Below are 1,153,433 nucleotides of genomic sequence, written 5' to 3'. Positions count from 1 at the left end.
TGGGGAAAGGATAGTCTCTTCAATAATGGGTATTGAGAAAACTGAATATCCGCATGTAGAAAAATGAAGTTAGACTCTCTTATCACATCATATACAAAAATCCACTCAAATGGACTGTGTAAGACCTGAAATTGTAGAACTATTATAAAAAACTTAAGGGGAGAGCTCCATGGCATTGGTGTGAACAAAGATTTCCTTTGGCTAGGACTGCAAAAGCACAGGCAGCAAAGAATAAGTTTTTTTAAAAAAATTATTATTATACTTTAAGTTCTTGGATACATGTGCAGAACGTGCAGGTTTGTTACATAAGTATACACATGCCATGGTGGTTTGTTGCACCCATCAACTCGTCATCTACATTAGGTATTTCTCCCAATGCTATCCCTCCCCTTGCCCCCCACCCCCCAACAGGCCTCGGTGTGTGATGTTCCCCTCTCTGTGCCCATATGTTCTTATTGTTTAACTCCCACTTATGAGTGAGAACATGCAGTGTTTAGTTTTCTGTTCCTGTGTTAGTTTGCTGAGAACGATCATTTCCAGCTTCATCCATGTCCCTGCAAAGGACATGAACTCATTTTTTTATAGCTGCATAGTATTCCATGATATATATGTGCCATAATTTCTTTATCCAGTCTAACATTGATGGACATTTGGGTTGGTTCCATGTCTTTGCTATTGTCAGTAGTGCTGCAATAAACATACGTGTGCATGTGTCATTAGAGTAGAATGATTTATAATCCTTTGATGTGTGGGTATATAATCCCATATACCCAGTAATGGGATTGCTGTGTCAAATGGTATTTCTAGTTCTAGATCCTTGAGGAATCGCCACACTGTCTTCCACAATGGTTGAACTAATTTACACTCCCACCAACAGTGTAAAAGCATTCCTATTTCCCCACATCCTCTCCAGCATCTGTTGTTTCCTGACTTTGTAATGATCCCCATTCTAACTGGTGTGAGATGGTATCTCACTGTGGTTTTGATCTGCATTTCTCTAATGACCAGTGATGATGAGCTTTTTTTCATAAGTTTGTTGGCTGCATAAATGTCTTCTTTTGAAAAGTGTCTGTTCATATCCTTTGCCCACTTTTTGATAGGGTTGTTTGCTTTATTCTTGTAAATTTAAATTACTTGCAGATTCTGGATATTAGCCCTTTGTCAGATGGATAGATTACAAAAATTTTCTCCCATTCTGTAGGTTGCCTGTTCACTCTGATGATAGTTTCTTTTGCTGTGCAGAAGCTCTTTAGTTTAATTAGATCCCATTTGTCAATTTTGGCTTTTGTTGCCATTGCTTTTGGTGTTTTAGTCATGAAGTCTTTGCCCATGCCTATGTCCTGAGTGGTATTGCCTAGGTTTTCTTCTAGGGTTTTTATGGCTTTAGGTCTTACATTTAAATCTTTAATCCATCTTGAGTTAATTTTTGTATAAGGTGTAAGGAAGGGATCCAGTTTCAGCTTTCTGCATATAGTTAGCCAGTTTTCCTAACACATTTATTAAATAGGGAATCCTTTCCCCATTGCTTTTTTTTGGTCAGGTTTGTCAAAGATGTATGTTGTCATTTCAGAGGCCCATGTTTTGTTCCATTGGTCTATATATCTGTTTTGGTACAAGTGCCATGCTGTTTTGGTTACTGTAGCCTTGTATTGTATCATGTGTTATATCATGTATTCCTAGGTATTCTCTTTGTAGCAATTGTATTCTCTTTGTAGCAACTTGTTTGAAGTCAGGTAGCATGATGCCTACAGCTTTGTTCTTTTTGGTTAGTATTGTCTTGGCTATTTGGGCTCATTTTGCTTCCATATGAAATTTAAAGTAGTTTTTTCTAATTGTGTGAAAAAAGTCAATGGTAGCTTGATGGGGATAGCATTGAATCTATAAATTACTTTGGGCAGTATGGCCGTTTTCACAATATTAATTCTTCCTAGCCACGAGCATGGAAAAATTTTCCATTTGTTTGTGTCCTCTCTTATTTCCTTGAGCAGTGGTTTGTAGTTCTCTTTGAAGAGGTCCTTCACATCCCTTGTAAGTTGTATTACTAGGTATTTTATTCTCTTTGTAGCAATTGTGAATGGGAGTTTGCTCATGATTTGGCTCTCTGTTTGTCTATTATTGATGTATAGGAATGCTTGTGATTTTTGTACATTGATTTTGTATACAGAGACTTTGCTGAAGTTTCTTACAAGCTTAAGGAGTTTTTGGGCTGAGACGATGGGGTTTTCTAAATATACGGTCATGTCATCTGCAAACACAGATAATTTGACTTCCTTTCTTCCTATTTGAATATCCATTATTTCTTTCTCTTACCTGATTGCCCTGGCCAGAGCCTCCAATAAATACTATGTTGAATAGAAATGGTGAGAGAGGGCATCCTTGTCTTGTGCCGGTTTTCAAAGGGAATGCTTCCAGCTTTTGCCCATTCAGTATGATATTGGCTGTAGGTTTGTCATGAATAGCTCTTATTATTTTGAGATACGTTCTATCAATACCTAGTTTATTGAGAGTTTTTAGCATGAAGGGTCATTGAATTTTATTGAAGGCCTTTTCTGCATCTCTTGAGATAATCATGTAGTTGTCATTGGTTCTATTTATGTGATGGATTATGTTTATTGATTTGTGTATGTTGAACCAGCCTCGCATCCCAGAGATGAAGCCAACTTGATCGTGGTGGATAAGCTTTTTGATGTCCTGCTGGATTTGGTTTGCCAGTATTTTATCAAGGATTTTCGCATTGATGTTCATCAGGGATATTGGCCTGAAATTTTCCTTTTTGTTTTGTCTTTGCCAGGTTTTGGTACCAGGATGATGCTGGCCTCATAAAATGAGTTCAGGAGGAGTCCCTCTTTTTCTATTGATTGGAATAGTCTCAGAAAGAACATTACCAGCTCCTCTTTGTACCTCTGGTAGAATTTGGCTGTGAATCCTTTTGGTCCTTGGATTTTTTTTTTTTTTTTGGTTGGTAGGCTATTACTGCCTCAATTTCAGAACTTATTACTGGTCTATTAAGGGATTTGACTTCATCCTGGTTTGGTCTTGGGAGGGTGTATGTGTCCAGGAATTTATCCGTTTCTTCTAGATTTTCTAGTTTATTTGCACAGAGGTGTTTATAGTATTCTCTGATGGTAGTTTGCATTTCTGTGGAATCAGTGGTGATCTCCTCTCTATCATTTTTTATTGTGTCTACTTGAGTCTTCTCTCTTTTTTTCTTTATTAGTCTTGCTAGCGGTCTATCAATTTTGTTGATCTTTTCAAAAAACCAGCTCCTGGATTCATTGATTTTTTTGAAGGGATTTTTTGTGTCTCTGTCTCCTTCAATTCTACTCTGATCTTAGTTATTTCTTGTCTTCTGCTAGCTTTTGAATTTGTTTGTCCTTGCTTCTCAGGTTCTTTTAATTGTGATGTTTGGGTGTCAATTTTAGATCTTTCCTGCTTTCTCTTGTGGGCATTTAGTGCTATAAATTTCCCTCTTAACACTGCTTTAGCAGTGTCCCAGAGATTCTGGTTTCTCTGTCTTTGTTCCCATTAGTTTCAAAGAACTTACTTATTTCCGCCTTCATTTTGTTATGTACCCAGTAGACATTCAGGAGCAGATTGTTCAGTTTTCATGTAGTTGTGTGGTTTTGAGTGAGTTTTTTAATCCTGAGTTCTGATTTGATTGCATTGTGGTCTGAGACACTGTTTTTTATGATTTCTGTTCTTTTGCATTTGCTGAGTAGTGTTTTACTTGCAATCATGTGGGCGATTTTAGAATAAGTGTGATGTGGTGCTGAGAAGAATGTATATTCTGTTGATTTGGGGTGGAGAGTTCTGTAGATGTCTATTAGGTCCACTTGGTCCAGAGCTGAGTTCAAGTTGTGAATATCCTTGTTAATTTTCTGTCTTGTTGATCTGCCTAATATTGACAGTGGCATGTTAAAGTCTCCCATTACTATTGTGTGGGAGTCTACGTCTCTTTGTAGTTCTCTAAGAACTTGCTTTATGAATCTGGGTTCTCCTGTATTGGGTGCATATATATTTAGGATATTTAGCTCTTCTTGTTGCATTGATCCCTTTACCATTATGTAATGCCTTTCTTTGTCTTTTTTGATCTATCTTGGTTTAAAGTCTCTTTTATCAGAGATGAGGATTGCAACCCCTGCTTTTATTTTTTGCTCTCCGTTTGCTTGGCAAGTCTTCCTCCATCTTTTTATTTTGAGCCTATGTGTGTCTTTCCCCATGAGATGGGTCTCCTGAATACAGCACACTGATGAGTCTTGATTCTTTTTCCAATTTCCCAGTCTGTGCCTTTTAATTGGGACATTCAGCCCATTTACATTTAAGGTTAATATTGTTATGTGTGAATTTGATCCTGTCATTATGATGCTAGCTGGTTATTTTGCCCATTAGTTGATGCAGTTTCTTTATAGCGTTGATGGTCTTTACATTTTGGTTTGTTTTTGCAGTGACTGGTACTGGTTTTCCTTTCCGTATTTAGTGCTTCCTTCAGGAGCTCTTGTAAGGCAGGCCTGGTGGTGACCAAATCTGTCAGCCTTTGCTTTTCTGTAAAGGATTTTATTTCTCCTTTACTTATGAAGCTTAGTTTGGCTGGATATGAAATTCTGGGTTGAAAATTCTGTTCTTTAAGCATGCTGAATATTGGCCCCCACTCTCTTCTGGCTTGTAGGATATCTGCAGAGAGATCTGCTGTTAGTCTGATTGACTTCCCCTTGTGGGTAACTCAACCTTTCTCTGGCTGCCCTTAATATTTTTTCCTTCATTTCTACCTTGGTGAATCTGACGATTATGTGTCTTGGGGTTGCTCTTCTTGAGGAGTATCTTTGTGGTGTTCTCTGTATTTCCTGAATTTAAATGTTGGCCTGTCTTGCTATGTTGGGGAAGTTCTCCTGAATAATATCCTGAAGAGTGTTTTTCAACTTGTTTCCATTCTCCCTGTCACTTTCCAGTACACCAATCAAATTCAGGTTTGGTCTTTTCACATAGCCCCATATTTCTTGGAGGCTTTGTTCATTCCTTTTCATTTTTTTTTTCTAATCTTGTCTTCACACTTTATTTAAGTTGATCTTCAATCTCTCATATCCTTTATTCTGCTTGATTGTTTCGGCTATTGATACTTGTGTGTGCTTCACAAAGTTCTTGAGCTGTGTTTTTCAGCTCCATCAGGTCATTTATGTTTTTCTCTAAACTGGTTATTCTAGTTAGCAATTCCTCTCACCTTCTATCAAGGTTGTTAGCTTCCTTGCCTTGAGTTAGAACATGCTCCTTTATCTCAGAGGATTTTGTTACTACCCACCTTCTGAAGCCTATTTCTGTCAATTCATCAAACTCATTCTCCATCCAGTTTTGGCAAGGAGTTGTGATCCTTTGAAGGAGAAGAGGCATTCTGGTTTTTAGAATTTTCAGGCTTTTTGTGATTGATTTTCCTCATCTTTGTGGATTTATCTACCTTTGGTCTTTGTTGTTGGTGACCTTCAGGTGGAGTTATTGCATGGTGATCCTTTTTGTTTATGTTGATGCTATTGCTTTCTGTTTGTCAGTTTTCCTTCTAACAGTCAGGCCCCTCTTCTGCAGGTCTGCTGGAGTTTGCTGGGGGTCCACTCTAGACCCTGTCTGCCTGCCTGGGTATTACTAGCAGAAGCTGCAGAACAGCAAAGATTGCTGCCTGTTTCTTCTTCTGGAAGCTTCGTCCCAGAGGGACACCCACCAGATGCCAGCCAGGGCTCTCCTCTATGAGGTGTCTGTCCACCCCTACTGGGAGGTGTCTCCCCATCAGGAGGCACGGGGGTCAGGGACCAACTTGAGGAGGAAGTCTGTCCCTCAGCAGAGCTTGAGCACTGTGCCGGTAGATCTGCTGCTCTCTTCAGAGCTGGCAGTTAGGAATGTTTAAGTCTGCTTAATTTATGCCCACAGCCACCCCTTCCCCCAGGTGCTCTGTCCCAGAGAGATGGTAGTTTTATCTGTAAGCCTCTGACTGGGGCTGCTGCCTTATTTTCAGAGACGCCCTGCCCAGAGAGGAGGAAGCTAGAGAGGCAGTCTGGCTACAGTGGCTTTGTGGTGCTGTGGTGGGCTCTGCCCAGTCTGAACTTCCTGGTGGCTTTGTTTACACTATGAGGGAAAAAACATTTACTCAAGCCTCAGTAATGGCAGACGTCCCTCCACCTACCAACCTTGAGCATCTCAGGTCAACTTCAGACTGCTGTGCTGGTAGTGAGAATTTCAAGCCAGTGGATCTTAGCTTGCTGGGCTCTGTGGGGGTGGGACCCACTGAACAAGACCACTTGGCTCCCTCGCTTTAGCCCCTTTTCCAGGAGAGTGAATGGTTCTTTCTCGCTGGTGTTCCAGGTGCCACTGGGGTATGAAAAAAAAAAACTCCTGCAGCTAGCTTGGTGTCTGCCCAAACAGCCTCCCAGTTTTGTGCTTGAATCCCAGGGCCCTGGTGGTGTAGGCACATGAGGGAATCTCCTGGTCTGTGGGTTGTGAACACCATGAGAAAAGCATAGTATCTGGGCCGGATAGCACTGTCCGTCATGGCACGGTCCCTCACGGCTCCCCTTAGCTAGGGGAGGGAGTTCCTTGGCCCCTTGTGCTTCCTGGGTGAGACAATGCCCCACTCTGCTTCTGCTAGCCCTCCGTGGGCTGCACCCACTGTTTAACCAGTCCCGGTGAGATGAACCAGGTACCTCAGTTGGACCTGCCTTCTGAGTTGGTCTCACTGTGAGTTGCAGACCGGAGCTGTTCCTATTCATCCATCTTGCCTGAGAATGCTTTTTTCAAGATCTTAGAGGTCATTTCTAATGAAAAGTTATCTTTATATTCACCAAAATGCAAATGAGAGTATCAATAACTAGAGATGTTCTCACAACACTAGCCAAATCCTAAATTAATGAGCTGGATAATTCATTACATTTAGTAGACTTCCATACTGTCGTGATCTAAATTGATCACTTCTAGCTTTTGGCATTGACAAATCAGTTCCATTTATATTGTAATATCTGCAAGAGTTATTCTTAGACTCCCTTATAATTTGTTAAATGAAAAGAATAATGGTAGATTTTTTTTTCCTTTGGTTCACACCAAGTAACCTTAATATATCTCCATATATACCATAAATTGAAATAAACTTACAACTAGCTGTTTTTACAAAACTCATTCTATGGAATCCTTCTCCCAAGAGTCCAGCAAAATGACTTTTAAAGCTTAGGATTTTTTTAAACCTTATTTTTTCAAGTCATATAATTTACTATCACCTAGAGTTTGCCTAATCACAGTGTGAAGACCAAATCCAGCTCACCACATGATTTTGTAAATAAAGTCATAATGGACAGCTGTGCTCATTTGTCTACCTATTGTCAGTGGCTATTTCTGCACTACAGCAACAGAATTGAGTGGTTATGACAGAAACGACATGGCCTGGAAAGCTTAAATTATTTACTACCTAGCCCTTCAAGAAAAAGTACTCCAACACTGACAAATCACAAAAACAAGCAAGGAGAATTACTTATTTATTTATACAAATTTATAGGATACATATGAAATGTTGTTACATATATGAAATGCATAGTGATCAAGCCAAGGTATTAAGGATGTTTGTCACCTGAGTACAATGCATTTTTGTTAACTATAGTCACCCTACTCTGCTATCAGACATTAAATTTATTCCTTCTATCAAACTGTGTATTTGTACCTTTTAACACCTTTGCCTTCATCCTCCCTTCTCCCCCCTCACTCACCTTTCATAGTTTTTGTTATCTATCTTTCCTCTCTCTACCTTTGTGTGACCAAGTTTTTTAGCTCCCACATATAAGTGGGAACATGTGATATTTGTCTTTTTGGGCCTGACTTATTTCACTTAAGATAATAACCTCCAGTTCCACCCATGTTGCCACCAATTACATGACTCCATTCTTTTTTATGGCTGAATACTATTCCATTGCACGCATATATATATATATATATATCACATTTAAAAAATCTATTCTTCCATTGTTGAACACTTAGGTTGATTCCATGTTTTTGCTGTTGTGAATAGTGCTGCAATAAACATGCAAGTGCAGGATATCCCTTTGGTATATTAATTTCTTTTTTGGGAGGTAGATGTCCAGCAGTGAGATTGCTGGATTAAGTGGCAATTCTATTTTTAGATTTGTGAGGAACTTTCCCACTGTTTTCCCTAGTGGCTATACTAGTTAACATTCCCACCAACAGTGTATAAGAGACCCCTTTTCTCTGCATCCTTGCCAACATTCATTATTTTTTGTAATTTTTTATGTATTTGTATATTTTTGTATATTTTGTATATTTTTTGTATTTTTAAAAATAGCCATTCTGACTGGAATATGATTATCTCTCTTGTGGTTTTGATTTGCATTTTTGTGGTGATTAGTGACACTGAACATTTCTTCATATGCCTGTTGGCCATTTGTATGTCTTCTTTTGCAAAATGTCTACTCATATCTTTGTCTACTTTTAATGGGTTTATTTGCTATTTTTCCTGCAGAGTGGTTTGAGTTCCTTGTATATTCTGAATATTGGTCACCTGTCAGATGAATAGTTTGCAAATATTTTCTCCCTTTCAACAGGTTGCCTTTTCACTCTATCAATTATTTCTTTGGCTGTGCAGGAACTTTTTGGTTTAATTAAGTCCCATTTGTTTATTTTTTGTTGTTGTTGCCTGTGCTTCTGAGGTCCTAGTTATAAACTCTGCCTAGACCAATGTCCAGGAGAGTTTTCCCTAGGTTTTCTTCAAGAATTTTTATAGTTTGAGGTCTAACGTTTAAGTCTTTAATCTCTCTTGAGTTAACTTTTGTATATGGTGAGTCATAGTGGTCCAGTTTCATTCTTCTTCATGCAACTATCAAATTTTACCAGCACTGTTTATTAAAAAGGGTGTCCTTTCCCCAGTATAAGTTCCCATCAGTTTTGTTGAAGATGAATTGGTTGTAAATAAGTTGCTTTACTTCTCGGTTCTCTATTCTGTGCAATTGGTCTATGTGTCTATTTTTATACCAATACCATGCAATTTGGTTACTATAGCCTTGTACTGTATTTTGAAGTCAGGTAATGTGATGCCTACAGTTTGTTTCTTTTTGCTATTAAGGCTCTTTTTTGGTTCCATATGAATTTTAGAATTGTTTTTCTTACCTTGTAAAGAATGTCATTGGTATTTTGATAGGGATTGTATTGAATCTGTAGATTCCTTTGCGCAATATGAGCATTAATTATATTTAACAAAATTAATTCTTCTGATGAGCATGGCCTCTCTCACCTCCTTAGTTAGATTTATTTCTAGGACTTTAATTTTTTTAGATATTTCTTTCTTGGCTAGACCATTATTGCTGTATAGAATCACTACTGATTTTTGTACACTGATTTTATATCCTACAACTTTACTGAATTCATTTATCAAATCTAGGAGTTTTGGGTGGAGATGCTAGGTTTTTCTGATACAAAATCATATCATAAACAAAGAGGGACAGTTTGACTTCTTCTTTTCCGATTTGGATGCCTGTTATTTCTTTCTCTTATCTGATTCCTCTAGCCAGAACTTTCAGTACTATGTGGAATAGGGGTGGTGAAAGTGGGCATTCTTGTTTTGTTCTGGTTCTCAGAGAAAAAGGCTTCAACTGTTCCCCATTCAGTATGATGTTAGATATGGGTTTGTCATATAAGCCTATTTATTATTTTGAGGTATGATCCTTCTGTGCCTAGTTTGTTGAGAGTTTTGTCATGAAGGAATGTTGAGTTTTCTCAAACACTCCACATCTATTGAGGTGATCATATAGTTTCTGTTCTTCATTTGTTGATGTGGTGAATCACATTTATTGATTTGCATGTGTTGATCCATCCTTGCATCCCTGAGATGAAACTCACTTGATTGCAGTAAATTAACTTTTTGATGTGCGGCTGGATTCAGTTTGCTAGCATTTTGGTAAGGATTTTTATGTCCTTGTTCATCAGGGATGGCCTGTAGGGTGTATGTGTGAGTGTATAGGTGTCCTGGTCAGGCTTTGGTATCAGGTTGATGCTGGCCTTGTAGTATGAGTTAGGGGGAATTCTTTCCTCTTCAATTTTTTGGAATAGTTTCAGAATGACTGGTATTAGTTTTTCTTTGTACATTTGATAGAATTTGCTGTGAATTCATCTGGTCCTGGGTTTTTCTTTGTTGGGAGACTTTTACTACTGATTCAATCTTGTTGCTCATTATTGGTCTGTACAGGTTTTCTATTTCTTCCTGATTCAATGTTGGTAGGTTTTGTGTGTTCAGAAATTTATCAATTTCCTCTAGGTTTCCAGTTTGTCAGCAAATAGATGTTTGTGGCATATAGTTGTAATGTCTTCTTTTTTATTTTTGATTTTGTTTGAGTTTTCTTTCTTCTTAGACTAGCTAGTGTTTGATCAATCTTGTTTACTTTTCCAAAGAAAAAACTTCTCATCATTGATCCTTTGTATTTTTAAAGTCTCTATTTCATTTAATTCTGTTGTTATCTTTATTTTTTTTTTTATTCTGCTAATTTGGAGTTTGATTTGTTCTTGCTTTTCTAGTTCCATAAGGTGCATTATTAGATCATTAATTTGTAATCTTTCTATTTTTTGAGGTATACATTTACTGCTATAAACTTCCCTCTTAGCTTGTGCTGTATCCCACAGGTTTTGGTATGTTATGTTTCCATTTTCATTTGTTTTAAGAATTTTTGATTTCTATCTTAATTTCTTCATTGACTCAATGGTCATTCAGGAACATGTTGCTTAATTTCCATGTATAGTTCCAAAGTTTCTCTTGGTGTTAATTTTTAGTTTCATTTCACTCTGGTCTGAAAAAAATATTTAATATTATTCCAATTAAAAATTTTTTTTGAGAGTTGTTTTTTGACCTAACCTATGGTCTAATCTGGAGAATGTCCATGTGCTGATGAAAAGAATACATCTTCTGCAGTTGTTGGATAGAATGTTCTGTAAACGTCTGTTCAGTTCATTTGGTGTAAAGTCCAGTTTAAATCCACTTTTTCTTTGTTTTCTGTTTAGATAATGTCTGACTCGGAGAAAGGGATGGTGAAGTTCCTCACTATTATCATATTGCAATTTATCTCTCGTTACATCTAGTATCATTTATTTTATAAATCTGAGTACTCCTGTGTTGGGTGCATATATATTTGAAATTGTTATGCACTTCTGCTGGATTGATCCCTTTATCATTACTAGTGACCTTCTTTTTCTTTCTTTTTTTTTTTACTAGTTTTGATTTAAAGTCTATTTTATCTGACATAAGTGTAGCTACTCCTGCTTGTTTTTGGTTTCCATTTGCATAGAATATCTTGTTCTATCACTTTACTTTCAGTCTACATGTGTCTTTACTGGTAAGGTGAGTTTCTTATAAGGAGTATATACTTGGATAAGTTTTAGAATTCATTCATCTATTCTATCTTTTAAGTAGAAAATTTAATCCATTTATATTCAAGGTTATTGATATGTGAGACTCTGTTCCTGTCATATTGTCCATGTTTTCTGGTTATTTTGTGCATTCTTTGTTCCTTTTTTTCCCTTTTATTGCTTATTGTTGTGGTTTGGTGGACTTCTGTAGTAGAACCATTTGAGTACCTTTTTTCTCCTCTCTGTGATTGCTTTACCAGTGAGGTTCATACTTTCATGTGTTTTTGTGATGGTAAATGTCATCCTTTTACTTCCAGGTTTAGGATTCCTTGAGCATTTCTTGTTGGACCAGTATAGTGATAATCAATTCCCTCAGCATTTGCTTGTCTGGAAAAGAACGTTACTTTTTCTTCAGTTAGGAAGGATAATTTTGCTGGATATAGTATTCGTAACTATCAGTCTTTTTTTTTTTTTCTTTCAGCACTGAATATATCATCCCATTCACTTCTGGTCTATACAGTTTCTGCTGCAAAATCCACTGTTACCTGATGTAGTTTCCTTTATAAATGACTAGATGCTTTTTACTTGCTGTTTTTAGGATTCACTCTTTATCTTTTGACTTTAGAAAGTCTAATCATGATGTGGCACGGAGAAGTCCTTTTTGCATTTTACCTGCCTGGGGAATCTCTGAATTTCCTGTATCCAAATGTCTAAATGTCTTGTTTGACTTGGAAAGTTTTCATCTATGAATTTACTAAATAACTTTTATAATACTTTCATTTTCTCTGCTCTCATGGATACCAATAATTCAGATATTCTTTTGCTTATGTTATCCTAAATGTCATGAAGATTTTGCTCATTCTTTTGTCTTTTTTCTTTATTTTTTTCTAGATAGGTGATTTCCAAAAATCCTGTCTTCAAGTTCTGAGGTCCTTTCTTCTGCTTAATCTAGTCTATCATTGAAGTTTTCATGTGTTTTGTTTTTTAATGAATTCTTTAGTTCCAGAATTTCCATTTGATTCTTTTTAAAAAATATCTATGTCTTTGCTAAATTTCTCATTCATATTCTGAATTGTTTTCTTGATTTACCTGTATTTTTTCTGAATTACTTTGTATCTCACCGATCTTATTTTAAGTCAATGTTTTGAATTATTTATCTTGAAGATAAATAATAAATTCTTAACCAGAATTTCTTTCTGGTTGAGATCTATTGCTGGAGAATTATTGTGTTCCTTTGGAGGTGTCATATTTTCTTGCTTCTTTGTGTTTCCTGTGTCCTTACATTGATGTTTGTGCATCTGCTGTAACAGTCACTTTTTCCTATTTTTGAATTTATGTTCATAGGGGAAGTCCTTTTCCTGAAGATATGGATATGATATTGGTTGGCCAGGGCACTTTCACTTTGATTCTGGGTATGTGCAGTAGTATAGAGTATAATCTCTGTAGGATTTTACGGGGGGCATAAATAGCATCAGTGGTGTCTGTGATTTCCTTAGTGGGTTAGGGTGTGGTTACTAGCAGAGACTATGGTGAGGTTGTGCTGAGGACAGAAATGCCACGTGGGCCAGTCTTCAGTCCCCAGTGGTGGTAACAGTGGACTAAGCATGCCTGTCCTTGTGCCTCATGGGAGTTTCCACTGGTCACATTGTTAGTAGTTACCAGTGGGCAGATTCTTGGGTCTCCAGATGGCTTGCTCAGATGCCAATTATAGCGGCCATGGACCAGGTGGATGGGTGAGTTCCCTGGCCTTAGGAAGCCAGTGTGGTGTGGGCAATGACAGTAGCAGTGGCAGGATAAATCTCTGGGTCCCAAGTGATGTACAATGATGTTGGCAGTGACTGCAATTAGCTGGGTGGGCAAGTCTCCAGGCCCATGGGTGGTGCTTGCAGGTAGTTATCAGCTGAGACGGTAATAGCTGGGAGTTTAGGCCCAGCCTCAGGCCCCTGGGAAGAGTGCTCAAGTGCCCAACATGGTGGATTGAGTTGGGCAATCCCCAGGAGCCCAGGCTATGTGCTCTATCCAAGAGGAGAATAAAGCTGGGTTTTGCAGGTTTATGCTCAGAACCCCCCGTACCCCCAGTAGTGAGATTAGGTACCAGCCACGGTGGGCAGGGATAGGGTAATACCCAGATCACAAGCAGAGTGCTCAAGTGAGGGGCAATAGCAGCTGTGGTGAGGCCCTGCCATTGGGGAGAGTGGGGCTGGCCTCAGTGGCCATAGCCCAGGCTGGCAAGTGGGGAATGCATATCTCTCTCATGTTCTAGTGCCAGTGGGGCTTGCCCCCTAGCCCTGGTGGTGATAACCTGTTCATAGCTTGTGCCTCAGCCCCAGCTGCTAGAGCCCTTGCCTAGCTTACAACTAAATTCCAGTGGCAACTTGCACTGGCATCACAGTCTCAGTCCCAGTAATGCTTGCTTCCCATCACCAGCAGCTGTAGCCCACATCTCACTTGCTTCTCAGCCCCAGCTGCATGACTGCTCCAAGGTTATGCCCCAGTTTCAGCAGCAATAGCCCAAATTTCGATAATACCTCAATTCCCACACTGCTGTGCCCCAGTGCAGTCTGCCAAAGGCTAGGTTTGAAAATGGTGCCCTGCTGTGGCCACATTAGGTCTAAGAAAGGTCTTAGAAAGGGTGTGGGACTCAGCCTGAGCTCCCTCCCTGGAGCAGTTCTGTCCCATAGCCTCCTAGAAGCTCCCTGTGTTAGTTTCATGGGTTGGGAGGCTTGGGGGAGGGACTCTCCCGTGGCCAGGATTTCATGATTCTGTGGTGGGAATGTGGGCCCCTGGGATGTCTCTCACTTACCCTTTCCCCACTTTGTGAAGTCACTCCAGAGAATTGTTATTCCGTCAAAATGAGACAGCGAACTTCAAATTTGAGGTAATCTCCTTGTATTAAACTAGGTGGCAAAATCAAGGTGACCAAATTGAGAAGAAAATGTCCCTTCCATCAAACGCTGCTCATTTTTAAAAAGCCTTGTTTTTCAGATTTAAAAGCCACAAATATTGTGTCATAGATATGATCAGCAGGTAACAGAAAAAACACAGCAACAACGACCAAAGACATTTGAGTAGTCAAATGTTTGGAGCTTTGAAGATTTCCAAACCCCTAGCTTTGCAAGTTGTTTTCCTTGACTCTATATTACTTCAGTCCCCATGCACCTAACTGCAATCAGAGTCATACTGAATGAGGACGTAGAGATGCATAGTTACTGGGCATGCAAAAGGCTAGAATTGAGCAACTTTGAGTCAGATGGTAGCTGGAATTTGCAGCTCAAACAACTTGGCCTGAGGCTGTCAGGGCCAAACAGTACAGTTCTTAAAATGTAATTCCTGAAAGAACTTACTCTTTATCAAGAAGTCAAAGTAGAAATTAGGCTAACCACTCTTCTGTTCCATCTAGTGATTCTACCCAGTATCATTTCTTGCAAACCATGTGCCAGATTGTCTATCTGCCAAGGCACACTTGAACTCACGTTCTAACTGTCAAATGAGTTTGTGATTTCAGGATAAAATACAGGCTGGAATTCTTGGCATTGGCACTATCCACTTAGCTCCAAGTGACCATGGGCTATTACATAATTTTAATGTGTATTTGCACACTCTTCTAAGTGCATTCAAAACTCACTGGAACTAGCATTGTTATTAAAACAATGCACTGAAGAGACAGAGTTCTAACCAAATGTATTTTTTGTTTCATTTCAAATACACTAACCTTCCTTAGTAAAAAATGTTCAAATCACTGCTTAATCTTCTTGGTGGCTTCAGGGTCAGTTTAAAGTGTTTCTGTATAGCGTAGCATCTGCAAGGATGTGAAAGATTCAAACTTTGAAAATAAGGAACCAATTACATCCAAGAGGAGAAAATAGAGCCAAACCTTGGCGGTAGTTCAGTTTATCACTTCCCTAATAAGACTTTTAAAACTATTTCATGCTTTTTTTTTTTTTTTTTTAATGGAGATACTGACAGCTCGTGTACTTTTGTTTGGCACTTATAGTGGGAGCAAGGAGAATTTATTAAAGAATAAAGATGTTTTTCATTTACTTAAAAGGAGCAGGTGTTAACTTAGGCTTCCAAAATTCTTTGGAAAAGGGAAATATCCTATGGAAATTCACAGAGTCCTGAAAATCAAAATATAATCATTTTATATCTACTTGACACAATTTTTGAAAATTCTAATGCCTTGGAGGTGCACTGTAAATGCACTGGGCTAGGAACCAGGAAATTGTCAGTTTTGCTTCAGGTCCCACACTATCTGTCTTTATGACTTGAGACAAATAGCTTTGCCCCTTTGAATCTCAGATCTATCATTTGTTGATTGCAAAGTTCCCTTTCAATTGCAAAGTGTTACATCTGAATTTATATTTATGTGAAATAAGTGTGGGATTTGAAAAATACAAGTCTGGTGTCATCTCTGCACATCTTCCACAATGCAAAACAAGGCAGAGACAATAAATCTGTAATTATATTAATCTACTGGTTAATGACTAATCATATAAAATTATTGGGCAAATGAAAAAGATTAGTAAAGTCTCTAATCTGATATTAGAAACTTCTCCACAATTTAATTAATTAATTTTTAATTTTATGGGTACATAGTATATATAATTATGGGGTATATGTGATAGTTTAATACAAGCATGTGTAATAATCACTTCAGGGTGAATGAGTGATTCAGGAATGGAGTGTCCGTCACCTAAAGCATTTATCCTCTGTGTCACAAACAATTCGATAAAAATATAGAACAGTTCACAAATGTGCATGTCATCTTTTGCACAGGGACCATGCCAATCTTCTCTGTGTGTTTCAGTTTTAGTGTAAGTGCTGCTGAAGTGAAGACTCCACTTTTTAATTGTTCATTTCTATTGAAAATATTTTCAAGGCAACTGCATAGGCAGCAGTGTGGAGGAGATCAGGAATAGACATTATTATTAACCATTAGAATAGGCTGGCTAAGAACCTTGATTGATGAATCTTATTTCTATGTCTTAGCATAGCTAAATCTGCAGCTCATGCCAACGGCTTGATACCTGCTTCAAGGTAATTAAATGATTTCCAAATAATCTAATGATTGTTTCAACTGCCAACCATTTTTGAAAAGAAGAAATATGCTTCTGTGCAAACTAGCATTAAACTTATTTTGGTTTAAAGATATATTTTTCTCAAACTGAGCAAATTTTTAAAAATCAAGAATTGTCTTTTCTAGTTTATGAAACCACTTCTCCCAAGTGTAACATCGGCTGTGAATCTATCTAAAATAGTGAGCTGATAGTCTTAAATAAGTTTCTTGGGTCAATTTACCACTGCAAGCCACTATACTGTTACATTCAGGCAGAACAGGCTAACTACAGTTAAGTGTTTCCAATTATTCTTGTTCTTCCTGCCCATTTCATTTACCTTTTGATGCCTTTTATCTCCCAGCAACATGCAAACCTATAAGGCAGAGAATGTGGTAAATATTTCTTGAGTAGCTTGTCAGGTTCACTTTTGAAGAAGACCTTAAAAACAACTATGCCTTATTGGTATGCAACTATGTCAAACTGAGTGGTTTTAATTTTTTTCTTTTAGTACTGAATACCAACAAAAGTGTCTGGTGCTATTAGCAACAAATTATGCTGCCCATAACTTATAATTAGAAGAATATTAGCATTTTCACTCCTTGCTTCTAACCAAAATATTTGATTCCTAAGTTATTAGTATAATAATATTGAAAATTAGTATGGTATAATTGGAGTACAGTGACATGTTCACATTTTAAAAATCCTCATCCTTTATATATTCCCTAGATAAAATTTTCTGCAGAGTCTCCAGTAATTCATGCATATGACCCCACGTAAAATTTCCTTGGCAGGGAAATTCAGAGTTTAAAATGGCTTTTTTCCTATAGAAAGTTATAAATTTAAACCTTGTTGTCCTGTTGAAGTTGAATGATAATTAGAAATCTAATTAGTACAGTCTTTTCTTGGTATAATACACATGGCTATGACAAAATAGTGATGCAAACCACTGTTTTTAATATTACTTGTTGACTTTTATCTTGAAATAAAATGCATTTTTACTGATATTTATTTGTATGTGATTCTCAGCATAAGATCAGTTTTAAATACGACTGCAGTCATTTGAGATTTTTCCTACAGGGAGCTTAACAGCTTGAATTAACAAGCTTTAATGTAAGCACCACAATAATGAATAAAATATTGTCCCATCCGGACTCACAGAGCAAATATGTATATACATATATATAATTTATGAAATATATATATTTGTGAAATATATATATATTTGTGAAATATATATATATTTGTGAAATATATATATATTTGTGAAATATATATATATTTGTGAAATATATATATATTTGTGAAATATATATATATTTGTGAAATATATATATATTTGTGAAATATATATATATTTGTGAAATATATATATATTTGTGAAATATATATATTTGTGAAATATATATATATTTGTGAAATATATATATATTTGTGAAATATATATATTTGTGAAATATATATATATTTGTGAAATATATATATGTGAAAGGGATATCTGAGACAATTAGAACTATAATAATGATCCTTTTATTAGTTAATAATCAGTAGCTCACTTGAGTGCTAACTCTCTACAGTGAACTGGTTGCTCAGCAGATGGGTTTTGGATGACTTGGATTCATGAATCCTTGCCTGTCTCCCAGCTCCTTCCTGATCACGGGCCTTTTGAAGGAGTGGGTGGAAACAACCTTGAATAGCTTCTTACCTAGGGAGAAAAGACATAAAATCCACTTTGGGTATTTGTCCAACAATAACTAAGAGCAGAAGAATCAGTGGTATATATAGACTATACACAAAAGCCAACCCAAAATAACATTTTCCTCAATTTCCGGATGTCTTTTCAGTTTTTAACTTTAAGTGATGCCCTCCACAGTTCCAGCAGGTTTTCAGGAGGCTAAACAGGATTCATGTCCCCATTCAAACATCACTCTTAACAGTATTTCTCCAGGTCAGAAAATTCGAGTTTTCTTATCTCCTCCTTTCATCCTGTGTCTCCTCCACACTTTCACAAACAAAACATCCCTGAAGAGATTCTAAATAGAATTTCCTCGGGAGACGGCGGTGGTTTGGCCAAGCAGATTGGAAGCCTGTGCTCAGTCACCTGCTCACCAGGGTACTTGAAGAGAAAGCATCCTACTATGTGACAAAGAAAAAGACTTGGCGCTAAAGGGACTGTGAAGGCGGTCTTTAGAGTCAAACTGTATCAACTCATTTTAGCTAAAATTTCAGACACCAGAAAATAGAACTGCCTTTTTAAAACTAAGAATTGAACCACAGTATCTGTACAAAAATGTGATCATTTAAGCAATGGTACAAGGAGTCTGGTGATGTACTAAGTGTGAGTATTAAAAAAAAAAATTTCTGAAACTCTTTCTTGACTTAGTGCCCAGGCGCAATGTGGACAGAAGGGAGAGATCCCGTAGCCTCTTAGCCATGCCATATTGGCATGGGTTTTTGCTAGTTTGCCCAGTCTTCCTTCAGCTTCTCATGTTTTGTTCAGACCCAAAGGTTCTGCTGACTTCAAAGGGAGTTTCATATGAAGCAAGACGAAAACGGCAGGGGTGGGGGGTACTGTGAATTTCAAATTGAACTGTGGAGAATAAAATATTTTTAGCAAGACACAAGATAATGGATTTTTTTTCATTTGAGAAGAATGATATTTTTCTTCTTTGTTTATTCTTACCAACATAAAGCACAATCTCTGTTCCTACAGTGAAGAGTCTTGAATATGTCTTTTTTTCTAAATAAGCATAGTGAAAGGTTGTGGTTTCCCTAGCAACAGATGACTTCTTTCTATATTTTTCTCTTTGGGGAAAAAACATACTTTGGCTTTATAAAGAGCCTTTCATTCTGGGTATCAAAGCATTTTATGGCCAAATTGTCACCTTGCCCCAGCAAAGCAGATGAATAACAACCTCCCCACTTTATAGATGGAGGAGGAAAATGGCAGCTGGAAGTAACAGCTGCAGTGAGAATCATCTGCAGCTCTGTGAGATCTTTGCCAAGGGAGTATGGCAGAAACACCCTAAAGTGACTCAAAATAATTCATGCCCCTGAATGATTCCCTCCCCTTGAGTGTAGGTGGGACCTGTGACTTGCTTCTAACAAATAGAATATAGCAAAGGTGGTAAAATGTCATGCCTTTGCTTAGGTTACATTACATAAAACTCCATCATAGCACATTGGAGACGGGGGACTACTGCTGCCCTTCAAGAAGCCAATAGCCATGTTGTGAACACCTATGAAAAGGGCCATGCGAAGTCCTTTTGGCGATGACAGCAACTTTCAGCCAACAGCCAGTAAAAAGCTGGGACTCTCAGCCCTACAGGTGCAAGGAAATTAGTTTCTCCTACAGCTTGGGAGAGGACACCAAGCTCCAGAAAGGAACAAAGGCCAGCTGACACCCTGATTGCAGATTTTAAGACTCTGAGCAATGGTGCCAGATAAGCCATAGCAAGTCTCCTGACCAGTGGAAACTGTGAGATAATAAATGTTTTAAGCCACTAAGGTTGTTATGCTGCAATAGATAACTAGTAGAGGGGGCTATGCAAACGGATAGTTGTTAAGCTGATTAGCGAGAAGTTAGAAGACAATAAAAAGGAGGGTAATAGGATAAAGACTTGGAAGATAGATCCACATAGGATTATATTCAGATTTAGCACTTAATATCTTACCCTTTTTAAACCACAGTTCCTTCATTTGCAGAATGGATAATACCTACCTCTGCAAGCTATGATAAGGATGAAAAATTATGACTCCAAAAGTATCTGGCATTGTGCCTGTCACATAGTATGTGTGCAATAAATGATAGCTGGCAGTAGATATAGTTATAACATGAAAAGAATTTTGGCCCTGTTTCTAGAGCTCTAGTAATTGCTACATGAACAGAGGGTATTTTTAAAGCTAGTATTCCCCTAATAAGAAACATCATTTGATGGGATGGGGTCAATTGAGCAGTTCAAGGAAGCATCTCACCTTTTATCCCTTTGGGAGCTCACAGTACCTGGAGCAAAGGTGGCAGAATTGACAGGCTTAATCTATTTGGAATCTTGGCAGTAGAAAGCCTCCTGCTTGTATGGTGGCTTCTCTTGTGTTCTGTTTATTTTATTCTATTTTAAGGGATACATTGAGGACATTGCCTAGGATCACAATATTGTGAGGCATTTGGATGCTGAAGAATGAGCCATTGCTGGCCACTTATCCTTGGATATACCCAAATAGATTATCCATCCACAGAAGTTCCTGTGAGGAGACAGGGGAGAGGAATGAATGGAGGAGGAGCAGAGATGAGTGCAGAATCATAGAAGATGCAGAATGAGAACAAGGAAGATGTCATTTTTATGGCTAGAGTGTGCCTTGCATGGGCAAATAGCTGCCTAAAACATGAGATATGAGCATAGACAGGTATGACTCTGGGTTGTAAAAAACAAGAGATATGACTCAAGTAAGGGGGTTACCTAAATGTGAACAGTTCTGTGGTTAATCAGAAGCCTGCTGCCAAGGTTTTGGGTTTTCTCTGCCTCTAATATAGGTTTCAAGAAAGGATGCCCAGTAAGATAAGCTCACGGTTCTGACTGGATCCTGGAAGTAGCCTGACCTCCTTTAATATGTAGAAAATATGAGAGTCTCCCTCACCTCCCTCCCTGAACTAGAGTTTGCTCCTAGAGTGGCCAAGTGCAAGATGCCTTCAGTAGACAAAGAATTGTCACCTAGCAACAATTTATCACATCACTTCTTCAGGAAGATTCATTTGTAGTTATGAGATTTGCATAGTTAAATTTGTAAACTTTGTGATTTATATATGTTTTTTCATCCATGAATTCACAGAGGCATACATCTTTAAATAAATGGCAAACAAATTGGCGTATGCAATAAATACCCTTTTCTACTAACAGTGCTTAAGACATGTAATGTAACTAAGCACTCAAGAGATTAGGTGCCCTGCCCAAAGCCATTTAAAATATAAAAACAATGTGAACCTCTAAAAAAAAAAAAAGAAAAATTCTAATTTTTCTCCATGACCAGTGCTTAAATGCTATTTTTTCTTGATTTGCAATATCAAATTTTGCAAAAATTTCCCCCTCCTCTCCTTTAGGTCCCATGCTTTGCCAGTTCCCTAAGCTTAGCTCAGGATCTTACATGCCCTAGAAGCTGAGACTAAGAATGCACTCTGTGCAAGCGATTTCAAGACAGCTCTTCTAGGAGGAACCTGTAAGGAAGGGAAGGAAGCAGAGTAGGGGTCCGGGAAGAAGAGAGACAAAGAGAGACAAGGATGCAAGTTCAGCTGGACACTAGCTTCAGGCTGAGCCCGTGAGGAATTCTGGGGCCTGAATGGTAGCCCACAGACATTGCAGCTCTAGGTGAGGCAGCTGGAATTTCGTTCTGCATATCAGCCATTGGCTGCAGTTGTGGGCTGCTCCTGAGTCAGGAATAACCATCCAAGAATGTTTAAGCTAAGTAGTTCCCACTGGTGAATAAGAAATCTCCAGAGATGAGTACCGCTCACAGCCATAAGTCCTTACCAGTCAACACTGTAAGCAACTGGAGGACGGATATACCAGTCCAGGAAGGGCGAATTGGGGTAGGAAACCAGGAGCTCTCATTACATTCAGCATGCTTAGTGGGGATTCAGCACTATCTACTTCATAGTGAGACCTTCTTTAAAGACTCCCAGACAAATAGAGTACACAATTAATTTACATCATGTGGTTTGAAAGGCACACTATCCATCTCAGGAGGCTGGATATTCCACAACTTGTGTTTCTTTGGGTTAAATATTGCTCTCTTCAAATAACCCTCATACATAATGGAAATTAAGAGGTAACATGAGATCCTCCAGAACGAGAATTAGCTTCTCAGAGACAGAAGGGCCTTACAGCAGTGGAAGAGCATTGGCTGGGGGGATGAACAAGAGAGAAGCACAGCATCAAGATTGGGGGTATGGGCACCCAAGATACTCTCACTTCATTTTTCCAATTTGCTCAAGGCTGGTACTGACTACATCAGCTACTCCACCCTCAACGCCGGCAGACTCAGTGGGTAGCTTACACCACTACCTACCCAGGCTGACTACAGCTGCAATGTGAGCAGAGCCCTTCATAAAATTAATCACATCAGCAAGGCTGAGAAACAAAGAACATGGGACAAAAGAGAAGCAACAGAATACAGCTGTTTCATACCTTAAGATGCAAAACTGCCTGTACCTGGAACAAACTCCCAGAGGACTCACAGGGAAAGGAAACGATTCAAAGTCTTGGCTGGGGGAGCTGGGAAATGGGAGAAAGAGAGCCGAGGATATTGATAATGAAAGTAATTTCAGACTATTTCAAAATAAATGGGAAGTCAGCTTTGTTTTGGGGAAAGGATTTATTCAGGAATCACAGAGTTTCTTACAAATTATGATTTTAAAAAAACAAGCTTTGAGAAAATTCACAATTAATGAAGAAAGGGAGAACATTGCACTGTCAGAGTGGCAAACTACTGCTCTCTGAACTTTGAGCTTCAGCTGTTAGATCAGTTTGCAAGTAGCAAAAGCCAGCTGGTTAAGAATCCTACAGTGAAATAGGTGCAGAGAGGGAAAGCAAGGCTATAACCTTGCACATTCATGAATGATTTATTTGGTGGAAAGCCAAGTCCACTTGGGAACTGCATATATTTCATAACTTTGCTGGTTGTAATGAAGTTCTCCATTTAAACTAAGTGTGAATAATGCAACCATGCTGCTGCCTAAGGTTTTATGAGATAGGCCTTTATTTTATCCTGATTTCCCAGCAGTCACAAAAAAGAAAAGAGAGAAAGATAAAGAACAAACTTCTCTTTAACAGGAAGCAAGCCACTTTTCCTGATCAGATTTGAAGAACTGACCTTTTTCTAACTATTGAAAAGGAAAGAGTTGTATCTGTAGAAGTGCCAAGGAAAGCAATGTAAAAGAATTTTTTTTTCAGTGTACTTGCATTGGTATAGATACATAAATGTATTTCTCTACACAAAGTTTCAATTTGAATGAGAACATCTAATAATTTACTAAAAAGCTCTTTTCTACATCATGTTTGCTGTTTTTCATGATCACTCAAAATGTCTCCTATTATCTGAACAGTAGAAGTATTTCTAATACAAGCTACAAAACAGTAGTTATTTTCTTCAACACCACAGTAGTTGCTTGAATAACAAGAACAAGAGTTAACATTTGGTGAATATTATGTGCCAGAAAATGTCCTAAGTGGTTTGCACATATTAAATCATTTAATTCTCAGGACATTCTTTTGAGATGGTATTATGGTTAATTTTGTATGTCAACTTGGCCATAGTGTCCAGATATTTGGTCCAACATTATTCTGGATGTTTCTATAAGGGTGTTTTGGCTGAGATTAACATTTAAATTGTTCGACTTTGAGTAAAACAGATTACCCTCCATAATGTGGTGAACCTCATTCAATCGCTGTTGAAGGCCTTAGTAGAAACAGACTGACATTCCCCAGGCAAAAAGGAATTCTGCCAACAGACTGCCTTTGCATTCAAAGAGCAACTCTTCCCTTTTTCTCCAGCTTACCAGCCTACATCATTGGCTTGGGGGCTCATCAAACCTCCACAATCACAGAAGCGAATTCCTTAAAATAAATTTGTGCTCTCTCTTTTTCTCTCTCACACTCTCGCACTCTATGATTATATCACATACCCCTTCTTGGTTCTGGAAGACCCTGACTAATACAGATAGGTATTATTTATTTATTTATAGATGAGAAAACTGAGAATTTTAGTCAAATTTGTCTTGAATAACTTGGAATCTCTGACTCTTTTTTTTTTTTTTCAGTATTTCTTAAATTCCTTCTTTACTGTTCAAAGCAACTGAACTACAAGGTCCATAGAGAATCAGACACACCATATAGTTGAGGGCACCCATATAAACATGACTTTATTTATTCCACAGACAAGAAATTACTAAGAGTAATTGTAAACAAAAGCAGTCTGTTAGTGTTATTCTATATCATCATGAAAACCAAGATCTGCAATACTTTTTACCTCTTTCACCAAGGTTGTCTTTCCTAAAATTGTTCCCTCTCAAGTCTGCCAAGATCAAAACTTCTCATTATTTGAATTAAGCAACCCAAATTATATGATTTTGAAAAAAGTTGTGTTTTCGGTTTCCCCCCAGAATCAGATATTAGGTATATTAAACAGTAAATTAAATTTTATTTACATGAAAATTTTTAAAAATCCAAGTGCTAACCAAGACTTTGGTTTTACCAAAATTTATATTAATGTTTTTTCTACCTGTATGTTTACAGATTATTTCCCACTGCCATTCTGTAAGTAAAACAAAAAGAGTGAAAGAAAGAAAAAGAAAGAAAAAAACAATCCAGACCAGCCTGGTCAACATGAAAACTTGTCTCTACAAAAAAATACAAAAAGTTAGCCTGGCATGGTGGCACATACCTGTAGGCCCACCTACTAGGGACGCTGAGGCAGGAGGATCATCTGAGTCTAGGAGGTCGAGGCTACAGTGAGCTGGGATTGTACCACTGCACTCCGGCCTGGGCAACAGAGTGAGACCCTGTCTCTAAAAGAAGAAGAGAAGAGTAGAAAAGAGAAGGAAAAAAAAAAAGGGAGAAAGCTTAGACAGACGAAGTTCTCAGAATCAGCTAGCCCATCCAAATATAAAGGCAGGTTGTATTAATAGGTTTTGGAAAGTACATTTTCTTTTCTCCTCTTAGGGACTCAGGTTGGCTCAGATATTACTTGATCATTAGTAATAGCATTTCCAAAAAGAAGATAAAATATGCTCATATAGCAATTTTGTCAAAAGAGAAAATAATATTGCTAAAGTACAATGTCTGAATAAAGACTTCAGGAAAACAACCCAGGATGCTGGTGCACTGGTGCCTCTTTGAGACTGTGTTGTCTTTGAGCACACCTTCCAAGCTACTAAATGCCACTGGGTGACTAGGCAAGCGGTCCTCCTGCTCTAGGTGAATGTGGCCCCACCCAAGGGAATACAGCTGGAAGCCCATCTTGGCTTTGAAGTCAATAGGGACCAATGTGTGATCATGGGCTAATTACCTTTTTAGAGCTTCAATCTGTTTACCTACAGCACGAGTATATCAATACCTGCCTTGTTCTTTTTGTCATCCATTCTCCCTTGTCCGTTGCTCCTGCTTCAGAAACCCCCATTGTTTCCCTCAATATTCTCTTAACTTGCCTTCCCACTCTAGTTTTTACCCCTATAATTCTTCCTCCATTCTATTCCAGGGTGATTTTTTATTTAATTAAAAAAAAAAAGAAAACCTTAAGGGTGACCAGTCTGCCTCCATTGAACCCATTAATAGCTTTCCATTGGTTTTTATTGTTTGAGCTCCATATTGTGCACTGGCTGTGACTTGATACCCCATATGCTAACTCAGGTCTGCTCAGCTGTTCTGACCTCCCTCGAGCTCTTCTATTTTCTAAATTCCTCACCTCCTGACCCCTCCCACACACTCTCTATACCTTGAACCAGGACACCTAAACTGCCTGCCATTTCACAAACACACCAAGGGATTGTTTTTGTTTTTGTTTGAGACAGGGTGTCATTCTGTCACCCATGCTGGAGTGCAGTGGCAGGATCATGTCTCACTGCAGCCTCAACCTCCCAGGCCCAAGCAAACCTCCCCCCTCAGCCTCCCAAGTAGCTTGGGACCACAGCCATGTGCCACCACAATGTGGTCTTTTTGTTTGTTTGTTTTGTAGAGATAGATCTCTCCATGTTGCCCAGGCTGTTCTCAAACTTCTGGGCTCAAGTGATCCTCCAGCCTCAGCCTCTCAAAGAGCTGGGATTACAGGCATGAGCCACCACACCTGGCCTACACCATTTTTTTTTTTATTCCTTGCTACTTCTATATATGTATCTGTTTTTATTTGAGTTGATCTCTTTCATTCATTTCTATCAGATTTTTCTAACCTCCCCACATACACGCATGTGCAGACACACACACATGCACACACACACCATACTCTTTCTCATCAAAATCACTCAAATATCTTCCTTTTTGGAAATCAACCCTGGCTATGACTTCTCTGGTCCCTTTTAAAGTATCATCACCAAACCTTTTGCACACACTTCTATGAAGTACATATTTGCAGTCTTTTGCAGTTCTCTTCATATATATTTGTTTCTTTATTACATTGTTGCTTGGGGGCAACAGTTATGATCTATTTATCTTTAAATTCTCATTGCCTATCACAGAAAGTATGCAACACATGTTTGTTGTTTGGAAAAACTCACATAATCACTAAGTCACTATGTCACTAAGTCACATAATCACTACTAAATCACTAAGTCACTATGTCAATAAGCACTGGCTTCCCCTCCATCTTATGAAAAGAAAGTCAGTGTGAAATAGTAAAAACTTACCAGTAGGAGGGATTGGGAACACCTGAGTCTTAAATCTTGCTCTTATAGAAAAGCTGCTGGTTTGCCCTTGGGTTTCTCCCTTACAGAAGTAAGGAGAATGTGTCCATGTTTCTTTAACCATCATACAAAGAGAGTAAACCAGCTTTTTGAGGATTTTACTTAAATGCTTAACTATATTCATGCTTAGTTGGTTTATGGCTGTTTGGATGTTTCCACATGATGCCAAATAAATGAATGAAAAATAAAAACTCAATTGCCTAGAGCTCTAATACCTGATGCCAGAAAATTCCAATGGGGACATGATAATGTGTGAAATGTATATGTAAAATATCTTGTTTTGCATAGTTTATAAAATTAATAGTTTTAACACATTGTCAGATGCATTGTTTCATTTTAATTATCACAATATTCTTGAATTATTATTTTCTTCCTATAGATGAGGTATCTGAGTCTTAGAGATGTTAAGAAATTTGCTCAAGATTACAAAGGTAATGAAAAATAGCTAGAATGAAAGCAGAATCTTCTAAAAAGATTCTATTTTCAGAGGCATCAGTTATAATCAAGATATTCAATCAAGAGATTAATTTTTTTCCTTTTTAGGAGTAATATGGAATCAAAATAGTAAGAACTATAGTCTTCATCATAGTCAGCCTCATCAGGATATTACTTTTGAATGTTTAAAATGAAGAAGGAAAGGATAGGCAGAGAGAGAGAGGAAGAAACAGAATATTTTAAATTATTAGGTAAAACATAGTTGAGTACATATTAGAGTAAAACATTATTTTTTAGAAAATTAAAATGTTATTTTTTCTGAAATTCACATCTAGGCAGCTTGTTCAAAACTTAAATGTCAAAAATTTTATTTTTTATTCATACATAAATTGTGCATGCCAAAGTTCTCCTACATTATTTTCTAGTCCATTGGCAATTGCTCCTCTTCCAAGTGGTCAAGTTCATTTATTTTTGGTTATCACAATCTGTTCATATTTTTCTAATTCATCCTTTTATTAAATGAGAAAAGCTATCAAATAAATCTATTTAGAAAATGAGCAGCTAGTCCAAAAAAAAACCATCTGTAATGCTTCATAATACTCTTTAAAAGTGTTTTTATGGCCTGCTATTCATCAAAGTGCTGTTTCAGTTTACTAATTTGAACATAAGACAATACATCACTTTTATCAATTTTAAAACATGTATTTTCGGGAGGCTGAGGCAGGAGAATCGCTTGAACTCGGGAAGTGGAGGTTGCAGTGAGCCAAGATCACGCCGCTGAACTCCAGCCCAGGCGACAGAGTGAGACTCCGTCTCAAAAAAAAAAAAAAAAAAAAAAAAAAAAAAAAAAAAAAATACCCACCAAAAACCATGTATTTTCATAATGCAAATATCATTTTTCTGATTAGTTCTGGGAAAGAAAATATCACCTTTTGGGGAAAAAGAAGTGAAGAGAATCCAAAATGACTAATGAATCAATGTCTACAAACTTTTAAATGTCTTTCACTGCGGTTCCCTCTTGCCATTTAGCACTCATTTAATTTTCCTTTGTTTCCCTGGTTTCTGTTTATGAATTTATTTTTGCAATTGTTTTCTGTAGGTATTTTGGGGACCTAAATTATATGAATAGAACTTCTTTAAGTAAATATAATCTTTCCATACTTAAAATCTTAGGTAATACCACCATGGCACATGTATACCTATGTAACAAACCTGTACGTTTTCACTTGTATCCCAGAACTTAAAGAAAAATTAAAACTCGTAGATTATAAAATACAATTCCTTGAAGATATATGGTCCTTTACAGAAAAAAAATGGACATTACACAGGTTCTCTGTTTGATCTCACTTGGAAATTAGTATTTATTGCCCTTACTTTACAGATAAAAAGAATCTAAGAAGGTAAATGAGTCAAAGAGCTTGAGGATACAGTAAGAGAGAAAAAGTACCGGAGAGGTGCCTAAGGGCACAGCACCAAGTTCATAAGCGGAGGGAGGGATCTGCCATCCTCTGAGCCTAGAGGGAAAAGGAAAGGATAGGTGCAGATGCAGGTGAGTGAGGTAACTCCCATCTGGTGTCCTCCCATGGAAAGATCATCTGACAAGTATGAGAGAGAGTGGGCTTGACAGAGATCAGGGAGAAGGGTGGCGAAGGCACTGAATAGCTACTATTGGAAATCAGAGGAGAACTGCCAAGCAAACTGTCAGTAAAGCATTTATTCATTTCACTTATCCCTGTGCTATAACCAACCAATACATTGTTACTATTATTACTTTAAAGAAGTTATCTTTTACATCAATTAAAAATACAAAAAATAAAAATATTTATTTTACCTTAAAAAACAGTTAGATCGGCCCATTCACTTGCTGCAACAGGATTTGATCTGTATTTTAAAAATACAATGAGAGCTTCCACCACCCAGATTTTCTTCATTAGAGAGGCAAGCCTGAAACAGGTGCCCACTGAAAAAAAGTGAAGAAAGAAGCTTAAATAGCTTTTACAGTAATGTGTGATACATCAAATATTTTAACTCATCTCTCCAAGTTTCTTATTTTTAGGACTAATTCTTTTATTTCTACTTTGTATTATGAAATATTTCAATCATATAGAAAACTATAAAATAATAGATGCAAATTCAACAACAGCTTTGTCAACCTTCATATTTTACCATATTTGCCTCAGAGTCTTTTTAAGAAATTAGATGGGCCGGGTGCAGTGGCTCACACCTGTAATCCCAGCACTTTGGGAGGCTGAGGCAGGTGGATCACGAGGTCAGGAGATCGAGACCATGCTGGCTAACACGGTGAAACCCCGTCTCTACTAAAAATACAAAAAATTAGCCCGGCGTGGTGGCGAGCACCTGTAGTCCCAGCTACTTGGGAGGCTGAGGCAGGAGAATGGTGTGAACCCAGGAGGCGGAGCTTGCAGTGAGCCGAGGTCGTGCCACTGCACTCTGTCCTGGGTGACAGAGTGAGACTCCATCTCAAAAAAAAAAAAAAAAAAAAAAAAAGAGAAAAAAAGAAATTAGATGTATCAGATACAATTAAACCCCATGTATATCTGTATTCCATTCCCTTCTTTTCCTGCTCAGACAAAACTTCTATTCTGAATTTGGTATTTATCATTCATGCACATAATTTTACGGTTGTGTTACATATATGCATATCAATAAACTATTTTGTTTTGCTAGGCATGTCTTTCAATTCTATAATGGCATCAAACTGTACCTATTATTCTTCAACTTGCATTCTTCTCTATATTCTTTATGAGCATCATCCATATTGATGTATGTGATACTATCCATTCACTGTAACTGCTAAATAGAATTCTACGGTATGAAAATACTACAATTTATCTATTATTCAGTTGATGAAAAAGTTGTTTCCAGTCTTTCTCACTTAAAACCAGTGCTTCAGTGAAAATTATTGCCATGTATTTCCTTATGCATATGTACCTAGAAGTAAAATTTCTGGGTCAAAGTCTTGAGCATCTTGAAAATATGGTCAAGTTATTTTTCAAAATGATTGTACTAAGTTTCACTTCCACCTTCAATGTTATGTATGAGAGTTCCTATTCCACCACATCTTTAAAAGCAATTAGTATTTGCAGACTAAAAAAAAATCCAACCTGATGAGTGTGACATGATATTTGTGTTTTAATTTGTATTTTCCTAATAATGATATAATTTAGATTTTTATTGCCAATTTGAACTTACTCATCTATGAATTATAAGCGAATTTCACATATTTTATTTTTCTTAACATATAATTCTTTATACATTCTAGATACAAATCCTTTTATGGAAATATTTTTTCCCAAGCTATAACTCATTTTTGATTATAGTATCTTCTGAAATGCAGAAATTTATAATTTTAATGTAAACCTAATTATCAGTTCATTTAACCTTTGGTTTGTGATTTTTGCATCTTATTTAAGAGAGGGTACCTTATGTTGAAATCATAATGATTTTCTTCAATATTTTTGCTAAATAGTTTAAAGGGCTGCTTTTTCACATTTCGGTCTTTAATCTACCTGAAATGAATTTATGTGTACTATGAGATAGGGATTTAATTTTATTGTCCCAATTGTACCAGCACCATGTGTTTCATAGGCCATTTGTCCTCCATGGATTTGTAATAACACTTCTATAATTTGTGAAGCTTCTTCAAAAGATGGTGTCTCAGCCGGATGCGGTGGCTCATGCCTGTAATACCAGCACTGTGGGAAGCCAAGGCGGGCGGATCACCTGAGGTCAGGAGTTCAAGACAAGCCTGGCCAACATGGTGAAACCCCATCTCTACTAAAAATACAAAAATTAGTTGGGTGTGGTGGTGGTGCCTGTAATCCTGGCTACTCGGGAGGCTGAGGTAGGAGGATTGCTTGAACCCAGGAGATGGAGGTTGCAGTGAGCCAAGATCATGCCACTGCACTCCAGTCTGGGAGACAGAGCAAGATTCCATGTCAAAAAAAAAAAAAAAGAAAAAAAAAGAATGTGTCTCATTCTTAGCTATCAGTTGCATGCCTTTAGTTTGGTATTCACACTCTGTATCAATTTGTCCCTTTTTATATTTTTACAACTTTATCAGATGTCTTCATATCTGCTAAGGTGAATTTATGCCATTTGTAATCCTTAAATTTTTACGGTTATTCTTAATCCTTTAATGACACATGAGAATTTTTGAATCAGCTTTTCAATTTCAATTTGGTAATAAAATTACCAAACTCTATTGAGATTTTAAGTCAGATTGTATTAAAACTTAAGATTAATTAACAGCTAAGTTACATATTTGTTATTTTCAAGTTTCCAATTTAAAACTACATATTTCCCTTTTTATAATCTAAAACATCAGTTGTTGGATTTTAGCTTGGTGTCTACTTTTCTGTCTTTTAAATACTACGTTTAAAAACTATATTTTAAACTGTTGCCAATGTATAAAATTGCAATTAACATTTGTGTATTTACTGTGCTATTGTCTTAGGTAGTTTTAATACTTTGCCTGTACATTCTCTTGGATTTTCTACGTAGACCATCTTTTTATCTGTAAGTAGAGAGCTATATTTACTTTTTAAAAGAAAATTACACCTTTTATTTCTTGTTCCTAACTGACTGAGCTGGTTAAAACTTCCAGCACAATTTGATTAGAGGCACCCTTTTTTGATTCTTGACATGAATTGGAATATTCCTAATGATAAATATCAAGTTTAGTCTTGATATTTGGTAGAAATACAGGTTATTCCTATTTTTAGTTTGAGTTTTCTATGAGTTTACATTTTGAGTTGCAATAGAAAATTTAACAGATGCCTCTTCGGTCTTATATAGTTTTTTTTTCTTTGTATCTTTTGGTTAATTATATTAACAGATTTTCTAATGTTAAAAATATCTTATTTTCCTGGTATAAATCCAGTTTGCTAAAGATACTTACGGTCTTTAATACAAACACTGTAATATAAAATAAGTTGCTTGATTTTGTTTCCTAATATTTGTGAGAAAATAAAATGCATTTTCTCATAAATATTTTCTTGTATTCTTTCTGATTTTTTTGTATCAAAATTGAGAATAATTCTTTCATTTTTTAGTCTCAGGAAGAGTTTCCTAAAGATAATCTGCTCCTTCAATGTCATTTACTAAAACATCTAGATCTGACTTTTGCTTAAAGAAGATGGGTTGGAGATGCATATTTGCCTCTGTGCCTTCCCAAAATGACGGGATTTATAAAGCTGAAAAAGAGTTGGACAAGTGATAATTGTCAGACGGATTGAGTAACCTGAATCCTAAACAGGCTGCAAAAGAAGCCAAGAAGAAACCCAATTACCACCTCAGAAGGCAAAACTTTCAGAAAGGCGTGTAACAGGTATATCTAGAATCAGGAGTGAAGGTAGAACTGATAGGTGAAAACACAGAGCTAAAAATAGCTAGGAAATCTAAAAGTTGATTAAGAAAAACTAAACTGCGAAATGGTTTCCCATGCCAGCAGAAGACTGGAAATTTGTTATTTAAAGAGAATAAAACCAAAGGTGGGAAACTATGTAAAAAATGGAGGCATTTAACTGAAAAGTTATGTAAGAAATATGGTAGCCACAGTATTTTGCATGAATCACTCTATGAATTTTGGCACTAAGGATTCTACACTCCAGGAAGGGGATTGAATACAAGAGGCTTGTCTATAGCATTGCCAAATAAAATGAGAATTTCATATATAGAATAAATACTTTTTAGTATAAGTATGTCCCCATTTAATAATTGGATCACACTCATCCTAAAAAATTCTCTTTGTTTTTCTGAAAATATAGTTTAATTGGGCATCCTTATATTTTTATTTGCTACATCTGGCAACCCTACTTGTTTGGAGAATCTGACCAACCTATGAAAAAGTACTCAAAGATACTGACGTTAGGTGTCCCACAAACTGTCTATCTTTAAAATGCCCCATGTATGTGCAAAGAGCTTCCCATCAGCTTTTTAATGTCCCACTTTCTTTTTTATCAGCATTCAATAAATAAAAGTCTCTTTATTCACCAAAGAAACTATTAATACTTTGATTAATACAGCACAAGTTTCACTTGGTGGTTAGTGTACACCATATAGAGCCCATGTCTGTAAATATCAATGCCTTGAGCTCTTGTTTCTTCAACATGAAAATTTAGTATTTTCTTTTTTTATTCTCCAAGTTACACTTAAATTACCTACTTTACTTTTTATTTAGTTTTTCAACTTTTTAGAAAGTGTGCAGGTTTGTTACAAAGGAAGATTGTGTCATGTTGAGGTTTGGAATACAAATGAACTCATCACCCAGGTAGTGAGCTTAGTACGCAATAGGTGGTTTCTTTCAACCCTTGCCTGCTCCCCTTTTGTATTCCCCAGTGTCTACTGCTCCTATCTTTATGACTATGTGTACCCAATATTTAGCTCACACTTGTAAGTGAGAACATGTGGCATTTGGTTTTCTGTTTTGGTGTTAGTTTGCTTAGGATAATGGTGTCCAGTTACATCCATGTTACCATAAAAGACACGATTTCATTCTGTTTCATAGCTGTATAATATTCCATGGTGTATATGTACCACATTTTCTTTATCCAATCCTCTTTAGACAGGCACCTTGGTTGATTCCATGTCTCCACTATTGTGAAGAGTGCTGCGATGAACATACAAGTGCATGTGTCTTTTTGGTAGAACAATTTATTTTTCTTTGGGTATATACCCAGTAGTGGGATGACTGAATCAAGTGGTAGTCCAATTCTGTTTTTTTGGAAATCTCTAAACTGCTCTACACAGTGGCTGAACTAATTTACACCAATGGTATATAAGTGTTTCTTTTTCTCTGCAGCCTCCCCAACATCTGTTATATTTTGATTTTTTAACAAAACCTTCTCAGATTGGTGTGAGGTGATATATCATGGATTTGATTTGCATCTCTCTGATGATTAATGATGTTGAGTAGTCTTCCTTTTTTTTTTTTTTTTTTTTGAGAGGGAGTCTCACTCTGTCACCCAGGCTGGAGTGCAGTGGCATGATCTCAGCTCACTGCAAGCTCCGCCTCCTGGGTTCACGCCATTCTCCTGCCTCAGCCTCCCGAGTAGCTGGGACTACAGGCGCCCGCCACCACGCCTGGCTAATTTTTTGTATTTTTAGTAGAGATGGGGTTTCACGTGTTAGCCAGGATGGTCTCGATCTCCTGACCTCGTGGATCCGCCCTCCTTGGCCTGCCAAAGTGCTGGGATTACAGGCGTGAGCCACCATGCCCGGCTGTATGTCTTCTTTTGAGAAGTATCTGTTCATGTCCTTTGCCCATTTTTTAATAAGGTTATTTGCATTTTGCTTGTTGATTTAAGTTCGTTACAGATTGTGCATATTAGATCTTTATTGGATGCCTAGTTTGTGAATATTTCTCCCATTCTGTAGGCTGTCTGTTTACTCTGTTGATAGTTTCTGTTGCTGTGCAGAAGCTCTTTGGTTTAATTAGGTCCCCCTTGTCAATTTTTGGTTGCAATTGCTTTTGAGGACTTAGCCATAAATTTTTTGCCAAGGCCTATATCAAGAAGAGTATTTCTTAGATTTCCTTCTAGGATTTGTATGGTCTGAAGTCTTACATTTAAGTCTTTAATTCATCTTGAGTTAATTTTTTTAATATGGTGATAGATAGGAGTCCAGTTCAATTTTTCTGTATATGGCCAGCCAGTTATCCCAGCACCACTTATTGAACAGGAAGTCCTTTCCCCATTGCTTATTTTTGTAAAGTTTGTCAAAGATTTCAGCTGGTTATAGGCGGGTAGCTTTATTTCTGAATCTTCTATTCTGTTCCATTGGTCTATGAGTCTCTTTTGTACCAATACCATGCTGTTTTGGTTATGGTAGCTTTGTAGTATAGTTTGAAGTCTGAGAGTGTGAAGTCTCTGGCTTTGTTTTTTGTGTTTTTTTTTGTTTGTTTTTGTTTTTTATTTTTTGGCTTAGGATTGCTTTGGGTATTCAGGTTCTCTTTAGGTTCCACATGAATTTTAGAATGATTTTTTAATTCTGCGAAAAATGATGTTGGTAGTTTGATAGGAATGGTGTTGAATCTGTAAATTGCTTTGGGCAGTATGGCCATTTTAATGACGTTGATTATTCTCATCTATGAGCATGAGATGTTTTTTCATTTGTTTGTGTCACCTCTAATTTCTTTCAGCAGTTTTTTTTTTTTGGTAAATCTCCTTGTAGAGATCTTTCACCTCCTTCATTAACTGTGTTCTAGGTATTTTATTCTTTTTGTGGCTATTATAAATGGGACTGCATTCTTGGGAAGTCCACTATTTTCCACAATATATATATTTTAATCTAAAAAACAAGAACTGCTAGGGAGTAATGTCATGCTACTCTGATTTTATTATTATTTTGCTCTTTATGGGTTGCTGCCAATCCTGCTGCTAATCACCTCTTCTTTTCATTTTTTTTCAAGTAAAATTCACATAACATAACGGTAACCATTGTAAACAGCTCAATGTCATTTAATGCATTCACAATGTTGTGCAACCATTATCTCTATCTAATTCTAACTTTGAGTTATAATATAATCCAATGTCATCTTAATAATTAATTAGTTAATTAATTATGTTGCCCTAATTGTTCCAGCTTTGGCTGCTCGGAGCTCTTTTTTTGGCCTCTGGGCTCCATTGACATACCTCTATCAATGTGGCTTCTTTTCAGTTCTACTTCTGATTGACGTTGGTGTTGTTCTTCGTTATTATTATTATGAATAGTGCTGCTAGGAATATTTTTGTAGAACACAACAATGCAAAAACATGGCACTAGATAAACCATGTTAAAGACACTTGTTTGCAATATGGGAGCTCAACCCAGAAGGCAGAGCACTGCCTTGTTCAGCCTCATCTGGGAGCATGTGCACCAAGCAGTTCAACTTCTTGCCACCCTGCATTTGTCTGAAAATAACCTTCTTTGCAAGTGCAAAGAAGTGACTTTGTACATACAGAATCTGCAAATAGTGAGGATCTACTGTACTTGATCTTCGTCCATTAAACTATAAAATTAACAAAAATAATGAACTACTTCCTTTGTATCCTTACTATTTAGCACAGAGTATATAGTAGGTAGGCTTTCAATAAAAGTTTAACAAATGAATTAAATCTCAATAAAAATTTGTTAAGCAAATTGTACCTTAGTGCAATTCCTATGCAAGAAATTTAAATATCTAAAAAACAAATTCTAAGTGAGGCATCGAGTCATGTATTTATCTGTTTTTTAAAAAAAGCATATTTATTTTAATATTTAGTTTTATTTTAAAATTAGAGCTATTGGACAATTTTTTTGTTACTTAACACTTACTATAAGAGGTGAGACAAATATGAATTATGTATTAAATACTGACAGTGAGTAAAATTATTGTACCATGCATTTATAAAAGCCATGGGTTTTAAAATTATCTTTTTATTTGACATGTAATTATACATACTTATGGAATAAAATTTGTTTCCATACATATCTATGTCATATAATGATCATATCAGGGTAGTTAGCATATCCCTTGCCTCATGCATTTATCATTTTCTTGTGATAGGAATATTCCAAAGCCCTTCTTCTCACTATTTTGTAATATACAATATTTTACAGTTAACCATAGTCACACTACTGTGCAATAGAAATTTAGAATTTATTCCTCCTATCTAATCATCACTTTGTACCCATTAACTACCCTCTCCCTATCCTCCTCTTGCCTCTCTCCAGTCTCTGATAATCATTGTTTTACTCTCTGCTTCTATGATATCAATTTTTTGTTTAGATTCTATGAGTGATATCATGAGGTATTTGTCTTTGTATGTCTGGTTTACTTCACTTAACATGATATCCTCAAATATATTAAAAAGGAAAGAAAAAAATTTCCTTGAAACAAACAAGAATGAAACACATCATACCAAAACCTACAGGATACAGCAAAAGCATTTCCAAGAGAAAAGTTTATAGCAATAAATGCCTACATGAGAAAAGAAGAAAGATTTTTAAATAAATAACCTAACAATTCATCTTAATGAACTAGAAAAATGAGAACAAACTAAACCCAAAATTGGTAGAAAGAAACAAATATTAAAGCTCAGAGCAGAAATAAACAAAATAGAGACTAAAAAACAACACAAAACAAAACAACAATTCAAGACTGGCAAAAAGAGAAGTTAGTTTTTAAAAAAGATAACCAAATTAAAAAAAAAAAAAACTTTAGCAAAACTACAAAAAAAGAGAAAAGACTCAAAATCAGAGGTGTAGAAAGAGACATTAAAACTGATACCACAGATATACAAGGGATCACAAGAGACTACTATGAACAGCTATATAACAAAAAAATTGATAACATGAAAGAAATTGATAAGCTCCTGGACACATACAACCTACCAAGATTAAATTATGAAGAAATAGAAAATTTGAGCAGACCAATAAGTGAGGAAATTGAGTCAGTAATAAAAGTCTTCCATCAAAGAAAAACTCAGGAATGGCTTAACTGCTGAACTCTACCAAACATTTAAAAAGAAGAACTAATACCAAGTCTCCTCAAAGTACTCCATAAAAATAAAAGAAAACAGAATATTTCTAAACTATTTTTACTAAGCCAGCATAAAAGCTGTGTTTAATAGTAAAAAGTTCTAGTTATACAACTTAACTGAATAGTAAAACATTCCACTTATACTACTTACTTCTAGATAAAACACATTCTAATTTTGACATAATTTATCTTTCTCAGTCAATTACTACTATCCACAACACATTTTTTCTTTTTTTCAAATTGTAAGTCTTTATCACTTTGGAAGTATGACTTAACTGTACTCTTTAAGAGTTTCTTAAATGTAATTTAAATTTAAATTTTCACCTTGTTCAATTTTAAAATGTGATATAATTACCACATGAGTTAAAACAAATAATGGAATTTTTAAGTGGTAATAGAGATAAAGAGAAATTTTAATTATTTTATATTTCCACTAAGCATAAATAAGAATAAACTGGTTCTAAAATACTACAGTATTTGGCATCTTTACTGCCTTCTTTAATCCTAGTTTTACTCTTCTTAACAAGTCTAAGAGAATGGCAGTGTTCATAAGTACAGAAATGGCTATATGCAGTAGGTGGTATTCTACATAGTCAAAAGAACTCTTTATAATATTAGGTTAAAATGCAGAATGTTGGATAATTACTAGCATCTTAAAAGCTAAAATCAGAAAAGTGCAGAAAATAGAAGTGGTTAATATTATTTTGCTTTGAGAAAGCCAGAAATAATTCTGTTACAAGAAATAAACAATAACGGTAAAAGATGTGACTAATACACTGTACTTCTTTGAGCTAAAGGACAATTTTCACCTCAGAGAAGATAATTCTGACTTTTACATTCTTAAATTTCATTTGTCCAGAATAGGATCTTATTTTAAGCCATTATTTAAATAGAGTTAATAATCCAAAGTCATATTTCTCCACAGGAAGTTTTCATTTTAATGCATACACTGCAAAATGGCAAATGACTACTTCATTTATAAAAAACTGATAGCATAATAAATGCTAATTTAAAATAACTGTCAACAGACATCAATAAACTTTTCTACTGCAAAGACTGGAAGTTAATACAATACTGAGGTAAGAACTAGCATGATTCTTCATTACGGTTAGACTGCTTTTATTAAATAATACTGTCATAATATCCAAGGAAGAAGCTTTAGTGGGTCCTTCTAAAGCTACATAATTTTACACAGCCTGTTCATTCCTTTAATCCTTTTTTCAGTTGTTTCCCTTATGTAATATATATTTTCTCAACGTTTTTTCTTCTTTTGTTCCTTTCCTCTGGCCTCAATCATCCTGGCCAATTTCCAGAACAGTATGGACTTGTTTGAGCAGTAGTAGAACAAGGGCCAAAGAATTGCTATAAAGAAGCCACAGGGGTCCCTTGCAGTTCATTCCACAACATTCTCAACCCAAGCCTTTATATCAAACATCTTTGCAGCAGTCTTAGGAAAGCTTATGCTTGAGTAGTGATAACTTCGTCCTGGATTTATTAGTGAGCCATCACTATTTTACATGACCTTTGGTTGTCTTCTTTTTTAGTTCTACCGTACATTTTGTCTTTTTTTTTTCTGATTTTTTTATTGACAAAAATCATATATCACATATACTTATAGGATACAGTGTGATGTTTTGATATATGCGTATATTGTGGAATGGCTAAACCAAGCAGTTAACATATTCATTACCACACCTACTTACGTTTTGTGTTGAGAACATTTAAAATCTACTCTCAGCAATTTTCAAGTATACAAGGCATTGTTATTAGCTATGATCATCATTTTGTAAATAGATCTCATGAACTTATTCCTCCAATCTAGCTGAAACTTCCTGTCCTTTTGTTACCCGAATGCCAGGTGTTCCATCTAGGTTCAGTTGCTCATGGCACAGAAAGCCAGTCACTGAGAAGAGCATTGCCAAGAAAGAAGGCTTTTTTTTATTCAGGTGCTGTCAGCCAGGGATGTATCTATCTCTGCCAACTGACTCAAATTGGGGGTTTCTATAGCACGGGAGGAATGCACCTATGTGTGGGAAAACAGGAAGTAGGAAGGGGTAAGGAAGCAATCATAACACGAGAGGTCTGGAGTCTCACTGTCTGAATGTGGTTTTCTGGTGAGTTTCAGTGCCTTGCCAGAGGGTAGATTTCCTTAGGAAGGAATTCAGGTAAGACAAATGTTAAGCTTCAAGTTCTGAGTCCAGGGAGGGTTAATTTCTCTGTTTATTCAAAAAACCCCAAACGTCAGTTCTATGGGACAATTGGGCTGGTTTCACCCTTCCACTCTGCTTCTGTGAGTTCTGCTTTTTTAGATTTCACATATAAGTGAGATCCTGCGGTATTTTTCCTTCGGTACATGGCTTATTTCACTTGGCATAATCGCCTGAGACATTTCCTTCCCAACGGTCCCCCAGGCTTGATTCCCCAACCAGACCTGCCCAGCGCGGGAAGCTGCAGCTGATGGCCCCATCCGCATTTCCTTTTTTGTCTTTCCCTCCTTTCTTATGTGTTTCCCCCTTGCTCACTCTTCTTTCCTTACCCTAGAGTCCAGCCCATGGGAGCCACGTTAACTCCTGAACCTCAGCCTGGGCAAGCGCTGGTGTGTCCTGCCGCTGGGGCGCAGAGGGGAGGGTGCCTGGGAATCCTGGGTTGTTCCCACCACGCTTTGCACCGCCTCTATTGGGTCTGGTCAAACCACTGCCATGGCCACTACCAGCCTCCCCTACATCATGCCCTTAAGGAGGGCGCAGACCCCCACTCCCAACTCACAGAGACATTATTTCTTATTCCAGCTACTGTAATCCGGAGATATTTAATAATGAGAGACTAAAATTTCTTTTGTTGGCTTCTTTAAAATCCTAAAACAAACAGTTCCTTAAAGAATTTGTCCAGAAAAGACTGACCATGTCATTTTCAGGTAAGATTCTAGACCCCAGATTGGGCAGTCCCAGGACAAACTCATTATTATAATATGTTCCAATAGGATTACGTTCTCTTTGGGCCAACAAGTATTAAGCATTGAATTAGCCATGATTTCTATGATCCAGGTATTTACTAAGCTGTATTAGAAAGCAGAGACTGATACAATTTCCTTGTTGCAAGCATCAGGCAATTTAAATTCATTCCAGAAATCTTGAAGCTGTGTCAGATAGTTGGTGTTGAAAATATGTGTGTTGTCCATGACGGTGGTGATGTTTCTTACAGTGAAAAACATTTTTCAGATGTTAATCGCTGGCCCTACGTTGTCTTCAGTCTCTCTTAGCACCTCAGTTTACTCACAGCTACAAGTGCAGTTTCTCACTATCTGAGGAAAACAGCGGCACCAGGACCCAGAGTCCATATTAAATCACCTTTTCTTGTCCTTGGAGGCCAGTGGGATTTTCTCAGTACTGTTCTTCCAAAAACATTTTGATTGTACCATCAAGCATTTACTATAGAAAATGCTCTCTGCAAAAACCAAACCCCGAACCACAAGTCCTGCTTCTGTCTGCCTGTTCTACCCAGTTCTCCCTAAGTTTGGCATTCCTATGCCATCTTTTATGTGGTAATCCCCTAGTTTTAAATAAACAATAATCGAAGATGTTTTATTTCAGTGTGAGTGTATTGAGTGAAAGACAAAGCAGCAAGACAACATAGCTCTTACTGCATTTGGTATTTATCTGGGCACTTCGTTGTGAAGACTTTTAAATAATTACCAGGACATTGGTACAATGTGATTTTTACTCATCCCTCTTCTCTGCTCCGTAATTGGCAGTTGTTAACTTTTCTTCTTTCTACTGCAAAAATCTCTTCCCTGATCTGGACCCACTCTCCATTAATACTGCCAAGAACCTACTTCATACCTCAACCACTGGTCTCAACTCTTTTGAACATAAGGAACTTTTAAAATGTTAATAAAATTGTTTATTTCCTCCTACAAAAAGGGACTGATATTTTTAGTGTCTGATGTTTGAGAAATTCTATAATGACAAAACGTCATTGTATGAATGACAACCTATATTGACAAAATAAGTAGTAGTTATTGATTTTTAACACATTTTAATAAGCTCATACTTTATCAATCACAACAATATCTAAATTCGTTTCCCAATGTGCATGTGTGTGCGTGTATGTGCGCTAAGATTTTTGCCTGCTTTGTACCTCTCCTTTCTTTGGGACACAGGCTACCCTCTTCTGATTTAGTTGTGTTGCCTTTGCCACAATAATTGGTCTTGGGTTTTAGGGTAATCATGTCACACATTTGCTAATATCACTGCTTATGTCAGGGATTGGTCCAGAGCTTTGGCAAGTGACACAAACCACAATCATCAGAGTTCCTCTGTGACTTGGAAGAAGAGCCCTTTTTTTGCCTAGTGGGAAAGCCATTAAGATGTGAGCCTAAATGCTGCAACAGCTGACTCCTTCACAGCATTATAAAGGTTGGAATGAAGCCAAAACACAGAGAACTGCATAAATGAAAGATAAAAAAATGAGATAATATCTCCTGGTTTTTGTGTAAGCTGGTTCAGGTTGACTTTCTGTTGTTTTAAACCTCCCACGCTCGGGTGCAGTGTTGAGAAAGCAAGGCCTGAGAAAACAAGATGACCTTTCAAAAAATCAAGTTCATTTTTTAAATTATAAATGTAAACATCAACATCGGTAAAAAAAATCAAACATTACATAAGAATATATACTTAAAAGTGAAAATTTTCCCACCCAAATCTACAACCCAACTTTTCATTAGAGATTTCTAGATTTCCTCCTAGAAAAATGTTAGTATACACAAAGATAAATGTCATATAAAGGAGAGTCTTTTTAAACTTTGTTTAAACCATTAGTATCATATAATGCATGTTAATCTACCTTTGGCTTTCATACTGGAAATATAGATCTACTCCATTAGTTTTAATAAGCTACAGAGCATTCCATTGCAATGATATGCCATTATTTGTTTTACCAGTGCTTTATCAGTAATTAGGAAAATAAATAGAATGTTAAGACATTCGCTTCAATGAAGAAGCAAGCTCTTTTTTCACATTGTTTAGATGTTAAAAGATAAGAGTTTGTATTTATTTCACATATACTTACAATTACAATGGGAATGATAATTCCCATTTGAGTGATGGAGTTGACTATCTTAGATATGCAGCTTTAACTAAGATAATTCAAAAATAAATAGTTGAGAAGAATTGTCTTTAATTTTGTACCTTTAAAAAATATCTGCTGGCCGGGTGTGGTGGCTCATCCTGTAATCCTAGCACTTTGGGAGGCTGAGGTGGGCGGATTGCCTGAGCTCAGGAGTTTGAGACCAGCCTGGGCAACATGGTGAAACCCCATCTCTATTAAAATACAAATATATATATATATATATATTAGCCAGGCGTGGCAGCGTGCGCCTGTAGTCCCAGGTACTCAGGAGGCTGAGGCAGGAGAATTTCTTGAACCCAGGAGGCAGAGGTTGCAGTGAGCTGAGATTGTGCCACTGCACTCCAGCCTGGGTGACAGAGCAAGACTCCGTCTCTAAAAAAGAAAAAAAGAAAAAAAAATCTGCTAAGGGCTGGGCACAGTGGCTTATGCCTGTAATCCCAGCACTTTGGGAGGCCAAGGCAGGTGTATCACTTGAGGTCAGGAGTTCAAGACCAGCTGGGAAACATGGCAAAACCCCATCTCTAATAATAATAATAATAATAATAATAATAATAATAATAAAATCTGCTAAGTATTTGAGCAGAGTAAATCTTGGCAATTATGACTCAAAATTGGACCTATGTATTTAAAAAATTTCTTTCCTCATGATAGATGAATACACTATAATTTCTGAAGACAGGAAGTATCACACAAAGAAATTCAAAGTATTTTCTGAACCCTATGGCAGAACTATCTTTAATCAGCTTATAGTTTGGATACATTTAAGAAGTATGCCCATGTTTCCTTTTTTCTAGTTTTTTTTTTCTTATTTATTTGGGGTTTTACATTTAGTTCTTCAATTTCTTTCATATGCTCAAAATCAATGCTATTTTTTTCCATTAAGTATGATGCTATAATTCCTGGATTTTGTTTGATTTCCCCCACTGCGGTTAGCCCTATGTGCATTGTATCCTGTCCCTGCTGTGTACAATTGGATAAATATATATTCATAATACTTAGTCTGACTATAAAGCAACAACTTTGAAACACATATTTATGTACCTGAATTACCTTTTGCAGTCTGATCAAGTTGGCCTCAATAAGCTATATCTTATCTCCCTTATCTGAAATATATCATTTTACCAAGTAATATGAGAAAAAATATTTGATGATATGCATTACAAAAGCTGGGATCTATGACCTCTGAGAAAGTAGTCATTGAAGACAGTTTGTTAAATATACTTCTGTTAAACATCAAATCAACAATACTTCAGCAAGTTTAATTTTCTGTGATTGTTCCATAAGATACTCCTGTAGTGTGGCAGAAATAAAACTTAGATTTATAAAATATTTAGGACGCAGAGAGAGAGATATCTGCCATTGTGAAAGGTTAACATGAGTCTTGCAAAAAAAGTAATTATGTAAATTTAAGTGAAGACTACCAATCATTTGGAATTCTATGAAATAGCTAAATGTGAACTTCTTAATAGATAATAGTGGACATTCCCTGCAATAGAACCATGACAACCAAAGAAAAAGATTTAAATATTCCCATGATAATGACTATTTCACATTTACATTGTGTCTTCCCAGAAGAACTCTGAAGACTTTATGAACAATTATTTTTCTAAGTAGCTGGGTTTTAGTGCAGACTGAAGACAGCTTCTGAAAAAGAAGAGGGCCCTACCTAAAAACTTATTTCATATATGAGCCATATAAAATATAAGGGATGAGACAAAACTCTTCAAAATGATAAATATATTCCAAAAATGTAGGTTAATGGAAGTGGTCTAGGATTTAGTAAGTTTTCACTGGAAAACCAGTTCCAAAAAATTTTCTTTACGAGAAACCACTGTCCTCTATAGGACAGTGTCCTGTTAATTGCCAATGTCCTCTATAGCCCATTAGGTATACTTAAATAAATAATAAATATAACTCGTCTGGTTATTTTATTCCCCTCTATAGAAAAAAACAAAATAGTTCAAAAGTCAGGACAGCATGTATTTTCTTGGTTCAATTTAGATGCTTCATATCACTGCAGAATGTTCTGTTATTAGACAGTAGTGATAGTAGCACATTTAGGAACATTAACAAGTAATAGTTCTGGAGAAAAGCCAATTGGCAAAAGTTGCTACCATATCAAACAAAATTAGCAAGCTCTTATATTCCCTCCTGCAGTGGAAGTGGAAATATCTTTACAATCACAATTATATGACATTGCATATGATTACATTATTTTCAATGTTTATATGCACAAAGTGTGTGCATTTATAAAATACAATCGTTTTTAGTTAACGTTCAGAAAGTGCTTTGAGACACGAATGGCTTGATAATTGCTATGTACCATGTGGTTGTCCACATGTAGAATTAAAGAAGTTTTTCTGAAACATATGGTCTCGCCAAAAATGCAACGCAAACCAAGTTGTCCTCATACTGAGCAACTGGGGCTCCTTATAGTCTCATGAAAGAAGATCCTGCTCTCTGGAAAGCTAATACTTTTCTTAATCAATATTCTTGACATTTTTACATAAAAGTGCAGAGTTAAAAATTTCAAAGATGATCTTTCTTGTGATATCAATGGTTCTATTCATTTAAAAAAAAGAATAAATATTGGGTTGGCATATGGCTTATCAGATATTCACCTCTTTTTCCAACTTTCTTGTTCCTATATAAACCACCCTACCATACCATATAAATTTAGTTTCCTGAGATGTTCACCTGGGAAAGGTGTGTTATTTGGCATAAGTTTATAGTGATCAACTTAAACCAAACTTAATAATAATAAAATTATAAATACTATTCATATAATTTATTGAGTGTCTATAATATGGTAGGTACTGTACCAGGTACCTTACGAGGCTCTACATTGTAGGCATTCTCAGGGGGTAATATTCAAAATATTAACAACATCATAGCATATGCTGATTTATCAGTATAGACACAGGTCATAGCTCCAACATATCCTGGAGGCTACTTACCAGCTGAATATCAGCTGCTCATTGGTTTTATTAGTTTGCTAGGGCTGCTATAACAAAGTACTCAGACTGTGTGGCTTAAGCAGAAATTTACTTTCTCACAGTTCTGAGGGTTAGACATTCAAAATCAAGGTGTCGGCAGGGTTGGTTTCTTCTGAGGGCTGTGAAAGATGCATTTATTCCCGCATTCTCTCTTGGCTTGTAGATCACCACCTCCTTCTTGTGTCTTCACATGATCATCCCTCTGTCCATGTCTGTGTCCAAATTTCCTCTTTTTATAAAGACTGCAGTCATATTGGAGAAGGGTCTGTAACTAAGCAGTTTAGCTTCAAAATGCATTTTAAAACTTATTTTCCTTTTTCTCTTTTCTCCATAGTCTCAAATGTAACCTCGAAGCAAACTGCAGAAACCCTTTTTTCATCGTTAGTCTTGAAATACAGCCTTGAAATGTACAGCCTTGAAACTCTTTGTTTCCCTCCCTTTCCCACCAGAAACTCCCATGCATAGTGCTCGCTTATGTAATTATGAGCTTGCTTAGAAATTTCAGGAGCTAATCTTGAGAAAAATCAGGCATGGAGACCCAGCTGCAAAGTTCTAGAGATAACCTCAAGGCAGTTAGTCTACAACCTGACCATTGTTGAGATAACGTCAGCCCATCCATGCTCCAAGTGGACCATGACTCAAGATAGCCACTGGAACAAGATACACAGACCTTGTGCCCGGTACAACTCCTGCATGCCTCCCATTCCAAGTTCCCCTTTCTAACCTCCTCTCCCCAGCCTAAAGTTTGGAATAAAGTCACTTTCCTTTCACAGTATCTCATCTTTGTTCATTTGGGATGAGACAAACTGGGAGCAGCCTAGCTAGCATTTGGTTACAAGCCTGCCCTAATTACTACATTTTAACCTCATTACCTCTTTAAGGATCCTATCTCCAAATATAGTCATATCCTGAAATTAGGACTTAAAAATATAAATTTTGGGGAGAGGGTTATACACAATTCAACCCATAACACGTGATTATATTATCTCCATTTTAAGATAAGGAACTGAACCCTAGTTTAACTATCTTAAGGTCATATAAACAACAAACTAAAACTAGAATTCAAATTCAAGTATGTGAGAGTTCAGTGCAAATGTCACAATTATTAAAACCTTTAAAAAATTAATCTTTAATTACTTGATTCAATTTTCTTCCTTAAAACACTTTATAAAAATTTGCATTAAGCTAATAATAGACACGTTTTAGCTAAAAGCCAAGTTCATCAAGTTAGCATTATAAACTTCTAATTATATGGTATTTGATATAATATGTGGGTTTTATTTGTTAATTTTTTAATACCCATCTATCTTTCACAACAGATTTAAAGAAGTTTATGTAAAAAGACATGCCTAAAGCAAAAGCATAAAATAAAGAAAGCAAAATTAAGAGCCAACAAAGAACGATACTGGATTAAAGCAAAGAAACACAGATGAAAACACTAATAATAATATTTCTAAATGCAAACTATTTCTGAGCATCCTTACTTATATGTGTGGGGATCCGGGGAGAGAATCAAAGCCCTGTTATGGTATATCTGCATTTGGGAAAATGATCCACAACTTGGAAGTAAGGCAAGAATATTATAGCAAGCTCTTTCAAACTCATGCTAGCACATTGTATAACAAGCTCACCTGTGGGACAGCTGCCTCCCTAAGTGTTATTTGACTCTCTAGAAACTGGAACATTGAGAATTTACAAGTTGTTAGGACTCAGATTTTGAAAAATTAGATGTTGCTTGCAGAAAGTGGAGAAGCTGCAAACATTTTTGTTTAAAAAAGATGGAGCCCGGGTGTGGTGACTCATGCCTGTAATCCCAACATATTGGTAGGCCGAAACAGGATGATTGTTTGAACCCGGAAGTGCAAGACAAGCCTAGGCAACATTGTAAGAACCTACAAAAAAAATTAGCCCAGCATGGTGGTGCATGCCTGTAGTCCCAGCTACTTGGAAGGCAGAAGTGGGAGGATCTTGTGAGCCCAGGAGGTCAAGGGTGCAGTGAGCTGTGATTGCACCACTGTACTCCAGCCTGTCTTACTGAATAATTTTTTTAATTATTATTATACTTTAAGTTCTAGGGTAAATATGCACAACGTGCAGGTTTGTTACATATGTATACATGTGCCATGTTGGTGTGCTGCACGCATTAACTCGTCATTTACATAGGCATAGCTCCTAATGCTTTCCCTCCCCACTCCCCAACCCCACAACAGGCCCCGGTGTGTGATGTTCCCCTTCCTGTGTCCAAGTGTTCTCATTGTTCAATACCCACCTATGAGTGAGAACATGCGGTGTTTGGTTTTTTGTTCTTGTGATAGTTTGCTAAGAATGATGGTCTCCAGCTTCATCATTGTCCCTACGAAGGACATGAACTCATCCTTTTTTATGGCTGCATAGTATTCCATGGTGTATATGTGCCACATTTTCTTAATCCAGTCTATCATTGATGGACATTTGGGTTGGTTCCAAGTCTTTGCTATTGTGAATAGTGCCGCAATGAACATACGTGTGCATGTGTCTTTATAGCAGCATGACTTATAATCCTTTGGGTATATACCCAGTAATGGGATGGCTGGGTCAACTGGTATTTCTAGTTCTAGATCTTTGAGGAATCGCCACAATGTCTTCCACAATGGTTGAACTAGTTTACAGTCCCACCAACAGTGTAAAAGTGTTCCTGTTTCTCCACATCCTCTCCAGCACCTGTTGTTTCCTGACTTTTTAATGATCACCATTCTAGCTGGTGTGAGATGGTATCTCATTGTAGTTTTGATTTGCATTTCTCTGATGGCCAGTGATGATGAGCATTTTTTCATGTGTCTTTTGGCTGCATAAATGTCTTCTTTTGAGAAGTGTCTGTTCATATCCTTCGCCCACTTTTTGATGGGGTTGTTTGTTTCTTTCTTGTAAATTTGTTTGAGTTCATTGTAGATTCTGGATATTAGCCCTTTGTCACATGAGTAGATTGCAAAAATTTTCTCACATTCTGTAGTTTTCCTGCTCACTCTGATGGTAGTTTCTTTTGCTGTGCAGAAGCTCTTTTGTTTAATTAGATCCCATTTGTCAATTTTGGCTTCTGTTGCCATTGTTTTTGGTGTTTTAGACATGAAGTCCTTTCCCATGCCTATGTCCTGAATGGTATTGCCTAGGTTTTCTTCTAGGGTTTTTATGGTTTTAGGTCTAACATTTAAGTCTTTAATCCATCTTGAATTAATTTTTGTATAAGGTGTAAGGAAGGGATCCAGTTTCAGCTTCCTACATATGGCTAGCCAGTTTTCCCAGCACCATTTATTAAATAGGGAATCCTTTCCCCATTTCTTGTTTTTGTCAGGTTTCTCAAAGATCAGATAGTTGTGGATGTGTGGTATTATTTCTGAGGGCTCTGTCCTGTTCCATTGGTCTATATCTCTGTTTTGGTACCAGTGCCATGCTGTTTTGGTTACTGTAGACTTGTATTATAGTTTGAAGTCAGGTAGCATGATGCCTCCCGCTTTGTTCTTTCGGCTTAGGATTGACTTGGCAACCTAAGCATTTTATTCTCTTTATTATTAGGATTGTATTTCTCCTTCACTTATGAAGCTTAGTTTGGCTGGATATGAAATTCTGTGTTAAAAATTCTTTTCTTTAAGAATGTTGAATATTGGCCCCCACTCTCTTCTGGCTTGTAGAGTTTCTGCCGAGAGATGCGCTGTTAGTCTGATGGGCTTCCCTTTGTGGGTAATCCGACCTTTCTCTCTGGCTGCCGTTAACATTTTTTCCTTCATTTCAACTTTGGTGAATCTGACAATTATGTGTCTTGGAGTTGCTCTTCTTGAGGAATATCTTTGTGGTGTTCTCTGTATTTCCTGAATTTGAATGTTGGCCTGCCTTGCTAAGCTGGGGAAGTTCTCCTGGATAATATCCTGAAGAGTGTTTACCAACTTTGTTCCTTTCCCCCGTCACTTTCAGGTACTCCAATCAGATGTAGATTTGGTCTTTTCACATAGTCCCATATTTCACGGAGGCTTTGTTCATTTCTTTTTACTCTTTTTTCTCTAAACTTCTCTTCTCACTTCATTTCATTCATTTGATCTTTAATCACTGATACCCTTTCTTCCAGTTGATTGAATTGGCTACTGAAGCATGTGCATTTGTCACATAGTTCTCGTGCCATGGTTTTCAGCTCCATCAGATCATTTAAGGACTTCTCTACATGTTTATTCCAGTTAGCCATTTGTCTAATCTTTTTTCAAGGTTTTTAGCTTCTTTGCATTGGGTTCAAACTTCCTCCTTTAGCTTCGAGATATATGATCATCTGAAGCCTTCTACTCTCAACTCATCAGTCTTTCTCCATCTAGCTTTGTTCCATTGCTGGCGTGGAGCTGCGTTCCTTTGGAGGGGGAGAGGTGCTCTGATTTTTAGAATTTTCAGCTTTTCTGCCCTGTTTTTTCCCCATCTGTGTGGTTTTATCTACCTTTGGTCTTTGATAATGGTGATGTACAGATGGGGTTTTGGTGTGGATGTCCTTTCTGCTTGTTACTTTTCCTTCTAACAGTCAGGACCCTCAGCTACAGGTCTGTTGGAGTTTGCTGGAGGTCCACTGCAGACTCTGTTTGCCTGGTATCAGCAGTGGAGGTTGCATAACAGTGAATATTGCTGAACAGCAAATGTTGCTTCCTGATCATTCCTCTGGAAGCTTTATCTCAGAGGGGTACCCAGCCGTGTGCAGTGTCAGTCTGCCCCTACTAGGGAGTGCCTCCCAGTTAGGCTACTTGGGGGTCAGGGACCCACTTGAGGAGGAAATCTGTCCATTCTCAGATCTCAAACTCCATGTTGGGAGAACCACTGCTCTCTTCAAAGCTGTCAGACAGGGACATTTAAGTCTGCAGAGGTTTCTGCTGCCTTTTGTTCTGCTATGCTGTGTCCTGAGAGGTGGAGTCTACAGAGGCAGGCAGGCCTCCTTGTGCTGAGTAGGGCTCTACCCAGTTAGAGCTTCCAGGCCCCTTTGTTTACCTACTCAAGCCTCAGCAATGGTGGGTGCCCCTCCCCCAGCCTCACTTCTGCCTTGCAGTTCGATCTCAGACTGCTGTGCTAGCAATGAGTGAGGCTCCATGGGCGTGGGACCCTCTGAGCCATGTGTGGGATATAATCTCCTGGTGTGCCGTTTGCTAAGACCACTGAAAAAGTGCAATATTGGGTGGGAGTGACCCGATTTTCCAGGTGCCGTCTGTCACCCCTTTCCTTGGCTAGGAAAGGGAATTCCCCAACCCCTCGTGCTTCCAAGGTGATGTGATGCATTGCCCTGCTTCGGCTCACACTCGGTGGGCTGCATGCCCTTTCCTGCCCCCACTGTCCAATGAGCCCCAGTGAGATGAAGCTGGTACCTCAGTTGGAAATGCAGAAATTACCTGTCTTCTGTGTCACTCACACTGGGAGCTGTAGACTGGAGTTCCTATTTGGCCATCTTGGAACCTGATCCCTGACTAATTTCTATTAGAAAAGATAACTCAAGATTTATCACTGGGATCCGGATCATCATGGCGAATGGGAGGCAGGACTAGGTTGCAGCTCCAGACAGAGCAGCGTGTGGAGGCTCACATAGTGAATTTTAGGTCTAGATTGACTGCAACAACAAACCAGCAATCCAGAGAGGAACTTTGAAGGAAGTGGACTACTCCTGCAGGACCTGGGAGACACTCCAAATACTGCACTGGTATCCACAGCTGAGAGTCCCATAGATGGTTCACATCACAAGACTCTGCAGACAACCACTAGTACCAGCCTGGAGCCAGGTAGACTTACTGGATGGCTAGACCCAGAAGAGAGACAACAATCACTGCAGTTTGGCTTACATGAAGCCACATCCATAGGAAAGGGAGGGAGAGAACTACATCAAGGGAATACCCCCGGGACAAAATAATCTGAATAACAGCCTTCAGCCCTAGACCTTTCCTCTGACAGAGGCTACCCAAATGAGAAGGAACCAGAAAACCAACTCTGGTAATATGACAAAACAAGGCTATTTAACACACCCAATAAGTCATGCTAGTTCACCAGCAATGGCTCCAAACCAAAAAGAAATCCCTGATTTGCCTAAAAAGAAATCAGAAGGTTATTTATTAAGTTAATCAGGGAGGCACCAGAGAAAGGCAAAGACCAATGCAAAGAAATCCAAAAAATGATACAAGAAGCGAAGGGAGAAATATTCAAGGAAATAGGTATCTGAAAGGAAAAACAAAAAAATTCAGGAAACTTTGCACACACTTTTAGAAATGTGAAATGCTCTGGAAAGTCTCAGCAATAGACTTGAACAAGTAGAAAAAAGAAAATTCAGAGCTCAAAGACAAGGTCTTTGAATTAACCCAATCCAACAAAGACAAAGAAAAAAGAGTAAGTAAATATGAACAAAGCCTCCAAGAAGTCTGGGATTCTGTTAAATGACCAAACCTAAGAATAATTGACGTTCCTGAGGAAGAAGAGAATTCTAAAGGCTTGGAAAATGTATATGGGGGAATAATCAAGGACAACTTCCTTGGCCTTGGTAGCAACCTAGACATCCAAATACAAGAAGCCACAAAGAACATCTGAGAAATTCATCACAAAAAGATTATCACCTAGGCACATTGTCATAGGGTTATCAAAAATTAAGACAAAGGAAAGACTTACGAGCTACGAGACAGAAGCACCAGGTAAACTATAAAGGAAAACCTAACAGATTAACAGCAGATTTCTCAGCAGAAACCCTAAAACCAGATGGGATTGGGATCCTATCTTCAGCCTCCTCAAACAAAGCAATTATCTCAGCCAAGAATTTTGTATCCAGTGAAACTAAGCATCATATATGAAGGAAAGATACAGTTTTTTTCAGACAGACAAATGCTGTGAGAATTCACCATTACTAAGCCACTACTATAAGAACTGCTAAAAGGAGCTCTAAATCTTGAAACAAATCCTAGAAACTCATCGAAACAGAACCTCTTTAAAGCATAAATCACACAGGACCTATAAAACAAAAATACAAATTAAAAAGCAAAAGCAAAAAACAAAAAAAATCAAAGTATACAAGGCAACAAAGAGCATGATGAATGCAACAGTACCTCACACTTCAATACTAACATTGAATGTAAATGGCCTAAATGTTCAACTTAAAAGATACAAAACCACAGAATGGATAAGAACTCACCAATCAACTACCTGCTACCTTCAATAGACTTAACTAACACATAAGGACTCACACAAACTTAAAAGTAATGGGGTGGAAAAAGGCATTTCATGCAAATGGGCAACAAAACCCAGCAGGGTAGCTATTCTTATATCAGACAAAACAAACTTTAAAGCAATGACCGTTAAAAAAGAAAAGAGGGACATTATATAATGGTAAAGGCCTTGTCCAACAAGAAAATATCACAATCCTAAACATATATGCGCCTAACACTGGAGCTCCCAAATTTGTAAAACTAAATTACTAATTACTAAAATTACTAACAGACCTAAGAAATGAAATAGACAAAAACACAATAAAAGTAGGGGACTTCAATACTCCACTGACAGCACTAGACAGGTCATCAAGACAGAAAGTCAACAAAGAAACAATGGATTCAACCTATACCTTGGAAAAAATGCACTTAACAGATATATACAGAACATTTCATCCAACAACTGCAGAATACACATTCTATTCAACAGCACATGGAACTTTCTCCAAGAGAGACCATATGATAGGCCATGAAACTAGCCTCCATACATTTAAGAAAATAGAAATTATATCAAGCAGTTTCTCAGACCACAGAATAAAACTGGAAATCAACACCAAAAGGAACCTTCAAAACCATACAAATACATGGAAATGAAATAACCTGTTCCTGAATGAGCATTGAGTCAAAAATGAAATCAAGATGAAAATTTAGAATTTTTTTGAACCGAATGACAATAAAGACACAGCCTACCAAAATCTCTGGGATACAGCAAAGGCAGTGCTGAGAGGAAAGTTCATAGCCCTAAATGCCTACATCAAAAAGACGGAAAGAGCACAAACTTGACACTCGAAGGTCACACCTCAAGGAGCTGAAGAAACAAGAACAAACTAAACCTAAACCCAGAAGAAAGGAAATAACCAAGATCAGATGAGAACTAAATGAAATGGGAGCAAAAATATATACACAAAAGATAAATGAAACAAAAAGCCATTTTTTTGAAAAGATAAATAAACTTGATAGACCATTGGCAAGAATAACCAAGAAGAGAGGAAATCCATATATCCTCACTAAGAAATAAAACAGGTGATATTACAACTGACACCACTGAAATACAAAAGATCATTCAAGATACTATAAACATCTTTAGACACATAAACTAGAAAACCTAGAAGAGATGGATAAGTTCCTGGGAAAATACAACTCTCCTAGCTTAAATTATAAAGAATTAGATACCTGAACAGACCAATAACAAGCCACAAGATTGAAATGGTAATTTAAAAATTACTGATAAAAAAGTCCAGGACCAGATGGATTTACAGCAGAATTCTACCAGATATTAAAAGAATTGATATCAATTCTTTTGACACTATTCTGAAAGATAGAGAAAGAAGGAATCCTCCCTAATTTATTCTATGAAGCCAGCATCATCCTAATACCCAAACAGGAAAGGACATAACGAAAAAGAAAACCACAACCGATATTTTTGATGAACATAGATGCTAAAATCCTTAATGAAATACTAGTTAACTGAATCCAACAACGTATCAAAAAGATAATCCACCATGATCAAGTGGGTTACATCCTAGGGATGCAGGGATGGTTTAACATACACAAGTCAATAAATGTGACACACCATGTAAACAGACTTAAAAATCACATGATCATCTCAATAGATGCAAAAAAAGCATTTGACAAAGTCCAGCACGCCTTTATGATTAAAACTCTCAGCAAAATTGGCATACAAGGGACATTCCTTAATGTAATAAAAGCCATCTCTGACAAACCTGCAGCAAACGTAATACTGAATGGGGAAAAGTTGAAATCATTCCCTCTGAGAACTGGAACAAGACAAGGATGCCCACTGTCACCACTCCTCTTTGACATAGTACTGGAAGTTCTATCCAGAGCTATCAGACAGGACAAAGAAATAAAGGGCATCCAAATCGGTAAAGAGGAAGTCAAACTGTCACTCTTTGCTGACGATATGATTATTTATCTTGAAAACCCTAACAACTCCCCCAGAAGGCTCTTAGAACTGATAAAAGAGTTCGCAAAGTTTCCAGATACAAGATTAATGAACACAAATTAGTAACTCTTCTGTACACCAACAGCGACCAAGCAGAGAATCAAATCAAGAACTCAACCATTTTTACAATAGCTGAAAAAAAACAAAAACAAAAACAAACTTAGGAATATACCCAACCAAGGAGCTGAAAGACCTCTACAAGGAAAACTACAAAATACTGCTGAAAGAAATCATAGACACAAATGGAAACGCATCCCATGCTCATGGATGGGTAGAATCAATATTGTAAAAATGACCATACTGCCAAAAGTGATCTACAAATTCAGTGCAATCCCCATCAAAATACCACCATCATTCCTCATAGAATTAGAAAAAACAATTCTAAAATTCATATGGAACCAAAAAAGAGCCTGCATAGCCAAAGCAAGACTAAGCAAAAAGAACAAATCTTGAGGCACCACGCTACCTGATTTCAAACTATACTATAAGGCCATAGTCACCAAAACAGCATGGTACTGGTATAAAAATAGGCACATAGACCAATGGAACAGAATAGAGAACCCAGAAATAAACCCAAATACTTACAGCCAGCTGAACTTTGACAAAGCAAACAAAAACATAAAGTGGGGAAAGGACACCCTTTTCAACAAATGGTGCTGGGATAATTGGCTAGCCACATGTAGGAGAATGAAACTGGATCTTCATCTCTCACCTTATATAAAAATCAACTCAAGATGGATCAAGCACTTAAACCTAAGACCTTAAACTATAAAAATTCTAGAAGATAACATTGGAAAAACCCTTCTAGACATTGGCCTAGGCAAGGATTTCATGACCAAGAACCCAAAAGCAAATGAAATAAAAACAAAGATAAATAGCTGGGACCTAATTAAACTAAAGAGCTTTTGCACAGCAAAAGGGACAGTCAGCAGAGTAAACAGACAACCTACAGAGTGGGAGAAAATCTTCATAATCTATACATTTGACAAAGGACTAATATCTAGAATCTGCAACAAACTCAAATCAATAAGAAAAAAAAAACAATCCCATCTAAAAGTGGGCTAAGGATATGAATAGACAGCTCTCAAAAGAAGATATACAAAAGGCCAACGAACATATGAAAAAATGCTCAACATCACTAATGATCAGGGAAATGCAAATCAAAACTACAATGTGATACCACCTTACTCCTGCAAGAATGGCCATAATCAACAAATCAAAAAACAGTAGATGTTGGTGTGGCTTCGGTGATCAGGGAACACTTCTACACTGCTGGTAGGAATGTAAACTAGTACAGCCACTATGGAAAACAGTGTGGAGATTCCTTAAAGAACTAAAAGTAGGGCTACCATTTGATCCAGCAATCCCACTGAATATCTACCCAGAGGAAAAGAAGTCATTATATGAAAAAGATACTTGCACACACATGTTTATAGCAGCACAATTCACAATTACAAAATCGTGGAACCAACCCAAATGCCCATCAATGAACGAGTGGGTAAACTGTGGTATATATGTACAATGGAATACTACTCAGCCATAAAAGGGAATGAATTAACAGCATTTGCATTGACCTGGATGAGACTGGAGACTATTATTCTAAGAAAAGTAACTCAGGAATGAAAAACCAAACATCGTATGTTCTCACTGATATGTGGGAGTTAAGCTATGAGGACACAAGGAATTAAGAATGGACTTTGGGGACTTGGGGGGAAGAGTGAGAGGGAGGCGAGGGATAAAAGACTACAAATATGGTGCTGTGTATACCGCTTGGGTGATGGGTGCACCAAATTTCGCAAGTCACCACTAAAGAACTTACTTATGTAACCAAATACCACCTGTACCCCAATAACTTATGGAAAAGAAAAAAAGATTTATCATTGTACTTCACTGTATGATATTACCCAGTTTTGACTCTAAATTAACACCCTTATTCCAGCAATCATTTTCCACACACCTCTTTCTCTCTCCCTCTCTGTCTCTCTCCTCCCCTTATGTGTGTATATGTGTGTAATCTGCTTTGTCATTCCATATCATTTATAAGTTAAAAAGATCTCTCGATGTTAAACAGATTCTCACTAAGAGACTTACCTACTTTTTTGAAAATTATATCTTTGCATTTAACATATTGATGAGTCAGTGATCTTCCAGGCAACTGTTTAATTAATTAATTTATATGTGCAGGGCAAATATTAACTTTCATACTTTACGTTTATATGCCTGGGCCAAATCTGAAGAGGGACAAGAGAACAGAGACAATCTGTTTTTGCCCTGGGCCCCACTCCAAGGATTAGATGTAATCCACTATGACCAAGGTGTGCACACAGCAGACCTGTGTTGAGGAAGCTCACACTCAATCGGTGCTGCCTCTGAGCCCACCCCTGAGAGAAAGGTGCAACGCCACATACCCAAATGAGGGGCGGTAGGTAGCAGGGCCCTCGAGGCAGAGAGGACCTTTACCCTGCAGAGAGGGTCACCAGGGAAGCAGCCAGGTGCTGGCCATTAGCGTTTGGCAGCCAGATACCACTTTATAATGGCTTGCGAGCAAAGGAACTTAATCAGAAGTCCACAGTAGAAGGATATGTAGGGGCTTATTTCTCAGGTCATAGGAGATACCCATTAAAATTCACAAAAAATGACTGAAGGGGAAATGGTACTTTGCTTTCAAGGTAAAGAATATGGAATGAGAGTGAGGTCTTAGCAAAATTCAGATGTTCGTGTTGACGTTACTTTATTTAAATATAGACCAAAGAGAATTGGAGATATTTTATTCATTCATGACTTAATATTTCAACAGACCTTATTCTATTTAGGTAGCCAACCTTAAGGAGTCCAAGAGTCATCATTATATAATATTTTACAACACTAAAGAAACGTATTCTTAGTAGTAGGTGATACTATCCCATTCATTTTAGTATAAGAAAAAATAATTAGTTGTGATTGTCAAACTTTTGAGTTTTTTTTTCAGCCAGCATGCTGACAACATTAGATAAGTGATGCCAGACATGAGAATTGTTTTATCTTTGAAAAATTTTGTAAACAGAGAGCCCTTATTTCTATCAAAATATCATTTTTTAGAAACTAAATTAATAAGAGATTATTAGTAGAGGAACAAGTAGGAACAGTAGAGCATCAAGAAGGTAAAATAACTTACATTCAACCAGGATGCTTTTAAGAGTAAAAGGAGAAGCTATTAATAATTATGCTGGGAATACAAGTATAAACCAGGACTGTATTGAGCAAATTGGGATTTAAGGTCCCTCTAAGAAAGAGCAGGAGTAGCAGAATAAACTTTAAATCTTTTCTAGAAATTTTCAGAAAATAGAAATGTATTTGTTATAGGCACAGAGATGCACTTTGCAGATGAGATTCCCCTTAAGAAAGTTCCCTTGTACTTGGGAGTAGTGTCAATAGGCAGACTTTACTGCCAGGCCCTGCAGATACAGAGCACGCCCTGCCCAAGATCATGCCCTTCCAGGCAGCTCTGGCCCATTCAATCCAATACAGGACAACTCTCTCACACCATTTCACTCCAGAGCTCCCAATGGGTTGATTTCTGTCTTCCCAGTCCTGCTTCCATTCCCACAAGTGTTGATCTCAGGAGTATGTCCCAAGTGCCCTGGTACCTGGGAATGGTTACAATAGGCAGGCTTCGTTGTCGGGCCCTGCAGATAGAGTCCTGCCTTACATCTTACATACTGCACCCCATCTCAGAGTCTGCTTCCCACAATCCCAACCAGGGACAGTGCTTGACATTGGCATGGTAAATAGAACTGTAATAGGCCACATGCAAAGTGGATATAACCACAGACTCCAGAACACACACACAGACTGCTTGGTTAGAAGCTGGGCCCCACCACTTACTAGCTATATGGCTGTGGGCAAGTTACTTAATTTCTTTTTCTGTAAAATGTATATGAAGATAGAACCCACCTCAAAAGGTTGCTGTGAGATTTAAATGAACTGGTACCTACAAAACAGGTAGATCAGTGCTTAGAACATAGAAAATTCTCAATAAGTCTTTGCTGCTATGATTAGTATCAGTGACATTATTTTTAGTCTGTCAGCCAGAATTGGAAATAATTCAGCATCTTCAGGGCATAGAAAATCCATAACAACTTTGGATTGACTGAGTTCCCTAGGACGAGGCTCTTTCTCACATTTCAGTGCAGCGTGGGCTTCCTGACCAAGACACAGGTCCTCGGTAACTTCACTCTTTCATTACCCGGATTCCAGCACTGCCCTTTCAATGACGAAATTCCCTGCCTGCCATACAAATTTACACAAACTCTAGATTTCTGCTTGCTATATCCCAATATTCTTTCCCACAACCAGGTCCCTGATAGTTGCTCCTGGACCTCCTCAATATCCCGTTATCTGTTTACCTGAACCTCCAACCATTATCTGAGTGAGCAGGTCTCTGAGACTCCCCTCAGTTTGATCTTTTGCCAACAGCATGCTCATCCTGCCTTTCCTTTTTCTCTAGATCAATTTCCCAAGTTGAAACATAGCTTTAATTCCCACCCAAACAATCATGTCCCATGTTTTCTCCTAGGTTTACATACCCAACCCTTTCAAGCTGCAGAGACCTCAGGCCTCTTGTTCTATAATCTGGCCTCTGCTGATGCGACCAACATTTCGGTCCCAATCAGTGTGATAAAAAGGAAATCTCTCATGGCAACTAGCCACAAGTGGCACAGGGATGTTGTAAATATGGCTCCGTAATATTATACCAACCACAGTGAATGTCAAGAGACTGATGAGGGTTTAACGAATATCTCCCCAAGTGACCTACACTGGAGTTCTCGGCACATCAGTTGCTATTGAAGTGAAAATCTAGCTTGTAATAGCAGTAACTGCTTCTACAGTTAGAAAATGAATATTTCTTTGTGAGATATTATTCATTCATTCTGATAAAAGGAACTATTTGTGAGGGAAGAAAGAATATTTTGTATTGACTTTTGTCTTTAAATAAGGCAGGAAGAATGAAGCTAAATTGTCTGCAGAATCCCCTGCTCCAACATATTGACCAATTTATTTTTATTAATAAATTTACAACTAAAGTTGTAAATTTACTTACAACTAAAGTAATTTAAACTTTTAAACAAAATTTGATTTTATAAAATAAACATTTTTTATTGCTAAAGAAAAATATTTAGAAGAAAGCATTTTTAGTCATATGTTAGTTTTTGTGATAGGCTGTTTGCCCTGATGTTTTAAAATACATCATGAATAAAATAAATCTTAACAATTCAAATTGCCGTACTTCTAAATAATTTCACAAATCTCTCCTTCAATTATTTTGATAAATAAAACAACTAAACATTGTTTTCTGATGTTGATTTAAACTGTTTTGGGGGAAAAAGTATCAGAACAAATCCCTGCTTCAAACCAGACTGTGTGAACCTTCTACAGTGAAGCTTCTGGTCACTATAGAGTGTGGGGCCTGTAGTGAGGCCATTTCAATAAGCAAGGAGGCACTTCAGGTTAACATTTGAGTTGTGATTTCAAGGGGATGGCAGGAAATTGTTTGATTTAAATCATATATATCAAAAATAATATATATTCAAGGCTTAAATACTTTGAAGTCCCAATTACTCATGACACAGATTAAAATCATTTTACAACTTCGACTATTCCTTTGCTGGTAGAAATCTACCATGGAGGTGCTGAGTTGTTAGACAATGAAGCTATAGATTCATCTGTCTTTTAGTTTTCTACTCATGCTCCTGGTGTGCATTTTCAGGCTTTCCTAAAAACATCTCTGCCCTGTCTATCGGCTTTCCCTCAGGAGAGCAGTTAGCACTGCGGGAGACCAAGCACTCCTCACTGGTCCTAGAATACAGGCAACTACTGATGTTTAAAGATCCCGATGTTGACACATCCTATTATGATCCTGAATGTGATTTCTCATATGTCCATATTTCACCAGCATACTACATTTTCGCTGTAACTATTTTATCCCTAATCATAGACAGATAGGTCCCTAAAGAAAAAAAATTTTTTTAAAGACAGAGGATCCTATCTCACTGTACTCTACTGACATTTGAGGGAGATTCACACACTTCCACAAGAGTGTTTAACTCCCATGCACCAAATCCTGTTTTGACATGCATAGTTTATCAATTATACTGGTCTTCTTTCAGCCACTGGACAAATTATCTTTAAGAATTGATGCTAGAAAACATGTGTTCACAACCAAAATAAGAAGAAAAACCTGCACTGAAATTTGTACCAACCATTCTTCAAATTATTCCAAATTTCCAAATTATTATGAATTTTGCAGCTGGAGAAAAAATATTCATAGCATATTTTGGGTCAACTCATTTCAGGTAAAAGAATGCAGAGTAAAGTTAATTCCACTACCTTTAATTCACAAATACTCAATAGACATCCTTGCCTCTTATATCCTTGCATTTGACACCATCCCAGAGCTCTGAGGTAATATGAAAACAACATTGGATAAACATTTTTTTCTTTTTCAAATTTTATTTTAGATTCAGGGCATACATGTGCAAGCTTAATACCTGGGTATATTGCCTGATGCTGATGTTTGGGTTCCAGATGAGTCTATTACCCAGGTACTGAGCATAGTAACCAACAGTTAGTTTTTCAACCCTTGGCACCCTTCCACCCTCCCCTCTCTAGTAGTCCCCAGTGTCTATTGTTGCCATTGTAATGTCCATGACTACCCAGTGTTTAGCTTCCACTTATAAGTAAGAACATATGATATTTGGTTTTCTGTTCCTGCATTAATTTGCTTAGGAATGCAACCTCCAGCTCCATTCATGTTGCTGCAAAGGGCACAATTTTGTTATTTTTTATGGCTGCATTAGTATTCCACAGTGTATATGTACCACATTTTAAAAATTCAGTCCACCACTCATAGACATCTAGGTTGATTCTATGTCTTTGCTATTGTGAATAGTGCCATGAGGAACATGCAAATGCCCGTGTCTTTTTGGTAGAACAATTTGATTTCTTTTGGATATATATCAAGTAATGAGATTGCTGGGTTGAATGGTAGGCCTGCTTTTAAGTTCTTTGAGATATCTCCAAACTGCTTTCCACAGGGGCTGAACTAATTTACATTGCCACCAACAATGCATAATGTCTCCTTTTCTCCACAGCCTCACCAACATCTGTTGTTTTTTGACTTTTTAATAATAGCCATTCTGAGTGGTATGAGATGGTGTCTCATTGTGGTTTTGATTTGCATTTCTCTGATAATTAGTGATGAGGAACAGTTTTTCATATGTTTCTTGGCCACCTGTATGTCTTCTTTTGAGAAGTGTCTGTTTGTGTCCTTTACCCACTTTTTAGTGGTGTCTTTTTTCTTGTTGATTTATTTAGGTTCCTTATAGATTTCGGATATTAGTCTTTTGTCAGATGCATAGATTAAGAATATTTTCTCCCATTCTGTAGGTTTTCTTTTTACTTGATAGTTCATTTTGCTGTGCAGAAGCTCTTTAATTAAGTCTCAATTGTCAATTTTTGTTTTTGTTGCAATTACTTTTGAGGACTTAGTCATAAATTCTTTTCCAGGGCTCATATCCAGAATGGTGTTTATTTGGTTTATTCTTCTAGGATTCTTATAGTTTGAGGTCTTACATTTAAACTTTTAATCCATCTTGAGTTAATTTTTGTATATGGTGAAAGGTAAGGGTCCAGTTTTGTTCTTCTGCATATGGCTAGGCTAGCCAGGTATTCTATCACTATTTATTGAATAAAGAGTCCTTTCCCCATTGCTTATTTTTGTCAATTTTGTCAAAGATTAGATGGCTGTAAGTGTGTAACTTTATTTCTCAGTTCTCGCTTCTGTTCCATTTCCTCTGTTTCATTACTTAAGAGAATGGGGCTTCTGTCCCCTGACTACATTTGACATCCAAGAAAAAGACTCTAAGTGCCCTAGTTTGTGCCATGCTCTCACTCCTGTGACCAAGAGGATAGAATAAAATAATTATCTGAGGTGGCGGGAAATGCAGCTCCTCAAAAGAAAAGGGAAACTGTCCCCTGACAGAAGGAAAAAATGACAGCTGTCCATTTTGAAAAACACCAAGGTCTTCAGCTTTGACTTTCAGCAAGCTACTGCTTGTTTCAATGCCTAGAATACATTGCTTATAATTGCTATTTCAGGCATCATTGAAACTGAAACCTTTTATTCATGACCATGCTCTATTTAGATGTCCCAAGTCTTGAGCCCCAAAAGTCTGACATCCTTATCCACACCAACCCAGAACAGTGTCCCTTTGAACTAAAAGCAGACAATGACACTCTTGGCTCACTCTTTAACGGAGAGCTCAATTAAATAAGAGAGGTAGTTCCCTTATTGGGTTCACTTATCATTGATATTGAAATAATCTTGAGAAATACAATAGTTTTCCCTAAGAACTCCAGGATTTTCAATTATAAGACAAATATATGCCCAGTCCATAACTTTGACATGGTTGTTATGCTCTCCAGTGTGGTTCCAAGAATTGGGAATAGACTGCTAAGGGCAAGAGAAAGACCAAAAAAAAGACAAAATTTTCATTAAAATATACAATTACTGTAAATGTCAGATGACTTGCCTACAAGACAAAGAGAATGACACAAGGCTAAGAAAGATTTGAGTCCTTTCCATTTTAAAAGCAATGAGTCATTGGCTGTTATTCCACATGGTGGCTTAACAATACTGGAGAGATTTATAAGAAAAATTAAAAAGCAATCCAGGCTGTGCACCAGAGGCACCATTCATTGGGCATATCCTGCTAATTGTTCTTTCTATTAGCTTTCCAGATAAATACCATTCTGGCAACAGCAAAAAAAAAAAAAAAAAAAAAAAAAGATTCCTGAGATTATAGCCCATTTCATTTCTAAAATAGTCACATTCCTACTAAGATGATAAATCAGTGTTTCAAAAGAAATGTGACTCATTCACTGTCTGGCAGGTGAATCATTACTGGATTAAGAGTTCCTAACAATATTATAGATGTAATAATGTATTATAGCTCTTTTAAATAGTAGGTCAAGAATTATGAACCTTGCCTTTTAATCCATATTGCTTTAAAAAGCTATTATAACTAAGCACATAAAAATTAAATACACTTTTCCAGGAGATGATAAAGAGAATGTATTATTAAATTTGGTGCCAGAAATATGGCTATAATGGTAACTAAAAACAGAACAAAACAAACAAAACCTATCAGGATCAATAACCACTCAAAAGGAAAAAAAAGGAGTTTGAATTATAATACTCTCAAATCAAAGGCTCTCATTAATTTAAATTTTTTTCAATAATCCAGAAAATCAGTTATTGATACCTGACAAACAGGGAGTGGACTACATAAAGATCTCATTAAAATCCATACCATTTGCCTTTGATGCCATACACAAAATAGAGCAAAATAATATAGATCTATTTTACTTAATGCGATGAAGTGGATTCAACTTTTAAAGTGCAATGACTCTCTCAAACAATTGGGTTTTTTTTCTCAGTGATGAATTGGTGAATTTATTACTGGGTTGTTAGATTTGGTGGCGATAATCTGAGCCAACCTTGAAATGTTAGTCTGTCCAGGGTCTGCTCATCAGTGGCTGTCTCTATCATGGTTCATTATGTTTTTCATCAGCCAGTGATTTCACTTACCAAAATGAGGTCAATAGCTATGCCAGCTCACTCCACTTCCTTTTAAATAGCTCAGATGTTTTATAAACCAAGAAAATAGAAGCTGCTAGAGATTAAATCAAACCAAGGTTCAAGGCTCATGGTGAAGAGAAACAGATTTCAGTACATATTGGGAAGAACTGATAAAGGTGGTGAGTTTTGTTTCCATCTCGAGGACAGCTGAGAGATTGTTCTACTGCAGGTGATATGTCTGCATGTTACTTACTCATCACACCTGCCAACCTTGAGAGGGTCTCTTTGTCATTACTTATAACTGCCAATTTACAAGATGGCCCAGTAGGGAATGAAAGAACCAACTGGAACAAATAGAGGTTTTACCACAGCTGCTGTCTGCCTGCTCGAGTCAGCACAAGCAGTGAATCTTAAATAGGAAGGAGCAACCCAAATACTTTTCCTTTCGGGTCACCAGACACCACAGGCCTGCGTGATGGGTCCTGGCCTCAGCAGCTGACATTCTTGGAATGCTGTGGACCAGGTGTTAGGTTCATAGCTGAAAGGGCTTGATTTGACCACATAAAGACTTTCTTTCTGTATTAACTGGTTCAGGAGATAACTAGAATTTTTCCTAGTAACGTTACCTTGGGTTCAAATTCCAAGGAAGATGCAACCAATTAAGCAGAAGCATCAGTGAAAAGACTCAGTGCAGCAACAGGGGACCCACCCAAGGAAAACCATGACAGTTAGATGAAATGGAAATGAGATCTGCTGAAATTGAAAGAAATAAAAAAGACTTTGGACTGCCTACAACATTTTGGCTGTGCTGTTGATCGCCCTCTGGTCATGCTTGTGTGTTTAGGCATTTCAGGCTAGAGGATGTTCTGGGCACATTATAGGCTCCTCTGTTCACCCTGATCTTACTTTGATTTGACCTTTTAGTTAAATTGGCATTTTGAAGGTGTTTGGAAACATGCCTTAGGGAAGGAGTTTGCAGTGGTGAGCAGAGAGAGTACTGATGCAAATGAACACAATTTATAACCATTTTGGTAGCCTGTTGACAGTGGAAGGTCATGAGACAGTGTTTTGAATATATTTCTGGGGACTATGTCAACCCCCTAAGGTGGCTGCAGGTTAAAATTTCATTTGGATGTGGCTTTAAAGCATAATAGAATGGCCTAGGGAGCTTTTAAAGGTACCCATTCCTGGACCTCATCCCTGGGCATTCTGATTTAATTGGACTCGAATAGAGCCCAATCATCAGCGTTCTTTAAAAAGCTCCACTATATTTCTAACATGCAGCCATGGCATAGACGTCCTGCTTTATTTCAAGAAAAGCAGGAGAAAAGCCATATACAGAGACATGGTGAGCTCTGTTCTCTGAAGGCATGTCTGCTGCTTTCCTAATGGCACTGGCTCTGTCATTTGATGAGATGCCTCAGTCTCAGAGATGCTTGCTTCTATGTTTCTTCACCAACTATTTCATGTATCAGAAACATTTGCACAAAATTATGCAGGTTGGGATCTTGTTACCTCCCCTCCTCCTTCAATAGTCATGATATATATGTAGTGCTTGGCATGCATGTGGTATGTATACCAGTTAATGTCTTAAAATAATTGTGGTATCTGGCGAAACTTGATTTTAAGGAACTCCAGCTGAAAGAATGCCACAGTGATCATTACAATATTAATGGCCTTTCAAAAGTATAAATCTTCTCTCATTTGGCCTTAAATTTTCTTTTAAGTTGGCATTAAAGAGATCCTTCTGTATCTAAAATTTGATATTCAACCACAGTAAGGAAGGCTACAGTTTTTAAATTGACACAATTTCTTTGATAAAGTAAAGGCTGTCAAAATTATATGTAGAAGCCCTAAGGCAGGAGGAAAGATACTTTCCATCTTGGTGGTAAATAAAGTTCTTGACAGTCAGTGTCTGAGTGAAGGAGGAGAGTGGTCCAGCTGGCACTCTCCTGATAGTCATTCTTTGGTATGATGGAAGGAGGATTAAGGAAGGGGGACATAATTAGCTTTCATCAAAATATCATGACAGAATCCTCTGTGGGACTAGCCTTATGGAAAAGATTATTATACCCAATGTCATTCTATAAATCGGTTGCGCTATGCAGCCTATGATAAAAAATGTTTGACATTCCATGAAGCCTAAATGAAGAAAGCACAGCACATGAATTATGATTTAAGTGGGAAAGCAACCTCATGGGAAGAGAGCAGTTTAGTCTATGACAAGCAATTTGGGCTTTGCAATTCCTCTGTGTTCCAAGTTTCAATGGGCTGATAAATAAGAAGTGGTGAATGATTGACTTTGTTGCAGGGTATGCAATATTATGTGAAAATTAGAATGGATATTGCGTATCGGCTCATTAGTCCCAAAAATGTATTTGGCTTTTAATTTTGTAGAGCAAGCACAAGACTTGGCATTAGGAGCCTGGGTTCTGACCCCATATTTTCAAATAAGTAATGGTGAACAACTAAATATCTCTGGATCTTTTTTAAAAATCACCTGTAAACAATAGAATTCTATTCACTCATTTGTTAGTTTATTCCAGAAATATTCCTGGTTGCCTATTATGTGCTTAAGCACCTTGCCAGGCACTGAGGATACAGAGGTGAAAACATGGGCCTTGTCCACAGTTTATAGCCCAGACAACTAAGTAAATATTGATTGTGCAGTGCTGTCAATACAATAGTAGAAACATATAGAAAATAAACAAGAAAGTAACTAACTTGGTTGGGGAAGAGAGTTGGGAATCTCAGTGTAGACTTCAAAGAACAAGAAATTCTTGAGCAAGGTTATGAACATAGAAGTCCACATTAGTTTAATATTCTGTGATCTTAAAATTATAAATAAATAGTTTAATAATAAATGGATCTATATGGGCCAATTGCTGTCTCCTCTGTGTGTAAGTTGAAAGAGTTTGTCCATCAGTTCTGTAGACCTGTGAATCCTTTAGAGCACGGGCAGCATCATGGAATAATATCTATTAAGCATTTTATTTTATTTTTTTAATTTATTTTTTTATTATACTTTACGTTTTAGGGTACAGGTGCACAACGTGCAGGTTAGTTACACATGTATAAATGTGCCATGTTGGTGTGCTGCACCCATTAACTCGTCATTTAACATTAGGTATATCTCCTAATGCTATCCCTCGCCCCTCCCCCCACCCCACAACAGTCCCCGGTGTGTGATGTTCCCCTTCCTGTGTCCATGTGTTCTCATTGTTCAATTCCCACCTATGAGTGAGAACATGCGGTTTTGTTTTTTTGTCCTTGTGATGATAGTTTGCTGAGAATGATGGTTTCCAGCTTCATCCATGTCCCTACAAAGGACATTAACTCATCCTTTTTTATGGCTGCATAGTATTCCATGGTGTATATGTGCCACATTTTCTTAATCCAGTCTATCATTGTTGGACATTTGGGTTGGTTCCAAGTCTTTGCTATTGTGAATAGTGCCGCAATAAACATACGTGTGCATGTGTCTTTATAGCAGCATGTTTTATAATCCTTTGGGTATATACCTAGTAATGGGATGGCTGAGACAAATGGTATTTCTAGTTCCAGATCCCTGAGGAATTGCCACACTGACTTGCACAATGGTTGAACTAGTTTACAGTCCCACCAACAGTGTAAAAGTCTTCCTATTTCTCCACATCCTCTCCAGCACCTGTTGTTTCCTGACTTTTTAATGATCGCCACTCTAACTTGTGTGAGATGGTATCTCATTGTGGTTTTGATTTGCATTTCTCTGATGGCCAGTGATGATGAGCATTTTTTCATGTGTCTTTTGGCTGCATAAATGTCTTCTTTTGAGAAGTGTCTGTTCATATCCTTCACCCACTTTTTGATGGGTTTGTTTGTTTTTTTCTTGTAAATTTGTTTGAGTTCATTGTAGATTCTGGATATTAGCCCTTTGTCAGATGAGTAGATTCCAAAAATTTTCTCCCATTCTGTAGGTTGCCTGTTCACTCTGATGGTGGTTTCTTTTGCTGTGCAGAAGCTCTTTAGTTTAATTAGATCCCATTTGTCAATTTTGGCTTTTGTTGCCATTGTTTTTGGTGTTTTAAACATGAAGTCCTTGCCCATGCCTATGTCCTGAAAGGTATTGCCTAGGTTTTCTTCTTGGGTTTTTATAGTTTTAGGTCTAACATTTAAGTCTTTAATCCATCTTGAATTAATTTTTGTATAAGTTGTAAGGAAGGGATCCAGTTTCAGCTTTGTACATATGGCTAGCCAGTTTTCCCAGCACCATTGATTAAATAGGGAATCCTTTCCCCATTTCTTGTTTTTGTCAGGTTTGTCAAAGATCAGATGGTTGTAGATATGCGGCATTATTTCTGAGGGCTCTGCTCTGTTCCATTGGTCTATATCTCTGTTTGGTTACCAGTACCATGCTGTTTTGGTTACTCTAGCCTTGTAGTATAGTTTGAAGTCAGGTAGTGTGATGCCTCCAGCTTTATTCTTTTGGCTTAGGATTGACTTGGCAATGCAGGCTCTTTTTTGGTTCCATATGAATTTTAAAGTAGTTTTTTTCCAATTCTGTGAAGAAAGCCATTGGTAGCTTGATGGGGATGGCATTGAATCTATCAATTACCTTGGGCAGTATGGCCATTTTCACAATATTGATTCTTCCTACCCATGAGCATGGAATGTTCTTCTATTTGTTTGTATCCTCTTTTATTTCCTTGAGCAGTGGTTTGTAGTTCTCCTTGAAGAGGTCCTTCACATCCCTTGTAAGTTGGATACCTAGGTATTTTGTTCTCTTTGAAGCAATTGTGAATGGGAGTTCACTCTTTATTTGGCTCTCTATTTGTCTGTTATTGGTGTATAAGAATGCTTGTGATTTTTGCACATTGATTTTGTATCTTGAGACTTTGCTGAAGTTGCTTATCAGCTTAAGGAGATTTTGGGCTGAGATGATGCGATTTTCTAGATATACAATCATGTCATCTGCAAAGAGGGAAAATTTGACTTCCTCTTTTCCTAATTGAATACCCTTTATGTCCTTCTCCTGCCTGATTGTACTGGCCAGAACTTCCAACACTATGTTGAATAAGAGTGGTGAGAGAGGGCATCCCTGTCTTGTGCCAGTTTTCAAAGGGAATGCTTCCAGTTTTTGTCCATTCAGTATGATATTGGCTATGGGTTTGCCATTGATAGCTCTTATTATTTTGAGATTTGTCCCACCAATACCTAATTTATTGAGAGTTTTTAGCATGAAGCATTGTTGAATTTTGTCAGAGGCTTTTTCTGCATCTATTGAAATAATCATGTGGTTTTTGTCTTTGATTCTGTTTATGTGCTGGATTACATTTATTGATTTGCATATGTTGAACCAGCCTTGCATCCTAGGGATGAAGCCCACTTGATCATGGTGGATAAGCTTTTTGATGTGCTGCTGGATTCAGTTTGCCAGTATTTTATTGAGGATTTTTGCACTGATGTTCATCAGGGATATTGGTCTAAAATTCTCTTTTTTTGTTGTGTCTCTGCCAGGCTTTGGTATCAGGATGATGCTGGCCTCATAAAATGAGTTAGGGAGGATTCCCTCTTTTTCTATTGATTGGAATAGTTTCAGAAGGAATGGTACCAGTTCCTCCTTGTACCTCTGGTAGAATTTGGCTGTGAATCCATCTGGTCCTGGACTTTTTTTTGGTTGGTAAGCTATTAATTATTGCCTCAATTTCAGATCCTGTTATTGGTCTATTCAGAGATTCAACTTCTTCCTGGTTTAGTCTTGGGAGGGTGTATGTGTGGAGGAATTTATCCATTTCTTCTAGATTTTCTAGTTTATTTGTGTAGAGGTGTTTATTGTATTCTCTGATGTTAGTTTGTATTTCTGTGGGATCGGTGGTGATATCCCCTTTATCATTTTTTATTGTGTCTATTTGATTCTTCTCTCTTTTCTTCTTTATTAGTCTTGCTAGCAGTCTATCAATTTTGTTGATCTTTTCAAAAAACGAGCTCCTGGATTCATTGAGTTTTTGAAGGGTTTGTTATGTCTCTATTTCCTTCAGTTCTGCTCTGATCTTAGTTATTTCTGGTCTTCTGCTAGCTTTTGAATGTGCTTGCTCTTGCTTCTCTAGTTCTTTTAATTGTGATGTTAGGGTGTCAATTTTAGATCTTTCCTGCTTTCTCTTGTGGGCATTTAGTGCTATAAATTTCCCTCTACACACTGCTTTGAACGTGTCCCAGAGATTCTGGTATGTTGTGTCTTTTTTCTCATTGGTTTCAGAGAACATCTTTATTTCTGCCTTCATTTTGTTATGTACCCAGTAGTCATTCAGGAGCAGGTTGTTCAGTTTCCATGTAGTTGAGCGGTTTTGAGTGAGTTTCTTAATCCTGAGTTCTAGTTTGTTTGCACTGTGGTCTGAGAGACAGTTTGTTATAATTTCTGTTCTTTTACATTTACTAAGGTTTGCTTTACTTTCAACTATGTGGTCAATTTAGGAATAGGTGTGGTGTGGTGCTGAAAAGAATGTATATTCTGTTGATTTGGGGTGGAGAGTTCTGTAGATGTCTATTAGGTCTGCTTGGTGCAGAGTTGAGTTCAATTCCTGGATATCCTTGTTAACTTTCTGTCTCATTGATCTGTCTAATGTTGACAGTGGGGTGTTAAAGTCTCCATTATTATTGTGTGGGAGTCTAAGTCTCTTTTTAGGTCTCTAAGGATTGCTTTATGAATCTGGTTGCTCCTGTATTGGGTGCATATATATTTAGGATAGTTAGCTCTTCTTGTCGAATTGATCCCTTTACGATTATGTAATGGCCTTCTTTGTCTCTTTTGATCTTTGTTGGTTTAAAGTCTGTGTTGTCAGAGACTAGGATTGCAACCCCTGCCTTTTTTTGTTTTCCATTTGCTTGGTAGATCTTCCTCCATTCCTTTATTTTGAGCCTATGTGTGTCTCTGCCTGTGAGATGGGTTTCCTGAATACAGCACCCTGATGGGTCTTGACTCTTTATCCAATTTGCCAGTCTGTGACTTTTAATTGGAGAATTTAGCCCATTTACATTTAAGATTAATATTGTTATGTGTGAATTTGATCCTGTCATTGTGATGTTAGCTGGTTATTTTGCTCATTAGTTGATGCAATTTCTTCCTAGCCTCGATGGTCTTTACAATTTCACATGTTTTTGCAGCAGCTGGTAACGGTTGTTCCTTTCCATGTTTAGTGCTTCCTTCAGGTGCTCTTTTAGGGCAGGCCTGGTGGTGACAAAATCTCTCAGCATTTGCTTGTCTGTAAAGGATTTTATTTCTCCTTCACTTATGAAGCTTAGTTTGGCTGGATATGAAATTCTGGGTTGAAATTTCATTTCTTTAAGAATGTTGAATATTGGTCCCCACCCTCTTCTGGCTTGTAGAGTTTTTGCCGAGAGATCTGCTGTTAGTCTGATGGGCTTCCCTTTGTGGGTAACCTGAGCTTTCTCTCTGGCTGCCCTTAACATTTTTTCCTTCATTTCAACTTTGGTGAATGTGACAATTATGTGTCTTAGAGTTGCTCTTCTTGAGGAGGATCTTTGTGGCATTCTCTGTATTTCCTGAATTTGAATGTTGGCTTGCCTTGGTAGGTTGGGGAAGTTCTCCTGGATAATATCCTGCAGAGTGTTTTCCAACTTGGTTCTATTCTCCCCATCACTTTCAGGTACACCAAGCAGATGTAGATTTGGTCTTTTCACATAGTCCCTTATTTCTTGGAGGCTTTGTTTTTTTCTTTTTATTCTTTTTTCTCTAAACTTCTCTTCTTGCTTTATTTCATTCATTTCATCTTCCATCACTGATACCCTTTCTTCTAGTTGATCGAATCGGCTACTAAGGCTTGTGCATTCATCACATAGTTCTCATGCCATGGTTTTCAGCTTCATCAGGTCCTCTAAGGACTTCTCTGCATTGGTTATTCTGTTAGCCATTCGTCTAATCTTTTTTTCAAGGTTTTTAAGTTCTTTGTCATCGGTTTAAGCTTCTTCCTTTAGCTCGGAGTAGTTTGATTGTCTGAAGCCTTCTTCTCTCAACTTGTCAAAGTCATTCTCTGTCCAGCTTTGTTCCGTTGCTGGTGAGGAGCTGCGTTCCTTTGGAAGAGGAGAGCTGCTCTGATTTTTAGAGTTTCCAGTTTTTCTGCTCTGTTTTTTCTGCTGGTGAGGTACAAATGGGGTTTTGTTGTGGATGTCCTTTCTGTTTGTTAGTTTTCCTTCTAACAGTCAGGACACTCAGCTGCAGGTCTGTTGGAGTTTGCTGGAGGTCCACTCCAGACCGTGTTTGCCTGGGTATCAGCAGCAGAGGCTGCAGAACAGCGGATATTGGTGAACAGCAAATTTTGCTGCCTGATCATTCGTCTGGAAGTTTTGTCTCCGAGGAGTACCCCACCGTGTGAGGTGTCAGTCTGCCCCTACTGGTGGGTGCCTCCCAGTTAGTCTACTCGGGGGTCAGGGACCCACTTGAGGAGGCAGTCTGTCCATTCTCAGATCTCCAGCTGCATGCTGGGAGAACCACTACTCTCTTCAAAGCTGTCAGACAGGGACATTTAAGTCTGCAGAGGTTTCTGCTGCCTTTTGTTTGGCTATGCCCTTCCACCAGAGGTGGAGTCTACAGAGGCAGGCAGGCCTCCTTGAGCTGCGGTGGGCTCCACCCAATTCGAACTTCCTGGCCGCTTTATTTACCTACTCAGGCCTTGGCAATGGTGGGCGCCCCTCCCCCAGCCTCACTGCCATCTTGCAGTTTGATCTCAGACTACTGTGCTAGCAATGAGTGAGGCTCCATGGACTTAGGACCCTCGGAGCCATGCACGGGATATAATCTCCTGGTGTGCCGTTTGCTAAGACTATTGGAAAAGTGCAGTATTAGGGTGGGAGTGACCCAATTTTCCAGGTGCTGTCTGTCACCCCTTTCTTTGACTTGGAAAGGGAATTCCCTGACCCCTTGTGCTTCCCAGGTGAGACGATGCCTTGCCCTAGTTTGGCTCACCCTCGGTGCTCTGCACCCACTGTCCTGCACCCACTTTCCAACACTCACCAGTGAGATGAACCCAGTACCTCAGTTGGAAATGCAGAAATCACCTGTCTTCTGTGTCACTCATGCTGGCAGCTGTAGACTGGAGCTGTTCCTATTCGGCCATCTTGGCTCCACCGATCAAGCATTTTATCACTCTTTCATAGTGCTGTACCAGGCCCCATCCTGGAAAGCATCATGGTGCCACAGTCCCTCAATTCAGTTATTATGGGTGTCTACCATATGCGTGGCTTTGTACCACACACTGGGACGATGAGAAAGACCAAGATATGATTCTGCTTTTAATGAGTTTATAGGCAGCTAAAGAAAAAAGATTTACAAATGAATCAAAGTGTTATAGAGTAATGAACACTGTAATACTGATAGGTAAAAGAAGCTTTGGAAACACACAAAAAGAGGGTGCTTAGTTTTGACTGGGAATAGAGGTATTAGAATAATAATAACACCATTGTTCATGTATTGAGCTCTTATATCATGCTGCCATTTTCCATGATTGACTCATTTAATTATTATTATAATTCTGTAAGGTAAACATTATGACTCTTTCTAACAGATGAAAAGAAAAACTGAAGCCTAGAGAGGTTAGTAATCTAACCCCAAATCAGTTATTTTTTAATAAAGTGAGTTTCATATGCAACTCTGCCTGAGGCCAGAACCCTCATGTGTTAGCCATAATTTGACACTCCTTCCCAAAAGGGAAGTTTCCTAAGGAAGTGGTTATATTAATTTCCTAGGCTGCCATAATACATTACCACAAACTGAGTGGCTTAAAACAACAGAAATTTATTCTCTTACAGCTCTGGAAGCTGTAAGTCTAAAAACAAGTGTCAAATAAAGAGAATTAAAAACAAAAGCCATATGATCATCTCAATAAAACCCAATATTCCTTCACGATAAAAACCCTTAACACACTAGGCATCAAAGGAACGTACCTCAAAATAATAAGAGCCATCTATGACAAACTCACGGTCAACCTCATAGTGAATGAGCAAAAACTGGAATTATTTTCTTTGAGAACTGGAACAATCAAGGATGCCAACTCCTACCACTCCTATTCAATATATACTGGAAGTCCTAGTCAGAGTAATCAGATAAGAGAAAGAAGTAAAATGCATCCAAGTAGGAAGTCAAATTATCTCTCTTCACTGACAATATAATTTTATACCTATAAAACCCTAAAGAGTGCACCAAAAGACTCCTAGACCTGATGAATGATTCCAGCAATGTCTCAGGATACAAAATCAGCATACAAAAATCAGTAGCACTTCCATACACCAATAATATTCAAAATGGGAGCCAAACTAAGAACACAATCTCTTCTCAATAGCCACACACACAAAATATACCTAGAAATACATCTAACCAAGGAGGTGAAATTTCTACAAGGAGACCTACAAAACACTATTTAAAAAATCATAGATACCACAAACAAATGGAAAAGCATCCTATGCTCATATATCAAAAGGATCAATATCATTAAAATGGCCATATGGCCCAAAGCTATCTATAGATTCAATGATATTCCTATCAAATTATCAATGTCTTTTTTCACAGAATTAGAAAAAACTATTCTAAAATTCATATGGAATCCAGAAAGAGCCAAGACAATCTTAAGCAAAAAGAACAAAGCAGGAGGCATTGCATTACACAACTTAAAATTACACTACAAGGCTACAGTAATGCAAACAGTGTGGTACTGGTACAAAAATAGACACATAGACCAGTGGAACAGAATAGAGATCCCTGAAATAAAGCCACACACCTACAACCAACTGAGCTTTGACAAAGTCAACAAAAATAAACACTGAGGAAAGGATATTCTATTCAATAAATGCTGCTGGGAAAACTGACTATCTATATGTGGAGGAATGAAACTGGACCCCTAGCTCTCATTATGTACAAAAATTACTCAAGATGGATTGAAAACCTAAATGTAAGACCTCAAACTATAAAAATCCTAGAAAAAAAACTAGAAAATACCCTTTTCAACATTGACCTAGGCAAAGAACTTACGATTAAGTCCTCAAAAGGAAATGCAACAAAAATAAAAATTGACAGTTGGGACCTCATTAAACTAAAGAGCTCTGCACAGCAAAATAAACTATCAATAGAGTAAACAGAATACCTACAGAAAGGGAGAAAATATTCTCAAACTATGCATCCAACAAAGGATAATATTCAGAATCTATAAGGAACTTAAATAAATCAACACTAAAAAAACAAATAACCCCACTAAAAAGTGGGCCAAGGACATAAACAGACACTTCTCAATAGAAGACATACCCTGCACATGTATCCCAGAACTTAAATTAACAAAAAAAAGACAAGCATCCAACAAACATTAAAAAATGCTCATCATCAGAGAAATGCAAATCAAAACCACAATGAGATACCATCTCATACCAGTCAGAATGGTGATTATTAAAAAGTCAAAAAATAGCAGACATTGGCGAATCTGTGGAGAAAAGGGAACTCTTATACACTGTTGGTGGGAATGCAAATTTTAGTTCAGCCCCTGTGGAAAGCAGTTTGGAGATATCTCAAAGAACTAAAAGTAGAATTAGCATTCAATCCAGCAATCCCATTACTAGGCATATACTCACGCAAATAAATTGTTCTACCAAAAAGTCATCTGCACTCATATGTTTACAGCAGAACTATTCACAATAGCAAAGACATGGAATCAACCCAGGTGCCCATCAATGATGGATTGGATAAAGAATATGTGACACACACACACCATGAAATACTACGCAGCCATAAAAAATGAACAAACAAAATCATGCCTTTGCAGCCACATGGATGTAGCTGGAGACCATTATTCTAAGCAAATTAACACAGAAACAGAAAACTAAATACTGTGTTTTTTTTCCCGTATAAGTGGACACTAAACATTGGGTACAAATGGACATAAAGATGGGATCAATAAATACTGGAGATTCCAAAAGGGCGAGGAGGGAGAGGGACCAGAGTTGAAAATTACCTATTGGGTACTATGTTCACTACCTCGGTAATGAGATCATGAGAAGATCAAACCTCAGCATCATGCAATATAGCCATGTAACAAACCTACACATGTACCCCCTGAATCTAAAATGTAAAATAATAACAATAAAGTAAAGTCAAGGTGTTGGCAAATCCATGCTTTCTTTGAAAGCTCTAGGGGAGAATCCTTTTTTGCCTCTTCCAGCTTTTGGTCCCTGTAGGCATTTCCTGGCTTGTGGCAGCATAATGCCAATCTCTGCCTCCTTTTTCACATGGCCTTCTCCTCTGTGTCTCAGTCCCTTCTCCTTTCTGTCTCTTATAAGAACACTGGTAATTAGATGTAGGGCCCACCATAATACAGAATGATCTCATCTCAAGATCTTTACCTCACTGATATCGGCAAACACTTTTTTTTCCAAATAAGTTTCCATCCACAGGTACCAGAGGAGTTTTGTAGGACCACAAATTGACCCACTAGAATGGTACTTTAGTGGGGTTTTCAGGACAGGTTAAAGTTAGTTGGAATGGGAGACAGCAGAGGTAACAATTGGTTCAAAGACCAGACATTTAAGAATATGCCATATGAAACAAATCCTGCATGATCTCACTCATGTGGAATCTAAAAAAGTTGATTTTCTAGAAGGAGAGAGTAGAATAGTGGTGACAGAGGCTGGGAAGGGTAGCAGGAAGAGGGGGCCTGGGAGAGGTTGGTCAACAGACACAGTTATATAAGAAGAATAAATTCTGGTGTTCTATTACACTGTAGGATTGCTATAGCAAATAACAATGTAGTGTATATTTCAAGATAGCTAAAAGAAAATTTTGAATGTTGTCACCACAAATAAATTAGCTTAAAACAATGAATGTGATAATTACCCCAATTTGATCATTATAAAATGTATGCATGCATTAAAATATCACAATGTTCCCCATAAATATGTACAATTATCATGTGTCCACTATAAATAAAAAAGTTTTTAAAAAGAGACAATACCATCCTAGGAAACTACATGTACTTTGTTATACTGGGAATGCTAATAAAAAAATAAACAACAAACAATATGCTGAGAAATGAGGTTCAAAAACTAGAGAATAACAGGATAATAGAGAGTCTTGTCCACTAAGCTAAGTGGTTAGGCTATATTCAAACTTGAGAGTCATTCAAAAATCTTTATGTAAGGAAAATACAACTAATTATGCATATGATAAAAGTCACTCTAATGCTAGTGGAGGAAGCGGTATAGGATATGAGTGAGTGGGCAGGGAAATTCATTAGGAGGCATTTGATAAAGCCCAGATGAATGAGAATGGATCAAAGACCATTAAAAGGGAAAGGAATTATGAAATCAAGTGACTATAAGTGATAGATTTGATCAGACTTGATAATCATTTGGACACATAGAACTAAAGAAAAAAAAGCTGAAAATGAGTTGGAGGTTTTGGCATGGACCACTGGGTTAACAGTGCCATTAACCAAAAAAGAAAACCAAGAACAGGTGCAGTTTCATGAGGAAGGAGAACTAATTTTGCTGTAGACCTGTTGACCTTGAGGACCTCAAAGATATACAAATGGACTAGACAGTTGAACATAGAGAGCTACTGATTAGTTTTGTGTAATGCAATTCTGCTACTTCCTCTAGAACGTGACTCTTCACAGAACCCACGTTTTATTCATATTTACATTCCTAACAGCACACCTGGTGATAGTGACAGGAGGCAGAAAAATTCTAGGCAGATGGGGCAGATCCCTGTCAAAACCCCACCTTCAAGCTGAAAAGCCTGAAACCCGCAGCCCAAAGTGAGAACTTCCATCGCTATGTGCCCGCTCTCTCCCAATTGGTTCTTTCTAAATAATGTCTTTTTACCAATTGAATGTTGCCTTTTCCAAAACTACCTATGACCCACCCACCCCCATCCTGTGCCTATAAAGACCCCAGACTCAGCCAGCAGAGAGAAGTGCTTGGACATCAGGAAAAAGCGGTTGGATGCTGGAGAGAGGTGACTTTGAAACGGTGGCTGGATGAGGTAACTTGACTTCAGAAGAGAGAGGCAGAGAGGTGGCTTGACTTCAGAGGAGAGCAACCTGCCCTACCCATCCCCTTTCCAGCTCCCCTCTCCACTGAGAGCTGCTTTCATCACTCAACAAAATTCTCCACATTCACCCTTCAATTCATCCACATGACCTCATTCCACCTGGGCTCCAGACAAGAATTCAGGATGCACAAGGTGTGGGTACCGAAAAAGGTTGTCACACTGGCCCTTTTCCCTAGCTGGCAGAAGGTAGCCACCCCACAGGATGAGGCAAAGGGCACTGAACTGGTAACACACTGCTGTCTGCAGACAGCAGAGCTAAGAGAGCACTGTAACACGCCCTCTGGGGCCTTGGGGTCACAGGCACCCCACCTGGATGCTGCTGCAGGGCCTGCATGGAGTTTTCTCCTGCCAGCGCCAAAGCAGCCAGTTCCTGCACTCACTCATTCTGGTTCCTGCACTCACTAGCTTGCTTGTTCCCTCCTGTGAGGAGTGGAGTCCAGTGGACCTGAGTGAGTGGAGTTTGCTCCTGCTGGTGCTGAAGCAGCCAGTTCCTGCACTTGTTTGCCCCAGTTCCTGTGCTCATTCGCTTGCACACTCCCTCCTGTGAGGGGTTGAGCAGGGCAGGCTGAGTAAACGAGGCACTCCTGTTGCAAGTCCCGAGAAGGGGTCAAGAAAGTATTCTGTATCACTGGCTCTGAGTAGGAGTTATAATGTCTGCTGAATTAATTTCAAAGTCATTATTATTAACTTGATGTCAATGAAACTATAATTCATAAATCATCATGTATTGATTTTTTAGATATGTGTGATGTATTAAGCAGGTTTCTTCCCATATACATCTTTTATTAGAATGTCTCCATTCTGTGAGAAGGAGAAATAACTTTCTAACTGCTGAATTTAGACAAGGAGCTGGGCCTGCACAGCTTACTAACTCGCTCTTCCTGTGAATGCCTCCCCTGCTGAGGGCACACATCTGCTCTGTTTCTCCTCACCACATAGGGTCAGAGCCTGAGGCAGATGCCTGGTGCCACCTGAAACAGACAAGACTGTCCGAGGCTGAGGATCAGAACTCACTGCTTCTGCACCTAAGCCCTGGTCTGAAAGTCCCGTCAATAGTAATGCTGAGTTTGTTAGAGCCATCCTCCTGACTCTTGCATAAATTATTGATTCCTAAAATCCCAACAGACATCTTTGTGGGCCTAATTTCTCTCACTAAAGCAAAATTGACTTGTTCCTTATACAAATCTTTCAAGAGTTCCTCTTTAAATAGGAAAGATTTTAAATTAATTTTTATTTTATCCATCTGTGGGAGAAAAATTATCTCCATTTATTTTGTTTTATATATGTCTAAACAGGACAGTCTTTATTTTACCTAATTTAAAACATTATTTGAACTACTAAATTAATATATATTTATTATAAAAACATTGAAATTATGATCAAATGAAATTGTTTCTTTAAAAGAAATAATCTATAATTTACCAGAAGGAAAAAACATTACAATTTTTTGGTGACTATCCTTCTAATCATTTTGCTTTGCAGACATATATATTGTTTGTTTCTTTATGTACAAAAAATGTCATACCATCAGTCTATTTTATGAAAAGCTCTGATGAAATGCAATTCCATGTCACAAGATTCACTTTAATGTCATTTTATATGACTTAATGTTACTTCCTTGTATTGATAAACTAGAGTTTACTTAATCAATTTCTTGCTTTTAGGCATTTAGATTATTTTTATTTTGATAGTACTATAAACACTTTTGAAGAACATTCTTGCAGCTTAGTCTTCGTGAATATTTATGGCATTTTCTTATAATACATTCTTAAAATTGAGATTTTTAAGGTATTGAGACATTTTGCCAGAATTTTTACCAACTACATAAATGAACAAGTTCATTGTCATTATTTAAAACATTTGATGATATCGTAGGTGTACTGGTATTTCCAGTGGTCCTTGCAGATACACAACGCTACCTATTTCTACCCTGTTCTATGTTCCAGGAGGCTGACACCTAAAGATCATGTACTAATTTACTTGTCTTTGGATTCTGGTGAGGTTCAGCCCGGGGAAGGCAGCAGCAGGATGTTGGAATGCTGGTGGAAAGAGAATGTGTTTATTCTCATGGCCCTCTCTAGGCCAGTTTGATTAGCAGTAGCTACAATTATCTTCTGCTGGGTATCCCTTTTTATAAGCTGCAAACCAAAGAGTATCTGAGACAGGCATCAGTCAACTTAGAACTTTATTTTGCCAAGTTTAAGAACATGCCCAGAAGAAAAGAACATGGAATCGCACTAACAGCCCTTGGTTTGTGCTTTTCTCCAAAGGTGATTCTCAGGGCTTCAATATTTAAAGGGGAAAAGTGGGCTGGAGGGGAAAGAGGGAGGGTATGGTAATCGCATATTGTCAGAGAAGAGGAGCAGCTAGAGGAAAAGTCATTTATGTACTCACCTTGCACTCAGTATATCAGCACCGTACATAAGATAAGGTGAATATAGAGTAGCTACCTGTGGAGATATTTAAACTTTTATCTATAGCTATCTGCTTAGGAACAAAAGGAAAGGCAGTTTCTTCCATGACTCAGCTTTCAGCATAATTTTTTCCTTTTGGCATAGTGAATTGGGGTTTTTATTTTCTTTTCACAAAACAAAGCTCTCCCAGGATCCTAATAAATACTGCCTTCCCTTGCCCCATCGGGCCAATAATGGTGATGGTTTTCCATGATTACTATTAGCAGAGTGCCTCACCATTCCTTATTAAGGTATCTCCAATGTTAAAACAGACCCCTCTTTATTTTGTGTTATTTTTTAAAAATATTATTATTATACTTTAAGTTTTAGGGTACATGTGCACAACGGGCAGGTTTATTACATATGTATACATGTGACATGCTGGTGGGTTGCACCCATTAACTCATCATATAGCATTAGGTGTATCTCCTAATGCTATCCCTCCTCCCTCCTCCCACCCCACAACAGTCCCCGGTGTGTGATGTTCCCCTTCCTGTGTCCATGTGTTCTCATTGTTCAATTCCCACCTATGAGTGAGAACATGTGATGTTTGGTTTTTTGTCCTTGCAATAGTTTGCTCAGAATCATGGTTTCCAGCTTCCTCCATGTCCCTACAAAGGACATGAACTCATCATTTTTTATGACTGCATAGTATTCCATGGTGTATATGTGCCACATTTTCTTAATCCAGTCTATCATTGTTGGACATTTGGGTTGGTTCCAAGTCTTTGCTATTGTGAATAGTGCCACAATAAACATACACGTACATGTGTCTTTATAGCAGCATGATTTATAATCCTTTGGGTATATACCCAGTAATGGGATGGCTGGGTCAAATGGTATTTCTAGTTCTAGATCCCTGAAGAATCGCTACACTGACTTCCACAATGGTTGAACTAGTTTACAGTCCCACCAACAGTGCAAAAGTGTTCCTAATTATCCACAACCTCTCCAGCACCTGTTGTTTCCTGACTTTTTAATGATCACCATTCTAACTGGTGTGAGATGGTATCTCATTGTGGTTTTGATTTGCATTTCTCTGATGGCCAGTGATGGTGAGCATTTTTTCATGTGTTTTTTGGCTGCATAAATGTCTTCTTTTGAGAAGTGTCTGTTCATATCCTTCACCCACTTTTTGATGGGGTTGTTTGTTTTTTTCTTGTAAATTTGTTTGAGTTCATTGTAGATTCTGGATATTAGCCCTTTGTCACATGAGTAGGTTGCAAAAATTTTCTCCCATTCTGTAGGTTGCCTGTTCACTCTGATGGTAGTTTCTTTTGCTGTGCAGAAGCTCTTTAGTTTAATTAGATCCCATTTGTCAATTTTGTCTTTTGTTGCCATTGTTTTTGGTGTTTTAGACGTGAAGTCCTTGTCCATGCCTATGTCCTGAATGGTATTGCCTAGGTTTTCTTCTTGGGATTTTATGGTTTTAGGTCTAACATTTAAGTCTTTAATCCATCTTGAATTAATTTTTGTGTAAGGTGTAAGGAAGGGATCCAGTTTCAGCTTTGTACATATGGCTAGCCAGTTTTCCCAGCACCATTGATTAAATAGGGAATCCTTTCCCCATTTCTTGTTTTTGTCAGGTTTGTCAAAGATCAGATGGTTGTAGATATGTGGCATTATTTCTGAGGGCTCTGTTCTGTTCCAGTGGTCTATATCTCTGTTTTGGTATCAGTACCATGCTGTTTTGGTTACTGTAGCCTTGTAGTATAGTTTGAAATCAGGTAGTGTGATGCCTCCAGCTTTGTTCTTTTGGCTTAGGATTGACTTGGCAATGCTGGCTCTTTTTTGGTTCCATATGAACTTTAAAGTAGTTTTTTCCAATTCTGTGAAGAAAGTCATTGGTAGCTTGATGGGGATGGCATTGAATCTATCAATTACCTTGGGCAGTATGGCCATTTTCACAATATTGATTCTTCCTATCCATGAGCATGGAATGTTCTTCCATTTGTTCGTATCCTTTTTTATTCCCTTGAGCAGTGGTTTGTAGTTCTCCTTGAAGAGGTCCTTCACATTCCTTGTAAGTTGGATTCCTACGTATTTTATTGTCTTTGAAGTAATTGTGAATGGGAGTTCACTCATGATTTGGCTCTCTGTCTGTTATTAGTGTATAAGAATGCTTGTGATTTTTGCACATTGATTTTGTATCCTGAGACTTTGCTGAAGTTGCTCATCCGCTTAAGGAGATTTTGGGCTGAGACAATGGGGTTTTCTAGATATATAATCATGTCATCTGCAAAGAGGGACAGTTTGACTTCCTCTTTTCCTAATTGAATACGCTTTATTTCTTTCTCCTGCCTGATTGCCCTGGCCAGAACTTCCAACACTATGTTGAATAAGAGTGGTGAGAGAGGGCATCCCTGTCTTGTGCCAGTTTTCAAAGGGAATGCTTCCAGTTTTTGTCCATTCAGTATGATATTGGCTGTGGGTTTGTCATAGATAGCTCTTATTATTTTGAGATATGTCCCATCAATACCTAATTTATTGAGAGTTTTTAGCATGAAGCATCGTTGAATTTTGTCAGAGGCCTTTTCTGCATCTATTGAGATAATCATGTGGTTTTTGTCTTTGGTTCTGTTTATATGCTGGATTACGTTTATTGGTTTGCTTATGTTGAACCAGCCTTGCATCCCAGGGATGAAGCCCACTTGATCATGCTGGATAAGCTTTTTGATGTGCTGCTGGATTCGGTTTGCCAGTATTTTATTGAGGATTTTTGCATCAATGTTCATCAAGTATATTGGTTTAAAGTTCTCTTTTTTTGTTGTGTCTCTGCCAGGCTTTGGTATCAGGATGATGCTGGCCTCATAAAATGAGTTAGGGAGGATTCCCTCTTTTTCTATTGATTGGAATAGTTTCAGAAGGAATGGCACCAGCTCCTCCTTGTACCTCTGGTAGAATTTGGCTGTGAATTCATCTGGTCCTGGACTTTTTTTTGGTTGGTAAGCTATTAATTATTGCCTCAATTTCAGATCCTGTTATTGGTCTATTCAGAGATTCAACTTCTTCCTGGTTTAGTCTTGGGAGGGTGTATGTGTTGAGGAATTTATCCATTTCTTCTAGATTTTCTAGTTTATTTGTGTAGAGGTGTTTATAGTATTCTCTGATGATCATTTGTATTTTGGTGGGATCAATGGTGATATCCCCTTTGTCATTTTTTATTGCATCTATTTGATTCTTCTCTCTTTTCTTCTTTTTAGTCTTGCTAGCAGTCTATCAATTTTGGTGATCTTTTCAAAAAACGAGCTCCTGGATTCATTGATTTTTTGAAGGGTTTTTTGTGTCTCTATCTCCTTCAGTTCTGCTCTGATCTTAGTTATTTCTTGCCTTCTGCTAGCTTTTGAATGTGTTTCCTCTTGCTTCTCTAGTTCTTTTAATTGTGATGTTAGGGTGTCAATTTTAGATCTTTCCTGCTTTCTCTTGTGGGCATTTAGTGCTATAAATTTCCCTCTACACACTGCTTTAAATGTGCCCCAGAGATTCTGGTAAGTTGTATCTTTGTTCTTGTTGGTTTCAAAGAACATCTTTATTTCTGCCTTCATTTCGTTATGTACCCAGTAGTCATTCAGGAGCAGGTTGTCCAGTTACCATGTAGTTGAGCAGTTTTGAGTGAGTTTCTTAATCCTGAGTTCTAGTTTGTTTGCACTGTGGTCTGAGAGACAGTTTGTTATAATTTCTGTTCTTTTACATTTGCTGAGGAGTGCTTTACTTTCAACTATGTGGTCAATTTAGGAATAGGTGTGGTGTGGTGCTGAAAAGAATGTATATTCTGTTGATTTGGGGTGGAGAGTTCTGTAGATGTCTACTAGCTCTGCTTGGTGCAGAGCTGAGTTGAATTCCTGGATATCCTTGTTAACTTTCTGTCTCGTTGATCTGTCTAATGTTGACAGTGGGGTGTTAAAGTCTCCCATTATTATTGTGTGGGAGTCTAAGTCTCTTTGTAGGTTACTCAGGACTTGCTTTATGAATCTGGGTGCTCCTGTGTTGGGTGCATATAGTAGCTCTTGTTGAATTGATCCCTTTGCCATTACGTAATGGCCTTCTTTGTCTCTTTTGATCTTTGTTGGTTTAAAGTCCATTTTATCCGAGACTAGGATTGCAACCCCTGCCTTTTTTTGTTTTCCATTTGCTTGGTAGATCTTCCTCCTTCCCTTTATTTTGAGCCTATGTGTGTCTCTGCCTGTGAGATGGGTTTCCTGAATACAGCACACTGATGGGTCTTGACTCTTTATCCAATTTGCCAGTCTGTGACTTTTAATTGGAGAATTTAGCCCATTTACATTTAAGATTAATATTGTTATGTGTGAATTTGAACCTGTCATTATGATGTTAGCTGGTTATTTTTCTCATTAGTTGATGCAGTTTCTTCCTAGCCTTGATGGTGTTTACAATTTCTCATGTTTTTGCAGCAGCTGGTTAACGGTTGTTCCTTTCCATGTTTAGTGCTTCCTTCAGGAGCTCTTTTAGGGCAGGCCTGGTGGTGACAAAATCTCTCAGCATTTGCTTGTCTGTAAAAGATTTTATTTCTCCTTCACTTATGAAGCTTAGTTTGGCTGGATATGAAATTCTGGGTTGAAATTTCATTTCTTTAAGAATGTTGAATATTGGCCCCCACCCTCTTCTGGCTTGTAGAGTTTTTGCCGAGAGATCTGCTGTTAGTCTGATGAGCTTCCCTTTGTGGGTAACCTGAGCTTTCTCTCTGGCTGCCCTTAACATTTTTTCCTTCATTTCAACTTTGGTGAATGTGACAATTATGTGTCTTAGAGTTGCTCTTCTTGAGGAGTATCTTTGTGGCATTCTCTGTATTTTCTGAATTTGAATGTTGGCTTGCCTTGGTAGGTTGGGGAAGTTCTCCTGGATAATATCCTGCAGAGTGTTTTCCAACTTGGTTCTATTCTCCCCATCACTTTCAGGTACACCAAGCAGATGTAGATTTGGTCTTTTTACATAGTCCCCTATTTCTTGGAGGCTTTGTTTTTTTCTTTTTATTCTTTTTTCTCTAAACTTTTTTCTCTAGCACATTGCTTACAAAGTCTGCATATTGAGAGACGTTCCAGACTTTGCAGTCTCTTTAATTTCTGGCTCCATCTCATATTTTTCTGCTAAGATTTTGCTAAGATAAAGCACCTTGCTAATGTCAGTAATCTATTGCCTTTTTTAAACATAGTCTCCTCTGGTAATCTCTACTCACCAATTCTTCACCTAGGAGCCACTTTCTCATGTTAACAATCAAGAAACAATGTCACTGAGCATCATCCTGAACCTTCTGCACACTATAGCACCACATGGCTGTGAGTGAGTGATGCCAACTCTATGGTACCTGGCATGGTGCTGAGATGACTGTTACATTGTGCTGAGATGCTCAGCTTGGCTACTGGACAATATCCTTGCAGGAAGTCTTAAAAACATTTCTCAAGCAGCTCAAGACATATTATTCTAAATTTTTTTTCTCAATTTAGTATGTGTTTATTTTAAAAGTCACTAATTTTGCTACTATATTCCAAAAAAGAGTAAAGTCATAACAGAAATGGAGAGCGAGATGTATCATACTTACAAAAAGCCTGTTATGACAACACCTCAAAGCTGCAATGGGTTGGCAAATACACATGTTCTAATATCATCAGGAATAGATATAAACACCTTTTCCTCAGTGGTAACATACAGATATATAGATATAGATTAGATATAGATATATAGATTCAGATATAGATATAGATGGATAGATAAATATAGATATTTGCTATCAAGTTGCAGTTCAGAGAATTTCCCATCCTAAAAAATGTTATCTAGTATATGACTAAAAATAAAAAAGTTTTTGCCAGGCGCAGTGACTCACACCTGTAATCCCAGCACTTTGGGAGCCTGAAGCAGGTGGATCACCTGAGGTCAGGAGTTCAAGACCAGCCTGGCCAACATGCTGAAACCCTGTCCCTACCAAAAATACAAAAATTATCTGGGCATGGTTGCACGCACCTGTAATCCTAGCTACTGGGAAGACTGAGGCAGGAGAATGGCTTGAACCCAGGAAGCAGAAGTTGCAGTGAGCCGAGACTGCACCACTGCACTCCAGCCTGGGAGACAGAGTGAGACTCCATCTCAGAAAATAAAAATAAAAATAATATGAAAGATTTTTTCCCTATTTTCTCTTAAAATTACTTAATTGTTCTATATAGCCCTGAAAAACTTAACAAAAGTGGCAAAATAAGCCTGTAATCTCACGGCACTTTGGGAAGCCAAGGTGGGTGGATCACTTGAGGTCAGAAGTTTGAGACCAGCCTCACCAACATGGGGAAACCCTGTCTACTAAAAATACAAAAATTAGCTGGGTGTGGTGATGCAGGCCTGTAATCCCAGCTACATGGGAGTCTGAGGCAGGAGAATCGCTGGAACCTGGGAAGCAGAGGTTGCAGTGAGCTGAGATTGTGCCACTGCACTCCAGCCTGGGCAACAGAATAGACTCCATATAAAACCAAAAGTGGTGAAACAAGATATCATCTATGAGAAGTTGAGGAAGTTAATTACTTAGTATAATTATTAGTCTGTTGTTGTTGAGCCTTTACAGGTGTAAGACAGTAGACCATATTAGATATTTAAGAGTTCATATGTAAAGTTTAAATTGTGATTTTTAAACTGCCAAAATAATATTTTGAATAGTAATTTTGAACTTACAGTAATTCTCGTTTATGTTTCTGCTTGAAACTTCATTGTAGTTCCTGAATTTTTTTTAAATATGCCAGCCTGAGAGAACTAGACATAATTGAAGAGCCCATTGAACAGTTAGCAAATACTTGTCCTATGTATCCTTAATAAAGTATCATAGCCCCCTAGATTAATTTTTTGTTCAATTCAGTTTGAAATGCTACTATTCTTGAGTCAAGTTTCAGTGTAGCTATAAAGCATTGCAATTCATGGGTGTCAGTTTAGTCTCTGGAGTACTTGAAATGCCAGAAGAGAACACTGAGAATTAAAATAACAAACAATTAAATATAAAAAGGCTACTGGGTATAATCTCCTTTCTCTAGTTCTTCCCAGACCAAATGTATACAAAATTACATGAAAATGAGCTCTACTTATCATCTTCAGCAAAACAGTGTTTAACTAGTTTTGTACAATGCCAAGTAGTTTGGAGTGCTACACGTAATTAAATGCTGCAGAAGGCTAATTCCTTTGATGACAAAGAGAATTTAAAGTAGAGGGAATTTCAGGCAAAAATATTACCCTTCCCCATGAGCTTTAACCCACTTCCTTTTAACATTAGAAATGGATCGTATTCAATAGACATCAGTATTTCAAATTCTACTTGAAATTTGCAAGTGCTAGATCATCACCAATGACACCCTGTATTCCCTAGGTGAAAATAAAACAAGTGGAAATCTAGAAGAAATTAAAATGGCCTATGATATGTTTTGGTTCTGTGTCCCCACCCAAATCTTATTGCAAATTGTAATCCCCACATGTTGAGAGAGGGATTTGGTGGGTGGTGATTGGATCATGGAGGAGGGGAGGAGGTTTCTCCCATGCTATTCTCTTGATAGTGAGTGAGTTCTCATGAGACCTAGTGGTTTAAAAGTATGTGGCAGTTCCTCCCTCTCGCTCTCTCTTTCTGCCACCATGGTAAGAAGTGCTTGCTTCCTTTTTACCTTCTACTATGATTGTAAGTTTTCTGAGGCCTCCCAGTCATACTTCCTGTTAAGCCTGCAAAACTGGGAACCATTTCCCAGTCTCAGGTAGTTCTTTATATCAGTGTGAAAACTGACTAGTACAGAAAATTGGTACCAAGAGAGTGGGGCACTGCTATAAAAATACCTGAAAATGTGGAAGCGACTTTGGAACTGGGCAACAGGCAGAGGTTGGAACAGTTTAGAGGGCTCAGAAGAAGACAGGAAGATGTGGGAAAATTTATAACTTCCTAGGGACTTTTTGAATGGTTTTGACCAAAATGCTGATAGTGATGTGAAGTCCAGGCTGAGGTGGTCTCAGATGGAGATGAGGAAATTATTGGGAACTGGAGCAGAGATCACCCTTGCTATGCTGTTTGTTTGAGATGGAGTCTTGCTTTTTTGCCCAGGCTGGAGTGAAGTGGCGCGATCTTGGCTCACTGCAACCTCCGCCTTCTGGGTTCAAGAGATTTTCCTGCCTCAGCCACTCAATCAGCTGGGATTACAGGCATGCACCACCACAACCAGCTAATTTTTGTATTTTTAGTAGAGATAGGGTTTCATCATGTTGGCCAGGCTGGTCTCCAACTCCTGACCTCAGGTGATCCACCCGCCTCGACTTCCCAAAGTGCTGGGATTACAGGCCTGAGCCACCGTGCCTGGCTTTAGCAAAGAGACTGGTGTCATTTTATCCCTGCCCTAAAGCTCTGTGGAACTTTCAACTTGACAGAGATGATTTAGGGTATCTGGCAGAAGAAATTTCTAAGCAGCAAAGCATTCAAGAGGTGACCTGGCTGTTTCTCAAAGCATACAGTCATAGGCATTCCAAAGAGATGGCCTGAAATTGAAACTTATATTTAAAAGGAAAGTAGAGCATAAAAGTTTGGAAAATTTGGAGCCTGACCATATCGTAAAAAAGAAAACCCCATTTTCTGGGGAGAAAGTCAAGCCACCAGCTGCAGAAATTCACATAAGTTAAGAGAAGCCAAATAGCCAAGACAATGGGGAAAACGTCTCTAGGGCATTTCAGAGATGGTCACAGCATCCCCTCCCATCACAGGCCCAGAGGCCTAGGAGGGAAAAATGTTTTTTTGGGTGGTGCCTAGGGCCCTGCTACTCTGTGCAGCCTTGAGACATGTGCCCTGCATCTCAGCAACTCCAGCTCCAGCTGTGGCTAAAAGGCCCCAGTGTACAACTCAAGACATTGCTTCAGAGGGTGCAAGCCCCAAGCTGTGGTAGCTTCCATGTGGTGTTGGGCCTGCAGGTACATAGAAGGCAAGAGTTGAGCTTTGGGAGCCTCCACTTAGATTTCAGAGAATGTATGAAAATGCCTGGATGCTCAGGTAGAAGTCTACTGCAGGGGTGGAGCCTTCATGGAGAACATCTACTACGGCAATGCAGTGGGGAAATGTGGGAATGGAGACCCCACACAGGGTCCCCACTGGGGCACTGCTTAGTTGAGCTGTGAAAAGTGGGTCACTGTCCTTTACACCCTAGACTGGTAAATCCACTGACAGCTTACATCATGCTCCTGGAAAAGCCACAGGCACTCAATGTCAGCTCATGAAGGCATTCATGTGGGGGCTGTACCCTGCAGAGCCACAGGGGCAGAGCTGCCCAAGGCTGTGGGAGCCTACCCTTTGCATCAGCATACCCTGGATGTGAGACATAGAGGGAAACAAAATTATTTTGGAGCTTTAAGATTTAATGGCTGCCCTGTAGAGTTCTGGACTTACAGAAGGCCTGTAGACCCTTTGTTTTGGCCAGTTTCTCCCATTTGGAATGCAGCATTTACCCAAGGTCTATACCCCCATTATATCTAAAAAATATTCCTAGCTTTCTTTTTATTTTACAGGCTCATAGGCAGAATGGACTTGCCTTGTCTCAGATGAGACTTTGGACTTGGAATTTTGGGTTAATGCTGGAATGAGAAGACTTTGGGAGACTGTCGGAAAGGTATGGTTGTGTTTTTAAATGTGAGAAGGACATGGGATTTTGGAGGGGTCAGGGATGGTTGATATGGTTTGGCTCTGTGTCGCCACCTATCTCATCTCAAATTGTAATCCCCATGTGTCAAGGGAGGGACCTGGTGGAAGGTGATTAGTTCATGGAGGCAGTTTCCACCATGCTGTTGTCATGATAGTGAGTGAGTTCCCAAGAAATCTGATGGTTTAAAAGGATGTGACAGTTTCCCCCAACCCCCGCCTCTCTCTCTCCCTCTCCCGCTCCCATGGTAAGACCTACTTGCCTCCCTTTCGCCTTCTGCCATGATTGTAAGTTTTCTGAAGCCTCCCAGTAATGCCTTCTGTTAAGACTGAGGAATTGCGAGTCAATTAAACCTCTTTTCTTCATAAATTACCCAGTCTTAGGTAGTTCTTTATAGCAGTGTGAAAACCGATTAATGCAGCCAATTAGCAAGAGTCCAACTCAATTCAATAAATTTTAACTGAGATTCTACATGCAAGACAAAGATAAAATATAACCTTGACTTTATGTTACTTACAACATAATTAGAAGATAATATAAATTTATAAATAATAATAAAGTTAGAATAAATAAAGACAAAAAAGAAAAATAGAGATAATTACCATGAGACATGCAAAGGAAAGAAAATATCCCTCCTTAAGGAAATCAGAAAACTTCATGAAAAAAATCACTTTTGAGATGAAAGTTCACAATTACACATAGGGAAGATAGGAATTTCAGTAGACAGTAAAACCATGGACAAAAACAGAAAAAAATACATTGCACACAGAAAAAATGCTTGTTCCACTGCAGAATAGTTGAATATATCAGATCAATAATTAAAAGATTGTGTTGGGTTAAGACTTTCAGATTTCACTCTGTAGGCAATAAAGAGGCATAAAAAGTATATGTGCAGGGAAAATCTCATGGGTAAAGTTGTGATTTACATCTCAGCAATGAGTAGGAATAATTGGTGTGGGGAGTTATAAGAATTGAGAAGATCAGTTAATCAATCTCAATAGTTCAGGTGAGAGATAATAATTAAACTCAATACTTCAGCCAAGATTGTGGTAACAATTTTTGAAGAATTTTGCTGCTCTACCTGAAGTCACCAGATTTAATCCTGTGAAAACAAGTCTTTTGTTGCAGCACAGTAGTACGTAGTCAACGTGCTATAATACACTTAGAAACAGAATCGGGCAGTTATGTCATCATAGCTTACTATAATAATATTAAAATAGTAAGGTTCAATTATCTTCAGGAGGCTGACCTCAAGGAATCCAGCATCCCTATGCATAGGTGTTTTTGACATCTCTTTTTGTTTATATGTGTTCTGGATAGAAACATTAAACTGAGTGACTAGGACTTGGGCCAAAGCACTGGTGCTCTGTATTGGCAGCTGAAACCAAAAACACTGTCGTAACTCTTAACCCTATATTTATGCTTTCAGTGTTTTTTAAATTTGTTTGGTTTGGTTTTTGTTTACGCAAAAAAAGGATGCAGGGATAACTGATGTCATGTTGGTGGAATCTTCCTTATTTTCCGAAGTTGGCTCTTTCTGCTGACATGAATGCCTTTCTTCAGCAAATAGCCTGAATATAAATAAGATAAATAGGTGTCCTCTGGGGTTTACAGCAGAAAAGCCTCTGGGCATTACTGAATACACTCAATTAGGAAGTGTCATTCTCAGGTGGTGACAGTGACAAGAAACTAAATCCTAAGAAAGTGCAATCTGGGCACTTGAATTTCAGGTGACTAATTTGGTTGACTCCACGTGCAAGGTTTGACCTGCCACCACAGGTGAAAGGATTTGATTGAGCATAGATCAAAAATCTTCCAGGAGCTGAGTGACCTTGTTAAGCAACTTTGCTGCATCTTTTATGCAGTGAGTTACGCTCAGCAAAGCATGGATATTTTCCATTAACCTCTGAGACAACAACAAATTTAGCCATTTCCTTTCCCTGCTTACTCATCTCACTCAAATCCTTCATCAAAATGTCCTTTGTTTCCCCCATTTGCCACTTTGTCATGTGGGCCATGTGAACTGCGTCCCCAAGTAAGATCTGCTGTCCAGATCTATGGGGCTCTTAAGTTTTAAACTGAGTTCCTGAAATTCTGATTTCTGTAAAAGAATTCCAAATATAATTTTAAAGTGCCTGGAGAAACAGATGGAAACTTCTTGTCTTCCATAATCGTATAAACAGACTAATTGGATATCTTTGTTAAGCTTCATCAAATCAGTCCAAAGATATTTATTACAAGCTTAAAGTGTCCAGCCCTGTGTTAGGCATTTGGTATACAATGACAAGTCATGATTCCTGGGAAAATAGAGAATGCCGCTTATAGAACAGGTTTACATCCCGGTAGACCTGTGTTCACATCCCACCTCTAACTTTTTCTGTGGTTTTGATAAAATAGTCAATTTCTCTGAGCCTCAGTTTCTGCATCTGCAAAATGGGGGTAATAGTACTGTCTCATAGGATTTGTAAGCATTGGATGCTGTAGTTGTAAGCATTGTATACTATAGAAATGCTTAGTTGAGTTTGTGCAAATAGGGAGGATATCTAAATGTCAGCTGTTTGTTGTTTTTGTTGCAGGAGATTGTTTTGTTTTGATTTTTTAGAAGATTGTTGTCTAGAGGAAGGAATCAAATTAAACAAATAAGGTAACATCCAGATGATCACACCAATGGGCAGCTCTCCTTCATCTGCAGTAGATCTTTAATTATTTATGGGACTGCCATTTTTTCACAACCCTTCAAATTAAATGAAATGTAGAGGCCACATTTATCTCAATATCATAAGGTATATTTCATGTGTATGGACATAAATCATAATAAGAACCCTTAAACACACTTCTCATCTTAAGGCAGCAACAGAGGAATGCTTTAAAGCAGGGTGTAGTTGCCCTGCATGTTATTCACATTTTCCCCAGCATACTTGGGCAAGACCAGGCCTTAGTCACACTCTGGCTCAGCCTCTCCTGCTTTATAGGAAAGCAGTGTACATGCTGTTTTGCTGAACCTGCTGAGGAACAGTCATGCCTGGACTTGTTGCTATGCTACTGAAAGGACAGCAAGCTCATGATATTCCCACAGCAACTATGTAACATGCACAGAAATCTGTTGGGATTTCTAGCAGAACTCCGAACAGCCAAATGGCCACTTTAAAAATGTCTGATTCTTTTTATAACCTAGATCTTGAAACACACATGATCAACAAATGGCAAACATAATTAGAAATTGCAGGAAACATTTTTAAATGTTGAAGATCTTGTTGGATCTAATCCCTTTAGTTATTTTTATTCGCATTGGTCTTCCATGCCGTGTCACATCATCAAAGGCTCAAATCATGCAAAGTAAGAGTTGAATAATAAGGTGGACAGAGACCGTTAGAGACACAAAAGAAGACAGTGACCTAAAAAATTTACAACTGCTATAGACTTAAGATATCCTAAGTGCCCAGTTATTCTGCTGGCTTTCCTCACAAAAATACTCATACTTGTGTAGTAAATACCACATAGGGGATTCTGCTCCAAACCATCCTTCCATCCACAAACCCAGCACCCATGTCCACCTACAAAAGGCTTCCTAGGAGGCCTGCCCATGACATGCCACAGGATCACAAAAATCTAGTTTAACATAAATGAAAAAAGAAAAGGGATTTGACACTGTTGGATGTCTAGATTTTTAGGATATTCTGAATGCAAAATTGGAGTTAGCAATATTTATCATGAGGTATTTCTCTTTAACTTAGATTCAACTTTTAATTCTCTCTCCCTTAATCTGATAGATGGTCTGGAAGGCATTATGCCTCCTGGGTTTACCCCAGATGGGCTTCTAGATCTAGCTCGTGTGATTTCTGTTACTTGCTGCTTTTATTTTCTCTTACTGTGCATTTTCCACTGACTTTAATTAAGCTCCCTTTAGTGTTATGAGGTTCTCAGTATCTGATCTAAAGCCTTTCATACCTACAAAAATAAAAAAACCAAGTTAGAAAGAGAGCAGTGCAGCCATAGAAGAGTTGTGGAATCTGTTTAAGTTTCTGTATTATAAAGGGTCAGCCCTTTAAATGGTCAAGTCAAATAGGTTGAAATTTGGGCTGAAATGTCCCTCTGTGAGAGCCACGATCTCATCCGCAGGCATGCTACTGCCCGGGGAGGAGCTGCAAAGCTTCCTTTCTCTTTGTGGTGTAAGTTACATTTCAGTAGTTGAAGCCAGCTTTGGAAGTGAATGGTACTGAGGCTCTCATAGCCAACAGAAAGTCATATAGAACCCAAACAAAACCTCCTTTTAGAAATTAAAGAGCTGATAGTTTATAGTGATTGTTAGAATCAAGAACACAAGACTTTAGAAAGGCATTTAAATACTGATAACCTTGTTTCCTTATAGCAAATTTTGACTTTTTGGTTGCTGTTTTGTTTTTTAGCGTAACATGCCAGTTCAACAAGGTTAAGTAAGGTCTTCTAGGATAATGACACACTCAGAGGCACTCAAGAAATTTTATTGTACTGCTGTCTACAACATACAGTTTCTTTTCTTTCTTTCTTTTTTCTTTCCTTTTTTTTGTGGAGGGGGGGATGGAGTCTCCCTCTGTTGCCCAGGGTGGAGTACAGTGGCATGATCTCAGCTCACTGCAACCTCCACCTCCCAGGTTCAAGCGATTCTCCTGTCTCAGCCTCCCAAGTAACTGGGATTACAGGCACCTGCCACCATGCCCAGCTAATTTTTGTATTTTTAGTAGAGACGGGGTTTCACCATGTTGGTCATGTTGGTCTTGAACTCCTGACCTCGTGATCTACCCGTCTCGGCCTCCCAAAGTGCTGGAATTATAGGCATGAGCCATGGAGCCCAGCCCACATTTTCTTTCTGTAGCACTGTTGGCTAATGATGTCTCCCAGGACATGATAACAGAATCCTAACTTCACCAATTCCACCATGCTATCTTCCACGTGTTAGCCATGCTAGCAAATTCCTCAAGGGGCATGTACAGCAAAGATGATTTAAGGGCAAATGACTATTTTATTACTAACTAGAATCTGCTCCCTGAACCTCATAAAGGCCACAAGGACCCTATCTGCTTTTTTTCACTTCTACCTGATTATCAGGTAGAGGACTTGCCGTAGATGAAAAGCCCACCTAGACACTGCTTCCTGCCTTCATTCTCCTGAGCCCTGGTCTTATTTTAGTGTCTGCTTACAAGCTGGAGAACACCTGGTCCCGTTTTAATACGCCAATCCCATAGGGAAAGACTGTAAAAAAGAAAAGATCCACAAGAGAGAAATAACCTAAAGAAAGATCTTCTTACACAAAGATAAAAGTTTCTGTCTCTTTACAACACATATTAAAATCTATACTGTTTGGCTATCTGACCCATCAGGTAATTTCAGGACTTCCCTCATCTTTCTGTAAGGGTCCTATGAGGGAGGTTATAATGTGCTATTAGTTAGGATTCCTACACAGTGCTCTGTGGAAGAATCACCTGGGAAATAGGGTAAGACCCAGGAACACACACACACATGCACACAAATGCACATGAGGGAGGGAGAATACATATATTAAGTGTCTCTTTAATTTCTTTCTTTTCCATCTCACTGCTTCAATAGATACATAATTTCTGATATCATCTCTCAGGGATATCATATTTGGGAACCATTGCTTGCAACAAAACACAATGCCATCTCAATAACTGACTTAAAGAACAGGAAAGAGGTGTTTTTTTAACCACAGAAATAGAATAGTCAACAGAGCTAAACATCTAAATAGCAAAAATATTCACATTGGTTAGAAAGAGAAGGCTTAGTTTATTGAAAAGGAAAGAAGCTGGGTAATATTATGAGAAGTTTGATGGCAGATAACATAAAGAGGGGTTCAAGTGTCTGCATACATGATTGTCTCAAAGGACCACAGGAATTTCTAGTTTTCCCCCAAATATGATGAAAATCAAATATTTTTCCCACCCACAGCCTCTCCACTTCTACCTTGGCTGGAGACAGAGAAAGCTCTCATATTCATTGTTTTATAACACAAGTGTTTTCTAGAACACTTAAATTCTAGGAATCATTGAAATTGTCTTTCATTGCCCCATGTACCAGCTGCCTAACTGCAAATTTAACACAAAAACCTCACTGTAGTATGCGAATGAATGTGTTGCTTTAGCCCTTAGAAATTTCTCAAATTCTGAAAGGCAAAAAAATGTCTAAACCGACCACTAATAACATGAATTATTATTTGCCTGTTAAAAAGAAGAGCTGTAAACAAGCCAGGCCTTCCTAATCAGCATGTAAGAGTTTGAAACCAAAATATCCAAGTTATTTTTTAAAAGTAACTTAACACATAGCCAGCCTATACTCTAATGGTGAGAAATAACCCAAAAGGCATATATAGAAAGCACCATCCTCACCAAAAAACTAGTAATTAATTTTTAGTGAGACCTGTATAGTAAATAATTTATATAAAGAATCAAAAAATCACTGTAAATATTGCAAATATCCTTTAATATATCAAATACCTATCATTTTCAGCACAGCTTTGGGATAACTGTTTTGTTAGTATGAGTACTGCACATTACTTGATAAAAATTTGCCTTCCAGTTAGCTGGTTTACTAAGAAACAGCAATGCAGGTCTTACCCACTTAACAGACATGTTGCTAGGGAATTGTAACTGTAACTCAATTTTAGTAAATCAAATAGAAACTTGCAAATGCTTTTCAGTATACATTTTAAAGATGCAGTCAATTGATAGTTCACAATGTAAAACCTTCCTCTTCTCTATTTCCTTTATTCTGGTCCTTTAAACAGAGTAAATTAGAGGCATTATATGGGAGTAAATTCAAAGACATTCATTTAGCAGTGTCTAGGGTCTGAGAAAAATGAAGAGTCAGGAAAAAGAATGAATCAAAAAAATGAGCAATTGAAGGAGTAGTAGACCTCAGAATGCACAAATAAGCACATCTAGAAAATCTTACGTGTGTGTACTACAGAGGAGACACTAATAGAAGCTTTCTTAAGACTTTGATAGACCCACAAACCTGTGAGTGAGGGAGTAAAGATGTGGCCAGTGGTCATATTCAAAATCTCTATTACCTAATTTTCATACCATAATCAAATTAACTACTATCACTTCTGTTTCTTAATATGCTTGGAATCCAGTTCTCTCATACAATTTTTTTCCCCAGTTTAATGCTTTTTTATGATTTAAAGGTCATTGATTTGATATCAATCAGAAGTCATAGCAGTAAGTAAAATAGAGCATTAACTAACAAAGACACACAACTAGGTAGAAGGTGTGGCCTCAAATCCCCCTCCTGGTTAGCCCCTGAGCCAAGCAACTTTCCTTACCTACAAGCTAAAATAATGTATTTTTTATGAAAATTATTTTTTATAAGTAATAATAAGAGTCTGGTTGTAATTGTTTGCAATGATGGTCAGACAGTGAAAACAAAATAGGCAGGCATATTTTGACTGATGTTTTTGTAAGAGCCAAGTAAAATAGGAGGAGCATTGCAATGGTAGAAGTGGTGACTTGCCTTTTGTTTATTCACCATCATGGTAATACACCAAGATTCATTATAGTGCATGAACTATATTCTTGGCCTTAAGGTAAGCACCCACTAGCATAAGCTTTTTTCTCAATTTTTCACAGCAAATAAGTCATAATAAAAATGTCATTTGTATGTAAAATATGTGAAACCTAAGTCTATTTCTCCAGGAATAAAAAATGCGAGCACTTTTTCTCTGTGCTCTTTGATATCTTAGTTTCTTCGGGAAGTTTTCAAATTAGCTGAATTAATCATGAGACATCTACAAAGGCATCCTTACCTGAATCTTTCATGGACTAAAAAATTATGTTTATGTTTAAGAGCCCCTATGTTCCTGTAACTTAAAAAAAAATTCTCTGATTGTATTGAGGAATTAGGTAAACAGGTGAGTGCAAGATGTCACTGATAGAAAAGATACTATTAAAAACAGTAGACCAGTGAGGGAACCACAGCAGTAATTCAAGCTTCTTGGTCTAAGGTGATAGTGGTAATGATTGAGAGTATTAGACAGAAAAACAAAAATACTGTGATGGGTGTACTGGATATGGAGAATGAAGAAATGAGATGAATTAAGTATACATAAGTAATTTGAAAGATTGTAGTTCTGTATACTGGATGAGACCAGAGAAAGAACGGGAAGAAAAAATGGGAGTTTGAGATATTTATTAGACATCTAAATGACAACGTTAGGTAGGTGAATGGATTCTGGAGAAAAGTTGGGCTAGAGCTATTTGGGAGTTATTTCAGTATTGAGCGTATTCAAAGCCATGAAGTTGACTAACAGGTGTATAAATGGAAAAGCCCACAGGCAGCTCAACATCTAAAGATCAAATGAAGAAGGCAAAAGAGAAAGGGAATGAGTGACAATCAGGCTGGAAAAAAACAAGAAATGATGATGTCTTGGGAGCTAAGAGAAGAAAATTCTTCAAAAAGAAGTAGCCAAATGCCATTGACAAGTCAGTGTCTGCAGGGTAAACACACCTGATGGCAATAGCTTAAGCACACCCTTAGAATGACTCATATGGCAGATGCACCTTAATGTGTGTTCTGAGCTAGGGAATCCAGGCATGGCCAACCGGGAGATTCATTTCTTATCTGTGAGAAACATCTGAGCCTCCATCCCGTCCTGTGAAACATGGGGCATACAGGGGACTGAGGACCTCAGTTATGGGTTAAATGAAAGTGGCTGGATGGCGGTCATTAAAGGCAGGGTGTTAAGTGAAAATGCAGTTTGTGAGTGGTTGCAGTTTTCCTGCCTAGCTCACAGCCACTAGACTGTAGGAAGGCAGATATGTTGTGCAGCCTGCTGCCACTGGACCGTTTTGTATGTAAAGTGCTTCTCCTGTCTAGTCTGCCACCACTGCACTTTCTCCACTGTATGTAAGCCCCCAAAAAACCCCACATCTCATTTGCTGGCCTGTGGTCTCTTCTTTGGCCTCTTGAACCCAGTGCCTTCCATATTAAGGTTCATAGGGGCTCAGCACAACCGTGTCAGAGGGTGTGATGACTGGATTTGGGGAATGGACTTCATTGGTCATGCTGTCAAGTACGGTCTCGGTGAATTTGTGGGAACACAAGTCTGATGGGCGTGGGTTGAGAAGAAAATGGGTAGCGACAAAATAGAGTCTGTTGCTACAGAAAATTCAACAAGTTTTGCAGTGAAGAAGACAATTTGAAGGTCCATAGCTGAAGGTAAATGAGGACTACAGAGAGAGCTGTTTCTTTTAAGAGGGAAAGTGCAAGCCTGTCCATACACTAGTAAGAACAATTCAGTAAAAAGGAAGACACTTTCAGTAAAAAAGATTCAGTAAAAAGGAAGGTGATGCAGGAGAGAAAGGGGACAAAGAAAGGAGGAAAATCGTTGAAGGGTTCTTGAGATCCAGAAAACAAATGGAAGGGGTGTCCTTGATAAGGGCGAATCATTTTATCCTTGTGATTCAGGTGCAGGAAGGGAGATAGGGCTCACAATGGGAAGGTGAGAAAGTTGCAATGGTACGTATTTTCTGAAAGAAAATGAGGCTACATCATCAGCTGAGTCAGAGGATTTGATATGACAAGAAGGTGGACAAAAAGAGAAGAGAACAGAGTATAAATAAAATTGTCATTTTGGAGAGGGAAGCAAACTACAGAAATATGGTAGGTTGGCCAGAGTTGATTGCCATCTGGACGTTTGTGGCCATGGTTGCGTTATGGTTTGTTACGATTAGATGGGATTAACATAAGCCTAATCTTACAAGTGAAAACATATCAATAATACAATCAACAAATAAAATCAGGATATGATTTCAAACATAGCTTTAATAACTGTTTAAAACCTGTTCCCCAAATAGTTGGGTCCTTTACAGAGTGGTGGAGTAGTAGTTATTAAATACATAGAAGAGTATAGTGTTTACAAGCACGGATTTTGGAGTCACACGGCTTTGTCCCTAGGTAGCCATATGATCTCAGCCTCTATAAATCTCAGTTTTCGCATCTATAAAACAGGGATTATGTCTAACTCATAGCATCGCTGGGAAGATTGAATGTGTGCTAATGCAGGTTAAGTGCATAGTACAGAGATTAACACATTATATTTAACGAATAAACGGTAGCAATTTCTATTACTTGTGTTATCAGTGATAGAGGTTACAATAATGTTTAACTTGTGAATGTTGATTTAACTTACTTGTTTTTAATTTGTAAACTGGCCAGAAACAGAGAATTAAAGGAAACAAAGTGCATTTACCTGGATAATCAGCTAATACATCATTAAGGATTAACTATTCTTCTTTATTTATTTTCTCTCATTTGATTTACTTTCTTTAATCCTCATTCCTATGATTTTAACTTTCCAGCTCAAAAGATAACGGGGGCGGGTCATGGTAGCTTATGCCTGCAATCCCAGTGCTATGGGAGGCTGAGGCTGGAGGATCGCTTGAACCCAGGAATTTGAGCTGCAGTGAGCTATGATTGCGCCACTGCACTCCAGCCTGAGCAACAGAGAGAAACCCTGTCTCTTAAAGAGCAAACAACAACAACAACAAATCATAATGGAAATGTCTCATCCTTTTTTAGATCAAATTGTATCTCTGTTAAAACAATTTATTGTCACTAATCCTCTGAAGTCTTCTCTCTTCCCTTCTAAAAAAGCAAGGATCCACATTTGATTTAAGGCAACAAAGAAAAGATACGAAAATGAAAAAAGTTATTCAAATGCAATTAGCATTCAACTATGCTAATGAAGAAATAACCATATGAACTCTAGTATTTCCATAAGAAAATAAATGGATGGGGTCATGCAGGAAAGCCAGCTCCTAAGCATCAGAGCAATGGAGAAAGCACAAAGAGTACACAGTGCAGAAGAAAAAGAGGCAGCCAGAGAGCCCAAGGGCGTGTCTAAAAATCAAAGGGCAGGCAGTTCACATCTAAAAACTGGGAAAGGATTGTATTTCTAACTACTGAAATTAATATTTTTTTCTATATCTCACTGGGAAATGTAAAGAGACCTAAAAGTTAAGAAAAAAATTTCACATCAACTTAATCATTCCATCATTTTTTGGCAGTAATGTAGATGAGTATCTGCTGTATGCCAACATATACGACTAGGTCCTGAAGATACAGAGAACGTTGGGTTTCCTGCTCACAAATCCTTTCCTATTGAAACAATTAACCCATGTGGGATACAGGGGCAAGAGGAGCCTAGAAAAGAAAGCACCCATACACGCCTTTGAAGCAAGTAATTTTATTTATTTATTTATTTATTTATTTTGAGACAGAGTCTCACCTCTGTAGCCCAGGCTGGAGTGCAGTGGTGTAATCATAGCTCACTGCAGCCCATATTCCTGGGCTCAAGCGACCCTCCAGCCTCCGCCTCCCATAGCACTGGGATTGCAGGCATAAGCTACCATGACCCGCCCCCATTACCTTCTGCAGTGGTGCGATCTCGGATCACTGCAACCTCTGCCTACTGGGTTCAAGCAATTCTTCTGTCTCAGCTCCCCGAGTAGCCGGGGCTACAGGTGCGCGCCAACACGTCCAGCTAATTTTTTATATTTTTAGTAGAGACGGGGTTTCACTTGTTGGCCCAGCTGGTCTTGAACTGCTGACCTCAGGTGATCCACCCACTTGGGCCTCCCAAAGTGCTGGGATTACAGGTGTGAGCCACCACGCCCAGCTGAAGCAAGTAACTTTTGAATGTTCACAGAAAGCTGTAAATACATATTTTCCTATTTGCTTGATTTACTTGGAGCATGCTCTGTGAAGTGATCTTAGTGCCTGGCCCAAGCATTCCAATATGAACTGCCATTGTGACTGAACAGCTTTTGCAACATCATATATTTTTTATTCTTGGTAAAATTTTTTAAAAAGACAATAGACAACTTACCTCCATTATTTAGCCACATATATAGTCTTGTTTATTTTATTATAGTTTTTAAGAATTAAATGTATGGGCTGGGAGTGGTAGCTCACACCTGTAATCCCAACACTTTGGGAGGCCGAGGTGAGCAGATCACGTGAGGCCAGGTGTTCGAGACCAGCATGGCCAACATGGCAAAACTCTGTCTGTACTAAAAGTACAAAAACTAGCCATGCGTGCTGGTGCATGTCTGTAGTCCTAGCTACTCAGGAGGCTAAGGCAGGAGAACTGCTTGAACCTGCTAGGCAAAGGCTGCAGTGAGCTGAGGTCCGGCCACCACACTCCAGCCTGGGTGACAGAGTGAGACTCTGTCTGAAAAGAAAAAAGTAATAAATCTATCATTAAAATTATTTTCCACTAATTGTTAGCAAGAGCAAAGGTACCAAGATTGCGGTCTCTTATGGGACAATTTAGATCGGAAAATAAATGAGGAACACCTCTCACTCCACTGTAAATGAACTTCATTGTAATTTGTTTGTTACCAAGTACTCTGCTGTGACAAAAATATGCGCACCTGCAAAATTTTTATAGTAATGCATTTTAGAGAGTGAGGGATACCAAACCCACAAGACAATCTTTGAGAGAGAAAAAGTTCGTTTTATAGTTTATTATTTTTGAAGCTTTCAAAAATGTCATAAAATAAGTCAGAAGGAAAAAGAAATATCCCACACATTTCTGCTAAATCACCATAATCTCTGAATACAGTAGGTGTGCCTGGCTCTTCTTTGAAAGAAAGGTATTACAGCTTCCTTTAATAAATCTAAGTGCACTGCAACTAGATTAAACTAGATAGAGTTATTCTGTCAGACCTTAATAAATGGGATTATAACAGAAAATCTATGCATTTTCTAATTTATGACTTCATGCTTAGTATTTAAAAGAAAGGAAGAAAACTGGGTTGGACTATTTCAAAAGGCTAACCCTGTGCCTCAGTCACATTATAACTACAGAGAGATTCCCCTTGTTTAGAAGTTACTTAGCTCAAGACAAAGAAAATGAAAAGCAGCTATAAAAAGCTTAGCTTGGGTTTACAACAAATGGAGGTGTGTTTGCTACTTAATCTCTTTTTTATCCTTCCTGCTAGTGACTTTGTCAAAGGAGATGCATTAATTGTAAGCCATGAAAAGACTCTTTCTGAGGATTTGGGGAACCCTTTGTTACTCAGCAATTAATCATGATGGAAAACAGTTCAAGGTACGCTCTCACATGTTACTGTGAAGGAAAAAAACTGGTTCAAGACTTTAAAATTCATTGTATATATATTTCTGGGATATATACACACACACACACATATATATTTAGAACATATGCATGTGTACACACATGCATGCACACACATGCATATACGTATATAATAGTCAAGCTGCCTCTTTCTGTTCCTTCTCTCCGAGTCAGGTAGAAGATTTAAAAGCATACCACAGCTGCCTGTTTCAGAATACTAAATCACTTTAGAAGGAACAAATCAAGGTCTTTTGACTAAAGTCCATCTCGTCCATTTAAAAATGATCATCACACCTTATGTCAAAATAGAGCCAACTTCTTCCTCCAGAAATGTCAAAAATCAATAATGTGTAACTCAACTTGAAAGAATTTCTTTGATATGGTTACAAAAGATACTTTTTAAAATACCAAAATGGCAGTTTCAGCCTGGGCTAGAACAGTGAAATCATGCCAGAGAGGTATTGGTTTTCAGTGAAGGTAGGACCAGATTAGGATTATATAACTTTAGCCTTAATTTGTTTTTCCAAACATAAAGCTCTGAACTGCAGAGAAATGCATGAAAAATGCAAATACCTTACTAACACCAGTATCTGTGTGAGGAGTCATTCCTTGGCAATGAATTATGCCCAAGTGACGATGATACACTTTGTGAAAGAATTGGATTCTCCCTATAAAAAGAAAATTTAGATTCTTGTTGAAATCTCTTAAAGGGAGGTTAATAACTATTTTACCTTTCATACGTAATATCACTTTCCTGTAAAACCATTCACAATGATTTTTTCCTACTATAAAGTAATAATGTGCCATTGTTAAAAATGTGTACACTTCCAGCTTCAAATAAGCCTTGTTAAGGCCATAGTCCTCAAAGGGTATGTCTTGCAGCATGAAGGTCTATGCAAACCTATCCCTAAAGTCCGAGGAAGTTGAGAGGCCAAAGAAAGAGGCAGGCAAACTGAGTTTCTTAGAAAGAAACATTTAATAGGGACTGACAAAAAGAAGCCATGTCTGTGTCTTGAGTGGTGGCAAGACAAGATGGTGGATCCCTGTGCCATTACCCCTCAGACCCCTCAGACTGAGGGCTTGTGTACCATAGGGAAGGGGTGGTTCAGAAGGGAGGTGTGGGACAATTGAAGTATGATAACATCAAGGTTGTTTTACTTAGGGGCAGGATTTACAGTAAGTACCTGCTTTACACAAGGAACAGTAGACAAACTGGAAATCTTAGAGGCCTTCCCAGAACAGGGGTTAATCAGAAGCCAACGTGGTGGATTACCTTGCAAGATGGAGTTGCTTTGGCCTCCACATGGTATAACAGGTGGCCTGATCTGTTATCAGATAAGTCACTGCTATCCAGACAGAATAATCAGGTAAATCTGCTTCTACTATTTCTCAATGACATGGTCTTAGAGTAGTTTATCAATAAATACAGTAAAAGGATTAATAGAGAATGAATGGATAAATGATTTTATAAAATGGCAACCATATATAGTGTACAATACACTAAACTCAAGTGTACACATGCACAAAGGATATGAAGAATTCTAGTTCCTTAGACCGTAAGCTCTCTGAGGTCATAGACTGTATTTTAATTCATCTCTGGCTTTCCAGCATATAGAAGAAAGTCTAGTACCTAGGTGGAACATCTTGTCTAAATATCTGATCCCTGGCAACTGCTAAAAAAAACTTTAGTGAGGTATGGTCAAATAAATGATTTTTTTCTAGGCTAATCTAGAATTCTCCTCACTGATACTGATTATTTTATTGTGGAGGTCCTGTACTTTTCTTTTACAATGGCAATCTGCACTTTCCAGATTGTCTATAGTTGCCTAGTGTTAATAGTACAATGAAATCCTCACGAACTGATTTCTAAGAAATTCAGTTTTTATTCAGTCACATCTGTTGAACTGTCAGATTGACATAAACCCAGGAATGACTTCCCTGTTGAGTTCTGTGTTCCCATGATTTTCTCTCCTTTTGTTCTATTGGTGGTTTGTTCCCTTAATAGCAATGGGAAGAGGGTTTTGTTTTGCTTGTTTTGTTTCTGAAAATACTTCTAGGTTAGAGTTTAAGCTAAAAATCAATCCTAGCACTGGCTAGAAGGGGAGACATTACGAAACTTCTTAAATAATACTGTTAAATCTGTTCCCTGGATGGCATTATTAAAAATAAACAAGAAATATAAGGAAGCCTTCTTTTCTTGCTAATTGCCTGCTGCCTTAATTTAAATCACAACCAGACTTTTTCTTTCTAGTGGTTCAGCATTAGAACTATAACCACTTAATAAACTGAAAAATAATTACCTAGGATTCTCTAGGAAGGCACTCCCTCCTCTCAACTATTTTTTTTAAAGCTGTAAAAATTAAAACCTACTTCTGACCATTATCCAAATGACCACTTTTAAAATTTGAGAAGAAAAAGTATTAAATGTGCTTCATCCTTCTCTGCAATTATGTTGTATATCAACCAAAATGTGCTTTCTATCTTCACCAGGATCTAATGCCTGAAACAGTAATTTCTTCAAACACAAACACAAAACTGCACTGATTTGCTATAGGGACACTGAACATTTACAAATTTTACCTACCATTTCTTTTCTTCTCACTTCAGGTCTTCTTGTCATGCTCCTATGAGATTTAATCACACACAACAAAAACTTGATGTTCTTCTTCTACTTCCTTGGAGCTATAATTTTAGTTTCTTTGTTATCTGCAGAGTTTATCTTTTCTAGCCCATCAAATTCAGTCAAAATGATTTCTTTTTGCTCTTTAGGAAGTTATAGTCTCCTTTATAATCATGTCTTGGTGTAAAGCAATGGAAAGTTGGAATTACTCTGCCGTGTTTCTGAAACAAATTTTATTCCCTTTCCTCTCAGGCTGCTGATTTCTTGTGGGATCCTGTTTGTACTCCACATATAAGGTATCGGTGATGATTGGATTGGGTCAGAGGGCCTACTTACAAAATATTTTCTCAAATATTGGATCTTGGGGCTTCCCAGCAGTTTTCTGAGATGTAGCTGCAAAAATTAAGCACAATAATATCCTCTTTCATAGGGCTCAACATAATCATAGCTATAACTTATCAGGCACCCTATATGTGCCCTTTATACAAATTTTCTCTATTCATGACCATGACCCTACAGTAGTACTCTTATTTACATTTTACAGGAAGAAAGACAGATAATCAGGATATTTAAACGACTTGCCCTACGTATCAGCTAGTCAAATCCTGGATTGTTGCTATAAAGCCCACTTTACTGTCACACCACCCTGCCTATCTAATTAACCACAAATATCCCCTGGTCATTTTCCCCCTTCCTTCTCATAGCAGTCAGTCACATTTATCAACTTTGAAACCATAGTGAAATCTGTATTCTAGACTAATGGTTTCAAAGTTGAGTAGGTCAGAATTACCTGGGCTGCCGATTAAGAATGCAGATTCTTAAGCCCTCTCTCCCAGAATCTCTGACTTAGCATTTTAGCATTTCACAGTGGGCCTTATTCATCGGTAATTTAACAAGTGCATCATGTGATTATAGTAGAGGTGGTCTGCAGATCATACTTTGAGAAACGCTGGCCTGGTTTCCAATTATATCTCATGGGACCAGAGCTCCGTTTGCCTCACCTTAAAATACCTCCCATTTTTCATTAATTTAAGCTATAGATTTTGAATTTTCTTCTGTTTTGCTTGATGGAAGACATACATTATTTATTGGAACTTAAATGACATATCACAATATGCATCAAAATCAAGATATTTAGCCTAATGTGTTAGTCCATTCTTGCACTGCTGTGAAGAAATGCCTGAGATTGGGTAATTCATAATGAAAAGAAGCTTAATTGGCTCATGGCTCTGCAGGCTTTACAGGAAACATGGGGGCATCTGCTTCTGGGGAGTCCCCACTCAGGAAGCTTCCAATCATGGTGAAAGGTGAAGGGGAGCAGCATGTCACATAGTGGAAGCAAGAGCAAGAGAACAAGGAGGGAGGTGCTGCACACTTTTAAACAACCATATTTCACAAGAACTCACTATTGTGAGGACAGTACCAAGGGAGCTGGTGCTAAACCATTCATGAGAAATCCACCCCCATGATTCAATCACTCTCACCAGGCCCCATCTCCAACACTGGGGATTACACTTCAATATGAGATTGGGGCAGGGACACACATCCAAACTATGTCACCTAATAATTTATGTAATCTACTATATAGATTTAGAGTATCCAACATCCTTTTATTTCTACCAATTCCTGAATCCCACTTTTCCAACTCTCTTGTCAATGCCTTTGTTCCTTTTATATTGGTACTTACTCATTTTACCACATATATACATAGAAATTCTATCCAAAAAATTAGAGGTAGAGAAGGGAGTTTGCTTAGAGATGAGTCCACTTTCAAAAATAGTTAAAGCCTAGAGCCTGACAGAGCCAGGCATGGTGGTTCACTCCTGTAATCCCAGCACTTTGGGAGGCTGAGATGGACAGAGCGCTTGAGCCCAGGAATTTGAGACCAGCTTGGGCAACATGGCAAAACTCCATCTCTACAAAAAATACAAAAATTAACCAGGCATGGTGGCATGCACCTATAGTCCCAGCTACTCCAGAGACTGAGGTGGGAGGATCTCTTGAGCCCAGGAGATCGAGGCTGCAGTGAGCCATTATTGTACTACTGCACTCCAGTCTGGGTGACAGAGTAAGACCCTATATTAAGAAAAAGAAGAAGAAGAAAAAAAGCTTGACAGCAAGGAAGTCTGAAAACACAGCAAGCAAGCTCTGGCCATGAAGTGTCAAAAGGCCACACACCTCCTTGTGTTACACTATATTACCACTTCAGAGCCTAATATGGTTTTTTTTTTAATTGTTGTTTTGTTTGTTTTTAAGACAGGGTCTCGCTTTGTCACCCAGGTTGGAGTGTAATGGCACAAACAAGACTCACTGCAGCCCTAACCTCCTGGGCTCAAGACATCCTCCCACCTCAGCCTTCCAAGAAGCTAAGACCACAAGTGTGCCACCATGCCTAGCTAATTTTTATATTTTTTTGTAGAGACAGGTTGTCGCCATGTTGCCCAGGCTGGTCTCAAACTCCAGGGCTCAAGCAATCCTCCTCCCACCTCAGCCTCCGAAAGCACTGGGATTACAGGCAGGAGCCACTGTGCCCGGCCTTATCAATTAATCTTCATAATACTAATTCTGAATCCACAAAATGTTAAATTATATTTAGCATCTTCATTTTAAGAAAATAATTACATGTACAATATATGAGAAAAATAAAGCAGTTCTTATACTCACAAAAGTAAGCCCACAACTATTTGAGAAACTGCTACCTAAAATAGGAAATAGCTTCACCTTTAAGAATTTTGAAAAGTGATAGTAATATATATATAGAAGATAAGAAAATATAGTTTAAGAATGTCTCTGATGAATCAATAAATGCATATAAATACATAGAAAATGTATTGATGGAGGGGCCAAGATGGTTGAATAGAAACAGCTCCAGTCTGCAGCTCCCAATGAGACCAATACAGAAGGCAGGTGATTTCTGCATTTCCCACTAAGTTACCTAGTTCATCTCACTGGGACAAGCTAGGCAGTGGGTGTGACCAATGAGAAGAGCGATCAGAAGCCGGATGAGGCATCACTTCACCCGGGGAAGTGCACGGAGCAGGGGGACCTCCCTCCCCCAGCCAAGGGAAGTGGTGAGGGACTGTGCTAGGGGTACTATCCTTTTTCTATGGATTTTTGCAATCCATGGATCACGAGATTCCCTCATGAGCCTACACCACCAGGGCCCTGGATTTCAAGCACAAAACTGGGCAGCTGTTTGGGCAGACACTGAGTTGTGGAAGTTTTTACATACTCCAGCAGTACCTGGAACTCCAGTGAGACAGAAGAATTGTCCACTCTGCTGGAAAGGGGGCTGAAGCCAGGAGCCAAGCAGTTTGGCTCAGCAAGTCCCAATCCCATGGAGCCCAGCAAGCTAAGAACCACTGGCTTGAAATTCCCAATGCCAGCACAGCAGTCTGGAATCTGTCTGAGTCTGATGGGGTAGGGACAACTGCCACTACTATGGCTTTAGTAGGCGGTTTTCCCCTGACAGTGCTAAGGGGACTAGGAGGTTTGGAGGGGATGGGATTCACCACAGTGCAGCAAAGCAGCTGTGGCCAGACTGCTTCTCTAGATTCCTGAAAGGCAGGAGATCTCTGCAGGAAATCTACCAGCTCCACTCAGGAGCTTACAGACAAAACTCTCATCTCCCTGGGACAGAGCACCTGAGGGGAGGGTTGGCCAAGTCTCAGGTTCAGTGGACTTAATCCTTCCTGCCTGCCAGCTCTAGAATGGCTGATCATAATGAGGGGGATTCCCCAAGCACAGCTCACCAGCTATGCTAAGAGACAGACTGCCTCCTGAAGTGGGTCTCTGACCCCATGCCTCCTGACTGGGTGAGACCTCCCAACAGGGGTTGACAGACACCTCACACAAGAGAGTTCCGGCTGACATCAGGTAGGCGCCCCTCTGGGATGAAGCTTCCAGAGGAAGGAGCAGGCAGAAACCTTTGCTGTTTTGAAGCCTTCACTGGTGATACACAGGCGAATAGGGTCTGGAGTGGACCCCCCAGCAAACTGCAGCAGACCTGCAGAAGAAGGGCCTGACTGTTAGAAGGAAAACAAACAAACAGAAAGCAACAACAACAACATCAACAAAAAAGACCCCACAAAAACTCCATCCAAAAATCATCAGCCTCAAATATCAAAGGTAGATAAATCCACGAAGATGAGGAAAAACCTATGCAAAAATGTTAAAAATCCCAAAAGTCAGCATGCTTCTTTTCCTTCAAATAATCACAACACTTCTCCAGCAAGGGCACAGAACTGGGCTGAAGATGGGATAGATGAACTGACAGAAGTAGGCTTCAGAAAGTGGGTAATAATGAATTTTGCTGAGCTAAAGGATTATGGTCTAACCCAATGCAAAGAAGCTAAGAACCATGATAAAAGATTACATGAGCTGTTAACTAGAATAACCAGTTTCGAGAGGAATATAAATGACCTGATGGAGCTGAAAAACACAGCATGAGAACTTCATGACCCAAACACAAGTATTAATAGCCAAATCAACCAAATGGAAGAGAGAATATCAGAGCTTGAAGACTATCTCACTGAAATAAGGCAGGCAAACAAGATTAGAGAAAAAAGAATGAAAAGGAATGAACGAAACCTCCAAGAACTATGAGACTGTGTAAAAAGACCAAACCTACGACTGACTGGGGTACCTGAAAGAGATGGGAAGAATGGAACCAAGTTGGAAAACACACTGCAGGATATCATCCAGAAGAACTTCCCTAACCTAGCAAGACAGGCCAATATTCAAATTCAGGACATTCAGAGAACCCTAACAAGATACTCCATGAAAGCATCTAGCCCAAGACACATAATCATCAGATTCTTCAAGGTTGAAATGAAAGAAAAAATGTTAAAGGAAGCCAGAGAGAAAGGTCAGGTCACACACAAAGCGAAGCCCATCAGACTAACAGCAGACTTCTCAGCAGAAACCCTACAAGCCAGAAGAGATTGGGGGTCAATATTCAACATTCTTAAAGAAAAGAAATTCCAACCCAGAATTTCATATCTGGCCAAACTAAGCTTCACAAGTGAGGGAGAAATAAATTTTTTTTCAGACAAGCAAATACTGAGAGATTTTTGTCACCACCAGGCCTGCCTTGCAAGAGCTCCTGGAAGAAGCACTAAATGTGGACAGGAAAAACCATTACCAGTCACTACAAAAACACACTGAAGTACCCAGACCGATGACACTATGAAGCAACTACATCAACAAGTCTGCAAAATTAACCAGCCAGTGTCATGATGACAGGATCAAATTCACACATAACAATATTAACAATAAATGTAAATGGACTAAATGCCCCAATTAAAACACATGAAATGTCAAGCTGCATACAAACCCAAGACTCATTAGTGTTCTGTATTCAAGAGACACATCTCATATGCAAAGATGCACGTAAGCTCAAAATAAAGGGATGGAAGAAAATTTACCAAGCAAATGGAAAGCAGGAAACTGCAGGGGTTGCAATCCTAGTTTCTGACAAAATAGACTTTAAACCAACAAAGGTCAAAAAAGACAAACAAGGGCATTACTTAATGTTAAAGGGTTCAATTCAGTGAGAAGAGCTAACTATCCTAAATATATATGCACCCAATACAGGAGCACCCAGATTCATAAAACAAATTCTTAGAGACCTACAAAGAGAGTTAGACCCCCTACACAATAGTAGTGGGAGGCTTTAATACCCCACTGTCAGTATTAGACAGATCATTGAGACAGAAAATTAACAAAGATATTCAGGACTTGAACTCAGCTCTAGACCAAGTGGACCTGATAGATATCTACAGAGCTCTCCACCCAAAAACAACATAATTTTTTTTCAGTGCCACATGGGACTTAGTCTAAAATTGATCACATAATTGGAAGTGAAACACTCCTCAGCAAATGCAAAAAAAAAAAAAAAAACAAAAACAAAACTGAAATCATAACAGTCTCTCAGATAGTGCAACTAAATTAGAACTCAAGACTAAAAAGCCCACTCAAAACCACACAACTACATGAAGATTGAACAACCTGCTCCTGAATGACTCCTGGGTAAATAATGAAATTAAGGCAGAAATCAAGAAGTTCTTTGAAACCAATGAGAACAAAGAGAAAATGTACCAGAATCTCTGGGATACAGTTAAAGCAGTGTTAAGAGGGAATTTTATAGCACTAAATGCCCACATCAAAAAGCTAGAAAGATCTCAAATTGACACCCTAACATCACAGCTAAAAGAACTAGAGAACCAAGAGCAAACAAACCTCAGAGCTAGCAGAAGACAAGAAATAACCAAGCTCAGAGAGGAACTGAAGGAGATAGAGACATGAAAAATCCTTCAAAAAAAATCAATGAATCCAGGATCTGGTTTTGAGAAAAATCTATAAAATAGACCACTAATGAGACTAATAAAGAAGAAAGGAGAATATTCAAATAAACACAATCAGAAACAATAAAGGAGATACCACACTGACCCCACAGAGATGCAAATAACCATCAGAGAATACTATAAACACCTCTACACAAATAAACTGGAAAATATAGAAGAAATGGAAACTAAGAAATGGGAAAACTAAGTATTAAAGGAACATACCTCAAAATAATTAGAGCTATTTATGACAAATCCACAGCCAATATCATACTGAATGGGCAAAAGCTGGAAGCATTCCCCTTGAAAACTGGCACAAGACAAGGATGCCCTCTCTCACTACTCTTATTCAACATAGTGTTGGAAGTTCTGGCCAGGGCAATCAGGCAAGAGAAAATAATAAAGGTATTCAAATAGGAAGAAAGGAAGTCAAATTGTTTTTGTTTGCAGATGACATGATCCTATATCTAGAAATCCCTATCGTCTCATCCCAAAAGCTTTTTAAGCTGATAAGTAACTTTAGCAGTCTCAGGATACAAAATCAATGTTTAAAAATCACAAGCATTCCTATACACCAACAACAGACAAGCAGAAATCCAAATCAAAAATGAACTCCCATTCACAATTGCCACAAAGAGAATGAAATAGGAATACAGCTAACAAGAGAAGTGAAGGACCTTTTCAAGGAGAATTACAAACCACTGCTCAAGGAATCAAAGAGGACACAAGCAGATAGAAAAGCACTCCATGCTTATAGATAGGAAGAGTTAATATCATAAAAATGGCCATACTGCTCAAAGCAATTTAAAGATTCAATGCTATTCCCATTAAACTACCATTTACATTCTTCACAGAATAACAAAAAAATTTTTTTAAATTCATATGAAACCAAGAAAGAACTTGCATAGCCAAGACAATCCTAAGCAAAAAGAACAAGGCTGGAAGCATCACACTACCTGACTTCAAACTATACTACAAGGCCACAGTAATCAAAACAGCATGGTACTGATACAAAACCAGGCACATAGGCCAGTGGAACAGAATAGGGAACTCAGAAATAAGATCGCATGTCTACAACCATCTGATCTTTGACAAACCCAACAAAAACAAGCAATGGGGAAAGGATTTCCTATTTAATAAATGGTGCTATGAGAATTGGCTAGCCATTTCCAGAAAATTGAAACTGGATCCCTTCCTTACACCTTATACAAAAATTAACTCAAGATGGATTAAAGATTTAAATGTAAAACCCAACACTATAAAAACCCTAGAAGAAAATCTAGGCAATATCATCCAGGACATAGGCATGGGCAAAGACTTTATGATGAAATCACCAAAAGCAATTGCAACGAAAGCAAAAATTGACAAGTTAGATCTAATTAAACTAAAGAGCTTCTGCACAGCAAGTGAAACCATCATCAGAGCAACTAGACAACCAACAGAATAGGAGAAAATCTTTGCAATCTATCCATCTGACAAAGGTCTAATATCCAAAATCTGCAAGGAACTTAAGAAACTTACAAGAAAAAAACAACCCCCATAAAAACCGAGCAAAGGATATGAACAGACACTTCTCAAAAGAAAACATTTACGTGGTCAACCAACATATGAAAAATAGCTCAACATCACTGATCATTAGATAAATGCAAATCAAAACCACAATGAATACCATCTCACACCAGTCAGAATGGCGATTATTAAAAAGTCAAGAAACAACAGTTGCTGGCAAGGTTGCAGAGAAATAGGAACACTCTTTACTGTTGGTGGGAATGTAAGTTCAACCACTGTGGAAGACAGTGTGGCAATTCTTCAAAGATTTAGACCTAGAAATACCATTTGATCCAGCAATCCCATTACTGGGTATATACTCAGAGGAATCATTCTATTATAGAGATACATGCACCAGTATATTCATTGTAGCACTATTCACAGTAGCAAAGACATGGAATCAACTCAAATGCCTATCATTGATAGACTGGATAAAGAAAACGTGGAACATATACACCATGGAATACTATGCAGCCAAAAAAAGCATGAGATTTTGTCCTTTGCAGAGACATGGATGAATCTGGAAGCCATTCTCAGCAAACTAAGGCAGGAACAGAAAACTAAACACTGCATGTTCTCACTTATAAGTGAGAGCTAAACAATGAGAACACGTAGACACAGGGAGGGAAACAACACTTACTGGGGTCTGTTGGGGAACGGTGGGTGTGGGGAGAGCATTAGGAAAAGGAGCTAATGCATGGTGGGCTAAATACCTAGGGGATGGGTTGATAGATGCAACAAACCACCACCATGGTACACATTTACCTATGTAACAAACCTGCACATCCTGCACACGTACCCTGGAACTTAAACAAAAACAAGAACAAAAACAAAAACAAAAAATACAATAGCCGGGCTTGGTGGCTCCTGCCTGTAATCCCAGCACGCTGGGAGGCTGAGGCGGGCAGATCACGAGGTCAAGAGATAGAGACCATCCTGGCTAACATGGCGAAACCCCGTCTCTACTAAAAATACAAAAATTAGCTAGGCGTGGTGGTATGCACCTGTAATCCCAGGTACTAGGGAGGCTGAGGTAGGAGAATCACTTGAACCCGGGAGGCGGAGGTTGCAGTGAGCCAAGATCGCACCACTGCACTCCAGCCTGGCAACAGAGCAAGACTCCGTCTCAAAAACAAACAAACAAACAAAAAATAGTTTTTTAAAAAAGAAAATGCATTGATCCCTGTTGCTGTGCCCTTCTCATTACTATTATTTATTTTGTGAATGTAATTTTTGTCCTAATATAAAATTGTAACATATAAAAAATTTGGTTCATCTTATGAAATCATCTCTTTTCTCTATTTACTCCTTGTTTGCCAAGCCAATCTTTATTGGTTAAATTTTCAGATGGACCTAGGGAATGCTGATATAGGATGGCAGTTGTCAGACAAATTAGCAAACCCCTTATGTAAATACACATGTCTATTTTCTGACATTCTGACAAGCAGTGGCTGTGTCATCCACCTGTGGATTGGCACATGCTAGTAATAGAAGGGTTGGCTGGAGCAACTTATATGACAGGAACCTGACAAAGACTAAGACTAATCTGGGAAAGCTTCCAGTGAGGAAGTAGGTTAAAATGAATGAGAAAATAGAGCATTTTAGTCAACTGGGTATGGTGTGTGCAAAATGGAATGGAGATAAGAAAGAAAGAGTTTCTTGGTAACACAAGAGAGAGCACGTAAGACAAGAAGAGAAATATAAAGCAAATCTAGAGGACTGTAATCCAGAGTTTTAATTCAAATTACAATTTTCATCCATTATAAACAAAAGATAATTTAATGGAGTCTCATGTTATAAAAGGCTCTCAAGCACTTAAATGATGTGTGAGTCTCCTCTACAGAACTGTGATAGGTGGCTATTCAGAGTGGCTATTCAGATTATTCTTTAATGTGTCTCAGGGTAATACATTTCCTTCCTTACTTAAAAAAATTCCTATTTTAGAAAGGTCTTAATTATGAGAATACACCCTTTTGGTAATATCTACTCACCATTTATAGTTGTGACATGTGGCACCACACAGAAGAACAGCCTATATGCCACCTGTTTGACTTTAGAGTGAGAAGGGAAAAATAGAAAAAAGCCCCACAAGCTCTTACTCTAGGACTGTAAATACTCTCACCCTTTCATCCTCTTGGCTGTGCTGAAATCTGAAAATGTCTATGCTTTTTTTCTTCTTTTCCTCACTTTTCATTTATCCCTCAATATGATAAAATCTGATTACTGATCATTTTTTTCTTACCAAACTTTTAGCTACCTGCCTACCATTGGAATTGTACTAAAAAAAAAAAAAAGGACATTAAGACAGGCAAATTTTCCAAACAATGGACAAGACTAAATTCTTACATTATACATTTTTTACATTTATGACCCTTTGAATCTCCTTCAGTAGCTTCTCTCAGTTCTCCTCTGCCTCTCGAGGATGCTATGTTTCACTCTCTTCTTTTTTCACTCTTTATCTCTTCACAGGCAACTTCATTTGTTCTCATGGTTTTAATTACCCTTCTTAGACTAAGAAACTACAATTCATTATTACTCACACAGACAACTTTCCTTTTTTTATTATTATTATACTTTAAGTTTTAGGGTACATGTGCACAATGTGCAGGTTAGACAACTTTCCTAATCTCTGTAAATCTTATTGTGTATCTCCACCTAGATGTTCCAGAGGCTCTTCCAAACTGAAAAGTCTAAAGCTGAACTTGAACCCTCTCCAGGCCTGTGCCTTACTTAATACTCACAATGTCATTGGTGGTACCACCATCCAACCAGCCACACAGGCCGGAAGCCTGGGAGTCACCTTTCAGACTTTGTCCTCACTCTCCGCTACCTCTACCTTCCATCAGTCACAAGCCTCGTTGATTCCACCTGCTCTACATGCGTTGAATCAATCCTTTCCTCTGCATTCCCACCCCTTTGTGCTAGCTCAGTACTTCTTAGGTCTTGCTTAAACCCTTAACTGATCTCCCTCTTCTAAGACTCAGTCCTTCCAGGCAATGTTCCATATCACAACCAGAATAATTGTGCTAAAAGGCGAATTAGACCACGTCATTCCGACTGCTTAAAACTCTTCACCTGTTCTGTATCACCATGCAAGAAACTCAAATACCTCAGCGTGGATAAAAGGCCTTTTGCACTCAGGCTCTTGGCTGTGTTTTCCTTCTTTTCTCCTGTCACCCTTCCTCCTGCTCCCTGGGCCTCAGCAGTGTTCATAGTTCCATCTGCTTATAAAGTGCCGCTCCCACTCACCTGGCTGGCACCACTTTCTCATTCCCTGATAAACAATTCACCATTCAAAACTCATTTCAAAATTTACCCTCACCAGAAAGCACCCCCTGACTAATCCACACTTTTCTGTGTTAACTTCTGCATACTTACATTGTGGATCTATTGGATTCTGAGCTCCTAGGGGGAAAAAAAGATTGTTTCTTTTCAATATTCAACCTCTTTCTCCCTCCTTCTTGTGCATAGTAATTCACACAGGCACATAACATTTCAATATTTATTGAATAAACAAATGTAGTCATTAAACCACATAAATTAACATTAAAATTGTCAGTCTAATGAGAACATATTTAAAAACCATTAAAATATAACACATCTTTTTTTTGTTTGTTTGTTTGTTTGTTTTTTGAGACAGTGTCTCACTCTGTCACCCAGGCTGGAGTTCAGTGGCATGATCTCGGCTCACTGCAACCTCCACCTCCTGGGTTCAAGGGATTCTCCTGCCTCAGCCTCCCGAGTAGCTGGGACTACAGGTACATACCACCACACCTGGCTAACTTTTGTATTTTTTTTTTTTTTTTTAGTAGAGATGGGGTTTCACCATGTTGGCTAGGCTCGTCTTAAACTCCTGACCTCAGGTGATCCGCCAGCCTTGGCCTCCCAAAGTGCTGGGGTTACAGGCATGAGCCACTGAGCTGGCCAAAATATAACACATCTTTAGACATCTTATATCCCATGTCTATGTGGGTATTGCAGTAACACAGGCTGCACAGACTGCTTCTGCTCTGCCTAAATGTGGGCCCTAATGGATGTCATCTCTAGGCTTAACATGTTCATCGGTCCATGAACTGAAGCTATTAGAGTCTGAGAAAATACTGGTAACTCCTACTTCCCCATCTTGAGATACAAAGAGAAACAAAGAGAAAGTCGACAGAAACAGAAGTCTTATAGAAGGAGGAAAGAGGTGCAAGAGGAGGAAGGGAATTGTGGAAGTGGTTGAGAGCCTGGCACACATTGGCATTAACAAATATTTCTGCATAAATAAATGCGTAAATGAGTGATGATGGATAAGATAGAAATATAGAAGCAAAAGGGGAAGTCTAATAATACAAAAACGTTGTGATTTTAACTACTAACTTTCTCTTAGGTGTGATTAAGCTACCACTGAGTGGATCTTTCTTGATCTGGCTCAGTGATATACATTGGTTCACTCCCTGCTGCCTTAAAACTTTAAGTAAGGTTTGAACCACATGCTCAAGGGTATGGACTATGATGAGAGGGAAGTAACCTATTTTTAAGAAGTTTAGGAAGAACACCAGAGGAAGGGATGCTCTAGTATATGGAGCTCAATAAATATCTGATTGTTGATTGAGTCCACTATCAATTCATAATCAGTCTCAAATAAGCCCACAATCTTGACCATCAGTTTCTCTAAGATCCACTGACTAACTCATCCACCCATATCCACAATGATATTCTCAAGCCTTCACCTTCTTCAAATCCCTGGTATTCCTTCCTCAGAGTCTGACTTCACCTCTGCTTCTCAGAAAAAATAGAGGCTGATAGATGAGAATTCCCACACCTTCTTTACAAAATATATATACTCATCTCAGGCTGTATCCTTTTCATCATCTCTGTTGTTACTGCAGACGAATTGTCTCTTTTCTTCTCTAAGGTCTATTCTTCCATCTGAGTGCGGAGCCTATTTCGCTTGGCCCAGATCTATTTTGTGGGTTTGACCTTTCTCTCATAACTAAATCATTTGGATTTGGTTAAAATTCCTTAAATCTTGAGTTGCCTACATATTCGTTCCAGCTCTCAGGTTTCTTTTCTCCTTTCCTTCCCTGTCAAGCTTTTAAAAAAAATTGCTGCCATTTACATTTTCTAGCTCCATTTTCTCTTCTCCTGCTCCTCCATCCACTCTCATGTGGTCTGTACCCTCATCAGTCCACCAGAATATCACTTGCTAAGGTCGACAATGAACTCCATCCCCCCAAATTTAGAAGATACTTTTCATTCTCCACCTTACCGAACTTCACATCAGTGTTTGACACTGTTGACTATTCCCTCCTTTTTGAAACAATCTTTCTCCTTAGTTTCTATGACACACACACACACACAAATACACACACACACACACACACACACACACCCCGTGGTATTTCTCCTATAATTCTTCTTCTTCTTTGTAAACTCATTGAATGTGAGAAACTCTTAAAGCATGGCATGAAATTCTATTTTCTTCTCACACCACAATCTTTTCTAAAGTAATCATAACTGCAACTATAGAAATGAAAAAACAACTATATGGATAAACAAATGTGACCTACCCACACAGTGGAATATTATTCAGACATAAAAAAATGAAGTTATACATGTTCCAGTGTGGATGAACCTTGAAGATATTACTAAGTGATACACTTATTATTATACTCAGTGATACAAAAAGCCACATATTGTATGAGTGCATTCATAGGAAATGCTCAGAACAGATAAATCTGTAGGAAATAGGAAATAGTGCTTGCCTAGGACTTGGGGTAGAAGAAGGTCAGATCAGTGAGGGTGTGGGGGAGGTGATAGCTAAAGTGCATAGGGTTTCTTTAGGGAGTGATGAAAATGTTCTAAAAGTAACTGTGATAGTGGTTAATCTTACCTGTATATCTGTAATATACCAAAAACTAATGAGTTGTGTACTCTAAATGGGTGAATTGTATCCTTGGTAAACTGTATCTCAATAAAGCTATTTTTTAAAGATAGCAACAACAACAGCAGTAACAACAACAACAAAGCAACTTTATGGAAATGACCCCAAATTTTATCTCCAACTTACACCTCTTCTTTGACCTACAGACCTATGTAGCCAACCTCCACTTATATTTCTCAAATGCATCCCTAGATCAGCATATTAAACAACAACAACAATTTCTGGCCCACTCCACACAGCCTCTCTCTCCAGATCTGATCCACTTGTCTCGATCTCAGTGGACAATGCCACCTTCTTTCATCCTGTTATGCAATCTTCAGTTTATGAGTCACCTCTAAAACCTTCCTTCCTTTCAATATCAAACCCAAGTGAACTCTCACACCCTTCCATCTCCTTACCAACACCCTAATCCAAGCTCTAATTGTGTCTTAATTGGACTACTTCTGCATGTTTTCATCCACTTCAATCCATTCTCTAATTCTTTTCAGAGCTATTGCTTCAAAATACAAATGTGAGCACGTGACATTCCTCTTCTCCCTGCCTTGTCTCAACTTGAAGCCCTTCAAAGAACTTAAAGACCAAAATCTTTAATATGGTCTAAAAAGACCTGCTGGCACAGACCCCTTACCCTTCTTCCTGAGTAATCTCATCATTTACCCCAGCATTTGTCTAAATCTTGCTCCTCTCTCAAGCTCAGCTTCTCCGAGAATGCTGCTCTAAGCTCCCTATGTTTTTAAGGTACAATATTATTCTCTCCACCCTCATTCCTATCCCCATTAGAGTTATACACATAATTGTGTCTCCTCTTGATTAAGACCATCCTTCCCACTAGACAGCGATTTCTGTAAGGACACAGATCTTGCTATTATTTTTGTTGTATTTTTGTTTGTTGTTGTTTTGTCATCTTTGTATTATCTGAAGTGCCTCACAGAGATAATCTGGACTACAATAGTAGATTCTTTATTTTTAATTAAGCATTACTTAGAGGAGAAAAATCTGATTTTACTTAGGAAACTTTCAGGGCTCCCTTCTTAATCTCGTGAAGGTGGGATTTGCCAGGGTGAGAGAAGGGGTGGTTGAATTCCTAAGGCAGGCTTCTATAGTCAAAGAATTGCTTCCTGAAGACAAGGTTTGGCTAAATAGGGAATGCAGAAGGACTTGGTTGGACATAGAAGATTCGGAAGGTGTAGGTATGACTGAGAGTGCTAAGGAGTTGTAGGAGGAGAGACAGGAAAGAAGGGAAGCAGCTGAGAATGGACAGATAGCTGGGGCAGAGAACATCTAATGGAAATTTTTGCTAACGTGTAGCCCTATAGTGTCCCATGTAAATACTTTTCCCCATTAAATTTTAAGTAACACGTAATTAACTTGCTAGTGAGCAATGGCATATCTGGTTTGGTCAGGGGCAGCAGGAAAAGGATGAAGCAAGTTGCTGATTCTTGCTGCAATGTGGATGCAGGAAGAGAATAAAACACTTCACTGTCATTACAACACATCCAGAAACTCTAGTAAGAGTCTGAACAATTTCATTTCTCACTCAGTTATTTTGGAGATTTTAAAGATAGTCCTGTTTGGCTTTCCAGTTACTTCTTGTTATCATAAATTGGTACTCTGATAGACCATAAGTGAAGTATTTCAAATGTAGTGACTTGACCATGTAAATACAATTTTGTTTTTCTCCCTATAATAAGAGAGCATTTCCAAGAATGTTCTTTAAACACCACTCAGCTTGGAGTTTTGTTTTTATCTCTATAGCAGTGAGTAATTAGAACTATGGGTTTGTGAATTCTTTAGGTTTAGGAAAATGTTAAGCAGTACAATTTACAAATGTACAATGAAGATATGACTGATTACTATTGATTCTTAAGAATCTGAGTGAAATATTTCAGTATGAAAGAGCATTTTGATGAAATAAATGAGCAAGAAAATTATATCTGCTTACTTTGATCTAAAGCTACATTGCATGGTTTAGATTCATGAATACATTAATCCCAGAGGCTGTGCTTGGGAGGTAGAATTATAATACTGTTGTATAGCACTTATGATGCTTTTGAGATTTTTATAAACAGAAATTCTTTTTATTGGTTATATCTCACCATAGTCTTATGAGTCAATCTCCTTATCTTGACAGCATATTTGAGTCCACTGACAAACAAAGAGGTAAAATAAGCTGCTAGCATCACTAACAAGTGAGTGAGAGAACTGGAATAAGTGCTTTTGTGTCTGGGTTACCAGACAGCTTCAATTTTTTTTCCAATGCATCACGTGGGTTTCTTAGGTCACAAGAGCACTGACTCTCCATGTGAATGTCTTCAAATTTAAAGGCAATCTTGATTTATGCGTTGGGAAAGATCTGTACACTGCAGAACATCTTTCACTGATAATCTCATGTTTACATTCAAAATCTGCAAATTAAGGCATATATACCTTCCAGTTTCACCAATGATGGAAACGAGACCCAGAGAAGTGAAATGATGCTCAGGAACATGCAGCTGAAGGACCTAAGGCTAGAATTGTACTATCCAGGGTCACTGAATTATGGTTTTCATATATTTTTACACTAAAGATTATGTGTTTCTAAAGCCAACACAAGCTCCACAGCATGACTTTTAAAGACACAAAATTGCACACACTGAAAATAAATTAAATTGGGTTTCCTGGTCTTGGTAATAAAAACAGGGTTTTTTCTTCTACAGAAATAGTACCATTTTTATAACATATAACTATAGATTGGAAACAGAAGAAAAAAATGATTTACAGAGTGTTACCAATTTTTATAATACCCAATTGTATAATAGAAACAAGAGAAAACAGAAACTATTTATAAAGTTTTTAAATACAGTACACCCAAAAAAGAATTAAATAGATCACTTTTACATACCATTATCTGTAAATACATATTTAGTGAGCTACCTTAACATGCTTTGGATTTTTTAAGTGCAGTAAAAAAATATAAAAGACAAGGAGAAAGGAAATGAACCAATTCATAAAACTGTAAAAAAACATATGTTCTCAAACACAGAATCTATCAGCTCAATAAAAAACATTTACTTAAAAATAAAAAGAAAGAAACTTTTGGAAAGAATCACATAGCCTAAAGGAGAGGACATTTTTTTTTCAGGGAAGCAAAAATAAATGTTTCAACAAATATTTAGCAAAACAACAGCATACTTGTTTTAAATACTCCAAATGTTTGCCTTTTTAATTGTGGGGGAAAAACATATCCACTGGGAAATACGTCTAATCAGTTTCAAAACATTAAATTTTTCTTCTTTCACTCTCAATTAAAAATTGGTTGTGCATATGATAGTGTATTTACAGAGACAAAACTGCTGCCTCTTTCTTTCCCTGTATAACGTAACAGTGGTTTCAGAGCCAGTTGAAGATTTTCATCAGGACTGTTCTCAAAGCTTCCGACTCCATTAAAATGAAAAATGACATTAAAATGTATAGTTCCTGACACTGAAAATGTTTTACAGTTATCACCCATCCAAATAGATGCCAGGCAGAATTGTTTAAAGGAACCGTAGAGTTACTTTTTGGATAAAGTAGAGTGACAGGTGATATAAATAGCTCCGTTATTTACATACTTCTATACTGCTCTGGAAATGAACAAGTTAGAATTTCGTGTGGTTTTCTTTGTCCCCCCCCAAACCATTAGAGGCTTTTCACTAGCCTTCTTTAGGTCTTTCACCTAAGGAATGAATTCACATCCAAAATCAATGAGTAGGTAAATCTTCAGCAAGGTAATTGAAATTACATTCAAACTTTTGATTGAGAACAATGTCCCCAGGTCAATACAGTGTCATAGAATCCTGTGGCAATTCCTGAGACACAGAGCATTTTAAAGGAGAGAGGAAAACTGACTCTAAATAAATAAAAACTGTTCTTAGAGAAACAGGTTAGAAAAGAGGTAAGATTAGTTTGGTGCAAAATTTATTGTGGTTTTTGCCATGAAAAGTAACGTCAAAAACCACAACTACTTAATTTTTTTTATTATACTTTAAGTTCTGGGATACATGTGCAAAACATGCAGGTTTGTTACATAGGTATACGTGTGCCATGGTGAAAAACCAAGATTACTTTTGCACCAATCTAATAGAACAGGTAAGAACAGATAATGAAAAGTTTATTGGACTGAAAAGGAGAGAGAGATACAATGCTGTGGGGTAGGATTGTGAAGAGAGCAATATACTAAGTGGAAATAAGTAGAATATAGTATTGTTCTTCTCATTCTATAACAGTGCTACAAAGAATATATATTTTCTTTACTAGATTTGCTCCTATCAGCAATTTTATTGTATTGAATTGTGTACAATGGGATGCCTTACAAGATTAACACGCACAAAAGAACAAGTCTTATGCAGTGAGCATTCCATAAAGGAAGTTACTTACCTGTGACCTTATTCTGGATATAAGAAACTTGACTACCTTGGCCAAAAAATTCAACCTCTCTCCTTGAAAACATTGTATAGGAATTTTTAAATCAGGGCTTTCAAAAGGCCCCCAAAATGTGGGAAGGTACGTGGAGTTTAGTTGGGATGATATTGTCATATGACCTCAGAACTACACTCAGCTCCCTTAAGCATAGAGAATGATGCTCTGCCTGCATGTTTTTTTCTATTTGCTAAAACACCACGATGGCAAATGTTCAAAGTGTGGTTTATTTCCAATCATGGAGTCCTACCTGCCTATGCCTACTAGGAAATGCTTTCTTCTTATTCTTTTTTTTTCTCCTTTGCCTTTGAAAGAAATACTACAACTTGGGGTAACCTCACATCAGAAAGTCAACTACTGCTTTCAAATACCTTTTATTGGATATGTAATAGAAACTACAGAGGTATAAAAGATATGAGAAGAATTATAAATAATAATTCACCATTGCCCTCCCCTTTCAAATGTATGCAGTCATGTCCCAAATCAATGAGTGTTTCTGAGCAGTCTGAGTAGTCATTTAAGAGTATTTTACTTCACAAACATTAGGGAATTTGGTCCTCTGACACTTATTTGACAGTTTCTTCATATGAAAGTAACAAAAGAAGTACTGTTTCCAAACTGGAAAGCCCCTTACTCTGCTCAGGCTAGAGTTCCCCTAACTTAAGCAGAGAGAGAACCTATCTAGGCCCATCATTGCTCTGTTGACAGGGCTAACTCCTTCCCTTCCATACCACTTTACTTTCCTGCCAGTCGACATTGGAACAAATGCACAAAAAGAGAGAGCTCCATCCTTATTGGCAAAACTTAATTCCTTTAGGTCAACTCCTTAAACAAACCTGCTCATGGTCAAGACAACTTAAGACTCTACAGATTATCTGGAATCTGTCAGGCCCCGTCTGTTAACTTGATTGATTTAGATCTCTGGTTCACATATGGTTATTTCCTGTGTTCCATTATTTAAGGTAGTCTCTCACAGGCCAAAGGCCACGCCAACAGCTCTGGTTAAAAAATTCTAACGTATTCGGTAGATTTTTGTTTTGATATTTAATTCTCATTACATTTAAGCAATATATAAGCATAATTAGTGAATGAACATCAGGTAAATAAAAAACTTGAAGTATTTGTATCAGATCATAAATCCTTCTCATCTTTCAAGTTTCCATCTCCTTCATGAAGCATTCCATGATTTTTACATTAAGCTGTTTATTCTAATTTCTACAAATCAAAGAACCTATAAATCAACGAAACATGCCAGATGCTCCAATATCTCTACTTCTAAAGTGTGCTTCCAGAATATTTCTTATACTTTGAAATAGCACAATTTTCTATAATGTTCAACTTCGCTCATTATAAGAGAAATAAAAATTAAAACAAGATGTCCTCATTGGCCCATGAAAGTAGCCAAAAACTTGAAGTTAGTTAATTATAAATTAATAAGTTGTAATTTAGAATACCAAAACTAGTGAGTAAATGGTGAAATGTGTTCTCATTGGTCTCATTCGCCAATAAAATGGAATCTATTCAAAAAGGATGGGCCTCCTTTCTTTCAATGCCCACTTATCCTAATTAAAATTAATTCCTGTTAACTCGTTTGCTCCTGTCCTCTCAAATAGTATGGGTTGATTACCTTTAGTAGTTACCAAAAACAAAAGTCAAGTACTCAACTTTCTTGTTTTTTAAGAAAGCAGAAGTGTGTTAAATTTCCAATCAACAAAGAGGGGAAAAAAAGCCCATTAAATAGAACACCTTGTACTTGTTGATGACAAGCAACATGTAATTTCTAAGTTTCTAGTTGGCAGCATGGGCCTTTCTAAACTTTTTTTTTTTTTTAACTTTCATCAACGTAGAGTTGCCCATGATTACAAACATAGAGATCTTAGTATCCTAACTTAACGACACATGGAAGAGATGACACCTTGTTTTTCAAAGGTACTTCTGCCTCCAATTTATTGACCCTTCTGGGCAGGTGACATAATCCCTCTTTTAATCTGAGCGAGCAAAAAAAGTCAATCAAGTTCACTGCAGTAAGGAATACAGAAACCATGAAAATTGGACTATAGGACTGAAACTGCTAAAACATGACAGCAAAGGAATGAACAAATGAACAGAGCAGATATAAAAGTATCTGTAGTCTCTTACTGTCAAAACTTTATCATGCAGATTTGAAAACATTCAGCAAGAAGAGGAAGCATCTGGCAAAGAGATTATACATTAAATAAAAATGAGATTTCAAATAATGGATCTTTGCCTTTATCTTTGCACAGAAAAATCTCTCCCCTATCGCCAAAGTTGGCTTTCCTTGGCTATGAGAGAAAGGAAGGGGAAAATGGTTTTAGCAATTACTAAATGAGTGAAATACAAAAAAAAAATGGAATGAAGACAATTGATCTACATTATATTGAAGCTCCAGAAAAAGAGGAGAAAATAGAGCAGAGAAAATATTTGAAGGAATAATTGTTGAGAAGTATTCAGAACTAATTAAACACTCCAAGCCACAGATCCTAGAAACTGAATGAACACTTAGGAGAACATTAAAAAAAAATCACAGTATAAAGACACATAACAAAAAACAAAGAAGATCTTATGTAAGAGATTGCTTACATAGGAGAAAGAATTTGACTGGCATCTCACGTCTCCATAATAACAACACAATCTAGAAGACAGTCAAATTGTATTTTCAAAACGCTGATAGAAAATAACTCACTATCTAGAATTTTATGAACAGCAAAACTACTTTTCAAAAAGAATAAAATTATGCCTTTTCAGACAAAAATATGACACCTTACAAATATGACAGCCCCACCAAACTTTTAAATGATATGTTTCAGGATAAAAAACATGGTCACAGGAGAAATAAGTAAAATAATAAAAAAAAGAAAAGTAAACAATGTAAATGTAATAAAGAACATGGTCACAGGAGAAATAAATGAAATGTTAAAAAGAAAAAGTAAACTATGTGAACATAATAAAATCTAAATAAAAATTGCTGAAATAAAATATCAGTTGGACTTAGAGCATTTAGAAGGACTTTGTATTGTTTGAAAAGAAGATAAAGTTACTACTAACAAAATTTAAACTTTGTTGTGCTTAATATAAATGTTCAAATTTTTAGAGTACAGAGTTTATCATTTTCAAACCAATAGAGGAGAAAAATGGAACCAAAACAAAACCTAAAAGTAAAACTTAATCCAAGAAAAGGCAAAAGAGAAAGAAAATGTAGAATAAATAGGAAAAGATAGGTCTAAGCAAAATAAAAAAAAGTCTAAGCAAAAGAATAGTAATTGTATATACTTAAACTACTTAGTTAAAACACAAGACTGACTAAATTTTCAAAATCAACTGCACACTGTTTACAAAAGATGCATTAAGATAAAGAACAAAGAAAGTGAGAGAGGAAAAAGAATAATACATACCATTCAAGAGAAATCTGATGTGGCTATATCACTGTGGCAAAATTTACTTTAGGACAAACAAATTAACAGAGATACAGAAAATCACTTACTAATAAAAGATTCCATTTCCTAGGACATTATAACAATACTAAGCTTATATGCACCAAATAAGATTGCTTCAAATTATATTAAGCAAGTTTTTAAAAAATGATTGCACCTCAAGAAGAAACTGACGAATCTAGTAGACTAAGAGATTTTACTACAGCTTTTTCAGTAATTTATACTAATTTCTTTAAATAAATGCTTCATTTTTAAATTTTAAAATGTAAAACCCTTTTAATATAATTTATGGTTTCCTAGCTAAAAATTAGTTAGCTAAGTTTCACACTTAATCACTTTAAAAAGCAGAATTAAACCCAAATAAATTAAGAATAAAATAATAAAGTTAAAACTTAAATTAAACAGGAAATAATCAAATAAAGAATCAAAGCCAAAAGCTGGTTCTTAGAAAACATAAATATAGTTGACAATTATAATTGGCGAGACTAATAAAGAAAACAAAACACAAATACAAAGCATTGAGAATGAAAAAGAAACATAACTGCAGATGTAATAGATTTTTAAAATTAAGAGATGTTGAAAAACTTTGCCAATATATTTTAATATTTACACAAAATAGAAAAAAATCCTAGAATAACATAATTCACCAAAATTGACTAAAGAAGAAATAGATAATCTGATTTGTTATATATTCATTGAATAAATTAAATCTGTTTTTAAAAACCTTCCACCAAACTAAATGTCAGTTTAGATGATTTTATAGGCAAGTTCTGTGATACATTCAAGGAATAGATGAATTCAATCTTAACCAATTTCTTCTAGAGAATAGAAAAAAAATGAAGTACCCTCTGTATCAGTTAGGATAATTATTGTGTGTTTTATCAGAGAGTCAATACTAATTTTAGTATCCTAAAGAAGGCTGAGGTTTGTTTTTTCATTATACAACAATCCAAGGTTTCAGATCAGAGAGTGGTTACCATTCAGGACCTTAATCTTGTTTCTCTGCTGTCTCTCTCAGTTCTTGGTTTGGGGAAATTTGAGGGGGCTTTTTTGTTGTTTTTGCTTTTGTGTTTTTAATTTTGGTCTGCCTGATTGAAACTACAGTGCAGGCACATCCACATTCTGGTTCAGAGTAGGTAGACAGAGAGCATATGAAGGATGGATGCCCTAATATTTTAAGTCTCTGATTTGAAAATGGTGTGTATCACTTCGGATCACATTCCACTGGTATAAACTTAGCAAGCTGTAAATATCCCTTGGAAATTGGAAGTCTGGGAAAACTATCACTACTCTACACAAGTATGTTTGAACAAGCATCAACTCACTTCTGGCATCTCAAGTATGTAAGTAACAGATGAATAATCACCCTTTAGAGCTGCTGTAAAAATTCATGGAACAGAATAAAGGTTTCTCATGTTCCAATCTAAGAGTCTTTTATGCTCTAAGATTCTGTGAATCTATAACATAGACTTCTCAAAAAGCAAACAAATAAAGAAAACAGAACAAGAAAATGGGTGCAAAGTAAGAAGGCTGACGGTGCCAAAACAAGCAATTCACTTCAAAATTTGCCCAAAATTTGCTGAAAAATTATGTCATATTGGCTGTAAGATTGTAGTCCAAGGAATAGTGATTCAAATCCCTTTTGCCTGAAATCCATGCATTAGAATAAATTTCTCAATCAAGGGCCATTTATATATTTTATATATAATTACCATCATATGATCATTTAAATGGTCCATTAGTAAAGAAAGGGAACACAAATTTTATATAGAATCTATTATACTAGGTGTTCATGCATAACATTTATTTAATCTTTATTTTTACAGGTAAACAATTTAGAATTAAAGAGATTAAATCAGTAGCCTGAGGTCACATAGGTTTCCATACCCCTTTACTTGATTTATACATTGATTTCTTTTCATTCAGCACTAACAGCCCAGTTATTTGGAGGGTTTAGCATCATTATACCACACTGAAGAACAACAGTATTAATTCACTGTAAATATAGTTTCATTTTAAAAAAGGATAATTTTATATAGAAATTGATATATACAATTATATTTGGAAGAAATATATGGAAATTAATAATTGTAAAATAAGTTAGCTTATTGATGAATAGTGTCAGAAATGGCATGACAATTGCATAAATTATTAAAATTTGTACAACTCTTAAAAAGATATCAATCAGAACATCAAAACTTTTTACCTCTTCAAATTGGAAAGGCCATATTTCTAGTTTATTATTCCCCTAATAGAATACATTGAGTTAGTTCCCTCATTTTTAATTAAATTTTAGCTCACTGATAGGCCATTACTGACAAAATGGGTATAATTTATTGTTTTATAGGGAAGAATAAAATATTCAAGTTTGTCTTCAATGATAATATATTCTATTTAGTATTTGGGTATTATCTCATTTTTCAGTAATAATTTCTCATAGACGTTTAGAGCCTAGTTCACCAAGAAACTCAGCTGTGAGGGAAAATGTCATCTTCTCTTTTTCTAAAGCCTCCCTAACTTATGTGGTAAATATATTATCATTTTTTTAGCCATTTCATGATAATCCAGGAACATCTCAGCTTATTTCAAAAATAAAGAACATTTATTTAGGATCACCAAGACATTTTAAAAATGGCCTAGAAGTGGTAATGACTTGCTGTCTCCTGCGCATGTCTTTTCTTGATTCACACATTTCCCTGTGGCTTTAACTCCAGCTTTCTCTTGTCCATAAGTGGCTTACACTTTTTAAATTGAGTCCTTATGATAATAACAACAACAACAAAGAAACCCACATTTTTCTTGTAATTTTTATTTCTTTTTTTCTAAACTGACTTTGCTTATCTCTAGGGTGCTTCAAATTTAATTGTGTGGAAATGAGCTGGATGGCTGATTTAATGGTCACTTTTGACATTATCCAAAACCTCTTAATGAGAGTTGAAAAACATTCCAGTTTTATAAATACAATTTTTTGAAGTTACAGTGCTATGAACTAGAATCTAAAATACTAACCACCATTTCATAATTCTAGCAAACAGACAATGGTATGATGTGGCATGAGTGAGATATAAAAAATGAAAAGGGAAGGATAGACAGTTCCAGATTTCTGTATCACGAAAGAAGTGTAGTAACATTACTTTTGAAAGCAGCACAGATTATTTTACAGGCTTAAACTGAAGGCACTCTTAGAATGAAAAAAAAAAAAAACGCTTCAAGCACTGCATCTTTATTTTGTTGTTAAGTTCCGGGGTACACGTGCAGGATGTGCAGGTTTATTATATATATAAACAAAGCACTGCATCTTAAAAGGCATATCATCATGTATGGTACATCATACTACAGGATAATTGCTGAGTGTACTTGGCATTATAAATATGGAGACAAAGTTTTTGGTTTTGTACATTACCATTGTGCAAACAAGATGATAAAGCCATAGTTAGATCAACTGATGTTTTCCCTGCATAGCAGCAATGATCTTTTCAAACTGTTAGTTCTATGCTCAAACCCTTTGTGTGTTCCCATCTCGGTGGAATAATATCCAAAATCCTCACTAGGGCCTAGGATGATTGATCATTATCTGGCCCCTGAGAACATCTCTGACCTCATCCACTTCCACTACCACCAGCTTCTTCATCCTGCATCACATGAGTCTCCTTGCTGCTCCTCATGTGTGCTAGATAGTCTCTTACCCCAAGGTCATTATAAAACTTACCTCTGCCATGACCATTCAGGTGGAAATCAACTTGGCTCCTTTCATTTCAGGTCTTTGCTCAGATACCACCTCCCTTGTCCAATCACAACCCTGTCCCTACTTTTCTTTTCTCCATGATAGACATAAAAGATAGATAACTGATTTTTTTTTTTTGGCCTGCATTCCTCCACTGAAATGTAAACCATATAAGAATAGGGCTTTTGTTTTTTTCAAATATGTATTCCTGTTGCCTAGAATAGGATCTGGCAAAAGTTGGCCACTCAGTAAATATTACTTTTGAACAAAGAAATGAAAAAGTTAATGCAGTATAATAGTTGGCTCATGTTACTTTTTCAGACAATATTTTGACACCCAATTTAATGAGGCAAAGTTTGCTAATGTGATAACCCTAGAAATTAAATAGTTCCAAGCAGAAACTGAATGCTGTATCCCAGCCCCACACTGGTGTCCCCCGGTTATAACCTGTATACATCTACTCAGAAGGGTATTGGGACAATAAAGAGTAAAGAGATTAAACACAAAACATAACAGGAAAAATAGCTCACAGACTATGTATGATGCTTATGAATTGAATAGTAAAGCATCAGATCTGTGATACATGAAGCTCCCTATATTTTTAGAATTGCATGTGTTACTTCACCACCCCAAACTTATCCAGACCATAAAACTTATTCTGGGGTGCCGGGCAGGATGGCCAAATAGGAACAGCTCTGGTTTGCAGCTCCCAGCAAGACCAACAGAGAAGGTGGGTTATTTCTGCATTTCCAACTGAGGCACCCAGTTCATCTCACTGGGACTCATTAGGCAGTGGGTGCAGCCCACAGAGGGTGAGCAAAAGCAGGGTGGGGCATCACCTCACCTGGGAAGCACAAGGGGTGGGGAGCTACCTCCCCTAGCCAAGGGAAGCTGTGAGGGACTGTGCCATGAGGGACGGTGCTATCTGTCTCAGATACTATGATTTTCTCACAGTCTTTGCAACCCACAGACCAGGAGATTCCCTTGGGTGCCTATACCACAAGGGCCCTGGGTTTCAGGCACAAAACTGGGAGGTTGTTTGAGCAGACATGGAGCTAGCTGCAGGAGGTTTTTTTTTTTTTTTTTTTTCATATCTCAGTGGTGCCTGGAACACCAGTGAGTCAGAATTGTTCACTCCCCTGGAAAGGGGACTGAAGCCAGGGAGCCAAGTGGTCTAGCTCAGCAGATCCTACCCCCATGGAGCCCAGCAAGCTAACATCCACTGGCTTGAAATTCTCGTTGTCAGCACAAGAGTCTGAAGTCAACCTGGGATGCTTGAGCTTGGTCGGTGTAGGGGTGTCCACTATTACTGAGGCTTGAGTAGGCAGTTTTTCTCTCACAGTGTAAACAAAGCCACTAGGAAGTTCAAACTGGGTGGAGACCACCACAGTGCCTCAAAGCCACTGTAGCCAGACTGCCTCTCTAGATTCCTCCTCTCTGGGCAGGGCATATCTGATAGAAAGACAGCAGCCGCTGTCAGGGGCTTAAAGATAAAACTCCTATCTCCCTGGGACACAGCACCTGTGCAGGGAGGGGCGACTGTGGGCACAGCTTCACCAGACTTAAACGTTCCTGCCTGCCAGCTCTGAGGAGAGCAGTGGATCTCCCAGCACAGTGCTCGAACTCTGCTAAGGGACAGACTGCCTCCTCAAGTGGGTACCTGACCCCTGTGCCTCCTGACAGGGAGATACATCATACAGGAGATCTTTGACTGGCATCTGGCAGGTGCCTCTCTGCCAGAAGCTTCCAGAGGAAGGAGCAGGTAGCAATCATTGCTGTTCTGCAGCCGCCGCTAGTGATACCCAGGTAAACAGGGTCTGGAGGGGATCCCCAGCAAACTCCAGCAGACCTGCAGAAGAGGGGCCTGACTGTTAGAAGGAAAACTAACAAATAGAAAGGAATAGCATCAACGTCAACAAGAAGGATGATCACACAAAAACTCCATCCTAAGGTCATCAGCAGCAAAGACCAAAGATAGATAAATCCACAAAAATGAGAAAAAAAACAGTACAAAAAGGCTGAAAATTCCAAAAACCAGAATACCTCTTCTCCTCATAAGGATCACAACTCCTTGCCCACAAGGGAACATAACTGGACAGAGAAGGAATTTGATGAATTGACAGAAGTAAGCTTCAGAAGCCCATCGCTGTAGAGTCAGGCTGCAGGCCTGTCCGCATGGATCCAGTCAACAGGTCCACCTCAGTGGATGCCATCTCCAGGCTAGACCCCAGGGATGCAGGATCCAGGCTACCCCTGAGGACCCAAGCTCCAGACCTGCCCCTGAAGACACAGTGCCAGACCCACCCATATGGACAAAAGCTCCAGACCTTCTCCAGTGAACACAGACAAGAGGCTAGTCCCTGGGTACTCAGGTGCTACATGAAGACACAAGGGAAATGCATGCATACCCCCACAGTTGTCTCTGTAGCTTTCTCCTTTCCAGGTAGCTGCCTTAATAATTCCAGCTATCTTGGTCTTCCTGAACTGCCTCCTTGACTCAAGAAAACTACCAGTCTTTGTTTGGGTCTCTCTTTCCTGCATTGCAGGCCAAAAACCCTCTTAAGGCCATAAACTGGGGCATTCTTAGATCTCACCTTATTTCTTTCCTTTACCTTAACACTGCCTGTTGTGCTATGTCTGAAAACTGTTGTTTCATGTATTTTGTTCACTCTTATAGTTATTTCAGTGAGGGGGGATGCGTATCTAGTTCCTGTTACTGTTACTTCTTTTTTTTGGAGACGGAGTCTTGCTCTGTCGCCCAGGCTGGAGTGCAGTGGTGCGATCTCAGCTCACTGCAACCTCTGCCTCCCCGGTTCAAGTGATTCTCCTGCCTCAGCCTCCTGAGTAGCTGGGGCTACAGGTGCACACTGCCACTCCCGGCTAATTTTTTTTGGATTTTAGTAGAGATGGGGTTTCACCATGTTGCCCAGGCTGGTCTCGAACTCCTGAGCTCAGGCAATCTGCCCACCTTGGCCTCCCAAAGTGCTAGGATTACAGGTGTGAGCCACTGCACCCAGTCCCTGTTACTTCTTAATGGATACAAATGAAAGTTATGGGACAGAAGTTTTGATGGGATGTGGGAGGAGGCTTGTGATATTATGTTATTAATATATCTAGAACATGAGGTAAGCTTATACTGTAATATAATTTTCTTTAAAAGTAAAATCCATTTCAAATGTTTTTTCAAACATATTGATTCTTGACTTTTAAGTGAACTATAGGATGATTACAATTGATAACTATTTATATCATTAAATAACTTTTTATTTTAGCATTTTCATATAGTATTAATTAAAATAATATATTGGATATTTTTGTTTCATTTCTTTAGTCATGTATTTTAAGAACTCCACAAATTAAAAATGTTTGAAATACTTGTACTTTTTTCTATTAGAAACATTTCCTTTAGGTATAAATATATTCCATATATTTTAAACTACTAAAACTATTGAGGTATGATCTGACAATATATAGTTATATAATCTAAACAAGGTGCCTAGATCGATTGTGTATAACCATATATAAACCCAAAATTCTCCAGGAAATACTAGCTTTGAGGCACAAGTGAAATCACGTATTTTTATACCGCAATTCTGATTTTTCAACAACACCCTTCTTGTTTAAGCAATGCCTCAAGATATTTCTCGGCTATTTCTAGGAATCCGTAAAGATGTATCTCATGCATGACTGTAAACCAACCTTATTCCAGTAAATGATCTGCAGTCCCTCATATAGCATCTACCGTTTTTGACATCCATAGTGCATAAAGTCACTCTGCTGACATGGCTGATGACATCTATAGTGGAAATAACACAGTCCTTGCTAAGGGCATTGTCTTGTGATTCGTAGAGTGATAGCATGGTGCTGGTTTCTGTGCAGAGGCAGGGAGAATGTGCTTGGAGTTTTTCTCAAACTTTTTCTTAAAATACAGCACTTTCTGGCATTTATTCTCCTAGAATCTTGTCAAGTATTTATGAAAATAGTCCTATCAGCTTCTAGCCTTTACTTTGTAATTAATGTGGTTCAAACTGGTCCAAGGAAGCCTGATGGGTAATAGACGTAAGTTCTCTTAATGATCCTTTTTCTTTCTCCTCAGGGACCCTTGGCCTAACCAAAGTAATGCCACTTTCTGCAGTTATGAAATAACCTCCTCCGTGTGTATTTAAGTACCCAAATTATGTACTGAAAGAGGATGGTGCTATTCCTACCAAGAAGTGAAATTGCCAAGATACTTTTAGAAAATAGATACCAGAGAACGTTTGAATATTATAACATTTCTAGTCACTGATAAAACATAGATAATTGAACTCTGTCTTTGAAAAATAACATATATCAATGAATGGGTCATTTTCTACATCTAGATTGTGTAGTTTGCTAACTTTCCTGAATAAATAATGATCCATTGTCATAAACGCATTATAGGTATTAACCTACTTAATCCTCACAACAAGCTTATGCATTGTGCACATTATATTTCCGTCTCACAACTTGCCTAAGTTTCCGTAGCTAGGAAGTAGAAGAGCCAGATTGCAACCATGTTTTTCTTGCCATATTTTGCCACTTTAAGGTGGGAGTTAACGCTTGCAAGGTTTAAGTTGATTATAATTTTCACTCCACTTTGAACACTTACATTCAATGTATTTTATATTTTGTCCCATACATACAAAAATATACATACATATATATACATATATATAATGCTGGATATTTGAATATTAATCTATTACACTTGAAAATTATACAAGGATATATTAAAATATCATTGGCATATGTTGTGTGTGTGTGTATTTAGTTTACTGGTATCTGTTTTTCTCAAAGTGGCATAGACACACGTCTGCTTAAATTAAGTTCATTCCAATGTGCCTAATTCTAGACTAGAATAATGAGCCATGCAAATGTTTTCTCAAACACATTACTAATTTATATGAGTAGATCCTTTTTTTTTTTTTTTTTTTGACACGGAGTCTCGCACTGTCGCCCAGGCTGGAGTGCAGTGGTGCGATCTCGGCTCACTGCAAGCTCCGCCTCCCGGGTTCACGCCATTCTCCTGCCTCAGCCTCCGGAGTCGCTGGGACTACAGGTGCCTGCCACCACGCCTGGCTAATTTTTTTGTATTTTTAGTAGAGACGGGGTTTCACCGTGTTAACCAGGATGGTTTCGATCTCCTGACTTCATGATCCGCCCGCCTCGGCCTTCCAAAATGCTGGGATTACAGCGTGAGCCACCGCGCCCGGCCAAGCAGATCCTTTTGTTTAAACAATTGATCTACCTAATTGAGTCATTCTAATTCTAAATGTTAGAACTAAAAGGGTAGAACAGGAAGAGTTGTGTGGCATTTTGCACTTTATTGAGATATGAGTAGCATTGGTGCCCTGGTGTCAAAGCCAACTGTAAATAGATAATTTTTTGCACTATTCTATAAACTTACCTGAGAAGTGTACTCTTAGTGGGAGAATATTGCCTAAGACCATCCTATGATATCTTCAGTGTATGATATCCTTACCACTCTGTAATTATAATTGAAGAGGCTCTTTTAACCTGGATTCTTCCACCATTTAACAACTACTTGTTTCCTTGTGTTAATGCACTGGTGTTCAGTTAGTGTGCCAGGTTATGGAAAGATTTGTAAAGAGTTTTGCTAAGGGAAGGGTAAACTATTCATACTTGAGTAGGGTGTTGTAGTGTGTAACGTGAAGGCATTGAGTGTCCAGGGTGGTAGGTTGGTCAAAAGAAGGGATAAAGATGAGGAACAAAGAGGGAAGCATGGATGATACTTGTTTCAATATTTTATCATATTTGGATAAACTGTTCACAGCTGCATTCTGGAGTGTCTGTGTTTCATTTTTAACTCCCTTTACTTATTGTTACATATTTTAATCCCAAACAGTATTTCACTTGCCCCTAAATGTCCCTGATAGTCATTTACTTTTTTGCTACCCTCTTTAGTTCTTTGTTAATTTAGACTTAGATTTTAAATTTTTTCTCAGCTTCCCAGTAGGATGTTCAATGAGGATTCATTTTAAATATCATTGATATTAAAATTTCATTTCAAGTCAATTCATTAAGTAGCCACCAAGTATTAATAATTAAGTTATTTTATTCTTTTAAAATTTTGAATATTGTATAAACAGACTATACTGAAGCAGATGAGAAATGACTCCTATACAGTCCTTTGCAATAAACAATGACCAATCACAGAGTAATCTTTGTGTCAGAGGATGGTTTCAGGAAGTGACATAGTCTTGTCTTGTGTATGGAACAGAGCCATCTATACAGTGTGTGACCAGGCTAAATGCCACCACTGCAGTGGGACTTTCAGAAGGTTCAACTTTCCTGCCTGGTAAGGCTTTTAACTGTGTGATTCTCTAGATAGGCCTAATTCCAACTTGGTCTATAATTTATTCAGTATATTTAGACATACTTCTGAATACATACATTCTAGTCCCTTTTCTCTGTGATGTTTTTATTCCTAAGCAATTTGACATATTCAGGGTAAGGTACATGTTACTGTGGATTTATGATCATAAAAAATTGATTAAATGACTTCTTATGATGAACTGGATGAACATTTGTCTTTCTTCAACTTATGGTCACTTTTGCCCTTATACGAGGGGTCTTCAAAAAGTTCATGGAAAGTTCACATTATAAAACAACTATGTATGGAATTCACATTTTTTTTTATGCCAAAATAAACTCATACTGCCTGTTACAACATGTCTGAACAGGATCTAGTTTAAGGCACCAAGAAGGATACAACATCAGTTTGAGAAGAGCCCCTTTCAGGACAACATGAATTCTGCTCAAATTTAAGCAAGAACAAACATCAAATTTGTGTTGAAGCCTGGGTGGAAGAATGGTGAAATCATTAATACTTTATAAAAAATTTATAGGGACAATGTTCCAAAAAGGGTAGCAGTTTACAAATAAATAACTGATCTTAAGAAGGGGTGTGATGATGTTGGAGAAGAAGCCTGTAGCAGCAGACCATCCACATCAATTTGTCATGGAAAAATTAATCTTGTTCATTCCCTAATTGAAGAGGACTGATGATTTACAACAGAAAAGCCAACACTGTAGACATCTCAGTTGGTTCAGCTTACAAAATTCTCACTAAAAAGTTAAAGGTGAGCAAACTTTCCACTTTATGGGTGCTCCAACTATTGCACCCGGGTCAGCTGCAGACAAGAGCAGAAACTTTATTGGAATTTTGAACAAGTGGGATCAAGATCCTGGAGCATTTCTTTGAAGGATTATAACAGGAAATGAAACATTGCTTCTAAACTTCTAAGCTTTACCAGTAAGATCCTGAAGACAAAGCACAATCAAAGCAATGGCTACTAAGAGATGAAAATGGTCCAGTCAAAGCGAAGGTAAACCAGTTAGAGCAAAGGTCATGGCAGCAGTTTTTTGGGATGCTCAAGGCATTTTGTTGTTGACTTTCTGGAGGGCCAAAGAACAATACCATCTGCTTATTATGAGTGTTTTGAGAATAAGAGTCAAAGCTTTAGCAGAAAAATACCCAAGAAATCTTAATCATAAAGTCCTTCTCCACCATGACAATGCTCCTGCTCATTCCTCTCATCCACAAGGGTAATTTTGAGAGAGTTTCAATGAGAAATGATTAGGAATCTGTCTTACAGTCCTTATTTGGCTTCTCCTGACTTCTGTTTCTTAATTTTTAAAAATCTTTAAAGGACACCCATTTTTCTTCAGTTAACAGTGTAAGAAAGACTGCATTGACATGGTGAAATTACCAGGATGCTTGGTTCTTTAGGGATGAACTAAATGGCTGTTATCATCACTTACAAAAGTATCCTAAGCTTGATGGGGCTTATGTTGCAAAATAAAGTTTACGTTTTTAATCTTGTAATTCCATGTTTTCCACAAACCTTTTGAAGCCCCCTCATATATTACACAGAACAAATGTACAACCAAAATCAATATTACAGCCATATCCACAAGGTAACCAATAGGAATTTACCATGTGTGGAAGACACAGAGATGAGCCACACAGGTCCCCATTCAAGGAGGGTGGCCAGCTGACAGGTCTTAACCTCTTCAAGTCTGTCTCAGCTTTTGAGTTAAGGTCATTCTATTCTTGAAGTAAGCCCAGCCAATGATTGAGCAAGACTGTGGAACAAGGACCTAACCATTTCCACCTAAATGTGATTTCTTTAATGGATTGTGTTTGCTCCTGATGCCTCATGGCTACCCTTGCTTGATCCTGCTTCCTACCTTTTACCTTCACTACCAATAAATCTTTTATATGTCTAACTCAGTCTCAGCATCTGCTTCCTGAAGTCAGGACCCAATTGCCGTGATAAGATTATATAGTTCACCTTAAGCTTTGGTTTCTCATTGTTTTCCAATTTCCTGCTAGAAATGTAGGAATTGAAGGGAAAAAGTAGAATAATTCAATCTTCTTAGAGGACTGCTATTATGGTACCTCCTCCCTGGGACTCTGGTTGTATGAAGGGAGTGAAGCCGGTTTCCAGAAATACACCTATCCTTTCTTGGGCTAAACTTCAGTGCTACAAAATGAGGGTGGAAATTTGCTGGCCATTAAACTTAAATTTAAGCACCATCTTTTCCCTTTCATTAAAATAGAAAAACCAAGCCTGTGTTTCCAGCTTGATAAAATAGGCTGCTGCTAATTGGTCATTTTCATAAAAGACAGTGACTTGTAATCATATAAGCTTCAGCTGTTAAAAATGTTGCTTCACTAACCATTATACATTCCTGCTTTAATGAACTCTTCTACTTCTCGATGTGCTAGAAGATTCATTTGGGTCATTTAAAGTCAATTCTATGAACCTTTAAACATGCAAAATGATGTTAGTACCCTATCCTGTGGCTTCTAAACTTTAAACTAGGGCTGAAATGTTTTTTATTAGGTTAATTGGCTTAAATATGAAATTTCTAATTACCAAGTGCATGTAGTATAGAGGGAAAAGAAAAGATAAAATGCTGCTTTTGTGGAATAAGATAAAGCTATTTACAGTTTCAGCTGGCTAACTGTTGAGAAATTCAATAATATAACAGGAAGAGACTCAGGAGATGCTCTTCTCCCTGGAGCATTTTCCTTCTCTAGTTTTTTTTTTTTTTTTTGGAGACAGAGTTTTACTCTTGTTGCCCAGGCTGGAGTGCAGTGGTGCGATCTCAGCTCACTGCAACCTCCGCCTCCCAGGTTCAAGTGATTGTGCTGCCTCAGCCTCCCAGGTAGCTGGGATTACAGGCGCACACCACCACACCCAGCTAACTTTTTTGTATTTTTAGCAGAGACGGGGTTTCATCATGTTGGCCAGGCTGGTCTCAAACTCCAGACCTCAGGTGATCCATCTGCCTTGGCGTCCCAAAGTGCAGGGATTACAGGCGTGAGCCACCACACCTGGCCTCATTCTCTAGTTTTCTAAAACCATTATGGAATTTCCCCCATAACAGAATTTAAAAAGGCTAGATCTGAAGTCAACCTATCTAGATTCATGTCACAACCCTGCTCCCCATCTGTTATGCGAAGATGGACCCATTTAAATTTCTGGTCTATGATAAAGAGGTAATAGAGAACCTGATTTCTTCAGAAGGTGGCTGTGATCACCAAATGGAAAGATACGCATGAAAATACTTTTTAATCTCAACACATTTTACAGTGGTAGAAAAATGTTATTATTTTGTCTATATTATCAAATCGACAAAACAGAACTGACGTTATTTTGAGAAAACTTATTAGATATTCTGCAAGGAAAACAAGGCAAACATTTACTATCAAGACCTAATCATAATTGTAATCACAAACAAAAGGATAGCTTGGAAGGGTATAGAGTGACTGTGACTAAAATGTATCAATTTATGTACATTTGAGTTTTGTCTGTAGGACATGCAGACACTCGTTTTTGTGACATATTCATTTGATAAATGACTATGCATCTCTAAATTTTATACACATACATTTTTATGTATTTAAGAACTTTTTATTTTTTACATAATATACTCTTGCTCACATACTTACATACGATCATGCATCACTTAATGACAAGAACATGTTCTGAGACATGCATCACTGGGCTATTTTATTGTTGTGAAAACATCATAGAGTATACTTACACAAACCTAGATGATATAGCCTACTGCACACCTAGGCTGTATGGTATTGCCTATTGCTCCTAGGCTACAAACCAGTATAACATATTGCTGTACTGAATACTACAGGCAATTGCAACACAATGGTAAATGTTTACATATCTAAACATAGGAAAGGTACAGTAATAGTATGGTATTATAATCTTATGGGATCACCCTCCTGTATGCAGTTCATCGTTGACCAAAACATTGTTATGTGTGGCATGATTGTATATGCAAATTATATTTTTCCTTCTTATTTTCTTCTCCTCTACCCCTTCACTTTTCTCTTTGTTTTGCTTCTTATTTTTGGTTAAGAAATACTACTTGAGTCATGTGTGGCCACATTTGTCAAATTACACAGTGAGAAGGCCCTTTCATGCCCTAACTTGTGCCAGCTTCGTTTTCCTTCAGGGCTGTCTTTCCTGCTAACAACCCCTCTTCTGCCCCCTGGAACTCATTTTTCTTGCTGTGGTGTTCTGTTGCAAAGTAAGTCTGAAGTTATTAAGAAAGGCAATGACAAAATGCCAACAGGAACATCGTATGTTACATGCAGGGCCTACTATAAACAAATCACTGGAAATGCTGCACAGGTACAAGTCACTACATTAAAACAACATATTTTTGTTTGATCGAGAAATACTTTTTGAGCATCTATTTTGTGCCAGAACTATTAATATCCCATTGTAGCTACCCAACAAAGAGAAGCAAAAATAAGAGATAATCATTATCCCCTCACTAATTCTTTTGATTTTCTCTGTTTCAAGTAAAATGAATATACTCACTTCATTAAAATTTCAAACATTATACAAGATTGACATAAAATGAAATAAAAAGATCTTATCCTTCTTTCCAAAATTTTCATTAACATTCCTCAGAAGTAAAGAGTCTTAACAGTTTACTGTACATCCTTTCAGAATATTTATATATTTATCTACCATATAAATCTCCTTGGGATGCTATAAGAAAATGCCATAGACTTAAAAACAGATTATTTGTTTCTCACAGTTTTGAAGGCTGGGAAGTCTGTCTATCAAGTCCTATCCATCAAGGTCCTATCAAGGTCCTGGAAAATTTGATTTCTGGTAAGGGCCCGCTTTCTGGCCTGCAGATGGCTGCCTTCTTGCTTCTCATATGGTAGAGAGAAAGTAATTTCTTTTAAAAAATTTTATCATATTTTAAGTTTCAGGATCCATGTGAAGGATGTGCAGGTTTGTTTAATAGGTAAATGTGTGCCATGGTAGTTTGCTGCACCTATCAACCCATCACCTAGGTATTAAGCTCAGCATGCATTAGCTATTTATCCTGATGCTCTTCCTCTCTCTGCCCCCTGCAACAGGCCCCAGGCCCCAGTGTGTGCTGTTCCCTTCCCTATGTCCATCTGTTCTCATTGTTCAGCTCCCACTTATAAGTGAGAACATTTGGTGTTTGGTTTTCCGTTCCTGCATTAGTTTGTTGAGGATAATGGCTTCCAACTCCATCCATGTTCCTGCAAGGGGCATGATCTCATTCCTCTTTATGGCTGCATAGTATTCCATGGTGTATATGTACCACATTTTCTTTGTCTAGTCTATCATTGATGGGCATTTGGGTTGATTCCATGTCTTTACTATTGTGAATAGTTCTACAATGAACATATGCAAACATGTATCTTTGTAATAGAATGATTGCTATTCCTTTGGGTATATACCCAGTAATGGGATTGCTGGGTCAAATGGTATTTCTGGTTCTAGGTCTTTGAGGAATCACCATACTGTCTTCCACAGTGGTTGAACTAATTTACATTCCCACCAAGTGTAAAAGCATTCCTGTTTCTCTGTAGCTTTGCCAGCATCTGTTGTCTCCTGACTTTTTAGTAATTGCCATTCTGATTGTCATGAGATGGTATCTCATTGTGGTTTTGATTTGCATTTCTCTAATGATCAGTGATGTTGAACTTTTTTTTATATGTTTGTTGGCTGCATAAATGTCTTCTTTTGAAGAGTATCTGTTCATGTCCTTTGCCCACTTTTTAATGGCTTTTTTTCTTGTAAATTTGCTTAAGTTCCTTGTAGATTCTGGATATTAGATCTTTGTCAGATGGATAGATTGCAAAATTTTTCTCCCATTCTGTAGGCTGTCTGTTCAGAGAAAGTTACTTGTTTCTCTCTTTCTCTGCTCCCCTCACTTCTTATAAAGCCACTAGTCCCATCAAGAGGGTCCCATCCTCATGACCTCATCTAATCCTAATTACCTTCCAAAGTTCCCATCTTTAAATACCATCACAATAGGGAACAAAGCCATATATGAATTCGGTGGGGGACATAATTCAGTTGGGTGTGTATATATACATACATGTGTATGCAAATATGTGTGTATATATAATAATTTGAATCATATAAAATTGTTAACCAATGTGATTTTTTACTTTAGCAATTTTAACTTGAGTAATTTTCATTGCATAAACAATGCAATAACAACATTAAGGGAAATTTGAAAAAACTAAAATAACGTTACCCATATAGTTTTCTTTATTAATATTCTTTTCCATTTTTCCACATAAATGTCTCTTTTGCACAGTTATAATTGTAGTGAACAAATCCTTTTAAATTCCATGTTTAAAAATTGACATTGGTGTAAATATTTTTCCTGTGATTATTTGATGTTAATAATTGTCATAAATTGCAAGTATGTACAGTATTTTTTATTCACTCCTGTTGATAGTGGATTGTTTTTCTTACTTATGACTGGAAATTTGGTTATAAAATTCGTTACTTACTAGTTAAATTAGTATGAAAATATGCATATATCACAAGTATTCTGTTACTAGCTATATGACTTAGAATAAGTTTAGAACTGAACTATGCCTCATTTTTCTCATTTGTACAGTGAGTCCAAATAATACTTATCTCTTTCCCAAAGTTTAATGAGAGTTATACCTCATAATACATTTTAAGCGCTTAGACTATTCTTTAGCATACAGCATATGTTCAACAAGTGATTATTTATTAATTAAAAACATTAACAAATGTGCTTTTACAATGATTTAACATATTTAAAATGTTTGACATATGGTTAAATCAAAATCAGATGATTGGTGGCCCACAAACCTAATTATCAACCAAAATATAACTATAATACTTTCTGCAAAAAATCCAATTTATTAAAGTTGTTTCTCTTTTTGATAGCACTACAGTAAAAGATGAATAGGCTAGGCATGGCTCACTCAACTTTTCCCATTAATCAGAAACTTGCATTGACTCAGGTGATTGCTGACAGCTATTTTCTGAATATTTACAGAAGGCAGTGAATGGATGACCTACTGAAAATATCATTCGTGAGAAGACAACATTTAATGCACTGGACCATGAAGAGTTTGCTATACTTAGCAAAAAAAAAATAACACTCCCAGGGCTGTATCCTTACTGATGATGAAAAGGCAAGTCTGTATGCTGAAAATGCTGACATTCCAGACAGATGGATGTCTTATTTCAAAGTTCTCCTGAACAAGCCATGAAGAACAGCATTAGCTGACCGTCAGGGTATGATTGACTTTGCTACACAGAGCAGCAAGAGTGACCTCAATTCCATATCCATCAGTGAGATTTATGACTCAATTGTAAAAAGCAAAATATGCATTAAATGCTAATGGAATATACAATGAAAATCTTATAAGAAATATACACATGCATGATGCATGCACACATGTATGTACATGGATATATTCGATTGTAGCTTTGCCAGGAAGAAGAGCCACTGGTGTATGAATCTTCCTGATCCAGAAGTGTTTGAAAATTATGAGGAAAAGTGTATTTTAAAATCATGGCCTCATCTTCCTTTTGATGCTTGTAATGATCTTGAAAAATTCTCTTAATGTTTTTTGTTGAGGAGTAAGTCTGAGTAGGTTGGATTTATGCATAATCACTTTATGGTTGAGCAAAGTTTTATGTTCCTCTACAGCCATCCAAGAGAGACTGGGATTTCTTCCAGGGCTATCCCAGGCTTCATTAATTTTAAGGCCACCTTCAAATACGCAGATCATAGTTACTTAAGAAGAATTCTTATACCATAAGGACAAATAAATTTTCTATTGGATATTCATGCATTTGATTCTATTCCAAAAAATATTGGGTATATTTTCTGAAATTCTGGGGACTGATGCCAAATTGAACACATTCAAAGATGGGATAATCTAGCTTAGGAATAGTTTATGCAAAAAACATTTGAGTTTATTCTTCATCTTTTTTTCCTGCTGGAGTTAAAATAATAACATAAGACTTGAATAATGCCATTTGCAGCTTAAAGTCAGAAGTAGAAATTGGGGTTAGAATCAGATATCTAATAGTCTAAAACCTCTGGTCTTATATCCACAGAACTCGGAAAAAAAAGATAAAGAAAATTTATTTTTTCTTGACAAAGAATTTTGGTTTATAGAATGTTAGGCTTTCGTGGAGCCTGAAAATCACCAGCTCCCACCTCACCCCATCTCCCAAATCTCTCATGGTATTTTTGTCATATGATCATTCATCCAACCTCTGCCTTATATCCTAGGCAGTTCCACAGTTGGAAAGATCTAGTGGCTGAAATTGTTGATATGGAGACAAAACTTCCTCCCCTAAGTGCTTATTAATTGTTTCTGGATCTATCTCTGAATAGGAGAGAAGATTTGTTCCTCTTGTTGACTGACTGTTTTTATCCATTTTAGGAAAGCGATTGTGCTCTTCCCCGGTCTTGTTCAGGCTAAGCAGAGTTAAACCCACAAACTTTGGAGTCCAATAGAGATAAGATTCCTCCTTGCCCTTCCTATTTTTGTGATCTTATTGAACCATTCTTAGTTTCCCTTTCTGTAAAATAGCGATGAAGCAACTGACCTTCCGTAGCTCTGAGGATTAAATAACAATGCAGGCTCTTGACAGATGTTAGCTACTATTTTTATTTTTTTCAACTATTCTTATGTAACATAAATCCTTAAGAGCTAGAATAGATACAGATAAATTTGATTTGAATCCATTTTTTTTTTTAAAGCAAATACGTAATTCCTGGAAATTTCTGGAAGTGTGTGTGTGTCTGGGTCTGGGTCTGCATCTGTGTGGGGTGCAGTTGTGTTTCTCTGGCATCTCTGGCTCTGGCATTTTGTCTCCACTTAAGTTTTGCTTTTTGTTTTGTCTTTATTCCTAAATAGTCAATCTAAACATGAAGTTTAACCTCTTTGATCTGATGCACACCCACACGCAGGCACGTGCAGGCATGTGCACGCACACACACACACACACCCATGTCAAGTCTCTGAACATGCAACAACTTTGATAAAGGGTTGGGAGATTAAGAGAACTTTATTTTGCAGCACATGAAAACTGAAAATTCAATATCTGACATTTTCATTCTAAAACATTTTCTTGCATCAGCTACATGTCTTTTTGCCACCTCTCTTTTTTCCTCTTCTTGCTCTCCAGACCAAAACTACCAAAATTCCTCTGAGAATATCTTCCCTAATTAAAATAATCAAATTTGTAAGACTTAATTGGTTAAAATCTAAGAATAGTAGTGATCAGTTTGTCTCTAATTAATACATTCCTTTTGGGGTGGATCTTATTCCTTCATAAAGATTCCATAACAAAATAATGTTATTCTGTAGAGAGCTTTCTGCACTGCCAATTTGAGAAGGCAATGCAGCTATTCACAGAAGATCTTTAAACAAGAGCAGTTTTTATTACTTTGAAATCACTTGCAGATGTTATTCACTATCTTTGCAGTTGCCATAAGATCAAACTCAGATATGGCACTTGTTACAGCCATCTGTTTAATGCTTCATTGAGAAACTTCATCATTCCAGCTTTTTCAGGATTATTTTTGTGAGCCCAAATCTCTGCAAAGGTGAATGTTTAAAACCTAAGTACTTACTTTTGGAGTTTAAAGTCTGTCTTCACTGCTAGATGAGACAGTAAGCTATGTGAGGGCAGGCATCCTGGCTGTGTTGTTTCCTGCTGTTTGCTCATCACTTAGCACAATGTATGCCACATGATAGAGTTTCAATCAATGTTGGTTGAATGAATGAATGCATGAACACATTTTTAAGATATGGTACAGAATAAAAATGCAAAAAGGACCCTTAATTTATTTTTAGATAAGGAAGCCAGGGCCTTAATAACTGTTTAAAGTGCCCAGCTTTTAGAAATCAAGACCAAAATTTTAATGATTATAAGAAATTATTTTGGAAATGGTTGAGATCTTTCTACTACTCATGTCAGAATAATAACTCTTGGTGAACAATAGTACTGGAGTAACCTGTTATTATTTGAATAAATGTAGATAGAATTTTTACAAGACCTTTCTGTTAGATTTAAACACATAGCTGCCCCTCCCCACCCTCCCTCTGACTCCCTGTCAAAGGTCAAAGGCAGATTAGCATAGAGGTCTTGGGGGGAACTCTGAATTCAGGCTGTCTGAGCTCAAATCTTTACTCTGTACATCCCAAATCATATATTCCTGGCAATCTGAATAACTCTGCTTCAGTTCCTCACTTGGAAAATAGAGGTTGTAATGTACCCGCATCCTAGTGTTACTTTATATTTCTATTCAACAGTGCCCTTTCTTTCCCTGCCCGCTTTGCTTTGCTTGCCTGCCTGCCTGCCTGCCTGCCTGCCTGCCTTGCCTGCCTGCCTGCCTGCCTGCCTGCCTTGCCTTCCTTCCTTCCTTCCTTCCTTCCTTCTTCCTTCCTTCCTCTCTCTCTTTCTCTGTTTCGCTTTCTTGCTTGCCAAAGTGGCATCCCCTTAATTGCTTCCTTTTTTCTATAATAATATCCTAATCTACTTTATATGAAGTTGAAACAAAATTGATTCAACTTTTTCTTGGCCTTCAAATGGGTGTTTCTAGCCCCCTCAAAGAAAATGTAGTAAATTTAAATGAGCAGGGAAATATAATGTTTAAACTATGATTTGGATTATCCTTTGTTTTCTATATGGAGCCCTTTTTCCCCCAAGCTGAGCAGCACTATGGTAGCTATCACATTGTTATCGCTACTGCTTTGTTTTATTCATTTTAAGACACATATGTTTTTCACATTTCAACATCTCTGAAACTGGGATGCATTGTAAAATCTACAGAGCCGTGTAGCTACTGTCAGTCACGCATCAAAGAGACTTTGTCATTCTTTGTGTGTGCATGAATTAAGTCATGGCTGTACATATTGTCCTTTCACTGGACTTCTGTGCATTGCCAATACTACACATTGTTTAATCGTGATTTAAAATGTCTAAGCCTGGCACAATGGCTCACGCCTATAATAACAATGACATGAGAGGCTGAGAAAGGAGATTGTTTGAGGGTAGGACTTTGAGAGCAGCGTGAGCAACATAGCAAGACTCCATCTCTAAAAATATTTTTGAAACATTAGCTGGTGTGGTGGTGCATGCCTGTAGTCCTAGCTGCTCAAGAGGCTGAGGTGGGGGATCACTTGAGCCCAGAAGTTCAATGCTGCAGTGAGCCATGATGGTATCACTGCACTCCAGCCTGCATAGACAGAGTGAGACCCCAATATTTAAAACTTTAAAATATATTAATCTATGATTTGGCATTACAATTAAAAGTTATGTAGAAAAGCAAAGAAACTGCAGTAAGACTTTTTTTTTTTTTTGAGACGGAGTCTCACTCTGTCACCCAGGCTGGAGTGCAATGCCGTGATTTCAGCTCACTGCAACCTCCACCTCCCAGGTTCAAGCGATTCTCATGCCTCAGCCTCCTGAGTAGCTGGGATTGTAGGCACCTGCCACCATGCCTGACTAATTTTTGTATTTTTAGTAGAGACAGGATTTCACCATGTTGGTTAGGCTGGTCTTGAACTCCTGACCTCAGGTTATATATCCACCTCGGCCTCCCAAAGCGCTCAGATTACAGGAACGAGCCACTGCATCTGACCATAAGACTCTTAATGAAACAAATACTCATTATTGCATGAATAACCACAATTCCATTATTTTATTTGAAAACAAATTCAAGTGTTTTGTGGAAACTGATGGAGTTCAGAAAATATATGAAATAATGCTGTATCATATAACTGGTGTCATCTTATATTCATTGAAATAAAGTGAATTTTTAGAGGGCCCAAAATTGCAATACATTTTAAAGGTATATTACTTAAGTGCTTCCCATGTATAACACAACAAATACGCTGGATGTTGTATGAGTCTCCTAAGGCTACCACAAAATCACCACAAACTAGGTCACTTAAAATAACGGAAATTTATTGTCTTAACAGTTCTGGAGGCTAAATGATCAAAATCAATGTGTCAGCAGGGCCATGCTCCCTCTAAAACCTGTAGGGGAAAATCTTTCCTTGCTTGTTCCTAGATTCTCATAGTTACCATCAATTGTTGGCATTCTTCAGTTTACAACTGCATCACTCTAATCTCTGCTTCTGTTGTCTCATGGCATTCTGCCTGTGTGTCTGTATTTTGACGTCTTCTTTACCTCTTGTAAAGACCCCAGTTATATTGAATTTGGATCTAATCCAATGACTTCATCTTAATTTAATTACTTCTGTAAAACTAAACTTTACAAATAAGATCACATTCGCAAGTACCATAAGTTAGGAGTTCAACATGGTTTTTTTTTGACAGACACAATTCAACCCCTTAACGGATGCTATTTTGGAAGAGAAAAGATGACATAAATATATGTTCAGCCCACAAATTTATTTCATTCTGGTAGAAGAGAATACACACACACACACACACACACACACACACACACACCCACACACACACCCACGTGCATGCATACACAAACACACAACAGGACAAGCTGTAAAGAAATAGCTATCATAAGAAAACGTAGGCAAAAAGCCAGAAGAGTTAAAAGGAAGAAAATATTACTTTAATAGTACTTGTCTTCTAGTAACTTCCATTCCAAACAATGCATAGAACCATAAACATGTTGGGACTTTGTCTACTAGCACAGCAGTGTTCATTAAATAATTAACTAATTCCATTTCTTGATGTTTAATATGTGATAGTGCTATGTTCTCCTCTATAGATAACCTAAGAACTTATATCTAGATTTATTTACAACAACTTCCAATAATGATCACTGCTTCCCATTTAACCTGTGAGGTTAGTCATAAAAAGATTATTTTTAGTATTTAATATAGAAATGTTAAATATAAAGTACGTAAGAATAAAACAATTCTATTTTTTAATATTAACTTTACTGCAGGGACTTGAAATAAATAATATATTTTCCTTTTTTAAAGGAAATCAGTTACCTTTTTTAAAATCAAGAATTTACTTAGATGTATGTTGGAAGTACCTAATTCAACAATGAAAATAAAGTTGGCTTTTTCTAAAGTTCTGGGGTTTTTTTTGTTTTAATTGGATGCTGTGAGTCCAATTAAAACATCTCTATAATATGTGTTTTATGTTGATTTTCTTGGGAAGATCGAAGAATCACTCAGGCTCAGTTTAGCCCTACGTAAAATTTATGTGGTGGGCAGATTTAAGGTGGTCCTTAAATCTCATCCATGTCCTTGTATAAATAATCCCCTCTTTTGAGTGTGGGTGGAACGTATTACTTTCTTCTAGCCAGTAGAATATGGCAAAAGTGATCAGATGTCATTACTGTGATTATTACAATTTATACAAGATTTTGTCTTGAAAGTGGACATACTAGAGAGACCCTCCCCCAACCCTTTGTGAGTTTTGAAGAAGCAAGCTGTCCTGAATAACTTGCCGTATTGGAGTTCACATGGCAAAAAACTGTGGATGACCCTTAGGAACTAAGAGCTGTTTCCAGAAGTAAACTGAAGCCCTCAGTTCTGCAGCCACAAGGAAATCAATTCTGCCAAAACCCAAGGGAACTTGGAAGTGTATCCTTCTCCAGCCAAGCTTCTATGGAGACTACAGCCACAGACAGAACTTAAACTGCAGGCTAGTAAAACCCTAAAGAAGAGAACTAGCTAAGTTATGCCCAGATTTTCAACCCACAGAAATTATAAAATAATAAATACATGTTTTTTTAAGTGGCTAAACTTGTGACCACTTGTTACATGGCAATATAAAGCAAATACAAAGTAGAACATTATGAAATCCCAGGATGATTGGAAGCAGTAAATAAGGGAAGGGACAGAGCAAGTGGCTGAATAGATGGCTCCATCGATCATTCCCCCAACAAAGACACCATTTTAACAACTATCTACACAAAAAACATCTTCATAAGAAGCAAAAATAAGGTGAGGACCCACAGTACCTGGTTTTAAGCTCATACAGCTAAAAGAAGCACTGAAGAGGGCAGAAAAAGTATTGAATTGCCAATGACACCCCTGTCCTATCCCCCAGTAGAGGCTGCATGGTGCAGAGAGAGAATTTGTGTGCTTGGGAGAGGGAGAATGCAGCAATTGTGAGACATTGCATTACACTCAGTGCTGCCCTGCCAGAGTAGAAAGCAAAACCAGGCTGAACTCAGCTGACGCCCACCATGGAGGGAGTATTTAAACCAGCTCTAGCCAGAGGGGAATCACCCATCCCAGCAGTTCAAACTTGAGTTCTGGCAAGACTCCCCTCCATAGGCTAAAATGCTCTGGAGAACTAAATAAACTTGAAAGTCAGTCTAGGCCACAAGAAATGAAACTCTTAGACAAGTCCTAGTGCTCAACTCAGCTCAGAGCTAATGCACTTGGGGGCCATAAGACCTACAGAGACACCAGCAGGGTGGCTAATGGAGTGCTTGTACCACCCCTCCTTCAACCCCAAGATGCACAGCTCTCTGCTCCAAAATGAACTTCTTCCTTCCACTTGAGAGGAGGAGAAAAAAAAGTAAAGAGGACTTACTCTTGCATCTTGGATAGCAGCTCAGCCAAAGTAGTATAGGGCACCAGGAAGAGTCATGAGGCCCCTTTTCTCCCAGATGACATTTCTAGACACACCCTGGGAAAGAAAAGAACCTGCTGCCTTGAAGGGAAGGATCCAGTCCTGGCAGGACCAAATACCTGCTAACTAAAGAGCCCTGGGGCACTGAATAACCAGAAGCAATGCCCAGGTAGTATGCCGAGGGCTTTGGGTGAGACTCTGAGACTTGCTGGCTTCAGATAAGAGTCAGCAAATTCTCAACTGTGGTGGCTACAGGGAAAGAATCCCTCTGCTTGAGAAAAGCAGAGAGAAAAGTAAAGCAGACTTTGTCTTGCACCTTAGGTACCAGCCCAGCCACAGGGTGGGTAGAGCATCAAGTGGGCTGTTGGGGTCTCTGATTGTAGGCCATGGTTTTTACACGGCATTTCTGGACCTTCCCTGGGGAGAGGGAGCCCACTGCCATGAAGGGTGAGTCCCAGCCCAGGCAACATTCACCACAAGCTGACTGAAGAGCCCTTGGGCCTTAAGATAACATTGGCAGTAGCATAGCAGTACTCCCTGTGGGCCTGCTGTGGTGGTGGTCATGGGGTGAGGCTCCTCTATGGAAAAAGGAGGGTAGAGTGGGAAGACTACATCTCATGGTTTGAGTGCCAGCTCAGCCACAGTACAATAGAATAGTAGGTAGACTTCTAAGATTTTTGACTCTAGTCCCTGGCTCCTGGACAGTAGCTCTGAACCCATCTGGGAAGGACACAGACCTGGCTGGTTTTGCCATCTATTGATCATAGAGCCCTAGGGCCTTGAGCATATATAGGTGGTAGCCAGGTAGTGGTTACAGTGGACCTCAGGCAAAACCCAGTGCCACGCTGGCTTCAGGTCTGAGCCAGCACAGTCCCAGTGGTGGTGGCAACAGGGGTGCTTGTGTCACCTCCAGCTCCAGGAGGTTCACAACAGAGAGAGAGAGACTCTGTTTGGGAGGAAGTAAGGAAAAAGAATAAGAGTCTCTTCTCTGCCTAGTAATCCAGAGAATTCTTCTAGATCTTATCCAAGACCATCAAGGTGGTACCTCTATGAGTCTGCAAGAACCACAGCATTATTGGGTTTAGGGTGCCCCATAATGCAGATATGTCTTAGATTACAACACCCAAATTTTTTTGAATATCTGGAAAGCCTTCTCAAAAAGAATGGGTACAAACAATCCCAGACTGGAAATACTACCATATTACTCTTCAATGCCCAGATACTGACAAACATCCACAAACACCAAGACCATCCAGGAAAATATTACTTCACCAAATAAACTAAATAAGGCACCAGAGACCAATGCTGGAGAAACAGAGATATGTGACCTTTCAGACAGAGAATTCAAAATAGCTGTGTTGTGGAAACTCTAAGAAATTCTAGATAACACAGAGAAGCATTCTACCAGAAAAATTTAATAAAGAAATTAAAATAATTAGAGAAAAATCAAGCAGAAACTCTGGAGTTGAAAAATGCAATTGACATACTGAAGAGTGCACCAGAGTCTTTTAAAAGCATTAATCAAACAGAAGAAATAGTTAGTGAGCTTCAAGACAAGCTATTTGAAAATACACAGTCAGAGGAGACCAAAGAAAAACAAATAAAAAACAATGAAGCACATCTGCAGAATGCAGCAAATAGCCTCAACAGGGCAAATCTATGAGTTATTGGCCTTAAAGAGTAGGTAGAGAAAGAGATAGGGGTAGAAAGTTTATTTAGAAAGATAGCAAGAGAGAACATCTCAAACCTAGGGAAAGACATCAATATCCAAGTACAACAAGGTTATAGAAAACCAAGTAGATTTAATCCAAAGAAGACCACCTCAAGGCATTTAATAATCAAGCTCCCAAATATCAAGGATAAAGAAAGGATTCTAAAAGCAGCAAGAGAAAAGAAATAAGTAACATAAAATGGAGCTCCAATGCATCTGGCAGCAGACTTTTCAGTGCCAGAAGGGAGTGGTGTGACATATTTGAAGTGCTAAAGGAAAAAAACTTTTACCCTAGAATAGTATATCTGGCAAGAATATCCTGCAAACATGAAGGAAAATTAAAGACTTTCCCAGACAAACAAAAGCTGAGGGATTTCATCAACACCAGACCTGACCTACCAGAAATTGTAAAGGCAGTTCTTCAGTCAGAAAAGAAAAGGACATTAATAAGCAATGAGCAATCATCTGAAGGTACAAAACTCACTGTTAATAGTAAATACACAGAAAACACAGAATATTATAACATCATCACTGTGATGTGTAATCTATCTTAAATAGAAAGATTAAAAGATGAATCAATCAAAAATGGTAACTATAAAAACTTTCCAAGACATAGTACAATAAGATATAAATAGAAACAACAAAAAGTTAAAAAGCAGGTGTGTAATTTTTATTAGTTTTATTTTTTTCTTGTTTGTTTATGCAAACACTGTTAAGTTGCCATCAGCATAAAGTAATGGGTTATGAGATAATATTTGCAAGCCTCGTGGTAACCTCAAACCAAAAAGTCTACAACAGAGATATGAAAATTAAAAAGCAATAAATTAAATCATAATACCAGAGAAAATCACCTTCACTTAAAGGGAAATGGGAAAGAAGAAAAAGAAGACCACAAAACAACCAAAAAACAAATAATGAAAAGGCAGGAGTAAGTTCTAATTTATCATTAATTAAATGTAAATGGAATAAACTCTCCAAAAGACATAGAGTGGCTGAAGTGATTAAAAAAACAAGACCCAATGACCTGTTGCATGCAAGAAACACACTTCACCTACAAAGACACACATAGACTGAAAGTAAAGGGATGGAAAAAGATATTCAACACCAATAGAAACCAAAAAAAAGGAGCAAGAGTAGCTATACTTATATCAGACAAAATAGATTTTAAGAGAAAATTTAAAAGAGAGGACAAGGAAGGTCACTATATAATGATAAAGGGCCCAGTTCAGCAAGAGGATATAACAATTATAAATAGATATGCACCCAACACTAGAGCACCCAGATATATTAAGTAAATATTATTAGAGCTAAAGAGAGAGATAGACCCCAATACAATAATAGGTGGAGACTTCAACACCTCACTTTCAGCATTGGACAGTAAATCAACAAATAAATATTGCAGGTAATCTGTACCATACAGCAAATGGACCTACCAGATATTTACAGAGCATTTTATCCAATGTCTGCAGAATTTTCCTCAGCACATGAATTATACTCAAGGATAAACCACATGTTAGGTTACAAACAAGTCTTAAAACATTAAAAAAATTGAAATAATATCAAGCATCTTCACTGACCACAATGGAATAAAACTAGAAATCAATAACAAGAGGAATTTTGGAAACTATACATACACATGAAAATTACACAATATACTCCTGACTGACCAGTGGGTCAATAAAGAATTTAAGAAAGAAATTGAAAAATTTCTTGAAACAAATGATAATGGAAATACAACATACCAAAACCTATGGCATACAGCAAAAGCAGTACCATGAGGGAAATCTATAGCTCTACATGCCTACATAAAAAAATAAAGAACTTCAAATAAGCCACCTAATGATGCATCTTAAAGAATAAGAATAGCAAGGGCAAACCAAACCCAAAATTGGTACAACCAAAGAAATAATAAAGATCAGAGCATAAACAAGCTAAATGACGAGTTAATGGGTGCAGCACACCAGCATGGCACATGTATACATATGTAACTAACCTGCACATTGTGCACATGTACCCTAAAACTTAAAGTATAATAATAATAAAATTAAAAAAAAGAAAAAAAGATACAAAACATCAACAAAACAAAACATTGGTTTTTTTTTGAAAATATAAACAAAATTGACAAAACTTTAGCCAGACTAATAGAGAAAAAGAGAGAAGACCCGAATAAAATCAGAGATGAAACAGGAGACATTACAACTGGTACCACAGAAATTCAAAGCATCATTAGTGGCCTGTATGAGCAACCTTAGGCCAACAAATTGGAAAACCTAGAAGAAATGGATAATTTCTTAGACACGAACAACCTTCCAAGATTGAACCATGAAAAAATCTGAACAGATCAGTAACATGTAATGAGCTTGAAGCCAAAAAGTCTCCCAGCAAAGAAAAGCCTGGGACCTGATGAATTCACTGCTGAATTCTACCAAACATTTACAGAGAACTAATTGCAATCCTACTCAAGAAAAATAGAGGAGGAGGGAGTATTTACAAATTCATTCTACAAGGCCAGTATTACCCTAATACCAAAACCAGACAAAGGCATGCCAAAAAAAGAAAACCACAGGCCAGTATCTCTGATGAACATTGATGGAAAAATCTTCAACAAAATGCTAGCAAACTGAATTTAACAATACATTAAAAATCATTCATCATGACCAAGTGAAATTACAAGGAGAGTTCAACATACACAAATCAATCAATGTGATACATCATATCAATAAAATAAAGTAAAAAAATCCATAAGATCATTTAAATTCATACTGAAAAAGTATTTTATAAAATTAAACATCACTTCATAAAAATCCTCAAAAAACTTGATATAGAAGGAACATAGCTCAACATAATAAAAGCCTTATATAACAAACCTACAGCTAGTATCATACAGAATGGGGAAAAACTGAAAGCCTTTCCTCTAAAATCTAGAACATGACAAGGATGCCCACTGTCACCTCTGTTATTCAACATTGTGCTGGAGGTCCTAGCTAGAGCAATTAGACAGCAGAAAAAAAATAAAGAGCATCCAAACTGGAAAAGAAAAAGTCAAATCCTTCTTGTTTATAGATAACATAATCTTATATTTGGAAAAATCTAGACTCCATAAAAATATTAGAATTGATAAATTCAGTAAAGTCGCAAGATACAAAATCAACATACAAAAATCTCTGACCACAATGGAATAAAAGTAGAAAACTGAAAGACTTTCCTCTAAGAAAATCATTTCTATATGCCAACAGCTAACAATCTGAAATTAAGAAAGTGATTCTGTTTATAATCGCTACAAATAAAATTAAATACCTAAAAATTAGCTAAAGTGGTGAAAGTTTTCTGCAATAAAAAGTATAAAACATTGATGCAAGAAATTAAAGAGGACACCAAAAAATGGGAAGAGATTCCATGTTCATGGATTGGAAGGAACAATATTGTTAAAATGGCCATATTACTCAAAGCAATCCATAGATTTAATGTAAATCTCTATCAAAATACCAAAGATTTTTTTTTCACAGAAATAGAAAAACCCCTAAAATGTATATGGAACCACAAAAGGCCTAGAATAGCTAAAGCTATACTAGGCAAAAATAACTAAACTGGAAGAATCACATTATCTGACTTTATACTACAGTGTTATAATAACCAATATGGCATGGTACTGGCATAAAAACAGACACATAGATCAGTGGAACAGAATGGAGAACCCAGAGATAAATCTACACATATACAATAAGCTGCTTTTTGGCAAAGGTGCCAAGAACACACATTGGGAAAAGGACAGTCTCTTCAATAAATGATGGTGGAAAAACTGGGTATTCATATGCAAAAGAATGAAACTAGACTCCTATTTCTCGTCATATATAAAAATCAAATCAAAATTGATTAAGACTTAAATAGAAGACCTCAAACTATGAAACTACTAAAAGAAAACATTGGGGAAACTCTCCAGGGCATCAGGGCAGACAAAGATTTCTTGAATAATACTCCACAAGCACAAGCAACCAAAGCAAAAATGGGTGAATGGGATCATGTCAAGTTAAAAAACTTCTTCAAAACAAATGAAACAATCAGCAAAGTGAAGAGACAACCAACAGAATGGGAGAAAATATTTGCAGACTACCCATCTGAAAAGGGACTCATAACCAGAATATATAAGTAGCTCAAACAACTCTATAAAAAAATCCCCACAGCTCTATAGGATTAAAAAAGTGGGCAAAAGATCCTAATAGACATTTCTCAAAAGAAGATATCCAAATGGCACACAGGCGTGTAAAAAGGTGCTCAACGTCACTGATCCTCAGAGAAATGCAAATTAAAGCTAAAATAATTGAGGAAATAACAAATGCTGGTAAAATAGAGGAAAGGGAACCCTCATACACTGTAGGTGGGAATGTAAATTCGCACAATCACTAAAAGGAAGAGTTTGGAAGTTCCTCAAAAAACTAAAAATGGAGCTACCATATGATCCAGCAGTCTCACTCCTAGGTATTTGCCCCAAATTAAGGGAATCAGTATATCAAAGACATATCTGCACTCCCATGTTTATTGCAGCACTATTCACAATAGCCAAAATTTGGAAGCAATCTGAGTGTCCATCAACAGGTAAGTGGACAAAGAAAATATGGTACATATACACAATGGAGTACTATTCATAAAAAAAGAATGAGATCCTGTCATTTGCAACAACATGGATGGAACCGGAGATGGTAATGTTAAGTGAAATAAGTAAGGCACAGAAAGGCATTCTGCATGTTCTCATTTATTTGTGGGAACTAAAAATTAAAATAATTGAACTTACAGAGATAGCAGAAAGATGGTTACCAAAGGCTGGGAAGTAGTGAAACTGGGGATGGTTAATGAGTACAAAAAAAAATAGTTAGAAAAAAACAAATAAGACCTAGTATTTGCTAGCATATCAGGGTGACTGTAGTAAAAAATAACTTAATTGTACATTTTAAAATAACTAGGGGAGTATAATTGGATTTTTGTAGCACAAAGGATAAGTGCTTGAGATGATGGATATCCTATTTACCCCGATGTGATTATTACACATGGCATGGCTGTATCGAAATATCTCATGTAATCTATAAATATATATACTTACTATGTACCCACAAAAGTTTTTTTGCAAAAGAAGTAAATAAGTGATGCAAGTGAAAGACTCAGCAGAGATTCTGGCATATTCTATGTTCTAGTCACATTTTAGTTCCCATGAATTTTCTTTGCATTCAGAATATCTTATGAAGTTCTAGTTATTGCAACTTAAAACTAAGCAGAAACAGACAGTGCATCAACCTTTATAAATATTAATTAAGTGTATTAACACTTGGGTAGTTTTAGTAGCAGTAAAAAGACAACTGGACAAGCAATGAGGAGTTGATCAATATTTATTTATTGCCAGGAAAATTTTTCTGGTTTAAAGTTCCTATGCCAAAGACCTTCAAATTTGGTAAGCACCAAAGCAACATTGAACCACTTTCCCTCCTGGTGAACTTAACAGTTCCCAGTATGAAACATAGATGATGTTTGAAGCTTCACTGGAAATCTGTCTAAAACTGTTCTTTTGATTCTCTGCTTGTATGTGTCTGTCAAGATATAAATAATTAATGGGAAATAGTTCCCAGAAACGTTGTACCTTTTAATAGAACTTAAATTCTAATGCTGAGTTTGATTATCTTAACTTCAAAGTATATGTGTGATATAAGTTGGATTTATTGTGTGCCTTTTTTCATTTTACTTTTGATGATAATGAGATCTGAAGTGATTTCAACAACAAACTCAGACATTATGTCTTCACTTATTGGGGCTCTGTCTCCCTAAGTATTCAGCATTATTCAAAATCAGGCCTACAGTTGTTACTGAACAAATTCATAAAATGTTTTAAATATAATGCTACATAATAATTTTTCTCTTCTTTTTAATCTGTTCTTCTACAAATAGCAACTCTGTTATGCCACTGGATGTGTTGATTACATAACACAAAGCAACAGGCTTTTTACAAGATTTGAATGCAATAATTTGTACAATGGGCATTATGAAATCAATTTTGTCACAAATCTAAAACCATTAATGACATACAATCACTACTATTTCAGAAATCCTGTAACCTAGCCTTTCCTAAACTGCATTTCATAAAATTTCCCATCATAGAGCTCCATATACAAAATAAGTAAGGGAAATTTTGGGTGCAACATTGAGAATTTTGATATGTTAATGTACACTCCTAGGAAGGTAAATATTATGCAGATTTTCAAGAGTTTTGATAACAGATTTCCCTTTTCGAGGATCACCTATTAACATATGCTGGGACTAGAATTTATCAGAATCCATTTTCAAAAATTCTTTTTTGACTTTTGATGTTACAAAGTGTTGGACACCTGTTCAGGGAGAATAAAACTCTGTATTGTTGTTTCTATCGGAATGGAATCCAGTTGCACTCACTGCTGAGGATTGAACACTGTTCTTATATGTTTTGTGTTTTTCTAGTCTAAAAACATCACAATTCATTGATTCAGAGATAAGGAAAGAAATGGCAATACTTTGGCCATTATAGAGGAAATTATACAGAATTCCTAACCTAATGCAAGAGTTTACCCTCAAAATCTAAAAAATAATAATAGCAAAGTAAACATGCCCATGGCTAAAAATCAAATAAGGGAAGGGATAATAATGAACAGTCACATTGGCCTGTATCACCCCTCCAACCTCTCCAGTTTGCTTCTCTGAGTCAACCTCTGTTTTAGTTTTTTGTCATGGTTGCCACATGGCTCTAAATAATATGTGCTTATGTTTTATCAAATTTAGATACTATAGCTTGACTTTCTGTAATAAAAGGTGAGGCTTTGTTCATGTATACAACCCTTCATCTGCCTTACCTCTCCTCTGCCAATAGCTATATCACTGTCCTCAGGGACTTTGCCGGCCACCTTGCAAACTCAAACTGCCTAAATCTCTGCTCCTTGTTACATCAGTTCTAGAAAGCTCTTCTCTCCCCTTGAGGCTTCTCAACCTCTGTCAGATGCATCTTTACTTTTATACTGAGAACACAGATAATTATATTCCCTCCTGTATGAATAGTCTTCTGTGATTTGATTATAAAGGTAGAAATGAGTAAACATCATTTGCATATTCATTAGCTTTACAGCCAAGCCATGCACAAGCTTTCTGTTTCTTTTCCTTTGGGTCCAATGCCCTGTGCCTTTCCAAGAAGAATCCTTATAGTGTCTACTCTATTTCCAATATATTTTCCTTCCCGCACTTCATCAGTTACTTTTACAATGTGCTCAAGTTTTGGTAAGTTCTCAATTACAGTATCTATTTTTCCATCCTTCATCTCTTTTTTCAAATGTTTATTTTATTTATTTTTATTTATTTTTATATATTTGCTTTTAATTGAAAAATAAAAATTGTATCTATGGTGTACAACATGTTTCGATATATGTATACATTGTGGAGTGGCTAAATCAAGCTAATTAATATATCAATTACCTCACATCTCATTTTTTGTGATGAGAACACTTAAAATCTAACTCTTAGCTATTTTTAGGTATACAGTAGCTCTTGTTTATCTGCAGTTTTACTTTCTGCAGTTTCAGTTACCCATGGACAACGGCTGTCCAAAAATATTAAATGGGGAATTACAGAAATAATTCATAAGTTTTAAATTGCACCCTTTCTGAGTAGCATGATGAAATCTTGCTCCATTCTACTTCACCTGCCTGGATGTTGAATCATATCTTTGTCCAGCTTATCCACACTGTACACACAATACACTGGTTAGTCATCAATGTCATCTGCATCAGATGTCCAATCATGGACATCATCATGGTTCAATGATGCAGAATTACCTGGAGCAGGTGATTTTTCTTCTCCTTGGGTCACGGGGTCATATCCCTCATGAATGACTAGCTCCATCCCCTTGGTCATGAGTGAGTTCTTGCCTGAGTTCACATGAGATCTGATTGTTTAAAAGAGTATGGCACCTCCCCCACATCTCTCTTTCTCCCACTTTCCCCATGTGACACCACCAACTCTCCTTTCCTTTCCACCATGTCTGTAAGCTTCTGAGGCCCTCAGAATAAGCAGGTGCTGCTTCCATGCTTGTACAGCCTGCAGAACCATGAGCCAACTAAACCCCTTTTCTTTGTAAATTACCTAGCCTCAAGTATTCCTCTATAGCAACCTAAAATGGCCTAACACAATTGGCTCCATTTTCTTTTAACATTTATTGTTGACAAAAAGTCTTACGTTAGTCTAGTTCTTGTTCCTTTGTAAATAATCTTTTACTTCCTCTGTGGGAATGTTTCAAATCTTCTTTTCATTATTGCTGTTCTGAAATTTTACAATCATGTGTTTTCTACTTGGTTATTTGTTTGCATGTTTGTTTATCTTGTTGGCTTTTTGGTAGGCCTTTAAATAAGAAAGCCTGGGTCTTTAAATTCTAGGAAATACTCGTATTATTTCTTTTATAATTTTCTTATCCACATTTCTTTATTCTCTCTCTCTAGAATTTTTAGACTCAGAAGGCAGAGAACTTTATTTCTATGTGTATTTTATCTTACCTCGTATCATTTTTGAATTTTGGTAAATCAAGAAATATACAGGCATAATTATTGTGGCCACTTGCACACTGTATTTCTTCTTTATCCTGAATCTATTTATTTTTATTTCCAGAATAAGTATTTTAAGTTCACAATTATTTTCTTGTTCACTGAACAGCCATGCTATTCTTGTTCTATGTATGTACTTAAGTTGTTAAGTGACTCTGAGGTACTAATTTTTTAAAGGTCTCTTCTTTCTCCTGAATTATTCCTATTTGATTCTTTTTTAAGTTTGATTTTTTTCTTTGGTATTCAAGGCATTTCTTAAACATTTGATAATTTGCATTTGTCTAAGAAGGACTGAGACAAAACAAAAAGTTGATTTGGAGCTGATGTATTGGGCTGGTCTTTTGATAGCTAGGCATCACTTTGAGCTGTTTGGTTGGTAAGCTAATGTGATGAGAAACCTCCTTGTGACTGACAATGTCAGGGCCATGTTGCCCAGTTCAGGAGTCCAGAATCCAGAAAGCTTATTCGATTTTGTTTCATTTAGAGAAAAATCCTCAGGTTTTTGTGCTTTGGCTTCTTCATTTGGGACGGGGAGTTAAACACTTTGGGAGGCCATTGGAAAAGGAGTGTTTGTGTGTGTGAGTATGTGTGTTATAAATATACATACATTTGTATATACTTAAAATATTTGTACTGATGAGGATACAAAATCAAAAAAGATTTTTAGGTCATTTTTGAAAACAATATATCTAGTTCAGGAATGAAAATGATGAAATCATTCCGTTTATATAATATTAAATGGCCTTGTACATCACATTAAATGAACATTTAAATTAACTTTATTATCTATGTAATTTAGATGTGGACAAGTGAGACATTTGGATGAGAAAAAGTGAGATTAAATGAAAATTTATTTTCATACTAAAACAGATGACAGTGTGCTAGTGCATTAACATAAAATGATTATTGTTATATTAAATCACTCTAAACAGAGTGTTCTTATTTAATATATTTACATCTTAAGCTCCTTTCTTAGGAGAATAACTTAAACTTCCAAAGTACAGGAGAGTTAATACCAGAGTGCCCTATCCGAAATGCAAATCAGCAAAATTCTGTGGAAGTTCTAACCATGATAGAGCACCAAGACACAAATGAGTAATCTGGCTGCTTCCTCAGGGGATTGTAAGAAAGATCTTTTCTTACAGACATTATCTAGTTTCTGTCTTCTCGTTACTCAGCAAACATTTCATGCAGACACTCTACAAGGCAATCTGGGAATAATAACACAAATGACCAATCTTTATGTGTTATAAAAATTTAATAAAGTATCTGCTTTTCAGAAACTTTTGTAAATTCATTTTAATGAAGCCTAATTTACTGTGCAAAGGATTTTCCCAATTTATTCTGTTAGACAAAAAAACTAAAATATTCTGAAAAACCCACTGAACCTGTGCCATCTGCCTCACTCCCCAACTCCTTCTATTTATTTGCTCTTATCCCTAAGAGAATTGTCTGAAGTGAAGGAGAGCAAGGGCTTTGTAATCAGAAAGCCTTTCTTTTTAACATTTTCTAGTTGTGATCTTGAGCAAGTTAGTTGATTTCTCAGTCTTGTTTTGTCATCTGAGTAAGGATAGTAACAGTGAACTCACTGGGTTGTTGTTAAGTATTAAATAAAATGATATTTGTGCCAGCGCCCAGCATTTCGCTAGGTATACAGTATGGTCTTGAAAATGCAATTCCCTTTTCAGTCTAATATTTACTCACCCTGTCCAGGTTTCCTGTATTTCAGCTGACATTTAGTTAAGTCCCTCGCAATGTTTTTATTTCTAGCCTTCTATACAATTTCTTTCACACCTGAATCCTTATGTTATTTAGATACTTCAGAAAATCTAGCCCTCGAATGCTAAGATCTCATAAGCATGCTATACTCAGCCATTCTTCTATGGACAATTTTCATTTGTAAGAGAAGCCAAATCAAAGTTGCATGAACATGAGTTTTCTGTGGCAGGAAGTTTAAGGCATTTTTAATATTTTCCAATAAGTTTTTTTAAAAAGTACTTTTGGAGATAATTTTCATCATTTTAAGGCATCACTAACACACTCTTGATTTTTCTGGGAATGATTTTTTTAGTTTGTAGATTATCCTTGCCCTTTATTTCTCCTCCCTATTTTGTCTGCCTCTGGGCTATTTTTACAGCTCATTAGTGTTTCCATAAGAAGATGGGAAATGGAAATAAAAGAAGATGACGCTCAAATTCAGGCAGTACCTATGCAACATAAAATGGACCTTCAGGGATGAAAGAAAATCCATCTGGTTGGCTGTGGAGATGTTAATGACTGAATTATACTCACTGTTTGATTTCAGACTGTTATCCACACACAGTGCTTGTCAGCTACTTAAACTCAATTTTCTTCTTGAAATGGCTGATTGGTACTCATTACTATGGTGATATCCATCAGTCACCCAGACCATCATGCATGCTGAGTTATTATCTTGATCTTTGGCTGTTGGAAAAGATGTCTCCACATAGCTTTCAGCATTACCCTGTTCTGTTTGCTGATTCACTTACTTCTTCTCATTCTTCACCTGCCTATCAGGGCCTGGCATCTACCAGCAACTTCATATTTGGTGGAAAACTGTCAGTTACACTGATATCCTAGGAGCCAGTATAGCTAGTAACTTCAAGGACATTAGGAGCTCTGACTCCACTCAGTTTTTTGGCCAGAAAAAGGTAGAATCAATTTACATACTTGAATAATCTATTCTGTCTAAGGTTTGGCCATCAATAGTTTTCCATTTTGTTTTCTGGAAGTTTTTTTTTTTTTAAATAAAAATGCCATAGTCTTTGCAAAAACATATAACCTCAACAAAAAATAATTTGCTTTTTAAAACATCAAAATTCAGTTTATTATAACCAGTTATATTATCTATAGTTAGCTTAGTACCATATTTTGTTAACAGCTTTTATTCACAGATTTGGTTATGGAACTGTGGGTGGCCATGGAATTCAAGTAATTTTGCTATAAATTCCTAGTAACATGAGAATTAAGAGTGGAATATAGGCAGCTGAATGTGTGTACATAAGTTATTGTTTAAAAGCAGCACTAAACTCTTGGCCAGAGTGCTTTTCCAATATTTAACAATATATACTTTAATAAGACTTCTGAAACACCTATGTATTAAATGTTTCTTTTAATTTAGTGTCTTTGTGTGAGTCTCTTTTTCAATAGAAATAGACTAGAAAGAAGCCATGAGAAACTCTTAGTCAAAAACTCCTTGGATATTTCATTGCCTGTTGTTGGCTTAATATTGTTCATTTCAGTTTGCAGATGTTATGCAGGTTCCAAAAATACTGCACCTGAAAATTGCAATATTAAATATTGTAATATCTCCCTCCACTCTCAATTGGCTAAAATTGCCATAATTGCCATCTAAATTGTGGAATGACCCTAGCAAGGAAAAGTTAAGCTTGATGGAGCAACTGCGACGGAAGTCTTTTTTGGCCAGGCTCATTTTTGCAGTGGTTAGACTGAAAACACTTATGACAGGACATGCTGATGAGGCAAAGAAAAATGGGGCTACAAAGAAAAAGGAGGAACAGAAAATGAATGGGGAATTTATGTGAAAAGCAAGGAACAATAGAGCTGGAAGTTTCCTAAATTTAGAGCTGTATGAATATGCTCCCTATACTGAGGTATGAGAGAGAGATAAAGTAATGACTGAAAAGTCTGATGTTGGAATACCACTTTGTTATTATAATTATTTAAAAATTATTATTAGAATGAAAAGAAAATGTGTGAGGCAGGTTGGCATAGTATAAAATTTATTTCACACCCGTTGATGGATTTCAAGAAACTGGCTCAAAGATGTGAACGGGCAAGTCACTGTATGTTTGAGGAGTAATGTCCTGGTCTTCAGGACACTGTGATGGCAAACAAAAATCCCACTGTGAAAACTTACAACAGTAGTGGAAATTAATTAGCTCTCCTCCAACCATGTGGGGATATCATAAGTTAGAACTCAGGAGCACCCAGAAAGGGATTATGGACTTCAGAAGGGAACAAGAAAGGGAAAGTACTGCTATCACCAAATTGTCATGTTCACGTCACAAAGAAAATGGATGAAAACAACAAAAACTGGTACTTTTTCACATCTTGAGCATTTAATTGAGATCTCAGGTTGCTTTTAAAATTGAAATATGGGGTAATTAACTCTCTTATCAGACAACAGCCAGACTGCAATGATTATTTAGAAGAGTTAGGGAGTGTGCTCTCTAGTCAACATGACCTTTATCATTTATTAGGCTATTTATCTGGCTGCTTTAAAGGTTTTTTAAGAAACTTTCTTTTTAACTACATGGGTAAATATCTTTGTAATCTTTGTTAATTGACTGTTAAAATCACACTCAGAGTTCTATGCCTTGCATTTGCAAAGGTCAGAAATGTTTTGTGCATAAATGGCATGGGGGGATTCTATAAATAATATTTCTGATTTCAAAAGGTCACATGGAAAGGAAAAATTATCTTTGTACTGCATGTGTTTCATGGCACATTGTGTACTTTTGTAAATGAGTCTTTGCCAACATACCATATAATATGCTCTTCTTAACACTGACATTTCCCTCTCTTTAATCTGGATTTTACTGTAACTGGGTAAGAAGGAAAGCGTACACTTCATAGGCTCAGCAATCAATGCATATCTGATTAGAGGAATCATGAGAACCATGAGACTTTTAAAGTTGAGAGAAACGTTAAAGATTAGCTCAAAAGCCTTCTTTCACTAAAGAATACGTGAAGACCAGACATGTCACATGACTAGTTCCAGTAAGAGAACTAGTTATGTCAGAGTGGACCTAGGACCCAGGTACCTTTATTCCCAATTCTGTGCTCTTTGGTAATGTAATCTCAACGAACTACTGGACACACTTCTTTCAGGGAAAGGTCTTCACAAAGCTAATTCTCCAAAACAGAGTCCTAACTAGAATTGCTTATTTTTATTCACATTTTATTTAAAATAATAAAATAAAACCTTTAATAATAAAACCTAAATACATTTTATTCATTAAGATAAGTTTAACATGTATTTACTATAGAAATAAACCTTACTTCTTTTTCTGTAGTAAATAAATGTAGAAATAAATAATACACGTATAGCTTGTATATATGAATTATCACAAAGTAAGCATATTCATGCAACCAATACACAAATAAAGAAATAGAATATTCCCTGTAGCCCAGAAACCTCTCTCTGGGTCCTTTTCTAGTCACTACCCTTACCTTCTCCCCAAAGGCAACCATGATCTTGATTTCTGTCACCACATACTGGTTTTTGCCTGTTTTTGAATTTCATATATAAATATATTCTTTTGCATCTGACAAAATTTGTTAAATTTATTAATGTTGTTTCACATAACGTGTTTCCTTGAAATGATATGTGGTCTTCCTTTGTTTGAATATGCCACCATTTATTTATCTGCTCCAACATTAAAGAACTGTTGGGTTGCTTCTAATTTTGGACTACAGGTTGATTATTCTTTATACAAAATGCTTGGGAACAGAAGTGTTTTGGATTTTGAATTTTTCAGATTTTGGAATATTTGCATATATATAATGTGATATCTTGTGGATGGGACCCAGGTCTAAACATGAAATTCGTTTGTGTTTCATGTATATCTTATATGCATGGGCTGAAGGTAATTTTATACAATATTTTTAATTTTGTGCATGAAACAAAGTTTTGACTGTGACTCACCGCATACGGTCATATTTGGAATTTTCCACTTGTGGCTCAAAAAGTTTGGGATGTTGGAGCATTTTTAATTTTAAATTTTGAGATCAGGGATGCTCAATCTATATTACAATCAATACTTCCCTAAACATTATTGTTCATGTTTTTGGATGTATATATATATCATACCTCTTAGATGAGTCCTGGAAGTGGAATAAAATAATGAAATAATTAATAATAAAATATAGGTTTGATAGACACTATCAGCTTTCCAAAGTGGTTATGCCACTTTACACTCCCAACAGCAGTGTATACCTCACTCCACATTCAGACCAAAGCTTCTGTATTCATTTGTTTTCATGCTGCTAATAAAGACATACCCGAGACTGGGTGATTTATAAAGGAAAAGAGGTTTAATGGACTCACAGACTCACAGTTCCATGTGGCTGGGGAGGCCTCACAATCATAGCAGAAAGCAAGGAGGAGCAAGTCACATCTTACATGGTGGCAGGGAAGACAGCGTTTGTGCAGGGGAACTCCACTTTATAAAACTGTCATATCTCGTGAGACTTATTCACTATCATGAGAACAGCATGAGAAAGACCTGTCTTTATGATTCAGTTACTTCCCACTGGGTCCCTCTCATGGCACGTGGGAATTGCAGGAGCTACAATTCAAGATGAGATTTGGGTGGGGACAGAGCCAAACCATATCGTTCTGCCCCTGGCCCCTCCCAAATCTCATGTCCTCACATTTCAAACCAATCATACCTTCCTAACAGTCCCCCAAAGTCTTCACTCATTTCAGAATTAACTCAAAAGTCCACAGTCCAAAATTCCATCTGAGACATGGCAAATCCCTTCTGCCTATGAGCCTGTAAAATTGAAAGCAAGTTAGTTCCTAGATACCATCAGGGTACAAACACTGGGTAAATACAGCTATTCCAAATGAAAGAAATTGGCCAAAATGTAGGGACTACAGGCATCATGCAAGTCCAAAGTCCAGTGGGGCAGTCAAATCTTAAAGCTCTAAACTGATCTCCTTTGACTCCATATCTCACATCCAGGTTGCACTGATGCAAAAGGTAGGCTACCATGGCCTTGGCCAGCTCCACCCATGTAGATTTGAAGGGTATAGCCCTGCTCCTGGCTGCCTTTGCAGGCTGTCATTGAGTGTCTGTGGCTCTTCCAGGTGCATTTCCAGATTCTGAAATCTGAAAAAGTCCAAAATCCAAAACACTTCTCTTTCCAAGCATTTTGTATACAACCTATAGTCCAAAATTGGAAGCAGCCCAATAGTGCAAGCTGTTGGTAGATCTATCATTCTGTGGTCTAGAGGACGGTGGCTCTCTTATCACTGGTCTACTAGGCGTTGCCCCAGTAGGGACTCTGTGTAAGGGCTCTGATCCCACATTTCCCTTCTGCACTCTTCTAGAAGAGGTTCTCCATGAGGGTCCTGCCCCTGCAGCAAACTTCTGCCTGGGTATCCAGGCATTTCCATACATACTCTGAAATCTATGCAGAGATTCCCAAACCTCAATTCTTGACTTCTGTGCACTTGCAGGCCCAACACCATGTGGAAGCTGCCAAGGCTTGGGGCTTGCATCCTAAGAAGCCACCACCTGAATTGTTGCTTGGCCCATTTTAGCCATGGCTGGAGCAGCTGGCATACAGGGCACCAAGTTTCTAGGCTGCCAGAGCAGAGAAGTCCTGGGCCCAGCCCACAGAACCACTTTTTTCTCCTAGGCCTCTGGACCTGTGATGGGAGGGGCTGCTGCAAGGTCTCTGACATGTCCTGGAGACATTTTTCCCATTGTCTTGGTGATTAACATTTGGTTCCTTGTTACTTATGCAAATTTCTGTTCAGAAAATTAGTTTCTCCTCAGAAAATGAGTTTTTATCTTCTATTGCATTGTCAGGCTGCAAATTTTCTGAACTTTTATGCTGTTTCCCCTTTAAAACGGAATGCTTTTAACAGCATCCAAGTCATATCTTGAATGCTTTGCTGCTTAGAAATTTCTTCTGCAGATATCCTAAATTATCTTTCTCAAGTTCAAAGTTTCACAAGTCTCTAGGGCAGGGGCAAAATGCCACCAGTTTCTTTGCTAAAACATAGCAAGAGCCGCCTTTACTCCAGTTCCCAAGTTCCTTATCTCCATCTGAGACCACTTCAGCCTGGACTTCATTGTCCACATGATTAGCAGCATTTTGGTCAAAGCCATTCAACAAGTCATCCTGGACTTCACTGACCACATGATTATCAGCATTTTGGTCAAAGCCATTCAACAAGTCAGCCTGGACTTCATTGTCCACATGATTAGCAGCATTTTGGTCAAAGCCATTCAACAAGTCATCCTGGACTTCACTGACCACATGATTATCAGCATTTTGGTCAAAGCCATTCAACAAGTCTCTAGGAAGTTCCAGACATTCCCACATGAGCCCTCCAAACTGTTCCAACCTCTGCCTCTTACCCAGTTCCAAAGTTGCTTCCATATTTTCAGGTATTTTTACAGAAGTGCCCCACTCTACTGGTACCAATTTACTGTATTAGTCTATTTTCATGCTGCTAATAAATACACACCCAAGACTGGGTGATTTATAAAGAAAAAGAGATTTAATGGACTCACAGTTCCATGTGGCTGGGGAGGCCACACAATCATGGTGAAAGGCAAGGAGGAGCAACTCACATTTTACATGGTAGCAGGGAAGAGAGAGCTTGTGCAAGGAAACTCCTCTTTACAAAACCATGAGATCACACGAGACTTACTCACTCTCATGAGAACAGCATGGGAAAGACTTGTCCCCATGATTCAATTACCTCCTACTGGGTCCCTTCCATGACATCTGAGAATTGTGGGAGCTACAATACAAGATGAGATTTGGGTGGGGACACAGCCAAACCATATCAGCTTTACATTACCATACTTTTTAAACATTTTATTTTTAATTGACACATAATACTTATACATATTAGTGTGGTACAAAGTGTTATTTCAATAGATGCGTACAATCTGTAATGACTAAATCAGGGTAATTATCACATCCATCACCTCAAACATTGAGCATTTCTTCGTGTTGGGAACATTCAAAATCCTCTCTTCTAGCTATTTGAAAATATACAATAAATTATTGTTAACCATAACCACCCCACAGTGCTATAGAATGCCAGGACTTATTCCTCCCATCTAGCTATGATTTTGTATCTGTTAAGCAAGCCCTTTCTATCCCCCTTCCTGCCACTCTTCCCAGCCTCTAGTAACCACCATTCTATTATATTGTATGAGCTCAAATTTTATAGCGTCAACGTGTGAGATGTATACTTATCTTTCTGTGCCTGACTTATTCCACTCAACATAATATCCCATGTTGTTGTAAATGATAGGATTTCATTATTTTTGTGGTAGAATATTATTTCATTCTGTATATATACCACATTTTCTTTATTCATTCATTTGCGAATGGACACTTGGGTTAATTCCATATCTTGGCTATTGTGAATAGGGCTGCAGTAAACATAAGGGTACAGACACCTCTTTGATATACTGATTTCCTTTCCTTTGGATAAATATCCAGAAGTAGTATTGCTAGATTATATAATAGTTATAATTTTAGTTTTTTGAGAACTTTTCATAATGGCTATACTAATTTACATTACTGTCAACATTGTATAAGAGTGTCTTTTTCTCTGCATCATTACCAGAATTTGTTATTTTTATATTTTTGATAATAGCTATTCTGAAGTGAGATGCTATCTTATTGTGGTTTTGATTTGTATTTCTCTGATGATTAGTGATGTCAAGCATTTTTCCATATACGTGTTGGCCATTTGTATGTCTTCTTTTGAGAAATGTCTGTTCAGCTAATTTGTCAATTTTTAATCCAATTATTATTATTTTTACTGTTGCATTGTTCGAGATCCTTGTATATACTGGATATTAATCCCTTGTCAGATGAATAGTTTGCAGTTATTTCCTCCCCTTTTTTCAGTTATCTCTTCATTCACTTGATTGTCTATTTTGCTGTACAGAAGCTTTTTCACTTAATATAATCTCATTTGTCTATTTTGTTTCTGTTTCTTGTGTTTTTGGAGTCCTATCCATAAAACATTTGCCCAGATCAATATTTTGAAGCATTTTTCTTGTGTTTTCTTTTACTAGTTTTTTAAGACTTTCATTCATTTGGTATTGATTTTTGTATATGGTGAGAGATAAAGATCTAGTTTTAGTTTTTCTGCACATTGATATCAAGTTTTCCCAGCACCATCCTTTCTCCAGTGTATGTTCATGGTGTCTTTGTCAAGATTCAGTTGGTTGTAAATACGTGGACTTATTTCTGGGTTCTGCATTCTGTTTCATTGGTCTACATGTCTGTTTTTAATACCAGTAACATGCTGTTTTGGTTACTATAGCTTTGTAGTGTAATCTCAGGTAGTGTGATGCTCCCAGCTTTGTTCTTTTGTATCAGGATCGCTTTGGGTATTCAGGGTCTTTTTTGGTTCCATATGAAGGCAAGATTTTTTTTTTCTATTTCTGTGAAGAATGTCATTGATATTTTGATTGGAATTACATTGAATCTTCAGATGGCTTTGGGTAGTATCATCATTTTCACAATATTAATTTTTCTCATCTATGAATATGGGATGTCTTTTCATTTTTTTCTTTTCTCTTCAATTTCTTCATTAATGATTTATAGTTTTCCTTGTGAAGACCTTTGACCTTTTTGCTTAATTCCTGGATATTTTAATTTTTTATAACTATTGTAAATGAATCTGTTTCATAATTTCTTTTTCAGTTAGCTTGTTACTAGTGTCTAGAAATGCTACTCATTTTTGTATGTTTGTTTTGTATTCCATAACTTCATTGAATTCATTCATTAGCTCTGAAGTTTTTTTGGTAGAGTCTTTAGGTTTTTCTAAATGTAAGCTATGTCATTTGCAACAGAGATAATTTGACTTCTTTTCAAATTTTGAGGCCGTTTATTTCTATTGCTTAGTCTAATTGCTCTGGCTAGGATTCCAGTATTATGTTGAATAAAAGTGGCAAAAGTGGGTATCCTTGTCTTGTATGTGTATAATATGTGTATTCCACAGCTGTTGGATGAAATGTTCTGTAAAGTTCTTAAAGGAAAAGCTTTAAATTTTTCCCTGTTTGGTATGATGTTAGCTGTGGTTTTGTCATACATGACTTTTACTTTGTTGATATACATTCCTTTTATACCTATTTTTTGAGAGTTGTTAGCATAAGGAGATGTGAAATTTTATCAAATGCATTTTCTGCATCTATTGAGATGATCATGATTTTTGTCCTTCATTATATTGATGTGAGGTATCACATTTATTGATTTGCATTTGTTGAACTATCCTTGCATCCTTTTGATAAATACCACTTTGTCATGGTGTATAATCTTTTTGACATGCTGCTGGATTTATTTGCTAGTATTATTTTGAGTATTTTTGCATCTATATTCATCTGGGATCTTGGTCTGCAGTTTCCCTTTTATAATGTGTCCTTGTGCTATTTTTATATCAATGTAATGCTGGCCTTGTAGAATGAATTTGGAAGAATTTCCTGCCTTCAATTTTTTGGAATAGTTTGTGAAGAATTGGTATTTGTTTCTCTTTAAAACTTTTGTAGAATTCAGCAATTAATTTTTCCATTCCTGGGCTTTTCTTTGTTGTGAGACTTTTTATTACTGATTCAATCTCATTACTTGTTATTGGTTTGTTCAAGGCTTTTATTTCTTCATAGTTCCATCTTGGTAGATTGTATGTATTCAGAAATTTATCCATTTTCTCCAGATTTTCCAACTTCTTAGCACATGGTTGTTCATAATAGTGTTGAACTACTCTTGTATTTTTCTGGTATCAGTTGTAATGTCTCCTTTTTCATTTCTAATTTTAATTATTTGGATTATTTCTCTTTTTTCCAGTTAATTTAGCTAATGGTTTGCCAGTTTGGTTTATTGTCTTAAAAAACTTTTTCATTTCATTGATATTTTGAATTTTTTTGAGTCTCTATTTCATTCAGCTCTACTTTGATCTCTATTATTTATTTCCTTCAACTAATCTTGGATTTGGTTTTTCTTGGTTTTCTATTTTCTTGAAGTGCAACATTATATCATTTATTTAAAATATTTCTTCCTTTTTGTTGTAGGCATTTATTGCTATAAACTTTCCACTTATGATTGCTTTTGCTGTATCCCATAGGTTTTCTTATGTTGTGTTTCTATTTGCATTTGTTTTATAAATTTTTAAAAAGAATGCTTTTAAAAGGATCTTTATTGATTCATTGGTCATTCAGAGGCATGTTGTTTAATTTCCATGCATTTGTAAAATTTCCAAAGTTGTTCTTGTTATTGATTTTTAGTTTTATTCCATTCTGGTCTGAAAATATATTTGACATGGTTTTGAGTTTTAAAAATTTGTTGATACTTGTTTTGTAGCCCAACATATGGTCTATCCTGGAGAAAGTTCCACATGCTGATTAAAAGAAGGTGTATTCTACAGCTGTTGGATAAAATGTTCTGTAAATGTCATTTAGGCCCATTTGGTCTATAGTGCAGTTAAAATCTGATTCTTTGTTGATTTTCTTTGTCTATCTGTCCAATGCTGAGGGTTGGGTGGTAAGGTTCCCAATCTCTCCTATTAGCTTTAATAATATTTTCTTTATATATCTGGGTGCTCTGGAGTTGTGTACATATATATTTACTATTGTAAATTTCTTGTGAAATTGATCCCTTTCTAATTATATAACTACCTTTTTGTCTGTCTTTATAGTTTTTGACTTAAATTCTATTTTATCCTATGTAAGTAAAGCTACTCCTGCTCTAAACTTTTGTTTTCCATTTGTGTGGAATATCTTTCTTTTATCCTTTTGCTTTTAGTCTTTACAGGTGAAGTGAGATTTTTTTGGGTAGCATATAGTTAGGTCTTGATTGTTTATTTATTAAGCCAGTCTATATCTCTTAATTGGGGGATTTAAACTGTTTACATTAAAGGTTCTTAATGATAGGTACAGACTTAACTCCTGTCATTTTGTTAATTATTTCTGATTGTTTTGTGCATCATTTGTTTCTTTATTTCTCTCTTATTATTTATCTTTGTGGGTTCTTTGGTAGTAATATAATTTGATTTATTTCTTTCTCATTTGTATACCTGCTCTGTCAGTGAGTTTTATATTTTACTGTATTATCATAATAGTAGTTCTTGTACTTTCACTTGTGGATGTAGGACTCTCTTTAGGCATTTCTTGCAGAACCAACCTAGTGGTGATGATTTCCTTCAGTTTTTTCTCGTCTGGAAGAGACTTTATTTCTCTTTCATTTCTGAAGGATAGCTTTGCTGGGTATATTAGTCTTCACTGGCAGTTATTTTCTTTCAGCACTTTGAGTATATAATCTCATTATATCCTGGCCTGTAAGAGGGAAATCTGAGAAATCTGCTGTAAGCCTGATAGATATTTTGTTATTTTTGACTTAACACTTTTCACTTGCTGTTTCTAAAATTCTTTGTCTTTGCTTTTTGCCAGTTTCACTGTACTGTGTCTCAGAGAGAACATTTTTTAGGGTTGAATCAATCTGGGGATCTGGATGTCCACATCTCTTTATAGACTTATAACATTTTCAGCTATTATTTCATTAAATAGGTTTTCTATACTTTTTTCTATTCCTTCATCTGAAACTTCCAAATGCAAGAATGTGTTTTCTTAGTGGTGTTCCATAAGTCTTGCAGGCTTTCCTTATTCTTTTCTATTCTTCTGTCGTTTTTTTGTCTGACTGAGTTATTTCAAAAGACTTCTGTTTTCAAGTTCAGAAATTCTTTCTTTATCTTGATCTAGCTATTATTGAAGCTCTTGATTGTGTTTTTGTATTTTATTCATTAAATTCTTTAGTACCAATATTCTGTTTGGTTTTTTCATGATACCTATCTCTTTGTTGAATTTCTCATTTAGATCATGAATTGTTTTCCTGATTTATTTGTGTTGTCCATCTGTGTTCTCTTGTATTCCACTGAGAGTTTTCTATCATTATTTTGAAATCCTTCTCAGGTATCTAATAGATTTACTTTTTTGAGGACTCTGTTACTGGAGAATAATTGTGATCCCTTAGCAATGTCCTTTTTCTTTTTTTAATGTTTCTGTACAGTAATGTCTTCTAGTTTTTAGAAAGCCCTTCTGACTTTTGTATGGAAAGACTTTTTTTTCCTGTGGATTTTTCTCATAATGTCAGTTGGATAGGGTGCTTTGGCTTTGGTTTTTGTTGGGCACAATAGTGCAGTCTCCATATGACATCTCTGGCTGTAATCTACGTCAGCAGTGTTTGTGAGTGCATAAGTGGCGTAGATTGAGTGTGTTTATGGAGACCGTGTCATGGCTTTGCTGGCAGTGGCAGAGGGTGTCTACCAGGTGGGCCTAGTCTTAGGCCCTGGAAAGGTGCATGACAGCTCTTCTGGTCAAAAGTGCAGAGTTACCATTAGCAATGGTCCCAAGTGGGCCAGTCTTTGGGAATTACAAGAGTGGGCACAGGGCATGCCAATTTTGTCTTTGGAGGGGGCAAGATTGGCAGCAAAGGTGGACCCCAGGTGAGCAGGTTCTCAAGCCCTTGAGTAGGGTACATGGCAGTTCCATTGCTGGAGTGAGTAAGGTTGCCACTGCAGTGAGCCTTTGTGTGATTGGAGGGTGCACAGTTGCATGGCATCTGTATCACTGAAGTGGGAAGGGTCACTGGTGAGAGCAGGCCCTTGGTGGGAAATGCTTGGCCCCCTGGTGAGATTTGAAGGTGCTCAGCAGCTCTGCTACTGGAGTAGATGGAGTTGCTGATGGAAGCAGGCCCAAGCAGACCTAGGTGAGCCAGTCCTTGGGTTCTAGTGATGGCACCTCACTGTTCTACAGCTAGAGTAGTTGTGGTCACTTGTGGCAGCAGACCTCAGGTGGTTCAGCTCTCAGCATCCTTGAGAGGGTTCATAGGCAGATGATGATTCAGCTGTTAAAGTAGAAGGGGTCACAGGTGGTGGCAGGCTGGGTGGTCTGGGAAGGACACATGTGGCTCACTCTCTATTTTGGGTGACCTCCCTGCTGCACCATATCACCTGTTCCCGAGCATGTAGGGTGCTGCCTGGGTTCAGGTGCCTGGTTCACAGATGCACCATTGGATCTAGCTCAGGCCATGGCCCTGCAGCCTTCTGGTGTGGGTATGGTGGGATGAGTGAAGCACCCCAGAGATGTGGAGATGTAGGGGCAATTGGGTTTTTGTGGAGGATGCACTCTGGCAGTGGTTCTTACTTCAAAATAGTACCATGTTGCAGTAGCCTGGATCCTAGGGAGTGTGGGGGGAACACTGTGAGTCTTCCTCCCTGGAGTAATGCAGTCACAAGGACTCTAGACAGCTCCCTACACTGTGTTGAGACTGTGAGTACTGTGGGGCTCTCCTGTAACTAGGATTGCAGGAATTTGTGTTGGGAATGAGGACTCCTAGGGATCTCCACTTACCTGTTATCTGGGTTCCAAGCTGATCTTGGCTGGGTGCTTCACTTCCTTCTCTTTGTTTCCATCCTGAGTTATGCTTCTATCCTGAGTTTGTGTACTTCAGGGTGTCTTAGTTACTTTCTTGCTGTATTCCAGTATTTTTTCCTAGACACTATTTGACATGTGGTTTTCTAGTTGTTTTGATCCTTCTTTGTGGAGGAGGCAAGTACTGGGTATCTCTGCTCAACCATCTTGATGATATCTTCCTTACCAGAATCATTTTATTTTACTTATTTTTTATTTTATTTTATTTTTTGAGAAAGGTTCTCACTCTGTTGCCCTGGCTGGAGTGCAGTGGTGCAATCACCACTCACTGCAGCCTTGACCTCCTGGGCTCAAGTGATCCTCCAACCTCAGCCTCCCCTGAGTAGGTGGAACTATAGGTGTATGCCAACATGCCCAGCTAATTTTTTTTTTTTTTTTTTTTTTTTAGAGACAGGGTTTCACCATGTTGCCTCGGCTAATATTGAACTCCTGGGCTCAAGTGATCAACTCATCTAGGTCTTCCAAAGTGCTGGGATTACACTTGTCAGCCATTGCACCCAGCCCCAGAATTGTAAATGTTACCTAATCTAGTACATATGTAGTGGGGTCTCACTGTGGTTATGATTTGCATTTTCCTAGTGATTAATTAATTTGATGTCTGCCTTTTTCTTACTTATTGCTATCTTGGTCTGTTCTATCTGCTTTAACAAAATACCATAAACTGGGTAGGTTATAAGCCACAAAAATTTATTTCTTATTGTTCTGGAAGCTGGAAAGTCCTTGAACAACACACCAGCAATTTCATTGTCAGAAGAGGGCTTGCTTTCTGGCTCATGGATAGCACCTTCTCTCTGTTAGAAGGGGCGAAGATCTCCAGGGTCTCCTCTATAAGGACACTAATTATATTTATGAGGGCTTTACTCTCAGTATCTAATCACTTCCCAAAGGCCCTACTGTCTAAATCTTTACCTTTGGGATAAGGATTTCAGCATGAATTTTGGGAGTACACAGACATTCAGACCATAACAATTGGTAAGAGTTCTTTATGCGTTCTAAATGAATTATTTGCCAGCTAAATACATTATAAGTGTGTTCTAGACAATGGCTTGCTTTTGTATGATCTTAATAATGTGTTTCAATTAAAATAAGCTCTTAATTTTATTGTAGTTCAATTTATGAATGTTTTTCTTTATGGTTAGTGTGTTTTGCGCTCTCTATAAAAATATTTGCTAACTCTCAAAGTCTTGAAGATATTCTCCCATGTTGTCTTTTAGTTGATTTATTGTTATGCCTTTTATATTACATTTAATTCATTTTTGTCATAAATCATGTGTTCATATGTATATGTATTTCAGGACTTCCTATTCTGTTTCTTTGGCCTGTTTGTTTTTCTATGTGTTAACACCATATTGATTTAATTTCCTTTTGTTCTAATTCTTTGAAACTGCTGTTAGTTGTAGTTTGGGTCTTCTCATTTCATCCCCTCTCTCTCTATTTATCCAGGAGCATTCTGAGTTATTTTCTCAGATTTCTTTTTAGGTTATTAGTTTCCTCTATGACATATCTAATTTGCTGCTAAATCATTCACTGAATATTAAATTATTGTTTTGAATTTCTTTTGAAGTCTTATTCTGTTCCTAAGATTGTGTTTGCTTTCTTATGTCTTTAAAAATGTTTACATTTTTTCAGATCATGAAAAATGATGTTTATATTTATTCAGATCATGGTTCATAAAAAACCAATATTACAAGGTTTATTTTTATAACATTACTGTTTATTGCTTGATGACTCTCACTTATAATTTTGTTTTTAAGTGTTGATTATACATTCATCTTTAGTGAAGACTTTTTTTTCTGTGATAATTTCTCATGACAAGACAACATTCTTCCAGGGAGGTTTAGAGTTTGCATCTGCTGGATATTTTATGCATCTCATTGGTCTAGAGCCCATTTTATGTTAGATCTTCTCTGTTTTTTGGACCACGTATCAAAGCAAACCCCAAATCTGTGTGTTTCAGACCCAAAATTTCTCACTGGTTTTGGTTGTACCCAGAAACCTCACAGGCATAGATTTTGTCATTCCTTAAAGAGAGTAGAATGAAGGTAATGTGTATTTCTGGTGATAATATGTGTGAAATATTCCAAAAAGAAAAAATGCAGCACAAATGTAAAATGTTCTCATTATTTTTTATTTTAGGTAAAGCTTCTATTTGCATATGTTCAGTACAAAGAAACTTTACTTACTAGAATTTATTATTCTATTAAATAACAACAAATTGAAGATCTAATTTCAAAACTACAAGGGGAAATCTTTTTTTCCTTTCTATGGTGGTCTGCCTACATATTATTGGTACTGAAAAAAAACCCATATTTTGCTTTTACTTTTCTATTGTTTGCATGTCGCCTCTAAAACTCATGTTGAAACTGAGTCCCCAATGTAGCAGTATTGAGAGGTGTTGCCTTTAAGAGGTTATGGGATCATAAGGGCTCTGCCCTCATAAATGGATTAATGGGTTAATAAATAAATGAATTATCATGGGAGAGAAACCTGTGGCTCTGTAAGAAGAGGAGAGACCTGAGCTAGCACATCACCGCACTCAGTCCCCTCACCATGTAATGTCCTACATGTAATGCCTCAGGACTTTGTGCAGAGTTTCCACCAGCAAGAAGGCTCTCACTGAATGTGACACTTCAAGCTTGGACTTCTCAGCCTCTGTAAGTATTAGAAATAAATTCCTTTTCTTTAGAAATTACCCAGTTTCAGGTATTCTGTTATCAGCAACAGAAAAGAGACTAAAACAGAAAATTGGTACTAAGAATGTGGCGTTGCTGATAACAAATACCTGATAATGTGAAAGCAGCTTTGAAACTGGGTAGTGAGCAGAGGCTGGAAGAAATTGAAGGACTGGGTTAGAGAAAGCCTAGCTTCTGGTAAGGGCTTAGATGACAAGAAGAGTGGGGAAGGTTTCGAACTTCTTAAAGGTTGGTTAAGTTGGATGACCAGAATGTTAATGGAAATATAGACAGTAAAGGCCATTCTAATGAGGTTTCAGATGGAACTGAGGAATAAGGTATTGGAAACTAGAGGTAAGGTCATTCTTCTTATCAATTGGAAGAGAACTTGACTGAACTGTGCCCATTCCTGAGGCCTTGTAGAAGGCCAGACATGAGTGTCATAAACTGGGATGTCTGGAAGAAGACATTTCTAAGTAAAATACAGAAGGAGTTGCATGGTTATTTGTGGCCACTTACAGTGAGATGCAGAAGCAAAAGAATAATTTAAAGATAGAATTATAATTCAAAGGGAAAGAGTGGAAAGATTTGGAAAATTCTCAGTCTGGCCACTTAATATGTTGCAAAAGTGAATATGTTGCAAAAGTGAAGACGTATGTCCAGGAGAGAAAAACAAAGGTGTAGCTCAGTGACCATTTGCTAAAGAGATTAACACAGATAGAGGGAAGCCAGGTGCTGTTTTTCAAGACAGTGAAAGAAAGACCCTGAAGGCACTTCAGAGATCTTCAAGGATGCCCCTCCCATCACAGGCCCATAGACCTAGGAGGGCAGATTGATTTCAGGGGACAGGCCCAGGGTGCTCTCCATAGGCTCACTGCCCAGGATTTCCTTGGGACTCTATTCCCCATACCCCCAGTGCAGTGCCTCATGTATGTAAACCTTGGCAGTGTTCACATGCTACTAATTCTGCAGGCTTGCTGAAAGCAAGAACCTTCACCCAGATTTCAAAATACGTCACTGAAAACCTGAAGGCCCAGACAAAGACTTGTCACAGGGATGGAGCCACCACAGAAAGCCCCCATTAGAGCAATGCCTAGCAGAAATGTGGGGCTGGAGCTGTTGCAGAGTGGGCAACATCAGCTTGGGAGAGCTGGGTGGACTAAGCCCAGTCAAGCCAGAGTCCAGGGCTGCCCAAGGCCTTGGGGACTTAACTCCCACACCAGTATGCGGAAGAGGTCAGACATGGAGTCAGAGATTATTCTGGAGTTTTAGAACCCAATGTCTACTCTCTTGATTTTTGGAATTTCATAGGTCTTGTTACCATTTTTTGCCTATTTCTCTCTTTCGGAGCAGGAATCTGTATCCTATGCTTCTCTCACCCTTGTATCTTACAAGAAAATAACTTGTTTTGATTTCACAGGCTCACAGATGACACTTTGGGCTTTGAACTTTTGAGTTAATACTGAAACAAGTTAAGACTTTGGGCTATGGGGATGGAATGAATGTATTTGTATGTGAGAAAAACTCAAGTTTTCGGAGGCAAGGGTGAGAATGCTATGGAGTGAATGTCCCTTCCAAAACTCAAGTTGAAATTTAATCTCCAATGTGGCAGTATTGAGAGGTGTGACCTTTAAGAGGCTCTGCCCTCCCGAATAGATTAATCCATTTGTGAATTAATGGATTAATAGCTTAATGGATTAATGGGTTATCATGGGAGAGGAGCTGGTGGCTTCCTAAGATGAGGAAGAGAGCTAGCACATTAGCAAACTCAGCCCATTCAGCATGTGATATCCTGCACCACCTTGAGACTTTGAAGGGTCTCCACCAGCAAGAAGGCTGTGATGATATGGGGCTCTTTCACCGTGGACTTTTCAGCCTCTATAACTGTAAATATCTTTTCTTTATTAATTACCCAATTTCAGGTATTCTGTTATAAGTAACAGAAAACAGATGAGGATATACCCTATTTACATTTTACATTACACTTTTATCCCCTCCCTCTGATTCCTTCTTATTAACAGAATGGAGATTCCACCAGGCCTGACAGCCTGATGTACAAGAAAATGCACAAACTTAAGCCAGTGCTTCAGTGACTGTGTGTAGAGCAGACTAGATAAACCACAGAGGGTTTCATCCTGCTGCCCCACCACAAGCTGCTCCAGGATCTAAGTCTCATTATGTATACTTAAAGGCAAATGTACAGTACTTCATGACTCATAGACTGTCCTTCAGGTTAGTGGTCAGAAAGAGTCTAGGCTCAGCAAAGAAGCAGCTAATGAGAGAAAAAATCAAGGAGAACAGTGTTGGAGTTAATTCATCTTTGTTAAGACACTTCATTGCAGAAATATTGGCAGCACCAGTTGTGAGATTCTAGCTGAGGATGAAAGGAAGAAACTCCTATTTTCTTTCTCCTGGGGAAATAAGGGCTAAAAATGAATTGGACCCAAAAAAAAAAAAAAAAAAAAAAGCAGGCAGAACATTCTCATCTGACTGATCAGATTTCTTCATAAAGCTGCATATGTAAGATTTTCAACTTGCTCCTGAAAAGAATTGGAAACATGGAGCGATGTAAATTATAGGTGCAGGAAGAATAAAAATAAATCCAACAAAAAGCTCCTCTCCTCTTTCATGTTAGTAAAATATCTCTGCATTTCTTAGCTTTTAGATTAGTTTCTATATTTATTTTATTTCATGGACTTATTAGGTTGGACTGTAATGACCTCAACATTGACCCTTCATCCATGCTAATGTGTCAAATGGGAATCTTATTTTTTTGTATTATTTGGATTTAAATATTCCCTTAGTTGTAAGTTGTCTTAAAAATGGAATCAACCTTTTGAGAATTGAGAATACTTTTGCATTAAAATGCTAATTTTATTAAATTTATTAAAATCTGAGAATTTTAATAATAGATTAATGTTTAAAATGACAAAATAGAATTTGTACTAATTAGGTTTCTCCTAGCTCTAAGTGGGTTTTATGTGGAATTAGCTATGACTAATATTGGCTTATATATTATATAAGAAGGACATATAGAATTGACTTATTTATTATAGGTATTGGTATATGTGCTAGTGAAATGTCACAAGACAACTGTAAGAAGACTACATTCTAAACCATGTCCCCTTTTGTCTATTTCAAAACACTAGCTCCAGGTCAGCTGCAAAATGCTCTTTTTTTTTTTTTTTTTTGGCTCACTGCAAGGTCCGCCTCCTGGGTTCACGCCATTCTCCTGCCTCAGCTTCCCGAGTAGCTGGAACTACAGGCGCCCGCCACCATGCCTGGCTAATTTTTTGTATTTTAAGTAGAGATGGGGTTTCACCGTGTTAGCCAGGATGGTCTCGCTCTCCTGACCTCGTGATCCGCTTGCCTCGGCCTCCCAAAGGGCTGGGATTACAGGCGTGAGCCACCACGCCCGGCTGCAAAATGCTCTTGTCATTGTTTTCTTTTCCTTATCAATCCTTATCAATAGGAAAAAATTTAATCTTGCTGGAGATAGAGGTTATCTATTTAATGCATCAAAAAATTAGATCAGGATATATGGAAGTAACCCAGAACTCTCCAGACATTGCTAGTTGTTCTTAGTTTGACCAAATGTAAAGTTTGACCTACAAGTGTATAATCCTGCAGATGTAATAACAAATTCAAATATTTAAGATCAGATATACAGCTGTATGGGGACAAAAATATGTATATGTCTATGTATATCTATATGTATATCTGTATCTATATTTTTCTATATCTGCTTATCAACTCAGATTTATCAAGTAAAATTTGGTTGTTTGCCCAATAACAATAATACTAGAAGTATGACTAGAATTTGCCTACTTATGACTTAACTTTCTATTTTTCTTTAGCTCCAGCAAAAATAAATGTGTCCTTACCTTAATGCCATCTATGAATAACATCTAACAGCTAAGGATTTCTGAGCACCCACTTTATTTGGAGCTTTGCAAGCACTGTCTTTTTAAAATTCATGTAAATGTTTGAGGTCAGTTCTATTTTTATCATGTTTATTTCACATAAGAGGAAACTGAGGCTTCGTAGTAGTAGAGCTAAGGTTTGAAACTGGGCTTTTCAAAACCCAGAAGAAACCAATACAAGCAGATAGCCAGTAGATAATTAATATAGCTGTGAATATAATATATAGTGAATATTAATATAGCCATGTTGCCAACACAGTATATACATACGATTGGTTCTCAAAGAAATGTACAGAAATTATGAGTGTACTTGCTCATAATTTCTGCTGTAAGCAGATGTTCATATCCTACCTACAAATTTAGACACTGTGTTTTTTATTTTTTGTTTACAGCAAAGAAACATGGTTAACTTTGGTTAACTTTCTCAAATTTCTTTATGTGTTTTGTTAACATTAAATTACATAGTATCAGCTAGATACAAGAGTTGTCTTCCGAGAGAGAGAGAACACTTAAATTGGCTAAAGCAGAAAGAGCAGTACAAAAGTATTGGTTTATGTAACTAAAAAGTCCAGAGATAGACTGAGAGTTAGCTTGATTCTGACTCTAGTGATGTCATCAGGGCCTTATTTCTCTCTAAGCAGTGGTAACTGACTACCAGCAGTATCAGGTTTTCATACTCCAAGGACAAGTATAAACAAAGTAAAATAAAATAAAAGCCTTGGGGCAGATCCACCTGCATCCCAGAATTAATTCTATTGAATCTGATTTTATCACGTAGCTTAACCTAATCGTTGTGACTAGGGAAATGCAATACTTGTCCAAGTCTGGGTCATGTATCCTCTCCTGAATGAGGGTGAGGGGAAGGGAATTTCCATTCAGTTATGTGGACTAATGACGGGCATTAGCAGATCTTCAAATACGATTCAGCAAATTATCATAAGAGCTAGGAATGTATGCTCCATGGCAAAAATTATACAGTTACATGACAATTCTTCAAGTACTTCTAACACTTTACAAGGGATACTGAATCCCTTCATAGGGAGATAGAGGTTTTGGGGCAGAACCAATGGAAAAAAAATGCATGTCAGATACTGAGTTTTATAGTAAAGCATTTAAAAATGCTGACTTTTTACTAAACACTGGAATATAACTTTTGTGAGGTAGCTGTATAAACATGATGGTTGATAAAAATGCGATCATGAATAATTGTAATTGCGGACTACAAAAATAAATACTGGAACTTACAATATGGGAGGATAAGAAATTCTGCATTGAACTAAGGATCTGGTCTATGCTGTAGTCCAGAATTTTCCCTCTGTCAGTTAATGTGGAGGGTCTTATTTTTTAATTTTTATTTAAAACCCACAGCTAATACCATAAGAGTGTCTTTCCAAGTGTTTACAAATATTGCACCTGATTCTGTCCTTGTCAGGGATTAAGGTTTTGCTTTATGTTTTGTTTTGTTTTGTTTTGACATTTTATGGCTGTTAACAATGAAACAGATTTAAACTAAGGCCTGATCTGGCAAACTTTGAAAAGCAACTCATTCACTGTTGGGGAGAAAATGCTACCAGAGGTTAAGCAATGAATGGGACACTCAACTTGGAGTTCACTGTACCTGTGTGAGCATGGGCCTATCAGTACTGATGCTTTCTTTTGAGGCATAAGAGTGTAAGATTTTTCCTTACTTTTTTTAAAAAAAGAAATGGATTATGTTTGTATTTTCATTGGGTATACATTTTACCACCCAGTTGAAATGAATGAAAGACTTTTTCTCCATGACTGTAGGGCTTTAGTTTTCTGTCTTTTTTTTGGTTGATAATGGTTACATTCTTATGTACCAATAATAATATTAGACATAATAATATTATTAATATATGTAGCTGACACTTACTGAATGTTCATTATGTGCCAGGAATTCGGCTAAGCCCTTTTTAAGAATTTTCTTGCAGCCCAGACTCCCGAACGGAGACACAAACCTGGATATCAAACTGCCTACTGAACATCTCCTTTTGGGTGCTTTGAAAGCATCTTACTTATATCTTTAGTTTCAAACTTTCTATTCTTCTGTGCTTTCTAGGTTAATAAACACACCATCCACTCAGCTCCCCAGTGTTGGGTCTGGGCATCACATGTGACATGTTGTTCTTTTTCCCCATCCTGATTGATCAAACATCAAGCCCTAGTTTACAGAACTGACAACTCTAGCCTACAAATAGCTCGCACAGTGTTCCACCTTTCTTCATCTCTGTAGCTGTCACCTGATGCACACCTCACCTGTTTCACTGCAAGAAGCTCTTAATGGATCTTTAAAGATATGAATGATCTTATCATTTCCTTATGAAACACTTATCTATAGAATAAACATCTACCTTCCTGTTCTGCCTCATCTGCTGCTACCACTGTCCCCATACTTTAGCTTTTCTGAACATTCAGATCTTAGTTTAGAAGACACTAAGGAGAATTTCCTTGATTCCTTACACATGTTTTAATATCTCTACCACAGTCCACAGTTCGTTTTGCTTTTCTTTTCAAGATTATGTGCATTCTGTCTTCCTCACCAGACATAGACTACAGGAAGGCAGGAATACATGAGTCATGTTCACCATAATATTTACATTGTCTAGCATAATGCAGCTCCTGCATAAACATGATTTAAATGAGTGAATGAATGTGCAAAACCTACACAGGTCCTCCTTTCCAAACCCTGGTTCCTTAAACTATGTCATTCTGCTTTGAGACACATTTTGATTCCGTTTTCACTTCTTGAATGTTCAATCTTTGCCTCAGGGGCCCAGTGGGAATATCTAATATATTCAATATAGACATTTACATTTTGTTTTCTATTTGGGAAATATATCCGTTTTTCTTAGTAATAAAATTTTCATGCTCTTTTTGAAATACTTAGTAAAAAGATCAGAGAGGAAAAGACGTTTTGGAGTGAAAGTGATTAAAGTACATTTTAAACAGTGCTGGATTATCCAAAGGCAAATTTAAAATGCGCTTCAGGCAAAAGATTTTGAATATTGACATTTCCCAAAAAGAATCAAAGTAATACTGATGGAAAAAAGTCAGAAATTCTTTAAATGTCCTAAAACTCATCTTGATATTTATTATTGATTTTACTTTTAATTATACAAGAGGCACAATAATATTAGGATCACAAAAAGCCTCAATAGAACCTACCTTAGAATACTAGTGTTAGAGTTGTATAATTTTCTACATTTTCTAAACCAGTGCTCTTTCATTTTTTTAATAATAATAAGCATACATTATTATATATCAGATACTGTGGTAGGTATTTTACATTCATTCTCTTTAATTCATGTTACCTTGAAAGTTAGATGTTTCCCTCCCAGTTTTAGAGATGAGAAAAGTAAGAGTTAGAATGACCAGGTAAGTAGCAAGGTCTGCTTGGCTTTCCAGCCCATATTTTTTCTGGCAGGTCATACTAGCTTTCTCTGAGCAAATGGGGTCATAACTTCTTCCCCATTGTATTCATCCTGGTAAGACAATTCCAATGCTGACTATGCAGCGGGATTGCATATATTGCTCCAATCTGCTTAAATTGGCTACTGTGCAAAACTGAAGCAAAGGCCTAGCAGCTCAATAGAAAATCTATATGTTCCAGCAGGATGCCCACAGGGAAGCAGCAGATCTCTAATTTGGAAGAATTCAGCACAGCATGGAGTGTGGCAGGGCTGCTTTGTAGAAATATACAAGAGTTTCAGTCATTGTAGTTGACAGAAGAACTAAGATTTATTGTAGAAACTAAGCATTTTCTTTAGAATCAGTCATTGCATGGATCTGAAGTCAGCAGTTAAATTTCTTCTATTCAGGGCCTGGTTATGTGTCCCTAACTGGCTAAATGATGTTATTTAAATACAGATCAGTACTTAGTATGCATAAATGTATGGAGAAAATTTGAGTAAATAAAACAGTGTCCATGGGAAAACCGGTTTGATCCAATAAAACATTTAAAATAAATACAATTTTTCTAAAAAAGTTTGAAAGTAGCTACAAAGAACAGGGGAAATGCTACGGCTGTAATTTGTGGCAGCTACTTCTTGGAGAAGTAGTCCTCCTTAACTTTTTGGAATGTTTTTGCCTCTGTTTCCCAAGGTAGGCCCTTGAGATGCCATGAGTTTGTGCCAGCTGCTCTCCTTACAAGAAAGCTGGTGCTGAACTAGATCTGCTTCCAGTCTCCAGGAGAACCAAATGTGCATATGTTTGTAGAAATTTCTGAAGAAATGTTGTATAGGAAAAGTGGTAAGAAAAGTTAATAAATCAGATGTGATTTAGTCAATGTAAATTGAATACTTAACAACCAGTGAACCACATTTACCTCAAAGGTAGCACAGTAACATTTTCCTTAGTTTTAATCTACTAGCAAATATCTTCTCTTTATTTCTTTTTTTTTCAAGCCTCCTTTATACAGTGTGAATCTAAGGCAGCCCTCTTCTTTCTAAGCCTTGCCCCATCCCCCAGGCTGACTTTTTACCCCTACACTGCTTTCCTGACACATGATCTTCCCTTGAGATATTGCTTGCCTGACTAACTTTCCACACAGTATCTTTTTGCTTTTCATGTGAATTTCAATGAGTCACAGTGACTGTACCTGTTATAACAGTTCAACATGCAGCTGGTTCCATAGTGATAAAGGCACCAATTTTCCACATATCATGTAACGTAATGGTTAGAATGTGGTGTTAATAAGGCTGAGTGTGCTTATCTACTTATAGATCAATTAGCATTGCTTGGAGAGCTTATCCATATTAAGGGTACTGTTAGGGATTATATATCTGACCCCAGGGATCAAGCATGCCATTGCACATAAGGTGAGGCAAAGACTGTCACTTTTTCCTTAATATCTATTCTCTGTTTCCTCCACAGTTAGAGGCTATGGACTCTGTGAATAAACATTAAGGAAAAAGTGTAAGACAGTGTTTCCCAGCATCCCCTCCTGCAAAGTGCAGTTATGTAACCAAAGCTGTACTGTAGAGATGAGAGTGATGAGCTGGTAGAACCTTGGGATCCTAAAGCCTCCAAGCAGGAGAACTCATCCCTGCGCTGCCCCTCTCCAGACTTCTCTGTGAGAAAGATTTTAACTCTTGTCTTATTTAAACCACTGTTATTCTGGGCCTTGGTTACTCAGCAGTAAAGCAATCCTAACTGATGTATAAGGCAAAGAGTGTGGATGTCCCAATGAACATTTAGAACTTAGATCTTCAGAATACTAGTCAAAATGATAAAAAGAATTGAGCATAGTACTTAATAAGTGAATATTCAGGATTATTTTTTGCATTAACAAAATTTAACAAATAATTTTTCAGTGTTGTTCTATTATATTAATTAAATGAGAACACATATAGTTCACCTGATTAAGTACCATATGCATATCCAGTGCTCAATAATGATCATATTCTCCTTCTAAATAAAACACTATGTTTCCTTGATAAAGCACTTTCTATTTTTTTTTTTTTTGTAAATATCATTACGAAGTGTTAAAATAGAGGATTTCTGTGACCTGAAAAAAATCCTATAAAAGCATTCATAAACTTGTTACTCCTTTCAAATAATGTTGTCTTAACACATGAATTGTTTTGTTTCAAAGTAACGGTCTTTTCCCATTATGGAGCATGGTTACACTAGTGACCCTCAATGAACCATGCCTCCTAGTAGCAGTGGGTTTGGGTGGTGGTAGTCTCCTCCCACATTGACACTAGGCTTCTTCATGTGACCTGCTTTGATCAATAGGACCTCAGCAAACATGTGGCAAGTAGAAGCTTAATATGCGGTTATACATTGAAGCATGCCCTTTTGGAATGCTGCTGCCACCATTCGAGAAGGCTTGGACTAGCTGCCCTAAGGATGAAAGATCACACAGAGAGGAGAAACCAGCTGTCTCAGGTGTCTCAGCTAAACTCAGCTGCTAGTTAACTTTCCAGATGAAGATAGTCATAAAAGTGATCTCCAGGTGAGATCAGCAAAAAGCCACCCAGAGTCATGAGAAATAATAAATCGTTGTTTTACACCAGTAAGTTTTGGGGTGATTTGTTATTCAGCCATAGATAGCAGACATTCACACACACAAAGTACTTTTATGTATACAAAGTATATATACATTTTTCATAGTAAGGAATAGAATACAAAGATAGCTAAGCTTTGCTTTTCTCCTTATACTGTACATAACCATAGCAAAAATTTTACTTCATTTTTTATGTGTTTGACAGCTACAAATTAAACTATCACTTATTAAATTTGTGCATTGTGCAAGCTTTAACCAGAGACTGACACTTTGGTTAGCTACGAATAATAATATTTTTAAAATTATAGAAAAATATATGACAATCAATGGTAAGTATTTTTACTTATTTATTTATTTTAGTGGTTTTTTTTGTTTTAGAGACAGGGTTTTGACCTGTTGCCCAGGCTGGAGTGCAGTGTCGTGGTCATGACTCATTACAGCCTGAAATTCCTGGGCTCAAGTGATACTCCTCCCTCAGCCTCCCAAGCAGCTGAGACTACAGGCATATGCCACCATACCCAGCTAATTTTTAATACTTTTTATAGAGATGGGACCTCACTAGGTTGCCCAGGCTGTTCTTGAAATTCTGGGCTCAAGAGATCCTCCCAGCTTGGCCTTCCAAAGTGCTAGGATTACAGGCATGGGTCACTGTGCCCAGCCCAGTATTTTTATTTAAATTGTAGGACTTCAAAGGCAGATAAAACTCAAGATGGAAGACAAGAATAAAAGAGAGAGAGAGAGAGAATGAGATTGTTGCTCTGACTATATTTTTAAGAGATAAATAACTGAGGAACCAATCATACAACATACCAGGCTATTTACCTGTTTTCCAAGAGTTCTTTCTATGTGTTTATCCCATTAGTGAAAGACAGTGGTTGGAGGCAACTAGATGTTTCCAGCAGATGGAATCAATTTGCAAACCAGACAGAATCACGTTCCCCATTTGCTGTTTTTATTATGGTAATCTGCTTCCTACACCAGTGTTTTCTAAATGTTATGTCTTGAAATATCTTTTAGGGCATCTAAAACCAAAATATAAACATCAGATTTTTAGCGGTATTAGTTCCATAATTTCCAAATACCCATGCTAGCTATGAACTGTTATCACCTTCAGAACAAGATAAATCTCTCCTAATTAATGTATTTACTCTTGATTCAGGCTAATGACTGTAACATTTTTATATAGGGAAGTGTATTTTTATTACAATTTTGTTACTTGGTTAGTTTACTTTTCTCATGGGTATTCCAAGGATCTTTTTTACATACTGTGTTAGGTCTTTCTTGTGTTGCTCTAAAGGAATACATGAGGCTGGGTAATTTATAAAGAACCGAAATTTAATTGGTGCATGGTTTTGCAGGCTGTACAAATTGGCACCAACATCTGCTCAGCTTCTGGTAAGGGCCTCAGGAAGCTTACAATTATGGTGGAATGTGAAGTGGGAGCAGGAATTTCACATGGTGAGATTGGGAGCAAGTAGGGGGAAGGTGCCACACACTTTTAAACAACCATATCTCACATGAACTCACTCATCACCGAGGGGATAGCTCTAAGCCATTCAAGAGGGATATACCCCTGTGATCCCACCTTCCACCAGGAAATTGGTAATATAATATAATTCTCTACATTACATGTAATCAACTTATAATATAATTACATGTTGAAATGTAATCTCTGCCTCCAACACTGGGGGTTACATTTCAGCATGAGATTTGAAGGAGACAAGTATCTGAACCATATCATGTGCATAATATTATGGGTATATACTGAGCCCAAAAGCCAGAATACCTGAAGTCTAGACCCAGATGCAACATTACCTAGTCACATGACTTATAAGTAATTTAATTTCGCTTCATTTTCAAATTAAAACATAGGGTTAGTAGTATCTTCTCTGTTTTCCTCACAAGATTTCTGCAGAGGGAAGCAAAGTCATGTATGTGAACAAATTATTTGATATTAATAATATCTTACTATTTAAACAATAAGATATTTTGAATGGTAACTGAAAGGTTTATGCTTAAGATCTTCTCAATAATTCTTTAACATTTGTACATTATAAATTTTTGACACTGTACATTGAAGTTAGTCTTGTGGATATAAACTAAGGTATCATTTTGGTCTCTCAATGTATTTGGAAGAAAATTATTGAGGTGCAAACAAAAACCTTGAATTACTTCCGGAAAAGAGGCATGTTTCAATGACACATTATTATAAAAAATCATGTGCCCAGTTTGGGACTTTTCTATGGTCACAAAAGAATTATTTGGTTTTTCACAAATGTTGGTTAAAAATGATGTGAACCTTTTTAAGGTGACACATGACCTACTTTGCCACATTCCAATTATATGCAATTTTCTTGATAATATATCTTGACATTTGCTAGATAAACTGTTTATCATTTCCTCTGAGTACTTTGTTAGTAGCAAACACTTTGAAAAAAAATTGAAATATATAGAAAAATATGTTGCAGACAATATTATTTGCATACTATCAATCTTATGCTTGACTTCAAAAATATTATTTGAATCATTTGCATGAAAATGAGATCTTTGTCTTTTGAGAGTTTATATTCTCCTGTTGCTATATATGTTATACTGGATTATTACTTCAAGTGAGGAATAAACAGCAGGAACAGATGAACTTTTAAAAATAAAGATCTCCTTTTTATGCAAATACATCTAATAATTAACACAGAGAAATAGGAAAGTTATACACAATTTCTCTGACAGTATCCAATAGAGTTTTTCAAAAATAAAAAAAGGCTTTCATGTTCTGATTTAACATCTGAAGTCAGTGGAGTTTGCATATGTTACTTTGATCTTCAAAACCCTATGTGGTCTCGGTGCTAGTGACTTTCAGTGATGCCTCTTAGTTTCCTGGTGGTTCTTTTTCTCAAAAGGGCTAAGGAGAACATAAACGTAATTGTTTTCTCTCAAAGTGTAGTTTGCAAACATGTTTTGTGTTTGAAAATGATGCTGATAATAATTACAATATATGTATATAGCTGTACTTATATGCGTGTGTTTATGTGTACATATATATGTAGTGCTTTTAGTACTTTATAACGTACTTGATTAGCTATATAAATTAAAATGTATTTCTCTGACAAAAACGCAGTAGTTTTCAGCCTTTTCAAACATAGGAATAAATTCTCATTATTAAATAATTGTAAATCCCCTCTCTGCATAATAAATGTTACATTTTTATTTATTCCAACTTCAGACAGTGCTTATTGTACAATCTTTTCTAATAGCTGTACTTTCCCCTGCTCCTCTTTCTAAAATAGCCAACTCAACATATCTTTGACTTGGTTATTGAATATGCATCTCTGCTTGGGGCAGCTTGACTAGGACTGGTGGTAGCCATCTGCTACCATACCTTTTAATTTTTTATTTGTATATATTCATGGGGTACAACTGCAATTTTGCTACATTGACATATTGCACTGTGGTGAAGTGAGAGCCTTCAGTGCCTCCATCACTGGAGCAATGTGTATTGTAGCCACCAAGCAACCTCCCATCATTCACCCCTTCCCACCACCTCACCCCTCTGGGTCTCCATTGTGTATCATTCCACACTCTGCTTCCATGTGTATGCATTATTTAGCTCCTGCTTAAAAGTGAGAACATATGGTATTTGTCTTTCTGTGCCACACCCTTTTAAATAGCAGGAGGCCATACCTAAGGATACAAAAAATGAGCTCAAATTAAGACTACTGGATCTAGTATTCTAATGAATGGAATGTTGCTATTTTCTAGATAGGAGGACTTATGACTGACTTGTTAAGCAGTGATTTTGTGGCTTAAATATGCTATGGCTTGTGTGTATAGTGGTCACTATTTCAGAAGACAGCATCACTTGGATATATAAATGACATTTGAGATGAAGGTAAACATTTGTAAATAGCCCCTACTCCATTTCCAGGACTTGCTTGGAGCCTCCCACTTTAATACACAATATCTCTTTCTTCTGGTCATCCCAGACTTAATATAAAGTCTCCAAACTGGCCTCCTTCTCTTCTGCTTTAACCCAGAGTTTTTGATGTTTGAGATATGTTTGTGTGTGTGTGTGTCTGTGTGTATATATATACATTCAATGTGACTTAGGCTTATTCATGATTAGATGCAGGCGATCAAGGAGAAAAACTCAGTATTTATAAAAATGACAATTACACCCTGAACTTTAAGTTTAGTTTTTTATAAAGATTGTATCTTCCTCGGAAAAAGAAGCAACTAGCCATAACAATCCTGAAGATATTATGCTGCTCAATTATATAGGACTAAAAACAATTTTCTAAAAATGACCTGTTCATATTTAGCCAGTCAGTTTTAGTTCTTCCTGTCATGTTTGTTTTATGATAATGAAGTATGCAAAAGCAAGTTGATTTTTAATTGTCTCTTTGTCTCTAATTCTCACAGTCGAGCCATTCACTTTTTAATTTGTAAATTTTGACCTAAATACAGGAATATAGAAAAACACAACACACATATTTTTGTGATATTCTAGTGGGTCTGCATAATCATAGCACAATTGGATGTTATCCTAAGAATATGGGTGCAGCCTTCCATGACCAGTAAAAACTGTAAATGGTACAGACTGTGCTTTCAGACTGGCCCTGTCAGTCTGATCCAAGGAACATTTTATTTGATTTTTCTATTCTAGGGCATTACTTCAATGCATTATCAATTACTTTAGAGTAAGAAATGTATTGTTTTTAGATTGAACCAGTTTTTATTGTGAATTACTCAAAAAATATTAAGAAGAAAAGAATATATTAGTGAGGGGGTTAGATTTGCTAACTTTTTGGGAATGACCCTTCCTTCTAAGCTTGCTTCTTCCTAATAATGTCCTCCTTTGTTCTTTGTGGATGTACCAGTTCTCCTTCCCTCTCAGGTTCTACTCTTTTCATAGTTTGGGCAAACTATGTTTGCCTAAACTTTTTTACTACTGGCACAACTTTAGATAATCATCGTAACTTTACTAACCTAACACCTTCTGTGATCTGACTCCTAAAATGAAGGAATTTTAATTAGTGTGTCTTTTGGTGCTATAGAATTGGCTACAGCAAGTAGAAAAAGCATTTCTTTTTCTAAAAACCTTTATTAAATGAGCTACCTGACTGACCACTGGATGTTAAAAAAGTCCTGAAATGTGAGACACCCAATTTGAGAGTAGTAATCATGAAAAGGTGAAGAAAAAAAAGGCTGCCTGTGTCAAGTACAAAAATAAGATAAAAATATTTCTTCTAAGTTTTTATTATTTTATTAACACTATCTTTCCCTAATGGAAAATTTCTACTGGATTTGAAAGAATAGTGAAGACTGAAGGGAATGTGTGATTATAGAATTAATCTCAGTTGAAAATCTGCAAAAAGTTTCCAGAAGGAAGTACCTGTTCCCTCCTTACAAAACATTCTCATTATGTGCCAGGCCATAATCTGGTCACTTAACCCCGTCTATGCCATCATCCCCTAAAGGGCTAACCCATAGCTAAATAGGTTCAAAATATGCATAAAAGATACTTGCTTCTTTCCATCTTTCACTCCTAGATAACTTTCCCCTTCCAATATAGTAGCTCGGTCAGCAAAGTGTTCTACAGCGGTGTGATGGTTAATTTTATGTGTCAACTTGGCTGGGCCATGAGGCGCCCAGATATTTGGTCAAACATTATTCTGTGTGTTTCTATAAGGATGTTTTTGGATGAGGTTAACATATAAATTGGTGGACTTTTAGTAAAGCAGACTGTTCTCCATAATGTAGGTGGGCCTCATCCAATCCACTGGAGGCTGAATAAAACAAAAAACCCAGCCTCCCTCAAGCAAGAGTGGTTTCTCCAGCAGACTGTCTTGGAATTTTATCTGTGACATTGCCTTCAGATCTACAGATGGCCTTTGGACCAAGACTGGAACATTGGCTCTCCTGGGTCTCCAGCCTGCTAGCCCACCTTGCAGATTCTGGACTAGTCAACTTTCATAATCACATGAGCCAATTCCTGTAATAAATCTCTTTCTGTATATACACATCTTGTTGGTTCTGTTTCTCTGAACCACAGCTAATGCAAGAGGGTTTTATTGAAATCTCAACCATTAGATTGCTCTATTAGCAACTAGCAATCATTTATATTTTGTCTTAATACATTTAATTCCTGTTGAATATCTTTCTAAAGAGTAAAAATATTTTACTCTTTCTAAAAATATTGGTACATGGAGTAAAATATTTACATACTTCACTCAGATGTGCAGGTTTTTTTTAAATTATGAAGTTCCTCTTGTTAATGAGCCACCACTACACTAATGGAGTTGGGCTAGAGGTAGAAGAGCTAAAATTTGCCAGTTAAATTTACCTCAAACGCTTCAAGTTTAGACTAGCTTCTTTAAGGTCTTCTCCATTTGTTTTGGATAATAATAAAATTCAAGCTTTAACAACCAGTCCTTTTTCTCTCTAAATTTTTTACCTTTTCTCCTCCTCTTATGAGAGACAATATTTAGATGTAGGAGAAATCTTATGGTAATGGATTACAGGAAATTAGAAAAGCTAGTTTGTGTGCCAGTCTTTGTGCACTTTTCACGGGCTTCTGTGAAATGTCCTAGTCCATCCTGGTCACTAGGCATGCTGATGGAATTTGCCGTAGATGTATATCGCTAATAAAAATCATGACCTGTCCTTTCTGAATTGGCAAAAGTCTTGGGAAATTTGGTTCTGGCTGGCACTAAAGATCCATCTGGTCTGACTATAACCTTCATTGAGTCCTGAACTTGGAGGTTCACCCACTGGCTTTTGAGTCCTGGACTTGGAAGTTCACCCACTGGTTTTTGGTACAGGAGCATCTTACCTGATTACTGCTACTCTCACCCATTAACAAGCTTGCTTGCTAAATATCTCTGCTTTCTTCTAGAGTTCCATCGAGAGCACATGGAATTCCGGATACTTTTTGTGAACCTAGTAAGATTTGGAATGCTACCTTCAGCCCAGCCTGTGCCTAAATATGCCATACCATTCCTTTTACATTACTGCCTCTGTTGGTGTGGAGAACCATTTAAAGAGGTGGCTTTTATGAGATGGGAGCAGGGTATAGGAGCCCTCTGAATCAGACATTCACTGAAGTGTCTAACTTCTCAACATAAGCCAGGGGTGAGGGGATGCTAAAGATCTTCCTTTCAGTCTTACCTCCAAATACTTCTCTCTTTCAGATTTTCCACCTACTCTTGAGAACTTCTTCTCTAGGTTATTTTACTTTCTTCTTTACCTACACTACCTGCTGGGACCTATGTAAACTCCACTCATACTTTTTGTAGGTAATAACCTTCATGGTGTCAAAAAAGGTTATAGGGGAAAGAACTGGATTATAATAGAAGAAAATACATGGGTTTGATATTTTTAAAGCATGATTCCTGCTGGCCATTATGATTTTTTTGGTATATTTACATCTTGAGCATTTCTACTAAAAGGAACCAACTTTTTTCATCTGTGGGTTTTACTGAGAGTTGAAACTCAGTAAATAAGTAAAACAAGATTCTATAGATTCTACTATGTGAGATGTAAAGGTGTGGGGTGCTCTAAAAAGTGGTTGTAAATCTCTACAAAACACAGAACTGTATAAACCTTTTTTTTAGGAGTGTGGTTCCTTACTGCAATATTACCTTCAAAATAATTACACAATCCAAGTTATTTGGGGGCAGTGTCATGGTCAATTGCAATAATCAAATCATGCCAATGGCTCTTTGAGCTGAATATAGTACATTCTTTAATTTCTATCGCTATATTATTTGCTTGCACATAATGATGCATATTATTTTTAAAAATCTTAGAAAATGAAATAAATCCTGCCATGACAATCTTAGAATTTTTTACAACATGGACTAAATAGGGTTTATGATGAGAATGGGATTTTCCCTGAGGAATACTCAGACCTCAGCTGAAGGGACTGCTGGGGAGAATGAAGAGCCTTGATTTAATAGCTAGCATTACATGGATCAAAGGCTTCTTACTTGGTGCATTAGGTGCTGCATTAGTATAGAGTGGGCCACATCTGAGGTGAGGTGGGTGGCTGAATTAAGATTGGGGGAAATTAGAGAAAAGTAATCATAGAGTATTGGATTCTGTGTCTTAGGTAGAGGATTATTGACAGCTAGACATGATGTAAAGTCCTGATCAATTACATTGGGTCAGACAGGGCTATAATCCCAGTGGGTGACTAAGAAATTTACTGGTAGTTTTTACTACAGCTGAGATAATGTGCTAAGGGTTAAAGAAAAGCTGTGGCTTGAGGGAAGCCATTGGAAGGTTTTGAGCAGTAGTGAGACAGTCTGAATAATGTTACTAAAATGTCATCCTTTTAGGGGAAGAAGTTATTAAAACAGGGAAGATCGTTTGCCCCATTTCTCTACTGTAAAGTTACTATTTTCCTTCTTTCTATGCATAAGTCTTTGTAAGTGGGTCACACAGTCCAGCTCACATTCACGGGAAGGGAGAGCGTCTATCTATCTATCTATCTATCTATCTATCTATCTCATTTGGAATTATTTGGACACTGTTTAAAAAATTTTATTGTTAGTATATTTTAGAAACGAGATTTCACTATGTTGTTCAGGCTAGAGTACAGTGGCTGTTCCATAGGCACAATTGCATTACTTATGAGCACAGGAGTTTTGAGGGCACTGTTTTAAAATGCTTTATGCATGTTATATATTTAAAACTTATTACAACTCTATGGACTATGTGTGTTGCTATCCTTACCTTAAATTTACAGATTAGAAAAATTAAGGCATAGAAAGGTCATGTATCTTTCTTAAGGTTGCACAGCTAGATTTGATACAGAGCATCTGGCTACATAAGGTATTTTGTTAACCGCAACTACTGCTACTGTTCCCTGCAGAGCATGGTTAATGAAAACAACCTGGAAAACCAGTTGACAAGAAAAGAGTGTAGACTTATGGTTTCTGTCTTAGTCCATTCAGCCTGCTATAACAGAATTACATGAATTGGGTGGCATGTAAACAGGAGAAATCTAGTTCTTAGTTCTGGAGCCTGGAAAATTCAAGATCTACGCACCAGCAGATTCCATGAGAACCCAAGGAGAACCTAATTTCTGTCAGTGAGAACCCAAGTCCTCACTGTGTCTTCACACAGTGGGAAGGGAGAACTCTGGTCTCTTCAGTCCCTCATAAGGGCACTAATACCACCGGTGAGGCCTCATCTTCATGACCTAATAATCATCTCCCAAGGACCCTACCTCCCAATACCATTACATTGGTTATTAGGTTTCAACACATAAATTTTGGTGGGCCACAAATATTCGGTCCATAGCAGTTTTTCATCCAATACCGTTATGTCAATCAACAGATTAATGGATAAAAAACGATGTGGCATATATACTCAATGGACTACTAGTTAGCCACAAAAGAAGAAAACTTTGTTATCTGCAATAACATGGATAAACCTGGAGGACATTATGTTGAGTGACATAAACCTGACACAGAAAGACAAATATTCCATGATCTCATTCATATAGAATCTTAAAACGTTGATCTCACAGAAGTAGGGAGTAGAATGGTAGTTACCAGAGGCTGGAGTGGTTAAGGAGGAAGGGAGTTTGGAGAGATTGTGGTCAAAAGATAGATATTTACAGTTAGGAGGAATAGGTTCAAGAGAAGTATGTACAGTATGATGACTACAGTTAGTGACAATATATTGTATCTTTCAAAATGCCAAGAGAGTGCATGTTAAGTATTCTTACTATAAAAATGATAACTATATGAGGTAATGCATATGTTAATTGGCTGGATTTAGCTATTCTACAGGGTGTATGTACATCAAAACATAATGTACATAATAAATACGTAAACTTCATGTCATTTACAAAATAAATTTGAAAAAATAAGAAATAATCCTATTTCTTGATGTTTCTTGAAATTTTTGAATGTCTGAACACTATTTCTGCATGATAATCATATATTTACTGAAGTTTAAAAAAGGAAAATCCTTAATGTAAATTGGATCACTAACAACCTCAAAGAATTAGAAGAAAATAAAGAAGAGATATTGCAGTTTGTAGTTTCTTCTTAAAGTGATGAAAATATTCTAAAATTGAGGTGACAGTGGTTGTGCAACTCTGTAAATACCGTTGAATCATATCCTTTAAATGAGTGAATTATGTGGTATGTAAATTACACCTCAGTAAAGCTGTTAAAAATATTAATTCTGTCACAATAATGACCAGTGTGTAAACATTTTTGCCTTGGAGTCGCATACTCTAAAGAAGAATGTGTATACTTTCTAGATTGTACCTTCTTCTTTGCCCTTTGACATCAGTATGCAGTTTTGGCTGTGAGAACCTGAATGGTGGTAACGGCTACTAGATACAGGGCTCCAACATACCAGGCCCTGTGCTGACCATTTTGTAGACATTATTTTATTTAATTCACTAAGATATGTTGGCGTTAGTGTCTCCATTTTATGGAAGAGAAGACTGAAGCTGAGGATAGGTAATATTTTGGGCTGAATGTTTTTGCCCCTTCAAAATTCCTATGTTAAAGCCTGATCCCTAATGTGATAGTATTTGGAGATGGGGCCTTTGGGAGGCAATTACGGCATGAGGGTGGAGCTCTCATGAAAGCAATTAGTCCTCTTATAAAAGAGTCCCCAGTGAATGCTCTCACTCTCTTTTCACATACAGGAATACAAAGAGAAGTCAACCACTTACAAACCAGGAAGAGAGCCTCACCAGAAACTGACTTTGCTGGTACCCTGATCTTAGACTTCCCAGCCTCCAGAACTGTAAAAAATAAATTCCTTTGTTTAAGCTACTCAGTCTGTGGTATTCTGTTATAGCAGCCTGGACTAAGACAACTAAGTAATTTGACTTCATTCACACAGGTAGTTAAGTAGTAGAACCAGGAAGTGAACCAGATCTGCCTGATGTCAAATACTATAAATTCTTGTCTTCTAATGTGGTTCCCTCTTGCTGAGATATTCCCTTGCATTGAGATGGGAAACAGATTTAAATGATTGAAAAGTTTCCCTTGAAGGTGTTTTTCCTTGGGTAGTCTTTTCCTCCTCTTTCTCCTGCCCCTTGTACTATTCCTCTTCCTCTTTCCCCTCCTCCTCCTCAGCTCCCTCCTCCTTCTCCTTGTCTTCCTCATTCCCCTCCTTTTTTCTCTCCGTCCTCTTCATCCCCCTCCTGCTATTCCACTTCTTCCTCATTATTCACCTCCTCCTCCTCCTCTTTCTCCTTTCCCTCTTCCACTCTTACTCCTCACCCTTTCCTCCTTGTATTCCTTTTCCTCCTTCTTCTCTTCATCTTCCTTTATTTTTGCTAAAAACAAAAAGATAACAGAGAACGTTGGAAATAATAGAAACAGAATATATAATTCAGAAATAATGGCAGTTTAATTAAATTCTGGCTCCTTTCTGCAAGTTTTATAGAGGAAAAATATATGGTCTTGGACTTTATTGTGCTATAAAATCTTGATTTTAATTCCTAAGAATAGACTTCCTTTTTAAGGTTACCATCTGCCTGAAACTGGTTGAGAGTAGCCATAGATTATTGTACTTGTATATTCTGGAATGGGAACTGGAGCAGGGAAGTCATTGTTACCTTGTTCATGGGTGGGGCAGACTGTCTATTTTTTTCCCCTAGCAATATTGTTCTCCTTAGTATCTATAAAGGCACTGTGGCATTTCTTTGTCACATGAGACTTTCTGAATTAATAAAATAATACACCAAATATTCATTAAGTGCCTCCTATATACATAGCACTATTGCTCAGTATTGGGGCCAAGGGGTAATTGAGGATCTGTATCAACCCAAAGTTTTATCGCCTCTCCACTACCATAAATCCCCCAAAGAAACAAGTAAACTAAGTAAAAACTGTTGCTTTGAAAATGAAGTTTTAAGACAAATCCCCTAGACTACCCTTGCCTTCCCCTTCAACAACAGGTGCTGCTAATCCTATCTATTGGTAAATTTTGGAACTACTATTGCTGTGGTGGGTATTTTGGGAGAACCCAAGCTTTATAAAGTCCGGTCTTTTCCCTCAATGAGATTATAATCTAATTGGAGGGTAAATTTATAAACTCGTGAAAAAGTAAATAGCAATATTCACTGAGAAAAAAGCAGAAGAGGTGTCAGAAAGACAATATGAATTTTGGAAGCATTCACAAGAGGAGCAGAGGTCAAGAACCAGCCCCTGCTGTTCAAGGCCTAGATTTCAACCCTGGTTTCACCACTTGCTATATATGTGACCCCAGGCTTTAGCTTTCTCATTCTTCATAGGATATTGCGAGGAGTAAATACATTAATACACCTAAAATGTGTAGAACACTTCCTTGCAAATTAGAACAATGTGTTAACTGCCATTATTGTTTCCAGAAGGAAGGGCAACCTCATATTTGGGTGCTCAGGGGAGCTGCCTGCAAAAAGAAATCATTTGCACTGCATTTGCACAAAAGGTTAGAATTTTGATGAGAAGAACATCTTGAATCAAGAGATTCAAACACTGAGTATAGAAAAAGTACATGGTGTTTGTTATTGTAATGCCGCAATGAATTTTTTTCTGTTTTGTGTCTCTTTTTACCAGGGTTCCAGGTAAAAACTATTAACAACTACTATTAATTTATAATAATGGGAGAGAATCAGAGACTCATTGCAGCCAAGTGTTTTTTCATGGTGATTTTAAAATAATGATGAGATTAAATTTAACAGCAAACACAGAGCACTTACAATGGGCCAGACGCTGCTTTTTGGGCTTTATGTAAATGGATGATCTCACTTTATCTCAACAGTCTTAAAGGATGGTTTTATTTATTTTTTAATAGATAGTTAATTGAGCGGCACAAGGAGCTTAAGGAACTTATCTATGACTACTCAGCTATAAACTAGTGGACACTGGATTTGAAGACATGAAGTCAAGCTCTAGAGCCCTCATTGAATTTAACCTATTAATAGGGTGAGAAAATACACTTCAAATTATGTAGCATGAAAAAGATATTTTAACATACACAGTATTAGGCCGGGCACAGTGGCTCACACCTGTAATCCCAGCACTTTGGGAGGCTGAGGTGGGTGGATCACGAGGTCAGGAGATCGAGACCATCCTGGACAACATGGTGAAACCTCATGTCTACTAAAAAATACAAAAATTAGCTGGGCGTGGTGGTGCATGCCTGTAGTCCCAGCTACTCAGGAGGCTGAGGCAGGAGAATCGCTTGAATCCGGGAGATGGAGGTTGCAGTGAGCTGAGATTGTGCCACTGCACTCCAGCCTGGCAACAGAGTGAGACTCCGTCTCAAAAAAAAAAAAAAAAAAAAAGATACACAGAATTTAGTGCCTTTAAAATCATACTACTTAGGCTACATATTGCTGTGTTCCTGGGTAAGCAGAGCTCTGGCGTTGATAAGCTAGGAAACAGAATAGACTAACCAATCCGATGACTCCAAACCACTGAATGAAGTGTATATATTTACAAAATTAGTAATATCCAGGAGTAATTTCTCTATACTATGAAAAGGCTATTGAATAGGTTACCGTTGATTTAAAAACATGATATTTTTTATTGCATTTTACATGCCACATTCACACACACACACACACACACACACATACACACACTCATTTTTCCATATGTAGTCTCAAAAATTTTCTTTTTTAGCTGGATATAAGGTCTAGCCTGTATTCAGGACCATGAACTAGATACCTGAGGACCTTTCCAGAGCTCTGATTCTTTGGATATATAGCAACCTGAGATAAGGAGAAGTAACTCTTGAATCATTTTCTGTAAACTTACACTCCATTTGTCATTTTGTGTTCTTGACCCAGAAAGAGGAGAAGCTATTTAGAGGCAGTGGCTGAAGCGTTCACTAAGTAAACAAATAGAGTTAATGGAGCACAGTACGTGGCTCCACATGTGTATCTTTCCATTACAATGTCATATGTCATGAACGATACAGGGAGTTATAAGCAGGAGGTAGCAAATAGCAAAGCATTTTGTAATGCAAAAACGTAGCTTTTTCCAGCGAACGGCACTTTTGATTGGCTAGAAATGATGATCTTTAGGAATTTATAATGATAATGTTAGATTATAAAGACTATCTACTTGAATAATAAGTAAGATGCTGTCAATACTTGCCAAGAGTGACATTTATTTACTCTTTTCTACATAGGTATTAGCATACACTGTAAAAAAAAATCAGAACCTAGACATATGGCCAAAATAAAGAGACTTCAGACTGTAGAAGATGCAAATAAAAGTGTACCATTTCTCACAGTTTAGTCTTGCTATTTTAATTCTAAAGAAATTTATTGCCAGTTATTTTAAATATGCTTCTTCGCGTTTATTAAAAGGTCTAGGATAGTATTGCCCCTCGATGGCTAATCATCAGAATTATCTAAAAAGATTTTTGCATATAACTTTGGAACAATTTAATAGATTTGTGTTGTGGCCCAGAAATCTCAATCTAGATTATTTCATGATTATTAAACCAAGCATGATTTCTAGATTATTAGTTCTGTAAATGATCAAAAAAGATTTCCATAAACTATGACTTTTGTTTTATCTTCTCAAGTCACATTGGCACACTTACAGAGAAGGAAGCATATTATTTTAGCAAAGATGAACTATGTGCCAACCAATTTACTTATATTTTAAATAATTTAACTAGTGGTCAAAGAGAGTAAGTAAACAGCATATGTTCACACAGTTGGTAGATACTGGAGTTAGGATTCTGATCCTTTCTACTATGTCATGCTTCTTCTCTGAGGCAATTGTTTTGGATTTATAGAGAGATGATAACTGCAGGCATACCTTGGAGATACTGTGGATTTGGTTCCAGACCACCTTAATAATGCAAATTTCACAATAAAGTGAGTCACTACAAATTATTGGTTACCCAGTGCAAATAAAAGTTATATTTACACTATACTGTGTCTATTAAGTGTACAGTAGCATTATGTCTGAAAAAACAATGTGCATGCCTTATTTTAATAATACTTTATGACTGAAATATGCTGACAATCATCTGAGCCTTCAGTGAGTCATAACCTTGTTGCTGGTCGAGGGTCTTGCCTCATTGTCAATGGTTGCTAACTGATAAGGGTAGTGGTTGCATAAGGTAGGGTGGTTGTGGCAACTTCTTAAAACAGGACAACAATGGAATTTGCTACATCAATTGACTCTTCCTTTCATGAAGGAGTTACCCGTAGCATGCAATGCTGTTTGAGAGCATTTTACCCACAGCAAAATTTCTTTCAAAGTTAGAGTCAATTTTCTCAAACCTTGCTGCTGCTCTACCAACTAAGTTTATGTAATAGTCTAAATCCTTTGCTGTCATTTAAACAATATTCACAGCGTCTTCATCAGAAGGAGATTCCATCTGAAGAAACCACTGTCTTTGCTAATCCATAAGAAACAACTCCTCATTTGATAAGGTTTAATAATCAGATGGCAGCAATTCAGTTACATCTTTAGGTTGCACTTCTAATTCTAGTTCCCCTGCTATTTCCACCACCTACACAATTATTTCCACCACTGAAGACTTGAACCCCTCAAAGTCATCTATGTGGGTAGAAATCAACTCCTTCCAAAACTCCTGTTAATGTTGACATTTTGGCCTTCTCCCATGAATCACAAATGTTCTTAATGGCAACTTGAATGGCAATTTCTTTCCAGAAGGTTTTCATTTACATTGCCCAGATCCAGCATAGGAATCACTATCTATGGCTCCTGTAGTCTTTCGAAATGTATGTTTTTATGTTTTTGCTTTTATTTTATTTTTATTGCTATATCATTTTTGTGCTGCAAGAAACATGGGAGTTGTATATATCTTTTGAGCACATATGATATTTTGATTTATGTAATGATCAAATCAGGGAAATTGGGATATCCATCACTTTAAACATTTATCTTTGTTTTAGAGACATTATAATTCTTCTCTTCTAGCTAATTTGAAATATACAATAAGTTCTTATTAGCTATATTTTTCCTACTGTACTGTCAAATAGCAGAACCTATTTCTTTTATGTATCTTTGTGCCCATTAACGAACTTCTCTTTATTCCTCCTCTTCCCTTCCCAGCCACTGGTAACTACCATTCTACTCTCTCCATGATATCCATGTTTTTAGCTCCCACATATGACTGAGAACATGTAATAGTTGTTGTTCTGGGCCTGGCTTCTTCATTAACATAATGACTGCCAGCTCCATCCAGGTTGTTGCAAATGATATGATTTCTTTCTTTTTCATGGCTGAATAATATTCTAATGTGTATATGTATCACATTTAAAAAATCTGTTCATCTATTGATAGACACTTAGGTTGATAGCACATCTTGGATACTATAAATTGTGCTGCAATAAACACGAGAGTGCAGCTATTTCTTTGATATACTGATTGTTTTCTTCTTTTGGATGTATTCTAGCAATTGGAGATTGCTGAATCATATGGCAGTTGATCATATGATCCAGCAATCTTATTGCTGGGATATATCCTACTTTTAGTTTTGTGGCCCAACATATGGTCTATGGTCTATGCTGGGGAATGTTCTATTTGCTGATGAGAAGAATGTGTAATCTGTTGCAGCTGGATAAAATGTTCTGTAAATATGTGTTAGGTCCACTTGATCTAGAATATCATTTGCCTCCAATTATTTTGTTGATTTTTGCCTAGATGATCTATCCATTGTTGATTTTTGCCTAGATGATGTATCCATTGTCAAAAGTGGACTATTTAAGTCCCTTACTATTATTGTGTATTGTAGTCTATCTTTCCCTTTAGATCTATTAAACTTGCTTTATATATTTGGTGCATACATATTTACTATTGTTATATCATCTTGCTGAATTTACCCCTTTATAATTATATAAAGACCTTCTTTGTCTCTTTTTACAGTTTTTTACTTAAAGAATATTTTATCTGATATAAGTATAGCTACTTCTGCTTTTTTTTTTTGGTTTGCATTTGCAAAGGATATCTTTTTCCATTCCTTTACTTTCAGTTTATGTATGTCTTTGCAAGTAAAGTGAGTTTCTCGTAAGCAGCATATAGCTGGGTCCTTTTTAAAAATTTATTGAGCTGGTTTATATCTTTTAATTGGGGATTTGAGACTGTTTACCCTCCAGGTTTGTATTGATAGGTATGGACTCACTCCTGGCATTTTGTTGGTTGTTTTCTGATGCTTTGAACTCAGGCATTGACTTATCCTTTCTAGCCATAAAAGTTCTAGATGACATTTTCTTTCAATATAAAACTATTTTTCTATATTGAAAATATGTTATTTAGTGTAGCCACCTTCATCAATTATCTTAGATAGATCTTCTGGATAATTTGCTGCAGCTTCTATGTCAGCATTTATTGCCTCACCTTGTGCTTTTATGTTTTAGAGATAGCTTCTTTCCTTAAAATTCATGAATCAAACTCTGCTAGCTTCAAACTTTTCTTCTGCAACTTTATCACTTCCTTTAGCCTTTATGAGTTGAAGAGAGTTAGGGCCATGCTCTGGATTAAGTTTTGGCTTAAAGGAATATTGTGACTGGTTTGATCTTTTATTCAGACCAGTAAAGCATTTTCCATGTCAGAAATAAGCTCTTTAGCTTCTCATCTTTTGTATGTTCACTGGAGTAGCAATTTTCACTTTCTTCAAGAACACTTTCTTTGCATTCACAATTTGGTAAACTATCTGGCACAGGGGTCCTAGCTTTCAGCGTATTTCAGCTTTTAACATGCCTTTCTAACTAAGCTGGATCATTTGTAGCTTTTGTTTTTAAGTGAGACATGTCAATTCTTCCTCTTACTTGAATACTTGAAGGCCATTATAGAGTTATTAATTGGCCTAATAATAACACTGTTGTGTCTCTGAGAATAGCAGGGCCTGAGGAGAGGGAGAGAGATAAGGGAAACAGCCAGTGGAGCAGGCAGAACATACACAACATTTGTCAGTTAAATTAGCCATCTTACATGGGAGCAATTTGTGTTGCCCCAAAACAACTGCAATAGTAACATTGAAGATCTCTGATTATAGATAACCATAACAGGTACAGTAGTAATGAAAAAGTTTGAAATATTGGGAGGATATCCAAACTGTGACACAGAGACTTGAAGTGAGCACATGCTGTTGGAAAAATGCTGTCAGTAGACTTGCTTGACCAAGGGTTGCCAGAAATCTTTAATTTGTAAAATATGCAATACCTGTGAAACACAATAATGCACAAAGCAGTAAAATGAGGTGTGTCTGTAATTGAGTAAATGCTTTCTTTGTCAAGCATTAGTTTCCATGTTTATATAGTTAAAAAGTAAATACCTTTCTCCGTCATTGAAACTCTATGTTTAGATCGGATAAAACATTTGCAAGATTCTGACATAAGACATGAAAAATATTTTAATAATAATTATAGACAGATTTGATTAAGCAGTCTAAAATATTAATATTCTATTGTAGTAAAATAATTAAATAATTTTTCCTTCATTATATATATTTTTAACTTTTTTTTAGAATCGCGGGTACATGTATAGGTTTGTTACAAAAGTAGATTGTATGATGCTGAGGTTTGGGGTGTGACTGAACCTATCACCCTGGTAGTGAGCATAGCACCCAACAGGTAGCTTTTCAGCCCTTGTCTCCCTCTAGTAGTCCTCTCTCCTATCTAGTGGTCCTCAGTGTCTACTGTTCTCATCTTTATATCCATATGTACCCAATATTTAGTTCTCACTTATAAGTGAGAACATGCAGTATTTGGTTTTCAGTTCCTGCATTAGTTTGCCTAGGAGAATGGCCTCCAGTGACACCCATGTTGCTGCAGAAGACGTAAATTCATTTTATTTTATGGCTGTGTAGTATTCCATGGTGGATATATACCACACACATTTTCTTTCTCCAACCTGTCATTGATGGACACTTAGGTTTTTGTTTGTTTGTTTGTTTGTTTGTTTTGACAGTCTCGCTCTGTGGCCTAGGCTGGAGTGCAGTGGCATGCTTAGGGCTCCCTGCACCTTCCGCCTCATGGATTCAAGCGACTCTCCTGCCTTAGCCTCCCGAGTAGCTGGGACTGCAGGTGTGTGCCACCATGCCTGGCTAATTTTTGTACTTTTAGTAGAGACGGGGTTTCACTGTGTTGGCCAGGCTGGTCTCGAGCTCCTGATCTCAGGTGATCCACCCACCTCAGCCTCCCAAAGTTCTGGATTTACAGGCATGAGCCACTGCACCCAACCAACACTTACATTGATATCCAGTCTTTGCTATTGTGATTAGTGCTGTGATGAACATAGAAATGCAAGTCTCCTTTAGGTAGAATTTTCTTTTGGTATATACCCAGTAGTGGGACTTCTGGGTCAAATGGTAGTGAAGCTTTTAATTCTTTAAGAAATTGCCAAACTACTGTCCAAGGTATCTGAGCTAATTTACATTCCTACTGACAGTGTATATGTGTCCCCTTTTCTCTGCAGCCTCACCAAAATCTGTTATTTTTTGACTTTTTAATAATATCCACTCTGACTGGTGTGAGATGGTATCTCATTGTGGTTTTGATTCATATTTTTCTGATGATTTCAGTGATGGGGAGGATTTTTTCATGTTTGTTGGCTGTATGTAAGAAGTGTTTGTTCATGTGCTTTGCCTGCTTTTTAATGGGATTATTCATTTATTGCTTGTTGATTTGTTTTGTTTCTTATAAATTCTTGATATTAGATGCTAGTTAGATGCCAGTTTGTGAATATTTTCTCCAACTGTATAGGTTATGTGTTTACTTCATTGATAGTTTCTCTTACTGTGCAAAGCTCTTTCATTTAATTAGGGCCCCTTATCAATTTTGTTTTTGTTACAATTGCTTTTGGGAACTTAGCCATAAATTTTTTGCCAAGGCCTACATGGAAAATAATATTTCCTAGGTTTTCATCTAAGATTTTTATAGTTTGATGTCCCACATTTAAGTCTTTAATTCATCTTAAGTTAATTTTTGTATATGGTGATAGGTAGTGGTCCAGTTTCATTCTTCTGTAAATGGATAGCCAGTTATTCCAGCATCATCTATTGAATAGGGAATCTTTTCCCCATTGCATATTTTTGTCAAGTTTGTTGAAGATCAGATAATGCAGCTTTACTTCTGGGTTCTCTGTTCCATTCTATTGGTCTGTGTGTCAGTTTTTGTACCAGTACCATGCTGTTTTGGTTACTGTAGCCTTATAGTATAGTTTTAAGTCAGGTAATGTGATGCCTCTGGCTTTGCTCCTTTTGCTTAAGATGGATTTGGCTATTTGAGTCCTTTTGGGTTCCTTATGAATTTTAGAACAGTTTTGTCTAATTCTGTGAAAATTGATCTTGGTAGTTTGATATGAATAACAGTAAATCTATGAATTACTTTGGGAACTATGGCAATTTTAATGATACTGAGTTTTCCAATTCATGAGCATGGGATGTTTTTTCATTTATTTGTGTCATCTCTAATTTCTCTCAGCAGTGATTTTTTAGTTATCCTTGTAGAGATCTTTCACTTTCTTTAGATGTATACTAGGTATTTAATTTTGGGGTATGTGGCTATTATAAATGAGTTCATGTTCTTGATTTGGCTGTCAGACAGAATGTTATTGAAGTAAGAAATGCTATTAATTTTTGTATGTTGATTTTTGTATCCTGAAACTTTGCTGACATTGGTTATCAGTTCCAGGAGCCTTTTGGCAGAGTCTTTAGGATTTACTAGATATAGAATCATATTGTCAATTAAGAGAGATACTTTGACTTCTTCATTTCCTATTTGGATGTGTTTCATTTCTTTCTCTTGCCTTTTTGCTCTGGCTAGGACGTCCAGCAGTATGTTGAATACGAATGGTGAGAATGGGCATCTTTATCTTGTTGCAGTTCTCAAGAGGAATGGTTCCAACTTTTGCCTGTTCAGTATGATGTTGGCTGTGGGTTTGTCATAGGTGGTTCTTATTATTTTGAGATGTATTCCTTTGATGCTTTGTTCATTGAAGGTTTTTATCATGAAGGGATGTTAAATTTTATCAAAGCTTTTTCTGTGTCTATTGCAATGATTGCCTTGTTTTGTTTTTAATTCTGTTTATGTGATGAATCACATTTATTGATTTGCTTATGTTGAACTGAGCTTGCATCCTAAGAATAAAGCCTGCTTAATCATGGTGAATTAACTTTTTGATGTTCTTATTTTTTAGTTATTTTGAAACCTTTGCTAAAAGCTTTTAGACATTTTTGTTCTGCTATTTCCTGATATATAAAATAAGTGATAGTTTATTACACATGATTAAATTGAGCCACTTATCTAAATTTACAGTATCAATATACATTACTCAGACATATGCTAATGGAATTTGCAGTTTTTCCATATCTAAATTCACTGATTAATACCCCAACAATGCTATATACAGTTAAACCTGTGATTTTTTTGTCATTTGGATTTATTTTAATCTTAAGATATTTCTAGACAGTCTTAACAAAGCTTATTCTTTAAATTCAAAACATTATCAGCACTGGGAATGTTTCTTTTGTTAAGATAACATCATTTAGGAGGATATAAACTTTGCATTTGGAGGGGAATGGGTTTTGGACCTTTAAAAAATAGTCAGATGGGGCCTCGAGTTCCTTAGCAACACAAAGTCCCCGAGACTGCTCACATGAGCAGCATGTTTATAGTAGTAAATGCCAAACTTTAGCTTGTAGTTTGGGGATCCCTCTTTGACATGCAGCATCTTTCTTTTCTAAAATTGTAGATTTTCCTTTAATCCCCATGTCCTACTAAACTTTTATCATTCAGATTTAAACAGTTTTAAAATTTGCATTTATATATGTAATTACATGAGTAATAAGTATCAGAACAATTGAAATAAGATGAAAGCACATGGAAAAAGCACATGTCTTCTTTAATCACATTTCTTTCTTCTTACTCCATTCATAAATTTGGGGTGGAGGTTTAGTTTTCTTGTTTACATATGTGGGAACATTTTATTCATAGTCTAATATAGTTTGAATATATGTCCCCAACTAATCTCATATTGAATTGTAATCCCCAGTGTTGGAGGAGGGGCATTGTGGGAGGCATTTATGTCATGGGAGTGGAGCTCATGGCTTGGTGCTGTCCTCACAATAGCAAGTGAGTTCTCGAGAGACCTGGTCATTTAAAAGTATGTGGCACTTCCCTCCCAGTCTCTCTCTCTAGCTCCTGCTTTAGCCATGTGACATATCTGCTCTTGCTTTGCCTTCCACCATGAATAAAAGCTCCTTGAGGCCTCCCCAGAAGCCAACCACATGCTGGCTTCATACTCATATATCTTGCAGAACCGTGTTCCAATTAAATCTCTTTATAAATTACCCAGTTTCAGGTGTTTCTTTATAGCAATGCAAGAACAGCCTAATACATATTCTGTTGACTTGATTTTTTTTTGTACTTGTTTATTTTCTTCACGTATTTGGAAATTTTTACAAATCTCTATTATAAATAGAATTTCAATCTTTATTAAGATTGTTATGAACAATGATGCAATAGATGTCTCTATACATATATTTGTGTACATGGGTGATACTGTTTGTAAAATGTATTCCTAGAAGTAAAATTGCTGGGCCAAAAAGTATGTACATTCTAAGTATTAAAAGATGTTGCCAGATCACTTTCACATAATTCCATCGATACCTATTCTAAAACAAAATTTTATCAATTTTTTAAAAATTATGCAATCTAATACCCAAAAGCTTGATATCTTATATATATATATAGAATTTCTTCTTTTAAATTTTAAGTATATTTGTATATTTTAAGTATATTTGTCTATTTTTAAATTTATAGATTATTTGTATTTTTTTCTGATAAAACTTTGTTTGGAAATTTTCCCCATTTGTATTGGATTTATAAGAGCTCTTTACATATTATAGAAATATGTCATTTATTTGTTACAACAAGCCATATATATGTTAAAAAGAATTTTTCAAAATTTGTTGCTGATACTTTCCCATGCCATTCACTGGAAAGAAGTTTTAAATTTGTATATAATGAAATCAGCTACTTTTTTCTTATGACTGTTGAAAGTTATTGGAAGAGCTCTTCCAACACAGAATTATATTTTAAAATATTTTTCTTGTTCAACTCCCACTTATGAGTGAGAACATGCAGTGTTTTGTTTTCTGTTCCTGTGTTAGTTTGCTGAGAATGATGGCTTCCAGCTTCATCCATGTCACTGCAGATACATGAACTCATTCTTTTTTTATGGTTGCATAGTATTCCATGGTATATATGTGCCACATTTTCTTTATCCAGTCTATCTGGGCACAGGGAGGGGAACATCACACACCAAGGCCTGTCGGGGGTTGGGGGCAAGGGGAGGGAGAGGATTAGGACAAATACCTAATGCATGTGGAGCTTAAAACCTAGATGATGGGTTGATTGGTGGAGCAAACAACCATGGCACATGTATGCCTATGTAACAAATCTGCACATTCTGCACATGTATCCCAGAACTGAAAATTAAAAAATAAAATTAAAAAAATTTCCTGTATTGCTTCTAGTTACTTTTTTAGATTTGTTTTTGATATTTAGATATTTAATCTATTTGGAATTTGTTTTTGAAAATTATGTGAAGTAATATCTAACTTAGTTTTTTCCAAATATACAGCTGATTGCCTCAACATCTCTAATTTCTCCTGTTTTAAAAAATGCTAAGCATATAGTTATATTTACATATCTTTACATACATGTACTATATAGTTTTATATATGTATTAAACATATGTCAAATAAATATCCATGCTTACCTGTATATATAGCATATGTTTATATAACATACAGATGTGTATTTATATTTTGTTTCATTGATACTTTTTGTGCCACTAATACATTATTTTAATTATTATATTCTTGAGTATAGTTTAATATAATAAAAAAGTCTCTATTTATTATCCTTTTTTGATATTTTTATGCATTTAATTTTCCACATAATGCAGAATTGCAAGTTTTTAATGGATCACATTAAAAAATAGATCTTATTAAGATTCATTAAGAAATCTAATTGAGATTTTTGTTTGCATTGAATTTACAGGTCAGTTTTGGAAGAATTTATGTCTTTGTAATATTGAGTCTTCTCAACGAGAAAATCAAAAGGTAAAAAAACAACAGATGTTGGCAAGGCTGTGAAGAAAAGGGAATGCTTATACACTGTTGGTAGGCATGTAAATTAGTTCAGCCACTGTGGAAAGCAGTTTGGAGATTTCTCGAAGAACTTAAACAGAAGTACCATTTGGCCCAGAAATTACTGGGTATATGTCCAAAGGAAAATAAATCATTCTACTAAAAAGACACATGCACTCTATGCTCATTGCAGCACTATTCACAGTAGCAAAGACATGGTATCAACCTAAGTGCCCATCAGTGGTGGATTGGATAAGGAAAATGTGGTACATACACAGCATAGAACACTACACAGCCATAAAAATGAATGAAATCATGTCCTTTGCAGCAACATGGTTGCAGCTGGAGTCTATTATCCTAAGCCAACTAATGCAGGAACAGAAAACCAAATACTGCAAGCTCTCACTTATAAGTGGGAGCTAAATATTGGGTATTCATGGACATAAAAATGGAACAATAGACACAGGGGATACACTTTATTAGTAAAGGGGAAGGGAGTAGGACAAGGTTTGAAAAACTACCTGTTAGGTAATATGCTTACTATCTGGGTGGCGAGATCATTCACATCCCAAACCTCAGGATTAAGCAATATACCCATGTAACAAACCTGCACATGTAGTCTCTAAACCTAACATAAAAGTTGAAATTATTTTAAAAAATCAGCATGATTCTCTACTGACTCAAATATTCATGTATGTCCATCATTTCTTATTAATTTTATTCTTAGGTATATTGCCTAGAACTAGGTTGGCTGAAAGCAAAAGAAAATCAAAATGGCAGTCACTCAAACATGAAAGACATTTAGTTCTCTCTCACATGACAGTATCTCACAAACAGCTAGTATGATAGTTCTGTCACACAGTCTTCAGGGCCCCAGGTGCCTTCTGTATTTTCTTACCGCTTCTTAAGATGTCAATTCTGGTAATTAAGATTTGATATAACTGCAAGAGTGGCGGCTCTCATATCCCCATAAACAAGAAGGAGGCAAGGAGAACATCCAGGTGTCTTACAAGGAAAGTTTTTGGAATTGAATACAGAATTATTCCACTTGTGTCTTTCTTATATCCCTCTGGCCAGAATAAGGTGCCACATGGCCATACCTAGTAGCAAGAGAACCTGAGAAATATAACCTTTATTTTGGGAAGCTACGAGTCAGCAAAAAATGTCTAATATTCTATTAGTATGGGAGAAGACAAAAATGGACGTTAGGGCACAGCTAGCATCTTCACCACAGTAGACATTTTTTAGTTTTTGTTACTATTACTAACACATTATTTTTCACATATATTTTTCTCCCATACCTTCCCTTGTAATTATATAAATAAAGTACAACTCTTTTATAACTTGAGAAATAATGCCCTCCAAATTTCCAAAAAGTAGGATTGTGTCATTGTGAAAAATGACCAAGATGACCAAAGTGAGCCTGTATAGAAGCTAACTGAGCTTTGGAGTCAGACCATATGATTCAAATCCACCTTGGTGCTGTCTGGGAACAGTTCTGCCTTCTGTGCTTGGTTGGGTTTTCCAGAATGTCTGAAACATTTTCAGGAATATTCAGGTTAAATGGAAGCCCCCCCTTTTTTTTTTGGTCTGCTCAGGGACAATTAGGCTGCCCGAATCCTGAGAACAGAGGAACCCATCTTTACCCTCTCCTGCTCCAAAAGTTTGTTGCCTGAAGGAGCCTATTTAGCATCATTCTTTTTTCCTCTTAATTCTTGCCCACAGCTAGAACTTCAGCCTACCTCTCATTTAGAACTGGGGCTCTGAACATGAAGGGAATTATTTGTGTTAGGTAAATTCCCATCAATGGTAGGTATATTATAGTGGAGTTTTTGGTAACAAATACATATTGTAATAAAAGTATGTAAAAAGATAAATATAAAAAGTAAGCCTACATCACATATAACTCCCTATGTTGAAATAAGTATTATTTTTTTCTCCCCATATCCCTTTTTTTATTTCTTACGTTTTCTTTTTCTGTGAACTCACAAGATGACTGTGAGATGTGAGGTAGATTGATTTGCTCAGCTTTACTGTTAAATCACCCGTTCTCCTACCTGGAGTGTTCAAACCCTTCCCACATCATTAATCTCAACTGCTGAGCTGATGGGAATTGAGCTCTACAAACAGGTTGTTGGCCGAAGGAGATGTTCCCAGGCAAATATTTATGGATTTTTTACCTAGTAAACCATGTTTTCTTTTTTAAGAAAACCAAATCAAAATAAAAACAACAATCTGTTTTCCCCATAGATGGATAAAATGACTCAAAATATGTTGAAATTGAAATGGAAATGAATCACCTTTGGACACCTTCAGGACTTGCTACATCTAAACTAGTAACTAAGGAAAAATATATGAAGTAGTAGATAAAAGACTCAATTATACCTGTGGCATGTGAATATTTCTGCCTGGAGTTAGACAAAACAATTTGTGCCACAGTCCTCAGAATTGTCTTCAACTAAGGCAGTGTAACATAGTGGTCAAAATGATGGGCTCAGTGTCACACAGACTTGGTTTGTAGTCTCACCTTTGCCCATTACAATCGTGGCTGTGTTATTTCTTCCTGCTAAGGTTCAGCTTTCTTATCTTTTGACTGAAAACAACACTTTCCTGTGAGTCTTGTTGTAAGTATTAAGTGAAATAATTTAGGCAAAGATTTTAGACTATAGTGAAATAATAAATATTAGCTACAACTACTACTGGTACTAGTATTACTACTATATTTGTATTATTACTATTAATATTTGCACTCATACTATGTAAAGATGCTCATCTAAATGCTGTGGGCCCCAAGGTGTGGAGGGTAGGATGTTAACCCTTAATATGTTTACAGTCTACTTTGGAAGAATACACTTAAAAAGTCATAATTATGTTTTATGGATAAAAGTACGATAGTTCTTATTAAGACAGAAATCATTTTGTTTTTCTAATAATGACCTTCAATAAATTATACTGCCTTGATTCATTTGCAGTGTGATGCTGCCATTTATCCCATAATAAGTGATATCTATTCCCATAGTCCTTGAATCTGAGTGGCCTTGAGACTTGCTTTGGCAAAATGATGTTGTGTGACTTGCAAGTCTAGGCCTTAAGACTTTTTGTTGCTTCCACTTTCATTCTCTTGGAACATTGCTAAAATTACATGAAGAACCTTTTCTAGCTTCCTGGAGGATGAGAAACCATATGGAAGAGAACCAAAACATTCATTCAGGCAACGTGATCTTAGGAGAAATCAGCAGAGAAGCCACTCAGCAGAGCTGAAGTCCGATGCTCATGTAAATGGTTCTTGTTTTGGGATGGTTTGTTATGCAGCAATAGCTAACTGATCCAGTTTTATACATGATTTTCCTCTACAAATGTCTTTCACTTAAACAGCTTGAAGACCCAGAGTTGTGCACATTTCTTTAAAGCACATATGCTGGATCCAGGAACTAAACATTTCAGCTTATGCTTGCTAAGTTGACATTCAAATAGAGAGGTTTTTTTTAAAAAAATTTTTGAATAAAAAAGGGAAATGGTAGCATGCAGACAGTAAACAATATGATCTAAGAAAGAAAAAAGCAAAGTTATATTTTCTGTATGTTTCTTCTTGAAATCCAATGAGAAAAATACATTGATACGTAAAAGTAAAGTAGAAACTGTGGTAAAATTTTATTAATTAAAATTCTGAAAGGCATTTTCCCTCAGCATGGCACCTGAAACATTTGAGGTGTCAGGAGAAATTGTAATCTGAACAAAGAATGGCTTTACCATGATTGGTCTTGGGGAATGTCAACCACCTCTGCTCTGCAAATGACATGAAATCAAAAGCAAGCCCAAGGTAAATGCAGGAACTTAAGGAACAGCCCAGTGAAAATCCATGTTCTTGAAAACAAGAATGCAAGCAAACAAGAAAGATGAAAGTGTAGGAATTTTAAGAGGTCAAGAATTTTTAGAAAGAGTAAAAGTGGGTGTTTAAAATAATTGTGGTTTAGCTTGAAGCTGGAAGGGAGGAAGGAAGGAAGGAAGGAGGGACAGAAGGAAGGAGGGAGGGAGAGAAGGAAGCAAGGAAGGGAGGGAGGGAGGGAGGGAGGGAAGGAGGGATGGAGAAGGAAGAAAGGAACGAAAAAAAGAGAAAGTTCCTGGGGTCAAACTGGGACTGTTCCAAAAGTCTGAACCAGAACCTACAAAGGCCGTGTTAACTGAGTAATTAAACTTTCTTACAGTCCACGATAAGGAAAGTCCTTGAGAGAAAAACAGGAAGGGGTTTCTTCCAGATCCAAGAATCCTTGGATGTGGTCTCGCAGATGGTGTACTATGCCGTTTGTGCCATTGGACACTTGAATGAGCCATTCTAGAAGGTGAGGATTTCTCTTGTTAACCACATCTATGCTGGCTTTGTGATGGTATACTCCAAGAATTAATATTATGTTTAGTAGTTCTTAACATTTTATCCATTTTCTTTCAGTGATAAGATGATTTTGCTACTTCTCAGGTAATTAAATAGAATGTACTAACTGGGGTCATTTAAAATCTTTTTATAAATAATTCAAGATTGGAAGAACACTTATATACACTCATTTTATAAAAACATTTAAAAAGAATATTAGCATTGAAAGTGATTGAGAAATTAAATCAGTCTTGATACTTATGTTTGAGTTGCAATTATTTTCTTTCTTTTTATTTTTAATCTATCATTGATTTATCATGTAAGTTATACAAATTGAAAGGCATTAACTGGACTATAAATAACGAAATATGTGAAACAAGAGTAATTTGCTTACTAGTTTGGAATTAGCCTGATGTAACTGCTACATGAATATCGGAATTTTAAAACTACTCCAAGAAAAGTTTTATGCCAATAAATAACCATATAGATTTATTTATTATAACAGCTTATATGCTTTGAATATGAAACAGTTCTTTCTTTTTAAAATTATTTCTTTCCTATATTGTAGTAAAGAATTTGATGAATATATTAACCCTTCCAGAATTCTATAGTGTTATATTGTAGTGAAGTGACTGATATATGACCTGTGCTTAAATAGTTGTTGCCAGTTGTATGTCATTATTTGTACCCAACAAACATGGTATCAAATTTGTCAAGATTCATCTTACTAGTAGCTTTCTAGTTTTCAGACAATTTTTATGTGTATATTTTTTCTTTTTTAACAATGAAGTCATTGAGGATATAGCATTGAATAAGTCACTCACAATCACAGACACTATAAATGGTATTTGGACCCCACATATTTTTCTGTAACTCTCATCTCAAGAGCAAAAGGATATGAACATTTTGATATACTGTCCAAATTGTTTATGAGTTCAATCATAAAATGCAAGAATTTCCAACAAATAGTCTCCAAATAACATCAGTGGGGTGAGTATATTTGGAATGAGGTATTCAGCATCTGAGAATACTGTTAGTTATATGTTAACATATGTGAGAGGAACACCATTGTTCTCTCTGACAATTATCTCCCAGCTTCCCAGGTAACACTACTGTGAGTTTTACATACTGTACTTTAGAACATTTTCACCTAATGTCTTCTACAGAGAGTTTTGTGGTGATATTGAATATATTCTATGTCTGAAGGCATCTTGAAGGAAGTGACATTTGAATTGAGGTCTGAATAAAGTCAAGGAGAAGATACCTGAAGAGAGAACATTCCAGGAAGAGGAAACCTCCAGTGCAAAGGCTTTGAGATAAGGGCATGCTTGGTTGATGAGAGAAATAGCCAGAGGCCAAGGTAGCTGGAATTAGTGAATCAGAGTGAGGGCGATAAGTGATGTGGATGGAGAGTTAGTCTGGGCTAGCCCAAGTAATTGCAGAACTCTGTACATTTAGAAAAAAGACTTTGGATATTTTTCTAAGTGTTATAGGAAGATCCAGAAGGGTATTAAGCAAAGAATAATTATCTTTAATGTCTTAAAGGGATTGCTATGGTTGCTCCATGAAGAAATGACCAGAGTACAAGCAGGGAACTATTTAGGGTGCTATGACCACGTTCTGGGGAATGATGATGGTGTGGAATGGGGCAATAACAGAAGAGGAAACCAGAAGTGGTAGAATTTATGTGCTGCTTTAACAAAATTTATTTTTTCTTTTTAATTTTTGTGGGTTAATGGGTACAAAGAAATAAAAAGAATGAATAAGACCCACTATTTGATAAGAAACTTCTTGATAGACTTAACATGGGATGTGATATATAGCAAGACACTAAGAACAATGTGCACACACGCCAATGCTCTTTACTAAAATGGGTAAATGGGTAAGCCTAAGGGAGAAATGTTTGTAATGATTTTGTTTAAAGAAGCTTACTCAAGTGAAGACCTTTGCATATAGGTCTGAAGTTTATGGGAGAAGTTGAGTCTGAAGTAAAATTTTAGTCTTCAGCATAAAGATTGTATTTAAAGCCAATGAAACTGCATGGGGTCATCTAAGGAGTTAATAGAGATAAAGACAAGTTACTAGGAGTAAGGCCCAGGGCCCTTCCATATTTATACATTAGGGAAGCAATGGCATTCATCACAGGAGATAGAGAATGGTCGGGTATGAGAAAAACTAGGGAAGTGTGGTGCTCCAGAAGCCAAGTGACCAACTGAGGCAATACAAGAAAAAACAAGTGAATGTCTAAAATGTTCCCAGGAAGTCAAATAAGACGAAGACATGGAAAATGAAACATTAGAAGTAATGCGGAGGTCATTGATTAACTCGACAAGAGCTGTTTTAGTAAAGTGGCTGAGATGAAATCCTGGATAGAAGTGAGTTCCAGACTCACTATTTGGAGACAAATCACACAGTGAGTGTGAAAATAGAATCAGTGAGTGTGGGCAACTGAAGTTTTTCTTTAAAAGAGAGTAGAAAAATAAGGAAATGATCTCAAGAGAATATTTTTTTAAGATGGAAGAAGCAACAGCACATTTGTATGCTTACAACAAGATCCAGTAAAGAGAGAATACTTGAAGAGGGAATGCCCTTGGCAGACGAGAAGAAATGGGATCTAAGGTGTAAGTGGAGGTGATATCTTAGTAAAAATAGGTTTATTTTTTCTGTTGTATAGATGATATATTTTGTGAGTTTGAAGAAGCTATCTAATGAGAATGTCTTCATCTGCATGGGAAGGGGGAGAGGATATTGAGTGGTTCAGGAGAGAATAGAAGATGGGAAATAATTGTCCAAGGAAGTCAGAGAATGAATTGACTAAGGAAATGTACTAGGATTATAGGCAGTAATAAAAATTCCCTTGGATTGGAATGGCCTGCGAAAGAAATGACAAATAATACACTTGAGCCTAATTTGGGTAAACGTCAATAAATGAGGATATTCAGTATAGCAGGTGAGGAATCTGGCAGCTGTGGTGTCTTAGTGGCAATCATATTTAAGCTTGAGTAAATAGCTACATTAGTTTCCCCAATAATTTTCTGATTTGGAGGACACCAGTCATCACATCGGGATACAGACCTCAGAATCTTCCTTGTATGAACATAGATTATCTATTACACTTGTTATCAGAATTCTAACAAAGTCAGTTGTGTCTAGAGTAGGACTCCATCTTAAGAAAGGAACATGGTATGCTTATTTTGACACTTAGGCAAAAACACGGTTTTCCAGACTGGATTCACAATAAGAAAAAATGATGAAGAGGAGAAGCCTGCTGTAAGTGGGGATCCAGATATCCATGTTCTATCCCAGCTCACAGAATACTGCATCATCTTGTCTCAGACCAGGAATTCTCATTAGGTGAGGCTTCCCAATGTATTCATTCTCCTGGTCACTTTAGGCTCAATGTCTGTATGGAATTGGCCTCCAAATGAAAGGCAAAGAGAATGGCAGATAAACGGAGCAGAAGCAGCCAGAATTGAAAATAGAGTTTTAAGGAAGTTTACTGATTTAAAAAGAGTCCAAAACTGTCTATTGAAAGTACACATTTAGGAGAAAAAGTGAAATGTTTTCAGGACCCGAATTGAATTACAGTGTTTGGTGAGTAATTTGATGCTGTGTTTTCATTTGGCTAAGATTTAAAAAGAAAAAAAAGTAAAGAAACACAGCCTTCATCTCCTGACAACTGAAAGTATGCACATCTATCTACAAAGATGATTTTTTTGTTGTTAAACTAAACTAAAGCACAAATTGAACATGTGTGTCCTTGGATAGAGGACATTAAGCAACAGCAGGTACAGTACCTTTAAGCACAGTTTTACAATCAGTAAGGAAAGCCTGTACAATTCATTTTTGTAATTAATCCTCCATAAAAACAGAGAGTTTGACACTGAATTAAAACTAATCAAAGGTAGTTCTGTGAGAAGCGGAGATAAAGTTGTACAGAAACTTTTTTCCTGATGGTCAAGCTCAAAGCAATGTCAGAACATGGCACCTTTCTATTAAGTGAGTAATAAACACAATCATTATGAAACAGCTTTCAAATATCAAGTACCTTAAATGAGTTTTGTACAGATGTTGGAGCTCATTCAATTTCTATTCAAATCCTATGGGAGCTACTGAGTACAGATATTTTACGCTCTTGATTACATCAAAGCCTGATGTTTTAGATGACTAACAGGACAGAAGCCCAACATGATCCTGTCATCATATGATACCAGTCATGGCATGACACCCCCCAGCCATGCAAGTTATTGGGCATTGTCATAGCTTTATCATGTGCCTTTACTTAGTCTAAGAGTTTGAGGTCCCCTTGATGCTGCTCACACCAGTTCCTCAAAGGGAATAATAGAACTCATATGGTTTCCTATTTCTTTGTCAATAAATACAGTGCTGAATGCTGAGCTCCCTACATAGTAGAATTTGATGATAAATTTCAACTCAGTATTTTATGACCTCTTAGATCAACATCATAAAATTGATTCACATTTTGTGAATTTCTCCTAAGAGAGTTTTTCCTATTTATTCTATACCAAGGAATAAAAAGTGAAAACAAATTTCTTTTCCCCCTGAAGTGTATTATTCAGTCTTTATCCTGTGTAATTTACTACATAGAATGCCCAATTCCTATTTTAGTGCCGTTGAACTCAAATCTTATTAAGATTATAACTGCTTTTATTAAATCATCTACTATCCTTCTTTTTCCACCAACATGATTTTGTGGCAAATTAATGATGATTATCTAAAAGAAGAAAAAAATTACTCTATCGAAAGCATTGAACAGATATAGAGTCAGGTTAAGAAATGAGAATTTGGCCTTAGAAATCTAGTAGCTTAAAATATAGTCACATTTTAAATTGTAAAGTACCATGTTTAAAAGTTATTTTGATGAGTGTAGTATAGTTTTCATTTCACAGAAACCTTAGGTTGACTCAGATTTTTTTCTTTTTAAAATTATTATACTTTAAGTTCTGGAGTACATGTGCAGAATGTGCAGGTTTGTTACATAGGCGTACATGTGCCATGGTGGTTTGCTGCACCCATCAACCAGTCATTTACACCAGGTATTTCTCCTAATGCTCTCCCTCCCCTAGCCCTGCAACCCCACGACAGACCCCATCGTGTGATGCTCCCCTGCCTGTGTCCATGTGTTCTCATTGTTCAGCTCCCACTTATGAGTGAGAACATGCAGTGTTTGGTTTTCTGTGCTTGTGCTAGTTTGCTGAGAATGGTGGTTTCCAGCTTCATCCATGTCCCTGCAAAAGACATGAACTCATCCTTTTTTATGGCTGCATTGTATTTCAAAAGAAAAAAATATATAAATTTGGTGTATACCAAATTGTAAAGACTCAGATACTTTACAGAATACACAGACAGACACATAATTGATACTTTCTGGAGGTCTTGGAATCCGTTATTAGATAATTTTCATTAATTCTCTTTTAGAATTAGTATTTGAATTATAAGTAAATTCAAATATTTTAGGCACTGTTTAATCAATCCATTGCATATACTGCATACTTATTTTTAAAATTGGGGTTTTTTGTACATCGTGGAATTAATTCGTATTTAATGCTCAATGGTACACCATTTGACTAATTATAGGTATATTTGTTTTCATTTATTAGTTTTGAAGAAAAACTTCTTTTTATTCATTAATCACTACAGTATATATTCTCTCTAATATGTGAAATGAAGATGGTTTCTTTGTAAAGGTTTTAAAAATTCATTATTTGATAATATGACTGTAAGTTAAAGTTACAATCCTGCCAATAGTTAACTATAGAATCTTATAAGAGCAATATAAGTTTTCTTGGCCTTGGTTTCTTTAATCCAGACACGGTTGAAATGATTTCTAAGATCCTTTTGAGTTTAATATCCTAAAATTCTATAAAATTATCAAATCATGTCCAAAATTTTTTATAAAAATAGATAACAAGGTTATTACAGTTTTATACAGGTTGTGTTGTTAATAGCTGTAATAATAAAGTATAAACATTTATCAGCTGAGATTTGTTTAATAACTGATGTGTTGACCACTAAAAAGTTAGTATTATATATTCTCTTAAGATGATTTAGATGATTTAATTTTTAAAATAAACCCTCTCATCACTTTTAAATCTACAGGTGGGATACCTTGCTATAAAGGGAGATCTGCAATAAATGTGCTTCCAGGAGATATGTTTACCTTTAGAATTAAATACATAATCCAAATATCAGATGAAACATTCTTCCACTAGAAAATGACTTGTTTTGGAAAGAAAAGTGTATATAGAAACTATGACTACCTGATATAAATACTCAATATAAACAGATTATTAATGACAAAACTAGCTATTGACACTTTCAGAGGCTTTTCATATGCACTTACTCATTTGATCTTCGCAGTTTAAGAGTGAGGAAAATGGTGCAGATATTGCCATTCTATTTTACAGAGGAGAAAATGAGAGTGAGAGTTGAAGTGCATTTTTTTTAAGGCTCTACAAGTAATGCAGATGTATTAGTTCTCCCTCCCTTGCTCCAATCCTCTAGTGTGTACATGGGCTCTATGTGTGTGAGGGGGAATGTTAAAAGCAGGAGATTCAGTCTTAGCATCACTGAAGCTATGTCAGTCATGTGTAGGTCTACAGTAGTCTGCAGTTGCTGGTCAATGATGGTAGCTTCATTCACTATCCTCAAAGATGGAGTTGAAGGGCTTAGAGGTCTTTCAGTTTCATCTTGCTTAAAAACTTGCAAGAGGGGCCAGGTGTGGTGGCTCACACCTGTAATCCCAGCACTTTGGGAATCCAAGGCGGGTGGATCACCTGCGATCAGGAGTTTGAGACCAGCCTGGTCAACATGGTGAAACCCCATCTCTACTAAAAATACAAAAATTAGGCTTGGCATGGTGGCACGCTCCTGTAATCCCAGCTGCTCATGAGGCTGAGGCAGGAGAATCACTTGAACCCGGGAGGCAGAGGTTGCATTGAGCCAGGCCACAGGGTGAGACTTCGTGTAAAAAAAAAAAAAAAAAAAAAGAAAGAAAGAAAGAAAAAAAAGAGGATCAGTGATCAAATACTACCTTTTTTGAGGACAGCTTTCCTGAGAATAAAACAGACAGTTCTTTTCTTGAAGGACTTTATGTTATACATAACATAAAGGATTAATGTTATACAAAATCTTTATGTTATACAAAATCCTTGAAGGATTTATGTTATACAAAAACATAAACTAAGTATGTGGACTGTATTAATAATTTTCCCTGTTTTCTACAAGTGGAAAATTTCTTATAATTAAAAGGCAAACATCCCTCTTACCTCTCCATCTTTTCCCTGGAAGAAAGGTGCCCTTTTGAGTCTTGTTAACTCAAGCATTTCAGCCTCAATCTGGAGGCTGAGTGGAGCTTTTTTGATCACTTGTTCCTGGTACTTAGGAAAGCAGGGTGGATTCTTTTTTTAGAGCTGGTGGGCATTCTCATGCTAGCTCAGTATCCCGCACTCCCTCAGCAAGTGCTGCTGCTGCCCTCCTCACAAGTTTCCTAAAATCATGATGTCTTGCCAAGGTGATTATTAATTTTCTTTTAAAGTCTGCATAGGGTAGTATTGCATGGGGAAAACATTTATATATTAATGTTACTTGGACTGTTCTATCTTGGAATGAATCATCTTGACCTCTTTGTTCCAAGGAGCATTTGACAAATTACAGAGCCTGTTTATATTACAAGGACAAGTTGTATGTTTACATTACAAGGACCAACTATGAATGAGTCTGAACCACCTAGTAAGGGAGGAGCCACGCTAATACCAGTTCTTTTGATTCCAAACTTTCTGCTGATTAGGAATGTAGTTGTATTCAGTTCATCCTGATGATTTATGTACATATATATATGGGTACATTTATACACACACACATATAAATATAGGTTTCACTCTTCAATGTTAACTCTGAATTTGGTGAGGTTCTGCTGCTTTCATGTTAATAGCTACTGTGGAAGACTTTACTGGTGCTTTCCAAACTTCCAGTTTTCCTTTCTTTCTTGCTACATACCTCCTTGAAACTATGTGTGGCAAAGTGACTGGCTTTGGGCAATAAAATGTGAATGAAGCCCTTCTGGATGGAAACACATAAAAACTAGTGCAGTTTCCTCATTCACTTGTCTCTTGCCATGATAAACCATAAAACCTTGTACTGCAATGGTGGCATTATTATAATATAATATGCCCATTGCTGAACCTGTGTTGAACATAAAGAATACATGAGAAATGAGCCTTTGTAATTTTAAGGTTGAGATTTTGAGGGTTCTATAAAGACAGCATAACTTAGCCTATTCAGACCATTACAGCAAATAAATTTATCTCCAAATTTATTGAACTTTCTTGTCTGTATAACCCCAATCCCTTCAAATGCTAGTTCATTCAATTGAAAGAATTTTTATCTTTTACTAATATGGCTTACTGCAAGCCATATATATATATCCTGCCACATATGCTAACTTTTCTATTTTACTTTCCTCTGAATGTTTTAAATGTGTCATACATTTTGAATGTAGTGACTCAATTTTAATATTGCTACAAAGGTTTTGTTATAAATGATTTTAAAATATTTGAGTGTACAATAGAAGGGTAATATATAGGCAAAACTCATAAGATGTGTTAAATATATATACAGTAGAAACAAAAAGCTTGTAAGATATAGAGAGAATCCATAAGATGCTAAGTAAAGATACTGAGGTAGTCAGCAGAGTATAAGTTGAACATAGCTATAAAAAGATAGAGACATCAAGACACCTAATAGTCATGATACACTGAATATATATGAAACACATACTACTCATGAAGCACTAAGTATATATAAGCCATTAGGTGTTTCTAAAGCTTTCATGTAGTTACTCACTGGTAGCATTAATTCTGGCCCCATATGTCTCCTACTGAAGAAATACAAATAAAATTTATAGCTTCCCACAGGGCTAATTGGTGAGTACAGCAATTGATCTATTTGCCTTGCATCTCTCTGGTAAAGCAATCGTATGTGCTTGTCCCAGGTCTCTTGTACTGTTGGGGTTATTTACTGAAACATCAATTCTGGTGCTTGCAGCCATACCGTTAGTAAGATAGTATGGTTCAGAAGAGAAAGAGGGAGATCAAGGTGGAGATGGAGATGGAGAGAAAGATGGAGGGAGAGAGGAGAGATATGAACATGAGCATTGCACAGTCTGGAAGTTAGGTAGTATGGTTTTCCACTCCACTCGCACAATATCTCAAGTGTGCCAACTATGTCATCTTATCCCACTTGTAGCTCACTGTACATTTTAATTAATTATATACATCAATTAATTGAATATCTTAGTTTGCTCTGTGAGCCTTTTTGCTCTGTGGCCTTTGGCACTTTGCCTGCCAGTGTATTCGGAGGATATTATTGCATCAAAGTATTTACCTTATGACAGGTTTCTTAATAATGGGAAATGTTTTCAAGCAGGACTAATGGACGTAGCAAAACTAGTTGAGCTGTTATATTTGATGATTATTAATCCTGCTACCCAGACTGTGGAATGTACAAACAAGAAAATGCTGCTTTCTGCAAGTTTTAGAGATTTATCTCTATGATCAATACTTTTTTTTTGTGGTAAAACTGTACCTGAAACAGAAGTATCTACTTTTTTTGCATTTTTCCCTGGCATAGTTTGGTATAGCTCAAAAAATTATCATTCTTATCTCTTTAGTCTAATGAGAACAGTTTTACATCTCAGCATAGTCAAAAAAGTGGGTAAGTGTACACAGAAAAAGGTTAATGTAAAAAAGAGATCTGTTAGTCATAAAAAAATACTAATTAGAATCCATTGAGGAGTGCAGTTGTACCTGTTTTCTTGATAACTCTGAAAATCCAGTTAGTCTGAATAAAATCCTAGTGGAGGGAGCTCAGTGATACTGATTCTTTTTAAATTAGTCCCATAAGATCTCAGAAAACTGTCACCCTGTAGTGTTATGTTGATAGTGCACTTATGTGATAAATAAACTTAAGTGACTATTGCTGCCTTAACAGAGAATTCAACTACTGCTCTTTAATTCATCAGAGTGGGCAAACATCTACTAAAAGAACACATGCTAAAGATAGGCTTATGGACATCTGACTATGGTGAACAATGTGACTATTGTCCTTGAAGGTAAAATTCATATTTCTATATGCCAAATATTTCCACATATTTCATGGTATTTTTTTCCTAAGCTGCTAAAAGTCCTTCTGTTCTGCCTTTTGAGCTTTTTTGCAAATTATTTGTAAAATTCATCATTATTTTATTTTTCTTAAAACTTATCAAAAGAAGAATGTTCTGCATACCACAAAGCACCCTCCAGTCCATGCTCCTTTAAACAAGTTGATATCCAAAATATTTGAAAATTCTTTCATAAATTTTCTTTAAGGGTCTGTCATGTGTAACATGTTAAATGATGTTAAAATTACAAATGTGAAGAAGTTGTAATCTTCGTCTTCAAGTAGCTGATGTGTAATAGAGTAAGGAATGTTCATATGTGGTACAAAAAATGTAAAAGTTAAAAAAAGGCAGCAATACTGTGCTATAGGAATCTAGAGGAGGGATCAAAGAGAGGAAGAGATGGCAATTAGAAAAAAGGGAATTTTAACACCACATAGTCAAAGAAATTAGCAAAAAGAATAAAGTTAGAGCCATCACACTATCTTGTTTTAAGTGACACTACACAGCTATAGTAATTAAAACAGCATATGAATAGCATAAAAATAAACACATTGACCAATGAAACCAAACAGCCAAGCCCCAAATAACCCACATATTTATGGTCTATAGATTTTTTTTTATTATTATTATACTTTAAGTTTTAGGGTACATGTGCACATTGTGCAGGTTAGTTACATATGTATACATGTGCCATGCTGGTGCGCTGCACCCACTATCTCGTCATCTAGCATTAGGTATATCTCCCAATGCTATCCCTCTCCCCTCCCCCCACCCCACAACAGTCCCCAGAGTGTAATATTCCCCTTCCTGTGTCCATGTGATCTCATTGTTCAATTCCCACCTATGAGTGAGAATATGCAGTGTTTGGTTTTTTGTTCTTGCGATAGTTTACTGAGAATGATGATTTCCAGTTTCATCCATGTCCCTACAAAGGACATGAACTCATCATTTTTTATGGCTGCATAGTATTCCATGGTGTATATGTGCCACATTTTCTTAATCCAGTCTATCATTGTTGGACATTTGGGTTGGTTCCAAGTCTTTGCTATTGTGAATAATGCCGCAATAAACATACGTGTGCATGTGTCTTTATAGCAGCATGATTTATAGTCCTTTGGGTATATACCCAGTAATGGGATGGCTGGGTCAAATGGTATTTCCAGTTCTAGATCCCTGAGGAATCGCCACACTGACTTCCACAATGGTTGAACTAGTTTACAGTCCCACCAACAGTGTAAAAGTGTTCCTATTTCTCCACATCCTCTCCAACACCTGTTGTTTCCTGACTTTTTAATGATTGCCATTCTAAGTGGTGTGAGATGGTATCTCATTGTGGTTTTGATTTGCATTTCTCTGATGGCCAGTGATGATGAGCATTTTTTCATGTGTCTTTTGGCTGCATAAGTGTCTTCTTTTGAGAAGTGTCTGTTCATGTCCTTTGCCCACTTTTTGATGGGGTTGTTTGTTTTTTTCTTGTAAATTTGTTTGAGTTCATTGTAGATTCTGGATATTAGCCCTTTGTCAGATGAGTAGGTTGCAAAAATTTTCTCCCATTTTGTAGGTTGCCTGTTCACTCTGATGGTAGTTTCTTTTGCTGTGCAGAAGCTCTTTAGTTTAATTAGATCCCATTTGTCAATTTTGTCTTTTGTTGCCATTGCTTTTGGTGTTTTAGACATGAAGTCCTTGCCCATGCCTATGTCCTGAATGGTAATGCCTAGGTTTTCTTCTAGGGTTTTTATGGTTTCAGGTCTAACGTTTAAGTCTTTAATCAATCTTGAATTGATTTTTGTATAAGGTGTAAGGAAGGGATCCAGTTTTAGCTTTCTACATATGGCTAGGCAGTTTTCCCAGCACCATTTATTAAATAGGGAATCCTTTCCCCATTGCTTGTTTTTCTCAGGTTTGTCAAAGATCAGATAGCTGTAGATATGCAGCATTATTTCTGAGGGCTCTGTTCTGTTCCATTGATCTATATCTCTGTTTTGGTACCAGTACCATGCTGTTTTGGTTACTGTAGCCTTGTAGTATAGTTTGAAGTCAGGTAGTGTGATGCCTCCAGCTTTGTTCTTTTGGCTTAGGATGGACTTCAATCCTGGTCTATTGATTTTTGATAAAGGTGCTAAGAACACAAAATGGGAAAAAGAAGTTCTCTTTAATGAAAAGGGTTGGCAAAACTGGATATCCACATGCAGAAGAAGGAAACTGGTATGATGGCACGTGTCTGTAATTCCACCTACTCGGGAGGCTGAGGCAGGAGAATTGCTTGAACCCAGGAGGTGGAGGTTGCAGTGAGCCAAGATCGTGCCATTGCACTCCAGCCTGGGTGACAGGGCGACACTCCATCTCAAATAAATAAATAAATAAATAAATAAATAAAATAAATAAAATAAATGAATGAATGAATGAAACTGGGTCCTTAACTCACACTACATATAAGAGTCAACCCAAAATGGATTAAAGGCTTAAATGTAAAGATGTGAAACTGTAAAACCACTAGAGGAAAACAGGAGAAAAAACTTCATGACATTTGTCTTCGCAATGAGTTTTTGGATTTAACCTTTATAGCTCAGGCAACAAAAACGAAAATAGACAAATGGGATTATTTCAAACTAAAAACTTCTGCACAGAAAAGGAAACAATTAACAGAGTAATATGGACAACCTGTGGATTGGGAAAAAATATTTGCAAACCATACATCTGATGATAAGGGGTTTGTATCCAAAATATATAAGGAATTCAAACAACTCAATAATAAGAAAACAAATAACCAAATTAAAAAATAGCAAAGGACCCAAAAAGATATTTCTTAAAAGGAGACATACAAATGGCCAAGAGATACATGAAAAATGGTCAATGTCACTAATCATTAGAAGAGTGAAAATTAAAATCACAATGAGATATCACCTCACACCTGTCAGGATGGCTATCATAAAAAATGGAGGATAATGGTTGGTGATGATGTGGAGGAAAAGGAATCCTTGTGCACTGTTGGTAGGAATGTCAATTAATACAGCCATTATGGAAAACTTCATGGAGGTTTCTCAAAAACTAGAACTACCACATGATCGAGCAATTCTGCTTCAATATCTAAAGGATATAAAATTAGTATGTCAAGAAAATATTTGCACTAAATGCTTATTGCAGCATTATTCACAATAGCCAAGGTACGGAATCAACCTAAGTGTACATCAACAGATGAATGAATGAAGAAAATATGGTGTGTACACAAAGTAAAATACTATTCAGCCTTTAAGAAGAGGGCTAATCTGTCATTTGCAACGACATGGATGACCCTGGAGGATATTGTACCAAGTGAAATAAGCCAGGCACAGAAAGACAAATATCTCACGTTCTCACTTATAAGTAAACTCTAAAACATTCAGACTCACAGAAGCAGAGAATAGAATGATTGTTATCAGACGCTGGGAGACGGTGGTTAGAATGGAAATGTGTTGGTCATAGGGTACAATGTTTCCGTTATACAAAAGAAATAAAAGATAAATATTTGAAAAAAAATTACGTTTCTTCCAGGCAACAGTTTACCATAGAAAGAGAAACTAAAATTTAGGGCTTGGAATGGGTTGTGTGAACCTGATAGAGCCTGACTCTTCCTTGTTTCATCAAGCACAAGGCAATCAATGGTCCTTCAGAAGGTTTGAGTTACGTTAGTGGAAAGGATACATCTTTATACAATTCTAGGAGGGTCTACTTCCTCTTCTCTTTCCATGAGCCAACCACTTAACAATATTTTTATTTTCTTGGAATCTTTTTCTTGAAAATCTACATCTTTTTCTGTAAAATGCCTTCCTAAAAAATCTGAAAATACCTGTCCTAATCAAGTAACTTAAAAATAAACAGTATTTTTAAAGCTAAAACAATAAAATAAGTTTTTTCTTAATTTTTGGATTTTTAATTTTTATTTTGCTTTAAGTTCTGGGATACATGTGCTGAATGTGCAGGTTTGTTACATAGGTATACATGTGTCATGGTGGTTTGCTGCACCTATCGGCCTGTCATCTAGGTTTTAAGCCCCACATGCATTAGTTATTTGTCCTAATGCTCTCCCTCCCTTTCCGCCCTACCACCCGACAGGCCCTGGTGTGTGATGTTCCCCTCCCTGTGTCCATGTGTTCTCATTGTTCACCTCCCACTTATGAGTGAGAACATGTGTTGTTCAGTTTTCTGTTCATGTGTTAGTTTGCTGAGGATGATGGTTTCCAGCTTCATCCATGTCCCTGCAAAAGACATGAACTCATTCATTTTTATGGCTGCATAGTATTCTATGGTGAATAAGTTTTGTATGAGACAACTACTACCAAAAAAAAGGAAAAGAAAAAAGGAATTTTGAAGGGATTAATCAATTTAGAACTGGAAGACAAGTGTGAAGATAAAAATTTTGCCAAGGAAAGCCAACTGCCTGCTATGGAAACTTAGTGCCTTGAAGAGAAGTTACTAAGTATTAAGGTCAATTCAGAAGTTAATTTGCCTTATTTTTAACTGCAGGGAAACAGAATTAAACTTAATTCTGCCACTATAGTAGAAGCACACTGAGAATTTATAATTCTATGGTAAAATATTGAAAAACATAGTACTAATATGTTTTGAGAAGAAAGTATATATTGACACTGGAATGATCCTCCAGGGAGAAAAACCACTTACGTATTCTTAAAATATTTTATTTAAGTACCATTCCCTTGCAGCGCATAAATTGCTATTAAATAAAATAGGACTTATAAACATCATTGCCAACATTTACCAATCTTATAAATTCCAACATTTTAGGTCCAATAAGCTTCAATTTAATAAAAATAAATTAATTAATGATTTAGAAAAATTAGGAAAATAACAATATGCATTATTTTGCAGTAAGAAGGACAGAAACAATATAGCCTTGATGAAATTTTAACTATTCTTTTTCTCTACTTTGCTTGGCATATTTAGCTACCAGAATAATCTTGATTTTTCGCGAATAGAATAATTAAGTTCTTCTATGAATGTAAGATATAAATTGAGTTACATACACACATGTGTATATTTATTCCAATTTCTAAATAATGCCAGGTCCCAACATATCTGTTTACACAGCCTGCTCCTGCTGCTGCTATCTGATTATTGATGGGCAAAGTGCTGTCCAGTGTGCTGAACTCAAGCTTACTGACCCAAGTCCGCAGCATAACCATTAATCCAATAAAACACTCTTTCCTGCCGAGTACTTATGTGATCTCAAGAATCTCAACTGCTTACCCAAGCAACCACTATCAATTTCTTACAGATGGTTCTCAAATTAAAACCTATTAGTCAACGCAAGTCTAATGATGTGTCTCAACCTTACATGGGCTTCAGAACCTGTTAAAGGGAATTCCTATGAATAAAGGACACAATAGACTAATCTATATATTGGAATAATAGCTTATTCATTTCCACATAATGCTACCTAATGAATTATCACCAAACATTTACATAATCTACTTTTAGTAAGAAAATAGTAATAACTAGCAACTAAGTCTGTGCCAGGCACTGTTGAAAGTACCTCATATGTATTAAGTAATGCGATCATCACATCAACCCTATACAATCAATACTCTTATTGACCTAATTTTCTATGTGAGGAAATTGAAATAAACAACTAGAAAATGGTGGAACCAAAATTCGAACTCAGGCGAACTGGCTCTACTAAGTATGCTTTCAATTACTACAATATACTCCTGCTACATGGGAAATCAAATTATATGCAGAGGTTACCTTGTAAGGGTAAAGAAAAATTATTGATATGATTTTATGCTTAATGGCAATTAATTGTGACGGTTCATTGAGCTCATTTTTACTAGTCAGGGCAAGAAAATGGGCAAAGGGACTCCCAGGTTTCTAATGCAATTTTCTTGTATTCCATAATAATAATTCAATTAGCAATTGTTTAATAAAGGTAGTATTGCATAGTAATTAAGCAGTCTTAGAGGTAGGCTACCTGAGTTCTAAATACCACTTGGGACATCATTAGTTGCACAACCTTTGCAAGTTGCTTTTCTTTGTTTCACTTCAGTTTTTGTACCTATAAAATGAGGAAAATGACAATGTCTGTTGCACATAGTTGTGAGGATTAAATGAGTTAATGCATGTAAATCACTCAGACAATGCCTTGCATTTAACAAACCCCAATAAATATTAGTTATCATTATTGCATGTTTTCATGGAATTAATTGGATTGCAATTCGATTTCTCATAAACTTTATCTTTCACAAAATATTTTGTGGCTAAACAACAATGTTTAAATATTTATTTTTTCTTATGTATTGATTTTATGGTTGAAATATAAAGGTTTGACTGCTTTTCCATTTCCTATATGTATCTTCTAAATTTGGTCTATATAATTGAGTAAATTAGAAACAACAAACATTACAAATGAAGACATCAAGGTAAACAGTGTTTTTCCCTGTGCAGATAATTTACAATGTATAATATTGGCGACAAAAAAATAACTACTATCAGCACTCATATATGTAAGAAGTCAGTTAAAGTTAACAGAATAATTGGCGTTTCTTAACACATATGGTCAATTAATCATTATTGGGTAACTTAATAAAGAAACAAGAATAAAGTACACAGTTGTCACAATGAGATGGTCAGATGCCACACTATGTACACATCAATCTGGTATTGAATCAAGGATATAAACTAAATGGGCACTTTTGGAAATGTTGCAATGCAATAATTCCTAATAGACATTGCTTCATTTTAATATTAAAGTAGTATGATTCCTTTATAAAGCACTAATACTATTGATAAATTATTGTATATTTGATACTCATTTATGCTGTCAAGTTCTGGAAGCAAAGTAAAACAAAAGATGAACAAATAAAATGCAAGAAAAAGTTTTCATCTTTAAAGATCTCATAGCATAGTGGGAAAGATAAGCAAACACATCATGGCAGTATAGTATCAGAAAATATGTACAAAGTGGCATGGGAATTAAAATGAGAATGGCCATGTAAGAGAGTTTTTAGAGTATGTAATTTTTTTATCTTCTGGATTAGCATCTTATTGGAAAATACATTTTACATTTTAAGGTGTAGATATGAAATCGGGTCTGATTTCAAGTCTTAATTTTACACTTTATGATTTGTAAACCTGTACAAACCTCTTAAACTTCACCTCAGTAATTATAATGAGTATTAAATGAGACAATGCACATAAAATACTTAAATAAAAATTTAGTCTATTGACATTCAATATAATATTTCTATTAAAAATATGGGAAGAATTTGCCATGAAAGGGTTATTGAGTATGGAAGAGTACCTTTCAGAAATAGGAAAAAGATTACCTAAAGTGAAGATGCAGAGAGAATGTGGCACTTAAATAAAATGTAAGTGCATGTGGGTGAGTAATAGAAGAATAAACTGGAAAATTAGCATCTAGATTTTATATTTGAATGTAAAGATTATTTTGACGTATACAATGGAATATTTGATTATTTGCAGAAACATGTAATGATAAAGTCAGTATGAAGCATGTCATGTTTTAAACGAGCAGGCATTTAATTAATCACAGTAGCATAGTTCTTAAAAATAGTAGTATATGCATATACAAGACTTTGATTATTTCATGGAAAATGCTTGGGTGATAAGGATTTTTAGCAACAACTCTCTGGTTGGAAACTACTTCCAATGACAATGGGGAATACTGATGAGTGTGCTGAGGATAGAATGGCACTATCAGGTTTGCATCTGAGAAAGGATACTCTGTCAATGGCTGAAGGATGTTTTGCACAGAAAGTGTGGTGAGGGTAAGACTATAGGCATGAAATCAATAGAGGTCATTTCAGTGATAGGGAAAAGGAGTGTGTACCACTCTTGTGTCTTAACAGGAAAGAGATAGCACAATATACTGGGATTTCTTTTTTAAATTTATTTTTATTTTTTTCTTATACTTTAAGTTCTAGGGTACATGTGCACAACGTGCAGGTTTGTTACATATGTATACACTTGCCATGTTGGTGTGCTGCACCCATTAACTCGTCATTTATATTAGGTATATCTCCTATTTCTATTCCTCCCCCTTCCCCCCACGCCATGTCAGGCCCTGGTGTGTGATGTTTCCCATCCTGTGTCCAAGTGTTCTCATTGTTCAATTCCCACCTGTGAGTGAGAACATGCTGTGTTTGGTTTTCTGTCCTTGCGATAGTTTGCTCAGAATGATGGTTTCCAGCTTCATCCATGTCCCTACAAAGGACATGAACTCATCGTTTTTTATGGCTGCATAGTATTCTATGGTGTATATGTGCCAAATTTTCTTAATCCAGCCTATCATTGGTGGACATTTGGGTTGGTTCCAAGTCTTTGCTATTGTGAATAGTGCCGCAATAAACATACGTGTGCATGTGTCTTTATAGCAGCATGATTTATAATCCTTTGGGTATATACTCAGTAATGGGATGGCTGGGTCAAATGGTATTTCTAGTTCTAGATCCTTGAGGAATTGCCACACTGACTTCCACAATGGTTGAACTAGTTTACATTCCCGCCAACAGTGTAAAATTGTTCCTATTTCTCCACATCCTCTCCAACACCTGTTGTTTCCTGACTTTTTAATGATGTACATTTTAGTAAAGAAAATACTTCTATGTGAGTAGGGTTAAAAAAAAAACAGGTTAGAACTATCAAGACTGGGAAGCCATGGTTACCCTTAAGCCTTACTAACCTTAAGGTACCAAGAAAGCCTGGCTGATGGCTGGAAACATGGGAGAATCTATCATGATGAAGCAAAGTAGCATATTTTAGAACCACACTGAAGCATGGAGGAAATGGGGGAAATACAAACCCACCTCTCCTTCTTTCCACCCTCTAAATCCTTCTGGTGTCTCCAGACAGAACCCAACCAGAAGCCAAAGGGCAAGGAAAATGCCAAAGAGGATGGTTCTTTAGGGCATAGAGAAAGAGAAAGAAGGGTATAGGGTAAATTTAAGGTGGCTAAAGATAACAGGCCAGCACAAGGTGAAAGGGTCTAAATGAGTACAATTGCAAAGAATATGGAAAAGGGGAACAACTCAAGAGATTTTTATGCAAAGGTCTTGGTGACAATGTCACCACCAAAATGATGCCACTCTTTTTTTTTTAAAAAAAGTAATGTTTAATCAAAATAAAATAATTAGAAATAGTTGTATGTAGAATAGTAGTATATAGTAGTAGTATATAAAATATTGATTATTCCAATGGGGTGCAAGTGAGAGGAAATATCTTCCAGTAATATTTAGATTCCTTGTTTGGAAACCTGAATGGATGCTGGAACTATTTACCAAGAAAATTATTACAAAACAGAGAGCAGGGAGGAAGAAGAGCTGGAGCTGGAATTAAGAAAAAGAAGTCAATACATTGCATGAGGTTCACTTTTAATGGCTAAAATTGCTATTTTATTTGACTCTAGTTGGGTTAATCTGGTTCCCAGAGGCTTAAAAATTAATACTGCCCTAAAGTTATAGTATTAACAACTGATTCAGAGAAAGGGACAGCATACAGGTCCACAGTGGAGCATAACAATTTCACAAGTTGTCATCACTCACTGTGGAAAAAATATCTTTGCAGTGAAAATCACCCTCTTACCTGGATGAGGACAACTGTACAGAAACTCTCTTACCTATATATATGGCTTCAGAGTCTCAGGTTCCCTGGCGACAACTCTCTAGAGGACTTGTTAATGTGACATTGGGAAACTAAACTATGAATTTACAACATCACCTATTCTGTTAGGCTCAGCAGTGTGTTGAAAAGTGGTGTATTAGTCAGTTCAAACATTATTTCCCACTTCATTTATTTGAAGTTGTTTTATATACATCTGTCCTTGAAAGCACTGGTTTCCTTTTACAAATAATATTATGAATTACTCTCTACTGAAACATGTTTGTGGATAAACATATTTTCCCTGTATCTCTGGTTATTTCTCTATAGCAGAACCTAAAGAAATTTAATCACTACCTCAAAGGCTATAGGAAGTCTTAAAGCATTTGGCATTTGCTGCCAATGTTTTCTAGAAAGCTTGAACGAACATATGTTTATATCTACAATATATACAACTCTTCCTTTGCCCGAAGAAAGTATTACAAGTTATGAAAATCTTTACTTGATACTTGAAAAATTGTGTCTCAGATTTTTTAAACTTGAATTTTAAACTTCAATGTTAGTTCTTTTCTGCAAGTAGTTCTTTTTTGTGTGATTTCTTTATATCTTTTTAAGAAATCTACTGAGGTCTTAGTATTTTATTGATTTCTATATATATTGAATATACCAAATATATCTGTTGCAAAAATTTATTCTAGTTTATTAAACTTTAAATTTATATGTAGTATTTTTGGTGTTCTGAAATTTTATATAATATTTAATAAAATGTTACTATTTTATCTATAATTTATTTCATTGCTTGTAATTTAGAAATTGCTTTCTTTCTGTCATAAATGTCTATTTTTATGTTCTTCCTAATTATTTTTAGTTATTTTTAGTTTTATAATGTTTAACACAAATCTTTCTAGACTCATTTTGCTTTACTTTATAACCCAAATAAAGCAAGCGTTTAACCTTTCTGAGCATGTTTTCTCTCCTATAATATAAAATGGAAATAAGATTACCTACCTTAGAACATTGCATGAGGCTTAAATTAATACATGTAAAGTGCTTAGAACAGTGCCTGACATATAATAGATATTCAATAAATGTTAATTCTTATTCTAATGTCTAGAAATATCTAAAAAATAAAAAAATTTTCACAACTCATTTGGCAGAGAACTGACATGAAATGATATGAGGCTCATTTTATCACACTCAGCATGAATCTTTATATATTTCACTGCAGACATATCACTATGTTTGATTTTATGGCGCTGCCCAAAAAAACAGTGGGATACTACACAAAATGCAGTATATAACTTATATTCCCTTTTTTAAAAAAACAATGAGTAAACACCTTTGGAATGCAATTTGCCCCTGAATCCAGGATTTCAAGTTATATTAGTTATTGATCAGCTGCTAATTGATAGGTATTATCTTAGGTGTCTTAGTCTATTCAGGCTACTCTGACAAAATACTATAAAGTGAGTGGCTTATAAACAATGTTAACATATTTCTCACAGTTTTGAAGCTTGGGAAGTGTAAAATCAAGATGCTGGCAAATTTAGAGTCTGGTGAAGGCCTACTTCTTGATTCATAGATTGAAACTTCTTGCTGTGTTCTCGTGTGGTGGAAGAGGCAAGGAAGCTCTCTTAGGCTGCTTTTAAAAGGACACTAATCACATTCATGAAGGCTCTGCTCTCATGATTTAATCACTGTCAAAGGCCCTTAGATCCTAATACCATAAATTTTATGATTAGGTTTCAGCTTGCAAATTTTGCAGGGACATAAATATTTAGACCATAGCACTAGATGTTGTCTATATTCCATTATTTTACTGAATCATCACAATGATCCAATCATACGTTCATTTATTCAACCCATATTTTCCAGGAACCATTTAGAGTGTCTTGGTTATATTATTAACAAAACAGATTAATTTCTCCTTCCTTCTTTGAGATAGCATCTTATTTCCTTAAGTCTACATTACTACTCCTTGTTACAACTAATAAAATAACTTTTGCAGAGGTGAAAATTAGTACTACCTTAAAAGCACACTGTGGATGAACACATATCTTGATTTTCAAAAAATTAAAATAAACTGAGGAAAAATAACTTTAACTGTATTTTAGAGGAGCAAGTGAGGTTCAGAGACATTAAAATATATTAATTCAGTTATAGTAAATGGTAAGCTGGGGTTCAAAACTTTTCAAAGGCCACACTTCCACTGTTCCATATTTATGTCTAAAGGAATAAAAAATAAAAAAGACCCCCAACAGAATAGATCTTTTTTTTCCCACTCCTGTTCTTTCTCCTCCCTTCTTGTTATAGCCACCACTATCAGCTATACATAATTGAGTGTCCTGTACGACTGAACGGGATGTAGCTCAGGAGGCTCCCTTTAGATCTGTAGAACTATTACACTCCCTTTGTATCATACTTCCACTCTACTTTCTTTTCTCATAAAACTCTCTAAAGTGAGCGATATATAAGGCAGATGTTATTAATTTCCTTTTCCAAATGAAGAAGATAAGGTGGCTAGGTGAAATGAATTACATAAGTCATAAAAGACATCATTAAGAGAACTAGATTCAGAAGCAAGGTTATAGTACTCTGAGCTCTTCCATTCGACTCTCAGGGTACTTCAGAAATTAAAGTTGACTTGGAAAATCAGGAATGTCTATTAGAAGACTCTAATATTATATATATGTTTTTTCCTCAGAAAATATATTTGTCAGGGTTTTTCCCCATGATAGCTAAGAAGATATAGCTGTGGGAAAAACATCTGCTATAAAGATTAAGAACTATGACTAAAAGATCAGCAAATTATCTTTCTTTGGGAGTATTTGGATCTGTGTTATCTTTAATCCCATGCCTATAAATGGGATCAACCAAGGTAATTGAAGCAATTTGAGGAAATATATATGGCCACAGGATCAGGGTGGAAATAATGAAAGCAGATCACTAATACTACTGTTACAGCTGAATAATATGAGCATTTTCTCAAGAAAAATCTCAGTCTAAGAGGATAAATCAGCATCTTTACTTTTCAAATACCTTTATTTTAGGAGAAAATTGTATATATACATGTTCCTTCATAGCATTAGGCTGTGAAGGAATGTGTATATATACAATGAGATTCCTTTGCTTTCCACAAGCAGTATGTCCATTCTGCAATAAGATCTTCCTTCTAAAAAAAATTTCCTCATTCTTTCCTGTACCTTTAAACAAAAGCAATTAATATAAGACCTCTTCTATGTCATGTTAGTGCCAATGACCAGCATAAGTGACAAAGCAGCTGGAGAATTAACTAAAGCCATGGGATGGGTCCCCTGTCCTGTCAAATAAAGATATTTAATGATAGAAGAATGTACTGGAACCAAAGTCAAAATAACACTAATATTTAGATCCCAAGTATGCAATAAATAAATTTGTACCTGCTAACATATCTTATGAGTACCAAGATAGCCCTTGTTTGTTTAAATGGTTTATATCATAAATGAGCAATTAATTCAAAAAGCCAAGTTAGCAGCATACTTTGAAAAAATGATAATTTGTTATGTGTACCTTTTAACCATTTCACACGTTCTCTCAAATAACCCTTATTAACAGAGTTGCCAAACATCAGCAATTATGAAACAAGATAAAATAAAAAAAAGACTTTGAAAAAGTCTACACTAAACCTTTCTGTTTAAAGAAGCTTTGGTTATATATCTGTGCCCAGGGAATACTACTTTCTATGATAAAAAACATACTGGGTCTTTGAGGTCCAATATGTAAAGTGATCTATTTTCCTTGTTAATATTCACAGTAGGAAGAAAAGCCTTCATTTGGATGGGTGATGTAGTTTTCTCTCCCAGGGCTACTGATGGATTAACTGTACAGAGAAAATAGTTGCTGAGGTAGTCTTTATCTTTATTCAAATAAATGGTTTATGGCTCTTTTTCTTTTTTATTTCATTTTGCAATGATCTGTCTTCAAGTTCAAAAATCACTGTACCTTGCTTTATGTCTGAAACTGTTTAAGAATAGATCCAAAACCAAAATTCATTTGGTAGCCTGAGATTCTTTTTCTTCATAAATAACTTTGAAAGCATTTCATTTGCAGGGATAATGGAAATAAAATTAGTGATGAATTTGTTAACTGATGGAAAAGTTCACAAAATCGTATTATTTACTTCATCAAATAGAATATATATATGTGTATATATATGTATATATAATGTATGCATGTATATAACATTTTATTTTTTCATATTTCATTTTTTTCAGTGGAAAAAATACCTAAAAGTTACAAGTATGCTGTTATGAGGACAGACTTTATATGTTTAGGCTGATATACTCAAATTTTAATTTGATTTGTTACTAGTTTAGTTGCCTGGACGATTTTTGTAACCTCTGTATGTCTCTGTTTCCTCATCTTCAAGAGAGGTTAATACACTTGTATCATGGGGTGATTTGAAGAGCAGATGGAGTAACATATAATAACTTAGCACAGTATTTGGCACATGATAAGGACTTACTGATATTATTTCTGTGTATTATGTATCAACAATTAACAATTTTGTATGTAGGAAAACTTGTTTTTAAAAGTCAAGGTTGGGCGCAGTGGCTCAGGCCTGTAATCCCAGCACTCTGGGAGGCCAAGGTGGGCGGATCACCTGAGGTCAGGAGTTTGAAACCAGACTGGCCGACATGGTGAAACCCTGTCTCTACTAAAAATACCAAAAAAAAAAAAAAAAAAAAAAAAAAAAAAAAAAAAAATTAGCTGGGCGTGATGGTGCATGCCTGTGATCCCAGCTACTCGGGAGGCTGAGGCAGGAGAATCGCTTGAACCCAGGAGGCAGAGGTTGGGGTGAGCTGAGATCACACCACTGCACTCCATCCTGGGTGACAGAGCAAGACTCTGTCTCAATAAATAAATAAATAACAAATAAGAATAAAAATAAAAGTCAGTAGCTATAAATGAGTCTATCAATTTAAATGAAACCAGAGTATAAAAAGTTTATATTCTGTGGAATTCACAAATAAAAAATGTTAAAATATGTCTATTTTTCCCACCAAAGCACTTGCTGCTTTTGTGAAGAGACTCATGTATCAGTATGAAAATGGTACAGTAGAGCATCAATAATTGAGGCAGAAATAATATATCTACTCTAAATCTTCAATTCCAAGGTTTAATATATTCACCATTTAAATGTGATTCAAATGTAAGTTAGGTTTGCAAAATATGATTTCAGACTTTTTTTGGCTAAGACTTACGATACTTTTACATTTTCTCATGTAACAATTAGATGTTTTAGTTATTTATAGCATCCATTTGGATAAAAACATTTCAAAATATTTCAAAATATTCAAACACCACGTTTTAAGAATTACAAATAAAAAAGCATGCAGTAGTAGTGGAAAATGTCAGTGGCACAGGCAAATGTATTAGTAGGTTGGGACACATTAGGAAAGAAGTTATTGTAGAGATACAGTAAATTCACTTTGCTAAGTTCAGGGTCCTGAGTGATTGCCACAGCACAGTATTTTCAATTCCCAAAAAAGTCCCAAATCACATACTGAAGATATTTTCACAGAAATAAATACATTATCATGTAAGAATGCATTTTTTCTTTAAAGTAAGAGATTTAGGTTTTGCTTTAATTCCTTAGAGCAGTGATGAAAAAGAAAAAAAGCTGAAGGATGCATTTTCTGATCTTTATGGCTACTATTATAAATTTCCCAGATCTGCTAACTATGACCTTCTTCTTGTCTCCATTCTTATGAATTAGTCCAGAGAATGCTGAAGAACTGGAAGATAAACAGAGGCAAAGAAGATAGATGGGGCATTAAAGAACCAATCTCCGAGGGAAGGTTTACAACTTGACCTCCTGATGCACTTAGAACAGTGTCATTAGCAGTACTAATTACTTTTTTCAAGCCATTAGATTGTTTTCCTATTCTCAAAGACTGCCATTACTTACATTTCCAAATTTTTACCTTTTCTCCTGGTTTACTTCCCATTTGGCCCCGATTTAAAAAAATCTTTATTATTTTGGTATTTAAAAATATTTGTTTCTAACATTTGTTCAATCATTTGATATGTTATTTTTTACTTATTATATAATGATATAAATACTAGTGATACCTAAAATATTTTAATTTGAAAATAAATAAAAGTGAACACATAGATTTCACAAAGTACATGCATCACAATTTTTTTATACTCTCAGTTTTTAATTTTTATAGGTACATAGTGGGTATATATATTTATGGGATACATGAAATATTTTGATACAGGCATACCTTGTGTAATATTCACATCAGGGAAAATGGGGTATCATTGCCTCAAGAATTTATCATTTCTTTGTGTTATAAGCATTTCAATTATACTCTTTCAGTTATTTGAAAATATACAATAAATTGTTGTTGACTGTAGTCACTGTTGTGCTGTCAAATACTAGATCTTCTTCATTCTATCTATCTATATTTTTGTACAGCCTCTGGTAACCATCACTTGAATCGCTATCTCTGTGAGTTCAGGTGTTTTAATTTTTAGCTCCCACAAATGAGTGAGAACATGCAAAGTCGGTCTTTTTTGTGCTCAGCTTATTTCACTTAAGGTAATGACCTCCAGTTCCTTCATGTTGTTGCAAATGACAGGATCTTATTCTCTTTTATGGCTGAATATTACTCCATTGTGTATATGTGCTATATTTTCTTTATCCATTACACTGATAGTTTATTTTTTAAAATAATTTCTGATGCTGCTTTTTCATACTTATTACTTTTTCCTCAGAAAAGTCCCATTGGATTTCACAATTTCACAATGCAATAAGAAGCCTATCTGATAGTGAGTAGCCTTTAAATTGTTGTCGTTATTATTATATTGAGTCCTTCTCTTTGTATTTACAAAGATTAAGGAGTTTCTAACCGTATCAACACTTGTAATAAATGTTATTCTTAGTCTTCACACTTGTAAAGGATAATGGTGATGAATGCAGCGGCAGAGGCTGCACGTTCCCACCCAGCACTCTCACTGAAGACTGCCTAATCAGCACCGGCTGCTGGTACTTTTCTCTGCAAGCTTAGTCTCTTCCAGGAATGACAGGTGGTAGGTAATCCTGGGAACTCAAGAGCCTCCTTGAAGCTTGGACTGATTAGAGCACAAACCATGAGCTGTTGAAATCTGGTCCCTGAACAGGAGAGTTTTTGACATGAAGCTGCTCTAGATTGCTGTAGGGCTGGATCTCAGATCTGGTGTATCTGCCTGTTTCCATGAAAAGAGCGGAATCTTGAAAAATACTCAGGCTGTTTGTCTATTCCTCTAATAAAACTTCTATTGATGTTATATAGAATCTTGAGCAAAAGATTTGGCATCGCACCTTTTATGAGTTTCAATAAACCTTGTGATTTAAATAGTTTCATCATTGATGACAGTCTTTGGGTGAGGCCACAAGAGAGTCGCTTCTCGAGTGTCCATTAGTATATGGTGGGAGGACAGGAGGTCAATACTAAGGCTAGGAGTGAATTGCTACTGGTGCCTTCTTGCCTCAGACCAGCGGTCTTTTCGGTGTTCATGTCATAGATTGTTGAGGTCCCCTCGTTGTTTAATGTTTTGCCTCAGACTCCCGCCTGTAAACAGTACACATCTTTCTCCCTCACTTTAGCTGCTCATCATTTAAGCTGTCATTGGTCAGACATCCTAAACTTTCTCATTGTGACTAGGGCTCTGAGGGTTCCAGGGGTTCTAATTATTATCGTGGCTGCAGTGTAGGTGTCCATCACCGAGATGGGGCACCTGAGCTACCGAGCAGCCAGAAAAAAACTTTCTCCTTATCCTTGGCATCTGCCATCAGTTTAAGTACTGATTTAGGAATCTTTACCGCAAAGAAGAGGCTCTTCATCCCCGGCCCCATCCCCACCGCGCCCACCCGGCCCACATACACCCTCGGAGCCTGCTTTCCGCAGACTCCCCTATGTCCTGTCCTTGACTCCAGTTAACCTGGAGATGCTAGTTCTGGGAACTCCTAGAGGCTCTGTTGCCTCCTCCGCCTGCTCTGCGATCCCCGCGTGAGCGCTGGATTATTCCAGTCTTTGAGCATGGCAGATTTCCACTGGATGACATCATGGGAGCCCAGTGAATGCCGGCTCAGAGAGGGGGACGGAGAAGGGGAGGGGGAGCAGAGGAGGGGAGAGGACTGGGGAGCGGAGCCAGAGCCGGGCTGCCTGCCACCCGGCTGCTCGTCCGCTAGCTGGGGAGGAGCGCTCCACCCGCAACTGACAAAGGATGGGAGAATGCCCGCGCCCCGGGATGCCGGCCGCACGCAGCCTGGCGGCCGCCTGAGCTACTTCACCCTCCGCCGGTAAGTGACTGCAAACATCATTCATTCAATCAGCCTCACTGGGAGCCCCCTCTCTCCGGCTGGTAGTCCTGGGCGGCTTGTCCCTGATCCCGAGCGGGGCTTGGCACAGCGTCAGCCCTGGAGGGCAGGCAGCAGGTGCCTTTGCCTGGTGGGTCCACTGGGGAGCGTGGCTGGGGTTCGCGGCGGGTGCTGCCACCCAACCTGCGGGCGGCGGGCTCGCCCAGTAGGCGCCTCTCTGGTGAGAGGAGGCGGCTCCAGCCCGCAGCCTGGGGTAGTTGCTACTATTGGCCCCCAGCGCCCGCTCTGCGCGCGCGCCGTTTCTGGCGGATCCCCAGTGCGCTGCGCGCTGTTTACACCGGCGTGGTACTAGTCACCGAGCCGCACCCCTCGGAAAGCGCGGAGTCGATGACAGCCACTTCACAGGCTCACGCGCTCCTAGTGTGGGCTTGAAGGGGACGGGGACCGATTACCAAAGGAGAGCGCTGAGTACGGAAGACACAGGGCAGCCTTTGTCTTGGGTTTAGCGCTGATGCGCTCAACCCTGAATCGGGTTCACTGCAACTGTTGTGTCCGATTTCGGTTCCCTGCAACCGCCCTCCTGGGCGAGAGATGTCATTGTGTTCCTGCGGCCAGCGGGACTGAGAGCTGGGACTTAAGACGCCAGGAGGGTCCTGCGCTCACGGGTGAGTGTCGCAGTTATCCAGGTGCTGAGGGAGTTTCTGGAGCTCCAGGAAGTGGAGTGACCAGTCGAGGCAGAGAGACGCCCAAGTTTTATCCCCAAGTGGTGTGAGGGAAATGGCAAAGTTAAGGGAGACTCACTCTCGCTCTTTTCTCTGGTTTTTGAAGCTCTGATTTTGGAGATTTGTGACAGGTGGATGGAATCAGAGGCATGGCCAATATGTAGTTAGAGAGCCTCACGTTTTCCTGGCAATTCTTTTTGTTATTCAGTAGTTCCAGAAAAGATTTGCTTGCTAAACATTTTTGAGATCAAAATGTTTTCTATTATAGAGCTCTGTGGGTTTAACGAAAAAAGATTCTGAACCTGCTCAGGTACCTTAGTTTAGAGTTGTCTCGCCTATAAGTGCTATGTAGCCAACATGCCAACACCCAACCCCCTGGCTTTTTGCTTGGCGGACACAGGTTTTATTGATGAATTCCTTGTTTAGGGGGTTCAATTTTCAGATCACAAGGAAGCGGTGGTACCTATCAGAACATCTGTTTCTAATGTCAATGTGTTTACAAAAGGAATATCTCGTGAAAAAGATGGAAAGAAGTGAAAGTTTGCTACTTTGGGGGTTTAGTGACTTTTTCTGTTTCCATCCACTACAATCGAAAATATTTAAACTTTAAATAGTCATTTTGTATTTATGAATTTAATGTATATTAAATGTAAATAATCCTTGAAACATTAAGGAGATTCTTGGTATACCAGTTTGGTATTTCAGCATCTAACATAATGCTATGGTATAAGAAAGCAACAATCACAATTATAATTCAAAGGGTTATTTTATTTTTCTTGAAAGAGGCTAATTTTTCTTCAGATGATCTTTTTTTTTTCTTTAAAGATAGATGATTCTAATGAAGCTTTTCTGAAACAGGATTAAAATAATTTTTCTCAGTGATTGCTCTTTTGATAAAGTTTGAGTCTTTTCAGAACAGATTTGATAGAAAATTATTGGAATAATCAATGTGGTGGAAGTAAAAAAGAAACTGGGTGAGATAATACAGGGAGGCTTCACTAAATATGAATGGTGGGACTATCAGAAGGTGCTGTGTCAGTTTTGATTTTGGAAAAGCTCATTGTAGCTTTTACATGCGTATCTCTACTGGGAAGTGCATAATTATATGTCTGATTATGTCACGCTATGTTGAGAGACCAATGTTATGAGCAAAGAGCTTGTTTTAATCCAGGACTTATGGGGTTGTCAGCAACGTTTTCTTCTGTGATACAGATTTTTTTATTTCATTGTTTCTTGACTAATTGTCACAATAGGCGCCACCTGTTTTATCTGAAGTCGTCTTTCTAACTTTGTTGTACTATGTTTTTATGATAATGGGGTTTTACTTTAAGGTTCTTAGAGAACCTGTTGCTCATGTTGACTACTTTCCTCAAGTATTGTAATAGCAAAAACTCTTTTTGAAATAGACTTATGAATGTACGAGCTTCTGACGTGCTTACATGATGGGGTGTACACTATATAAAAATCTACATTTACATACAATATGTGTATAACTCTGATCAGATAATCAGCTAGCAATGATCAACAGGAGGTACTGTGGTGTTTGGCTCATGGTTTTTGGCATATGATATTACCTTTAGCGATAAGATGTTTTACCTCCTTAACATGGTAAATAAAAATGTATATTGAGAAGAACAGATTACATTTTATGTATGAAATCTTTAATTTTATTTCAAAAATATTTTATCCAAGAAGGTCAAAAGTACATAGATTCTTCACATTCCACTAGAATACTGAGAAAAGTTCTCAGAAAGTATAAGCATATTATAAATAGATATAATTTGACTTATTTGATAGCTAGTACAATATTATTTTTAAAACCACATGGAGTAAAATAGTGTTCTTGAACTAGAGAGTATTCTCATAATGTTCTTTAATGTATTTCACAAATACTTTGCCTATTTTGTTGCACAAGGGCTCTTAACTGGGCAAGGTGAGAAAGAGGAGGAAGTTGCATTATAGGGCAAAAATAAAGCCATAGCACAAAGCCCAGGGCAGGCAATAGTGATGTTCCAAGGTCACCGAAAAACATGATGTCAGGACACTGGGAAGTATCCATGGAAAGATCCTGTATGAAGAATAAGTTTATGCTGTTTGATGACCTCTTGCTTTCATTGTTCCAGTTGTGTGATTTAACAGATACTTTAGGACCTCTATGATAGAGCGAAACTTCCTTTACCCACCTTGAGGCAAAATTGTGTCTTAAACTCAATGACGAGGTTGTCTTCTGGGCTTTTTCATGGTGTAATTCAAATTCTATCTTAAGGATGTTTTATGGATCACAAAACATTGTAGCTTTCACTTTCCTGTAGGCCTTTGATAGGGAAATCGGTCAGTAAAACCTTGGCTGAAAGGTTTTTGCATCCTAACTTTTTCTGGAAATACAACAGTGAAAGTCAACGGTTATAGTGGTGCTGAAAATATTTAGGAGTGTGATGATCTAATATTTAGAGGGTTAAAATAATGCTGTTAATGTAGCTTTAAAAATAAAATAAAAAAAATTTGAGACAAATTCTCTGAAGCCACGATTATCCCTTTGCTATATATTGGGTTCATTTTGCAATTTATGACTCCCCTATGATACTATTAATTCATTTCTACCTCCTAGTGTTTCAGTGATGAACAGTGGTAGGAAATATGTGTTCTACTTTTGACTTTGTCATGTACTTGAGGACAAGGGTCGGAGTCTGTAAACATTAGTTTCATTTTACATAAAATAAAGATGATAATATCTGCCTTGCCTTTCTCATGGGGGACAGTGCATAGCAAATGAACTAGTGTACAAAAATGATTTGGAAAATTCAGGAGGAACTGTCTGACAAATATTATATATTAGTGAACTTAATCACTTTTAAATTTCTAATTAGTTTCAGTTAAAGAAGTAAATTGATAGAGGTGAACCTAATGTGTGAATTCTATTTTATTAGGTTGGTGCAAAAGTAATTGTGGTTTTAGAATATCTGGTATGTTAAATTTGTGGCATTCTTGTCAATGCACTTATTATAATTTATTCATAAAAATTATGAAGTAAGTGGTTATATATTTTTATTGCAAGTGTGCTGGCAACAAATTCACTCAGTTTTTGTATGTCTGAAAATATTTTTAAATAGATGTAATTTTTAAAGCTAAGTATAGCATTTTTGTTTGGCAGTGTTTTTTTTTTTTTTCAACATGTTGTTATTTTTATTTATTTATTTTTGAGACAGAGCCTCACTCTGTCACCCAGGCGGGAGTGCAGTGGCGCAATCACTGCTCACTGAAACCTCTGCCTCACAGGCTCAAGTGGTTCTCGTCCCTCAGCCTCCTGACTAGCACCATGCCTGGCTAATTTTTGTATTTTTAGCATAGATGGGGTTTCACCATCTATGCTAAAACTCCTGGACTCAAGCAATCTGCCTGCCTCAGCCTCCCAAAGTGCTGAGATTACAGGCATAAGCCACTGTGCCCGGCCAACATTTGTTATTCTTTCGACTTCTCACTTCCATCAAACCTGTCAGTCATATTGTTGCTATGAGGGTAAATGTGTCTTTGCCTCTCGGTGATTTTACGATTTTTCATTTGCCATTATTTTCTTTAGTTTTCTATATATTGCTAGGTATAAGTTTTTTGGATTTATCCTCCAAGTTTGCAGAGCTTCTTGAATTTGTGGATTGTTGTCTTTCATCAGGTGAAATTCATTGGTGAATTCTTGACTATTATCTTCTCATAGATAGCTCTGCTTCATTGTGTCTGTTTTCTTTTCCTGAGATCTGAGTTACATGTTTAATAGATGGTTTCACTGTACCCAACATGCTCCCTGTACTTGTTTTACTATTTTCTACTTTTTTTTCTCTCTGTGCTTGTTTTAGTATTCTTTTGACCTTCTCTTCAGTTTACTAAACTTCTTCTACACCACGCCTGTTATACTGCTCATCCACAGGTTATTACTGTAATTATTGTATTTTTTAAATTTCCAAGTGTACATTTGATTTTTTTCTATAGATTCCAATTTATCTGTTTTCTCCATCTTTTCTTCTATGACTTGGAGCATATTAATCAAACTTATTCTAAGGTTTGAGTCTGCTAATGTCGGCTGTATTGCCGTGAGCCTCTTTTCAGCATATCTTTACTCTTAATTTTAGTTACTGTATATAAAGATTATAAAGACTCAGCCAGGTGCAGTGGCTCATGCCTGTAATCCCAGCACTTTGGGAGGCCTAGGCAGGTGGATCACCTGAGGTCAGGAGTTCGAGACCAGCCTGGCCAACGTGGTGAAACCCCATCTCTACTAAAAATACAAAAAATTAGCCAGGCATGGTGGCAGGTGCCTGTAATCCCAGCTACTTGGGAGGCTGAGGCAGGAGAATCACTAGAACCTGGGAGGCAGAGGTTGCAGCAAGCCAAGATCGTGCCATTGCACTCCAGCCTGGGTGACAGAGTGAGACTGTCTCAAAAAACAAAAAACAAACTTATAAAGGCTCCAGATGATCTATACATCTCCAAAGAAGTGTCAAAATTTCCTCTGCTAGACAGATACGATGGGATGGTAGCCCATAGTTGTAATCCACTCAGTGGCTGAGCTGACTCACGAGTTTTTAGACTTCTGGGCTCCCAGATGCCAAGGTGTAGCCACCGCACCCAGCCCAGATGTCTTGAACTTCTACTGGTGCATTCACAGGCCCTCAACACAAGCCAGGACAAGACTCCTGAGAATCCGCTCTTCTTTCCAGAAGCTTCCTTCTCAGTGTCTTAGCCTCCACTCATATGTGTAACTTCAGGCTTTAGCAAATCTCATGTAGGTAAAATCAAGTATGTGTCAAGCTGAGTGCTACACCTTTTACTTCTCACTGAGCTCTTGGCCCCTCATACCTAATTTTGTCTCTCCAGCCCCTCAAGACCGCCAAAATCTCTGCTAGATTCTTTGTCTCACATCAGTGGTCCTCTGCTCAGGCAAAGCCCATATTCTTAGTCTCTCACTGTCTTTTCAGATTGGCAATTGCTCCCACTCTTCATCCCGGGGGAAAAACATATTCTGAAAAGTCACATTACCTCTTTGGTACTTCTTCCATCTGTAATCTTGAAGCTTCTAGTCTTGACCTCTTCTGAAACTCTCCACCGGGTTTTATCAGAATACTGTCCTTATATCTGGCTTTTCTAGTTATTGTTGACCAAAACCATCAGCTGAAATGTGTCATTATTTTTAACTGATAATAAACATAGATGTACAGTGATCAAAGGTCATTTCTTGGTGGTAAAACTGGAGTTAGTAGTCCCATCCCACAGCCTCCTACGCAATACAGCTAACTCCAAACATATTTTTAGAAGTGATATAAAACGAAGGCAGATTCTATTAAACAGCCATTAATATACTATGTGCCATTTTATATTGAGACAGTTGGTCTGTTTTTTAAATTTTGAGGTAAATCTTTGTGACAGTGAAGACCAGTAATTCAAATAGCCAATAGATTAAAGTTATTGGTAACTAAACATAATAAATTGGTAAAACTTTTGTTTCTTTTAGGACTAATACACACCCAAAAATACAGACACAGACACATGTGTGTATGTGTGTGTGTGTGTGTGTGTGTGTGTGTGTGTGTGCATAAAAAGTAAGGCTCCTTTCTGAACACAAGAACTCCATGGTTAACGAATCATTCTAACTTACAAATAAGCGCTACATTTATGGAGTGAAAAATGTGTGAAGTCTGGAGTCTCCCTCTTCTTAGAAACAACTGTCCTATTTTTCCAACTGTTGCTCTGAAAAGCAACTGATACAGACTGATTTCTTGTGATATACATACAATAGTGTTAACAAGCTAGTACTATGTTGATCTCTTTTCTTATTGGTATATGGATAAAACTCAGAACGTATTTCTAGACCAATTCATGGAAATATAGTTAATTCAGGTTATACCTGAAGTAGATTGTTAGAGATATATGATTTAAATTAACTGTGCTTTTATGGATTGACCTAGAATTTTTGTTAAGTCTGCCTAGTGACGGATGGATACTAATGTTGAACTATTACATGTAATGTTATTTTTGAGTGAATTGTATGTTCCAGGTAACATATTCCAGATAACATATTCCAGAAATCACTGACTATTTGGGACACAATGATTGGAAGTCGGAGAATGCCTGGAATAGATTCTTGCGCCTGCCTTCAATTCAGTGTCCTGAGGCATATCAGGAGATAAATGGAAGCTTGGTGAGAGTGATAAATTAGGTACTGACATTGAGGCTCATTGGGGCTGACTGTGGTGAGCAATGATCTGATTCTCATGAAGTACATCACATGCTTTTTGGACCCTGCCGGATGTCCTGTCAATCTCACATCTGTTTCTGGCTCTGGCTCGGGCAATCATTGTAGGCAGCCTTTGACTCAGTTGTGCTATTTCCCATCTCAAGCTTGCGCTGAGTATCTTTCACTTTCTTTTCTGTGACTTTACTAGCATGTCTTTTCTTTCCCCCTGCTTCTGACCGTGGTCCATGCAGCCTGGAAGTGAGGAGGAGCTAACACCACCATGGAGCCTCGCAGTCAGTGGGAATGGGTGGATAGTTCCGAGACGCACTCTGTAGCTCCTCATAAGGTCCAGGTGAGGAGGAGCCTCAACCGGCCATGGAAGTGACCCAACTGCATGCACCTGTATTAGCCTTTACTCTCTCCCTGGTTCACTTTACCCAGTGCCTCACTCCTACTCTCCGGGATCACCTTGTATTATTTGCAAATAATTTTTTAGTTCAGACTCTGCTTTTGAAGAGAGCCTGGCCTAAGATTTATGACTTTCCTTCTCTAGAGAAAAATGAATAAGAGAAAGAAAAGCAGGACTAAATCATAAGCTACATCCATTACAATGAGAGAAAAATAAGAAAGAAGATAAAACATGTATTTTCAGAGGTACTTTCTTTACAAATCTGTCATCTTTCAGATCACCAAGTGAGACCATTTAAATAATTTTTCTAGTAACTATGAGGTCATCTGTTGACGTAATGATTAATTTGCATCTCTTCCTTCTTTTTTACTATCCTTTAATATGTATTTATTGGCAGTCTACTCTATGCTCAACACTCAGCTAGGTCCTGGTAATGTAATGATGAGTGAAAGATGTGGCATGATTCCTGCCTCTTTGGAGCTTTTTATTTCTGTGAAATTAATTAAATAATCACACAAGCCAGTGCACATATGCAAAAGTGAGTATAATGAAGGCCAGATGCACAGTAATAGGGAAGCCTATTAGAGGGGAGTTTGACTCAGCCAGGGAGGTCTGGGGAAGCCTCCTTGAGGAGGTGACATTTTAGCTGACATCTGAAGGAAGGGTTAATGAGGTGGAGAAAAAAGATAAAAATTTTCTAACAGAGGGAGAAATGAAGTGTGCTCAAGGTCCTACTGTTGGGGGAAGCTTGAAAGACTCACAGTCAGAGGGAGTGTGATGTAGGCTGAAGAGAGGTACCAAACATAAGGGACTGTCACAAAATATTTGCCATAGTAAGGAATTAATTGTACGTGTGTGTGCATGTGTATGTGCATGTAGTAGGGGAGCAGTAAAAAGGTGCTAACAAATACAGACCATCTATTTGCAAAAAAGAAATGTATGAATCTGGGAAGAATGTTGTATCAAATATGCAGCCTAGCAAATATTAAGAGTTATGAACATTTGAATCAAAAGTTGTAGGAGTTATCATTTAAAGTTAGAGAATTTCTAAAGAAATAGAGTTGAAAGAAAGGTGAATGAACTATTTATTTATTTATTACTCAATGTACTTGTTCCAGCTCATGGTGATGATACCTTAAGGATTACCTACAAGGCTTGTAAGTTCCATATAACTAAGTAGTTTTTACATAGTTATAAAATTTATATATTTTTGCTAGTTATCTATTAATTTTTAGAGTGGTAGAATTATGGGTAGATATTTTCTTTTAAAAGTACAACATTTCAATTAAAATTTTACTTGATTTATTTTAATAGTGTAACACACAAAGGTCTATTAGATGTTACTGAAGCATAGCACATAGCCACATTTAATTATTCATTCTGGAATCAGCTTTTGTATTTAGGTTTTAATGAAGTTAAATTGCCTCTATACTCACATGAGTTTGGATTTTGGTTCTGCTAAATTCTCCCAAATTTGAAATTCGATCAATTAGAGACAAATTATTTTCCACTTAGAGCTATATTTCCTTTAATATTTCTTAGCAATTTTGTTTTCATGGAACCCAAAGTCAGGTCCCAGGCACCCTGTGAAATGATCCTTTAATATTTAGCATAATGTATACAATAAGTTCTTGCCAGCTACCTTTCCTTTTTAATAAGATAACTTGGTTTATTTATAGCTTATGTTTAAACTTAATCTTTTATGAAATCTTTTAACCTCATGAGTATGTCTTATTTTAGAAACCTTTACTAAATAAATGGATAAACAAGTATTTATTAAGTAACTACCACATGAAAGAAAGATTCTGTGCCATGAACAATAGCAGAGAATTAAAGAGATGGGGGAATCAATTTGACACATTATTAAGATATTAAGTGACAAGTATAATATAGAAGGAAAAGTCTGATACTTTTTGGTTTGTTCCTTATGACATTCATGGTAGAGAAGATGAGTCTTAAGAAGTGATAATAGATGCTATTTCTATAGCTTTTGTTAGGATAAACCATAGTTGTCAATTTTCAAAAATTGTTAAAAATGAGGCAGAAGGCTTTAATTTTTTGAAACATACATTACCCAGTAATGTCAAAAATAAAGGAAATGTTTATTTTACAAATAGAAAGTATTTTCAACTGTTAATAGTTGTCATAGGACTATCGTTAGCTTTTTGTCTCACTTTTTAAATTTCCCAAATACTTTTAATAATAATAAGACTAAATTATTATCATAATAACAATTTAAATTAATAATTATTGGATTAAAAGATGAAAAAGCAAAACTAAAAAAAAGTTGACTTCTGTTAAATCTAATTAGTTTTCTTGTGGATTTTAAAAATACTTTTCTGAGTGTATATTTGTAATAAATTATATGTAGAGGAAAAAATGATGTGAAAATAATCCTCTGTTTCATGCTAATTTCTATTCTGTGGCAACACACCTAATGTGAACATTTATTTGAAAAATTTCCCTCAAAACAGTGTAAGAGAGAACTTATGCTGATAAATTGTTTTAAAGAATTTGTTGGTTATCAACTATTAGAACTAAATTCTTTTTATAAACAATGAAGAGAACAGTTTCATGGTTCATATAGCCAAATTTTACTTCTGTGTGTTTTCATGGTGATAAGTGAATAATCTACATTTTTACCTCCCATTTTTTCATGGTGGGAACAGTTCAGTAGATTATGGACTGTGAACTGACAAGCCACTCATTCTCTCTTGGGCTCCTATTCACTTAGCAGTGAGTGGGGTGTAATCACCACATGGCTACTGGGAGATGTATGCCTTTAGAGGCAGAATATTTTTATAGTGGATCTTTCTGGATGCCAGAAAATTATCATAATTTCCTTAGGAAATTTTTTTGTTATATAAAGTGGTTTTTGGGCTGGGCACGGTGACTCACGCCTGTAATCTTAGCACTTTGGGAGGCCAAAGCAGGCAGGCCACTGGAGGTCAGAAGTTCAAGACCAGCCTGGCCAACATGGTGAAACCCCATCTCTACTAAAAATACAAAAATTAGCTGGGCATGGTGGCTCACACCTGTAATCCTAGCTACTGGGGAGGCTGAGGCAGGAGAATCACTTGAACCTGGGAGGTGGAGATTGCAGTGAGCCAAGATTGTGCCATTGTATTCTAGCCTGGGTGAGAGTGAGACTCATCTCAAAAAAAAAAAAAAAAAAAAAAAACCCAAAACAAATAAAGTAGCTTTTCACATTAATTTTTAATGGGAAGATTCAGTTTCTCTGCAGGAAGAATGAGAGATAAATGGTAGTTGGAGAAGCTCAAATTCCAGGCCATATTCAGCTGTGTTGAAATCTCCACTCACTAGTGAGATGACACTGGTCAAATTGCTTAACGTGTTAGAATGTTGGTTTCCTTATCTGCAAAATGCAGATGATAGTATTTTCTCAGTAGCAAGGTTGTTTTGAGGATTAAAGGTAGTAAGAAAATTCCCTAATAAATAGTAAGTATTTAGTAGGGGTTCATACCATCATTAAAGCAAATATACATATTCTTTAAATTCTCAGGCATGGTTTCATTTTTATAAGATATATGCTATACATTTTAAGATTTTAGTTATCTTGCTACTTTTTAGACATTAAGGAAATGCGAAGATTAATTTGCTTGAGAAACTAAAGAAAGGTGGCCACCACTACCACTACTACCAACTGAATAAATAAATAAATGAATTGATTAATGAATAAATAATATTTATGACTGATATCATTTTGTAGTGAGTGTTTTATTTTTCCTTTTTCTCTTCCTATATTTTTAAAATTTTCAGTACTGAGACCCCATCACTTTAATAATGGTAATATAAAGGAAACTTTATTTCAAAAATAAGTTGATTGTATAATTATTAGTTTATGAAACATGTACAACACAAACATTCAATCTCATATCTGAGGGTGTTTTTGCCATATTATAGTAGGATAATAAACACAACACAGGATAAAATATCAAATGTGGATTTTTTCAATGGTTTATAGCTGTAAAACTGAGGTAAAATATGTTTATTATAAAAAATTAAATATTATAGAAATATTAAGACTGAAAAGTGAATGCTCCCCTTCAATTCTCTCCCAGTTAAAAAATATTGACTTCTTTCCAGAAATGTATCCAAAATATATATTTATGCTAATATATATTAGACTATGACATTTCAATAAATATGTAATATGCTGTGTGTTAACTTGTTAGAGTCTCTGTTATCTTTTTCATGTCAATACAGTTCACTTACTGTGCAGTATTACATTTCTGGAGGTGATCAGCAATTCACTTCTAGAAAGAGTTTTTGTATGTAGACCCAAAGAGACATGTATTTATGGCAATGTCATTTGCATTGACTTAAAGATTCTAGGTAATCATTAATCATGATATTTTGATGCAATTGAATACTATACAGAAATTAAAATGAACTAAAATTCACATGTCAACATTGATCATCATTTGAGTGAAATATAATTTCATTTTTTAAATTTATTTTTCTTGAGAAAGGGCCTCCCTCTGTCACCCAGGCTGGAATGCCGTGGCGCCATCACTGGCAGCCTTGACCTCCTGGCTCAAGTGATCCTCCTGGCACAGCCTGCAGGAGGAGGCTTTAAAATATAATTTGAGTGAAAAAAGTTACAAAAGATAATTGTAATGTATAAATGATACGTTACTTTTATAAATATTATAAACAAAAAGTAATTCTCTAAATTAGTTATAGGTACTTAAATAAGAATAAAATTGTGAAAATGTTGTAGTGGGATTAAGAGAGCAGTTTCTATCTTCAACAAATCTTTACAGATCTATCTTTCCATATTGGTTTTAGCAACTTACATGTCCATCAGCAAGGTATAACGTATTATCAAACTTTTTGGTTTTGCATGCATATGTTTAAATGTCTTATTGATTGTTTTCCCTCATTGGTGCTATTGAGCATCTTTTCATGTATATAAGACTTCACTTAAGTCTTCTCTTTTGCAGATTGTCTTAAGTTTTGTTATTTTTTCCTTATTGGTTTGAATTTTTAAAATGAATTTTTAAGGATTTTTGTATACTCTAAGTACTAACTTTTTGTCATTTACATGCATTGAAATATTTGCTTGCATTCTGTCCCTTGTTTTTAAGTTGTGTTACTATGTCTTTTTGTATAGAGATTTTGAAATTTTATTATGCTCAGTTTTATCATTCTTTTCCTTTACAAATTTAGTATTTCTTGTTTAAGTAGTATTTTCTTACTTAGAGATTGTAAAAATATTCACTCAGTTTTCTACTAAAGCTTTAACATGTTTAGCATTATGGTCTTTGGCCCAGTTGGAATTAATTTTTGTAGTTGTTTTGGAAATAGGGATTAACCCATCCCCCCACCACAAAACGTACAGCCAATTGTTCCAGTTTAGTTTTTCCTACTGATTTGTGAGGCTAACTCTGGCATATCTAGGTGCCATATATTTATATCTGTTCTTGGTTCTCTATTATGTTCCATTGGTTTGTCTAATCCTTTGCCAATTTAATACTTGATTCTTTAATCCTTTTAACATTATACAGCAACTTTATTAAGATGAATTCTCCTCATTCTCATTCTTTAAAATTTTCTTGGCTGTTCTCACAAACTTTGCCATATTAGAGTCTGCTTTTTATATTTATATTTATATTATTTATTTATTTTTGAGATGGAGTCTCACACTGTTGCCCAGGCTAGAGGGTGGTGGAAAGATCTCGGCTCAATGCAACCTCCGCCTCCCGGGCTCAAGAGATTCTCCTGTCTCAGCCTCCCAAGTAGCTGGGACTACAGGGGCACGCTATCACGCCCAGCTAATTTTTGTATTTTAGTAGAGATCGAGTTTCGCCGTGTTGGTGAGGCTGGTCTCCAACTCCTGACCTCAGGTGATCTGCCCGCCTGGGCTTCCCAAAGTGCTGGGATTACAGGCATGAGCCACTGTGCCCAGCTAGAATTTGCTTTTTTAAATTCCATGAAATAGTCTATGTGGTAAATATTCCTTGGTTGCTTATTTAGAGCCTTTCTCCATGGAGCTGCAACTCCTGCACTTCTTTGGCTTCTAACTTCTAGTTAGGTGTGGCTAATGTGAGACACTACCAGGAGACTGGTGAGAGAGAATGGTAAGGGAATTAATTCCTCTGGTCCCTCTCTGCCTCTTAGCAGGTGTAGAAGTGAATGCATACAATGATGGCCACCGCTCCTCTATTTCAAGGTTCCAGTTCTATTTGGATTTCTATAATACTGTTTCTTTCCTTTCCCCCAGCAGGCCTGAGAGGTTGTGGTGGTTGTAGTAGGGGTGGTAGAGATAACTACTTTCTTCTTTTCACCCTCACCATATTTCTGTCTTAGTCCTTTTGGATGTGATATCTTTCTTCCAGGGCTTCTGACATACACTCTGTTGAGATTGGAAGGCATTAGGTTTATAATTCAATTTGAGACAGCTGTCATTTTTATGATAGAGCTTTCCTGTCCATATATTTGTTACATAACTCCATTTATCTAACTCTTCTTGAATGTGCTGCAATGATGGTATAATTAACGTCTTCTGTGAAGATCTTGCTTAGGTTTTTGCAATTTATTCCCAGGATTATTACGGTTTTTGTTGTAATAATGAATAAGATATTTAAAAAGATACATGTTCTAAATGTTTATTGGTGATGCATATTGATTTTTACATGTTGATTTTTCATCCAGCAACCTTACTAAACTATTTGATTTATTCTCATAGTTTGCTTTTGAGGTTCTATTGTGTAGGCTAGACAGATGTTCGTGTTGTGTGTGTATAATATTTAGAACTTACTTTTTGAAAGACATGCTTTAAATAGGGTAGTTTATTTAATCTTCAAATCAATCTTATGGTAGAGGTACTATTATAGTACATAAGTACATTATAGAACGTTAGTACGTTATAGGTACATTATAGTACGTAAGTACATATATAATTACATACATTAGTATATAAGTACATATGTACATATGTATATATGTACTTTTTTTTTGAAGAAGGGTTCCCAGAGGTTCAGTGATTATAACAACTTGATAAAGGCAATACAGCATGCAGTTGGCAGTTATTACTATTTCATATTCTATATAAGAAAATCTAACCACAGAAATATGAACCAATCTGACTAAAACCATAGAGCTAGTAAGTGGCAGGTGCAGGATTGGAACTCATGTGTTCACTTTGATGCTCTTGAAATCATGGTGTCCAATTTTCAAATTGTCTTATCGTCTTTTCAAATCTTTATGCCTATTTTTCAGTCCATAGCACAGTAGTGAGAACTCATATAAAAGTTGTAGTAAAGGGATTAATGTAGACACAGAGAAGAACCACCCAATCCCCCTTCAAGGATTGTTGCCCGGCTAAAGGGAATGCTTTCAGTGGGAAGCGTCTGGCCGTGAGCCTGTCTGGGTCTGTCTCAGCTGCCAAGAGCCACCTAGACCCGGGTTAAACCACCACCCTCATCCCCGGAGCAGCCCACTTACCTGAGAGAGAGGGAGCTGATATAAACGTTCAGTCATAGGACAACTCTGATGGACCCTTGCTCTGGATGGAAGGAGTGAGACTTTGCTGGCCTGCAGCACAGTTCAGCTTCTCCCTCTGTCCAATCAGAACTCCTGTTCTTTCTAAAGTTTCCGTGTCTAATAGACATTTTGTACCATGACTGTTCACAGCACTTGCTTGTAGAGACCCCAACCTGCAGTAAGGTTGAAAGCTGGTATCATAGCCTTTTCCTTGGTTTAAAGTAAACAACTTCTAATATTTCACAATTTAAATAGGTTTCTTTTTCTCCTTACTGTGGAAGTCATATTTATTTTCTTGTGAATGGATGTTCAAGTGTTACAAATATAATTTTTTGGCTTCTAATCTGTTCATATGGTGAATTTCTAATAATACACAGTCCCTGCGTATTTAGGATAAATCCTGGTTGGTCATTATGTGCACATATTGCTGAATTTGGTTTGAAATGTGTTTTTTAGGATTGTTGTAGCTATATCAAGAAATGAAATCTTATATTTTTCCTTTTTTGTGTTGTTGTCTAGCTTTGATAATAAGGTTATATTAGCCATAAAAGTGAATTTTTCTATGGAAAAGCTTATATGATTGGCGATACCTTTTTCTTGAATGTTCAGCAAAACTTGCCTATAAAACCTTCTAGTATTGGTGTATTTTAAGTTACTAATTCAAGATAATAATCATTATAAGTGTCTTGATGTTTTCTACTTATTTTTAAATTATATTTTTATTATGTTTTTCTAGAAAATTATTTTCTTTTTCATTTGTTCTTAAATTATTCAACATAATATATCTTTATGATTTTAAAAAAATCTCTACTTCATCTAGAATTATATGATATTATTTTTATTACCAAAGATTTTTTTTTCCACCTAGGATTTGGCTATTTTTTAAACATATATAAGAACAATCAGTTTTTTAAAGAAAACCATTTCTTTGTGGGTTTTTTTTTCTAGTTCATTCAGTGATAGTTTTCTATTTTCTGATTTCTTGGGTTTAATCTTTTATTGTCTTTTTTTTAAATCTTTTTTTTGTGTTGAATTCTTAGCTCATTAACATTTTTATCTTTTCTATGTGTACTTCAAGGGGTGTATTTTCACACTATATATGACTTTAGCAATATTGCCAAATTTTGATATGCATGTAGTGTTTGAATATTGGACTTAAGAGATGATGGAGATACAAAAGATACTAAAGAAAAGAAGCAAAATGACTCTAAGAAGGTTAATTTACACCTTCCTGCACTGGACTCATGCAATTTCACAGGTGAATTTATTTAAAACTTTAAAAAAAGATAATTAAATTTCAATTTAAATTGTTTTAGAATACTGAAAAATAAAAACAACCTAATTTTTAAGAAATATGCATAATGTAAACAAACGTTGTAGAAAATTGGAAAAAGAAAATAAAGGTAAAAAAGAAGGGGAAAAGGAAGAACTTTAAATCTAAGTCATTCCTACCAAGTGAATATTGGTGTCAAAATTCAGGAAAAAAAATCAAGAAAAGGAATACGGAGATATATTAAAACAATAAAGTATAAAAACGAAGTTATTTCTAGGAATAACTTTTTAACTTTAGAAGACCTATTAATATATTTCATCCAATTAACATTTTAAGGGTAAATATTACTAGATATTTTCAATAGATGTTCAAGTGATTTTTGATAATATACAAATACATTTCTGATTTAAACACATTAGTAAAGCAATAGAAGGAATTTTCCTTAGTATGGATAAATACATATTTAACCTGATGCTTAGAGTAACAATTTCAGTATGCTGTCTGTATAAAATTAGGAATAATAGAAGACTCTCCATGATCACCATTACCATTTAGTATTTTTTCTGGAAGTGCCAGTCACAAGCTAAGAAAATGTAATAAGGAGAAATTTGGACATGAGTAGGCAAGTCTGTCTATATTTGAAATATGACTATACTTGTATGGCAATGGTTTCTGTGAAAAAAATTCCCTCTCTCTGGTGCTTGGGTCCTCTGAACACATGTCACTTTTGTGACAAGATTTTCTCCGTTTGGTAACTAGACTGTACCTAAAAGAATGGAAGAAACTTAGGCCTTGTGTTAGGAACTAAATGACACAAATTTGCAATATTGCGGTGGTTTGAATTAAGGTAAAAATGCTGCGAGGTTGGTGCTTAGTAATGACATAAATAATGAGTAAATTATTTTGAATTAAACTGTTCTGAAACACTTAGAAATAAGAAAATTACCCTAATTTTTACTGTAAATGTAGGTGACAGGTACATATAAATAAACATGTATAAAACTTTTATAATATAAAAAGATACAATGGTATAAAATAAAAATTTAATATGCTGAAACATACTAAAATGCATATACAATAAATATATAGCTAACTGGAAAAAATGAGGCAAAAATGCAACAGTTTTGTCAAAATGATAAAATTATGCTGATATTTTTCCTTTATCAAAATATATTTAATATTTTTCAATCATATTTTCAATAAAATGCTTTAAAAATTATAGTATTTGTTGTATGTCTATGTAGAAGGGTCAGGTCCTTAACCTGTCAGTATAAGACAAACTGCTGCCTCCTAGGAACTTGAATGTATGCAACACAGAAAAAGAAAAAAATACAATATTAACTTATATTTATGTTATTCTTTAATTTTATAAAAGATTATATGCACATCCATTTTTCAGTTCAGTTATCACTACAGTCTTTTCTATGCTGGCCCTTCTCCTGGAGTGTAAACTTTATAAGAGCCAGGACTATGTTTGTATCTGCATAGCCTAGCCACAATTCATTACTATGTATATGTCTATTGGACTGTTTATTGGAATGGACAAGCCCTATGAAATATGCAGAAGTATTATTTATATGCCCTTGAATGAGAAACTTGTATTGGAAGGTTAATGATTTTGCCCCATTAAATATTGTCAGGATTTTAACACAACTTTTCTGATTTTATATTCTTAGTTCTATTTATGATATCATCCTTTTTTTCTGGTAATAATTAGCCAAATTATTATGACAATAGAAAATACACAGAGAATCTTGCAACTTCTTGTTCAAAACAAATGTATGCAATGTGTGTGTTTCAGAGGGGAGAGAGATGATCAAAACTTGAGGAGCCTGGGAAGGCATAATGATGAAGTGAAGGATAGGAGGAGGGGGAGATTAAGGTTAGATGCCTTATATTTTTCTTCTCAAGGGCTTTCATAATTTTCATACAAAATAATGTTAGCATATATACTTGTTTATATAGAAAGGTTTTCCCTAGTTAATGAGACCTGTCAAAATGTGATGATTTGATGCACCAACTGAAATCAACAAACAAGAGTTCAAATCTAGTTCAACTTTTCATTGGCCTCTGACATTGGGGACATAGCTTAATTCTTCTAATCCTCAAATTTCTCATTGGTAAAATATGAATGATAATATCTAAGTAAATGAGATGGCTATATTAAATAAAGCAGTGCTTACAAAGGCCTTATACATAAATATTTAGTCATTGTTAACTGCTCTTATTATAATTATCATTTATTTTCCTTTACATCTGTGCTAAATTTTGTTTTTCAGAGATGAAGTAGAAGCTTGGTTTTTCTTAACACAATCTACAGTTATGTTTATTTTCTGTTACCTTGCGATTTTTCTCTGTCTTATGAAACAAGAAAGATCTAGCCAACACATATCAATTTCTACTTAAGAAAGCAAAGTCTTGTTAATGCCAAATAAAATTTAAAACAGTCGAATGGAAGTAGAATGGAAATGATGCATTGTGAAAACCAACCTGAATCAACCTTTTTTCACTAAATATTTGCATTTTTCTCTAATTCACTTTTTATGTGAGTCCAGACAGATATTTCTCATATAAGTATTTCTAAGGCATTTCTTTTTTTAAAAGGTGCATTTATTTTATACATTTAGGAAGTGTCACTGATTGCATTCAGTCCAAGAATCTGTTACTCTGTTCGTGGCAGGGAGTGACCAAGACATAGTAATCAGCCTGGTTAACTGGATGTCAACTCCACTTCCTTTTAAATAATAATTCCATAATTATCAATTTTGAGGGATAAAAAATATTTCAAATGGCCTAAATTTTGTGGTATGAATCTTCAGTTTTATTGAGTTTCATTAACTGAATGATTTTATTGAACATTTTGTGTGTTACTCTACCCTGAGGAACAGCTGTGAAAAGATGAATAGATCAGAGAATCTACAGGTTATAGAATTACAAAAATAAGAAATGGCTAGAAAAGATAAAGGAAAAAATGGTGAGGGAAATATGTGAAAGAAAAACCTCAAATGGGTTAAACTACCTTCATCAAATGGTGAATAAAAGGATTAAGAGAAAAGAAGGAATTGTCTTTTTATTTTTAAAAAAAAAAAAGGAAAATTGTTCAAGAGAAGGTTACAGAGGCATTACAAAAAATTTGAGATTGAAAAATTTAACTCTAAGAATAAATGGGAAACCTCTCAAGGAAACATTAAAATGAAGAAAAATCAGAACAAGGGGTGGCAAATTGAATATGGAGAGTTGTAAAGTGTATGTTCAACGTTAAATATGAGCACAAAAATAAATGAGTAGATTTGTCATTAAAATGCAGAGTTAAACAATTTCCTTTGCGATAGATAGTGGTTTTTATTCATATTTTGGTTCAGATGCTTACCTTATTTACCATTACAACTCACAAAATGAATGTATTTTTAAGATTTGCTAAATTCAAAAGTGATCTCTAAATTTCAGAAAGAAATCAGATATTCAAGGGCTCTGGTAGGAGCCTTAGTCCTTTACTCACGTTTTTACTGACTATATGAACTTGCACATAATCTGTCTGTAATCCAAATGAAATGGTCTAATGCACGAACATATTGTTTTCAAGAAATACCAGGACTTTCCTCTGACTGACTAAAGGTTATTAAAAATGTTTGTTCTAAAATCATTTCTAATTTTTGATTTAAGATGTCTGGTCTCTCCCTTCCCTTCTTTGATAAATAAGGCTGCTACATTTCCTAATTTTTCTAGATGTTTATGCAATATAATAATGATAAAATCTAAATAATGGACCACGAAAAATTAATGTTACAAAAGGAAAATATTCATTCTTTTTGTATATTTTTATGATGATTAGGGTTTCTAATACAAAGGAAAGCATTCTTTTGTATTAGAAACCCCATCATTGTGCTTGCTGAATTGAACATTGCTGATAACACCAGAAGACCCCTACATTCTCTACTCAATAGGAGAGCTAATGAGGTGGCATGTGATGTAGATCCGTAGTATGTAAGAACACAGACACACACACACACACACACACACACACACACACACACACACGGCTTATTAATAATGTAATGTTAAATAATACAACGCAGGGCATTTACGTTGAATGACGGTTTTGTTTACGGCAGATTTGCTGGTTCAGAAGGGAACAGTTGATTCACTTAAACTATTTTACTTCTTGAGTAGCCCTATTTCTGTTTTGTCCTTTTTCCCCCAAAAAATTTATGGCCAGGAGCTATCTGGATGAACTTTGTTGGCTTTTCTACTCGTAGGGTCCTGTGGATGCCTTTTCGTCAATCGACACTATCCACATCTCTAGTGGCCTCTGTTCTATTTCTAGCTATTCAGAGAAAATCTGCCAGTTATAGTTTTGGTGCCCTGGAATTCTCTCACAAAGATAAGAAGTAGTTTATAGTTTGGTTTCAACTGTTTGTTAAATATTTAAATATTCACATTTTCTTCTTAGGAGAAAGAGTTATCTCAGAAAGATAAGAAGTAGTTTATAGTTTTGTTTAAACTGTTAAATATTGAAATATTCACATTTTCCTACTTCTTCAGAGAAAGAAAATTGGCCTTTCTTAGTCTACCCAGTTTCTGCTGTTATTTTTTTCCCCAGGTTCAGTGTGTAATTACACATTTTTATTTTATATCATCTGGATATATCTTTTCTTATACCATTTATTGATTCTATAAAAGTCTGCCGTGTTTAAGTTTGAAACAGAATAGAACATATGTATATTTTATGTATACTAAATTGTTTTCTTGTGGGTTTATTGTTAATAAGCCTTTTACCTTCTGGGTTGTTGGACTGTTGCGGACTATAGCAATTATGTATACAATAAGAGCTTATGTATTCTAATTACTATTCTTTTAGACATTGTGAGAAATGATCTTAACAATTATATATTGGAGAGAAACAGTTTTCCAGAAAAACAATTGAAAGACAAATAAGGCAGTTTAGGAGGATCATCATAAAATAAAATATCAAAATGAGAAATTGGAACAGAGGAACATCTATTTATAGATGATACTATTTGCAAATGAGTTTCTAGCCATGGCAAAAATTTATGTTTTTGTCTCTCACTAAATTATGTTTAAAATTGTTATGCAAATTCCCTGTGATTTTGTATCTGTTATTTTCTTTGCTTGTCTAAGTCATAGATCACTATTTAAATTTTAACTAGTAACAAAAGTGTGCACCATTTGAACCTCAGTTATTAGTTTGGTTTATGCGAGAAAATTTCTGACCACTTCTTGGTAGTAAAACGTGGCTGGTTTCTAGTCCAATTAGCCTGGGGTGTCTATGTGTCAATAAACGTGGGTACAAGACCCCTGGTGGAGGCAGAGCTTCCTCTAGCTCCCTGTATGGCCCTGATCTTCACCCACATAGTCATGTACCCCCTGGACTCATGTCTCCCAGACATTTTCACTAATAAAAATGATTGTTGGTCATCTAGATTTTTCTGGTTTGGGGTACATCACTATTTTCCTCTAACAGTACAAGTAATAGAAAGTTGGACATTTTAAAACAAAATAGAATTATTCACAAGTTTGAAAGATTAATTTTTTTTAAAGTATGTATCTCTGTCTTAGATATAATCACACACAAATGTCTGTAGGTTTTAGATATTAATCATTGTAGAAAAGGTTTTCTATACAAGCCAGTTTCTTTATTTGTTCACTTACTACATCTCTTACCTCCATATCCCAGTCATACTTAAATTAAACTACATTTTTTGTGATAAAACCATTTGGTGTTTACTGAGGGAAAAATATGAAGAGTCAACCTTGAAATCTACAAATGCATAATTTACCCATGAGCTTAAGTGTATCCCCAAATGCATAATTTACCCATGAGCTAAGTATTACTCTGAATTTGTAATACTTGGGCCAACTAGATAGAAATGCATGATTAAAATTGTTGGCATTCATTTCTGTAAATGAGATGTAAATTAAATCATGTGCTCTATGGCCATTATGGTACAGTGTTGTGAATGTAATTTCAAAATCCATTCCAGAAGTTTGTATACTTACACATTTATTAAGTCCTTCCTTAGTAAGTTATCATTTAAAATTGTACATGTTTAACATGAAAACCTCAGAAAAGCATGTAATATATTGATTATGCTACAATAAATTCTCATGGTGAAGGATTCTTTTGGCATACTTTATCACTCGTATCAAAAACAGCTTTCTACAGTGGTAGTAAGAGACAGGCGAAGCTCAGAGTTGCATGAATATATACAAAAATGAGAGAAAAATCACAGAGGCAGAGTCTAGATGAGAAGGTGGGGGCCAGGAAACTGTTCTGTTTCTAGATAAACAGCAGTTTCAGTAGATACTGCAGATCTTTGGTAAGGCCCATAATGGAATGACATCCAATTTCTTTATAGATTTATATTGTACTGATTCATATATTAGCAAATTAGGAAGTGTGACAACGGTTGCAGTTGCAGGAGGATGCTGGTTGCTGAAGGGTCTAATTTAATTTGAGCTTCGAATAACTGTGGGCAAAAAGAATAAGGATTCTTGTAATTAATATAAAAGTTTGATAAAAGGAAATGTCCATTTTTAAATGCAGGTGTGAAACTTAAAAGATAGCAGGGCAGAGGAGAGAATTAACTAATAAAGCATCAGAAGAGGAAAAGAGTACAGTCGGGATTAAAACTGATATGCTTTGGTCATGTTTAGCCAAGTGTTTCACCAGTCCTTTATGTGGATGAACTATCATCAAGACCAGTGTTATGATACACAGCACTGTACCATAATGACCCTAGACCATCAAGTGCTCTAGACCATCAAGTGCTCTAGGGTCATTATGGTACAGTGTTGTGTATGTAATTTTAAAATTCTGCATGCAGAACCCATGCATATCAGTAGGTTCATTTTATGTGCATTTGCCTAAGATAATTTAGAAATAGTATAGAAATAGTACCTATAGTTTACTACCAATTATGGGTTCAGGTATTCTCCACTAATTATTTCTTTTACTGTAAAATTCCAAGTTAGAGAATCTTTTAGCTATTATTATAAATTGATATATGAAAATGACAATTGCAATAAAAATTTTGGAGACCGTAGCAGAGAGAACAGTGCTGCAGGCCACTTACTGTAGTGTTTCTCCAAGCATATCCATGGATCACCTGAGTAAGAATCTTTTAGAAGGGCTATGAAAATGTGGAGCCCCATCTCAGAAGAACTCTTTGGGTGGGGCTGAAAAATCGACACTTAAACAACTCTTTAGGTGATGCCTATGTACACCGAACTACAACTTCATAGAACACTGTTGGAATAAAACCTATTCTTCAGATATGAACACATACCATCGCCATGCAGTAGGAATTGTTTTTTATTGTCTTAGTGTTCTTCCAACCGCTTCTCCCTCCAACTATTTTAAAGCGAAGAAAACAATAGAGACACAAGAATCTACAAATAGCAGGAATTCCTGTTATGGATTTTTTGGAGATCTAGAATTCCCCTTCTTCACTCAACAGGGAGTCAGATGCCTAAGAGACCACTGTACCTGGGAAACCTCGCAAGATAGCCACCTGCAGTATCAAATATTTTGCAAAATCTGGATTTTTTTTTCTTTTTTGCCAGTGGATACAGCTGGAAGCTTTTATCTTGCGGACAAACCTGGTAGGAGAAAAGCCCAGTGGCTCTGCTGGGTCACAAAATTATTGTGATGCTCTTGTTAATGATTACACAAGGACAATGAATGAGATAAGCTGGGGCAAGTGTTGCTATAATAGGTGTGCAATACCTGCCCGCATGCTGATTGCGCGGAGTGTTCTAGGGGGTGGTGTTCTCACGGCCTACTAGAATATGACACTCTCTGGAATAATGTCATTTTTTAATTTAAAAAGTCTCTATCTGTGGTTCTCAGATTTTTGTGTGAATCACAGTCCCCTTTAGAACTGCTAAAAACCAGATTTCTGGGCCCTACTCCCAGAGGTTCTGACAGTTTAAATGAGAACACAGCCTGTCATTTTCCTAGAGGCTTGTGTTTACTGGAGAGATGGACTTACAGGTGGTAGCTAAAATGTAAGCACATATGTTACCGCACTGTCAGTATTTATAAGGACATTAGAAAATACACATTGTTACAGCAGAGAACTTACTATAATAACAATAAATAGTTAAGCTCTGGAGGATGCCTCAGTTACTTTATTAAAGCTCGCACATTGAGATGGCAGCATAAAAACAATTTGAATATTCTGTTGTAGTTGATTAAAATGTATATTCACTTTCCTATATAGAGTATGGATGATGAAATTCCATAATGTACATACAGCATATCAGAAGTAAGGACTTCAGATGAGCTTGACTAAGCATCATACCATAGGAAATGTCTCTCTTCTCAATAGAGGAAGCAGCTCAGGGATTTATCTTGAAGTGTAGCAGAAATAGTAGCTTGATGGAAGGATCTCACTTCAGACAGATCTGCTGAAGTTTGTTCAGAACTTTTAAATGCATCAGACAACAATGCTGAAAACAGTGGCAAACGAGAGAAAGAACAAATTCTTCCCCAAACATTCTTTCGTGAATAGAGAACTATCTCTCAGAACTACCACACACATGCAATGACACACATCACTGGAGTTAATAGAGTGCTTAAAGCACGATGTGAATGGCCACATCTTCCGAATATTCTCTAACTGCTTGGTGCAAAGCAACAGAATTGCTTTCCTATTACATGTATCTATCGCACTAGAAATGTTTACTCTGAATCCCCAGAATAAAACAAAAATTTTTGTTTTTGTAATTTGTCAGTTTTTTCAGAGTAATAAGAGAAAGATCTTTCTTAAATGGATTGATACAATATATTATCATATTTTCCTCCATATATTTTAAAGAAAAACATCATTGCTATAAAAATACATGAAAAAATGACCTTTGGAGCTTCTTTTAACATTTTTATGTTTTCATTTTTTAAAAATCCAATTTCTCGATGTCCAATATTATCAGTAGTCAGAAAAAGCTGGTTCTTAAAGTAATAAATGTTACTCTATAACATTTCTATTCCATAAACTATTCTGAACTTGGTTTAATAGAAACCACATTTCATTTTCTTGGGATACTATTGATAATATTAATCCAATTACAACCTCATGATTTTATTCACTGACTTCCTTCTTTAAAGATAGCTACTTAAATGATAAACTACTGAAGTGAACCAGGTCTACCAACTACCATTTACCCAGTAATATCTCCTTTCACTTTCTCTTCATTCTGTGTATGTCACCAAAGCAAAATTCATGTTGAAAATGTCATTTATTTCTGTAAAACTAATTTCAGATATCCTGTTTAGTACGTTTCATTTTGAAATTCTTGCTATTCTGTTTCTTATCAGTTTTCTTCTCAAACTGAGCCATAGTTTCTTCTATCTTCTAATTCTTTCTCTGGTGCAAAGAAAACTTCCTTGGATAGCTCATATTCAAAGTAAGTCGACTAGTGACTTTCTTTATAGCATTTATGTCCCCCAGTGACATTGGCAAGTTCAAGGCTTCCCCTTTATGACCTCTATCTATTTCTAGGCATTCCAAGAGGATGCTGTGGCCTCCTGGTACACATCTAAATCTTCATTAACACGTGGGGTCAGTCTGAGAAGCAAACCTTACCTAGCAGAAGAGGCTTTACAAAGTCTCCTCTGACTCACCCTGGGCTCTAGTTGCATAATGTGGACTGATTAATGTAAGCTCTAAGTTTTTGTGGAGGGAATTTTCTCACCTTCCTCAAGAGTGATTCATCTTGTATTTATTAGGAAAAAATAGCCCCAGTGTGTAATTTCTACAGCCTTTACTTCTCTTATGTTTCTCACCTTGTCATCTGTCACGTGATCACCGAAAATCTACAGCTCTGTGGGAGAATCTGAAACTCTTTCTGATGATGTTTCTTTCTAGAAAATGATTGTTTTCCTTTTCTTCTGAGGTTTTAGGGAAAAATTATTTCTTAAAAATCTATTTTGTACAGACTGAATACCTAGCTAAAGGTTTTATGCTGTTGGTATTGGGGAGGACAGAAAGAAGCTGTTTTAGTTGTTATCAATTGACACTTCAGTACCCATTATAAAATAATATTCATTTTTACAATGCCTTCATCATTATAAGATTCTGATTTTCTTCTACCTTGAAAATTGGCTATACTCAGAATTATTCTCTTAAGTGTATTTAATTGCATTACAATTTTTCAAAATTAGCATCTCTTATTATCTTACATGGGTGTGGTAGACTGAATTACACCCTCCTAATTCAAAACCTTCATCTCATATGCGCTGAACCTGTGCATGTTACTTTATTTAACTAAAGTGACTTTGCAGATATGATTAAATTAAGGATCTTGAGATGGGGAGATGATTCTGGGTGTGGCAAACTGTAATCACAAAGATCTTTATAAGAGGGAATCCAGAGGAACCTGACTCAGAAAAAGAGATGTGATGGTAGAAAGACAATGAAGTGATGAGCTTTGGAGATGGAGGAAGGAGCCACAAGCCAAGAAATCTAAGTGGCCACTAGAAGCTGAAAAGACAAAGATACAGATTCTCCCCTCACAGTCGCGAAAAATGAATGAGCCCTGGTCATGTTTAACTTGCTGAAACTGATTTGGGACTTCTGAACCCCTAGAATTGTAAGATAATGCATTTGTGTTGTTTTAAACCACTAAATTTTTATTTATTTATTTTTTCTTAAAAAAAACTTAAGTTCAGGGGTGCATATGCAGATTTGTTATATAGGTAAACTTGTGGGGGTTTGTTGTACAGATTATCTTGTCACCCAGGTATTAAGCCTAGTACCCACTAGTTATCTTTCCTGATCCTCTCCTGCCTCCTACCCTCCACCCACTGGGGCCCAGACAAGTAGGCCCCAGTGTCTGTTGTTCTCCTCTATGTGTCCATGTGTTCTCAACATTTAGCTCCCACTTGTAAGTGAGAGCGTGATAAACCACTAATATTTTTCTGATTTGTGCAGTAATAGAGAACTAATACAATGGACAAAAGTGTTAACAATACTATTGAACTGGCTTCTCCTAAATAAGGAAAGGTAACATTGTACTATGCTTTGGTATATGAAGCTAGATTGGCACACATTGTTTTTTCTTTTTCTTTTAGTTGACAAGAAATAATTGTACATATTTATGGGACACAGAGTGATATTTTGATATATGTATATAGCGTGTAGAGATCAAATCAGTAATTAGCTTATCCATCACCTCAAACATTTATTATTTCTTTGGGTTGGGAAGATTCAAAATCCTCTCTTTTAGCTTTTTGGAAATATACAATAAATTATTAAATATATTCATCCTATGGTGTCATAGAACACTAGAACTTATTCCTCTTATCTAGCTGTGATTTTCTATCCATTAACAAACTTCTCCCTATCCTCCCTTCCCCCAAACCCTTCCCACTTTACTAACCTCAATTCTACTCTGAACTTGAATGAGCCCAGTTTTCTTTGGCTCTTACATATGAGTAAGAACGTGCAGTGTTTATTTTTCTGATGGCACACCTGATTTTAAACATAGACTTTTTGCACAGTGAGTCAGCATACACATACATATACATACACATCAGTATACAATACCATGACTATGAGAGTAAAGCATCTTTTTCTTTTCTTGGATTATTAAAATATGTATATATTTGTTTAAATAGATGTTCTTATTCACTTGAATATGTTTTACATGCATTATGAACATTGCAATTTAATCTCAGAACTATGCAAAATATGTTCTATGACCTCAATTTTGTAATGAAGAAACTGAGGCTTAGTTGACCAAAATCATACAATCATAAGTGATAGAGTTGAAATTCCAGCTTTCATGTTTCTGACTTCAAAAGGTAATTTTTTTAACCACTATGTTACATTGTCTTCTGTATGTTTGAAATCTCTTGACAACTTTTGAACAATTTGAGTGGATAAGTTTAAATACCATCATTACATGTGACTTTCCTGTTTTACCTCAAGTGCTGAAGAAATATTTTTCCATCTTCCTCCTTATTTCTTTATATTACATTCTTTTATAGGTAACTGCTATGTGCTGATAAATATCCTTGTAAGTATAGTGATTTTGATTATGATATTCAAGTCCTATAAATTATAGAGTACTTGAAGTCTTATGAAAACTTTTACTCTCTAAAATTGTATTAATTCCAGAAGCATTCCCATAAAAGGACATGAAAACTATAATATTGGACAAATACTAGAAAATAAGTACTGTACTTTGAAAAGGATATATATTAGAAAAAAGTACCACCAGCCTTTCTTATATAAAGATTGATAGTTCTGAATGGGATTGTTATCAAAAAAAGAATACTTCAAAATTGAGAGATGTTGAGTAGATGATGGTTTGATATTATTATGTTTTATTTTAACAATACTGTTGGAGATGACAGGAATAAAAATGCAGAGGTATTGTAACTTTTCTCAGATTTAACTTCTACCCAGGAGATGGAGCAGAAAACATTCTTGGAGTTCATAGCACTTTGAGAAGTAGAATTAACTTTCAATTCATTTGTGTCGTTTTAAGAGGATATACATTACATACCATGAAGCTAAACATGAACTTATGAGTCAGGGCAGATCTATTTTGGTAACTGAAAGGTTGATAGAATGGATTCCACAGATCTGGTAGGGAGAGGGACTAATTTTCCCTCCTCCACCGTTACCTGACCCTGTTCTGTGTGCATCAGTACCATCTCCATCTGATGGGAAAAGTAAAGCCTTCCCAGATAGAGGAGATTCTTTGGGTATAATAAAGCATTGCTTACCCTTAGATCTTCAAAGCAGGTTTTGTTGATTATGAATTAACTGTCTTCACTAGAGTATGAGACACTCTAAATCAGGGAGCTTATCTGGCTAATTCTTTGTGGTATCTTCTGTATCTGGAAGAGTGCAAGCAATATAGTAGTATTTCAATAAATAATCTCTGAGTGTGTATGGATGAACTGACCAAACATCCCCTGCCATGGTCACTTAATGACTGAAGACCAGGAGACCATGTTTCTAGGCGAGAATAGTGTCTCCTGTTTCCTTTGCTGTTTTTCCATAATGCTTACTTGTTATTATTAATTCATTCTCTGTCCATAGTTTTATTTCTATTTAGAAATGATATTGATATTAACTTCTCATGGACTTTGGAGCCCTGTGTTTCTCAAGATCTGTCTCTAAGCCTTCTTAGAAAGAATATCAGTATGTTCTCTGCCATTTGGATTCTTCATGTAGCACCAAGGAGAGCAACATCTACTTACAAATAAGCTACGTCATATCTATGTCTTTGGCACTTCCAGGTCAAGGGAACAAACCATGAGAGTCAAAAGAAGTTTGGATTAGATAAATTCCAACATTCATGTAGAGGTGAAAGAATTGTGTTCATAAAAATTAAATAAATATTGTATCTCTATTCCTCATTTCGTTTTGAAGCAAATCAGGATGAATCTTTCTTCTTCCTTTCTTCCTTCCTCCCAAAAGAAAGTTTATAAATCAATATTGGCTAAAATGCACTATGGGCTGCTGAATGAACTCCATGCTTTTAAGTAAGGCTGATCTTCTACAAAAAAAAAAGAAGCATACTCTTTTGATGCCAATTATTGAGAAACATGTCTGGATTTTATCTCTCTTTTTTTCATCTGCTTCTAGAAAATTGCAAAAATGTCAGATTGCCACCACCTCCCACAGGCAAGTGTTCAATTCTTTTTCATTTAATTTATGCTTATCATTTAATTCTGCCTGCCCTCCCTTCTCAACTAAATTTTTAAAGTCTGATAGGATTAGGAAAAGGTCAACTTCTTAAATGTTAAGTACCGATACACTTCTTAAATGCTATGTACTGACAAAATGAAAATATATAATAAATGGCATTAAACACCATGACCATAAACATTTTCTATTCATTTTAAATAGCTCTAAAATAGATATTTTTCATTTTGTTTCTTTGAGCATCTTGGTTTTTGTTTCCAGTTTACCCTACAATCCCTAAATTAATGTCCATGAAGTACAAAACCTTCTAGTAACTGCAGAACTCACAAATAACAATTTTTCCTCAGTACTGTTCTCCACTAAAGAGCTATTAAGAGTTGTAACTGATGTTTTATTTTGAGAACTAAGATTAGGAATGTTTTGATTATTCTAAAAAATGGCAGCACGGTGGATATCTTAGAACTAAATAATTAGCCCACTTTGGGAAACGGAACAAGTTGCCTTTTAGCAATATGATAAATTAAAAGAAAATAAAAATAGCTAAGAACAGTCAAAGGAAATAAACATTGAATTTGACATGATGCAGAGGGTATGTCAAGCCCCTTGGCTGAGTGGGATAATAGAGGAAAACACCTGGCCCCTTTACCTAAAAGAGATATTTGTTTCTGGCAAAGAAAAGAATTTACCTGATTCTTCAGCCATACAAGTCACCAGAGGCAGTCCTAGTTCAGCAGCATTTGGAAGGACACATAGAAATAAAATCTGGCACCTCTGACAATGAAAAATGATGGATTAAATAAAAATAAGGATATTCAAAAGAGGTTTTCTAGAATAGCACATCACTTCTTCATTCAGCTTAGTGCAAATTCAAGTTGTTCCTCACAATTTTTTTTTCACATGTTCTTTATTTATTTGGCAAATGTGGAGTATCAACTATGGCCGGATTCAGTTCAATGTGTTTGGGAAACATCAGTATATAAGCAAGGGTCCATTTCTTCCCAGCAAACACTCAGTTGGAGGGGAGTCCCAGTTGTGAATGCCAGGATAAAATGAATTTTAAAAATCTAGTCTGGAAATATGAGTCTTAAAAAACAGGGAGTTTTCTAAATTAAAGAATTAAAATATTTTGTATTCACATTTACATTTTTTCCTAAAGATGTTTAAAGAGGGATACTCCTGACTCATTTAGGTATGATGAAAATTGCTATAAAGTATATAGTTCTCTGCAAATCTGCATTCATTCATTCAAAAAATTATAACTGTACTACCTGATACTCATGCTAGGTGCTGCACAATAAAGCCATTGTTTAATTCCATAGCATCTCTGAAATGAAAAGAATAAGCATTTTTCATGCTTTAGTGCTTATAAAAGCATGTGGACATATATATATATACACATATATATACATATATACACATATATATACATATATACATATATATATATATATATATATATATATACACACACACATACATACATACAGGTTTGAGGACATCAGCATTTGTCAGGTCCATTCATTACTGGGTTTGGTACTACAGATACCAAGAGGCAAAAGATGAAGACCTGGCCTCCAGGGCCTTTCAGTCTAGCAATTGTGATGTATTCTTTAAAGACTAAATATATGCAATCAGTGCAACTCAGATTTATCTGCTCTTCAATAAACAGTGGATTGTAGAAAATTATAAAATCACAGTTTCTTAAAGCATACGAGTTTTTCTTTTTACCATGTCAGTGGTTCTACCTATTTAATAACATTTGACTTCTGCACATTTATAGAATGTAAAATTCTAGTTATGCCAGTATGTCCTTTGTCTCTTTATTACTTGAGCTGAACTCCTAAGAGACTCATTTTCTATATCCTGATATACCTAGGGCATTATCTGTTTAGTTCTGTTTAACTCATTTACTCAGAGCTAATGAGAACAAAGTCTCAGTTCTGATACCCAAAGAAATAATGTGGTCATAAGCTTCACATTTGCCATCTCAGCTCTTAACCAGAGTGGTGAATTTGTTTTAGTACCAATCAAACCATTGGCCTGAAAAACATTCATTTTATTGTTAAAAATGTACTTTATGTAAAAGCCTGATCTTGTTTATTTATTCAATTACTAATAAAGCCATCATGAATGATTTTATTGTGAGTCGTTAAAATGGGCTTTAGTATATCTCTTATTAAATTCTTCAGAAAGCTTCCAATATTTACAATGCATTATGAAGTTATGGAATTCAGGAGTGCCTAAGTGTTGGCAAAAATTAGAAAAAAATAAACAACTTTGAAAACAAAAAACCAGCAGCAGATGATAAAATACCACAACAATATCTAGTAGGGAAGCCAAGGTCCAACAACAATATTTAACATTGACAAGAGTTCACAGTAAGGTATTAAGCAAAGTCAAATTTGCGTGATGTGTTAGTTACAGAAAAACTTTAAAGTTTTAAATTTTGTGCTTTTAAATTGATGATGATGATGATGATGATGATGATGATGATGATGATTATGTTTGTGACAGATTCTTGCTCAGTTGCCCAGGCTGGAGTGCAGTGGCACCATCTTGGCTCACTGCAGCCTCCACCTCTGGGTTGAAGTGACTTTAATGTCTAGCCTCCCAAGTAGCTGGGATTACAAGCATGCGCCATTACACCCAGGTAATTTTTGCATTTTTAGTAGAGATAGGACAGGGATTCACCATGTTCCCCAGGCTGGTCTTGAACTGCTGGACTCAAGCGATCCTTTGGCCTTGATGTTCCACAGTACAAGGATTACAGGCCTGAACCACTGTGCCCAGCCATACATTTTATTTTTTTAATTGACAAACAATAGTTGTACATATTCATGGAGTACATCGTAATGTTTTAAGACACATAATGTATGGTGAACAGATCAGGGTATTAACACAGCCATCATATCAACATTTATTATTTGTGTTAGGAATTTTTAATATTCTCCTTCTAGCTATTTGAAAATATATGTTATTGATAACTACAGTTATCCTACAATGGTATAGAGCACTAGCACTTATTTTTCCTGTTTAGCTGTAACGTTTTGGCCTACTAATTATAGATTTAGTGACAAGCATAGTGGCTTAGCATGTGTGAAATGTATAATTACAATTTGCCAAAGAGAAAACTTCATTAATGAGCCTATGAATGAATTGATTTTGGTTATGAAGAACAAGACTTTTTAGATACAAAGAGCAAAGGACTTCTTTAGTCTAATCTTCAGTTTCTTTAATTTGTAATGCTGGGTAGGTTGGTTCAGGACAGGGGCGTTGCTTGCTATTTTTAGTTTTATTTCTTTGTATGTTGATGGATGGGCAGAGAGGTTAGGTTTTGCCAAAGTTAATAGTTAAGTAGCATAACAGGGCAAAAAGTAGTTCACAAACTCCAAATTAATTTCTGAATGCTAGTCCTTTAAGGATAGTTGCCTTTTTAGATCCTCAGTAAATTTAAATTTTTATCACTTGGTTTCACTTACCCAACTAACACAGCAGAGTGTTGACCCAGAAAATTAAATATACAAAAAAATCAAATTTTATCAGTGAAGATAAAGTCTTCACTTTAGTTTTCAAAACTGCTGACCAAAACACACACACACACACACACAAACACGTGCATGCGCACAAACACACATATTCTTATTTTCTGAAGGAAATACTGATCAATAAACAGACTTCTTTTTTAACTTTTATTTTAGGTTCAGGGGTACACATCGAGGTTTGTTACATAAGTAAACCTGTGTCAAAGGAGTTTAGTGTACAGATTATTTTTTCACTCCAGTAATAAACATAGTACCAGATACATTGTTTTCTGATCTTCTCCCTCCTCCTTCCCTCCACCCTCAAGTAGGTCCTGGTGTCTGCTGTTCCCTTCTTTGTGTGCATATGTACTTAGTGCTTAGCTCCCACTTATAAGTGAGAACATGTGGTATTTGGTTTTCTGTTCTTGTGTTTCTTTGCTTAGGATTATGGCCTCCAGCACCATCCATGCTGTGCAAAGGACATGCTCTTGTTCTTTCTTATGGCTGTATAGTAGTCCATGATATATACGTACTACATTTTCTTTATCTAGTCTACTGTTGATAGGCATTTAGGTTGATTCTATGACTTTGTGATTGTGAATAATGCTGTGATGAAGATATGTGTGTATGTGTCTTTATGGTAGAACTGTTTATATTCCTTTGAGTATGTACCCAATAATGAGACTGTTGGGTCAAACAGTAACTCTGTTTTGAGTTCTTTGAGAAATCACCACGCTGCTTTCCACAATCACTGAACTAATTTACATTTCCATCAGCAATGTATAAGTGTTTCCATTTCTCGGCAACCTCATCAGCATCTGTTATTTTTTGACTTTTTAATAATAACCATTCTGAATGGTGAGAGATGGTATCTCATTGTGGTTTTTATTTGCATTTCTCTAATGATTAGTGATATTGAGCAATTTTTCATATGGTTGTTAGCTGCTTGTATGTTTCCTTTTGAAAAGGAGACGTGAAAAGTCTATTCATGTCCTTTTCCCACTTTTTGATGGAGTTATTAATTTTTTGCTTGTTAATTTGTTTAAGTTCCTTACAGATTCTCAATACTAGACCTTTGTTGAATGCATAGTTTGCAAATATTTTCTCCTATTCTGTAGGTTGTCTGTTGATAGTTTACTCTGTTGACAGTTTCTTTTACCCTGCAGAAACTCTTTAATTAAGTCCCATTTGTCAATTTTTATTTTTGTTGCAATTGCTTTTGGTGAACAGACTATTTAAAAAAATTTCCTCAGCTTTGTGGAGGTACGATTGACAAGTAACAATTGTATATATTTAAGGTGTACAAAGTGATGTTTTGATATATGTATACATTGTGAAATGATTACCACAATTAAGCACAATTAACATTCATCACAGCACTTTTTTCAATGTGTGTACTGAGAATACATAAGAGCTACTCTCTTAGCAAATTGCAAGTAAAAAATACATTATTATTAACTATAAACATCAAGCTGTACATTAGATCTCCAGGAATTATTTATTTTATAACTGAAAATTTATATACTTTGATCAGCCTCTCCCTCTTTATCCCCGTCTCCAATCCTTGATAACCACCCTTCTCTATTTCTGTGAATTTGACTTTTTTAGATTCCACGTATAAGTAAGATCATGCGTCATTTGTCTTTCTGTTCCTGGCTTATTTCACTTAGCATAATTTCCTCCAGATTCATCCATGTTGTCACACATTGCAACATTTCCTTCTTTGTTAAGGCTAAATAACATTCCATTGTGTGTTTGTGTGTGTGTGTGTTTGCGTATATACACATACCGTATTTTCTTTATCCATTAATCAATAGACACTTTGTTTTTTTCCCATATCTTGGCAATTAGGAATAACGCTGCAATGAACATAGGAGTTCAGATATCTCTTCAAGATAGTGATCTTACTTCCTGTAGATACATACCCAGAAGTAGAAATGATGGATTATATTGTAGTTTTATTTATTTTATTTTATTTTTTAACCTATTAAATATTATTATTATTATTATTATTATACTTTAAGTTTTAGGGTACATGTGCATAACGTGCAGGTTTGTTACATATGTATACATGTGCCATGTTGGTAATGACGAGTTAATGGGTGTAGTTTTATTTTTAATTAGTTGAGGAACCTCCATAATGTTTTCCATGAGAGCTGTATGAACTTATACATTTCTACCAATAATGTGTAAGAGTTTCCTTTTCTCCAGACCCTAACCCATGCTTGTTATCTTTTGACTTTTTAATGAAAGCCGTCTTAACAGGTGTGAGGTGATACATATAATTGTTGTTCTGATTTACATTTCCTTGATGATTAGTGATGTTGAACATCTTTTAATTTACTTGTTGGCTATTCATATGTCTTCTTTGGGAAAATGTTTATTCTGGTCTTTTGTCCATTTTCTGATCTGGTTATATGTCTTTTTTTGCTTTGAATTTTGTGATTTTCTTATATATTGTAGATGTTAAAGTTTTAGTGGATATGGGGTTTGCAAACATTTTCAATATACAAATCTTTTACCTCCTTGGTTAAATTCTTGTTTTATTCTTTTTGATAGTAATGTAAATGTGACTATTTCGTTAATTTCTTTTTGGGACATTAGTGTATAGAATGCAACAAATTTTTTGAATGTTGATTTTGTAGACTTCAACTTTACTTAATTTGTTTCAGAGTTTACTTTATGTGAGATTATGTCATTTGCAAACAGGTGCTATAGTCTGAATGTTTATGTTCCCTCATAACTTATATATTGAAACCCTCACCTCAGCATGATGGTATGTATTAGGATGTGGGCCTTAAAGGGCTAATTAGGTCATGGGGACAGAGCCCTCATTAGTGGCATTAGTACCCTTATTAAAGAGGCCCTAAAGAGACCCTTCACCCCTTCCACCACATGATGACACAGTAACCTGATGCCATTTATGGGGAAGCTGACTCTCATGAGTGACAAAAATCTGCCTTGATCTTGGACTTTCCAGTTTCCATAACTATGTAAAATAAACTTCTACTGTTTTTAAGCTACCTAGTTTATAATATTTTGTTTTAACAACCCAAATGGACTAACACGCAGAGACAATTTTACTTATTTTTTTTATTTTGTTGGCTTTTGTTTATTTTTCTTGTCTAATTGCTCTGGCTAGGACTTCTAGTGCCATGTTGAAGAGAAGTGGTAGAGGGGACATTCTTGTCTCATTCCTGATCTTAGAAGAAAGGCTTCCAGCTTTTTACTCTTGAGTATGCTGGGTTTTTGTTTTTTTTTTTTTTTTTTTTTACTTTTGATGTAAGCTGGTGGTTTGTCATATATGGCATTTCTTGTGCTGAGGTATGTTACTTCTATTCCTAATTGGTTGTGTTTGTATTATGAAAAAATGTTGAATTTTGTCAAATACTTTCTCTGCATCTTTTGAGATGATCAAATGATTTTTATTATTCACTCTTTTAATGTGGTGTGTCACATTTAGAGATGTACAAATGTACCATCCTTGCATCCCAGGGATAAATTCTACTTGCTGAAGGTATATTATACTTACAATGTGCTGTTGCATTCAGTTTGCCAGTATTCTATTGAGGAGTTTTGCATCTAGATTCATCAGTGATATTGACCTGTAACTTTTTTTTTTTTTTTTTGTAGTGCCCTCAGCTGTCTTTGGTATCAAGGTAATGTTGGCCTTAGAAAAATGAATTTGGGCCCAGCACAGTGGCTCACACCTGTAATCGTAGTACTTTGGGAAGTCAAGGCAGGCAGATTGCTTGGGCCCAGGAGTTTGAGGCCACCCTGGGCAACATGGTGAAACCTGTCTCTATTAAAAATATGAAAAAATGGCCAGGCATGCTGGCTTATGCCTGTAATGCCAGCACTTTGAAAGGCCAAGGTGGGCAGATTGCCTGAGGTCAGGAGTTTGAGACCAGCCTGGCCAATGTGGTGAAACCCTGTCTCTACTAAAAATACAAAAATTAGGCAGGCATGGTGTGGGGCGGTCCCAGCTACTTGAGAGGCTGAGGCAGGAGAATCGCTTGAACTCAGGAGGTGGAGGTTGCAGTGAGCCAAGATTGCACCGCTGCACTCCATCCTGGGCAATAGAGAGAAACTCAGTCTCAAACAAACAAACTATATATATATATATCAAGGCCTGGTGGCATGTGCTGTAGTCTCAGCTACTCGGGTGGCTGAGTGAGGTGGGAGGATTGCTTCAGCCCAGGAGGCAGAGGTTGCAGCAAGCTGAGATCACGCCACTGCACTCCAGCCTGGGTGACAGAACGAGACCCTGTCTCAAAGAAAAAAAAAAAAAGAAAAATGAGTTTGGAAGTATTCCCTCCTCTTTGGTTGTTTAGAAGAGCTGGAGAATGATTGATGTTAATTCTTCTTTAAATATTTTGTAGACTTTACCAGTGAAGCTATCGGATCCTGGCTTTTTCTTTTTTGGGAGGTTTTTGATTACTGATTCAATCTCCTTACTCATTATTGGTTTGCTTATTCAGTCTCCTTACTCATTGGTTTGCTCAGTTTTCCTATTCATGATTTAGTCTTGGTAGATTGTGTATATCTAGGAAGTTATCCATTTCCTCTAGCTTATCCAATTTGTTGGCATGTTATTGTTAATAATATTCGGATTATTTGTATTTTTGTGGTACCAGTTGTAATGTTTCATCTTTGAGTTCTGATTTTATCCTTTATTTGAGTCTTATCTCCTATTTTCTTAGTCTGGCTAAATGTTTGTTGATTTTGTTTATTTTTTCAAAAAACCAACCTCAGTTTCATTGATCTTTTTTATTGTTCTCTAGTGTCTATTTATTTGTGTTCTGATCTGTGCTATTTCCTTCTTTATACAAACTCTATGCTTAGTTTATTTACTTTTTAAAAAATTCCTGAAGGTGTAAAGTTAGGTTGTTTATTTGAGATCTTTCTTTTTCATTCATGTAGGCATTTATCCCTGTAAACTTCCCTCTTATAACTGCTTTTGCTGTATCTCATAAGTTTTGATATGTTGTTTTAAATTTTTTTTTGCCTCAAGACATTTTAACATTTTTTAAAATTTAGTTTTGGATCATTGGTTGTTCATGGGTATGTTGATTAATTTCTACATATTTGTGAGTTTTCCAGTTTTCTTCTTGGTATTGATTTCTAGTTTCGTATTATTGTGGTTGGAAAAGATAATTATTATTCTAACCTTCTTAAATTTGTTAAGGCTTGTTTTGTGGCCCAACATATATTATCTGTCTTTGAGAATGTTTAGCATGTGCTTGAAAACAAGGTGTATTCTGCTGCTGTTGGATGGAATATTCTGCATGTGTCTGTGAGGTCCACTTGGTTTAAAGTGTAGTTCAAGTCTAATGTTTCCTTATTGATTTTTCTGTCTGGATGATCTATCCGTTGTTGAAAGTGAGGAATTAACGTTTCCTACTAATATTGTATTGCTGTTCATTTCTCCCTTCAGTTTTGTTAATATTTGATTTATATATTTAGGTGCTGTAATATTGGGTGCATATATATATATTTACAATGCTTTATCCTATTGATGAATTTACTTATTTTATTTTATTTTATTTTATTTTGAGATGGAGTTTTGCTCTTGTTGCTCAGGCTGGAGTGCAATGGTGCGATCTTGTCTCACTGCAAACTCTGCCTCCCAGGTTCAAGAAATTCTCCTGCCTCAGCCTCCCAAGTAGCTGGGATTACAGGCATGTACTACCAAGCCTGGCTAATTTTGTATTTTTATTAGAGATGGGGTTTCTCCATGGTGGTAAGGCTGGTCTCAAACTCCCAACCTCAGGTGATCCACCTACCTTGGCTTCCCAAAGTGCTGGGATTACAGGCATGAGCCACCGCACCCAGCCTGAATTTACTTCTTTATCCTTATATAATGACCTTCTTTATCACTTGTTACAGTTTCTGACTTAAAGTCTGTTTTGTCTTATATAATTACCCCTGCTCTTTTTTTGTTTCCATTTGTGTGAAATTTCATTGCTTCATTTTATGTTTTCTTAAAGCTGAAGTAGTATCTTGTAGGCAACATATAGTTGTTTCTTTTTTAAAAAATCCATTATGCCACCCTGTCTTTTGAGAATTTGATCCAATTACATTTGTGGTAATCATTGATGGGCAAGGACTTACTATAATCATTTTATTGATTATTTTTATGGTTGAGTTACATATTCTTTGTTTTCTTTTAAACCATTTTTGCTGCCTTCCTTTGTGATTTTATAATTTTCTGTAATGGTATGCTTTGATTCTTTCCTCTTTATCTTAGTGTATCTATGATAATTTTTTGCTTTGTAATTTCCATGAGGATTTTGTAAAATACTTTATCATTATAATAGTCTATAAGTTATAAGAGTCTTACAGTTTTAGGTGATAACAGAATTTTAATTGCATATGAAACTGCACTTTTAAGCTCCCTTCCTCAGTTTAGATTTTTTAATGTCAAAATTTATATCCCTTAATATCATGAAATTTTTAACAAATTATTATACCTACAGTTATTTTTAAATACTTTTGTTTTTATCCTTCATATTAGAGTTCTGTGAGAGCAACATATTAATTAGTCAGCCAGGATAGGGATTCTGAGGTACTTAGGCATTTTCTATGAAAGTGCCTACTCAACTCCTCTTGTGCCTTCTTTAGACAGGGGTAGAATTATTAAGATTCTGTGCCTTTTCTTGATCCAAGAAGGCCAAGCCAAGTGCTGATAGTCTTTCATTTTTTTTCCCCCAGGGTGATGCATTGACACGCTTGAGTTTGTATGCCTTCTCCTGATTCCACAGAGTTAAGCCAGCTGGCTGCATGTGGTCATAAACTGTCTGCAAAACTCATACTCACCACCTGGGTGTTGTGTGGAAAGCAGGCTATGAGTTAGGGGTGTAAGGTGTGTGGACCATTGAGGGTGTCTGTAGGCTAGTTAGGAGGTGTACACATGCCAGATATCCCAAGTGGTTTTTGGTGGTTGTCCACAGATTGGTTAGTAAGGAATATGACCTCTTTTCCCTGCTCCCAGACTCTCTTAGCCATTCACTCATCCATGCTGATCATCTTAGTATTTTGGGTGAGAAAGATAATGGATCTCTTGGGCAGTGTTCTGCATAGCTGAGGGAACCAGGTGCTCACTCGTCACACTGTCACTTCTCCCTGTGGGCAGAGCCCAGGGGAGGTTCTCTTGGCATTGAGCCATGCTGCCTTGGGGTAAGGTGCTGCAGGTGAAATGAATTATTTTTTAGCTTTTTTTAATGCATCTATTTTCAGATTTTTGTGATCCAACAGTCTGGTGGAACTTCTCTGGGGGACACCCAAATCCCACAGTTACTGACATCCACAGGTGGTAGTCAAAATTGATACTTTTGCAGGGTGATGATGGCAGAAAACTCCCATTTTACCATCTTGTTAATTCCACTCAATAGCTTACTACTAATATATTCAGTATCAAGTACTCCAAAACTTACACTTTCACAGGTTTACTTTTTTCCTTTCTTTCCTCCCTTTCCTTTCTCTCCTCCCTTTCCTTTCTCTCCTCACCCTCCTTTCCCCTCTCCCTCCCTCCCTCCTCTCTTCCTTCCTTTCTTTCTTTTCTTCTTTCCTTCCTTCTTTTAGATACAGCTAATTCCTGTTGGAAGTTAGAAGATTATTTTATCCTCACTAGGTTTTGAAAGATTGATGGATAAAATTTTCCAGAGCCATTAAAATGCCAGTGTATATAAATTTGTTGCTAACTTGTAGGAGAGAAAGGTTTTTGTACATGCCAGCCCTATTGGTGCTTCTTTCATGTGATGAGACAGATCTTTTTCAGTTAATACTAACAAGAACTAAAGAACAAGGATTTACAACCTGGTAGTAACCTTTGAATTGTTGCCTGCCACACCTACAAAATAGGGTGAGAATAAAAGCAGTGCTTATACAGATAATATTCGTGATTTTTATTCTTAAAGAAAATTTATCCTCAACGTAAGTATAAGCAACTCCTACTGTGAAAGAAGGTATTCTTTCAATATACTGGTTACTGATTCCAAGATGCATTATTTTAAAATATGAATATTTGCTTCAATAGAAAAAGCGTATAACTTTTGCAATGTATTATAAAATAAATGGAGCAAAGAAACTGATTTGCATAAAATGATGCTAGGGACCTCTGAGTTCTTTGAGGCTGGTAAATCCTTCTTCAATGGATATTACATATCCTGTACATAGTCCAAAAGGCAAAATTCTATCTGGTTAGTATTTCCTTTATTCCTTTTTTTGTCTTAACCAAATACCAATGTTACTTTACCACCATAACACCACTTCTTAGTGTTTACTAAGGATGTTTATCTGACATGGGCTGTCTTTCAGGAATATTGGCAGTGTTCAGAATAGCCAATTTGGTTGTTTCATCTATCATCTATCAAGAAGCAGCAATTTTTCCCCCTTGGTGGTCTGGTTAGAAAGGTTTCCTTTTCACAGCTCTGAACCTTCTGCTTCAGCATTTTATATTCATGGGTTTGATACTAATGTTGTCTCTTGGTACAGCAAATGCAAGTTCATTAACTCCTATCAAACAATTCTGTTCTTTCCACAGCTACTTATTTTTGGTGAAAAAAGAGAAATATTTCTGTTGAAAATACTAGATAGCATGCTAAGCTTGCCTGATTGATTACTGGAAGAATACATATATTCAGGTTTGTTCTGTAGCACTGTATTAAAGCAAATATCCCAATAAAGTGAGTCACACAAGTTTTTTGGCATCCCAGGGCCTACAAAAGTTATGTTTATACTATATTTATAGCATTATGTCCAAAAATGTACCTATTTTAATTTAAAACTACTTTACTGCTAAAAAATGCTCATGATCATCTGGGCCTCCAGCAAGTCATAATTCTCTTTGTGGCTGGAGGGTCCTGCTTCGATGTTGATGGCTGCTGACCGATCAGGGTGTTGGTTGCTGAAAGTTGGAGTGGTTGAAGCAAATTCTCTCTCTCTTTTTTTTTTTTTTTTTTTGAGATGGAGTCTCGCTTTGTTGCTCAGGCTGGAGTGCAGTGGCACAATCTCGGCTCACTGCAAGCTCCGCCTCCCGGGTTCACGCCATTCTCCTGCCTCAGCCTCCTGAGTAGCTGGGACTATAGGCGCAAGCCACCACGCCCAGTTAATTTTTCGTATTTTTGGTAGAGACAGGGTTTCACCATATTAGCCAGGATGGTCTTGATCTCTGGACCTCGTGATCCCCCCGCCTCAGCCTCCCAAAGTGCTGGGATTACAGGCGTGAGCCACCGGGCTGAGGCAAATTCTTAAATAAGACAATGAATTTTTTTCTCATAAATTGACTCTTTTGTGAAAGATTTCTCTGCAGCATGTGTTGCTTTTTGATAGCTTTTAACCAAATTAAAACTTTCAAAATTGAAGTCAACCCTCTCAAACCCTGCCACTGCCTTTTCATTTAAGTTTGTGTAATACTCTAAATCCTTTGCTGTCATTTCAACAATGTTCACAGCATCTTCACCAGGAATAGATTTTACTTCAAGAAACCACTTTCTTTGCTCATCAATGAGAAGCAAATTTTCATTTGTTTAAAGTTTTATCATCAGATTGCTGTAATTCAGTTGCGTCTTCAGACTCCACTTCTAGTTCTCTATTTCTACCACCTCTGCAGTTACTTGCTCCTCTGAGGTCTTGATCTCAGTAAAATAGTCCATGAAGGTTGGAATAAACTTCTCCCAAACTCCTGTTAATGTTGATATTTTGACCTCCTCCCATAAATCACAAATGTTCTTAATGGCATATAGAATGGCAAATCCTTTCCAGAAAGTTTTCAATTTACTTTGCCCAGATCCATCAAAGGAATCACCATTTATGGAAGCTATAGCCTTAAGAAATGTATTTTTTAAATAATAAGACTTGAAATCAAAATTATTCCTTGATCTATGGATTGTAGAATGGATATTGTCTTAGCAGATATGAAAACAACATAAATCTCCTTGTACATCTCCATCAGAGTTCTTGGTGATCAGGTGCATTGTCAATGAGCAGTAACTTTTGAAAGGATTTTTTTTTTTTTTCTGAGCAGTGGGTCTCAACAGTGGGTTTAAAATATTTAGTAAACCATTCTGTAAACAGATGTGCTGTCATTCTGGCTTTTTTGGTTCCATTTATAGAGCATAGGAAGATTAGATTTAGTATAATTCTTAAGGGCCCTTGATTTTTAGAATGGTAAATGAGTGTTCGCTTCCACATAATGTCAAAGCTACATTAGCCCGTAACAAAAGAGTCAGCCTGTCCTTTGAAGCTTTGAAGCCAGGCATTGACTTCTCTCTCTATCTATGAAACTCCTAATGGCGTTTCCTTCCAATACACGTCAGTTTCATCTGCATTGAGAATCTGTTGTTTAGTGCAGCTACCTTCATCAATTACCTTAGCTAGATATTCTGGATTATCTGCTGCAGCTTCCATATCAGTACTTGGTGCTTCACCTTGCACTTTTATGTCACGGAGATGGCTTCTTTCCTTAAACCTCATGAACCCACCTCTGCTAGCTTCCAACTTTTCTTCTGCAGCTTTCTCACGCTTCTCAACCTTCATGAATTGGAGAGAATCAGGGCCATTCTCTGGATTACGCTTTGGCTTAAAGGAATATTGTGGCTGGTTTGATCTTCTATTCAGACCACTCAAATAAGACTGTTTTGCCTTCTTATCATTCATGTGTTCACTGGAGTAGCACTTTTAATTTCCTTCAAGAACTTTTCCTTTGCATTCGCAACTTGTTTAGCTGTTTGGTACAATACACCTAGCGTTTGGCCTCTTGGCTTTCAACATGCCTTTCTCACTAAGTTTAATCATTTGTAGCTTTTGATTTCAAGTGAGAAACAGTGACCCTTTCTCTTAAACACTTAGAGGCCATTGCAGGCTTATTAATTGGACTAATTTCAGTATTGTTGTGTCTCGGGAAATAGGGAAGTCCGAGGAGAGGGACGGAGTTGGAGGAATGGTCAGAGTAATCAGAATAGACATGTCCTTCATTGATTAAGTTCACCATCTTATGTGGGCACAGTTCATGGTGCCCCCAAATGACTACAATTGTTACATCAAAAATTTCTAGTCACAGATCACCATAACAGATATAATAATAATGAAATCATTTAAAATATTGTGAGAATTAGCATAATGTGGTAAAGACATACAAAGTGAGTACATGCTTTTTGAAAAATGGCGCTGATAGACTTGCTCAACACAGGGCTGCCACAGACTTTTAATCTGTAAAAAACAGTTTCTGTAAAGTGCAGTAAAGTGAAGTATAATAAAATGAGTTACATCTGTGTACATAAGGAAAATATATGCATATTTATATACATATACACAATTTTGTAATCTATTATTTATATTACATCTTTATTATGTAAAGTCTGAAACACATGTGGAGAGGACAATGAAATGAATTCCCATGTTTCTGTCACTCAGCTTTGACAATGACCAACTCATGGCATTCTTATTTTTTTTTTTTTCACACTCCTCTCATTTTCTCTGATTATATTGAAGTAAATCCCAGACATTTCACATCATTCATAAATCTTTGAGTATATATTGTTAAATACAAGAACAATTGAACAATACTGTAATATCCCCTAAAATTTAGCAATAATGAAAGTATATTTAATATAGGCAGCTTATATAACATAAACATCTAATTATGTTAATGTGTTTTTTTCTAAGTCATCTTGCAGAACTTTTCACCCACAATTATAATCTTATATTGCTGATTTGGCATTCAGACTATATCACAGATGCCCAGTTAATCATGACGCAGTTAAGTTTTAACACCAGTTGCATTGAGTTCTAGGTGCTTAAATCAGGGCTCCCCTTTTCTCTGTTCAAGGCCAGCCCTAAAGTAAATTTTGAAATGTGGTAAAACTGATCTTTTCTGCACCCTGTTCTCAGGAACCCAGCTGTCTCACGAATGTTGCCCCTAGAACTCACAAGAGGGCATAGAACCCAGCATCTTCCCCTGCTCCACAGTACTGCCCGCTATCACACCATCTAGTTTTAATCCCCACTGCCATCAGCAATACAATATTCTATTCTCTCAGAGATCCATTTCCTGAGCTAAATTTAAGTAGAGCAACTCATACTAATTAATGTTTGTGAATATTATGTCTAATATCTGTGAATCTGAAATACTCATTTTTGTAAAAGCAACCATGGCATTATTATTTTTAATAACAGGCTCTGGCAGGTAAAACAGGAATGTCAGAGGAGAAGAAAGCTGGAACAACAGTCACTTGTGTGTCTAGTGACACATAAGTAAGATATGTAAGCTCTGGGTGTGCTGAAAGTGACGCACAAGTAGATATGTAAGCTCTGGGTGTGCTGAAAGTGACAAATAAAAAAGACCTGATGGAGGCAGGTTCTAGCCCATTATTCTGTCTTTTTCTCTTTCTGTTTGCATACTTATTATTATTTTCTGGTCTTAACTTTAATAGGAACAGACAGAATAAGAGAAAGGCTAAGTTGTAATGGAAGAATATAAGGTAGAAAGAAAGATAGAGGTCAGAGGGAAACCAGAAGGGAGATGAATGCTCTGTGGAGCATTGAACTATGTGGGATCCTGACGTATTTCTAATGAACAAAACCGTTGGGACTAGGACTATACATGTAGTTATTAAAATGATTTCTAAACGATAAGCACATGGAAGTTCTTTTATTTTCTTCTCTGTTATTGTATATATTTGAAATTTTATACAAAGACAAAGATAAGCTAGACTGTAAATTAAGAGATGAAAATGAGCTTCTTAAGACTGAGCAGTATTCAGAGATTTTCTTTTTATCAGCATACATAAAATTTGTCTTGAGAATTATTATAGATATGTAGATGTATTTATATACACACACACTCTACTATATATAAATGTGACCAAAAGGAAGGAAAATGGGATAAATTAAAGCATTCTTATAAATATTTTATAAAACAACGTGTTAAGACACACAATTTTAAAGAGAAAGAAGTGAACTCTGCTAGCATTTTAATAGCCTTATATTATTACCCAAAATGTACATGCATATATGCATACAAACATGAAAGGCTGAACAAGCAAAATTAAAGTGCCAACATTTAATTGTACAAATGAGGAGTCTAGAATCAAAGAAGTACACTTACATTCTCTCTTCAAAATATTCTGTCTTAACATCTTGCTTTTTAAAGCATTTGAAAGAATACTTTAACTCGCCACTATTTTTCTTTTCTTTCTTATACAGGACCTTAGTTATTCAGCACCATAATTAATTCTTGCATTTCATACTTTTTTAAATGTAACTTATTTTGAATGAGCCACTGTTTACTTTTCTATTTCCTCTGTCTCGGCCTTTAATAAAGCTCTAAGATTATAAAAGGTAATGCTATTCACTTAGGAGAGAAAGTCTCATTATTATTATTTTTAAATAAAAAGAGATAAGAGAAATATTGACTAATGATATAAAAAGGATTAATGAAATTACTTGAAAACTTTTCATCAGAATGGTGTTAATGGCTAAATATTTCAGGCTTTCAAGCAACTTAATTATTTACTGACACAAAAAAATGTAAAGCTTTAATTCAGGAATGGATGTGTTTTCTGTGTTTGTAGGTACCATTCAAAATCACTTTTACAGAACTGGAGCGTCATTATATCTAGGGCTACCACTGAAAAATCTGTGATTTATATTTTTCAATAAATTTAGGTGTAGCATGAATGGTTAACAGCTTCGTTTCAAAAAATGTGGTAAAATCCCCAGTGCTGTTCTATAATCTTTAATATAAGAAATTTGGTGCTGAGTATGATTTTGGTATTTTGCACAATATAATCCTATCCTGTATCAGTTAGCCTTGCATTTTCAAAGGCCCCCTACTGCCTTCATGCAGAGGACCAGCTATGTGCATGTTCCTCGGCATGTTCTTGCAGCAGCTTTAGTACATCATCATGTTTGGCTTTTTCTATTTATGTATTTTCAAGGGAAATTATAATAATCTGTTTTATTTTCTAAATGACACACTTAATAATCCCAAAGTTTGCAACTTGCACAGTTTGAAGCATATGGAGCTTTCATTTTGTGGCTAAGGGTGGGTTTTATGGACATATGTCTGTCTGTGTGCACCAGGCTCTTGGCAGCAGAGGCAGCTTCAAGAGATCAAGTGATGGAGGGGAAGACATGACAAACTTTGGAATTTCTTCCTAACTCCATCCTGTACATGAGGTTTGGTTGCCTATAGGAAGGGAGTAGTGAGACAGCAACCTAATAAACTGGTTTTCTGTAAAGAATGTGTAGGCTCTGAGCAGACACAACACTGCTGTGTTGTCTAGGTGACAAAATAAGGTTTGCAGGTGAAAAGGCCTTTTCTTTTTTTCTTTTTCTTTTTTTTTTAACCTTCCTTCACAGAAGCTGAATTTGGTCAGGTGGCTTTAGAAGCAGAAGGCGAGAATGCCCTTGGCATGGACTTGGCATTCTTACAAAGAATATTTTGCTGTGGTCACCCAAAGGGGCATACTGGAACAAAAGAGGAAAAGTGAACAGATGCTATCTGGTAACTTGTAGCTGGCAGATTGGTTGGTGAGCAAAATGAGACATCCCTGTGAGGGCTTCAAGAAACACAGAGACCCTCTGATATGGTTTGTATGTCCTGTCATGTTAAATTGTAATCCCTGTTGTTGGAGGTGGGGCCTGGTAGGAGGTGTTTAGATCATGAGGGTGGATCCCTGGTGAATGGCTTGGGCCATCTCCTTGGTGTTAGGTGAACTCTCACTCTGAGTTCTGGTGAGATCTGGTCATTTAAAAGTGTGTGGCACCTCCCCGTCCACTCTCTCCCTGTCTTGCTCCTTCTTTTGCCATGTGACGTGCCTGCTCTTGTTTTGCCTTCTGTCATGATTGGAAGCTTCCTGAGACCTCCCCATAAGCAGATGCTGCTGTGCTTCCTGTATAGCTTGTAAAACTGTGAGCCAATTAAACGTCTTTTCTTATAAATTATCCAGTCTCAGGTATTTATAGCAATGCAAGAATGGCCTAATATACCCTCTGAATAAGTGATGGAAATACAATCAGTAGATGGGGCTCAGCCCTTGTAATTTGAGCATTGATATAAGCATGACCTTTTTTTCCCATCTTTTCATTTATTCATTCTCCTTTTTCTTTCTTCCTTTTTTCTTTATTTCTCCCTTTTTATTTTTAAATCACATGCTGGTGAAATGTGGAGCACATTGACTACTTTCTTGTATTGTAATATAAATACATATTATTCTAACACTTTAAGCGGAAGAGGGTTATGAATTATAAAAGAACCAGATGTCACAGTTTCCATAAGTAAAAGGTTGTCGTGGAGGTCAAGGGACAGTTTACTTTTGCCAAAGTGCATCTGTTAGTTTCTGATGATAATGTGGATTTTGTTTGTTTCTGGCAGTTTTTAATCTTCTTCCAAGGATCAAATGATTGAATATTATTTGGGGTGAAAAGTTTCTTCTCCAGTAATGAGATGTAGAATATTGAGGGAATCATTAAAGGATATTTATACAATGCATTACATGTATACTTAGGTTGGTGATCTATTTGGAATATATTAGTGGTTCTCCCAGGAAAAAAATCTTAACTGAAAGTTTATTCTGTGGTGGGAATGCTTAAACTAGGAATCTTTTGTAATTTAGTATGCCTCCACCCATTTTATCCTGTGAAATATATAAAGCCACATTTAATTTGTTTTTTTTTTTTTTAATTATACTTTAAGTTTTAGGGTACATGTGCACATTGTGCAGGTTAGTTACATATGTATACATGTGCCATGCTGGTGCGCTGCACCCACTAACTCGTCATCTAGCATTAGGTATATCTCCCAATGCTATCCCTCCCCCCTCCCCCCTCCCCACCACAGTCCCCAGAGTATGATATTCCCCTTCCTGTGTCCATGTGATCTCATTTGTTTAAAAATATTTCACGTGGCCGGGTGTGGTGGCTCCTGCCTGTAATCCCAGCACTTTAGGGGGCTGAGGTGGGCCGATCACCTGAGGTCAGGAGTTCAAGACCAGACTGGGCAACATGGTGAAACCCCGTCTTTACTAAAAATACAAAAATTAGCTGAGCGTGCTGGTGCATGCCTGTAGTCCCAGCTGCTGGGGAGGCTGAGGCAGGAGAATTGCTTGAACCCGGGAGGCAGAGGTTGCAGTGAGCCTAGATTGCACCATTGCACTCCAGTCTGGGCAACAAGAGCAAAACTCCATCTCAAAAAAAAAAAAAATTTCATATGACTCGATACACTGATCCAACTGTCCACTTGGTCTTTGCTCTTCAGTTGCACATTATCTTTAGTATTTGACTGATTTGAGAAATACATACTGACACTGAAACACAGTTTTCATATTTGAATTGGTGAATACATTCTTGCTTTAATTGTTTTAAGATTTTATATAATCTCCTTATTTTTGATATACAGTTGTAGAACCGTATAAATAAAATCATAAATCTAAAGATTACTCTTTGCTGTTTGCGTGTCAAAAAGTAAATCTTTGCCATGTTAATGTTTTAGCATCTTTCAGAACACACCTAATTTGTTGCACTAATGCTTTTCTTTACTTATTTAGATATGAGAAAATATGTGCTAAAATATTGGTCTAAATCTAACTTTAGAATTTTCTCCATGGATATTTTTAAAGTAAAAAAAAAAATTCATGATCCACAGTTAGCCTTCTGCTCTTCTGATTTTGTGTACTCTCCCTGAGGGTATAGGATAATATATAGCCCAGGTTCTGATGGCACACGGTTTTGTATCTCCAGCCCAAATATCTCTCCTGGGACTCAGGTGCGAAGCCTAGCTGCATACTAAAAATGGTTTCTTGGATGTCCCACAGACAACCCACATATGACATACCTCATGCTGGACTTTCCTGCCAATCTGTTCTTGTTTCTATTTTAAAGAATAGCTGCACCAGCTTTCCAGCTGCAGGGGCTGGAAACTACACGAGCTGGGAAGTTATTGTAAATTCCTTTGTTTCCCCAAATTCCTACACCAAATTAGAAACCAAGTATTAAAGATCAATTTCCTTTATTGTTGTATGTTTTTCCTTCCCCTTCCTGACATTGCTTTAGAATGTTCTTCCTGAATTACTGTGATGGCATCCAAACTGGCCTCTCAGCCTCCAGTGTCACTCTCCACAGGCCAACCTGGACTTGGAGTACAGGGGTGACTGAGCATGTCATTCCCTTACTTAAAAGCCTTTTAGGATCATGTTCAAATTCCCAAGCATACAATTTTTTTCCCTCTCTTTCCTGTATCATTTCACTGACCTGACAACAACCACCTCACCACATTCCTCTCCCTTGCCCCGACTTTAGCTCCACCCGTTGCAAAAAGGAGTTGTAATTCTCCTTGTAACATATTAAGGCTTCATTCTCTCATCACTTGCACAAGCTGTACTCTTCACTTTTCCTCCATTCTTTAAGACTCGTCTCAACAGTCATTATCTAGAATTGGGTTTCTGTTGACTTTTTAGTTTCATTGAGCGATGCTCCTCCCTTTGTTTCCTCAGGAGACTGCATATATCTAATAGGAGCTGTTTTACAATGACTTGCAATTGTTGGTAACTTGTTCATCTCCTTATTGAACTATTTGAAGTTAAGACTATATTTCTGATTACTATTTTTATTCTAAGTGCTAATATAGCATCCAGAGTATAGTAGACACTCAATAAATATATTTTGCTGACTGAATAGAAGATAATCATAATAGCTAACACCTACTAGTACTTACATGTTGCCAGTGATTGTTCTAAGTCATATATATACACACACACACACACACACACACACACAATCCTCACAACAAACCTATGAGGTAGGTACTATTATTAACCCCCTATTGAACCGATAAGAAAAGTGAGGCATAATGAAGTTAAGAAAAATACCTAGGGTCACAACAAATAAGCAGAAAATCTGAAATTAGACTACAGGAAGCCTTTAGTTTAGCTCCAGAATCTATACTTTTAGCTCCTATCTGTGAATAAGTAAGGTTTGTGGTTTAATTGAAAATGTGTTAGTTGCCTCAGAACATTTTTAGTTATCTTATTGCTAAATCTAGTTTATATAAATACAACTTCATAAACAGCACTTTGAATTTGTCGGATAGATATAGTTCTGCTCTACATAGTAGCAAATACTTGCTCCCTATAGTGACTTTGCTATATTACTGATTTCATTTCTGTCTACCAACTTACTGGTCCTTGTCCATTTCCCTTGTACTATGTTCTTCACTGTCCAGTAGCCACAATTTTGCTAGCGACTATCTTTAGAGTCATGTGTTCTCTTCCTGTTTTGATGATTACGTGTATCTCTCTTGGTATCCAATTAATCCTTATTTTTGGAAGAATATCTTTGATATAACAACTTTTCGCTCATGAAAATTTAATTTCCTTTTGAATATGATGTAGACCACTGGCTGGATGCCTAGATCAGAAGATGATGTGGATCATAAAAACTAGTCATTTTGCATCTCATTGTCTGGCAACTGGGACCACACCCATGCTGCTTTTACATTGCATTTAACCCCATTTGATAACTTGCTATTTTGATCATTATGTCCTCAGTGGAGAGCTGCAATTCTAGTAAAGGCAAGAATTTTTTAAAAAGGAAGGAAAATTGAAATAATAACAAGGTTTCTTTACTGCTTGATGAGACAATATGCTACTGGTTTGGGAGTTTAGAATGAAAAATATAAAGAATATTTTACTATTAAGAAATGTTTTCAAGCACTTATTAAAATTGAAAGTTTTGGAATCGACATAAAAATGTACAATAGTGAACTGCAGCTTGAGTGCCTGTTATAGCCACTGCTCCATGTATTATGTTTTTAATGCAAAATGTTATTTTAAATTTATTTTCGTTTTTATTTTTATTTTTCCCCTTGCCTCTGGGCATCAATTATTTCATGTATGGTATCTTTGCCATATTATAAAATTTTAACATGGTGAAATGTTTCTATCATATTTCTATACATTTTAGGTTTTCTTTCTTGAGCACTGAGGTCTTCTTTATTTTTATTTTTTTTGAGAGTGAGTCTCGCTCTTGTCACCCAGGCTGGAGTGCAGTGGCGATCTTGGCTCACTGCAACTTCCACCTCCCGGGTTCAAGCGATTCTCCTGCCTCAGACTCTCGAATCACTAAGGTCTTATTTGTATTTGTAATCTCAGGTTTTGGAATGAGTCTTCTTGTGTTGGTTTTATAAGTTTTGTTTTACCTTTTCTTTAAATAAGTGTGTTTAAATCATCTGAAACTAATGTTTGTATATGATGTAAGAAAGGGTTCCAACTTAATACTTTTAGGTATGTAGCAAGTTATTTCAGTATTATTTCTAAACAATCCATCTTTTAAAAAGCTGTATTGGACTATCATGTAGTTTTCTCACAAATGTCTGTGCAAATATATACATATATATATAATTTCTGTCTACCAACTCACTGGTCCTTGTCCATTTCTCTTGTACGATGTTCTTCACTGTCCAGTAGCCACAATTTTGCTAGCAACTCTCTTTAGAGTCATGTGTTCTCTTATTGTTTTGATTATTACCTGCATCTTTCATTATTATCTGTATCTTTGATTATTACCTATACATATAGTATACACACATATACATTTAATATAGACTTAATAATTTCCACTGATCTATTTGTCTACTATTCCTATGCTAATAAAATATCGATATGATTACTTATCTTGTAATATCTTATAAGGCAAATAAATGTTGTCCACTCTCGATATTCTTTTTTTCCTTTATTGTACTATTCTTGGTTATTCTTGGAAATTTATTTTTTTATATGAACTTCCATATCATTTTATTAAATTAAAATTATTGGTATTTTAGTTATAATTGCATTTATTGTTAAATTTTAAGACTTTCTATTTTAGTTATATAAATCATCCAAGAAAATAGAATGTATTCCCTTTCATTACAACTTCTTTTGATCTCTTCCTCAATCATTTGTTTTCTTTATATAGATGTGAGACTTTCTTGTTAAATTTATTTCTAAAGATTTTATATTTTTGTTGCTCTTGCAAATATCTTTTGTTATTTTCTTTTCAAATTACTTATTGCTAACACAGAGAATAAATATTTATTTCTTCCTTATTATAAGCAGAAGTTTTTCACTCATTGCTAAAATGGAGGATAAATATTGATTTCTTCTAGCTTCTTTCATTCAGAACTTTATTGAATTATTACATTGATTATAGAGATTTTTAAACTTAGAGTCTCTTGGGTTTTCAAAGTCTAAAATTGTATAATAGGTTCATCAAAGTTTTATATATTCTTTTTCGTGATTTATACAGACAATTTTATTTTTTTCTTTGATTATATTTACTAGAATCTTCACATCAATGTTCAATAATAGTGTGTTTCCCTGTGCAATTTCCAATTATAATTGTAATTGTTTTTGGGTTTCAATATTTGGGTTAATATTAGTTGATTTTTAAATAGTTGCCAATATATGTCAGCAGTGTTTTATGTTTTCTATTTTATTCAGAATTTCCTTTAGGAATGTATGAAATGTGTCAAATGCCTTTCCTACTTCTAATGTTATAATTGTATGATTTTCTTCCTCTGTTTGTTTGTGTAATTGATTATGTTATCAGGTTTCCTGAAATAGACTTGGGTCATGGGGTATTAATCTTATTACACAGAACTAGGTTCTATGTATTCATATTTTACTTTAAGTTTTCATTGAAATAATTAAAATTAGTCTTTATTTTTGTTTGATCTTTATTAGGTTTTGGCATGAAAGTTATGCTGTCTTTCTAAAATCAACTGAAGAATTTTCCATGTCCTTTTAGCTTTTACATTGTTGAATATTTTAAATAACTTTGAAAATAGGCTAGATAGAATTTACTCTGAATCCCCCTAATTCAGGTTATTTTTCAAATAGTATGTCTTTCATCACATTTCCGATCTCTTTATAGCTAATTGATATACTACTAATTTTCCATGTCTTAGGTCCAGCTTGGTAATTCAGATGTTGCTAAGAAGTATGTTCTTTCCTGTCACTTTGAAATTTACTGCCATAATTTCAATTATAATTTTTCCATTTCAAACATAATTTTTTAAATTTAATGTCTTCTATAAATGATGTGTCCCTGTTCTTAGTACTCATGCTGCATTTTTTTTTTTTTTTTTGCTACTCATCCTCTCCTTAATCAGTGGCTTATTTGCTTCATTGGTATCTTCATAGAAGTTTTGAACTTATATTCATTAATTTTATATAATTTCTGCTTTGATATTTTACATTAATTTCATCTTCCAATTTTTAAAATACGTGTAACTAACATTATTTCTGTTTTCTTATGAGGACTATTTTAAAAGATATGCACTAATTTTTAATATTATAGGCACTACAGACTGTATATTTTCCTAAGTACAGCTTTTGCCATGTCTCAATTATTCTCAGATAGTGTTTTCTTACATATGCTTTTTATATAGCTTATATTTCAGTTTTGCTTTCCTCTTTGATCCAGGGGTTATTTTAAAAGTATGTTTATTAATTTGAAATAGGCTACCATTATCAAACATTTTCTAAATTTATTATAATATGATCAGCATAGCTAACCTGTAAGAACTTAAAAAGAACAGCACAATGTTTCTTAGAGGGAAAGTATATGATTTATTTTTGTTGGTGTTCCATAAAAGTACTAAAAGGTGTAAATTTTCTAATGGAGAAAAGTGAGGTTCTATATATAGCTATTAATTTGATTTTTAAAGTGAAATTCTATGTATCTTTGACAGCCATTTATAATTTATTGTATTTTTTAAATTGTCAGCTTCTGCTTTGATTTCTAACAGTTTTTACTTTACATATTTAGCAATCATATTTAGATATCTTCAAGTTTATGGACATGATGTCTACTCCTTAATTATAATTACCTAATATTACTTTACCTGTGTAGGTAAACTTAAAGTTCCACTTGAGCTGACAATATTATTGATATTCTTGAATTATCTCTGTCTTCATTTATACATTTTGCTTTGCTAATCCTTTTATGTTGTCTTTTTTGTTTATTTTATTTTTGTGAATACATAGTAGGTGTATATACTTATGGGATACATGAGATGTTTTGATACAGGCATGCAATGTAAAACAAGCACATCATGAAGAATGGAGTATCCATCCCTTCAAGCATTTATCCTTTGAGTTACAAACAATTCGATTAAAGTATTTATTTAAAAATGTACAATTAAGTCATTATTACTGACCATAGTCACCCTGCTGTGCTATCAAATAGTAGGTCTTATTTATTCTTTCCATTTTTGGGGTACCAATTAACCACCCCCACCTCCCCCCAACCTCCCACTACTTTCCTCAGAAAACTAAAAATTGAGCTACCATGTGATCCAGCAATCACACTGTTGGGTATATACCCAAAAGAAAGGAAATTAGTATATATTGTCTTTCTTTATCACTTTGATTTCAGTGAGTTTCTTAAATAGCCTGTAGCTGAGTTTTTTGCTTGTTCATTTTGTATTTTTACCCAACACTACTCCTTGGCTACAGTTTTGGTTTTTAATTCAGTTTTTATCATCTAATCAATAATTTGGTAAATGATTAATATATTCAGTTTTATTGCTTTCATAGATAACCATTTTCTCTAAAAGAAACTGTCCTTCCTTAAATGTTTCTCCTCACCCCCACAACACTCATCTGAAAGAAATTTACAATATTTATACTTCTCTTTGTATTCCTGGGCTGAGACATTTGACTCTATATTTCCTTCACTCAAAACTTTGAGTTTTGAAGTCACTGTAATAATAGCTATGACTTTCTCATGAGGATTAAATGAAAAATGCTTAAAGCATTACTTGATATATAAGCAGTCAGTAGCCACATAGAATCCACAGTAGGTATTAATTTCTATGATTATTATAATTAATTATATTAGATTACACTAGTACATTTATCTGTTAGTAAATACAAGAGCCATTGATTGCCATTATTTATTTTCCTCTTTATCTTCCCTGTCTTTAGATCTTTTGTGCTATCGTTTGAAAAGTTGGGTACATGGGTAATATACCCTCAGACTCTTTGCATGTTCTCAAAATTCTTCCTTTAACACTAAAAGATGAATGACACCTTATCATGGTTCTAGGTTCTTGGGTTGCAGTCCTTGAATTTCAGGGGTCTTCTAGATGTTTTTCCATTAAATTCTTTCATCTGATGTTGCAGGTGAGAAATTTTGTGTAAGTCTGATAACTTTTTCCTTTTCATTTGATGTATTCTTTGTATATGGAATAGTTTTTTGTTTTATCCTTGGCGTTCAGGCATGTTGCCAGGATGTATTATGTTTATTATCTCCTTGTATCTTTTCTCCATTATTAAAATATTTCTTCTACTTGATTTTTCAATCTACTATAGGAGGTCTCAACAGAATCCAAGCACTCTTTAAATTCATCCACTGAGTCATTTACTTTGCAAATCCTAATTTTTAAAATTACTTTGTTTAATGCTGTTTACTCCGGAAAGTCCTTTCTTTGTGTTGGACTTGTAATTGCTTCAGGTATTCTCACAATATATTTTTATTTAAATCATCAGCTGTCTTCTACAGAGGTTTTCTATCACCAGCATGTGTTTATTTGTTTTGACTTTCTCTCTCTCTCTGTCAGTTATTGGACTGTTTTAGATATTCTGTTATATTACTTTAAAAATCATCTCTGTTGGAGTAGCCTGTAGCCCTAGTGGCCATTGTGTCACATGTATCAGATCCCCTGTATTCACCAGATCACTCTTTGATGCTTGTCCCAGGCTCTCACTCCATCTGTAATTGAGAAAAGCTGTATAAGATCTCTATTCCGAGACTCTAGCCAATGCTTTGCTGACACTTATCTGGCCTTTGACTTGGGAAAGACAGAGAGATGGGAGCTGGGAACAGTGGAGCAGAGGTCACCTCCCCAGAACTTTCAGTTCCCAACCTACAACCCCCCAGCCCCGCTCCCCACACACACATTTCTATCACATTTTAAGGACATATCCATACTTAAGGGAAGCTTTTGTTTTGGAGGGGTCACCAGTTCCAAGCACCTGGATTTCTTTTAAGGATACGAATTCCTAGGTCGTTCCCATGTTGCAGTAAATTGACAGGTTTTCTGTTTTCAGTCTTCTCTGTGTGTTTGCTTATAAGTATAATGTATATGTTTATCTGGGATGGCAAAGGCTATACATTTGTAGTTGTGGTAAAAAGAAATGCACAGTAGAGAGGAAGCCTGTGTTTTCTTGCTGTGTCTCTCAGCTTGTGTGTGGAGACTGGCAAGTGAGAAACAGTTGTCCCTTTCCTTCCAGAGCTGCCACTTCTGTGACTTTAGTCGCCTTGCCCACGATTTCTCATCATTTGAGGAGCAGTAATTCCTTAGTTCTCCTACTTCTGGTGTTTTGCAAGGGCTCCCCTCTCATGAAAGATTTTGGATAATAATGTTTACCTTGGGAACCATCACCTGGCAGAGGATTTTGGATTTAATTCCCTAATGAATGAATTCTACCTTATTAGAAAATTTTCATGATTACTGGGCAAACTAAGTAGAATGCTTAATTCCAGGAAGATAGAAATATTGTTTTGGTTTCCATCATTTCTCCAGCACCTAAAATAGTGTCTGGCACATAGCAGATGCTGGCAAATGTTTTTTGAATAGAAAATTGGACTTAATAATACAATTAGACTCATGGATGTGTGAAAAACATATGATAGAGATTGTTCTTGTCTGCATAAAGCATAAAATTGTGTTTATATTATCCCTCTTACAGTAAGAGAAATTATACATATGTTAATCTTAAAATGTCTAGAGAAATGTACCATAAACTGCTTGGGCTTAGGGGTTTATTATGTTGCTCATTTTACATTTGTTCTCTGCCATTCTCTGTGGTTATTTTAAAACTATGCATACATTTTTGCATATTGCTTTGCTGTTCTCATTCTAGGATATAAATATGTCCAGCAAGGCCCCCAGCTATGTATAAGTCATTCACAAAGACCACTACCTCAAATACATCTTTGTTTTCCCCTTTAAAATAAAGGATCTATCTGATTATCTGAACTAAATTAAACTGAACCAACTAAATAAATTATCTGAACTAAAGAGGAAAAGTAATTCTTTCAAACGTGAGATACAGTATTAGGGGTCTGACATTTTTCACATTCTTTCCTTATCAATGATAATTTTAAAGACCTTTTTACCTCACATGGGCTTATTAAAATAGGACATTTTTAATTAAAATATTGTTCTTGCTTCTTCATCGAAGAAATATTACATGCAGCACAATTTGGAGTGAATTAGTCAGGTAAAGGCAACATTCTGCTTGGGATGCTGCTCATCTTGCTTGCCATGGGTACCAGGTCAGTGTACAGTCATTCCTTGGTATCCATGGGGAATTGGTTCCAGGACCCCTGTGGATACCAAAATCCATGAATGCTTATGTTCCTTATATAAAATGGTGTAGTATTTGTAAATAAACTATATACATCCTCCTGTATACATTAAATGATCTCTAGATTACTTATAATACCTAGTATAAGTTAAATACTATGTAAAGATTTGCTATGTTATATGGTTTAGGGAATAATGACAAGAAAATGTCTGTACATGTTCAATACAGGCACAACCATCCATTTCCTTTCTAATATTTTCAATATGTGGTTGATTGAATCCGTGGATGTGGAACTCATGGATACAGAGAGCCAACTGTGATTATCTTTGGGGTCCACCCAATTCAGATATCCAGAACAAAACCTGAAGAAGTTCTTTAACTCTGTACTTTATAATGTCAAGCAGATAAGTTGAGTATTATCAAGTCACAGAATGAATTGAAAATTTCATGATTAATTTAAATAGAAATATATGTGTGTTTTATATATAAACATATTACAAATGATATAGATTAGTATTCTCATATTAAATTCAATTTGTTTATAAAAAGTATTTTTGTGGCTAAGTGAAATGTAAGTCTAGTCCTTCATAATCCAGGTCAGGGTTGATGAACCTTGTCTTTGTCCTACATTACACACATTTCATGCTACTTCAAGGCATTTAACAATAGGCACATAGAATCTACAGTCTGTGAAAGTACTCAAGAGTTACACTTTAGACAGTCATCATTCACATTCATTTCTATAGGCCAGTTATCCTTGTTTTTCATTGTATGAAACTCAAAGCAATTGCTTCTGTATTTACCAATGCTTAAAACACCTGCCACCTCTTTGGTGCTGTAATGTTTTCTCTCTCTTTGTAGGATGCTTTTACTCTCTGACATCTTAATCTGTGTTCCTCTCCATTATAGTCAATCACTTTCACTTGACCATTTCTGAATTATGTGTGGCAGTATGAACGTTTTACAGAACTTCACTCTACAGAAGGGAGAATTGATTCCAAATCTAGTATAACAAAACCAACCCCCTTACTTCCCACGTTAACATCAAACATTTCCTTGCACTGTGGATTTTACTTTTTGGCTATCACCTGCATGATTGCAGGCTGTAGTCCACTGTCTTTTTCTAGAACACAAGTCTGCAGTTGATAACAGCTAACATTTTTTGAACAATTACTGTGTGCAAAGACTTGTTATAAATGCTTTACCTCTATCAATTCATGTAATCCTTACACCAACTCCATGAAGTAGATTTTGTTATTTTCCTCATTTTTATAGATGAGGAGCCTGAGGTAGACAAAAATTAAACAATTTGTCCAATGCATACATTTAGTTAAAAGAGTAACCAGGATTGAGATCCAAGCAATCAGGATCTCAAGTCTGCACTGGTTACCAAATCCTGAAAATCGTTTTTAGCCTGGATAAAAGTGCCTCACCAGGAAGGAACAAATAAACAGAGGAATGAAACACAGTTGACCTAATTCACATTGAGTATGACAAATATGTGGGCTGGTATCTCCACATGTTTAGTAGGCCCTCAGCCTGTACAAAGCTACTCCTCCATTGATCCACAGTTTACCCACCAACTCACAGCCAATACAACAAAAAACTTGCCCACCCGCAACAGGCTATTCTACTCTATTCTATTCTTTGATTTCTTTTTCAGGCACAGATGGCTAGTTGTCTCCCAATACTCACTCCGTTTTCTTGAGTAAAAGTGCTGTTCAGCCAATGTAGTTTTCAGCCTCTCTCCCTCTTAGGAATGACCCAGTGACTGAGTTCCTGTCAATGAGACAAGGGCAGACGTGTATGGGGTATTTAGGGAATCTCTTTTGAAAAGGGGGCTAGTCTCCTTTTTCACCCTCTTGCTTAGGTAGTGGATGTGATGATACAGTTGTATGTGTAGGCACCAGCACAGACCATGAAGAAAGCAATTGTCCTCCAGGAACAGCTGTGAGGTGAGCTGGACAGAACCTGAATCTGGTACAACTTTGAGGTGCTACTCTACCAGCTTACTTCCAGGCTTCTTTTAAATGTAAGAGAATTAAACTTCTGTCTTGTTTAAGCAACTGTTATTTTAGATGTTGTATTATACAGCTGAAGTTAACTGGCACGTACTCTAAGTAGAAGAGTTTTGAACTAAAGGACAATACCAAATCAGGTAAACTGGTTACTAATAATTTGCACATAATATAATTTAGAATACAGTTAGTTGCTTATTTTGAAATACAAATGTATTTACTTATGTCACTTTTCACATCTTCAAAACATTAGCTACTAGAAAGCATAATGATCAAGGCAATAATAGAATAACTTTTTGTATTAGTTCATTCTCACACTGCTATAAAGAACTACTTGAGACTCGGCAATTTATAAAGGAAAGAGGCTTAATTGGCTCATGGTTTTGCAGGCTATACAGGCATCTGCTTCTGGGGAGGACTCAGGAAACTTAGTCATTGCAGTAAGGGAAATAGGCACATCTTACATGGCTGGAGTAGGAGGAAGAGAGCAAAGGGGAAGGTGCTATATACTTTTAAACAACCAGATCATGTGAGAACTCACTCACTAACAGGAGAATAGCAAGGGGGAATCCACCCCCCATGTTCCAATCTCCTTCCACCCAGCCTCTTCTCCAACACTGGGGATTACAATTTGACATGGGATTTGTGAGGGGACACAAATCCAAACCATATCACTCTTAGCATAAAAGTATTTTTTAAACAAAAATATATTCTTTGGTTCTCTTAAAAATTGGTACCTCACTCTTTTAGGAGTGTTGTCATTGCTGCTTCAGTGGATAAGTATAGGATTTGGATGTTTAAAAATATTTTAGGCAGACTTTTGTTATTGTGTCTTTTTACTCATCTTTTTTCTTATCCTTTTTATAGGAAGCACAATGTTAGCACTGATATCTAAACAAAACTTTCCTTTCTACCCTTTACCATCTACCCTAATGAATTTGTTGCCCTCTTAAAATGAGTCAACTGAGATCTGAATACTAACTAGCTGGTGAGCAGAATCTGCCTTTCATTGCTCTAAAAAGTAGTTGCTAGTATGACTTATTCGTGCTTATTTTTATCAAATCCCTCTCCTCAAAACAAAGAAGTCATTGCTACTTTTGACATGTCATGCTAGATTTGGAAGGTTAGTTTGTTTGGGAGTGGGTAAACCTGACTTCCAGTTCTGATTCTGTTACCAGTGAGCTGAATAACCTTGAGTAATAATAGACACTAACATTTTTCACTCCTCACTATATGGCAGACACTTGTCTTATCACTTTATATATATTAGCTCATTTTGTCAGCGCAATAACCCATCAACAGGAGTATTCATTATCACTTCCAGTTTACAAATTAGGAATTTTAGATAGAGATTAAGTAATTTGCACAAGGTATTACAGTTAAGCTAGACTTAAAACTCAGCCTATCTACCTACAGATCCTGCACTCATAACCTCTACTCTGTATCTCAAGTTATATAACCATTATAATACCAATTATCTCTAAAATCAGGTTGACGTTTAGCCAATTCTTTTGATATCTTATATTTAAAAGCGTCTATGATTAACGTAGTGTAAATAGATTATTATTATATATGACCTAGTTATGATCCATAGGGATCTCATATAACTAACAGTCTCCCAATACCTCTCAATGCCCTAGCCAGATGCTTTGTGAAAAACAGAATTTCTTGAGGTGACTGAAGCCTTCAGCTTTCTGATAGAGGTCATCAGCTGGCCTGGGGCAGCTAAAGTAAGTTCTAAATCATTCATAAAATGGACTATTAATTTAGACAGTAGACAACTTTGTCTCCATATGTTTTCTTTCTTGCTTCCATCTGACAGTGATACGGGGTACATCTACCTCCCTTTCTTATGATACTGTAGTTGGCTGGATCCTTACAATATGGAATATAGTCTGCATATTGAAGTGCTTTTTACCTTGTAGAATTACAAAACTTTGATACAAACATTGCCTATTGGTGTATTAAGTTCTCATCGATCTGCCGTGTTTCCATAGTGGTTTGCTAACTATTGCATCAAGATGCTTATGAGTCTTTTCATTGCTTCTGCATTTTCTACAAGATGGCATTGTAATTGAAAGTTAAGGGTCTGTGGAATTCTTTTTTTTGTTGTTGTTAAATTAACCCAATACAGAAGAAAGCTAAAGTTGGCCTTAGCTACTCTTATTTGCATTGTTCACTCGGTTTTAATGAGATCCAAACTGTTTTATGGAGCATAAACAAGTTTGGTGCTTCATGCATAAAATTTAGCTTGGTCATCTCCCTTAGTATTCTGCCATACTCCAGTAAACTGTGGCATAACTCTTCTCTGTTTTGCTAATGTACTCTGTTTGACATTTACCTGGCAAGTGGCTTTAAAAATCATTTCTGAATGTTGTTGGATTGTCACTATTACAGATAAGAGTTTTTAGCGAACGTAATCAAATGATATACATTTTCTGATATTTTCTTGGTTGAACAAGAAGAATAGGACCTGGGAGGTTTTATTTTACTTAATATAGTAACATAAAAGTCATCACATTATAAACTTAGTGAACATAGTATCTGACGTACAGTAGAGATTTGATACATGTTAAATATACAACTAAGAAATAATAGGAAGTAGTGGTGATGAAAGGCAAGAGCCACATTAATAAATTCCTAACAAATATTTATTTAAAATTTTATATGACTGAGAAATGGTTTATTTTGTATTCTCCAGGATATGGTAAATTTTCTGACATATCTGAGTATTTTATTTTGGTTTTGGTTGAGTTTGGATTTTTCCAGGGTTAAAATTTGGCTCACTTTCAAGTGTATGCCTGCGTGAGTACTGACCAGTAAAACTCACATTGCCTGTGGTAAAGGTGATATTTGTAAGTGTAACAGGAGGAATTATTAAGAGTCAATGACTTATGTACAGTTGAGAAAATTTTTCAGATAAAGTTAACAGTGAAACCCTTCACATTGGACCTTGGGTGGTAAGAGAGAGCAGCTATTCCCAGGTGTCTTTCCCTAGAGAAGTGTGATGCACAAGATTCATTTAATTGGTTGCAGCATTATATGGCTCTCTCTTGCTAGCAATTAAGATAAAAGATAAGTAACAAGCTGTGACGAACACTCCATCTTAAAGTCTGAACTTGAGTAATTAAATACAGACAAAGTGTACTTTCTCTAGTCTTTACAGAAGTCGTGATGAAAGAAACGATCCATTCTGACACAAAGCAGAGAAGACAATCAGCAGAACATGCTGAATGGGCATAAATGAAAGGGCTTCTGCAAAAGCTGAAGGAATTTAGCTCTACCTTCGAAACAAAGGATTTTAAGCGGGAGAGTATCAGAATGTGATTTATGTTTTGGAGCACGCCTTCTGGCATCTGAATGGAAATGGAGTAAAAGAGATGCAGCTGAAGCTGGGAGACTGTTCTCTTTTAGGCAGATAATGAAGATAGGAACTAGAGCAGATTAGCTGGGATATAGAAGTCATGGATTTGAGAACTATTTATGAGAAAAATCCCGTCAGGGCTTGGTAATGGATTGAATGTGGGAAAGGAAGGAGGCTCAGACTGACCCTCAGGTTGCTAGTTTGGGTGACTGGGTGGATTTAATTTTCATCCACTGAGTTAGGAAATCTAGGGAGAGGGGTATTTTGGGAAGATGATGCATTCCGTTATTTGGATATGTTTTTTCTTTTAAAATGCTTTAAGCTTTAGTAACTATTTAAAACTGCTAATATTGTTATTTAGGGAGGAAGAAAGAAGAGAAAGAGGAAGCTGGAGCCCTGGCAGAGACCATACCCACTTCACTACTCTGCCTGGCATGTCTCAGCCTTTGTTCCTGTATTTCTAAAATATATCTAAGCAGTGTATCTTTACCCTGCAGAGGATCTAGGCTTTGGCCCAGCTCTATCAATAAGCTTAGATATTGGGAGGTCATCATGGAAAGTTCTGTTTTTTAAGGAGTCAGATGATCAGAAGAGGATCACTGCAAATCTACACTTTTTTTTTTTTGAGACGGAGTCTTGCTCTGCCACCCAGGCTGGAGTGCAGTGGCACGATCTGGGCTCACTTGATGCTCCGCCTCCCAGGTTCACGCCATTCTCCTGCCTCAGCTTCCTGAGTAGTTGGGACTACAGGCACCCGCCACCACCCCTGGCTGATTTTTTTTTTTTTTTTTTTTTTTTTTGTATTTTTAGTAGAGACGGGGTTTCACTGAATTAGCCAGAATGGTCTCGATCTCCTGACCTCGTAATGTGCCCACCTTGGCTTCCCAAAGTGCTGGGATTACAGGCGTGAGCCACCACCGCTCCCAGCCTACACGTTTTTAAAGAAATATTTTTATTGATTTTTTCAGAGAAAGACAAGGAAGGCATCCTTAATGCCAACATCCTTAGCATTGAGAGTGAGTACTGACTTTCAGAGAAGTCCTGGCTTGTTCTGCAGTTGCTTTATTGTTCTAATGCAAACTTAGAAGTTTGTGGATTGGTAGTGCCGGCACAGGGCTCATGCAGGCTGACGCCATATGTCAATTACTACTTTTCTTGTGTAAAACATCTTCCTTTTTAACATGCATCTTGAATTCAATTTGAAAAAGGTTATTAAAATCTGTTGATATGTATATATATATATATTTCCTTCCACATGAAGAAACACTGTGAGCGGTATGAGACTAAGAACTTCTGTGGGTTTTATGTAAATCGTAGATTCTTTCTCCAATTTTAGATAGTTAAGATTAGTGTAAAGAAAATAATTCGGCCGGGTGCGGTGGCTCACCCTGTAATCCCAGCACTTTCGGAGGCTGAGGCGGGCAGATCACGAGGTCAGGAGATCGAGACCATCCTGGCTAACATGGTGAAACCCTGTCTCTACTAAATATACAAAAAATTAGCCGGGCGTAGTGGCGGGCGCCTGTAGTCCCAGCTACTCGGGAGGCTGAGGCAGGAGAATGGCGTGAACCCGGGAGGCGGAGCTTGCAGTGAGCCGAGATTGCGCCACTGCCCTCCAGCCTGGGCGATAGAGCCAGACTGCGTCTCAAAAAAAAAAAAAAAAAAAAGAAAGAAAAAGAAAATAATTCACAGGTGCTTCATTTGCTTTTAGTATCTAAAATACAGTTGCTTTACGTGCAATTCTAGCAAAACATCCCAAATGTGACCTATTCATTGTCATGAAGCTTCTGGGATATCTGTTCTCTGTAATTTGAATTTGCTATTTCTAGAGGATTGAGAATACATGAGAATTCTTGGAAGATACGAGAGCTGATTCACCTGAGTCTGCGGTAACAAGAAAATTAATGCCATCTTCTGTTCTGGCAAAGGTAGTGCCACATATAAAATGGACTTTTTGACATGCATAGAGAGTTATCAGTAATATGTGGTGATTATGGGTCTTCTTTGAAACTTGGGGATCAAAGGGAAGCAAAATGAAAAAGAAAATTAGCCCAAATTTAAGAGAAGAGAGAGAATCGTTCAAAACATTAAATAGAAAGCCATAAATCTTTCCTCCATCCCAGGAAGAACTTTATGACATAAGTAATAAGATTAGTATCTTTATTATTTGGTGCATATGCAATGTTACAACCTAATTTTTGGTCTCCATGCAAATAATTAAGTCTTATGTGAAACACACCTGACACCAATAATACTTTTGAGTAGAATAATTTAATGGGATTTCAAATTCTTCACAAATACTATCTAATTTGATTATGGAAAAAATGTTCACACAAAAAAGATAATCACCAAGATTAATAGGACTCAAGATGATATTTAGAACCATATTTTTTTTCTTAGTTTCATAGCAACCAGAAACTAACTACACAGATTTCTTTTTAAATGTCGTATTGCTTTTCAGAACTTCAACACACAGTTTGGACAGATGGTCAGTGGAAAGGTTTCTTATAGAATTGTTCAGTGAATAGTAATCTTTAAGAAAAATGTATGTTTCCTTAAAATTTGCATAGCAGAGGCATCAGCTAATTGTATATCTCATTTTGGAACTAAACCCAGTATGTTTAACTTCAGTTATTTTCATGGTAACTCATAAAACTAAAGAAGATGTTTCTGTAACTGAGCTTCATAGTTATTTTCCTTTTTTTCCCAGTATTACCCTGGAGAACAACTGAGAGAGTTATTTAAGAAAACCTTGGGTATTATGAGTAGTAATCATCCTAACAATAGATCAGTACATATCTATCTGCAATTCAGTATAGAGGACAGTTAACTAAAAAGAATACTATTTCAAAAGCACTCACCTGTTAGCATACTAAATAAACCTTAACCAGCATGGCACATGTATACGTATGTAACTAACCTGCACAATGTGCACATGTACCCTAAAACTTAAAGTATAATAAAAAAAAAAAAAAAAAAGCAACTACTTTATTTCTGGAGGCAAATTCAGCATTTAGAATGCTATTAGAATGGTTCCACTTTTTATTTTCCTTGGAATTCTTTACGATGAATTCTAAGAGCATCATAAGAAAGAAAGTGTTTTTAGTGGCAAGTTGGAGCACACAATCTTAGAAGTAGTTTCTCTAAATTGAGTTTGTTTCAGTTTTTAATATTGACCCACTAATCACTAAATGGAGAAGAAATATCAATATTTATCTTCTATCATTATTAGAAAAAATTCTAAACTGTGTATGATAAATTATGTTTTTATATTTTCCAGTTACCTTATTTGATCTCTCAGTTTCCTTATGAAGCTACATTTCTGTTGTTTTTTAATAATTTAAATTAAGGAGCTATGAGTAGTGGCTTTAAGCAGCTATGTAATTTCTCCCAGAGCAAATCGTTATGCATAGCAAAGGATGAAACACTGTGAAATAATAAATATTATTATTCACTACTAGAAACAAATTTCAACTTTTTGTTGAACATAAAAACACATTTTTGTAAACAGAATGGTTTTAATAGTTTCTTGAATCTACACGTCCTGTATAAAAATGATTTTTTTCTCCTAGTAGTTCAATAAAACTCAAATACCATTTTTCCTAATGATTTGGAAAATAAAAGGAACATTATTTTATGTGTGTGTTTCTTTGAATAAAAATGTGATTATTTCACACTGAATGCCTCCATCAAAACATCTCATGTGGCCAGGCGCGGTGGCTCACGCCTGTAATCTCAGCCCTTTGGGAATACAAGGTGGGCAGATCATGAGGTCAAGAGATCAAGACCGTCCTGGCCAACATGGTGAAACCCTGTCTCTACTAAAAATACAAAAATTAGCTGGGCGTGGTGGTGCGCACCTGTGATCCCAGCTACTCGGGAGGCTGAGGCAGGATAATCAGTTGAACCTGGGAGGTGGAGGTTGCAGTGAGCCGAGATGGCGCCACTGCACACCAGCCTGGCGACAGAGCGAGACTCTGTCTCAAAAAATAAATAAATAAAAATTAAAAAAATAAAAAGAATTTAAAAATCTCATGTACCCCATAAATATATACACTTTCTATGTACCTACAGATTTTTTTTTAATTAAAAAAAAGGAACATGATTTGTTGTGAAAGACAATTCCTGCATTACGTGGGCTTGGTTTCACACATCATTCTTGATAGAGGAACTCTGAGGCATCAGAAAAAGAACATGTAATATAACTGCTATTTCTGACATAATATTAAGTTATTAAAAAATATAGCATTACTACTTCTTGGTAATTGCCTAGCAATTCCAATTGTCTAGTTTAGTCCTTTTGCCCTTAATGTTTTTGGATGTTAATCTTAGATTAAAATGTCTTATTCTATTGACCTTGACTCAATTCCACAACTAATTATTTGTTGGTTACTATGTTCTTGAACTGTGATAAACAGAACATAGAAATAGAAGAAAACAGAAAGGCGTGAATTGCCCCTGTACTTAGGACATTTATAATTAAAGGTAGAAGTCATCTTTCAGTGATTAATAAAAATCATGATGCCACCACAGCCACTTCTTCTAATCTAAATAATACTGCCTTGCACTCAGCCCCCTGACTGAGGATGCTGTGCTAGTTGTACTAGATCTAGAGATGAGCATTTGACCAGCAATATTCCATCTGTGGTCTTGCCAGCAACTCTGGAGGGATTCACAGGAAGGGTTCTGTCAGTAGGGCATCATTATCATTGCCTCTTCCTGAAATGTGGCAGGGAGGGCAAAGCAGACATGCAGACAAAAGCAGAAAGCCACAATAACACACAGACACACACGCACACACACACACACACACACACACAGGTTAGAAATTAACCAGCACTTGGGAGTTGCCTGGAGTTATAATGCTGAAGGATTCCTTTTTTTTTCTTTTTGGCCACATACACAAATGGTAAAATAGACTTTATTTTTAAATGTCCAGAGCAAGTAATTCTATATTTTTATACTGTTTGCATATTTAGTTATTCTTGCAGCTCAATTTTTCTCCATACCTATCAATCATCTATCTACTCTACCTACCTACCTATCATCTATTTTTACCGATGCAAAATTTTATGTAACCCTGAGCTATATCCTCCTTTCTCTTTCTTTTTTTTTTTTAACTTTTATTTTAGGTTCAGGAGTACATGGGCAGGCTTATTATTTAGGTAAACTTGTGTCACAGGGTTTTGTTGTACAGATTATTTCATCAACCAGGCACTAAGCCTTGTACTCAATAGTTATTTTTTTCTGCTTTTCTCCCTCCTCCCACCCTCCACCCTCAAGTGGGTTTGAGTATTTGTCGTTCCCCTCTTGTGTCCATGAATTCTCATCATTTAGCTCCCGCTTATAAGTGAGAGTATGCATATACCCTCATTTTTCTCTAACATTGTTTCTTATCCTGTGTGATTATTTTAAGAGGTTTTCAAGTTCTAATTTTTAAAAGTTTTTAATTCTATAAATTATTTTTAACTTTGATATTTTTTACAAAAAGCATTTGTAATAATCTCCCACAATTAGTTGTGGTGTTCTGGAGCTTAAGTAAGCAGAGAACTGCAAGGAGTGCAAGGTGAGCTGATTTTCTAAGAAAATTATCTTACTGATGGAAAAAAAAGGAAAATGATCTTGCTTACAGATCATAACTCCAGTGAGTGTGATTTAAAATCAATAGATCCCAACAACAATATGATTATTATCAGTTAATGATTTCTTTGTCCTAAAATCCAGAGAAGAAAATAGCAAATAGGTTATTTCCTACAAATGTTTGTTTTTAGTTCAATATAAGTATAATTTCTAAGGTAATGTTTGCTGGTATGTCTCACATTCAATGCTAGGTTTTAATGAAATATCAAGACCCTCTGAATTATGTACAAATCATAAATATTGTGATTTTTTTCCTAATTAGAATGAAACATATTACATCAAGTTTAGTGGTTTTTGAAAGAATGCTTGATCTCATGGCTCTGGGTAAAAAGGCAAATTTTCTAGTTTTTCATTCCAGTCTCTCCCATACACTGGTCTATATTCATTAGTGTATAGTTAAGCCATCTGGCAGATATGAAAGATTCAATGTAACTATAAGACAACTTTAAGATTTGGCGTGTTTAGTAGGGTCAAGGGGTAAATCATGTGAATGAAGACACATGATTTGAAAGCGTTTATAGCACCACAGTTTTGAAGACTTAAACATTAAGCTCATTATTCTTCTGGAAAGGAGGCAAAATAGGGGACTACAGCCATTTTATGGCTTACCTGGTCTTGTTACATTGTACAACTTGCATTATATTTTTGTTTAATTTTGTTGTGCCTGTACTCTGTCTCCTAACTAACTGTAACACGAATTTAAGGCAGAAATTATTCCTTAAATTTATCTGTATCTTTAGCATTTGGCCCAGTCTCTTATGTAGAGGGTGACAATCCACAAGAGGAGCGTTTTTGTTGTTGTTGAATTATTTGTAATTGGGATCTCTGTTCTTTGGCATGGCAAAAATGAAATGGCATTGAATTCAGGATTTCTCTTCCTTTTGCCCAGGGGTCTGGGGTGTGAGAGGTAAGCTGAGATAGCACAAGGATTACACAGGGCTGGGAAGAGATGAGCTTTGGGTTTTACTGGCCACTGGCCACATCTCCACCTATCAGCTATTGACACATCCATTGTTTTATTTCAGCCTCAGAAGAGTAAACAGGTTGCTGCTGTTTGGTCCCTCATTCTTGTGCTCAGAGTTCCATCAGCTCCATCCTGTTTAATGCATCGGAAATGATTTGGCTACTCCCTTACTATGCTAGGCTGTAAGAAGCTCTGTAAAGCTTTGTAGGTAAATACTGAGGTTTTCCAAATTCCTTAGCACAAGTCTGTTTTCCCCTATTCTTTAGATTTATATATGTATCTGAGGGTCCTGTCCTTTGTACAGAAATTCTGTATCTAGTTGGGCAAGAAATGAGGAGTGGGTGGCAAGGAAGTGTAGTTTCTGCATCTCCTGTGTTCCCCCTAATCTTAGATCTTTTGTTCAAGCAAGAGTTGTATTTTTCCAGGCCTAGTGTTAAAGGTTTAAAGTACATTTTAACTTTATATAGCTAAAAAATGAGAAGAAAATCATTACAGGCTAGAGGGCCACAGTGCAGGAAATACAGAAAATATGCGTGTAATATTTCCAAATACATACTTAAGCATTTAAAATGAAATATGTAAGGAAGAGATGTCATTGATGATGATTAGTTTATGGCATGGTGAATATCTACCTTTTAATTAATATCTTTTGTATAAGAGGCTAAATTTATATCGTCTTTTTGATTTATTAATTATGGGCTCTCTTTTCCAGATCAGTGATAAATAAACACAAAAGAGCCAGTTTTTAAAAAATTTGCCACCTTTCTGTATGTGTGCTGAATCACATTAGGACTCTCATTTATCTTTTCTCCACCTTGTTTGTTTATCTTAGTTTTAGAAGGAATATCTTGCCTTTTGTTACAGCAGATATAGATTATGATCTAAGATGAAGGAATTTCAGGGGAGGGCCGAGGAGGTAGCCTGAACTCACATGACTACTAATAATTTTTTGAAACAAATCGTTTTACTGCAGTGAGGAAAAAATGATTAGAAGTTGAATTTTGAGCAAGAGGTTGATGATTATGATATGGCAAATATAGGGAAGAGTTTAGCAACAACAAAACAAGCCTTGACTTGTTTCTAACTTGGAGTGTGACCTTGATAGAAATGAGGTTGGTTGATTTTAGTGGATATTTTCTGAAGATTTCATAGAATTATATAATTCTAATAAAAGGTAAAGAATTTCAGCCAAGAAAAATGCTATCGATATTGATAAGTTGACTTACTTTTTAATGATTATAATTTTCCTGACATGTTAAGGAAAGGTGAACAAATCTGTGAACTATCATCCTTGAGAATGAGAGGTTTCCTGACGATGACAAATTCTGGGAAATTAACATTCCTAGCTATTTTTTTTCCATTTTATTCACAGATTTATTTCATGTATAAAGACAATATAATTTCACTTTAATATAGCTATTTGTAAATAAGACATATGTGCATTAGTGAGAATTATTTGTAACAATCAGTGACAACATCTTAAAAGTTCAAGGTGGTATCAATTATTTGAAGAGACTTTATTATTTAACATGCTGCGGTACTATTCTTTTGTGTGACTTTTCCCTTTAATTTTTAGTTGACATATAATTTACATATTTTGGGGACACAGAGTGATATGTCAATACATGGGTACAATGTGTAATGACCAAATCAAGCTAATTAGCATATTCTTCATCTGCAACATTTGTCATTTCTTTATGTTGTGATCATTCAAAATCTTCTCTTCTAGCTTTTTGAAAATACTGTGTGTTACTATAAAATTCTAGCTGCATGTGTAAAATATGCAGAAGTTTTCACTATTAGTTGTTGGAAAAATATTAAATGCAGTCTTTACAAAATAAATACTTCAAATAAATATTTTATTTTTTCTTAAAAAACACCAACTTACCAATCTTTGAAGAAAAGAATACTTACAAAAACTTAAGAGTTTTAGAATGAGACAATGCTTCACTCTCAATCTCCTTATTTGGTCATGCTGTTAATTAGGACTCTGGTGTTCTGATTTCTAAAATAGCACTTTGCTGATTACATAATTCACTCCAGTTCATCTTTCAATTCTCTCCTGCATCTAATCTTTTACCCCACTCCTACTTCTTTAGAAGTTAGATTTAAGCTTAAATGCCCTTTATCTTGAACTCACTACTCAACAGGTAATCTTTCTCAAAATATTCTGCACTTTTATTTTATAGTACTTAGTAATTTGTAATTTCATATCTATACGTATGTTGCATTTATTTGGTTAGTATTTGTCTTTACAACTAGGATGCAATCCATTATAGGGTGGAGATTTTGCCATTTTGGGGGTCACTTTCCCATTTCACAGTACTAGTATGGTGTCTGACACATGGTACAATGCATTTATTTGCAATGAGTAAATAAAGGTGTGACTAGATGACTGAGTGGGTCCAGTATGGCCAAAGCAATGTGTTTGTGGTTTTTACAAATGATGTCAGAAACTTAGACTATGCCTTGCTCATGAATTTATTTGATGAAAACATTCAGATTCATCAAATATCTGAAAATCTAAAAGCAATTGTTCTAAAAAATAAATAAAACTTGAATGGTTTATTTACTATACTTCGCTTCCTTCTTCCCACAAGCAAAATAAGACCAAACAAACAAACGTAAAACCTCCTGTGGACTCTAGTGAAAAACACAGCCCTGGTATTTATGGGCATTTATAAAACTGTAGCATGTGAACACAATGGATACATCAGTAATGCAAAATTTTCATGTAGATATTTAAGTTACCAGAAAGCATTGAGAGGTTAAGGATCAAAGGTGTTTTCAGTGTTATTTGGGGAAATAACTTATTTCTTGTTACATGTCCTGCCACAATCTATTTCAAAATAAGGTATTTCTGCCAGAGCAACTCAACACTTGAAATTCAGGCTAGGTACCTCTAAGAATTTATATACTGTACATTCTTAGAAATGATCATTAAAGAATTCTGTGCCAGATCTGACCACTGCTGTAGTGCTGTATTCTGACTCTAAATAGTTTCAAAATGAGTGCAGATATGAAGGAGTGGGAGGGAAATACACCAGGGGCTGTACATGACTTCTCATTTATTGCAAAATGCACTTGTAGTGAATGTAAAAGCTCTTAGCTTACTAGTTAGTAATATCCTGTTTACATTATTGGATTGATTTGCCTCTTTAGCATTTAATAGACTGCTGCTAGAGGCCTCACAGTTTGCGTTTTTCCCCTGTAACTTGTTCTGTGTTCATGGATTATCTTCAGGGACATATATACTTGTTTTTCTCCCTTTGGTTATAGCTAATCATGTAACATAGTTTCTGGCAACTCTTTGGCAATCTCCTGCTTATGATCTTAATTGCAAGCTTCTGTACTATTTCATGGCTTACAATCTTCCAATCTTTAAGGATTAATTTATAATTTGATTGTTTTCAAGAATGTGTTTTAGAAAGAAATAGCTTGCAGTAGTCTGTTTGGAAGGTATTGCATAGAGTATCAGCTTGATATCTTAAATGCATGTGGTAAATAGGGATAGGAAAGCTTTTATTTGGATTCATCACTTGGGGTGTTGATTACCCAATAATGCCCATTGGGGCTATAACTTTTCTCTTTCCTAATAGCAAATAAGAAAATAAAATATCTCTTTATTTTGTTTCTCATGAAGTTTCACTTAAGATCCCTGAGCTGAAAGGTGTGTGTACATGTGTTTGTGTGTGCACGCATGTGTGTATGTGTTGGTGGGGAGGCGATGGGGGATTGGGGTGTGTGGGTGCAGTGGCTGTGGTAGGAAAGGTGTGGTTGAATAAGTTAAACCCCATGAGCTATATGACTAGTTAATATTAGTCCTTACAAAGTGACACAATAATGGCATGAGTATAATTTCATATAGAAATGAATGGTAATTTATTAACTCTGTAATTTATTTACTCTGTGCCAGGCACAATGATAGTCTATGCACACAATCTCATTCATTCCTTATTTAATCCTGTGAGAGGATTATTTAATCCTATCAAAGGCTAGGGATAGGAAACTAAGCTCCGAAAAGTTAAATCACTTGTCCAAGCTAGTCCAATAGTTTAGCTTCCTTTCCTTTTGGTGCTTTTGCTAAGTGTTCTTCCCCACCACAAATGAGTTTTTCATTTCTTGAAAGGGAAATATGCACTCTTATGAGAAAAATCAAGTTTCTTGCCTTTATTGCACTGGAATAAATCATAAAGTTTGGTCACAAATTATAAAGCAGAAAGAAGCCTTCCATGTTCCATAGGTCATAAGATTGGAAGAAGGAAAACAAAACTGAGCTGAGTAGCAGAAACTGTGGATGTTCACATATTGGCATGACTTATTCCAAACTAGAGGGAAACCGTGAACCATCCCAAGGAGCAGAAATAAAATTACAGACCCCAGTGTGAGCCTGTGGAAGTAATGGTGTCCAACCACTCCAGAAAGATGAACATCTATTAGTGATTTTTAAGTATCTGTTTTGGAAGCCTTATAATTGTAAACATGAAAATATACTTGTAATTATGTCTATCTGAACTCCCTCATCCTGCAGATAGAGTTTATTCTTTCTTCAGGCTTTAATAGCATGCGAAATAGAATATCTTTTTTTTTTTTTTTCAGACAGTCTCTCACTCTGTCACCCAGGCTGGAGTGCAGTGACATGATCTCGGTTCACTGCAACCTCCACCTCCCAGGTTCAAGTGATTCTCATGCCTCAGCCTCCCCAGTAGCTGGGATTACAGGCATGGGCCACCATGCCCAGCTAATTTTTGTAGAGATGGGGTTTTGCCATGTTTGCCAGGTTTATCTTGAACTCCTGGCCTCAAGTTATCCACCTACCTCAGCCTCACAACATGCTGGGATTACAGGTGTTAGCCACAGTGCCCGACTCAAATTATTCTTTATAATATAATTTACAAACATTTAAAAAGTATTATTAGGCATTTTTCCCAGGCTTATGTTCTGTAACTGAAATTCTCAACCTTTCTCAACCTTTTAGTCATGACCCCGGGGTTAGTAAAGATTACCCTTTTCTTAAAAAAGAGGTTTGGAAAATTAAAATTTGTTTTAAGATTTTTAAACTACTAAATTATATTTTTAAATCAAGACATGTTAAAATTGCAATATACCACTTATAAATTTTACTTCTCATGTGTTGGAACAATGGAACAGTGTATTTATGTAGAAGTGTTTAATGAATCAGGTATAAAAAATAGCCCATAAGAAGCCCAATGTTTTGGGGTTCCCAGAGGGTCTTTGATAAGCTCTTTAGAGAGGGAGAAGAGGAGTTTTCTATTCTGCAGTGCTCAATTGGAAGCATCATCAGTCTCAATTATATATGTGACTTGAGGCTGGATTTGCTATCACTACTTTCCAAAAGAGCCATTTAGGTTCTGAATGCCCCATTGGTCAAACAGGATGTGCTCCTGCATATGTCAGCAATATGTCTCCTAATTCAGAGACTGATACGTCCATACTCCTCTCCTGGACTAACCTGTCCTCAGTGCCCTCTGCTCTTATCTCCTCCACAGTCCTAGCCAATCATTTGTCTTCTCTCTTAGGGCACCCTATGTCTTTCCCCCTTCTTCATGGCATTCCTCCGGCAATTAACTTTTCTCTTCCATACTTTGCTTTGATTCCTCTGTCAAAGTCAGCCAAATTCATGACCATTTCCAGCATTCGATCCTTTTAGAATGGTTTTCCATCCACTTTGATACACTCTTATTCCATTTGCTCTATATGATATGAACCATTGACATTCTTTTTTATTTTTCTGTCAGTTTTATTTTTTGACACTTTATCTGCTCACTCCCTAAATATATGAATTCAATAAATTTCTGACCTTGGCCTTTTTTATTGACTCAGCATTTTCTTCTTGGGTAATTCTGCCCACTCCCAAGGTTTAGCTAACAGTTTTGTGCTCATGATTCCCTAATGTACAAACCGAGCCCTATCTGCTCTCCTGAGCACCATAGTGAATTTTTCTATTTGGTTGACATTTTAACTTCTTTTTCTTCCTGTAAAATTCAGTGTGTTTAGATCCAGACCTGCCTTCTTAAGACAGCCTTACAATTCGCCCGTGTTCCTTGTGTAAACTGATGGCTTCTTTAACCCAGGTTAGAAAACAAATAGGTAGGACCTCATTTCATTTTCTTCATTTGTCAATTTCTAGCAATTATATCTTAAAAACAGTTTATTTTTCCATCTCTACCTTTCAGTTTCTACTTAGCCATTGCCATAGCTTCTGCTATCATATCTGGTACTCCAATCTCTAATGCATTTTCTTCTTTAGAATTTTTTCACATAGTCATGGTAGCTGTTACTCCTCTGTGAAACTTAAATGTCTCTTGTTTTCACCATATTAAATATATTAATTATGCATAAGGGCACTTTAAGATCTGGTGTTATCTTAATTTATAGTGTCTTTAAAAAAAATAGCATCTTTCCGAAGATCCTATGCTAGGCAACCTAAACATGCTGTGTGTTTGTGTTTATGTGTTTCAGCATTTTCGTCTCTTCCCCCATCTACTCAGATCTTCCTTATCCTGTAATGATCAGTTTAAGTGTCGCCTCCTTTTTTGGTGCCACCCTGAATGAGACTGGGCAAATGGGTAAATCCTCCCGCTTTACCATTTGCATGTATTTGGTGCATTGACGTACTTGTTGCATTCAAACTAGTATTACTTGGGAGGCTGAGGCAAACAGATCACTTTAGCTCAGGCATTCCAAACCAGCCTGGACAACATGGCACAACCCTGTCTCTAGATAAAATACAAAAATTAGCTGGATGTAGTGGCACACACATGTAGGCCCAGCTAGTCGGAGGGTGAGGTGGGAGAATTGCTTGAGCCCAGGAGGTCATGGCTTCAGTGAGCTGAGATCACTCCCCTATAGCTTGGGTGACAGAGTGAGATCATCTGAAACAAACAAACAAACAAACAAACAACTAACTAGTATTATTGTTGATTTCATGCATGTCTTCCTTCATCTGTTGCAAAATATGAATTCAAGGGTAGAAATTGTTCAAAACGTTGGAAAGGGCCTATAGGGGAGATTTAGTGTACAGTTTTGGAATTTTATGTTATATTGAGATAGTCATGGCTAGATCGGAAACCTAGGCATAGCTTTTGGGATCTATGGGTATCTTAAAAGCTCACTGTGGCCAGAAATAAACTCCCATAAGTATATACCAATCGGCTCTAGTCAGCCACGTGTATGATTTATTGTCTGAGAAATTGCTTCAGCTGGGGTATTTATTGTGGCAGAGAGCTAAGAGTGGTCATTAGTCTCGGCAATAATGATGATAATGATGTTCTACAGTGATGGAAGTAGGGAGGAAGGAGAGGAAGAGACTTTAGAATTGAATTGAGTGCCTATTGTTTTAGAAGTGTTCTGGTTCTAGAAAAGGTTTAGATGTCTTAAATTTTGACTTTGGTTACTGTTATTTACAGGTTCCAGGGCTCTTTGTGGGGTTTATATTTGTTTGATTCATGTAATTTTCTTCTAACTGAACACATTTGCTAATAGAATTCTGCTAGATAATTAGTGAATTCTACCGCAAATTGAAATATTTCATATGGAACAAGTATACTTAGGTCTTAAAAGTGTAATTTAATTTATAGAAAAGAATCCATAATCATGCTTACCTTTGTTTTAGAAAACTAAGTAACATAAAAGTTACCTGTTTTTATATTAGTGCCACCTCTCTATTTTCCTCTGTAAAAGTTGAATATAGCATTGCATAGAGTCAGAGCCCAGTCAGAACCCACTCCATTCAACTGTTGACAGACTTTAGAACATCGTGGAACATAGGTTGAAACAATATTGATGGTCTGTGTTGTTTCAGTTTCACCAAATGGAATATCTCTACTCTGTGCAGCTAAGGTCTGTGCAGCTTCAACTGGATTGCTTTGGCCAAATTTGTCAGATTTAATTTGGTGGGCAAAAATCCAACTTCCTTAACCTTCAAAAATTATGCCTTATGTACTTTTGATTACTTGATTCATTTTCCTTAAATGAATCAAATACCCCATTTCAAGAATAAAGGCAATCTCTCAATTTCCATCTTATTGTTAAAGGCCTGCTGCTTTTGGATTCAATGATTTCCTTCCATTACAGTAATTCTAAGATTTCCATTTAATGTGTCAAAGTTGTCAGGACTTTTAGTGCTAGGGTTTTTTTTTTCCTCCATTAAAACACAGATTTTTAGAACTACAAATTATTGTGGACATTTAAGAGATTAAGTCTAGGAGGCTATTTTAATGGAGAGAAGAAAGCTCTAATGGAAGGAACATAATACTACCTCCTTGCACAAAGCCCAGAACATAGTGGGCACCTGATAAATACTTGTCAGATGAATAAGAGTTTAATGTTTTCTAAAAATTTTAATTTTGAGCAAGTATTTGATTAGTATGTGTATGTGAGGAGAATATGTTTTGAGATAGTATGACTGCATACTTTAAAATGTATTTTGTTTAAAATATAATGATTTTTAAAGAAAATACACTGAAAACTTCTTTTTATACACCTCTATCTTATTTAGACCTTTTTTTGTCCTGAAAAATAATTAATCATACTACCCTATAGAGTACACATGAAAAGGAAGTGAATTATCTTCTATTTATCACTTGATTCCCTCTAACCATATCAGAGTACCTCACTTTGCATCAATCTTTGTGTTAGATTAACTTGTAGAATAATAAAATATAACCTCCTTTCTAGAGACACTCTCAGAAAGCAATTCTTTCCAATAACCAGAGTGCCATTTGTCCATGGAAGCAGTATATATTATCCATAACCTTAGAGTTATATCATACTAAAAGAAAACCTTATTTTAATCTCTAGTAGGAGTTGAGTGTAGTCTTGTAGAAAACAAATCTGAAAGGCCCATAGAAAGACCAACTCTTGATATTAAGAAGATAACTGTAAATCCATGTAAAGGTATTGCATCACATTATGTGATACAAAATATGAAAATTGTTTAAAATATATAAAAGGGAATTGTCCACGTTCTGGGCTACAAATTAGGTTGTAATGGGTTACTTTAAATGAGTATTCCCTGCTCAGACTTTGTAGAAGGTATCTGTTATGGAAAGATTTTAGACCATAGGGTGTTTTTGTTGTAACCTACATCCCAGGAAGAGAAGTGCTACTTAAGGTTAATTAATTTGTTCAATATATTTATTCTCTTTTTAGCATTGTAGAACAGTTATGCAGGAGGCTTTATTTTAATCTATTTTAGTTTTGAAAACTCTTTTTATGTACTTGTTCCACATTTGAATTTGCTATAAAAATACTATTTAGTAGTGGGCAGTTTGTAAAGAAAAAGTACATTTCTGCTGAAATATCCAAATGCTTTTACTTATGAGTAAAAATTGCAATGAAGCTCAGGGTCTTTTAAAACTCTATTTGGGTCTTGTGTTTTTGTTTTTTTTTTTCTTTCACCCTGAACATTTGGTATTGTGTTAAGATATATAACTAGATTAGATAGGTGTGGATTAAGATCTGACTTGTCTTATGAAGTTATATCAGAATAAAAAATCATAAGGTTTTAAATTGAGGAGATTCATGATATCTATTTAATACTTAAGTAAGTCTACTTCAGGTAAATTGAGTCTCATGGCTTTTACATTTGTTGACTTTCTTCTGCCCCTTACCTTCCAACTTTTTAAACACTTTATTTTTGAATAGTTTTAAATTTAGATTTATAGAAAAATTGCAACGGTAGTACAATTCCTGTATTGTATTCATTCACTGATAACCATGGGTATATTTATCAAAACTAAGAAACCATTAATTCTTGCTGCATTACTACTAGTTAAACTGCAGGCTTTGTTCATAGTTCACTACTTTTTTCACTAATACCCTTTTTCTAATCCACAATCCCACCTAGAATATTATGCCATGTCTAGTCATCGTTTTCCTTAGTTTCCTGTGGTTTGTGAATTTCTCACTCTTTCCTTGCTTTTCACAACCTTTACAGCTTTGAGGAGTACTGATCAGCTATTCATAGCACGTTCTCCCATTTTGGGTTTGCCTGATGTTTTCCTCATGATTAGACAAGGAAGAATATTAGAGACTGACTTGCCCTTCTCATAGCCTCACATCAGGGGTCCATGCTCTCAACATGACTTATTGCCAATAAGGTTAATCTCAATCACCTAGACAGTGTACTCTTTGCCAGATTTCTCCACTATGAAGTTGCCTTTCTCAGACCTTCTCATACTCTATTCTTTGAAAATGAGTCATTAAGTCCCGCTGACCATTCGAGGCTCCATCTCCATTTTTAATGACTTAGGAAATATGTGGATAAATTTTCCTTATTTTTTGCATTGAGAATTTTAATAGTTCCAACCATTTTTACATATTTTCTATAGTCAATACACTGTACTAAACATGATATATCAATCATTTTTCTTAATACTATAAGTCTTTGAGATAGAAATTATTATTTTATTTTAACGGTATGGAAACTGTGTCAGAGATTAAGCAACTTGACCATTGTCACACAGAGCAAGGGCATGAATCCAAGTCTGCCGGGTGCTAGAGCACTTGCTTTTAGCTATTAGGCTCTACCACCTCCTTGATAGATATCCCAAACCTTATCAAATTTGGTGGTGAGAAATTTTCACATACTCTTTTTCCTGGCTTCTTGGTTCCATCTTAATTAAAAGGTGCATGTTTGGGCCATGAACATAAGTAACCTGAAAATTCACCTTTTCTAGAAACCATATTACAAGTGATGTGCATTCATATATAAGGTAGATGTGGGATCTGAGGATGACAGAGTAACTGTGTACAAGGGCATCAATATTAAATTAAAGAGTTTGGGCCAGACATGGTGGCTCATGTCTATAATCCCAGCACTTTGGGAGGCCAAGGGGGGCAGATCACTTGAGGTCAGGAGTTCAAGACCAGCCTGGCCAACATGGTGAAACACTGTCTCTACTAAAAATATAAAAATTAGCTGGGCATGGTGGGATCTGCCTGTAATCCCACCTACTCGGGAAGCTGAGGCAGAAGAATTGCTTGAACCTGGGAGGTGGAGGTTGCAGTGAGTCAAGATCATGCCACTGCACTCCAGCCTGGGTGACAGAGCGAGACTCGCTCTCCAGAAAAATTAATTAATTAAATAAGCTGAGCACTTCTAACAGTTAAAACTTCTTTGATTGTCAATGGAATATTTATCCCATGAGTTAAAAAAATTAACAGCTATCACAGATGTAGGAGAAATATGACTCATCTTCACAAAGCCAATGGCCCTCAGCCTGTTGGGTGAACTAACATATGATTGTTTGATTGATTTGATGACACTGGTTTTGAGCCATAGAAAAAATAAACTAGTGTTATTACTAATTACTTTTTAAGTTAAGGTAAATTTTTTTTTATTTGAAAATTTCAAAATTATTCTTTTTTTTTTTTATTTTATTTTTTATTTTTTATTTTTTATTATACTTTAAGTTTTAGGGTACATGTGCACATTGTGCAGGTTAGTTACATATGTATACATGTGCCATGCTGGTGCGCTGCACCCACTAACTCGTCATCTAGCATTAGGTATATCTCCCAATGCTATCCCTCCCCCCTCCCCCCTCCCCACCACAGTCCCCAGAGTATGGTATTCCCCTTCCTGTGTCCATGTGATCTCATTGTTCAATTCCCACCTATGAGTGAGAATATGCGGTGTTTGGTTTTTTGTTCTTGCGATAGTTTACTGAGAATGATGGTTTCCAATTTCATCCATGTCCCTACAAAGGATATGAACTCATCATTTTTTATGGCTGCATAGTATTCCATGGTGTATATGTGCCACATTGGAACCAACCCAAATGTCAAAATTATTCTTGAGACAATTATTGAGAATCTATACAGAAATAAGGCTGGGAATTTCCGTTTAAGAGACTCCTATTTTGTTTTGAAATGCCAGACAAATTTCTCTTCTTTAATTGATGGTTTGTGTGTGTGTGTATTATTGTTGTTTTTGCTTTTAGATTCACCATTGATTCCTCTTTATACTCTCATACTCTATGTACTAAATTAACAAGTCTTATTAGTGTAACTAACTCTCAAGTATAACCACCTTCCTTCACCCCTCTTGCTTTAGTTTAGGTTATCTTCTTCCATTTCTTTAACAAATGCAGCAGTTTACCTAGTCTTCTTACTTTTATTCTTTTTCTCTTTTCTCCTAGGAGAAATACCATCATGATGTGACATTTATGCTTACAAATTCCAGTGCCATCTCATATGCAGAATTGAGAGGCAAAGATATATGCCCAAGTTGCTTAAAAATTTGAAGCCTATTTAATAGTTCTACTTTAATTGCAGCCATTTCCCTTGTGAATATTATACTCCCACATTAAACTTACTTCAGTTCAAACAAAATCTTGTGATTTAATTCTTCCATGACTTTTCACATATAGTTTCCTTGTGGGAAATGGCTTACTTCTGTAGTCAGAGTGTATGTTGTGTGTGTGTGTGTGTGTGTGTGTGTGTATGTGTGTGTGTTTTGAAGTTCAGAACACATCACCCCAAAATGTATCACTTTAAGAATTATTTTGAGCTAAAAGCCCTTGAAAAACAGCAGATGCAAGAAGGGCATTCTAATCTCCCCTTTTCTTTCTGAAAACATGAGATAAAAACTCCCATGTGAAAGATACCCTTCCTGTGCCAGGAGAAAAACATTATTCTACAGGGAGTCATAGCCAAGAGAATTGTACACAAACAGATTTTATTAAGATGATTCTTATCTTCCTTTATTCTCCCCCATAGTTTAGTTATTTTTCTACAATTGCGTCTCTTTGTTCAACCTAGTATAAAGCACATTTAGGTTTTGCCAATTCTTTGGATATTTATTTCCTTATGAGGGCTCCCATATTATGTAAGACTTATGTAAATGTGTGTGTGTGTGTGTTTCTCCTATTAATCTACCTATGCCAAATTAGTTCTCAGGCCCAGCCAGAGACCCTAGGTAGAAGTAAAGTTGCATCCATTAAAATACTGGTAAGTTTGGAGAAGCATTTTCTTTTAACTAGACTGAGGTTTAGTGTCCTCTGTATGGTCACAATAGGGTATATTTAAGAAGTGACACCTATAAATAGATTACAATATATTGCAATTACTTATAGTCATTAATGCCTTCCCTACTTGTTTGTAATTTTTTGAGGCCAAGAAGCATTGCAATATTTTATTTATATTCACAGTTTCTAAGACAGTGCTGTGCATGTTAAGTAAAAGTTCAATAAACATTAAATTATAATGTATAATATGTGCAATGTTTATATCTTAATTGACAATATGAATATGGCAAGAATATTCTTGATTGACAAGATTTCATACAGGCAGGAGAAAAAGAAAATGGTTGTAAAGGAGTGAAAGGGAGAAATGTAGAAAACGTCAGGAAGCAGTTGGTTTTTGCAGCATGTGAAAAAGTATATTCCAGAGTTGGGATAGCAAATAGGTTTTACTTGTAGCATAAACTCCAGTCCGTTGGTGTGGCTGGAGCTATGTGTGAGAAGTCCCTGAATCCATGGCTGGACTCAGAAGGAAAGAGAGATACAATTGATTTGTGTATTATTCAGGGTTCTCTAGAGGTATAAGATAAATGTATATTTGAAGGGGAGTTTATTAAGGGGTATTGACTCACATGATTACAAGGTGAAGTGCCACAGTGGGCTGTCTGCAAGCTGAGGAGCAAGAAAGCCATTCCGAGTCCCAAAACCTCAAATTAGGGAAGCCGAGAGTGCAGCCTTCAGTCTGTGGCCGAAGGCCTAAGGGCCCCTGGCAAACCACTGGTGTGTAAGTCCAAGAGTTCAAAAGCTGAAGAAATTGGAGTCCAATGTCGAGGGCAGGAAGTATACAGTGTAGGAGAAAAATGAAGCTTGGAAGACTCAGCAAGTCTGCTCTTTCCACCTTCCTCTGCCTGCTTTATTCTAGCCGCACTGGCAGCTGATTAGATGGTGACCACCCAGATTAAGGGTGGGTCTGCCTCTCCCAGTCCACTGACTGAAATGTTAATCTCCTTTGGCAGCACTCTCACAGACACACCCAGGAATGAAACTTTGCATCCTTCAATCCAATCAAGTTGACACTTAATATTAACTACCACAGTTTGTAATGCTGCATAGGCACAGGGCAGAGGAACTAATGCATGGGAGCCTTCATGTCTACAGGCACAGCACATGTAGTCTTTTTTATTTTATAACAAAGAGTCACTCAATTCTATGTGCTAGCAATTTTAAGTGTATATACTAGCTATTGCGATTCTTAATCAGAAAAAAATCTAAATTTATTACATGCATAGTAGTTACTTGTTAGTACAGACTTTCTCAGTCAATGAACACTAAAATATCATTGTATTAAAAGAAAAACTTTAGACAAATTACATTTAGCAGAGTTTATTTGAGCAAGAATGATTCATGAATCAGGCTGTACTCCGAGCCAGGAGAGCTTTCAAGAGTTTTATCCAGCAACATGGGGAGGCAGTATTTATCGACAGAAAAAGAAAGTGTTGTACAGAAACAGCTTAATTTGTTATAGCCTGGCATTTGCCTTATTTGGGAATGGGTTTGTGAGGCATTTGCCTTATACGGAGATGGTCTGAATAGCTGGCAACTTGTGATTGACTGAAGCTTGGCTGCTTGTGATTGGCTGACACTCTGCTATTTGTTGCAAGAATATACACTTAGGTTGCAGGGATTTTTTTTTCCACATGCTAAGTTAGGTTGCAGTTTGCTATGCAGAAATTCAAGATATAGGCTATGCAGGAATTCAAGTTTTAGGCTAAATTTAACAATTACTATTATATGGAAATTTATGATTTTGTTTTTCATGTTCAAATAATTTCTTATACTCAGAAACAATAAAAATCATTGGTAAGAAGAGCAAGAAGACACTTCATGAACCAACGTGACTTTCATGGGTGTTGTTAAAGAAAAATGACTGGAGAGTCAAATGATTGGTTAGAAGAAGGAAGTGGTATATAGTATCCTGAAATTTATAGCATTAGTAGAAGATTTTAGGGAGGAATCACGTTGATATACCAACCTGTAGGGAAGGCAATCTTGTCAAGGAAATTTTAAATAATTACAAAATTCACATAATCTTGATTTTATGATTTAACAACATATATTAAAATAAAAGTCAGTTACTAATATTAATGTGAATTTATGGCTACTGTTTTTCATTGATTGTAAGATGCACTTATTTTATACATTTTAACGTTTCTGAAATTGATATGCAATTTGCAGATGGTGGTAAATTATGTTTGCTATTGTCCAGGTGGTAGTTGAGACACTATGTATTGCTTTCACATGAATAGATTTTGTTGTTAATCCTTGTGGCATGACAGTAAACCTGCAACACTATGGTAGTTCTGTAAACAAACCATGTGAAAACCACGGAAGGGGGAATATGATTTTTACATGTTATCTGAAAATGTTTATTAACATCTGTGAGATCAAGAAAGCATCAGCCTCAAAACCTGCAGTATAGGTATGAGAAGCTTGGAGTCAATAGTAGAACTCTCTTTTAAGAAATGCTGCTTCACCAATTTGCTTGGTGGCCTGGAAGAAAATTCTGTATGAAAAAAACGCATAACCATTTATCACTTTGAATTGCAAAGTGTTTCATAGAAGTTAGACTTTAATTATGAAAAACGTTTTGGCAATACACTTAATCTATTTTGCATAAATTTTTCAAGATGAGTTGGTAAAAATCTATGTATAAATAAATCTAAAAGAGCCCTTTTTATAGATATAGGTGTTCTAAGTGGTAAGAAATCACAGTGTAAAAGTTTTAAATAGCAAATGTGTTGTTTTCCTTTAGTGGCACATAAAATAATGGAACATTTATAATTGATAGCATTGTATATTCAATAAAGTATGAAAAAATCTCTGTTGGTTGACAACATGTAAACCAAAATTAATTAATTGTGACTTTAGCAAAATGTATGACAACATCAATAATATTTGTTGAATGAATGAATGAATTATATTATAGTAACCATAAATAACATTAAAATTCCTGAGAGAATATAACACTTCAAAAGCACCTCTGAGTCATTAAGGAAATAAAGTCATGGCCCACATAATGATGCTTCCAACAACAACCAACTCCATATACAAGGGTGGTCCCATAAGATTATAATACCACATTTTTACTATACCTTTTCTATATTTAGATATGCAAATTCCTACCATTGTGTTACAATTGTCTGTGTCTACAATACATGTCAACTGTATTCAGTACAGAAATATGCTGTACAGGTTTGAAGCCTAGGAGCAATAGGCTATACCATATATCCTGGGTATGGAGTAGGCTATACCATCCAGGTTTGTGGAAGTGCACATACTCTTTGATGGTTGTGCAATGATGAAATAATCAAATGGCACATTTCTCAGAACATAGCTTCATCATTAAGTGACATATGACTGTACTGAATAAAGTTCAAATAAATGATAATTATGTCTTATGGCATGTAAAATGTTAGTCCAGACATCACTCTCTACAAATGAGATAATTTTGTTACTAAAGTAGCCATTCTGCAAACTGTTAGTTTAAAGAAAGTTTATTGCATTTAAATTCATAGCACTAGAAATGACATGCAATAAATGGTTTTAATTGCATGTAGCTAAAAAGCAATCACATTATGTCCTTTCCAAAAAAGACTCCTATTACTCAATCCAAATTTGTTTGAGTAATCAAAAATGCTGCTTTATAATGTCAAATTATAAAATCAGAATAGAAAAACTGTACCCAAATTTTCAAAAATTATCAAGTATTTTAAATTTGTAATCTGATCATATGCTTTGTCATCTACAGAGTTTGACCTTTAATCATAGTCTCTGGAGTAGTCTGAATTTTTTTTGAAATTTTTTTTGAAATAAACAATTGTAATACTACAGATAATCATCATAATTTAAAAAACATGTTTACTTTAAAATGAATAAATTAAGAAAAGTTAAAAAATTAAAAAATTTTAAATAAGATACTAGTAGTATATTTGTAACTGTAGTTACTTGGATTTTCTTTGTCCTTGCTTGGAGAAATGTGTCTATTTCTAGAAGTTAAACGCAAATAGATTTCAAGGATAGTTTTTCATGATCTTTCCTTCACAGGCTATTTATATGACAGTTTGAAGTATTTAGCATAAAATAAATTCTTATCTTTCATTAAAGTGAAGTATGAATACTTTTCAAATGATTTTTACTATTTGAAAGTATTTCCCTCTTTGAATTAAGTATGAATTAAATATTCATTTATTTTATCTTTAAACCACATAATTGAAATTCCCACTTAATGCATTATTAGCAAAAATGAATTAGGTAAGTAATTAAGAATATTTGGAAGGGAATGTTCTTCTGTGCTTAATTTCTTCTGAAACAATTTTTTTCTCTTTTTTTCCATTCATGATTCTCATTTAGTGACATCACCAAAGTTGTGAAATGGAGGGCATCGGTTCTTGAACTTTAGGAATGCTTCTGAATACAAGTGCCTGCCCTTCACAAAGCAATAAGTTAGTAAACCTCAACTGTTTATATAACATTCTTATAATGAAATGTCTTTTTGTTTGTTTCAATTGATGAAATTTCAAATAATGTGATAATTAACTAACAGGTCTCTCTGATTTTTTAATATACTTATGGAGACATCACTAATCATCCATTCATCAAACTTGTACTGAGTTACTGGCAAGCTCTGGGGACTATCCAAGGTGCCGAGGATACAAGATGAATAAGATACAGCCTCTGACTGGAAAGAGTACATTTCTAGTGGTAAAATAGATATGAAGATAAATAACTACAACTCAATGTTGAATGCTATTATAGAGACATATATGAGATGCGTCAGGGCACAGGAAAAGAAATTGTGTGTCTGTGTGTGTGTGTATGTGTGTGTGTTGGAGGATTTAAAAACAATTTCAGAGAAGGAGGTGAAGTAGGAGAAGCCTTAGGGGAATACATGAAGACATAGAATAATTAAGAAACAAGTAACAGACATGGCTGAAGTGTAGACAGAAGTAGGACTGATGTGGTAGAGATGAAGCTTGAAAGGTGGGCTGGGATTAGAGCATAAAGAGCTGAATATTTTGATCTTTGATCAAAGCCACTGAACCACTTTGATAAGTCACTGAAGAAACCAATGTATGGTATGATCAGATTTTTTAAAAGTCATTGATTGAAGGTGGGATGGTAAGACTAGAGACTTGTATACTCATAGCCTGTGAGGGTTTGATTAGATAGATGTGAGGGAAGAGAGCTGGAGCAGCCAAGTATAACCGCTGTTGCTTAAATCTGGGGAATGATGGTTTGAACAGGTTTTTTTTTTTTTTTTTCCCTCTAAGCATTTCTAGCAGCTCATTCACTCCTACCTGCTGTGACAACTCACCTCCTTTAATTCACAGAAAAGTGGCTGCATCAATAAAATATATTTGCAAGTCAACTTCAACTTTAAAAAATCTGTTTCATAATGATTATGAAAGTCCATATAGTGGTTAATGTATTTCAGGTTTAGTTTCATTACCTTCAAAATCCAGATATCAACAAAATCTAAAACCATCTATAAAATCATGGAATACTAAACTACACTAGAAGTTACTGCTAAGACTATGTCAGTGATCAAAGCCACACACAGAGGTTCACAATCTTCCCAGGATTGATATCACACAGCATCAAGAGTGGATGCCACTTTTCATTTATCATTAGACTCTAATACATAAGACCACAGACACTAGTGTTTGTTTTATAATGAACATTTCTACACCCAGCCAGAAAATATATATGGTAAACTAATGAGAACACCAGCTTTATTAGGATGATTTGAAACTTACTAATTTGTTGAGGGAAAAATGAGTGTAGCAAATACCAGGAAAAGAGAAAATATTTTATCTGAAACGTTCCAAAGCTCAAGCATTCAAGATTGAAGGATTTTTTACATAGTCAATTCTAGCAACTATAATTAAACCATTTGGATAGACAAGGAATAAAAGAGAATTCCTAGTAATAGAATTTGTTTACAGGTTTTAATTGATTGAGAAACTAAACATATATACCTTGCTGAGAGTCAATAACAAATGCCAAAGATTTCTGAGATTAAAGTCGGAAAACTCTCACCTCGGAATTTTTTTCCCCGTGTTTCAAAAGGACTCCCACTCATATGTCAAGTAGGTCTCTAGAAATGTGATGAAAGATGAACATTTGGCTGGCATTTACATAATAATATATAACCATGGGGAGATAATTACAATTTTTGGATTTGAGGGAAATCTATTATTTATTATATTATCTTCTAGTATGGCATTTAATCTAGCTTGATGACTTTCTATTTTTCCCATTTTCTCTCACAATTAGTTTTTCTTTAATTTTGCTTTCATACCTATTAATAGAAATTCTCATACTGCTGATTTCCTTTTTTCAGTTTTTGTTCATTTAGCTATTCTTTCCCTATGAATACAACACAATAACAGAATTGAATCTCTGTCATTTAGATAAATCTTTGCAATTCATGTGTCTATCACGAATAGCCCCAGCCACCATTCCTTTCTTTTTTCACTTCATTCTTGCAATTAGTTTCAATGGATTCCCTTTTCTAACCCTTAGTAAGAATATTAATTTCAAGATCACAATTCTGACTTTTAATGTACTTTAAAGTTTTCCAAGTGGCTCTAGCTTTTGCGGTAAGATTTTTTTCTTCTACTTTTTTTCTCAATCCTTTGCACAGTATCACTGGCTATTTCTAAACCCTATGAATACCCAGACCTCAGCGTTAATTCTCTTACCTTGAGAATTGCAACCTAGGATTTTGAACCACGTGGATCATGGATGTAATCTGCCTGTAACATTTTTGTGTGCTCCCCACACCCACAAAACATTTCCTTTTTAAATACTCATAAGCTACTCACAGCAGCCTTAGTTTAAATTGTATCTTTATGTTTCTGGGCCAGTTTATGTTAACCTAAGTCATATAATTCATTTCAGTATGTTGTGATTCTCTGAGAAATAAATTAATGTAACCTAATGGTTTTCTAAATGAATATCTAAGACATTTTATTTCCACTTGCAAAACTTTATGTAATTATGTGATCAGGCATTAGCTATTCTAAAGAGTAGATATTCTATTCTAAAGAATAACTATTTGATTCTAAAGAATATTCTATTCTAAATAACTAGTCTATTCTAAATTATTCCTCCAGAATCTCTTATGAAGACAAAGATATTAGTTTTCATGTCATCCCAGCACTGCTTCTACCACGATGATGAAACAGATGATTTTCTTTTGCACCTCCTGAAGTGAGAGATACTGTGAAGATCTCAGTCTGACGGAAGGGTTACTTTTCATTTAAATCCTACTAGGGTTACACACAAAGTAATTAGGAAGAGCGATAAAGTCTTGGTGACTTTTAAAAAATTCAGCTTAGTGATTGTAAGGAATGCCTTGTAGTACAGTTTTCTAATCAAGATGTTCCACGACATCTTCATTGTTGTGAAACTGAGCGATGTCTTACGACACGGCAACTGTTTTAAACTGTATTGCCATTAACTTATCCTGGAGGCTGTCCTTTGGAGTGACAGGCAAGGAGCATAATAGCAAAAACAATGACAGGCAGTCCTTGACAAGTTCACCTTCTCTGAGGATGAGTTGTTTTCCTCTTCTTTCCACTCCCATGAAAACCCTAATTTGACTATTAATGACAATGGACTTTGTAGAAGCCTTGACCTGAGAGACAAATGACCTTTAATTCAGACTTCATTTATTATATATATATATATATAAAACATAAAATTCTACAGTTATATATAAATGTTTACATATTTATATAATATAAATTATATTATTTTTAAAAATTAATACTATAAAATTATTTTTTTCTTCTGCTTTTTTCTCAATCCTTTGCACCTCCTGAAGTATCACTGGCTGCATCTGAACCCCAGGAATACTCAGACCTCAACGTTGAGTCTCTTTCCTTGAGAACTGAAACCCAGGATTTTCCACCACATGCAGCATGGATGTAATCTTTGCCTGTAACATTTCTGTTTATTCCCCACACCCACAAAAAATTTCCTTTTTAAATACTCATAAGCGTCCCACAGTAGCCTTAGTTTAAATCATGTGTATGTTTCTGGGACAGTTTATGTTAACCTAAGTCATAAAAATTATTTCAGTATGTTCTGATTCTCTGCTTATAGATTTATTATATAAAAATATAAAATTATTATATATTATATATATAATAGTTTGAACAAGAAAGTCTTTTTTTTCCTAAGCACTTCCAGAAGCTCATTCACCTGCTATATATACACAGTACATATTTTGAGCACATATTCCCATGGCTTCTAAGAGAATATGTGTTTTCTCAGCACACATTTCCATGCTTTTGTAGTACCAAGGAAACTGAGTCAATTTTCTGTTTGCTCCTGTAACTTTATATTTTTTTCTGAAGAAACATATTATTTTGTGAAAATAATTAGAATGAATGATTCAGTAATTATACATTAATTAGCGCTAAACATTGCCAAAATATGTTAATAGATTTATGAGTAGTTTAAAAATAGATTTATAGTTATTTTTAAAAATGTTGAGAATTGATTTTAAAATATGATGCAATTCATTGATTGTTGTATTCAATTTTTCAATCCTCATACAGAGCAGGAAACATCTGACTTTAAAAACAGGTATATGGAATGTTGTATACTGATCTCCTGTGTAAGGTTGCCAGTCTAAATACAAGTTTCATAAAAATCCCTCCACCACGGTATGCAACTAAAATTTCCATTTATCTTTTGAGAGTTTAGTACAGGTAGACTATTATGCTAAGTACTGAAAGATGTTCTATAGCCATTTTGTTGGAGCTATTTTGGTTTATGGAGTGTTTTCTTTATTGATCCTGTCAGGTAAATCTTGATTTTTCTGTTGCTATGTCATTATTTTATCTATGTGCTTACTCCTTACTCACTCCCATTCATGCTGAAGGGGTAAGATGAGACCCGAGGTAGTCCAGATCATAATTTTTTTATGAGAAGTTCTGCTGGGAGAAATATATATGGCATTAGTTATCATTAATTTTTATTTCATACAATTTGTGGCTTCAGTTTGGCCTTTTTTTTTTTTTTTTTTTTTTTTTTTTTTAAAGAACTACAGAGAAGGTAGAGCAATATTAGGATATTCAACTTAAAAAATAAAATTAATGCCGGGTGCGGTGGCTCACGCCTGTAATCCCACACTTTGGGAGGCTGAGGCAGGCGGATCACGAGGTCGCTGGTGGATCACGAGGTCAGGAGATCAAGACCGTCCTGGCTAACAGGGTGAAACCCCGTCTCTACTAAAAATACAAAAATTTAGCCGGGCGTGGTTGCAGGCGCCTAGAGTCCTAGCTACTGGTGAGGCTGAGGCAGGAGAATGGCGTGAACCCGGGAAGCAGAGCTTGCAGTGAGCCGAGGTCGTGCCACTGCACTCCAGCCTGGGCGACAGAGCGAAACTCCGTCTCAAAAATAAATAAATAAATAAATTAAATTAAACATTTTTGTTTTATTTTATTTTTAGAGATGGGGTCTTCCTGTGTTGCCCAGGCTGGAGTGCAGTGGCTATTTGCAGGCAGAATCATAATGCACTGCAGCCTTGAACCCTTGGGCTCAAGCAATCATCTTGCCTCAGCCTTCTAAGTAGTGGGGCCACAGACATGGTACCACTGCTTCAGACCAAATATCTTCAATAGTAAATTGTAGTTTAATTTTTAGTCTCTTTGGTTATATTGAAAATAACAGTGTCCAGTGACATGTCTTATTATGATTGTTCTAAAGTGATCACAATTGTTAAAATTTATAATAATAGATAGGTATGTAATTGTTCAGCAGAGTCAGGTAGTTTCTTATTATAAAATATTTCTACACTTAACACCTACAGTAGTCAACCTACTTTTGTAAAATAAACACTTGCTGAAAAGGCTGACATTTAATTTATTATTATATGATCAGTTCATCAAAGAAAAACAAAATCAGCCACTATAAAGACATGTGTACTTTAGCTAAGTTTCCTGGGAGAAACCTAATTCTTTGGAAGTAAAAAACTCAACCATATTTGGGTTGTTTTGTATCTAATTTTTTCATGTTGTATTGAAAATATGTGCTAAACATATACGGTATTGAACTGCTTGCTACTTCTCAATGTGTGTCAAAAAGAGATAGTTGTGATAGAGAAATACCTTTGTGATTTTGAACCAGTTGTCTTTCAACATATAAGGTAAATTCTGGTAGCTAATTAGGCATCTGTGAGGGGAAGAGACTAGAAATAAAGAACAACCTAGAAATCCAGACTAAGACCAGTCTCTTCTTAGTTTTGTGTCTTTATAAGACTGTAGGAGCTATTTAAAACTAATTAAAAGTGTTTATGCAAAGTAGTTTTTCAGCTTTTTCAAGTTGATTGCTTCTTTAAAGATATGTAGCTAGAACCTGAATATTCAAATCCTTACTTACCTAATTGCCATAATATGTTATAAAGGCATATGTGCACCAAAACACTATAGGGCGTCCTATTTCCCGTACAATTTTTCTACTCTGGAGAACTGAGCCAGACCAGCTTGTTCTTGCTCTCTCTCTCTCTCTCTGTCTCTCTCTCTCTCACTTTCTTTAGCTTAAGGACTGGATTAAAAACAAGTTGAGCCTCCTCCTAAATATCTTTTCATTTGGCCTATACTTACATATCCAAGGAATACTCAAATTAATACATTATCAAAAACAATCCAGTATCACATTCAAACCAAAAATATGTATTTTCTCCCTACCCATTAAGTGATTTGAATAGCAAACCTTAGCATCTCAGGACCTAAGCTTTCTCAGTTTCAGTATCTTTTATCTTCAATTCATTGCTTAAATTGCTTCAATGGAATTGACCTCAAAATGTCAGAAATTAACCTCGATTGTTAAATACAGTTGTCTTTTTAAAATCAGTCATTCTCTTAGTTAACCACAAGTACCATTTGACTTTTAATAATTCTCTTTGAACTGAAAGTGCTTATTGATGTTTCTAATGATAATAACCTCATGTGGATAAATAGAATACATTAGATCAAATCAGAAATGAAAATTCCTCTGCCGTTGGTTTCCATGATATCCCCTTCTTCATCACCCTCTGTATACACTCCCTCCTGCATTTTCTTCCATCTTCTTTCTACTATCTTGGTTTTTCTTTGGCGAGATTGTTTAATGACTCTGTTGGTAATTTTGGACTCCATTTTGCTATTTTCTTATTGTATACAATCTCTTTGGTTGATCTAACTGGCAACCACAGTGTCTTTAATGAGTACACGCATACTGATGAGTTTCCAGGACTTTCCTGAGCTTCTGGCACTGCCGGGAATTCTCACTTGGATACTCAAAATGTCTCAAAGGGGATTCATCATGGTTGTTCCCCAGACCTCCCTCTTGTCCTTTTCCGGTGTTCTATTTGTTAGTGAGTATTACTGTCTTTTTTTCAGTTTTTCCAGGCATCTTTCTTGAGGCAGGCTAGGAACACATATATTTTGTGATGAACAGGTAAGCAATTCCTCTACAGCAGCTTATATATGCTGTGAATGTGGTAGGGAAGGTGTGTTTAATATTGAGGGAGGAAAAGAATGACATACTGAACCTACGGAGTGGGTGAATAAAATTACTAAAGAGGAGAAGTAGGCTTGTTGGACAACAGTGAATATCCATTTGAATTTTTGTGTTGCTGATTTTAAATGGAAATCACTAAGCGAGGTTAAGCGATTTTTCTCTCTAACTTCAGAAGCTTGTGTACAAACATGAATAAGATTTGTATTTGGTGGGGATGTAGTAAGGATTGGTATTTTTGCTCTTTGAAAACTACACTATCATGTGAATCTGGTGGAGCTATCAAGTTAATACTGTTGCCTCATTTCTTTCACCATAGGTGAAGTCTTGAATCTTAAAAAGGGAAACAAGTTTACCCCATTTCTATGTCCACGGTGATGGATGCAGAGGCAGGTATATAATGCAAGTAGGGTCAGAGTCATTTGTAAGTGCTTGATAGATATACTGGATCTCCTTTCTTCTAATGTCATTGGTTTCAAAGATTACTTAAGTCTATTATTAGGGAGTCATCGTACCTGGCTAGAAATAATGATCACATGGAAGGAAATAGAACAAAGAGATGGACAGGCAGAGCCTGTTGATCATGTTTGAACCCTGGATACAGATGTTCTGGTCTCTCAGATTTCCAAATTATGAGGCACAAGAAAAGTTTCCTTTTTGTTCAAGTGGGTAAAATTGTGTTCCTTCCACCTGGAACAAAAAGCATTCTGGCCAAAAGACCAATTGAGTATTTTTGAGTGAAATAGGGGCAAGGGAGTTGAGAGTGTGTGGTAAGGGAGTGTTTATAATGGGAAGTGAAGCAAGACGGTGGTGATGAATGGTGGGAAAGTAGTATAGGTAAATTTATTGGAACAGTGGATGAGGTGGCAATACTGAGGTATTGGAGATGGTGCAACTGTTGGTGATGATAAGGTTGCTGGTTTGATCATGCCAGTGGGTGGCTGAGGTGGATACAGGTAAGGTGTTCAAGGAACTGAGACTCCAAGTGTAGGTTGATAAAGTTGAAAGTTTTGAGCAAAGTCACAGTTGTTTGTAAATTAAAAATCTGGAGATAATATTGGTGAAGGCAGTGGTAAAATTAGATGGTTTGAGTGTTGGAGATGATAGGGCTTGTAGGAGTCAAATGATACAGAAAGGAGTCAAATGATACAGAAGTAGTAGTTGAGGGCAGGGAATATCCTGACATGAGATGTGTGATGTGAGGGAGAAGAAACAAACTCCATGTAAATGGGATTCAGTTAATATAAAAAAGCAAGCATCATATTCAGAGGAAATAATGATTTATGCAAGTTTATAAATTGGGTACTAGAGGTCTATAGGGTAGAGTGAAACGGTGAATGGAATGAAGCCTAAACATGACATTTGGCCAGATGAGGGATGCATGTGACTGGTGTGGGGATTGAAAGCCAGAAAATCCTAGACTAATGGATATGACTGAGTTTTGCAAAGGGACATTTTATAATGAGTTCAAGTCATTTGTTAGAAGAAGGACACGCTGACTGGCTCTGCAGCCTGCAGTAAGGTGTGTGTGATGTGCAGCCTGAATGGTAGACACTGGTGCTCTCTTTTATAGGTGATGGCTCCACAATGGTCTCAAGTCAACTGCTTCATATTAACCTGATGATAAAGCTTTGAATTTAATGTGTTATTCAGGTTCTTCAAGACCCAGACCCTTTAGCTTTCTTGCTTGCCACTTCTCACCATTGCAGCCCTACGAAGCCACTCTTAGTTCCCCTATAATTCTCCATAGTCTCTCTTGCCTCTGGTCTGTACACATGTTTTTCTCCTACTTGATAATGTCTTTTCTTCTTGTTCCAGCCACCTCCGTTTTTGGATAACACTTAGACTTATCCCTCATGATTCAACTTTAACTAACATCAGCCCCCCTAGGAAAGCATTTTACTCATCAGTATTGTTATCAATGCTCCCCATCCACAGGTGCTCAGGCAATGTGTTTTATTCCTATCAGAGTGCCTAATATACTACATTCTCTTTGACTTTTGATGTAAGCCCTTTGATGGAAGGCAGTATGATTTGTATATCCAACCCTAGAAGAGAGGTGTTTGATAGTTATTCAGTATGTATTTGTAGCATGAATGAACTGAACAAATTAAAACGTTCATGACACAATCAAGCTTTTGCTTGGCTGTTTCAGGTGAATGATCATACTATTCTATGCCATGAATCTAATTTTGCAGAACAATAAATGATGCCTATGTACCTGAAGATCATGCATTCTAACAGATATAAGAATACAACTGAAACACTGAGAAATATTTGAATCAAATTTTTTGAGTGTTCAGGTTTATTATAAACAATGTGGGATTTTTTCCATATTTTATGGAGGAAATTAGAAGACATTCCATTCAGTCCTCTCTTCATTCCCTAAAGTATTGTACAATTGCTCAATCATTCTCTTTTTAACCAGAAATGTTTGTTCTAATAGAATCAGGCAAATTTTTAGAACTATAAAATTACAACTAATATCTACCTACCTGGAAAGAGTGAGGTCAGGAATAGGAAAATAGAAATATATGTTCTAGTTTTATCCAGTGGCATTCTCACTACATAGCCACTTAATATAAAATGTCTAATAATATTAGAAAAAAGAATTTCCCAAAATTTGAAGTGGAAAATGGAAGTTTCCATTTTTAAAGTGCCTCATATTTGTTCTCGAAATGTACCTAAGTTTGTGAAAACCAACCAGCCTTCTATTTTCTGGGTTTAGTTGACATGTGGAATAAATTTGGTTTCAATATTTGAACATAAATCTATAATCCATCTGGAGTTTATTTTGGTTTATGTCACAAGGTAGGAATCAATGTTATTCTTTTTCCAAATGGTTAGCCAGCTGTTTCAACACCTTTTCTTGAATAATTCATTTCTTTCCACTAATTTAAAATGCCACCATTATATTATACCATTGTAGTTTATTTAACTAGGTCTATTGCTACTCTTTCTATGCAATTCCATTGATTTTTCTATTATTGTGTTGGAATATGCAATTTGTTGTTAAGAGTTCACCATTTGAAGATGCACAGACTTAGGTTGACATTTCAGTTCTGCTTTATGCTATATTCACGACTTTGAGGAAAGATCTCTGTAAACTTATTACTAAAATAGGAACAATAATAAATTAAAGTTGACAATATATCCTTTTCAGGATTATGAAGAGTATTAACTGAAATAATTTGTATAAAATATCTCATTTAATGTAACCAGTAGAGGTTTTTAACCTCTATAAAACAGGGTAAGAATTTGAAAATTAATCAAATATGCTCTTGCCACGTATTGAAAAAAATATATCATTCTACCCTTTAAGTTTTTGATGTGATAAAATATTTTAATCAATTCTCTAAAAATGAAGTTTTTTTAAAATTTCCAGAATAATACATACTTAGTTGGGTATTTCATTCATGTTATATAAAGCTGGTCTTAATTTGATAATATTCTATTTATAATTTTGATTTGTATCTTTTGCCATATTTAGTATTAAGGTAATTGTAATTACACATAATGATTAGGAAGAGGTTTCATATTCTTCTAGTTAGAAATAGTTAAACAATATAGCAGTTACTTTTTTTTACATTTTACACATACATTTCACAGTTACAGTTTCAGAGAAAGTTTGATACTTATCTAAAAATTTTCAATTTATGAAATTTTTAAATTTGACAAATAATTGTACATATTCATGGGATACAGAGTGATATTTTGATACATGTATACAATGTCCAATGATCAAATCAGGATAATTAGCATATCCATCACCTCAAATATTTGTCATTTATTTGTATTGTGAACAGTCAACATTTTCTTCTAGTTTTTTAAATTTATAAACATTTAAATTTTATTACAGAAATTTAAATTTTTTGATTCTGAAAAATGTCATATATGTATGCAACATCTTTATCATTTATATATATATTTATGCATCTTTCCTTTTAGTTTTGACAGAGATTTTCTATTTTATCATTATTTCAAAAGAACTCTTACCTGTATTTATCAATTATATTTCCCTTGTTTTTTCCTAGTATATTAATTTATTTACTTATCTTCTAAAAATCCTCCATATAATCTGTTTATTTTGTTTCCTTTCTGTAATTTCTTCAATGATTAGTTCTGTTCTGTTTTCCATTAAAATATTTAAATCTTGTATGAATTTTTGTCAGATTAGAAATTTAGGGCATTTCTTAATTTCTCTATATTCTAGCTTTTGGCTTTTTTTTTCTGACCTAAGAGGTATTTAGAGCACATTTTAGATTTTTTATTTTGACTAATCATTTAAAATGTATACTAATCTTCAATTTAAATAAAAAACTGGTCTATAGTGACAAAAACTACAAATGAGCCTAACTAATAAATTATCAGCTGTGTTTATATGTATAGGCATGCACAGATTTTGGTAAATACGTACATAGTATATTGGTGAGCTTATTTTTATCATTCTTAACTCATTGTGTAGTCTAAACATTGGGGAAAAAATAAAATACAATAATCAGATGGTGTGAATAAGAAAATTGTTCTAATGCTTGTAACGGTTTGTAACGGAGCAACGGTTTTAACCGCTCCCCTCTTCCTGATTGACTTCTAAAAGGGATTAATCCATATTGGGTCCTATCATATATGTCACAATATAACATCTCCGGCCATAAAATGGAAATTTGAGAATAACTTTGCTGCTACTCAGATACATTTTATTTCAAAAACATACACTAAGGAGTTGCTGTTGGATCTTTACAAAAACATATTCACACAGAACTTTCAATCACACTGAGCCATATTTGAACAATCTTTCCAGGTCAGCTCTGGCATAAGCTAACATTATACCATTTAACTTAGAAATTACTTTAGTATTTGATTAATGGGTTTATGTTTGATATGTAATGTAATTTTCTAATGCTAAATCAAGTTGTAATTTTGTTAGTCAAGTTGATTTAGTGGCTTGGGAAGAAAGCTTTTAATGTTCCCCTAATTTTTCTTATCTTTGACAGGATACTTCACATGTCTTATTTTGCTTAGTGATTTTTCTTTTTTTTTTTTGAGACAGGGTCTTACTCTATCACCCAGGTTTGAGTGCAGTGGTGCGATCACAGCTCATTGCAGCCTTGACCTCTCAGACTCAAGCTATTCTTCCACCTCAGCCTCCCAAGTAGCTGGTACTACAGGCACATGCCACCAAACTTGGCTAATTTTTGTATTTTTTGTAGAGACAGAGTTTTGCCAGGTTCTCAGGATGGTCTGGAATTTCTGGGCTCAAGTAATCCTGCCTTGGCCTCCCAACATGCTGATATTACAGACATAAGCCACAGTACCTGGCCAGTTTTCTTTTTTAAAAAATCTATTGGTTATTAGTTTGAAGCCTTCCTTTTCATAGCTGTGCTCCTTAATTGGGAGCAAACATGAATGGACCACAACTTAGCCAATTTTCTATATATGATCTTTGCCATCCTAATTTAAAGGAATATTAATTCTTTCTTTTCCTCTTTCATTCCACAAACCTGTATTGACTACATCTAAGTTCTAAATGGTGCACTGGATGTTGAAAAAATTGATGATGAGCAAGAACAAAATTCCTCCTTTCAGGAGACTTACAGTTCAATATGGGAAATATAATTTGTTAAAATATAAAAGTGCAGTTGTGTTACATGCTGTACGAAGTACATGTTGACATGTGAGCATATAATAAATGGGCTGGAGGCCAGAGGATTGCAAAAGAGAATGGACCTCCTGCTGAGATTAAAAGTTGAGCAGGGATTAGTTGGCGAAAATGGAAGGACGATCCTTTCTAGGCAGGAGGAAGAACATGTACAGAATCTCTGAGGTGTGATGCAACAAAGTCTATATAAAAAACTGAAGAAAGGTCTAATGTGGCTTAAATACAGAAGCTAGTAGGAGAGGAGTTGAAAAGAGGCTGGAGAAGTAGAAAGTGTCTGCATTCTGCAGGAACTTATATTGTATAAAAAGAATTTCTCTTTAAGTGCAATGTGAAGCCAATGAAGTGCTTTAAACAGGTGATGTGATTTGATTGAATTTATTACTTCACTTAACAAATATTCATTACATGCTCACTGTTTGTCAGATATTGCTGTAGCCCCTGGTGATACAGTAGGGAATAAAACAGGCAAAAATCCCTGTCCTCTTGCAGCTTATAATGGACTGCAATGTTTAATATGTCAGAGGAGGTCCACAGAGGAGTGACTTCTAAGCAAGAATCTGAAAAAAATGACGATATCTAAGGAGGGAACAAATGGTTCAAAAGCCCTATAATTGCAAACAGGCATGATGAAGCAATTGTAGTTCTCCTGACTCTCAACACCATGGAACTCAAAGGAGATGGAAAGATTCTTTCTCTCCCTCATATATTTTTTTTCTCTCTCTCCCTCTCTCTATATATATAGAATATGAGACATTTCCCTAATCATTATGTGTAATTATAATTACATATATATATGTATGTAATATATAAACATATATATGTGTAATTGTAATTACACATAATGATTAGGGAAATGTCTCATATTCTACTCAGAAATAAACAATATAGCAATTACTGTTTTTTACATTTTACAGTTACAGTTTCAGAGAAAGTTTGATATTTATCTAAAATTTTTCAATGTATGAACTTTTTCTTTTGAAAAACCATAATTGTATATATTCTTGGGATACAGAGTGATATTTCTTTACATGTATACAATGTGCAGTGATCAAATCAGGGTAATTTCCACTAATTTAAAATGTCACCTTTATGTTATATCATTGTAATTTGTATATATACTATATATATACACACACACACATATATACATGTCCACATATAGTGTGTGTGCACATGTACACACATGCATATGTGTATATAATGCCCAGTAATCTAAGAAATGTGCACAAATAAAATTAGCTAACAGAGATAGTATAGAGTGAGAGGAGAGGCAGATTAATCTTTGAGGAAAAGCACAATTTTATGGCTGAATGGAGAAAGCTGAGGTGGTTTCTAAGATGGAGAATAAGACGAAAAATGTAAGTACGTTGTTTGACTGAATTCAAGAAAGAAGGGTAAAAGAGAAGAAGGTAGTGGTCTTATCATTAAATGCCACTGAGAGGTAAAGATAAAAACTTCAACATATTATTTTGGGTTTAGTAATTTAAGGGTTACCAAATTCCATTTTGGAGGAGGAACAGATTCCATGTCCTCTAGAATGGAATGAACAAGAAATGGAGGAGGAAAATAGGTAGTTTTTCAAACGTTTTCAAAAAATATGAAAAGAAGAAATGAAATAGTACTTGGAAGAGATTGTTGAAATGGGAGAGAGTATGGTGGCATGTTTAGAAGCATTTGAGATAGATCCAATTGAGATAGAGATATTGACTATATAAACAAAAGAATGACAAATTAATAGTGTAATGGATAACTTGACTTTGGCAAATATTGTGAATTTTTGTGAAAGTCCAAGTAAAAGGCAATGTCACTCCAATAATCACCGGAGTAATCAATTTGCTTATTGTTGTCCCTTTAAATAGAGTCCTCTGGTATCAACTAACATATTTTTAACTAATGATGCTTCTTAAGGAAAAGGGAAAAGGCCTTTTTCTTTCTTTCAGTCTTCAATGATTCACTGCTTCATCTCGCTCCACCAAAGATAAATGAAATCTACATCTCTTATACATTAACAATGCATGACAATTTATAAATAGCTAAATTTTTGGAGCTAACTTTAAGTACCTGAATGGAATTTAATCAACCCACTAATCTCCTTCTCACTTCTCAGTTATTTATCAAGTTTATGTCAAGGGACAAGGAAAAATTATCCAAACGTTGTTTAGAACAATCATCATTAATTAGTAACACTTATCCAGAGGGGTTTTTAACCTTTCCCCCACTCAAGGATTATTCTAATGTCAGAGTAGAATAAAAAATAAGTACAGCGATGCTGACTCTCCCAAGCTTAACATTTCTCACAAGTCAATTAGCTTTGTACTGGGAGGAGGGCGTGAAGGGCTGTTTGCGGTAGTAGTCTGTGTAGCAGCAGCACAATGGCCGCAGACGAGGAAAACAGTTTCTAGGAAAATCATTCTCAATTCCTCGTATATAATTTTATATTTTTGACAAGATTAATGACCCATGCTCCCTTCCTCTCCATTTCTTTTTTTGGAATTCTGTGTTGGTATGTAGTTACTATATTTTATTAAAGGAAATTAGCCTTATCTCATATTTTATTAAAGAAAATTATTGTATTATTCCTTTATATTTTTATTAAAGGAATTTATTCTTATTATTATTAAAGGAAATTAGCCTTATCTCTTATTATATTTTTTATGATCTTCAAAGTAGTGACTCTGCTTAAAAGTGTACCCTGGCCAGGCGTGGTGGCTCACGCCTGTAATCCCAGCACTTTGGGAGGCTGAGGCGGGTGGATCACGAGGTCAGGAGATCGAGACCATCCTGGCTAACACGGTGAAACTCCGTCTCTACTAAAAATACAAAAAATTAGCAGGGCATAGTGGCGGGCGCCTGTAGTCCCAGCTACTCGGGAGGCTGAGGCAGGAGAATGGTGTGAACCCGGGAGGCGGAGCTTGCAGTGAGCTGAGATCGCACCGCTGCATTCCAGCCTGGGAGACAGAGCAAGACTCAGTCTCAAAAAAAAAAAAAAAAGAAGTGTACCCTGAAGCACACATCAAGCGACATGTAGAGTTCATAAATTCTGGCCAAATGGTCATACCTCAAACCTAATCAGCACTAAGGCTCTTTACTTGCACTGACAAATATGAACACTGGGGAATTTGGAAATGATCTCACATCTAAAATATAATAACTTTCCAGGTGATTTTCCTCTTAATAATTTTTTTCTAGCTAATCCATATGAATTCCTCTTATTAAGAAAAATAAAGCATCCAGGATTCAATGAAGAACTGACTATCACCTTGTTAATCATTCAGAAACATGTTGCAGGCTTAAGCCATTTTTGATACAGATATTGAAACAGTTACTTGCTAAGAGCAAACTTGAAGGTATGGATAAGGCCCTGAGTCATCTTTCTGAGCTGAATGATAGTTAAGCTGAATGTACGTACAAAATACGATTTTCTATCCACTTACTCGCCAACAAGGAAAACTTTTAAGTAGAGCAGAACCTGAATAGACAAGACATTTCTTTCTTTTGGTAGAAAATGATTTACCATCACTGTCTAGTTAATTGTAGACTAGGTAATTTTAACTTTGTGATTTATTGCCGGAGACATTTTCTTCTGTACTGTAAAGTGTGTGTCAAAAAAAAAAAAAAAAATAGCGATTTTGGAGGATTAGGGGACTTTGATAAATTGCCTGCAATTCTGGCAGTATGAACTGCATATTAGTTTCTCTCTTTCAAGAACCTTTTTATTTATTAATTCCTTACAAAAACTCCCCAAACTTTGGAACAGCTCTCAATTGCCTGTATTCTTTTTTTTCTTATTATGGTACTCTTCTAGAGATTTGGCTTGCATCTATGAATAAGCCAGGACATCTTCAGAAATTGTCTGATTAAAAACACCACCAATGGAGTTTCATTAAATTTGTATTGCTCTGACTAGTGAAACACACACATCTATGTAGCTGAGGATATTTTATTGCAGTTTGAGTTGTAATAATAGCTCTGTTTAAGATCCGTCAGTCACTTGAATCTTCTCTAAGGCTTTGTATGTTAGAAGTTAATTTGCTTTCTTACAAGGCCACATTCTATCTTGTAACTAAACAACTGAATTTTATGTCTTAGCGTAGATGGTTTATTACTTTCTGGTTTTTCTTTAGTAAGAATCCTATAAAAATACTAGTATTTTTCTCTGAGTTTAAAATTCAACACATGCCTACTGATATGGTTAGGCTTTGTATCCCCACCTAAATCTCATCTTGAATTGTAATCCCCATAGCCCCCATAATCCCCACATGTCAAGGGAGAGACCAGGTGGAGGTAATTGAATCATGGGGGCAGTTTCCCCCGTGCTCTTCTTGTGATAGTGAGTTCTCACAAGATTTGATGGTTTTATAAGGGATTCTTTCCCCTTTGCTCGGCACTTCTCCTTCATGCTGCCTTGTGAAGAAGCTGCCTTGCTTCCCCTTTGTCTTCCGCCATGATTGTAGATTTCCTGAGGCCTCCCAAGCTGTACTGAACTGTGAGCCAATTAAACTTCTTTCCTTTATAAATTACCCAGTCTTGGACAGTTCTTTATAGCAGTATGAAAACAGACAAATACACCTACTATATAAAACTTAAAATACAAAAAAACAAAACATTATCTCACTAACATAGGAGCTAATATTTTGGTGTACTTTGTTTAGTATTTTATATTAAAAATATGTACATATATTTATATATATAAGAACATGTATGTACAATCGTGCATACATGTACATACATCTACTTAAGAAAATAGCTATGTAATATACCATTACTCAATTAGATCATAATTTTTTCTCCATTTCTTTATTGTATGTTATCATTTTCTACTTTTTTATTTTCTCATTTTTATTGCATAATATGCAAAAATACATTCAATACATAGAAAATATATAATGTAGCTATAAGGATAAAGAACGATGGTAAAATAAATGCTAATACCCACTACCTGACTTAAAGAATATGATACTATTTTTTTTCAATTGAAATCCCCTCAACTACTCAGAATTACTGCTATCCCTATTATCCTTTCATTAATTTTCTTCTAGTTTTCTCACATGTGAATCTATTTCTAAACACATTTCTTTATTTTGCAAGTTTTTGGACTTCATATAAATGTAACCATATTGTATATATTCTTCTTCAGCTTCTTACTTTTTCACTAAGCAATATGTTTTGCTGACACTTACATTCGTATGTACAGTAATAGTTGATTTATTTTAATGGCTATATATTATTCCATTGTTAGAATACACCAGGATTTATTTTTACTTATTTTTTTGCTGGAAAATTGGGTGTCTTTTTTATTTTTTGATATAACAAACAATGTTGTAATCGTTTTGTATTTACTTCCTAGTCCACTCCTGTAAGTTTCTCTTGAGTACATACTAGCAATGAAGATGCTGAGTCACTGCATATACATACTCACAACTTTATTCTATAATGTAATATTCTATAAAGTAGCCGTATCAGTTTATACTTTAACCAGTAATGGACGAGATTTTCTGTTCCCATCTTTGTTAATTATTACTTTTAGACTCTAACTTTTACCAGGCTCATGGATGTAAAAAGCATCTCAGGGTGGTTTTAATTTGCATTTATCTGCTCATCTATGAAGATGAGCTTCTTTTCATATAATTATGAGTCATTATTTTTGTTTTGCCTTCTTTTGTTTATGCATTTTGCTTGTTGTATGTCTTATTTTTCCTGTTGATTTTTGGGAGTTCATATATATTCTAAATGTATATTTATTCACTCATATATATGTTGCCAGTATTACAGTTTATGATTTGTCACCTTATGATATCATCCAAATAGAGAAGCTTTATATTTCGATGTAGTCATATGTTCATTTTTCTTCCTTAATGTTTGTTTTTCTTGGTTCTATGACCTACCAAAAGTAACAAAAATTCTCATTTATTTTTAATCTAAATGTTTTAAGTATTTTCCTGGAATTCACCTCGAATTGATTTCTATTGGAGATAGGTATCCAATCTAATTTGCCTCATATGGATAACCACTTGTTCTATTACTGCTGTAACAAATTTCTACAAACTAAGTGACCTAAAATAACACAAACATATCATCTTACAGTCCACACGAGTCAGAAATCAGGCATGAATTTTAGTGAACTAAAATCAAGTTGTCGACAGGCATGATTCTGGTGGCTAGGGTAGAATCCATGTCCTGGCCTTTTCTATCTTCTAGAGAACATCAGCATTCCTTTTCTCATTGCCTCTCCTCTCTCTTTTTAAAGCTGGCAATGTCACATTTCTGTGACAATTCTTTCATTGTCACATCTCTCTCTAGACTCAGCTAAGAAAGGTTCTCCATTTTTAAGAACTCATGTGATTAGACTGGGCCCATCTGTATAACCCAGGAAGATCTCTCCATCTCAGTCTGCATCCTTAATCACATCTGATAAGCCTTTCTTGCCATTCAGTGTAACATATTCATAGGTTCCAGGGTTAGGCATGGGCATCTTTGAGGGCCATTATTCTCCCTACCACATTATTTGCCTAGCATCTTTCATTACATTGTCCATCTATTTACTTACCGTTTTCTAATGACATCCAAATCAGTTACAACATTTTATGTAAGCATTGTTTTTATTTTTATTTTATTCCACTAGTCTATTTTTCTACTCATGAATTATGGTACATGAGTTTATTTTTGCAACTTTAAGCTCAATAACATGTTTTGAGATTTCCTCAACTTTCTTTTTCTACTTCTTCAGAAGTTGACTATTTTGGCCCTTTGGTCTTCTATACACATTTTAGAAATGCTTTGTTGAGGACTAAGAGGAATGCTAAGATTTTGATAGGAATTTCATTGAATTTTGGATATATTGGCATGCTACAATGGTTAGTGTTTTATACATGAAAATAATATATCCCTTCCTCTTTTCCTAGTATCATGAGATGTTTGTTAGGCATGCACGAATATTGAGTTGTAGCAAATGTGTTTTTCTGCCATTATTGTGGTGGTGATGTGATTTAGCTCCTTTAATTAGTTAATGTAATGAATTACATTTGTAGATTGCTCTAACTATTGAAACAAGCTTGAACTTCTGGGATAAGCCCAATGTGATATTTATTCAACAAATATTCATTGAGTACACCTAGTATGTAACATGCTTTAAGAATACACCAGTGAACCAAACAGAAATATCTGACATTACAGAACTTAACACTCCAGTATTTGGAGACAGACGATAAAAAAGTGAACATGTATATTTACAGTTTGTCAAGGAATGATAAATGAAGACTCTTAAAGTAGGTGGGGAATTGGGAGTGAAGTCTGTAATTTAAATAGGGTGGGCAGGAAAGCTTCACAGAGAATGGGACATTTAAGAATAGACTTGAAGGACATGCAAGAGCAATCTCTATGTTTATATGGGAGAAAAGGTTCCAGGCAGATGCAGTAACAATGGCAAATATCCTGAAGTAGGATCATGCTGGAGTTTTTGTGGAGCAACAAGGAGGCTAGTGTGACTGCCACAGAATCAGCCAAGGGAAGATGAGAAGATCAGACCAGACCAGCACTTGGGCATCTAATGGGAAAAGTTTCTCAAGCCATCATAAAGATTTCACTTTTACTATAAATACTATGAGAAACCATGGGATGTTTTACAGTAAGAAAGGTGGCATAATATGTTACATGTTTTAAACAAACTCTATAGCTTCTGAGTTGAAATAGATTGCAGGGGCTCATGGCAGAAGCAGAGGGAACATTTAGGAGGCTACTGTAAAGAATATCATGAAAAGAACAAACAAATAATGCTATGTAACATGCTTAAATGGAGTGAAGAAGATGTAGAAAATCAAAATGATGTTACCTTCACACCTTGAATCAGTACGATAAACCCCCCTCCCCAATCACAAAAGAAAAACTAAACACAAAAACCAGGCTTTGGTTGCTCAGACAATTTTACAGGTGAGTTCTAGCAAACATGCAGAGAACGTTTAATTTCACTGTTACAGAAATTCTTCTGGAGACAAGAAAATAAGACACATCACCCAACTAATTTCATGATAACAATGTCAATGTATAATAACAGAAAAAGTGGATCTCCAAAGAAATAAATTTATTTAGAAATAAACAAGGATTATAATCTGAGATATTTGTGCTATGATGAATCATAGGTGCATCCCAAGAGGTTGAGGTAAGGAAAATATTTAAAGACAAAAAGAAGTCTATGCAAGCTGTTTTGAAACAAACATCATTGGTCACAGGGCCCGATGCAGGAGCTGGTGTTAACTTACTGGCAGAAACAGCCATTGCTAGGCAAGTGTTCTTGTGAGGGTGGCTTATCTGAAATGCAGCAGTCTTGAGGAATTTTTTATGATAGGTCCTATTATAGAGACACCTACAGGATGAGCTGGACAAACAGAGTGTGCTGGGTGGGCAGAAATTTCTTGTGAGTTTATAGAAAGTCCTTGTGATAGTGCTTATCGTGGACACACACACAAGATCCCCTTTTTCATGACCCGGCTCCACTTTGCTTTGGGTCTGATTTAAGTGACTTTGCCTTGTCATTGGCAACTTTCACTGTAGTGTAATCTGCACATTAAAGTTACCTAACAATAGTACAAAGAAAGAAAATTAAAGGTATATCTCTTTCAAAAACATAAACCCCAAAATTGTTAGGAAATTGTAGTGAGTATAAAAGATAATTCATTATAATAGACATCTCAAGCTTCACAGAATTCTGACCTTTGCTACACTCTCATCCACAATCTTTTCTCCTAGTAAATGGCAGCTCCTTCTGTTAAGTTGCTGAGGCTTCTTATTGCTTTTTTCTTCAAATAACAGTCAGAACTGAACAACTGTAATCATCCTAGTCCATACAATTGTTATATTTTCATTTAAAGAAGATCATTGTGTGATTCTTTTTTTATATCTTTCTGGACAATTCTTTATATTTTAATAGTAGTCAGAATTTGATCAGGAAAACAGAAGACATCCTATGTATTATAATGATAAAGGTTTAATATTAATTAGGGCCTTATGCTATTATTGGAAGAGCTTGGTGAATAGATATTAGAAAAGCAGCTAGACAAAATCAGAAGAGGTCTGTTTTATATCAGAGATCTTAGCCTGACAGTCTAGAGTGTGGGCACAGAACCCAAGCTTATAGGAATTTCTGAAGGGTCTGTAAATCTTATCCAGATGGACAGTGGGAGCTCATAAAGAATTCTACAAGCCATCACATCTGTCAAACCTGCTATGTCTAATCCTTAAGCCTGCTTTATATAAAGACCTCCTCTTCACTCCTCATTTCCAGCTCTCATGAGTTTCTTTCATAGGCAAACCCAAACCTGAAACAATGTGCCTGAAGACTTCGGGTGACACAGTACCCAGATTTAAATAGGAGGGGAGCCATGGTGGAAGTGGCCATCCAGCACAATTGTCTTGGTCTTTACTCATAGTTTTGATTCCTTAAAAAAATTAACCACATTAAAATATGTGTTTCATAATCTACATCTAATAATAAAAATATTTAAAGTCTTTTCAAATTTGAATATGCTACCCATGTTGCTGCTACCCCCATTTTGTGTGTGTGATTTTTGTGTGTGTGTTAGAAGCTCATGACCTTTGAAACCTGATCTTATGAGCTTGCTTTGATGATTTATTTGTCCAGAGAGGATTTTTTTTTCCTACCTGGCATCTTGGACTGCTATCAACCTGAGACCACTTTGAATTAAATTCTCAGCTTGCAAATTTGGAAGCCACACAGATTGTGTGAGTTCAGGCTGAAACCTGTTTGAGAGCTGGATTCTGGCTATAAACTCTACAGGGAACATTTTCTCTCTCCACTCAGAGCTGAGACCATAGGGAAATTTATTTGCTGGCTCTCTTTGCTGGTTTATTTTATTTATTTTTTTAATTTCTAGTACACATGCTCACTGAAGGTGTAGTACTTATGTGAGAATCTCAAAATCAGTTGTGTTCTTTGTATGACCCTGGCTTTGTTTCCTCCTGCTCTCTTACTTTCAGTGTGTCTCAATATGTCTGCTGATGCTATGGTCATCTTAAATTTCGACCGAGGGTGGATCTTCTTCCCAGCTCACTCACATGGTTCTTAGCTAGATTCAGTTTCTCTCAGTTTGTAGGACTGAGGACCTCAGTTCTTCACTTAGGGTTGGCTACAGGCAATCATCAATTTCTTGTAACAGGACTTACACTGGGCCACTGACAGCACACCAGTTGGCTTCATTCAAGTGAGAGGGCAAAAGAAAGAGAGACAGGGAGAGGGCACAAGATGAAATTCACAGTATCTTATAATCTAATCTCAGAAGTGGCATCTCATTACTTTTGTTCTATTCTATTCAATAGAAACAAGTACCTGGGACCAGCTTATATTATAGGGAAGAGATTATATAAGGGTATAAATACCAAGAGGTAGAGATCATCAAGAGTCATTCTGGTAGCAGCCACAATATCTTATCCAGAATATTTCTTATTCAGGCCTTCAAATGTGCTATCTTTTCTGGTCTAATGGAAATGAACCTTCCTTCCATACAATTTCTTCTCCTAAATTGTACTCTGGCTCTCTTATCACATACAAATGTCTATGTTAGGTATTTGTGTCTGTCTTGATTCTTGGTAGGCTTCTAAACTCTGTGAATGTTGGACTGTGATGTAGACATCATGTCACCCCACACTCTGTAACCACCAAACCTTAGCAGCTTATTCAGTAAGCACATACTTGGCTTTTAATGAGTATTGCTTAAATTGATGAATTGAGTTAGTATTTTACCTTCTCTGTTGCTTAGCTAAGCAGAAGAATTTGTCATTTTCTAAATTTAGTGACTGGTTCTATTAAAAGTTACCTTTGTCTATATCATTTTGTTATACTAAAGCACAAATGTATAAGGTCAAAAAACATTCTCAAGATTTTGTTTAAACCACAGCCCTCAGTTGTGTATATTTATCTCTTGTTTTCATATGCAAGATTTCTCCTGAAATGGGCAACAATTACAGGAGTTTTGTTTCCTCTTCTGAACTAAGAAAATAAATATTTAATTCACAAATTTAGAAAAATGAACCTGAAAAATCACAGGGCTAAGTGGGTTATGAGGCCCACTGGTACATGATAGTGTTGAATGTGGATTAGAATGAACTCCGTGGATTAGAATCTCAGACTATAGGCAAACATTTACTTGTTTTAGAATAAGCACATTTGAGTCTGCAATAAGTATTACTATTTTTAAGTTGAAAATGTAATTGGTTTCTAATAATAAGCATATTGGCTAGCATTATTTCAATCGAGTTTAATGTTTTCCAATGTCATTTCATGTCAGATATCTCTCTTGATTCTTAGTAACAATTTGGACAAGAGAGCAAATGCTATTGTCCAAGTTTTCTAAAGAAGAATCTGAAGTGAAATGACATCAAGAGACCTATCAAGACCTGTATCCAGGAAAAGGTAAACCTGAGATGAAATTGTATCCCTTGTAAATTACCTATGTGACATACCAGATAGTGTTCATGATCCATTTAGTACTCTATTCTAAAAATGAGACAATATCCATTTATTCACTTGTTCATTTATTTAGTGTTTGTTCAGCCCTTACTGCATATTCCAGGCACTATTCTGACTGTGGCAGGAGCGAACAAACAGGCATGGTTCTTACTTGCATGTAATTACAGTCTTATAGTGAAAACAAGTGTTAAACAACAAAATCTCCCAATTATTTTAAAATTATAAATTTGATTCGATACTATGTGACCATATAATTGTTCCTAATTTGGTTGGAGAAGGGAGGCAGTTAGGGAAGCCTTCCTTGAGTCAGTGCCATTTAACCGGAATTAGGATAGATGATAAGTAATTTGTCAGGGAAAAATACTCCAGGAATAAAGAACAGGTACAAAGGTCAGGTTCTGGGAAGAGCTTGTCTTGGTCCAGGAACTAAAAAATGTCAGAGTGGCTGGATCTGGGAAAGAGACAAAGAGTTATTAAACGAGGCAGCAGGCTTCAGCAGGTGCCGCGTTGCTCAGGGCCTTGTAGGCCATGCTAAGGATTTGGGATGTTAATGTCAGTACAAACAATTGAGTCATAAGCAGAAAGTAAAAGCATGATTCCATCAAATGTTTATCTCTAAACAGTAATTTTATAAATACAGGTTAAATGTGTGTGGTCCCAGCTACTCAGGAGGTCCCAGCTACTCAGTATTCCTTTTCAACAAATATTAGGTGCCTACTATTAGCCAGGTACAGCCCTTAGCTACTTTGAATGAAGCATATATTCCAAACTGGCAGAATTTATTAAACAAAGAATCTAAAGATTGTTTATACACCATAATCTCAGTATTTTATAAATTTCTTGAAATTATTTTTATTTACACTGCTTTGCAGAATTTTAATTGGCTTTGAAATCAACAATGACAATAGTCCTCCATGTTACTAGTTTCAAATTTTCCCAATACCTACTAAGACATTACTTAATATACAGATTTATTGTCAATAGTTTGTATCAAATTGTGATAACATATTTGAAATTAATATTTCAAATTAAAGCAAAATCACAAATTTATACTTTATATTATGAATGAGATTCACAAAAGGAGCATGATAATATATTCTGTTGTCATGGCATACAAAATAATAACATATAGAGTATGAATCAATAATTTTTCAAATACAAAGCTATTACAATTAGGAATACAAAGAAATCATAATTAGGACTACTTCTACAATATTAACACACAACAATGGTAACACTTACAAAATGATGGTGGTGGTTTTTTTTTTTTTTTTTTTTTCCCGACAGAGTCTTGCTCTTGTTGCCCAGGCTGGAGTGCAATGGCGTGATTTTGGCTCACTGTAAACTCCACCTCCTGGGTTCAAGCGATTCTCCTGCCTCAGCCTCCCTAGTAGCTGGTATTACAGGTGCCTGCCACCACACCCAGCTAATTTTTGTATTTTTAGTAGAGATGGGGGTTTCACCATGTTGGCCAGCCTGGTCCCGAACTCCTGACCTTAGGTGATCCACCAGCATCGGCCTCCCAAAGTGCTGGGATTACAGGTGTGAGCCACTGCGTCCAGCCAGTGGTGGGTCTCATATCTCAATGTGGACTTTTACTAACTCCCGATGCCTCAGTTTCCTCATCAGTTGAAAGGAATGAATGAAAGATATGTGTTTTTCATATTACCAGGTAGATGATAAGGAGATTTTAATTTTCTTTTTTTTTAACTTTTATTTTAAGTTTAGGGGCATTTGTTACATAGGTAAACTGGTGTCACAGGAGGTTATTGTACAGATTATTTCATCGCCCAGGTATTAAACCTAGTACCCAATAGTTATCTTTTCTGCTTCTCTTCCTTTTCTCACCCTCCACCCTCAAGTAGACCCCAGTGTCTGTTTTATTCGTTGTGTTCATGAGTTCTCATCATTTAGCTCCCACTTATAACTGAGAGTATGCTGTATTTGGTTTTCTGTTCCTGCATTAGTTTGCTAAGGATGATAGAGGGTCCATCCATATTCCAGCAAAAGACATGATATCATTTTTTAATGGCGGCGTAGTATTCCATGGTGTATATGTACCACATTTTCTTTATCCAATCTGTCATTGATGGGCATTTAGATTGATCCTATACTTTTGCTATTGTGAACAGTGCTGCAATGAACATTTGTATGCATGTGTCTTTATGGTAGAATTATTTATATTCATCTGGGTATATACCCAGTAGTCGGATTACTGGGTCGAATGGTAACTCTGCTTTTAGCTCTTTGAGGAGTCACTGTTCTTTGCACAATGATTGAACTGATTTGCACACCCACCAACAGTGTATAAACATTCCCTTTTCTCCATAACCTCACTAGCATCTGTTATTTTTTGACTTTTTAATGATAGCCATTCTGACTGGTGTGAGATGGTATCTCATTATGGTTTTGATTTGCATTTCTCTAATGATCAGTGATGTTGAACTTTTTTTTGTATGTTTGTTGGCTGCATGCATGTATTCTTTTGAAAAGTGTCTGTTTGTTCCCTTTGCCCAATTTTAATGGGGTTGATTGTTTTTCTTTTGTGTAAATTTCTTTACATTCGAAATGTTTTTATTATTAAGTTGAGCTGCCTCATTCTTAGTATGGTTTTTCACTTTAAAAAGCATAAGGGTGGACATGGTGGCATATGCTAGTAATCCCAACTACTGGGGAGACTAATACAGGAGGATTGCTTGAGCCCAGGAGTTCAAGGCTGTAATGTGCTATGATCATGACTGTGAACAACCACTGTACTGCAGCCTGGGCAGAGTGACATAGCAAAACCACATCTCTAACAAAAGAGAAAATGTAATTTAAATCTTTAAATACTTATGTATATGTGTGTATATATGTATATATATATTGCATATATCAAAAATGGTTTGTAGTTTCCATTCACAGCACATAGTAAAATGTCTTAACCTCCTCCCTCCTCCCTATGTGTGTTTTTCTAAGTGTGTGTCTTTTTTACCTTAATTTTTCTCTTAGTGTTTCATAGTCTTCCTAGGTCTACCTCTTTCTTCTGTCTTTCATACACACACACACACACGCACGCGTACACACATGTACCTTGAAAAATAGTTTTTCTTTTTCTTAAAACTTCCTAAAGCTTTCATAAAATTAGCCCTCAGGCACTCTTAAGTATCTCATCCACTCTTCTTCCTCTCTCCCCTTCCTGAAGCCATTTGTAACTTACTTATTACACTAGGAAGGGGAAGCAAATATTCATATTATTTTCTTGTTATATCCTTAGCATTACTAGACCTTTGTGGTTTCTATGGATGAGGGACATAATATTTACTGATTTATTCTAAACTTCAATCACTCATAATATATCCTTTTATTCCTCCTTCTGTGATATTGGGAGTGTATAGTTGTCATTGTGACAAACCCTTTGGTGTCAGTATCTAAAGTGGATGGGGAGAAAAGGAGGGCTTTGCCAGTCATCGTCTCCAGTGCATTTCCCACTGTCAGCATCATTGTCTAATGCTGTTTGCATCCACACAGCTTAAGGGAACCGTTTAAGTGAGTGACTCCCTCCCTTCACTTCAGCCCATCACTTGAGCATTTCTCTCCCTTGAAAAAAGATAAGTGGTGCTTCTAAGACTTGAGTAATTCTGAATATAATTGAGGACTAGATGTTCCTGTTTTGTATCCTACAGGGCTGGCATCTCTAATGCTCAAAGTACAACAAAGTGCAGTGGTAGTCACTGACTGTTCAGCCATGCTGGGTCATCAAAATAAAAGGAGACTGTCTTCCCATTCCTGTCAATGACCTCATCTCTACCAGATGTATAACTGGAAAAACAATGCATTTGCTTAAACATGCAAAGTGAGCCACACTTGTTTGGTGTTGTGGGGAAATGATGGAGAAGCATCCTTGTTTATTAAGGATCCAATTTTGATAGGTTGAGGCATATTTTTCCTCCCAAGTCTGCACATAGTCATGCATTAAATATTAATAAGCATCTTCTCCCTATCAGGCTTTGGGGGATATGTTCACCTCTTGGGAGGTGAACATGATAAATAAAATCCTTTCTCTCAGGTAGCATTCTCTCCATTCTTTTTTTTTTTTTTTTTTTTTTTTTTAAGATAGGGACTGGCTCTGTCACCCAGGCTAGAGTGCAGTGGTGCAGACATGACTCACTGCAGCCTTGACCTCATGGACTCAAGCGATCCTCTTGCCTCTGCCTCCTGAGTAGCTGGGACCACACACACACACACCCACAACATCCACCTAACTTTTAAAAAATTTTTTGAAGAGAAGAGGTTTTGCCATGTTGCCTCAGCCTCCTGAAGCGGTGGGATTACAGGTGTGAGCCACTGCATCCGGCCACACTTTCTTTCCATTCTTATGGAAGGGAGTAGTCATCAAAACAGTTAATCAACTGAGAATATATTAGGTTGTTATAGGAACCATGAAAAAATAAAATACAGTGTGTAAAGAAGGCTTGATGGCCAGGAAGCTTTTACAGGGAAGTGACATTTGAACTGAGACCAAATACTTAAAGGAGCCAGTTCTTTGAAGAGTTGATGGGAAAGCATTCCAAGAAGTGGGAATGGCAAGGGGAAAGGATTTAAGATGTAACCTCAGGATGATTAAGGAGGAGCATGGTACAAGAGGATGTCAGAAACATAGCCAGGAAAGAGACCATTTAGAGCTATGCTTAAGTGTTAGGATTTTATTCTTTGCAAAGGAAAAGCCCATTGAAGCTTTAAAGCAAGGACCTAAGAGTTACCATAATTTTTTTAAGGTACCTTAAAAATTTTGCTGAATGAAGAATTCATTGAAGTGAGTCAGGAATGTATGATTTTGGACAACTGACACAATGCCTGAGGCATAGTTTCTTCATATGGAAATTGGAGACAATGATCATATCTACCTTAGCAGATTATATAATGAATTATTTTCCTAGGGCTCCTGTAATAAAGTACCACAAACTGGGTAACTTAAGCAACAGAAATTTATTGCCTCACAATTCTAGAGGTGAGAAGTCCAGATCAAGAAGCTGGCAGGGCTGGGCTGCCTGAGAAGGTGCTAAGGAAGGAACTGTTCCAGTCCTCTTTCTCTCCTTCCAGTAGTTCCTTGGCTTGTGACAGCACAGTGTCAGTTCTCATATGGCTTCCTCCCCGTGTGCCTGTCTCTATGTCCAAATCTCCCTTTTATTTAAGGACACAGTCACAGTGGATTAGAACACCCCCATAACATGAAGATTGCGTGAAATTATATACATAAATAATTCAACAACATAGCTTCCAAATAGAAAACACTCAGCCTATGTCATCTCATCATTATTTGTTTACACCTTTGTATTATTGGTATAGCTCTAGTCTTTTGAAAGGTGCAGTTACTCATCTTTGTGTTTCCCACTACTTTATAGCTAAGTGTAAGTTGCTTTTGCAAAATCCAGTACTGCATATTTGAGAAATGCTTTTTACTCCTACACATACTGCATATACTGTTATACAATTTGATTTTGTAGGTCTAATGAAGTTGGTCTTTCTATGAGTTCCTATAGCTAAAAATAGTCACAATTGTGTACTCCAGTAAATTGTTGGAATGACGAAAAATAGTTCAAGTGAAATTATCAATCTGGTTTTTCTGACTTCAGCTGTGTGTCATGTTTGGTTAGTCAAGAGAAACATCTAATGTGAGGCCCCTGGAGGACAGCTGATAAGTAAGCATACCAAGTAGAATGGCTACTGGAAAAAGTGTGCCAGCTAGAGAGAGAGAAAAGAGATAGTTAATTTACCATTTGCTCAAGTAAGGAATGATCCACAAATTCAACAAAATCTAAGTAGTCTTAAAGGACATGTCATTGACAGATTTATCTTCTAGTCTCCCACTTTGTCTAACACTGCTTCAAAACAAAGCAATTTACTGAACCCAGTGGTCTCATTATTCTGGAGGTTTATAAGGTTAAAAATATCTGGAGTTTTGGGAGCAGCAATAGCACTGAAGTGGGATATTAGTAGTGATGCGTGTGTTTACAGCACCTATGAACACACACAGACTGAAGCTTGAAGGCTGATGACCCTGAGTTAGGAGAAAAGATAAAACTTTTTAGATTTTTTTTAATGTCAAGAAGAAAATTATTTATCTCCACATTCCTTGAATATTATCTTCTTACAACTAGGTCAGTGATTCTCACCCCAGTTATATGTTAAAATCACCTGGAGATATATGAAAACTATCAATGTTCTACCCTCCTACAGATTAAATCATCATCACTGAGGGTGGCCCTCCAGCAACCAGGTTTAAGAACCACTTTAGACCAGAATTTTTCTCTGTGCCATGAAGTAATGACAATGATAGGTGTAGGATATGCAAATTGCAGAAAGACAACTGCAAATGGTTTAGCTTATTCCCAAAGAGCTGAGCTATCTTAAGCCTCATGGCTACTTTAGAGTGACCAAATCCATGTAGATGCCAGAAGTTGTGTCATACACCTATTTCAAGGGACACATAGAATTTACCTATATATACCTACCTCAAGGGTCATATCGGTTTACCATTCCCCTAAACAACAGCTTAATAGTATAAACTGCTGAACTGCTGTCTGCCTAATATTTATTGTGGCTATACTTCTTCTTTTCTTTTTTCTTTCTTTTTTCTTTTTTCTTTTTTCTTTTTTTTTTTTTGAGACACAGTCCCACTTTGTTGCCCACACTGGAGTGCAGTAGCGTGATCTCAGCTCACCACAACCTCTGCCTCCCGGGCTCAAGTGATTCTCCTGCCTCAGCCTCCTGGATAGCTGGGATTACAGGTGCACACCACTACCTCCCAGCTAATTTTTGTATTTTTAGTACAGATGGGGTTTCACCATGTTGGCCAGGCTGGTCTTGAACTCCTGATCTTAAATGATCCACCCATCTCAGCCTCCTAAAGTGCTGGAATTACAGGAGTGAGCCACCACGCCCGGCCCAGTTGTGAATATAGCCCGGCTATACTTCTGAATTAATCATAACAGAATAACCATATTGATGGGTAGGTGATGTGCAGGGATGGAATGAATTTCGGAGGAGTATGATCTGCCTCTACAGCATAGAAAATGAGGTTCAGTGAATTCAGTGTAATATGGATTTATTGTTTACTGCTAAATCTTTTACTGAAAAAATACTCATTTTACCTCTAAATATCATAAACATCATGCCTATAATAAAATAGGTTCTCAGAAGTTTTTATATGTTTTTTAAAATGAATTAGCCAATTGATATAAACTATGAACAGACTTTCAATTACTATAATATATGTTTGATTTTATAATCTCATTTTGTTGATACATAAGTACTGAATGTGGTTCCCAAAAGTATTTATTTCTATAATTCTGACATGTCATTGTTTTTCATCATTAAAACATACCTTAGAATCTAAAGATAACAATTCCTCAGAATAATCAAACCAGAGCTACTAAAGTGAGCAATAAGAATGATAAAAAATAAATTCAAGTATTCTTTGAATACATATGTATAATCAAAGAGATACACTTTATTTTGATACCCAAAATGGAAATGTATTGTAAAATGTCTGTATAAAATGATCAAAACATGAACCTTGAAGTACATTTATTTGATATTGTGATTCTTTACACATGGCAGAAACTAATTTTAACAATTACATTCACTAGGAAAAGAACTCCAAGACACAAGGGTAAAATGACCTACAATCCCTCAGATAGAAAATAAGAAAGGCTCTGAATTAGGAAGAGGGTGCCACACCCATAATTAAATGTGAAACAGAAACTAGGGCACAGATTTTTTTCTATTGTTTTGTCCTTTATTATTATTATTATTATTATAGTTTAAGTTCTGGGATACATGTGCAGAATATGAAGGTTTGTTACATAAGTATACACGTGCCGTGGTGGTTTGCTGCACCCATCAACCAGTCATCTACATTAGGTATTTCTCCTAATACTATTTCTCTCTTATTCCCCCACCCCGCTACAGGCCCTGTGTGTGATGTTCCCCTCCCTGTGTCCACGTGTTCTCATTGTTCAACTCCCACTTATGAGTGAGAACATGCGGGGTTTGGTTTTCTGTTCCCGTGTTTGCTGAGAATGATGGTTTCCAGCTCTATCCATGTCCCTGCAAAGGACATGAACTCATCCTTTCTTATGGCTGCATAGTATTCCATGGTGTATATGTACCACATTTTCTTTATCCAGTCTATCATTGATGGGCATTTGGGTTGGTTCCAAGTCTTTGCTATTGTGAACAGTGCTGCAATAAACATACGGGTGCATGTGTCTTTATAATAGAATGACTTATATTCCTTTGGGTATATACCCAGTAATGGGTTCAAGCAATTTTCCTGCCTCAGCCCCCAGAGTAGCTGGGACTACAGGCACCTGCCACCATGCCCCACTAATATTTTGTATTTTTAGTAGAGACAGGGTTTTGCCATATTGGCCAAGCTGGTCATGAACTTCTGACCTCAAGTGATCCCCCCACCTCGGCTTCCCAATGTGCTTGGCTTACAGGCGTGAGCTGCCATGCCTGGCCGCACAATTGATTTTATTATGTTTTTTTATTTCTATGTTTTATTAAACATTAAAAAATATACATTATATATATCATATGTTATATATTTTACATTTTTCAAATATATATATATTTTATCACTATCCCATGGTTTTTCAAAGAAATTTATCTTACAGCTAGTTAATAGATAAGAATGTAATTTAGCCTAATTAAATATAAAACAAATGTGTTAGAAAAAAAGAATGAAACAAAACTGACAATTTATCATACCACCTAATCTATTATTTTTTATATGGTTTGGCCTCCAATATATCTCTAAGGTTTTAGAGCCACACCAAAAAGAAAAATCTAACTTACAAAATGTATTGTATTCATAAGAGAAACAAGAAAAATTATCCAATTATTAAAAAAAAATTAAGATAAAATTAAAGGTAAAACAGATACATAGATGAGCCTAGGTGTAGATATGTTTGTGTTTACATTCCGAATCGGCACCCTTTAGCTTCTGCGTCACATTTTAAGGTTTTACTGAGTAACTGCATTTTAATTTTAAGTATTAACTAACCATCAATTTTAATGTTTCCAATTTTGTATATATTATGTGATGAACAGTTTATTTATAGCTTTTCTTTCTCTTTGACTTCTTCATAAGGATAAATTCCATGCTTATGGAAAGATTTGATTCTTGAAATGTATCATCAAATTACTATCTATAGAATTGTGACAATTATACTACCATAATTTGTTCATGAGTATAACAGCTTCCCCACAGCCTCACCGTCTTAGAGTATTATTTCCTTTTTAAATAAAGTACTCTTGGAAATAGAATTAATCAGCGATATGGTATTACATTAAAAAATGACCAAATACACACCAAATTGACTGTACCAGTTTATGTTCCTGGCTCTAAGTATATGCCGTTGGGCATAGCTACTGAAGCCTTCTTTTGATTTATTTTATAGCAGTTGGTCTAGTCATGTTTTCAACTTATTCTTGTACACATTCTTAAGCTGTTCATAGAAACTAAACTGTCAAAATTATTTTTATAATATTTTTCTTGATATTCTCCCATGATGCTTAAAAGTTTTCTCAGTCTGTGTTCATGTCTCCTTTTCACTGATAATACTTTGCTTATTTTTCCCTTCTTTTTTTAAAAAAATTCTTGTCTATTCAATTAATTCTTTGGAAAAAGCCAGTGCCTTTTTTTGTTGTTAGTCAATTCACTATCTCCATTATAATCTTTCTTTTTCTTTTCTTTTCTTTCTTTCTTTTTTTTTTTTTTTAAGCTTCTTGTGCTACAAGTTAGTTCACATTTTTAGTTTTTTTGTTTTCACCCAAATACATTCAGGGCTATAAATTTTATTTTGACCGCCACTTTGGAGATTTCCTGAGGTTTGGAAAACAGTGATATCATTTCCATTCAGTTCTAAGTAGTTTGCAGTTCTCTTTTATTTAATATCTAATATATAAGATTTTCAGATACTTAGATTTTTGACTTGTCGTTTTCTAATTTTATTGTATTGTGATCAGTGATTAGTGACTTTTATGATACAATTTAAACGTATTTTTCTTTTATTTTTATTTTTTATTTTTGTAGGGTATCACTATGTTGACCAGGCTGGTCACCAATTTCTAGCCTCATGCAATCCTCCCACCTTGGCCTCCCAAAGCTCTAGGATGACAGGCGTGAGCCACCATGCCAGGCCAACATTTTTTTTCTTGTGAATGTCTTTGTGATCTACTAGATGGTCAGGTTTTATAAATATTCCTTCAATGTTTGATTAGAAGGTTTATTCTTTATTTGAGTCAAAGCAATTAAGTTTATTATGTCATTCATAACCTCAATACATTTCTCATTTTTTAGGTATTTGGTCTATTAATTTCTTAGAGTTATATCAAAGTATCAAATATGATTTATAATTTGTTGGCTTTTTCTTGAAATTATATCACTTTTTCTTTATATATTTTAGGCTATTCTACAAGGTACATAAAAACTCCCAATTGTTATATCATTTGACTTTTTTTGTCCATTTGAAAACTTTCTTTTTTATTTTAAAAATTCAACAACTATTATATTTTGTCTGATATTACTTTTTCCATTTTTTTGTTCTTTTCAACATGATTGTGCCACTTGATTTTAGGTGGATCTGTTGTAAAGCATAAGCTGGATCTTGTTATCTCTGATATTCTCCATCTTTTAAATTGGTAAGTATATCCCATTTTCATGCGTGGCGTTGTTGAAGAATTTGGACCTATTCTTACCATATTAATTTTTTCTTTTCTACTTTTTTTTTTGTTTGTTCATTGATTTTTTTTTTTTTTTTATCTTTCTTGCCTTTTCATTGATCATTGTATTTTGCCCTTCACTGGTTTGGCCGTTATAATTTCTATTATTTTATGGGCAATTCTTTATTTTTTGTTTCTGTTTTTTATTTTTTAAACTTCATATATTGAAATAATTATAGACTTGTGGAAGCTGCAATACAAGAACGGAGATATTTATGTATCTATCATCCAGCTTTCCCCGATGGCAACATTTACATAACTACACCACATTATCAAAAACCCTCAAATTGGTATTGTTATATAGAATTAGGCTACAGATTTCACCAGTTTTGGCATGACTCATTTACATATGTGTATGTGTATAGTTCTATAACATTCATGGCTGGGTGTGGGGGCTCACGCCTGTAATCCCACCACTTTGGGAGGCCGAAGTGAGTGGATAACCTGAGGTCAGGAGTTTGAGATTGTGATGGTTAATACTGACTGTCAACTTGATTGGATTTAGGGGATACAAAGTATTAATCCTGGGTGTGTCTGTGTGGGCGTTGCCAAAAGAGACTAACACTTGAGTCAGTGGGCTGGGGAAGGCAAATCCACCCTTAATCTGGTGGGCACAACCTAATCAGCTTCCAGCGAATATAAAGCAGGCAGAAAAACATGAAAGGGAGAGATGGGCCTACTAGCCTCCCAGCCTACACCTTTCTGCCATGCTGGATGCTTCCTGCCCTTGAATATCGGACTCCAAATTCTTCAGTTTTGTGATTTGGACTGGCTCTCCTTGCTCCTCAGCTTGCAGACAGCCTATTGTAGGACCTTGTAATCATACAACTTAATACTTAATAAACTCCCCTTTATAGATATATATTAAGTTAATACTTAATAAACTTCATATATATGCGAGTTTATTAAGTATTAACTATATGTGTATACACATATATATACACACTATGTGTGTGTAAACTATCATATATAATTAAGTATTAACCTTATATATTGATACATATATATAGGAGTTTATTAAGTATTAACTTTATAAGTTTATTAAGTATTAACATTATATAAAGGGGAGTTTATATATATAATATCCTCTAAAATAGGATATATATATCCTATTAGTTCTGTCCCTTTAAGAGAAACCTGACGAATACAGAGACCAACCTGGCCAGCATAGAGAAACCCCATCTCTACTAAAAATACAAAAATTAGCCAGGCATGGTGGCCACTTTTTGAGTTTATCTGATAATAATTACATTTTTATTTATAATCATGTTTATTATTGTTAGATTTTTATATTACCATTTACACTTATTTCAGATTGATAATATTTTCCTCTTATCTCTGAGGATATTAACTTGTTAAAGTAAATAATTGATTGATTGATTCATCTTACCATGTCTAAGGGTTTTACTATGTAAAACTCGTTGATTCTTTTTGATGGTATTAGTCTTTCTCAGCTTTTGGCTTCCCAAATGGCTTTGTTCTGAGGCTGAACTCCATGAGCTGTGGCTGCTTTTTGTTACTGATGAGGGTGCTGAGCATGACACACAGCTGTGGGGAGGGAGGAACCTTTAGAAAGAGGCTATATTGGGAAGCAGCGTCCAGGGCTTCCTGCCTTGATTGAAGCTTTCTGTGTGTCTTCTCTCATTCCCTGGGATTAGCTCAAGTGATTTCTTTCTTTCTGCTTTTTGCTTTGTTTTGTTTTGTTTTTTGATGGTGGAGAGAGACATATAGTTACACATTTTTAAAAATATCTGTTCTACCTATTCTACAGATTTGATGCAGGAGGGGAAGATTTGAGCATATGCCTCATTTTTTAAATAAGCCAAATATTTAGATATATTCACAGTAACACTGGCTTAAGCCATACTTGGTAATATACTAAACTCTCCTTTTAATTGTATGGCTTAAGTAATAGAGGCTAATCATCTCTTTTTAGGATTTTTTAAATACTCATATGTAGGCAGATTTTAAAAAATTCGAATGCATTTTAGTTTAGTAATATTATTTCTGAAAGTAATTTGAGAGTTTTTCTCCCTTAGCCTTTATTTTGTGATGATTTATCTAAGATGAAAATTATTAATTTCTTAAATAATCAAATAAAAATAATTTTTAAAATCTATTGGTGCTATGTGCTCTTTTTGTATACAATTACTTGATTATTTTTTGCACTTTTCACTTAATCTTTCTTAAATTTGAATTGTCAGTTATCCTTTTTGTTTCTAGTTTTATTTCCACCCATTGAGATTTTAATTTATTAGCATGCAGCTATCTATGATGTGATGTCTTCTCTGTGTTGGGAATTCTGCTGGAAGGGTTAATAAGGCAATGAAGAAATAGTTCCCCTTAAGCCAGGCCTTGAATTTTCAGAATCACTGTGAATTATAAAGGAGGCAGCAATAAGAAGTTTTGTTTTATCAATACACGAAGTAATTTGCCTTTATCATCATCCTAGTACCTAGAGTGCAAAACCGCATTCATTTACATACTTTGTAAAAACAAAATTTTAAAGTATTAAAGGGATCATTGTTTCCATGTGAATTTCTGTTTGGCCTGAGGCTAAAATTTGGCATCTGTGGGGCTGTACAGGATTTGACTAGAAGCGCCAAAGAAGAAAGGCTGCCATGGCAAACATTATATTTCATTACACGCAAGCATTGTCAAACGTTCTCAACCTCATGGCTTACACTGTATCTTTTTCTTACTTACCATCTCATGAAATAAAAGTAAAACAATGTGACTTTGAATCTGCTCAGTATAATTATATGTTCTGTGTATAAAATGGTATTATGCCTTTGAACGTTAGAAAAAGTGACTTTTAATGCCATGTTAAGGAAAGAGCAAATTCAAAGAGGTTTTGTTAGGGAAATATATTTCAGAAATGAATAACTCAGAGGAGAGAAGAACATAAAGCTTAGACTAAATATTTAATTTTACATAATGGCTAGCACATTGGTGATGATCATGTATGTTAATTAATTATGCTAATAATAATTGTTCACAGAAATATGTTTCTTGATCATTGTTGTGGATCTATTAAATGTCAGGAAGAAAGGACATTACTCAAGTATTTTCAATACTGCCTGACCCAAATGAAAACAAAACCAACATCAAAAACCAAAAAGAGGTAGGGAGTAATTTAGTCCAATTTGAAAAGTAGTAACAAGAGCATATATTCAGATATTTCTCGTTGATAGATTTGAAGGGTTTGATGGAGCCTTCCTCTTCTTGATTTCCATTTTCCATTATATTTTTCTCCTTTTCTTGTTCTAGGCAATGTTGTTAAAATATCTTATCATCTTATTTTTATAGCTTCTAGTAATTTAAGAAAATTTAAATTGCTTTAGTTGTAACAGATCCAAGCTCAAATTTATCATGTTTTATGAGATTTATGATCAATTATCAATTATTTATTTAATCAACCTGGGATGAGAAATAATTTCCGAAAATACAATTAAAATGCCACATCATTTATTATATATGTGATGTTAACTTTATTAATTAAGAAATCTTGAAGTGGAAAATTAAAAGAGTTTTAATTTTCCCCTAGTTATATCGCCCAGTTTACACAATAAGATCAAAATAGTACTGAAAATATTTGGCCTATACCATGCAATTTCAAGGTTTATATTTCACAGTGTCCACATTCAGAGCATCTTCTATATTGGCTTTGTGGGGGAACATTCTAAAATCTGGTAACAAATGAAAATCCTTGAGATGTAACAGTTAATTTGAATATCTACACTGAAAAATTGTTGCCTTCTATTTTCTTTGACCATCTCTCCTGCCTCTTTGTTTTAATGCTATATTCTCTCCATTGACATTCTGAAACATAATGACTTTAACCATGCACATAACTCACCCCAAATCTGTCTTGGATCTGCTCTGTTTCTGGAGCTCCAATCAGTGCTACATGTCATCACCTAAGTTTTCCACCTCTTCCTCTAATTTAGCATGACACAAACTGAACTGATTGTCTTCTCTAGACCTGCTACTATCTGTGCTCCTGGGCAGATAACTTCAACTACTTCAGTTTCACCATCTATCATGAGGGTAAGTAGGATAAAACCAGTAATATGCATAGAAATGTGTATGGAGATGCTCAGTAATTGTTTGCTCTTCCAACTCTTCTGTCCCTGAACACCTCTCTCAAAGTTTTCTATTTGTATTTTCCATTTCTGTCAATGGAAGCTCTATCTAATCATCAAATAATCATTTTTCAGTTTGTTCTTTTCCTTGCTTCCCACATCAAATGTATGAACTCTCATAAGACTTTTTTTTTTTTAATCCTAACCGTCTGTATTCTAGGTCAGAATCTAACTGCATGGGTCATTTTTTTTTAACTGGTTTTTACTGTTCTCCCTGAGCCCTGGCACTTTCTTCCTTAATTCATTCTTATAGATTGGTAGGAAAAACTTCTTGAAATATAGTCCTGTTGTGTTCTTCCTCTACTAATAAATTTTCAAGGGATTCCCCGATATCTACAAAATAAAATTCAACTTACAATGTTTTAGATTTAGGACAGTTAGTAATGGGGTATCTAGGCATCTCTCTTTTTCTTTCTTGCCTACTCTTTGGAAACCTCCCCTGCTGCCTACATTAAGCTGCTTTGATTTCACATATACGTCACATATTTTCACTTCTTAGTCTTTATTTATGCTCCTCTCTGCCTCAGGGCCTCAGAATGTCTTCTTCATTCCCATACATCAAAAATCAAACCTATATTTTAAAGGTACAGCTCAGAGCCTTCCTTTCTTCTAGTGACTTCAAGTCACTTCAAGTGATCCAATCATTTCTTCACCCAACTGCGCACTTCACTTGTATGTTTCACTACCTTCTGCCTTAATTACATGTCTTCTTCCTCTATTAATCTTTAAGAGCCTTGATGGCAGAATCTGTATCTTCTTCATCTTGGTATCTACCCTGGGATTGTAAATAAATATTTTCATTTAGAACTTTATAACTATTTGTTGAATAAATAAATAGATATGAATGAAATGCCAGCAACACTTGGGGAAAAGTTTTGGTAAACAGAAATTGTAGCAACACTTGGTAAATATAAAGCATCTCTTTAGAGGTTCATGTTTGGTTTATTTACATATTCCAATGAATTATGAATTATGAATTTTTAAATTTCATAATTTATGAATTATGAATTTTTAAATTTCATAATTTATGAATTATGAATTTTTAAATTTCATAATTTATGAATTATGAATTATGTAAATGAATTATGAAATTTAAAATTTCCTAGCCCTTATATGAAACAGTATAGTGTTTTTTTGATCTTTTCTGTCTTGAATCCTTCTGATTATAGGAAGAAATACCTGTAAAGAACTGAGAAATAATTAAGGATGAGATGTTGCCACTAATATATATATATATTTTAACAATTGTTTTCCTAATTTTACATGGTCAGTGCTAAACATTGAACAACTTATCCCTAGAACCCAATGGAGAATATATTACTGAACTTCTTTAAAACATTATTCATTTATTCTCACCCTGTTTACATTCCTGTGAACGTACAAAAGAATTCTTGTGGATATGAAAATTTAGGTTGCGTTTCAGAAGCTGCTTGAGAATATGTCAAAACCTTTGATAACATGGAGGAAAACTCCATGTTTTGTGAGAGATACAAAAGTAAATTTCTAAGAGAATCATAATAATCCTTTTTTCTCCCAGAATCACTGTCACCATCACCATTATAATAATCTTGTAGCCCTTACTAGGCAGATATCTAAAAGGCTTTAACAATGGGACATTTACTCTCACAATGCACCTTGGGATTGGTGCATATATTTTGATTTTTTAATTAAATTCAACTGCTAAAAGACTTACCCAAAGGCACAAATTAATAACAGAGTTACAGAAAGAACTCATGAAACCACATAACCAGCTCGAGAATATTGGTCACTAAATAACTTTATTGTTGTGTCAGTGTTTAATTAAAAAGTTGTACGTTGCAATTTGATACATGGAGGAGTACTTCAGGTATAATATAGGTCCTAATTTTCTCTAGGTCCTGACTTGTGTGTGGTTGTAAGAAAATAACTTCAATTTTATAATCTTTAAGAATGTGATATTATTCCCCAATGGCTTCCCATGTTTACTAAGTGTGGAGTATTATGAGACAATGTGGTAGATTGTATTTTCCACTGTGGCTGTAAAAACATCTCACATTCCCAAGCTCTTAAGCAATGCAACTTGACCAATTCCTTGTCAAAAAGGGAAGCCTAATTCTGCTCCCTTGAAATTTGGACTGGCAGATGATAGATACAAATACCTCCTTTCCCATACTAGATGGAATGTTCTAGGGTGAAATTTATGTGGCTATGCAGAAGACAGTTGTATAAGATCTCAGTTACCTTTAGCCATGACCATTTTGAAAAAACAGCGACATAATATCTCTGCTGCCCTATTTCATTCCCCTTGTCCTTCATTCCCACTGCCTGGGATTACATTTCTTTTTTTTTTACTTTCTTTTTTCTTTTAACTTTTTTTTTTTAATTATACTTTAAGTTTTAGGGTACATGTGCACATTGTGCAGGTTAGTTACATATGTATACATGTGCCATGCTGCTGCACTGCACCCACTAACTCGTCATCTAGCATTAGGTATATCTCCCAATGCTATCCCTCCCCCCTCCCCCCACCCCACAACAGTCCCCAGAGTGTGATATTCCCCTTCCTGTGTCCATGTGATCTCATTGTTCAATTCCCACCTATGAGTGAGAATATGCGGTGTTTGGTTTTTTGTTCTTGCGATAGTTTACTGAGAATGATGATTTCCAATTTCATCCATGTCCCTACAAAGGAAATGAACTCATCATTTTTTATAGCTGCATAGTATTCCATGGTGTATATGTGCCACATTTTCTTAATCCAGTCTATCATTGTTGGACATTTGGGTTGGCTCCAAGTCTTTGCTATTGTGAATAATGCCGCAATAAACATACGTGTGCATGTGTCTTATAGCAGCATGATTTATAGTCCTTTGGGTGTATACCCAGTAATGGGATGGCTGGGTCAAATGGTATTTCCAGTTCTAGATCCCTGAGGAATCGCCACACTGACTTCCACAATGGTTGAACTAGTTTACAGTCCCACCAACAGTGTAAAAGTGTTCCTATTTCTCCACATCCTCTCCAGCACCTGTGGTTTCCTGACTTTTTAATGATTGCCATTCTAACTGGTGTGAGATGGTATCTCAATGTGGTTTTGATTTGCATTTCTCTGATGGCCAGTGATGATGAGCATTTTTTCATGTGTTTTTTGGCTGCATAAATGTCTTCTTTTGAGAAGTGTCTGTTCATGTCCTTTGCCCACTTTTTGATGGGGTTGTTTGTTTTTTTCTTGTAAATTTGTTTGAGTTCATTGTAGATTCTGGATATTAGCCCTTTGTCAGATGAGTAGGTTGTGAAAATTTTCTCCCATTTTGTAGGTTGCCTGTTCACTCTGATGGTAGTTTCTTTTGCTGTGCAGAAGCTCTTTAGTTTAATTAGATCCCATTTGTCAATTTTGTCTTTCGTTGCCATTGCTTTTGGTGTTTTAGACATGAAGTCCTTGCCCATGCCTATGTCCTGAATGGTAATGCCTAGGTTTTCTTCTAGGGTTTTTATGGTTTTAGGTCTAATGTTTAAGTCTTTAATCCATCTTGAATTGATTTTTGTATAAGGTATAAGGAAGGGATCCAGTTTCAGCTTTCTACATATGGCTAGCCAGTTTTCCCAGCACTATTGATTAAATAGGGAATCCTTTCCCCATTGCTTGTTTTTCTCAGGTTTGTCAAAGATCAGATAGTTGTAGATATGCGGCGTTATTTCTGAGGGCTCTGTTCTGTTCCATTGATCTATATCTCTGTTTTGGTACCAGTACCATGTTGTTTTGGTTACTGTAGCCTTGTAGTATAGTTTGAAGTCAGGTAGTGTGATGCCTCCAGCTTTGTTCTTTTGGCTTAGGATTGACTTGGCGATGCGGGCTCTTTTTTGGTTCCATATGAACTTTAAAGTAGTTTTTTCCAATTCTGTGAAGAAAGTCATTGGTAGCTTGATGGGGGGATGGCATTGAATCTGTAAATTACCTTGGGCAGTATGGCCATTTTCACGATATTTATTCTTCCTACCCATGAGCATGGAATGTTCTTCCATTTGTTTGTATCCTCTTTTATTTCCTTGAGCAGTGGTTTGTAGTTCTCCTTGAAGAGGTCCTTCACATCCCTTGTAAGTTGGATTCCTAGGTATTTTATTCTCTTTGAAGCAATTGTGAATGGGAGTTCACTCATGATTTGGCTCTCTGTTTGTCTGTTGTTGGTGTATAAGAATGCTTGTGATTTTTGTACATTGATTTTGTATCCTGAGACTTTGCTGAAGTTGCTTATCAGCTTAAGGAGATTTTGGGCTGAGACAATGGGGTTTTCTAGATATACAATCATGTCATCTGCAAACAGGGACAATTTGACTTCCTCTTTTCCTAATTGAATACCCTTTATTTCCTTCTCCTGCCTAATTGCCCTGGCCAGAACTTCCAACACTATGTTGAATAGGAGTGGTGAGAGAGGGCATCCCTGTCTTGTGCCAGTTTTCAAAGGGAATGCTTCCAGTTTTTGCCCATTCAGTATGATATTGGCTGTGGGTTTGTCATAGATAGCTCTTATTACTTTGAAATACATCCCATCAATACCTAATTTATTGAGAGTTTTTAGCATGAAGGGTTGTTGAATTTTGTCAAGGCTTTTTCTGCATCTATTGAGATAATCATGTGGTTTTTGTCTTTGGCTCTGTTTATATGCTGGATTACATTTATTGATTTGTGTATATTGAACCAGCCTTGCATCCCAGGGATGAAGCCCACTTGATCATGGTGGATAAGCTTTTTGATGTGCTGCTGGATTCATTTTGCCAGTATTTTATTGAGGATTTTTACATCGATGTTCATCAAGGATATTGGTCTAAAATTCTCTTTTTTTGTTGTGTCTCTGCCTGGCTTTGGTACCAGAATGATGCTGGCCTCATAAAATGAGTTAGAGAGGATTCCCTCTTTTTCTATTGATTGGAATAGTTTCAGAAGGAATGGTACCAGTTCCTCCTTGTACCTCTGGTAGAATTCGGCTGTGTATCCATCTGGTCCTGGACTCTTTTTGGTTGGTAAGCTATTGATTATTGCCACAATTTCAGCTCCTGTTATCTGTCTATTCAGAGATTCAACTTCTTCCTGGTTTAGTCTTGGGAGAGTGTATGTGTCAAGGAATTTATCCATTTCTTCAAGATTTTCTGGTTTATTTGTGTAGAGGTGTTTGTAGTATTCTCTGATGGTAGTTTGTATTTCTGTGGGATCGGTGGTGATATCCCCTTTATCATTTTTTATTGCATCTATTTGATTCTTCTCTCTTTTATTCTTTATTAGTCTTGCTAGCGGTCTATCAATTTTGTTGATGCTTTCAAAAAACCAGCTCCTGGATTCATTAATTTTTTGAAGGGTTTTTTGTGTCTCTATTTCCTTCAGTTCTGCTCTGATTTTAGTTATTTCTTGCCTTCTGCTAGCTTTTGAATGTGTTTGCTCTTGCTTTTCTAGTTCTTTTAATTGTGATGTTAGGGTGTCAATTTTGGATCTTTCCTGCTTTCTCTTGTGGGCATTTAGTGCTATAAATTTCCCTCTACACACTGCTTCGAATGCATCCCAGAGATTCTGGTATGTTGTGTCTTTGTTCTCGTTGGTTTCAAAGAACATCTTTATTTCTGCCTTCATTTCGTTATGTACCCAGTAGTCATTCAGGATCAGGTTGTTCAGTTTCCATGTAGTTGCACAGTTTTGAGTGAGATTCTTAATCCTGAGTTCTAGTTTGATTGCACTGTGGTCTGAGAGATAGTTTGTTATAATTTCTGTTCTTTTACATTTGCTGAGGAGAACTTTACTTCCCAGTATATGGTCAATTTTGGAATAGGTGTGGTGTGGTGCTGAAAAAAATGTATATTCTGTTGATTTGGGGTGGAGAGTTCTGTAGATGTCTATCAGGTCCGCTTGGTGCAGAGCTGAGTTCAATTTCTGGGTATCCTTGTTAACTTTCTGTCTCGTTGATCTGTCTAATGTTGACTGTGGGGTGTTAAAGTCTCCCATTATTAATGTGTGGGAGTCTAAGTCTCTTTGTAGGTCACTCAGGATTTGCTTTATGAATCTGGTTGCTCCTGTATTGGGTGCATATATATTTAGGATAGTTAGCTCTTCTTGTTGAATTGATCCCTTTACCATTATGTAATGGCCTTCTTTGTCTCTTTTGATCTTTGTTGGTTTAAAGTCTGTTTTATCAGAGACTAGGATTGCAACCCCTGCCTTGTTTTGTTTTCCATTTGCTTGGTAGATCTTCCTCCATCCCTTTATTTTGAGCCTATGTGTGTCTCTGCCCGTGAGATGGGTTTCCTGAATACAGCACACTGATGGGTCTTGACTCTTTATCCAGTTTGCCAGTCTGTGTCATTTAATTGGAGAATTTAGTCCATTGACATTTAAAGTTAATATTGTTATGTTTGAATTTGATCCTGTCATGATGATGTTAGCTGGTTATTTTGCTCATTAGTTGATGCAGTTTCTTCCTAGTCTCGATGGTCTTTACATTTTGGCATGACTTTGCAGCGGCTGGTACTGGTTGTTCCTTTCCATGTTTAGTGCTTCCTTCAGGAGCTCTTGTAAGGCAGGCCTGGTGGTGACAAAATCTCTCAGCATTTGCTTGTCTGTAAAGGATTTTATTTCTCCTTCACTTATGAAGCTTAGTTTGGCTGGATATGAAGTTCTGGGTTGAAAATTCTTTTCTTTAAGAATGTTGAATATTGGCCCCCACTCTCTTCTGGTTTGTAGGGTTTCTGCCGAGAGATCCGCTGTTAGTCTGATGGGTTCCCTTTGAGGGTAACCCGACCTTTCTCTCTGGCTGCCCTTAACATTTTTTCCTTCATTTCAACTTTGGTGAATCTGACAATTATGTGTCTTGGAGTTGCTCTTCTCGAGGAGTATCTTTGTGGCGTTCTCTGTATTTCCTGAATCTGAACGTTGGCCTGCTTTGCTAGATTGGGGAAGTTCTCCTGGATAATATCCTGCAGAGTGTTTTCCAACTTGGTTCCATTCTCCCCATCACTTTCAGGTACACCAATCAGATGTAGATTTGGTCTTTTCACATAGTCCCATATTTCTTGGAGGCTTTGCTCATTTCTTTTTATTCTTTTTTCTCTAAACTTCCCTTCTCACTTCATTTCATTCATTTCATCTTCCATTGCTGATACGTTTTCTTCCAGTTGATCGCATCGGCTCCTGAGGCTTCTGCATTCTTCACGTAGTTCTCGAGCCTTGGTTTTCAGCTCCATCAGCTCCTTTAAGCACTTCTCTGTATTGGTTATTCTAGTTATACATTCTTCTAAATTTTTTTCAAAGTTTTCAACTTCTTTGCCTTTGGTTTGAATGTCCTCCCGTAGCTCAGAGTAATTTGATCATCTGAAGCCTTCTTCTCTCAGCTTGTCAAAGTCATTCTCCATCCAGCTTTGTTCCACTGCTGGTGAGGAACTGCATTCCTTTGGAGGAGGAGAGGCGCTCTGCTTTTTAGAGTTTCCAGTTTTTCTGTTCTGTGTTTTCCCCATCTTTGTGGTTTTATCTACTTTTGGTCTTTGATGATGGTGATGTACAGATGGGTTTTTGGTGTGGATGTCCTTTCTGTTTGTTAGTTTTCCTTCTAACAGACAGGACCCTCTGCTGCAGGTCTGTTGGTATACCCTGCCGTGTGAGGTGTCAGTCTGCCCCTGCTGGGGGGTGCCTCCCAGTTAGGCTGCTCGGGGGTTAGGGGTCAGGGACCCACTTGAGGAGGCAGTCTGCCGGTTCTCAGATCTCCAGGTGCGTGCTGGGAGAACCACTGCTCTCTTCAAAGCTGTCAGACAGGGACATTTAAGTCTGCAGAGGTTACTGCTGTCTTTTTGTTTGTCTGTGCCCTGCCCCCAGAGGTGGAGCCTACAAGGCAGGCAGGCCTCCTTGAGCTGTGGTGGGCTCCACCCATTTCGAGCTTCCGGGCTGCTTTGTTTACCTAATCAAGGCTGGGCAATGGCGGGCGCCCCTCCCCCAGCCTCGCTGCCGCCTTGCAGTTTGATCTCAGACTGCTGTGCTAGCAATCAGTGAGACTCCGTGGGCGTAGGACCCTCCGAGCCAGGTGGGGGATATAATCTTGTGGTGCGCCGTTTTTTAAGCCCGTCGGAAAAGCACAGTATACGGGTGGGAGTGACCCCATTTTCCAGGTGCCCCTTTCTTTGACTCAGAAAGGGAACTCCCTGACCCCTTGCATTTCCCAAGTGAGGCAATGCCTCGCCCTACTTTGGCTCGTGCACGGTGCGCGCACCCACTGAACTGCGCCCACTGTCTGGCACTCCCTAGTGAGATGAACCTGGTACCTCAGATGGAAATGCAGAAATCACCCATCTTCTGCGTCGCTCACGCTGGGAGCTATGGACCGGAGCTGTTCCTATTGGGCCATCTTGGCTCCTCCCCCATTTCTTTATATAATAGCATATGTCTCTGTTCTGCTTTCTGGGAAGTCCATTATAATATACACAGAAAAGAGAAATTTCTTGATTTTAGGCCTCTTGACAAAACCACAAACACTTATCATTGTATATTGGGAAGGGAAGGCAAACTATTGTCAAAAAAGATTAAAATATTAATCAATCTAGGGTGTGAACTCAGGACAATGATGTGTGCTGAGTGATTGCTGGGCCAAAGGAGCAAAACAGCAATGATGTTGCAGCAAAGAAAGAGCTTAATTATCGCAGGGCAGCTGAGTGGAAGGACTGGAGGTATTTCTCAAATCCACTTCCTCAAGAGTTCGGAGGCTAGGGTTTTTGAAAATAATCTCAGGGTCCTAGGGAATAGATACTGCTGATTGGTTGGGGATGAAATTATAGGACTGTCCAAATGGTCTTCGACGGCTGAGTCAGTTTCTGGGTGAGGGGGTCACAGGGCGAGTTGAGTCAGTTCCTTGGTACGATTCATGGGTCTCAGTGATGTCAGATGGTTGACTTAACGCAAAAGTCTAAAAAAAATCTCTGAAAGACCAATCTTAGGTTTTACAATAGTGGTCTTATCTATAGGAGTAATTGGGAAAAAGTCCCCAATCTTGTGACCTCTGACTACATGACTCCTGAGCAGTAAGCAAGCTAGGGAAGAATGGCTGGTTATTGCCTAAATATGCATAGGCCTTAGCAGAATCCAGCCCTCTCTCATAATTCTAACCCTGTGGCTTTTTATTAGTTTTACAATGGTGGTTTCAGTCCCCAAACAAGGAATGGAGGTAGTTTCCCCCAACAAAGAATGGCATGATAGCTACTATCATCCTTGCTTTAAGTTTAAACTGTAAACTAATTTTTTCCCATAGTCAGTTTGGCCCATGCCCAGGAATGAGCCAGGGCAGTTAGCTTGTGAGGTTAGAAGCAAGATGGAGTCAGTTATGTCTGAATTCTCTCACTGTTACAATGTTTGCAAAGGCAGTTTCAGTTGGTGGGACCTAAGATAAGAATGCCTGAGGACTTATTTTCAAAGGACTTAAGGGACAAGCAGAGGAAGAAGAGACAGCTTTTTTGGTAAAGGAGTAGTTAGAATGGTGGGAGACAGCCAGGTGGGAGTAACAATCTGGGAGCAGAGGTCCAATGATGCAGACATAAAGCAAGATGAGGAATGAGGAGTCTCCATTGGAATTGGTCCTGGAAACTTATCCAGACACCAATATACATTGCAGAAAGCAATCTCTAAAAGATGGCTAAGGTTATTCCAAAGTAAAGCCAAATAAAACATAGTCAAGCTACTCCCACGTGCTGGTATTTTGTGATCACCTCTAATGGACTGTTTGTTACTAATAGGCTTAAAGAAAAATTCGAGAATTTGTGAACTGAAAGTGAACTTGAAGAGGCTTATTGACAAAACAAGAGTAAAGGAACATTCCAGTCTCGTGGCTCATTAGAACTGGAATCCAGGTCTCCTGGTTCTTATTTACATGTCCCTTGAAGTCATACAGATCTTGAGATGAACAATCTATTTCATTTGTCCTGTAAGTCCAGTTTATGTCAATGCTTAGCACCTAGAAAATGTGTAATGACTATTTATTGAATTATTAAATAGCTGTGACAACACTGTCAATGTTTAAAGCAAGATGCTGTCTTACTCTTCTTAAGCATGTACTTATCAATGCAAGAAATAGAAGAACATATTTTCTATAAAATAATCATAGTATTAAATTAAGAATGGTTTCTTGCTGTCAAAGATTTTCATAAATATAAAATCAACACTATGTTCTGTAAAATTGCTGAGGAAGTCAAAGAAATGAAAAGAAGAATATGACATGTACATACACTCTTAAAAATTATTTTGTGAGTATTCAAGTTTTTGAGAGATGATCAAGTTTAACATCAATGCTTACTTAAGGTGTCATGGTTTCATTACTGGAAATGTTGATGGGTCCATCATTTAGATGGGTAAGCAGAGTTGCTAAGTATGAGACATTTTCAAATTTTGTCAAAACACTTTCTCATGCTCAAAGTATGTTTGAATTACTCATACTGTAGTGCACCCTGACAAAGCAATCTGAATACTGTATAATCCAGCAGGAAAGTCAAAGTTGTCAAGGACTATCTGACTATAATCATGTCAAACCACATGATTAGGAAGATCTCTAGGGATACTAAAGTTTTAAAAAAGTTATCAAATACTAAAAGTCTCTGAATAAAAATAATCTATAGGTAAATTATTAAAAACAATTTTTAAACTATAACAGTAGTTCAAGTGTCTGCCATACAGGTAGGAACTATCAAATAAGTAAACTTAGACCTTTATCCAGCCATAGTGGATGCTCCAGAGTTCTTGTAAAGTGAATATACTATACTTTGATCATGACACATCCATTTTGTCCCTCACTCAGAGATTATTCACTTCTCTTTGATACACAATTTAAATGGGACTGAAGTCCACCAATTATGAAGGATGCAGGAAAGATTTACTTTATGTATATATCTATACATGAATGAATGAAGTGATTAAATAATAGATGAAATGTAACCCATGAAGAAGCTGAGAAGAAATACCCCTATAATCAACAAATATATAACCTGAAAAACAATGGTGATCCATAGGCATTCACTATACAGATGAAAAGCCCAAAGAAACTGTGAACCTTGAGATCCTAACTCTAGTAAAACAGAATATCTGGTTTCCTTATCAGGGTCTCCAATTATCCAAATAAAGTCAAGTATATTATTTCTATTCATAAGAAATTATAGAAATACATAAGACATTTTAAAAATAGTTTCATCCAAAATGACCTGATTAAAAGAGAGTTTTAATATTCATAGAAAATCTATTTAACAAGAAAAATAAGTAGCAAAATTGACAAGAGTTTGGTTAATTAGGGTTTTGTTTCATATATTTATAAATACATACTATTCATTAAACATAATTTCTTCTGTTGTAGGAAACTCAGTAACTTTTCTGGATTCAATGTTAATATAGCTACTATAAAAATATCTTAACCATATTTTGTTAAAAACATAAAATGGAATAATGGATTTTTTTATCTCTTACTTTTTAGATAATATTTAACTTAAAATCTACCCTCCAAGGAAGGTTAAAGGCATAAATAAATATAAATTTACTACATTAGTGATTAAAATATAAGGCTATCAAGGGATGTAGAGTTATGGAGGACTCAGTTCTTTCCTTGTAAAGTCATGCAAATTGAACTTTGCAGAATATTTGGTATGCAAAATCTGGAAAATGTCAGTATGAATAAGCCTGGTCAATTGTTGATTCAACTTTCTAATGGATTTACTATTGTTTTTTCTCTGTAGACTCTCTTTGTCTATTCTAATATTTACTTCACCGCTGGAGTAGAGAGGAATGGGTTCCCAAGTGCCCAGGTTTTCTGAGTTTGCTTTTGAACTAAACTGACAGTTATGCGCTCAGTGGAAATAACTTTCAAGAAAAGGTTATGAAAGCTCTAGTCTAAAAATTGGGAAATTACCAGTGTTTACATAATTTAAAATAAATCTATTCTATATGAATTTCTACTTAAAGCTTATAATGGAGTATTTCCTTTTAGTGGTTTTCCAGAATCATTGAATTATATTAGTTTAAGTGTTTTTAATTTTAAAGTAGAAATAACAGCTTCCCATGTATAGATACATCAATAATTTAAAAATTTCTTGAATATTCATCAAAATATGTCACATGGATCAGTTGTTCTTTGATTTTTTTCCCAATTTTTTTGGCATTTTGTTAATATAGATAGTAGGTTGTATCCAGTCTTTTTAAGAATGCATATTCTTAATTTCCTCATTTTAATGTTGATAAAAATTTCATGCCTGAAATTTGTTTTCATGTCATAGTTTGTCAACTTTAAAACCTCTCTCTAGGTCAAACACAAAACACTAATGCTGCATTTTGGAGGGATAGTTTAAGTGCAGAAAGAAGCACTTTCTGAGCAGCATTAATATTAAAAAAGAAACTGAATAGAATAAAAAGCAATATCAGACTGTTTTGCAATTAATAAAGATAATTATAAAATTTTATTTCTGATATCATATTTCTGTCTTGTGTGTGTGCATATGTGCATGTACTGAGTCATAATATAAAATGTATTTCTTATTATGGGTTGTGGTCCAGGTGTTTGAATGTTCCTAGTCTTTAAAAACACCTACAGATAATAGGTAAGTAGAGAAAGGATAGTGTTAGCAGAGAGAAAGAAGCAGCAGCATAGAGCAATGCCAAGCAAACGAGAAAAGCATGATACACAGAATGGGCAAAAATATCAAACAAAATAGCAGTAAGTGCTTCATGTTTAACTGAGATCTTAGACAAAGGCATCAGGCTTGACAGAAAAAAGGTTTTTGGTGTTAGTGAAGCATGTAATTTTACTTGGGTGTTCTATGTAATAGCCAGATTTTTTAAAGAATTGGGGCTGATAGGGAAATAAAATTATGTCATCAGGTGTAAATGATTTATTCAAAGATTTCCAAATAAAACAGAAAGAAAATGAATAATACTTAAAGACATGGCATGGTCAAGGAAAAGTGTGCAAAATGGTAGCAAGTTGAGTTTATTTGAAAGAGGTGGTTGGATTTGAAAATCTGAAGAACCAAATGATAGATATAAACGTGGAGTAGAGTCCTGTATTGCTGAAAGCAAAGGTGGATTTTACTGTTGTGCAGTTACAAGAGATAGACAATGACCAGAGAAGTGGAAGAAGGCTCAAATTGGAGGAAGCATTGCTAGGAATATATAAAATTCACAGTTTTTAGGGGTCAGAGAGAAATTATAGTTTTTACATTTCAAAGCTGCTATTTGAAAGGTGTTCCAAATAGAGCATATTAATCATTTGGGTTATAAATAATCAGTCTTCATTATTCTCAAATTCTTTATTTGTGAATTTGACTACTTGCTAAATTTGTTTGTAACCCCAAAATCAATACCCTTGGCACTTGTGTGGTCATTTGCAGACATGTGCAGTGTGGCAAAAACTTTGAGATGTTCAATGCACATGTTCCCAGCTTAGGTTAAACAAGACAATGCTTTGCCCTCTTATTTCAGATCTCATGACGTGAACAAGCATGTTTTTGGCAGTCTACTTAGTGGCATGTTTTTTCCCATTTTAGTGCTTTTTGTTGGTGATTTCACTGTTTAAAATGGCCCCATCGTAGTGCCAAAGTGCTGTCTAGTTTTCCTAAGCACAAGAAGGCTGCTATGTGTCTTGCAGAAAAAATATTTGTGTTGGACAAGCATGAGTCCTGCTGGCTATGAGTTCGGTGTTAATCAGTCAGCAGCATATTTTAAATAAGGTGTGTTTCAAGAAAAACATGAATAAAACAAGGTTATATATTGATTTATTAATGGAAATGTTTCAACCAGCTGCTGTGGAAACCTAACCCAGTATTTCCCTTAGAAGCAATGGTTCAATATTTGCTAATTTAGTGTTCAAGAGGCTTTATAGAGCATAAACTAGTAGGACTGACAAAATTTGTGTCTTTTGTTGTTCATTGTGATTTGTGAAGTGTGATTACAATAAGCTTGGTACTAAAAAATTAGAATCCTTAGGACATCAGGAAGATTCTCTTCTTGAGAGTATTGCTTCCTACGTTATCAGGAGACAATACATACATTAAAAATAGCACGCAAACACCTAAGCAATGCGACCTCTCCTTGTGTAAAAGGCAAGGATGTGAACTAGGGGAGAAGAGGCCAAAAGAACTTGCATGGTTTTTATTATTTTTTATTTCAATAGCTTTTAAGGCACAAGTTGTTTTTTGTTACACAGATGAATTATTTAGTGGTGAATTCTGAGATTGTAGTGCACCCATCACCCGAGTAGTATACATTGTACCTAATGTGTACTAGTTTTTTTTATCCCCAGGGCCCCTCCCACTCTTCCCCTTCTGAGTCTCTAAAGTCCACTGTATCACTCTGTATGCCTTTGCATACTCATAGCTTAGCTCCCACTTATAAGTGAGCACATACAGTCTTTGGTTTTCCACTACCGTGTTACTTCACTTAGAATAATGGTATCCAGCTCCATCCAAGTTGCTGCCATGCCAGTTTCTGCATATAACCGGCCTCTTCACTAATAGTTCCTGTATTTTTTGGAGAAAGAAGAGTAGAAGAGAAATTAAACTGGAACTTAAGAAGTAAACGACAACTTTAACTTTATCTAAGGTTCTGAATCCTCAGCACTTATAGAAAGGGGAAAACAACAGGACTAAATTTCAGTTTGGGTTCAATAATTTTTTGAAACATTTATTTTTATAATGGATCTAATACTTCAGATCCAACGTGAAGAAAACATTTAATATTCTAAAGAATAAGTAGATAATTTTGTATATTTTTGTTATTTAGAGCCATTTAGAATTTGAAATATGAGATACAGGGAAATGGGGACTATTCCCATAGTCCTTGTGTGTAACTACAGAAACTAAGCCGGATAAAATCAAGAATGTTTCCTTGAAAAGTTTATAATTACATATGAGAAGTGAATTATTTGGTAGAAAGAAAGAAGAGGCCTGGGGAAACGTTTAGAGAACGCCCTTCTTTAACGCGTGTGAGGAGAAAGAGATGTAAAGGAAGGGAAATTGGAACTAAATTGTAGCGGGAAAAACATAAAAAGGGTGACAAAAGTATGGATACCTTAGCCTGATTGAAGCTGTGATAAAACTTATTTGGGTTTGAAATCACTTTTTTTCTTTTCATCAGGCCCCAAAAAAGACTATCAGAATCTGTGTAAATCAATAGCACCGCTGAGTAGAAATTCAGTTGCTGAAGTAAATATGGATTCTGGTAAGGGTAGTTTAACTGAAACCCTTTTTTGTCTTATCTGCTGAGACTGAAAATCTTTTTAAAAGTTTTATATCTGCCTTTGATTTAAGATCTTAAGATGCCTCAAAATCACATCATTTTCATTGTACATTTCTGTGGATTTAAGAGATTAAGGCGAATTAGTTCTGATAACAGGGCATAACTTGAAAAAGCTTGAAAAAGGATCCCAAGTCAATCCATTATAAGATTTCATCCCATTTATCTTTCACTGTTTCCTTTAGAAATGCATTACAGTAATGCATTTTATAAAGAAAAAGGGGAACAAGTAGGCTGAAACCCTGTATTGGTTATTTATTCTATCGTAGGAGTGTCAATAAATTAATTTCACTGAATAAAACAAGGTCTTATATTAAAGGTTTTATGGTTGTTTTTATGGCCATGTCTTATTTTAAAAATGTTTAAATTTTCTGGCAAAATAAATCATAGATAAATAGGCATTGCATTATATCTTTCCAGCCATGACCATGAGTAGTTATTGTATAGTAATTATTCAGCATATCATACATAAGTCTATAAGCCTTTTTGAAAGAGTTTTCAGAAGATTGTCAGATTAAATATTTTTTAATTGTTTACCTAGATATTAATAACTGTAGCTTGTTAAGTCATTCTATTGCATCCAGAAGGTAATTATTCTTCACAGTAATTTTAGATAGGTAGCAATTCCATTGTGACTTTCCCAGAGGTTCTCTATTTCATCTTAATTCAAAATGTCAAAATAGACCTCAATTGATAGAGACGATTCAGAAGTAACTGATGGATAAACATAAATTCTTATTGAAAAATGCTTCAGAAATAATTTGCTATTTGATTTGAACTTTAATTGATAATACTCATGTGGCATCTAAATTGTAAGAAAAACTTGGTTTTCTTGTAAATTGAAATATTTTTAAATGACCTTATAGAAATACATTTAGATTTTATGTCACCATTTTCTTTCTTGGTAGTGATGGTGGTATTGGTATATCCTTTAAATTTTGCCAAAATATTTACATGGTTCAGTTTCCAAACATGAGAGAGACCTTCATTTTTTAACAGTTTGCACTGACCATAAAAGTAATAAGTCATTGATCATCCTTGTTGCCTGGGCTAGGTGCAGAGAAAATGGGCCATCTTGGAGGATAGGACCTACACTTGGAGGACTGGAACCTAGTGGGGAGACAATCTACTCAAGCCATGGTTTTAAAGGCACGGACATCATCCGCAGCCACCAGTCCTGTCCCGTGGTTGGCCTAGAGTAGTTCAGTCCAGGATAATGGTATGTCATGAGAGGTAAACAGACCAAGGCTCTGAGGGGTGTAAGAGGGGAGATGAATAGGAAAGTCGAGCAGCCAGCCATGAAGACAAATTTTAGTCAGTGGCAATATCTTAGACCCTAAATTTTAACTAAAGCCAAGCTCTGGGGATTCCGGGCATTGAGAAAAATGGCAGGGCCTTATACTCAAAACAATGATGTCATTGGGCAGGTTAATAAGACAGAAATTCCAGAAGAGTAAATAAGACCAGGGTCTGATTATCAGTAACTTTGAACAGCAGAGTAATGTTTATTTTTTTTGAAATAAACAGAAACCCAGTTATGAGAGTTGGACTACAAAGTAAGAGTTAAGAGAGTAAACCTGCTGATAGGATTTATTTATTTATTCAACAAACACATATAGGGGTACTATTAATTACCAAATCCTGTGTTATAATTCTGAGTCCAAAAGTATCACTTTAGATGCTTAAAAGCCTCTTGTATGGCACTGAAATTACTTCTAAAACAGAGCTGAGCCTGCAGATGGGTGTCCAGGGGAAGTTTTGCACAGGTAAGCGTTGTAGCTAGTTTTGTGTAGGCAGTTTTATACAGGTAGTTACAGTGTTGAGAAAAACTCATGTTCACTGTTGAAGAAGTTTTATAAAATGGACAAAAATACAGCACGTGTCTATGTGTTTCTGTGTGTGGCATTTGTAGTTGTGTAACTACTATTGCATCTTACACTGAAATTGAAGATATAGAGTTGGGTGTATATACAATTTCTCTAACTTAAATACTCTTTAACCAGCCAAGCAAAGGATAATTTATTTTACTGTCACAATTCAATATAACATAAAGCATTTTTGATATGATACCATACAAGGTATGGAGTTTTAATGTATGACATTAAGCAATTATTTATGATTAAAAGGAATAACCACATGTGAAATACATTATTACCAAAGAAGCTGTAAATCAGTTGGTGGCTGCATATCGGCCAAGGGTGAGTTTATGGTTTAGAAATAGTAGTTCTAACCTTCAGGATATGAGAGACAGGGATTTGCGTTTTTGGCTATTGGCTATCATTCATTGCTATTAGTGTTCACTGTCTTATATACTTAATATAAGGCATTCTATGCTCCTTTGACTTCATATACTCTTTGGTCATTATGTCTATCTGTGTGTGTGATACAACTTTATAAACACAAAGACACCTAAGAACATCCAGTTATAGTCTCAGGAATAATATTTATTCATTGTGAGGGATTTGCAGTGTTTTCTAGTAATGGGCATAAATGTCGTATGATAACTGTATTAACCTTCAAAAAGTAGCAATCCCTTTTGTTTGGCATTCAAGTGATGGCAGTGATTCGAACAAAAAATGATGAATGAAAATGATGTTGCTTGATTAAAATTAGGTTTTACTAAAATTTGTACGGACTTTGTTCTTTGTGAACTAATCAAGCTTGTCATGTGAGTGGCTGCCTTTTTTCTTTAGAAAAGATTGTATGCAAATGAAATAATACAGTGGCTTAATTGTAAATTTCTTACTGGTCAGTCACCCTATTAAACATTTTATAATAGGTGTTAAACTCAAGGAATTTGTTTATGATATGACTAGGGGTAATTCAATCATTTTAATTGCAATTATAGTGTCAAAGCATATAGTTGTCCATAATTAGTAATTAGGGCCTGAAAGTAGAAATGGTTATAGATTTAAGAACTTATTTTTCTGTCAGAATTTATTACTTACCATTATGAGTCTTTCTTATGACAGTAGAGGTTCAGGGAAAAGTATACAGAAAGAATGCATTCTTTGGATACTTTAATGTTGGTTATTTATGTATAATTTGGGCTGAAAGACTAGAGCAAAAGATAGGACTCTATGTTCTAAAGCCATGAGTTTTGATTCTGAGCTCTTAGTTCTCCATTGCGTATCAAAATGTCTATACTCATTTCTAACTCCTTCATTCTGTTTTCTCACTTAGTAATGTGTGTGTCAAGCACTTCTGAGTGTTCTTTTCACACATCTCTGCTAAAATTAAAAGATGTCATGTTAACCGTTTCAAAATATGAACAATTTACACACCAGATTTGTTCTGTTTTGATCCAGACTGCAGAAATATGTCCAGGGGGAAAAGAAGATTGTAACCTATCAAGAATATAACAATTGGCATTTCTAAATTTTAGCATGCCGTAAAAAAATAAATTGGCCATTTCTCTATCAATAGAAATATGAAAGAAGCCATATTTTGATTGTCAGGAATAAATACTGTGAAAGAAATTTGTGTGGGAGGTCAGATGGGGTGACATGTACTTTTATTTCACCTCAAAACATTTTACTATTATATTTTTATTCTTTGTTAAAATATTTTTATCCTTTTCTTTCTTCACCAAAACAACATAGAGTTATTGGTAGAGACAGAATTTGGACAGAATTTGATGAACTGAAGAAAATACATCAGTTCTTTTCACTCCTCACTTTAAGTCCTGGACCTTTATATCCATCCACATCCTATTTAATAAGAGAGGATCCTGCTTGTTGTAAGGTGAAAGGATTTCTTGAGCATTTGTGTTCTATTTTTACATATCTATTGTTCCCAGAATTTCTAGGCAGCAATGCTTTCAGAACAGGATCATTTTGACATCCTGGGGATTATGAAATTTCAATTATTGTCTCAGAAATCAGTATACTGCACAATAAAAGCAAATACACATCCTAACTCTTTACCAAGAATAATAATAATAATAATGATAGTAACATGTAGTAGTTATTCATTGCTGCATAACAAATTCCTTCCGAATTTAGTAACTCAAAACAACTCAGGAGTGGCTTAACTGGGTGGTTCTGGCTAAGAGCCTCTAAAGCAATTGTAGTCCGGATGTCAGCCTGGAGGTAGATAGTAGAACGGTGATTACCAGAGGCTTAGATAGAAGAAATAAGTTTTAGTATTTGGTAGTATAGTAGGGAGATTATAGGTAATAATAATTTACTATATATGTAAAAATAGCTAGTAAAGAAGAACTGTAATGTTCTCAACACAAAGAAAAGGTAAATAATTGAGGTGATGGTTATCTCAATTACTTTGATTTGATCATCACACATTATATACATCTATCAAAATGTTACATGTTCCCCTCAAATATATATAACTATTTTATATCTTTTTTTTTTTGAGATGGAGTTTTGCTCTTGTTGCCCAGGCTGGAGTGCAATGGTGCCACCTTGGCTCACTGCAACCTCCGCCTCCTGGGTTCAAGTGATTCTCCTGTGTCAGCCTCCTGAGTAGCTGGGATTATGGGTGCATGTACTACACTCAGCTAATTTTTGTATTTTTAGTAGAGATGGGGTTTCATCATATTGGTCAGGCTGGTCTCAAACTCCTGACCTCAGGTGATCCACCTGCCTCAGACTCCCAAAGTGCTGGGATTACAGGCATGAGGCACCGTGCCCAGCCTTATATCAATGTTTTTAAAAGGATGCTTAACTGGGGACCGGGAGCAGTGGCACACACCTGTAGTCCCAGCTACTCCAGAGGCTGAAGTAGGAAGATTGCTTGAGCCCAGAAAGTCAAGGCTGATGGTGCGGTTTGGATCTGTGTCCCTGCACAAATCTCATGTGGAGCTGTAATCTCCAATGTTGGAGGTGGGGTTTAGTGCGGTGTGATTGGATCACGGAGGTGTTTCTTATGAATGGTTTAGCATCATCACCTTGGTGCTGTTCTCCCAAGAGTGAGTGAGTTCTCATGATATCTGCTTGTTTGAAAGTGTGTAGCCCCTACCCTCTTGTTCTCTTTCTTGCTCTTACTCGGGCCATGTGAAGTCTGTACTCCCCCTTCGCCTTCTGCCATGATTTTATGTTTCCTGAGGCCTCCCCAGAAACCAACCAGATGACAGTATCATGCTTCCTATACAACCTGCAGAACCATCAGCCAATTAAACCTCTTTTCTTTATAAATTACTCATTCTCAGGTGTTTCTTTATAGCTATGTGAGAATGGACTAATTCAGCTGCAGTGGCCATAATTGTGTCACTGCACTCCAGCCTGAGTGACAGACTGAAACCCTGTTTCAAACTCTGTCTGGGAGTTCCTTTTTCAAGAAGCACCACTCTCATGACTATTGGCCAAAGGCCTCAGTCCCTCATTGGCTATTGGCAACTGGCCTCAAGCCCTGGTCTCACAGGCCTTTCCACAGCGTTGCTTATGAGAGGGCAGTTAACTTTCCCTAGAATGAGTGATCCAAAGAGAGAGCACACAAAGGAAGGTACAAAGCTGCTTTTATAACCTCGCCTCTGAAATTGCAACCAGCATTTCCACCTTATCCTATTCGTCGTTAAAAACAATACACTGAGTCTAGTCCACACGCAAAAGGAGGGTAATCAGGCTTTGCTTCTTGAAGGCAGATGTGTCAAAGAATTTGTTGACATTGAAAACTACAAGGTAACACTTCTGTTGATAATAGCTGCCATGTAGTGACAGCTTTCTATATATTTGAGATCCTTCTTTTGGAGCACAAAGTTATATCTATGTAACTTCTCTTTTAACATCCAATTTTCGCTAATACAGACGCCCCTGCCTTAGCATGTACTCACAAAGCTATGCTTTCCCCTTTCCCTTTGTTTCTTTTACAGTCCTGATTTAAATACCAAATTTTCTTTATCTGTTGATTTCATTATGGACTATAATGTGATCATTATCTGGGCATTACTTTGTCTTCCTCTCCTCCCTCTATTAAGACTAGGATTTGGTCCACTGGTCCTAGAAACATTTGTTTGTTTTCCCTTATCGAGAAAGCCAATAGATTTTCACCCATTTGTTCACATGAGCTAAACTTTGTCAAGAAATCCTGAACAAAGGGTTTAGAAAATAAAAATGTACCACCCTTCAATTTAATATTTGAGGGTACATAAATTGTAAAGGGCCATGAATTCCCTCATATATTCTTATTTTCATGATTACCAAAATTTTAAAAAGTCAAATATACAGTTGGGTTTATCCTTAATTAAGAAAAACATGTTTTTCTCAACATTATACGTTTGACCATCATTAAATCTTAGGCTGTTTTGGAGGAACCTCCATGGTACACCAAAGGGTTCCACATGCAGATTAACTACTATAAAGAACTTTTCAAAGTAAAGGCTTTTAACCATAATAATCAACCAAGAATAAAGCTACTTATTATAACATTCCATTTAATTCAATTAGGTCAACTCATGTGTTTAATTCAGTCTGTAGCTGTTCTCTAATAGACTTAGGAATTTTTAAGTTAATGGGACAGATAAATAAATTTTAGTGATAGCAAAGCAAATTTAACCCGCTGTCATCAAGGGGAAAGTTTGTACCTCTAACCTTAGCTGGAAACTTTGTAGTATCTTGACTACATAATTTAGTAAACTGAGGGGGTGCTTCCCCCCAGGTGCTTATGTTGCCACCAACATCGTCAGTATCATCATTGTCATCAGTTCACATTTATTGAGAACTTATTAGATGTGTAATACCTTGCTTACATTCTGTAATTTAACCATAAAATATCTGTTGAATAATTCCTCTTAATATTTCAATTTTGTAAATGAGATTCCTGGGTCATAGATTATGTGACTTGTTGTCCAAGGTTACATTTCTGGGAAGCAATAAAGGGAAATAAAATATAGAATTTTCTATGTTATTAATCACCAGGCTGTATCATCCTCTGATTATATTACAGTGCTTCCCCCATGTATGACATTGACTTTACTAGCTATACTGCCTCTACAATTCATCACAATGTAATGAAATATTTCTCTTCTTCTCAAACCTTTGGCAAAGGGAGTCCTAAAATAGTTGAGTGTAAACATATAGTTTTTTTTTTAAAATTAACAACATTGAGTAGGTACAAGAAGTACATGGTGTGAAATATCTGAGACTGCGAGAGTGCTCCTCTTGTCCTCCTCTCCCACACTATTTTTTAAAATTTTTTATAAAATATCACTGAGGTAAATAGAAAGACTTTGGCTAGTTTCAAGATATTTGTCAACATTCCTGCCTTTGTCTCCACCCCCAAACTTTAGCATAGTCTATATGATGAGTGCCTCTGTCACCCAATATCAGCAAATGCCATATTCTTCAAATCCTTTAATGTCATGGCCTTTGATATGGTTTGGCTCTGTGTCCCCACCCAAATCTCACCTTGATTTGTGATCCCCATGATCCCCATGTATCAAGGGTGGGACCAGGTGGAGGTAATTGAATTGTAGGGGTGGTTTCCCCCATGCTGTTCTTGTGATAATGAGTGGGCTTCATGAGATATGATGGTTTTATAAATGTCTGGCATTTCCTCTGCTTGAACTCATTCTTTCTGCTGCTGCCCTGTGAAGAGGTGTCTTCCACCATGATTGTAAGTTTCCTAAGGCTTCCCCAGCCATGTGGAATTGTGAGTCAATTAAATGTCTTTTCTTTATAAATTACTCAGACTCTGGTATTTCTTCATAGCAGTGTGAAACTAGACTAATTCAACCTTCTTGGCCTTAGTTTTTGGATCACTATTAACAAATTTGTTATTCAGTGCTCCTCAGTTGTAATATGCCTGTAAAAATGTGGAATGGAATAAAAAACCACCCTCAAATCTCTATTTGCTGATAATCTAATTACTTTTAGTTTAATCCACCAATAATTGGGGGACATGGTATTGCAATAAAACCTGCATTTTGGTATTTTCATCAATAGATCTCCTTGGCTGTTTGGTTACACTTTCATTCAGCTGTTATGGGTAAAAACCTTTCACTAGGAAGCAAGTTAATGAGAGAGATGGGGATGAGCCATGGGAAGGGAAGAATGTACAGTCATTTGAAATGGGCCATGGCTGTTTGCAATGTATCTGTACTCTCTATACATTTAGTACAAAGTTATATATATATTATATATGTATATATACACACACACACAAATATTTATGCATAAACATACACATATAAACATGTATATAAATGGATATAAATATTATATATGTTTTATTACACATATTTTACAAAGTTTCCTATGCTGTTTTCTGTGTGTTGTATCCATTTTTTCCCACTTTTCATTTATTTGTGTGTTTATTTTTCCTGCATTTTGGGAGGCTTCCTTGTGTCAATCTTTCATCTCACTATTTGTGACTTTCAGTTGTCTTTGGTCTACTCCCCAATCTATTTTGTTTGTTCATTTACTTATTTTTATCTGTGTAAACAATCCCCTCCAACGACTCTAATAGCTTATCTTTCCCCCATAATAATTTATTGTTGCTGATTTACAGAGGTGATACCCCTTGGAATATCTCTGAGAATATCTATTACATTTATTTATTTTCTGCTTCATTTATTCACTTTATTTTTCAGTAATTAATTAGTCTGTTTGAAATTTGGCTATTTGTGTAAATGGGTTAGTGAGGCTTCTTTTATTCTTAACGTTAATTTTCATCAACTTTTTGGTGATTGAGAACATCCAATCAGATGTTCTCCAAGGAGAATACGAGAAAAAAAGAAAATAAACGGAAAATCATAAATGGTGAAGGTGAGTTGATTGTGTAAAATTCTTCCTGCAGTAGTTGATTGTGTAATCCTGCAGTTGCCATTTCTTGATATACTAATAATATTGCCATCAGTCACTTCTCTGCAAATTGGAATGACTGAAATTTGCATAGGTTAAGAAAACATTTAAAATAGAAAACAATAGTTGTGATTTACATTTATGAAATGCATTAAAACAAGTAGCAAATCTTTTAAATGAGTACTTAAGCCTGGTAAACTTAGTGAATAATTTGATGTTTAATTAAAAAGAAACTGCCAAACTGTTTTTCAACATGGTTGTACCATTTTGCATTTCCATTAATAATATATGAGAGTTTCAGGTATTTCACATTCTCAGTAGCACTTCGTTTGTCAGCTTTTAATTTTTTAAATTTTCAGCCATTCTAGTATGATTGTAGTGGAAAGTACAAGAATGTGAATAACTCACAAAAAGTGAGTTATTCAGTTAAGGTGCACTTTGCCATTTGGTCTTTAATACACTGTAGGATGACCTAAAAGGAATAATTAGATCAAAATTATTACAGTGCATTTTTCTAAGTTTTTTCCATGTTTCCTATCTTCAATTTCAGTTATCTCCCCCCAACCCCATCCCCCAAAAAATAATCCTTTAGAAGATAGCAGTCTTGTCACAGGACATCAGGTTATTTGGACATCATGGGCAAATAGAAATAGGCAGTTAGAGGAGTTACTTGAATTTGTGTAATTATACACCATTTTATTGTATAAAGTTTTTTTATAAAAAACATTAGGCAAAAGATGATATACTTGAGACAAAAAATCTATTCATTGCACAAATGTTTCCTAAATGTCTACTTCATAAAATACATTCTGTTAAGCACTGATGCAGACACAAAATAGAATGTAATTTGGTACGTGCAGGGTAAGGCAATTATACAATTATCTCTGGTCCAAAGTAGATTGTGAAATGTACCATGGGAGACTTACACCATAGAGCCCTGGAGTTGGGAAGCAGAAGCAATGACATCTGTTAGGGGGATTAGGGAAGTCTTAGTGACAACAAAGAAACCAATCCAGCCCTGAAGAATGCATGCGTGTCTGTCTATTAGTTTGTTTTGTTTTGATTTTTGGTCATAAAATTAATGTTTTAAAAATCCAGATGCTTAAAAAAACCCTAAACTTTTACCACACAAAGAAAAACTCAGCATCAAAGCATGTTTCTCTTTCTCCTTTTTTTGTATTGCTTCACATATTTGAGAAAATAGTATGCATATAATTTTATATGTTGCTTTCTAAAGTTAATATGATATTTAAATAAATGACTAAGAATTGCACTATATTAAAATATTTATAAACTTAATTGTTGTTTATTCTAGCATTCTACATACTGTCAATGCTGAGCCAGCTCTCTTATATAAAGCATTAAGGTAATGTCTTAGGTTTTGCTATTATAAGTTACAAATAGAAAATGCTTTCATGTAAAAGCACTTTTCTATAGTTTAGATTCTTTTAGAATAGATTATTAGGACATAGACTACTAGATCAGAGGTTGTGAACATTTTTCATGCTAGCGAGATGTAGGTAGATGGATGAAAGACAAGGTAGGAGTTTGGGTAGAGATTTTTAAAAAAAGAGAAGATTTAAATTCAAATAGCAAGAGAGGTAAGAAATCTAGGACACACATGGAGAGTATATAAAACTCCATTTTGATGTCAGGGATGTCCAATTTTTTGGCTTCCCTTGGCCACATTGGAAGACAAAGAATTGTCTTGGGCCACACATAAAATCCACTAATGCTAATGATAGATGATGAGCTAAAAATCGCAAAAAAAAAAACTCATAATATTTTAAATGTCTACTTTATAAAATACATTCTGGTAAATACTGCTGCAGACACAAAATAGAATTGTGTAAAATATGAATGCGGCCCAATACGAATTTGTGTTGGACCTCATTCAGAGCTGTCCTGGGCCACATGTGGCCTGTGGGCCATGGTTAGACAAGCTTGGACTAGAGGATAGTGTATATGGAAAGATGCTGTAAAAGAGAATGCTAGAAATGTAAGGAGGCAAGACTAAAATTTCCTGAACTGGAATATTAGTTTCTTTGGGTTCTAACAGGTCATACTAGATGGTGCCCTGGATATAAATAAATTTAAAAATGTAACAATTGCACAAATTAATTTAAACAGGTTTTTAGAAGAATTTTCAAAGCTGTTAATATGTTAATGTGAATGACTATTGTCTAAGAAGATACTATAATATGTAGGGTTTCCTATGTGTATTTTACTAAGGAACACTTTTTTAAAGAGCAGCATTAGTATTTCAGGAAACACACTTTGAAAACTGGTAGGCAAAGACAGTAAGGATTTGATTACTAAGGAATTTGAATTCAGTTTGATGGGCATGAAAATCACTGGTGAGAACATTAGTTGTTTATATCCAATAGCGCATGAAGGCATTGTGAAATGAGAACCTATCTGCCAACATTTACAATAAATACTGACATTTTTTCTCTTTGGATCTTCTGCCTAAAACACTGGACTTAGAACACATAAATATCTATTGCTTGAAGAATGAAGGCAATCAATATTTTTCACTTGCTTCTCCACTAAGTTTGTTATTGCACCCATTATTCAAACTTTCAAATTCCTGGTTGAAAAAATGCTCATCTTCAAAATTTACTATTAACAGCCACAATTGTCACCATATATATATATTTGCATGACAGCTTCTAGTTTCTCCCCTCACAATTTTGGTTAATTCAGAATAAAACAATAAAATGATATATGATCTTTTGCTGTCAGTTTAAGTTTCTAAAACTTCATTATTGGTTCAACTCTACAACATTTCATTTGAAGTTTTCCTTCAAATATTCTCACTGATATGGTTTGGCTGTGTCCCTACCCAAATCTCACCTTGAATTGTAAAAATCCCCAGGTGTCGAGGGTGGGGCCAGGATAAGATAATTGAATCATGGGGGCTATGTTCCCTATACTGTTCTTGTGGTAGTGAATAAGTCTCACAAGAATCTGATGGTTTTATAAATGGTAGTTCCCCTGCACAAACTCCCTTGCCTGCTGCCGTGTAAGAAGTCCCTTTTCTCTTCCTTCATCTTCTGCCATGATTGTGAGGCCTCCCCAGCCATGTGGAACTGTCAGTCAATTAAACTTCTTTCCTTTATAAATTACCCAGTCTTGGGTGTGTCTTTATTAGCAGAGTGATAACAGACTAATATACTGACATTCTTTATTATTCCTTCTGTGTTATCAGATACATAGTTCATGTCTTCTATCAAATAATACATGTCATAAACACTGAGAAATCATTACTCATTATTTCTAAAACTACCATCAAAATATATAATCTATCCTTACTGTTTTTGAATAGTCTTAGACATTTGTTATAAATGAGCTCTCTCTCTCTCTCTCTCTTCCTGGTTCCCTCTCTCCATCCTTCTCTTTTTCTCTCTGCCTTCCTTTCTCTTTCCATTTTCACTATTTGCCTGACTCTGTAGAACTGCCTATGGAAAACATAGGGCAAAATGATGTATCTTGCTAGCATGTTTCAACAGGGCTTATCATTTTTACAAGTCTACACTAATAAGCCATTTTTCCCTTTACAAAATTATTTTACTTAGATCCAGGCTGCTTTTGTTTCTAATATGCACAAAATATATTTCTTTCATATAGATGAAATCACCATTTCTGTGATGTCTTTTTGAAATATTTCCCATAAATTAATTTCCTTATATGCCTAAAACATAATAAACAATCAAAATGAACAGGAAAGCAGAAGGATAAAAAGACACATGTTGATCCTAAAAATATCAATTGTTATTCTAAAAAAAAAAAGGTGTTGACAGGTGGTGTTATATGTTTTTATACTAAAATGACAACAAAGCAGTTTAAGTTTATGCTTCTAAGGAAAGTGTACCCACCTAGTAGATTGAATTAATTTGAAAGGTACTTACAAAAACTTTCCATTCTTCTTTCTTATTAAACTTTAGGGTTAATTTCTGAAGGACATTTTTGGCAGGCACCAGATGTAACCTTCCCATCATCTTGTCACACCAGGTCCAATTTTTTTCTTCACTACCTGAACCCTGATTTCTTTAGGTACTGGCAGTTATCCCTTGAACTTAAGAAAAGTGGTTCAGGAAATGACTATAATTGATCCAAACTAGGCATGGTAAGCTCACTCTACTGGGCGAGTGATTAGTCTGGAGTGGACGTATGACTCATTTCTGACTGACAGAATGTAACCAGTCAGCTGGCTATCATAACCCTTTACCCTTTCTTCCTTCCACTTGGAACACTGATGTTTCAAGGTGCAGCAGCAGCTGTCTTGTGACCATGAGGCAACAGGGAAGAGTATAAAAATCATCAAAATATTGATGGTGGAGGAGAAAAGAAAAAGATCCTATATTTCTGAAGGCATTCCTGAATTTCTAGCTCCAAATGTCTATGTAAAAAAAAAGAAACTTATTTGTTTAATTCATTACAGTTAGGTTTATTTTTAACTTTTAGCTAAAATAATTTCTAATGAATGCAAAGTTGATGCTATATTTTTTATTTATCTTTTATGTGGATGTAGGGAATTCGTTAATTTTTTAATGAATTTTATTTTCTACTCTTTCTTTAGATCTCAGTTGCTTTTTCTGAGTATTTAGTTCTTCCACTATTGTAGTATGTATTTCTCCTTATACATTTTGTAATTTTTATTTTATTTGTGTAATTTCTTATTTAATGTCTGGTTTATCCACTAGATACCTGATTTCTCTAACGTTTTGAACACTGGGACACTATCCCATAATGTTTGCTTTAACTTATACATTTGAAACAATAGTACACAGATTACTTCCCACATGTTCTCAAGAATGGTTTCACTGTAGAAGTGATGCCCTTATTGTCAACAATTCTTCAGCAAATTCATAGACTATTTTTAAACAGCCTTAAATTTAGTGCACAAAATGTGACAATGCCCATTACTGTGTATAAACATTATGGGATACATATTTTGAAGGTTAAAATCAATTCTGAAAGGAATGGGAGGTTATGTCCTTCTTTGTTTTCCACGTTTTTCAGACTTCACTAGGATGAAGATCAGAACAAACAAAAATGATTTGAGGCATTTTTGCTTAAAGTGCCTGTAAAATACATTATTCAATGTCTACTACTGTCTACTACTGTTTTGTTTTTTTAAATAAATGTATTTTATTTATGATAACTGATGTGTAGGAATGACAAAGTACAATTTTCTAAAAGTTTTTAATACTTTTCAGAAAGTATTTCCAAAAAAATACATATATATCATATATATTACATATATATCATATATATTACATATATATCATATATATTACATATATACACATATAGCATATATATTACATATATACATATATCATATATATTACATATATACATATATCATATATTACATATATACATATATCATATTTATTACATATATACATATATATCATATTTATTACATATATATCATATATAACATATATAGATATATATCATATATAACATATATAGATATATATCATATATAACATATATAGATATATATCATATATAACATATATAGATATATATCATATATAACATATATAGATATATATCATATATAACATATATAGATATATATCATATATAACATATATAGATATATATCATATATAACATATATAGATATATATCATATATAACATATATAGATATATATCATATATAACATATATAGATATATATCATATATAACATATATAGATATATATCATATATAACATATATAGATATATATCATATATAACATATATAGATATATATCATATATAACATATATAGATATATATCATATATATTAAATATATATGATATATATCTATATTTTTTATATATTACATATACAGATATATATCATATATATTACATATACAGATATATATCATATATATTACATATACAGATATATATCATATATATTACATATACAGATATATATCATATATATTACATATACAGATATATATCATATATATTACATATACAGATATATATCATATATATTACATATACAGATATATATCATATATATTACATATACAGATATATATCATATATATTACATATACAGATATATATCATATATATTACATATACAGATATATATCATATATATTACATATACAGATATATATCATATATATTACATATACAGATATATATCATATATATTACATATACAGATATATATCATATATATTACATATACAGATATATATCATATATATTACATATACAGATATATATCATATATATTACATATACAGATATATATCATATATATTACATATATATGATATATATCATATATAACGTATATATGCCATTCCCATATGTGTATATGTTCCCATATATATTCCATACCTATATATAGGAGTTAATGGAATTCTTATATATATATAGGAATTTTACACATATATATAAAAAATGGAATTCCTATATACATAGGAATGGAATATATATGGGAATATGTATATAGGAATTCATATATATATAATGGAATTCCTATATATATGAATTCCTATATATATTAATATATATATGAATTCCATTATATACATATGTATGTGTATATATACGTATGTGTGTATATATACGTGTGTGTGTATATATATGTATGTGTGTATATATATATAGGAATATATACACATATATGGAAATACATATATATGTAAATCTCACACAAATATAAGGTGATAGCTATTTCATTCAAATGTTTAATTAGGTAGAGACAGATAAGATAAATGTGATTTCAAGTGCATTTGGGAAGGAGGGATTTAGATAGTCCATTTGTAAAGGCTTTAAAAATGTTAGAATAAGATTGCTAGTTTAGATACATACAAAGTGACTTATTGCCTTACAAGGCAATAAAACTATAAACTTTGGGGATATATTATCTACGGGATAGAAATCTGTAAATTGATATGTAACTTGACCGTGTCTGGGTCCAGGGCTATAAATAAACAGTAAATGACAAAGTCAAACACATGTATGTTCTCTTAGAGACAAGTAATTCTGGCGTGGATTTGTTAAATAATGTCCTAGTGTAGCATTGAAAAGACATATTGTCCATCATTTTTTGGTCCTTTCTATAAGTTTTAAATTTTAAGAGAGCTGATCCGAGTCATTGGACATTTGATAACTTTAGAAATGTATAGAGGAATGGACTTTTTAAATCGCTCCCTTCCAGGCTTGACAGCTCTTGTTTTTAAAATCATTTTAGTGTTATGAAGGCATAACTAGATACACTCTTCTACTTTGTGTTAACATTTCATCAGTGAGATTGGTTTGAAATATTGAAGGATTCATATCTCTGAAGTTCACAAAGAGAAAAACTGGATTGACATAAATGTAAAACACACTGGAATTTCAAGTTTTATAATTGATTCTTCATTGTTATGATTCAAATGATGTATGTTCTCTATATCATATATCACTACTTTGAAGAAAAGTTCATTTGAAGATCATTGGTTTTAGATGAGATGAAAAATAACATCTGAACTTTAAAACTGATTTTTGAAAATTGGATAAGAAGCAACTAGTGAGTGTGGAAAGCAGATACATTTTGTTTATTAATGAATCTGTTGTTTTTGAAAAATCATGTTCTTTAGTTAATAGTGATAACTATATAACTAAATATTTAATTTTAATATGTCTTCCACATGATTAATAATAACAATATTCTTCAGCACCACTATAATCTTCCTTGATGAATGCCCAAACCGAGACAGCTGCTAGGAACACTCCTGTGCAGACTTCTTCACAAAACTGCACAACTCTTGCAAAAACAAAGCTAAGTTTGTATTTCTCAAGAAAGAAAGAAAGTCATAGGAAATAATGGAATAAAGTAATTGTTGTAGTAACAGACATCAATACTGTCTACATATCCTTGGGTATTTCAGCCTCCTGGGGATACTTTTTACATTAATTGCTATATAAAATGGTTCATGCGCAATTTTCTTGCAAGGATTTCCCAAGGGCTCGTTATCTACTGTTACTTCTTTTTTTTTTTTTTAAATTATACTTTAAGTTTTAGGGTACATGTGCACAACATGCAGGTTTGTTACATATGTATACATGTGCCATGTTGGTGTGTTGCACCCATTAACTCGCCATTTAACATTAGATATATCTCCTAATGCTATCCTTCCCCCCTCCCCCCACCCCACAACAGGCCCCGGTGTGTGATGTTCCCCTTCCTGTGTCCATGTGTTTCCACTGTTCAATTCCCACCTATGAGTGAGAAAATGTGGTGTTTGGTTTTTTGTCCTTGCGATAGTTTGCTGAGAATGATGGTTTCCAGCTTCATCCATGCCACTACAAAGGACATGAATTCATCATTTTTTATGGCTGCATAGTATTCCATGGTGTATATGTGACACATTTTCTTCCTACTCCTTTCTCTGGCTCATTGCTTCATTTCCTGTGGTTACTGCCCTGTCACCACCTCCCCTTCTTTTATTCTCTAACCTCATTAATGCAACAGTATGAATTTAATACTATTCCTGAAAGTTTAGGAGTAAGACCATTTACATGATGAAAAAGAATAAAAATGCCACTTAAGTTTCAATACTCAACACTACAATTCTTACACTTTTATGTCCCCTCCTTGTTATAGAAAAGTAATTTTCTGCTAGCTATTTCCATAAGGTCTCTCCATTACCTCCCGATACTTCTCTATAATTTTATTTTATTTTAATACCAAATACTTATTTCCCTGTTTCTGACCTCCTCTCCCAAGAATTATAGTTTTACCTTATTATGCAGGGAAATTTAGCACGTTGTCTAAATGTTTCTCATAGTCTTGATCCAGTGAGCCTTGCCTTTTTAAATGAAAAACTCCTTAAAAATATTTTAAAGAATGTCTAAGACCTTTATGATGAAATACTTCCCTTTCACAAAATAGCAGAAGTTAGGCCACCTTTTTTTGAAATGGTTTGTTTTTCCCCTCTCTCTCTCTTTTTGTTATAATAATACCTCCACTAAAAACCCTTCTTACACTCAGGACGAGGGCAATTCCCCAGCCTATTCTGTAAATGTTTTCTTACCATATAGGCAAAAAGAACAGGGAGACCGATGAGTGGGGAGCACCTTTTAGGCTTCAGTTTGGCTTTCTGGGGATGCCCCTGTTCTGGAGCACAGGAGTCTGCCCTTCCCTCTTGAGTTCTATTTTAATAGACCTTATAAATGGTTGGGGGCAGAATGTGCTCCTGGGACAGGATTAGCCCATCAGTGCTAGCATCTGGCAAAGAGTCTTTATCATCCAAGGTGTCATAACATAAGTCATTTGTGGGAGCATTGCCTTTATTTATGTCATTGTGATTAAAATGACTGGTTTTGGGGGAAAAATTATCTTCCCTCCCTAATTGGCCATCCTCAATCATTAATAATACTAACAGGTACATTTCCCAAAGGCTTATATAGAATTTTTAGCTTTTGATGAATGAATGAATGAATGAATGAATACACAGAATCATTTTGTTTTCTTTGTTTAACAGTGTCTCAAAACTTTTACCTTTAATTGAAGTCTTATTTTACCCCAGGCTAAATCAATTTAAGCCTACATAAGTATCCTAACCCGTTGGATATAGCCATGTGACACTTGTTTCAAAATTGTTTGGGGAAGTTGTTTGGTCTGGTTGAATGAAAATGTCTAGAAAAATAGGTTAATCATAAGTGAATGGTAATTTAGTAATAATACTTAGTCCAAGAGAGCTGCATTATGTTCAACAGCAGGATAAAATCATTGGCAAGCAGCTGAAACATTGACAAATTATCATCTCTAGTAAATAAGAGTGAAAGGTGATTGCTCTATAGGTTTTTAAATTTTTTTCCTAATAGTTCTAATTCTACATTTGTATTCCAGCTATATTTGTTTTCATGCTATTGGTTAAGGTAAAAATATCCTACTTTCCCGGTTTATTTACATCAGTAAATTTGGTAATTGTAATCAGATGTATTTAAAATTTAATAGTTAAAGTATTCTTGGGTTATAGTATATATTGACCTTTGCAGACAACAGAGAACAATGGAAATGTTATTATGTTTGTAAAGTCAGGAATTTTCCCTGCAGTAACAAAGACTCCAGTAGAGCCCTGCTCTCACATGGTTTTCTCAAGGAATGAGACAGCTGTAGGCCATAGATAACTCCTTTATTTTTCAAATTGGTAAAAACATAGAGTATGAGCTCTGTGTTCTATCATGAGGCTCAGGATAATGAAACTTTAAATATTTTTCTTCATCAGTAATTAATCTAATCCAAGAAATGACTTTGCTTTATTAATAGAAAAATTAACTAAACTTAATTATTTCTTTGTTTGCCCCTGGGTTCCAACTAATTAAATTTTCACATAGAATTATTTTTTCAATCTACTGCTATTCCTTGTAAAGCATATTTTTTTCTTCTTTTTCCTTATTAGCACACATACCCTTTCACCTTAAATTCAGAGATTTAATGAAGTACTGATGAGACTTGCAGATTTAAAAGAATGTTTAACAATATTATTTTCCAAGACATTTAGAATAAAGAGTTGTAACTGCACATTATTTATACTTTGACTACCTGACAGTTTCTCCTAAAAGACATTTTTATTTCTAAACAAATGAATCAACTGCCAGCACTTACACTCATGGTGTTTTCTTGGATAAAGGTTGAGGGCAAATAAATGGCCAAACCGTAAAGGGAAGTACATTCATGAGTTCAAATGTTGGTATCATTATAGACAGATTTTTTTGTTTGTTTGTTTCACAGAGACTTTCAATGCAGTTTAGGTTTGTTCTATTATTGGGAAACATTTCCTATGTCTCTGACTCTAAGCAAAACTGAGGGCCAGGTGGCCTCAAGAATTATATAGGCATTATGTGAGAACGTAATTAAATACAGAAATAATATTTTTCCTACTTTTTTCATTGTATATTCTTTGATCGCTTCTGATTACATTTCAACAACTTTATCTTTTTAAATAAAATAAAAAGTTCCGAATTTTCTCTAGCATGGTTAATGGAAAATTGTTTTTACTGTTGTTGATATAGAAAAGTGTATTTCACCTTCACAACTCATCACTGGGAATGTAATATAGTTCTTTGGGACTGTTGTCAACCTGCTTGGCTTTTGTCCTTGTGCTCTGGCTATTCTACCTCAGCCTCATCTCTCCCTCCTAAATCTTTTAAATTTCAAATTCTTTCTCAACCTTACTTAATTTTGTTGCTTGAAGTTCTTAAAGCAATGACGTGATTTTGATACGGAACGGATGTGCTGGGAAGGGAAGGGCATAGTCCCTTTAAATGATATGGAAGGGAGAAGCTCGTGGTCCCTGGCTAGGGCTCCACCCCTGGGCCTGTGCTCACAGACCTAGGTGAAGACAAGAATTTTTGTTTTCCTGCCCAAATGTTGCATTTCCCAAGACTACTCTGGCCTGTCACACCCCCATCCTGTGCCTATAAAAACCCCAAGACCCTAGCAGGCAGACACACAAGCAGTTGGACATGGAGAGGAATGCATCGGTGGAAGAAAACAAGCAGCTGGACGTCAAGGGGAGCAGACCAGCAGAAGAGCACGTGACAGACGCCAGAAAGCTGGCAGGCTATCTACCGACGGAAGGAGGCGGGGTTTGGCGAATGCTCCAGGGGAAAACCATCTCTCTTCTGGCTCCCCCAACTGCTGAGAGCTACTTCCACACAGTAAAACCTTGCACTCATTCTCCAAGCCCACATGTCATCCAATTCTTCTGGTAAACCAAGGAAAGAACCCCAGGATACAGAAAGCCCTCTGTGATGAGGAAGGGTCTAATTGAGCTGATGAACACAAGCCGACTACGGACGGCTAAACTAAAACATGCCTGTAACACATGCCCACTGGGGCTTCAGCTGTATACATTCACCCCTAGACACTGCCGTGGGGTCAGAGCCCCAGAGCCTGCCCATCTGAGGTTTGAGCGGCGGGGGCACTGAAGAAGCGAGCCACAGCCCCATCGCACGCCCTGCAAGGGGGACAAGGGAACTTTTCCCGTTTCAATTTCAAGTGTCAGATAGAAATGGGGATGTGATAAGAAGTTAAGACAGGAGGGAAATGGTGGGGATTGTGGTAAACCATAAAATATGTGCCCCACATTATAGGCATTATTGAGTTATAATTTAAAAGGCATTATAATTTTTTAAATATACTAAAACATTTTGCTTACCAAAGACCCTTGACCACAGTTATCTAAAAATCCACCAATTTGTGAGCTGGCTTCTAAACTGACAAAGATTCTAAAGATCAGAATTGTATGTACCTTGTTCAATGACACATTGCTATGATAAGCTATGACTTGGATCTATGTCTACCATTTACATAATCTTTGATCTTAGCCTGATAATATATTATCACGTCATATTAGACATTTAAAAAGTGGAGGGTTTTTTTTTTTTTTTAGAATAATGGGGATTCAATGAAGTTATATAAACTTTGTTACATAAACAAAGATGTGTTTTAGAACCAATCTTCATTTATAGTGACAAATGGATTGTAGACTCGCAAGTACAACATGGTTTCATGTTAACCAGATAGGAAGCAGTTAGGAATTTATATAACAAATTATCATAAATGTAGTAACTTAATCCATTTACTGTCTCACAGTTCGGTAGGTCAGAAATCTGAGTGACCACCACTCAAAAATATATGAAGACAACATAAAATACCCAATTCTTTTTTAATATACAATTTTTTTTACTTTTTCATTGTTTATTTACTTAAAATATTGTTGTATGTGTCATGAATACAGAAAAATATATATTTACATGGACTTTTTAAAATTTTTATGGGTACATAGTAGGTGTATATATTTACCCATAAACATATACAGGAGTTATTTTTATATAAACATACAATGCATCACAATTACATCAGAGCAAATGGTATAACTATCACCTCAAGCATTTATCTTTTCTTTGTGTTACAAACAATCCAGTTATACTCTTTTAACTGTTTTAAAATGTATAATATAATTTCTTATTAAGATGAAGATTATTTACATTTTGCCTGAAGTTTCAAACTCCAAAACCCCAAATTAGATTTTAATTAATAAGATTTTTATTGTTCATTTATATATTTAAATTTCTAAATATACTTTCATTTATACAATAGACAAAAAATAACATTTGAAGATATAATTTATTATGTCATCTAAAGGACATCTCATTTATAATAGATACATTTTAAATTTTTAAAATTCGTTTTGGTTTTAATTTTTTAAAAATATTGATGACCTAATTTTATTAGCATATACCTATCTTATTAATATTCCTGTTTTGTTGTCTGTAGTCAATGTGTTACGTACAATTTTTAAAAGTAAAAGCCCAGGCCGGGCGTGATGGCTCACGCCTGTAATCCCAGCACTTTGGGAGGCCGAGGCAGGCGAATCATGAGGTCAGGAGATTGAGACCATCTTGGCTAACATGGTGAAACCCCGTCTCTACTAAAAAAAATACAAAAAAAATTAGCAGGGCGTGGTGGCAGGCACCTGTAGTCCCAGCTACTTGGGAGGCTGAGGCAGGAAAATGACGTGAACCTGGGAGGTGGAGCTTTCAGTGAGCAGAGCTTGCGCCACTGCACTCCAGCTTGGGCCACAGAGCGAGACTCCATCTCAAAAAAAATAAAATAAAATAATAATAATAATAATAATAATAATAATAATGATTAAAGTAAAAGCCCAGAGAAAAGTAATTAAAGGCATTATTGAAAATTTAAGAAATGAATTACTTACAATAGGCACTGTTATGTGAAATAGAAATACATATATGACATAAGCACACACACACGTATATAATATATATGCAGTAATATATATGCAGGCTTGTCATTTACCCATTGGCTTTAGTTACATTTTTGCCCTTTGCTGTTGTGTCCTTTCTTTCAAAACACTGATTTAAAAATATGTGCACATGTACCCTAAAACTTAAAGTATAATAATAAAAAAAAATATATATATGTGTATACAGTCAAACCTTTCATGCCCTGGAGGCCCTGAAGACAGAAACACTGGCACTTTCAAAGTCTGACTCATAACATATTGGTTGGATGATTGCATAAACACAATACCTTGGTGGGCCTCGTTTTTCACTCTTGTAAAATTGGGAGAATAATGGCACCTCATATGGCTAGCACGATGATTAAATGGGAGAATTCTTAGCATCTTGGATTCAACCAACCTTGGAGGAAATTTCAAGGGATACCGAACCCATGGATACATAAGACTGAAGGGACTTGAACATCAGTGGATCTTGCTATCTGATCTTCTAAAGACCTGGAACCAATCTCCCATGGATATTGAAGGCTGATCATATACATATATATATTTTTTCTGAGTAAAAAATAATACATGGAGTATGAAATAAAATGTTGAAACAAACACATCTTTGCTTCTCTCCTACTCCCAAACCCATGAAAAAACAGAAAATATACTTTAAAAAATTTTAAGTCTGTTAACATCCATAGAAAGATATCAAAATAGAAAAATGTCTTTAAATAATTCAGAGCCTAAGCTCTGAAGACAGAAACACTGGCACCTTGAAAGTCTGACTCATCGCTTACTGGCTGGATGACTGCATAAACAAGATACCTTGATGTGCCTCATTTTTCTCTCTTGAAAAATGGGGAAAATAATGTCATCTCATATGGCTATCATGATGATTAAATGAGAGAAATGTGTGCCAGAGCTTTGCGTAATCCTTAGGACAGAGCAAATGTTTAATGAATGTTGATGGTTGTATTAAATAGTTGTTATTATTTTTGTTGTTGTTTCTATTCCTTCTCTTTCTCCTCCTCTTCCTTCTTTTCTTCCTCATCCTCCTCTTCCATTTTTTATCATCATCATCATCATCACTTTGAGAGCAAATTATCAGTTGCTTTCAAAGGAAGTAATATGCTACATGACCCCATAATAATATTCTTTCTTCTCTGGGACTTTGTTCCATGACTTTTCACACTGTTTTCTTTATCTCTCCCTTTTCAATAATTCTTTCCTATAAGCGTTCAAACATGTTGGAGCATCCTCCATATTTTAAAAATATTCATTTAAATTTACTTCTCCCTCTGGCTACTGCTCTATCACTGTAAGTTTCAAAGCGAATTCTCTCAAAATAGTTGTCTAAACGTGTCATCTCTGCTTGCTTCTTTCCACTTCAACTCATTCCCAGATGGCATCCGTACCTACTACTTTACCACACTGATTCTTCTAAGGTCTTTAACCATTGTCAAGTTTCTATAAGGCCAATATAAGACCATGAGGGCAAAGAGTTTTTGTTTCCTTCTTCAGTTCTAGTACCCAGGATATGCCTTGTATTGGCAAACACTCTATACATATTTGTTGAATGAATGGATACAATTTTCTGTCTTTTTCTCATAAGAACTTCTAGGATTATTTCCTATTTTTAAAACAGTCTCTTAACTGGGCCTTTGACTTTTGCCAAACCACATTTGATGTTCTTTTTATGTTATTTTTATTGACAAATAATAATTGCATGCATTTATGCAATTGGTATATATATGTATGTGTATATATATACACATATGAAGGTTGCAATGTGGTATATATATATACATACATACATACACATATGCAGGTTGCAATGTGGTGTATATATATATACATAAAGATTAAATCAAGCTTATTAACATATCTACCACCTCAACTGCTTATTATTTTGGGAGTAAGAATCTTTAAAATCTAATATTTTAGCAATTTTTGAAATACACAGTGCATTATTACTATGATCATCATTCTCTGTGATAAATCACTAAAACTTTCTCTCTTGTCTAAGAGGAACTTTGTACCCTTTGACCAACCTCTCCCCTTTCCCCATACTCCCCATGTTCCTAGTCTCTGGTAACTACTGTTCTACTCTCTGCTTTTATGAATTTTACTCTTTTTAGATTCCACGTATAAATGAGATCTTGCAGTAATTGTCTTTCTATACCTGGCTTATTTTACTTAGCATAATGTCCTCCAGATTCATTCAGGTTGTTATAAATGATAGTATTTCTTTCTTTATAAAGGCAGAATAGTTTTCTTTATAAAGGCAGTATATTTGCCACATTTTCTTTATCCATTGTCCTTTGATGGATGCTTAGGTTGCTTCCTTGTCTTGGCTATTGTCAATAATGTAGAAATGAACATGGGAGTCAGATTCCTCCTGCCTTTCTGACTGCATCTCAGTCAACTTTGCTGGCTCCAATTCTTAATATAACTCCTATATATTGAGGTCCTTAACTGAACTTATCCACTCATTTCTTATCTTTATTCATATAATAACATAACATGAAACACTATCTATATACCAAGGAATGCCAATATTTATACATCCAGATGACTCAGATCTTCAGAGCTCCAGCCCATATCTATGACAGTCGTCTTGACTTACCCAACTGGGTAACATACAGGCATCTCAAATTCAATATGCCTCAAACTGAACTCCTGATCTTTCTTCCATATCTATTTATCTTCTAATTTTCCCTCTCTTGGTTAATTGAATTTTCATTCGAGTTGCTCATGCTAGACACTGAGTAATTATCTTTGATATCTCTCTGTTCTGCATCTTCTCTATATAATCTGCCATGAAGCTGTGTCAATTTTACTTCTAAAATGTTCTTCAGCTTTAAGCCATCAGCTTTTTCTCATCTTCGCAGATGCTGATAAATGATCCGAAGTCTCTCATACTTAGGAAAATGTCATAGTTTTCTTATCAATCAGTTTATTCACACTTTTGCCTCTTTCCAGTGAATATTGCATACTGTAATCAGAGTGATGTTTGTTTGTGTTTAAATGCTTTTTTATTTATAACTGAAAACTAGAATAATATAGCAGAACTTTCTTTTGTACTGTTCAATAAGAATAATTTCATAAAAAATGTAGAAAACATTTAATTATATGTAACTGCCTAGCCAAGATGTTTATTCAAATAACTCATTAGCCAATAAGGCCTAATTATTTATCCTTTTTCACTGCATTAAAATTTTCTTCTTTCAATGGTTGGACCTTTTCTCATCATTAATTATAAATTACACATGATTTCCATGAAATCTAAATTTTCTTCTAGAGGCCACTTAGTAAAATTAATTGAGAGATTTTTATCCTATTAGTAAAATATTCCAATTATACAAATGCATGTTAAATGAAGAGAACTAATTTTATGAGAAAAGCCAGTGATTCAAGTAAGGGAAAGGCAATTTGTAACACTATTTTATACAATGAGGACAACATTATTTAATATATAAAAGCATAATATTAATATTTCTTGTTTTGTTTTGCTTTTTGGCTATTCCTTTTTCTCCATAAGTCTGGATCTCTCTGCTATCATGGTATTTGCTTTGTACTGCAGGATTTTCAAACATATATGTCATATGGAACCCTATAGTTTCAGAGACTACCTAGCTTCTAATCAATCCATCTCCTCCTCTTGTTGGGTGCTCCAGATTGCGTTGTAGTTAAGTATGACTAAGTTCTGGCCAGTGTACTATGAGAAGATTCCAGCCCTGGGCCATAAGAACCTCCCTGGGATGAAGCTCATGCTCCTCCCAAAGTTGGATACAGTATAGATGAGTATGGAGATCTTGGAAGATATATTGTCCAAGTGGTAGAGCTATAAATTGGAAGAAATCATTCCTGAATTACTATTTGGAGGAGAGTCTTCTGATCAGGCATCATATTTTTTTCTTGATTGAGCAGAGAAACTAGTATTTTAAGCCACAGAGATTTTTCCTCTTTATGTGTCAAGAGCATTGTTTTAACTAATGTTAATGCAAAAAAATTACAACCAGTTTCACTTTTTCAATTAATGTTTAGAATACAAGGCAACTTTTATTTTATACACACACACAAACATTTTATATATAATATATATAATAAATATGTATGTGTGTATATATATTATATATATATAGAGAGAGAGAAAGTGAGAGAGAGAGAGAGAGAGACAGACAGAGACAGAGAAACAGGGTATTACTCTGTTGCCTAAGCTAGAGTAGTATGATCTCAGCTCACTGCAACCTGAACCTCCTGGGGTCAAGTGTTTCTTCCACCTCAGCCTCCCAACAAGCTGGGACTTACAGGCTCACGCCACCACACCCAGCTAATTCTTTTTGTATTTTTTTAGAGATGGGATTTCACCATGTTGCCCAGGCTGTTCTTGAACTCCAGAGCTTAACCAATTTCCCACAAGGCAGCTTTTAAATGCCCATTTCAATACCCAGAGCTCTCACTCATTTTCTTCTCTTGAAATAGCACTGTCCTTGTCTGCCATTACTTTTAAAGAATCATCTTTTCTCTCTTGCTTGATCATTTATCCATGTTGAGAAGAATGGCACTTATTCCTTCTATAGGCAAATCCAAGTAAGGAGGCAAAGATTACTACTTCTTTTTGGGAAATAACTTCAGATAACATCTGGGAAGACTCAGGAAAATGTTAAACTTCTGCAGTTTGTCTACAAATACTCAACTTTGGGTTAAACTCACTTTAGATGCTTACGGCTGTGCATTAAATAAAGCTCATACTTCCCAGTTTGCAAGGGAGGTAGGGGAGGCAGGAAGAAAGAATCCAGCCCAGTGTGTCAGCAGAGAGGATCTTTTCTAGATGCAATTTAAATTCTGTCAGTCCCTTCCATCAAACCCTTCAAATACCTTTCCATTGCACCTGAGTTACTTTCCACAGTCTTGATATGACCTAGCAGGCCTGGGCCCCTCCTTGCCTCTCTAGTCCCTTCTCAAGCTTCCTTTATTTTGTTCCAGAGACACTGATGAGTTAATCCCTTGAAGACACAGAGCTCCTTGACATCAGGGATTCATACACAATCCCCCTTGCCTAGAAAGCTCCTCCCTGAAACCTTTGCCTGGCAATTCCTATCTTGAAAGCTCTACTTAAATATCCCTCATTCAGTGAGGTTTTTTGTGTTTTTTTCAACTTTTATTTTAAGTTCAGGGGTACATGTGCAGGTTTGTTACATAGGTAAACTTGTGCCACGGAGGTTTGTTGTACAGATTATTTCATCACAAGGTTATTAAGCCTAGTATCCATTAGTTATTTTTCCTGATCCTCTCCCTCCTCCCACTCTCCACCCTCCGAAAGGCCCCAGTGTTTGTTGTTCCCCCTCTCTGTGACCATGTGTTCTCATCATTTAGCTCCCATACCTGGTCCCAAACCAACTCCAGTGCAACAGTGCACACAGTCTTCAGCAGGGGATCCCTGTTCCCTCTACAACTTCCTTGGCTCCGCTACTGTGGTGAATACCAGCAGGGAGGCAGGCAGCCCTTCATCTGCTAGCTCTAGGCTGCAGCTGCCTCACCTCAGTACCCCCAGCACAGTAGACTCCAAACCTTCAGTGAGGTTTTATCTATTTCTGGCCCAGTCAAAACTGGTTTCTCTTTAATGTTTTCCTAATAAAATATGCTTTCCCTTTATTCAAACTATCACAATTTATATCTGTAAATGTATTGTTGTGGTGATTGGTTTAATACTGCCTGTTTTCTTCCCATCTGGATTCACTGCCGGTGCCTGTAACATAGTAGGCCTCCAAGAAATACTTGTCAAATGAATAAATGAATAAACTTAAAATGAAAAATTGAAAAAACTATTGAATGTATTGGCCCACAATGGATTAAACATTTCCAAATTGGCGGTGCTGTAACCAGGAGATCATGTTATACAGACGTATTAGGAAATAATGTTTTTATGCATTGTAAAACACAAAATAATGATGACTTATCTTGGTATATATTACTACTCTTCACTTCTTAATAATGGCTTCTATTACCCCTTCCTCACCTGCAAAAATATCAATGAGGAAAAGAACTTTCTATTGTTAAAAGAGTTTATACAATAAATGCTTAGAGCAGAGCCTACATCGTAGTAAATTCTCAGTCAATATCCCCTGTTACTATTATATCATCATTTTTATTTAGTATTTATGGTAAATTTTAATGATAAAATTAATACAATTTTTTTAGTATTATCATACTTGTTAATTATAATTTAAAACTTGGTTTTTCTCTACCGTTTGCAGAGTTTTTTCCTTTGTTATTGATTTACAATTATTAAATAAAATTATTAAGTATAGTGACTAATTCCCAATATATATTTGAATATCTTATAGTTACATAATAAGGAATCTTCAAAGGAGTGAGGCCCCAATTCAAAGTTAGGTTTATAGTCTTTGAAAAAATATTCTTCCTTTTTTACTTGAAACAAAGGTGAATGTAGACACTGTATTACAGTAAGTCAATGGACTGAAATTTTTTCCTCTTACCTTTTCAATTCTTAGTTTGATGTCTGATGTAACAAAGCACTTCCAAATTTTAGAAACTGAAGCTTCTTTTAATTTGTGTTTTAATGAACAAGTTTTTTGGAACAACTTTGGCCCATTCAATAAAAAAAAAAATAGCAAAAAGCTTTAGTTTGGTTTGTGTATTATGAAATAAAATTTATTTATTTATTTATTTATGACCGAGTTCTGCTGTCGTTGCCCAGGCTGGAGTACAATGGCATGACCTTGGCTCACTGGAACCTCCGCCTCCTGGGTTCAAGAGATTCTCCTGCCTCAGCCTCCCGAGTAGCTGGGATTACAGGCAACTGCTATCGTGCCCGGCTATTTTTGTATTTTTAGTAGAGACGGGATTTCGCCATGTTGGCCAGGCTGGTCTCGAACTCCTGACCTCAGGTGATCTGCCTGCCTGAGCCTCCCAAAGTGCTGGGATTGCAAGCATGAGCCAACGCGCCCGGCCAAAATAAGATTTATTATTTTTCATTTTCACTTTTTAACAAAGATAACTCGGGGATGGGATGTCATGTTACTTTTAGTCTTCAGAAGTAGAAATCTAAGAATACCAAATAGAATAGAATAGATTAATAGAGTGGGTCATTTACAATTTCAAGTATTTTTTGAATGTAGTTTTTGTTTCATATTATTAAAGCTGAGCCTATTATTAATGGTCATTGTTAATGAAGTTTGAGTTTAATTGTATACTGCTCAGAAGATATTACTGTGAAGTATATCATTCTGAAACATTTTATCAAATTGTTTAGTTCAGTTAGATTTTCCTTTCTTTGGCTACCTTACAAATTATTTTTCACTATTTTTTATGGTTGTAGAGATATAGTACTCTAGGTGAAATTAAATTCAAGAATAGTTAGAGAGATTTTTTTTTTTTTTTAAGTAGACAACTGTGGCTCAACCTTGGGTAGTAAGAGCAAAGAAATAACAGAAATATTTCAAATTTCTAGCAAGTATTTCAAAGAAAACAAACAGAAATTACATCTTCATACTATCACTAAATTGATAGAACCTATGTTGATTTCTCATTTAGAACAATTTTGGTTATTTTAAATTAAATAGGAAACTTTAAAATCTTTCTTTTTCTTAGGCAATCAATTGAGGACGATGGACATGCCTGTTTCCTGTTAGTTTATTCCCCAGCAAAACTGTTTATAGTAGCGAGTTTGTGCTGGAGTTTCCAGAGTTCAAGCCCAGGTTCCACTATATGACTCTGGGCAACTTATCCTACATAAGCCTTATTTTAGTTTTTCAAATACAAGTGTCAATAGTGCCTATACTATTATGTTTTATAAACAGCAAGTAAAATAAGTAAAGTTCTTTGCACAGTTTGAGGACATATTGACTGCTCAGTAAATATAAGCTCTCATCATTACTTAGCGGCAGAATGTGATCATTATACATAGATTGTTTTCTTTTCTGTCAATTACTAACAATGAAATGAATTCTTAGGTATCAATCTTTTCTATGGGATTAAGGATAAAGTGTTTATATAGGATTAAAATAAGAATAGTAGATTTAAACTCAGTAAATCAAAGGAATGGATACAGTAAAACACTATATAAGAATTAAGACATTTTCTCAAAGAAAATGTTCACTGCATTTGGATCATTTTAGTTTAAAAATAATTGAATACTATTTTATTTAACTCTTTATACGTTTCTTGATTGTACAGAGACATCAAAATGCTGAAATGGCAAGAGAATTTAATGTTGTAATTGTAAAATTAAATATTTAATGCTCCCATTTAAGTTTACAAGGCCTTGAAGAAATTACCTTCTGATGAAGCTGAATAAGGCTGGAAGTGTCACTGCAGAGAAAATTCTCAGTACTTGGCTCTGAATTGTCTTTTGACACCTTCAGTGTTACCTTTGACATTCTTTTCACAGCCTCAACCATTACCAGCTTCCTGATGCCTGTCATAGTATGCATTTTCAGGATTCCAGGGTTTCTGAATCAGAGGAGCTTCTTGCATATTTCATTAGGCACAAAGTTTTTCACACAAAATGGTTAGCTATAACTGGGTCATTGCTACTGAACAAAGAATGACACATTTAATGTCATTTTTCACTGGCAAAATATGTTCTGTACTTACAGTAAAATGTGACTCACACAATGTAAAAAGCTCATATTATTTTCCCTTTGCCTGGCTGTCTCAAAGAGCAAAAACTAAAGTCGTGATTTTTAAAAAATGGATTCTTTTGTGGAGGTACGTGTCCAAAATCTGAAGGAAAACATTACTCATCCAAAACAATTTTTGTAAGTGAAAAACAGTTTTTTTATTTGACTGCTCTTATATGTTGATTTCTAATATTTGTTCTACTTTTAACCATGTTCAAAATGGTGAACTATCAGTTTGTTGTTTTTTACTTTGATGAAATGACGTTAAATCTGAGAATTTTTGACGTTTGATGAGACTTCACGCCATGTACTTCAATTTAGCACCTATCTATCAACTATGCTTAGACAGAGAAACATAATCAAGCCTGTTTCTCATATATACTAGGGAAAAAAGAAATCACATCCAAACATTTCTAATAGAGGGACTGGGTACTAGTAGAGTGATGCCCAGAACACTACAGTGAAGTCATAATTTTAGAATTACAAATGTAAATCAGATGTGTGAATATATATTTTTATTCCTTATAATTAAAGTTAACTTTTCTGTAGATCTGTTTTTAAACATGATAGTAGAATAAAACACATTTTACAATTGTAACCCAGTTACTTCCCATTTTTAGTTCAGTCTCAGCTTTTTTGTTTCTTTTACTTTCTTCTCAAGGTTACTTCACAATGATGTCTACTCTCAAGCGAGGGTGTTTTCTGTAGAGTCCAGATTGAAGGTCAGGCAAATCTCTACTATTTTCAAAGTCCTTCAGTGACGGATATATTATATGTCAACTTGGCTGGGGCATTGTGCCCATATTTGGTCAAACATTATTCTGGATGTTTCTATGAAGGTTTATTTGTTTTGTTTTGTTTTTTTTGGCACAGGGTGAGGGTAGTAAAATTAACATTGAAACAGCTGGACTTTGAGTAAAGCAGATTACCCTCCTTAATGTAGGTGGGTTTCATTCAATCATTTCAAGACTGCAATCGAACAAAAGACTATCTTCCATGGAGTAAGAAGGAACAAGACCAATAGACAGCCTTTAGACTTGAACTGCAACTCTTTGCTGAGTCTCCAGGCTGCCAGGCTACCCCATTAGATTTTCGATTTACCAATCCTCCACAATAGAATGAGCCAAATTAGCAAAATAAGTTTCTCCCTCTCTCTATCTCTCTCTCTCTTTCTCCTACACAGCCACACACCCCTATCCCTCTCTTTCCTTCTTTCTCTTACCTGAATGTCCAATAAAATTGCTTCATTATTATACATCCTTCCTTCCCTGTGGTTAATATAAGCTGTTTGAGTCTGCCAATGTTTAAAATGTGATTTTTACAATAAAGCTCTAAAAATCCCATAAAACCTCAATGGGTGTCTGATTCTAGGCACTGAAATCCAGGGCTTTCATTACTATTGTCTATATCAAGGAGAGAGAGGGGGCGAACAGCTCCAAAATCAGAAACTCAATCTACTCTGTTATTTCTCTCTCTCTCTCTCTCTCTCTCTCTATCTCCCCCTCTCTCCCTTTCTCTGTGCTTGTACGTATGTGTGTGTACATTTGTATGTGTTTCACCATTTTGGTTTAATGGTGGATGGATATAGGTCAAAAGGAACTAAGAGAGTAAACATTACATTGACTACCTCAAAATATTGTCCCACTACAGTTACTATAGTTTGATAAGAAAATTCATGTTCCCAGTATGTTGAAGGATGCTTTTATGTTTTATGAAATGGCATAAGCAAATAGGAAATATTCGAGAACTATGACTACCATTGTGTAGATACAGCAGAAAGAACTAGCAAATTATAAAGCAGCAAGGCGTAGTGGGAAATCATGGACTTTAATCAAATCAAATTTGATTTAAATCCTGGTTTGAGTACTAGCTATGCCTTGAACAGGTTTCTGAAACAGCCTAAGCTTTGATTTTCTAACATATATAATGGGGATAATAACAAAATCTGCCTGATAAGGGTTTTTTTGAAAATTAACTTTTTACACATTCTAGTCTTTTAAAAATACAAATTATTTTATACCACTCTTCTGCTTTAAGTGTTTTATTTCCTTACCAACATACTCCATAACTTCTTCCTGCCTCTGCAACCATATTTCACACCACTTTTGCCCCTTACACTCTAAGATACAGTCATATGGAACATTTTATGGTTCATAATATCTACTGCATTCTCTCACTTTTGGGTTTTGGTATAGATTATGTCCTCTGACTGGAACTCTCCCTCCACCATCTCCTTAGCTTAGACAATGCCTGTTCATCCTTCAAATCATCTAAATGTAATGACAGTTTCTTGGGCAGGCTTTCCTGATCTCTAAATCAAGGTCAGCTCCCTAAGCTCTTGGCTCCCATACTGAAACTTTTTCTTATGTAACTCTCATAAACACATAGCATAATGTTTTGCATGTTTTTCTTCCCTATCAGTTGCAAGTTCCAGCAGAGCTGATATATTTTCATTTCATTCGCTACTATAGCCCTAGAGCCTGACATAGTTTCTGGCTGTGAATGCTCAGTAAATATTTGTTTAATTGAGTAGAAACATAAAGTATTTATTTCACTGAAGGAAAGAATAATTAGCTACATTTTTCTTTTTCTTGCCTTAATATTTGAGGAATTTGCTTGTATGTCATAATAAAACAGTTAAAGCCTTATACATTATACTAAGGAATTTGGACATTAAATTCAAGCTAGCCTTTCTATAAACAAAATACTGAATTTCTGTCCCTAAATTTGTTCCTTCCCTATTCTTCCCCATTGAGATGACACCAAATCCCTCTAGCTGCTCAAACCAAGTACCCGTATGTTATTCTTAATTATCCCTTTACCTTGCTTCTCATATGCAATTTGTTAACAATTCATCTTCAGTCTGTATCCATTATTCTCCCTTTCCAGACCACCAACATGTCTTGACTGTACTGCTACAATAGCCTCCCAACTCTTGTCCTACTTAAAATTCATTGTAAAAAATAAGTCTTGGCCGGGCACGGTGGCTCACACCTATAATCCCAGCACTTTGGGAGGCCCAGGCAGGCGGGTCACGAGGTCAAGAGATGGAGACCATCATGGCCAACATGGTGAAACCCTGTCTCTAGTATAAATACAAAAAAATTATCTGGGTGTGGTGGCTCGTGCCTGTAGGGAGGCTGTGGCAGGAGAATCGCTTGAACCTGGGAGGCGGAGGTTGCAGTGAGCCGAGATCGCACCATTGCACTCCAGCCTGGCAACAGAGCGAGACTCCATCTCAAAACAAAACAAAACAAACAAAACAAAACAAAACGATGTAAAACATGTCTGTAAAACATGTCAGATTTCGTGTTCAGAAGTCTTACATGTCTTTTCATTATGCTAAGATAAAACCCAAATGCATTTTCTTGGTTTCTAAAGCCAAGAAAATAAGAGTTGCTTTCAGCAACCTTGTTTCTCCCGCCATGCTTTCCCCCAGCTCACTCTTTTTAGGCAAGTCGACCTGATTTTCTTTCTGTTAGTCTGTTTCTGCTTCGTGGTCTGGCTTTCTTTCTGTTAGTCTGTTTCCACCTCGTGGTCTTGGCCCTGGCTCTTCATTCTGCCTGGAATGCTCTCCACTCCAGATCCTTACTAGATCTTAGCTCAGTCATCACCCTCGCAGGAAGATCTTCCAACCATTCACCTGCATACACCTATGGCTACTCCCTAGAGAACATCATTCTGTTTTCTTCACTTCCTAGCACTTATTGCTTTCTGAAATTATCTACTTTGATTGTTTCTTTCTTTCTTTACTCTTACTAGGATACCTAGGTCATTAAAGGAGGGATATTTCTCTCTTATGTACTGTTATAAACTTAATGCTTAGGCTGTAGAAGTTATACAATATTTGAAGAATAAATCGTTAAATGTATAACATTTTTGAAGAAAGATAATTGTGGGATCCATTTAGTTTGCAGACATTTGATCTGTGTGTTAGACAAAAGGCCATGGTAAAGGACGAAGACATATTTTATAGGACTGTACCCTGAAAAATAAATAAACTTGAACCAGTTATACAAGACTTATGTGCAGGAAACAGGTACCAGTTATATTTAGAAATGGTAAATCACCGTCTAAGCATAACTCAGAGCACAATATGTTAGAGGGTAGAGAGAGAAGTGCGTCTTAGATATTGGTAATCATATTAGGACTGACGCCATCCTTGATTTTTCTTCTGGGAAACAGCTCAAAATGACTATTTAATGTTTACAATGATATCTTGCATCTTGCCAGTAAATAATATAATAGACACTAGGAATCCAAATTGTAAGATGAACAAGTCTTTATAGAGGGAGAGCCAAATACACAATAAATAACACAAGGTGGTAAATGCAGTAATACAAACATACATACCATGCATAGGAGTGCAGAGAAGGTGTGCTTCTCCGAATGCAGTCACCCAGAAAGTCCTCCTGTAGAAAGGGATATCTTAAATGGTGCTTAAAGGAAAAGTAACCAAAGGCAACTAAAGATTGCAAGGAGGTCCCAGGAAAAAGCAAAAGAACCAAAGGTACATAGGCACAAAAGTAGCCTGCCTTCCTGGGAACTTCCAATAGTTTGCTGGAGCACACAGTTAGAAGTACTGTGCCATGGGAGCAAAGACTGAAGACATATGCAGGTTCAAGGGCACAGAGCCCCATATATGTCATGATAAGATATTGGGAAGCCACTGGGGAGCTACTGAAACTTTAAGCAGGGAAATAAAATTGTCATATCTACACCTTAGAATTTTGATTTTTTTCTCTTCTTTTATCTTCTCTTCTCTTCTCTTCTCTCTCTTCTCTCTCTCTCTCTCTCTCTCTGTGTGTGTGTGTGTGTGTGTGTGTGTGTGTGTGTGTGTGTGTGTGTGTGAGACAGAGTCCTGCTCTGTCACCCAGGCTGGAGTGTAGTGGAGTGATCTCCGCTCACTGCAGTCTCTGCCTCTCAAGCGATTCCCTGCCTCAGCCTCCCGAGTAGCTGGGATTACAGGCGGGCTCTACAACAGCTGGCTAACTTTTGTATTTTTTTGGTAACAACCAGGTTTTTCCATGTTGGCCAGGCTGGTCTTGAACTCCTGACCTCAGGTGATCTGCCTGCCTTGGCTTCCCAAAGTGCTGGGATTACAGGCGTGAGCCACCCTGCCCGGTGTAGAAGTTTGATTTTGATGTCAGTGTGGTAGATGAATTTGTGGGAAGCAAAACAAGATAGAGTTCAATGACAGTGAAAAGTTTATTGTATAAGCTATATAAAAGAAAATGTTGAAGGTTTGAAATCCGTTAGTGGCAGTGAGGGTGTACAGAATGAAACTATTTGAGAAGTACACAAGGCAAGTCTTACTTTCAAGGCAGTTTATGTAAGCTCATTCAATTGTCTCAGTGTTCTTGCTATGTGTGGGTTATAGGATTTGGAACATATGATCAATCTGAGCACACATCAGTAAACTGAATAGGATTATTAAAATCCACAAGCATTTTACTAGTGGAATCTGTGATATTTTCTAGCTACTCTTGCTTGTTTTATTTGAATTTTTGCTCATATCCTATAGTAAAGATTTCAGGAAATATATTTTTATTTGCCTAGAATTTTAGCCTTTTAGTTTCTTGACTCTATTGCTCATATTCTTATAGTAAGAGTTTCAGGGAATGTATTTCTATTTGTCTGGAATTTTAGCCTTTTAGGTTTTTGAGCCCCTCTTTTGCTTATGGGACATAGTATGAGACAAGATGAAATGATACTTCTATTCCCAATTCACTGATGGGGAAAATGAAGCAAAAAATGTTATTTACTCAAGGCTTCTGCCATGTTTCCTGGTGGAATTATGGCTCAGACACAAATTTCCTAATGCCTGTGCTGCTAACTTCTCAATAGAACACTATATTAATTTATCTTCTTCCTGAGTGTTTTTCCACAAATCCCATAGCCTGTGAAAAGATTGTTTTAGGGAAATATTATTTTTAATATAGCATATTTTGTCAGTGTAGGACATGTGACTAGTACCTGCTGAAAACCATCTCATGATCCTTGTGTAAGAACTAATTAACACTAGAAATACTATTTTCCTTGCTCATTAAAAACAGAAATGTCTCAGAAAGTAAAAAATTATTCCTCCCTAAATAAACATACATGCCACTCAAATTTTATTCCTCTACCACTTGCCGTATCTAAACCTAGTTAGATACTTTGGTTTTAGGTATAATCTGATAGAACAGATACAACCAAGATCACATTGTGAGTCAGAAGTGGAAAATTCATAATTCATGATGATACCAATAAAAGATAGATTTAGCTTTTTACAGGATGTTTTTGGCATTTTATTCTTTCATTTGAGGGGAGATCTCACCAAAATATGTCTTTCATGGTTCATTGTGTTATTTACTATCTGTGATGCATATTCTCAGGTTACTTTAAACCTAGTCTATAGATTCAAAGATATCCCGTGTCAGGTCTCTAAAAGTAAAAAGCAAAATGGGTACTTGTGAAGGCTGATTCACAGTACGTAGTGTAGAGGGGAGTGCCTTGTGTATTCACAAATTATCAACGTGAGCATCAGATAAGATTTCCTTTAGTCACACACACCTACCTTCTTACTAGGAAGATCCATATACTTGAATAATTGTTCTGCTTGACCCAGGTTACTTATCAGTCCCTTTATTGTAATATTTGTAAATATTGGGGCTCGAGAACTGAGCGGCGCTGGTTGAGTCTTCAAAGTCCTAAAACGTGCGGCCGTGGGTTCGAGGTTTATTGATTGAATTCGGCTGGCACGAGAGCCTCTGCAGAGAGAGAGAGCGAGAGATGGAGATGGGCAGACGGATTCATTCAGAGCTGCGGAACAGGGCGCCCTCTGATGTGAAAGAACTTGCCCTGGACAAGAGTCGGTCGAATGAAGGCAAACTCGAAGCCCTCACAGAAGAATTTGAAGAACTGGAATTCTTAAGTACAATCAACGGAGGCCTCACCTCAATCTCAGACTTAACAAAGTTAAAGTTAAGAAAGCTTGAACTAAGAGTCTCAGGGGGCCTGGAAGTATTGGCAGAAAAGTGTCCAAACCTCACGCATCTAAATTTAAGTGGCAACAAAATTAAAGACCTCAGCACAATAGAGCCACTGAAACAGTTAGAAAACCTCAAGAGCTTAGACCTTTTCAATTGCAAGGTAACCAACCTGAACGACTTCCGAGAAAACGTGTTCAAGCTCCTCCTGCAACTCACATATCTCGACAGCTGTTACTGGGACCACAAGGAGGCCCCTGACTCAGATATTAAGGGCTACGTGGAGGGCCTGGATGACGAGGAGGAAGGTGAGGATGAGGAGGAGTATGATGAAGATGCTCAGGTAGTGGAAGATGAGGAGGGCGAGGATGAGGAGGAGGAAGGTGAAGAGGAGGACGTGAGCGGAGGGGAGGAGGAGGATGAAGAAGGTTATAACGATGGAGAGGTAGATGGCGAGGAAGATGAAGAAGAGCTTGGTGAAGAAGAAAGGGGTCAGAAGCGAAAATGAGAACCTGAAGATGAGGGAGAAGATGATGACTAAGTAGAATAACCTATTTTGAAAAATTCCTGTTGTGATTTGACTGTTTTACCCATATCCCCTCCCCCCTCCAATCCTGCCCCCTGAAACTTACTTTTTTCTGATTGTAACATTGCTGTGGGAACGAGACGGGAAAAGTGTACTGGGGGTTGTGGGGGGAGGGAGGGCAGGAGGCGGTGGACTAAAATACTATTTTTACTGCCAAAAAAATAATATTTGTAAATATTAACTGGGATACTAGCTTTGTAGAATGATTACTATTAATTATTCTCTCTCTCTCTTTATTTTTTTTACACATTTTATTCTTTTAAGTATAGTCCTTTTAGTCCAAGGAAAAGGCACTACAATCCACTTATTAATGCTTGCTACTATGTTCAAGTAAAATAAGCTCCAGGATTTAACAAAAAGAGGAAAGAAAATATTTACAATGAAAATGTTGCTAAAAATTTAAAACAAATTACAGTAAATGTATTGTTAAAGCAAATTCTATTTTTAAAATTTATTAATAAGGAAATAATTTGCTAAAGCAAATTTTTGGAAAAATAATGATGTACTTTATACTTGATTTTATTTATTAAAACAATGATTTGTAAGCTTCAAATATCTCAGAATTTTATTTTAATAGCATGTTGCAAATTATTTAAATCATGCAAAATCATTGCAAAGAAATAATAAAGCATACCTGGGGACATTATGAATATAGTTATTTTAGCAAAAACTGTGTGGAAAATATATATTGTACCTTAGAGACTGTGCATCTATACATTTTTTATTTAAAAGCTGAGCAAAAATGCATTGAGACAAATAACTATCATTGTACATTGAAAGATACAACCAGCAACAAGTCAAATAACATGAATGAAACTAATAGTAACATAATTAAAAACTAATGAAGACTAGTAATTAAATGCTCTCATCAATAATACCTTTATCAGTCAAGGCATTCATGAATATAATGATTGCTGGAAAATTTCAGCATTTCAAGTATATTTATGTTGATTTTTCTGCATTAATTTTTGTTTTTAGCATAGAATTGGAGACCTCAATAAATTCTAGTAATAAAGCAGTTATTAGTATCATTTTTTAAGTCCCAATAACTCACTTAACTAATATCATGTATAAAAATAAAAGCATATAGAATTTCAGTAAAGACTCAAAAAATGATTTATAAGTTTAGATTAATTCAAAACCCAGTAAGAGTAAACTCTAAGGTGTCCAACAAGCTAGGGACCATATGTGAAGTGTCATTGGCTTATCTTTGTAGAACTTTATTGCTGGTCTGTATAATCTTCCTGGTCTGTTTTAGTTAGAAATTCTCTTATTTTATAGATCATGAAAGTGAGACTATCAGGGTTTAAATTCTAGATCCCAAGCACAAGTCAGGGAGTCATAGAGCTAGAATGAGGGCACAGGTAGTAATCCAGGGTCTCTTCTAATGCACAACGTGAGAATAACTTTCTATTTTCATTTGTCTGAGAAATTGTGGGGATAAAAAGATCCTAGAGAACGTGAGGTATATATCTTACTTAGTTTGATTATATTTTACCCAATAGCTTTGTTTAAAATATTTATAATATCCGAATATCACATTTCCCATTAACGTAAAAAGTAAATTTTCTCTTTTTTAATCCTTTTTTATAGTAGCATCAGAATTCTGAGATCTTACATGTAAAATTGCATTTGGAAAAATATTTTCTTTTTGTTTATTTGGTAAACATATGAGTGCTGATTACAAGAAAAAAAACAATTTTCTAGGTCTTGTAGAGAGAATACAAAGATTTAGTAAATAATAAATCATGACCTCAAAGAACTTAGAGCTAATGAGTGACTATAAAAAAAAAATAAAAGACATGGATGACGCTGGAAACCATCATTCTCAGCAAACTAACACAAGGACAGAAAACTAAATACATCACATGTTCTCACTCATGAGTGTGAGTTGAAAAATGAGAACACATGGATACAGGGCGGGGAACATCACACACTGGGGCCTGTCAGGGGGTGGGGGTCTAGGGGAGGGATAGCTAATGTAGGAGCTATTTGTCTTATTAGGAGAAATACCTAACGTAGATGACGGGTTGATGGGTGCAGCAAACCTCCATGGCACATATATATCTATGTAACAAACCTGCATGTTCTGTACATGCACCCCAGAACTTAAAGTATAATAAAAATAATAATTTTACTTATTATTTAATTAGTATAACACAATTTACTTTAGAATTTCTGAAATATTAAAATTTTGAATGTCATTATTTGATATCAAATAGTTAAAACCATGCTTTTCTCCCTTTTGAAAATCCATTAAATGCGTCATAGAACTTGACCTTAACATTTGATATTAGTCAGTGCTATCCTGCTAAATTTTATTATAGGATGACAGCATACAATTAAGAGATGCAGGCTGTGAGTGTGAAAAGTTAATTAACTGCAAGATTTTGACAGACACCAGGTATTAAACACTAAAATGAAAATAGGTTTTTGAAAAAAAATTAACTATGTTTTATTTTGTATTACGATGGTAAGAAATGTGAAATGGGATGTTTTCCATTAGCTGGATTTGTTCATCCATCATGATGGTTCTCACATTATGCTCCCAGTGAAGTCATCATGCCTTTCCCACCTGCGGTGCCCTTAATCTGTTTCTTAAAGTAATTTTAGAAATTAGAATACTGCTGTGGCATTAAAATTTAATACTTTGTTGGTGCTATAGGCAGAAAAAGCTAAAAGAAAAAAATCCACACAATTAAAATTAAAATTATGTTTCTTTTTCTCTTTTCACAGAAAAAAATGGAGCTTGTGTGTAATGTAGTCATGAGAACAAACATTTTAATCTATGATTCACTATAATGCAGTGGGAGTGTTATACCTTATTGTGTCTCTACCTCAGTTTCCTGATATTTTTATGTGGTGATGATTCTGGTTGACATTACCCACTTTTGAGAGAGATAGTTCATTCTTCCTAATCTTGAACCATAGTCATCAAGAACTTTAAAATGAGTTTTAGACTAGAATGTGCTAAAAGCCCTAGAACATTAAAGCTGCTTACTAATAACTTCTAACCACAGAAATGAAATTTCTTAGGGTAAGTGAACAAAAGCCAGTTGCTTCTTAGAGACAGCTTGTTTATTACAAGAATCTTTGGAAATTATCTGACAAACATTGGACTATTGGTCTGAAATTTATAGATCTTTGTGCATTCTTGTTGACAGATGCAGGGTGATTTTGGACAGCATTTGTTCATTTACCCACTCATTTTTTAAATGTTTCTTATGTCATAATAATTATTCTATCACTGAAGATGAAATAATGAGCAGACTAGGAAACTGCCCTCATAGAACATCCATTGGATTGTCAATGCCCAGGCGGCCAGCAGCCGCATTGACACATGAAATGTATTCCATTTACTCAATTGAACAAATCCAAGTGAAAGAGGCATTCTTACTGGAGGTCCTCATTATTCCAAAAGAAGCTCTTTCCTGTTCTGTGTCATGAAGCCAACAGACAAAACCAAAAGTGAGAGTTAAGCAGTGCAGGCTTTATTCCAATGGCCATGGAATTGGATAACTGGGAGCATAGCACGCAAATCAACTTCTCCGCTCCTGAGAACTGGGAAGTTACGGATGTAGGGTATCTTTAATGGAGGTGTGGGGCATTAAGAACAAGCAGAAGAATAGTCATGCTTTTTCTTGGAAAGGGACTGAGATTTTCTTGGAACCAAGGAGAGTTCTCTTTTTTGTTCTTTTTTGGCATCTTCCGAAAAAGGTGATTCACTGTGATTGTCAAGTGTCATGGCACCAGTGGGAGTGTCATTTAGTGTGAAAATTGGATAATAATGAAGCTAGAGGTCCTTCAGAGGTCAAATAAGCTGCCTAAGAGGTAACCTCTGACCACAGACATCCTGTTTCCTAAAAATAAGCAGAGTTAGAGCTGAGTAAGAATTTAGCTATATCACACAGGTGCAGGTATTTGGCAACAAGAGCCGGGTAGGGATACAGATAAGTCACATAGGCACTGCAGTCAGTAACAGTATCCTCCCTCTAACCATTTTCAGAAACTCAAATTGTGCCTAGAACTTTTCATAAGGAATGCTTCTTCCGAAAAGTGCCTAGAAGAAGACAAAGGTCATTGGCATAGCAGCTGCAAGTTCCTAGTATAGTGGTTTGAATAATTTCTTAAGGGGAAGAGAACTTTCTGGCATGCCTAACTTGAATGCACCTCTAAAAATTTTATAAATGTTTCATACTTTTAAATTTTATGATTTATTGTTTTGTTATCTTGTTTGGGGGAAGAAATCCAATATTACTACAGAAATAGATAGCCCCAGGTGCTTCAAGAGTGACTGAAGTGTTTTTTAATTCCTTGTATATTCCAAAATTATAACTTGTAACTTGCCACTTGAAACATTAGGACAAGAGGAGCCCACTTTATTCTATAGTGTCCAAAAAGTCTCAGTTAATACTTGTTGAATGATGGAAACAAGAAGGTCAGAGATCACTAACTTTTTACTTTGCTGGTATTGGCTGCCTGAATGATTGACTCTCTTATGAGGGCTCATGATAGAAGAGTTTGCATCATAATGTTTACTTTGAAGCTGAGCATAATTAATCAGTTTGTGGCTTTAAAAGCTAAATTCTCCTAAACTTATATAAGTAAATAGTAAATTCTAAGGTAAAAGTAAAGCAATGATGTATGAATTTAAAAGAATATTGTTTTAAAATATAATCAACAAATTCCTGGTTACAGACACGATGAACTTTTAGAGTAAACTATGAATAAATATAATCGTATATTTAGCAATTTAAAAATTAAGGTAATCTTTATAGAAATTCTGTTCTGTTTTTAGTAATAATTATGCTCTTAATTCTTGGGAATGCACTGCAATGTCAGTTTTCTACCTAATATTTACTTAGTGAGGTACAATCGTTCTTGAGATTATTCTTGTCATTGGTTTGTTTTATGTAGGCTTATTAAATTTTAAGTTGTCATATTTTACCATTGGTCGTGTTCTAGTACTAGTTTCCCCAAATAAACTAATATCCCAGAAGCAATTCCTGAGTCATAATTACAATGATAAGAATAGAAACACAATGTTACAACACATATGATATACTAAATATTTATCATGAATAGCATTTGAGTAAAAATATAGGATGTGAATATGTCTCTGTCAGCAAGTGTGATTGTAGAGATTTCAAAGAAATCCATTTAAAAATGGGGCAAATAAGAAGTATGACTCTCAGAAAACGAGACTATATTGGATTCCAACAATCCATTTGCCTCGAGTTTTTAACATATTACTTATAAAACTTTGCCAAATCATGATTTTTCAGAACAAGTGCAAAATTACATTTCCCTGTACAAACTTGATTAACGCCATAATTGTTTGTAGAGAAGACACACAACTTTAGAGCCATCATTCAAAATTGCATTCCTCAAAGCAAAAAGAAGAATAAATGATACTATTTCCAAAAAATTTGTAGAGACAATTGCAAAGATAATTACAAATATTATACTCAGAAAACAAAATGAGTTATTGGCAACATTTCTTTGTTAAATAACAATGCGTGATGACACATTAAATTAATGACATATTCTGTAAAAGCAATTACTTTCTAATATGTATTCTAACAGATACTGTATTTTATAGCTGTATTAATCAATTAATATGCAGAGTATGAATTTGCTCTTGGCATTTGTGCAAACACAGCATAAGGGAGGTATGCAATGGTGATTCAACTTCAGCTATATGAGGATTAAGAAAGAACATATTTACTTTAATTAATAAAGAATTTTGCATCGATGTTCAATCCATACTCTGAATCTTGTTTACATTGCATATTGAAGAAAATGGTGAAAATTATTATTATGATCCAATCACTGTCAGACAATGCCATTCTTTTCAGTATGCAAAGAGATTTGCACAATTCTGTGGATCTATCCTGAGGTCAGCTGACCATTGAGGGGAAGACAATTTCCCGAGTGTTTGCAATGAAACAAACAAACAAACACACAACAACAACAACAGAGAAACAACAATAAAAACAATTGCTTCTTGATACTAAAAATACAAAAAGGGGTACCATGATTTCAAGAGACATGCCCAGGTGGCTAGCTCAGTAATGTGTCCTCTGCCCTAAAAAGTCTGAACCTGTTGCTTCAAGACTGAAGGAGAAAGACTTCCTATCATGCAAATATAAAAGGATTTCATATGAAGATGAAACTCAACAGTCAAAAGTTGGACATTCTCAGATAGTCTTTCTAAAAATTTTTCCTTTGGGAAAGTATTCTTTTTAGACCAGTGCAAATAACTAACATTTATTGGCATCACTTATGGCAGAAAAAACTTCCTACACCAGATGAACATGACCCAGTTGTTAAATAGAACATTTTGAAGGTGAGCACACACCCTAACCCAGGTTTTTTACCCACTTTTTAAGATGGCCAATTCTTCTGCCCTCCACCTGAAGACATGTGAGCAACTGCTAATGAAAAGCTGTAAACAGCCACTTGGGCTATAGCATTTTCAACTCCACTCTGAGGTGACAATTCTAATTACATTTAAGACTTGACTTCTCTCATTTTTTTTTCTAAGGAAAGTTCCTGAGTCCAGTATTTACAATATTAAAGCAGTAGCAGATCTGTGTCTACAACTCATCTTTTTCTGCCATATCCTCCTCGTGGCTGGGAGAGGGCCTGCACTTCCATAGAGTTTGCTGATAAGTGGCTGAACAATTTCTTCCAGTTCCTTCTTGTTAGCTTCGAAGTCTTCAATGTCAGCAGCTTGGTGGCTTTCCAGCCATTCAATCTTTTCTTCTACAGCTTTTTCCATGGTCTCCTTATCTTCAGAGGAAAGTTTACCTCCCAGCTTTTCTTTATCTCCAATCTGATTCTTTAGAGAATAGCCATAGCTTTCCAGCTCATTTGTAGTATCAATGCACTCCTTGAGCTTTGTGTCTTCCTCAGCAAACTTCTCAGCATCATTAACCATCCTTTTGATTTCTTCAGGTGTCAGGTGATTCTGGTCATTGGTAATTGTGATCTTATTTTTGTTCCCTGTACCCTTGTCTTCAGCTGTCACTCGAAGAATACCATTCACATCTATCTTAAAGGTGACTTCAATCTGTGGGACCCCACGAGGAGCAGGAGGAATTCCAGTCAGATCAAATGTACCCAGAAGATGAATGTCTTTTGTCAGGGGTCGTTCATCCTCATAGACCTTGATTATGACAGTTGGTTGATTATCAGAAGCTATAGAAAAGATATGAGACTTCTTGGTAGGCACCACTGTGTTCCTTGGAATCAGTTTGATCATGACACCTCCCACAGTTTCAATACCAAATGTAAGGGGACATACATCAAGCAGTACCAGGTCACCTGTATCTTGATCACCAGAGAGCACTCCAGCCTGGACAGCAGCACCATGCACTACAGCTTCATCTGGGTTTATGCCATGGGAGGACTCCTTGCCATTGAAGGACTTTTTAACCAGTTGCTGAATCTTTGGAATTCGAGTAGAGCCACCAAGAACAACATCATCAATATCAGAATTCTTCAAATCAGAATTTTCCAACACTTTCTGGACAGGCCTCATAGTAGACCGGAACAGATCCATGATTAGCTCTTAAAATTTGGCCCGAGTCAGGGTCTCAGAAAAGTCTTCTCCTTCATAGAAGGACTCAATTTCAATTCTTGCTTGATGTTGAGGAGACAGGGCCCATCTGGCCTTTTCTGCCTCTAGCTGGAGTTTCTGCACAGCCCTATCGTCTTTCCTGACATCTTTGTCAGTCTTCTTTTTGTACAACTTGATGAAATGTTCCATGACACGCTGGTCATAGTCTTCTGCACCCAGATGAGTATCTCCATTAGTGGCCACGACTCCGAAGACACCATTGTCAATGGTGAGAGGAGACGCATTGAAGGTTCTGCCACCCAGGTGGAACAACAGGATGTCTTCTCCCCCTCCCTCTTATCCAGGCCATAACCAATAGCAGCTGCCATAGGCTCGTTAATGATCCTCATAACATTTAGCTCAGCAATAGTTCCAATGTCTTTGGTTGCTTGGCATTGGGCATCATTGAAATAGGCTGGTAAGGTAAAAACTGCATGGGTAAACTTCTTTCTCAAATAAGCCTCAGCGGTTTATTGCATTTTAGTGAGAACCATGGCAGAAATTTCTTCAGGAGCAAATGTCTTTGTTTGCCCACCTCCAATATCAACTTGAACGTATGGTTTAGTTTTCTTTTCAACTACCTTGAACGGCAAGAACTTGATGTCCTGCTGCATAGACAGGTCGTTCCACGTGCGGCCGATGAGCCACTTGGCGTCAAAGACCGTGTTCTTGGGATTGGAGGTGAGCTGGTTCGTGGCGGCATCGCCGATCAGATATTCCCCTTCAAGAGTGAAGGGCACATAGGACCGCGTGATGCGTTTGCTCTGATTGTTGGCGGTGATCTCCACGCAGCCGGTCTTGAACACACCGACGCAGCAGTAGGTGGTCCCCAGGTCGACGCAGACCACCGTGCCCACGTCCTCCTCCTTGTCCTCGAACCGCGCCTCACCGAGTAGCAGCAGCATCGCCGCCACCAGGGAGAGCTTCATCTTGCCAGCCAGTCGGGCAGCACAGGCAGGGCGTCGCAGGCAGTGAAGCCACCGGCCGCAGCACAGGAGCGCAGCGCGGTTACCCGCCTCTCACAATTGCGAAACACCCCAGTCGGTCGGTCTGTCTGTGCTGTCTCGGCCGGCATCGAGAAAGTATTTTTGTATATATACTTGATCGTATGTAAAAAACACAACCAAACTTGGCAAAGCAGAGAGAAATAATTTCTGGGACTGTAGGCAGTCAAAAATCAGATTTGGATCCTCTATGTCGCCCTCAGCTTTCGAGTTTTAATTGCCCTGCTCGCTGACTTGGCATTTGAAGGAGTGCTAGAAATGGCCCTTAATGGAAAATTGTAAGAAAACACTCAGAATTTCTGAGCCCATGTTCAATCTGAGTATTCTGAAGGGCTTTACACTGTTAGAAATAATTGCCATTTACAATAATTTATAGGTTTACTAGATTTTCTAATTTGAGATTTAAAGAGTCAAAAAAAGATGGGGAAAGTGACATGCAAAACAAGCTGTCTGCCATCAAGGCTGAATAGACCTATGTTGGTGAAAATAGTTATAAATCATATAATTCCTATAATTACATGAAACAATTGTGACTAGTCACTTTTAAAGGCTATGCTTTATTTTTATTACTAAAAACATTGTATTGATTTCTCTTTATTTACCTACAACTGGGATCCGTGTTGTCAAGTGCTCAAGCAGATCCTAAGCAGCAGCAAATATTGCAGCTGCCAGTTGTCCTTGCCAGGCTTCCATAGATTCAGTCAGTGAGGAGACAACACACCCGAATGATGTAGCTGTTTATTACTCACAGCACAGCAGACCGCATGAGCTTCAAGTTCACATCAAATCCCCATCCCCCCAGGTCCTATGGGGGCGATGTGGAGGAAGCCTGGGTAGATACTATACACATGGTGGGTCTGTGCCACAACTGAGGAGCCTTGGAAATCCAGACTTATAAGGGGACTTCAAGCAAACCTGCTCATCCTCCACTTTAGAGAAAGACATTATTCATGTTTTCTTGGTCAGGAAACCAATCTGCCTCTGATCCAGAGGGAGACACTTTCTCTATCAACCTGGAACATCTCCAGGAGAGGAGGCAGACCTAGTTTTATGACCCTGGTGCACAAGCAAATCTGCTCCCTGTCCCCACAACAGCTTTGTAGATTTCCTCGAACAAAGCTGTCAATGCCTTTTTCTTAGAGGATGAGCAGAAATACCAAATCCTTGGAGACTATCTCCCTAACACACAAGTGCACCCGGTGCCCATAAAAGGTGTGCAGATGCTGAGGGTTGAGCAAGATCAGAAGATTATGTGCATTTCATACAAAAAAAAAAAGATTGCTTCAGCCATAGTTGAAGGCAATTGATACCATCTCAAGTCATATTGCTTTTAATAGTAATAATACTTATAAATAATTGATTCACAAACATGGAAACTACTTTCGACACCTTAGACATACTTGCTCTAACCTAGAGTCTTTGGTTACATTCCTCTCTAGTTTTGGGATTTAGTCACACACCTTCAAGGCCCTGTCCACAGGTAGCGTACTTAAGAATAGCCATTATATTACAAAGAACCTGATAATATCTAGCTAATTAAATGGTAGGAGATAAGAATGAACTCTTCAGAGGTCTTTAGCTCAAAACTTAAAGAGTTCTTAAATAGCTCAACATTGCCCTGAGGCTTTTATTCATGTGAGCTTCTGTCACTAAGAAAGTACAGAAAGACAGATCTGAGCAAAATCTGAGTTTTTAACTGGGAGTGGGAGAGCTTTTCCTCTTCACCTCAGATCATACTGTTTCTGCTTTTAAGAATGGAACAGTAGGGTCAGATAACACAAAAGGCACCCTTCCAAATAGAAGCCAAAAAGATTGCACTGGCTCATAGAGTGCATTGCTGCTTGAATAAAAGTAAGTAGCAGAAAGTTAGAAGTGAGCAGTGTATTGGTTCTCAATTTTTTACAAAATAGAATCACATAGAGCATGGCTAAATGATATCAATTCTTTGAGGATGACAGTTTTTTTTTTAAAAGGAGAGCCATTCACCAAAGTAATGATTAATTGACGCAATTTTTCTACCCTTAAGGAGATCCTGAATTTAACACATTATTCACGTTGGTGATTATGGGGCTTCAAGATTACTGCATTTTCAAAGATTATTAAAACCAGAAATTGGCTGGGCACAGTGGCTCATGTCTGTAATTCCAGCATTTTGGGAGGCTGAGGCGGGCAGATCATCTGATGTCAGAAGTTCGAGACCAGCCTGGCCAACATGGCAAAACCCCATCTCTACTAAAAATACAAAAATTAGCTGGTTGTGGTGGCAGGCGCCTGTAGTCCCTGCTACTCTGGAGGCTGAGGCAGGAGAATCACTTGAACCCAGAGGCAGAGATTGCAGTGAGCCGAGATCACGCCACTGCACTCCAGCCTGGGTAACAAGAGCGAGACTCCATCTCAAAACCAAACCAGAAATTGGCATTTGTCTTATTAAACCCTCAATAAAATCATAGACTCTTGCTAAGAACTTTAAATATTGTCTTGAAATGTTTTTTTTGTGTGTGTGTGTGTGTGTGTGACTAGTTTTAATATCTTCTACAATTTAGAAGGAATTTTAGTGTTTACTTTTTCTGAAAATAAGTAATTTATTTTGTATAGATCATATAGGTATCTTCTTATCTCAATGGGAAGAAAAAAGTCTACTTTTAAACTCTCCAGAGTTTGTAGCAAATATTTGAGTTAATAGCTCTTCCTTTAGATAAGTGAGCCTCAGATGTCATGAAAACAAACATGAAATTTAATCGTAGAAATATATTGCTCTTCAACAATCCTTATGTCTCTAAGTACTTAATGTTGTCTGGCAGTATATATTACTTTATAATAAAACCTGTTTTGCTAGTATATGGTAACATATTAGATAAAACTTATTTGACGTGTGCAGAACTCAAGACTGGTTAAGTGTGGAAAGAAATTTTCCAAATGAAGTTATTGGATATAGTGATGGCAATATTTTTGTCTTTTAAATAAAAGATAAATTCAATCAAAAATAACCATTCACTCAGATGCCTTATGTGTGTTACAATGTTTATCTGAAAATATTAATATTAGAGTCTTAGCTAAAACTAATGTAGTATGCTAATGCAACATACAGCAAATACAAACACAAATCACCATCAGAGTTGAGGTTTACTGATATTTTTGCCCATTCCCAACACACATTCTGGGCATCAAAATATAATTCTTAAAGAATTTTGTGAGGAAAATAAAATGAGTTTGTCTAGAATGACATATTTATATTGTTAATGCACATTTTTAAAATTTTGTTTTGCTTTTTAAATCCTTATGTCTCTTTAAAATTGTGATAAGATACAAACAATATGAAATTTACCATCTTAATCATTTTTAATTTTATAGTTCAGTGACATTAAGTACATTCACTTAGTTGTGCCACTGTCACTACCAGCCATCCAAAGAGCTCTTTTTATTTTGCTGTACCAATATTTTTAGACAACATACTCCATGCAGGTTTGGGTATTAGGATCCATTTATAATCACTCAGAATCTTGGAATTACATTTAGGCATTATGGCTAGCTGAGACTACAAGGACAGGTCTGATGAGGCTTGGGCCTTTCCTGTGTATCTCAAATGGTCAGGTCAACATTGGGAGTTGATCATTACTTGACGGGCCATACCACCAAGGGAATTCATGTTTGATTATGTTATTGTTTAAGCATATTATTCTGTATGAGTCTTTATCAACTAATTTCTATGGAGGTTTGTTTTCTATCAATAGGTTAGGCAAACTTCTTGCTACTATTTAACTGGTATAACCCTTTTTATTTCAGACACAATCCACGTCCATCAGTGCAGAGTGTATCCTTTTGTGTTTTGTGTATGTAACAATGGACATGTAACTCTTTTGGCAGAAAGAATTACTTTCTCTTCAATGTGGAAGCTAAAAGTGGATAACTATTCACCAAATAGGTGATATGGAAAGATTGAAAAGAGGTATGTGGCAAAAGCATATAGATAATATTTGAGGGAGATACTGTTTTCTCAGTTTATTTCAAATCAAATCTTGCAAATTTGTACCTATAATCAATGGGGTGAGTGAAGGGATAGAAACTGTAAATGGAAAACTGAAGAATTATATCGGGAAAAAGTTGTAAAATCTCATATTGTGGTGTTGAGCAAACCAGCTTTACACTTTATGAGTTTCTGCCACTGTTGTATCGAGCAATACCTATATCTGAACCTCAGGGTTTTTAAAAAATTTCTTATGTTTTCCCATTATTGCCTCCCTCCCACCAAGGAATTATAGATTTCATACAAGACTTTGAAGATTGTACTCCAAGAGGTTGGAATGTTCTGAAGCGAACCTCTTCCTGGAGCACTTTCATTCTTCTTGCCTCTTTCCTCTGCTTCCTCCTTCAGTGGACTAAGGACCAGTAGTTTTCTTTCCTACCTCTTCCTAAATGTCACTTTCCCATGATGATTATTTTCTTTTCTTCTCTCCTAGACTTGATTAAATGTCCCTGTAGTATGCTCCCATAAAATCCTGACCTTTATGTCTCATGAATTCCATTGCACTTTATTTGAATCCGGGTTATGGTTGGCTTCTTCCTCTGCTGTATTTTACATTCCATGATGGTGGTTACCTGCTTATCTTGTCAATGCTGCATCACCCAGCACTATGTGTGGTATATGGCATCAGCCTGGAATAATTTTGGCTCCAGAAGTTAAAAATGTACATTTAAAGAAAGCAACAAAACTTCTGGAAGAAAACGTAGGGTATTTATTTATAACCACAGAGTGAGAAGGCTTTTCTGGAATTCAAAATTAAGAAAATTGAAAGAAAAGATTGATGCTTTTGACCACATAAAAATTAGAAGCTTTTACATAGCAACAGATCTCACAAAGTCAAAAGGTAAATGAAAAAATGGGGAAAAGATTTTCTACTCTTATCACAAACAAAAGATTATAAAGAAATAGACCAAATACTCAGTGGATCAAAAAGTAAAGATTTGAACAGATAATTCTCAAATACCACTTTTTATGTATTACATTGGGAAAGTTAAAAGATAAATCATACATTCATTTGGCAATAATAAGTGTGATTATGTAGAGTGAATTGAATTAGATTGGGTAGATGGGAATAGAGATTTGAGGTGAGTTTTTAATGTGTATTGCTTTTTAACATTTTACTTTTTGAATCCTGAAGTCATATAACCTGTTAAAATTCAGTGATCAAACAATTAGAGAATGGAAAAAGTTAACAGTTGTAAAAATATAAAATAAGAGGAAAGTATAAGAACTAGAACTTTTTAATATTAGGCTGAGGGAAGTTAAGGCTAAATTGGTAATAGTCTTTGAGTTTAAATGCTTCAGCTTAAAAATAAGAGATTTACACTTTGATCTCTTGGTCACTTCAAATTCTGAGACTCTATCATTTGACATGAATGGTTTTTTTTTAAAATAAGAAGTCTTATGTCTAGATATTTTCTATCTCCATTAAGTATAGCACAAAAATGTGAACTTAAATTTTCAGAGGAAAAATATGAGGTTGGAAAAGTATAAAGAATATCAACTTACTAATTTCTAATAACAGGAGTCTTGCATATATTTAGCATCACTGTGTAGCTGACTTGGGAAGCTTCTTTGTTTAATTTAGAATCATTTATTTAATTTAAAATATATGATTGTAAAATCTGTGTAACAGTATTGTAACTGGTTTTTCTTGCACATACATCAGACGCTTTTATAAATATACATGTAAACACTAACAATGTGTATATATTATATGTTATGGATACATGTATAGAAAGAAGGAAGGATGGAAGGAAGGAAGGAGAGAGATGATATTCTTTGAGAAAAATGAACTTATATTTCTTTGCAAGTTGCTTTTTTTACTTACTAATATGCCTTGTTTTCTCTGATACCTATATACCTAACTTAGAAAATGCATTCTGTACAATTCTTGCTTTTTGACCTTAACAAGGTCACTTTTGTTTTTGAAAATATTTTATAGAAATATTTAAAAATTGTTATATATTTATTAGTCAAGTTTAGTGATTATATTTTTAAATCTTTTCTAAATTATTCTATCTTTATTCACGGTATTGACCTATGTCAGGCTCCCATTACACTGTGTGGTCTAGAGAAGAGCACAGAGACCTACAGGGAGCCAGACTGTGTCTACGTATTAATGTCTTTATGAAAAACCTATTAGTGTTTCAGAGCTATTAATTATTTGTCAATGTAATGTTTATCTGTGAATTTCATTCATTAGTTTATGTTAATGAATTTCAGAGAAAAAGAAGAGAAAAAAATTACCTTTTACCTGAAGTTCTAATTGTACAGCATGAATTGTCTATTATAGGTTGTATGCATGATTGAGTCCCAAGAGAAAAAGCTGACACTGGCAAATGATTTAATTTTGTCTATATTCAGAGAATTTATAACGTGATACTAAAAATAGAATTTCAAGAACCTGTGGCACAGTCCTTAGCTAAAATACATTAACTTGAAACCAAATTTAAAAAATAACAGTAGTTAATGGACTGTGTTGCCACAGTATAAAAAGAAGATCATAAATCTAAGGAAGAATAATTTTATTTATAGAAAATCTTTGAGCTAGGACTATATTGTCATGTTCTAAGCAGTGCTTATCACATCTATTTGATGGTACTAAAAATATAATCACCTTCCCGAAGAAGCATCATAATTTAGCACTGTTCATTATAGAAAAGTTATCAAAAAAATGTCATGGAAATAAATAACTTGGAATGGTACTATTTTGGGGGGGGTTTATTTTGTAAGATTTTAGAATTTTATTAGAATGCCTCTTCTGTGTCTTCAAATTGGAGTCTTTTCTTTGTCTATTCCCTAGCATGAAATTAGTTGTAGTTCTTGAACATAGTTAATATAACTTATTATGCCTTAGTGTGTGCTAAAAATTAGACATACATAGTGTACAAATATAATGCGCTTGTGTGTGTATACATATATATGATTGTGTGTGTCTTGTGTATATGATACAAAAAGATATACAAGACCATGAAAGCCTTAAAAAGAAAAATTTTACCTAATTTGGGAGCTAACATTGAAGGGAGAGTAGGAGTTAATTAGTCAAAGGAGGCCAATGTATTTAGGCAGAGGATGTGTTCACACAAATGTTTTGTGGAGGGAGAAGGTTGGTGGGTGTGAGGAGCTAAAGAAGGCTTAGGTGGCTAAAGTGGGAGAGGCAATGGGGACCCCACACTGTGGGAGCTTGCAAGACCTACTAAGATTTTGTTTTCATCGTATGAGCAGTGGGACTCCAGTAAAATAGGATTTTAAATAAGGAAATGAGATGATGAGAATTTTACTTTGAGAAGATTTCTCTGGTTGCAGAATTGAAAACAAGTTTTAGGAAGGTAAATGTTGTCTAGAATGGATATCAAGTAGCCTAGTGAGAAGGCTGTCGCATGGTTCAGATGAGAGATGGCAGGTTGGACTAGAGCAATGGAGATAAAGATGGCAAGCGGATGCAGCAGTTCTAATGGCATTTTCTCCTTAAATACTAAATTCTACATTGGTCTAAATTGTATTACTTATTACTTACTAAATCTTACAAAATAGTAAGAGTTAGAGTGCCTTGCAAGAGATGATTAACATAAATGTCTCTGATTAGGGTGCATTTTGGATGCCCAGACTCATATTCAGCTGTCTTGACTTAAATAAAACATTATCTGCTTAAAGATGATATATCACTGTCTCCTCTGCTGCATAATCCCTCCCTTTATAAAAAGTAAAGGAGCACCATGCCAGTTCTTGTATTTTAATAAAACTTAAGCCTTGAAATATTTTATCATTACCAAGCTCCATATAATTTTCAGTCGATGCAACTCTGAAACATAATTTTAAAATTATTAGATGAGCATTAAATGGACAGCTAGAATACTATTAGGTAGCAATTTTATATAATTGACCTTCTTGAAAGGTTAGTTGCACTAATCTTCCATCTTAGGCAAGAGTATTTTACAAACACTTATGTAAAAGTTCAAGTGACATAAAATTCTTTAAATTCAGCACATGTTGAATTTATCTAATAACTCTGTATTTATTACATCCAATAAAATTACCAGCACAGAAGCCATAATTCAATATAAATTCCTGCATTAAAAAATGTATAACCCTGTGCCTAATCATGAAATTTTTTCACAATTAAACATTGGGAAAATTTTATTTGTCTTTTTCATTCAGTGCTTTCACTACTAAAGGATATGATCTTTATTAAAGTCTTGTAATTTCAATAAAGAAAATCAGCATTTGCAAAATACAAAGATAAGTCACTGCTAGAGAGTCAGTGGCGAATGAACCCAAATGTCCAACATCAGAAGTTTTACCATCTAGTATGGAGTTAATTTTTTCCTAGTATATCCTTGCCATAAACATTTAGCCAGTATTCAAATTCTCCCTCTGGAAATTATTAACATATTCTTAGACTGAGCAAAATTTTCTTCTCAATATTTTTCCTGACTTGTTTATTATTACTGTAGGTTATAGATCATCTAATTGTTTTTATGCAAATCAAAATTTTCTTTTTTAAAAAAGAGATTTTGCCAGATGGAGAGTAATTAACTACAAATGAGAAGACATATTAATGGTATCTTATAGAAAGGATGTTTGTCATATTAGCCTATAAGAAAGGATGAATGTGCAAAGTTTTCTCATTAAGGTGCCCTTTACAGCCTCTATATGTATGTGTGTGTATGTATTTTAAATCCAAGTAATTAATTTTTTGAAGTGAGGTTTATTACATCAACTGACATTAATTAGGCAAATTGTATTCTCAGTGGTTTCTGTACCACTTTAGGAGCATATTGTGTTTTTGAAACTATTCAATATTATTGTATTAGTGTATTATTTACTAATCCATATAAACTTACTACTATTTTCTTTTGTTTGTTCAAGTATTACATACTTTGTCATAAGAATATGGCTATAAGAAATTAATGCTAAATGAAATCACAATACAGAGCTCGTGACAAATGGTGTCTATTATTTTTTAATAATTTTAGCTTAATAAGAGTTTACTATGTGCAGAATCCTGTACTGGTGTAGAGAGGAAACCACAGCCTTTCCTTTATGGAATTCCATTAAAAAGGTGGAAAAAAATAATCTCCCTCTATCTCATCACCAGCTCCTTTTGCTCTCTGGGATTATGCCCCTGGCAAACTCAGTGCTCATTGATAAACCACTTACAGAAAGAGAAAACTGTCAGCAACAGTATGAGGAGGAGAACGTAGTCTCATCCCACAACCACACTGCCCGCCAACACAGGGAGAGTCTGCGTGCCACATGGTGTTCTCTATAAACTGCAGCCCTGGACTTTTTCTCCAGGTGGTATCATTTCATCTCGGGGTCAGGGTGGTTCTAGGGGAAGAAAGACCAACACCTGTGATGCAAGGTTTGTCAGCTCATGGGAGAAAGGCTTCTCCTTGTTTTGATAATTTTCATTTTCCCTAGGCCTTTGTATGATTATTTCTCCTTATATTTTTATTTTTAAGCTCAAGCCATATTTTTAATTTAATTACTATCGTAAAATATACCAGTATTTTTGAAATAAGTCAAAATTTTATTAGTAATAGACATTAAGCTCCATTTTAACAGAGAAAACACGAACCCATCCAAATATGGCATAGTAATTAACACTGTAGTGATATTTAAGTATTCATATACCAAACAGTACCATCAGTACTCAGTGATTTAATCTAGGAGCTTGAGCTCCTTAGATCTGAAGGAAAGTACAGACCCAATTATAATTGTTTCTCTGTTACATCATTAATTAAAATTGTTAAGGGAGGTAAGGAAACCTCAATTACATTATATCCATCTTGCACTCTTTCCTGCAACCAGCATGACTTTTCCATATTCCTGCAGAGAGCCCAGATCTTTACTGGACACATAATTTTGCTCCTGCACTTTCTCCTTGTGTTTATGTATCCCTCAGTCAGACCTCTGTTTAAGAGTCACCTCTGTCCAGAGGCTTTTCTGTCTATTCTGGCTGTATCAAGGTTGAGCAGGTGGATAGTTAGGCATCTCCAAACTAAAGTTACTTGGTACAAAGACTTTACCCCTTTCCTAACAAGACAGTACACAGTAGTTGACACCACTAGGTCCAAAGTTACAAACAAGATGATGTAACTTGATTATATTGAAGTTATTTGAATTTAGATATATGTACTGTTTTTTGAATTAGGAATGTGATTGGGTTCAAGGATGCATTTTCAGAAAACTGAGGTCTTATGTGTAAAATAAGACCATTGCTGCACATCAGTACTCTGTTATAGATCAATAAAAGAGCATATTTCAGTGACATTCAGTCAAATTGTTATACCCCAGGTTCATGATGGTGGAATTACTGTCTCTCTCAGACCAAAGCAGATGCAGTGCTTCTTGTGATCTGACACATGCGGAAGTACACTTTTAGCCACATTCTTTCTCTGTCTCTTTCTTTGTCTCTGTCTCTGTGTGTGTGTGTGTGTGTGTGTGTGTCTGTCTCTTTCATACACACACTGAGATTGAGAGAGAGAGAGATGAGAGAGAGAAATCTGCATGCATGTTTGCATGGCATTTTACCTGAAATTATGAAAGGTGTAACCCTTTGTTTTCCCTGGGTTTGGGACCATCCATTTTTCTTCTTAAGTATGTCACTTACTGCTATCAATATTAAAGTTTGCTTTTGTTAAACTCATATCCATATCTCATAATGGAGAACTGCATTCTCCATTAAAAAACCTACCTTGTTAGAGGAAAAAGAACTTGTCCTTAGTTTTATCTTAAAAGCAGAAAAAAAATCTATATTGAGTCTCTGAAAGAGTAGATGACATTGACTTCATTCCACAATAATCTTCTTTGTCATTTACAAGCCATGCAATTCTCCGTGCATGGCAATTGCAGCAGCTGAGGAATCAAAGAACCTCGATTCTGTGTTCAGTTCTGTCCCTTATTTATTGTGTGATTTTGGTAAATTACTTCTTTACATCTTGGTCTTATTATTTACAAAAGGATTTCTCTTTTGGCCATAGGAAAGTTACTTGTATAAAATAGTGTACGTGAGATGATTCATTGATCAAATCACTTGGTCAGGATTTATGAGCCGTTTCTATGTGCCAGTATTGTTCCAGATGCCAGAGGTACAGCACAAAAGAACACAAATGTCCTACTCCTGTCTAGCTTCACTGCAGTACACTTGAAACTATTAAGGGCTATATGAAGGAATATATCAGAAAAGACTGTATAAATCATTTAATTAAGCTGTCGTTTCCATGGGGATAGGAAACATGCCTAATTCTATCATTTATATATATATAGAGAGAGAGAGAGAGAGAGAGAGAGAGAAGAGAGAGAGAGCACAAGGTACTCAGATAAATAACAAATTGAATTTAAGAAAAAAATCAAGAAAAATCTAAGAATAAAATTAAGGAATCAGAAGGCCTGATGGTTATTCACAGAGTGAGTTGTTTCAGACACTCAGTGTGTTTCCTGAGAAACCTATTGCTTGGTTATTTAGTGTCATAGAAGGACTATAAAATTAAAGCCCCTGCTAGTGGATCTAATGATGATATTTCCATGAGGCAGCTGTGTGAAAAAAATAAAATTAGCAACACAAAAATGGACTATCTCTATCCTTCTCAGAAAAGCTGCATCTTAGATTCCCAAATTCTTAGGGTAGGAGCATATTAATTCTGATAATTATTTGGTTCTCTGATTTCATAATTCTGTACTCCTGTATTGTTTTTGTCACTAGGGAGTTAATTTTAGGCCAATTAAATATTAGGATTGCTAAGGGGTTTGGTATTACCTGAAGTCATTTAAAAATGGGATGACTATTTTTTTCCCTTGTGATATGCATCAGTCCGAACAGAAAAAAACATCCATAGCAAATATGTTTGATCTATTTGATACCTTTTGGTAGTGCTGTATGATACTAAATATTTGACACTATTTTGCTTCTATGTCTGTGCGTGTGGCAAGCACCAATGACTATATTATAATTAACACTACATTAGTGAAGACCAAGTATAAAATGATTACACTGTTGCATGCGACCCTTGGCATTTCTGTCACAATGACTGTATTTAGTCAGGCTTGCCTTAGTAACTGTAAAGGTTTGAGGTAAGTGAGATGTTATGAGGGATTTTCAGGCCATACTAATAATACCTTTTGATATTCAAAGGTCTTTGGAAACATTTAGGTGTTGAGTTTATTTCTTTATTTCTTATCAATAGATTGATATTTAAAATCATTTTTATCCCGATATTCCAGCAAATGTAGGTTGCTTTTTTGATGATTGACTTGATGAGGACTGATTGCTAAATTTAGGAATAGTGCTAGGTTATTGAAGTCCAAATAGAAACAATTTAGAAAAGATTACAGGGGTGTATTAGGGTTCTCCAGAGAAACGGAACCAAGATAATGCATAAGTGTTGGGGAGTGGGGGAATGAAAGAGAGAGAGAAAGATTGTAAGGAATTGGCTCACATGATTACCGGGGCTAAGAAGCCCCAAACTGCAGGGCAGCGTGGTGGGCTGGAAGTTCTGGCAGGAGTCAGTGCTGCGGTCTTCAGTCTGAAGACAGACTGGAAGCAGAATTCTTTTATCATCTAGGGACCTCAGTCTTTTCTCCTAAGGCCTTCAATCGATTAGATTAAGTCTACTTACATTACGGAGGGTAATCTGCTTTACTTTAGAGTCTTCTGATTTAAATGTCAATCACATCTACAAAGTACCTTCACAGCAACAGCTGACTGGGATTTGACGGAACAACTGAGTACCATGGCCTAGCCAAGTTGATACATAGAATTAACTATCATAATGGAATCTTATCATAGATTAATTTTATATAGAAATTATATTGCCTTGGGAAAAAAAGTAAAGGAAATAGTATTGGGAAGACCTAAATTTTACCATTAGAACAAATGTGACCACTTACGGGAAGATAGGGGGCAAGGTTGTGGATATTTATATCTAGATTTATACCCTGAAGGCTTAAATTTTCTTAGCTTTTTAGATGCATAAATCAATTGTGGATAATTCAATTGTGGATAATTTTGTAATAAAAAGTCATAATTGCAGTGAATTAATTACTAGCCATTATATCAAGTAATCCACATTTGTTATTTCATTTGCACAAATCTAGACATATATTATCTTTACTATAAAGATGAGAAAATTAAGGCTTAAATAGGTTGAGGTTTGTGTAGGGTGACAATGATAGTAAGAAGTAGAACTAGGATAATTACAGTATGTATTAAGGATTTTCTGCTCTGCTCACAGTTCAAAACATATCCTAAATAGAAGGCTTTACAGTTTTTGTCCTTACATACACCATCTGGATGAACCCAAGATATCTCATAGCCGATTTTTATGAAAAACAAAACAAAACAAAAAAAACTCTCTTCCCCAAATGATGAACAATTAGCTAATTAGTAATGGCTTATAAAAAGCATGACTCTTTTATCTTAATAATTTACCAGAATTCGTTTTTGTGGTATTTTTAAAGAGGTTTATGTAGGTATTAGGCACAGCTATACAACTATCTACTACTGTTAAATAATGCATCTATTTTAAAACAAATATATTAGAACAACATAAGATTACGTTCCCTTGTACCTTTAACCCAATAGAAAAAATGAATCCCTATAAGCTTAATCAAAACACTGACTACTGAGGTTTTCTAGCACCTGGAGAGAGAAAACTGGGAGAAACAATCTCAGTAGATACAACCATCAGGTTGAACTGCTCCTCCAGCCTTCCTAATCTCATACCACTCCTCACTTGTACTCCACAATCACCCTGCAGTCCTTTCTGTTTTCTGAGCAACATCACAGTCATATTTCTAATGCCGAATAACACATCTGGTGCACACTGCTTAATAAATAATTTTAGAAAGGGCAGAAGGAAGGAAACTAGGAAGGAAACAATATTTTCTAGAAATGCTCACTTTTAAGCTCTGTATTTCACTTCAATCAACCCCATTACTTACATAACACTCTTTTACTTGTGTAATTGGCAACCAAGAAGCTGAGAGGTTATAGTGAAATTTGTCAGTTTTGATGCAGGTGATTTTTCTTTATTGTTTTTTCCCACCTCTCACTATGGACTAGTCACACATAAAGCTCAAGATTGCACATTGAATCTCAGCATGTGGTGAGCCATGAAGAATACCCTTATTATCTTTGAAATTTCTTATTTTAATTCAGAAGGAAATATTGACTAGTGTTTTCTAATGCACACGTTTTAGAAAGTTTGTTGCCCTTATAGTGTGAGACAATTTCTACAGAGTAATTACCTTTTGTTTTTTAACCTCCCTAGCTATACTTTCTAACAATAGAATGGCACTTATTATAAAATTGGGAAACATGTTTTAAGAATCAGAAAGGAAAGGAATTGTGTGTTAGTCTGCTCTTGCAATGCTCTAAAGAAATACCTGAGGCTGAGTAATTTATAAAGCAAAGAGGTTTATTTTGGCTCACGATTCTGCAGGCTGTACAGAAAGTGTGGCTCTGGCATCTTCTAGTGAGGACCTCAGGAAGCTTCCACTCAGGTCAGAAGGCAAAGTGGGAGCAGACATGTCACATGGCAAGAGAGGGAGCAAGAGAAAGGGGAGGACATGCAAGGTTCATTTAAACAACCGGCTCTCACATGATCTTATAAATCAAAAACTCATACATTACTGTGAGGATGGTGCCAAGCCATTTATGAGTCATTTACCCCCATGACCCAAACACCTCCCACCAGGCCCCACCTCTAACACTGAAGATTACATTTCAACATGGGATTTGGAGGGGAAACACATCCAAACAATATTGAATTGCGTCTGCCATTATTATTTTAATCTAACAATTTGTCTGATTTGCTATTGTAAAAGTAATCTGTACTTATGACATTCAGTACAAGTAGTCAACCTCACTCATCTTTGGTTTGAAAGTAATAACTGGAAAAAACAGTCATAATAATATGCATTTTGGAGCAAATAAAATTGGGTTGCCCAAATTATAACCAATTGTTAATTTTATTGATCATCTTTTAAATAAATTATATTTGCCATCAGCGTTCTTACTATAGACTTCAAGAATAAATTATTTTCCGGGACAAAATATTAATCTGTTCTGGAATGTGTGTTTAATGGTTCCAGAAAGTCTAAGTGTTGATTTAAATGCAAAACTTAAATATTTGGAAATACGTATTTGGTTTCTTTTGTACTCAAAACTTGCACATTGTAGTTTAACAAATTTGTACTCCATTAGATTTCAGTTTTAAGAATTCTGTGAAGTAACTATTATAGCGACTTTTTTTTTTTTTTTTTTTTTTTTTGAGACGGAGTCTCGCTCTGTGGCCCAGGCTGGAGTGCAGTGGCGTGATCTCGGCTCACTGCAAGCTCCGACTCCCGGGTTCACGCCATTCTCCTGCCTCAGCCTCCCGAGTAGCTGGGACTACAGGCCCCCGCCACCACGTGGGCCCGGCTAATTTTTTGTATTTTTAGTACAGACGGGGTTTCACCGTGTTAGCCAGGATGGTCTTGGTCTCCTGACCTCTTGGTTTGCCCGCCTCGGCCTCCCAAAGTGCTGGGATTACAGGCGTGAGCCACCGCGCCCAGCCTGTAGTGACTTTTTTAAAGTGTCCTTTTATAATAATCTGACACAAAAAAATAATTCTTTTAAACTTCCTAAAATTACTTTAAGATATTTATTTACATACATTTTTACCTTGATTTTTATCCTTTAATTTTCTTTAAAAGAATTCTTGTGTGGGGATCAAGATAATGAATTTGTGCATCTCTGTGTATGTAACTAAGAAGGGGATACGTACATAACTTGTAACTTGCAAAGATCTTTCGGTCTATAATTTAATATTTTATAACATCGTCTAGGGGCTTCATTCTTTCCCTAGTGCTTAGAACAAAGAAGGTAAGATAAGTAAGATAAGTAAATTCAGTTAATAAAATAAAATTGAAGCTTATCAACAAATTCCTGTTTATGAGAAAAGGTATACCTTGTTTACCACCTATAAAGTGATTATAATCTCATAAACAAGAATTTAATTTGTTTATAGGTTTTCATTTTATTTTATTAAACACATTCACTCATCTTCTTTGTTCTAGGCACTAGGGAAATAATGAAGTCACATAGATGATGTCATAGTTTCTGCTCTTATAGACTAGAGAAAATGAGGGGTAGCCAAGAAAGGAGGATCTGAGGATGGGTCAATAGACATGATTAGTGTAAAGACTCCATATTGAGCCACAGAGGTTGTGGTTTGACATCTTAATTCTACCCCATGTTGGAGAGACGGGCTATGACGTAGTGACCTGGGTGCCAGCCAGAAGGACAGCGCTCAACTATACATTTTACCCAACAGAATGGAATAAACTTGGTCAAATCAAAATGTCATTCTTAATAGAATAATTGAAAAATGAAAGAAATATTGGATTTCCTGTATTACTATTGTTTCCTTAACCTTAGATTTCAATATTTGTTGAGAAATCTTCTGAACCAAAGTTTAAAAGGCTGAATGCCTTTTCTTCCTCAGCCCAGTTTCCAATGAGATGAGGCATTTGGATGACAGAAAAAGTCAGTATACTGAGGACCTTGATGATAAGTTTTATTTTTTAGTTTATTATTCCTTAAAAGTGTACTTAAATTCATTTTAGGCTTGGTACTCTAGTAATTAGTGTGCCTTCCTTAATAACCTTTGGAAAAAATAATGTATTCCTACTTTTTTCTTTTAATGGTGCAATAACTTTAATTTTAAAATTTTTAACTATTATTTGAGAATCATTCCCATAATCTTCTAATCACTTATTTCACTTAATATTACATAGTATGATAAACATTTGATAATTCAATGGCACCAAGCCATACACTTTCAAATCAAGTGAGCAGACATAAACAAATATGTATTATATTACTACTCTATATTATTCTTGTTAATGTTGCTTAATTATATAGTCATTTTTCCAAGTTAACAGTAACTTATAGTAATGGAAACACTCAAGCTCATGAATAATCACATGCTCTTTGTATCACTTATGATGATGGAATTTACAAGTTTTTCAGTATTCACACTGAAAAGGAATTATTGAAATAAATAATAAAATAAAGATGTTCATAAAAGGACAAAAGTACTATTAAGTGCAAATACATGCATAAGACATTTTTCTGGTAGTCTGTACTTAGCATTCAATTAATTGCAATATTTATTGAATGATAAAAATGAATATTTAAATATGTTGGTTACTATAAAATGAAAAACATGTTTTTGTCCAATTTGGGGTCTCCATAAGTAACCAACAATAACTAATTATTCCATTTTAAATTAATTTTGTCAGATTTTCTTTGATGCCTTTATTAACATACATAGGAGCCGTCATAATTACTCATGGATATTTGTGACCTGTGAACATGAGTAACATGCCAACCAGGATATTGTAATGGCTTTCTCTCCGGTGTTCTGATCACATTTCTTCTCACCTCCACAGTGATTTCGTCCATTAGTTTTGAATAAATTTTTTCCTACTATTTAACTTTTATATGTCCTTCGAAATTTATTTGAAGTATAATTTATTCTAATCAGATTTAAATGACTCTGCCCTTCCCTACTCCCACAGCGTCATTGGGAAGGCTTCTCCCACCAAAATCATAGAAATATCTCACTATGGTCAAGAATTTATTGGGCAACCCTAACAGACTCTTTGCTTTTTGAGGGAAGGAACCATAAGTAAGCTAATGTTTAGTAAACATTTATTAAGTGCCTGGCGTTGTCACATATATTGTCTCATTTAATCTTTACAACCATGGTGATTGTAAAAGATAATGCTATCTCATTATATTGATGCAGGCTCAATAAACACTTATTGATAATATTATTGATGGCAATAATAATGTCCCTTATAAGTCTGAGAGTATATAAGCTAAAACTGGTTTTGAAGTCTACCACCCATTTATCACAAACTCTAAAGATATTTTCATCAAAAGCAGTTAATACCTGTTAAGCTTCATGAAAAAGTAGACCTTTGCAAAATATGCTAAAGCTCTGTGTCCATGACAGTGTAGTTCAACTCTTAGAATGGCATACTAAATTTTTTTGAGATGTGTTTACTATTTTCATCAAATTTATGGAAAATTTAAATTTTAATTCTAAGAGCTGGCTCATATTCATAGGACCTAAGGTGTTATCCTTTCATTTTTTCTTTTTGGTGGTTTCCCTGTACATCTGCCTTTGTGGGAAGATAGCTGAGAATTTTGGCTTTCAAAATACACCTGAGTCCAATTAAGCAGGCTGGAAGTACAGAGAGCAGTAAGAGTAAGAAAAACTGGCCAGAAAATGGCATGAGTTACTGTTGTTAAATGAAGGGTAAATGGATATTTTGCAAAAGTGATAGATTTTTAATTCACCAAGTGGATTTAAATCTCTTGGTTGTGTTTTCTGGCTGAAGATGATATATAAGGTATAAAGTGAGTGAGTCATTCTCTCAAGTAAAGATGTTAACCATGAAAGGTCAAGTTACTCATGGTTCAGCAATGTGGCACCAGTGTCCACAGTCCTGAGTGGTCATGATTTTGTATAATTTTCAACTTTAAATGATTTAAAACCATTAAATTATAGAGAGCTTTTAATATGTTGAAAGCTCTCTGCTTCTGTAACTATTTAATGTTGCATACTTTAAAAAACATATATTTCTCTTTTGGGGGTTTATGAATTGCCATTATCCCAAAAGAACACATTTTAAAATAAGACCATGTTTAGAAACTAGTTATTTTCTTGGTAATCTATGGTCTGTCTTTTGAAAACCCTCAGCATTTTGATGTAAGATTTTTTGGATAACTTGATTATATCAGTGAGGAAATGATGAAAAGCCTTTAACTGGCTTCACACTTCATTTGGACTGTGATGGAGTTGGAGTTTTATTAGACTGAACAAGCTCACCTAACATGCCTACATATTTATCATCTTGTGCATGAAATAAGGGTGTCAGGAGAAATACAGGAAGAGACAAAAGGAGCACCTCAAAGGCAAGGGTCTTGAGTAGGCTGATGGAAGTCTATCCCCAGGTTGATGTTTTAAGTTTACTTTAATTTTTTAAAGAAATTGTATTGTGTATGGTTGAGGTTTACAATATGATGGGATAGTAAAATGGTTATTATGAAGCAGGTGAACATATCTATTATCTCACATAGTTACTTTTTTTGTGACAAGGGCAGCTAAAATCTACTTATCCAGCAAAAATCCTTAATACAAAACAGTTTTATTAACTTCATCTTCATATTGTACATTAGATCTCTAAACCGGCTCATCCTACATAGCTGCTACTTTTTATCCTTTGACCTGTCTGTCAACCATGCCTCCCCACCCTGTGGTAATGGTAGCCACTGTTAAATTTTCTATCTCTTTGTATTTAAGTTCTTTGTACAGTACATATAACATAAAAAAGATGTCATAATCAACTTTATATTATTGGATTCCAGTTAACAGTAGGCTATCAGTAGTAAAGTTTTCAGGAAGTAAAAACTTATACACAGATTTTCGACTGTGGATAAGGTTGGCACCCCTAACCCTCACATTGCTCAAGGGTCAACTGTAGGAGTGTGTATGTGTTTGTGTGTGTGTGTGTGTGTGTGTATTCCACATAAAAGTGAGATCATGCAAGATTTCTATTTCTGTGTCTGGCTTACTTCACTTAGCCTAATGTTCTGCAGGTCCATCATTGATGTGGCAAATAGCATAACATTGTATTGTGTGTGTATATACACAAACTGTATATATATGTACACACACAGATATATGACATTAAAATTTTTTCCAGATCTTGGCTATTGTGAATATGCTTTAATGAGTATGAGAGTGCAGATATATTTACAAGGTGGTGATTGCATCTCCTTTGGACATATACACAGAAAAAGTATTACTGGGTTGTATGGTAGCTCTATTTTTAATTAATGGCTGTACCAATCTACATTCCTACCAACAATACACTAAGGTTCTGTTTTCTCCACACCCACACCAACATTTGCTATCTCTTATCTTTTTTATAACAGCTGTCCTTACAGGTGTGAGGTGATATCTCATAGTGGTTTTAACTTGTATTTCCTTGGTTATTAGTCATGTTCAGTACATTTTCATTTTCATATACATGTTGGCTATGTTTATGTCTTCTTTGGAGAAATGGCTGTTCAGATCCTTTGCTCATTTTTCAATCAGTTTGGTTTTTTGCTATCGAGTTGTAAAAGTACTTTATAAATTTTAAATATTAACCCCTTACCAGATGTTTGTTTTGCAAATATTTTTTCCCAGTACCTAGATTGGCTTTTCATTTTTTGAGTATTTCCTTTGCTGTACAAAAGCTTTTTAGTTTGACGTAGTTCCATTTATTTATTTTTGCTTTTGTAGCCTGAGCTTTTAATGTGACATCCAGAAAATCATTGTCAAGGCCAATGTCAAGAAGCACTTCTATGTTCTCTTCTAGGAGTTTAATAATTTCAGTCTTATATTTATGTCTTTTATCAATTTTGCATTGATTTTTGTGTGGTATAAGCTAAGGGTTCTATTTTATTCTTTTGCAGGTGGAAATTCAGTTTTCTAAGACCATTTATTGAGGAGATTATTGTTCCCCACTATGTCCTCCTGGTGACATTATTGAAAATTAATTGCCCTTATATGTTTGAATCTATTTCTAGACTTTTTATTCTGTTCTATTGGCCTTTGTGTCTTTTTTTGACAATACTATACTTTTTAAATTACTATAGCTTTGTAATATAATTTGGAATCAGGAAGTGTGATGTCTCCAACTTTGCTTTTCTTTCTCAGTATTGGTTTATCTATTTCAGGTTTTTGTGGTTGCATATGAATTTTAGGATTTGTTTTTCTATTTTTGTGAAGGACATCATTAGAATTTTGATAGGAATTGTGTTAAATCTGCATGTTGCTTTGGGTGGGGAGGACATTTTAACAATATTAATAATTCTTCCCATCCACAAATATAATATACCCTTCCATTTATTTGTATCTTCTTCAATTTCTTTCTTCAATATCTCACTATGGTCAAGAATTTATTGGGCAACCCTAACAGACTGCTTTTTGGGGGAAGGAACCATAAGTAAGCTAATGTTTAGTAAACATTTATTAAGTGCCTGGCATTGTCACATATATTGTCTCATTTAATCTTTACAACCATGGTGATTGTAAAAGATAATGCTATCTCATTATATTGATGCAGGCTCAGAAAACACTTATTGATAATATTGATGACAATAATAATGTCCCTCATAAGTCTGAGAGTATAAAAGCTTTATAAATTTAAAGATTTATAAAATTTAAAAATTTATAAATATAAAGATTTATAAATCTTTCACATTTTTGGCTAAATTTATTCATTGATTTTTTTATTTTTACCAAAAATAGTATTTTTTCTTGATTTCTTTATCAGTTGGATCATTATTTGTGTATAGAAATACTACTGATTTTTGTAGGTTGAAGTATCCTGAAAATTCACTGAATTCATTTATTGCATCTAACAGCTTTTGGTAGATCTTTGGGGTTTTCTACATATAGGATCATGTCATCTGTAAATAGAAATAATTTTACTTCTTCCATTCTTATTTGAATGCTTTTTATTTCTTTTTCTTGTCTGATTGCTCCTGCTAGTACTTCCAGTACTATGCTAAATAGAAGTGGTCAGAGTGGACATCCCTGTCTTGTACTACATCTTAGTGGAAAAGCTTTCCGTTGTTCTCCACTGATTATAATGTTAATTGTGGGATTTTAATAAATAAACTTTAATATGTTGGGATGTTTTCCTTCTAGAGCTAAAGTGTTAAGAGTTTTTATCAAGAAAGGATGCTGCACTTTGTCAAATACAAAGTCTTCTAAAAACCCTCAGCATTTTAATGTAAGATTTTTTTGGATAACTTCATTATGTAAGTGAAGAAATAATGAAAAGCCTTTAACTAGCTTCACACTTCATTTGGACTTTGATGGAATTTTATTAGACTGAACAAAGTCACTGAACATGCCTATATATTTATCATCTCGTGCATGAAATAAGGATACCAGAGGAAAAGGCATGAAGAAACAAAAGGAGCACTTCAAAGGCAAGAATCCTGATTAGGCTGATGGAATTCTATCCCCAGGTTGATTTTTGATAGGCATAAAGTTATTTGAATTTCTTATCCCAAATTCCAGTGGGAGTGTGTCTTGTTAAAAGCTGAGTCTATCAGTCTCTGTTCCTGGCATAAATTAATTTTTAAAAGTTTTCTGAAAATGAGTTGCTACATCATTTGCTGAGCATATTCAGCCTCTATACTTTTATATGAGATTAAAGCAAACATGAAATGAAAAAAAGCAACTGAAATGGCATTTCACTCCTCTTTAATTTTGCTCTCCACTGTCCACAATTACTCTGGTGACCCACTGACTACTTGTTGTATCGGAGTAGGAAAGGCAAGAGAAAGAAGATAATTAACAGGGAGAAACACAGCAGCTTAAATTATAATCTTAAAAAATGATGGAAGCAGAATTTAAGGTCATCAGCAAGTTCAATGCACATCCCCTCAATGCCCACCCCAGTATTAATCTAAAATGCAGGGCCTTTCAGTTCATGTACATTTTGTGTTTTTGCTCTACAAGAGGCCTTCAATATGTAATCTACCTTCACCAGGCACCAACTACTTGATAGAATGAAAATTAAAACTAGATATCTTAGTCAGCTCAAATGGCCATAACAAAATGCTGTAGATTGGGTGGCTTAAACAACAGAAATTTATTTACTCATAATTTTGGAGGGTAGAATTTTGAAATCAAGGTGCCAGCACAGCTTGGTTGTGTTGAGGGCTCTCTTCCTGTCTTGCAGAAGGTTATCTTCTCATTGTATCTTCATGTGGCAGAGAGAGACAGAGACAGAGGCAGAGAGAGAGAGAGAGAGAGAGAGACAGAGAGAAAACATGCTTGTGTTTCTTCCTATAAAAACATTAATTTTTATCAAATTAGGACCCCACCCTCATGACCTCATTCAAACTTATTTATTTCTATAAAGGCCCTATCTCCAAATATAGTCACATTGGGGGTTGGGACTTCAACTTATGTTACAAATATTCAGTCCACAACAATAGATATAATATTGTCTCTGGGTCAGAGCTTTTACTGGAAAAATGTGCAGAACCACAGCTCAAAGATTCTCTCTCTCTTATTCACAGAACCATTGGGCTATCTGACATGCGCTCTTTAAACTTATGGGTATCTGATCCCCTTCTGTAGGTAATTTTCTGCCTTCTCCACATTGCACTGACATAGGTGAAACCAATTCTTGCTGAAGTTGAGCTTCTTTTCCTTATGCTGATTACTTTATGATTCTAGATGCTTTCCTCTAGTGGTTGAATGGGTCAGGGAGAGAAGGAATTGAGGAGGGTCTTACTTGGCCCATTGTTGTTTTCTTATTTCATTTTATTTTATAAAACCACCATGATAGATTTACCTATACATGAGGCTAATAACTTCCGGATATGTATGTATGTGGAGTTGTTATTCAAACTCATGTTCATATGCGTTCAAAGCCTTGATTGTTGTCACAATCCATGAAGGTTCTCTACCACCAAATTAAAGAGTCATTGAAACACTATTTTCTTACACCACCATAATGGCACATACTCAAAACAAATTATTTGCATAGACATTGTAATGTGTATAACTCACCAATTACAGTCACCTAATTGTGAACATTCAGCATTTCTTTGTTATGTAGCTAACTTATTTATATCATTTCTGAATACGGCTAGACGTTTTCAGGGTTTTCGTTTACTTGCTGGGTCTGAATGTTTATTTATTCATAATATTTTAATAGATTTCATAATGTTCATAAAATTCTCATCTTTTTAATAGATGTAGTGTCTTATGCCATTTTGTCATTCCTGATGTTGGTATATGTGTCTTCTCTCAATTTTTTTTTCTGAACAAGCTGGACAAAGGTTTATCTATATTGTTGTTATTTTCAAAGCACTAACTTTTGGTCTATGGCTTTTCATGAATTTTAAATCAATTATCTATTTCATTGATTTCTCCTCTAATATTTATTATTACTTTTATTCTGCTTACATTGGGCTTCATTTGCCCTTATTTTTCTAATATCTTAAGGAAGAAGTTGAAGTATTTTACTTGAGATCTTTTCCCCTTTTCCTAATATAGATGTTTAGTGCTATTAATCTTTCTTAACTGCTTTAGCAGGATTCTCCAAAATTTTGTAATGTTTTGTTTTCATTTTCTTTTAGTTGAACATATATTTTATTTTCCCTTTTGACTTTCTTCTTTGACCCATGGGTTATTTAGAAATCTGTCATTTAGTTTCCAAATGTTTGTGATTTTTAGAAATCTTTGTACTATTGATTTTTAATATAATTTCATCATAGTCTGAGAACATACTTTCTATTACTGTTAATCTTTTAAGATTTGTTTTGTGACCCAGAATAGAGTCTGTCTTGGTAAATGTTACACATTCCCTTGAAAGAAATGTATAGTTTGGTATTAATTAGTGGAATACTCTATAAATGTCAATTACTTTAAGTAGGTTGATACTGTTGCTTATGTGTTCCACTAATTTTCTAATTATTCATTCTCTCATTCATTCAAATAAGGTATTAACATCCTTAACTTTAATTCTAGATTTCTGTTTCTTTTTCCAGTTGTATGTTTTGCTTTATGTATTTTGAAACTTTCAAAATTTGTCCTGTCTTTTTTATATTAATTGTCTCTTGCTTTCTTACTTTTTTTGTATTAATTAATTGGTTTTCTATTCTGGTATTTTCCTCTACTAGTTTGAAAGTTATACACCCTGGTACCATTATTTTAGCATTTACTCTAAACGTTTAATACATCAAATTTAAACTCAAATATCAAGAGCAAGTTCTTCAGGGTTTCAACCTTCCTTCCAAACACTACAGTGAAATTTCAATCACTTTATCTCCAATTATTTTGTATCTTACTTGTATGCTGTCTTTATTTTGTATTTTAGTTTTATCTTAGTTTTTAATTCCAGAAATATTATTATAATAATTTTTATAGAGTCTTATTTTTATTGAAATATCACCAAATATATAACATTTTGCTTGCATTTTAGTTCTTCCTGTATTTAGGATCTTCTAGGTGGGATAATTTTATTTTTTGCCTGAAGCGCATTCTTTACTATTTTAATTGAGTAATTCTATTGATGACAAAATCTCTGTCTTTTTCTGAAATTTTCTTAATTTGTCTTCTTCATGTATGATATTTTCACTGAGTGTAGAATTCTAGGCTGACTTCTATTTTATTGCAGGAGACAGAAGATTGTGTTCCACCATTTTCTGGCTTCCACTGTTGCTCTTGAGAAGTTAGCTGTCAGTAAAACTGTTGCTTATTTAAAGATGATGTATTTTCCTGGCTAGCTTCCCTTTAATCATATTTGTTTTCATATACGTCCTGCTCTTTTTTCATAATTTTGCTAAATACTGTTTTCTTCTTATTTAGCCTGCTTTGAATTTCCTGAGCTCTTTTATTAGATAATTGAGTCTTTCATCTATTTTGAAAAATTCTCAGTCATTCTCTCTTTAAATTTTTCCCCCACTTCATTGTCTTCCTTATTTTCTTCTGGAACCTCAGTTGTGTATTTTTCTGGATAATGTTTTTTGAATCCTCTTCATTTACTCTTTCCCTAAAAGGATGACATGTAGGGACTGTGTCAATGACCTCTGTTGTCCTCTGGTTTCCAAATATGTTCAAATAATATGAGACAGTGAGTTTGGGCACTGATTTTCATTAGTCCCTCTTTGCCAGGCTGATTGGTCATTTACTGAAGGTCACAGCTCCTGTCAGGCAGCTCTTTCCTCACAGCTGCCCTCTCTGGATTCGGTCATATTCCTTTTCCTATTCTTCCTAGGCCTATAAACCTTCTCACTGGATCTTCTATGACACTTAACCTGCCTTTCATATTTCTTAACATGCCTTTCACATGTCTCCATGTCCACCTGTGTTATATTCTATGTAATATCTTCCAGTTCAGAATTTCTTTCTATAGTTGTAATGATTGGTTTTGCATTTCTAGATTCTAGAGGTTCTATTTGGCTCTTTATCAAATCTGTTTGGTAATTTATTATACTCTGTGTTTTTATTTTATATTTTATCTGCTTATTTTGTGTCTTTAAACATACAAAACGTATTTCTTTTATATGCTGTCTGATAGCAGTTGTATCTGAAGTCTTCATGTGTCTGATCTGCAGATAGCTGTTTTCGTTGTCTTTCTTTTCTATTTCTTTTAGTGTTCTGTGCTTTTATGAATGTGAGATTATATGCCTTGGAGCTTCATTTATGGGAATTTTCTAAATCCTGGAATAAACATGGGTTTCTCCAAATGATTGGGTTTTCCTCTGCCAGGTCCCTCAGTGAACTATGTGTCAAGGATCGCTGTAAATAATAACATATCATTGGAATTTGGACCATATAATGGGTGGCTAAGAATTCTTACTGTTTCATAGCAGCAAGGTGGAGATATCTAATTCATATTTACAGTATGTTTAGACAGTTGGGAGCCAAGAGTTGCAAGATGGATTTTTTCTGGAAGAAGACTCCTGATTTTGCCTTGTATCATTTAAGTTACACAAGACTATGAAGACATAAATTTAAGTTTATGAGGTTTAACAATTACCCTAAAGATGAAAGTTGTCATCAGTGCTTCCTTCTTGGTTTCCAACTTCACTTAGGTTTTGGCCTGCTGCTGCTGCTGCTGCTGCTGCTGCTGCTGCTGCTGCTGCTGCTGATGATGATGATGATGATTTTGATATCACATGGAAAGATTTAAAAATATGCTTTTCTAAATTGTATCCAACATGGCATATTAGTCTGTCCTCACATTGCTATTAAAAATACTTGAGGCTGGGTACTTTATAAAGAAAAGAGGTTTGATTGGCTCATGGCTCTGCAGGCAGCATAGGAAGCATGATGCTGGCATCTATTTGGCTTCTGGGGAGGCCTCATGAAACTTACAATCATGGCAGAAGGTGAAGGGGGAGCAGGCACACCCCATGGCTGGAGCACAAGCAATAGAGTGAGCAGAGAGGTTTTACATATTTTTAAACAACCAGATCGCAGAAGAACTCACTCACTATCACGAGGACAGAACCAAGGGTGATGATGCTAAGCCGTTAATGAGAAATCTGCCCCCATGATTCCATCATGTCCCACCAGGCCTCACCTCTAACACTGAGGTTTATATTTCAACATGAGATTTGGAGGGGACACACATCCAAACTATATCAATTGGTAAGTGGTTTCAGTTAAATAATCACTTAATATACCTTGTCAGCCAAAGTGCTGGTATCAAAAACTATCATGTTATTCTTAGATTTTTGTCATTTTTTTGTATTAGGTATGTCTTTTGTAAAGAGCATAGAGTTAAGTTTACTCTTATTGAATCTGAGATTTCATGTCTTCTAATTGTGTGGTCTGTCTTGTTATCTTATTACACACTTTCTGATCTTTAAAATTTTTTACTTGGCTTAATCTTTAAAAGCTTCATGGAGAAGTTATACCTTAAGCTGAGTTGTGATGAAAGTGTACCTGTCAGTTGGAGTTTTGTAATGAGAGAAAGAGAAAGCACTCACTGTCAGTGGTTGAATTCATACATTAATATTGTATCATGCTGTACCTCTTATTTTAAAAGCAGCACATATAAATTATATCCAAAGTTATTTTCTGATAATGGATATTTTATGGAGTTTTAAATGCAAAACATTTTATAACGTCGGTATTCACACCAGAAATCTAAAGTCATAATAGTGCAATTTTAGCATACAGTCATGTGCCACATGACAACCTATGGTCAACAACATACCACATATGCGACTGTGGTCCAGTAAAATTATAATACCATATTTTTACTTTACCTTATCTATGTTTAGATATGCTTAAACACACAAAGACCATTGTGTTCCAGTTGCCTACAGCATTCAGTAGAGTCACACGCTATACAGGTTTGTAACCTAGGAGTAATAGGCTATACCATTTAGCCTAGGTGTGTAGTAGATTATGCCACCTAGGTTTGCGGAAGTGCAGTCTAATATTCACAAGATGAGGAAATCACCCAAGGATGTATTTCTCAGAACATATCCCCATCGTTAAGTGACACATGACTGTATTTCTAATAAAAATATCGAATTTGAAAAGTAATAAAACCATTATACTTTATCCATAATTAGGGGAGCTAATAAAATTAACACTTTGTAACATCTAACAATAATAAAAAAATAGAGTCTGTCTGAAGTATAATATTTAAAAAAATGCTAAAGCTAGGTCCTGGTTCAGAAGGAAGGGTGTTAAAAGGCATAAGTGGTGGTTTCTAAAAACATTTTATAGGTCAGAACACTGAATGTCATATATTTGCCATGGTGATTAAATTCAGTGTTACAGATGAAGAATGAGGTCCAGAGAAGAGGTACAATTTACTGGAGTCAGGCAGCTCTTAAGTGGTGGTTTAGCTCCAATGCTGAGTCTAAATTCATTTCTCTTTCCACTATACTATATTTCCTGCTAGCTTACATTCCTTCCATTGCTGATAACTTTCCCCAGAAATGTTTCATAAATATTCCTTTATAGCTCCTTCACACTGATATTGAAAACGTTTCTGCACAAATTTACAAGTATCACCTGGACTAACACAGAAGCTCATATTGAGAACGTGCTGTAATGATCTGCTACATGAGGAAACTCCCTATTAACATTACTTTCCTCATCATTTCCAACACTTAAAAAAACCTATTGTCAAGTAAAGTACAGTAACAGAATTCTAGTGAATTCATTCATTTTTTTGGTTCTTCCTCCATTGTGTCTTTTACCCATTGGTTTATTAAAAAGGAGAGAAACATTTATTCAATGAATAAATGAAAATAAGTTAAATTTGTAATTTTTTAACATGGACGTTTTGTGGTAAAGAAAATTATATATGATATTAATAGTTTGTGCAATTATTTAACAGAGATTAAATAAATATTAGGTTGGTGCAAAAGCAAAATCCACAATTACTTTTGCACCAACCTAATATTTGTATGAATGTATATGCCCAACAGTTTCACGTTAGCACGTTTTAGCATCAACAGCATGTGCAGTATTTGCCTTAAAACATTAATTACTTTATTATCTCCATTTTGTATAAGAGCAAACAAACTTGAAGAGATTAAGTAATTTGGCCATTGCCACACAAGTCAATCATGAAATAGAAAAGTTTGTCTAATTGCAGAGCCTGTGTTCTTAACCACAGTGCTGTTACTGGAATCTCAAGCACACTAAACCTTGGCATGAAGAAGCATAAATATTTCCAGAAATCTACATGTACCATTTCTGAGTACTGTGACTATTATTGTGGTGCAGGTTTAGGAGGAGGATGATTCTCGAAGTAGACATGTTCATGCTGAAGATGTCATTTAAACTGCGCCTTGAAGAAAAGGAAGAATAGAGGGAATGGAGGCTAAAAAGTACATTTTTGGTGGAGCATAGTTGGAAAGAAATGTGGTAATAGGAATAGCAATTATGGCAACACATAGGTCAGTCTGGCTGGGGACAGGATGCGTGTAGAACAGTTAAATGAGATGATTAGAATTAAAGCCTTCTTTCACTGTTTATTTATTTTTAATTTATTATTATTTTGAGATGGAGTCTCACTCTGTCACCCAGCCTGGAGTGCAGTGGCATGATCTCAGCTCACTGCAACCTCTGCCTCCCTGGTTCAAGTGATTTGCCTGTCTTAGCCTCCTAAGTAGCTGGGATTATAGGTGCCCGTCACCACACTTGGCTGACTTTTGTATTTTTAATAGAGACAGAGTTTCATCATATTGGTCAGGCTGGTCTCGAACTCCTGACTTCAGGTGATCCACCTGCCTTGGCCTCCCAAAGTGCTGAGATACAGGCATGAGCCACCACACCTGACCTTTTATCACTCTTCATATTCACATATTTGGTTCAAATTTCTTTTATAAAAGGAAAAATACATAGGCATTATCACTTTAAAAATGAATTTGTCCTCATGAAAATTGTACTTATAGTTCTTGGCCACTTATTTGATTAGGTGTTGAAATATAATAGGAAGAGTCTTTTTTAGCTAATTAAAACATTGACTTATCTCTAAGCATGCCACTGATTAAACAGAAGTTTTTTAAAAAAATATAAGAACTTGTCATTTCTGTTGGATTTCAAATATAGCATCAAGTGCATGCAAATACTTGCCCTGTGTGCTGCTGATGAATTTAGTCAAGTGAAAGTAGAAGCAATTACTAAGAATAGTAATGACTAAAACATGTTTCTCAAGAATCATCAAAAACGGCATTGGAAAACCATCGCTGGAATTGCCATTGGAGTTGCTGTTGTTTTTTCATGTGTATTTTGGGTTGACTTGTAATCCCTCCCTCACAAAAGAAAAATATATGTTGTAATCATAACTCCAAGTACCTCAGAATGTGTCCCTATTTGGAACTTTGTAATTAGTTAAGATGAGGTCATAGTGGAATAGGGTGGGCTCCTAATCCAGTATACTGGTGTCTTTTTTGAGAAGATGATCATGGGAACACACACACACAAGGAGAGCACCACACCGGGATGAAGGCAGAGACTGGAATTACACAGATCCAAGTCAAGAATTACCCAGATGCTAGACAGAGAAAAAGTAGGACTCCCCTACAGGTTTCAGAGCGAGCGTGGCCCTGCTGACATCTTGATTTCAAGCTTCCAGAACTGTAAAACAGCATGCTTCTGTTGTTCTAATCTACTCAGTTTGTGGTGTTTTGTTATTGTAGCCCTAGGAAACTAATACAATATGCAAAGTAATAAACAAGATGTATGGAACAGTTTTTCAACACAGAGCAATATGCATTATTTTCACAAACTATGAAGCCTCCTTTTATTTTTTAAGGAAAAATATTTTGTTTAATCCTGAATAATGTTATGCTCAGAAGTTGTCTTGTAAAGATATTAATATAGTTATCTTAACATCAGTTTAAAGAACTATACTTTCCAATGTGCTAATTTTAGGTTTATTGAAACTATAAGTATGAATTATATATATTAATATAAGAGAACATGTTAATATATACCATAATATCTTTTAATATTGTAAATATTTAAATTTATAAATTATAGTTCTTAAGATTTTCCATCTATGGAGAAAAAATACATTTAAATGTGCATATATATCAGAGATACAAAAAGCAGTTTATAAGAGTGAGAGAAGTAGCACAGTTAGAGGAAAAATACTTAAACTGAAGTTCAAATATAATTGATGTCTAGTCTTAGCATCATTGTTTAGGTGCAGAATGTAATCGAGTTCTTTAACGCATGAACAAATCTCAATTATTTCATTTGAAAAAACTAGTATGGGGTGAGATGCTTTGAAGATCAAATGAGAAGCATGTCTCCAGCTGGTGGAGTTTTTGCACATCATAGGTACTCAAAATGGGCCTATAAACAGATACATGGGCATAGTCTGGAGGATTCCTGAATTAGGATGGGATATATGTGACATTATTCATCTCCTATAAAATGACAAGAATTAAGGGCGGGCATGGTGACTCACGCCTGTAATCCCAGCACTTTGGGAGCCTGTAATCCAAGGTGAGTGGATTGCTTGAGCTCAGGAGTTTGAGACCGACCTGGGCAACATGGTGAAACTCCTTCTCTAAAAAATACAAAAATTAGCCAGATGTGGTGGTGTGTGCCTGTAGTCCCAGCTACACAGGAGGCTGAGATAGGAGGATGGCTTGAGCCCAGAAGGCAGAGGTTGCAGTGAGCAGAGATGGTGCCACTGCACTCCAGCCTGAGCAGCAGAATGAGACCCTGTCTCCAAAAATAAAAATAAAAAAACACAAGAATTTGAGTTTTCTCTTCCCCATTTCTCTATGGACTCCATTCCTCCCCCGTTTTCCTACTGAAGTCAGAGTTAATTTCGTTTAATTAATTAAATACTAGTTTGGGACTATATACTAGACATTTTTAAATGAACAATGAAGATCTAAGACAAATATGATGCTGTCACTGTCTTCAAAAACTTCAATAGTTTTGTGCGAGAAAAATTTTTCTGGAGTTCTTGTTAAAAATGTAGAACTGGGGGCCTCACCTCTAAAAGTTAAGTTCAGTAGCATTACAACTGGACCCAGATTTCCCATTTCAACAAGAGCCCTAGGTAATTCTGGAGTAAATAGTCTATAAACCATCTTTGAAGAAACCTCTGGTTTTAATGACCTAAAGCTGATTGAAACAGTCCATTAAGTCTTTTGATAGTTTTTCATTACAGAAATAGATACTTCCCCCCAAAATTGTGATTTATTACCACTAATATATGCTACTTTGTATCACAACTGAAAGATGAAAATCATTTTGAGGGAGAAAGTAAGATGAGGAGAAACAGAGGGGAGCTCTTAGTGTCTTGTGGATACTAAGATTTGCTTTACACAAAAATCTCTTTAAAAATTTATTGCATCAATTTAAGGGATACAAGTTCAGTTTTGTTACATGAATACATTGTATAGTGGTGAAGTCTGTAACCATCACCTGAATAGTGTATTATTAATGGGTATTATACCCATTAAGTAATTTCTCATCCCTTCCCCCCGCCAAGTCTCCACATCTATTATTCCATCCTCTATGTCAACGTATACATTATTTAGCTCCCACTTGTAAGTGAGAACATGTGGTATTCGACTTGCTTTGAAAAAATTCTTTTAATAGAAATTCCTAAATCCATAGCCCTAACAAGAACTGTTAAGTGTGTAGAGAACCAAGGCTAGAGAACATATATTTTGCTGCATCAAAATCTTTCTTTGAACTCAGGAAATTAAATCACATTATTAGCTCTTCAGTAAAGTTAGTGGAATTTTAATAAATTACTGGTATTCTTGAAATGTTGAGTAATGCTAACTATATGAAAAATTAAAAATGCATTTTTTTTTGAAAGTTTAGTTTAATAAATTATAATGAACAGGTAAGAGATTTCCAATTGATATGGACAGGAGACAGGGAAATACTAGGTAGAAGAGAGTGGTTCCCTGGCAAAGGCCCCACCCTTAAGCCTGGATACCCACAGCCCCAAGTAAGAACAGGCATTTCTATTTTCGCAGCCAAAAAGTTGCCTTTTGGCCCACCATGCCCCCTATCTTATGCCCATATAAATCCCAAACCCCAGGCTCCAGAAGCAGATGAGGAGACGAACAGACAAACAACAGAATGGTGTGGCAGAGAGGATGAGAAGAAAAGGAATGTTAGGAGGAGTTTGGCTGGGGACAGTCGGAGAATCAGCTGCTGGATGGCCAAACTCCAGGGGAAGATCATCTTCCCACTCCATTCCCTGTCCAGCTCCCCATCCAGCCTGCTGAGAGCCACCTCCACCACTCAATAAAACCCCCATATTCATCCTTCAAGTCCGTGTGTGACCTGAGTCTTCTGGGATGCTGGACAAGATCTTGGGATACAGAAAGCTGGCACAATCGTCCCCTGCCCTTGCAAAAAGGCAGAGGGTCCACTAAGCTGGTTAACCCTTAAGCCATCCATGGATGGCAAGGCTAAAAGAGTGCACTGTAACACACACCCACTTGGGCTTTGGGAGTCTCAGACTCCTACCCTTAGATGCTGCTGTGGGACCAGAGCCCAAAAGAGCTCCCCTCATTTCCTGCACCTGCCCATCTGCGTGCTTCCCATCCCGTAAGGGGTTTGAGCTTGTGGTAGCTGAACAGAGAGCCACACCCCTGTTGCATGTTCTGCAAATGGGGGTCAGGGAACTCTCTTGTTTCACAATGAGTACAGCAAAATATGATGAAGTTGGAAAAGACCCAGGCTCAGAGTTTGGGTCATGAAGTTAATCACATGATGTCACTAATTACTTGAATTACTTGAATCAAAACCCTTAACATATCTGTAAACCAGTTTCCTCATCTATAACGTGTGGATAGAGGCTAAATGATTTTTAGACTTTGTTCCATTTCTAAAAGATCTAATTCTACCTTAGGGATTTTCAAGGCATCCATCCCAAATTTTATAGCATGACTAGAAACTTTTTCTTTTTCTTTTAAATGGCCTAATGGCAAATGGCAAGATATTTTTTACATTTAAATAGCTATCTGTGAAGCCTATTATTGCTAATATTTACTTCATAAAACACACAGAAGTACATGTAAACAATTTTATTGTCTTTTGAAAGAATATTTGTTTAAAAATATTTCACATATATAACCCAAAATATGTGCAATGTACCCAGTTTACATTTAGGCTAGCTCTTTTTTTTTTTTTTTTGTTTTGTTTTATTATACTTTGGACACAGGAAGGGGAATAGGCTAGCTCTTGAGTGGCAGAAAAGACAATATAGAACAGGTTAATAGAGCAATGACACTTCTCTGGCTGTTGATAGTTTAGAAAGCTATTTCTGAATCTGTCATTAACAGTAAACTTAAGACTTCAAAGAAAAGTCATTAATATTTTAGTGTATCATACTTTGTATACATTGTTATATATGTATATATCATACATGTTGTTTTTTCTGACTTTTGTTAATAGCGTATTTGTTTTAAAAGCATAAATTTAGATTTAAAAAATCAAATTATATTTTAAATGCACAAGAGATAGCTTTTTAATCTGTGATGAATTTTTCTTTTTAATTTTTAGTTTTGGTTGTTTGTATGATGTATAAAATCAGCATATTTTGTCTATGGAGAATGCTTTTGCATAAAAGTGTCATTTATTCATAAATGCTAATTTGTAAAAAGTTAATCCATTTTTAATCAAAGTTGGCCGAATTGCTTTTCCCATGTGGGTGGACTTTCTTTATTAAATTATTAAATTATTATTATATTCTTATACAGGTGCTATCATGTGAGTGATAGTCTGGCTAATTTTCAATATTTCAAACTTAATTTAACAACTTGTGTTTATATATTTTGATTTTATTTCAATGGTTATTTTCCACATCGTTTTATGAGGCAATAATATAGTGTCTAAATAGAAACACTCAGAGCACAAATAATTTATCCTATTGAATAACAAAGAGATTTTCATCAATAAATCAGGAAATCAGATTACTTTTCATGTGGGCCAGCCCTGAATGAGACACTAATGGCTGCAATAAATGTCATGATTAATGACATTTGAATGTCAGAAGTTTGAAAATTCAACATAAATTTATGAAATATCCAGACATTCACAAGTTAATCCACACCTCAAACCATTTAAATTTCTTTATATCATTCATCCAAAATGTATGCTCTAGAATCTTCTCATTTATCTCACTTTAAGTATATCCAAAACTGTGTGGATTCATGGTATTCTTGACCAAAACCAGGAATTTTTACTACTGACCCAAATCTAAAAATGGCTGTTTTTACTGAAGGAGTCCTTGAAGCTGTTGCTAAGGAACCAGCTTTGGAAAACAAAGACAACGTTTAATAAAAATGTATTGATTAAAAAGAAGAAAAGCTCTGAAAAGCAGTCATTTCTCGAGAAAGCCGATATGTTATGATAAACTTTTCTAGGCTTTGTCTATTCCCTGGTTGTTGTGCCATATAAACATCTTCTTACTCCACTCTCTGAACAATATATTCTATGTTCTGATAATTTCTGAAGTGTTATCTGTTGGATTTAATAAGAATTTACATTTCAAATGCAAAGATCTTAGAGAAGAGCTAGAGTCCATAGGCCATACTAAATATATCTGAGTTAGTCCATTTTGCATTGCTATAAAGGAATGACTGACTGAGTAACCCAAAGAGGTTTATTTGGCTGACAGTTCTGCAGGATGTACAAACATGGCACCAGCATCTGCTCAGCTTCTGATGAGGCATCAGGAAATTTATGGTCATTGCAAAAGGCAAAAGGGGAGCTGGCATATCACATGACACGAGGGAGCAAGGGAGATGCCAAGTTCTTTAAACAATCAGATTTTACATGAACTCATAGGGTAAAAACTCACTCATTACCACAGTAGCAGCACCAACCCATCCATGAAAGACCTGCCCCCCATGACCCAAACACCTCCCATTAGGCCCACCTCCAACATTGGAGGTTATCTTTCAACATGAGATTTGGAGGGGACAGAGCATCCAAACTATAATAATATCCTTGCCTACAGGAAATTAAATATCATGTTAGGAGACAGCACTTGTGAGACATGTTAGTGTCTTTGTCCATGTTAATTGTTATGGGTGGTTTGAAGGCAGAATAAGCAATATTTGCTAGAATCTTCTAGAATTACTTATAGGAAATAATCTTTTAAAAAAGTAATATTTATAATGGCACAGTGGTCAATTAGCCAGAATTTTCTAAAGGACTTGGCACATGCTTAACAATAGCTTGATAAACAGAATTTTTCTTATAACAATAAATTTTATTTTTATTTGAGGATCTTCATTGCTATTGGAACTTCAGCTTCAGTCAATGGCTCAAATAGAAGGAAAACAGAAGAAACTGTGCTCACCTAAAGATTTTTACAGACTGAAAACATAGGGAAAGCAAAGTATGAATAAAGAAATTAGGAAAAGGATAAAGAAATGGTAGAATGGGGTAAAGATTAATTAAGAGAACATGGAAAAAAATTAAGAGAACATGGCTGGCCATCATTAGCAGTAAAGGATTACTTAACCAGGATCTATGGGGTATGACATTTTCTTCAAGAGTCTGAATTATCTGCTGTCATTTGTGTTCATTTTGATATTGATTGATTTTGGAATTGTATTCAAGAATTGAGCAAAATCTTGTGAACTGGCATCATGTCAACATCTCCTACTAGTAGTTGTAGTTCCAATATCTTTTTTGTCCTCTGTCACATAGAGTTTCTTGGTTGAATTCGTGAGAGTGTGTGTGTGTGTGTTATTTTTTTAAACCACGGTTCATGATCATCACAACTGGAGAGCTATTGCCATAATGTACTTTTGGAAATATGAAATGAAAAGGACTGAGTACTAAACTCCTTCTAATATCTAAATTTGGGTATTAAAATAAAATATGAATGTATTGATTTTGTTCTATCAAATTTTTAGCAAATTTGAATATTCTCGAGATTATACTTTGCTATATTTATCTAAAATCCAGAAATACTTTTAATGGAAAGGCTAAATCAAGCTGATTAACATATGTAATTTTTTTTTTTGCCATAAGAGAAATGCAATTTATTTATTTATTTATTTATTTTTTAATTTACTTTATTATTATACTTTAAGTTTTAGGGTACATGTGCACAATGTGCAGGTTTGTTACATATGTATACATGTGCCATGCTGGTGCGCTGCACCCATTAACTCGTCATCTAGCATTAGGTATATCTCCCAATGCTATCCCTCCCCCATCCCCCCACCCCATAACAGGCCCCAGAGTGTGATGTTCCCCTTCCTGTGTCCATGTGTTCTCATTGTTCAATTCCCACCTATGAGTGAGAATATGTGGTGTTTGGTTTTTTGTTCTTGTGATAGTTTACTGAGAATGATGAATTCCAATTTCATCCATGTCCCTACAAAGGAAATGAACTCATCATTTTTTATGGCTGCATAGTATTCCATGGTGTATATGTGCCACATTTTCTTAATCCAGTCTATCATTGTCGGACATTTGGATTGGTTCCAAGTCTTTGCTATCGTGAATAATGCCGCAATAAACATACGTGTGCATGTGTCTTTATAGCAGCATGATTTATAGTCCTTTGGGTATATACCCAGTAATGGGATGGCTGGGTCAAATGGTATTTCTAGTTCTAGATCCCTGAGGAATCGCCACACTGATTTCCAGAATGGTTGAACTAGTTTACAGTCCCACCAACAGTGTAAAAGTGTTCCTATTTCTCCACATCCTCTCCAGCACCTGTTGTTTCCTGACTTTTTAATGATTGCCATTCTAACTGGTGTGAGATGGTATCTCATTGTGGTTTTGATTTGCCTTTCTCTGATGGCCAGTGATGGTGAGCATTTTTTCATGTGTTTTTTGGCTGCATAAATGTCTTCTTTTGAGAAGTGTCTGTTCATATCCTTTGCCCACTTTTTGATGGGGTTGTTTGTTTTTTTCTTGTAAATTTGTTTGAGTTCATTGTAGATTCTGGATATTAGCCCTTTGTCAGATGAGTAGGTTGCAAAAATTTTCTCCCATTTTGTAGGTTGCCTGTTGACTCTGATGGTAGTTTCTTTTGCTGTGCAGAAGCTCTTTAGTTTAATGACATCCCATTTGTCAATTTTGGCTTCTGTTGCCATTGCTTTTGGTGTTTTAGACGTGAAGTCCTTGCCCATGCCTATGTCCCGAATGGTAAAGCCTAGGTTTTCTTCTAGGGTTTTTATGGTTTCAGGTCTAACGTTTAAGTCTTTAATCCATCTTGAATTGATTTTTGTATAAGGTGTAAGGAAGGGATCCAGTTTCAGCTTTCTACATATGGCTAGCCAGTTTTCCCAGTACCATTTATTAAATAGGGAATCCTTTCCCCATTGCTTGTTTTTCTCAGGTTTGTCAAAGATCAGATAGTTGTAGATATGCGGCGTTATTTCTGAGGGCTCTGTTCTGTTCCATTGATCTATATCTCTGTTTTGGTACCAGTATCATGCTGTTTTGGTTACTGTAGCCTTGTAGTATAGTTTGAAGTCAGGTAGTGTGATGCCTCCAGCTTTGTTCTTTTGGCTCAGGATTGACTTGGCGATGCGGGCTCTTTTTTGGTTCCATATGAACTTTAAAGTAGTTTTTTCCAATTCTGTGAAGAAAGTCATTGGTAGCTTGATGGGGATGTCATTGAATCTGTAAATTACCTTGGGCAGTATGGCCATTTTCACAATATTGATTCTTCCTACCCAAGAGCATGGAATGTTCTTCCATTTGTTTGTATCCTCTTTTATTTTCTTGAGCAGTGGTTTGTAGTTCTCCTTGAAGAGGTCCTTCACATCCCTTGTAAGTTGGATTCCTAGGTATTTTATTCCCTTTGAAGCAATTGTGAATGGGAGTTCACTCATGATTTGGCTCTCTGTTTGTCTGTTATTGGTGTATAAGAATGCTTGTGATTTTTGCACATTGATTTTGTATCCTGAGACTGCTGAAGTTGCTTATCAGCTTAAGGAGATTTTGGGCTGAGACAATGGGGTTTTCTAGATATACAATCATGTCATCTGCAAACAGGGACAATTTGACTTCCTCTTTTCCTAATTGAATACCCTTTATTTCCCTCTCCTGCCTAATTGCCCTGGCCAGAACTTCCAACACTATGTTGAATAGGAGTGGTGAGAGAGGGCGTCCCTGTCTTGTGCCAGTTTTCAAAGGGAATGCTTCCAGGTTTTGCCCATTCAGTATGATATTGGCTGTGGGTTTGTCATAGATAGCTCTTATTATTTTGAGATATGTCCCATCAATACCTAATTTATTGAGAGTTTTTAGCATGAAGGGTTGTTGAATTTTGTCAAAGGCCTTTTCTGCATCTATTGAGATAATCATGTGGTTTTTGCCTTTGGTTCTGTTTATATGCTGGATTACATTTATTGATTTGTGTATGTTGAACCAGCCTTGCATCCCAGGGATGAAGCCCACTTGATCATGGTGGATAAGCTTTTTGATGTGCTGCTGGATTCCTTTTGCCAGTATTTTACTGAGGATTTTTGCATCAATGTTCATCAAGGATATTGGTCTAAAATTCTCTTTTTTGGTTGTGTCACTGCCCGGCTTTGGTATCAGGATGATGCTGGTGTCATAAAATGATTTAGGGAGGATTCCCTCTTTTTCTATTGATTGGAATAGTTTCAGAAGGAATGGTACCAGTTCTTCCTTGTACCTCTGGTAGAATTCGGCTGTGAATCCATCTGGTCCTGGACTCTTTTTGGTTGGTAAGCTATTGATTATTGCCACAATTTCAGATCCTGTTATTGGTCTATTCAGAGATTCAACTTCTTCCTGCTTTAGTCTTGGGAGAGTGTATGTTTCGAGGAATTTATCCATTTCTTCTAGATTTTCTAGTTTATTTGCGTAGAGGTGTTTGTAGTATTCTCTGATGGTAGTTTGTATTTCTGTGGGATCGGTGGTGATATCCCCTTTATCATTTTTTATTGCATCTATTTGATTCTTCTCTCTTTTTTTCTTTATTAGTCTTGCTAGCGGTCTATCATTTTTGTTGATCCTTTCAAAAAACCAGCTCCTGGATTCATTAATTTTTTGAAGGGTTTGTTTTGTCTCTATTTCCTTCAGTTCTGCTCTGATTTTAGTTATTTCTTGCCTTCTGCTAGCTTTTGAATGTGTTTGCTCTTGCTTTTCTAGTTCTTTTAATTGTGATGTTAGGGTGTCAATTTTGGATCTTTCCTGCTTTCTCTTGTGGGCATTTAGTGCTATAAATTTCCCTCTACACACTGCTTTGAATGCGTCCCAGAGATTCTGGTATGTTGTGTCTTTGTTCTCGTTGGTTTCAAAGAACATCTTTATTTCTGCCTTCATTTCGTTATGTACCCAGTAGTCATTCAGGAGCAGGTTGTTCAGTTTCCATGTAGTTGAGCAGTTTTGAGTTAGATTCTTAATCCTGAGTTCTAGTTTGATTGCACTGTGGTCTGAGAGATAGTTTGTTATAATTTCTGTTCTTTTACATTTGCTGAGGAGAGCTTTACTTCCAAGTATGTGGTCAATTTTGGAATAGGTGTGGTGTGGTGCTGAAAAAAATGTATATTCTGTTGATTTGGGGTGGAGAGTTCTGTAGATGTTTATTAGGTCCCCTTGGTGCAGAGCTGAGTTCAATTCCTGGGTATCCTTGTTGACTTTCTGTCTCGTTGATCTGTCTAATGTTGACAGTGGGGTGTTAAAGTCTCCCATTATTAATGTGTGGGAGTCTAAGTCTCTTTGTAGGTCACTCAGGACTTGCTTTATGAATCTGGGTGCTCCTGTATTGGGTGCATATGTATTTAGGATAGTTAGCTCTTCTTGTTGAATTGATCCCTTTACCATTATGTAATGGCCTCCTTTGTCTCTTTTGATCTTTGTTGGTTTAAAGTCTGTTTTATCAGAGACTAGGATTGCAACCCCTGCCTTTTTTTGTTTTCCATTTGCTTGGTAGATCTTCCTCCACCCTTTTATTTTGAGCCTATGTGTGTCTCTGCCCGTGAGATGGGTTTCCTGAATACAGCACACTGATGGGTCTTGACTCTTTATCCAATTTGCCAGTCTGTGTCTTTTAATTGGAGCACTTAGTCCATTGACATTTAAAGTTAATATTGGTATGTGTGAATTTGATCCTGTCATGATGATGTTAGCTGGTTATTTTGCTCGTTAGTTGATGCAGTTTCTTCCTAGTCTCGATGGTCTTTACATTTTGGCATGATTTTGCAGCAGCTGGTACCGGTTGTTCCTTTCCATGTTTAGTGCTTCCTTCAGGAGCTCTTTTAGGGCAGGCCTGGTGGTGACAAAATCTCTCAGCATTTGCTTGTCTGTAAAGGATTTTATTTCTCCTTCACTTATGAAGCTTAGTTTGGCTGGATATGAAATTCTGGGTTGAAAATTCTTTTCTTTGTGAATGTTGAATATTGGCCCCCACTCTCTTTTGGCTTGTAGAGTTTCTGCCGACAGATACACTGTTAGTCTGATGGGCTTCCCTTTGAGGGTAACCCGACCTTTCTCTCTGGCTGCCCTTAACATTTTTTCCTTCATTTCAACTTTGGTGAATCTGACAATTATGTGTCTTGGAGTTGCTCTTCTTGAGGAGTATCTTTGTGGCGTTCTCTGTATTTCCTGAATCTGAATGTTGGCCTGCCTTGCTAGATTGGGGAAGTTCTCCTGCATAATATCCTGCAGAGTGTTTTCCAACTTGGTTCCATTCTCCCCATCACTTTCAGGTACACCAATCAGACGTAGATTTGGTCTTTTCACATAGTCCCATATTTCTTGGAGGCTTTGCTCGTTTCTTTTTATTCTTTTTTCTCTAAACTTCCCTTCTCACTTCATTTCATTCATTTCATCTTCCATTGCTGACACCCTTTCTTCCAGTTGATTGCATCGGCTCCTGAGGCTTCTGCATTCTTCACGTAGTTCTCCAGCCTTGGTTTTCAGCTCCGTCAGCTCCTTTAAGCACTTCTCTGTATTGGTTATTCTAGTTATACATTCTTCTAAATTTTTTTCAAAGTTTTCAACTTCTTTGCCTTTGGTTTGAATGTCCTCCCGTAGCTCAGAGTAATTTGATCGTCTGAAGCCTTCTTCTCTCAGCTCCTCAAAGTCATTCTCCGGCCAGCTTTGTTCTGTTGCTGGTGAGGAACTGCGTTCCTTTGGAGGAGGAGAGGCGCTCTCCTTTTTAGAGTTTCCAGTTTTTCTGCTCTGTTTTTTCCCCATCTTTGTGGTTTTATCTACTTTTGGTCTTTGATGATGGTGATGTACAGGTGGGTTTTTGGTGTGGATGTCCTTTCTGTTTGTTAGTTTTCCTTCTAACAGACAGGACCCTCAGCTGCAGGTCTGTTGGAGTACCTGGCCATGTGAGGTGTCAGTCTGCCCCTGCTGGGGGGTGCCTCCCAGTTAGGCTGCTCGGGGGTCAGGGGTCAGGGACCCACTTGAGGAGGCAGTCTGCCCATTCTCAGATCTCCAGGTGCGTGCTGGGAGAACCACTGCTCTCTTCAAAGCTGTCAGACAGGGACATTTAAGTCTGCAGAGGTTACTGCTTTCTTTTTGTTTGTCTGTGCCCTGCCCCCAGAGGTTGAGCCTACAGAGGCAGGCAGGCCTCCTTGAGCTGTGGTGGGCTCCACCCAGTTCGAGCTTCCTGGCTGCTTTGTTTACCTAAGCAAGCCTGGGCAATGGTGGGCGCCCCTCCCCCAGCCTCACTGTGGCGTTGCAGTTTGATCTGGGACTGCTGTGCTAGCAATCAGCAAGACTCCGTGGGCATAGGACCCTCCGAGGCAGGTGAGGGATATATTCTCCAGGTGCGCTGTTTTTTAAGCCCGTTGGAAAAGTGCAGTATTCGGGTGGGAGTGACCCGATTTTCCAGGTGCCGTCTGTCACCCCTTTCTTTGACTGGGAAAGGGAACTCCCTGACCCCTTGCGCTTCCCAAGTGAGGCAATGCCTCGCCCTGCTTAGGCTCGCGCACGTTGCATGCACCCACTGACCTGCGCCCACTGTCTGGCACTCCCTAGTGAGATGAACCTGGTACCTCAGATGGAAATGCAGAAATCACCCATCTTTTGCGTTGCTCACGCTGGGAGCTGTAGACTGGAGCTGTTCCTATTCAGCCATCTTGGCTCCTCCCCACAACATATGTAATTTTTAACTGACTTTTAAAATATAGATTGCACTCTGAGTAATTATTTGGGGCACCAGAGTTATTTATAAAGGTGATTTTCAACAGTTATTTCTGCACAGTACCTTTAAGAGGGTATGTGAAGAATTTGTACTTTTACCAAGTTGCCATTTTCCCCAAAGCTTGTGCATTGCCAGGTGAAATCATGGGCTTTATGTTGCAACTTGTAGGGGTGAATGTCTTCTTTTTTCCATAAGAGAGCTAATCTTGTTGTAAGGTGCAGGTCATAAAAATATGACCAAAGATAGACCAAGGAATAGCTAGGAGCCTGATTTGGTATGGCACAGACTTGTTAATTTTAATAGAAATGATGGGGGGAGGTTGTCTATAAATAGGTTTTAGTATGTGACTCTTCTTTGTAAGTAGATGTCTAAAGACAGCTAAAAAGAAACTTGCTGGGTCTGGTTTTTAGATGAAGCAAATAAAAGTCAACATTGGTTGATCACATTAGAAAGAAACCAACATCTATGTCAGAGACCCATGATGATCTTAAAATATTAGCTGACAGGAAAAGTTCTAGAAGCCCCCATCCTTAGAAAATATCAGTAGTGGCATACATTTGCCACAAAGGAAGGAAAAGGAAGTCATTGATGCCTGTTGCTACAACCTGGAGAAGTGCTGCTGATTAGTTCTCCCCCGTTTTCTCTTTCCACTTAAAGATAAAGTCACCAAGTGATCTACTGTTAGAATTCAATTTCAGAAGCTGCCATTGAGAATATACTATCAGGTTATAGGAAAATAGGGTGCTATTATTCAGAGAACCTCTCAACACGTGGGGTAGCAAATAGGTTTCCACTCTTATGCTAACCCTCATGGATTGTTAGAGACCTCCTGCAGCACTGTCTTGAGAAAATTTAGGAGGTCATGTTCAGGTTAGTTGAGTAAGGATGTTATGATTAGTTAGAGATATCCTTTGTGGATAAGAGTATAGGCATCTAGGTGTAGCATGAGTCACTCTTGACAACTGAGTTCAGTGTGTGTGTGTGTATATGTATGTATGTGTGTGTGTATGTTACCAAAACACTGGGGGTTCCATCAAGGTCCTGCTGCTTGCTGCACAGAAAGGAAATTATGGCGACAGGTATTGCCAAGGAAGAAGACTTTAGTTGGGTGCTGCAGCCGAGGAGATGGCAGATCAGTCTGAAATCCATCTCTCTGGCTGACTACAATTAGGGGTTTATATAGCAGAAATATACCTACATGCAGAAAAACAGGAATTAGTGAGGGGTAAGCAAGAGGAGTTAGTCAACAGGAAGCAGGTAGTTCTTTAGGCAATCTGTGGGTGAGGGGTCTGGCATCTTATTGTCCAAATGCAGTGATCCGGTCAGTTTCAGCTCCTTGATACTATCTGGGAGGCCTGTTGGTTGGTTTCCTGAGAAAGAAACTCAGGTAAGACAAATGTAAATTTCTCAAGTTCAAGGCTTTGAGGGTTGATTTTTTTGTTTATTCAAAAGAAATGATAAACATCAATTCTATAGGACAATTGGGTCAGTTTCATTTATATATATATATATAGTGTGTGTGTGTGTATATATATAGTGTGTGTGTATATATGTGTGTGTGTGTATATGTGTGTGTGTGCATGAGTGTGTGTGTGCCTATGTATCTTTAATATCTAAGGGTATGTTTTACCTCGTATATAGAGAGAAATATTGGCGCTATTAGAAGTCCAAAAACCTGGTAAAAGGTTTAATCCAGAAATGGAGGTCTTAATTTGTTAACTGGCCCTTAGATTTATGACATAGGTTATACCTGAAAAAACAGATCAATTAACAAGCCTTTATTATTGGGGGTTGGGGGAGAAAAATGAAGTGAAAGATGTCATCAATTCCCAGAAATTTGAATGAGTCAAATTTGAAGTCAAATTTTTGTTTGTTTAATATCTCTGTTTTCCTAATGGTTGACATGGTTCATGATATAAACAGTATTAAACATTATTTTTAGCATTTATAATAGCCATTAAATATACATGTTTGTATATAGCATTCTTTAGCATTGGTTTTCCATTCCGCTTAAAGTATCTTCGAATTTTCAAACTAAAGACATTTTCTACTCCTGCGCTGAGTAAGCAACTCTTACAGCAGGGATGAGCAGCTCCTCCTCTAATATCTGGGTTTCTCTCATATAAATACCACAGGTCATTTCTGGCAGTCTACCACATAACTGTACTTTCCCAGCCCCTTTGTGACAGAAGGTTGTCCTTTCTCTTTCTCCCTCTTTCTCCTTTCCTTCTTTTTTTTTGACTTTAGATAGCTCAGCTGCTGCTGCCAATCAGCATTTGATGGTTTTGTTTGTTTGTTTCTTTTGATACAGGAAGTCACTAGCTGTTAGATTGTCAACATTTCTTACATGAAAAGGACTGGTTTAATGAATATGAGATTTTCAAAACCTTTTAAAGATCAGTGCTTTCTACTTAAGTCTGGGCACTGAAAGATGGAATAATGCCATTTTGTGAAGCCACTTTACTGGTGTCCTTCAAGAATTTTTTTTAAAGTAAAGAGCACTGCATTTCCTCTGGTACATGGTGTTCATGTGTGTTTATTATTACATATTATCAGGTTCTCTGAGATTTTCTGTGTTATTAACCAGCTAAGTTTCCTAATTTTGCAAAATATTGTACTCATCTTACCACAAAACTTTATACTTTCACAGAACTCTTGAGTATGTTTCATGTACTAGACCAAAATAAAATCATTGCTTTAATATACATTTTACATATGTAGAATTCAATTTCAAAGAAGCCAAGTGAGTAGTTAGAATGAGATAACTAAAATTTAAATTCTGGCTTATTTTTGTTATAATAATTTTGTGGTGGCTGTGTCCATGCCTTACCAACTCAGTATTTCAGAATACTTTTTTTTTTCAAAATCAAATTGTTAGCCATGATAGCTTTCAAATACCTACTTGCCTACACAAAAATTTAATCTCTCTAAGATAGCCTTACTTATTGCTGGAAACTTCTCCCAGCAAGGAGCTATCACTTAATATCACTCTGGACAAGCCTCCACATGAGGTGATGAATCTCCCTCTTCAGTTCTTAGCCCTCATGAGATCACCAAGGCAAGTACAGGAGTGATAATGACTGACGCTTGCTTCTGCTGGCACTAACACTCTGCACTGTTCTGCCCATACCGCTTCAGCTGAGTTGTGGCCATACCCGTTCCTTAATTTGCTCCTAGCATATCCCCATTTGGTAAGTGCCCAAAACCTGCTACTAATGCAAGTCCTCCAAGAACACCTATATCTCAAAGTCCAGGCCCTACTTCTTGGAAGTGATCTCAAACTCCAAGGTCAGGCCTAGCTCCCTTGCTCCTACTTCTGGTCACAGGATCTCACTCTTGTTTGGCTCACTGACACTTGAAACCCTTTATCTCTCCTATAAGAACGTCTTCGTGTGTTATGTCAATGTAACATTGACATATATGTATATGTCTATGTCACATCAATACATTTTCCAAAATGTAGTTTAGCAGTCTTAAACAGGGTCATATATAGGACAATAATTTTATAGTGCTGATTGGTCTTACCCAAGCCCAGACCATTTTTAAAAGTAATGTCTTTCTTTTGACAAATATCTTTCTGAACATCTATCTAACGTCTAAGGGGGCTCAGTTTAGGATTTTCAGTGTAACCTCTCAGCAGACACACCCACCCACACACACACACACACAGAAGCAATAATCAAATATTAAGCTAATACAGGACTAATAAGGACTTCTCCCAAAATAGCATTCAGGTTAGTCAGATTAATGCTTTCTCCAGGAACAATGGGAGACGACTCTCTTTATATTTAAATAATAAAGAGCCTTTTCAAATTATTTTTCCAGCTCTAAAGAAGAGACTCATTTCCTAGAGTCAACCAAAAGTATAACCCAAACTACTTACAATTTGAAAATCATATGGCTGGGCATGGTGGTTCGTTTCTGTAATCCCAGCAGTTAGGGAGGCTCAGACGAGAGGACTGCTTGATGTCAGGTGTTCGAGACCAGCCTGGGCAACATAGCTACAGCTCATCTCTTAAAAAAAAAAAAAAAATGCCCCTTAACGGGTTGTTCTCCTCAAGGTTAGCAACCCACTAACCAAACAAACACAAAAATTAAGTATCTTACACACATATATTTTATGTGTGTGATTTTTAATTTAGCTGTTAGCAGGGATATACACTTTTCTAATCTCTTCGCTCAGAAGTAATCTCTTTCCTAGACATTCTGTACAGCACTTTGACTCTCTCTTGTGTTGCTAGCTTTTTAATCGTTTAGGTACCTTTGTTTTTATACCATATTGTGAACTGTGAGGATAGAGACAAAGATGATTTTCATTTCTGTGACCCTTCCCATGCAATTGTATCCTATGCTTGGTTAATACACTACCCAACATGTCCTTTTGTGTAATTGTTTCTTAAGAGTAAGGGTCTTGCATTATGTACTTGAATTTAATTTGTATGGCTCCTATAGAAAAATATTCATAGACTCCTAAAGCTGTTGGAATATTAACTTTAATGCTTGTGATCCCTGATAAAGAGGCACCGAGGCAATGTTGTCATGTGTGTAAGAGGTTAGAGGCAGATGTTGAGCAAGTTACTTCACTCCCTGCATCAGTTTTCTCATCCATGAAATGAGGTTCCTATTGGGACCTTCCTAATAGTGTCTTGTAAAGATTATTTGAAATTAATTTATGTAAAGCTTTTAGAACAGTGTCTGACACATGGTTCATACTCAGGAAAGGTTAGCTATTATTAATATTGCCTTACCAATTTGAAAGATCAATATCTCTTTAAGTCAAGTCAAAGGAGAACTAAATATACCAAAAATGTACACTATCTAGCCAATGCTAGTGAAAATTTAGTTTTGTGGTACGTATACTGCCAAACTTAAGTAGTCCACAGAATAAGCTGATGCAGGCTTAGAAGTGTTCTATTTTCCAGGATTAAAAAAAAAGAAACTTAACGTTACAATTGCAAAAGAAAAAAAAACCTAGATAATGCCAGAGATCAGTAAAAAATAAACCAGATGAAAAAGAACTTAATAAATGAAAATGTCTTATTTGGCCCAATAAGTCCTGTTACAAACATAAACACTCTCACTCCTCCCAACAGCTCACTGGCTGCTGGGGGCCACTGTGATAATTTGACCCTAAACAGCTTTCCTTGGCTTTGTCATTACTACAGTGAGAAACACCTGGAAGAACCTATGAGCCAAGGAGTAAAGCAATGAATAAATTTCAGAAATTACCACCAGGGAAAAATGTGGTTTCATGCCCCTTACTTTGTGCTCATTTCAGGTCAACTTGCTCAGAAGAACCTCACAATAAATCTGCTGCTATCAGTTCTTCTTACCAACGTTTTATCATTTCTGTGTGTATTTTATTTTATTTTTTCTTGTTTTTGCGGCTTAAAGATTTTAATTCTATCATAACAAGGGAAAATATTCTCCCCAAATCTGGAAACTCTATAATGATATAATACTGGAATTTACTGTTTTATTAATGGTGTACTTTATTAAATGTAATTCCCCAAATTAAGAGGTTAATGTGTTTCTTTTTTATATATGACATGTTTTACTAGGAAAATATATTCTCATATAACCTGAAAAAGCATACAGAGCTTTTATTATTAGATGTTAACCCGATAAACCTAATCCGTAGCATTTGGCTGAAAAATCTGAAATGCATTTTCCACTAATATTGTGAAAACAGGTTGATAGCTGAATTTTCCTTACTGCTATTTAAAAAAATCACTCTGTTGATGTTGCATGAAATATGTTACCATACATTTTATCATCAAGTTTTGTCTGTCATGTTCTATTATCCTACTATCATAGAAATATATTATCATAATTATTTTACTAAGATTAGTTCTCCTTTTGACATATTCTGGAGTTTCAGTCTAGTAAGTAACAAGGCTGTCTGTTAAGGAGAAGAAAAGTCTTTAGGAAAATCCTGACAATTTTAAAGTTAGAAAATGTTTCAGAATTAACATAAGATAGATACCAATGACAAAAAAAATACAATAATTATTAGGCAAATAATAAGAGCTGTGAATGTGAATTGACAACATTAAAATAGCAATATTTTTGACTAAGGTAAAGCTTGTCATGTTCAAATTTCAAAATACTATTTTTTCCCCTTTAGATATGAACAAATTGTTTAGACAATTCATTTCTTTCAATCCTTTGGGGCCTAACAAAACTTTAATATATCCTTCTTTCATACATGGGAAATTGATGTGTCAAAAGTCTGCATCTGTGTTCCTAAGCTTTGAAATGGTGTAATTTTTTTGATATATCTACCCCCATGTCACAAAACCACATTCTTCCTACCCCTCTTCTCTTCCAGACTACATTGATTCTTTCTTTGGGAATAATTATAGTCAGGGAAACACATAACTTTAACAGTCCCAGGTAACATGAGTTGGTGGACTGCTCATGCTCTGTCTGCAAACTCTCAACTTCACATTCCAGGTGTGTTCATGGGAAGCCAGCCTTGGGGGGCACCAGGTGACATGGAACATTGCAGCCTCTGGTGGGCCAGCTGAAAGGCTCCGTGGTTGAGGCGTCCCAAGCAGCCTTCTGATGCAGTTCCTGAAGTGCTGAGTAAGATACACAGCTCTTTGTTAAGTTCCAGGAGGCCTAATTGCTTTCAGTACCCCACTCTCTTCCCTGCTCCCAGCCAATCGGCTCTGCTGAGCCCCTGCGTATTCTGGTGGGGCAAGAAAGAGGTGGCTCTTGAGCAGTGTTATACATATCTGGGGAAGCTGGGTTACTCACTCACTCTCCTCTAACTTTCCCTTGTGGAAGGTGTTTCAGTCCAAGGGATATCTGTTGGCACTTAGCTGGGCCCCTCTGCAGGAAGGATGATGCAAGTAAAGTGAAACTGTTTTTCTTACCTCTTCAATGCATCTATTCTTGGCTTTTCTTTTTTTCCACTTCAACTGTTTGCTGGAACTTAGTGATTGGACTCCTAGACTCCCACAAAGGCACTCTTGTTGTGGGTGATTGTCCAAATCGGTGCACTGTGAGAAGAACATAGTAGAAACTATTCTGCCATCATATCAACGTCACTCTCCCAGTGAGGATATATTTAAACTGATGCTGATCTGCACAGGAAAAAAAAAAATGGAAATTTGATCATTGAAAAAAATATGTGTATAACTGTATCTTTTCTCTGTATCTTTTCATTTTTCTACCTAGAAATCGATGTAGTCTTTCTTACCTAAAGTTTCTAAAGTTATTGTTCTAGGGCTTAAGTATAAAAAATATTTACCTTTGGGCCTTTAGAAGAATCTAGATCCCCCTGAAATGGACCCCTGAACATTTTCATTTATTGAGTTGAGGAAAAACGTAAGTTTCTGCATTTTCACAAGGAATTGCAATAATCCTGGTGTGGATATTTCTTAGACCACATCTTTGAATATTTTAAATAATTATCTCCATCAGTATCAAATGCAGTTATGCATTAAGTAACTTATTTTTGTTGATGGCTGATATAGTCTGGCTCTATGTCCCCATCCAATTCTCATCTTGAATTGTAATCCCTACTGGTTGGGGGAAGGACCTTGTGGGAGGTGATTGAATCATGGGGGCCTTTCCCCCATTTTCTCATGAGAGTGAGTGAGTTCTCACGAGATCTGGTGGTTTTGTGACAGGCTTTTCCACCCTTCTCTGCACTTCTCTCATTCTTCTTCTCCTTCTTGTTGCCATGTGAAGAAGGATGTGTTTGCTTCCCCTTCCACCATGATTGTGAATTTTCTGAGGCCTCCCCAACCCTGTGGAATTGTGAGTTAATTAAACCTCTTTTCTTTATAAATTACCCAGTCTTGGGTATTTCTTCGTATCAGCACAAGAATGGACTAATACAATGGCTTTAAAAATTTAAGCAGATCCTTCACTGAATTATTGATTGGCTCTCATGGTAAAACAGTGTCAAATATTTTTAAAAGGCAGTGTTCTCTAATTCTGTATATAATGTACTTTATTGCTGTGGGTTGTGTTTCCAAATGGAAGAACTCTATAGTTTTAACTGAACCGTAGTGCGTCTCCAGTATTTCTAATTTACATGGAGCTAAGGAAGCTCTACATAAAATAGAAGTAAGAAAGAAGACACAAGGTGTACTAATAACCAACCAGGAGGACTATGTCTTTTTATTTAAATAAGAGGATCTTAAAGACAATGATCAAAGCAAATTCTTCAAAGGACAAAATAAAATGTGAAGGAAGTATCATGGATACCCATTATCCTGCCTAATTTTGACGATATTGTCCAGATGCAGGTCAACTTGCTCCACACTTTACTTGTTTAGAGATATGGTTGCTCAATTAAACTTAAGCATTTTTTTTTTTTTTTTTTTTTTTTTTACTAAGACTGATTCTCTGACAGACTCCATAATACTTGTTTTTGTGCTTTGAATCTCGTATTTTTTTAAGTTGGTAACATATGCTAAAAGAAGCTCAAGGAGTTAAAAATAAAGGAGAGAAAAGACAAAAGTAACTCTCTCTTTTATACCAGTATACAGTCCTCGGGTTCTCCTCCTTGGAAGCAAATGTTATCAGGCATGTCTATTTCTTAAGTGTATTTCCAGAGTATATTGAATATTGTGGAGTGAGGGCGAGTGTGACGTGAGAAGGAATATAAATAAATGCCAGTCAGGAAATGCCCTTGGTTTCAAATTAGCAGGAGACATGCACTAAAGAATGTCTTAGTAACCTAAATGAGTTAATATTACTAAGCAGCATTTTTACCACCAGATAATGACTTAGATAGCAGAGAAAATGTAATATATTCTTCAAGGATGCATGTATTCTCTCAGGAAAAGTAAATGAAATTTCTCTTAACAAGTACTGCTTTCAGCAGCCAACAGAAATTTAAATAAGAATGCATTTTAGCATAATGAAAATTACCTGAGTTTTAAAATAACCCTTGGGATTGTAGAAACACTGGCAACCAATCAATTGTTCTTGCAGAGCAAGATCAATGACCACCCTTTTGTAGTAATGTGTTTGGAAAACGATTTGGAGGTAAATGGAGAAATTGCTTTCTGTGACCTATTTATGAACTTTCTTTGTAATATCTGACTAAAAAGATTTTTAGAAAGATTAAAAAATATATAATGGCACCAAAAAGGCAAAAGATGTAACTAATTATTAAGTGAGAATGACTTTGAAAACAAAATTTTAATTGAATACCTACTACTTATAAGTTACTATGCTAGGGTTATAAAATAACTTCGAGAAATTTTCAATATAATTAAGAAAGTGACATATATGAGAAGAGTATAATCTTTATCTAATACAGTATCTATTTAGAAAATGAGACAGAATTAAGTGGACTCTGTAAATCAGATTCTCTTCAGACCTATGCTACTCTTTGTCTTTTTTGCAAAGTGCAGTAGGTCATCTAGGTTAATGGGACCACTAGCAGTTAGCAGGTAGATGGGCAGTACCCACTGCTGAGATCAGCCAGATGCTCTGCTAACACATACCAAATTTTAAGAGTTTTAGTTCTTTTTTTGGGCTATGTTTCTATCAGAACTTACCGACAGCCTAGGTTAGTAATTTATTTTTGGTAAAGTTACCAATAACTAATCTTTGGTCATTAGAATTCATGTAGGTGCAAATATATCATTTCTCTTTAGGTAAGATTTCATTCTCTGTTGCACCATAGATTTGTGTTTATATTTGTGCTTGTATTTTAATGTGATGAGACTTTTCTTCAAATAAATTTTATAATGGTTTTGAATTCAATAATATGATAACCCATTTTTCTTGTGCAAGTTCACAACCAATTCAGAGAGAGAGAGGAAGCACAATGACAGTAGATAAAAATGTCAGTTTTATTCTTGATAAAAGCTAGATTGGAGTACATGGCTTCAATGCACAGTAATAATGGACATGTCCTCCAGTTTTAAACTAGGCAGACTTTTCCACTCAGTCTTTAGAGCAGCTGGGCAACCACAGGTTTTCCCCACAGGGGCAGGTCCTTTACCACCTGTATGGGAGCACCCTAGAATATATGCATTCTGCCGAGTTATCCTTATAAAGGAGTCAGAGCCCTAAAGAGACTGAGCCACATTTTGTCTGTTCTTTCTCCCAAATACACCAGTCAGATAATTTACTCCCTTTCCTCCTTAGAAAGTTGATTTCAGTTGTGGGGCAACTATAGTACAAATTGTGTCTGGGATACTTTATTCCGTCAGAAAGCAAGGAAGCTAAAGACTAATGGAATCTCATGTCAAAAGGAAAAATAACCCAGCTTGAAGATGTTCTTGCTGGATAAATTTATGACACAGTGAGCATGAAAATAAAATACTATCTAAAATTGATTATAATATATATTTTTAAAGAATCCATGGACCCTAATGATAATTTATAAATAAATATACACATACATACATATATACATACACAAATATGAAAATGAGAAAGAAGAAAAATACTTATGCAAGATGCACTAGATTATAAAGCTATATGGAATGATAAAACTGGAGATTTAACATTTATAATTAATTCAGGTAAGTGTCATCAGTAAACACTAAAGCCATTATGTCAATGGTCAGTGGAGAACAGGATATTCAAATGTTGGCAAAGGAATCCAACACAGATTGCAAGGGGGAAAAATGTACACTTAAAATAGCCAGAACTTGCAGTCGCCATCTTAACTAAATAACTGCATTTATAGTTGATGATCACTAATAGTGGGGCAAGGTGGTAAATTTTTACTTTTTGAGGTAATGCAATATGAAGAAAATCACCTCTAATGTATTCTTGCCAACAATGTCAACCATGATCTAATCAAACATTTACATTTAATTAAAGAGAATATAGAAGACAGAGGAAAGGTTAAATGATCACAAGTGCTAAAAATCACAAATTTGGAATGGCAGGCATTCTCCAAAAAAACAGGACAGGACTCTTTTGTCAAAAAAAGTGATTGTTTAAAAAAATTAAGATGAAGAGGCTAAAAGCAAACAAATGCAAAGTATAAGCCTTGATAAGATCCTCGTGAAACGAAGAAAGAGGAAGGAAGACGGGGAGGGAGAAAGGGAGCAAAGAAAGGATTATTTTATCATTACTACAATAATTTGTCTCTCTTGAAGTGTGAAACATTTTTATTACTAGCTAACAGGCAGCTACAGGTTTTTGTTTATTTTGCTTTATGTTGTTCCATTGGCTGTTCTGTGACTAATTTCTTATGGTTAAGAATCAATACTTTTCAAGTAGTAATTCAAGTATTTATTTATATGTAGAATTTATACTTTAATATTCTCAAGTAATTTCTGGAGAGGACTAGTATGTCAATGCATTTCTGTAAAATACATTTGCTTTTTTAATAGAAATTTACATGACATGTATAACATGTATTCAATACACAGACTTCATGTAAGAAATTACATTTTTATGTAAAGCTAATTAATTCACTGAAAACTTCTCAGGCGTTAATTAATATGGTGGCTGTTTCATAGTATATCCATAAGTTACTTAGAGTAGCAGGCAAAAGAAGCAAGTTTGCAAAAAGGGCCATCAGCACAAGAATTTTCAAAGATTTGCTCTTCTCCTTAATAAAACTTTAGATCCTGGGATAGTCACAAATTTTTCCTATTTCTGTTGGCCTATAATCATACAAAATAAGAGGTATACATTTATATTACCTAAATATGATATTAATTTGTTTTTCTCAATACCTCTTAAAAACTATTACCTTGAAGTGCATTACAATGCTATTATAAAAACTGCTCTCTCAAGTTTTAAAACAAATTAGGTCTACAATTATGGGATTGTATTTCCAAATGCCAAATGTAATTTGCTCTGACAGAAGGAATTTTTTCACATAGACAAACATTTCAAGTTGTTCTGTTGTTTATGGAAAATTAAATAGAAAACTTCTCATTTCATACCTGCATATACTTTATTTAGCTTCCTTCCTTCTGCTCTGCAAATGCTTTTATAAAACTGTATCCCATGGCAACCTCCAGTGGCATTTTAGCTCCATGTGTCCCAACTGAGTTCATCTCTCCCAGGGAAACTACCTTAGCACCTCAAGTAAAGCTTGTTTTCATTAATTTGGAGGGAGTTTGGTTTGGTAGAATTCTCTACACAATTTCTATGATAGGATACATATGTTACATACACATTTCTTGATACTTCCAAGAAAATACTTGATTTTCACGTGGTTTATGAATCATGTTTGAATCCCAAAGAGGGGAATGAGTCAGGTTATTTTACAAAATCACAAAGAAATGGCAGATAATCATTTTTATCAATGTAAAAGATGTCTCGTATCCTAGAAAGTTACTTAAAATAAAGCTTATAACATTTAAACATGTAATGGGAAGAGAAAAATTCAGGTCCATGTACTTCGGATTTGTAACACGTAACGACATCAATCAATGTATTAATTTATGCTGGGGAAAATGTGATATACTGGACAAAACAGTGAACCAAAACCAGCAGAGCTGGGATCTGTTCACAAGGTGTGGCCACTCACAGCCATAGTATTTAGAGAAGTCATTTAATTTCTGTAAGCCCCAATTTTCCAGATCAGAAACTGAGTGAAACCTCCCAGGGTGTTGTGAAGATAATATGAGAGTCTTATAAAAACTCTTTGTTAAGGACAAAGCATTGTTTAGCGCAGGGTTTATTATTATACTCTTTAAATTGGTATTTTATTGCGAGTGTCATCTATACACAATGAAAACATAATGATATTGCAGCTTTAAGTACATTTATTTGAAACAATAAAATGAAATGAAATTGTTAGAATCTTGAGGAGTGAAAAAGGAACAGTAAACTGCTTTCTGAATAATCTGTCCTTTCTTCAGAAATCAAAGCACTCTATTCCATAACATTCAGTATCTGAATTTAAAATTGCTTTTATACCTTTTAATACACATCCACATTTTTAAAACCATTTTCAAAGCATAATTATTTTGAAAAATGTGTTAACATTATGTTATAATAAACCACTATGAGGAAACTAAAATCCACATGTGCTTATGTGTATTTTAAAAATATTTTATTCCATTTCTCTTTCTGGATGTAATCATTGTTTCTTAAGTTTAGAATAATAATGTTTATAAAGTAGTGTGTTTTTTTATACATTCTAAGGAATTTTATTCAAACCATTTTATTTTATTGCAGATGCTTTTACAAAATCTGAGTCATAAATTACAGATAGTCTTGATGAAAATTCAGAACATAGGATTTATTTTCAAAAAGTAAATGTGATTGTTTTAGGACAACTTTCTTTTCTTGTTTTCAACTTTTAAGTTCTGGTTTATATGCGTAGGATGTGCAGGTTTGTTACACAGGTAAATGTGTTCCATGGTTTGCTGCACAGGTCAACCCATTCCCTAGGTATTAAGCCCAGGATCCATTAGCTATTCTTCCTTATGCTCTCCCTCCCCCAACCACAATAGGTCCCAGTGTATGTTGTTCCCTGGCATGTGTCCATATTGTTCAGCAAAATTTATTTAGAACAATATTACTAAAAAAATTCCACACTTGATTGTACTCACTGATATGGAATAAACTATGGGAAACAATCTACACTAAGGCAATACTTTCTGTTTTACATGAGAAAATCGTATACTCAACTCATTCAAAAAATAATATATATAGCTTGAAATTCTTAGCAATATACTTCAATGATTAATTCTCTGAGACTATGCCATCCCTTTTGATAATTTATTCTCAAATAATTCACTCCAGCATTAAAATTGGAAGGAAGGTCTCAAATAATTTTCTGTTTTTGCTTAACTGTAACCACATAGAATAGGAAAATACAAATTCACACTAATAAAGTATTATGTTAATTCAATTTTCTTAATCAGTTCTTCAAATTAAACATTTTCTTAAAGATTATTACCAAGCCACTATAAAATTGCCTTAATAAGTTCTAAAATAAATTAGAGTTATAATTATGAGATCATATTTCCAAACGACAAATCGCATTTGAGGTGATGAAAATTCCTTCTTCCTCCTTCTTAATCATTATTCTACAACAGGAGAAAAGCCATAAAAAAATCCACAGTTCTAGATGAACTTATCTTTTGCTAAAATAACACTTTCAGCTTCTCCATCATTTCTCCAAGGAGAGGTATTCACAAATCAAAACCTGTACTCTTTATCTTCTTCCTTGACTTCACTTTCATAAGCAATCTGATTCAGAAGCCATTAGGTGGGATGAACAAGGTAGGCACTTGTATGGGTGGTAGGGAAGGGAGTTGGAGCTGCTGGACAACAGAACAGTTGTTAAATAGATCTCAAGAAGAGTAAAGAGGGAGCCTACCTCTTGGGGTGTTGGCTTAGCAGGAGGTATTGGAGTCTGAGTGAGATGACCAGTGTGGCTTTGTAATGCAGATAATCCAATGCTGGCTTTTGGTGCCCAGTAGAATGAGAAGACCACAGGGAGAAGCAGATTATAGCAGATTGTTCATGTTATTTCATGTTTGCAGAAGGACATCTTCAGCATAGAGTGGGAGTGCTGAGTCAATGGGTAAATCCATTAATAATTTTGGAGATTCTCACCAGCAATGTATGTGTATATAAACATTGTTTCCTTACAATATAAAACTTGCCAATATTTCTTCTCAATATTTAAAAAATTTTGCCAACCTGATAGATGACAAATAGTATCTCAAGGTATTGTTACGTTTTTTTTTCCATTATGAGTTCATGAGCATCATTTCATAAGTATAAGGGTCATTTGTGTATCTTCTTTTATGAATTCTCTGTTCATATATTTGGCCATTTCTGTGGGATTTTAAGTCTTTTTTCTTCTTAATTTTTAAGAGCATTGTGAATATTAATAACTGTTTTCTGAGAGCTTTTCAGTTTTATCTTTTGAATTTGCATGTTGTATTTTTGTCATTTTAAAAATATGTTATAAAATCTGTATTTTAAATATACAGGTGATTATGTGTGCATTTTCTTTTATTGCTACTGGATTTTCTGTCATTAAAAAATACCTCCATATTATAAGGAATTAATCCATGTTTTCTTCTTGTGTATTCATTCTCTTATTTTTTAGATTTGATGTCTGATGTTCTTAAAGTAATTCTGGTCTGTGGTGTTAGACATAGATCCAATTTTAATTGATTTCCAAATAGCTACACATTTATCCTCACATTTTTGTTTTAAAAATTCATATTCTTCAGAATTACATTGATGATTCTAATTCTTGAATTTCTACTCTATGTCTATTCATGAGCCAATACTATCCTATTTTATCTACAGAGGCATTATATTATGTTTTACTGTTTGCTGGGGCTAAGCCCCCTTCATTTTTTTTTTTTTTTTTTCAGGAGGTGCTCACTAATTCTCCATTGTTGTGTCTGCCACTTGTACTTTAGTATCAACTTGTTAGAGTTTAGAAGGAAAATACTTTAGCATGTTGGGGGAATAATTTAAAATTTCTGTCTTACCTTGGATTAAAATTATTGTTTTATGTTTATTGTTTACTTTGCATCTTTCATAAATATTTTGAAGCTTTCTTCAAATAATTTTTTTTATAAATTTATTCCTAATTCTTTGATCATTTTGTTGTTCTCATCACTTCTATAATAAGTGAGTTATTCCCTCTCATGATATATCTTCAATTCTTGAATGTCAGTTTTTTATTTTTCTAGTTTACTACATTTTTTGGTTTAACATTTGGTTCCGCATTGTTTCAGCTCTTGAATATGCCATGTAATACATTTTATCATCTGGAAATATAGTTTTCCCCTTTTTTCAATGCTCATATATCTAATTCTTTTATGTGACTGCTTTGGCTAATAAATCTAACACAAGTGAACATAGTGAGCACCATTGTGTTGCTCTTATTTCTTTCAACATGGACAGGCTGAGCATTTTCTAAAATTTTAAGTTCTTTTTTAATAAAAAACTCTAAGTTGTTTCTCTCTTCTTGCATTTTACTGTAAGCTTTTAAGAGAAGACAAGCCACACCTTCAAAACTTTGCTTAGATACAGCTTCAGGTAAATATCAGCTGGATACTAATTTCATCACTTACAAGTTCTACCTTCCACAAAACACGAGGACAGAAACTCAATTCAGCCATGTTTTTGGCTGCTTTATAACAAGGGTCACTGTTTCTCCAGTTCAGTTTCCAATAACATATTCCTCTTTGTTTTGTTTTGTTTTGTTTTGAGACGGAGTTTCACTCTGTCGCCCAGGGTAGAGTGCAATGGCACAATCTCTGCTCACTGCAACCTCCGTCACCTGGGTTCAAGCGATTCTCCCGCCTCAGCCTCCAGATTAGCTGGGATTACAGGCACCCACCAACATGGTGGGCTAATTTTTGTATTTTGTAGAGCTGGGGTTTCACCATATTGGTCAGGCTGGTCTTGAGCTCCTGAACTCAAGTGATGCGCCTGCCTCGGCCTCCTAAATGTTGGGATTACAGGCATGAGCCACTGCGCAGTCCTCATTTCCTTCTGAGATCTCGTTAGAATGGCATTTACCATCCACATTTCTACCAACATTTTGTTCAGTATTACTCAAGCCTTTTTCCAGAAGACTGAAGCCTTTTCTACAGAAATCCTCTTCTTCTGAGCCCTCACCAGTACCACCCTTAATCTGTTCATAGCAAGGTAGAGTTTTTCTATAATGTATTTCAAAACTCTTCTCATTTCTACCCATTAGCCAATTCCAAAGCCACTTCCACATTTTCAGCCATTTGTTACAGCAGCACCTCCACTTCTCCATACCAGTTTTTCTATTTCTGTTCATTTGGGTTGTTTTAACTAAATACCATAAAGTGAGTGACTTATCAACAAAAGGAATTTCTTTTCCTCACAGTTCTGGAGACTGGGACATCCAATATTGAGCACTGGAAGATTCGGTGTCTGATGAGGACCTACTTTCTGGTTCATAAATGTCTCTCTCTCACGGTGTCCTCACATGGTGGAAGGGAAGACATAACTCCCTTGGGTCTATTTTATAACATCATTAATCTCATTCATGAGGGCTCTGCCCTCAGGATCTAATAACCTCCTAAATATCTCACTCTCTGATACCATCACATTGGTAATTAGATTTCAATGTACGAATTTTGGAAGGACAAAAGCATCCAGACCTTAGCATTATTAACTATGATACTGCTTACAATTAAAGGATGAAGACTGGAACCTTAGTTGTTTGACCCCAGGAATGACTGAGACTTGATCTTGTTCAAATTTACAACATTAACTCAGGGAACATAGGTGTATAACACAGTGGTCTTCAAACTTTTTGACACCAGGGACCAGTTTCGTGGAAGACAGTTTTTCCACAGAATGGGGCAGGGATGGTTTTGGGATGAAACTGTTTCACCTCAGATCACCAGGTATTAGATTCTCATAAGGACTGCACAACCTAGATCCCTTGCATATGCAGTTCACAACAGGGTTTGTGCTCCTATAAGAATCTAATGCCCTGCTGATCTGACAGGAGGCGGAGCTCAGACAGTAATGCTGACTTGTCTGCTGCTCACTTCCTGCTGTGCAGCTCAGTTCTTAAAGGCCACAGGCTGGTACTGGTCCACAGCTTAGGGGTTGGGGATCCCTGGTATAGCAGATCCAACGCAAATGTGAGCTTATAATAAGGTTACTATGTACTGAGTTGAACACTTTGTACCAGGCAGTTGGAATTGTATATATGTAAATAATAATCATTTCAGGAGTGATTTTGGATACCAGAAGTTGTGGCCTGGAATTCATAAGATCTCTTGATGTACATTTTGGATTTCCTATTTTACATTCTTTCTTAACTTAAACTTGGTCCTGAATGAAGTATACTGTGTCTCATGTGCTTGATTGGCATTCTAAACTTCCAATGCAGAGTGGGAGGTGCAATGACTTTTGGGTGAAATGTATATATTTTATTATGTTAAGTATTTATTCATTGAGTCCTATTCATAATGTTTTTATTAAGAATGAATGTTAAATGACAAAAATTTTCAGAACTTATGGAGATGATCATGAAAGTTTTCTCCATAAGTATATTTACCTAATAAATTTTGTAGTCAATTTCCTGATATTGAGGCATTCTCTCACTTTACTAGAATAAACTCCCACCTTTGTAATGATGTTTTAAGTTTTTTATCATTCAGTTGAATTCTATTTTAAAATTTATTTTTATTTTTAATTTTTGTGGGTGAGTACATAGTAGGTCTATATATTTATGGGGCACATGTAATACAGGCATGCAATACGAAATAAGCACATCATGGAGAATGGGGTCTCCATCCCCTCAAGCATTTGTCCTTTGAGTTACAAACAATCCAATTACACTCTAAGTTATTTTAAAATATATAATTATGTTATTGACTATAGTCACCCTATTGTGCTATCAAATAGTAGGTCTTATTCATTCTTTGTATATATTCTTTTTTTTAAGTACACACTAACTGTCCCCACTTACCCTCCACCCTCCACTATCCTTCCTGGCGTTGGTAACAATCCTTCTACTCTCTGTGTCCATGAGTTCAATTGTTTTGATTTTTAGATCCCACAAACAAGTGAGAACATGCAATGTTTGCCTTTTTGTGCCTGGCTTATTTCACTTAAGATAATGATCTCCAATTCCAACCATGTTGTTGTAAATGACTGGATCTCATTATTTTTATGGTAGAATAGTACTCCGTTGTGTATATATAACACATTTTCTTTATCCATTTGTCTGTCGACGGACACTTATGTTGCTTCAGAATCTTAGCTATTATAAACACTGCTGCAGCAAACATGAGTGCAGATATCTCTTCCACATACTGATTTTCTTTCTTTTGGGTGTATACCCAGCAGTGGGATTGCTGGATCCTATAGCAGCTCAATTTTTAGTTTTTTGAGGAATATCCAAAGTGTTCTCCATAGTGGTTGTACTAATTACATTCCCACCAACAGTGTGCCAAGGTTCCCTTTTCTCCACATCCTCACCAGCATTTGTTATTGACTGTCTTTGAATATAAGCCATTTTAAGTGGCTTATATTTAAATTATATTTCATTGTAATTAAATTATATTTCATTGTAATTTTGATTTGCACTTCACTTATGATCAGTGATGTTGAGCACTTTTTCATATGCCTGTTTGTCATCTGTATGTCTTCTTTTGAGAAATATCTATTCAAATCTTTTGCCCATTTTTGATCAGATTATTACAATTTTTTTCCTATAGAGTTGATTGAGTTCCTTTTATATTCTGTTATTAATCCTTTGTCAGATGCATAGTTTGCAAATATTTCCTTCCATTCTGTGGATTGTCTCTTCACTTTGTTGATTGTTTCCTTTGCTGTGTGGAAGCTTTTTAACTTGATGTGACCTCATTTGTCCATTTTTGCTTTGGTTGCCTATGCTAGTGAGGTATTGCTCAAGAAATCTCTGCCCAGATCAATGTCCTGGAGATTTTCCCCAATGTGAAACTATGATTTGATTTTTATATATGGCGAAAACTAGGGGTCTAGTTTTCTTCTTCTGCATATGAATATCCAGTTTTTCCAGAACCACTTATTGAAGAGACTGTCTTTTCCCCAGTGTATGTTCTTGGCATCTTTGTCAAAAATGAGTTCACTGTGGTGTGTAGATTTGTTTCTGCATACTCGATTCTGTTCCATTGGTCTATATGTCTGTTTTTATGCTAGCACCATGCTGCTTGGTTACTATAGCTTTGCAGTACAATTTCAAATCAGGCAATGTGATTAAACCAGTTTTGTTCTTTTTGCTTAGGATAGCTTTGGGTATTCTGGGTCTTTTATGGTTCCATATAAATTTTAGGATTTAAAATTTTTATTTTTGTGAAGAATGTCAGTGGTAGAGATTGCACTGAATCTATAGATTGCTTTGGGTAGTATGGGTATTTTAACAATATTTATTTTTCTAATCCATAAACGTGGAGTATTTTTCCATCTTTTGGGGTCCTCTTCAACTTCTTTCATCAGTGTTTTACAGTTTTCATTATAGAGGTCTTTTACTTATTTGGTTAATTCCTAGGTACTTAATTTTGTGTGTGGCTATTGTAAATTGGATTACTTTTTAAAATTTCATTTTCACATTATTCACTGTTGGCATATAGAAAGGCTACTGGTTTTTCTATGTTCATTTTGTATTCTACAACTTTACTGAATTTGCTTACGAGTTCTAATAGTTTTCTTGTGGAGTCTTAAGGTTTTCCCAAGTATAAGATCTTATCATCTGAAAACAAGGATAATTTGACTTCTTCCTTTCCAGTTTGGATGCCATTTATTTCTTTCTTGAAATTCTTGAATTTCTTGAATTGCTTTCTTGTCTGATTACTCTAGCTAACACTTCCAGTACTTTGATGAATAACAGTGGTGATAGCGGGCATCCTTGTCGTGTTCCAGATGTTAGAGGAAAGGCTTTCAGTTTTTCAGTACTCAGTATTATACTTGCTGTAGGTCTGTTGAAGAGGCTATGTTGTCTGGGGTATATGCCCTGGGGTTCATCGTCTTGCGCCAGGAAAATTTAGGACACGAACACACACAAGAAGTTTAGGGGCAGAGATTAAATAGGCAGAAGTGAAGAGAAAGAGAAACAGCTCTCTCTAGAGAGAGAGAGGGGTCTCCCAGCAGAAAAGACTGGTGGGCAGTGGATGCGACAGGTTTTGTAGTCAGGTTTGAGGAAGCAGTGTCTGATTTATATAGGGCTCATAGATTGGTTCTATCAGGTATGATGTTTACATAGCATGCGGGAAGGGTGGCCGCCCCACCCTAATCTTATTATACAAATGGGCTTTCCAGTTGATCAGCACTATCTTATATGCTCCTTACTGTACATGCGGCTGACAAAGAGAAGGAAAGATGGAGCCGCCATCTTGAACATTATTGGCACAAATGCCAATATCTATGTCTGCAGCTTGAATTTACAGGCTACTCTTCCTTAGAAAGGAAAATAAGTTGGGGCTGCTTTTCATTAAAAGGAAAATCTTACTGAGGACTTCCGTATCCTCACTATCTGGCTAAGTAAATTTTTCTTAACTCTTGTATCACTGTCATAAATAGCTTTTATTATGTTGAGGCATGTTCCTTTTATCCCCAGTTTTTTTAGGGTTCTTATTATGGAGGGATGTTGAATTTTATTAAATGCTTTTTCAGCATTGATTGAAATGGTCATATGGTTTTTGTCCTTCATTATGTTGGCATGGTGTATCACATCGATTGATTTGTGTATGTTGAACCATACTTGCATCCCTGGGATAAATCCCACTTGGTCATGATGAATATCTTCCTAATGTATTGGTGATTTCAGTTTGCTAGTATTTTGTTAATGATTTTTGCATCAATGTTCATCAGAGATATTGGCCTGTAGTTTCATTTTTTTTAATGTGTCTTTGTCTAGTTTTGCTATCAGGATAATACTGATGTTGTAGAGTGAATTTGGAAGTAATCTCTCCTTCTCTAGTTTTTGAATAGCTGGAGTGGGGTTGATATTAGTTCTTCTTTGAATTTTTGATGGAATTCAACAGTGAGGGCAACAGATCCTGCGCTTTTCTTTCTAGGAGACTTTTTACTAGAGTTTTGATCTTGTTACTGGTTATTGGTTTGATATGGTTTGGCTGTGGCCCCACCCAAATCTCATGTTTAATTGTGCTTCCCATAATCCTCACATGTCATGGGAGGGACCTGGTGGGAGGTAATTGAATCATGGGGTTGGATTCCCCCATGCTATTCTCATGACAGTGAGTGAGTTCTCATGAGATCTGATGGTTTTGTAAGGGTTTTTTCCCCCTTTGCTCAGCACATCTCTCTCTGCTGCGTTGTGAAGAAGGACGTGTTTTCTTCCCCTTCCACCATGATTGTAAGTTTCCTGAGTCCTCTTCAGCCATGCAGAACTATCAGTCAATTAAACCTCTTTCCTTTATAAATTACCCAGTCTTGGGCTGTTCTTTATAGCTGCATGAGAATGGAGAATACAGGTCTGTTTCAGGTTTTGGATTTTTTCCTGGTTCAATCTTGGTAGGTTGTATGCATCTAGGAATTTGTCCATTTCTTCTAGATTTTCCAATTTTTGGCAGATAATTGCTCATAGTAGCCACGGACGATCCTTTGAGCTTCTGAAGTATCACTTGTAATATTTCCTTTTTTATTTCTGATTTTATTTCAATCTTATCTCTTTTTTCTTCAACTGGCTAAAGGTTTGTAAATTCTTTTTAACTTTTCAAAAAAACAACTTTTTGTTTCCTAGATATTTTTTATTTCCTTTATTTCAAATTTATTTATTTCTGTTCTGATCTTTATTATTTCTTTTCTTCTACTAATTTTGGGTTTGGTTTGCTCTTGTTTTCTAGTTATTCAAAATGCATCATTAGATTATTTAAAGTTTTTTTCTCTTTTTTGATCTAGGCACTTATAGCTATCAACTTCCCTCTTAGTACTGCTTTTGCTATATCCCATAGGTTTTGGTATGTTGTGTTTTCATCATCACTTGTTTTAAGAAAATGTTTTATTTCCTTCTTAATATCTTTATTGACCCACTGGTCATTCAGGAGCATATTGTTTAATTTCCATGGATTTGCATCATTTTCTAAATTCCTCCTGTTATTAATTTCTAGTTTTATTCGGTTGTGGTAAGAGAGGATGCTTGATATTATTTCCATTTTTTGGTATGTTTTAAGACTCATTTTGTGACTTAATGTATAGTCAGTCCTTAAGAATGATCCACGTGCTGAGGAAAAGAATGTGTATTCTGCAGTTCTTCGATGAAATGTTCTGTAAATATCTATTAGATCCATTTAGTCTATAGTGCAGATTAAATCTGATATTTCTCTGTTGATTTTCTATCTGGAAAATCTGGTCAGTGCTGAAAGTGGGTTGTTGAAGTTGCCAGCTATTAATGTATTGGGCCCTATCTCTCTCTTTAGCTCTAATAATATTTCTTTTATGTATCTGGGTGCTCCAGTGTTGGGTGCATATATATTGAAAATTGTTAGATTATCTTCCTGAGTTGGCCACTTTGTCATTATATAGTGACCTTTTTTGTCTCTTCTTACTGTTTTGCCTTGAAGTCTGTTTTGTCTAAGTGTAGCGACTCCTGCTCTCTTTTGGTTTCCATTGGCATAGAATATCTTTATCTATCCCTTGATTTTCAGCTTTGTGTGGGTTAAGTTCTATTTGATAATATTTTATTTATGATTTTTTATAACTGAATATATCAGGTTGATCTGTAGTTTTTTTAATAGTGCAGTTTAATCAAATTTAGTTATCTGTTATATATTCACTTCATAAAAATAATGTATAAGTGATCTTTTATGTGTTATCAGGAACAATTTAAATACTATTGGCATTGTTAGGTCTATGAATGATTGATTTCATTTGTGAAAAAATCTAAGTCTTGTTCTTTTGTGCATGGTATTTATTTTATAACTTTTTATATTTTCTTTTTGAAAATTGATCCATTTTAAGCTTTTTTTCTCTGCTGTGGACAACTTTTGTAAATTGTATTTTTCTATAAAATTACCTGCTTTAGCCTTAGTTTCAAATTTATTTGTATAAACTTGTGCGAAAAGCCTTAGGATTTTTAAAACATTATTAGTTTCAACGATTCAAAGGTTATTCCACTTTTGTTAATTCTCAGTTGGTGTCATTTTGATTTATTTATTTTATGTATTAGTTTGGCTCATGTTTTTATTAATTGTCACCAAACATAATTATTAATCTTTAAAATTTTTAACCTAAATTTTTGTGTTATCTTTACTTTTTATTTCTTTTGCTTTCTTTTGGTTTACTTTATCTCCTAGCTTTTTGATTTAATATTTGATTTAATATTTAATATTTTTTTCATTTATATTGACCTTTGTATTTATTATTTGTATTTCTTATTTGTATTTCTTTATTTGTATTTATTTGTATTTCTTTTGATTATTGCTTATACTATATAATCCTATAGATTCTGACAGTCTAAGTTTTCATTATCATTATTTTTTGAGATATTTTAATTTTGATTTTAATTATCCCTTCAAATCTAGAATTGTACAAAAGAAATTTTTAAAATTTGAAGAAGAAAGAAACTTTAATAAGCTTTGTATTAAGTTTTAGTTTTATTGCATTGTGACTGGGGAATACTGTGTTTCATTCATACTTTAGGATATTTACTAAGGATTTTTTAGGGTCTAATGTGTAGTCAATTCTTATTTATTTGAAGAAGATGTGCCTTCCATTTTTGGTATGCAAAAAACCTTAATGTGTTATGTTGTTTAGGTTATCTTTATCCTTATATATTTTAATAAATTTTTCCCACTTATTTCTTGGTGGGAGAGTCCCGTATTATATTTTTTTCATTGAATTTATTCTCATATCTACTTGAGTTTGTAATTTTTAACGGTAGTTGTGGTGTTATATTATTGGATACTTATAACTCTTATATCTTTATTGTGACTTTTTCTTTCAGCTTTATAAATTGTTGTTACCTGTTTTAGTGTTTTTGGACCTGAATTTTACTTTCTTATTTCAGAATTGAAAGCTACTATGTTTGTTTAGCATTTAATTTGATTTGCATTTACTGTAATACCTTCATACATATTTATGTTTTGCTTTTCTTAATCAATATTGTTTAGCTATGGCTCCTGTATTAAGAATAGAATTGAATTTTATTTTGTGAAAAAAGATATATTAAACTGGACATTTATATGATTGATATCATATATTTGGTCTGAGCTTTGTCTTATAAGCTTAAATGGGTGTATTATATTATATATTACTGTTTTCTATATTAGATTTTCTCCTTGCTCTATTTTGTATTTCTTTTGATATTTATCAAACTTTGCAGTTTATTTATATGTTTATACAAATAATATCTTTATAAATATATATTTATATCTTTTTCCACTTTCTTTTAACTTTGTATGTTTCTATTAGGAAATCTGTGGTCACTTTTAATTTTTTTGTTAATAATTTCTTTTTGCTGTATGCCCATAAGATTTTTTGTAATCCCCAAAATCTAATAATTTTAATAGAATATTAAGTTCTGTCTTGGGGTTTACTGTTTTCCAAAGTACAAGTTAATGTTTTCCATATAAAAATATTTGTTTTTAGTTTCTGGAATATTTGACTGAAGTATTTATTTAAAATATTATGTCTTTTCCATTGTTTGTTTTTTTGTTAGTGACTTTTTGAGTGACTTCAATTATATGCATTTTGGGTTGTTTGTTCCTTTTTATCTCTTTGCTTAAACTTTCTTTTTCTATACTTACAATTATGAGCACTAATTGATGTTATCTGTATTCTATCATTAATAAAAATCACTTCACTGATCTCACTTATGTGTTTTTTAATTTACCTCTGAATAGATTTATAACTATCAGTGCTGATTTTTGTTGTTGTTGTTTTGAGATGGAGTCTTGCTCTGTCACCCAGGCTGGAGTGCAGTGGTGGATCTCGGCTCACTGCAACCTCCACCTCCCAGGTTGAGGTAATTCTCCTGCCTCAGCCTCCTGAGTAGCTGAGATTACAGGTGCCCACCACCATGCCCACCTAATTTTTGTATTTTTAGTAGAGATGGAGTTTCTCCATATTGGCCAGGCTAGTCTTGAACTCCTGACCTCAAGTGATCCGCCTGCCTCGGCCTCCCAAAGTGCTGGGATTACAGATGTGAGCCACCGTGCCCAGCTTCAATGTTGATTTTAAGTGTTTATTTACATGTTCATTACATGTTATTGAATGTTTTATAATTATGTCACAATTGTGCTATGGAATATGGGTAGTTTTATTTTATATTCTTATTGATCTTTATTCATTGGAAAGAGATTCAGGTTTAAGTAACTGAAATTTTGTTATAGAAATCAGAAATCTGTAACTCAATTATTTATGACAGCCTCAATGCTTATGTGTTCTACATTGAATTTTCTACATTCAAGGTTTTAAAGGTTGATACATTTGATAGTCTTTTTACAGACAGCTGTTTCTCATAATTTCAGTGTTGAGAAGGTACATTTTATTTGGCAAATGGTATTGAAGACATTTGAGTACATTCTGAGAAACACTTTTGAAGTATTTGGCAAATTACTACTGTAGATATTTTACAGAACTTCAATAAGTGTCATGCTAGATTTTAAAGAATCACTTAATGTTTTTAGTTCCTGATTGGCCGATTTCTCATTAACACATATTTTTATTAGCTTTAGTAAATATCAATTGGGTGTGTTACATAGCTACCTTTATCGTCACCAAATTGAATGCATCATCCTGAAACTTGCTCTTCATACTTTGTCCATGGACAGAAGTTTCAGCATCACCTAGGAACTTACTAGAAATGCAGAATTTACAGCCCAATTCAGATCTAATGAAGCCAAATCCACCTTTTAAAATGTTCCTAGGTAACTTGTATTTCCGTTAAAAAGGGATAAGCCTTGACCTAAAATAAGAAGAAAGTTATCTTTTGTTATTACAAAAATTTATATTCAAGCAGAAATTATTCTATTGTTTATTTATTTATTTGAGACTGCATATCACTCTATCACCCAGGCTGGAATGCAGTGGTGCGATCTCGGCTCACCGCAACCTCTGCCGTCCAGCTTCAAGCGATTCTCCTGTCTCAGCCTCCCAAGTAGCTGGGATTACAGGCATGCACAACCACGTCTGGCTAATTTTTGTATTTTTAGTAGAGACAAGGTTTCACCATGTTGGCCAGGCTGCTTTCAAACTCCTGACCTCAAATGATCTACCCGCCTTGGCCTCCCAAAGTGCTGGCATTACAGGCGTGAGTCAGCACGCCCAGCCTATTCTATTATTTAAAAGAGACATTGATTTGGCATATTTATATGGATTTTAACTTTGTATAAAAGATGGGCTAACAATAGAATTCATAGTCAATTATGTCTTCTTAGTTTTGGAATTTTCTACTTGGGATAAGTTAGCATCAATGTCAAGAGATCTAGCCATTCTTTTATTTTTCCTAATTTAAATGGTATGCATACACACACACACATTTGTTTCTTGTGTATTTTTTTCTCTACAACAGTGTTGTCTGATAGCACTTTCTGGAAATGCTTTCTATGTGTGGTGTTCAGGATGATAGTTACTAGCAACATGTGACTGAGTAATTGTAATTATTAAGAAGCTGAGAATTTAAAATTTGATTTAATTTTAACTACTTAAATTTAAATTTACACGTGGCTAGTGGCTACTGTATTAGACAACAAAACTCTTGTAACACAAACTAGAGACTGTGGCCTGCTTTTATATGGCCCTTGAGCTAACAATGCTTTTTCTCTTTTTAAAGGATTGTAAACACACACACAAGCACACACTTGTGCACATAAATACATGCAAATGAAGAAGAATATTCAGTGCAATGGAGTGGCCTGCAAATCCTAAGACAGTTAGTTATTTGCCCTTAATGAAAAAGTTTGCAGACTCCTGCCCTAAAATGTTAATTTTATTTAGTACAGCCTGCATAGTTAGTTAGGAAATAAATTTAAAAGCAGATATTTTGGAAAGTATGCTATTTTCTAGCATTCTAGAATTTATATATTTATTATGATGATATGTTACTATTAAGAAATCTGTAAATGTTTTGCATGACAGTTTTGAGATTTTAGTGATATGAAGGCCTTAATTTAACTTTCCCATTAACTATTATAATAATATTATAATAATGCTTTATTTCATGTTTATGGTTGATAAATTATCAATATCATCTAAAGTTTGATGAAGTAAAGATAAGTTATTTAGATTTTAAACCTTACAAAAAAAGATCAGTGATAGCCAAAGAAAGTTTTTCTCTATTCTAAAGTATTCATAATTAGAGATAGGAGAGCAAATTTTAAAATTTGGAATTCCTTAGAATTGTCTTTTATGTACCTTCTACTGAAATCTGTTGCTTTCTGTGTGTATCTGTGGGAACTATGACATCTTCCAAATCTTTGAATTATTTTCTTTCTAGATTTTGAATTTTAAGAATCCATTAAAATTGTATCTTATTGTTTCATCTCCTGGAAAATTTTCTCAGAAATATTTATTTTAAGGTATTGAAAAATTTGAATTATCAGATTCATAATATTTATAATTTGTTATACCAAACTTACACCATAAGCTGTATCCAAAATAATTTGAATAACATTTAGCATTTCTTTTATTCAAAATGACTTGACTCATTTCTGCAATGTCTCTTCAGTTTTGTATATAGTTTCTTAAATGATGTGTCACATTACTTGATGCCAATGTTTGTAGTCTGAATAAATATTCTTTCACAATATTATCAAGTTTTACTATGGTCTCTGCCAAATGCAGAAAATTTCCATTATCGCTCTCATAAACTTTCTTGGATGATCTTCTGAACACATTTGCCTTGCCAAAATCAAAATTATGTATATTATATGTTCAACAACAACATGCCATATCTTCATTTAGTCTCTATTCTTCAACAAAAGTAGTTACTGATTTTTCCAAATTAGACTTTAATTATAAATATCTAACACTGTGATTGCTGTCCAGTTTATTTTATTCATGTTTCCTCATTGCTCATGACTGATTATTGCCCATTCTTAAGTAATGGTTTATGTTTTTTATCCCTGAAGAAATTGAAAACATATATAAGACCCTTTGTATGCCGAGAACATATGAGTTTTTTCATCTGAAAAATATCAGAATAAAATAACCACCCTCAAACTTCCTACTGCTCTGTCTTTTGTAAATTTAAACTTTCTTATATAAGATGCAAAATTTTCAGCAAGAGTGGCTCATTGCTGAATATTTAAAAATACGTCCACCTTCTGAGATTGTAAGGGGACACATTTCATTTGATGATTCTTCAGAACTTGTTTTTGTCTGCTAGATTTTCTTGAAGGTCAGTAGTCATTGACATGGAAGTGGGAGATAATTTCATGTGCCATTCCATCAGTGACGATTTGTACTATATTCTGCTAAAATTAATAGCTCTGAAGTGTTTTCCTCTGCCTTTTTTTTTTTTTTGGTAATTCACTCTGAATTCTCCAAAATTTTTGCAATGTTCCAAACATTGTATTGTGTGTGTGTAGTTTCCCTTTTTTTTTCTTGTCTCAATACTATTTATCATAATAAAATAAGCTGTTTCAATAGTTATCTTCTGATTATTTCATTGTAAATCTTATTGCATTTATTGTACTTAGGAAAAATAGCAAAATATAACATAATATAATATAATACTTATAAACTGGGATAAAGCAAATTTTAACACAGCATTTAATTTTATACTGATTAAATTTCTGCACTAAATATTAACAATTCCTGTCATTTAAAGAATGGGTCATTATATAAAAATCGTTAAGCCTTCATTAATACTTATTTTTGAATTATTAATGGGTAAATGCTAATTGCGTTTATGTAATTCATATCATACTGGAAGCATCTTTTACTTAAACAGGGAACTCAGAAAAACCTTAATGTTACAATAAACAATAAGAAAATAATGTGAATGGCAATAAAAATATATTAAATATAACCAGTGCATTAAGTTCAATGAGATATGTTTTTATTTTTATGAATATACATATATGTATACATACATATAACAATAGTTGTTTGGTTAATCATTTCATTTATTGATATATGGATAGATAAATCGACTGATAGGTAGATAAACATATGTTTTGAAGCTCAGCTACTTGTTCAGAAGCACAGGTTATATATGTTATTAAATCGACACTGATTTTCGATTCACAAATCTTTAGTTTACCAACTTGTCCCTCCTTTATAAGCCCCAGTGGAATGATGTTTATTGACCCTATTATAATGGAATCCTTTATCCCCTCTACTGGAAGTTTGCTTTAATAAATATGCAAGTCTCCTATTTTGGGGTTAAACAGTTATCGTTTTTATATAAAAATTAAAATGATGTTTAAAATGAGTGGGTCACCCTGAGAAGTGTTGTGCTCAATTTGAATAACCAAAGCAGTCCAGTATTTCACTTTTTACTTACATCCTTGTTCTTTCCAAAATAATATGCAATGAGTCAAGGGAGATTGTGTTGAAAGATAAATCTCATGTCTAATGGTTATGCACCATCTGTTGCTTAAATTTTGACATACCCCCTACCCCTCCCTGAATAATTTATTTATCAGATAGACGTACCTATACAACTATTTATTAGATTTTTCTCACGATTCACCTAAGTCATTCATACAAAGAGATTTTTGGCACCCACCTCACCAAATGCCCAAATAGGTAATAACGCCAGTGCTAACCACAGTTTAGAGCTCCCTCCTTTCCGCAGATACATAAATATGCATCTTTCTTTCCTCTTTTTCTTTATCTCTCCCTCCCTCTCTCTTTTCCTTTCTTTCTCCCTTTCCGTATTGTCTTTCATGCCATATTACACAAAAGGATGTAAATGTTAGAAAGGTACGTATATAGACAGAAAGCATCAGGCTATTAAGCTTTCAAAAGGCCATGTGGGGAACCTAAAATCATGAAGCAGTAGAATAAATAATCCTAATCTCTTTCATCCAACCAATGACAACATATGTTTGGAGTTTCTTGTTCCTGTTTGTTTTCATTATGCTAATGCACCCAATGATATTTCATAATACCTTGTATTTGGAACTTGGATTTTAGTATACCAATTTCATTAAACTACATAATATGTAAAAATAAAGTCCATTGAAATAGAGAATGTTCCAAGTTATTCAACTTAAATAAGCAAAACTGCAGGTAGCCACAGTTAAAGCTGGAAGACAGTGGCCTCACTATCCTGAGCCAAGGAAAGATATCATTCTTTAATTTGTCAAATTTATTTGCAATTGTTTAATGGGTATTTGATTGGTAATATCTTATTTTCAGAATTTGAAAATACATAATTTATTTAAAAATTGTAATACATAATTTATTAAAAAACAGTGAAAGTGGAAATAATAACAATGACCTATTTTAAAAATTGTGTTGATAAACATTTAAAAATTAATGGAAATTTTCATGGTTCTATGCAATGTATTCTTTTCTTGTAGAAATATTTTGTTGTTGTTTTTGTTGTTTCTCTAACTGATCTGATTTTTCATTTGTTGTATATAGTGTGAATTTAGTTTTCTCACCTTATGTGGTTACAATGTGTTCCCAGTGTCAGCGGTTGACTTTTATATATCAACTTATTAATTCTATAAGCAAACTCATTTTATATAACTATTATACAATTTCTGCTTTAGCTCTATGTACATTGACTTCATAAACAGATACAACTCTGATATGAAAATGTCATGTTTTCTCTGCAACTACAGTGCTACTGTATACATTCTTTGAAAAAATGATCAATAATATCCCCTATTACTTTAGTTTGTTAAGATACTTTCTTGTGATCATTCTACATGCAGAAAAAGAATATGGAGAGATTTTAAGATATGGATGCCAGCTCATTATACACACAATTGTATCCTTAGCCCTTTCAACTAAACAAAGGCAATTTAGTATTGTAGCCATGTATGTCTTCTATTGAGTGGATCCTAAAACAAGAGATAAAATAGTTGGCGTTGTTTTATACAAAGGGATAATAGAGGTAATGAAGTACATGGCTTGTGGATATTTCCTCCTGATGTGCTGCTTAGATTACATAAGGATCCAAAAGTGAAGCTGTTGCTTATCCTCCAATCACCGCATCCTTTTACTCATCCTCATTATGTTCAAAACTTTGAGGCAAATTCAGACTGTATTTTTATCAAACAACTAGATCAAATTGAAACCAGATATTCTAGTTTGACTTTTAAAATTTTGCCTCTGTCTTTGGAGAGGTTCCTGAGTGTCTTACATTGTTTGGCAGCACATAAATGGCTCAAATAACCCTTCTTATCTTATGCCAGAAGAGATTATTTTGAAATTCCCTATTAGAAAATAAAACTTCAGTTTATTTCTTATTATGAAATATGTAGATATTTTGCAACCATACAGAAATTTATATAAATTATTTCACATGATCTGAATATTGGCAGAAATGAAATTAAGAACAGTATTATATTTTAAAGACTACTTACATAGGCCCAAAATTTCTACAACATTTGTGTGGTCTTTCCATTATACAAACCGTAGTTTCCTTATGGTCATTTTTAAGCTTGGCCTTAACATTAATTTAATTTTCGTTTCAGGAAATGTACCCCAAAAGAACTCTGAGAGAATATACTCAACTGTCCTGCTGTGATTAAACAAGACTGCTGTATTTTGTAAGTTCATCTATTTTTATCTTTATTCTTTAAATAAAGAAGACTTTCCACAGCAGAAAATCCCTTTTCTCATTTGGAATTAGAGTTTAATTTTGTTTTAATGGAAGGCTTAATTGATTTTATTTTTTTCAAACTTTGTTTTACCTTAATTTTATTCAGTCTCAATGAATAATGAAAAGGCATTTCTTTCTTAGATTAACTCTGTTTCCTTGTATCTATTGGGCAATATTTTAATGACTTGTGATAAGAATCTTATTATTTGGTAAAAGGGCAGTGCTATCAGTAATGCTGGCTTGACCTTGGCAAATATATTGGTAATTATAGTACCTCTGTTTCAGTGAACAAATACATTTGATTTTACCTGTGGAAACTGGCTTTATGAAGGTAGCTAAATACTGACCATCTTTAGGATACAGAGTAATTTTATCTTGTTACTAATACTTGGATTATACATTCAAGGATTATCATATTCATCATGATGAGATATGCACTATATGAGTTTGATATATTAGGATATCACATTTATTTTGCTCTATATGATTTAGATGGATTAGAATATAACACTTATTTATTTCACATGACCCAGAGCAACCAAAGGCTATTGTGTAGAAAATCAAGAATGACATTAAATTGAATGTTTCCTGAACCTTCAAATTTATGATCCTTCTCAGTATCTCAAAGTTGAAATTTTGCTATGTCAGTTTCTGAAACGCAATATAAAGCAAATAGATGTTCCCCTCCTTTACAAACTGCTTTCTGATATTGAGATAAAATAGTCCCTTTGCCCATAAGTAGTTTCCTATGACAGACACAGTAGGTTAAGAGAATGTAATACAAGTCATTTATTTTGACACTTGCACACTTGCAGCTTTTTTTTTTTTTTTTTGGCTTTTCATTGAAGCAGACTTTTTTTCACAAGAGAAAAAAATATGATTGTATCGCCTTATAGTAAATGAATGGAGGGATCGACTAGATGAAAAAAAGGATCTAAATTTCTGAATTTAGTGGCATAATAGTCGTTACAAGTGCCCTTCATCAGAGTATTTTTATTACCCCAGTATTTTGAACAACTTAAGTGCTGAGTATGGTAACATAAAGAACACACTTAAGAGTTAGAATAGATTTTAGAAATTTTTCCAGTAATTCTAAGGGCATAAATTAGTTCAAAAAAATCTTGAAATTGGCGAAGAATCGCATAAAAAGGGGAAACTTTGGAAAGACAAATTTTAACATATATTGTGAAGCAGAAATAAAGATTATATAAGAGATTTACAAAAAATAATTATGTTAAACTTAAAGGGTGCCCCAGTGGTTTCATTTTGTTTCAAATTCTATCCATTTACATTATTATTTTTCCCCAAGGAAATAATCGAGTTTTTCCCCTAAAAAAACCTCATTTAGTAAGAATCAATTCTCAATTTGTTAAATAAGTAATCATTTAGCTACCTATGTGTGTGTGTGTGTGTGTATACATATATATATATATATATATATATATATATATATATATATATATCTCCAATTCCAATGGGTTTTTTAAAATTTTCAAATAACAACAACATTAAAACTTAAAAATTGTACATTAATAGGAAACTTCTGTTGAATGTTTCCATGTATCAGCTCCTAAGTGTGAACAATGGCAAAGAGATTTGGTGTTGCATATGACCTGTGCAGTTCTATCAGTGGTGAATTTACATTTTCTTTTTTTTTCTTTTTTTTTTTTTTTACTTTTATTTTAGGTTCAGGGGTATGTGCGAAGGTTTGTCACATAGGTAAACTCTTGTTCTGGGGGTTTGTTGTACAGATCATTAGGATTTCACAACAAGTCTGTTTCCTCTTTACTGCATTCACTCTCTACAGGTCTGAGAAACCCAAGTTGGGTATCATGTAGGAGTTATTAGAGCTTAGATTAGTAAAATCCAGGAATGATTTTTAAAAGTCAAGAAGAAATGTTATCTTGCTTTGGTCACGCGCTTCTTGATTACTCTGAATGCTTGTGGTTGAGTCAGCTAATGAAGAATCTGGAATATGTGGGAAAGGTGCAAGGAGAAATAAAAATTATGATGAAGAATTCTCAGTAATCATGTCTCTGATAAAAAATTAAGGAAATAGAATACTTGCATTTGAAAAAGAAGACATAGTGAGATAATTATTCTTCTTCATGTACTGTATATGAGAGATCTTATAGAAAAGGTGGCCAATTCTTTGTTTTGTAATGATTTTTTAAAAAGTATAATAAACCTGGACTGTTATTAGTGTAGATTTTCAAGCTGTGAGAGTTTTTAAGCACAGAAATAACTGAAGATAGCACTTTGAAAATCCCTTCTTTTGAGAGACCTTTAAAGTAAAACAGATCTTATCTTGGACTGTCTGGGGGACGAAAGTGCTCATTAATCCAACATGAAATCTTTTAAACCTAGGATTATATGATCATAAATTAGTTACTATTTTACATTCTGTAAATAGGTCATTAGCTTTATCACTTCAATCAACAGTGGCTTTGCTTTTCTGGAACCATACAGAGGAGAGAGTAACTGGTTTCACAAAGCATCTCACGCTCAACTATGGTCCCAGTCGAATAATTGTCCAGTTTTCGATGGAGAATTAGTACAGTTCTCTCTAAAGGTTTAAGAGATGATTAAAATAGACCCCTTGCTTTTGGAATGGGAATTGCCCTGGGAGCTGAACTAATTTCCTCTGGTTATAATAGATTTAAACAAATGTTTTAATAAGCACTTTTAAAAATCACAGCTATCTTATGCTGCCCACTATTGCCATTCTCTTAAGAGAGGATTATGCTTCACAAGGTAATACCTATAAAAAGAGACTATTTTTCTTGTATTTTAAATTAGCAATTTTAGCTTAGAAATAACTCTACTTTCTGGTTATAATGCTAGTTATTTTTATAGACTTTCTTTTTCCAGAAACTTTGTAGAGATAAAATTAACATTATATTTTTCCAAGTTTTTTTTTAATTTAAGAAATTCAATCAAATGAATATTTCTGCCAAAAACTGTGAGGAATAGAAGTGCCAAATATGACCACTGCTTCTAAATTGCTGTAATCTCATTGTGGAGAAAATTCATTTATATAAAAATTAAATGTGGGATTCCAGTTAGTTATAAGTGCAGACTATGTTATAAGTCTTTGCTCTTTCACAACACCTTAAACTGATCCTTTGCATGTCATGTGTGTATTCAAAGGGATGTAGAAAAAAACAATGAATGAATGAATGAATTCTGCAGTCATTCAGAGAATAATGTAATTAAATTTTGAACACAAAATACAGGTAAAACTTAGTCAAAAATCATTATTACAGATAGAATAAAATAAAAACAGCAGGCTTGACTTAGGAACTTACTTAGTATATAATGTTACATATATGCTTTAAAGGTATTGAAATCCTCATCAGAGAGAATTTTATTAATAGTGGGGAGCAACGCTAAGGAGATAAGGTTGCTTTAAGCCACGAAAGGTCTTGATTCCATGTTAGGCAGCCTATACTTTGTTCAGGGATAGTCACAAGAGACAGTTCAATGAAATGCTATTCTATCACTTTCTGATAAATTGATATAAGAAAAAAAGGTAAGACAAATCAAAGATTATGTCAAATTTCAGACTCTGAATAACTGCAAAGTCATGTAGCGAACTGATGAATGGAAATATAAAACTTAAGAAAGAGGATGGAGGAGGTGGAGGGGGTAGTTTATGTGAATGATTCATGGAGTGAGATTTTCCAATTTTTGAAATATCCTGAACTTATTTTCCAAGGCTTCCCTTTTTCCAACTTTTTAATCTCAAACCTATTCTCTTTTTTTGTATTATCGACATTTTGATAGTAAAATAAATAGTTCATTTGTATTCTTTTTCATTTTATACTGTTACTGCACTTCTAGATTATCTAAAAGTGAATTTTTAAGTGAGTAAACACTTACTTAAATGTTGAGAGAAATAGAAATTAATATCTCAGGCCAGGCATGGTGGCTCATGCCTATAATCCCAGAACTTTGAGGGGCAGAAGTGGGTGGATTACTTGAGCCCAGCAGTTCCATACCAGAATGGGCAACATGGTGAAACCCTGTTTCTACTAAAAATACAAAAATAAGCAGAGCGTGGTGGTACTTGCCTGTAGTTTCAGCTGCTTGGGATGCTGAGTGGGGAGAGGACTGCTTGAGCCCAAGAGGCAGAGTTTGCAGTGAGACAGGATTACACCACTGCACTCTAATCTGAACAACAGAGTGAGATTCTGTCTTAAAAGTGAATAAGAAAAGAAATTAATATCCCGTAACCTATTTTTGATCTATTTTACCACTATGTCTTTTCAATATGTCATTATATGTGTTTAATGTTGTTAAATATTATCCAATTTAAAAATTGTGACTGATAGGAAAAATGTGTACTGTGAGTCAAAAACCACTGATATATGACAAATGGCACTAACTAGGGAAGTACAAAATTAGACAGATAATTTTTTTATCAAAATAAAACGTGTTGGAGAGAATTATAGCATTTTAGCACATAGCTTTGTATTTGTTATACTCTCCTTGTCTAAAAGAAAGGATAGCAGTTCATCAAGAGAAATATTTTTCTCCTTTAGGTTTTATGAAGATGCTGATGCATTTAAACAACATAATAGCCTGTATCCTCAATACGACTTTGTAAACTATAGCAAAGATCTTCTGCATATGGTTGTTTCTTGTATCAGCCTTTGATAGACACCTTGGACAAAATTTAAATGCAATTACTCCGGGAACCAAAGTGATTATGACAGCATTCTGATTATCTGGAAACACAGGGAAAAAGTCTAAAGAGTCTTAAGGAGTAAATGGTTGGCAGCTTATTCCTTAGACAATTATCTTGACTATCAACTATCTCCAGCAGGCTTAAAATAGGAGTTTTAGGGCAGACAACTCATAAATGAGGTTTTAATGAGAATGTGAAAGGCAGGCATTTTTCATTCATGACTGAAAAAGCACCTCTATGCTGTAGATACCAACCATGTTGAAAACAAAGACATTTCATTGTGAAAGTTGAATGACTTTATTCATTTAGGCAACACATATTCTTATTTAGCCTGTATTGCTGGCAATTCTACTTATCACCGGAAGTTGGAAGTACCTGTGTGCAGGATTAAATTTGTTTTTGTCAGGAAGGAACTCTAAATGTTTAAATGAATGCTAAAAGGCTATCTAAAAGTTGGATATGTCTATGAGAAGATTTGGACAGGTCTTGGAGATATACCACATACCGTCAAAAGCAAAACCTTGAGTTGACTCTCTTAATGAGTTTAGATTGATCCTCTATTGTAATTAATCTGCCAGGTGAATGTGGTTTCTAAATAGATTTATGCAAAATGTGCACGTTTCTCTTGCTATTGTTTTAACCTATGTTCTATACTAGGTAGTTATGAAAGTTTCATTATTTGGAATAAAGCTCTTAACACCTCTGAAGAGGAAATGCTTGCTATATAACATAAGTTTGAATGAATAAGTGTAAAAATTAGAAGTCTTTAAAAGGAAAATTCAGTTTCTTTTCAGTTAGAGAGATTCATTTATGGAATACGGATCAATACAGAGACTATCAGTTACCAAAATGATGAAATTTTATTTATTTATTCCTTCTCATGAACTGTGGCTGTTTTCTTTGCTGATTACAAGAGATACACTTATTTCTTCTTCCTTGTTCATAATTATTATCACTTGCATCTTTTCACATCCATAATAGAAAATATAACAAAATTAAAAAGTATTAGATTCACAATTTTCACAGCTTTTAAAGGCATTTATACATATATTTTTGATATTATGACCTCAGAGAACAATATTAACAAAATTTTCTTTTGAATAATATATTTTAAAAGGTTTTTTTAAGCATGACGAACTCTCATTTGTTTTTCCCGCATAATTAACAACTCTGACTTTCTATTTCATTTGTTTTAACATTCGCATTAATGAATTCACCTTTTGTCCTGCTTTGCATTTGATATTGAAAAGAAGTTTTATGCTTCATTGCTTTCTAATATGCCTTAGGTAATCAGTCCTGTTAGAGTAGCTTATATAATACTTATCTGAGACAACAAGGGAGACTTTTCTAGGAAATAGAGCTTATCTCAAACTGATTTTTATTTCAATGAGGTCTTTATAAATATAATGGAAGATGTTTTGACAAAGAAATTTGTACAATTATAGAAAATGAAAAAGTATATAGACAGACATAGTATTTTTCCACATAGCCTTAAATCTCTTTAACATTGAAAGTGCTAACATTCTAACCTGCTCTTATTAAATAAATGAAAAGAGCACTCACAACTTTACATGGTAGCACGATTGTACATAAATATCAATCTGCTGAAATATTCTGACTTTTCCTGATTGTATCCCATTTTTGACATTCTCTGGGTCTCCTGTGGATTAAGCACCCCATACAAGTCAGACTGTTTATGCAGCTGAGAAAACCAACTTCAATCATCCTGCTAAATTTTGCAGAGATTGTGAATCAAAACATTTTGATGATAACACATACATGCATTTGACTGAGGTTCAATGATTTTCCACACAAATTCAACATTAACTATATGTGAAATAATAAATCTGCAAAAGGTAATCTTTTCTGCTTTGCAATGATAACAAAAATTGTATGTTCTTTAGAGCCAATGGGAGAAAAATTGGACCACTTACATGGCCCTTTTCTAAATTAGCATGAGCAGGTCCTCCATGTTTTTAATCTAAAGACAAGACAGTCATGTGTCTAAATGCATTACCAGTCATGTTGGTCAGACAAGAGTTATGAATATAGATGGTCGGCCCTAACCATTGCATAAAGACAGCCAAAATAATTTTCACATCACATTCAGTGCTCCTTGATCTGAGCACATCTCTCTTCTGTGACTGAATAGATCATGAAAAGATCTTCATTCTTTCTTAAAATAGTTGGGAATACATACCAATTTATTGGTGATGCTGCTCTATCACTTTCGTTGTGACACACAAATCACATAGAGTTTTTAAAATACCAATCCTAGAATAAGATTGAAGTGTAAGACTGAATGTCACAGCATGAAATAAGACTGAAGTACACCATGAACTCAACTAGAGTAGAATTAAACTATCTCCTTGAATTGAATCATGACATTTTAGGGCTACTCTTCAATAATTCCTCTTGTCCTTCAAAACAAGCACTTCCTGGTGATCTTGAGTTTTTTGTTCTTTATTTCAGGGTTGTCTTCCTAACATACCTGTCCTGGAACCATTAGATTTAGAAGAAGCTAAACAAATATAGTGAAGTTAACCTACATATATTTTCATAACCAGAAAATACCAGCCAACAATTACTTCAAAAATTAGAATAAACCTAGAATAAACATTAGCTAATATCATGGCCTTATGATTATCTTATGATAATCTGAAATTTTGTTTTAGATGGGTGTGAAGTGGGAAAGAGCAAGTGGTAAGCTGAAAGCATGAGCTGAAATGAACCAAAATGGGTTGTAACTCATGTCAGCTCTCACTTATCACTGCTTTCTACCTTAATGATAGAGATATCCCATGGTAGAAGCTAGTGCCCATAATCACAGAGCTAAACACTTGTCTAGCCAGGAGAAGCTGAAGGGGTCACAGGAAATGGTGGAATAGTAGCAGGTCCAGCTTCTGTGTTCCACCATGAAGCCAGCCGGAAGATAAACTGCGATGAGTATGACCTACAAAGGCACTGGTTCACCCTGCCCAGCCTTCCAAATAAAAGGGAATATGGATGTTGCTTCACTTGTTCCCTCAAATCTCACAAAAATGTGTGTGGCCCAACCTACCTAAATAATACAGGGAAGGAGATTCTGGAAAATGTAGCTGATCCTAGCCCAGTTGACCCATTACAGAGTCACCATAGTGCCATAAGTCCATTTGGAAGTCTGGTGAAGGTTATGCATTCCCTCTCAGAATGTTTGTTAATATTTTTAATACATATACTTAAATACAGAGGATTACCCAAGTAATCAATTATATTGAAACAGTGATCAAAAACATGAGAAATCAAATTTGTGCCATAGTAACAGGTAAACTTAACAAGATCTAGGCATATGTTTAATAATAATAATAATTTTGAAACTCTGAGTATAAATCATAGTTTATGATATCTATAATAACCAAAATATGATATGAAATAATTTCTAAAATGAAAATTTCAAAGATATCGCTAATGCTATTGTGGTTTACTGACTAGTCATAATTTAAGGATTCAAGAGATGATCAATTTCAGTTAGAGATTAGTGACGTCATCCGAAGTCTATTCACGGAACCCATAGATAGGATCTGTAAATCCTAGGATAGAAGCTCTCCTTTGGTGTCACAATCTTTCTTGACGAAATGTATTTACCAAGATCTTTAAAATATACTTATTTTAGGCAGTAAGTTCAAAAAATATGAGGCCTCGACGCTGTGTTGTGAGACTTGCATTACATACTAAATGATGTCTATAGTATAACAAGCCTTACTTATTTTTTTACATGTCTACAGTTTTTAAAGTCTTAATTATAGTGAACAGCTTTTCTGTACTTCTCTATGAAAAGTAAAATGAACATTACCAAAAGAATTGGCAGTGCTAAATTGTTAGTAGACTCCCCGGGGTTTTCCTTCTTGCTGTAAAGGCTTCAATGATTTCTTCATAGTTTAGGCATAGTAAAATAGTACCACTTAAGCTTCTGAGCATCAGTCACTAAATGTTTTCAAATAAATTTCTTTCAATTTATATGATACTTATGGCTAAAAAATGATCTTTTTTGCATGCAGTGAGATTCAGAATAATGCACAGTTTTATTAAATGGATATTGTCATATGGGTACAAGGTGAATTAATCTTGTATAATGTTAGTATAGAATAACAAATTTCTATTACATTCTGTTTTTGTGTTTTCTCTAACTTTGATTCTTTTTACTTTGTGTTCACCTTATTTGCTCTTACATATTCCTTACAAAGAGAAGGACTCTGGAGGCACATTTTTTAATTTTTTTTTTAATTTTAGTTACAGGAAATACATGTGCAGGTCTGTTACAAGAGGGTATTTCATAGTGCTGAGGTTTGGGCTTATATTTATTCCATCACCCAGATAATGAACATAGTACCAAATAGGAAGTTTTTCAGCCCTTTCCCTCCTTCCTTTCTTCCCCCTTTTGAAGACTCCAGTGTCTATTGTTCCCAATTTTATGTCCACAGGAACCCAAGATTTAGCTTCCATTTATAAGTGGGAATGTGCAATATTTGGTTTTCTGTTTCTGTGTTAGTTTGCTTAGGATAATGACCTCTGGCTGCATCCATATTGCTGCAAAGGACATTATTTTGTTCTTTTTATGGCTGCATAGTATTCCATAATATATATGTACCACATTTTCTTTAGTCAGTCCACCATTGATGGGCACCGATTGATGATTCCATGTCTTCGCTATTGTGAATAGTGCTGCAGTGAACATATGAGTGCATGTGTCTTTTAGGTAGAATGATTTATTTCCCTTTGGGTATATACCCAGTAATGGGATTGCTGGGTCAAATGGTAATTCTATTTTTAGTTCTTTAAGAAATCTTCATACTGCTTTCCACAGTGGCTTAACAAAGCCACTTTCCCAGCAGCACTGTATGAGCGTTCCCCTTTCTCCTCAGTCTCGTCAGTATATGTTATTTTTTGACTTCTTAATCGTAGCTATTCTGACTGTGTGAGATGGTATGTCATTGTGGTTTGATTTGCATTTCTCTGACGATTAGTGATACTGATTATTTTTGTGTTTGTTGGCTGCTTGTATGTCTTCTTTTGAGAAGTGTCTGTTCATGTCCTTGAGGCACAAATTTTAAATTTAAAAAGTTTAAGTTTTTTAGTTGAGTTTTGGTTTTTCTTTTTACTTTTAGAATAATTTCAGAGATAGGGATGAAAGTTTGGTTACTTTTTTACAGTAACAGATACAGTTCATAATGAAACTATAATTAGTGATTATGGTTTATTATAATTGTATTATGTGATAGTATCAAAAATCACTTAAATATACATTTTATTTCATACTCTTGACACAATGCTGAGAAGGCAATTTTTGCTTTCATTTTATGGACAAAAATCATCAATAGAAATGAGTGAAAATGACTTGACTAAGGTTGTTGTGTGTGTGTTTGTGTGTGTGTGTAATATAGCAAACACATTTACCACTTCTCGGGCATTTATTTTCACCTATATTACCTCATTTATCCTCACAATCACACTAGTCATATATGCTATTACTATGCTTATTTTACAAATGAGTAAACTGAGGTACTAATGTTAAGTAACTATCTGAAGTTCCTGATGCTATTGAGTGGTGGCTAGTGAGGAATAGGCCCTGGAGTATAATCCAGGCTGTTCTGGGCTTGAAGTCTGAGCTCTCAACTTATACTCAGGGAGACCTCTCATAATTCTGTTTTCTCCCGTCTAACAGCTATAGGTATTATTTGTGGTTAGTGTTTTGTTGTATCAACTAAAATGTTTAGGCCATTGTTAAGCATTGTTAACTATTAGTGATGATAATGGGCAACTTGAGACTTTAATGGGATTGCTTGTGGTTTGTTTACTGTTAATGGGTTTTTGGATAGTATTTTTATTGTTATGATACAGTTATCTTTTGTAATGTAAAGATGTGTTCTTACATTTCTATTTAAATTAGAGTGTTTCTCAGAAATATTTAAATACTATTAAATTACTTTTAGCAGTCAGATGATCACAGTTGTTCTTTTCTTTGAACTGAAGGTATATTTTTTGATAAGCATCCAATAGATTAATCATTGTGTTTTTTAAATTTGCAATCCAGTGGCAAACAACACCTAGTCATGTTTCTGAATTCAATTTTCCTGAAGTTTGCTTTGAATATTTGGTTTCATATTCTTAAACTATCTTTATATTTGTGTAATATTTGTCAGGTTTTTATATCACAATCATATTAGATAACTCTCAGTCTTTGGGGATACTTGTAAATGCACTTTCATTCCTATTCCCTTGCTCTCTTAGGTAAGAGTGATACGAAAGCAGGGCTTATATAACCTTATGGCAATGGAGGCAGGTCCATGGCCACTGACATCCACTGCTCAAATCTTACTCTGTTCTCTCCGGACTTTGCTGGAGACTAGCGTCTCTTTTTGGGCCAACTTGGCTGCACCTTGAACTGGAGGGCATAATGTAATTCTCTATTGTCCCTGTCATTTCAGTCTTAGTTTGGTTGACCTGTACCTGTATTGCTCTACAGCATTATCCTCCCTTCACTAACCTGGGCTCATGGCAGGCTGCTGGCTTCAAAATCAGTATGCATACCTTTAGTAACTGAGAGAGGATTAGAGTTTAAATTATTTCCTCTTCTTTTTCTGACCATACAGTTCAGCCCTTTTTATTTTGCTGGCATGTCCATCCACTTCTTACAGGAATGTCCTGCACAGCAGACAGAAGACAGACCCAAACAAATGTTGATATGAAATAAAGCTCTCTATGTTACATATTTCTCTTAAGTATTAGGGGCACTCTTGTTTGTACTGAAACCTAGAGAGGTGAAATTTGGACATGTGCTAATCAGATAAAAATAACACTAGTTATTTCAAACCCAAAACATATGATATTAATATTATATTGATTATAACAGTGTCAGAAGAGCTGGAGGAACAAAAGAGAAATATAAGGGGCAAGAGAGAAGAAAAGATAAAGCAACTCAAGAGTTAATTACTGGTTTTTCTCTTCTGGGCTGGAGATGCACGAATTTTACCCATACACTAAGGGTGCTGTGCTGAGAAGGCTTCTGTTGCTGGAATACAGATGCCCAGGAGTTTATTTCTAGCCTGAAGGGACCACCAGGATGCTCACCGCCACTGTCCTCCCCTTCAGTGCTAAAACTTCTACTGAATTGTCCTGTGAGAGACTCTGCCAGAAACTTGAAATGTAGGGAGTCACTATTCCATTTCTCCTGGGTTCTAATATTCAACCCTAATTGAAAACTTAACCAAGAGAATCTGGGAAATATAGTTTGTGGTATCATAGACTCTTTGTAACAGAGCACAGAAGAGTGAGAATGGAGGCTGAGAGCAAAGGGACAAGAGATTGATCTAGTTATTACTTTTCATTTCTCAGTGTCTATTTGCAACCTTCTGTCCGTGTGTAAATTCTACACAACAATAGTATTAGTTGCCTTTGACATTTCTACTTAGTATGATAAAATCCATTTTTATAAAAATGAAGAGTATCTTACTCTCTTCTCCAAAAGGAAGAAAAATGTTCTATCAGTCCCCAAATTAATTTCTAGGGATGATAATTCCTCCTGTGTTTTAGTTATAGTCCAATTGGGTCTACTATAATTTAAAAACCACACTTTAAGTTATATTATCTCCAGTACTACTACTGTAAAACAATAGGAGAAAGAAAGAGGAAAAAGTAAGTTAATATAAGCAGATAAATAAGGAAGAAATTATATAAATCTACTGCTAATGGCCTCACTTCTGTTTGAATATAACTTCATTGTTCTAGCATGCATTCCATCTTACCCAGTTATTAACCAGACCTTCAAATTACCAGGGTTCTTTACTTGTGGAGTGTAAAGCCCATTTACAGAGGGTTTTAAATTCTCTGATCTTCTATTCATAGGATTGATCTAAGTTTTCCTTAACTCTTACCGTTGGATGTGGAATAAGAGAAGCTTTAGAAAATCCCCTGTGTTCTAGACATAATCTTTTCTGCTCCAGTGTAGATCAAGAAATCAATTTCCTTCTGATAATTGAGATCAGTCAACGTAACCAGTAGAGTAACTTTCTTCTTTATCAATTGGTTCAATAAGATGAGAACTCAATAGTGGACTGGTGGCAGTTTCAATATCCAATTAAATTAAAACAGTATTTTTATCTCTTGGAGAAAACATTACACCCTTGGAAATGAAGAACTCTGAAGCACTGCAGACGAAAGTTTTGGTAAATGTAAGTAAAATTCTGTAAGTTGGTTATTGGTCCTAATAGAGAGAGGAACAACTTCCACTACACCCTTGTATTCTTGACCCAAGTATTCTGGATATAGAATAGACAGCTTATAAACCTGTTTATATATATCACATCCCATTGAACTGCACTCCAACTTCACAGAATGCCTTAACTGAACCCTCAGTCAGCTCCCCCACCTTCTGTCAGGTTAGCTGCCACTGAATGATGGGGTACATGTTGTTCTTTGGTTGAAACCAGTGTTGTATGGGATACATGATAGTGAATATGGCCTTACCTGAGTCCACAGATGTTAAGGCTTGCAGAAACATTTTTGTCAGGGAAGACAGATGCATATCCAGAAAAAGTGTCTATTCCAGTGAGTACAACTCTCTGTTCACATCATAATGGAAGGGACTTAAGGTAAACAGCCTGGTGCCCAGTGGGTGCCTGGTTACCCCAGCTGACTACTGGTACAATCATTGAGCCTCATTACTTGTCCTTGTTGTAGGCAGGTTAGAGATCCAGCAACAGCAGTAGCCAAGTAAGCCTCGGTGAGAAGAGACCTTGTTGTTGATTGTTTGCATATATCCCTCACCAACGTGATGACTTTGTACCCATTGTATCTTGGAGTAAGTGTGGAAAAAAGATGCCAGACATGCGCATTTTGGGTCATTTTTTTTTACCTAATTATTGGGATCCACCATATAAACAAACACACAGACACACATACAGACACACACACACACACAAAAGTATACATATACTTCCCACTTCACCAGAACATCATTACTCTTCTTAGATATTTCCTTTAGTCAAATTTCTCTGAAATTTCAAAAATTAATTAAATGCTGTTTTTTGTCACATATCCAGTATTTAGTCACACTACAATATTTCTAACACAATATTACAATTGCCTTTTGAGCATAATTTCCAATTTGACTATAAACTACTTGTAGATAGGTGATCTTTTATTTATTTTTGAATCTCCAGTTTGTAGCCTGTATTTGAGATATAGTATTTCAAGCCAATATTTGCTGACAATGATTGCAAGTAGTTCTTACTTAATATTTGCATTTTTCTTTAACTCACCTGTTAGGAAACTATGTATTCTTAATTTTCAAGTGATTTGCTTTTCTGAGTGCACACATTGTACATATTAACTGTGTGCAATTCATTTTATATAGCAATTCATTTTATATATATATATATATAAAACTTGGTGAAAATTATCCTGTTGTCCCTATTTTTACATATGTTTGTAATTTTTCACTATAAAAAGGTTTTTAAATGACCTTAATTATGTTTCAAATATTTAACAATATTAAAAATGATGTGCATGTGTTATGGAATACATAATCTGATGCATAATTATTAAATCAAGAAGATATCATTCAACATTTTCTGTATTTTATTTTTAAATTTTTAATCCACAGGATCTGTCAATGACAGAGAGAGAGAGATGTGTTAAAATTTCCCATTCTATTAAGAGCTGATATTTGCCACCAGATTGATATTTGGTGTGACCTTATTTCTTTCACAGTCCATTTGGGTACCAGTTAAATTACCTTCTAAAATCTGAGAACAAGCACAGATTGAGGCCAGAGATTCTCCTAGCTTCTCGTTCAACAGTCATTCTCAAGGTTGCTCTGTTTGAAATGGGGTGATTTCTTTGACTCACTTCAATCAAATGCGTTTCCTGGAGACAATAGCCTTCACCTTTTCTTCAGGATCTCTCTCTGCCCTTAGTTCTGGTGTTTTACTCCTGGTGTTCAAATGCAGTTATCTCCTCCTCCACCAGCTTTTCTTAAGCCTCACAAACTTTCTGATTAGTTTTTCTCTTAGTTTTGCCACCTTGGTGTCTGTCTTGCTGCTTGAGTGCCTATTAATATGTGGGCCACTGATGATAAGATTCTTATCTCAATAAGATCTCTTAATCCTATCCTGTTAACCTTGAGATTACTTAAATTTTACCCAGATTTTGACTACTTTGTTTGTTATAATGTATTTTTTCTGTTATGAATTTTTGCATTTTTAATATGTTCATAATATTTTATTGTGAAGCTATAAAAGATTCAGAAGATAACAGGTGATATTTCCAACCAAAAATCTACAAACACCAATTCTATGGATATATACGATAATGTCTTATAGATATACCTTTTACTTATTGTTTGAATAGTGTTGTTTCAAAATTTAATCATCAAAAATACAATAAAAATATTTTTAGGAATCTCTATTTTAAATTATTTTAGAATAATTCACAGAAGTAGAATGACTGAGTAATTGGGTAAGAACATGCTTGAGCCTTTAATATATTTTCTTTCCAAATAGTTTGAATCCCTTTATGCTTATATCAATATCACTTGAGAGTCCTTGTTTCAAAAAGTCTCAGCTGTATTGAAATTTTTATTTAAATTATATCTTCCCCAATTGCAAGGCAAAAGTGATACTTCATCAATTTAATTTACATGTATTTAATTGGTTAGTGATTTTTGTACTTTCTTCACATTTTGTTAGTTTATTGTGTTTCTACCTGGTGAATTGTGTGTACATGCTTTGCCTATTTATCTGTTGCCTTTTTAGAATATGTCCTATAAATAAATATTCCAGTTCAATATGAATTCTAAGACATTATTTTATTATATTTCTACAGATATATATATATTAAAATTTTCTAAGAAAATATAATTTACTAAAATTTACTCAAGGAGACAGAAAGAATCTAAACAGATTTACATAGAAGAAATAAAAAAGCTTGAGAAAGAGACATCCTTCAAAATACAGCAAGCTTGCTGAGATGGTTTCACAAGTGAATTCCTTCAAACCTTTAAAGAGTAATAACTACTTACTTATCTTTCTAGATAACTCTGAGGATGAGCCCTTTCACAATTATTATTGTTCCTGAATCAAAATAGCTTTTCTTGGATCTTGAGGATCCGAGGATCTTGAGGATCTCATTCACTGTAACCATATTTGTAAATGAAATATTAGTAGATTTAAGTTCCTTTAAGTTTCTATAGCATCAACTCTAGAATATTGTTTATTTTAAACAAAGAACTGTACATATTTAGTGTGTATAATTTAATGAGTTTGTACATATGCAGCCATTTTAAATACCATCACCTCAGTCAAGGTAATAGACATATACAACACTTTCAAAAATTTTCTTGTGTTCCTTTGTTTTTGTTTCTGTTTTGAGGGAAGAACACTGAACATGAGATCTAATAACCTCAACAAATTTTGAAGTGCACAATTTTTAGTAGAAATTATATTTAATTGGTATGTGTTCATCTTCCATGAGTACAGACATGAAGACAAATCCAATTTATATTTTATTTCTAAAACTCTTTCATATGTATACCAAAAATATTAAAAAACATTTATTTTCATGACAATATTCAATGTCGTATTTTCATGACAATATTCAATGTCATATTTTGTTATTTAGTTTATTCTTTCTCAAGAGAAAAATACTTTTTAATGAATGCTATTTGCCTTTTACAAGTAAAGGATAATATTGCCTTAGATAATACATTTTATAGTTAAGTACAATTTAAGTGACTGTAAGAAATGTAAAGCTCTCAGCTAAATCTTAGGAGCATGTGAAGGATCATTCTAGGTTAGATACATGTTTTCATGAAGCTTAAAACTTTGTCTTTGACATTCACTCTAAAAAAAGAATTATCCATATGTTTGTAAGTCAAACCGGTTTCAATTTTAGCATGTATCTCTTCTTACATATAATTTAAAGAAAATAATCCCTATTGTATAAAATATGCTCCTTTGTCCTAAAACACTATTGTTCTGGTTTTATGATTATCTTATTAAGTTGTCTTTTGGATTTTTTCACTTATTTGGTTACTTATTTTGTTCTATTTTATTTTAATTTTTCTGAGGTAGAGACTCACTCTGTCTCCCAGGCCAGAGTGCAGTGGTGCGATCTGGGCTCACTGCAGCTTCAGCCTCCTGGGGCTCAGGTGATTCTCCCACCTCGGTTTCCCTAGTAGCTGGGACTACAAGCACACACCACCATGCCAGCCCAAAGTTTGTATTTTTTGTAGAGTCAGAGTTTTGCCATGTTGCCCAGGCTGGTCTCAGACTCCTTGGCTCAAGCGATCTGCCCATCTTGGCCTCCCAAAGCACTAGGACCACAGGTGTGAGCTGCCACACCTGGCCATTGGATTTATAGATTTTAAACAGATGCTTTCTGAGCCTTCACCCCAGATTATGAATAATATTTTATGTTAAACACTTATAGACTACTCTTGACTAAGGAAAACATCAAATTATAAAATAAATTTTATGTAAGCTTCTCAACCTAACTGTAGAATTATCAAACTTTACTTCTCATGGGAACCTTTGAACACTAATTTATCTCAAATTAGAGTAATACCTCTGTGTTTGTGATAAGTGTGTAAATAATGAATTCTGAAAAACCTCCAGTATCTATCTTAGAGAGTAAATCCATGAGGGGAAACACACAAACACATTTTTAACGTTATTTCACTTTATTGTCATTTTCAAATGTCTAAATTAACTCTACTTCTTATTCCTGATCTATGGTTCTCAGGGAGGAAAATACTTTTCATCTGTCTAATACTCATTCATATGTTTGAAGACCATTTTTATGTCATATCTCAATTTAACATCTCTACTTAAATTTCTGCTCTATTTCAATGTCAGTCATCCTTTCATTCAAGTGTAGCAGCAGCTCTGGAATTATTGAAGTGATGCGGACAAAGCATGACAGATTCCAGCTGGGTTTTATGTATTTTAGCTTGGAAATGCACAGAAAAATGTTATGAGGCACAGAAAAAAAAAAACACAGAAAAAAGCTATCAATTAAGGAATACAATGAGGATTTGTTAAGTTCCTTGATGAGAACAAGAGGGCTGTTTTGTCTAATATCTCTTTGATTTGTAGTATAGACAAATTAGTCTAGGCTAGTGTGTATTTAGCTGGGAACCTGGGATGAAGATGGAATTGGCAAAGGATTAATTTGTTTGTGAACGGAGTACATTCATCTTATATAATTTTAATTGATTCCATGTGTTTATTTGACTTTAATCCTCCGATAAAACCTAACCGATGGCTACTCTGAGAGTCTACTCTAATCTATTTACCTATCTATTTTCTGTTTTATATATTGTACTTTGTCTATCTGTGTTTCTATGTCTTCATGTTTTTGCTCATAACAATTATAACTGCTTGTTGAAAAGACTAAAAAATTTTCTAATTAATTTCACTATGGACATTGATTTATTCAATATCACTTTGAAGTATTTATGAAGAATATTGTACACACTATAAGGGATGGTTCTAGATAATACATTTGTATGATTAAAGGAATCATTTCTTCATCCCTCTTGAAGAAATGATTCCTGAAATCATAAAATGTGTTGCTTGAATAGTTATTATCTCCTTTTCAGCATCCTTAAGTATTTAGAAAAAAGAAAATTTTCAGTAAATTGACCAAAACATCAAAATTCAGTTGGTTGAATTGACTGTGCTTCATCTCTGAGGCAAAGTCATGTGGCAACTCCCCCAAGGCACTGGTCTGTTCCCTAGGATTACTAAAACATATTCATTTATTCCTGCATGCATTAAATACATACTTATTAAACACATACTGTGCTCCAGGCATTGTACTAGGTGCCTCATTAAAATGAAACTTACTAAAGGTGTTTTTAAGGTTAGTTTTTATTTGATTTTATTGTCTGTCTTTTTGAAATTATTGTTATAATATTTCCTGTCATTCACTTGACAGGTGTTTTCTTCCTCTCAAGACACCATCTATCTTCTCAAAATTATATAAAATTAATTCTGTCCACATTCATAATGAAAAATCATTTACAGAGATTATGTGTGAGTTCTTGGGAATAACTGACACTCCTAAGTACCATTTTCACTTAATGTCCATTAATTTCTTAAAATGAAGTAGAGTATGGTTTATTGATTAAAAACACAGAGTATGAATTTTTCTAGGCTTAAATATTAACTCTACCAATTTTGGATATGTGGTCCTACCAATCTGAACATTTGAGTCCTTAATATGGAAGATGGGTAGAACAAAGAGTTCAGTGAGATAATACACAATTAATAATGTTCAATAAATATCACTCATAATAACTGATGTGTACAGTAGTGAAGCATATTGAACTTTTCGTGATGAAACATGAAATTTATTATATTAATGAAGGATCTTAGATGCTGTTAGCAATTTATATATCATTAAATAAATGGTTTTATATTTTTGAAACAAAAGTTTTCCTCAAATTATAAGACACAGTTTTTTTCTAATGATAATCCTTTGAAAAGATTCATGATACATCTCCATGGCAATGTATATTTTTAGCCAGTATTTATAAAGTTTGTGTAGTGGTCTTTGATACATGAAATAAAAATGTACTCAGGTATATTGAACTGAACGAACATTTGAAAAACAAAAGCCTACTTAGAGGGAAAAAGTAATTTGTTTTTTCTCAGAGCTAATGATGTTTATCTCTCAATAATGTTATAAATTCCAAGATTTAAAATCAGCCAACAAAACATTATTTGGGAAGATTTGATTTCCAGAATGTATACCATTTTTTAATAGCCTTTTCTTTTTTATAGTTATGTTATTAACCAAAGTAATAAATTCTTATAACCCCCCATTTCTGTACAAAAATTTCTGTAACTGAAAGAAACAGGAAGTTTGCCAAGATTTATTTTTTCATAATTCAAATTGTACTTTCTCCAATAAGTATTCTATCTTATCTCATGCCTATACAGAAAAGTAGTACAGAATACATAGTCATAATATAAATTATTTTTATGCACCAAGATAGTAAAATTCCGCTACACAATTGTTGCACACATATTGTGAAAAACCATTACAATGATTATCAATATTTGCCCGTGAGACTTCTCTTTAAGTACTTAAGGGTTTTATTTGTGATAACCATGCTTTATTTATAATGCACAAAAACTCTTAAATTACATATTATTTCTCCAGTCTGTGCCTTAATGTCAGTGAGTATTTGGCAAATGAAATGCCAATAAGGAAATGTGCTATTGTTGAGAACATAATATGACTTGGTATTATTACTACTTTGTCTTATTGTGTTGGAGAAAATAATTTTCTTCTATCTGAGCATTCAGAACCTTAATTTTTATCTTTAGTTTCATTATGGCACTTTATATAGTGAAGAAAATAAGACATTTCCCTTAAGTGCATGTTTTTTAAAGTGCTGAAAATCTCATTTTAGGTAAAAGCAAATTTAAGTTGGGCTAAATCTTTGCAATTCATTTTGCTTGCAAAGCCTCATAAAACTAATATTTTTGGTTTATCTAGGGATTTTAAATAAATTATAAATTAAAGTATATCTGAGATTGAGATGAAGACTTATAAATAGAATTGTTAAATATGAATTTTGCTGTAATTCAAATAATAGATCCACTACACAGAAAGCCTTTCAATTGCTTGGAAACCAATCCTGTACTTTGGGATATATGTCAACTTAGATTATGTAAATGAAAGAAATATACTAAAAGAGGAAGTGGAGAGAAAACTTATTAAATGGACTGGTTGAGATTATGAAATCAAGCTATAGAACATAGGAAGTGATATAATAAATATCTTTTCTGGGCTTTGTGGGCTTAAAAAGCAAATTTATTTAATAAAATATAAATAGATGACTATTGTTTCATTTTATTTCATTACTTTTAAAAAAATCATCAGCTTTTCCACTTACACAACACTGTTTTGTTTTATGTATTGTGATAAAGTCATCAATGTGGTTTGTTCTTTGACATTAATAGTGGTTCAAGCAATATAGCTAAACAAGTTGAATCTTACAATAAAGAGCCATGAAATAGAAACATATGTCTCCCAACTAGAACACTGAAAAAACATTGCTTACTTTGCAGTGTTTCTTAGTTGAATTTTGGAAGTCTGCAAATTTATGATTCATAGAGGCATTCAAATAGCAAATTATAAGCATTTACTTTACATTGGGAGTCAGCAAATTTAGAATTTATATAAAATGGTAGCTTAGATTAGCAAATTATAATTGCTTATTTTACTGTTTATGCAATGCTTATTACATTTATATAATGACATTATTCTACAAATAAAAAGTTTTTTAATCTAAAGCATGGAAAATGTGTAAATTCTTTTACTTTTCTTATTTAAATGCCTTATATAAAAGTAAAGGTTAGGTATCTTACCTCATTTAAAACATGAAAATGCAATTCTATTTAATTCACCAAATATTTATTATGTACCTTTATATTCAAGAAATGAATTGGTACAGCTGGGGAAAGTAATAAACAATAATCTATGGTTTCATTAGTCAAACAAATTATACTAAATAAGTTACTACTCCAAATTCATCATTCTTAAGAGAGAAATTCTTTATTATAAAAAATTTGATAGGAGAAAAACCATAATCACAGCTTCTCTTATCAGCTATGGGACCTAAGTTATTATAATATCCTAGTTTTCAAAGTCCTCAATTTGTTTGCCTGTGAAATGGGATAAGTCACATATTCATTACAATGATTATGCAATGAGATAAGCATATTGAATCAAATGCTCAGTGATTTTTAGGGACCTTACCACTAAGTTAGAGAGTTTTTATATCATAGAAACTAAAATAGGTTGAAAACAAAAACAAAAGCAAAATTATATCTCTAGGTTAAAATAGTTTGCAAGAAGTATGGCTAATGAAAATAAGAAGTACATGAACTACAAATGATTTCTATTTTTACCTCTGTTTTCATGCCATCAGGTATAATATTGTAGTGTTGGAGGTCACTATTGAGTCAATTTAGGTTTATTCTTCTGTGAAGTGTGGAATCAGGTTTTTGAAAATGTGACTGAAGCAGAATTGGGTAGTGTTAGAATTCAGCACTGAGATCACACAAAACATTTCCTAACGCTTGTTGTGTCTTCAAAGATCTAACCAAGATGCAGCATAGATTTGGAGGGAATGCCGTGAAATACACTATTCTATTTCATTTTTTTAAGTATGTTCTTTTTGGAAAAATCTTTCCAGCTATTGCATCTACCTTGTTTTCTGCATAAAGGCAACATGCTTTCTTTGTCTGGCTATTTTCCTTTCTAACATGGAAAAAAAAATTGGGACCAAGCCCTTGGTACCAATTCCATGTTGCTTCCTTATGAGCCAGGAATGGAGCCATCACACCAGCACTCACCTTTGAAATGCTTCTTTAGAAAACATGTGACAAGATAAGTCATCCATATATTTGTTTAATTTTGTATGATACTTGGTCTGAGAGACAGCCAGATGATTATTAAAAGATAAAAAATGAAAAAAAAACCTTTCAGTAACTTTTAAATGTTGTCTATATCCACCCTCATCTGACTTTATTTCACCACCCCACAGAGACCATAGCCAAAAATTTCTCACCTCTTACCCATCTGAGCTCCTTTTTAGTTTTCAGAGAAGAGGCATCACCTTAGCAACTACTTTTGTTTCCTTAGGATGTAGCTAAAATGCCATGTACTCTAAGAAAGGGAAAGAAATGAAGAGTGGTATGTGGGTAGACCTTCCCTGTCTAAACCACCATTTATATTTATTTTGTAGCAACATTGGGTGGTACAGATTTTAACAAATAATTTAGAAGAAAAAAAATTCCAACATGTGAGAAGGGGTTTGAGATTTGAGATCCAGGGAAGAATAATGGAAACATGAGTTTTTAATGTTGATTCAAATTTCAATATTCCACACGGCTGGTGCTGATTTGTAGCAGTGATTTGTGAAGATGTGCTTCATTAAAATCTGGTTTCTCCTCTGCTTAAAATGGATTGCAAGTTAGGATGAAGGCACTAAATATGGTTAATTTCAGGACTGATCACATTGCTTGCTTCGTGGGTTTGAAAGTAAGACACAATTTATGAATTAGTCTGTTTTTAGCACATACATTTTTTTGCCATTTCTCTGAACAACATATGATGCCCAATTACTTGATGTCTTTTGTGGAGAGGCCTCAAAATAATGTACCAAGTTAAAATACAGATAACATTTGTATATATGCCTTCTAGAAGATGTGTGAATCTTTTTAATGAAATGAAATTTTTAATCTCTCTGCTTATTTTCCTTTATTTCTTGTAAAGTTGGCATCTTCTAAATTGTAAACTAGCTCAAAGCCATATTGAAGACCTAAGGTGGGGATAAGTATTACTGTAAAGATCTTTCATCTGTTGCGTCATTTCTTATTATGCAAATTTTTTGGCAAAAGGTATAATGGGGCCTGTAAATTGATATATCTAAGCTGATGGCACTAAGAAATGAAGCATCTGTCCCTAGTGTTCTTGCGGACAATTTACTTCACTGATAGATAATTTTGTGCCTTATTAAAATGAGAGAAACTGTTGACTACTAAAGGTGAAATAAGAAGACAGGCTTCACTGGAGAAAAACAAACCTGTGTGCTCTTCAGAGAATTTGATATTTACAGTGAACATGTATTTGCATTTATGGGCAGGAGAAGGCTTTGGGGAAAGTAGCCTCCTGGGGCTGGCTGTTTTTGCAATTTGGAAAACACTAATACATGAGTAAGTTGGCTGCCTGAGTTGGCAAGGTAGACAGGATTACACGCACAGAACAGGCCTATGTACGTTTGCCAGCCAGATGGTGTGAGACAGTTTATTAGCACAATGTCCTTAGATTATGTCTGTATTAGTCTTCTTAGTCAAGATGACTATTAATGTACAATGGCACTAATGTGGAATAGTGGAGTCCTGGATAAAGTGCGCCCATATAGGGAGAAGCCAAAGGCAAAACACTTAAGTAGCTAAAGGTCTAGTGAACAAATTCCCCAAGAGCTCACAAGGACCAATGATCTGGTTTCTGTATTTGTGTGTGCATGTGTGTGTGTGTATATGCATGCACATGTGCATGTTTTCCCCATAATTCCCAAACCAAGTTAAGGGACCTTAGCTACATGGAAGTCATTTTTTCCTTTTTTCACACAACTCAGGAAAGGCCCTGTGTCATGCTGCTAGGTGAAGGAAGAGGAGCACTCATAGGGCTTAGATTCCTCTCTCCCCAGGAGTTCCCAGGCTTTGGAGAATGTCCTCTTCTCTACTGGGCTTCTTTTGTACCTTTGAGCAAGGAAGAGAAATAGGTACTATTTTTATGTAGGGCTTTGTCAGAAAAATTGTTTTACAAACATCTGTCTTTTTGCTAAGTTATTCCAAAAAGTGTTTATTAAAACAGTATTATTTCCCATAGCAAGTTGAAATAGAACCAATGAACAAGATCTGCTGACATAATTATATTGTGTGTTATTTTGAATCATGAACATTTCTGAACTTGGCAATTTAATATGCAAATAATATTAATCTCAAGATATTTATCTAGTTTAGCCCTCTTAAATCATTATGTGCAAAATTTACCAAGAATAACTGGATTGACTTTTTCTATTTTTCCCCCTGAAAGTAACTTGAGAATTTTATATATAATCATCTGAGGATTTAGGGACTTTTATGCTTTTTACATTTTTAAAATACAGTTTTTACTTTTGGCTTTTCAGTGAATTTTTTACAAGGATATATATATATATATATATATATATACAAACACACATACACACACACAATAGAATACTATTAGATTTCTTTGAAATTCACATAAGATAATAAAAAACAAATTTTAGTAGAAATTTGTAGTGTACCAAAAATAATGAAGGAAGAGATTCTGTGAATATGCTTAATTTATGACTGAAGAATTTTTTATAGTGAAAGTCTATGCTCTATTTTTTCCTCTAACCTGCCCATCCTCATCTATATAATAATGGAAATATAATAAAGATACGTAACTGGATACGTGAATATTTGGAAGTACAATAAAGATCTATTAATGTATAACTAAACACCCCAAAATGTTAGTGGCTTAAATAAATTAACTATTTTATTTGTTCATTATTTTGCATCTTGGGCAGGGCTTAGATGCTGCTTCTGCTGGTCTCGCCAGCAGTCAGCCATAAGACTGTAGTCAATTCATAGGTTAGCTAAGGCCTAGTGTCAGCTCAGATCTTGAAAGGCTGGGAATCTCTTCTATTCTATGTGATCTCAGGATCTGTTGTTCTACATATGACTTATTCACATGGTCTTTTCAGCCAGATAGCCAGAGCGCTTACTTGATGTAAGCACAAAAGCAGAAGCTTCCTGGTCTTTTTAAGGCTTAGGTGTAGAATTGGCACATTGTCAATTTAATTGTATTCTATTAATTAAAGTGAGCCACAGGACAGCCCAGAATCAAGGGAATTGGATTACACTGGGGCATGAATAGTGAGGTATGGTTTATTGGGAGCTACCAGTGTAGTAGGCTATCACACTGATATTAATGTATTTTGTTCATAACATTATTCATTCTTTCTGTAATAAATTAGTAATATTAATATTACAGAAAACTATGCTACTTAAAATGCAAATAACTACGTCTTTTAGAATGTGTGTTGTGAAATTTCATAGTATATTGATAATGGTCAAATTATGACTACTAAAAAGTAGATAAATAGAAATAGACAAGTAGATAAAATGGACCAAAAATAAAGGATTACACAAATCATTTTAAGAATGAGTATAAATACCTAGGAAACTTCTAGACTAGATTATTCATTGAACTGCTATACTCTATTCAGCAGTTAGAAGTTAGAAGTTATATAAGTCCTTAAGCATATTTTCTAGTATATTTTTTAGGTATCAATTGTATACGAACTCTATTAAATAAGAAGAGATGTTGTCTAGATAAATACATTACAATAATAAAGAAAATGCACATATTTATTAAAATTGTAAGGGTAGGATTTCTTTAAAAGTACTCGATTTGGCCAATTGTTTGTTACTTTTTGTTAAAGAAACTTACTTATTGTGACCATCTGATTTCCATTTTCATTTTTCAGTTTGGCTAAAAATACAAACTTTTTCATTTTTGTTCAGTGACTACTTCCCTGTGTTTCTTAAAATATTGGTCTTCCAGAAATAGTATAACCATTCTTGACAAAGAATACACAAGGAGAAAATATTTAACATAAGTAACAACACACAGTGCTAATACCATAGTATAAAATCTACTTTACAATGGAATAAGAAGTAGGTAATAATTCATTAGGAACACAGAGGAAAAAATATGAACAAGCAATATACAGGGGAAGAAGTGCAAAAGGCCATAAATGGAGAAGAAGATGCTGAACCTTCATAAAAATAAGAAAATGCAAAGTAAAGTAATAATGGGATTCCATTTACCATCCGTGATTGTTAAGAGTTTTGAGAGAGCAGGCTCATGTATTGTTCGTGGGATTATAATTGTGATTTCTTTTTTTTTATTATTATACTTTAAGTTTTAGGGTACATGTGCACAACGTGCAGGTTTGTTACATATGTATACATGTGCCATGTTGGTGTGCTGCACCCATTAACTCTTCATTTAACATTAGGTATAGTTGTGATTTCTAAAATCCAATACAGGTTTTTATGCTCAGAAATATATCAAAAACATCTCTTAATAAACAAGATAAAATAGTCATGTCTAATTTGCTGTTAGGCCAGTTCTTGAAATTTTAACTTCAGTTCTAGTATTTCTAGAAGTTCTATGTAGTTCTTTTTCAAACTGTTATGTTATTTCTTATAGTTTCCTGTTAACTGATAACATTTTAAATCTTTTACTTTGTTCAACACAACAAACATAGTTGTTCTTTTTTTAAAAAATTATTTATTTATTAAACTTTAAGTTCTGGGGTACATGTGCAGAACATGCAGGTTTGTTAACATACGTATACATGTGCCATGGTGGTTTGTTGTACCCATCAACCTGTCATCTACATTAGGTATTTCTCCTAATGCTATCCTTCCCCTAACCCCCAACTCCCTGAAGACCCCGGTGTGTGATATTCCCCTCCCTGTGTCCATGTGTTCTCATTGTTCAGCTCCCATTTATGAGTGAGAACATGCGGTGTTTGGTTTTCTGTTCTTGTGTTAGTTTACTGAGAATGATGATTTCCAGCTTCATGTCCTTGCAGAGGACATGAACTCATCCTTTTCTTATGGCTGCATAGTATTCCATGGTGTATATGTGCCACATTTTCTTTATCCAGTCTATCACTGATGGGCATTTAGATTGGTTCCAAGTCTTTGCTATTGGGAACAGCACTGCAATAAACATACGTGTGCATGTGTCTTTAGAGTGGAATGATTTATAATCCTTTGGGTATATACCCAGTAATGGGATTGCTGGGTCAAATGGTATTTCTGGTTCTAGGTCCTTGAGGAATCACCACACTGCCTTCCACAATGGTTGAACTACTTTACACTCCCACCAACAGTGTAAAAGTATTCCTATTTCTCCACATCCTCTCCAACATCTGTTGTTTCCTGACTTTTTAATGATTGCCATTCTCACTGGCGTGAGATGGTATCTCATTGTGATTTTGATTTGCATTTCTCTAATGACCAGCGATAATGAGCTTTTTTTCATGTGTTTGTTTGCCACATAAATGTCTTCTTTTGAGATGTGTCTGTTCATATCCTTCACCCACTTTTTGATGGGATTGTTTGTTTTTTTCTTGTAAATTTGTTTAAGTTCTTTGTAGATTCTGAATATTAGCCCTTTGTCAGATGAATAGATTGCAAAAATTTTCTCCCATTCTGTAGGTTGCCTGTTCACTCTGATGCTAGTTTCTTTTGCGGTGCAGAAGCTCTTTAGTTTAGTTAGATCCCATGTGTCCACTTTGGGTTTTGTTGCCATTGCTTTTGTTGTTTTAGTCATGAAGTCTTTGCCCATGCCTATGTCCTGAATGGTATTGCCTAGGTTTTCTTCTAGGGTTTTTATGGTTTTAGGTCTTACATTTAAGTCTTTAATCTATCTTGAGTTAATTTTGGTATAAGGTATAAGGAAGGGGTCCAGTTTCAGTTTTCTGCATATGGCTAGCCAGTTTTGCCAACACCATTTATTAAATAGGGAATCTTTTCCCCATTGCTTGTTTTTGTCAGGTTTGTCAAAGATCAGATAGTTGCAGATATGTGGCATTATTTCTCAAGACTCTGTTCTGTTCCATTGGTCTATATATCTGTTTTGGTACCAGTGCCGTGTTGTTTGGGTTACTGTAAACTTGTAGTATAGTTTGAAGTCAAGTAGCGTGATGCTTCCAGCTTTGTTCTTTTTCCTTAGGATTGTCTGGGCTATACAGGCTCTTTTTTGGTTCCATATGAAATTTAAGGTAGTTTTTTCTAATTCTATGAAGAAAGTCTATGGTGCTTGATGGGGATATTATTGAATCTATAAATTAATTTGGGCTGTATGGCCATTTTCACGATACTGATTCTTCCTATCCATGAGCATGGAATGTTTTTCCATTTGTTTGTGTCCTCTCATTTCCTTGAGCAGTGATTTGTAGCTCTCCTTGAAGAGGTCCTTCACATACCCTGTAAGTTGTATTCCTAGGTATTGAATTCTCTCTGTAGCAATTTTGAATGAGAGCTCACTCATGATTTGGCTCTCTGTCTCTTATTGGTGTATAGGAATGCTTGTGGTTTTTGCACATTGATTTTGTATCCTGAGACTTGGCTGAAGTTTCTTATCAGATTAAGGAGATTTGGGGCTGAGGCAATGGGGTTTTCTAAATATACAATATCATGTCCTCTGCAGAGACAATTTGACTTCCTCTCTTCCTGTTTGAATGCCCTTTATTTCTTTCTCTTGCCTGATTGCCCTGGCCAGAACTTCCAATACTATGTTTAATAGGAGTGGTGAGAGAGGGCATCCTTGTCTTATGCCAGTTTTCAAAGGGAATGCTTCCAAATTTGCCCATTAAATATGATACTGGCTGTGGGTTTGTCATAAATAGCTCTTATTATTTTGAGATACGTTCCATCAATACCTAGTTTATTGACAGTTTTTAGCATGAAGGTTTGTTGAATTTTATTGAAGGCCTTTTCTTCAATCTGATTCTTTGAGCTCTAATATTTTGTGTATTTCAAAGTCTTCTTATGCACTTTAATTTTTTATTTTTTGTTCATCGTTCCTTATTTTCTAATGTACTTGATTCCAATTTGTTTGTTTTCTCTTATCGGCTACTTGTTGTTGTTGTTGTTGTTGTTGTTGTTGTTAGAAAATTATTTGTTTGAATTCTTTGGGTCCTAGAATGAAAGTTATCTTTCTTCAAACAGAAATTTGACCAAGCACTTCTTTTAAGCACCTACCAAGCACCTGTATCACTAGTTACAGGAAACATTTTTGACTGCATTCATGGCTACAAGTTCAGTCATCCTGTTGACATGAATTTGGATTCAAATCTATATGATATACAGTCAGTGGCTGTATCTGTGCTGCTTATCACTTAAGTAACTTTTTCTTATAGGCTCCTATATGCATATGTGTCTAGAGGGAGATAGGTTCAGTTCATGCCATGAGTTCATATCAGCCTCAGTGCATAACTTTTGGGGCTTTAGGTCTAAGGGAAGATGGCATCTTAGACTGCAACCCTACCTTGGGCATACTAAAACAAAAGCATTTGTGTTAAATCAATTTGGGAAATGTCCTAAAGACCAAATAGAGCTCAGAGATTCAATTAACATCACAGTTTCAACTATCACTTAGACTTTGACCTACGTATCAGTTATCTGTTACCACAACAATGCCATGTAACAAACGACCACGGTACTTTAATGATGTACAACATTAAGCATATATTGCACATGTGTCTGATGTCAGGTGAGGATGGCCTCAGCTGACATGATGCTGATCTGGCTCTGCTCCTTATGGCTGTCATCCACACCCTGGGGCTGCATAGGACTAGCCTGGATGAATCCCTCTCTTGGTGATTATTGAAGACATGAGTGAGCAAAGCCAATCATTCAAGTACCCTTCAATATATTGTTTACAACATGTTTGCTAATATCCCATTGGCCTGAAGCAAGCTGCGTAGTGAAACCAGAACTAGAGCCGGAGGTCACTACATGACAAAAGGGTGTGGATACAGTTTGGGTTGAAGAATGGAAGTATTTTTCCAGTTAAATGAAGCTCAATAATTTCTTACTATCTTGTCAGTTCTGTGATGCTATTAAATTTATTGTTTATAGTTTCTTGACACTTTCGCTGTTTTCTTTAGTATAGATGATTCAAATAGAAAAGCCTGAGATAACAGAGGCTGCTTTTCTTGATTTCATGTTTTAAGGAAAGTTATATAATTACTGATCTATTTTATCATTTAAGGCAGATGTCATCAAATATAATGTGCACATAGTGTCAGCATTACAAACAGGGAAATTGGTTGGACCAAACATAAATACAGTCCAGGGTGGCATTTTTATAAGAAATTATATTTTATAAGAAATTATTTTATAAGAAATATATTTTATATTTCTTATATTTTAGAAGAAATTTATTCAGATAAAATTTTTTATGAATTTACATATAGTATGTATATTTACAAAATGAAGAAAACCTCAATTTTACCTAACCAAAGCCAGTTAGGAGAAACCACTAAAGATCGATTTAAAACTAATAATGGTCCCATTTGTACTATACATAACCTGTTTTCATTTCTTTTCAAAACATAACAGAGAAATTTTTCCATGTCTATAAATACTCCTTTACTGCATACTTTTAAAATGACTACATGGTATTTCATTTTCTTTATTACCACAATTTGTTTAAACAAATACCTATTTTTAGACTTGTTGGCTTTAATTTTTCAATATTTTAAATAATGAAGCAAAAAGTATTTAGATGAATTTTTATGCTATTTATATTAATTTCCTGAGGATAAATTTCCCGACTTAGAGTGAATCAATGAGCATTTATTCCCATTCTCAAGGATATGATACATTTTATTTTTTACTCTAAAATGGTGTACCTGTTACATACTCTGGAAATGGACAACCAACCACTTGAATGAGAGCAAACAGAGGATACTTACTCGGAACTTGTTGTAGCAAGAGAATAATCACCATCACTTGCTTTTTGCAGAGACTCAAAGACAGTCAGACTCTTAATGGTGGTGGTAAAGCTTTGTAGTGAAGGAAAGGGAAGGCTTCAGGTATCCCCTGATTACAGGTTATTGGCATGGGAAGGTTGGAGGCAGGCTAATTAATTTGCATTGTGGTTATTTATTTCAAAAATTACTTTCAAAATGAAATACTTATGGAAAGTTCCTAGCAAAACAATTGATATATAGCAAGATCTCAGGGAATATACTGCTTATTGTTAGGGCAAGAGATTGACACCATCCTGGCAAACATGGTGAAACTCCATCTCTACTAAAAATAACGAAAATTAGCTGGGTGTGGTGGTGCGTGCCTGTAATCCCAGCTACTTGGGAGGCTGAGGCAGGAGAATCTCTTGAACCAGGGAGTCAGAGTTTGCAGTGAGCCGAAATGGCGCCACTGCACTCCAGCCTGGTGACAGAGCGAGACTGTCTCAAAAACAAAACAAAACCCAACAAAATAACAGCAACAACAAAAAAAACTTTCTAAAATAGGGTATTCAGCATATTACCGTTTATCAAAATTTAGTGGTGGTTAATTTCCTATAGGATGATGTGAAAACCTTTAGCTGGTATTCAGAGGCCTTTATATTCTGTTTGTTTATTTATTTATTTATTTTTATTAAACTTTAAGTTCTGGGGTACATGTGCAGGTTTGTTATATAGGTATGCATGTGCCATGGTGTTTGCTGCACCTAGCAACCTGTCATCTACATGAGGTATTTCTCTTAATGCTATCCCTCCCCCTGCCCCCCACTCCCTGACAGGCCCCACTGTGTGATGTTCCCCTCCGTGTGTCCATATGTTCTCTTTGTTCACCTCTCACTTACGAGTGAGAACATGCAGTGCTTGGTTTTCTGTTCTTGTGTTAGTTTGCTGAGAATGAAGGTTTCCAGCTTCATCCATATCCCTGCAAAAGACATGAACTCATTCTTTTTTCTGGCTGCATACTATTCCATGGCGTATATGTGCCACATTTTCTTTATCCAGTCTATCATTGATGGGGATTTTGGGTTGGTTCTAAGTCTTTGCTATTGCGAACAGTGCCACAATGAACACACACTTCCAATACTCATCTGCCTGTTCATCAACTCAGCTCATAAATTACAGCTTACTTATAATGTCTGTACAAGTCACTGTACTTCAAGAAAACCTTGTTCCTGACTTTGTTTACATTATTTTTCCCCTCTTCTGGAATTTCTTCTCTCCTTCTGACTATGCGAATTCTACCATTTTTTAAAACTCACTCATTTTCATCCTCTATGTTAAAAACAGTTACCATGAGGCTCCCTCCTCTGAAATTGTATTGCGCTTGATATCACTACTACTAATTTGACATGAGATACTAATTGTTCCTGTTGTCTTATATGACCAGTTCAATTACAGGCAGGTGCAAACATTTCTCACACATTTTTATATCTTCTCCATTGCCTAATATAACCTAATAACCTTTATTAATAGGTACTCAATACACATGTCTTCATCCATCAGTGTTTTCCTATGAAATCTAGAATATAGAACACTAATGAAGTTTTTTTTTTTTTTTTTTTTTTTTTACTAGAGAAAATTTCTTAAGGGTTTTAGTGCTCTCAGTTTTGAAAAGGGGATAATGTTTTAAATTTTCTTTTAGAGAGATGAAAATAATGAGAACATTTAAAGTTTATCTGTTTCTATTTTTATTTGATTTTATTTTATTCTTCAAGACAGAGTCTCACTCTGTCGCCTAGGCTGGCGTGTGGTGGCATAATCCTGGCTCACTGCAGCCTTAAACTCCTGAGCTCAGGTGATCTTCCTGCCTCAGCCTCCTGAGTAGCTGGGACCGCAGACACACACCACCACACCCAGTTAATTTTTATACTTTGTAGAGACAGTTTCACCATGTTGCTGAAGCTGGTCTCGAACCTGCCTCTGCCTCCATAAGTACTAGCATTACAGGCATGAGCCATCGCACCTAGTCTTGTTTCTAGAGAAGACATTATGTACTAAACAACACTGATGAGAAAACATGAATAAACGATGGGAAATTATAATGTTTTTTATATTTGTTATAAGGAAACAAATTACGACGTAATATCGGCAGTTTCTGTGTTACTCTCACTGCGTATATCCTTTGATATATCAAATGGCGAAGGAGCCATGACTTTTGCCTGTCAGAAATGATGCGTCATTTTGACTAGCTAAAAGTGCTGAGCCCAAGTGCTTTTATTACTTCTTTTTTTTTTTGGTTTCTATGTTAAAAAATATCTGCAGATGCATAGTCATATTATTGGCATTCTATTTATCTACATGATATGAATTCTACTTTCTTGCTGCACTAAAAAATTCATTAAAAAATATAATGAAACACTTCTCTTTTGGATCAGAGTGCAGAATTTTGAAAGAAAAAGGTATAAATTGTTATTTCATATATGTGCCATGGTGGTATGTGTATACTTACATGTATGTGCCGTGTGGTAAGTGTATACTCACAGGAGGAGCCAGAAACACAAAGCAGGGTGAGAAATTTTAAAAGCGAAGTTTACCACTAGGAAGCTATGGGTTGTGAATAACAACCTAAAGATACATCTTATAAAAAGAAGTAAGACCAGCAAAACATCTCAAAGCAACAGAACAAAATTTTAAGTATTCATTATGACAAGTTGGATTAATTGGGAAACTGTCATTATGTTTTCTTTATGACTATTAACTTAAAAATATGTATCATATAAAATGAATACATATTTTGATTAAATGCAAGATTAATATAGCTGTATTTCTTAAGGATATCACTAGTTTGTAACATTTTCTTAATATTTAAAAGTATCATATTTTAATCACTATTAATTTTTGTTTCAAAATGAATTATAAATAAAATATAAATTTCCACTTAATTTTGGTGAAATCTATTATAATCCATGCAAAAAACTCAACTGCTAGAGAAAAATTATACTTTCTTTTGTTTTCTATTTCTTTTAGGTTTGAGAAATAATGCCAACACTTTCAAGAATACTGTCATGGTTTTTGTAAACTAAAATTACCATATACAATTGAACAAACATATTTTACTTTGAAAAGGAGATAAAATGCTGCTTGCTTACTAGTTTTTACATTTGAAAAAGGTCAAACAGATTTTTATATTACTATATTAGTTTGTTTTCATGCTACTGATAAAGACATACTCGAAACTGGGAACAAAAAAAGGTTTAATTGGACTTATAGTTCCACATGGCTGGGGAAACCTCAGAATCATGGCGGGAGGCGAAAGGCTCTTTTTACATGGCAGCGGCAAGAGAAAATGACAAAGAAGCAAAAGCAGAAACCCTTGATAAACCCGTCAGATCTCATGAGACTTTTTCATTATCACGCAAACAGTAGGAGAAGGGCCTCCAAGGGTCCCTCCCACAACTCGTGGGAATTCTTGGAGATACAATTCAGTTGAAATTTTCTTTGGGACACAGCCAAACTCTATCAATTACATATTTGAATATTTTAAGAGAATGAATTGAGGCATTTAACCTGATATAAATAGACTGTGTAACTCTGCCTGCCTTGCAGACATTTAATTGTTTATTAATATGTAGCAAGAGAATTCACTTCATACCCCTTAAAAATCCTTCCAAAATGAATAACCTATAGAATTATAGGTTGAGCATGTAATTTATCATCTAAGCTGGGATACTTTTCAGAGGGAAAGGAGAAACCAGATGTGATGGTGGGACAGCTGGTGTGAATGTAGACCATCCCAGGCAAATCAGAATACGTAGTCACTCTACAAAAAATGCACATTGAATCTTTTCCCACATCCCCAAGTAGCCAGTTTTTAAAATGATCCCAATCTTTGTTGTATATACGTATATACATTCCGGTAAAATTCTAGGTAAGGATCCTTTTAAATTCCTGAATATCTCAAATCTCTTGGGGTGGGGGTGTTGCTCTGCACAACTTTTGCAGGGTACTTTAATAGTGATTTTATTTAAGGCCTGTATGTATCACTTATTTGTCACATTTAACATTGTGTCATGACAGAAAACTCTTTTCTTAATTTAAACTTTTATTTTAGATATAGGGGGTATATGTTTAGGTTCGCTGCATGAGTATATTGCACCCAGATAGGGGAGTATAGTACCTGAAAGATAGTTTTTCAATCAACACCCTTCTCCCTTTCTCCCCATTTTAGTGTCCACAGTGTCTGTTGTTCCCATGTTAATGTCAATGTATGCTCCATGTTTAGCTCCCATTTAAAAATTAGAACATGCAGTATTTGGTTTTCTGTGCCTGCATTAGTTCTCTTAGGGCTACAGCCTCACGCTCTATCCATTTTTCTGCAAAGGATATGATTTTATTCTTTTTTACAGCAGCACAGTATTCCATGGTATATATGTACCACATTTTTCACTCCAATATACCATTGATAAGCACCTAGGTTAATTCCACGTCTTCTCTATTGTAAATTTCATGGTGATAAACATACAAGTTCATGTGTCTTTTTCGGATAATGATTTATTTTCCTTTGGGTATATACCTAGTAATGGTGTGTTCGGAATTGGGGGGTTCTTGGTCTCACTGACTTCAAGAATGAAGCCATGGACCCTCGTTGTGAGTGTTACAGTTCTTAAAGGTGGCATGTCCAGAGTTTGTTCCTTCTGATGTTCGGATGTGTTCGGAGTTTCTTCCATCTGGTGGGTTCATGGTCTCACTGGCTCAGGAGTGAAGCTGCAGACCTTTACGATGAGTGTTACAGCTCTTAAGGCGGCATGTCTGGAGTTGTTCATTCCTCCCAGTGGGTTCGTGGTCTCACTGCCTTCAGCAGTGAAGCTGCAGACCTTCGCAGTGAGTGTTACAGCTCATAAAGGCACTGTGGACCCAAAGATTGAGTAGGAGCAAGATTTATTGCAAAGAGTGAAAGAACAAAGCTTCCGCAGTGTGGAAGGGGACCCAAGTGGGTTGCCACTGCTGGCTCAGGCAGCCTGCTTTTATTCTCTTATCTGGCCCCTCCCACATCCTGCTGATTGGCCCATTTTACAGAGAGCCGATTGGTCTATTTTACAGACAGCTGATTGGTCCGTTTTGACAGGGTGCTGATTGATTGGTGCGTTTACAATCCATGAGCTAGACACAAAAGTTCTCCACATCCCCACTAGATTAGCTAGATACAGAGTGTCAATTGGTGTATTTACAAACCCTGAGCTAGACACAGAGTGCTGATTGGTGCATTTACAAACCTTGAGCTAGATACAGAGTGCCGGTTGGTGCATTCACAATCCCTTAGCTAGACACAAAGGTTCTCCAGGTCCCCACCAGATTAACTAGATACAGAGTGCCAATTGTTGCATTCACAAACCCTGAGCTAGACACAGGGTGCTGATTGGTGTGTTTACAAACCTTGACCTAGATACAGAGTGCTGATTGGTGTATTTACAATCCCTTAACTAGACATAAAGATTCTCCAAGTCCCCACCAGACTCAGGGGCCCAGCTGGCTTCACCCAGTGGATCCCGCACCAGGGCTGCAGGTGGAGCTGCCTGCCAGTCCCACGCTGTGCACCGTCACTCCTCAACCCTTGGGTGGTCAATGGGACTGGGCGCCATGGAGCAGGGGACGGCGCTCGTCAGGGAGGCTCGGTCTGCACAGGAGCCCATGGCAGGTGGGGGAGGCTCAGGCATGGCGGGTTGCAGGTCCCTAGCGCTGCCCCGCAGGGAGGCACCTAAGGCCTGGTGAGAAGTCTAGCACAGCAGCTGCTGGCCCAGGTGCTAAGCCCCTCACTGCTCGGGGCCAGTGGGGCCGGCCGGCCGCTCTGAATTGCGGTGCCTACTGAGCCCATGCCCACCCAGAACTCGCGCTGGCCCACAAGCGCTGCACACAGCCCCGGTTCCCACCCATGCCTCTCCCTCCACACCTCCCCGCAAGCTGAGGGAGGCGGCTCCGGTCTTGGCCAGCCCAGAAAGGGGCTCCCACAGTGTAGCGGCGGGCTGAAGGGCTCCTCAAGTGTGGCCAGAGTGGGTGCCAAGGCTGAGGAGGTGCCGAGAGCGAGCGAGGGCTGCGAGGGCTGCCAGCACGCTGTCACATCTCAATGGGATTGCTGGATCAAATGGTAGCTCTGTTTTAAGTTCTTTGGGAAATCTACATACTGCTTTCCACAGTGGCTGAACTAATTTACATTCTCACCGATAGTGTATAAGTGTTCCCTCTTCTCCACAACATCACTAGCATCTGTTATTTTTTTACTTTTCAGTAATGACCATTCTGACTGGTGTGAGATGGTATTTCATTGTGGTTTTATTTGCATGTCTCTGATGATTAGTGATAATAAGCATTTTTTCATATGTTTTTAGGCTGCTCGTATGTCTTCTTTTGAGAAGTGTCTGTTCATATGGTTTGCCCATTTTTTAATGTGGTTACTTGTTTTTTGCTTGTTGATTTGTTCAAGTTCCTTATAGATTCTGGATATTTGACCTTTATTGGATGCATAGTTTAAGAATATTTTCTCCCACTTTGAAGACTGTCTGTTTATTGATAGTTTCATTGCTGTGCAGGAGCTCTTTAGTTTAATTAGGATGATTTATCAATTTTTGTTTTTTTTTGCATTTGTTTTTGGGGAGTTGGCCAAAAATTCTTTGCCAAGGCCAATGTAAAAAAGGATATTTCCTAGGTTTTCTTCTAACATTTTTATAGTTTGAGGTCTTACATTTAAATCTTTAATCCATTTGAGTTAATTTTTATATATGGCGAAAGGTAAGGATCCAGTTTCATTATTCTGCATATGGCTAGCCAGTTATCTCAGCACCATTTATTGAATAAGGAGTCCTCTTCTCATTGCTTGTTTTTGTTGGCCTTGTTGAAGATCAGATGCAGTTATACTCCTTTATTTCTGAGTTTTCTATTCTGTTCCATTGGTCTACATGTCTGCTTCTGTAGCAGTACCATGCTGTTTTGTTTACTCTAGCCTTATAGTATAGTTTAAAGTCAGGTAGTGTGATGCTTTCAGCTTTGCCTAGAATTATTTTGGCTATTTGGGCTCCTCTTTGGTTCCATGTCAGTTTCAGAATACTTTTATTCTAGTTCTGTGAAGAATGACATTGGTAGTTTAATGGGAATAGTGTTGCATCTGTGAATTTCTTTGGGCCATATAGACATTGTAATGATCAAATAATGTTTTGGAATTAATGAAAATAGGGACACAACATATCAAAACCTCTTAGGGGATGCAGCAAAAGCAGTATTAAGAGGAAAATTAATAGCATTAAAAAGCCTTCGTCAGACTTTTTTTTTTTAAGTTCAGAGGTACAAGTGCAGGTTTGTAACATAAGCAAACTTATGTCATGGGGGTTTATTGTACAGATTATTTTATCACCCAGATATTAAGCTTAGTACCCATTAGTTGTTTTTCCTGATCCTCTCCCTCTTCTCACCCTCCACCCTTCAAAAGCCCCCAGTGTATGTTCTTTCCCACTGTGTGTCCATGTGTTCTCATCATTTAGCTCCTACTTATAAGTGAGAACATGCAGCATTTGGTTTTCTGTTCCTGTGTTACTTTGCTAAGGGTAATGGCCTCTAGCTCCATCCATGTCCATGCAAAATACATGATCTCATTTTTTTTTCTATGGCTGCATAGTATTTCATGGTGTATTTGTACTACATTTTCTTTATCCAGCCTATCATTGAAGGGCATTTAGGTTGATTTTATTTCTTTGCTATTGTGAATAGTGCTTCAATGAACATGCACATACATGTGTCTTTATAATACAATTGTTTATATTCCTGTGGGTATATACCCAGTAATTAGATTTCTGGGTTGAATGGTATTTCTGTCTGTAGGTCTTTGAGGAAATGCCACACTGTCTTTCACAATGGCTGAACTAATTTACACTCCCACCAACGTGTAAAAACATTCCTTTTTCTCCACAACCTCACCAGCATGTTATTTTTTGACTTTTTAATAATAACCATTCTGACTAGTGTTAGATGGTATCATGTTGTGGTTTTGATTTGCATTTCTCTAATGATCAGTGATGTTGAACTTTTTTTGTGTGTGCTCATTGGCTGCATATATGTCTTCTTTTGAAAAGTGTTTATATCATTTGTCCACTTTTTAATGGAGTTTTTTTCTTGTAAATTTGTTTATGTTGCTTATAGATGCTGGATATTATACCTTCGTTTGATGCATGCTGTGATGGTTGATATTAGGTGTCAACTTGACTGGTTGAAGGGTGCCTAGATAGCTGGTAAAGTATTGTTTCTGGGTGTGTCTGTGAGGGTGTTTCCAGAGGAGATTGATACTTGAGTCAGTGGACTGGGTGAGGAAGACCCAACTTCATTGTGGGTGCACACCATCCAATTGGCTGTCAGCTCCTAGAACAGAGCAGGTGGAAGAAGGTGGAATAAGCTGGCTTGCTGAATCTTCTGGCTCTTATCTTTTTCCCACACTGGATACTTCCTTCCATTTCTCCTGCCCTGGACATCAGACTCCACGTTCTTTGGCCTTCGAACTCTTGGACTATTACACCAGTGGTTTGCCTGGGGCTCTCAAGCCTTCAGCCACAGACTGAAGGCTGCACTGCCAGCTTCCCTGCTTTTGAGGCCTTTGGACTCAAATGGAGTCACTAGTGGCTTCTTTCTTCCTCAGCTTACAGATGGCCTATCATAGGACTTCACCTTGCAATCATGTGAGCCAATTCTGCCTAATAAACTCCTTTTCGTGTATACATATATCCTATTAGTTCTGTTCCTCTGGAGAACCCTGACTGATACACATATTTTGCAAAAATACTCCTCCATTCTGTAGGTCATCTGTGTACTCTGTTGATAGTTTGTTTCACTGTGTGGAAGCTCTTTAGTTTAATCAGAACTCATTTGTCAATTTTTGCTTTAGTTGCAATGGCTTTTGATGCCTTTGCCATGAAATCTTTGCCCATGCCTATGTCTGTATGGTATTGCCTAGGTTGTCTTCCAGGATTTTTATAGTTTTGGGTTTTACATTTAAGTCTTTAATTCATCTTGAATTAATTTTTGGACCAGACAGATTCATAGCTGAATTCTACCAGGGGTGCAAAGAGGAACTAGTACCATTTCTTCTGAAACTATTTCAAACAATTGAAAAGGAGGGACTTCTCCCTAACTCATTCTATGAGGCCAGCATCATTCTGATACCAAAACCAGGCAGAGATACAACAAAAAAAGAAAACTTCAGGTCAGTATTCTTGATGAACGTTGATGCAAAAATACTCAGCAAAATACTGGCAAACCGAATCCAGCAAGACATCAAAAAGCTCACCCACTATGATCAAGCTGGCTTTATCCCTGGGATGCAAGGTTGGTTCAACATATGCAAATCAATAAACGTAATTCATCACATAAACAGAACTAAAGACAAAAACCACATGATTAACTCAATAAGGATGCAGAAAAGGCCTTCAATAAAATCCAATATCCCTTTATGTTAAAAACTCTCAATAAACTATGTATTAAAGGAACATACCTCAAAATAATAAGAGCCATATATGACAAACTCACAGCCAACATCAAACTGAATGGGAAAAAACTGGAAGCATTCCCCTTGAAAATCAGCACAAGACAAGGATGCCTTCTCTCACCACTCCTATTCAACAAAGTATTGGAAGTTCTGGCCAGGGCGATCAGGCAACAGAAAGAAATAAAGGGCATCCAAATGGGAAGAGAGGAGTTCAAACTATCCCTGTTTTCAGATGACATGGTTCTATATCTAGAAAATCCCATTATCTAAGCCCAAAAGCTTCTTAAGCTGATAAGCAACTTCAGCAAAGTCTAAGGATACAAAATCGACATGCAAAAATCACTAGCATTCCTATAAACCAACAACAGTCAAGCCAAGAGCCAAATCAGGAATGAACTCCCTTTCACAATTGCCACAAAAAGAATGAAATATCTAGGAATACAGGTGAAGGATCTCTACAAGGAGGGCTATAAACCACTGCCCAAAGAAGTAAGAGATGATACAAACAAATGGAAGAACACTCCATGTTCATGGATGGGACAAGTCAATATCATTAAAATGGCCATACTGCCCAAAACAATTTATAGATTCAATGCTATTCCCATTAAATTACAATTGACATTTTTCACAAAACTAGAGAAAACGATTTTACAATTCTTATGGAACCAAACAAAGAGCCTGAATAGCCAAGACATCACAAGAAAAAAGAACAAAGCTAGAGGCATCACACTACCTGACTTCAAACTATACTACAGGGCTACAGTAACCAAAACAGCATGGTACTGGTACAAGAGCAGACACACAGACCAATGGAACAGAATAGAGAACTCATGAATAAGACCACACACATACAACTATCTGATCTTCAAGAATCCTGATAAAAACAAGCAATGGGGAAATAATTCCCTATTAAATAAATGGTGCTGGGATAACTGGCTAGCCATATGCAGAAGATTGGAACTGTACCCCTTTCTTACACCACATACAGAAACTTAAAAAAAAAAAGACAGTTATTCTACATGTTTTGAAAAAATATTTGCTATAACACAGTTTATCTGACTATACTCATATATAGAATGCACAAGTGCTATTTGAAACTTCAAGAATAATATTTGGAATATAAAAACGCTAAAAAATTCAAGCACAATGAAAATGTCTCTTTTACTTTTGTTGAAGTTGAGAGAAATAGGGGCTAGGCCCACTTCATAGGGGTAGATGATATAATGTTTGCAGATGACAAATAGAGCTACTTGAGACTAAATTTACTTACAAATTTTCCCATTTAGGATACTTCAATTTAAATATTTCCATATGAATTTAAGCAGTTTGATGCTTGCAGAGGTTGAGCCATGGTATTTAAGAAAAGACACCATCTTCATAACATAAAAGTACAAGGTGAAGCTTCAAGTGTTGATGGAGAAGCTGCAGCAAGCTATTCAGATGTAGCTAAGATAATTGATGAAAGTGGCTACACTAAACAACAGATATTTAATGTACATGGAACAGCTTTCTATTGGAAGAAGATGCCATTTAGGACTTTCATACCTGGAGAGATGTCCGTGCCAGGACTCAAAGCTTCAAAGGACAGTCTGACTCTGTTATTAGGGGCTAATGCAGCTGGTGACTTTAAATTGAAGCCAATGCTTGTTTGCCATTCTGAAAATCGTAGGGCCCTTAAGAATTACGCGAAGTATACTCTGCCTGTGTTCTATAAATGGAACAACAAAGCCTGGATGGCGGCACATCTGTTTGCAGCCTGGGTTACTGAATGTTTTAACCCCTATGTTGAGAACTGCTCAGAAAACAACAAGCAAAAACCACAAAGATTTCTTCTAAAACATTACTGATCATTAACAATGCACCTAGTCATACAAGAGCTCTCAGGAAAATGTACAAGAAATTAATGTTTTTATGACTGCTAACATAACATCCATTCTGTGCCCCCATAGATCAGGGAATAATTTTTACTTTCAGGTATTATTATTTAAGAAATAAATTGGCCTGGTGTGGTGACTCATGCCTGTAATCCCAGCACTTTGGGAGGCCGAGGCGGGCGGATCACCTGAGGTCAGAAGTTGGAGACTAGCCTGGCTAACGTGGTGAAACCCCGTCTCTATTAAAAATACAAAATTAGCCAGGCATGGTGGTGGGCGCCTGTAGTTCCAGCTACCCAGGAGGCTGAGGCAGGAGAATAGCTGGAACCCAAGAGGTGGAGGTTGCAGTGAGCCGAGATCGCGCCACTGCACTCCAACCTGGGCAACAGAGCGAGACTCTGTCTCCAATAAATAAATAAATAAATAACAATTAAAAGAAAAATTTTGTAATGTTGTAGTATCCATATATAGTGATTTCTCTGATGGATCTGGACAAAGTCAATTGAAAACCTTCTGGAAAGCAGTCACCATTCTAGATGCCACGAAGAACATTAGTAACTCATAAAGGAGGTCAAAATATGAACATTAACAGGAATTTCAAAGAAGTTAATTTTAAGCCTCATGGATTACCATGAGGAATTCATAATTTCAATGGAGGAAGTAACTGTAGTGGTGGCAGAGATAGTGAGAGTACTAGAGTTAGAAGCAAAGCCTGTCAATGTGACTGAATTACTGCAATCTCATGATAAAATTTACATGAATGAGAAGTTGTTTCTTATGGATGAGCAAAGAAAGTGATTCTCTGAGATGGAATCTATTTCTGGTGAAAATATTATGAACCTTGTTGAAACAATAATAAAGGATTTAGAATGTTACAAAAACTTAGTTGATAAATCAGCAGGAGGGCTTAAGAGGTTTGATCAGAATTTTGAAAGAACTTCTGTGGGTAAAATTCTATCAAACACATACTACAGAATAATCTTTCATGAAAGGAAGAGTCAGTTAATGTGGAAAACTTTATTGTTCTTATTTTAAGAAATTGCCATAGTCATCTCAGTCTGCAACAATCACTAGCCTGAACGGTCAGCATCCATTAACATCAGGGATAGATTGTCCACCAGCAAAAAGATTGAAACTCACTGAAGGCTTAGACAATCATTATTATTTTTATCAATCAAGTGTTTTTAAAGTATGTACATTTTTAGATAAAATTCTATTGCACTCTTTTTTTTGGTTTATGTTGTTTTTTTTAATTTTTATCTTATTATTATACTTTAAGTTTTAGGGTACATGTGCACAATGTGCAGGTTAGTTACATATGTATACATGTGCCATGCTGGTGTGCTGCACCCATTAACTCGTCATTTAGCATTAGGTATATCTCCTAATGCTATCCCTCCCCCATCCCCCCACCCCACAACAGTCCCCAGAGTGTGATGTTCCCCTTCCTGTGTCCATGTGTTCTCATTACAGTATAATGTTAATATAACTTTTATATACACTAAGAAGCCAAAAAAATTGTGTGACTTACTTTTTCTTGGTGGCAAGGAATTGAACCTACAATATCTCCAAGGTATGCCAATATCTGGGGAAAAATTATGAATCAAAGAATTGATGAAAGACAAAAATAATAAAAGTGGGGAAAGCTGTAATTCAGAAGCAAAGTACCCAAATAACATGACTATTCATGAGAAATTACCTTTAAAATAGTTTCTGAACTGATAGAAATAATTACATTGTGAGTGGAACCAACAAGATTTTAATGTGAATGATCTGTGATGAATTAGGCCTTTTGGTCTTTTGTTGTTATATTCAACTCATAATTTATTGGACTGTCATAGATGTAGAAAGACTGCAATAGTCTCTTATTATGACCTTACAAATCGTATGGATAAAAAAGAGCAAAATGATAGGTTAGTTGGATACATTTCTAAGTGATGGCACAGCCATTGTTAGAGTGTTAATTAATAAGTTGATGTCACTTAGAAGACCGCCCTCTAGCCTTATATCACTTATATATTCAACATTTTTGTTAGTACTTGTATGGGGAGGTTACTTACACATTCAGCAAATCTTAATGTGATGCATGAATGCAAACAATCATAATACATGGTACAGAAGAAATGCAGAGAGGAACATCTTCGTTATTGCTTATAAGAGTCCATTTAATCTTTGTTTACTTGCAACTGTTGGAGAGTTTTTATTTATATTGAGTGAAAATATGTCTCCTTGTAACTTTTACTTATTTTTCCAAGTTCTGTTCCTAGGGGACTATAAAGAATGCTGGATGTTTTTTCTAAGTAAAAGCTATGCAGTTATTGGAAAATTGGATAATTGTTTCCATTTTGTCCTGGAAATATCCTTATTTTATTCAATTATTTATCAAATGACATTATTACCCATTAGTCATAAAATACTTGTATACACTTCATCATGTTTCACTGCAGGACTACAAATAAAACAAGAAATACTATCTAATGGAAGAATAGTGTGTGATTATAATCTTCTTTATTTGATGAACTATTTTCTATTAATGTAGTTTGAAAGCACATTAGAAAGTCTTTCTCCAATGATATCAATATCTATTAAATTCTACAATATGTCTTTTACATGTTTGTGTACATATGTCTTACGTATACTATAATTACATATGTAATCACAGTTTCTGTAGCCTGTACTCAGTTTAAAATGCCAGTCTTCAGCTGGATTCTTATCATTTTACATTCTGCTTCTCAATATGGTATAAAAATTTGAGAAAATATGGATATTTTAGATAAAAATGAGCCATACTTAATTGTTAAAATTGTCATTTGCTTGTACAAAACAACAATTTGGTAGACTGTGACTCAGAAACAAAGTTGAAATAATTTGAATATATGCTGATTTGTATACTAAATTATCTAATTTAATTGAGACAAAATGTTTATTCTACAAATGAGAAAACTGAGACACAAAGAGTAAAAACAACTTGACCATGTTTATATCAATACTAAGTGGCAGGCCTAAGAATCAAATAAATGAGTTATTTACTTACCCAAACTACAAATGGTTTGCAAAAATATTTTGTTTTCTCAATTTTATCTACCTTTATGAAACATATTAAGATGAAAACTAATCAAATATTTATTCATTTCAAACAAGTATAAAATGTCACGGACCATTATAAATCATCAGATGAAAAATTGTGTGCTTCACATTGTATGATACTCAGGATTCCTTTAATAAGAATTTTAAAAAAATACCCAGCATCATGATTATGGAAATCTGTATTTATTTGCATCAGGTTAATTTTTATTTGGAAAGCATAACCATAGTACAACAATGTTTGCATGTTGTTTAATTTTATTTTCATTGCTAAGTTTGATGATACACAAAAGCTGCAATGCCTCCTATATAGGTAAGAGTTTTCTGCCAATAAATTCATATAATGCCAATAAAGCTAAAGAAGCATGTTTTATTTATTCATCTTGAAAATATGTCAGTTTTATGGAATTTTTAATGAGAGCTCTTAATTTTAAAAGACTAGAACTTTATCAAAACTTAGATTTACGTCAATAAAAAGCCTTGTCTTGAAGCATTCTACCGAATTGCATATCACGTTGCTGAGAGAAAGAATCTATACACATTGGAACGCTCTTGGTGAAGCAAACTGAATCAATGCCTGGAAATATGTCTTGGAAATATCAAGTCACTTTATGAGAAAGCAAACTGAATCAATGCCTCTATAACAGGACATCATTTACTCCGGAATCACTGATATTTCTTTTAATATTTTGAGGCAGATCCTGGAGGAATTGGCAGCTTATATTTCCCTTCTGCATACAACTAGATGAATCTGTTGTTGTTCTTTCAGTACAACCAGCTCATATGTGCATGTACCAAACATCAACAAAGAATTCTTATCCTATGAGCCCTTTTTGCAAGCTGTTAAGGCCGTTGGTATTTCAGATAGTGAAAAATTTCTATGCCAAGCCAGACTTTAACTGGAAAAATAATCTTGTTACTCTGCATAGATGGAACACCTGCAGTTTTTGGCAACATCTCTGAATACGCAATTTTAGGGAACAAAGAAGTTCAACAGGCATCATTGTGACTCATTGGTTTCTATATCTGTGAAGATTTGCATCAGAGACTTTACCAACCATTCCCCCCAAAATATTTTCCACTACCCCTTTCCACCATGGTTTTCCACAAAATCTTTTCCCCTCGTGAAAGTTGTCAGTTTCATCAGTGACAGAGATGTGCTGGGTCAGTTGCTGGGTCAGTGTGAGAGGTTGAGAACCCGCCTGTCCTAGGGAGATGGGGAGGTGGCAGGATGCAGGGTCACATGTGATCCACACCTCCAAGTCGTTGGCATTTGCTTCTCCCATAGGCTTCACTAGCAAAACATAAATTCAAATATAAAATTATTAAGAATTTCAAGATGGCAGGCACAGACAATGCCTGAATGCCATGCAACTGAGATCGCCTTCTGAGCATGAATCCCTGAGTGACTTCACTGGTCACAATCCCTAAAGCCAGACTTGGGTATGAGTTCTTCTACCCAGTCTATTGAATAATTAATTTCTCAAAAGCAAGTAATGGAATAAAATTTGAAGAAACTTTCTACTACATCAGTGGACATTGGCTTTCAGAGGATATGTTGCAAAGAGATTGATTAGATTTTCTTTTCTTTTTTATTATACTTTAAGTTCTGGGTTACTTGTGCAGAACGTGCAGGTTTGTTCCATAGGTATACAAGTGCCATGGTGGTTTGTTGCACCCATCAACCCATCACCTACATTAGGTATTTCTCCTAATATTATCCCTCCCCTAGCCCCCAACTCCTTGCAGGCCCCAGTGTGTGATGTTCCCCTCCCTGTGTCCATGTGTTTTCATTGTTCAACTCCCACTTATGAGTGAGAACATGTGGTGTTTGGTTTTCTGATCTTGTGATGGTTTGCTGGGAATAATGATTTCCAGCTTCATCCATGTCCCCATAAAGGACATTAACTCATGCTCTTTTATGGCTACATAGTATTCCATGGTGTATATGTGCCACATTTTCTTAATCCAGTCTAGAGATTGATTAGATTTTCATCCTTTTAAGAAAAAATGATTACCTCTTTTGTCAGCTAAGGGTGTTTGCCTATATGTAACAGAACAAAAATTACGGTGCCTTATTAAGATAGTTTATATTTTCCTCTTACATGAAAGGAGTTTGGGGCTGTTGACAGTTCAGAGAAGTATGGTATCTTCATTAGGGATCTCAGATTCTTTCTATTTTACTGCCTTAGCCCATGCTTTCTATTTTCCAAGTTACCTCTTGACCCAATATAGTTGCTTCATGCTTCATGTCTGAGTTGCATAAATTGCATCTTCTAAAAAGAATGAAAGGCAAATGAGAAAAAAAATCTGCCACCGTTTTGGGGCAGCTTTCATGGAAGTGCCACAAAACATATATTCTTATATGTTATCAGCCAGAATTTGGTTATGTGACCATATCCAGACATGAAGGAGATTATAAAATCTAATCTGAATTGTATGAAATAATGTGTCTAGAAAAATAATTAAGTATGTGTTACCAAGAACAAGAGGAAGAAATTGAAATTTTATTGAAACTTCTACCACATTAGCTCAGAAAAACTTAGTTGTGTATTTCTTCTTAGCTTGGCTTAATTGGTGGATATTCTTATGAAATGAATATGGTAATAATCTTCATTCAAGGTGCTGCAGTATTTGTTATGATTATTATAAAAAAGTATGAGCAAGACCAGCTACATTATTTGTGGGGCCTTCTGCAGTGTGAAAATATAAAGCTCCTTGTTTAAAGAGCAAGAAAAATGCTCTTTTGTTTTATTCTGTTGTATCTTTCTTTATGTGTCACAGTGTTTTTAATTTGCTATTTAGTGTTACATTCCCTTAGCATTATCTTTCTGGGGTGTGACAGGAACTCCCTGGTGCCTGGATCCCTTCCCTACAATACCATGTAACCTTCCCAGAGCCCACATTCCAGCCTCTTCTGGAAGAAGAGTGGCTTCAGTTGCTGGGTCAGTGTGAGAGCGAGAGGCTGAGAACCTGCCTGTCCTAGGGAGATGGGAGGTGGCAGGATACAGGGTCACGTGTGATCCACAGCTCCAAGCCCTTGGCATTTGCTCCATTGTCCCATAGACTTCACTAGCTAAGACCAATTCAACTATAAAATTATTAAGAATTTCAAGATGGCAGGCACAGACAATGCCTGAATGCCACGCAAGTGAGTTCTCTTGCTGAGCATGAATCACTGAGTGACTTAGCTGGTCACAATCCCTAAAGCCAGGCCTGGGAATGAGTTCTTCTACCCAATCTATTAATCTAAATGAACAAGTCGGAAATGGATAACAATACTAACATTTTTAGGATGGACTTCCCAGAAACAGACTCTTACGTGAATGTTCCTGTGAAACTGATTCATTAGGAAATCTTCCAAGAAAAGCAGGGCAGGAGAATGGAGGATTGGCGCAGGAAGTAAAGGAACCCAAGTGAGAATCTAAAGGTTCTCATGGAAACTTTGTCTCAAATGCTCAGGAGATTTCTTGAGCCAGTGTAGGTCACACTTTTGAGATGTCCTGATCAGACAGCAGGATCGCTGGAATATTTTTATACCTCCACACCTTTCAGTGTTCAGTTAAGGAATGACCCCTGAGGATATAAATTCCCAGGCACTTTCTGTTCTCATAGCGGCACACAGGGAAAATGAGCCTGGGCAGCCTGGAGGGAGCCTTTTGACAAATAGATGTAGGTGCTGGTTATGGGAGACAGAGCCCACAGAGCCAGTGCATCATTGCACTAGAAAACGGTAAAGGGAACTAGGAGAATGTGACCCAAGCACCAATTAATGTGTGCAGTAACAGTCCAAAGCTAAAGGACTCCTGCAGGCTACAGTGGGACTTTTTTTTCTACTGCAAATATTTATAGACACTTAGAAACATTGCAAAGCTCTTTGAAAGTTATTTCTGCAAGGTGGATGTTTGCGCTTTTCCTTAGTGACAGAGATGAGCAGCATCACTAAAACAGACTTGACTAAAGAAGAATAAATTGATCTAAACAAAAAGCAATAATCTAATAAAATCTTCAAGATCTCAGGTACTTTTTTATGAGCCACACCTGGCAAAATTATAATGAGGATATAAAATAAAGAGGATGGAAAGTATTGTGTGCATATATATGTAGGCATTTTACTGTAGAGCATCTATAAATTTAATCAAGCAATGGTCCCCAGAGAACCTTTACTCTGAGGACTGTATTCGTTTTCCTAATCCATGCTACTTAATATATTTTAAGTCAAAAAGAGAAATGTTTTAATTGATTGAAAGTTTGATATAAATATGCATTTATTTATGATGGCTATTCTTTTTACTTTATTTATCCATATAATAAATATTTAGCATCTAGTCCCTATTTTCAGGGAGAGAAAGGCTCAGTCAGGACATCCTTGATCGTCCAATCCAAAGAGGTTTTCCCTATTCCTAATTTTTTTTTTTTTTTTTTGAGACAGGGTGTCACTCTCTCATCCAGGCTGGAGTGCAGTGGCGCAATCTTGGCTCACTGCAACCTCTGCCATCTGGGTTCAAGCAATCCTCCCACCTCAGCCTCCAGAGTAGCTGGGATCATAGACGTGTGCCACCATGCCCAGTTAATTTTTGTATTTTTGGTACAGATGGGGTTTCAGCATGTTGCCCAGGCTGGCCTCGAACTCCTGGACTCAAGCGATCCACCTACCTCAGTTTCCCAAAGTGCTGGGATTACAAGCATGAGCCACCTCACCTGGTCCCCATCCCTAATTTCTTTATTACATTATTCAGGCTTATTACCATCATTGCTGTTTTCACTGATTTACTGTACCTTTTTCATGTCTTTGCTTAGTTATTTATTTTTTACCCCTCCTGCTTACATATCCCCCAACAGATTAAACAGAGAATTTAATTAGATAACACGCAAAATCACTTACTACTTTCATATTACATGACAGTATAAATAATAATTTTCTTTTTTTTATTATTATTATACTTTAAGTTTTAGGGTACATGTGCACATTGTGCAGGTTAGTTACATATGTATACTTGTGCCATGCTGGTGCGCTGCACCCACTAACTCGTCATCCAGTGTTAGGTATATCTCCCAATGCTATCCCTCCCCACTCCCCCCACCCCACAACAGTCCCCAGAGTGTGATATTCCCCTTCCTGTGTCCATGTGTTCTTATTGTTCAGTTCCCACCTATGAGTGAGAATATGTGGTGTTTGGTTTTTTGTTCTTGCGATAGTTTACTGAGAATGATGATTTCCAATTTCATCCATGTCCCTACAAAGGACATGAACTCATCATTTTTTGTGGCTGCATAGTATTCCATGGTGTATATGTGCCACATTTTCTTAATCCAGTCTATCATTTTTGGACATTTGGGTTGGTTCCAAGTCTTTGCTATCGTGAATAATGCCGCAATAAACATACGTGTGCATGTGTCTTTATAGCAGCATGATTTATAGTCCTTTGGGTATATACCCAGTAATGGGATGGCTGGGTCAAATGGTATTTCCAGTTCTAGATCCCTGAGGAATCGCCACACTGACTTCCACAATGGTTAAACTAGTTTACAGTCCCACCAACAGTGTAAAAGTGTTCCTATTTCTCCATATCCTCCCCAGCACCTGTTGTTTCCTGACTTTTGAATGATTGCCATTCTAACTGGTGTGAGATGGTATCTCATTGTGGTTTTGATTTACATATCTCTGATGGCCAGTGATGATGAGCATTTTTTCATGTGTTTTTTGGCTGCATAAATGTCTTCTTTTGAGAAGTGTCTGTTCATGTCCTTCGCCCACTTTTTGATGGGGTTGTTTGTTTTTTTCTTGTAAATTTGTTTGAGTTCATTGTAGATTCTGGATATTAGCCCTTTGTCAGATGAGTAGGTTGTGAAAATTTTCTCCCATTTTGTAGGTTGCCTGTTGACTCTGATGGCAGTTTCTTTTGCTGTGCAGAAGCTCTTTAGTTTAATGAGATCCCATTTGTCAATTTTGTCTTTTGTTGCCATTGCTTTTGGTATTTTAGACATGAAGTCCTTGCCCATGCCTATTTCTGACAATTAGAACTGTTTCAGATCAATGTCTTCTTCAGGACATTATGAATTCTTTATTGCTGCACTTTTTCAAACCGACTCTGGATATGGTTTGCTTTGTACGTTGAAGAAATGATTCCTGCATTAGAAAAGGAGGTTGAATGAAATGTCCTTAAAAATCATTTTTATCTTTGGGAGTGTAAACAAAAAGTAAAACAAGAAAGAGAAATATGAAATAAAGAAGGTTGATGAGGCACTTGAACTGTTTTTTTATGGGCTGAAATAGGGCTAATTCAGGTTAATGGAAGAAGCCTGTGGAAAGTATTGTAAAAGCTCTACTACACCAGAAGATTGATTATACTTGAATCTTCTCAATCATATGCAAATGTTGCCCAGCCAAGCATCACTGTTACCTTCATGTGTGTTAGCATCACAGACTGTATGAGGGCTTTTTCTATGTTTAAACATGGCATCTTAGAATGAGAAATATTAGACTCCTAATTTTCTTTCTCAATTCCTATGTTTGGGATTGACACATATGAAACAACATTACAGGTCAAAAATGCCCAAATATTGGTCATTTCATGTAGTTTAAAACCATGAGAAATGGTCATTGGTAACTGTTTTTTAAAAAAAAACTTCAGGATACCTAATTTTTATGCATTCAAGTAAACTTTCCTCAAGCAAAGTTTTAAAAGAGCTTTTCACTGTACTCTGTGTGTTATAAATCACAAAATGTTCTCTAAATCAATATGCTCCCCCAATAACTACATATTTTGAAGAATTTAATATTCTTTGATTATTAAAAAACTTGAGTTGTTGACTGCCAAATCAGACTTAATTATATATTCTTTTGGAGAAACTCTAAAAGTAGAAAAGATGAAGAAATTATATGAGACAGTTACTGAAAGAAAATAAGCCATCTGGATGTAAACACCATGTTTTTGTAGGATAGTTCTATGATGAGTTGAACTCTTTCATAGTTCCACTCTAAGATAATCGAGGTATAAATACCTCGATTCTAAGTCTCCTAATTACTTTTTAGCCATGATTAGTATCACTATGATTTCTAATCCTGGTGTCAGGAAGTGGCATCAGTCTTGAGATTTTACCTGACTACTTTATCATTTATGAGACAGCTGGTGAATGAGCTCAAATTGCATCAGTTCTTCTTCCCTGTTCCATGGGGGTGATGTAGAGCAGCACAGGTGGGTGCCATGCAAACAGTACGTCTGTGTCAGAGCCAAGTAAGTAGCCTTGAGCTTAGAAAATCCTTAGTTTTATAGGGCACTTCTAACAAAACTATGTTTTCTTTACCCAGGAGGAAGGCTCTTTTTTTTTTGAGACGAAGTCACTCTGTCACCCAGGCTGCAGTGCAGTGGCGTGATCTTGGCTCACTGCAACCTCCACCTCCCGGGTTCCAGTGATTCTCCTGCCTCAGCCTCCATAGTAGGCGGGATTACAGGCACCTGCCACCACGCTCAGCTAATTTTTGTATTTTTAGTAAAGATGTGGCTTTACCATGTTGGCCAGGCTGGTCTCGAACTCCTGACCTCAGGTGATCCGCCCACCTCACCCTCCCCTAAGTGCTGGGATTACAGGCGTGAGCCACTATGCCCAGCCACATTATCTTTATTATTCTGATTTGAGAGGCATAATCTCTAACTTCCAGGGCTGTTTGCTGTGCAAATATTTTTTTTAAAAATACAAAAAAAAAAAACTTCCAAAAGATGTGTAGAAATGCCTCAGAATTGTCTCGGAATGTTGGTACTTTTTTTTTAATAGTAGAAATAAGATAGCAAATATTATTGTTTGACTTTTGCTGTTTATTGTCTGGAAGTCAGCTAGATAGATAAATAAATTCAGTGTCTGAAATCGTGTCGCCTTGTAGCAACATTCATTTTAGGTAGCTGCAAATCAAAATTCTTTTTGCATTTTGAGGGGGCTATGTGGGAGCAAGTAGAAATGATGTCCTCTAAGCTATAGAATTCTAAAATTCTCCATTATTTTAAAGGAATCCGGTTAAATCTCTATCTATTCTGTGCTAACTCTAAAGACTTCTGTAGTGCCAGTACATTGTCTTCTTCCTTTCCTTCATGCATAACAGAATAACATGGTGATTAAGTATCTGGACAAGGGAATCAGTTAGACCTAGGATAAATGCTGGCTTTGCTACTTTGTAGTTATATGTTCTTGGAAAAGTTACCTACCTTCTGCAAGTTGTAGACACCTCTTATAGTAAGGAAAAAATATTAATACCTATCTCATCAAATTGTGAGATTTAATAGTGTCTAGTAGGTTAACATGCAAAATGTTACCTGTTACTATAAGAATACAAATTTAGAAAAGATAGAAAAGCAGCGTATATAGGATTCTTCCACCAGGTAGAAATCACAGTTGCTATTTTGTTTTATTTGCCACCTGAACATATAAACACACACACACAGACACACACAAAGCATATTGTATATAATGTATTCTAAAGTGTTCCCTTTTAAAAGTAAGTTATGTGCAATTATCGAGTTGGCTAAATAGTCTATAGAAACATGCATTTCAGTGGCTATGCATTATTACATCATGTAGATATATTATAATTCTACTAACAGATATTTATTCTGTTTCCGTACATAAATTTGCATATATTTTCTGTAAACCTTTGAGATGAGCACCATTATATATAAGATAAAAATCTGGGAATTCAATTGGAAGGTTAAATCTTTTGAAACATTGTGTCAAATTGTCCTCCAATTTGTGGTGCACACAGGAGTGATGTAATCTCTCATTTCAAGATAATTATTTAGGTAGAAATAGTAGGGCAAGGGAGGAAGTAGGAATGCGAGTTAGAATAGTAGTACTTCTCAACTTTAATGTGCCTGTGATCTCACGGATATTATCATTATTATTATTACTATTATTCTTATTGAGACAGAGTTTTGCTGTGTTGCCCAGGCTGGAGTGCAATGGCACAATCTCGGCTCACCGCAACCTCCGCCTCCTGGGTTCAAGTGATTCTCCTGCCTCAGCCTCCCGAGTATCGGGGATTACAGGCATGCACCACCACGCCCGTCTAATTTTTGTATTTTTAGTAGAGACAGGGTTTCTCCATGTTGGTCAGGCTGGTCTCGAACTCCTGACCTCAGGTGATCCGCCCACCTTAGCCTCCCAACTTGCGGATATTATTAAAATGCAGATTTTAATTCAGTAGGTCTGCTGTGGACCTGACATGCCACATGTCCAGCAATCTTCCAGGGGATGCTAATGCTGCCTGCTGGTCTACGAAGCATGTTTTGAGTAGCAGAAAGTTAGAGGACTGTTCTAGTAATGGAGGTGAGATAACATGGTGGATTAGATCAGAGCATAGCAATGGAAGGAAGCATAGATGTGTGATGTATTTTGAAGGTAAAACTCACAAGATCTGGTGAAAGACTGAAAGAAGGGTGAATGAAATATCTGAGGTCTTTGATATGTGCTATTGAAGAAATGGAAATGCTGTTAATAGAGAACGCAGTGGGAGGATGAACTGAAGGATAAAAGCTAGGGCCTTTTTTTTGTGTTTTTTTTTTTTTTTGAGACAGTGTCTCGCTCCGTCGCCCAGGCTGGAATGCAGTGTCGTGATCTTGGCTCACTGCAACCTCCACCTCCTGGGTTCAAGCGATTCTCCTGCCTCAGCCTCCCGAATAGCTGGGAATACAGGCACCCACCATGACACCGGGCTAATTTTTGTATTTTTAGTAGAGATGGGGCTTCACCATGTTGGCCAGGCTGGTCTCAAACTCCTGACCTCAAGTGGTTCGCCCACCTCGGCCTCCCAAAGTGCTGGGATTGCAGGTGTGAGCTACTGCTCCTGGCCTAGGCCTTCATTTTTTATATCAAACTTGAGATGCCCAATGTTAGGCATCCAAGTGAAACTACGGAGTAACATTTGACAATGTAAATCCAGAGTTCAGGAAAGAGTTCCAGGACAGATATATACATTTGAGTTTTTATCATACTATAAATATATGCCTGCCTCATAAAATGCAAGGAAATAGTGAAAATAAAACTATAATTTCAGTAGGTTTCTCAAATGTGTGTGTATACATGTGTGCGGTATATATGACAAGAATTGTATGGTGACATTTCCTTTCATGCTGCATTTTAATTTCTCAGTTTATAAGAAAAAATGATGTTGATGATTCTTAGCTTTTTTTGTCAATTTTATTTAGAAAAAGGATAAACATATGTATCCAAGGGTATGTTTTCAGGGTGTCATAAGGAAATCAGTGTGGTAGATTATAGAGGTTACTAAATTATGTTTTGTATCAGCCATGATACAATTTTGCCTGAGCTAGGGTTTCTTCTCTATGGATGTCACTGGGATTAGGACCAGAATGATCAAAACAGTGTTTTAGAAAAATTTATTTGGATATATCCTTAGCAAATTTTGTTTATTTCAAATATAAGTATTTATACGTAATGACACTTATAAAAGTTTACATTTTCTTGAGGAATGTCCATTTATTTGATATGTCAAGTTTGTGGCAGTGATCTTAGTCCTATGGTTTAAACACTAGCATTCTTTTTTTAGCCTTTTTATTAAAAGATTAATCTATCTTTAATATGCATTTCCCAACTCTCCACTATGTTATTCCTTTCTCTTAAACAGATTTGGAAGTAATCCTTTTTCCATGAAACTTCTCTGAGTTCTCATCCAATACCTTACTGCTTTCCTTCACCTTGTCCTAGGTGATCATATTTCTACAGTTTCTTTCACTAAGCCTCATTAGACTTCTCATTTGTAGAATGCAGTGATGTCCTAAAAATAATGTTCTTTATGTTCATTCAAGTATTTTAGGACTGATGTATTTGTGTTTTGATTAATATTTCTTATCTTAGATTAAAAACTCATTACAGGGCAAGGATAATAAGCTATAATTTCAAGTATAGAGAAAAGACAGATTAAGCATTTAATGAGTTATTTTATTAATAGTAAAACAGATGATTATTACATTCACATTGGTCATTTAAGAAATGCCAATAATTAGTGTCAGATGATACTATAAAATAATGGTTATCATTGGAATAGTTTTAATTTTTATCAATTCATCAAAGGCTGGAAGTATGCACCTATTATGTATTGGAGACAATACTTCATGAGTCTTTTGTGTTTCTGCTCATATTGTGGGAAGAGACACTGACAGCTTTTGTTCTGAAGTATCTGTTTAAGAATATGTATACAGCAAAAGACTTGGAAGATAGAAATAGTGTCTCCCTCTTGGACAAAAGGCAGATTTGTTGACAGTCCAGTAGGTAAAGATAATGTGTCCCTCTTGGGCAAAGGCCCATTACCAAACATTTGATACTGAGCTTGAAGTTCCTCTCCTAATGCAACCCACTGCATGCACAGCTGTCACCTGTCTCTTATTGCTTCGTTCTATGAAAACTGGGGCTTTAATTTAGAAATTAGAGAATTGAAGTAAGAAAATGATCATACCCAGGCTACTCTTACTGCTATGAGTAAGAAACTTTCTTTTGTTTCTGATTTAGGAATCTTGTGTCTTCTGCCAGCATCCATGAAGTGACAGCAGGATAACTTATTTGCTTGAGAACAGGGTAAAATCTCAGATCTTCCACAGTTCTTGACAACATATTTTTAGATATCTTGCTATATATAAAAACTGAAATAAATTATATCCTTGTCCTCATGTAACTATTAAATAGTTAAAAGTATCTTGAGATGCTTTTGTTTGAGGTCAGAATGCCAGAAGAAAATCAGGAGGAGGAAGTGTATTACATGACTAGTTTTTTTTTTTCTATTAGAACGGTGTATTTTGCTATTTTTTTTTTTACTAAGCCAGAATGATTTCATGACTATATTGCCATGATTTCTCCAAACAAACAAACAAAAACCTAAGCTAAACTAAATCTGAAGCACATAATCCTTAAAATTTGGTAAATAAACAGTTTTATTTATTTATTTATTTATTTAAAGATGGAGTCTCACTCCACCACCCAGGCTGGAGTGCAGTGTCACAATCTTGGCTCACTGCAACCACCACCTCCCAGGTTCAAGCGATTCTCCTGCCTCAGCCTCCCAAGTAGGTGGGATTACAGACAACTACCACCATGCCCAGCTAATTTTTGTATTTTTGGTAGAGACAAGGTTTCACCATTTTGGCCAGGCTGATCTCAAACTCCTAACCTCAAGTGATCCATCCACTTTATCCTACCAAAGTGAAAGTATTACAGGTGTGAGCTACCATGCCTGGCCAAAAAACGTTAATTTAAAATGAATGAAATTTATACTCATTTAGAAAGTTTAAAATTTTTAGAGGGCCCTTTTTTATTGTTGTTTATTTTTTGTTTTGTTTGTGATTTTAGAAATATCTTAATTTTTTTAGTTATTATGCCATAGTATTGATTTTTTTCTAGTGTATAGTTGTATGACTTTTAATATATCCAACAAGAGCTACATTAGTTTCATTGTCACCAAAACTCTTAGAAGGTTCTTACTCTAATTTTTATTTTTCTGAGTTACTAGAAATATAATCTTTCTTACATTTACTGAGCTTTAGAGTCTCAGTTACATCACCTATCTACTTCCAGCAGATGACACCATGGTAGTTATTTTAGAACTGGGGGAGAGAAATAATGTCTATATATATAGATAGAGAGAGAGAGTCTATAGTGTCCATATATAGTGTCCTTATGTAGAGAATCTATAGTATTTATAGACTAGAGAGTCTATAGTGTCCACACATATATATAAACACTATAGACTCTCACTATATATAGTGACATGATAGGATGACTTGAGAAAGAGAGAGATAGAAAGCAAGTACTGAGGTTCTTAGGACTAATTCCAGTCATCCACCACCTGCTCCCTCAAAGTCAAACTTCTCCTTTCCTTGAATGATTTATTTTAATTATGATATTGATATGGTTTGGATTTGTGTACACACCCAAATCTCATGTCAAATTGGAAGAAGGGCCTGGTAGGAGGTGATTGGATTATGGGGCAGATTTCCCCCTTGATCTCATGATAGTGGGTGAGTTCTCACAAGATATGGTTGTTTAAAAGTTTGTGGCACTTCCCCCTTTGCTCTCTCTCTCTCCTGCCACCATGTGAGGACATGATATCTTCCCGTTTGCCCTTCTGCCATGATTTGTAAGGCCTCCTAATTATGCTTCCTGTTAAGCCTGTGGAACTGTGAGTCAAACCCATTTTTGTAATAAACTACCGAGTCTCAAGTAATTCTTCATAGCAGTGTGAGAACAGACTAATATAGAAAATTGGTACTATGTGTGGGGCACTGCTATAAAGATACCTGAAAATGTGAAAGCGACTTTGCAACTGGGTAACAGGCAGAGTTTGAAACAGCTTGGAGGGCTCAGAAGAATACAGGAATATGTGGGAAGGTTTGGAACTTCCTGGAGAGTTGTTGAATGGTTTTGAGCAAAATGCTGATAGTGATATGGACAATGAAGTCCAGGCTGAGGTGGTCTCAGATGGAGATGAGCAACTTTTTGGGAACTGGAGTAAAGGTGACTCTTGCTATGCTTTCGCAAAGAGACTGGCACCTGCCCTAGAAATCTGTGAAACTTTGAACTCAAGAGATGATTTAGGACATCTGGTGGAAGACATTTCTAAGGAGCAAAGTATTCAAAATGGGACCTGGATGTTTCTAAAAGTCTATGCCCATATGCATGGAGAAAGAAATGGTCTGAAATTGGAACTTATGTTTAAAAGGGAAGGGGAGCATAAAAGTTTGGAAAATTTGTGGCCTGACCATGTGGTAGAAAAGAAAAACTCTTTTTCTGGGGAGAAATTCAAACTGGCTGTAGAAGTTTGCATAAGTGACAAAGACCCACATGATAATAGCCAACACAGTGGGGAAAATGTCTCCAGAGAATTCAAGGACCTTTACAGCAGCCCCTCCCATCACAGATTTAGAGGCCTAGGAAGGAAAAATGGTTTATGGGCCAGGCTGAGGGTCCAGCTGCTCTGTTCAGCCTCAGGACATGTTTTCCTGCTTTGTCACAGCTGCTCCAGCTCCAGCTGTGGCTAAAAGTGGTAAAGGTACAGCTTGGGCCATTTTTTCAGAGGGTGCAAGTCCCAAGCCTTGGCAGTTTCCATGTGGTATTGGGCCTGCAAGTGCATATAAGGCAAAAGTTTAGGTTTTGGAATCTCCACTTAGATTTCAGAGGATGTATGGAAATGCCTGGATGACCAGGCAGAAGTCTGCTGCAGGGATGGAGCCCTCATGGAGAACCTTTACTATGGCAGATGGAGGGGAAATATGGTGTTGGAGCCCCCATACAGACTCCCTACTGGGGCATTGTCTACTCAAGGTTTGAGAAGAGGGCCATCATCCTCCATACCCCAGAAAGGTAGATCCATTGACAGCTTGCACTATGTGCCTGGAAAAGCCACCGGCACTCAACGCCAGCCCATGAAAGCAGCCACAGGGGCTGTACCTTACAGAGCTATGGAGGCAGAGCTTCCCAAGGCCTTAGGAGCCGCCTCCTTGCATTAGCATGCCCTGGATGTGAGAAATACAGTCGAGATTATTTTGGAACTTTAATATTGAATGACTGCCCTGCTGGGTTTTGGACTTGCACGGGACCTGTAGCCATCTGTTTTGGACAATTTCTCCCATTTGAAATGGCAGTATTTACCCAATGCCTGTACACCCATTGTATCTTGGAAGTAACTAACTAGTTTTTGATTTTACAGGTTTATAGGTGGAAGAGAATTACCTTGTCTCAGATGAGACTTTGGAATCAGGACTTTTGAGTTAATGCTGAAATGAATTAAGACTGGGGGACTGCTGAGAAGGGTAATTGTATTTTGCAATGTGAGGAGGACAAGAGATTTTGGAGGGGTCAGGGGTAGAATATATGGTTTGGATTTGTGTCCCCTCCTAAATCTCATGTTGAATTGGAGAAGGGGCTTAGCGGGAGGTGATTGGATCACAGGGGGATTTCTCCCATGCTATTCTCATGACAGTGAGTGTGTTCTCATGAGATCTGTTTGTTTAAAACTTTGTGGCACCTCCCCTCTTTGGTCTCTCTCCCTTTTGCTGCCATAAGAAGGTGCTTTCTTTCCCTTTCCCTTGCACCATGACTGTAAGTTTCTTGAGGCCTCCTAATTATGCTTCCTGTTAAGCCTATGGAACTGTGAGTCAGTTAAACCTCTTTTTTCATAAATTACTCAGTCTCAAGTAGTTCTTTATACCAGTGTAAGAACAGACTAACACAGAAATGAATCCCTACTTGTTCAGCCTGGAGAGACTCAAGCTGGAGAGGTAGAGTGGTCTCATTCTTGGATCCTGGCCCAGGATGAACACCTTCTGAGGACAAAAGATAGAAGACAATGGTAAACATATTCAGTCTTTTAGAAAATAATATTAATAAAGAGAAATAAATCGAATGTTGTTGGCAATGGCATTTTGTAGCAGTATTGGTATTTCTTGGGAGCTGCGGCAATAAGTGACATTATAAGTCATGTGAATAGGGAAAAGAGAGTGTCTCTTTTTCCAAGCCTGGATTGATCATTTAAATAAGGGATCATTTTTTCCCCTAAAATACTCATGGTAATTTTAAGAAATGAGATTACTTAGTGTTCTATGATAGCTACAAAGAGAAAAGCAAATGAAATATTATAGCATACCATGCATCTTTAGATCAATGCTTCTCAAGCACCCTACATCAGAATCATAAGGAGGGTTTCTGCAAACAGATTTCTGGGCCCTACCTGCAGAGTTTCTGATTGGGCATATCTGTGGTGGGGCACAACAGTTAGCATTTATAATTATTTTCCCATTGATGTTGATGCTACTGGTGCTAGAACCACACATTAAGGACTACAACTCTAGCTAATTGGGAGAATGGAAGCTAACATGCATTTAAATATTTTCATCTAAAATATAATGGTTTTTGTTATAAGACATGTACTAATTTGGCTGTGTAATTAATGTCTTCATCCTCTCAACAAATAATTGCTCAGGGCACATCACTACCACGGAATCACTATGTTAGTATTTGGGGTGGATCAATTAATGAGGAAGGCATGAATCTTATCCACAAAGAGCTTCTAGGCTGTTTGAGATAGGACAATGATTTCTGATAGAAATGCTAATGCTATAATAAAAAGTCTAGATATAATGCTATGGTGGTTGAAAGAGGGAGATATTTCTGATAGATATTGGTAGGGTATGGAAGTTCTGGTGAGTAGGATAGGCCTCTCAGCTCCATAGCTAAATATTCTTGTTGACCTATAAAAAATATTTTGTTTGTTCATGCCATGCAATTCTCGGTCTGCTTAAGTGACAAATATCTAGATATGTTTGCCATATATTGAGAGGTGGGGTTAGTTGGCTTCAGCTTCACAATACAATATGTGGTAACAGTTTTGTTATATTATGATTCCATTAAAACTGTCTTTATAATTACATATAAGATTTAAATTGAGTGTATTATCCAAGAGCTAATAAAATTACACACATTTAGGAAAAGTAGTAGTGAACATATATTTCACTAAAATATGCACACAGTTTTAGCTCAGTAGCTTTTCAGCATAAAACACAGGATTTATATTAGATTAAACAATTCAGAATTTCATGGTATATTCTATAATCTGTAGCTTAGAAAATGGCCAACCTTATTTTCCAAATTTGATTTTTATACTGGAAGTTCTCCAAGCTCAAAATAAAGATACTCTTTTAAATACAGAAACAAAGTAAGTAACAACAAACATTTGCTGGTGTTGAACAAAATCATATTTTGAGTATTAAGGAGGAAACAGGAAAACATTGCCATGTATATATTTACTGCAAAACCTAAAGCTTTGCTTACATTTAAAATATATTTATCCTGCATGCCTTCCAAAAACCTACTTATTAACCATCAACACACATTCATTTCCATTCTGAAGCCTATTTTTTAATTCAAAATTCAAAAAAACTTTATCTTTTTAAATTCTATATACTTTAAAAATATTTTTATATCTATAATTTTGTATACATTTACAAATATATATAAATATACAAGGATATACCTGTATATTTATATATACAAGGATATATAAGTATATATAAATTTATATATAAATACTTATATAGAATATGTAAGTATTTAATAAGTATAAGAACTAAGTATATAAGTATGTATAAGTATTTATACATACTTATTTATAAGTATATGTACTTATAGATACTTGTGTCTATATACACATGTTATATATAATTACATATACTTATATATAAGTATATACATGTGTACATATAGTATAAATATATATACAATGTATTTATAATATATATTTGTATATTTATATATAGTTATGTATTTATATAAAATTATGGATATAAAATATTTTTAAATACCTTTATATAATTGAAAAATATACTTATATATGTATATATGCATATATATACTAATATATAATTTGTATATATAAATTATGCTTGTATATATAAATTATACTTGTATATATATTATATATACAAGCATATATAGTTTATATATATATATAATTTCATGAGGTGAAATTTATTTTATCCAAGATGAATATGCATTTTCTTGGCCTATTTTACTTTGTTGTTTCTGTAAGTGTGAAATGTCATAAGGTAGAACTGATGTTTATAAGTACTCAGTATGCTAAAAATCTACCTATTCAAATGATCCCCAGTAAAGACCACTTCCATTTTCTGAAACCATGTCAAGAATTCTCGAAGTATTCATTTATTATTTCATAAAACTCTATTGTCAAGCAGCATTGTACTACAATAGAAAGTTGACATGTCTATGTTTTTTTTTAATCTGTATGTGGAGAGATACAATGTCTTAAGAAAAAGATTATGTCTTTCTAGTGAATAATGGATGGAATTTCATACCTCAGAGTGCCTTCTCTTCACAGTTCTTCCTGATAATGCAACTTCCAATGAATAGGTCCCTTTGACAGTATAAATTGGAAAGGGTGAGACATTTTGTTCTTAACTGTAATTGCATGATCCTTGTGGCAGTGGTGGTAATAGCACATAGAAAGGATTCCTTGAATTAAGGACATCTGCACTTTTCACTTAATTTTGTTGCATAGGTTTTTACTGTTACATGAAAAATGCAATTTCAACCCAGGTTCTTTCTGTGTAACTTTATTGGCATGTCAAAATCAATATATGTTGCTACTCTGAGGCAAGCAGTTCCATAAGGAGTGTCAAGTTCTACACCAAGCCTGTGGTTCCTATTATTGTTTTTGAAACATCTTTAAATACTGGATTAGTAAATGTTACTGCATGTGGAATTTTAAAAGTGAAACAAATATACAGAGCTTTTTTCATTTCTCCAAATTAAGAACTAGGTACTAATGGATTATTTTACTCCCTAATCTATTACACACGTGTGTGCATGTATTTGTTCTACATGTTCAAATTTCATATTTTAGAAGTTTATATTGATCACACTCTTGAAAATATGCATTAAATTAATGAGTTTTCTTTAAGTGTTTATCTTATTCAGCTTTATGGTCTCCTGTAATCACATTTTATTTTCCTTTTATTTTATATTTGATTATTCATCATCAATTATGTAAATTATTGAGGGGGTTCCACTTAAAACCTTATAACTGAAGATAATAAATTTGGTAATAAAAGTAAGGTTTAATAATCTCAGATCATAAGAAATTATTTGTAACATAAAATCAGCTATGGTATTAATAAATGTACCACTTACAAATTAGCACATAGTTTTCTAGACGTAGGATGGAGCTGACACAAGTGGATACAAGACAGACATAAAGAGGCCAGTTGGAGTTTGCCAAATACAATCAGTCTACACTGAAAGTTTACAAGCGATAGACTATGCTCTATTGATCTTGGAAGAAAAAAAGGACCATGGACCACCCATGGGATATACACCTCTAGCCTACAGAGCACCTGCACAAATTTTAATAAGGTAGTTCATGAGGTGAGATTTTTATTTATATTTTATTTTATTTTTATTTATTTATTTGAGACAGAGTCTGGCTCTGTCACCCAGGCGGGACTGCAGTGGCACAATCTCCACTCACTGCAACCTCCACCTCCCGGGTTCACGCCATTCTCCTGCCTCAGCCTCCCAAGTAGCTGGGACTACAGGTGCCGCCACCACGCCTGGATAATTTTTTTGTATTTTTAGTAGAGACAGGATTTCACCGTGTTAGCCAGGATGGTTTCGATCTCCTGACCTTGTGATCCACCTGCCTCGGCCTCCCAAAGTGCTGGGATTACAGGTATAAGCCACTGTTCCTGGCCTTTATTTTTTAATTAAGCTTTTACTTTAAGATAATTGTGAATTTGCGTGCAGTTGTAAGAAAACGTACAGAGTGATCCAGTATTTCTCTAATGGTAACATATTGGAAACTGTAGTACCACATCACAACCAAGATATTGACATTGACACCATCAAGGCACAGAACATTTTCATCACAACAAAGCTCCCACATGGTGCAGTTTCATGGCCACACCCATTTCTTTCCCACCACCATCTCCTCCTTAAACCCTGACAATAACTAATTTCTCTCCATTTCCGGACTTTCATCACTTCAAGATTATTATATAAATAGAATCATGCAATATGTAACTTTTGAGGATTGGCTTTTTTTCACACAGTGTAATTGTATGAAAAGTCATTAAGCTGTTGCAACTATCAGTTATTGTCATCACATCATATCAAGGGTACATACTATCAACATGACGTATCACTGTTGATGTTGACCTTGATCATCTGGCTGTAGGTAGTGTTTGTCAGACTTCTCCAATGTAAAGTATCCATTTACATACTGTACTCATTGGATTGAAGTCACCATGCACAGCCCACACTTAAAGAGTGGTGTATAATGCTCCATCTCTTTGAGGGTGGAGTTTCTGCAAAAATTACTTAGAATTTTCCTGCATGAGAGATTTGATCATCTCCCTCATTTATTAGTTTGGTTAATCATTTATTTATATGAGTGTGAATTTATGGAAATTTATTTTATCTAGGGCTGCTGGTAAAGAGATCCAAAATAGTAGTTGGAAGGTGACTAAAATATATTGCTTATCAGTTCACTTTTTCATTTTTGTAATATATTCATGCTTCTTAACATTAACTATAATTGTAATCAGGGATTGATTTTCATCACTTTTTGTCTCTAATTACATTTACTTCCTTGATGACCTAAGCTAGTGGCATGACTTTAAATATCACCTATATGCCAACATCTCCAAATTTTCATCTCCAGCCCAGACCCCTCTTCTGAATTTCAGACTTGCATATCCAACAGCCTACCGAGCATCTCTGCTTGAATATCCATTAGACATCATAAATTCGACATGTCTTTTCCACCCTCAGAACTGCTCAACCTCTACTCTTCACTATCTTAGATGACCATACCATCTGTTCAATTGTTCAAGCCCCAAATCTTAGAATGATGTTTTGCTCTTTTCTTATTCCCCCATATTACATTAATCATGAAATCCTGTTGTCTGTATCTTTAAATATATCCAAAATATAATCACTTACAATCAACTTCATTGCTGACACTCTGGTCTGAGATATCTGTTTACTAGAGATAAAAATACTGAGTCATTTGGTATGCATATATTCACCATTAGATAATACCCATTTTTTTCAAAATTACATTGCCCCCCACCCCAGAAATATATGAATGTTTTCCTTGCTTCATACTCTCACCAACGGCCTTTTAAATTCTAGCCTTCTTATTGAGTATGTGATGGTATGACACTGAGATTTTAATTTGTGTTCTCTGATCACAGAGGTGGAACATTTTTTATCTCCTTACCGTTAGTCTAGCTTTTTCATGAATTGTCTGTAATTACATCACTTGTTGAGAATGATTAAATAAAAATAAATATCTTGTATTTTCTTTTGTCTTTTAAACAACACTTGAAAATACAACAAAGCAAATTGTGTGCACTTTCATTCCTTCAGACCTTGAATTTTTATCATAAGTAAAATATCAATTTATTCCACATATTTATATTTAATATATTTTCAGACAGCATTGGAATCACTAGAGGGTAATTCTATAGGTTAGTTTTACAGCTTCCCAACTCAATTAGAGTAGTCATTTTTCTTTATCTGATACTCCTAGCAGCTTGCTTCAGTCATTCAATCTCTATCTCCAATTGTAGTATAGAAAAAGATGTCAATAAGCCATTGGTTTCTGATAAATTGTTTAGAAACCATAATTAAAGGGGATTACTTATGGGTGAGGTAGATGACTACACTCCCAGAACTTCATTACTGTTAAAGTAAAACATATAGCATTTCACACACCCATTTCTAGCAACTCCTTTTTTGTTAATTAAAAATTGTGTTTTTTTTTTTGTTTTTTGGGTTTTGGGTTTTTTTTGAGACAGAATCTCACTGTATCACCCAGGCTGGATTGCAGTGGCACAATCTTGGCTCACTGCAACCTCTGCCTCTCACGTTCAATCAATTATCCTGCCTCAGCCTCCTGAGTAGCTGGGATTACAGGTGCACACCACCATGCCTGGTTAATTTTTTTTTTTTTTTTTTTTTTTAGTTTTAGTTTTAGTAGAGACGAGGTTTCACCATATTGGCCAGGCTGGTCTAGAACTCCTGACCTCAGGTGATCCACCCGCCTCCACCTCCCAAAGCGCTGAGATTACAGGCGTAAGCCACCACACCTGGCCAAAATACTACTAATTAGATCTGGTTTAAGTTTTTTTTTTAATCTATGCAAAGTTTACTTGGAACCAGGAAATCTACTACATTTGATTTCAGTACCCTTATTAAAAACATTTATTTTTTTTGTCTGTGTGAATGTTTCTATTTTTTGTTTCTGATTTTTTTTTGTATTCTTTATCTCTGGCAGTTTACTTGCATGAAAATACAAATATTTTCTTCCCTAAAAGGTTTAAGCATGAGTTTCTAATCAATGGAAAAGAAGAGAGACAATATACTTTATAATGAATATGTGTATACTTTACAATGAAAAGTTATGTAGTTTTTTTTTTTTCTAAAAGCTATAAGAAGTTGTCAATTCACTGAGATAGTCCAAAGAACTTGCTTTTATATTTTGTAATTAGGGTTTGGGTAGTGACTGTTATTCTTTCAAACCTATGGAGAACCCCTTGAATTTTATTTATGAAAAACATAACTAATCTACAGAGGAATTACAGATTTAATTCATGATTATCTGGTTGTCACTGAATTATTTTGTTACTATGGGTATAGAGTAATGACTTATATGTTTCTGAAGACATTTAGAATAACATTGGAAAAGCTGTTAAACATCTACTTTCACTAAAATATATAAAACTCTTTGATTAGACTTAAAAATGTTATGTGTTCAAGTAATATATAAAAATTATATAAGTAAATTTTCATTGGTCAAAAATATTAATTAAAATATGAAAATATATCCACATGTTTAAAATTAATGGATATTAGTGGCATTTTCTCTTTGATATCTCCTTTATAATGTGATACATTACATGTGTTTAGCAGTATATGTGTGGAAGTCAATTTATAACACAGATTTTTGTTAAATTCTCTGGATTTGAGAGCAAGAGACCTGTAGGGGAATCCCAGCTTTATTGTCTATCATCTGAGAAACTTCATAAAAATAAAACTTTTGTCTGATTTTTAACATTCTTTCTGTAACACCAGGCTAGTGACAGAGTCACTTAGAGAAGTAAAAAGTGTTACATACAAAATGCTTGGTAAAGTAAAATTAAGAAAACATATATTGGGCTATGCCACTTTTCTTTTTTAAAATAAGGTTTTTGTATTACATGATATTTACTAAAACTGTTATTTCCAAAATCTAAATAATAAAGCTATTATCAGGTAATCATTATATATATATATATACACATATGTATGTATGTATATTATTTGCTTATCTTTTGAGTGAAAAATAGTGACAGTACAGGTTGAGCATCCCTAATCAAAATTTGGAATCATAAATGCTCCAATTCAGTTGCATGTATCTTTTTGACATAATGATTTATTTTCCTTTGGGTACATACCTAGTAGTGGGATTACTGGGTTGAATGGTAGTTACATTTTTAGTTCTTTGAGCAATCTCCATACTGTTTTCCATACAGATTGTACTAATATATATTCCCACCAACTGCATGTAAGCATTCCCTTTTCTCAGAGGCCTTGCCAACTGACCCCAGTGTGTGTTGTTCCCCTCCCTGTGTCCATGTGTTTTCATCATTCAACTTCCACTTATGAGTGAGAACATGTGGTGTTTGGTTTTCTATTCCCATGTTAGTTTGCTGAGGATGATGGCTTCCAGCTTCATCCATGTCCCTGCAAACACGTGATCTCATTCCTTTTTGTGGCTGCATAGTATTCCATGGTATGTATATATCTCTATCTATCTATCTATCTATCTATCTATCTATCTATCACATTTTCTTTATCCAGTCTATCATTGATGGGCATTTGAGTTGGTTCCATGCCTTTGCTATTGTGAATAGTGCTGCAGAAAACATATACATGCATGTATCTTGATAATAGAATGATTTATATTCCTTTGGGTATATACCCAGTAATGAGATCACTGGGTCAAATGGTGTTTCTGGTTCTAGATCCTTGAGAAATCACCACACTGTCTTCCACAATGGTTGAACTAACTTAAATTCCCACCAACAATGTAAAAAGTGTTACTATTTCTCCACAGCCTCACCAGCATCTGTTGTCTTTTTACTTTTTAATAATTGCCGTTCTGACTGGCATGAGATGGTAGCTAACTGTGGTTTTGATTTGCATTTCTCTGATGACCAGTGATGTTGAGCTTTTTTTCATGTTTGTTGGCTACATAAATGTATTCTTTTGAGAAGTGCCTGTTCATATACTTTGCCCACTTTTTGATGGGATTGTTTGTTTTTTTGTGTAAATTTATTTAAGTTCCTTGTAAATTCTGGATATTAGACCTTTGTCAGATGGATAGATTGCAAAAATTTTCTCCCATTCTGTAGGTAGCCTGTTAGCTCTGATGATAGTTTCTTTTGCTGTGCAGAAGCTCTTTAGTTTAATTAGATCCCATTTGTCAGTTTTGGCTTTTGTTGCAACTGCTTTAGGTGATTTCATCATAAAAGCTTTGCCCATGCCTATGTCTTGAATGGTATTGCCTCGGTTTTCTTCTAGGGTTTTTATGGTTTTGGGTTTTACATTTAAGTCTTTAATCCATCTTGAGTTAATTTTTGTATAAGGTATAGGGAAGGGGTCCAATTTCAGTTGTCTGCAAATGGCTAGCCAGTTTTCCCAGCACCTTTTTTTTTTTTTTTTTTTCCGAGATGGAGTCTTGCTCTGTCATCCAGGCTGGAGTGCAGTGGCACAATCTTGGCTCACTGCAACCTCTGCCTCCCGGGTTTGAACGACCTCAGCACCATTTATTAAATAGAGAATCCTTTCCCCATTGCTTGTTTTTGTCAGGTTTGTTGAAGATCAGATGGTTGAAGATGTGTGGTGTTATTTCTGAGGTCTCTATTCTGTTGCATTGGTCTATATGTCTGTTTTGGTACCAGTACCATGCTGTTTTCATTACTATAGACTTGTAGTATAGTTTGAAGTCGAGTAGGGTGATGCCTCCAGCTTTGTTTTTTCTGCTTAGGATTGTCTTGGCTTTGCAGGCTCTTTTTCAGTCCCATATGAATTTTAAAGTAGTTATTCCTCTCTGTGCCACATGACACTTACTCTAAAACCAACCACATAATTGGAAATAAAACACTCCTCAGCAAATACAAAAGAACTGAAATCCTAAAAACGGTCTGTTAGACCACAGTGCAATCAAATTAGAACTCAGGATTAAGAAACTCGCTCAAAACCACACAAATATGTGGAAATTGAACAACATGCTTCTGAATGACTCCTGGGTAAATAATGAAATTAAGGCAGAAATCAAGAAGTTATATGAAACCAATGAATCAAAGAGACAACATACCAGAATCTCTGAGACACAGCTAAAGCAGTGTTAAGTGGAAAATTTATAGCACTAAATGCCCACATCAGAAAGCTATAAAGATTTCACATTGACTCCCTAACATCCCAATTAAAAGAACTGGAGAAGCAAGGGCAAGCAAATCCAAAACCTAGCTGTAGACAAGAAATAACTAAGATCAGAGTGGAACCAAAGGAGATAGTAACATGAAAAACTCTTCAAAAAAATCAATGAATCCAAGAGCTGGTTTTTTGAAATAATTAATATAATAGGTACCCCACTAGCTAGACTAATAAAGGAGAAAAGAGCGAAGAATCAAATAGACACAATAAGAAATGCTAAAGGGGATATCACCACTGACCCCACAGAAATACAAACTACCATCAGAGAATACAATAAACACCACTATGCAAATAAACTAGAAAATCTAGAAGAACTGGATAAATTTCTGGACACATATCCCCTCCCAAGACTAAACAAGGAAGCAGTTGAATTCCTGAATAGTCCAATAAAAAGTTCTGAAATTAAGGCACAACTAAATAGCCTACCAACCAAAAACAACCCAAGACCAGGTGGATTCGCAAGTCAAATTCTACCAGAGGTACAAAGAGGAGCTGGTATTATTCCTTCTGAAATTTTTCCAGACAATTGAAAAGGAAGGGCTCCTCCCTAACTCATTTTATGAGGCCAGCATCATCCTGATACCAAAACCTGACAGAGACACAACAAAAAAAGAGAATTTTAGACCAATATCCCTGATGAACATCGATGTAAAAATCCTCAATAAAATACTGGCAAACCGAATCCAGCAGCACATCACAAAGCTTATGCACCACAATCAAGTTGGCTTCATCTCTGGCATGCAAGGCTGGTTCAACATAAGCAAATAAATAGACATAATCCATCACATACACAGAAACAATGACAAAAATCACATGATTATCTCAACAGGTGCAGAAAAGGCCTTTGATAAAATTCAGTATCCCTTCACGCTAAAAGCTCTCAATAAAATAGGTATTCCTGGACCATATTTCAAAATAATAAGAGCTATTTATGACAAACCCACAGCCAATATCATACTGAATGGTTTTTTTGAAAAAAATAATATAATAGATACCCCACTAGCTAGACTAATAAAGAATAAAAGAGAGAAGAGTCAAATAGACACAATAAGAAATGATAAAGGGGATATCACCACTGACCCCACAGAAATACAAACTACCATCAGATAATACAATAAACACCACTATGCAAATAAACTAGAAAATCTAGAACTGGACAAATTTCTGGACACATATACCGTCCCAAAACTAAACAAAGAAGAAGTTGAATATCAAATTGAATGGCCAAAAGCTTGAAGCATTCCCTTTGAAAACTGGCACACGATAAGGATGCCTTCTGTCACCACTCCTATGCATCAGAGTATTGGAAGTTCTGGCCAGGGCAATCAGGCAAGAGAACGAAATAGAGCGTATTCTGATAGGAAAAGAGGAAGTCAAATTGTCTCTGTTTGCAGATGACATGATCGTATACATAGAAAACCCTATTGTCTCAGCCCACTCCTTAAGCTGAAACTTCAGCAGTCTCAGGATACAAAATCAGTGTGCAAAAATCACAAGCATTCCTATACACCAACAATAGCCAAGCAGAGAGCCAAATCATGAACTCCTGTGCATTTTCAATCCACCACTCTAATCTCACCTTCTCAGTAAAAATTTCCTCCCCAAAATATACTGATTCATTCATGCTGAAAATTATGTTGAAGTTATTTATGCCGCACATGTTTATGTGTGATATTGTATTATTCCAATTGCTAAATAGAACCTGTTTTATAAGTCTTAACGCTGCCACAAAGCTATTTCCTCAGTGCTTCCTGCGTACCTGACAGTGCCTAATAACGTTCTGGATATTCAGCAGACATAGCACAAAGTTGTTTTATTGTTATTAAAAATGATCACCCTCATATATGTCATTTATGGTTACAGTGAATCTTTTGTGTTAAGGTAAATCTTTCACAGAAAGTGTTCATATGAACAATGAGTTTGATCTTGAAGCAGAATGCAAAAGTAGATAGCAAATTATTATCTAAGGTTATTATACAGTAGCATTTCATCTGTCCTGACAGAATTTATGATAAGGTTAAACTTCATTTTTAAGAAGAATATTAAAAATGCTTCTTCATTTTTGAATGTTAAAAGACAATGGAAGTGGTATATGAGTTATTTTTCTAAATTTTTAAAATATTAAGCTAGAGTTTAATTTTTTTCCAAAAAAAGCATCTTTTGATTTTTTTAAACTCTGTTTTATAAAATATTTTTATTTTGATTTTATATTAAAATTATATTCTTATCAAAATTTTAAATATATGAACCCTTTGTAAATGATTTAAATTATTGAGAAATATTTATAAATAGAAGAAACATTAACAGATATGTATTAATTACATATTGCTTTTCAAGAAATATAGCTGTCCACTAATTGGTTTTCTCTTTATCTGGTGTTTTTGTTACTGACTGTTGTCAATTTTTTACTTGCAAATTACCTATGAATGATAGAATCCCCAAATGGGAAAGGAAACATTTACAAATTTCTTCATAGAACACAAAGTTTAAAAGGCTAAAATCCTGGGCCGGGTATGATAACTCACACCTGCAATGCCAGCACTTTGGGAGACCAAGGTGGGTGGATCACCTGAGGTCAGAAGTTTGAGACCAGCCTGGCCAACACGGTGAAACCCTGTCTCTACTTAAAATACAAAAATTAGCTGGGTGTGGTGGCACACACCTGTAATGTCAGCTACTTGGGAGGCTGAGGCATGAGAATCGCTTTAACCTAGGAGGCAGAGGTTGCAGTGAGCTAAGATGCCGCCACTGCACTGCAGACTGGGTGACAGAGCAAGACTGCATCTCAAAAAGAAAAAAGAAAAAAAGTTAAAAATGACATATATATATATATATATATATATATATATATATATATGTCAATTCAATCTCACATCAGTGAGAAATAAAGCATTTTACTAAATCTTGATATGGTGTGGATCTGTGTCCCTGCTCAAATCTCACATTGAGTTATTGTAATACTCAGTGTGGGAGGTAGGGCCTGTAGGAGGTGATTGGATCATGGGGGCAGATTTCTCCCTTGGTACTATCATCATGAGTGAGTGGGCTCTCATGACATCTGGTCATTTAAAATTGTGTGGCGCCTTCCTGCTCTCTCTCTCCCTCCTGCTCTGGCCATATGAAGCTCCTCACTCCTGTTTGCCTTCCTCCATGATTGTAAGTTCCTTGAGGCCTCACCAGAAGCTGATGCCATTATGTGCTGCCTGTATAGCCTGTGGAACTGTGGGCCAATTAAGCCTCTTTTTAAAATAAATTACCAAGTATCAGTTATTTCTTTATATAGCAGTGGGTGAACTGACTCATATAAAATCAATAGATTTTAAAAATGGAATTTGCAACCATGATATTTCTTACGCATTTCTCACAGGAGATTAATGGTTGCTATGTACAAATCCTAAAGTAAACTAAGAAAATCACCTCAAGCATCATATTTAAGCAACAATAAATATATCACTTTGTAAAGTTACTATGAATCAATACAAAGAAGGTAAAATTCAATAAGGTTTATTATACTGAAGTCTATATGACCACAGCCTGTTTTTACAACAAGGCTGCTCAACAACACTTTCTGAGACAATAGAAACACTCCATTCATTCTGCAGCGTATGGTGAGATGATCACTATCGCATGTATCTTCTGAGTACTTGAAATGCAGCCAGTATAACTAAGAAAGTGTTTTTTTATTTTCATTTCAACTTTTATTTTAGATTCAAGAGGTACCTGTGCAAGTTTGTTACATGGATATATTGTATGATATTGAGGTTAGGGGTATGGATCACATCACCCAGGTAGTGAGCATAGTACCCAACATGAAGTTTTTCAATCCATTCTCCCTCCTCGTTTCCCTACCCCTTCTAGTAGTTTGCAGTGTCTGTTGTTCCCATCTTTATTTCCATGTGTAACCATTGTTTAGCTATCATTTATAAATGAGAACATGTGGTATTTGGTTTTCTGTTTCTTCATTAACTCACGGAAGATTATGGCTTCTAGCAGCATTTGTGTCGCTGGAAAGAATATGATTTCATCCATTTTTATGGATGTGAAGTATTTCTTGGTGTGTATGTACTACATTTTCTTTATCCAGTCCACCACTGATGAGCACATAGGTTGATCCCATGTCTTTGCTATTGTGAATAGCACTGTGGTGAACATATAAATGCATGTGTCTTCTTGGTAGACTGATTTATTTTCCTTTTGGTATATACCCAATAATGGGAATTCTAGGTCAAATTGTAGCTCTGTTTTAAATTCTTTGACAGATCTCCAAACTGCTTTCTACAGTGGCTGAATTAATTGACATTCCCACCAACACTGCATAAGCATTCCCTTTTCTCCATAGTCTAATCAGCATCTATTATTTTTGACTTTTTAATAATAGCCATTTTGACTAGTATGAGATATTGTGGTTTTAACTTGCATTTCTCTGATGACTAATAATGATGAGCATTTTCTCACACGTTTGTTGGCCACTTGTATGTCTTTTTTTGAGAAGTGTTTGTTTAGCTTCTCTGCCCATTTTTTATGAGATTATTTATTTTTTGCTTGTTGATAAGTTCTTTATGGATTCTGGATATTTCACCTTTGTCAGATGCATAGTTTGTGAATATTTTCTCTCATTCTGTAGGTTGCCTGTTTACTCTGTTGATAATTTATTTTGCAGTGCAGAAACTCTTTATAGGTCTCACTTACTAATTTTTGTTTTTGTTGCCATTGCTTTTGGGAACTTAGCCAAACATTATTTGCCAAGGCTGATATTGAGAATGGTACTTCCTAGGTTTTCTTCTAGGATTTTTATAATTTGACATCTTACACTTAAATCTTTAATCCATCTTGAGTTAATTTTTATATATGGTAAAATGTAGGGGTACAGTTTCATTCTTCTGCATATGGCTAGCCAGTTATCCCAGCACCATTTATTAAATAAGGAATCATTTCCCATTGCTTGTTTTGTCAGCTTTGTAGATGATCAGATGGTTGTAGGTGAGCAGGATTATTTCTGGGTTTTCTACTGTGGATATAGATCCATTTATCTATGTATCTATTTTTTTTAATACCTGTACCATGCTGTTTTGGTACTATAGGCTTAAAGACAGGTATTGTGATGCTTCCAGCTTTGTTCTTTATGCTTAGGATTGCTTTGGCTATTGGGGCTCTTTTTTGCTTCCAAATGTAATTCTAAATACTTTTGTATAATGCTGTGAAAAATTATGCTGGTAGTTTGATTGGAATTGCATTGAATCTGTAAATTGCTTTGGTCAGTGTGGTGGCCATTTTAACAATATTGATTTTTTCAATCCATGAGCATGGAATGTTTTCCCATTTATTTGTGTCATTTCTGGTTTCTTTCAGCAGTGTTTTTTAGTTCTCCTTGTAGAGATCTTTCACTTCCTTTAGACATATTACTAGGTATTTCATTTTTTGTGGCTATTGTAAATGGGATTATATTCTCGATTTGACTCCCAGCTTGACCATGATTAGTGTATAGAAATGCTACTGATTTTTGTACACTGATTTTGTATCCTGAAACTTTACTGATGTCATTTATTTTATTCCAGGAGCACTTGGGCAGAGACTGTGGGGGTATTCTAGGTATGTAATCATATCATCTACGAAGAGAGAGTTTTACTACTTTTTTTTTTCCTGTTTAAATAACTTTTATTTCTTTCACTTGCCTGATTGCTCTGGCTAGGACTTCCAGTACTATGTTGAATAGGAGTTGTGAGACTGGGCATCCTTGTCTTGTTCCAGTTTTCGAGGAGAATGGTTCCAGCTTTTGCCCACTCAGTATGAGATTGGCTGTTGGTTTGCCATAGATGGCTCTTATTATTTTGAGTAGTTCCTTTGATGCCTAATCTGCTGAGGGTATTTATGATGAAGGGATGGTGGATTTTATTGAAATATTTTTGTGTGTGTGTCTATTGAGATGATCATATGATTTTTGCTTTTAATTCTGTTTATGTAGTGAATAACATTTATTTATTTATTTGTATTTGTTGAACAAGTCTTGCATCCCAGGAAGCAAGTTTACCTGATTGTGGTGTATTAACTTTTTAGTGTGCCACTGGATTTTGTTTGTTAATATTTTCTTGAGGGATTATGAGTCTACGTTCATCAGGGAGATTGATCTGAAGTTTTCTTTTTCACTGTGTCTCTGCCAGATTTTGGTATCAAGCTGATGCTGGCATCATAGGGTGAGTTAGGGAGTAGCCCCTACTTCTCAGTTTTTTGGAATAGTTTCAGCAGAATTGGTACCAGGTCTTCTTTGTATGTCTGCTGGAATTTGGCTATGAATCCATCTTGTCCAGCAATTTTTTTTTTTTTTGGTTATTAGGTTTCTTTTTATTACTGATTAAATTTTTGGGACTTCTTATTGTTCTTTTCAGGTTTTCACCTTCTTCCTGGTTCAATCTTGGGAGGCTGTGTCTTTCCAGGAATTTATCCATATCCTCTGTATTTTCTAATTGTTGTGCCTAGAGTTATTCATAATAGTTTCTGATAATCTTTTATATTTCTGTGGGATTGGGAGTAATACCATCCTTGCCATTTTTCATTGCACTTATTTAAATATTTTTTTCTTTGTTAATCTAGCTAGTAGTCTATCAATCTTTCTTATTCTTTTGAGAAACAAACTCTTGTTTTCATTGATCTTTTGCATGGATTTTTGCCTCTCAATTTAATTCAGTTCCTCTCTAATTTTAGTTCTTTCCTTTTTTTTTTATAGCTTTGGGGTTGCCTGGTTTGTTGTTTTTTTCTAGTTTCTCGACATGCAAAGTTAGATTGTTAATTTGTTTCTAACTTATTGATGAAAGCATTTAGTGCTATAAACTTTTCTCTTAACATGCTTAATCTGCGTCCCAGAAATGTTGGTAAGTTGTGTCCCCAATTTTATTAATTTCTAATAATTTTTTGGCCTTAATTTTGTTGTTCATTCAGGAATTATTCAGGAGCAAGTTGTTTAACTTCTATGTGCTTGTGTAGTTTTGGGAGACCTTCTTGATAGTAATTTCTGTTTTTATTTTTTTGTGTTCTGAGAGTGTGGTTGGTATGATTTTGTTTTTTTGAATTTATTGGTCCTCGCTTTATGAGCAACATTTGGTCCATTTTAAAGAATATGTTCTGTGTGCAGATGAGAAGAATGTATATTCCGTGATCTTTGGGTGGAGTGTTCTGTAGATGTCTATTAGTTTCTATTGATTGTCTCATTTAAGTCCAGAATTTTTTTGTTAGTTTTCTGCCTCAATGATCTGTGTAATGCCATCAGTGGAGTCTTGAAATGTTTTACTATTATTTTGTGGCTAAGTCTTTTCATAGGTCAAGAAGAGCTTGTCTTTTTGTTTGTTTTGTTTTTAATCTGGGTGCTCCAATGGGTGCATATATATTTAGAATAGTTAAGCCTTCTTGTTGAATTGTAGTCTTTATCATGTAATGCCCTTCTTTGTCCTTCTTAATTGTTATTGGTTTAAAATATATTCTATCCGATATAAGAATAGTGACTCCTGCTGTTCTTTTTTTTCCGTTTGCATGGTAGATCTTTCTATATCCCTTTACTTTGAGCCTGTGGTTATCACTACATGTGAGATGGGTCTATTGAAGACAGCAGATGGGTGGGTCTTGCCTATTTATCCAGTATGTGACTCTGTCTTTTAAATGGGGTGTTTAGACCATTTACATTTAGGGTTAGGACTGACATTAGAGATTTTGATCCTGTCATCTTATTGTTAGCTGGTTGTTTTGTAGACTTGATTATGTAGTTGCTTTATAGTGTCTGTGGGGTATATACTTAAGTGTGTTTTGTGTTCGTATGTGTCATTCTTTCATGTCTATGTTTAGCACTCTCTTAAGGACCTCTTTTAAAGCTTGTCTAGTTATAATGAATTCCTTTAGTGTTTGCTTGTCTGAGAAGGATTTTATTTCTCCTTCACTTATGAAACTTAGTTTGGCAGGATATGAAATTCTTGGCTGTAATTTTTTTCCTTTAAGGATGCTGAAAATAAGCCACCAATATCTTCTGTCTTGTAAGGTTTCTGTTGAGAGATCTACTGTTAGCCTGATGGGGGTTCCCTTGGTATATAACTTGACTCTTCTCTCTAGCTGCCTTTAAGATTTTTTTTTCTTTCACGTTGACCTTGGAGAATCTGATAACTGTACTTGAGGGGTGGTCAACTTGTATGGTATCTAGCAGGGGTCCTTTATATTTCTTGGATTTGTATGTCAAGCTCTGTAGTGAGAACAGAAAAATTTTCATGGACTATGCCCTCAAAAATATTTAACAAGTTGCTTATTCTCTCTCCTTCCCTCTTAAGAATGCCAGTGAGTCATAGGTTTAGTCTCTTCACATAATCCCATATTTCTCAGAGGTTTTGTTCATTTCCAAAAATTCTTTTTTCTGTATTTTTTTTCTGACTTTATTTAAAGAAGTGATTTTTAAGCTATGAGATTCTTTCCTCATCTTGGTTTATTCTGCTAATAATACTTCAAATTGTATTTTGATATTCTTGTAGTGAATTTTTCAGTTCCAGAGTTTAGTTTGGTTCTTAAAATGATTAGTTCATTTTTCAGCCTTTGGATTTTTCTGCTAGATTACTTGGATTTTTTAGATTGGGTTTCAACTTTCTCTTGGCTCTCAATAAGCTTTCTTGTCATTCAGATTTTGAATTCTATGTCTGTCATTTCATTCATTCAGTCTGTTTAAGAACTACTGCTGGGAAGCTAGTGGGCTCATTTGAAGGTAAGGGGATACTGGCTTTTTGAATTGCCAGACATCCTAAGCTGATTCTTTCTCATTTGAGAGGGCTGGTGTTCTTTTTAACTGTATTGTAAGCTGAGTATAGCCAATTGTCTTTATTTTAAGTATTTTCAGAGGGCCAGCCCTCTTTCTAGGATTTTATTTTATTTTATTTATTTATAGATTCTTGCTCTTTGTGTCACATGGGTCTATATTGGCAGAATATTTTTAGCACTGTAGTTTGGGCTATGATCCAATAGATGGTGCTTAAGAGTAATGGCCAGCAGAGGGGGTCTTACTTCCTTTAGAGGCTCTTTTGTATTTCCTTGTGTTGCAAGCAGTGCTCTGTAGTGTGCAGGGAAGACAAATGACACCCTTACCTGGTCTACTTCTGGGCCTTGGAGGAGCCCCCTTCAGTCACTGGTGACACAGTCATATTTCTTTTATTAGGTGTTCCAGATTGCTTGGCTCTCCAGAGCAGAGATCTCAGCAAGGAGACAGAACATACCTTTTCATTACTGGCCCTGCATTGGGAGGGATGCCCTGCTCCCATGCTGGCCAGTGAACCCATGTGCCTCACCCCTCTCTGTGCTCTGAGAGCGGGGCCTTTTTCCCAACTCAAGTGCTGGCCACAGATCTTGGCTCAATATTCCTGAGCTGCATGCTGCAGCCCTGGGGTGCTGGAACCAGGCCACACCTCTGTCCTCTGGACCCTGTGAATGATGCTCTAGCTGCCAGGAAAGTGCTCCCAGGATTCCAGAAAAGTCCTTGGGTAGAGCAAAATACCCAGGCTAGGCAGTGGAGGCTGTGCTGTGCACCCTTTCTGTGGGGTGGCCAGGCAGGGGCCCTAGGAGTGGCTAGTGAGCAGGAAGGCCTATGCAACAGATGTGCCCCAGTCCTGCAGAGAGGTCGGCCTCACTCTCTCCTGGACCAGCTGTCAGCTGGGACTAGAGATACTTGGATGGAGATGGGGAACCTTGGGGCATTGGAAGCTATGGCCGCACTCCGCCGCAGCTGCTCCATGCACAAAAGCTTCTGGGCTTCTCACTGGCTGAAGCCCTGTCTCTGCCCACTCTCTGGGAAGATCTTTTTGCCAGTTCAAATGCCCGTGGTAGATACAGGGTGACCTTTAGCTAGGATCCCAGAGGTCTGTGGCAAGAATGGGCTGTCCATCCTTCCCTTAACTCGCCTCTTTCCCTAGAGCCATTCAGGTAGCCCTAGCATTTGTGTACCCCACATGTGGTTTTCAGCTTTCTTTCTCTTCAGCCTTGGTTTCTGTGTCAGCTCTCCATTGACTGTCAGTGTTCTCTATCCAAAGATCTGCCAAAGTATGTTGGTTTATTCTATATTTTGGTCTGTCTCATTGGAAGCAGTGCTTCCTGGCTCTGGTCATCCTTCCAGTTATCCTTCTTGTCTTCAATAGAAAGTGAATTGTAATTTAATTTAATTAGTCACACTTGGCTAGTAGCTTCTGTATTGAACAGTACAGTTATGAAGAAGAGGAGGTCTTGGGACAATGTATCAGTGCTCTTGGCAAGAGATATTGCACAATCAATGGGGTTTAACTAAAGAAAAAATAATGACAATATATTGTACTTGTATAACATATGTAAAAGTAAAATATATAACAAAAATTGCAAAAAGAATAGGAGGGAATAATTGGAATTGATGGAAGGCTTTTACTCTACCAAAATGTCATATAAAATATTTTTTCAACAAATGTTGCTGAACATTTGGATTTCCATAGACAATAAAATTAATCTGGATGTGTATTTCACACCATATGTAAAGCTAACTAAAAATGGACCATATATATATATATATATATATAATTTTTTTTTTTGACATGGAGGTTCACTTTTGTTGCCCAGGCTGGAATGCAATGGAGCAATCTCAGCTCACTGCAACCTCCGCCTCCCAGGTTCAAGCAATTCTGTCCGCATCTCCTGACTAGCTGGGATTGCAGGCATCCGCCACTAAGCCCGGCTAAATTTTTTGTATTTTTAGTAGAGACAGGGTTTCACCATGTTGGCCAGGCTGGTCAAAAATGGACCATATTTTCAAATATAAATGTAAAATGATAAAACCTCTATAAGAAACTTAGGAGAAAATATTTTGTCTTTTTGTCAGACAAAGAGTTTTGGGATATAATACAAAAAGCAAAGCTCAGAAAAGAAAAATTAGACTTGATAGAAATTAACTTTTTTAATTCACAAAGGCTTAATTTCAAAGGCTCAAGGAAAAACAAAGATAAATAAGTATTTACGGGGTTAAGTAAATAAAAAATGGGATGGTGAAGCACTCTGAGACTAGTATCAGCAGGACACCATTTTATCCACAGAGTTGATGGAGCAAGAGAATTAAATAATATTACCATGACCCAGTAAGAGATAAAATCCTGGAAGAGAGATGCTGCCTAAGAGAAGTTTCATTTGATGAGGAAAGTAGCCACTGGCTAGACCACAATTAGGCAGGAGTTAGCCCAGGAAATAAATTATCTGTCTCTAACAACCTGCCTCAATTTACCTGGCGTTTGCTTCCCAACTGGTCTGGATGATATGGTCCATAGAAGTCAGCCTCTCAGTGTTCACTACAGGAAAAAAAAAAAAAAAAAAAAAAAGGGACAGAAATGGATTGGAGGGAATATCCCTCAGATTCCACGGTCTTTACACGCACTTCTATTTTTGTCCTTTCCTTAATTAAAACAAACAAAACAACAACAACAACAAATGAGCACTTCCTACACAGACAAAATACGAAGCCTTAACCATAGTCACTATGGTCTTTATCACCCAGGCTGGAGTGCAGTAGCACTATCACAGTTCACTGCAGCCTTAACCTCCAGGGCTCAAGCGATCCTCCCACCTCAGCCTCCGCAGTAGCTAGGACTACAGGTGTGTGCCATCATGTGTGGCTAAGTTTTGTATTTTTTGTAGAGATGGGGTTTCTCCGTGTTGCCTAGGCTGGTCTCAAACTCCTGAGCTCCAGCAATCTACCAGCCTTGCCTCCCAAAATGCTGGGATTACAGGCATGAGCCATGGCACCCAGCCCTACCTGGATCATATGTTGTACAGAACGTCCAGGTATTTCACTCTTTTCCAGAGCTTATTATAAGTGGCCAAAACTCCCTCTGGAGAAGGTGTGGGGAAGATATACTCTGTAGACTTGTTGCCATGTTACAATTTTTTCAAAGTAAGCAGACTTCTCAGTTAATATTCTGCAGGTCTGTAAACTGATTTAGATCTAGGACTAGACTAAGGAGTGTGAAACTCCAATAGCAACTTGATTTGGATATATTTCTGCCACACATAGATGCTTCATCTCATATTTTATCCAGAATCCTTGGTTAACATTCCTATATTGAGCTTAGGGATAGTCCAATGTCATAATTCCTCTTTCTTGGTATAACATCACTAGATCATTTCCCAAAACTCACCTGCCAGCTCTAGACAAATGAAATTGGCAAAAGTCCTACAAATACCTCAGTATATACAATTTATTTATTTGGAAAGAGACTTTTTGCTTTCCTCTCTAGTAAACTCTTATGAAGGAACTGGAGGCAATAAAAGATGGTGAAGTTAAATCCTGAGTAAAATCAGCATACTATTTTTGAGGCAAAGTGAAGTCACTAAAACAGTTCTTTGCAAGGAAGATTGCTTCTCTGAAATAAAGGAGATGAACTGCTTCCACTGCCAAAAACAATATGGGAGGACTTTTGAATTAAAAATTTCAGTTTTGCCTGTTTTTGCCGTAATCTCATGGTTCTACTCTTTCCCGACAACTTTTCTTAGTATAAGCAATTTGTCAAGTTGGACATTTCACTAACACTGCAACTCTACACCCTTACAATTAGGCCTCAGGCTTTGTCTTCAGCCATGTCTGCCCTATACTATCCCAAATAAGGGATTGTTTGAAGACTGCCATTAAGATATTCTGGATCTCCACCTGTGACATGAATTGGGAGCTCAGTGTTTTAAGTATATATTTATCTTTGTGTAAACTCTCCAGAATTGTCAGAAGCAGTTTTGCCTCAATCTGTAACCTTTGCAATCACCATTTTTGCCATATCCACGAAGTGTCAAAGACAATTGATTGCCCAATGCTTTGTGCTCAGTCAGTAATTAATTTCACATCATTCTAGTGAGAAATTGAAAATTGTGATGCTACTTTGTCACAGATTGCAGTGTTCTATTTCCCTCAACAATGGGGTTTTCCATCTGCTCACAGACAAGAGAGCAAACCCATCCCAGAATCTCACTCATGATACCAGTTATTGTATCATTTAGGGCTGTGGTGGAAAACAGATGGCATTCTCAAAATGGTTTTACTAAAAATAGTTTAAAGAAGGAAGAATTAAGTGAACCAAAAAGGGATAGTGAGGCACTTAGTGAATAATTATGGTAGTGGAAATCCTGCAGGGAACAGCAAAGAAAATGCAGTGCACCTGGAGAGACCTAGCGCAATTGAAGACCCACTCAACAGGTGTTATAGCTAAAGAGGAAAGTGAGTACTGTTGGAAATGTAAGAAACAGAGAGAATTGGAAGACAAATACCCTAACCTCACTCACCTGGCACTCTTCATTCCTTTGCTGGTGCCTCCCATTTACCAAACCCAGCCAAAGGCAGCAGACCAAGATGTAGTCTATGGTAATCAGACCCAGGATACAGAGCTGAGCAGAATAGAAGAGAGATCAGCAGGAAATAAGAGACAAACACTTTCACAAAATCACAGGCAATTTATGAAGGACCAATATAGTAACCTCTCTTGTGGATTACGGATTTTAAAGGTAAAACTTAGAGGAACTAACTTAGTAGATGATTGTTGTGAAGTAATCTAAGTGCCATCCGATAGCACTTTGCCCTTCATGTGAAAATTATTGACTTGAAAACCACCATGTCACATTCTGTGATGAGTCCATTGCATTATTATGATAAGCAAAAGTAGCAATAAAAGGCAGAAAGTTTAATTTATCAGGAAGTTATGTCAATTATACAATACCATGTAAATATAATAAACACAAGCAGAATAATATAACTTTTTAAAATATGTTTTACTAATGGGTTATGTAGTGGTATCTATGGTTTAATTTGCATTTCCCAGATTATTTATTATATCGGGCATTTTCGATATGCTTATTTATCAAGTATATATCTTCTTTGATGAAACATTCATTAAAATAATTTGCCAATTTTATATTAGATTGTCTTCCTATTATTGAGTGATAACAGCTCTTTTCCATATTTGTAATATATAACTATGTCTAAATAGGCAGAGTTTAAGGTATAAATATATAGATATAATCATATATATGTTGCCATATATGTTAAATGTGTCTTTCCATGTCGTAACTTGCCTTTTCATTTCTTTAACAGTGTCTTTCAAAGACATGGTAGTTGTTATTTGAATAAAGTTATCAATTTTTATGTATGATCTGAATTTCTTTTAGCAAAAAAAAATTTACTTAGCCAAAAAAATTTATCCTATGTTTTCTTTTAGAAGTTTTATAGTCTTGAATCTTATATTTTGATCTTTGCTCTAATTTGAGTGAAATTTTGTTTATTGTGTGAAGCAAAGTTCAATTTTTATTTATTTCCAAATATATACACAGATATTACCAGACCATTTGTTTAAAAAATATGTAATTATTTTTGATGAATTATCCTGGCACATTTGTAGAAAAATCAATTGACTGCATATGTGTGGAAAGTACTCCAAAACTTTCTATTTATTTCTCTTGTTCCATTTGTCCATCCATATACCTACACCACAAAGTTTTAATTCCTGTGGCTTTTTATAAAATCTTGAAACCTGATAATGCATATTCCTCAACTTTGATCTTTTTCAACTTTTTTTTTTTTTTTTTTGCTAATTTAGGTTCTTTGCATTTCCATATAAACTTTATAATTAGAGTATAAAATTTTATACAAAGGGACTAAGACTTTGCTTGTTACTGCATTGAATCTATAAATATATTTAGGAAGAATTCACATAATTATATTGATACTCAAATAAACGTACCATAATATATGTATTTATTTATCTTCATTTTATTTCAGCAGCGTTTTGTAGTTTTCAGTGGCTAGGTCTTACATATACTTTAATTTATCTTTAAGTATTCTTGGTTTAGATGCTATTGTAAATGGTGTTTTGGAAAATTATAGCTTCTTATTGTTTGTGGTCAAAATATATAAATACAATTGACATTTTGCATATTGGTTTTCAATTGTGTAATTTGTCTTAATTCAATTAATTGTAATTTCTTTCTGTGAGGTTCATTAGACTTTTCTATAGAACTGATTATGTTTTTAGAATAAAGACAATTTTGTTTTGTGTAGGCTTTTCTTTTAACATTCAGCATAGCTTTTACTTCCTTTCTTGCCTTATTGAACTGGCTAGAACCCTAATTCAATATTAACTAGAAATAATGTGATTGAACATTCCTAATGTTGCAGGGAAAGCCCTCAGTTTGTTTGTTAATCATTAAGTGTGATGTTTTTCATAAATATAAGTTTTTCATAAATATCCTAAATATCCTATATCAAGTTGAGAGAGTGCCCTATCTTTACTCCTTTTTTTTAAGGTCCTTAGTATAAAGGAATACATTAATTTTTGAAATTGTTAAACCAATTTTGCTTATTTGGGACAAGCCCCATTTATCATGATGTATTATGATTTTCAAGTATTGTTAGATACATCTTATTAAAATTATTTGAAATATTTTGGACTTTAGGTTCATGAGGGTTTTTTCCAATTTTTAATTTTTAATTATAATGAATACATAATTATTGTACATATTTATAGGGTACATGTGATGTTTTGATATAAGCATACTATGTATAATGATCAAATTAGGGTAAATGGGATATCTATCACAATTATTTATCATTTCTTTGTGTTTGAAACATTCCAATTCCACTCTTTTATTTTGAAATATACAATAAATTATTGTTAGCTATAGTTTCCCTATTGTGCTGCTGAGCATTAGATCTTATTCATTCTATCTAACTGTATTTTTGTACCCATTAACCATCCTGTCTTTATTCTCCCCTCCACAGCATCCTTCCCAGCCTCTAGTTACCATCATTGTACTCCTTATCTCCATGAGTTATTTTTCTTTAGCTCCTACATATTAGTGAACACATGTGATATTTGTCTTTCTCTTCCTGGCTTATTTCACTTAAAATGCCCTTCAGTTCCATCCATTTTATTGCATTCTTTTTTATGGCTTAATAATGTTCCATTGTGTATATGTTATATGGTTAGGTTTTGTGTCCCCACCCAAATCTCATCTTGTATTGCAATCCCCATGTGTTGAGGGAGAGACCTAGTGTGAGATGATTGGATCGATCATGGGGGCAGTTTCCCCCATGCTCTTCTTGTGATAGTGAGTTCTCATGAGATGTGATGGCTTTATAAGGGGCTCTTCCCCCTTCGCTTCCTTCACACACTCCTTGCCTGCTGCATGTAAGATGTGCCTGCTTCCCTTTCTGCCATAATTGTAAGTTTCCTGAGGCCTCCCCAGCCATATGGAACTGAGTCAATTAAACCTCTTTACTTTATAAATTACCCAGTCTCAGGGAAGTTCTTTATAGCAGTCTGAAAACAGACTAATACAATATGTATAATATTTTCTTTGTCCATTCATCCATTAATGGATACTGAGGTTGATTCCATATCTTAGCTGTTGTGGGTACTGCTGTAATACATGGGAGTGCAAATATATTTTCGATATATTGATTGCCTTTCTTATGAACATAGACCAAGCAGTGGGATTGCTGGATCACATGGTAGTTCTGTTTTTAGTTTTTTTTTTTTGGGAAACTTATACTGTTTTCCATAGTTGCTGTATGTTGGTAACTTACATTCTTGCCAACAGTGTATAAAGGGCTCCTCTTTCTCCGCATTTGTTATTGCTTGTCTTTCAGATATAAGCCATTTTAACTGGGATGAAATAATATCTCACTGCCATTCATTTCTCTGATAATTAGTGATGCTGGGCATTTTTTTTCATATACTATTGGCCATTTGTGTATCTTCTTTGCAGAAATATCTTTTCAGATCTTTTGTCCATTTTTAAATAAGATTATTTGTATTGTTTGTTTTGCTATTGAGTTGTTTGAGATCCTTATCTATTCTGGATGTTAATCCCTTGTTAGATTGGAAGTTTACAAACACTTTCTCACATTCTGTAAGCTGTCTTTTCAGTTTGTTAATTGCTTTATTTGCTGTGCAGAAGCTTTTTTAGCTTGATGTGATCTCATTTGTCTATTTCTGATTTAGTTGGCTGTGTTTTTAAGGTGTTACTCAACAAATGTTTGCCCACATCAATGTCCTGGAGTGTTACCCCAGTGTTTTCTTCTGGTAGTTTTATAGTTACAATTTTTAGTTGTAAGTCCTTAATCCATTTTTACTTGATTTTTATACATGGTGAGAGATAAGGGTCTAGTTTCATTTTTCTGCATATGGATATCCAGTTTTTCTAGCACTATTTATTGGAGATACTGTGCTTTACCCATCGTATGTCCTTGGCACCTTTGTCAAAAAATGAGATAACCATAATGGATAGATTTATAGCTGTATTATCTATTCTGTTCCATTGTTTGAGGCATCTGTTTTTAAGCTAGTACCATGATGTTTACTATAGCTTTGTAGTATAATTTGAAATCAGATCATGTCTATTAGGTCCATTTGGTCTGTAGTAAATCTTAAGTCTGATGTCTCTTTGTTGATTTTCTGTCAAGATGATCTGTCCAATGCTGAAAATGGGTGTTGAACTATCAAGCTATTATGGTATTGAGATCTCTCTCTCTCTTTAGCTCTAATAATATTTGCTTTATATATCTGAGTGCTCCAGCATTGGATACATGTATATTTATAATTGTTATATTAACTTGCTGTATCAATCCCTTTATCATTATATAATGACCATTTTCAGTTTTTTTCCTGAAATATATTTTGTCTGATGTAATTATAGCTACTCCTGCTCTTTTTAGTTTACATGTCCATGGAATATATTTTTCCATTCTTTTAATTTCAATCTCTATGTGTTTTTATAGGTGAAGTGAGTTTCTCGTAAGCATCATATATTTGAGTCTTGTTTTTTATTGATTCCACCACTCTATGTCTTTTGAATAATTTTGTCCATTTACATTCATTGTTATCACTGATAGGTAAAGACTTACTACTGCCATTGTGTTATCTGTTTTGTGGTTGTTTGGGTGTTCCTCTCTTCCTTCCTTCCTGTCTTCTTTTATGTAAAAGTGTTTTTCTCCTGTAATATGTTGTTATTTCTTGCTTTTTATTTTTATGTATCTATTATAAGTTTTTGTTTTATGGTCACCATAAGGCTTGCAAATAACATTTTATACAAACTAGTTTGACTCTAATTACAAAGAAAGGGACAAAAGCAAACAAAGAGAAAACTAAAAACCTCTACACTTTTTTATTCCACCCTGTCCTCATTTTTTTGACTTTCTGCTTTCTCTCTTTACTTTTTTTTTTTTGAGATGCAGTGTCACTCTATCTCCAGGCTGGAGTGCAGTGATGCGATCTCGGCTCACTGCAACCTCTGCCTCCTGGGTTCAAACAATTCTCCTGCCTCAGCCTCCCAAGTAGCTGGGAGTACAGAGGTGCATCACCATGCCCAGCTAATTTTTTTTTTTTTTGTATTTTTAGTAGAGATGGGGTTTCAGCATTTTGACCAGGATGGTTTTGATCTCTTGATCCACCTGCATCATGATCCACCCGCATCCTGATCCACCTGCCTTGGCCTCCCAAAGTGCTGGAATTACAGGTGTGAGCCACCACACCCGGACTCCCTTTAGCATGTCTTTTAAGGCAAGTCTGGTGTTGACAAATTCCTCAGCTTTTGTTTGTATAGGAAAGTCTTTATTTCTAGTTTGTGTTTGAAGGATAACTTTGATTAATATAATATTCTAGGTTGAAAGATTTTTTTTTCCATCAGCACTTTGACTTTGTCATCTCACTTCCTGGTGACCTGCACAGTTGCTGCTGCTAGAAACATCAGAACTCCTTTATATGTTATTTGCTTCTTTTTTCTTGCTGCTTTTAGGATCCTTTCTGTATCCTTGACCTTTGAGAGTTTATTACATGCCTTGAGTTAGTCTTATTTGGGTTAAATTTATTGGATTTTAAAAATCTTCTTGTACTTGGCTACTCATATCTTTCCCAAGTTTTAGAAGATTTTCTGTTATTATTTCTTTGAATAAACTTTCTCTTTCCATCCTCCTTAAGGCCAGTAACGCCTATATTTGTCCTTTTGAGGCTATTTTCTAGATTTTTTTAGGCATTCTTTATTCTCCTTTTATCCTTTTTTCTTTTTTCTCCTCTAATTGTGTATATTGATATAACCTATCTTTGAGCTCATTAATTCTTTCTTGCTTGATCAGTGCTGCAGTTGAGCGACTCTGATGCAGTTTTATGTTTCTCAATTGTATTTCTAAGCTCCAGAATGCCTGCTTGAGTTTTTTAATGATTTCAATCACTTTGTTAAATTTTTGTGATAGAATTTTTAATTCCTTCTTTGTGTTATCTTGAAATTTATCGAACTTCCTCAATACAACAATTTTGAATCCCCTGTCTGAAAGATCACATATCTCCATCACTTCAGTATTGGTTGCTAGTGCCTTCTTTTGTGTGTTTGGTGAGGTCATGTTTTCCTGAGTGTTCTTGGTGCTTGAGGGCATTCACTGATGTCTGGGCATGGAAGACTTATATATTTAAACTAATCTTCAGTCTGGGCTTGTTTATATGCACCCTTGAGAGGGCTTTTTACAAATTCCAAGGGGAGTGAGTATTGTGACCAAAGCCTGTGGTCACGGCAACTGTTTCAGCACTAGGGGGCTCCATAAGCTCAGGAATGGTGCAAATCCTGTCGCCTCCTATAGACACTGCCTTGGTGAACTTGGGTAAGATAAGGGAGAATTCCCTGGGTCACCAGGCAAAGTCTCTCACTTTCTTTTCCGCAATCAAAAGGAGTCTCTCTTGGCCCTGGGCTATCTGAAATTGGGGAAAGGGATGATGTGGACACTCTCATATCCACCATAGCTGGCACTGTTCAGGGTCACATCCAAATTTTTACAGAGCAGCAAAATACTGGGACTCACCCAAAGCCTGTGGCCACAATTGCCTGGCTGCTGCTGCTGCTGCTGCTGCTGCTGCTGCTGCTGCTGCTGCTGCTGCTGCTGCTGCTGCTACTGCTACTGCTATTTACTCGAAGCCCAAGACCACTTTAGTCAGCAGATGGTTAATTCAGCCGGGTCTTTCTTATCAAGGCAGTGGAATCCCTTCGGACCAAAGGTAGATCTATAAGCACCATCCAGGAGCAAAGACCTGGAATCTGGGGTTTCAGGAATCTTCCTGATGCTTCATTTTACTTAGGCTCAGGTGGCACCCAAGTTGCAAGATACAGTCTTCTGTACTCTGTACTCACCTTCTGTCAAGCAGAAGGAATCTTTACTGAGGCTACAGTGCCTGGAGTTGTAGGAGGGGTGACACTGGCATTCATTTGGACACCACAGTTGGTGTTGCACCCCAAGTTCCCTGCCTACAAAACCAGTGCAGCAACAGGACTTGCCCTAGGACTGTGATCCTTGTGTCCTGACTGCCACTTAAATTTATTCTGGGACCCAGGCCAATTTCGTCAGCTAGTGGTGAAGCTAGCTACGACTCAGGTTTTTCCTGCTGGTGTAAGAAATTTCCCTCTGGCCCAGGGCTGGTCTAGATGTGCTCCCTCCGTGAGCACTCTTAGAATTCTGCCCTGTGCTGTGTTCTGCTGTGACAAGGCAGAAGTGAGTTCCAATATAGTTCTCCACACTCACTTTGCTCTCCGTCCCCACAAAACACATTTCCTCCCCATCTGTGCTGCCTGGAGTTAGGGTAGGTGAGGTGTAGGCAATGCAAGAGTGTCTTACCTACTCTCTTTAATACCTCTTTCCTCGATATTATGTTCAAACCAGTTACTGTGATACCTCACATGACTTTTTGGTTCCTATTGAAGGTGCTATTCTTAGTTTTTTGGGGGAAACTTCATACTGACTCTGTAATGGCTGTACTAATTTACATTCTCACCAACAGTGTACAAGTGTTTTCCATTCACCACATCTTGCCAGCATCTGTTATTAACTGTCTCTTTGATATAAGCCATTGTAACTGGGATGAGATGATATTTGTATCTCATTTTCATTCTCACTTGTGTTTCTCTGATGGTTATTGATGTTGAGCTTTTTTAAATATACCTATTGGCCATGTATATGTTTCTTTTGCAGAAATGTGTGTTCAGATCTTTTGCCCAGTTTTTAATTGAATTACTTTTTTGTCTGTTGAGTTGTTTGAGCTTTTCATATATTCTGATTATTAACAACTTGTCAGGTATATAGTTTGAAAACATTTTCTTAACATCTGCGGGTTGTCTCTTCAGTTTGTTGACTGTATCCTTTGCTGTGCAGAAGCTTTTTAGCTTGATATGATCTCATTTGTCAATTTTTGGTTTTATTGTCTGTGCTTTCGAGGTCTTACACAAAATATCTTTGCCCACACCAATGTCCAGGAGTCTGTTCCCAAAGATTTTTTTTTCTAGTAGCTTCATAGTTTCAGATTTTAGATTTAAATCTTCCATCCATTTTTATTTGAATTTGGGGCATGGTTCGAGAATAAGGGTCTAGTTTTATTTTCCTGCATGTCATTATCCAGGTTTTTATTAGCATCATTTATTGAAGAGACTTTGCTTTCACCATTGCATATTTTTGGCAACTTTGTTAAAAATGAGTTGGCTGTAAATTTGTGGATTTATATCTGGGTTTTCCATTCTGTTCTATTGGTCTATGTGTCTGTTTTTATGCCAGTATCATGCTGTGTTTACTACAGCTTTGTAGTAAATTTTGAAGGCAGATAGTATGATGTTTCCAAGTTTGTTATTTTTGCTCTAGATTGCTTTGGCTATTTGGTGTCTTTTGTGCTTGATATAAATTTTAGGATTATTTTTTCTATTTCTGTGAATGATAACATTGGTATTCTGATGGGGACTGCATTTAATCTGTAGATTGCTTTGGGTAGTATTATCATTTTAAAAATATTAGTTCTTCTAAATCATGAGCATGAAATATCTTTTCATATTTTTGTGTCTTAAGTTTCTTTCATTAATGTTTTATAATTTACCTTGTATAGGTGTTTCATTTCTTTAAGTTTATTTCTAGGTATTTTATTTTGTCTGTAGGTAATATAAATGGGATATATGTATCTTTTCCTGATTGATTGCCACTGCAATATAGAAATGTTTCTGATTTTATTGTTTATTTTGTATACTGCAACTTTACTGAATTTGTTTATCAGTTTTAAGAGTTTTTGGCCGGGCACAGTGGCTCACTCCTGTAATCCCAGCACTTTGGGAGGCCGAGGCTGGCGGATCACGAGGTCAAGAGATTGAGACCATCCTGGCTAACGTGGTGAAACCCCATCTCTACTAAAAATACAAAAACAAAAGACAAAAAAACAAACAAAAAAAAAAACGCTGAGCGTGGTGGCATGCTCCTGTAGTCCCAGCTACTTGGGAGGCTGAGGCAGGAGAATCGCTTGAACCTGGGAGGCAGAGGTTGCAGTGAGCCGAGATTGCGCCACTGCACTCCAGCCTGCATGACAGAATGAGACTCCACCTAAAAAAAAAAAAAAAAAGAGTTTTTTGATGGAGTCTTTAGGTTTTTCTAAAGCTAAAATAATATACTCAAACAAGGATAATTTGACTCCTTTTTTTCTAATTCAGATGTTCATTATCTTTTTCTCTTGCCTAATTGCTCTGTCCAGTACTTTCAATATTTGTTGAATAGAAGTGGTAAACATAGACATCCTTGTATTTTTCCAACCTTAAAAGGAAGTCTTTCAGTTTTTCTCCATTCAGTATGATGGTAGCTGTTATATATGGACTTTTTTATTTTGAGATATATTCCTTCTGTACCCATTGAATGAGGGCTTTTTTTTTCTTTACCATTAAGGGATGTTGAATTTTGTCAAATGCTTTTCAGCATCTATTGCAATAATCACATGGTTTGATTTTTCTTGATTCTGTTAATGTGATGTATCACGTTTATGGATTTGTATAAGTTAAACCATCCTTGCATTTCTGGATGAATCCCACTTGATCATGGTGAATGATTTTTTAACATGTTGTTGATTTCAGTTTGGTAGTATTTTGTTGAGAACTTTGCATCTAGGTTAATCAATGATATTGACCCTTAGTTTTATTTCTTTATTGTATCTTCATCTGCTTTTGGTATCAGGGTAATGTTGTCCTTGTGAGATGAGCTTAGAAATATTTCCTCCTCTTTAATTTTTAAAACAGTTTGAGTAGAATTTGCATTACTTTTTTAAATGCTTGGTAAAATTCATCAGGGAAGTTATCAGGTCCTGGACTTTTATTTAGTGAGAGACTTGTTATTATGGCTCAATTTGATTATTTCTTAATTGATTTTTTGAGGTTTTCTCTTTTTTCAGGGTTCAATCTTCGTAGTTGTATGTGTACAGGAATTTATTTTAGGTTTTCTAAGTTATTGGTGTGTAGTTGCTCATAATAGTATCTAATGATTCTTTGTATTACTGAGGTCTCAGTTTTTACATATTCTTTTATGTTTTTGATATTATTTATTTGGTTCTTCTATCCTTTATTCTTAGTCTAGCTGAAGGCTCACCAATTTTTTAATTTTTTCCAAACACCGTGTTTATGTTTCATTTGGTGTTTGTACTTTTTGGTCTCAATTTCATTTATTTCTGCTCTAAAGAATATGTATTACTTCTTTCCTTCTACTAATTGGGTTTTTTTTTTCCCTTGAGGCGCATTATTAGGTTGTTTATTTGAAGTCTTTCAACTTTTTTGATATAGGTGTTTCTTGCTATAATCTCTCTTCTTACTGTTTTTGCCATATCCCATATATTTTGGTATGTTATATTCCTTTTCATTTGTTTCAAGAAATGTTTAAATGTACTTCTTAACTTCTCAATTGACTCACTGGTTCTTCAGAAGTATGTTGTTTAAATTTTATGTGTTTGTCTATTTCCTGAGTTCCTCTTATTATTGATTTCTAGTTTTATTCCATTGTGGTCAGAAAAGATAGTTGACATGATTTCTGCCTTTTTTTTATTTGTTCAGACTTGTATTTTTGCCTAAGATGTGATCTATTCTGGAGGTTGATCCATGTAGTGATGAAAATAGTTAATATTCTGCAGCAGTTGGATGAAATGTTATGTAAATGCCAGTTAGGTCTATTTTATCTAATATGTGGTTTTATCCCATTGTTTTTCATTTTATTTTCTGTCTAGATGACTTGTCCATTACTGACAGTGTGGTGTTAAAGTTGCCTACTATTATTGTTTTGCATTCTATTTCTCCCTTTAGATCTGTTCATGTTTACTTTACATACTTGTGACCTTTGGTGTTGAGTGCACACATATTTATGACTGTTATGTTCTGTTGTTGAACTGACCCCTTTATGATTATGTAATGAACTTCTTCTCCTCTTTTTATAAACAGATTTATAGTCTGTTTTATCTGATATTGGTATAACTACTTCTGTTCTTTATTGGTTTCCAGTTGCATGGAATATCTTTTATTACTCCTTTACTTTCAGCCTATGTGCATCTTTATAGGTAAAGTGTGTTTCCTGAATGAAACATACAGTTGGGTCCTGGTTTTTTAAATTCGTTCAGCCACTATATGCCTTTTAATTGGAGAATTGAGACTATTTACATTCAGAGTTATTAATAAGTGTTATTGATAGAGTGAGTACTTACTCCTGCCGTTTTGTTACCTGTTTTCTGGCTGTTATGAGACTCTCCTTTTCCTCCTTCTTACTCTCTTCCTTTATGGATAAGTGATTTTTTTCTTGTAGTACAGTTTAATTTGTTGCTTTTTATTTTTAGTGAATCCATTATAAGTTTTTGTGCCGTGCTTACCATAAGGGTTACAAAAATAATTCTATAGATATAGCAAGTTATTTTAAAGAGATGACAACTTATCTTAGATCACAAATAGAAAAATAGAAAGAAACCAGGGCAAACACACACACACACACACACACACACACACACAAAGAGAGAGAAAGAAATTCTACATGTTAAATTTATATCCTCCACATTTTGACTTTTGCTTGTCTCAACTTACATATTTTTATATTACCTATCTCTTTACTTGTTGCTATAGCTATTATTGTTTTTGATAGATTTGCATATGGGCTTCATCCTAGAATTATGAGTGGATTGCACACCACAATTACAGTACTAGGATATTCTGGGTTTGTCTGAGTGCTTAATTTTACCTGTGGGTTTTATACCTTGAAAAGTTTTCTTTTTTTTTCTTTCTTTCTTTTTTTTTTTTGAGACGGAGTCTCGCTCTGTCTCCCAGGCTGGAGTGCAGTGGCATGATCTCAGCTCACTGCCAGATCTGCTTCCCGGGTTCACGCCATTCTCCTGCCTCAGCCTCCCGAGTAGCTGGGACTACAGGCGCCTGCCACCACGCCCGGCTAATTTTTTGTATTTTTAGTAGAGACAGGGTTTTACTGTGCTAGCCAGGATTGTCTTGTTCTCCTGACCTCGTGATCCGCCCGCCTTGGCCTCCCAAAGTCCCAAAGTGCTGGGATTACAGGTGTGAGCCACCGCGCCCTGCCGAAAAGTTTTCTTTTTGCATGTTCATTTTTTTTTTTTTTTTTTTTTTTTCAGATTTCGGAGCTCCCTCTATTATTTCTTATAAGATGGGAATGATGGTGGTGAATTATCTCAGCTTTTGTTTGTTTGTGAAAGGTTTTATCGCTCATTTATATTCGAAACATAATTTTGCGGGATACATAGCATTCTTGGATGGTGCTTCTTTTTCTTTGTCTACTACGTAAATGTTCCACTCCTTTCTGACCTGTATGGTTTCTGTTGAGAAGTCTCCAGACAAATTGGAGCTCATCTAATTTTATTGGCTTCTTTTCTCTTGCTGCTTTTAGAACCCTCTCTTTGTCCTTGAAATTTGAGAGTTTGATTATTATATACCTTGGGGTAGTCTTTTTGTGTTGAATATGCTTAGTGTTCTTAGGACTGCCTGTATCTGGATATTTACATCTTTCTCAATTTTTGGATAGTTTTCTGTTATGATTTCTTCGAATAAACTTTGTACTTTTTGCACATTTTCAGCTCCCTCTCAACACCAATAACTCTTAGATTTGTTAATTTGAGGTAATTTTCTATATCTTGTAGGTGGTTTTCATTCCTTTCCTTTTTTTTATTTTTCATTTTTCTCCTATGTGTATTTTCACATAGCCAGTCTTCAAGCTTACTGGTATTTTTCTCTCCTTGTCCACTCTGCTGTTGAGAGCCTCTAATGAGTTCTTCAGTGCAACAAATGTCTTTTTTAGTTCCATGATTTCTGTTAGATTTTTAAAATTATTATTTCAATTTTTGTCAAATTTCTCTGAAAAATTTCTGAATTGCTTTACTGTGTTATCTTGGAGATCACTGAGTCTTCTTAAATCTGCTATTTTGAATTCTTTTTCAGAGAACTTACAATTTATTGCCTCATTAGGGTCTGTCACTGGATCTTTGCTTATCCTTTTGTCAAGGTCATGGTTCTGTGTTGTTTTTTTTGTTTGTTTCTCGTGGGTATACATCTGTATCTTTGCTTTGGATGATTAGTAATTTATTCTAGTTTTCTATTAGCTTGTTTTGATTTTCATTGGATATGTTTGCTCGGGAAATCTTTATTGCTTGGTCACTATCTCCTTTTTGGTTCTAGGTGATTCCTTAGATAGGACTGCTACCTGTTTCAAATGGGATAGGTCCCAAACAGATTATCCCAGCAGCATGGTAAGGCTGGATAGGTATTTATGCCCAATGGCCCTGTGAAATGGAACTCCTACAATGTGGTGCTGCTAAACAGCCACTCGTATTTGTCATCTTCTTTGACTAAGTTATAGAGCATTGTTTCCAAGCCTGGGGATGGTAGTCCCACTTCCTCTATTTTTCTCTAACTGTCCTCAGAAATATTTTTCCTTTCAGACAGTCATGAATTTTCCCATGGGGTAAGGCAGGGACAGGTCTCCTGTAAGGGCACCCACGATAGCACAGAAGCTGGTTGACCACCTCAATCTCATTTTCTCTAGTATAGAAACCATAAGTTGGGGGAAGATTACCATGCACTTGTTGCCAAGCAGAGTTGCAGGGAGGGACATTGTGAATGTGGAAGTCCAACTATCCTACCATCTGCTCAGAGTTTGTTCACTTGCTGGTGAAAATCCCGGTGCTGTATATTTGTTTTTGTTTTGGCAAGGGGAGTGAAGCTAGCTTTCTTCTACACTGCTGTTTTAAAACTGGAAGTCTGTTGTCCTATCTGTTGGAAAGTTTTAAATTATTAATTTAATTGCTGTACTAAAATTAGGGCTGCTCACACTTTGTTTTCGTGTTTCACTTTTCTTAATATACATTTTTAAAGAAATTTAAATATTTTATCTAATTTTTCAATTTTAATGACATAAAATTGATCATAATTTTTAAAATTATTTTTGTATTTGTTAAATATATAGTAATGTTTCCTCTTTTATCTTTGTTATTGGTAACAGAGTATTTTTACTTTTCTTTTGATTTATTTATTTTTTCAAAGAATCAGCTTCTGGTTTTACTAATTTTCTGCATTATTGTTTTTTCCAGTTTACCAATACCCTCTATTTGGTTATTATTTCCTTTCTTTTACTGAACATTTTTTAATGTGCTCTACTTTTATTGCTGCTTAAAGTAAATATTATATCATTACTTTTAGACCTTTTTGCTTCTCTTTCATGAATTATGAGAGCCATAATTTCTTCTTGAGCACTTATTTAAGTACACCTCACTAATTTTGATGTGCATTCTTTTATTTTTATTTATTTCCCAATGTTTTCTAGTTGTCTTTGAGATTTCTTCTCTGGCTTATGGGCTTTATTTAAAGACATTACTTGACTTCCAATTGTGGGGGGGGGGTGATTTTTCGACTTTCTTGTTAGTGATTTCTAATGTTATTCTTTTATGACCAGAAAATATATACATGATTATTTCAGCTCTTTCCAATTTATTGAGTTTTTTTATTGCCCAAGTTATAATCTATTTTTGTGAGTATTTTATTTTCACTTGATAAAATAATTTCTATTCTGCAGTCATTGGGTGGAATTGGTTGACAGTGTTGTTATAGATTATCCTTATGTTTGCTTTCTCCATCTATTCTAGAAAGTTGTTTTGAAATTGCAAACTGTAACTGTAGATTTGTTTACTTCTACTTTCGGTTCTGTCCATTTCTGTTGTATTTATTTAGGATTTCTATTATGATATGCATACAATTTATGTTTGTATGTCTTCCTAATAAATTATTATTATTATTTAATTGTATTTTATTTTAAGTTCTGGGATACATGTGCAGAACGTGCATATATATGTATGTATGTATGTATGTATGTATGTATGTATGTAAACATGTGCCATGGTGGTTTGCTAAACCTATCAACCCATCATCTAGGTTTTTAAGCCCCACATGCATTAGCTATTTATCTTGATGTTCTCTCTCCCCACAATCCTCGACAGGCCCCAGTGTGTGTTGTTCCCCTTCCTGTGTCCATGTTTTCTCATTGTTCACTTTCCAATTATGAGTGAACACATGCAGTGCTTGGTTTTCTGTTCCTGTGTTAGTTTGCTGAGAATAATGGCTTCCAGCTCCATCCATGTCCCTGCAAAGGACATGATCTCATTCTTTTTTATGGCTGCATAGTATTCCATGGTGTATATATACCACATTTTCTTCATCCAGTCTATCATTGTGGGACATTTGGGTTGATTCCATGTTTTTGCTATTGTGAATAGTGCTGCAATAAACATACACATGCATGTATCTTTATAATAGAATGATTTATATTCCTTTCATTGTATACCTAGTAATGGGATTGCTGGATCAAATGGTATTTCTGGTTCCAGATTCTTGGGGCATCACCACACTGTCTTCCACAATGGTTGAACTAATTTACATTCCTACTAGCAGTGTAAAAGTGTTCCTATTTCTCCACAGCCTCACAGCATTCATTGTTTCTTGACTTTTTAATAATTGCCATTCTGACTGGTGAGATGGTACCTCATTATTTTAACATAATGAAATGTGTTTCTTTATTTCTAGTACTATTTGATTTCTGAATTCTAGTTTGTTTTGAATAGTGTTTACAAGATATTTCTCTTTAAATAATTTTACATTTTACTTATGTGTGTACTTACATTCAAAGTACCTTTTCGTTGACTACTGTAGTTTGCTTCTGCTTTATTTATACAATCTGACAATTTCTGCCTTGAATTGGTATGTTTATACCATTTACATTTAATATAAGTGTAAGACTTTTGATATGAAATCTATCCTGCTGTATTTTTTACTTGTTCTTTTTGTTTTTGTTCTTGTTTTTCTACTTCTTTATGACTTATTTTGGATTACATTTAGAATTTAATTGTATTGCCATCTTTGGCTTATTAACAATATCTATTTAATTTTTATGGTGATTTCCATTATTTAAATATTAATATTTAACTGATTGCCCTCTGTCTTTATACCGTTTTGCACAGATAGCATACATCATGCTATTTAACATCTAAGACCCTTACATTGGGATTTTTCCTTATTCCTCTTCTCATTCTTTCCTTCTGCCTGAATAATTTCCTTTAAGATTTTTTGTAGTTCAGGAATGCTAACATAAATTTTCTATTATTACGTGTGTTCATATAGTTAATTTTGCTTTCATTTTTGAAGAATGTTTTCATTTGTGTTTAATTCATACCTGACAGGCTTTTTTATTTCAGATGTACTAAAGGTAAGTTGGTAGGATTCTTATTTTTCTTCTCTTCTATGAAACAGGCCTTTTGCTTACCAGCATTATTTTTTTCTTTTAGTTAAACGTTTTCAGAAATTTGAATTTGGTATACCTGTATCTGATTTTCTTTATGTTTCTTAAGTTTGGGATTTGATGGGCTTCTTGGATCAGTGGATTTAATTATCATACATTTTAGAAAATTTTCAAACACTATTTTGTTCAATGTATTTTCCTATTAATTCCTCTCTTTTCTCTACTTCTTGTACTCCAGTTATATGTGTGTTTAATGTCTTGATTTTCCCCACATGTTACTGATTCACTGTTTTTTTAAGTTTTTTTTTTGGCGCTATGGTTTGGACATTATCTATTGTTATGTTTTCAAGTTCAATTATCTTTTTCTGTAACATCTAATTTGATTTTACATTTACATAGTGAATTTTTATTTCAAATATGGTATTTTTAATATCAAAAGTTCCACGTTGTTCTTTTTTTATATTTTGCATTTATTTTTTCCTTATATCGATTTTTAAATTAATTTTTTAATATAATAGCTGTTATAACTGCTTGTCTGCTAATTTAATCGTCTCCATTTTTGGACTCTTTGACATCACTGACCTTAATCGTGATCAAGGTCAGAATTACGTTTTCTTCTTTGTATATCTAGTCATGTCTTATTCAATGCCAGATATTGTGAATATTCTGTTGTTGAGAATCTGGATTTTGTTATCTTTCCTTATAAAGTATAAGTTGTTTTGGCAAACAGCCAGTTTACTTGAGGTTTAGTGTCTTCCTTTAGAGGCTTGTTTTAGTCTTTATTTAGGGAGGGTCTAGAAGATAATTTATTATAAGGTATGAGTGTTCTGGGATCTCTGCTGAATATCTTATGATTCTATAAGTTATCTGCTCTCTCATTTGCTAAAACTTGAAGTCTGCGTAAACTCTGATATTTGTTTTGTCTGAAGCTCTTAAGTAGTTTTTTTTTCCTTATTTGTGGAGTTTCCCTTCATAATCTTGCAAATTAGTGTGTAACCAAAGACTCAAGGGGACAGTTATATGGATTTTAGGAGCTTTCTCTTTATAGCTCGTTTCTCTCTGGTTCTTTGCTGTTGTAAATTCCATCCATCTCTATTACTCTCCACCTTCATCTTTATCTCCTTAATGAAACAGACAACCAGGCACTGCTTTTTGACTCCTTCTCTACAACAAGTCAAGTAATTGCCTCCAGGCAGAAAGCTGGAAAATTGTAGGAATTACCTTCTTATTTCCCCCTTTCAGGAATCATGTGTCTGTGCTGCCTGTTGTCCAGTGCCTAAAACCATTTGTTTCATATAATTTGTCTAGTTTTATAGTAGTTTATAGCTACAGTTGCATACAGTGTGAAAAAAGCCTGAAAACAATAGAGGAACAAGTCTCCCAACCTTCATTTTTAACCTCCTACTGCTTCCTTTCCTGTGCTATTTATCTTGTCTCTTGTATTATTACCTGATTTTATGATTTCCATTCTGTTCCTAGGTGTTTGTAACCTAACAGTTTTGAGTGCCTAGTAGGAATCATGATGTATCTATGTGCTTTACACTTATCTAATCTAACCACATGCTTTTAAATTATTGATATATAGGCCACAAGTGAAGTTACTAAGTATTTTTCTAGTAATTATTCCCCTACAGACACTAACAGCAAATGGTTTTCGAATTAATTTCAAGGGTAATTTATATATTAACCTCTTCTTAAAAAGGAAAAATAGACTATTGGATAATATGACTGTGGCCACATTAAATTATCTGTTCTGAAGTAGAAAGCTTTATATAATAATTTTAATATTGTCTAAATGTCCGTCACTTTTTAAAAATTTCTTATTCATTTGCTAATAGTAGCTACTGTTAGCAAAATGATCATTGGATAATTGCAGCCCTTCTTAATGACTAACTAAACATAACCGATAATTTAAAAATTCTAAACAGAGGTCTATGTTTTCATTGCTTTATTAGAAACAACACTAATCATTGTTTCTATTGTTTCTATTCCATCTAATAGTAAACATTTTATTAGGTGGTTGTTTTTCTATGAAAGAAAAGCTGTCAAATTTAAAATTATGTAAAATATTCCCAATAAAGTCATAGTACAGAATTTATTTTATTTTCAAACCAAGTATAGCTATTTTCCACTGTATGGAATAAGTACTTCTTAGTTCTCTGCTCAAGTGTTCCTTCTTCTTTAATGTAACCTCCACAGTGACTTAAAAAAATTACATTCTATCTAACTCAGTAATTGTATCAGCAAATGTTCTAACCCAAATAATCCAGCTTATTCTTTTTAAGTATCTTAAAGCTTGCAGTTTCTCAGTCTCTCTCTTGTTCTTTCTCTTTCTCTAAATCTTTCTCTTTTCTCATATATTTGAATTTACTGAATATTTTATTGAATTTTCCATCCAAAACCTACAAAGATTTGAGGGTAGTGAATTAATTTTGTTTTCTGGCATCCCTGGCAACTGCCGTCTGTTAAGACTTTCAAGAAATAATGTCTTGCTGAACACTTATCTTTTCATTTCAATAAATCATAATATAGCCTAAAGTATTATTTAGCATATCTATGTTTCATTTATTTTTTCAATTATTTCAAAGTTAATGTTTTATATTTTTGACCTATTAGTACTCTATTGACAACTTATTCTTGGGGAAATGGCCAAGTAGTATAGAAACTTATGATAGGTATACTCGTTTTGCCCAATTCCATGAAAGCAAAAACATTACTATAGAGTGCCTTGATCTGAGTGTTATTATTATCAAAACCAGAAGGACATTCTAATAATACCACATGCATTGCCTGCTTGGCTTTGCGGCATGGATTTCAAGGGCAGTGTGATCAGGGATCCATGATCAATCTGATTATCACCTCACACAATTAATATCATATTTGATCTGCATTCTGTACATCAGAACTTTTTATTAACATGTTGTTATTAAGTTTTTTGGTATCAGACAGAGTTAAATGTAATCTTATATAAATCAGTCATTAACTATATGTGGGACCTTGGGCGAGTTAGTTTCCTTCTCTGTTAAATGGAGATAATAATCATGCCTAGGAAGATTGTGTTGGGGAACAAATTAAATTTTATATATATATATGTATATTTATATGTACATATATATGTAGAATGCTTAATACATTATTTGGCAGATATGAGTTGGCTCAATAAATAGCAATTAATGTTGCCATTATTATTTTCTTCAATACAGTAATTCAAATTTATAATGATACTGTAACACTCCAATTATGAAAAATTGCGTCCTTTAAACTACAGTTTTGATGTGAGGTATATGGCTTTTTTATAACTCTTATTTTTTGAAAAGTGCTGTTTGATAAGCATCTTTATATTTAATCAACTAGTGGAAATAATTCTCTTTACATAAAAGATACTCAGTTTTACTGTGTGTTTGAATACTCTTAAGTAGAGTGTCAAGAAATATACTCAATTGTTATTTTTAAAATATTTAATATCCATCTTTTTTGCAAACTAAGTACTTTTAAAATGATTAAAGCCTTTATTAGGTAACTTTAATCTTCAAATATGAGTGGTTAACTATTAATTAGTACTTTTTCTTTGACAAGCCATGTACCAAGGAGTTTACATGCATTATTTTCATTTTTTGTCGGTTTTTTTTAACCAAAATAATATCTATTTATAAACTACAACATGTTTTGAAATATATATACATTGGGTAATGGCTAATGAGGGATCACCTCACATCTTTTAGAATGATAATTACCAAAAAGATGAAGGAATATACATGTTGGAGAAGATGTACAGGAAAGGGAACCCTTGTATACTGCTACTGGAAATGTAAATTAGTGCAGTCCTAGGAAAAACAGAATGGATGGTCCTTAAAAATTGAAAACTGTAACTACCATATGATCTAGCAATCTATTTGCTATATATCCAAAGGAAATGAAATCACTATGTCTAAGAGATATCTGCACTTCCATGTTTATTACAGCACTATTCACAATAGTTAAGATATAGAATCAACCTAAGTGTCCATCAGTGGATGAATAAAGAAAATGTGGTAAATACAGACAATAGAATGATGATTCAGCCTTTAAAAGTAGAAAAAATTCCTGTCATTTGCAACATCACAGATGAAGCTGGAGAACATTAAGATAAATGATGCATAATCTCACTTGTATGTGAAATCTAACAAAGTTGAACTCATAGAAGCAGAGTAGAATGATGGTTACCGAGGATAGGAGGGTAAAGTTATGGAGATGTTGGTCAAAGGATATAAAATTTTAGTTAGATAGAAGATATCTATTTTGTACACGATGGTGACTATAGTTAATAACAATATGTTGTATTCTTGAAAATTGCTGAGAGTAGATTTTAATTTTCCTTACAACAAATAAGTGTATGAGGTAATGAATATGCTAATTAGCTCAACAGCCATTATCTCATTTATTTAATCAAAATATTAACATAGTACTCCTGTGTTAATATTAATTAACATGAGTATTAATGCTATTTATATAAAATAATAGGAAAACACCAGAACTTTACTGCTTTAGAGGGTTGAAAGATCTATATGATTATTAATATTGTTTAAAGTTTTTAAAAATCTGAATGACTGTTACAATGCTCTAATGTATGAGACTTCAGAGGCCTAGTATAGATAGAGAATAGTCTATAAAAATGATATAATATCTAATAAATCTTCTGATTTATTCTTATAGAGTAGTTGTAATGGTACTTTTAAATATTCAATAGCTTATTTTCAAATATTTTATTATATTTTATAATTTATTTTATGCCCTCTCGCCTTTTTATTGAATGTTTTTTTTTCTCTGTGAAATTTTCTTAGGGTAATAAAATAATTTTTAGTACCTATATTAAGAATCTCTTTTGTTAACTTATATCTTTTTTTAGACATTTTGCATGTAGAATCTACATGTATGTGTGTGTGTGTGTGTGTGTATTTAAGGCAATTACTTTAAATTATAGATAACAAATGTGTAATGGAAAATCAAATAGTCAATAGCTAGACCATTATATCTTACTTTTTTTTCCACAAGCTGATTATTTAAGTCTTCTTTGATAAGATTGAACAACTATTATCTCCTTTACCTTTTTCTTCAGTGTTTCTGCTTTTCTTTATGGTAAACCATCAACAGCAGCATACTCCTTGTCTATTCATATGGAGTGCTCTTTAGCAAAATATATTACTATACAAGGTTTCTCTATATAAGGAACCATTTCTTTACAAGAAACAACCTATGTACAAATAATAAACACAGTATCTAATGTCACAGAAACCCCAAATTAAAGGGTACTTCAGAAATTATTGAACCCAGCCTTTAAAAATATTTTTGAATTAATTTATTAATTGTCCCAGTAAGTAGTTGTATATCTCCCACTTGAACATTACAGTTTGGTACTACGAGAGTAGCCCTTGTTTATTTTTACAGAGCTCAAATTGTCATAATTATCTTTCTTATACTGACTCAGATGGACCTCTAACTGTTGGACTATGTTCAAGACTTAGGAAATATATGTTCTAGTGTTTCAAAATACACCTGGATTACCATTTGCCTTTGATCATTTACCACCTGCTCCCATACTGTTTTTTAGCCTCAAACAGCTCCTTCAAGCCCCCTGTAACCAACATGTAGGGTAACACTTATAAAATGCAAACACTGGTACATATTCTTCATTCTCAGCCTACTCTGAGGCTTTGCTTTTCTCTGCTCTTGGCCCTCACTGCATCATCCTCTGTCTTCTCTTCCTATCTTGGCTGTTTCTCTTGGATTTGATGCCCATTGCTATCATCTGAGTGTTATGCAGAGGGTTAACAATAACAATGAATCAATGGACCTGTCTATGGAAGTGTTTTAGTTTCCTAAGACCGCTGTAACAAAGTACCAAAAACTGCATGGCTTAAACAATAGAAATATATTGTCATGGTTCTGGAGGCTAGAAGTCCAGATCAAAGTGTTGATATAGCCATGCTCACTCTGAAAGCACTAGGGAAGCATCTTTTAGGACCCAGCTTCTGGTAGTTCCTTGGTTTGTGGGAGAGTAACTCCAGTCTTCACATGGTGTTCTCCCTGTGTGCATGTATGTTTGTTAGATTTCCCAATTTAACAAATACTCTAATAACTTTTACATTTGACTGAGAAGAGTTCTGGGTGAAATACCATAGATATATGTAGACCTAATAAGACCATTCTAAATTGAAGATAATATCTATAGGGGATTCTGTAGGAATTGGTGGGGAAGGTTGATGCCGTTTTTAGGTTGAATCAGACTTGGCTAAAAATATATGAATGCATATCTATAAACAACTAATGAAAATCAATATTTATATAGTCAACTAATTATATCTTTTTTCTTCCAAGAACACAAAAAATGACATATTGGCTATGCCCATACGTAGTTACCAGGACAATTATTTTAACCAAATTTCGTAAGTCTGCTGATTGGGAACTTTAGGAATATAGCATATTCAGCAGCAGAAAATACAAATTATAATTTTATAGTAATAGTTCTTTCGTTATTAAAATCTACCAGATATAGAAAGAAGAATATATATTGACTTTCTGAACTTTGACCCATTATTTCTTCTAGCACTTTCCATGTTACTAATTATATTATAAAAATTATTTGTCATAAGTATCATTTATTTCAAAAAACAATAACATTACTAATGTTAGATTAATTATACCTGCGATTTTTCATAATCAGTGGACCACGAGAATAAAAATATGATGGAAAACAGCCAGCCCTCAAACTTAACTATTCCTTGAGTAATAAATAATTGGATCTTTCAGATATAAAAAACTTAGTAAAATATAGTTTCCAAAGAGGCTACGCATGTAATTCAGAATTATATTATAAAATATATTCTTTTCAGAACTATTCCCAGTAGTAAAAAGTAAATAAATAACATGTAAATAAATGTACTTATTAGATTGTTGGGTTTTGGTTTTTACTTAAAACATACCTATGCTTTATACTCATCGAATTGGGTCAGAAATTGATGAAAGAACAGGGGTCTCTGGATCAGGAGATTTTTCTACATTGTTTCTGCCATCTACTAGCCTTCAATGATGTCAAAACACTCAGTTTCCCAGGACTTAAACTGGTCGTCAAATGGTAGGGTGCTTTATAATTTGCCTTTAAAATATAAAATTCCATGATGCCATTTTCCCCTTAAACTGAATAAAGACGTGTGATATTGTGAAATACATATTTGGTCTTTGATCCCTTTCCTAGCATACAACTCCTAAAATCCTTAGAATTGCCAAAGTGATGTCTTTTTTGCATACTAATGAGTTGACTGATGGCTGGCAGCCCCTGTGTAGCTTCAGGATGAAGGCTGGTCACTCAGAGAGACCAGGCAGGATTGCAGACGGTTGGAACTTTTAGCCCAACCCCTCCTCCAAGGAGGAGGGAGAGGGTGAAAGTTAAATTGATTACATCAGCCAACGGTTTAATCAATCATATCATAAAAACCCAGAAGGACTGGATACAGAGAACTTATGGATGGCTGAACATGTGGAGGTTCCTGGGTGGGGGATACATGTAAACTTGGCACCCTTTCTCACATGTTTTGCTCTACGCATCTGTTCATCTGTATCCTCTGTAATAAACCCATACACCTGAATATTTCCCTGAGTTCTGTGAGCCTCTCTAGCAAACTCATTGAACCTAAGGAGGGGGTTGTGGGAACCCCAATTTGAAGTCAGAAGTTCCAGAAGTCTGGACTTGTGACTGGTGTCTGAAGGTTGGGGGACAGTCTGGTGAGACTGAGCCCTGAACCTGTGGGATCTGATACTATCTCCAGGTAGAACTGAATTTGGGTGACACCCAGCTGGTGTCTGATGCAGAATTGCTTGTTTGTTTGGTATGTGGGGAAAAAAACCTACACATTTGGTCACAGAAGTCTTCTGTGTAAAATAGAAAATCACACTTTCAGGGTGTTTTTCCTTGAAAAACTAGTAAGATATTTCATTACAAGGCATAAAAATAATATTTGAGCAGATACATGTATCTCTACATCTAGACAAACTTTAGGAATCCAAAATAATGCCATTTGTTTTCTGTGTGTGTGTGTGTGTGTGTGTGTGTGTGTGTGTGTGTATGTGTATGTGTGCTTGATTAGGAATGTTAGATCCAGGACTCCTTTGCTTGAACCTTAATATCATACAGGAAACACTTTGTTAAATTTAGTTTTTAATTCTCTGATGCATTAAGTCAGAATTTTGACACTTATAAGAGGAAACTACTACTTCTTTCTTTTTTAAAAAAATGTTATTATTATTACACTTTAAGTTTTAGGGTGCATGTGCACAACGTGCAGGTTTGTTACATATGTATACATTTACCATGTTGGTGTGCTGCACCCATTAACTTGTCATTTAGCATTAGGTATATCTCCTCATGAAATGGCTTAGGAAACTGTGCCACTAGGCTTGAGAATACCAGGGTTTCTGAGGACCCCAGAGATACTGACAGTGAAGTTTCAGAATATGGAAGGGGAAGGAGCCTTACAGCCCTGTGTGAGAATGCTTCCTCCCCACCACACTCTCTCTCTCTCTCACACACACACACACACACACACACACACGCACACACACACACACACACACACTTTTTCTCTATCATTCTTCAGCGATAAGAGTGGACAGGTTCTGACCCAATTCTGAGGCAAGCAGTAATTAAAGACCTTCCGCCATGATTCCATTTCCCTCTTTTGGGATGACTGCTTTACATTTTCTGAAGATAAGTGAAGAAATACATATTGGCCCTCCGAAACAGTTTTTTCTATTTTGCTCCTTGTTCAGCTAGATTTACTAATATTTTGAAAGCTACAGAGAACATTAACAAAGATTAGCTTGTACATTTATTTACTTGGAGAGTAAGACTGAGTCTAACTTTATTTGCCAAAATAAATCTTGTTTTTAAATAAAATTTTCATTCCATATGTCTTTTCAACAAAGTAAAATAGAATATAGAAATTTGATTTTATTTAATCCTAAATTATATTCACAAGCTAATTATTAATACCCATGTACCTTCCTTAGATATTTTGATTACTTCTAACATGTTACCCTTTTTAAAAGAGGATTTAATAAAATGATTCTTTTTAGTCTCTCAACAAATTAGAAAGGAGCAAAGATCAGTCCCATAGTGTTATTTGACAGACTCAGTTTGTGGTGATGTTCTTTTGTCATGAGCATAATATAAATCATATAAACTAGTATAACTGACTCTTCAGGGCATGCTGTAATTATCACACATATTATGTGATTGTGGTGATTGCTATTGATTCTCCAACAGACTGAAATGTATGTCTTGGCTATGTTGTAATCTGCATCAACTTCAGAAAATATATGTGGCCAAAATTAGGAAAAATAATTTCAAGACAATAGAATCAAAGATCTTAAGAGTTCATCTGATACATTATATTGTATTTGGTATTGAAGGCTGATCATTCAGTCGCTTCTGAAAGGTCTTCAGAGACAGAATACTTACATTAAAAAGATGTTGTTGTAATTACAGAAGATACTTGCACATACTAAGTATAGTCACAATTGGATTCCAATAATCAGACAAAACCCATAAACATACCAGCATTTTAGAAATGCTTTATTACATTGTAGATTTTTTTATAAACACATAACCAGAAATGTTATTTTTCCGTTTTATACTCCCTCTCATTATTTCCACTAAGCTTGTTTTGCTAGTGTGGGTTGTTCCCTAACTCTCCAATTAATACATAAGTGTATGCTTCATAATTTCCCCGGTAACAATACCTTTAAATTCAAGTTCCTTCTCCGTCTCCTTTACAAGATAACATAAATTCTTTGTGCCATGATAACTTATCCATATGTTCTTCCCAGTAATCTTTGACGGTGGCCATTTGACACTCTTTGCAATGACACCTTGAAAACCATTCAATCCAGGTTTCCTCCCTTTCACCAGGGATTTGTAGTGAAATATTCTTTTTCCAACTCAGTGTACCTTGTTTCTATTTTCAGAAATAACTTAAGGTTCTTATCTTTATTACTTCTCTGTCTTGTATCAATGCATTTATAATTTTATAAATATAAATATAAAATATAATTTTATATTTTATAATTAATGTAATTTTATATTTTATAATTAATAAAATTTTATTTTGCTCATAGGATTTTTCTTTCTGCCAGGTCTGGGGTCTGGTTTCCTTCCTCTCTCCTTTCAAGTGGTGATCCTAATAACTATATATGGCCTAAACCAATTAATAATCTTAAACAAATTTTCTATGTTATTTAAAATAGCATCCTGAACTCTCATATGCCAATCTCACACCATCTCTATGCCTTGAAATGATTTAATCACCTTATGTCTACCAAGCACAACAGAGGCCTCAATTCGTCCTTAAGACTTTCTTTATGTATTTAGATCTAATATTATTTATTGTTGCTCAAAGCTTCTTTGATATTTACTTTCATTATTCTATATTATCTTTCAGATATTAATTGCCATATGCCACATATTTTTTCAATTGACTTACCTCCTTAAATCTTATTTCCCTAATGATACAACGAACTCTTTGATTACAGATATTGTGCTACATAATTTTATACATTACCTGCTGCCCATTAATTCCTAGCATGGTTCAGAAAACACAGAAGATGCTTAACAAATGTTTATCGAATTGAATTTTCAGTCTATCCATTTAATGTGTTAGCAGATGTTTACTTGGTTCCTTGTCTTGGCCCAACACTAGGTTTCCTTTCTTGATTAATTGCGATCAAAAGAAATGCTTTAGAGGCCTTTTTTTTTTTTTTTTTTTTTTTTTTTTTTTTTGCAGCTGACAAAGATCAAGCTGGTCTTATGCTACCAGAGATGCATATTTTTCTTTGTTTACCTTTTAAACTAGAGACAACCTAGGCCACTGAGAATAAGGAACAGCACCAAATCAGAATCTCTTGGGGGAAAACTGAGGTCTGAGTATTAGAGTTAATATGTAAAAATGCCAAATTTTGGAGCCAGAGGTGGGAATGAGGAACCTGTCCCCAGAGCCGAGGGCTGGAAGCCAGAATGTAGAAGCAAAACAAATACAATTTAGACATGTATATGGAAAAAGTAGTCAGTGAAGAGTGAATGTTCCAGGATGATTTCAACAGTAATTATAGTCCATGGTTTCCACAAAAATCAAGTTTAAAAATCTGGATCACATAATGTGATCACATATGTAGATGCAGATGAGCTGAATGATTCCTGTATCCACGATTATTCTGGCCAGTGTCTGTCAGTGCTCAGTTGCTGGGTCCATTGCTCCTTGTGACTCCACAGGATTTAATTACTATACAAGATGAACTATGCTCCCATAGGAGAAATGCATTCCACAACAATTTTCTTAGTTTGAGTTTGTTACATAATGAGTCACCCCAGAGACTTCTGATTGCTTCTAGTTGGCAGAGCACTATGGAAGCTGCTTGAGGAAAGGTATTAGGTAAGTGCAAGACATTGATATTAGCTGATGTGTATTCAGCGTTCCAAGGCAGCGAAGTATTAGAATGTACAAAGTATTAAAAGCATGTTTTTCCCCCGATACAGTTGGAAAATTTTAAAAGTTCAATTTGTGGCAATACCTAATACAATGTTAGATAAATATTTATTAAACAGACTGATTATTAATTTTTCTTAAGTTATTGCTAAAACATTTGCTTAAAAAGATATAACAAACCTCTTCTTGTTTACCATGTAAAATACTCTAAGAAATAAATTCACTTTTCCAGAAATTCAATTTACATTTTAAATTTTAGGATAAAAGAAAGCTAATTGAAATAACTCAACCACATAAATCAAATTAACTCAAAATTAAAATCTGATTTCTGAAAAATCTCATAGCAAACAAAGGATAACCTCATATGCATAATGAGGTAAAGGATTAAGACAGCCATTTAGTTAATTCAAGCTAAAAATCTTCTTTCCTATAACTTTAATGAATATTTTAAGCAAAACTACTGAAGTCTGAATTTATCTGGAAAGCTGCCTTGGCTTTTCAGAGGACATTTCATGGACGTAAACACTGACAATATTACTTTTCTAAAGAGTTTCATAATTTACATTTTAGTATTTGTCACACACTGTTAGATTTACAGACTTCTATTTCCAGCATTCTCCTAATTAAGACAGTCCTTCTAGATAGAGGGATTAAAAATTATTAAGTTAAGGAACTTCTCACACAGGTCACAGATGTGAACATTAAGCTACAGAAAATTTAAGAATTATTAGTTTTAACTGTAGACATGGCGTTTTTGGCAAAGGCTGGCTTTTTAGTCCTTTCATTAAAGCTCCTGTATGTCACAAATACATTCTGTAAGCTTAAGTATGATGATGAATAAATGCCAGGTTTGAGGCACCTATTTTTTAAAACTATTTTAAGCAAGAGATTTGTCTCTATATGAACTTTAATGAGCTTATTGTGCTGAGGTTATTTTCGTGATGCACTGGAATGGTTCTCAGAATTGGTTTGTATCAGAAACATCTGTAATTTTTTTTTAACTGTCCACTTCAGAACTGTACCCTTCTTGTCTCCACTGCAGCCCTCCTGAAAATGTGTCTATTAGGGATCTATGCATTATAAAATCTCCCTAGCTGATCTTGATGGATGGTAGGGGTTAGAACCATGGGCAGGTGGCTAATTTAGGTTGAAATGAAAACATATTTGGACCAAAGTTGTAAATACATTGAAATGTTTATTTCAGTGTGAATATTTAAATTGAAGATGTTAATTCAGTCTTTACATATATTGTTTTTGGCTTTATTGCCAACAGCAGTACAGATCTTTTTTCACATTTTATCTCTATCCTGAGTTTAAACAAATTGTAATGTCATAATGGAAATGATATTATTGCTGTATAATACAAAGACAGGTAGAGATGAATTGCAACTAGAAATCACTTTGAAGATCTCTGTGATTAGGGAAAAATTCTAACTTATAAGCAGTACTTGAGTATATAAAAACGAGGAACTTTCTGAATTATGCTTCATTTGGGGTGAACAAACACAAAAAACAGTGGGAGATCTGATCTATTCACAATATGCAGAAAATATACAATGTACGTCTCAAAATGAGAAAAGAAAATTCTGTCCTTTTAAAGACAGAGTGCCAAACACCCTGAAAAAGAGGGAATAATCATGCGGGAAAGTTATTTTTACAAAGTTAATGTAATTTAAGAATTTACTTCACTGAGAGAGTAGAATGTTTTAAAACGAATTTTTTTTTAAATTTAAAAAGCAGAAGTTCTGATTAACCATTTACTTCTTCCAAATTGTATAACTTTTGAGAGGACAGTAATAGTAAAGTCTGTTTCCTTTATGGAAAAGCAAGGAGAAGCTGCTACTAATTCAAACATATATTTCGGGGAGCACAGAAGTTGCAATAAAGCTGAAATGAGTAGTACAGAGCTCTATGCTTCAGACTAACTGATGCCTTCTGACTCCTGTTGCTGATGTTTTAGTAAGAAAGGTGCACTGAATGGTTAACTCTCTTTACAACCATCCAGAAAAAGACATCTGCAATTGCTCCAGGTCTCTCTTCTCTTCTCTCTCTCTCTCTCTCCCTCTCTCTCTCTCTCTCTCTCTCTCAACACCTCATTCGATCTCATGTGATGCTCTTCACTTCAAGGCAGATCCTTTGACCTAAGCAGATTATTGTAGATGCATGAAGGACGCATCTACAGCTAGCCGCGCTTCTCAAGGAAGAGATTTGGCTCCAAATAGGACACTAAGCTTTTCAGCCGTCTGCTTATTTACGTAGTCAGCAAGATGCAGTGTCTCTGGGTGCTTAGTGGACTCCTGGGGAATCAGGAGAAACAAAAGCAAAGCGGCAGCCGCTGCAAATGTGGGAGTCTGTGCCATTAAAGGAAGCAGTTGCTAATAAGGGCCTGTGAGACCTAGGTTTCCTTGGTTTCCATGACAGTTATTAGGTACCATAGAAATTGAATTGTCTCCCACAATGCTCTTAGGGGAGAGGGGGTGCTCCAGTGACAAAGCAGTTCAATTATGACTTGCAGTAAATCGTCCTTCGGAGAATGCAGTACTCCCTGGATTATTTGTTCTTGCATTTCTTTTAACTCCCCTTTCAATGTGTTTAACATTTTGACCAGAAGACTCTGGCCTCTGCTGCACAGTGTCTCAAACACTATTTTTCCCCTCTTTGTTTAGACCTGAGCTTGGCAAAGCAAGGATATGAACAATTGTGCAGGTGGGCTACTCAGGGCGAGTGAAGAGATAAGGCATCCAATCGGGGATTGGCCACCTGCAGCCCTGCCAATATGCCCCTCCACCAGATTTCCGTAATCCCAGCACGGGAGACTGCCAGCAATGGGAGAAATTCAATGGGCAGAAACAAAGAGAAGAACAAGGAAGTCGAGGTAAGAGGAGGTTTAATTTAATAAAATCAGAGAGCCAAGCCACTGTTGCCAACACTGCTCTCTGCACCGTGGGACATGGCAAGGGCTTCAGAGCAGCTGGATCCCAGCTGTCAGTGTGTAACAGTAGATTGGAAGAGAATTACTTATAACTGGCAGGGACATATTAAACTTCACCTCTATTTTGTGAATGAAGAGAGGAGCCAAATCCATAGGGACACTTCCTACTTGACAGATGGAAACTTTTGCCTCTTTTTCTAAACAATCTATGGAGTCACTTTTGACTTTTATGGCTTGTGGGTTACAACCGGCTGTTCTGGGTTGGCTCTGGACATTGCTGTGGTACATTTTCACATAGTGGAACTGGTGATGCTGGCTGATTTTGCTCACTGCCCATTAAACTAGGATATTAGAATATAACTGTCTTAACAAAGGGACAGAGAAGCCAGTTATGACACTGAATACATAACATGAATTAGAGCCTCATAGGATCTATTTGCACTTCATTCGTTGGCAGTGCATGGTTGTGTATGACTGTTGTTTGATATCTGTACATTTATATTTTGTTCCTCATGACAAAAAGCTTTCTTTGAAACTTCACACAGGTTATAATTTTCAACTTCTTACGTTGAGCCTTTATTTTGCAGGGAAATTTAGCGGCAGTTGTTCTAAGTTAAACTGCTTGAAAGATCATATGCTGGAAACTTATTTCAAAGGTTTTTAAGAAAGGGATTGAACTCAACACAGTCAAGGATATTGAGTGGAAATATCATAAATGTTGTCGTGTTCCCCTAAAAGGGAGCTTGAGATAGAATGCCAGAAACTGTAATCCTCTTGTCTCTTTAACATAACTATTTTCTAGTCCTCAGGTGTCCTTAGCTTTGTAGGAGATGGGCTTTGTCTACCTCCAGTTCTACATGTTAACCTTTTTTTTTTTCCCTCAAGAATAGCTGCTGGAGACAGAGGGAGCAGCAAACAAAAAATAAAGCAAATAAAATAAAGGAAATGGGAGTGGAGTGTCAAGGAGTGTTTGAAAGGAAAAGACTAATAAATTTGAGTAGAACTTCAAATGAGAAAATATATTTGCAGCCTCTTTCTACTTTATTTGAACTGATTTTGAAAATGTCATTGAATGGCAATGAGTTCTTGATGTGGCTAGAATTTGTAGATAACTTTGGGAGATTTCTCTAAGTTAGTGCAAGAGATACTTTTACATTAGTAATTGCCTCATCATAAACACATCAAATATTTCTGGAATTTCTGAGAATTAAAAATCTTTGTAAAGAAACTTCAGCAGCCCAGAATGCTCAGGCACATTCTCTAGAGTGTCTGTTTCCTTTGACTTGGAAATGTGATTATTAGAATATGAAACAGGTTTCTCTTAAGTTTGTTGGTGTTAGGTGGGGAAGGTGGGGTACACTGATCAATTCTGCAAATAGGTATAGAAATGCCAAAAGCAAGATTCATAAAAGTTATACATTGCTTACTCACAGTATAAATTTCTGGATAAATTTAAGATAATGTTGAAGAAAACTTTATGTGAACATATTGGGTGGCAAATTTGTTTGGTATCTGGAATGATCAGCATCTGAGTAATATTTGGAAAAGAAAACAACATTGTGTCAATTCCAGGTCTTCGCCAGAAATCTCTTTCTGTAGATGTCTACTTGGCATGAATTAGATAAATTGAGATGGCTTATATAATTTTTTAAGAGCAAACAAATGTTTTTTATTCATGTTAGAAATAATAATGAAATTATTCTTTGTCAAGTAAAATTAGCCACAATTGTTATCAAGATATGGGTATTAATCCACATCTTTAAACATCTTCACAAATATCTTGAATTATTAAAACATGTATAGCTTTGTTTCTTTCAGGGCCAAAAAACACTCTAATGTGTCACAATGGGAGTTAGTGGGCACGCTTAAAGAAAGAAGAAGTTGGCCGGGCGCCGTGGCTCACGCCTGTAATCCCAGCACTTTGGGAGGCCGAGGCGGGCGGATCACAAGGTCAGGAGATTGAGACCATCCTGGTCTAACTCGGTGAAACCCCGTCTCTACTAAAAATACAGAAAATTAGCCGGGCGTGGTGGCGGGCGCCTGTAGGCCCAGCTACTCCGGAGGCTGAGGCAGGAGAATGGCGTGAACCTGGGAGGCGGAACTTGCAGTGAGCCGAGATCGCGCCACTGCACTCCAGCCTGGGCGACAGAGCGGGACACTCCATCTCAAAAAAAAAAAAAAAAAAAAAAAAAAAAAAAAAAAAAAAAAAAAAAAAAGAAGAGGTTAATTAGGAGAAAAGGAAAGGGAACTCTGAGCCTTCGTATAATTTCTAAAAAGAGATACAGTTCTGAATATCAGAAAGGGAAGCACTTATAATGTTTCAAATGCTTCTTGGTTTTCTATAGGATGTAGTTAAAAGTTTTATTTTAAAAGTATGTTTAAAACATATTAGTCAATCTTCTAGGCCGCTGAATAACTTGTTTTGATAAGCTAACTAAATAGTCTAAAAGAATTGTAAATGCCTTTAAGGTGGATAAATTAAACAGCATACATCTGTGTTTTGGACAGCAAGAAGAATCAATGATTTCTGTAATTTCAAGTGGCGATGCTTTCTAAAGAAAAGTAAAACATCTTGTACATATATGGACATTTCCTGATGAGCAAATGAGAAACATCCTTTCTTGAAGTTTCCTTAATGTTCTTGCTTGTCCTAAAGTTATCCAAAGCATGCCTATGTGCATTGGGAAAATGATCTAATTTCAGAATTAAGAATTTAGTTGTAATTAATTTAAATTAGTAAATTAAATTAAAAACTCATTTGAATTTAATGTAATTTAACTTCATTCAAAATTTAGTGACTCTTAACTAATGTATTAACTTGATATCAGATTTCTTAAGCCATATGAAGAAAAAAATTAGAAAACTGTCAATCATAGTTAAAATACAGAAGATCCATCTTGTTAAGGATATCAAGAAAATATTTCTAAAAATTCTTTTGTTGATTTTTTAACAGCATAGATCTTTTATATTTTAAGATTTTAAAAAATAACTCCTATCTCTAGCTTTATAATGAAAATATATTTTGACATATTTTGTATGCCATAATATTATAATCATCTCTATTTGGTTAATAACCCTGGAAGTACAAAACACAGAATAATATATTATGTCCAGTTTGAATACAGTTGATATTAAGGGTTAGAGAAGGGATGTAGGTTTATCTTTCAGAGGCACCAACTCTGGAGATTGATTAGGCAATTAAAATGAAGTGCCTTAGACTTGCAGTCCTGGCAGAAGATGTTATTAGCACAACCAGTGGTTACTACAACAACTTCACTTCTTATGAAGTGAGTAGATATTGGTCCATTATGAAGCTACAGAAAATTTAGCATAATACAGTAGTCAAAATAATTAATTTACACTTGGAGACTGTATATATGTGATGGAATGTTTGAGTTTTAGCTCCAGGAGGGTTCTGGAAGGAAATTAGTAATTAGTAATTAGAAATTACTAATTAGGTTCACCTACACCTTGGGAAAACCACATTCTCGGGAAAGCTTTGGGAGAAGAGACCTCTTCAAAATGGTTCATAGTTCCAGATTTCTTTTTCTTTTCTGGTTGAATGTCAGAATCTGACAGTTTAGCCTCTTTATATCTTATTTGCCTACTTTTCTAAATAGAACATTTGCTTCCATTAATTCATTCTTCTTTTTTAGATATGTAAACACCACTTACTATGCTGTGATTAATTCACATTCGAGTTTTGGGTCTAAAAGACATCTGTCTCTTACAAGGGCGGTGAATTTTATTAATCAAATTCTTAGCCCTGTAGGTGTAGCTTGAATTCCTACTCTAGATCTGGAAATTCTAATAATTGTATAAATTCCAGTATTTAGTCAACCTCTAGCACATATTCCTTATACTTCCCTGGGATTTGTAAGCAAATGTGTCTATGAGTGGTAAGTGTAGAGATACAGCATGGATGGGGCCAAGGCTGTTTCTGGCACCTGCGCTGCATGCTGCTATATTCTTTCACAACACACTGAGTCTATACCTTAGATGATGGGAGGGACTTAAGAGGGAAAAACAAAACATGAGTTATTTGCTTCTGATCCTTCTCACTCTCAAGCTGACCACACATGGCTATCATGCTTTAGAAAGATTTAGGAGGAAAACAAAAACCAAACCCCTTTGCTTATATGTACATTTTCTTTACTGCTGCCATTATTTTGTAATATTTCTCTACCTCAGTTTTTACATTTTTTTCCAAAAAGAATATTTAGTTTTTCTTCCTGAGATATCCCTTTTAAGATCTTCTACTTGCCTCTCCAATGATAGCTCATGGGCCATCTCTTGTTTTTCAAAGTAGCTAGAGATCTGTTACTGGGGAATCTCTTTTGGTAGAGATTCCAGTAACCTGGAAAAAATATGGCTTTTTGTGATATATATTTTTCATTTTGAACATAATGGACAAGTTACTGATTTATTTATTAGTAAAATAAATTTTTAGTAAAAATTTAGTAAATTTTTAGTAATTTTTAGTAAAATTTACTAAAAAAATTTTTAGTAAAAATTTTTAGTAAAAAAATTAAAAAGTTAAAAAAACATATTTAGTCTCAGGGCCAGAGCTGAGATTAGTATTCAGCTACTCTGGGCTCAAGTCTTACATTTTTTCTTTACAGTTAAGACAACTTAACCTTTTCACATTACTTAAGCAAAGTTGGTAGAAACAAAGGATCCCAGAATCAGAAAGTTCCTTAAAAATTATTCATTTTAATTTACAACCCATCATTGAAGTCCATAGAGAATAAAGAGTTTGCCAGTGTCACACAACTAGTTAGTGGTGAATTTGGGACAAAAATGCAGGCCATTGACTACCAGTCTACTGCTCTTTCTATTACCAGTTCATTTAGCAACCTTTTTTTCAGACACCAAATTATTATCCCCAAAGAGTTAATGTAACCCCCAAACCTGCTAACCTCTAAGTGGGGGGAGTTTTGTTTTCTTTTTGTTACAGTGTCTGCCCATGATTCATAAGATCAGATGGAATATACATTGGGTGCTATTATAAAATATGACTAGAATTCATTTTATTCAAATTCAGAAAATATGGAAAAAATAAATAATAATGATCAAAGTAATTTAGTAGAGAGGATACTGGGACAAAATTCAGAATATTTGAAATAGAATCCTGGCTTCATCAAGGCCTCTTAACCTTGAGTAGATAACTCAGCCTTTCAAGTTTGTCTCTTTGAGAAAAAAGTACATTTTAACTAGACCTCATTTTGAAAATAAGATTTTATTTTCTTCTATTATCCCTTGAAAATGATCATGTGGCCATGCTTCACTTTGGCACACAAAGGCCATGTTTGTCTTCAAATGCATATTTGTCTCAGGCAGGATAGGCCTGAGTAGTGAGGACTCACCTCCAATGGACATCTGTGGTGATTACTGTGCGTCATCCATGTTTGCTTCTGATAACAGTGTTCAGAGAACCAACCCTCCCCATTCTCAGTCATGTGATTTGGCATGGGCCTTCACTGGCTTAAAATAATCCGTGTATCACAATACTCTGTCTTGGTAACTGGTTCAGGAATGGATACTTGATTCCATCGAATCAATGGCACGCACTGAACCTTTAAAATGGTTTTTGGGAAGAGACACCTTTTTGTCCTGAAGACTTCTGAAGTAAACTTGCTTTCTCCTAATGGGTGGCTTGTATAAGGACATGTGAGATATACTGAGGGAAAAGGTTGGAGCTTCAAAGGGACCACAGATGCTCCCAATGCTGAAGTTTACTTGGAAATAGGCAGAACATAGAGAGAGAGAAAAAATAGACTCTGGGTAATATTGTTTGGGCTAGTGGATCAGTCCTTCTTTAAAACCAATCCTTGTTAAAAACCAAACAATTTTCCAATGAAGTGATTTGATATATGTCCTTTATTGTTTAAGCTATATTTTTGGTAGAATGTTACGTCACTTACAACATTAAGGACTCTGAATGATATTTTGCCAAAGGGCAGTTGCAATAGTTTCCTGCTTTGTTACCTGTGCAGCAACTGGCTTATGAGATGGGAAATAGCTGGGATCTGGGTACAGCAATCACAAACATTAATTTTTGAATAGCCTGTGCTGAGAGCACATTTACCCAGAGCATACAGGTTAATGCTCTGTATTAACCAAATGAAATGCATTTTTAGCAGGTGTGAATCTGACACTACAGGGTGAATGCCAAGGGGTAGAAAGGCTAATTCTCTTTTTCATTTCCTCAGAAAAGCACTTTCCAACTACTCTCTTGAGTCTAAATTGAGTATTAGAGTCCCATGTGCTTAGAGTGAATTCCACTGAGTATGCTAATAGTGTGAAAATAATTTTATATAATGAAAATCAGGAAATTTCCATATTATTATTTGCTTTCAGCAATGAAATTAGCATAATTCACATTAATTTTTCTTGTTTAAAACAGATGTTGTGGATAATTGCATTAATAAGACTGAATAACACATTTTATAGACTATTAAATGAAAACAATTGGTAATTGCCGTCACACCCTGGTCAGTATTTTTTAAATTGTGGCCTCAATCAGGCAGGTAGATTGTTGAAACTCCTCCCTGGTGTAGAACTTCAAAATTTTTGTATTATGAATTTTTACTGATTTAATGAGACTCCATGTGGTCATTGTGTTTGAAAGATTGTTGAACAAAAACTTCATGTGGAAGAGTCTTGGAGCATTGGAGGAGCAGGTGTAACTCTGCATGTTTTATTAATCAGGATTTTTAAAACTCGCTGATTAGCCAACATTTAACTCAATTCTTTGTAGCACAAAGGGAGCACTGACAATGCCAGCATGGATTTAGAATCCCTCAATTTGAGGTACTGCTGAAGGGGGAGGGTCACAGACTGACAGCATTGCTTTTCCCCCAGCTCATTCCCAGGAATATCTCCCTGAGCCACTTGCAGCAGCCTTCATAACCTCCAGGTGAGGATGAGAAATGACATCTATTCGATTCTCATTCTCTTCCTTGTCTCTGCGACCCTGTTAAATAATTGAAAGAGGCATGACATGGGGGTAGAACTGGTGATAGGATTCTGCTCTTAAAGGAGTGAAAAGGAGACTGAAGAAAAGGACAAAGTGCTTCTAGGTGCTGGGTGTCTGACTTTTGGCTTTCAGCCTGTCATCTTTCACCTTGACTATCCCATTCATCAAATTGTGCAAATCTGGATAACGAAAGTGAAGCAGGCAAATGATGTGGACTTACTTTCACTCAACCAAAGGTTGCACATTTTCTGCTACAAAGCAACATGGTGCATTCTTTAGGATTTGTACTTTTGATGCCAATATGAATAAAAGGGAGTTTCTTAGGAAAAAAAAAAAACAATTCTGGCACCTGGAAACCACTGGATGCACAATGCTGCAGGAAACAGATAATGAAGCTCATGTGTGAGATACAGAGTAAAACATTTAAGTGAGGCACCAGCTATACAGTTTCACACATGGTCAGATTCTATAGTGATTATCCTTACCTGTAAACCTAAATAGGTTGATTTCTAAGCGAGCTCCATACAGTGGTCTATGCCTATGAATGCTTAGTGGCTGAAAGTTGTTATGTTTAACATGTACAGACTTAGATCTATAGCACAGTTTTACTTTCCAATTTTATTCAAAATTAATTATCAAAACTTATAAATGTTAGAAATTTGTCATTGCAAATTTTACAAACCTTTAAAAATTCCAATACAGCAATCTGTTTCATTTTAACTTAAAACTACTTTCTATATTACCATTTACTATGTGAAACTACTACTACAGTTCATTTAGCTTTTGGAAGAAGTGATTTCTGCATACACTTAGCTGATTATACAGTGAAGGATTCATCTGTGGCTGTTAGTTTTACTATCTGACTCAAGCATTCTGTTTGTGGCCCCGTGAAATTATAAGAGAACTTCATGCTTTAGAATTAAAGGGCCCCAAATCCCAGCATTTTTGGAGGCTAAGATGTGAGGATCACTTGAGGCCATGAGTTCAAGACCAGCATCGCCGGCAACATAATGATACCCTGTCTATATAAAATATTCAAAACAAAAATTATCCATGTATGGTGGAACATGCCTGCAGTCCTAGCTACTTGGGAGCTTGAGATTGGAGGCTTGCTTGAGCCAGGAGTTGGAGGCTGCAGTGAGCCACTGTACTCCAGCCTGGGTGACAGAGAGGGATCTTGTCTCTAAGAATAAAACAAAAACAACAACAACAACAAAAGAGAAGTAAAAAATACAACAAAAAATCCCCAGGAATCACTTATATGTTATATGACTATTTCAATTGGCAACAGAGTAAGGTGGTTAAAAGCACGTATCTGGAAGAAGACTGACTGGGTTCAAATTTGGGCTATGATGCTTTGCAGCTGTGGAAACTCAGGTTACTTTCCATCTCTGTGCCTCAGTTTCCTCATATATAAAATAATGACAAGTATGAGAACTACCTCATAAAGTTATGAGACTTCAAATGAGTTAATATCTCCAAGGTTCTAAGATTTACTGGGATAAAATAAACACCATTAAGTGCTTGATAAATAAAAGTGCTAAAGGAGTCAATTCCCTATGTTGACTGTAGTTTTCCTCAACATATTTTATTATTCTCAGTGAATATGGCTCATTAATTAATACCTCCTATTGTGATGAGAAAATATTTAAGGTTGCATGACTCCATAGATTGTGCCATTTATAGTAATGATGATAAAATTAATGATAATAAAAAGACTAACACATTGGTATTTGAAGTTTGCCAATGGCCTGACCTCTACTTAAACAGACCATGTTTGTTTGCCTTAGATAAGTGAAATCTAACCTTATGGCTTTTCTTTGCTGATTTGGTGTCAATCTCAGAATTGCTGAGCAACGAATTTTCTGGAATCAAGAATTTATAGCGAAATACATGCTAACTTTTATGCTAATTTTTTCAACATTTCATGGGCTTTTGAATATTTTAAATATTTGTTATTTTGGTAACTATTTTTACTTGTTCACTTTTATGGTAGTAATGCTCCTGATTGCCTTTTATTTTACTGGTTGTTAGGTTTTATAAAGAACAGGCCACGCTATGAAAAGCTAAAATAATTAATAATAATGAATGAAAAAGTTTGTTGAAAGTTTATATTTATAGGATTATTTTGTGAATATCTGAGTGCTTAGAGAAATGGTAACTTTTTTCATTTTTCTAAATCACATCAAAACTTCTCTTAAAATAGCATTATGCTGAAAAGCACTTAAAATGTTCTTCAACTGCACAATGATGACTTCATTAAATTGTTGTACTAACAACATTTATCTGAGGTCTTGACCTGATTCATTTCTACATGAATTGTTCTGTGAAGTTTTTTTGTTTTGTTTTGATAATCTTTGGAAATATCAATGCTTGTAACATCCACAAAATGACTTTTGGAGAATAGAAATGGCCTAAGAAAAAGCCTCTTAACTGAATTTGAATTAGGATAACAAAATATTATCATTGAGGGGCTTATGTATATGGACTGGTTAACACTTAGGTGATGGCTAAGAGGAAACAGTCACTGTCCCTTTGTTTGATGTCAACAAGGGAGGTGGTCATTTCCCCCCAGGTGCCTTAAGCTGTGGAAATCCTGGTTATAACAGTCCTGAATGTAGCTACTGATCAGGTTTTCTTCTCTTCTTGAATTTATGCTTATACATTCTTGGCAAACAGCATTTACAGATAATTTTCCTGACTGACTTGGTAAACTAATGCATTATGACAGTAAAAAGTGGCTTTTCTCTAATCCTGACACTAATATTAATAACAATTATTATATATTTTATATATTTATAATAATCACTATTGTTCTAGCTAATAATTATTGAACACATGATGTATGTGTTGAGTTAGCACTGTTTTATATACTTTTCATCATAACTCACAACTGTTCTATGAAATGGTATTTCAGTTGCTATTTCTGTGTAATAAATTGCCCCAAAACTTAATGACTTAACAGAACTATTTTTTAACGCCCATGAATTCAGTGGGTCAGAAATTTGAACAGTGCACAGTGTGATGCTTAACTGTGTTTGGCTATAATTCCAAGTCTGTTACTCTACGGTGACTGGTGACTGAAATGCACTGCATAGAAATCTGAAACCTCATTGACTCAGATGTCAGACACGTGATTTGAGATGTTTAGAAGAATAAGACTGCCAACCAGAAAACATCCATGTGACCTACTCCCGTGATTTTGCTTCTTCACATCATGGCACTTTAGAGAAGTCAGGCTTCTAACATTGGACTCATTGTTCTACATGTGAGTTTTACAGCAAACAAATCAGAAGTTGCAATACGTTTTGATAACCTAGCCTCAGAAATCACCAGACGTCATTGAGGCAGTAGCCTATTGGTTAAAACAATTGCTCACATAACTACCCAGATGCAAAGGGAGTGGATATAGATTCCACTTTTTGATGGAAGTTGGGTCAAATAATTTTAGGCCCTTGCTTTAAAATCACCATAGTTTGCCTTGTGGCCACAGTTATTTATATTTCTTCTTTTGTATTCTAGGGTACAAAATACTATTTTATCCTTTGCCGAGACCTCTAAAGTATCACCTCATTTTGTCATCAAACACAAGTCTAGGACCTTTATGTCTAAATTTTCCAGCTGCAGATAAGTTTTCTTGGGTACAGTTCTAGTATAATTGCTCTCAATCTGATGACCTCTAAAATAAAGAGACAACTTATTTGTCCTCTACACACTTGCCCTGTTAGATGACCACCATAGCTTCTCCTGTTCAAAAAGAAGGAAAAATTAGAGACATACAGCAGTTACATGTCCATAGCAATTCTGAAATCCACCTGGGCACTTGTTGCTAGTTCTTCAACTACGATCTACTTTTATTTCCCCCAAACAGTTTTCTGACATTCTTGGTTCCACTGTTTAATGTTTTATTTTTTAAAATAAGATATGGCTTGCATTTCAAATAAGATGCCCTCTTAATATTGCTTTGTGCTCAAACTGGCGGCAAGTCCAAAGGCTTCTTTCATTTTGTACTGACTCTATCCAATCCAAGTTGACCAATATTTTTAAACATCGTATGGGCTTCCTGTGTATCAACTTATAATCCAGTTTGTTAGAAAAAAGTAATACCCAAAGTCTCTTTGAGATAAACTCTTTTCTATTTTGGCCTCTTGTGAGGCTGCTGGACCTAAGGCCCTTATGATTCTCAGAATCCATATTGTTCAATAGAGGAGGCCAATCAGAGATGCTCTTAAGATCCTTACAAGGCTTTGTTTCTTTGAAAGGGTTTATAAGGCATCACTTCCAATCTTTCTAAGCTTTTACTGAAGGGCCATAAAGCCAATCCCTTGATTTCATCTTAATCCTGGGATGTTTACCTGAAAAGAACTGTGATTTAATATTTGACTTGAGGCATTTTTTCTAATTTGAGATTATTCTGCTGGTAACAACTGAGGAAGGTAAACACTTCTACTTTTAAACCCAGCAAGTCCAGGCTGCCTTATAGTTTATCTAAATTTTGGTTGAAAACTGAAATTTTCTTTCAGTTTGTCTCTCCAGTTGTGTCTTACATGCAGCCCAGAAATCCAATTAGCTATTTTGTCCATCACAAGTGAGAGTGTTCTAAACTTTCTCCTATTAACAATGCTCACTCTTTGTTAAGCCTTTGATAATAATTTCTTCTCAAAGTCTGCATTAGTCAGAGTTGTCAAGAAAAACAGAAACAATAGGAAGTGTGTGTGTGTGTGTGTGCGAGAGAGAGAGAGAGAGAGAGAGAGAGAGAGCTTTATTATGAGAAATTGGCTTATGTAATTATGGAGGCTGAGAAGTCCCAAGATTGGCAAGCTGGAGAACAAGGAAAGTTGATGGTATGAGTTCATTCCAAAAGCTGGCAAGACTGGGACTCAAGAAGAGCCAGTTTTCTAGTTTTAATCTAAAGGCAGAAACAATCCTATGTCCCAGATTAAGTAGTCAGGCAGGAGGAATTCTTGCTTAGCCTTTTATTTTTAAATTCAGGACTTCAATTAATTGGATGAGGGCCACTCATATTAGTGAAGTGAATTTGCTTTACTCAGTTTACCCATTTAATTGTTAATCTCATTTAGAAACTTCCTCACAGACACACCCAGAATAACTCTGGCTAAATGTCTGGGTACCCAGTGACTCAGTCAAGTTGACACATAAACACCGTCACCAGGTCTTTCTGGCTTCCGACTGATACCTGCTCTCAAAGCCAGGGCAGATGTTTTGGGTTTTTATGATAGCACTTTTTCAGGTACCATATATCTATTATAATTTCTTTTACTATATAACAAATGACTTTAAAACTGAGTAGCTTAAAACAAATACTCCTATGCTTATGAATTCTGTGCATTAGAAATTCAAACAGGATATAGCAGGTATGGTTTTTCACTATTCCATGATTCCTGGGCTTCAGCTGGAAAGATTCAAAGGTTCGGGAGTAACTCAACAGTTGGAATCATCTGGTCTGTTCACCTGCATTTCTGGTATGTGGGTTACAAAGAGTCTAAGAGTAGGACTGCCAACTGAAACACCCACACATGGCTGTTTGTGTCATTGGCTTCCTTACAGCATGGTGATCTCAGAATAGTCCAATTTCTTAATGGAAGCTCAGCATTTCAAGAGTGAGTGCTTCACCAATCAAGGCTAACCTGTATCACCTTTTATGACCAAGTCTTGGAAGTCATGCAGTCTTATTTCCACCATCCTCTATTGATTGAAACAGTTACAAGCTCACCCTATGCAAAATTAGGGGTCACAGACCCTACCTTTTAAAGGGAGTGATGTCAAATGATTTGGGAGCCATGTCTAAAACCACCACACATAGGTACTCTCATTATCTTCATTTTACAACTCAGGAATTTAGGGCACAGAAAGTGTGGTGCTTTCTCCAACAACACACATTTAATAAGAAGCAAAGCCAGGATGTAAACTCAGGCAGTGTGATTCCAGAGGCCATATTCAAAAATTACTGTATTACCTTATTTTTTCCTACTGTGCTATACAGAGGTGTGTTTTAGCATCCTAGTCCTTGAAGAGGAAAATTCACTTCATTAAATTATTTATTTATTCAACAAACATTTCTGCCAACCAGAGCCAAGCACTGGGCTGGCTACTCAGAATATGTTGGTGAACAAGAGCGACATGACTTTGTCTTTTTCTTAGTGCAGCATAAAATCTAGTTTATCATTACCTTTCTCAGAACTCTGGTGTCATTTCTTGCAATATTTCTTCCGTTTTTTAGTATCAAGATTGACTTTTGCCTTGGATTTATTCTATGTGGCTATGGTATGTTAATTACTGTAACAACCCGTATTTGTTTTCATCTCCCTGTATTGAAGTCCTTTGGTAGTGCCCTCCAACGCCGTTTCCGGGCATGGCTATGTGACTTGCTTTGGCCAATGGGAAGAGTTAAAAAATAATGCAAGCTGAGCCTTGAAAAATACTTGTGAATTAGCATTTGCCCTTTTGCTTTTCTTGAAAATTGGATAAAGCCAGAGTAGCTTTTGGATAATGAGGGACATGTAGCCCAACCATTTCTGTTGCCCCCAGCTAACAGCCAGTCACCAGACAGTTGAGCAAGGCTAAGTAAGAACAACCAGCTCCCAGCTGATGGCAGTTATATGAACAAGTCTAGCTGAGATTATTTGAGGCTGATGTAAACAACCCAAAAGTATCATGAGCTAAATAAAATGCAAGTTGTTGAAAGTTACTATGTTTGTTATACAGCAACAGAAATCTGTTACAGTGGTCTTTAAAATATATGCTCCTGTCCTCTGTTATAGAGTGTGACTTTATACTTGGTAAATTTGTACAGCTGGTTCTGATAGTCTTTGAAGAAGTTAAATTCAGATTTTATGCTTGCAACACTATGTTTTTTGAAAGGATGTGACAATCTATTTTAATACCACATTTACATATAGAAATCATCTTTGACATTGCTAGACTGATTAATTTCAGTGCTAAATTAACTTTACAACCATAACAATTACACTGTTAGTAACTAATTCTTATTCTTCTAAATTGAGCCCCTTAGATTTCTATAACTAATAGAGCTTTTAAACATATACATTAAGGCCGGGCCCGGTGGCTCACGCCTGTAATCCCAGCACTTTGGGAGGCCGAGGCAGGTGGATCACGAGGTCAGGAGATGGAGACTATCCTGGCTAACACAGTGAAAACCCGTCTCTACTAAAAATACAAAAAAAAAAAAAAAAAAAAAAAAAAAAATTAGCCGGCCATGGTGGCGGGCGCCTGTAGTCCAAGCTACTCAGGAGGCTGAGGCAGGAGAATGGCGTGAACCCGGGAGGCGGAGCTTGCAGTGAGCTGAGATCGCGCCACTGCCCTCCAGCCTGGGCGACTGAGCAAGACTCCGTCTCAAAAAAACAAAACAAAACAAAACAAAAACATATACATTAAGACTTTTTATTACAAATATACCTTGCATATAAATAAATATAGTACTTAATAGTGCATTGTACTTGAACTTTTTAAACTTGAACAATTTCTAATACAAACTGTAAAATCCTTTTGGCAGCATTCTTTCCCTTGTCTAATTCATATTTCACTGTTTTGATCAATTTTTTAAAAATTTTTTTATTATACTTTAAGTTCTGGAATACATGTGCAGAACGTGCAGGTTTGTTACATAGGTATAAATGTTCCATGGTGGTTTGCTGCACCCATCAACCTGTCATCTACATTAGATATTTCTCCTAATACTATCCCTCCCCTAGCTCCCCACCCCCTGATAGGCTCCAGTATGTGATGTTCCCCTCCCTGTGTCCATGTATTCTCATTGTTCGACTCCCATTTATGAGTGAGAACATGCAGCGCTTGGTTTTCTGTTCCTGTGTTAGTTTGCTGAGAATGATGGTTTCCAGCTTCATCCAAGTCCCTGCAAAGGACATGAACTCATCCTTTTTTACTGCTGCACAGTATTCTATGGTGTATATGTGCCATGTTTTCTTTATCCAGTCTATCATTGATGGGCATTTGGGTTGGTTCCAAGTCTTTGCTATTGTGAATAGTGCCGCAGTAAACATACATGTGCATGTGGCTTCCATACTTCTTAAGTATGTAGCCTTGTATTTGGAAGGCTTAATAATTTTGGATGAGATCTTAAGAGACTGAGTCTTCTCATCTAACCCTGGGCCTTTAAACATTAGCAGCTCTCCAATATATCTTACCATGGAGACATATTTATTTAAAACACAGGAACAAAGGTTCTGTTTTATTGTATTTACTTGGTCCATTCCACCACTCCCTGGCTTTCTAATTGCATTTATTGAGTTTTAGTTTCTGTAACTCCACCCCGGTCCAGCCTCCATGTTTGACAAGCCATTTGGCCACATTTGCCTAGTGTGTCAGCCTCAAACACTTACTCCATTCCCACCTTAGTCTTTCCATTGACTTTGGTTTTTTAGAACCTTCACTAATAGAACCAACCTGACTAGCAAATCTAACATGACTTGAATTAGTCCACTCTAAAACACTACAGTTAAGTTATATGTAACACAACTGTTTCCTTAGTTTTCTATGGGCAATAACCATGGACTGTTCTTCAGTTTGGGGCAAGGTAAGCTAACTTCTGCCTCAGAGGTTGAAAATTACTGTTTTTATTTACCTATTAATACCTTTCTCCTGAGTCTTCGTGTGGATGGCTCTACCATTTGTCTGAATTTATCTGATATAATACTGCAGCATCCTGCCTTACACTCTATCCCACTACTTGTTTTTATTTGCTTCATTAATATGGATCACTATCTGAAATTGCCTACTCTGTTTACTCCTACTTGCAAATAATAGGGTACAAGAGAGAGACGTGTTTTGTTTCTCTTCTTGGTTACAGCACAGTACTCAGAGCAGTGTTGGTACATTGCAGCCCTGCTGTAAATATTCATAGAATGAGGAAATCTTATTTCGAACTAGTGAAATTGAGAGTCTCACTGTAGTCTGTAATGTTCAGAAATTACTGGGGGTATTGTGCCTAGTTCCAATTGTTGCATTTTAAGAGCACTGTTGACAACTAAAGTTTTCTAAGAAATGGGCCACCAAGGTAGGTGAAGAGGCTTGAAATATTTATTTTCATAAAAATCTGTTTTTGGAGCATATATTGGTAGGTCTTAGAGAATAAAGATTATACATAAAATCAAAATTTGTTGAGATTATTGGAGAGTTGACCTGGGGAAATATTGAATGGTAAGAGTCTGATGATAGGTTAATAGTAATCAAACTCCTCTTTTTCAGGTAAATAGAAATAAACTCATGAATTTTATATACAAATATGACCCAAAATGTTAGAGATCCTGATATATAGATGTAAAACTGAAATCTAGACTTCTTTATTTCTAGTGCATGGTTCTTTACACTGTATTTGTCTTCCTTTCCACTTAACATTACTGTTTTCTCAAACACTTGAAAGGTTTGCTCATCCATCCATTCATCTATGTATCCATCCATCCACCCACCCGTCCATGTATCCGTTCTTCCATCAAACATTTATTGAGTACTTACTATCTGTATGCATGACTAATCTGTTTTGGAAGAGTTAATGGATGACTCGGTGTATTTCCCAGGTGGCCTGAGTGGCCCCAAGGCACTTTAGGACCCATGGGAGGACAGGATAATTGAAGATTCTTTACTCAGGTTGCTTGACTTGAAGCACTGCTGGGTCCCTGTTTTCAGTCAGATTATCATAAAAATAGAGGTTTACAATATATTACAACTTTTCAAACTAGTTGACTACCTCTAAACAAATATTTTTAAAACACCTACCAGGTGCCTAACACTATAAAGAAATGTCATGAAGAGAACCTTGAAAGTTATCATGTGTGAGAGTAGTCTAAGTCACTGTGTCTTGTATTGGAGGTTGTATCTCTCTCGGGCCCTCTGAATATGTGAGATTTACTGGCTTTAGCTCTTGCTTTGCCCTAATTATCATCCTCCTGCCTTCCTTCTTGCCAAGTGTCATTTTGATGAGTCCATGAGAAATATGTTTCTTTGAATAGAAATCCTGCTTATTTAAATAATGATTTTCTTCCACACTTTAGATCATTTTGAGACTGTGTTTGCTGCCATTCTCCTTACGTTTTCCCCCAAAACATGTGTTATGAAATAAATAATTTTACTACATTGAGTAGCATCATTTCTTATACCATTTCAAATTTCTACTGTAATGTACATTTTTGAATGATAAACCCATTGATTAATAAGCTACATGACATCAAGTTTAAGAAAATTAGATCACAGAAGCATGTTGCGTGTAGCATATATTTCTGTTTCATGTCGTTTATTTTGATCTGTTGCCCATCCAGATGGACTACAACATATGCTACATTTATCACTGGAGGTAAATAATGGAAGGATGAACATACCGTCTGAGAAAAATCATTTTTACTTTTACATTAAATCTAATTTAGTTTTCTGTAAAAGCAGGAAACCATGTTAAAAAATATTCATGTTGTTCTGTCATGTACCAACTGTATTGGCAAGAATCAATATCTCCAAAAGAATGACATCTTCCCTGAAGTATATCACCACACTGACAAGGATCTCTTTGAACACATTTTAAAGCATTCTCATTCCAGCAAAAATTTGCTTTAACTTGTAGAAAATGCCATAGGGAACATACAGAATTTCACGATGCTGCTTTTACATTTTTCTTACTTGAAATGGTACTCTTAAATATTGAGCTTAGCACAAAATATGAAAATGCAAATAGAGTTTACCAGCTGTGCGTATGAAGAGGGAAAATGTGATCTTCCTTTCTCTGGCAGTGTATGAGCTACATTTTGCTCATAGAAATGCCTTTCTGCCTCTTTTTTGTCAAGAGAAGCAGTTGGTCATTCTAGAGAGCTCCTGTCCAAACTCACCTTACTGTGTATCTGCTGAAAAAACTCCCAGCCACGTTCCTATGGCTAGCTGCAGTGCTTAGCTTGGCTTCTTTATGAGCTCTGTAATCCAGGATATTTCTAGGACCTCTAAGTCCTGTTTTCCTCCCTGCTTTACATAAGCCTGGGGGAGCAATTAAGCTTAGCCCTCCTAATTAATGCACTTTGTCTAGACACAGTTATTTTGGATAAACAATTTCTGAGCCAGGAAGTCTACTCTTTATTTTGTTGCATTTTATTTTCCAGGGCGGATTGCACTTCAGAGCTGTTTGTTGGATGAGGGGCAGATGGAAGAGGAGTGAGGAAGGAAATGGTGGCCAAGTATTAGGATATGGGTGTCTGCATCTACAATCCCATGGTTCTCTTAAGTGCAATTAGTATGGTGTGCCCAACTGGGAAGAGGTCCCCAGAACCATAGGAAAGCAGAAAGTGTTTATAAAGTGCTCAGCATAGAGTAGGAGCTCAACAAACACTGGTGAGGTATAATGGTGTTTTTGATTAATGCTCTTTGTATGCATTAAAAGCTGTAAATATTATTTGAAGATAGTAAGATGTGCAAAATAAGTGAGATTTTTCTGAGTTTTCGAGAAAGACATGATGTCTGTTATTATGTCTTTGCAACAAGTAGTGAAATGCATTTCCAAATGCCGATTTTAGAAATTGGCCATGTAGAAATCTCAGTCTAAATTTTCCTCTCACTTTATTTTATTTATGTATTTTGCCCTGCCTATGTAGCATGAGTGTCTTTAAGTGAGTTTTTAAAATGTCTTGCAAAAAACCAAGTCAAGAATTTCATTTTCTCCTGGGTACTTTAGTATAGCAAATAGGGTCCAATGAGCAAACAAGAGGCTATCTGCAAACCAAGGTTCTCACGGAGATGGATACAAAAATTCCTGACTTTGATCTTGTGTCTGAAAAATGCCTGCAGCAACTAAGAGGGTTTTTCTTGTTACTGGATAAAAGATTGCCAGCAATGCAGGGGAAATTTTTATGAATTCTTAATTAATATCTTATCAAGTTAAAACTTTATCTAGGAATGACCACAGTAATGATTAATTTTATCTATCAACTTAGAAGATGGTTTTGGATGAGATTAACATTTAAATCAGTGAATTCTGAGTAAGCAGATTGCACTCATAATGTGGGTGGGTCTCATCCAATCAGGTGAAGGTCTAAATACAGCAAAAAGACCAGCCTCCCCAGGCAAGAGCGGATTTGCCAGCAGACTGGGTTTGGAGTTTATCTACACCATCAGCTCTCCTGGGCCTTGAGCCTGCTAGTCCACACTGCATATTTTAGGCTTCTTAGCCTCCATAATCACATGAGCCAAACTTTTATAACAAATTCCCCCTCTCTTTATGTACATATCAATAGATATCGATATAGATAGACGGGTGAATAGGTAGATAGAGCTCCTCTTATTTCTGTTGCTCTGGAGAGCCCTGATTAAGACAGCCATCAACTGTCTACGAATGATCCTCCATGTTGTACTAATAGAAGTAAAGGGAACCCGAGAAACTGGCTGGATAATAAGAGAGAAAGTAAGAAAGCAGGAAAGGCATTGACAGCTGTGGATTTAAAAACTGCTCTTGTAATGTTTTGACTGGGCTAGTTATGCAAATTGCCAAAGTGATTTGCCTTTCTTAAAACATATCTTCAAAGTTAAAAATACATGGACCACGAGACGTGCAGCAGCACGGTGAGATCAAGTATCAGCCTCTGATCACTTATTTCCCCTTCCCTTCATTCCCACTGCTCACTGCTCCTGACTGATCTCTATCAAGAAGCGACCTTACCTCTGTCAACAAGTTAAATTAGTGAAAGATAATTTGACAATATCACTCCTCTGCTTAAGTGACTTTGATTACTTCCCACTGCCTTATTGGAAATTTAATTTCCTTATCGTGGTATACAAGGTCCCTTAATGATCTGATTCCAAAAGACATTTCTTCTTTCAAGTCTCTCTAGGGTCCTTGTATTCTCTGAGTGCAGTAGAAATTGATCTATTCATCACTGCCTGAATATACAACTATACTGGCATATTTTCCCTCCCCCGGAATGTGGTTTTCCTGTTCTTTGGTGTTTGGTTTTTTAAAAGCCCAACTAAAAAGGGAACTCAGCTGTAAAATATTTTTCATCTTATAGAATCAGAATAATTCCCTCCTTTGTGCTGTCAGAAGACTTGTTTTACATGTCTGCAATCATACAATCATGCTAGTTTTTGGTAGATTTGCAAGTGTGACTTTCCTGTTGGAGCTCTAAAGTAAACAAACCTGTGAATAGAAACTCAGCTGTGCTACCGGAGAGCTGTGTGGCACTGGACAAGTGATTCCCTCACTAAAGCCTCATTTCCTTATCTGTAAAATTGTGATGCTAATAAGAATATGAGGAAAATGGAATGCTTTAATACATAAAAGTGTTTAGGACAGTGCCTGACATATGGAAAAAGCCCTAATATATTAGCTTCAATTCAGTTATATATTGCCTCCTCAAGAAATATTTATTGACTGCCTGTTATGTGGGAAGCATTGTTTATTGTTGTCACCCTTACTATTATTGTATTCTCATTCATTTTTTAATGCTGAGCATCTAGTTCAATAAATGTTACATAGATGTTCATTATATGTTTACTGATGTTAGAATTACTTTGGTCGTTGGGCTTAAACACTGTGAAATTGGATGCTCAGTTTTCATTCTATTAATTAGGTAAAAATTTATAGGCTATAGCTATGAAAAACATATTTAATACCCTAAAGCTGTTTTTTTTAATGGTGGGGAATTTAAATAACCTAATTACAATGAAATAACATCTCCCTTATATGCAAAATAACTATGTTTATAAAGACAACAGATTATTAAATTACATTGGAAGCATCAGCTTATAAATGGTAAGATTGCTTATTTTGGTATTAGTGTAATATAGCACATTTTAGTATAATTAGACCTAAATTGAAATATTAATAACCTCAGTTCTTTGAAACAAAATCAATATTTGTAAGAGTTCCATCTATAACAGTAGCTGTTTGTAATAAACCGTAGCATCAGATACCAAAAATACTTAAATTTTATAATGTTTATGTTATTGTATCTGTCATCTCTCAATCTCAGGGTATATCATAAATTTCACTAAAAATTGTGAGAGGCACAAATGAAAGTATGTCCTTTCCCTCATAGAGATAATGCACCTATTCTTAGGTATCAAGTATAGGACATACTGATTGAACCTATCACGATCTGTGTTACACATTCATGAGATTCAGTAGCAAAGCATGCACATTATGTGCTCCAGTTATGTAGTTTTTCAGTTGTAGGAATCTGTTCATTTGGGAATAATTGACATAGATCAACTTGGTTTAACTATACAGTGTTATAATCTTCTCAGACAGTGCAGATATAAATTCAGTGCCATTTGAGGAGTGAACATATAAACTATTTTGATAAAAATGTCATGTACAGTAGTACTAGAGACAAGACAGAGATAAGTCTGGGTCCTTGATGCTGCCTTTGGGAGCTCCTACCATCCCATTGTAAGAGAGAAGTGAGAGAAATGCAGTTTAGTCCATAAGGAACCCAGACTCTGAACTGCCCAAGTTGAAATCCATTGGTACACTTATTCTCTGTCTTATATCCATCATATATATTAGTTTCCTCATCTATAAAATGGGGATGCTGAAAATAACAGTCTTACTGTGTAGAGCGTGCATGAGGATCCAATGAGTTGATTTACATAAAGTGCTCAGAGTAGTGGACGTCTGGCACAAGGCAAGCCTATGTCTTGATGTCTCAATCCCTAACAAGAGAGATCCTTCCCACGTTTGAATGGAGTCCTTAGAATCTCCATATTTTGAAACAAAATCTCACTCTTTCCAATTGTCTTCCACCAGTTTGTGTGTACCTGGAGTGTTATAATTGTGTCCTATTTATCATTATTCCCAGTTCAAGTTAACATAGATGCTTAATAAACATCTCCTAAGATCTGAGTTTTTTGAACCTCTTAAAAATATAACACTGGTGTTTCATTTGTTTTCAATTTACAGACATAATTCTGAAGCTTGTATAGAACCCTTGCCATGCAATGTCATAGCAAAACTATCAATAATATACACTTTCAATTGACTTTAATTTTACTTAAAAATTGTTGGATACCAACTATTTATTTCAGTCACGGTGTTGGGCACTGCTGATGCAAGAATAATATCAAGCACAATCTCAATCCAGGACGAGCTCAAAGATGATCATTTAATGCAATATTTCTGAATCTGAACTGAGGCAGTGGAAAATTTTAGCATGTTCTGTGTGCTTGGAGGACATCCTAGTAGATGGAGTGGCTCTGGGAAGGCAGAAATGGCTGTGAAGACAACCATGGAAAAAGGGTTATAGAAACAAGGAATCAAAAGAGAGAGAAGCAGAGGATAAGAAAGTGAAGAGCAGAGGAGACAAATTTATTTGACCTGATTTACAAGATTTTTGACCAACAGTCCTAGAAAAAAGAGTTTTGGCATTATCTTAAGCCAGGGTTCCCAAAGTGTGATCCTTGACCTACAGTGTCAGCATCACTTGGGAAGTTGTTAGAAATGTAAATTCTTGGGCCTTATTTTAGGCCTTCTGAATCAGAAACTCTGGAAGATGAAGCCCAGCAGTGTAGCTCTCCAGGTGGAAAAAAACTGTCATGACATAACTCACACTGTTTGTAGTAATTACTCACATTGAGTTTATTAAGTAAATAGTAATGAATCTTAGTTTTCAAAACATCATCATTGTTATCACTAAATAACTACTAAGTTATGAGTTTCTACTCGTAGTGAAGTTTTTAAAAAAAGTTATTTTCTGTTCTCTCATTAGTGACAAGACATAAATTAACAGCTAACAATACACCAGTAAAATTTGCTAAATATCAAATTATTATTTGTATAATAAATGTTATAGATATTTAGAGGAAGTGATGGTAAGCACAGGTGCAGGTGATTGTGAAAATGATTAGGAAATAGGTTATTACCCTGTTCGAGCTCTGGGGTCCCAGAAAACCCTTTGGCTTATTGATTGCCAAGTAACAAATTACCCCAGAGTAAAACAACCAACAATTTATTAGTATTCCTCATGGTTCTGAGGGTTTACTGGGCTCAGCTGAGAAGTTCTTGCATAAGGTCTCTTACTGTTGCAGTGGGATTGTAGCTGGAGCTAGAGATCTCCAAAAGTTGGACTAGGCTGGATGTCCATGACTGTTTCTTCACTCACTTTCTTTCTGTGCTCAGTATTTCATCCTTCAGGGCCTCTCCATATGACTTGAGTTTTTCACAGGATAATAGTCTTAGGGTAGGTGCTTCATTGCATGATAGAGGTTGCTTCAGAGAGAGAAAAAGAATTCTGAAAGACCTGGAATTAGCATAGCATCAATTCTACCATATTTTATTTGTCAAATTAAGCACAAATCAAGTCCTGATTTAAGGGAAGGGAATTGTGGGTGTGAATACTTGGAAGCATGGTTTATTATAGGACCATCTTTGACGACTAGCTATTACACATCAGTGACAATCTCTTGAAAATGTTATATTTGGCCTTAATGATCTCTGGAGTAATCTTACATTAGCTTCACCTTTCAATGATCCATAAAACCTCCCTTTATAAACTGTAATTCACTAAGGAGAATAGTAAAATGTATCTTAACTCGGTATCATCGGTTTTCAATTCCTATGTCATTTTGTTATCAACTGGTTACCAATATGGTCTGCCGAGAAAGAAAAACCAACAAGAATTTTTTGGAGGTTATAAAGTCACTAGAAACCTCTGAGAAAAATATAGACCTTATATTGATGAAGCATTTTTGTGTTAATTTGATCTCTACAGTCAAAGTACACTAATGCCTTAGGCTGTGTCACAATGTTAAAGGGCTGATGTATAATCAGTGCATTTGTGTATGTAAGTTTTTAAAAATCAGTTGTATCTTGTAAATTTATTTTAGTGGATTTTTGGAAGGTTTATTGTATTAAAACTATTATTCCTTAAGAGCATATGATTTTATTCTGACCCAGATGTTTTGCAATACAAGGTTCTGTAGAGAAATGTAGTGCCCTCTAGAAAAACCTGTTGAGTGGAAATAAATGTGGATATTTTTTAGAATGTATTGAATATACAGGCTCTGTTGTTCAGAGTACTTACGTTATGGGATCAAGCCAGATGTCATGTCCTTATATAAAAGTCATTGAAGTTTTACCAAAGAAGCAAAATAAAACTCTATGCTCTAAATCATTTTTAAAAATCGCTTTAAAAAGCTTATTTTTAAAAAAAGTGGTATAGGATTTTAAGAAGATTTGAATTTATACTAAATTCATTATAAAATTATTTTTTACTAGAATGCTGAAAACATTTTTGTAAATATATTACTACGGTATCTAAAGTTTTAAAATTAAGGAGAATAGAAAAGCTTCCATTTTATGCCTTAAACAATTTCCAACTTTATTATTCAGATTTGAATGCCTAAGCAGAATGTACATTTCCTTCACAGTTGTAGTACACAATACGGATACAATAAAGACCTGCTTTTCAAATTTAGGTCATAATCATAGCATATTTTTAAATCATTCCTTACACCATTTAAATAAGAAAAATAAGAACTATGGACCTGTAAATTTTGTGATTTTACTTCATTTTTCTTATCTAGCTACCTCCACCTTAAAACCTTCTTTGGCCCCACCCCCAATTCCACACGTCCGCCCCTCTCCTGAGTTATCTTATTGTTTACTAGAACCTAGCACAAGGTCTAGGGTAATGAAGATGTCCAATAAATATTTGTTTCTGGTCCCAAATGATGTCAGCTTGCACTTTTAGTGTCTAAGACCACCTAGATTATGAATAAGTCTATTAGTTTGTTAATTGCAGTTGCTTCCAATGGAAAATCTCCCAAGATTTAGGCTATTGGCTTTAGGGTTGGTGGGAAATATTAGAAAACATTTTTAGACACAAAACTTAACAGAAATAACAGCAATTTTCATTTAGTGTTAACTATTAAAATGTTCTATTTTTGCAAGTTAGAGTAAGTCCTATTTTAAACATTTTAACAGACAACTGTTTCTTAATTTTAAAGTAGAAACAAATGTTAAAATTGTCCACTTTGTCCCCAGAAAACTGAGCCATATCCAGTAAATTAAACAAATGAAAAACGTTACAGCACAGTGAAACTCTTCTACAAAATAATAATATGCTCTTCTACTTAAAACCTTTCTTCCTGGAATTCCAAGCATAATCATGAAAATTAGTGCAGTTATCCTCAGAGCATCAGTGCCTTTAGTCCCACTGTGTTTCAGAGGAAAGTATGTTTAATCTTATTTTTAACTTTGGGGAAAAGGCGTCAAATAGAAGTTACATAAAATTTTAGATCAGAGAATATCAAAGGCATTTACTAAGAAAGAATAATAAGCAAGTCTGTCAACCATGACAGTTGAGTGTCCCTTTGATCATATAATGCTGCTTCAGCTCATGGTAAACCGAGATAGGACAAGAGACTCGTGGAGAAGGGTAGCACGTGAAAAGGTTTAAATGAATGGCATAGTGACACCATCTCATATGACTCTTCTTTATTATTTTTTGCTTCCACTTAAGTCAATTTATTCTTTTTAAAATTCAACAGGATTCAGCCACTTCCACAGATTAATAGTGAAAGAAGTATATTTGACTTTTATTATTTTCAATGACAGCATTAGAACTCATTTTAAATATAAGAAAGAGCAATGTCATATGTGTTAATTTTCTCTAGGACTATTAATGCTCAGTAAGATCACAAACACCTTTATTACATGGAAGGTCAATATGGAATTGAGTAATAGTTATTGACAGCTATTCTATAGATGAGTGTTTAAGTTATTGCTGCTGTTAAGGACTGAAATGTATCCCTCCCAAAAATTCACAGGCTGAGGCCTATGAATAGAAACATTTGGTTCCATAACCCCCTAATGTGACTGTCTTTGGAGATAGGTTCTTTAGGGAGAAAATTAAGGTTATGTGAGGATGGGACCCTAATCCAACAGGATTGGGTCCTTATATTGAAAAAGAGAGAGAGAGAGACAGACATCAGGGAACTCTCCACATGCACACAGAGGAAAACTCATGTGAGGTCACAGTGACAGGGTGGCTGTCTATAAGCTGGAAAACGAGGCCTCACCAGAAACCAGCCCTGACAGCACCTTGATTTTGGACGTCTAGTCCCTAGAATTGTGAGAAATAAATTTGTGTTATTTAAGATACCCAGTCTGTTTTTGTTTTTTTTTTTTATCTTTTATTTTAGTTTCAAGGGTACATGTGAAGGTTTGTTATATAGGTAAACACATGTAACAGAGGTTTATTGTGCAGATTATTTCATCGCCCAGGTATTAAGCCTGGTACTCAATAGCTATTTTTCCCACTCCTCTCCCTCCTCCCACCCTCCACACTCAAGTAGACACCAGTGTCTGTTGTTCCCTTCTTTGTGTTCATGAGTTCCATCATTTAGCTCCCACTTACAAGAGAAGATATGCAGTATTTTGTTTTCTATTCCTGCGTTAGTTTGCTAAGGATAATAGCCTCCAGTTCTACCCATGTTCCCTCAAAAGGCACAAGCTCATTCTTTTTTATGGTTGCATAGTATTCCGTAATGTAAATGTACCAAGGTTTCTTTATCTAATCTGTCATTGATGGACATTTAGGTTGATTCCATGTCTTTGCTATTGTGTATATTGCTGCAATGAACATTTGTCTTCATGTGTCTTTATGATAGAATGATTTATATTCCTCTGGTTATATACCCAGTAACAGGATTGCTGGGTCTAATGGTAGTTCTGCTTTTAGCTCTTTGAGGAATCTCTATACTGCTTTCCACAACGGTTGAAATAATTTACATTCCCACCAACAGTGTATGAGTGTTCCCTTTCTTCTACAATCTCACCAGCATCTGTCGTTTTTGACTTTTTCATAATAGACATTCTGACTGGTGTGAGATGGTATCTCACTGTGGTTTTGACGTGCATTTCTCTAACGATCAGTGATATTGAGCTTTTTTCCATATGCTTGTTGGCCGCATGTATATTATCTTTTGAAAAGCATCTGTTCATGTCCTTTGCTCGCTTTTTAATGGGGTTGTTTTCCTCTTGTACATTTGTTCCTTATACATGTTGGATTTTAGACCTTTGTCAGGTGCATAGTTACAAATATTTTCTCCCATTGTGTAGCTTGTCTGTTTACTCTGTTAATAGTTTCTTTTGCTGTGCAGAAACTCTCAGTTTAATTAGATCCCATTAGTCAATTTTATTGCATTTGTTGCAATTATTTTTGGTGTTTTCATTATGAAATATTTTCCCATTCCTATGTCCAGGATGGTATTGACTAGGTTGTCTTTCAAGGTTTTTATATTTTTAGATTTTACATTTAAGTCCATAATCTCTCTTAAGTTGATTTTTTTATATGGCGTAAGGAAGGGGTCCAGTTTCAATCTTCTGTGCATGGCTACTCAGTTATCCTAACACCATTTATTGACTAGGGAGTCTTTTCTCCATTGCTTGTTTTTGTCAGCTTTGTCAAAGATCAGATGGTCATAAACGTGTGGTTTTATTCCTGGGCTCTCTATTGTGTTCCATTGGTCTATGTGCTTGTTTTTGTACCAATACCATGCTGTCTTGGTTACTGTAGCCCTGTAGTATAGTTTGAAGATGGGTATCACTATGCCTCCAGCTTTTTTTTTGTTTTGCGTTTTTTTTTTTGTTTTGTTTTTTTTTTTTTTTGTTGTTGTTGTTGTTGTTTTGCTTAGGATTGCTTTGGCTATTTGGGCTCTTTTTTGGTTCCATATGAATTTTAAAATTGCAGCCTGAGCAGACTAGCACAGCTGCTTAATGAACTACTCTGAATTTTAGTCGCTTAAAACACCCATAATTGTATTTGCTCACAATTCTGAGTCAGGTATTTGTGTACAGTTCAGCAGAAACAGCTCTTCTCTGCTCCATGTGGTACTGTGTATGGTAGATCAACCTGGGGAACAGATTCTCAGATAACCTCACCTACATTTCTGGGGTCTCTAGCTGGCATTTGGCTGGGGAGCCTCAGTTTTTCTTCAAATTGCCTTCATTTTTCTAAATGTCTCTAATTCCTCAGTGAGAACAGATGGTCTAGACAGCTTTCCGTGGTAGATGAGTTCCCTCTTTGTGAAAGTGGAGGCTATAAATCCTTTTAAAGCCTGGATTCGGAAGCCCCAGAATGTCATTTTTGTTATTTTCTATTGGTCAAAATAAATTCTTCCTGAATTCATCCCAAATGTGAGATTTTGTGCATCATACAATGAAAAAATTTTCAAGAATGATCTCTCCTCTTTTACAATAATTTTACCTGTAATTTTAGATTACAGTAGATCTTAAAAGACCAGCCAACTAAGCAATATAAAAAAAATCAAGTAAGAAAATAGAATGAATAAAATATTCTTCAAATTCTTCAAATTCACTAAATCTTACTCTTAACAAAGGCTAAATTTTAAATGTTATATGTTGTGTAACCCCAGGTTTTTCCTCAATATGTAAAATAGTCAACATCTTACATTTTTAAGGAAACAATGTATGACAATATTCTTTGTCAAAAGTAACAAAAAAAGTATTCATTTATTCATTTACAAAACTAATCATTATTAAATGCCTGCTACATTGTATGTTTTAAGCTTCTGGACACTGAATATCCATTGGGAAACGAATAAAGTCCATAACTTTGTAACAACAGTCATCATATCTAATTTTCTAGTGTAAAGAGATGGATAATAAATATTTATGTATTAAGTCAGATGATAAATACAATGACCAAACACACACACACACACACACACACACACACACTCACTTGATTGAAAGTCATTTGGGAAAGCAAAAGTTTGCTGTTTTAAAGAGGTCAAATTATAGCTGTCAGAGAAGGTAAAATTTGAACATCTGAAGGCAAAGATGTTCCTGTGCAAAGGCCATCAGACAGGAATGTTATAAATGTTCTAGCAAGAATGGCTGAAGCAGAAGTGAGGGATAAAAGGGAGTTGAGAAGTGTCCAGGGAACAGATATGAAGAGTCTTTCGGGCTCTTATTGTAAGGCTCTGTTTTTTATTCTAAATGTGAATAAAATATGATTGGAAATATTCATTTTTTAAAAGACTTTCTGAATGCAGCATGGAAAATAAACTTTAGAGAAACATGAATTGAGCAGGGAGTTCATTAGGAGGCTATTGCAGGAGCCTGTGAAGAGACAAGTGCAGATCATATCTGGATGGTAATTGTGGATGTACAGAGAGCTGGTTAGATTCATGATATACAATGTAAGTAGGGTGGGTCCACTTACAGGGTGAAAGTTGGGTGTAAAGGTTATAAATTGTCGACAGTGACTTAAATTTTTTTGGCGTGAGAAATTCCATGACTGACAAATAGAGCTATTTCCTTATCAGGAAACAATAGAAAAGAGTTAAGTTTCAGAATAAAGGAAACCAAGAGTTCAGTTTACATGTATATATCTGCCACCTATTAAAGTAGCTGCTCACTCAATTTGATATCTCACTTCCCTTCTTCATTACTTTTTTGGGGACTAAAACACATTTTTAAAAAACTTTTTAAAAAAAGCTAAGCTTTTGACAGCAAAACAAAGCATTCTTGATAAGAACTTTTGTATATTCAAAGCAAATTTCAAATCAGTGGATGATATAGTTTCCTGAGCAACACAAGGCCGTTTACTATGTTTAATACTAGTTTGTTCTGCTGCATGGACTTAACCATAAGAAACTTTAGAACTACTGTTAAGGTTAATTTTTCATTATAGTTACTACACACATACACAGAATTTTGAAAATACATTTGTCACATTATATTAATGATGGTAAAATTTAATGCATGATTTAGAATGTAGTATCACAGTTTAATTGAGTAGCTATAATATTTTCAAAGAAAAAATTATTGTCAGCTGTAACTAGAAAATTTCTGTTAGTAAATTCAAATAGAATGTATTAAAACATTCAGATTCTATTGTTTACCTTTATATAATTATTTAGCATTTAAAAATAGTAATTAGTTTAATAAAAGTCACATAGAGTCTCTACATTTGGAAGAAAAATAAAAATCATTTTCTGAAGATTCTAATAATATAGCTATAAAGTGAATAAATCTTCTGAGTTAAGTGAGGATGGGTTAGCCATAGGGAATCTTGCTGGTTGAACACTTAGCTTCTTTTGACTAAATGTATAACTATCACAGTAAGTTTCGCTTTGTAGTCTTTTGATGAAAACACAAATTTATAGGTGTTTTTATTTGAAATTGATAAATATACTATCTAAATGCTAATGCAGATATTTAATATTGAGAGCCATGTTACCACTTCGGATTTGTTATTTGTTCATTGTCCCCCAAACCACTTATTTGTTATCTCAACACATAAACTGTGTTGTTTACTTAAAATAATTTTGCACTTCATATTACAATTTTGCATATAATATTGTCTATTTCACTGATATCTTTCCTATTTTGTTGCCTTTAAAGAAAAATGTTCCACCTGGTATCATCTTTATTTGTTGCTTAAAGAAACAGTTAAGTGGCATGAAAATCTTAGTACTAATTAACTAGTGGGCTAAAGAATACTATCGAGTCCCCTCACTGAAATTGTGACATTCGGACAACAGTACTGGCTTCCTTTGTTAGCTAATTTACCAGTGACTTTAACAATGGCATGTCCAAGAAAGAAAGTCATCATATGTCCTATTATTCATGTAGCAGTCGTTCATTCAAGAAGTATTTTTGAACACTTACTATATGTTAGACATTTTCAGTAAATATTTATTGAATGACTAAATGACTTAGGAAATCTAGCTTGAGACTATGATTTGAGCAGACTTTCTTTTAACTTTCTATTATGGAACAATTTTAGATTTACATAAATATTATGAGGCTACTACAGAGTGTTCTGATACACTCATTACCCAGCTTCTCCTGATGTTAACATCTTACATAATTGTAATTTTTCATATTACTTTTGTCAAAACTAAGAAATTAACATTGGTACAATGCTATTAACAACATACCTTTTTTTCTTGGATTCCACCAATTTTTAACTCACCTCTATTTTCTATTCCAGGATCCAATTCAGGATCCATATTGCATTTACTTGTCATGTCTCCCATCCCTTTCTATTTGCGACAATTTTTGAGCAGCTTTTTAGCATCTGTGTTCAAAATACATGTTTATAGTTTCTAATATATATTATTGGAAATAAAACTCATTTAGTTGTCAATTCACTGGACATTCATCAAGAATCTGTCACAATTCACTGCACTTGGCACCGGAATATGGACATGACTGGAATATGCTTATCCTAGAGAGGGTCACAATCTATTGCAAGCGAAGAATTTCAGCCATGACATAAATGCTGTAACAGAGGATTGGGAAGATATAAAGGAAAACCCCGGATTCTGACTGGAAACGTTAGATGCGATCTTCAAGAAGAGTGAATGAGTGAGACAGGCAAATCAGAGTGCTTCAGATCAAGGAACAACACACGCAGGGGCACAGACATGAGAAGCACAGCACAGTCACAGACAGGACGGGCCTGTGGAGTGAGTGTATGAGTTGTGAGAGAATACAATGGCCAGGGAGTGTCAGATTCTGAAAGCCTGTGTGTTCTGCTGAAAAGTGAAGTGTGGACTTCATGTTACAGGCAGTGAGAGTCATTAAAGTTTTTTTTTTTTTTTTTTGCTTTGTTTTTGTTTTTTTTTTTCCCTCAAAGCAGATCCTATCCTCTATTATGTGAGAGAGCTTGCTGTAAGATCATTAAATCATTCTGGAGAGTTACTCCAGACTGTTAGAATTTTATCCAGAACACTGTGTTTCTTTTCTTTTCTTTTTTTTTTTTTAATGTTCAGTAAGGATTAGGAAAGCCATTAGAACTAAAAGTGTCTTTCATAAACATTTTCAGAAGTTATCCCTCCCCAAAAGTAAATTTTAGTATAAAGCATGGAAACATACATTCCACCTCCATTGTCCAAATTCCCATATTTCTTAAAAATAAGAAATATGGGCATGGATGGAATCACAGACTGTAGAGGAACACAAAGAATGTTGCTAAAATCTGGAATTGGTTTCCCGGAGGCAGACAAATGTGTTACTTTTGTAAGAAGATTAACATTTAAAAATTTCAACTTTGCACCCAAGACTGTGTGGTAGATAGAGCTCCCTCTCCCCTCTCCCCTCTCCCCTCCCCCCTCTCCCCTCTCCCCTCTCCCCTCCCCCCTCTCCCCTCTCCCCTCTCCCCTCTTTCCACGGTCTCCCTCTGATGCCGAGCTGAAGCTGGACAGTACTGCTGCCATCTCAGCTCACTGCAACCTCCCTGCCCGATTCTCCTGCCTCAGCCTGCCGAGTGCCTGCGATTGCAGGCGCGCGCCGCCACGCCTGACTGGTTTTCGTATTTTTTTGGTGGAGACGGGGTTTCGATGCGTCGGCTGGGCTGGTCTCCAGCTCCTAACCGCGAGTGATCCGCCAGCCTCGGCCTCCCGAGGTGCCGGGATTGCAGACGGAGTCTCGTTAACTCAGTGCTCAATGGCGCCCAGGCTGGAGTGCAGTGGCGTGATCTCGGCTCGCTACAACCACCTCCCAGCCGCCTGCCTTGGCCTCCCTAAGTGCCGAGATTGCAGCCTCTGCCTGGCAGCCACCCCGTCTGGGAAGTGAGGAGCGTCTCCGCCTGACCGCCCATCCTCTGGGATGTGAGGAGCCCCTCTGCCTGGCTGCCCAGTCTGGAAAGTGAGGAGCGTCTCTGCCCGGCCGCCATCCCATCTAGGAAGTGAGGAGCGCCTCTTCCCGGCCGCCATCACATCTGGGAAGTGAGGAGCGTCTCTGCCCGGCCGCCCATCGTCTGAGATGTGGGGAGCACCTCTGCCCTGCCGCCCCGTCCAGGATGTGAGGAGCGTCTCTGCCCAGCCGCCCTGTCTGAGAAGTGAGGAGACCCTCTGCCTGGCAACCACCCCGTCTGAGAAGTGAGGAGCCCCTCCGCCCGGCAGCCACCCCGTCTGAGAAGTGAGGAGCGTCCTCCCTCCTCGTCCGGGAGGGAGGTAGGGGGGTCAGCCCCCCGCCCGGCCAGCCGCCCCGTCCGGGGGGTGAGGGGCGCCTCTGCCCGGCCGCCCCTACCGGGAAGTGAGGAGCCCCTCTGCCCGGCCAGCCGCCTCGTCCGGGAGGGAGGTGGGGGGGTCAGCCCCCCGCCTGGCCAGCCGCCCCGTCCGGGAGGTGAGGGGTGCCTCTGCCCAGCCGCCCCTACTGGGAAGTGAGGAGCCCCTCTGCCCGGCCAGCCGCCCCGTCCGGGAGGGAGGTGGAGGGGTCAGCCCCCCGCCCGGCCAGCCGCCCCATCCGGGAGGGAGGTGGGGGGGTCAGCCCCCCGCCCGGCCAGCCGCCCCGTCCGGGAGGGAGGTGGGGGGATCAGCCCCCCCGCCCGGCCAGCCGCCCTGTTCAGGAGGTGGGAGGCGCCTCTGCCCGGCCGCCCCTACTGGGAAGTGAGGAGCCCCTCTGCCCGGCCAGCCGCTCTGTCTGGGAGGGAGGTGGGGGGGTCAGCCCCCCGCCCGGCCAGCCGCCCCGTCCGGGAGGGAGGTGGGGGGGGGTAGCCCCCCGCCTGGCCAGCTGCCCCGTCCGGGAGGTGAGGGGCGCCTCTGCCCGGCCGCCCCTACTGGGAAGTGAGGAGCCCCTCTGCCCGGCCAGCCGCTCTGTCTGGGAGGGAGGTGGGGGGGTCAGCCCCCCGCCCGGCCAGCCGCCCCGTCCGGGAGGGAGGTGGGGGGGTCAGCCCCCCACCCGGCCAGCCGCCCCGTCCGGGAGGGAGGTGGGGGGGTCAGCCCCCCACCCGGCCAGCCTCCCCGTCCGGGAGGGAGATGGGGTCAGCCCCCCGCCTTGGCAGCCGCCCCGTCCGGGAGGGAGGTGGGGGGATCAGCCCCCCGCCCGGCCAGCCGCCCTGTCCGGGAGGTGAGGGGCGCCTCTGCCCGGCCGCCCCTACCGGGAAGTGAGGAGCCCCTCTGCCCGGCCAGCCGCCCCGTCCGGGAGGGAGGTGGGGGGTCAGCCCCCCGCCGGGCCAGCCGCCCCGTCAGGAAGTGAGGGGCGCCTCTGCCCGGCCGCCCCTACTGGGAAGTGAGGAGCCCCTCTGCCCAGCCAGCTGCCCTGTCCGGGAGGGAGGTGGGGGGTCAGCCCCCCGCCCGGCTAGCCGCCCCATCCGGGAGGGAGGTGGGGGGGGTCAGCCCCCCGCCCGGCCAGCCGCCCCATCCGGGAGGTGAGGGGCGCTTCTGCCCGGCCGCCCCTACTGGGAAGTGAGGAGCTCCTCTGCCCGGCCACCACCCCATCTGGGAGGTGTACTCAACAGCTCATTGAGAACGGGCCATGAAGACAATGGCAGTTTTGTGGAATAGAAAGGGGGGAAAGGTGGGGAAACGATTGAGAAATCGGATGGTTGCCGTGTCTGTGTAGAAAGAGGTAGACATGGGAGACTTTTCATTTTGTTCTGTACTAAGAAAAATTCTTCTGCCTTGGGATCCTGTTGATCTGTGACCTTACCCCCAACCCTGTGCTCTCTGAAACATGTGCTATATCCACTCAGGGTTGAATGGATTAAGGGCGGTGCAAGATGTGCTTTGTTAAACAGATGCTTGAAGGCAGCATGTTCCTTAAGAGTCATCACCACTCCCTAATCTCAAGTACCCAGGGACACAAACACTGCGGAAGGCCGCAGGGTCCTCTGCCTAGGAAAACCAGAGAACTTTGTTCACTTGTTTATCTGCTGACCTTCCCTCCACTATTGTCCTGTGACACTGCCAAATCCCCCTCTGCGAGAAACACCCAAGAATGATCAATAAAAAAGAAAAAAAAAAAAAAAGAAAAAAAAAAATTTCAAACAGTCTATAGTTTGTTGAAATCTCCAAGCAAATATCAAATGAAGCAATTTTATTCTGAATTTATACAAGGTGCAAGGGGCAAAATTATAGCTCTTAAAGCATGGCTACTTGGTTTTGTGCCTCTGAGTGTGAGAAGCCAGTTTTATTTAGACATTGCCACTGAATGTGATGTCAGCATCACCAGGGAGCAATTTTAATTTGTAACAAGATCCCCAGGTGATTTATAAACACATTCAAATTTTAGAAGCACTAATTTAAACTTTGTCTATTAGATTTTTAAAATTTTATGAAGAAGTATGAGATAGCCATAAATAAAATCATGGCTATAATTTGTTTTTAAATGAAGAAATCATGTCAAGACAACATGAACATGTGAAAATTCTATAAAGGAAAGAACATTGCATACAATTATGAATCTTTTAAAATATGCATTTTATTTTTACCTAACAGTATCCAAGGGACAAATGAGAAAATTGTTTTTACGCATCTCTAAATGTCACCTCATTATATTTCACTTCTACTGATTATGTATTTTTAATGAGTAAATGAAATTTGCTATATTAATCATCCAAGAAAGTTTTAGACATGGAGTTTAAATGCCAAGTATTTTACAGAACATATAAATATTTGGATTTATGCTAAACAAAAACATGACTTTTTCAAACTCTGAATTTCTTGGGAATTAGTCATGCTCTCTTAATATTCCATGTGATTTTTATGAGAACTATAATTTCCTACCTTATTTTAAGGGAAATTTTAATAAGTGAAAGAATCGTTTTACCTTTCACAGGACCTATGTCTTTTACCTAGTTATTTCTTTATGTATTAAAAAATGTCTATTCTGAGCTTACTGTACACAACCTATTGTTAAGTTGCAGCCATTTTTGTTATCAGGAAATTAGAACCAAAGTCTGGAACAGTAGTCTGTTCATGAATAATTCTGATGTAGTTTTTTATTGGTATTAATGGAAGACAAGCGTTAGTGGACTTTTTCTGTAAAAGGCCAGATAATAAATATTTTAGGTTTTGTGTCTCATTCACTCTTATCTACTCAACTCTGCCATTGTAAGAAAAATGCAGCCAAAGTCAATACATAAACAAATGAGCATATATGTATTCCAATAAAACTACATGAGCACTGAAATTTCAATTTGACATGATTTTATTATTCTTTTGATTTTTTTAACCCCTTAAAAGTGTAAAAACCATTCTTAACTCATAGGCTATGCAAAATATGTAGGATGGATTTGGACTCCAGGCTATAGTTTTCTGATATCTACTGTAAGACATTGAGTATATGAATGTATGTTAACAGTGGATTACTATTGACTATGGGTTTATTAGAAACTTGATTAATTTCTTGTATCTATAATATTGGCACTATATATGTAGATCTGAGAAGAAAAACAGAGGCCAAAAGAGAAAGAAGCAAAGAGAACTAAAAGTCATTGTGAATCTACCATGTATTAAACTACTATGTGTTCAGCATTTTATATATTTCATCTTGTTTAAACTTCATGACAGCCCCATGAATGGCTTGATGACAACCATTTTACACATGAGAAAAAATCAAGCCTTAAATGACTTTTCAAAGTCATACAGCAAGAAAGTGGGTAGAAATAATCCAAGTCTGACGCCAAATCCTGAAATATTTTACATTGTATCACAGTAGCCACGATACCTCACCCAATAGGATGCATGCTATGTACTAAAAATATTTATTTTTATAGGAAGGTGAGGGAGACCATCACAAATAATGCAATATTTGTTTGGAACTTTGAGATGGAATTCTGACAGGTAGCTGGAGGTTGGAGGAAGGCATCCACATATAGGGGTGTAAAGCTAAAGAGAACATGGAGGTCAAAAAATGGCAGGTGAATGACCACTTCTGAATTTCCAATGGACATGACATTGTCTTTCATTTCATTCCTCTTGACTTTATCTTTCTTTGCTTCTGCAACTTTTAGCCTTTCTAGCCTGATGAAAATGGATTGGCTCACATTCTTCTTTTTACTTCTCTGTTTTTGTTCTTGGCCCAGATTTTCAAAAGATAACCTCAGAGCTTCTCACCTGCCATTTCTGAGTCCCTAGGAAAAATTTCAGAAGAAGCCTCTTTTTCTTTGTTGATTGTCATGTAAGCCTTTTGACTAATTGTGCTTGGTGGTGTGCAGTGATAAAAGACAAGGGAGATAGCTGGTAGGCATTGTGTCTTTCATATACCATTGACTTTTGTACTTTCTCAAAGCAGATTACAGCCACATAGCTATTTAGATGATATGCAAATTATATGTGGTCACAGTATTTGGGCTGGATCATAATTACTACATAGATGGAGTGGTGAATGTCTCATTAATACAGATAAGCACCTCATGCAGACCCTCTTTTTGTTGTATGGTATGCATGCTGAGAAACACAATCCACAATTTTCTCTTAATGACCCAGTCTCATATTTTATAACATGCTTAACATTTAAGCACTTTAATTATTTTCTTTTTAGGAATCCCTTATAGCCCAGAGAGATGGAGTAGGACATTGAAAATATTAGTATAGAAGCTTTGCACGAGAGTGTAGAGTAAATTTTATAAAAATATGAGAGAAGTCTACCCAACAGAGATTTCACATGTCTTTGGTTTAGCATTTTCTACAGTGTGTATCGTTATATAGGCTAAAGAAAGAATAAAAGAATGTGTGAAAGAATCTCTCATAGATGAAATCTACTATACTCAACAGTGTTCGACTTTGATTTAGGAAATGGAAAATATGTCTCTATGTTTGCAAGATCAAACTCAAATATATGTTTCTCATGGCCTGATGCTTACTTGGGGAAAAACAAGCAATTTTCATGGAGTCTTAAGGGGGTAGGAGATCAATAGAATCTTTGTTGCTACTAATAACTACTTCTCAACATTTAAGAAATGTTCTCTTCTTTATAATGCTAAGTTATATCACAAAATGAAAAACACGGAAGCACAGGTGCTTTTATAATTTTATAAAAATGTTGACCTCTATAATTCACAGTGTGTAGCATATTTGAAATGGTAATCTGGGGACTGTCTGCTTCTGATAATATCATTCTAAGGTACCTTCATGTATAGCTTATTGAGATAACAAACATTTGAGAAGCTATAACCAAGAGCGTAACTCTTACTTTCTAAAGTATACTTTCAGCTGATCTAAGCTATCCCTAGATCTTTAAAGTCAACTGACTTATCCACAAGACCTTTCTAGGAAGGCCTCTGAAAACCAGCTGTGAACTGCAGTACATACAGCACTTACCTTTGACAATTACTCTGGTCCCGTCTGCTTTACCTTTCTGATATTTCTCCTTCTCTTCCTTGTTTCCCAGATTGTAGTCCTTGCTCCCTTGGAGGCTTCGTTTTAGGGATAGCTTCAGTCAATCATTCAGACCTTTTCTCTCATTCCCTCTTAATTTCCCAGACTTCATTTTTCTTTTGGTTTTAGCTTTGGTTTTGGTTTTGCCTGTGTATCCTCTACCAGGAAGTAATCCTCCTGCTCACTTAAATTGGCATATTTTCTTCAAACTCTACTATCCCTAACTTTACTGAAGGCTTACACCTGTGTTCGTAGTTACATGCATCTAGATAGCAGATCTACTTCATAGATGAGAGTTAAGGACAAGGGTTAACGGTGAAAAAAAGAGCCAGGAATTTTGATCAATAGACCTAAAGATAAAGTTACAGATATGTTTATGGATAAGTGCAAATATATCTGGCTATTTCCAGATGTAGTAAATCTTTTTCCCTCCAATTTCCTTTGCTTCTGTTAATATCAGTTTTTCTCATTTCATCTAAATGTTGTTTTTGTTGAAGTTTAACTTATTTTTCAGTCTAAAATCAAAATAAGTGAAGTGATATTTTTGTGTGCTCTCATTTTTTGGTAGATACTCTGTTCAGTTTACATGACTTGACTCTCTCTGATACTATGACATTTCATGCTTTTGCAATAACTGTAGTGGTCTCTAAATTATTAAGTTGCTTTGCTCATTATGGCCCTGAACAATGTTGTTTGGAGCTCATGTCAAGACGAGAGTTCTAACGTCAAGGAAGAATGGATTTCTTTAGATCAATTTCTTGAATATGTACTTTTCATAAATTTACGTACTCAATACAAATAATCTTATAAATTAGTATGTTTGATCTCCCTAAGTTAACATTTATACTATTTAAGCATCACAGTGTGGACTCAGAACTTTATAGTATCACAGGTAGTAGCCTATCTGGAGCAGCCGCTGCCGTGACGCTAGCTGCAGTCGCGGAGGTGTGGATGGGGCTGTATGCCCCACGGAGCCAGCGGGAGCTGGGAACAGGAAGAAGCCATGCTCCCTTCCAAGTGGGAGGGGCAGGAGCCCCACCCTCCTGAGCACCGCTGTCTAGCCAGGGCTGCAGACCCAGACATCTCTACACTCTCTGGGACCGGGAAGCAACCGCCGCCCCCTGCTGCAGGCTCAGAAGTGCCTGCTCCTGATGCCTGGCCTCTCCCCATTCTGGGTGCCCACTTCAATTTCAGAACAAATTTGTGGCACAGTCCGGATGCTGTCATGACCTGTCTGGGTGTGCACACACTCGAGGCAGCACTGACACGCCAGTCCCCTGCCACCTTGGCCCCCTCTGGACTTTGGGCACTGATAAGCACAAGAGGGAGTCCAAGGGCGGGGCTAAGGGTGGCTCAAAGCAAGCCTGCAGGCACCCCTCAGCACAGCTTGGGTGCTGTGGGCACTGTGATGACAAGTTAATGGCGGCAGGAGGCAGACAGGCTCCCAGGCAGAAAGGGGTGGGTCGCCAGTGAAACCCCACCTTCAGGCTGGGCCTGGCCTGTGCCCTGGGGGCCAGGCTGCCAGAGTGAGAACTTATGGTGCTTTTCCTGGGCCCGCCCATGACCACTCATGGACCAATCAGCACACACTTCCTCTCCTAAAGTTCATAAAACCCTGGACTCAGCCAGACTCCAGCAGTGGATGACCTGCCTATGGAGAGGGGGTACCCACGTTGGGTCTCCTCTCTGCTGAGAGCTGAGCAGACGACAGGACAACCTGCCTGCCTACAGGAGCTACCCAATATGGGTCTCCTCTCTGCTGAGAGCTGAGCAGAGGACAGGACAACCTGCCTGCAAAGAGGAGCAACTCACTGTGGGTTTCCTCTCTGCTGAGTTCTAAACACTCCAGACACTGCCTGTAGAGAGGAGCTACCCACTGTGGGTCTCCTCTCTGATGAGAGCTGAGCACTCATCAGGACAACCAGCCTGGAGAGAGAAGCTACCCACTGTGGGTCTCTTCTGAGCTATTCTGTTGCTCAGTAAAGCCCCGCTTCATCTTGCTTACCCTCCACTTGTCTGTGTAACTCATTCTTTCTGGACACAAGACAAGAACTTGGGACCCGCTGAATGGCAGGGCTGAAAGTGCTGTAACACAAACGAGCTGACACAGGCCCCTTTCTCACCACATTGTGGATGACGAGAAGGAGAGAAGAGAGGATAGACGAGCTGCAGCCCTTTGGGGAGCCCAGCCCCAGAGCTTCACGAGCCAGTGCTGTGAACACCCTCTTTGGGGCTTTGCAGTTCCTGTCATCTCCAAGCTTCTAGGTGCCACTGTGTTCCCAGTACCAGCCGTGGAAGCCGTTTGCAGTGCTCCTGGTCCATCTGCAGCCTCACAGGGAGCTGGCACCTGTGCAGGCGCTTGGAGCTGCCTGCCCCACCGTAGCCGGCATGCTTGGCTGTGTGCAGTGGCCAGACCCCATGCTCACTCACTCACATACCCGTCACCACTCTGCACCTGGCTTGCCCTTAGCAGGCAAGGGATCCAGGCCGGTAGTGAGAGTTGAGTGCAGACTGCCAGGCCAAGTGGGCAGAATGAGCCCAGCGGGCCCAAGCAAAACACGGGCAAAGTTGCCATTGGCCACAGAGATTTCCCACTGGAAAGATGACACCCAAAGGATCCTGTGACAGTACTATGGGTCAGATGGCTCCTTGATCAAAATCTTGTTCTCCATTCACAATCCCCTAGACTTCGTGTTTCTAATTGGTGGCTTTCTCACCCTTCAACTTGTTGTAGTAATCATTGTCTTTTTAAAGCTTTTATTCACTTTATTGCTAAAGCTAACATGATATTTCAAAGTTGTTGCTGATTGTTCCATTAAATGTAGACTTTCCTTCCTGTTTATTCTTATTTTCCACAGTTCCTCCATTTTACCTAATAACTGAAGTGTTCTACTTAGGTTTTCTTCTTGTCTTTACTCCTGTTGCTTCATTTAGAATGGCTTCTCTCCTCTCCTGTATTTAACTGCATCCTGCTCATAATTATAAGCCCAGCTCATGTCCTGTCTACATATAGGCTTTTCTGAAAAACAACCTATCCTCGATCAGTCCTTAATTTTCTTTGTGTAGATTGTATTGACTGAAATACCTGATGACTAATCACATACTACTTTTTTTAACCTGCTTCTGCTATTTCCTCAAGTGATTCTAAACTTCACATATGTAAAGAATTAAAGTTTCAAGTCTTAAAGTACTGGACAGGTAGTAAATGCGTAGAAGATTACTCTTCCTAAGAAGGCTGCTCTTTCCCAATGAGAATAAATGTGCTCTTTTTACTATATTGGGACATCTACAATTAGTTTAACCTCTAAGAATTTGCTTCTTAATATGAAAAAAGTCTAGCTAATGATATTACCTGATTTGACTAGTGAACCATTGAAATGTAAAGTATACCGTGTGATGCCATTTTAGGATATTGCTTATTTAGTTTAAAATGCATGTTTTGTGCCCTTGTTGTCATCAGATAGATCTTTGTTCTGTACTTAGATTTGTAATGTGCTATAGTAGAAGACACAACGTGGCAAAGAAACAAGATAGATTGGTGAGAAGGCAAATCATGTAATCAAGAGGAAGTAGTGGTGGCTGATGATTAAAAGTAGAGAAATCTACTTTGGGGAATATTATTGCATACCTTTAGAATCTTGCTAATAGCCAATAGAAATGGAAATGTTACATCATATAGTTATTTTTCTCTTAAGAAACTAAAATAACTACAAAGCAGTTTTTAGTACTTAGATATGAAATGGAAAACTATGGTAAATTATTATAAACTAAAGGTAGCTCAGATCATACACAAGAGGAAGCTACGTTACCTCAAAGGCAGATGGCTTCTAGACAATATAAGCTACACTACTAGTTTCCTACTTGTACCACACATTTAGTAACCTAACACATCACACATTTTATATAGTTATGAAGTTGAGAAATCTAAAATTGGTCAACAGAGCTTATTTCTTCAAGAGGCTCTTGGATAGGAATCATTTATTTACCTCTTCTCTCTTCTAGAGGCTGTGTTCATTTCTTGGCTTGTGGCCACACATCACTCTCATCTCTGGGTCCAGTGTTACTTGGTCTTCTCTGACTCTGACACTTCTGCCTCCCTCTTATGTGGACCCTGTGATTATATTGGACCCACCTGCATAATCCAAAATAATCTCCCCATCTCAAGATCTTTAACTTCATTATATTTTCAGAATTCTTTTGGCCACATAAAAGAATAATATTCACAAATTTCAGGAATTAGGACATGGCCAACAGTTTGGGAACATTATTCTGGCTACCATAGCTACTAAGATTATTAGGACCACAGCTTATCATCTTCCTACTCTAAGGACCTGGAAAAAATAACAAAAAATTAAAAATCTAGTATTTTTAGACAATATATTTGTAACTGAGTTATTATCATATAAAGTGAAAAGCCTTCCTATAAGTGAATTCAAATTGAAAATTGCCACGAAGTACAATTTTCTAATATATTGCTTCTCATTTACACCATTTCTATGTACACTTGCTGAGTCAAAAATATTCAAATAATTTTTCATTATTTGCTGAATATGCTATGTTCATTCATATTCCACAAGCTTGTATAAAAGGTAAGTGCTGTCTACTTTAAAAAAAATCTGTAAACAAGAATTCTTTATTTAAATACAGATCTGGAATGTCTTTATAGAATTTGATAGGGTATTCTAATGGTGTAGAGATAACATCTTAACAAATTGTTGCAGTGATATTTCAGGTGCATTTTTATAAATAATGCAAGTCCATCCATGGAAAATAGATAATGGGAAATTGAATCACTTTTTAATTGCTAAGGGAGACTATTGAGATGCCACTGTGCCTTTAAAACCATGGCCACAATCGTGTAAAATTAGCAAGATTACTGAAAAATAGCTCGTTGTTCACTTGTGCTCAGCATAATCTGAAGCCTTTGGGAGAACATCAAATGAATGTATGCATGGTCTTGTCTACCAATCTGTTTGGGGGAGATTAGGGAAATAGTCACATAAACTAATTTCATTAGAAATTGGGAGATGAAAATAACTGTCTTGGACTAGAAGAATCAGGAAACATTCCTGGGGGATATTATTCTTACCTTGATCCATACAGGTGTGTTGGATAGGTGCAAAAATACAATAGACCAAGGTATAAAATTTATTTTTAAAAAGATTAGGGTGAATAGAGAAAATCAGGACTATAGAGAGATGATATTATGGGATCTATTTTGGAAGGATATTATGGGGCCAGGTTAAATGAGTCTTTATTTAAGGACAAGTGGAGAAGTTTGGGCTTGATAATACAAGGATATTTAAAAATCAGTCAGTCAAAGAAACAAAACCCTGGAGTGTAAAGCCCTCTCTCTACCCCAGGCACATAGTAGAAAATATATTTGCGATGTTGAGAGGAAATGGTGGAGATTTTTGTCTTTCTTTTATTTTTACTGATATAGCAAGTGCCCAGAGTGATGCCAGATATGTATTTATTGAATGAATTATTTTCCATATATTTTTGTAGCAAATCAACTTTAAAATTAATGTTTTACTATAAATGATATAACATCAATTTGGTGCTATATGGAATTAAGTGTTTTTTTTTTTTTTAAATGCACTAAAAATACAGGTTGAGAAGCTGGGTTTGATATTTACCATAACAGAGACCTAAAAACTAGGGAAGCTGTGAGACTGTAGAGTCTCCACTCAGCATTAGAAGGGTGACTCGGTTCAGGCTTCTCTCTAAAGCTGAACCATCCTTAGACACTCCAAGGCAGTAGAGCCCTTTTCAAATGAAAGCTTTTTTCTTAAACTGACTAAAAAGCAGAGTATTTTAACAGTCTTCTGTGGTAAACCTCTGAGTGTATCCCATTTGTATTTGTAATGTTTTATCCATTGAAATATCAAGATTACTCAATAAATGAATTAGGTGTGCACAGAGGAAATGCAATTTTCAATTAAATTCATATGCAAAATATTGAGTTGCTAATAATAAGCTAGTTTATGGAGATAATGAATTATGTAACTCCTGTAAAGATCTGTCCTTGTTGCATTGCTGGAACTGAGTTCAATAATTCAGAAAGACCTAGGCTGTTTTTCTTTACTAACTTAACTGTTGGATACACTAGTTTAGAAATATTATTAGTGGTGATTTTAGATACCATTTCAAAATTACTCTACTTGCACCTGCTCACCATAATCAACCCCAAACAGATTGACAGCTATGAAGTTACATGCTTATTATCAAATATCTCATAGGACAGCAGAAATGTTTGATTATCTTATTTTCTCCTTGTAGTATTGACTCGTCTAGTCTCCAATTGGAGAGTTAAATAATTTGTAAGGTTTTATGAAAAAGAACCCCAGAAAAAAAAATACCATGTCTGGCCAACAACCAGGATTACAGAGAAAATTAGGAGAAAACCAGACATTTCTGTAAAGAAATAGATAACATGTGTGACATTATTTTCTTGAAATCTTTGGGAGTAGAGGCTAGCATAGGAATTATTGGAGCATCTCATATGCCTGAGATGTAGCTTTTGTGGGTATTGCTCATGTTTGTAAGACAATATCAGTTTGTTTTTTTATCTGTACCCTTAAGGCTGTACCATCAATTAGCTGATGTATGGAGATTGAAGGATGAACCAGCAACCTGTGCTTGAAGTTCTTAGGTCCTAGGAATATGAATAGTCAATACAGGTGGCTTTATGGTTTTCATTCAATGTCTATATCTAATCATTTTAAATTGATATTACTCTTGCAAAACTCACATTAACCAAATTGTCATGGATATCTGTGGACATGGGGCTGAATGGAAGAGTAGAAAACTGGATTTCTGGTTAAAAGATTCATGCCCTAATGAAATGCCTGCCTGTAATTAACATGATTTTTAGAATGTTACATTTCTACTATTACCTCAGTTTCCAAGAATTGCAAGTTACATTTTTTGGAGTAGATGTTAAGATGAATTGGGGCTTTAGGATATTTCTTAGAGATTAATACTTGGGAAAGAATGTGGGAGGAAGTGGGATGGAGTGGAGGAAAAGTTGAAATGCAGTGCAGATCCAATACAGCCTTGGCCAACCAGGAAGGAAGCTCAAGGAAGAATGTGGCACATCAGAGTTACCCAAAAACTGGCTCAAGCAACTGGGCCTTTATCCTGTTACCTTGCTCACTTGGTCACTGGTTGTGGACTTCCCCACAAAAGGTGTGACATCAGGTGAAGCAGCTTTCTGCAGCTGAATCAAATCTAAAGGAGGTAACAGCTAGAGTCTTATCTACTGACCACACTGACTGCAGCTAGACAACTCCCTCCTTAAAAGATAGCATATTTCTGGCCAGGCGCGGTGGCTCACGCCTGTAATCCCAGCACTTTGGGAGGCTGAGGCGGGTGGATCACGAGGTCAGGAGATCGAGACCATCCTGCCTAACATGGTGAAACCCCATCTCTACTAAAAATACAAAAAAAAATACAAAAAAATTAGCCCAGTGCGGTGACAGGTGCCTGTAGCCCCAGCCACTCGGGAGGCTGAGGCAGGAGAATGGAGTGAACCCGGGAGGTGGAGCTTGCAGTGAGCGAGATCACATCACTGCACTCCAGCCTGGGTGATAGAGCAAGACTCAGTCTCAAAAATCAAAAAAAAAAAAAGCATTTTTCTGTGTTTACCATCCTGAGTCAGTAAATGCTGCATTGTAGTAAAGGGATGTATTAATGGTAGGGTATGAACAATAAGATGATATATAACACTTAACATTCTGTGAATCTTGTTTGTAGCCACCTTAAGCCCTGGTTTAAATTCCTTGGAAGGCTCTGCAGCAAGCCCAGGGATGGAGGTGTAGTCTTTTTTTTTTTTTCTTAACTTCTATTTTAAGTTCACAGGGACATGTGCAGATTTGTTACGTAGGTAAACTTCTCTCATGGGGGTTTGTTTCACAGATTATTGTGTCACTCAGGTATTAAGTCTATTACCCATTAGTTATTTTTCCTGATCCTCTCCCTCCTCCCAACTTCCACCCTACACCTACAGTAACCAAAACAGCTTGGTATACTAGTACAAAAACATACACATGGGCCAATGGAACCCTATAGCCCAGAAATAAGGCTGCACACTTACATCCATCTGACCTTCAACAAAGCTAACAAAAACAATGGGGAAAGGACTCCCTATTCAATAGATGTTGCTGGGATAACTGGCTAGCCATACACAGAAGACTGATACTGGACCCCTTCATTACACTATACACAAAAATCAACTCAAGATAGATTAAAAACTTAAATGTAAAACACAAAACTACAAAATCCCTGGAAGACAACCTAGGCTGTACTATTCTGGACATAAGAACTGGCAAAGCTTTCATGACGAAGACACCAAAAGTAATTGCAACAAAAGCAAAAATTGACAAATGGGATCTAACTAAAGAGCTTCTACACAGCAAAAGAAATTATCAACAGAATAAACATATAAACTACAGAATGGGAAAAAATTTTTGAAAACTATGCATTTGACAAAGGTCTAATATACAGCATTTATAAGGAACTTAAACCAATTTACAAGGAAAAAACCTCATTAAAAAGTGGGCAAAGATATGAATAGACACTTTTCAAAAGAAGACATACATGCAGCCAACAACAACAAAAAACTAGTGTATCCATTTTGTTTTTTTTTTTTTTTTTTTGGAAGAGAGGTTTTCTCCAAATAAGTACAGTTTCACATTGAAGGGGGATATTGGTTGATGGTCTTGAATATGAAGAAACTAATGAGTAAGAGAAAGAAGAAAGCTAAGGTTGAGAGGAAATGGTTTCAATTTATTATAAGGGAGACTTTTTTTTCCAACAGAACTATCCTAAAAAGATCTGGGGAGGTAATCAGTCCTTTCCTATAACTCCCTATGGGGAGGAATAAATAGGGGAAAAACATTTTGTGTGCAGGGCCATATTGAAGATGCATATCCCTTCAGTTCTTTTATCATGCTATATTCTACCATCACTGTAAAATTACTTGGCATGGACATTACATATGGAAATTAGGCAGAAGTGTATTCAAGGTGGAAAACCATCCTTTTAAACATGCACTTTCATGACTCTCTGTGCCCATATAATCAGTCACTTATTTCATCAGTTCAGGTTCTTAGGAGCACTGGCTCATTAACATATGTAGCATAAAGTCAGGAAGCTGTCCAAGGGGCTTATTGAACAATTCTCCTTATCATCATGGTGTAAGACTTGACGAGCTATAATTAGACAGAGAAATATGTGTTCTTACCCAGAACGGTATGCTTCTAAAAGAACTGTATACGAAGGAGAGAGTCGAAATCCATGACTAATGTCTTTGTTTCACTTTATGCTACCTGGTGTACTTTGAGAATAACTTCCAAATTGGACATGGTGGAATTGGTCACTTTTCCAAGGAAATGATGATGTGAAACCTTACTGCTTCACAGATATTTTACAAAATCAGGCTGTAACTTATGGAAGATGGAATATGAAGCAATAGAAAATAAATATTTTAACATGCTGTTTTATTGTTCATGAAACCAAATGCAACAGTTTTTATTGAGAAAGTGTTTTACCTTTAACCACCTCTTCACACTCAATTTCATGTATCAAATATTTGACTTGGACTAAAAAGTAAACACAGAGAAGAAAGTTTTTTTGGCTTGACAAAATATGGAAAGAAGTAGGATTATTTTATTTAACTTTATTATTTCTGAGTGTAAGTTGACACTCTTTAAAGTTGACACATAAATTTAAATAGTAATTTTAAAACATTTTTATAGCACTTACTATATGCCGTTTTAAGTACTTTCCATATATTGAATGCTTTAATCACTGCAACAGCTCTGTGATATAAACACTCTTATCTCCTTTTGATGAATGAGAAAACTTGGGTACTTAAGCACAAACTGTTCTTTAGGGGCAAACCAGAAAATGGAGGAATGTCTCTGAAGGACCACGAGTAAAGGGAAGTCCATCTATTAGGCAGAACTTGGCATAGTGTATTTTGTTGTTTGTTATGTGTGGACTGAGAAGGACCCAAAAAGGTCACACAAAGTAAACAGCAAGGCAAGGATATGAAAGCAGGAAGAGTCATCCAGAATCCAAGCATTTATCCTTTACTTCTATTTAACCTACATAACTAATTCTAATCTGATATCTACGTTTTCCAACTGGTGCCACATCTGTCATGTTTATCCCTGCCTCAACATTTACTCATGTTCTTTCCATTTCATGGTTTCTTGGAATGTTCTTTCCTTCTCTTTAACTTATTTGACTCCGTTCAGTGCCTAGCTCAATCCTAACACCTTCCTGAAGCTTTTCTTGACAACCACAGCTAAGACGGAGTTTGCTGTTCTTTTCACTCTTAAAGTTTACAGTGTTTGTATCATACAAATCACTTCTTAAATCTTTGAAATATCCATTATTATTTCTATTTTAGATAAAGTCATAGACTTTCAGAAAAAAACAAGTTACCCTCTCAAGTATACATAGCCTGTTTAGCAGAGTAGGATTCAAGCGTAAGACTTCTAAATTTAAGCAGGGTGCTATTTAATCCTTGTATTATTTTGTCTTTAGCTAGGTTGGAAACTCCGAGGAAGAAAATATTGTACCTTATACCTCTATGTCTCCCCAAATTTACTACTATAATGCTTGACATAAAAAATAACAAAAATTATGAAAACAAGTATTTATTGAGAGTTTACTCTGATCCAAACTTTATATATTTATCTCATGTTATTCCTTTAGCAACATTTAGCAACATTGTGAAGTAGGAACTCTTATCACTCCTGTTTTCCAAATGAGGGAAAACCTTTTAAGAGATAATCAACCAAATGCATATATACTGTGTCCTTTTTAATTCTTGATTTATTTTTCCAATGCTGATTCATAAGTTCAATATTTAGTTTATGATTTTACTAAGACACACAAATATTTTATAAAATTAAAGAGAATCCCAGTAAACAGCTATGTGATTTGTGTCGTCTATGAACAGAGTACTTTTTGAGCTTTTGATGTTACACCTGATGCATTTCCCATACTGTGCAAAGATCCAATGGTGGACATAGAGGAAACACATATGAAACACACACACAATTTATTACAGTATTCATGTATTTAACTACCATATGCATACATATTTATGTATAAGCAGGTATATCTTCTGCCTCTTTCTGGTATATTTATAGATATTTACAGAAATAGATAAATATATACATGTATATATCAACACCAGTGCAGTACAAATAGAATATTTAAATAAATACGATGGGAGACACAAATAATTTGCATGAACAGTTGGCTTGAACTGCTTTTCTTAGTCATTTGCAAACTTCCATTATATAATAGAACATCATAAAGTTAGTGGCTAAACAACAGAAATTTATTTCTTTGTTTTTTGGTCTGGAAATTTCAAATCAAGACACTAGCTGATTTGGTGTCTAGTAAGGGCACTCTTCCTCATTTGCAGATGGCCATCTTATTATTGTATCATCACATGGTGGAGAGTGGAGAGAGGAAGAAAATTATTTCCTGTTTCTTCTTAGAAGGGCACTAACTCCATTAATGAGGGTGTCACCCTCGTGACCTTATTATCTCCAAAAGTCCTACCTCCTAATACCATCACATTTAGAGGATTTAGGATTTCAACATATCAATTCTGGAGAGAAACAAACATTCAGTCCATAACAGTCCTATAACACCTTTCTATTCTGCATTGAATTCTCTAGTCAGTTCAAACATGTGGTATCATAAGCAGTTCCTTAGGATTAATAGTTCTGCATGTTATGCTGACATCAGCTGAAAAATGCTGTGTAATTAAAACCCCAACCACAAATGTCCCTGAAAAGCAGTGTCAAAAGGCAATCTTTCAGTTGGGCAGAACTTGGAATAGTAGATATTGTTGGCTTTTTTGTCTGACTTAAGATACACCCAAAAATAAAGAGATAAACATATTTGTCATTAGTTGCTAACATTTGGTTTGATGGTCAGGTATGTAGAAAAATATCAGAGTTGGTAAACTGATGGCAAGGAGCAATGGAGAAGAGCTATGTGGATGAGCCTCCCAAAATGAGCATAGAGTGTGAAGAGTGATTATCACAGACCACCCACTACAGAGGACACTTTGAATAACAAGATAACAAGAAAATACGTTCTGTGGATACCAGTCAGACATTTCCCTAGCGAGCTAACATGCACAATTGGATTGTCAAATAAGTCATCTGCATCAGAGATCTTACCCAGTATCAAGCTTTATTAAATAATTATCAAGGATACAGGAAGTCAAAAGGCTGAAGAATAACAGATGAGGTCTCTACATGAGGTTGTGGGATCAGCTCACATAGTGAGCACGTTTAAATTACAAAACACCTCTGTTTTATATCCCAGAGAGTTTCCCAACCGTGCCTGGAGCTGTGCCTCAAAGACTGAGAGTTCTATTTATTGTAAGTCATCTTTAGCCAGAAATATACTGCTCAGGGCATTTCAAATATAAAGTCTCTACCTACTAGCAAATATAATCAGTGTAATTTACCAGAGGGTTATTAACAAAGGAGATTGCACCAGGTCATCTGCATTTTTTTCTTACCTTAAGTGCTGATGTGGTTTGGCTGTGTCCCACCCAAAATCTCATCTTGAATTGTAATAATCCCCACATGTCAAAGGCAGGACCAGGTGGAGATAATTGAATCATGGTGTAGGTTTCCCCTATTCTGTTCTCATGATACTGAGTGAGTTCTCACCAGATCTGATGGTTTTATTTATAAGGAGTTCCCTGTTTCCTGCTTCACTCTGCGCTTCTCCTTGCTGCCACAATGTAAAGAAGGATGTTTTTGCTTCCCATTCCACCATGATTGTAAGTTTCCTGAGGCCTCCCCAGCTCTGTGAAACTGTGATTTAATTAAATCTCCTTCCTTTATAATTACACAGCCTGGGGTATTTCTTCATAACAGCATGAAACCCGACTAGTACAGGTGCATCCTTCAGGTTAAAGGAATAAGTGGATCTTTCTTTTCACCCAGCAACCCGGGTAGTTGTTCAGTGTGCCAGGGTACAATGTGGCCATTGTGGCAGAGCTAGAGGCTACGTAGTTAGCTCCACAGTGTGCACTTTTCCTTAACAATGAATATCTGGCTGCCACCACTACTGAATGCCTAACTCTTTTAAGAGCAGAGATCAGTACAAAACCCTCAAATGGCACCTTCCTAATGGGGGCCAGCCAGTCACCTCATTGCTGAGTGATTGAATGCCTTACATCAGGGAGGAGATAGTAATTTGCCATCATTGGATCGAGATTGTATTGTGGATATACATTTGCTTTTTGTGCCCCAAAGCTTTGTATTAGCACAAATATCTGTGGCCTTATTTACCTTCATTTTATTTCACATAACATTTCCTAAGACCAAGATCCTTATGTCACACTAAAAGAAGTGTGCCAAATGGGTTCATACTCAGAGAATTATCTGGTTTTATTCATGCACTTTATCACTGTAAAGCAGGTGGCCTGAGAGGATGGTGGAATGGTCTGTTGAAAACTTAATTCCAGTGCAATTTAGAGATCATCTCCTGTTTTAAAAAAAGATTTTATCTTATATAATGGAAAATATGTTTTGAGCCATTGACCAATATGTTCTGTTATGTGCCCTAGAGCCAAGATATATAGGTCTGGGAATCAAGGGGTGGAGGATGGAATCACATCTTTCACTATTTTTCTTAATAATCCATTTAAAAATTTTTTGCTTTATTTCCTATAATTTAAACTCTGCTAGTTTCAATTTTTTACCTCCTAAGGAAAAAGTGCTTTCAGCAGAAGACACAATAATGCTTTTAGTGAATTATAAGTTGAAACAGCCACTTGGCCAATTTGTGCTTCTCTTGCCATTGAACCAACAGGCAAGTTATTGCACTGGTTGGCTTGATTGATCCTGATTACAAGGAAAAATTAGGTCACTACTCCAAATATGTCAGCAAACCAAAAAGATTATCTAGGATGCCTCCAAGTCCAACTGCAAAGGTTAATGGAAAATTATATGTGTGTGCGTGTGTGTATGTGTGCATGCACACATGTGTTATATATATGTATATATTTATATTTATATATGTTATACATTTATATATGTAAAACCACTGAGGATTTGAGGATTCAGATATCCTAGGAGTAAAGATTTGAGTTCATTCCTTTTTTCCAAGGACAAAAGGCATATGACATTGATAATAAAATAAAGAAGTTAAAAATTCTACTGTAGCTTTTGTTATTAACTATAAAATAAAAACTCTACTCTGCATATTTTTATCATATATTTGGGTATGTGAGTATATATGTGTATATATATGTTTGTATGTATATGTATGTATTGGCTAATTTCTTTTTCTCTTCCCTCATTTCATTTATTATTTTATGTAAGGCTTGGTGGTGGTGGCTTACATTAGGGTTTAGTCTTGAGATTGCAGAGTATTCCAGTGGGACTGTAACTGAAATAGAGGACTACTGAACATCACTAGACAAGTATAAATTATGGTCAATTAGAGATGAACACGTGAGAGTTTAGCTTTTATACCACCCTTGTTAGGGAGAAGGTGAGAGTGATTTCATTTATACAGCTATACATTTAACTTGTTATATGGCAGCATAAAACTGGTATTGTTTTGAATGGAAGTTCAAGTACGTATACATGACCACCAAGGATGAACTGTGTCCCAAAGCCACTCTTATATACTGTTCTTGGAGAGGCTGAGCCTGAGGATCTGAGAACTACCTTCTCTTTTCAGCTGTTAGTTTTACCTAACTGGGGACACTGAGGAAAATGAAAAGGCAGGGAGAAAACTTTTGTTTATATCAACATCATTCTAGCAGATGGTGTTTCACACAATCAAACTGCAGTTGGTTTACATCTCAAGCTGGTATAGTCATTTCCAGAACCAGCCTTGATGTGCACACACAGAGATACCAAAAGCAGATGGGTAGTGCCTGCTCCCAGAGGCCTCAGTCCCAGGTCACAATGTCCAATCTCCACAAGCTTGAAGTACCATCATTAGCCAAGCATCACACCATCCTCAGAGATCTGAGCCTCAGCTCCTAGTGTGCTCCTCTCTGAATTTCTCAGGTACAAGAATTAGTCAAATATATTTGGGTTCTCAAGAGAAATAGAAGCAACAGTATATATACAGGCACACCTCATTTTGTTGAGGTTCACTTTTATTGTGTTTCACAATGCAATTTTGTTGTTTTTACACACTGAAGGTTTGTGGCAACAACCCTGTGTTGAGCAAGTCTATCTGCACTGTTTTTTCAATAGCATGTGCTCACTTCAAGTCTCTGTTACATTTTGGTAATCCTCACAATATTTCAAACTTTTTCATCGTTATTATATTTGGTATGGTGATCTGTGATCAGTGATCTTTGATGTTACTGTTGGAGTTGTTTTGGGACACCCTGAATCATGCCTACATAAGACTGTTGTGTGCGTTCTGACTGCTCCATCGTCAGGCCCTTCCCCTGTCTCTCTCCCTGTCCTCGGACCTTCCTATTCTCTGATACACCACAAAACTAAAATTAGGCCAACTAATTACCATACGATAGCCACTAAGTGTTCAAGAGAAAGAAAAAGTCACACATTTCTCGATTTAAATCAAAGACTAGAAATAATTAAGCTTAGTGAGGAAGGCATGTTGCAAGTTGAGATAGGCTGAAAGCTAAGCCTCTTGTACCAGTTAGCCAAGTTGTGAATGCAAATGTAAAGTTCTTAAAGGAAATTAAAGTTCTACTCCAGTGAATCCATGAATGATAAGAAAGCAAAACAGCCTTATTGTTGATATGGAGAAAGTTTTAGTGGTCTGGTTAGAAGATCAATTATCTACAACATTCTCTTAAGTCAAAGACTAATCAGAGCAAGGTCCCAATTCTCTTCAATTCTGTGAAGGCTGAGAGACTGAGGAAGCTGCAGAAGAAAGGATGGAATCTAGCAGAGGCTGGTTTATGAGGTTTAAGGAAAGAAGCCATTTCCATAACATAAAGAGCAAGGTGAGGCAGCAAATGCTAATGGAGAAGCTTCAGCAAGTTATCCAGAAAATCTAGCTAAGATAATTAATTAAGGTGTCTACCTTTAAAAACAGATTTTCAATGTAGGTGAAAACATCCTTTTATTGGAAGATGTTAACACCTAGGTCTTTCATAGCTAGGGAAGATAAGTCAATGCCCGACTTCAAAGCTTCAAAAGACAGGCTGACTCTTCTGTTAGAGGATAATGCAGCTGGTAACTTTAAATTGAAGCCAATGCTCATTTACCATTTAGAAAATTGTATGACCCTTAAGAATTATGTTAAACCTACTCTGCTTGTACACTTTAGATTAAGCAACAAATCCTAGATGACTCCGGAGCTCTGATGGAGATATACAAGGAGATGAATGTTGTTTGTATGTCTGTTAACACAACACCGATTCTGTTGTGTTGAGGTAATTTCAACTTTCAGGTATTATTTAAGAAACACAGTTTTTAAGGCTGTACTGTAGCTGCCATAGATAGTGATTCCTTTGATTGAATCTGGGCAAAATAAATTGAAAACCTCTGGAAAGGATTCATCATTGCAGATGTCATTAAGAATATTTGTGATTCAGGGGAGGAGATCAACATATCAACATTAACAGGAATTTAGTTAACTTCAGTTAGTCAACTTCAGTTCGGTCAAGTTCAGTTGACTAACTTGACTGAAGTTAGTCAACTTCAGTCCTAATAGATGACTTTGCATGGTTCAAGACTTCAGGAGAGGAAGTAACTACACACGTGGTGGAATTGGCAAGAGAACTAGAAGTAGAAGTACAGCCTGAAGATATGACTGAATTGTTACAATTTCATGATCACACTTGAACAGATGTGGGGTTGCTTCTTTTTTTTTTTTTTTTTTTTTACTTAAAAAGAGTTTTTAGAGATGGAATCTTACTCTGTCACCCAGGCTGGAGTGCCATGGCATGATCGTGGCTCACTGTGGCATTCAAATTTTGGGTTCAAGCAGTCCTCCCACCTCAGCCTCCTGAGTAGCTGGGACTACAGATGCATACTACCACACCTGGCTAATTAAAAAAAAATTGCAGAGATGAGGCATTGCTATGTTGCCCAGGTTTGTCTAAAACTACTGGCCTCAAGCAATCCTCCTGCCTCAGCCAGGAGTTGCTTCTTATGGATAAGCAAATAATGTAGTGGTTTTTTGTTGTTGTTGTTTATAAAATATAATTGTATTTTATGTTACTCTGCTGTTACATAGGGCATATCATTTTCACAAGGCTTTTTTGGGACTATAGTCAATGATTAGCAGTGCACGGTAGTGGTCCAAATCTCTAAATAACAATACTAGACAAACTGTACACCCCACACATGTGCACATATCTGCATGGAAAAGTACTAAAGCTTTAGACTTGGACTTGTGTACTTTTATTTATTTCCCCTTTGCAGTGTATTAAGAAATGACATATACTTTAATTTCCCAAAAGCAATGCTTGTATTCTGGCAGCAACATGCTACTTGCATTACACAGTAAAGTGAATACCAGAACTACAAAGGCAGGAGGTGTAAGTGAATTTTTATTGGGAAGGGAGGTTGTCAACTTAAACAGCAGCAAATAAAGAGTGAATAAGGAAAGTCCCTGTTGCCACAGATATATATGACCTCCATAATATGTGATACAGGAGGCATTTCAATTTGTGACCTCCAGCCAGAAATGGCAAGGGCTTTTCCATTCAATTTAATACTTCTGGATTCCTACTAAAAAGGAATACATTAGGAGCATGGAAAAGTTGCTTATTGAAAGGAAACCCTGAAGAGTATGGGAGGGAATGTAGAAATGGAGAAGTTATGTGGAACACTCTTTAAATTGTAATTAACTACATTTTCGTATCTTCACAGTAATACAAAACACAGTCACTTGCAGAACTGGTTCAGATTACTTAAATACCAGATACATTTTTAGTCCTCTACCTAAGTGTTTGGAAGTTGCTTATGTTTATATGAAATGAAGGTATTAATACTTTTCTACAGCAGTAACTACACACTAGGAAGGCCAAGACAAATCAAGGAATGAAGTTTTCCCAATGCTGCAGTGTGAAAAGACTGTAAACAGATGATTCCGTATACATAAATGGGTGTCTTTGCTATAGGAAATCCAAGTGGAATAAGGAATGGAGATGTGTAAAAAGGTTTCTTGAAGGGAAGAAGGATGACACCCTGTCTGGATTTAGTTTCAGCCCCTTCTGCTGCATCACATTCTGCTCCTGCACTGTCTGAGGTCCATAGTGTTAGGTTGTCTCTAAGAAACTCCATAATGAGGGTGCTGTCTTTTGGATGAATCTTCATTCAGTGTATCAAGTTCTGCAATGGCCTCATCAAAAGCCGTTTTAGCCAGCGTGCAGGCAAGCTCTGGGTTATTAAGAATCTCATAGTAAAATACAGAAAAGTTAACAGCAAGCCCCAGGCAGATTGGATGTGTGGATTGTATCTCTTTCTTGCTTATATCAAATGCCTTTTGGTAAGCTCCTTGGGAATGATCTATCATTTGTTTTTGATCATTACCACATGCAACTTCAGCAAAGTACTGGAAGTAATCACCCTTCATTTTCAGATAGAAGACCCCACTCTCTGGATTAGTTGCATTGGCTGTTAAATATTTATCCAACAATTCCAGGACCGTGGTGCAGATCGATCTCAGCTCAGACTCCACTTTCTCCTGGTAGTCCTTAATCAGCTGCAACTTCTTGTCAGAGGTGTCAGTCTTCTGCACCCTGCAGGTGGACCTGCAGCCCCCAACCACACTCATGTAGGCCACGGAAAGCAGGTTGCACTCCTCATAGGACAGCTCGGTGCCCTGCTTGGTCATGGCCTTCATGCAGGTACCCATGTCATCATAGCACTCAGCTAGCTTAGCCTTCTGGATCAGCTCCATTTTCTCTATGGCAGGAGTCTGGGTGAAAGTAGTTTGTTGAGATGGAATTTGCTCCTGGTGAACATGCTGTGAACATTGTTGAAATGACAACAAAGGATTTAGAATATTACATAAACTTAGTTGATAAAGCAGCAGCAGGGTTTGAAAGGATTTACTCCAGTTTTGAAAAACATTCTACTGTGGGTAAAATGCTATCAAATAGTTTAGCATGCTATAGTGAAATATTTTGTGAAAGAAAGAGTCAGTCAATGTGGCAAATCTCATTGTCTTATTTCAAGTAATTGGCACAGACACCCAATCTTTGGCAAACACCATCATGGTCAGTCAACAGCCATCAAAATCAAGGCAAGAGCCCTTACCAGCAAAAAGATCATGACTCATTGAAAGATAAGGCAGTTGTTAGTTTTTTTTTGTTTGTTTGTTTTTAGCAATAAGGTTTTCTTTAATTAAGGTATGTACATTGTTTTGTTGATATAATGCCTATTGCACTTAATAGACTACAAGATAGTATAAACATAACTTTTATATGCATTGGGAAACAAAACAAAATGTGACTCATTTTATTGCAATATTAGCTTTATTGTTATGGCCTGGAACTGAACTCAAAATATCTCCATGCTGTGCCTTTATATACAGAAAGATTTATTTCAAGGAATTCTCTGATACCATTATGGAGATTTGGTAAATCCAAAATTGATGAGGTAGGCCAGTGTGCTGTAGACTGAGGGAGAGGTTTTAGTTCAGTTTGCAAGTGTGTCTTCTTGGAAGAATTCTTTTTCAGGAAACATCTGTCTTTGGTGTATTTAAGCCTTCAACTGATTGGATAAACCCCACCCCCACATTAGGAAAGCAATCTGTTATATTCACCATTGTCTTAGTCTTTTGGGTTGCTCTAACAAATACCATAGCCTGGTAGCTTATAAACAATGGAAATGTATTTCTTTCTGGAAGCTGAGAAGTCCAAGATTTAGGGACTAGTATATTCAGTGTTTGATGAGGCCCCATTTTCTCAAAGACAACCATATTCTCAGTGTAACTTCTCGTGGTGGAAGGGGCAAACACGCCTCCTGAGGCCTCCTTTATGAAGGCACTAATCCCATTCATTAGGGCTCTACCCTCATGATCTAAATACCTTCCAAAAAGCCCCACATACTAATGTCATCACTTTGGGGGTTAACACTTTGAACATTTGAATTTTGGGGAGATACATGCATTCAATTACAGCACCAATTTAAATGTTAATATTACCCAAAAAACACTTAGTCAGCTCAGGCTGCCATAACAAAAATACCCTAGACAGGGTGACTTAAACAACAGAAATTTATTTTCTCACAGTTCTGGAGGCTAGAAGTCCAACATTGAGGTTCCATCCAATGCAGTTTCTGGTGAGGGTTGTCTTCCTTGCTTGCAGGTGTCAGCCTTCTTGCTGTGTCCTCAAGTAGTGAGACAAAGAGATTTCTCTTTTCTTCTTCTTAGAAAGCCAGCAAACTTATGGGATTAGAGCCTCACTTTTTTGACCTCATTTAACCTTTGTTACCTCCTAAAGTCCCCATCTCTAGACAGTGTCACATTTGGGGTTCAGGCTTCCACATATGAATTTGAGGGCATGGCACAATTTAATTCACAGCATTCTGCACCTGCCACCCCCCAAAATATCTTACATCCCTATTTCATGCAAAGTACATTCATTTCATCCAAATAGCCCCAAAAGTCTTAACTTACTCAGCATCAACTTTAAAGTCAAGTCTCATCTTAAAAAATCATCAAAATTATCAAGATTATCAAAAATATCATCTAAATCATACAAGGATGAGTCACAGCGCTCTTTGACAATGTACCTAGTGAACCAAAACCTGTGATTTATCTAAGGCAAAATTCCTCTCCAGCTATAAACTTGTAAAAACAGACTCTGTGTTTTCAAAATATGATGGTGGAACAGGCATTGGATAGACAAACACTTCCAGAATGTTTAGAATGAAGTTTGACTGAGTATCTGGGCATTATGACCCAGCCAAAGTGAGGCATAAAATTAATCATCACACCAGGAAAAAAAAAAAAAAAAAACACCATTTTCAAAGGCCCAAACCACAAGTCCTTTTTCCAAACTCCTAAGGTAACATCATCACCTGGACCTCATGTCTTCCCCAAAGGTCTGAGTCCCAACTCTCCTGGTGTCCTCTGTTCAATTTCTGAGGTATCAGCAATGATCAGTTGGTACCTATTCCCCAAAGGGTTTTAATTCTAGGTCTCTGGTGCCCTCCTCTGAACTTCTAAGGTTTGAAAGTATCAGTGTCTTTATTTTTGTTTTCCCACCCCAAGAAATGAGGGTTGATTCTTACAGTTGCTGTCTAACTTAGTGTTCCCTGTTTGCTTTTTCATTTCTGTATACCTTAAAAATACCCCATGTTAAATTCTCCATATTAAAATACTTGACAAAATTTCTATTTTATCTATTAATTCATGGCTGGTATGCCATAATCCTAGTTTGCCTGAGACAACAAATTAGCTATATATAACATATAATATATTATATATGAATATATAATATATTATATATAAATATAACATATAATATATTATATATAAATATAATATATAATATAGTATATATAAATATAATAGATTATATTTATATATAATTATAATATATTATATATAAATATAATATATTATAATTATATATAAATATAATCTATTATATATAAATATAATATATTATATATTATATATAAATATAATCTATTATATATAAATATATATAATATATTATACATAAATATAATATATAATATATTATATATATAATATATATATGTAATATATTATATTAAATATATATAATATAATATATAATATATAAATATAATATATAATATATATAAATATAATATAAATATAATATATATTATATATATAAATTATGTATGTATTTCCAATATGTTTTTTATAGTGCCCTCTTTCTTTCACAAAAGTGTCGTAGTTAAACAATATATTATATTACCATGCTAAAAACAACCAACCACGCACTAGAAATCAGAATATATGGGATCTATTCCTGCCCTGCAAAAAATGTCATGTGGCCTGGAACAAATCACTTAACCTGAGGAGTAGATGGTTATTTCTACCACTTATTATAGCTCCCAAACTCTGATTTCTTCGTCTGTGATACTGTCATACAATTTACCTACATATGCTTAAATGTGTTATCATTGAGATATTGATATATATACCTGGTTAGCATGAGAAGGTGCCACAGTTGGCATGATTTTTAAGCAGTGTTCTGATGAAGGGAAAAAAAAATACTTAATTGGCAAAAATGAACTGTAAGAGCTTTTCTGAAAAAATTGTTAAGTCAATCTGATCACTATGGCATCAGAATTATTGCAGCAGAAAAGGATAAATATATATGATAATTTTGAGTACATACAACTGTAGATAAAAATTAGTATCTAACCTTCATTGATTTTTTGTTCTCTGTACAGGCACTGCTTTAAGTGCTTTGCCTATAATAATTCTATGAGGCGGCCATTATTGTTGCTGCCATTTTACTGTTGAAAGACTTAGGAGGGTAAAGTAATTTGTTTGAATATGTGCAGCAAGGAAGCAGTGATCCTAAGAAATGTACCTAGTTGTCTAATTTCATAACTTCTCTACCATAATTTTAAATATCAAGATTAATGTAGCTGGATATAGAAGAAATAAAGTTACAATGAAAGTTTGATGAGAGAAAGTATCCTACTTAAGCTCTATTAAAATATTTGGATGATTCTTTTTCAGAATTATTTGTGCCTATTTTAAATCTCAAATATGTTTTGGTATAAACAATATGTTATTTGTTCTCTCTATTCAAAAGTTACAAAGCTTCTTAAATAGAAGCACATATAGGTCTCTTATTTTTTCCCCTTTGTCCCATTGGTATCTTGAGGACAATTACTACACTATAGAAAACAATAGAACAGTGAGATTTCAAAAGTTATATTAAGAAAATAATATATTTTAATTTCATTGTGGTTAAAAATTTAAAACCCAGTGAAAAGAAATTAAAAAGTTAGTCATTAAAGTAGATTTTTACCACTCTCGGCATGTCCAATTTTCCTTGATTGTTACTTTACAAATTACTTTTTTATATTTAGTCTTTATAATATTGATACATAAATTAAATCAGAATTTTAACGTTTTGTTCAAAGGCTACTGCAAACTTGATTTAAATGCCATTTCTATCCAGACTTTTCAATCAAAAAAGAATATAGCAACTCACCTTTCTGTCATTGTGATAATGCAGTTAAGATTGCCTCAAGTCAATTACATTCTGTCTTTGTCCTAGATTCTTCATCCATAAAGTGCAAGTCATAATACCAACTACCCTAGAGTTATAATAATTGTAAAGTCCACCTAAATGCCAAAAAGAGTCCTCTGCCACCACGCCTAGCTCTTCTTCCCTATCCATAGTCTGATTGCCTGTCCTTTTGCACTTGTTGTTCTGCTTTATCTTACATTTTTGTTTTGTCTAGCTACCGGGAGGGTAGCATCTTCAATCAAAGGCACTATGTTGATGTGTTGTTTTATTTTAATCCCTTTGGCCCAGCAGAATAATTGGCATATAGATAATACTAAGTAAATATTTATGAATAGAAAGAGTAAATCAGTGAAAAAAGAATGAGTGAGTGAAGTTGATAAAGCCACTTTCTTTCCATTTTTTCTACTGTGGAGAATTACATGAAAGAATTACATAGAGAATTTCTCAAGAGCTTGAACATCTAATTGAAGCCTTTCTAACATGAGTAAACTATATATACCCCATTCAACATCAAATGCCTAATTCAGAAGTGGGCAATCATTAAAAAAAGAGAACTTGGATAACAAATAACAGAAGGAAAATGTACAAACTTCATTCCTTCATTTATTATACTTCATTTGGAAGAGAGAAAAAATTTTAAATCTTTAGACAAAGATCCCCTTGCTCATGAAGCTCCGCTTGTGTGAGTGTACATGTTAAATATTCAAACAGTATGCTAATTTTAAAATTAGGCTTGATCACATCTATCATCTTAGAATTTGTATAAAATGGATTCACATTAAACCCTGGGTGCATTTTACATTTTACCAAGAATCCATAGACATTCTATCTTTCTTTACTGAGGACAATTTCTGTAGCATTTGTTTTAACTGTGTATATAGTTTACTCTAAAATTACTCTGCAAGCTAACCAGGCAACCTGTTTCATTTTAGTGCTGGAAAAGTTATTTCTTGAATTTAACAAGTTTAAAATGAATATCAGAATCCAGAATTCATACATAAAAACCTCCAATGCACTGAAAATATAAAGGCAGCACCTCTATGACTTAAAATTTTCATAACTTCATTGTTATAAAACAGCCCTTTCCCCCTTTTTTCCTCACATGAAAGTGTTTGTTTGCTGAATATAATATGCAAAATTCCCACGTTAAATTTTAGTTTCGATGGATGTAACTGTTTTTGCCAGTTCCCTACAAGGATAGTGCCAGCAGTTTATTTAAAATTGAAACTCTTTCAGCTGCAAGACCAGAATTATGAATCTTGTTAGGTTTGTCTTATTTGTAGTCATCTGAAATACAAATCTAACCAGTAGTAGGAATGACATAGTCTAAGAAGGGAACACTAATCACATCAAGTTGCGCTTTTCCATCTTACATGTCAAAAGTCTGAAGCCTCATTGTAAAAAAGAAAGAAAGTACAAACATTTAAGTCTGTCTCAAATACAACAAAATTGTGAGGTTTGAAATATTTTTCCCAAATCAAATTTTTTATCTAAATTTGGAAGTGATTGGAAGTGTATGTAGCATTTTGATAGCTTAAAATTAGCATTGATTATACCACAAGATAATAAAAACTAGTATTTTTAGTTCTATTAATATTTAGCTGTTCTATGACATATGCATTCTATTCTAGAATTTTGTTTTTTTTAATTTTGCTAGCACTCCCTGAATTAATAAAGTTGACTATGTTCCTTGGGAGACATATTCATGGATTGTCATAGTTTATATTGATACCTGCCCAAATTGTGGATTAGAAATAGTAATCCATTCCTCTTTTTCTTTCTTTAAAAACTCTTTAAAATATAAATGTCTTGGTATCAGAGAAATGCAAACTAAATCTCAAATGAGTTTCTACTAGTAATACATATACCAAAATATATGACATTTTTAAAATTACTGATATTTCTAAGTATTTTTGAGGATGTAGAGCAACTGGAATTCTCATATGGTATGTTGGGAATGTAAATTGATAAAACCATTTTGGAGAAGGATTAGACATAATTACTAAATCTGAATCAATGCCTTTTGCCAGAAATTCCATTACTATGTATTGGCCCAACAGTTAAGAGTATATGTTCACCAAAAGTTCTATACAAGAATCTTCCTAGCAGCAATATTAGTCATGTTCTGTTACTGAAAAAAAATCCAAATGTCCAATAACAGTTAATGGATATATATAATATAGTATAGTCATATAATGCAGAAAGTTTTTGAAAAACTCCAACTGACTGCAAAAATGTGGATGAATCTTACAGTACATTAAGTGAAAGCAGCCAGTCACTAACATCTACATAATATATGATTTCATTTATATGAAGTTCAAAAAACAGCCAAAACTAGCCTATGGTTTTCTGAAGTCAGAATAATGGCTGCCTTTGTGGGACAAAGGAGGTTGTTAACTGAATGTTCTGCATTTTGACTTAGATGGTAATTATATGCTAATTTGTTATATGTAAGAAGGCATATACAATTAAGATTTTTCCCTTCATATATGTAATACCTTAACTTAAAAGTATTAAAATATAGTTATATATAACTTAGTTACTTGCATACTGACATCAGAAGAAAGTAAAAAACAAAAACCTCAGAATGTTTTGCAACTAAATACTTCCTGGAAGGGGAGAAACTTTGGACAAGTATTTATAAATTTTAATTACTAACTTTCATTTTTTATACCAGAATTTTTTCTTTATTAACAGGATGCATATATTATGTCAAATTTTCTGTCCACATATTTTAAGAGTAAGTAGTGTGTTATTAACTAATAATTCAGCTATACCACCCAAAATGAGCAGTTTCTCTAAAGAGATTGGGTTCAGTAAAGGTCAGTCCTACTTCAATTTCAGTCTGGCCCTTCTCATTCTTATGTTATACTTAAATATTTATCTTCTATTTTCGTACCAAAATTATTAGATGTTTCTTAGTTTACATTAAGTTTCTTTTAACTGGTAACACATGAGGATTTTCATAGACAATTTTTTCTTTTGAACAAAATTGTCAATATATCTTCCTTGATTTAAGTATCATTCGTGTTGAATACAAGTAGTAATGTAACAATGGGTTGATTTAAAAGAATTATTTCCATTGTTAGATAACTATTGCATAACAGTAATTAAAGCTAGAGACACTAAGTAGAGAGCATTTCCACTTGGGAGTACATAGAACATTCAGGTATTGAGTTGGGATGTCTGAGGAATGGACCATTTTATAAAGTGAGGTAAACGTGTGACTCCTGAGTCCCAAACAAATACTGCATATCTGGGATTCTACTCTGAATGGCTTCAGGTATGAATAAAACCTTATTGTTTTTTTCTTATTAATCTTTTCCTTCCCTCTCTTGAAAATAATTAGTATGGCAAAAAATATTTGCAGATAAATAGAAAAACAAATTTCAAAAATGCCAGCGTTTGGCCAACCTCACTTCCTGTAACAAGGTCTATAAGAAGTTTATCAGTGGTTACAGTTTTTCTTAAGGGGACCAAATTCAAAACCATTGGAAATCAACAGTTACTTTGGGACCTTAAAAATCTATTTTAAACTACAGATTCTGCAGTTTTGCTCATGAGAAAAGCCACTCTGATGTTATTTTATTCCTGTATGCATAGGGCTGGATCAAAGATAAATTGGTTCATGGAAATGGATTATCTATACAAATAAAGTTTGTATAATCATTTACCATGTTGCTGCTTAATTTATTTTTCCTAATATTGTAATTATTAATTATAAACAATAGGAAAGAGAGACAGTAGAGCAAATCTGGCGAAGAGCTTGGACTTTGGATTAAACCTTTCTAGGCTCAATATCCAGCTTTGGTATCCACTAGTTGTGCACCCTTGATTAAATTTCTTATCTTCTCTATCCCTATTTTCTCATCTGCAGTATTTACACCCACCTCGTAGTACTGTCAACATGATCAAATGAGTAAGGTCATTTATGTTTGTAAGGTCATAAGATAAATTCTTGTCCCTATACATATTTTTTAATAAAATCGCAAAGTTGGAAAGAAAGTAAAAGTGAAAATCACCTGCAGCTCAACCACTGACATAGCCTTTACCTTTGTTACTATATTCTTCTTTTTCACTGTTCCTTGTTCTATAAGACTTGTATGCCCATGAACCTGATGTATTATGCCACACTTTCTGAGATGTTTTGTCTACATTTTACATGCACATCTGCCTCTTTTCCTTAGCTCATGATTTCTCTTCACTTGTAAAGTCTGTTCTTCTCATCTTCACATGTCAAAAGTCCAGCCAGCCTGGACAACTTAGCTCAAATGTATTGACTCCTTTGATTACTTTCTAAAAGAGGATCTTAATTTTTTCCTCCTCTGAAATTGTAAAGCATGCTGTGCTTTTGCAGCATTAAGTAATTTTCCTCTGTGTCAACAGCATGAATATGGCACTTCATCTCCTAGTCTTTGGAAATGTTGTGCAAACCTTTCTACACTCCATGCATCAAGCACAGTTCTTTGCATAGATTAATGAATGCTCAATTTAAATACATTTTAACACAAAATACATTGATCTTAAAATCAGATATTCTAAAAATGTTTATTGGCAGGCCAAAATAGTCATGATATAATGGTAGATGATATAAAACCATAAGCAATATGATTATAATTTTTAAAAATAAAGTATCCATTTATTTTTTATCTATCTATCATCACCTATCACAAAATGACTGAAAAGTAACTTCCTAGATGTTGACAGTATTTATGTCTGCATTGTAAGATGTGGGTGATTTAAATTTTCTTTTACTTTTTTTGATTTTTTTTTTTTTACAATTCTATCACCTTCAAAATCATGAAGACTTAATATTGTAGCATAAATGTATATATTAAATACAATCACTTTAGCCTAGAAATATAAGAAATGCAACTGCCATCTTTGAAGAGTTTAATTTTATATTAGATAGGTTTACTTTCCTGCTTGCAGCATATTGATCTTAGGCTCACTGGAGTGAGATAGCATATAAGATAGTATCCTTCTTCCTTGCTTATCCTAAGTATCATAACTAGCATGTAAAAAAACTGTAATGCTCAGCTTGGGCAATTTTTCATAAGAAATCTTAAAAGAACTACTTTATATTTTCCATACAGAACTCTTAATTATAGAAAACAAAGTTTATTTTTAACTTGCTGTTTACATGTAGAAAGGAAAATCCTGTAGAGAGAAATGAAGAAATACTTACAGGGAACTGAAAAAGAAGGTGGTGATACTCATCTTCAGAATGATTTTTAATGATTCATTTTGAAAATGGATTTCATAGCAGTACATATATAAGTAATAATGCATAAGTATTTTGATTTTTTGAAGGGAAAGTATTTGTCATTTCAGAAAGCAGTTAGAAGTGAGTTCCATTAATCTTTCAAAATGTATTCCCAAGGAATTACCTAAAGTATTTTTTACCTGTGAAGTTTAGCAACCCTGGATCACCGTAAGTGTGCTCTTCAAACACATATTTTAACAACTTTTTCCAACAGGACTTTTTTCAAGCCTTGTGAAAGTTATACATGCCTGACATTTGTTCATTTAGAGAACTCTAATTCTTTGACAATTTTTTCTCTATCTCTATAGCTTTGCTTAGGATAAAATTTTCTTTTGATTACTTGATTGGGCTGAATTTTACTTTATTGGTGATTCTTTTTTCTAAATTTTTAAAAAATAGCTCTTAAATTTTTGGAAGAAAAATGCATTTGATTTTTTATGTATCCGTTGAAAGAAACAACTCTTTATTAATCAAATGGAAATAAGGGAGTTGTTTGTTCAGTGAAGATCTATTGATGTGTGTCATTTAGCATTTAAGGGAGAATTAGTTGCTCTTAGTGAACTTGCTTTATTTAGCTAAAATATCTAATGTAGCTATGAAAATACATTAGATAGACACATTTGAAATTCAAATGATATAAAAGCAAACACTACTAATTCAACACCTAAGTAATCAAATTGCTCACAGAATTGTAAATTACAATAGCTGTATGTGAGTAACAGATGGATGAATTAAATGTGTTCAGCAGCCTTTCTGTATGTTACAGGAAGCCTGACGCCAGAGATATTTTGGTGGAGTGCAACAGGCCTATGTGACTCACTGTAAAATAGGCAAAGGAAAGTTATTTCCTGTTTAGTACAGAAAATTGATCTAACATGAAAAACCTCAATGATATTGATTTTTTTATTATTATTATGCTTTAAGTTCTAGGGTACATGTGCACAACGTGCAGGTTAGTTACATATGTATACATGTGCCATGCTGGTGTGCTGCACCCATCAACTCGTCATTTAACATTAGGTATATCTCCTAATGCTATCCCTCCCCCCTCCCCCCACCCCACAACAGGCCCCGGCGTGTGATGCTCCCCACCGCATCCATGTGTTCCCATTGTTCAATTCCCACCTATGAGTGAGAACATGTGGTGTTTGGTTTTCTGTTCCTGTGTTTGCTGAGAATGATGGTTTCCAGCTTCATCTATGTTCCTACAAAGGACATGAACTCATCATTTTTTATGGCTCCATAGTATTCCATGGTGTGTATGTGCCACATTTTCTTAATCCAGTCTATCATTGTTGGACATTTGGGTTGGTTCCAAGTTTTTGCTATTGTGAATAGTGCTGCCATAAACATACGTGTGCATGTGTGTTTATAGCAGCATGATTTATAATCCTTTGGGTATATTTTTTTAATACTGTATAGAGGTACAAAATACCTTTGCCAATTTCCAAGATTCCTGAGAATTTTTCCCAACTTCAAAGTCTATTAACTAACTCATAATCATAAAAGAACACTTTTTCATCCAAAAATTTAATTCTCGATTTCCTGATAATTAAGCAGTTCTAATTAATCATAAATTGATTTCTTTTTATGATGTCACCTTTATCATAGTCATTTTAAATCCAACACAGCTGTAACAATGTGAGAAAAAAATATATAACCAACGAAGAATTCCTAAAGTATGTGTGTACTATTGCTATCTTACTAGAAATTATTTTATTGTCTTACTGTACTCTCTTCAAGTTTTGATTCATAGTAGTAGTCAAATTGTTTATGAACACCAAAGTCCACAATAATTTTTTAATTTCTTAGAGTCTGTGACACATTACCATTGGATTAAAGGCAAACATGTAATATGAATATAAGCTTCTAGATATACCTTCTTTTTTTTGAAGTGATGATTTAAATGATTCCTGACATAGGCTCATAAAAATCGAAGTATGATATCCTGAGAAGATTTTTAGTCCTATCTTTAGGCACGATTAAACAACTCCAAATTAATGGAAGTTTCCTCTGTTTCCAAACATCTACAAGGGAATTAGATCCTATAACAAATTGATAGCACTGTGTGTGTTTAAGAAAGAACATTTCCATCAGGCTATCTTTACTTCTTCTCATATAAGTTTCTTATCTGATATTTTACACTTATTTAGCCTTAGTTTGCTCTCTGTACAAACACAGACATTTGGTATCAGTTTCTTTGGAAAAACATGCTTTGATATAATTCAATTTGAACCTGCTAAATCTCTCGAATTGTACGTTTTTCCAAATTTTACATTGCTAAAGCTTTACAAGTTTTATTTTCTGAATTGTAGCCAGTTTGGCTACAATCTTTTGCTTGAATGCTTTTTACTTTTTTCTGAGTTTCTGTTTGTAAGATGTTCTTACATTGTTCAGATTACAGTACTTAAAATAGTTAGGTTCTGGAAATTCTAAAACATAGAGACATAGTTATTTTTCAGATTTATTTTAGCAAGAAGATTCAATAACTGATTTCACTTAATATATTCCAAAATTTCTATTAAAATACAAAATTATAGCAAAAACGTTTCCCAGCTCTTGGCCCATCTGTCTCTGTCAGTCCATCCTGTGGGGGCAGGGAATGCAGCTTGAGCTCAGAGGGCAGGATCCCAGAGCATACTGAGAGCATAGTGCACAGGAGTTCTCCCTGGACCAAAGAGGAACACCAGGGCTATAGTAGCATAGGGTCAGCAGTCTGTCTCCAGGGAAGCTGTCTAGGGCATAACCTCATTCTTCAGAAACTGGCAAAGTCTGGAGTAAGTACAGCAAAGTAAAGCAGGCTTTAGAAGGCTAACATGTCGTTGAAGGTGAAAGCAAAGCATAATACTGATAAGAAAAACTACAAGGAATCAGCATCAGTCGATAGCAATACCAAGTCTAGCATCTTTGACCAACCAAGAGAGTTTTATACAATTAATTCTTGCAAGAAGGTGAACAATTTCATGGTTATCAGGGTTCTTACACATTAACAATATTAACTATCTTTCCAGCTGGAATAGGGGATTTATGGTGTTTATGGTGGGGAATGAAAGCAGAGCTTGACCTCAGATCATTTCTAACTGTGCCACTTACCATTTCATAAATGGCCAGGAAGCCACTAAGTGCTTCTATTCTTTGAATATCATTTCTGAGTCAAATCCTACATAGGACGTTTCCACGTGGTTACCTAATTCTAAATTAATTATTCTAATAGTCTTTCTAAGATACCCAGGAAATATTACATATTTTTCTCATTTTAATGTAAAGAAATGCAATCAAGAAGACTTATCACCTACCAAGGTTACACTCTAATGAGGAGGAGGAGCCAGATTCAAATTGGATTCTACTCTTTTAATTCATGAATAGGATGCAGGACATACACCCTCTTGTAGAATGGTAGATCTAATGTTGACCACTTATGACTAAAATAGAAAAATGCTATTAAAACAAAAGTGTTCTTAAGACATAGTGCTGAAATACGTTTGTTAGTCCAAGATACTGTTAAAATATCTCTGGATATTTTGAATTATTAAAACATTTTCCTAACCTCTTTTGAAAAGTGATACATTGAGATAACAGAGTTTGTACTCCTATTATGTACAATTCATTAATGTGAGCTACATAATTGGGTGTAATGATAGGAAAAATGGAAGGGCTTTAAAATGTATCTTTTAAAATTCTTAAAATTTTTACTCTATTTGCAACTATAATATAAATATTAATTTCACAAACAAGGGGAAATACAGTAATATAGAGAGAAAGAAAAAATACACATAAACTCTATCAATGCAGGAGATTGTAATTCTTATGTCCTTCCTAATTATATAGATACAATTTTAACTTTTTGTTAACTTATAATTTTCAGTGCAATATTTCAAGTGTTTCATTTTTACTTCCCTTTTCATGAATTATTTATTTGTATTCATTTTCCTGTTGTGTTATTAATCTTTTTCATAATGAAAATAGTTATTCTCACTCTTATTGAAATACCTTTTATCTTCTCCCAGCAACTCTAGCTAGGTTTAACATCTTTCTCCAATATTTTCACAATGAACTTTAAGCAAACAAAAAAATGTTTTAACATTTGCTTTTCAAATAAAATTCAACTCATAATAACATTTGTTAGTCAATGGTACCTCTCTGATTCCTGCTTACAAGAAATCAATAATAATCATATATTGTGTGTCAATATAGTTTCATAAATAAAACTGAAACAGATTTTTGCTTTAGAAATGCTTATGGTCTTGTCAAAGTATTTCAAAGCATAGGAGAAAACCAAAAGCAAAGAAAAATTTACATTTCTCTTAATTTCACATATATTCAGGCGACAGGAGGAAAAGAGTATCTATGAAGACCAAACTGATATAAAAATCCCTACATAAATTCCACACTGATGAGCAAACATTAAATTGATGCAGAAACATTTTTGTTTTTCTCACAGAGCTTACATTGAAAAAATAATGCATTTTTTTGCTCCTAACTGCTGATTTCTACCAATTAATTATCAGTTAATGCATACATTAGCAAAAATAAACACGCAACAAATCAGTAAACAACTATATAAAAATAAATGACTTCAGGTATAAATTTATTTGTAATTATAACCTGAAAGAAGAAAACATTACACACATTTCAATGAACAGAAATGCTCGTAATTATAAAGTGAAGTTGTATGTTGCCGAAGATACACACTTTTTTTTCTCATCACTTAATCTCTGCTGCTGGATTTCCCCCACAATCAGATAGGCTACATTTCCACAATTAATGCTTCTTTTCAGATTTTGGCCTCTTACCTTAATACCTTTTAATCCAATGGAAATGCCTCCATATATTTCTCTCCTTAACTGTGTGTGCTCTTAGAGTAGACACCATAAAAAGTATAACACAGTCAAAGCATGAGAAGACAAACAACAGATGGGGAGAAAATATTCACAAAACATACATCTAATAAAGAATTTGCATCCAAAATATACAGGCAAGTCTTTGCAACTCAAAAGAAGAAAATGCAAAATCTATTAAAAATGGTCCATGATACAGAACTCAGAAATAAGATCACATATCTACAACCATGTGATCTTCACAAGCCTAACAAAAACAAGCAATGGTGAAAGGATTCCCTATTTACTAAATGACACTGGGAGAACTGGCTAGCCATATACAGAAAATTGAAACTGGACCCCTTCCTTAAACCTTATACAAAAATTAACTCAAAATGGATTAAAGTCTTAATTGTAAAACCCAAAACTATAAAACCCCTAGAAGAAAATATAGGCAATACCATTTAGGACATAGGCACAGGCAAAGATTTCATGATGAAATCACAAAAAGCAATTGCAACAAAAACTAAAATTGATCTAATTAAACGGAAGAGCTTCTGCACAGCAAAAGAAACTTTCATCAGAGCCAACAGGCAACCTAAAGAGTGGGAGAAAATTTTTGCAATTTATCCACCTGACAAAGGTCTAATATCTAGGATCTATAAGCGGTGAGAGAGAGAATATCAGGAAGAATAGCTAATGGATGCTGAGGTCTTAACACCTAGGTGACGGGTTGATCTGTGCAGCAAACCACCATGGCACATATTTACCTATGTAACAAACCTGCACATCCTGCACATGTACCCTGGAACTTAAAAGTTGAAGAAAAAAGAAATTAAATTTAGTATCAGGAAAAAATTGGCCCAAAGACCTGAACAGACACCTCACCAAAGAAGATGGCAAATAAACATATGGAAAGATTCTCAACATTTTTATGTGATTAAGGACTTGCAAATTAAAGCAACTATGAGATGCCACTACACATCTATTAGAAAGGCCAAAATCTGGAACACTGATAACAATAAATGCCAGAGAAGATGTGGAACAGAAACCCCCATTCATTGATATTGGAATGCAAAATGGTACATTGTTGGAAGACAAAATAGTACTGTGTTGGAAGAGAGTTTAACAGGTTCTTAGAAAACCAAATGTACTTCACCATAAAATAAACCATCAAGCTTCTTGCCCACAGGAGTTGAAGATCCTAACAAAAACCTGTGCACAGATGTTTATAACGGGTTTATTCGTTATTGCTAAAAAGAAATTATCCATCAAGCAATGAAAAGTCATGGAAGAACTCCATATGCATTTTACTAAATGAAAGAAGGCAATCTGAAAAGACTACATACTGTGTGATTCCACACATAGAACATTCTAGAAACAGCAAAACTGTGGAGATAGCAAAAGGATCAGTGGTTGTCAGGAGTTGTGGGGAGGAGATGAATAGGAGGATAATAGAGGATTTTTAGGGCAATGAAACTACTCTGTGTGATCCTATAATGGTAGATACATATCATTATACATTTGTCAAAACCCATAGAGGACACAACACCAAGAGTGAACCTTAATATAAACCACAGACTTAGGGTAATAATGATGTGTCAGTGTTTGTTCATCAATTGTAACAAATTGATGTAGCACTCTTGTGTGAGGTGTTGATAGTGGCAGTGGCTGTACATCTGTGGGGGTAGGGAGAATATGGAAAATGTCTGTATCTTCTGCTCAGTTCTGCTGTGAACCTAAAACAGGTCTATAAAGTCTGATAAAATATATACAAAACACAAGGAAGATACATGCAGCACTGTTTGTCTGATAATGCCATAGGGAAGTAGCCCAGTTGGTGTGTTTCTCAGAGCCTAGGAAGATAATTTCAGTGACTCATGAGATCACCAGGGAGGCAGTGATCATATCTCTGGCTATTCACAGGCACATCTTCACAATCACCTTTTCTCTTAATCCTTTCTACTTGTGCCTTTCCCCTCTGAGACCCTCACGCACCTGTGCACCTGCTGGCTCCGCTCAGACCCTCTCACACATGTGCACCTGCTGGCTCCTCTGAGACCCTCACACACCTGTGCACCTGCTGTCTCCTCTCAGACCCTCTCACACCTGTGCACCTGCTGGCTCCTCTCAGACCCTCCCACACCTGTGCACCTGCTGGCTCCTCTCAGACCCTCACACACCTGTGCACCTGCTGTCTCCTCTCAGACCCTCCCACACCTGTGCACCTGCTGGCTCCGCTCAGACCCTCCCACACCTGTGCACCTGCTGGCTCCTCTCAGACCCTCTCACACATGTGCACCTGCTGGCTCCTCTGAGACCCTCACACACCTGTGCACCTGCTGTCTCCTCTCAGACCCTCTCACACCTGTGCACCTGCTGGCTCCTCTCAGACCCTCCCACACCTGTGCACCTGCTGGCTCCTCTCAGACCCTCACACACCTATGCACCTGCTGTCTCCTCTCAGACCCTCCCACACCTGTGCACCTGCTGTCTCCCCCTCAGACCCTCACACACCTGTGCACCTGCTGTCTCCTCTCAGACTCTCCCACACCTGTGCACCTGCTGGCTCCTCTCAGACCCTCCCACACCTGTGCACCTGCTGGCTCCTCTCAGACCCTCCCACACCTGTGCACCTGCTGGCTCCTCTCAGACCCTCCCACACCTGTGCACCTGCTGTCTCCCCCTCAGACCCTCACACACCTGTGCACCTGCTGTCTCCTCTCAGACTCTCACACACCTGTGCACCTGCTGGCTCCTCTCAGACCCTCCCACACCTGTGCACCTGCTGGCTCCTCTCAGACCCTCCCACACCTGTGCACCTGCTGGCTCCTCTCAGACCCTCTCACACATGTGCACCTGCTGTCTCCTCTCAGATTCTGACCTGCCATGATTCTTAGAATGACTTCTACTGTACTAGAGTGGGAGAACACCCAATTTTGGTGCCAGTTTTCATCACTCTTATATCTAGGCATTGGATTAAAAAGGTCCCTGACTCTGGGACAAACATATTAGCTGTGTAATAAATTGTGGAGATCCCTCTTTCGAAAGACTGAGGGAAACCAGCATTATATCACAAAGGTGATTGTTGCTTTTTGCCTGCACTGGTCTACTTCAGTTACATGTACCGTTCCATACATTTTTCGAGAGATGCAGATCAACCTGCCTCATCACTGGCATTCAATCAGGCTCCAAGTTCCATGCACTGGCCACCTTGAGGCAGTTTACAGCAGATTCAAATCAGGTTCTTACTGAGTTCAATGGGAAGACCCAACTGTCTAATGGCAGGCAGAATTAATTGCCATCCTTCATAAACCACTGAATTTGGTACTAGAATTAAAATATCTATATTCAGGTTCTTAAATGTGAAGGTTTTTGGATCAAGCCACTGGCCAAGTAGGAAATCAAGCAAAGCTCTTACATACCAGGAAACAGTGAGGTCTCAGATCCAGGCCAAGGCTGACGATCCTACTACCTGACTATTTAAGGGTCCCAAGACTGCTCTAACAACAACACCCATTTCCATAAATATGGATCAATAAACACATATTCATTCTTTATAATTAGACTCTATTGTTAGAATTGTTTTAGGTTTATAGAAAAGTTGAGCAGATAGTACAGAAGATTGCCATATACCCCTCACCCACACAATTTCACAATTTACCCTGTGATTAAAATCTAACATTAATATGATATATTTAGTACAAGTAATGGGATTATATTGATACATTATTATTAACTAAAATCCACAATTTATTCAATTTTTTTAGTTTTTACCTAAAGTTATTTTTCTGTTCCAGGAGTTCATCCAGGATACCATATTACATTTAGTTTTCATGTCTCCTTTTGCTTTTCTTGGTTGTGATAATTTCTCAGTTTCTCAGTTTTTCACAATCTTGACAGTTTTAAGGATGACTGTTAGGATGCCTATCTATTTGGAGTTTTTATATTTTTCTCATGATTAAGTTGGGATTATGGTTTTGGGGTGGGGAGATCACAGAGGCAAGGTAAAGTGCCATTTTTGTCATATCATATTAAGAGAGAATTTTTTTCTTTCTCTCTTTCATTCTTTCTACTTTTAGATTTCAAAACAACTTAAGATTTTTTAAAATTTCCTTTGTCTTTCTCCACTCATTTCCAATCTTGCTTTCTCACATTCTAATCTTTACATAAGAGCAAGAGGTGGTTTTTAAAAATAAAACAAGATATGCTCCTGTTTAAAACCCCCCAAATACATTATATTGCTCTTGGAATAAAACATCCAAAGACCTCACCTTAGTTTGCAGTGCCCTGCAGGGATCTGTCCCCTGCCTATTTCTCCAGCCTTATTTTGGCCACTATCCCTGCCCCAGTATGCCCCAGCCATGCTGTTTATAAAACACGGCAGCTCGAAGTATTCAACATGGTTATTATGCAATAATAGGTAAAGGTATGTACTCAAATAATACCTAGTGTACATTCAATCTCCAGAAAATATGTAATAGAAACCTACAGGGAAAAATATGACAGAAGCTGCCAAGCAGAACTGGATAGCTACTCGTTTTTCACATGAGCTTTAGACACTTATCATTTCTCAAAATAAAAACAAAAACAAACACTACTAGTATTTTTCTTAGAATTACAGTATATTTATAAAATAATTTGGAAATATTTGACATTTTTCATTGTACTTGGCAGGATGTTGTCTATTTAATTCTTGTACTCAAAAAACTAGCCATCTGATATATTTATCACTTTTACTTTTATTGTGTTTCAACAAAAGTAAAATGTTTCTTTTTAATTTATTAATTTTGCTTTCAAGTTTTCATCTTTCTCTTCTCATATATGTTATACTTGCTCCTAGTTTATTGAAATGTATATTTAATTAATTGGTTTACATTCTTACACATTTAAAAATGAAAAACTTTTAAGAAGACAAATTTGCCTCTAAATGAAGCTCGACAACTTCACTTAAGTTTAGTTTTTACATGTCATAATTTTCTAAATAATGTATATTAATAATTTTTGCATTCTCTTTAAACAAAATTTTTAAAGAAATTTCTTAAATGTAGTATAAACCTCTATTTTTATTTTATTGTCAGTGGTTTGATAGCCAAGTGATTTTTCAATGAATATTTGGCATGAGCTTGAAGTGTACTTTGTACAAGGTACAAAGCTGAATGTTCCTCATCATTCATGATTTTTGAAGCTATACTCTCTATATGGAAAAAAAATCACAATTTTTCCACATCATCTAAATTATTTAGAGTTTGAATAATAACTATGAGAAAAGATCACTTATTTCTATGAATAGACAAAGAAAAAACCAAAGAATAGAGATCCCCGTGCTGTCACATCCCTTTCGTAAGTCAGACTCACGCCTGTTTTGTAGTCTGCCGCCCCCACCGTGCAAACGTTAATGACACATATCATTCAGGGCCAAATGAAAGCCAAGAGTCTGATCAATGAACATTTATTAATGCCCAAGATGTGCTAACTTTGTGCGTGCAGACTGTGATGGCAGTTACAACTGGTGACAGTAGGAAATGTCAGAAGGAAAGATACTGGAGTACCAGTGTCCAGAAAGCAGTAGGATTGGGGTTTTGCCAGCTTCATGTGTTTGATAACAAGAGTGGCTATCCAGAGGAAGGCTCATTCTCCTCAGTTATCTTCCTCTTTACACAAAACATATTAAACATTGACTATCAAGTTACACAGGCTTAAATACCATCATTTTAGTGCAAATTATGGATGAGGGTGAGGGGAATTTCCTGACGTATTCCCATTAGTAATGTAGGATTCCACAGAGGTAGTGGGATGTAGGGAAAATAGCAACTTTCTTTGATAAAGGAAGAGAGTTCCAAACATAAGACTAGAGCACTGAAAAAACATTGCTAACATTTTTATGATAGGGCACCAGAAAAGGCTGTTCTGAGTAACAACTAAAATTAAAAGCCAGGGTAGTTGTATTACACATTAAAACAGAAGCAGATCCCTCTTTGGAGGCACAGAAAATTAATCAATAACATTATAATCACCAAAAATAAAGAATTTGACATCAAGCCCTCAGACCAGTGTTCAAGTACATTATGCATGTGTGGTCACACAAAATGCAGACGCATAACGAGGCTTTTACCACTCTGATGCATTTTGACTAGGTAAGGAGAATGAAATAAGTCATAAGACCTGCCATGTTTCTATAATTTTGTAATTTTTTAAAAAGGCCTTACACTTTAAATGTCTCAAAAATCTCTTTGGATACTATTTATCAACAGGTTGAGTTCCACAAAGAAAATATATTTGACTGCAAATCATAACAGAACATTTTAAATTTTATAATGTGTCATTTATCTAGGAAGAGCCTTTCTGTGACATGTTTTAAATTAATGTGCAACTTGCTTTACAAGAATTTATCTTTCAATTTATGAAGCTCTTCATATTTTTTAAAGTAGCTTTATTTCATGTGAAATTATTCGTAGTAACTTCCTAAATAACTTTCTGTTATTCCTGCAGAAATACATTTTGGTTTCTATGGTTTTCAGACTGGAGTTAAGGCCGGCAGACAATCTTGAAAATGCCACTCTTATGCAGCCACGGTATATGATTGTTTTGTCTTAATCTGTTTTGCTTCTTCCATTATCACAAACAAGAAGAAGAAATGTTAACTGTCTTAAATAATCAATGTGGATCACCATATAATTGAGTAGAAACTAGGAAATGGTAATAACCAGGAAAATGGTGAAAACAATCAAATCAGCCATGCTTAAATCCAACTCAAAAGTCAGCTCTTGTGGATTTCCAGGATAATTTCTTGTACGCAAATGTATTTTTTCACTCATATCTGTTTTTAAAGGCAATCTCAAGTGTCCCTCCCTTCCCATTCCATGGAGCTACCTATAGTGCTCTGAATAAATCTGTGTTTAAAAATCACTGGTTCTTTAGAGAGTAATTACATAACACTTTTTTTATTTTCCTTGACTCAGATCCCTTTGAAAGGCAGCTCCTTGTCTGCCAGTATCTATTCTCTTCTCCTTCAGTAAGGAGAGCTCAAGTTTTTATCCCAGCACAAAATACTAATTACATTATCTAGCCTTCCTCATAGCAACTAGGTGTGGCTAATATCTAAATTCTGACAACGACTGTTAAGCAGAAATGGTCACACAAAAAGGGAGCCCTCATCTCTCTCTCTCGTTTTTTTCCCTGCTGGCTGGATTGCAGATGTGATGTCTAGAACTAAAACATGGAAAAAAAAAACCCTGCATTCCTGATGACTTAATAAAACTGGTCTACCAGCCTAGACTAACGAGTTCTTTTCTTCTGAGAGAAGAAATATCTCTCTTGATTAAATCGTTCTATTTATTTACTAGCGCTACCATAACATAGTACCACAGATGGGTGACTTAAACAACAGAACTTTATTTTCTCGTAGTTCTGGGGGCTACAAGTCTGAGATCAAGGTGTCAGCAAGATTGATTTCTCCCGAAATCTCTCCCCTTGCATAGTAGGATAGATGACCATATTCTTCTTCTGTTTTCAAAGGCTTTTCCTCTGTGCATATCAGTGTGCAGCTTTCTTTTATGAGAAGGAAGAAATATGACACCCATATGACATCGTTTTACCTTAATTGCCCTTTTAAAGGTTTTTTTCTCAAAATACAGTCACATTCTGAGGTACTGGCGGTTAGGACTTCAACATAAGAATTTTGGAGTGACACAATTCAGCCCATAACATGCTTATTTTTTGTTAATCTGTACCAGAATATATTCCTAATGGATACAACATAGGGGATGTTCAAATGCTATAATTACTACTGAAAAGTGGATGATTAGATGATCTGGCTTAGATATGTGGACACCTCAGGCCTTGTAGAACTTTTCTCCTCAGTAATACTGACTTCCCACCTAAACTCAGGCACACACCTCTCCTCTGATAGGGAAAGCCTGTCTTACTAAGCTTATTATTGCAGGGAAGAGAGCCGAACATAAAGTGTGCTTCGTGTGTTCCAACAAAGAGGTAGGACTTGGAAGATGCAATACCATGTGTGTGCAGTTTCTTCTTCCAAACCCACCAATCAAATTACTCAATCACCCCATCCTCTGAAGATAAGTGATAAAGATAGATGGTAAAACATAAGATGTTACTCTAATTAAAAATTGTCGTCTGTAGTCCAAACCACAGCATCATGCAATACACATAACAAACCTGTATATGTACCCCCTGAATCTAAAATAAAAGTTGAAGAAAAAAACAGAATTTAAAAAATTCTCCACATGAAAACATAAAGTAAGGGAAAATGACATTTTCCCCCACAGTAATGCTGAATCAACTACCTTTCATGGGCCTGCTATTACTGATATTCATTCATGTTATTTTTGCATTTAACTTACTGTTAAGGATTGATAACTTATTGCAAGTCAGGAGTCGAACATGTAGCAAATCAATTTACTAAAATTATTAGTGGTAACTCAAACTGTCTTTTGTAGGAGAGACTTTTCACCAGGAACTTTAGAAGATTACTATTTGGGCCGGGCGTGGTGGCTCACGCCGGTAATCCCAACACTTTGGGAGGTCAAGGTGCGTGGATCACCTGAGGTCAGGAGTTTGAGACCAGCTTGGCCAACATGGTGAAACCCAGTCTCTACTAAAAATACAAAAAAATTAGCTGGGCATGGTGGTGGGTGCCAGTAATCCCAGCTACTCATGAGGCTGAGGCAGGGGAATCACTTGAACCCAAGAGGTGAAGGGTGCAGTGAGCCAAGATCGCGCCATTGCACTTCTGCCTGGACAAGAGTGAAACTCTATCTCAGAAACAAAACAACAACAACAACAAAAGATTGCTATTTGGGAAGCTTAGAAAAACTGGGGACACTTGAATGGCATATTATAGCAATAGGTCACAGTGCATAGAAAAGAGAACATAGCTTTGAGAAAATGTTGAAGCCACTTGGATTTAGTTTATTTGTTGGCATAATCCTCATGTTGGCAAATAGTTTTACTGCAACACATTGTTTATGTAGTGTCTAATGGTTGTTGTTTATGTTAAAACAACAAAGTGGAATCATTATGAAAGAGATCATACTGCCCATTGCCCACCAAGCCTAAAATATGTATTATATATTTGTATATAATTTAGTTATTCATAGAAAATTTGGAAGGATTAACTCAGATATAAACTAATGAATTCTACATTTCTTCACAAGCTGAGGATTTTGTTCTTATATGTTAGATGTTTGACTATGCTTCGAATATTGTAAAATAACTCCTCATCTAGACTAAGAACCAATGTCCTAGGTGAGATACAATTAAATAATTTTATTTCCAGTGTACTCTAATGAGAAAAAATTGTTGATAAATGTTTTAAAAAGTCGATTCAACTGGGTAGCTAGTATTTAATGAAATGTTTTCTCAATGTACTGGTTGTTTAGGATAGCTGTTCAATAGCATGTCTCATTTTTATTGATATCACATACAAGCAAACTCTCAGATATCTGTCTTTTAAATATATTTATGCCCATAGCCTGATTGTTTTCTAATGATTGATAAAAAATATGAACTCAAGCAATTTAAGCTGGATTACCCAATTTTATTTTATATGAAATTAAGGTTCTTTAATTCTTCAAAATTTATTCAAAGTTCACTCAATGGTATGATGTATTAGATTATGGAAGATAAGACTTTATTTTTAGCTCAGCCATCTCAATAAAACTTTTGATAGTTGCTTAATGAAAAAAGTATGAGATTTAGCATTGTGCTGTAAAGCATACACCTCCCACTCGACTATTGAACCCCTCATAGAAGGCAAACCTTTTTAATTACAGACATGAAAGTTTTTCTCTTTCCCTTGAAAATATTTTGTAGCATTACATGGTAATTATAATATGAGTATGGATTAAACATGATTGTAAGTGTCATTTATATTTACCACAGTAGGACACAATTTATGGGCTTGCAATGACAGAAATGCTTATGTTTATACATGTGAAAGACAATGGTAAGCTTCTGAAATCGGAATCCTGGAGTGCTACAAGAGTATATTATCATCTCACATTCAAACACTTACTGTTTCTATTATTGCTGGTGGTTTTCCATGGTAACCACTGTGTGAACACAATTTAATTACATTATTCAAAAATTTAAATTAAATTAAGTTAATCCAGGATGGGCTGTTTAAAGAAGGATATTATACTCCAGTGTATCAATTAACACATTAAAAATAATTTTTAATCCTAAAAGTTCCACAAGAACTATATTATTAGGAAAAATGTAATGTTAAAAAAATGAAGTTGTGTTATTGATTTTCTTTTCCTAATGTTATATTTTTACCCCTTGGTCTGCTTGGGGCTCTTGATTTTATTACTGAAAGTCCTATATTCTGAGAATCCTATTGGTCCCCAGTAGATACGATTGTGACAGATCTTATATTATTCATGTATCTAATCTTGCACATCTACACTAGAGAATCATTATGTTAAATATGCTTGGTTGGAATCCAAACGTTTCTGGACAGTGATCCAGTCTTAACTTGTAATATTTTGTGTCGTGGTGGGGAGATGCTCACAGGATTACATTTTAGCCCTTAGCCAAGACTCCTGGGGCCACCATTAGTCCTCTAATTGCCTTAATGGAAGAATCTTGAATTCTGGGTAGGACTTTATAGGACTTCTTGGTTTTGACTCTAGTGATTTAGCACATGGGACTCTATCTTTCTAGAATTCCCATCATCTAATCTACATTCTTACCCTCCTTCAAATCCAGCACAAACCTGTCCACCTACAGGATATATCTACATAGACCACAACTCATTTTAATTTATTCAGCATTTAATGAACTTGGAATTTTATTGATATTTTCGCTATTAAAGTATATTTTAGATCTAATGCATTCTTCTTAACCAGCTTATAAGTTTGTAGCTTGAAAATATGAATCAGCATAAAATCTTCTCTCTTTTTCTCCTCTCTCTCTCTTTCTATCTCTGATGGTGTCTAGATATCTTTAAGTAATGCATGAGGCAAACATGCTGCATGTCATAGGTACATGATTAATATTGTTGACTGAAACCTTGTATCTACAGCAAGGTAAATTTTAATTTTGATGTATGCGGAAGATAGTTGCAGATTTTCTGTTAGCTGCTGATTAAAATCTTTGTGTGGATAGAATATAGTTGGAGTTTTAACCTTCTTTATCTGGTTATTACCAACCTATATTGCTGAGTTAATCCTGTGAGATGAGCCATCATACTGCGTGTCTTCTCATATGCATGCCAACTGCAGGCACTGGCTTGTATTACCATTGAAATAAGTGTCTTGAGGATGAAGCATGCTATATGTAGCCACTTGAGTTGAGACTTTTAGAGGGGTCCAATAATGTATTCTAACACCAGTCTTCAGGTTTCTGGTATGATTCTCAAGCGACCTTATTTCTCTTTGTGTTGAAATATAATGGGGGCGTCATGTGCCAGGAACTCTTGCATGAACTTTCCACATACATCATTCTAAAGTAATAAACCTTGGTGAAGATATAAAGGAATCAGGCTTTCTTAGTAATTGATATAGTTCAGCTTGATTTAGTGTCTAGATAGGAGAAATGAATCAAAATGGACAAGGCAGGCTGCCCATATCAAATAAGAAATTGCAGTTCCAATTCATTCCAGCTAGTTGGCTCATCTAAACTTTCATTTTCTCACACATGATTATTATCTTATTTGATTAAAAATTCAACTGAGAAGTTATTGTAGAAAGTTTTGGATTAAAAACCCTAGGCAAATATGTGGATGATTGGTTTAGAATGAAATGTTTTATTCTGCCGTGACTTGGCTACTTTGTTTACATGGGGCCATTAACAGACAAAGAAAGTAATAAGATAGGTGCCATCTTCTAACCTATGTTTTCCTTCAATACATAACTGTTTTTTATATCGTGACCTATTACTACTCTTTGCAACTCATTTGTCACCTGTTTCCTACTTACATTTTCTTAAAACAAACAAGACAAAATTACACAAACATGTAAAACCAACAACCTTTTACTGAGACATAAAAATATATTTCATTCATTTGCAGTCTGTTTTGTTAAGAAAGCTATAAAACAAAGATCTTACAATAGAAATATAGGATACAATTTACATAAACTAGGAAATGTAAATATATAAGAAAATACAGTTAATGTGATTGAGCATAAAATTTACTTCTGAGCTTCTGAATACAAGGAAAGTATGGAAAAAGGACTTCTGTATAATTTGGATTATCAGATGATATAAAATACATGTTACTGAAGAAATACCATCATTTTTGACACTAAGGTTTAAAAAGGAATGCATCGCATATGTTCACACATATTAAACACAATTAATGGTAATATATGGACAATGGATTTGTAAAAGATGCAAAAAATATTATAAAAATACTTTATTGATTTTCAATGAATCTCAAAAGCATACAATAACATTAGTACTGAATAAAATATGGTGGTTATTGTGTGTGGGTGGGGTGGGGTGTATGTATCAAGATCAAATCTTAGAAACCTAGTCTCTATAAGACAAGAGATAGTGTTTTTCTTAAATTGTCTGTGTCAAATAATACCAGTTTTTTCTTTTTTTTAATTCGTCTAAGACTTTCATAGGACTTTGAGAGTAGTCAATTTAAAAATTAAACTTCTTGTCCTTGAACTAAAGTGCAAAAAGATGCAAACTTGCTACATAGCTGATAAAAGGTGATAAATAGGTTTATGGCATAGATTGTGGTGATGGCTTCATGGGTGTATATTTATCTCCAGACTCATGTAGTTGTACACATTAATTATGTACAGCTTTTTGTAAGTCAGAAATTTAAATAAAAAATTTTGTATTTGAAAAAAAATTATTTGAATTGTAGTCAGATATCTAACAAGTTTCTATTCTTTCATCTACATCTTCTCTTCAGATTCTAGTCTTTTCTTCCCCTTCAACCTGAGCAGTATTACAGCATCCTCAAGGTGAATTCCAATGAGCCTGGACATTTCCCATATTCTTCCTCAATACCCCATTTATTTATTCAGTTACATATTCAGGCCCTGGGGAAATGCTTAATTCTCTGTGAGTAGAGAAAAATGGGAGGAATTGAGTAAAAGCCAGTAATCAACAAGAAATCCTCCTGTGGAAGAGGGAACAATTTGTGACTACTTATCTATTAACACTTCTGTACTAAATAAACTAGCCACCATTTGTGTGTTTTAAAGGCAAAGTATAATAATATTTCTCCATGTATCCATTGGGTAAATTTTAAGCTTTCTGTAGAATACCAGAAATTTGGTATCCTAATATCTTATTTTGTCTGACAGACATGAAGTTAGTCTGAATTACTAAATTACATATGTTAACAGAGAAATGTATGGAAACATTTTTGAACTTTCCATGTGACTTAGAAGATCCAATAAATGATTTTTTTATAGTAACTAGTTAAACTAACTGTATGACTGGAATACATTGTCAGTGGGAGAAGTACATTCAGCCACATTATTATCAGGTTGTTCTTCTAGAGATCAGGTGAAGAAGAATTGGAATATGGGTACTTTCCTACCTGAAGGATTATCTTAAGAGTCTGACAATCATCTTAGTCTTCCTGCACCTCATAATTAACATCATAAGATGCTCAAAGATAAAACAATAGCACAGGTTGCCTAAATCTGGTTTATAGCATCTCAAAGGACCTCCAGAGCAATATCTTCGAGGATTTGGATCCTTGGACTTTTCATAGCAGAACTATCCCTTCCCCTGCTCTCAGCAGAAATTCTTCCTTTCAATGCTTTATTTCCTCTTTTTCTGTGATATAACCTAAGATACATATCCTTGAAAATATATGCAAAATGAACTTGAGATTGAAGTTAGCTCAATATTGGAATAGCTGTGTTCTATTTCAGAAGTTTCAATCTGTAAGCTGTAGATAAACAGTCTGGAGAGTAATCACTAACAGAGCATATTACGTTCTAGATTCATATGTGGCTCAAATAGATCATTGTCTGTGTTCATGAATGTTCATATTGGGCACTCAATAAGTATTTGTTGAATGGAATTGAAAATTATAGTAGGCTTGACATTTAGGATTGTTTTATAATTTTCTTCACTTTTTGTCTCAAAATTAAAGTATAATACTGTTCATTATGCCCCAATTTCTTCATCTGTAGTGTTAGAAACACCTGCCTCCTCTAATGAATGATTGCAGCTCTGCCAAGGTATCAAAGTAAGACCTTTAGGGATCATTATCCACCATACTTGATGCCTTTGTTCTAAAACATGGAACATAATTTTTATTAATGGTATATCTTAAATAAAATATTTTAAAAGGTTGTAATGCAGCATAATCACAACAGTATTTTCGCTTTTGTAGCAGAACCAGCTTTAGTTATTGTTTTCCTTAAGCAAAGTGAAATACAAGTTAGAATCAGATGTAATGTAATGATCCAGTGAATAATTCCAGAATTAGGAGATTCACAGTTATTTTATAAGTGCATGCAAACACATTCATTCTCTCTCCGTCTCTCTCTCTCTCTCTCTTTCTCTCTCTGTCTCTGTCTCTGTCTCTGTCTCTCTCTCCTGGAAACCATACTGAAAGGATAAAATATAAACTCCTTCAAGTAAAAAACCTAGAGAGTGGGAACTATTCATAGAAATGGTAACTAAATATTTCCTACTTTAGAATAGAGGCTTGCTACCTGGTAACAGTCTTTCCCTAATATCTACTGTGCCAAGGGCTAAATCTCTAAGTATGGATTTTCTCTAACTGTGCTCATTTTCCCAGAAAACCATCCATTTCTCTGGTTAGACCTTCCTGATGGCTGCAGGTTTTGTATTTGAGGTACCCACTGTTTGTTGTCCCTGTTGCGTGAATTTCTTTTAACATTCAGCACCTGTCCCATTAAAATTCCCTATCTACTTCCAAGGATCTTAAACTTTAAAAACTAACCCTGCCCTAATATAACCCAGTATAACAGTTACTCTCAGAAGCTAAGACGCAGGGAGCACTCTAATTTAATGGAAGCTTCGAGCATTTAGTTAATTGCAGATTAACTGGAAGTTGTTCAGCTTTTCTTTTTTGTGGATTCTGTGATTCAAAGCAGTTTATTTTATAAGACTTCAAGGCTTAATTTTAAATGGGTTACATCTATAGGGATTTGCCTCAAAGCTATATTTTTCATGTAATTTTAGACAGAAAATATTATTAGCCAAATGGAATATTATTAGCCACAGTTAAGTAATTCTTATAAGTATGACAAATGTGAAATGAAAAATAAGAGTGTCTAATACGCAATTCAGATTACCTATATTTGGAAATTTTAAATAGAACCAACTTGTTTTAAGCACAATAATTAAAAACACTATTTAGGTAGCTTTTATTTAAATTATTATGCAGTTAGAACACAATTTAAGTTTATGGCCAGGCGAGGTGGCTCATGCCTGTAATACTAGAACTTTGGGAGACCAAGGCAGGCAGCTCACTTGAGCTCAGGAGTTTGAGACCAGCCTGGGCAACAGTCTTGGCAAGTATATCTCTACAAAAAATACAAAAAAATTAGCTGGCGTGGTGGTGCAGGTGCCTGTAGTCCAAGCTACTTGAGGGGCTGAGGCAGGAAAATCACTTGAGCCTGGGATGCAGAGGTTGCAGTGAACCGAGATTGCACCATTGCACTCCAGTCTGGGCGACATGGGTGAAATTCTGTCTCAAAAAAAAAAAAAGAAAAAGAAAAAAAAAATTTATGGAGAATAAAAAAAAGTTTATGTAGATTAAACATTTGTTATTCTATGTAAACTTTATGTTTATCACTAGTATTTGGAAGTTTTAGATTTAAAACATACAAATCATCTATTTAAAATAGTGATCCCTTTTCAGCTACAACAGAAAATCTCTATGCTTATCTCCTTTTGTTTGACTGAGTTAAGCAGGCATTTCTGAAATCACAAACTGAACCATTTCTAATTCCCAGGTTAAATAGAGATATCTTGAGATAAGCTGCAGTAGAATTTCCAAGGCTGCACTAGAACTTTTTGAAGCACAGCCAGTGTATACATACAAATATATATGCACACACACACACACACACACACACAAAGGAAGGAAGATCAGAGATAAATTAAAATCCAAAAGTTACACTTCCCACACAAAAGTTAAGTATTTGGGACTTTTTTTTTCAGATATAAAGTAAATTTACAAGATTATGTGATTTGTCTGTATTGACGGTAATCTGAGTCTTCTGAATCTTCAGTCGATTTTAAAGAATGGGTAGTTATTAGGAATGATTTTAGAAATGGAGGTCGTTGGGAACAGTCTGGAGAGTGTGAAGGAAAGAGGTGTATTTGGAAGTGCAAGTATGGTGGGAGTAGGTAGGAGAAGATGATGTGCCTCTCAAGAGAAGGGAAAGGGGCAGACACTGGAGAAGGAAGACAATGGTCTATGGAGCTATATAACAGGAGTGATGGAGTCAGCTGTAGTTTTGGAGAATTTAGACATACAATGTTTAAGGAATTAAGACATACAATGTTTGGAGGCTAAAAAAAGCATTTATTTGCAACAGTAATAATGATATGTATTTGTTCATCGTGACTGGCAATTGGAAGCTTTCTAGAAACAAAGATTAAATTATGATTATTTCCTTTTGATAGAAAGACTAAGCTTCAGTTACTTTCTGCCTGTCAGGGAATCTGGGATTGTGACAGTTTGGGCTTTTCTAGGACAGTGCTGTGAGAATTTCTTACCTGAAGCTCTTTGTTTAGGGGAGGAAAAAGCCATTAAAGATGCAATAGGTGGTTTTAACAAATGTATGCAAATTACATTCTGATGTAAATTGTGTCTCAAAGATTTTCTCATTAAAAAAGGGGCCAACATCAATAAGTATAAAACACTTCATGTCTGCAGGTTGATCCATTCGCCATATTAATGCCACTTAAGGTACTCTGTGAGCCAGAGATAGCATTCTCTTGGTCTGTGTGATCAGCTGTCTCTAATTGTGGTATCAAATCACTAGAAAGGATGTGTATTGCCTTCTTAATATTTAATTAGATTTTTTAAATTAGCATTCTCTGATGGTAATGCAGGCATATTACAGCTGCTACAGCTAATTGAGAGACCCCTGTGGGATCTAAAGGTATGCTTGACATTAGCTATGGTCATCTGTTTTGATGTCACTTCACTAATGTCTTATTGTAGAATATTGTCAAGTATCTCTAACAGTGCTTCTGATATGTGTTACCCTCCCCATCCCTGTAGATTTTTCACTGCCCATCTTTTGAGGAGGTATTTGGGGAAATGAAAAATAAGCAGAGTTTGATCCTCACAGGCACCATTTTCTTGTTCATCCAGTAGTTATTAGAGCAGAGTTTCGTACTTAAATGCTGTGGTATAATTCCATTATTCACAAGACTTGGAGTTTATTTCGTATTAATTTTAAACAGCCAGGGCTTTTAGACAGGAAGACAAAGGAAGCCAAACATTTGAGGCAGAGCCACATTTGTACCGTTGCTGGTTCTGAAGTTCCTGAAATGAGTGCTTCAGTAGATAGGATAAAAGGGTAGATTATAGATGCCTTGGTTGTTCCCATAAATTTTGCAAAAACTCTGAATATCTGCAATAGAACACAACAATTGCTCTACTGGGAAGAGAAATGTCATTCCTGCTGTAAATCTTTACTGCCCAGGCCTTCACAACCCATTTGTCAGTCTATGCTTTTCTGTAACAATTTTAACTCTGAAAAAATATCCCCAGGGCTGAAAACTTATTAAAACTCTCTGTGTGCAGTAAGTATGCTGCCTTGGGTGCTCCATAGAGCTTCAGAAAAAGAGAAGGCTGCTCCTACCCCTAGGGGCAGTAAATCTAATGAGAGCCACAGGGAAATAAAAAGGACTATGCCTATAAGACAGGTGACAAAGTATTAATGAAGACAACTGCATTCATAAAATAGGCTGAATGAAAAGTTTGCCATTAGGTTACTGAGCTATATTACAGCAAGAACAAGACATATGCTAGCCCTGCTACTAATAACTACTATTGAAATCCTCTGTGTACTAAATATTTACCATAATTTATTAAAACATTGTCATAGCTCCATGAGATATTATAATCATCTGTTGACAGAGAAAAAAAGGTGAGATTCTCAGGGCATGTTTACTGAACAAAGGTTCCTCAGCTAGTTTATCCTTAAAGCTGAATCTAAACCCAGATTGTCTCTTTACTACTCTAGTGCTTCTACAGTACTCATCACTTACAATCAATAAATATAAAATATACAATGGGATGGTTCTCACCAATGTGCATAAAGTTATGTGGTGAACAAAAGTGTAGCAATGTGGTGTCTAGTTTGTTTTATGGTAGACAGGCCAGGATCTGCCATAAACATCTGATATTACGCCACCAGTTTTAGTAATGTCATCCTGGAACCATTCTTAATATAAAATGTTAATTGTTAAATGATATATTAATATTTATGTCATTAGTCCCTTAATATACATGTTTATTATATGGCTACCTTTTTTTGAAAGCACTGTAAGAACTAGCATGTCAATATTCCCTCAGTGCCTACCACAATACCAAGCACAAGAAAGAATCCTAATATATGCTGTTAGACCAAACTGAATTAAAGACAAAATATCTAAAATGAGACTCTTTCATCCATGCCAGTGGCAACAATGTTGCTTATGATATCACACAACAATCCTTAGTTAACTCTCTATAAGAAATAGATAATCATGGTATCAAAAATGTTTACATTTTTGATGTTACATATTATGTTTACATATATGTTTACATATAATGTTACATATTAGGTTTACATCAGTAGTAATTAGACTGGATTGAAGAAATATCTTTAACACTTTCTTTGCCATTTACCTTCTTAGACTTATTATCCAAGTCAACTACAGAACAAGTCCCTAGGTACTATTGTTTAGGCCTGAAACTATATAAGGATTTTGCATTTTCTGGGACAGAGATTCAAGATGCAAGATCAATTATAAGACAAGAAAGTTCACTATGTGTAAACATTGGAGAGTTTTTTTTTTTTTTTTTTTAAAAAGGACCTATACTCTGTGGGTAGGAACATAACGATGTCTGCTTGCCAGTTCTCCCTAAATATTTTTTTAATTTGACGGAGTACCAGTCAAAATTCATTCATTCACAAATGTATATTGAGAGACTGCTGTTATCAGTCAGTATTCTGAATGTGAGATTTTTCAGGGAACAAAACTTCATTGAGTTCGTATTCCAGTGAGAATGGATAAGCAATAAATATTAGTAGCAAAAGATTATAAATAAAATCTTGATGAAGGCAATGGATAGAAATAAAAAGGGGAAGCAAGAGTTCCTGGGGATGGGATCACTGAAGATCTCCTGAGAATGTGACATTCTAGCAAAGACAAAGGACATGAAGGAGCAAGCTATGTTGATATTAGGAAAAATACTTTAAGGCTAAGGAATCACCATTGCAAAGGCCTAACTTGGCAACATGTGTGGAATGTTTAAAAAAAAAAAAGAAAAAGAAAGGCATAGCTTGGAGTACTGCAAAACCCACTTTATTGTTATTTGCTAAGAAAGAGAAAACTGTGGCAAAAACTGAGGAGTGTGTGTGTGTGTGTGTGTGTGTGTGTGTAGTGGGTGAGACTGGGAGTTTATGAATATGTTATGTCGTTTGGGCTATTTATTAGACATCCCAATGGAGATGTCAAGATACAATAGTAAATATAGATCTGAAGGTCAGGTCAGGAGAGAGAGGCCTGGGATATGGACATTTGAGAGTCATCATCATTTAGATAGTTAAAGCAATGAGACTGTTGATATCAGCCAAGAAGAAAGTCTGTAAAAAGAAGAGATCTGAGGACACAGCCAGGGACTATTCTTATATTTACAAAGAGAAATGAAGTAGAATTGGCAAGGGAGGTGGAAATAGGACACAAAGAAGTAGGAGGGAAAGGAGGAGCATACTGTGTCCTAGAAGCCAAGAGAAGAAAGTCTTCAAAGAGACAGGGAATAATCTATCATATATAGTGCTGCTGATAAAGTAAAAATGAACAACCAACCATTAAATTTAACAATCCGGCATCATTAGTGACCTTGGAAAAAGACGTTTTAATGAAATGGTACAAGTAAAAGTCTAATGGGAGTTAGATATTGAATTGAGGAGGGGGAACAAATTTAAGAAAAGGGAGTATGGACAACTTTTTGTTTAAACATTTTGTATTTTGTTTTAGATTCAGAAGGTATATATGCATGTTTGTTAGATGAGTATATTACATACTGGTGGGGATAGAGCTTCTAGTGCAGCCATCACCCAAATACAGAACATTGTACCCAACAGGAAATTTTTCAACCCCTTCCACTTTTGGAGTTCCTAGTGTCTATTATTTCCATCTTTGTGTCCATGTGGACACATTGTTTAGCTACCACTTATAAGCGAGAACATGTGGTATTTGATTTTCTGTTTTCTAGTTAGTTCACTTAGGATAAAAGACTCCAGCTCCACCTATATTGCTGCAAAGAACATGATTTTATTCTTTTTATGGTTATGTAAATACTCCAAGTGTATATATACCGCATTTTCTTTATCCAGTCAATCGTTGACAGACACATAGGTTAGTTCCATGACTTTGGTATTGTCAGTAGTGCTGCAATGAATATACAAGTGCAGGTGTCTTTTTTATGTAATGATTTCTTTTCCATTGGGTAGATACTCAGTAGTGAGATTGCTATAGGTTGAGTGATATTTCTAGTTTTAGTTCTTTGAGAAATCTTCACACTGTTTTCCAGAGAGGTTGAACTAATTTACACTCGCACCAACAGTATTTAAGCATTCCCTTTTCTCTGCTTCCTCACCAACATCTGTTGTTCTTTGACTTTTTAATAACGGCTATTCTGACTGGTATAAGATAACATCTCATTGTGGTTTTAATTTTCATTTCTCCGATGTATATTGATGTTGAGCATTTTTTCATGGGCTTGTTGACTACTCATATTTCTTCTATTGAGAAATGTCTGTTCATGTCATTTGCCCAGTTCTTAGTGGTGGTGTTTGCTTTTTTGTTGTTTGAGTTCCTTGCAGATTTTGGATATTAGTCCTTTGTCAGAGGCATAATTTACAAATATTTTCTCCCATTCTGTAGGTTGCCTGTTTTCTTTGTTGATTATTTCTTTTGCTGTGCAGAGCTTTTTAGTTTCATTAAATCTCATTTGTCTGTTTTTGTTTTGGTTACATTTGCTTTTGGTGTCTTTACCATAAATTCCTTGCCTAGACCTATGTCCAAAAGAGTTTTTTCTAGTTTATCTTCAAGGATTTTTTTTTTTTTTTTTTGAGACAGAATCTCACTCTGTCACCCAGGCTGGAGTGCAGTGGCACGATCTTGGCTCACTGCAAGCTCCGCCTCCCGGGTTCATGCCATTCTCCCACCTCAGCCTCCCAAGTAGCTGGGACTACAGGCGCCCGCCACCATGCCTGGCTAATTTTTTAGTGTTTTTTTTAGTAGAGACGGGGTTTCACCATGTTAGCCAGAATGGTCTTGATCTCCTGACCTTGTGATCCACCCGCCTCGGCCTCCCAAAGTGCTGGGATTATAGGCATGAGCCACCACACCTGGCCTCTTCAAGGATTTTTATAGATCCACATCTTACATTTAAATCTTTAATCCATCTTGAGTTAATCTTTTTATACGGTGAGAGATGGGGCTCCATTTCCATTTGTCTGCATATGGTTAGCCACTTTTCCCAGCACCTTTTATTGAATAGTGTGTTCTTTCCCCATTGTTTATTTTTGTCAACTTTGTTGATGTTCAATTGGTTGTAGGTATGTGGCTTTATTTCTAGGTTCTCTATTCTGTTTCATGTACCTATGTGTCTATTTTTGTACCTGTACCATGCTGTTTCAGTTATTATAGCCTTGTAGTATAATTTGAAGTCAGAGAATGTGATACCTCTGGATTTGCTCTTTTTGCTTAGGAAAAATCCTTAGAATATAAGGAATGTGAGGGTGAGAGGAAGAAAGTGATTATAATAATGGGCTCTATCATTTAAGTTAGACAGAGAAAGCGGTGAGAATATGTTAGGCAAGCCACAGAAAAAGATGATGGGTTCAGTAAGTTGTATATCCCAATGAGGTTGAAGAAGTTGTTGACATCAGATATTTGAGGTAATAAGCTGAAAAGTTATGAAAAGCTGGACAATGAGTTGGGTGTTTGATCTTGATATTAAAGATGTAATGCAGTTGGTGGTAATGACAAGGTCTATAGTGTCACTCCATAAAAATTGGCCATAGTTGGGTGAAGATCAAGAGATTTACAGACCACTGTGTTGGAATATTTATCCATGTGGATATTAAAATTATAAATAATTATTCACGAGTAGTAGAGAGAATGAGCAATGAGATAAGAGCTCAAATATTCAAGAAATGACGGGGGATGGACTGGTGCTGAATGAGCCACAGTTGAATTAATATAGATACTGTGGTTTGGGGACATGCATTTTAAAACTGATGAGTTTTAGAGAGGAAGCGGGATAATTATTTAGAAATAACTTTGAGGAGCATGGATGACTCTCACCTCCCAACCCTGTGGTACAAGAGCTTTGGGGAAAAGAGGCTTATCATTGCACCTGCAAAATAGGCGATTTCCCATTTTGTTCAATTTTCTTTTACAAGCACTTGAGAAAAGTAACTATTTTTGACCAGGATATTGCCAGGATAAGAGATAGATGTCAGGAAAACTTATCTGCCAACTATGTTTCAAACAAAGGAGAGAGAGGCCAAGAACAATGCTATTATACAAGTCCAGGTGAGAAGTCATAAGCATTCAAAAAGAAGAAGTGTCATAGAGGGACAATTGGAGAAAAACCAAGAAAAAGACTATGAAAGAAAGGAATTTCAAGAAGGGAGTGAATATCATTAGATTCTGAGAAATCCCTAAAAACAATAAGGAGAGAATGCCTTATTTTGACCATACACAAACCAGAAAACTAAAGCACAAAGAAATAAAATGACTAATTAAGATCACAATACTAAGTACAACCTGATAGAGCTGGAATCAAAATTCAGCCTTCCTGACTTCCAGGCAGTGCTACAGAGGTGAAAGAAAACAGCCAGATCCCCACTGAATCCTGTAGATTCTGTTCTTCTTGATTTCATCATCTCTATTATTGTTGTTATAATTAATTGCATGCTAATAAACCTGAGCTTGAATAAAACAGAAAATTATTTTTATTCTTTTTTGGCACAATATATATTTAGCGTAAATTCAACAGAAGGCAAAAGAACACTGAAAAAAATGAAAGTATAATCAGAGGGAAATGGTTACGCATGGTATTTTATTATTGGTTTTAGAATATCATTTTTATTTTACGAAACAGTGATTTACAAGTGTCTATCAATGCTTCTCACAATGAAGTAATTGAACTACTCTTGCTAGGATATTTTATTTGCCATTTTACAGTTGTATTTGTGTTTATTGTGGGGCAGTGGGGGGTCATGCTTACTGCATGACTGAGCAAATGAGAGAGTCATGAGTAAGTGCTGAGGAGGCTTAGGGACTCTGTTTGTGCATTACCCATGTCATAGTGACAGCTGAGGCACTCACTGAGCACACCCAGTGGCAAGGTAGACAATTAAAGCCTCCACTGATAAATCAGAAGATTAAGAGCAAATATGCCCACACCTTCCCTGTGAAACCTGATCAAAACAGAACATCCTCTTTCACAGCATAAACAGACCTCGCTAAGTTGGTGGTGCAGGCAGCCTTAGAGAAGGAAGCCCTCCACTGCATTATCTGTCCTTTCTGCCTCCACCCACACTATGCCCCTCAGAGGTGGGAAGAGCAGTGGCTAACCACATGAACAATTAACGGTGGAGAAATATGCTCTGCCTTACTTCTGGTTTAGGTGGCAGAGTGTGATTTGCGGTTTAGATAGTTACCTTCCCATAACAAATATGGTGCTTATCATCTGCCAAACGTCATCCTTTCAGCCAGTTCATCAAGCATCCAGGAAGTGTAGCTATCTCAGGAAAGCAGCTAAAATTATTTATTCCTGTTCAGAGGAGGGTTTAATTGGCATTTTGAAGAAGTGAGGGCAATAATGAAGCTAAATAATTCCAAGTAACTATTGTCCTAATTGCATAAATAGACATCTTAATCATTAGACTGCTGAAAACTTCCTTGTAAAAGTTGCCAACATTCTAGCCATTGCAAGTGCATTGTTATACACACATATGTCTTATATAGGTATTATATGCATGCTTGTAGAAATCTACTCATGCGTATATATATGCATCACATGCACATATATATGCATCACATGCACATATATATGCATCACATGCATATTTATGCATCACATGCATATATGTATATGTGCACATCACATGCATATATGTGTATATGTGTATCACATGCATATATATGTATATGTGTGCATCGCATGCACATATATATGCATCGCATGCACATATATATGCATCGCATGCACATATATATGCATCGCATGCACATATATATGCATCGCATGCGTATATATATATGCATCGCATGCGTATATATATATGCATCGCATGCGTATATATATATGCATCGCATGCGTATATATATATGCATCGCATGCGTATATATATGCATCGCATGCGTATATATATGCATCGCATGCGTATATATATGCATCGCATGCGTATATATATATATGCATCGCATGCGTATATATATATGCATCGCATGCGTATATATATATGCATCGCATGCGTGTATATATGCATCGCATGCGTGTATATATATGGATCGCATGCGTGTATATATATGCATCGCATGCGTGTATATATATGCATCGCATGCGTGTATATATATGCATCGCATGCGTGTATATATATGCATCGCATGCGTGTATATATATGCATCGCATGCGTGTATATATATGCATCGCATGCGTGTATATATATATGCATCGCATGCGTGTATATATATATGCATCGCATGCGTGTATATATATGCATCGCATGCATGTATATATATATGCATCGCATGCATATGCATGTGCAGGAGTAGATTTCTTATCTTTCAGCAAAATTATTTTACAGTGACTTCTGTGTATAACTGTCATCTTTATTCTTACAGAGGCTGGCATTGAAGTTTATCTCTTTATTAATCTTTCATTCACTCATTGTACATTTAATTATTACAAATCTATATAGCTTTGTATTATATTGGGTATGTAGCTATGATTTATGGCTCAATTTTTGTTCTATATTTTCTTATATCCCCATGTGCTGATTTACACAAGTAAATAGACCACTGCAATACAAAGTGCAAAATGCTTAAATCAGGATGCTGTAATAACTAGAGGAAAGTTGCCAAACTGATCCAGCCTTGAAGGAAGTTTTCTTCTTACAGTTAGCTGAGCTCTGAAGGATGACACAAATTAGGTCACTGTCCCTCATACGAAATAATATTACTTGGTCCCTAAGACTTCATTGGCCTTGTAATTCTGAATCATCATTTTATGCTGCTTCATTTTCTGGGATTACACGAGGAAAATGAGGAAATGGATAAACAACTTAATTGAGGTGTCATAAAGTGAGCTTGAATTCAACTTATTGAGGAACATCCAGTGTTCCTATGCTATTTCACCAGTGATCAAATTTTGAGTAGGTAACCAGTTTCTTATCTGGCTGAGTGCTTCATGCTGCCTGTGAGCACTTCTTTGATGTATTGGTGTCTAGCTGCCTGACATATGGTGGCTCTGTGGCTTACTCTTGCAGGCTGTAATGAGGCTTCAGTGAATGTTTTAGGGATGCTATTAAATGTCTCTTCATCTTTACTTTAAAAAATCATTATTATTAATTTATGCATTTATTCAAAAGACACTTTTTAAGCTTCATCTATGTGTCAAAGGCTCAATACATTTTTAAATGTTTTCTCACATATATTTCAGCAATAGTAATTATCTATTCAAAAATGGGGAAGACATTTAAATTTTTAATAATCATTTACTTGAGTTCCCTTTCCATTTGTATACTTTACGTGTCAGAAAATTATTTTCCATGGCCATCCTGCATTTCTGCACATCTTATGAGTGGAGACACAGAGTGCCTTTGTTCCCAACTATCTTTGCAAGGATGATTGTATGGCAAACAGCCCTAAAAGACAGGTAGGGCATTGTGGCTCACGCCTGTAATCCCAGCACTTTGGGAGGCGGAGGTGGGCAGATCACTCAAGGTCAGGAGTTCGAGACCATTCTGGCCAACATGGTGAAACCCTGTCTCTACTAAAAATACAAAAATTAGCCAGGTGTGGTGGCAGGTGCCTGTAATCCCAGCTACTCAGGAGACTGAGGTGGGAGAATTGCTTGAACTGGAAGGCGGAGGTTGCAGTGAGCTGAGATCCCGCCACTGCATCCCAGCCTGGGTGACAGAGTGAGACTCCATCTCAAAAAAAAAATTTTTTTAAAGGTATGTAAGGTTGTGTCTCCCTCTGGAGCGGAAGGAGGTTTGTTTACTGTCCAGATTTAAAAAAAAAAAAAATCCTTCTGGGGCAAAGGTCAAACTGACTTACTGTGCTTTATAAAAGATCCGTTTTGCCTAAGTTCAGGGTCGTTTTGCTATAATGCTATCCACTATGCAGACAGGCATCACTTTGTCCTCTTTGCATTTCCTTGTGGAAATATATGTTCAAGAAACTAGCACAAATATGAATCCTCCGGCTACTGCTATTTCCATGAGTAATAAAACCATTTGTCTCTAACCCTGGAGCCTCTTGTCTATGTCAGCATCTATAACTAGCACTTTCCTATTAGCTTTCAAGTCAGATGAACCTTCAGACCCTTACCAGCTCTTGATATAATGTCCTTTTAAATAGCTTTTCTTCTGTCATCATCTCCCTTATGGCAAACATAAATACATAAATTGATAACTCTTTAAAAATAAAACCACCTAACATTATTTTTCTTTTTTTTTATTTTTTTATTTTTTATTTATTTTTATTTTTATTTTTTATTATACTTTAAGTTTTAGGGTACATGTGCACATTGTGCAGGTTAGTTACATATTATATCTGTATTTTTGTGACAGAGTATTGAGTACCTGATGACAACTCTAGAAGGTTGTCTCTCTCTAACTCAAGCAGCATTTCCTAAGGAGTGGTTTCTAAACTAAGCTCTACAGGGTGGGCCATTCAGTGGGATTGTGACAAACTTGAAATGTTTGCTTCTTCCACTTCAAACAGAGCAGCTCCACTCTTAGATGTTCTGAATATTACAAGTCTGCCTAAAGTTTTAGACAATAAATAAATAAATGAAAACTTAAATGAATTAATAAAATGATACATAAATATAATGTTTAAAGCACTGCACTAGATTATGCATTTACAGGATTTGTAGACTAGTAGAGAAACAGTTAACTGGTTAAGTGTTTGTGCTTTATTTTCCTTCACCTTTGTTAACTTAAAATGTGAATCTAGTTGAGTAAATTAACCTATTTGGACATAATTATGTTTTATTTTCTACATATTTAAAATTAAATTGTTACAATGTCAGTGAGCTGAGGTTTTCAATTTGTTCTTTTTTTTTTTTTAAATCTATTGAATCTACTGAGACTTTTTAGTGCCTCATTAAAAAGGAACAAGTTAATGCCACATATATTAGTTGATGATTGTGGGATGCACAGCAAGACATAATCTTGTAGCAAAAGCATGTGCTAATAAAAGAAAGACCCATCACTTATGTTATTAATTGCCTCTAGAAAGATGAGCATCAAGGATTATGTATTAAAAAAAGAAAGAAAAGTCCAGGTCAATTTGTTGTTTTTTTGTTGTGCTTTCTGCAGTAACCTGCTTTAGCTCTGTTTGGATTAGCCTTAGATGATAAAAGGAATCAACGCTCCGCTACTTCCCAGTCCTGCTCAATTCAGGGGGAAAGAGATATAGATCCTTAAGGCACAGTGAAGTCTATGATGGGAATGCATCAGAAAGCTCCTTTTGCTATGTGCAATGGTGACAGGTTTTTTTTAGCTTTTTTTGGTTGTTGTTTCATTTTGGTGAGTTGAGAGAGTTCATAAATTTCTGTAGGCAAAAGTGCTCCTTTGTGAAACATAATTCGGAAAAAAAATGGTGTAGCTTTATATCTGCTGGAAATTTATGTTAACCTTTTAAAATGAGAAAACAGAACATGAAGCGTTGTGTAAATAATTTAATTGGAAATCTCAGTTTTGTGTTTTTTTAGTTAACACCTTTTATTCTGGATTTTCCTCTACAAATTCAGGTATTAAAATTATTCACCATTATGAGCTAGTGAAGTTATTTATCTCCATGGGACCTAAGTAAGAAATCAGGAAGATAATTACTCACCTTCTCAGAGTGAAAATATAATTATTGTTTGTATGCCACCAAGATAAAAGCATGGCAATAATGATTACAAAAACATATACAATAGAGATCTCAAAATTGCGACCTGACAAGATTTGGGGACCTTTCCTCTCCTCACATGATATCCCCTGGGCTCTAAAGCTTGCTTTTGTCTCTGGTGTTTTAAATTTAGGTTAATTATATTAAGTAGGGTTAAGTCAGAAAAATAAAATGAATATGAATAACAGCAGTATATTTCCGACTATCCTGGCACAATTTTCTGAATATTTATGCCTTTTTTAGGCATTAGTTTTTTATACTAGGAAGCAAAAAAAAAAAAATTGAGGTTTGAAATCTAGCAGAAATTTTACCCCTGAAGCTGACTTGTACCAGATTAATAAAATTTCCAGACTTACATTGGGGAGGCTGGGTTCCGGTGGGTCACACCTATAATCCCAGCACTTTGGGAGGCCAAGGCAGGCAGATTGTTATTCCAAAAGTAATTAAACACAATTATTATAAAAACTTAAATATATAATGTAAATACTCCCGAATCAAAAAAATAAAATCTAAATCTGAAACATTCCTGGTCCTAAGCATTTTGGATAAGGGATTGTCAACCTGTATTCACCCATTTGAGCTTTCTAGCAACACAATGAAACAGGTATATAGTTATCTTTCATTTTATAGGTGAGGAAACTAAGGCATAGATTGATCAAGTTATTTGCCCAAAGTCACACAGTTAATGGAAGCAAGAATGAAGGTTTGATCTGAGTCAGTCTAGCTCTAAAGTCCACACTCTATTTTCTGGCATTTTATTGTCCTTCAAGCAGCAAACAAGAAGAAAAAACAAAGAGAGAGAGAGAGAGAAAGCCCATTTAAATATTTCAAAGCTGCCTGGAATATTTTGTGAAATAAAGGAAATGAATTTTACTTATTAATTTTGGCACAAAACATCAGAAATTAGAGCATACATTCCTACATTTAAAGTTTAACATAAATAGGCTGGGCGCGGTGGCTCACGCCTGTAATCCCAGCACTTTGGGAGGCCAAGGCGGGTGGATCACAAGGTCAGGAGATCGAGACCATCCTGGCTAACACGGTGAAACCCTGTCTCTACTAAAAATACAAAAAAAAAAAAAAAATTAGCCGGGCATGGTGGTGGGTGCTTATAGTCCCAGCTACTCGGGAGGCTGAGACAGGAGAATGGTGTGAACCCGGGAGGCGGAGCTTGCAGTGAGCCGAAACAGTGCCACTGCACTCCAGCCTGGGCAACAGAGTGAGACTCCATCTCAAAAAAAAAAAAAAAAGAAAGAAAATAAATAAACGAAGTCTAACATAAATAGTATATGCATTTATTATTGAGATTTTTTATCTGCAGGTAGTGATTTGGCAGTAATCACTTGGGAACATTTGCTAGAAAAATATATGCTGAGGTGGATTAAGAGGGTGTGACAGTGGTCAGAGCCACCAGCTAAGGAGTAAATGGCTTCTGGTCTGTAAAATATGTCAGAAAAGGGAAATAGGATCGAGTCATGATTCTCACTGCTTATGATAGAAGAGCAAACCACTTAAGCAGGAGATGCTTAGGCAATCCTGAGACTATAATCTGAGAAATTTAATCAGAGTCCCTTTTTTTCTCAGTCTCATCTATTGTCTTTACTTCTTTTCTCCCCCCATGTAAGATATATTTATTGAATATGTTTGGCTGTACTACATGGTGATGGGACTATACCAAAGAATATGAAATTTTCCCTGCTCTCATTGCATTTAAAATTTAGTATAAATGCTTTTAAAATTACCTTATTACATAGTCATCAAGGATGAGGCTTCTGGACTCCCACTGCCTGGGTTTAAGTCCTGGCTCCAGGACTATGACTTGTGTGACCCTAAATAAGATATTAACCTTTCAGTTTCCTCATCTCAAGAGTGGAGATGAAAAGAATATCTACTTTGTAGGATTGTTAATGGATTAAATGGTCTGATACTTAACAAAGTACCTAATACAGTGCCTGGCGCATAGTGAGGACTCTGTAAATATGACTTGTTATTTTAATGTAATATATGTGATAAACTACTGTGGTCCCTAGAACATGACATTTCATTTAAGTTCTGTTTTCCTTCTTTCTATATGCCATTCCCTGACTACTCATTTAATTCCAGTTTGCTGTTGAAATTCAGCTCAAAAATCAACCCAAAGCTCAACTAGCTCTTGTATACCTACCATACAATAATAATTGATATAATTTATTGTACACATTGATTTACTTAGACACAGGCTTACACTCACAGGGATTGTATTGAATGTATTTGAATCCTCAGCATCTAGTAAACTATCTGGCACTAGTGTAGAAATTAAGGAACAACAACAAAACAGTGCTTGCTGCACACAAAATAATAGGGACATAAGAGAGATGCTATGATCTCCAAGAAAAGGACCTCTGGCTGCCAACCAAAAAACCTTCAGAGGGGTTGTTTTGATAAATTTCCAACTGTTTTTCTGATTCTTAGCCTTATAGGCTTAGAAAATGATTTGGCTGGCACATCAATAGTTGATCTCTTTCTCCGGAGTAGTCTCCAACCTCATTAAACAGATATAGGAAACCTCACTGCAATTTATCAGTTAACAGTGAGAAATAACTCTTATGCAAACAAGAATACTCAAAATGCAAATAATCAGTATTTTCTTTTGCTAAAGACAAAAGTGCAGAAGGAATAAAAATGTGCCAGAACATTGCTTTGGGAATCTGGAACTCAAAGCAGGGGCATTGAGTTGTCTAAAATGTGTTGAGATTATATTTTCCTCAAAGTAGTGATGGATTTGCCAATCACACCAGAATTCTATAAGGGCTGCCTTTGAGATTTGCTTTATATTTTGTTTCCATGTCTAATAAGACTATTCCCTCTCTACCCTGTGCCTGTGTTTCATTTGACTTCTTTTCTTTAGTATATTCACTTATGTAATCAGGTTACCTTCAATTCTATGGCTTTGAGGGCCATTTCGTCTTTACTCCATGGTGTATATGTTGATAATTTTTTAAATTATTATACTTTAAGTTCTAGGATAAATCTGCAGAACATGCAGGTTAGTTACATAGGTATACACGTGTCATGGGGTTTGTTGCACCCAACATAGGTTAATAGCTTTAAAGCACAGACACCCTATTTTCACAATTTTTAAGTCAGTACTTTCCTATAGTCCTTTGGCAACATCAGCCAAGAATAAGCATTGATTCTTGTAGAATGAACAAAACACACTTTATATCATTGTGAAATAAGAGACCAATAGGCAAAGGAACATTAAATGGAAATAAAAGAAGGGATAGATACTTGAGTTATTGCCCCTAAGAAGACTGACTTGACCAGAGTCTGTACCTATTTGAATGTGGGACCAAATAAGGGAAGAGTTATAAAATTTGGAGTCTCACTAAAGAAAGAGCACAGTGTAGAAGAAGAAAATAAAGGACTAAAGATGTTGACTTCAAAATTTAGTGTTTATATCCACATGTTGGTGAAACAGCCAAATTGATTTTCTTGGTGTAGATAAGGGTTTTCTACAGACCTTGGAATACAACTCTCCAGCCTCTTGTAGCACTCTCTTCGTAAGTACATGTTCTAGGACAATACCTCTCAAACTTTAATGTTCATGTGCATCACTTGGGCATCTTGTTAAAATGCACATTCTGATTCAGCAGGATAGGAATAGGATCTGAAAGTCTACGTCTCTAACAGGTTCTGGGTGATAATTATGCTGGTGCTGCTGGTCCCTGAACACCCTCTGAGTAGCAAACTCTGGGACACTTGCCTCTTTTCTTTTCATTAGAAACAAAATTCTTTGCCAGTTCAGGACATCTACTCTAGTAATTTTGCATATCTGGAGTACGTTTTCCCAGTTTCTTTGAGTGATTGGCTCTATCTTATTCTAGATTTCAATAGAAAATTCCCATAAAAACCTCCCGTTTTGATCTCATCTAAAAATGTCCCCTCTCCTCCCCAATCATACATCTATTAATTACTTTCAATCATATCTACCTCTTTTTCTTACAGTCATTATCACAATGTGTAATATTTTTATTTATATGATTATGTAATTATTGTCTGTTTCCTACTAAAATCTCAGTTTCTAAAGGTAGAGAATATATCACTTTTGATAATTCCATTCAATAAATATATGTTGATTAAATAATAAGGTTACAAAAACACAAGTGAAAGTTGGAAATGGGGGTCCAGAGCTCAAGAGAGATTTCTGGGTTAGAATGTATAACATTTGAAGATGTTGAAATAGAAAATTCTAGCCATGAGAATTTGGGTAGGAATATAAGAGGATGAAGGACAAAAGCTTAGGGAACATCTGACATTTTCATTCTATTTTTCAAAAACACCTCTTCATCTTTAGAAAAAGTGTTCCTCATGCATGAAGCCTGGTGTTGCTCTTGGCTTTGACTTTATTATCATCAAGGATCTTTTAGGTATTCTGCTTCTGAAAGACTATCTTTCCTTATCTCTCACCAAGGAAAAATGCTATATGCCTTTTTAGTTTGGAAGTGAGAATTCTATAGAAGTTCCCCCCAAATACAAAAGGTCTTTCTGTCTTCCTTCAATTACATTTGCATTTTCTGTACTTTTTTTCTACATTAACAGAAGTCTCCATCCTCTCCTCTTCTCTGCTTATTCTATTGCACTTATCTAATCCTAGGATTTTGGTAACTGTTTTTTGTTGTTAATGCTGCACCAGTATTTTTTTTTACAAGCTGCCTCATGCTAGTTACACAATTTTTTGGTTGAGATGCTTTATTATAGTTTAAGGCAATTGCCACACATTCATCTCCCTACCCCCGTCTTTCTAGGTATCTCTATCTGTCTATATCTATCTATCTATATCTATCTATCTATCTATCTATCTATGTCTATTAAGAGATATATCTGTATATCTATCTATATCTACCTATATATCTATCTATACCTATCTCTATATCAATATATATTTATCTATAGATATATAGAGATAGATCTATAGATTCATATCTATAGATTATAGATCTATTTATAGATCTAGACATTTATATCTGTAGATCTATCTCTCTAGATATAAATATCCATTTACTTCAATTTAATATATACATTAAAATATATATATCTATATATAGATACCACAGGGGCACACTATCATACCAGGCTATTTTTTTTAGCTAGGTGTGGTAGTGTGTCCTGTAGTATCTATTTATCTTTATATATAGAGAGATAGATACATAAATATATATACTTATATATATATTAGATAGCTAGATAAAATATATATATATATATATTAGAGACGGGTCTCATTTTGTTGCCCAGGTTGGTCTCAAACTCCTGGGCTCCAGTAATACTCCTGCCTTGGCCTCCCAAAGTGCTGGGATTACAAATGTGAGCCAGTGCACCTGCACCCCCCCAATATATTTTCTTTGCAATAATTATATATAATAAGCCATATATGGGATCATTATATTGTGTACATTATAAAAACATACATAAATTGGAAGTTCAAAAAAGTGAGGTAAGGCTGAAAAAAATATTTTTAAATGCTGTCTATGGTGATGACTTTATACAATCATCAGTTATCACAAGGCCCAAAGCACCTAGATGTCAAGGCCCACTGCTGATGATAGAGGACAGGAAACATCTTTCAAATAGTAATCTTGAGAATTTTGTTATTATTTGTGGCTCTTTTTAAGATCTGACTATATGATCACTATTTTGCACCTATAATGTTCCTAATAAAGATCTTGTTATTCCTTTTTCCTATGAATTGTGCCTTATATTACTTTATTTTTTATTTTTGGTTGATGGTGCCTTTTAAGGCAGCCTTAAAACACTTGTCCATAACAAATGATACAGGGTTAATCTATTAAACTACATTAAATCTTAAAATCCATTTTACAGGACCTATCTAAATGAAGGAAGGTTGAGACATGCTAAAGGTGAATGACTGAGTGAGGTGGCCACCCATCCATCCTCACCAAATGCATACTTTCCCTTCAAGGAACCTCCCATGGTGTGTGTGGCTGATTGAGGATGCTGACGCCAGCCATTGCATACCAAAGTTTAGTTAAGCTTAGTTTTCTTTATAGTTACATGCATGTAAATACACATATTGTTTTTTCCTTCTAAGTCTTACACACTGCCTCATTTGCTTATTCTATTTTGGAGACCACTAATTTAAATGGAATACTTTTCACAATTTATCCTAAAATGTCACCATCTGCAGAGGGAAGAAATGCATGTTCCTGAATAGTGGACAATAAGCTTTAAGTGTCCCTCTTTAGTCTCTAAATTTTCTTTTGAAGTATTTTTGGTATGTCCTTAAAAGTAAAACAGTTTTGGTATCCATTCATTTATCAGTTTTTAAAGTACTGGTTTCAATTACTAACCATTTCTAAAATGGATGCCACGTATATTCTCTGGCTTCGGCTGCCTCCTGGTATCTCCTTGTTATTTAAGCTTGAAACCAAGTTGAAGGACAATATGGACCAAAGATAAAAGAGATCTCATTGAATGTGTTCAGGATATTTGAAAGTAAGCAGCTCTGTGATGATCAGTTTTGAAGACCTGGTGAACCGGACAAAATCTGTGACCTGACTAGGTCCCAAGAGACTTTGAACTAGGGACTCGGGGCCTTTCATTAAATGTTACTAGGAACAAGGGGAAGGGGAAGCCAGTGACAGTGTTCTTGTTTTACCTTTGTTTCCAGGACCTCTCAGAGGTAAGAGAGGCTGGGGACACTTTCATTTTAAAAGTTAATTTGTTTTGACTACAAAGAAAAATAAAGAAATGGCCAAATATAGTCATAAATTATAATACATTTTAAAATAAAAAAGGAAACAGCTCATATTTATGTGACACTAGAGATATATTTATTTTATAATTATTATATTTGCTTAATATCAGAATCCCTTCCCCTTTCTTTCTAGAAAAAAATTTAACAGGAATTTGGTCCTCAGGTCCCAGGGCATGAGTTACTCTGGGGGGTGGTCTCTCAGAAGGCCACTTAAGCTGGATCATTCTAAAAACTTACAGTTCCCTGAGCTACGCCACTGATGGTTTGAGCACCTCTAACAATCAACCATCAACTCCTTTGCCCAGAAACCAGTTTCCAGACACAATTTATAAAGCCTAGTAAATCAGGAATTTCTTTATCTTAGACCATATGAGGAGCTATTTTCTTATCCCACTATTTTAATATCCTGAGGAGATGGTCAGTAATCACAGTGCATGTGATTCAAAGACATGTTTGTCACTTCATGCACCAAGCAAAGATCTATGAATACCAATTTGCTATTTTGTGATAGATTTATTGAATGCCCTTAGATTTGATGCAGGCTAGGGCAAGAAACGGGCTCAAAGTGGTGTTATATTGTCTGAATATTTATCATCAGTGATCTGTGATTGTGTTGTTAGAGTTAGCAAAAAAATACAAGACACCCAGTTACATTTGAGTATCAGATAAACAATAAATAATTTTTAGAACAAGTATGCCCCATGCAACATTTGAGGCATACTTACACTAAAAAATTTTCTTTGAAGTTTAAATTTAACTAGACATCTTGTATTTTATCTGGCCGTCCTATCTGTATGCTTCAGGAAAAATATATTGTAACCATAATATCCTTCTAAAATCTCTAGTGTTGGCACTCAGTACTCTTCACACATTGTACAATATCTGATCAGTTTTTCATAGCAATTATTAAGACTCCTTAATAAAGAGATGGGTCTCCTACCGGAACTTTGCAACTTAAAAGACAATAAAGAATGCAGTTAAGAACCCTAAATGGCTGAGTAATTATGAGCCCTTGGTTCTTCATACGTAGAGGGCAAAAAAAAAAATACATCTGTAGGTAATTCTTGCTTGTTTAATATGGATCAACAATAATTGAGTTAAATGTAATCTCTCTCTCTCTCTCTCATATATATATATACATACACACATATACACATATATATATATCTCAAATAGTTATAAATAAATTATTGTTAGTTGTATTAGTTTATTTCCAATGGTGAGAAACTGTACAGGCAGGAACAAATGTTAACAAAGGGAGCAACTCCCATGCATCTGAGACACAAGCCACAGTATGAGACACAAGTGCCATGGGCCTTTTTTCTGCACACCTGTCTCCTAGCTGCTGTTACATATATTTCATCTCCTCTGAAATGTAAAACCACATGTATGAAATAAATATATTATTTGAGACAAGGTCTCACTCTGTCGCCCAGGTTGGAGTGCAGTGGCCTGATAATGGCTCACTGTAGCCTTGACCTTGTGGGCTCAGGTGATCCTCCTACCTCAGCCTCCTGAGTAGCTGGGACTACAGACGTGCACCAATGCACCACACGCCCCGATAATTTTTTGTATTTTTTGTAGAGATGAGGTTTCATCATGTTGCCCAGGCTAGTCTCGAACTCCTAGGTTCAAGCAATCCACCTACCTCAGCCTCCCAAAATGCTGGGATTACAGGTATAAGCTGCTGCCCCCAGCTAATAATTTGTTAAAATTTTAATGTGGTGTCAACATTAAAATTTTAAAGTGAGAGGAAAAAGAAAACCCATGAGGAAAAGTGAGCCAACAGTGCTCTTCAACAGGCTCTGTGAGAGGTTCTGAGGAATAAGTCAAAATAAAAAGATAACATTTAAACAATTTCACAGAATTATGAAACTTAAATATAGGGTAAATTATTTAGACATTTGTAATCCCTCTCCTAATATCATAGCTGCCTACCTGACTCAAGTGGTACACCTTTGCCTGAAGGCAGGCATTTAGATTCAATAGCTTCGAAGGTTCTATCTTCCCTGGACCCTGGAGATTTCAGGCTGTCTAAAGATTTTATGATAGCTTTCCATAATGTAAGTTAGAATTTCTATGTCATCTTTGCTTTGGCAAAAAGAGGTTAAAGTAATTCACTGGCCCAATTATTACCCCCAAATCCCAGAGACACAATCCTGTGTTTATTTCTGTGACAAATGCTTTTTATGATTATGAACTTTTTAAAAGGACTTTCAAAATAAGACATCCAAAAATTTCCATTAATCTCTGCTCTGTGAAGTACTGTATTTCTCCAAATTAAAATGAGAAGTGAGTCTCTTGCCCTTTAGAAAAGGAAAATAAATCAGTAAGTAGAAGCTGATGCTGCAGACACTAGCTACCATTCACTATTTATGTAGCTTTCTTCATGAAGTGACAAAGAACTTTATGATTTTATTTGTAGTTTTCACTAGGGTAGCCTCATAATCAAAATATTTTATCTTTGTGGCACTTTCTTCTTGAAGGAATGACAGTTGGGAAACATTAGACTACCATGTCTGCTCATGTACAACAGGTAGAATTCAGGCTGCTGTCAGATTTAATAAATAGTATCCATCTACATGACTTTGACTGTTATTATTAAGGTTATGGGCCCAATTAAAGTTCATAGGGTATGTTTCTGTTATTGAATCTGTCCATACATTCCTGGATAGTATTTCCTACATTCCATGTATTTCTTATATTTTCTGTAGCCCGATCCCAACCAGATTGGCTCCAGTTAGTTTATACCTCTCTTCCTCTTTCCATTATTATATATTCAATTATTTTGTAGATGAACTACCTCAAGGTCTGGAAACATGTCATAATTACTTCTCCTCCAGTGCATGGCAAACAGCCTGATGCGGAGTGGGTGCCAAATCCACATTTGTTGTATAATTTTTTTTTTTTCTTTTGAGATGGAGTCTCGCTCTTGTTGCCCAGGCTGGAGTGCAATGGTGCTATCTTGGCTTACTGCAACCTCTGCCTCCCAGGTTCAAGCGATTCTCCTGCCTCAGCCTCCTGAGTAGCTGGGATTACAGGCACCTGCCACCATGCCTGACTAATTTTTGTTCTTTTAGTGGAGACGGGGTTTTGCCATGTTGGCCAGGCTGGTCTTGAACTCCTAAACTCAGATAATCCGCCCGCCTCGGCCTCCCAAAGTGCTGGGATTACAGGCATGAGCCACCATGCCCGGCCTTGTTGGATAATTTTATTCCCTGTACTTGACAATGTGAATTGAATTCTGTGTTTAAATGTGCACCTGGATGTGATGAGATCATGAATGGATGAAGCTATGGTAATTTCCAGCTCCCATGTCTTTTCTCTACTGTCATCTGTAATGATGCTGGTTTACCAATCTCCTCAGACCTTTATCCCTATTCCTAATTTAATCCTCTTTAAAAGTACTTCTGTCTTCCTTAGGTGATTCCCTGAGTGTGGAATAATGGGTACTCAACTGACATGGGTATGAACGCAATCCCTGAGGCAGGAGTTCAGGTGGAAACCCATGAGATATATGTCAAATATTTAAGTTTTAAATAAAGCTCATACATTTTTAAATAAATGTGCTCCATATGCTTTCATTGAAAAAATAACTATGCAATAAATTATTTTTAGAAAGTATATAGCTATGTTTTTAAGTATAAATTGATAAAAATTTATGAATATGTTAATTACTGCTGTTAATATCTATGTCTTGATAATGGACCAACAATAGTTGGCAGAATCATGCAATAAAACCTTCCTACTTCATATATTATTATATATGTATTCAAGAAAAGCTATTTTCTTTCTTTCACTTCAGCAAAATATTTAGTTACAGTCAATATATTGCATAATTTTTATGTAGTAATAGTAATAATTTAAAGGATTAAAAGAAAAATATATAACTGTATTAGAAATATAGAGAATTGAAATCTATTATCATAAGACTGTTTCCTAAAGTAAACATAAAATAATAAAAATTATATTTATATTACTTTTAAAGTTATTTTTCTAAATATTCAAATTTATAATTAAAAGGCAATTATAAATTATACTTGAATATCAAAATTTGAAAGGAAAATTATTTTAAGAATAACATTTAAAAATTATTTTCTGAAAAGTTATTTAAATATCAAAATATAATTTTATAAAAATAAAAGTATTTTTAATTCTATATCTGGTTGCTAATGTATTGATCAGCAGTAGGGTTCATGCATGTTATATCTCAACCTCTCTCTCTCTCTCTCTCTGCATATGTATATAAATTTAAGAGTAAGAATATGGATTTTTGAAAGTAGTTAATAAAATTTTACATAGGAAATGCTTATATCATATGGAAATTTGTTAAATTTATAAATATCATATACTTGTATAATTTATAAATTTGTGAATATAGCAAAACTTTTTCTTAGCCATCATGGGCAACTGTTACAAATGCTTGCTAATTAGATGTTACCTTAGGTATCATGAATTGGAACCTAAAGAAAAGCAAAATTTCTAAATAGCTCCCATATTAAATCTTTCAATGTATGCAAGTTACATTGCCTTTTACCCTTAACTTTGGATTATAAAAGCTACACACACACACACACACACACACACGCCTCTAAATCCTTTCTCTAACAAATGATTTTTGAATTATCAAAGCACAAATACTCATTGTATAAATTTAAACAACATATATGTAAAGTAAAATGTGACTTTTTTTCAGTAATCTTACCCCCTACCATAGTCCACTTTCCTAGTAATTATTGTTTGCAGTTTGATATAACACTTTTCAGATATTTGCATTAGTGTGTATGTAACACACAAGCACGTGCACACATACACAAACTATTTTCGCTGTAGCAAATGATACTTTACATATAAGCCTTTGGAATTTGCCTTTCTCCTTAAAGAATATATCATGAGCACCTTTCCAGATTAGTACATAGAGGCCTCCTTCTTTGTTTATAATGTAAAATTGATTTATTTTTTATCCCATGAAGGATGTTTAGATTGTTTTCACTTTTTTATAAATAAGTAATTTTGCCATGAAAGCTATAGTTATACAAATGTTATATATAATTAGCTTGTATTAATACGAACAGCTATACTAGTTGACAGCCATGCTGATGTTCTGAGCACCCTCAAACCCAGGAATTTCCTCTTATTGCCTCAGTTGCCCCAGTTTGTTCCCCAGGACAACGCATGCTTCCCCTCAATAGGCAATTTCTAGGACACTTTTCCAATGTATGCAAGTTACACAAAATCTTAAGAAACCTTTGTCTTCATAGTGTCTCTTTCACGATTGCCTTAAAGATGAGTTTTCCTTCTAAAATTCAAGAAATCTTAAATTCTTTACTGTTCATGATTTAATTAATGATTCAATACTTAATATTGTTTTGCTGTGGGAGCTGGTTGCCCTTTGCTAGTTGTAATTTCTCAGAGGACAGATATTTTAGATGTCTCTGTATTACTCAGTGCTACACAAATGAAACTTCTCACAGTCATATCCAGGCCTAGTCCTGAACATTTCATGGGTGGAGAAGGGGCCTCCAGGTAGCATTCAGAATAAACTTACCTAATTACTCTGCAATTGCTGGTACAAAATAATTACACTGTAATTGCTGGTACAAAAAAACTGACTTTGGATGATACACAGATAATGGTACCCATAATTTAGTTTTTAATTCTACGTGAACCACAAACTACTGAAGATGGTTTATTTTGGTGGCTTAGGGAAAGAGTCCTTCAACTAGGTTAAGGGAGAGTCCCCTACATTCCTTCTCACCATCCAAGAGAGAAATGGACTCACATACACTAGTGCTGCTGGATTTAAGGTCATGCACTCAGTTTTAGCCTAAACTCCAAAAGAACAAAGAGATGAGGCAGGGTTAAATCTGGAAAGGAACTGAGTGTTCCCCAAATCCTGAGTTAGAAAAGCCTTTCTGGCAGGACAAGATGCTGCACTTCTTCAAGAGTCTTTCGAATCCCTAAAACCCAGACAACCCAAAAGCAATAATACCTCTCTGATGGACTAGCTGGGCACAGATTCAGTCTACTGACTGTCTAAGCACAGATCAAAATCAGAACAATGACAGATTCATATGCATGAGCAAATATCCTTTTTATCATAGCAAAGCCATGTTCTCCTGTTGCTTGTCTCCACTGCTACTTACCTACCCTTTTTGGCTGCCCACCAGACTAAAAAAGCTAGTGTTATAGAGAAGCTGGTATTCGGAAAGTGTCTGTCAAAAGTGTGTGTAACTACAAGGCCCTTGGAATAATTCTTCCAAAGGAAGTTAGGAAGAAGCAGTGCAAGTCAAGGGAGCAGAGGGCTTCTTGTTTCCTGACAACGTGGCTGGAAGGGGAAAGTGAGAAACATAGGAAAGAAAACCTTCAGGTAGCTTGAGAAACGTCTCACGAATCCATGTTTGAAAGCGTGTGTTTGTTTTCCCCTCTCTCTATCCTCTGCTTTCACTTCCATGTTTGCATGCTTTCACCCCCACATAAAGGCCATGGGAAGAGATCTGGCTTCATTCTGAGTGTAACCAAGTCATTGGAGGGTGTTCAGCAGACATTATTCGATTTACACTTTTAAAAAGACTTTGTGACCACTCCGTGAAAAATATACTATAGGAGGACCAGAGTATGGGTGAGGAGATCCAAGATGGTAGCTGTGAAGGTGAGATGTGCCCAAGTTGTTACATATTTTGCATGTAAGCAGGAGAGTAGTAAATTGGGGAGAAGCAAGATGCAGAGAAGAAAGGTCAAGAGTTTATTTTTGGACATGGTAAGTAGAGACGTTGAATGGGGATTTGGAGATATTAATCTATAGATAAGGAAAGTAAAGAGATTATGGTGATAAAATTTGAGAGTATCTGTGATTTTTCAGACAGGGAGAAAGTGTAGACCAGTGATTCTCAATCCTATCTTTCTGTTCATTAGAAAAAAAAAAAAAAAAAGACAGTGCCCACACCCAAGTGCAAACTAATTGGATAAAAATGTCAAGGGTGGGACCGAGGCAGTGGTAATTTTTCAGAGCTCTTCAGTTAATTCTGATGTGCAATGAGGGTTGAGAAACATTGTTGAAAACAGAGAAGAAGACTAAACCCTGGACATGTACAAAGAAAAAGATAAATGGTGAACATATTGAGATTAAATCACTGATACCTCTGTCACTTAGACATTTAATCAAGGACTTTTCAGTAGGGATGAAAATAATGATCTTGATATCACAAGTGATAACAGATCAAAGAAGCTTACAAATAATGCTGTCATTATCATTTATGCAGTACAGTTCTGAACACGGTTTCCATATAGTTAAGTGTGGATAATAGCTATTATTCAGAAACCTATGGAGATATAAGATTTGGGGACTACTTTCTACTTTCTAAAATTTCCAAAAATTAGGACTAATTAAATAATGTTGTAATATAATTACATTTATGATTGAATCCATAAGGTTATCTTTTTTGTTATGGCCTATTAATTATCATTATTATTAGCTTAACATTTTCTCTACATAGCCTTCTCAACTACCAATATTTCTTCTTATGGTTATTTGGAGAATTGGGCTAGTTAATTTCCTGACTTACCTAGTAAATTAATAAAAATATATTCTACACGCACATGCAAGATTGTAGAAAATCATCAGCAGTAGACTGTCAAAAAGCAAAAGACATTGCTTCGTTTTGTTATTTCAATACCCTTTTTCCTTTTTCAACCTCCTTATTTTGGCAATACCATCTATTTCCATGATCTCTAATATTGCTTCTATCCTGATGCCTACCAAATTTGTAACTGTGTGCCTTACCTTGATCCTGTTTCGTAAGAATACTTTAAACTGCCCTGTGAGCATTATTTGTATGGAAAATTTAGTGGCATGTCACATTCTACATACTTTATAGGGAAAACAGGCAGTTGTTTTAATAATCCAAATTAGAGTTGAAGACTGAATTAAGTCAGTAGTGGAAGTAGTTGGAGGGAAGTAACAGGATTCGAGACACATGCTGAAGTCAATCTTTATAATCTGGTGGCTCACTAGAAATATTAGGAAGACATCAACTGAATGATATCCAAGTCTCTATTTTAGGAATCCGAGGGGATGGGAAGTCTAAAGAATAAATGGAAGTTTTAGATGACAGAACAAATTCTGAAGAAAAGTTGTATTTTAGACATAGTAATTCTACAATTTGTTGTGCAGTATATTGAGGTGGATATAGTTGCAGTTGGCTATTGAAAATAAAGTCTGAATGTGGTGACACGGTTAAGGCTACATTTTAAAATGCAGAATTCAAATATCAATTTTTACTGTCTAGGGTTTGTCATGATATAATTTCTCTGAATATTTATTTTTAAAATAAAGAGATTGTGTCTACAAATCAAATAAGGGTTTTTTATTCCAACTCTAATATTTACTTTTCTTTATCTCTTCAATATATACGTCCTTATGTCCTTATGGTTCTGTGTTCTCTAGTTCTCTCATTCTCTCTGCCTTAAATCTACTTTCTTCCATTTTAAAAGTATCAATTTATTACTCAGCCTTCAAAGGTTTGCTAAATTGCCTCTCTTTGGTACCCCTGATCAAAATCAGTTAATCATTCTTCTCTAACCAGAGCAATTTTCTTCAAACTGTGTATTGAACAAATGGAATTAACCTGACCTTGTTGTATTGTTGCATGAGAGTCTTAACAATTTGCAAAATACGAATTAGGCAGTTCACATCAGTAAATATTTTGTATAGTTTGGTTTAAACATGGAAAAATTGATTCACTTTTCATACATTAGTGCCAGTGATAAAGGGAAATAATAAAGATTCCAACTTTTTATGCAAAGCCGAAGAGAAAGTTCATGAGACTGGTTTCCATTCTGTCACCGAGCAAGATAGGGCAAGTTGTGGAATTTGTGAGTTGTTCTCATAGCATGTTTGTGGCAGGGAATGTAATTAAGGGAGTGGATTTTCTTTCATATTGAGATTTTAATCATCACCAATTTAAGGTTATTTCTGAAAGAAATTGTGACAGACTATTAAGATTTAGTATATTTTACTGCTGAGACTTGCTGAGTTGCCTTTTCACATCAATGACCTTTTGGAATTAAAGAGTTTTTAAAAATCAAAAAATCACGGACCTCCCAGGGAATCACTTGCTTAGGTCACAAAACTATCTGAACACACTTAAGGGAAGATAAATTGGGGAATTTTTTTTTTTCAAAAAAGCATTACTGATGTGTTTAAAGAAATGCAGACATCAAACTAAAATTCAACGTGTGTGCCAAGCTAAGGCAAATGAAAAATTGAGCTAACTCCACAATCATAAATTATCCTTAACTGACCAGAATTAAAGAAAATAGGGAATTATAGAGATATTTTATAAACATGAAGTCAAAATTTTCAGAGATTCAGAAATTTCATTGCATGTAAAAAGTACTCAAGTCTTTGTGGCTGAACAGCAAACCTCAGAGTGACAGTGTGTGGAAAATGTGTTTTTTTCCTATGAATTTTCATTTATTTCAAAGGAAACAGGTACCAACCTTTGCCTAAAAGAGGACAAAATATCCCAAAGGCAAGTAACTAAAGTCCAGAAGTTTTCTGGGCTTTTTAGTAACCCAGTGCTTCTATTTGTCTAAAAACATATCATTTTTCATAAACTTTTGCAAACTAAGCTTAAGTACCCTAGAGATATAAAATTGCACAGAAAATATAGCTCGGCCCGTAATGAACAAAATTTCCAATGATAATTTTATTAAATAACACATTTGTCACTGAATATTTTCTGAGCATGAGTTCATGTCTGGTATATGCCTGTAGCCACACAATTTTTATATGAATAATGTTGATTTAATTCTTAAGCTTGATTTTCTCTTGCTACGAAAATAGTTACCTTGATAGCTAGCAGGCTATCTAAGTAGACTTTAAAAAAAATCAAGTGTGGGAGGAACCCATAATATAATATTCTAACTTTGTGCCCCACTAATACAAATCTCAGTCACTTCGATATCCCTTTGTTCCTGCCTCTTTGAGTCTTACAGTATTTGGTGTGTAGAGCTGATATTGAACGGCACACGCTGGAACTACCAAACTTGATTTTACAGGTAATATATTCCAGTTCTTCTCCAGTTGACAAATTATCACAGACCTTAAACTTCTGAGTGTACTTCCGCCACGTGGCTGCCCAAACACCTCTAATAATCCAACAACTTAAAGGCTAATATCTGTTGCAGTTTGTGAGTTCCCATGCCCCGCTGACTGTTAAATATTTGGGATATCATCCCAGTTGGTAACTATTGCTTTAGTGCCTCTATCTCTTTTGCTAGACTAATACCTCTATGATAATTCAGCCTAGACTATATTTAGGTTTACAGCCTTCCAATATCTTAGACTTAGAGGAGAATGCTTATTAAATTAAATTTAATTCTTTTAAATTCTTTAAAAAATAAGAGTTGAACTACTATTAGGGTTTCATTACTGTCTAACCCAGCTAGCCTATAGAACATAAGGCTGAGGCAAGGCCTACATGCCAACATTTTCTTAGGGGTACGATTCCAGAGTAGCGCACATGAGGGTAAACGCATAAAAGCGGTGCATTACCTTTCTGCTTACAACTTCACAAGAAGACAGGACCAGTTGGCTTGGACAAAAAGGAAGTGTCCAGGGAGAACATATAGAGCTGCTATTCCTCAGAACAGTCCAAGAACAGGAAGGAAGGGAAAGGAATTTTTTGTCATATTGTTTTTTTATTTTCTGTTTCTCACTGATATTAGTTTTCCACACTGGGCATTAATCTCCACACACTTCTTGATTGTGTAACCAAGCCACTAAAAGCAGATGCTGGGGAAGCCAGAGCTCCTGTAAATTTACCATCAGGTAACACAGGGCTGTCTGAGCAGCTGCATCTCCCACCATCAGGAACCTTGTGGATGCCATGCAGAGTCCAGCTCTGTCAAAAGCCTGACTCTTAAATGAGGCTGAAGTAAACAGAGGCATTAGGAAATGAGGCAACAGCAGGGGAAACCAGAGGGCTCTGATGAGAGAAAATGGCCAAGATTCAGGGGCTAGGGAAGTCTGGAGTGGCAGATAATTGAGAACCAGTACAATTTCTAAAAGACTTTCCATTTTGAATACTTAAACTTGGTCCTCTGTCCCCACAGCCTAATCAACAGTGCCAGTAAACTGAGGTGCAAACTAGCTAGAGCAGAAGCTTAAAGGGAAACTACTTAGGCTCCAATTTTACCAGTCTAATGGAAAGAGAGAGATTGTTCATTAGCTGAAGAAGAACCTTAAGAAATTGATTATTTTTCCAGTTTGTAACAAAAGTATGACTTCATCATTTTTATTATCTTTAAATAAATGTCAAAATATCACAATACATGACTATACACATACACACACACACACACATACACATGCACATACACTAGTATTCTGACATAGAATACCTTGAAAGTAAAACACGAATGTTTGGTTTGGTAAAAACACTTCTCTTTGAATGCAGGTAACTCATAGTTGACCCTGTTTATCTTTTACTTAATGATACAGCACTTCTACAAAATAATCTCTTCCAAAACAAAAGAAGTTACTACCACACCACTTATTTATTGTAGAAAAGATAAGCATGATTTTCAAATTTCTCACGAGACCATTCTTTGCTGAGAGCTTTTAGCTTCAACTCTCCAAAGAATCTACTTTCATCTTCTTTTGTGGGTACAGATTGACCATTTTTCAAAGGTTCACTGTGTAGATTTAAATGAAAAAATTAAGTGTTCTTTGGCATGCCGTCCTATTCAAGTGTTGTCTTTGCCTTCCCTTTGGGCAGGCAATCTACTTAGTTTCACTTCAAGGTGACACACATGCTCAGATAGCCCCAGAACACATACACATTACATAGACAAAAGGGCTGGCCAATGCAATGCAGGCTACCTCTGGTTATTCTGAATAAGAATTAAATGTCACTTATACTCACATACTTAGAATTTAGTTCCACTAAATGTGTCTAGTAAAATATTCAACTTTATCTACTGGTTGATTTATTGTATTAGTAGTTTTAATTTTTTTCTCTTAAGCTTCTTCAATTTAAATACTTGAAGCTACATCTTGACTAACTTAATAACAAACTCCAGTATAAAATATCTTTCACTGACAAATAAAACTCAACTGTTTTGGATATTATAGGTCATGAAATTATTAATTGTAATAAAAAATCTAAAACAAATTTTCTTGGCATTTGATTTTGGAATACTCATTAACTAGGAATCCCTGGAATCAAATATTAACAAATGAAGGTGTATTTTAATCTTCATAATGGCCTAATATAATAGGCATATAATTACATAATAAAATAGTAAGCATATGATTTTCATATGATATAAATACAGTTATCAAATACACATCCTGTAACCATTGCTTTTTACGTCTGGTATCATAGAGTCATATACATATATTTTAACATAATAAAATGCGATGTATTTATTTTAAGATTTGTAGGTGTTTCTGCAAGTGAATTCTGTCTTATATTCTACCTTTCACTTTTCTATGCTTTTTATTATGAAATTCTCTAGAAGGCAAAGACTTGTATATACAGTTCTCTGAGTGAACCCCACACAGCACCCTTAATGAGGGGGTACTTAATAAGTAGAGTTTTGATATTGGTAAAGATGGTATTAGGCATAACACAAGGTAAATGTTAATCTCAGAGTTGTACTATACTGAGACTATTGGGTTGCTTCCCCCATTACACCTTACATTAAACACCCTAACTGTGCCAGAGCATGTAAAAAGCAATGCTGTTTTGTGCTGACTCTTCAGATATGATTGTGAATGAGTGTCACATCATAACACAAAAGAAAAATACCTTCTCTGTCTCTCACATATGAAAGATGATGATGTATGTTTTATTTACTACTTTGCTTGGTTTCTAGATATTTTTATCTTAGTTTTGCTTTTATTATTATTTTTATTTGACACATAATGATTGTACATATTAATGGTGTACAGAATGATATTTTGATACCTGTATACAATGTATAATAAATCAGGGTAATTATTATATTCATCACCTCAAATATTTATCATTTCTTGCTGTTGGGAACATACAAAATTTGTTCTTTATAGCTATTTGAAAATATACTATAAATTATTGTTAATTATAGTCACCCTATAGTGCTATAGAACACTAAAACTGATTCCTTAATCAAGCTGTAATTTTGTATTCATTAACCAACTTCTGGCAATGCTCTTCCCTCCACACTTCCCTGCCTCTGGCAACCACTATTCTACTCTCTCTTTCGATGAGATCAACTTTTTTAATTTTCACATATGAGTGAGAACATGTGGTATTTGTCTTTCCGTGCTGGCTTATTTCACTTAACATAATGTCCTCCAGCCTCATCCATTTTTTTGCGAATGACAGGATTTTATTCTTTTTTAAGCCATCCTAGTCTTTCTCTAAGCTACAACAGAAAAAGCGGCATCTCTAGACTGACAGTTTCCCTTAATTCATCCCACTTTGCTTTACCATCACGTCAGGTAAATGTGATAGCAATTAGGAAAGAAATGTGCACTCCAGCATCTTTTTTATATATATTAATTTTAAATGATGTGTCTTTTCTGTGGTATATAAAACACAATTCATAATATGCCAACAAACCAAACAAAAAACCTGTATATTCGGCAGAAATGCTATATATTTCCTCTTATTTGTCCATATCTTAAATGTATTTGGACAAAAACAAGAGTAATGGAAAAATGGGGTCAGTTTGAAAGATAAACCTTTTGAAATGGAAAATATTTTTCAGACACATCTTAATGAGAGTAATTTAGAGCAATTAGACACTTTAAATATAATACAGAAAATTTTTAAAAATTGCATGTAGAGAATTGAAAAATAATTTTTCTATTATGAGTCATTTTTTTCCTTTACGTTATTATACTTGAAGTACACAGAAATCCCGTTTAGCCAGAAAATCGGCCATTAAACTATGTGAAGTGTTACATATTGGAGTTTTGACTTCGTAATTAAATTGAGTGTCAGATTTTTAGAACAAGACCAATATTTAACGATGTTCATTTCTTAGGCTTTATATTTCTCTCATATTCAAAGGCAGTCTCAGGAGAGTTCACTATTTTGAAAGATGCCAATCTTCAATATTATTTCCACCAATCCACTCACATGTTGACTCAGATATAAGCTTGGGATTTTGATGCACACAGGGTCATGGACAATATATTAATGACAAGAGAGTGTCCATTTTTAGTAGTATGAAATGTGGTCAAACTATTATATAAATTTCACCTAAGTTGTGAGGAGATTCATAAATATAGCTATAAACTCCATGTAATATAGAATAGTCATTGGTTTAATATTATTTAATTGCCTTAGTGTTTTCTAGTCTTAAAAAAAGTAGACTTTTATAATGTCCTTTAAAGGGTAAACTGCTTGGAAAGGTTCTCTTGTATCAGCATTTTTCTATTTCCATTGGGTTGTCTGACAGATAATATAGAAAGAATTTTCAACAGTAGCAACATATAATTTGTGTTTTTATTTGATTGTGAATTCTGGGGTCAAAAAAAGCAAGACATTAATGGCTCTGAGGCAGATTTTACACCTGTTCTGGAATTGCAGTCTCTCGGGTCAGGACTTCATTTATGCAGCCTACTGGATGTACAAAATTGAGTCTGCTCATCATATGAGCAAATCTGTTGAATTGCCCTTGTTATTGGGATTTACCACTGCCAAAGGTCATGGAGCATCTCTGTGACAAATTTCCTAAAGAACAGCCTTCTGTTTATACCTAGCTTCTCAGAAGCCATAGTTAAGCTTGCATAAATGTCCAAGTTATCACAGAACTAGATTATGCTTGGGGAAATAAAGCATGACACCTAAATGTTACCAAACTCACTCACGTAATCTTTGAACTACACATGCACTCCTGGCTTTTTCTAGCTTCTCTAGAGATCTTTTTTTGGGGGTTTTTGGGGGAGAGCATGTCTAGTAGAACCTTACTTATTCTAGGCTATTGTTTGAGGGTTTATGCATTTTATGTGTATTATGAATTAAATTTAAAGAGACTGTTAGACACATTGTAAATGGTCTATTAAATATTAGTGAAAATAGTGCCATCAGGAATATTGCAGGAAAACATGTGTCATGTTATAGCTTCCTATTTCACATGGCCTTATTCATCTTTTTTGAAAAAAAAATTCCTGAAGTTGGACACTACTTGCTTGTCTTTGGAATGATATAATGTCCAGCAAAGTCTCTTTTTATTTTATCGTGTCAAAAAACATTTTTTTTTAAATCACCATATTCAACTTTTGTCTCCACAGTGAAACAGAATATATTTTAAATGTCAAACTTATCTTCAGATGGATCTTCACAGATGCTGTTTTAAAAGTTACTATTCACATATCCAAATTTAGGTCTCATGGGATCGGCTCCAAAGTACACATTTGTATGTATGGGTATATATAGATATATGTACACAAATACATACATTTGTGAAATGATGAAATTGCACAGTGAAATTAGAACTCTTTTAAAGCTCCTAATGTTCGATGTATTCAAATTACGTTTTATTTTTCTCTTTTAGAATCAACTGTTGAATATTTTCCACAATATATCTTATATTTACTAGTTTGGTGCCAACATTCTGTTTGTATTTAAAGAGATTTGCAGTTTTTGTCATATCCTCACAAATGAACTTCTCTCTGTATGATTTTCATTTTAATTTATATTTTATAGTATTCTTATGTATTTTTCATGTAGACAGCAAAATAGTATTCATCATTGGGTCATAAATTTTTCTCATTAATTTATGAAAAAATTTTTCTTTATTTTGATACTATTTTTCCTATTTTGATATTGATATTTGATATTTGAATGTTGAACATTATTGAGTGCTATGATCTGTTCTTGGTCCTGGAGATATAAAAGCCCCATTTGAAATTGCCCCCATCCATTTCTTGGAGTACTCTCAGAGAAGGTGGGGAGGCAGACAATTAACAACTAATAGTAATGCAATGCAAAAGGCCCTCTGGTGATGGAATAAACAAACTACCAAGTTCACACAGATGGGGAAACAGGTAGTAACCAGGCAAAATATTGCTGAGCTACTGATGAAGTATTCTAGTGTAGATAGCATATCCACAAGTGTGAGAGTATGAGGCAGGGAGAGAAATAACAGGGAAATGAATACAGAAGAGGAGACTACTCACCCGAAGAATAAGCTTCTCAGGAAAAAAAAAAAATTGATGAAAGTTGATATAGCTATTATCACTTTGAATTTTGGATGTTTGTTTATAATCAGTTAAATTGTGGTATTTTAAACTTAGATACCAGTGAATATCTATATTAATATTCTTGGAATTTGAACAAAGTAATTTCTGGGAATGGCAAAGAATAGTGTGTGGCAAATTAGCCTACTGCAAAAAAAGAAAGCCTTGGTAGTCAGTATCTGAGTCATTATTCAGGTAAAGTGTCCCTGAAGAAAGGGGACCGAGTATACAATGACATATTCATTATATTTCTACCATTTGAATTAATTCTAATTAGATTATATATAATAAGTTTATTATTAAAATAAGTAAATTCTACTATATTATGGATATGTGTGTCCAATTAACTTCATATATGGAAGGAAATCCACAGATAGGCCTCCATATATTTAGTGTTGCCAAATTTATATTTCTTGTCATTATCACCAGTTATCTAACAAAGAAATTAGCTGGCAAGACTAACTGATAATACATTAGTACTTTATCTCTTTTTGTTGTCACTTTATGTAAATATCATAGTTTAAAAAGTAGATGAAGAAGGAAGAGGGGGATTTTATGTTGGGCGTCTCAGACCACAACTGATAGTTTATGCTTATGAGGTGACTCATGGCGAGTCCCTAGATGGTTTACACTAATGAGATGACTTAGGATAAAGTCTAGCCGTGCCAGAAAGACTAACCATGTGATTAGAAATTTGAGTCATGTGATACCAACCTAATCTCCAGGCAATTTAGGGGGCCTGGAGACTGAGTCATGTGAGTGATGATTCAATCATGTCTAGGTAAGACACCAATAAAAATATAGGCACCAAAACTCAGGTGAGCTTCCTTGGCCGGCAGTACTTTTTGGTCATTGTGATACTTCATTGTTGGGAGAGTAACATGTCCTCAAGGTCTGTAGTAGTTTCACTTTTGAAAGCCTTCTATATTTCTCCTTATGTCTTTTCTTTGGGTAGTTCTAACTTGATTCCTTTTGCTATAATAAAACTGTAATTTAAAGTACTGTGCTTTCCTGAGTTCTATGAATTGGTCTAAGTGAATTATTAAAACTCAGAGTGCTGTGGGAACCCCAATTTTACAGCCAGCTGGTTAGAAGTGAGTGTGGCCATGGGGACCTCTGGGCTTCTGGCTAGTATTTAAAGTGAAAGTGAGAATTTTGCCCTTAACTTTTAGTTTGACTACCTCTGGGTAAACAGTTACCTAGACATGTATTGACTTATCTGCTTTTGTATAATTGATATTTGAATAATATATAATTCATAATATATTATTATATATATTATATAAACTACTACAGTCCTATTATATGTATATAACTACAGCTTTATAATCAGAACACGTAATTCCATGTAGTCTCTTTTCCCAACTTGTATGCTATTTTCTCTCTATTTTCATTCTACATGTATATTTTGAAACCTGAAATAAATTACTGTTTTACCTAAAAATGAATTCTTTGACTCTTGGTATATAATACAGTTTAGAAATATATTTATCTGAGTGTAGTTTTTATAATTTGAAAAATAATTTTGAGAGAACTATATAGATTTTTGGAATAGTTAAAAATAGGTAAAAAAGTTGAATACCAATGGCTAATGATGTTCAGACATTAAAACATGCTCAAGATTACACTAAGTAAGTAAACATAAATACTAGAGACATTAAAAAAATTAAATGATGTTGTTAATTGATTTCTGAGTTCCCTAGAGACCAAAGTCAAGAAGAAAATATATAACTCTTTTAGAAGAGTTACAGTGTCAAAAGATAAAAATATCTCTTTGGTTCTGAGAAATTTAGTAGAAATTTCAGCTGTTACTATGGGAAAGGAAAGAAATGGAGGTCCATGTTACCTTAATATGGGCAGAGACAGAAGGAAAAATTGTATATGACTTTTTTTAATCTTTAGGGTTTTGCAAAATTTATCAGAAAAAAACTATATTCATATAAACGATAAAAATCCCCAAAATAAACCTAGACATTCAGGCAAGTATTTAGTTACATTTTCATATGTTAACTATTTAGATTTTATATTATATTAAATAATAAAACAACCCCACCCCAGCTGTTGTGCTTTTAAGTGAAACAATAAAATGTATGGAAAATATTTATATTAAATATTCACTCATGCCTATCTGTTATAAAGCCATAGATCTTTCATACACACTTTATAGGTAATGAGTGATGCAATTTTCTTGAAATCAACTCAAAGAGCATGACAGAAATAAAACTGATCTTCCTGGAAGCCATTTTTTTCAGGCTGCATGTGGCTAGTAAAAACTGTATTTTAGAAATTTTTATGCAAAATATCTAATCATTCCAATGGCTTTTCAGATGCAGACCATAAATCCCTGGGATGGATTACAAAGTTATTACAATCAGAACTTAAATCCACATGACAATACAGTTTCTTAATAAATCTATGTGAAAAAATAAACTTACTATTGTATCAAGTATCCTTGCTAAACTTATTATATTCAAAAGATGTTTCACACTGGAAAAAGCTGTAAACCCATATTTTACTCAGACACTTTAAGTGTGTTCATAAAGGGCTACTCAAGAAACCCAAGCTTCCTTTTCTTTGCCCTTCTTATACACTCATAGTTTCATGCCTTTGAGAAACAGAAGCTTGAGAAAGTGTGTATGTCAGATACACATAGCAAAACATATTCTTAAGGCATTGCTTTAAATTCTGTGAATTTTAGTTTCATACCAAATTCCCTTATTTAAAGAGAGATGGGAGTGGAACCTGGCTTATTTTAAGTCCAGAGGTGATTACTTTTGAAAAATGAAACAACTTTTATTTCACTGTTTAGTCCTAAATCAGTGATATATGTTTTTCTTCCAGTCTCCCATAGTTATTTTTCTTAAGAAGGTAAAAAATAACTCCACTCAGAATTTCTAAGTTTATCTGTTATCTTTCCTTACAATAAATGCCTAAACCATATAATTTGGAACAATTTGTTAGTGTTATTAAATCATCAATTAGCCTTTGGACACACAAACTTTTCTACAGATTATTGCTTAGAACTGTATATTGAAATAAGATGTAGTTTTCACCGACCTGAAAATATAATTCACATTTTTTAAATAATATTTTTTAAATTTTAGAAAACTGCAAACCTATTACAAGGAGTTCCCATATACTCTACACCCAATTTCTCCTATTATTAACATCTTACTGTGATATGGTACATATTTATTACAATTAGTGAATCAATATTAATATGTTATTATTAACCAAAGTGCAAACTTCATTCATATTTTTTTCATTTTATCCAATTTTTTAGCAGCATCCTATGCAGGTTGCATTACATTTAGTTTTCAGGTCTCCTTGGGTTCCACTTAGCTGTAACAGTTTCTTAGACTTTCCTTGCTTTTCATGTCCTTGACAGTTTTGAAGATTATTGATCAGGTTTGTTGTAGAGTGTTCCTCAATTGAGATTGTTCTGATTTTTTTTTTCTGATGATTAGACTGGAGTTATGTGTTTTTAAGAGGGAAATCGTTGAGGTAAAGTACCATTTCCAACACATCTGAAGTCAATACATCATTTTGATTACCTGGCTAAGGTATGTTTTTCAGGTTTCTCTACTATAAAGTTATTTTTCTGTCTTTTCATATTGTACTCTTCGGAAGGCAGTTTCTATGTACAGTTCACAATGGTGTGGGAGGTTATGTTCCTCCTCCACTTTTGAGCAGAGAAATGACAGTTCTGCACAAGAGATTGTCTTTCTCCTCCATTTATTTCTTTATTCAATCATTCATTATATCAGTATAGACTTGTGGGTGTTTATGTTATACTTTGGGTCATAATCTGTTACTACTTTATTTTGTTGCTCAAATTGTGTCAGCTTTGGTCATTGTGGAGCTATTTTGTTTGGCTACTGTGTCTCTTTAATATATGCCCCAAATTGTGTTTGGTTTGTGTCTTGTTTTGTCTTGTTTTTAAGCATTTCCTTACTTTCTAGCGCTACAAGTTTCTCCAGGCTCATCTTGTATTTTTCCTACCCTAGCCCCAGAATCAGCCATTTATTAAAGCAGCCCTGGTTCCTTTTACTGGAGAATAATATTAAAAAGCAAAATCGGGGCACTCGGCATATTTGTTGCCACTAGGGTATCATTGTTTCCGGGACCCGTCAAGTGACACAGCAGTGAGATATGAATGTATACTAACCTAAGTGTATATACGTGTTATGTAATCACATTTATCCATATTAAACTAAACATGAGTTCATACTAATGTCTCCAACTCTGACCCATTATTACATGGCATATGCTTTTCCACTTGCTTATCTGCAACCTCCCACTCCAACAATTAAAAACCTGATCATCTGCCAAACCTCTGTCTAATTGTTCTGTTCTCATATGCATTTATAGCACTGTCAGAGTCATACCTCCATAGGGGACCATGTTATGAACTAGAGCACAGTGCTTATGTACAATATATTTTGCCTTTAACCTTTCAGACTGCGCTCCTTTCTAAAGGTACTTAGCTTAGGTCAGCACATTTTCCCTCACCATCTTCAGTGAGGTGGTTCTATAATTCATAATATATGTAGATTGTATTTTTCACAGCCTGCTTTCCATCCTGGGATCCCTGAACTCGAAATGATGTGTTTTAATTTTCATACATTAAGGTTTACACTTTGTGCTGTGAGGTTCTATAAGATTTTCACAAATGCTTAGGATGACATATCCACCACTAAAGCATCATACAAAATAGTTTCACTGCCCTCCACTGATCATTTTACTGCTGCTATAGCATTATCTTTTCTAGAATGCTATATAATTGGAATCATACAGAAAGTAGCACCTTTCAGTTTGGCTTTTTTAATGTAGCAATATGCATTTAATATTCATTCATGCCTTTTTATGGTTTGATAGGTAATTTCCTTTAATTACTGAATAATATGATGTATGAATGTACCACAATTTGTTTATCCATTCACCTATTGAAGGGCATGTTTGTTGCTTCCAGTTTTTGGTGATTATGAATAAAACTCCTATAAGCATATGTGTGCATGTTTTCATGAGACATAAATTTTAAAAATCAGTTGGGTAAATAGCTGTAAGTGCAGTTGCTGGATTGTATGATAAGATTATGTTTACCTTCATTAGTAAACTACCAAATTGACCAAATTGTCTTCTAAGATGGCTGTACTATTTTGTATTCCCACGAGCAATGGAAAAGAATACCTGTTGCTTGGCATCCTTGTCAGTATTTGGTATTATCAATTTGTTGCATTTTAGCCACTCTAATAGGTATGTAGTGGCATCTCATTGTTGTTTAAATTTGCAATTCCTTAATGACATACAATGTTGAGCATCTTTTCATATTCTTGGTATCCATCTGTATATCTTCTTTATTGAAATATCTGTTCAGATTATTTGCTTATTTTTATTGGATACTTCACTTTCTAATTGTTGAGTTTTAAGAGTTCTTTGTATGTTTGGAATACAAGTCCTTTATCCAATATGCATTTTGCAAGTATTTTTCCCAGTCTGTGGCTTGTCTTTTAATTCTCTTAAGAGTCTTTCATAAAGTACAAGTTTATAATTGTAACAAATTCCAACTTATCAACATTTTTTCTTTCATGAATCGTGATTTTAGCGTTGTATCTACCACTTCATTGCTAAACCCAAGGTCACCCACATTTTCTGTTTCTTTGTAGAGGTTTACAGTTTTGCATTTACATTTAAGTTTATGATTCATTTTCAGTTAATTTTTGTGAAAAGTATAAGATCTGTGTTGAGTCATTTTTTTGCATATGAATGTCCAATTGTTCCAGAACCATTGATTGAAAAGATTAGTCTTTCTCTTGAATTGATTTTGGTCCTTCTTCAAAGATGAGTTGACTCTATTCATGAGTCTATTTCTAAAATCTCCGTTTTATTGTCTTATATAATTACTTTTTTTCCAACACCACACTGTCTTGATTACTGTAACTTTATAGTAAATTTTGGAACTGGGTAGTGTGAGTTCTCCAACTTTGTTTTTCTTCAGTATTGTGTTGACTGGTGTAGGTATTTTGCCTTTCTACGTAAACTTTAGAATAAGTGTATCACTATCTATAAAATACCTTTCTAGGATTTTGATTCAGATTGCATGAAATATATAGCTCAAGTTTGGAAGAATTAATATGTTAACAATGTTGAGTCTTCCCATCCATGAACACAGAATGTCTCTGCTATTATTTAGATTTTCTTTGATTTTTAAATCAGTTTTACAGTTTTTTATATAAATCCTGTAAAATTGTTATATTTATACCTAGATAATATTTGATGCTGTTAAAAGTATTAATTTATTAATTTCAAATTTCAATTGTGCATTGATTGTATATAGGTATACAGGAAAGGTATACAGGAAAGCAGTTGACTTTGTATATTAACCTTGTGTCCTAAAACACTTCTTCTGCTCTATTATCTCTTTTTTCTTCTTCTGGTATTCTGGTTATACATATGTTACAAATTTAAAAATTATACCACAGTTCTTGGATGTTCTGCGTTTTCTTTTCTCCATTCTTTGTTCTCTTTTCATTTCAGTTCTGAAGTTTCTCTGTCATCAAGCTCATTGACACCTTTCTTGGGCACTTCCAGACTACTGATGAGCCCACCAAAGGTATTCTTCATTTTTGTTACAATGTTTTGGTTTCTAGCCATTTGTGGATACTTTCTTAGAGCTTCCTTCTCTCGGCTAACATTCCCCATTTGTTCCTGATGTTGTCTCCTTTTTCCAGTATAGTCCTTAATATATTAATCATAGATATTTTAAATTCCTTGACCTATTATCTGTGTCATATTTGATTTGGTTCCAGTGCTTTTTTTATATCTCTTCACTGTTTTTGCCTGCTTTCTAGCATGCTTCGTAATTTTTTGTTGTTGTAGAAAGCCAAACATGATACATCAGGCAATAGAAACTGAGGTAATGGGAGTTTCTGTGTTATTCCGGCTAGAAGTTGGGCTGTATTTAATGTTTACTCTAGGTATAGAATTCTTGTAGTGCCCTACTATTTGTCTATCCTGTTGCCTTTGGGCTCCCCAAGTACTCCTCCACAAAGAGAGTGTGCATCTTGCAGTTCTTTAAGCTATACATCACTGTTTTACCTTAAGCCTTGTTGGTATCATGGTAAGTTACAGTAGAGGAGAAGTATTCTGTAACTTTATGATTCAATCAAAGTCTTTTAGTGAGCCTGTATTTCTGGGCTGTGGCCTTCACAAGTTTTTCTTAGCTTCCCTCCCCACCATAGGCAGGGCAGAAAGAGTAGAAAAGCCTGGAGTGGAAGAAATGCCCTTTATTCTGATGGGTTAGTAAACCTCTGCAAGATATTTTCCCTTGGAGAATAAGTCTTTTTTTGTAAGACTGTTTGGGGGTATTTCACGGTGTTTGCTTATCCTCTTCCCCTGCTAGTACCACCATAGTATCTTTCTCAGATATTCTCATGAAATATAGATAAGTTGCCTAGCAGTAAAACCCAGGAAAGTGTAGAGTCCCCACTAATAATGCAGCCCCCTGGAAGTCCTCACTTTCAATCTAATCCCTACTGTGTCTCCAATAATATATCGAAGATACAGCTTAAGAATTTCTACCCCATTAGGGCTCCATCAACTTCTCTCCATGTATTCTGAAATCGACCATAATTCTCTATATTTTCCTCTCTCCATATTTTTGGGGTAGTGGTTTGTTCTGCAACTTCAATTCTCTAATGGGTCCAAGAAAAATTATTTTCAGGTTTTATGCAGCTTTCTCATTTTATAAGAATGGGAGTGATGACTTCCAAACTCTTTACATGTCATAGCTTAAACTGGAAGTCTCTACATTTCATTTTTATGTCTACAAGATTGGCCCAAGCTGTGTGCTGAGTTCCACACTAACACAGTCAATTCCATAAGGAAGGTTTTCAGTCATCACTTAAGAACACCAACTGCCCCATCTCTGGGTGTAACTATTTATGTGGGAGTTTCATTCTCTCTTTGGGGTCACTTACATCTCTTAGTATAATGAGGATTGGAAGAGTCACTATTGTTATAGTTTCTCCAAAGTTACCTACCTAGAAGCCTCTCCTTCCTGTTCCTGAGGATCTCCAGGACAGTGGCTCATATTGCTACCAGTACTCTCTTTTCAAAAAGCTTTTCTCGCCCGGGCACGGTGGCTTATGCCTATAATCCCAGCACTTTGGGAGGCCGAAGCAGGTGGATCACCTGAGGTTAGGAGTTCCAGACCAGCCTGGCCAACATGGTGAGATACTGTCTCTACTAAAAATCCAAAAAATTACCCGGGTGTGGTGGCAGGCACCTGTAATCCCAGAAACTTGGGAGGCTGAGGCAGGAGAATCGCTTGAACCTGGGAGGCAGAGGTTGCAGTGAGCCAAGATCACGCTATTGCACTCAACCTGGGGAACGAGAACTCCATTTCAAAAAAAAAAAAAAAAGCTTTTCTCTCTGCACTGCCTCAATAGAGGAGAGAATGAGAGCCCTACTTCCTTGTATTGTGCCATTTCTTCATTCACCATCATGCCACCTTACCAGGTGAGGGTAGCTTATCTGAATTCATAGAAAGATTAGTGGTTTTAAAAGCAATTGCAAGGTAGAGGCAAAATTTTTTAAAAGAAATCTGTACACTAAATATATATTTCAGATAGTCTAAGCTAAAAGCACCAAAGAATTTAAGCCTTCATTACAAGTCATGATTATTCAGAAAAGAACTCCTCTTTACCTTCTTATTCATTGTATCATCAACAATTACTTATCGGATTCTATTTCAGTTGCTCTTCCACATCCTAGAATACAACTATGAACATCTCTCTCCATTTGAGACACCTAACATCCTACTCGCAGAAATTAAAAAGACCCCCAGGACACATCTCCAGTACATAGCAATACATTTATAATATACAGTAATCTGTTCTTGCAGAATTCAACCCAAGCAAGAAGTCCTTAGCGGTCATTGGAACCCCAAGTCTTTAGGAACAATTCATGTGTAAGGACTGTGTGTGAGCACGTGAAAACATCCACTCAGAGGTCCACAGCAGCAGCAAATGTGAGTGATAGGCATGAATGTTAGAGTTTTCTCAATATATAGTGAGTAACTCTTAGAACACACACAGGCTCACACATTTTCACTTCTCTAATTGCAAGTTGTTCCTTTCATAATGGAAACTGAACTTTATTATTATTTAGGTGATGGGCTAATAGTTGAGACATGTTTCTTAATGACACATTAGCTAAATAAATACATAAAATCTCTAAAATTTTCCGTTTAGCAGCCCTTCACATTCTTAGACAAGACCATTCTCAAGTCTCAAATTTGAGAATAGGGAAGGTGGGCACTTTCTCAGTTCTATGCATGTGGTAAAGAGAGGGAGCATTCAGCTTAATCATAACTGCACAACTAGATAAGATATGGAATGGGCAAATTTGAGGAAGGAAATAGTTGAGGAGACAGAGAGATAAATAGAGGTAGGCAACTGCATTTTCCTGTGGCAAACAAATCTTTGCGTTTAAGATTAAATTACATTAGCCTTGGGGTAAAATAAAGTGAGTAGAATAAGCTTCACTTGGAGAAATCAGCCCAGCAGGGCTGTCAGGTTGCACAATTCTAGGCGTACCATGCTCATGGTGTTTAATATGAAAAGCATTCCTTGGAGTACAGTGCCATTTACATGGATTGCAATGTGGATGATGCCCCCCCTCCCTGGAGTTGTGCAACACAGCTTGTAGTGACAGAAGCCTTTAGAGTACTAACAATTTTAACTTTCATGTAAATTACTTGTAATTGTTACTTTCTTTGGAAAGTCTTCCAAAATCAGCCATCCCCTGCATCTGATGCTAAGTTAAATGTCTTTTCTCAACATTTTCATATGCTCAGTATACTGCTATCATAGTTCTTATCGCACTGTCTTACAAAAACTGGGTTACTTCTCTGTTTCCCCTCCTAATTGTAAGCTCTGGGTCTTTTCTCTCTCTGTACCAAAGGTTGCAAGCACGGTGTCTGGAACAAAGAAAATGTTCAGTAGATGTTTCCTGAATTAAAAGTAAATTATTCTCCACAAAATACACCCAATTTCTTGGCATTTTTTCCTAATATTAATTTGTTGTCAATGTAGTTCGCAGAGAATGCACTATGCTGCTATTTACTAAATTAAATATCTGCTTGAAGTAGCATATTAAAAATTAAGCTTAGTTAAATCTCAATTTCCTGTGATCATTATATAAGTTGCTCATTGCTGTATCTCATATTAGCTTGGTTCAATGACTAGATAGCAATTAACATGAGTGCTTAATGACCACTTTCCTATTTTGATATATTACTAATGATACTTACATTTTAAAGTGCTTTGGGGTTAATTATAAATGCTTATAATTTGCCTACCCTTCTGGCTGACAGCACATTCTTACACCTAAAAATATGATGAGTACTCCAGACCTGTGTAGGAAGAAGGCTGGTCTACAGAGGCTCAGCAATCAACATTTCAATTCTTCAGTTCTCTCAACTCATCTCAACTATTTTTAGAATCTATATTGTAGCATCGATAATGCAAAAAAGAAAATATTTTTGAAATGTGATCCAAACTTTAAGTGTTTTGTGATAACAGAAAAGAACATATTGTTATTGGGCAATTATAACTCTCCCTTACCAACAGGGATTTAAGGGGTAAGGCAATGGTCTTTCCTTGTTTTTTTTTTTTTCTCTCTCTCCCTTCTGATTTGCACCTATACTCATGCTGCTTCTTTTGAGACTATTTATTTATTTATTTATTTATTTATTTTTCAAGACAAAGTCCTGTTCTATTGCCCAGGCTGGAGTGCAGTGGCGCCATCAGCTCACTACAACCTCCACCTCCCAGGTTCAAGCAATTCTCCCGCCCCAGCCTCCTAAGTACTAGCTGAGACTACAGGCACATGCCACCACGCCGGGCTAATTTTTTGTATTTTTAGTAGAGACAGGATTTCACCATGTTGGCCAGGCTGATCTTGAACCCCTGAGCTCAAGTGATCCTCCCACCTCGGCCTCCCAAAGTGCTGGGATTACAGGCATGAGCCATGGTGCCCAGCCCCTTTGGAGGCTATTTAAAAATTGACTTCTCCAGGAGATGATGCTGTGATTCTAACATACCTGACAACTCAGAAGATGCATATTATTTAGAGGAAGTCATTAAACAAACTTTATCTCTTGGATATGAAATGAATGTCCAGATGTAGAAATGCAACTATCACAGGCATTTTTATTGTTTTCATAGATTCTACATTAATATAATAAAAAGCTGAAGTGAAGCTGTGTAGTTAGATTGCTCTCTCTCATTTCACACGCTTAACTATCTTTATAAACATTCCAATAAGTTCAAACTAAATTATAAACTTTGCAGTCCCTAGCAATGTATCTCGTTTCTTGTCTGCTTTCTTAAAATAGTCTGTACAATGTCCATGGATAGTATTCAATGATTATTATTAACATATTATTTATATTAAAAGTATGTATTTTAACTTTCTGAATTATTTAGCCTAGCTAATAATCCTAAAATAAGATAATGACAGTTATATGCAATAGAAAACTAGAATGCAGTTGGCATTTTGTTATAATACTTCAGCAGGTGTAGCCAAAAGTTTATAGCTTTTGTCATGATGATTTGTTGACAGCTGTCCAGCAAAACAGTTCGAAAAGATGATTTGCACAGGCCAGCTTCAAGGAAGACATGATTAGGGGGAGCAGGCAGTCACCTTAGAGTTGTGCAAGTAAGCGTACAAATCTAAAAATTAGAGATCAGAAAGATCCCAGTGGTTCATGGACTTTAAAATTCTCTAGAATAGATCGATGCACTGAACCCAAATCACATCAAAAATGAAAGTTATCCTCTTCTTATGACTACTATTCCTGCTTCAGTACCTAAAATATATTTGTGGATTAATGTTGACTGAATATAAGAAATGACAAAGCTACTGCCACCACAGCATCAAAAAGAATCTAAATGGGAAATAAGAAGTTGGCTACCTTTACAAACACATCTCAGAATGGATACTGATGGTGTCATAATTTTGTGGGCCACACAATTGTGTTCTTCATTCATGAATGAATCTAGCATTTTATTATAAGTACTAAAGTGATATTTAATTATAGAGTTAAAATTGACAAAATGGTAAATAATTTAGAAGTAGAACATTTGTTTATACTTGATTAAACTGTTTTGGTCATTATGTATCATTTCACTCCTTGCCTTTGAATAAAGATCCTCATTTTCATTTACTCTTAGCACACTTCAAGAAATGCAATTAAAAGCTGATGAGTAACCAAGATAGTGTTACTGGGAATGAGGAAATATTTACTTTCTGTAGAGTGCAAATTAAATATGCAGATTTTGTATTGAATAGATCACAATTTTACATAAATCTCAAGCAATGTGTTTGAAAGGCCAAGCACTAATAATTTGTTGCCCATTCAAACAATTGTTTTCAAGTTCCCTTTATCATTTCTCTGTACCTCAATTGAATGAGTCACTCATATTAGATTGCTGGTCTTATTAAGAAATCCATTCTGTTGAGTATCTTAGACATTTTTAATAAAAGATCTTTTTTATCACTTTCGTATTTACATTGTTCAGATGCATTTAACTTGAGTATTTTGTCATTTAGATTAATAACTCAGAAATCTGTTAGTGCAACCGTTCTTATGTTACTTTTCTTAGTGCTATGAAATGTGCAGTTTTGAATCTCTGAAATGTTATAAACGACCAGATTGCTAATTGCTTTGGATGCTGTGAAAAATAATTACTCCACATTATTTTTGATATTTAATTGACAGTGTAATGCATTTAACTAAAGACCTGCAATAAACTATTTCTAATTACTGAGGGTGGTGGAGTGGAAAAGTAGGCTGTAAAACTTTACAAGGGAAACAATGTTTCTCCATTATGTTAAAAGTCATTGTTGATATGACTTTTTCAGAGACAAAACATTCCCCCAAATAGGAAGTTCTAGAAGTCTAGAAAGAGTTGTGGAATATTTCTACTCATGACATAGTAAGGATTGTTTTAAATTATTACTTTTGAATAGATTGTACTGGTGATAGATGTCATATACTTAATTTATTATACTTGCAGTAAATTTTTTTTCAGATGGCAGAACTTTATGAGAGAGAAAATCATGGCACTGCCAGAATGAGTAATATTTGTCACTGGCCTGTATTCGATTTATTCGGCTTCTGTAGGACATTTAGCTGAAAAGCTCTGCCAAATTTTAGATGTCATTGAAATATGTAGATATTATCAGGAACCAGGTCTGTTCTTATTTCTTGAAGTAAGGACTTACTGTTATAAGCTGATCTCTGAAAATAACACTTAGAACCTGGCACAAGGAATTCTCATTGTCTACTAGTGTCACAAAGAGAGATATAAAAGATGTTAGGCCCTTTGAAAAGATGTGTACTCTTTCTATTGTCCTGTGACTCTAGGATATTAGTAATAATCAGCATATTCTTCTTTTCCTCCTTGTAACCCCTGGTTTTTTAAAAAAGTCTCAATCAGTGTTTTGTTATATTGTTGATTTAATTTTGATTATGTGAATTTTCCAAAACACAGCTAAAATAAGTGACCTGTTTCAGGGAATGTAAATTATTTTCAGAATTTCAGAAATTGAAAAGGGATAAGAGGAAGGAGAAAATGCTGGGCTGGTGTGAAGCGATAGCCCGTAACCCTCACAGAATTCCAAACAACACGCGAACACCCGAGATCTCAGGGGATTTGGCTGACGCGTCACAAACCTCCACACTGGTGAGTGGAAAGTTACTTTACCTCAAACTGGCTTATATGTAAATAGAATGCTAAAGAAATGTGGAGAGGATGACCTTATAAGTAAATGTTATCGTTGTTTACAACAGTATTTGCATTTGTATTATATAATAAGTTCATATAGATTTGGTTAGTTAGTAAACTAATAAAAATACCTTAGTGACATATAATATTAGAGTTTAATTCCAATTAAACAACTGTTTCTCTTTTTGTTAGTTTGGACATCATCCATTTATTATGTTAGTGACCTTAAAAATATTTAAATTAAAGTTTATGTTCTTGGATTCTATACTGCGTAATGAAATCTTTGGAAGAAAAGTAAGTACAGAGTCATCTAAAGATGATTTAAAGAAAATCAGAATCCTACTTTCTGTATTTTTCTATATTTTTTCTAAAAATGTCTCAGTAATAGAATCAAAAATTATAATTTTCACAACAAATTGTGAATTACACAATTGCAAAAATAATTTGAAGACCAATTCAAGAATGTGCTCCTTCATGTTTTGTTTTCTGCGATAAGTTTAAATGCTGAGCTTTAACTAGCTATCATTTTCCAGGGATTAGGACAAAGCACTCATTAGCAAAAGGAATTTTAAATGTTCTTTGTTTCGATTTGGCTGTAACATTCTTCATTTTAATTTAAAGGAGGAAAATTCCATTCGGTTTCCAGGTTTTAAACTAATATTAGATATATTTTAATGATTGTTTTACCTTTTTACAAGAATGAAAGTGTTTTGATTAGCCTGATTTATTAGCAGTTGAACATACAAGTAAATATGAACAAAGAATCATTTAGGGTTTTTTTTTACTGTTTATTTTGTTTTATTTTACAATTTCTATTATTTGACTATCTTAGTATGTTTGGGCTGCTATTACAAAATACCATAAACTGGTAACTTATAAAAAACAAAAATTTATTTCTCACAGTTCTAAAGTCTGGAGTCCAAGATTAAGGTGCTGGCTGTTTTGGTGTCTGGTGAGGGCCTGCTTTTCTGATTCATAGATGGTGCCTTCTCACTGTGTCCCTACATGTTGGAAGGGGCAAACAAGCTCCCTCAGGCTTCTTCTATAATGGCACTAATACCATTTATGAGGGCCCCACTCTCATGACCTAATCACCTCCCAAAGGCTCCACCTCCTAATACCATCACCTTGGGGGTCAGGATTTTGACATGAATTTTGGGAGGATACAAATATTCAGACCTTAGCAGTTACATAGAAATAGCGACCTTGAATTAACCTTAGTGAGTTGATATTAAGAGAAATCATCTGAAAGAATAGGCTTTCACTTGATAAAACATAGAAAGAGAAGTGAGGATCTTGCTTAAATCCCACCCTTAGATTGTAAGGGGAGGGCTGATGATATGGAGAGATGTGTGCAAAACTACTGGATATTCAAAGTTTTAGGGAATCGTTTCCTTTTGAAATTGTCATCTGCGTTATCTCGTCTCACTCTAAAATGACTTATGTGTTACACTTGGATAGCACAAAACTGTGGGGCATAAGTTAACAGTACTAAAACATTGTATTACATAATATTTATGCATACAGCTGTACTTTGTCAGGTATCATACTATAACCAAGCATTTTTAAGTAAGAAAAAATTACTGCTTCTGTGCTTTAGTGCTTAACTCCTATTTCATGGAATCGTAGATCAAAAACCATAAAAACTGTGAGCAAATTTTTGGACTGGCTTTCTGCCTATAATTGGGTAACCTAATAATAAACCTAATGACATCTTCATTTTACAGCTTGCACCATGGCCCAGGAAAATTAATTGACATTCCTAGTGCCACTTATCTAGTAAATAATAAAAGGGTTACTGGGAATGGGACTTCTCAAAACAATGCTTTTTCTACTACACCTCATAATCTCAATTTCTTGATGACATTTTCTTCACATTCAAATAATTTTAATATAAAGAAAAAGATATCAAGTTACCAATGGAATTAAATCCAGTAATTAAATCTAATGCTGTATTACAGGGATAACCTCTATACACTTTAACATATAACCCCCAAATCTCAGTTTCTTAACATATAAAATAAGAGATTTCTTCCTTGTGTTATGGGCTGATGTGTGTTGGCCAGCTCTCCTTGGAGGTTCACTGCCAAATCATGATTTAAAAATCCAGACTCCTTCCATCTTTTGATGCTGCCTTTGTAAGCACATGGTCACGGGGGAAATGGAAGAGCTTGTGTGGAACATCGAGCATGGGCCATTATGGAGCAACCTTGTATGCAAGGACGTCCTTCCATTTCAGGCCCAACTGAGTTGCAAGGGAGGCCTTTCTATGTGGCCAGGAAAAGGAGATGGAATTAGTGGGCATCTAGCCCATCTCTGCCACAGTCCATTTTACCGGCCACCAGATATTCATGTCATGTTCCATTATCTCCAGAAAAGAGATTATTACTCTTCACGAGTGACAACTCAAATTCTTTCAGTCACTAATTTCAGCACAAATCCGCGATCTCTGGTTAGCCATTGTCCTCATCAAATGATGAAAATGAATCACCCATGAACAAATTACCTGCATTTTGCAATCCACTTCCCACACACACAATATAAAAGAGAAGCATAGGAAAAGGGAATCCACAATAAACCGTGATTCTTGGATAGAGAAAGAATCAGGTACACATATCAATCACAGGCACAATCCTGCTGGAAAGACATTATAAAGTCTCCCAATCTAGAGGTCAGAGAGGATCTTTGAATAAGCTCTGACCACTTCCCTGGGATATCTTCCTTGTCCGTAGTTCCCTCTAGCCACTGGAAATGACTTCTCAGATGTTTCTCTTTTTCCGTTATTCTACTTAACCATGTTTGAAGTGCCTATTGAGAACTATATTACCTTAATTTCTTTTTTCCTGTTTGGGGAAGATAATGGGACCTAGAGTTATTTTAAGTTTTAAACATTTAAGTGTTATATTCCGGAATCATGGGGTTTTAGTACTACAATTCCCTGAGATCTTAGCAGGGTTTGCCTTGAGTCTGTTACACAAATGGAACTTTTCACTGGACCTTTGTTGTTCAATGCCTTCATCAATGTCATGTTCCACCATTTGGGCTTTAGCAGAAGCCAGCCATTTTGCTCAATAGTCCTGGAAACTTCTGTATTCTGTTTCTCTACGTATCTGCCTTCACACTAGCCACTCAATGTTTCTCTTGTAATACCCTGCCAAACGTAGCCAGTAATAGTCAACACACACTATTAAAGTTTTGTTTTCCAATCTCTTTTGAGTATTGCCAGCCCAGCAGACTCAGTGCCTCTCTAGTTAATTCAAACAGCAGTTTTGCCAAGAGTTTTGACAAAACATTATGCAACTAGAAGGCTTTCTACCTTTGAAAGCAGTTTCCTTTCTGCCCATTGCCCAGCTATTAAAGAAATGCTGTATATTTTAGATTTTTGCTATGGTAGAATAGGCTTTGGCTTCAAATTTATGTATTTCAATAGCATAAAAATTGGAGTACAGTCAGGAAAACAGAAAGAAAACCAGCAGTTTTAACAAACAGAATAATATAATATGCAAAAGTATTTAATCTGGTATTGGAAAGCTAAAATGTCAAAAAGGTTCACAAGTTTAATGTCTGAAGAAGTAACAACCACTCATACAGAAGAGTGACAGAGGGAGGAGGCTGGAATTGTTAGAACCTGAAAGGCTAGAGGACAAGCCCCTCAAAACTGTGCCTCGGGCCTCTGAGGAGGAGTACATCTCCCCAGATACAGATACCTCAGGGGTTCAGAGGTGGGATCCTGTGGATCTAGGGCCCAGACCCCTGAAGGGGGTGCACTGCTCTATTTTTATACATCTGGGGTGGTGGTGGTGCAATAAAGATAGTTCAGCAAGTGTGAAATAAGCTTAGAAACTGGACCCAACGTCCACTGCTGATCTAAAGAAGCATTCCTGGAATGAGACTGACAGAAACAGGATAAACAAGAATGAGTCCTTTCTCCTCCTGACCTCTAGTTGCCTTCAGGACTACCATTGGCAGAACCCAACCAAAAAGTTAGTGGCAAAGAAGAAATCTGGTTTGAAGGCTCCCAGCTTTAGGATCTTGAGATAGAATATAGAAAAATGGGTTTAGGGCCAAGAGGTAATAACTTAGTAATCAGTATAGAAAGTTAAGGTTAGGAGCCTTAATAAATAAACTCAGACATTTCAGACTTAACATGATAAAGGTTTGCTTTTGCTCACCAGTCACTCTGATACAGATAATTTGACACTCCAACCAAAAACAAAAAAAATGCAGAGTTCTCCTGCTGCTATTATATTATAAATATGGCTTTTGAATTTATCAGAGAAGAGAAAGAATGGGAGTGGGTAATCATGGAGATATATGGTTTAGGTTTGGAAGTGATATGCATCACTTCTACCCTGATACCTTTGGCTGGAAACCAGTGACATAGACTAATGGATCTGTAGGAATGATGAAACATACAGTCTTCTTATATAACCTGAATAGGGAAATTGAAAGCCTTTAGCCAGCCTCTATCACAAATGCATTCCTTCTTTGGTAAGTCGCCTGCTTATCCTACATTTCCATTGTATATACCCATGCATTTATTATTACTATTTTGCTGTCACCCATATCAGTTGAGGCTTTCCAGTACAAATTATACCCATCTAAGGATGATGATAATAATGATGGTGGCTGATTATTATGTTCCAAGAACTTTTCTAAGTGTTTTACAAATATTCTCATTTTTAATACTTACTACAATCCAGTTTGGCAAGTGTGATAATTACCCCCATTTTATAAATAAAGAATCTGAGGTATAGAGAAATTTAAAAACCTGTCCAAGGTGACAGGTAATAACTTGTGAAACTGGGATTCCAACAGTCCAATCAGTCTCAATCTAGAGGGCCACTCTATCACGTCTTTCTCAGGTTAAGGGGAAGAACACAGTCATTATTTGGATTGTACATATTTGACTAAACACAAAGATTATAAATGAGATAATAATTCATTGCACTGTGGCATAAAGACAAATAGGATCTTTCCTTTATAATCCAAGATTATACATATCTACTGAATTATTTTCTGCTCTGCATTGACTGACTTATAGCCAGTCTCACAGCCGCTTTCTGTATAGAATTCTCCATAACTGACCTGATTGAAAAGAGTATTTTTTCCTTTTTTAATCTGTAGAGCAATTCATACTACCTGTGTTTTAAATTCGGAGTATATTTATTGAGCTGAAAATCTTTCATAATGAATAATAACCTTGAGGGGTTTGGAAGATTATGCTTATTAAGCACATATCCTCACAATTGTAACCTAAGGGCGGGAAGTGGCCTCCTCTTGTATGACAGCCAGGGGAGAAACCTCTCTTTTAAATTTAGTGTAACACAATTTTACTCATTAAAAACAAAAACATCTTATACCGACTATACCCTTAAGGAATTTACTGAATCAAATAAGAGTTTCAATATTAAATTTAAAATGAGAGCAAAGGAGATCATAAGAATCAGAAGTAAGAAGGTGAAAGATTTTATGAGGATTAGAGTTGAAAAATCCATGGAAGTCAAAACAAGAAGATTAAAAAAATGTCATTTTAGATGATCAGCAATGACTCTAGAGAAAATTACACTCCTATAATCAATTATGATTTTGTGAGTCTCCAAATAGACGAGTTACAAAGAAAAAAAGAACAAAGTGTCACTCTATGTGTTTGATAGAGGTGACTTGCCACTTTCAAACATATATTCATCAGCTCAGAGCACACTTTCTTGCCTGTGTATTAAATTCCAGGATGAGATGCTTGTTGCTCTAGAAAAAAATTAAAGAGGAGAAACTAGATAAGAAACTCTCAAGGAGAAGTATGTAATACTCATACATGAAATTAAAATGAAAAATGATTTGTAATCAGACATATACAACTTTTCAAAGCAGTCTTTATGTCCATCATTTCATTACAGCTACAACCCATTTTAGTCAGATGCACACAATGCAGATTTCATTATTCAAACAGATAATAAAATAGGACTGTTAAGAGTTTAGGCATTACACTCCAAATCATAAGAATTTAGGTCTTCTAATTTTTAGGTTATTTATACACAACACGCATTATAAGAAGTTGATACTGTTGTTTGCACAACACTAGTGGAAAGACTATAACTCAGCCGGGTGCAGTGGCTCATGCCTGTAATCCCAGCATTTTGGGAGGCTGAGGCAGGAGGATCACTTGATGCCTGGAGTTCGAGACTAGCCTGGCCAACATAGTGAAATCCCGTCTCTAATAAAATACAAAAAGTTAGCCAGGCCTGGTGGCAGCTGCGTGTAATCCCAGCTACTTGGGAGACTGAGGCAGGTGAATCGCTTGAACCCAGGAGGCGGAGGTTGCAGTAAGCCAAGATCTCACCACTGCACTCCAGCCTGGGTGACAGAGTGAGACTCCATCTCAAAAAAAAAAAAAAAAAAAAAAAAGGCAAACTGTAATTCAAAAAGATCAAATGAAAAAAAAGGTAGTAGCAGGTAAGAAGGGAGCATTGGTGAGCTTGGGTTCTGTCAGATTTTAAATGCCAAGATTTTTCTAATTTAACATAAACAATCTCTAGAAATAAAACAAATTTACTGATAATACATGTTTTGCAAGTCAAATTTTCAGCTACTGAACCAAATACCTTCTTACACAGCGTAAGTATTAATAAAACAAGCAGCTAAAAATAAACGTTTAATTTTGTCATAATCTTTTGTTTTCAAAGTAGAGTAGATGTATTAAAAGTTAAAGTTTCAAACTTATGAAATGAAAGATCAAGAATGAAAAGTATATACTTTTATTTTGACTTTTAGAAGTATGTAAATGAATTTTATGTTTTAATTGAGGAATCTTATCATTATCACCTTATTTGTTGTTCTAGTTCTTGTTACTCATAGGCCATTCAATTATCCTTTGTTTGAAGCTAAACCAGCCCACTTGGGTATTTCAATAGTACGGATGAAAGCAGCCCTTGGGCTTGAGATTTTTTTTCTTCTAGAATCCCATTCTTTGTTATTTCATAAACACTGCCATTCTCTGGATATCATACAGAAAACAATCTGGCTTTCACTCATCCCATTGTGCTCTGCTCAAGCTGTTTATGCATTCCACAAATTTTATTAAGTTTTTATTATATTCCTTGAGCAGAGCACATGAACTGAGCAAAAGTGAGATTGTTTTTCTTATAAAGCTCTATTAAGCACAATATCTTGTATATTAAACCTTTTCTGCTTATTAGAAATGCCATATGCCTTAAAATATGGAAGAACTAATCATAAAGATCAAACAAGTCTGAGATGGTTTCTGTGATCAAAATACATTGTAAAAGTTTCAGAAACTAAAATGATTACAAAATTACCTTCTGTTATACTAATATTCTGCCTTCAGTAAGAATCTAGAATATTGCAGATAGTTTCCCCAATGCATATGACAATGAAATGTAAATTTGTCCTTACAAAGAAACCAAATTTACCAGTTAATATTTACCAGTGACATCCTCCTCGCTCTCTTCCGAGTTGTTCCCATCTTCTACTTTTAGTCTATTACAAGGTTAAAGGAAATCATACATCCACCTACAGCAAATGGACCAGAATTGCCCCGCAAACATAGCCTCTGTTGGAACCCAAATAAATCGTAAACAGAAAGAGGAGGTTGAGTATATTAAATTTCTCAGTAAACCTATTGCCTTATTTCTAACAGACTCACCCTTATTTCTTTTAGTCTCTGAGCAAGTGGGCCAGTTTATTATACAGTGGCCTTAATGCATTCTGAAAATAAATCAAGTCAGAGCAGATAGAGTTTTCAGTTGCGGTTCCTCATTTTTCTCCCTCCTTTTAATTCTTTCTTATTCAATCATGTATCAGTTATTGTTTCCAATTGCTATTACAAAGCCTTTACTAAGTACTGCCAAAGCAATGGTGAATGAAATCTAAATTTTTATTAGAATAACCATCACAAACAAATGAGAGAAATTAAGCAAAAGACGTGATGCCTTTAAAGAACTTTGATTTTTGTAAGAAAGTAAAATCATTAAAAATATATCCCAATGGTTGTTATGGAAACAGATTGAATTGAAGAATGCGAAGGGGAGACTGATGCTTTAAACTTCACACCATGAGGAAAAAATTACATTAGCTGTGCAGCTTAAAGTATCGTATTAACTTTAATTGTATAGTTACTGAACAATGTCAAAACATGATTATTCACAATAGTAATAATTGATCTAAAAATGCTCCTTACATGAATAAATCGTTTCCTCTACGGAGTAAAGTCATGAGATCATGTTCACAGCTGCTCTTTATCAAAATGTGTCATGTCTGTGTGCTTAACTTAGATATAAATGAAGTTGTGAGTTCCTCCGAAAGATGTTTAATTCTTAGTGGTTGTTTAATTCTGCTATGTGTGTATAGTGTTTAGAACACTTTAGTTTTTTAAGATCTTAATTTCATTTTCAGAGGATCAGTGGGTGGGTACTCAAATAGGAGAGGCCTTACGTGTGTATATGTGTGTGTGTGTGTGTGTGTGTGTGTAACTGAGGTGCATTGTCTCTCCCCATTCACAGATAACAAAGATGCCAAAGGTTTCTTCTTTGTCTTTGGTTTTGTGAGAATGTTTTTATGTTTTATAAAAATGGAGCAGGCAGGACAGATTAGCCTTGTCTTTGTTGAGTCAGCTTGGTTTTGCCTCAGAATAAAAATTGTAACTGGAAATAAATGGGACCTGTTAGAATAGGACTACATAATCCAGAGCTGTTTCCATGTAAAAGACAAGTGAAATAAATAAATTATAGTTCTCAAAGAAGTGTATATATCAAGGCACAATAATTAATAATACAATCGTAATATTGTAATGCTTTTTCCAAGCCAAAGATTTTGGATGTTTACTCTAAAAGTTCTCAGTAACTCTGAAAGTAGGTAATAACTCTTCTCCTTATACAGAGAGAGAAATTAAGGTCCAGAAAGATTAGAAAAGTGGTGGAACAGGAACCCAGAGTCCTATATCTTCCCATTCCTTTATGCTGCTTCATACAGAATATTTTCTTCATGTAAATATTTGATAGACAGTTGCATGATATAGCATGACGGTTCTTAACCTGGCACAATTACTCTGCGGATTCTCCATCTGCAACACACAAGCTTCTTAAGTCCATTATCAACCACCAGGTCCATTACAGATTGCACTGTCTAATTAATGAATTGTTTAGTATTCGGCATTGTACATTGCTAAGTTGCAATTTTGGGCTCCATAGCTGTCTGTTATCATGGAACAAAATAGGAATAAATGAATCACAGAGAAAATGAATGATTGGCTATATTCTCATTCAGAAATATTTCAATCACAGTAATCACCCCGTTGGAAAATATCTTCATTAATTTACCTGGCTACTGTATATTGAATCATTTATGTGCCAAACACTATACTATGCAACAAATATGCAGTTTGGTTTTTTTTAAAGACACAATCCTTATCCTCATTAACCTAGTCACATTGGCCTTGGCAAATAATTTATAACTAAGTCCCAAAAAGCAGTTGCAACAAAAACAAAAATTGTACAGTGGGAACAAATTAAATTAAAGAACTCTGCACAGCAAAAGAAACTATCAACAGAATAAACAGACAACCTATAGGATGGGAGAAAACATTTACAAGCTATGCATCCAACAAAAGTCTAATATCCAGAATCTATAAAAAACTTAATTCACAAACAGAAAACAAAGAACACCATTAAAACATGGGCAAAAACTAACACAGGAACAGAAAACCACGTACCTCATGCTCTCACTTGTAAGTGGGAGCTGAATGATGAGAACACAGGGACATATAGCGGGGAACACATGCTGGGACCTTTCAGAGAGTGGAAGGTTGGGGTAGGGAGAGGATCAGGAAAAATGATGGGTACTAGGCTTAATACTTGGGTGATGAAATAATATGTACAACAAACCCTCATGATACAAGTGTAGCTATGTAACAAAACTATACTTGTACCCCTGAAGTTAAAAGAAAAGTTTTTTAAAAAAGAAAACAAATTGAAAAAAAATGAGCAAGGGGCATGAACCAACAATTCTTAAAAGAAGACATACAGGCATCCAACAAACATATGGAAAAATACTCATCGTCACTTATCATTAAAGAAATGCCAATCAAAACCACAATGACATACCATCTCACACCACTCCAGAATGGCCACTATTAAAAAGTTAAAAAAAAAATAGATATTCTCACTTATAAGTAGGGGCTGAACAATGAGAACACATGGACACAAGGAGAACAACAACACACACTGGGTCCTGTCAGGGGCAAGTGGCAGGGGGAGAGAATTAGGGAAAGGAGCTAATGCATGCTGGGCTTAATACCTAAGTGATGGGTTGATAGATGTAGCAAACCACCATGGCACATGCTTACCTATGTAACAAACCTGCACATCCTGCACATGTACCCTGGAACTTAAAAAATAAAATAATAATTAAAAAAAAAACAGGTGTTGGCAAGGTTGCAGAGAAAAGCGAGCACATATACACTGCTGGTGGAAACTTATATTAGTTCAGCCACTGTGGTAAGCAGTGTGGAGATTCCTCAAAGGACTTGAAACAAACCTGCCATTCAACGCAGCAATCTCATTACTAGGTATATATCCAAAGAAAAATAAAGTATACTACCAAAAAAACACATGCACTCGCATGTTCATTGCAGCACTATTCACAATATCAAAGACAGGGAATCAACCTAGATACCCATCAATGGTGTATTGAATAACGAAAATATGGCACATTTCCACCATGAAATACTATGCAGCCAAGAAAAGAATAAAATCATGTCCTTTGCAGCAACATGGATGCAACTGGAGGCCATTATCCTTAGTGAACTAACACAGGAACGGAAAACCAAATACTGCATATTCACACATATAAGCAGCAGCTAAACACTGAATACACGTGGACACAAAGAGGGGAAGCAGTAAACACCGGGGACTGCTTGAAGAGGGAGGAGGGCAGGGGGACATAGGTTGAAAAACTACCTCTTGCACCCTGTACTCACTAACTGGGTGAGGGGATCATTCTTACACCACACTTCAACGACACACAATTTACCCATGTAACACACCTGCACACGCATCCCCTGAACCTGAAATAAAAGTTAAGAGAGAGGGGATAAAAAACAGAAAACAATGGGTATTCCCAGTAAACAGTGAAGAGGAGCATGTGTCAAACAAATTCTTTGGGAATGAAACAAAGACATGTAAGTGGATTTGTATTCACTCACTTTACAAAACACAGGGTAGAAAAATAACATGATAAAAGCAAATATTGCTAACATTTATTGAATACATACTACGTGCCATGAGCACCTGACGCGTTAACAACTCATTTAATCCCCACCACAGCATTATAAGAAATGTACAAACTCCTCATTTTGTAGAGGAAAACGGCAAGTAATTTGTCAAAGTTTACCCTGTAAGTAAATCAAATTTTAGGATCCATGCTCTAAGACACTCTTCTATACTGCAAAAAAATATGCTCAGGTAAAGATACAAATATTGACTTCATTAAAAAATAAGCTTAATTTAAATTCATATTTAACCATTACTAAACACTTATTTTACATATATATGTAATATTCTCTAATATTTATATATACATATATATCTTAGAGATACGTGATTCTCAAAATAGGCCTCTAATGTAGATACTGTATTCCCCATTTCACAGATGGGAATCTAGAATTTTGGTTAAACATCTCGCCCAAGGTGACACATTAAGATTGGATAGATAGATAGATATCACATATACATGATACGGCTGGCTGATTATCCTCATGGGTACAAATAATTATCCACTACATTTCTGGAGGAAGAGGTAAGGTTGTTTAATAGATTCTCTTTTTTAGGCTTAATTTATTTTAACTTTTTAGCATAATGTCATTCAGGAAAGTATTCAACATTTGAAGCCAATTCCTTAGGTTAAAAGCCAAAAGCCACCTCTTAGTTGATGGCCCGTTAAATTATTTTTATATCACCATAGTAATTGTCAACTGTAATTATTAGGTGAAATAATCCATAAGTACAGCTTTGTGATTCCACATTAAGAAACCAGCAACTCAAATGCTGGTATGAGAACTTAGACACCTGGTTTCTGTGTGTTTGATGCAGCCTACAGGAATAAAATTTAACAATCCAGTAATTCTTTAAAGATAAAAAAATGAAATAGCTTTTCACACTGCAGTTACCAAATTGTCAGCTTCCACAGACACATTGTCATACCAACCAAACTTTATTACACATATTGCAATGAGACTGCAAACAAGAACTGGTTATCTTGTTTTCATGGGTTGAATAATTTCACCTATGGAAATTAGACAAACTAGAACTATCCAATGGGCATAAAATTGCTGATGTTGTTATTGCCTCTGACTATGTGAGAATAAATTCAAAAATTAATGCAACTATATGCGTAACTGTATTATGAAAGCCTGGAAACATATCATTAACTATATTTTCTGTAATTTCTTATATTTAGCCTCCACTGCTACTGGCTCGTATTAATTCTTTTTAAAAAAAAAATAGACTGTATTTTATATAGCAATTTTATGTTCTTAGCAATATTGAGCAAAAGGTATAGAGATTTTTCATATACCCCAGCCCCTACACAAGCATAGTCTCCCCAACTGTTAACATCCCCAAAGTGGTCCATTTGTTATAGTTGATGAACCTACATTCGCATGTCATAATCACTCAAAGTCCATTGTTTATATTGGAGTTCACTCTTGGTTTTGTACATTCTATGGGTTTGGACAAATTTATAATCGCATGTTTCCACCATGATAGTAGCATAAAGAGTAGTTTCACTGCCCCAAAAATCCTCTGCTCCATCTCTTCATCCCTGCCTCCTCCCTGGCCCCCATGTATTAATTTTTTTAGTGAAAGAATTACATTCTTTTACCTAATCTTAATACAGTGCATGCTAATCTTTGAATTACTATAATATGTTGAGTTTGCTATACAAAGGTAAATGCAGGACAGAGATTTTAAAAAAAAATTACTCATAAAAATGCTTTCTTCCAGATTTATTGATGTATATTTGCCAAGTAAAAATTGTATATGCCTATTTAAGTTGTATATCGTGATGTCTTTGTATACATATACATTGTAAAATGATTACCAAAATCATTAATTAATTAACATATTCATTACTTAACATAGTTCTGAGTATGTATCTCTGTGTTGGGGGTCAGGGGTGAGAACACTTAAGGTCAATTCTTAGCAAATTTCAAGTATACATTGCAACATTATTAACTAGAGTCACCATGCTTACATTAGATTACTGAATCTTTGTATATTTTGACGAGCATCTCTCCTTTTCCCCCACCTTCCAGCCCCTGGGAACCACCATTCTACTCTGCTTTTTAGGTTCCATATGTAAGTGAGATCATACTTTTATTCTACCTTCTCGTTTTCAAGGGACAAAGTGATGTTTTCTTCAAATCAGGTTAAACTATTGGGTACTATGCTCACTACCTGAGTGCTGTGATCAGTTGTACCCCAAATTGCAGCATCACACAATATACCCATGAAACAAACTTGCACATGGACCCCCAAATCAAATAAAAGTTGAATTTATAAAAATAAATAAGTAAAAGTGTTTCATTCAAATCATCTGCCTTTTTCTACTTCCTTTCTACACAAATGTCTGCTTTCCTTTCAGAGTGGTAGATTGAACACGCCCCACTCCCTTCCTGGGGACCTCCAAAAAAAGGATTGTATAAAAATACAAAAAGGAATAAAACCATTACAGTGAATAAAGATTTCAACGAATTTCAGAAATGTAAAAGACACAATTTATTTCACTTCTGTATCAATTGTGATGTCATGTTTTTCTAGAGCCATCTCTGTTTCATCCAAATGATAATTAGATTGTCAAATTTATTAGCATAAAGTGGGTCTTATTGTTCACTTAATGTCTATAAAATCTATAGTGATGTCATCTTTTCTGTTCAAATATTGATATTTTGCTTAGTCTCTTTTTCTGTGATATTTCTTGCTAGTTATGATCCATGTTTTCCAAAGAACAGACTTTAGGCTTTTTCAATTTTCTCTATTGTACATTTGTTTTTTTTCTTTACAGCTCAAGCGAGATATATTTTACATATCATTAAGTTGATTCATTTAAAGCACACATTTCAGTGGTTTTATTATATTTACAGAGTTCTGCAATCATCAGTATAATCTAAATCTGGAACATTTTCAGCATCCCAAAAGAAACTTGTATGCATTAGCAGTTACTCACCAGCCCTTCCTCCATTCCCAACCAGTATTTGCCTCCTCCAACTAGGCAACTATGATCCACTTTGTGTCTGTAGATCTGTCTAATCTAGACATCTCATATAAATTGAATCATGCAATATGTAGTCTTTTGTGACTGACATCTTTTATTTAGCATGTTTTTGAGGTTCATCCATGTTGTAGCATGTGTCAAAACTTCATTTTGTTGTTAATAATATTTCATTGTATGAATACAACCTATTTTATTATTTGTCCATCAGTTGATTTGGGTTGTTTTCACTTCTTGGCGATTCTGAATAATCCTGCTATGATCATTCAAAATGCAAGCTTTTATGTGAACCTATATTTTTATATTCTTGGTTAGATGCTTAGGAGTGGAATTGATTGGTCTTATGGTAACTCAGTGCTTAACAATTTAAGGTACTGAAAAATGTTTTCCACAGTGGATGTACCATTTTAAATTTCCACTAGGAATGTATGAGAATTTCCATTTCTATTCTTTTTTTCCAACACTTGTTATTGTCTGTCTTTTTTTTATAGCCATCCTAATTGGTATGAAGTGGTATTTTATCAAGATTTTGATTTTGATTTCTCTGCTAACTAATGATGGTGATCTTTTCCTGTGTTTATTAGCTATCCATATATCTTCTTTCAAGAAATGTCTATTCAACTTTCTATTATTATGTTGTCAGAGTTATTTTTGTATTCTGCATACAAGTCCCCTATTAGATATAAGATTTACAAATATTTTCTTTTAGTTTATGGGTTGTCTTTTCACTTTATTAATGGTGTCCTTTAAAGCATAAAAGTTTTTCACTTTGATGAAATCCAACTTACCAGTCTTCTCTTTTATCACCGGTGCTGTTAGTGTTGTATCTAAGAAACCATAACCTAACCAAAGATCACAAAGATTTACTCCTGTGCTTTCCTATAAGAGTTTTGTAGTGTCAGCTCTCATATTTAGGTCTATGATACACTTTGAATTAATTGTTGTGCATGGTGTGAAGTAGAGATCCAAATTTATTCTTTTTCATGAATACAGTTATCCTAGCAACATCTGCCACTAACTTGGAAGACAGTTCAGTTCAATTATTTTGGCCCTTGTACATTTGTTTTTAATTTAGTTATTTTGTTCTTTTATTATTTTCTTTCTGCCATTTGCTTTGGGTTAAACTTGCTTATTTTCAAATTTCTTGATAAATGTACTTAGATCATTGAATATCCACTTATTTTCTAAAACAGTTTTTTTTCCATATCCATGGGTTCCATTTATGTGGACTCCACATTCATGGATTCAACCAATGTTGGAGCCAAAATAGAAAAAAATTGTGTCTATACTGAACATGTACAGACTCCTTTTTTCTTGCCATTACTCCCTAAAAAATATGGTATAACAACTATTTCCATAGCATTTACATTGTATTAGGAACTATAATTAATCTAGAGATGATTTAAAGTACATGGGAGGATGTGCATAGGTTATATGCAAATACCAAACCATTTTATGTCAGGGACCTGACCATCCATCCATGGATTTTGGTATTTTCAGGAGTTCCTGGAACCAGTCTTTCACAGATAACTGGGGATGACTATATGTGCGTTTTAAGGCTATAAATTTTCATCAAAGCATAGCTTTCCCTATATCACTTATTTGATCCAGGAAATACACTGTTTTAAAATTATTACTTGGTTCCAAATAGTTTTGTACTTCCATTAAGGTTTTTTGACCCATCTTAGGAGGATATTTCTTAGCTTTCAAACTTTGAAGAATGTTTTTAGTTGTCATTTTATTACTGATTTTAATCCTTAGAAAATTGTTACAATTGCTTTATGTAGCACAAAATGGTAATTTTGGTAAATTTTCCATGTGTACTTGAATATGCGTTTTGCAGTTATTAGGTACAGTGTATTATAGAAGTCAATTAGCTAAAATTTGGTAATCATGTTTTTGATATCAAGTGTGCTTATTGATTTTTTTGTTTGCATGTTTTAGTAGTTATAGAGACATGTTAGTGTTTTCCATTATGATTGTAGATTTTTCTAATTTTGTTAATTTGTTTTTAATTTTGTTAATTTGTTTTCTTTATATTTTGAAGCTATGTATTAGTTGCATAAAATTTTATTGATATATTCTTTTGTGTATTGACTGTTTTATCATTATAAAATGTTCTTCTTTAATGGTTTTGTTTCTTTCCTTAAAGTCTACCTTGATATAGTTTAGCTGAATCAAGTCACTTTTTGCAAGTTTTGTTTGATATGTATTTTCATGTTGTTAACACATTTTTCTCTGTCATTATATTTAAGTTGGATCTCTTACATGCAGCTTATAAATAGTTGTACAAGTTAAATTAGCACTGAAAATATTTGCCTTTTATTTGAGTTTATATAATGACTTTTAATATTGGTGTTTAAGTCTACTATCTTACTTTTTTTTTGTATTGCAGCTGCTTTTTTGTTCCCATTACTTCAGTTTGAACATAGCTTTGACACTTTCTACTTGTGTGACCATAGACAAGTGAGAGTCACAGTATTGAAATAACGTCACCAAGTCTATTAGCACTGGATCTAGAATTCTGTCCTTCTGACTCATATTGCTTCCCTTAATTGTGATTCATGAAAATGGTATGTTTGATTCTGAATCCACCAAAAATTAGTGGTGTGTCTTTATTTATGTTAGGCATTTAACTTTCTTATGATTATACAAATATGATAATTGCCTTATATTTATATGTATGATGTTTTTAATTTTCACAAAAAATGCATTTCTATTTCTCTAATTCGGTCCTGTATTATATACGAGCAATTATTAAAATTCACATTAGAATGGCTTCTGCTTCAACTTGGTCACTTAAAATTAGACCTCCTCAAATTTTTCTCCATTTACTCTGTGAGGCTTCCAGGGGGCTAATGGGCTAACTCACATGAGATCAGGTATAATTCTTCTATTGTAGTCCTGTCATCAAGCAGACTCAGTGCTCTTTGCTGCCAATGGCGCACTTGGTATCACTGTTTATTGGGGGACACACTTACCTCTGCTGATGACTACAGCTTCTATTACTCAGCTTTGGCCAGATGGACCCTCTATTTCCTTATTTTGTCTACTTTATTCTAAAGGTAGAACTTTATTCCTCATAGCAGAGAGACTAGGAGGCATCTTTTAACAAGCCCTGAAATATAAGGTAGAGTAAATGTGTATCAAAAAATAAATTAGCCGGGCGCGGTGGCTCACACCTGTAATCCCAGCACTTCAGGAGGCCGAGGCAGGTGGATCACGAGGTCAGGAGATTGAGACCATCCTGGCTAACACGGTGAAACCCCGTCTCTATTAAAAATACAAAAAATTAGCTGGGCGTGGTGGCGGGCGCCTGTAATCCCAGCTACTCAGGAGGCTGAGGCAGGAGAATGGCGTGAACCTGGGAGGCGCAGTTTGCAGTGAGCCGAGATTGCGCCACTGCACTCCAGCCTGGATGATAGAGCAAGACTCCATCTCTAAACAAACAAACAAACAAACAAACAAATAAATAAATAAATTGCAACTACCATGTAGGTAAGGATCTGAAGATGGGTCACTATAAAGCCAGCTCCTTCCACTTACATGGAAAGATGTTTATTCTAGAGGGCTCCATGACAATTTTTGGCATTATAAAAAGAAGTACATACTTCATTCAATCTTGCCTAATACCATCCTTGGTTGCCCATCACCAGGCTAGGCCGGGAGGAATTGTGCCAAACTAAGTCCGGTTCATTTTCTCTTCCAAGGGGCCCTTTGTTATATTATTTTCCTTATCTAGAGCTGGAGAAGCTGAGATGAAGACATTTCAAGCAAATTATTTTCTTATCACCAAGCCAGGTAATAATAAAGAAAGAAAAAACAATCTATTTCTAATTATAGTACATTAACTCTCTGCATAAACTGGTTATATGTACTTTTGTAAAATGCATGTGAAATTCTCAAAATTGATATATGTATAGCAAAAATCTATATATGAGTGCATTACTCATGATAAAAGAAAAAATTTGGCCAAATTAAATTTAAAGTTAAATTGAACAATGAACAATTCGCGAATTGGGCAGCCTCCGGAGCCAGAGTAAACTCTGAAATTGCAGCATGGCCACATGGTGGAAGAAGATTTATGGATAGAAAAAGGAAAGTGACATACAGAAAATGAAAGTGAGGTACAGAAACAGCTGGGTTGGTTATAGTTTGGAGCTTGCCTTATTTGAACACAATTCGAAATATTGGCTACATTTTGTTGGCCAAAACCTGGAGATTGGCACAAGTTTAGGCTATGGTCTGTCTACACCTCCACTTGTTATAGTTCACATTGTACAGAAAACCTTCAGGCCAAACTTAAAATTTGGAAGGAGACAGCTTTAGGCTAAACTTGATTTGAAACTCATCTGTCTGCCTATTTAAATAGATTTCTGACTGGGATTTTAAGAACCACGAATGTGGTCTTATCCGTTTCTATATATTTATTATAAATGATAAGAAGAATGCTATCCTGGTAGTTATGATGGAATTTATTCCCTAGAAATATAATTAATATAAATAGTTACATGGCCCTGGCATGGTGGTTTATACCATTTATCTCAGCACTTTGGGAGACTGAGTGGAAGGATCACTTAAGGCCAAAAATTTGAGATCAGCCTGGACAACACAGCAAGACTCCATCTCTGCAATAAATTTAAAAATTAGCCAGGCGTGGTAGCATGGGCTTTTAGTCCCAGCTCCTAGTATGGCTGAGGTTAGGAGGATAGCTTGAACCCAGGAATTCAAGGTTATAGTGAGCTACAATCACACCAATGCACTCCAGCCTGGCCAACAGAACAAGACCCCATCTCTAAAAAAAAAACAAGAAGATTAAATAAATAATTATGTGCATCTATGATAATAACATAGGTCAACCAGGAAGCTGCACTGATCTGAGTATATGCCTAAAAGGCCCTGGTATAATTATAAAGGGATTGACTTAAGATCCAATATGTGTTCTCATTGTTCAATTCCCACCTATGAGTGAGAATATGCGGTGTTTGGTTTTTTGTTCTTGTGATAGTTTACTGAGAATGATGATTTCCAATTTCATCCATGTCCCTAAGGGGAACATCACACTCTGGGGACTGTTGTGGGGTGGGGGAAGGGGGAGGGATAGCATTGGGAGATATACCTAATGCTAGATGATAAGTTAGTGGGTGCAGCGCACCAGCATGGCACATGTATACATATGTAACTAACCTGCACATTGTGCACATGTACCCTAAAACTTAAAGTATAATAATAATAAATTTAAAAAAAGATCCAATATGTGAAAAACAGGTTTATTTTCTTATAATGCTTTATAGAGATTGAGAAAATATAATAAATTATGTATGTCCTTTTGTAATTATAAATATCACCAAATTATTTGGAAGGACAAAGAGCATTCTACACAATTTCTCAGTTAGTAATTTCTTTTTGGCAGGTTTTTATCAGGCACCCAATTCCTGCTGCTAGTCTCCTAAAGTTACAACTTCAAAGTACCACAAAACAAGATGATTTTTCATATGCTTTTATTTCTGTGTCAAACGTGAAATTAGCTCAGGTGCTGATTTACAAGTACAATTTTTTGTCTTGTTTTATTTTTGTTAGAGAACATATTGTCTCTTTCTCCTTGCAATAAAACCATGTTGCAACTGCATTTGTTTTTTAAATATAACAAGACAACACATAAAATGGCTTTTATCCATTGCCTTTTTGCTTGTCAGAAGGGCTGAAAAATAAAGACAGGATTCTCCATTGGCACTGCTGCTCATTTGTAGACATGGACTGATGATGAAATCGTAGTTCACTCTGTTCTCCTTTCTTCTAATTGCCTCAGAAAAGCTTTGATTGATGTTACACAGGGGTGTGCACAATAAACTGAAACTCATTATTCCACAGTAATTGTCCCCATTTCCATTGTGATCTCTGAATTACATCCACTTTCTTCAGTGGTCTTTCTAAATAAAATGACATGCCCTACACCACGTTATTCATTTTTTCACACAAAAGCATCCCAGAGCACCTACTCGGGGGCAAAAACAATAAATAATATTTTGGTTTTGATTTTCATTTCTCTGATGGCCGGTGATGATGAGCATTTTTTCATGTGTTTTTTGGCTGCATAAATGTCTTCTTTTGAGAAGTGTCTGTTCATATTCTTCACCCACTTTTTGATGGGGTTGTTTTTTTCTTGTGAATTTGTTTGAGTTCATTGCAGATTCTAGATATTAGCCCTTTGTCAGATGAGTAGGTTGCAAAAATTTTCTCCCATTCTGTAGGTTGCCTCTTCACTCTGATGGTGGTTTCTTTTGCTGTGCAGAAGCTCTTTAGTTTAATTAGATCCCATTTGTCGATTTTGGCTTTTGTTGCCATTGCTTTTGGTGTTTTAGACATGAAGTCCTTGCCCATGCCTATGTCCTGAATGGTATTTTGGCGATCATTAAAAAGTCAGGAAACAACAGGTGCTGGAGAGGATGTGGAAAAATAGGAACACTTTTACACTGTTGGTGGGACTGTAAACTAGTTCAACCATTGTGGAAGTCAGCGTGGCGATTCCTCAGGGATCTAGAACTAGAAATACCATTTGACCCAGCCATCTCATTACTGGGTATATACCCAAAGGATTATAAATCATGCTGCTGTAAAGACACATGCACACGTATGTTTATTGTGGCACTATTCACAATAGCAAAGACTTGGAACCAACCCAAATATCCAACAATGATAGACTGGATTAAGAAAATGTGGCACATATACACCATGGAATACTATGCAGCCTTAAAAAATGATGAATTCATGTCCTTTGTAGGGACATGGATGAACCTGGAAACCATCATTCTCAGCAAACTATCGCAAGGACGAAAAACCAAACACCACAGGTTCTCACTCATAGGTGGGAATTGAACAATGAGAACACATGGACACAGGAAGGGGAACATCACACACTGGAGACTGTTGTGGGGTGGGGGGAGGGGGGAGGGATAGCATTAGGAGTATACCTAATGCTAAATGACGAGTTAATGGGTGCAACACACCAACATGGCACATGTATACATATGTAACTAACCTGCACATTGTGCACATGTACCCTAAAACTTAAAGTATAATAATAATAATAATAATAATAATATTTTGGATCCAACTTTTAACTGAGCTAGATGAAAGAAACTAATTTAATTTGTCAAGTTTTTGGAGTTTTTACTAGACCTTTCTAGTTTTGCTAAATGAGTTATAATAACAATCAAAAGCAACTTAATTTGTCATGTCACTGTCCCAGTAGCTCATTTTATATTCATCCCCATTACATGCATTGTGGAGGATAGATATTATTACCTCCATTATACAAACAATAGAAGCTTGAAATGAAGGGATTTATTAAGGGTTGCAAAACTCACGGGGAAAAGACCAGCATTGCAATCTTGCATTTCTGACTTTTGACCTTGCTGAGTCCTAATTTGTTCTTTATTCTCATGAATCTGCACGTATTCTATATCTCCCTAGAGGGCATCACAATTTGTCTGTTTTCCCCAATTAGAAGCGACATCTCCTGTTGTCATGTACCTCCAATCTCTTACTCATCATCTTGTTAAATCTGCCTCATATACCTTTTCAATTTTTCTGGACTTAGTCATGTCTTCATCGTAATAGCTTCCTAATTTGTTTATCTACTTTGAAGTCTTACTAGTTCTAATCTGTTTTGAGCTTTGCTTGAAAGTTTTCTTTCCAAATCATAGATGGAACCCAGCACTCTAGAGCCATCAATGGCCCTGCCACTCTCTATAACACAAACTCCAAGCTTGTTAAGTGTGGTGCATGTATGAGGACCTTCTCACTCAAGCTCTCTATCCACTAGTCATGAATCCCTTAAGTGGTTCAAGCTCTGCCACACCAAAGAATTACCACATACACTACAAAAATGACATTGGAAATGCTGAATTTCAGCTGACAAATTTCTCTGTACCCATTTCTATTATCTTCCAATGTTGTCATGAATTGCCTTTCCTTTTTCCTCAAACATTTGATTTGGCAGTTTGGCTTTTGATTTTCCTTTACTTCTGTTTGGATTTGGATTTAGTAACTATCCCAACTTTGGACTTTATTTTTATTTTTTTAAATTTAATTAATTAATTTTAACAGATGGAGCTTTACTCCAGGCTGGAGTACAGTGTCACAATGAAAGTTCACTGCAGCCACCAACTCCTGGACTCAAGCAATCCCCCCACCTCAGACTCCCGAGGAGCTGGGACTACAGGCACATACCATCGTGCACAGATAATTTATTTTTACTTTTACTGTTGTAGACACAAGGTCTCACTATGTTGCCCAGGCTGATTTTGAAGTCCTGGCCTCGAGTTACCCTCCCACCTCCATTTCCCAAAGTGCTGGGATTATAGGCGTCAGCCACTGTGTCTGGCCAATCTTGGACTTTAGACTTGGTTCTAACCTGGCAATTCTTTGAGGGTTCCACCTGGGCAATTTCCTTGGTTCCAAAGAGAGAAAATTCAGTTTAGAGGCATCTAGCCCCCACTCCCTTTGTCACTAAGCGTTCAGTGCAGAAAACAGAAACTACACCAGGAGTCAGTTACGAAGAGAATTTAGCCATAGGAAAGACAGAAGAAATTTTCGGCTGAGCTTTTGGTAAAGACTCGCAGAACTATACCTATTGACCCACCAAGGAAAGTATTAACTCTGAGAACATTACTAGGACGATGCTTGGAACAAGAGTCCCCACCAATACTACCAAAACTGCATCTCAGAATCTAAAAGACTGGATAACATGCTTCAGTGTTGCTGGCAGGCGTCCTTATATTTTCATAGCCTTGGTTTCCAGCAGCAGCTGCCACACAGCAAGAGAAAGAATTCTTCATTTCAACTCATCTCAGCTTTTCCAAATCACAGGAGAGCATATACTTTGTTTTTAATTTTATTTAAAAAAATTTTTCTTTTTGTTGTTGTTGTTTCTTTTTTTAGAGACTGGGGTGTCACTCTGTTACCCAGGCTGGTCTTGAACCGCTGGCTCAAGTGATGCTCCCGCCTCGGCCTCTCAAAGTGCTGGGATTACAGACATGCGCCACTGTGGCCAGCTGGAGAGCATATAATTAATAGGACTTAATTTGCACCTAGAACCCTAGCTACAAGGAAATCTGAGAAAAGCAGTTTTTACCTTTCCAAATCTGGAAGGAGGGAGGAATAGAGAATGAGTGAGCCAGTGCAGGGTCTTCAGCATCCTGTCCACCCCAGCTCTTGCGCTACTTCTCTGAGAGCCCCAACATTTCTTTCCTCTCCTTTCCATATTTTCTTTGTTTCAGGTAGAGAGTTGCCTCCTTTAGTCCAATTTGAACCATCAATGTACTATGATTGTGCTGATACGTGCATATATCTTTAATATATATTTATAAAATATATGAATTTATATATAATTTATGTAATTATACAATTATATGTTTAATATATATTTAAGAAAAAAGCAGCGTAAAAAGAGAGGTGAAATATTCCTAGGAAATCTATGAAAAATTTCAAGTATACTAGGTGTTGTTTGATCTAGTCTGCATTTGTTCTTCAAACGCTAAAGCAGATAAGAGACTAAAGCTAAATGTAAGATGAATCCTATTTCAGAACTTTTTGAACATTTGAGTTAAGCTTTTGGAGCCTTTAATTAAATTGTTCACAACAATTTACCCACAAAATCCTGACATTTCAACATTGCTCCAGGGTATACACAATACGTTTTAGAAACTAAACCAAAAACTGGACTGGCCAGATACTATCTATCTGCTATTTGAAAAATTAGTTTCAGAAACTTAGGAAGCCAGGCAAGGCCAAGTTATTAACCTGTCTGCTGGGAAAGGTGAGAAGCTTATCTCCTGTATACAGTGAGGCCTGCCGTCCAATTGTTTGCCTAATTAATTTTCACATAGCTGTTCACATTCCCTTCAGTACAGAACTGTGAAGAAAAATCTAAATTCATAATGTACATTTGCATTGCCAAAAGTAATGCTGGCAGAAACAATGTTTACAAATTTAAGTGTTATTTATTTTTTTAAATATTTGCGTACATATCATCCAGTCCAGGGGGAAGGCAGTCTTCAATATTGTCTTCCTTTTACCCTGAGCCTGCGTGCACTTCTGTAGAAATTCAGGGAGAGGGATACTGTGTGGTGCTGAAAGAGCAGTAAGGAGATTTGGCAACTCCTGAATTTTGACGTTTCTTGCTCTGTGGGTGACTTAAATTGGCATATATTAAAGTGCATAAGTCAAAATAGGATAGTCATAAATATGCTAGTGATAGAGGGTGTTTATAATAGGTTTTATGAGATGATAGTCAAGCACCTTGAATTTTGGTTTTTATATTAACTAAAACGGTACCTCTAGTCTTTCTATATCTATATGGCAGAATAGGCATGGAAAAGTTCTTACCATCCAGCCCTTTTCAAGATGTGGTGGTGTTCCACAAACTGTGTTGAGCTTCTCTGAGTAAAGTAGCTTTTTAGAAAATCCACGGCATATAAACACTGAGTGACAAAGTATGTACCTAATGGTCACAAATCATACTGATTAAAGATATATATTTATTTTTGAGTTCTCTTTCCCCTTGCCCTTTTGGGTGTGAAGGATTTCTGGCTGTGATATTCATCATCCCCCTGACTTGACAGGGTTGGTTCAGATGCTCTGAACCAACTTGGCACTTGGCTGGCCAAGTGCCCTTCCCTAACTCTGCCCCTTGTGAATCTCTCCTGAACCTGAATGTTCATTTGAAGAGAATGACCTTACCAGCAGCAGAGACCTTCAATCAAGGGGACAAACAGCTCTATACCTCTGTCTAGAACCTGCAGACTGCTTTCATTTAGCACAAGATTCAAAAAGAAGTTATTGTTTCTAATCAATTTACCTTCAAAATATGTCTAGAGCCCATTGAACTTGCTTTTTCTTACACTCTCCTGTTATACAACACAGACTTACATGGCCAGAATATCCAATGTTCAGGGTTGACAAAGAAATTTAAATGTTGTTTTATGGTCCACAATGAGATGTTTTGCCAACCAACAATTTTTCCTTTTAAGTTGTTTTTGAGGCTTTGCGTGTATGTGTGTGTGAAACTTGAAATCATATTTATTTCTATTTTTAATGTAAATACCTCCTTATTTTTTCCTTTTTTGGTATCAGTATGACTTACTTTCCGAAAAGAACTCTTAACACATTCATGACTATGTTTTTACTCTAACTTCGTTAAAATACTAGCATTAGTCCTTTGAAATGTGCCCTCCATCCAGCTACATTATTTAGAAGTCTTGTGCATATAAGAAAGATAATCACATAACAAAAGTCTATAATGACTGAAGCATTAGGTTTCATCCAAAAATGAGGAAAGAAAAATGATGTAAAAGGTAAAAATTGTTATGAAAATCATTTGAAAAACAGTTGTTTTTCATGCTTCATTTCACGCATCTATAGGTTGGTCCAAAAGTAATTAAAAGTACTTTGCCATTAGAAGTAATGGCAAAAACCTCAATTACTTTTGCACCAATCTAATAGTGTCATTCAAGATACTTCTATAAAGTTAAGAGCAACTATTAAACAAAGAACATTTTTAAAGTAAACCAAAAGCATACATTTTCAACCAGGATGAACATCAGAACTGCTGAGGAGGAGGAGAATGACAAGGTGTGTCTGTGTGTGTGTGTGTGTGTGTGTGTGTGTGTGTATGCCTGCGCACACTTTTGGAGGGAGGATGTTCATATCTGTCCGTCATCTTAAATCCACTGAATCAGCATGCATAACATGCAGTCTATGGACACATTTACACTGAAACCTGATTTTACTTTAGATTTTTCTTCCTTAGCTATATTGGTTTGAAAGTTTCCCATCAAGAAAATGAAAGGTCTTGTTTTCATTGGCAGCATGTCAAATTGCATGGTGCATTCAACTTCAGTTTTGCAAAATTGCAAAATAAGGTTCAGTGTATACATAGTATACAAAGAATTAATAATATTACCTGTAACTTACAAAGCATCCCTGGAGTATATCTAGGATTAACTTCATTGACTGCAATAAGTGGAAAGGACTTTTTCTGTTCAGCCATGTCTTATTGATGCTAACCATGTGACAGGCATTGGGCTAAGCTACACAGAGGGGTGCTCTGCTTTTTAAAGGAACTTACAGTCTAACAGGAAACATTTTATTCGATCTTAGAAGCAATACACTAATCACTTATTTTGTGAAACACATTTATTCAGCAAATTTATATCTTATGTCAAATAAAATAGAAATTTAATCCAGCTATTTAAAGAAATCATTTGACCTAAGATTTTATTTTCATAATGTCATTGGTTAGAATAATCTCCTACGGAAATGTCGTGTGCTGTAGTCTTCAGCTTGACTTCAGTCTTTGAAATGGTTCGTTCTTTATCCCTGACTCTCCTAATCCCATGGAGAAAAAGTCAATATGTTGGTCAAATATCTGATGATTGAAAGACAACTAAAGCTCCATAAAACATCAATATGTTTCAGAGAGGTTCAAATGTAAACAGTTCTATATCACTACAAATCTTATTTTCAGCCGAAGATAAAAGGAGACATTGCTACCTGTCACACACAAAAAAATAAGATGTTTTCATTACTATTTTTTTTATTTTAAAAAGGAAACTGCTGGTATATGCAAAGGTTAACATAAGTTCGTACAATTTTAGGCTGTACCATATTTTGTAGTCATTAATTGCGCAGAGATAAGTTTAAGGAAACCATAAACTTAACCCAGCTTTTTTCTTTGTGGAAATTGTGGAAAATACCCCAGTATTGTCATTTGTAAGTCAGATTTGCTAATATTATTTCTCTGTTGTGCCTTATTTTACCAAATTTTTATCTCTGCTGGGGATAACCCTATATACTTTCCAGCCCCTGCCAGAATTATCCATGAATATGCAGAGATGAGCATAAATGTTACATCTTTGTAGTCACCTTCTACCCTTTCAAAGCAAGTCCTCTCTTATTACTCTGTACTTCAACACTTGTTTCCTTACAGCATTCATCATATTTCATAATCATTTAATTAATATACTTGTCTACTTTTATTTTGTCTGTTTCCCCTGTGAACACTATGAAGTACAGTGTATGTTGGTTTTGCTAAATACTGTCTGTAGGGCTTAATACAGCACATGTTTAGAGCCTCAATAAATATTTACTAGGTTAGCAAAATCAATTTAATATTCTATAGTTCAATAAAACCTATTCATGGACAGCTTTAGGATATTTATGTTCATAACTATGAATTTTGTAAGTCACTTTTTCCAAAGTAAAATTTTTAAAGTGAATTTTAAATATAATTATTTTTGGTTCTTCACCTTACATTGACTTCTTTCTAAACCAAAAGGAAGAAATGTCTTTATTCATACTTGCTGACCACTTAAACCCTCCAAAGGTATCTTAATAACTGTTGGATCTACAGTGGGCAAGTAAATTGCCAATGTCAGATTGCACTAAAAATTACAAATTACAAAAATTGTTAAATTACTAGAAAATAATCTAAATAAATTATACTAGGTAAATTAATAGGTAGGTAAATTAACTAAACAATAAAATATTTCATTGGTTATTTTTAATAACTACTAAAACAATGTTATTTATCAGCGAGTTTATTTATCAGTATTTGAGGTCTGTAAAAGTTGCATGACAAACTAAGCATCTAACAGTGATACAGAGGACAGGTTCAATAACTGACCAAAAATATTTTACTCATGTTGTATGACAGTAGCCAATTTACTCCTCTGCTCTGCACTGGGTGTAGGGGGTAGGTATAGGAAAGTACATTCAATATCTGGATAGCCATGAATAATTAGCTCCATCAAGCCTGTTTTCATATAGGGAGAGGTGAAAAATGAATTGCTAGTAGCTGATTTATCTTACCATTTCACTGAAATTCCAAAATGAGTAAACATTCTTAAGAAAAAAAAATTGGGTGAGAAATAACTAAAATGATTAATAATTCTGTAAATGCAGCCATTATATTAAAAAATGCTTAACATCACTAATCATTAGAAAAATACAAACCAAAACCGTAATGAGATACCATCTTACACTAGTCAGAATGGCTACTATTAAAAGGTAAAAAAGTAGCAGATGCTGGCAAGATTGTGGAATAAAGGGAATGCTTATACACTGCTGGTGGGAATGTAAATTAGTTCAGCCATTGTGGAAAGCAGTTTGGCGATTTCTGAAAAAACTTAAAACGGAATTACCATTTGACCCAACAATCTCATTACTGGGTATATAACTAAAGGAATATAAATCATTCTACCATAAAGCCACATACATGTGTATGTTCATGACAGCACTATTCACAATAGCAAAGCTATGGAACCAACCAAGATGCCCATCAATGTTAGACTGGTTAAAGAAAATGGTGTACATATACACCATGGAATACTATGCAGCCATTAAAAGTAACAAGATCATGTTCTTTGCAGCAATATGGTTGGAGCTGGAGGCTGTTATCTCAAGTGAACTAACCCAGGAACAGAAAACCAAACACAGCATGTTCTCACTTATAAGTGTATCACATATAGACACAGAGACAGGAGCAACAGACCCTGAGGACTACTTGAGGGTAGAATGTGGGAAGAGAGAGAGGATCAAAAAACTGGTATTTTGATAGATTTGGTATAAAAAATAAAATAAGCCTAGGACTTTAATTTATGTATATACATTTTAAAACCTTAATTTAAAATAAATAACCATAAATATGAGCTTTGAAAGATGGCATTAAAGTGTATATTGGAATTATCAAAAACAGACTATATGCACTAATTGTCTAATTTGATCATTTTTATATGATTTTTATTTTTGTGATTCCATCCCCTCAAGTTGCTACTTGGCTTTATTTCTACTTTTCTAGATATTGTGATATTACACCCCCATCTTTTAATTAAAAACTTGAATGATATATAGGGGATTTGTACTTTCCAAATTTTTATAAAAAGGTGACATATTCTCTAAATTGGCTATAATTTCTTTTTCTCAATTTCTATTATTGAAACTTTAACATAACTTAATTTTACATAGATTTTGTCTCAAAGTACATTGACTATGGTTTTATTAAATTTAGAAAAACATAGCTATCTCGGAGGCTCAACATTATTTGATTATTCTTATTAATTTTCTGTAGGTTAGTTTATTTTAGCATACGTTAATTACTACTTTTGATCATTCTACTTTGTAAATGTTTATGCTTTAGCAATGATAGTGATAAAATGGGTAAACCAGGATAGAACATTATCAACTCAGTTAATAATCTAAGAATAATTTAATAACCACAAATATGATTTTTAAAACAATAATGGTTTATACATTATGGTAACCTGAATTTGGTTAGGAAATTGTTTTTCTTGTCAAATTATACATAATAGTTCTTTTAAGTCTCTAATATTCTAATACATACCTTCTGTCTTTCATTAGATAAAATTCAAGTAGTGGACAAGGCAAGGTATTTAGAGTTGATTAGATTTGATCAGAGTTTATTAGGTTTGATTTGAGCAAAGTGTTTCGAGTTTATTAGTTAGATTTACAAATTATGATTCTATGATATATCAACTACCTGATCCAGGCCAAGTTGTTTAATATTCTCTTATATTTAGTTTTTTCATCTATAGCTTCCTTACTGGGGTAGCTGTGAGGTAGTCCATACAAGATACCTGGAAAAGCAATTAGAATTGTAACTATTGTTTTTCTGACACAAATGCCAGATATCAGAATACCTATGGACATCTAAGCTAATGTGGAAATATAAAGAAAATTCTTCATTCATCCCTAACTCTCCCAATTTTGGTAGGCCAAAATTGTATTAGTTTTGTAAGTGATGTTGATATGGGTGGTATGAGACAAAACAAAATGAAGTAAGCCTATTTGTGTTATTAGCATAATGGATTTAACAGCGTGTGAAAAAGAGAGGAGGACTCTAACAAGCTGCTATGGTCTTAGAGTCTACAGTTTATAACAGGGTTTCTCTACCCATATCTATGAGTGGAATTCAGAGTGCTACAAATCACCTAACATTTTTTGTAGAATTGTACGTAAATGGGTACAAATATACACTTAGAAACAAGACCTCCTGGTTTTCCAATAGATCAGTAGGGTGAGTATAGTTAACATAAATTGATTGTACACTTCAAAACAGCTAAAAGAAAAGAGTTTGAATGTTTCTAGCATAAAGATAAATAATTAAGGTGGTGGATATCCCACTGACCCCTATTTGATTATATGACTGTATCAAATTATTACATTACCCTAAAATATGCACATCTAATATCACCAATAAAAAACAAAATTAATTTTTAAAATTGTTTGTTTAACGTGCAGTACAGAATCAAATGTTGAATGATCAAACATTAAAATAGTCCCAGTTATTTTTTAAAAAGAATCGTATGTGAAGTGTACTTTTCCAGAGGAAGGAGTCACATTTTATTATATTCTCAATGACACCTATGACCTCTATACCTTAAACAACTGGCTTAAAATTTAGTACTTCTTTTTTGCATAACTATTCATATAATTGGCAAATACATAGATTGCGTGGTGTTTTTAACAATTGCTCTTGCATTTTCTTATTTGTGAATGCATGTTGCACAAAGTAGAAATAATTACAGAGCAGGTAGCTTTTAGAGTTTTCTATGTAATAAAGGAATTATGTGATCCAATGTGCAGAGTGAATGTTCATTAAAAAAAAGTATACAAACCTTTTGTCTCTTTTCTTACAGCTCCCTTTAGGTTCTCAACTTAGAAATCAAATGGCAAATTATGTGTCTCTAAGAAATTCAAAATTAAGGTCATGGTTTAAAAACAGGATAAATAAAAAGTAATTAAAAGTTTTGGCAAAACTTAATAAAATCATGCAAAGTTATGCTTTTATTAATTTTGTCTTATTACACTGTCTCATAAAACCATGAATTTCCTTTTATATCTGCTTCCAGTGGTATAGGTGAAGCTACAGAGGAAAACTTACTCTATGCTTTTTTTGTCAAAAGAGTTTGTGTTTTGTGACACCAAATCCACAGATAGTATTTTCCCATGGAAGTGTGATTATATTGAGTAGTCTGTTTTCTCTGAGCTCTCTTTTACAAAAAAAAAAAAACCCTCTTTTCCCAGGACGTTGCCAATATGTCAGAGATTTGAGTTGAAGCTGTAATTTTCCACCTTCATGGTCTTTTATTCTACAAAACACAGCTTTTCATTAATTTGTGGAATTAATCATTTCTAAATGAAATTGGAAAATAAAAAATTAGAACCTAAAAACTAATTAAAGCAGTCACTTTCTAATCCTGCTAACAAAATTTTTATGATTAATTTTTTGTTTATGTTCTTTGAACTTTTTAATTTTTGTCTCATAGGGTTTTTTAATTTGCCTTATAGTGTTAGTGATTTTACTTTCCACAAATGTATCAACCTGGATGACTGAAATTTATTTGTCTTTAATGTTTTACAAATATTTACTGAATGCCTACTATTGAAAATCCTCTAGCAGGCAATAACCATACATGGTTATTGATGTCATGGTCTAATTGGAGAGATGGCCGTTCATTAAATAATCAAACACACACAAGTATAAAATTGAAATTGCAGTGGATCCTAGAGAGGAGAGGTAGTTGGGCCAAAAGTGAATACAATCAGGAAATAAGGCTGTCTTGAAGAAGTGACCACTTGTGTTGAGATTTGAAGGGTAAGAGTTAGTTGAGCAATGGAGGGAGGGAAGCATGCCCCAGAAAGAGGAAATCATGTGCAAGGGTATGCATACTATAAGCAAAGATTAAAGTGTGTATAAAAGCCTAGAGGGCCAGGGAGACTGGAACAGAACAAGCTGGTCAAGTGCAGTGCAAGCTGAAGTTAGAGAGGTGGAGGCAGGACCATGCGGGACAGTGTAGAGGAAGTTAACAAGCTTACTTTTTATCTTAAGAGCAGTAAGGAATTTTAAGCAGGTAGTTAGCAAGATTACATTATATTTGCATTTTTAAAAGCTCAGCCCACACTATAAATGGGACAAGATCAGATGTGGGTAGAAGTTAGAAGGCTATTTCAGTATCCCAGGAAAGAGATGATGATAACATGGACTAGAATTCATGGGAGTAGTGTTTAGGGATAGAAAAAAAAGTGTTTGCATATGAAAATTATAAAGTCAACTTTATAAGATTTAGTGATGGATTGAATGTAAAATGAGAGAGAGGGCTCTAAAACCACCGTAGCTTTCCAACTAGTAGACTTTCATGAATGGGTTATTATTATCAGAAATAAAGAACAGTAGTCTGGAATTAAGTTTGGAAAGAATGTGAGAAAGATAGTAAAATTGATGCCTTTTGAATATCCAAAGCAAGATGTAACTAGACTTTGAATAAATGATTTGCAACTTGAAGAATTGTCTGGGTTGAAGATACGTATGAGTACATCATTGAATCTGTGAGCACGAATGATTTTTCCCAGTGAAAGAGGATAAAACAAGAAAAGGCCAAGAAAAAAGTCTAGAGAATTTCAAATTTGAATGGCCAAGTAGTGAAGGATAGACTAGAACTCTACAATAGGCAGAGAACAATCAGCTGGAGAATGAGAACACTAGGAGAGGGCTGTGACATGGAAGTTTATAAAAGAGATTACTTCAAAAGGATAACTGAGTCAGCATTACAGAGTGCTGATGAGAGGTCAGGTAAGAAGAGTAAAAAATATGTATTGGATTCGGTGATGTAAAGTCAGCACCATCCTCACAAAAAAACTATTTCCGTGGACTATTGGGAACTGAAGCCAGATTGGCATACTCTAGAGAAAAGAAAATAAAGACTATGAATATAGATAACTCCTTTAAAAAAATTGGGCTATGGAAGAAAGAAGGCATTCTCTGGAGGAGAACACAGGATTGGTATTTTTTTTTAATTATTGATTTAGGATTGTTTTCATATGTTGATTGCACAAACTTGTGAATGTTTAAAATACGATGGGAAGGAATCATGTAAAAGGAAGAGGTTGAATATGTAATTCTGCAAAGGAATCATCTAGTTTATGATGTCCAGGATGCAGGATGAGATGAAAGCTGTAGTTCAGGTGGTGAGCATGGCTTTACCTAGGCATGGGACAACCTCTTTATTGTAGTAGAAGAGATGACAGAAAGTGTAGGTGCATATGCAAGTTGGTTTGTAAGATGGTTTGTACGAATATTGGGGAGAGCATTAGGACGATAAAGACATTTCCATCTGAGAGCCTCTATTTTCTTTGTAAAGTAAGAGGTAAGATCATCTGCTGAATATGGAGATTTGGATTAGGAGAGGGATTTGGAGAGGTAGGAGGGTGTCAGAAATTTGATGAGGCTTGAAAAGTTTTCACATGGTTGTGGTGAATTGGAGAGTTTTTCAAAGAGACAAAGTAAGGCTTACAGAAAGTGTTTTAGGGCTTTTTAAAGTTTGGGAATTACTAATTTATAATCGAATGAATGTTACCTGTTGTGACACTTTCTTATGCAGAGCTCTGCTACTCTGGAGAAGACACAGAATTCAGATGTGCAATGGTTTCATTCAGGCTTGTGTTTCAACCATCCAAATGGAATGAGAAAAACAGAAGGGACATCACAAAGTATGTTATTAAAGTTAAAACCCATGGATAGTCAGCTTGATAAGAAGTGAAGCAAAGTAAGTGAAAGGCTTATGCATCAGGAAACAGTAGAGAGAACAAAGGACTGGGAAGAACAAGTGTGTCTTTAAAATGGTATAGAGTATGTAGTTGGATAATAGAGGTGGATTTGGAAGTGTGGTCATTAGAGAAAATGGCAACTCCAAGCTGTGACTGTTGGGTGGATGGTTGAAGCAGAAAAGGCAGGAAGAGCATTGGAGATATGGAGGCCATGCTGATGATGGATCATTAAGATGAATATTGTCATTGGACAGATAAATAGCATGGTTTGGGTTAGAAAAGAAGACCGTGAGCCTGGTGCCAGAATCTTCAGTGAAAGACAAGGGAGCAGGATGTCAGTTGCTGCTGACAATGAGAAGGTGGTAAATGTAATGACGTGTGCTTCAAAAAGAGAAGTGATCATATGAGAACTTTAAAGGAGAGCAAACTCAATGGCAATTTATTGTCTTGACCATGAAGTTCATAAGATGGTGAGAAAATAACCACAACTTGAGAGACTGGTGTCTTTTAGAGACAAATGAGAGGTCAATTAAAACCTGGAGAAAAGGAATATTTTGAGAAGAGCCTGAGGATATGGAGGCTTTGCAGGTTTTGGAGTGGCAGTTCAAGAGGATAACATGCAAGGGTTTGGGAAATGAGGGACAGATAAAAGGCTGGGTTCAGGGCAAGGATGGCCAGAGAAACGTGGGAATGATAAGCTTGTCTTGAAATGATAAAGAGATCAGAAAAGAATTATCTAACCACAATTTCAACTTTATAAAATGAATGTTATGGTATACCTGCCTTATATCTATCAGGATTCATGAGAGTTGGACAAAAAATATAGTGTACAAAATTCCACACAATCAACAAGGCACAGAATCTTATTAATGGATGCTGGGGTTAATACCTAGGTGATGGGTTGATAGGTGCAGCAAACCACCATGGAACATGTTTATCTATGCAACAAATCTGTACATCCTGTAGGTATACCCTGGAACTTAAAAAAATAATAATAAAATAATAGAAAAAGAAAACATTAAGACATGCTTAATAAGGAAATATAAAGAAATAAAGTATTAGTAAATGAAGCAACCTAGAACAAACTGAAATATCTAAGTAATCATTTCATTATAACTATCTTTCTAAGTGGCTTTCTTTTTTTTATTATACTTTAAGTTTTAGGGTATATGTGCACAATGTGCAGGTTAGTTACATATGTATACATGTGCCATGCTGGTGTGCTGCACCCATTAACTCGTCATTTATCATTAGGTATATCTCCTAATGCTATCCCTCACCCCTCCCCCCACCCCACAACAGTCCCCAGAGTGTGATGTTCCCCTTCCTGTGTCCATGTGTTCTCATTGTTCAATTCCCATCTATGAGTGAGAACATGCGGTGTTTGGTTTTTTGTCCTTGCGATAGTTTACTGAGAATGATGATTTCCAATTTCATCCATGTCCCTACAAAGGACATGAAATCATCTTTTTTTATGGCTACATAGTATTCCATGGTGTATATGTGCCACATTTTCTTAAGTGGCTTTCAAAACATATGTAAACCCTTAATAGAAATGCTATCAAATCCTAATTTATGTGTAAATTTTATTTTTAATTTAACTGAGTGTACATACATTCAATTTGGGTACTGTCCTATTGAAAATACTTTTGAGTGCAACAGATTGTGAAATGTGGTTTATAATTGTGTGAAAGTAGATCTCATTACCTAGTAAAGAAACATAGTGTAGTAACAATTGTACACCAAAGATGTGCTTACTGAAACATGATGGATATGTGTGTGTGTGTGTGTTGCTCTCCTAACCACACAGCTACATATATGTGTGTGTGTCTATATATACATATATATGTATATGTGTATATATGCATGTGTATATATGTATGTATATGTATGTATGTATATGTGTATATGTTCATATATATGTATGTATGTATATGTATACACACACACACATATATGTAGCTGTGTGGCTAGGACAGCAAACAGAGCTGAAGTGTACCAAAACAAGCAGTGGTAAAATTGGGGAGATCTTGTGTGATAATTTTGAGTGAGATGTAATTAGGAAGGACATGTCTAGCATTGTTTTTCATCTTATGGGCGTTTCCAAAATACCCTGGCATGTGATATCATGCAACTTATGTAAAATTGCCGAGAAAATAACTGACAAAGCCAGAGCATGGTAGATGGTGAATAAAATTGGGATCTGAAAGAGCAGAGACAAAGTCCATATTCACCACCTCTTGGCTGTGGGCCTTCACCAAGCAAATTAGGTTGAACCTCATTTTCCTCATTTGTAAAATAAAGATCATCATAGCTATTGGGATGATTGCTGGCAGTGGTGGGGTGCAGTGGGGGCACAGCGGGGGGAGTGAAGTGAAATTATGTAGATAGTATATGACAAAGTCCTGATATCCAAAAGCTGCTCAGTAACCCTTTATGGAGGTAGTGCAGTGTGATCACTGAGCATGGGTTTGGAAACCACACTTCTGGGTTCGGATCCCAGCTCTGCAGTTGCTCATCTCTCTTGTGATTCAGTACTCCCCTCTGTAAGGGGAGATAATAGCACCACTCATCTCAAAAGGCTGTGGTCAGAATCAAATAAATATATGCATCTTAGAACACAGCCTGATGCATATTCCTGGCTGACACATTCATTTATGTCCAATAAATATTTGTAAAAATTTAATTTATAATATTAATTATAAAATAGTATTCCTAATAAGAGATTACTAGTAGTAGTATCATTAAAGATATTTTGTTAGGGTAACCAGTTAAGAGAGATTCCCCTTGTATGTATGAAGGTAAAGAGTTTTAGTTGAACCTGAATACTATTTATAAAAAATCACCAGAAGGTACTATTTCACTCATCTAATATGTTCTAAATGCTTTTTTGAAGATCAGTGTTATTTATGATAATGATCTGCCAAAAAGTTCACATAGGACTGTATGAAAAGTAATCTCCTGACTATTGATCAGCCTCAGGTTTTATTTCCTTACCTAGCCAATTTTTCAATGCCTTCGCAGCAGTTTAAATGTAATTACAAACATCTGGTCCCACTGAAGTCTCCTTAATTTTACAGTTATTGCTCAAACTCCAGACATTCTTCTTAGAAGTGCGATTTTATTGTTCATTTAGTAGAAATGAGTCAACTCTGATGCAATATGGTTCCCGTGAAATAAGTAATTTCTGGTAACCCATAGAAACAATGTTTACTACTTTGTTCTTGGTGAATACATGTGCATTCCCCTTGAACATATTACTTGGAGATAGTATTTACTTTTTTCCAGCCATAAAAAGGGGAAATGAAAGAAGTTAAGATTATTGAAAAAGATGTATGCTATTTTTATGTTCATTTGGTTGGTTGGTTCATTTCCCTGTTTCTGTATTAATTATTAAGCAGGTGGCTCCTATGATTTTTCTATGAAGTAAATGCTTTTCTGTAATATCTCTTACAATATTCTGGTATCTTATAAAATCTATATAGAACAAGCATTAAAAATGATTAAAATTCTTGGAAGATTTAGATATCCCTAAATCTTTTGACACCTTTGAAGAAAAAGGTCTTACTGTATGGAACAATAAGCACACACAAAAATTCACTGTTAGCAGAATGCAAATAAATTGGGTTTGGGGACGTGGTATATCAGGGTTGGAATCCTAGGCACTCCAGGAGATAGCCGTGTAATCCTCATGGAGGAATTTCATCTCTGAGCCTCTTTACTTTTATCAGTAGCACCGATAAAACTCATCAAAGCCTGTTGTGATGATTTAATGCAATCAATGAAGATTAAGCAACCAGTACAGTACATTACTCATAATAGATGCACAGCCAACATTTCTGCCTTTCTTTATCAACCAGAAAATATAGCATATAGCTTTATTTGGCAATTTTCTTGATATGCTTCAAAATAAATTTTGTTCAAAAATTTGCAGCATGACAGTTTTAAATAAAACTACATTTATATTATGCACATTGATTACCACTAGGATTTTAGGGAGTTTTTATGTTCCAATTTAAATGGAAAAGTCATTTGTGAGGACATGTTATGATAAAAGTGAAATACCTAAACTTTTTCTTATTACTGTATTGAAGAATGTGCTTGTGTAAGATTTAAGGTAGAATGACAACTTGTATGTTACAGTAATGTTGCCATTACTATTTTACTTTCTAGATAAACAAACCAAGTATATTTCTTTACTCATGAATATGTCTGAAGCTGGCATTTATGGCCTTTTCATTTTTTAAGTAATGCTAGAAAAAAAATTCAGCTTATACACATTAACTGTATTTATTATAATAAGTAATGAAATTCTAAAAAGAGGTACTGACATTTTATAGCATTATAAAATTTCAAGTTAATTTCTTGATTTGTTTATGTAATTTCAACATCTCAGAATCCTGTAGCATTGATAGTTCTATTGCTGATAGTTGTTTCTTAAACAAGAAAACTAGGGAGAAAATAAATGATTTGTCCAAAGCCACCTGATATGTAAGTGCTGGAACCACAAATGGAAACAAAGGGATTCTGTTTTCTGCCTTTTAGTCCATCTCAATTTCTGTTGCATTGTGTGGCAAAGTTTCATCACCCTAAATCGTATGTTACCACAGCAAACAATTTTTTATTTTTCTATTTTTTGAGATGGAGTTTTACTCTGTCGCCCAGACTGCAGTGCAATGGCACGATCTCGGCTCACTGCAACCTCTGCCTCCTGGGTTCAGGCGATACTCCCGCCTCAGCCTCCTGCATAGCTGGGATTACAGGCATGCGCCACCACACACAACCAGCTAATCTTTTTCTATTTTTAGTAGAGATAAGGTTTCACCATGTGTTGGGGCAATCAGACCCAACACCAGGTCATGGGGGCAATGAAGTCGGGCGGAGTCAAAGGAATGAGAAAAGACAGTTTGAAAGAGAAAGTGGGTCCGGGGGACCAACCTGAGTATGGAGACTGCGAAGGCCCCAAGCTCCAGAAGCCCAGACTATTTATTGGTGATCAAACAAAGAAACAGGTGGTGAGAATGTGAGGGTCGAAAGGGCAAGTGCATGATCTACAGCTGTGATGGTTTAGCACTTCCTTTGAAGCAGATGGAACAATTCTGCTACTTGAGGTAATGGAGAGCAGGTTGTTTTAACTCAAGATACAATCGATCCTGGGAGAGCAAGGAGCAAGGACCCAGCAAACCTAGATACATTCCAGAGGCTGTGAGGGTTTTATGCCCTGAGCCCTGGATTCTGTCCAAGCCACGAGGGGTTTTATGCCCTGGGCTTAGATTTTGGTGCATCAGGACAGCCTTCCACCCTTCGGCATAGAGCTTGGTGTTCCAAAGGCCATGAGGGGTTTTAGACCCTGGACCCTGGACATGTTCCAAGACTCTTTTACATTATGTCAGACATGCAAGCCCTGCCTCAGCTTCTCCCAACACTCAGCTTCTCCCAACACCATATCGGCCGCAAACAATTTTAGAGTCATGCTAGAAATGTTTTTTTAAACTATATTACTTACTGGTGTCTAGGATGTATAGTATTTGCAACTCTTTTCTTCACTTTATAGTTTTATTTTTGACAGATACTGCTTAATATTTAGGATCTTGTATATTAAAAATTAAGTAAATGAAGGTAATTTATGTATTCAAATATGAGCAGATATAATTTCAGTTTTTGTTCTTTAATTTCCTCTTAAATACAATTGATGACAGGAAGCTTTGTAGAAGTCAGATGTGTGTAATATTCTAATATAGCATTCTGGTTGTGTTACCCAAAAATTCATGCTGTGCATTGTCCTGAGGAAATCTGAGGGTGGAAGGAGAGTGTCATGAGTAATTATTATTTAGAGACAACCAACCAGGATAATAAAATAGTTTGGCAGAATTGAGGCAAGACATTGACTAACATACAAAGAAATTGAAATCAAAGTCTGAGAGTTGAGTCAATATTTTTGAGTTGAGACAAATACGGGTTTGAATTTTAGCTCCTCTACCCATTACCTCTATGATGGGTAGTATAAGGGTTATTTTCCACTCTGGTTCTTGGATTATCCTTTCAGAAAACCACTGGAAGTGTCAGTGGCAAGTGTATGAGCTGAGAAATCAGCTTCACAGTGTTCAAGACTCAAATTCACCAATGACCAGTCATGTAAATTCAAGCAGTGATAAGTCTATAATTCCTAAATCCACAAAGCTCTAAAATCATAATGACTTTTATAGCTCATTTAACTATAATACCCTACCTCTTCTGAGCTGACATGAACCATATATAATCTTTACGTATCCCACTTAGTGTGAAGAGTTCTGTGTTTCACTGGTAGCATTGTCCTATCCCCTGTTGTAATGTTATACAGTCTATAGTTAATTATCATACTACTTTCTAAAATCAAATAACAAACAAAAATTTTGACTTCCAAAGCTCATTTGGTTTCAAAAGTTTCGGTTTTTTTGTTTGTTTTTTGTTTGTTGTTGTCATTTTGAGATGAAGTCTCGCTGTGTCTCCCAGGCTGGAGTGTAGTGGCACAGTCTCTGCTTACTGCAACTCCCGCCTCCCAGGTTCACGTGATTCTCCTACCTCAGTCTCCCAGATAGCTGGGATTACAAGTGTGCACCACCACGCCTGACTAATTTTTGTAAATTCAGAAGAGACAGGTTTCACCATGTTGGCCAGGCTGGTCTCGAACTCCTGACCTCAGGTGATCCACCCGCCTTGACTTCCCAAAGTGCTGGGATTACAGGTGTGAGCCACTGTGCCTAGTTGGTTTCAAAAGTTTTGAATCAGACACTGTGGACTTATACCGAATATATGTAAGCCTCAGCTTCCAAAACTACCTGAACGTATTAGTCAGGGTTTCTCCAGAGAAATAGAATCAATATGTATATATACGTGTATGTGTATACATGTATATATAGGAAGAGATGTATTATATATATAATATATGTTATTGATATATAACATATAACTATATATTATATAGAGATATAGATGAAGAGATTTATTTTAAGATATTGGTTAATGCTATTTTGGAGGCTGAGAAGTCCCAGGATCTGTGAACTGCAAGCTGGGGACCCAAGAAAGCCCATATTGATGGTGTAGATCCCCACCAGGGTCTGATGGCTTGAGAACCAGGAGCACCAAAGACAGAAGATCAATATGTGAGCTCAAGTATTCAGGCAGAGCAAATTCAACTTTCCTACACCTTTTTATTCTATTCAGACCCTCAACAGATTAAATGATGTCCACCACACTGGGGAGAGTCATTTGCTATACTCAGTCTAGCAATTCAAATGCTGTTCTCTTCTGGAAATCCCTCTGCAGACACACTCAGAAGTAATGTTTAACTGGCTATCAAGACATCCCATGGCCCAGTCAAGTGGACACATAAAATTAATGTCACACTGAGCTCTATTAAGTTGTTGTGAATATGAAATGATATAATCTATGTAACCCACAGGGCCTAGTAAACTGTAAGCATTAAATAAATCTGAATCATTACTATTATAGTAAAGCTTTCTCAATATCAGGCCTGCCTACTTTTTTCTAATAAAATTGTGTAAGCTTTATTTTATCTGTAATTCAATGAAATTCCATCTTCCTCCCAACATACATTTTCAGCCAAGGCATCGGAAATTGGATTCTACCATTCCTTATTTCCCTCCTGCTCTCCGTTTCTCTATTTTGGTCTTTTTCTTTCCTTCCTTCCTTCTCTCTCTCTCTCTTTCCTTTCTTTTCTTTCTCACTATGTTGCTGGCCTTGGACTCCTGGGTTCAAGCAATCCTCCCTTCTCAGCCCGCCAAGTAGCTGGGACTATAGGTGCACACTACAGTGTCCACCCAGCACTTTTGGTTTCCTTAACACAAAATATTTAGGAACTTTTATTTTGGCAGTTAAGGTATCACCAAAATAGAATGTTTAGTGCCACTAAAAATCTTAAAACAGTTTATAAAATCGGAACAAATTAGAGTTTATAAAATAAGAACACAGTTTGTAAAATTAGACAAAAGACATCCTGAGGGTTTTAAAAAGTCAAGAAAGAAGCAGCTCCAGATATGAACAGATGAAAAGCTCAAGGTCTCATCTGTAGTGTCCTGGAAAGGAAAAGCGGGCAAAAACTGACAGGTTTCCATTATGATCACCTTTTACTGTAGTGAAACTTCTTAAGCTAACCCAAATTTAACAACAACAACAAAAAGTACCTCTCACGAACAGCAATATTTACCACCAGCCACTCCCTGGCATTGACGGAAGTATCTGAGTCACTATTGCTTAAAGGTTTATTCCAGCAGATTTAATGATTACTCTGTTTTGTGGAAGGTGGATGGAAGGGAATGGCTTCAACGTGACTTCTTGACTATGGATGAAGTTACATTAAAATTCTTGTTAATTCTTAGTTATATTCTACTAAACTAGCAGAAAGTATTAAAGACATTTTATTAAAACATTAACACTTCACATTTATAAAAAGAAAACAATCAAAATTTTACTTCGTTATTCTTAATTTTAAATTTAAACAGCACTCTCAATGATTGTTTTTAGGATGAGGACTTCAATTATAATTTTAACTTAAAAAATTTGTCACATCATCATGGAAATTATTGTCATATGAATGAAGTGTGGAAGAATTTCAGGAAGCAACTAGCAATTGTTAACCCAATAAACTGCTGACTAGGGAGGAAGAGATAGATTCACCCACAGACTTTCTTGCTTAGGTCCCAGTGAAGCAGTAGAGCCTGATTATTTTTAGATAGAAGTTCGTATTTGCTACTTTGTAAAAGAAGGTAAAAACAAACATCATGGGAAAGTTATGAATGTTGTTGACCATTCTAAAATTTATCTGTGATTAATAATTTTAAAAAATATTATTGAGTTACAGATTGTGGAAAACACCATTATCATTCTGAGCTTAACATTGCTAAAGAACTTAAATCAGACCAGAGTGTAGGCATCCATGGATTTATACATTGAACTTTCCTCATTTTCCTCCTCTTTCACTTTATTTTGTACAACAGCAATCTCAGTTATCTACACCAAGGATAGAATCCAAATCTACGAGGGCAGTCCTAGAGGCTTGTTTATTGTCGGGCACCTTGTATCGGTCTTTCCCAGTTGTATCTTGGTGGTCAAGAATTCCAACTGTCAGTGTCTCCCTCTCTGATAACATTTGCTTAGAACTTTTCAAATGGCACCATTTACAGGATACAGTACCAAAGAAAATTCTAAGACAGGAAAAAAAAGTTTTGTGGTAGTTACTGAATCTGAAAGATTATAGTATAAGATGATAAACCTCATTAAAAATCTATAATATTTCTTCTTTCTATTTCTTCATTATTTAGATGATACAACTCAGTTCTTAACATTTTAAATTTTGGTTTTGTTTAAAAATATTTTTAGTGTGACTAAAAGCTGGTCACATAAATATATTTGTGTGTGTACTTGACTTTTACATGTATGTGTAAATACATGTATATGTATATAATATACATGTTTTTTATGTTATAAAAAAGGAAAGTAAACAAAAGAAATTCTATCTTTTGCACACACTAATATCCTCAGCAGATACTATTTGCCTCATGCAGTTCTGGCTTTTAATACAAATTGTGACCTTTTCCTCTGCCTTATTCTGAAATCGTGGAGGACTTCATAATAGTAGAGGGTGAACCAAATAGCAATTTAACATTTTCAATTCTTGTGGAAATTTTCTCTTACCAAAGAGATGGGCAGAAATGGTATTTATGACTAGGATGCTATTTTGAAATAAATAGAAGTGTGAAATATTATAGATGCCATTATAAAATGCAAATGTCACAGCAGAGTGGATTAGAAGTTGAGGTCTCAGCTGGATTTTTCTCAAACCTCTTGGTTTGTAAAAATAAATTCTGGTAAAAGGTTTTTCTTCTTACTATTAGTAAGCTATTTTGCATAACCCATAGCTATGCTGGTCTTACACAAATTATGGCCCTTGTTTAAAACTTCCCAGAGAATATTTATTAATTGACTTAACAATACCAAAGCATTTTAAAGTTTAAAATCGTGTGTTGTTGATTGTTATTTACAGGATAGGATTAGATAAAATAAGAGTGGGAAGGTGGAATGAAAGCCGGGAATCAATTGCAAAGATGCAAGCGGTGAGGAAAGGCAAAAGGAGGAAGAGAGGACCTGCTGTTTGAGATGAGGTGGTAGAGGTGGTGCTGGCGTTTGAAACCCCAACTCTGTATGAAATAGACGAGACAGTCTCATCTGACAACTACTCAAGCAACATATCTTATTTTCTCCTCAAATACTAACGTGTACTTAAAATGCATTTCCAGGCCGGGCGCGGTGGCTCAGACCTGTAATCCCAGCACTTTGGGAGGCCGAGGTGAGTGGATCACTTGAGCTCAGGAGTTCAAGACCAGCCTGGCCAACATGGTGAAACCCTGCCTCTACTAAAAATGCAAAAATTAGCCAGACATGGTGGCAGGTGCCTGTAGTCCCAGCTACTTGGGAGGCTGAGGCAGGAGAATGGCTTGAACCCAGGAGGTGGAGGTTGCAGTGAGCCGAGATCGCGCCACTGCACTCCAGACTGGGTGACAAAGGGAGACTCTGTCTCAAAAAATAAAATAAAAATAAAATGCAATGCATTTTCATGTGTCTTTCCCCTCACATTACTATTTCTGGAGCGCAGGCCTCATTTGTACTCATTTTACCTATGCTTTTTCTGACTGTAAAAACACTCGTGTTAACCAATATTAAAATTCAAAAACATTCATTGAAAAGGCATTTTAACTTGCATTTGAAATTTTATTTTAGCAGTGGCATATCAAATTCAGGCTGCAGAACTTTCACCAAACTAGGTCAGTTAAGCTGGGGCAGGCCTGCCAGTTGTGTACTTGAATCAGAAATGCTTATCCAGGAAAGCCAGGTAGTTACCATGGAGAACGGACATTCCAGACAGCATGTGATTAGTGAAATAGACATTTCATTTTATGTGAGCAGAAGTTATTATTGGGTTTTGGTTAGCTGGGGGTTTTGTTGCAATTACATTGCCTAGTTGGAGATAAACTAATGTCACTTAGTATCTGCGTGTAAGTAATTGTTTTCTCTCAAAATATTGTGTCACAAAATAGCACAACAGAAAGGTAGCAGTGCATGAAATATGTGTAGGAGTGAGACAAGAAAATATAAAGGCAGAGACTGATTTGTACTGTGATTACCCAGATCAATCACTAAAGAGCCAATTCTGTAATTCAGAAGCAAGTCTAAAAAATACTATTAGCAAAGTGTTAAACCTTTACATATAACAATTTTATAATAAAGGTAATTAACACTTCTTGGAGAAAACAGAAAAGTATAAGAGGCAAAAGAAACAAGCAAACAACAAAAAAACCCCTATGATTTCACTACCCAGAATTAATTATATACCACCATATTTGGGGGTATATTTCACTTCATTATTTGTTATATATGTATTTTTATTTAGTGAAAATAATTTTATATGTGAAGTATTATACTTTTCTTCTTTACATTGAAGCAGATGCATATTTATAAGTTCATTATAAATTTTCATTAGCATTATTTTAATAGCAAAACATACTTATTAAATGGATGTGCCAAATTTTATTTAACAATGCCCTTTATTGTAATATATTTGAATTACCTCTAGTTTGTCACTTTTACAAACATATTTAGCCATATGAATTCTTCTGGTAGTTCTGAATTATTTTCTTAAACTAAATTTCAAAAAATGAAATGATAAGACAATAAATGTGATGAAGATTGTAAAAGCCTCTTCGGAAAAAGTATTAAGTTGCTTCCAAAACAGCAATTTACATACCCATAGAAAGAGTATAAATATTCATTTCAAATGTATGTCTGTATACACAGTATATAAACATTTGACTAAAGGTTATAATTCATTTTGCATTTCTTTTTATCAGTGATAAATTTTTAAAATGTTTTTTAGTCATTTATTTTTTCCTCATAGTAAATTGTTTATATATTGACCCATTTTACTACTGGAGACTTCCGTGCTCTTCTTCACCAATTTTATAAGCATTTTACAAAGTATCCCCTTTGTGAAAACTTCAGCAAATATTGTGCTATGTTTTGATCCAATTATTATTTTGTTTGGGATTTTTGACAAACTGAAGTTTCTGCTATTTATTTTGCATATTTTATCTGATACTCTTTTGTGGCATCTTCTAATTTTAAGCTTAGAAAATTTCCTTTGATCCTGAGATTTGTTAAGTGTACATTTTTTCTTTCTGCTACATTTTGTAGTACTTTTTTTTCACATTTATCTGTCTAGTCCATCTGGAATGTAGTTGGTTGAGCAATGTTTCATTAGTCAGGAATTTTTTTTCTATCATGAGTGATCACACTGTTTTGGACTAAGGTGGGCAGGTTTATTGATCCATAAAAGTGAGAATGGAAACCTTATAACTTGGGAAAAGAGTAGCCGGGACTGGATGCCACCAGGATGCTTTTCCCATCACTTTTTCTTGCATGCTAGCTTCTTTTTCTCCTTGAGCTTGGGAAGTGGTGACCAGCCATTCACATTTTCACAGCTTTGCCACCTGAAAGTAAACCCCTCCCCAATAAAATATTCTTAATAAAGGTTGTAAGTTGTCACAGCATGGTTTACTTAACTCCAGTGGCCAAGGTGAGAGACGGGTACCAGTATTAGCAGCCCCCACTGGAGCCACATGGCTAGAGTGGGAGGGAAGTAATTTATCCGAAAGGGTAAGATTCCTGCAATTAACAGGAAAAGAAAAGAAGCTGGGTGGAAAGAAAGGGATTGGCGCTGAGATGAGAGTCTTTCAGATGAGACTTTCCTTCAGTGTTCAGTTTGACTTTGTTTCCTTTTTTGAGATTTATGAGGGTTCCTAATCATGCTCCCATTCCTCCCATTAGTCCCTCCTACCCAGAATGTGGAGCCAACTGAGAAATAAAAGAAGGACGTCAGACAGATGGTGATTAGCACTTTGATTGTATTGCTTATAATGTTGTTTGGGAGAAAACAGCATGTTTATTTCCCAATAATTGAGTTCTTATTGTAAAACTTCTAAATTAAACCTACACCTTGATGCTTCAGGCCTGCACCTAATAAGAACAGAACTCCTCCTTGATAAGTTTAGTACATGAACTAACAGAAAATCCAACCATCCTCTGAAGAACAGGCAGATCCAAGTGTAGAGGACATGTTCCCTGAGATAGTGGATAGAATGAAACTAGAATTAAGATCTCTGGAGAATCAAGATGTCTAATATGCTGACAAAAGAAGGAGAATCCTTGAGTCCTCACAAAAAAATTGGGGTAGAGTATTTTGGCAAAGGTAAGAGAACAAGAGAAGAGGGGATTCTGCAGCTGAGCCTAGTGTTTGTGTAGATATTGTGACCATTGAAATCCACAGCACTGATCATTATTATTTTATCATGTCACAGCAACTAATATTGTGGCATGGAATACACCAAGGTCTGCATTTTTAAAGAGGCAATATGGTACAATCACTTCAAATCTGTGTCTTCTACAACATAAGGAAAATTTGGAGCATAATGGCCTATCGTTGGAGCCTGATGTTCTCACATGTTTACTTTCATTTAGGAACATCAAATTAAAATTTAACATTTAGCACTTGTTATTTTTCATGCTGCCTCTTCTGTGCAGTAGGAAAAGCTAAATTTAATGTTTGGGGCTCAAAAGTGCCATGCCAAATTTTGCTTTGCTACCATTTTGGTTTTGAGTTTAAAGTTTTTTGCATTCATGTCTTTTAAAACCCATTTTTTAATCTTGTATCAACTATAAACTTGTTGAATGTTTTTTTTAGAGACAGTGAAATATTTTATTTCTTTTACTTTCATCCAAACACATCCATTTCTGAAAAACATAAAAGCATGCACAATTATGGCATTCTTATAAAGAAAAATTAATAACTAAGCTGTAAATCAACAATAATAATACAACGTTTAAATGATATGTGAAAAGATTTACAGGTAGGTATAGGGCTCTTAATTTTAGAAAATAATTCTAATCAATATCAATACAGGTTAAGGAGAAGCTTCTAGTTCTCCAAACACTTGACTCTTAAAACATGTGGGTACATATGTATATATATCATATATACAGAATTCTATCTTGCCTTCATGGATTATGCAGGTAGCTAATGTATGGGAGCCATTATCCAAAGATGAAAAAAATAAACTATTTAAGAGCATCTTATGAGTACATAACTTTATTGTAGTCTCATTTCGAGATTGCAATCACTGAAATTTTCAAAAGCTGTCTTTTAAGTGAGGAATTTGAAACACAGGAGACTAAGAACAATGAGAGTAGTACACGTGGATGCAAATGAAGACAGGTGAGAGAGATGTCTAAAAGGGAATGCCTTGAAAAATGGTGAGGTGCAAGTGAAGTCATTTCTACAGTTTTATGGTTTTAATGCACCCACTAGTAGGCATTTGCATAAATTTTGGCTCTCTATTCTATGGATGATTGATTCAGCTTTGCATGGAATGTCATTTCATTACAGCTATAGATCTCTCAGAGATAAAACTTCTCGTATTTGGTCTTTTATTTTTCTCACAAGAGGTGACAAACATTGATTTAGTCTGGTGATTCTGCTTAATATAGAGTTTACTTATAGATCACTGACTCTTCTTCCAGATATTTTCATATTCTTTTAGTTCAATATTTCTATTGAACAGTGGTTTACAAACTTTTGTGTGCATCGGAATCCCCCGGTGAGCTTGTTAAAAAGTATCATTTGTCCCCAGCCCAGGAGTCTTTTAGTAGGTCTGGGATGGAGCCTGGGAATTTGCATTTCTGTGAAGTTCCCATATGATATTAATGCTGTTTTGAGAACCACACTTAGAAAGCCAGTGCTGTAGGAAATTTGCTGTGGCTCAAAAATGGAGGTATTTGGTGTGCTTGCTTTTTAAAAGTTTCTGTTTTGAGTTCTAAAGTGAACCATGTCTCTAGATGGTGGTTGCTTATTGTGAAAATGTGAGAGGCTTGTGGGAATATGGTTTTATTAGCAAGCGAAGATGTCTATGAGTAGTCTTGTTGTAGTTCTATAATGACAGTTCTTTAACAGATCATTTCACTATGATCTATTTGACTCAAGAGCTGCTTCTCAAGAATTATTTTTTCTCAGTCAAGAGTGAACCTTAAACCTTAACTTGTCTAGAAAAGAAAGGGTATACTGCGAAAAATAAATAAATAAAAACATGCCTGCCATGTCACATGTCTTAAGAAGCATGCTCTTTGAAGCAGCTGTTGTTTCAGCTGCAGAAGTCAGAAATTCAGTGCTTGGTTTACAAGTGGTTTCAAGCAATTCTTCTAAGATGGTCTTATATTTGTGTAACTTTAAGAATACACCTATATAGAAATATTTTGCCAAAGTATACTCTTGACTATTGGGATCAAACACTGTATTTTCTTTTTTTTTTCCCTCTCCAAATCCACATGGAATTGAAATCGAAAGATGCAAAAGATCATTACAGTGAGAGAAAAAAAATAACTGACTTTAGCTCTAGGTAAAAATCCCTACTACCTTTTATTATCAATATCATAATCTCAAGTAGGCACTATGCTTGAGCTGTGTACATAGTATTACATGAAAGAGAATATGCTTGCAAAGCTAAAGCATTTAATTAAAATGCAAAGTTTAAAGACACCTATGGATTCAGGATAGTGAATGAGTATACTCTGTAATAATATGTTTTACAGCCGGGCAGTGGCTCATGCCTATAATCTCAGGACTTTGGGAGGCCCTGGTGGGCGGATCATATGAACTCAAGAGTTCAAGACCAGCCGGGCCAACATGGCGAAACCCCGTCTCTACTAAAAATACAAAATTAGCCAGGCGTGGTGGTGCACACCTGTAATCCCAGCTACTCAAGAGGTTGAGGCGGGAGAACCACTTGAACCCGGGAGGCAGAGGTTGCAGTGAGCTGAGATCAGGCCATTACACTCCAGACTGGACAAAAAGAGTGAAACTCTATCTCAAAAAACAATTAATAATAATAATAATATGTTTTACATTGAGACAATATTATTTTAAAATAGTCACAAATAACTTCCCAATGATGTGTGTAACCATGTGAACTGCTCCTTCCAGAAATTCCAACCAGTGTATTTCAGCAAGAATTCAACAGATTTAAATATATAGGGAGTCAGAGGAAACTCTCTAGGATGAGGCTTGATAAGAGTGAGTCAGATAGTGAATGAGTACCTTTTTTATCATTTGAGTGTGCCATCAGAAGTCATTTCTGCGATGTGAAAGCAAAGTTCTAAATCACTATTAGAATAGTCAGGATAATAACTCTCTGTGACATAACATTCACTGTGATTAGAACAAAGCACCTAGATACCTTGACTGATCTATGCTTAGCATTCTCACCACAGGAAAGAACAACATTTTGTTATCTATCTTTCTTTTATAAATGCAATAAGTCCCTGGTAGCAATATGTGCAAAGTTATAGAGTATAAGCCCTGGGCCAGTCAAGTGAAATTTTGGTTGATGATTTTCTCTCAAGAATCGAATATGTCTAATGTATATTCAAAGTTACCTTTGCTTTCCAATTTCATATATTTTCTCTCTGATACAGAAAACCTCTTAAAAAGCCTCCTGTAAAAAACACTGCAGTTACAGCAAAAGCTGCTTGAGGATTAAAAAGGGAATGGTTACTTTTGTAAAATACACAAACAGCCATAGTAATCTAAAAATACAACCATTCAACATATTAGTGAATTAAAATCATAAAATATGAAGTAAATTACAGGCTTTTGAAATGTGTTTGACTTTTATTACCATATCACTTTAATATTTCTGAGGGTCTGCTTTGTACCTAGCAGAGATCTCCACATTAGCAATTTGAAGTGAAAAAATATATAGGCTCACCTTTTTGGTTTAGTGGGGAAAAAACACAGATAAAGCAACAATGTGTCATAGCTTTGATACCGGATAGACTCTGGCATGTTGAGGGTGCATTTCTACTACGAAGAATGTCACCACTAAGAATGGTGACATTCTTAACTTTTTGAGGGATGGATTCAGAGGAAAAGTTTAGAGAAACTTGAAGGTGACATGTTGAATTGAATGAGAAGTCTATCAAAACTCTGCAAAGAACTATCATTGATGCTTCAACAGTTTCCTGAAATAGGATTGTCAAATCTGTAAGTCTGTGAGATTTCCGGAATCAGAGGTCTAATCAAAAACATTTAGCGTTCCCCACCCCCAAAACAACGGAAATTTTAAAAGTAAAAATTTCTCTCTTGGGTGAAAAAAATAAACACCCCAACTGATAAACGATATACTCAGTACTTACCAGAAATTTGAAAAAGAACTTATATAGGCAACAACATGGATGAAACTCAAAACCTAAGTTTGCATGAAACAAGCCAGATACACAAAGTGTGTTTATCGTTATTCTATTTGTATGAAATTTTAAAACAAGCAAAATTAATGGAAGGTGATGGAAGTCTCACTAGTAGTTACCTCTTAGGAAGAGGAATTGACTGGGAAGGGGAAAATCATATTAGGGTGGGGAAGATGGTGCATATTTTAATCTGGGTGCACAGATGGTATATAGGAATGTAAAATTCCATTGTGCTTTATACTTAAGATTAGTACACATTACTGATGTTATGATATACCTTAATAAAAATTAAGTAGAAAATCACTGTGTGGAATTCAAAGTATTTCTGTAGCACATTCCGGAGTATTTAGACATAGCGTCTTCTAAATAGAACCAAAATCAGAGTTTACTTAAAGAATTTCAGAAAACTTGTAGATAGGTGTCTAGGGATTTTTTTTTCAAGAACTGGTGCATAAAGTATTACATTCTGTTCTTGGCATTTGGATGATTTATAATGAGACCCTACTGTGGTCATAAATTTATGGATTTTCTATGACTAAAAACAGAAAATTTAGGATTCATCCTTTATAAGTTCTTGGTAAAAAGAATAGCTAAGATACACAGTTGTGGGTTTGGATGGGTAGAGGAATGGTGTCGTTAAGCAACAAAGCACAATCTTTGTTCTTCCTCCAACTCCCAAGTGCCATCATGATGATATCACCAATTCTTTAAGAATTGCCAAAAGAAATAATAAAGTTAGAGACAGTTTTCTGTGAATGCCAGTTATAGACATGAACAGATTTAGTACTTGGTGTTCTTCCCATGAGTATTTCAGTTCATGGTAGTCTACAGGATTTAAGATAGTCGACAGGATTTAAGAGGAAAATAATTGATTTTAGAGACACCTTGAACTTCTCAGTTATTATCTATTTATTCGCTGATGTAAGAGTTGGACTTGTCCTCTGGAGTTTAGAGACGCTAACAACATCTTGCCCAGTGTCTTTCCCCTGATGGAAGTTTACAATGATTTTTTCCTTTAAAAGGTTTGCAGTTTCCTCTTGTAATGATTCTTGATGTTCTGTACAGTCTGAAGACTTTCTTTTTGAACAATCAGTTTGAAAAGTAAAGTGTGACATAATAATTTTCTAAAGCCTCTGTACCAGATGATACTTTGTTGTTTCTTGCTTAAATGTAGTGAAAAGGAAGTCAAATATATTTTATCATAGAAAATACCATACAATTTTGTTTATGTATCTTTTTATTGTCATCAGAATTCTCTGTGTTTAAATATACAGAGAGGAGATGGGAGGGAGCTACTTTAAGTATCCCTTAAAAGCTCTTAACTTTGATTTAAAAGTAAAAAGTAAAAAGAAAAATACTCTTTGGAATTATACATTAGATATTTTAATATCATAAAGTAGCAAAGCAAAAAAATGTTGAAAGGACAACACATGTGCCACTTAAATGAGGGAAAATACTCGTTATAATTAATAATAATATATAATTAAATGTTTAGAATAAAAAATCAGGTTAAAACTATTACATTTCCTTTTTCTGATTTTTATTTTAGACTCAAGGAGTACATGTATAGGTTTGGCTATATTGTGTGATGCTGAAATTTGGTGTACAAATAATTCCATTACCCAGATATAATCATAGTACCCAAGAGCTAGTTTTTCACCCCTTGTTCCCAGCCCTAGTAGTTCCCAGTTTTTATTGTTGCCATCTTTTATGTCCATGAGTTCTCATTGTTTAGCTTCTACTTATACATGAGAATATGCAGTTTTTGGTTTTCCGTTCCTGCATTAATTCACTTAGCATAATGGCCTCCAGCTGCATATGTATTACTGCAAAGAACATTATTTCATTCTTTTTATGGCTGCATACTATTCCATGGTATCTATGTACCACATTTTCTCTATCCAGTTCACCATTTATGGGCAGCTAGGTTGATTTCATGTTTTTGCTATACTGAATAGTGCTGCGATGAATGTAGGAGTGCATGAGTCTTTTTGGTTGAATGATTTGTTTTCTTTTGGGTACATGTGTAAATTAGTTCAGCCATTGTGGAAAGCAGTCTGGACCATTCAACCGAGAAATCCTATTACTGGATATATTACTTTTCTTTATTGAATTCTTCATCATTAAAGACAAAAATAATGGTTACTGTCTTATTTTTAAGCCCTATAAAGATATTGTATGTTTTGAAGAAATTAACTTTTCTCTGGAATCTGGTTGAGAACTGTCAAATATTTGTAAGTGGGTATATGTGTGTATTTGTTTTTTATTATGTCTCAGATCACTTAAGCTTATATGCCTTTTTACATGTTAGTTCACACTTGTCTGATTTAGCAAAAAATTAGATTTATTTAAATTATTCATGCCTTTCAAGTATTTGAAGACATTATATTAACTTTTTAAATAGTATGCTAAACACTTTTAGCAAGCTTGCTATAAGATGTATATTCTTCTATGCATAAAACTTGCAAATTAAGGAACATCTAGATACAATACCTTGCCAGAATTGTAAGAAATTATTTATTAAGAATTTCTTTGAAGAACCACACTAGATGAATGCTGGCCTGCTAGTCTCTGTGATAATGAAAATGCTCTCAGTCCGCACTATCCAGATAGGGAGCTAGCCACATGCAGCTACTGAACACTTGAAATGTAGCTAGTACAGATAAGAAACTAAATTTTTCTAATTTTTCTAAATTTCATTTAATTTTTATTCATTTAAATAGCCATGTGTGGCAGTCATTATTACCATTTTTAACAGTGCAGCTTTAGATTCAGAAAATATCATGTAGGGGGCTATTGTGAAGATGAAAATATCTACCTGACAACACCACTGAGAAGACTAAACGAGCTAACATTGATAATATGCATGGACAGTGCCAGGCATGCGCTAGAAGTTATACATAAGTAACTTTCCTTCCTTTTCTTCTTGTAGCTCAATATGTACCCATTACTGATCCTCTTAGGGATGTGCCTACTCTTTGTACTACTTTTTATAGCCTTTTTTCCATTCCCTTGTTATGGTCTCCTTTTAGAATTCTTTCTCTTTCCTTGCTGTCACTCTTTTTCTTTGTTTCACTAAATATTCCATCCACGTCACTGTATTTTCTTACTTTTATTTCTATTTTCAACTCTTTTGTTTTCTCTTTCCATTCATGATGGGAAGGACTACTCAACAATTACTTCTCTTTCCCAGAATGCTCTATCTTGAGTGTAACTATGACTTGGGGATGAACTTGCTTGATTAGAATTTGGCACCTAATGGAGACATAATACATTTGCCCTGAAAACTTGTAAATATAACCCGGGTCTGCAAAAACCCTTCAAAATGAGAATCAAATTTAAAAAGACATTATGTTGATAATGCTGTCTGTCTTATTCTGCTAAGACTTCCATAACAAAATACCATAAGTTGGGTAGCTTAAACAAAAGTAATTTTTATTTCTTTTCTAAAGACTACAAAATCTAAAATAAGGGTTCTGGCACAGTTGCTTTCTGATAAAGTTTCCCTTCCTGGCTTGCAGACGGTTGTCTTCTTGCTTTATCCTCACAATGGTTCTTCGTCTGTACACCGGAGGGAAGAGAGAGAGAGAGACATTTCTCTTTCTTTCTCTTTGTATAAGGCCAGTGTTCCTATTGGATCAGGTTCCATACTTATGATCTCATTTATCCTTAATTATTTCCCTAAAGCCTTATATCCAAATATAAGCCACATTGGTGATTAGGGTTTTGACATATGAATGTGAGGAAGACACAGTTCAGTCCATAGCACCCCCTAAGTGCAAACACATACTGTCTTGAAGACTGTACCTTTAACAATGGCCTTTAAAAACTTCTGAATTAAAGTTCTAAGAAACGTGAGCTTAGAGTTGAAAATTACAGACACACAAACACAAATATACAAGCTCTAACATGAGTGTGAGCAGAAAACAAGAGAAAAGAAACAGCAGGCTTAGACTCAAAAATACTTAATGTTGAAATTATTGGGCATAGAATACTGAATAACAATAATATATTATAGAAAGTATAAATTGTGGATAAATAAGAATGGATTTTCTAAAAGACCAACACACTTGGAAAGAATCAAATGAAACTCTAGAAATTAAAAATAATAAATGAAATTTTAAAATAGACAAGTTAAAGAACAGATTAAATGCAGCTCAAAAAGTTAGTGAACTGGAGTATCAAACCAAATATCGGAAATGTAGTACAGAGCAAAATTAATGTAAATGATAAAAGAGATGTTAATTAAAACTAAGAATAACATGAACATGTCTAATATATACCAATCTATTCTGAGTTCTAGAAGGAAATAACAGAGAGAAAGGAAATCTGGCAATACTTGAAGAGATAATATTTGGCAACTTCCAGAATTGTTGAAAATACCAACTCCATATCAGGAAGCCCAAAAAAATCTCACATGGAATAAGCACACACACACTCACACACACATAAACACACACCGTATCACACTGAGAGTACATAATATCAAAGACAAAAAAATCTTTAAAAGTACCTACAGAGAAAAGACAGATCACTTATAAAGGACTACCAACTTCTTGATAGCAGGAACAGAAACCTGAGAGCAATATAAATATATACTCAATATATCAAGAGAAAAATCCCATGCAACTCAGCAAATGTGAAATGCAGCTCAAAAATAAAACGAATTAAAGAGAAAAAGAAAAAAAAAGATTGGAAATTTACCAGAGTTTATTACCAACAGACCATTCTGAAAACAAATTATAAGATATGTCTCTGGTTATTGAAAATTAATTCTAAGTAGAAGATTTGAGATATAAGAAATTAGTAAAAATTAAAATAATGATATCAATACTTATTTTGTGGGGTTAAGAATAAGTAGATCCAACATATTAGACAAAGCTGGCGTAAGAATCATAAGATGCAGTCAGATCTAAAGCACTCTTAGGACATTTATAATTCAGGATGAGGGTGAGTATTTTGATATTCTGCATATGTTATTAAGTATGCAGGTTAAAAGCTATATAATTACTAAAAATAAGCCTAATGAATATAATTCCCAAAATAGTGGGAAAAAAACATCAGAATAAGGGAAAGAACAATTAAAAATAATCCCACAACAATGATGGGGAGAAATCCAAAATAATCATAATTGATATGAATGCATTATACTCACCAATTAAAAGAGAAAAAATATCAGACTGTATGAAAAAATAAATATAGTGTTGTGCTTTTTTAAGTACGTAAAGCAAATACTACCCCTCTATTCTTCCTCTGCTCCTGGAAAAAAGAGAACAAATCAAACTGATGTGTCTATAATAACAACACATGAATTAGACATTAAGCCAAAATTTATTGCTTGAGAGAAAGCCTGACTAGATACTTATAAAAGTTGCAATTTTCTACAAAAAAATTAGCCGAGCATGGTGGCACACACCTGTAATCCCAGCTACTCGGGAGGCTGAGGCAGGAGAATCACTTGAACCTGGGAGGCGGAGGTTGCAGTTAGCTGTGATCGTGCCACTGCACTCCAGCCTGTGTGACAGAGCCAGGGTCTGTCTCAAAAAAAAAAAAAAACAAAAGTTTCACTTTTCTGGAAGTATATAGTTACATATTTACATATTTATATGCAATTGACCCTTGAACAACACAAGTTGGAACTTCCTGGGTTCACTGAAATGCAGATTTTCTTCTGCCTCTGCTACTCCTGAGACAGCAAAACCAACCCCTCTTTTTGCTCCTCCTCTTCCGCTTACTCAATGTGAAGACGAGGATAAAGACGTTTATGATGATTCACTTCCATTTAATGAATAGTAAATGTATTCCCTCTTGCTTGGGATTTTCTTAATAACGTTTTATTTTCTCTAGCTTACTTTATTGTAAGATACCATATATAATACATATAATGTGCAAAATATGTTTTAATCAACTGTTTATGTTATTTGTAAGGCTTCCAGTCAACAGTAGGCTATTAGTTGTTAAGTTTTTGGGGAGTCAAAAGTTATACATAAATTTTTGACTACATATGGGGACCAGTGCCCCAACTGTCATATTGTTCAAAGGTCAACAGTACATTAAATAACTTTCAAAATTAGACATTATTATATGGAGTAATTTATAAATCCCCATCATAATGGAAAATATTTAAAACATTTCTGCTGGGAAATGACAGACAGTTCAAGAGAAAAATTAAAGTTGCAAAAGTATGAACACTGTAACAAAATTGCATTTCCATACAAGTAAATATTAGTTAGAAAATATCATTAAGATGCTGAACATGGTGGCTTATGCGTGTAATCCCAGCACATTGGGAGGCCAAGGCGGGTGGATTGCCTGAGGCTGGGAGTTCGAGACCAGCCTGGCCAACATGGTGAAACCCCATCTCTACTAAAAATACAAAAATCAGCTGGGCCTGGTGGTGTGTGCCTGTAATCCCAGCTACTCGGGAGGCTGAGGCAGGAGAATCTCTTGAACCCGGGAGGCAGAGGTTGCAGTGAGCCGAGATTGCACCATTGCACTCCAGCCTGGGCAATAAGAGTGAGACTTCATCTCATAAAAAAAGAAAGAAAATACCATTAAGATGTCTGGGAATTAATCCAACAAATGATGTGCAGCATCTATGCAGCATGTTATAAACTTGTGTTGAAAGACACTGAAAGAAGACTAAATGTGATTGATTAGGATAAATCAATTTCACAAATTGACATTTTTATGAATTTGATTTATAGATACAATTCAATTCCAATCAACAGAGATTTTCCTTAAAAATGATAAACTGAATCTAAAGTATGTATAGAAAGAAAATAGGTGAAGAATAGTCAAGACAGATTGGAAATAGAGCAAGGTGGGGAGGCAGGATTCCAAGTGCTGATTTAATGTTCTATTTCTCAGTTTTGGTGGGGGATTTTAAAATGTTTGTTTTATTATTTTTAATCCAGAAATATATTTATATGCATTTTATGTTCATGTGTTCTGTTTCACAATGAAATTTTTTAAAGCTCACATAGTATAAGTTTGAGGCTCAGATCTCTGTAGAATCAACAAGTAAAACCCAGGATGTTTTATAATTATATGTATAGAATTTGTACTGATAGTTATTCACTGTTTAACAATAAAATACATTTTAACATAAGATGTAATACATGTTTAATGCAGAGAATTTGGAAAATATACGAAATAGGCAGAAATGAATAAAAAGCCCTGTGACCCCCACCATCAATTTCAGACCCTGTGAATGTTGTTACGTACATTCTGGTCTTATCTATGTTTATATATGTGTGCTTCTGTATTTGTAAGTTTTTAGAGAATTACTGTCCTATTACATAATAAGTTTGTGTTATACTTTTTATTTGCCAATACAAATGTATTATTTAATGTATTAGGAACTTTGCAAAACCACCAGATTTTTATTAAGAAAAGGCACAGTTGAAAACTATATACTTGCTCAAGCAATTCTTCCAGAAAATAGCAATATTTTAGAAAATAAAACTTGAGAATTCAGCCAAGAGAGATTATATTGATAGGAGAATGCAGAATATGTAGGGAACATACGTAATTTCAGTAATCCACAAAACAGGAGAAGGAAATACACATCTCATACACTGATGTTAGCTGGAATCACAGTATTCTGTACCACATCTGCTACTCAGTTGATTTATTAGTGATTAAAATGTAGTACAAATGGCTGTCCTTAAGCAGTTCCCTCACAGAGACTATTCTCAACAATTTGCATAAGTGACACATTTATTTCAGAAAGTACTTAGAAAGAAAATATAATACTGAACTTGATAGTATTGTAGCAGGACAAGCCGCAGACAAAACCCCTCAGACACCGAGTTAAAGAAGGAAGGGCTTTATTCAGCCGGGAGCTTCGGCAAGACTCACGTCTCCAACAACCAAGCTCCCTGAGTGAGCAATTCCTGTCCCTTTTAAGGGCTCACAACTCTAAGGGGGTCTGCATGAGAGAGGGTCGTGATCGACTGAGCAAGCAGGGGATACGTGTCTGGGGGCTGCATGCACCAGTAATTAGAACGGAACAGAACAGGACACGGATTTTCACAGTGCTTTTCTGTACAATGTCTGTAATCTATAGATAACATAACTGATTAGGTCAGGGGTCAATCTTTAACTACCAGGCCCAGGGTGTGGCGCCGGGCTGCCTGCTTGTGGATTTCATTTCTGCCTTTTAGTTTTTACTTCTTCTTTCTTTGGAGGCAGAAATTGGGCATAAGACAATATAAGGGGTGGTCTCCTCCCTTAGTATGACCAAACACTTTGTACCCGCTTCTTTCAATCTATCACGAAAATGTAATTTATCTTTGAAGCCAGGAAATATCCTGATTAGTGTTTCAAGGGAGGGTAAGGAAAATCTCACAATTGGAGAAATCCCTCCTTTGAGGCCCTATCTTTGTTTACCAACAGAAGAGAATTACAGGCCTTGGGCTAGATCCAGTTCCCAAGAAGTGATTTTATAAAAATCCACCAATGCTAGTAACGCTGAGACTTTTCTAAATACTGTTTTCAGTAGGTAAAACATATTCCTGTTACTACCTAACTAGAGAGAATAGTAGGATGATATTTGCATTGCCATGGCAACTTGCATCTCTAGAGTGAGATGACATTTTTGCCTGTTTATTTCTACTTTTCATGTAGGAATAACCTTTTTTATTCCATTTTAACTTAAAAAATAACTTGGGTGTGTATAGATAGGGAGAGAAACTGAAAGTTATTTAACATCTGCTACATGTCAGACACGGAGTTAAGTTGTTTATATCCACCACTGCATTCAGTCCTCCAAGGACTCTGGAAAGGAAGATTCGCTTTAGAGAGGAGACAGAGAAATTTCAGCACTTATCTGTGCTTTAGTTCAAAAAGTTACAAAGCAATAGAGCCAGGGTCTGTTCAGAGCTTGGAGCCCCTGGTTCCCAGGCCGGTGTTTTTTCACTGCTTCACACTTCCTCCTACAGGTTTTATTTCCTCCCTGGGTTCCTAGTCTAACTTTCCCTTAAAACTGACAACCATCTTGTGAAATACAAGTAAGTACATTGCAATATGTAGTTTTTAAGTGTTGTGGTTCTTAATGTTTAATTCTGATTTCCATATATAGAAAATTACATCTAAATCAGGATTGACTGATTATGTTTTACTCTTCAGTTAAAATAGTTATTCAAATGCTTTAATTGCATACCATGTGCTTCAGAAGATGATACCAATTAAGTAGTTAGGATTTAGCTGTACATATGATGGAGATTTAGTTATGTCACTATAAAAGAATTATATATATAATTCAAATTTACAGATATAGAATATTAAATATGAAATGCAAATATTGGACTATGAAGATCAGCAAGTATTTGTTGAACATAAGGAGCTATCTGTATAGATTATTTGTGGGATATGTTACTCAGAAAAAGCAAAAGGACAAACGTGAATTATATTTACAATCCATTGAAACAAAATGAAGATGACCATTTAATTCTTCAATTCTAAATATTCTGTTTATTAAAAAGTAGCTCTTACTTCCTTTATATTTTGCTATTGGGATTTTCTCTCAACTAAAAGAATGTGAAGACAAACGTAAAGAGAGAATTCCTTTGTGATAGACTTTATGAGACATTTAAATCGTTATGGCATAATGACATGTTGTTAATCTAAAGGCCTTGGTGGCAACTGCAGGAATGAAAAAAGTAAAAGTTATGTTTGTTGATATATTTATGAAGCTGCAAGTGAAAGGAAGTATTCTGATATTACAAAAATGGTGACATTATGGCTTCAGCACCAGATCCATTACTTTTTCCCCTCTTAATTCCAGCAAGAAACGGTCTCAGAAACAGTTATCGTCTGGGCAGTTTGAGGGATCTTAGAACTTGAAGGAAAGACAATTCTGTGGATGTAATAAGGGCAAAAGGTGGCTAGGAAGCTACTATGGACTAGTGGGCTATGTAAGCAAAATACATGGAATGCTTACCCGAAGTTTAGGAATGATGAGAGAGAGAAGTGCAGCAGGGTACAAGGAAGAGTCTTTGTTGGACATGGAACCTAATTTGTTCATAGGTAATTAGAAAGAAATCAGGGGAAGGAAGCAAACTGAAGATGCAATATTAAGTTGGAAAAGTTATGTAAGCTCGAGGGAGGGAGGGAGCAATGTCTGGGTGAATACATTTGTTTTTGTAAACAAAGGGCCAGTAGTTTCTTCAGGAGCCAGTGCCTCAACTCTCATTCTGCAGTCCTATAGTATCCACGCTTGTCAATCAGAAGTGGTTTTGAATGGATATGATGCCACATTCTGGCATAAAAACATTTCGTTTTTGATTGACAAATTATTTTGAAAGGTTAATATGAATATGTATAATATGCAGAGCACAAAACTACTAAAATGTTATGAGTCTTATACATAATTACCTTTAAATGAAACTATAGCTGTGAAAGTAATTTCACAGTCACGTTCTTTTGGATTTTAGTAATACTATATGTGTGTGGCTTTTATATGGGCATATTATGATGAAAACCCATATATAATAGAATAAATGTAATAGTAGCCTGTAAAAGTACAGTGATGGCTATATGTCCACATACCTATCGTAAGTTTCTAAATCAGGTGTGGTACACTTTCAGCTAGAAGAAGAAAACACATTCTTATATGCCTTAGTTCTGGTACTGAGTAAATGTTCTCCTACCGTAAAATTTTCTTTACTGTGCCCTTGGAACTCTTAAGGTGCTATGGTTTTTACATTCTCATTCTAAACTCATTGTTGGAATAGCCTCCCATGTTAAACCAAAGAGGAGTCAATGAGTCATTTTGTTACTCTTTTTTCAAAAACATGTCAAAGGAAACTGAAAACATGGTAAGTGCGTTATTGCAGGGAGGCATTTAATGAGAAACTCTTCCTGACATAAATACTTGCCCCTTAATTACATTCCTTGCATGCTAACAACCCCTTCAACCAGGTCACCTCTCAGCTATAGGAATTCTGTTTTTATCCCTCATGCCACTGCTGAGCATGTAGCTCCATGTTTTTGTTCCCGCACTTCTCATTCCACTTATGCCTAAGAAGACACTATTCCACTGTGTTCACCTCCAGACCTCAACATTTTTGGTTTAGTTTAAGTTCATCTGGGCTATGAAAGTGTGAAAAAATTATGCTTATACTGCAGATACAAAGTCAAGATGCTTTTTTTCTCTGGATCTATTTTCTAAGAACTTTCAACTATTAGTTTCTAGGATAAGATGAATCTGATTTTACTGTGAAATGCAGGTGGCTTTTATTTCAGGTCTTTGCGTAGCTTAAGAGACATTATTAGCACCTAAGTGAAATTTGCATAGACAAATGAAATATTCTGCCTTCTGAGACCCTATGAAAATCTGCCCTATTAATAACTACATCAGATGGAAGTCAGATTTTTGTCATTTCAGCATTTTCCTTCTATCAAGTGGTTAGTTTCTGTCCACATAATTGAGTAATTTAAAAGAGCCACTACCATTTGTCTTTTCTGGGCTAAGGACATTTGATTTTGTAAATAACAACAAAAAAGGCTTACGTGACTTTTTGGGAAAGATTACAGCAGGAGGAAAATAAAGTACTATTAAGCTTCATACTTCTTTTTAAATGTTCTCATTAAACACAGTGAAGAAATAATTAGTATACATTTCTTTCTCATATGACTGCCCCTTGCAACCGTCCCTTGGTTATACCTACCAAGTGCTACAAAGAAATCTATAAAATGGATGATAATCAGTGAAATATTTGAAAAGATGAAAATTATCCTGATCTTAGCTATTTATCATGAACCTACTTTTTTGTGTAGTTATACTTACTGAACTGGTGCTCTGAGAACACTTTAATGTTATATCATTGTCAAATTTGACAGACACAATATTTATACTTTTATTTGCATCATTAATGATAAACAGCATATATAATATTGAACTATGGCATTCTGAAACTTCTACTTAATAGATGAGCATTTTCAAACATTTCTCCTTAAGGTTATCCAATCAGGTTTCTACAGATCCATTTATTCACAAATAATAAAAAAAGAAGTCCAAGTACTATATTTTCCCACATATTAAACAATGGTGAGTGATGTTTACTTCAAGCAAGACATCTCAAACTTTTTCATAGGCATGTATCAAAATCATCTGATATATTTGTTAAAATGCTAAATTTATGCCCCACCACAGACTTTCTAAATCATAATAGAGAGAGCCAAGAATCAGCTCCTTTTTCTAGCTCCTCAGATGACTCTAATATACATTAAATGTGAAAAGTCTTTATTAAAATTTTTATTTTCTTTTTTTTAAAAAGACTTTTAAGTTCAGGGGTGCAAGTGCAGGTTGTTACATAGGTAAATGTGTGTCATTGGGTTTGTTATACAGATTATTTCATCCCAAGGTATTAAGCAGCCTAGTCCCTATTTGTTATTTTTCCTGATCCTCTCCTTCGCCAACCCTCCACCCTCCTAAAGGCCCCAGTGTGTGCTGTTCCCTTCTACATGTCCATGTGTTTCTAAAACTTTCCAGTTATTTTAAATATTTTACAAAAATGATCTTTAAGTCACTTGTATTTCTATCCTGCAGTATTTGCGTGTTTTAAAATATGAGATTAATGAGCAACAAAATAAAAACGACAATTTTGATTTATAACACAAATAATAAAATAAATATCCACAAATCTGTAGAGACTAATAAATGTTTAAATACATACATAAATGAAAAAGAGAAAATCTTTCTTGCAGAAAATTTTCAAACAAAAAATGTAGAAAGAATGGGAGAAACAAAAAAAAATCACCATTAGAACATCTCAGTAATAATTGTGGCAGGCAAGATCTGCGATGAATGCTAAAATTATTGGTAAAAACTTCATGGAGAAACAGAATATTTGCATTGCCTCAAAGTATTTTCTCTTAAATATTTATTAATCATGTGATGCTTCTAGCATGTTTCCACCAATTTGTTGAGATTGCTCTCTGCTAAAAGCAAACTTACGTCCCTACCCCTGGATTGTAGGCTCGATTTAGTGGCTCACTTCTAACAGAGTAAGGAAAGGGAAAATTAAGCAAAAAGCTGTCAGATGCCACCTTACCAAGTGACCAATGTTAACAGCACCAGTAATACGCTTATTGGTAGCATGTACCTCCTGATATGATGCAGTGAGAAAGGCCCTTCACCTCTCTGGGGTTCTTTACAAAATTCATAACCCCAATCTAATAATGGGAAAAAAATAAGACAAACTCAAATTGATAGACAGTCTATAAAATCCCTGGCTAGAACTCTTCAAAAGTGTCAGGTCATGAAAACCAGGGAAATACTAAAAATCTGTCTAGATCAGAGGAGACGAAGGAAACTTGATGAAGACATACAATGTTGTCTTCCTGACTGGATCCTGAACAGAAAAAGACATTAGTGGAAAAACTACTGAAATCTGAATAAAGCCTGCAGTTTAGTTAATATGATACCAATGTTAATTTATTCACTTAAATTATTCATTGGTAAAATGCTACTATTAGAGTGAGAATTCTCGGTATTATCTTTGTAACTTCTATAAACCTAAAATTAGTTCAAACTGAAACAGGGTTGTCGTTATTTTCATTGTGGTAAAACATATATGATATTAAATTTGTCTCCTAATCATTTTTTAATGTACAGCTCAGTAATATTAAGTATATCTACTTTGTTGTGCAGCAGATCTCTAAATTTTTCCATCATGCAAATCTGAAAATCTATTCCCATTAAACTCTAATTTCCTCTCCCCCTTCCCCTATCCGTTGACAATCACTTTCTACTTTTCTGTTTGCATAATTTTCACTACTTTAGATACGTCAAACTATACAATATTTGTCCTTTTGTGATTGGCTTATTTCGTTCAGCATAATTGTCCTTGAGGGTCTTCCATGTTGTAGCATGTGACAGGTTTTTCTTCTTTCTTAAGGTTGTATAATATCCCATTGCATGTATATGCCATGTTTTTGTTATCCATTCATCTGTCTGTAGACATTTGGGTAGCTTACATCTCTTGGCAATTGTGAATAATGCTTCAGTGAACAAGGCATGCAGATATTTCTTTAAGATCGTGCTTTGAATTATTTTGGATGTATACCTGCAAGTGGGATTGCTGGATCATATAGTAATTTTCTGTTTTAATATTTTTAAGGGACTCTCATACCATTTTCCGTAGTGACTGCACCATTTTACATTCCTAATAAAAGTGTACAAGGGTGTCAGTTTCTCCACATTCTTACTAAGACTTGGTATTTCTTTTTTTTTAATAGTAGCCATCCTAATGGGTATGAGATAATATGTCACCATGGTTTTGATTTGCATTTTCCGAAGGATTATTGGTGTCAAGCATCTTTACAAGTGCTTGTTGGCTATTTGTATGTCTTCTCTGAAGAGCTGTCTATTCAGATCCTTTGCCAATTTTTTAATCAGGTTTCTTTTTTTATTGTTGAGTTTAGAGGTTCTTCATATATTTTGGATAGTAGCCCCTTATATGTCATGTGTTTTCCAAATATTTTGTCCCTTTTTTACATTGCCTTTTCACTTTGTTGATTGTCCATTTTGATGCTTAGAAGGATTTAAGTTTGATGGAGTCCCATTTGTCCATTTTTTTCTTTTGTTGTCTTTTCTTCAATGTTATATTCAAGAAATCATTGCCAAAAACAATGGCTGAAATCTTTTCTCCTTTTTCTAATTCTAGAAGTGTTATAGTTTTAGATCTTTGGTTTATATCTGTTAACCAGTTTGTTAATTTTTGTATATAGTATAAGGTAAGTGTCCAACTTCACTCTTTTGTAAATGGATATTCAGTTTTTCCATCACCATCTGCTCTAGAGACTTTCCTGTATGTAGTATTGGCATCCTTGTCAAAAATCATTTGGCCATATTCTCAAGGGTTTACTTATGAACTTTCTATTCTGTTCCAGTGGTCTATATATCTGCATTTATGCCAGTACCACATTGTATGGATTCCTGGTGATTTGTAGTATATTCTGAAATCAGGAAGTGTGAGGCCACTAATTTTGTTCTTTCTTTTCAAGATTGTTTTTGCTATTTAGTGTCCTTTGAGATTCCATCTAAATTTTAGGATGATTTTTCTATTTCTGAAAGAAAAATTATTGGGATTTTGATCGGGATTGCATTGAATCTGTGGATTGCTAGGGGTACTATGGCATCCAACTAAACTTTTTTTGATATGTAAGTCTAACATTTAATTTTCCAGGAATATTGGTGCAGCTCATGATTTTATGAACACCAAATATTTATTTGCTATTTTCATTTGATATATTTACTATAATGTCTTATTACTGCCAATGTTTTACAAGCAAATTTAATAATGTCCATTATTATTTTCTTATTCTTCATTATTTATTATTCTACATTACTTAGAGGGAGAAAGAGTGAGAAAAAAAGGTGTATTTGTTTTCTCTTACCAGTATGAGATGCTTTTTCAGAAATAATTTTCAGTGCCTATATGCCTCAAATCGATTGATGCCAAATCCAATTGAAATGTTAACATGATTACACAATTTAATTTTAATTCATATGCTTCAAAATGTCAAAATTAAAAAAGTAATAGAGTCATAGAGTGAATGCATTAATTTCCTCTTGGTGCTATAACAAATTAACACAACTTAGTGGCTTAAAACAACACAAGTTTATTATCTTACATTTCTGGAGGTCAGGAGTCCTAATATCAAGGTGTCAGAAGGACTGAATTCCTTCTGGACATTTTAAGGGTGAGCTCATTTCCCGGCCTTTTTCAGCTGTTGAGGCTACCCACATTTCCTGCCTCCAGATTTCTTCCTTCATCTTCAAAGTCAGTATCGTAGCATGTGCAAACCTCTCTTTCCGACCTCTTCTTCTTTATAATATCTTCCCTGACCCTGTCCCTCCTACATTCCTCTTTTTGAGAATATATTGGGCCCACCAAAATAATCCAGAATATTTTCACCATCCCAGAATCCTTAATTTAATCACATGTGCAAAGACCTTTTGCCATTTATGGTAACATATTCACAAGTGTTGGGAATTTGGATGTGGACATTTTCTAGGTGGCCATTATCCCATCACAGTGACTTTTTTTTTCCTGTGTCATTCATTAAATTTGACTGTGACTTTTAATCATTTGACAGGTACTATGGGAATATATTAGCTATTATATATTATTCTAACAATGTGTAAAAAAAGTGGAATCTTAACTTTTATTCCTCAATTAATAGCCATTAACAACCACTAAATATTGTTCTCCTACATATCCCCACACTGTGTTTCATTAGTAAATTTTTCTTGAGATTGAGGAGGAAAAAAAAGTCATTGTCTTGATTTTGTTTTGATTCTGGCTACATGGGTACAAAAGAGCCGTCATTTGAAATTAATATTCCACAACATCTATATTAGGAAAGGCTAAGTGTGTCAGGGTGTGAACTACCAGCTTCTTTAGGTTGTGACACACTTTCAATCGAGCAAGCTATACAAATGGATGAGTGAACTGTGGACATTGGTATGAAAAACAATGGAGAAAATTTCAAATTGCAGAATTAATATAATTGGAGGACCAATGCAATTTGTGTCATTTTTTTCTTTGTGACTATGGAGATCTTCAAATTGGAGTACTTAAATGTTAATCACGTTAAGTTCTAAAATCTGTGATTCTGATTTCTAGCAGCACCAGACCTTATGTACTCAATGAAATTAAAGGTAACTATTTTAGTGTATATTATTTAAGATTAATTATCTCTCTAGCATTTCTCTTGCCACAGTGCCTATAAACACATTTCTCCATTCTGCAGTCAATACCTTTGCTGGTACAAAAGAATATCGATTGAGAACAGGCAGTGTTTTACAAGAAAGCGTTTGAGAGGCCTACAGATGAGATAGAAATCTTTGTATGTGGGATTTGAATTTCTCAGACAGTGTTTGGGAGACATATAAGTCAAGAATATATAAAGCGGAATATATTTTTGTGGGAATCAGATTTTTCTGTGGAAAGTTGCATAGAAAAATCCTTCACTTAAAAATTAATTACTAGGAGAGCATGCATATTGATTGTTTGTTATATATTTTGTTTGCTAGGCATTTACAAGCATTTAATGATTACTGTTTTCAGTAGTTCCTATGAAATGTCACTGTCTTCCAGTTCTTATTTTTCCAGAAATATAGAGGCAAACAATAAGTGAATTATCATATTATATATGTCAATGGCATAGGTAGAATCAATGGCATAGGTAGAAACAGATCTACTGCTAAATTTTTAGTCTCTGACTTGGATAAATTGTCCTGGTGCTCCATGACAAACTTGTCCTAGAGCTCCAAAAATGTTCGATCAACATAGGATTCCTCATGGCATAAAATATCCATCTACTTACCAGTCAAATCATTTGTTCTGCCTATTAAGAACACCAGACGATATCCAGATGAAAGGATCAGTCCATTTACAGGAATCTGTTCCTCTATAGACTAGCTAAAATGTGTGTTGACTACATAATGCCCTGGCCCATGGAACCCCCCATGAAACTGGCTTTATGTCCTTTTTGACTTCTTCTAGATTGGTATAATAATAGAGCAAATTTTGAAGCTGCATGTTGAAAACAGAATGGCTTCTCTTTGCCTGAGTTCCCAAAAATCTAGAAGAGGTATTGTTGTCAATTGAAACTATCCACCCTACAGTAAAAAAAAAAAAAGAACTTCTGCTGGTTAGAATCATATTTTCATCAATCATAAAACAGAAATTAATAACTTGAGTGCTGCTGTAACACAAACTTTAAATGTTTAACCTTGGTTTAACATGAACTACTGTTCATGTAGTATGCTGCAGGCAGCAAGCAGACACTGCAAACTGGAAAGCTATAAACCTATATTTTTTCCAGGGTAAAATATTTGATGCATCTATGATCTGTGGTGTCTTAAAAGACATATCAAGTGCCAACCAAGCCTATAGTTCTAGGAGAAATAGCTGGAAATCATCAGAATATTAGTATGTGTTGGCTGCTACTACCTGCTTTTAGAAAGATATTATGAGAAAGGGACCAGCATTGCAGGCAAGAAAAAAAGATTAAAGAGAGTTCAAAAATACAGAGCTGTGAGGTTTCAGAAAAGCCAATTGCTCCTGTACCTCAAACACTAGGAGAGGCAATTGTCACACAAAACTATTTAAATGCCTCCTTCATAATTTGACATTTTTCTGCAATAAGATTCTTAACTTTTCAAAACAAAGAAAACAAAAGGAAAAATCAACATTTCCCAGCCTCTCTTGCAGCTAGGGTGAAGACAGATGACTCAGATCTCAGGCTAGGATAAGGACAGTGAGGTACTCAAGGTACAAAATTTAAGGAGGTTCAAGGGAGTCTCCAGCTCCCTTATGAGATCAGTTTTGTGGTATGGTTCTGGAAGCTACCTAAACTCGGCCTACAGCCAAGGACCCTTCCCTTTCAATGATCCTATGAGCTATGTAATGACTTATGTTAAATACGTTCCTGTTTAAGCTAGTCAGAATAGGTTCTGCTGCCTACAATTTAAACTCTTGATAGTCAGAAATATTGCCTCTGTCATTTCCTAGGCTTTGTGATATTTGAAGTTATTTTACTCTGAGCTTCATTTTATCATCTGTGAAAGGGGAATAACAATTTGTATCTCATGGGACTATTTTGAAAATTAAACATTATACATAACAACATGGTTGAAGGCATATATCAGATAACTAATAGATATTAGCTATATTTTGTTAATGTTATTTATCAATTTGAGAATTTAAATCATTTCTATTTCTGATCTTTCTTTATCTTTATATTGAAGTGACCTATGTAATTTTGTTTGTCCTTGTTTTCCCTTATACAATTGTCTTAATCTAGTTCTCCATTCTGTCACAGTTCTTCTAGTCCAAGTTTTTTTACATTGATAATCTACTCTGCACCTCATTTCCAGTAAGACCCCAATTCTGAAATTCTTTTGCAAGCCCAATGGAGACGAAAATTCTAAATCCTAGTTCAAGTACTTCATATTATTTCTTCCTGATACTGCTACACTTGTCTGACTTTGCAGCCTACTCTCACCTTTGTACTCTCCATCCCCATGTATATATGCCTGTTTGCCCATGACTACTTGCTGGACCTTCCTTTTCTTTCTTTCTTTTTTTTTTTTTTTTTTGGAGATGGAGTCTCACTCTGTCACTGCAGCTGGAGTGCAGTGGCACTATCTCTGCTCCCTGCAACCTCTCCCTCCCAGTTCAAGTGATTCTCCTTCCTCAGCCTCCCAAGTAGCTGGGATAACAGGTGTGCACCACCATGACCTGCTCATTTTTGTATCTTTAGTAGAGACGGGGTTTCACTATATTGGCCAGGCCTGTCTTGAACTTCTGACCTCAAGTGATCCACCCACCTCGGCCTCCCAAAGTGCTGGGAATACAGGCGTGAGCCACCACACCCGGCCTGCTGGACCTTTCAATAAGGACTCTGCTGTGATGACATATATTGCCTATTGCCATATTGCTGGATAATGTCAATCTGCTTTGTGACTTTTTTCATTGTTTAGAGGTAGATACACCCTGAACATCTATCTCCTCCCAGAGAGTTTATTATATCTTTGAATCAGAATGCTTGTGCTTCTTCCTATCCAATTCCCATCTCTTCAAGGATGGGTATAATACTAAAGCTATTCTGTCCTGATTTGAGGGAAAAAGCCATTTAATATTTTTTTTTTCTGGGCAGTTAAATATATCCCTCAAGAAACTGTAGTTTGATATGAGGGAACCTGTTACTGATAGTGGTTTGATCTTAAGGTGACTATTATACACAGTAGCTCAGAGGGAAAGATGCATCATATGTAAGACTGAACAAAGCACTGACCTTATCTGACTTCACCTATGTAAGAGCTTTTTCAAAAAGTGCCTCAGGCAGTTTTCTTAGATTAATGATAATACTAATATGTTATCTTTGTAAAGGTAATCTCTGACTTACGTTCAACCCAAGTAGGCAAAACTCACATATGATTTTTTCCAAACTTGGAATCATTTTGCCTCTGGCCGTCTTACAGAAAATGTTTTTGTTTTTAAATTATTCCTTCTCTTTTCCGTGTTTTCTCCTTACTCCTGCTGCAGAAAATGCTGAACCTTTACAAAATGATCTGCAGGAATTCACTGCACCCAACACAATTTCTGCTTAATATTTACCTTCTCTACTGTTTTAGCAAACACAAGTCACTTGCTAACTTTGAATCCTGCTTTTCAGCTTAATTTCTTGGCCATTAGCTTTTATCCCACATTATTAGTCAGGACATCTAAATAATTCCACATTAATTATTTCCAATGAATAATACCAAATAATTCCAAGTCACTTATCAAGAGTGATTCCATTGATCAGCTAAAGGCTCCCCTCCACTACCAATTGGGCTCAGGTACAGAAAATGGCCATATCTGGCTCCAAGCCTGAAATAATCTAGGTCAATAGTTTTCTCTCTGTTCTTTTTTTGAGATGGAGTCTCACAGTTTCCCAGGCTGGAGTGCAGTGGCAGAATCCTGGCTACTACAACCTCCGCCTTCCAGATTCAAGCAATTCTCCTGCCTCAGCCTCCCAAGTAGCTGGGATTACAGCCATCTGCCACCACGCCTGGCTAATTTTTGTATTTTCAGTAGAGACGGGGTTTCATCGTGTTGGCCAGGCTGGTCTCGAACTCCTGACCTCAAGTGATCCATCCCCACCGCTTGGCCTCCCAAAGTGCTGGGATTATAGGCATGAGCCACCGTGCCCGGCCTCTGTTCTTTTTAATTGTCCTTTCCTTGTGTCTTCCAACAGTCAAGACTTACATTCTATCAGCATGTTGATCCCTGCAGTAAAAGACATCTCAATGGGCTCTGATGGAAAATTACCAGGGAGGAGTTTTACTCACTTAACTTCAGTCACTTGCCCTTTTCACAACAAGCTCAACAGTCAATGAGGTGTCAGGTGGCACTCTTTTTGGCCAGGCCTGGGTCATATGGACACTGCTGTGGGCGTATGCGGACAACCCTGCCAAACGCACATAGAATGATTTTCTCACTGAAGAGATGGTTCTGCTGTTAGAAGAAGAAAAGTTTATTTGAAAACCAAAAACAACAGTTCACTCACTGGCCACCTAATATCTATGCACACTTTTTTCAAATATGATTTTCTTAAACTGTCCCTTCAAATAAACCAACGATTCCTGGTAAAATCAAAGCCATAATTCCCACTTTCAAAGGAAGTTCTTTTTTTTCTTACAGCCTTCATTTTTATGCTCAGGACCACCAAGTAATGACCCCTTCTATTTGACAAGCCCGGAATGTCTCCTCATGCATAGAGAACCTATAGAGCTATCTAATATCCAAAATATGGGTAGCAATGAACAAAATATAGTAATGAAAATATGAAAAAGGATAATATAAATTTTAAAATTTCACATTTGAAAGCAAATGAAGAGGAATCAAAATACGACATATTCCACTGGACAAAGATAAGGATTCCTGTCCTGGCAAAGAGTGATTCCCTTGATAAGCTAATTTGACAGCTTTCCATGCACACCTTTTCTTTCTATTGTCACAGCCACATATGAGAAAGGCATTAAGGAAGATTCCCCTTCTTGGGGCTCTGCATTCTACTTTTTGAAGATGTGGATTTGGAATTCTGAGATTTCTCTTAAGTGTTAAACAACTATAGGCCCTTTTTCGCCTGTCTTTAGGAAAAAATAATATCTGTAAACTTTTGACTGTTCTCAATTTTGTCCACTCAATGGGCTCATAAACAAATCCGTGTGGTCCAAGCCTGGTCCTTGAGTTCATTCCCAGACTTAGGTGTCCTCACTTCTCAGCAGTGTCCTTGATGCACTGCCTAACTAGCTCACCCTCAGCTGCGCTGCTTTCACAGTAGTTTATGCCAACAACACAAAGTGCTGTATTAATTATGAAATATTAATTGCCTCTCAATCAGAGGTTTTGCCCAGGGGATGGATCTATGTAATAGGGGTTTTTTTTTCTTCTTTTTTTCAAGTAGGCAGTGGATGACAGAGAATATTAGGGTAGATTTTAGAAAACGAATCTCTCCATTCAGTTATTTGGTTTCTTCTACATCCCAAGAATATCTCCCACTTTCTTCCCTGTTTCATAATAACTTCAGTTCAGAGCAAATAAATTGACCTCCTAAGTTCTATGAAGCCCATCACTTTTTTTTTCTGGACTGTTGGTTATGGTACAAACATCCTCTCTTAAGCAATGTCTCTTTCCTTTCTCATTTATGGCCAAGCTACCTCAGATTTAGGCTTGTCCTTTTTGTCAAGTATTTATGGGAAACTATAAGAAGTAGCAAACTTGTTCTGAAATGCTAACTTTTTTTCTACAAAATTTCAATCCTCCTTATGTATACAGTCTAAGTCCTAAGTACAAGAGGCAGTAATTAAACCTATAACTTTGCTGCTAAGTAAAAAAAAGACTTCCAATTTCCCAGCTGGGATGAAGCTTTTCCATGCCTCTTCTCCATCTTGACTTATCTTTCATATATTTAACTATTACTTATAACACTCCAATTTTTTATATCATTGTGTGATTCTATGTGACTAAAATATCATTCAAATTAGCTAAGACAAAAAGCTAGTTAAGTAAAAAAGACAGAAGGGGAGATTTTATTTACTCATGTTAGTAAAAAGTACCGGCATAGTTGAGTTCATTTCTCTCCATGTAGCATATTTCATATTCTGGTTCATAAAAACTTAGATAATGGCAGGCAACCAACTCTAATGAAAAGACAATACATTTTTGAAAAGAGGAGATGAGAAAATTTATGGAAATACTGCATGCTTCTATTTATTGTTTTTATTGTTTTTATTTGTATAAGTGTATGGGGTACAAGCATAATTTCGTTGCTTGCACAAATTTCATAGTGGTGGAGTCAGGGCTTTTACTCATTGTACCCATTACATAATCTCTAATCATATACCCCCCTCCCACCCTCTCACTCATTCTAGTCTCTATTGTCTATTACTCCATACTCTACATCATCCACGTGTACACATTGTTTAGCTCCCACTTGTAAGTGAGAACATGTGGTATTTGTCTTTCTGTGTCTGACTTGTTTTGCTTAAGATAATGGCTTCCTATTCCATCCATGATGCAATAAAAATACATGATTTTATTTTTAATGGCTGAGTAGTATTCCATTGTCTATATATACCACATTGTCTTATCTAGTCACCCATTGATGGACACTTAGGTTGATTCCATTCATGCTTTTAAAAAAAGTAGTGTAAGAAGACACATAGTTCCCAGAAATGGGCAAAAGCTTTGAACAGACATTTACCAGAGCAAATGTATAGATGACAAATAAGCACATTAAAAGATGCTCACTTAGCTTTATTGTTCAGTATAGCAATATGAAATAAACCACAATGAGATGGTACCACATACCACTAGAATGGCTAAAATTCAAAAGACTGACAATGCCAGACATTAGTCAACATGTGAAGCAACAATTTTGCAGTTTCTTATGAAGTCAAATATATATTTATCACATAATGCACCAATTTGTCTCCTAGGTATTTACCCAAGTGAAATAAAAATATATGTGTACATAAGCATGTATTCAAACAATTGTAACAGCTTTCTTTATAGTACCCAATTCATGAAACAACCAAAATGTCCACCAACTGCTAAATAGATAAGAAAACTGTGGTATATCCATGTAATCGAATCCTGCTTAGCAATAAATAGGTGCAAACTATTGATAAATGCAACAACATGAATGATTCTCAAAAATACTACGTTAATTGGAAGAACAAGAGTATATACTTCATGATTCACTGATGTTGCATTCTGGAAAAGGCAAAACAATGGTCATAGAAAACAGTTCAGTGGTTGCCAATGGCCACTAATTTGGCGGTGTAGGCAGGGGATTGACTGCAAAGAAACCCCAGAGAACTTTTTGGGATGAAGAAATTATTCTGAATCATTATTGTGTTGGTGATTAGTCAACTGTATACATTTGTCAAAACTCATCAAATTGTATGTTCCAAATTGCTCAATTTTATTGTATGTAAATTATACCTTAATAAAACTTACAGGAAAACAGTAAAAAATATGAAGGAGGTAAACATTAGGTAAAAGTATTATTATTTATTTGGGTAGGCTTGACTCTTGTGCCTGATATCTTTATACCCCTAAAAATTTTTAAGAAAATGAAAATACAAACCTGCCAAAACAAATAAGCATGTAATTCCCAAATAAAACTGAAAGTCTATCTGCTGGTCCCAACCTCTTGTTTTTTAAGTGATTATCACTGTGTTATTAAGAAATTAGTTTTGTAAAGAATCAATTGACAATTTTAACACAATTTTTTTTCAGTGAACATGTAATGCCTTATAATAGAAGTCCTGAAGCATAATCCAAAATATCTGCAAAAGTCACAAGGGACTTTAAAATGTTCCAGTGCAGACATCTGAGATAAAAATAGATATGTAACTTTATGCTATGTTTTACATTTATGGATACAAATATGGATTCATCACAAAAAGAGAATGAATGAAGTGGTCCATCGTTAGCAAAATAGCTTTTTGTGGAATTTATGTTCTCAGAAAATTCCCAAATGCCGAGCTACTGTTTGAAAAACCCATTCATCTTCAGAGAAGGCGTAACCTTATCATCATGCAGATTAGCATGCAACTTAAACATGATTCATTGACCAACGCTTCTGAGAAGACAGTGTCCTGACCCAGATGCAGATAATCATAAAACATTTTCTGACTTGAATCACATGGATTGAAAGGCTATGTCTTTTCTCTTTAAATATGAATTACAAATTATTTTCTTTGCAAAAGAGTTGAATTATAAAGCAAAACAGGTTAGAATAAAAACTTGTAAAGGGAGTACAAAGGCATTGTATCTTGAGGGTAGAAAAAGATGCCACGAGTTTGTCTATACTCTCACAATTACCTTTTTAATCTACATGTTAATTTGAATATTTCAAATCAAATATTTTTAGATATTCTAAATTCCATTACCCAAGACTAACCATTTCTACAGCAGTGATAATACTTACAAGATACTTTCATATATTGTCTTGCTTATACAATTTTAATTATTTTCCACAGAAAATAACTTGAGTATCTTCTGTGTATAAAACAATGTGCTGAGTGTTGGAGATACGGAGATGTGTGAAAAACAGTCAGCCCCCAATGGATGGATAGTGAGAACATGAAAACAATTAAGTATTACTATCTCCTATATCAATCAAAACATGAGACCAACCAAGTATATTACCAAAGGCAAAATGCACTACATATGTGAATGAAAGTAAAAGCTAAACACTATTGGAAAATTGTGCTTTATCTTGGATGAACATTTTATGAAGTTTCTTCTTTCACCATATGTTACTCTGGTAAATTTTAATTATCTAAACAACAACAACAAATTAAATGATATATGTATATTATTTATTATTTATAAATTAAATTATATAGAGAGAGAAAGAGACAGAGACAGAGAGACAGAAAGAGAGAGACAGATAGAACAGATACTGAAAAGTTGCAGGTCTGGATTTGAACACAAAGCCTGAAGCTTAGTAACTAATTGACCGTAAGCAAGTTCCTTAATTTTTTCTAAGCTCTAATTTTCTCATTTATAAAACTTACATAATGATGTCAAATAACACCTTATAGGTATTTGTAGTGATTTAAAGACAGTGTATGCAAGGGTTCAGAAAAGCGTCTGACACATAGTAGGATCTAAACAAATTGCTGGTTTCTATTTTTCTCTCCGTCTCCTCATAGGATTTCAAATCCATGGTCTATCAGAATCTTCTTGTCAGAAATATAGCCTAAAGCTGCACCCTTGCCACCAAGTTTTTAGGACCATTGCCAGCTAGGTGTCTCACCTTCCATCTCACTGGGTCACTGCATCTTCTAGCTTGATCACCTGTAGATGCTCATAACACTTCAGGTCCTATACAAAATCCTCTCCCTCTTCTTGACCATCCAACACTGGCTGCTCTAAATGACCTCACATTTCTGGTCTGCTCTTTTTTCCCCCTTTTTTTATATCCACTCAACTCAGATCAATTTGCTCACTGTTTTCTCCTTGGAAACATTCTTCATCCAAAACTAAGCACTTTTCCTAATATTTGTCCTACTCCTAGCCACCTTCTTATTATCTTAAAATCAGGGAATCAAGTCCTTTAATCTCTGAAAATAATATCTGCTGTTTTCAGCCTTCCCTGACTTAGAAATTTGTCAATAAATTCCTCTTGTATCTTCCTGACCTGAATTTGAGAGTATCAGGACCCAGTCGCACAATGCATATTCTTTCTCTATGTATAAAAATGTTAAGAATTCATATATTCACTCAACAATATTAAAATAACTACTACATGATAGGCTTTGTTCTAAGCATAGGGGACATGGTACCAAGCAAAAAGTCCTATTCTCATGCAGAGAGAAAGGAGAGACATACAGATGACAAACAAGTAAAGAAATATTTGTACATAAATACTATGAGGAAACATAATACAATATTAGGGGAGAATGATTAGAACCCTGTCTGATAAAGTGGCATATGAGTAAAAATAGGAAAGAAGTAAGCAAGCAAAGCATGCTAATATCTGTGGAAAGATAATTCAGTAAGAAGAGAACAGCAATGCAAAAGCTGTTTGTTTGCTTTTGCAACAAAACAAGCTGGAGTTTGCTTGAGAGTGGCTAGACCTGAGTGAGTCAGGAGAAAGTTCAGTGTTGAGCTGAAGTGAGAGTTAGCTGAAGCCTTACCTTGAATGAAAGAGTGATGATTTGCGATGTCTTTGAGAGAGGGGAGAATCCATTAAGTTTTTTAACAGAGAAGTGACGTGACATGACCTTTCTTTAGGGGGAATCTTGAAGCAGCCTTTGAATACAAATTGAAAATCTCCTACTGGATCCTGCTGAAGTAATCCAACATATTGAAGGCTCAATTTCCTCCTTTAGAAGATAGGGATAATAATAACGGTCTTGTCAAATTGAGATAATGAAATAAAGAGTTATCAAAATGCCTAACGTGACTGGGCGTGGTCACTCACACCTGTAATCCCAGCATTTTGGGAGGCTGAGGTGGGTGAATCACTTGAGGTCAGGAGTTCAAGACCAGCCTGGCCAACATGATAAAACCCCATCTCTATTAAAAATAGAAAAAATTAGCTGGGCGTGTTGGCACATGCCTATAATTCCAGTTACTTGGGAGGCTGAGGCAGAATAGCTTGAACCCGGAAGACGGAGGTTGCAGTGAGCTGAGATCACACCATTGCACTCCAGCCTGGGCAACAGAGTGAGACTCTGTCAAAAAAAAAAAAAAAAAAAAGCCTAACACTTGAGCGCACTAAACATAATTTTATTTGCATTTGTCAATATCAGCTTTTATCTTTCCCTATTATAATATTTTTCTTGAGATCACATGTAAATGACCGTGGAAACATTGGATACATTCCAAAGATAATCACTTCATTATGCTTTATATAGCTGGATCTCTGTGTCCATGGGTTCCACATTAGTGGAGTCTACCAACAGTGGATTGAAAATATTTGATTAAAACATATGCAAATGTTTTTCTTTGACTATTCCCTAGACAATTCAGTATAACAACTGTTTGCATAGCACTTACATTGTTTAGGTATTTTAAGTCATCTGGAGATGATTTAAATATATAAGAGGATATGCACAGGTTATATGCAAATACTATGCCATTTTATATAAGGAAGTTGAGCATCTGTGGATTTTAGTATCTGCTGGGTGTCCTGAAACCAATCCCCCACAGATACAGAGAGACAATTGTATGTGCATTCTTAAGCTAGTTAGGCAGAACTGAAAATAATCTGCATTTGACAAAAAGCATAAAAAACAGATATGATTCTGACTTCTTTGAATGGCAATTGGACCTGTTTTATTTGGCTTGAATGGCACCATTCATGGCATTATATATATTTTTATTGTAAAAATGTTTATGAACTTATCTTAAGGGAAACAGATATGTAGAAACTTTGTCTTCCTCACTGATTAATTCTCAGATTATAGCCTTTTATTCAAAACATTATGTGAAATTTCTTAAAACCACTCTTAAGAATATCTTAGAAGTTTGGGCCTCAAGAACATCCCCTTGAGGCTGTTGTCCCTGTGAGGTGTGTGAAAAATGAGGTGTCACCCATTGCTTTTGTCGGTCTCATACTTCACAATCTCTTATCTGTAATAAAATGCGAGAGAAGATAATATAACTGTCCCTCTGTGCTATATTGTTTGAGCATCATTATCAAGAATCTCTCAAGAGAGTCTTCACTATTAGCAAGGTAACCACAGCATTTGCCTTATAGCCCATGGAAGATGATAAAACTGTCTTCGTGTGGCTTATAAAAATCCCTGAAAGAAATTAATTCAGTGGTATCATCCATCTATTTAAAATCCTGCAGCTCGAAGGATATGTGATCCTCTTTAGTTCATATTCATTTCACAGTAAAAAAGAAATAAAAATGTAGCACATTTCTCTTCCAGGTATTGGGCTGAGCCTGGTGGTAACCTGGCTCCTTTTGGAGGAGACTGATTCTTGGATAGACCTCAAAAGCAGGGCCTGCCCCTTCCTCCTCTCCCCATTTCTGTCAGGTAACTTCTAGTCAGTGACTGCTCCGCCTTGCATAACACATCTATGCTCTTCTGAGGCACAGCCTCTCTCCTGCTGGACTCTGCACTGTCCAGCAACAGTGGACATTCATTCTTTTCTGTTAAACTCTTTCCCCCAGTGCCTCTAGCAAGTGTTTCAAAACTGTTTTACTTGCCTTCAAACTTTGAGACAGGTACTTTCCATTTATTTCCAGCAAACTAAACACTTACTTGACAAATAACATCCTCCACAGCCAGATTTATAAATTTGCCACCACATATGCCCACCTCCTTCTCCTTCCATATACTACAGGGATTTTCCTTCCACTTGAGGCTCATCAGTTTGGTGGCAATGTGCAGCAGGCAGAATTTTAAGATGCTCTCCAAGATTTCCTGCCCCTCCTCCACATAATCCCAAGAGATGTGAATGTTTCGCTTTCTTGGTGAGATGATAGTAAGGGACAATTGATTTTAAAAGAAAGGGAGGTTATTTGAACGCCCTAGCCTAATCAAATGAGCCCCTTTAAAGCCGGGCTTTTCTTTGGCTAGTGGCAGATGGGAAAGACTAAGATCCAAAGCATGAGAAGGATTCAATGAACTATTGCTGACTTGAAGATGGAGGGTGCCACATGGCAAGGATTGTAGGTGTTCTCTAGAAGCTGAGAGTGACCCCCTGCTGACAGCCTTCTAGGAGCTGGAACCTCAAGTTATGCAACCACAAGGAACTGAATTCTGCCTGCATGAAGAATTAGATGGGCAGTGGATTTTTCCCCAGAGCCTCCAGACAAGCTAGCTGACAGCTTGTTTCATCCTGGTCATGTCCTAGGCAGAAACCCAGTCACGCCTACACGACAGTGACTTAATAGGTGTTTGAGGCTGTTCAGTGTGTGGCAATTTATTACACAGAAATAGAAAGCTAATATACCCTGGGTTCATTCTTATCTTTTCTAAGGAATCTTTTCCATTACATTATTCCCTATCTTCAGCCTTTCCTTATTGCTCTATTTATACTGTCATCATTACCATTATTACTAATGGTAATCACCACCACTTCTTATAGGAATTGAATATGCTGGGTACTAAGATACTTTATTTCATTTAAAGCTGTACAATCGTAAAAGCCAGAGATGTTGTGAATACGCAGGTTGTGAGTCTGTAGGTCTGAAACTGGAGCCTGAGATTCTAACAAACTCCCAGGTGATGATGCCTCTGCTCCTGATCTAAAGCCACATTTGTAAATATATTGATAATTCATGAAATTCAACTAGAATTTCTAGTTGCATAACTAGCCCTATTGAAATGGGCAACTCCTTTTAGTCACCATTTTTATGTTAGATAGTGATCATCAATTGGTAATGACTTAACTTTGATTGAAGTATCTGAGTACTTTGTTTGGTGTTTCTCAAAATAGAACCTGAAAGGGAGAAAATGTAACCTGAGGAAAATAATAACCTGGGTGCTGATTCCTGAATTCCACCTCCACCCTTGAAATGAGAATTGCTGGAGCAGTGCTCAGAAACTTGTATTTTTAATAAGCTCTTGCATGATCTAAATGTGTGTGTCTTCCTAAAATTCATGGCTGAAATCCTATCTCCCAAGGTGATATTAGGAGACAGGGCCTTTTGGGAAGTTATTAGGTCATGAGAGAAGAACCCTGGTAAATGGTATTAGCACCCTTACAGAAAAGGCCCGAGGGAGCTCATTTGTCTTTCTACTGCATGAAGATACAGCAAAAAGATGGCGTCATCTATGAATTAGGGAGTAGGCCCTCATCAGACACCAATCTTGCACTTTCCAGCCTCCAGAACCATGAGAAATTCCTGTTGTTATGAGATACCCAGTTGACGGTATTTTGATACAGCAGTCTGAATGGACTAAAACAGCTCCCCAGGTGAATCTTAGGAAAGCCGCTTTCTCAACCTCAGCACTGTTGACATTTTGGACCAAAGAACTTTTTGTGGTGGGAAGCTGTGTCCCGTACATCGTAGACTGTTAATAACATCCCTGGCCTCTGCTCACTAGATGCCAATAGCACTGCCCCTGAGGGGTGACACCACAAAATAGCTCCTAATTAAAAACAACTACTCTTAAATTCAAGGATACATAATTAGGCTTTAATTGGGAAAGGAATAACTAAAAGTACTTACGTTAGCACAAAATTTGGTCACTATTTTTCTATAAAAAATATAATGGAATAAATGTAAATCCATAAAATAGCTATGAAAGTTATAACATGATTTGTTTAATTAAAAATATGTAAGTAGAGCCTATCTTATTTAAGTGAAACTTTTTTCAATCACTGCTGAATTAAGTTTTAATTTTGCAATAACTTACTGTTTGTTAACACTCGTGCCCGTATAAGGCTGAGTATTTCTTTAGCATTTTAAAAGATCATAACTGTCTGATAGGAGCTATGAAGAAAAAGAACTGTCTTTTGTCTTCTTCACATTTCTCATCTCATGAGCATTGAAGAACTTTTTCTTCCCAACCCCTCTCAACCTTTTTCCTGTCCAGTTTATTAGTTCTTTGCTTCTAGCAAATATCTGCTGAATAGCATGCCACTCTTTATTCTCCACAAGTAAGACAGATAAAAAAAAGACCTGATTTTGAAACTCTCTCAGAGTCTGTATAAATCCCCATCATTATTATGTGAGTGCATGTGGGTATGTGTGTGTGTGTTTGTGTGTGTTCAGTGAGGGAAAATGTATTCTAACAACTATGCTTCTATGTTATGTACCAGTACTAATTCTCCTTTGAGCTCATATTTTATACTGAAGTTTATTCTTAAGGCAGTCTAGCAACAAAGCAGATGTGTGTCTGTGGGTATCTTCAATTAATCATTTTATTTACTAGACACAATCTCCTTTCTTTTCCATCTGACCATTTAAAGACAAGTTTAGGCTTAAAATCACTTAAGGGAGGATTTTAAATATACAATTGACTCTTGAACAATGTTGAAGTTGGGGCACAGCCGCCCCTATGCAGTCAAAAAGTTCTGTATAAGCTTTGACTACCCAAAAACTTGCCTACCAATAGCCTATTGTTGACCGTAACCCTTACTGACAACATAGTCAATTAACACTTATTTTGTATGTGATTATTATTTTATACCATATTCTTAAAATAAAATAACCTAGAGAAAAGCAAATATTATCAAGAAAATCATAAGGAAGAGAAAATATATCTACTGTTCATTAAATGGAAGTGAATCATCATAAAGGTCTTCATTCTCATTGTCTTCATGTTGAGTAGGCTGAGGAGAAAAAGGAAAAGGGGGGGTTAGTCTTGCTATCTCAGGGGTGGCAGAGGCAGAAGAAAATGCACATATAAGTGGATCAACATAGTTCATACCTTTGTGGCTCAAGTGTCAATTGTATACACATTCACTCCCTGACCATTGATCTCTAGTAGCTGGTAACCCAGTTTGTATTGTATATGCCATTCTAAGTGATTATGGTGCAATTACTCATTTGTAATTAAGTGTGCCTGGCTACTGCTAATATTTCCAATTCACAGACCATTCTAAAAGAAATGATTTACTGAACAAGGTTATAGTAGTCCTGTTAAAGTTGGCTAGAATACTGCTTATTCACTTTCATAGTCGTCAGGTAGCTTTTATTCAAGGTGGCAATATCACACAATGATGTGACAATGTGGTCTTTAGAATGGGACAGACATGGGTTTGATTCTAGCTATGTGGCACCTTGAATTCTCTAAATCTTAATTTCTTCATTCACAAAACTGTGTGAACCTACCTTATAGATTTCTTGTTAAGATTAAATACATTAATATATGTAAAATGCTTAGCTCAGGGCTAGACCCATGGAAAACATTCAATTTTATAGTATCTATTATACTACTTCTTCTAATCTAAGAGATATTGTCTGTCACTTAGATACATATAGCTAAGTGATTGCCATAAAAATGAATGAGCAGTGTTCTGGCCAAATTTAACAGAACTATGACAACCCTGTTTGGTAAATTATTTCTTCTAGAATGATTGTTTTTCTTAATCTTAGGTAGACATATGGGCATGTCTATATCAGAAATGTGTTTGCCTGTTTATAGTAATATGTAGGTAACAGAAACTTACCTATAGCTGTAAGTCACATTAAAATATTTAGGTATGCTTTTTAAAAAGCACAGCAGAGACCTCTCTCTACAATAGTCTTTTGCTAACTAAGGAATAACGGGCCTTATTATTAGCTGGACTTATTCACGTGGTATACATTTTAAAGGCTTCATATTAAATATTTTCAGCATTATTGTAGCCACCAGGAAGTCCAGATATTTGACATATAATGGTTGCATATCAATTCAAGAGCTAATGGCTTAAAGAAAGAGAAAGTATAGGAAATTTAATCCTATTCCCCTATGTTGAATGATTATTGACTTACAGTTCTTACTTTGCTACCTATCTGCCAGAACTCAAACCAAAAAATGAGATTCAATTTGGTCTTCCAGAGAGATTAGCTTTCAGAAACATATTACAAAGTGCAAAAGGTTACACTCAATAAATTTCTAATAAGCACAGTATTGTAGATGACTCATTCAGTCTTTGAAATATATTCAAGCTCTTGCAAAACAATAATTAGCCATGCATTTCCTAATAAAAAAAATCAGAAGCTGCTATAGCATGATTTTAATAAAATATTTCACACTTTTTGTTCATGACTTTTCATTCAGTGCAACTGAACAATCTTCATGTTTGACAGAACTTTTTTTGTTTTTCCCCATGCCAAAATGGGAGTAAAACTACATGTCTTTCTAACTAATTTAAATTCTATTTTTAATATGCTCATAACTTTGTAATAAGGCAACTTAAATTATTAATATTTCTGTCCATAACTCATTGAAGTTGTTTGTTAGTGTTCTTTTCAACAAGAGAGGAAGTAAGCCCTTTATAATGGCAATTCTGATTTCTTTTTAATCTGAGAATATGTGTCAGTTGAAAAATCGGAGTGAGGATCTCCAACTGAGAAGGAGAAGTTAAATTGAAAGCTAAATGCTTCAAGGCAGAATTATCATAGATTGCGCAAGCTCCTAGACACTTTAGAGAACATTTAAGTTCAATTTGGACCTACTAAAGAAATCAAACCTCAAAATTCAATTTTTAAAAATTTCTTTAATCTTTTAACAAAGATAGCAGGTCATTTTAAGCCATTTCGAAGAAAAAGATATTTTAAAAATGCACTCTTTCTAAATAAACTTGGCCATCTCTGTACAGAGACCCTCAAGCTGAAACTTTAAACCAAACAGGAAAAAGACCTAAATTTCTTACTTGATAAATTTGGATGATAGCAATGTACAGCTAGAGTCATTGGTGGTAACATTTGTGAGTTTAGAAAAATTATAAATGTGCAGAAAATTAACCTATTTTAATTTTCTTTTTTATTTTAAAGAAAAGGTTGTTTTAAAGTATAGTAGTACAAAATGCAATAAAAGAAGTAAAGCAAATTTTATAAAGTTAACTGGACAGAACAAATAAAATCTCTCAATATACAGATGAGGGTAGATCAGAACATAAGGTGGAAAAAGCCAGCATCAACTTTGGTGTCTCTGCTGGGTCAAAAATGGCAATATTGGCCGGGCGCGGTGGCTCACGCCTGTAATCCCAGCACTTTGGGAGGCCGAAGTGGGCGGATCACGAGGTCAGGAGATCGAGACCATCGTGGCTAACACAGTGAAACCCCGTCTCTACTAAAAATACAAAAAAGTAGCTGGGTGTGGTGGTGGGCGCCTGTAGTCCCAGCTACTCGGGAGACTGAGGCAGGAGAATGGCGTGAACCCAGGAGGTGGAGCTTGCAGTGAGCCGAGATCGCGCCACTGCACTCCAGCCTGGGCAACGAGCGAGACTCCATCTCAAAAAAAAAAAAAAAGGCAATATTGGGTTTGAAGTCAGTACAACGTGTGTTCTCTGTTGATAACTAGGCAGAACGCAAATTAATCAGATTTTCACAGGTTATAAAAACAGAAAAGAAGTTTTTCTGTCTGGATTGCCTTTTCTTCCCATTCCCATGGGAATGAGTGAAATTTCTAAAAAGACTGTAGAGTCAGGCAGATCTCTAACACCTACAGGCTTTATATCCTTGGATAAGACTTTTTTTTTTTTTTTTTTTTACATCGCCGTATCCTTATCTGAAAAAAAGACAGCAGCATGTACACTGAAGATTTTTATGGGAATTAAATGAGATAATGCAAAAAATATGTCCTAATGCTTGGCCTATAGTAATTATTATTTTTACCACCAATATTAACAATATAGGTATTGACTGGAGTTCTATAATGTTGAAAAATCTGAGGAAACTATTTTTTACATATGAGTAAAAGTTGCAAAATTTTTGCAGTAGATGCAAAATGATAAAGAAAGCTCTGATGTTTCATAAAATTATGGCTTGGAAACATTCATAATACCAAAGGGTGTCTTTTTGTTATCAAAAGATAAATAATCCACTAGCTCTAAAAAATGAAGCAAATGTTTGTTTGTCTCTTTGAGGAAATTTCCTGTAATCAGGTGTGTAGTTTATTTTGTGTTGTGTTTTCTGTGATTGATTGAAGGGTTATTATCTATTAATCTGTAAGGAAAACATACTTCTCCCTTATTTGTGAAAGACGCATTTTCATCTGCAGCCACAGTATGTTATAGGGTGTCTGCCAATGGAATGTTATTGCCAGCCTAGAGAGTAGAACGGAGTCTGTGCAAATATATTGGACCTGTAGTAAGGCTGTATATTTGAATAAAGATATTTCTTCAATAGCCATATTCAGCCATTTATATTTTATTTTTAATATTATGTGCTAAGTTCTCAGACCTTTAGAAATGTAGGTAAAAGGTAAATATGAGAGGAGAATTGAGGGAGTGAAGCATTCTCTTCTCTAATTTACATAAGCATTATAGGACTTCTGGATCTTTTACTTTCCCCCAAAGTTATATTGGTTTGCTCTGGATGACGCTTAACCCTATTCATTTTTCCTTTAGTTTCTACCAGTGAGAATAGAAATTTTAAAAGAAATGCTGAGATGATTTATAGGTGTCACCACACCTCTGGTGTAAAAATATCATCTTCTGTGATATACCATTTAGGGGTATTTTATTATTTTCTAACTTGTCAGGAAATTGCTGGAGTTTGACTCTTATTATGCTTGCATACTCATGTGAGAACTCATTGATAATCATAGAAAGAAACTCACAACATAAATTAAGGCAAAAAAGCAATCTTAAACCTGTCATTCAGGATTCAGAACACAGAGGAGGGAAAAAAATTCTGCCCTGAAATACACTGCAGATTTCCCTTCACCAATGCCATTTGTTATTTTCCATTTTACTCCATTGTATTTCTCTTACCTGGGAGAGTTAAAGAAAAAAAAGTCTTTAAGCATACAGTCAGCAGTTACAATATAAAGGAGAATTTATTTGAAGAGATGGTGGCTGTCTTTAATAGTAGGTCCACCGAAAAGGCTAAGTTCAATTCTCAGCTCTGGTAGGGAACAGCTGTGCAATATTGAACAAAAGCCATTTCTGCAAGACCCCAAATCCTCTAAAATAATAATACTTTTTGTTATGACTAATAATAATACTTGTGTCTGTGTCTCTAAGAATGTCTTTGCTATCCACAAACTTTATGTGGATCAATGAGATGGTATGTGGAAATATATGAAAACTGAAATGCCATATAAATATAAGGTATTTCTTCTAGCCCCATCTCTGAAAAGTAAATTACACTTTAGAAAACTTTATACAACACAGTAGAATAAACAAAATCAACAAAATGCCATATAAACAATATCATTTTTGGCCGGGCACAGTGGCTCATGCCGGTATGTAATCCCAGCGCTTTGAGAAGCTGAAGCAGGTGGATCACTTGAGGCCAGGAGTTTGAGACCAGCCTGGCAAACATGGTGAAACCCCATCTCTACTAAAAATACAAAAAAAATTAGCCAGGCATGGTGGAACACGCCTGTAACCCAGCTACTCATGAGGCTAAGGCAGGAGAATCACTTGAACCAGGAGGCGGAGGTTGCATGAGACAAGAAGGCGCCACTACATTCTAGCCTGGGTGAAAGAGCAAGACTCCATCTCAAAAAAAAAAAATTACAAATTACATATATCTTAAACTGATAGAAGGAAATAAAATGTCAAATTATATATATATTATAGATAATTATATATAATTATCTATAATATATATAATTATATATAATATATACGTATATATTATATATATGTGTGTGTATATATATATATAGATAGATATAGATATAGATATATAAAATGATCCGGTATATCAGTTTAAGATGAAGAGCTAGGAAATATTCCATAAATATGTTAAGTTATTTCAGGATACAGCCAGCTAGCCCCAAAATGTCACACTTGGACACCATGAAAGTAGTAAACTTGGTTCCATGTCTGAGGCAGTGGTGTTTAACAGGTGCTCACTGAAAAAATAAGGTCTACACACATATTTCTCTATATATATTTATTTATAAACTACTGATGTCAAGAATGTGTAGCACACGATTTATAAATACTAACAAAATATGTTTATTGTAAATTTTGTATCATTAGTTTTCACAGAATGCCTTAATTTATGTAATATAGCTGTAGTTAGCCTATGGCTACAATTGACAGATTAGTGTAATGATTAGAGTATTGGTTGGTGGTTTTGTTTAGTTAACAGTAAGATGAATGTGAATCACTGAAAATGTACATTGGAATGTTATTTGGTCATGAGTAGTTAGTGATGAGTGTTTTCTTTTGTAAATTGATAATAGTCTTTGAATATCAGAAGACTATATTCTCAATTTTTATGCTGTTTGTAATATAATGACTATACATCAAATAGGGCTTCACACTTTTAAGTTTAATCTTCATTATTAACATTTTCTCTGCTATCTTAATTCTAACAATCAATGAAACAATAAACCAAGCCTACATTTGTAGAATTTGCCAATTTCGGTGGTGTAAAGTCTCTCACTTTGACTGACATTAGGGCACCCATGTAACCTCATTAGATGCAGAGTTGGTAAGGATGCACACTGATTTATAATATTTCCACCATCCAGGTACAATAAACATGAGAAAACCTCAAGAGCTCAGATAACATTAAAATGTACTAAATAATTAAGTAATGAGCTTGAATATTTATTTTGTTTTCCATATATTATAAGTTTATATCATATGAATTCTGAGTAATGGCTGTGTTTAATAAACAACTGGTCACAATATTCAAGGTTTAACTATTGGCTCTCATGAACTGGTAGAAGCTAGCTCCAGCATGCCACTGGTCTCAGGTTATGGTATCATAGTGACAACCCTCAATAACTGAAGTGAGAAATGGTTGAAACTAGTCATACTCCTTTGCTGACTCACCTTTACGTCTAATAGAGTTAACCTTATCATCCCTCTTGGGTTTTCTATTAATACATTTACATGGTCACTGCAGTCGTTACCAGGAAACTTGAAACCTTGAAGCCACGTAATATTCAGACAAGGATATTTCTTTAAAATTATCTAATCCCAGTGGGTGAATAATTTTCATCACAAAGACAAATTTTCTTAACGTAAAAACTATCTATTTATTAAGTTTTATGATGTTCTTTGATGTGCATGTATGTCACTATTTCTCCAAAGAATTAGCAAATCTAGCAACCTTACACATTTTTCCTCTGTGCTAGATAATGTCAACTTTTTATGCAAAGAAATAGTCATTTTAGCCACTGAAAATACTTCAACAAGCTTCTGGATACGATTTCTTACCCTTACATACTCTTTTTCATATTATTTATCTTATTAAATGGCTCTTCTGTCTACTAGTTATCCACAAAAGAAGTGTTGAGATCATACTAATTTCCTCTTTTTCCTTCGTTCTTCAAAATTTGTAAGTTACTGAGACCTGGTGTTTTTTCTTCCTAAGTCTCATTGAATCCAAAATGCTGGAACAATGCCTCGGCCTACTAAACCCTCAATGAATATATCATTCAGTAAGTTGACTTAGGCACAGATGAATAGAAGAAAGTCAATTAGTCTAGACTTTGTGGCAAAAGAGAAGGTTTACATTTTTTATTTTAGCTGCCTGCAGTGGTGTAGACTTGGAATGGTATTTAGTTCTACAAGAAAAATTTAAAATGAGAAATCTCAAAAAATATGGGAAAATGGGTGTTTTGTGACTGACACCTTTAGCCTTGTAGTTGTATCATCAAAAAAAAACACACATTTACAAAGAGATTTTAATGTTGTTTCTTTGATTTAATTTACCTATTTACTTAATACACACTAGAATAGAATGAGTGACATTTGGGACTAAATAATTTACTACCAACATGACAGTATAATCCATTAATTTGAAAGCAGAGCTATCAGAGTTCTTACTACCACAGCCTTCATTGCTATACGGTACATAACATTTCCAAACAAGATACTACAGTCAAATGATATGCAGCATGTGCTGAAATATTTCTTTTTTTTTTTTAACTGTTTGGGGTTTTCTTAGAAGTTCGTAAGGGGGGAAAGTCATACAGAAACCCCTCTAAAGCAGTAATTCTTCCATTTTTGTTTGTCATAGTCCCAGTTAAAAACTTATAAAGGCTTGGATACTTCTGAGAAAAACGAGTATCTGCATATAACAGACAATTTTGCATGAGATTTCAAGAAGTTTTACAGTCTACAGATTAAAAATCAATGCTCCAGAGAAACTGAGTTTTGGTAAACCTTGGTAAATAAAATTAATCAACATTAAATCAGGGGAGGGTTAATTCAATCCTTGGACAAGACAAGACTGTCCTAGCCCTGAGAATAAGCATGTACCTGCTCAATGAATGAGAATGACATCTGAATAGGTATAGAAGTAAGGACAGAGGACAGGTCATGATCACGTTTACCTCCCCAGGGGACTTGCTAGGGCCTCCCTTGATTTCTGTTCTCAGATTTCATTAAGGATAGAATGAATTGTAAAGATCTGTGGTTCAGATCCCAGAAAATAATTGCATCCTGACTGATTTATAGTGAAATAGGAACTATAAAGTCTCATTTAAGGTTTCTCTTTTACTACACGTATAAAAAGTAAATGGTAAAATTGTGCTCAGAATGCTACAAGCACATTGAGGATTCCAGTGACATGAACACACCACTTGTATTTTGCCTCTGTGGTTTATATTGTCCTCTGAACATTTCAATATAATTAGAGCCTTGTTATGTGCAGTAGGAAGACGCATAATTACTTTATAATGAACAGAAAGCTAGTGTAAGCTTTTAAAATGGCCATTTATGTTCTTATTATATCCCTACTCCTATTATCATATTCATAATAACCATCAGGGAAGTATATAGTAAGAAACTTAACTTTAAAACAGTCAAACAGTGTACCAACATTTCATATGCTCAGCAAATGCATCATAGATACATTATGTAAATTTTTGATTACTAATTAAGGTAAGTGTGCTATTTGTATAATTTTAAGTCATAACATTGTTTACAACGGTCAAAGAAATGATGCTAATTTCTTCTAAAAAATTCTGGAATACAAAAACCTTTTATTTACATTTAGATTTACTTTGAAATACATAACTCTTTGTGTACACAAAGGAATTTGGACAATCAGGACATTTTGAAGGAAAAAATAGCACAAGTAATGCAATTTTTGCCTTAAATATCCAACTAAAGAAAGATAATTTTTCCAAATACATATTCCAGGTAATTGTTGCATTTTTCTCTTGTTTCTGTATAGAAATATTTATAATGATTTTTGCCAATTTCCTAAACCAAAGTATAAGTAACACTTCACCAATTGTTAGAACCAAATATAATGAAAGTTGGTTTTATAAAATGCCAGCGTATTAATCGTACATATCACACATACAAATGGGAAATAAAATAATGAATAAATTGAAATATGTGAATAATTTAAAGTAAGAAACCCTGTTTTGAGAAATACAATTTAAGGAAGAGAGGCTTTACTTAAGAAACAAACAAACCTGGAATTATACAGAGTCACTTCAATATTCTACCTCATTTAGCTAGTTAAGAGTATAGCATTTCTATAAAGCAGGGTGCTTAATTCCTGTCCTATTGCTTTATTTTCCATTACTTAAATAAAATAAATTATTATCTGGCCTGAAAAGGCTGATGACATCAGACAATGTATTGAGAAATATAAATGACAGACATAAAGGCTTTATCCGTTAGTGTTTTTATCTCAAAAAATTATGTGACTTCTATTTCAGTAAACAAATACATTCAATACTCAAATCGAATGTGAAGAAGGGAAAGGAGGAGAGCAAGATGATGTGTTGTATTTGGTGGTTGGAGAGTTACTGGAGAGAAATATTTTATTAGATCATAAATGTTCTCATACCATGTGGTGGCTTTGTAGTGTGTCAACTTGGCTAGGCTGAAGAACATTTCCCAGAATTCCCTTCACTGTGTGTTCCACTTAGGGTGGGCAACAAGGAAGATTACTGTGGGGCTCATGGAGGGCAGAAGTGAAGCAGCAACTATTCTATCATTCAGACATTCTGGCAATTACCTGCTGGCGGATCTCATTGGAGTGAGGCTTCATCCAGACCTACAACTTCTTCTTCCACTTAATATTCAATTATCCTCCTTCAGCTTCTACAACACCTAGGCTCAAGGACAATGGACCTCAGCTTCTACAGGACACCAATGCCTTCAAGGTCACAGATAGCAAGAGATGATATAGGTTATGATCCGTTCTTGTGGGCTCAAACTCATGATTGGGAGCTCATCCTTGATCTCTACTATTTTATATCCATCTTCCCTTCTCTGCTTTCTGCCCTACAGACTTTAAGCTTCAGCAAAGCTTGAAGAAAGACAACAGAAACTGCTTAACCATCTCTCACAATTGTATAACATCAAATCTATATAACGAATCCCTTCATATACAAGTATATATTCTAGCAGTTCTTAAATGATTACAATATGACTGATGAACATCAGCACTAGAAATTCTTGTATTTTTCTCATTTTGAAATAACTGCCCCACAAATACAAGTAATATTTTGCTTGCATTGTCACTATTATAAGAGTCATATTTTATGTTTATCTCATTGGGTGTATTCTTATTTGCAGAAGTATTCACTCATATTGTTAAACGTTTTCTATGGAGTCTGGAACTTGGAGTTGGACTAATCATGATGTTACAATCTCAACAAGCAAAATGTAACTTCATACCCATTTAAATTAAGCAGAAATATGTTTACCAGTTGAAAAACAGCTTTCACTTTAAATAGAAAAATGAGGAGAGTAAATTTATAAGATGAAATGTTGGCTAACCCATAATTAGTAAATGAGAAGTTTTAAAAATTAGGCACACCATAAAATAAGAGCGCAGGGAATTTCTGAGTTAGTTTTAAAAAAATACTGCTTTTTCATGCAAAGAAATGGAAATTTATATGTACTCAATTGTATATTGTAATAATACCCAAGGGAATCGCCTTTTAATGCAAATTGTATCTCCAGTTCTGCATCCCTTAGGGAAAACTCTTGTTGTATGACTAGAAAACGTTGCGGCATATGTGCAAACTGGTAAATATTAGCCAAACCAAAAAGGGAAAACTCTTTCAATTACTTCAAGAAGAAAGTAAAGGCATCACTCTCTACTCAGGTATAAGGACTAGAATAAACTAGTTATGTATGGAAGACAGAATGATGGCCCTCAAAGATGCCTGCATCCTCATCCATAAAACTTGTGACTGTGTTATCTTATGGCAATAGAAAATTAAAATTGCAAATAGAATTAAGATGACTAATCAGCTGATTTTAAAATAAGGAGATTGTTATGGATAATCTGGATGGGCTCACTGTGATTGTGGGGGTCTTTAAATGAGAAGAGAAAAGCAGAAGAGTCAGAACCAGAGAGAGCATCACAAGAAGGAGCAGATCAGCCATGCTGGCTGCTGGCTGTGAAGATGGAAGGGAGACACAGGCCAAAGAATGTGGGTGGCCTCCTGAAGCTGGAATAGGAAAGGAAACTGATTCCCCCTTACAGCCTTCTGAAGAAACACAATCTTGCTGATACCTGGATTTTAGCCAGTGAGACACATTTCAGACCTTCCACCTCCAGAACTGTAGGATAATAAGCTTGTGTTGTTTTAATGCATCAAGTTACTTGCAAATTTTTTAACAGTAATAGAAACCTAATACACATGATATTAGAACAAAATGAGTGATTGAAGTCAGCAGCTTTCAAAGAATGTGTGCTCACATCAGCTTTATCAACCCTACCGAAAGTGAAGAGAGAAAATAGGAATAAATGCGCAGTTAGATGAAATTCACATAAAGGAAAATGTTCCCATATTGAGAAAATCATAAGGAAATTCTGTATTCCCAGGCTTCTGGCTTTTATAAAAGAAAGTCTTTTAAAAAAGAAGAAAAAATAAATTAACATGTGCAACAGTAATTTATATCTCCATGTCCCCCACTGCATTATATCCTTTGATTATGCAAAGTTCATTTCAGCTCAATGTAGATTAAATCGAATGGTGACATTCCCAACTGGACCACCAGATGGAATCACATTTTAATTAACTTTTCAACCAGCATACAGATGTGCTTCTTGTGATCGTTATCAAGAAATCATTTTCTTTCAGCAAAATGCGAAGCCCTGGTGGCAGATTGTAACTTACAATGATTGATCACATCATGAGATCATTAACCTTAAAATGCTCTTAATCATTTATTGACCAAATGAAAAAAAGCTTATAAACCAGTATTGAATATATCTAAGGCACATTATCATGTACCTTTTGGAAGATTAAAGGAAATATTTTTACAATAAAATAATAATTGGTATGTGTGTATTATGTTATTGACTTCCAAAAGAGTCACACGGCTTCTGAATTTAAGCTTCCATACATTAATAAACCAATATACCATTAAAAAAAAACACACTTAAGGTCTCTACTTTCAAAACCCTTACACACTGAAAAAGAAACCAGCATGAATAATTTATCCTTACGTAGAAAAAATTAAGTGAATATTAATGAGCTCTAAAAGATAATTGAAAATACATAGAGAGAATGAAACTTTATATTATAAAACTTATTACTTTGATGCTTCAGTTCTTTTCAAGATATAATGGGAACTCTAGTATCTAGAACTCTAGTAACTAATAACACTAGTAATAAGAAGTCTTTCCTAATATTTAAAAACCTTTTATTTGCTTATTCCAAATTTCATAAGTGAATATCAATTTGTAAAATGTTTATATTATCAGTTATTGAGTTACAATAATATGTTCAATATCAAAGAAAAAAACAAGAGGCATCTGTCTGAAAAGTTTTAGGCTGTGAGAAAATACAAGGCAGGCATTTTGGGAGGTCAGAACCAAGCCCACATTATTCAGTGTATCTTTCAAGGTGTCAAGGTGGACAGCACTTCATTATTCATTTCATCTTTACTCATAAAAGTTACAGCATGTGTATTAACCTAGGCATGAAATGTTCACTGACTGAATTGAAATTGCAATTTAGGCTTCTGTCCTTCAAGGAAATTGGGATTCTTTTTATAGCACTGTGGGTAACCATGGAAAAGACACCTAAACACTCAGGATCTCAGTTTATTTATCAGAGAAATGAGGAATTTTTTGAATTTTAATTAATACCTTAGCCCCCTTTTTAAATAAAATATCACATATGACAGTCTAGTTCTTAAAGCTGACAATGGTGGAATGTCCTTGGTTGAACTGGATCTGGGATGTGGAGCCTGGACCCCACTCATATTGTCTTGGTCTTCCCCTGAAGCACCTAAGATGTGAGATTGGGAATCACTGTGTCTCCAGCCCAGCCCGGTCCAGTTGTCTTGTCTGAATGTAACTTTTTGGAATTATCAAGACAGAAGCAACGGCACCCCCAGCTGGGTCCTTCTGCCTTCCAGACTCCCTCATCCATCAGCCAAGTGACTGGCCCAGGAAATCTGACTATGAAAATATTTGTTTTAGAATTAAAATATTCTAGAAAGAGAAAATGAAAAAGAAAACAGGTAGAAAGGGAAAATACTGGATTAAAAAATGAATAAAACTTCTAGCTTTAATAACTGGTATTCTATCATTTCCATCTCTAAAAATCTCATCATGCATTTTTTTACTATACGTAAACAGAAAAATTAAATCATGAAATTAACTTTTACACGGAAATGATTACTCTGAAATATCATTTTGACCCTATTAATAGGCTGGACTCAAGCTCCCTGTGAACGAATGACATCTTAGCACAGTGAGGCATGCTGATGCTCCAGTCCTTAGCGTAACTCAACCATTCTTTTGTCTTGAAGCCAAAATGGCTATTTAATTCAAAGGACATTTAGTCAAACAAATATGAAATAAATTCTTAAAAATTTACAATCAGATAGGTCAACAGAACCCTTAAATTCATTTGTAATAGTTGCTTCTCAAGCTATGAAGGCAAGATTGGACTAGTTTTGTGTTTCTATGGTGTTTCTATTTTTTTTCAAAGAACTATTTTTCTTTTCCATGTTTGCCGTTCCTGAGCTTATTAGCAACAAACAAAAAAATTACTTATCTTCTTAGGCAATATTCTCTTCAGCTTTCCCTAAACAGGCATCCTTAGGATATAAAAAATGACATCATTATTACAGACTCAAAATAGGGATGGGCAGAGGATCTGAATAACAAGCTGGATGTAGCCCAATCAGTATTGCTAATGTTCAGGATGTCCACATTTTCCCTGAGGTTTATTCAGAAATTCATTGGCAGTAACTGTACACTAACACAATTTAGTGTTTGGGTGAGGTCCCTGGCTTTTTCCTAGTTTCACGGTTCTTCAAGTCTCTTCACATGGAGACACCAACAAAATGCCAGGACATGGGAGAAGCAACCATGGAAACTCAAGGTTGCACACATATGATCTCTCTAATTCCAGAAAGAATGTTGAGAATGAGTTTGTGTTTGCCAGTTTACACAATGATCTTCTCCCCAGGGACTAAACTTTACAAACGTTACTGATTTAACAAAGATTTTGATGTAGGAAAAGTTGAGTTTAAGGAAAAAATATTGCAATTTCCATTTTCATTTTTAGTGTGATTCTTAAATCCATGTAAGTCTTCAATACAACAAAGATGGGCAGCCCATTTCTTCTCCATCCTCTTGTGTATGGCCAATTAGTTTCTGAAGAAATAAATTTAAAGCCTTTTGAAAAAATATATCCATTTCTTTTTTTTCTCATATCCTGGCTTTCTTTCATTTGAGATATTTCTGCTTTTTCTTTAGACACATCACAAAATATCAGAATTCTAAACAAATTTACTTTAGGAATCTGAATATAAACAGGATGCTTATACTAGACACCTGAATATAAAACATTTCATTCAAATTTTACTTTATTATTCTCAGAACACATGAAAGTTAGAGAATTAGAGTCCCAAATATTGTTTTTCTTCTGCTCATTTTCTTTGTCTTTTCATTTTTTTTTTTTTTTTTTTTTTTTTTTTTTTTGAGACAGAGTCTCGCTCTGGGCTCTAGCCCAGGCTGGAGTACAGTGGCTCTATCTCGGCTCACTGCAACCTCTGCCTCCTGGTTCAAGTGATTCTCCTGCCTCAGCATCCCTAGTAGCTGGGACTACAGGCATGCGCCACCACGCCCAGCTAATAATTTGTTTTTTTTTTTTTAATAGAGACAGGGTTTCACCGTGTTGGCCAGGATAGTCTCGATCTCCTGACCTTGTGATCCATCCACCTCGGCCTCCCAAAGTGCTGGGATTACAGGTGTGAGCCACCATGCCTGGCCTTCTGCTCATTTTCTTAACTGACTTCCTTCTGTACCCATAATCTCTCTATACTGGTGTAGTAGATAGTGCCCTGGAGTAAGAATTAAACAAATAGGATTCCATTCTGGCTCCAGCTCTGTAACTTTGGACAAAGTATTTTTCTACTTTGTGTCTCAATGTTCAACCTTGTACGTGGGCTTCTGTGATGGTCTAAATAGAAACTGTATGTGAAAGTATCAAAGTTACTATGTCTGTTAAGTAGTATTTGAGTTGCTTTGAAAAAGTCACAAATATCCTTAAAATGACAAGCATTTAGAAAGCTTAGGCAATTGCTGCATACACAGGGCAAGGTCAAATTATATAATAGAATAAAATATATTTCACTGCTTATTAGAGGGGGTGAGATTGGCACCAGTATATCTGTGAATTGTAGGTAAAGCCCAGTAATTTGAGTTCAACTGATAATTCAACATTGGTAATATCGCTTACTTTCCTAGGAAGACAAAGTTCACGTACACCTTTACATAGTTGTCTATATGTTCCAGGGGATCTCTCATTTAGCACCAATGTTATTGAGCTTGCTCAGTTTTCTGTCAAAAATTTAGATTCTTTGCTATCTCTCTTATTATAACAAAAATACAGCATGGCTTCCATGCTTATTTTGGTGATCTTCTTTTTCTTTTCAGATGTCCAGTAGTTCAAGGTTCAACTTTGGATCTTTTTCCTTCAGGAAAAAAAAAAAAAAAAGGATCTTTGCCCTTTGGTTTACTTTTTATCTTTTCCTGCATGATCTGTCCAAAATGTTAGTGTCATACCCAACAAGACAGTTGTCTTCACTGCTGGGGTTAAGTTTGAAATTAAATTTACAGAGAAAACTAAGAGCCCTGGTATTATTAGGGATTCAACATGCAACATCTCTTAAGTTGATGTTTGCCAACTATAATATTTTAGGTAGGCTGGCAGAGTAGGCTTTACCTGCTATGAGAAATCTCCATCACCAGCTTCATGATGTGGTGTACTTAAAAAAGAAGGACAAAAAGTTTATTAGCTGTGGTATACGACTTCCTGTGTGCTATAAGCTAATCAGTAGGGGGCAGCAATCTCCCTGTACATATTTTATTGGCTTGGAATTTAGAATACATCTAAATGGTTTGAGAAATGTCTGTACCTTTCTTAACAGCAACACTATTGACATACTGGACAAGATAATTATTTGCTGTGAGGGGCTATCTTTGCATTGTAGATACTTAGCAGTATCTCCTGCCTCTGCCAACTAGGTGGCACCACCACCACACCCCTACTACGATAGGAAAACTAAAAATGTCTTCAGACATTGCCAAATGTCCCCTTGGGGGCAAAAATCATCCCTAGGAAAATCATTAGTCTAAAACTTAAATGGATAGTGAGACTAGGGGCAAAATTGCAGTTTATCCATGGAATCTTTGCCGTCTCCTTTCTGCTTCCTTCTCCCCTCCTCATTCTCCCCTCAAGACTGCTTCCTTTTCTATTTGCCTTCAGGGTCCCGTGTTTTAACTTACTTTGTCTGTCCTTCTGTTATTAAAACCTAATCTCGATGCTTTTGAACTCTTTTTCCTGTGTAAGTGTAAAGTGATATTTTTGCACTTTATCTAAAAAAAAAAAAGAGTCTTTAACAGGTTTAAATCAAATCAATAAAATTTTAATTGTGGAATTTTAGGTGTTGAGGCTTAGCATGGTCTTGGATTTAGGTGATGGGAAGAATGGATGGTGCAAAAAAAGATTGATTTAACTTTCTCCCCAACAAATCTCTAGAACGCAACCAGTAATCTGAGTAATCTACATCTTATCAGCTTTTCATTATTAAGGAGGTCATATTATCAGTAATAACTAATTTATTCACTGACATATGATCCCATCTGAAGAATCCAGGATGTCCATTCTTGCAAATTTCACCCTATGTAATAGGTATTTGTTGTTTTCACTTCCAATTTTTATTCTATTATCTTCCAGTAATAGCTACAGATTTCATTTTGAATAAACTCCTCTTCCATTATTGGTTCAGGTGATCTGAAAGGGGAGAAGCCCCTTCTAGCTGAAGGTCTGATGCCCACAACACAAATATAATCCAATAAGAGTGGAGATTTTGGCTTATAGGGATAGAGGAAAGCTTTTGTTCTTGCTCGGCTTGAACCAAGAGTAATATAAGTTTGGAGCTATTGCAGCTATCTGGGATCTAAGAATGAAATCACACATGGAAGAGAACAAAGCTTAGCAACAAGGAGAGCCATCTATTCCTGATAACAATGTTGACCTTCCAAAAGCAACCCAACACTGGGCCTTTCAGTCATGAGTCAATGAATTCTTTTTCATCCCTTGCAACCAAGAGTCTTACTGAACTGAAACATTTACTTATTTCTGGTAGTCCTTTGAGGTATCTCTTGTTTGCTCACAAATAATCTTTTCCTCTGCTCCAGGTCCCCTAAGTGATGTCTGCTCTTCTGCCACTATTGCTGTTCATTCTGGAATTGACACAATAATGCCAGTGTTTATGCCAAAGGTGATATTGCTCAGTGTTCCCAAGCCAGCAAACACCCATCCTAACAACATTGCCTTCTCTAGAGTCTTGGTGTGTTGTAACTATAATAGAATAAGGAGAAAACTACCTTGCTTGCTCTTTGTCTATTGTCACAAATAGTCTTCTGAATATTAAAACAGTGTTACTTTTTCTTACAGGGACCCTAATAAAAATACTTCTTTCAGCTCCCGTCTTTAGGTCCAGCCATGATATTAATGAACTAGTAAGGCTCAGAGTTTAAGGGTTTGGTCTTGTCTAGGCTTTCTCTCACCCCCCATCCCAGGTTTCTCAGGCTATTTATGACAATATCTTCTCTCCTACAGACAACAACTTTCCATGACAATGGAGCTGTGGTGATTAAAAAAATAGAAAAAAGAGAGAATAAATAGTACATTGTTCTTCAAAAAGCAGACACTAAAATTGGGCATAATAGTACTTTTAACATTGTTTAAAGTACATATTCATTATCTTTATTAATTGTTCCTTACAGTAAAACCATTTGGAGTAGTCTTTTTTCATAAAATATTTTTCATGAAGCAAAAATAATAATAATAATAGAAAAAAAAACAGCAATCGTAGGTTCAGGAAAAGCCATTTCCCGGAACATTAAATAACTAAAATGCTAAATTTGAAATTTTTAAAACCTCATAGTATCGTAATCCAGAAAGAAACCTAAGGGATCATCTAGTTCAAATAAGTCATTTTATTTTATTTTGTTATTTTATTTTGTTATTTTATTAAATAACGAGTAGATGCAGAAGAATATCCATGAAATATGGGTATATGTGTGTGTTCAAAAGAATACATGGTAACAAAGCCTCATATACCATTCTGTTGAAGAAAATTGCCATTAAGTGTCCATACCTTCAGTGTTACTGGCAATGAAAATTTATTTTGCAAAGTACTTGTAAAAATTTAAATTTTCCCTAGCAGGGTACTAGTGATAGCAATGCATTCTTGCCAAGATTTTATGTTGTCAAACTCTAGTTTTCAACAACATAGTGGGAATAGGATGACAGCTATGAATTTGGATTCTATTTTATAATAACAAATGAAGTTGAATAGCTTCAAACATTTATCAAACATTTGTGATTTTTCTTCTTTGATTACCTATTTAGACTATTTTGCCAATTTTTCCACACAGTGCTTTTGTCATTCAGAAAATTCTAGGAGTAATTATGAATATCCTGTATACTAATCCTATGTTGGTTATATATTCTACAAACACTGTATCTATTTGTGACTTGTCTCTTCTTTTTATAATAATAATGCTTAAAGCTTATATAGCACTTATCACAATTTTTAAAAATGCCTGAAAACAAAGAAACTGAGGCTAAAGTCACACAACTACTAAACAGTGAAATGAAAAATTAAAGCCAAGGAGGCTGGCTTCAGAATCTATGTGCTTGTGTTGTATACCACACTGCCTTCCTATGGTGTCGTTATGATATCTTTTGTTCAACAGAAATGATTAGAATAATGTCATCCAAGTTGAACTCTTTTCTCCATAGGTTTCACAATTGTAAGTTAATTTTAAAAAACCTTTCCCATTTAGAATCATGAAATTATTTTCTTATGTTGCCTTCTAAACATTTTATACTTGTTTTCTATTGCATTTAGGTGTTGCATTTACTTTGGATTGATTTTTGGATGTCGTATAAGATAGCAGTCCAATGTTGATTTTTTTTCTAAATAGATGACACATTATTACAGCCGTCTTCACAGAAAAATTCCACTATGAGTTATCAGTCCCTATTATGAGTTATTTCCATCATGTGTCCAGATATTTATCATCTACCTATTCACTTCCAAAGGAAATTTTTTTACATTGTGCACATTTCACCTAACTTTAATTACTACTGTTGGAAGACAGTTATCGCTATCTGGTAAGGCAAGTCCTCCCATCTAGTTTCTCTTCTTTAAGATGGCCTTGACTCTTCTTTGTCTTTATTTCTTCCATATACATCCTGCAAACAGCTGGGGAATTTCCTCATCTCACACACACACACACACACACACACACACACACACGTGCACATGTGTGTTGGGATATTTTATTGGAAATACATTAAATCTAAATACCTACTTGAGGAGAAGTGACATCCTTCAATATTGTGTCTTTCAGTCAGGAATGTTAAGTGCATTTCTCTATTTGTTTAAGTCTGTCTTTACTGTCTTTCAATAAAACTTTACAAGTCCATTTTTATAATTTTTTCATTAAGTTCTTGTTTAATGTTTTCTAGGTCATATAATATTCGGTAATGCATAAAATTGTGTTTTATTACAGTATTTTGATTTTGTATGCATAAACCTTCTAAATCTTTTTAAATTAATTATATTAATTTTCCTACATAATCTTTTTTTTCTATATAAACTTGCATTCTCTACATATAAAAAAGAATGGTGGTTTGATTCCCTTCCTATCCAATCCTTATGTCTTTTATTTATTTTTTTCATGTATTATTGCATAGCTTAGACTCCAGGACGATGTTACATAGAAATGGTAATAAAGCCTAGCACAGTGACACATGCCTGTAGTCCCAGCTACTCGGGATACTAAGGCAGGAGATTTGCTTGAGGCCTGGAGTTTGAGGCTATAATGAGCTATGATCACACCTGTAGTTACTGCACTCTCCAGCATGGCCAATATAGAGGGACTCTGTCTCAAACACACACACACACACACACACACACACACACACAAAGTGGTAATAGCTGACACCTCTGTCTTGTTCTTTATCTTGAAGTGAGTGTTTTCAGTATTACACCATTAAGTATGAGATAAATATGCTCTTTTTGTGGTCATTCTTCCATCAGTTAAGCAAATTTTATTATCTTTCTATTTTGAAAATAATTTTTATCATGAATTGATGCTAAAGTTCAATAAATTTTTTTCCTTTACATCTTTTAGGACATTATTTTATTCTTGAATTTGTTAATGTGGTAAAACATAAATTTTTTAAAATTTAATCTAATCTTACATACCAGAGAGAAATACAGAATGGTCAATTTTATTATCTTCTACATTAGTGGATTTAGTTTGCCACTACTGTGTTTATAATTTTGCTCCTCTGTTCAAGAATTAGGTTGTCCTTTCATTTTTCTCCCCTAAATATTCTACTGTGGGTATCAAGGTTATGCTAACTTCATAAAATGAGACAAAGTGGTTCTTTGTTATTCTCTGGAGGAGTTTGTGTGTGCTTGAAATTATTTGCCCATATAAGTTTGGAATAACTCAATGGCAAAGTCATCTGGGCCTTATGTTCTCTTTGTCAGATACGTTCATTTATTTATTTATTTATTTATTTATTTATTTATTTATTTTTGAGACAGAGTCTTGCTCTGTCGCCCAGGGTGGAGTGCAGTGGCGCGATCTCAGCTCACTGCAACCTCCGCCTCCTGGGTTCAAGCGATTCTCCTGCCCCAGCCTCCTGAGTAGCTGGGACTACAGGTGCCTGCCACCACACCTGGCTAATTTTTTGTATTTTTATTAGAGATGGGGTTTCACCATGTTAGCCAGGATGGTCTCGATCTCCTGACCTCATGATCCGCCTGCCTCGGCCTCCCAAATTGCTGGGATTACAGGCATGAGCCACCACGCCTGGCCCTGTCAAATATGTTTATTGATTCAGTGTCTCTGATGGTTACAAAGTGTTTTGGCCTAGGATTCCTAGGGAGCAGAATAGGCTGAGACCATTCATTCACAAAAATGAGGAGTGATGGACAAGAAGAAGTAAATAGAGAAAGAGGAAGAGATCTTTTTTTTTTTCAAGACAGTCTCACTCTGTCACCCAGGCTGGAGTGCAATGGCACGATCTCAGCTCACTGCAACCTTTGCCTCCCACATTCAAGTAATTCTTCTGCCTCAGCCTCCTGATTAGCTGGGACTACAGGCATGCACCACCATGCCCGGCTAATTTTTTTGTATTTTTTTTTTTTTAACAGAGATAGGGTTTCACAATGTCAGTCTGGCTGGTCTCAAACTCCTCGCTTCAAATGATCTGCCTGCCTCGGCCTCCCGAAGTGTTGGGATTACAGGTGTGAGTCACCGCACCTGGCCTAATATTTGAACATCTTACTGAGATAGCCACTGTTAAGTGCTTCTGCTTGGCTGATTCCACAAAATAGGCTCTTAGAAGCTATCTAACCACATCATATTATCAACTCAATAGATTCAGAAAATGTGTTTAATAAAATTTGATAGCTATTTATGACAAAAAGTATCAGCAAACTAGGAATAGAAAAGAGATATTCCCCCAATTTGATAAAGACCATCTACAAATAGTTACAGCTGATGTTGTGCATGGTGGTAAAGGCAAACTGCATAACGTATAGAAAAGGCAAAGATGATCACCCTCATCACTTCTATTAATATTCAATATTTTATTGGATTTCCAGGGCAAGAAGGCAGTACAAAAAGAAAAGCCATAAAAATTGGAAAACAAGAAGCAAACCTGATTTTATTTTTTGATGACCTGATTGTTTGCAAGGGTATTCCAAGGAATAAAAAAACAAAAACAAAAACAAAAAAAAGAAAAAAAAAACTGAATACAAGAAACAGTAAGTGAATTTAGAAAGGTCAGTAATGATGTTAGTGTACAAAAAAGTTAATTATATGTTTATATACTCAGAAAAAGATAACTTAAAATGAAATCGTGAAATCAATACCACTTACAATAGCATTAAAATATAAAATTCTCAGGAATAAGTTTAATAAAAAGATACAAGATCAGTATACTGAAAACAATGAGCAACTACAGGGAAAAAGAGATTTAAATAAATATAAAAAGATCACCACATTTATAGACTAAAGAAAAGGAATATTACCAACACCTGTTAGAAAAGGCAATCATATGTAGCTCTTGACCCTTACACGTTCACATGAATGGCTTCAAGCCTGAAGCATTTCCTTACAAAGAGATGAAGAGCCCTCACAACCTATGTGGAGCATCTCTCTTTATTTGGTGATGTATTTGTTATTTTAGTCTTAATATGTACTTCTTTGTTCTGCTCAAGCATATGTGTCAATGGGCGGGGGGGCTGTGCCACCCCGCTGCTATATCTGTTTCCACCAGGGAGGGAACTAGATCTTTTTGTGACAGCAGGAAATGGGATGTGTGCAGCCACACTGCTCACATAGGCTTGAAAGACGATCCCTGGCCCTGAGGGATGGATCACCTGGCAATGGGCCAGATCTAGTAACCTTTCTCTCTGTTCTTTCCATACATAAATGCGGTCTTACTTGAGCCTGGCAGGCACATTATCTGTTCTCAGCAACTTAGAATTACGCAGTAATCTCTTCCCTGTTGGCATGCAGCCTGATCACTTGAGGAGCAGTGAATCAATACCAGCTATCCCCAGTATGACTGTAGTTTCAATGCAATACCTTTAATTATGCCAGCGAGCTTGTGGGATCTTTTTTTTTTTTGGTAGAAATTAACAAGCTGATTCTAAAACATATATAAAAATACAAAGGACCTAGAATAGTTAAATATAGCCTTTACCTCCTTCTCTTGTCTAGTCAGATATTTGTTAGATGTTCTCACGCAGTCATCTGTGGGGGATTGGACAGAGTGGTGGGAAAAACTATAGGGAAAGGACGCAAATCTTCTGAAAGGTCAGAAGGTTCTGTAGAGCCCCGGGGGGAGAATAGCTGAAGGTAGCTGTTCTATAACCCTGAGGCAGAGGGCAAGGAGTAAGTACAAGGGAACGTGGGGGAATGTATCCTTAACAGGCTTGTTTACTTATGTTGACCAGGAAATGACCTTTGACCATCCAGGCACATGATGTTCCCTGAAAGGGGAACAATAAATGTTAATTACCTACAGGTTGTGTGGGCTCCAGGTTTTTGGCACTGTACCTGCACTGAATAAAAGCAAGAAGCTCCAGCTTCTCGGGGCTGCTCTCTGGCCACTAGAGTCAGACAGTCACCTAGCTGCTCTTATACCGCATACCTGTGTCTGAGTACTCATTTCATCCGTTGGCCAGGGTCCACAGGACAGACCCAGCAGTTGTCCAGGTCTCTAAATGTCTTTGTTATATTTCTTTCTGTTTTCTGTATTCTTTGTAAATTCTTTCACTGTATAACTTTCAGCTAACTAATTCTCTTATCAGTGGCATCTAATTTATTGTTATGTGAGTTTTTAAATTTCAGTTGTTATATTGTTATGTTATTTTAGCTCTAGAAGTTCAATTTGGTCCTCTTGTTCCATTTTTCTAGGAATCTGCCTGATATATTTTCCTTCTTGACTTATATATTCAATCCCCTCGTTTATGTTATTAAACATTTTGAGCATATGGCTTGTCTCACACTACCAGATTTCAAAGGCTTTGCATGTCAAATTCAACTGTCAGCAAATTCACTGGGTCTTATATGATAGCTTGTTTTCTTGTGAATTTCGAGTTTTGACTGTGAGCTTATATATCTTGGAACGTACCTGTGGGAATTATTTTGAGACCTAAACGGGAGTTCCATCAGAGAAAATTTATATTTGTTTCTGCCAGTACCTCGGGTCACTACAGCTTGGGATCACTTTACAATAAATTCTCAGCTTGAGGTATTTTGTTCCAGTCAGCTAATGTAGATTCAGGCTGGCAATAGTTACAAATTCTCAAAGGAGAATATTTTTCCCCTCATCTAAGTGTCATGGTTTGTGAAAGACAATTTTCTTTATAGTACCATGAAAGGACATGAAACATTTCCTTTTTGTCATGACACTGACAGTGCAGCCCCTTAACGTTGCAGATTATACATTTCTCTCCTATTCGACGGTACCATTGGCAGACCCTGAAATTTGTTCCCTTTACCTCAGCAAAGTGTTGTACTAGAAACTGCTGATCAAGTTCACCCAGCTTTGAAAATGTGCTCAAGATCAAAGACAAGCTTCAGTAGTCAAATTATGTCTCTAGATTTGCGCTTTCATTTAGTTTTTGGCCTCTGAGAAAGGAGCCTCAATCCCCAAAATTCCCTCACTGCTGATACACAATGATGAGGATGATGGCTCCTGAGGTGAAGTGATTCCATCAGCTTATGGGTAGCACGATACAGATGTCAGTCACATTAGCCCATATTTCTAAGAAAACAAAGCCTCAGTCAAAATATTACATGCTGATATATTATCAGAGTGTGTTTCCAAAAAAATCATGAAAAAGAAAATGGAGGCATGGGAAAAGGGAGAGCAAAAAACCAGAGTGTGCGAACAGGATACTGCAGGAATACAAAATGGTACAGCCATCATGGAAGTCAGTTTGGCAGTTTGTTACAAAACTAAATATAACTGTTATCACACCATCCAGAAATCCATTCGTTGGTATTTACCAGCATGAGCTGAAAACTTATTTCCACAAAAAAAACCCTGCACATAAATGTTTGTGTCAGCTTTATGCATAATTGTCAAAACTTAGAAGCCACCAAATGTCCTCGCTGGGTGAATGGATAGATAAGCTGTGGTACCTACAGACAATGGAATATTATTCAGCACCAAAAAGAATGAGCTCTCAAGCCATAAAAAGACATAGAGGAAACTTAAATGCACGTGACTAAATAAAAAAGACAATCTGAAAAGGCTATGTACTGTTCGAGTTCAACTATACCTATTCTAGAAAACGCAAAACTAGATAAAAGTGAAAAGAGCCATGGTGTCCAGGGATTAAGAGGAAGGGAAGAAAGAATAGGCAGAGCACAGAGAATTTTTAGGGCAGTGAAACTGCTGTGTATGATACTGTAAAGATAGATCTATGTCATTATACATTTGTCCAAACCCATAGAATGAACAACACCAAGAATAAACTCTAATGTAAAGTATAGACTTTGGGTGATGTGTCAGTGTACGTTCACTGATGTAACAAATGTACCACTCTGGCGGGGGGTGTTGATAATGGGGGAGGCTATGCACTTGTGGCAGTAAGAACAATATGGGAAATCTGTGTGCTTTCCCTTCAATTTTACCATGAACCTGAAACGGCTCTAAAAAATAAAGTCTCTTTTTTTTTAAACTATAAGACTATGCATTACTAAACTGACCAGCTTCAAAACAACCCAGCTTCTGTAAGGTGAAAAGAAATTCCTAAACTCCTCAGAGGAAAGCAACAGTGCCATCCATGCAGGATGCTCACTTGCTTTTACATTGCTAGCTCCTGGGAGTTATCTCATGGCATGTTGTTGGATGAGCAATTGGAGAATGTAAATTTTGATTAGATGTTTTATTGTTTGAGGGTAAAAGGTGAGGAGATAAGAGGGATCCATATTGAGCTATTTGAGAACTGCTTCTCAGGACTCAGCATACTTACCTGCTAGCTGGAGTGTGTCCCTGGCGCTCCTCCAGCATGATGGCCTCATTCAGAGCTCTTCCCTTGTGTATTTGTATCAGTGGGGTCGAGTATGTTACCTACTACATGTGCCTTAAAAAACAAGCATGGTGGCTGGGCATGGTGGCTCATGCCTGTAATCCCAGCACTTTGGGAGGCTGAGGCCGTTGGATCACGAGGTCAGGAGTTCAAGATCAGCCTGGACAAGATGATGAAACCCTGTCTCTACTAAAAATACAAAAAAATTAGCCAGGTGTGGTGGTGGGCACCTGTAATCCCAGCTACTCGGGGGGCTGAGGCAGAGAATGGCTTGAACCCAAAAAACAGAGGTTGCCATGAGCTGAGATCGTGCCACTGCACTACAGCCTGGGTGACAGAGTGAAACTCTGTCTCAAAAAAAAAAAAAAGAAAGAAAAAGAAAAAACGAGCATGCAACACTTCTTGGCACTCTCTTATGAAAAGTTGCATTTCTGGTGTGAGATTGCTAAGCTGTTTAAGTAAGCTATAGTTTGGTACTGGTTTTGTTTTCCCTTTTGCTTTTGGTCCCTTGGGAGCACAGAGCCTAATTTTTAGGCCTATTTAGTAGGGAAAAAAGTATATGGACTTAAGGTCTATTTTTCATAATTTCTATATTATATTTCTCTCTTTTATATCTTTAGTCAATATATTTTCTGGCTCTATTTTATTTTCAATTTTACTGTATTTAAAATATTTTTACAGCTTGACTCAATCTTTTGTGAAATGAGGCACATACATTAAAGGATATAAACACATATATGTAAAAGGATAATTATTTGTTTTACAAGGAAAAGGTGTAAACTTTTCTTGTAAAATCTGACTTCACTCTCTTCTAATTTATAATGTAAGCAATGCATGATTAAGAAAAAAGTGCTCTGTAAATATTCCTTATTTGACAGGTATTATTCTGGACACTTATATTTATTTGACACTTACACACTATTTACCAACAAATTAAGTATGTTTTTCCATTTTATAGACAAGTCACTGAAGATCAGAGGGCTTAAGTAACTGCAAATTCCGATTGACTCAAAAATACAGACTTATTCTAATACATGGTGCTGACTCAGATACCTAGACAAGGACATGAGGAGATACTTACTATATAAGAGGTCCATTGCAATCTGATGAATAACTTTCTATTTTTCCATGCCTTTCATGGGATGTGTGGACTTCTAGTACAACTCTGCACCTAAAATATGGAAATAAATATGAAAAACCTAACCCTGAGGCTTTCCCCTAAAAAAAAATTGGTTCGAAAATGCAAATAAAATGCTGTGAAAATTCAACCAGTGGGTCCTTGGAATCCTTGTCTTGGTGAAATAAATGCACACAGTAATAAATTGATCACTGTCCCTGTGAGTAAGTTGAATACAGTCACTTTGAAAACTGCTCCAGCACCTGCTAATGGAATAGAAACTGATTTGAAAATAGCGGTCCATTTCCAAATTTAGATTAATATTTTATGGAACAACTACATTTGAAGTACTTCTCACTTCTCACTAAAACCGAGGTGATTTATTGCAAACACCTAACCAGTGCTGGAGCTGTAGCCAAACTGTGTTGTCATACAATTGAGAGTATAAGTTGTGATACAAAATGTCTATTTCAGTGCCAATTTCTGGGTATTTATTTTTTAAAATCTAAGAAAGATTACTAATTTCAGCAAATTATTTAGCTCTACATTGCAAAAGATGGTGCATCTCCTAGCTAACACGGTGAAACCCCGTCTCTACTAAAAACTCAAAAAAATTGGCCAGGCATGGTGGTGGGCGCCTGTAGTCCCAGCTACTCTGGAGGCTGAGGCAGGAGAATGGCGTGAACCTGGGAGGCGGAGCTTGCAGTGAGCCCAGATCGCGCCACTGCACTCCAGCCTGGGCGACAGAGCAAGACTCTGTCTCAAAAAAAAAAAAGATGGTGTATCATCTTTCCATTGCTTGTTAATTTAACTGAATTTGCTTAAACAGAGAAGCGAATTAGGTGTGGGTAATTAGTGTCCACTTTATACATTAACTTTACCATAATCAGGTACGGTGGTTAAACGCTCAACGTTACATTTCTCTCATAGAGCATCTTATTGGGTTGCCCCTGTTCGTTGGGTTTAATCTGAAAACAATCTTTAGATGCTTGGAAATTCTGCCTCATACCACTCTTCTCATCTGCTTATCTGTAATGAGTATATGAGAGCTGGGAATGAGTAAAAGCAGTGGAACTGTCCTGGCAGTTTTAGTGCCACATCAGATAATTTTATCATCTTTTTTTGACCCTCTAGTGAATGCCCAGTGTTAGTCAACATTCCAGACTTTACTGTTGTTTCCTTCCAGATTCAAGGTTGTTCTTCACCTCTGTCCTCTTCCCCCAGTAGCCCTTCTAAAATTGGAATCAAGGATATTGTTTAAAGCAAATGCTTTAATTTTTCATAATTAAGAGCAGATAAGCTTTGCAGAAACAAGTGCTTAAAGCTGTACTTAAAATAGCAATAGGTGAGCTTAATAAGGTGGTTATTTATCATATTTTTCTTTTTTGGGTTAAAGTACCAGAATCACTTTAATGTAATGTCTGCTTAAGTCATACATGTTGGCCAGGCACGGTGACTCATGTCTGTAATCCCAGCACTTTGGGAGCCCAGGGTGGGAGCACAGGAGTTCAAGACCAGCTTGGACAACAAAGTGAGACCCCATCTTTACAACAAAAAAAAAATTTAATTAGCCAGATGCACTGATGAGCACCTGTAGTCCCAGCTGCTTGGGAGGCTGAGGTGGGAAAATCCTCTGAGCCCAGAAGTTTGAGGTTGCAGTGAGATATGACCACAGCACTGCAGTCCAGCCTGGGTGACAGAGACTCTGTCTCAAAAAGCAACAACAACAACAAAAACCAACAAAAAGAGTCATATGTGTTTAACTGATCAGGTATTTGTGTGTCATGCATGCAAATGGTTATGTAGAAGAGAAGGAATCACAGGATAGATCCAAATGAAAGTGCTGTTATATCACCCACAGCATCTACTTCATGGGGCTAGTTTTCTTCACAACAAAAGCTTATCAAAGGAAGTACTACTAAAAATAGAAGAACTAGAGATACGTACATAAGAAATCTTTAAGTAAGCAAAGGGTCTCACCCTTCTGATTCATCTTCCAGGAACAGGTCCTGCTGCCTCATGCAGATCAGGTGTTAACTCAGTCCTTCTGACTCTGCACGCTAATGATCTAAACTGTGGACCTAAACAATTGTATTCTTTTACATTCTTCCTTCATTAAAAGCCTGTATGTAATCTGTAAGTAACTACACACACACAGAGAGGGAGATAATTTTAGCTTTGGTTCACATATTTAACTTTCTGCTTCTGAATACTGCTCAGATTTCTCCTCCAGAAATCCCCTTTTAGCTTGAGCTGAACCCATGACATGCCTGCCTAGGAGTGAATGTCACTACCGAGATATCTTCATCTAGATACGATTGTTTCTCTGCTCCATTCTGAGTGATAACAGATTACCACAACACTGATAGTATTGAGGAATTCCAAAAGTACTGTCCCTTCAGTGTCTTGTCAGTTGTCTTGTCAATTGTAGCTTTGCATTCCCACAAACATACATGTTGAGATTCTTTCATTATCTTCTCTTTTTTCTTCTGCTCCTTTCCCTGCCCTTAATCCTTTCCTTCTTTTTTTGTCTAACCCTGTCAGAGGCCCCCACAGGCATTAAGAAGCCATTTTTCACTAATAGATCTGCTTATGGACACATTAAGCACCTCCCTTCTCTCACCTGGGCTTCAAGATGACAGTGGTCATTGGCCAAAGTGCAGCTTTAATCAGTGCCTTTGGAAAATTATTCCTCTCTCTAAGTTAACTGCTCCCTGATAACTATAGAAAACAATCTCCTGACCTTGACTTTATTAGTCTTGAATCTTTACTAGCTGAGCTATCCAACCCAAACTCTTTCCATCTTTTTCCTTTAGTACAGTGCAATTGCTCACCAGGAATATAGAAATGAATGAGAATTTCTCATAAGGGATCCCTGTGGACCTAATGCCTACATTAACAGTCCTAAAGATGTTACTGGAAATGTCAGTAGGATAATGAGGTTGTGGAGTGTGGCGACAAGAAAGGCATGGGAGTAGAGATCATTTGCTAACTCGTGATTAGGCTTCAGTTCTCAGTCTGCTCCAGCCACTGAAAAGAAATGGGTCCTTCTACTATTTCCTCAAAACAAAGCAAACACTGGGCTATAGCACTTATTACTGGGAGCTTGGCAGTAGTTATTATCAGGGGAGAAAGAAATGATACAACTTTAAAGTGAAGATAACATATTTTTTTCTAGAGCCCATTGGCCATGTCCTCCCAGAGGTGAAACTATCTCTCTCCATTGTCCCCCGTTTGCTGCCATGTTTCAAGGTCCAATTTTTCTCCCATGTAAACTAAAAATAAAATTTGAGCCCCCCAACTGACTGAACAGACCATCTATCTCTTGGCCAAAGGGAGCCCAGTGTAACCTTGAAAACTGAATTCTTGGCTATGACAGGATGGAGGATCAGACATGCTTTGTTATATCCCCTCCCTCACTAACCACAGTTCAACTTTCTTCCCTAAGAGCTAAACAGAAACCAGCCCTTTCAAAGACTCCACCACTGACATCAACCAGCTACGTGAAGCTGCCCCTCATTTTTGCTTTAGAAGAGACCACCAACCACGGAATGGTTCAGGCCAGTTTATGGAGGAGAATGCACAGTAAGAGTTTTCATGTCCTCTGCTTCACTTTTGATGTCAAAGGGCTAAAAACTCAACCCTCAGATCGTGCTAATGCCATCATTTTTTGAACATGGGATCCTGGAAGGGGCATGAAGCTTAAATGTGAATGCACACATTTCCCTTTCATAAATATCATGACTTCTCACATAATTTATTAAATATGTATATTTGGCCACCCCACTCAGCATAAATTTTTATTCCCTTCACATCCTCCCAAGTAACTGTTTCCAACTCCTGGCTATCAGAAAGACCATCCATCCTGCAGGCTGCTTGAAAAATAAAGCTCTCCTTTTCAAATTTATGAACCTCATCACTCCTCGGTTGACATCCATTAATTGGAATCCTCCTTGCCCATGTTCTCTTCTCAGGGTACAAAGTCCAACTTACCACTTAACATGAGACAGAGAAGAGGGATTTTTCTGAACCAGTGCAAGGCACAGTCATTCCTGCTCCAGCATTATAGATGGAGGGGGCATCCACTCCCTTCCGGGCAAAACCCCAGGCCCATCCCAGCCCTTGTTCCACATGTGTGGAGTGGTCCGATTTTCTCCAAAGTCACTAGAGCTAACAATACATGTCTTAATGTCTAGATTGTTCAATCTCAAAAAGTTGGCCATGAGAGTCTAGTAAGAAACTATATTTAAGCTAAACATAGCTCTAATTATTTGAGGACTACTCTTAGTCCACAGACACATTTAATTTATATTACTAAACAGAATATATAGCAAAAATTTAATTGATATATTTTATTACTTCACAAATCTAGACATTGTTCATTTGCAATGAGTATATACTTTTCTTATATTAATTTCACTTAAAAGGTTCAAATTCCATGTTAAAATTCAGAAATAGTTCGACTATTGAAATGTCAATTTTTAGTTTCAACCATTCAAAGAATTCAATTCCAGACAATATGAAGAAATTATTCCCAACTTTAAAATGGTATCTTGTCTCATCTACATATTCTTAAATTAAAAACCAGTCCATATTTGGCCCCTAACAAAATCAATTGGGTGATAGTTTAAAATACAGATTTGTAGGTGCTATCTTAGATCTCCCATCTTAGATTCAGAATCTTTGGTATTCCAGTACTGAGCGTACCCATAATCCCAACACACTGGGAGGTCCGGGTGGGAGGATCATTCCAGCCTAGGAGTTCGAGACTAACCTGGACAACATAATGAGACCCTGTCTCTACAAAAAATAAAAAAATTTAGGTAGGCATGGTGGTGTGCACCTGTGGTCCAAGCTACTCAGGAGGCTGAGGCAAGTGGATGGCTTGAGCCCAAGAAGTTGAGGGTGCAGTAAGCCGTGATCATGCTACTGAATTCTAGCCTGGGTGATGGGAGGATACCCTGTCTCAAGAAAAAAGAAAAGGAAAGGAAAAAAGAAGAGCGAAAGAAAGAGAAAAGAAAGAAAAGGAAGGAAGGAAGGAAGGAAGGAGGTAGGGAGGGAGGGAGAGAGGGAGGGAGGGAGAGAGGGAGGGAGGGAAAGGGAGGGAGAGAAAGGGAAAGAAGAGTTAATCCCTTTTAGTACTAGCCAATAATTGACTGCCATATTTGTTTGACATCATTCAGTCTGAGGAAGAGGAATTAGAAGAAAGTGAGCACAATCGATGAACACAGATCAACTGGTGGATGTGGTAGAAGATCATGGAGTATTTCCCTAAGCCAGTGGTCCCCATGATTTTTGGTTATGCACCATCATAAAAAAATTGCAGACACACCCCGCAATTTGCCTATATTTTAAAAGATCATTTAAAAATGCATATGCTACCGTACTACTTTATTCTACACATTGTAAGGCATACACAAAAATAAAAACTTCAGATGATGAGACTAAACAAATTAGTAGAGGTTGCACAACTTTGTGAGGGAAATTAAAATAACAAATTGTATGTTTTATATAAATATACATATTACCATAATAGAAGACATTAAAATGTGTTAGAAATAAGTAGAAATAATATTGCCTCAGTTCACAATGGCTAGTGAACCCTGTGACTTCGCTGGAGATATCAGAGAAGCTTGAAGAAGAGAGAACATAGATAACATAAAAAAGACAACACACTCCTTATCCTCTCTATTTCAAGCCAGATCTCCTGTGAGACAGAATTCCACAGGGAATTGTCTGTGACACGGGAAGGAAACCAATATATAGTACCAGCTTTGTGATCTTGGGCAAACACGCAGTTGCTTAGACACGCTGATATTAGGTTTCCAAATTTTTTTTTTTTTTTTTTGAGACAGAGTCTCACTCTGTCACCCAGGCTACAATGCAGTGGCACAATCTCTGCTCACTGCAACCTCCATCTCCTGGGCTCAAGCAATTCTCCTGCCTCAGCTTCCTGAGTAGCTGGGATTACAGGCGTGTGCCACCACGCCCGGCTAATTTGTATTTTTGGTAGAGATGGGGTTTCATCATGTTGGCCAGAGTTGTCTTGAACTCCTGACCTCAAGTAATCCACCCATCTCGGCCTCCCAAAGTGCTGGGATTACAGGCTTGAGCCACCACACCTGGCCTGTACACATACAGGTACTAACACATCAATAACACTCGTAATCAATTAAACCATAAAAGCACAAGTAAAAAACATAATTGGGGTAACAGAACAGTGTTCCAAATTTAGCCCCCTAATTTTACATATAAGAAAATTGATAGTGATTTTAAATTATTTACCCAAGGTTGCATAACTAGTAGAAAAGAATTCAGTTTAGAACCCAGTTTTCTGACCCTAAAAGCTATGTATTTTTACATTTCACTCTGTGCTACAAAGACCAAGTAGATAAAAGAGCCACATAGACAATAAGGAGACTATAGAGAAGGTATCACAGAAGGACAACATGCAACCTGAAGAGTGTAAGTGGAAGAAAGGAGAGGTCCATATTGACAGATGTTATTCTTAAAAATGGCAAGGGCTCTTCTTTGCAGCAGATGACATAAAAATGTCCTTTCCTGTGGTTGCCACTATGTATCTTTTGTGAACTATGAGCTCTAGAGTTTCTTCATTCTACTATTCACCTACTCAGTAAAAACAACTCAAACGCATTACCTTAACATGGGATTATGTTGGAATATAGTTCTCCATGAATCTTTTACATTCCTGCAGATCTTGCTAACATAAGTGCTATCTGTTTGTGTTCCATACTATCTTTGTAAGAATGTTTATATAGTGAAGATCCTTCGAAGGGAGACATAGTATACAGTAAAGGGCAGGCATACTTACTGGCCATTATAATTAACTTGGTTCCCTAAACTCAAGTTTTCTCCCCAGTTACACAACCCACTGAATGTATAGACATCACCTGGCCCTGTACCCTATTGCTCAGTGGTGATTGGGCCATGAAGAACCAGCACAATGTGACACTCTGGGTACTGCTATTGCTATAAGTAATAAACTGACCTTATCTCTGACCCATGAGTCTTGTGTCCTCTGCCCACATCGTGAAACTGTGGCAGACTAACTTGATAGCTTGCAAGTAAGGTAAAATCTCACTATGTTCACAGTTCTTGACAACAGAAAGGATGATATAAGCTAGGACCGGTACTGGGACTAAAACATATAATGGTGAATAGCATGTGTCCTACACTGAGTGAGGTCAGGTTAGAGCAGTAAGTTAGTGGGAGGTTGGGGGATTAGGAGGACAGGGGATGGAGATAGGTAGTTTTACAGTGCCATCTGTCTTATCAAGAGCTAAAACTCTGCTCTCTCAGCTGGCATAATCAAGTCTCTCATTTTAAATAACTGTGAACCAAGTTTAGTTCAATCATGCAGTGTGCCTATAATGATCAGGTAATTTACATATTGGTAAGTAAATGGCAAAAAGTGGTTGCCACAAGAAAAAAAATAGACCACAGTTTATCATTTCTTTTACCATCATTCAAGTATTTTGACTTATGGGTGGAATGCCCTCTCAAAGAGAATTATACTCCACTGTAAGGTGTGTAATGAGGAAACAAATAGGCTTTTTTACAATAGGACAAGATTTTGTGAAGTTCTAAAGTGATGATTGTTATTGTATTTTAAATAAAATGTACCTTGATCTTAACATAAAAGGGTGAAGTAAAGATTATTTCTGAAAATTAGCACATAAAAGAAGTTTGAGTGATTAAATATAACTGAAAATTTTTCCTAAGAGAAAATTATTTCCTCCTCAGAATTTATTCTGAATGTCATGTTAATGAATTTTACATGATTATCTCTTATACTATTTTAGTTGCTAAATACTGAAGAGTGTTCTTTAAAACTTGTAAGAGGAGGGTATTTTTGAGTTCATGACATTTCAGTTTAGCGTTCTTTTATTAAAGATATGGCATACTTTGAAATTACTGTTCTATAACACTTACCACACATACAATTTTGCCATTCTTCCTGACATAAATGTCAAAAGCGGGGATGTCGTTTTCATCATACTGAATTTTCTAGTATATAATAATCAGCCTTCATAATTTGTGAATAATAACTTGTTGAATAATGACATTGACCTAGTTTGTTATGTCCTTTTGTGACTTGTCCAGTGATCCTGTATTTCACTGGGATAGTCTGATTCAGTGGCAACTCTATGAGGAGTCTCTGTAATATACCACTTGGGAGGAAGAGTATAAAATCCCTTCACCACTCAATGTGTTGATAAAGGTTGTGAAATATTTCAAAGATATGAACAAATATGTATTCCATGTGTAAAATTTTTAGAGTAAATAAATGAAAGCCAAAATGCTATAAAATTATATTTGTTGAGTATTGTATTGAGGTATTTGATTTCCATGACAGAATACTTTCTTTCATAAGACAAATATCACTAACTTTTGAAGAGAACTTGACAAAAAGAATAAAATCTTCTGAAACTTTAACCATCGACTTAAGGAATTTTTTCCCCTTCTTTTCAGTCTTGGGTATGGGCAGCAGCTGCCATTCATTTAAAAACAATGTAGGAAGGAGGTAGAGGTTAGTTGCTGGCCTAAGAATTTAGGATATTTATGATGTTTGAAGTAGTTTGTAGTTTAAAATATGCTTTAGGTTTTAAAGTTTAATGAGTGCTTTTCTGCCATCTATCCAGCTGTGGCTTTTGTCTTTATGACAGTGAAGTATTTTTACTCAGCCTAAATCCTGAACAGAAGAATGAAATTCTGTTCTGCTTTGCATTAGTGAGAACTGCTATTTGGGAACATGTTAATCACCCAGCATAAAGCATTCCTTAAAACATCATTTTGAATAAGAAAAATAGCCCTTTATTAGGCACATAAAGACATTGCGGACCTATTTTGGTATTTAATATGTGTGTACCAGGTGGCCGATAATACATTACTCCTCAATTTGTAGAAGTTTTACTACATAAAAATGTAGGCTCTCACATGTCATATCACCTAAGAGGCAATAATAGTTAGTGAAAATATTCTTACAAAATATGCAGAAGCTCTCTGTGGCTAAATATACGTATTGGGATTTAATAAGGCATGAGGGAAACAGAACCCCGAACCCAAAAGCACTCATCTTTGTTCTGCAAAGTAGTTCAAATGGCCCCAAAGAAGGTTTTGGTTCTTTGGTGGAAACTTCCACCATAAACTGAGAAAAACCGATGTTTACTCCAAGTGCCTGAAATCAGATTAAAATGTGTCCTCTACATTTTTCTGTTGCCCACACTAATTGAAGCCAATTTGAAAAGACTCTCCTCTAGCCCCTTCTGAAGCAACAAGAATAAGAACTGAAACATGTTTGTTAGGACCAGATCTACAAGGCAGCCTGCCGATTTCAGAAGAGCATATAACCCTACCATGTCCTCTTCAATGCATCCAACATCCAGACCACCAGGAAGCCTAAACTGCTTCCGGAAGCAATTGAAAAAAGCTGCGAGCGCTGATAAGTGACTTAAATAAATGAGCATAGCCACAGGAGTCATCTAATTAAAGGACACTTAGACACCAGGTCTCTACTTTGAGGCCTGGCAAACAAATGAGCTTTCCCTTACACATTTCTGGCTTTGCTCCATCAATCTCGGTTGATGGTAGAAGTTTCCCTCAGAGATCCTGAATGTGTTAGGGCCATCATAAATTTATTAGGCTTTTCACTTTGGGGTATTAAGGGAGAAAACTAAAAAATGATATGGAATTTAAAAAGTATGAAGAAAGTATATTTTATGCAAGACTTTATTTTTAATGAAAAAGCATTTCTGACTCACAGGTGTAAAATAACTATCTGTTGACTGTAATAGAATAAAAACATACTTGGTGAATACTTTATAATTTTTTATTATATTTCTTAGACGTGATACAATTTCGTGTCATCTACATTTATTTTACAGCTCTAAGTTTCTTTAAACTATCTTAGGACTTTAGCCCTATATGTCTTAGGCATCATAATATTCTACTGGATTTAGGTATCACTACCCATTTCAGCATGATTCTTTGCACTCTGGAAAAAGTTAGGTTAGAGATAATACAACAGACCCCGCCACCCTTATCTGCAGTTTCAGTTTCTACAGTTTCAGCTACCAGAAGTCAACTGAGATCCAAAAATATTAAATGGAAAATTCTAGAATTTAAACAATGTATAAGTTTTAAATTGCATGCAGTTTTGAGTAGCGACATGAAATCTCAGTGTCCTGCTCCATCCCTCCTGGGATGTGAATCATCACTTTTCCTAGTGTATGCATGCTGTCAAAGCCACCTGCCCCTTAGTCACTTAGTAGCTTTCTTGGCTATCAGATTAACTGATATAGTATGCAGTGCTTGTGTTCAAGTAACCCTTATTTTACTTAATAATGTCTCCAAAAATAAGAGTAATGATACTGGCAATTAGGATATGCCAAAAAGAATTCATAAAGTAATTCCTTAAAGTAAAATGATGAAAGTTCTCTACTTAATAGGAAAATTTAAAACATATATATGCTAAGGTTGCTAAGATTTACGGTAAGAATAAATCTTCTATCCATGAAATTGTGAACAGCATATTGTTATAATTGTTCTATTTTATTATTACTGTTATTCATATTTTATTGTGCCTAACTTATAAATTGAACTTTATCATAAGTATGTACGTATAGGAGAAAACATGGTGTATATAGGATTTGGTACTATCTGTAGTTAAAGGCATCCACTATCTTGTAATGTATCCCCTATGAAGGGGGGACCACTGTACCAATAGTTTAAGACTCCAATCCTAACACATATATCAACATACCTCAAGAAAAAATAGAAGGAAAAATTTAAATTGGTAACAATGAGTGTTCCAGTATAATAGTGTACAAGAAGCAAGGGTTTAGCACTTGCTGTGGTTTGAATGTGGCCCCCTAAAATTCAGGTTTCGCCAATCTGATAGTATTAAGGGGTGGGGTCTATAAGAGGTGATTAGGCCATAAGGGCTTCTCCCTTATTAATGGAATTAAGGTTCTTATACAAGAAACTTCACACATGTCAGGACATAGCAAACATGTCCTCACCAGATGTCAGCACATTAATCTTGGGCTTCCTAGCCTCTTTAACTGTGAGAAATAAGTTTTTGTTCTTTATGAATTACCTAGTCTCAGCTACTCTGTTATAGCAACACAAACCAATTAAGACAGCCTGTGTCTAGATATTTGTATCAATAAATCTTTATTGACTGTATAATATGTTAGAGACTGTTCCAGTTGATAGAGTTATAGCACTGGACAAAACAGACAAGTTCTCCATAACCATAGCTCTCACATTCTAATGGGGAAATGAATAATAAATAAATAATTATTTAATGTAATACCAGGTGGTGATAAGATCCAGGGAGATAGGTGGATTGGGGTAATAGGATGAAGAGTGACATGTCCTAAGTGTGTGAGGACTACTGTCAACAGTGTGGCCAGGGAAGCTTTCTCTGAGGCGGTAACATTGGATTAGAGAATTAAAGAAAATGAGGAAGCAAGGTGTAAATATCCATAGGGAAGGTTTATGCAGTTGAGAGAATAACAAGTGTTTTTGACCAGGAACATGCTTATGTTCAGTGTCAAAAGGAAGACTAGATGAAGTTAATAATAAAAAGTATAAAACACTAGCAAGGAGCCAGATCATGTAGAACCTTTTAACTCATAGTAGGAACATTAAATGTTCTTCTAAAACAAATGGAAAGACATTAGAGGGCAATGAGCAGAAGAGTGATTTGTTTTATTTTTATAATTTTATTGAAGTGCAACTGACATACTGCAAATTGCGAATGTTTAAAGTGTATAATATGATACATTTTAACATATGTATAAGCCTGTGAAATCATTACTGCAATCAATATAATGAGCATATTCTTCCCCTAGAAACTTTCCTCCATGCCCTATACAATTCCTCTACCCTATCCCTCCCCACTGCTTTTATCCCCAGGCAATTATTGATCTGCTTTCTATCATCGTAGATTAGTTTGACTTCTAGAATTTGACCATCCTACCTTAGAATTGGAACATTACAAAAAGCAGGAGCTTTTTTTTTTTTTTTTTTTTTTGGTCTAGCTTTTTTACTCAGCATGATTATTTCGAGAATCATCGATGCTGTTTTGTGTGTCAGCCGTTCATTCATTTTTGTTGATAAATAAGATGTCATCGTATAGAAATTTCACCGGTATTTAGTTTTTTTCCCCAGTATTTTGCTGTTAGAAAGAAGGCTACTGGGATAATTTGTGTGCAAGTCTGTCTGCACATATGCTTTAATTTTCACTGGATAAATACCTAAGAATAGAATGACTAAATCATATGGTAGATGTACCTTTAACTTTTTAAGAAGTTGCCAAACTATTTTCCAAAGTAGCTGTCTCTTTATACATTCTCACCAACAGTATGTGAGGATTTCTATTTCTCCCTATCTTGTCAACACTTGTAATGGTCAAGTCTTTTTGTTTCTTTGCTTGTTTGTTCTAATTTTAGCCATTTCACTGGGTATATAGTGGTATCTCACCGTGGATTTAATTTGCATTTTCCTCCTAGCAAATTATGTTGAACATCTTTGCATGTGCTTAGTAGACATCTGTATGTCTTCTTGGTGATGAGTTTGTTCAAATATTTGTACATCTTTAAATTGAGTTGTTTATTCTCTTATTATTGAGCATCAAAATTTCTTTGTATATTCTGGACAAAATTTCTTGATATGATATGTGATTTGCATACATTTTTGCTCAGTGTTTTAGTACTTTTACTAGTGTCATTTGAAGATCAGTTCTTTATTTTGATAAAAGCCAGTTGCTTATTATTGTTTTCTTTTATGAATTATTCTTTTTGTATTTCACCTAATAAATCTCTGCCCAACCCAAGGTTACAAATTTCTTCTATGTTTTCTTTTAGAAGTTGTATAGTTTTAGATTTTACAGTTATGGCAATCATTCATTATGAGCTAATTCTTGAACAGAAAATGAAGGCTATCACACTCCGGGGACTGTTGTGGGGTAGGGGAAGCGGGGAGGGATAGCATTAGGAGATATACCTAATGCTAAATGACAAGTTAATGAGAGCAGCACACCAACATGGCACATGTATACATATGTAACAAACCTGCACATTGTGCACATGTACCCTAAAACTTAAAGTATAATAATAATAAAATTTAAAAAAAAGAAGGCTAGATTGAAGTTTTGGGGGGTTTTTTTCCCCTTAAACATAGTAACCATTTCCAGTGCTTTTTATTATTTTGTATAGATCCAGATTTCCATCTCACATTATTTTCCTTCTGCTTGGAAGACTTTCATATATATATAATATGTGTGTGTGTGTGTGTGTGTGTGTGTGTGTCTGTGTGTGTGTGTGTGTATATATATATACGTGTATATATATACATATATGTGTATATATATATACATGTGTATATATATACGTGTATATGTATATATATACACGTATATATATACATACACAGAGAGAGAGAGAGAGAGAGAGAGAGAGAAATGGAGTCTTGCTCTGTCACCCAGGCTAGAGTGCAATGGTGTGATCTTGGCTCACTGCAACCTCTGCCTCCCAGGTTCAAGTGATTCTCCTGCCTCAGCCTCCCGAGTAGCTGGGATTACAGGCATCTGCCACCATGCCTGGCTAATTTTTATATTTTTAGTAGAGACGGGGCTTCACCATGTTGGCCAGGCTGGTCTTGAACTCCTGACCTCAGATGATCCACCCACCTCGGCATCCCAAATTGCTGGGATTACAGGCGGGAGCCACCGCACCCGGCTTCTTTAACATTTCTTATAGTGTAAGTCTGCTGGGGGTGAATTCTTTCAGCTTTTGTATGTCTGAATATGCCTTTATTTTGCTTAATATTTAAAAGACATTTTTACTGGGTAAAAGTATAGCTGAAAGATTCTTTTGTTTCTTTTGTTACTGTAAAACTGTTGCTCCACTGTTTTCTAGCTTGCATTGTTTCCAATGAGAAGTCTGCTGACAATATTAGTTTTGCTCCTCTGTACATAATGTGTCTTTTGTCCTCTGGATGTTTAAACATTTTCTCTTTATTAGTAGGTTGAGACAATTTAATTATGATATGCCTTGGTATATTTTCTTCATGTTTTTCTACTTAGAGTTAATTGACTGTCTTGTATCAATGTATTTATAATTATCATCAAATTTGAAAAATAATTTTCTTTACCTCGTCTCTGTTCTTCACTAAGGATTCCGATTACATATGTAATTGGCTGCTTAGAGTTAGCCTCTAGTTCACCGATGTTCTTTTTTCCATCTTTTTTCTGTGTTTCACTTTAAATGTTTGTACTATGTCTTCAAGTTCACTGATTATTTTCCCTGCACATCTAATCTTACTGTTGCTACCATTCAGTACATTTTTAACCTTATACATTGTAGATTTCATCTTTAGAAGTTTGGTTAGGCTCTTTTTATCTCTTTCATATCTCTAAGTTTATATATTAATAATATAATTATATGATTAATAACTAATCATATATTAATTCTATTATCTGTGTCATTTATATATAAGTTTTGAATGATTGATTTTCCTTCTCAGTATGGGTCATAGGACATATTTCCTACTTCTTTGCATACCCAGTAATTATTTATTTGATACCAAACAATGTGAATTTTACCTAGTTGGATATTAGATATTTTTCTATTCCTAAAAATGTTGTTGAGCTTTGTTCTGGGATTCTGTTGTTGGTTGAAAGCAGTTTAATGCTTTTAGGTTTCGCTTTTATTTGTTAGGCCATATCAGGGTAGCATTTATTCTTGGATCATTTTACTCCATTGCTAGGAAAAACTTCCTTAATACTTTAGCTAATTCCTTGGGAATTATAAGATTACCCATTCAGGTGATTAACAGCAGATGCTATTCCTGGCTTTGTGTGATATCTAGGCACTGTGTCTCCTTTTGAGTGATTCCTTTAGGTAGTTTCCTCACATATATGTGATGATCAATACTCAGCTGAATATCTGAAGATCTCCTGCAGATCTCTGGAGCTCCCTCACTCAGCCATACTGTCCCTCTGGTACTGAGCTCTGTGACATCTAGCCTCCTTGGTTTTGTCACACTCCCAGAATTATCTTCTCAGCTGAGGGAACTTGCTAATCACTGCCTGGGTTTTCCCTCACTATGCCATGCCCTGGAAACTTTCTCCAGGCAGCGAGATGGGATAATTGTAGGCCTCACTTTATTTGTCTATCATCTGTCAGAATCAATGTCCTTTGTAGAACACTGTCTTGAAAGCCATTGTTTCTTATATTTTGTTGTTTTTTTCAGCTGTTCCATATGGGAAGATAAATCTGGCCTGTGTTGCTGTATTGTTGTCAAAAATAGATGTCATTTCCAATTAATGCTGTCCATGCAATGTTGCAGTGCTAATGCTCATAAGGATTTCTATTTTTCCGTGGCCTGAATTACATTTTAAAAGTGATTCCAGCTACTATGAAGAGAATTAATTGGATATGTAGAGGGATGTGCTTGGTCATAGGGTGCTTTACTTTACTCTTTTTTTCTGAAAATAATTAATGTTTATCAGAGTTATGAATTAAGAAATGTTTACCCTATTGTTTATCCTTAAGTCATTTAACTGGAAGAGATCATTCCACAAATAAGTATATATAGGGAAGAGAAGAAATCTAAGAGCTAATCCCTGGGGTACTGTAAGTTTTAGAAATCTGAAAAAGGAGAATAATTTAGCAAAGAAGACTGTTACAATGGTTAGTGAAAATAGGGGATGACATTGGGAGAGGGAGAAGCAGTAACACGTAATTGACTTTTACTGGTCTGTGATGCTAAGAACTCACTGAACCACAATTAGTAGAACAAATTCATACTCTTTGGATGTGGAAGAAAAAATAAACAGGCTTTTAACAGACCTGAGAAGACCTTTAGCTTACTCTTCAGGCTGATCATGAACACAGAGGCAACTTACAACAATCAAAAAATAAAAATAAAAAAGTAGGTGCAGCACACCAACATGGCACATGTATACATATGTAACAAACCTGCACGTTGTGCACATGTACCTTAGAACTTAAAGTGTAATAAAAATATGTATAAAAAATAAAGAATAAAAAAACCAAATCTTGAGTAAAAGGTAGTATTGGATTTCCAGAGTTACCACACAATTACATTCACATGTCTGCTTTTCAACAAAACAATCGGAAGGCATAAAAATAAATGAAAAAGTACGACTCATTCTAAAGAAAAAACAAACCATAAGAAACTGTTTCTGAGAAAATCTTGATGGTGGATCTGCCAGACAAAGACTTTAAAAGAGCTGTCTTAAAGATGTTCAAAGAGCTGAAGGTAGAAATGGAAAAAGTCAAGAAAACAATGTACAAACAAAATAGAAATAGCAATATAGAGTTAAGCAATCTGACACAACACCAAAAATAGATTCTGTAGATGAAATGTACAATAACTAAAACAAAAAAATTACTAGAGAGATTCAATGGCAGTTTTGAACAGACCAAAGAAAGAATCAGCAAACTTGAAGATAAGACAATGTAAATTATCAAGTCTGAAAAACAGAAAGAAAATATTGAAGAAAAGTAAACAGAGACTAAGGGATAACTGGGACACCATCAAGTGGACCTACACACAAAAAGAGCACAGAGAAAATTTGAAAAAATAATGGCCCCAAATTCCCAAATTTAATGAAAGGCATTAATATTAAGATCTAAGATGTTAAATGAACTCCAAGTAGAATGAACTCACAGCGAATAATAACTGAGACACATTATAATCAAACTTCCCAAAGACAAGGACAAAGAGAATTTTAAAGACAAACAGAACCAATTTCTCACATGTAAGGAATCCTCAATAAGGTTATCAGCAGATTTCTCATCAGAAATTTTGGTGGCCCAAATGCCAAAATGTCTGAGAGAAGACAAAAAGTACTAATATCAGATGAAAGAGGGGACATCAGTGCATATCTTATAGACATCAAAAAGTTAATAAAGGAATGTTATAAACTACTCTATGCCCACCCACAAACTTGATAACCTCGATGAAATGCATCAATTTCTCTAAAGAAAAAATCTGTCAAAATTTACATAAGAAGAAATAAAAAAATTTGAGTAGGCTTCTATCTATTAAATAAGTGGAGTCAATAGTTAATAACTTTCTAAGACATTAAGCAAAAAATCTGAGTAGGCTTATATCTATTAGATAAATTAAATGAATAATAAATAATCTTCCAAGACAGAAAGCACCAGAAGCAGATGAGTGAACTGGTGAACTGTACATTTAAAAAGAAATTATAAGAATTCTGTACAATCTCTTCCAGGAGATAGAAGTAGAGAGTACACTTCCTAACTCATTTCATGAGGCCAGCATTACCCTAAAACCAAAATCAGACAAAGGCATTGAAACAAAAAAACAAAAAAAGGCATTTTCTTTTTTTGTTTCCTCCAGGAACATAGGTGGAGGAATCTTCAACAAAATTTGGACATATTGAATCCAATAATGTATAAAAAGAATTAAATGCCTTGACCAGTGGCATTTATCTCAGGTCTGCAAGGCTGATTCAACATTCAAAAAATTAATTTATATAATCCACAACAACAGGTTAAAAATACAAATTATATGATCATATCAATAGATACAGAAGAAAATTGACAAAATCTAATAGCCATTCATGATAAAAATTCCCAGAAAACTAGGAATAGAAGAAAACTTCCTTAATGGGATAAAACTAACCGCATACTTAATGGTGAGAAATTCAGAGCTTTCCTGCTAAGATTAGGAACAAGGCAAGGATGTCACTCTCACCATTGCTTTTCAGCATTATACTGAAAGCCCTAGCTAATGCAATAAGACAAGAAAAGGAAACAAAATTATGTTGATCGGGAAGCAAGAAATAAAGCTGTCTTTGTTCATGAAATATGATTGTCTATGTAGAAAATCTGAAAGGATCAACAAAATCAAAAAGGCTAAACCTAGGAAGTGATTATTGTGAGGTTTCAGGATACAAGGTTAATATATATAAGTCAATTACTTTCCTCTATACCAATAATGAACAAGTTAAATTTGAAATTGAAACCACAACACCTTTTATATTAGCACTCAAAATAATAAAGACTTACGTGTAAATATAAGAAAAGTATGGGGGGGAAGATCAATGTGAAAAAAGAACCCCAAAACTATGAAAAGAAATCAAAGAGGAACTAGAGAGATATTCCATGTTCATTATGAGAAAACTTAATATTGTTAAGATGTTAGTTTTTCCCTAATTGGTCTATAGCTTAAATATACTCCAATTGCCATCCCAGAAAGTTATTTTTTAGATATCAACAAACTGATTCTAAGAATACTCAATGAAATACTGATTCAGAGCACTGCCACTACCTGACATTAGGGCTTCCTATTATAACTACAGCAATCAAGACAGTAATAAAAAAAGGGGGTGATAAAAATTGTGGCACAACCTGGGCAACATGGTAAAACCCCATCTCCACAAAAAATACAAAAAAGTTAACTGTGTGTGGTGGCATGCGCCTGTAGTCCCAGCTACAGTGTGGTATTGTGAAAACGTAGGCAAATAAATCAATGAAACAGAACAGAGAGCCCAGAAGTAGATTCACATAAATACAGGCTGCAGATACTTGACAAAGGAGCAAAGGGAATAAATGGAACAAAGATAGTCTTTTCTTGCTTGTAATCCCAGCACTTTGGGAGGCCCAGGAGGGAGGATCACTTGAACCCAGGAGTTTAAGACCAGCCTGGATAACATGGTGAAACCTTATCTCTATATAAAAGTAAAAAAATAAAACAATAAAAATACCTGAGCATGGTGGCATGCACCTGCAGTCCCAGATACTTGGGAAGCTGAAGTGGGAGGATCATTTGAGCCCAGGAGGTTGAGGTTGCAATGAGCCATGATTGTGCCATTGCACTCCAGCCTGGGCAACAGAGTGAGACCCTGCCTCAAAGAAAAAAAAAGAAAACACCTTTTCAACAAATGGTGCAAGCATAATTGTAAATCTTCATGGCAAAAAAAAAAAAAATGAATTTAGGGCCAGGTGCGTTGGCTCACGCCTGTAATCCCAGCACTTTGGGAGGCCGAGGTGGGCGGATCACAAAGTCAGGAGATCAAGACCATCCTGGCTAACACAGTGAAACCCCATCTCTACTGAAAATACAAAATTAGCCAGGCATGGCAGCATGCGCCTGTAGTCCCACCTCCTGGGGAGGCTGAGGCAGGAGAATGGCGTGAACCTGGGAGGCGGAGCTTGAAGTGAGCTGAGATCATGCCACTGCACTCCAGCCTGGGCGACAGAGCAAGACTCCGTCAAAAAAAAAAAAAAAAGAAATGAATTTAAACAGAAACCCTACACCCTTCATGAAAATTTAATCAAAATGGATCAAAGACCTAAATGTAAAACACAAAACCATAAAATTATTTTTTACAGGATAATTTCAGCCACTATTTTTACAGGATAAAATGGAAGAAAATATAAATGACCTTAGTTTTGGTGATGACTTTCTAGATACAATACCAAAAGCATGATTCATGAAAGAAAAAAACACAAACTGGACTTCATTAAAATTTAAAACTTCGCTGCAAAAGGCACTGCCAAGATAATGAGAAGACAGGTCACAACCTGGGAGAAAATACTTGCAAGATAAATAACTAGTAGTAAAGGACTGTTACCCAAAATGCACAAAGAACTCTTAAAACTCAACGATAAGAAAATGAACAAATTCATTAAAAATGGGCCAAATACATGAACAGATGGCAAATAAGCATATGAAGAGATGTTTGACATTTCTTGTCGTTAAGAAATTGCAAATTAAAACAACAATATCACTATACATCTATTAGAATGTACGAAACCAAAACAACACCACCAAATGTAGCAGGATGCAGAGTAACAGGAACACTCATTTATTGCTAGTGGGAATGCAAAATGGAACGGCCAATTTAGAAGATAGTTTGTGAGTTTCTTACTGAACTAAACATACTCTTATACAGTCTAGTAATTGTGCTTCTTTGGATTCACCCAAATGAGTTGAAAATGTATGCCCTCACAAAAACCTACACATGAATGTATATAGCAGCTTTGTTCATAACTGCCAAAGCTTTAAGAACAACAAGATGCCTTTCAGTAGGTGAATAAATAAGTGTGGAATATCCAGACAATGGAATATTAAGGACCAAAAAAAAGATCTGGTGAGCCATGAAAAGACATGTAGAAAACTTAAATGCATATTACTAAGTGAAAGAAGTCAATCTGAAAAGACTACATCCTTTATTATTTCATTTATATGACATTCTAGAAAAGGCAAAACTATGAATACAGTAAAAGAATTAGTGGTTGCCAGAGTTTGGGGAGAGAGGGATGAATAGGCAGAGCACAGAAGATTTTTAGGAAAGTGAAACTATTAACATATAATACTACGATGGTGGATACATGTTATCATACGTTTGTCAAAGTCCGTAGAATATACAACACCACAAGTGAACTCCAGAGACTTTGGGTGATAATGATGTGTCAGTGTACATTCATGAATTTTAACAAATGGGACAGGATTTTGATAGTGGGGAGGCTGTATATAGTAGGGATGGGGGATATAAGGGAAATCTCTATACCTAAAACTGTTCTAAAAAGACTAAAAAGAAAAAAATGGTAAAGGTAAGTAGTAGCTTATGTTTGTTATCAATTTATTACAGTTTTACATTATTAGAAGATGATTGGAAATCATAAGATGTCATCCTAAACATAGTTGTTTAGTAAAAATTAACAAAAACAGACATTAACTCTATGTTAGACTAAAAATTTTACATAATATCTCATTTAATTCTTTCAGAACAGGTATCTAACGATAAACAGGCATGGAAAGCTTAAATAAGTTTTCCAAGATTGCAGAGCTAATTGACAAATAATAGATCCAACACTAGAGCTAAGGACTTTCTGACTTGAGATTCTGTGCCCTGACATGCTGTTCTATACTGTCTTACAACCATAGACTATGAAAAACTACAGGGTTTAGTTTTAAATTAATTTTAAAGCACTTATTGAATGGAAAATGTATAATTCATTATCACTTGAATTCATTACTTTCTATATTACCATACTTTTTTTGTTCATATTTTCTTTTTATGTCATTATTGTTATTATTACTTTTTTTTTTGGAGATAGTGTCTCACTCTGTTGCACAAGCTGGAGTGCAGTAGCACAATCATGGCTCACTTCAGCCTCCACCCCCTGGGCTCAAGTGATCCTCCCACCTTAGCCTCCTGAGTAGCTGGGATTACAGGTGCATGCCACCATACCCACTTAACTTTTTTGTATTTTTTGTGGAGATGGGGTTTCACCATGTTGCCCACACTATGCCACTACTTTTATTACCCCTTTTTGTAATTCTTGAAATACGAACTTATCAGTAAAATAAACTATAATGTTATGCCACTCTAGAACATTTAAGATTTTCTAGAGCCATTATAAATTAATATATATGGGGTGGTTCCAAGATGGCTGAATATGAACAGCTCCAGCCTACAGCTCCCAGCGTGAGCGACGCAGACGGGTGATTTCTGCATTTCCAACTGAGGTACTGGGTTCATCTCACTGGGGATCGTTGGACAGCAGGGGCAGGACAGTAGGTGCAGCCCACTGAGTGTGAGCTGAAACAGGGTGAGGCATCGCCTCACCCGGGAAGTGCAAGGGGTCAGGGAATTCCCTTTCCTAGCCAAGGGAAGGGGTGACAGATGGCACCTGGAAAATCGGGTCACTCCCACCCTAATACTGAGCTTTTCCAATGGTCTTAGCAAACGGCACACCAGGAGATTATATCCCGTGCATGGCTTGGAGGGTCCCACGCCCACGGATTCTCATTCATTGCTAGCACAGCAGTCTGAGATCAAACTGCAAGGCAGCAGCGAGGCTGAGGGAGGGGCGCCCACCATGGCTGAGGCTTGAGTAGGTAAACAAAGTGGCAGGAAGCTTGAACTGGGTGGAGTCCACTGCAGCTCAAGGAGGCTTGCCTGCCTTTGTAGACTCCACCTCTAGGGGCAGGACATAGCCAAACAAAAGGCAGCAGAAACCTCTGCAGACTTAAATGTCCCTGTCTGACAGCTTTGAAGAGAGTAGTGGTTCTCCAAGCATGGAGTTTGAGATCTGAGAACGGACAGACTGCCTCCTCAAGTGGATCCCTGACCCCCAAGTAGCCTAACTGGGAGGCACCCCCCAGTAGGGCCAGACTGACACCTCACACAGCCGGGTCCCCCTCTGAGACAAAGCTTCCAGAGGAACGATCAGGCAGCATTTGCTGTTCAGCAATATTTGCTGTTCTGCAGCCTCCGCTGCTTATACCCAGGCAAACAGGGTCTGGAGTGGACCTCCAGCAAACTCCAACAGCTGAGGATCATGACCATTAGAAGGAAAACTAATCAGTAAGGACATCCACACCAAAACCCCATCTGCACATCACCATCATCAAAGACCAAAGGTAGATAAAACCACAAAGATGGGGAAAAAACAGAGCAGAAAAGCTGAAAATTCTAAAAATCAGAGTACCTCTCCCCCTCCAAAGGAACACAGCTCCTCGCCAGCAATGGAACAAAGCTGGATGGAGAATGACTTTGACGAGTTGAGAGAAGAAGGCTTCAGACGATCAAACTTCTCCAAGATAAAGGAGGAAGTTTGAACCCAAGGCAAAGAAGCTAAAAACCTTGAAAAAAGATTAGACGAATGGCTAACTAAAATAACCAGTGTAGAGAAGTCCTTAAATGACCTGATGGAGCTGAAAACCATGGGACGAGAACTACGTGACAAATGCAGAAGCTTCAGTAGCCGATTCGTTCAACTGGAAGAAAGGGTATCAGTGATTGAAGATCAAATGAATGAAATGAAGCGAGAAGAGAAGTTTAGAGAAAAAAGAGTAAAAAGAAATGAACAAAGCCTCCAAGAAATATGGGACTATGTGAAAAGACCAAATCTACATCTGTTTGGTGTACCTGAAAGTGACGGGGAGAATGGAACCAAGTTGGAAAACACTCTTCAGGGTATTATCTGGGAGAACTTCCCCAACCTAGCAAGGCAGGCCAACATTCAAATTCAGGAAATACAGACAACGCCACAAAGATACTCCTCAAGAAGAGCAACTCCAAGACACATAATTGTCAGATTCACCAAAGTTGAAATGAAGGAAAAAATGTTAAGGGCAGCCAGAGAGAAAGTTCGAGTTACCCACAAAGGGAAGCCCATCAGACTAACAGCTGATCTCTCAGCAGAAACTCTACAAGCCAGAAGAGAGTGGGGGCCAATATTCAACATTCTTAAAGAAAAGAATTTTCAACCCAGAATTTCATATCCAGCCAAACTAAGCTTCATAAGTGAAGGAGAAATAAAATACTTTACAGACAAGCAAATGCTGAGAGATTTTTGTCACCACCAGGCCTGCCCTAAAAGAGCTCCTGAAGGAAGCACTAAACATGGAAAGAACAACTGGTACCAGCCAGTGCAAAACCATGCCAAATTGTAAAGACCACTGAGGCTAGGAAGAAACTGCATCAACTAACGAGCAAAATAACCAGCTAACATCATAATGACAGGATCAAATTCACACATAAAAACATTAACCTTAAATGTAAATGGGCTAAATGCTCCAATTAAAAGACACAGACTGGCAAATTGGATAAAGAGTCAAGACCCATCAGTGTGCGGTATTCAGGAGACCCATCTCACGTGCAGAGACACACATAGGCTCAAAATAAAGGGATGGAGGAAGATCTACCAAGCAAATGGAAAGCAAAAAAAGGCAGCGGTTGCAATCCTAGTCTCTGATAAAACATACTTTAAACCAACAAAGATCAAAAGAGAAAAGGCCATTGCATAATGGTAAAGGGATCAATTCAACAAGAAGAGCTAACTATCTTAAATATATATGCACCCAATACAGGAGCACCCAGATTGAGAAAGCAAGTCCTTAGAGATCTACAAAGAGATTTAGACTCCCACAAAATAATAATGGGAGACTTTAACACCCCACTGTCAACATTAGACAGATCAATGAGACAAAGTTAACAAGGATATCCAGGAACTGAACTCAACTCTGCACCAAGTGGACCTAATAGACATCTATAGAACTCTCCACCCCAAATCAACAGAATATACATTCTTCTCAGCACCACATCGCACTTATTCCAAAACTGACCACATAGTTGGAAGTAAAGCACTCCTCCGCAAATGTAAAAAAACAGAAATTATAACAAACTGTCTCTCAGACCACAGTGCAATCAAACTAGAACTCAGGATTAAGAAACTCACTCAAAACCACTCAACTACTTGGAAACTGAACAACCTGCTCCTGAATGACTACTGGGTACATAACGAAATGAAGGCAGAAATAAAGATGTTCTTTGAAACCAATGAGAACAAAGACACAACATACCAGAATCTCTGGGACACATTTAAAGCAGTGTGTAGAGGGAAATTTATAGCACTAAATGCCCACAAGAGAAAGCAGGAAAGATCTAAAATTGACACCCTAACATCACAATTAAAAGAACCAGAGAAGCAAGAGCAAACACATTCAAAAGCTAGCAGAAGGCAAGAAATAACTAAGATTAGAGAAGAACTAAAGGAGATAAAAACACAAAAACACCTTCGAAAAATCAATGAATCCAGGAGCTGGTTTTTTGAAACGATCAACAAAATTGATAGACCACTAGCAAGACTAATAAAGAGGAAAAGAGAGAAGAATCAAATAGGCACAATAAAAAATGATAAAAGGGATATCACCACCGATCCCACAGAAATACAAATTACCATCAGAGAATACCATAAACACCTCTACGCAAACAAACTAGAAAATCTGGAAGAAACGGATAAATTCCTGGACACATACACCCTCCCAAGACTAAAGCAGGAAGAAGTTGAATCCCTGAATAGACCAATAACAGGCTCTGAAATTGAGGCAATAATTAATAGCCTACCAAACAAAGAAAGTCCAGGACCAGACGGATTTACAGCCGAATTCTACCATAGGTACAAGGAGGAGCTGGTAGCATTCCTTCTGAAATTATTCCAATCAATAGAAAAAGAGGGAATCCTCTCTAACTCATTTTATGAGGCCAGCATCATCCTGATACCAAAGCCTGGCAGAGACACAACAAAAAAAGAGAATTTTAGACCAACGTCCTTGACGAACATTGATGCAAAAATCCTCAATAAAATACTGGCAAACCGAATCCAGCAGCACATCAAAAAGCTTATCCACCATGATCAAGTGGGCTTCATCCCTGGGATGCAAGGCTGGTTCAACATATGCAAATCAATAAACGTAATCCAGCATATAAACAGAACCAAAGACAAAAACCACATGATTATCTCAATAGATGCAGAAAAGGCCTTTGACAAAATTCAACAACCCTTCATGCTAAAAACTCTCAATAAATTAGGTATTGAGGGGACATATCTCAAAATAATAAGAGATATTTATGACAAACACACAGCCAGTATCATACTGAATGGGCAAAAACTGGAAGCATTCCCTTTGAAAACTGGCACAAGACAGGGATGCCCTCTCTCACCACTCCTATTCAACACAGTGTTGGAAGTTCTGTCCAGGGCAATCAGGTAGGAGAAAGAAATAAAGGGTATTCAATTAGGAAAAGAGGAAGTCAAATTGTCCCTGTCTGCAGATGACATGATTGTATATTTAGAAAACCCCATTGTCTCAGCCCAAAATCTCCTTAAGCTGATAAGCAACTTCAGCAAAGTCTCAGGATACAAAATCAATGTACAAAAATCACAAGCATTCTTATACACCAATAACAGACAAAGAGAGACCCAAATCATGAGTGAACTCCCATTCACAATTGCTTCAAAGAGAATAAAATACCTAGAAATCCAACTTACAAGGGATGTGAAGGACCTCTTCAAGGAGAACTACAAACCACTGCTCAATGACATAAAAGAGGACACAAACAAATGGAAGAACATTCCATGTTCATGGATAGGAAGAATCAATATCATGAAAATGGCCATACTGCCCAAGGTAATTTATAGATTCAATGCCATCCTCATCAGGCTACCAATGACTTTTTTTCACAGAATTGGAAAAAACTACTTTAAAGTTCATATGGAACCAAAAAAGAGCCCACATTGCCAAGACAATCCTAAGCCAAAAGAACAAAGCCGGAGGCATCATGCTACCTGACTTCAAACTATACTACAAGGCTACAGTAACCAAAACAGCATGGTACTGGTACCAAAACAGAGATATAGACCAATGGAACAGAACAGAGCCCTCAGAAATAATACCACACATCTACCACCATCTGATCTTTGACAAATCTGACAAAAACAAGAAATGGGGAAAGGATTCCCTATTTAATCAGTGCTGCTGGGAAAACTGGCCAGCCATATGTAGAAAGCTGAAACTGGATCCCTTCCTTACACCTTACACAAAAATTAATTCAAGATGGATTAAAGACTTAAATGTTAGACCTAAAACCATAAAAACCCTAGAAGAAAACCTAGGCAATACCTTTCAGGACATATGCGTGGGCAAGGACTTCATGTCTAAAACACCAAAAGCAATGGCAACAAAAGCCAAAATTGACAAATGGGATCTAATTAAACTAAAGAGCTTCTGCACAGCAAAAGAAACTATCATCAGAGTGAACAGGCAACCTACAGAACGGGAGAAAATTTTTGGAATCTACTCATCTGACAAAGGGCTAATATCCAGAATCTACAAAGAACTCAAACAAATTTACAAGAAAAAAACAAACAACCCCATCAACAAGTGGGCAAAGGATATGAACAGACACTTCTCAAAAGAAGACATTTATGTAGCCAAAAGACACATGAAAAAATGCTCATCATCACTGGCCATCAGAGAAATGTAAATCAAAACCACAATGAGATACCATCTCACACCAGTTAGAATGGTGATCATTAAAAAGTCAGGAAACAACAGGTGCTGGAGAGGATGTGGAGAAATAGGAACACTTTTACACTGTTGGTGGGACTGTAAACTAGTTCAACCATTGTGGAAGACAGTGTGGCGATTCCTCAAGGATCTAAAAGTAGAAATACCATTTGACCCAGCCATCCCATTACTGGGTATATACCCAAAGGATTATAAATCATGGTGCTATAAAGGCACATGCACACATATGTTTATTGCAGCACTATTTACAATAGCAAAGACTTGGAACCAACCCAAATGTCCAACAATGATAGACTGGATTAAGAAAATGTGGCACATATACACCATGGAATACTGTGCAGTCATAAAAAAGGATGAGTTCATGTCCTTTGTAGGGACATGGATGAAGCTGCAAACCATCATTCTCAGCAAACTATCGCAAGAACAAAAAACCAAACACTGCATGTTCTCACTCATAGGTGGCAATTGAACAATGAGAACACTTGGACACAGGAAGGGGAACATCACACACCGCTGCCTGTCATGGGGTTGGGGGAGGGGGGAGGGAAAGCATTAGGAGATATAACTAATGCTAAATGACGAGTTAATGGGTGCAGCACACCAACATGGCCCATGTATACATATGTAACAAACCTGCACATGGTGCACGTGTACCCTAGAACTTAAAGTATAATTAAAAAAAAAGATGAGCTTGAAGATATACCCACTTCCATAAACTTCTAGTAATTTATAGAGTTGGACATGTGGCAGAACTGTACAATATTTCATGTAAAAAGTGATCTTGGCTCTGGTCCTCACCTCAGTCCTCACCAATCAACACAAAAGATTTTACAATAGCAGGTGCTGACACCTATGGCTGGAACAATATCAGAGAAGAGTCATGAGGTTGGAGTTAAATAGGAGAAGTTTCTTCTTCAGAAAGTTGGGATAAATACTGGTTATATTGAACACATTTGTAATGTTCTAGGCAAAAGTCCAACCATGCTATAAAGCAAAATAGGCTCCTTGGAAAAAACAAAGTATAAGGGAAAAAAAGGCTTGTTAACCACAACTGTACAGAATCATAATCAATATACAACAATCACAAATATGTTCCTGAAATGGCTGAAACATAATGACTGTTTGGTTACTATTACAAAGCAACACACATGGGTTTTGCCTTTCTACATCAGAATAGATTGGATTTATTGATCTCATAGAGCAGTTATTTTGGCACTATGTCAGTATAATTTGATTTTAAATTAAAATAAATGTTTTTTTCTTGTAAATTTGTTTGAGTTCTTTGTAGATTCTGGATATTAGCCCTTTGTCAGATGAGTAGATTGCAAAAATTTTCTCCCATTCTGTAGGTTGCCTGTTCACTCTGATGATAGTTTCTTTTGCTGTGCAGAAGCTCTTTAGTTTAATTAGATCCCATTTGTCAATTTTGGCTTTTGTTGCCATTGCTTTTGGTGTTTTAGACATGAAGTCCTTGCCCACGCCTATGTCCTGAATGGTATTGCCTAGGTTTTCTTCTAGGGTTTTTATGGTTTTAGGTCTAACATTTAAGTCTTTAATCCATCTTGAATTAATTTTTTGTGTAAGATGTAAGGAAAGGATCCAGTTTCAGCTTTCTACATATGGCTAGCCAGTTTTCCCAGCACCATTGATTAAATAGGGAATCCTTTCCCCATTTCTTGTTTTTGTCAGGTTTGTCAAAGATTAGATAGTTGTAGATATGCGGCATTATTTCTGAGGGCTCTGTTCTGTTCCATTGGTCTATATCTCTGTTTTGGTACCAGTACCATGCTGTTTTGGTTACTGCAGCCTTGTAGTATAGTTTGAAGTCAGGTAGCATGATGCCTCCAGGACAAGTTTACAAGAAAAAAACAGACAACCCCATCAAAAAGTGGGTGAAGGATATGAACAGACACTTCTCAAAAGAAGACATTTATGCAGCCAACAGACACATGAAAAAATGCTCATCATCACTGGCCATCAGAGAAATGCAAATCAAAACCACAATGAGATACCGTCTCACACCAGTTAGAATGGCGATCGTTAAAAAGTCAGGAAACAGGTGCTGGAGAGGATGTGGAGAAATAGGAACAATTTTACACCGTTGGTGGGACTGTAAACTAGTTCAACCATTGTGGAAGTCAGTGTGGCAATTCCTCAAGGATCTAGAAGTAGAAATACCATTTGACCCAGCCATCCCATTACTGCGTATATACCCAAAGGATTACAAAACATGCTGCTATAAAGACACACACACACCTATGTTTATTGCGGCAGTATTCACAGTAGCAAAGAGTTGGAACCAACCCAAATGTCCAACAATGATAGACTGGATTAAGAAAATGTGGCACATATACACCCTGGAATACTATGCAGCCATAAAAAATGATGAGTTAATGTCCTTTGTAGGGACATGGATGAAGCTGGAAACCATCATTCTCAGCAAACTATCACAAGGACAAAAAACCAAACACCACATGTTCTCACTCATAGGTGGGAATTGAACAATGAGAACACATGGACACAGGAAGCGGAACATCACACACTGGGGCCTGTTGTGGGGTGGGGGGAGTGGGGAGGGATAGCATTAGGAGATATACCTAATGCTAAATGACGAGGTAATGGGTGCAGCACACCAACATGGCACATGTATACATATGTAACAAACCTGCACGTTATGCACATGTACCCTAAAACTTAAAGTATAATAAAAATAAAAAATAAAATAAATGTTTATGTGTAGATTTTAATAAGTGTTAAATTTAATAATAAAACAGTAAAATAATAAAAATTAATATATATTATTAACCTAAAATGTTTATTCTTATGTAACAATTAACAAGAAGATTGCTAATTTGCCTATTTGGAATAACAGCAAATCTCTCTAGATTTGTAATAGTTTGTGGAACCAGAATTGCTGTTCAACAACCAACTCAAACTTTGACAGTTCTGTGTGCTTTTTGATTGTTAGGTGATACTCTTTTGCACATGGCTGCATCCCAACACTGCCAGCTGCCCACTGGTGATTTTCACACTGGTCCCTGAAGCACCAATCATGGGTGTGGAGCTACTATAGTGCAAATGAGTGAACAACACTACAATAACAAACACCGCTGTATGTCCTCTGGACTCCTCGGCAAAAGGAGCATATTAATAATAATTTAACATTATTAATTCTCTATACCTGTTTATAAGTTGAGCTTCTGCCTGTGTTTTTATAGGAATAATGAATTTGTCGAGTTTGCAGGATGCCTAAGTTTAACTTAACTGTAATTCTGTCTAGCATCAACATCTAAGAATGTCAATATTTTCATCTGGAAAGTCATGAAATGACCCTTGTGTATACTCAGGAGGCAATTTGCAAGTTACACCGTACAAATAAACATAATATTGTGCATTTTGTATTCTGAAACTTACTTTTAAAATTAGGACTAAATCCAAATTATCATACATATTGAATACTTGTTGTTGTTGTTGTTGTTGTTGTTTACATAAATTGAATTACATTTACCAGATTAAGATGCCTCCTGGAACATGTTGCCAAGTAAAGAACCATCATAAAATTTCAATTTTGTTCTTCCATTAGGAGTTTCAGAAAGCTAGTTACATAAGTATATGGATTTTCCTGGTAATATACAATAATTTACTTACACTGCTTTATTTTGGATCACCAATATTTTGATGACAGCACATATCCATCTTCTTGCATTATCTTGATGAAAATTCTGTACTTGACGTTTTTTATGTTTGTCAAAAATTTTAGAAAGTTACTTGCTTCCTGGACTATATTATTATAACTGGATATCTGGGAAGTGTTGATTTTAATCCATCCCATGGAGTGTTGTTTGAAAATTCATTACGTTTTTTAAAAATCTGCTTGTGGTCAAAGGCATTAATGCCTTTATGTTTTTGAGATTGGAGCAGAGTATTTTCAGCAGATACACTAGCCCTTATTTATTTTATTTTATCCCTAGTGAGTATTTCTATTATGAGAAATTCAGATGTCTTGAATAGTCATTAGTTCATCATCTTTTTTGTCATAGTATGTACATATATTGGATCTCAGTAATTTCCACTGAGATTAAAATTCACCTCCTTCAGATTTTTGCATCTGGGTGGTAGAAATCGTAGAAACACTTTAGAAACCCAAAGAAGCACAAATACACAAAAGAAAATACCTTTGCTTGGGGAGAGTCAACTAATACAGATGCAGTATAGCTTACAATACTAGAAGTTCAGGTAACACTTTGAAAGCGTGTGAGGCCACTGTTCTTGCAACCTCTTTTTAAAATTTCAGCTCATCTGGTGGCGGGCGCCTGTAGTCCCAGCTACTCGGGAGGCTGAGGCAGGAGAATGGCGTGAACCCTGGAGGCGGAACTTGCAGTGAGCGGAGATCGCGCCACTGTACTCCAGCCTGGGTGACAGTGCGAGACTCCGTCTCAAAATAAAATAAAGTAAAATAAAATTTCAGCTCATCATCCTAGGTCAAAGTATGATTGCCTCTGATTAATCCAATACTGCTGCCAAACATTCATAAATAGTACCACATGGAAGAGTTGATAATATTGTATGTTAAATCCAAATTATAATATACTATGACCAAAATCCATTTAATGGCGTTTTATCTTTGTGGCTTCTAATTTAGACACATTTTAAAAACAGATGTGACTTTTTTCTATAAAAATAAAATCAAATACATTATTCGTGAATAAAACAGTGTATAGGCTGGGTGCAGTGGCTCATGCCTATAATCTCAGCACTTTGGGAGGCTGAGGCAGGAAAATTACTTGAGGCCAGGAGTTCAAGACCAGCCTGGGCAACACAGCAAAATCTTGCCTCCACAAAAAATAAAAAGTTTTTTAAAAAAGTTAGCCAGGCAAAGTGGCATGTGCCTGTAGTCCTAGCTACTGTTGAGGCTAAGGTGTGAGGATCACTTCAACCTGGAGGTGGTGACCGCAGTGAACCATGCACTGCACTCAGCCTGGGTGACAGAGCAAGACCCTGTCTTAAAAAAAATAAAAGAATAAAAAGAAAAATAAAATAGCATGTTAATTGTCATATACTTCCCACCTACTATTCTCAAGAATGACTATGCTAATATGTCTCTGAATCCAACATGTAGAATTATAGTCCTACTTAATTTATGAAACATCTGTGATATTCCAGGCAGGTGTTGTGTTAAAGAGAGTAAATGTGATTGAAATATAGTCTCTTCCATTGAGCAACAGTTTATTAAGTAATGGTGGTAGAATAATACATGTAAACTTACCCCCAAACTGATTTCATTAGCAGTAATAGCTATTTATGGCCAGTGAGTGGCCAGGATTTCTATTTAAAAGAAGTTCGAGTGCAGTAAGATAGATAGAATTGGAGCTAGAGTATTTGCACAGCAATTTATATAGCACACACAGTGTTTTAACTTACATTGCATATTTATTTGGAATGGCCCCTATGTGTGTAATGGAGAATTGGGTTTTTCATGGAAGATGAATGGTTAAATATTCCATTTTCAAGCCAATTCTTATAACTATTGCTCTTTATGGAAATATGTGCCAGAAATCCTACTGAACCCTGTGCGTATAATATTTCTAAATATTAAAAACCCAGTGAAAGAATAACATGAGACACTGAAATGTAAATCAACTGGCTCAAGGTTACATAGCTTGTGGGTGGTGAACTGATTTATAATTTCAACTACGTACAGTCTTACTGCAAATTTATTGTTATGCTTATTTGTTATTATTATAAGCTTATTATGTGTTTGCTCTTTCATGTCTTCATTTCTTCCCACCTGTTTACAATAGGCACATATTTTCATTATGTATTGCCAACTTATGAAGACTTTTCTAGAAGTGACCAAGGTTCACTGAGGCTTTGGTTGTATCATACAGGTGAAAGTCTGAGGCAGACATCCTGTTCCAGTGTCCTTATCCTTACTGGGGTCTCACACCTCTCCCACAATCCATAGGTGAGATCTAAAGGGGGCGGTTTTAATTTTATTAATAAATATTTTATAGAATATTTCTGAAACTAATTTTTTTACATTTAGAAGAAATGCCTTCAGAACTTCTATTTCTAACAGCTATGCCTTTAATATAATGGCATACAGGCTGTATGTAGACAAGATATAAAGTTCACATAAAATACAAGATTGTTTATGCTACCATCTGTTTAGCACATTACGTTCCATGCTAAACACTTAATCCCATTTACTTATTTAATTCTTACAGCAACATTGAGAGGACTGTACTATTATCAGGATTCTACAGATGCATAAACAGAAGTTATGAGTGAATAAGTAACTTGCCTAGGATTGCACCACAAGTGGTATAGTTGGGATTTGGACCCAGGCATTCTGGCAAATTTTTTATTTATTAGTAGAATACTATATGAAGTAATAATTCTCTAGTGACATTTCTATTTATTTCCTCTTGGATCCAAGAGAGCTGGTATGTAAAAAGATTAAATTTGATGTTTCTATAGGCCCTTAAGTGGCCACTTATTTTCCTACCTTCTACCATTTTTCCAATAATTAATCCAATAATAATGGACAAGAATTCTAAAATTCTTATCTAGGGTGCAAGTTAAATTTGATTTTTTTGTTTTTAAAAATAGCTTAATAAGGGAATACTCTAAATAATGAAGAGAGACAGAAAATGATGAAAGGAGATGAGTCGAAGCTACTGTAGAAACAATAGGATTCATAATATAGAAACAATTCAGCTGTGTTGATTTTTTTCATGGTGTATGAAATTTGCATTCATGAAAACTAAGGTTGCTTTTCAGGCTCTTAGAAGAGCTCTATAAAATGTTGTCTTAAGACTTGTGACTCCAGACTTCCTGGTAGGCCAATATTATTATATAACAAGGGATTGTCAGAAACGGACCCAACCATAAGTAAGTGATACTGAGGGCAAAACCTGAAACACAGGCAGTATCAACTTTCCTGGCACTTTGTTCTGATCCGTATTTAAGTCCTTGTGTCTATTTGTTCAACCAGGAAATTCTCGTATGTATCCTCAGCTGTTTTATAGAACCAGAATGTATACATCCAAAGATTAAAATTTCATCTCATTTATTTACATATTACTGACATAAGGGAGGAATAAGAAAGAGTTGAATAATGGAGTAAGACGCAAGAAGAGAAGTCAGGCATGAGACTGGAACAAAAAGGCTTGAAGTAACGACCTCACAAATGAGTGAAGCACTTCTACATGAAGGATGGATTACCAACCTTTGCAGGAATCATACATTTTCCTCAACATTTATTTTGTTTGAATCACAAAGTATCTAGTATTTTTAAATTTTATGCCTCCAGGTAACAGATGCATTGTCTAGATTGGCACTGACACACAACTTTTTATTTTTTCATAAGAAAGCCATTGCCCATATACATACACTTGTGTGTGTGACCCATGAAGGTTTTAGAACTTTTAAATCCAATTCCAGAATTTAGTAAAAAACCTAGCTTGCAAATTCCCTGACAGTCTTAAAAAATATATGGCCATTAAAGTGCTTTTAATAGCATGCAGGATGAAAAACACTAATGAAAACATTCCACCATGCAGCAGATTTTACATGGTCGGTCTATAATGTGTGGTCTGTTTTACAAACATGTCTCCAATCTTAAACCCACAGAAGAAAACAATATAACTCTTATACAGAAAGTGGTTTGAAACCTACTTGATAGGTTTTTAAGTCACTGCAGACTCTGATAAAATATGATTATACCTCCAGAGTAACTTTCTAAGATATTAATGTGACAAAAATAGCAAAAATTAGTAATAATGATAAGACTACACAATACTAAAGATGACTTTTATCCATCAGGGTCTAGAAAGAAACAGATAGCATTTCCAAATTGGATAATTTGGGGGAGAGTTAATAGTCAATTTGCAATGAGTATGAGCAGAATATATTGAAAATATAAGGGATAGTTGTATACCCCATGGGTGGAAACAGTAGTGGGTGGTTGTCACCCATAGTCTTGAAAAAGCAGGGAGAAGGAGCATTTTCCAGAACCCAGAGAAAGAGAGGCATTTTTGCAGAAAGCTACCTGACAAATACTGAGACCTCCAATTGTGGGGCAAAGTCAGTTTGTGGTGATCCTTCAAGGAAGGGATAATTACTCTAAACTCACCCTCTTCCATTCCTGTAATCTACCAGGACTCTGAATTAATTCTCATTGGTGTAATGAAACTGAAAGCCAGGAGCAAAGGAGCCTTGGTGAGATCCAACCGGGTGTGCCTCCTGGGCACAGATCAGGGTGGGGAACAGTGGGACATGGATCTACACGGACTGGTGGAAGATACATCTAGCACACCTGTGAAAATAACATTTGAAACGCAAATGAACATGATACTTTAATTATAACTGAAACTGGGATTTCCAACAGAAAAAAATAAAGATCTTAAAACTCAGTGGAATGTTAAGCACTTATAGGAAGGAACAGTCAATTAATTAATAAGCAATGGGTCTTTCCATTTTGTTTTGGAAAATTAAATTTACAGAATGAAACCACTGGCAGATTTTCCTTTGGGTGATCTTAAGTAAGAAGACTACTGTGAGAGAATGATTTTGTAAATGACATGTGTAATTTACAAAAAATTACATGTCATTTACAAAACTTCTGTTTGTCTTATTAATTAAGAAGTTTGCCACACCTCTGGTCATCTAAGAAACAACCAGAGGTGTGGCAAGTTTTTTATTCTCATGTGAACATAGTCATATAAAACAGAATTTTGGGAAAAAATAAACCTGCCCGTATACCATCCTTTACAAAGCTTCAACAAGTGTTACACTAAAAGCTTATGCCAACCTGACTTTATATACTGCTTTAAAAAAAGTAATCACCTTTTCACACAAACAATTGAAGTAAAATCATCACCTTCTGCATTTTAGCAATCATTGAATGCCCTTATTTTCTGTCCTTTCATAACTATAAAGATGTGTGAATTCAGTCCTCAAGGCTTTTTCCATGGTGCTTTGACAATTTAGCCAATGATCATTTTACTGTATTATTTTTCTTTTCACCCAAATTAGAGTCCGTTTGAAACATTTTCAGTACAAGAGTGTGCAAACTTAAAAAAAAAAGTCTTTGGTTCTCCTCCTAGGAATTACAATTACTAACTTGTTCAGAATGGCAACTCATTTATCAGTAGAGAGTCTTTTATAAGTGTGTAGAGCAAGGACATGCTTTTGAATAATATTTTTTAGGGAGAAAAGGGAGCTCTTCTTTAGATATTTTTTATATTATTTCTTAGCGAATACAATTGTTTGGACTGCCCAATTATAAATACAACTCATATTCATGGTCGTGATTAATAAATGTGTAAGTACATAATATATTATATTGGTGCAAAAGTAATTGCGGTTTTGCCATCGAATGTAATGGCAAAAACAGAAATTATTTCACACCAACTTAATATCTGTACCAAAATTCAGATGGCTTGTTGTGATAGCTGTCTTCTTTTTATAGGATATCTTTGAATGGTCACCACTTTTCAAAGTATTGGCCTTGTACTTAGGGAAAAGTCCTAAGGGGTGTATAGAAGTACCTTTAAAATAGCCTTCTGGTCACAATTGCTAGACTTTTCATAGTGATCCTGAAGTTAGATAAAGAGATTAGCAAGTTTACCCATTAAATTTGACATTTAGGGAATGATATGTTCATTTTTAAGAAAATTTGGAGTGTTTGTAGACAATTCTACGTAGTGCAAAATTTAATAATAAATGTGGCAACTTACAAGCAATTGTCCTTATTATCTTTCTAGCACATCTAAATTTAATAATCCTAGTTTATATTTATACAGTGCTTTACAATTTGAAATATACTTTTCCAAAGTTTACCATGTTTGCCTCAACAGAAATTCTATGAGGTAAACATGCAAGGGTCTTTATACTCATTTTGCAAGTTCAGCAATTTGGAGGTAGAGAAGGCCTGTGATTTTCTTACCATCACATGGTTAGTTACGAAGCTGCAATTCTAATGCAAGTGTTGTAACTACAAATCTTGTGATTTTTCCACCAATCCCACTTGACTAAATAAATAATTTAGTGCCTTTATTTTCCAGGTCTGTATCATCTTGGAGAATATGAACATTAACTGTTTCTTGCAGCTCTTTTTGATTACATACACATATATACAACACACATAGATATACCTTTATGATATACACTCTGTTGAGTAAGGCCAATTTTGCCATTTTTGTTTTATACAGTTTCTTAATTAGATGTTCTATTGTTTAAAAGATTATAAAAAACAAGTAAACTTTTAAAATTTAATTTCTTTCTATTTTTTAAAATTAGAGATGAGGTCTCACTGTGTTGCCCAGGCTGGTCTTGAACTCCTGGGCTCAAGCTGTCTTCCCATCTTGGCCTCCCAAAGTGCTGGGATTACAGGTATGAGCCTGCTTGCCTGGCCTAAAACAACTGAAACTTTATACACAAAGTTGTTTAAAGAAAAAGCTAGACTACTCCCATGGGCCTGCCTGCTTCCCTCAATCCCGCCATGCTAAGGACTAAAGGTAACCATTGTGCATAGATTGCAGTGTTAATAGCCAAGATTGGATTAACATATTTCTGCTCAGTCAAACGTACATCTGTAAATATGTAGACATATATAGGAGTTCTGTTTGTTTTTAAAGAAATGGAATTACTCTCTATACATAATCTATTTCATTATTTTTAAAGAAATGGAATTGTCCTCTACACATTTTTCTATAACTTTATTACCTTAACAATATATCATGAACATTACCATTTACCAGTAGAGAAAGATATAACCTCATATTTGCATTATAATTTCTGTATGCACATCATACCCATATATAATTTTACAAAAACAGAGCTCTAACATTCTCTTTTGCTTTTTAAGATTCCTTGCCCTCCATCTCCTCTCTTTTCTTCATTCCCCTCCTGCTGGCCTCTCTTCCTTCCTCCCACTGCTCTACCTAATAATTCATGTTAATATAGTTTTTGCATAACTTTCCATGACTTTTTCCATGCTCATATAGTCATATACTACTGCATGTCTATACACAAACATGTGCATGCATATATACTTACAGAGGTTCTATCCTGGTATGTTTTTAAAAGAATCATATTTTATCACTTCTTATTTCACTTTTCACTCTCGAAGTTACCTTATGGAAATCTCTCAAATGCCAGAGATCCAATTCATTTTTTATGACTGCATGATATTTTAAAGGTTTGGCTCTACTATAAATTACTTAACAATTCTTTATTGATGAGCATTGTTTATTCTGTTAGTCAAGAGGGAGAAATGATGCCTTTTGTTTTAACACAGATAATTTAGTATAAAGATATATTCCCTGGCTGTAAAAGATCATTAACTAGGTAACTGAAAGGAAAAAAATAAGGACACAAAGATGTTACAAAGGCAGGAATTGTAGGAAGCAGCCATCCTCCCGAGGTCTGAGTGAACAGGGGAAGGAAATTAAAATTATTAAAAGCTTGGAGGAGGGCCCCATAGAACTGGAACTCAAACTTCATAGAATTCTAAGAATCCACCAGCTGGTCTTCAAAAGAGTGCAATGAGCCTGTTTCTGAGGGTGTTAGAAACCGTGTATCTAGATGCCAGCTGCTGCTACAGGAGGGGATTGCAACTAACTCCCAGGGTGAAGAAGCATTTCTAGGATGATGCAAACACAAGAAGCCTATAGAAATCAAATAGATGGAGCAAATCCTGTTTTCCTTTTCTAGCCTTCTGGTTTCCCTGTGGCCCCCCTCTATGCCCACTCCCCAATAAACAGAGCTTAGTAGGGAGTCAGATGGCACAACAGAAAAGTGGTTTGTAGAGTTCCAGCCCAGAACAGAAGCTAGAAGAGTGGGTTTAAAGCTTTGAGACATTAACTTAACAACTGTCCCATCTTTATTGCTGGGATTCTTTTTTTTTTTTTTTTTTTAGTTCAAAACAGAGTTGTATATTAAGTGTCCTCATTCACATATTTTTATATACTAGTGCTTGTATTCCTCTGGGAGAGATTCCCAAGGGTGAAATTACTGCATGAAGTGATATTTTTAATTTCAATATATGTTGCCAGATGTTTTTTCAATGATATTGCAGAAGAAAATCACATTTCTACTAGCATTTTTGAGAGTATTCATTCTTCCTATTGCCATCAGCAACAGAAGCTATCACTCTTAAATTTTTTCAGCATGATGAGTAAAAAGTGATGTCTTGTTGCTACTTTAATTTACATTTTTCTGACTGCTCGTGATTTTGAGCATCTTGCCATATATTTATTGACAATATGTAGTTCCTTTTTTTGTGAATTTCTGTTTCTATCTCTTGCTCATTTATGTTTTCTATTTGATTCCTTACTGTTGCCTCTCTTGTGAATAGACAAAAGCACTTTGCATATTCTAGAAATTAAACTTTATCAGTCTTTTGTGTTTCATTGTTTACTAACACAATTGTTTCCTCACTTTAATTTTTTGTATTTTTCTAGACAGAGGATAATCAAATATACCAATGACATATAGTTTCTGGTTCGTGTCTTAGCTATGTAAATCTTTCCCACCCCAAGACTGAATTCATAATTTAGACTTATTTCAAAGATTTTTTAATCTTTAACATTTAAGACATTGTTCCATCAGGACTCCATGATTATATATGCTAAGTGATAGAAGTCTGGCTTTTTCTTCCACGGAGGTAGCCAGTTGTCCAGCAACATTTATTGTATCAACTATCCTCAATACTGACTGGAAATAATTTGTATATGTGAGATTCTTACATCTATTTCTGGATTTTCTATTCTTGATTACACTGATCTTTCGGTTAATTTCTATGCCAATACCATATTGACTTAATGATAGTGAGTTTTAATATGTACAATGCCTAGCATAAAAAGCTCTCCTTTTTTCCTTATTTTCTTGGTTATTCTCAGGTATTTGTTTTTATGTATAAATTCTTTAAGATCATTGTTTTTTAAGATCATTTTATCTACCTCCTTTCTTCTCCGGAAAACAAGAAATAAATTCTATTGGAGATTTAATTGGAACTGCATTCTACTCATATGTCAATTTGTAGAGGGTTTATATATTAGAAAATTATCTTCCCATCAAAGTATGGTACTTTATTTGTTCAGATCACAATTTATACTCCTCAGTAATATTTTATAGACTATATTTTCAAATAAAATTTCATGTCCTTGTTAAGTTTATTCCTAAGTGTTTTATGGTTTTTGTTTTTGTTATTACATTTCTGGATATTTATTGCTAAAAGAAAGCTATTGATTTTATAGTGTTTCCATTAGGATAGACACAATATTAAATAAATCAAAAATGTAATGGCTCACAAGTAATACACTTTTTTTCTCTCTGATGAGAGTTTAGAGTATGTACTCCAAGTTGGCAGAAGGCTTTTCATTATGTGGTCACTCAAAGACCCACAAGAATTCAGCTCTACCATCTTTGATTCGTGGCCTTCTGTCTTGCCCTGATAGTTTCCATCCCAGCATAGAGCAGTAGGAAAAAAGCATGTAAGAAATTGTATGGGAGATTCATGTGACAGGCAGGAAACTGACAATTGTTAGTTCTGGTCACATCTCACTGGAGGAAATTTGACCTTAGGCAACCTATAACCAAAGGAAGGCTGGGAGATATAATGCCACTGTGAAGGTGTATATTCAGTTATTATTCCATTAATGCACAAGCAAGAGATAATGGATTTTAGGAAACCTAGTAGACGCTGCCATTATCTAATTGTCATGTATCTAAGTACTGTAATAAAGTCTAATTAGCTGCAGTAGTCTTGTTTCTTAACCAGAGACACTTGGGATTTCTAAGATGTTATGTCATTAATAAGAAAGGAGTGTTTTATTGCTTCTTTTTCAACACCTTTTCTACCAAATACCCCATTTCCTTGTTATATTTGCTAAAAACTCTAAAACAAGTTGAATAATTATGGCAAGCACCCCTAATAGAGGTTCTATAGTTTTTGTAGTTTCTGTATTTTAACAATTAGAATTATATTTTGTAGTGTTTTTTAGAATATTGTCTTTATTACTATAAGGGGTTTCCTTCAATTCTTGTTTTACTTAGAGCTTATGTTAGAATAAGACTGCCAAAGTTTGTCAAATATCTTTCCAGAATTTAGTTATAAAATCATAATGTTTGTCTCTTTCAATGTATTAATCTAACGGATTATGTTGACAGGTGTCCTGAGTTTTTAAAACTTGAAATAAGTAAATTCTATTTATTCTATTCTTTGGGAATTTTAGTGATACACTGCTCATGTATCAAAGATATATGCTATTATCAAAATATACACTAATTTTTAACATTTTCTGTATCTGTAGTTCCAAATGAGAGCAAGGCACAATTTTCTTTTTTCCTTTTTTTTTCCTACTGGTTTTTTTTTTGGTGGGGTAGGGAGTACTATCTTAACACATCTGAAGTTTCATTTATGCCATGTTAATAATATGGATTAGGGAAATTTATGTTTCTATGACAATAATAGTATACATAATATTGGAATTATGTGTTCTTTAAAGTAAAATACAGCTCAGTTGTAAAATCAGCATGCCCTTATCCATTTTAGGAGCATATAGACTTTTATTTACTTTTTGAAGATTTCCTTGATTAACTATCTTATGTTTTTCTCTTTTTCTTGAACAAATTCTGGGAGTTTTTGCTTTACTTAAATATAATGTGTTTCCTCTAGGTTTTCATATTTGTTGCAATAATGTTACATGTAGCGTTCTTTTTATATATTTTTTTTTGTCTATGATTATGTATCATTTCTGATGTCATTTTTTTTTGTTCTCTCTTTCCCTTAATAAGTCTTATGGGAAGTTCATCTATTTTGCAATTATTTCAAAGCCTTTCTTTAAGAAAATCTTTTTATCCTTTCTCTAACTTAAATCAATTTAATTAGTTTTAGCTTTAATGTTTCTTTTATTACATTCTTGTGTTCTTTAATAATGAAAACATTTACAGTTATAAACTTTTATCTGGATACAGCTTTTGCAATATGCTATAGGTTTTAATATTATATATTCTATAGCTTCTGGCTCTATTTCCGAGTTCTCATTCCTTTGGACCAAGTATTATATAAAAGTATCTTAGTTAATTTTCAGGCGATTAAGACTTACGAGTCACTTTTCAAAATTGGATTTCTAATTGTATTGGCTCAATATTGAAAAAAAAAGACCCTGTAAAGTCTCTACTTGGACATATTTGTTAAGCTATTATTTAAGGTCAAATAATTTTTAAATGTTTCATAGACATTAAATGTTTATAACTTAATAGGTATGAGATTTTTTATATATCTTTTAATCAAATTTTATTGCAGTATTCAATTTCCCTATGTCCTTGCTTATTTTTTATTTACAAACCACATTGTTTAAGACTTTTCTTCTATTCCAATTTATAATTACGCTAGCAAAAACTGCTCTATTGTCTACTTAAAATTTTTCAGATGACCCTCCAAATTACCTTAGTTTCTCCTTTCAAATACTTGGGATTTTTAACCTGAAAAAAAGGGGGAAATAAAATTGCAGAATATCAGATTAGTGGTCTCTGTAAGAATGTCTTAGTGTGTTTTTTTTCTGCAAAAAAATATTTATTTTTTTATGTTACATTAAAAAAAAACTTTTTTAAGCTTTATTATGTCCCTCAGTCAATGACATAGTATACAGAAAGTTTATACCTAGATTCACACATGTCCAGTCATGTTGTGTATTGTTAGGACAGACCACTTCGTTTTAAAGGAACTGTGTCACTTTCCTTAGACTCTAACATTAAAAATTCGTTAAAACAAAACTTGGTAATGATTTTCTCATTTGGTAATCATTTTTCCTTGCTAGTAAAAAGAATCCAACCATGTTTAGTAGGATCAACTTTGAAAAACGATAATAATCACAAAACAGAACTATTAATATCAGACACATTCATAGCAAACCAAAAATTAGAAACTTCTTGAAAATATTTTCAATAAAACTTATGAAACTGGAAGTCTCTCTCCCTGTCTGTATACTATGAATGACATGCTGAAATCCAACATTACTGCTTAATGATCCTGTCCATTCCACACAGACTTGTTAGGAACCCTTGTTGCTTCCAACTTTTATTGACCTACAAGGTCACTATAATTTGGGTGCCAGTAAGTTATGTTAGATTCTGAGATTCTGAGACAGCTTATTTTTAATCTAAGGTAAAGTAGTTAAACTGATTGTAATGAGGTATGACAACCATATTGACTAATCTGCAAAGAAGAATATGACATTGCAATAGTAATGGGACAAGCCACCCAATTAATTAGGAGCAAATTGGACAGATTGCTTTGGACGTTTTCCAAGAGAGGAAGTGTTTCTGGTGCTTTGCTTCAAAAGCAAGGCAAACCAACTTTCTTAATTCCCCTGGGCAGAGAATGATTTAATTTTTAATTTTTAAATTTTATGTGCCAGAATCAAAGGCAGAATTGCAAGATATAGAAAATAAGATGTTTATGTAAAAAAAAAAAAAAAAGTGTATAGTGACCTATGATGATCACCATGATTTTTAAAGAAAGCTCTTTCAGTGTTTCTTATACCTGTGAATTATAATGGAAATATCATAACTTCACAATTTATAAAATGTTTTCATTTATAACTCATTTGTTCCTTACACAGATTTCCAAGATATTATCTCCCCAATTTTACAATGAGGAAATTGAAGTCCAGGAATGTCAAACAATGTACTCCTGCCAGAATTAGCACATCACCAGAGTTCTCATTGCAAGGCAGTCTCTCAGTTTACATCACTGCCAGCACAGCATAGCGTACACCACTGTCCTACCACGTGTTAACTTTTCTGATGCACTTTCCTCTTCCATGTACTGGTGTAGAAACAATAGAGAACGTAGCCATGGCAAAAAGGTTAACCTTTGCCTAAGTTTGTTTATTTCAATGCCTGACCTTATATTGGGAGAAAATAAAGCCAATCCATTTCAAGTTAAAAGATCCTTTGAAGTATTAAATAATCAATCAGATGATTTTCCCCCATTAGATTGGCAGATGCTGGTAGAGAGTGTGGAAATAATATTCTTATTATAACTGTGTGGTGAACTCACACATTGTAAAGTGAATCTGGCCTTTCTTGTTTTATCTCAAAACACCATAAAGTCCCATTTAGTGTGAAAAATTAAGTAATCCTATGCAAAATTAAATTTCTTATTTTGCGTGATTCCTGTGGCAGCACCTTTCAATTCTAGTTCTTAATCATGTTCTCAAATGTCATGTAAATATAGAAAACATAACAAAATAACCACTGCTACCAGTCTCTCCCAAAGCCTATTATATTATGTGACTCTGTCCTACACAATAATGTGTCAAAATCCTAAATTTCACTGAGAAGGAAAGATGGATTGATTTTGTTTTCTAGTCTCTAGAAGAGGAGTTGAGATGTCAGTAGAAAAGTGCCTCTCTCCATCACCAGTGGAGCTAATCAGGGAAAAATGTCTGTGGTAGCATATACATTAATCTCCAGCTGGAGCATGGGGCTGTTATGAGGTGTAACTAACCGTATCGTTGTGACTCATCTCGGTCTGTAATAACATGCTCCACAGTGACATCAGTGGTTGTATGAGATGGATGTTGCATGTAAAGGAAAAAGTACTGTTCAGCTGGAATATCTGTAAGCCTGCACATGACACAGTGACAGTTTGCAGTGAATGCAGCCACTGTTTTTCTGCAATAACACATCTGCCATATCCTGTCATCACTGTGTCTCTAAAACTGTCTCAAGTAGTCATCATGGGCAATTTCAGCCCCACGGGTTGTTATAACTTAGTTCTCAAAAATGACCTATGTCAAGATGCATTGCAGTTGCCTACTCAGGCCCACTTTGGGGCTGAGTCCAGAAGTTAAAAAAAAAACAAAAGGAATTCTTACATTGGTAAATTATTTCAATGACAATGTTATGTCAGATCCTTTATAAACTTTTAGTATTCAGAATTGATTCTTCCAACAACATTTTCTCTACAGAAGTAGAGGTGTCCTTTGATCTTTGATCTCTTTCTACATGTAGAATGCATAACGCTTATAAACTCTGATTTTTCCAGTTGATCATCTATCGGCACATAATTGGCAGAGTAGAAAAAGTAGCTATATAATTTTCAGGAACACAATGTCTCTGGGCTTCAAACGGGAGGGCCCAACTACGTAAGGTCCATTTCTACTTTAAAATTATATGACCTTTTAAAAAACATTTATTCAAAAGCTTTTTTCATGCCTCTTTTCTGCTAAATAAAAAATTCTTTAAGAGGAAAGAACTGAGGATATAAATATTTATAAAAGTTTTAAGTTTTAATTGAAACATATAGTCAGAAGCATCTTAAATTTTAAAAAGTAAATGTTTTAATTTCAAAGTATGTAAAATAACAAAAAATAAATAAAATGCAGTTTAGAAGAATACGAGGTGGATGTATATAGCATATACCCAGCACAGAATATTTAATGATATTGAAAACCAGAATTGACTCAAAATTTCCTAGTTGCAAGGGCAAGAGGGGAAATAGTAGACTACACTTTTACTGTCTAATTTTAGTTTCAAAGAATTTCAAAAATTTTTCTGGAGAAATAATTATTTCCTGGAAACAAGTACTTGTAACCTGATTAATACTCAGATATTAATTGAAGCATTTTTAAAGTACACTAATATATATTAGAGAAATATGATTTCATAAAAGAAAAAAGCATTCTGTGTAAGCAATTAATATGTGTATTAGTCAAAACAATATCGAGAGCATTCACAGATTTCCTTGTGCTGTGGTTTCTCTTCTCAGTGGTACAGTATGGTGAAAGTGCCATACCTTCTTTTAATTAATGTTTCCAATTTTATTTTTCAGAGTGAAAAATCCCCAGGGCGATCTGCAAGTCGATCAAGTAACATCTCAAAAGTAGGTGAAGTACTCATTTTCTTGTTTGTTGACTTCTACACTTCATGAGTTCACACAAATGTTTATAATGTTTAACCTATAATTGTTATCTGTGAGCAGAACACAAATGTGATTTGTTCATGGTTTTAACTCTTTTAAGCTTTTACTGTAATAAGAAGATGTGATTTTACACAAGAAAATAAGTAGGCTATTTTTTATTTTTCCATGCTGTGTGCAAGAGATAATTTCCTTCCTTCCTTCCTTCCTTCCTTCTTTCTTTCTTTCTATCTATCTATCTTTTTAGACAGAGTCTTACTCTGTCACCCCAGCTGGCATGCAGTGGTGAGATCTTGGCTCACTGCAACCTCCGCCTTCTGGGTTCAAGCGATTCTCCTGCCTCAGCCTCCTGAGTAGCTGGGATTACCGGTGCCCACCACCATGCCCAGCTAATTTTTGTATTTTTAGTAGAGATGGGGTTTCGCCATGTTGACCAGGCTAGTCTAGAACTGCTGAGCTCGTGATCCACCCTCCTCAGCCTCCCAAAGTATTGGGATTACAGGCGTGAGCCACCATGTCTGGCCAATTTGCTACTGTCATAGTATTATGTAAAGTATGTTTTTTCTCATTTCAAACACCATAGATCTTCCACATATCCAAGTTGAAACTATATCAACATTCATGGTACAATTCTTGTGAATTTAATTTTTCTGGACTTTGGGCTGAACTCTGGGGGAATTTAACTATTTTTGTCACCAAGGCAAGTTTTAGAAATCAATTTGATAAAAACATCAGTTTGGCCATATTTAGAGGTTGTAGAGTCAGTGGATAAAAAAAAAAAAAACAAAATATTCCCTAGACTGTATATAAATCTAAGTAGGACACCAGAGTGTTGAAAAGATTATCGTTTGAGAGACATACTCTAGATTTTATGTTGCCTGAAAAAACAAAATGTAAGAGCTATTCTTTAAAATGAATCGCCATGTGATATATACACCTGGTGCTTGGGAAGTGAAAAGTAATTTAGAGTCATTTGTCAAAATGGAAAACAATGACTTTCAAAAATATACTTAGAAGCAAGATGGATTTGTCACCATTAGAGATTCCATTTCAAGGCTTCTCACTTGCCAGGACCCCTCCACATTCATGAAATTAACTTTATATTAGTAATTTTATATTACTTTCTTTGAAGAGGATCCCCAAAATAGTCATAATCTTCAGACATTAAAGAAAGTAGATCAACTTCCAATTTAGAGACGTTTTTGTTTTCTTCTCTTCTGTTTTCAGAATCAAAAGGCTTTATAACTCATTAAGAAAAAAATTGTGTTTTTTTTTTTTTATTATACTTTAAGTTTTAGGGTACATGTGCACATTGTGCAGGTTAGTTACATATGTATACATGTGCCATGCTGGTGCGCTGCACCCACCAACTCGTCATCTAGCAAAAAAAAAAGAAAAAAAAGAAAAAAAAGAAAAAAATTGTGACCACAGTATCAACATTATCTTATGCTGGTTTCCAAAGCCCAGTTTTTTCAGGACAATGCCAATGGTCAGATAATATCTGCACACACACTGGGATGTTTATAGGAGCAGACCCTAATATTTTAATAAGAGTAAGCATGCCTGCCATTCGTCCATAGGGAGACCATATCTCTGTCTTGCAACACCATCCACTATACTAACATTCTTTAAGATAGTCTAGTATCAGTCAATGTGTGTGCTTGCAAGACATGCAGAGATGTGACAGACACATAGAGAATTGTACCTCAGTGCTTGGTAGTGAACATTTCTAATTACATTCAAATCTATGTCCCTTCAGAGATATTTGAGAGGCAATGTGGCCTACTGGTTAAGAGCACTAACTCTGGAGAGTAAGGATCTGAGTGTAAGTCACCGCTGTGTCGCTTCCTACTTACATGACCCTGAGATGTTCACTTTACCTTCCCGAGACACAGTTGCCTCTTTTATGACATAAGGATGATGATAATATCAGTCACCTGAAGGAGGTTTTCTGAAGTGGTTATAAATTAAAACAATGCCTTTCAAGTATCTATCACCCTAGTTTCACAATGAAGAGATTTGCCTAAACCAAAGAACTCTGTCATCTGTCTCAACTTGAATACTAATGTTGAATAAGTAATGACCAAAAAACTTGTAAACAGTACTGACAACGCCTTTGTCACACCAAATACTGTTTCATGATCTAGGGGTGAAATTATATCTGCATTTCTAAACTGCTCTTTGAGTTTTACTTAATCCAGCCTGTTTATCATGTTTTAGTATTTAATGCTTTAAGAAATCGAAAAATCCACAGTCTAGTTTCCCTTCTATGAGTTCTTCTTCAGGGTCTGGTATGTATTAATTGTACTTCTGTGTGGGAGATAATTAATTATAAAACTGCATCCTATTTGGAGAGAAATAAAAAAACTCTATTCTTAAACATAACTTAAATTGTACCACAAACACTCAACCATCAACCAGTGATAGGAATAAACAGATTTCAGTGCACATGAGTTTACCTATTTAAACCAACTTAACTTTCCTTTTATGTTCAGAATGAGTCACAATGCTAAATATGTTGTTGAGTCCTCACTACTTTTTCTTAAATTGATAAGTGGAAAACTATTCATTGACTACATAATTTATCAATCATGAAGTGGCCAAATCTAGAAATACTTAAGTTGTTTAATTTGTAAAGCATTGGAGAGGAAAAATTTAACATTGGAACAAAGATTTTTTCCTTAATTTTGTCAAAATAATTGTTTATGTTGAAGACTGTGAGCATTTCTAGAGTATGAGAATCAGTATAATGGAGTGATTGGATGGATAGCAGAGTAACTCTTAGGAAGGTTATTTAACATCCCTAGTAAGTTTGTCTGTAAAAGGAACATATATATTAGTATCTACCTCTTGCAGTGGTGCTTAGAACAGTGTTTGGCCTGTGTATTAGCTATTTTTATTATGGGGTTCTTAATATTTCTGTATCAGTGATAGCTTCGAGCAAGTGCTCAATAAATATCTTTTTCAGCCAATAAATTGGAACATGGTCTATAATATATGCAATGTTTTCTAGGTGTAATAATAATAAAATGCAGAGTGGACAGGATTAAGGAAAATTTTAGTGATCTGAAGTTATTTCCTTAAAAAATGCATATTCCTATTTCCATAAAATGTATACATATATTCAACAATAAATAATAAATTGTCTTATGTCAGTAATAGTATTACTCATAATGGGTGTCTTCCTTACCTTTTATCTGCTTATGCCATCTCCTGTCCTTAGACACAGGAAAATCACAGACAGTACAAAGGACTCCATCTAGAATGGAATGGCAAAATTATCTTTTATATTTCTAAGTCTGCTTTCCTGCCTATTTCTTGCAGTTCTTTAATGAATCAGACTTTCTCATCATCAATATTAGTTGAGTGTCACATATCAGAAATCTTGTTCTATACTGGGAATTATGGAGTAATAATTTAAAACTTTCCTTCCCCATTCCTTAGTGAGCTTACAGTGAAACGGGGTAACTAACAGTGCACGGAAGAGTTCACATAACAGGCATGAGACTCCTATCCTGAGAATAGCCTGTGGCAAGATTAGCCCTTGGCTGACATCTGGAAACTTAGATTCCATAAGTAGTGCTTCACCCTACCTGTTAAGGATGATTCACTGTGCCTGAACTGCAAACAACACAGCTATCCTAAGCACATGCCTTCCTTGTGGGAGTCTGGAGTCTTGGTACATGTGGTTGCCTACACACTCAGCCCCCAGTAAAAACTTTGAGCATTGAGGCTCTTACGAGCTCCCCTGGTGGCAACACTTCTTCATATGTGAGCAAACTCATTGAGCACATCCCAGCACACCCTGCTGGGATGAATTTCTGGAAGCTTGCTCCTGGTTTCCTCTGGACTTCACTCCATCACTCCCTGTGCCTTTTCCCTTTGCTGATTTGCCTTGTATCCTTTGGATACAAGGATACAAATAAATCACAGCCATAAGTATGGGTATATTCTGTCCTGAGTTCTCTCAGAAAGTCACTGAACCTGGGTGTGGTGAATGGAACCCCTAATACGCTACCTAAAAAAGAAGTATAGACAGAAGCTATGGGAATTCGGAGAGCCATCACTTCCATCTAATTGGGACAGGGTAGCAGCAGAGAAAATTTCTTAGAAGCATAGTATGTAAAAAGGCACTTGAAGAATGGGTGTGAATTGATCAACTGTCAGGGAAGGCTGTTTAAAGGGTTATAAGTCCAAGGCATGGAAGCTAGAAAACATAGATCATAAGGAAGAAGTTATATAAAATACTTTGTAAGGGTTTTTGAGATGGAACTTTAAATAATAGAATGCATTATCTTCAGTCTAGTCATAAAGGTCATACAATCTCAATCTATGTGAGACTGTCAAGCTCAATGAGTTTGACAGCTCATGTGAAGAAGTGTCACCTACCAGGGAAGTTCATGAGAGTCTTGGTGCTCAACAGCAGTCACTGAAGTGTCATCTGGCTTAGAAACAGAGAAATTGATCTAGAACCCATCAAGGTCCTTGAGACTTTTCTTAATGAGTATGTATGAAATGGAACATTATTATTTTTGCCATTCAAGACTGTGTCTTATAAACATGATCTTGCTACTGTGAAAGTAAAAAATTCCAAACATGGGATAAATAATAAATGTGCAATTGCTCGTGAACATCAAAAATTTTATCTCCTAAGTTTTTACCTCTGGATCTTTGTACCATATATTATTCAACAGCAATTATACTTTGAGTTTTATGGTCCTTGCAACATTTACTTTTTTATTAATTTATATTTCTAGTTTGTCTTAGTAAATATAAGACAGTTACACCTATGATTCTCTCTTTCTTTCTCTTTTCTTTTTAATTCAAGTAAGGTTGGTGTGCCTTGGATATGTTACAGTTGATCCAAAAGCTACAGATAAGTTATGTAGGTTTAATATAGTATATGTGAGATTATCAGAATATCTTGGATGTGAAAAAGGCAGCTTTCATTTATCCATCACTTAATTTTTTAATACTTTTTATATTAGTGCTTGTTACTGCTTTTTAACACACATATTACTCACAAATAGGTTCCTCAAGAAGAAAAGTCAGCCAAATCTTGCCTTTTATTTTTTCTAGGGTGAAGGATCATTACAATTTAACTAGCAACAGTATAATATGTATCTCACAAGAAAAACCTTTCAAAAGCCAACTGTCAAAAGGAAAGAATGGCTTGTACTTCCAATTCAAGTCAACACAATTTTCTTTTAAATAAAATCCTTTGCTTTTTGGTGTGTGTAGGAAGCAGCTCACAAAATCTAATCTGTTTATGAGAAGAAATTCAAAAGCCACTAGCTTAACAAAATGATATTTCAGTTAGTTTCCATCATTTCCTATTACATTCACTAGACTTCATTTACATGACAGAGAGTCATTTCAATTCTTCAGTTAGTCTCTACCTTAAAATATCTTACAAAATTTTAAGGTAAAGTTTATAAAATGTGCACACCAGTTAATTCTGCAATAAATAAAGATGCATGGGATAGTCAGTACAATTTACTCAACAAATATCTTTTGATGACGTACTGTGTACAAGGTATTATATGGTTCACAGCATTTTAAATAGGTATTTTCTTCTGATCCAATATATACTTTAATTTTACTTCTGTAAATCTTCATCTCTCCATATTTTTCCAGATTTGCCTTTAAGATCCCGAAGTGCTTTCCAGCAAGGTCAAGGTGAAAGTGTTTCTTATATATAAAATGTACTGAGAATTCTTTTCAGCTGAAAACCTGAGCCAAGTGTTTGCACCTCTGAACAGGTGTTTAATGTTATGATTTATTGAGAGATCCATTTTGGTTTGCTAACACAATGGACCTATAAATCATCTATCCCTTCAGACTATATACCTTTAGAGGGTAAGTTTGGTAGGTTGATGAAGTAAAGTAGGATATATAATTAGGAAATAACTAGAAATGAGGTGGACTAATTTGAGGACTTTCAGAGAGCCTGAGTTAAGGTCTGTCCTGAGACCAAAGTTGAGGAAATGGGTATAAATTTAGTTTAATTATTCAAGGGAGAAGATAAGAAAGTCTGAGACCTTCTTATGTCCTGAAGCATGTTATTTATATACACTCACTCCTTGGGCGATCTCATTTAGCCTCATAACTTTATATATAATCAATAGCCAACAGCTATCAAGATATTTTTAGCTCAAATCTCTGCCATAAATTCCAGACTCAAAATGGTAATCAAATTTCCCACATAAATGTGTAATAGGAATCTGTCTTAGGTCAAGTTTATCACAGCAGATCCTGAGATGATAATTTTTTGCAATGACTCACTATGAGAATATTCCTAGGACAAGACATCCAAGGAGTAAGAAAGGCAGCCCAGGGAAGAGAAAGAAGTCAGAATTTCCCTGCTCCTGCATAGGGATTCTGGAATGTAAAATGCACTTCACTTTGTCCCCTCTTGAGGCAAGGGAGCAAGGCTTTCATCCTCCAGTATTTGCCATTCATTGGCTCAGGGTCATTCGGGGCGAGAAAAACTCCCAGCCATTTTGATTCTCTTTACATGCAGGTAAACTGTCCAAGAAGCCAAAGGGCAATTTTCCAAAGAGAATTGCAGTAGTGGGACTTTAGAAACAAAAGCACCCAGAAGCCAAAGGAGATGTGTACTGAACCAGTGAGAGGGACCCAAAGGGATTTTGGTGGAATACTCACAGCACCTGCTATCGTCCATCCTTTGAGCCACCCCGATCCATATGAACTCATTTCATCCTGTCATGGATTTGTATAGATGATGATTGGCCACCATTTCTGAGGAGAAACTTAAAAGACATTGATTAGCCGAATGGGCTCTCACTACTTGCAGCTGCAAAGTTATAACTGATTCATCATATCCTTCTTCTGACTCATTCCAAATATCCTTCATTCTTGATGATCACTTCTGTTAGTCTAAGTGGCTTGCTGGTGAAGTGTCTCTGACCTTTGAACCTTATCATGCTGTAGTTGCTGTAATCACTTATTTGAAGTTAAACCTGGGTGTGGGTAAATGAAAATATGCAACAGTGGATTTCCGCAAATTTCAAAATATTTCTTGCTTTCCCAAGTAGCAGCAACCCTACTTTCTTATAATGAGTAAATTCCATTGTTCAATAAATTGCTGCTCTGCCTACTGGACAATATAACATGTGTTATTAAGCTCATGAGGGATAGTTCCAGTCATATGGTCAACTGATGTCCATACAAAGGCCTTTAGTCTTACTATGGCCAGGTAGCTTGTTAGGAGCTGCTTTCCAAATGGTGAAAGAACTATGCTGCAATAGTATGGCCTTGATCCAGAACACTAGGGTTTTCACTGCAGTTCTCCATTCAGACTTGACAGAGAGCCCACATTGCATTTTTATTTATCATGGTACCTCTAGTAGTATTGCCATTTATTATTGCTGTGGCATCAAGGGTGCTTGTATTGCAGCTGACATTGCTGCAGAACCTTCTATCATTCTAAGCCCCACTCAGAACTGCAGCTTTCTGAGTCATCTGTTAAAGGGGCGTCATTCCAAAATGTGGTTTATGCTGTGTTTAAAATTCAAAGAGTTCTACCAAACAGTCTGGGTCCTTCTTGATAGTAAAGTAAAATGCAAAATTTGGTCTTAACTCTGGAAGAAATGCACTAGCATGCAGTAGACTACAGAATTTCTAAAAATTTCACTGATTTGTCCAGCTCCTGAAGATACGTTCATTTTATTTCCTACTCTCTGGGACACAGATATCCTAACAAAGCATTCAGAGTATTGGCCCTTCCTGCTCATTAGACCTCATTATACCTGATGATATCATCAATACAATGGACTGTTCTGATATTTGACAACCACTGGACATTTGAGTCTACCTCCTATCTGTTTTGCAAAATATCCCTGGAATAGGACCATGATTGTATATTAACATCCATGCCAGATGAATACAAACTGCTTTTGATCCACATTTATGACAAATAAATGGATTAATAGCCTCATACCACATGCCAGATATTGTGTTGTTCTGCTCTAGTAAAGATATTACATGCAGCACACAACAGCTTCAGTTAGTGCTTCTACTTGGTTACATTTGCCACGATCTACTGTCATTTGCCTGACCTACCAGTTTTCTACAGGGAACAGACCGAGAAGCTAAATGGTGACATGGTGGAAACAATCATCCTTATATTTTTTAAGTCTATTTTTCATACAACAACCAAAATGTTCCTTTCCAAATATCAGTTAGCTAATGTCTTGCTGCTGTTCAAAACCTCTAATGGTTTTCTATATTACTTGAAATAAAACATAAATTCTTTCAGGGGCCAAGGAGCCATAATCCAGCCCTGCGGTATCTCGCTAATTTTCTTCTCATTCTTCCTCTTAATAACTCATGTCCAGACACACTGACTTCCTCTTGTTCCTCAAGCATAGGTTTTGTTTTCAGGGCATTTGCCCTTCATGCTGCTGCTGCCCAGAATGCTCATTGCTCACACAGCACTAAGATTGGTTTCCTTGTTTCTGTTACATTTCTACTCAAATACCACTTTATCAGTGAGAACCTATTTCCTTTGCTACTTATTTTTCTTTAAGAATTTTATCATAATCTGCAGTATTATATATTTTTTATTGGTTTAACTTCTGTGAGGGCAATAACTATTTCTTCATTCAAGGCTGCTTCCTCAGCCCCAGAAGAGGGACTGATAAGTAGGACACACTCAACAAATGTATGTTGAATGAATGAATAGAGCCTGCTTTGTTTTGATAACTGATAATACATAAGTTCTTAACATGGGATCTGTGGACTTACGAGCAATGATCCTTGGGCCACGCCAGTCCGTGAACATGTGACCAATACACACAAGCTTCCTGATCCTGTAGGGAACCTCCGCCAGACAAATTGCACCACATGTTAACCCTCTCTTGAGGAAAAGCAGTCAGTCTCCCCATCTCTGTCAAGCAGCTATTGGCCTGTTGGGGTAGGAGAGCATATAGACTTTTGGCTGAGAAAGTTCCTGTTAGGCCAAAGGTGATTCTCCAGAGAAGGGAGTAGCTATGATCATCAGCCACACAGCAGCTGGGTAATGGGGGCACTGGCCTGTAGTAAACATCTGTATGGGGAAAAACCTCCACCATTGATGACTGCTTGGACCACTGAGATCCATTTAAGTTTCACATTAAGTTTGTTTCACCTCAACATAGCTTCTCCAGGATTTTGGTTGGTTACAGTCTGTAGGAAACTTATCAGAAAAGGTTAAGTGGAATGAAACAGAGCCCTCATTGTTGCATTTGGTTCACAGGTCATAACTGATACCATTGTTTTCACCCATTCATTTTAGATTCCTTTCACCTTTTTCCAGCACTTATGCTGCTCTGGGTAGCTTGCCTGAGAAATCTGAGTCCCTGGCTGCCATTCTCTTATCAGGCCATAATTTCTATATTTCTCCATTTACAGCCACACTAGTGCGAGGGAAAGAGATGTCCTAGTATATCACTTGAGGGACATATGTATTTCTCCTGTCACCATTATGTGGCAGAATTTTCTCATGCTGTCATCCATCACCAACATCTGAAGTCTCAGTATCTGACCTACTAACATGGGGCAGGATTCTGCCTAACATGGTCTCTAACCCAGGGATTCACCTTATAGCAAAAAATGGTGTGGCAGTGAATATATGATCATGACATTTACTGGGATTAGCACATAGCCTACCAGCCAGATGCTGCCGGCCTGATACAACAATTCGATAGCCTTTTGAAGATGCTTGAGAGGCATCAGCTTGGAAAAGGCACCCCGGGAAAATGGAGCTAAATCCCTCAGGATGCAGCATATTTTTTGAATCCACAGCCATAAAATGACGCTTTGCCTTATATACTTATAATACTTGGGCCCAAGAACTAACAGGTGAAAGTGACCCTGCTTATCATCACTCCCAGTGGTCGCCTTGGGGAATTTGTGCTTTCCACAGCCAGCGCTTTGGGCTCTGCAGGTTTATAACTTCTGGTTCCCAGAAGGAGATGTAACACTCCCAAATGAGAACAAAATAAGAGTCCAATAAGCCTAAAGCTTTGATTGATGCCTGGCACTTTGAGCTTCTTATGATAGGAGCCTAGCAAGTCAAGCAATCTGTTACCATTCTAGCTCGCTTTGGTTAGCCTGTTAAATTATGTCTAAGGCTTCCTGTTGTATTCTGGCAGTGATAGGGAGAGGAGAGAATGAAATATATCCCCTCCTTTTTTCTTCAGTAATATGGTCCTTAAATTGTGTAATCTTCATTTATTTGCTGGTTTCTTTCAGCATTAGTCCACATTCAGCTTCTTCAGCCTTTCAGTAACTGGAAGAATGGGAAGCACTTTTTAATGTACTTTTATGTGAACAATGTTTGGATGGCCGCTGAGGAAGGGCTCCATCTCTCAAACAACAACATTTGGCTTCATGGTTTCTAAGGACTTCTTTCAACTCTACCTTTAACTATTGTCAGTGTCTAAAGCCCTGAACAGAATGCCCACTAAGAAGCTAGGATCAATAACATTTTATCTCCTCCAGCACTGTAACAGACAAATACAGTCTTCTTTGAATGTTTAATAAGCTTGCATTCTATTGACACTGTGAACATCTCTTAACAAGAAGACTCTTTTTTGAGGGAAGTCCAAGGTCAAAGCAATTTTAATTGAAAATATTTTTGTTGAAAAACTACATTTGTGGAGTTGAAATTCAGAAATGAGGCTGCAAGTTGGCTCACAAATCAAACACAATGGGACATGGGATTTCTGTTGGCAAGTAGTCTTCATGCTCTGTGTCTCCTTAGCTGAAGAACTCTGGCCTATCACCAGGAGTGTAGACAGCTCAGGTCTCTTGACACAATCCCCAGCCAAGTACAGACTCCCAAAAACCTCAGAAAAAGGGGTCATGCCAACCACATACTGGGTGAGGACAGGCAGAGCAAGAGCTTAGAGCCAAGATAGTAAGAAACACTGGCAGGGGCAATCTTGACATATAAAATGGACCATTTTAATTTAATTTAAACTCTTTGATAGGGCATTTTAATATGTTTTGTAATTTCCTTTTTTACTATAATATAAATTAGTAGACTTACGACATGAATTTAGGATATCGTGTATTTTAAATATGCCAGATGATGTGAATAGTTCTTACTCATCCCACACATGATAGGACAAGTCTTTCTCCAAGAGTCTGGTCCCTGAAGGTCAAGATGAAAAAGGATTTACTTTAGGAGATGGATGGGAAAAAAAAATTCCACGCAGGTGAATTTACAGTAACAAGTAGTTAGTTATTGACTCTAGAACTGCACTATCCAGTATGGTAGCCATTAGCCATAGGTGGCTATTTAAATTCAAACTAGTTACAATTATATAAAATTTTAAAAATAAGTTCTTCAATTTTGCTGGCCACATTTCAACAGTTCAGTAGCTACAAGTGCTTAGTGATTTCCACATTGGACAATATAGCTATGGAATATTTCTATCATCACAGAAAGTTCTATCAGACAGATATTACTTCTCTAGAAAACATGTTAAACTTTTCTCTAGGAAGAACTGAATGGTGCCTAAATATTTTCAGTACAGCTAGAAAAATAACCCAAATCTGGACAATATGTGATGATGTTTTCAAGTTCTTACATCCTAATACTTGCCATTCAGCTTTGGTTGAATTAAGGTAATATTTTTCTTAACAAGAAATACTGAAGATTAAAAACTATTGACCATAAATGGTCCCCAGAGAATTAAAGAAACATCTCTAATTGTTGTAACTGTGGTATTGTGGTAATGTTGGAAGTTGTTTTTCCAGGCCAGCCATAAAGCTAATGTGGGTCAGTATTTGCATTTCATAATAACTCAAAAGTAATGAATAACATGGTTTTGTGGTGCTAGGGATGGAACTCATTCCTTGCCACTGACCATCTGTCATATTATACCAAGCAGAAACTAAAACAACCTTGCAATTGCAGTTGCTTTTCCAACAGAAGGAATTTATTTTAAACAAGACTGATTCCATTTCATTTATTTCTAATTTTTGCAGATACTCAATAATTCAGTATAACGAATCTCTGATGAAATAAGAGCATACATTCAAAGTCTATCCGTCCATCATTATAGTTTTCTAGGATTTTGGAAGGTGGCATAGAAGACAGTACTCAGAGAGGAATGAATGCTCTCTACTGATACTCTTAGCAATCATTATTTTCTCCGTCTGGATTTTCTTAATTAAAAACTCCGTGCAAGAAAAGTTGTTCTGAGGCCAAATTGGTGTATCTTAAAAAAAATCTGTGAGGTTGATGAACTATACAAACATTCTTTAAATTCATATTATCTAACATAGTAGTTTGGAGGTTGTATCTTCGAGTTTTTCACTTATTTTAAGAAATAATTTTATTTTGCAGATATTCTAACTATGACAATAAGCCACATTTAGATCTATCATCAATAAAGATTGATCAGTCAAAGGCTTGGACATATTTTAATTCAAAAACCTCAAGTAAATTAAAGGTGCAATGTTTGAGTTGTTAAAAGTCAAAGAAGTCAGGTTTTTAAAATCATCTTTAATCCATTTAAACAAAAGATGATACGTTGATATGGTCTTCATAGGATTACACCATCTCTTCTTATTATCTCATTTTATTTCTTATATCATTAAGTACTAATGATCTATTTTAATTTTTTATAACTTCAGCTTTTTTTTTCTTTTTTGTTACAATTGAGTCCTGCTTTTTTGCTTCTTTCAGAAGCTATCACTATCATCGCATATTTGTTTTTCGTGTGGTTTATCACCCCCTATTTTTGAGCTGTTTCCATGTGTCCTACAGTGAGGATAATGTTGGCAGCTGTGTTGTTAATATAATTAATGTGCATAGCCTATTTGGATTGACTAGGCCAAATAAATCCACTTTGAGACATTAACTACCCAATTGGGCTGTCTTTGTTGATCAGATTAACTGGATAATTGTCAAATCTCTATTACACTAATTACTGCAGAGTCACATCATGTATTCCCTCATTCGATTCCCATTTCATTAAAATTTACAACCAAAGCTACATGAAGAAATGGTGACATATAAATACATATAAATAGACCAATTTAAGATGGAATTCAATAACCATGTGCATTGTTTCCCTTATTGTCTTTCTACTGAAATAAGAAAGGGAAAGTTATAAGAAGGCATCCTTCTTCCTGTCACCAGAGAGAGGGTGAACCAGAAGAACTCTATATCCACTATACCTAAAACCCATAAAGATAACTTCCTCACAACACATTGAAATTCACAGACTTAATGGCTCTTTATTTTTACCTTTAGCAAATGAAAATATAGTAGTTAATTACTTTTTGGTTCATCACAGGCCTTTAATCTACCAGAAAAAAATTAACTGATCTTTAATAAATTATTTATTTTTTCAGCAAAGATCTTTTGTACTTGGTTTGTGCTACATTAAAAGAATATGACTTTGGACCATCCTGGCCAACATGGTGAAACCCCATCTCTACTAAAAATACAAAAATTAGCCAGGCGTGGTGGCGGGCACCTGTAGTCCCAGCTACTCGAGAGGCTGAGGCAGGAGAATCCCTTGAACCGGGGAGGTGGAGTTTGCAGTGAGCCGAGATAGCGCCACTGCACTCCAGCCTGGGTGACAGAGCAAGACTGAGTCTCAAAAAAAAAAAAAAAAAAAAAAAAAAAAAAAAAAAAAAAGATCTGACTTCTCACCTCTTGGAATTTACATTGAACTTGGGGTGATGATCACAGTTCCATACTTAAGTACTTTCTTGATTCCCCAACTTGATATTTCCAATATTTTTAAAGGATTTTGTTTAAAGTAAGAAAAAATGAAATACAAAAATTTCTCTTTGTGGCTGCCCATCTACAAAATTAGATAAAACACATTTGCCCAGCCCAAAAACAATTTGAAAATCATTAATCTATGCACTGCAAGGTAAATGCTACGTGGTTTGGAGAGACTTCTAATAGAAGATATTTGTTTTGCAAAAACTTACTTGTTCTGAGAACATAACAAGATGACTACAAATAACAAGAATTATTGCAATTATTTAATGACTACAAATATTTCATTTGGTTATCATATTTCTAAGTTTTGCAAAGTTAATTTTAATAGCACACTCATTTTCTGCATGGGCCTACACTGTTTAAAAGAACATTTTTCTTATGTCAGTTGAGTCTTTTCTTTGATCTGTATTTTTAATGGAAAAATACATGACATCAGTAATAATGTTTAATGTTTATTGAATACTATTTGTGAAGTACTGAGTTCAACATTTTAGCTAGGAGATGAAATTTTTCCAAGTAGGTGTTTAGAAAATTAGAGCTTATTATATAGTTTGATAAGTATATATTTAAGGTAGTTAAAGGAGATTTGAAGAAAAATGTTATTAGCTTGGTGCAAAAGTAATTGTGAGTTTTGCCATTTCTTTCAATGGCAAAACTCACAATTACTTTTGCACCAAACTAATAACAGAAATTTGGTGCCTCCATTCAACTTTCCACTTATCTTATTCTCTATTATGTTTATTCACTCCCATGTGAACCCAAATGAAGAAACAGAGCAACATATAATTTGTAGATAGACCTTTTTCTGCCCAAGTATAACAAGAAGCTTTGTTTGCTGCTTAATGCATAATCAAATTATTTTTTATTATATCTGAGGTAAAAACATTATTTGATATGGAAAATTATTTTGTTATTAACACAACAAAAGATTGAATTTAAAATTTCTGGAGTTTAGAACTTTATTATGTCTTACTAATATTAATAAAATCACTCAGTAAGCATCTGCTATATATAATTTATTAAGCACTTACTATGTGTTAAGCATTCCACTAGGTACTATACACGTTAGTACTAAACCTGACAAGAACCCTTCTAGACAGATTTACAATTTGAAGATTATGAAACTAAGACTTATACTAAATAATTTGCCCTCAGTCCAAAAGCAAGTTAGTGGAAGACCCTGCATATTTAACCAGGTGCTGTACTCCAGGAGTTATTTGTCCACAAATCAAAGTGCCAAACCACCTCCAAAATCCTCTCTGACTTTTCTTCAGTGTGACACACACAAAAGTGTAAATTGGCATCACAGATTATGTAGGACCAATACTATCAAAGAAAAGGGGAGTGATTTCAAAAATAATTGGAGAATTGGCCGGGTGTGGTGGCTCACTCCTGTAATCCCAGCACTTTGGAAGGCTGAGGCAGGTGGATCATCTGAGGTTAGAAGTTTGAGACCAGCCTGGCCAACATGGTAAAGCCCCATCTCTACTAAAATACAAAAATTAGCCTGGGGTGGTGGCGCATGCCTGTAATCCCAGCTGCTTGGGAGGCTGAGACAGGAGAATCGCTTCAACCCAGGAGGCGGAGGTTGCAGTGAGCTGAGTTCACGCTACTGCACTCCAAGCCTGGGTGACAGAGTGAGACTCTGTCTAAAAAAATAAAAATAAAAATAAAATAAATAATTGGAGAATTAATGCAGTTGTATTAAGAAAAGATTGGGAGACTTATTTTGCTAGTCAATAGTAAACTATTTGGGTTTCTTGAGAAGGGGAATAGGATAATTAAAATGGAGCTTACTAATATGAGGCATTGTAAACTTGTCACATGTTTAAGATTTATGCATTTCACTACATTAAGTCTTCACTTAACTGCCGTCGAAATGTTCTGAGAAGCTGCACCTTTATGCAAAAAAAAAAAGGTATAATAAAACCAGATATTTTTTGTCAGAAATGTTGTAACAAAACGATTTTTAATGAAGGGAGTTGAGGACCTACTGTCCATCATTTTTCTTAAAGCCAGTTTCCAAGAACCTATTCACAATGTTAAGCAGGACTTACTGTATATGTAAATTTTACCTAACAAAATAAATGTACACAAATATTCAATGCTGTTTAATAGTCAATGATATGCATTCTGAATTATTTAGGAATGAGGTGTACTTTTGTGTGCAGCTTACTTTGACATGCATCATGGAAACAAGATACATTTATGAATGGATAAAGGGATGGATAGCTGAATAAATATGTGATAAAGTAAAATTAGAAACATTTCAGAAATGTGGATGTTGGATATACTGATGTTTACTGCATAATTCTTTCAACTTTTGTGTTTATTTGAAAATTTCATAAAATGCTAGAAAAAAGTAGATTCATTGGTAACAATATATAGGATAGATTGGAGGAGCAAAGGGAAGACAGAAATGCCCAGAGGCAATAAAATAAACCGGATATGGGCTATTGAGTACTTGAGCAATGTTGGTGACAAGAAGAAAGAAATATTGATCATGATATTGGTCATTTCATCATTTAAAATGAAGAAATAGGAGTTATCAGATAAAATTAGAAATGAAATACAGAACAAAATAGAGATGAATCTTATGAAGGAATTTCTAGCTTGGTAAAAAGAACAAATGGTAGTGCTCTCAAAATCTGGTGTTGAGGAATTGGTGTGACATGTAGCCAAATGCTGGCTTTCTTTTGAGGCATTTCTGTAGCAGTTTTGTTTGTTTGTATGTTTGTTTTGTTTTTTTCTTTTCTTGAGACTGTCCAAACTGGAATTCTTTCTGACATGGGCAACATACATTCCAGTTGATATTTCATGATTTTTCTAGAGCTCCTTTTACTTGCTACACCAACATACAATCCCTGCCACATGTTCTTCCTACAATGGGACATTGACACTCTTCTATTAAGTGGAGGGCCCTATGTTCCCTTCTCCTTGAAACTAGGCAAACCTTTGCTACTTCCTTGACCAACTGAAGGTGGCTTAAGAGGTACTACGTGGTGGCTCCCAAGGCAAAGTCATAAAGGGTGATACAACTCTTGCCTTTCATGGTACATACCTTGAGAGGCATAAAGGCTATGCTGGCTGCCCTGAAGCCCCCATGCTGGAGAAATCACACAGTTTCCAGAGAGAGAGAGAGATGCCCAAGGAGCTTCAGCTGTTTCAGCCCCAGCCTAGCAGGTAGACGTGTGAGTGAGTGAGTGAGTGAGTGAGTGAGTGAGTGAGTGAGCCTCCACATAATGTCTGCCTTGAGCCTTCAATCCTTTTTAGCTGATACCAAGCAGAGCCCCAAGGATTATCTTTGCTGAGCCATGTCCAGAATGCAGAGTTGTGAGCAAAATAAACTGTCATCATTTTAAGCCACTAAGTTTTGAAATAATGTGTTTCTCAGCTAACATAAGTCGAACACATGCATGGACCTTTTCCAAGCAGGTCACTTTACCCCAGCAGGAAGACCTGATTTCTTTAAGGACTATTTAAGTTAACAGAAAACATGAGCCTTCTTCCCTATCGGTGTAAATACACCTCGTTCCAACTAGTTTTTTTTCTTCATTCTGCATTACTGTCAAGATTTGGTTAGTCCCTTATCTTTAATATTTTTTAGATGAGAGACAGTCTAGTCTCTACAGCTTCCAAAATCTAGATCACTGACGTGGTTTGGCTGCATCCCCACCAAAATCTCATTTTGAATTCCCACATGTTGTGGGAGGGAATGGGTGGGAGGTAACTGAATCATGGGGGCAGGTCTTTCCCATGCTGTTCTTGTGATAGTGAATATGTCTCACAAGATCTGATGGTTTTATAAGAGGCAGTTTCCCTGCACAAGCTCTCTTCTCTTGTTGACCACCATGTGAGACGTGCCTTTTACCTTCCACCATGATTGTGAGGCCTCCCCAGCCACGTGGAAGTGTAAGTCCATTAAACCTCTTTCTTTTGCAAATTGCCCAGTCTCAAATATGTCTTTATCAGCAGTGTGAAAACAGACTAATACATCATAAATATCAAACTGAGGTCTACCACCAATCCTTAGTGGCACCTCTATGCAAAGTAGAAAAGGCACCACTTACTCAAGATATTATACTTCTATTTGTCAAAAAATTATCAAAATATACTGATTTTATTACAACAATACATTTTAATGCCACTTGACTGAAATTATTTTGCTATACTAAACTATAATATCTATGTATTAGCCCGTTCTCACACTGCTAATAAAGACAAACCCAAGACTGGGTAATTTATAAAGGAAAAAGGTTTAATTGCCTCACAGTTTAGCATGGCTTGGGAGGCCTCAGGAAACTTACGGTTATGGCAGAAGGGGAGGCAAACATGTCCTTCTTCACATGGCAGCAGGAACAGAACTGCTGAGCAAAGGGGGAAAAGCCCCTTATAAAACAATCAGATGTCATGAGAACTCACTATTATGAGAACAGCAGCATGGGGGTAACCGCCCCCATAATTCAATTCCCTCCCACTGGGTCGCTTCCACAGCATGTGAGGATTATGGGAACTAATCTGGCCCAAGCTGTACCTTGGCCCCTTTTAACCATGGCTGAAGCTGAAGCTTAAGCAGCTGGAATGCAGGGCACCACATCTCGAGGCTGCACAGAGCAGGGGGTCCCTGGGCCTGTGGCACTAAACCATTTCTCCCCCCAGGCCTCTAGGCCTGTGATGGGAGGTGCTGCCACAAAGGTCTCTGCCGTGCCCTAGAGACATTTTCCCCATTGTCTCTTGGTGATTAACATTCGGCCCCTCATTACTTATGCAAATTTCTGCAGCTGGCTTGAATTTCTCCCCAGAAAATGGGTTTTTCTTTTCTATCACATTGTCAGGCTGCAAATTTTCCAAACTTTCATGCTCTGTTTCCTCTCGAATACTTTGCTCTTAGAAATGTCTTCCACCAGACACCCTAAATGATCTCTCTCAAGTTCAAAGTTTCACATATCTCTAGGGCAAGGGCAAAATGCTGCCAGTCTCTTGGTTAGAGCATAGTAAGAACCACTTTTATAGTTCCCAACAAGTTCCTCATCTCCATCTGAGACCAGCTCAGCCTGGATTTCATTGTCCATATCACTATCAGCATTTTTGTAAAAGCCGTTCAACAAGTTAAGAAGTTCTAAAGTTTCCCACATCTTCCTGTCTTTTGAGCCCTCCAAGTCTCTAGGAAGTTCCAAACTTTCCCACATTTTCCTGTCTTCTGAGTCCTTCAAACTATTCCAGCCTCTGCCTATTACCCAGTTCCAAAGTTGCTTCCACATTTTCTGGTATCCTTACAGCAACACCCCACTCTACTGCTACCAATTTACTGTATTAGTCTGTTCTCACACTGCTATGAAGAAGTACCTGAGACTGGGTAACTTATAAAGGAAAGAGGTTTAATTGACTCACAGTTCAGCATGGCTGGGCAAGCCTCAGGAAACTTACAATCATGGTGGAAGAAGCAGCAAACACATCCTTCTTCACATGGCAGTAGGAAGAGAAGTGCCAAGCAAAAGGGGAAAAAGCCCCTTATAAAACCATCAGGTCTCATGAATACTCACTATCATGAGAACAGCAGCATGGGGGTAACCACCCCCCTTAATTCAGTTACCTGAATTATATGTCATGGGTCCTTCCCATGACATATGGGGATTATGGGAACTACAATTCAAGATGAGATTTGAGGTGAACATAACCAAACTATATTAGCCTATGATGTGACTATCACCCCTAGGGGGCAGTATACTACCTGTGTAACTGTACATGCCAGTTCTGAAAACTCTGCTCAAGGTTTTCCTAAAGAGCTTCCCTTACTTGGCTTGAGATAGATGGAAACATTCTCCCAACCACACGTTATAGCCCTTTTTTTCTATCAATCTTTCTTTCTTTATATAGCCTGAAAATGGTTAATGGTATAAAAGAGTCAGAAAACTAGTCAGGAAAAGGGAGATATCTTAGCAATTCCCATATGCATGTGATAGCACAGCCCTTTAAAATATGGAGATACTGTTTACCGATGCTGTTCACAAATAAGTTAGTTCCCTTTAATATCTGGTTAGCATTCATCTAATGAGCACCTAATACACCATATTTATTACATATAAATAGTATTTAATATATTTATTAAATATGTTAATATTACATAATGTATTACATATATTATTAGGTACTCAATAATATATATGTGTATGTATGTATGTATGTATTAGACACAGTGCTAGGCAACTAGAAATACAATGATGAGCCATACAATTTACAGTGTAATGAGTCATTCAAGCAATAATAAATTATAGAAATACATAATGGTAAACTTCAATAAGTGTTGTGAAAGTGTTTTAAGTCATAGTGAAGCATCATGTAACACAAGTCTGGATTAAAAATGAAGATACAGGATTTATCCCTTAGAAGTGGTGGTTCTAAATATAAAAAATGATATTCCAGGGAGAATATGTAGAGAAAAAGTTCAGAAGTCTAAAGATAGAATGGCAAGAAACACTCCTAGTTCCACAGAGGAAGGATGACAAGGAGCCTGGAAGAATTCAGATGTGGCAAGAGACAGATGAGCAAATCTAGAGAGTGACGACCCACAGAACACCAAAGAGAGTATGTTTCAACAAGAGCTGGTGTTCCAGGGAGCAGATTCCCCAAAGAGCTTAGGGAGGAGTAATACTGAGAAAGATTATTAGGTTTGACAAAGACACAAGTACTAGTTACCTATAACTTCAAAGAAATAGTCCTGAATGTTTTTAAAAGACACAAGGAAGATATTATAGTGTCACAAACAAGAGGGATCCAAATTGGGCTGTGGTATCTCAAAAGGCTTTCTGGGTAGGTTAAGCGTAAGCTTAGTTTTAAAAAATAAATTAATATTAGATTTAAAACAAGAAATGTAGCAAAGCTATAGAGAAACAAAAGAGCATGATATTCTGGAACTGCTGGTAGTTGGATCAAACGGTTGCATCTGGAAAAGTGACAGAGAGGGAACCCTGAAATAAGTACAGACCAGCTCATGGAAGATCCTTGGACTCAGTTAAAGAGAACTTTACTATGAAAGTTATAAGGAACATTAAAAAATTTAAAACAGGAAAGCAATGTGAAAAGCCTTGAGTTTTAGTAAGAGCCCTGTTGTTAGTCAATTTAGAAAAGAAAAAAAAAAAACAGATAAAAAGCAAGAGATAGTTAACAGGCAATTGCAGCTGGCCCAAGTAAAACATGGAAGTTTAAGAAGCAGAGATAAAGGCCGGGCGCAGTGGCTCACCCCTGTAATCCCAGCACTTTGGGAGGCCGAGGCGGGCGGACCACGAGGTCAGGAGATCGAGACCACAGTGAAACCCCGTCTCTACTAAAAAAGACAAAAAATTAGCCGGGCACGGTGGTGGGCGCCTGTAGTCCCAGCTACTCGGGAGACTGAGGCAGGAGAATGGCGTGAACCCGGGAGGCGGAGCTTGCAGTGAGTCTAGATCGTGCCACTGCACTCCAGCCTGGGCAACAGAGAGAGACTCCATCTCAAAAAAAAAAAAAAAAAAAAGAAGTGGAGATAAATATGAGATATTCTTTAAAACAGCAGTCCCCAACCTTTTATCGTTGCCAGTCTGTGACTCAGAGGTCAGGGACCCCTGCTTTAAAAGGTCACTTATGTAAGGAGTTGAAGACTCTGGAGTTTGAGGGGTAGACAAGAGAGAAGACTAAGATATGTTCAGATTTCTGTCTTTATTACAGGATGAAGATGTGGGGCCACGTGCTGCCATCTACTGCTAAAAAAAAGTGGCAGTAGGCTCTAGACAGGGTGATCTGGCAATAGGAAAAAAATGGACGCAGAACATACTCAGAGATTTTCTTCTGGAAAAGAATCAAACAGAGGTGTCTTCCTATCTGGTAAAATACTCCTGAAAAATCTAGTGATCTGTTGAGATCCATACCACCAGTTCAAACATGAGGTCCAGAAATTCCCATTTCAGATTCTGCCAAAACATTCTAGCAGGAAAGGAAACAATTTCAACCTCTCCTCTTTCAACTGATTTGGATGTTTTCAGAGCCAAACACTACACATAATGATTTATGGCCACAACTTACAACTCCACTGGATGCTTCACCCCTCTTGCCGAAATCCCGTACCATGATGACAAATGCAAATGCCCAAAGTATACATCTCATTAGTTCATGCATTCATTTTTGGGAAATCAGGACAGGTATGGAAATGAAATGTTGGTTAAAACCATCAAATAAAATTATTTTATCTACAAGGAGCTGCTATTACACCTAGTGAAAAATTACTGTGGTTGTCTAGCTGACCAAACAACCTGATAAATAAAACTGTTAATATGTGGATAAACAGTGAGGCAGGAACTTAAATTTCATTAAAGTTCCATAATTCCAAGAATCCAATACTGAGAAAGAAAATGTAGAAAAATGCAAGGTATTCCTGAAAGCATAAAGTAAATCCCAAAGAGACACAGGCAATGAAGAGAACAGTATTCAATGCACTACTGTCAGCTTTATGCCACATAACTCACACAAATAGCTTATTTTCTGTCCAGAAAATGCTCCAGGATAGTAGAGGAGATATACTGAGTGTTTATTCTAAAATTACCTAGTGTGAGACTTAAGACATTTGTTTCCTTAAAGGAGTCTGCCTGACATTTGAACTTCCTTATAAAATTACATTAAATATGTATCAGCTTAGAGGGCCTACCAAAATAGAATAATGCATTTTCAATTTAGTCTTGGTTACACTTGACCTGTTTTAAAGTGCTCCTCTAATGAAATGGAAGCTATACCAAAATTAATTCTATGCAAGAGGCAGAACAGATTCTGTGTTATTTAATCATAATGTATACCATCTACTTTCCTGGGCATAGAAACAACACTGAGATGGCGATTGCTTTAATCTGGCAGGCCTGATAACATTGTCATCATAATCAAAATGAAGTTCAAGTGTTTTCCTGACCTGAATCTAACACCCATGTTTTAGTATAAGAAATAGGGAAGAACAGAGAATTAAGGAATTCCATCTGTGGCAGTTTTAGCTTACAGTTGCACTGATAATTCTGTATCAAGGGCAATGGAGCTAAGAAGGAAGAGTCCAGAACACAATCTTCTTCATTACCATCACCAATTTATCTGCTAAATTCTAGGCACCATTCTTGGAATTTTTCATATGAATTCACTCATGAATGAATTCATCCTTCCAACCTTGCTAAGGTGTTAAGAAACTATACTTTCACAGATGAGGAATCTGAGGCCAGAAGAGTTGTAAAATTACACAACTGGCAAGTTGGAAATCTGGGATTCCAAAGCTACATCTTTTCCTCTGCCATGCTGCCTAATTTAGTAATATGTTGGCGTGTAGTGTGTGTCCAGCACTCTGCTGGAGTTTAAATGTGCAAGAGGTAGAAAGTTGTAGTCCTCAATAGGGCTTTTACACTAGTGGGAGAGACTGACATAGACGAGTAGAGACATAAACAAAATAATATCACACGATGTAAAGTGTTGCTGAAAAATAAAATGTTGGCACAGAGAAGTATGGGGAAAAATAGGCATCTTTGTTTGTTTGTTTGTATTAAATATAGCATGAATTGACAAGACTTCTCTAGGGAAGAGATATTTTAAAGAGAAATGTGTTTATTGCTTACAAAAGCACTAAACATGGTGAAAGCTGTTGTAGCAGGGGACAGTAAACTCAGTACACTCCAAGATTCCAAGGCAAGAAGGAGCTTGGTGTCTTCCAAGCTGGTACCATGGAAGGCCAGTTTGGTGAAAACTTGATATATAAAGGGAGAGAGAGGAATGAAGTAAGATGGGAATAAATGATGACCAAATCACACAGAGACTTGCAGAACCTTCTGGATTTTATTCTGATAACGGGGGAAGCTATAGAATTTCCGTAGGAAAATGACATGATCTAATTTACATCTTTAAAATTTTGCTCTAGTTTCTGTGTGGAGAATAAATTGCCTATTTTTTGTCTGCTTGATCACAGTTTCTGACAGGAGTGTATAAAATCTCAAATGACGATTGTTAACCTACCTATTTCTCCCTGAAAGGTTTTGATTTATATGTTTTGAGCTTGTATTATAGGCACATAAATTCTTATGTCATGCCTTCTTTTTCTATTTTTTCTTTTTTCAGTATATAACATCAGTGTTTTCTCATGTGATATTTTTGCCTTAAATTCTATTTTCTTCTATTTTAAAATCACTACCCTGGCTTTTTTGTGGTTAATATTTTCCTTTTTTGTTGTCAAATCTTTTTTAATCCAATCTGAGTGTCTATATCTGTTTTATTTAATTATATATGAACTTAATTTTTTCTCTCTTGCTTTTTGTCTTTTCTTTCCTTCAATAGACCTAGTTGAGTTCTTATTTTATTTATTATTTCTTTTTGGGACAGGGTCTCACCTTGTCACCTAGGGAGTGCAGTGATGCCAACTTAGCTCATCGTAACCTCAAATTCCTGGGCTCAAGCCATCCTCCAGCCTCAGCCTCCCAAGTAGCTGGGGCTGCAGTAATTTGCCACCATGCCCTGCCAATTTTTTAATTATTTATTTATTTTGTAGAAGTAAGGTCTTGCTATGTTGCCGCAGCTGGCCTTGAACTCTTGGCCTCCAGCAGTCCTCTTGCTTTAGCCTCCCAAAGTGCTTGGATTACATGCATGACCTACTATGCACAGCCTCTTATGACTTTAAACCTATACATTATCTTCTTGCTGCTATGCTGCTTGATCTCAGCTGAAGAACTATAGTATGTTTTCTTAATCTTCTGATTTTTTTTTTTTTTTTGAGACAGAGTTTTGCTCTTGTTGCCCAGGCTGGAGTGCAATGGCGCAACCTCGGCTCACTGCAACATCCGCCTCCCGCGTTCAAGGGATTCTCCTGCCTCAGCCTCCCTAGTACCTGGGATTACAGGTGCCTGCCACCACGCCCAGCTAATTTTTTTTTTGTTTGTTTGTTTGTATTTTTAGTAGAGATGGGGTTTCACCATTTTGGTCAGGCTGTAGAACTCCTGACCTCAGGTGATCCACCCACCTCGGCCTCCCGAAGTGCTGAGATTTCAGACATGAACCACCACACCCGGCCAATCTTCTGATTTCTGACATAGATGAGTAGAAATATAAACTAAATAATATCACATGAAGTAAAGTGTTGCTGAAAAACAAAATGTTGGCACAGAGAAATATTGGGAAAAATAGGCATCTTTGTTTGTTTGTTTGTATTAAATATAGCATGAATTGACAAGACTTCTCTAGGGAAGAGATATTTTAAAGAAAAATGTGTTTATTGCTTACAAAGGCACTAAACATGGTGAAAGCTGTTGTAGCAGGGAACAGTAAACTCCAAGATTCTAAGGCAAGAAGGAGCTTGGTGTCTTCCAAGCTGGTACCATGGAAGGCCAGTTTGGTGAAAATGTGATATACAAAGGGAGAGAGAGGAATGAAGTAAGATGGGAACAAATCATGACCAAATTTACTCAAGTTTACTAATTTACTAATATCTATCTACACAGTCCCTGTGATAAAACCACTACTTTAGCACAGACATATCCCTTTGTTATTGCCCAGTTCCAATTTTGTTAATATTTTCTAGAACTTAAGAACCTAATTTTCAGTTCCTACTAATGAACTTTCTAGTTTAATCAGGTCCTAGCAATTTTGTGCTTGTTCTTTCACTCTCTCTCTCCTCCACAATAAGTTGCTGAAGAATTTGGCTACCCCATGTTCCCCTGATATTTGTAGCGCCTTTGGGATTTGTTTATTTATTTTTCACTTACTTAAATACCTACTGCAAGGGTAATTTTATTATATGAGCTTAACAAAAATTCTGAAATCGTAAATGCCTAAGAATATTTTTATGCCTTCAAATTTGAGGAATTATCCAGCTGGATATTCTTCAATACTTTAACATTATTACTTCATTATTCTTACATCCTGCTACTACCAAAATGTTTGACAATCTGATTCTTGTTTTTATACAGATTTGCAATTTCCCTCAGAATGCATTTGGAATATTCTCATTGTCTTTGATATTCTTAAATTTCATTAAATGTGCTAGGTAAGGGTTTTCCTTTTTCCTCTTATTTAGCATCCGTCAACTCTTCTGACTTGAGGAGTCTTCTGTCTTTTGTTAAGTTTATCTTTATTAAATTTTGTGTATATTTTCTGTATCTTTAGAGCTATCATCTAGAAGATTTCTTCAACATTATCTTGCAAATTACTAATATATTCTTCAAGTATATCCAGGCTGGTATTTTTCCTTCTATTATGTTCTTTATTTCAACCATAACATATTAATGTCTAATATTACCAATTATCTGATTTAAGTTCCTGATTTCATATTGCTGCAATCTTAACCTTTCCTGCTTAAGCACAAATATACATATTATACTTATTTAAATTATAAGTCTAATTATTGTGCTTCAAATGTGTATATTGTTCAGTTTAACCCATAGTGGCATTAGTCAGGTATCTAGTGTCTGATTTGTGAGCCCCTGTTTCCCTGGAGGTATCAGCTACTCTGTGCAGTCACTGGCACTAGGGGTGGAGATAAGCACCAAGGCAGAAAACTCCAAACCCCCAACCACTATGGATAACCTCTGTTTGCTGCCACTCCCCCAGGCAAACTCATCGGTCCTTTTCACCTCCACTTTTAAGAAAGCTGGCTGAGGAGACTGTCTTTGATACTAATCTAATGGCCCAGAGGATTTAGAAAGGAAGAGGCTGCAAGCTCCAGGATGCCTGCTGCAGTTTGGTCAGCTCCACTCGTCCTCATCAACTTCTCAGCCCATCACATTTTTTTTCTTTTTTTAAAATTTGTATAAATTTATGGGGTACCAGTGAAGTTTTGTTACATGGGTAGATTGCATAGTGTTGAAGTCAGGGCTTTTAGGATATCCATCACCTGAATAACATACATTGTACACATTTTTGTTTCCTTGTTGTTTGCATTTTGCTTTGTTATGTTTTTATAGCCTTGATTGTTCATAAATAACTATCTTCCAGGTGTTGGTGGTTATTTTGATGCTGAAAGGGAAAGTAAGGATTGTCTGAAGGCAGTGAAGGAGAGGAGCTTAAAAGGATTTTAAAGATCACTAGGGGCCTCCTTCTACCACCTATCAGATTCACCAGTTCAAGGCCTGAGGAGTTGCCCAGGGTGGACCAAGTTGGGTTTTTGTTTGTTATTTCTGTTAACTCGTGGAATTCATATTCCTACTCCTTTCTTTGGTTTTTCCAAGTTTGATTTTGAAGGAGGTGGCTAGGAACCCGTGCTAGTTTATCATCATAAAAGGACTGGCAGTTTTGATTTTAGGGTTTCTTTTTTTCCTCATGTTTCTTTGATTTGAAACAATACTGTTCGTATTCTCCAGCTCCAATTCATGAATTACATTCAGACAGATTCCAAAGTTAATATTATATACATCAAGTCTGTGGTATATGGCAAGTACTTTAAGAAAACTCGTGCCTCCTATGATAAGCTACTTATTAATTTATCTAGTAAATCACAGCTTTATTTCTTCTTTATTTAGATGTTACAACATCTCACCTATTTTTGTCACCTGCATTTCCTAAAATGGCTATTTTAGGGTTAATATAAAAACAAATCTTATTTAATAGGATTCTTTCTTCTGTTAGTGTTTTGTTTGAGTATAAAAAAACTAAAGAAGTTCATCGGTTTTTCTTATAGGAACATGGCTAAATGAATAAAAAGCCAAAAAAGAAAAAGAATAACAAAATAAAAGCCTAGTGTTAAGCTGATTAAAAGGTCTGGAGATTCCAAACTGTTTAACATTAAATTAAAATGCATCTGCATTAAAATCCTGGTCAACATCCTTAGATTTAATTAGATAATACTTGCTCAATTAGGCTTTTGCTAAATGTTTAACAGGCTAATGTTGAGTAAAAATCAATGGGCAGTTATTTAATCAGTAACTCTCTGTCCAGAAATATATTCTTAGAAATAATGGAGTACATGCAAATTAGTTTCTCTAAAGATGTTTATTTCAGTTTGATGTATGTGGTTGGCTGAATTACAGCCCTTCAAAGATAGCCACTTCCTACTTCCTGGAACCTTTGACTATGTTGCCTTCCATAGCAAAAGAGATTTTGCAGATGTGATTAAGAATCTTGAGATGAGAAGATTGTCCTGGATTAAGGGGAGGAAGGAGGGCAGTGGAGGGGCAAGGACAATGTAATGACAAGAGTCAACAGAAGAGGGAGACCAGAGCGTCAAAGTCAGAAAAAGGACGTGTGACAAAAAGACCCAGAGCTTGGAGTGATGCAGTTTGAAGAGGAAGGGGCATGAGCCAAGGGATGCAGGAAACGTCAAGAAGCTGGAAAAGGCAGGGAGCTGGATTCCAGTCTCCAGAGAGAAGACAACCCTGCCCACGCCTTTGTTTTAGACTTCCGACTTCCAGAATTTTGCGGTGATAAATGTCTGTTGTTGTAAGCCACTATGTTTGTGGTAATTTGTGAAAGCAGTAATAGGAAAATATAGTTTTCAATGGTAGTTAAAAACAAATCAACTATAAAAGTTTATTAAATAAAATATGACACATCAAAACAATATGTATTATGCAGCCATTAAAATTATGTTGTAAAATAGTATTTTACCATATAAGGCAGCTATACTATTTTATTAAGTAAAAAAGAGTCTTATAAAACAAAATGTTAAATAACTTATTTTTAACAAGGAAATTATGAATAACAAAAGCTGGTATTTATTAAGTGCTTCTTGTGTGCCAGGAACTTTTAAAGAGCTTCACACCAAGCTGTGCCGTGCTGAGGGATCCCTTTTACTCCCCGCCATGACATGTGTTTACCTATGTAACAAACCTTCACATGTACCCCAAAACCTAAAATAAAAGCTACAAATAAAAAATTAAAATAAAAAATACATAGTTTAGAGAGAAAAAGATCTTCACACATCTTACCTCAATTAACTGTTTCTATGGGGTGAATAATATTATCCCAATTTTATAGATAAAGTAATTATGGCACTGAGAGGTTAAAATACATGCTCAAGATCACATGGTTAGTGTGACACATTTGAAACTAGGATATCAGACCCCTGAGCCTGCACTCTTAGTCCTCTTTGTATAAACAACCCTGGAGTAAACAAATCAAACATATTACACAGTACAAAATAGGTGAGTTATATTTTCATCTTTTCTTTATCTGAACAATAATCTTTGATTACTCCTAAAATACAGAATAAATAAATGTTTGAAAAGAACAGAAAATAAAAGTTTTAAAAGACTGTTGAGATAATCTTTAGAACATAATTCCTGTTCTCATTTTATCTTTAGAAAAAAAAATAGTACCTTTCGTCTTTCAAACTAGATTGCTATGAGGATTTTATGTAACTATGTAATTGTCTAGGAATAAAATTATGCCATGACCTGCTTGATTACATACCATTCAGAGTTTTGCAAATTTAATATATGCATACTTAAATACGAATACATTTACTTACAAATACCAATGAAAACACATATAAGAAAATATAGCATAAGAAATTAAACTAAAAATTAACCCTAAGGGAAAAAATGGCACCTGGTTAGCCATTTATGTGACCCACTCCATCACTACTTACAAGGAAAGTATCTACAAAGACACAAAAAACTATCAGAATAATATCATACTTTTAAAAATGCAATTAGTAAAACACTTGCATTGTGCTCTTTCTGAAAGTAAGTCGGATAACTATTATACTCTGCCTTTACCAGATCCCTTGTCCAAATTATAAATCTCTACTAAAGCAAAATTTTGGCAGCTATTCCCCTACTGTGAGTATTCTGCTTTTGAAGTAGACAGAGTGCTGATTCACTCAACTTAATCCATCTCAGCCTTTGCACATCTTGCTAGTAATTACATTTTCCTGAAAATAAAAGGCAGATTTACAGAGAAATGGCTGTAGCCATCAAAAGAGATAAGACACAAGAGCCTTTGTAACAATAAATAGTGATAGTGTTGTTTTCATTCATCTCATCCATTTATAAGTCTAGGTATTAGATCTAAGAGAAGATACCCTCTGCATCCAACTGCTAAAGCAGGGAACTGGGCAAGGAGCTACATCCTTCATCAACTATCCAGTCAAATGCAAGGGAAAGGGCTGAAGCAGCAAGCAAATGAACTCAGAAGAGGTGAAATCAATGAATTTCATGGTCTTTCCATTACCATTTGCTAGGTCAGCCTAGCTATCCTCATGGTCAAAGATTAATAACAGAAATAAAAACAAATTCACCATTGCTAGGCACTACAGGAAGCTAAAAAGGAAATACTTGAAGATTCAGAAAAAAATAAAAGGAACACTTACAGTGATTTACTACCAAAATAAAAACATTTGTGTTTCTCGATAAGTATTGTATTCCCGGCTCCTAAAATCTTTGTATGACAGATGGTCAGCATTCAATAAATATACATTGAATTAGTGAATAATCTTTTAGAAAATGATTCCATATCCTCAGTGGGTGGCAAGAAGTCTTTGAATCCATAAAGCATGAATGTAAGGCTATAGAAAGAATAAACTGAGACCAAAAAATATAGAGAGAGAGAAAGAGAGAAAAGAAAGCAAGAAGGCAAGCAAGAAAGAAAAAAACAGAAACAAAACAGAAACAAATGAAAACAATGTACAAAGTAAGAAAATATGAAAAATGAAAGTGCAATTGAGGGATTAATAGATGCATGTAAATAAAATTTTCCACATATATAAGAATTTTTCCATATATAGATAGATAGACAGATAGATAGATAGATAGATATATCCTACTCTAGGTCTATAATTTGTCTTTTGATGTCATGTTATTTTTTAATAAACAGAAATATTTATTATATAAAAAAATCTCTCTCTCCCCCCATGGCCCCTTCTTCCTGGTTTCTAGTTTTTATGTCTGACTTAGAAAAACCCTTATCAAACTAAAATTATCTTTCTGATTTTCCCTAATTTTATATCATATTTTTAATTTTAATCTTTTTAACCTAACTGAAATTTTTTATTATGTCTGATGAGCAATTTGTGTTTAATAAATGATATTAAAGAAAGAAACTTTGGAAGAAGTCACTGATGGTGGCTTGTAATTACAGACTAAGTAATTTGGATCATGATTCCTTCCAAAGGCATCTTAAAAGCTGAAAAATTATAAAAAATAATCTCTTTGTAGGCTTTGGAGAATTATGAAGATGGTGAGAAAATAGTGGGCAATGATCCATAAGAAGACAAACATCTCAGGCCGGGAGCAGTGGCTCACACCTGTAATGTCAGCACTTTGGGAGGCCGAGGTGGGCAGATGCTTGAGCTCAGAAGTTCAAGATCACCCTGGCTAACATGGTGAAACCCTGTCTTTACTAAAAATACAAAAATTAGCCAGGTATGGTGGCAGGTGCCTGTAATTCCATCTACTTGAGAGGCTTAGGTAGGAGAAGTGCTTGAACTGGGGAGGCAGAGGTTGTAGTGAGCCAAGATTGTGCCATTGCACTCCAGCCTGGGCAACAGAGTGAGACTCCATCTCAAAAAAAAAAAAAAGATAAGCATCTCAAACATCTCAAAAGAAGACCTTGGCATTTGGGGCTACTTTTCCCTAGAGGTATTTACCAATTTTGGAAGTAGGAGTCCAGGACCTTCCCTCTCAGAGTCCTGGAAAATACACCCTGCTTTCAATGTTTCTTCCAGCCTGAGCCCAAGGATTAAGTGTTAGCAGGAAGTAGTGGTGCTTCACGTCACCTGCAGATCATTTCAAATTTCAAATTATTTCAATACCTAGAATAGAATTAACAAGATTCCAAATTAATAGTGGTACTACTTGCTTGGCATGAGCAAGCCTAAATTCTCACTTTGCCTCAAATTATTTCTGAGAAGCACTCTTACTAATAAAAGGTCAAATGATAAAAGATAACTAGGAGTACAATGAGACAAGACAATAAAACCAGAGCCAAGTCAGCGTTCGCTCAGAAAAAGAAAGACCAATGTACGTACTCCAGGTATAAAGTATTTAATGTAAGAACTCGAGGCTTATGTCAACCCTGGAAGATCTGCAGAAACAAAAATCTGAGAAGCTTCCACTGAAAATCACTCAGCTTGAAGCACCAGAGAAGTGCTTAATAAAAGCAGCTGTAATTCTCCAGAAGTTCTCAGAAGCTCCATGAACTTTCAGTCTGCAGAACTGAAATGGATGGATCTCAAGGACTCACCAGAAAGCCACTGTGAATCTCAGGTCGGCCCACACATCTAGCTACAAATGCCTCTGGAGAATAATGACTTCTTTGACTCCTCTACCTCCCAAATCACTCCCAGAGGTCTCTCACTTAGCAGTAGGTAGGAAAGGGAATTTTGAGAACTGTGGTCCTTGGTTCCTTTTCTTGGATTCTGCTATATTTGGTTTTGCCTTTTGGAGATACTACCCCAAGCCATATTTATGCTTTCAACTTACCTTATTTGTGATTAGCCTGCTCTAGTCTCACCACCCAGCTCTTTATTGATGCTGTGATTCAACAATAATTAACATGCTCTGCTGTTTATCTGTCATCAATACAGTTTCCATCCCACATGTATCTGGTAAGGTCTTGATCTTTCCTGAAGACCACCCCACTTGTTATATACTCTAACTTTTCCTTGCCCATTCTACCTCCATCTCCTCTTCTTCCTTCTTAGAATGAGTCATTCTTTTGTGCTAGTCTCTATCATGTATGTGCAATGATCCTATTGATTTATTATGAAATAGTATTTTTTCATTAATTGTTTATATATCTACTTCACCTATAAGACCATTCTTGAGGGCAGGTACTTACTATGTCTTTCTTACTCATTTTCTTTATTGGCACTTAGCTCTCTGCCTCACTGAGGTTAGGATCCCAGCAGTTCTCTTGAATGAAATTCACTAATTCATTGCCAGCTTGGCAGTGAAATTTGTGAAACTGGATGTTTGGACTATGCCCACAAAACTGCAGTAAAGTTTCCCCAAAGAATGGTAGTCTACATCACAGAGAGTGCTATAACTGTATCATGATCAGTTGGTCATATGTTGATGTCAAATAAACAGCATATTTCAATCTCTAAGTGCCAATATTGTTTCTAATGAGAAATAGCTGGCAGATTGTGATAGGGACCATGTACACATTCATTCTAACACAGATCTTTCCAAATTTGCTTTTTCAAAAGCAGGACCATAAAAATCATACTTTTTATTAAATTTAAGTTTGGCAGCCAGGCGCTGTGGCTCACACCTGTAATCCTAGCACTTTGGGAGGCCAAGGTGGGTGAATCACTTGAGCTCAGGAGTTCAAGACCAGCTTGGGCAACATGGTGAAACCCCATCTCAACTAAAATTACAAAAAATTAGCTGGGTGTGGTGGCACACACCTGTAATTCCAGTTACTCGGGAGGCTGAGGCAGGGGAATAGCTTGAACCCAGGAGACGGAAGTTGCAGTGAGCTGAGATCATGCCACTGTACTCCAACCTGGGTAATAAAGCAAGATCCCATCTCAAAAAAAAAAAAAAGTTTGTATAATAATGGACATTATGCAGTGGTATAACCAGGTAAAATTCCCTAAAACTGACAGAGATCTCCCCTGGAATATTCCATTATTCCAGAGACTTCTCACATAATTCCAATCTTAACTGAAGATTATGGAAAATAAATGTGTTTATTTTGATGTCAATAAAAGGTTTTATGACTCACATGTTCGATCTGTAGAACACTATTTTCAACATCTTCTAATATATATGGTATTTTTGTTGTTGTCGAAGATATCACTGTAAGGGAAAAAAATCAAATGTAGTTAGTGATTTAAAAATGTGGTGCTTTTCACTTGTTGGTGGGTCATCTGGTTCTAGCCTTGCAGTTTCAGCCAAGAATGCAGCTTGAGTCATTTATGATAATGCCACGCTCCAGCACAACTTCTTTTTGCCACCTGGAGTTCAAGAACCTCACCTTTCCTCCTGAATCTAAAATAAAAGTTGAAAATATAAATTTTTTTTAAAAAAAGAACTTCATGATGTGCCTTAACAGAATGTCTGCAAGCAGTCACACTGCTGGATTTTTTTAGAAAATATTTTGGACCCAACAAACTACTAGCTTTAAAAAAAATACTCTTGAACAAATTTTTTGCTGATAAAATTTCTCCCGTATTATTTTAGCCACCAAATATTAATTAAACAACAAAGCAGGGTATAGATACGAGATTAAAATGGTCCCTTCTCTCCAAAAGATTAGAGTCCTCAGAGTCCACGCATAACACAAGAACATCAAAAATGCAAGGTTTTGTCAGTTTTAGTGTCATTTCTATTTACCTTTGTTAAGCTAGAATTCTAAATTGTTTTTAAATTACATTTTAAAATGGGAACATATAACTGTGGTTAGAAACAGGAAGTGTAAAGCAGAACCTTGAAGTCTCCTGAAAATAGGCCAAAAAAAAAAAAATCTGAAAATTTCTTGTGACAAGACATCTTCTGTCTGATCCTACTGTTCCCTGAAAATAAACTGGACAATGAAGACCATGATAAATGTTCTATCCATTCATTGAGAGTAAACACAACAGTCAACTCAAGCAGGATGAGCTATTGCTATTTAAAATGGTTGTTTTATGTTTATGGAGATGCAAATGGTGTGTTTGCACATGTACTTCCTTAAAAAATTCTGGATAATAAGTGCATGAAATAATCCCTATTGCTGCAACATTTAAACAGCACTGACACTGGGAACTTTTGAGGGGGTTGGCTGTAACTAAAAAGTGGAAGAATTGCTTAGGAGCAATAAAATAAAATGCACTTTTTTACTGCTCAAATACTCCTTCAAAATCAGTTTCAGAATCACCTACAAGATGAAGCTCATGTAATGGAAAAAATATATATTATTATAAAGCCGTATGTTATCAAGGTCAAAACTTTATCAAACCACGTGATAGTATCAAATGACACGTTATGGTTTTCAGAAGACTCGTGAACAAATGGTTCAGATGCTCTGGTTAACCAAGTACTCTAAAACTAGACAGAAGCAATGATATTAATGACTTGGGCCTTCTATTGAGGCTTGTTCTCCATATTTAGAGTGATGATGTATATAAAATGCTTAACAGTAATTAAAGAAGACATTTTCAACTTCCCACAGGAGAATTTTAGTGAGCACGTCTGCATGTGGCATGAACATTGATGGTTGCCTGAAGGGGCGTAGAAGTGTTACCCATTGTAACCCACTGGGTACAGTATCCTCCTCAGCATTCATCCAAAAACTCTAACCTCTGAGAGATTATCTTGGTATGCCCAATGGAGGAGTAAAACTAATGGCCTATAGTTATTAAAAAGTAATTTAATATGTTTTTAGACAAATTTATAATAAAATGGGAAGTATCTTTGAGAGTTTATTTATAACACTGATTTATTCTGTCTGAGACAGTAGATGGCAGTGGTCAGATTTCTACTTAGGGTTTCACTATTCTTTGTTATGAAAGAAAACAAAATTTCACAACAAAAGGGAAGACGATGAATAAAGGGGACTAGTTCACAGTTGACCTTAACAGGTTTTAATATTTTTAAGTGCTATACACGCTCCATCAATATCTTCACACGAACACTGACTGTTATCACATATGTAAAAGTTGTTGTAACAAAAGTAAATTATAGTGTTAGTGGAAGAACATCATCAGTCATCTTTAATGCCTAAAAATGCACCTTGAAAAAAATCTTTTTTTAAGATGGAAAGACTAGACAGTTCCTCTAAGTCATCCTGCCATAAGAACATCTGAACTTGTAGGCCGTAGCTAATGAAGTTCTCACCCAAAGCAAGATCCCATTTTTGGCAGCATTTTCGGCATCTCTCTTCAATCATATCCTTGAAAGAACCTTTTACGCAATTAAAAAACATTGTAATTTGCATTTGTATCATTATTTTAGTCTACATTACTAAATATTATGACATCAAGAGTGACATGGGAATTTTCCCATATACTAAAATTCAGAGACAGAATCAATTTGCCTTAATTCTGTGGACTGTTCTGAAGTTGCTAGAATCAGAGCCATAGCATTGTGTCCAGTAACCAACATTAAGATAGACCCAGCGGAATTACAACCTTTGTGTGCCTTAGACACTTTTACCTTGGTAGACCCCTCTTCCAAAAAAATATTAAAATTGTATTTTGTGACTATTTTAGCATATAGCTAAATATAATCTAATCTGGGTTCATTATGATATGTTCATTTTTATTATATTAATTTTTCTAATTTTAAAATTAAAATCAATATGCTTTCTTGGGCCTTTGAAAATATCATAGGCCCTAAGCCCTATGTATACTGTGCCCACTAAATATATTGACCCTGCTGATAGAATGTCTTTATTCTAGCCTATGGTTATTAGAAAGTAATTTAATATGTTTATAGACAAATTTATAATAAAATGGGGAGTATCTTTGAGAGTTTATTTATAATGCTGATTTATTCTGTCCTAAGCCCTACATATAATGTGTCCACTAGATAAATTGACCCTGCAGATACAATGTCTTTATTCTAGCATGTTAGGAACTTAAAACATGATTTTTAGATTCAAATCCCCTCCTTACAGAATCTGGCTTGTTCCTAAGTAAGTCTGAGGGCAGCTGAGTTCTCTGTAGGTGGGGCACAGACTGGCTAGGGTGTTGGGGAAATCTCCTCCATTTCTTCAAAGAAAACATTTTAACTTTCATCTCTTTTATATTTAAGCATTCTTTGTAATGTTTAATTTGGAAAAAGGGGCCTCTCTGCCTTAGCATTTTTTTTGGAAAATCATTGATATGAACTGCATACATTATTTTAAAATAGTATCCAGTTACTGTATTTCAAAGTATCTTTTCATTAACTTGATCTTCTGTATACATCTGGGAATGTACTGAGCAACCTGTTCTCAGCAAAATCATTATATATGCTGTGAAAATTACATGTGGGAGTACATTTATTATTTTCTCAGGAAAAGGCAAATAGAGATGGTCTTACACATGTTCTTTGCTTTAAACTTCTTCCTGTTTGTTTCTTAAACATTTTGTCAGGCTTTTACAGCATTGAAAGTGCCTTTAGATTCCATTGCCTATGAAAAATAGGGTAGTGAGAGTACTCGGTTTATTTTTCAGTGTCCAACCTCCAGTTAGACAATGCAAATTCATGTATCACAGCTGATTGCATTTGTCAGCTGTTTGATGTTTTTGGCAGGTTTTTTTTTTTTAGCTGCCCCATTTTTTCAAGTACATGAAAGCTTTGACATAACTGTGTTAATAGCTCAAAGTTCTGATAAACAATCTAGTAGTAAGAGGCTAATATTAAAGTCTAAAGATTTTTAGTTTCTATCAATTTTTATATACTTGATTCTCACTTCTGAATATGAGATCATAGATATTAGTATGAGCTTATAGATATTAGTCTATGTTGAAATCAGAAAGTTTCAGACATAGAAGAGATCTGGGGACACAGCATGTTGGAGAGAGCACCGGGCCAGGAGAGACATGGTCTTAGCCCTGCCACCTATTGCTCACTCTTGGGTTAGTCATTTATCCTCCACAAGCTTCAGCTCCCTTGCCAGTAAAACCCATGATTACAAAGATGAAAATAAGACAATTAGAGACAAGCAATGTTGCAGACGAGATGATCCAAAATCATTCAGAATATAAAAACATAGAAATGCTAGATAAAAATATAACAAATGTCCTTATTTATACTCAGCTGTGCTAGGAAAAAGAAAAGAAAAATCTCCAGCAGTCAGAAAGGAAGAGAGAAACATAAGCCAGAGAAATTGGCCTGAGAGCTGACAGTGTGGCTGCCCTGGGGGGTGGTCAATTGTGATCATCTAGTGGCATGGGTGTCAGTGCCCAGGCAGAAACAGAAGATAAAGCAATGGGCCTGAGTGGGATGTACACTTAAACAGCCCTAAATTTAAAAAAAAAAAAAGATGATTTAAAATACTATAGTCTCTGTGTAAGCATCCACTAGGAAAAAATATCCAACTATCCACACAGAGAGATAAAAAGAAGCTTGACTTTTTATTTTGGCCTGAATTCTGTGTATACAAGAAAAAACAAATTCTCTGAGTAATGTAATCACAGACTTATATTACATTCCAGTTAGAAGGTTAAATTTGTATTGTTCGCATGACCTGGGAATCCCCTAGTTAAGAAACATTTTTTTTTCCAGGCCAATAATAACCCGTGGCAAACAAACACAATCTCTCTGAAGAAGGGGTGAGGTTACTGTAGTGCAGACAGTCTCATCCTTAGTGGTGATGAGACCTTGACTCCTCTTTCCCATATTCGCCTCGGAATGCCGGCCTTAGCGTGTGCCTTCAAACAAGAGATTGTACGATTTTTTTTTTCTCAGTGAACTGACAAAACAGAAAGAATAGCTGCAGAATTGAGAAAATTTTCCCAAAAACAATCCGGCCTGAGTACCCTAGAGGGAAAGCCACCACTAGCCGGAGACACACATAGACCTAATCAGCTTTTGAGTGACTCGTGTGTAATACAACTAATATCCAGAGATCAACAGATATTTGAAGAAAATTTCTATCAGAGACAGAGAGAGATGGTAACAGACGGACTTAGAGCAAGTAGAGACAACTAAAGCCGCAGAGGGCTGAAAGGGAAGATTCTGGGACTAGAAAGGAATGTGCTTGGATATTACAAATATGAGAGCAGAAATAAAAAATAATTTGGAAGTTTGGGGGGAAAAAGGAAAAGAAAACTTCCAGAAAGTATGACAAAAAGAAAACAGAAGAGAAAGAGTTAGAAAATTTAAGAATTAATTCAGGAGTTTAAGCATCCAAATAATAAGAGTTCCAGGATGAGAGAACAAAGAAAACAATACTTGAAATAAGATGAATAAGAAATAAAAACAGTACTAGAAACAATAAGAGTTCCAGGATGAGATAACAAAGAAAACAATATGTGAAATTTCATTATTTGAAATTATCAAGGAAATAATTAAAGAAAATATCCAAAAACTTAAAGACATAATTTCCAGATATCATGGACCAACTGTGTACCTAGCAAAATGAATGGTGGAAACAAATGCTACATCTTACACATACCAAAAAAGGAAGAAAAAAAAGATTTTATTCCAAGAATCAAGAATCAGGATGGCTCCAAACTTCTCATAACCCTGGAACTGTTTTTTAAAAAGGAGCAATTACTTCACATTTTTGAAATAAAGTTATTTCTAATCCAGAATTCTATATCCAGTCAACCATCAATTGAATGGCATGATAGCATAAAAATATTTTCAAAAATTAAAGTCTGTCCTATGCTATGTAATTAGATTTGTATAAAACTCTAGAAAATCCAAACTAATCTGTAGTATTAAGTAATAGGAAGAAATCAGCAGTTGCAAGGGGAAAAGGGAGAAGAAGGAAGATACACTGCATGGGCAAGAAAATACTTGTGGGTGATTGACATGCTCACTCACTTGACTATGTGGATGGTTTCAAACATCTACACATTTCTCAAAACCTACTAAATTGTATGCTTTAAATATGTTGTTTATTGCATGTCAATTATATATCAATAAAGCTATTAAAAACTTTTTAAAGTATCAGAATTTTGCATCCCATTCTCTGATACTGACATCTGTATTTTTTTGAAAAAAAGAAAAGCATCTAGAAAAATGAAGATACTGGATTCAGGAAAAAGGGCTTCCAAAATAGGAGAGACACAAAGGGAATCCCCAGAATGATGGCAAAGAAAGTTGTCAGGGCAAAGCAACAGCTTGAAATCATGCCTAAAAAGCCAAAATTTCAGATCACAGAATAACAGAAGGCTCCAGAGGAAAGTACTATGAAAAATAAAATAAAATTAATAGATTTTCTGATGTATTCGAGTGTGGAGAGAAAATATAACTTCTAGCAAGATGAGGGATGAATTTCAGGGAAGATCATAGAAAATTAAGCAAAAAGCAAAAAGACAGCTAGTAGCAAAAAGTTAGCATAGCAGGTGACTTAATATTCGTGTAGCCAAATTATTATACAATCTTATTTGGAGAACAGAAGAAAGAGATGGATGGGCAAGGGAGGAATTCAGGAAGAATCAGAAAGACAATTAAATTTCCACAGTAACAAGTCAATAAACAGCATCCAATTAAATAAATAGTGATAATAAAACCAAGATCATCATATTTTTAGGAATACAAAGTGTAAATACCTAAAGAAATATAATACCTCAATGAGCTGAAGGTGATGTGTCTACAGAGGAAGAATCAGAGTAAAAATTGTAACCTAGGTCTACTTCGGATTACATAATAGATGAGAAAGAATGGGGAAACATGAGTCAGAGAAAAATGGGAATTTTTTTGAATTTGGATTCTTTAATAGGCTCAAAATTAGTGTCATACAGAGTGTTTATTCACAGGCTTGAATGAGAATTGAAGAAATTCTGACAAGTTTAATATCCGTCTGTGATTTAAGTCTGGCAAAATACAGGTCATTGAAACAGACATTTTAATTGAGTTTTATAAAACTATACAAATCTTTCAAGTGATCATAAACCAGTTTCTCATTACACATGCTTTAACGCAACTTTTTGAAAGTCAAACAATTACAGTTTTTTTTTTTTAAGTTTTACTTTAAGTTCTGGGGTACATGTGCAGAACGTGCAGGTTTGTTACATAGGTATACATATGCCATGGTGGACTGCTGCATCTATCCACTCGTCATCTAGGTTTTAAGCCCCTCATGCATTAGGTCTTTGTCCTAATGCTCTCCCTCGCCTTGACCCCCACCCACCGACAGGCCCCGGTGTGTGACATTCCCCTCCTTGCGTCCATGTGTTCTCATTGTTCAACTCCCACTTATGAATGAGAACATGCGGTGTTTGGTTTTCTGTTCCTGTGCTAGTTTGCTGAGAATAATGCCTTCCACCTTCATCCATGTCCCTGCAAAGGACTTGAACTCATTATTTTTTATGGCTGCATAGTATTCCTTCGTGTATATGTGCCACATTTTCTTTATCCAGTCTATCATTAATGGGCATTTGGGTTGGTTCCAGGTCTTTACTATTGTAAATAGTGTTGCAGTAAACATACATGTACATGTGTCTTTATAGTAGAATGATTTATAATTCTTTGGGTATATACCCAGTAATGAGATTGCTGTGTCAAATGGTATTTCTGGTTCTAAATCCTTGAGGAAACGCCTCACTGTCTTCCACAATGGTTGAACTAATTTACAGTCCCACTAACAGTGTAAAAGCATTCCTATTTCTCCACATCCTCTCCAGCATCTGTTGTTGTTTCCCGACTTTTTAATAGTCACCATTCTGACTGGTGTGAGATGGTATCTCATTGTGCTTTTGATTTGCATTTCTCAAATGACCAGTGATGGTCAGCTTTTTTTCGTATGTTTGTTGGCTGCATAAATGTCTTCTTTTGAGAAGTGTCTGTTCATATCCTTTGCCCACTTTTTGATGGGGTTGTTTGTTTTTTTCTTGTAAATTTGTTTAAATTCCTTGTAGACTCTGGATATTAGACCTTTGTCAGATGGGTAGATTGCAAAAATTCTCTCCCATTCTGTAGGTTGCCTGTTCAGTCTCATGATAGTTTCCTTTGCTGTGCAGAAGCTCTTTAGTTTAATTAGATCCCATTTGTCAATTTTGGCTTTTGTTGCAATTGCTTTTGGTGTTTTGGTCATGAAGTCTTTGCCCATGCCTATGTCCTGAATGGTATTGCCTCGGTTTTCTTCTAGGGTTTTAATGGTTTCAGATTTTACATTTAAGTCTTTAATCCATCTTGAATTAATTTTTGTATAAGGTGTAAGGAAGGGGTCCAGTTTCTGTTTTCTGCATATGGCTAGCCAGTTTTCCCAGCACCATTTATTAAATAGGGAATCCTTTCCCCATTGCTTGTTTTTGTGAGGTTTGTCAAAGATCAGATGTATACTTTTAAGATAACAGTGTTTAATGAAATTCATGAAAATCATGAATCCTTAGATTTAGGAACATTTATACCTTCTGAGTAAAAATCTAGACTAGAGAAATGTAGTGAATGCAGTACACAAAAGACAATGAGGAAGAGCAGAACAAGAAAGATGGCTGACTCTAAATAAACTAATACCATATTTTTCAATGAAAACAATAAAATCCAGAGAACAACAGCATACTATTATGAAAAGTTTTTATAAATTGTTAATATAAAATGATATATCCAGCTAAATCATTTTTTTTCTTTTCTTGATACTTTTTATTTTAAGTTCCAGGGTACATGTGCAGGATGTGCATGTTTGTTACATAGGTAAGCATGTGCCATAGTGGTTTGCTGCACCTATCAACCCATCACCTAGGTATTAAGCCCAGCACACATTAGTTATTTTTCCTAAAGTTCTCCCTCCTCCCACATTCCCCCGACCATCAGGCCCCAGTGTGTGTTGTTCCCCTCCCTGTGTCCATCAGTTCTCATTATTCAGTACCCACTTAGAAGTGAGAACATGCAGTGTTTGGTTTTCTCCTCCTACATTAGTTTGCTGAGGGTAATGACTTCCAGCTCCATCCATGTCTCTGCAAAGTACATGATCTCTTTCCTTTTTATGGCTGTATATTATTCCATGGTCTTGATTGTAGAATGATTTATATTCCTTTGGTTACATACCCAGTAATGAGATGGCTGGGTCAAATGGTACTTCTGGTTCTGTGTCTTTGAGGAATTGCCACACTGTCTTCTACACTGGCTGTACTAATTTACATTTCCACCCACAGTGTAAAAGTGTTCCTATTTCTCTGCAACCTCACCAGTATCTGTTATTTCTTGACTTTATAATAATCACCATTCTGACTGGCATGAGATAGTATCTCATTGTGATTTGCATTTCTCTAATGATCTTTTATGACATTGAGCTTTTTTTCACGTTTATTGGCTGCATGAATGTCTTCTTTTGAGAAGCATCTGTTGATGTCCTTTGTCCACTTTTTAATGGGGTTGTTTGTTTTTTTCTTGTAAATTTGTTTAAGTTCTTTGTAGATTCCAGCTATTAGACCTTTGTCAGATAGATAGATTATAAAAATTTTCTCCCACTCTGTAGGTTGCCTGTTTGCTCTGATGATAGTTTATTTTGCTATGCATAAGCTATTTGGTTTAATTAGATCAATTTTAGCTTTTGTCGCAATTGCTTTTGGTGATTTTGTCATGAAATGTTTGCCCGTGCCTATGTCCTGAATGATATTGCCTAGATTTTCTTCTAGGGTTTTTACAGTTTTGGGTTTTACATTTAAGTCTTTAATCCATCTTGGGTTAGTTTTTGTATAACATGTAAAGAAGGGGTCCAGGGTTCAATTTTCTGCATATAGCTAGCCAGTTCTCCCAGCACCATTTATTAAATAGGGAATCCTTTCCTCATTGCTTGTTTTTGTAAGGTTTGTTGAAAATCAGATGGCTGTAGATGTGTAGTCTTATTTCTGAGTTCTCTATTCTGTTCCATTGGTCTATGTGTCTATTTTTGTACCAGTACCATGCTGTTTTGGTTACTGTAGCCTTGTAGTATAGTTTGAAGTCCAGAAGCACGATGCCTCCAGCTTTGTTCTTTTTGCCTAGGATTGTCTTGGCTATATGAGCTCCTTTTTGATTCCATATGAATTTTAAAGTGGCTTTTTTCTAATTCTGTGAAGAATTTCCATGGTAGTTTAATGGGAATAGCATTGAAACTATAAATTACTTGGGGCGATATGGCCATTTTAATGATATTGATTCTTCCTATCCATGAGCATGGAATGTTTTTCCATTTGTTTGTGTCCTCTCTTATTTCCTTGAGCAGTGGTTTGTAGTTCTCCTTGAAGAGGTCCTTCACTTCCCTTCTTAGCTGTATTCCTAGGAATTTTCTTCTGTTTATAGCAATTGTGAATGGGAGTTCATTCATGATTTGGCTCTCTGCTTGCCTCTTGTTGGTGTATAGTAATGGTTGTGACTTTTGCACATTGATTTTGTATCCTGAGACTTTGCTGAATTTGCTTATCAGCTTAAGAAGCTTTTGGCTGAGACAATGGGGTTTTCTAGATATAGAATCATGTCATCTGCAAACAAAGACAACTTGAGCTCATCTCTTCCTATTTGAATACCATTTATTTATTTATTTCTCTTGCCTGATTGCCCTGGCTAGAACTTCCAATACTATTTTGAATAGAAGTGGTGAGAGAGGGCATCCTTGTCTGGTGCCAATTTTCAAATGGAATGCTTCCAGCATTTGCCTATTCAGTATGATATTGGCTGTGGGCCTTCCATAAATGTCTCATTATTTTGAGGTATGTTCCTTCAATACCTAGTTTGTTGAGAGTTTTTAACATGAAGGGATATTGAATTTTATCTAAGCCTTTTTCTACATCTCTATTAAGATAATCATGTATTTTTGGTTTTTAGTTCTGTTTATGTGATGAATTACATTTATTGATTTGTGTATGTGGAACCAGCCTTGCATCCTGGGGATGAAGGCAACTTGATCATGGTGGATAAGCTTTTTATGTGCTGCTGGATTCTATTTGCTAGTATTTTACTGAGAATTTCTGCATTGATGTTCATCAAGGATATTGGCCTGAAGTTTTTTTGTTGTTGTTGTGTCTCTGCCAGGTTTTGGTATCAGGATGATTCTGGCCTCATAAAATGAGTTAAGGAGGAGTCGCTCCTTTTCAATTGTTTGGAATAGTTTCAGAAGAAATGGTACCATCTCCTGTTTGTACCTCTGGTAGAATGTGGCTGTGAATCTGTCTGGTCCTGGGGTTTTTTGATTGGTAGGCTATTAATTACTGCCTCAATTTCAGAACTTGTTATTGGTCTATTCAGGGATTCAACTTCTTCCTGGTTCAGTCTTGGAAGGGTATATGTGTCTAGGAATTTATTTATTTCTTCTAGATTTTCTTGTTTATTTGCATAGAGGTATTTATAGTATTCCCTGATGGTTGTTTGTAGTTCTGTGGTGTCAGTGGTGATATCCTCTTTGTCATTTTTTATTATGTCTGTTTGATTTTAATTTCTTTTCTTCTTCATTTGTCTAGCTAGTGGTCTATTTTATTATTTTTTTTTCAAAAAATAAAAACAGCTCCTGGATTCATTGGTTTTTTGAAGGGTTTTTTGTGTCTCTATCTCCTTCAGTTCTGCTTTGAGCTTCATTATTTCTTGTCTTCTGCTAGCTTTGGGGTTTGTTTGCTCTTGATTCTCTAGTTTTTTCAGTTGTGATGTCAGGATGTTGACTTGAGATCTTCCCAGCTTTCTGATGTGGTCATTTAGTGCTATAAATTTCCCTTTTAACACTGCTTTAGCTGCATTCCAGAGATCCTGGCATGTTGTCTCTTTGTTTTCATTAGTTTCAAATAACTTCTTGATTTCTGCCTTAATTTCATTATTTACTCAGGAGTCATTCAGAAGCAGGTTGTTCAATTTCCATGTAGTTGTGTGGTTTTGAGTGAGTTTCTTAATCCTGAGTTCTAATTTGATTGCACTGTGGTCTCAGAGAGTGTTTGTTATGATTTCAGTTCTTCTGCATTTGCTGAGGAGTGTTTTGCTTCCAATTAGGCAAACAATTTTAGAGTAAGTTCCATGTAACACCAAGAAAAATGTATATTCTGTTGTTTTGGGTAGAGAGTCCTGTAGATACCTATCAGGTCCACTTGATCCAGGGATGAGTTCAAGTTCTAAATATCTTTGTTCATTTTCTGACTTGACGATCCATCTAATATTGACAGTGGGGTATTAAAGTCTCCCACTATTATTGTGTGGGAGTCTATGTTTCTTTGTAGGTCTCTAAGAACTTGTTTCATGAATCTGGGTGCTCCCGTATTTAGGATAGTTCAGTTAAATTATTTTTCAAGAGATAAAATAAAATGAATTCTGAAGGCATTTACTACATAGATTATCACTAAAAGAACTTTAAAAATTTACTTATTCAAGAAGAAAATTAAGTACAAAATGTCATGAAATACAAAAATAAATTATGAATGAACAAAAGAGTAAAGCTAAAAATAAACCATCTATTGTAAGACAGTAGCAAAAATAATAATTAAGGTATTTGAAATGATAAGCATTCAGCAAGAAATCAGTGAATGACTTTAGAAATGTAAACAGCAATCTTAAAATCATAAAAATAGAATATGTAACTTCCAAATGCATGTGAATGGGAGGAAGGGAGGGTGACAAGGAGAGACGTACATAAATTAAATTTGAACAAGATAGTAGAAAGCAGGAAGAGAAAAGAGGCAAAGAAAAGAAGCATGGCCAGTAAGAAGTACATAAAAAGATAATAGAAATAAATAGAGATCTATATGACTAATCACAGTTTATGTATACAAATCATACTCAATGTTTAATGACAGATTGTCATGAAACAGAGATTAAATTGACAGATTGTAAAAGTGACTCAAGAAAGCAAAATTCAGCTGTATGGAATTTACAAGTGACTTACCTAAAGTCTAAGAAAGACACTGATGATCGAAAGTAAATAGATAGAAGAAATAAATAACAGGCCAATAAATGGCAAAAGAAAGTTGGAGTTGATATACTAATATCAGACAAAATTGACTTTATGGCAGGAATAATTATCAAAGATGAAGAGGAACACTATAGAATGAGAACAATTCACCCAAAAGATCTCTTAATTCTTAAGTTGTATGCACCAATAACCTAGTCTTAAAAATATAGAGTAAAAGTTATCAAAATTTCAGGAAGAAATAGAGGAATAGAGGCCTCTATCCTGTTGTATACCTAATATATTTTATAATTTAAAAATGAGAGAATTTAATGTTCTTGAGTAGGTTTTACAATCTCTGAACTGCTTCAAGACAGAACTTTAAAACATCACACAAACTTCATCTGCCCCAAATTTTCCTTTTTTCTTGCACTTTTTCATTTTGTTTTCCCTGGAAAGAACTCTCTATAGCTGCTGACATGATTTCTATTTCAATTATGTTTTGAACATCCTCTAGTCAGGCTTTCTACCATCATGTTTCAATGATCAAGGTGAACAATGAATTCCACATTGCCAAATAGTTATTAGTGTTTATGTCACCATATATTTAACACAAGGGTTCTCTCTATCCTTCTCCAAGTGCCTTGTCTTTGTCACCTGATTTCCAAGGCCTCACACTGTTGACTTTCCTCCCACCAGACTGATTTCTATTCGTGGTGGTTCTTAATGATTTATCTTTACCTTTCTGAACTCTAATATCAGAGTGCATTGGGATGTATCTTTGTCTCTCTTTCCTATCTATACTCAATTCCTAGGTTATCATATCAATTCCGTGGTTTAAAACACCATTTATATAATGTGATTCCAACATTTATAACTCCAATATTATATATCCAACTACATACCCATCATCTTTACTTGGATTTCTAATAGCCATCTCAAACTTGTGTTTCCAAACCCAAACTCTAAAATTCACACTCAGCTGTCCAAAGAAAATCCTCATTTAGCCCTGAGTGCTCCTCATCTTCAAATCCACTCATCTAGTTCCTCAGAACCAAACCTTGATGTCTACCTTCTTTCCTTTCTTTTTCTCCTATCTGACATTCAAACTGTCCCATAATCAGCTGGCCAGCAAATTACATAAACTTGTCCTTCAGCATATGTCCTAAATCCAACCACTTTTCACCTCCTCTATCACTATCACCCTACACACAGCTCCTATATCTCATGCTACAGTTACAGTAACCTGCTAACTAGTCTACCATTTCTACTTCTACCTTCATAAACTCTATTCTCTACACAATTAAGAAAATTTTCAAATATAAATCCGATCATGTCACTACCATGCTCAAAGCTCTTCAATGGGTTTCCATCAAACTCAGGAAAATAATCCAACATTCTCACCACATGCTACAAGATATACATAACCTGGCCCCTGGCTATTTCTCTGAACATTTTTCTTCTCACTCTGTCTCTCACCTGCTCTGCTCCAATCATATCAGAGCATGTTCATGTCTTCTTAGCTGGTTCATGTCCGCTTACAAGAGCACTCACTGTTCTCTCTGCCTAGAGTGCTCTTTCCAATGCATGAATCACTCCCTGACTTCAGTTGCCTCTTCAGAGAGGCCTCCGTTAACCACTCTATTTAATAGTGACCTCCATCACCAATGACTCTCCATCCCCTTACCTTGATTTTCTCTAATATTACTTAGCACTACCTGACGCATTTTCTTTTTTCTATTTTTTAAATTTCCTGTGTCCAACCTTCCCCCCTTTGATAATACATGAACTGCATGAGGGAAAGAACTCCGTTTTATTTACTGTTATATCTTCAATTCCTAGAACAACACCAGGAACATAATTGGAGCTCAATAAATATGTCTGTAGTGTTTGCTGAATTAACACATTTGGACTTCAGGCAGGCAACTGGTACACATTAAAAGTTGGATGAGAAAATATTACTTGGAAATGTGCATACAAATGAGGTCACCCAGTGTCTTCCCCTTTCATTAAAGAGTAAAACATCTCTAAACTTTTATGGAACACTTAGAAGAAATAAAAGGTATATTGAAAGATACAGTCAAGGTTCCTGACCTCATGTACGAAATTCAGAATAAGTACTATAGAGCACATAAGCAAGGTTATATGTCACAGTGTTACTGGAAACGGGGACTTTTAGATAGGGGAAATAACAAGGGCTTGAGATGAAGTTAATTGATGGGCAAAAGGAAGCTACTCTGCCGAGAGCTGGAGGAGAGACATCACAGTCAGAAACAAAGAGTAAATGCAAAGTCACTCTTCCAGGAGAGGTCTTAGTGTGTTGAAGGAACAGAAAAGAAGTGAATATGGCTAGCTCATGGTGAATACAGGGAGAATCGTAGATGACATCACAAAGACGTATCTCATGTGTGTCTTTGCCAGCCACTGTAAAGTGTTTGAATGTTATTCTAAATAAAACAGGGAGCTATAGAAGTGTTTTAGTTAGGGAAGACAACAACATCTGTTGAGATAATGTCAGTTTGTTGTGAAAACCACTGAATTAGGAGTAAATGCAGAATATTATGGGAGCAACTTGAGAGGCATCTAAAAAAGCCCAAGAGACTCAGAGAAGCCTTCCTAGATGAGATAGTGTCTGAAAGATAAATAGGCGTTATCCATCTGCACATGACGGCAGAACATTCTAAAAAGAGGGAATAACATGTGCAAAAGCCCCATAGTAAGAAATCAGGAGACTAAAAATAGTTCAGAATGAGTCAGGCATAGTATCTAAGAGAGAAAGGGAAGAGGCTGCATGACCAGGGGCCAGATCATAGAGCCTAGTGGGCCACAGTGAAAGGCCATGACATTGTCTTTAGGGAAATGGAGTAGCATTGAAAATAATCCAATTAGGAAACTGCTGATCTCACATGGTCCAAAAATAATGCCTTGGACTAACTTTAAAAAAAAAAAGTGGAAATGGAGAATGTGAATAGACTATGAGACTAAGGAGGAAAAAGTAACAAAATTTGATAATGGCTTAGATGTGAAGATAGTGTAAAGGGAAAGACATCATGATAAAACCTAGATTTTTTTGTTCAAAATGGTGGGGCTGACGCCATCTACTTATCTCCAGTTTCCTTTAAAATGCCACTAAAGTATGACTAAAGGAATTTTTATAGGTATAAAACCACTTTAAAAAAAAGAATAAGAAAGACTATTGCAGTAAAAAAAAAAAAAAAAAGTATGGTACTTGAAAGACAGAGAGAGCTGCAGGAATTAAAGAGGCAGTGGAGAAAGCAGACACCTAAGGTGGCAGTAGGAAAACTAACACTCAGCTTACAAGGAATTCCCAGAAGGTAAACTGATGACCTTTGGAACCAGGGGAAAATGTGAAACAGAAAGTACTAGGGCTGGTTGAAAATCTGTTTTAGAAGCAGTTAAACCCTCAGATCATATTGTTTGCATGTTCTAAGAGAAAATTCTACAAATATATAGAATATAGTGACAGCAAATTTTGTAAGTACACAGACTAGCAAACAACAATCCAAAAACATAACAATGAACTCCAAGGACCACTTCCACCTGGTTTCAAATGGCACCCAAAACAAGCCATTCATTCATTTGTCCATTTATTCATCAAAAACATATTACAGCAATATAATGTGATGATTACATCATTGATTTTGGAACTAAACTTCTTCAATTCTTACTCTGATAAGTGTCAGACTGGGATACTGTTTTCTGTGTGGCTTTAGATAGGACATGTCACCTCTTTTTACTTCAGTTTCCCCTTTATAAAATAGGACTATAAGCATATTCACCTCATCTAGTCATTATGAAAATCAAATTAATATTTTGAACTCCTGGCATACAATAAGCGCAACATAGTGCTTCTTTCTACGACGACAACATATCCAGTTGTTTCAGATTCTGAGATTAGCAGGAAATAGGCAGTTTCATGGACATTCTAGAGTGGAAGACACACAAATTGACCAAAGGCTAACGAATACACATGGTGAGCTTAGACAGTGATAAATGCTATGAAGAAAATGAATTACCTATTGTGAAATTTTTTAGATATCTGTTTTCCGATTAAATAAATAAGTAAATGAAAAGTTTTTAATTGGCATTGTATTATTTTTCTGTGGAATTTAATTTTCAGCAACAATCTTAAGAAAGAAGAGAACTAACATAGTACATGTACTATGACACTTTACACCTGATTTAATATAAGCTTCATCGTCACATATAATGCAGGCAGTATTATCTTTATTTTACAGACAAAGAAACTAAGACTCAGTAAAATTCAGTAACCTTCAGGGGTCTTGAGAGCCATAATACTAATGAATGGCAGAGCAGGAATTCAAACAGGTTTGTCGGACTCCAAAGTCCTGCCACAAAGTCTCATGTTTTTTGAATACCTTAGTATTTTTCATTGTATAAGTATTTACTTCTAACCTTTAACTTATAAAGTAGCTTTGTTTTCCCTTTTTATCCTTTTTATTAGTTGCATTAGGTTTATTAGTTTAATAACTACTTTTAAAAGATGTAAATGCTTATGTTTAGTTATAGAGATTTCCATACAGCTTTTTAAATATCAACTTCACACTTCTCAGTGTGACCTCAAAAAATACGTGTGTTTATAAACACCGTGTGCCATGGCCTTTTCTAAAATCTTCTGTTTATTCACTCATTGTACTGCAACATATTAACTTTAACACCTACCCATACCTTGTCATTAATCAGAGCTTACATCCTAAAGATCTACCAAGGACTATTTATTTATCTTCTTTATGAAAGGACTTCTGACTTGCTGAGTCAGAAATCACCTTCTCATAAATGTAAATGGTAGTACATATTTTTGTCTCTAGTAATCAGGAACTGGGTTGTGCTTATTCAGCTGCTCATTTTGCCCTTACCCTCACTTGGGTCCTGTCTAGGTTTCTTGAGGTGGAAACTAGATTATAGTCTTTCAGCAATTGTATCAAGCACACAATGACAGAACCAGGCATGAACAAGGAGAGACTCCACAGGGTATCATGGAAGGTGGTGGGGGTGGGGGTCAGTTAGCTGCATTTGAGAAAAAGTCCCATGCGGTTTTTTGTGTGTGTTCTGTTTATTTGTTCTTTTATTGTTATTCATTAAAACTATCAGACTAAGAAGTGATGAAGTACTTCTGGGGTCCTTCTGCAGATGGACCTACAGCCTCAGCTACTGGAGGCAAGCAAGGCTTAGAGTCTACATTGCGGATGCTATTAATATCCTAAAATCTATTATTTAAAATTTCACCAGATCAATCTCTGGTTGATAGATTTGGAAACAAAACACATAGATATCACCAATTATTTTTCCCAATAGCCTTTCTTTTGTACAACGTGTTTTGATTTACAACTCTCTGCCTATGAATTGCTCTTTCATTGTAGCATTAGGCATTCCTGTGGGTTTAAAAGACAGTAAACTTAGGGTAGCTAGATTCCAAAACTACTCCAGGAAAATGTCCTTTTTGTATGATATAAGTCAATGTGAGGGCTCGAGTAGCCTATTTCAGTGCAGAGAATCTATTCATTTTAATGGAATATCCAGTCTAATGGAGCGTATTGTGCTCAAAGAAAAACTCATTCTCAGGAATGTGCTGAACCAGGTACATAATTCACCAGAAATAAAGTGAAGCTCAGCATATTCTAGAAAAAAAATAAATCACATAAGCCTTGGATCTCAAGCTATGCATTCAAATTAAATAGTAGTTTGCCTTCAACAACCATGATTATTTTTAGAAAAGCAAAAAATATTATCACATTGGGAAAATAGGTTGCAGTGAACTCCTTGCTCCTGTAAGGTTTTTTTTTCCCCCCCAAAGATTGTGTCTGTAGCAATACCTTGTAGGCATAACAGGGAAGGATGGAAAGGGATTTAAAAATTGTTGTCATTGTGCGTTTGCATGTTTCAGTTTTTTCAAACATCCAAATTCCACGTTCTTTTTTGATCTTATATCCATTCTTCTTTGAACTGCTATTTAATACTAGAGTTGTAATTTTATATATACGCTGTTATTTTATATATTTCTTCTCCTTCTTCTTCTCCATGATAATTTTCAGCTCCTTGTTTTTTTTTTTTTCCAACAACATTTGCTTTCCTCTCTAGTTTTTTTTTTTTTTTTTTTTTAGCTCATGGGCTATAATTTGCTACCCCTGCTATAGAATGGGGGTACTATTACTAGGCTATAGAATGGCAAAGTGAATAACGTCTTCACAATTAACTAGAAGAGATGCAAAAATGCTTAACGTGCCTAGTTTTATGCATCAAATTTATTCAAATGTTTCAGAAACAGTATGTCTTAAAATTGCTGATTCACCAACGTTCAGAATATGAATAAATTGAACACAGAACTCCTAATCCTTAGACAGTGTTCTGTACATGTCCAAAATTAGTCTCACTAATTGTCTAACAATCAAGCCTAATATCTTGAAACTAGGAACTATATGAAGGTACATTTCTACTTGGTCTTAGTTTCCTATCTTTTAAGAAGAAAAATAATTTTTCTTTACAGTTAGCCTGGAAATATTTTTATTAACTAAATGATTAATTTCCAAAAATTGAATCCCTAATGGAAAGAGGAAAAATCCCAAGTTTTATTTTTATGTTAATAGAAAAACTTTATTAGGTAATATTCTTTCCTGTAGATCAAAACTTATCAAACACTTTTCTGAATTTGCTTCCTTTCTTGTGGGCAACAGAAGTTTGAACCTTCTCTTTTTTTCTTAGTTTAGCTAAAGGTTTGTCAATTTTGTCTTTTTTAAAAAAACCAACTCTTCATTTTAATTATCTTTTCTATTTTTTTCCAACAATTATTTTATTTATTTTTCTCTGATCTTCATTATTTCCTTCTTTCTGTTAACTTTGGACTTCTTTTGTTCTTCTTTTTCTAGTTTCTTGAGATGAAACATAGGTTATTTATTTGAGATTTTTCTTAAATGTACATATTTATTACTATAAACTTTTGTCACAGAACTGCTTTGGCTATATCCTATAGTTTTTTGTATGTCGTGTTTCTATTTTCATTTGTCTCAAGACTCTTTTATTTTTCTTTTTATTTCTTCCTTCACTCATTGGTTGTTCAGAAGTATGTTTAATTTCTACAAATCTGCCAACTTTCCAAATTTCTTTCTATTATTGTTTCCTAGTTTTATACTATTGTGGTCAGTAAAGATACTGCATACAATTTTAGTCTTTTAAAATTTGTTAAGACTTGTTTTCTGGCCTGCTGTATGATTTATCGTGGAGATTATTTGGTGTGTGCTTGAAAAGAAATACATATTCTCATGCTGCTAGATAGAAAGTTCTCTATATATCTGTTAGGTCCATTTCGCCTAAAGTGTAGTTCAAGTCCAGTGTTTCTTATTGATTTTCTGTCTGGATGATCTATCCATTGTTGAAAGTGGCATATTACAGTCCCCTACTATTATTGTATTGCTGTCTATCTCTCCCTGCAGATCTATTAATATTTGCTTTCTATGTTTAGGTGCTTCAATACTGTGCATATATTATACATTTACAAGTGTAATATGCTTTTGATGAATTAACCCCTTTATCATTATATAGTGACCTTCTTTGTCTACTTTAACATTTTTTGACTTAAGGTCTATTTTTTCTGATATAAGTAAAGCTACCCCTGATGTCTTCATTTCCGTTTGCATGGAATATCTTTTCCCATCCCTTCACTTTCAGTCTATGTGTGTCCTTAAAGCTGAAGTGAGTCTCTTGTAGGCAGCACAGAATAGGGTCTTATTCTTTTATTTATTTAGCCACTTTGTCTTTTCATCAGATAATTTAATGTATTTACATTCAAGGTAATTATTGATAGATGCAGACTTACTACTGCCATTTTAGTAATTGTTTTCAGATTGTTTTGTGGATCTTTTGTTCTTTTCTTCCTCTCTTGCTATCTTCCTTTGTGCTACAATAATTTTTTGCAGCGGCATGTTTTGGTCCCTTTATCTTTTGTGTATCTGCTATAGGTTTTAAGGGTATTGTTTTCCTGACACTTCATAAAACATCTTTAACAACAGGTTATATTAAGCTGATAACTTAATTTCAATCACATAAAAAACTACATTTTTACTCCCCGCATACAAATATTTTATGGTTTTTGATATCACTATTTACATATTTTTATATTGTGTATTCCTTAACAAATTATCACAGCTATACTTATTTTTAATAGTTTTGTCTTTTAATCTTTATATTAGAGATATAAGTAATTTATATACCACCACTCCAGTATTGAGGTAATCTGAGTTTGACTATACATTTGTCTTTACTGAGTCTTTTTAACTTTTATATGTTTTCATATTATTAATTAGCATCTTTTCTTTTTTTTTTTTTTTTTTTTTTGAGACGGAGTCTTGCTCTGTCTCCCAGGTTGGAGTGCAGTGGCGCGATCTCGGCTCACTGCAAGCTCCACCTCCCGGGTTCACGCCATTCTCCTGCCTCAGCCTCCCAAGTAGCTGGGACTACAGGTGCCCGCCAACACGCCCGGCTAATTTTTTGTATTTTTAGTAGAAACGGGGTTTCACCGTGTTAGCCAAGATGGTCTCGATCTCCTGACCTCGTGATCCGCCCATCTCGGCCTCCCAAAGTGCTAGGATTACAGGCGTGAGCCACCGCGCCCGGCCCAGCATCTTTTCTTTTTACTTGAAGAACTTCCTTTGGCATTTTTGATGAGGCAAATATAATGGTAATGAACACTCTCAGCTTTGTCTAGGAAAGTCTTTACCTAGGAAAGTCTTTACCTCTCCTTCATTTCTGAAGGAGAGCTTTGCTGAGTATAGTATGCTTGGTTGCCAGGTTTCTGGGTTTTTTTAAATTTCATGTCAGCCTCTTGAATATAACATCTCACTCCCTCCTGGATTGCAAGTTTCTATTGAGAAGTCCTCTGATAACCTAATGGAGGTTCCCTTGGATGTGACCAGTCTCTTATCTCTTTTTGCTTTCAAGATTCTCTCTATGAGAACTTTTGATGTTTGATTGCAAGATGCCTCAGAGTATTTTTCTTTGGATTGAACTTGTTTAGACTCCTTTGAGCGTAGGAATCTGGATTTACATATTCCTCCAAGATTTAGAAAGTTTTCAGACAGTATTTCTTTAAATAATATTTTTACTCCTTTTTTGTTCTCTTCTCCCTCTGGAGCCTCTATAATTTGTATTAGGTTGGTGTAAAAGTAATTGCCATTAAAAGCAATATATGAATATGATTGATTGTGCCCCAAAGGACCCTTATGTTTACTTGGCTCTTTTTATATTTATTCTTTTTGTTCCTTGAATTGGCAAATTTCAAATGATCTGTCTTCAAGCTTTTTAATTCTTTCTTCTCCATGATTGAGTCTGCTGCTGAAGCTCTCTATGGAGTTTTTTACTTCTGTCTTTGTATTCTTCGGCTTTATATCTTTATTAAACTTCTCATTGTGTTCGTGCATTGCTTTTCTGATCTCATTCAGTTGCCTGTGTTTTCTTGCACCTCATTGAGCTTCATTAAGATGATTATTTTGAATTATATTTCAGGCAATTTGTAGATCACCATTTCTTTGGACTTGTTTGCTGGAACTTTATTTGTTTCTTTTGGTGGTGTCATGTTTGCTTGGTTCTTCGTGATCCGTAGACTCGTTTGCTGGAGTCTCCATTTGAAGGAACAAGACCCTCTTCTAGTCTTTACAGACATGTTTTGGCAGGTTAAGGCTTTCTCCTATTAGGTTCCAGGTGTGATGCGATTGCCTCTAGGACTGCGGTTGTATGGGGCTGGAGTCAGGTCACATGGCTGCTACTGAGACTGCAATGGGGTCTGTTGTTGGCAGACCTGTTAGCAGTGCTCTGGTGGACATGGATGGGTCCTATCTATCTGGTCCCTAGGTGGACTGAACTATCTTCAGGACCTTGGTCTGTAGGGCTGGTACTGGGATGAGGGTCCACTTTAGAGTCTGAAGACAATGGGCCTGTTACCAGGTTTATGGATAAATGTGGCTTCCTCCAGGTTCCTGGGAGGGCTTCTGCTATGTCACTGGGTGGGTCCCTGGGCAGGCAGTACTGCCTTGGTTGTAACTGAGAGGGATTGGAACCAGGTCACAGAGCTGCTTCAGGGTCTACAGCTGAGACCAAAGTCATTCAGCCTATCTCTGGGGTATGTCTCTTAGGAGGTCACTGTGAAGGTAAGTCTGCTCTTATGCCACAGTTTACAGGGACTGGAGCTAAATTATAGGGACTTTTGAAGATGCACAGTGGGACCAAAGTTAAGCAGGCCAGCTTACAGGAGCAATGATGGACACTGGAACCATCTATGGACCTTTCAGGTCCGTTCATGAACAGAACTGCTCTCAAGCCACAGTTGAGATGAACTATAGCTGAGTTTCTTGGTTTTTTCAGGATCTGCTGTATAACCTAAGTTAGCTGGCCTGCCTGTGGGAACGTGGATGGCTATGCTTCCCTCCAGATCCCTGAACAGGTAGAACTGCTCTCTGACCATAGCAGAGGGGGTCTGGGGCTTGGATTCAGTTTCAGGATCTGCTGTGGGACCAAGGTTGGCAAGTCTGACCCAGGGACTCAGATGGGTGTGTCTCCCTCTGGGTCCTTGCGTTAACAGAACTGATCTCAGACCATAGCTGAGAGGAGCTGGAGCTGGTTTAGTGGGTCATTAAGTTGTCCACAATCAAGATTGAAGTGGGCAAGCCTGTCTCACTTTAGGTAAATCTGGTGCCTAAGTATGAATCCGCCCCCTCAAAATGACCCTCCTAGGTCTTGGGCTCCACTGGGGTTTCACAAACTCCTACTTGAATTCCAAGGCTCCCACAACGGTACATTTTGCAATGGATGGCTGGGAAATTATTGCTGCTATGAGGGAAAATTAGTGGCAGACCTTCTATTCTAACATCCTGCTCAAAGAACATAGCTTTTGAGAAAACAATATTTTACCTAAAATGGTTAAAACTTGCTTAGAAAAACATGGCATGAACAAATACGTAAAAACATTAGCTTTACCTAAATGTTATTAATTTTATAATTTAAAAAAGATTTTGAAGAGGCACAGGCATTATAAGAGCACTACTGAAGTAAGAAAAACACATTTGAAGTTTAAGAAAGCATAGGAAAACAATTACACAATACTATTGTCATTTGTACTCTTATATTCCTTTCTTCATTACTCCTATCTCCATTCCATTCTATTAAGAATATATATAATTTTCTTCCACATATTTTCTTTGGTTATTTTCTTTTTGTTGTAACAAAAAAACCTAAAAGCTTGCTTTGAAAAAATCAAAAATTTTGCTTATCTTTCCTCCTCAAATAAAGGAAAGAATGTTTCAAGAAATGTAAATAATTGAAGTCATTGCTAATTATTCAAAACATCCCCTAGGAAATTACAAAAAGAGGAACAATAGCCATTTTCACTTTTAACTATTTCAAAGTTGATATTTGGGAATCATTTACTTATACAAATGTGTTTCTTTCTTGTACCCTGACATCCCCATTTTTAACAATAAGGAGAAAAACAAAATGTTAAATTTAATATTTTTAAGAACAAAATATTAAAATGTAGGGAGCTGGATGCGGTGGCTTATGTCTATAACCTCAGCTGCTTGGGAAGCTAAGGCAGGAGGATCACTTGAAGCCAGGAGTTTGAGGCTGCTAAAGCAGGAGGATCACCTGAAGCCAGGAATTTGAGACTAGCCTGGGCAACACAGCAAGACCCTGAATTTATTTTTATTTTTATTTTTATTTTTATTTTTGAGACAGGGTCTCACTCTGTCACTCATACTGGAGTGCAGTGGTGCCATCTCGGCTCACTGCAACCTCCGCCTCCCAGGCTCAAGCAATTCTCCTGCCTCAGCCTCCCGAGTAGCTGGGATTACAGACGTGCACCACTACCACTTGGCTAATTTTTTTTTTTTTTTGTATTTATAGTAGATACAGGGTTTTACCATGTTGGCCAGGCTGGTCTCGAATGCCTGACATGAAATGATCCACCTGCCTTGGCCTCCCAAACTGCTGGGATTACAGGCATGAGCCACTGCGCCTGGCCAACCCTGACTCTTAACATACATATATGTGTATACATATGTGTGTGTATATATACACACACACATACACATATGTATATGTATGTATGGAGATAATACCATATTTCGGTTAGTGCTTATGCCACATTAAGGGGATTTTATTTTCTATTTTCTTATTTTAATCTAAATACTTTCAGTCTATTGCCTAATAATTATAATAAATAATTCCACTCATTGTAGTCAAGTAATTTTTATCATAGCACTCATAGATACAGGTGTTTTTAGGAAGATTATTTTGACAGACTCATAGAAACCTATAGCTCTCCAAAACATGTTTAGAAAATCTGGAGTTCTGGAGGAACAAACCAGAAGGATAAATAGTATATCCTCTAAGTTCCATTAATCACCCATCCCTTCATTTTAGAACACACAAAACAATCTAATTGTAATAGTCATTATGGTAAGAACTTTACAAAAAAATCTAGCAAACTTGTCTCCTTAATGAAAAGACAAATATGCAATCAAGCCAACTAGAATGCAAGTCAATGATTTATAAATTCAATGAGATTCACCCAGAACCGAAGTGACTTTTAAACACATATTTTAAAGCAAATAGTGACAATTATATATATTAATTGGAAAGTAAATTCAGGTAATCTGCTACTCTACAGAAAATATCAACACTGACTGTTAAAATCTGGGGGAACTTAAAGAAAATTTATGTTAATAAAAAAGAATCAACTCTTTATTACCTTTATTAAAAGAAAAAAAAGAATGTATAAGTCTGTCTTTTCCCCTGGGGAGCAACAGAAACCTAAAATCAGGTCTCAAATTACCTTCCAGAGAAAGGCAAAAATAAGCCCAATCACTGGCACCGCCACATATTTATGAGCACCTGCGTACTTAAGCTCAGTTAAATGTGTTGAGTAATTTATCCAAATACAAAGTCACATTACTAATTCTTTGTAATTTTGTCTAAGAGATCAGGAATTTTGCCTAAACAATACAATCACTGAAGAATGAGGCAGCATTAGCATTGTAGGAGTGGAGATGGAGGTTTGTGAGAGGTCCACAAAAATAGTAACACAACGTCTCCACTGGTGGACAGAAGACATAGGTGTTACATTGACCTTCAGTTCAACATCCTGAGAAGTTACACCCAGTGCCCATCAAAACAAAGAAATTAGGAAAGTCTGACTAATATTTAACTCCAACGCAGATAAGCCAACTTTCTTCTTTGTCTCACTAATCTCTAGCACCAGTCTGGAGAAGATAAAATCTACCAATAAGAAGAAATGAGATCAATGGAAATCAAAGAGAAGAAGACTAGCATAGAAAGTTGCCTTTTGTAATTCTTTGGTACTGCTAAATATATCCATCAGATTTGTGCTCCTTAACAAAAGTTCTACTCCTCTTAGGACTTCAGAAAGGAACATTCTATTCCTAGCATATAAATATTTGCTTTGCATTGAAGTGAACTTAAATATATGTATTAACCCCTGTATGAACACAGGAATTAATATCTTCTTTGTAGCTTCCTACTTCTCGTCTTATATGTGGTAATTACAGAGTAGATGCTTGGTTTTCAGAACAAATACATCCCAAGATATTCTGAATATCACAAGAGTTCATTTCCTTTAGAAACTTTTTTTTCCTGAAAATAGCCATAATTTTTTTATACTATTATCAGTCATAATAACTAAATTACAGGAATTGTACTAACTTTAGTTCTTCTGTTTTTCCCTCATATAGTATTCTTATTTGATTTCCCTATGCGTTGTCAATCAAAATTAAACTGTCATTTTATCTGGAAAAGTGACAGATTTTATAAAGTAACAACTTTGGTATTAAATGTTCTTTAGCTTCTGATAGCAGACACTATTTAGAAATTAGCATGTGAGAAATGTAAGAATGACATATTGTAACATTAAGTAAATGTAGTATATTTGCCAGATGTTAAAAATGACTTTAGAGACAATAGAGACTGCACTTATAGGTTGACATGATAATGACGTTTTATGTTAAAATCATAAAAAAACAGAATTTATAAGTGAAGGAAGTATGAAAACTGAGACTAATATTATGAAGTCTTTTTTTAATTCTTTATCTTATTGCCCATTTTTAACCCCTTGGTGTTTGAAATGGAAAATAAATATTCTCTTTGCGATAGATAATATGTCAATAACCAAAAGGTGGCCTTAACCAATAATTGGCCCAACTTTAAATTATTACCCTAAAGATATATAAATTAACTAATCTAAAATTAAATGCAATTTTGCTATGACTTAAAGTGTCAATAATCCTGTATAAGAATCCAATTTTTGCGGTCACTTAAGCATGAAGTTGGCAATTCATCTAACTTGGTGGATATAATAGAACAGATCAGGCTGGTAAATATGCTGTAGTTGGTTTGCTGAATTTTTTTTGGTATGAACATGGTAGGAATATGATTGGATATACTTTAAAATTTTTCCAGGCTAAAAGTATCCATGGCTATGGTCCATAGTATTGAAAGTTGATATCTTAACTGTCCTTTTATATTTGCACTTGTGTGGACCTCAAAAGTTTCTTCTGATAGCTCTTAGCCCTGACTATGTGTATATCTTTAACCAACTTCCTTATCATTGTTTGTCACCTCACATTTTTGATAGAATCTTCACTATGCATAAGAAGTTGTCTGACTTTAACTCCACACTTAACTAGTCACATGGATATGGCTTCATGGAAGCATATTACTGGGCATATAAAACTCTGAACTCATCTAACTCCTTATTGACAATCCTATTGAGAGACACAGTATTTATAGAGTATTATCTGATGTCCAGCTTTCTCTGCTGTACTCTAAAATTGATTGCTGAATTAAGCTAGCTATTAGCAAAGAGAACTCTAGATCCCACAGTTTGTTCTCCTGTAGAGCTGCTTTTTAATGTGTAATCATCTAACCTAGTAAATCCAGGTCTTCTTGCTTCCAGTTTAAGTCCTATCTCAACCCAAAATCTCATTTTAAAAATGCAATTCCTATTCTGCAAGCACTGGTAAACTCTTTCATGAAGGTTTTCTTGGAGTGATCTGTGAGATGAGGGCATGGATGAAGATGAAGTTGGAATCAGTCCATAAGAATTCCTAAAGATACACTTTTCTTATCTCCATCCCCTAACTCTTCACCAACAAAATAGCTGTTCATCTTTGTTTCATCCACAAAACTCTTAAAACTGATCACAGCTACCAGTCTCACTCTGTCCTTACTCCTCCTCCTTATTAGATCTTACTTTCTTTTCAAACTTTCCATTTGTAGAGAAATCTATTCCACCTCTCTTTCTTCCCTTAGTATACTCTGTCTGAAAATCCATATAGTGTGACAAAGACCTGGTAGACAAGCAGGGAAGATTTTTAGAAAGAGGAGGTGGGGAAGGGAGCTAAGCGTAATTTATAATGAACAGAACAGAAATGTTCCAACACATATGTTCATTACTATTTTCTGAAGGCATAATGTCAAAGTAAAAATTTTTCTGTTACACTGAATTTTATGTTGACATTATGCCATCAAAATATAATAAAGAACATGTGTTGGAAACTCCTTGCTTTACTCATTATAAAAATCATGTTGAACATAAATGTTTATCACTGTTTCTCTCGAAGAATCACCCAAAGATGAAACTTCTCTCTGGTGTCAGTACCAGCAATGTGCTTCTTCTAATTGTGCAGCTTGTTTTTATATTATGGACAGTGCAACTCACGTAATTATTTGTATCAGGGACTATAAAAATTACAACCTAATATGGATTATGGTTTCAGCTATGTACTCAAAGAAATAAATCTCATCTTTCCTGCTCTGATTTTCTGTGTCCCATTTGTGGTTAAATACACATAAAGTAAAATTTACCATCTTAACCAGTTACAGTTAAGTAGTAAGTACATTCACATTGTTGTGTAATCAAATTCCAGCACTCTTTTCCTCTTGTAAGACTGAAACTCTATACCCATTAAACAATAACTCCCCATCCCCCACTGCCCTCCAGTCTCTGGGAACTATTATTTTCTCTATATATAAATTTGGTTACTCTACGTACCCTATGTAAGTAAAATCATAGACTTATATGTGACTTTTTGTGAATGGCTTATTTTGTTTAGCATAATGTCTTGAAGTTTCAACAATGTTGTTGCATGTAACAAGATTTCTATTCTAAGACTAATAAATATTCTATTGTGTGTGTATAGATAATATAGATATACGTATACATACCTTATTTTGTTTATCCATTCATCCATCTATGGACAATGGGTTGCTTTCACATTTTGGCTATTGCGAATGACATTTCAATGAATGTGAATGTACAAATATCTATTAGAGATCCTGCTTTTGATCCTTTTGGATAGATACCCGGAAGTGGAATTACTCAGAAGGGGAATTATTTTCCTTTCTTGTGTTGCTATATAGAAATATCTGAGGCTGGGTAATTTAAAAAAAAGTAATTTGATTGACTCTTGGTTCTCCAGATTGTAGAGGAAGCACGGCACCAGCATGTGCTCAGCTTCTGGCGAGGGCCTCAGGAAACTTTCAATCATAGCATTAGGCAAAGCAGGCGTTAGTACTCACATGGTGAGAGCTGGAGCAAGAGAGAGAGGGAGGGTAGGTGCCGTATACTTTTAAACAACTGGATCTCACATGAACTCACTCATCACCAAGACAATGGGACTAAGCCATTCATGAGGAATCCTCCCCATGATCCATAAGTTTTTCACCAGCCCCACCTCCAACACTGGGATTACATTTCTTTTTTCTTTTTTTTTTTTAATTTTTTTTTTATTATTATACTTTAAGTTTTAGGGTACATGTGCACATTGTGCAGGTTAGTTACATACGTATACATGTGCCATGCTGGTGCGCTGCACCCACTAACTCGTCATCTAGCATTCGGTATATCTCCCAATGCTATCCCTCCCCCCTCCCCCCACCCAACAACAGTCCCCAGAGTGTGACGTTCCTCTTCCTGTGTCCATGTGATGTCATTGTTCAATTCCCACCTATGAGTGAGAATATGCGGTGTTTGGTTTTTTATTCTTGCGATAGTTTACTGAGAATGATGATTTCCAATTTCATCCATGTCCCTACAAAGGACATGAACTCATCATTTTTTATGGCTGCATAGTATTCCATGGTGTATATGTGCCACATTTTCTTAATCCAGTCTATCATTGTTGGACATTTGGGTTGGTTCCAAGTCTTTGCTATTGTCAATAGTACCGCAATAAACATACGTGTGCATGTGTCTTTATAGCAGCATGATTTATAGTCCTTTGGGTATATACCCAGTAATGGGATGGCTGGGTCAAATGGTATTTCTAGTTCTAGATCCCTGAGGAATCGCCACACTGACTTCCACAATGGTTAAACTAGTTTACAGTCCCACCTGTGGAAATAGGAAATACAGTTCCTATTTCTCCACATCCTCTCCAGCACCTGTTGTTTCCTGACTTTTTAATGATTGCCATTCTAACTGGTGTGAGACGGTATCTCATTGTGGTTTTGATTTGCATTTCTCTGATGGCCAGTGATGATGAGCATTTTTCATGTGTTTTTTGGCTGCATAAATGTCTTCTTTTGAGAAGTGTCTGTTCATGTCCTTCACCCACTTTTTGATGGGGTTGTTTTTTTCTTGTAAATTTGTTTGAGTTCATTGTAGATTCTGGATATTAGCCCTTTGTCAGATGAGTAGGTTGCAAAAATTTTCTCCCATTTTGTAGGTTGCCTGTTCACTCTGATGGTAGTTTCTTTTGCTGTGCAGAAGCTCTTTAGTTTAATTAGATCCCATTTGTCAATTTTGGCTTTTGTTGCCATTGCTTTTGGTGTTTTAGACATGAAGTCCTTGCCCATGCCTATGTCCTGAATGGTAATGCCTAGGTTTTCTTCTAGGGTTTTTATGGTTTTAGGTCTAACGTTTAAGTCTTTAATCCATCTTGAATTGATTTTTGTATAAGGTGTAAGGAAGGGATCCAGTTTCAGCTTTCTACATACGGCTAGCCAGTTTTCCCAGCACCATTTATTAAATAGGGAATCCTTTCCCCATTTCTTGTTTTTCTCAGGTTTGTCAAAGATCAGATAGTTGTAGATAAGCGGTGTTATTTCTGAGGGCTCTGTCCTGTTCCATTGATCTATATCTCTGTTTTGGTACCAGTACCATGCTGTTTTGGTTACTGTAGCCTTGTAGTATAGTTTGAAGTCAGGTAGTGTGATGCCTCCAGCTTTTTCTTTTGGCTTAGGATTGACTTGGTGATGCGGGCTCTTTTTTGGTTCCATATGAACTTTAAAGTCGTTTTTTCCAATTATGTGAAGAAAGGCATTGGTAGCTTGATGGGGATGGCACTGAATCTATAAATTACCTTGGGCAGTATGGCCATTTTCACGATATTGATTCTTCCTACCCATGAGCATGGAATGTTCTTCCATTTGTTTGTATCCTCTTTTATTCCTTGAGCAGTGGTTTGTAGTTCTCCTTGAAGAGGTCCTTCATATCCCTTGTAAGTTGGATTCCTAGGTATTTTATTCTCTTTGAAGCAATTGTGAATGGGAGTTCACTCATGATTTGGCTCTCTGTTTGTCTGTTGTTGGTATATAGGAATGCTTGTGATTTTTGTACATTGATTTTGTATCCTGAGACTTTGCTGAAGTTGCTTATCAGCTTAAGGAGATTTTGGGCTGAGACAATGGGGTTTTCTAGATATACAATCATGTCATCTACAAACAGGGACATTTTGACTTCCTCTTTTCCTAATTGAATACCTTTTATTTCCTTCTCCTGCCTGATTGCCCTGGCCAGAACTTCCAACACTATGTTGAATAGGAGTGGTGAGAGAGGGCATCCCTGTCTTGTGCCAGTTTTCAAAGGGAATGCTTCCAGTTTTTGCCCATTCAGTATGATATTGGCTGTCGGTTTGTCATAGATAGCTCTTATTATTTTGAAATACATCCCATCGATACCTAATTTATTGAGAGTTTTTAGCATGAAGGTTGTTGAATTTTGTCAAAGGCCTTTTCTGCATCTATTGAGATAATCATGTGGTTTTTGTCTTTGGCTCTGTTTATATGCTGGATTACATTTATTGATTTGCATATATTGAACCAACCTTGCATCCCAGGGATGAAGCCCACTTGATCATGGTGGATAAGCTTTTTGATGTGCTGCTGGATTCGTTTTGCTAGTATTTTATTGAGGATTTTTGCATCAATGTTCATCAAGGATATTTGTCTAAAATTCTCTTTTTTGGTTGTGTGTCTGCCCAGCTTTGGTATCAGAATGATGCTGGCCTCATAAAATGAGTTAGGGAGGATTCCCTCTTTTTCTATTGATTGGAATAGTTTCAGAAGGAATGGTACCAGTTCCTCCTTGTACCTCTGGTAGATTTTGGCTGTGAATCCATCTGTCCTGGACTCTTTTTGGTTGGTAAGCTATTGAATATTTCCACAATTTCAGATCCTGTTATTGGTCTATTCAGAGATTCAACTTCTTCCTGGTTTAGTCTTGGGAGAGTATATGTGTCAAGGAATTTATCCATTTCTTCTAGATTTTCTAGTTTATTTGCATAGAGGTGTTTGTAGTATTCTCTGATGGTAGTTTGTATTTCTGTGGAATCGGTGGTGATATCCCCTTTATCATTTTTTATTGCATCTATTTGATTCTTCTCTCTTTTTTTCTTTATTAGTCTTGCTAGCGGTCTATCAATTTTGTTGATCCTTTCAAAAAACCAGCTCCTGGATTCATTAATTTTTTGAAGGGTTTTTTGTGTCTCTATTTCCTTCAGTTCTGCTCTGATTTTAGTTATTTCTTGCCTTCTGCTAGCTTTTGAATGTGTTTGCTCTTGCTTTTCTAGTTCTTTTAATTGTGATGTTAGGGTGTCAATTTTGGATCTTTCCTGCTTTCTCTTGTGGGCATTTAGTGCTATAAATTTCCCTCTACACACTGCTTTGAATGCATCCCAGAGATTCTGGTATGTTGTGTCTTTGTTCTCGTTGGTTTCAAAGAACATCTTTATTTCTGCCTTCATTTCGTTATGTACCCAGTAGTCATTCAGGAGCAGGTTGTTCAGTTTCCATGTAGTTGAGCGGTTTTGAGTGAGATTCTTAATCCTGAGTTCTAGTTTGATTGCACTGTGGTCTGAGAGATAGTTTGTTATAATTTCTGTTCTTTTACATTTGCTGAGGAGAGCTTTACTTCCAAGTATGTGGTCAATTTTGGAATAGGTGTGGTGTGGTGCTGAAAAAAATGTATATTCTGTTGATTTGGGGTGGAGAGTTCTGTAGATGTCTATTAGGTCCGCTTGGTGCAGAGCTGAGTTCAATTCCTGGGTATCCTTGTTAACTTTCTGTCTCGTTGACCTGTCTAATGTTGACAGTGGGGTGTTAAAGTCTCCCATTATTAATGTGTGGGAGTCTAAGTCTCTTTGTAGGTCACTCAGGACTTGCTTTATGAATCTGGGTGCTCCTGTATTGGGTGCATATATATTTAGGATAGTTAGCTCTTGTTGTTGAATTGATCCCTTTACCATTATGTAATGGCCTTCTTTGTCTCTTTTGATCTTTGTTGGTTTAAAGTCTGTTTTATCAGAGACTAGGATTGCAACCCCTGCCTTTTTTTGTTTTCCATTTGCTTGGTAGATCTTCCTCCATCCTTTTATTTTGAGCCTATGTGTGTCTCTGCACATGAGATGGGTTTCCTGAATACAGCATACTGATGGGTCTTGACTCTTTATCCAATTTGCCAGTCTGTGTCTTTTAATTGGAGCATTTAGTCCATTAACATTTAAAGTTAATAGTGTTATGTGTGAATTTGATCCTGTCATGATGATGTTAGCTGGTTATTTTGCTCGTTAGTTGATGCAGTTTCTTCCTAGTCTCGATGGTCTTTACATTTTGGCATGATTTTGCAGCGGCTGGTACCAGTTGTTCCTTTCCATGTTTAGTGCTTCCTTCAGGAGCTCTTTTAGGGCAGGCCTGGTGGTGACAAAATCTCTCAGCATTTGCTTGTCTGTAAAGGATTTTATTTCTCCTTCACTTATGAAGCTTAGTTTGGCTGGATATGAAATTCTGGGTTGAAAATTCTTTTCTTTAAGAATGTTGAATATTGGCCCCCACTCTCTTCTGGCTTGTAGGGTTTCTGCCCAGAAATCCGCTGTTAGTCTGATGGGCTTCCCTTTGAGGGTAACCCGACCTTTCTCTCTGGCTGCCCTTAACATTTTTTCCTTCATTTCAACTTTGGTGAATCTGACAATTATGTGTCTTGGAGTTGCTCTTCTCAAGGAGTATCTTTGTGGTGTTCTCTGTATTTCCTGAATCTGAATGTTGGCCTGCCTTGCTAGATTGGGGAAGTTCTCCTGGATAATATCCTGCAGAGTGTTTTCCAACTTGGTTCCATTCTCCCCATCACTTTCAGGTATACCAATGAGACATAGATTTGGTCTTTTCACATAGTCCCATATTTCTTGGAGGCTTTGCTCATTTCTTTTTATTCTTTTTTCTCTAAACTTCCCTTCTCGCTTCATTTCATTCATCTTCCATTGCTGATACGTTTTCTTCCAGTTGATCGCATCGCCTCCTGAGGCTTCTGCATTCTTCACGTAGTTCTCAAGCCTTGGTTTTCAGCTCCATCAGCTCCTTTAAGCACTTCTCTGTATTGGTTATTCTAGTTATACATTCTTCTAAATTTTTTTCAAAGTTTTCAACTTCTTTGCCTTTGGTTTGAATGTCCTCCCATAGCTCAGAGTAATTTGATCGTCTGAAGCCTTCTTCTCTCAGCTCGTCAAAGTCATTCTCCGTCCAGCTTTGTTCCGTTGCTGGTGAGGAGCTGCGTTCCTTTGGAGGAGGAGAGGCACTCTGCTTTTTAAAGTTTCCAGTTTTTCTGTTCTGTTTTTTCCCCATCTTTGTGGTTTTATCTACTTTGGTCTTTGATGATGGTGATGTACAGATGGGTTTTTGGTGTGGATGTCCTTTCTGTTTGTTAGTTTTCCTTCTAACAGACAGGACCCTCAGCTGCAGGTCTGTTGGAGTACCCTGCAGTGTGAGGTGTCAGTGTGCCCCTGCTGGGGGGCGCCTCCCAGTTAGGCTGCTCAGGGGTCAGGGGTCAGGGACCCACTTGAGGAGGCAGTCTGCCCGTTCTGAAATCTCCAGCTGCATACTGGGAGAACCACTGCTCTCTTCAAAGCTGTCAGACAGGGACATTTAAGTCTGCAGAGGTTACTGCTGTCTTTTTGTTTGTCTGTGACCTGCCTCCAGAGGTTGAGCCTACAGAGGCAGGCAGGCCTCCTTGAGCTGTGGTGGGCTCCACCCAGTTGGAGCTTCCCGGCTGCTTTGTTTACCTAAGCAAGCCTGGGCAATGGTGGGCGCCCCTCCCCCAGCCTCGCTGCCGCCTTGCAGTTTGATCTCAGACTGCTGTGCTAGCAATCAGCGAGACTCCGTGGGCATAGGACCCTCCGAGCCAGGTGCGGGATATAATCTCGTGGTGCCCCGTTTTTTAAGCCCATCGGAAAAGCGCAGTATTCGGGTGGGAGTGACCCGATTTTCCAGGTGCCGTCCATCACCCCTTTCTTTGATTAGGAAAGGGAGCTCCCTGACCCCTTGTGCTTCCCGAGTGAGGCAATGCCTCGCCCTGCTTCGGCTCGCGCATGGTGCGCGCACCCACTGACCTGCACCCACTGTCTGGTACTCCCTAGTGAGATGAACCTGGTACCTCAGATGGCAATGCAGAAATCACCGTCTTCTGCGTCGCTCAGGCTGGGAGCTGTAGACCGGAGCTGTTCCTATTCGGCCTTCTTGGCTCCTCCCCCTACATTTCAACATGAGATTTGGAGTGGACAAATATTCAAACCATATCATAGAGTAATTCTACCTATATTTTCCAGAGTAACTGCACCATACATTCCCACCAACAGTGCACAAGGGTTCCAATTTCTCCACCCCACCAAGACTTGTTATTTTCTGTTTTCTTTATAGTAGCCATCTTAATGGGTGTGAGATATCTCATTGTGGTTTTGATTTGCATTTCCCTCATTATTAGTGATGTTCAACATCTTTTCATGTGTTTTTTGGCCGTTGGTGTATCTTCTCTGAAGAAATGTCTATACAATCCTTTGGCCATTTGCAATAATTAACATGATTTGTAAATATTTTCTCTGTATGTAGGTTGGCTTTTCATCCTGTTGTGCCCTTTGATGTGCAGTTTTTGAAAATTTTGATGTAGGCTGATTTATCTCTTTACCTTTGCTGCCCATGCTTTTGGTATCATATGTAAGAAATCGTTGCCAAATCCAATGTCATACAGTTTTTCCCTATGTTTTTCTTCTAGGAGTTTCTTAAATATATTGTTAATTAAACTTTATCTTGTATTGTTTGTATCTGTGTATTGTTTATATTTACGTAAGTTGTATATTCCCTGAAACTTATTCTTAGGCAAAATGCAGAAGAGGTATACAGATAGGTTTTCTAAATTATCTGACTATTTTTTGGCACTGTTCCTGAAATACTCAAACCAATAGACAATCTTGCCACATAAGAATGTCTTGGCCTGGCGCCGTGGCTCATACCTGTAATGCCAGCACTTTGGGAGGCCGAGGGTGAAAGATCACCTGAAGTCAGGAATTCAAGACCAGCCTGGCCAACATGGTGAAAGCCTATCTCTACTAAAAATAAAGACGTTAGCTGAGTGTGGCAGCAGGCGCCTGTAATCCCAGCTACTCAGGAGGCTGAGGCAAGAGAATCGCTTGAACCTGTGAGGCAGAGGTTGCAGTGAGCTGAGATCACACCACTGCACTCCAGTCTAGAAGACAGAGAGAGACTCCATCTCAAAAAAAAAAAAAATGTTCTGCAACTTATTTTCTGTTACATATTTAAATCTTCATAAATATATTTTATTCTAGTTTAAGATATACCTAATATGCTTCATGTCTCAGAAAGTCCAGCTTTGAAAACCAACTTAGCAAAGTAGCTAAGTTAAATAATTTGATATTCTATGAAACTGGGAATCACTCCTGTAGTGCATAATGTTTCAAAACCACAGACACTTACATTCCTCTCCACAACATACAACATGTATGGACAAAAATATCATTTCTCTTTTTTCTCCCTTTCCTTCTCTCTTTTCTATTCTTTCATCTTCCTTCTTTCTTTTCCTTTTTCCTTGCATTTCTTCTGGCATTCTCTCAGCTTTTTTCTTTCCAACTTTTTCTGCACTACCAATTTTGTCCTTTTTTGTATTCATCTTTCTCTTCATTTCTCTCTTCTTTCCCTTTTTCTTTTGTTCTTCTAATTTTTAACATTTCCTTTATCATACTCTACAACAGACATTAATAATATCTCACCTTGAACATAGAAATATGCTTTGCTTCTATAGCTTCCAGTCTGTTTTTTCTCACGACAATCCATTTTGCACACTATAGCCAAATTAAACTTTATTCTTATCAAATTTATTTAGGAGAAATTTAAAGTATTTTAAGTAGAATGGATAGGACAATAGACCATTTCCCTTTAAATTGTTCAAGCCAATGAGTTTTGATTAAAACTCTGCTGCAATCAAGACATAGAACATTTCTATCAACTCCCCAAAAATTCTCTGGAACCCTGTGAAATCTATCCATCTCTCTTTCCACCTCTGCCCTCAGCAACCGCTAATCTGCTTCATATCACTCTAGATTGTTCGAATTTCATAAATAGAATGATGCTTGTATACTCTTGTAACTGGCTTCTTTCACTCAGCATAATTATTTTGAGATTCTTCTATGTTTTTGCATATCTCAATAGTTTTTTCTTTTTATTGCTGAGTAGTATTTTATTGTGTGAATATACCACATTTTGTTTTATCAATTTACCTGTTGAAGATCTTGGTTATTTACAGTTTGGGCCTATTGTAAATAAACTGCCATCTATAAACATTCATGTATGAATCATGGTGTGGGTAGACATGTGACATAATTTTTCTTAGGTAAGTATATAAAAGAATGATTAGGTTATATGGTAGGTGTATTTAGCTTTATATGAAACTGGAAATTATTTCCTCCAACAGTGTACAAAACTTTCAGTTGCTCTGCTTCCTTGCCAGTACTTGATATTGCCATGTTTTTATTGTAGCTCTTCTAATGGTTATATACTGGTATGTCATTGTGGCTGTAATTTGCCTTTCATTGATGATTAATGACTTGAGGCACTTTTTATATACTCATTAGAAATCCATTTTTAAATTATATTTTAAGTTCTGGGATGCATGTGCGGAACGTGCAGTTTTGTTACATAGCTATACACGTGCCATGGTGGTTTCCTGCACTCATCAATCTGTCACCTACATTAGGTATTTCACCCAATGTTATCCCTCCCCTAGCCCCCTTAGATTCTGGATATTAGCCCTTTGTCAGATGGATAGATTGCAAAACATTTCTCTCATTCTGTAGGTTGTCTGTTCACTCTGATGATAGTTTCTTTTGCTGTGCAGAGGCTCTTTTAGTTTAATTAGATCCCATTTGTCAATTTTCGCTTTTGTTACCATTGCTTTTGCTGTTTCAGTCATGAAGTCTTTGCCCATACCTGTGTCCTGAATGGTATTGCCTCGGTTTTCTTCTAGGGTTTTTATGGTTTTAGGTCTTACATTTAAGTCTTTAATCCATCTTGAGTTAATTTTTGTATAAGGTGTAAAAAAGGGATCCGGTTTCAGCTTTCGGCATACAGCTAGCCAGTTTTCCCAACACCATTTATTACATAGGGAATCCTTTCCCCATTGCTTGTTTTTGTCAGGTTTGTCAAAGATCAGATGGTTGTAGATGTGTGGCGTTATTTCTGAGGCCTCTGTTCTGTTCCATTGGTCTATATCTCTGTTTTAGTACCAGTACCATGCTGTTTTGGTTACTGTAGCCTTGTAGTATAGTTTGAAATCAGGTAGCGTGATGCCTCCAGCTTTGTTCTTTTGCTTAGGATTGTCTTGGGGTTGTCTATATGGGTTCTTTTTTGGTTCCATATGAAATTTAAAGTAGTTTTTTTCTAATTCTGTGAAGAAAGTCATTGGTATTTTGATGGGGATAGCATTGAATCTATAAATTACTTTGGGCAGTATGGCCATTTCACAATATTGATTCTTCCTACCCATGAGCATGGAATGTTTTTCCATTTGTTTGTGTCCTCTCTGATTTCCTTGAGCAGTGGTTTGTAGTTCTCCTTGAAGAGGTCCTTCACATCCCTTGTAAGTTGTATTCCTAGGTATTTTTTTCTCTTCGTAGCAATTGTGAATGGGAGTTCACTCATGATTTGGCTCTCTCTGTTTGTCTGTTATTGATGTATAGGAATGCTTGTGATTTTTGCACATAGATTTTGTATCCTAAGACTTTGCTGAAGTTGCTTATCCACTTAAGGAGATTTTGGGCTGAGATAATAGGGTTTTCTAAATATAAAATCATATCATCTCCAAACAAAGACAATTTGACTTCCTCTCTTCCTGTTTGAATACCCTTTATTTCTTCCTCTTTCCTGATGGCCATGGCCAGAGCTTCTAATACTATGTTGAATAGGAGTGGTGAGAAAGGGCATCCTTGTCTTGTGCCAGTTTTCAAAGAGAATGCTTCCAGCTTTTGCCCATTCAGTATGATACTGGCTGTGGGTTTGTCATAAATAGCTCTTATTATTTTGAGATACGTTCCATCAATGCCTAGTTTATTGAGAGATTTTAGCATGTTGAATTTTACAGAAGGCCTTTTCTGCATCTATTGAGGTAATCATGTGGTTTTTGTCGTTGGTTCTGTTTCTGTGATGGATTACATATATTTTTAAATGGCTACTCAAATCTTTAGAGCATTTTTATTAGGTTGTCTGTTTATTATTGAATTACAAGTATGTAAGAGTTATTTCTATATTTTGAGTACGTTTTTATTTAATGTGCACTTTGCATTTTCTCCTTCATAGTATCTTTCAAACAACAATTTTTTATTTTTATATTGTCTAATTTATCAACAGTTTATTTTATCATTTGTGCTATTAGTGCCTCATCTAGAAAATCTTTTCTACTCCAAGATCACAAAGATTTTTCCTGTGTTTTCTTCTAGGAGTTTTTTAGTTTTAGCTTTTGTGTTTAGTTCTATGAATCATTTCAAGTAAATTTTTAACGTCTGGTAAGGTAAGGGTTGAGATTCATTTTCTTGCATGTGGCTATGTGTTTATTCTAGCACCATCTTAAAAAAAAACATATTCCTTTCCTCATTGAGTTATCTTGCAGCTTTGTAGTAAATTAATTGACCATAATTGTGTGGATCTATTTCTAGACACTCTATTCTCCCACTGCTGAGTTAGATTGTATTTTATGGTTTTAGTGTTATTATAAATTAAATTTTTAGGGTTTTTTTTCCTATAGACTACTCTTTTTAAAGAACACTTGTCATCATCTTTATCTCCAAGTCAGAACCCTTCACTGATTACATATCAAATAAGATTGAATGATACTTAACCTGACCTCGAAGGCCCAACATTTTCTAAAATCTTTCTTTACCAATTTGTCACCCACATGCTTTGTTTCTGATAAAATTACTTACTCACTGCTCCAAATGTATACCCTAAACTAATATAAGGCAGAAAGAGGGTCAAGTGTGGGGTGCAAGAATAGGGTATATATGAGAATTAATAAGCAGTAAAGGGCTATGCTATCGAAGAAAGGTTTAGACATTAAGCAGATTCTGTGTGGCTTTGGAGATCAAACTAGGAGCAATGGAAGAAACCACAAAGAAACTGACTTCAATAAAATACTAGGATGATAAAATACTGACTTCAGTAAAATACTAGGAGCACTCTAAAAATGCAAGAGATGTTCTCAGATGATAGTGAATTTCCTGTCATTGGCCTCAAGCAGAGGCCAAATGACCACGATTGGAAATATTATAAATGAGATAATAGTATAATTATAAATGGGATAATAGTATCAGATGAGGGTTAGACCAGGTCATCTTTATAAACTTCCATCTAGTCCTGAGATTTCATAAGTACATTCTAAAAATTTATCTTTATTAGACATTAAATATATTTTTACAACCAAAAAGACTCTTTCAGATCATTTTTGGCCTATTTCTGTTCCCTAGAACTAGGTTTGGTTTGGTTTGGGTTTGTTTGAGATGGAGTCACATTCTGTCACCAAGATGAAGTGCAGTGGCATGATCTCGCTCACTGCAACCTCCACCTCCCAGGTTCAAGCAATTCCCCTGCCTCAGCCTCCCAAGTAGCTGAGACTACAGGCGCACACCACCATGCCAGGCTAATTTTTTGTATTTTAGTAGAGATGGGGTTTCACCATGTTGGCCAGGATGGTCTCGATTTCCTGACCTCATGATCCACCCGCCTCGGCCTCCCAAAATACTGGTATTACAGGCATGAACCACAGTGCCCGGTCCCCTAGAACTAGTTTTAATATTTCATTCAATACCTAATTCTCAAACCTGTTACTCATGAACTATCACAGAGATTAATGGGGCTTTAAAAAAAGAAGCTTCTGCAGCAGTATTTCCCATCTGAAGTTCTAAAATCATTCTTTACAGAGTATAATTAATGTATTACTAAATAAGAGAAACCATTTGTAAATGATTATGCATGATTATTCTTTGTCACACTCATAAATTATATATTGGGTTCTCCTAGTGGATTGGATCTAAACTGGTCAGGGCACCAGGAAGCAAGCACTTTAGAATCTTTTGAAACCGTAATTAATTTTCAAAATGCCAAGGCCAATTGGCAATAGTTAACATTGCCCCTAGAGCACAATCATGGCCTAGATGCCACTAAGACAAGTTGCCTTGTGTTGTCTATAAATGGATTTTCAGAAAACCTAATTTGAAATTACTGCCTTTAATTATACTGCTGATATAAATAACTTTGATAAAATTAGTGCAGCTGGCCTCCTGTTTGTTTTTCCCATTTGAATGCACTGTACAATGTAATCATCTGAAATAAACATCCATTACAAATAATGCTTCATTTCAAAGAACATATTATTCTGCTCATCTAGCCAATTGTTATTTTTCCCTTCCCAGCCCCATTTCAATCTTACACCTATTAAAGGGATGAACAAATTACCAAGCTCTCCTAATGTACCAACTAGCAAATTAAAACAATACATTGCTGCTGAATAGGGCCATGTGTTTAAAAGACATTAATTCATTTTATCCTCAATTACAGTGTTTGCTTTTTAAACAGACTCTTCCAGCTTCAAAATTGTTAAAGGACATACTCTTCTCCACATAATAAAATTATGGTATTTCCTAAATAGAAATTCATACTTTACAAAGAAAGCAGAAGATACAACTTCCGTTTGATATGGTTTTTGACTCTGAAGTCCAAAGAAAGAGCCTCATGACTTACATAAAACTTTGGACTGAGTTCATTCATTTTGTTACAGTGTAGAATTGCCACTTCCACAGAGGAGAATGGAGCCCTTTCTTTTTTGTTCGCTGTGATGCGATTGTCATCTCTATCTCTACTGCAATCAGCATAGGATTTACCCAGGTCAGTTCAACTTGGTTCAACTATTACCAAGTTCAGTTCAACTCAATTCTACTATTACCACACTCCATTCAACCGCACAACTCTTTATTAGCTACCTACTACACACAAGACACTAGGAAGATTTCAAAACTCAGTATGACTGTGGCCTTTTTTTCTCAAAGTGGTAGTGAAGCACAAAATAAGATTAACTATAAAACATTGTGGCAATTTGGAAATGGTTAGACAGTAATACAGGTGATAAAATAAATGCTAGAGCAAGATTAACACCATAGTAGAAGTTGAAAAGGGCCCATGCAGTTAAAGAAAAATGGGTGTACATAAAGCTAGGAACCAGCACTGGACCTTGAGGGAAATTCCAAGAGTATGCTCTGTTTTCTCTATAGAGTAAAGGCATAAAAATAAAAGAATGGGTATGTTTGGGAATATAAAATGAGCTAGGATTTGCTGGAATCCTGGAATTAAAAAGAATTGCTGAAGTTAGTACCAGAAAAGTAGATGGGATCCAGAATATAGGACTCTAAAATCCCAAACTGGTCTTCTGTATTTAATTTGTTAGATAACGAGAAACCACTGAAGCCTTTTGATAAAGGAAAGGAAATGACTGGGGTTGTAACTTCAGAGGATAAATCTCAAAGCTCTGAGATCTTGAGTACAGATAAAAAAGAAGAAAAGTTGAAGGCAATGAGAACTGTGAGAATAATATTTTCCTATTTCTCAACAATTAACTGCATTGAATTGAAAGAAAGGCCAAGTTCTGGAACTTGATCTGTTTGCAGTGAGACTGAGGTTGGACACTAGACCTACAACTAGGACACTCAGGTAATGGGGAATATATAAAGCTACAAGAGCACAGGAGATAGTCCAGGCCATTAGGAGTGATGGCAACAGTCAACCAATTTATATTCCAAATGTGCAGCTTATGCTGAGGACCTCATCTCTCCCTAATCCTCTAGTGGTCTGAGGATTAGTCTGAGTTTATGTGCTCACAAGCAGAACCTGGGACAAGAACTTTTACAAGTAGTTTATTTGGGACGTGTTTTCTAGGCAGCAGGAGTGAGAGAGAAAAGGCAGTGAGACAGTAAAGGAGGAGAAGTCAATAAAAGGTATAGTACAGCAGTCACTGATGTGGCAACAGGGCTTGACTGAGCAGAATCTTCTAAGAAATGTAAAGAAGCTCTCCAAGAATTGACCGCTTGAAGGAATGGGTGTTGGCGCATTTATCCTCCAACGCCTGTTCTTTCTTGGTTGAGGATTGCCTGGGAATAACACCTCTGCACTTGGGGCTACACTTGTGCACAGGGTTTCACGGAGCATTCTTGGTTGATAGTTGGCTCAGCTGAACTTGCCATTGTCTTTCACAGATGTTTCCAAGGCAGTTAACCAAAGCCTTGGAACAGTTAACAACTGCATAGCCTTACAATTACCATTGGCCCTTCCTATACATATTCTTGGGATACTGCATGCTTCCCCACCCACTTGCACCTCATCCAACCCAGTAATTGTGATGTTACGGTTCACGAGGTATTATCACCATCCCATTCACCAACAGCAAAGGTATGCCTGGTATGCCTGATCATCAGTGATCTAGCTCCTAAATTCTGTCTTGTGGATCTGCTTTCTGGCACTATTTCTAGTATCAACTGCCTCTCTCTCCAGTTTGGGTTCTCCTCAAAGCACTGCTTGTGACAAGGATGTTGGTGCAGGTAGGGGATTTAGGAAGTCACCCTGGGATTATAAATGAATGGGTAGGGAAAATGAGACAAGAATGCAGAAAAAAGTTAATTTAAGGGTACATTTTGAAGACAGTAATGAAATTAGTAAGGAGTTTAGTAATTAGTTACTTCCATTGTAACTAATGAAGTTAGCTGATTCCAAAGGGACGCCTGAGAAATATCCAAAGTATCTCTTAGAATTTTCCACCTGAAAGTCAATGAGATGGATCTCTTATCCACAAACTCTCAGACCCCATTATTGAGAGTTGTCCCTAGAGGTGTTAACGCCGTCCCATTTAGGCTTGTGCAAGAAACGTGGATTCTCATAGAATCAGGAATAAAAAGTAGAAGGTAAGTGGCACTCGTACAATGTAGGACATTTTCACCATAACATTAGTTGGCACTTATAAAGAACTGTTCACCAGTGCTACAGCTGATATGAGAAGTGGACTGAGAAGTCGTGACCCAGTGTACCAGAGACAACTGCCTGAATCTGTTTCTGTAGCTGCCAGAATGCCTACATTTTACTAGGAAGCCTGAGTACTATAATGGATCCTCACCTCCTTTGCATAATGGTCCCTACTCATTACCCAGGGAGATGGTCCTTGCTCTCAGAACTAGCCTTATCATCTCCTGATCCTAGTGCTTCAGTCTGCACTGCCAACAAAACTTCTCTTGGATCTTGTCTATATTACTAGGAATGCATGGCAATTTCTGTTGAAAAATGGGAGGTGACATGGGCTAGTACTTCAAACCAGATTTCTTGCCTTGCCCTCCCTGATGACAGTCATTATTCCAACTCTCTTTCCAACTGTACGTTTCAATAGGAAATGTCTCCTGGCTGAGCTTGTCCTCTGCATACCAGTGTAGCACCACTTGCTGGCTTTCTAGGGCCTCTTAAGACAGGGTAGATTCTGCATTACTAGTTGCATCTTTGCTATTTGACCTGCTGAAAGGGCCTAGCCTTGCTCTAAGCCACTCCCCTAATGTTGTGAATTGTCAAAGGAAGACTTACTTGGCTTTCCCTTTCTGAGAAGATGTTCAGTTCCTTCCAAATTCTGGTGTGCCAAAAGGAGCATTAGGCAACTTGCCATGCCACCCTCTTCCACGTTTAGCTGTCTGGCCTGAGTCTTCCTTTAAAATTATAAACTCGGCATCAAGATAACTTTCTCCTACAACTAAATATTTTAATCAGCCCACGGTGCAGATGTTTGCTACGTAGAGTTACTTAGGAATCTTAGATGACCCTCAGTGGGTAGTGTGGTAAATTTTGCACAACATAAGGAAGGAAAGCATGTGATTTTCTCAAAGTGATCTCAGTCTTTTCTTATTGAGCTCCTATTACTGTAGATGTGGGAAATGAAATGTTTGATTTTTTTTTTTTTCAAAAGATCTGTTTCTACCAGTTTAGAAGCTAATCACATTCAGTTTTTTAGGGTTTCTTCCCATTCCCCTTCCATTTCCTGATATACTGGAGCAGGGACTTCTGTTTAGAGTTCTGCCCTCCAGGTTTTTCCCAGACCTGTTGCTACAGTGCTCCTGGCTGGTGGATCAGGGGGCCAGCTCTCTTGTCACTGTCAAGCCAGGCCCTGGCCTTCCAACCCATTTCATCTGTCACTGACAATGCCAAGTGTCTCTGCTGGGTAGTGTTTTCTGTGGCTTTCTGTTATAAAGTCACATTAACTTTAACTCTGGTGACCCCTGGTTACTTCCTTGGGTAAGCAATCTCAGCCGCCTTTTACACAACCCAGAAAGGCAGAAGAAGATGTCTAGATTTTCTAACCCCACATCAGGCTGGGGGTGGGAGGGAACTATCTCAGGTCCATCTGCCTCAGTCACTCCTACCCTAAGACACCGATGCCACATTAGGCACTGCCCATGCTGGCTGAGAAGCTGGCCTGAAAGGCACATAGTCCTCCCAGGAAGGGAAAAACAAGAGTCGTGCTCTTGGTTTTCCCCCAGAAATATCCTGGTGAGTCTTCCTCATACCCTTCTCTACCCGCACACCCTCTGCCCAAACCACATTCAACCCAGGGTGGATAAATGGAGAGTAAAGGCAGTAGAATTTCACTCTTTGTTTTTCTCCTCCTGTCCTGCTCTTCAGCAGCAAGTAGTAGTAAGCAGAGACCCAGTGTTCCTGTATGCTGCAAATTTTTCTTCAGTCGTACCTTCTGTCTCCTTTCTCTATAGATTGTAGTAAAATTATGCCCAGAACTCCAAGATCTCTTATAGATATATAAAGCAAAAATTGGGAATTTAGAAAACACAGTTTTCTTTGTTTAAAAAAAATCAAGCTTTCACAAATATTCTCCCACTGAAATCTCAGAAAAAAATCTAATACAAAATTCTAAGTAGGATAGGATCTCCTTTAACCTAAACCAGTGGTTTCTAACTCTGGATGGGCATTACAGTCGCTGGAGCAGCTTTTAAGGATACTAACATCCAGGTGCTGTGCTACAGGTCCATTCCTCACAGATTCTAGAATCATCAACCTGGGCAAAAGTATTTTTTAAAAACTTCCCAGCAATTCTTATTTTTAGACAGGGTTGAGAGTTACTGGTCTAAGACTGTTATGTGTCTTCCTTCTGAACAGGAGAATACCATTGAGTTCATGTGTGGGGAGAAAAAATGACATACTGAGAATTAGTAAAAAGAATTATAGTATTTCAAGATTAGTGTCCTATTACAACTCTTAGACACTCTACAAAACAGTTATCAGATCAATGATTTCATGTTATTATCCTCACAATCCTTTTATGTGGATGTTATTGACTATATTTAATTGAAAGGGGAAGTGGAGCTCTGACTTTAAATAAGCAAAGAGTTTATCACTTAAATAGTGGAGAACAAAACACAAATCTTGATTCTTGATGTTAGTAGTTGTCATTTATGACATCATCAACGTGACCAAAGAATTACTTTTCTCATTATTAGAGATTTTAAACATTACAAAATATACAACCTGAGAAATAAAGGTTTCCAATGATCCCAACTCACAGGTATAATCACTGCTAATGGCTAGATGTGTACTTTTCCAGATTTTTTTCTGTGCATACACAAACAGATAGCAATAAAGCACTATTTACCCTAACAAGATGACACTGTATACAATTTTGAAACTTTATTTTTCTCCTAAAAATATATTCTATAAATGTGTGTGTGTGTGTGTGTGTGTGTGTCTCTCTCTCTCTCTGTATGTGTGTGTGTGTGTGTGTGTGTATGGTGTACCTCATTCTTTTTATGGCTTATGTATTTCATTGTAAATAATGAATTAACACTTGGGTTGTTTCCAACTTCTTGCTATTACAGATAATGCTGTAATGAACAATCTTGTAAATATATCTTTGGACAATTATAAAAATGTTTCAGCAAAATTAATTCCCATGAGTAGAATTTCCAACTTTAATGGTATACATTTTTTTATTTTAATAGAGTTCATCAGATTTCTCTCCAAATAAGTTGTACCAATTTATAGTTACTTCAACAATATATAGCAATGCATGGCTTCCCCACCTCGGCTACACTGGGTATTATCAATCTCTTTAAAATGTGCTGATCTGATAAGTTAATATGGATACCATTGTTAATTGAATTTACATTTATCTGCTTATTGAGATTGATCATCTTTTTACACAGGGCTTTTGGCCATGTATAATTCCCTTTCTGTGAACTACCTACCTGTTTTGCTCATTTTTCTGTAAAACTGACCAACTTTTCCTTCTTGATCCGTGAAAGATCTCCAAATACTAGAGAAATTAGCTATTTGACTATCATATATGCAATAAAATGAGGCATTATTTATGAATTCTGGTTTTGTCCAGGATGGTTTTGGTATATGGGTGTATGTGTTTCCTTTTTATATATTAGAAGTTTTTATTTTTTAGATCATCATATTTATCTGTTTTCCTATATTACATTTTGTTTTACATCATCATAAGAAAAGGATTTTTTCCACCTATTATAAACATTAATTAAACATAAATTATATTTTTCTCATACTTTGATGGGTCTTTTTTTTTGCTATATTTAAATCTTGCATTTGCCTAAACTTTACTGTAACCAGTAGACTCAGGTTTACATTCTTCCAAATGACCAGTCAACACCATTTTTTTAATAACCTACCTTTTCCCACTAACCAGAAATGCAAATTTGTCTGTACCGAGAAGCAGAAAGATACATATAGACAGATAGATTCCTAGCCTCTCAGTTCTATTGTAATGATGTGTCTTTCCCTGTGCCACGTGCATATTCTGTTAATTTCTAGAATTATACTACATTTAGATGTCTGGTAAAAGTATCCTCATTTCTGGATCCTACTGAGTTTTATTAAATAATTTTCCTGAATCTTTTCCCCTGTGTCACTTTTTCAGTTGATCTTTCAAATTATTTTTACCATATTTTAAAATAAAACAACCTGTTGGGATTTGATTGCTCAAGCCATCCCTTTTCTCCATCCTCACTGCATCCTGGATATATGGAATCCTAACTCTGCTCTTTGCTTTCAGACAACCCTGAACCTTCCAATTCTCAGCTGCCAAAATGAGCTTTCTAGTACCCAGATTTAATAAGTTCTATTTCCTGCTGAATACTTGCAATAACTTTTCATTCTTTTCAAGATGCAATCCAACACGTCAGTGTAACATTCAAAACCTCCATCTACTTTTTCATCTTGACTATGTACCACTTCTCACCTCGCTCAACATCTTTCTCCCAGTCATTACAAAACTTTCTGTAGATCCCATACCAAGACGTCTTCTCTCTACTCTGTGTTTTGACACATCCTTGTCCTTGCCTGGGCTGCCATCCCCCACTTGAGTCACACTCACCTTGTGTTGGACAGGCGTCTCCTTCTCTGGGAAGCTGACATTAAACCCCTGTTCTACTCTATGTTAGATGTGCTTTCTTCATCAGAACCCCACTATTGGGCACTATCAGGATATACCAGACTGTATTAAAATTGCCACTTCATTTAAATCTCTCCACTAAACAAGAAGCCCCTTTGGGCTGCCATCTGTTTCTTTATTTCCAGAGTATATCATATTATCTATCATGTAATAAACCTTTAATTTTTGTTTGCTGAGCAAATGAATCGAAAGTGAAACAAGCTAGGATTCATTTTATTTTAACTGGGTTCCACAACAAGAGGCAGCTGGTTAACTAAATCCCAGTCTTAATTTTGATGCTATTTTAGCAGAGTGCAGATAGTTTGGCTAGGAAGTGATCCCATAAAGGACAGCAATACATGTGAAAAGTAAGACAGAGAAAAGGGAAATGTTAAGAAGCTATTGAGATAGGGGAAACTAGGCCTGCATCCAGCTTGAGACCTTTGAGAAACTCTGGAAGTTACCTCAGAGCTTCTCAGAACCGCCCCTCTAAAGAGTGAAGAGGCTAGAACATCCATCCACTGACTCTAGTCCAAGAGTTGTCCTAGGGTGTATTAACTTATCACACTTCCAGGTTGTGCCTGTGTGCAGCCAAGCAAAAGCACATGGAACGATGAAAGACCTGGGGCAGAGAAACAGATAGGCACAGGCACTGACATGGGAAGCAGTCAGCATTCAGGTGAACTCAGAAGAGGGCCAAGGATTCAGGCACAGCATCTGCTATGGCAGCCCACCAGCAAGCGGAACATGTACAAATGAATATTTCATATGACCTATTTGAATATTCTTCGGCAACAAGGAATGTTTTCCATTCCCTTCAAAATACTTAAGGGCTGTAGACATAAATGCTATCTGATTCATTGTGATGGTGGACAGAAAAACTCTCCAAAGGAAAGCTGTGTGTTTTAAATATTCTGTGTTACTATTCAGTGATCCATCATTTTCCCATTGTAAAACATACATTTGTTCAGACCTGTGGAATTATGACATTTGTTTTATTATGATCATGTCTATTTTGACATCTTTGTCTGTATAGCTTCATAGCCATAGGTATCCATTATGATGCTCATCATCACGTGGTTCACATACATAATAACATCATCAGTGATTTGAGGACACTTGGGCTGCATTAATTTTTTTCAAAGAGGGCAAGTAGCAGACTTCACAGGTGACCTTTACTCAGTGCCTGCTATATAGAGAGTTCTTTATTAGATTCTATGGCCATACATAGAATAAAGAATGTATAATTTAACAACATTATATACTGCTTAGAGAACAGATATTCTTATGTTTTAAAAAAGTAGCTATTTATCTGTTCAAAAGATGAAAATAGGAAGTTGATCTTAAAAAAACTTGAATGAAGTGAGGTTTTAAAAATTCTTATTTTTACTTAATGTGTAATAATTTACATTATTAGGGATACCAAGTGATATTTCAATATTTGTATACAATTTGTAGTGATCAAATTGGGTAATTACCAATCCATCACCTCAAACATTTATTATTTTTCTGTGGGGAACATCCAACATCTCTTCTAGCTTTTTGAAAATATACAGTAAACTATTGTTAGCTATATTCACTTTATGGTGTTATAAACCACTAAAATGTCTTCCTCTTACTTGGCTGTAATTTTGTATCTGTTAACTAACTTTTCCCTATCCTTGCCAGTCTCCAATGACCACAATTCTAATTTCTACTCCCATGAGCCCAATTTTTAAATTCCCACAAATGAGTGAGAAATGCAATACTTACCTCTGCGCTTATTTTACTTAACCTGCTGTCTCCCAGGCTCATCTATGTTGCTGCAAATGACATGATTTTGTTTGTTTTTATGAGTAAATAAAATTATATTATGCATATATATCACATTTTCTGTATCCATTCATCTGCTGATGAACATTTAGATTGAGTCTATATCTATTGTGACTAATGCTACAATAATCATGGGGGTTCACATATCTCTTTGATGAACTGGTTTCCTTTTATTTGAATAAATACCCAGTATAGTGGGATTGCTGGATCATATGGTAGTAATATTTTTAGATTTTAGAGAAATTTCCCTACTGTTTTCCATAATGTCTGTACTAAATTACATTCCAACAATAGTATATATGAGTTTCAATTTCTTTTCATCCTCACACATTCTGGTGAATTTTATTTTGTTACTTTTGTGTGTGTGTGTGTGTGTGTTTTAAGAGACAGGGGTCTCACTATATTGCCCAGGCTAGCTTCAAACACCTGGGCTCAAGGAAGCCTCCAGCACATCCTCCCAAGTAGCTCGGACTACAGGCATGCACCGCCATGCCCATTTGCTATATTTTTGATAATAGACATCCTAAGGAGAGTGAGATAATATCTCACTGTGGCTTTGATTTGCAGTTCTCTAATTATAGTGATATTGAGCAGTTTTTCATATATGTATTGGCCATTTGTCTGTCTTATTTTGAGAAATGTCTATTCAAATCATTTTCCCATTTTACAATCAGATTATTCTTATTACTGCTGTTAAGCTGTTTGGGTTCCTTGTATATTCTATATATTAGTTCCTCATTGGATGTATGGTTTGCAAATATTTTCTCCCATGCTACAGACTGTCTCTTCACTACGTTGATTGTTTTCTTTGTTGTGCAGAGGAAACAATCCTTTGCACAAGCAAGGAGAAAGCTTTGCTTTTTAGTTTGATGTAGTCTCATTTGTCTATTTTGTTTTTTGTTGTCTGTGCTTTTGAAGTCGTACCCACAAAAACTTTTCTAAAAGATCAATGTCCTGAAGCAATTTCTCCATGTTTTTCCTAATAGTCTTTTAGTTTTGGGTCTATATTTAAGTCTTTAATTCATTTTGAGTTGATTTTTATATATAGTGAAAGATAGAAGTCTAGTTTCATTCTTCTTCATATGGATATCCAGTTTACTAAGCATCATTAAGATGTTCTTTTTCCAATGTAAGTTCTTGGCACCTTTGTTGAAAATCAGTTGGCTATAAATACATGGATAATTTCTGAATTCCCTGTTGTGTTCCATGGGTCTATGTGTCTGTTTTTATAACAATGCCATGCTCTTTTGATTACTATGAATTTGTAGTACATTTTGAAGTCAAGTAGTGTGATGCTTCTAGCTTAGTTCTTTTTGCTCAACATTGCTTTTGTTATTTGGGCTCTTTTGTGGTTCTGTGTGAATTTTGGGATTGTTTTTTCTATTTCTTCAAATAATTTGCTTGATATTTTGGTAGGGTTTGCACTGAAACTGTAGATTGCTTTGGACAGTATGGTCATTTCAACAATATTAATTCTTCCATTCCATCAGCACAGAATCTTTTCATTTTTTTTTATTCCTCTTCAATTTCTTTCATTACTGTTTTGTAGTTTCCATTGTAGAGAGCTTTCACCTTCTTAGTTAAATTTATTCCTAAGTGGGGTTTTTTTGGTCACCATTATAAATGGGAGTTCTCTTTTGATTTCTTTCTCATCTACTTTGTTTCACCGGGGTTTGGAAACACTATTGATTTTTGTATGTTGATGTGTATCCTGCAAATTTACTGCATCTGTTTATCAGTTCCAGGAGTTTTTTGGTGGTGTCTTTAGGTCTCTTAACAAATGGTTTCCTCTACCTTGAATATTTTTAATCTTTTTAAATAATTCCTATTTGCCTTTTAAGATTAGCTGGATCGTTACCTCCTTATTAATTTCCTATAACTACTATCATAGGGATCCCCCCACCTCCTGGGACCTAACCTGCTGCAACATGGCACCATTTTGAGAGCAGAGCCACTACCAGAATACATCACGTCCTGGGATCCAGTAGTCTCTGCATCTGCATTTCCCTGGGGCTTTGTCATCTTATAGTTCTAGAGGTCAGAAGCCAAATAGAGATCCCACTGGGCTAAAATCAACATGTTAATAGGGCTGAATTCCTTCTGGAAACTCTAGAACTCATTTTCTAGCCTTTTTAAGCTTCCCCATGCCACCTTCCTCAGGGTTTCCCTTTTTTCACCTTGAAAACCATCAGTGTAGTATCTTCCTCCTTTCTTACCTCTATTCATATTCTTCATGTTCTCTCTCTGACTAACTCTACTGCCTCCCTCTCATAAGGATCCTAATGATTACATTGGGTTTACCAATATAATTTGCATAAATCTCCTCAACTCAAGATAGTTAACTTAATCACATCTGCAAAGTCCCTTTTACCATAAAAGGTAAAATATTCACTATTCAAAGATTAGGATGTTGAGATATTTGGGGGGACCGTTATTTAGCCTACTATACCTTCTCTTCAAATATGACCTGATCTCTTGAGTTAGAATTTGTTCCTCTTTCTCTGGATTTCAGAATCGTGATTATATAGTTCCAATATGAGAATTTTTAGAATGACTTCGAAATTTGGGGTAATCTTTCTACCTTCACTGTTATTTTCTTGGTGACGAAATTGTGCATTTCATCTATGCAGTCAAACAGGCCTGAATCTGGACCCAGATCTCCACCCATAGTGGAGCCAGATACCTGGTCCAGATCTCATTGTTACCACCCATCAGTGAGAAGCAGCCCCAATTTTTCAGTTTCCTCAACTGTAACATGTATGTAATTATAGTATTTACTACAAAGATTTATTGTATTAATGAATATATGGAAATGACTTAGAACAGTGATAAGCACATATTATTCACTCAAAACTGTTAGTTATTATTACTTTCCACTTGTGAGATTATTGTATAATTAAAGAGACAGTACATAAAGCTACAGCACAATGCCTGGAACATAGAAAATTATCCCTACATTCTAGTTTTTTATTTATCATCATAACCTATATTAAACACAACAGGTTAAAGTCAAATAGAGTGAAGAAAATACTGTTTCAAAGGTAGGACTTTAGTGAAATGCACTCAACTTTATGCTAATAATCTGATGTTTCAGGCTTTCTTATTCTCAGACTTAGTATGGTTATAGGGTTAAAAGATATGAAAGGCCAATAGTGTTGCAAGGGATATATTTTATTAGTTTCATTAATGAAATTTTAATAGCAATAAATTCAGGCTTTTAAATATTACAAAGTATTTTCAAATATCTCATGGGGCCTTGATGTTAGCTTCAGGAAGTATCTAGCAACCTAATGCCTGTTTGATTAGACTTCTCAGACTATTATTATCCTTGTCACATAATAGTGCTTTAGTCCTTATATCATAGGATCTTCAAGTATTATTCATTTGTTTCCAAAGCAAATTGAGCTATTCCACTCAAATGATTACAGTAAATAGAATAGAAACTTGTGGAATCATCTTCCTCTCTCGTAAATGAAGTAACAGCAAAATAGCGCAGCATCTCAGCTGTTCCAGGTTCCTCAAATAAGTTTTACTTTTGCAAAACGAACCTCAAACTTCCTATATTCTCTGTTCTGCATTATAAGCAACATGACCAGCAGCCACGTTTGTTGTAATTTTTTAAATATGTGGAAAAAAAGCAAGATATCAACCATGTATTACCTTAACCAAGATGCCAAATTATCTAACTTGTTTCTCCAGGCAAGCAGCCCAACAACAGGGACAGCTCCCAGGAGCCAGTCAAGGTTGTCTGTCTGTCCATCCACTCAGGACATCTGCAGGTAAGTGCTGAACAAATTATCTTAATCTATATTCTTTGGATCAATATTCGTATTCTTGTTTTTTGTTCTGAGAATGTGTGTCTCTTGCTTCTGCTTTACATGGTCCATAGAAAATTTATACTGGCTATTTTTTTTCATTTAGTTCATTTTCTTCAGTTGATCTTTATTTATCTACTTCTGGTCCATGCTGTCATTTTCATCATTCTCTCTCTCTGTTTTTCCATGGCTTTCCTCTCCATTCCCATTTCCCATCCTTTGCCTGCTGCTCTGTCTAGATCTGCCATCTTGCATGACATGTCAGAAGAGTCATTTGAGTATTGCACCCCTGTCATGGTGCTGAGCCCTGCTAGGAAGGAGTCTGGTAAGAAATCAGTAAAACAAAGACCTAGGAGGAGGAGAAAAGCCTCTGAGAGATATGAGCATGCTGCAGAAGAACAAATAAGAGGGAGAAAAAATGACTTTCACCTTCAAATCTCAAGCCCCAGGTGGAGGGAGCTTTACACAGATTCTTCAGATTCATCTTCCACAGATGAGAGTCATTGGATTCAGGCAAAAAGAAGAGCCCAGGTTAAATTCAGACTGTCAAGAAGAAGGAGGAGAAATAATAATAAGCCATGTGAAAACTTAGCTGGGTCTTCCACTCCTAACGGAATTGAGCTCGTTGATCTGGGATCCAAAGGTAAAGAGCAACAAGAGCTGATTGAATGTGAGAGTTGCTCTTTAAATCTCCACAGAGGAAAACATACAAGGCACCAAGAATGCAACCCTTCTCTGACTCAAGGACCCTCTGAAATTAAGAGATCCTCAAGGAATCATGAGAAGAGCAAAGGTAGATATCACCACAGAGATCCTCGGCTCTTGCAAAGTCTTAGGAAAAATGAAATAATGAAGAAGACATTTTCAGAAACAGATTCCAGCACTGAAATACTGGGAGTTCCAGAAGGCAGCAAGGACATGAATGATGCAGGGCTCCAGGTGAATAACCCTGTTCAGAAGCCTCCTGCCACCTATGACGATGGGTCTGATAATTTAGAAGTATGCAGGTCAGTCACTGTAGAGAAAGGCTTGATGTCATCCATACATAGTTCTTTTTGCAGTGAGTAGGTGCGTGTTTGACACCTACCCTCAAAACTTAACATTTATTTACACTGTTCTTTTTCTGATTGGATATAAAAGGAGAAAAGGTGGGTATGAAAAGAATAATGCAGATGTAAACATGGGTTTGAAAGCTGTTACCAAGTACAATTAGATATCCCCTTCCTTTAAACTGAATAATGATTTATCCTGGTAAAGGGGCTGACTCAGTTGAGTCTTGCACTCATTCTAGTTATGACAGTAATAGTGGGGGAATTAAAAGTGAGATTGTGTGAAATGTTAGACTTTTCAATGCAAATTTGTGAACTGCTGCCATCCTGACAGAAAGATATTCAAGGCTTGAGTTCTTTAAGGTCAGATTTTTGTATCAGAAAATAATCTTCTCTGCAGTTGGCTTTAATTTGTTCTCCAATTGTTTGACTCAGCAGGGTAATTGAAGACTCAAAGGACACGGAAACAGGTCAGGGACATATCAGTGGGGTTGCAAGAGCCTGTAGGGAAGGGGGCCACATTAACTTTACTGATAAACATATACCGAAAGGTTTCAACATGTGGCTATTTTTTAGCTATGAGACAGCTTTCTTGCTCTTTTTAACTCAACAGCATATATTTGCAAAATAACCTTACGTAAAAAGAATTATAGGAATATCCAAGCTAGTGTGCATAAATGAGACAATTTCAAACAAAAAAATATATTTGTACATTTTCATATTATACCTAATCATTTAAGCTGTTTAGATTCTGTATGAGAGCAAATGAAGATTTTCACTGCGCAATACTTGTTATGTTTTGCTTTGCTTTTATAAAAGCAGAAGTTACTTCATAAAATATGTATGCATGTTCATGTGAATTACGTGACCCAGAGAAGGCTGCTCATGTCCATTCAGGGCAGCAGTGAGAAGAATTAAACTCTACATGTGAATAATATAAGAATGGTTTGTTTATCTGAAAGTTTTATAGGATAGTCATTCCTAAAATCCTCATTCATTTATGTATTCAAGCATCTATTATGCATTAAGCTTTATTCTAGACATTGAAAATATTATAGTGAATAAGATTTGTATAGTTTCTAACATCTTACAGCTTATAATTTAATATGGAACAGAGACCCAAAACAAATTGATTTACAGTTGATATATAATTATAATTATGATAAGAACTATGAAAGCACATGGCAAGGAAGCTTAACCTATTGTGGGAGATGAGACAAAAACTCTCTAAGTAAGTGACAAGCAGGCTAAGGCTCAAAGGATGACAGGAATTGATCAGGAAAGAAGCAGGGAAGACCATCTAGGCAGAGGCTGCCACTAGCAGGAAACAAGAGGAGGGACGGAGCTTGGCAATTCAGGGAGCAACGTAAAGCTTGCCATTGCAGCTAGGTTGTGGTGAATAGGGGGATGGGTGGTAGAGAGAAGGATGGAGAAGTGGAGAGGGCTCGACTGTTCAGGGCCATGTGAAACATGCTAAAGGACTTAAAAGGGATTCACAAAGAAACTGTCACCATGTAATTTACCTATAAATGTAAATTTCTTATAATCTTTGAATTATGATTTATATGTATGTTTGCTGAAAAGTTAGGGGATGGACTAAACCACTCTTTCTAGTCTGAATGGAGAATTTCCCGCTTGCAACCATCTGTTGTCATTCCCTAAATCTAGCTTCCAACAAAGTCTAATGAAAGACAGTCAAAGAAGCTAGTTGTAGGCTAAATGGTAATTGGAGAGAAAAATAATGCTTGCAATTAAAGTCGTAGTGACTGGTTCTCCTTACTTAAAAACCCTACTCTGGAGAAACATTTTCAAAGACAGGATATTTAATTTAGACTTCTATTAATGAAAGTGAGATAGATGAGCCTATAGGTATTATTTCCTGCTAGAGATTACCATCAAAGTATACCAACTAAGCAAACGCTACAGGCAGCATATTATACTAGATGCTGAGGATAAAAAGTAGCAAAAGACCTGATTTTTCCCTTAAGTGGCTTATGATCTAAGTGGCAGAGATTGAACACATACTCGAAAAAAAGCATATAAGATAGTACAGGAAGAATGTAAGAAAAGGAATACTGCAGGATTTGAAGAAAGATTTGCTGAGATCTGGGATGATCTAGAAAACCCCTAAAGAAGAAGAGGTACTGGGGCTGAGAAAAATAGAATTTACGTTAGAACTCAAGGCGGGGGAAATGCCATTAGCACAACAGGGATGGGACACTGGCACTTGCATTTATGAATTTTACATGAACTTATATGACTAGGTTGGAAAGTTTGCATACATTGATAAAAAATAATTCTTTAAAATAAGACATTTTGAAGAAAACTTACATATTCATAGTTGTTTATTCTGTAAATCCATGTTTTCAAACTCCCTCAATGGATCTCTTGAGTTCCAAAGAGGCTGCCTCTAAAGTTGAGGCAGGTCAAGGGGATTGTGCTTCCCTCAGCCCATTTTCAGCCAGAATACCTTCATGATTATGTCTCTTACATAGTGGGGCTCTACATAATATTCCTTTAAGAATAAAAAAGGTTCCAGGGCAAAAAAAAAAAAAAAATATATATATATATATATATATATATATATATATATATATATATATAGAAAGACCTTTTCTAAATAAAATAGGCTTAATGAAGTTACATACACAGTGTAGTCACCAGCGTCTCTGATAAAGGAACCTAGATTTAGGAGATGGAACTATCCTGTGGGTTGAGTAGAGTACTAGGTCAATAATGGATAAGGAAAGGGAAGAACAAATGGCAAATTAGCATTCCACCAAGTGAATGAGGACAATCTCAGAGTTTGGATTTGGTGAGAGCCTAAGATAGAGGAATCAAGAATGACTCCAAATCTTGGAACTTAGGACAACAGTAAATGTTGATGTTAATGAACAGAGGCAGAAGACAGAGGCAAGTTGATTTAGGAAAGACATAGTGAGTTCAATTACAGGCAAGCTATTTGTGGTTACAATGACATTCCAGGGTCAGCTGTCCAGCAGACAATATGAGACATATTATTGAACTGCAGAAGAGCAGTCACAGTTGGGCGTGTATAATTTTTCAATAATTAGTGAACTATACACAGCCTGACACTAAACAATGGCATGTGTGCATTTTTTAACACAATGTATTAGCACAAGGTACTAAAGATATTAAACACTGAAAATCTATTCAAGGTCAGGAAGGACATAGAGATTTCGGAATTATTCTCAAGGAGGTAGCAGTGATGCCTGGAAAGTGAATTAAATCACTATAAAAGATCTTGTGTAGAAGAAAAGATATATATGATCTCTAGAAATGGATACAGCCTGAGAACCAGGGTCTTCTATGTAGGCAAAACAATGACCCCTGAGAGAAGCAGCAATTGCCTGTGAACTTGCCCTCTCAGACATGCATAGCAGGAGCAGTCTCAGCCACAACCACAAAAAGAAAGAAGCTCCTAAGCCTTCTTCCTTTTCTGTTCCTGGCATCTGGTCCCCACATGCACACTCTATTCTGTTTGCCTCCTTCATCACAGCCTTTTTCAGAGAAAGTATCTCTACCAGCCTATTATACCTTAGAGGGAATTTAACTCACCATACTATTATACTCACAGTTATTTCCACAGTGCAGTGGAAAAGTATTTGCTTTTTTGAAAAAGGAATTGCATTTAATTAAAAGGCTAACAAACATGAATCAGATCATGTTAGCCCATGATTGAAACTTTTTCATGGCCTGTAAATCGCCCTCACTGGAAGGTGCAAAATCTTTAATATTTACAAGTCCCTGTTGATCGCTCTATCAGATCTGCCTCTCTAGCTCCACCACCCATCATTAACTATGACCTTTTCATGCTGGTCTGTTTCCAATTCCCTGAAAGTGTTCAGACCTACCCCTTTCAAGACCTAGAATGGCTTTACCTTACCTCCTTGGATCTTCTCCAGACGACTTCCTATTCTTTCTCAGTTTAAATGCCATTTCTTTAGGAACAGCTTCCTAACCTCCTAACCAACACTCAGGTCCCCTGGCAGTCACTTCCATAGCATAACTTTTAATTGCTAAAATATAGGCATTATTACGATTAACTGTGTCAACTTTGTTCACTGCAAAATCCAAAGTACCTGGAACAATGCCTGGCAGATAGCACATTCTCAACACATAGTTTTTGAATGATAGCTTTAGTGAAAACGTACTTTTCTAAGGGAATAATTCTTAGGATGCAAAATCATAGCACTGTATGTTGGACTGCCTCACCTGCTGTAGAGCCAACATGGAAAGAATACTCTACACCAGCAGTTCTAAAACTTTAGTGAACATCAGTGACAACTGGAGGGCTTGTTAAAATGCAGATTCCTGGACCCACCCTTAGAGTTTCTGATGCCCTTGCTCTGGGGTTAGGCTCATTAACTTGTATTTTTAAAATGTTCCCAGGTGATTCTGAAGCTTCTGATGCAGGAATCACATTTTGAGAAACATTATTCTATGCTACAAATCGTTCCCATGCTTTAGATAGGAAGAGAAAGGAGAGAAAAGAATCTAAAGAATGTATTTGAAAAGCCAAATGTCTATAGTTTTTTATCATATTCCCTTGAATGCTGACACAAAGCATGACTAGGTTACATTCCTGTACTTCACATTGTTAGACCGATATAGCATGGGTTATGTCACCAAAACCATAGACTGGCAAAGTCCCACCTCTACCAGGAACTCAAATGTCATGGTTTGGTTATTGCTTCCCTTCAAATCCACTTCCTCATTTCAACTACTTCCATTTCTATCAGTGAGTCCACTAATTTCCTGGATTTTCCATTTTTGATCTTATTCCTTCCATATTGGATGTGTCCAGTCTCCAACAAAGTACTGTCATTTCTTTCTCCAGATACTGGTTTCTGATCTGTGCTTTTTTTCTCAACCCCAGTGTTCCATTCCAGTCCTTCTCTACACTTTCCATCTCCACCACATCCACTTTTTAGCCCACTACCTGTTTTGTTAAGTACTTTTCTAATGGGATAAAATCAACAGAAATCAATTCAAATGAGCTTAAACAAGAAAGGGGTATGTTAACCACACAAACAGTAAAACAAAGTATACAGATGGCTTCAGGAACTCCAGAAACAATGTGGTTCTCTCACTCTCTCTCCTTCTCTGTGAGGAGTCATTTCCTCCAACTGCAGACAAACTTCCTATATACAGAAGAGGGAAGAGATAGTCTGGCCAGAGGTAGCTTCGGGCTTACATTTTAGCAGCAGCAGCCTAACAGAAAAGAGAAATGTTCTTTTCAAGCACTTATACATGAAATCCCAGGGGAGGCATATAATTAGCCTGCCCTAGGTCACATATCCATCTTTGAGTCAGTCACTGTCACCAGGATCATAGGGTATTGTGGTTGGACTAAGCCCTTGAATGGGAAGACTGGATTTAAAATGTAGCCATCGGCAACCCCTCCAAATCTTATGAATTGGGAAAAGGAAATTTCAACAGCAAAAAGAACTGCAGTAGTACCAGAAGAAGTGAAACAAGAATTCTGAGCAAGAAAAATAAATGAAACAATACAGTAATGCTCAACTACACCACCACCAAATGTAGTTCTTCCCATCTTAAATGTCTCACTCCTCGTCTCCAAATGCTCATATTTAGGCATGCTTCAATATGCACTTCATTTTTATCCTCCTTTATAAAGGAGGATAAAAGGTTTTCTAAGCTAGTCTGGTCCACAGTTATCTTTTCTCTCTTGGAAATCTCATAATTCTTCTAGTCAGTATCATATATTCTCTACTTTCATGTGTGTTAGCTCTCTTTTCCCTACGGAATAAGTTCCTTGAACATAGGAGTCCTGCCTTACATCTGTTTTGTGCCCTCCACAATACTCAGAACAATTCAGGCAGTGCTCAAACAGACCTTTTGGGACAGCTTCTGAATCAGTGCATGCTAAGAGAGTAGACTTGCTGAAACCATGGAGACAATAATGGGAATTCGGTGTTACAGGGTAAAACAAGTAAAGAACATTGAAGTCCACTAATGGTTTCTTTAAAAGAGGAAGAGCCCAAAGATAAGTGATAACTCCTGGTAATGCTCTAGCTCCAGCTTAGGTTGGATGGTGAGTTTGAGGATATACTTTGTACCATTATGCTATAGGTTTCATATATGTTATGCATATTCTCATTTTTTTAAATTATACTTCAAGTTCTGGGATGCATGTGCAGAACGTGCGGGTTTGTTACATAGGTATAAACGTGCCATGGTGGTTTGCTGCACCCATCAACCTATCATCTACATTAGGTATTTCTCCTAATGCCATCCCTCCCCTAGCCCCCCAACCCGCAACAGGCCCCAGTGTGTGATGTTCCCCTCCCTGTGTCCATGTGTTCTAATTGTTCAACTCCCACTTATGAGTGAGAACATGTGGCATTTGGTTTTCTGTTCCTGTGTTAGTTTGCTGAGAATGATGGTTTCCAGCTTCATCCATGTCCCTGCTAAGGATGTGAACTCATCCTTTTTTATGGCTGCATAATATTCCATGGTGTATATGTGCCACATTTTCCTTATCCAGTCTCTCATTGATGGACATTTGGGTTGGTTCCAAGTCTTTGCTATTGTGAACAGTGCTGCAATAAACATACATGTGCATGTGTCTTGATAGTAGAATGATTTATAATCCTTTGGGTATATACCCAGTAACGGGATGGCTGGGTCAAATGGTATTTCTGGTTCTAAATCCTTGAGGAATCTCCACACTGTCTTCCACAATGGTTAAACTAATTTACACTCCCACCAACAGTGTAAAAGCGTTCCTATTTCTCCACATCCTCTCCAGCATCTGTTGTTTCCTGACTTTTTAATGATCGCCATTCTAACTGGTGTGAGATAGTATCTCATTGTGGTTTTGATTTGCATTTCTCTAATGACCAGTGATTATGAGCTTTTTTTCATATGTTTGTTGGCTGCATAAATGTCTTCTTTTGAGAAGTGTCTGTTTATATCCTTTGCCCACTTTTTGATGGGATTGTTTTTTCCTGTAAATTTGCTTAAGTTCTTTGTAGATTCTGGATATTAGCTCATTTTTTAATTAAGAAATTGTGCCTAAAGCGAACCCTTCTAGCTCTGTCATCATATCTGTGTATTCATTTATTTATACATTTATATAGCAAATAACTATTTATTTTTGAATTTGTTCTGTGCCAAGACAATGTCTTAGAAGCTGGAAATAGACAGTAATGGTGTCATCTTTTATGAACTTATATTTCAGTTGCTAAGACAAGTAATTAAACAGGCATTAAAAAAAAATCTGTGAATGAAGCTAAAGGAACAACTTGCATCTAGTAGAGCATTTCCCTGAGGAAGTAATAACTAGGGAGAAATCCAAATGAGAAGTAAGAGTAAGCCAAGCAAAGAGAACGGGTAACCTGTTCCAGGAAAATGATATGGCATGTCTGAACACCCAGACCAGAGATGAGTGAGATATGGTATACAAGGATTTCAATGTAGCCTAGTAGAGAGCCAGGGAGCAGAGGTGGGGGAATCCAATCATGGACTTCCTTATCAATCATAGTTAGGAATTTGGACTTTGTTCTAACAGCAAAAAGAAAGTTTCTGCAGGCGTTTTAAGCAAAAGGATGACACTGTCAGACTTGTGTTTTGGAAAATCACTTAGGCTGCTGTTGGAAAATAGATTGGTGGAGACAAGACCAAAGACAAAGGAAATCAATTAGAAAGCCATGGCTGTGTCCGAAGGAAGAGGGTAGAGTGGCTGTGAGAATAAAGAGGTGGATGAATTTTTAAAAATGTTTGAAACTAAATCAAGCAAGAATTGGTCACGAACTACATATATATAATCGGCTCTCAGGTTTCTGATTTAGAACACTGGGTAGGTAGCCACACCATTTACTACCAAGAGCAAAACATTGTTTGAGAGAGAGATTTAAAAAGCGAGGATGAGTTCAGTTTGGGACATGGTAGTTTGAGGTGCAAGACAAATATCCAAAGAGAGATATTTGGGAGGGAGATATAGGCAAGGTCTAGAGTTCAGAGAGATCTTGATTTAGATGAAGATGAGGAAGTCTTGAGTAGCTAGGTGGTGATTGTCAAGATCCCCCATGGAAATTCTGTAAACTGAGATGTGGTCTTGAAGAACCCTGTGACTAGCAACGTTTAATATTCCCTGGGAGGGGGAAAGAAGCCAATGCAGGGAAGGAACAAAACAGCCAAAAAGGCAGACAGAAAGTGAGGAGTCTGTAAAGAAAAGGGAGAGTATAAAAAGTGGAGAGAGAGGTAAATTCAGAGGCCTTTTTAGTTTTTGTTTTTAATTTAAGGGACCCTTGAGTCAAACAGAGAGCCGTTGAAGATTTGGAAAATTGAGAGGCTCAGTTCTTTATTAAATTCCCACAGAGAAGGTAGGAAGGTATAGGACCTAAAGTGGAAAGATTGGCCATGGAAGGGAAAATAGGTATGACTTTTTTTGCAATAGAAGTAAAAGAGAAAAATGATAAATGTGGATAAGTGCAGGTCTATAGATTTTAAAAGTTTCCATTTGACGGCCTTCTAAGGTCATCTGTTCAGAGTAAGGGAGTTGGTTGCAAGATCAAACGTCCAGTGAAGTTTCAAATAAACAACAAAGAATTTTTCATTGGGATGTCCTCATGCTAAAGAAGTACTCATTGTTTATATGAAATTCAAATTTAACTAGGCTGGACATCCTGTATGTTTTTGCTAAGTCCAGCAATGCTAAACATAGTAAGATAGATAAGCATTGGTGAAAGCCCTGTCGAGGTTGGTAACTAAGGGTTTATGGAAGCCACAGACTGCAGGAAGTTTAATTTACCTCTGCAGTACATCATTCAAATGCGGATACAACCAAGCAAGGCAGCTGAACGTGAATCTAGGGGAGTGGTATCATAAAACATTTAGATTTTCTGTTTTCCCAGTTTCGTATGTGTATCTTCAGATGAACCTGAAATTTAATAACTAAGAAAAATTTGCATTAAAAATAAGATTTTTGAGTAAAATTATATTTTAGTGAGTAGCTTTGCTCTCAACATTTATTTAGAGAAAAAAAATTACACTTCCCTTTACCTTAATCTTTCAGACAATTTAGTCATTGGGAAGCCTGAGTTTATAGAGTCACCCATTGTCTAGGTAACTTTCCCACTGGCTCTCTGCAAACCTTTGGAAGAGTAGCACACGTTATCATCTATCACATCCTTGAACATAGTATTTCCTGGGGCAGCCTCGTTCTTTTCAGAGTCTCTAATTGTGAGAAAGTTCTTTGTCACATTTAATATTTAATATCCAATATTTAATCAGTCAGGCTCATATTTTCTACCTGTTGGTCCTAGATGTATAGTCACTCAGTAATAGATTTTTTTTCAGCTTTTGTTACTTATTCTGTTACTTCTCCCTATTATTTTTTCTGTACAAAAATGAGACTGACATTCTGTTGTCAAAGTCTGTTCTACAGGTAAAAGATAAGCTGTTCAGTCTTCAATATTCAGGTGAGAAAGGTTACACTAACTAACCTAATGAAGCATTCATTTCTAAGAGGTAACAGACTCTTAAGAAAGTTCAGATTTATTCTCTTATGTTTTTGCCTTTGTTTTGCTAAGTCTTGTCAGAACAAAGACCAACCATTCTCCTGTTGATTTTAATAAAATCTGAGTTGGTAGGAAATATAGGTGTGAACTTTGCTGATAACCTGCCAAAGCTGAGTTACTTGGGACTACTCAACATAGAGTCAGGAGGTCTTGCTTCCAACTTTTCTCTCTACTTGGAGTGGTCAGACTTGAAAAAGGTAAAATGGCTCTCTATTTATAGGATCATAAAATGAGAAAAATGATATGTGCTTTGCAAATGAATACATTACTAACATAATTCAGTGTTTTCAAACTAATTTATTTCCTTGATATGAATAATTTTAATCGCTGCAGTTGTCAGTAAATATTCAGATATACCCTATGGTACTGTGCTTTACAGAGTAAGCATTTCTCCAACAAAGAGAAGTAAAATGTTTATAACACCACATTGTATATTATAAATGTTTAGTATTATTTTATACAGCATTTTAGCTCAGTAATTTGTATTTTGAATGGATAAAAATGAATTAAGACACTGATGCACACACACAACTTATAAAAAATAACTTAAAAAAATTGTAGAAATGGCATTTTATCTTTTCTTTATATATTTTAAAGATATGCCTTGTTCTTAGCAGTTTTTTTTTTTTTTTTCTGATTGTTTTCAGTTTGGGAGCTAATCTTTCCAGGGATGAAATGACAGTATTATCAATAATACTGATTATCTTGACTGGCAAATTATCTTACATGACTGAAACCAATTGAATTGATTAATTACTTTCTAATTTAGCTAAACAGTCACTTCAATTTTTAGAAATAGCATGTATTCTGAAGGCCAATTATTTAACAAGTTGTGCCTTTAGATAGAAACAAAGAAAAACAGACATTTCCTTGCTTAAAAAAAAAATTAAAGTAGATTTGAATATCAACCAGGAATTTTCTAATCTCAGAAAATTTCAAGCAAAAATAGATAGAAGTATGATGCTCATTCAGACATGGATCAATATTTACGTGTTATGAGGCTATATTGTGCTATATTTATCTTTTCCTTGGTAATTTCTAGTTTGTTGAATATCCAATCATATAGAAGTGCAAAATATTGAAGAGGAAGGATTATGAATTAGATAGAGTTTATCTACTTCTTAATTTAAGAACAATATGTGTCCAGAATTGCAGTTATACTGAACTATGTGCTTCCTTTAATGAATTTATATCTGTTTAGCAATATGAAATTCCTCCTCTGTCTTAAAAAAAAAAAAGCAACACTTTCTTTCTTTTCTCACACATACAATTCATTTTTAAAACTATTGTGTGTGCATTAAATTTAGATTCCCTATATGTTTATACAAACAGAAGATAAACATTGTGTGTATAAACATGAATACTGGGTACAGTGTTTGTTGCTACCAAATAAGGATATATAGCTGAGAATTTATATATAGCTTGAAGATTTTCTGCATTTCTAATTACCACAGTTAGGTTCTCATCTTCCGTATAACCATTGCAGAGTAGTTGTATATTTATTTCAAATCTTCTGCAGTTGGGATTTAAATAGGCAAATTTAAATACCAGTATCTAATTTGGTTCGGAAATTAAAATGCCCCTGCAGCAACCTCAACGAGTTGTCTTTTGCTCTTAGCACTCTGACAGCCCTAAACACAGCACAGTATCTTCCTTCCCACTTCTGTCAGATACAAGGACTCCAGGAGCATGTTAGTTCTCCTTCATTCACTTCCAGGTTTATGCAGAACTGAAGATGCCATAATTCACAAGTGTCTGTGTTTGGCGACGGATTTTAGTGTCGACATTAAACTGAGAACTTCCTTCTTTCCCTGAAGGTTACTCAACAAGTGCTAATCAAAACCTCTCCACGTTCTGCCTGATTTTTACCAGCTTGTTCTTATTTGGACCCTCTGAGGCCCACTTTAACAATTCTGATGTCTTTATTTTAGAAACTCTTTTATCTAAATTAGATCATGACTCTCTGGGGGTGTAACCAAATTAAAATGTTTTGCCACACAGTAAGAGGGTCACAATGGAGGAAAAAAAGGAATAAGGAAAAAATAATCATAACCAGAATGAAATAGAAGCCATATAGACTGTCAAAATGCTCCACACATCAGAGAACTCTTTGTTCCAATCAGCATTCCACAGTCTCAAAACTCCACCAGTTAGAGCTAGAAAATCCCTGAGACATTGTCTCACCAAGTGGTTCCCAACCTAGGCTGCATGTTACACTCACCTGGGAAAATTTTATGTTTTTAATGCTGCCAGGATTCCATCCAGATTGTTTGGAAGTGGCGCTTCAGCATGGGTACATTATTAGAAGCATGCCAGATAATTTAATGAGCAACCGAAAGCTGAGAACCACTGATTTTTAGCCTAATCCGAGGTGAACAAATTGATGCCCAGAAGATATATGTGTGTGTGTGTAGTGTGTGTGTATATAAAATATGTGTGTATAAATTTATATATGCATATAAATTTATATATGTGTGTATATAAATAGATACATGTGTGTGCGTATAAATACAGCAAAAATATATATGGAACAGGAGGTCTACTTGAGTGTATCTCTTATAATTTAGACACACCAGAAAAGAAGCCTGGGGGCTAGCAACTGGTACAAATTTATTTTCCTTCAGCTCCTGAAGCCATCTGAAATATAGGACATTGGTTCTCAAACTTGACACACTTATTGATGGAAATAGAAAATACAGTAGCTTTCAACAGCCTTCATCTTGGAATGACCTCAAATTTCTCATTGGTATGGAAAATTGCAATTCATTTGCAAATGACACTTTGCGGGGGAAGCCCTAAATCCATGGTTCTCTAAGTAGAGTCCCTGGACTAGTAGCATCAAAATCACCTCGGAAGTTTTTAAACATGCAAATTATGAGGCCCCAATCCAGACCTATGGAATCAGAAACGCTGGGAGTGGGACCTAGCCATCTAGGTTTTAACTGACCCTCCATGCGAGTCTGATGCATGGTAAAGTTTGGAAACCACTGAAATAGAGACTACAGATAATAAAACAATTAATTGCAATAGAGTGTGTTCACTGTGCATGGGGATAGGTATAGGGCTTTAGGGAAAAGGAACCTAACAAATCTGTGAAAGGACAGCAAAAACACAAAGCAAAATAAAGGAGGTGAGCATTTGTATTTGCTGAGCTTCTGTTAAAAAAATTAAATATGCACATACGTGTTTGCTTGTGTGTATATTGTGTGTGTGTGTGTATGTGTGTTTTGATCAAGGACAGACTGTATATATGTGTAGGCATAAGCTAATGTGTATGTTTTTGTCTTTGTTCTTAATTTTAAATGTTTAAAAAGTAAAATAAAACATATATATATATATAATTTTTTTGAGATGGAGTCTCACTCTGTTGCCCAGGCTGGAGTGCAGTGGCACAGTCTTGGCTCACTGCAACCTCCACCTCCTGGGTTCAAGTGATTCTCCCTGTCTCAGCCTCCCAAGTAGCTGGGATTACAGGCGCCCGCCACCACGCCCAGCTAATTTCTTGTATTTGTAGTAGAGATGGGGTTTCGTCATGTTGGCCAGGCTGGCTTGAACTCCTGACCTTAGGCGATCCGCCTGCCTTGGCCTCCCAAAGTGCTGGGATTACAGGCATAAGTCACCACGCCCAGCCAAAAAATTTTTAAATAGAAAAAGCTTATAAAATAAGAATAGAAAGAAAGTAAATCTTTTAAACAGCTGAATAATTTATTTCTGTTTTAAGCTGTTACGACAAAAGAGTCGAAAAGTTTAAAAACATTAAATAGTTTATAAAATAAAAGTTAAAGTAAGCTAAGGTGAACTTATTACTGAAAGAAGAAAAATATTTTTTATAAATTGAGCGTATCCAAGTGTACAGTATTTATAAAGTCCAAAGTAGTGTATAGTAAGGTCCTAGGCCTTCACGTTCACTCACCCATCACTCACTGACTCATCCAGAACCACTTCCAGTTCTGTAAGCTCCATTCATGGTAAGTGCACTATACAGGTGTACTGCTTTTTAGACATATCATTGCTGTACCTTTTCTATGTTTAGTTGCTCAAATACTTATCGTTGTGTTACAACTGTCCACAGTATTCAGTACAGTAACATGTTGTACAGGTTTGTAGCTTGGGACCAACAGGCTCTACCATACAGACTAGGTGTGGAGTAGGCTACACCATCAGGCTTGTGTATGTTCACTCTGTGATGTTCACACAATGATGGAATTTCTAACAAGGCATTTCTCAGAACGTATCCCTGTCATTAAGGGACGCATGGCGTGACTGTACTTCATAATGAAAAATTTTGACCAAGAAGGATAAAGGTCAAAAGATCCTGAAAGGACAAGGAGACAAAATGAAGGACAGGCATTGCAAAAGGCTCAACAGACAGTGATGAGTGTTGAGAAAAGTCAAACAAACCTACAAATGCAGGGATCTGAAAATGCAAATGATGCGGTTGAAGACGCCCCCTTTCAATGGCAGATGACAGGGTAAAGTAGTTTTATCTTCTGGGAAAGTGCAGCAGAATCTCACATACCTAAATAGAATGTCTAAATACACACACTTGCATAGAGTATAGATGTATACCATAGCTGACATGAAACATGTTTTATGTACTTAAAATTCAGATAATACAATATATTCCTAGAATATCAGTGTATCTGAAGGAGGAGGGGAGCAGACAATACTTTTCTGTCCTTGCAATGACTAAGTGTATTGGGATATAAAATTAATCATAGGGTTGGCACCTGCAAGTTTATATTTCTGTAAAAATATAAATGACAGTATGTAGAAGTCTTTTGCTTACTAGGGAAACAAAATGCTACAAAAGTTGCTCCTGAAGCTGGACAGGAAGGGAACTAGACACAATTCAGTATCTACTGATAACTCATGGCATGTTTCCAAATTGTTCAGATATATAAATCTATCAAATTTATTCATGAATCTATTAATTAACTAAAGAATGAGAAAAAAAGTGAAGTAGAATTAGAAAAATATAGTCTTTGTATTTTAATATTTTTATTGATTATTACAGTAGTTTGTAGTTACTAGAAATAAAATTTAAAAATAGAGAAAACATTTTAATATAAACAACTGAATAATCACTATTTAGATTTTCATGTTTCCTTATAACCTTTTTCCATGAATGTAATTTTTAAATTAAGATTTTACTGTGTTTTGAGTTATATCTCTCAATGACAGAGTTTAAACCCCATACACAGCTTTTGGAGAATGGAAGGTATCAGAAAAAAGTCTTCGTGGTTTTGCCTAACTAGAAATTCCATTCTGTCAGGATTCTGAATAAATAAGCTTTTGTAATTTTATTTTTGTATGGCATTTTCATTTTGTTCCAGAAAATTATATTTTGTCCTATTTGAGAGGTAAATAATTGGGAAAGGGCCAGGCGTGGTGGTTCATGCCTCTAATACCAGCACTTTGGAAGGCCGAGGTGGGCAGACCACCTGAGGTCAGGAGTTTGAGACCAGCCTGGCCAACATGGTGAAACCGCGTCTCTACAAAAAAAATGCAAAAATTAGTCGGGCGTGGTAGTACATGCCTGTAATCCCAGCTACTCTGGAAACCGAGACAGGAGAATCCTTTGAACCCAGGAGGCAGAGATTGCAGTGAGCCGAGATTGCACCACTGCACTCCAGCCTAGGCGACAGAGCAAGACTCCGTCTCAAATAATAATAATAATAATAATTGGGGTAATTAAATGATGTAAGAATCATTCTGGATTCCCTACACACTGGGAAAATGTAAATTAGAAAGAGGAAGGAACCACATTTTATTAGATTGGTGCAAAAGTAATGGCAAAACTACAATTTTTTTTGCAGCAACCTAACAAATTGTATGTTTGTAATTTTACTGCTATTTTGAAAAATACCTTTTAAATATGATTATTCATTGAACTATCTCAAACCCAACAGAGTAGCAGCTCTGAGAAAGTTTGGACTACTTCCTTATCCTTTTCAAGACTACTGTCTCCATACTGAGTAACTAAGTCAAAAATCAAATTATAAGCATTATTGTTTTCAAGTGGTAATTGTGGGGACAAACAAATGCTCAGAGGTCCTGTAAATAGATGATTCTTTTTTTTTTTTCTTTTTTTTTTTTGAGACAGCCTCACACTGTCGCCCAGGCTGGAGTGCAGTGGTACAATCTCGGCTCACTGTAACCTCTGCCTCCCGAGTTCAAGCGATTCTCCCACCTCAGCTTCCCAAACAACTGGGATTACAGGCACACGCCACCATGCCTGGCTAATTTTTGTATTTTTAGTAGAGACAGGGTTTCACAATGTTGGCCAGGCTGGTCTTAATCTCCTGACCTTGTGATCTGCCTGCCTCGGCCTCCCAAAGTGCTGAGATTACAGGTGTGAGCCATCGGCGCCCAGCCAATAGATGACTCTTGAGCGTCTATCCTCCAGGAGCTTAATTGAAAGCTTAAAGTCAGCTTGGTCCATCCTTTGCGCTCTTCCTCCATAACTCATTCCCTTTCCTTTTCCCAAACTGATGCCTAAATTCTACCAACTCTAAGTTTATAAAATATCTGTTCTCTTTTTCCATTTCATTCTCACACTATGACACTAGCTTTTGTTCTCATTGTTATTGACTTTGACTATTGTAATAGTCTCTCCCTGTTCTCCCTTTTCTTTCTTATCTAATATGCCAAATTAATCCTTCTAATAATCTTACTTTTTTATGGGCAAATAGTTTATTTATCTTTATTGTGGTTAAAAAACACTTAACAGGAGATTTACCTTTTTAATAAATTGAAGTGTGGAGTACAGTATTTACTGTTAACTATAGGCACAGTGTTGTACAGCAGATCTCTAGAACTGAATCATCATCTTGCGTAATCAAAAATTACTCCCACTGAATAACAACTTCCCATTTTCCCCTCTCCCCAACCTTGGCAGCCACTATTCTACTCCCTGTTTCTTTGTGTTTGACTATTTTGTACATTTCATATAAGTGGTATTATGTGATATTTATCCTTCTGTGATTGGTTTATTTCATTTGGCATAATTTCCTCAAATTTCATCAATGAACAGCCAATCCTGTAGCAAATGGCAGTATTTCCTTCTTTATTTAAGGCTGAATAATATTTCATTGTGTATATATACCACATTTTTTGGAGACAGGGTCTTACTGTGTTGCCCAGGATGGAGTGCAGTGGCATGATCATAGCTCACTGCAACTGCAATCTCTCGGGCTTAGGCAATCTTCCTGCCTCAGCCTCCCAAGTAGCTGGGACTACAGGCACATGACACCACACTCTGCTAATTTTTTTTTTTTTTTTTTTTTTAGTGAAGACAGGGTCTCACTGTGTTACCCAGGCGGGTCTCAAACTGAGCTCAAGCAGTCCTTCTGCCTTGGCCTCCCAAAGTGCTGAGTTTATAGGCATGAGCCACTCGCCGGCTTATACCATATTTTCTTTCTCTATTGATAAGTTGATGGACATTTAAGTTGTTTCCGTAGCTTCACTCTCAAACTGAGCTCAAGCAGTCCTCCCGCCTTGGCCTCCCAAAGTGCTGAGTTTACAGGCATGAGCCACTCGCTGGCTTATACCATATTTTCTTTCTCTATTGATAAGTTGATGGACATTTAGGTTGTTTCTGTAGCTTCACTCTTGTCAATAATGCTGCAATGAACATGGGAGTTCAGACACCTATCTGAGGTCCTGATTTCAATTCTTCTGGATACTTAGACGTGGGATTGCTCGCTCATATGGTATTTCTATTTTTAATTCTTTGAAAAACCTCCACACTGTTTTCCATAGCAGCTGCACCATTTTTATTCCTAACAGCGTACAAGGGCTCCAACTTCTTCACATCCTCAGGAGCATTTATCTTGTTTGGGTTTGGGGGTGTGTGTGTGTGTGTGTGTGTGTGTGTGTGTGTTTTGATAATAGCCATTCTGATGGGTGCGAGGTGACATTTCACTGTGACTCTGATTTGCATTTCCCTGATGATTAGTGATTTTGAACACCTTTCTATATAGCTGTTGACCATTTGTATGTCTTCTTTAGAGAAATGTCTTTTTAGCTCCTTTGCCCATTTTTTAATGTAATCTTAATTTTTTATTTAAATTATGTAGTGGGTTCCTACTCAACTAAATACAATTAAAGTTAGTTTGTGTGTGTGTTTGTGTGTGTGTGTGTGTTGGCACTGGTTGAGGGAAATACCAGGCTCTGTGTAATCTTTATTTTTCAGCATGATATCTCCCTACTAAAGTAATTAATTGTATTATTATATCATATAATAATAATGTGGTATTATTGTATATACTAAATAAATATACTAAATATATACTAAATATTGTATTTAGTTGGAGTAAGAACTTTCATGCTCTTTTCATACTTGGCCACATAATGTTACCAAATTACCCAGTCAATCCTACTTCTAAGCATTGACTGAAAACATCTTCTATGCCTAGTATATTCTACCAACATCCTTCTCCATCTGCCATAATTCTACCCCAGCTTCAATTCCAATTCCCATGCCACATCTTCCATTAAACTTTCTACCCTCCCCCGGCCCCCAATCTGAGATGATCTTTCTCTCCTTTGCATACAACAGCACTTGACATGGCACACATCCCATTTTAAATGTATCCTGTCTAATTTTGCAGTTGTCTGATGCATAAACTGTCAATATAAACTTCTTAAAGGAAAAAGACTGAGACTAATTCATCTTTATATTTACCATAGGACCTTATAAAACCTTGCATATATACATATGCAACAAATTACTTGTTGACTGAATGAATGAATGAGTGAATAAATGAATAAAAGTTGATCATTCTTCACTCAATGTGGTTGGAACTGCTGTAAAACATCAGTATTTTGTACTTACTTGCCTTTGTAGAAGAATTCATATGCAAAGGCGTATTTCTAATTCAATGCATTTTTGGTTATCTGTAAATAAAGTGCCTGCTTTGTCAATTATCCATGGCAACTTGAGACTTTCTTTGATGTAATGCTCAGCCAGATAAGATTAATGAGTGGACAAAATTGGAAGGAAGTCATGGTTGAGGATGAGCTTAGAAAAATTCAAACACCTAGCCATCACCAAAAAAAGATCAGAAAATCAGTTTGAATTAAGAATTTCTGCCACATGCAGAAACGAAAAAGACTAAAAGGTTATAACTGCATAATTTTTCTGATAGCTGTTATTATGTATATACAAAAGCCTTCTCCTGTATCTGACCATATATATTTCTTTGATTATAGCTACATATTAAAGCCAAATGAGTTTTTATTATCTGTCCCTTTGTTTTGCCTTTTTACTTCAATGTATGCAGCTAACAAAAATTTAGCCTAATAACTTTAAGCACATTTGCTTAGAAATATCTCTAGTTTAATTTTGTCAGTCTTACAAATGCACCCAAAAAGACCTCAAAGCTGATATAAAATGAATATTTATGACATATGCAAATGTAGAGAAAATCATAACCTTCGGATATTCGTTCAATATATATTATCTATTTACTTATCCACAAGTCATCAAAATTGTAAGGTAGGATCTGGAAAGATAAATGGCACTGGGGAACTCATTTCCTTTATGCAGAAATACATGGTCCTCTGAGCTAACCAATACGAGTATAGAGAGGGCAGTAAAGCGATGGTTAACAGGGAAGGGATTATCCTAAAAGATGCAATCCAACTTTTGATTTCTCCTGATTTGGAGGATTTGGACAGTCTGAGCTGATCTTAAGATTGCTAGATATACTGACTGGGACTCCTAGGGGCTACACACATCAATAGAGGGAATGGGGGAATCTTAATGTGTTTCAAGAGCACATGGAGACCTCTCAGATAGTCTTCAAAGAGGCTCCGGCCCACTATGAGACTGAACCACTAGGCTAGATGAGAGTAGAATCTCAGTGGGAATCCTCAGTCCCAAGCAGAATTTAAAGTCCTAGTATCAATGGCATCGAACCATCTCCAGAGGGGATGAGACACCCAAGAGAAGCAATTCCAATAGAATCTTCCCAATCCATTGCAGAATTCAATGTCTGTGAATTCAAATAAGACTTGGCCTCCTCTGCTTTCATTATTGACCAAGCAAGGTGATCATTATCTTCTTCTCCACTGTTTTCCATCAGTGTGATGTCTCGTGGTGAAAAAAAAAAAAATGTGGCTGATTACTTGCGACTCTTGGATCAGCTCCAGGAATAGAGTTAGGAAAGCCAGGGACATTGCCATGTCATTGTCTTTGTTGTTGATCATTCCCTACAGCTCTGTGCAGATGGTCTGAGGTTTTGACCAAGTCAGTGGTGACAAATTAGGGCATGAAATTAAACTCAGGAAGTTATGCTATGTAGCAGCTTTTTTGAGTTGAAAATATTCCTTTGAGAAAACAAAACACTTTTTAAAAATCACATATGTATGAAGAACTGTCACTCATCTGCAGATGTAAAAAAGAGTACATATTCAGAATGACAAAACTTATGATTACAAAAATGGTATTATCTGTTGGTAAAATATTTTTATTCTTATGTCATGATTGTATTTTGAACTTGAGTTTTCAAGGTATTTTAAATCTCAGGCTGAATGATGGCTTAGGATATTTATCTTCGTTTCTGTTAAGGAAACCTTAGAAATCTGGCTTATAATGCCTTTTTGTTTAAAGTCCAAAATTGCTTGCTGTCTCCATGTCAATAAGAGTAGCTGGAAACAGCTGTTAGTCTGAATGATATTAACTACTGTCCATCTTGTTCTCTATTTATGAAGTATGTTACTTCTCCTTTCCACTGCAGATCAGTTTGCTTGACTTCCTCTGCTGCTCAGATAGGGTATAAAATTGTTACACCTCAATTCAGTTCCTCAAATGCAAATTAAAGAGTTCATGGTATATAAAAGGATCACAATTTCTCACTTTCACTGTAAGTGAATTTTCCCGAAACATAAACAAAACACTGGTCATTGGTAACAACTTCTGAGAATTGCCATATGATCTGACTAAGCTGGCTTTTTTTGGTCTGTGCTCTGTAAATGTTTAAATAGAAGCTTAATGAAAGCCAGTCCATTATGGTCTAGTGCTTTGCCATCTTTAGCCTGACTTCTTAACATTCTCATAACTTAAATTACTCTGAATATCAATACAAATCCACAAAAAGATCCTGCCCCCACAAAATTATTAAACATGAATTTATTCAGCTCATAATTCCAGAACTTGTGTAAATGAAACAGTTAACAAACAGCAGAGACTGTATCTGTGTGGTATAGGCTTTAAGAGCAATGACAGCTCAAAAAATAGGAGAGAGCATCGTAGGGAAGGAAAAACTAGGGGCTGTGTAATTAGGGATGTGAGTCTGAAATTTAGATGCGTCTTAATTTAGATGAGGCATTATTAAAAGAGGGAAGGTATCAAAGGTATGAAGAACATACTTGAGGAAATTCTCAAAGACAGACTTTAATATAGAGAATGCAATACACTCAGGAAATAATCATCTGACCATTAATTTTAATAAATACTACTTTTAGTAGACTGTTATGCAGTAAAATGGGACAATAGTGGTCATAGACTGTTAATAAGGATTAAATTAAGTGATCAATTAAGTGACAATAATTATCATGAAATAATTGATTATTAATAATTATTGTCACTTAATTGATCACTTACTTTAATTCTTCCTAATAGTCTATCACCACTATTCTCCCATTTTACTGATGACGAACTTGAAACACAAGAGATTAAGTAATTTAACACGTATAGATGGGCGGAACTACAAATATAATGCTGATTGTATTTTCAATAGCCACACCAGTGTTTCCCAACATTTTTTACAACACGCAGAATATGATAACATTTGTGAGTCAACCAGGGTGAATGGACAACACACCCAAGACCTCAAAACTGCCCTCTAAGCTAACAGGAATCAAGATCTTGGCACAGCAATAACTTATTTGTGGCAAAACTCACAGCTTATTAGCTGTTAAACTCTGTACGATGCCACTGTGGTTGTATGTCAGAGATTCGTGGAAAATATGCCTGAATAGGTAAGGTAAACTCAAATTGTACAAGCTCATATGAAAAGAAGGTGAAGCAATTTGGGTTTATATGATTGGTGATAGAGTTCTTGAAGAGTGGCAGTATATTAAGAGGATCTAAATAACCGCATATCTTAAGAATGATTTCCTGATGGAAGGAACACAGTCTTAAAGATACTTTGTGTGTCTGTTGACAATTCAAAGCCACTAGAGAAATTGCTGTGGGGATGAAAAGGAAGAAGATATGAAAGACACTGAGATGTCTGATTTTCTTTGCATATAGCAAAAACCAAGAAACTGTGCGGGAATGAAATGACTATTGAGTGAAAGAGTTTAATAATTCCAGCGTTGCATAACACTATGGCCCTCACAAAGATTTTTTTTTTTTTTAGTGATGAGTTTAAAAAAAAACTTATGAAGAAAAAAATATGATTCTACCAGTGCCAGGAAACCTTGGCAAAGGATGGGGGCAGGGAGCACTAAAGACCATTTTAAGATATGTAAGACCAAAAAACACCCTACTTTACTTAAAACTCAAACATTAAGGCAAGAGATGTGAAGCATACACACACACACACACACACACACCAAAATCTAAAATTTAATTTGCTGCATAGCGTTATGTGGTCTGCTATTCACAGATAGATAGAAATAATGTAAAAGTAAGAGTTTATTCAGTCATAAATGGTAAAAGTCTCAACATATGCTGACTGGATTGCAAGCAGACTGGTAAAATACTAAAATGCCAGTAAAATCTGTGAATTCAGCTTGTATGTAGCTGTCACTAGGTGACAGATACCAGTGTGGATCACCAATAATTTTATAGAATCATTCAGTTCCCAGGCCCCAACTTCCCATCAGGTAAAAATGTACCAAAATTACAAATATTTTGCAGTGCAATTTTATTACATTATTGAAATCAGCTTCTCTACACAATTATTCTGCTGGAAAGGCGTATTTATGTTTTCATTACTGTTTCCATTTATAATTCAGTGATTGTGATTTGTGTGAAGTATATCAATTTAGGAATTATTTAATTCTTTCTTTAATGGCACTATCACATTATTTTTTATTTCTAGTAGATATTTGAAGTTGATATTTAGCTTTTAAATTCATTTAGAACAATCTCAACATGGTTTGAAAAGACTCTTGAGGTCCAACTTGAGCCAGATAATTTGGAAAAATTTCAAAATGCTAAAAATATGTAAAAATAAATCATGTGAAATGGGAATGAAAAATGAACCAAGTTTTTTATTTTTCCTATGGGAAATAACCTTAATTTTATGAGAAAATGATGTTGTTAGTGGTGCTTCAGGTAGTAGTTTTAGCAGAAATTTTTAAAAAGGACTTTATGAGACATAAGAAGCTGGACAATAGTAAACTGGTCAGGTCACTTTGAACTCAGTAATCAGCAAGGTCTTTGTTTAAAGCAGTTTATGAATAAATTACTTTTTCAATGTCAATGAAAAAATCAGAGCTGCAAAATCTTTTTCGTACCTATAGAGCATTTGACACAATCTTTTTTTAGTGATGAATTTATCTGATAGCATTACCTGCAGTTTTTTTTTTTTTTTCAAATAAGAAATTTTGTTCATGGAAGCAACAGGAATTAATGCCAGGCCAAGTGGGGTTTTCATTTTTATTGTGTGTTTCTCTGTGTACCTTTACTTCAGTTTTATTGTTAATTGCAGAGGTTAGAGTGATTTATTTTATAAAATTTGTTTTTATTATTGTCAGTAATATTCATACATTGTCTTCAACTCAGAATCACGTGTGTACTTTAAGACAGAGATCTATGAACATTTTCTGAAAGGGTCAGATTGTAAATATTGAATTGAATCATTTACCAGATAGTAAATGTTTTAGTTTCTGCAGCCAGATGGTCTCTGCAGCAACTACTCAACTCTGCTGTTACTCTGCAAACACAGCTCTAAACAATACATAAACCAGTGGGTGAGACTGTGTTCCCATAAGACTTTATTGATTAAAAATATTCAGTGGACAGAATTGGGTCTTAGTTTACTGACCCCCGGTTGAAGAGATTTTCTTTTTGTGGAGGCAGGAGATGGATGTCCAAGGAGTTAAGAAATATCAAACTCTTATTGTCTATAATTTATTAGATTTTAGTGGCTCCAAAAATAAATATTACAACTTAATTAGGTGTTAGAGAAGCCTCTATTTACTTTTCCTGGCTGCTTTTGTAATAAGTCATATTCTGTTGACTGAATTCAATTCTATTCAATTTACATCTACTGAGCATCTATGCTATGACACTAAACTGGCAACAAGCATGATACAAAGTGTAACAAGTCCAGTTTCTGAGGCCTAGGTTTGGAGAGAAGCTATTTCAGGTTTTTATATTAAAAATAGGCACTCAGATAATTTTTAATTTTCCCTTAACATATTGGCCCTTCATATGTGGTGCTATACCCAATGTGGCTGCTTCCTAAGTCAGTTCAGGGGGAAGGGGACATTAATACGGACCTTCCCTGTGTTCTCATCCCAGCACTTCCACCCCGGGACTTTAGATGGCAGTGTTCCTTTTTGTTCACTTTATTTTTACTTAAGAAATTCATTCAAAACCCTGGTGTAGTCTGCCATACTGTTTTACTTTGAGGTCTCTGGCAATGTTGGGTTTCAGTTCCTGTATCTTTCTGCACTATCTGAGTGAGCAGCCATTTCATTTCCCCTGGGGAGAGAGCAGATATATCTGTATCTATATATACTTTATACACTTTAAAGGAAAGAACAGTAGCAGTGATTCATACATTCTTCCAGCCTGCCATTGTGACTCAGCTCAAAAAAAGTAATTATGTAGATTTTTTTAAAAAGTTTAAATGTTACATTGCACATTTATGTTGCATTTTGTAAAATTTTGTTTTAGATTCAGGAGCTTCCTGTGAAGGTTTGTTACATGGGTGTATTGCATGCTGCTGAGGTTTGGGCTTCTAAAGTTCCCATCACCTAAGTAGTGAACAAAGGACTTCATAGGTAGTTTTTCAAACTTTACTTCCCACCACCCTCCCTGCTTCAACAATCTCCAGTGTTTATTGTTTCCATCTTTGTGTCCCTCTGTACACAATATTTAGCTCCTACTTATAAGTGAGAATATGCAGTATTTGTTTTTCTGCTTCTGTGTTAATTCACTTAGGATAAGGGCCTCCAGCCATATCCATGTTGCTGCAAGAGACATGATTTCATTCTTTTTATGGCTGCATAGTATTCCATGGTGTAAATGTGCCACATTTTCTTTATGCAATCCACCACTGATGGGCATCTGGATTGGTTCTATGTCTTTGCCATGGTGAATAGTGCTGCAGTAAACATATGAGTGTATATATTTAACAGATTTAAAGCAACATTTCTAATGAAATTTATTAGCCATGTCTAACTGCTGGTTACATCATTCAGATTATTAAAGGGCTGAGATTTGAATTCACCAGCTAAAGTTATGGGAGACTTGTCTCATCCAAAGAGAAAAATTAATTACTTTTTAAAATCTGAATATGAGATAAAATGACTTCAGACCACAAATCTGTGAAACTAGAATTCATAGTAGTTCAGAAACAAATTCAACTCAATTCGTCGGTAGATGTATTTATTAGCATTTTTAAACAATAGGATTTTCTGTACTCAAATTTTATGTAACCAGTGATTTTTGTGATATTTTTAGACGATGATGATTATTGACAGTTTAGACCATTTGTTGTAACCAAATAGGTGTGCTTCTTCCTAAGAACATATCTGTAATATTTTCAAGCTAAGACTTCTCGTATTAACTTTATTCCTTCATTATACTTTAAAATTTTTGAGAAATTTTCCACATTGGTAAGATACCATATTTAATAAATTACATGCCATGGTCTGATATTATCAAAGTAACACAATAAAGTTTATCAAATGATAATATTCCTTAGAATACTTAAAACTCATAACTTTTATATATGAAAGCCCATAGATAGTATCCTATTAAATAGATTAAATTGGGGACATAGCACGATAGTGGTGCTATTAAAATTGACTTCCATGTATGAATGAAATGACAGTGCATTGTTGATGTGCTGGTGTGTAAGGCACAACTTATTACATGATTTGAGTCCAGCAATGACCATAAAAGTAAAAGTCAATTAATATAGGTTGAGTATTCCTTTTCCAAAATGGTTGGTGCTAGAAGTGTTTCCAATTTCAATTTTGGGAGGATTTTGGAATATTTGCACATACATAATGAGATATTTTGGGTAGGACTAGAAGTGTGTTGGATTGGGGACTTTTTTTTTTTGATTTGGCAATATTTGCACATACATAATGAGATATCCTGGAGATTCAACCCAGTCTAAACACAGAATTCATTTATGTTTCATATACGCTTTGTACACATAACCTGAAGGTAATTTTACTTTTCCCTTCAAGATAGTGAATAAACTTTGGGTTGTGCACCTATGTTTTGACTAAATGGAATTTTCTACTCACAGCATTATGTTGGTGCTCAAAAAGTTTTGGATTTTGGAGCATTTCAGATTTAGGATTTTCAGGTTAGGAATGCTCAATCTGTATTGATCATAGATTTGGTTCTAGCATCAAAGTTGGAGTAAAATGTCCATGTGTTCTAAATCTTAGGTTGCGGTTTATAATAGCCCTAGTATAAGCAAGGGCAGAAATAACACAGGCGAGAAATGTTCTCTGGGAGATCTCATACTGGCTGCTGTGTCTTTCTGCAGAATCTGTCACTGCGAAGGGGATGAAGAGAGCCCCCTCATCACACCCTGTCGCTGCACTGGGACACTGCGCTTTGTCCACCAGTCCTGCCTCCACCAGTGGATAAAGAGCTCAGATACACGCTGCTGTGAGCTCTGCAAGTATGACTTCATAATGGAGACCAAGCTCAAACCCCTCCGGAAGGTACAGTATCCATAGGAATTGGTTTGGGAGGGACCATTTGCAAAGCAGACTTGTTTTAGAAATCTATTTCCTTTGCCAATAAGATTCTCCTAATATGCTAATATCCATTAAGGGTATGTGTCTTGTGTTGAGCTCAGTGCACAAAATTCATCTAAGTGTTTGCAGATAATCCTTCCTTTCTTCTATGTTTTATATTCTAGAGCTTCTGATTGGTATATTACTTTCAATGCTTTTCTAAAAGTCAGTGTGTGCACGTAATAGATATAAACATATATATGTATATGCATGCAAAATGCACTTGTAATTCAATGTAATTGAATTGATGAGAACTGTGATAGCATTGTGCTTACGGAAGCCAGTTCTCAAGGTTACATGATACATTGCCTTAAACAACATCAACTCATCAAATTTCTTACAAGTTATTTATTAGGTAATAGAAGAGAAGGATTTCTTCTATAAAGTGTGTACTATTTATGTTTGCTTTTATTTGGGAATTGGTTTAATGGCTCATGTGTAATTAGAGTAGGTAGAAATAAAAAGTACTATTTTCCATATTGTGCATCAGGCTGTAAGAGAGAGGTAAGTGTATTTTGTATCTGTAATGTTTGTCTTCAAATTCCTCATTTATGTTATATTTTTCTGAAGAAGAAAGGTAAGACTGTGAGTCAGATACAAAGTTAGTGTCTCACTCAAAGCCACCGAAGAACAGCTTGTAAACAATACAAACAAGGACAATGAACTTATACAATTCATGTTTGATAGCTGGACTTCTGGATTTTAGCATGTAACTTATTTATCTTTTTGCCTAACTGTAGCCTTACATATATGGCTGCCTCAGTTTCCAAGGGAGAGTATGAAGACCACAGTTTAAATAATGAATCATCCCAGAGTTGCTCTTTTTATTTAAATTGAATGCAAAGCAAAAGTTATAGGACATTGCCTGGAAAGAAACACAACGAGTTCCAGAATGAGCAGAGTTGAAATGCAAATAAGAATATTCTAGCACATATCTGATTGCTGGCTGACCATTGCAATTCTTCATTAATTCTGTAAATTGTGGAGAGAGAGAATCACATTCCTTGCTTTTGTGGTAGCCTCAATTTTTAAAATCTGCAAATGGTTTATAGCTATCAAAAATAATGCATAAAATTCCTTTAGGATATGTGTGGTTTTTTTTTAACAATGGGGTAACCTGAGTGCTGCAGGGTAACCCTGTTTTTCTAGGGCCCAGAGGTGTCAATGCCAGAAATAGAAATGGACCCTGATTCCTTGTCCTTTGCTTCATCCGCTGGACAGATGCTGAGCATTGTCTGCAGTAGTTAAATGGCACATTGTACTCCACGATTTTCCAAATGTTTTTTCTTAGTTCTCAGGGAACTACAAATTATTTCATAGAGTCTATATATTTCTTCATTTTTTTTCTCATGCTAAATTTACATAAAATTTTCATTTCAACTTTGTCAAATACAGTATTTTAATTTGAGGGCCACGATCTAGGATAATAACATATTCTAATTTTTTCTTCTTTACCGTATCTATCACCACTACTCATTTTTGTTTAATTAAAAAACATGATGCTGAGAAGAAACTTGAAAAGTCTTTTTATTCCACCGCCAGCTTTTGTAGTATCTAGTATACCCTGTCAATACAACTTTCATCCTTTGTTAATATTCCATTCTCAATAATTTACAACTCTCTTAGGAAATCTTATTTTTTTCCTCAACAAACACACTTATAAACCAGAGAAAGGCAGCAAATATGTCTATCTTTTTAAATATTCATGATAATGGACCAGGCACAGTGGCTTAATACCTGGCATCTCAGCACTTTGAGAGGCTGAGGCAGGAGTAACCCTTGAGCCCAGGAGTTTGAGACCAACCTGGGCAACAAAGTGAAATCTTGTCTCTACAAAAAAGTTAAAAAAAAAAAAATTTAACCTGGCATGGTAGCACACACCTGTAGTTCCAGCTACTCAAGAGGCTGAGGAAGGAGGATCCTTTGAGCCTAGGATTTCAAGGTTCCGGTGAGCTTTGATTGCACCACTGCAGTCAAGCCTGAGTGACAGAGCCATACTTTGTCTCCAAAGAAAAAAAAAAAAAAAAAAAAACACAAAAAACAAAAATTCATGATAATGAATGTGTCACGGCAACCTAGTGGGCACCTATGTACCTACTATCTGTTGATGAATATCCTAGTTTCTTCTAAAAATATCTTCTTTAATCAATTTGAATAAATTGAATACTTTTCTTTTATTGATTATTAATATATCAATATATTAAGCATTGATGAAGGACAGAATTTCTACATTCTTTATTTTTAATAGCACTTATATATGTATAGGGGTGTTGGAATCTGATCCAGAGGTTGCTTCCCCAGCACCCACAGATGTGTTTTATTTGAGCCATGGGGCTTAAAATTATCATTTTAGTTGCCAACATTTAAACATGTAATTATTTCATGTGCAACTCCATCCATGTGAATTTGTTTGAAAAATCACAGTATCTGGCTTTACTGGAACCACATTCCCATATGACAACAACCAGTGGAGCCAAGTGGTATCTAGCCACTTTAAAAAGGGACTTGCTTTCAAATTCGTCACAGATCTCAGCCTTCCCTCTCTTTCTGATCTTGACTCCTTGTGCCATATCCACTCATCTGTGTACCTCTGTGGCACTTGTGTAGGGATCTGAATCTTCAACTTCTTTTCTAACACATGAGTCCTAGACATGAGGAACATGCATTCAGTTCCTCCCTCCATGATGCATAGGCTTTAAAAACCTAGAGAAAGTATTCCAACGTCTCACTTTCTCCTTTAAAAATATGAGGCACTGGAATAATACTTAAGAGGCAGTAATCATAATGATGACCTTCTCAGTCATCAACCTGAGTCATCACATTCTGAGGTGACACAAACTATACAGATATGAGGCATTTTAAAACTGTTCTAGTTGGGCTATTTTGATGGCACTAAGATTCATAAACAGTTTTTTTTTTTGTAGTTTTTAAACAGTTATAGAGAATGCTAGCTATAGCATTTGGTTAGAATATATTTGAAGTACATCCAATTAATTGCCTTCAACTTGGTAATTCCATTACAGTTTATAACATTCTAAAGAACAACCCACATGAAACAATTAACTTAGCTAATGATGTTGAATTTCTCCCATTAGCCAATGCAGGCAGGAGATTCTGTTTAGATGAAATGACTTCTTAAAGTAGAAAGGTACAATTCTGCATAGAAAGGTGCAAATCTTCATAGACAAACCTTGGGGCTTAATGGTTAGTTTCTAAAGATATCAGCAAAATGTTACCTCATTAATTGCAACTCTTACTCCACCAAAATCTAGTTAGTAAATTCATCAAGGTATCTTAATGTTTCCAGAAGACAATCTTTAAAGTGAAAATAAAATCAAGCGCTTATCCAAGGAAAAGTAATTTTCATCATCTTTAAGTCAGTAGCCCAGCTACCTTTGGAACACTCAATAAAAGTCTCATTAATCTGCTAAGTTAACCAAGGTCAGAAATAATTCTGAGGGCCCAGAAAAGTCAAAATGTCACACATAAAGAAAGCATAGTGACTACTCAGTGCAATTGGAAATGCACTCAAGATCAACTAGGAAGCATAAACTAATTTCCTATTCTGAAGCTGAAGAATTGCATGGAGTTCAGATTTGAGTTACTCCTGACGGGCGAAACCAACTGTTAAATATGAAACCAAGTTTATGAGGATAGCAAATACTACTGACAACTATCTATCTCCCCTAATATATTTTTTCTGTAATACTCCATATAGAAACTATTTGACAAATGTACAATACAGGATATGTAACTCCATGCATCTTTTTGTCCCTTGCCTCATTTGTACAAATAAAATAAGATAATGAATAAATTATCTTTGCTTTAGTAATGCTTATGTTGAGCCATATGCACTAACCATTTTTGTAGATCAAAAATAGTGAAAATTGGAAAGTTCATAGAATATAAGTTCTGTGTGAATTAACTGTCAAATGAAAAAGAGTAGTCATCTTGGTATTTCTACTTTTCCACTATAATTATTTACAGTGCTGTAGTTGACATGCCTATTTTTAAAAATGAAGAACTGTCTTTAACAAACACTGTTAATTCCTTCCTTGCCTTAATTTGATGTAGCATTCATCTTTCAAAAGAGCCAAGCGCTGGTGCAAGTTACCATAGCAGGTTAACTGCCCCAAACTTGTTATTGATTATTTGATGATCTGGATGTCTTATCATTAATAGCCTTAAAATTGAAGAGGAAAAGGGATAAGGCCAGATTCCTAGCTAGAATCTTCCTGCACCCTTTGAATGATGTTGCCTAATGACAAAAATAAATTCAAAATGCATAATTTTCTTACCATTAAGGGGAATTTGCTATTTCACTGATATGACCACCACATACTGAATTCCTTCTGTGGGCCAAATATTTAGCATATATCATTTAACTAATTCAATTTTCATTATAATCCCATTTTATGTAGGCATATCAAGACCCTTTTGCAGAGGAGAAAAATAAAATATCATATCAAACTCACTCAATATCACACAATTCAAAGCTCCCTGATTCTAAAGCATGTGCTCATTGCACTGTGCCGCTCTACCACCAAAGAGCTGAGACATTCTCTCTTTAAACATTAAAACTTTAATTCTTACTTAAATCATTCCTGATGGAAATCTTTTAAAACAAGTCATTCTAAAACAAAAATTTTTCTGAAGTCTTCTTTCTTAAACAATAATATTTTACCCAATATATTTTCCTAATACCTCAAGTATATCATTATATGCACACCAGTTATTTTTCAGGCTGAAAACTTTAACAACTTCTATATCTTGAAATACATATAAGGCTGTTTATCTTCATTCTGCTTTCTACATCCTGCTATGTTATAAAAAGCCTTTCTATCTGGGTTTGTTGTTTCTCTTTGTTCTCTGTTCTCAGAGCATCAGCTGTCATTTCTGTTTCTCCAATAGTCCTTATTCAACATTTAATGTAGCTACTCCTTTTCTGCTTTAAACAACATCAACACCAAAAGAGTTAGGGCTTATAAAAATGTGTCTACAGGGCCAGGTGCGATGGCTCACACCTGTAATCCCAGCACTTTGGGAGGCCGAGGCGAGCGGATCACGAGGTCAGGAGACCGAGACCAGCCTGGCCACCATGGTGAAACCCCATCTTTACTAAAAATACAAAAAATTACCTGGGTGTGGTGGTGAGTGGCTGTAATCCCAGCTACTTGGGAGGCTGAGGCAGGAAAATCGGTTGAACCTGGGAGGTGGAGGTTGCAGTGAGCCAAGATCACGCCATTGCACTGCAGCCTGGGTGACAGAGCAAGACTCCGTCTCAAATAAATAAATAAATAAATAAATAAATAATAAATAAGGATCTACAAAAGACAATTCTGGATGAACTTCTGTTCTTTTGATCATTGGCAAGAGTTTTAGTGCACATGGACATTCTGAAATCATTCTGGGATGCAAGATTTGTTCAACATACACAAATCAGTAAATTTGATTCACCACATAGACAAAGTTAAAAACAAAAACCATATGGTCATCTCAATAGATGCAGAAAAAGCTTTCAATGAAGGAAGCTTTTCAATGAAGTCCAGCATTCCTTCATGATAAAAACCCTCAACAAACTAGTCTTAAAAGGGACATATCTCAAAATAATAAGAGCCATCTACATCTAAAGAGCCCTACAAACCCACAGTCAATATCATACTTAATGGACAAAAGCTGGACGCAGTCTGCTTGAGAACTGGAGCAAGAAAAGGATGCTTACTCTCACCGCTCCTATTCAACATAGTACTGGAAGTGATAGCCATAGCAATCAGGCAAGATCACGTCAAGGAGAACTAAACACCACTGCTCAATGAAATAAAAGAGGATACAAACAAATGGAAGAACATTCCATGCTCATGGGTAGGAAGAATCAATATTGTGAAAATGGCCACACTGCCCAAGGTAATTTATAGATTCAACGCCATCCCCATCAAGCTACCAATGACTTTCTTCACAGAATTTGAAAAAACTACTTTAAAGTTCATATAGAACCAAAAAAGAGCCCGCATCGCCAAGTCAATCCTAAGCCAAAAGAACAAAGCTGGAGGCATCACACTACCTGACTTCAAACTATACTACAAGGCTACAGTAACCAAAACAGCATGGTACTGGTACCAAAACAGAGATATAGATCAATGGAACAGAACAGAGCCCTCAGAAATAACGCCGCATATCTACAACTATCTGATCTTTGACAAACGTGAGAAAAACAAGTAATGGGGAAAGGATTCCCTATTTAATCAATGGTGCTGGGAAAACTGGCTAGCCATATGTAGAAAGCTGAAACTGGATCCCTTCCTTACACCTTATACAAAAATCAATTCAAGATGGATTAAAGACTTAAACGTTACACCTAAAACCATAAAAACCCTAGAAGAAAACCTAGACATTACCATTCAGGACATAGGCACGGGCAAGGACTTCATGTCTAAAACACCAAAAGCAATGGCAACAAAAGCCAAAATTGACAAATGGGATCTAATTAAACTAAAGAGCTTCTGCACAGCAAAAGAAACTACCATCAGAGTGAACAGGCAACCCACAAAAGTGGGAGAAAATTTTCGCAACCTAATCATCTGACAAAGGGCTAATATCCAGAATCTACAATGAACTCAAACAAATTTACAAGGAAAAAACAAACAACCCCATCAAAAAGTGGGCAAAGGACATGAACAGACACTTCTCAAAAGAAGACGTTTACGCAGCCAAAAAACACATGAAAAAATGCTCATCATCACTGGCCATCAGAGAAATGCAAATCAAAACCACAATGAGATATCATCTCACACCAGTTAGAATGGCAATCATTAAAAAGTCAGGAAACAACAGGTGGTGGAGAGAATGTGGAGAAATAGGAACACTTTTACACTGTTGGGACTGTAAACTAGTTCAACCATTGTGGAAGTCAGTGTGGCGATTCCTCAGGGATCTAGAACTAGAAATACCATTTGACCCAGCCATCCCATTACTGGGTATATACCCAAAGGACTATAAATCATGCTGCTATAAAGACACATGCACACGTATGTTTATTGCGGCACTATTCACAATAGCAAAGACTTGGAACCAACCCAAATGTCCAACAATGATAGACTGGATTAAGAAAATGTGGCACATATACACCATGGAATACTATGCAGCCATAAAAAATGATGAGCTCATGTCCTTTGTAGGGACATGGATGAAGTTGGAAATCATCATTCTCAGTAAACTATCGCAAGAACAAAAAACCAAACACCGCATATTCTCACTCATAGGTGGGAATTGAACAGTGAGATCACATGGACACAGGAAGGGTAACATCACACTCTGGGGACTGTTTTGGGGTGGGGGGAGGGGGGAGGGATAGCATTGGGAGATATACCTAATGCTAGATGACGAGTTAGTGGGTGCAGCGCACCAGCATGTCACATGTATACATATGTAACTAACCTGCACATTGTGCACATGTACCCTAAAACTTAAAGTATAATAATAATAATGATAAAAGAAATAAAAAGCATCCAAATAGGAAAGGAAGAAGTCAAACTATCTCTCTTTGCTGACAAAATAATTCTAGACCTAGAAAACTCTAATGACTCTCAAAAGGCCTCCTGAAACTAATAAACAACTTCAGTAAAGTGTCAGGATACAAAATCAGTGTAGCAAAATAAGTAACATTTCTAACATGCAAGTGTGAGATTATCAACATTATAATAAGACAGATAGCTGAGAGATTTAATCTCTCCCAAGTCAGCCTCCTGACCTCCTATTTTTCTCTGAATGGCACCATCAGGTAGCTTCTCTTCTGTTGTTTCCCACATGAACACACCACTCATAGCCTAATTATTCCAATGTTATTATCTTTCACATGAGTATTTATTTCAAACTAGACAGCCACAGATAGAGGAGAACTGTGACATACATAGCATGAGAGATTCTAAAATATGTGGGAAATGTAGGGCAGGAGGTAGACAGATGTGCCCTTCCCATGGCACAAAGACCCCTACACTTAGGGAATGATAAGTATTTTAAAATCATTTTTAAACCAAAATATAAGGAGCATAGCTTAATAAAAAGAAGAAATAATTTCAACACTAAAGGAAAGAGTACTTCTGACTAGGAGGCCAGAAGGTTGGGTTTTAATTCTGGTTCTGCACTTAACCACTTTGAGTCTTGTGTCAGTTTCTTCATCTGTAAAACAAGGAGACTGGTAGCATATCTTTAAAGTTTCTTCCAACTTAAAATCCTGTGATTTTGTGAAAAGCAAGTGAAGAATCAATTTATTTAAAAAAAAAAAAGGAAGAAAGAAAGAGACCTAACATTCAAATGCATTTTAAACGTTCAGAAGAATTTTTAAAAGATATAAAGAAAATCCTTCATATCTACAGTAGCCCTTAAGTGATGCAGGATAGGATGCTGAATAAGAAGGGGAGTCCAAGACGTAAGCGATAAAGAAACAGCCTGTGTCTGAATCTTTCTCATTACCCTTCAAAGCAAACCATGGTGAGAAAAGCAAGAAGGACTCTCTCTATATTTTTTTAAATTTAAAAAGTAGGATGAAAATAGTCAAGTTAGAACAGGGAAGAAAATAGAAGAGAGAAAACGAAAATGTTTGAGGGCAGTTAGCATTTAGGAAGCATCCTGAAAAGTGACTGGAAGCCAGATATAAGTACCTTCGCTACACTTATTTTCTCCTTATAAGTTGTTGGCAAGTGAGTAAAGGCTAAAATAAAGCAAAAGCAAGTGACAGCAAAGCTCTTCTGCAGCCCTGAGGCATACATGAAAGACTTTTGACCCTAAGAAAAGAGGCTGGATGGGCTGAAAGCCATTTTCAACTTGGCACAGTGAAAAAACAAACAGACAAACAAAAAACCCCAGTGTAGATTTGAAGTCTGAGCAAATCAGTTTAGTTAACCTAAGAAATATAACTCTATTTTCTTAAAGGCTAGGTTTTCTGTAAATGTTAGTTCAATACAAAAACTGATATTTTGAAGGAGTATTTTTATCAATAAACAAAGTTAACAAATTTTGGAGCTAGATCCTTTTCTGCGTCTAGGGAATGAATTATTTCCCAAAAGATTGCTGAGAAGAGAGGACTCTGTTCATATAGAAGACCACACAACAGGCAGCTAGGTCTGAAAGACCACACTGAGAGGGCTCCAGTAACATCCACTTACGATTCATCATTTTTACCTTCATTCAGTAAACAAATATTTACTGAGCACCTGCCGTGTGGCCAGTCATTGTACCTGGCCTAAGATTTTAGTAGTGGACAAGACCAGAATCTTCTGACCTCAGAGAATTTACATTCTGGCAGGACAGAGATGGAGGGAGGGAGTTGGAAAATGAGTTAGTCAAAATAATTTAAAACAGACTTGAAAGTGGTATGGGGAATAATTCTAGTAATTCCAGACAGGTCCAATTCCAACTATTAAAGTATGACTCAAGGGAAATTTGTGGGAATTTTTAGCTGAAGAAATCTTCAATTTCAAAGCTGTCTCTCTGTTCCATTAGGGGAACAATTTAATGAAGAAAATTAAGATAAAAAGGTTGTTGACTGTAGGGAACCAGGGCTAGAAAGATGCATAAAGATTACCCTGTCCAAATTGGATGAGGAAAATTACTAACAGTATCTGTAGAGATCTGCTTAGTCCACAGACAATTTACTTTATATCAGGAACCAGATAGGTAATAAAAATGAATGAAGAGATCTTGTTTTATGATGAAAAATAGCAGATAACAGTACTGAGGGATATGGTAAGGAGTGGTGAGGTCTGTGGCATTCTGAAATAGATGTGCCTACTCTCAAGGGGGATGTCCCTACTAAGTTCTAGTTGATTGTTGCCAAAACTATTTTGCAAATGAAGTGAAAATCGCAGATTTAATCTCTTACCATTTTTAAAATAATAGTAACTAATTCAAATTCAAAAACTCTTCAGGCAAAACAAAAGAGGTCTGAAGGCTAGATTCAGTCCCCAGGCCAAGAATGTATAATCTCCGTGAGGTAGAAATGTTCATATAACTCTGCAAATATTTTCCTAATGGGATACGGTAAAATACAGTGGAAAGAATCTAGATTTAGTGTGTGGAAGAACTGGATTCACCCTCCCCACCATGTAGTTGTTTGGTGGCTTTGGGTGAGTCCAGTAACCTAAGAGTTTTATTTCAAGAAAGGGAAAGGAGGGTAGAAGGTTGGCAATAATACCTAGTTTTTCAACTTTTGGGGGTTCTGTTGAATAAAATGATGTTAGTAAAAGTATTTTGTAGAGTCCTAGAAAATAATGATATTATTGTCTCTCCCATCCCTCCATCATCAACACTGTAGCAGATTCACTGTTTTGTTCTTACCAAATCAGTATTTAGCATTGAATCCACTTTAAGGCCAACAAGAGGGTAGCGTGCACATTTTTAAAGAGCTGACTATTTCTCACTATTTCTCAGGCACTAGATGATTGTGGGGGTTCAATGCATTGATTAATTTGCATATCAGTCATTCAGAATGTATGGCCATCCAGATAAGGGTTATGCTGGCTTAAGTTTACAATCTAGATTATCTATAAAGAACTTGCTGAGCAAATTAATAAAGTAAGCACGATTGAGACAGAAAAACAGTTATACCAAAACCTCTTCAGGAGTTCATTTTAAAAAGTTAATAAAAACAAGTAGCCTTGTCTGACATATTTGAACAATATTTATCTTATGCTTACTTTCTAAAGAGTTGTACTAATTGTTCCAGGCATTCATTTGCTTAAGAATGCCTTATAAGAGTAATAAATAATTGTACAATTAATTACAAATAAGTAATTGTAATAAATCATTGTACACATGCATTAAAATATTTACCTTAAAGACTTCTCTTACAAAGTAATCCAATAGCCTATAATTTTAATCTACTGCATTTGACCAGTGTAGTGGTTAAGATCTTGAGCTCTAGAGTCAGCGGCTAGGGTGTGGGTTCTTAAAAGCAGTCATTGTAGCTTTGTAACCTTGGATAAGCTATTTCATTTCTCCATGCCTCCATTTCCTCCTGCGTAAATGGGGATAATAAGAGTATGTACCCCCTTAGATGGTTCATAGGAGAGCTGAATAAGATAATGCATGTAAACCACTTAGCATCATATCTGGAACATGATGAGAATAAATATTAACTATTAGTATGTTTACACTATAAGTTAATTTCAGCTTTTTAGCATTTTGATGGTTCTAGAATTTTTGTTCAAAGTGTCTTTGAGATTACAACTGGTTTTCAACGCTGTTTAATCCCCCCTCCCACTTCAAAATATAACCTTATTTAGAATTCAAAAATACAAAAAACTAAAAGGACACAGAGTAGACAGAGACATTACAGCGTGGCTATCGTGACCCAGCTGATTGAACTGTAGCATTCCCAAACAATCTCATGTCAGCAAAACCAAGCTGTGCACATTGAAGCCATCCAGGTTTTACCCTGGAACAGCTTAGAGTGTTGAAATGTGTGTTCCAAAAGACCGTGTACACAGATTGCTATGCAGCATCAACCCTCCACCTTGATGATCCAGTGATAACTATTTGGTTCAAGAACCTTGAAATGGAAGAAGCAGAAGTGAAAAACTCAGCAGTGGCTGACACCAGGAGCACCAAAGCGTACCATTTCAATGAAGGAGGAGAAACCTACTTGGCCCCAACTGCTACAGACAGTCTTTTGAGTGCTGGAATTTAGATGCCTGATGCATCTGATTCACCTTAGTTTTCTGGCACTGAGCAACCTTGAACAACTGTGGCTTCTGTTTGTAGTTTATTGTGGGATTCTTAGCCTCAGGCCCAACAGATATGTCTAGGAGCCTCTGGTCCTCCTTGGACCACTGCTCCCTGTGACAGCCACAGACAAATTTGTGCAACTGTATGCCTTAAATGTGGAAGATGATCCCAGCAGCCTAGATAAATATTCCTTTCCCAAGGTACACTGGCCAAAAAGGGCTGGCTGGCACTGATCTTCAGTATGACTTCAGCCACTCAGCTCCTGAAGAAGGTGTGTGCTCCAAAGACTCATTGTCATAAAGATATTTCATTGTCATAAAGGTATTTCCAGACACCTTTAATAGGTAGGCTCGAGTCTTTTGAAAAAGACTAAGCTCAAGAATTTATTTCTGTAAGAAAAATAATCTCCTGGTTTCCACATAGCCTACATCTTCAGTCTTCCCTAGAGTGTCTCCTCATCCAAATTTCTGAATCAAAGGCACTTATCAAGTGACTTTGGAGTAACAGTAGAAACTAAGATCCCAGCTTAAGTTGATTTCAATGAAACACTCTAACCAAATTTAACCAAATTTGGTTAAAATAAAAAACAAAGAATTATTATTAGTTTTGACTGCATGGATCCCTTGAAAGGGTCTCAGGGTCCCCAGAGGACACTTTCAAAAGCACTGCTCTAGGGTAACAGTTAATTTATTTTATGAATGCCTATTTTATATAGTTATAATGTCTTATATTGATATGTCCAATGTAGCCATACACTTATATTGGGACGTTATGGGAAATGCGAGGGAGAAATGGTATGGCTAAGCATGAAGTCTTCAACAATAATGAGATCAATAGATAAACTGTAATATTAATGAGCCGTCAATAGCAATAGAAGACCATTATATAAAAAGATGGAGGTAAATATCAGGAGGATTATTTAACATATTTGAAAGTGATTATCTTGAGATAATGGGAAAGAAGGGTGCAGAGGAATAGAGCAAGATATTGTCATACAGTGAAATTCTAGGTGGTTGTTAAAATGGTACTTTTCCTCTAGGTATATGGCATACGTCTCAAAAAATAAAAATAAAAAAAAATCAAGTCTTGTGTATTAGTCTGTTTACATGCTGCTGATAAAGACATACCCGAGACTGAGCAATTTACAAAAGAAAGAGGTTTAATGAACTCACAGTTCTACATGACTGGTGAGGTCTCACAATCATTGTGTAAGGTGAAAAGCACATCTCACATGGCGGCAGACAAGAGAAGAGAACTTGTGCAAGGAAACTCCCCTTTATAAAACCATTAGATCTCATGAGACTTATTCACTATCATGAGACTAGCACAGGAAATACCCACCCCCATGATTCAATTAACTCCCACTGGGTCCCTCCCAAAACACGTGGGAATTATGGGAGCTACAATTCAAGATGAGATTTGGGTGAGGACACAGGCAAACCATATCATCTTGGTTCAGTAGGCATAAGGTGGGGCACGAAATTCTGCATTTCTACCATGTTCCCAGTGAACACAGCCAGTGCAGGACTGTGTTTTGTGTAGCATTGACTCAGGGAGAGAATGATTACTAACACATTTTTCAATCATTCTGAAAATATCAAAAAGAAAGCCTCAGTTAGGTGCTAGATGTCATTGGCATAAAGATGGGTTCTTTTTTTTTAATATAGAATTACTCTGCCACACTTCATTTCTTACTGCCCTATTATTTATTTGTGGAAGAGATTTTATTCTTCACTGAATATGCTATAGCTAGAATTTTTTGTTATTATACTTTAAGTTCTGGGATACACGTGCAGAAAATACAGCTTTGTTACATGCATATACATGTGCCATGCTGGTTTGCTGCACCCATCAAGATGGGTTCTATTTTCTTAGATTAAATTCCTGGTTCATGTGGTCCCTAAGAGTTTGCATGCAAGGTGTGTTGGTGAACCTATTAACTTATAAGGTAAAAGAACGTAGTAAAGCACAAATTATGGCTTTATACTTGTGTGGATTTTCTGCATTCTTATATTGATTTAATGAGAAATTCTAATACTTAGGACTGAATTAGAAGCTGACCATGATTCTTTCTTTAGCGAATTTCCCAAATAAGCTTATTTTTCTCCCTGGTATATAGTCAGTGAACCATTGTTGATGCTATGTGTGTTCACTTGTCACTTCTAAAGGTACTTCTAGCAAACAAGGCTTTCATTCATCCACTGGTACCCTTTAAACTATTTATAGGCTTAGAGTGATGGTTTGTGCTTCCACCAGACATAAAACCTGATGACTAACACTGGCCTTTATTGTAGATGGTGGGTCCATCTATTAGGCATCCTATTACCCAGGAGAAAGAAAATAAATGCCAGTTGGAACAAAGACTCTCTTTGTTCTTAGCTTTCATAGTCAACACCACAGTCTGTTAGGTTACCTTGGCCCTGCACAGGTTGGAGCCATCATCGTGTGCAGATTCATACTATCTGAACTCGTGGGACTTTGCCCTAGTGCTTCGCAACTTTGTTGTTACAGAGGCAGTTCCTTTGCTCCTAATATGTGTCCCTCCAGTCCCAATTCACTTCCACAATCTTCAAGTCAGGAAAGACAAAAGCAAAGGGCAGCCCAGACAAACAGTATGTCCCCTGCACTGGGGACCACCTCTGATAATATCCAATGGGTCGCAGCATGCGACAGTGTTGAAAATGAAACTCATACTGCAGTTTAAGCCAAAGAAAAGCATTGCTCTGATTACCTTAAAAGAATCCTTTATAAAAGAAAAATCTAAGCTCTCATTCAAAATTGCTTTATGGTGATTTTTAGAAGCAGGGTATCAAAATTGTGAACTTTGAACAGTGCCACAAAGGGGTGCTTGCTGGGGGAAGGAAACAAGCATGTTCAATAATGTAGGTTTTCAATAACAGGCTTTGTCTTTGAGGCTTAATACTTTATAGATAAATCTTTCCTCAGCCCCACCGGGATAATTGGACTACAGGGCACATATGTGAACAGGTTTTGTTTTCTATTTAACTAATAACTAGCTTTGTTGTGGTAATCCTTATTTATGCTCATTATTTAAGAATATGCAATAGGAGCAGTGATAATCCCCAGAGAGAAGCTTTGTGGAGACTGCTGGGGAAATCAACAGAATCGGGGTAAGATTTTTCTTAGCAGGATCGACTTTCAGAGAATATGCAAGAACTCCTGGAATCCTTCTGGGGGTGAAGTGCTTTAGAGGAGAGGAGAGCAGACTTTTGAGTGAAACCCACTTTACTCCTGCTCTCCTGTCTGTCTTGCCCACCTAGATTTTTTCATCTTTTCTAACAAGGTTCATGATAAAAAGTGAGAACTAATATTTCATAGGTCAGATAACACTGCCTTGCTGTGGGATTCGTTTTCTTTTAACCTAATTTGGTAGATTGTTTGCAATCTTGACATAACAGAAGAAGGTCCTGTATTGCCATGGATTTCTTGATGCAACTAACCCACGTTGTCAAGGCAACCCACCTCACTGATTTCTCCTGTCTAGAAAACCATTTCCACTGTTGCAAACCTTGTCACAATCATCTTTTAAAACACACAAGGTCAAATATGTCTCCTGTATGCACAAACCTGTTACTTTTTTATAAGATATCATGTCATTACAGTGAAAGAATTTGGCATGAGGGATGTGTATATTAAAGCATTAAAGTTAAAAAAACCCCATAGCATTTATGGCCTGCCTCTGCATTCGCAGGAGATTCAGGGCTGTTTACTACAGGCAGTTATATTTTTTGAAGCTGCAGTCACAATGTTGGCATAGTTTGACACATTTCTATGTAAATTGATTGCAATCAACAGCTTTCTCATGGTTTGAGGAATTAAATCACTGAAAAGACGAAGTATTTTCTGAGCTTAATATCACCCACTTGTATATTTTTCTTCTTTTTAAGAGTCGAGGCCCAGTTTTGGGAGTTCCTTCCATGGAAGTGGGGTCACTTCAAAATTCTGTGAGACTCTATGACAGTATCACACTTGAATTCAGAAACTGACATCATGAAAAAAAAAAAAAAAGTGTTTCCCCAGAGATCTACGCTGCTGAGTGGTTGATATTTAAAGGAAAATCCCAATGACAGGATAGTAACAAACATCTGACTCTTTTCTGCTGGCTCACTATTAGCAAGAAAACTGGGCTTCCTTAAGATCCTTATTGAAGTTTGAAGATTGAAAGAGCTTTTTAAAACCTAATCCTGGCAATGCACCTCGCAGGCTACATTTAACTTGCATGGTAATTTGAAGTAATTCTTAGTCACTCACTCATTGATCTAGGTTTTCAGATAGTTTTTAAAATATTTACAAGACTCTTTTTTCTCTTAAGTTTTTGTTCAGAAACTGATTACATAAAAGGTAGCCACATTTCATTTCATGATTCCTAAAGATTTGAGAACACAAGTATGTGGCCTTAAATAAAGTTTCTGTATGGGTCTTAATGGTTCAGAGCATTTTCATGCTGCACATTTATTAGATAAAACATACCTCAGCTCCTTTCAGCTGCTATTCTTATTTCAATAAATCAAAGAATTTTATCCATATAAAATAGTACAAATTATCATATCCATTATTGAGGAATTGGCATTATTTTCTTTCCATTATTGTGATTTGACAGATCAGGCATTCAAACGTCAGTCAGGCAACAAAGGCTTTTTGGTTGCCGAGCTCAGCCCTTTCTTGTTGTACCCTCCAAAAATTACTAGCACTCCATCACAACGCACAAAAGATTTGAGCCTGTTTATAGAAATATGTACCGAACAGTAAGGCGAATGGTTAAGGAGGTTGTGGTAAAAGAGAGTGAAGTGAACTCATAAGGCAAACATAAGGACAATGTGTACTCCAGGTCCCATATGTAGTTAGGTGGGAAGATCATTTGCTTCTAAAACCTTTCACAGCCAAAGCAAAAACAGAAGCTTGGTCAATTAAATTATTTATAGTATATCCATAGAAATGTTTTGGCAAATACAGAGGATATCAGGTCACTTAGAGCCTAGGGAAATTTGCCTTCTGGGTTATGATTAAGTAAATTCGATAAAGGCACAGATTTACCATGACAACTGTATTCTAAGATCCACTATGTTAATGACTACAATATTCGGCCAGAATTCACACATTGCTTAATAGTGCCAAGCATTGTGGTATGTGCATTGTTACATACGTAGCCCCATTTAATCCTGCTGAAAAACATGAAATCGGTATTCTTATCATAGTGTCACAAATGAGAAAACTGAGGCTTAGACAGACTAAATAAATCTTCTGAGGTCTCAGTTTTCACCTGGTGGAGCTGAATTAGTTTCAAATCAATGTGATGTCCAAGTCTATGGTTGTAAGCATGATCTTATGCTGCCACTGTGGTTCAGGGTAGGGAGGGATCATTTCTGCCTGGGTATATTAGAAAATGCTTCCCAGGGGAGGAGGTAGTTGAAACTGGTTTTGAATGGTGACTAGATGTTTCCCAGTGAGATATAGAGAGTTGAAGCAGTCCTAGGAAAGAAAATAGTACATTTAAACACACAGAGGATAAACCATTCAGAAATTCAAAATAGCTGGCTTTGCCAGAGAGAAGGATGACCACAGGCAAGTTTCTTAGCCACCCCTTTCTTATCTAAATAGAGGTAATAATAGGATGTCCACCACAGAAAGGTTGTGAGAATTAAGTTAATAATGTAAAACCATTAATATTAATATTAAGGCAGATAATATTCAAGGTAAAATAGAAAGCAAGTGTCAGATTATAAAGGATGCTTTGCTAAAGAATTTCAACTTTATCCAGAAGGAAATGGAAAGACAGTTACAGGTATTAGATAAGGAATTAATATATTTGTAGTTTTCAAACATCACTCCACAGCAATGTGTGGAGAACGAAGTGTCCAGGTGAGTGAGCCAGGCACAACATTCAAGCTAGAAAAGGAGATGGACTCAATTAAGTAGCAGCTGAGAAGACAGAGTAAAAGCACTTGGCAGGGTTTAGTTCCTGAGCTAAAGTTTAGTTACTGCCAGGGCCGAAGATGAAAGATGCGCTGGAGAAAGTGGTTCATGATACTCAGCTTTCTGACCTGAGTGATGGGGTGAACAGTTTAATTATTAACTGGGAAGAACATAGAAATGTGTAAATCTGGGGAAATAACATAAAAAGTCCCATCAGGGCACATGGGTTTGGGATGACTGTGAGCCAACCAGATGAGTGGTAAATCTGAGAAAGGTTGAGTCTGGACTGACAGAAGTGTGAGAAAAGAAGTCATCAGGATGTCTCTAGAAGCCTCAGGCTCAGAGGAGTCAGGAAGAGAGTGATGAGAAAGACTGGGAGAGTATGATGAGACTGGGGATGAAGGTGAAGGCCTGGGAACTGAGGGGCAGGGGCAAGTAGAGAAGAGGAGCAAAAGAGAATGAGAAGCAGCAGCCATCAGAGAGGTGCAAAGGACCAATAGAGACTAACACTCTTGAATCAAAATATAAAAAACACGGGAATAGTCAATAGTATCAGGTGCTGCAGACAGGACTGAGAGTAAATATACATTTAGGATGTCATTGGTAATTTTGGCAAGAGCAGTTACAGTGGAGTGTTGGGTTTTGTTTTGTTTTGTTTTGTTTTTGAGACAGAGTCTGGCTCTGATGCCAGGCTGGAGTGCAGTGGCGTGATCTCTGCTCACTGCAACCTCCACCTCCTGGGTTCCAGCGATTCTCCTGCCCCAGCCTCTGGAGTAGCTGGGATTACAAGCATAGGCCATCACGCCTGGCTAATTTTTGTATTTTTAGTGGAGACGGGGTTTCACCATGTTGGACAGGCTAGTCTCAAACTCCTGACCTCAGGTGATCTGCCCACCTCGGCCTCCCAAAGTGCTGGAATTACAGGCGTGAGCCACCACTCCTGGCCTGGAGTGTTGTTTTTGATAGCTACATTTCAGAGGGTTGAAGAGTCAAGAAAAGATGAGAAAGGGTTGACATTTGGAGAAAGGTACAATATTCTTTCCAAAATGTTGCCTGTGAAGAAGTAAGCAAGTCAGTAGCTATAGGTGGAGCACAGAACCAAAGGATAGATGTTTTTACTGGAAGATAAACATAAAAGAGTTCTGAAACATCAGTACAATGAGCAAACAATGGAAAACATATAATAGGAAACAGAAAAAAAATTCACAAAATAATACAAATAGTAACTACACAATTATATCCATCCATTCCCAGCATGGATGTGGTTTTATCTTCTTCCTCCATCCTTTTACACATTTCTTATAAATGTGAAAAAAATGAAAATTTAAACAATAGCTGATACCAATTTTATCCTCTTAAATTGGCATTCAAAACGTGCTAATAGTGAAATAATTTGGTGTAATTTTCCTGGAGGGCAATTTGGCTATATATTTGTGTGATAGATGTATTGGCTATATATTTGTGTGATAGATGTAAACCAGAAATCTTGACTATGTATGCAACCTCTCCCTTAAATTTCATTTCTAAGAATTTATCTTAATGAAATAATCACAGATGTGCACAATATTTTGCTACTTAAATTTTGGGCACAGAACTAGCTATAAGAGAGAATACAAAACGTAAAACCTAAAACAATTATACTTTTAGAAGAAGGCATAGGAAAAATTTGTATGACTTTGAGATGGGCAAAAATATCTAGATATGACTGACATCCAAGCAAACAAAAGTTTCTAATTGTAATATAGATAATATAGATTTTAGTTGACCTATATGATATCATGTATGTAGCCATCAAAAATGAAATACATATACATGATATATTGTTACATTTTAAAGCAGTTATCATTGAAGCATGTTAGTATAATTTTGTTTATTTAGAAAGAAAACTGTTATTTGACATTTCATTGAAGGTTCTAGCCAGTGCAATAAAGCAAGAAAAACAAATAAAAGCATCTCGATTGGAAAAGATTCAAAAAAGTGGTTTTTATGCACAAATGACATGATTATCTATGTAGAAAATATGATGGAATCTACCAAAAAGCTACTAAGACTAATAAGTGAATTTAGCAAGATTGCAGGATGTAAGCTCAATATATAAAAACCAAATGTATTTCTGTACACTAAAAGCAAACTATTGTAAATTGAAATCTTTAAAAATATTATTTGCAATAGCATTTAAATTATTAGATACTTAGGGATAAATATGACAAAAAAATACACAAGACCTGTACCTTGAAATCTACAAAACATTGTTGAGAGAAATTAAAGACCTAAACGAATGTAGATGTCTATTATTGTCATGGGTTGGAAGACTCAATATTGTGAAGAGGTCAAACTCTTCCCCCAAACTAACCTACAGATTCACTACCATACCAATAAAATTCACAGCATGAATTTTTAAAATAAATTGCCAAACTAATTATAAACTTCAAGTGGAATGCAAAAGAACTAGAATAGCCAAGTTAACTTTGAAAAAGGACAAAATTGAAGGAATAATACCTGATTTAAAGACATATTATACAGCTACCAAAGTCAAGGCAGGGTAGTATAGTTGTTAAGACTGACAAGTAAATTGATGGGCCATAATAGACAATCCAGCAATAGAGCCACACATATACAGTCAACTGATTTTTGATAAAGCGATTCAGTAGGGAAAGGAAGATCTTTTTAATAAATGTAAAAAAATTATCTATATCTCACACCATATACAAAAATTAACTCAAAATGTATCCTATAAATATAAAACCTAGAACAGAAACACTTCTACAAGAAAACGAAGGAGAAAACCTTTATGACTTTGGGTGAGGTAAAGACATTTGGATATAACACCAAAAGCAAGAAACATAAGAGAACAAATTGATGTATTAAATTATGTCAAAATTAAAAACATCTGCTTTTCAAAAGTTACTTTTAAGATAATAAATTGACAAGCCATATATTGGAAAATAATATTTTCATATCAAATGTCTGATAAAGAACTTATATTCCACATAAAGAAATCTGAGAACTCAACAATTAGAGAACACTGTATAACAAAGAAAAATGGGCAAGAAATTTTAACAGACATGCCACTAGATTTCCAAGGCTGACACTCTTCCTATATGTACAAATGTCCTGAGGCATTGTAGAAGGCATTGTCCACACTGGTTATTCAGATAAACACCGAGAGAGAAACTGTGGCAAGGAAGGGGACACTCCTCTGCTTGGCAGCCAAAGACTGAAGTGACAGATGGCGATAAATTAAAGTCCTCTTGGGCCCCACTGATGTGAGGAATAATAGACATAGGACACAAGTGCAGATAATCAGAGGTTCTGAAATAAAGGACCGTCTTTGAGAGGTGACTCAAATCCAGTGGTGGCTCCTGTCATTTAAACTATGTTTCTCAAAGTGGTTCTGTGTTAGATCTCTTCTCCGAGTTCTTACTAAGCAATGGGACCACAGTCTGCAGCTTCTCATTGTCATCATCCAGGTTCCCAACATGGATGTGGTTTTTTCTTCTTCCTCCATCCTTTGACTTCTTCTTAGTTCGAAAGGAACCTTCCTTTCTACTTTCCAAATCGCCAACCACTCCCTATATTTCTGCATTGCATTCTGCTAGTGCCCCAAAGAAATGAAAATATACAAAAACTAAAGTTTCATTTTAAAATGGTTTGAATATTTACATTCCAATACATTTGTGTGTATACTTGAAGACTAAAAGATTGAGGACATACATTGCAAATGAGATTATGAATAATTTTATTTCCGTTTTAGTTTTCTATGTTTTATACATTTTCTACAATGAACATGCAATTAATAAAAAATAAGCTATTGTAAAAGTTGAAAGAGACATAGAAATAGGTTTTAATGCTGAAGGGAAGGGGGCTATAGGGCTAGAAAGAAATTAAATATAAATGAAAATATATAATCAAAGGATCAAGGGTCATGGAGAATGATGAATTTGGACTGTACGGGAACATTTTGTCCTCATAAATAAGAGGAGAGGAAGTGAAAAGGGTGTGATGCAGTTATAAATGTATCTATTCTGAGGACAGGAAGTTAAGGGAGTTTATCTGTGAGAGGATCAATGTTCTCTGAAGTAGAAGTCATATTTAATAAGACCCACTGTAAGACAGCAGTTCTTTTTATTCTCTGGACTGTAGGGGCCACAAGCTGCTCACCCTCTCTCTAGTGCACTCTCCACGCAGCTGCAAGAACAGCCTTTCTGAAACCCTGGCAATGCAAAAGCCTGTTTACCTTATTCCTTAGAGATCTGTTTAAACATAGCCCACATTTCAAAACCAAGCCTGGCCTGAGCCAATCCACACCCCTCATGTGCTCTCTGCAAGTGCCTGCAGCTCATCGTCCTGTTTCTGCAGACTCTCTCTATACAGGCTGTCCCTCAGCTGTTGATGTAAACCTGAGTTCAAAGATCAGTTACTTCCTAGATTTTTGTCCCTAAATCCACTCACTTCAGCAATGACCAAGTTGAGTAGCAGAAGACCCATCCTGAAGCCAGAGAACCTTCTATCTTCTCCGAAGCATCTCCTCCACTTGCTCAAGCATCTCCTCAGAACCACAGAAAAACTGTTCCTACTGCCTCACTCAAAAGAGGTCAGCTTACATTTGTGTCCCTTGTAATCATGCTTTCTACCCCAAAGAGTCATAAAGAAATTCCTTTTGAACGAATTTCATGAAGGAAATCTGGGAAGAACACTTTCTACTTCTCCCTGCAAATTGAACCGTTCACGCCTGCTCCACACCCCATGTTTCCCCGCTCCGGATGATAATCGGGGGTCCTCATCATCTGGTCCTGCCCACTCTTCCCCCCCTCACCAGTGCCCTTCCACCTCATGCTCAGACACTCAGTCATCTCAGTTTCTTCAGACAAATCTCTATTCCATGCAACTCCATGTATTTTCACAGAACCCAAATTTTTCTTTTTTTCCCCTCTTTGTCATGGTTAGCTCAAGTATCAGAAGACTTTTATGTTCTTCAATAGAAAGGAGATGTTTAAATGGGAATATTAAACCTTCCTGCTCCATTTTCAGTGTGGATGCTGAACCTTACCTCCTTGCTTTCTGTAAGAACAAATTACTGGAATAATATTAGATTGGTTTAACATTTAATTTCTATCCCCTTGCTGTGATCCAATAATGCTAGAGAAATGGACAACTGAATCTGCAGTGAAAAAGTATTCAACATGAAGATTTATAAATAATAATCATAATAGTAAATAAGTGGGAATGAAGGATGTAGGCAAAAGAAAAGCAAGGCTAACCCATTTTTATTAGGTTTCCAAAGAGAGAGGAAAGAAAAACGACAGGCTATTAAAGAACTTTTAAATGAGTTCCTTTCATGTTCAGTTCTCACTCTTGAGCTTTAGGAAGAAAAATGGGAACTGTTCTAGAATGTGAAAAATTATCACCTATGTCTCAAGAAATTTCACATAGAAAGTATAAAGGCCTCAGGAATCATTACAAAAAAACAGACCCCTTGGCATGGGCTCCCAAAGACCCAGACAAATTATTCTGGTATCCTTGGAACTGAATGAGATTCTTAGTCCCCCTGAAGCTTTCTTTGGTTCAAACGAACAGCTCTCTAATTAGAGGAAAACAGTATTTGGAGATGATAGGATAGGACAGCTTATACAGCAAAATAATTAAACAAAGTTGAATATCGCCATGTAAACACAAATGAGCATTTTACACTTTCTCCCAACACCCAGTAGGATGAGAATCAACATTTGGGATTTCATCCTAAATGCTGTAAATGAGGAAATTTGGCCAGTTGTGGTTGCAAAGTCATTTTTTGATTTCCAAACATACCAAGTCCCTGAACCACAAGTTTCATTTCCCGCCTGTGGAGATTATGTATACCTCCAACCCTTCCCTGCTATCGCTATTAAATCAATTCAAGGGAGAGCAGTTTAAAGCAAGGACTTTAACTTGGAAAATGTCTCCGATTTCTTTGAGAATCCACTGAAAATCATGGACCTTTCCCCAGAAAAAAATAAATGCACACAATATTTTGTATACAATTTAAGGAATTTCTATACCCCAAAAGAATCTTCTCTTAAAAAAAAAAATCTTCAGTTTTAGGACAAAATTCTTAAGAAACGCTGAGTCAGTATGGTGCCAAAAACAAATTCAAATGTAATATATTGAGCCAATTAATCATGCTTGATATCAAAGTACTGATAAAATGGATTTTTAGATATAGTAACTAAAACACTATTTTTTAAAGTATTATTATATCCAAAACTGGAACCAATACTTAAAGTTTCACAGGCTCTCATTTAAACTGGAGTAGAATATATGTACAAATATATATGCTATGTTTTATTTATATATAAATCATATATATGATTTATTTCAAGTGTATATGTGGCTAAGAGACTCTCAAGAGTAAAAAAAAAACAACTCAATTACATTAAATACAATGTTCAGATGTGACACTGCTATTAAAGAGTGCAAATAGGATGTAAGAATTTTTTTAACCCATGAGAATAAGCATCAACAATGGATTGTCAGTAGATGAGCTTACTGTGGGTAGATACAAATAGACGGTTCCAAAAAGATTCTCTTTTTATTTGCTGCCACCCAAAGGAATATTCTAGAAAGACATTTCTAAACATACACAACAGAATTGAGAAAGGGATAGAAGCACTTATGAAATCAAAACCTATTATCTCTTATTGATGGAAAATTACACAGTTCCCTATTTTAACAACTACACAAAATTCCACAATTGGGACCCTAATATAAGCTTCATCAAAGCAGAAATCTTGGCTGTCTTCTTCCCTAGCATCCTACAACAATGTCCGATACATTGTGATGCTTTAATAATTCGCTCCTGAATGAAAAAACAATCTAATAATGTCATGTATCTCACTGGGTAAGTCAACTCAGTGCTCTGGGCCTCAGTTTCTTCAACTAGAAAATGATAGGGTAAAATTGGGTATTTTTAAAAGCTTTTCTCTTTTAATCTTCCCAGTGTCTGTGCTTCTGCTTAGTACACGAGCACTGTCTCCTAAACGGCAAGGCTATGACCACTTAGGCACAGAGAGTGACCACAGACCTGTGCAGATTCCACGTGTGCCATAGCTGTTCACTGAAGAGGTAAGAGGCGAAGAGCCCACAACAGAAATGGGCTTCCAGGGAAAACATCATCAATGGCAGTGTCATCCAAGAGTCCGCTCGGCAAGGGTTTCAATCTCTGGGGAAGAGAGACTATGCCACTGTGAAATGTAACCCAATTATTCCTTTTGTTTTCTTTATGAAGCCACAATCCATAATTAAGTATCCTCATGGACACAGCTCAGTAGATTTTCTGCTGGTTCAACATGCCTGAAGCAGTAATATACTGACTTCTTCAGAGTGTGTGATAAAATATCTTTCACCATAACCTCCGAGAGAAAACAGACAACCAAGTATTGATTCAATATTTTTAAAGGAACTTTGTTTAAATGCATCTATTAATTAAACTTTCAAGTAATTTGTGTTCTTACATGGCGATATTAATCAACTCAGATTTAGGTGAGTTTTTTGGGGGGATATGGAAGGAGGTGAAAGTATATTCACTCTGTGAAAAACCGTCAGATATTACAATGCCACTCTAAAATATGTCCCTGAACTTTTCCTTCCTTAGGGAAGTAATTGTCAAAGTTCAGCATATATAAAAATCTCTCGGAGTGCCTGCCAGGAATGCAGATTCCCAGGCCACACCCCCAGATATAAATCTGGAACAAAGCTTAGGAATTTGCAATTTTAACTTTTATCCCAACAGTTCCATTGCAAATGTGCCTAAATCCCACATATTATATCTACCCTCAGGACAGATACATAAACATTTTTCCATTTCTCTTTTTTCCAATTCACATCATCATTATGTGTGATATCATTACTCCCTCTAGTGGATGATTTTACTCAGCACCTTTTTTTCTATATTACAAATATCTTGCTTAAAACTTTTAGGAAATCCCATCTGTCATGAAAATCTTGAAAGAAACCAATGAGAGATCAAGACAAGGTTTATAAGAAAAATTATTTTGGTAATCTAACATTGGGCTCATATATATTTACATATGCGTGTAATAAGTAATGTGCATATATTTTGTAGAGAAATTCTTAATCATCATTTAGTTGACTGAACATAAAATGGCTTATCTGTTTTATAAAAATAATTTGGTAGCTTTGAATTTACTGGCCACACTATTTTTAGAATATTTATGCCTGGTTTACTTCCCTGTTTACTATGTGCTAACTAGATTATCTCATATAATTCCAGCAAACTCTATACAAGAGACACTATTGTCATCCTGATTTTACCAATGAGAAAACTGAGGCATTAGGAGGTTAGGTTACTTGACCCAAGCCAGACAGGGGTCTCTGACCCAAGTCTCCCTAACCCAGGAGTCTGAGTTCTTAGTCGCTTCGCTCCAAGCCTCTCTGACCATGTGGCTTCTAGCCTGTTCGACCTAACTACCACATTGTACTCCTCTCCCTCCCCACCACCCCAGGCCTCCTGCTCCTACCCCAGCTCTCTCTGCTCTCCATTGCTCTTTCCAACACCTTCTATGTTCCCTTGGCCTCTGAATCTACTAATACCTTTGCATTTGGACAATTTCTCATCTGGCAGTTGTTAACACCTCTCTCATGCATCCAGCAGCACCACTGAGTCACAATTCTTAGTAGCGTATTCCTCACATTGTAAACTAACGTGACAAGCATATCAGTACAATATATATCTCTTACTATTACTTTAAATAAATGCACCTTTTTCTAAAGCCTTAAAAATGATATTTCAACCATGCTTGGATTTATAAGTTGCATTTTCCCTACTATCACACCTCTATTTTTTACTCAACTGGTGTGTCTCAAGTACTAGTCTAAATACTGCAAAGCAATGTGAGCCCTTCTTGGTAAAATACTATATCAGCTAACCCCAAAAATGTTTTTGAAAAGTAAAAGAGTCTTCATGTGTAGAAATCCAAGTGAATTAGCTTTTGAGGAAAAGAGCCATTTTTTTCATGTATCCATTCTTGGGTAGCTTCTTGGATTTTGCAGTCACTAAGTTTGTCAGAATAGCATCCCTGGGGCAGAGACAGCGGGACCTTTCTAGTCAGACTGCTTCTCATGTCCTGCGATGCCCACAGAAGACATAATTCTAAGCCACACACCCACATTCATGCTTTCAGTTTATTTGGAATGTTTGAGTTCCTTTAACCTTTTGTGAAATCTGTCACCCAGAGCAGTATGTCTTTGGGAAACATGAAACCTTAAGATATCATTTTGAATTTGACAACAAGAATGAGAAGTTACTGGGGCATATATTAAAACCTATAATGATATTTGCTCCATTTCTTACAGAAATGAAGCCATCATCGTGCCATCTTTTAGCTGTTTCTACCTAGTATATGCAAAGTAACTTTTGTAATAACCCTTCTTATCTTTGTTCATATAGTTAATAAAAACAGATTGTATTTTCCTGATATGAGACATATGAGACTCAGTATTCCGAAAAATATATTTGTACTTAGAAAATAGAAGTGGGGAACAGGTGCTTTCGCTGACTTAATTCTGCCTGAACAAATCTCGTCTTCATTCCTCAGAGATGTTATCAGCATGACGCATTAATCTAGACAGTAAGGACAACTGAAGTCTAATTGGATGCGGTGCTGCAAGCTCCAAGTTGTGATAACTGCTAATATTTATTGAATTCTTTTTTTTTTTTTTTTTTTTTTTTGAGACGGAGTCTCGCTCTGTCTCCCAGGCTGGAGTGCAGTGGCGCGATCTCTGCTCACTGCAAACTCCGCCTCCTGGGTTCCTGCCATTCTCCTGCCTCAGCCTCCCAAGTAGCTGGGACTACAGGCGCCCGCCACTGCACCCGGCTAATTTTTTTGTATTTTTCAGTAGAGACGGGGTTTCACCGTGTTAGCCAGGATAGTCTCGATCTCCTAACCTCGTGATCCACCTGCCTCGGCCTCCCAAAGTGCTGGGATTACAGGCGTGAGCCACCGCGCCCGGCCTGAATTCTTTTTAAGTGCCTGATAGTGTTCTGCATTTACATGTATTAAGTTGCTTAGACTTTACCCTGCAAAGTAGGTGCTATTCTAATCACCATTTTACAGATAAAGAAATGGAGGCACAGAGAATTAAAATAACTCACCCAAGGTCACACAGTACTTAGTGGCAGAGAGCTAGAATTTGAACCCAGAGCGCTCATTCTTCTTCTTTTTTTTTTTTTTTTTTTGAGACGGAGTCTCGCTCTGTCGCCCAGGCTGGAGTGCAGTGGCGTGATCTCGGCTCACTGCAAGCTCCGCCTCCCGGGTTCAAGCCATTCTCCTGCCTCAGCCTCCCAAGTAGCTGGGACTACAGGCGCCCGCCACCATGCCCAGCTGATTTTTTGTATTTTTAGTAGATGCAGGGTTTCACCACGTTGGCCAGGATGGTCTCAATCTCCTGACCTCGTGATCTGCCCACCTGGGCCTCCCAAAGTGCTGGGATTACAGGCCTGAGCCACCGCTCCCGGCCCCCAGAGCCCTCATTCTTAAACACTTGTTGGATCACAGACAGAATACACCACACAGCTGCACGGTTCATTCCTCAGTGATGGATTCAACGAGGGCTGAGTGTGTCTATAGGGAACTTGATGCCCCAAATGATTCTGTCAAACAGCTAATAAATACTGAAAACCACTTCTAGTTAGAAAAGACTCCCATTACCCAGCAGTTCAGAATGCAAAAGGAGACTCAAACTGAGTGGCAGCAAAATGAAGCCATTGATTTCAGGGTCTTAGATATGCCTCTTTGTGGAACTGTTCATTACCGTTTTTCAGTAAGACTGCCAATTACTTGCAGTGGTATCTTTACCCAAACCTGGGTCTCAGTAACTACTTCCCCCAATTCTAAACCACTGCGTGCACACACTGTCTCAAGATGGTAGCTGTTAATTTGCTGTCTATATTTGGGTTGGTGATCTCCCAGGTTCATCTGGACACATGGCCCATTCCTCACTGTTTCCACTTGCAGTTCCTTTGGATTGCAGATCCTAATCTTTGGTGCAGTACAAGACCTTTCCTCTTGTACTGTTATCAGGAGAGACAGAGGAGCTGCACTTAATCAGAAAATAGAGTGTCCCCTCACATTGGGCCATGTACAAAAGATGTCAAATGATTATCACTGGTGGACCTAACATGGAAGAGAACCAGGGGGAAAAAATGTTTTTTTTAAGGAAATGATAGACTCACAGAGCATTTATGGCTATTATATCTGAGGTTTTGACTCTTAGTAAGAAAGCCTTCATGTACATGCTTATCTGTATGTATTAGTCCCTTTTTGCACTGCTCATAAAGACATACCTGAGACTGGGTAATTTATGAAGAAAAAGAGGCTTAATGGACTCATAGTTCCACATGACTGGGAGGTCTCACAATCATGGCAGACAGTGAAAGACATGTCTTACACGGCAGCAGGCAAGAGAGAGACCTCATGATCTAAAACCATCAGATCTCGTGAGACTTATTCACTACCACAAGAACAGTATGGGGGAAGCCATCCCGATGATTCAATTATCTCCTACCGGGTCCTTCTCATAACATTTGGGAATTATGGGAGCTACAATTCAACATGAGATTTAGGTGGGGACACAGCCACTATATCACTGTAATTCTGAGGAGAGAACAAGTTTGCACTTGTGTACACTTCCTGATTTGTGTTCAACAGTGAGTGCCTTAACTAGTGAACTTTACCAGCTGCCTACCACCTACCTGGCTTTGTTGTTTCCTCCCTATCATCAGTTTTGTAGCAAATTTCACTAAAGGTCTGCAGAGGTCAAATTTTTCTGCTGGTCTTTTAAAATACATTTTTAAGAGGGAAATTATTTACCATAGGCATACCTCTGAACTTAAAGATTTATTAAGGTTCAAGAGTTACTCCTCATAATTAAGAGTCTGTTGTTTAGTTCTCTCCCAGAGTATTTGAAATTGTTACTAATATAATTAGATTTTAATAGGCTTTTATGTTACCTAAACACTAATTTGAAAAGTAAAACAAAAAATGAAAGTTTGCTTTAGTGATTAATGAGCTAACTCTGAATCACTTCAGTTCAAATAAATGAATTATGTAATTTTTTTCAGTCAACCTGAAATATTTAAATCACAGCCAGAAAACAAAACTCATTTGTTGATTACCCTTTCCTGGACTACTAATTAGTTCATGACAGGGAGTGACAAGTACTACTTCTAATATAAACTCCACGGAGGTCACCGTGCAACTCTGCTAAGTGTCATCCTTTAGGCAGGTGGTTCTCTAACTTTAGCTTGCATCGGAATCACCTGAGGGCTTGTTAAAGCACATTACAGGGTCCCCATCGCCAGAGTTTCTGATTCCGTGAGTTTGGTGTGGGGCTCAAAATACTGGGTTTCTAACAAGTTTCCTGATTGCTGCTGCATCTGCTACTGGGGAACACTGAGAACCACTGCTTCATATGAATGGGTCCTCTAGAAATTTCTCCAGCATAGCAAGTCCAAGGATTTGTAAAAGGTTTACTTATTATCCTCCAGCACAACATATCTTACTAAGGCATGTAAATAATGTGATAACCTTTACACTTGCTGTTCCAGGTATTATTTTTGCTCGTCTGCAGCAAAATCCAATATGACAGGCAGAGCCAGTAAACAATTAAAATGTGGCTTTGCATTTATGCAAAATGACAGGAAGAACCTGCACACCTGGCCGGCTGGGAGCTCCTGGGTCTGGCGGTACCAAAAAAAAAAAAAAAAAAAAAAAAAAAGGGCTACCGTATTAGCTACTGTTTGGGCCTGGCGCCACCTGGTGGTAATTTTTTGGTCTATCATTCTATAGATTGAAAACTCTAGGTCACGTGACTGTTACGGAAGCTGGAAACCATAGGTGAACTGTCAAGAAAAAAGACGAAATGGATTTGGCAAAGTAGTCCCTACCTCCTGCCTTTTTCTTTCCTTTTTTTTTTTTTTTTTTTGAGACGGAGTCTCGCTCTGTCGCCCAGGCTGAAGTGCAGTGGCGCGATCTCGGCCCACTGCAATCTCTGCCTCCCGGGTTGAAGCGATTCTCTTGCCTCAGCCTCCCGAGTAGCTGGGACTACAGTCGCCCGCCGCCAAGCCTGGATAATATTTGTATTCTAGGAGAGACGGGGTTTCATCGTGTTGCCCAGGTTGGTGGCGAACTCCTGAGCTCAGGCAATCCGCCCGCCTCGGCCTCCCAAACTGCTGGGATTACAGGCGTGAGCCACTGCGCCCGGCCTGCATTTTTACGTTATACAAATAAACTGCCTTTATTCTTCACTGGTATAAAGATTTAAACAACACTTTTCTGTGGGCAGTACTTTTAAATTTATATTTTAGGACAGAATATAATGCAAGTAATTCGAATTAGAAAACCTGACCCTATCATGCAAAGTTTGATTTAACTTCATCAAATAGACAATTTCACAGAAACAATGTTTGCATCAAGTTATACTACAATTCAGAAAAAACATACAGTCATATTTTTCTAAGTGAATAATAGAGTTCTGTTGGATTTCTTTCTATTCTTTAGGGGCTTCTGCAAAAAAAAAAAAAAAAAATCAAAAGCAAGAACAGTAAAACAGGCACCAAAGGCCCAGGGACTGTAAAGTCCAAAGCGAGGTTCAAGACTACCTATGCAGGAAGTGCTAAGATTTTGTGAAACTACTTTTGCCTAATCTTAGCTCATCCCCCATCTTCAAGGTATAAAGGAGAACTTGAAGACTAAGGAAGGGCAGATCAGAGGGTCGGCAGTGTAAACATTGGTGAAAAGTATGGTGGTGTATGTGCTGTCGTGCGTTCCTTCTCCCTGACCTTTGGGAAACGGGAAAGGGAGCTGCCGTCTTACCATTTCCACCAGCTTCCTTGAGACCCCTTGGAGAGATACGTCTTCTCAACACCGAGAGACTTGAGGATAAAATATTTGACTCAGGCCCAAGCAATAAGCAAAAGAAACTTTACTTCATCACTGACAAGGCAATAGTTTGTATTTTCTGGGGGTCCTGTGGGAAAAACTTACATAGAGTCATCTCCAAAGTGGAGCTCAAGAATTTACAAAAAATTAGCCAGGCGTGGTGGTGGGCGCGTGTAGTGTGCCTGAGTGAGGCTGGCACTGCTGAGGCTCATCAGGGACCACACTTTGGGGACCTGAAGAGGATCTTCTCACGAACAACCTTCTCTAGAGGTGTAACCATGGTAACAATATACTCCTGGTAACAGGGCCATAAGTCACACGTTATTTGGTAAAGCAGGACAGGGGAGCAGAAATGCCATGAAAAGGTTCACAGATTATCACTTGCCTATCACGAAATCTTTTGTGAACTGCCACTGAATTTCAGCATCATGAATATTAATTGAAGGCACTTTCATGACAGCTTTGTTAAAATAAGATTTCTATCCTTATCCTCTCCATTTCTCATTCTTAGTAAGGCTTGCAAAACATATTGAAATTTTGTAAACAAACCTGAAAAGACAATATGAAGGGAAAGGTTTATAAAATACATTGATTTCTGCCAGCGCCATTTACTGAATATTGCATGCAGTAATGTAGTCGTTAGGAAGAGGGCACTGTGGCATTACATTTACTTGTGTGCTGTCTAGTGAGTTTCTAAATGGTTCCTGTAAGGATTTATAAAGTGGAAAACGTGGATGGTTCCCTTACGCTTCACTTCTCCTTAGAATGTTAACTGCGATTTAGAAGTGACAACTTCAGAGCTTCTATTGTCTGGAACTAGATGAATCTTTACAAATGATTTGGTCCATTCTTGTCAGCCCCACTGATATTTTTCTATTTGAGGAGCCTTACTTTTTAATAGTGTTCCAGCCATTTAATCAAATTGCTCCATAGGTAGAAGAAGTCCCAATTTTAATAGTATTTTAAGCCAATTTTATAATTGACGGTTGATTTGATATGAATATTTCGTTACTGCAAGTATCCTATCCACTTGCAACACAGAAACTTTAAAAATGTGAAGCTGTTTTTCCATACCAGCTTCCACTTTTTATCTGTCTGTATTAAATACTGAAGTAATTCAAGGAATCTTTATTAAAATGCAAAATGCTATTGCCAAATAATAATATTCTGTGATTATATGTGTTATTCAGATTAATATTACAATAAACCAAAGCCAAAACAGGATTTTTAAAAAATCAATCTTGCACGGACATGAGGTTTTGAAAAAACTCAATTAACATTAAAATCTTCTCAGTTCAAGACTGATTAATTCAAAATAGAGTCTAAATTGAAACATCTGTTTATTCCTTAATCACATTATTAATATTTACCCTTTGTTATGCTTGGAATAATATATAAATATAGTTTGATAAAAAACAAAGTACAAGATAAAGAATGAATTTTTAATTAACTCTAACAAACTCCTTCAAGGAAAATTACGTGATGATTGGCCAGTAGGAGGAGAGGAAGGGATGGTGTTTGTAAATAAAATATTTCTTTCTCTAAAATGTTTAAACTGCTCTAGAGCATCAAGGTCATACTTCAAGTATCGTGCTCTCTTGCAAATGAGATTATAGGCTCTTACTCCATAGACTGGAAGAGAAGCTAGGAAGTATCTATTTAATTCTTTTACCAATAATTGCATTTGACAGCAAGTGGCAGAGACCTGGGGAATAATGGCTTAATCAGGAAGACAACAGGATGTCCAAAGGCAAGCTGTTGCTGATTGGGCTGAGAAAACTCCAGTTCTCAAGACTTTTCCTCAAGATTGCAAGATGAACACTCTCCCACTTAATTATGAATTCCAGGTAGCAAAGAGCAGAAAATGAAAGAAAGGATCAAAGGACAATACCTACATTACAAAGGCAAAAACTTAATGTCCCACTAGATATTGGCTCACATCTCATTGCTGGAAAATAATCAATGTACACCTGTGCCAAGAAAGGTTGGAAAGGCAGCTTTAAGATGGGCACAATGCCGACTCTAATGAATTAGTTTGTTAACAAAAGAAGTGAAGAATGGTTATTCTCTTCTCCACCTCTGTCACAGCCTCTGTCGAAATCTGCTCCTCATGAAGACGAGGCAGTGAGGCCCAGAGAGAGTACATGATTTTAACCACGTCTCAAAGCTGGTGGCAGAGACAGGACTTTATGTACCACAATGTACACCATCTTGTTTTTGGGTTGTGCATTGAAATCCACATGTGGGATGGTCAGGTGGGGAAGGAATGGGGTCTTCTGAAGTTCTGAAGATTTTGCTTTAGTGAGGGCGTAATAATGTAAAGAATCCTAGATTATTAAAAGCTTGGCATGTCAGTTCACGTCTAATAAAATCACTGTAATTTTTTAATGGAAAGAATGCAAAGAAAAATAAAAACACAATTCCTAACATAATAATGAAGTGATACTGTAGCTACAAAGACATTAAAATATATTTTGAGAGGCTATTTCTTCAAAGTAAATATGGGAGAGATTCCCTTATGGAGACCATAACTTCAATAAAACTTGCGGCCTTCTTCCTCTCCCAGACTGAGGGAGCAGCCCTCAACTTTCTCAGGAGTGTGATTAAAGGACAGCGGTCGTCACAGTAGTTACAACCCTTACGGTAGCAGCAAGTAAAGGTTGCTCTAAAAGAGGCTTCAGCAGATTTTCTAGTATCGCCCAAGTGATAAAATTTGTTTTTCTATAATAGTTGTGAACAGAAAATGTTGACTTTCTCTTGCAGGTATCATTCAGTCATTCAAATACTTATTAAATTTATACATTCAAGAATGTAAAACTATGTCCAGTTGTGTGATAATCCAAGAAGATAGTGTTACCTATTACTACATATAACCTAGTAGCACAAGGAAGTGATAGGCAGAATCCTGAAAAGAAAGCTTTTAATTGTTCAATATTAAAGCTATCTCATTCTTGGTACAGATGAGGAAACTATAGACTTGCAAAACAGAAATGACTTGATTTAATTCATTTGGAGAATAGAAAATTATTTTTGTTTGCAATTTAATATATATCTGAGTTAGGCCGGGCACAGTGGCTCATGCCTATAATCCCAGCACTTTGGGAGGACAAGGTGGGTGGATTACTTGAGCTCAGGAGTTTGAGACTAGCCTAGGCAACATGGTGAGACCCCCATATCTACAAATACATAAAAAAATTAGCCAGGCATGGTGGTACATACCCATAGTCCCAGCTACTCTGGGGGCTGAGGCAGAGGTTCTCTTGAGCCTGGGAGGCAGCGGTTGCAGTGACCTGAGATTGTGCCACTGCACTCCAGCCTGGGCGACAGAGTGAGACCCTGTCTCAAAAAAATATACATACACACACACACACACACACACACACACACATACATATGTATTTAAGTTATATGTAACTCTCTAGGTTATAATTTCATATCTCTCTAAACATGAAGACTTATTTAAATATTACAGTGTCATCTGAAATTGCAGATATTTACTGTTTTCCTTCCATTCATGATCTATGTCTGGGAAATAAAAGGGGAGCAAAATTTCCTAGTTTGCAATTCAGTTTTGTGTCCTTCATTTCTGATTGCAGTGGGAGAAACTACAGATGACCACAAGTGAAAGGAGGAAAATATTCTGCTCTGTCACATTCCACGTAATCGCGATCACCTGTGTGGTTTGGTCTTTGTATGTATTGATAGACCGGACAGCGGAGGAAATCAAGCAAGGCAATGACAATGGTAAGAGCACATCTTTCTTCTTACCCTCTTGGATCTTAAAGACAATACTCAGAGGTGGATAGGGAAGTTATTTCCCCGGGTTAGGCCTTCATCATGTATGATACACTAGAAAAGCTAGTATTTGCTATTGATTCTTCCCTAATCATGTTATTGATTAAAATACTCTGATTAAAAAGCATTAACTATATGGAGTCCCAAGCTGAGAAGTGAAATTCATCGAATCCATATAAAACTTAGTGGCAGTTACACACAAATGGCAAACACCACTTCGGGCTTTTTGGGAGCTGAATAAGGATCAAGTTCTGCCTGATGTGAAAAGGCAAATGGCTGTAAAAATGAAGGTTTCTCATTTTATTTAATTCACTCTAGTCATCTCTCCTTTAAAGCATGAAGGAGATGGCATTCCAGTAGAGAATGTGTTATAGCTCTTTAGTTAGTACTATATAGTTTGATAGAGTGGGTTAGCACCATGGTTTGACATTTTAGCCATGCGAAGTTTGATTGTGAAGGATGGTGTCAAGTCTGCAAAGAAAAATGTTTCTAAATCAGTAAGGCATATTCTCACATTAAAATGGGTAAGTCACTTAAAACAGAAACAAAAAGAGAAAGCACAATGTCTATAAAATATTATTTTCATGTGTGAAAGGACCCAGTTCTGTTTCTCATTGGGCCCTATAAGTTTTCATACCTTATCCAGCCTAAATCGTTGGTGGTAAAACAGTGAGAAACATCCCCACACTCCCGCAGGAAACAGTATTTAACCACTGATGCCTCTAGAAAAGACATTGTTCAGATAGTAACATTTTGAGTTTGTAATGTTGTGAAAAATGTTTGCACATCCCTACACCCAGAGAAAAAATGGAAGAAAATGAAAGAACAAAAAAATGAGAGGAGGTAAGAAAAATATAAATAAGGAGGAGATTAAAACACAGAAAGGTTGGTTACTTCTGCATTTCTGCGTGGGGATTCATAAACACAAAAGGGGAGGCTCCATTCTCACACTCGCCCTCTAGGTGGCAGCAGCACACGCCAGCGTGCACCGCCCTGAGCATTTCAAAAAGCCGAAAGGGGCTGCGGGGATAAAGGGAAGGCCAGGACCCACGATAGGAATTGTGGATGGGGTTTCTGTGCGTCAAAGAGGGGATGGTGACAGCGTTTCAGGTGCCACTGTCCTTTTCTGGAAGAAAATGAAAGCACTACCGTGTCGAGTCTAAATGCTAGAAAAACAGGTAGGATGGGGTTTTGTGGGTTGTTTTTATGTGTTTATTTATTCCATATTAACTCATTTACATACCATTAATATCAAACTACATTGTTTGCAACTACATTATGTACTGTTTCAGAGAGTCTTGATTTTAAAATGTCACATTACATCCTTATTAAATAAGTTCCCTGAGGGTAGAACTTTCTTTTTCTTTTTCAAATCCAATGTCCTCTCTTGATATAGGTACTGGCCCAAGTAACAAACAGTGTGCTGTACATCCTGCAGTTGCATATGGATGGAAAAACAAAGAGGCATCCCCACCTCGCTTCACCCAATGTCTTACCCTAGAACTCTAGTGTTTTCCTAGCAATCAAGGGCAGACATGATACCCTTAGATTAGATGACACATTTAGAGCTCAGCATTTGAGAACCACAAATTTCCTCCAGGTAATGTAGCCTCTCCCCTCTCCCAGTGGTCACCCTCACTTGGCCTCTTTGTAGTAAACTGCAGAGCTCTTCTCCTCCAGCTACATGAGAAGGAAAGAAAATTAAGAGCCCTTCTCGTAGATGTAAGAAGAGGAAGCAATCTCACGTCATGTATACATAGACCCTCATAGACACCCATAAGAAAACCCCTCTCTTACATTTATTTTATCCAACCACATTTCTAAGACATGTGACTGAATAGCAATCATTTACCCTACAATGAACATGATGGTCTCAACTTCAGCCACAAAAATATCTCCAAAACCAAGAAACTCATGGCTCCATGCTTTCTTCCATTTTTCTGTCTCCTTGCTCATTCTGTAGGCCCCCTGGATTTTATTTTATCTTCAGCTGCCATGTCAATGCTGATAACTTCCCAAATTCATTTCCCACTCCTTCTGTACTCCAACCCATACATCCACCTATTTTCTGAATGATTGTTTGAAAGTCTCAGCGTGTCGCAATGCATAATCCCCTACCACTTCTCACTCTAACACCGGTGGGAACGGCACCACTAACATCTAGTAGCCAAACCCAGATATCCAGCTTTCATTCTGATCTCCTTCTTCTTCTACCTTAAATCAATCACCAAATCCTATTCACTCTGCCTCTGGAATCTGTCCATTTCTTTCCTTCCCTATGGCTACCATCCATGTGGAAACTATCATATTTTTAACTTGAAAACTGCAGAAGCTTCTTGACTAGACTTTCTCCAGTTTTGCCAACTTCAACCCAACCCATGCTCAATAATGTAATCCCAGCAGATTTACAAAAACACAAATCTAATCACATCCTATTCCCACTTAACCATTAAAAGGTAACCGAAATTCTTCAGTGGGACTATGCTGCCCCCGTGACCTAGTTGAAGCCAGCTAGGCCGAACATTCATTCAGTTCCTCAAATCTATATCCAGGCCCTTGCTCAGCTTTCCTCTCTCTGTAAAACATTTCCTTCCAGCTTTTCTTGTCCACCACCACCACACACACTCAAACACTCATATATTCTCACACACCTCCCTCATCCCAACTCAGCCTTTGCAGTTTACCTTAAACATCACTTCCTCTGGGAAACTCATTACAGCTCCCTGAAGTAGGATCGTTATTCCTAGCACAGTGATTCTCAAAGTATGGTCCTGGGACCAACAACATCAGTATCACCTGGGCGTTCACTAGAAATGCATATTTTTACCTCCTGCTTCCCTAGACCTATGAAAGCCTGATGGTGGAGGCCAGCAGTTTGTACTGAAGAAGCCTACAGGTGATTCTGATGCTGGCTAAGGATGGAGAGTCACTGCCCTACCACGTAGTCCCACAGCATCCTGCATTTACCCTCCCTAGGGCTTCTCCACATTTACTGCATGGTAGATTACCTGTGGTATGTTCCTAATGCTGCAAAGCTGGGCTTTATCCCCAGAGGTTTATACTTAGTCACCCCTTAGATGATTCTATCATGCAGCTAGGGAAGCTGTGCCTGACTGTGAAACTTACCACATGCCATTGCAATTGCTCATTTAATTGTCTGTCTTCCTTCACCTGCTCAGAGCAGGTGGTGGCCTTCTCTGTCCTGCTTACCACTACATCTCCCCGGTGCTGAACACTGGTCTGGGACCAGGCAAGTAGTCCGGTCAACACTGTACAAGGAATGATGAAGTGTGAATGCCTGGTACCTAAGCTTTTCCACCTCTTATTTTTCTTTTAGAATTGTTTTCAAAATATTTTTTTCTTTCTCAGCTGTGGGTGGGTGCAGGATTCCAGACAGTAACCTCCAGTGGACTCGTCATGACAATCAAGGGTCCGTTTCTTAAATGAAACTGAAAATGACATGATTTTTATATTTGGCATTTAGAGCCAAAGCAAAACAGAAAGCAAGATATGTATCAAGAAGCAGTGTCCGTGGTAATTCCTGTAGAGCCGCTTGCCAGCGGGACAGCTCTAGAACTTGGGTAATTTCAAATGGAAACCATAGTGACTTTCATACAGGGAATCATTTGTATTTATGTTCAAATTATATTTAAACCTGCTTTCCAATGTGCATATTGAAGAGGAGTGTGGGCATCTGTATAAACTGTTATTTCTTTAATCTTCCTGTGGCATTGGGACTGTGAGTGCTGATCTTGAATTTACTTGTAAAGTTGTTGGGAAAAAATTGCCTAACTTAAAAGAAGTCAACATATTTTAAATCCATCTTGAAAAACCTTTAAAATATTTTAAAAGAAACAAATTTGTCCTTTTTCAGCCAGAATTGAGGTTGAATATAAAACAGCAAAATCTTCTGAACTGTAATGATGATCCTGGAAAGAAAAAAAATTCCTCATATGTCTGTAAATGGTTGCTCTTTTAGATTAAATAGTCATGATGCCACAGAGAGCCCTCACCTCTCTTTCCCCTGCGATGACAGGAAAAAAAATAGCAAATATATGGTACTTGGAGCTTTAACACCCTAAATAAGCCTATCGCTAAGTTTAATTTGGGCAACAGTTGTTATTCTTGCCTTATCTTTACATAGTCTAGAAGAATGCTTCATTATATTATCTGTGTATAAACAACAAAAATACAAACCAAAAACAACTACAATTTACAATATTAAAGAGACTGTAGGTGTAGATAGTAAAGTTGCCCCAGAAGTATTTCAATGTATACATAAGGGACTAGCATAACAAATTGACTTTGTTTTCATGGCTGACTCACTCCCAAGCCTCCAAGCTCCTCCAGGGCAGAGGCCTTGCCTCATTATTCAGAAAATACTTGGTGTTAGTAGAGGCTCAAAAAATGTTTGCTGGCTGTGACTGACTCCAGCAGATGAGAACAACCCAAAAAGAATAAACACTGGCTTGAGCTAGTTGTCAGAAGGCCAGGGTTCTAGCTCTCCCTTGGTCACTGACTAGTTATTTTTTTTTTCCTTTGAGACAGGATTTCACTCCTCTCGCCCAGGCTGGAGTGCAGTGGTGCGATCTTGGCTCACTGCAACATCCTCCCCTCAGTCCCCCTCCCTGGGCTCAAGTGATTCTCCTGCCTTAGCCTCCCAAGTTGCTGGGACTACAGGTGGGAATCACCATGCCCAGCTAATTTTTTGTAGAGACAACGTTTCATCATGTTGCCCAGGCTGGTCCTGAACACCTGGGCTCAAGCGATCTGCTCGCCTCAGCCTCGCAAAGCGCTGGGATTACAGGCGTGAGCCACCGCACCCAGCCTAGTTATCTTCAATACAATGATTAATCACTCTGAAGCTCAGTTTTTTCATTTGTAAAACTACCAAGGTTGGAGTGAGTAGCTGCTAAAAGTTATTTCTATGATTTATTATTCAGACAACATGAACTTTACCTTGCATCAAATAGATTGAAACATGTCTATATAATGTACATATATGACACATAATTACTCATGGTGAATATTACCATTAAAACAAGTTAAGAAAAAGGTTATAAATATGTGAAACAATTTTGTTGTTGTTAATAATCTACCCAACTGGAGAGAAGCAACCAGGACAAAAGTAAAGAAGAAAACCAGCTCCCCTCTGCAACCCCAAGGCCCCAATAGCCACTCACACACACCCTTCCTTATACACACACTTCGTAGTTCTGCATACCCTAAGCACCCAGCCAAAATATTCCAACTTAGAGTGAGATGCTTTCTGTAAATACACACAGCCACTGTCACTGTTAAGTGAAACAGGTTCTCTTCTGCTGCTTGGTGATTTAAAAAAGCTTTTAGACATGCTCCAGGTGTCTCCAGTTGCATGATCTCCTATATAACATTTGCAGAATACTCTGAGAAATCAAATTTCAAAGCTGGAAGAGACCTTAGAGATCATTATTTATAGATGAGGAAATAAGCAATTTGCCTGGTCTCCAGCTGTATTATAAATGCCCACCTGGGAGCTTCTGCTTTACCCAATTTGACTTAAAGAGAAAATACAAAAGTGAGATGTTACAGGTATGCCCCTGTGCCTTCAGGGGAGAGGAACCAGGTCCCCATTCTATTACCAAAGGAAATATATTTTCAGAGAAACAGTATTTCTGGAAAGTAAATGAGTCTAAAAGGATCTGGTAGATGAACTCCAGCTGATAAGCCATTGTCACTGTGGTCTGAAAGGTTGGCAGAAATATTTCCTAACAAATACAATATACATAATTGCTACTTAAGCATTTAAGGATGTTTTAGTTTATTTTTTGATGGGATTTCTGAGCATTTCTCCTGACGAAGGGAATTGTAACTGCAAGAAATGACCAGAAACACACTATGACTAAACGCCAGTGGCCTGGCTGACAACTAACTAGACTTCCTCCCTCTGTGATTCTGGAGAGAAGCTTACCTTGAGTCAAGCTGGGACACCCTAAACTTATAACACAGTGAAGTTAGAAAGATCTTACTGGTAGACACCTGTGAAAGCTCCGCTCTTAACCTACAGCTGAATCAGCCAAAGGTGTGTAGCGTTCAAATCACACAGATAATAACAATAATGAAAACTTATATTTACACTTCCTATGTGTCAGGCACTGTTAATTTGTTTAACCCACACTAACAACCATATGAAATTGGTAGATACTATTACCTCTAATTTTAAGTAATGTATCAGTTGGCTTTAGCTTTATAAAAACCATCCCAGGCTGGGTGTGTTGGTTTAAGCCTGTAATCCCAGCACTTTGAGAGGCCAAGGTGGGCAGATCACTTAAGGTCAGGAGTTCAAGACAAGCCTGGCCAACATGGTGAAACTCTGTCTCTACTAAAAATACAAAACTTAGCTGGGCATGGTGGTGCATGCCTGTAGTCCCAGCTACTCAGGAGGCTGAGGCCAGGAAATCTCTTAAACCCAGGAGTCAAAGGTTGCAGTGAGCTGAGATCGCACCACTGCACTCCAGCTTGGGCGACAGAAGCAAGACTCTGTCTCAAAATAAATAAATAAATAAAAGCATCAGGAGAGAGCGAAACCACCATCTGCAAACACATTTAAAGTTTCCGAATGAGTTGTGTTTCCTATTGTCCTATTGGCCAAAGCAGGTCATATGACCAAGACCAGTGTCAATAGGTGATGGGATACCCCAGGACAGGATTACCGGGAGGCATGAGCCAATCAGGGGCTATTATTGAAACAAGCTATCAAGGATAAAGAAATTGAAACCAAAGAAAATAACAGAACAGGCCTAATATCTCAAGGAAATGAAATAGCTATCTGAGTTTAGGTGGATAAAGATGTAAAGACTGAAGTAGACTCTTAGGAATAGGGTTCTCCGGAATAAAATCCGTACCCCTCGAAAACAAGTGGAGATTTTGCACAGGAAAACTACTCTTGAGAAGCCATTAACCTTAATAAGAGAAATCCTCTTAGGGCATGGGCTGTAAAGAAATTAACCACAAGTCTGAATCATTTGGGGATTTGGCTATTCCTTAGCCAGGAAAGAGATGAAAAATTCAGTCCGTTGCAGAGGTCCTGTTTATAACTAATGCTTAATTCTCAGGTTCCTGGTGGGGAACCTGAGCTCTTGGATAACCCAATCCATGTCTCCTGACCCAACTCCAATAGAGTACAGGATTAGGAAGATGTGGGGGATTTTTGTGTGTGTGTGCAAAAAAAAAATTTATAAATTTTACTTTTTTATTTTTGCCTTTTCATTCGAGTTTTTTAAATACTGTTACTTTTAACCTGGACATCCCAGTTTCCTTCTCTGCCTTGCTAAAAATAATCTTGTCCAGAGTCAGACTCCCAAGAGTCTAGAATGAGCTGTGAAGTCCATCTGCTTTTCTTTGTCTAAAGTGTTTTCACTCACTCTTTAAATGTAAATTTCCCTACAAACTGTGGACTGAAATTTCTGGTTCTGGTGGCACTAGACTTTAAGGCTGCAGCATTTTGATTCCTTTAGGTCTAATTTGTGAACTTTTCAATATCACATTCAAGGGCAAGACTACAAACTATCTTAAGCCTTTCCTGGAAAACCTATTCGCATGTTGATTGTTTGGGAATGGCCTGGAGGATGCTGCAGCCTGCAAGTACCAGATCACATATATGTGACTGTAAAAAGGAGGCCTGGAAAAATTTACTTTAATAATCATATTAAATCAACAAAAATATTGAGACTGTTTGAGAACTTATCACTCTTCCTTGTGGGATTAGCATAACATGGAATGTGAATGAATCAATTAAAGTTAATATGAGAGACTACAGTAGCTTTCTATTTCCTCAGAAAATGGTGGTAGAGAGAATGCCTGCTCTTTTAATTGCTGTCCAAGAATTTCCAAGAAATGTTTCCCCTTAATGCCTGAGAGGTAAAGATGGGCAGAGAGTTTATTAGTAAACCTACAGAAACTCCTGCAAAAGTATTCCAGACACAAAGACAGAAGTAGAGATGGGTTCTTGGGCCTCAGAGAAATGAGCAGATGCTTGAATTGCCTAAGTTAGATTTTCCAAATTCCTCTGCGAAATCGGCAAATAGAAACAACTTTGTGCTCCCGGCATTTTGAAGTGCAGGATACAGCTTTATATATGACTGAGGACAAAGATACCTTGAATTGTACATAGGATCTCCAGGGAAAAGATTTAGTGCCTTCCTTTCTCTATCATTGTCCTTTTTTGTGGTGTACATTCTTTTGTCTTTGCTAACAACAGCATAGAAACTGACTAGTCTAACAGAATATAAGAAGACAATTGGCTGTGTCTCAATAAAAGGAGGCAAGTACATCTTCCTGATGAAAACATTCTTGAAAAATCCATTTAGCCCCATTTTAGCATCTCCTCTCAAGATGTCCTTAAAGTGAGTTTTCCAAGATACAATCCTTATAACCACTCAACAGTAATTTATTTTGTAGAAAACAAAAATCGTGTCCACTTACTTGGAGGCAAGAAAAAGAGCAGGCTGTCTGTTAAAGATGGTCATTTGGACAGTAAGTTTGTACTCAGATGGCTTTTGTATGTGGGGGTTGGGGTGCTCTGCACTCTAAACTTAATGGAGGGGTTTTGTGGGAGATTTGACTTCCCAGGAACATATTAAAGGATGGTGTGGGCAGGGGAAACTGATTCAGAGATACCTTGTGAAGGAAAGTGGAAGGATCAGGCTGAGTCTCCCAAAAAGGGCAGAGAAAATGGCAACTGTTTCCCCCTGGCCCAGATTCCCAGGTATATTATAGGCTTTGGTCACTGTTTCTGGAAAGAGAGGTGAAACTTGAGTGGACTTTTCTTTAGATTGTCTACCATCTAAAGCATAGCTTTACTGACAGTGAAGAGGGGTTGTAAAAGCTTTCATTTATCCTTGAAATACCTACTGAGCAAGGAACTATGGAAAACAAAGTCCAGCCCAGACAAATTCTGTGCTCATCAAGATTACAGCATGACACAGTAAAAATGCTTATGTTAGAAAGTGAGCTCATACTGCACACAGAGAAATAACATGGAAGTGGAACAGTGGGAAAACTTATTTCCAGCTGGAAATGACCTCTAAGATGGGTTTTGTGGGACAAGTAGACACATAGAAGCAGGGAAGCAAAACACAGAAAGAAAAAGATCAGAGACAAAGGCTCAGAAATGGAAAACCTCCAGGCATGTATGAGGAACAGCTGCTAGTTTGGTTAAGCAGAGGAGAAAGCTGGATGTAGTCCATCAGAATTTCCCTAAAAATGGGAAATAAAGCACATTTCATCTCCAGTCTGTCTGTGGTTAAAGCTTTCTAAACACATTGAAACTACTGCTTAATATAAGTTTACAGCAAAAATCCTTTTGAATTTAGAGAACTGCAAGATGTCTTGCTCATATTCCAAATCCTTTCTGCAAATTTCCCAATAAAGAGACGTAAGTTATTGTCTTCCACAGCAGGGATTCTCAACCTCAGCACTATGGACATTATGAACTGAATAATTCTTTGTTGGAAGGTACTGTCCTGTGCATTGTAGGATGTCCAGCAGCATCCCTGGCCTCTAATAAAAGTCAGTAGCACCCCACTCCAGGTACAACAATCAACGATGTCTCTAGACACTGCTAAATGTCCCCCAGAGAACAAAACTGCCCCCAGTGGTGACTCTACACTGAGTCACTGTTTCAGATGATTGTTCTCCTTGCATAGATGAAGGCAGCCAAGTAGGAACTTAAGAAAAAAAAAAAAAGCCCTTCTATATTCCAAATGCATGGACTCTCTGCATAGAGAATAATTTAGCTCTTTTTATTACTACCGTTTGATGCCACTGTGTTACTTAGCATACAGGAAAAATGGACACAGGAGTCCAGCCATGTATTAATGTGTGCTGCCACTTATCTGGGACTATTAGAATCATCACATACTCCTGATTATTCTTCAGAACTCCTTAAATCACTTATGAAGACTTTGCCTTGGAGTATTTTTAAATAAAAACAGCAAGTTAACTGCTATTTCCATGCAATACAGAAATCAAATTTCAACACTATCAAAGATTACTAGGTCAAGATCATTGGGTAATAAGCTCACCTTTGGCATGAAATAGCAAAAGGGGGAGAAGAAGGGAGAATTGAAATAGATGGTCTTTAAAGGCCTTTGAACTCTGAATTTTTAGTTCAGTTATTTTGCTGGAACACCAGAAAAATCAAGAATAAAACAATTTGTATCAGCCTGATATTTTCTTCAAAAACTTTTTTATAAGAAAAATGATTCTTTTATATACCCCCCTCAATTTTTTTTCCAAAAATGAATAATATATGCAGGAATACCTAGAATATGTTAAAAGTGTGGAATGTATGTTTCGTTATGAACGATACTGTGAAATCTTTAGATGAGGAACTAGTGCTGTCAAAGTAGAACAACATTTTTTAAAAGTTGCACTAATGGTCAAAAATTATTATTACTACTTTAAAGTATTATATTTGTCTATAAGTTACTTGGGAAATTTATAAATAAGTATAAAGCAATTCATCTCATAATTGTATGTAATTATTTCTGTATTTTTTATCCTAAAATGAAAATGTTTCTGGAGAGTATTGGAATACATGATACAGTACCACTATTACCACTAGATAACAACAGTGCTATTATCGAACACGTGTTGGTTGCAAATGCATTTGTATAAATAAATCAAATCCAAGTAGCATACTTTTATTTTTAAAATTCCTATCCTTAAGATCAAAGAAGTCTATAGGAGAAAGGGACCATGGAAACATTTGTATATGACTAACAGACACTGATTAATGATAAATGCCTGGTATAGTCCATTTTCTACTCTAAAGTTTCTAAAATCAAAGGTCTGTTTTCTTGACGATTTGTTTTCTAACATCTTTTAGCATCTTCTCTTAAGTAAATATATTGATAATTGAATCTGTTCCTTCAAAGAGTTTAACTCCATGATACACTAATTAATTTTTTTAAATAGTGACTTGGGTAGGGAGAGACATGAAACCGTCAGTCTTTCTCCTAGTTTTATTAAGCTCAGAGTTACTCTATTTTACTCCAAACAACAGCATTTAATTGGTTAACATTAATAGGGTTTCTCCTGGACTACGATGTAGGGAATTTGCAATATTGTGAAAAGGCATCTTCTTCCTCTGGGCCAGATGGCAAAAAGATTTTTTCTCATGCCAACTCCAGAAGTTGACCTAGATTGTGGTGTTAGGAACCATGAAGCTATCATAGGGATTAGTAGGAAAGAGTGTTGGTAGTAATTAGGGCACGAATGCTGTGTTTGCCAACCTCATGACAGATTGCACCTTTTTCTCCCTGGAGCGGGTTCTGAAAGATTAGTAGAAGTTTATTGTAAAGAGCGCGGCACTCTAAACAGAGGAATAGCATGTGCTAAAGCTTAAACCTATATTAGGATGTGCAATGTTTGGAAAACAGCTACCCAGATAGGACTTTGGATAAAGTTTACTAAGAAAGGCACTGGATGAGAGAAATCAGGCAGCTGAGGATGATGATAAAATAAATAGAGGTATAGGTCATGAGCATTTATTGTGCAAGACTGCAGCAAATTTTAGGCACAATAAACTCCATTGGGCATGGCTAAAAAGAAATGGAGTGTTTTTGTGCAATAGTTTCCATAAATATATCATGCATACATTACCAATTTCCAAATACCTAAATGCTCACAAACCCATCTCTTACTCAAAGAAATTCTATAAACTGACCTAGACACAGAGATGAATTCATGGAACTAATCTCAAGTAAGGAGCTAATATATATAAATATATATATATATATCTATTATATATAAAAGACTATTTTTAGAGCAGATTTAGGTTAACAGAAAAATTACAAAGAAGGTAAAGAGAGAGTTCCCACATACCACCCTGCACATACACAAGGTTTCTCCTGTTATTAACATCTTGCCTCAATGTGGTACATTTGTTACCACTGAGGAGCCAATATTCTTACATTATTATTAAAGTTCAGTTACATTGGGGCTCACTCTTTGTGTTGTACAGTTCTATGAGTTTTGACAAACGCGTAATGTCCTGTGTCCACCGTTACAGAATCATACAGAATGGTGTTGCCGCCTTAAAAAGTCCCTGTGTTCCACCTATTCATCCCTTCCTTTCTCCTCCTAAACTGTTGGCAAACACTGATCCTACTATCTCCAGTTTTGCCTTTTCTAGAATGTCATATAGTTGGAATCACACAGTATGTAGCTTTTTCAGACTGACCTCTTTCATTTAGCAATACACATTTAAGGTTTCTTCGTGTTCTTTTGTAGCTTGATAGCTCATTTCTTTTTAATCACTAAATAATACTCCATTACATGGATGTATCACAGTTTATTCATTCACAGATTGAAAGACAACTTGGTATTTCCAGCTTTGAACAAATATGAATAAAGCTGCTACAAACATTTGTGTGCAGGTTTTTGTGTGGACATAAGTTTTTGTTCATTTGAATAAGTACGTTGTATCATTTGAAAAGCTTGTGGTTACCATTGTAAAAAACTGCCAGACTGTCTTCCAAAGTGACTGTACCATTTTGCATACCTATCAATCAGCAATGAATGAGAATTCCTGCTTGTCGTTCCACATCCTTTCCAACGTTCAGTGTTTTCAGTGTTCTTTTTTAAAACTTTAGCCATTCTAATAGGTATATAATGATATCTTGTTTTAATGTGCAATTCTCTAATCACATATATTAATAATCTTACCATCTGTTTATCTTCATTGATGACATATCTGTTCAAATCTTTTGCTCATTTTGTGATTAGGTTATTTTCTTATCATTGAATGTTAACAGATCTTTGTATATTTTGGATACAAATCCCTTTTTCAGAATATGTTTTGCAAATATTTTTTCCTGTGGCTTTTCATTCTCTTAACAGTGACTTCCTCAGAGCAAAAGGTTTTAGTTTTAATAAAGTCCAATTGATCCATTTTTCTTTTCATAGATCATACTTTGGTCACCTGAATTTTCTTATCTTTTAGAAGCTGTATAGTTTCACAGTTTACATTTAGTTCTATAATCCATTTTGAGTTAATTTTTGTGAAAAATGTAAGGTCTGTTTACAGATTCATTTATTCGCATGCAGATATTGTTATACCAGCACCCATTTGTTAAAAAGACTATCCCTTCTCCATTGAATTGCCTTTGCTCCTTTGTTAAAGATCAGTTTCCTATATTTGTATCAGTCTATTTCTGGGCTATTCTGTTTCAATGATTTATTTCTTTATTCTTTCATTGATACCACACTGTCTTGATCACCGTAGTGGTAGTAATCAAGGATAGTGCCAGTTTTCAAAAACTTTATTCTTCCACTTCAATATTGTGTTGGCTATTCTGGTCTTTTGCTCTCCATATACACTTTAGAATCAGTTTGTCAATATCCATAAAATAACTTGCTGGAATTCTGAATGGGATAATATTGAATCTGTAGATCAAATTGGGAAGAATAGATATCTTAATAATATAATATTAAGTCTCCCTATCCATAAATGTGGAACATCTTATTTCATTCAGATATTCTTTTATTTCCTTCATCATAGCTTCATAGTTTTTCTCACATAAATCTTGTATATATTTTGTTAGGTTTACACCTAAGGTTTTTGTTGTTGTCATTGTTTTTGTTTTGTTGGCACAAATGTAAATGGGCTTATGTTTTTAATTTCAAATTCTGGTTGTTCATTGCTATATATAGGAAAGCAATTGACTTTTTGTAAAACTTTGTATCTTGCAACATTGTCATAATCACCTATTTAAAAAAAAACTTAATTCTTTGAGATTTTATACATAATCATATCATTATTTGTGAACAAAGATAGTTTTATTTATTCTTTCTCAATCATCTTTTATTATTCTTGTTTTATTGCATTAGCTAAGACTTCCAGTGTGATGCTGAGTAGACATGGTAAGAAGGAACATCCTTGTCTTGTTCCTGATCTTAGGGGGAAAGCATCTAGTTTCTTACCATTATGTCACCTATAGGTTTTCTATGTTCTTTATCCCATTAAGGAAATTCCGTTCCACTCCTAGTTTTTATCATGATTGAGCATCGTATTTTGTCAAATGTGTTTTCTGCACTTATTGATATATTCACATTTTTCTTTAGCTAATTGATGTGATTACACTGATTTCTGAAAGTTGAACCAACTTTGCATACCTAGAATAAATCTCTATTGGCTGTAGTGTGTAATTGTTTTTATACATTGTTGAATTCAATTTGCTAATATTTTGTTGAGAATTTTTGTATCTGTTCATGAGAGATACTGGCCTATAACTTTTCTTCACAGTAATTGTCTTTGCTGAATTTAGTATTGGGTAATGCTAGTCTCACCCGATTAGTTAGGAAGTATTATCTCTTCTATTTTCTGGAAAAGACTGTAGAACATTGATGTCATTTCTTCTTTAAATGTTTGTTTGGTAGAATCCACTAGTAAAACTATTTGAGCTTGGTGCTTTCTGCTCTGAAAGGTTATGGTTGATTTAATTTATTTAATAGATCTAGGGATATTTAATTATCTGCCTATTAATTACACCTGCCACTGTAATGCTCTCTTATTTCTCCTGTGTGAGCTTTGGCCAATGATATTTTGAAGTATTATTTCCATTAGGATTAAGTAAATATTCAAGACGATGACTACTATGAATTATTCAAGTCATAAAGAAGTCCTTGCATATTTATTAGGAGTTAGAAAAAATTTACCTTTGTTACTGGTAAAGGTTCTAATAAATTTGATTGCATATATTTAATCTACTCAAAAACTAAGTAAGTTCAGATTTGATTGCTGAAAGAGGCATAGAAATTTATTTTAAATTGACAGTGCCAAACAGAGCAACAAATTAATGAAACACCAACAACAGTGAGAGGCTTTTCATGTTTTCTTACAATCCCTTTTAAGATCAGAGAACATTTTTTTCCCCAAAAATTTCAAAGGAAGAGTCAGAGCCAAAGCATTTTGAAAAGAAAAAGAGTTTACTTGCAAAGGCTCAAGGGAGTCAGACTTCAGAAAAACTGGATAAGCAAGTGAAAAACATAACAGGTATTTAAAGAAAAATATAAAGAAGATTACCATGATTACTAAGTTTGCATTAATTTGTTCATGGAGAAAAAACAAAATCTTATCACATGATGATCATATTCAGAAAGATCTTGCAACATGAGCTAAATAAAAGTCAAGAATAAAATGGTGTTTGCTGGGGATCTGGGAATATAAGAAATACTCAATGTTTCATTATTTTGGGACCAGAAATTGACAGGGTAACGCTGTTATTTTTGGTTAATCTTAGGGTACAAGGTGCTTCATCATGATGGAAACAGGGCATGACTTCTGCTTTGCTTCCAGAAGCATAAAGCAAATGTCACTACTACAAAATATAGATAGGATAATTCTTATAACTCTATTCACTGTTGTAAGTAAGTAAATAAAAATCCAAAGTCAAATCATAGACTCTCAATTACCATGGTTTTTACACATTTCTACCATCCCTTCCTGGTGCACCGTATTGAGCCATACTGAGCTATATTTTTCTACTTCACAACTTTTCACTTACGGGAAGACAGCTATTGTCCCCCACACCATCCTAATGTGGGCAAGAGGCCCACTTGACCCTCATATATTTAACACTCTTGACCCTCATATATTTAACATTCATAATTATGTATTGCCTAAATACTCACTGTTGTAGTCACTGAAATGCCTGTGAAATAATTTTTAAAACTATATTTACAAAAGAAAGCCTATTTCTAGTAATGGTGATGGAAATTAAGAGAAAATATAGACATCTATAAAAGTGTGATGGTTCTCAATGACAAAATATGATTTATGAAACAAATGGCTAAAATCCTAAATCTTTTGCATGTTTGTACTCAGGAATTCTCTCTCTGGTGAGATGTGGCAGCTTTTTCCTTCCCCTCCCTCTTACTCCTCCCCATCTCCCTTCTTCCATTCCTTCCTTTTACATTTTAAAATAAATGAGGGTGGGAAGACCTGTACATACAAACCCATACATGTACCTATACCTCATCTTCTTAGAAGGATTTTAAACTCTGATTCTTCCATTATGTTCACCATCCTTCCTTAAAAGTCTAGCTATAAGGGATAAATGTCAGTGTCCAAATGTCCAAAATCTAACATAATATCTCATAATTATGATAGGTACTTGATGCTAGGAGAAATAAGAGATTTGACAGTGATAGGTGAGAAAATGTCCTGATATACAATTTTGACAGTACATGTAGGATACTCAAAAGGAATTACGCCAATTCGGGTTATAATTCTTTCTAGTTATGAAGAATATATTTCTGTTAACATACATAATCTAGAAGGCAAGCACGGGCTTTTGAAGGGGCATAGAAAAAAAAAATGACCAAATCCACTGAGGACAAGTTGGTGATAACATTTTCTCTTTTTCATTTCAAAGGTGTCCTTGAATGGCCATTTTGGACAAAACTGGTTGTGGTAGCCATTGGCTTCACAGGAGGTCTTGTCTTCATGTACGTACAGTGTAAAGTCTACGTTCAGTTGTGGCGCAGGCTGAAGGCCTACAACCGTGTGATCTTTGTACAAAATTGCCCAGACACTGCCAAAAAACTGGAGAAGAACTTCTCATGCAATGTAAACACAGACATCAAAGATGCTGTGGTAGTGCCTGTACCACAAACAGGTACAAATTCACTGCCATCTGCAGAGGGTGGCCCCCCTGAAGTTGTATCAGTTTGATGGAACCTGTTGGGAGTTTCTTCACTGAAGAATATCTTTCTAGCCCACAGCCACTACAAACGACAGAAGTGATCTTGAATTATTTACTCCCTTCAGCTCCTCCTTTCTCCTACTGACACATTTTTCCTGACTTTGTTCAAAGAGGAAAGGAGAAAAACAGACCAAATGCCCAGGAGCCCATGAAGTAATAGCGTAAAGTATGATATGGAAATGTGAAGTTTGCAAGAGAATGATTTCTAAGACAATTAAGAACTACTGGGGCAATGAATGCTTTTAGGCAGTAATCAAAGATTAAATGGACCCATGATACTCTTCTTCACAGTAACAGGGGAAAAGTTCAAGAATACAGACTTGAATTGCAATGTGTATTACTTCTAGGGCCTTGTAATGTTAACTGTCTCATCTGGAAATAACTAACATATTTGGTTTTAAGCCTGAAATCGTCTGCATTATCCCTAAGTCACATTGGAAGTGAACTTGGAGGATGCATATTTTGATATGCTTCGACAGCTAACAGATTTGTATGGTTTAGTGGAGTCTGGTTATTTTGACAGATGCATGTTTTTTTAAATAGATGCAATATACATTTGAAGACATTGATATTTGGAATTATGTTTAAGTCACGCAAAAGATTTTCAGAAAATGTTCGGATATAATTAGCTCTGTTAAATACCCACAGAACTCAGTTATCAGGGCTTATATTTTTACCTGGTTCCTCTAATACAGTGCTGTCCAATAGAAACACAACAGCCACAAATGCAGGCCACAGATGCAAATATTTAACTTCCCAGTAGCCCTATTTTAAAAAGTAAAAATAAACGTTTGTTAAAATGAATTTTGATTTTTTAAAAACACTATATATGTTATTTCAACATGTCATCATCAATATAAAAACATTGATTGATTGATTGATTTGATAGTTTACATCTGTTTCTTGACAAGTTTTCAAAATCCAGTTGGTAATTTAAAAGTACACTTCAACTTGAATTAACTATATTGGATAGCACAGCCGTAAAATTAGAGACTAGGCTTCTGCTTTATTTAACAGTTGTTGAATATTTCAAAACAGTTTAATTCTTTTATTTCAAAGTCTCACAAAAGTTAGTTATGATTTTTAAAAGCATTAAATTAAATTAAGTGTCCTCATTTTAAAGTCAGATGAAGTTCACATCTCTAAAGGGTAAAAATCCAAAAGTATAGAAAGATAAAACAATCTGCCTGTAGCAAAGTTGTGAAATTAATTTGTTACTATGAAGTACTTACAATAGGGGAATAAAATTACCTACTTTTGTTATTAAATCAAATGTGTAAGGCTTATTTCATCCATATGAGGTGTCAACTTGACAGATGATGAGTAATTATGACTAAGAATCTAGCCCTTACTTTTAAAAACTGACAGGATTTCCCTTGCTCAGTTAGTTAGTTAGAAAACAAAAATATTCAACAGATTCTGTGATAAGTAATTAATTGTTTAGGTTTGACAGTTGATTATTGTGTTCTTTGCATATTCATGTAAAACTGATGTGTGAATGACATTGCAGTGAGCTAGATTAATGGTGATTATAGATACAGTAGCCTGTCAAAGAAAGATGTCCTACATTAAAAAAGGTGACTTATTTTTGTTAGCTGTCATTATTTATTAACATGAAAAGGCAATGATGGCCATAAGAACCAAAGCATGAGTATCACACTGCACAAATCTGGGTATCACATGGATGCACTTTGTAATTATCAGTGTGCTTGTTCTTCACAGATCATAGGAAAAAGGAAAAAAAAAACAAACCTTTAAATGAGGAGAAAGATGGTATGAATATTAGTAGTGGCTGACACTGAGTCCAAATAGTCTTGATTCCTAGAAATAAACAAAAGGTAAACAATGTCAATTTTGTGTGTGTGTATGGCGTGTGTGTATTCATGTATATATGCGGGGAAAATGTTAAGGTATTCAGTCAGGAAACAAAAGGTTTAAAACTCATCTTTCTTAAAACTTGTTATAAGCACAGGGAAAACAAAGTTGAGGTAACTAAACTGAACCAAAAATTCTGTATAAATAAGGATATAAGTAATTAATGTTTTAAAAAACATGTGGACCTTAAACAAACTGTATATTAAATTCCTCTTAAATGCCCATTTTAAATATTTAAGATAAATACATTTATGAATAACAAATCTGTGGGTGATTTAACCATGGCACCATATCCAAGGGATTAACCTTAATGCAATTTTCCTGTTAATTGTCCTAAGCTTTTTACTAATCCATTTTCCCTGTGGGTTAGTAATGGCAACATGCTGCTTACAGATATTCCCGGGGAAAAACATCCAGACACCAGCAAACAAAGAAATGTTGATTTCTCTTTTGTTTGCTCTGAAAGTAAAATAATTATTTACTTTAATTAACATGGAAAATATTGTTTAAATTCTGTACGAACCTAAACAAGATACGTTGCAGGGCTGATTTCACAGTGGAGGATGATCGGCTAAAATAAAGCCTCATTTATTAAGGGCTACACTTAACACTAAGAAAACATTTCTAGAATAAAAAGCAAAGGTAAGCATTATTCTATTAATAGTAAAAGAGGACATGGGATTTTAAAACTATACCTAAATTCTTGCAATTAACTTTTATGGGCTTGGACATTGTTGAAATGAGAAAATAATATAGCTTCCTGGCAGGTTAGAAGTCAACATTTGATTTTGCTATTCTTCTGACTTTTTGATACCCTGAAGTTCTGAATTTCAAGCTTTTAAGAAGCTTTTCAGCAATGGTTGTTTGTTTATGGTTCAAACATCTGAAATAACTACCTGCATTTAAAATCTAATGTTGATTATTTTCTTTTTACATTCTGTGTGGCAATGGAACATTTGCCCTTTCAAACAATAAAACGATTTAGCTTCGTGGCAGTGCTTTTTTGTAGACTGACTGACTATACCCTTCAAAAAGAAAAACTGCTCTATGGAATGCAAATTTTGAGGCATGTTTACCTGCTCGTGGAAGAAATAAAATAATGGAATTGAAAAAAAAAGGACTAAAATTGAAGAATGAAATTACAGTTGTGTTAAAAACCTTGGCTCTTTATAATCATGAATCTTCAGTATTATCAATACCATAAACCAGACATTGATGCTGTTAATTTTTTTAAAGAACTATCACTCTTATCGTACAGGAGTAAAGATTAAATTGTAAAAGAAGGAAATTCCAATTTTTTAAAAAGTAAAGCCCAAAAGGCAATTAAGCTTAAGTACAAAAACAAAATAAAAAGGAACAAAATCTAAACTAAAGTGAGCCCAACAACCTGAGATACAGCAATATGTAACCTGAAGGAAGATAGGTGTAGACTGAAGGAGTCTTTCAAAACACCCCAGCATTAAATCTCACTCTGAGCTGCTTCTACACGTGATTATAGTCCCAGACAGACGACCTCATAGTTATATTTTATCTTGTTTTACAAAAGGTCCTTGGGTACTCTTTAAAACATCTATTCTTTGGCAGGAAAATTAGCTCATTAGAGCAATGACACCATTAAGGGACATTATAAGGGTCCTGGGGCTGAGGTGGGAAGATTTTTCTATCTGCCCCATAGAGTTTACCCTTCCTTGCCTTGAAAATGAATATTTTAGAACAGAGTACAGCTCTTAAAAGTTATTAGTATCATTATTATTATAGTTGTTATATAATACTTTAATTAAGAAAGATGAAAACCTTTTTTCTTTCCTAAGTCAGCCCAATGGTGCTATTTTACATATCAACACAGTTGAAAGGAAGTACTGTTATTTTGGGCTGCAGTGTTTCCTCCACATCTAAAGAAAGCCCATTTTGAAACTGGATACTGCATTAAAACAAAGAAGGAAAAATTATTTTAACTGTGTGCAGTTTTTGAAATTAGGCATTTGTACTATTTTGGTTTTACATAATTCTCTTGCATTAACAATTTACTGTTGTGTGAATCATGTGTACTAAAGCAAATTAAGAAAAAGAAAATAATTATCTGTGAAAGACTTTGTATATTAAACAAGTGACGCAAACCTTGGTTGTGGTTTCCACAATTTTTGCCTAACAGACTGATATTTGTATTTGCAACGTCCAAACACACATACATTTTTAAGATTTTACAAGGGTCTGAACATATAATTATTTTAAAGCAAACCTACGTTGACTAACTCATGACATGGTACAAATAAATAAATACACAAACAGAGGGAAACCAATGAAAATAAACTATGTGGACTTTCAAACCTGCTTTAAAAAAAGAGTTCAAGAGAAATCACAGTGTAATCTATAGAGGGATTGTCTCAAGAATAAGTCTTGGATATAGAAAAATAAGAATATAACAGCATTTTTCTGTTCAGAGATAATTGTGGATTCAGACAATTGCATGGATAATAAACATTAAAAGCAAGATATTAGAATCTAAGAGGTTTGGTGATAGCAAAAAACAAAGCCGTTTCCAAATGTCCAACTTCTAAGGACCTACAGGGCTTTCTACCAGTCTGCTAATTATATGAGCCAACTCCTCTGCCCAAAATGGAAATCTGAACTTAACACCCTCCCTCACCACCAGAAATTATAGCAAACATTCCTAGATCATTAATCACTGTCATTATGTGTCCAGTGATCTTAAACTGGGTGCTGTGATAGGATTACCAAGAGTAGCAAGGGTGTGGGGGTAGAGATGCTTTAGATAGAGAGAACACTTTTAAGCTCAGACCTAAAGGAAGAGAGAACAATCAGTTATTGTTGGCCTTGCAAAAGCTCAGGGGAATGGCAACGCAGGAAGAGGGAATGGTAGGTACCAAAATCCCGAATGGGAAATGTCAAGCAAGGCTGATGGATTCGGCCAGTAGAGAAACAGGCCCTTGTAAGACTGTTTATTACAGTCATCCCCCCAGTATGTGTGGAGGACTGGTCCCAGGACCTCCTTCAGATACCAGAATTCATGGATGCTCAAATCCCTGATATAAAAATGGTGTAGTATTTGCATATAACCTATGTATATCCTCTTGTATACTTAAAATCATTTCTGGATTACTTATAATACCTAATACTATGGAAATAGTTGTTACAATATATTGTTTAAAGAATAATGACAAGAAACAATTCTGCATGTTCAGTACATACTTTTTTTTTCGGACTATTTTTCATCTGTGGTTGGTTGGATCCAAGGATGCAGAACCCTTAGATAGGGAGGGTCAACTGTACTTACACAGACAGTAAGATGCAAAGGTGCGGTCTTCCCGTATGTCTTGTCCTACAGAAAGACACAAACAGAAAAGGGCCAGATGAACTGGTAGTGCTACATAAGGGGAAGGACACTCTGTTGCTGAGATGCTGAGTCCATGTTGCAGCTAAGTATTACATTAGATTGGTGCAAAAGTAATTGCGGTTTTTGCCATTAAAAGTACTTTAAAAAAAAAAATGACAAAAACTGCAATTACTTTTGCACCAATCTTGAGTCATTAGTTTTATAGGCTGCAGCTCTATGCTACAGTGACTCGAGGTAGAGTCTCAGAGTTCATCAGAACCCAGGTGATGACAAATTGTCTCACTATCTCCTTCCCAGAAGATCAGGAGGCAAATGATATCCTCCATATCCCCATGTTCTGGGAAGATTATAGGACAGTCTTCCAAGGCTCAGTCAGGTCATCCGCAGCAAAACCCTGCCCAGCTGTGGATCAAGTGGACACACACAAGGCCATCAGGGTGCTGCCAACAGGAGCAAGAACAGTGGCAAGAAGGCCAGTTAAGAAGCTACTGCACATAGGACAGGCAAGACATGGCGATTTTGGTAAGGATGAAAAGTGAGACTGCCTGACACGGGCCAATTTGATTTTCATTTTGGAAGTGGAATCAGAAATACTCGCTAATTAAATTATATTGTGGGAAGGCACAGAAGAGAAAAAGTGAAAAATCAAGGATGATTTTACAGGCAGATTTCTGGCTTGAGAAATTGCGTGAAAAACTTAGAAAAATCAGGTTTCTGAGAAAATAAGGAGTGGGAAACAGAACATAAGTAGTATTTTCCTTTGAAAGGAAAAAAAAAAGATATATCCATTAAATCAAAAGAAAGTGGTAATTTGTATTTTCTCAAAGATGTATAAAAAGCCAAGGGCTGAACATTGAGAAGGCTAGTATTCAAGTCAAGCTAGAAAAAAATATAAAAAAGTAGTAAAATAATTATCTCAAAGTTAGAAAATGAACTTAGTAGGGGAACATAATAAGATCACTAAGCAGTACCGAGAATCCACTTGAGATTTGCAAACATCAGTATGAAAATGGTCTGTTTGATGTTCTTCAGCGATGTTGAGCTGCCTGAGAACAGGCATGAAGGAAACATAGCTGTTACTTGGTTTGGGTTCTGAAAGAGAAATAACTAGAGTCAGAGGCAAAGGAATTCAGGGTATATGCAAGGAAGCAACTATGAACTTGAAGCTAAGCTCAACAAGACTGATGATGCGTAATGAGAGTGAGGTCAAAGTGCAGAACTTCAGCAATGAAGAGGGGTGGTGACAGTGAATGGAGAGTGGAATACTCAAAATCAGGTCTACAGAGTGGAGGTGCTGATAAGGATCCAGGTGTGACCACTGAGAGGCCTCTGATGGGACAGAGAAAAAGACTGGAAAACTTAAAACTCATACTGTTGTTATATTTGCTAGCCACTATTTGTTATCCACAAGGAATCACTAAAATGATTGCTGCAGGGGAGAAGAAAACTAGGCCACGAGCTAAAGTATTCTATGAATGGGCAGAAGGTTCTTCTGGGAGGTAAGATAGTAAGGAAAGAAGGCAAGAATAGAACTTCAAAGACCTAAGGGAGAAATTCTGAAGTGGCAGTAAAGCAAAAAGGACACCTACCCAATCTCCTGCCCCTGAAGCACATGGAAAATAAGAATAGAAAAAAGCTTCTATTTGAGGTAAGCAAGGTCCTGAAGGGACACCTCTGTCAGTAATTACGGCAAGGAAGCAACTAGGATATTAGAGGAAAAGACCACAGATGTGAGTCAGCTGCTCTGAACTTGGAAATGTATCATTAACTTATGTCCATGGAAGTTCAGCTCATTGGTTTAGACGAGGGGTCAGCCAATTATGAAAAGCAAGTCAATCCCCTGGCCTATTTTGTATGGCCGTTAACTAAGAATGGTTTTTATATTATTATTTTACTTATTTATTTTTTGAGACAGGGTCTCACTCTGTCACCCAGGTTGGAATGCAGTGGCACAATCTCAGCTCACTGCAGCCTCTGACTCCCGGGTTCAAGCAATTCTCCTGCCTCAGCCACCCCAGTAGCTGGGATTACAGGCATGTAATCACCCGGCAAATTTTTGTGTTTTTAGTAGAGATGGGGTTTCACCATGTTGGCTAGGCTGGTCTCAAACTCCTGACCTCAAGTGATCCACCTGCCTCAGCCTCCCAAAGTGCTGGGATTAGACGCGTGAGCCACCGCACCCAGCCGGTTTTTATATTTTTAAAGGGCGGCAAACAACACACTTATGCACACGAATATGCAACAGAAACTACATTTGGCCTATAATGCCTAATATATTAATATTTACTTTCTGGCTTTTTATAAAGAAAAAGTTTGCCAGTCCCTAGTTTACCAAAATAAGTTACCTTTACTTTGTTCCATGGCCATGAACTACAGACGTTGTCTTACAAAAATATGCCACTGACTTAAAAGTGGTCTAGATGAAGGGAGCACAAGTTATCACCCCAGAAAGAACATGTTCAACAGGCAAGGAGTAAGAACATCTTAAGCATCACTCTAAAGACAAGTTATCTCTGAGGCTGCTTTGATCCAACTAGGAGTGACATAATTATTATGGTCCTAAATGTTATATGCATTCATTCAGCAAATACTTACCTATTCTAGTTTCCCGGCAGTGTAGCTTGTTAGTTGTAATCTTTGCTTTGACAACACATGGGAAACTAGAAACAAATGTTTAAGAAGGAGGACAATCTGTCACTTTGCACAAGTTATTCATCTAACAGTAGGGGCTTTTAAGTGTCAGTCCAGATAAAGCAGTTCTTATTCTCTTTAATGCAATTTATGACTCAGTTTTTACAACCATTTTAAGACTACGAGCCAAAAGGGAGAGAGGAGGAAACTTTCAGACATTAACTACTCATGTAATCCTAAAACCACACTTTTACACAGATTACTAACTAATCAACATAAGTTACATCACTAAAAAAAAAAATAATAATTAGGACTGTAAGAAATGAAATTGCAGAAATAAATTTTATTTTTAATTTACGGAAGTAAAAAAAAGTTATAATACTTTAACTGTTAACAAGGCTTAGTTGATATCCAGTTAACCTAATACTGCATTAATGTTTTTATTCTTTTCTTGAAAATACTCAAATACACCTACATTGTGCTCTTTTAAAAAAAAATAAGGATACTTGCATTTAAAAAGTTTTTTGAGGAAGAAAATTGTACAACATTCATGTTTTTCATGACACTGAAAATACTGAATGATATGTCAATTTATCTCTTAGAAGAAAAAGTAGCATAATTAAAATCACTGGTTCTCTAATCTTCAATTCTCTCTCCACAAATAAAACCTATCTCTTTTCACAATAAAAAAGCAAAAAATAATATACAATCAAAAGGAGCTAAACTGAAACTCTTTATCCCCTTTGTCAAAAGATAAATTAATTGTGGGAGATCAACATAACAATCATCACTGATTTTTTTTCTTTTACCATTTAGCTCTGGTTCAAAAGATAAATAATAATCTATAATCCAGAAATGTATACAAACTTCTTATCACATTTTCCCTTATTCTGTAAAAAAGGAAAATAGGTTTAATGTTTAAAAGAAGCATTAGTGTGATATTATTACCGAAAAACAATTTTGCTATTATCACAGCTCAAAAAGTACCCACAGGAATCTTTCAGGAAACAGTTTACTGTCCATTTCACAAAACGTGAAATTAGATGATCATAAATACACAAGAAAAACAAAACATTTTTTGTCCTTAGTTATATTGCTCCCTCCCGGCCTGAAATTCAGATGAAGACTAAACAACTTCTGCAGATCACGTCTATCTATTTTAGCAACTTAATGTAAATGAAAAGCAATCTTCATTTTAAAATAAGTATCATAACACCATTTTTGAAACGCAAATGAAACTCTCATCATATAAGAGAATGTCAGTATCAAATTTTTGTATCTTGACAATTAGGTACCATAATCAATGAATATAATTTGAAGCTCTCAAATTATTTATTTTCAATTCAAGTGAAGACAATTAGGCCACTGCAGTCATTTCCTCATCTGAATCACTTGATTCATCGTTTAGTTCCAATTCCCCCAAATCTTGGTCTACAGGTATAATAGTTTTCCTCTTGCACGTCTTGGGAATTGCATCATTAGCGCAAATTTTTCTCATTTTAATGTTTGGTAATTTCTTCAGATCAAAGTCCCATTCCCTAGACAAAAGGAAAAAAAAAAAGAGTGCAGAGTGTTGGTAAGAGTTAATGTGGAAAAACAGGAGATAGTAAATTTTCGAAACTCTGAGGATCCTACATATTCAAAACTTCAAAAGCATTAAAGGAAAATATTAGGCACAAATTACTAGAAAGATGTTCTATTCTTTCATCCTCTCTAACCTGAGTATCTCCTTCTCTCATGCTACCCAGATCAAGAATTGCAATCAAAAGTAGGAACTGTATCATACCTGACAAATCTCCAAAATACAGTCAGAAGAGTTTTTCCTTTTCACACACAGAAGTACATCCCAGTTAAGTTTCAGTAATCAACTGTTATTCTTATAATGGAAAATTTTCAGTTTTTCAACCTCAGTATTGTATTAATTACTTTAGAAGTAATGTGAATATTATTTTGGGAACTGAACTCTTAACCAGAAGGCTATACTCATCTCTTTTCTTGTTTCTGGCTTTGGAGGAGGTAGAAGATATATTGTTTTAGAAATAAAGAGCATATTTATATATTTAAGATTACAGGCAAAATAAAATTAAGGTATAAAAAGAATCTTAACTCCACATACTTAAATTATAAATACATGCTATACATAAGCTCAAAAGTGAACTGTACCTTAAACATGATAGATGAATTCTATTAAAGCTAATTTAGTTTCAATGAATTCAAAAGTATAGACAATGACTGGATTTAAATTTACCTAATTTCAATTAACATTAAATATAAGACCCCTCAACATGGTCTAGTTAAGACCAAAATGATTAATAAAAATCTATGTTTAAAAACTAAAAAACTGCTTGTTGATTCATTTGTTTCTTATAGATTCCAGATATTAGGGCTTTGTTGAATAAAAACAATTTGAGAATATTTTCTCCCATTCTATAGGTTGTCTATTTATTCCCTTGACAGTTTATCCTGCTGTGCAGAAATTAGGTCCCATTTGTCAATCTTTGTTTTTACTGCAATTGCTTGAGGACTTAGCCATAAATTTTTTGTCAAGGCTGCTATCAAGAAGGGTATTTACTAGGTTTTCTTCTAGGATTTTTACAGATTATCCTAAGTGAACTAACACAGAAACACAAAACCAAATACTACATGTTCTCACTTATAAGTAGGAGCTAAACATTGGGTACACAAGGTCATAAACAAGGGAACAATAGACACTGGGTAATACAAGCGGGGGGAGGGAAAGGGGTAAGAGCTAAAAACACCACGTACTGGGTGCTATGCTCACTACCTGGGTAGATTCATTCTTACTCCAATCCTCAACATTACACAGTACACCTCTGTAATAAACCTACACATGTACCTCTGAATTTAAAATCAAAGTTGAAAAAAGAAAAAAAAAAACCTAAAAAATCGAAATCCTACTCAGTAGTTTCCCAGTTTACAAAAGAGTACAACTAGAAACCACTGGACAAAGCGGGTCTTGATGACTTAACCTGTTCCCTGGAGTCATTCCTATAACCATCTTCTCTGCAAAAGAGGCTGCTACAGAACAGCCTGGGGATATGACTCCGAGCCATCACGTCTGTTGCTGTTACTTCTTTTTTAAAAAAATAAAACTGGGGAGGAATAGTGAGATCACATACTTTGAGGTACTATAACAATGTATCTTAAACCATTTTGAAAAACAAAAAGCACACCAGGTCACTACCCCGTTGGTGCAGATCAACTGTTTGTACACCCAACTTCAGAAAATTCTTACTTGGTCAGATAAAAAAGAAAAGGTTAAAAGAAATCCGATTTTCTTTTAGTTCTACCGGCTAGACTCAAAGGGGAAGAAAGTTCACCTGTCAGGTACTTTACACACAGCTTCAGGGGAACAATACAAGACAGACTCACCTAAATGTTTTCAGATTACTTGCATTTAGAATGTCTGGAATCTCTGGAAAAGAAAGTAATTTATCTCCATGAGGCAATGTTTTCTAAATCACATAATTTTATGTATAACAAATAATAATTTTTAGCAAGAATATCCAACAGAAAACAAGATTTCGAAGTATTGCTGTAATTAACATGAAAAATTTGCAAAAGGGGTTAGTTTAAGATGACTTAAGAAAAATCCTATTAAATGATAAATTCTAGCATAGAATCCATGAAATAAAACAAAGCCATTAGGCCAGGCGCGGTGGCTCATGCCTGTAATCCCAGCACTTTGGAAGGCTGAGGCAGGCGGATCAGGAGGTCAGGAGATCAAGACCATCCTGGCTAACAAGGTGAAACCCCGTCTCTACTGAAAATACAAAAATTAGCCGGGTGTGGTGGTGGGCGCCTGTAGTCCCAGCTACTCGGGAGGCTGAGGCAGGAGAAAAAAAAAAAAAAAAAACCAAAGCTATTAACAAAATAAACCCTGTCCTTTTTTAACAATGAAAGGTACCTGGCAAAGTATAACTGTCAATTCACTAAAATAACATGCCAGGTTGTATATTTTTTCTTCATGGAAAGTACAATGTTTTCAAACATATAATCTGCCTTCACAAGGTAGAATTTATCTCAGGAATGCAAGAATTAATGTTTAAAAAAATCACATTTTTCCAAATGTGAAAAAAAGACTTTTTTAAATTAAAAAAAAAATTTTGCTTAAAGAAGTTCAATAAAACTTAAATCCATTTTTAATAAAAACCAGGTATATGGTAGTTCTTTACCATATTTCAAAAGTTCCATCATAAACCAATATGCATGATACACTTAAATTGGTGAAATACAAGAGGCATGAACAACAAAAACTGGAAGGCTGCTGCAAATATCTGGCCAATTCAATACAATGTTAAATGAAATTTAGTATCAAGTAATAAAGAAGATAAAATAAGCATGTTTGCTACAACTGTCTATTGACTTTTTCAATAGTTTCAGAGAATAACAGTATGAGGGGCTAGGTGTTAAAAGGTATAAATAAGCACAAAAAAATTTGTAAAGGAATCTTAATGAATCAGAAATAGTTACACCACATGAGGAGGGGAGAGGGGATGGTTATATCTAGTCTTCTCAAAATCTTATCAAAACAGAATTTGGTGACAATTTCCCCAAAGGGAAACGGACACCTGCAAACTCATCAGAGTCTGTTCATCAGACCCATCCCCTGATTCTGGGAAAAGCACTGCAGCACAGCAGATCTGAGTTTTAGTCCTAGCTGTATCACCAACAAATGGTTTACTTTGGATGTGCTCTGATAAATACTGCCAACTCATCTGGCTGCTACATGTTGAACAGACTTTAGCGGGAAAGAGTGGAGGCACAGAGAGCAACTGGGAGGCTATTACCATAGTACAGGTGAGACGACAGTGGCCTGAACCAGGGAAGTGGGAGATGGTAGTAGTAGTAGTCAAAGTCATCAGATTCTAAACGCTTTGCTGACGGGTTGGATGTGGACTATGAAAGTGACTGTAGAGTTTCTGATCTGAGCAACTGGGCAGGTGGTAATGCCACTGACTGGAATAAGAAACCTGCAGGAGGAGCAAGTTTTAGGAGAAAAGCTGGCCTTTGTTTCATGACATGTCAAGTCTGAGATGCCCAAAAGACATGCAAGTAGAGAGTTTGAGAAATCCATATGTGATACTGCAAATCTGGAGTTCTGGAGACAAGTTAGGGTTGACAAGATCAATGTGAAAGTAATCAGTATTACTATCACAGTAAAAAAGACATGATGTCACGTCACTGTCACAAACTTGATAGTTTTGTTGGGAATGTAGGAGAAAAAAAAAGAATCCAAAATTTTTCTAAACCCTCACAAAGAAAAAGACATCAAAGGAAGAAAATCAAATGAAATAAACAAGATCTAAAATAAAACCTTTGAAATCAATCACAAATTGATACTGCTATGTCATATAAAAGGAAAATAAAAAATCAGTGAGCACACCAAGGCCATATCCCTCAAACTGCTGTCGCTCCCGCTCCATCGTCTGCTTGATGACGGTCTCCCGGGAACAGTGCCGCCTCCCCTGCCTGTCCCTGATACTGTTATGTAACTCAATCTGCTCCAGCTCACTGCTGAATCGATTTAAGTACCTGAAAAATACGAAAATGAGTTGTGTTACATACAAAGTCTATGTATTGGGCTTACATTACTTAATGGAAAACTTAGTATCCAGCCTTCAAGTGGCCTTTAAATGTTTATGTTTCTCTGAGTTCCTCAGGTCCTCAAACCTCTTTTACCCATTCCCTGGATAACTCGACCATTTCTTTAACTTCAGTGACCAAATCGCAGCCTTCTATCAAACTGCAGACCCTCACATTCAACCACCATCTCAATCTGGATGTCCCCTAGTGGCTTCACCGTTAGCACATCAAAACTGAACTTGTCATCACCCTGTCCCCACCTACCCCCCGCCAAACCCCCTCCATCTCTTGGGTTCCCTATCTCAGGAAATAGTTGTCCAGACGAGGAATCTGATGGCTTCCTTGACTGCTCTCTATCCCTTTTATTCCACACCTAAGTTTTCACTGAACACTGCGACTTCTACCTTCTTAATTTCTTTGGAATCTTTCACTTCTTTATCAGGCTATGAGCCAAGCTGAGGCCACCATCATTTCTGGCCTGGATTGTTACAGCAACCTTTCAACGGTTTCCTGACCAGAGTCATGAACCTCTTAGTCTGTTTTCTTCATTCTCAATGTGTCCCTTCTAATGTTAAGTATGATCATTTCAGTTGCTTGCTGTAAAAGCTTCCTGTGGTTCCTAATGTCCTTGGATAAGGTCCCAACTTTTAGACTGACATCTGAGGTCTTTCATGAGCTAGCTATCACTTATTGTACCTGCCACAGTTCCCCCCTTGAACTTATTTTAGTCATATTAAATGTCTGGCAGATCACTAAATACGTTATCTTCATTCTCACTTCTGGGCATTTTAAATATTCTTCTTTCTTGCTAGGGGTTTTTCAAACTACCTTGCCTCGATCTGCTAACCCCCACCTTTCAGCTGCCAGTTTAGATGACACTTCTCCAGGAAGCCCATCCTGATCCCAAGAAAGTGGCCTAACTACCACTCTGAGACCCAAATAGGTTACAAACCTCCTATAGTGACTAAGCCAGCAAACAGTCTTCCTGATAACAAAGCCCATTTGCTCTTCTGCAAATCCGTTAACAGAGCTCTGTGTCTTAAAGAACCAGGCTGGACAATTCCCTTTTCTGACCCTTTGCTCATAATATGCCCAGTGTTTACCTTTCAATTAGTTCACAAGCATCCTTCTTTGAATATCTCTTTTTTTGGGGATCAAGATGATTTTGAAACCATTGCAGTTTTTCACCTATAAACAACAAGTACCAAGACAGTTTACCCCACAAGTCATCATTTAAGCAAGTAAATATTCATTATCATTTTCAACATTAACGTGTTTAAAACAGAACCAAAATTTATGTCAATGTTAAACATAAAGCTTTGTGTGGGCTCAAAGCTAATTAAACCAGTCTGTCACAAATTAAACTGTCAGATTTTAATTTAGAGAAGAAAGAGGAGTGGGAGGGATGCTCTTCTGTATATATTTCTTATCCAATATGGATGCAAAAAAGGAAAATGATTATTTAGTCGAGCTTGAACTTCTAAGTATTTAAAAGCAAAGGACAGCTTGTCAAAAACAATAAAATGAAAACTCCATTAATGATGAGAATGATATTTGCTGAGTATTTAATAAGCTGTAGGCACTATGTAAATAGCTTTATAATCCCATGAGAATTAGTACTATTATTACCCCCATTTGTAGATGAGAGATGTTAAATGACCTGTCCAGGGCCCCAAAGTTAGCAAATACATTAAGCATATGAGAGCTGCCAGGTACTGTGTAGAGTAATTGATATATATTACCAAAGAGCCAACAAAATTCACCCTTGTGAGTAAACCTGTCAGGATCACTTTCAGTTAGATTTCTCAAGATTACAGATCAAAAAAAATCACCTGGCCCTGTACACTGAGATCCCATTTAAAAATACTATTCTATTACCTGATGAAGCATTGATGGGAGTTCAAATACCTTTAATTTTAATAAAAGAGCCTAACAGTCAGTATTTAAATCTCAGACTTGTGAGTAAAAAATTATTAGCAATAAATCTGACCAAAAAAACAGTGACATGACACTGAGATACAAACTGAAGATGTGTATGTCCACATCATTAAATAAATATGAATTGTTGTTTCTACCTAGGCCATAATCCTTCATAATTCTAATGGTTAGGGAGGTAGAGTTAAACATCAGATAGATGGACAGATGGATATGAATGTTATGTGTAGACAGGTAGGTAGGTAGATAAATATAAACTAACAGTTTCTGGAAAACTGAGCTAGAACTCATTAACACTGTTTATTCCAAAAGTTTAATGATTGATTTGCTTTGTTTAGATCAAGTCTGATCAAATTCACTTTGATAAAAACAGTATTTCACTAAAAGAGTAAAAAGAAAAACAAGTATAGGGCAGAAATGCCCTATACTCTAGCCAGAGTTTCAAATAAGTAAACCCACTTACCAACAAGGTTGAGACGCAAGGCCTTTTCATTCTTCAATCTTTGAAGGAAAGGTAAATATATGTGTTAGAAAATTTCCAAAGCAAGTTTTAAAACTCTGACAATAACAACGAAAAGAAAAACTGCCTAAAGAACTCTAATTAAAAGGTCATTCTTTTACAAATTTGAGAATAATTTTGTTAACAGAAACATTAAATACTATGCTTCTCTTTTGAATCACTAGAATTTTATCAGAAACTTCCTTTAAGCACCTCAATGTCTAAAGGAAGCCTATAGAACAAACCAGTTTTGAAAACATAACTGAAAGCTTTTCTGAATTGTGAACATTCAGATGGGTTCTGTAATATGCAGAATACTTGAGCACAAGAGTAATGCAAACCTTCTGGAAGACTGAGTGCTGCCACCAAGATCAAAATGCACTACTGTCATCTTTTAAATTTCAATAAGAACAAAACAGAATGGTTACTTTCAATGAATTTGAAAAGAATTATAACAAACAAAAATTTCATCTATGCTCAGAAAGTGTATAGGTAATACATGCCTCCTATTACTGATATTCTAAACACTTACTCATTCAGGAGACCTCTGGATACCAAGTCTTTGCCAGACTTTAGTTTCTGATAGCCCCAAAGAATACAGCCATGAACAAAAAAAATTCACTGTCCCTGTCCTGAAAAACCTTAAAATCTAAGGGCAATAAAAACATGGAGAAGCATACAGAGCTATAAAAGCATATTTAAAAAGCACCTACCATATGTTTTAGGATTTGGGAAGGTTTTCCAGAGAAGTAAATTTTAAGCTGAGACCTGAACATGCAGAGAAGTTATTCAGGATTAAAAAAAAAAAAAAAAGATAGGGACTACGGGAATGGTAAAAGAAAAATCTTAGCCATAGGAGAAGGCTTTGTATAAAGCAGGAAGTATACATGGCTTTTATCCACAAAGAAGTAAGCAAACCAGATTTATCCTCCCATTTTACACAACTAGAAAATTGGAGAAATAAAATGAAATCTTTTGTTATTATTATTATTATTATTATTATTTTTAGAGACAGGGCCTCACTGTGTAGCTCGGGCAGGACTGCAGTAGTGCCGTCATTGCTCACCACAGCCTCAAACTCCTGGGCTCAAGCAACCATCCTGCCTCAGCCTCCCATGTAGTTAGGACTACTGTTACATACCACCATGCCTGGCTACTTTTTTTTTTTTTTTTACTTTTATTTTTGTAGAGACAGAGTCTCACTGTGTCACCCAGGCTCGTCTCAAACTCCTGGCCTCAAGCGGTCCTCTCACCTTGGCCTCCCAAAGCACTGGGATTACAAGGATAAGCCACCATACCAGGCCAAAACCTTCTTTATATAAAATTTTTAAGTTACAGAATAGGAGAAAATATTCATAACACAAATAACAAAGGACTTGTATCTAGAATATATAAACAGTCCTTACTACTTAACAACAGATTAACCCAGTACCAAAAAGGCAAAAGATTCGGACAGATTCTCCATCAAGAAAACACAAATGACCAAAAGAACCTAAAAAGATGCTCAACATCATTAGTCATCAAGAAATGAAAATTAAAACCACACTGAAATACCACTATACACCTACTAGATTGGCTAAAATTAAAGAGAAAAAAAAAACCCTGACAACATAACATGTCAGAGAGGATATACAGCAAATAGAACTCTCATACTCTGGTGGTGAAAATGTAAAATGGTACTATCACTTTGAGAAAGGTAATTTCATATATACTTAAATATACACCAAATGATCCAGCAATTCTTATATACCCAAATTCTCATTTACTTAAGCAAACATCTTAAGTGTGTTAACCTAACGTCTTATAAACTGAATTTCTTATAAACTCAAACATCTACCCAACAATTATAGCTCTAGGAAGTAAAAGAAAAATGAAAACATACGTCCACACAAACACCTGTACATGAATGTTTTACAGGAATGAACTTTATTCCTAACAGCAGAGGTTGACAAATATTTTCTTCAATGGTCAAGTAGTCACATTTTAGGCTTTGGGGGCCGTGTACCTGTAACAATTACTCAGCTCTGCCACTGCAGCATGAATGCAGCTATAGAAAACACAAAAGGAACCAGCATTGATGTTTTCCAACAAAACTTTTCATAATAACAGGTGGCTAATGCCTTAGCTTGCCGACCTCTGATAACAGCCAAAAATGAAGATATATCCAAACGAACATAGACAGTGAATGGATAAGCAAGGTGCATATCCAGTGAATGGATATAAATAAATTGCCTGAGGATGGAATAATATTCCCAACAAAAGGAAAGAACAACTAATACATAAAATGACATGGATAAGTCTCTCAAACATTATGCTACGTGAAAGACGCTGGCACAAAAAACCACATACAGCATGATCCCATTTATATTAAACATTAGAAAGATAAATCTCACCTATCAAAATAAAGAGCAAATTAGTGGCTGCCTGAGGCTAGGGGTAGAGGGTGAGGACTGACTGGGAAGATACACAAGGGAATTTTCTAGGAAGATGAAATTGTATACTACATACTGATCAGGGTGGCTACACCAATGTATACAATTGTCAAAACCCAAAAACTACACTTAAAATGTGTTCACTTTATTATATATTAATTATACCCCAAAGTTGATTTTAAAAAACAAAGAACACTTCATAAAAAGTTGGAGAATGGCTCTGAGGGGAATTTGTTCCTTTTAAATAAGGCTGGAGGGAAGAATCTAGTTAGAAGTCAAGTTGCAATAATTCTGAATGGACTCAGTGGGAACCTGAACTTACAGTGGTATCAGCTGGAATGAAGAAAAGTAGAGAGATTTGAGAATTATTTAAAACAGTACTTGCATGTAAATATGAAAAAATTCTTAAAACAATATGTAAACATGAGTTTTAAAGAGAATCAATAAGATTAATTCTCAAAGGTAGTTGTTTCTGAGATTCTTACCCATCATGCTTAGTTTCCTTTGTTAATCTTCCATTAGGAGTCATTTTCATTTGCTATCTAGAATTATTTGCCAAAATGTTGCTATACTGTGAAATCATAAAACAAAAATCACATCCTATCAAAGAGCCACTTGCTGCTTGTAAATTGTTCATTGTCGGGAATGTGCTAGTCTTCAAACCATCCTAGTTCCTGTCATACAGTCCTAAATCAGAGCTTTTCAAAAGTTGAAGATAAAGAATATGCTTGAACTTTTACTCTAGCATTGTTATCCACTCCTACAGTATCTTTTCTGAGGTCTGCCAGCAGCCATGTGAGGAAGCTTGGAAGCAGAAATTCTCCCTAGCAAGCTCTGAGATGAATGCAGTCCCAGACAACAGCTTAGCTGCAGGCTTGTGAAAGATGCTGGGTCAGAAACACCCAGTTAAGTGGCAATGGGATTCCTACCTGATCCAGAAACTGTGTTTGTTTTAAGCTGCTAAATTGTAGCAGAATTTCTTATGCAGCAACAGTTACTAAAACAACATCTGATAACTGCTATTCATTTCTAAGAAGCCACAGGTACCCAAGTTCAAGTTGTCCTGTTGGTACCTTCTTCAATCACCTTGCTTAAAGTTGTCCCAACCATCTGGGTATCTTGTCACCAATCATCTTTTGAAATGGGGCAGGGAATCAGCAGCGTTTCAACGTGCCTTTTGTGACCACATTCCCATTTAAAGTTAAGTATGACTCGTGGTTACTGATGCTGCTACTCAAAAAACTGACATCTATAGTGGCCTAAGCCTATGATTTCATAACATAAAATAATGTTAAGTACTATTAAAATTGTATATTTGGTTCTAGAACCATGACTACTAAGAGAGTGACTTTTTGCAAATAAATTTTAAAAAGGGAAAAAATCCAATCTATTTAGAACATTGTCTAAGCAGAAAAATTAAGTGCTTTCTACTTTGCATTACTAAAATAAAAGTCTTGGCCAATAAACAGAATTTTCTTAGGACAATATATACATATCAGATTAGCATGTTGTTCTGTTTTATTCTTCCATAATTTTTCTATAACGCTAATTCTGTAAATTAATACACAACATGCTGAATATACCTGACAAAATACAAACATTGTAGGCTCACGGTCACAATGACAGTGAACCAAGTACTTAATCATATTCTAAAGCAGTCACTTGCTAAAATATTGCACATTATACCACTGGCACTATATGTAAGGTAAGCAGTTCATAGACACAGAATTAAACAATCTTTAATAAAATGGTAAGCAAGTTGCTTCCCCTTCCTCCATTTTCTTTTGATCCTTTCACTTTACATTAAGGACAAAAGTGTGGGTTTATTTTACCAGTCTTCCAACCTTCACCAGATCTTTTCACCAAATGTATACAAAAGTTATGTCTCAGCCTCAGACCATTTACGGCAGGTAATAGTATCTATTTGATTTTAAGAGAGAAAAAATATCTCCTTTTTAAAAAATGGTACTTAAGGGAAAATAAATAATAGTATAGGTCAGTGATTCTCATAGTGTGGTCCCTAAACCAGCAGCAACAGCACCAGCATTACCTGGAGACTTGTTGGAAGTAGAAACCCTTAAGCCAGAAACCCAAACCTTCAGAATAGAAAATTCTAGGGGTTGGAACAAACAGTTTTAATAAGCTCTACAGATGTATTTCATGTACTTAAGTTTGCAAAATACTGATATATATGAGAGCAGAAACTGCAAAGTCACAGTACTAATAAATCATATTAAAAAGATACAGCAAAAATCATAAAAGTGATGCACAAATAGCTGAAGTTTGAAAACTACTGTGCTAAAGCAAAACTGCTATCATCACAGTAAATCTTTACGTTGAAAAAGATAGAAAACTACCCCGCAGAAAATAAAGAAAATTTGACTCTGCTATCACAACACTTATTTCCTTCTAGCCAAATCACTGTGAAACAGCTAACCTTTACTATATAAAGCTTATCTTAAGCAAAGAATCAACATTTAAAAATATACTGGTTTCCATTATCTAGTATGCAAATGTATCTAACATTCATGAAAATGGCAAGGGTATTCTAAAATAGTCAAAACGATGATTTTTATTTGAACTTCACTTCATTTTAAGGAATCTTTGAAACAGCCTTCTTTCTCCTCCTTCTCAGTCTCACTTGTGGAATGCTCCTTCTTTTCCTAACCTCTAAATGGTAGAGGGCCACTGGACTCAGTAATTGGCTCTCTTCTCTTTCCTGTCAACAGTTACTCCTTAGGTGAACTGATCCTATCCAGTCTCACGGCTTGAAATCCCACATGGATGCTGATCGCTCCCAGATTTGTGTCAATACCCCTAACCTATTCTCTGAACACTAGACTCAACATATCTAACTATCCATTCCATATCTTCTCTTACATGTCTCATGGGCACTTTAACCTATATGCCTTATATACAGACCTCACATTTTTCAACTCTCTGTTCAAATGTAACTTCTTCAGAGAAGGCTTCCATGACTATCCCACGTAAAACAACTTCTCCCTCACTCTCCATCCCATAACTTTTTAAATTTTTCATGGCACTCATCACCTACTGCTACGTAAATTACTTATGTGTTTTAGGTAAGCTCTAAAAGAGTAGAGTCCTTGTTCAGTTTCACCCTCTGCATACAGAACACACTCAATAAATATTTATGAAAGGGAGACAATACTGTGAAAGGACATATGTTTGAAAGATAAAAGTATAAAGGGGCTTTTTACCAACGAGTAATACAAATGATGAAAAGATACTTACTTTTCCTTTTTTTCTTGTTTGTGGGCCTCTCTCGTAATTTGAGCTGCTTTTCTACTATATGGATGGATGACTTTTTTTTCCCGTCCTGCACTTTTTCCCTTTGGTGCTTTGGGCTAAAATGTATGAAAACACATGACACATATAGTCAGATATGTAAATGCCTTCAGTCCCAAAAATATTCTTTACAAATAAATTTTAAAAACAGTAATATGACAGAAATACAGTAAGCCAAAAATATTACAAGAAAAATCAGGAGATAAGCCAGACTCATTAAATAATTCTAATAATCTGTTGCCATGGTAATGACAGAAATGATATATTCAGAGGTGCTCTCCAATGACAGAAGAAAGGCACAGAAGGAGTCAATAAACTCAGCTCTTCAACAACATGTTCTATCTTCAAAGAAGATACAGGGACTACAGATAGTGAGGAGACTCACAGCCAGAAATTTGTTACAGTTAAGAAAATTAAGGGGTCAGAAGGGACTTGGATTATTAGTAGGGGCTTGATTGTAGATGTTTCACATGGAACAAAGCGAGCAATGAATCATGCAGAATCAAAGCTGGGCTCATTGCCTGTACAAATTAGGAATAGAGAAAATAATAGAAGCCATCTCAAAATTAGTATATCCAAAAGGAAAAATGTATCATTTTCCCACTGAAGCCTTATGCCAGTTAATCAGATCACAATTCATTAGGTCCTCCAAACTAGACATCTCAGGTTTCTTTTATTCCTACATAATCCTGTATCTTACCTCACCTATAATGATTTAGGAATCATATTTGGCTCTCTGTAATAAAAACCCCAAATAATGGCATAACCCAGATTAAGTTTGGTTCTTTATTGTTAAAAGTAGGAGCTGAAGGTTCTGTTCCACAAAGCCCTTAGGGATCCAGGATCCTTCCATTTTTTTGTCTACTAGCCTCAGGCTATACCTCCTACCTAGTTCAAGACAGCCTAATACCAGGTCTACACTCAAGCCAGTATGAAGTAGGAAAAGAAAAATCTGAAGGTACATCCCCTTTTTTTAAGAGCATGACCTGGGAAGTTGCAGATCCTTTTGCTCACATCCCACTGACCAAAATTTATTCACAGTGTTACATAAGGGAGAGTAGTAAATATAATCCTTATTCTGTGAGAAAAAGATCCATTCATATAGAAAAACAGAAAGAATACATTAGGGGACAGCTGGCAGTCTCCAACATACCTATTCCAGAAAAAGGCCAAGTGGCTTTACACTCTTCTTCAAAATTATTGTCAATTGCTTAATTCAGTCCTCAGAATCTTTCATAATCAGGATAGTCTTTCGATTCTCCCCACTAGTCCTTTCTTCGGCAAAGCTACAGAGCTTGTCTTCATAAAACACTAATATAGTAAAGTCCCTCTCCCCTGCTTAAAGCGCTCTACTAGCTCACAGTTAGGTCCCAAGTCTTTAGCACAGAAACAATCTAGCCCCAACCTGCTTCTCCACCATTATTTCCCATGCTCCTCTATAAAAGATTCTTCATGCCATTCTTACTGAACTTCTCACCATTCCAGAACATACCAAGCTATTTCATAACTTCTTGAGACTGCACTTGTTATTACCTCTGCCTGCAAAATACTTTACTTGCCCTTTGATAAGATGCAGTTCAAAATTACTTCCTTTGTAAAACTAGGCAGAACTATTTAAAATAACCACAAATTCCTCGTTCACAAATATATTCATTCTTTCAACACTCATTGAGTGCTCTGCTCGCTTTCTGATAAACCTGAGAAGATATATCCACATCTGAATCTTAGGGTATCACTGGAAGTTGGTTACAGGTATAGGAAAATATGTAGAACCATCATATAAGAGTATATGTACTCTTTTATGTATCTCTCTGCTCACATGGCAAGTGCAGAGGAGAAAGGCAGGTGTAATGAGGAATTTTTGAGATTAAAGTACCTAGCAAACATGAATCAAGTAAAAACTTTCAGGACATTTGGCAGGCTGCCTCTAAGATGGACCCAATAAACCTCACCTCCTGATCCTCATGCCCTTATGGAATCCCCTCCTTTTGAATGTGGGCTGGACCTACTGACTCACTTTTAATGAAGAGCATTTAGCAAAAGCAATGAAATGCCAATTCTGAGATTAGGTTATCAAAGAACTCTGGCTTCCATCTTTCTCCCTCTCATGGAAACCAGCTGTCATGTAGTGAGCTGCCATATGGAGGGGCCACATGACAAATAACTGAGGGAGGCCTCCAGACAACAGCTAGTGAAGAAGTGAGGCCTGCAGTTCAACAGTCCACGAGGAGCTGAATCCTACCAAGAACCAGCTTAACAATCCTACCAACAGCAAGCTTAGAGGCAGATCCTCAGCCAAGCATGGTGGCTCATGCCTGTAATCCCAGCACTCTGGGAGGCTGAGGCAGGTGGAATCACTTGTGGCCTGGAGTTCAAGTCCAGCCTGGCCAACATAGCAAAACTCCATCTCTACTAAAAATATAAAAATGTGCTGGGTGTGGTGACACATGCCTGTAATCCCATCTATTCAAGAGGCTGAGGTGGGAGGATAGCTTGAACTAGGGAGGTGGAGACTGCAGCGAGCATAGATGGCACCACTGCACTCTAGCCTGGGCAACAGGGTCAGACTCTGCCTCAAAACAAAACAAAAACAACAAAAAGAAGTAGACTCTCCGCAGCTGTGCCTTGAAATCACACCCCCAAGTAATACTTTCACTGCAACCTTGTGAGAAACCTTGAGGGAGAGGAGCCCAGTAAGCCATGCCTGATTCCTGACCCAAAGAAAGGGAGAGATCATAAATATTGGTTTAAGCCATCAAATTTTAGGATATCTTGTTACACAGGAATAAATGACTAATGCATGACCAAAAAACGAAAGCAAAGATGCACCCTGTGAAAAGAGATCTGATCCCACATATCATTATTAAAAAATGCTTAAAAATATTTTTAAAATTCACAAAAATCCCAAGGAAGAAAATATAAAGTCTCTGAAGCTGCTAAAACTGAAAATACATAGCCATGAAGTTCCAGCAATACGTTCAAAACTACAAAAAATGTCCTTTAAAGACTCAAAAACTTTCTTTAGGGAAAAGAAGTTTGATACCCCTTGAATATAAAAACGTCCTCATAGCTTTATACGATCTTGGCTAAAGAACCTTCAAGACTTAGTACAAAGAAGGTACAAAGAAATTAACTTATTTTTTGACTCAACTGTAAGTTATGATTCCTTATAATAATTTCTTCATGAAAAGGTTGCCTCAAGGCAGGATATGAATATATAGTGAGACACAGAAATATGTACAATAAAATTTACTATATTTCAAAACACTTTCATATTTTTCAATACATTAAAATTTGGAAAAAATGTTTCAACAGGGAAAAACTAAAGTAAAACTCTATCGTAAAATAACTAACAGACCATTTTGAATATCTATGCCTATGAAAAGACTCTGGCACCACAGAAATAGTCCGGTTAGAAAACCTGCATTAAAAGTATCTCTTCCCTGCACTCTTTAGTGACTATTTCAAAAAATTCAGTCTGAAAGTCTATTCTTTGGATTCATAACTAGAAGTAACAAAAAAACACATAGTTTATTCAAAACGACATAATAGAGTTATTTTAGGGGCAATATGCTTTAAATATTCCAGTTAAAATCATAAGTAACAAAAAGGAACTTTGCCTAAAAGACCATCAAGTTGAGCCGCAGTCTAGGCTCAACTAGAGACAGAAGTGCCATTTAGACTACTCAGTGAAACAAGAGATATAAAGGAGTGATCATTTCAGCAAACACACTTGAGGTCCACAAAGTGTATGTAAATACATTTTTTTTTAAAGTGTAAGACCAAACCCATGCCTACAACTGAGAAAGCTTAGAGTGCAATACTGTAAACATCATAATACCCTTAAACATAAAAATACAGGCATGCCTCACTTAACAGGGATACTTTCTGGGAAATGAATCATTAGGGGATTTCCTTTTTATGCAAATATAAAGTGTACTTACACAAACCTGGATGGTATAGCCTACTATACACACAGGCTCTATGGCATAGCCTATTGCTCCTAGGCTTTAAACCTGTCCAGGATGTTACTGTACTGAATACTGTAGGCAACTGTAACACAAAGGTAAGTATTTGTGTATCTAAACATGTCTAAACATAGAAAAGGTAAAGTGAAAATACGGTATTATAATCTTATGGGACCATCATCATATATGTGGCCCTCTGATGACCAAAATGTCATTATGCCGTGAATGACTGTAAATTACAGTAAATGATGTACCAATTTTACACCAGTGACATGATCGAAATGGGATGGACTAAGCAAATCTACACTTTTTTTTGCAGTGAATCTTCACTGCAAAGATAGTAGTGAAATGCACCTGTGAGCCCTAGTGCATCTTCCTTCCTTAACAGATAAATATGATGCAATGACAGGTGTCAATGACAAATAATTAATTAGCGCTTCCAAGAAGACTTTAATGGTTCCATACATAAGCCTTTCTAAACCCCACCCAATCTTCGAAGACCACTTAAAGGTCAAGTTCAACTGCTCCTTGACGGGATCCAAGAATAATTTCATATCTCAGTAGCCTTTCCCTCTTGGTAGCATTTACCATTTAGCACCTAATAATGTACTGCACTGCCCAGCATTAATTGTACATTTGTGTGTTATTTCCTTAATAGCAGCTCATTTGAGACTGCAAATATGTCCTGAGGTTGCAAATCACAGTTTGAGAGAAGTAAAGAAAGTGGGATGCTGCCCTGAGTGAGCATTTACTGAGCATCCACTTTGTACTGTACAATGGGCTACTATGAATTAAACATATTAAGTATGTTCTTTAAAATAGTGTGAGGTATCAAATATAAAAATAATTTATAAAATAGCTCATGATAGTGCTTTCCTTAACATTAAAAGAATATCTTAATAATTCTCTAATGCAGACTTTATCTTCATTTTAGATTCTAATATCTAGCTCAACTTATGTTATTCCAAACTTACCTACTAACGTCTAGTCAGAATAAACTTCTCCCAGATTCTCTACTGCCACTCTTTACACCGCAACCTCATATTAATATATATTTTTTTTAATTACTGAGCACACACTAAATATACCATGTACTAGGATAAGCACTGAGGCTTCCAGATCAAAAACTGACATGAACTTGCCTTCATGGAGTTTACAATCTAGTTTTCTCAGGAATAGCTAACTTAGTAAGTGCTGGCTAGAAAATGGATCAAAAGCACAGGGTCCTGACTCACTTTGGGGAGTAAGGAAAGGCCTCCCTGAGAAAGTAACCTGAGATCTAAAAATCAAGAAATTTACTAAACATTTCTCAATTTCCAGGCTACAAAATAAGCCTACCACCTAATTAATATGGAAGTTAATGTTTAAATCAGAAAATCAAATCAAAATATCCTCCTTGCTCCCAGAACAAAAGAGAGAATATGAAATAATAATGTTAAGTACAGATTTTGATCCAATATCAACAAACACTTGCATCACTGTATATCTCTGGATACAGATAATCAAACACTCTTTGCAACGAAACAACATCTAAAATCAACAAGTTGAAAAATGATTGCCTTGCATACTGGTACTTTTTAATTGCAAAATGATGAGAACTAGCAAACCTAAATAGCAAATGAAAAGAGAAGCATTAAAATAAGCTATAGAAAGAGACACATAAACAGACTGGTTTTAACTCTCTTTAACTTCAGTCAGAATGGCCTAACCAAAGTTTGAAAGAAGAGTTTAAAGAGAAGAGGTCACACATTATAATTGTTTTTACTCCTGTAAAAGTAGACAATAAACGTACTAAGAAAGAAGTAGTGTGGTTTAAACTCATCTCACATGCAACCCCATTTAGGTCTACCCAGAATAATAACACAGGAAATTAATATGTCACTAAGTGAGACTTCTATCAAAGACCAGAATATCATATTTGGGATCATAATGAAACAAAGATATAACTATGAAGGAAGGACTAGTTCTTTCCAGAGATAACAGTAAGCATAGTCTCCCAAGAATATTCAGATGGGAGGCAATAAAGAAATAAAAGTGACTGGCCTGATCAATTTTAGTGATACAATTCTACAATAAAAATAAAAATGTTTACCTCATTTAAAATTTCCTTCTGACTGAATAAAACTTTGAAACAAAAGCATTTTGAAAAACTTTTGCCAGGTCACACACAAAATAGATCAGTTTTTCCAACTTAAATACAATAGTACTTGCCTTCTATCTTTTCTAAAACATAGTACAGGCATACAGCCCTGGAATTCTAGCACAAATTCATGTTTATCCTTCTCATTCCTGGGCCTTTTATAAGAAGTGAAAAACAAGATTGTAGCTAAGTCAGTTTGACAGGTTTACTGTATTTCTACCTAAATTAATTGCTCCTGGGAGAAACAGATTTTCTTGTTGGCCTGGCCCTGAAAAGGAACAGGTGAATAGATTACCTATACACTTAGATGAACAAAAACTCTGTGCCAGTCCCTGTCAGAGGCATTCTTTTTCACTGACAAAGTTATACAGCAAGAAAGAAGGCACTGTCTTGTTTGAGTCAATTCACCAACCACCATGACCACCCCAACAGACATACAGCTTTCAAAAACCCTTATCAAGTAATAAATAATGGGGCCGGACACAGTGGCTCAAGCCTGTAACCCCAGCACTTTGGGAAGCTGAGGCAGGCAGACTGCTTGACGTCAAGAGTTCAAGACCAGCCTGGCCAACATGGTGAAATCCCGTCTCTACTAAAAATACAAAAATTAGCCAGGCGTGGTGGTGCACGCTTATAATCCCAGCTATTTGGGAGGCTGAGACCGGAGAATTGCTTGAACCTTGGAGGCAGAGGTTGCAGTGAGCTGAGATAGCACCACCATACTCCAGCCTGGGTGACAGAGCAAGACTCCTACTCAAAAAAAAAAAAAAAAAAAAAAAAGAATGGATAAATAAACTATACGTTTCTTAAGTATTTAAATTAGGATATTTCATTTATAAGCCTTCATAAGTCAGTTTTGGGATCTCCAAATGTACTTTTGGATTAGATTCAGTAGTGACTTAGAAAATAGTCACTACTTAGCAAGCCTAGGTTTCAAGTGCTGAACATAAAGCAGATGTCACACACACACAAAAAAGAAAATTCCTTAAAGTGTATATTATGTAACAAAGTAAGACAAAAAATAACATTTCATAATAATTCATCCTTTAGGTCACAAAGGCTTAGCTGAGCTACTTATTTATTTGTAACATTTGCTGTGTGTTCAAGTTTTAGATTAGCATTAAATATTTCAAGCACTCAAAAAATATAAATAAATTCAGTTGGCCCTCCAGGCATCACATCTGGGTATTCAACCAACAGAGGACAGAAAATATTCAGAAAAATAAATAAAAAATAATAATATAACAATAAAAATAATAAAAATTTAAAAAACAATATAATCACTATACAGCGTTTACATTGTAATAGGTATGGTTAAGTATGACTTAAAGTATACAGGAGAATATGCACAGGCTACATGCAAAAACTACACCATTTTATATAAGGGACCTGAGCATCCATGGATTTAGGTATTCGAGTGTGTCCTGAACTCATATCCCTTGATACCAAGGGACAACTATAAAAAGCATAGGAATCTTTTAAAAATTTGGTATATCACTCTGTATTCTAAATTAAGTTCCTCATAGATCACATTTAAGCATAAAAAATGAAACCACACAGATCTCAGAAGAAAAGATTTTCTTATTTTTTTGTAGGAGTCTCAGAGAAAGGTCTTTCTAAACATTATATAAAATTCAGAAGATTTAAAATAACAAATATACATAAAAACTTAAAAGTCTGAACTTCAAAACATAAACCAAGCTAAAAACAAACTACAAAAAACTTGCAACACAAACAAAAGAGCTAATTATCTTAAGAAGTTATTTTAAGATTAATATGAAAAAGATCAGCAAAAGATATATACAAATCACAGGAAGACTAAAAACAAGTGTTATTTAAAAGCTGGAAAAACTTTAAAAACAAAAACTTCAATGAAATAGAATTATTAATGTGTAATATTAACAAAGATAAAAAATTATTCACATTGCATTAGTGGGGGTGTGGGTGTATTAGTAATCTCATAGTTCAAGGGGGTGCAAGCCAGTACAGTCTTCTGGAAGGCAATTTGATAGTACCCATCAGGGCTAAACACAGTGGCTTATGCCCACTATCTCAACACTTTTGAGAGGCAAAAGTGAGTAGATCATTTGAAGCCAGAAGTTCGAGACCAGCCTGGACAACATAGTGAGACCCTGTCTCTACAAAAAAATCTAAAAAATTAGCCAGGAGAGGCTGTGTACCTCTGTAATCTTGGCTACTGGGGAGACAGAGGCATCAGCCCGAGTTTGAGGCTGCAGCGAGCTAGCTATGAGTGTGCCACTACATGCCAGGCTAGGTGACAGAGTGAGACTCCATCTCTAAAAAAAGTTTTTTAATAAAATAAAATAAAAATAAAGATAGTAACCATCAAGATAAAAATTGAAATAGAATTTCTTGGTCAAAAATCTTTTAACCGGCTGGGCACAGTGGCTCATGCCTGTAATCCCAGCACTTTGGGAGGCCGAGGCGGGCGGATCATGAGATCAGGAGATCGAGACCATCCCGGCTAACACGGTGAAACCCCGTCTCTACTAAAAATACAAAAAATTAGCCGGGCGTGGTGGCGGGCACCTGTAGTCCCAGCTACTCGGGAGGCTGAGGCAGGAGAATGGCGTGAACCCGGGAGGCGGAGCTTGCAGTGAGCCGAGATCACGCCACTGCACTCCAGCCTGGGTGACAGAGCAAGACTCTGTCTCAAAAAAAAAAAAAAAATCTTTTAGCCAAGAAATTCTATTTCTATTAATTTATTCTACAGACATATTTACACGTGTACCAAAGGGGGGATAAATAATCAATGCAGCAGTATTGCAATGTCTGTGGTAGCAAAAGAATGTAAACAATTTAAAGGTCTATCACAGATCGGGTTAAGTAAGTTACAGAAGCAAACAATGGAATATTCACTGTTTAAAAAGCAAGAAGTGGATCTATATGTACTTACATAGATCTATAAGATCAGGTAAGACAAAAAAGCAAAGGGACTAAGGTGTCCAGTATACCATTTATGTAAAAAGAGAGGTTAGGGAACATACATATATGCTGGTACATACATATAAAGTATCTGAATCGATAGCTAAGAAACTGTTAACAGTGGCTGTTTCTCAAGTGAACCAGGGCATTAGGCAAGAGAGCTGGAAAAAGTCTTTTTGTGGCAGACGCAATAATGCTCTGCCCTCCTCCAACCAAAAGATATCCACGCCCTGATTCCTCCAGAACCTGGGAATATATTACCATATATGACAAAAAGGATTTGCAGATGTGATTAAGATCTTGAGATGGGGAAAATTATCCAGGTGGGCCCAACATAATCCTAAAGGTCCATGTAGGAGGAAGGCAGGAGGATCACTGTCAGAGAAAATGTAACCTTCTCTGGAGGAAAATTTAAAGATGCCGTGCTGCTGGATTTGAAGACGGAAGGAGCCAAAGAATGGAGATGACCTCTAGAAACGGAAAAATTCATTAGAGCCCCTTAAAGAAAGACAGCCCTGACAAACACCTTAATTTTATCTCAGTTAAGACTCATTTTTGAACTTCTGACCTCCAGAGGTTTCAGGAAATGAATGTGTTGCTTTAAGCCACTAAATGCATATCACTTTACTATGGCAGTTAATAAGAAACTAATACAATTTTTATGAGCAACCATTTTTTAGTGTTTTAAACCATGTACAAGTAATATTGTCTCAAAAAGATTGGTATACTAGGTAGATTTCCATTAATGTTTTTCTTTAGTTTTACTAACTTTCAGGAGCAAGTTTTCACTAACAGATAATCTCTATGAGATTTATTAAGCTGATTTGTTGTTGTAGCTCACATTTATAGATGTAGTCCCCAAAACACACAATCTCTACCATTAAGGTAGTCAGTAACAGCTAATGCCCCACAGTAATGTGCATGGATAAATGCAGGGAGGATGATGGCACACTTTTCAACGGTATATAGTCTAGCTAGGGAGGGAAAGAAGCACACACAAGCTCTATGACAGGTTTATACAAAAAGGAGTATACCCATGGGTGCCTAGTAGTATTGTATGAGCCACACTTAAAAATACTAAAATCCTGGCTGGCCGCGGTGGCCCACACCTGTAATCACAGCACTTTGGGAGGCCAAGGCGGGTGGATCATTTGAGGTCAGGAGTTCGAGACCAGCCTGGCCAGTGTGGTGAAACCCTGTCTCATTTGAGGTCAGGAGTTCGAGACCAGCCTGGCCAATGTGGTGAAACCCTGTCTCTACTAAACATACAAAAATTAGCTGGGTGTGGTGGCTGGCACCTGTAACCCCAGCTACTCGGGAGGCTGAGGCAGGAGAATCACTTGAATCCAGGAGGCGGAGGTTGCAATGAGCCGCGATCATGCCACTGGACTCCACCCTGGGCAACAAGAGCGAAACACCGTCTCAAAAAAAAATAAAAAATAATAAACACTAAAAACCTTTTAATGCAGCATAAAGAAGTGTTGAGTGGAATGGATTAATTTGAAAAGATTATTTATATATAACAGGTAAACTAAATTTTGATATAAAGATATGAACTTGCTGAGCTCCAGCAAAGATTTACAATAAGAGAACATTAATGAGCAAAGTAACAAGGATGAACAACTATAAGCTGTACACTGTTACTATTTATTTATATAACTAAAGTTAATAACGATAACATTTACTAAGTGCCAGGCACTAGACTAAGCACTTTACATTTAATTTCCACAACTCTATGAGGTAGGTACTATTGTTATCCCAATTAAACAGATGGGAGGTTAACTAATTTTGCCAAGATGGCAACTCAGGGAAAGACAGGTGCCCAACTCTGTCCTTTGGGACCACATTCTGAGCTGTACTGAAAGAGGATGCAGCAAAACCACTAATGAGGTTGTATCAAAAAAAAAACGACAGAGCCAGAAATGAGCCAATGAAAACAGGTTCATATGCCACTCTTTTGACTTCTATGCCAAAGCAACATACTTCTACTATACAGCCTGATAAGAAGTGAAGCTCTGATAGTCAAGGACAACTACAGTCAAATACCAATCTATCTCCCCAATCACTCAAACACAATGAGATGTAATTGCTTTCATATTCCACTCTGAAAAGGGGAAAAAAACTAACACTATAAAGAGTTGGAAATCCCACAAGCAAAGTGACAAGCAAACACTGAATTTACACAAATGCGTACAATCTAAAGTACAAAATATGCGTCAGCGGTGGATCAAAATAAAGCACAAAAAACTCGCGAAACAACGAAAGAACCAGACTGTAAGACAAAAATGGTATACAATGAAAAGAGAAAAAAATGAAAAGAAACAAAGAGGCCACATTGTGGACACAATATCATAACTTTTGACCAGATTATAAACTTTTAAAATTTTTTGCTTTTATTAAAAATTAATTGAAAAAATTTATAAAGCATGTTTCTATGCAAGAATTACTCTCAAGAACACAACGATTACGTAAAAAATAGGCAAGAAGAAACAACATATTGTTTCAGAATACAAATATGTGTAGTAACTATAAAGAAAAGTAGTGAAATTATAAATACAAAACTTAGATGTTTGCTTCTTAAGGTTTCCTGAAAGTTATAGGTTCAAAAAGAAGGTAACACAGGGCGTTCAAAGAAGGTAACACAGGGCTTTCAAAGGCTATGTTTTATTTCTTAAAACTACATAATGGGTAAACGAGACTTCCTGAAACTGCTAATCTTTACACTTGAAATGTGCTTTAGTAACACTCTTTTGTATCTACTCAGTTTTTAATAAAAACAACAAAACTGCTTCAGTGCCCTGGAGGGAATGGGGGCGTAACGGCAGGATTCAGGGCACTAACGAGAGGTGAACGGACGCCGAGGAAGAGGCGACTAAGCCCATACTGAGTCTACCTAGGCCAGAGAGGCAGAGGTGTGTAGGGCCAGCGATCTCAGAAGTTTTGCCAAACTCCTCGATGCGTTACAATGGAAAGGTGCCGGGTTTCCCCCCAGGAAGCAGTGACTAGCGAGAAGTTAGGCACAAGGCAAAGAGGAGCAAGGCGACATGTGAGCACTTCAGCACTCGGACGCGGAACTCTAAGGTCCAGGCGTTGGGCCTGGGACTCGCCTCCCAGAGGCTTCGCCCCGCACCCCGCACACTCCCTGAAAATAAACACTTTGCATCTTCCCCTCTCCTAGGTTCCCGAAACCGCACCCTCCCTCTCTGCCTGCTCAACAAGAGCCTTCCGGGGAACCAACCGAGCGGTTCGGGGGAGCAGGAGGGGGCCCACCATGGTGACGTCCTCGTGGCCACGGAGCAGCTCCGCACTCTAGACCCAGGTAATCTCACCAACCGCAGGAGCAGCAACTCACAAGAGCACCCGGGCCGAATCCCACGTGGCGCCTGAGAAGCCGGCGCCGACCCAACCGGAACAGGAGAGGCGAGTGCGTTTCTCTAAAGCGTCCCCGTTAACTGAGACCGCGTCTTTTTCGCCCGTGTTGGGCTTTTAAGCCCTAGCCCAACGAACAGCCAGACCTGCGTGCTCGCCGGGAGCGGCGGAAGGGAGCTTGCGGCGGGAGGCTGAACTCTGCCTGGTGCTGAGTGCGAGGCTGGGGATTGGAGCCCGGGTGGAGACGCTACACGCTCCCGGCCCGTCGCATTCCGGCCCCAAGAGCGGAGCTTGCCCATCTGTCCCAGAGCACGACTCCAGAGCGCAGCAACCTCTTCAGACAAGAGGTTCCCTCTTGCGGGCACCCGCATCTCAGGGGCTGGGACCCTCTCAAAAGGGCCGCTGGGTGTTGGCTCCCCGGAGCTCTTGCGCGGCACAGGCTCCTGCCTTCCGCTTTTCCACGTACTAGATTACCTTGGGCAAGTCCTTTCCTTCATTGAGTCTTTTTTTGCCCTGCCCTGCCCTGCCCCGCCCCTCTTCTCTTTCCTTTCTTTTCTTCTTTCCCTCTTTCCCTCCTTCCCTCATTCCCTGTTTCTTTCTTTCTTTCTTCCTCCCGGGTTCAAGCGATTCTCCTGCCTCAGCCTCCCGAACAGCTGGAATTACAGGCCTCCGCCACCACGCCCGGCTAATTTTTTTTTTTTTTTTTTTTTTTTTGTATTTTTAGTAGAGACGGGGTTTCGCCGTGTTGGCCAGGCTGGTCTCGAACTCCTGATCTCAGGTGATCCGTCCGCCTCGGCCTCCCAAAGTGCTGAGATTACAGGCCTGAGCCACCACGCCCGGCCGAGTCTTAGTTTCTTTATCCGGAAAGGCCACTTCCTCATATTCAAGGCCTCTGCCAACCCAGTTTTTGTTTTCTTCTCACAGCATGTGAGAGTCTTTGTTTCACCCACACATGTTAGAATTCCGTAGACAATGTAATCATTCAAAAACTATTTATTGAATGCCTACTGTATGCCTGGTATTGGGGATACTCCAACAATATCCCTCACTCAGCTCATTTTCCAGGGGAGGGAGGCATGTAAAAATATTATTTCAAATAATATAAGTACTCTAATAAAAATTAGCTGGCGGGGGCATGTAGAAAAGCTGTTTTACACATGGTGGTCTCTATAAAGTTCTCTTTTAGAAGTGATAATTGAGCAGAGACCGGAATTGTAAGAGAAAACTAGGCATGGGAAGAAGCTCCAGGCAGGGTGAAGCTGGTGTGCCTTGATATGTGTGTGCAGCTGTTACCAGTTGAGGGTAGTTGGCTAGGTCCTTGGCGTTTTGAACAAATAATTGGACAAAACACACAAATAAAGCAAAGCAGTGAAAGCAGAGATTTATTTTAAATAAAAGTACACTACTACACTGCGTGGGAGCAGGCTGTGGCAAGCTGCTCAAAAGCACAGGTTGCAGAATTTTCTGGGGTTTAAATACCTTCTAGAGGTTTCCCATTGGTCTGCCACAAGTCTGATTGGTTGAGGAAGGGGACCAATCTGAGGCACTTTCATTTTTCAGCTGCCACACAGAAAAAGAAGGGCTTGCAACTGCCAGGCAGCAACTGCCATGCAGAAAAAGGAGGGGCTGAAAGGGGAGTAGTCTTTCAACTGATATCCCGTCAGCACAAATCAGTCCTAAGTTCCCTGCTTCCAGACCCTATTCTCCTGCCGCACAAATAACTTGTATTTAATCAACAGATGTATCAATTTTTGGAAATAATTTAAATTGTAAACAAGAGTGTGTCCAGAAGATTCCTGAATCTAGGGGCAGGGTATTTTCACATGGCTTTTTTGTGTGTGTGAATCTACGCAATGAAGGTCACCTTTGAATATATACTGTGGAGGCAGCACAGTCATGCATCACTTAAGGACGGGGATACTTTCTGAGAAATATTTCAATGGGGGTTTTGTTGTTTGTTTTTTGTCATGTGAATATCATAGAGCACACTCACACAAGCCTGCATGGTATAGCTTACTACCCACCTAAGCTGTATGGTATAGCCTATTGCTCCTAGGCCACAAACCTGTACGGCATGTTACTCTACTGAATACTGTAGGCAATTGTAACACAATGGTAAGTACTTATGTATCTAAACATAAGAAATGTACAGTAAAAATATAATATAATCTCATGGGATCACCATTGTAATGCAGTCCATGACCAAAACATTGTTACATGCACATGACGGTACTCTGTGAAAGACTCCAATTAATCTAGAATATTTACACCCTAGCTCCATACTTTAGCCACTTCCTGTGAAGCCATCTTTCACCCACCCTACCCCATTCCCTAAGTCTGGCCTTGTGGAGAACACCCTCCTAAGTTCTATGTTACTGCAAATCTTTTAATTATTAAATTTTCCTTCTGGCTATTTTAGCTGTTACTGATTGCTCTATTGATCATAAAATTCCTACCTACTCCTAACCCATTCCTAAACTTCAAATTGCCATCAACTCAATAAACCATGTATCTTGAAACTTTTATTTTTTATTTTTAGTCGGGTTTTAAAAATAAATCTTCATATTTTCCTCATTCAGATTCAACCCCTAAATAACATTGATTATAGACATGTTAAAAATATACTGTATATGTTCAAAATACACTGTAGCGAATACAAACATGAATTATACAGAGCAAGAATAAAGATGATAATGATGGCTAATGTTTTGTCATTATTTAATATATATATGCACCACTGTGATAAGCAAAATGAATCCCCCAACTTTTCCCCTCCCAATTCAACCTCCCCTTTGCCCCATGCAATAACCACTGTAGATGATTTGGAGACATCTTTAGAGATATTTTCCTGTTCTTTAACAAATATACTCAGATGTGTGTGTATGTGTGTGTTGTATGTATGTGTAAGGATTAAGTATTGATTAACATTAGGTATTGATACAATAAGTACAAATGCATAATTCTAGTGTCACAACTAAAAGAATAGAAACAGGGTATCTAACTTTGTACAGGCTACACACAAGTAGAGAAAATAAAATAAATGGAATGATTAAAATATACTCAGGTAATTCCAACTAAGAAAATAAAGGAGAAAACATGAAACGTAAGACAGGAAAATAAAAAAAATATGGCAGTAGATTTAAATCCATAAAACAGTAATTACAAAATAACTGCCCCCAACTAAAGAAAAGTCAGATTGTATTGAAAACATCCAACTGTATCCTGTTTATAAGACACATCTAAGGTACACGAAAATAGAAAAATAAATGGAAAGAGTTATGCTAGGTGAATGCTAACTGAAACAATGCGGGTATACATATATCAATGTTACACGAAATAGACTTTAGGTCAAAAAGTAATATGGTAGATATAAAAGATCACTTCATAATGATAAAGAGTTTCCATTTTAAATTCATGTGCATCTAGTAACATAGCCCCAAAATATATAATGGAAAAGCCGATGCTGTTTCAAGTAGAAAAACCAACAGCCTTGGTGGAAATTTTAGCGTGCCATTTTTCAGTAAATAATAGAACAAACAGATAACCAATCACCAATGACTGAGAAGACTTGACCACAACAAAATTTGACCTAACAAATCTACACAGAATAGTGCTTCCGGTTCTTACAAGAATACATGTGTTCTTAAATATGTATGGTATAGTTAACAACGTTGATCACACATTGGGTCAGAAAGCAAGTCTAAACAAATCTGAAAGGATTTAAATCTATAGAATATGTTCTCTGACCACTTCATAATTAAACTAGAAACCAATAACAAGGAGACAACTAGAGAATTGTCATATATTGAGAAATTTAAAAATTGTACTTTGAAATAAGTCAGGAACTAAAGAAGAAGTCATAATGCGAATTAGAAAATAGTTTGGGCTGAACAATAACAAAAACAATAAATATCCAAACTAGTGGGATGCACCTGAAGTAATAATTAGCTCCATTCGTGTAAATATTAGAGGCTTCAGTATAAATATTAGAAAAGAAGAAAGACTGAAAATTAAGAACTAGCCATCCATATGTCAAGAGGTTAGGGGCAAAAAAAAAAAAACAACAAAATAAGGTCAAAAAAGAATGTAGAATAGAATAAAAAGCATAAACTATTGAAACAAGGACAAAAACCTACGTAATTGAGGACCAGGAGAGCCAAAGGTGTTTTTTTTTTAATTTTTTAAGAATAATAAAATATTTTCCTATGTTAAAATTACAGGCCTAGATTTTTGTAAAATACACCCAGGTGCGGTGGCTCACGTCTGTAATCCCAGCACTTTGGGAGGCCAAGGTAGGCAGATCACTTGAGGTCAGGAGTTCGGAGTGTGAGACCAGCCTGGCCATCATGGTGAAACCCCGTCTCTACTAAAAATACAAAAATCAGCTAGGCATGGTGCTGCATGCTTGTAACCCCAGCTACTTGGGAGGCTGAGGTGGGAGGATTGCTTGAACCTGGGAGGTGGAGGTTGCAATGAGTGGAGATCCTGCCACTGCACTCCAGCCTGGGTAACAGAGTGACTCCATCTCAAAAGAAAGAAAGAAGAGATGGAGAGAAGGGACAGAAAGAAGAAAGAAAAAGAAAGAAAGGAGAAAGAGAAGAAAAGGAAGGAAGGAAGGGAGGGAGGGAGAGAGGGAGGCAAGGAGGGAGAGAGGGCAGGCAACATTGTCTTATTCCTGACTTCAAAGAGCCAACTTTTGTTTAACAATTTTGGAAACCAGTTAGGCATTATCTAAAAGTTAAAATGTGTACATTTTCTAAGGCAGCAGTGTCATTCCTGGGTATATACCATAGACTAACTCTGGCACATTTCTCTCAGGGTACATATACAAGAATAGCAATAGTGTTATTTGTAATAACAGTGTTGTGTGGTAAATTTTAGAGAGCAATGAAATGAACAAAGGACAAGTACACTAAACCAGTTGGATAAATTTTTATAATGTAAAGGAAGCAGTGCACAAAAAAATATACAGTATAATCCCATTTATATGAAATTTAAAATCAGGCAAAATGGATTACATTTTTTACAGATACTTTTATAGGTGGCCAGCAATATTTCTTCACCTCTGTGGTGGTTACCTTGGTGTTTGCTTTATAATTACTCTTTCTTTTTCACGTTTCCATTTTGTGCACTTTTATGTTTATAAGCCATACTTCACAATACAATATGTTAAATTTTTTTAACCACAAATATATTAGCTCATATTCTCTTGGGGAATGTGAGTCCAATATTCCTATTGTGAAGTTGCATCTTAAATTTCATTCCTTTGTGAGTGGTTTAGCTTTGCGGAATTGTTTAATAATATCTGCTGTCTTTGCTCTTCTTCAATTTTACTTTATATTTCTAGGTATTGGTATTTTGTTACATACATCTTTGGCAATCTGTGGCCTCTTTCAATTTGCTTTTGGAATTTATACTATCTGGGCATTGATAATACTATCCTCCCTAACTTTTATTGCCCCCTTTTCATTTTTATGTTTTGTATTTTCCATCTCTTATTTCTGCTGCCCTAGGGAGAGTTTCTATTGATCTTCCGATTTACTATTTTCTGGTTTTTTTGTTTTTGTTTTTTGTTTTTTTTTTTTTTTGAGACAGAGTCTCGCTCTGTGGCCCAGGCTGGAGTGCAGCAGTGCGATCTTGGCTCACTACAAGCTCCACCTCCCGGGTTCACGCCATTCTCCTGCCTCAGCCTCCCGAGTAGCTGGGACTACAGGCACCCGCCACCATGCCCGGCTAATTTTTTGTGTTTTTTAGTAGAGATGGGGTTTCACCGTGTTGGCCAGGACAGTCTCGATCTCCTGACCTCATGATCCGCCCACCTCGGCCTCCCAAAGTGCTGGGATTACAGGCGTGAGCCACCACGCCCAGCCCTGATTTACTATTTTCTTATTTGATGTAATCATCTTGCTGTATATCCCACCTACTGTCATCTTCATTTTAACTATCTCATTTTTAAAATAAATATTTACAATTTTTGAAAGTAATTTCTTATTTCTTTGTTCTATCATCAATATCCTTCCTTAACTCTTGCAGATATATATGGTGCTTGCTTATTGGTCCATCTCTTCCAATAAATCTGCTTCATGTGGTATGTGTTATTCAGTTTGCTTTAAGTTTCTTTTATTGTAAGTTCTCCTCAGGTACTGATATAGTTTGGCTCTGTGTCCCCACCCCAATATCGTCTTGAATTGTAGTCCCCACATGTCAAGGGAGGGACTTGGTGGGAGGTGATTGGATCACAGGGGCAGTTCCCCCACCCTGTTCTTGTGATAGTGAGGAAGTTCTCATGAGATCTGGTTGTTTGATAAGTGTCCAGCATTTCCCCTGCTCTCTTTCTTGCCACCATGTAAGAAGTGCCTTGCTTCTCCTTTGCCTTCTGCCAAGTTTCCTTGGCATATATGGCATATAGGGCTCCCTATATGCCTCCTGTATAGCCTGTGGAAGCGTGAGTCAATTAAACCTCTTTTGTTTATAAATTACCCAGTCTCAGGTAGTATCTTTATAGCAGTATGAGAACAGACTAATACACAGAACTGATACCAAGGTAGTGGGGCATTTCTATAAGATACCTGAGAATGTGGAAGCGACTTTGGAACTGGGTAACCAGCAGAGGTTGGAACAGTTTGGAGGGCTCAGAAGAAGACAGAAAGATGAGGGAAAGTTTGGAACTTCCTAGAGGCTTGTTGAATGGTTTTGACCAAAATACTGATAGTAATATGGACAATGAAGCCCAGGCTGAAGTGGTCTCAGAAGGAGATGAGGAACTTATTGGGAACTGAAGCAAATGTCACCCTTGCTATGCTTTAGCAAAGATACTAGTGGCATTTTGCCCCTGCCCTAGAGATCTGTGGAACTTTGAACTTGAGAGAGATGATATAGGGTATCTGATGGAAGAAGTTTCTAAACAGCAAAGCATTCAAGAGGTGACCTGGCTTATTCTGAAAGCATTCAGTTATATGCATTCACAAAGAGATGGTTTGAAATTGGAACTTATGTTTAAAAGTGAAACAGAGTATAAAGGTTTCAAAAATTTGCAGCCTGCCCATGTGGTAGAAAAGAAAAACGCATTTTCTGGGGAGGAATTCAAGCCTACTGCAGAAATTTGCATAAGTAACTAGAAGCTAAATGTTTTAATAGCCAAGACAATGGGGAAAATGTCTCCAGAACATGTCAGAAAATTCATTGCAGCCCCTCCCATCACAGGCCCAGAGGGTGAGGAGGGAAAAATGGCTTTGTGTGCCTGGCCCAGGACTCCTCTGCTCTGTGCAGCTTCAGGACATGCTGCCCTGCATCTCAGCTGCTTCAGTTGTAGCCATGGCTAAAAGGGGCCAAGGTAGAGTTTGGGCCATTGCTTTAGAGGGTGCAAGCCCTTAGCTTTGGCAGCTTCCATGTGGTGTTGGGTCTGTGGATACTCAGAAGACAAGAGTTGAGGTTTGGGAACCTCTGCCTAGATGTCAGAGGATGTGTGGAAATGCCTAGATGTCCAGGCAGAAGTCTGCTGCAGGGGCAGAACCCTCATGGAGAACCTCTGCTAGAGCAATGCAGAAGGGAAATATGGAGTTGGAGCCCCCACACAGATTCCCCACTCGGGCACTGCCTAGTGATGCTGTGAGAAGAGGGTCACCATCCACCAGACACCAGAAAGGTAGATCCACTGACAGCTTGCACTGTTCTTCTGGAAAAGCTGCAGGCACTCAACACCAGTTTGTGAAAGCAGCCACAGAAGCTGTACACTGCCTTGCATCATGTTTTATATTTTGTATTTATGTTTTGTATTTTCCATCTCTATATTCAAAGGAGATTTTGGAGCTTTAAGATTTAATGACTGCCCAGCTGGGTATCGGAATATCAGACTTGCAAGGGGCCTGTAGCCTCTTTATTTTGGCCAATTTCTCCCATTTGGAATGAGAATATTTACCCAATGCCTATACCCCCACTTTATATTGGATGTAACTAACTTGCTTTTGATTTTACACGCTCATAGGCGGAAGGGACTTGCTTAGTCTCAGATGAGACTTTGGACTTGGATTTTTGAGATTATGCTGGAATCAGTTAAGACTTCAGGGAACTGTTTGGAAAGCATAATTGGTTTTGAAATGTGAAAATAACATGAGATTTGGGAGGGGCCAGGAGTGGAATGTTATCATTTGGCTCTGTGTCCCCACCCAAATCTAATCTCAAATTGTAATCCCCACATGTTAAGGGAGGGACCTGGTGGGAGGTGATTGGATCGTGGGGGCAGTTTCCCCTATGTCGCTCTTGTGATAGTGAGGGAGTTCTCATAAGACATGGTTATTGGATAAGTGTCTGTCATTTCCTATGCTTGCTGTCTCTCTCTCCTGCCACCATGTCAGATGTGCCTTGCTTCCCTTCACCTTCTGCCATGATCATAAATTTCCTGAGGCTTCTTCAGCCATGCGGAAGTGTGAGTCAATTAAACTTCTTTTGTTTATAAATTACCCAGTTTCAGGTAGTATCTTTATAGCAGTGTGAAAATGGACTAATACAGGTACCTAGTTTCTTTGAACCTGTAGCATCACATTAATTTACTGATGAAATCAGCTATACTGCTCTGTGTTGTCTATTAGGGAAGTGCTCAAAGACACATTCTCAACTGAATCCTTTTTTGAGAATTTGAGGAAAGCAGAAGGGTTAAGTTTCAGAGGAGAGAGCTCCAAGGACCAATAACCTCTGCTGACAGGAGTTGGAGGCCTGAACATTCCAGGGTACAATTCATCCTAGTCCTATTTCTATCAGCTCCTTATTAGCCTGGCCTTGTGCTCCTCTGGTAGTGCTTCACAACACTGGGAGGGCAGCAAAGGTTCCCAGGTGAAGTACAGGAGACAAGAGCTAAAATTATGTATGACCTCTCCAGAGCCTCCCAAGCTTCCAGGGACATCCTCCTCCCCATGTGACTGCTGTGCTCTTCGGCTGCCTCCCTCCCACAGATTTTGGAGACAGCTGTGCTAATTTATCATTTTTCTTATTTCTAGGAGTCCTGGTTATACTTATAAAATTAGACTTTTGTCATATATAAATTAGTAATTTTTCTTTTGACCTGTTTGTGACTCTTCTTTTCTTTTTGGCTTGGGAAAAATCATAAAGTGCCTTTCAAGAAGGAGCTAGTTGTTACAAAAATGAGTTAAAATGGCCCCTGGCCCTGTGTTGTTTACTTCTTCACAGCAGGCTTGGACTTCTTAACTCAAAAGTCTGCTACGGCCAAACTTAAATTTCTACACATCCAGTTGTTTTAAAATATAGCCCCCAAAAGCAGATTGTTACGCATTTACAGCCTGCCTGCTTTGCACATCCTGAGAAACTGCACCCAACATCTGCTAACCATAGGTCCCATAGATTAGATAAACGCTGGGGCCACTGCTTCTCTCAGAGTTCTTTGCCCAGAGACTCCCACCATGCTGCTGAGTGACACCACCTAGACACATAACCCCCTCTAAATACTCCCCCTCAGATCTTCCTCTATGTCCCTTCTGGAAAGTCACCTTTGCACCCTTGCCTTTGGAAGGTATCATGCTGTCACTGAGAAACTGCCCCTGTCCTCACCCCAACCCCCACCTTCACCCCCAGGCAAATCTGTCAATCTCTGCCCAAATAAACTGTGTGCTAGTGCCATCTGGTGGTCGTCCAAATCCCCTTTGTAACATATTTAACTCCTTACACAAGTTAAATATGTTACAAAGAATTATCTGCCGCTGTTTTAAAGAAATGAGTTAGATTGATATGTACCTGTGTGGAAAAATGCTCCAAAATTGTTAGGTAGAAAAAAATGAATTATAAAACAATGTGCAAAATAAATCCCATTTACAATAAAATGTGGAATGAAGACATATATATGCCCATTCATGCATAGAAAATGTGTGGATGGAGTTACAATATGCTGTTTGTAATTTATGAGATTAGGATTGAGGTAGGGCGCTCAGGAAAGGACCTTTCATTGTATTCTTCTACAGTGTTTGAATTTTTCAAAACAGTGTATTTTTTAGCTTTTTTCCAATTAAAATGAGGAGGACTGAGGAAAGCTGAATTTAATGAGTACGGTGGCAATAATGCACCAATAAAGTGGTGCATTAGAGATATGCTGCTGCAAACCAAAATATACGGGTTGATAATTGAGATTAGGCTGCAAGTGTTATTTCTCTTTTAAGAACAATGTTAATGAAAGGAAGCTTTGAAGTCGAAAGAAGGAAATTTTGGTTATTCTTGTTAAGATCATTTTATTAAATTTTGTTTTAGGATGGCTTGTCTTAACCACATCTACGTAGTAGCAGAATCAATAAAAACTGAGTTTGATGATGTTTTTGTTCTCTCATTGTCATATTTATAAGGCATTATAAGTCACATATCTTTATGAATATATGAATAAGTGATAGATTTTCCTAAAATGTATTGAGTTTTTTAGAGCAATGAATACTTTAGGTGAATCTTCATTGTTGTAGGTTGAATTGTGCCTCCCTCACCTCTCCCACTAAATTAATATGTTGAAGTCCTAACCCCCAGTACCTCAGAATGTGACCTTATTTGGGTCACAAAGAGCCTTACAGGGTCACTGTAGATATAATTACTTGAGGTCCTACTGCAGAAGTGTAGGCCACTAATCCAATATGACTGGTGTCCTTATGAAAAGAAATTTGGACTCAGACATGTACACAGGGAGAACTCCATGTAAATGTTGTGGTTATGCTGCTACAAGCCAAGTGTTATGGATTGAATTGTGTCCCCCCAAAAGATATGTTGAAGTCCTAACCACTAGTATCTTAGAATGTGACCCTATCTGGTGGTCTTTACAGAGGTAGTTTTAGGGTCTTTACAGAAAGGTAAAAATGAGGGTATTAGGGTGTACCCTAATCCAATATGGCAGATGTTCTTATGAAAAGGGGAAATTTAGACACAGAGATATGCATAGAGGGAAGATGACGTGAAGACATAGGGAGAAGGCAGCCATCCAAAGTCAGGGAGAGAGATCAGGAACAGATCCGTCTCTCAGCCCTCAGAAAGAACCAACCCTGTTGATATACTAAATTTTGACTTCTAGCCTCCAGATCTGAGAGACAGTAAGTTTCTGTTGTTTAAGTCATCCAACTTGTGACACTTTGTTGTAGCAGGCCTAGCAAACCAATACATTCATCAGAGCACATCCACTGCCTTCCTCACTCCTTCTTCTCAATCTTATCAAGTAATTCCACTTGCTTGCATTAAATCTGATGATCAGTACTATCATTTAAAAAATGTTATGGAACTTACAAGACAAAGAACTCCCTACTTTAGTCCTTTATTATCTGACTTCTGTGTTTCTGCAATAAAATTATCTTCCTTCCTGTTTCTTTCTCAACTTGACCTATCTTTCCTAACACTACCAAAACAATTTTAAAAAACACTACTCTGATCAGGACACTCAAATGATGAAAAAATTTCCATTGTACTTCACCCTCAGCCCCAAAGCAAGAGAACATAGCAAAACAACTTACTTGTTTGTGTTTCAAGGCCTTTTCAAAATTGATCTTCCTGCTTTCTCTACTGTTCTCAGGATGAATCTTTCCTTCCTTTCAGATTAGAAATTCTCTCTTTTTATTCTCATAACTTTGCATTGACTTCCTCTCATATTTACTCTAACAAAAATTGTACTCATTCTACAACTGTACTCATCTTCAGTGGAAGTATTACCTTTTCAATGACATCTTCCTGGTCACTATCTGAGAGTAAGCACTTGTTTCTATGCCCTGGTATAACATTTGGCACCTATTGGCACACTACTGTAATCATGTGTTGTGCCTACCTTGTCTTCCCTATTAGATTCAAGTCCAGTGTCTGGAGAGCAAGAACCATCTTCAACTCCTCCATAGAGCATTACATAAGGTTATTATCTATCAAGTATGCAATTAAAAAATGAATAAATTTTCACTATTCAGTAAAAAAAAATCTGCTTTGGTTCTAAAGCATGTAAAAGCATTGCTTTGAAGATAAACTGTTTTAACTTGTAAATGCTATAAACAATGTTACAAGGTTGTTTGTCTACAAAGCACAACCAAAAGTTAAATGTTAAAATAATAAGTGGTGGAGATTATAACTTGTCCACCAGTATTGGTTCTTCCTTTTGTCTTTGTATTATAATCTCCTAAGTTTCAGCAGATCAGTGGGCAAATTGCTTCATTTCACAAACTCCCTTAATGTTGGGTGTGGCTAGGCAAGTAAGTTCTCACCAACAGAGAATGAGAAGTGAAATTTACAATTTCTGGGTTGCTTCCTGAAAAAGAAATAGATTGTCCCCCTGTATTCTCTTTTTGTTCTGTTCTGTGGTGGCCCAAGTGGTTTCTGGCTTCAATTTTGCAGATGAGGCCAACACCTGAGTCAATGACTATGCAGCCATGAAAAGAATCTGGGACCCTGTAAAACCCACTTGAGCAGAGCTGCCTGACTTCCAAGCATATTCTGAGCATTTGTGTGAAGGAAAAATAAACTTATATCTTGCTTGAGCCACTTCCTTTTTTTTTTTTTTGGTTATTTTGTTACTACAGCTACATACCCTGAAAACTATACTACAGTAGAGTAATAAAAATTGAACATTTATTCTGAACAAAGATGCTGGAATAACCTTCCTTAAGCACCATTCTCAATAGTAATTTTGATTTATTTGATTGAATTTCAATAAAGCTTAATAGCCAGTGGTCATAATGATGACCATTAGTCATCAAAGAAAAGGTTAATGCTCCACATCCCCTTTGTAAGAAGAAAGGCAGTTATTTCATATGTTTTAGAGAATTTAATTTAAAATCATTCAAATGCCAAAGGTTTTTGGGTTTATCAGAGCAGTACTAAATCTCTCTGGAAAATTTAACCATAACAATGAAATTTTTTTGATAGTTCTTAAAAATTAAAATTTCATTAGACCATGCTTTGAGGGACATCTTTTTAAAATGACACCATAAGGGTTAGTAACAATTGGTGTAATTAGAAATTCCAAAGTCTTCTGGATTCAAGAAGTAATATAAATGTGGGAATCAGAGGGGTGCTAGACATAAGGAGTAGTGTGAGTTGGGATACCATTTTCTGGAGAATATATGCCCAGTATAAAGTATTAACATTCAAAACATTTTAAATGCTGTTCTGAGGCTATGATGAAGTAACTGGAATGAGATTTACCCTCCAGCCATAAACAACTACAAAGCTAGACAAAGTTTATAAGGTAATAGTTTTCATATATTGGAAAACAGGCAGCACAGGATCGTGGTCTATGAAAGAGAGAAAACATTATCTTTCTGGCTTTCTTCCTAGAGGCCCTTTCCAGACAGTGCTACAGGGAAGGGCATCTGACACACAGCGTGGCAAATAAGGCAACAGAGATTGGAGCTCAGGAATCCTATGTTGGCTAGCATTTTGAAGGCAGAATGATTATAAGGAGAAACTGCCCAAAGAGCTCCAGAAATCTTTAGAGTACCTTTGCATAAAGCATACATCTTACATGGCCAGGAAAATGACAACTTGGGAAAGGTGATAACCAAACAGTTCCCAGAACTCACAGAAGCTAAGCCACACTTGAGTCCTAGCCAGCCAGAGTTGAGGGGCCTGATTGAACACACCGGGGCATTCGGTGGAAACCCTGGAGAGATTATGCTTTTGTAGGGGAGCTAAACTAACACTAGAGTAAAGCATACCCTACATTTGCCTTAACAGACTTAAAATACTCAAAAGGAATGAGTGGCTTCTCAGAACAAAGTCCAACACTCTTTACAAATATACAATAAAATAAAATCCAACCTCCCAAAATAATGTCAAGCATTTAATTAAAAAACTAGATATTCCATAAAACTGGACAGTGTAACACATTATCAGAAGAAAAATTAGTTAATGGAAACAGAGAGACAGAATAATAGGCTTAGTAGACAAGGACTTTTAAAAAAATCTTTTTAAAATATCCTAGAAGGGCCAGGCATAGTGGCTCATGCCTGTAATACCAACAACTTTGGGAGGCTGAGGCAGGCAGATCACCTGAGATCAGGAGTTCAAGACCAGTCTGGCCAACATGGCAAAACCCCGTCTCTATTAAAAATACAAAAAATTAGTCAGGTGTAGTGACACACACCTGTAGTCCCAGCAACTGGGCAGGCTGAGGCAGGAGAATCGCTTGAACCTGGGAGGCAAAGGTTGCAGTGAGCAAAGATTGCTCCATTACACTCCAGCCTGGGTGATAAGAGTGAAACTCTGTCTCAAAAAAAGAAATATATATATATATATATATATATATATATATATATTCTAGAAGAATTAAAAGGAGATTAATATTATGAGGACAGTAAGATATAAAGAAGAACCAAATGGAACTTCTAATGATAAAAAGTATAATATTTGAAATAAAAAATTCAATGGATGGGATTCAGAGCAGATTAGACACTGCAGAAGAAAAATTCAGTGAACTTTAAGACACTGCAATAGAAACTATCCAAACTGAAGTTCAGAAGGGGAAAGAATAAAAAACAAAAAGGAACAGAACCTCAGAGACAGAAAGCAAATCAGTGGAGCCTAGGGTGAAGAATAACTGAATGCCAAAGCATACAGGAATGTTTGAGGACGATAGAAATATTGAAGTTATATTTTGATTGTTGTGATAGCTAAATAGAAATAAACATTTGCCAAAATTCATTAATTTGTTGGTTAAATGGATTAATGTTATTACTGTTATTGTTTGTTGTTTGTAACTCAATACATTTGCTAAAATATTCTAGCCAAAATAAAATCTCAACAAAGGGCTGAATTTGACCTGAGGATGGGAAGGAGTTAGGTGGGACATGGCGCAAGTACTAATCCACTATTTAATGCATACAATAGTAGTATCTAATAAAAATGGTTTATAGAATGAATTAAATTCCTCTCATATATTTAAAGCTGATCATACTGATTTGCAATCAGTAATATAAGTCTAATACCTTGGATTTTAAAAAATTACTATTGCTATCATTTGTTATTATATTTTAGTTTTCAAAAGTAAGAGATTTTGTTGTAATCTACTTCAAGGTTATTATCTGGATGGAAGGAAAAGCATTTTCTCCACTAAATGTAGCTAGTCTATATGAGAATAAATCCAGCTATATCATTTTCATATTTCCATCATACCCAACCACCTAGGGCAGACAGCAAATGAATATGATAAGGTATCTGAGTGTTTTCTATACATAAAGCCCATGTACCAAGTTTAAAAATCCTAGTTTTTGAAGAGATAGTCAATGTAATAACAACAACAGCAACATAGCAATAGTAATTATACAAAAAAGACCAAAGTTGTAGGTGTGTGGGTGGGACCAGGCACTGAGAATAAAAATACTGAGTAAACTACATTTTCTAGAGCCCCTTCTCTTCTACTGTGAGCCGTCTTGATTGTTTTTCTTTTTTTTTTCCCCTGATTACTAGACTTACAGGAGCTTGTTTAGGGGATCTATTTTTGTATCTCCCAGAAATGTTTTCAGTTGAAGATAACAGAAACTCATTCATAAAGTGGGAATATTTAATTTTTTTCTTAAGGAGTCTAGAAGAAGCTGGTCTCAAGGCTTGTGGACCCACGAAGTTATGAAGAACTCATACTTTCTATTTTTCCAGTCTACCGTACTAAGCACGTTAACTTTTATCTGTAGGGTTTTTTTTTTAATCATGGAGTCTCACTCCATCGCCCGGGCTGGAGTGCAGTGGCGCCACCTCAGCTCTCTGCAACCTCCACCTCCCAAGTTTAAGCAATTCTCTTGCCTCAGCCTCCCAAGTGGCTGGGATTACTGATGTGCAGCACGTTGCCCAGCTAATTTTTGTATTTTTAGTAGAGACAGGCTTTCACCATGTTGGCCAGGCTGGTCTCAAATTCCTGCCCTCAGGCAATCCGCCCACCTCAGCCTCCCAAAGCGCTGGGCGTTAGCCACTGTGCCCGGCCTGCACTATTTATTTTAATTTCTTTTAGGTTTACAGGAAAGGTGGCTAATAATTGATCTACAGGCCCGAGCCACAGCGCCTGGCCTTATCCTTAGGCTTTTGGCTGCTATAGCTCCAACACATCCTCTGGTGGTGGTGGTAGAGGGGTTGAAAAGAATGGCTGGGCGTGGTGTCTCATGCCTGTAATCCCAGCGCTTTGGGAGGCGGAGGTGGGCGGATCACCTGAGGTCAGGAGTTCAAGACCAGCCTAGTCAACATGGTGAAACACTGTCTCTACTAAATGACAGAGCAACAAGAGCAAAACTCCATCCCAAAAAAAAAAAAAAAAAAAAAAAGGAGATCACAGTTCTTCTTGTACTCTCTCCTGTTTACCAGGAAGAAAATCTTTAATAGAAATTATTACCAGCTGGGAGGCCAAGGCAGGAGGATCACTTGAGGCCAGGAGTTCAAAACCAGCCTGAGAAACATAGCAATACCCCATCTCTAAAAGAAAGAAACGACGAGAATTATTACACCCAAAGCAGACTTCTACTTAACATCTTATTGACCAGAACTGGGTCAATAAGTGCTGAGTGCCATTACTAGCCAAAGGGAATGGCATTGTGATGCTGGTCCTACATTAATTATGATTTTCTCCTGGGACTAGGAGGTGGGCCAAGTTTCTTAAATTTGTTGCCACCTCTCTCTTCTGCCCCTTCTCTCCCCACCCCAAAATAAGGACTTGTAACTGTGGAAAACGTGGGATAGCATCCTACAGATGCATCATAATAGCATCTGTTAAAATTTTCAAAGCAATAATCCAGGAAGATAAAGTACATTTTTCTTTCCAGGAAACTTATTGCCTTACACAAGAATCTTATTCTCATTTGCTCCATACTTTAGCTTCCAAAGCCAACCAAATTTAAACAGTGGAAGCAAAAGATGAATTCAGCATTTATGTATTTTATATAATTCCATTTTAACAAAACTTAACAGTTTAAATAAGATTTAAGTAAAATTTCAGCATTCCCAACTCCTAAATATTACTCACCCTCACATGGCAAAATGTATATTTTCACAAATCAGTGTAGACCTACTCAGTAATCGGTAATTGTGTGTTCTGTTTTCTCTGCTGCAGCCCAGTAGAAATTACACTTATCAATTGCTACTATTTAAGTTTTTCCTTCATAGCTACTTGTATTGGTAATCCTGTTAGATTTTGTTTTCATGTGAAGTACACACTATAATGAATACTTTTAGATACTATGAGAAAAAAATTAAGTGAAAAATGTAAGCAAAGATAAAACAAAAATTATTGCTGCTTTTAAATAGACTTTAAATTGGGGTCAAAAGTGGCAGCCTGAAGGTATATTTTATTTTTCCAACAAAATGTTTATACATTTTTCAATTTTGAATGCCTTTAAGTGGCCTTGTATTCTCCAGTTTAACACGGGCCACTCTAACCCTCTTATAGCTGACATCCAAGCACTCGTGGTAACTCCTTATCCCAGTAGGCACTTGAATTTGCCAATCTCTGCTTTGTCTGGATAAACCAAGATTAATAATACATGAATAATGTTTTCCTATTTGCAGAACACTTTCGACTGGCTTCCAAAGTGATCTCTAAAATGAATAATGAACTTTTCTCCAAGACAACTACATTTTTGGCGTGCTGGTTTAAAAGTTTTTGGCTGACATTTTGTCAGCCAAATAGGGTTTGGCTCCCCTATTTTGTCTTCTAAATAGGGGAGAAGGTGGTATCACGTCTTTGTTTGATTTATTTGATGAAGTTGTGTTCCCAGCCATATTGGGTAATTTTGCATTATGAAATTGTGTATACTTTAAACAAGTTGAGTATTCTTTAGTTGAAATTATTTGCTTGAGACCAGAAGTGTTTTGGATTTCAATTAAAAAAAAATTTGGAATATCTGCATTATACTTAACAACGGAACATTCCAAATCAGAAAAATCCCAAATCCAAAATGTCCTTTGAGCAGTTCCCCTGAGTAACATGTCAGTGCTCAAAATGTTTCAGATTTTGGAGCATTGGAAACATCAGATTTTCAAATTTGGGATGCTCTACCTGTATTTATATATTTTCAATTGTATATTTTAAAATATATTTCAAATTTAAAAGACTAAAATGCTTAAAGAAAATAATTAACAGCTTATATATGTTATTTATATAATATATTAATATAAAATTAATTTTATATAAAATTAATATATATTACATATATTGATATGAGTTTTTATATATAATATATATACTTTTATATATATTGTATATCTTTCCAGATATTTTACTATATATATACTTTTATATATATTTTATATATATATATCTTTCCAGAGTTCCTTTTACAAAATCTCAGAATGCTTTATAAGTGTTTTACACATAATTTATAAAATATTATTTTCTATATAGTATAAAAAATTCACACGGTCTCACAGAATGATAGAGGGAAATTCACACTCACTATCTAGGGTATTAAATCTCCAAGACTACATTCTTCTCTTAATAAAATTGACCTTTGCTAATGTTAAAATTTTTTTATTTAATACTTTAGGAAATAGCTGTGCAGTGTTTTAAATGAGTGAAAGAATGTGGGAACTTGGAAAGAAATGTTAAGAAGTCCCACGTTTTTTATTCATGGGAACATTGCCTCATAAATCATTTTTATACTATCATGTTTACTAATTGTGTGGATTTATTAGAGTTCTTTTTGGCCAAAATAATTGTGAACTACCTGTGTTTATATTAACTACTTTCCTGTCAGCCTGTAGTAGTTTGCTATTATTTTACTGTGATTATTATTTTTTCTCTAATTCCCATCTTCTGTACTACCAGTTCTAGCCTAGTCTGCTTGTATTTCCTCCTCCTTTATTTGTTTAAAAAGATAAACAAGCTTTAATTTGCAAAGGGCATGGAGAGTTATGAATACATGATGACCTCTTAAGAACTTCTCCAATGCCAACATTCCTGCAACAAGTCTTAAAATCGTTAGTGTCATATTATTACTATTTATTCTAATATGTGTCCTTAAAAGTTAAAATGATAGAACTAGTTTAAATAGCAAATAACATTTGCAATATTTTTCTGAGATGTAATGCAAGAGATAATAAGTATAAAGAGTAACAACACCCCCTGAGTTAGTTGTTTACAACCCTGACTGAACATTGAATTTGCCTGGGGAAGATTTTAAAATTACTGACGCCTAGATCTATTGCCTAGAAATTCTGATATAATTGGTCTGGAGTGCAGCATGGACATGAGATGTTTTTAAAACTTCCCAGATAATTCTAAACTACAACTAATGTTGAGAACCACTGGTCTCAGACTATCTCCAGATTATGTTATTAACCTTGACTACCCATTATAATAAATGGGTGTATTTTAGAAACATAGCTTCCCAGACTCCAGGTCCAGAAATTCAAATTCTATTTTTCTGGGATGGAACCAGGCATTGTGTTTCTTATGTGCCCTGATTTTAACGTGAAGTTAAGGTAAGAATTATTGCTCAAGACACCAAGAGGTTTAACATCGCAATATGGGAACGTATGATATATTATCGTTGTGTTTTTTTTAATTGTTGTTTTATTGATGACAAACCATAACCTTGGCCTGCTAGAAGAGTTCAATGGCACAAATTTAGTTTTTTTTGTTTTAGACGGAGTCTTGCTCTGTCTCCCAGGCTGGAGTGCAGTGGCACAATCTGGGCTCACTGCAAGCTCCACCTCCCAGGTTCACGCCATTCTCCTGCCTCAGCCTCCCGAGTAGCTGGGACTACAGGTGCCCATCACCACACCCAGCTAATTTTTTTGTATTTTTAGTAGACACGGGGTTTCACCGTGTTAGCCAGGATGGTCTCGATCTCCTGACTTTGTGATCCGCCTGCCTCGGCCTCCCAAAGTGCTGGGATTAAAGGTGTGAGCCACAGCACCCGGCCCACAAATTTAGTTTTTTAAAGTAAGTAACTTTGTCTTAAAAATGATTTGTAGTAATAGTCATTAAAAGATAAACTGAGGCACATTAAAATATTAAAGCATTTATTTGACCATTCAGTGATTCATGAATCTGGTAGCTCCTGATAAAGGAGCCAAGGCGAAGGCTTTTATAGGGTGAATTTGGAAGCAAAGGAGAGATATTTGATTGGTTAAAGTGGAGTACTAGACTTATTTGGGTCATCCCAGTGGAAAGTCCCCAGTTAGAAGTTAGCTGGCAGTTTCTGATTGATTAAGCTTAAATTTCCTTTTTATCATTTACACTGATTTGGGTTTCCTTTCCTTAGGTAGGAACTCATGGAGCTGAAGCTACCTCAGCCTACTGGTCTTCTAATTATTTCAACACAGAAATAGTACTTTACGGCACACTGGAGTTGCAATTCTATTCTGCAATTGGGTGGTTTCAGATTTGTTCTTCCTGTAAATTTTGGTCAAATTAGTCATTGCATTTCTTTCTATAAGTCTGAGATTCAGATATTTGGTTGCTCTGAGAAAGTCTCTGTTGAGATAGCATTGCCATACTGGTCAGATTGAAAGTGACTTTGTATCCTTTCTATTAATGTTCTGATATGAAAGAGTGATGACTCGGATATAGTGTTAATGCATTAAAAAAGCACAGCCTCACAAATCGCTTCCTATAATACACAGAAAAATGTCTAGTCTTGAATTTATAACACAGGGAAAGGTAAAAAATTTAATTATGCTTCCTAATGTTGAACATGCACGTGACAAAGTAAATACTAAAAATCCATTCAGCTGGGCGTGGACAGGGAGAGGGAACGGTGCACATCAGAGGGTGCAGGCTACTCCAACGTTTCCGTTTCCTCAGTCTCGCGGGAAGCTCCGCTGTGGGCGCCCGGGCTGGTGGCCGAGCTCAGGCCTTCAGGCAGAGGGGAGGCGAGGGCGGGGCGGTCACGTGAGAGCACTGCCGCGGTGGGTTGTGGGGGTGCTGCGGCGCCGTTTGCTTTGCCAAACCGACAAAAGAGAGATCATGGCCAACGACGCCAAGCCCGACGTGAAGACCGTGCAGGTGCTGCGGGACACAGCCAACCGCCTGCGGATCCATTCCATCAGGGCCACGTGTGCCTCTGGTTCTGGCCAGCTCACGTCGTGCTGCAGTGCAGCGGAGGTCGTGTCTGTCCTCTTCTTCCACACGATGAAGTATAAACAGACAGACCCAGAACACCCGGACAACGACCGGTTCATCCTCTCCAGGGGACATGCTGCTCCTATCCTCTATGCTGCTTGGGTGGAGGTGGGTGACATCAGTGAATCTGACTTGCTGAACCTGAGGAAACTTCACAGCGACTTGGAGAGACACCCTACCCCCCGATTGCCGTTTGTTGACGTGGCAACAGGGTCCCTAGGTCAAGGATTAGGTGCTGCATGTGGAATGGCTTATACTGGCAAGTACCTTGACAAGGCCAGCTACCGGGTGTTCTGCCTTATGGGAGATGGCGAATCCTCAGAAGGCTCTGTGTGGGAGGCTTTTGCTTTTGCCTCCCACTACAACTTGGACAATCTCGTGGCGGTCTTCGACGTGAACCGCTTGGGACAAAGTGGCCCTGCACCCCTTGAGCATGGCGCAGACATCTACCAGAATTGCTGTGAAGCCTTTGGATGGAATACTTACTTAGTGGATGGCCATGATGTGGAGGCCTTGTGCCAAGCATTTTGGCAAGCAAGTCAAGTGAAGAACAAGCCTACTGCTATAGTTGCCAAGACCTTCAAAGGTCGGGGTATTCCAAATATTGAGGATGCAGAAAATTGGCATGGAAAGCCAGTGCCAAAAGAAAGAGCAGATGCAATTGTCAAATTAATTGAGAGTCAGATACAGACCAATGAGAATCTCATACCAAAATCGCCTGTGGAAGACTCACCTCAAATAAGCATCACAGATATAAAAATGACCTCCCCACCTGCTTACAAAGTTGGTGACAAGATAGCTACTCAGAAAACATATGGTTTGGCTCTGGCTAAACTGGGCCGTGCAAATGAAAGAGTTATTGTTCTGAGTGGTGACACGATGAACTCCACCTTTTCTGAGATATTCAGGAAAGAACACCCTGAGCGTTTCATAGAGTGTATTATTGCTGAACAAAACATGGTAAGTGTGGCACTAGGCTGTGCTACACGTGGTCGAACCATTGCTTTTGCTGGTGCTTTTGCTGCCTTTTTTACTAGAGCATTTGATCAGCTCCGAATGGGAGCCATTTCTCAAGCCAATATCAACCTTATTGGTTCCCACTGTGGGGTATCCACTGGAGAAGATGGAGTCTCCCAGATGGCCCTGGAGGATCTAGCCATGTTCCGAAGCATTCCCAATTGTACTGTTTTCTATCCAAGTGATGCCATCTCGACAGAGCATGCTATTTATCTAGCCGCCAATACCAAGGGAATGTGCTTCATTCGAACCAGCCAACCAGAAACTGCAGTTATTTATACCCCACAAGAAAATTTTGAGATTGGCCAGGCCAAGGTGGTCCGCCATAGTGTCAATGATAAAGTCACAGTAATTGGAGCTGGAGTTACTCTCCATGAAGCCTTAGCAGCTGCTGACCATCTTTCTCAACAAGGTATTTCTGTCCGTGTCATCGACCCATTTACCATTAAACCCCTGGATGCCGCCACCATCATCTCCAGTGCAAAAGCCACAGGCGGCCGAGTTATCACAGTGGAGGATCACTACAGGGAAGGTGGCATTGGAGAAGCTGTTTGTGCAGCTGTCTCCAGGGAGCCTGATATCCTTGTTCATCAACTGGCAGTGTCAGGAGTGCCTCAACGTGGGAAAACTAGTGAATTGCTGGATATGTTTGGAATCAGTACCAGATACATTATAGCAGCCGTAACACTTACTTTAATGAAGTAAACTAGGCTTATTTCTAAAAAGTCAAGTCTATTGGCTTTGGCCCAAAAGCACTGGTATCTTTGTATTAAATTCATGTTTATTGTCACAAAACCATTATTTATACCTATACAGTTGTACTGTTTCTTTTAAAGCAAAGCCATTTAACATCTTTCTTCATTCCTAATTTGGAAATTAAAGTTTACCTTTCTGTTAATCTATGTATAAATGTTACTCTGAGTTATTAATGTGGATTTTAAAATTGTAAGCAATAGAATAGGAAATAAAACAACTACCTAATTCAAATATTTCTGATAAGACTACAAATATCTGACTGAGTTGGGGATTAAGGTAGAGGTAACTGTATCTTAAATGAGTATGATTTCCTTGTAAGTTAAAAAAAATTGAAATTTAATTGTAGACTTCAATAGTCCAAGTTTTGAAGGATGTTTGAGCTTTTGTATAATGCCATCTATACCTGCAGTTTTACAGATAACGTTTGACTGCAGTTGCCTTGGAAATTCCTCCAATGTTTGCCTTCATCTCTCCTCTACAGTTTGGAGGTGATGGTGCAGCAGTGGAACATCTCTTGATGCACCACACTAATTGTGTTCTGTGAAGAGATGAAAGTATAACTGGTTCTAGTTTGCACACTACACACATAGGTTTGTGAAGCTTCAGAAATGTTTTTTCTTTTCCTTGTGGCCAAACCAGTTTGTTAATCTGATTATATTCATCTACTAATGATACTAAAGTTAATGTAATAAAGCATTTAAAAATCAGATACTTCAGTCTGTGCTGTGTATGTGGGATTTGATTTCTTCCTGATGAAATCCTAAATAAGGAGAACTTGTGTCTAAATCAGAAACAGAGAGCCATGACCCCCAAAAGCAAACCTGGAAAAAGGTTGAAGCTGGAGATACTAGAGAAGATTGTATGGACTAAAAAGCCATCCCTTAAGCAGACTCCTGACTTTTGGCTGTCAGTGTGTAAATATATGCTTGGAGTACAAGAAAGTACCAGTCAGGCAAATCACAGATGGACCCAAGGTTCCAAACTAAATTAAATTACTCTGTGTCTATGTCAGGTAATTATTTCCTTACTTTTATTACCCTCATTAAGTTCTTTGGAGGCATAACCAATTTGTCTCAGCAATCATTGTCTTAGGAGGCATAATAGAGCCAAAAAATATTAATACTAACCTGGGAATTAGAGAAACCAGGCTCTCCTCATCTGCTACTACCCGTTTTCTCTAAGCTAATTTCCTCTTTTGTAAAATGATTACGAAAATTGCTCTGTTTTTTCATAAGATTTAAAAATTACTTTGTAGAAATAAAAAGTTGACATAAAATCATTGTAGAAGTTTAGAAAATGCAAATAAGTAAAATATGTTTACCCCCCATTTCACACACACAAAAATCCATTTAATTGTATTCACAGCATGTTTTCTGTACATGCTGTGAAAGTGGGCATGTAAAATGGTCTGTTTCCAACCAGACATGCCTAAGCACACCTTTAATAATGACAGTAGATCAGATTCTTTATGTCTAATGGAATCTCAGACACCACCAGAAATTATATTTTTTGTAGCTGGGGGGGAAGCCCTTAGGAATCTCTCTTGTAAAGACTCTGTTCCACAAGTTATCGACCAGAGGCTATGAGCTCCAGAGAGAAGAAATAGCAGGTGAGTCTTATGTCCACAATTCTTCAAGTACGAATCATATCCAGTTTTGCTATATTGAATGTTCTCTAGCTTTGAATCAGTGCTGAGATCTTTAAAGTGTCCATGGGAATCTTAGGAGAGAATCAACCTGACATATGCTAACCCTTGACTGCTAAAGCTTATGAAGATGTACTTTTGATGAACAACATGATCACTGGTTTAACTCTGACCTTCTATTCATTGTTTTTGCTGTGAAGGTCTATTAGATTATCAACAACCTGGTGATATTCCAGGGACAGCTGTTGACACCAGCAGCTGCCTTGCTTATGTTTGCAGTTCTAAAGGCTGCAGTCATCTGAGAGTGACACTGATCATTTACATGGTGAATGGCTCTCTGGTCATTTCCTGATTTCTGTGACCCTCAGAGATAGCAAAAGAAGGAATCAGTACACTGAACTTTCATTTTATGTTACCTTATTTAAATATATCAATGGCTCTTAAGCTACATGGAACTTCAATGGAGAGCCCTACTTGGGAAAAAATATAATTTTTTAAAAAGGAAGACTCAATATTTCTGATTTGAAAATTATGTAAGAGTAATGTGAACTACTCACTGAGTTTTAGTTATCTCAGTTTGCTGAACTTTACAGGAATCACTAAATTCTCCAGAGTCCAATCAGAGAGGGGTTGGTTTGGGAAGTTGAGAAGTATTGAACTGTTTTGGTGACCTTTACTATCATGATATGGAAGAAAGGTCCTAGCACATTTTTGTGGTAGAATGGAAGAGTGTACTGTTCTTAGAGAGAAAATATCTTCTCCATCCTCCCATAAGATAGGGAAGGAGGCACTGAACCAATTCCCTTTACTGACATTGGTAGGGGAGAGTTTCTATAAGAGAATTGCTCACAAGGTTTGGAGTTAACACCAAGAAGAGGAGACAGGTATTTCATTGCAAGGTTGAATGTTGATTTAGACATGGTTTGGTTTCCTGACCATAGATAGAACTCCTGGGTTAGAGCAGAACAGGTTGGCAAACACTGACAGTAGGCAAAATCTGCCACCACCTGTTTTTATATAACTGTAAGATAAGAATGGTTTTTACATTTTAAATGGTTGAAACAATTAGAAGAGGAGTACTATTTCATGACATATGAAATTCAAATTTCAGTGTCCTTGAATAAAGTTTTATTGGAACATAGTCATGCTCATTCAACTGGGTATCATCTGTGGCTGCTTTGGAGTTACAGTGGCAGAGTTGAGTAGTAATAATAGTCACCATATAGTCTGCATAGCCTAAAATATTTACAACCTGACTTTTTTTATTATTATTATACTTTGAGTTTTAGGGTACATGTGCACAATGTGCAGGTTACATATGTATACATGTGCCATGCTGGTGCGCTGCACCCACTAACTCGTCATCTAGCATTAGGTATATCTCCCAGTGCTATCCCTCCCCGCTCCCCCCACCCCACAACAGTCCCCAGAGTGTGATGTTCCCCTTCCTGTGTCCATGTGTTCTCATTGTTCAATTCCCACCTATGAGTGAGAATATGCTACAACCTGACTTTTTAGAGTAAACGTTTGCAAACCCTGGGAGAGAGCATTGGGGAGAGATGAGGGTGACAGTATAGACATGTGGAGGGGATAAGGGCTCACCCCTTGAGGCCCAGGCCTCCAGGCCACCTCTATATTTGACTACGGAGTGTTAATAAGATTGGAGGTGGCAGGCTTGTCAGAGATCACTACACTAAGAGTAGAGAGGTACATGCCTCAGAAATTCTGTGTGATGCCTGCAATTGGGAACAATAGAAAAGGGTCCCCCAGAAAAGGACCACCAACTGTTAGAGTATCTACTTGCTATTAAACCCTTCAGTTGGGATCAGTTGGCTCTAAACCTTGCTGAGTTTTTACATAGATTCGCAGGGTTGTTTAACAGAGAGTGGGCAGTAATCTATTTGGAGAAACTATTGGGAAGAGAGATGGAGAAAAGTTGTGAGAGAACTCTCTTCAACTCTCACTGTTATAACAATGGGGGAGAGAGGGAAAACTGAGATTGTAGCTTTAAAGGGTGTATAGTTAAATTTTAATACAATAAAGCTGTTTTAATTACTGAAAATGACTGAAAGTGTTATGAACTTACAGACAACATTAAACGTAATTTATATATAATGGGTGGGATACAGGAGGTTTCAACAGAATACAGATGATAGAGGTTAATGTAAAAATAAAACTATTTTGTGATTATATATACCAGAGTTGAGTAACTGCAATCAAACTGGTCATCCTAAGAAGAAACATAATTCTTTGTACAATATTTTTAGCTATTATAAATTTAATATTTGTAATATTGAAATATTTTTGTAATAAGTTCATGAAAAAATGATTTATGATAAGATTAAAACAAAACTTTATTTTTGTTTCCCGCTATCCCTTTAAAAGGAATTTAATGTGGATAAACTTACTGTGGTTCTGGATGGAAAGTTGGAGAGATCCAGTGACTATTCCCATTTGCTCTTAGGTAATAGAAAGTACTATAGCTACTTTATAACACAAAAATCCAATCTGGATTCAGTGATTACAATGTGTCCAGCTTAACATATTACGCAATGCTTGTCTTGACTAATATTAAGACTTTTGCTTTACTTTACCTGAATAAAGAGCTATGGCTAGCAGCTGCTGAACCTCAGGAAAGGATGTGTTGTTGCCTTCAGTTTCCTATTCCCTTCCCTTCTCCAAGCCTCTACAACTTGCTAGCTGTAGTTGTAGATCAGAAAAGGGTTGGTAGGGGCAAAGGAGAGAGGAGAAATCACTCTCATTTGGCTGGAAGACTATATGTTCCTTGAGTTTTGAATGTGGTTAAAGCTGGTGCATCATTGTACTTATATCTGTATTTTGCATATGCAAGTATTTCTGAAATTTAGAGAACCTCATCACTATGTTGTACATTAGAATGAATGCAAACTCTTAGAACCAAATCTGACAGATATACAAACATTCATTTGCAAGAAGGCAGAAAAGCAGCCATGCAATGCGTTGTAAGCTCAGGGAAGTTGCCACTCTCTAATATGAGGCACTTCAACCAACACCCGGGATAAATGTTTGCTCCAAGAGGGGCATGAGTAGATTTTGTAAAATTCAAAATTATGCAGCAGCCACTATGGCATGGGCACCTACCACTAAGAATGGATGCTGACCTAATCGGAATCTCCCTGCCTGAAAGGATGTTTTCCTTCCCTGAAGACACATGACCACACAGAGCTCTAGCCTTGGAGTACGGATCCTCTAAAATAAGACTGTTTTATTTTAGATATCCAGATTCTTATATCTCATGGCTTCAAATGGTGAGTGATATGCATACAATTTCCAGTCAAATCCATATCATGGACACAATGTATTCCCCCAATTAAAAATTATTTTAATATACTGATTAACAAAAATCTATATTATGAATTACAGATTAGTAGTTTTAATTTCAAAAGTAAACTAAGTGTCCTAAGCATGTGTATGAAAACTAACATACACACAGACATTCATTCAGATGTGTGTTTATCATACTACTTTTTTTTTTTTTCCTTTTTGAAATGGAGTCTCGCTCTGTTGCCCAAGCTGGAATGCAGTGGTGCGATCTCAGCTCACTGCAACCTCTGCCTCCTGGGTTCAAGCGATTCTCCTCCCTTAGTCTCCTGAGTAGCTGAGATTACAGGCACCCTCCACCACATCCTGCTAATTTTTGTATTTTTAGTAGAGATGGGGTTTTGCCACGTTGGCCAGGCTGGTCTTGAACTCCTGACCTCAAGTGATCTGCCCACCTTGGCCTCCCAAAGTGCTGGGATTACAGGCGTGAGCCACTGCGCCTGGCCTATCATACTTCTTATACTTAAATGTTTTAAAGAAATTTACTAGATGAATAGTAAATGGTACTGTATTGTCATTTTAGAGATGAGGAAGCCAAAGTGCAGATAAATTATGTATTCAAAATTTCTCCAAGGTCACATAGCTAGCATGTTGTAGAGCCTGAATTTAAAGTTATGTGTCTCATATAATTGTAACAATAATTTTGAAATATGTATTTCATTATTATCCCCATCATCACATATGAGAAAACTTACTCTCAGAAAGAAAATGTTACTTGTCTATTTGTTTCTAAAACTTATTTTTCAATTGCATTATACCTCTTTGCCTCCACATATTTGATTTTCCCCTTGAATTATGTTTTCTTTCTTTCTTTTTTCTTTGAGACAGAGTCTCGCTCTGTTGCCCAGGCTGGAGTGTGGTGACGCTATCTCTGCTCACTGCAAGCTCTGCCTCCCGGGTTCATGCCATTCTCCTGCCTCAGCCTCCCGAGTAGCTGGGACTACAGGCGCCCGCCACCACACCCGGCTAATTTTTTTGTATTTTTAGTAGAGACGGGGTTACACCATGTTCGCCAGGATGGTCTCCATCTCCTGACCTCTTGATCTGCCCACCTGGGCCTCCCAAAGTGCTGGGATTACAGGCGTGAGCCACCGTGCCCAGCCTATGTTTTCTATTTAAATAGATTTTTTATGCAATATAAATTCTAATTTTATAAAGACAAAATGTTACAAAATAGCAATAGTGTGGCTCCAGCTTTACCAGTGTGACCAATTTCTGGAATTATAGGAAAAAAAAGGGAGCAAATGAAAATTTATTCTACTGCCTTGGCATGGGTCAAGTCTATGCACACACACCTAACCTCTGCAACTACTCTTTAGGTAAGGAATTAATGCCAGATATATGTTAGATGTTCATTATATTAAAACATCTAATTCAACCTGCTAACAAGTGAATTTTATTTATTAGAAATGAAATTTATTTATTAGAAGTTTGCTGATTTGGTTAATTGGTACTTTTACTTTCTTTCTGGACAAATGCAAAGATGTTGGAATGCTTTAACTTTATTTATACCAACATGCCCTCACAGAAATGGTGTTGTTTTCATGTACATTAAATCTTTTTCATGTATTTTTGAATTAAAAAACTAATAAACTCTTTTGATGTCTAGCATTCAAACAATAAAGTGCACAAATCATTTGTTCACAGCTCAATGAATTTTCAACAAGTGAATACATTTATCTAACTCATACCTGCCTGAAGAATTATAACATTACAGCACTCTGGAAGCCACTTTCTTGTCCCCTTCCATAGATTACCTCCTCATCCTCCTCAAAGATAACCACTGTTTAAACTTCTAACTCTATAGACTATCTTTGCCTGGCTTTGAACTTTATGTAAATGGAATAATGCAGTGTATGCTATTTTATGTCTGGCTTTATTTGCTCAATATGGTGTTTATGAAATTTTCCATATTGTAACCTATACTTGATGTTCATTTCATTCTCTGCTGTACAGTATTTCAGATCATGAATATACCACAGTGTATTTATTTAAATTGTTGATGAACATGTGGGTGTATTTATTTGGGGGCTATTACAAGTAGTGCTACTATGAACATTATTGTACCAGTATTTTGGGGAACACATTAACTTATTTTTATTGGTTATATAAATCAAGGAGAATTACTTTCATTGGCTGTACATATATTCATCCTTAGTATATACTGCCAAATGTTTTTACATAAATGGGTACTCTATTTTTATTTGCTATTCTTGCAAACTTCTCCATAGTCATTATGCTAATTCATACTCTCATGTCAGAAAATAGACTGGGTGCAGTGGCTTACGTCTGTAATCTCAGCATTTTGGGATGCCGAGGCGGGTGGATCACCTGAGGTCAGGGATTCGAGGCCAGCCTGGCCAACATGGTGAAACCCCATCTCTACTAAAAATACGAAAATTAGCTGGGTGTGGTGGCACATGCCTGTAATCCCAGCTACTCAGGAGGCTGAGGCAGGAGAATCGCTTGAACCTGGGAGTCGGAGGTTGCAGTGAGCCGAGATCTTGCCACTACACTCCAGCCTGGGTAACAGGCCGAGACTCCCTCTCAAAAAAAAAAAAGAAAAGAAAAGTTCAGGTGACACCTCAGTCTCCACAACATTTGGTTTTTGTCTTTTCTCTATAGGTTGTTTGTATATTGTTGATTTTTATGAATATATATGTTGGATATACACCCTTTATTGGAATATAGGTATTTCAAATATCTTCTGTCACTATGTGTATTTCCATTTTACTCCCTTAAGAGTTTCTTCTGATGAACAGAAGAGTTAATTTTGATGTGCTATTTATCATTTTTTTCTCTTTGGTTTGCACTTTTTGTATTCTGTTTAAAACATCTTTGCCTTCTCCAAGATTATTGAATATATTTTCTTATGTTTTCCTCTGCAAATGTTATATTTTTATCTTTTACATACAAATCTACAATTCATCTGGAATTGATCATTGTGTGTGGTGTGAAGTTGGGGTCAAGACGCGATTTGTTTTTTCATATTGACACAACTACATAGCACTGTTTAAAGAAAATACTATCCCTTCACTTACTGCACCATGGTGTTATTTTTCTCACAAATCAAAGGACTGTGCATGTGTAGATCTGTTTCTGTCCTATTGGTCTATTTGTCTATTCTGATGCTCATACTGTACTGTTTTAATTATCATTGCTTTATAATAAGCTTTAATATTCAGTAGTTAAGTTCTCCATTTCCTTCACTTTTTGTTCTTCTTTTTCAAGATTGCCTTGGCTATTGCTGGTCTTTTAATTTTCATATAAATTTTAAAACCAGACTGACAATTTCCACAAAAATTCAGTTGCATCTTGATGCTGTTACGTCTGGATTATAGTTCTTTTTAATCTTCCATTTAAAGAGATCATATTATTAAATGTCTTATAGGAAGTTAAACTAAAGAGATCCCATTAAAGTGCTTCTAGCGAGTGAAGTTCACAGTCTTCAAACTGAGGTAGGCCTACTTTGGAAGGATCTTGGTATGTCGGCATGGAAGATTTTAAGTGCATCTGCTTCCAGGTCCTGAAGTCCATGTTTTTGTTTCTAAAACTGATCTGTTTGGGAATACCCCTGTCATCATTTCCAATATTGTCTTTCATAATTACCCTTTTTCTACTTTTCGAAAGAAAGGCATACTTCTTTCCATTCTTAATGTTATTATTCATTGACAGTTGTGAAATTGTCACAGCGCCAACCAATACTTCAAAATATTGGTTCTGGCAAAACCTCCTTAAATGAAGTCACTATGAACCAGCAGTAAATCATAGTGTTTTTCCTTGTTTTACTCCTAATATTGGTGAAAATGAATCCTGTAAGTAGGAAGTTATTTTAACCCATAAAAACATGTTATGAATTCAACATATATTATAGATTGGAGTCGTGGCAATGATCACAATTTTTGTTTAATAAAGTCTTTTCTCCCATCACTCAGCTATTGTCAAAACATTGTTGCTGAGTATCTCAGGTGAGCAAAGCCAAGAACAACAGTAAGGTATGCTGAAGATGGTAGCACCTGATTCATGCAGTCTACAAGTTCTGACAAGTCTCTATGCCTTATCTGTCTATGCATTTTTGAAGTGGAATATTCAAGACTTATGAAAGGCATTTTCAGTCTCACTAAGGAGAAGAAATCTGGTAAAGACTCTCATTCGGCTGGACGCAGTGGCTCATGCCTGTAATCCTAGCACATTGGGAGGCCGAGGCAGGCGGATCATGAGGTCAGGAGTTCGAGACCATCCTGACCAATATGGTGAAACACCGTCTCTACTAAAAATACAAAAATTAGCCAGGCGTGGTGGCACGTGCCTGTAATCCCAGCTACTCAGTAGGCTGAGGCAGGAGAATCGCTTGAACTTGGGAGGCAGAGGTTGCAGTGAGTCGAGATCCTGCCACTGCACTCCAGCCT

The 1,153,433-nt window shown here is 36.0% G+C and overlaps 5 protein-coding genes, 2 long non-coding RNA genes, 1 other non-coding gene and 1 pseudogene across 16 annotated transcripts; 3 read left to right on the top strand and 6 right to left on the bottom strand.

The window, feature by feature from the left end:
* Positions 1-16,097: 16,097 nt before the first annotated feature.
* LOC112209056 (U6 spliceosomal RNA) lies at positions 16,098-16,204 on the bottom strand. Its single transcript, XR_002943737.2, has one exon. It is a non-coding gene; the product is annotated as a U6 spliceosomal RNA (small nuclear RNA).
* Positions 16,205-247,667: 231,463 nt separating this feature from the next.
* MARCHF1 (membrane associated ring-CH-type finger 1) lies at positions 247,668-1,088,977 on the top strand. 7 transcript variants are annotated; one of them, XM_054683467.2, is made up of 10 exons: positions 247,668-247,856; positions 513,076-513,150; positions 627,346-627,554; positions 763,936-764,084; positions 919,474-919,524; positions 1,007,301-1,007,380; positions 1,007,656-1,008,423; positions 1,034,732-1,034,912; positions 1,070,176-1,070,323; positions 1,086,796-1,088,977. In XM_054683467.2, the coding sequence occupies exons 4-10, from the start codon at positions 763,974-763,976 to the stop codon at positions 1,087,092-1,087,094; spliced, it is 1,638 nt and encodes a 545-aa protein (XP_054539442.1). In that variant the 5' UTR covers positions 247,668-247,856; positions 513,076-513,150; positions 627,346-627,554; positions 763,936-763,973; the 3' UTR covers positions 1,087,095-1,088,977. The 7 variants fall into 7 exon arrangements, with proteins under 7 accessions (XP_054539442.1, XP_063666050.1, XP_054539441.1 ...); XM_054683466.2 differs by lacking the exon at positions 247,668-247,856 and adding an exon at positions 248,079-248,539; XM_063809980.1 differs by lacking the exon at positions 1,007,656-1,008,423.
* On the top strand, positions 428,325-429,188 carry LOC134809927 (putative uncharacterized protein ANP32CP). The gene has a single exon (XM_063809982.1). It carries the CDS (start codon positions 428,407-428,409, stop codon positions 429,109-429,111), a length of 705 nt encoding a protein of 234 aa, XP_063666052.1. The 5' UTR covers positions 428,325-428,406; the 3' UTR covers positions 429,112-429,188.
* Positions 435,774-437,742, bottom strand: LOC129143790 (endoplasmic reticulum chaperone BiP-like; annotated as a pseudogene).
* On the bottom strand, positions 522,161-526,484 carry LOC129143791 (uncharacterized). Its single transcript, XR_008547657.1, has 3 exons — positions 526,396-526,484; positions 525,804-526,076; positions 522,161-524,574 (listed from the first exon to the last, which is right to left on the bottom strand). It is a non-coding gene; the product is annotated as an uncharacterized LOC129143791 (long non-coding RNA).
* On the bottom strand, positions 683,968-686,640 carry LOC104006265 (14-3-3 protein theta-like). The gene has a single exon (XM_054683472.2). The coding sequence runs from the start codon at positions 684,598-684,600 to the stop codon at positions 683,968-683,970; it is 633 nt and encodes a 210-aa protein (XP_054539447.1). The 5' UTR covers positions 684,601-686,640.
* Positions 1,074,000-1,089,477, bottom strand: LOC134809928 (uncharacterized). Of its 3 annotated transcripts, none has more exons than XR_010156736.1 (3): positions 1,088,878-1,088,996; positions 1,087,803-1,087,890; positions 1,074,000-1,074,303 (listed from the first exon to the last, which is right to left on the bottom strand). It is a non-coding gene; the product is annotated as an uncharacterized LOC134809928 (long non-coding RNA). The 3 variants fall into 3 exon arrangements; XR_010156737.1 differs by lacking the exon at positions 1,074,000-1,074,303 and adding an exon at positions 1,082,697-1,083,805; XR_010156738.1 differs by lacking the exon at positions 1,074,000-1,074,303 and adding an exon at positions 1,085,160-1,087,147 and having other exon boundaries at positions 1,088,878-1,089,477.
* A 5,832-nt stretch (positions 1,089,478-1,095,309) lies between these two features.
* On the bottom strand, positions 1,095,310-1,122,007 carry TMA16 (translation machinery associated 16 homolog). Its single transcript, XM_001138474.7, has 7 exons — positions 1,121,093-1,122,007; positions 1,108,715-1,108,827; positions 1,102,992-1,103,029; positions 1,101,697-1,101,781; positions 1,100,394-1,100,542; positions 1,098,380-1,098,422; positions 1,095,310-1,096,524 (listed from the first exon to the last, which is right to left on the bottom strand). Exons 1-7 carry the CDS (start codon positions 1,121,093-1,121,095, stop codon positions 1,096,344-1,096,346), a joined length of 612 nt encoding a protein of 203 aa, XP_001138474.2. The 5' UTR covers positions 1,121,096-1,122,007; the 3' UTR covers positions 1,095,310-1,096,343.
* A 20,063-nt stretch (positions 1,122,008-1,142,070) lies between these two features.
* TKTL2 (transketolase like 2) lies at positions 1,142,071-1,144,728 on the top strand. Its single transcript, NM_001243125.2, has one exon. It carries the CDS (start codon positions 1,142,091-1,142,093, stop codon positions 1,143,966-1,143,968), a length of 1,878 nt encoding a protein of 625 aa, NP_001230054.1. The 5' UTR covers positions 1,142,071-1,142,090; the 3' UTR covers positions 1,143,969-1,144,728.
* The last annotated feature ends 8,705 nt before the right edge of the window (positions 1,144,729-1,153,433 follow it).

The sequence above is a fragment of the Pan troglodytes genome, chromosome 3 (assembly GCF_028858775.2).
Source record: "Pan troglodytes isolate AG18354 chromosome 3, NHGRI_mPanTro3-v2.0_pri, whole genome shotgun sequence".
NCBI lineage: Eukaryota > Metazoa > Chordata > Mammalia > Primates > Hominidae > Pan > Pan troglodytes.
The sequence above is the reverse complement of the archived record's forward strand: the minus strand, read 5'-3'. Positions and strand labels throughout refer to the sequence as shown.

What these genes read in the sequence shown, in the direction of transcription:
- MARCHF1 (XM_054683467.2), top strand. Translation starts at nt 763,974, where the DNA reads ATGCTGGGCTGGTGTGAAGCGATAGCCCGTAACCCTCACAGAATTCCA. An exon ending in CGTCACAAACCTCCACACTG is followed by an intron (nt 764,085 to 919,473) that starts GTGAGTGGAAAG and finishes TTTATTTTTCAG; the next exon opens with AGTGAAAAATCCCCAGGGCG. An exon ending in GATAATTTAGAAGTATGCAG is followed by an intron (nt 1,008,424 to 1,034,731) that starts GTCAGTCACTGT and finishes GTCTTTCTGCAG; the next exon opens with AATCTGTCACTGCGAAGGGG.
- TKTL2 (NM_001243125.2), top strand. Translation starts at nt 1,142,091, where the DNA reads ATGGCCAACGACGCCAAGCCCGACGTGAAGACCGTGCAGGTGCTGCGG.
- LOC104006265 (XM_054683472.2), bottom strand. Translation starts at nt 684,600, where the DNA reads ATGGAGCTGATCCAGAAGGCTAAGCTAGCTGAGTGCTATGATGACATG.
- LOC134809927 (XM_063809982.1), top strand. Translation starts at nt 428,407, where the DNA reads ATGGAGATGGGCAGACGGATTCATTCAGAGCTGCGGAACAGGGCGCCC.
- TMA16 (XM_001138474.7), bottom strand. An exon ending in CTTGCGTCTCAACCTTGTTG is followed by an intron (nt 1,101,782 to 1,102,991) that starts GTAAGTGGGTTT and finishes TGTTGTTTATAG; the next exon opens with GTGAAAAACTGCAATGGTTT. An exon ending in GTTTGAGGGATATGGCCTTG is followed by an intron (nt 1,098,423 to 1,100,393) that starts GTGTGCTCACTG and finishes TTTCTTTTCCAG; the next exon opens with AGATTCCAGACATTCTAAAT.